This window comes from Ambystoma mexicanum, chromosome 1q, assembly GCF_040938575.1.
Source record: "Ambystoma mexicanum isolate Mex_15411 chromosome 1q, UKY_AmexF1_1, whole genome shotgun sequence".
Classification (NCBI taxonomy): domain Eukaryota; kingdom Metazoa; phylum Chordata; class Amphibia; order Caudata; family Ambystomatidae; genus Ambystoma; species Ambystoma mexicanum.
Window position 1 is genome coordinate 1,319,647,736 of NC_090922.1, and position 1,153,433 is coordinate 1,320,801,168.

General features: G+C 46.8%; 1 protein-coding gene across 1 annotated transcript; it reads right to left on the minus strand.

The window, feature by feature from the left end:
• Positions 1–199,967: 199,967 nt before the first annotated feature.
• On the minus strand, positions 199,968–882,072 carry ZYG11B (zyg-11 family member B, cell cycle regulator). The gene is made up of 14 exons (XM_069642180.1): positions 881,650–882,072; positions 794,683–794,848; positions 735,348–736,102; positions 700,379–700,519; positions 594,697–594,873; positions 534,126–534,190; positions 499,881–499,980; positions 499,741–499,791; positions 432,569–432,730; positions 432,423–432,470; positions 406,115–406,312; positions 405,957–406,009; positions 284,950–285,047; positions 199,968–200,397 (listed from the first exon to the last, which is right to left on the minus strand). Exons 1-14 carry the CDS (start codon positions 881,650–881,652, stop codon positions 200,216–200,218), a joined length of 2,199 nt encoding a protein of 732 aa, XP_069498281.1. The 5' UTR covers positions 881,653–882,072; the 3' UTR covers positions 199,968–200,215.
• Positions 882,073–1,153,433: the final 271,361 nt, after the last annotated feature.

Genomic DNA, 1,153,433 nt, shown 5'->3' on the forward strand with positions numbered 1-1,153,433 from the left:
GCCTGCTTTGGTCTCTGAAACATACCCAGCAGGCACGCCCCTGGGGAAACCGAGTCGGACGATAGGCCAATCCTGGTTAAGGTCTGGGCCACTTCATCCCAAAATCAGCGTATTTCCTCGCAGGCCCAGAACATATGTACCAGATCTGCATTGATCAGGCCACATTTCGGACAAGTTTGTTCTGTTGCCTTACTAAATTTTTCGATTTCCTTCGGAGTTAAATATGCTCTGTGTGTGACATATAATTGGATCAACTATTTTCGCATTTCTGGATACTTATGATACCTCATGGTTCCACTCCAGGCTGCGTCCGACAGTGGCTCTTGCAAGTCTGTTTCCCAGCCCTGCCTAATCTGTATCGAAACCAGACACAAAGTTGTCATGTTTTTGGTTAAAGACTTGTATTTAAAGGAAAATGGGTTTGGAAAATGCCTCGCTGGCCCTATTCTAAAGAGGAGTTTCCCTACCTAAAGACCACAAACTGTCTGTGTAAGGGTGTCAGAAACTAAAAAGCTGTCCTTGTTTCCAAAACGTCCTATCCTGACTCTCACAGTATAAACAAAATAACAAAGTGAGAAAGGAAATGTCTTCAACCTGATATTGGCAAAAAGAGTTAATGAATGAAAATTAAAATGGCGCCAGCAAAAATGTTCTCCAAGGTGAAAAGAACTTTGATCCAGAAGGTGGTTTCCTTCCCCTGGATTCTTAAATGGGATGGCAATGTCTCTTTACTGACAGTTAGTTTGTGTCTTTCCTTGATTAACAATACTCCTGTTGGGCAACAAGTTCTGTAACCGACTTTCTTTAACACAAGTTTCTAATTTGTCTAACAAACACTGCCCTTCTTTAGCATTTCTTGTAGCTTTGCAAATCGCCTGGTATACTCACCTGCCAGGACTCCACTTGTGTTTCAATTGCCTGGTATCCTTCCCATGCCAGGACTTACAATGTGTTTTCAAGTGGCTAGTATCCTTTTCTTGCCAGAACCTCTTATGGGATCTAGTGATTATTGCAGCGTGGCAAGTTTCGAATCCGAAAATATTAAATTCGAAAACTGCATGTTGCAATAATCACATAGATCGCCCTTGCCAGCATTCCCGCTACCCACCACCCCTAAACCCCTCAGTGCCTCTACTGTCTCCATCCGGACCACAGCGAAGCATATTGTGAAATCTGCCTTGGGTTCTCCAAGCGAACCATCAAGGACAGTCACAGTAGGTTGGCGGGATGGCTTAAAGCCAAGGCCTCTACCCTGTGCGGCAAGCAGGCGCATGCCTTACCCAGGACCGGCCGGTCCGAAGAGCTGGCTTCTAAGTCCTTTGAGGGTGCTCGATCCGCGGGGGCCCAAGACAAGGCCAAGTACCGCAAGTCTGTTTCCATCTGGGTTTCCACTCAAGTGGGTCCCACGATACGCAGCGCACGTTCATCTTCACCATCTGCCTTCATCGCCCGTCATCGCTCCAGCTCCTCCTCGAAGAGGAAATCGGTTAACCCAGGGAAGCTGCGGGAAAAGCCGGAGAAGACCAAGGCGCAGGGAAAGGTGTCCGACCTGCCCCTGAAGGCCCAGGTGGTCCAGACTAAGTCATCCTTCAGGATCGAGCTGGTGGCGGCCACCCTCTCGAAGGCAAAACATGCTGACCTGGTCCACGAGTGGGAAAAGATCTCAACCGACCGATGGGTGCTGGACGCTCCCACCCACGGACACTCTCTAGAGTTCCAGCAGAAGTGTCCGCGGATACCACTGGTGGCCCGGCAGGAGGAGCAAATCCCTACACTCCTGCGGGAAGTACGGGCCGTATTAAAAAAGGGGGCCATAGAGCTGGTTCCAATGTGACTGCGGGCTCTGCAGTCTACTGCAGATACTTCTTGGTGAAGAAGACTGGGGGCTGAAGGCCCATTCTAGACCTGCGGCTCCTTAACAAATACCTCAAGTCCCAAAAATTCATGATGGTCATGTTGCAGCACGTGCTCGGCCAACTGGAGGAAGGGGACTTCTTGTCGTCGCTGGATCTGGAGGATGCATACTTCCACATCCCCATTCACGAGAAGCATCGGAAGGTCCTGTGCTTCGTAGTACAGGGAAGGCACTACCAGTTCAAGGCCCTTCCCTTTAGACTGTATTCGGCACCCAGGGTGTTCACAAAAGTGCATGGCACCAGTGGCGGCCCATCTGCACCTACAAGGGATACATGTGTACACGTACCTTGATGACTGACTCATCCGCGCCAAGTGCAGGGAAGTAGCAGTTCAACACATGGAGAGGACCGTCCAGCTGCTGACAGATCTGGGGTTCTCCGTCAACTATCCAAAGTCCTGCTTGATTCTATCGCAGAACGTGCTATTTCTGGGGGCCAGGCTCAACTTGGTCTCCTGCCTGACCACCCCCTTGGAAGAGAGGATAGTGGCCATGCTGGGCAAGGTGCAATGGCTGTTGACACTGAAGACTGCCACGGTGCGGACCATCAAGTCAGATGGGGCATGCTTGTATTCAGTGTTCTCCAAATAAAACTATAACAATTCTCTTTGGGTATCGACCTCCTGGCCCAGCACAGGCTTTCCTGGAGAAATTAGAATTATTTCTGGCAGACACAGGGAATAAGCATGACGAGCTGTTATGTTTGGGGGACTTCAATGTATGGGCTGAGGAGGTGACATCTGGGGATGGGAGAGAATTAAAGAAGACCCTGGAAGCCCATGCTTTGGAACTTCTAGCATCATCCCCCTCACATTGCCAGGACCATTGTCTTGATGTCCTGCTATATCGAGGGAAGATAATTTGTTATGTTGGGACAATCGCATTATCATGGACAGACCACTATGCCATAGTATTTGAACTGAGAATACATAAGAAAACTCTGGAAGTGCACATGGAAAATTGGATGGGGCAGTTCCGCAAGCTGAAAGATTTTTTGAAAATATCAGGGGAAACTCTGAAACATGCTTTGGCACAGATTGAAGAGGCTCTTCCATGTGAGGAGTTCTTCAATAAAGGCATGTAAATCATGGCTATGATATGTAATGTATAGGCCCCTCTCCAACAAAACAAGGCCATGTAACCCCTGGTTTTCGCCAGATTTGGCCAAGAAAAGGGTACAGGTGAGATCTTTAGAGAAAAAAATGGAGAAGACATCGTACAGAGGGCATTTTAGAACAGGTCAAGAGCACCTGAAGAGAATATGGGAAAGCCATTTTTGATGCCAAAGCTAAATTTATAACGGGGACAATTGACAAAGTCATGAACAGGCCACGGGAATTGTACGCTGCTATTTCCCAGTTAGCAAATCCTGGGTGTGCGTCAGCAGTACCTGAATCATCACAAGCACAGGTGGATGTTTTAATAATTACTTTATAAATAAAATAGTGCTAATACAAGGAAAGATTATGGAAATTAAACCATTACATCCCCAAGAGGATCTGGAAGTAACAGAGGAGATTAGCCCAGAATGCATATCTCATGATGAAGACACTGGGGCGGATCAGAAGCTATTTATGTTTATGAAAGTATCTGAGGAAAGGGTCTGCACCTTGCTCTCTGCATTGAAGGCTACTAATGATGTACTCTGTTATTCCATCTTCAGTAGCTAAACTAATAGCTCCAGATATTACCCCATTTATCACAAAATTTGTTAACAAATCTCTTACATCAGGGGTAGTACCAATGATTCAGAAGAAATCTGTGGTCACGCCACTGCTAAAAAAAACTAATTTAGACCCTAAGAATTTCCAGAATTACAGGCCAATGGCAGGATTGTCATGGCCATCGAAAATTCTGGAAAACATTGTGACAGCTCAGCTGCAGGAACATCTGTATCAGGAGAATCTGCAATCCGGATTCCGACCAGGTTTTGGGACGGAGATGGCATTGCTGACGTTCTGGGACGATCTATTGGAGACGGCGGATCAGGGGGGTGTGTCCCTGTTGGTCATGTTGGACCTGTCCGCCGTCTTTGATACGGTTGTCCATGGGACCCTGCTGAAACATCTGAGAGAAGTGGGTGGAGTAGGGAAACAAGCTGTTCAATGGTTTGAATCTTTTCTCTCTAGAAGAGAACAAAGAGTAGGATTTGGAGATTTCTTGTTAGACTCAGGATTACAAAGCTGTGGAGTCCCGCAGGGATCGTCCCTTGTCACAGGTTTCCCCCTTTCTCACCTGCTTTCGCTGCTTAATGGAATCCAGGGGAGTTTTCTTCCATACGGATCGGGTCTTGTACAAGCCTGCTCTGCCGTCTTCGGCTTCCAGTGTTCGTTCAGCTTTAACGTCCGTGAAAAAATGAGGAAACTCCAGGAAGACCAGGAAAGGAGAAGTGCACTCGGAGGCGGGTGCACAGAATCCGGTAAGAAGGCTAAGTAGGAGGAGGGAGGATAGAAGGGAAAGCGAAGGGTCCAGGAATCAGGAAACTACAGAGTTCCGCAAGGTGAACTTCGGAGCACACGTCTAGCCACAGCAACAGAAGCGCTGAGATGCGCTGGGCCGCGGGGGCATGGTCATTTTATAGATCATGCTGCCTCAGACGTAAAGACTGATAGGCAGCGTTCTGTGTGTATGGCCATGTTGGAAGTAGTACAGAGTGTAAGCTCTGACGCGTCAAGGACCAGGAGGTCCAGAAGGGGCATGTCCGATGGTTCATGACATCCCTCTCCTCACTGCTTTTTAATTTATATGTTAAACTACTCATGGACATTCTGAGGGAGCACGGCATACAGTTTCACTCATACGCAGGTGTTCTTGAGGATACAGAATCTAGAGTAGACGTACGAAATAGTTGACCGGTGCCTACAAGAAATACAGGCTTGGATGTGTGCGATCCAGCTACTGCTGAATGCCAGCAAAACAGAAGTGACTCTATTCGCTTCAAAGCACAATCTGCAGAGGGAGCATTTACACTCCCTATGTTTCCTGGAGACACAGCTGAATTTCTCCAAGAAAATAAAAAATGTAGGCTCTGTCTGGGAGGATAACATGGGAAGTGGAGCTCAGGTTAGTGCGAAGGTACAAGCAGCTTTACACTCACTACGCCTATTGAAACATATCCTACCATTCATTGCAAATGAGGACAGAGCGGTAGTCATTGGCACTCTGGTCAACTCGAAGTTAGACTATGGAAATGTATTGCTGTCGGGTATACCAGCCTATCAGTTGCGAAGACTGCAGGCGGCCCAAAATGCAGCAGTTAGGCTGGCGTATAGGTAAAAAATCAGCTCCAACCTCTAACTGAAGAAGAGCCGTACATTGGCTGGCAGTAAAGGAGATAATTGAGTTTAAGGTACTCTGATTGGTTTATAGGTGTGTTAACAAGACAGGAACAAGATATCTATCAGATAAAATCAGGAGACATGTTCCTACCTGTCAAGTTCAGGTGTTCCCTTCACCCCTTCCGAGTCACTCCAATCCCCTTCCTCCTCACCTGTGAGTTCTGAGTGTAAGGATCCTCCGAACCGCTTCTTCCACAGCTCTTCTTTCTTCTTTCCTTTTTTTTTGTGGAAGGGATATGCTACGAAGGGAAGCCACCCTGACCTCAAAATAGAAGGTCTGGGGGGGCCCCTCCTCCGGTTCAGACCAGAGGGGAAAAAGCCGTAGGCATAAAAAACCCCTGGGTGATGATCAGTGATGGTCTTCCACTTGAAATAGCAGAAGGTACGTTCTTCGATGGGATGCCGGCAGGAAAGTAGCATACGATAAGAGTGGAATGGAGTGGAATGGAGAGCCTAGAGAGGAAACCGGGGGCAAGCCTCAGAGACAGACCGCGAAACACTGCAGCAAGAGGGGGAAAGCTGGAGGAAAAATGAAGGGAAAAAGAAATAAGCTCCCTGTGAAAACCTGGCGAGAGCCTGCAAGTCCCAGGAGGGAGGACACAAGAAAGACAGGAGGAAGGGCGCCAGCGGAAGAGAAGAGGAGCCGGCGCCGAGAAACAGCTCAAGGCAGCACACAAAGGGAGAAAACTTACGAGCGCTCCAACCCGAAAGCCTGATGCGAGTAGGTTGCAACGCGCAGACTTCCGGGTTGGAGCAGCTAAAAAGCGGTCCCTCCCGGCGGCCGGCCGAAAGACTAGACCGCAACTGCGCGTTGCATGGGGACGTGGTGGAACGGCTAATGGCCGCTCCAACGCCATCGGCTCCATGCACGCCAGTCGCGGCGGTGTGTGACACTACCCGACAATTGTGCTCAGCAGATCAAACTCTGCTTCATATACACCACACCAGGTATATGAGCAAAGGGGACCGCAGATTCGGCGTCTACGGTCCAAGAGAAAAGAAATAAACTACCCAGAGAAATCTGTGAGATTATAACCTTTCCGGCATTCCGGAAGGCCGTGAAGCCCTATCTGTTTTGTTAGAACTCTCCTAGTCCTTAACTGGTGTATTTCCATCTCATATGATTACGTGGATTAAGACATGGGGCTCATTACGAGAATGGAGGTAGCCATGCCGCTTTTAGCGGTATGGCTACCGCCATACCGGGTCCGGGTTCCTGGAATGGGGAAATACCGGGCCATTCCGACCTTGGAGGGCCCAGTATTCCCCCATTCCAGGAACCCGGACCCAGTACATCCCGATTCCCATTTGAGCCCCCATAGGGCTCAATGGGAATAGGGAGTATGCTAACCACGGGCCCGTTAATGACGGGCCTGTTGTAAACATCCTGGTCTGCTAGTGGGTCCCACTAAGGACACCTGGTTTTACCAGACGTCCTTAGCGGGACTCACAAGCAGACCTTGTAATGAGGCGGTAGAGGGTTAACAGCGCCGGCAGCTCTACCAGCGCCGTTAACCTGATCCGACTCTGCAGGTTGCGGATAGGACCCCTTCAGGAATTCCTGGACGCTTGGTGGATCCAGGTGTCTGGAAGCTTTTCAGACAAGATTGTTCTCGACGAGGAGTTCCATCGAGCGTTAAGGTGATGGGGCGTGTGCTCCAGCATTGCCGGAGCACGTATTTCCAGAGCCCCCATACCAAGAGACAGTCACCACAGACGCGTCCCTGGAGGGCTGGGGACCCCACACCGGACGTCTCCACGCCAGAGGCCTGTGGCTACCATAGGAGAGGGCTCTCCACATCAAAGTCCTGGAGCTGCGGGCAGTGTTCTGGGTCCTCAAGTCTTTCCTTCTGTCACTCAAGGGCAAGGTGGTGAGGGTCTTCACGCACAATACCACCATGATGTTGTACATCAGGAAGCAAGGAGGTACCAGATACCCGGCGCTCTCCAGAGAGGCGCAGGACTTGTGGCACTGGGCCGTCAGCCAAGAGATGTTCCTCATTCCTTTTCACCTGGCTGGAGTCAAGAACACCATCACCGACTCCCTCAGCAGGGAGCTCCGCTCTTGCCACGAGTGGGAACTTCAACATGATCAAGTGAACAGCCTCTTCCTCAAATGAGGCAGACCCCAGATCGATCTGTTTGCGACAGCGATGAATTTCAAATGCCAGAGATTCACCAGAAGGTTCCACCAGCCGAGGAGCATGGGGGACGCATTTTCCTTTCTGTGGGAAGGCCTGTTCTGCCAGCATTCCCCTTCCCCGTTGCCTCTCCTGCTGCGAGTCATCAATCAACTCAAACGGTGGCGATGCAAGATGATCCTCATCGCCCCTGTGTGGCCGAGTCAGATTTGGTAGCCGGACCTTCTCAGCCTGTCAGTGTTACCCCAGGTCAAGCTGCCGGTGGTTAGGATCTGCTTGCCAGAGAAGCAAGCGCAGTTCTACATCACGACACAGGATCGCTGAACCTGAAGGCCTGGCTCCTGCAGCCTTAGGGTTTGGAGTGTATGAGCTGCCGGCAGACAGCAGGGAGGTCATACTGCCACTTTATGGGCTATTAAATCTGAAGATGGCTGCCAGAGGAGGGGCTTAGGGAGAAGGGCAGTCATTGGCTGGGGGCAGTATTATCCAGAGCTCAGTGATTGGTTTATCGGAGAAAGACAGTTTGTAAGTGAAAGTGAAACTGTTTTTTCTTTTTGATTCCCGGCCTGATGACGGGGAATATTCATGAGCATGTGAATCCATGCCAGAACCATTCTGGAGAACAATAGTTCCAGGTAAGTGACTTGTTCCTTCTGATTCTGTTTGTATCAGAGGTACTCATTGCTACCAATGTACTCTCAGATCATGCAGCAGTTGAGTGTACACTTTCAGTTGATAGGTTGTTCCCCGTTAGCAGGCCCCCATGAAAGCTGCACAACCCGGCCCTCTCAGATTTGGTGTTGAAAGGACTCCATAACTAAGGCAATAACTGATTTCTTTAGGGAAAATAGCACTGATACCGTTCCGACTGCCAAGGTATGCGACCCTATGAAGGCAGTGATTAGATGGGAACTGATTGCTCACATGACTGCTTGCACTTATAGGAATAGAACCCTAAGGTAGGCACTTTAGGGGGAGATGCGCGCTTCAGAAATGGTTCATAAGCATTTAAATTCTGTCATGGCCAGGAAGGGCCTACGGGTAGCGCAAAATAAACTAGAAGCACACTTGGCAGGACATACGGCCAAACCGATTATTCGTGCTAAGCAATCTTATTATGCCATGGGTAATATGGTGAATACATTTCTGGTTCATAAATTGAAGGTCATACATACAACGAATACTATAGCAGTGCTGGTAGACTCGGACATAAATATTCAGTACAGGGAATCGGCGAAAAGGAAGGTTTCTGAATGATATTTACTCACAGAATCTGCAGCAGGCCCGCCCCCCCCCCCCCCAGCTCTGCGACTTACGCCAGACTACCAAATCAGGCTCTCGTCTACTGGTCAGGAGACCTTAGACACTCCCGTAACCACGGAAGAGGTGGCAATAGCAATAGTTTCTCTTAAACACAGGACCCCTAGTCCGGATAGTTTCTCAGCATCGTTTATACGATTTTTCAACCACAACTACTCAAACCTTTGACTAACTTATTCAACTTGTTCCCGGAATTTAGGGAGGGTTACTCCTTCAATGGAGTCAACTACAATTTTAATACTTAAGCTGGGGAATCCCACACATGATTGTCACCCGTACAGGCCAATTTCTTTGAACCTGGATGCCAAGTTGTACTCTAAGCACTGGCGTAACAGGGGCCCCCGCAGCCCCCGCGGGGCGGGGGGCCTGCGGTGTGGGGGGCCCCACCAGCACATGGCTGGGAGGGGGCCCCAGTAAAAAAAAAAAAAAAATGAAAATTTTTTTTCTAAAAAAAAAAAGTTTCTTTTGAAATTCACTCTGCATTCATAAAGAACATTTCTGTAACAGAAATAATTTCTTTATGAAGGCAGAGTGACTGCAAAAAGAAACTTTCTTTTTGAAGTCTGAGGGCCCCGTACCCCATGACATGGAAGACCCTAGGCTGGAGGCCTCCATGTCATGGGGTGGGGGGGGCCTATGCCTTCAAAAAGAAATTGCTTGTTTTTGAAGCCACTCAGCCATCATAAAGAAATTATTTTGATTATGGTTCGGTCCTTAACTGAAATAATTTCTTAATGAAGTTATAGTGACTTAAAAAAGAAACAATGGGGCTCATTCTGACCATGCCGGTCCGGAAACAACGGTGCTGGTAAGCTTACAGGCACTGTTGTTTCCGGACCGGCATATTACGGGTCTGCCTGGTGGGGCTGCCGTGCCCGACAGGTCTGACCCTGCCAGGCACAGCAGCCACGGTATGCAGATCTGTCACGGAAGCACCGGCGCCGTTAACAATGGTGCAGGTGCTTCTGTGTCCCCATTCCCGTGGAGTCTGGGGTTTAACGAAATTACCGGCACCTGATTTCCCAGCCGCCGAACTTGAAATAGCACGGTGGCACTGGGAAGTCAGGCCATAGTAATTTTTTATGGGTCCAGCGGCAACCCGCCGGTAGCACCGGCACGGATACCGCTGGACCCGTAATGAGCCCCAATTTCTTTTTGAAGTAATAGGGCCCCCCCTCAACTCCATGAGGTGTGCGTGTATGAGTCTATGGTGAAAGGGTGCACACTCAAATGAATAGCTGGCTGCCTGTGTGTGTATGGTGAAAGGGTGCACACTTAAATGTATGGGTGGCTGTGTAGGTGTGCCTGCATGGTGAAAGGGTGCACACTTAATGTATGGGTGGCTGTGTAGGTGTGCCTGCATGGTGAAAGGGTGCACACTTAATGTATATGTGGCTACCTGTGTGAGTGTATGGTGAAAGGGTGCACACTTAAATGTGGGGATGACTGGGTGTGTATAAGGTGAATGGTGTGTGTGCTTGTGTACAGGGGCACAACAAAACCTTCATTTCGGGGGGGCTAACCCTTCAAATGTTGGGAGAGGCGCTAACTTCACATGCGGTGGGGAGGGGGAAACTTATTTGTGTGGGCACATCCAAATTATTTACGCATTTTAATGAGACTATTCTAGTGCAGATTCAATGTTACAAGCAGTTAACTCTCTCCTATAAGTCTCCTGTTCCCTCTCTACCCTTCCAATCACTCCCCTGGCATGCAAGTACTAAACCTACATCACGATTTCAATTGCCTAAACAATGTGGCATTTGAATGCAGGTACTAACAGTGCAATGCTTTACGTTGGTAATTGCTGGGTTCTTGTTAACAGCAAAACCCAGGTGCCGTTTAAAATCTGTGTCCTGTTCGGTCTGGCAACTGCTCTAAAGGTTAGCCAAGTTGAGTCAATATAGCCCAAAATGTCGGGGGGGGTAGTGCTGAAGCCCAGTCAACTCAATGGTGTTGCGCTACTACTTGTGTTTAATGCCTTGCTTACTCCTAGCCCTATTCTTCCTCGTCCCAGTACTTATATATGAGGTAGTACGTGTGTTTGAGGCACTCTTCCTCATACACAAGTACTGGGAAGAGGTAGAGGTACATGGAGGTAATGCCTGATCTAGCTACCTGTAATCTTCATCACTCCTAGTCCCACTGTTCCTCATCCCAGTACTTACCTATGAGACAAGGAGCCTCATACGTAAACTCTGGGACAAGGAAGAGGGACGCAGAGGTAATTCTGGGCCAAGGAGCTGACTGCGGAGGTTGGGGTAGTGGGTGGGAGGGAGAGTGGATGTGTGGGGGGGCAGGATTGTGTGATAAATCATAATGGTTGTCCATGTCCAGGCTAAGCAGGCATGATATGTGGAATTAGTGGCTAGAGAGGCATTTTGATGCAGCCAGTCTAGTCATTGCTCAGTTTGGTATGACTTTCTTTTAACTGGACATTTCTGATAAAGTAGTCCTGCTAACTTTAATTACCTGGCTAGATTGGCATTTGGGTGCTGCCAGTCTAGCCATTTCTTACTGCGGCATTGTATATTTTTCTGGGCATCTGTGATAAAATGATATGATGTGATTCAAGTCATTTATAACGCGCCTGTACACAAGTGTACACAAGGGAGGGATGATGGAGGGAGGACAAGACAAACGATCTCACTAGGCCTTGTGTCATTGCGAGAACGAGAAGTGGAAGGGAAAAGGGAGCAGGGAAGTGCAAGTGAGAGGGGAGGGGAAAACAGGGCAGCAATGCTCTCAGTAAGTGCAGCCAGGGCAGAGCAGCTATCGGTTGTGCAAGGAGAACAATGGACTGCAGGGTTACAGTTACAGCCCCTAAGTGCATGGTAGGCCCGGAGGCAGTGCAAGGGTGACCAATCAAGAAAGAGCCTGGACTCAGAGAGACTCTAAGGGTAGCCAAGCAGCCAGTCAGTACAGCAGACAGGTAGGTCAGGTAGGTCAGCAGGGGGGGAGAGAGAGCAAAAGCAGCAGAGAAGAGGAAAGCTTTTAGCTGCTTCCGAAACTTCAGGTTGTCCGCCTCAAGTTTGAGAGGGGCAGGGAGGCCATTCCAGTTGGAGGCACCAGCAGAGGAGAGAGGTCTACCCCCACTCTCTGCCTGGAGAAGTGTCTAAGCCTTAGAGAGTTGGAGGTAGCTGAGTGAAGGGTTAGAGAAAGAAGGTATTTTGGAAGAGAGCATTGGATTTAGTGTGGGCACTGGCCCCAGAAAGCCTTGTGGGCAATGCAAAGGTTCTTGAACTTGATCCTTGCAGCCAGTGAAGAGATTTCAGGGCTGGAGAAATACAATCCCAGGGCTTGAGGCCAAGGCTAAGTCTTGCAGTCCTGTTCTGGATTATTTGCAGATGACGGAGACTAGAGGAAGACAGATTGAGAAAGTGGCTGTTGGAGTAGTCCAGCCTAGAGACAGTGAGCTTCTGGTGGAGAGTGAGAAAGGAAAGAGTCCCTTTGAGGAGGAGCAGCTTGTAGTGGGACTTCTTGGTTATGTCCGAGATGTTAGGAGAGAAAGAGAGTGTGGCGTTGAAGATGACAGCAAGGTTTTTTGCCTCACAGGAAGGCAAAGGAAGAGGGCCCAAGGTGGTGTGCTATAGTGAGAGAGGAAACGCAGTGGCAAGGGTCCCTATGAGAAGGATCTCTGTCTTACTGGCATTAAGGCAGAGATCGTTGGAGGTGCACCAATCCTGAATCGTGGATAGACAGTCAGGAATGAGCAAGAGAGGAGAGGAGGATGAGGGGAGCCTGAAGGAAAGCTGAGTCATCCGCACAACAATGAAAGTTAGAGGAGAAGGTAGAGATCAGGGAGGCCAAAGTGGCCAAGTAGAGGTTGAAAAACCAGCGTGAGAGGATAGAGCCCTGGGGAATGCCACAGGTAGAGAGAGGTGGCGGAGAGAATGGGACCACGATCGACCTGGGAGCGGAGTGGCGGTCCAAGTGGAAGTAGGTCAGTCACTCTAGGGTTTGATCTGGATGCCCAGGTTCTCACAGAGTCGATTGATCAGGATGGCGATGTTGACCCTGTCGAAAGCAGAGGAAAGATGAAGGATGAGAATAGAAGGAATGCTGGAATCAGGAATCAAGGTTAGAGAGCAGCACGGGTGTTAAGGAGAGCAGTTTCCATGCCACTGGCAGCTCTGAAGCCAGACTGATGGTCATGGAGACAACCAACAGATTCAGTGTGGAGAGTAAGCTGGGAGATGGCAAGCTTTTCCAAGAGTTTGCTCAGGAAAGGTGGAGATTGAGCGATAGTTTTCCGGGCAGGTAGGATCAGCAGACTGCTTCTTGAGGAGTGGGTGCACAAGGGAGTGCTCAAGGGGAGAGGGGAACATTGCAGTGGCGAAAGAGTGATTACAGAAATCGGCTAAGGCTGGAGCGAGGGTGTCAATATGGGCTTTGATGGTTCTGGAGGAGCAGCGGAGCACCTGTTTGGACAACACTTTCATAGATCGGACTTGTCTAGAAACCTCGTCAGGTGTTGTCAGAGAGAAAGAGGAAAAAGGAGGAGGAGAGAAGAGATGGCCAAAATGGGCCGAGAGAGGAAGAGGACATAGAGGACAGGATGTCCTGAGATTTAGCAGAGAAATGAGAGGCCAGAGCTGTACAGAGGGCATGGGAGGGAACAGAAGAGGTATAGACCACAACAGGATTGACCAGTTCCTTGCAGATTTTAAAGAGTTTGGCCATGTTGTTCGAGGCCATGGAGACACATGCTTTATTGTGTGCTCTCTTCTTGATGAGTGTTATTGCTTTGACTGGCATTTTGCTGAAAACAGTCTAGGTATGTCTAAATGTGGCCTTGCATTCTGTACTATAATGTTATTACGTGTTTACACTGGTCTACATTGTGCAGCCAGATGGAAGCATTAATGTTCCTGTGCACTGTTGGTGACTTGCATGTATTGGATTGTGTTACCCTACAAAACAATTGCAAACACTCTTTATCTCAGAAAGTGTGCTGTATATTGCATTAAAACACATATTTATATCTTTTTCCCAGTGCAGTGTGCGGCATACCCCTTCAGCAGCACGTTCATGCGTATTGTGCAAGCGTGACAGTCTAGGCCGGCCCAGAGTGTGGCGCAACCCGTGATTTGTTGCCGAGTTGAGGGGCTCCCTCAGCATGGCTCGCAGGGGGGCCCCCACATTTTGTGTTACGCCACTGATTCTACGGTGTTGGCCTCGAGGTTGGGGACGGTTCTACCCCAACTGATAAATCCGGATCAGGCTGGGTTTATTCCAAAGCGAAGCACACAAGACAACATCAGATGAGTCTTGGATATCCTTGACCTAGCCAGGAGGGGATAGTCTTGCCCTGGGAGTACTCACACTGGATGCTACTAAAGCATTTGACAGCGCACTGGCCCTACCTTTGTGAGGTTCTGCTTGCTTTTGGATTTGGCCCGTTAGCTTACTACCATTGACCTTTTACTCAAATAAGGGTTAATTGCCCCTGTCCCTATCGCTCATGGAACTAAGCAGGGTTGTCCACTGTCTCCTTTGATTTTTGCTCTTGTAATGAAGCCATTTGCGCAAAGGATCAGAGACAACTCGGCGATCACAGGGACTGAGGTAGCTTGGGTGCAACACAAAATGCCTCTTTATGCCGATGATGTCCTGCTCATGTTAACTAATATATCAACCTCCCTTGAGGCTGTCATGTCTGAATTAAGATGATTTGAACTGGCTTCTCTGTCAATGAATAGAAATCCTTGCCATAAGTGTGCAATTGCCCAAGCAAGTCATTGCCGCTGCGAGATCCACCTGTCGAATTCCGTGGACATCTGACACTGTTGAGTACCTGAGGGTGAGGATTCCTGTTTCCCCGCAGGATGTATATTGGGTCAACTTCCCAGGGTTGCTTAAGGATCTTGCTGAAGATCTTAAATGTTGGAGTAAGCAGGAAATATCACTGATGGGACAAATTGCTGCAGTAAAAATGAATCTTTTACCCAGATTCTTGTATCTTTGTCAAGCCTTGCTAGTTAAGATACCCAACCTTGAAGTACGTATGCTGAAGCGTAGCGTCCTACAATTTATCTGGGTGGGCAAAAAGCCTAGAGTTCCAAAAGCTGAGGTTTTAAGCGATGCCCGGAGGGGAGCAATGGCGGCTCTTGGACCTTCTCAGGTATTATGTGGCTGCTCGGGTTACGCACATTTTGGCTTGGAGGTCCCCTCCCAGATGGGTATCTCTTGAGCAAGCCAACTCCTCCTGCCGGTTATCTTTCTTACCCTTTATCGACAATACTAAACTCCCCGATCTGACACACACTTGAGCTCGACAAAGATCTTGCTGTATTACTGGCACGTGGCTTTTATGAAGAAGTGGGTGAATCGGGTTTCAGACCGTGCTCTCCAGTCTTTGGTAATGCAGAATTCTCCCCAGGAATCTTAGGGAATAGTTTTTCAAATTGGCATAATGGGGGTCTGCATAGCTTGCATCAGCTGTACCAGGAGGGCTCTCCTCTCTCGTGTCTGAATGTAAGGCTCAATTCTCACTAACCGAAGGCGAACGATTTAGATATGGTCATATTCGGCACTGGATTTCACAACTGTGAGGAGCCAGGTGACCCGCGAAGGTGAGAGTATTGGAATGTACCCAACAGTATGGTATAGATGGGGGTAGAATCTCGTGCTTTTATAAACTTTTGGGAGGCAACTTGCTAACCGTCAGATCCTCCTACATTGCCATTTGGAAAGTGTATGTGGGACCTCCTGTCGAGGATTTATGGGAAGAGATCTGGGCTAGAATCCACGCCTCCTCTAGATGTGTAACCAATCGAGAATGTATGTATAATCTTTGCTACAGATGGTACCGGCCTCTGCTAACTTTACATAAAATGATTGCTGCTTTGAATTCGGCTTGCTGGAGGGGGTGCGGCCTCGGGAAGCTACTTTCATATGTCGTGGTACTGTCATGTGATCCACACTTTTTGGGTTGCTGTACTGTCTCACATTAAGGAGAGAACTGCAGTGGTCTTTCCCCTGACTCCACTAGTTGGCCTATCACGTCGCTCAGTGGAAGATGTGTACCCTAAATCGGGTTGCAGAGCACAATTGGCGACACACCAATTTTTAGCAACTAAAATATCAATAGCACGATCGTGGAAGGCTCCTATGGGGCCAGTATTGGCACAATGGTGGATGGAGGTATGGGACATCTCTGTTGACGAAAATATTACAGCACGTGTAAAACAATGCGCTGGCTTGGTATCTAGATTTCTGTCTCCCATTTGTTGACTGTTACCAGAATTTTCCCTCCCTAACTTTTAAACCGTCTCTACTTTCAAACTATTCCCTGATGTGATGTCCTTGGTGTGGTACTTTGTTATTTTAACAGGGTTATGCATTTTTGCATTAGCGCCTCTGTGGTGGGATGGCTTGTTGGACCCGGGAATGTTGTGCATTATGCATTCAGCCATATTTTACTGTCTATGTATGTCTTGTTTGAATAAAAGGTTTGGGAAAAAAGTTATAGAATTTTTATTTTATACTTAACAGATACTTCATTGTTCTGATATTGTGAAATGTGTAGGCTAATGGAGCTGCAACAAGAATGCTGTGTGACTTGACTAGTTTATATTTGTGTATGATTTTGTATTATCTGGGGAGATGGTTTATATTTATGGCCTGTACTGTTTGTCTAATTGTGCATAGGAGACTTTTAAATATTCATGTTCGTGTGCAAGGTTTGTTGGAAACCAAAGCACAAATGGAAAAATAAATAAAAAAGAATGCTAATCCATGCACTGAGAGAAATTGTTAACCCTGAGGTGCAGGCCCGTTTCTTGGCCCGGTCGAGGTGGGCAGCTGCCCGGGGCACAACCGCCAGGGGAGTTCGCAATTACCCCGCTACCCTGGAGCCTCTGGAGGGGATAAAATTCCCCAGTTTGTGGGGCGGCACATTGCCGTGGGGAAGGTTCTGTGGGTCAGGTACTGGCGCTGCCCCTTCCGACTGTAATGTCACAAGCACTACGTAACATTACAGAAGTCAGAGGCTTCCTCTGACCACTTTTGCGCCACTTGGGGTGGGGGCATAAGCACAACAATTAAAAACACTTCAGGTCCCCCTGCAGCTAAAACCAGCCCCTCCCATCACAATGCAGGCAGGAAACTGCTAATGGTGGGCCATTAGTCACTGAATGGTTTCGTGCTGACATTGTGTTGGGAGGGGAGGTAGTGTGGGGCGTAGGGCGTGCACTGTAGGCAGCTTTGCCTCTCCCAAAATAATAGTTTAAAGCGGCGCTATTTCTTTCATGCTGCTTCTTTTCCAAACTTGATATCAATTCCACTTTAAACCACTTCCATGGCACTGGTGATGAGTTACTACATTATGCTGATAATAGTTTTGATCAGTGTTGCTGAGTAAATATTCTTTAAGCCATGACCTGGTTCATTTATTTATTTATGCAATGTTTGTCGGGTACATGGACACAGATTATTTATTTATGCAATGTTTGTCGGATACCGGTATCCGACAAACATTGCATAAATAAATAGGTACCCGACAAACATTGCATGAATAAATAGGTACCCGACAAACATTGCATGAATAAATAAATAATCCGGTTCCATGTCTCCTTATAACAAGTCAACAGTCAGACTTTACTGTATCAAAGCATACACTTGATTCCCATTGAAAGAATTTTAAAGTGATTGTTTATTGTGTTCGGGTGTCTCCTTGTCATTGCCCTTTTGGCTTAGGTTGCCTCCAAACCCCCTTCAGCATCTTGTGTTCTTTGTTGGTTGCATATACTGCAACCTGTGCCATATTCATGTTCTCTTGGTGTGCCCAGTCCTCATTATCTGCAGCCTAAGTGGGACTAGAGCATACAATTGTCTTGGTCACCAATGAGAATGTGGCCCACTGTTGCAAATGGCAATTCATTCCTTGTGTAACGGACTGTTTGACTTTGGGTAGGAGTCCCTTAATGGTGTAGTTTGGGAGTGGGGTGGGGTGGGGTGCGGTGGGGCTGGCGCGCGGGGTGCGGTGGGGCTGGCACAGGGTGCGGTGGGGCTGGTGCACGGGTTGCGGTGGGGCTGGCGCACGGGATGCGATGTGGGGGGGTGTATTCCTAGTGTTTCGCTCTGGGCACCAAATGGATTAGAAACTGCCCTGCTGAAGTGCGTTATAATGGTTTTCAAACAGGCAACATAACTGTGGAAACCATGATGACCATTCTCCGTGATAAAGAGAGTGGAATTAACATGCAAGGAGGATTCATGACAAGTGGGAATATGGCATTAATCCTGCCACAAGACTGCAGCCTACCTTGTGTTTACTTATTTACAGGCACGCCTGATGCAGACAGGTGTGAAACCATTGTTCGCTAAACACTCCTTTTGCTTGGTATAATATTTCTTTACATTAATGTTTTGGCTATAGAACAGTGATAAAAGACACACGTTATGAAATAGTTAAGTTGACATTCATCACACAATGTTGTCCATGCACGAAGCCCCCTAAAGAGACCACCTTGAGTTAAGCATTTCCATAAAACATTCAGGTGCTTCGTTTCAGCAATATGGTGATTAGCCCTCTCTTAATATGACATTCTTCCGTGTTGATGTGTCTACGTACATGGGGGAGTAAACAATGTTACGTTGCTGTCACGAAACAGAAAAGTCAAAATGTTTTTCATTTATGTGATTTTTATTATTTTTTGATCCCAGCAATTAAACCACTGTACAGGGCTTTTGTAATCCTCGGTAGCCTTTCAAATACTGTGCTTTCGTTATGTGTCGGTGCAGAAGGGTCCCTCCTTTGTTCCTGCTCAGTCCCGTGTGTGCCTCGAGCTCCTGTATTCCCCCCACAGCCCCACAGTGTAGAGATTGGTTCTACTCCATGCGACTTAATTTCTTCAAACCCCCTCTTTCGCAGTCTCCCCTTCCTCTCTCCACGGCCGCTCAGTGTTGCCAGGTCAGAAGGAAAAAATAAGTTGAATGTTCCTTCAAAACAAGCCCAAAACAAGCTGACTCCCAACCAAATAAGCTGCAAAAACAAGTGCATCTCTAAAATAAGGTGGAAAGGTCTCAGAAGTTGAAAAATAACTATAATGCAAAGAATACATGCAGAGAGCTCAAACATATGTTAACAAAAAGCATTTATTAAAATTGTTATTTTCAAACAATTGGTGTCTATTTTCATTTTTTGTATGTGTGCGACTTATAAAAGCAACATTATTGGCTTTTTGGATCCTTGGCTGCTCTGGTCCTTGATTTGTTGCTCACCTCTGGTCCTTGGCTCCATTGCAGGTACCTGCCAAGTAGCCCCATGTACTTCATGACACTGAGCCAGTCCAGGCATTTCCTATTAAATGCTAGGACTGGTATTTTACTTCTTCCCATTATATGTATGGACCTAGAAAGACCAGTATGCAAAGTGAAAATCCAGGACTAGCTCATGGTGATAAGTGTGACATGCCCCCCCTCCCACTGTCGTCCTTCTGGTATTGGTAAACCTGGTTGATTGCTCTCCTCTGGTCCTTGGTTCATATAGTCCATCACCCCTCTGGTCATTGGCTCCCTTATGACTTGCTCCTCTAGTAAATCACTAGCCCACCCATTGACTGTTCATTGCCATGCTAATCCTCAACCCTGTTCTTGCCCCTCCCCACCCAAAAAACCTTGTCATGGGAACTCTTTGAGCTCTCTTTAATCAAGCCTTAACATTAAACTTTGCACTCAATGCTGACTTAATTTGAGCTGTAAATGCTACTGGTGTAATAGAAATGTCTTAACCTGGTCTGCCTTCAGCCAATCAAGTGAAAAGCACTGTGTGTGTCCTTCAGTGAAGTCATGTTAACAGTTTTTGGCTTTTGCAAACGTATCAGGCATTTGCCAGGCACTGCTATTAGATGCCCTGGTACTTGCACCATTTTGCACCTGATGCCGTTCATACAACTAAAGACAGCAGTGCCTAGCAAGGGCTTTTCCCATGCCTACACAAAACCCTAAACTATTGTCATTGTCTATGCTTGTTTCCATCATGACTAAACTACATGTTGCTATAAATACCATGTGCTTACCTCTTGGCTAGGTAATGCGTCTTCAAAGGGTCTCATGTTGAAAGAGCCCATCAATGTAAAAGAAAGGAGTACTTGCAGGTCGTTAAGGGGCTGCAGACAGCCCCGTCCAGGAGGCTGCATGGGGCTTCACATCAGGAAGGCAATCAGCCCGAGCCTCACAGCGTGTGCATAACTGCTTAGGCAGGACGGCATGTTCGCCTTTCATATTCATTTTTCTTTTTTGTAAATGGGGCCAAGTCAGCCAGACTGGCAAACAAGTGGAACAATAAGCACACAATTAAGGAAAAACGTGGACAAAAACCGCGACAAGCAACCTGCTAATATTATAAGCGACTTTGGGCAAAAACAAGCCCAAAGTCACTTATAATAAGCGGACATGGCAACACTGCGGCTGCTACAAAAGAAGAACATATGAGCAGTGTTGCCAGGTCGGAAAGAAAAAATAAGCTGAATGCCCTTCCAAAAGAAGCCCAAAACAAGCTGCCTCCCATCAAAAGAAGCTGAAAAAACAAGCACACACCTAAAATGCTGTAGAAAGGTCTCAAAAGTAAGAAACTTAACACAAAAGCATAAACATACATAGAGAGAATACAGCAATAGTGTTAAGTTGTGTTAAATAGAAACAGCACAGGTTACACAATATAATGTACACCACCAGAAGGCAGGTGTCCAAACTGAACATCCCTAGTACCCTAGCTCACCACAGATGCACAAACTCAATCCTCCACACTCCTCAAACACCAGTCCGGCCTGCACTACAATCAAACAATTTACGTTAACGCAAATTGAAACACTTGTGTATAGGCGCGTTACAAATGCCGTATCATATCATATTAAATTGTCTACTGCTCCAGACAGCTCACTAAATGAATACAGAGAGTCCCGTCTTCTCATATCTGCAGTCATAAAACAGTGCTACAAAGCAACCTTGCCTGCTCCTAAATTAGCCCCATACCACTCCTCCTGTAGATCCTGAAATTCCAAGAAACCGTGACAGTGATAGACTGCATGCTATACAAGACATAGCATAACAGGGCATAGCAAAGATTCACCCATTTCCTGCTGTGGCAGTACTCTGGAAGGCTCATTTGTGACTGGCACAAAAAGGGGGGGAAATTAATGTTAGCTTTGCTCAGGCCAGTGCTGTTTACTAGAAGGGTTTATTTGCCCAGGATCACACAGTTTAAACAGTGAAGCTGGAATGTTAACCCACTGTACAGTTTGGGCAATACAACACATATATTTCATGCTGCACCTTGTAAAAAATCATTACATTTTGTATTTCAAGGCCCAAATTAGAATTGCCATACAGAGCAGAGCCCTAAACGTTTCCATTACCATTTGCGGGAAAGCCATCCAGTCCTGTTTTTGATTGGAATTCTGGGACTTGTAGTTTTCCTAAATTAAATGTGGGGGAAAACGGTCAAATAGCAGAATCCTGGACTGGATGGCTCCCTCACGCATGGGATGGTAACTGAGCGCTCTGATAATTATATTTGCAATCTACCAAAGCAACCATGTAATATATCAATTCCGAGAAATAAAATGCTCAGTCAAAAGATTTTTGGTTCAGCTTTATTTTTTGCTGAATTAATGGAAAACGGGAAGTATGACAATGCGAAGTAATGCATGTCGGAACTACATTTTCTTTTTCCACTACTGTGTTGAAATGGTTGTCAGAAACTTCTTGCTGGCTATTGTGAAAAATGCAGAACAATCCTTTTTCATGGCTTCCTTTCATAAGAGGCTTTCTGTTCTGCACATTTTCGGGCATTTGGCATTGATGGGGCACTGAGGTAAGGATCCGTGAGTGGCCTTTCAGATGCGAATGCCCCATCAGTGCCAAATGTCTAAGCATGTGTTAAAGGAGAGAGAAGCCCTCGAGGAAGACAAAGGTGTAATTGCAGGCCATTAAGGACACTACGCGGCTCCAGGGGGGTTATTACTGAACCCGCTTCACATTCCCGTGCAGGACAAGATGTGGAGCTGCGACGTGTAATGGGTTTGGCTGCCTTGCAAACAAGCCCAATTACACGCGCACATCTGCTCAAACAAGCGGACAGAAACCGCGACAAGCGACCTTCCAATATTATAAGCGACTTTAGGCAAAAAGAATCCCAAAGTCGCTTATAATAAGCGCACCTGTCAACACTGCATATGAGAACTGCTTAAATGATAGACACGGGCACTTTAGGACAGGGGTGGAGCTACGCAGATCACTGGCCAATCCCAGGAACAGAGATGTTGGAGGGCGGGCTGTAGGCGGGCTATGACATTAGCTTTTCTTTTCGTGCTGCATGTATGGCTGGAGCCATCAAGTGGGCGTGACTCCGAAGATTGCCGAACACTGCCTCCCACAATCTACCATGGGAGGCAGGATAGCATACAACACCGGCACATATAACAGCATAAACTGTAAACTGAATCAATTCCAAGAGCTTTAGAAAACGCGCAGATTAAATGATGTGCCCAGGCTCAAAGAGTTTGTTGGCCATTAAAGAACATGACCACATATTTTCAGATCTTAAATGTATATAAATATTTTTTAGAGTTGGGGTTTCTTGAGCTTAAATAATAGTTTGTTTTTTTGTGATGCCTTGAAAAATACACAAATTACATAATACACTGGATATTAATCACCGTATAAACACGTTCAGCAAAAAAAAAAGTGTATGATTTTAGTTTTATTTCCCCCATCGTGACTAGAAGGTCACCGTGGATTTTACAACTGTAGTCATTCTTTCACACAGCATGCAGCGTTATGTACCCCTCTCATTTCTTCTCAACCATGATTTACACCTCAAGGGACAACAGCCCCTCGCAATAGCCTCTGCAGGGCTTTCTCTGCTACAATTAACCTCCAATTGCTCACACTGTAATTCTCTACTGACACAGAGCGACATGTTAAGAAGAGGTGCTTCACAGACCGTCAAGCCGCCCTGCTGCCCTGAGCGCCAAATTTCACAAGAAAGTGTGAGCAAGCGGGGAGACTTTGATTCTAATGGAGCAAAGTCAGTACTTTGCCCCACGGACAGGGTACGTGCGAGACGCAGGCCACAAGACATTAAATGTAGCCAGTCCATCAAAATACGGGATGGTTGACCACCCTAATCAGAGTCATCTAACATGATTAAAAGACATTTAATTTTTCTCTATGTGATATTACGCTGTTGCAGTTCCAGCACCCAGTGTCCCAACAGTGAAGGATTTGATCAGTCTTGGTTGGTTCAGTTCTTGTTATGGCACTTCATTTCCCAATATGCAGCAGGTTCCCATTCAGTAGCTCACTCTGGGAATCTGGACTCCTTTTGTGCACCTGGACAAATACTTCACTGTGTTCATTTAGGAAACCTGGGTTTGAGCGTATCTAGTGATATGGTCAAAAACCCTGCTGCAAAAAAGGTAGATTTTTTAAAATATGTCTGCACTTTTCACACTTATATATGTAGGGGTGGGTTTGGGTAAATATTGTATGGGGGGATGAGGGCGTCTCTCACGCATATAAAGTGCTAAAAATAAATATTGCGAGAGAGCTTTGAAGAGTGCAGTTAGGCTCCGGGACTCTGCACGATATTAACCACACAGCATTTTGAATAAAAGTTTGAAGCAAACTGTCATTTGTTTGCAACCAACAATTCCTTTTTTTTTACTTGCGAGTGCTAAGCTCCACCCACTCATCAGCAACTGCCTACAAAAATAGGCCACACTCATTCACGCGAGTGCTTTGAAGAGTGCAGTTTGGCTCTGGGACTCTGCAACTTCACAGGGTTTGGCTTGGACGTTCAATGACTCTGATAATCTTTCAAGTCTCTTTCTGAGATATATATCCTAACGTTGGTTTTCTGTTCCTATTTTAGATATTAACTGCTTTGCATTTTGAATAAAAGTTTGAAGCAAATTGTCATTTGTTTGGAACCAGCAATTTGTTTTTCTACTTGCGAGTTCTAAGCTCACCACTCATCAGCAAATGCCTACAAAAACAGGAGGGTGCACGCGCGCGCATTGCGAGAGTGCTTTGAAGAGTGCAGTCAGACAGTTGGGCTGGTGTCTGGTGCACAGTGATTATTTAATATTTCATATTTATTTATACTTGCATTGCCTTTACACAGCATTCCTTTAGGAGTCCTTTAACTTGTTCTCAATTGAGCAAATTACCTGCAGTTCTTGTCCATGTCTGCCAATTACTATCTAAAGTCTACCATGCCCCCCCCCCCAATGAAATCCAAAAGTTGCTTAAACAAAAAGAACGCACGCCGTCGAGGGGCGCTCATTTTACAAAATCGTTACATCAAAATGCTGTGCCCTGGTGGCTTCGTTCACAACTGATATCAGAATTGTCTGCAACGCGGAGCGTCCTTTAAAGGCTCCAGATAAAACTGCAGTGGTGAATCTCTCCTCGGCCCTGACGACACTCGATACTCATTTACACTCCGATATCACTAACTTGCCAATGAATTTATCAACCCCCACCCCCGACTTACTTTTGGATGCTGGTTTCACCAACTGCTCCACCTATATATCTTGGTCCTGTCCCATGTACTAATAAACCTATGGTGGACCCGCCCCCGGCTCCTTCGAACCACTCGAGCGAATCTCATCCGTCTGAAATTGTGACCTCAGCACAAATTTCCTCTGCCTCTTCGGTTTCAACGCGAGACGGAAACAATCCCACAGATCCTGTTCGGTAATGATTTAAACTCTTTTGCTGCCACAGATATAATTGCTACTGAATTAACTGATACAAACAAACGCATTACAGATTTAGCGGATAGGTCAATTGCCTGCCACCTCTCACCGATTCACATGCCCCGCCTGTGGTGCTGCCCCCTTGAGGGAAGCGCACGCGGTGGCGTGACGTTGCATGCCGCCACGTGCATTATAAATAAAAGGGGGAATTTCAGGCCGCCGGCAGTGCGACCGGGGAGCATGAACTGAACAGACGTGTGTGCCTGTGTCTGTGGGGTTGGGGGCTCACGGGAACTGCCGTATGGGTCATAGAGGGACCCCCAACAGTGGCGACGAGGTCGGTGCGTTGCCGGGCCCGGCGGTGAGCCATTACTCAATTTTTTAAGCGGAGCAGATGACGGCGATCACTTCGTTTCATGCCGCGGGCCGGGTAGACGCCACGCAGCAAGCAGCCATTTTGAAATCCTGGCAGGGGAGACTCACGGTGCTCCGGTAGGGCCGGTGTGGGGCATCCATGCCGAATTTTTGGAAATATTAATAGCAGGCAGCGATATCTGCCCTTACATGCCCAAATTTACATTTTATTTTTATTTTTGGGTGAGCTACGTCGAGTAAATGGGGGGAATGGTGCTGAGGCCTGCTTAACCCCTACATCTCCCTTGCTCAAATTTTTGGGACATCCATGCCGGATTGCAGATCATCCATGCCATCCTGCAGCTGAGGGTCTTCATCTTCATCATCTCCTTCATCATTATGCCCAGCTGCTGTGAGCAAAGGCATATTTTGGGACTAGTGAATTCTGTGTCCTGCAACATCTGCCAATTATCATCTTCTTCATCATCATCAGGTCTGGACAATATACTTCCTTTGTGTGCCTGGACTGGGGCACTTCACGGTCCCCCCTTTGGGCCTGTACTGGCTGGGTTAGTTGCAGCCCCCAGTTCATTTTGTGGGTGCCTGTGCGTTCTAACCCATGAGTGTGCCCGGTGGCCAGGGAGGTGGGCAGCCTGCAGCCCAACAGCAAAGTCAAGTCCAGCCCCAACCTCAAGCTCAACCTGTTGCACAGCCAGTGCCCCAAGTCATGGCGCAGATGCAGATGCAGGTCCCTGTGGCGTCCAGCCAATCCCAGAATTTGATGTCTTGGGCCCCCACCCAGCATGGGGCCCAGGTGGAAACGGTTGGTGGACTGTTTGGACATGTATTTCAGGGCCAACATGGAGACGAACGATGACAGCAAGCTGACGACGCTGCTGTATGCTGCTGGGCCTGCAGTACGGGAGATCTTTGAGTTACTTCAGACCACTGATGCCTCGTATGGAGCCACCAAGACGGCCCTCCACAATCATTTCCTACCACTCGCCAACGCAGGCTATGAGAGGTTTGTCATGCTGTCGGCCCGACAGAAGGAAGATGAGACGCTGGACACTTTTTATGGTCGTCTCAAACGCCTCTCCTTGGCGTGTGCGTGGGGTGACCCGGATGACATGATTAGAACACTCCTAATACAGGCCTGTTCGTCAGGTAAACTAAGGTGACATCTACTGAGGGAACCGGGCACCACCCTTGCTTGCATCCTTGAACTGGGACTCTGGCATGAAGTTTCAGAGGCGAGGGCATCCAAAATTGAGGCTGGTACACGCACTGTGAATACGGAAGAGGTGTGTGCAGTAGGGTGGGGTGCCCGAGGCGCCAGGAGGCCAGGTGCTGGCACCCATGACCAGGGCAGGAGAGCTGGTGAATCCTGCCAAAAGTGTGGCTATGACCTGCCACACCCCGCCGAGTGCCCTGCGGCGGGAAGGACCTGTGGAGGGTGTGGCCTTGCTGACCACTACACTCGTGTGTGCAAGTTGTCCCTGCCTGTGATGATGCTCAGGGGCCCAGGTCAATCCAAGTTCCTGCGTCAAGCCCGCCCACCTAACGTGGCACAGGTGGACTAGGGAGAGGAATGTGCCCAAGCGGAAGAGGAAGAGGAAGAAGAGGAGGAGAACATCTTCTTCGTGTCGAGTGTGGGGGCTCTGAAGTAAAAAAAACAGACGACAACCAAGGAGTGTGGTGGCCGTGAACAAGTCGCCCGTCCCGGTGCTCATGGACACAGGGGCGTCAGTCAACATGATGGCCCGTGGGCACTACGATGCGATGGCCACACCACCGAAACTGCTCAGCCCCAGTGCCGGCATCTTCGCCTTCGGAGGGTCAGAAATTATCCCGCTGGATGGCGCATTCATGGCAAAGGTGGAACATGATGGGTCAAAGATCACAGCAAGATTCTATGTGACACCAGTGAGCACGAATACACTACTGAGCTGTGCAGCGGCAGAGGCCCTAGGCATTGCAAGCTTTGCTTACTCTGTCTATCTGGAGGACATCCATGACCTATTGGATAAGTACTCTGCCCTATTCCAAGGAATCAGTGAAATGGCTGGCGACCCAGTGAGGCTGCACATAGATGAGTCTGTGCAGCCCGTAGTGCTGAAACATCGTAGGGTACCCTTCCATCTCAGGGAACAAGTAGACAAGAAGCTGGACAATCTGGTGAACTTAGACATTATTGACAAGTTTGAGGGTCTCATACCATGGGTGTCACCGATAGTGGTGGCAAGAAAACTGAAACAACCTGACTCCATACAGATATGTGTCAACATGAGGCTACCCAACAAGGCCATCAAAAGAGAAAGACATTTGACGCCAACCATTGACGACATCATTGCGGAGTTGAAAGGGACTCGCTTCTTCTCAAAGCTAGACCTTCGAGCCGGTTACCATCAGGTTGTCCTGCACCCTGAGTCAAGGTACATAACGACCTTCACAACACACAGAGGCCTGTATCGTTATAAGAGACTCCGTTTTGACGTATCATCGGCAGCTGAGGTGTTTCAAAACATCATCAGGGGCGCCCAAGCTGACCTGGATGGAGTCCATAACATCAGTGACGATATCCTGGTGTTCGCCAAGTCGGAGGTTGACCACTTGCGTAAGCTGGCCAGGACTTGGAGAGACTGCAGTCGTTGGGCCTGACGCTCCACAGGGAAAAGTGCGAGTTACTGCGTCCGACGATCAAATTCTTTGGATTCGTATTCATGGAAGGGAGTGTGTCACCAGATCCAAGGAAAGTAAAAGACATCAAAGAGGCCCGACTACCCGAGAATGTATCAGAGATGAGGAGGTTCCTGGGTATGGTGATGTACTGTGGTCGGTTCATCCAGAACCTAGCATCAAGGTCAGAGCCCTTGAGGGCCCTCACAAAAAAGGAAACAGCTTGGCACTGGGGCCCTCTTGAGCAGGCAGCATTTGAGGACATCAAAAGTGCCCTAACGGCCAAAGACATGATGTCCTTCTTCGACCCAGCCCTCAGGTTGGAGATCATTGTGAATGCAAGCCCATTTGGACTGGGGGCTGTGCTGACGCAAATTGGCCTGGACGAGAGCATGCGTCCAGTAGCGTATGTCTGATACTGAACAGCGCATTTCAGGCTGTACATCCTGGGCCGGCCAGTGACAGTCGTTATGGACCACAAACCCCTCCTTCCGATTCTAGCGGGATCCTCGTCCAAGCCACCGGCGAGAATTGAGCGGTGGATGCTCGCACTCCTGGAGTACGGCGTCTCCTTAGTGTACAGACCCGGCGCCAACAATGCAGCGGACTACCTGTCCCACCAACCCGGGGACGGCAGCAATGAAGCACCGGACGCTTGTGCGGAGGAGGCGGATGACCACGTGCGGATGGTGGTGGAAGCGGCCACCCCGAATGCCATGCCCCTCGAAGACCTGGTGGCGGCAGCAGCCCAGGATGAGTGTTTTCAGATCCTGAAGAGTGTGATGCAGCATGGATCATGGAAAACCATGCTCAAATCACTGGCCGGACGCACACAGGAAGCCAAGGTGGTGCTTGAACAATTGTGGAAGGTGAAGGAGGAGCCATCGTTCTCGGCCACAGGCCTCCTGCTGAGGGGTGACCGTACCGTCATGCCCCAAGCCAAGATACATGAGGTAATAACTTTGGCACACCAGGGACATCAAGGGGCCGTGAAGACCAAGGCCCGACTACGCCTCAAGGTGTGGTTCCCGGAGTTGGAATGGAGGGTCGACGAATATGTATCCACCTGTGTCTGGTGTCAGAAAGCATCCCCTGTACAACGAGAGCCGGCTATTGAAACTCTGCCTAGAGGGACGCGACAGTGGGAGGTGGTGCATGCGGACTTCAGGTCCACCACGCTGGGCACCCGCTTCCTGGTGGTGGTGGATGAGTACTCCCGCTACCCGGAGGTGGAGTTTGTGGACTCGGTGGCCTTTGAGCATGTAGTCGTGGCCCTCGAGAAAGTATTTGCCTCTCATGATTTTCCTCATACCGTGTGCTCGGATAATGGGGCCCGTTTCAGAGTGAGCATTTCTCAGAACTGATGGACGGGTATGGAGTTCAACACCGGAAGATCACCCCGCTCTAGCCAAAAGCCATTGGTGAGGCGGAAAGGCTGATGAGAACTGTCTGCAAAGAGCACTATATCAGTTCCTGAGAGTCTACCGCACCACTCCCCATGCATCGACGGGGGTGGCCCAGGCCCTCTTCAAACAGTGCCCTCGAGGACTGTTGGCAGAGGTGGGCGAGAAGGAGCCTGGGGTGATCGACAACCAGCAGGTAGATTTTGAACGAAGGCTGCGGACGGAGCAGGAAATGTTAGGAGAGGGCTCTGCCCACAATGCCTGGAACCTGGGGATCAAGTGGTCATCCGAAATAGGCACCCCCACGGGAAGCTATCACTCCCGTATGAGCCGTAACCACTGGACGTGGTGGCCGTCAAGGGGTCCATGGTGACGGCCTCAGATGGGAGATCGGCGGCCACCAGGAACGTGAGCTTCTTTAAGCAGCTAGGGGACAAAAGAACTGATCCACATCAGGAACAAGTCAGTATGGAATTACCCGACGAGAGTGGAGGCGCTGCCTCCATCCCCCATCCCCAGCCCGGGGACTGCCGCTGGAAGGATCACCCGTGCCGGAGGCCAGCGGGACGTACCCCCAGAGGACTGGGTGAGGGAAACGTGGGTGCCTGTGTCTGTGGGGTTGGGGTCTCACGGTAACCGCCGTATGGGTCATAGAGGGACCCCCAACACCGCCCTCGTCCGATTGATCGATCTCAATCTGTAATGTATTCCAGTTCCAGGTCTTCTGCCCTGTCTATAACCTTTACTCACCCTACACCGCGCAGAGCTCTGCCTTCCCAAGTACCCTTGTTGCCCCTTGTTGAAGTCACACTCAGCCCCATGAATACGGCCCTTTTGTCCCTGTCCAAACTGTTTGAGAACCTTGACATGAAAGTTAATAAGCAAACTTCCATGCTGACGAAACTGTTAAATCATTGCTCAGAAAGTGCACAGATCCACCGTCCCCAGATGCAATGCACAAAAGAGCTGCTTATTTCTAATGAATCGACTGCAATAGCCACCAATGTACACTGAGCAACCAGATTCGAAGGATCCATTACTTCCCCGCCACCTTTGTTTCAGGTCTTAGTTATCACAGTCTCTGAATCATGTCCCTCTGACGAACCTCTGGCTCCTCCTCGCTCTAAAAAGCCTGCTTTTACAATTTTCTCCAGGCCGAAGACTACTGGCAAGTCTTGTAATTCCTTGATGAAAACAAAGATTATGAAAGCACATTCGGGTTCCACTCAATCAGGCTCACGCAGGCTCGATCTAAACAAATCCCTCAAAAGAGTGCCAAATCTCCAGCGTCCACTCACATAAATACTGATGAGTCAAGCTACGAACCTCTTGAACCTCTTGATGGTGTAAGAAGGCTTATGAGCCCATTTCTCAAGCCCCCCAGGCTATGTCTTATGCGAAAACCAGTGGCAAATCTGAGCCCAGGAGCCCTCAGGACTACGAGTTCCTCACATTAGAGCAAAGGCGCAACGATACTACCAAATCGATCGCTAAATATGCTGCTCTGCCTCGTTCGCAAATTGGCCTTAATAAATCTCCCCCCCAAGACAGAGAGTCAGGAACGCTGAGTGTTGAATTTCAGTGCTCCTCCCAAACAGGCAATTCCAAACTCACTCTCCAATCCCAGGGTGGGGAAGTAGCCTGCCCTCCTCATTGCGCCATGCCATTGTTGCTCACACAAAACAGCAAAAACAGAAGGTGGCTAGGCAATGGAAAACATCCACTCAGTCTCTTCCAATGCTCCATAATCTAATTTTGCATTGCAGAGGTGGATCATATCCTGTGTATGACCTAAATAGGACCAGCATATTGAAAATTTGTAGCAACATAAATAGCCTTAAGGACTTCTCGGATATAGCTCAAGTAGAATTCCTGCGACACAACGATCTGAAAGCTGTATTTCTGACTCTGGATTTAATCTGACTTAGTTCTAAACATCCTATGGCAAGCAAAACCACAATTATACAAACTGGGCTTTATACTCACCAAAGACCAATCCCCTTACACACCTCTACTATGCAAGAAAGGCCATGTGCGATTACACAAATGAACGCCAACATTGCACAGATCTTCCCCTGAAAGTCACTTGCATATGGGGAGCCTTCAAGACAATCCGGCAGGTAGAAACTCTATACACGTCTACATGCGCTTCTCAGTCACAAAACTTAAATTAAAATTATTCACTCATGTCGTTCACTCAGCGAATGTGTAAACTTGCCAGTTGGAACACCAGAGGTTTCAAACATCTTCTAAACTCCTCTACTAATCCGCTGAGCAGTTTCGACATTATAGCCTTATAAGAAATCTGGTTGACGGAGGCCCCTTTATGGGATAACTATGTCATTTCAATGCTGCCAGCCAAGAGTCCGGCCAAAGGTAGACCTGTGGCCGGCCTATTTTTTGCAATTAAAGATAATCAAGACATTCAGTTGGTAACGCGGGCCACCGCCAACATGTTCATCCAACTGGTTAAAATCAGAACTCCCTCTGAAGTGTTGGCCCTTGTCAATCTTCACTGGAATCATTCTAGTATTGATGCAGAGTCTTTTCTTTGAGATATGGTGTATACTTTGGATTTAATTACTGATGACTGCTCTATAAATCATGTGATTCTGGCAAGCGATTTTAACCTCCACGGTCTTACCAAGAAGCTGCATAAATCTGCTGACCTTGGGCAGCGTTGGTTAACTCATGGATGAGAGACAATTTATAATGCTCAATGGAGTGATTCGGGAGATATACCTCTGCAGAGCACTTTGAGGAGAGGACGACAGACAGCCATTATCGATTACATCTTTAGAGATAGGAGTATGTTTGCAATCGTTGAACACTTCCAAGTTATTCCAAAGAATGTAGTGATCACAAACTTCTTTCACTCACCTGGCAATGGTCGTACCCTCTACCTCCACCAAACTTCTATAAACCTGCTCTCACTGTCTTTAGTGGCAGAAATAGGTTCAGATGGTCCCCAGAGTCACTGACTCATTTCAACACCTATATGCAAGGCCATCATAAATCATTAAATCCCAAAGTGATTACATTTGATGGGCTGTATGTGGCTGCACTACAAATATTCAAGCTACCATCCATTTCAGCTAAACCAAGACATACGCACAACCATACCTATGATCACGAGCTGCACAGAAGAAAGACCCATTGAGCCATTGTTTAAGAAATTTGGCCAGCCTGTCTCTTGAGTTTAGGATCCTAAACGTTAGACATCTCAAAACACAACATAAAAACAGGCTCAAATCTCATAGCCCTAATCATGCAGCAAGATGCAGAACAAATGCTCTGCATTCTAGCCTAAAAAACAACTGCGCCCATTTAGGGTCTGTTAAATCGTGCTACCCATGTTAGCCAAATCTCGATGCAAATTAATGCAGTGCAAGCAGAGCAATGGGTTCAATACTATAAAACACGGTATGCCCAATCGCATAACAACCAATAGTCAGCAGTACAAACAGCATCAGAAGACACAAGCATTCAATTTGATAGAGATGACATTATCCAACAGATATCTAAATTAACCAATTTGAGGGCCCCAGGACCTGACGGGTTAACAATTACAATGTTGAAAGCCCATCCTGATGCCTGGGTTGCTATTCTTTTGAACATTTTGCCAATGTTGATGCGCAAAAACAGATTCCGCCATCATGGCAAAAATCCGTCATCATCCCCATATTCAAAAAAGGCGATCTCGGGCGACCCGAGAACTATCGGCCCATATCCCTGCTAGACGCTCCAGGAAAAGTGTTTGCTCGCCTGATATTGAGGGATTTTAACTGCTGGATGACTACTCAGTGGTTGCATGACAAATTCCAAACGGGCTTTGTCCCGGTGATAGGCACTGCCATTATCTTGCTATCCATGGCTGCAATAAAAATGCATGAGCAACAGTCCAAACAACCTGTCTATACGGCATCTGTGGATTTGAAGACTGGGTCTGATTCTGGATCGCATAAACTGTTGACAGATAAACTAACAAGAGCAGCCGGTCCAACTTACATCCAAGCTCTGGTCTCGCAGTTACATTCAAATACATCAGTCCAAATATGCTTGTCTCTGAACGGAAGGCTATCAAGATCTATTCCAACCTACAGAGGTGTCAAGCAAGGCTGTATCCTGGCCTCTGCATTGTTTAATTTTTTCATATCTGACATGGGTCCGCACTTTCTAAACATTGTTTCTGACTCTCCCAAACTTGGTCAATGTGATGTACCTTGGCTTCTGTATGCAGATAACCTAGTCCATCTGTCCAAGACTCCCAAAGGTCTTCAAAACCTTTTAACAGCGTTAGAGCACTATGCTATCGCGAATCAGTTGATAATAAATCTGTCCAAATTTTGTGGCATGGATCACATTGAGAAGTAGTTGGCGAGTATCGCTACTTAGGCCTTAACACTAATAATCATCCGTCCGACTTGCCATAATGTGTGGGACTAAGGCGAAAAGTTTTAACAGCTGCTACGCAAGCACGAATTATCCATAAGAAGTATGGCACATTTTCCATTGCACCCTAATATTATAAACAAAAAGTGGTGCCCATTATTATCTATGGTGCTGAGGCCTCTGGCCACTAGAGGGCCTTTTCTGGAAACAGTTGCTTTGCTTGCCTGCTAGTCAACCTATGAGTGTAATTAGGCATGAGTTGGGGCTGCTCTCATTTGGTATTTCATATGTCTGGAAACTGTGCAGTTTGTTCAGAAAATGCTTACTGGCCACTGATCCACAATCTTGGTTATTTGCCTTGGCTTCTTACATGAACTCTACCAAGGATCATTTCATAACAACTTGGAGACAACAACTCATTGCAATAATGGAAGCCACGGATGTTTCAATCTTGCTTCTTAAAACCAACCCAGATCGTGCAAAGTTCCAATTATGGCGCTATGACTGGATCTCAAGACAGGAACAATGCATGATCGATCAACACTAAGGGCCTCATTAGGACCCTGGCGGTAAGGGGTTTGCGCCAGCGTTAGCTGCGCCGACCCCTTACCGCCAACTACGAGTTCCCATAGCGCCATGGTCATTTTTCCGCCCGCTTTTTGCGTGCGTAAAAATCCATGGCGCTATGGGACCTTGGTGTTAATTACGCCACCGTAATTTACGGTGGCGTAATTAACTCCTTCCCCACTCCCATTATACCCTATGGGGCCGAAATGGGAATGGGGAAGGGTAAATGGGTCAATGGGGACTTACCGCCCCGCCGACCTCGGAATGGGGCGGTAAGTCCACCATCCGCCATGGCGTAAACGGACTTTACGCCATGGCCGGAAAGTCCGTCGATGGCGGAATAAATACGCCAGGGTCGTAATGAGGGCCTAAGTCTGGAAATTTCAAGATCAAGAGCCTTCATGATACTGAGTCCTATTTGATGAAATATCCCTTTCCAACTTACAGAAACGTATTTCTTCGATTTCGCCTAAATCTGTGGCCAACAAGAGAAGTCCTGCTAAACCAAAGGAAAATTGCCAGAGGGGACAGTTTATGTATATTTTGCCAAAACTCCAACGAATCTGAGACTCTGAAGCATTTGCTCATATTCTGCCCTTCTCTGTCATAAAAGAGAATATTCTTCTTGCAGTCGCTGTTCAAATATTACTCATGTCTAACCTGCGAGTTGTTATGGTTCAGAGTCTTTACTGGGGAAGGCATAAGTGTCAGCATCGCAGCCATGACATTCTTGTTGTCTCTTAATTTTGGCTAGCCAATTTGGTTTAAGATTGGTCCCCAACGTCCTATTAGATCTTAATGAATATGCTGCTGAATAAACCAATTTTCTCACTTTGCCTTGATTTTCATGTTACATGTGTGAAATGCCAAAAGCCCTTCCCAGCTTGCAAAATACTGGTGACTGAAGAAGTTCCTCCAGGAAATAGGCGAAGGGCCTCATACAAAGCATTAATCCATTGAAATGCTCAAATCTTTTGATTTCATGCGTTTTTGAAAATTATGCACTAGCATAATCTGCTCTTATCCGTTTCATCTGTTTAATCTGTTTTTCGTTTTTCTTAATAATTGGCATTTTAATTTGCATAGTAGTAATTGAAAGGTTGATCTTTTCAAGCATAACAATAAAAAAATCATAATAATTTGTCCTTTTTTGCTGCTGGATTCTTGCGACGACCATATCACATAGAACCAGTTCAAGGTCTCGGTGGGCAGTTGTTTTAGCCCCACGGGATGCTCCCAACTTGTCAGTGCTTAATTTGTGGGGGTGTTTGCCAGGGCACAGCCCTGGTACTCATTTATGAGCCCTGGCACTTATTATGTCAGACTCAATTTGATTATGATGGCATATTTATTTATCTGTCAGTCAGTCAGTAGTAGCCACATAACAAGCAACACACGTGTGCACGGAACACACATCTCTGCATCCTGGGCTGGGGGCACATTGTAATCCATGAAACCGAGCACCTACACTGACTTGACAGTGCTAGTTATCAATTTGTATGAATAACGCAATGAGTTGGAAGGTGAAAATGCTGGGTGCCCATGCTGGTCATTCGCACACACTGCTTTAGTCAGTCTGCATTGACATTGGTGCAGGTCTGCTACTGCAAAAACTGGAAGCACCGTCAACGCAGGGTGAGTTGACAACAAGTGGACAGCAACAAGCACTAAAACCCAGGCAGAGCCAGGGTAAATTTACCATAGGAGGAAACCGTGCTGGCTCCATTTTCTGTGGCTAGACAGTCAATACAACCCACTTGCCAACTCAAGAACCCCATCAAAATGTTATTGCTGATTATGTCTTTAAAGAAGCACTTAAACAAGTGTCTTTTTTCGAGACACAACTAGTATGGTATATTATTTTGTGTTATGTTGATTGGTGTTTGTAAATCACATTTCTGCCATCAGTGTGAGTTGTGGCTTTGACCATGAATATGTTGAAACTGTGGCGAGCAGCCGTGGTTGGCAGCAACAGTGGTGCGAGCTGCCCACCCCAAAGAGTTACACGCATAGTAGAAAGAAGGTGGGCTCTGGCACTTATTTTCTTTTCTACAAATTAAGTACTGCTTGCTCTGGAATCCTGGACTCGTAATGTCAGCACAATTGTTTCTCTCAGTTCCATCTGGGAACTTGGACTCAGTACCCCTGCAAACAGTGGTGTTGGTTAGTCAGTAATATTTTGGGGGGTTGTATCGTTGTACTGACATATTCATTACAAGTAACATGGGCCCGACTAAAAAGGAGTGCGTGGCAGGTTGGGAACTGACATTTTATGATGTACTTTTAAAAGAAACAATAGCTATGTGTGACAGGCGTCACGAAAGGAAACCTGCTCTGAATCTTTTCGAAGGTTCAAGGATGTTTGTTCAGAACCTAAATAGAGGAGAGCTTGGTTGAAACTGGATAGAGATCAGGGCAAACGTGGGTTATGGTAATTTTGTTGCTAGGGGCGTTCCCCTCCCTCTATTATCCCTTGACCCCACCATAGTCCAGACATCCATAATCCCGGTTACTACAAAGACTTGGTAACCCCTACTGTCTGACTCTTTGGGTTAAGGTTGAGACGGTTACCATGAGGCGTTGGCTCATTGACGCCCTATGGGTCTTCTAAATGTTCCTCTCCTAACCAACTTAGTATTCTATAGGGAGATGGGGAACAGTGGTGAACACTCGCCATGTTGGAATCACCAACCAGTCACGCTCAGCCTCTCCTGCTACCACTAGCTCTCACTATCACTTCCACTCACTCTCTCTCTATTATTACATCCTTCTTCCCACCACAACAAGCACTCGCTATTACCTCCTACTACCACTACTTGTTACGCTCACCTGGCTCCCACAGAGGCGTCGATCGGAAATGGACAGCTGCGGTCTCCACCAATGTGATGCGTAGGGCCAAGATGACGGACTGGACTGGCCCACCTAGCTTCGTTTCCTTGGCCCGTAGGAATATTCTTCTGCAAATGGAGACAGGGAATTAACCACCCGTAGAGTTGAGCATAAATCCGCGCACCCCTGCTGTTCTCCCCATAGATCACCTTTGATGTCCCCTCTTATAGTCTCACCTGATGGTTTGAAAAGATGAGCTCTCCATCTTGCTTTGAGCGCAGGGGCGCTTTGATAACCAGTTGCTTCACTGGCTCGAAGAAATAGGTGAGTTCCAGAACAATATTGACTCCGGGATTCCCGGCAAGACGCCATAAGTATAAAGTTCGTAAGAGTTCAAATGCCTGACTTTCACTCTTGTCTGATTCCTTGCAGGTTGCAGCTTGACCCTAATGAAGAGTTCCTCGTGGCAACCGGTAGTATTCTGGTAAGGATTTGCATTTTCCAACACAGTTCGATAAAATAATGTCAATATGTAACCTGTTGCTTTCTCCCTTATTCAGGTGCTGAGAGAAAGTATGAAGTCTCGGGGAATAATACCTCTGGGGGTAAAATCAGGTAAGTCTATTGTGGTGAGGAGGGTTCCCCTTTGTTTCCTCTTGCTGTCCTTTTGTTTCCCCTTAGGGGCCGGGGTTCGGCGAAGATGCAGTGGAAGCTGCGCCGACCCGTGAAGAGGAATAGTACCCCCGGTGGTAAAATCAGGTAAGTCTATGGGGTGGTAACTAATATTCCTCTGCGTATTCCCTTGGCTCACCTTGCTGTTCTTGTCTTCTCTTTAGGTGGCGGAGTGCAGCGGGAACATGCAGGAGGATGCGGTGGAATGTGAAGATGCTGCGAAGGCCGGTGGGTTCAGCGCGGCGCTGCAGCAGGCGAGGCGACGCGCATAAAATAACTTCTTTCTTCCAGCTTGAAGGCGCGATGGATCGGGAATTCAGGTAAGGATCAAAGGTATTGCTCTTGTTCTAACCTTTTCTCCTTCTTTCTCCCTTTTTCTAGGAGCTCTGGATTCGAGGCGGGCGTGGCAGAAGACTGGATGCAGACTTGCAGGCACGGTGAGCGTTACGCTGCTGGATCCAGAATAACGCAAAGCATGTGCTGCTCTTCGGGCGTGGTTTAAATAGCCTCCAAAGTAGTCCCAGGTAAGTATTCCTCCTCAGCCCCGCCCGAGTAAAAAAATTGTCCCTAAGTAAAGTAGTCCCTTCCAAGCATCCTTTGGCTTGGAGCTCTTGCAGCATGGTCTGCATCAGGTAAGTTTGCAGCATTGTCTGCATCAGTTAAGTTTTAATCTATGAGCCTGGGACTGACTCTCCATATGCTATGGCGCCAGGACTGGACCCAAATAACGTCTAGCAGGGGTTGTTGGGCTTGCTAAGGATAACTTGATGCCTGCTTCCGGGGTTGCTGGACTTGGTCTGGGTTCCCGGGGGTAGGCATCATGACACTACTTCACTCTCCTCTCACTCATGAACATCCACTCTGGAGTACTCCTCTTTCAGACCACCTCCAAACTGCGTTTCTCCATACATGTGCTGGTCACTTTGTTCTTCCACCTCTGACCTCGCACTAACCCTTTCCTGTTTTCTCTTTAAATTGACCTCCCTCTTCCTGGATAACTGGCTCTCTCTAGCCAATCTACTAACCTAATATGGAGAGGCGTGTGAGGGTGGGGTTGGGAAAACTTCAAAGAGGGTTCAAATCCCACCCCTTTCGATCTGCACAGCTTACTGTGTTCGGGACAGGAGATCAAATAGACCATGGGGGACTACCTTCCCTCACTCGTTGTCACAGCCTTCTTGTAGGTCTTTTATAATAGTAACGGTCCCTGGTGGTTTAGTGGGTTTTCCTCCTCCCCATATGGTCTACAACTGATGCTCACCGCCAGGAGGCTGTGCGGCTCTGTGGGCCTCCTGTGGCATCTCTCACCCTCTTCTGTCTCGGCTGCCACATCCCATGGTGTGCTGCCGGCCTTCCACCTTTCTCTCTGCTCAGCGGTCCACAACCACTTTGGTCCCAGCCACCTCTGCCATTCCTGTGGCCACGTACTCTGCAACTCCAGTCCCCCGGCCAGAGCCGGGAAGGCGAGATTGGGAGAGGACACCACACTAAGGCACCCTGCCACTAGTATGAGTAATGGTCAGTTTCCCTCCTCCCTCTCCTGATATACCCTACAAACAGGGCCTGTCATACATGTTTTACTATATTTACAAAAGGTGTGGAGGCCACTCTAGTAGGAACGAACATGGCTCAAATACCCTGTTCTGTGGACTTTCTTCCACTTAGGAGGGTCTAACAACTAGGTTTTAGCTTCACAGAAGACAATATCTATTTGTATATCAGACTGGTCACACCCACAAGGGGAGTCCAGCACCAAAATGCTAGGCAAACATGTTTCAGCCTTGTTGGGCCTCATCAGTGAGGTGAAGCTGAGCCTCTCCAAGGCAGAATGAGCAAGAGGTCCACGCCTGGATTACCCTTAATAAATTAGGGTGAAACTCCAAGGCAAAACAAGGCTGAAACACGGGTTTACATAATCATATTCTTTCATGCCTTCTACCTAGAATTCCGCTGGATACTCTCCAAGCCCTCCTCGCCCACCTTGCACCCACCTATAAAACATTGCAGTATCATTTATTTCACTTAATCAGTTGACGTGAGAAAGAGAGAAGGCACAATTCAGCCTTTGATATTTACTACATTGGTGGTCACTTGTATTATCCTATATGGTGCAGCACTGTACTCGGTTTAATCTTGTAAGAATGAGTCTCTGTTTGTCTCGCTAGCACCTAAAGGAATCACTGCTAGATGATACCAGATTTTTCAGCTATGAAAAATAAGGCACAGTGGGGGTCATTCCGAGTAGGGCCTTAAGGGTTAACGGCCACCGGTAACGAGACCGGTGCCGTTAAACCCTTACCGCCCTATTCCGAGTTCCCTTTGCGGGTTGGTACTTAACGCCTGCTTTTTGCAGGCGTTAAAAAACCAACCCGCAAAGGGACCTAGGAGCTAATTACGGCACCGTAATTTACGGTGCCGTAATTAGCGCCTTCCCCATTCCCATTATGCCCTATGGGGCAAAAATGGGAATGGGGAAGGGCCCATGGTGAATGGGGAATTACCGCCCCGCCAACTTTGGAATGGGGCGGTAATTACGCCATTCACCATGGCGGAGTTGGAAAAATACCGGCGTCAACCATGGCGCTAATAGCGCCATGGTTAACGCAAGGGTCGGAATGAGGCCCAGTGGAGTAAAGTAGTTTGCCCAAGATTACCTAATTTGGTTAAATTAAAAAGCTAGGACTTTAGCACAGGTTTTCCCACAGTTTGCAAATCAGAAAGTGGACTACACTGCCTTCCATCACATCTTTAGTTAAACATCAATTGTGAGGGTGTAGGAATAAGATTCGGACACAAGGGTGGCATGTTGATTGGCAAAGACGTTTATTAATTACAAAAACAGGGTGGAGGGGGAGTTGGAGGAACTCCTAATTAACCCCATCTCTAAGAGTGGTTTCGCAACAAAACTAGCTAATGAAAGGGTCTGTGTCAGAATGTCTAAAGTAAAGTTTGCCGTCCTGTGTTCAAATCCTGATCTATCCCTCACAAGCTAAATTAAACACAAGGTCAAAAGGGAAATGTTTCTTGGCTGCCAAACCGCAGCCCAGCTTTACAGTTCAAAACAAAAGTTCCAAACGGTGTAGAAAAGCAAGCAAATGTTCCAAAAGACTCAAGGGGGTGACACCCTTTCCACTTTATCCAAAACTGTCTCTGTGCCTTTAATGGTTAGGATAAGTCCTTATCTTTACCTAGTAGGCCTGATTCCCAGTGCCTGCAACAAGGAAGAATAGCCTGGTTCTCTCCCAAGCTTTGCTGAGTGTCTCAATTGCCATGAATTCCCGACCCTGATCTCAGTATCTCTCCTTTTAGTCCACTCTCCTGCCAAGTAGGCTACTCAACATTTGTGTTTTCTCAGTTCATTTCCATCCACAGTCTTTTTGTACTCTCCTGCCAAGGTCTCTGAGTGCCACATGTACACGCAAGCTGCATATTCCACTTTACTACTGTTTGGGGTGCATTTCCACAACATGGGTCCAAGACCCCCCATCCCTTGGTTATTCGTATAGTTCTCTTTTTCTGATTTCTCTTCAACCCACAGCCTTGGTTTACTCCCCTACCAAGGTCTGTAAGTAGCACTTGTATATGCAAAGTGTGTATCCCTCTCAGTTGCTGTTTGGGATATGCTTTCCCAATATGGGTCCCAGACCATTATACTTTGGCTTTACACATATGGGTCCCAGGCCCCTTCACTTAGTAAAATGCCGGTTCAGCTAACAGCCTTGGTGTACTCTCCTGCCAGGGACTACCTTGGAGTCTCAGACCCCTTTAATTTGTCTCTTCATGTATGGGTCCAAGACCCCTTTCTTAGAATTGTAGCGTGCTTCTCTTAGGCCCAGTTCACTAGCCTGCCAGGCCTTCTGTCATGTGCATAATTCTCTTAGTTTTTTAATGCTAGGGACCCCGACCCCTCTTCTGTGTACTTCCTCCTAACCACAGCCTCTGGGTTCCCTTCCCAGTCCCCCTCCGCTTACCTTTGCACTCGGTTTGCAAGGGTTCCAGTCCTCGGCAAAACAGCTTCTGCTGCTTCCACAGGCCTCTCACGGTCTTCTCTCAGCAGCTCCACCAGCCGATCTCTTCTAGTGAGAGAGTCTCCCATTTCCGTTAGTCCCATGCACACTGCTGGCCCTCAATGGTTCTCCCCCACCCCTTTTTGGGAGGCATGCTGGTCTTCTTGACTCTGCCAGTGAGGGAGATTCCAGCTTCCCTCAGTTCCCCCACAGGCTGCTGGGGTTTAAGAGTTCCCACCTTTTCTGGGTGGCACACTTGTCTTTTTTCCCCCTGTAAGGGAGACTCCAGCTTCTCAGTACATCACAGTCTGCTGGTGATCAAGGGTTCCCCCTCTCTCTGGGTAGTGCAGTGGTCCACATCCCCTTTTGTTCCAGCACATGATTACTGCTCCCTGCTCCTCCAGGGAAGGCTTGATAGCACTTCCTGGTTTCCCTCTTCTATTTCTACTCTAGATGGACCAATCAGAAACCAGTAACCACTAGACTGTACCTTGTGGTTCTCAAGTGTGATCCTCTTGCTTCCGCGCATCTCCTTCATCACAGTACTAATGTTCGGACTACCTTGTAAGTCATTGCGATTCTTCATCGTCACAGTACTGGGAATGGTATCTTCAATTAGGCAACTCCTATTCTTTCTCGCCACAGTACTAATTAGGGAAATACTAAGATGACCACAACGCATAAGCCCATTAGGGAAGGGGTTGTTCTTGGGATTGCAGGAAGGGGGAAGGTCTCTCCTGATGGTCGTCCCTAATCCCAGAGGGGTGACTCACACCCATGTGATCCTCCCACTGAGTACCACCCCCAGGAGGACTAGCAGGTAGTAGCCTCACCTCCTTTTCCACTACCCCTAGGGAAGAAGGGACCACATCAGAAGATTCATCACACAATGTGAAATTGCTGTCTTCACAGTTGTCTTTCAAAAGCTTATTTAGTGCCATCTGTTCAATAAAGCTGACTTGCAAAGCACCAAACTACATTATAAGCCCACCTGACAACATATAACAAATAGTTTTAGAAACTTGTTGGTTAAAATAAAACCTTAATTGACTTTAAAAAGAGCACAACAGAACATGTGAATCTACAAAAGGTGTATGAAGCAATCCATCAATTTAAGTGAATCAAAAGTGCACCTTTGCTGCTCTGCACAATGTAATGTCAAAGGCATGGAAGGGAAATACCTGTGCACATGTTAATCAACAAACTTCACCAAATTGTTATGATTAACTATTGGAGAAGTATACAAACTTGGTGGAAAAAAACATACTCACGCATATCATTAGAAACTGATTCAGAAAGTTTGTTCAACAGCATAATGCAAGACATTGATTGCAACTTAGCTCAGTGCAGTGCTGCAGAGATGTCTCTTAGTCAATAAAAAAAAACATTATAACAAGTATTTATAACCCCTATTATTGACATGCAGAGACGTTAAATGTTAGCGCTATAGACCTGCAAAAGACTTCCTCATCTGAAACTGCCTTCTTTTAGATCCAACAATCCATGCTTATAGGGAAATAAAGGGGGGGGCGTGGTCTGCACACATGGTGTGAAGCCGCGAATCCGCCGTGCTCCTGCCCAAGATCCTGAAGCCGCCGACACTACGGTGGCAGAATCGACCTAGCAGCTATAAAAAATCAAGAGGCACGTAGCGGAACCTTATTGCTGGGAAAGAGGATAACGGAGCATTTGAAAAAGCTCCCCTATGGCATCCAAGATGGCGGCAGAGGACTGCGAGGGCCGGACTGGGCAGAAGCAGATGAGATTGTGAACGTTTGCCCTCCGGATCGAGACGCACGGCAGAGACGCGGAGTCCTGGGCTGAGACCCCACGGGGGAGAGCGATCCCCGCCGGAAGCCTGTCGAGGAGCTGGAGCGAAGACGAGACGAACGGAAAGGAAAAAAAACCTACCCCTCCGGCGCTGTGAAGCGAAGAAGATCGAGGTGAGCGGAGTCAGTCGACTGGGGCGCCAGGATTGCTGGTGGCTGAGGAGCGGTGACGGGCAGGTACACGAGCAGTCCCGAAAGGCTTGACACAGCACAGGGTTCCCTATCACATACAACTGGGCCCTTACCTCGCACCTGGAGGGCAGACAGCAGAACTGGGATTAGGATTACAGAGTCAAGACATGCAGCTCGCCCTGTCCATCTGGAACCCTGCAACGGGGCCATATCGCCTCCTAAGAACATATCAAAGGCCGCCACGATGGACGCTTTCACAACTGCATTCCCGAGGCAGCAACTACCGCAGGATGCAACCCCTGCGGCGGACCCGCCACCCTCGGCGTTGGACCCCCGAGACGCTCAAATCTTGCAGGCAATTGCAGCGCTACGCACATCTATCGAAGGCATGATCGGAGAAATCAGGTCGGATATACAACTGATGAGACAAGATGCCCGCAACCTGACGGAAAGGGTAACTAGAACTGAAACGTCCCTGCAAGAAACCAGCGAAGACACACGGGAGCTGAAGGCGAAAGTCCAGGAACTGGAACAGACAGTGGCTAGACTAGAATCCCGCTCAGAGGACGCGGAGGGACGGGCCCGCCGCAGCAATGTCCGTATCCTCGGGGTTCCGGAGGACATGGAAGGCCCAAACCCCACCGAATTCATCGAAACGCTGCTGCTTCAGGAAATTGGGGCAGGCTCACTCACCCAGGGGTTCTCAGTGGAGCGGGCCCACAGATCCCTCCAGAAAAGACCGCCGCCGGGCTCGTACCCACGCCCGATAATTGCAAAAATTCTGAATTTCCGTGACAGGGAAGTGATATTGCGGTTCTCAAGAGAAGGAGGGGTGATAAAGAGGAATGACTCCGTAATAGTTATATACCCAGACTACACCCCCACGGTGCAACGATCGCGGAACTCCTTCATACCTATAAAGGCCAGGTTACGGAAACTCAACCTGAAATACATGTTGTTGTATCCGGCGAGACTTAAGATACTATATAAAGGGAAGGCAGTCTTCCTATAAACCCCAGCGGACGCTAATATGTGGCTTGAACATAATAACCCGGCCGAAGACATCGAAGAACCTGAGACGGGGTCCATATGACTAAGGAATGACTGAATCTATGGAAGGGACCGCACCTACAAGCTGGAGATAAGGTCAGCGAAACATCACTTAACGCTGCAACAAGCTGAAGTCTTGATTGGGCAGGAGCATGAAGGCCCAAGCGCGAGACCGTCAACGACCCACCCCGCCTAGAACAGTGCAGGCCAAATGCCTACACACCACCCGTACCGAAAGGCCTGGAAAGGCCCCCGAGGCTCGGGAGCCCCTGAGCGTCGCGAGTTCAAAACGACTGCTGGGGGCAGTTACTTGTTTTGTTTTTCGGTTAATGCATCCTCCACGTTGGAGGATGTGAAGGTTGGTAAGTCTCCGATGGTTAAGCCTACGGCAAGGGACGGGAGGACGGAAACACTGAAGATATTGGACCTAAGCCTATTACAAACGGGGAGTGATGGGTACACAGCCGCATCAGCATACAGCCCTTGCAGGAGTGGGATTTCTCCCAGATACCCTAAGAGACCACCATGGTTGTACAAACTAAGATAATGACGTGGAATGTGCGGGGCCTGGGCACATATCTCCGCAGAAACAGAATCAAGTCCTACCTGCAGCGGAAGAAGGTGGACATTGCTCTACTAGAAGAGACACATTGCTCTGCCGAGTTGGAGGCGAAGCTCAACGAACACTGGGTGGGACAGGGTTTTGGGGCCTCCTATTCCAGATTTGCAAGGGGGGTCTACACCTGGATCGGCCCCCACGTACCTTTTCAACTCACTAAAATGGATAAGGAACCTGAAGGCAGATATGTGGTACTATGGGGGACACTTGAACAAAGGGAAGTGTGTATAGTGAACTCATGCTTCCCCAACAACAATATCCCACTACACCTGAAAGATCTGAGCTCCAAAATGCTGCAGTACAGAGATGCCTTCTTTTTATGGGGAGGGGACTTTAACTGTGTCCATGATCCAATGCTAGACAGGTCCAGCCCCACAACGAAGGGCCCTTCAACGGCCAACACATCCCTGAAAACCACGACCAATGAATTGGACCTGGCGGACGTCTGGCGGGAGCTGCATCCAGGTGAGAGAGGTTACTCGTTTTACTCGTCTCCACATGCCCTCCATACCCGGCTAGATTACCTCTTTGTGGGCAGGGAACATTTACCTCAGATGGGGAGTGCGCAATATCTGGGAAGAACTATTTCAGATCATTCGCCACAGTTAATTGAATGGAATCAGAATGGCCCGAGACCACCCATCCCCATGTGGAGGATGCCTGCGGAGGCCTTGGGGGACCAGGCGTTTAAGGATGAGCTACACGAGTCCATAGACAATTTCATAACCGAAAACACTGGGAGTGCAGAACACGTCAGCACGCTATGGGACGCCCTGAAGGTAGTGGTGCGGGGGGAAGTCATTGCTAAAGCGGGCGGTATTAGGAAACTTCTGCGCAGCGAGCTAGACGAGGGAGAATTGAAAATCACGGCACTGGAGGCAGCCCCGAAAGACACCCAAAAGAGAGAAGAAGATCTTAGAACTTTGAGGGAGAACTGCAACGATGCATGGAACAGGCTATCAAAATTCGATTTTATTACTAGAACCAATAGGACACATGCCGAGGCACACAAACCCGGCCGACTGTTAGCTTGGCTTTGCAAAAAAGAACACGCCAGACATATAACCACTGTATTGAAAGACGAACTCGATGAAACTCACAACACTCAACAGGGTGTCAATGACACCTTTAAGAATTTCTACAAACAATTATATTCCCATGCGGACCAGATCCCCCGAGATCAAATACAGGACACTTTAGATGAGATATGCTTACCCAAATTAACCCCTGCACATTCTGAGGCTTTAGATGCGGACATCACACCCGATGACATTACGGAAGCAATTAGATCCCTGGTGACGTGCAAGACCCCGGGCAGTGATGGGTTGCCCCTGTAGTTTTACAAGGCATTTGAACCCTCCTTGACGCCACTATTGCTTGAAGTCTTCCGAGAATCCTATGAATGTGGGACCCTCCCCGTTAGCATGAGAGAAACTTTGGTGGTCCCCATACTTAAACCCGACAAACCCACAGATAGGTGCGACTCTTACCGCCCGATTGCGATGATAAATTACGATGTTAAAATACTTACAACAATCCTAGCCAACCGACTAGCCAGAGTAATTGGAGACTTAGTGCATGAGGACCAAAACGGTTTTGTACCCGGTCGTAATACGACCATGAACCTGCGTAGGCTCCAACATATAATAACCCATACCGACACAAGCAAAGAATGCTATGCGTTACTGTCCTTAGATGCTATTTAAGCATTTGATTCAATATATTGGGAGTGGCTAGTGGTGGTCCTGGAACGGTTTGGTTTCGGTCAGGGGTTTAATAGATGGATCAAAATGCTGTACAATGGACCGAGGGCACGAGTAAAATCTGGGAGATATGTATCAGAGTCGTGGGACATCCGCAGAGGTACCCGGCAGGGGTGCCCACTCTCACCCATGCTGTATATACTGGGCCTGGAGCCCATCGCTCTCTTTTTTAGGCAGCAATTCTTCGATGCAGGCATTCGGGTTGGAGGGGTAGACCACATCATCTCCTTATATGCCGATGACGTGCTGTCAATAATCCCCTTCTCAATGTACCAACAATGCTGGATGTTTTAGACAATTACGCCAAGGTCTCGGGCATAAAATTCAGCAGAGCCAAGTCCTGCTTGTTCCCGCTCGCGGGACTGAAGGGAAAGGCCATTACGGAACTTCCTCTGGTGGGCATAACCTGGCAGACCACTTCATTCCGATACCTTGGGATTCAGATTCTACACACCCCAGAACTAATGCACGATCATAACACTAGAGCGAAGATCCCAGCGCTACGTAAGTCCATGGGGTTCTGGTCTAAGCTGCCTTTATCCATGATGGGCAGTGCCTCCATAGCCAAAATGATTGTCCTCCCCAGGTTCCTGTATGTGTTCCAAAATGTGCACTTCTATATTACTAAACCTTTCTTCCGTTTGCTGGATACAATAATTCGGGATTTCCTATGGGGGAGGTGCAGGCACCGGGTGGCCCTGTCCACATTAGTCTTACCATACAAATCGGGTGGGATCCAACTGCCTAATTTGGAGAAATACTACCTGGCCGCCCAGTTGGGCTTTGTATCAAAATGGTTAGCAGACGAGGTCACTTTAGAGACCCCTCTGTTGCAGTCCATGATCTCCCTGTTACGCTTAAAGGAAATGATCTGGGGCCCTCAGACCCTGATAAGCAACCCACCCTTCCTGGTGACCCTGGGTATGAAAATATGGTACAGGACCTCAGTGACTATGAAACTAAAGCAAACATATTCACCGGAAATGCCACTGCTCTCGGGGTTGAATAAGACTGATACCGATCTAAATAGTGCCAGGCTCTGGGAGGGAAAAGGAATCTACACGTGGGGAGACCTGTATGAAGGGGGGACCTTTCGGGAGTTCTCCGAGTTACAGGCGGAGTATGATATTCCCTCCAGTCAATACCTATGGTATCGGAAGATTAGACTGTTTGCCCGAACGAATTGGGAAAATTGGCCAGAGGAACCAGACATGAACCCCTTTATAACGCTGCTTTATAGTTTGGGAGAGGGTGGAAGAGTGGTGTCCCAAATATATGGCCATCTAAGTGATACACCTAACCCCCGAAGCGCAGAACTACGGACCACATGGGAAACTGATATAGGGCGGGAACTAACAGATAGCGAATGGGACAAGGCACTGTCATTCTCTGGAGAGGTCTCTAGAAATCACCGATTTCGACTGATACAGATCAACGTGTTATACCGCACCTATCTGACCCCGAGTAGATTGGCCAAATTCAACAACAATGTGCCGCCAAACTGCACATGGTGCGGAGCTGATAACGCGGACTTAATCCACATGCTATGGACCTGCCCCAAGACCCAAACTTTCTGGTCCAAAATCAAACAAATGTGCGAGGAGGCGGGTCACACTAGGTACAAATGGACCCCACATGAGTGTCTCCTGGGCACCTATCCTAGGTTAGCTAAACTCAAACATTCAGTCAAACTAATGGATTTGGCATGCATAATGGCGAAAAGGACTATGGCTATGTCATGGAAAAAACCTGCAGGTCCGATTTTCACAGTGTGGCGTAAAGAACTTGAGAAATGGGCGAACGCCGAAACAAAGGCTTGGGAAGAGAGCGTTACCAGGTCTACTGAAGACTCGAGTATGGCGCTGGTTGCATGGAAAGATAGCATGACAAAACTGTTCCACTCCCCTGATGATAAACCTCCTTGAATAACCCGCAGGAAGCACACCCGACCACTGCGGAAAAAAGTCACCAGCTTCAATAGGTCCATCGTGAAACACAATGACCCCCTGGTCTGGTCCATGTGTCCCCCTTCCCACGACAGGAGCATCCGCCCTATCGGTCTCCAGTGAAACTGGACTTGGATTGACACCGGAGACAGTTACTGTTCATTGTTGTTTGTATTTACTGTTTAACATGTTGCTGTATAAGAATGCAGACTTGTTTATTGATAGTGAAGCTGGCACCAGAAAGAGGTGCAGTGTTTGTAAATATAACAAAATGCCAATAAACAAATTTTAAAATAAAAATAAATTATAGGTAACTAAAGAAGGGCATATCCCAAGTTACTGGGATAGGAACTGCTGCCAGTGTTACAGCTTTAGTAGAAACATTTGTGGTGTACGTATTATGAGATGTTTCAACTAGCAGTGTGGGGTAGAGGTATAGTCACATGCTTGCAAAGTAATTTCTGACTAACGATCATTTTGTAGGCCAGTAAAGAGAAGTAATGTGAAAAACTACTCTCTACATTTGTTACCCGGCATCTACATCATTTCTTCATGTACACTAATTTCAATACAGTATGCGGAAGCAGAACTTCTGTGTTGTGGAGTATGAGGGGTCAGCAATGTGAGGCCGACATATTTTGGATGATTGTTCAAAATATCCCATTTTATTAAATTATAAATGTTATCAAACGCCTCACTATCCCTACTCCGATGAGGATTTCCCTGCATAAATACCAAAACTAAAGGGAAACACTAACACAGGATGTCTGGCCCTCATAATTATACATCAAATACACAGAGTAAATATACGGCAAGTCAAATAATATCAACAATGATATTGACAGTTTCTTGACACCTCCCAATAACCCGGATGAGCTCCTTTCCCCAGGATTAAAGGCAAATTCAGCTCCAATGTTCAACAAAAATAAACAAGGAAATCCATGTAGGTAACATTGTTTCAATTCAGTTCATGATGTTTCAATGTCAAGGTGAGGTATTGTTAACCAAATTCCCAATAACAGCAAAGCTTTTCTTCTTGGTGAAATAATGACCTTCCATGTCCTCAAAATAGCATCAACGTTATTCCCAGCCACGATGCTTTGCCACCACTTCCAGTTTTCTGAGAAGAATTGCCACAGTTCAAAAGAAATATAACTTCTCATCATCATCAATAACTTTATTTGGCCATCAAAGTATATCCTTATACACATTTACTCTAATTACCATACATCACGCCTCATAAAATTTGAATAAAATACAAATAAAAAAATCTGTGTGTGTATGTTGACGCACAATGGAGTGGAGGTCAGACAAAATAGGACTTCAAGGACCCATATCCAAGTTAGTTTCCAAATGGCCTAGACCCCAAAAGTGTAATATTTGCACCAGATAGGCGGTGATCGGTTGTAGCCCTTCCAGGTTGGCCACCAGTTCCTGGGCAAATGTGCGGACTAATTACAATCCTGGTTTCAACAGTCCAACCTTGACACCCAGATCTCCCCTGTACCTGTTTGGCCACTCTCTTATCCCAAAAATACCAGTTTACAGAGTCATAGAGTTTATCATCTTCACTGGATAGTCTGTAACAGCCCACCAAAAATCTCTAGATACAAAGGCGCACCCCCTAACAGTGTGGAGCCAATGTAAGCATTTGTTTAAAAGGGCACCCCCTGGCTCTCGCTTATTAGCGGGCAATTTGGGTACCCCATGAAGAAATACTATGGCACTACTACTTGCACTCCCCTGATCATTACACTTAGTCATACTCTTCCTATAACGATGGCTATGTGCTTTAGGATCCTTCGCATTTGCCCCTCGTGTTTCCGTTGTACCTGGCTCAAAGGCCCTTGCAACTCTGTGGTTTACTTAAGAGTTTGGGGCTTCACTAGGCATGTGGTGCTGAGGTGGTTGCTCAGACTGGGGGTGTGGCTTGTCAATTTATACGTTGGGCTCACGTAAGGCAAGACCCGAAAAGGTTCTCACATGATCGAGGTTAGGATAGCTCAGGGGCAACGTGCTCGCCTTGGAAGCAAGACGACACGGAGCAATACAGGTTTGACCCCCAGGTCCATGCTTGGAAACCTCTGGGTACTAAGCGCGTTATAAATAACCTATCATATCATCTAATGCCCATAAACCCTTTCTTCAAAAGTCAGTGGCCCAGGTAAATCTGTATTGGAGAAACATTCCAATGACAGGTAATGGGACTCCATGAGAACGGGTAAAGCACGGGCAGAGTCCCCCTGCGTCTCTATCAAAGTAAATAACAAACTTTTTATAGTGGCCAGCTCAGTCAGCACCTGTTCACAATTACATCCGCAAGCAGTATGGTCCTCCTTAACAAGTGGATCAGAGGTAGGTTGGATGCCCTGGTTGGTTAACTAAAGAGCCCTGAATGGGGTTAACCGAAGGAAAGAGCTAGTCCCTGAATACATAGATGAAATATTCTCACTACAAGTGAGCTTATCTTCGATCACATTGTCCGTCTCCCTGTTCATTGAATCCAGGGCAGACAGTACAGGGGTGGGCGCCAAATGGTCTTGGGTAGAAGCAGGCACAACCAAGGAAATAGGCGCTGAACAAATGTTCACTGTGGAGGACTTAGATGATGCCCCCGCCCCCGTTGACCGAGAGGGAAACAGCAGGCTGTGTTTGGGGAGTGGGGGAGGCTAGGGCATTAGCAGTCACTGTATAAACGTTACTGCACAAAAAGCCTCTACGTCAACATTAGTTTGAACTCACTACTTGACAGTCATAGGAAAGCACTCAAAGACATCCAATGTCTTCTGTTAAGTGCTAGATCTGCAGTAAAGAACATATTTTTAATACATGACCTAATCTTATAGTCAAACCTAGATCTACTCTTTCTAATTGAAACATGGATATAAAGCCACAACCCTATTGTGTTATCTGACTTACACCGAATGGCTAGAAGTACACTTCAAAGTCTTGAGTTACCAAACTTGGTGGTGGACAAACTGTAAGCTATCTCTAGTTTGGATTTGAATATATACCTGTCAAATAAATTCAAACTCAGAATCCTTTGCGCTTCATTTACATTCTAATCATCTAGATAAGATAACTCTGCTGCTAATATACAGACCCTGAGGCCCAATAAATAACTTGGTTAATGAACTAATAGACTCTTTGGTTGACTTACTCATGGCAAAAACGTTATTTTTTCCTGGGAGACTTCCACTGGAAATAATCTAAAACTGATGAATCTGTTCTTCATCTGGCGGAATCAAAACATGGGTTGCAACATGGAATAACATTCACACTCACAAAGCCAATCACACTCAGGACCATGTTTTTGCTTGACCCTCCGCAGTAGTATCAATCAAACTGCTCCTTTTACCTTGGACCGATCACGTTAGAGTCCCTTTTCAATACCTACTATACAAGAAAGGTTTTGTTGTAAGCCAGATACAGAATTATGTTGAGAATACAGAGCTATCAGACAAGCAGCCAAGATGGGTTTCAGACCACTCTGCAGTACAGAGTTAATTATTATCTCGGTCCTGTACTATTTAAGAGAAAAACCAAATAGAAATGGCACAGGTGTACTAATCCTGATAGACTTATCAGTGGCGTTCAACACTGTTGACCACCCAATTGTACTACAAATGGGGAGTTCAGAGTAATGTCCTTAAATGGATCCAATCTTTCTTGGCAGAATGGTCCCAACAAATAGACCTAGGCCAGTTTTTCTCTCAGTCTCTCCCTCTGAAATGTGGGGTCCCACAATGCTCGGCCATCTCGCCAATTTTGATCAATCTTTATCTTTGTCCCTTAGTGGAGATCCTACATCAATCTGGTGTTGACTTTTTCATTATCAAAAGACACCCAGATTTTAGAAATGCCCAAGGGAAGTGATGATAATCTGTCAGGTAAAATAAGAGAGTGCCTATTATCTGTGAACGGCCGGAAGTATCTAAACTTCTTAAAAATAAACCCTGAAAAACCTGGAATCCTGGTCTTGAACAAAACAATCGAACACCTGGAGACCATTCTGTTGGCCAAACACCTTTGGACGCTGCCCTCAGCCAAAATCTAAAGTCAAGAATCTAGGTATCATCAAAGATAATAAATTGTCATTAAACAGTCAAATTGCAACAGTTACAAAATCTTGCCTCTACCGAATGCGGAAAATTAAGCACATTCTTCCTTTTCTATCTTTCACCCACCAGGTTCTTGTGTCTTAAAGTCTGGACTTTGGTAACAGTATCTACTAAAGTCTCCCTACATACCAGATTTCACATTTATAGAGAGTGCATAATGTTGCAGCCAGAATCCTTCTGAAACTTAAAAAACATAATCATGCCATCCCAGCACTGCATAGTCTTCATTGCCTCCTGTTAATAAACTGGATTATCTTCAAAAGCATGTATCTAGTTTCTAAAAGAATCCAACACCCTAATTCGTATTTCCTGACCTTGAAACTCAGCCTTTATTCATCGAGATCAAATCACGACAGGAAACTCACATTCCAAGATATCGGAAAGAAAGGCATGATGGCCGCTCTTTTGTGGTTCAAGCAACCAGAACCTGGAATTCGCTTCCAGTATCACTTCGTAAAGAACCCAACTTGTTGATCTTTTTGGAAACATCTTAAAGCCTTCCTCTTTGAATGAATTGAACTGTGATCCCAGTTCCTAGCTTACAGCATTTGTGTCCTTCAAGTCCTATAGCGCCAAGACAGCTTTGTATACTCGTGTTCTATAAAATCCTACAAGCATAACATACTGGCTACAAAGCAAACTGTGACAACTAACCAGCTACCTACCTACTGTGTGTGGCATGGATATATAATGCCTCGTGCCATTTTCCTGCCTGCTTTATTTTCTTGTATCTGTACTGTATTCCTGTTTCACTACAAAGAACAATAGGTACCAGAATGCAAAGAGAAAAGAGAATCTGTACAGCTCACATGTGGCACTGGACAACTTGGGTTTTCCATTTTAACTGTGGGGCAACAAGTGAGAGAATGAAGAAAGGGAGGATGGGCTGGATGTCCTATTTGCGCATGACATAAGGACAACTTGCGATGTCCACGTCTCTTGTGGGTTGGGTGTAATATCAGTAAATGTTGACTCCTTGTTCATTATTTGAGAAAGGCATTCAGCGTGTTGCTATGCATTATTTAAATACAATGTGCAAGATCGCATAAAAAGTAATTTTATTTGTTAGTCATAGCAGAGCTTTTGTAATTCTTTTTTGCTGTTTAGTTGACTGTTTCTTAACTGTGGAGAAAATGTGGCTTCCAAATGCTTTTGGACCATCACAATTATGTCTGACATTTGTACTGATCATGAAGATTTTGAACTTTGCACATAAAAGGGTTGCTGAAGATGAGGTGACGAATCACATAATGTTGTCACTGCTTCCAAAATGGGAGCTTCTTCCCATGAGGCTAGCGATTCAGAGCCATTGATTGGAAGAAACAAGATAAAAACCTAAGAAGGACTTGACAGAGAGGAGCCACATGTTTGTTTGTTTGTTGACAAGTGATAAATTATATACAGAGAAGGCATATGTGCAAAACATGATGTGCAGTGGGCGAATGTATGGACACAGGGATAGATATACAAAAATAGAGTCCATGGGATCGTTAGTTGCACGCTGTTGTTGTAGTAGCAGTAAGCAAAGGGTTTAGGAATGCTGGTTTTTGGATTTTAACCAAATGATGGTGTTGGCTCTAAACTTGTGATAAGTTTGGTCTGTTCTGAGGCTTGGAGGTAAGGTGTTCCATAATTTGGACGCTTTCACCGGGAAGCTATTACCTCCAATTGTGGATCGTTTGAAGCCAGGTATAACAAGACAATCTTTCTTGATAAGTCTTACTGGTCTAGTGGAAGTTTGCTTCTGAGATCTCTCAGCCAGGTAGATGGGTGCGGCATTGTTAAGTGATTTGTGTGTCAACGTTAGAGTTTTTAGGATGACTTTGTCGTAGGTTGGTAGCCAGTTCTGTCGGCTAGTCTCGGATATATGGTCTCTTCAGGAGATGCCTAGGGCTGCTCGAAGGGCATTATTCTGTAAGATTTGGATTCTTTTGATAATGGTTTTGAAAGCTCCTAGGTAGAGGGCATTATAATAGTCCAGGCGTGAGAGGATGAGGGCTCTGGCTAAGGTAAGGCAACTGCTTTCAGATAGGAAAGGTTTTCCAGTGCGTATCAGTTTGCACGTGTAGGCTGTGGCAGATGCTAATGAGTTGACCTGTTTAGTGAATGAGAGGTGAGAGTCGAGATAGAAACCAAGTGTTTTTACCTCCTGCTCTACTTTTATGGTGTTGCCATCAATTATAAATGATGAATAATTAGGGCCTAGTTTTTTTTAAGTTAGTCTGGGTGCCCAGGATAATGAGTTTGGTTTTATCATCATTCAGGCATAGACCGTGCCTGGATGATGATATACACTCTGTTCACCAAGGCCAAATCCTTTTCATAATCCCCGGAAAGCGGGAGGAGGATCTGGGTATCATCTGCGTAATTAGTGTAGGTGATACCAAGATGATCCAGATCATCGAAAAGGGGCTTAGTGAAGATGTTATAGAGTGTCGGCGAAACACAGGAACCCTGGGGCACACCACAGGTAATGAGTATGGGGTCTGCAGCAGCTAGCGGCAAGAAGACCCTCATTGTCCTGCCATTTAAGAAGGATCTAATCCAGGGAATGGCTTCCTCAGAGAAGTGTGCTGCAGTATTTAGGTGGTTGCAGAGGATGGTGTGGTCGACTAAATCGAAGGAAGCTGAGAGATCTAGGAGAAAGAGTAATGCTGATTTCCCATTTTCTTTAAGCTCGTCGATTTGGGTCTTCAAATCAATGAGGGCAGTTTCTGTGCCGTACTGGGGACGGAAACCTGATTGCATAGCTCCTAGCAGATGTTGTTTGTTCCAGGTGTTTTTGAATTTGAGTGTATGCTACCTTATCCAAGATTTTTAGAAGGAAGGACACAGTTGTGATAGGTCTATAATTAGTGGGTGTGGATGGGTCAATGGTGGGCTTTTTTAGGAGTGGGAGTACACATGATTGTTTAAGGTTAGTGGGAATAATGCCCGTCGTGAAGGATGCATTAATGAGTTTGGTGATGAATGGGGATAGATCACGGGCAGCATCCTTGATAAGCTGTGCAGGGCATAGGCCTCCCTGACATATCGAAGGTTTGAGGGACAGAATAATTCTTTCCACTTCAAGGATGGAGACCTTGGTGAAATTGAATGGATTTGTCTCTGCTAGCCTTGTCAGTGGTAGTGTGGGTGAGGGGATCATTTAAGCCAATTCTTTTGCATGAGATTTTATTTTGTAGAGTGGCTATTTTTTTGGCTAGGGCAAATTGGATATCCTCGCACCATGTTTTATCTTTCGTGCAGGAAAGAGGTGGGTGGTGCCATTGGGGTCTCTATTTCTTTGAGGATGGTGAACAGTTCCTTTATATTAGATTTGGCATTCGATATGTGTCAAAGGATGTTCGTTTTGCTAGGCAAATTTATTTTTTGTATAGGGAGGATATTTTTGTCAGTTTAAGTTTATTGGCTTCAGAGGGATATTTGAGCCAAGTAGCCTCACAGTTTCTTTTCTGTTGTGTTAAATATTTTAAGAGAGGTGTATACCAATTATTTAGATTTTGCTAGGGCTTAGTTTCGCGGGTGCGATCTGATCCAAGGAGGTGGTCATGACTTTATTAAATTCTTCAACCAGTCTCTCGGGGTCAGTGCTGTCCTGGAGAGAGTTGAGAGTGGGGAGTAGCATCGGGATGAGTCTATCCACGGTAATGCTCTTTTTATTTCTTGTAAGTGTAGGTGGAGCTCTGACGGCTGTGGTCGGTAGAGGTTTATTGGTGGAGAGCAAGAGGGACACAAGGTGATGGTCTGTCCAGGCTAAAGGAGAGATGGATAGGATGTTGGCCTGGCAGTTGTGGTCTGCAACCCAGTCAAGAATTCTACCTTTCTCCTGGGTAGCAGTGTTGCCTCTTTGAGTAAATTCAAGTTCTGATAGGGTGCTAGCTGTGGTTTTGGCAAGCTGGTCTGATTGGTCATTAAAGCCCATATTCAGGTCTCCAAGAAGGAGTACTTGTCATGAGCTTTTGAGGTTATTAGTTAGGATAGAGTTAATGTCATCCACAAAGGATCCAGGAGGGCCTGGCGGGTGGTATATCAGATGGATGTTTAATGTTTGGGCATTATTTAGAGGGACTTTGACTGATAGAAATTCGCACTACTGGGGGTCAATTTGAGTAGCAGGTCTCATGGTGAGACCGCATTTGTAGATAAAGGCGATACCTCCTCCTCTAGCATTGGGTCTGTCATGTCTCAGGATGGAATACCCCTTGGGGACTGCTAGCATGATTATTCGGCCTGCAGCAGGGTGTAGACATGTTTCGGTAATAGAAAGAAAGTCTAGATCCTCTTTCAGGATGAGATTGGCAACATCTGTAGCATTTGCTACCAGCGATCTAGAGTTTATTAATGCACCTTTTATCTGGGGACTCAAAGATGTTGGTATGGTAGGCAGGGGGTCATGTGGGGTTTTGGGATTGCTGTACTTAGTTGAACTTATTTTAGAAGGCTTGGAGCCGCAGTGGGGAACAGAGGGCATGCTAGGTGTCCTAGAATTAGGGGATATGTTCAATGACCTCGTGAGAGGCTCGTATAATTTGACTAGTCTCGCTCTGAGACGTAGATTTCTATTCGAAGTTGGGCATGGTTTGCATGTGAGGTGGTTTAATGCGTCTGCCATGTCCTGGCCAGAGGTGGTAGAGTGGTTGGGTAGGGTGGTAGATGTCGCGGCTGGCAGTGTCCTGTAGGCAGGGGTCGTAGGTGCCATAATGTAGAACGCGGTGTACAGAGCAAGGATAGTCCTGTAGAGAGTCTGGTTGGTGACTAATGGGGGCATGCTGATGCTGATACAGTGAAGGAGTTTCACTGTAGGCTAACATGCAATGTGCATGCGAGAATATGCAGAGTCAGTGGCAGTAGTTCACATAGAGTAGGTTCAATATTAGAGGGTTCACCTAGAGTGTGCATCTAGATTCAGGTAAGCAGTTCAGGCTAGAGGCAGTGAATATGCGGCAATATGCAGTACGCACAGTCAGTGGAGTACATAAATGCGAAGTGTGTTGTGTAGGCATGGCTGAAAGGCAGTATATATGTGGCAGAATGCAATGTGCACAAACAATAGAGCACCTAGATTCGAATTTTAGCAGTCATGGCTGAAAGGCAGTATATATGTGGCAGAATACAGAGTGCACAATCGGGGGCACCTAGAGTCAGGATATATATTGCAGGCTATGTTCAATGCGGACACAACAGTAGGCAATAACCAAAAATAATGGTACGTCTAAGTCCGAGTTATACAATGCAGGCTAAGAGAGCAGTATAAATGGGCAGATTGTGCGCAAGCATGTGCCAAAGGAACCAGACATGCAGACGAGTGCTGACCGTGATGCCAAGAAGAAAGTAAGAGTGTATGAGGGCAGTCCGGGATGCAAGAACAGCACGGCCCATAGGCAGACTAAGACTCTGGGTGCCCTAGCGACCTGGGAAGCATGGAACTCCGAGATCATGCCAGCCCAGAATGGCAAAAACTGCACAGCTTTCACAGAGCTGGAAGGTACCTGATCCCAGTGAAAGAGCCCAGCTATCACTACAAAGCCGACAACTGCACAGACCACACCATAAGGTATGCAGGTAGTCGGGAAGGTGTAAGGGACGGATTCTGGATTTTGACACTGGACATTTGCACTTTTGCCTTGGACATTCTGGCACTAGTTATTTCAGTTGAGGCAGGGAGAGAGAGAGATAGGGTTTTCTTTTACTTTTATCCTTGAATAAAAGTTTATAGCAAACCCTATGACCCCTCTGTGTCAGAACCTTACTTCTGCACCCTAACAATGACCTTGCCCCCATGACTATCTCCTGTTAATGTGTGTGTACTGAGCAGTCCTTACCTGGCAAGAGGGCTGTAAATTACAGCTCCACAGAAAACAAACAGAATGAAAATGAATTTGAGAGTAAGCTTAGCTAAATCCCAGTCAGTACACCAAAGTATTAAAAGAAAGAAAAACTACCATTGGTACAGACTGCCATCGGGAAGTGCCATCAGTCGGCAAAAAAGAGATTTAGAAGTGATCAAGAAAGACAACAAGATTTTAACTGAATTGCTAAAACACAAGTGAACAGCAGAAAAACACTATGCAAATGCTGTGTATGCAGATATCTGCCATCAGTGTTACGTGCCAAACATCAGGCTATCCAACATTGGATTTCAGCACTATCCCATGGACATCGATTCACCAAAATGCCAGGGGTAGCGGAAGTGACATCACAGGAAGTTATGTCACTTGACCTGTGACCAGGATGGCAACAGTTCCTTTTTAACCCTGGTGACATTACCAGTAAACATTTTAAAATACCAAATACATACTGAAGAAGACAAAAATATTTTAGATACCAATCACATTTTAACAAGGGTGCTGTCTTCATATGTCACAGAAGGGTTTTGATATGATAGGGTTAGACCCAATAGTACAACATAGGCTGAGGCTATACTGGTTCCACCATCGGATTTGCTATTTGACAATTTGAATATGTGTTTAAGCAATAATTATGACAACACATTGAGCAATTTTGGGGAGTGCTGTGACCCCATTCTGGCTGAAATGGACTGAAACTTACATTAATGGAAAGCCCAGTGAAGCTGTACAACAAAATGAAAATGATAAGATGGTGAAAGCTATACAGAGAATGTCATTGAATAAACTTCAAAAGGAGCTAACCACACACCTGAAGAAATATAAAGAGATACAGTCCTCTGTGATAAGATTCCCAGGGCCAAAATATCATTACATTCATATGCACTTTCGTCTTAACTTGCTAGACTCCCTACAAAGGTGGGTACTGGGCGGGGTCAGAAATGTGAGGTGGACAACTTTGGGAAGATTTTTCAAAAGATGCCATTTTATTGACTCAAAAGTTTGTATAAACGCCTTCCTATCCCTACTCTGACAAGCATTTTCCTGCCTAAAATAAACTAAAAGGAAACACTAACAAAAGGGTTCTGTCCCTCACACTTGTACATACAACAACTCAACAAGGTAATATATGGTAGTTCAAATATAACAGTTAAATTCACAACCTGATAACTGTCTCTCATAATCTGGGTGAATTCCCCTTCCCCAGATTCAAGTAAGATTCTATTCAACAGTTCAATAAGATTAAGGAAATCCTGTCTTGTCCAATTCAGTTTATTTGGTTCCAACTTGGCAACACAAGTTCCAATGCAGTTCTATGTGTTCCAACTTGAATTCAATCATTAGTTCAAAATTGTTCAACAATGTTTTCTTCTTTCCACTTGTGACAAAGAGCTCAAAGCAACTTCTTCTCATAAACCAAGAATACTTCCATAGTTCATTAGGATGAACAAAAAATGTCCTTGGCAGAATAATTCTGCAACAGTTCACAAAAACACATAATAGTTATGCCGCGTCTTCAATACTTTTAACCACACCACAATACTTCAATGACTTTCACCTGGTCCACTCACCTACCAGGCCTACTACTACAAAATCCTATGCCCTGGCATACTGCCAGGACAGAATAAAACTACTACCTAAAAGCACTTCTGTGGTGAAGGTAAGCTTCCAACAAGTTAGCAATGTCTCTTGCTTCACAACATCAAGTTTAAGTATTTCTTCTGGGAAATCAAGAAACACACTAGTGCTGTTTTTTTACACACTTGCGATTGCCACACGCAATGCAGATTGTGCTCCACTCCCCCTGAATACCATCTGTCAGAAGGACAGTCCTCCTGCTATTCTAGTTTCCCCATTTCTACATTACCCAAATGCTGACAATGTTACTCTCTTACTCTTATGCTACTTTTAGCTTAGGTAGGGGTTGCAGAGGCAGAGCCAAGGGTCACATATGAGTTGCCAGGTGACCCTGAATTGACGCCCCTGTGCACTCCCCTCAACCGCAACCTTCTTAGTTGTAACACCTTGCAGGATTGACTTCCCTTAGGTTTTTCTAGCCCCTGGACAGGCTTTCACTTAAGCTCCATTCAGGCTTTCTCTTATACGCCAGTCAGGCTTCACACATTCACCGTTCACACAGCCTTTCCCTCAGCCGGGGGCAAACGCCTGTTTCACAATGTCGAAACATTGGTAATGGGTTAAGGACTTTCGATTGTACAAGGGATTTTGGCTTGACCCTTGTATGACCACCTTAACTCTCTATGCCGGACTTTCCTATGACCTCTTGGTTCTATAATGTTCACAGAAAAGGGGACCAGCCATAGTCTTTCGAATGGAGGCCCATGTGGCACCGGACCACTGTGCAGCTGGTCTTTCTCTGGGCTTTAAAAGTTCATTAGCACACAAGTTCTTTGTTCATAACATGTTGCCGTTTGCAACCTTCGGTCAACACCGTCCGGTTTATTATCGGTTCTCCCTCTGACTCACCGGCTGTGCTGAACTCTTGTCGTTTCCTGTCTCTGGAGTCAAGGGTGGTACCACGGTCGCAAGCAAGTCTCCCTGCCTTGATTATCCATGTGGGAGGGTCCCATGCACCGTTGACATCTGTTACACCAAACGTCAGTTGTAGTTCCCTGTCTTATGATTCCTTTCACGGAGGCTTCGCAAGTTTGGGTCGAAAAGGGCAAGGGCACTTCCCTCCTTGTTATCCTTTCCGGTCTTGCCGCCTTTCTTTTCCGTTTGAAATGCCGTCCTGGAATAGCTGCTTCCTTGTGCATTTGTCCTTGCTCAAAGTGTGCTCTCCTGCTTCACCTTGTATCCCTGTGGGGAAGGGAAAGGGCTGTTAGGTGTGTGCATAGTTAGTGTCAATTGCCTTACCCTTGGGACATGTCAGGTAAACGGCTCTGGTGTTAGTCCGTAGTCTTTCACGGTGTGCGAAAGTGTTCATGTTGGAAAAGGTGGCAGGGGTAAAGCTTCTAAATATCCTACGGGGTAGGATGGGGAAAAGGCGTCATGAGGAATTATATTCTTTGTCCTAGGGGGGGGGGTGGTGAATTCAGAAAGGTGAGATGAATAGGGGGAAAGGGGGCAGTGTTTGGTTAAATCAGACTGGGAATTTGTGAAATAATAATCAGAGGGACGGAGAGATGAATGACTGGGAGTAGTCGGGTAGGCAACAGGTACACAGGGATCCTGGGAGATGTAGTTTCCCACGGCACTGGTTTTAGGGTTCCTAATGGGTTCACCATTGGCAGAGGGTTTGTTGGATTCTGATAAGGGAGATTCATTGGGAGGAAGGGAGGTAGATTTGGAACAGTTTACAAAAGCTTCAGGGACTTCGTCGTCCTCACCTTCTTCCCTGGTATAATACTGCGTCTGACCTGGAGCATTCCCCCAAGCAGAACCCTGGGTTCCTCTACCCAGGTGATCCTCCCTCACTCATCTACCACCAGGGTTGGGATCTGAGAGGGCCAGCTCTTCCCTGGCCACCTGAATAAGGGATTCCCGGGATCTATTTGGGGAATACCCTCAGATTTCTCACACCTCCCACTTCTCTCATCGCCCTCTCCGCTCCACCCCTCCTTCTGTCACCCTCTTTCACACTCACTCCCACTTAGCCTCACTCCTTATTCACCATACATGCACTCACATCCAAGTGCCACTTTCTCTCACACGCACTCTGTAATCTTCCTCAATGCTTTTTTGCACTGTTCTTCTTCTGCCTGGTTTCTCGGTCTACCTTCTCGTACTCTCCTACCCTGACTTCACCCAGACAACCCACACTGTCCTGTTCCCTGTATGCTCCTTTATACGCCTCCTCCTTCTCATTGGTCACGGCGGTCACCTAGTTCCCAAGGTCAAACTCTATCTTGCTCTTTCTCCAGTTAAAGTGCCCCTTAAGCCATGCCCCCTTTTCAAATGCAAAAACGCCAAGGTTTTTTAAGTAGTCCATTTCAAAGTTCAAAAGCGCTGTAGTCCTGGAAGAGAGAAAAGAAAACACTGCGCAGAACATGGCATAGCAGGTGTTGGGTGATAAGTCATACTCACCGATTGTAGCCAGGCAAATGCAGAAGGGAGAGGGAATGGGGTCCTTCCAACTGCCTCACACCACCTCTCATGCAGGATGGCTCTGGCAAACACCCTAGTAGACCTCCTGCCCCAGGTTGATAGCGGTACATGTCCCCCTTTATAGGGTCAGATCCTTGACCCAGTCACACCTACCAATGTTTTCAGAAACTCCTCTTCTTTGGCAAAGCCCTCCATTCTCCAGATGTCAGGTGGGCCTTGATGAAAAGAGGTTCTATTTCCAAGCAAGGCATTGTAAAGTGCATTTCTGCTATGATTGCCTTTGGTCATAAAATAAGCAATAACATTCTCAGAACAAAATACCATGCACACTCTACAAGGGCAGTTGGTATGACTGCTGCAATGAGGGCCAGAGCACATCTGCAAGACATCTGCCTGGTGGCTACATTGGCATTGCCCCATACCTTCACAAGGCACTATTTCCTGGACATGCATTCAAGGATAGCTCTAGAAGTGGGTCAAGCAGTGTTCCAACATCTCTTTCAGTAGGGTGATCCAAATGCCCGTCCTTACTTTTATGTGGGGATAAATGTAATGTTTTTCGCTTTTCTAATCTGTTCAAAGCAGGTGAATCTATGAAAGATTCAATGTTGGAGGAGGGGCTAGTTGCTTATCTGGAATTCCAGTTCTCTGGCAATACTATCTTTCAGAGATTCACATGTGGCCCTACTGCCTCACCCAATATGAGGCTCACGCTGTTTCGATGAAAGGCACTCTAGGCTGTTAGTCTGAACATGGCCTCTAGGGGAGGAGCTAAAGCAGCCTCATTGTCTTGAGGGGCATATTGACCAAAAACAAAGAAGATATATTGCAGATGTGTTTTTTGCACTTTTAAAGTGGTCATTAACTCCAGGGAACATTTTAATTGAGGATTGTGAGCCTGACGACAGTGAATATTAGGGAATGGGAAATTTTGTCGCAGTATTTTTAAATCGAAGTAGAATTCATTGAATTTAATATTGCAGTTTTTGCCACAAATATATGTGGGGTATGGTTTAGGTGAATAATTAATTTGGGGGGAACAAGGACGATTTAATCTGTTTTTAATGTATGGAAACATTAGGGAAAATCACCGTTTCGTAGGAATCACACTTAATGGCCTACAAGTTAACGTGTTTTTATTTGCAAATGGTCTGCATATTAATGTTCAGGACCCAACACGAGAGAAAAACATGCATTAAGAAACATATAGCATTTGACCAGGTTTCTATACTGAGAAAACGAAATGCATGACCTGAAATTGTGATAAAGAAGAGCTTTCAGCCATATATATATATATATATATATATATATTACATGGCCACGGTAGTGGCCATGTAGTTATGGTTAAGTTGCTGTTTCCATAGGAAGAGCACTTTTTGGGCGGCTTATAACTTCCCTCTCCCTGGATGAATCCTCACCAAACTTTGCAAAAAAAAGTATTTGGGTCACTCTGAATTTTTTTGCAAAGTTAGGTGAGGATTCGTCCAGGGGGGGCAAAGTTATAGGGGGGGTCCCAAAACTTTTTTTTTCCCATAGACATAATGGGAAAAAATTTTGCTCACGCCTACAGCCCAAACCGCTGGACGGATTTACACCAAATTAGCGGCAGGAGCGGCGGCTTGGTCCCGAAAGCGTGCTTTGCTTTATTTGGTGTAAATCCGTCCAGTAGTTTTTAAAAAAATGACTAAAATGTAAGTGAAAAAAATTAGTGATATCTGTGTTCGCTTCGCGGACGCACTTCCCTGTTCGCTCCGCGGACAGGACGGTGATTGGGCAAGCAACTTGCGTGATGTCCGCGGACATCTGACGTGCTCTCTCATTGGATGCGTGAAAGCGTGCAGTGCGTCTGGCTTCAGAGACGCCCGCCATCTTTGTTCCTCGCATGAGAGGCTTTGTATCCCGCCTGCACAGTAAATCCCCCACCCCCGCTCATGCCCGTGTCTGTCTCCTGTTCCTCCCACCCCCCGCTCATGTCCGTGTGTCTTTCTCCCTCCCACCCACCGCCGGCTCATGTCCGTGTGTCTTTCTCCCTCCCGCCCACCCCCCGCTCATGTCCGTGTGTCTTTCTCCCTCCCGCCCACCCCCCGCTCATGTCCGTGTGTCTTTCTCCCTCCTGCCCACCCCCCACTCATGCCCCGCTCGTGCCCCGCTCGTCTCTCCCAACCGCCCAACCCCCGCTCTTGCCCGGTGTATCTCTCCCACCCCCGTGTGTCCCTCCCACCCGCTGCTCATGTCTGTGTGTTTCTCCCCACCCGCCGCCCACCCCCCGCTCATGCCCTATGTGTCTCTCAGCCTCCCGCCCACCCGCGCTCATGTCCGTGTGTCTCTCCCCACCCGCCGCCCACCCCCCACTCATGTCCCGTGTGACTCTCTCCCTCCCCCCACCCCCGCTCATGCCCCGTGTGCCTCTCCCCCTACCGCCCACCCCCCGCTCATGCCCCATGTGTCTCTCTCTCCTTCCCCCCAACCCCTCTCATGCCCCGTGTGTCTCTCTCACTCCCCCCACCCATGCCCCGTGTGTCTCTCCCCCTCCAGCCCACCACCCGCTAATGCCCTGTGTGTCTCCCCCCCCCGCTCTTGCCCCGTGTCTCTTGCCCCCTCCCGCCCAGCCCCGCTCTTGCCCCGTGTGTCTCTCCCACTCCCGCCCACCCCCACTCATGTCTGTGTGTCTCTCCCCACCCGCCGCCCACCCCCACTCATGTCCCGTGTGACTCTCTCCCTCCCCCCCACCCCCGCTCATGCCCCGTGTGCCTCTCCCCCTCCCGCCCACCCCCCGCTCATGCCCCGTGTGTCTCTCCCCCCCGCTCTTGCCCCGTGTCTCTTTCCCCCTCCCGCCCACCCCTGCTCTTGCCCCGTGTGTCTCTCCCCCTCCTGCCCACCCCCGCTCATGTCCGTATGTCTCTCACCACCTGCTGCCCACCCCCCGCTCATGTCCGTGTGTCTCTCCCCACCCCCGCTCATGTCCGTGTGTCTCTCCCCACCCGCCGCCCACCCCCCGCTCATGCCCCGTGTGTCTCTCCCCCTCCCGCCCACCCCCGCTCATGTCCGTGTGTCTCTCCCCACCCGCCGCCCACGCCCCACTCATGTCCCGTGTGACTCTGTGACTCTCTCCCTCCCTCCCACCCCCGCTCATGCCCCGTGTGCCTCTCCCCCTCCTGCCCACCCCCCGCTCATGCCCCATGTGTCTCTCTCTCCTCCCCCCACCCCCCACTCATGCCCCGTGTGTCTCTCTCCCTCCCCCCACCCATGCCCCGTGTGTCTCTCCCCCTCCCGCCCACCCTCCGCTCATGCCCCGTGTGTCTCCCCCCGCTCTTGCCCCGTGTCTCTTTCCCCCTCCCGCCCACCCCTGCTCTTGCCCCGTGTCTCTTTCCCCCTCCTGCCCACCCCCGCTCTTGCCCTGTGTCTCTTTCCCCCTCCCGCCCACCCCCGCTCTTGCCCCGTGTCTCTTTCCACCTCCCGCCCACCCCAGCTCTTGCCCTGTGTCTCTTTCCCCCTCCCGCCCACCCCTGCTCTTTCCCCCTGTCTCTTTCCCCCTCCCGCCCACCCCCGCTCTTGCCCCATGTCTCTTTCCCCCTCCAGCCCACCCCCGCTCTTGCCCCGTGTCTTTCGCCCTCCCGCCCACCCCCGCTCTTGCCCTGTGTCTTTCCCCCTCCTGCCCACCCCCGCTCTTGCCCCGTGTCTTTCCCCCTCCCGCCCACCCCCGCTCTTGCCCCGTGTCTTTCCCCCTCCCGCCCACCCCCGCTCTTGCCCCGTGTCTTTCTCCCTCCCGCCCACCCGCCGCTCCCGCTCATGCCCCGTGTATCTCTCTCCCTCCCCCCACCCCCGCTCATGCCCCGTGTGTCTCTCTCCCCTTCCCCCACCCCCCGCTCATGCCCCATGTCTGTCTTCTGTTCCCCCCGCTCATGCCCCGTGTCTGTCTCCTGTTCTCTCCACACCCCGCTCATGCCCCATGTCTGTGTCCTGTTCCCCCCACCCCCCGCTCAAGCCCCGTGTCTATCTCCTGTTGCCCCCCACCCCTCCCGCTCATGCCCCGTGTCTGTCTCCTGTTCCCCCCACCCACTCATGCCCCGTGTCTGTCTCCTGTTCCCCCCACACGCTCATGCCCCGTGTCTCTCTCTTGTTGCCCCCCACACCCCAGCTCATGCCCCGTGTTTGTCTCCTGTTCTCCCCACCCCCTGCTCATGCCCTTTGTCTTTTTCCTGTTCCTCCCACCCCTCCGCTCATGCCCCGTGTCTGTCTCCTGTTGCCCCCCACCACCCCGCTCATGCCCCGTGTCTGTTCTCCCCACCCCCGCTCATGCCCGTGTCTGTTGTTCCCCCCACCCCCCGCTCATACCCCGTGTCTGTCTCCTGTTCCCCCCACCCCCGCTCATGTCTCATGTCTCTCCTGTTGCCCCCACCCCCGCTCATGCCCCGTGTCTCTCCTGTTGCCCCCCACCCCCCGCTCATGCCCCGTGTCTGTCTCCTATTGCCCCCCACCCACCGCTCATGCCCCGTGTCTGTCTCCTGTTGCCCCTCACCCCCCGCTCATGCCCCGTGTCTGTCTCCTGTTGCCCCCCACCCCCCGCTCATGCCCCGCGTCTGTCTCCTGTTGCCCTCCACCCCCCGCTCATGCCCCGTGTCTGTCTTTGTTGTTCCCCCCACCCCCCGCTCATGCCCCGTGTCTGTCTCATGTTCCCCCCACCCCCCGCTCATTCCCCGTGTCTCTCTCCTGTTGCCCCACACCCCCCGCTCATGCCCCATGTCTGTCTCCTGTACCCCCCACCGCCCGCTCATGCCCCGTGTCTGTCTCCTGTTGCCCCCCCGCTCATGCCCCGTGTCTGTCTCCGGTTCCCCCCACCCGCTCATGTCCTGTGTCTCTCTCCTGTTGCCCCCCGCTCATGCCCGTGTCTGTCTCCTGTTCTCCCCACCCCCCCGCTCATGCTCCGTGCCTGTCTCCTTTTCCCCCCACCCCCTGCTCATGCCCCGTGTCTGTCTCCTGTTGCCCCCACCCCCCGCTCATGCCCCGTGTCTGTCTCCTGTTGCCCCCCGCTCCTGCCCTGTGTCTCTCTCCTGTTGCCCCCCACCCCCCGCTCATGCCCCATGTCTGTCTCTTTTGTTCCCCCCACCCCCTGCTCATGCCCTGTGTCTGTCTCCTGTTCCCCCCACCCCACGCTCATGCCCCGTGTCTCTCTCCTGTTGCCCCCCACCCTCTGCTCATGCCCCGTGTCTGTCTCCTGTACCCCACCCCCCCCGCTCATGCTCGTGTCTGTCTCCTGTAACCCCCCACCCCCCCGCTCATGCCCCATGTCTGTCTCCTCTTGCCCCCCCTGCTCATGCCCCGTGTCTGTCTCCTGTTCCCCCCACCCGCTCATGTCCCGTGTCTCTCTCCTGTTGCCCCCCACCCCCTGCCTCATGCCCCGTGTCTGTCTCCTGTACCCCCCCACGCCCCCGCTCATGCCCTATGTCTCTCTCCTGTTGCCCCCCACCCCCTGCTCATGCCCCGTGTCTGTCTCCTGTACCCCCCCAGCTCATGCCCCATGTCTCTCTCCTGTTGCCCCCCACTACCCCGCTCATGCCCCGTGTCTGTCTTCTGTTCCCCCCACCCCCACTCATGCCCCATGTCTGTCTCCTCTTGCTCCCACCCATGCCCCGTGTCTGTCTCCTGTACCCCCCACTCCGCGCTCATGCTCGTGTCTCTCTCCTGTTGTCCCCCACACACCCGCTCATGCCCCGTGTCTGTCTCCTGTTGCCCCCCACCCCCTCGCTCATGCCCCGTGTCTGTCTCCTGTTCTCCCCACCCCCCGCTCATGCCCCGTGTCTGTCTCCTGTTCCTCCCACCCCCGCTCATGCCCTGTTTCTGTCTCCTGTTGCCCACCACCCCCCGCTCATGCCCCGTGTCTGTCTCCTGTTCTCCCCACCCCCGCTCATGCTCCGTGTGTCTCCTGTCCCCCCCCAACCCCCGCTCATGCCCCATGTCTGTCTCCTGTTGCCCCCCCAACCCCCGTTCATGCCCCGTGTCTGTCTCCTGTTGCCCCCCACCCCCCGCTCATGCCCCGTGTCTCTCTCCTGTTGCCCCCCTCCCCCCGCTCATGCCCCGTGTCTGTCTCCTGTACCCCCCCACCCCCGCTCATGCCCCGTGTCTGTCTCCTGTACCCCCCGCCCCACGCTCATGCCCCGTGTCTGTCTCCTGTTGTCCCCCCCACACTCATGCCCCGTGTCTGTCTCCTGTTCCCCCCACCCACTCATGTCCCGTGTCTCTCTCCTGTTGCCCCCCACCTCCCGCTCATGCCCCGTGTCGGTCTCCTGTACCCCCCCACCCCACGCTCATGCCCCGTGTCTCTTTCCTGTTGCCCCCGACTCCCCCGCTCATGCCCCGTGTCTGTCTTCTGTTCCCCCCACCCCCCGCTCATGCCCCGTGTCTGTCTCCTGTTCCCCCCACCCCCGCTCATGCCCCGTGTCTGTCTCCAGTTGCCCCCACCCATGCCCCGTGTCTGTCTCCTGCATTCCCCCACTCCACACTCATGCCCCGTGTCTCTCTCCTATTGCCCCCCACACCCCCCGCTCATGCCCCGTGTCTGTCTCCTGTTGCCCCCACCCCCCGCTCATTCCCTGTGTCTGTCTCCTGTTCTCCCCACCCCTGCTCATGCCCCGTATCTGTCTCCTGTTCCCCCCATCCCCCGCTCATGCCCCGTGTCTGTCTCCTGTTCTCCCCCCCCGCTCATGCCCCGTGTCTGTCTCCTGTTCTCCCCACCCCCCGCTCATGCCCCGTGTCTCTCTCCTGTTGGCCTCACCCCCTGCTCATGCCCCGTGTCTGTCTCCTTTTGCCCTCCACCCCCCGCTCATGCCCCGTGTCTCCCTCGTGTTCCCCCCACGCCCAGCTCATGCCCCGTGTTTCCCTTGTGTTACCCCCCGCCCCCGCTCATGCTCCGTGTCTCCCTCGTGTTCCCCCCCACCCCTCGCTCATGCCCCTTGTCTCTCTCCTTTCCTCCCCACCCCCGCTCATGTCCCGTATGTGCCCTGTACCCCCCCGCTCATGCCCTGTGTCTCCCTCGTGTTCCTCCCCACCCCCTGCTCATACCCCGTGTCTCCCTCATGTTCCTCCCCACCCGCTGCTCATGCCCCGTGTCTCTCTCGTGTTCCCCCCACCACCGCTCATGCCCTGTGTTTCCTTCCTTTTCCCCCCACCCCCTGCTCATGCCCCGTTTGTACCCTGTTCCCTCTCACCCCCCGCTCATGCCCATGTGTCTCCCCTGTGCCCCCCCAACCCCGCTCATGCACCGTTGTGTTCTTTATACACCCCGCCTTCCCTCTCCATGGTGGCCATCTTGGTAAAAGATTTTCCTTCCTACACCGAGACGCTGCAGGCGTCCCGGCGTAGGAAGGAAAATCTTTTTGTTTTTTTTACCACCCGGCATTCCCACTTTGAGGACATAAGATGTTAGTGGTCTTCATCTATTGAAAAGGATGTTATGGTCACGTTGTACTAATAAAAACCTTTAAAATTTAGTAAAAAAAAATGTTACAGGGACGTTATGGTTAAGTTGCACTAATAAAAACCTATGAAATTCAATGAAAAAACTTTGTTAAAGGGACGTTATGGTTAAGTTGCGCTACTAAAAACCTATGAAATTCAGTGAAAAAACTTTGTTAAAGGGACGTTATGGTTCCAAGTAAAATCGAAAAACCCTTGAAATTCGCCAGTTATGGTAAGCTAAGCAACCATAACTCGCGCCACCACCGTACACTGCTAAGACTAACACCCAGGACATCAAAGATGACATCACAAATGTCATTGATGACATCACTGATGACATCACATGTGTATGTACTTTTCATGAAATATGTGTACAAGGGATTCTTATTATAATGTTGCGAAACAAGTGTCAAGGATCATTGCAATAAATATCATACCAAATATCAAATTTGGCAAAACAAACTTCGATGTTCTTGCCCCAGCCTGGTGGAACTTGATTCCACTTCACGTTAAGTCCTCCACTTCCCTGTCTGACTTTAAAAAGAACCTGAAGACCTTCCTTTTCTCCGCTGCTTAGTCCTGTGCTTCTTCTATGACTTCGATTATGATCTCTGTAACTCTCACTGTTTTTCGCGTTTTATGTGCCCCGTGAGGCCTGCGGGCGATTTGGTGCTCTATCAAGAATTTAAACAAATAAATAAATATAGTCTAACATATTAATGGGCACTAGCTATGGCTTTTAGCCATGGCCACTGACTACAGCTTTCAACGTTGCCCACTGTATATTTTAAAACAGTGATCGGATACTAGGCATGGCTTTACCCATGCGCATTGATGTTTTTGAACACTAACCTACCACTTGCCATGGCCTTTGGTGCTGGCCAGAAACCCCAGCCTTTTTGTCATGGACAAGTCCAAAGCCTAGATTATTATTAAGGTAATCAAAGTTTTCATGAGCAACTTATAAATGATGTTATGTCTAATTCCATTATTGATGTAATCAGTTATATCCAATGCAATTAGTGAGGTCATCAGTGATGTGTTTTGTTGCGTTAAGTTCTCACCTTAACGTCCCTGCAACTAAAGTTTTTTCCTTGAATTTCAAGAGTTTTGTTATTCCATAGAACGTCCTTTGGCCGTACTCGCTGTCCATTTTAAAACGCTACCAAACCACTAGTAATGGCCTTTGGTAATGGCCGGTGGGCACGGCCACTCTATATTTTAAAACACTTGCAACCCATCGCACAAAGACGTTCATAAATCACAAACTGTTGTTGTCCTGTTTTGACAGTGGTATTGTTATGTATAAAAGATTGCAGGCGTTGAGAACTCACAATGTTTTTCGGCAATGCCCAGTGATATTACATTATTTGCCATGGGAGGCGTGGCTTGGATCCATGGATTAAAGACGTGTCCTTCCCAAGATCCTGTCATCGATCCTTATAAACACGGCCAATTCGACTCTACAACATATATAATCATACGCCCACATGGAGCAACCGATCCTGCACCCCGACTGCAACTTTGGGAGAAAATCGGAGTCGGCTTCTCAAGAACGCAACCTCTGAAATTCGACCCCTCCGAAACCAAAGATGGTGGCCGTGATCCGGCGCTGAGCCTCGGAAGGAGGATGGACTGCAAGGAGAGCACAGCAGCACCCCTCGTCCCAGAGCTGGAGGCCCCAGCGTGGTCCGGGTTCCGGCCCCAGAATTCCTGCACCGGCACCCCCTTACCCTCTTGGATCCCCGTGGGTATTATCCACCCAGAGCTTGCCACCAGCACCCGGCATGTTGGAGGAGGAGGGGCCGAAGGCCTCGACCGGCATTGGCTCTCGGCACGGGCCGAGTGCACCAAGCGGGGTAGCACATTGGCACCCCTGGAAGACCTGTGCACACTGTCGGGGTCGTGCTCCTCACCCATCCGGAACGCCCTGGCAGCAGCACTGGCTGCCTCCCCTCCTCACGCGCACTGGACCTGCTCACCTAACAGCCCAATGAAGCGGCCCCTCGCTTCTGGGACCGGGGACAATCTGCAGTAAACCTGGTCCCACAAACTTATCAGGACTACCGCCTCGCTCACCTGACATCTCGCCCGAACGCTCCTCAAGCAGTTGTTCATCCGCCACTCCAGAGCCACCAGAACTTTCACTAGCTCCACGCTGCTGCCCGCACTCATTAATACTCCCCATACCCGCAAAGGGAATCACCTCATCAGGGAAGTCCGCGCACACAAAGCCCGATTGGCACAATTTAAGGTGGGCACCCTGTAAACCTCATAAATAACAGTAGGTCTTGGCAAACTCCTCTGTATACGCACTGCTTTAGTATATTAACAGACACTAAGGAACTCTGCATTGCCGTGCGGCACCTACAGCGACCTACAGGACCGCTACCCTCACCACCGGCCTCTGCTTGGTGCCTCCCTCAGCAGCGCACTCGATCTGCGTGACTTGTTCTTAAGCCGCACGCACCTGGGACAAAGCGGTCCTGGGGCCGCTTGGACCCCCCCCCCCAACAAGCCTCTACAGCAGACGGCAGGCACCTGCGACCACATAAAGAACACAACCCAGTCCCACAGAACGGTACGCAGTTCAGACAAACACACTGGCTGATAAGCTTGGCGCCTGCTAACGATCCTCTGCTATTCCAGGGGGGGACACCTCCCCTTCCCTTGGGGCACACACTAAAGTGGGAAGTGCAGAAATGCTGCAACGAGTTCCCTGCACAAGAATCGAAAGCACTACGTCATATTGCAGAAGCTAACCTGCAGTCACCCCCCATACACCAACTGCCTCCCGCCTCAGCCTCCAAGAGAACCCAGTGTCAACCCACTACCGCACATAGGAGCTCTCTCCATAGCAGCCACCTGTGACCCACGATCGGAGACTGGACCCTCAACTGGACCCCTGGTGTCAAGGAGATTGCCCCACCCTGCTGCCAAGCCGGTGCACCTCAAGTAACTATGCCAAACACCAAGGGCAAAACTAAGAATACCATTATGGAGTCCTTTACAACGGGCAAACCCAAAGACCTGGACCAAAAGGCTAAGGAACCCGACCCGGGTCCTACAGCATCTGTAGAGAAAGATAAGGACAACCAAATCTTGGAGGCCATCAGCGGGCTACGCTCCTTCATTGACACCAAAATCAGGGAGGTGAAAGCAGACGTGATATTGTTGCGGAAAGATCTACGCAACCTCACAGACCGCGTGTCCACCACGGAGGCAGCGCAGAAGGAGTCAGCTGAGTCCCTGAAAGACATACTAAGGAGAGTCCAAGAACTTGAGAAGCGCAACAAATTCTTGGAAGAGCTGAAGATGCTGAGGGGTGCTCTAGACGCAATAACGTGTGCCTACTCGTAATTCCCGAGGGAATGGAAGGTCCCAACCCCACCAACTTCATAGAAACTCTCCTACAGCAAGAAATAGGCGCTGCCCACCTTTCGCAAGGTTTCGCGGTCGAATGAGCGCACCAGACCCTGCCGAGCCGAGGAAGCCACCACCTGGATCCTACTCACGCCCCATGATAGCCAGTATTCTGAATTTCCAAGACAGGGAAATTATCTTGCGCTTCTCCCGAGAAGGCGGGGAAATCAAAAGAGGCAATGCTAAGATCGCCATCTACCCTGACTACACGCCCTAGTACAAAGGGCAAGGAATTCTTTTGTCCCAATTAGGGCCAGACTGCGCCAGTTAAACATCAAATACATGCTAATGTATCCTTCGAGGCTCAAGATAATATACAAAGGCAGAGCAGGGCGGACGGTGAGGAGAAGTCACCGTGACTCACCCGCCGAGTCTACATGGCTGGATCACCCAACAACAAACGGACAGAACAGATCAAGCCATGGTTTGCACAACACAAGGCAGGAGGGAGTCGGTCCACCAAGCCGACCTAAAACAACCCCAGCAAACGGACTTGCGACAGCACGTTGCTGACGCATTACACCCGCTCAGGATGACCTGGAAGGCCTTGGCGGAGCAGGGGCACCCAAGCATAGCAGTAAACTGCACAACTGCTGCGTGCAGTTGGTCCACTTGGAGAAGTTTGGTTTGTTTTATTTGCTCTTAAAGGTCAAAGGGTCCAATAGTCCTCAACACAATTATTTTACGGAGCTGAGGGGCATATCAGAATGAGACAAGGGGCCAACTTTGCAAACATGGCAGTCGACATCAAGATATTGACGTGGAACGCCAGGGAAATGGGGTCCTACATGGGCAGAAACAGGATAAAATCCTTCTTGAGAAGACATGTTTCCATCGCAATGCTTCAGGAAACACACCTCCCTGCAGCGGACGACTCTCATATACCAGACTGGTGGGGTGGACAGGGCTTTGGAACAACGTACTCCAAATACGCCAGAGGAGTCCACACATGGATAAGCGGCAATGTGCCTTTCAAACTCTAGTCAAAGGAGGCAGACCCTGAGGGCAGGTACCTCATACTCCATGGATGTATCGAACAGAAGGAAGTGTGCTTGGTCAACACATACCTCCCCAATTGTGGAACTGCGGAATACCTCACCAAACTTCAATCGAAGCTAGCCCCCTACAGAGATTGCTTCTTCACATGGGGAGGCGACTTCAACTGCGTCTTTGATCCCGCTCTCAACAGATCCGCTCCTCCGATGCTACCAACCAACCAACTTTCCTCCACCCTACGGAAAACCATACAAGAACTGGACCTGTCAGAGGTGTGGAGGGACCTGCATCCTGAAGGTAGGGAATTCCCGAACTATTCATCTCCGCACAAGGTTTATACTCGTATAGACTACCTGCTGATAGATAGAGCACACCTCCCACAAATAGAATCTGCCTCCTACCTAGGCAGAACCATATCCGTCCACTCCCCGCTCATTATGGCATGGAAACCGAAAGGCCATAGGCCACCCATACGGATGTGGCGGATGCCAATGGACGCCCTAACGGACGGGACATTTCAAGAGGAGCTCCGTGACAAAATAGTGGAATACATGGACAATAACATAGGAAGTGTGTACAGATGGAGTACCATCTGGGAAGCCCTGAAAGTTGTAGTAAGGGGGGGAAGTCATAGCCAGTGCTGGCGAGTTCTACAAAACGTTTGCAGCTGAGCTAACCCCAATTCTACACAAAGTTTACAAAGAAGCCTTCGAAATTGGGGTGTTACCAGGCAGTATACCTGAACCAACCATACCCAAACCCGGGAAACCAACCACCGAGTGTGGCTCGTATCGACCCTTAGCCATCCTTAATTATGACATAAAAATCCTCACTACCATACTCGCCAACAGATTATCCAAGGTTATTGGGGCCCTAGTACATGAGGATCAAAATGGGTTTGTCCCAGGCCGTAGCACAACAGCAAACCTACGCAGGCTACAACACATCATAGCACACACAACAGGCTCGCAGGAACCCTACACAGTAATCTCCCTAAGACGCCATTAAAACATTTGACTCCATATACTGGGAGTGGCTCCTAGCCACCCTTAAACAATTGGACTTGGGTGGCTACTTCATCCACTGGGTTGACATTTTATACAATACACCAAGGGCGAGGGTAAGGACGGGAAGTACAGTGTCCGCACCATGGGATATACAGAGAGGCACTAGGCAGGGATGTCCCCTCTCTCCGATGTTATACATACTTGGGCTGGAACTGCTGGCAATATTTTTTAGGAAGCAATTTTTGGACGCAGGCATAAACATCAGGGGCCGGTGCCTCGTGATCTCGCTGTATGCAGATGACGTCTTACTTTACTTAAGGGACCCACAACTTAATATGCCCACAATCCTGGAGGTACTAAGAAATTTCGCTAAAGTATCATGGATAGCATTCAACCCAGAGAAGTCTCGCATATTCCCACTGGCAGGACTGGCAGGGACCCAAACTTCGGCACTCCCAGAAGTTGGGATATGTTGGGAACAGCATACATTTAGGTACCTGAGCATCAACATTTGGCACACCCCCGAACAGACACACGGGGGCAATACTCTGGTGGCAATACAGAGACTCAAAAAATCAACAAGGTTCTGGACCAGGCTTCCGCTATCAATGATGGGCCGAGTGGCCATTGCTAAAATGATAGTACTACCACGCTTCTTGTACTTTTTCCAAAACATCCACTATTACATACCGGCCACCTTCTTTCGGCAGCTGGGCACACTACTGAAGGACTTGGTGTGGGGGAACTCCAGGCACAAGCTCCCCCTAGGCACATTAATACTTCCATATAAGGCAGGCAGAGTTCAGCTCCCGGACCAAGAGAGATACTTCCTGGCTACCCAACTCACCTTCGTGGGCAAATAGCTTGCAGATGACTCCACCTCCGAGACCGACCTCTTGAGCCACTTAATTGCACCGGTGCGACTGAAAGAAATTCTCTGGGTCTGTTGGAAATACACGGCGAAAGTTCCCCTGCTCATCCAGCTGGGCCGAAAAGTATGGGACAGAGTACTGAAACTGCAGAAGATAGAGAACCCATACTCCCCAGAGACACCACTCATTGCTGACACCTGCTCTAACAGAGATGAACTGGCGCTGATAAGACTATGGGAAAGGCATGGCGTCTACACCTGGAGGGACATGCATAAAGGAAATTCCTTTGAGAACTTGACTCCCTAGTACTTGAGGATGGACTCCCCAAAGGCCAGCACCTTCGCTACCAGAGAATCAGGGAGGTGGCTAAGCAAAAATGGAGTGAATGGCCAGAGGAACCAGAACCGGACCCGACCCTCACCCTAATGCACAACCTGGGTGACGTCTGGAAACCAACCTCCAGGATATACGGCCAGCTCCACGACATGCCTAATCCCAAGAGCGAAGCACTAAAGAGCTTATGGGAAACAGACCTGGGAATAAGCATTACTGAACAGGAATGGACAGAACCCTACAGTTTCCCAGAGAAGTGTCAAGAAATGCAAGATTCAGACTAATTCAGCTGAATGTGCTTCACAGAACTTACATGACCCCCAGCAGAATCGCGAAATTTAGCGAACCTCCGGCCCGCTATGCCCCTGATGCAATCTAGAAGATGCGGGAATGGCGCATATGTTCTGGAGCTACACAAAGATACAGAATTTCTGGACCAAAGTTGAACAAGCGTGCTGGAAAGTGGGCCTGACCCGATACGAGTGGACACCTAAGGAATGCTTGCTAGGATCCTACCCCCGGACAAGCAAGATTAGACACATCGTCAAACTCATGGACATGGCCTGCATACTAGCCAAAAGGGCTATGACATGGAAATCCCCAACGGGCCCTCGCTACACCAAGTAGCTTAAGGAACTAGAACACTGGTCCGAAGCGGAAACTAGGCTATGGGGAGAAGGAATAATCAAAACCGGAGAAGGCCCAATCATAACATAGGAAGCCTGGAAATCACTGCTAGGGCACATGTTCCACCCGTCTGACGACAAACCGCCATGACCAATACAATGCTGCCCAGAAAATCAGGACATATAAATTGAACTAAAACCCAGGATTAACAGATCTACCTCACCCAGCAAACACAGCTCCCCCGAGAGACAGATTATACGCCTACGCCGCTTTGCTGCCAGAGCAGCTGCAGAGGCAGACCCGGGCCCTTACTTTATTTATTTTATTTTATTTTTTTACATTTATAAAGCGCTGACACAGCCCGCAGGCATCGAGGCGCTGTTACAGGAATAGTTTGTTTTTCTTAGTTGCGTAATTGTGTTTTTTTTTTTCTCTTAGTTACGTATTTATAACGCGCTTAAACACCAAGAGGTTTTACGACCTCAGTTGTTTGTTTAAAGTTACGTGGTTCGCTAGGCATTCTTCCCTTCCCTCCCTATCTCCTCTCCTTCCTTACCCCTTCCACTATTTCAATAAACATTTGTAATTTGACCATGCTTACTGTAAATTTGAAATGCCAATAAAAACATTTTAAAATAAATACATTATTTGCCATGGACCACACTTTATACAGCGTGCTACAAACCCCTTGTTTTATGACCGGTCTCTTGGTGACTGCTGTGATACATCGCACAACCCAAACTAACCACATTTAAGCAGCAGAGAAACAGGAAAAAAATGACCGGCTGCAAGAATAACATATGCCCAGGTACTTTCTGTACCCATAGAAAATCTCAAAAGCTGGCACCCATGAATAGACGCACAGTAAGTGAGCATATATCTTAAAGTGAAATATACAAATGCAGTTCATTTGACCTTCCACCTTAGAAGAAAGTGTGCAAGACAAAATAGCATTAGAGTTTTTTAAAAAGTAATGAACACCAGAAAAATAACCTGAGAGAGGAAATGTTCCAATAAATATGCTGGCAAAATAAAAAAAGTGGTCAACTTTTAAACCCAGCAATCTGTCGTGAAATATTCTCTGCAAACAAAATCCCAATACGAAAAAAGTGCATGTCATCTTGTGGGTAAGCGTTTGCACTGGGAACATGACAATCTGAGTAAAATAATGGTAGCCAAATACTTGGCAAAATTTGACAACCTCAAACCTAAAAAAAAAACTAAAAAAAAAGTTGTTCCGTCTGCCCTCTGGAAAAAAAAGTTACACTTCTCACCCATATGTGTCATTTACTTGTGCCCTGAAAAGCAGCCACAATCAGGGAGATGAACTGCATCAGTGTTCAGGATTACAAACTCTCTCGCCCCATCGTGGCCAAATACTCATGACTTACTTGCCCTCTCATCATTGTCCCTCCTTAGCCTTATGTCTGGCTTTCAACATTACTCTGCTTTATAAACATAACTTGAAAAGTACACATTCTATAGTGTCACTCAAATATATAAATCCTTATTGAACTATGTTAGGCAAAAAGTGTACTATTGTGCCATTAATTCCCCAGCCCCCTTTCACTGACAGACTAGAAATGCCAATCCAATTCAGCAAAAGGCAAACAAATTGTCCCTGAGTGCAAATCTATCAAGGACTGACAGTGGCACGGTTTAAAAAAAATGCTGATGCTTTGTGAGATATTTAAAATGAAGAAAACACACAACATTCGGGACTGTGGATTGTCTCCCATCCATACAGTAACCAGGACCGACCCTGCTTAGTTTCAAAGCAAGGAAGGATCCAGCCCCCTTAGGCCATGTTTCTCTGAGTCACCTTGTAAGGTGTGCTGATTTATTAGGCAACATGGCCTTAGGGGCTAATCCCTTCCTCGGTTTGAAGCCAAGAAGGGTTTGTCCCAGTTACTGCAGAGATGGGAAACTCATTGTTGCAGTAACAGTATATATTGTTGTATTATTGACGGGAAGACTGCAAATACCAGAATGCAATTCAGCAAATGCCCAAAAATTGTCTGAGTGCAAAACATTCAAGGACTGATAGTAGCAGGGTTTTAAAAGAAAAATTGGATGCCCATGTTGTTGCCTATCCATGCAGTAATGGGACTGAGCCTGTTTAGCTTTAAAGCAGGACTGACCCTGCTTAGCTTCAAAGCAAGGAAAGGGCCAGTCTGTTTCTCTAAAATGCAATTTTAAAAAAATAACCTGTAACCAGATGTACTGACCTATACATACCCTCGGCTATCCATAATCTTTATAGCCTCACATATAGCCATGAATATCCAATAAAAGGCCCAAACAATGCCAATGGCCTCCTCATCTCCCCTCCTCCTTTACTCCCACAACACACGCTGTTTCTGTGACGCAGTTTGCTTTGAGATGTCAGCTTTTCGCGACTATAGCCAAGGCTCGAGAAAGCTTTGTGTTGCAAACAGTGCCCAACCCCCTCCAACTCCCAAATTCCACGTGGTGCCCTCTATCCACCCTGACCTCTAGCCTCTTGGCATTTACATGTTTTTTGACCTGCAAACAGCTTTCTTTCCTGCATTTCATTTTCCCATATCTTTGGCTATAGACACGGTTATCTCTTGCATCGAGAGAAAAACAAGATTGCAGCTTTTTCAATTCTGAACACCATTATCCTGCAATGCACCATGGGAGATATAACTATCCATTTCGGAGAAGGAGGCCCCCTATTCTCCATCAAATATTTAAATAACTAATGCACGGAATAACCCCAAAACATGCATGGATCGGGAGTCAACACTTTGTGCCAAAGTTGTTTCAGACCTGGCCCAAATCCATCCAGCAGTTTGGGCTGTGCTCTTTGTCAAAAATGTACCTTGTTTGTCTATGGGTAAATGAATGGAGAGTAGGCCTCAACTTTGGAAAAACATTTTTTTGTCTTCTTAATATCTTTTTATTTGTTTAACTATCTTTACAAAACATTGCAGTCTGGGGCTGAGGGGGCAGCGCCTGTTGCTAATCATGTTCGAATTTCTGGTCAAATCCGTTACTCGAATCAAAAGTTATTAACAATAGAGCTTTAAAGGGTTCCTATGGGAGTCTGACTCAACTTAACTATAGCGCGGCTATCACCACCCTATAATACATAAATATATATATTTTTTAAATGTCTTCATGTAGTTGTCCATTTCAGACAATGCAGTTACCCCAATCGCTCAGTTCAGAGGTCAATAATGAAAGCCTGTACAAACTTCCAATAAAAATACACTGAATCATACATGCATAGCACAAGGAAATTGTGCATCGCTTATCCCTTTTGGAACTACACTTAGTAAGCATACCTAACAGTGAAGTAGTTATGTCTTCCCTGGCACACACACTAGGGAATATGCCACCCACCTCCCAAGTTCACCACTACTGTGCAAGACGTTATCAAGTGGAAAGAACACTTATTTTCCCGTCCCCATCACCTTGCTCCTACCTTTGGGGCAAGCGCTTGGTAAGGCCTCATCAAAGCTATTTTAAACCTTCAATGGTGTTAGTCCTGTGCAGGATATTGATATGATATGATATGGCGTTTATAACGCGCCTATACACAAGTGTTTCAAGGCGCGACGTGGCAAGGGGGGGAACAGAGGAAGGACCGACAACGATCCTACTAGGCCAGGTGTCATTCAGATCGCGCAAGTGCATGGGAAAGGGGGAAAGGAGAAATGCGCGGGGGAAGGGATAGGGGAAAGTGCAATACATGGGAAAGCGGAATAAATAAGATAAATAAGACAAATAAAACAGCCAGCTAGTGGTAAGTGCAAGGAAGTGCAGACATAAGTGCTGGTAGGGGGACTGAAGGGATACAGAAAACGGTCCCCAAGTGCAGGGGTTGCCAGGGAGGCAGTGCAGGTGGGCAATTGACGGGCCTGGACCAGAGATCAGAAAAGGTGGCCAGGTAACCAGTGCTGTTACAGACAGGAATTCAGCAGGGGAGGGGTGGGGAGAAAGCAGAAGCAAAGAGAAAAGGTTTGAGGTGTTTCCGGAACTGGAGGTGGTTCTCCTCGAGTTTCAGGGAGGCAGGAAGGCTGTTCCAGGGAGAGGCCCCTGCCGAAGAGAGTGATCTGCCACCAACTCCTTGCTTGGAGAAGCGACTGACCCTGAGGGAGTTGGAGGCAGATGAGCGAAGAGCTCGAGAAGGAAGATATTTAGGGAGAGAGAGAGTTGAAGGTACTGCGGCCCCAGACCCCAGAGGCCTTGTGTACAATGCAGAGGGTTATGAACTTAATCCTTGCAGCCACTGGGAGCCAGTGCAGATATTTCAGTCCTGGAGAGATACGATCCCTGGGCTTGAGGCCAAGGACAAGTCTCGCAGTCCTGTTCTGGATAAGTTGTAGAGGGCGGAGAGTGGAGGCAGGCAGATTTAGATAGAGGCTGTTACAGTAGTCCAGCTTAGATAGGACCAGATCTCTGGGGGCAGAAAGCTTCTGGGGGAAGGAGAGGAAAGGAAGAATACCTTTGAGGAGGTGCAGCTGGTAGTGTGACTTTTTAGAGACGTCTGAGATGTGAGGGGAGAAGGAGAGTGCAGAATCGAAGATGACCCCAAGGTTTTTAGCCTTGCAGGTGGGAGTGGGAGGAGGGCCAAGAGAGGCCGGCCAGAGAGCTGTAGGGAAGGAGGGAGTGGGTGTGCCGATGAGTAGAATCTCAGTCTTACTGGCATTAAGACGGAGGTCGTTGGCGGCACACCATTCCTGGGTGGCAGACAGACAGTCAGAGATGAGAGGAGGCCGAGGGTAGCTTGAAAATGAGCTGGGTATTATCCGCATTGCACTGAAAGTTGGGACAGAGAGCGGTGATGCGGTGGGCAAGGGGTGCCAGGTATTGGTTGAACAGCCAGGAAGAGAGGTTAGATCTCTAGGGGACACCACAGGTTGAGAAAAAGATGTCGGAGAGGAAAGACCCAAGTTGGACCTGGGAGGGTCGGTCGGAGAGGAAAGAAGTCAGCCACGCCAGAGCCTGGCCAGTGATACCCAGGTTATCAAGGAGACTGTTGAGCAGGATGGCATGGTTGACAGTGTTAAAGGCAGAAGAGAGATCAAGCAAAATAAGAACGCAAGGGGTGTTAGAGTCGAGGTTGGAGAGCAGGTCTTCACGGATGTTCAGGAGAGCAGTTTCCGTGCTTCTGGCAGCTCTGAAGCGGTGCTGGAGATTTTAGAAATGACTGTTACAGGAAAACTTTCTCGCTATCAAGTTAGTTAACTTATACTCTGAACTTCCCGACTGTATTTCAGTGGGGGGATGGAGGAATAGGGGTCTGTCAGCAGCAATCCCTGGCTGCTTTTGAAATTATCTCAAACTCTAAACAACCATGCGAGAAATGGAATTCAACTGGACCTTCGTTGAACATCAGTAAGCCTTCTTAGCCAATTAAATGACCAGCCTAATTATAGCCTTCCCTATGCCAAGAACTTGCATAAACCCTTGTTGCTGTCCCTGCAAATGGTGGCAGCACACATAACAGGCAGAGCTTGGATTAAGGGACTCTGGTCCTCTGCAATCTAAATGCCCTCACAAACCTTTGCACCCCATCTTGGAAAGAACCTTACAGACTAAACATTTTGAAGCACATGCAGCATCAGGATGTGTGCATGGACCTGCTTCAATCCATCAGGTAAAGGGACAAACTACAACTATCATGTATCGATAGCAGTTACATATTTGCAAAATAGCCACATAATCTATGTGCAAATGTTAGAAGGGGCCATTAAGTCTGGGGATTACTCCTCCTACCGTTTGCAGGGTATGCCCAGCTGTGAATTTCTGGCACACAATACAGTTTACAATGAACTGTGCCACATGTTCACTGAGGTTTGGTATAAATCAGTCTTCTGCTCTAGTAGCAGCTAGACTCTCTCGAGTCACATTCGCGGGATAGTGGGGCTGCTCCATTGCTACTCTCAATAATGCTCGAGGCATAACTGGTTTTCATGTACTGTCTTCTCTCCATATCGCCACAGTTGGCGATAAAGAACACACCCACTTTTTCCATAGATCCTTTTCTTCTTGAGATGCACGTCCTTGTATCTCAATTGTACAATGGACGTCATATTAAATCCTTCTTTAACCAACATGCATCGCCCTGCCGCTTCTTCGAATCTTTTAACGCATCTTCATACATAGTTGAATAATATGCAGCACGTTTGGCCTCCAAGTCTGCGGCTTCGTTTCAGTGAGAAATTAAATCTGTTCTTTTTGAACGTGCTGCGCTTTTCACGATGGCTATGGTTGCTGGAAAGCTTAAAGCTTCAATGAGTTTCTTTAATAGCCCCACGTGTTCCACTGGAGTACCGTCTGCATGGAGGAATCCCCTCCTCTTACAACGTGCTAGGCCTGCATGTACTGTTGACGTCACATAGGTGGAGTCAGAGAACACAGTCACTTACTCATCCTCAAAACTTCGTAGTGCATCAGTAAGCACTGCTGAATAGGTTGACGGTAATCCTCTGCTCATTAATACTTTAAAGGTCCCCTCTCGGGTTACCCTTACTACTGCCGATCCCGAATGCCTCACCCCAGTTTGGTGGTCGATTTTAGATGCACCATCAATGAAAACCATCCCACCCCTTCCTAGAGCATTCTCTCTAAAATGGGGAATATCACTATAACATTCAGTGTATGTGACACAATCATGCATATCATCATCTTCTCCCACTGGTTCAGCTATGAATCTTGCTGGATTCACTATACTATACCTAACCATTTTAATAACAGGTGTAGGGGAGGCATGGTATCACAAGCATGACACTGACACAATAGGTACAATTTGTAAAACATTTGATGAGGTTTCTGGGGTTGGAAAAAATCTCCTAATTTGCCCTATAAATAAGATGGGAGAAGTGTGGGCCTTCAAATGATAAACAAAACAGTCCTAGTAAGTCTGTCAAATCAAAATGGCCTATGTTAACAAAACCTAATGCCTGCCCTATCTCTTGTACAAAAAGTTATGAAGGAGAAAAATGTATGCAAAGGAAAAATCAGTGTTCAAAAGAATACATGTAGATGAATCAGCTCTCCTCCCCACATTAGACCACACAGAGTAAGGTGGGCCCTGTAGGCAGGATGATACTCTCTGGCTCAGGTTTTCAATACAATAAACAGCTCCAAAATGTGGATCGGCTTTCCACGTTAAAGTTTATCTCTTCAGACCTCAAATAATGTTTCAACACAAAGTTCACATAGGCCCCCCTCTGCCACGCTCAGACCGCCTCAAAACACATTTCACATGGCCCCCCTCTATTGGGCTCAGACTTCTTCAGAACAAAGTTCAACAAAACTTGCATGGGGGCTCCCTTGTACAAGTTTATTATACTACGGGTCTCCCTCAGCCGTGCTCAGACGGCTTTTGGATGTTGAAGACTTTCGAATGTGTGTGGCTTTCTTTGCAGACCTCTGCAGGACCACTTCGACCAAAAGTTTGAGGTTCAACTTTCATTCTCCCCTTCTCTAGGAGTTAGTTTGGCTTTACTTTGCGTTTGCAGTTCATTCGTTTTATCATTACAAACAATGCACCTTTCGCAGAGACTTTCGAGTGGGCTACTTCCTTTTGCCGGACCACTCTGTTACTGAGTATCGCTGATTTCACAGCTGTCTTTACTTTAAAGTTCATTCACAGGTCTGCATTTCTTTGTGTCGCATCCACACACATGCAGCCTTCACTTGCGATATAATAATGCCACTTCAAATTTTAACACATACCGGTCTCTCAGGTCGCTTGCCAACTCACCGGCTGTGTGCGTTTAGTTCTTGGTTTTATGATTTCCAATTCACATGTCAATGTTAGTACCACAGGTTTGGCCTCGCCTCCCCAACTCTGCCATTCACTGTTGCAGCCTGTGCAGTGGTATCTGGCCTTCTCCATGCATCTTTCGCGGCCTGTCAGAGGCACCAACCTCCAGTAGGAAACTCTTGGGGGTTTTGACCCGCTGCTCTCGTACCTTGATCCGTCACTCTGCTCCAGTAGGTTGCCTTTGCCCCAGAAGTTCTGCTCATACTCGCGTTCTACCTTGCTCAGAGTGTGTCTCTAGGTTCTGCCTTTTATCCATGTGAGGAGAGCTAATTGGTATCTGGTGTATGCACTTAAAGTTAAGTGCCTGAATTTGCCTGACCTGATTAATGGGACATGTCCAGTACGATGTATGAGAGTAAGTCTTGTTACTCTCAGTCACCCTCTTCATTGGCCAAGTCTTTGTGTAAAAAGGGGTGGGGGGGAGCTGGGGCCTCAGAGAATCCTAAAAAAATAGGATGGGTTAGGTGAACAAAAAAAGGAGGGAATACCACCATCGGCTGCCTCACCCCCAATCCCTAAAGATCCCTCACCCAGGTGATCATCCCGCACTGGTCCACCCCCAGGGTCTGGATCCAAAGGAGATGGCTGTGCCCTGGCCACCTTAGAAAAAAAACCTGGGGACCTTCGGGTGAGACACCTTCTGGTTTCTCACAAAGAGTTAGAGATAATTACCTCATTCCCTGATGTTCTTTGAGTGGTCAAAGTACTGTTGGGTTTCTCTAGAATTGCAAATAATGCATGCTCTACAAATAGAGTAATGGATCACTCCATAGTTATACTTGAAGCCTTTTCTATGGCAAATACAGCAGCTGCCAAAGATTGTTCGCAAGAATAGTGTCCTTTCATAACTGGCTCTAAAATCCCACTGTAATAAGCTAATGTTCTTGTGTCATTTTCTGTGTAAGCACTGCTGTCATGACTTCTCCATTTGAATGGGAAAATAAATAAAATTCTTCACTGTCATTTGGAATCCCTAATACAGAAGCGGTACTAATCACATTTTTAATTCATTAAATCCTTCAGTCATGTCTTCTGTCCACACTCATTTAGTTTTAGCCACCTGTGCTTCTTTGAGCACTTTTAAAAGTGATCAAATATATTTACCGTAATCAAAGACCTAGGCCCTGCAATAATTGCATAGAGCTACAAATGGTTGCATTCGTCTCACCGTGCTTGGCTGTACAGTTCTCATAATGGCTTCTGCTCTTTCAGGTATTACTCTTTTTTTCCTTCATGCAAGATTAACTGTCCTATGTATTATACTTTTTCTTGACAATACTGTTCTTTTTCTTTGTCTACTTTGTATCCTTTCTCTGCATCTTTCATCTGTCTCATTGCACACAAAAATGTCATCCATGTATTGATTATGGCACTCAAGTTCTACATTTCCCAAGTCCTTCTGAAGGACTCTATTGAAGACAGAAGGGGACTCACAGTACCCCTGAGGTAATCTAGTATGTTTTAGGCAAATTGTTCTATATCAAAAGGAAGTCAAATCATGTGAGACAGGGAATTGAGAAAAGTGAATTTTTTAAATCGACAACAGTAAAATATGTGGATGTTGATGGGATATTGCACAATATTGTCACAGGGTTCGGAACTAAAGGAAATTCTTCTTCAACTATATGGTTTAAAGGGCTAAGGTTGTGGATAAATCACCACAACCCCCTTCAATTACTTGACACGGTACACGGCGGTTTTGCATGGAGAATCTGATAGTACCAGGGTACCAGAATGCCTTGCTTCATTAGGGCGGAAATAGTTTTGAATATCCCCACATCCGCTTCTCTGGACATTGGTACTATTTTGCATGTGGCAAAATAGCTCCTGGTTTAAGCTTCATTTACACCACTCCTACTCCTTTCAATAGGCCCACATCATATGGACGTGTGGTCCATAAGATACTTGGCACCTTTTCCATGTCTTCCTGAAAAAATTATAGATTTGTTTTTACCAGCGGCATTCTCTGTGGTAGCGCTATGCTCTCAACTTTAATCCAAAAAGGGAGACTTGTAAAGACACTAATTTGTCACGCTGTCGCAAAACATCACGGGGGCTCTAACTGACCCATTGGTCACAGGTCAGTTTGCGCACCCTTTCCCTGCAAGGAGGCACCGAAATAGGTCCCAGTCAGGGGCTCGGATTGTCGGAAGTGAGTTGGTCAGTGTGAGGGGCGTGCTGGGAGTTGTAGTTTTCTGTCTCCGCCACCGATTGTAGTTAACTACAATTCCCAGCATCTTTCTTGGCAAATGCTCTTATTACGATGGGTTTCAATTCCGACTTTTCTAGTTAATTTTCCTGCAGGTTATTTTTAAGGCTTCAGATTAATATTGGGTTTCAAATACGGGCTGGACAGGATTGAGGATTCGTACATCCTATTGTGTATGACGGAGAGTCCGGAGTTTGTATATAGTTTTTACTTTCTCCTAAAATATCCCTCGTGACAATACAAGTTACTGAGTGAATGTGCTTATCACTTTTTCTGATCTAATACAGGATCTTTTACCGGATCTCATACCAGCAAGTAGCAATCTTACCACCATCCCACTGAAAGTTCTCCAACTACTTGGACAGCAGTCCACTCCAGCAACCTTCTGACCGCTCAGCCACGCCCTTTCTGGCAGCAGCACCTTACCACCTTCAAGACATCACTCTATACCAGAAAACGCACCTGCTCACGGCCCACAAAAACTCTAACAGCCTACAAGCTCACTGTATAACACCATGCTTGCTCGACACAGTGGCTCCCCTCCGACGGCCTTTGATTCGTCTTCACTGCAACACAGATAGCAATCTCCCCAATGGCCTTGAGAGCAAGCCTACCGCTGCGGACAGCAGCCTTCATTAACCCCCGTTGATAGGAGCTGTCTACCATTGCCCCGTAACAGCAAACTAATGACAGCGACTCTCCCCTAACATCTTCTCCCTGACAGAAACTATCCCCAAAGCATCGCCTGATAACATCAGCGCATACATGACCATCCAGATACCACCCCCCAAAATGATCCCCTGACAGCCCTCCTGAAATTAGCTCTCGTTAACAACCTCCTGACAGCAGCTTGCATGCAACAGCACTCTCACAGCTACACTCGTCAACAACCACTTCACACAATGCACTAACCGTAGCTCCCAATATTCTCCTGGCATCCCACAGAAAGCTGCCCTCTACTAACCCAGCTGATCGCTGCCTCTGACAATAGCTCATACCAAACAACCAGCTAAAAGCACCCCATAACAAACCTTTTACATACTGCCCACAAACACCCATCCTTCTCGAATAGCAATGTCACCCTGTGGCATATCCTTACAATAAATACCCTCAATCCTGGTGATATCAACTTCTGCTACCATCACAAAATAAATGCCCACTGACATCTGCCCCATCGGTTTCCCTAGGAATTATCCATCCTAAGCAGTCTCTCTCCTCCCCCTCCAACACCAACCAACGCATATTGTGACCCCTGCCACCTCAGAGAACAAATTCCTCATCCTACAGGCCCCTAGAAATCAACCTTTCGCATCCTACATGCCCAACAAACCCAAATTGCACCAGACAGCATCCTCCCATTCCCAGAACATAAGCCTACCCATTTTACAACCCCCGATAGGGGCCTCCCTATCCTGCACCCCTTTGATGGGAGCTCTGCAACCTACACCCCTCCACAAAGCATCCTACTGCCCCTGGCAGCTACACACCCATCAAATCACACTGGTAACAGTTATCCATCCTGCAACCTCTGCCATCAGCTCCCTCACCCTACATACCTGAAACAGCAGCCTCCTTCTACCTTCACCACCCCCCGAGTGCCACTTTTACGCATCCGGTTGATATATGATCCCAACGAGCACCCACTTACAGCAGCCTACACATACTCTCATGGTCGCAACCTCACATCCAGTCATAAACAACCTATGCCAGTATTGCCTATCTAGGCACAATCCTACAATAAACATCCCAATACAGCAGTGTCAGCCTCTGCTAGAACTATCCAGTCCCAACAGCAGAAACCCACTGCTCCAGATAGCGGGTCATCCCCTGACACACCATTCCCATGTTGGCAATGTTAGCACGTGCCACACATATATAATTGTGAATGTTAGCAAGTGCCACACTTAGATAGAATTGTAAACATTAGCCTGCGTTGCATCGAGATAGGATTGTGATTGTTATCAAGTGCCGCACTTGGATAGCATTCTGAATGTTAGCAAGTACCACATTTGGATAGAATTGTGAACATTAACCTGCACTGGACCCAGACAGAATTGTGAATGATAGCAAGTACCACATTTAGATAGAATTTTGAATATTAGCCTGTGTCGCATCTAGATAGGATTGTGAATGTTAGCAAGTGCCACACTTCGATAGAATTCTGAACATTAGCCTGCCTCACATCTAGACAGAATTGTGAATATTGGCCATTGCCACATCTAGACTGCAATGGAAATATTACCAACACCACATTTAGATTGAATTGTGAATGCGAGCTTGCTTCGCATCTAGACAGGATTTCGAAGGTGGGCCAGTGCCACATTTGGATATAATTGTGAATATTGGCGTACGTCATATGTATACAGGATTGTGAATATTAGCCAGTGCCAGATCCAGATAGAAATACAGAGATAATCAAGGGCCACATCTAGAAAGAACTTGGAAATTTAGCACATATCACTTCTAGATACCGAGGCCAATAACCAACCTACTAACAATTTCAGCCCTCTGCATACACCTCTCAAGCTCTAACCAAACACAACCACAACCCTAAAGCACAACAAACTGCACAAACATCACTACACCGCAACAACAAAACAAACCACACATAGTTTTGCACAACAGCACACAAAGGCTACCGACTGGAAAGCACCACCAAGCTCAGTGAACAGTGTCAACCGAACTGAAGCTGCCAACAGCACATCACTGCTCTCTTGCACTTATCCCGCTCGCTCCCACTAACTCACCCACCACCCCCTTTCCTTTTCAGATCCTCTAGAGCACCAGGGGATCACTACGGTGATGATAGTGATCCATACAAATATCCTTTAACATTAATATCTGAATAGTCCGCACTACATAGTTCCTCATCTGTCATGTCTGTCAGTCTATAGCCTTCATTGAGGGTTATAACTGTTCTACATCCTCTTCCCTCATGATGCATTACCCTTTCTTCTCATACCATTGCTGTTCTAATTCCAAAGGAATAAATTGCCCTTCCTCATCATCCATGGGCATTTCTGGCCTGAACAAAAAGTTATCCAGCACCCTTATTATTTTACCTGTCAATTAAGGTAGCCATGACAGTAAAACATTTACTCCATACAAGAACACTTCCTCGTCTAGAAGGACTCCCCTTAAGGCTTTCTTTCCTGCAAAGGCTAATATAAATTCCCTCAATTTATATAATCTATCTCTGGATTTGAACACACTATGCCCTTGTCAGTGAAAGATATTGGCAGGTTAAGTTTTGTCATTAAATCATGTCCTAGTATGTTCACTGGTGTCTGTTTAGAGTATAAAAATGGCATGGACATGTCCTGTTCCCCTATACAAATGGGTTATTCATCTGTAAATGGAACTAAACTTGTCGTCCCAGTAAATCCCTGAGCATTCCTGGCAATGCCGGACATTTAATATTTTCCCTCATGGCCATGGGAATGAGTCGCTCCAGCGTCTACATGAAATGAGAATGTCTTGCCTCCTATCGTCACCTTGACCCTTGGTTCCACTTGGCGTTCTGGTGTTACATATAGTACTGAACACATTAGGTCGTCCTGTGGGCTATCCTATTCTGGGTATACATTCTTCCCCATGCCTGTGAAAGTATTCCCTCCTTCCACAGTCACACTCCCTAATTTGGGTTTGACTACTTGTATAACTCCTGTGTCCATCTGCCATTGTGATGCGCCAGTCTGTTGCATTGGGATATAATGTATCTGTTGTGTGGGTGCCAGTTGCATTTGCATAGGTGATTGCTGTTGCTGCCACTGTAATGACTGTCTTCATTCGTACTTGCTGAAATGGCTGCGGTTGTGACAATTGTGTCTGTATTGGCACTTGCTGAACCTGCTGTGGCGCATATGCCGGCTTCTGCGTGTGATCTTGGACATAATATCCTTGTGAATCTGTATTATATTGTGGAGCATATACTGGCCCCCCTCTTGTATGTTGTCAATACTATTGTTGAATGCATCCTCTACTCCTGCATACTCTAGCCACATGTCCTATTTTTCCACAACTCCAACATGTGAAGGGCTGTCTGCCATTAAATCCTCCCTTGAGGGTTTTGAAATCCTCCTTGTCATCCTCCTCCTTGAGGCCCTCTGCCTCTGGGCATTTAGTTATACCCATTCGGCATACAAATATACACATCTGATCTTGGGCACTGGCTATGTTATTTTGCTGTGGTAACAGTACTATTTCCTACATGCTTCCCTCATTACTTGCCAACAATGCTCCCTCTATGGCGAACTTTGATAATTTCTTCTGCACCAACTTTGCTTCTTCTTGCTTTCTACCCTCAGCTTTCTTCTTTTCTTTCTCCTTTAGCCTTCTGCAATAATGCATGATTGCCAATTTTATCTCTGGCCATGGTTTTGCTTCAATTTCCACCTGTTTCTTTAACTGCCTCTGTACTGGTTCTGGCAGTCCCTGACATATGTGGTAAAATAACGCTAATGTTTTATCCCATGTTTCGTGAGTCTCCGCATTCCATCTGTCCTGAATATCCTGAATAAAGGCAATGGGGTCTTCTTCCTCCTAAATTTTCCTAGTCATTATTGTCCGAATATGCAATGTATCTGGATATTGTACTCTTTAAGCCCTTTAATGGGTCTGCTCTACAGTTATTAAATGGCGCCCCATCGTGCATTGTGTTCTGTGCAGTTACTTTTGGATACCCTGCTCTTTTCCAAATGTCATCAGATCTTTCCCCTAGAATAGCTGATAATAGGCCTTTTATATCACCTATAGTTAACGTCATTCCTGTCAGGTTTCATGGGATTTGGATGAATGAGGATATGATTAACATAGTATGGTTTGGGCCTTAACTTTCTGTGCAGAGTGTGGAGAGCTTCCCAAGTCAAAATGGAGAATTCCAAAAGGATCAGTGATTGGCCAGAAGTAAAAGAAAGGCATTGTCGGAACATTCTAAACCGCCTTTCATTGTCAGAAGCCCAGCTGGAAGGTCTTATGTTTGAAGCTCTTAAGTTTTAGAAAACTTTAGTTAGGCCTTTGTGCCTATTATTAGTTATTTGGACCAGGAAAGTGTTGGAGATTTTAAAAAGAAACTTAGAAAACGTTCCGGTGAAAGAAAGAAGCAAGCTAAGTGATTTCATTATCTTTTATGGAATGGTATGATATTCAAGCAGGAGTTAAATATCAAAACTATTAATTAACTTGTTCCTGTTTTTTCTTAGTTTTTGTTTATATAGTAATTCTTTTTGTTCTTTCAAGTATTTATTTTTTGAACTTCTAGAACTGTATTTAAATTAATTGAACTGCGTCACATTTTTTTTTGCACCTGGCAAATTGGAGTGTGGAGGTCTGCTATTCATTTTAGCGTCGTGTGTTTTTTCGGCCGTATAGAAGTTTATTGAGTACTGTACCTTTTGTTCGGGAGCAGTGCTTTTTCTTAGCGTCGGACTAGCGTTAGAAATCTTACACTGTCTGCGCAAGTGACAGTGTGGTAGCCACGCGACTCCAAGACTTTATGTTTAATTTACTAACATTCTAACTCACCTGGCGCGTGATCTTCACTGGGCTGTCTCTTCAAGGATTAGTCTCTGGAACTGAGGAATTACTCCTTTCTTGTTGGAGCAATTTATATTAAGAAGAGTGGAAGACTGTTCCTTTACGCATGCGCCCAAGCCAGTTTCATTTTTGAACTCAATTCCTTGTTCATGTGCGCTTCCATTTTAGAAGGAGTAAACAATATTTGCACGCATGCGCATATTCTGGTAAAATGAACGCTTCTTTAACGAGCGATTTTCTTTGCAAGCAAAAGATCCAATTAATGAACACTTTTACACATTCAGAAAACAAACTATTTTAAATTGAATAGTTAGAGTGTCATTCTTGGAATTTGTGTTGAAGATAGACACCAATACAAACTACATGTATAATATTTCCAGCGGGTTGTTTTAGGCAAAAGACAGTTGAACTGCTTGATGACAAACTCCTTAAACTGAGAGAGATAGCAGTTTTCTGCAAAACCAAATTGAAGAAATCAGTAAGAGCATCTAAGACTCTATTTTAATGTTTTCTTCAGTAGAATTCATACACGTCCTCTACGTTATTCACAGAGGATAATCAGGTATGGTGGCGTGTTTATTTACTTAAATGTATAAAGAGAAGTCAGAGCCAAGGAATTCAAAGGTTAGTGACTAAAGTGAATTGTTGTTATTTTCACCAACAGGTTGGCAGATAAAGAAGCTGAGCAAAACCTGAAGTTTATTATTTTGTCCCATTTTCCCCCTTTCCCTTGGGGGTGCTCTCAACTGAACTGTTTGTTACCAGTTAAGAGGTTAGCATCCAAAGGGGACTGCGGGGGTTCAGCAGCTTCCGGGGACAACATCAGATTTGAGAAAGCCTGACAGTATGAAAGGCCAGAAAAAATAGTCCTCCTAAGCTGTCATGAACCCCGAGTTCTCAATGGAAGCGTTAAGTGTTTTAGTGAGGGAATTACAGGAGGAATTAAAGGTGGCATATCAAGAGAATAAAAAATTAGGACAACGAGTAGATGAGTTAAGTGAAAAGATGGCACAGACGCAGGGAATTGTGAGAGAAGAATTTCCCCCTGAATTGGTAAGGGCTGGTGAGGAGAGAGGTGTGGGTAGAGGTGATGGGGCAGAGGGAGGTTTTAGGGCATTAGTTATGCCAGTACCTTTGGCAGCTCCAGAGCGTTACTATGGAGATTCAAGTAAATATCAGACATTTGTAACACAATGTGAGTTGCACTTTCTTAGTAGGCCCGAACTATTTCCTTCTGATGCTTCCAGAGTTACTTTTATGATGTCTTATTTATCTGGAGAGGCTTCTACTTGGGCAGGTTTATTGGTCAGGCAAAAGAGTTCATCTTTAAAAAATGTTTCTCTTTTTATGGAAGAATTTAAGAAAATGTTTGATAAAAGACAAATGTCCTTAGAAGTTGATGGGGAATTATTAGATTTGCGTCAAGGAAACAGAGACTTGGTCACATATATCACACAGTTTAGGTCTCTGGTTTTAGAATCCCAGTGGCCAGCAGAGAAGAGGTCTTCTCTTTTTTATAGAGGTCTCAAGGAGGAATTGAAGGATGCCTTGTCCAGTGTAGCCCAACGCCCTTCTTCTTGTGAGGAATTGATTGATTTAGTAGTTCAGTTGGACTATCGTATAAGTGAAAGAAAAGCAGAAAGGCGTCGTTGTACTCAGGGGGAGGTGAGGTCAGTCACTAGAGGAGATCGTTCAAGGCTTGAGGTGGGTAGTAAAGAAGTGAAACCAAGGTTAAATGATCAACAAAGTAGAATAAAAGGTCCTTTATCAAAGGAGGAAAAGACTAGGAGGCGTGAGAATAATTTGTGTTTATATTGTGGTAGGGGCGGTCATTTTTTAGGAAATTGTCCCTTTACACCCAAAAAATTTTCATCAGCCGGAGGAAAAGGACAGCAAGTTGCAAATACAGTTCAGTCAGCGGTTCCACACATAACTGTAAATGTATCCTTGTATTTAAAGGAGGAAAGGAAAGGGTATGGACCGGTAGTGATTGATTCAGGAGCCACCGGGAACTTTATGGATTAGGGAGTAGCTAAGGCATTGGGAATACCACTTGTGAGGAAGGAAGTGGTGGAACAGGTTCGGGCTGTAGATGGAACTTCTCTTTCATCAGGTCCTATAACTCATGAAACTGGTGTTTTGGTTATGGAATTACTTGGAGGTCATAGAGAAGAAATTTCATTTGATTTAATTGATACACCAATTTTGAAAATAATTTTAGGCATGCCATGGCTAACCTTGCATAATCCTCAAATTGATTGGAGTAGGCGAGTGGTAGAACTACAGTCTAGTTTCTGTTTAGAAAATTGCCTTTTGAAAGGTAATCCTGGGAGGGAAGAAACACAAGGTTTGGTTTCCTTTTTTCTAACTGATGCAGGTATTACAGGACATAATATAGGAGCGGTGTTAGGACATCTTCCGGAGTGTTATCAAGGGTACAAGGAGGTTTTTGATGAAAAGGAGGCAGGAGAATTACCTCCACATAGGAGTTTTGACTGTAAAATTGATTTGGAGCACGGGCGGTTTTACCAAGTAGTCGAGTGTATGCATTAACTGAAAAGGAGAATGATTATCTTAAAGAGTACCTTGCAGAAAATTTGGCTAAGGGTTTTATTCGTCATTCTCAATCTCCAGCCGCATCTCCATTATTTTTTGTACCAAAACCAGATGGGTCTCTCAGAACATGCATTGATTATAGAGCTGTGAATAGGATTACGATCAAAAACAAGTATCCTCTCCCTCTAATTTCGGAATTCTTGAATCAGGTCCAGGGAGCCACAATTTTTTCCAAACTAGATTTACGTGGTGCCTATCATCTGGTGAGAGTCCAGGAGGGTGACGAGTGGAAAACGGCATTCAAAACACGATTTGGGCTTTATGAGTACTTGGTAATGCCTTTCGGTTTATGTAATGCACCAGCTGCCTTTCAATTCTTTATGGATGAAATTTTAAGAGATTTTTTAGACATATTCGTAGTAGTATATATTGATGATATTTTGATTTATTCTCAGGATTTAGAGTCTCATAAAATTCATGTGGGAAAGGTTCTACAAAGACTCAGAGAGAATCATTTGTTTGCTAAATTAGAAAAATCCCAGTTTCATACTAATTCTGTGGAATTTTTAGGATACATTGTTTCTCCCAAGGGATTGGAGATGAATCCGAACAAAGTTCAAGCCATCACGGATTGGCCAGCACCAACGAAAGTAAAAGAAATTCAAAGCTTTTTAGGTTTTGCAAATTTTTACAGAAGATTTATTGAAGGATTTTCTCGGTTGATTACTCCCATAACAAAACTCTTAAAGAAAGGTGCCAAATTTGTGTGGTCGACAGAGGCAGAGGAGGCATTTCAAGAATTGAAGAAAAGGTTCAGTTCGGCCCCTATTTTAATTCATCCAGATCCATCTCAGCCTTTTTATGTAGAAGCGGATGCATCGAATCTTGCCATGGGGGCTGTTCTTTCTCAGAGACATCGAGAGACAGGACAACTTCATCCAGTGGCTTACTATTCTAAAAAATTTTCTATGGCAGAACAAAATTATACCATCTCAGATCGAGAATTATTGGCAATCAAGTTCGCTTTTGAAGAGTGGAGACATTTTTTAAAGGGAGCAAGACATACTGTGACTGTGTTAACAGACCATAGAAATCTGCTTTTTTTGAAATCAGCTAAGACTCTCACACCAAGGCAGTTAAGATGGTCATTGTTCTTTGCTGATTATGATTTTGTAGTGACATTTAAGCCAGGTAGGCTTAATGGAAAGGCTGATGCTTTATCACGTCAATTTCCGGGAAGTGAGATGGAATCAGAAAAGGAGATGATATCCATTATCGATCCATGTTGTTTTATTTCTGCCGGAATACAGAAAATTGAGGATGTTAAGGAAGAAGTTCGAAAGTCCATGTCAATTGTACAAATGGAGGAATGGGTTCGAAAGGATCCGGTTCGAAAAATTGAAAAAGGATTGCCGTTTTTTGAAAATAAACTTTACTTACCTATTTTGGAATTGCGAGAGAGAGTAATAAGAGACTGTCATGAATCTATGCTGTCCGGACACCCAGGTTTTAGAAAGACGCTGGAATTGGTCAGGAGAAGCTTCTGGTGGGAAAAAATGCGTCAGGACATCTTAAATTTTGTAAAAACCTGTGCTATTTGCGCTCAAATGAAGAATCCAACCGGAAAACCAGTCGGGTTGTTGGAGCCGTTGCCTATTCCACCTCGTCCTTGGCATACAATCTCCCTGGACTTCATTACAGATCTTCCTTGTGACAAGGGTTGTACATCTATTCTAGTTGTGGTGGACCTCTTGTCAAAAGAGGCTCACTTTGTTCCAATGGAGGGAGAGGTTACTGCAGACGTTTTGGCCAAAGTCTTTTTGCGAGAAATAGTTAGACTGCATGGTCTTCCTAATCAAATTATCTCAGATAGAGGTCCTCAATTCATTTCTAGATTTTGGAGGGTTTTTTGTAAGGATTTGGGTGTGGAAGTCAGTTTATCATCAGGTTATCATACCGAGACCAATGGACAAGTAGAAAGGGTAAATCAAGAACTGGAGAAATATCTGAGGTGTTATCTACAGGCAGGGGAAGAATGGGTGGATTTGATTTGGCTTGCCGAATTTGCTTATAATAATTGTGCTAAAGATTCAACTAACATGTCTCCGTTTTACCTTGGAAGAGGTTTTCACCCACGGTTTTTAAGTTTTGAAATTACTGAAGAGTCAGAGAATCCTGGAGTTGAGGTTCGATTAAAAACTATGAGAAAGAATTTGGAAAGAGCAAAAAGGGTACTTTTCGATAGTAAACAGAAGTACAAAAGATTTGCAGATCAAAAAAGGAGGTTGGGTCCTAAATATGAGGTTGGTGACTTGGTTTGGCTTTCGACTAGACATTTGAGAATTAAGGGCAAAAACAAATTTGCTCCACGTTTTGTAGGTCCATTTAAAGTAGAAAAGGTGATCAATCCAGTGTCAGTACGGTTAAAATTACCTACTTCATTGAAAATTCATCCCACCTTTCACATTAGTCTGTTAAAACCTGTTATTCAGGGGACTAGAGTTGTACATCCACCTTCACCAGTTCAGTTAGAGGATTCATCTGAAGAGTTTGTAGTGAAAAGAATTGTAGATTCCAGGAGGTTAAGAGGGAAATTACAATATTTAATAGACTGGGAAGGTTTCGGACCTGAGGAACGTACATGGGAGGATGAGGTGAATGTGCATGCACCACAATTAGTCGCAAAATTTCATAGGAAGTATCCTTCTAAAGTTGGCCCTGGGACAGGGCATTAAGGGGGGGATACTGTCAGGTTTCGTGGGATTTGGATGAATGAGGATATGATTAACATAGTATGGTTTGGGCCTTAACTTTCTGTGCAGAGTGTGGAGAGCTTCCCAAGTCAAAATGGAGAATTCCAAAAGGATCAGTGATTGGCCAGAAGTAAAAGAAAGGCATTGTCGGAACATTCTAAACCGCCTTTCATTGTCAGAAGCCCAGCTGGAAGGTCTTATGTTTGAAGCTCTTAAGTTTTAGAAAACTTTAGTTAGGCCTTTGTGCCTATTATTAGTTATTTGGACCAGGAAAGTGTTGGAGATTTTAAAAAGAAACTTAGAAAACGTTCCGGTGAAAGAAAGAAGCAAGCTAAGTGATTTCATTATCTTTTATGATAGCACCCCATAACAAACCTTTTACATACTGCCCACAAACACCCATCCTTCTCGAATAGCAATGTCACCCTGTGGCATATCCTTACAATAAATACCCTCAATCCTGGTGATATCAACTTCTGCTACCATCACAAAATAAATGCCCACTGACATCTGCCCCATCGGTTTCCCTAGGAATTATCCATCCTAAGCAGTCTCTCTCCTCCCCCTCCAACACCAACCAACGCATATTGTGACCCCTGCCACCTCAGAGAACAAATTCCTCATCCTACAGGCCCCTAGAAATCAACCTTTCGCATCCTACATGCCCAACAAACCCAAATTGCACCAGACAGCATCCTCCCATTCCCAGAACATAAGCCTACCCATTTTACAACCCCCGATAGGGGCCTCCCTATCCTGCACCCCTTTGATGGGAGCTCTGCAACCTACACCCCTCCACAAAGCATCCTACTGCCCCTGGCAGCTACACACCCATCAAATCACACTGGTAACAGTTATCCATCCTGCAACCTCTGCCATCAGCTCCCTCACCCTACATACCTGAAACAGCAGCCTCCTTCTACCTTCACCACCCCCCGAGTGCCACTTTTACGCATCCGGTTGATATATGATCCCAACGAGCACCCACTTACAGCAGCCTACACATACTCTCATGGTCGCAACCTCACATCCAGTCATAAACAACCTATGCCAGTATTGCCTATCTAGGCACAATCCTACAATAAACATCCCAATACAGCAGTGTCAGCCTCTGCTAGAACTATCCAGTCCCAACAGCAGAAACCCACTGCTCCAGATAGCGGGTCATCCCCTGACACACCATTCCCATGTTGGCAATGTTAGCACGTGCCACACATATATAATTGTGAATGTTAGCAAGTGCCACACTTAGATAGAATTGTAAACATTAGCCTGCGTTGCATCGAGATAGGATTGTGATTGTTATCAAGTGCCGCACTTGGATAGCATTCTGAATGTTAGCAAGTACCACATTTGGATAGAATTGTGAACATTAACCTGCACTGGACCCAGACAGAATTGTGAATGATAGCAAGTACCACATTTAGATAGAATTTTGAATATTAGCCTGTGTCGCATCTAGATAGGATTGTGAATGTTAGCAAGTGCCACACTTCGATAGAATTCTGAACATTAGCCTGCCTCACATCTAGACAGAATTGTGAATATTGGCCATTGCCACATCTAGACTGCAATGGAAATATTACCAACACCACATTTAGATTGAATTGTGAATGCGAGCTTGCTTCGCATCTAGACAGGATTTCGAAGGTGGGCCAGTGCCACATTTGGATATAATTGTGAATATTGGCGTACGTCATATGTATACAGGATTGTGAATATTAGCCAGTGCCAGATCCAAATAGAAATACAGAGATAATCAAGGGCCACATCTAGAAAGAACTTGGAAATTTAGCACATATCACTTCTAGATACCGAGGCCAATAACCAACCTACTAACAATTTCAGCCCTCTGCATACACCTCTCAAGCTCTAACCAAACACAACCACAACCCTAAAGCACAACAAACTGCACAAACATCACTACACCGCAACAACAAAACAAACCACACATAGTTTCGCACAACAGCACACAAAGGCTACCGACTGGAAAGCACCACCAAGCTCAGTGAACAGTGTAAACCGAACTGAAGCTGCCAACAGCACATCACTGCTCTCTTGCACTTATCCCGCTCGCTCCCACTAACTCACCCACCACCCCCTTTCCTTTTCAGATCCTCTAGAGCACCAGGGGATCACTACAGTGATGATAGTGATCCATACAAATATCCTTTAACATTAATATCTGAATACTCCGCACTACATAGTTCCTCATCTGTCATGTCTGTCAGTCTATAGCCTTCATTGAGGGTTATAACTGTTCTACATCCTCTTCCCTCATGATGCATTACCCTTTCTTCTCATACCATTGCTGTTCTAATTCCAAAGGAATAAATTGCCCTTCCTCATCATCCATGGGAATTTCTGGCCTGAACAAAAAGTTATCCAGCACCCTTATTATTTTACCTGTCAATTAAGGTAGCCATGACAATAAAACATTTACTCCATACAAGAACACTTCCTCGTCTAGAAGGACTCCCCTTAAGGCTTTCTTTCCTGCAAAGGCTAATATAAATTCCCTCAATTTATATAATCTATCTCTGGATTTGAACACACTATGCCCTTGTCAGTGAAAGATATTGGCAGGTTAAGTTTTGTCATTAAATCATGTCCTAGTATGTTCACTGGTGTCTGTTTAGAGTATAAAAATGGCATGGACATGTCCTGTTCCCCTATACAAATGGGTTATTCATCTGTAAATGGAACTAAACTTGTCGTCCCAGTAAATCCCTGAGCATTCCTGGCAACGCCGGACATTTAATATTTTCCCTCATGGCCATGGGAATGAGTCGCTCCAGCGTCTACATGAAATGAGAATGTCTTGCCTCCTATCGTCACCTTGACCCTTGGTTCCACTTGGCGTTCTGGTGTTACATATAGTACTGAACACATTAGGTCGTCCTGTGGGCTATCCTATTCTGGGTATACATTCTTCCCCATGCCTGTGAAAGTATTCCCTCCTACCACAGTCACACTCCCTAATTTGGGTTTGACTACTTGTATAACTCCTGTGTCCATCTGCCATTGTGATGCGCCAGTCTGTTGCATTGGGATATAATGTATCTGTTGTGTGGGTGCCAGTTGCATTTGCATAGGTGATTGCTGTTGCTGCCACTGTAATGACTGTCTTCATTCGTACTTGCTGAAATGGCTGCGGTTGTGACAATTGTGTCTGTATTGGCACTTGCTGAACCTGCTGTGGCGCATATGCCGGCTTCTGCGTGTGATCTTGGACATAATATCCTTGTGAATCTGTATTATATTGTGGAGCATATACTGGCCCCCCTCTTGTATGTTGTCAATACTATTGTTGAATGCATCCTCTACTCCTGCATACTCTAGCCACATGTCCTATTTTTCCACAACTCCAACATGTGAAGGGCTGTCTGCCATTAAATCCTCCCTTGAGGGTTTTGAAATCCTCCTTGTCATCCTCCTCCTTGAGGCCCTCTGCCTCTGGGCATTTAGTTATACCCATTCGGCATACAAATATACACATCTGATCTTGGGCACTGGCTATGTTATTTTGCTGTGGTAACAGTACTATTTCCTACATGCTTCCCTCATTACTTGCCAACAATGCTCCCTCTATGGCGAACTTTGATAATTTCTTCTGCACCAACTTTGCTTCTTCTTGCTTTCTACCCTCAGCTTTCTTCTTTTCTTTCTCCTTTAGCCTTCTGCAATAATGCATGATTGCCAATTTTATCTCTGGCCATGGTTTTGCTTCAATTTCCACCTGTTTCTTTAACTGCCTCTGTACTGGTTCTGGCAGTCCCTGACATATGTGGTAAAATAACGCTAATGTTTTATCCCATGTTTCGTGAGTCTCCGCATTCCATCTGTCCTGAATATCCTGAATAAAGGCAATGGGGTCTTCTTCCTCCTAAATTTTCCTAGTCATTATTGTCCGAATATGCAATGTATCTGGATATTGTACTCTTTAAGCCCTTTAATGGGTCTGCTCTACAGTTATTAAATGGCGCCCCATCGTGCATTGTGTTCTGTGCAGTTACTTTTGGATACCCTGCTCTTTTCCAAATGTCATCAGATCTTTCCCCTAGAATAGCTGATAATAGGCCTTTTATATCACCTATAGTTAACGTCATTCCTGTCAGGTTTCATGGGATTTGGATGAATGAGGATATGATTAACATAGTATGGTTTGGGCCTTAACTTTCTGTGCAGAGTGTGGAGAGCTTCCCAAGTCAAAATGGAGAATTCCAAAAGGATCAGTGATTGGCCAGAAGTAAAAGAAAGGCATTGTCGGAACATTCTAAACCGCCTTTCATTGTCAGAAGCCCAGCTGGAAGGTCTTATGTTTGAAGCTCTTAAGTTTTAGAAAACTTTAGTTAGGCCTTTGTGCCTATTATTAGTTATTTGGACCAGGAAAGTGTTGGAGATTTTAAAAAGAAACTTAGAAAACGTTCCGGTGAAAGAAAGAAGCAAGCTAAGTGATTTCATTATCTTTTATGGAATGGTATGATATTCAAGCAGGAGTTAAATATCAAAACTATTAATTAACTTGTTCCTGTTTTTTCTTAGTTTTTGTTTATATAGTAATTCTTTTTGTTCTTTCAAGTATTTATTTTTTGAACTTCTAGAACTGTATTTAAATTAATTGAACTGCGTCACATTTTTTTTTGCACCTGGCAAATTGGAGTGTGGAGGTCTGCTATTCATTTTAGCGTCGTGTGTTTTTTCGGCCGTATAGAAGTTTATTGAGTACTGTACCTTTTGTTCGGGAGCAGTGCTTTTTCTTAGCGTCGGACTAGCGTTAGAAATCTTACACTGTCTGCGCAAGTGACAGTGTGGTAGCCACGCGACTCCAAGACTTTATGTTTAATTTACTAACATTCTAACTCACCTGGCGCGTGATCTTCACTGGGCTGTCTCTTCAAGGATTAGTCTCTGGAACTGAGGAATTACTCCTTTCTTGTTGGAGCAATTTATATTAAGAAGAGTGGAAGACTGTTCCTTTACGCATGCGCCCAAGCCAGTTTCATTTTTGAACTCAATTCCTTGTTCATGTGCGCTTCCATTTTAGAAGGAGTAAACAATATTTGCACGCATGCGCATATTCTGGTAAAATGAACGCTTCTTTAACGAGCGATTTTCTTTGCAAGCAAAAGATCCAATTAATGAACACTTTTACACATTCAGAAAACAAACAATTTTAAATTGAATAGTTAGAGTGTCATTCTTGGAATTTGTGTTGAAGATAGACACCAATACAAACTACATGTATAATATTTCCAGCGGGTTGTTTTAGGCAAAAGACAGTTGAACTGCTTGATGACAAACTCCTTAAACTGAGAGAGATAGCAGTTTTCTGCAAAACCAAATTGAAGAAATCAGTAAGAGCATCTAAGACTCTATTTTAATGTTTTCTTCAGTAGAATTCATACACGTCCTCTACGTTATTCACAGAGGATAATCAGGTATGGTGGCGTGTTTATTTACTTAAATGTATAAAGAGAAGTCAGAGCCAAGGAATTCAAAGGTTAGTGACTAAAGTGAATTGTTGTTATTTTCACCAACAGGTTGGCAGATAAAGAAGCTGAGCAAAACCTGAAGTTTATTATTTTGTCCCATTTTCCCCCTTTCCCTTGGGGGTGCTCTCAACTGAACTGTTTGTTACCAGTTAAGAGGTTAGCATCCAAAGGGGACTGCGGGGGTTCAGCAGCTTCCGGGGACAACATCAGATTTGAGAAAGCCTGACAGTATGAAAGGCCAGAAAAAATAGTCCTCCTAAGCTGTCATGAACCCCGAGTTCTCAATGGAAGCGTTAAGTGTTTTAGTGAGGGAATTACAGGAGGAATTAAAGGTGGCATATCAAGAGAATAAAAAATTAGGACAACGAGTAGATGAGTTAAGTGAAAAGATGGCACAGACGCAGGGAATTGTGAGAGAAGAATTTCCCCCTGAATTGGTAAGGGCTGGTGAGGAGAGAGGTGTGGGTAGAGGTGATGGGGCAGAGGGAGGTTTTAGGGCATTAGTTATGCCAGTACCTTTGGCAGCTCCAGAGCGTTACTATGGAGATTCAAGTAAATATCAGACATTTGTAACACAATGTGAGTTGCACTTTCTTAGTAGGCCCGAACTATTTCCTTCTGATGCTTCCAGAGTTACTTTTATGATGTCTTATTTATCTGGAGAGGCTTCTACTTGGGCAGGTTTATTGGTCAGGCAAAAGAGTTCATCTTTAAAAAATGTTTCTCTTTTTATGGAAGAATTTAAGAAAATGTTTGATAAAAGACAAATGTCCTTAGAAGTTGATGGGGAATTATTAGATTTGCGTCAAGGAAACAGAGACTTGGTCACATATATCACACAGTTTAGGTCTCTGGTTTTAGAATCCCAGTGGCCAGCAGAGAAGAGGTCTTCTCTTTTTTATAGAGGTCTCAAGGAGGAATTGAAGGATGCCTTGTCCAGTGTAGCCCAACGCCCTTCTTCTTGTGAGGAATTGATTGATTTAGTAGTTCAGTTGGACTATCGTATAAGTGAAAGAAAAGCAGAAAGGCGTCGTTGTACTCAGGGGGAGGTGAGGTCAGTCACTAGAAGAGATCGTTCAAGGCTTGAGGTGGGTAGTAAAGAAGTGAAACCAAGGTTAAATGATCAACAAAGTAGAATAAAAGGTCCTTTATCAAAGGAGGAAAAGACTAGGAGGCGTGAGAATAATTTGTGTTTATATTGTGGTAGGGGCGGTCATTTTTTAGGAAATTGTCCCTTTACACCCAAAAAATTTTCATCAGCCGGAGGAAAAGGACAGCAAGTTGCAAATACAGTTCAGTCAGCGGTTCCACACATAACTGTAAATGTATCCTTGTATTTAAAGGAGGAAAGGAAAGGGTATGGACCGGTAGTGATTGATTCAGGAGCCACCGGGAACTTTATGGATTGGGGAGTAGCTAAGGCATTGGGAATACCACTTGTGAGGAAGGAAGTGGTGGAACAGGTTCGGGCTGTAGATGGAACTTCTCTTTCATCAGGTCCTATAACTCATGAAACTGGTGTTTTGGTTATGGAATTACTTGGAGGTCATAGAGAAGAAATTTCATTTGATTTAATTGATACACCAATTTTGAAAATAATTTTAGGCATGCCATGGCTAACCTTGCATAATCCTCAAATTGATTGGAGTAGGCGAGTGGTAGAACTACAGTCTAGTTTCTGTTTAGAAAATTGCCTTTTGAAAGGTAATCCTGGGAGGGAAGAAACACAAGGTTTGGTTTCCTTTTTTCTAACTGATGCAGGTATTACAGGACATAATATAGGAGCGGTGTTAGGACATCTTCCGGAGTGTTATCAAGGGTACAAGGAGGTTTTTGATGAAAAGGAGGCAGGAGAATTACCTCCACATAGGAGTTTTGACTGTAAAATTGATTTGGAGCACGGGGCGGTTTTACCAAGTAGTCGAGTGTATGCATTAACTGAAAAGGAGAATGATTATCTTAAAGAGTACCTTGCAGAAAATTTGGCTAAGGGTTTTATTCGTCATTCTCAATCTCCAGCCGCATCTCCATTATTTTTTGTACCAAAACCAGATGGGTCTCTCAGAACATGCATTGATTATAGAGCTGTGAATAGGATTACGATCAAAAACAAGTATCCTCTCCCTCTAATTTCGGAAATCTTGAATCAGGTCCAGGGAGCCACAATTTTTTCCAAACTAGATTTACGTGGTGCCTATCATCTGGTGAGAGTCCAGGAGGGTGACGAGTGGAAAACGGCATTCAAAACACGATTTGGGCTTTATGAGTACTTGGTAATGCCTTTCGGTTTATGTAATGCACCAGCTGCCTTTCAATTCTTTATGGATGAAATTTTAAGAGATTTTTTAGACATATTCGTAGTAGTATATATTGATGATATTTTGATTTATTCTCAGGATTTAGAGTCTCATAAAATTCATGTGGGAAAGGTTCTACAAAGACTCAGAGAGAATCATTTGTTTGCTAAATTAGAAAAATCCCAGTTTCATACTAATTCTGTGGAATTTTTAGGATACATTGTTTCTCCCAAGGGATTGGAGATGAATCCGAACAAAGTTCAAGCCATCACGGATTGGCCAGCACCAACGAAAGTAAAAGAAATTCAAAGCTTTTTAGGTTTTGCAAATTTTTACAGAAGATTTATTGAAGGATTTTCTCGGTTGATTACTCCCATAACAAAACTCTTAAAGAAAGGTGCCAAATTTGTGTGGTCGACAGAGGCAGAGGAGGCATTTCAAGAATTGAAGAAAAGGTTCAGTTCGGCCCCTATTTTAATTCATCCAGATCCATCTCAGCCTTTTTATGTAGAAGCGGATGCATCGAATCTTGCCATGGGGGCTGTTCTTTCTCAGAGACATCGAGAGACAGGACAACTTCATCCAGTGGCTTACTATTCTAAAAAATTTTCTATGGCAGAACAAAATTATACCATCTCAGATCGAGAATTATTGGCAATCAAGTTCGCTTTTGAAGAGTGGAGACATTTTTTAAAGGGAGCAAGACATACTGTGACTGTGTTAACAGACCATAGAAATCTGCTTTTTTTGAAATCAGCTAAGACTCTCACACCAAGGCAGTTAAGATGGTCATTGTTCTTTGCTGATTATGATTTTGTAGTGACATTTAAGCCAGGTAGGCTTAATGGAAAGGCTGATGCTTTATCACGTCAATTTCCGGGAAGTGAGATGGAATCAGAAAAGGAGATGATATCCATTATCGATCCATGTTGTTTTATTTCTGCCGGAATACAGAAAATTGAGGATGTTAAGGAAGAAGTTCGAAAGTCCATGTCAATTGTACAAATGGAGGAATGGGTTCGAAAGGATCCGGTTCGAAAAATTGAAAAAGGATTGCCGTTTTTTGAAAATAAACTTTACTTACCTATTTTGGAATTGCGAGAGAGAGTAATAAGAGACTGTCATGAATCTATGCTGTCCGGACACCCAGGTTTTAGAAAGACGCTGGAATTGGTCAGGAGAAGCTTCTGGTGGGAAAAAATGCGTCAGGACATCTTAAATTTTGTAAAAACCTGTGCTATTTGCGCTCAAATGAAGAATCCAACCGGAAAACCAGTCGGGTTGTTGGAGCCGTTGCCTATTCCACCTCGTCCTTGGCATACAATCTCCCTGGACTTCATTACAGATCTTCCTTGTGACAAGGGTTGTACATCTATTCTAGTTGTGGTGGACCTCTTGTCAAAAGAGGCTCACTTTGTTCCAATGGAGGGAGAGGTTACTGCAGACGTTTTGGCCAAAGTCTTTTTGCGAGAAATAGTTAGACTGCATGGTCTTCCTAATCAAATTATCTCAGATAGAGGTCCTCAATTCATTTCTAGATTTTGGAGGGTTTTTTGTAAGGATTTGGGTGTGGAAGTCAGTTTATCATCAGGTTATCATACCGAGACCAATGGACAAGTAGAAAGGGTAAATCAAGAACTGGAGAAATATCTGAGGTGTTATCTACAGGCAGGGGAAGAATGGGTGGATTTGATTTGGCTTGCCGAATTTGCTTATAATAATTGTGCTAAAGATTCAACTAACATGTCTCCGTTTTACCTTGGAAGAGGTTTTCACCCACGGTTTTTAAGTTTTGAAATTACTGAAGAGTCAGAGAATCCTGGAGTTGAGGTTCGATTAAAAACTATGAGAAAGAATTTGGAAAGAGCAAAAAGGGTACTTTTCGATAGTAAACAGAAGTACAAAAGATTTGCAGATCAAAAAAGGAGGTTGGGTCCTAAATATGAGGTTGGTGACTTGGTTTGGCTTTCGACTAGACATTTGAGAATTAAGGGCAAAAACAAATTTGCTCCACGTTTTGTAGGTCCATTTAAAGTAGAAAAGGTGATCAATCCAGTGTCAGTACGGTTAAAATTACCTACTTCATTGAAAATTCATCCCACCTTTCACATTAGTCTGTTAAAACCTGTTATTCAGGGGACTAGAGTTGTACATCCACCTTCACCAGTTCAGTTAGAGGATTCATCTGAAGAGTTTGTAGTGAAAAGAATTGTAGATTCCAGGAGGTTAAGAGGGAAATTACAATATTTAATAGACTGGGAAGGTTTCGGACCTGAGGAACGTACATGGGAGGATGAGGTGAATGTGCATGCACCACAATTAGTCGCAAAATTTCATAGGAAGTATCCTTCTAAAGTTGGCCCTGGGACAGGGCATTAAGGGGGGGATACTGTCAGGTTTCGTGGGATTTGGATGAATGAGGATATGATTAACATAGTATGGTTTGGGCCTTAACTTTCTGTGCAGAGTGTGGAGAGCTTCCCAAGTCAAAATGGAGAATTCCAAAAGGATCAGTGATTGGCCAGAAGTAAAAGAAAGGCATTGTCGGAACATTCTAAACCGCCTTTCATTGTCAGAAGCCCAGCTGGAAGGTCTTATGTTTGAAGCTCTTAAGTTTTAGAAAACTTTAGTTAGGCCTTTGTGCCTATTATTAGTTATTTGGACCAGGAAAGTGTTGGAGATTTTAAAAAGAAACTTAGAAAACGTTCCGGTGAAAGAAAGAAGCAAGCTAAGTGATTTCATTATCTTTTATGGAATGGTATGATATTCAAGCAGGAGTTAAATATCAAAACTATTAATTAACTTGTTCCTGTTTTTTCTTAGTTTTTGTTTATATAGTAATTCTTTTTGTTCTTTCAAGTATTTATTTTTTGAACTTCTAGAACTGTATTTAAATTAATTGAACTGCGTCACATTTTTTTTTGCACCTGGCAAATTGGAGTGTGGAGGTCTGCTATTCATTTTAGCGTCGTGTGTTTTTTCGGCCGTATAGAAGTTTATTGAGTACTGTACCTTTTGTTCGGGAGCAGTGTTTTTTCTTAGCGTCGGACTAGCGTTAGAAATCTTACACTGTCTGCGCAAGTGACAGTGTGGTAGCCACGCGACTCCAAGACTTTATGTTTAATTTACTAACATTCTAACTCACCTGGCGCGTGATCTTCACTGGGCTGTCTCTTCAAGGATTAGTCTCTGGAACTGAGGAATTACTCCTTTCTTGTTGGAGCAATTTATATTAAGAAGAGTGGAAGACTGTTCCTTTACGCATGCGCCCAAGCCAGTTTCATTTTTGAACTCAATTCCTTGTTCATGTGCGCTTCCATTTTAGAAGGAGTAAACAATATTTGCACGCATGCGCATATTCTGGTAAAATGAACGCTTCTTTAACGAGCGATTTTCTTTGCAAGCAAAAGATCCAATTAATGAACACTTTTACACATTCAGAAAACAAACAATTTTAAATTGAATAGTTAGAGTGTCATTCTTGGAATTTGTGTTGAAGATAGACACCAATACAAACTACATGTATAATATTTCCAGCGGGTTGTTTTAGGCAAAAGACAGTTGAACTGCTTGAAGACAAACTCCTTAAACTGAGAGAGATAGCAGTTTTCTGCAAAACCAAATTGAAGAAATCAGTAAGAGCATCTAAGACTCTATTTTAATGTTTTCTTCAGTAGAATTCATACACGTCCTCTACGTTATTCACAGAGGATAATCAGGTATGGTGGCGTGTTTATTTACTTAAATGTATAAAGAGAAGTCAGAGCCAAGGAATTCAAAGGTTAGTGACTAAAGTGAATTGTTGTTATTTTCACCAACAGGTTGGCAGATAAAGAAGCTGAGCAAAACCTGAAGTTTATTATTTTTTCCCATTTTCCCCCTTTCCCTTGGGGGTGCTCTCAACTGAACTGTTTGTTACCAGTTAAGAGGTTAGCATCCAAAGGGGACTGCGGGGGTTCAGCAGCTTCCGGGGACAACATCAGATTTGAGAAAGCCTGACAGTTCCTGGCGTCTTTTTCTCTAATTCCTTAATCCATTTTCCTGCACCAAAAGTGAACGTGTGCATTTTAAATGATACTTATCCATCTGGGGCCCTGGTATATATTGTGGCTAATAGTGGGAATTGCGAAAACCCTGATCCTTTGTCATACCTACCCACACTCCTGGCCTTCTCGGCACAGTTATCATCACCTGCTTGTGTTCTCCCTGGCAATGCACTTAGTCTGCTCTCATAGGGCAGGGACACATCCCCTGTACTGTGCGATCATGCTTGTGTTTGTTCAGTATATGGTATTGGTTCTGGTGTTTTTCTGATCGGGTCCTCTAGATCTGAGCATTTTATCCCTTTATCTGCGCTGGATTCTCTTGAAAATCCATATGCACCCTCTTCTTGCGTCTTCTTATTTTGTCTCCTTTTCGTCTGACATCATTATGCCCCAACTCATATGACTTCTAACCCCTTCTGTGTCCTCAAGATCTAACCCACTTAAGGATATAGTTCTATGAACGTCATTTAAGCTTCCTCCTGTTCCCCTAAAGGATGCTCCTTGTTCGCCCTCTTGAGTTCTATACCCTTCCTTAGCCCTCATTTCATATATAGTTTCCACATTCTTGTTCCTATTGTCTCTGCATCTCATGCTTTCCATGTTGGCATAACTAATGGTCCTCGCCATCCTCCACGAGACGGTTGTGGCCCTCTCTCTTCTTCGGTTCGCTCTTGCGTTTCTATGGGTATCATGCTTCTACTGCATAAATATTCAATCACATCTTTAAATTCCCTACTTCCGTTTATTTCTTCCTCCCTCCTCCCTTCCACTTATTGCCCTTAATCCCTCTCCCTCTTGCCTTCTTTGTAACCTACATGCTTTCAATCTTTGGGCTTCTATTTCTTCTTGTTTCTCTTCGTCTAGCCTCTCCACCCCTTTTGACTCATATTTTCTTCATTCTTCCCTTTGCTTACATTCGTTGTCTTTCTTGTTTATATAGCCTCTCTTCCTGCTTCTCTTTGCTTTCTTGTCTTGCTCTTCCCTTTCCTCTCTTTCCTGAACTCCACCAATACCTTTGTCATCTAGTTTGAGCAGTATTTGTCCTCCCATCCATTCGTTCTGTACTATTGTCATACCCTTAGCTATATCTGTTATTCGTATTTGTTTCTCTGCCTCTTCTTCTATCTATATCTGTTTATTCTGTCTATCCTTTTTTGCATTATGCTGTTTACTTTCATTGTGTGTGTCTATATATTTGCGTTGTCTACTTTTACTCTCTTCCTCGGTCTATTCACTAGTATAGTCAGGGAGTTTGTATGGTGGGTTAACATACCCTGCTGCTGCTTTAAATTCCTTAAGAGGGTACAATCCCTTTTCTTTATTCTCTACATCTTGTTTCTGAGGAAGGGAAAGAGGATCTGAAGGCATTACGTCTTCCCCTTTATGCTGACTCAGCATCCACTCCCTGTAGATTGGGTCTTCCGTCTCATTCTGGTACATTTTGCAAAGGTCTAGTACTGCCAGTCTTTTCTCTGGCTTCTTTCCCTTTTGTCTGGCAAGTAAATACGTCATCAGGCTACGTAATACCGTATTTGACAACGAACCTCCAGGAGGCCAAGGCATAGATGTTTTATTGGTCGTGCCCTTAAGCCATTCGGAATGCTACTGCATAATCTTGGCTGTATATCTTGGGAGAGTTCTGCTTAAGTGTGAGAGGTGTTTCTTCCATTACGACAAGCCAATTCAGGCTGTCAATATTTACTCGAATTTTTTCTTACTTCCAAATTAATATATCATTTCACTATATTTGAGTAGGCACCATCAATTGCCACTCGTATTCCAGGAGATCAGGATATTTTCCTGAACTTTCTGTAAATTATTTTTATATCGTTCTTGGTTTTCTAGTATTTTCAAACTGTCTTTTTAACTTCTTTTTTACTTTTGTCTAGTTCTAGCTTTTTGGTCAACGTTGAACCTTTGTCAAAAAGGATGTATTTGTGCTATTCGTTCTTTGTTTTCATTGTTTATTTTAAACACGTTGTCTTCTATACAATCATATTGAGTCTCAGGAGGATAGCTCAGGAGCAACATGCTCGCCTTGGAAGCAAGACGACAAGAAGCAACACAGGTTTGATCCCTGGGTCCGCGCTTAGAAACCTCTGTTTATTAAGCGCGTTATCTTTAACCTATCATATCATTATACCCATTACATATGTGCACTAACAATATACATATATTCCCCTTTACGTACATCTTTCCCCGCTGCTTTAGCGGGTGCATTCTCCTCTCTTTTTATTACCCCTTCTGGGAGTTTAGTACATGCTCTACTAATAGTCTCTGCCCTTAGGAATCCTTAATGCTGCGATATGGAACTATAGCGTATACTCTTTCCGTCTCTCTTGAGCCTGTAAATTAAAGATATCCTAATCTCTCTTCCTTTTATAATCCCCAAAAATTCAGTTACTTTTTATATGTCTTATTTACAACATAACACAAGTGCAATCCCTCCCCCATATGCTTTTACCAACTGCGATGGTCTACTTACGTCTGGTTCTCCGCTCGAGTTCCCTGGCATCGACTCTCCCACAATTAACCAGTTCGCCTTTCGTCAGCGGGGCACCTGCAGGGACCGAACAGGAATTTCTTCAAACGCGGACGGGTCATCTATATGTTGATCATGTGATACTTTTTGCACACCGCTCACCACAGGGAACTCCGCATTCGTCTGGCTTATGGTGGAAGCCGTCGATTGTCCGGTAATATAGATCTGGGTTCTAGGTCTGGGCTCTAGGTCGATTAGACCAGAACCATCCGCACTGCTACCAAATCTGATCTAGCACCTTGAAGCATCTGTGTGCTGGATCGAATTACCAATAAAATATTTCAGACCAATAACCAGACAGACTCAAAGGAGATGGTAAAATACTGGTTTAATCTCAAAGAAGTAAAGCAGGGTGAATAAACACTCATCAAATGGATTCATGCAGGATCACATGGTCTTTCTAGTTGCATTTAGTTTAGATGATGCTAGATGCATCATATAAAACGTCATCCGCTGTGGCAAGCTACTATCGAGGGGCGGGATTAGATTAAGGGAACATGTCTACCCATAGACCATATGCGTATTAGTCCCTCATTGGTGGTCTCCTATCTGTCAGACACACTCTGATCTACTTCTATTTGCATGGTGTAAGGCACATGGCATAGCAGAAAATATGGCAGCGGAATAATACTTTACAACATTGTATGTAAAAGTGCATGACAGTGCTATTCTAAATGGTTGGCAACCCAAATCCCACCTTGGACATTCTGCTTGCTAGCAGCACGTACATAGAAACGAAACCCAGGTGGATTGGAGAAACATCAGCTCTCCCCTTTTCCAATTAGTTTTACCCTCTCATCCTCCATATCGGACCTTTGGACTTAATGAATAGCCCTCATTTGAGAGCTCTTCATCACGTGTTACAAGATCATGAAACGACTGTGCATTTAACACCATTTGATTCAATTATGCTGGGTGCAGTTGCTCCTCTTGGCCTTTAGAGACTTGCACACTCCATCCCATATTAGCTTCATGCCCTTTAATTGTTCAATATTTGGCATTAGTAAATGTTCTTGTTCCATCTAATCTTTGGGAAACATGTCCTTTCACATGGTCTGCTCGTTAGAGTCCCCTTGTGCTTTTCCTTCATCTCTCGAAATAGCATCCTTGGTTCACAGCCAATGTACTCCTCTATTTCGCAAGGAAGACAGCTTCTTCATCATCTTTACATGTTAGGATCCTGGGCTCGTATTTTCAGGTAGCTGGGTTGATTGACATGAGCCGTCGTCCATCTTCTTCTAATGGTTGTCCTAAATGTTATGTATATACCTCTTATAAGCAAGCTTCTATGTATTCCTTCTACCTTGCATTGCAGCTTATTTACAGTTATTGACCAGTTAGTCACTTCATTTTCTGTGTGTTCATGAGTACTGCATCATAGAGCACATATTTCTCTTAGTGCTTCAATTACATCTTAATTTTTAAGTGTTTTCATATTGTTTCAGCGTAGGTTTATATATCTTCTTTAGGACATTATTTTGCTGTAATTAGACTTTAACGTACATCCATGTCGCGTACCATTTTATCCATGGCTGCATTTCAGCAACTCGGCAGCGGACATCCTTTTTAGTAGCTTTCCTCCACTGTTTCAATGTGAGGATATCTTCTGAATGGCTGCCTGTGTTCATATCGCCTTTCATACAATCGACGCCGTATAGTCATGTTGCATAAACTTGTGCATAGGTTCACAATTGTAGCCCTTTGTTTGCTACTCCAATAGGACGGGTGAGGGGGCAGTGACTAGGGAAAATGCATCCAATTGCTCCTCTACAGAACTCTGAAGTTGAGGGTGAGTACATGGTGAGGACCATCAGCACTTGTTACTTCGTCAAATTGGCAGATCTGGCAGTGCAGCGCATGGGTAAGGGAACATCTCCACCTGGAACCCATCATGTTAAATGATTTTCTCCAACCCACAGGCTGTATTGCAACTCACTTCTGGCCCTCAGCCTCCTTGCCGCCCTCTGTCTTGAGCCTGACCTTCTTAAATTCCGGAAACTCCTCAAGACATTCCACGTCTCCTCTTCCTTCGCTCTCCTTCTATCCTGTTAACTTTGCCCTCGGCTCTCTCCAACCCCCACCCCTTCTTTACAGCTTGCTGACTGGCCGCCTGGTGTACCTCAGTCTCACCGGTCCAGGGCACCCCCCAGTCCTCTCTCACACTTGCCTCAGGGCCCTACTCCCACCCACCTTCACTGCACTTAGAATAACCTGAGAATGGCTCTCTCTGCACTGACCCCAGTCTCTGCTGACTGGGTACACTTGGACCTCCACCTCCCTGTGACCTTCTATGCACTTGCACGACTCAAATGCAACATGCCCGATTATCATCTGTCTGTTCTCCCTTGTACTCTCCCTTAATTGCACTGGTAAACTGTGGAACCGCTTTCAGGCCTATTTGCTGTGTCCGAACTGTTAAATGTATTTTACGTACTTACTCTGCCTGTGCAGACTATTATCAACTCCGAATTTCAAGGGCTCTGAGCGACTGTTGTTTTTCCTCTTGTTCCCACCCTCCTTGAGAGCTTTGAAACCATGTCATGTGTATAGGGGCTATATAACAAAACATTACAATACAAAACAATGCTCCAATCAGCCAATTTCACCATATCCAGTGCTGATGGTGCTCCCCATGTGCTCGCAATCAGGTTGGGAGTATGAGGATTGGTATAAATCTTGAGACCTCATTCATAGGTTCCTGTTCACAAAGCACCAATGGTTCAGTAGTCAATCAGGGCTGCTAGTACACGTTTTGAAATGGCCACCATTCTGTCTCTTGACAAGCCAGGCTAGAAGTCTGCCTGATTTTTGCCAAACTCTTTGTATGAGGGATACCAAGCCCAGAACTCCAAACACAGCACCGATTTCATCACTGTCACATGAAGTCTCGTCTCTGCTATGTGCCGTATAAGTCCTGATTAGTGCCCAAATCTCTTCAATCGGGGCTGCCCGTCTCATCCCATGATATTAAAAATTGCCTGCCCCTAGTGCCAGCTGGTCCCTCATTGAACTCACCTGTTTCGAGCCTTTGTCTCCATTGTAGAACCGTAGTGCGTGACCACTGTCATTTATGGCAACCTGCAGTGAATGGTCAGACACGACTCGAATTCAGCAAACCTATGTAAATGAGGAGTGTGTGTGTGTGTGTTTTTGTTTTAATATATATATATATATAAATATATATATATATATATATATAAAAAATAGAAGGTTCTCTCTGTGGGATGCTGCGTTCGCCATACATCCATCAAGCCCAAATAATATAAAGCTTTCTTAAGCATCCTACTGGGTGGGCTCCTTGATCAAGAAGAATCCTTTTTTTATTTTTCAAACATCTGTTTATGCGAGTTTTGCATACATATGGAAATACAGTATGGAGTACAGGAATATGCCATGACTGTAGGTTCGAAACAGGGATAGCGGACACATCGGAATATACCCCCAAACGCTTCCCAGATCCATTCCCCCAACCCCATCTTTTAACATTACCCAATCGCACCTCCTTCTCAGGAGGGTTTTTGATCCGCTGGAAATCTCAGTTCATCCAAAAGTTGGCCCCATTCTACCGTTCTCTCATCGTCTTCCTCAGGATCTCTATTTCTTTTTTATATGTCCATCCCTGCCATCCCCCGACTGCTCACATCCGCCTTCCAATGCTGCACTGACAGATCCTGGGGTCTCTTCCAAGCTATGGCCAGCCATCTTTTTGGTAGTAGCAACATAAATTGGGATAGGTGGTTTTGTAGTTTCCATCGTCACCACCCCCTGGGAGCAGACCCCACAAACACAACTTCGGGCAACAGTCCAGATTGGAGCCGAGTAATTCATTAATCTTTGCAATCACCACTTGCCAGTTACATGTTACTACTGGGCATCTCCAGAACATGTGCCACACTCCCCCTGCCCCCTCTCACAATGGGGGACAGTCCAAGCTCAACCAATCACTCATGGTGCGCAACTTGGTGGGGGGTCACAGACTCTATGCAGGATATTACATGTTATGAGCTGGAACCTGGCGTTCCGCAACAACTCCTGAGCCTGTCCCCAGTTTTTCATTCTTTCCTGCTCCCACATTGGATTCCACATATCTTCCTCCCATTTACTCTGCACCTTTAACTCTTTAGTGAGGAACTCTGTGCATAGTGCTTGGTATATACGGGAAACCCTGCCCCGTGTCCCAGTGTACAAGGACCGCCTGCATTAGCGGACTGAGCAAGAAGAATACTTAGACCCAAGTGAACAATTAAAATCCTTAACCCTCAGAATCGGGACATCCTGGTACCTGGCACACCTGAGCATCATTGTCTCAAAGGAGGAGTTAACTAAAACATAAGGCATATATAGATTTAGTATATAGATCTAATATCCCAGTGCCCCTACAATCAGTACCAATCTACCATTTGGTTATCTTTCAGCCTCCGTTACCTCCAGTGGAACCACTCTCACCAACCCAAGTCATCCCCCTTCTTGTGTAAGTAGAGCATCAGATGCCATAGGCTTTGCCATGCCACCTCTTCTCAAGTTTGATAATTACATCTACCATCCAATGGGTTTCCTGTAAAAGTGCAAGTAGACGTTTATTTCAACATGAGATGAAGCCTCTCTGAAAGTGCTGCACATAATTAAAGGCCCGCTCGTCCCACCCAACAAGAGCCTCAATGGATCCATCAGGTCGAACCTACATGCAGCAAACCCTATACCGAGAACATCAAACCCCATCCATACCCACCCCAATCCCCGGTGACCCATATAGCACAGGCCCAGAGCAACAACAGCGGTTGCATAGGAATGGCCTTGTGAGGCTAGCATGTTCCGAGACTCACTCAAAGTCAACAGTATACCACAGGGTGAATTCCCAAAGAAACTGCTGCCCACAAATGGTGTGAAGCTCCAAATTCAGGCAACCGTTGCAATGAGTGCACTAAATAACCGATTATGTGCAATAACTGATGTGCCAACCTTCAACCCCCATAATGAAAACATTACCTGCTGCAGCTTACCCATTCAAATAGTAAACATAAGCAACAATCCTTCGCACACATACATACATACATACATACATTCAGATGGCCCAGGTCCATGCAAACAGCTCTAAATCTTCCTCTGCAAATTGACAGCTTGTACAATCTGAATTAATTTTTTTCTCTAGAAGGACCTTTGCCAATCCTTCCCGCCACAGCCACATCTTCAACAAATTCCCCAGAAATCCATTATTTTCCACGTTGTGCACTGTTGGACAATTCCTGGCAATGTCTGAGCACCTGTTCAAGGACCATCTTCGAGAAAGCCAGCAGCCACAAGAAGGACCCACCTTGCCTGCCCCCGCGCTCTGTTGCAGCATGATCTCCACTTTCAGACCCAGTCACTCGAGCCAGTCCTAAGGATTAAAAAAAACAGTCCGCATTATGAATTTCCTTCAATTGTGTGGGAAACAGCAACAGGCATTATATATTGCATTGTTGTCGGGACTCCTACACATCCTAAGAGTTCTGAGCCTTCTGTACTGCCTCAGTGTAGCCCAGATAATTCGACAATTGATTTGGAAGAAACTTGCAGGCCGATTCATGGAATTAATGTGCGCTGAAAATTCCCGCGCAAGCGTGCGAATCGCAGTGCAAGTGCGAAAATCGCAGCGAAACCCGCGCACATCGATTCATGGAAGTTCGTGCGCGAGTAAAATCTGGGATGTGTGCTGAACATCCTAAGAGTTCTGAGCCTTCTGTACTGCCTCAGTGTAGCCCAGATAATTCGACAATTGATTTGGAAGAAACTTGCAGGCCGATTCATGGAATTAATGTGCGCTGAAAATTCCTGCGCAAGCGTGCGAAACCGTGCAAATCGCAGTGCAAGTGCGAAAATCGCAGCGAAACCCGCGCACATCGATTCATGGAAGTCCGTGCGCGAGTAAAATCTGGGATGTGCGCTGAAAATCTGCGTGGTGCACGCCGGCGCACAGGTCATCTAACGGCATGCGCTATGGCCACAGCGAAAGGGCACATAGCGCGGCACACATAACAAAAGTAGGCGTAACACGGGGCGTGACACGCGGAATGGGGAACAATGCGTGAAAATGTGGGCGCCACGGGGGCAGTACAGGAGGCAAGTGCGCGGAACGCCCACACGCTCGACTACAAGACGTATTCATGGAATCGAATAGGGCAAACCAGCGCACGGGCAAAGACGCGCACTGGCCTAAACATGTTCGCCACACGAAGGCAGGTGGTAGTGTCCCTGCGCATGAAAAAAATGTGTGCCAAAATGTATGCTAACAAAAAGCATGTATATACAGCTATGATGAATGTCCCATACTGTGCCCCTCTAGGACAAATGACGTGCAAAGGGGTATGCGAGAAACACGGACAACCGCTGTGTCAAAAATAGCATGTGCGTGTATTTCGTTGGAGCGTGCGAAGTTTCACACGCGAAAGGCCCTGTGCGAGTGGGGTACGTGTATTTCTGGGGTGCGTGGGAAGTTTCACACGTGAAAGGGCCTGTGCGAATGGGGTACATGTATTTCTGGGGTACGCGTGGAGTTTCATACGCGATTGGCCCTGTGCGAGTGGGGTACGTGTATTCCTGGGGTTCGCGGGAAGTCTCACACGCGATTTCTGCAGGGTACGTGTATTTTGGGGTGCCGGGGAGTCCTACACGTGAATTGGCAGTGTGGGTCCTCCCAGGTGTTCCCTCTACACCCTCCACGGCCCCTGCAGGCAGCCCACACCACAGGGGACTACCCTGCACCCCTGGCCATGTCCCGCAGGCAGCCCATCCACCATGGGCATGCCCCCAGCCAAGCCACATGTCACCTTGCACTACTGATCACCAACGCATGACCCCCTGCACCCCCACCCCCCAGCAGGGGCACCTGCCAGCAGGCCCCCACACATGTCCCCCAGCGCCCCCACACATGGCCCCCAGCACCACCACCCCCCAGCAGTGCATGGCACCTGCCAGCAGGCCCCCACTCATGTCCCCCTGCACTCCCACCCCCAGCAGTCAGGGGCACCTGCCAGCAGGCCCCCACACATGTCCCCCAGCACCCCCACCCCACAGCAGTGCAGGGCACCTGCCAGCAGGCCCCCACTCATGTCCCACACATGTCCCCTTGCACCACCATCCCCCAGCAGTCAGGGGCACCTGCCAGCAAGCCCCCACACATGTCCCCCTGCACCCCCACCCCCCAGCAGTCAGGGGCACCTGTCAGCAGGCCCCCACACATGTCTCCCAGCACCCCCACCCCCCAGCAGTGCAGGGCACCTGCCAGCAGGCCCCCACTCATGTCCCACTCATGTCCCCCAGCACCCCCACTACCCAGCAGTCAGGGGCACCTGCCAGCAGTCCCCCACACATGTCCCCCAGCACCCCTACCCCCCAGCAGTCAGGGTCACCTGCCAGCAGGCCCCCATACATGTCCCCCAGCACCCCCACTCCCCAGCAGTCAGGGGCACCTGCCAGCAGGCCCCCACACATGTCCCCCAGCACCCTCACCCCCCAGCAGTGCATGGCACCTGCCAGCAGGCCCCCACTCATGTCCCACTCATGTCCCCCAGTACCCCCACCCCCCAGCAGTCAGGGGCACCTGCCAGCAGGCCCCCCACACATGTCCCCCAGCACCCCCACCCCCCAGTAGTGCAGGGTACCTGCCAGCAGGCCCCCACACATGTCCCCCAGCACCCCTACCCCCCAGCAGTCAGGGGCACCTGCCAGCAGGCCCCCACACATGTCCCCCAGCACCCCCACCCCCACAGCAGTCAGGGGCACATGCCAGCAGGCCCCCACACATGCCCCCCAGCACCCCCACCCCCCAGCAGTGCATGGCACCTGCCAGCAGGCCCCCCACACATGTCCCCCAGCACCCCCACCCCCCAGCAGTGCAGGGCACCTGCCAGCAGGCCCCCACACATGTCCCCCAGCACCCCCACCCCCCAGCAGTGCAGGGCACCTGCCAGCAGGCCCCCACACATGTCCCCCAGCACCCCCACCCCCCAGCAGTGCAGGGCACCTGCCAGCAGGCCCCCACACATGTCCCCCAGCACCCCCACCCCCACAGCAGTCAGGGGCACCTGCCAGCAGGCCCCCACTCATGTCTCACACATGTCCCCCTGCACCCCCACCACCCAGCAGTCAGGGGCACCTGCCAGCAGGCCCCCACACATGTCCCCCTGCACCCCCACCCCCCAGCAGTCAGGGGCACCTGCCAGCAGGCCCCCACTCATGTCCCACAAATGTCCCCCTGCACCCCCACCCCCCAGCAGTCAGGGGCACCTGCCAGCAGGCCCCCACACATGTCCCCCTGCACCCCCACCCCCCAGAAGTCAGGGGCACCTGCCAGCAGGCCCCCACACATGTCCCCCAGCACCCTCACCCCCCAGCAGTGCAGGGCACCTGCCAGCAGGCCACCCACACGTCCCCCAGCACCCCCACCCCCCAGCAGTGCAGGGCACCTGCCAGCAGGTCCCAACACATGTCCCCCAGCACCCCCACCCCCCAGCAGTGCAGGGCACCTGCCAGCAGGCCCCCACTCATGTCCCCCAGCACCCCTACCCCCCAGCAGTGCAGGGCACCTGCCAGCAGGCCCCCACTCATGTCCCACACATGTCCCCCTGCTCCCCCACCCCCAGCAGTCAGGGGCACCTGCCAGCAGGCCCCCACACATGTCCCCCCCAACAGGTCATCACACTCCAGACCCATGCCCCTCATGGCATCACAATCCCCAACACACATGGCATGTCAACTCACACACATGAGCAATTCCACAGCCATATGGCAACAGCCAGCACCATCCATTCACATACAACAGCATGAGCAGCCAAAGGTGAGCCAGACATCACATGAAACACAGTGTCCTGATGCCTGTCTCCTATCTCTCCCTGTCTGCAGCGTCAACTGATGAAGAGGGCAGAGAGGGTGCTGTGGAGATTCCTCCGTTTGCTAAACCTTGCTTCGACCCCCTCCTCACCTGAACCCCCTATGCGCCAGTCGTCCTCCGTGCCATCTTCCCAGCCATGTATCACCTGGGTACCATGTGGAGCTGCCTCTGACCGTGCGGCCAGGCTGGTGGAGAACACATCCCTGCCACAGTCGGGAGTCGGACGTCCAGCAGGGGTGGCCACGTCAACAACTGCACCCCAGCCGGAGGAGGATGTGCAGGCAGCAGGAGCCAGGGCACAGGCACAGCAGCAGCAGCAACAAGGTGGGAGCCATGATGGCTCGGGGCCTTAGACATCAGAGGGGCAGGAATCGGCCGGAGGGCAGGAGGACCCAGGACGGGAAGTGTCTTCCGTGTGGCAGCGGTTAGGCGATGCTATAGATGCGGAGCGGCAGCGGGCGGAAGAGGCACGGCTCACAAACTTCAGGGCGGAGAACTCCATGCAAAGGGCTCTGAGGCGGGCCGAGTGCCTCGAGGCAATTCGCAGGGACCTGGAGGTCCGGATGTCATCGTCCCTGCGAACCCTCAGGGCCATGGAAGAGAACCGCCTCCGGGACATCGAGCAGGAGTTCGATGATGCCCTGGCCCGGGAAATCAGGAAGTGAGCAGTCGGACTAGCCCGCTGCCATTGTATATAGTTAATTAGTGTTAGGTTTCTTTTTGGTTTTCATTTCATTTGGGGCGCTTGGACAATGCCCCACCTTTTTGTATATAGTTGTTCATTAGATAGGGTTTTTGTAGGTTTCCTTTCAATGGTTGGGCTCATGGACCCTGGATTTGTACTTTGTATATAGTTCAACACTGGATTTCACTTCATTTAAGTTTCTTTTTTACCATGGATCAATGGATGTGTCTTATTTTTACACTTTGGATTTGGTTGGACGGACAGACTCTTTGGACCCATTTGCTTTTGGATTGATTTGGATTCTGCGTTCACACATTTTTTTTAAAATCTTTTGGACATGCAGCTTTTTCTTCATAATTTCCATTATTGTGTGATTTTGTTTTATTCATTTGGTTAATTATTGAATACACATTTATTATATACTTGACTGATGTGGTCTTATATCATTTGTTTTGTGCATGTCACAATGTTAATCTTTTCACAGTCATGTGTCACCATTGCGTGGGTCTGAGGGACATTGATTCATGGCCATGCTGGTTATGTATTTTCTATCATGACTTTGGAAATTCAATGTGGGGTGTTTGGACTGGGGTGGGATTTGGGTGGCCATGAGGGGCATGGGTCTGGAGTGTGATGACCTGTCGGGGGGGACATGAGTGGGGGCCTGCTGGCAGGTGCCCCTGACTGCTGGGGGGTGGGGGTACAGACCATGTGTGGGGGCCTTGCGGCAGGTGCCTCTGACTGCTGGGGGGTGGGGGTGCAGGGGGACATGTGTGGGGGCCTGCTGGCAGGTGCCCCTGACTGCTGGGGGGTGGGGGTCCAGGGGAACATGTGTGGGGGCCTGCTGGCAGGTGCCCCTGACTGCTGGGGGGTGGGAGTGCAGGGGGACATGTGTGGGGGCCTGCTGGAAGGTGCCCCTGACTGCAGTGGGGTGGGGGTGCGGGGAGACATGAGTGGGGGCCTGCTGGCACATGCCCCTGACTGCTGGGGGGTGGGGGTGCAGGGGGACATGTGTGGGACATGAGTGGGGGACTGCTGGCAGGTGCCCCTGACTGCTGGGGGGTGGGGGTGCAGGGGGACATGTGTGGGGGCCTGCTGGCAGGTGCCCCTGACTGCTGGGGGGTGGGGGTGCTGGGGGACATGTGTGGGGGCCTGCTGGCAGGTGCCCCTGAAAGCTGGGGGGTGGGGGTGCAGGGGACATGTGTGGGGGCCTGTTGCCAGGTGCCCCTGACTGCTGGGGGGTGGGGGTGCTGGGGGACATGAGTGGGGGCCTCATGGCAGGTGCCCCTGACTGCTGGAGGATGGGGGTGCAGGGGGACATGTGTGGGACATGAGTGGGGGCCTGCTGGCAGGTGCCACTGACTGCTGGGGGGTGGGGTTGCTGGGGGACATGTGTGGGGTCCTGCTGGCAGGTGCCCCTGACTGCTGGGGGTGGGGGTGCTGGGGGACATGTGTGGGGTCCTGCTGGCAGGTGCCCCTGACTGCTGGGGGGTGGGGGTGCAGGGGGACATGTGTGGGGGCCTGCTGGAAGGTGCCCCTGACTGCTGTGGGGTGGGGGTGCTGGGGGACATGAGTGTGGGCCTGCTGGCACGTGCCCCTGACTGCTGGGGGGTGGGGGTGCAGGGGGACATGTGTGGGACATGAGTGGGGGCCTGCTGGCAGGTGCCCCTGACTGCTGGGGGGTGGGGGTGCAGGGGGACATGTGTGGGGGCCTGCTGGCAGGTGCCCCTGACTGCTGGGGGGTGGGGTGCTGGGGGACATGTGTGGGGGCCTGCTGGCAGGTGCCCCTGACTGCTGGGGGGTGGGGGTGCTGGGGGACATGAGTGGGGGCCTGCTGGCAGGTGCCCCTGACTGCTGGGGGGTGGGGTGCAGGGGGACATGTGTGGGACATGAGTGGGGGCCTGCTGGCAGGTGCCCCTGACTGCTGGGGGGTGGGGGTGCAGGGGGGACATTTGTGGGACATGAGTGGGGGCCTGCTGGCAGGTGCGCCTGACTGCTGTGAGGTGGAGGTGCTGGGGGACATGTGTGGGGGCCTGCTGGCAGGTGCCCCTGACTGCTGGAGCGTGGGGGTGCTGGGGAGCATGTGTGGGACATGCGTGGGGGCCTGCTGGCAGGTGCCCCTGACTGCTGGGGGGTGGGGGTGCAGGGGGACATGTGTGGGGGCCTGCTGGCAGGTGCCCCTGACTGCTGGGGGGTGGGGTGCTGGGGGACATGTGTGGGGGCCTGCTGGCAGGTGACCCTGAAAGCTGGGGGGTGGGGGTGCAGGGGGACATGTGTGGGGGCCTGCTGGCAGGTGCCCCTGACTGCTGGGGGGTGGGGGTGGTGGGGGACATGAGTGGGGGCCTGCTGGCAGGTGCCCCTGACTGCTGGGGGGTGGGGGTGCAGGGGGACATGTGTGGGACATGAGTGGGGGCCTGCTGGCAGGTGCCCCTGACTGCTGGGGGGTGGGGGTGCAGGGGGGACATTTGTGGGACATGAGTGGGGGCCTGCTGGCAGGTGCGCCTGACTGCTGTGAGGTGGAGGTGCTGGGGGACATGTGTGGGGGACTGCTGGCAGGTGCCCCTGACTGCTGGAGCGTGGGGGTGCTGGGGGGCATGTGTGGGGGCCTGCTGGCAGGTGCCCCTGACTGCTGGGGGGTGGGGGTGCAGGGGGACATGTGTGGGGGCCTGCTGGCAGGTGCCCTGCTGGAGGGTGGGGGTGCTGGGGGACATGTGTGGGACATGAGTGGGGGCCTGCTGGCAGGTGCCCCTGACTGCTGGGGGGTGGGGGTGCTGGGAGACATGAGTTGGTGATCATATTGCAACGTGACATGTGGCTTGGCTGGGGGGCATGCCCATGGTGGATGGGCTGCCTGCGGGACATGACCAGGGGTGCAGGGTAGTCCCCTGTGGTGTGGGCGGCCTGCAGGGGCCGTGGAGGGGGTAGAGGGGACACCTGGGAGGACCCACACTGCCAATTCACATGTAGGACTCCCCGCGCACCCCCGAAATACGCGTTCCCTGCTCTGACAGCAAAATCGTGTGTGAAACTTCATGCGCAGCCCAGTAATACACGTACCCTACTCCAATCGCGTGTGAAACTTCCCACGCACCCCTGAAATACACGTACCCAGCCCAATCGCGTGTGAAACTTCCCGCGCACCCCTGAAATACACATACCCAGGCCAATCGCGTGTGAAACTTCCCGCGCACCCCTGAAATACACGTACCCAGGCCAATCGCGTGTGAAACTTCCCTTGCACCCCTGAAATACACGTACCCATCACAATCGCGTGTGAAACTTCCCGCGCACCCCTGAAATACACGTACCCAGCCCAATCGCGTGTGAAACTTCCCACGCACCCCTGAAATACACGTACCCAGCCCAATCGCGTGTGAAACTTCCTGCGCACCCCCGAAATACACGTACCCAGGCCAATCGCGTGTGAAAGTTCCCGCGAACCCCGTAATACACGTACCCTGCTGAAATTGCGTGTGAAACTTCCTGCGAACCCCAGTAATACACGTACCCCACTCGCACAGGCCCTTTCGCGTGTGAAACTGCACGCACACCCCAGTAATACACGTTCCCCGCTTGGCGTTTGCTGTTTGGCAGCACTGTAAACTGGTCCAGGGTTAGCGCAGCCCTTTGCGCTGAATTGGGAATTTTGATAGCTTTTCCTTGCGCGAGGGTGTTCTTGGGGCATAACTGGTGCTGCTGCAGGGTCTCTGCGCCACGGCTGGTTTTGGAGGCTAAAATCCATGCATACACTGTGCACGGAAATCGATTTTAGCGCACGTGGCTGGCGCAGACATTCTCACGCGCCCACTGTGCGCCAGCCGCGTGCGCCACTTTTGTGCGAAATTCTATGAATTACCCTGTTGATGTACTCTTGTCTGTATAATGCGAGATTCTGGCCGTCTGTGGCATTCGGGTCATTCATGGCAGCAGTAACTTCATCAGATCCCTCTGGCCCTTTCTATGACAAAGCAGGTGGAGAGTCGGTCAACCCCTATGCCCTTCGTCAGCAGCACCTGGAGGATCCCAGCCAGCTCACTTCTGTCCTCCCACTCTGGCTGGCCCAGTAGCCCGATGTTGCATCCCTAAGAGTGGCCGTCAGCATCCTCTGCTGGCTTGTCCGAGTTGTACACTGGCCCTGTACCTGCACTCTCTGAGCATGTGCAACTATAACTGAAGCCAAAACCTTGGTCTTGTTCATGGTCACACTCTCCTCTGCCCACTGAATATCACTATAAATGAGATACATCCACCCCCAACCCATCTCTCCTCTCTTCTGTTCCAGCTCTGCTCAGGAACTTTGCACTGCCTGTAGTATCACCTGCTATTGTGCTTGGGTGTCATGCATGGAGGCATCCTTATGCTTTATAGTATATATTACCACTGCTATTGGTAATACATATAGTAATATTGGTATATAGATATAGTGGGAAGCACAATGCGCCATCACACACAAAATACAACTTGACAATAGCCCTAAGGAAGTCACCCCACGAAAACCAAAGAACTAACGGAAAGATAGTCATGATAGGAGGACACTAACGACGGAATACACAGGATGACCAAGACAGACGCACTAGGATGCCTCATCAACAGCATTCTGACCCTGAACCATTCAAAGATTCCACTAACCAGTGTCACACTAGATAACAAGAGAATAGGTAGCACCAACCCAGTTCCACATCTAAAGAAACGGTTCAGACACACCTACCACCCCATACAAGACTCACCATGACACAGCTGGATATGCGTAGCACCACCACAGCGAGTTCCCCTAAGGAACCAGCAACAGCCCCGCCCACAGGGATATAGCTCAAACGGAACCAGAAGTACCTGAACCAGGATACAGACCCCACTAACCCAACCCTCAATTTTCTGCATACTCAAGCCACACAAAATTTGCACAACCACTTCTCTCCCAGCAATACACACGCACTTTACCACACCGGACCAACACATAGACAGCACCTACAGCACATGAGACCTCGCCCGATCGGATACTTGCACCAAAGTCCAGCATCCGGTGTAAACCGAGCCGAAGCTGCCAACAGCACACCACCTCTCCCACTCCCCTCCTCCCAACTAACCCTACCCGCCCCCCTTCCTGTTTACAGATCTGCCAGAGCGCCTGAGGACCAATTCCGTTGGTGACGGTGCGCTATATAAGTACCTTTAATATAAGATATCTGTCTAACTCGGCTTACATGTTGATATTCGTCATCTATCTAACAGTCATCTGGACTTCTAACTGCAAAAAATGTTCCTTCCAACGACCACCAGCCCCAACACTACCAGCAAGCACCCTCGTAAATAACAGTTCCTTTGCCCCTTCAACCATTGAGAACACCTGTGACACCAGTAGATAATTGCGCTCTGCACAAGGCTCCAGCAAGTACAGCACGTCTTTCTCACCCGTGAGCCCTTCTGCACTCTGGCACGCGTGACAAACTGCAAAAACACCCTTTCTAGCAGAGGCCCAAGACCATGCAGTATCCAGGACGAATCAAATCCAACATTTAACACCATCCTTGCCCCAAGAGCGGCCTCAAATGTACTGCGTCCAGCTGTGTTTAGATGTGTCAGATTCCAGCGGGCTGGGAGGTGGGAGCTGAGGCGGAGGGGGGGGGGGGAGAATGCGAGCTGTGTAATACTGTGCCAATTCACCCTCTGCACACCAAATCAGCCAGCTCTAACAAGCCCACACCACCTAATTTTACAGTGACTATGTGCCCCCCCCCCCCACAGGCAAATTCAGGCAGATTGCACATTGATGTTCAAGGGGGAGCAGTGTTTTTGGGGAAGGTGAGGGGGGAAACTGGGTAGAGTCCTCGAGAGCCACTTTAACTGGCATGAAGAAACTCCACCAGCGACCGCAATGAAGCACCCTCCAGGCGGGCTCCTCACCAATCCAGTCACCCGAGGGTCATGCCAGTCCTGGTGCCAACCTGCAAACTCCAGGTTCCTTGATCTGGCAGGGCACCTCTTATGGCAGCACTGCAGAATTGCTGCAGCATCATTCTAGGTGCACGTCAAAGCGCACTGCTGGAAAAAAAAGGAGTCTACAGGTGCACACGGGTTTCACTCTCGGAAGTGGGGATTCGAGGGTTTATTGTGTAGCCAGGATCAACTATAAAAGGAAGATCATTAGGGTCCCATGGAGTGGAATGCCTTAGGCTCACATCTCTGTCGCTTGTTGGCCCAGCTACTTCCCCAAGGGCACCCAGCTATATTCAAATAACCAGAAACAATGAAGTTTCTCTGCGAGTAATATTTGAACACAATGCTCTGTATCAACCTTAACAACCCTCTTTTTGACACATCTCGCCCCAAAAATATTTCTGTCTAGGGTTGATACAGCCATGCAGTGTGCTGCCTCCCATTTTGCCATCAGGCGCCATCTTGTGATTAAACGGTGGTTAAAGCTCGTGCATGTGCATGTCCTGTCCACAGTCCCACAAGCACGCTGACCTCAGCCACATAAGCCCCCAGGCGCATGTCCCTGCTAGAGCATTGGTGGAAAAAAGGTTGGACAACTTGCCTGGGGGGTAGATGAACAGTAAAACGTGCTGGTTTCAAGCCTAATCACGGGTTTCATTTGAATGTACAATTGCAGCCATCTAAGAAAATGCACCAGTTAAATGAGGACATGACTATGTGGGCTGAACCAGTTAATTGGCCAGACCACAGATAGCCCCATATTTAGATGTACTATTGCCATCATTCTAAAATGTTATTTCCCAAGATAAAGCTGTGCGTCGCTGATGGTGGTCTTTTCTGTGTATTTCTATTTTTTCGATCTGGTCACTGATCTTGTTTAGCTCGTCACATTCTAGACAATAACTACTTAAAATTGTCACTTGTATTCAAGGAACGTAGGGGAACATTTCGAATCTGCCCCCAAGAATACCAGACTTGGAAAAGGGGCAAGCTGGGATTTGTCAAACTTTATCGAGAATGGCAGCAACTGTAGAAAGCACATTGCCTCCATCATGGAAACCGTGGTGTGCTATTCCATTGTCCCCGCTATAGCCAATCATCCAGCCATGGGTAGACAAGCTCCCTTCCACCTAGGGTGCGCTGCCACAGGAGCAAGGTATTTCGTGAATATTCTAGGTGCTGACTGCAGGCCAAATGGTAGGCCTTTGAACTGCTAATGTGTATTTTGGATCCTGAGCCTGGTATACTTTTGATGACTCTTGTGGACAGGGACAGGAAAATATGTGCACTAAAGGTTGAGAGATGCTAAGAAGTATCCACCCCACAGCAGATTAATGATCTTTGGAGCATCACCATTTTAAATGTGTTTCTTTCACTCTCACCAGGGAGTTCTTGGAGTAGATCTCCTGGTTGAGTTTGGATGGTGGTGCGGTTTCCAGCAGTGCCTTTTGCTAGAAGTACAGAAAACTCCTCCTGAAGCTCCTTCGATTGTTGTAGTGGCCCATTTACAGTGGAGTTCTTGGTGGTTTTTCTTTTGAATTCCAATGTATGTGGTTTTCCCACGATAGACAGTACCCATTTGTCCGATGTGATTTTCGCCCATTGATGGTAGAAATTCCCAGTCCTCCCATCCTACTAGGGCGGGGATCAGAGGAGGGGAACAGGGCTTGCAGTCAGGCCTGCTGTATTGAATCTCGACCCTTGCCTAGGACCACCGTTTTGCGCCATCTAGCTGCATGGCAGTCTCTCCCCTACTATAGTCTTCATGAATATGTATGGTGGGTGTTGGTAGGCTCGGACCCCTTTCCTGGTAAAGGTAGGCCAGCCCATCCTACCTCGAAAGGGGAGGTAAGGTTTTCTTCGTTGCAGTCTTACCAGAGACCTCGGCAGTTCTGTGTCGACTTCCCTATTTTCTCTCCAAACACTCTGTCACTCTCAAAAGGCATGTCAAGTTTGCTTGGACACCGGAGTGCAAATAGGTGCTTCTAAGCACGCTTGTCTGTGCAATGCGGCCCCGTTTGCAATCTGTTTGAATCACGATTTATTGTTGATCCTATCAATATTGCCTTTTAGTCCTCGTCATGCTCTACATTCCTAGAGTGGGTGATCTGGGAGAAAAAGGAGGCGCTAGTTCCCAATAGATAAAGGAGCATTCCAAGGTAAAATGCACTATGCCCTTCTGTGTATTTAAGTACAAAGTGGGATTTCATTTCATTATAACCAAATCAATGTTTGTGCTGTGCGCCAAGTAAAATGGAACGCACGCCAAGGGCAGATGAAGTGCAGTTTTGAAAATTAAGCTCAGTTAACATCTACCTGTGTGTTTTACTGACCTATTTGCCAATGCACACTACAAACCAGTCATGAAGGTTCATAGCCTGATGGTGGAACCAGGCATAATTTGCAACGTGTGGGAGCCATATATATGTCAGTAAGATATTGGGAAGGAAAAGGGAGATTAATAGGTCACTTATACCTCCGCACCTCCATTGAAAACGATGCCAAAATGAATCCCATGTATTGGCAAAGAGAAAGTAGAGGAGTCTTCATCCCAGTTTAATCTAATTCTGAAATCCATTTTTCTTTGTGGGATGGGTGAACTAATATGCAGTGCACTCTCGATTGATAGTGCGTACCTGAAGAAGTCTGATGCAATTCGTTTTAGCCTATATATAATTGTTTCGGGATGATCGCTCAGCAGCAACGCGCTCGCCTTGGAAGCAAGAGGACAAAGAGCAACACAGGTACGATCCCCGGGTCAGCGCTTAGAAACCTCTGCGTATTAAGCGCGTTATAACTTATTATATCATGTACATAGTTTAGAATTTCACAACCACACCCTCCTACAAGGGGGGCAAGTGAGGTGAACAATTATAAGTTACTCACCGTAGTGACTAGCATACTCTTAGTCCATAGTCCCCTTTCCTCCATACTGTATGGGCGTCCCTTCCAAGGGACGGGAGACGGAACCTTTTTCACCTTTAAATTTAGAGGCACGCAGGGGTGCGGCACAGGGAGCATGCACTGCCCTGACTCTGCCCTCCGGCGCCACACCTCAGTCCCTATTGATGCATTGACAATAGACTTAACATTGCCTAATGACACTAGTATTATCAGGGGGGAGGTTGGTGGGACGTATGGAGGAAAAGGGACTATGGACTAAGGGTACGTTAGTCACTACGGTGAGTAACTTATAATTAATCTTACGTCCTATCCCCTTTCCTCCAAACTGTATGGGTGATTACAACTGACTGTAGCCCCAGGGTGGATAGGAGACCCTGCTTAAGAAAACAGATTCCTGAGAACTGCCTGTCCGAAGGCCGCATCAGATCAAGAGCAGGCATCCAAACAGTAATGCTTACAGAAAGCCGAGGGAGAGGACCAAGTGGCCTCCCTGCTTATGACTTGCCAAGGGACATGGCGCTGGAATGCAATGGCCGTTGCCTTGGCCCCGAGTGCGTGGATATGCATGTTGGCCGGAAGTGGCTTGTGCTGACCCTTGTACACTTCCTTGATGGCAGAGACCATCCAGCGGGATATGGAAGCCTTAGAGGCCTGATAGCCTGGCCTCAAGCCTCCATAAGTGACAAATAGGGCATCCAACTTGCGGAAGCCCTTGGTCCTGTCCAAGTAGAATTTTAGGCACGCCTGACAACCAGGCAGTGCAGCACTCTCTGTGCTTCGTCCTTGGGAAAGAATGTAGGAAGGACTATTTCCTTGTTGAAGTGGAACGCAGATCGGACCTTGGGCAGAAATGCCGGGTGCGGCCGCATGACTACCTTGTCGTTGTGAAAGGTGGTATATGGTTCAGAGGCGACCAGCGCCTGGCTCTTGCAGACTTTGCGAGCCGAGATAAGACCGACTAGTAGCGCCGTCTTGATGGTGACCAGCCTGATGTCCACGGACGCCATTGGCTCTAATGGTTTGTGCACCAGAGCGCCCAAGACAATGTTAAGGTCCCGCACAGGGTGCGGTCTCTTGACTGGCGGGTAGAGCCTAGCGAGACCCGTCAGATGTTTCTTGACTATAGGGTTGGAGGAGGAGAAAACACCCTCCTCCGAGTTCCTGTAAGCCCCAGTGGCTGCAAGGTATCTGCGGCAGGTGTCCATCCGCACGCCATAATGAGCGAGGGGCACCGAAAAGGAGAGCACGTCGTCCAAAGTGCCCACCAAGGGGTCGAAGCTCTTGGAGTCTGCCCAGTGGCAGAATCTGGTCCATTTGCTTTTGTACTGGGCCCTGGTGGCTTTGCTCCTGGCGCCCTGTATGATCTCCAGATTGGCCTGTAAGAGGCTAAGGTGCCGAAGCGTTACCTGCTCAGGTACCACGCTGTGAGGGCTAGTTTGACTGGCGCAGGGTAGATGACTCTGCCCCCACGCTGTGATAGAAGATTTGCTGGGCCCATCGGAAGGTGAATCAGGGACACCTCCGAGAGGCTGAGTAGCTCCGAAAACCATGGCCTGGCTGGCCACCGTGGAGCTATCAGAATGATGAGGAGTCGGCGAGACTCCTTGATTTTGTAAATTACCCTGTGGATCGGGGGGAGGGCGGAAAGGCGTAGGCTTTCATGCAGGTCCACTGGAGGTGAAATGCATCGCCAAGAGAGCCGGGACCCTGCCCTTGCCAGGATGCGAACTGGGGACACTTCTTGTTGTGCCAGGTGGCAAAGAGATCCACGTGGGGGTGACCCCACCTGTCGAAGGTCTCCTGAATAACAAGGTAGTTTAGCTGCCACTTGTAATTGTCCGCTCCCAGCCTGCTGAGCCTGTCCGCTTCCAGGTTGGATTCCCCCGGGAGGTGGACTGGCATGAGGTAGATGTTATTCTCCAGGGCCCACTCCCATATGCTGATCGCCAGTCTGCACAGAGGAGGGGATATGGTGCCTCCCTGCTTGTTGACGTAGTACATGCTGGTCGAGTTGTCTGTCTGGATGAGGACAACCTTGCCCCTGAGAAGTGGCAGGAATGCTCGGAGCGCTAGCCAGATGGCGTTCAGCTCCAACCAATTGATGTGGTATTCCTGCTCCTGTCGAGTCCAGGTGCCATGGACCAAGAGATCGTCCAGTGTGGCTCCCCAGCCCTCCAGGGAGGAGTCTGTGGTGATGGTGGCCTGCGGCTGAAAGGGCTTCTCCATCCGTAGGTTGCAGTCCCTGGACCACCATGTTCGGTCCGGATGGAGAGATAGAGGGACGTTGATCATCTCATATTGCGAGCCCCTCTCCTGATTCCATGAGGCCGCGAAGTGCAGCTGGATCCTCCTTATCTTTAGTCTCGTGTGCAGCACGGCTAATATGACCGCTGCTAGTAGACCCAGGAGATGTTGATGCCACCATACCGAGGTCACCTCTCTGCTGAGGAAGTGGGCGGTGGCCCTCTTGATGGCTGAGATTTTGTCCTCCGATGGGAAGACCTTCTCGGAGCACATGTCCAAAATCAGGCCCAGGAATGTCAGAGTCTGCGTAGGCTGAAGCTGTGACTTCATGAGATTTAGCGAGAAGCCCATATTGTGCAGTGTGTTCATAAGGGCATGGGAAGAGTGGTGAACCGCTTCCGGATATGTAGCCCTGACGAGCCAGTCGTCAAGGTATGGGTAGGTGTGGAGGCCTAGCGCTCGGAGGAGGGCCGCCACGGCATTCATGAGTCTGGTAAAGACCCTGGGAGCAGAGTTGAGGCCAACAGGAAGGACCTTGTATTGAAAATGGAAGCCCATGATCCTGAACCGTAGGAAAGAACGATGGGGCTGCCAACTCGGGACATGCAGGTATGTGTCCTTCAGGTCCAGGGAGCACATCCATTCTCCCTTGTCCAATGTCTCCGCTATAAAAGCTGGCGTAACCATCTTGAATTTCTTGCAGGGGTAGGTAGAAATTGAGGGTGGAAAGGTCCAGCACAACTCTCAGGCCCACCTGGTTCTTCTTCTGAATGGCAATATTCCTGGAGTAAAAGCCAAAGCCTCGCTGGGAGGCTAGGACTGCCTCTACTGCCTGGCTCTCTACAAGCGACCGGATCCCCGCCAAAAGAGTTGCTGTCCCAACCTGTGGGAGCGGAGAGGAGGAGGGAGGAGAGGCTGGCATAGGAAGGCGGTACCCCGTGGATACTACAGAGAGGATCCAGGGATACGGGAAATTCTGGTGCCAGAAATGTGCATGGAGAGCAAGCCTGCCCCCCACCGGAGACACGTGGACCCGAAGGGGAGTGTCATGCTTGCTTTCCCTCAGAGGCTAACGCTAAGGAGGGGGACTGGAAAAAGCCCTTACCCCCTACCCCCTTTTGTTGTTTGCGCCGGCTCTGAGACTGCGAGTGGTCCGGCTGCCTGGATCTGCATTCCTGGAAGCCGCGGAACCCTCCATATGTACCACCCCTTTCCGAGCACTGCTGAGATTGGGTGTACGATTTGGGCGTGGTCTTTGTAAGAATGGATAAAGACTTTGCCAATTGAAAGCTGTTTTTCTTTTTGTCCAGCTCCTCATCCATAGAGAAGTGGAAGAGGCCCCCCCCCCCCTTCTCGAACGGTAGATATAGAATGCATGCGCTCCTGGACATCTGGGTTGAATTTTGTTGCCCGGAGCCAGGCCGTCCTTCTCATGTCCGTGGCAATACAGATGGCACGGCCTGAGGTATTGATATGAGCCACTGTGGATTCCATGAGGTCCTGCGCCACCAGCTTGCCCTCAGCTAGCCCCGCCTTAAAGCATGATTGGCTTAGGGAAGGTAGTTCCGGGAGGAAGTCTGCAATTTCCCACCATAATCTCTGGTTGGCGGCAGCCAGCATGGCATCGGCATTGGTTTGACATAGATGTAAAGAGGCGTTGTAATAGAGTTTCTTGCCATAACGCTCCATTGGCCAGGGAGACTACATCGGTCTGCCGAGGAATCCCCGAATTGGCAGAGGGGCGTCGCGTGAGGACTTGAGCCAGAAACCCCTCTGCCGGCTGCTCAACCTTGGGTTGGGGAAGGCCCAGGTACTGCGCCACACCAGCAAGACGTTCGTGGAAGGCCTTGGCTGAGGATGGCGTGTCCGGATCCTCCTCCTCATCAGTATCCTGCGTATCTGGAGGATCTTGTGGAGGAGGAGGAGTAGTTGGTGACAGAGGCTGGGGTACAGAGACTGCAGCTGGAGGATGAGGGGGCAGCGAAGGTTGCAGAGCTGGCTCTGGAGCTGGAGGAGGCGACTGCACCAGGGGACTGGGGGCCCGATGGAGGTGTCTTTGGTGCCACTAGCATGGCGGGATTGACTTCCCTGATGGCGTCCTTGATGATAGCCCACATCTGAGGTGACTTCATGAGGCCAAGGAACTTCTCGAAGAGCACCTCCTCCCTGGCCAAAAAGGTGGCAGGGGGTGCCGACGGGGTAGCAGGGAACTGCTGCAGCCACTGCGGCCCTGTTCATATGGACACTGCGAAAAGATGCCCTGCGCAACTGAGGGGTAGACTGTAGGCCACATACCTGGTTGTCTCACCTTGACACTCGCTCTTCGAAAAAATTCCTGGAATGGCATCGGACGGGTGCCTCTTTCTGGGTCGGCAGCCATTTTGTCAAGCTACCTGCCACGTGCCGCAACGTAGTGCTCCGCCCGCTGGGCCTGGCCTCGTCCAAGCTTCTTGCGTGTGGATCACGAGGCCTACCCTGCTCCTCGGGCCTCGGCCCATTAGGTGTGACACCCTCGACCCGGGGGGTCAGTAGAGCTGCGTTTAGGCACCCCTTCGGAAGTGTTGCCAGTAATAGGGCATAGCCCCTCGGATGTATTGCTGGTAAAAGGGCTGAGCCCCTCCGGTGTAGACCCGGTAAAAGAACCTTCTGGTCCCTGAACACTGCGCCCAGGAGGATCCGAGGATCCGTCGGCCCGAATGCCGGTAGCTGAGGCAGCCTCGGTGCACGTGCCGGTAGAAGTACCTGGCTGGTCCCTCCCGCACAGGAGAGTACCTGGGAAGGAGTCTCCCTTGCGGGTGCGTTTAAAAATATCAGCCCTACCTTGGGACTGGTTTGATGCTTCACGAAGTTCTTGAGATCCTCTGGAGGCAACTTCTGGAAGAGCTCCCTCCACCTGGCTAGTCTGTTCTTCAGCACCTCCGAGTACAGCGAGGCACACGCCGAACATGATTGCCAACCGTGGTCTGGGCCAAGGCAACGTAGGCAGAGGCCATGGGGGTGTGAAGTTCAAAAGAGCCTGTTGCAGGACGGACACCTGCTGAACCCTGTAGAAGTTGACATACGCTGGGGAGGAGCGCGATGCCTGAGGACCAAGTACCTGAATGATAGATTAGACAAAAAAGATAAAGAGAAGAAGTATCCGCGTGCGGAATTACATGGCTGAAGCCAAACCCAGGAGCAGTGGTGAATTCAGCCTGTTCCAGTCAACACAGAAAAGGGGGCTGAGGTGTGGCGCCGGAGGGTGGCATCAGGGGACCACATGCTCCCTGTGCCGCAGCCCTGCGTGCCTCTAAATTTAAACGGGAAGAAGGTTTATTCTGGTGAAAAAGGTTCTGTCTTCCGTCCCTTGGAAGGGACTCCCATACAGTATGGAGGAAAGTGGACGAGACGTAAGAGTATGATGTGTGTATAAATGTCATTTATCCAAGTAACTTTTCGTTGATCCTACTTGTTTTGAAATTGGAAAAAAGCAAGCGTTTAGAAGAATTTTGCAATTGTTGATAACACGTAGTCTTGGTGATGGCTGGAAAATACGGTTACATATGATGTTAGAGTTATTTTTTTACGAACACAGGAATACAGAGTAGATTATTTTCGTTGTTTTGGGGGGTACGCCCATACCCCCTCCCATTTGTTTCCTTTTCTAACCCCACCACAACACACAGGACGATAATCAGCAATGTTATCATTAAAGTACACTCTGTAGCTTAGATAGAAACACTCATAGAAAGAGTCACAGTGTATGTGGGTGAGAAATAGGGCGAATGAAGCAAGCACGTCAATTTTGCTTGTGTAGATAAACTGTCAGTGATTGAATAATATTGTTGAGATTCATTCAGGCAGGGCATTTTTATTTTTTGTGTATACGCAGTCTATGACTTAATGATATTGTGGTGGTTTCACCTGCATAAAGCTGGAGATCAACTTTGCCTTAACTTAACATTTCATTGCATTTAAATAAATTAGAGTTGGGAGAACATTGTTTTCTTGTCCAGAACTGTGGGGTGGAACTATATAAAAGACGTCAGTCAAATGTAAGAATCATAAATTGATTAAAATATATCTTACACTTGGAGGCAGAAATACTAGGGTGCTGTCCCTGTTACTTGGCTTACCTGTGCTATTAAAGATCTGTCTTCAACTCAACCTTAGCACGTGGTGCTCTTAATACCAGCAATGAGTCAACTGCCACGAGTGTGTGTCTATGTCCGTGTCTGTGTGTGTGAGACTCACCAAAGCAACGCAAGGCTTCCAACCTTTTAATGCTGCCGATATCACTGGAGACGCTTGCAGGTAGATTTTCTTCAGTGAAGAGACTCACCACACATCGAGTCCTGATTGATCGTTCTCTTTTTCCTTCCCACTTGGTGTGTGGTACCTTATACAGAATTTTAAATAAATAAGTGGTGTATGCTATAAGGACAGTTCCAATTCATGCCCTGCCTTTGTCGTTCTGCTATGGTTAGTACCATCAGAAGAAGTGAAGGCAAGTCCCTTTTTACGCAAACTCCAGAATAAAGCCAACCCGAGGGAAATAGGCCAGGAGATAGCGTTTCAAGGATAACAAGGTTTAATTGTACAGAATACAAATATCAGCAAAGGACTCTGCTGCTCGAGTATGCTCTGCTCTTACAGTTACAAACAGAGGCTTAAAAACCCCACAATCGTCATGACATACAATACAAATGGGTGCAACTGATTGGAGGCACCCTACACGTAAGCCTGTTCCATAGGAGATGCCAGGCTGTAACTGGTTAGTTATTTCCCGTCAGTCTGGATACACGTGGGTCAGCTGGGCTCATCCTCACGGTGAAGGTCGGGGCACACATTTATACATTGTTTCAGTCTAAACTAAACATGCTGAGCTTGGTTATTATATCATTCTGGCAGGCACAGGAAATGGTGCCAGGGGGAAGAGAGGATAAAATACAGCTATGCTGACCCACTCATTCAGGGCTTCGTTGATATCGCAGTTCCTGTACTCAAGGTCTCGACCCAGGGTTTGGATCTGTAATTTATCCTTCCCTGTACCTCGTGTTACAAGGGATATGTTTTCATGCTTGGAAGAATACAGCTGCGCATGCTTAGATCTTCTGCAGACATGTGATTTGTGGTGGGTCAGGGGTATTGTGCAAACATTGGGGGATACAAAGGTGGGTCAGGTTAGGGGTGTGAGGCTGGCGCCACACTGGCTGGGTATTAGAGGCCTACTGGCAGTTTAGTGGAGATGAATGGAGTGAGGAGCCTGGTATTGTCTCACGCTCTTGCAGGGCGCATTCCTTTGGAAGATCATAAATATATGCAACACTGGAAGGATTAGGGGGGAAGTCGACTTCCGTGGGAATGGGGTTCTGTGGAGTTAGTCTGTCTTAAGGAAATTGGGCCTAGTGAGCAGAGAACGTGAACAGCGCGAGCCTGCAACTTACCCCTTTTAGGCCTAATACAAAATTGAGTAATGGGCTATGGGTTTTCTAGTGCCACGCATCTACTTTTAGGCACAACAGTGCCTCTACATGTTGCCTCATAGTGTGGATTGCTTCCCCCCTTGTATGCTATATAACCTCATTTGGTGTTCACCTTGCCTGAAACCGCTTAGGTGGGTGGGATAGGCTAATTTCCATCCAAACAGAAGTCCCATCCTGTATGTGACACACACAGAAGTTAATCACTGAATCAGGCTCACCTACGCATGTGGATGCCTAACGATGCTAGATGAACATGATTTTTTTTAAACAAAAGGAGACATTACATGAAAGCAAACCTGCTATGAACTCTTGTTTTCAAAGGAGCTTTGCATGCTGCAAACACTGCTGTAGCTAGGAAGTTAAACCATTGTCTGTAAACATCCCAGATGCATTTATTTGAAGTGCTCAACTCGCCCAAAAAAGAAATCAAACTAATAACAAACCAAAAAATGGCCAACTATTCAGGTCCAGCTTTGTACCTATCCATACCATGAGAGCCCACCATCAAATGGAAGGACTGGAAAGAGGGGCTCCTAAAATATATTCTGGGTGTGCACGGGTCAAACATTTCAAATGATAGAAAGAATGCACTATGATTTCATTGCCTTGAAGGCCAGGCAATCCAAGTGTCTTCTAGAACCTCCAGGTCACAAAGGAGTTGGGTACAGTGCCTTTATGCCAAGCCTGTTAAAATTGGATAAACACTTAATTGTGAAAGAAGACAGGATCCGAGCAAGGTATTCCATCCTAGGTTGTGCTTGCAAGTCCTCTGCCCACGTGGTTCCCTCACAATCCTTGATCGTGTGTGTGCTCTGCGCCCCTTCCATCCTTTGCTGCACTCACGCCAGGGCATCCCCAGCCCACGTGGTTCCTTCGCAATCCTTGACCGCACGGCCATGCCCATTACATCAGTCTGCCAGCACGCCCACACCACTTCAGCCTGCGTGGTTCCCTCGTATTCCGATCGCGCCCGCTCCTGCACTCCCTACGTCCCTAGGCCACACGCGTTGCCCTATGATCCTCGATCGCGCGGGCCTCTCGCAACCCTGGACTGCGAGGCTCCTGTGTTCCCCTTGCATCACAAGTGTGTTCCCTCTGCGCATCCCCAAATGGCGCGGCTCCTGCTCAATCTCGGTTGTGCACGCTCTCTCACCTCCTAGGCATAGTGTGCCCCTGTGCATCCCTAGCTCCCGTGCGCCCACGGCCCGGTTGCTGACCAACTGCACGCCCCTGTTGGTCCCTACCCTCCTCCCTGCCCTTTCTCCATCCCAGCCCCTTCCCTTACCCTTTGTTACTATTCTGTGCTCTGTTGCTTTTTTCTTCTTCTAGGCCCCTGTTTGTTTGACTGCTCTGTTCTTGAGTCTGCTATCTTTGACTGCTGTATAAGTGTACTGCATACTTCTGGATGTCTTTTACTCTCCTCCTTTAGGTTCCATCGATCATTGTTCTGTTACTTAGCCCTCGCTCTGCAGGTTGTTCCCTCACATCGTACTGCTGCCACCCTTGTTGTGTTCCTCGTTTTTCTTTCCGGTTCCCTTGGTCGTCTTTTGCTCTGTTAACTGGTTTGGTTACCCACAGCTACAGGATTTCTTTTCTTTTTGTCTTATCAAGCCCACCTTGAATTGAAATGAATATGCAAATGTATATCCTCAGTCTTGTTCCTGTCCAGTCTGCTTGCACCCCTCCTCTTTGTGGCCACCCCTTGTGTCCTCTCCCCTCACCTTTGTTTCCCTGCTTTCCCCTGTCACCCTTCCCTCTGCATCGTCTATGGTGATCTCTGTGTCTCCTATCTTCTCTAACTGCTTCTCTATTGAATATCCTGTCCTCCTTACTAAGACTGGTAAGAAGAAGTTTAAAAGGGATATCCTGGTCTCCAACCCAGGCCTCCCTATCACTGATACCTACACCAGCACCCTCACCAACATCCTCTTTGTCGTTCCTTCTCCAGACCTATGGACTCCACATATGGACTTTGAGCTCTCTCCTTTTTCCTCCTTTCCCATTAAAGGTGGGAGGCCATCCTACCCCCTTCCATTCCTCTAAGACCATTATTAATGTTTACCTAAATGGCACCATCTATGTTCAAAGCCCTCAGGCCAACCTCCTTCTGTTTGATAGATGTTTTCTGTGCCTCATCAATTTCCTTCCTTCTCCTGCTGTCTCTTTCCCTTCTCCAGCTCCTCTACCTACACCCTATGCCACCTCTTTGGCTTCCTCTACTTCTCCTCTGGCCACCCTGTTGCCTCTCTTCTCCGCCACCTCTCTGGCATCTGCATCCTCCTCCTTGTCTACCTTGCTCTCACCTCCTTCCTCCTCTGCCCACCCTCTGGCTTCTTCTACACTTCCACAAGACGTGCCTCTGACCTGTACCTCTCCACACAAGTCTTTCAAGGTTGGCAACGTTCTCGACACAGGCACTCTCAACTCTCAAACAGCTGTCAAACAGTCCTCCAACATCTGCCATCTCCTGGAAGACCTCAACTTTGATGTTTTCGGTCCGATCAAGATGTGGTTCACAGCCAGTTGCGTCACAAGTTTTGACACTTTCCTCCCTGATGGCTACAAGAGCCTCTACGAGCCCAGAACCAACCGTCCCAGTGGGGGGTGTAGCCTTGATCTTTCTGGAGTGGATCCCTCTATCATTCCTATGTAGGTCTATTCCACCTTTGAATGCCTGGTCTGCAGGCTCTCTCTCTCTCTCTCCTGGCCATTCTCTTACTGTGGCTATTATCTACCGGCCGCCTGGCCAGGTAACCTCCTTCCTCTCCCGAGTGGGTGGACCTCTCCTCCTCCCTGCTTGCCTCTACCACTCAACTCCTCCTCCTCCTCCTCCTCAGAGACCTCAACATCCACCTAGATGCTTCCTGTCCTTCCTCTGGACTCTTTCACAACCTCTGCGATTATCTCTCTCTTCTCCCCTCTGCAGGGTTCACCTTGGGTGAAGATCCTCCTCCTTCTCCTTCTCCTCACCATCCTCCCTCGTCCTGCTCCACCTCCCTCCTCACCCTTCTCCTCCTCCCTCCTGCTCCCTCCTCCGACTCAGACCTACTCCTGCTCCAACCTCCTCCCTCCTTTGACCTCCTCCAACCTCATCTCCCTTAAAAACAATTATAGGGTGGCCAAGAGGAAATGGAGGGCATCATGTGCATTCTCTGACAAACTGGCCTGCCGCCTGCTCCAGAGACAGTACCGACTCTCTGTCCACACTAAGAAGAGAGCACACATCCAAGCCCACATCTCTGCGACATCTAACAACTTGGCAGAACTCATCTACAAGGAGCTGGCAAATCCTGCTGCATTCTCTTCCTCTCCTGTTGCCTCCCAGGTCCTCTGCACAGCCTTGGCTCCACATTTCATCTCTAAAACCCAGGACATCCTGTCCACCCGCTCTTCCTCGCCTTTGTTCACCCCTGACAATGTTTCTAGACAAGTCCGATCTATGAAAGCCTCATCAAAACAGGTTCTTCCCTGTTCATCCAAAACAATCAAGGATCACATTGACACTCTTGCTCCAGCCTTGGCGACTTCTGCAACCACTCTCACTACTAGAACCTTCACCTCCCCTCTGAAGCACTCCCTTGAGACCCTCTTCTTAAGAAACCCTCAGCCGATCCCTCCTGTCTGGTTAACTATCACCCGATCTCAAGCACTCCTTTCCTGACAAACATTTTGAAAAGCTAGCCATCTCCCAGCTTAACCTTCACACTGAATCTGTTGAATGTCTCCATGACCATCAGTATGGCTTCAGAGCGGCAAGAAGCACAGACACTGCTCTCCTGAACATCCGTGAAGACCTGCTCTCAAACCTTGACACTAACCATCCTTCTGTCCTTATCCTCCCCGATCTCTCTTCTGCTTTTGATACTGTCAACCATGTCATCCGGCTCAACTGGCTCCATGATAACCTGGGTATCACTGATCAGGCCCTGGCTGATATATATATATATCTCCCCCTCTCTTCCTCCCGGGGTATAATCTTTCTCCTTAGCTATTCAACCAATACCTGGCACCTCTCACCCACCGCATAGCATCTCCCTGTTCCAACTTTCAGTGCTATGCAGAGGATACTCGGCTCTCTTTCAGACTCCCCTCAGCCGCCTCTGCTTCTCCTTCTCTCATCTCTGACTGTCTCTGTTCACAAGCCACGAGTGGTGTGCCACCAATGATCTCTGCCTTAATTCCAGTAAGACAGAGAATCTCTTCGTCAAATCAACAGACCCTCCTTCCCTCTCACTCTCTGGCCCTGGGCCCTCTTCCTGCTCCTACCTGTGAAGCTAAAAACCTCTAGGTCATCTTCGACTCCACACTCTCCTTCTCTCCTCACATCTCTGACGTCTCTAAGAAGTCAAACTACCAATTACATATCCTCAGGTATTCTTCCTTTCTTCACCTTCCCCCAGAAGCTCACTGTCTCCAGAGCTCTGGTAATCTCTAGGCTGGACTACTGCAAATAACAAGTTACTCTCTTACCTGGTAACGTTCTTTCGATGGGCTGGTCCGACGACGTATTCCATATCTATGACAGTAATCACCACAGCGGTGCTGCTTTGGAAAATCTTTCGGCGTCTGCGTCCTGCGTCAATGACGTCGATACGCCGCCCTCGAGGACCTCCTCCGACGGCCGACATCACTGGATGTTATAAGTAGGACGCATGACACCGACACCCTCAGTTGTAGTTTTTTCCCAGAACGTGTGGCACCAGTCTTCTGCCAGTCTGACCACACAAAGCCTTGCGGAAACGTAAGCTGCAATCGCATAAGAAATTCTGTAGCGGGGAAGGCAGGGTGGGAGCGATATGGAATACATTGTCGGATCATCCCATCGAAAGAACGTTACCAGGTAAGAGAGTAACTTGTTCTTCGAGGGGATTGGGTCCTCCGACGTATTCCATATCTATGACAGACTCCCAAAGCAGTACCAACGCAAGGAGGTGGGAAAAGAATTTAGAATACAGTAATTTTGAATGCCCAATCAAATTGCAGAGTAAAGGACCGCCTTGCCAAAGGCCAGATCCTGCCCACGGATAGAATCGAGGGAGTAGTGACGTACAAAAGTATGGACCGAAGCCCAGGTGGCTGCATCACAGATGTTACGAATAGGAACACCCCTCTGTAGGGCAGTAGAGGCAGCCATACCCCTGGTAGAATGGGCCCGCAGGCCGACCGGTGGATCCTTACCCGCCAAGCGGTACCATTCAGAAATTGCCAGAATAATCCAGCGAGACAAAGTCTGCTTAGTCACAGCTTGTCCCAAACGCTTTCCAGCGTAACCAATGAAGAGTTGATCGTCCACTCTGACCCGGGACATGCGTGAAATATAAAAGCTTAAAGCTCTCCTAGGATCGAGCCTATAGAGCCTCTCCTCTTCCTTACCAGGATGCAAAGCAGGATAAAATGCCGGAAGAATACCCTTCTGGCCTAAATGAAATTCCGACACCACCTTCGGAAGAAAGGAAGGACGAACTCTAAGGACAACCCTGTCCTTATGAAATACAGTGAAGGGTGGCTTAACTGAAAGTGCCTGTAACTCACTCACTCTGCGAGCGGAAGTGACCGTAACCAAAAATACAGTTTTAAGAGTTAACAGTCTCAAAGGGCACAAATGCAAAGGCTCAAACGGAGCACCCATCAGAAACTTGAGGACAAGGTTCAAATCCCAACCGGGCACCTGGAAAGATGACGGAGGGAACACATTAGTGAGCCCTTTTAGAAACTGAGAAATTAAAGGGATTTTAAAATAAGAACACTCTTCAGACGAGCGCTTAAACATGGACAGCGCCGCCAGGTAACCTTTAACGGTACCCACTTGCAAGCCCCTATGGGCTAAAGAAAGCAAAAAAGACAGAACCACAGGAATGTCACATGAAAATGGATCCACAATCTTAACCCTGCACCAGTCGCAGAACTTTTTCCAACGGCAACGGTACAGGGACTTTGTTGTGGGCTTTCTGGCCGAAAGCAACACCTCCATCACGTCTTCAGGGAGGTCCCAATCCTTATACTTCAACCTTTCAGAAACCAAGCGTGAAGGTTGAGGGATCTGACCTCTGGATGGAGAACCGGATCCTCCTGCCGTGAGAGCAGATTGTCTCGGTAGGGAAGACGACGTGGAGTGCAGATGGACAAGTCGAGAATGTCCGGGTACCACATTCTCCGGGCCCATGCCAGAGCAATGAGGATCATCCGGGAACCGAACCTTCGTAACCTCCACAGTACTTGCGGGATGACGGGGACTGGAGAAAACGCATACAGCAGTGGGAATGACCACTCCACGACGAACGCGTCTCCTAAAGCTCCTCTTGGAGGAAATTCCCGCGAGCAGAACCTTTCGCACTTCCGGTTGACACTGAAGGTGAAAAGATCCACCTGAGGGGTCCCCCAAAGGGTGAAGATCTCCAGGAGAATCTCCTGAGCCAACTCCCACTCGTGAGAGATCGCGCTCTGCCTGCTCAGAGCGTCCGCCGTCTCGTTTTCGTCTCCAGCCAGATGAACTGCCGAGATCGAAACTTCCTGCTGGATTGCCCAGAACCAGAGCTACATCGCCTCCCTGCACAGAGGAAGTGACCCTGCGCCCCCCCCTTTTTGTTGAGGTAGTGCATGGCCACTGTGTTGTCCGTCAGGATCAGGACATTCTTTCCTCGCACAGTCGGCAGAAAAGCCTTCAGGGCAAGCCTGGCGGCCCTCAGCTCCAACAGATTGATATTGCGTCTGGACTCCGACGGAGACCAACGACCTCTGACTGTCAACTCGTGGGCATGAGCTCCCCATCCCTTGAGGGATGCATCTGTCATGATCGTCACCTCTGGCCAGTGTATCCAAAATGGAGCCCCCTTCATCAGATTGCCTTCGACGGCCCACCATAGAAGGTCCTGGGCGACCGAGGACGGCACCTGAACGGGGTCCGACATCCTGCCGGAGGACTGAGACCACTAGAGCTTGAGTGCCCATTGCAAAGATCTCATCCGCAACCTGGCCTCTGGCACCAGAAGAATGCAGGATGCCATGAGGCCGAGCAATCTCAAGAACTCAAACGCAGGGAGACTCTGGGCATGCTGAAACCTGTGCACCATCTGCTGAATGTGATGAGCCCTTACCTGGGGAGGAAAACACTGCCCCAGGGACGTGTCGAGCACTGCTCCGATGTACTGGAGCCTTTGAGATGGCATCAAGTGGGACTTCTTTAAGTTGAGGGAGAAGCCCAGCTTGTGGAGGGAGTGGCAGGTGACGGACAGATGATCCAGGACTTGCTCGGGAGAGCGCGCCCTGATCAACCAATCGTCCAGGTAGGGGTAGATGTGAATCCCGCCTTTCCTGAGATGCGCTGCCACCACTACCATGAGCTTGGTTAAGACCCTCGGGGCAGAGGTCAATCCGAACGGCAGGACCCGAAACTGAAAGTGCGAGTCGCCAACCGCAAACCTCAGGTACTTCTTGTGCTTTGGATGGATCGGCACATGAAAATAAGCGTCCTTGAGGTCGAGAGACACCAACCAGTCCTGAAGTTGAAGGGCCTGGAGGACTTGAGAAAGAGTAACCATCTTGAACTTGTCCTTCCTGAGGAGCTTGTTCAAACTGCGCAAGTCCATGATGGGTCTCAATCCCCCGTCTTTCTTGGAAATCAAAAAATAAGGAGAATACCATCCCTTGTTCCTCTCCACTACAGGCACCAGTTCTATGGCGCCTTTCTCCAGCAGGGCTTGAACCTCCTGCACAAGGAGCGGATCCGGAGTCTGCAACGAGAGATTCCCTGGTGGATTGTCGTGAGGCCTCTGCCGAAAGGGAAGACAGTAGCCGTGGGCTATGATCTCCAGAACCCACACATCTGAGGTAATGGCACGCCATTCGACAAGATGCTGCGCCAGCCTTCCCCCCCCAACCAGCGAACCATGGGACATGGCCTCATGAATGAGCTGAAGTGGCTGCGGCATTGCTTGAGGGCACAATCCCATTGCTAAGTCTAACCAAACCAAAACGACCAGCCAACCTCCCACCCGCTTTAAGCCGCCCGGGCCAACCCCCCTCTCCCTTATTCCCAACATCACAACCCGCAACGACAGATTAGGCTCCAGGCTCCCCACCACAAATTCTAAACCTAACTCCAGACCCTACACCAAAACTAAGTCAAAGCACATTGCACCAAGCAAACCCACTCCTCCCCCACTAAAAGGCGCCCTACTCAACGTCAGATCCCTGGCTGCCCACCCCACAGAAATTGCAGACATCATCCTTACCAATGACCTTGACTTCCTAGCCCTAACAGAAACTTGGCTTCATGAGGCGTCCGGACCCTATTTATCGCTAGCCATCCCAGACAAATACACTATCTTCAGAGCGGACAGACCTAACACCAGAGGTGGAGGCGTAGCAATCATTTCCAAATCCGCCCTAGGCCTTAGACCAACCGACACATTCGCATTCACATCCTGCGAGTTACTCACAACCAAACTACAAACCTCCCCCACAGCCACGATAACCATCCACCTCATATATAGACCCCCAGGCCCCCCTGGGACCTTCGAAGAAGACATCACTTCCCTCATCTCCAAAATTTCCAAACCAACAGCACAAATCATGATCCTCGGAGACTTCAACCTCGGCTACCAAGACCCAAACGATGCACCTGCTGCATCCCTAGCCAATGTCCTAACCGATCATGGCCTCACTCAACTCATTGTACTCCCTACCCACCAAAAAGGCAGAACCCTTGATTGGGTAGCAACCCACAATTGCAACACAACCTGCAAAGACCCCCAACCTCTGGCTTGGACCGATCACCACATGATCCCCCTTGAGGTTAACACCATTCAGGTACTGCCCAATAAGCACCCCATGGCACCAGCATGCCCCACCAGGAATAAACGCAACATCACTGCTGAAGCCCTACTACCACTGGTCTTACCTACCCTCAATGCTCTCCCAGCTAACGCTGACTTAAACCTGCTGATTCGCACCTTCAATGATTCCATGGCCAAAGCAATGGACACCGTTGCCCCCTTGAAAATACGCAAAGCTAAACCCAAAGCTCACCTGAACTCGTGGTACACCCCTGAGCTCAAACTACTTAGGAAAGAGAAAGCTAAGGCTCACCACACCTGGAAGACTAACCCCACTGCGGAAAACAAATCCAACCTCACTAACTTATCCTCACTTTACAAAAGCGAGATAATCCGGACCAAAAAAGATATTTACAACACCAGGATCTCTCAGGCAGGATCCTCCACTAAAGAATTATTCAAAATTCTGAAGGAACTAGAAAACCCTATTTCGACCCCGGAAACCTGCCTGAAAGACAAATCCTGGTGCACCAACATCCAGAACGCCCTCAACAATAAAATATTAGGACTCCAAACTAAAATCAAAAACAAACAGCAACAACTCTTCAACAACAATGTCACCAACCTTAGCCCACCCACACCTAACACGACGAGCGCAGGCTTCTCGTTCAAAAAAGTCACCATCCCGGAAGTTCAAAAAATCATCACCTCCCTGAAACCCTCTAACTGTAAAGGAGACAGCTGCCCGGCTCAAATCATAAAAGATGCAGCCAAAGAGCTCTACCCCTTCATCACCAAACTCATCAACCTATCCTTCACCAATAGCTCCATCCCCAGCAACTTAAAACAATCATGGGTTCTCCCTCTCCTGAAAAAACAATCCCTCGACCCGGCCACACCCACAAACTACAGGCCCATCACCACTGTCCCCTTCCTACTGAAAATCCTGGACAGAGTCGCCTACATCCAAATTCAGGAATACCTAGAATCCAACCAACTGCTAGGAATACGCCAATCTGGCTTCAGACCTCAACACGGAACTGAAACCGCCCTTGTTGATCTCAAAAGCCAGATTCATGAAATTAAAGACAAAGGTAATGCCGCAATCCTACTCCTCCTAGACCTCTCAGCGGCCTTTGACCTGGTCAGCCATGAGGTCCTCTGTAATCACCTTGCCACCGCAGCCCACTTCTCCTCCCCTGCCATCACATGGATACAATCCTTCCTGGCTAACAGAACCATACGAGTCTTTTCCACTACAGCTGCAGCAGACCCCATCCCCGTCACATGCGGGGTCCCACAAGGTTCCTGTGTATCCCCCACTTTGTACAACATATTTACAAAGCCTCTATTTGACCAACTGGACCATCTGGGTGTCACCTACACAAACTACGCAGATGACACCCAGATACTCCTCTCTATCTCTGGTAATTACCAAGAAGACTCCGCCCGGATCAACAAAATATTCTCCATCATTCAGGCATGGATGGCCTCCCATGGTCTCTGCCTGAATGATGAGAAGACAGAGCTCCTAATTGTTGGTTCCCCCAACACTCTAACTAAACTTGACCCTAGCTATAATAACATCACCATCGATGGTCATTCCATTCCCATAGCCAAAAGCGTAAAAACCCTTGGCTTCTATCTAGATGCCAACACCAACCTTAGCAAACACACCAATATGACCGCCTCAGCCGCTGCCTATACCGGCAAGCTCATTAGGGCCAGCAGACCCTTCCTATCACCCAACAGCTGCCTCACCCTTGCCAGGGCCCTAATACAATCCAAACTGGATTACTGTAACAGCCTGTACCTAGGCGCTAATCAATCCGTACTCAATAAATTGCAGGTAATACAAAATAACGCCTTGCGCGCAGCCCTCAACATTCCCAGACAAGAGCATATCTCTGCCACTAGGAAAGCCTGCAAATGGCTTTCCATACACCAAAAAATTGATCTAAAAATCATCTGCCTCACGTACAAAGCCCTCAATCACCTAGCACCCCCTTATCTAGCTAATAAACTCACCCTGAAACCTGCCACCAGATTCACCAGATCCTCCAACACTCTTTGCCTACTAGTGCCCAGGTTCCACCTAAAAAGAGCTGGAGGGGTAAGCTTCACAGTGCTTGCCCCCCCACTCTGGAACTCCCTACCACTTAACATCAAAATTGTCGAATCCTTCCAGATCTTTAGGAAGCAGGTCATCAGCTGGCTGCTAAACAAAGAATAACACCACTAACCCTAGACCCGTGCGGATACTGGCTTAGACACTGCATTTATTCTGAAAATTGTATATTGTACGTACTGCATATGTTCTGTTTATTGACCACTGTATATATATGTATATATTATAAACTTGTACGAAGTATGCAGCACACAGATACTTCTCAACTCTGTAACCAATTTCTTAAGCGCCCTTCTACCTCTGGGTCTGGAGCGCCATACAAATAAATAAACAAAGAGGCAACTGCCCAAGCGGCCTTGGCACCTCGAGTACCTTGCTTTCCACCTCTGGCACTCCTACGGTGGCCCCTTTGACTGGCAGCTCCTCTCGCTTTACCAAAGGATGAGTAATAATGAAAGGAACCTCCCCTCCATTGCTGTCCCCTAGGACAAAAAGGCAGAGGTTGGCGAACTGCAGCGCCCAACGACTTTGCTGCAGCTTTGGAGGTCTGCAACCTCTCAAGGCTATCATCAGCCTTGCTGCCAAAAAGATGTTCACCGTCAAAGGGCATGTTGAGGAGCCAGGCCTGCACATCAGGAGCACACCTTGACTTCCGCAACCACGCAAACCTGCGTTTTACGGTGCTCGCCGCCATGGACTGGCTGACGCAATCTGCCATGTCCAAACCCGACTGAACGGCCTCACATGGCATCCTTGCCATCCTGGACCATAGCAAGAAAACCATCCTGTTCGTCCCCTTCGGGAATATGTTCAGCCTCTAAGGAAACACAGTGCCACAGAGTGTGCATGAAACGTGACAAGGCACATACGGAGTTGGCCGCCTGAAGAGCCATACCCCCTGAAGAAAACACTTTCTTCGCCCAACCATCAAAACGCTTGTCGTCCCTATCAGGAGGGATGGTAGGATACGACGCCTGCTTTGCTGGGGCCGTAGCTGCCTGCACCACCAAACTCTCTGGAGTGGGGTGCTTGGTCAAGTTGCAGGGGTCGCTACGGGCTGGGTGGTATTTTCGCGGCAAAGACTTGCCCACTGCCGGGAGACTCTCCGGAGCAGTCCAAGCCGCTGCCACCCTCCTCTGTAGAGCCATATGGAACAGCAATACCGGGTCAGTAGGTGGACCTTGGTCGAGGATATCCATGAGGTCATCCTGAAGAAAATCCCCTGGGGGAGCAGACCACCCCACGTACTCGGTGACCCTAGACATAAGGCGCCGGTACGAGGAGTCGGCATTGGGCCAGGCTCAGGCCTACAAAACTCCACCTCCGGAGAGGTGTCCAGATCACTGGCGTCTTGCAGGGACTGATGCAGGTCCTCAATCTTGCTATGGCCTGAGAGAATCTCATCTGGCACCGTATCAGGAACCATGCCATCATCAGAGCCCTCATCCACCTCTGAAATGTACTCAAGATGGCGGAAAGGGGGCACAGAAAGGGGAACAAAGCCATGCTTGGCCTTGGCCAGAGCCTTTAAAGGGGGTTCCACCGTGCCTCGGGGGAAAAAAAACATCAAAACAGCCTCAAAAGGCGTCAAGTGAATCGTCGTTGACGCCGATCGCGGTGCCGACAGCATCGACGTCGTCGACACAGGCCTCGAGGGTGGAGCCCCGAGCGTGTCCCTCGACAGCCTGGGCGCTGATGGCGTCGACGACTTCCTCGGAGGCGGTGCCTCGAGAGAGTCCCACGACGACCTCGGCGCCACAGGCGTCGACATCTTGCTCGAAGACATCACAGGTGCACACAGTCTCGAGCGCGTTGAGGACCGGGACCTAGAACGGGCATGACTAGAATGATTCCCCTTGTCCGAGAAGGACCGTTCCCGCGAATCGTGCCGACCACCCGAGCCTGAAGGCGTACGAGCGGTGTCTCTAGTCCGATCACGATCGATCCCACTCGGAGGCGCGGATGGACCAGTGCCCTGCGATTCGAGAATCGCTAGCATTTTCTTACCGAAGGAAGCCCATTCCTCCAGAGTCGCATGCTTGGTGGGATAAGCAACCCACTGACGGGCGGAGTCCTCGGATGAGGACAGGGAAGGGGAAGGCGACCGATGACGGCGCTTCCGGGAGTGCCTCGAAGAGGCAGAGGAGTGGCAAGACCCACTCCGGGGCCGAGACCCACTGGACTTCCGACAGCGATGCAGAGTAGCCCCTTGAATCGTCCGTCGAAAGCCCCGTGGACCTTGACTTCCGGGGCTTGGACACCTTACCGACAGACCGTTTCTTCTTGCGCTCCCGCAAGGCTTTGAACGTCAGCGACTGGCAGTCGACACAATCATCTGTGTCATGGGCCTCCCCGAGGCACCAGAGGCAGGCGTTGTGCGAGTCCGTCACCGACATCTTGGACCCGCAGTCCCCGCACTTCTTGAAGCCCAGACGCGGTGTGGAAGAAGAGGTAGACCTCTCAAAGAAATTTTTCTTCACAAACGAACAGGTTCCAAGAACCGAAAGAACAGAAACTCCAAAGAGTCGAGGCGCGCCAAGATCTCTGAAGTGAACACGTTCGCGGAAAAAAACAGAACAGAGGCTACGGGCGTCGTGCGTCCTACTTATAACATCCAGTGACGTCAGCCGTCGGAGGACGTCCTCGAGGGCGGTGTATCGATGTCATCGACGCAGGATGCAGACGCCGAAAGATTTTCCGAAGCAGCACAGCTGTGGTGATTACTGTCATATATATGGAATACGTCGGAGGACCCAATCCCCTCGAAAGCCTCCTTCTAAATCTACCTGCTTCTACTCTCCGTCCTCTACAACTTATCCAGAACAGGACTGCGAGACTTGTCCTTGGCCTCAAGCCCAGGTATCGTATCTCTCCAGCACTGAAATCTCTTCATTGGCTCCCAGTGGTGACAAGGATCAAGTTCAAGACCCTCTGCATTGTCCACAAGGCTATCTGGGGCCGGGGACCGCAATACCTCCAACTCTCTCTACCGAAATATCTTCCTACTTGAGCTCTCCGCTCCTCCACCTACAACTCCTTGAGGGTCAGTCACTTCTCCATGCAACAAGCTGGGGGCAGATCTCTTTCTACGGCTGGTGCCTCCCTCTGGAACAGCCTCCCTACCTCTCTGAAACTTGAACAGAACCATCTCCGGTTCCAAAAGCACCTCAAAACCTTCCTCTTCCCTCCTGCCTTCTCTCTTCCTCTCCTCTGCTGATTTCCTGCCTGATCCATGCACTGGTCACCTGTACACACTCTGAATTCGGGCCCAGGTCCCTGCCTGTCCAGCTGCAAACCCACACTGCATCTTGGCATACCCTGCACTTGTGGTCTGTATCTGTAACCCTACAGTCCCCTCTCCTGCACTTATTAGACACTTATTGTTTGCACTTGTGAGCACCCACACTTGCCACCCGTTGGCCGCACTTCTTGTTTTCTGTGGTTTCCTTCGTCCTGCACTTGTCCATCCTCCCACCCCACCGGCACTTCTCCCCTCCCCGTTCCCCTGAACTTGCGCAATCTGAATGTCACTAGGCCTAGTAAGATAGTTATTTTTTGTCCTTCCTCTGTTCCCCCCTTACCTTGTCGTACCTTTAAATATTTGTGTATAGGTGCGTTATAAATATATCATATTCTTTTGTAATACAGGAGCAAAGGAAAGGCAAAACTGTAGAAGAGTTTGTCACATCGCTTCAGTGACTTGCAATTAAACATGATTTTGTGCACTGTCAAGGAGAAATGCGTAGGTGACAAGCTGATCATTACGTTTCGAACCACAAAGTGAGGGAAACACTTCAGAGAGAAAAAGACCCATTACTAAAGAGCATGATTAAAATTGCCAAGATGACTGAACGTAAAGAAACATGGATTAAGGAATTAGAACGTGATAGCCCCAAAAGAAGTTGGTGTGACCAATGCAGTGACAAGGACTAAGTAAAGACACCCATTGGGGTAGGAAGAGATCTGAACTTAACAGGAAACGCAAGATCAGAGAAGATTCTGTTTTTCCCCAAAAGATGCTTTAGCTAAAGGAGCCTGGAACATGTCGCTGATGACCAAGAATGCTTTGCCATACCTATACATTGTAGAGACAGTGGCAGGAGAGACACCTTTCCAGGTATTAAAGGCAATTCAATAAGAATAACTGTTCAGGAGGTTTCCAAGCCAGTACGCACTAATTGGGATCTGCAGGAAGGAGATGTGGGGGTTTACTCTGTCTGTGCAGTCAATGGATGCTGCAAGAGGGAACAGCAACAAAACCTAGTTAAGATCACTGGTACAGAAACAGATCTGTTGGTTGATAGGGGAGTAGACTACACACGGATCAATGCTCATGTGTGGGATGTTAAGTTTCAAAAAGGCATACTGAAGGAGCCTGATGCCTCTTTCAATGCCTATGGTCATGTCACAATTGACATAGTCAGTGAGTTTTCAGTAGAATGTGGGTTTAAGGGTCGTAAATCCTCCTGCATTGTTCATGACGCAGAAAGATGGAAACTTGCTATCTTCGATTAGCAAGCTAACCTAGGAATGAAATTAGATCTTGATCACCTTGACAAGATGTTGTCTGTGGCTCCTGGGAGGACAAAGATCCTGTAGAGTGTTCTGCCATTGCCACGTGGTAGCTCGATGTTTTAGGAATGAGAGAGCCTGCCTCAGAGGCTCCATGCATCCAATTAAACTGAAGTTTAATACACAGCAAACCTTCACCAAGGTCAGAACCATGCCGCTTGCACTGAAGGGGGAGGTGAAAGCAGAATTGAACAGATTTTAGCTAAAGGGATAATTGAACCTGTAACCTGCAGACACATCGGAATGGCTTAGTCCCATAGTTGTAGTCCGAAAGAGTAACTGAGTTGTCAGGATCTGTTTTGATTTAAGAGGCCTCAACTGCAATGTGGTTGTGATGTTCCCTCTCCCATGGATCTGTGAACTAATTTCAGTGACCTCCAGAGTCGTCATATTTTGCCTGCTTGACCTCAAAGCAGCATACCACCAGGTGCATCTGGATCCACACTCAAAGGACCCCACAAACGTCATTACTCCTTTTGGGTAGTTTATTGCAGGTGTATGCCTTTTGCATTGGTATCTGCAGTCAGTGGTTTCCAAATAATTAATGCACACGCTCCAAAGTGCCATGGAGGTTGTCAGGTGTTATCAAGTTGACATTCTGGTGTGGGAAGCTAATCTTCATAGCATGATTCACGCTTACATGGCATGCTAAAAATCCTAGGACGGTGATGCTCTTTATTTTTTAAATGACACATGGTTTTCGGCATCCTTTCTTATTGATGAATTGGTGCAAGATGGCTATAGTTCATCTCATATTGCAAGGAAAGAAACAGTTGCAGTAATGTTTAAGTCGGATAGGAAATGGACTATAGTACTGAAGCTGCATTTACATGCAGGTGATCAGAGCTAGAATATGGGTCTCTTGTGCCCCTTTTGACCATCATGAAGGCTTCTTTGAAACAAGGCCTATTTCTCTCCAATCTGAAGGCTAGAGGGATTTGCCCCTTCCGAAGAAAGCCAATTTGAACTCTTCATAGTGGGGACATTACAGATCAATATCGCCTTACCCTTAGGGGAAAATAACTGAAAAGGTTGTGGCACTCCAGCTTCAAGAACATACTGACAATGCTAATGTATTGCAAACATATCAGTCTGGGCTTAGATGTCTGACTGAAATGCCAACTCTCTAGATGGTGTATGATGCACTACAGATACTAGATGGTGGTGGGGCCTGCCTTATCGTGCTGTTGGACCTCTCAGCAGCTTTTAAAACTGTCATCCAGGAGGCATGTCTATTGATGCTGGAAAGATGGATGGGTAGAAATGACAAAGTGCTGGAACAGTTTTCATCTATTTTCCAGGTTGCACACCAGCTGCGTAGTTGGAAACATCTAGGTCATTTCCACCTCTCTTTGTGTTCTATGTGGTCTATCATGTCTGTGGCATTATTTAAACTGTGTATAGAGCTGCAGGGAGGTCTGATAGTGGGGTTGGGACATCTCCATTGACCAGTACACCAACACTAGTTAACTATATCTTAAAGTGCCATTGGCTTCGGATATCCACCTACTGGAGAAATGCATTGCCTGTAATGAGGCATGAATGGCACCCGCTTCTGTGAAGCCAAATCCTTAAAAACCAGAGTGTGGACTGTTTCTTCAGGCAAAAATGAGGAAATGGCTTAGGGGCTGTGCAGTGGCACTCCTTCCAACCTGTGTTACCAACCGGCGCAACATCTTTGGTGTTTTTCCCTGGACCCGGTTCTCAAAAATTATAATGGTTGCCTTGTCTAGAAACTGTTGAGGTAAGCTAGTCTATTTAAAGAGTTTCAAGCCATTATGTGATACTAGGGCTACTGCAATATTGAAACATCAAGATTGGAAAACCCTTGCTTAAAAAATAAATTAAAAGAAATAAAAATAAAAGACTATGAAGCAAAACGCAATATGCTTTGGAATTCTTTCCCAGCCACCTCACACTTGTGCCCTAACATATTAGCCTTCAGGAAATAACTAAAGACATTTAGTCTGATAAATACTATTGCACTGAAGAGGGTTTCTGTGACCCCACTCTTAAAGAAACCTGGCCTTGATCAGAAGGTGCCTGGTAACTTTAGACCCATTTCCAATGCTCCTTTCTTGTTAAAAATACTGGATAAAGTGGCAACCTTTCAGTTGCAGGAACATTTGGAAATGTCAGGAAGGTTACACCCAAGACAATCAAGTTTTAGATCAGGCTACGGCACAGAGAGTGCATTACTTATGAATAACGAAATGCTCCAAATCAGGGATAATGTCAAGACGGGGCTGCTGATGTTATTAGATCTTTCAGCAGCCTTCGACCTTGTCAACCTTTTTTTTTTTTATTTAATGAATTTAGTTGAATTTAATCAACTTTTTTCAATTTAAAACAAGAATTTATCAAAAAGGTTTACATATAAAACACAGTGAATTATAAAGCATACAATCATAAAACCCCACAAATCATCCCAAATGTCACACCATCACTTCCAAGGCTAATAATTACATTTGGGTTTGGCATTCTTAAACGATTGATACGCAATGAACAGGTATGAAAATCATTGTTCCATATAGCAGCTATTGTTAAAAATCGGGCTATTTTAGTAGATTTAAGGCTCGCAGAAAATGAATTGTAGCCAGCCTTATACTCATGCAGGTGGTAGTGGAAATAGCAAGCCATCTATGCTCATGTCTCATCTGGCTAAAATAAGGCAAATGTTTACTAAAGTGACTTTGTCTTAGGTTCATAAGTTCAGGGCAGTCCACAATAACATGCTCCAAAGTTTCAATAGTTGTTGCGTTGTTGCAAAAACGACATCCTGATGATTCCCGCGGGATTTCTTTTCTACAGGCTTGAATTTCACAGGTAGGCCATAAATTAAAACGCATGCGTAACAAAGCATTCCTAACAGCAGGAGAAGGAGATTTGCATAAATAGAAGGCCATGTCTCTATAACACTTTGCTGAGAAAACAGCTGGATCAAAGTCTTTATACTTCAAACACAGATCTCTAGTGTCAATCCAATCCATCATGTAGAGTTTTTTCTTAGCTCTATCAGGATCGGTGACAAGAGTTTCAATGGAGATATCTGCGTTTAATAGTATGGAAAGAATGTTTTTAGACCATGTTTCCGGAAACAGATGCGAGGAAGACATCAGATAGCTGGCAACTGTGGCTAAAGTTGATTTATCAAGAGCAGATAATAGACATTTTCTAAACAAACTGCATAAGCGCCAGTTATACATTGCCAAAAGTGAGGTCAAACCTACTTCATATCGAATGATCGGGCCTGGAATGCATTGTGGCAGATTTAGAATAGCACGCCAATATTTTGCTTCCAAAGCAACCATGAGCAATTGTTTTCTGGTCTAGCCTTGGAGGGCTCTTACTCTACCCAGGCCACATCCTGGTTAGAGTCTTTCTTGACCGGGCGCAGCTCTCAGATAGTGTGGGGCCATGCACCCTTGTCATACGAACTCTTGGAATGTGGGGTTCCACAAGGTGCGTGTTTATCCCCTTCTTTATTTAACACCTATTGCCGCCCTCTTTGTGATCTCTTGAACAGGTTGGGTGTTCATTTTACAAATTATGCAGATGACACCCAACTTGTCTTTGAGCTGAGCAGTATATATACGGAGGATGTCAAACGTGTTAAAGTCTATGCAGCAATCCAGTAATGGATGGCCAACAATGGTATGTGTTTGAATTCCACCAATACTGCGCTCATGCCATTTGGCTCCCCCCAGGCCAGATCCAAGCTGGACAGTCAATTTGAGGGTTTTTGCATTGAAAATCACTTTATTAAAACTGTGGATAGAGTTAAGACTTTGGGTAAGATCTTTGAATCGTCTTTGAACTCAAACCTGCACATTGAACATGTCTGTAATAAAGCTCAATATTTCCTTAGGCTGCTTAGGCGAATTAAACCATATGCTACAGAGGCCAACTGTACGATTCTTGTGCATGCTCTGATAATGCCGAGGATCGACTACTGTAACGCCTTGATGATTGGGGACAGTAAGAACTGTATCAGGAGTCTTCAAGTTCTGCAGAATTATGCAGTCCACGTTGTTAAAGGCATCTCCAGGCACCAGCCTATCGCATCTCACAGGAGGAACTTGCATTGGCTTTCAGTGACAATGCGAATTCACTTTAAAGCCATGACTATTGTCCACAAATGTTTGTATGGTAAATCTCCTGATTATCTGTGTTAAAATTCATCATCACTCTAGAGCTACTAGAGCAAGTGATTCGGTCTGTCTCTCTATTCCTAGAAGTGGACGAGCCCGGGGTATGGGCAGACCTTTTACTGTCTGTGCTGCCACTTTCTGGAACAATTGATTAAGGAACTGCATTCTGAAACGTATTTACTTAAATTCAGGAAGGGGTTGAAGACTAAACTGTTTGAAGAAGTTTCCCTGCAGGTTCTTAGGCCTCTCTTCTTTCATCTTTGCTGCTCGCATCCTGCCCTTGTTGTTGAGTTTCTTTGGCGCCCTGATGCCTGCGGGCTTCAGCGCCTTATAAATGCAAATCAAATCAAGTTACTCAGTATCTGTGATTACAATAGGTCTTCGTTCTAGAATGTATTGTCCATGTTTTAGACAATGTTTAGATATGAAATAGGTTTGAGTTTTTTACTGTACTATGTTGTCTTTTTATGCTTTTATTTTCAGTTTTTAGTGCATTGCACTGTTTCTCTGCTGACCAAGGTCGACCCAGTCTTAATCTGTGAAATAAAATTAATAAATATAAATTTTAGTAACATCTGCATGTAAATAAAATGTGGTCTATGGAACGGAGTTTTGGGTCTTACTCTTCCTTTAAAAATTATGAATAGGGATTTGGGTTCTTTATGGGCAAAACTTCTGGAGAGCGTCAAGGGGTACAATTAGGCGGATGGAATTTTAAGGCCGCTGTAAGAAAGATTTTATGTATTTGTGCTCTTATACCGCTTTACGCCAGTGCTAGAAAACAACAGGCAAGGTCAGTCAAGGTACAAATCATTTAAAATAGTGACATCTTTACATAGAAGAAAGTGAGATTTCAAGTGGAAGTGAAGTAATAGAAATTAATCAAGAGAACAAATGGATAGTGGGCAAGAGTTCCAAAGTTTACAGGCCAATAAGGAAAAGGAGCAAAAACGTGATTGGGCACCAAGAGGTCTAGGGACAGAAATTAGAAAAAAGGGATTGAGAACCAATAAGTCATGCTGCTTGGTACCAGGAAACAAGAGGAGAGATAAGGAGGAGCCATGCCATAAAGACACAGACAATAGAAAGGAAATTATTTTGAAGACCATGTTTAAAGGATAACCAGTTAAGAGAATTAAGAACAGTAGAAATAGAGCTACAATAAGGAAGGAAGCAAATGAGACAGACGGATGAGTGAGGCAAGAGGAGGCGGGAAGACTAAGAAATAGAGAAGAGCAGTAATCGAGCAGAGACAGGATCACACTGGAGACAAGGAGTTTAGTTGCACTTAAAGTTAAAAAGGGGCAGGCTTTCTGTATACTGAAGAGATGCAAGCAGCAAGCCTGTGCAGTAGTAAGCATGTGCGAGGAGAAGGACACAGAAGGGTCAAAAGTGAAACCAAGATTCCAAGCGCCAGTGAAATCTAAAACGTTTTACGTTTTTAAGCCGAAGCTGTAAAATAAAGTGCATGAGTGGAGCAGGTGTCCAGACACTAGTTATGGGGAGCAAGCTCAGACGAGACAGTCATCCAGGTAGGGGAAGACATGAATACACTCTCCCTTCCGATGTAAGCCGCCACCACTGCTAGAGTGAAAACCCTGGGAGCTGAAGAAAGACTGTATGGCAGGACTGGTAATGAACTGGTAGTGATGCCGGCTGACTACGAGCCTCCAGTACTTACTGTGCCTTCGATGAATGGGCACACGAAGTAGGCATCCTGAAGGTCCAGCATTATCAACCAGTCCTGCAGTTCGAGGGCTTGTAGGATCTGGGCTAGAGTAACCATCCTGAATTTGTCCCTGCAAAGGAACAGATTCAGTAGCTGCAAATCTGGTATTGTACGCAAACCCTGGTCCTTCTTCGGCACCAGAGTCCTGCCGCCTTTCCGAGCGCGGCACCAGCTCTTTTGCGCTCTTTGAGAGAAGCTGACGGACCTCCTTCCAGAGGATGGGTCACGGGGACAAGGTGTTGGAGTGGGCTGGCCTCAACCTTGTGAGACATAGGAGGCTTAGGTACGAAAACCCCACCTGCCCACCCCCAGAAGACGCAGGGGGTTGTTATACGATCAGACTCAAGGACTTCACCATTACCTTTCATGATTGGAACCTCTGGAGGATGTCATCAGCTTTAGCTCCAAACAGGTTCTGTAGAACAGCTTAGCCTGGACATTGTGTGAAAATCCAGACGTCATCATCCAGGAGTGACATCTTACCACTGTACTTGTGGCCATGGATCTGCAAGTACAATCAACCAGGTCTAGTCAAGATTATCTGAGTAGAGGCTTCTCCGCCGTCCTTGACCATAGACAGCAAGCCCACCTGCATCTCCACCTCATGGTTGTGATTAGCAGCATTGGCCACAGCAGACCAGAGACCGAATGAGAACTTTGCCTGGGTACTAGAGGCTGGTACAGTGGGGAACTTTGTCCCTTCATCTCTCTAAGGGTCCATGCCCGAGTTTGTAGGCGTGCGGGAGTGGTACACTGCCAGAATAAGGTGGGACCCGTTGGCACTGGGGCCGTAGCACTCAGCGCTGATGCCCAAGCCACCATTCCCATGGTGAAAATGTCTAGGATTTTCAGGCAAATGTGCTCCAATGGAGTCGTGATTGAGTCAGAAAGGGTATCCGAGCTGCCCTCTGTGAGAAGTGCCTGGAGTGACGGCTCTTAGGAGATGAAGAATACCAGTGCATCTTTCACCTTGTAGAGGTAGGTAAAGATCTTTGCCTCCTAGTCCCACAGGGCTTTCAGGTGCATGGACTGGCTTGGCCTGCTGTCCTAGGTGTCGTGCTCCTCGCCCCAGCAATAGAGGCAAATATGGCGCAGATTCAATAGACATCTGCCGTCTGCAATCTGGGAATGGTTTGAAACCAGAGGCTTTTGCAGGATTTGGCATGAGGGGGGTGAGAGATGTCAAAGAAATTAGAAAAAGCTAGATGAGCGTATTCCTGAAGCAAAGTGCACATACAAAAGGAACAGAGGTAATGGTGTGCTGTGCCTCAATGCATACTGGCCTCAAGGTCCAGCACATGGCACATAGAGGTATCGGACAGAGCCAACGTGGAGCTGCGCCACCTTTGCGGTGGAAATGTTTCAGAAGAACAGCTGCGCTGTGGATAGGATTATCATAGATGAGTAATGCTCCTTTTTGTTCCATGTTGAGCAGAGGTTGTGGGTGCTGAGATCTTAAGTTGCTTCCAAGCCAAGCCAAGGAGTCTGTGGTGCTCTCCAAGGAAGGATCTTTCATCTGAAATGGGAATACCTAGTGCAGCTTGGAACTTTGACCCTAGCAGCAGATGTACTGTTTGATGTTTTAATAAACAGAACTACTGGCTGAGATAGCGGATTCCCGTGATCCATAAGGTGCAGTTGCAAATGGCCTCTGAAGTGTTCCAAATGACAAACAAAAATTACGCTCTGCCCTGAAAATCAAGATGGAGTTGTTCAGTCTCACTGCAAGTACACTTCTGCCCTGCCTGGCAAGCCCTTAGCTAGCCAATTGACCAAATAGGAATTGATGTACATCCTTCAGATGTACATAGTCAGCCATAGATTTCATCATCTTGGTGAGCACTCAGAGGCTATGCTAAGGCCAAAGAAAATGGTGTGCCCACCAGAGGTGAATCTCAGGTGTAGTTGAGTAGGGGACTCTGAACTATGCGTCCTTCAGATCCACCAAACAGAGGCAATGGGCCCCCAGTGGGACAATTACAAACATTCCACATGAGACAATGGGGTTATCGCCGGTAATCCATAGTGAAGCTGCAGTGTTCAATCTATCATATCAATGCCATATCATATCCAAACATCCACTTACCTCCGCAGAAGAATCTGTCCTAAAGAAAGAGTGAGTTTTGTAGCTACTGCAGATATTTCCATTAACAACTTAGTTCTAAAGAACCTCCTTAGTTCAATTTTTATCAGACTTAGACCCTTTTTTAATGAAAAGATTGATCAGTCCTTAATTGGTTTTAGACTTAAATCTTCTTTCACACCAGGAACCAACGAGGTTCCTCCAGAAATTATTACCTTAGAAAGGATGATCCTCAAAGCTCTCCCCGAGATTACGAACCAATCCAGGACTACACGACACAGAAAAAATGTATCTCTGGTAGAAAATCGGGCTTTAAAATCACTAGCTGATAATAAAAATATAGGTATTAAATCAGCCAATAAAGGCGGGGGAATAGTGGTAACGGACAGACAAGGGTATATAAACATGGTATATGCCCTAATCAACAACACAAATCACTAAGTTTGCTCCGACCCTACAGATGATCTAATGAGAACCCTACAAGATCTATGCACACAAGGCATAGAGGTGGGTTTCCTAACTACGGAAGAGGCATGCTTCTCGACTCCAAGAGAATGTCAGATACCGACAATATATGCACTACCAAAAGTGCATAAGAGCTGTATAGATCCTCCAGGAAGGCCCATCATTTCACTATGTGGTTCTATATTACAGCCAGTTGGTAAATATATAGAAAAAGCTATTCACAAGCTAGCAGAAGATTCTCCAACCTTTCTAAAAGACACCACAGCCACAATCAACCATTATGAGGGACTGAGAATAGAAGGCAATTCCAACTTGTTGGTAACACTAGACATCACTGCCATCTATACAAATATTTCACAGAATGAGGCGGTGACCGGTATTAAGTGGAAATTAAACAGTCGCCCAACAACTTTTTCCAATTTTTGAACGGGATTTACATCCAGAAACAGGGCACTACCATGGGGGCAGCAGCTTTTGCCCAGAGTCTTGCGACTTTGAAGATCAGTTTATTTTCAACAATAATCCCTTTGGAAATTGTGTTTCCGATTCAAAACGATATATTGATATTTTCTTTATTTGGAAAGGCACAAAAGAACATCTGGATGCCTTTCTGATTTGGTTAAATGAGTGCAATCTGAATGACTTTTACAGGACACTCGGATCATACACAGTTACCTTTTTTGGATCTGATTATTACACATCAGCAAGGCCACATATATACATCATTGTATAGAAAGGAGACTGACCGCAGCACTTAAGTATTCAAGCCAACATCCTCACTCTCAGAAGGTTAATTTGCCCTATGGGCAGTTTCTCCGACTTCGATGCAACTGCACCAACTTGGTCGACTTTGAACGACATGCTGATATCCTATGGAACCTACTCCTTGAGAGAGGTTACCCCCGCAAACTTGTAAAAAGATCAGTAAAAAGGGCATGGTGGACACCGAGAGAACATCTTTTGAGTACAAGGGAAAAAAAACACAGACAGATCGGCTTGTGTGTGTTACTACTTTTTCACCTCAGACTGTGCAGATTAAGAAACTAATTAAGAAACATTGGAACTTAGTCACCAGAACAGGATGTACCAGGGCACTCCCGTTATTTGCTTTGAAACGCTCCGAAAACATTCGTGATTGTTTGGTACAACCTAGGTTGCATCCTATTGGAACTCATTTTTCACAAAACAGTCTTAGAGCAGCTTAGAGTCATGAAAAAGAACAATTAGTGGGTCATTATCCATGCAGTGAATGTAGTGTTTGCCATTTGACTTCCAAAACCACCAAGCTTAACCATGGTTCTTTTAATTGGCCAATTTATACATTATCTAGTAACGTTATTTAGGTTATTTGGTGTCCATGTAACTTGCTATATGTTGGAATGACAACTAGAAAAATGTCCATCCGTATTAGCGAGCGCAGATCACGCATTCGGATGAAATACATGGCAGCCCCGATGGTGCAACATTTTGTTACAGCAAACCATATGGAGGAAGACTTGCATTGGATAGCAATAGACCAATTGTCCCATGAGACTAATCAATATTCCATGCAACTCAGACTGACTAAATTGGAGAAACATTGGATTCACAGATTAAATACACATGAAATCGGCCTCAACAAGGACATCGAATGGCCCTTGCTGTTACAACATTAAATTGAGCCAATATCCTTCAAGTCCTGATAGTTGGTTTCTTTTTATTGTTCTAGGTGGTGTTCAACACATCCTCAATGTGTATGAGGGGATATTGCGGGGGCTCAATGCACGAGCAATCAAGTATAGAAATTAGGCATTCCTGTCATCGCACCTACGGCAGTCTTCATCTTAGTGCTGTATTTTGCACCAGTTGTGCTAGCTAGCTATAGAACATTGGTAGATTAAGCTTTGGCGATTTATTAATTTACAGGATTACAATACGGGACAGAATACGTATATAACATTGGTCTCAAAGCATTGGCATATTAAGCCTTGGCTCTTTAATAATTCAAGTTATTTCAACATGTGATAGAACCTGCAGCACTCTTCATTTTGAAGATTGGCTTGCTCAGTGTTCCCTTTTGCACTGGTTGCGCTACTTAGCAACAGAGCATTGGTACATCAAGCTCTGGCTCTTTAACAATTCACGTTATTACAACACGTACGTAACGTTGGTCTTTGCTCCTCCCCTTGAGCTCTCATTAAGAACACTTATGGCAAATACGGACAATGTGATGGTGAATAACGGTCGTCAGAGGTTTTTCCTGTGGAGATCGTTACCTCGATCTCACGTGCGACCAGAAGAGAGAATGAGGATAGATTTTGGTAAGTCAATCAGTTGCTGTCCCGCTGGTTTTACTACTCTGGAGATTACCGACACAGTCTGCGTACCGGCGGTTTTTCGGGGAGAGCAACCGGTTTAGACCAGCCTCTCACGGGCTCTGTTCATTGATTCGGTTCAGCGCAGTTCCTCGGGTTGGGACTGAGGTTATTCAGAGTGGGTTGACATGCTGATCTGCCCTTGCACGAGCGCCGTGTCGGATCTGGGGGAGGGCTTTCCCAGGAGCCAGTAGCCGGGTTGCTGGCTCCCTTGGATTGCAGTTTCTTGGTCCCGCTGGCGTTCCTGAGGACTGTTGCACATCGGACACAGACATCACATTTAGCAATTGAGCTTTTCGAGATAGGACTCTAGTGGTTGTGACCAACACCTTTCAGAAACTTTCTTTTTTCTCTTTTTTCCTTGTCCTCTTCTTAATTCAGATTCAGAGAGCAACATAGATGGGAGGATTGTTTTCAACTCCTCGCATTAGATTCCTAAAGATACACATGAAGCGTTTTCAATTGTTAATGGGGCCTCGTGCCTAGAGATCGACAAAACACCCCTGCGAGGTAATTACAATAATGGGTACATGTGATTGAAGGAATTTGAAGTATTAAATCAACATGTAGAATACATTAGGACTAATTCAAACACAGTAGCCATCATTTGACTCCTGTATTATATCCTTTTATAGACAGCAGAGTCTCTGACTAAGGAGTGTACTGGTACAACAGCGGGAGATACAATTGGTTGAGTTTAACAAGATCAGCTTTGTATGGTCCAAATCCGTGGAACGGTTTCCCAATCCCTACACGTTAGAGTGAATCAGTCTGACAAGATATTGCTTGAAAGCTACATCTATTTGGGCACTTTGGTTAGAGGTCAGAACAACTTAAAAGTAGGTAGCATACAAAATGGAAAAATACCAGAAAGGCACCTTTAGAGGTATATGGTTTGCGAACTCCCATTCAGGTGATTTGGGGATAAAACACATTTGGAGCGAAGAAATTTGAGTGTTTAACTGGGCTCCTCTTGGGCGGACGTGGTCTTGTGTACGTGCACGGGACTGGGGTTCTCCTGATTGGGTGGGGCACTGGTGAGCAACACAATCTTTCCCAAATACAGAAGAAAATATTTTTTCCTGTTCTCTTTATTTGCAACTAATTAAATTTAGATGAGGCCCTCAGATGGTTGGGGCACCAAATAGGGAAGGCATATGGCTATGATTTTTAAGGTTTCTTAGTGGTGTACAATATACAATGCTTAGTGTGAGAAATTGATTTGCATCAGAGATTGACATATTTGTCTCTGTTTTTCTCTCTCCTCTTTTCTTGCTGTAATTCATTAGGCCGATTGAAGGGTCAGAGTTTGAAATGTACAAGAATGAACACAGTTGAACATTGAAGAAATGCACTTTATTACACCAACATGGAGTCATTTTTAAGAATGTATTTTTATATTTGTATGTTCTGATGAGGTGCCTAGTTGGAAATGGTCTCACCGACTAGTTGCCGAAACTCGAGTTGGCAAGACCAGAGGTCCCACTCCATTTTGGAGTTGGACTCTACTTGGGTTATACAGAAGCATTGTAGTAAATGTATATATTGAAAGAAATGTGTTAATATATACCATTTTTAGAATATACATTGAGGCACTTTATGAGACGACAAAAATGGTTTAGCATCTTAAGGTCTGTTGGTATAGACTGGTTGTTCTGTGTTCAGAACACACAATAGAGATTGCACTGATTTGCATAGCTATGAATGATTTTGGGTTGAATAGGAATGAAAGAGTACGAGATGAATGTTGAGATATAAGGTCACTGGTTGTTGTGTTGTCTGTTTGATAATTTAGATTTTAACATTTGTTCAACTAATAATTGTCAGTACACATTTTTTTACAATGTTGGCTAAGATTATAAAAACAAGAAAATAAATGCAATGAATTACTAATGCCTTTGTATACAAATCATTGTGTATAAATAGTCTTTCCCCAGTGGAAGGAATTGTTTTGTTTTGTTAGTTATATATTACAAATGGTTAGAGGGCCGTACTTGTCCATTGACAATTGTACCCTTTGTATGGTCCTTCAGATCCACAACACATCCTTTTCTTCGGCAAAAAGGGTATATCAGATCTGCATCATTTTAGACAACCTCAGAATGAAGTGTGTGAATAGAAGAACAGGTAGGCAGACGTATTCTACCCACAATTGAGAGAGTCTGAAAAAATGTGAGGCATATTGGTATAGATTGTTTGAGACCCTCAGTGAAGAGGAATAGGAAAGCAGCAGGTAGCCCCCCTGTTTGGACTTTGGGTCCAGAATGGAGGACGCACAGGAAAACTCCTTTTGCGATAGACCTGGTGGTAAGCAGCTCATACTTCAAAGACATGAAAACTTCAAAAAATCTCCTCCTTACCTGTCCTGTCTGAACTGGGACTACAAAGTAGAAAAACGCCAAGGCTTTTTAGTGCATACCTGGAATTTGCTGGTATGACTTCTGGTATACTTTTTAGTAAGCTCTTCTTCCATCAAGGTATGCAGCAAGTCAGGATGTTCCCCAAAGGAGGTGGAGGAGTTTGTCATGTAGGTCAGCTTGACATTTAGTAACCTGAACCCAGACATACCTCCGAATGTCCAATGGAGGTCTCTGTAGCTTCCAATATAAGCACAGTTTTGGTCAACTTGTTTAGCGCTAGCCTTCAGATTTTGTCCACTTTGTCAGCAGGAACTGTTAGTGGATGTCGGAGGTCAAGGAGATCTTGTCACAGAGCACAGCAGCAGCCACAACCAAAAACTGGGCCTGTAGATGGGAGGCTATGTAGCTCTTTTTGGAAGGAAGCGATCTTGCATCATTCTTCTGGTTTTTGGGCAGAGATGGGTGAGGCTTCTGCAAAATCTTTGCTGGCTCTGCCAGACTGTTGCTGTTTCAAGGAAATGGCTGATCTGTCGGACTGGTCAGAAAGCTGCAGAAACCCCCTTTTTCACTGTAGGCGTTGCTGCACAAGTACATCTTGGAATGCCACTAGCCAATCATCCTACTGTGGAGGGTTTTGACAAAGGACATGTAGGGAAAGAGGACTCCGAATTCTAATGGCGACTCAGAATTAATACAAAGATGTAACACTTTGCATCCGTTTTGCTGCCATTCCAAGCAGCTTGGGCTAATCACGTGCTATGGAAACTTCTGGAGGGTGGTTGATTGAAAGGGAGGTGGTTCCGATGGAGAATGAGATCACAGAGAAACTCGGGCACTTTTACACTTTATGCAAGTAAAATTTATATCCATGGGGAGTCTCAGGCAGAGGGTTTAAAAAGAGTTGCAGGAGGCTGGCTCTTGGGTTGGTGAATCGTTCCAAAAGGCAGGCTGGTGATTTCGAGCACTCACCGTCACTGGGGGAAGCGTGTGGCAGTTGCAGGCAGGCGGACAGAAGGCTTCACTGAATCTATTCAAGCTCAGAGGGGAATGAACCAGATAAAGAATTCTCCTTTCGGGCAGCTAGACTGATGTTTGCAGTCCGGGGGGCACACACACAGCATTATTTCTTGGGTGAGTTACCAGTTAAATTGAGCAGTGTGAAGTGGCAAATGTTGTCATAGATTAACAGATGTGTGTGTAATTCGAGGGCTCTAAATGAGTGCATTTTAACAGTTAAAGCATAGAAAGATCTGCCTGCATTTTTAATCATGGTTAGCTATTTTCATATCCTTCTCCATTAATGCGACAAAGTTGAGATGCAACAGAAGTTTATACTCTGCCAAGATTGCTTGCGAAGTTCAAGGTCAAATTTAGCAGAACTCTGGGCATTTATCGCAAATAGTGTGTTTTGAAACCCATTGCGAAAAATGCTCAGTTATTTCATAGAAGAACATCTTCAATTAAGATAACTGCAAATGAGTTGTGCTTTGAATGTTTGTTACCTTTAAATCACATATTTGAAATGTCATGTACACATTGTGCATTGCATGCTTGGTTTTTGTATTTTGCATATTTCTATTTTCTGAGAAAGAACCCAAGAGAAAGTTGAATTAGCCTCAAAGTACTTATTATGTGTATGTGGTCTTTTGTCGTAACACAGATAACGATGAACAAGTGGTAGCTGCAAGTTACCACAGGGAGTAACTTCATATTGCGGTTTGTGGTAAAATACAAAGCAAAGTTGGCTACTGTGAATTGGGTTCGCCTCAGGGACTCTGTATGAATGACCGTATTTTGTTTACATTGTAAATGTATTCTGAGATACCGCCAAAAGGGCATAACGTGGTTTTGTAAATAAAATACTGAAGGGACATGAAATTATGATATAGAGTGTTCCAAGTCCAGTATTGGCATACCATTAGTGACCCCGGTATAAGAACAATTATCAAGCAATGCTCCATATTTGGGGCTCACTACGACATGACAAGGTACCCGAAAAGCTTAGCAACAAAATACTGTCAAGATATCTCTAATAGACTTCAGTTTCTCAATGATTCTAAGGGATCAAGCAGAGTGGGGGGAGAAGGAGAATAAAGCCTGAGTCAGGACCCATCAAGTCAGGCCAGGGGGGCTTCTGAGGACTGGATGGTGAAATGGGAGGCTCAGCCACCAGACTAACTCTATGACTAGTCAGGCCACCGAACATGGAGCCTGGCCAACAGGCAGAGATGGAAAATCTTAGGCGATGTGAGGGTGGAGCATAAACATAATCAAATCCTTAGGTAATCCTCAATGGCCGTAAACCCAATTAGCCCCAGGCACATCAAAATGTAGTCCTTTGCTATACGATTCCCTGGTTCCATGAGCCGAGAAAGAACATAAAGGACATCTCATTTAGCAACCTTGTAATGTTCTTGCTGCCTGTGGTTTTTCAGAACACACTTAGATACCTTTGGGTTGTGGCCTCTATGCCATCACATCTTCTGCGGGAATGTGTTAAAAACATAACAGAGAAGAGTGAAATGCTTAACCCGAGTCATGTGGCACCGCCATGGGCAAATCTTGAAAGATTTAAAACAGGTTTGGAAAGTGTGTCTCACTCTGCTCTTGGGGTACCCTGGATGCCTGGGAGGAGGTAACCGGATGCTGGGAGTCACAAGACCAGAAATACCCAGTTTGTATTTGGATTTATTGAGGTTGGTGTCATTTCCAGAAATTACATGCATAGGAAAGAATTCAGGAGACAGAGCCAGCCCTGGGATAGGTGCTTTTACAAAAGATCGTGGGTCACTTGGAAGGAGCAGTACTGTGCTGAAGACAGGTAATGGGATACAGAAACCTGGGACCTAAAAAAGGAAAAAGACATAGCCAGTACACATATAGGCCAAATACCACAGTATATATTCACATATTTAGACTTGAGAGTCAGTTGGCAAAGGTTGAATAATGACTGCGCAGAAGGACCCTTGAGAGAATTTGCTTGTGAAGAGAAAAGCAGAGAGGGTTCTGTGAGAATCCAAAGGGTTTCTCACATACTAGTCCCCAGGGATCTCTCTCAGATGGCAGGGCATGGCCATCACCTTTGGATCCAGACCCTGGGGGTGGACTATTGTGGGAGGTTCACCTATCTTCGGGGAGTGGGGGTGAGCCCACTGATGGCGAGACACGTAAACCCCACCTTTCTCGTATCCATGCCCGATCCTATTTTATAGTATTCTCCAATGTCCCTAACCCACACCCCTTTCAGCACAAACACTGGGCCGAGGCAGGCAAAGTCAGGCACTTGATTTTAGTCATATACATCCGATACCCATTAGCTCTCACCACATGGATAAAAGGTAGTACATGGAGACACACTCCGAGCAAGGTGGAACACGGGAAGGAGCAGAACTTTGTGGCGAAGGCAAACCTACTGGAGCAGGATGACCGATCGAGGGACTAGAACAAAGGGTAGGGAAACCCTGAAGATCCCTGCAGAAGGTTGTTGCTTCTGGGAAACTGAAGGAGACGCGTAGAAAGCCAAATCGCAGACAAGAAGAAACCTGTATTGTGTTTCAAAGATGCCAGCAACCCTCCCGGGTGGACAACAGAGTTGGGGAGGCGAGGCCAAGCATGTGGTATTAACCTTGTGAATCAAAGCCACAGAGACAAAAAGGAACACATACAACCAGTGAGTTAGTGAAAGACATGATAAGCCGGTTTGTGTCAAGGAAAGATTGAAGCCGCAACAGTATATCTCAAGTGAAGGTTGCGCACAAACTGATGAGACGTATAAGAAAGATAACCAGTGATGACATTTTAAATGGCTAACTGAAGCCAGGTAAACAGAGTAGCAGAGTGGTCCAGTGAAAGGAAGCAGCCCACACGAAAGTCTGTGCAAAATGTGAAATCTTGTTATAAAGCAGCAAAGTGAACCAACTCTGAAATGCGTAATGGTCAATATTAACCCCGGCCAAAAAGGGAAGTGAAAAGGTGAATGTTTGAAGAGAAAGATTTCTTTGAACTTTTGTGCTTATGCTATTGAACTACCAAGACCAAGAGACACTGGGGCAAATAAAAGCGTGAGCTGAAGAGAAAGTCGAAGTGGGCCTGCAGAGGTCTATAATAAAAGCCTTGCACATTTGAAAGTCTTCAACATCATTGAAAGGTCTGAACCCGATTGAGGAAGTGTGATAAGTTAGGGGAAGTGAACCCCTAAAGAATGTGAATTCTTGGGGAAGGGAACCCCTGCAAGTGCTGTGATTGAGAGGTCCGAGTCCAGCTGAGGGAGAGCTACGTGAACTGTTTGTTGAACTGTGAAAGAACCTTTGGAACGCTGGCTTTATCAAGGAAGGCCAGGCGGACCTCAATCCATGTTTTGAACTGCCTTTCTTTTGGGAACCTGAGCCAGATTTGGTCGTCCTGTCTACGAGGGCCACCTTACTGCGTGCTATCCAACATGGGGAGGAGAGCTGACTCAGCCACTTTGATCATTTATGTTTTAACACTGATTTTCGTTTGCATACATATTCCCCATTGCACACTTTTTGTATGAGAGATCGGGCAGGTATTAGGTTTTGTTAGTATATAGCCATTTTTCATTCGACAAAGACTGACTAGGGCTGTGTTTTCTTTATTATTTGATGGTAGAGACTACTCCCACCATAGCTATAGTGAAAAGCAGGAGTTTTTCCAAACCCTGAAAATTGATTAAAGGCTTTGAAACTTGTACCTCTTGTGTCAGTGTCATACTTGTGAAACCACGCCTCTCTTACAGTTACCACAGCATCGAGTAATTCAGTGTCTGCATGCTCATTATATTGGCCACGTTTCCTGTGAGTAACCATACTTGACCACCATTCTGGTGCCTAACCTGATGTGTTGAACCAAGAGAGTGCATGGAGAAATTATGTTCAGCAGTTTGGAAGCCTTATTCAAAAACTATGTCCACTCTCTGAGGACAACCCTGGTAATCCTGGTCTTGCTTCGGGGAACCACAAGGCAAACCTCAGTACTGAAAAGGGATTTTAGGGAAATAAGCAGTAATCTCAAATATCAAACGTTCAGATACAGCCGGCCCTCACTGCACACTAGTATTTGGGCCCACAGTGGGTTCTCTGGGTTACTATAGTTATAGCTAAGGTTAGTCACCTTCCTGTGCGATGTGTGCCCCAGGGTGCCAGTGAGGCATAACCAGAGCTCATTACTGAAGACAAAAAAAAAAAAAAAAAAGACAAAAAAAAAAAGGAGGCCAAGGTTTTGACTTCATTTTCTTTGCCTTAATGAAAGCTCTTATGGACTCCAACAGGTGTCTGTGCATAAACTCCATTTGGAACGGCACCCCAATATATGTGACAAGGGAAGCGCACAGTTCTCAAGTGTGAACTAGACTCTTTAGGCAGAGCCTATGCAGGTCTGATGGGAAGAGCTGCTTATTGTAGGATGTACAAAGCATACACTGAGGGATCCCTACAGAAGCTGAACCTTGATGCCAAAAGGTCGGGTTGCACAGGGGTAATGGGGAAGTGGAGAGCATGCAGAGCTCATCCATACAGCAGAAGTCATCTCTGTGCTGTTTGGGGAAAAGGTGGGCTAAGGTGAAGGGTGGGTTCTACTGGGGCGTGGCCAGGTGCGCAGGAGCCTACAGATGCGCCCTGGCCTCACTTTATGCGAGCGGATTTTCGAGTAGCAAAAAACATAGGTCCCAACCCTTTTAGGGCTGAACACTCTTGAATGGTGATCGTATGTTGCTACATGTATCCTTGTTGCAATGTTTTTTTTAAAATGTGGTCGACATTCTATAAATAGACCCAAAATATCATGACTTTTCCAATTACAAGATAAAACACAAAAAGGAGCCAAGTCATTAAATTTAATTGAAACATTGAACACCATCTAACAATAAGTATAGCAACAATCACGTTTTTCAATCATAATTAAGCAGCAGCTAAATGGATGAAAAGCACATGGTATTGCCATAAAAGTAAACCATTTGAGTTTACCAATTTAAAACAGTTGCACTATTCAACATTTTTCCAGTCAAACTGCGTGATCAATGGCCCATATTTAAAACATTTCCCCTATAAACAAATTGTTCTGTTCCAACATTATTTAAATTATACAATAATATAAAAATACAAGGAATTTGATTCCTTTAAAGTGTCGAATGAGTATACAAAATGATTTAAAGGCTTTTTCCTTATCAACGTTGATTTGTTCCTCCCAATAAGACCACATGAATACCAGCAGACTGGTATTCTTTATTCAAACACATGTTTGTACAATGCAATTGATGAATAGAAAGTGCCACCTACATTGCAGGACCTGTTTTGAAAACTACAAATGACTTCACTAAAAATCTATTAATCCATTTGCACACCACTCAACATGGGTGCCCAAAGTATGGATTAAGAAATGCAGTGGTTTGCAATTCAGTGATCATTCAGAATATCTCTTCTAATATAAATACTACCAGCAATTACGATATACGATAACCCGGATATAAGCAACATCCAAAATATTTGTCACTCAGGTTTGACATGCCAAATTTAAATCATGACTATTTCCCAATCTACAACATTGTATAGCAATTGGAAACATTGATAGTATAGCATTTTTTCTGGATCATAGGTTAACATTTAAAATCCCCAAACCAGGAGGGGGGAAAAATGTTTAGTGGAAATGGTTAAAAACACCAAAGTTAACAGGGGTTAACATGTTCTATTGCAAAGAGCAACACAAACAGATATACAGTATAATATAATAAAGAAATGTCTTTGTTCAGCAAATGTACATCTTGAACACGTTCATATTTTATGGAAGAAATAACTTAAAATTGTCATTTTTGTTTGTGTAAACATAACTTCTTTCTACCGACTAGCATGATCACAATTATGCTCAGAAAAGTACAATGTGCAAACTTTATCCCGCTCCAATATAAAAAAAGACTGGGCCCGATTCACAGAAGCGTTTTAAAATGGCAAAATCCCATTGGAAAATGCTCCGACTCAAGCCCTCAGGGTCCACATCAATGAAATAGGGCTCGATAGGTAGAACTTTAGAGCCAACAGGAAGTGGCAATTATGCATGTGCACACATTACAAAAATATAAATACAATATTTCATTTCCACAAGTGCACTTTTGAAGTCACCTTTTCTCCATAAAAGAAATACTTGGTTGAAGCAGATTACTGTTTCCAAGTTTCTAGGACTATTTCGCCCATAGTAACAAACTGGTTTATTGCACAAGGCTGTTGATCTATTTGAATGTAAACAGCTTAGATTTGTCAACTGAATTATATTGCCTCACTTTAATGTTTTATTTAACTCATACAAATGCCAGATTTGAGATTATATTTGCAATACATAGATAGCACAACACTATCCATGTTTGTTTTTTTAGATGCTTTTTCACACAAAATATCACACAAATTCAACTTCTGGTCAGATCAGAGTGCCAAAGTAATGGCTATGCAGCCCTGGGTTTCACAGAAGTAGAACATATTCTTTATTTTACTCCCCTAATATTAACACAGATTCGAGCACAAAAAGAAAAAGTAGGAGTTAAAAGGGTCTGCTCGGGATAGGACTTTATCCAGTGAGCAGGAGCTACTTCTGGAGAATAATGAGCGAACGGGCAGCAAAACGAATGTCAACATGAAAACCAAGGAAAATCTTTGTGATACAGTTCTTATGCACAGTGAAAACAAAGCTAATGAAAAAGGTATCTTTTCAGTTTTGTACCTATGATCGACTAAGGTATTGCAAATATCAATGCCATACAATATGATTCAAACGTAGTGCAAAATGTTGCATAGTTAAAAAAAAAAACAATTAGAAATGAGTACCAATAATGTTTAAGGGAATCTCAAAAAGGATGCCAGCTGACTTGGGAGTTGAAAGAGCAGCACCAGGTAGTCTGTGTAAAGCAAGTTCTAGTTACAAATAGAAGCCAAATAAGCGTGCAGTTTTCCTATCACCAAAATTGGCAATTGGCATGAACATTCTTCTTAAATTGATGTATTCATTGAACACTGATGCAACCTGCACTTCAATAAGAATTTACAAAAATCTTTGAAACAAGATTTTTAATTCTTGTGGTCTGGCACGGTATCCCCCACCTTCAACTTATTTTAACAGAGAAAATAGGTTCTCTCTAATAACTTGGTGACTTATTTCATTTAAATATTTTCAGCAAAGAAGATGCAAATATATAATATTCTCTCACAAAATGCCGATTTTCAATGTGCACTGTAGTGCTTATTTGGGGAAAACGGCAACCACTGTTCATGCACTTCCGACATTCCACCTTGCATGAATCATTCCATACTAGCGCTGCTGCTTAATTGAGACCAATCACCAGACAGTAGTTAAAGCTCCAATCCCTAGCTAAAGATACGCATATCAGGTTCTATGTCATTTCATCATGGGATATTTTTTCATGTGGTTTTTTTACTGCAGATTTTTCAACGGAAATTTCTATTTTGGGGGGGGGTCCCCCACACCCCCATCCACTTATATTTTATATAATCAGGAACACCCACACCTAAAAAAAATTATATGAGTTTTTTTCCATTAACAAATTCACAGTAAAAAAAACTGCAAAAAACATACCGCGATGAAAGGACGTCATACCGAATATCATTGAACCACGAACGCAAGTTTAGTCTATGCCCACAAAATCGCACTCCTGGGGGACTTCAGCGTTTCAGCCGACAACTCAAATAACAAATTGGCAAGGTTCTAAGTAACCTACACCTACTCTTTGCACAGCAGAGTGTGGATGTATTCACGCAGATTTAATACATTCAACCTAGTATTCAGGTCATGAAGCCCATCCTCAAATGTGGAAAGTATCCCCCTGATCAGAAATACTACCCAAAAGCATTCAAACCTTCACCCACCAAAAATGAACACATCCATTCATATTTCAGTTAGAGCCATGAACGAAACCACCCAAGGAACGGTTAATCAAGATATCATGAAGAGAAGATTAGTCGCACAAAGGAATAAGTCAAGAGAACTTCCAAAAACTTTTGACTAAAGTTAACCTAATTGTGGCTAATAGTTTACTTAAGAAAATGCAAATGAAATCCTAAAGTAATGTTTCTAAATAATTTACCTATGTATTAACCAAACCAAATATAGGGGAACATTCAAATGCAGAAACGTCAGACCTAAATCTGAGGAAGGCCATATAGGTTCCACATCATAATAGCCTGGGGTAGATATGTGCCAGTTCGGTCTACTGCTTCAATCGGATCCTAAAATCTACAACCAATCAGAGTTACTACCAAGAACAAATAGACAGTCTCTCTGACATTGGGAGACAAGCGTCACAAAGACTGAGGACAGAGTGGCTTGCTTTACACCAATACTAAAAACTGACAGTTTACAATCACCCGGGAATGCCACTCTACCCATTCTTACACCCACCCACAAACCAATTTACATTAACCTCCTTTGAGGCCCTTGTTCACAATATTATGAATCTTGCACAAACCAATAAGCATCTAGTGAAATGAAACAAGTTTAGCTGGCAGCAGGCATTAAAACATTAACATAAGTATAAACCGATAGACTAGACCCCCGATCCCTACATGGAGACTGCGAGCAGAAGCATTGCTTGACGCGGCCTTCAGGGACCACGTACAAGACAGCACAGACGAATACTGGCTACACAATCTAGGCAGCGTAGAATGCATTAGCACCGCTTGGGAGGCATATAAGGTGGTTATGAGAGGGGACATGCTGGCAGCAGTAGGGGGGACTCAAAAGGTCATTACGAATGCCCTGGCTAAAGCAGAAAGTAGGCTGGGGGAGCTGGAGAACAAGACAAATCCGACTCCCGAGCAGGTACGGGAAATAATAATACAGAGACAGGCCTGTCTGTCGCACTGGGAGTCCCTGGGGAAATTAAGCTACGCCAAACACACTGAAAGGACACACGCCCTAGGAGACAAGCCCGGCAAACTCCTGGCCTGGCTGTACAAAAGGGAAACCCCTAGGACCCCCATCTGCCACATCCTCAGACCAGATGGCACTCCGGTGCACACCCAGGCTGAAATTAACATGGTCTTCGCAGAATACTACCAGGACCTGTACTCCAAAACCCCGCCCTCGCTAGATACCGGGATCGAGGACGCCCTAGATTGCATAGAGTTACCCAAACTAGACCCACAGTTGGCCGTAGCCCTAGAAGACCCAATCACCCCAGACGAGGTCAAGGCAACCATTAGATCTTTACCCTCTGGGAAAGCCCCAGGTATGGATGGTCTCCCGGGGGAATTCTATAAGACATATGAGGAGACCCTGGCCCCTCTGCTGGCACAAGTGTACAATGAGGCCTTTGACTGCGGCATACTCCCTGACTCCATGAGGGAAGCAATAATCATCCCCTTGCTGAAGCCCGGCAAAGACGGCACGGATTGCGGTTCATATAGACCTCTCTCTATGCTAAATGTCGACTGCAAAATACTGTCGGCACTCCTCGCTAATAGACTACGCAAGGTGATCCCCCTGCTGATTCACCACGACCAAACTGGCTATGTACCCGGGCGCTCTATCACTGAAAATTTACGCAGGTTGCACCACATCATATACCGCACCGAGCAAGACACCCAGAAATACGCGGTGGCATCTCTAGACGCCACCAAGGCCTTTGATTCGGTTAAGTGGGAATGGTTATACGCCACCATGGCTAAGATGGGCATTGGACCCGCCTTCCTCAAATGGACCCAGTTGCTTTACACACACCCCGAGGCCAGAGTGCGTACCAACAAGACGTACTCCGACAAATGGCCCCTCCACAGAGGCACACGACAGGGATGTCCCTTATCCCCCATGCTCTACATCATTGCTGCAGAGCCTGTGGCCGCGTACATCCGGCAGGAATACGGTGGAGGAGGCATTATACTAGATGGAGTGACACACCTCATCTCCATGTACGCGGACGACACTCTCCTCTACCTTAACGACCCTGAGCACCTCCTGCCCTACATCTTGGAGACACTTGACTGCTTCCAAAAACACACAGGCATCCAGATAAACAAAGACAAGTCGTGTCTCTACCCCCTCGCAGCGCTATACAGCAATGAGGGCGGATCCCTGCCCCCACTGGCTCTACAGTGGCAGGTAACGTCCTTCAAATACTTGGGCATTGCCATACACCGTAGCCCGAACACTGAACACATCCTCAACACAGTCAGAACAAAGGATGCACTCACCAACTCCATGGCTTTCTGGGGAAAACTTCCTCTCTCCGTGGCAGGAAGGGCAGGCCTCCTCAAAATGGTAGCGCTCCCACGCCTGCTACATTGCTTCACCAATGTCCCCTACAACATCCCCTCAGCCTTTTTCAGAGACTTGAACAAACTCTGCAGAGAATTCCTGTGGCAGGGAGGAAGGCACAGGGTGGGGCTTGACATCCTCCAGAGACCCTACGAGAGGGGCGGACTGAAGGTCCCTAATTTCGAACTATATTTCCTGGCCAGCCAATTGAAACACGTAATGCACTGGATGGCGGATGAAACCACCACTGACACCAGACTTCTCCAGCCGGCTCTGCCACTACTGCTACTTCGAGACTTGTTGTGGGTCGAGAAAGGGGCCCCGCAGCGTCACCCATACCTGGCCAAGTTGGGAACTCAGCTCTGGAAGAGGGCCTGTAAGGCTGTGGGGCTGCGAGACCCTTACTCCCCACAGATCCCCATCGCTGCAGTAATGGCGACACCCTCTTGGGGGCACACCGAGGCTCGATCAGTATGGGAGCCTTACGGGGTGGCGACACTGGGCGACCTCGTGCACGAACACGAACTTTCTTCATTCCCCGACCTCTGCGAGCTGACGGGCCTGCCCACCGGGCAGTTCTTGCTCCACGGGGCAGTAACTCGGGCCTTAAGGAAGAGATGGCCTGAGGCAGACAATCAATTTACTGAGAACGAAACCATCGAAACATTGCTGGACACTGCCGAAGGAGGCCACGAAACCTCCAGAATATACGAGGCCCTATTACAGGCAACGACAACGAATGAACTAAAATGCAAAAAGAGATGGGAGAGCGAAATGGGCCTCGTGTTCGAGGACAACACATGGGAAAAGATCACCCACTACCATAAAAAGACCTCCAGGAACGCTCGCCTCCAATTAATACAGCTATACATCACGAACCGAGCCTACCTTACGCCTGATGCCATATCTAAGTTCAAGGGGGCCACGCCACAAACATGCCCCAAATGCCATGCGCCACAAGCAGGAATGACTCATATGTTCTGGAGCTGCCCCGCGGTCCTGAGGTTTTGGACCCAGGTGCGAGATAGGGTGGCGCTGGCCGGGATTGAAGTTGAAATTCACGAACCTGCAGCTTGCATACTGGGGACATACAGGCGAAGCACTAAGAACAAGCCCCTAAATAGACTTCTGGACTTGATTTACATAACAGCAAAAAGGCGCATAGCCATGGGTTGGAAGAGCACAAGGGGACCTAGTGAGGCCCTTTGGTGGTACGACCTCAAGAGATGGGCCGCCGCGGAGACGGCGGCTTGGGAAATGGCCATCCAGGTACAAAAACTTGACTCCAGTGCAGATCTTCTCCGCTGGGTAGAGCTAACAGAACCGCTACTCCGCTCAGCAACAACGGACAGCACACCAAACAGTCCTGGCGGTCCCTGCTCGGCACACGAGCCTATTGAAAACTGAGGCCTAACCTGCGGTCTCGAGGGGAGGGGGGTGGGATGGGTGGGGAGGGATTGTTAAGGTTGTTGTTGTTTTTTCCTCTTCTTTTGTTATTACATATATTACACCGCCAAGCCGAAGCGCTGTTTGTTATATGTCTTGAAAAACCAATAAAGATTTTTCAAAAAAAAAAAAAAAAAAAAAAAAAAAAAAAAGTATAAACCGATAGAATTAAAATGCTGAATGCATCCCTGCTGCAGCTAGCAGCCCCCACAATCATTAGACAGTATAGAATGGATGGGCCAGAATTAAAAACATCTGCTGCGTATTGGCATCCCCCCCAGTAAGCAGGAGCGATCTATATGGAACGAGTAGCCAGAACACCTAAGCACCACCTGAGACGCCAACTAGAACCTCTGGACTATTTTAGCTGACACGTTATGCTTTTAATGTCTTCAAGACTAGATGGGTTACAATGCCTCTTCAAAAACGTTCTCAAACACACAGTTTTTATCACAAAGATGTTTGTATGGCACCAATTGGCCAGGGGAGTAAAAAGTAGCCACTGGTAGCCACAGATGTTCAGAGGAAAACTAAGCAATAACGCGTTTTAAAGCAGTGCCTAAATAGCCCTCAGTAATAACCGATGAATTAACATACTTAACTACACACAAATTGTGCACAGATGCCAACTAAACGCACACCCAACCACCCGTGCATATCAACCCATCCACAAAGATGACCAAAATGAATACATTGCTCAGATTCTGATAAGGAAACTGTAGATTTGCAGACATATGAAAGAACTGATGTTATAGCAAAACACTGATGAAACGGCACTCCATTACTCTGTGACCTTTATGCAGCACACAATGCAACATGTCATAGAAGTTCAGATGCAGGGATGGAGGGCCTCAGGTGTAGCTTATCTGGAGACAACCCCACCACCCCAAATGTAACCAAAACACCAAAGCATCAGGATGAGGCCACACCACTATGTAAAGTACTGTATTGGCATACTTCTGGGATATTCCACCTCACCCCTAAAGTTCAAAATATAAAGTTGTCTTGTGGCACAGGTAATGCAAGATCATTTCAAAAGGTGCACACACGGTACCCTAGATCCACCTTTACCAAAGAGACCGATCTTAGAACAAGACCCACATCAAGCTGTGCCTTCACCCCACTGAATAAAGGATGAGGAGAAAGTTCACTTGTGTTTGAATAGTTCAAAAGCAAAAATGCGTTTATTGGCATTTTTTTTTAAGCCCAGTTTACACACAATTGTCAACTTACCTGGAATTCAGTACCTGTAACTAAATTTAGGGTTTATATGCAACAGTATTATTTATCCACCAAGATAATGTCATCAAAAACAAGCTTGTCCAACATAGTATGCCACAGACTTCACAGGCAGAGGACTGAACCAGATGTTTTAACAGTGACTGAGAGGGCTAATAAAATCAAGTCTAAGTCTACACCTAGGCCTAAAACACTCAAATTGAAAGAAAAAAGTCTGCCAGAAGCTGCTTGATAATGAACTTAAACAGAAAACACAACATTCATTACACCCCACGCTTGTTCCGGATGGATCAAAGGACTCGCTTCAAGTTGTTAGCGGCTTGCTGAAAGTCTAGTACGGCAAAAACGCTGGTAATTGGAACGTGTGGTGCACCGCTAAACCCAGATGTAGAAACATGAGATCAGACTGATCTCAACAAGCTTAAGTCAGAACAGGTATAGCAAACCTGAAGGACTGCTATTGATGAATGGGCACAGGAAATGTACCGAGTGGGAAGGAAACAGCAGAAAATGTTAATACTCAATCAGGCACAAACTATGTGCTTTCAAAAAGAACTAGACAAATGTTTCCTCAGTCCTCGCCTCCAAATCCTAACCCCTGCACCTTCACCCCCAAAGTGACCACACACGGAGGGGATGTTGCATCAAACAATGCACACATGTTTTAATTACCTATGCTCAGCATGCTAATTTGTTGATGTATTGTGCCCGATGGGTCGCACATTTGCCATAAGACATAGTGGTTATGTACAAAACCTTCAAATACATACATTTCATGAAGTCCACATCATTGGGAACACATATACACCAACACCTTTTTTTATTCAAGTTAGCAACACATCATCTTGGCCATTTTAATTGTTGCTTTAAATGTTCACATGTCGAGGTTTCAGTTTACTCCAAAACAATTTGACTCAGATTAACATGCATGACCATAGCCTAAAAGCCTGTCATGACAGTTTATACTAGACATTAAAGACCCAGATACCTCATTTAAATCCAGAGTGAAGCAAGGAGACCAAGACTCAGAAGAGATTTAGCTCTTTCTCCGGGACATTAACACCTGGTGTAGCCCAATATAGAACGTTTCAAGGCTATAAGCGCAAGGTGTGGCTGTTTTTCATTATAGGTAGTGTATTTGTGCCAAAATGCAACATGCTCCAAGTACAAATACGTCTTTTTCCCCCACTGTGAGAAACCCAAGGAAAGATAGCTGTGTTGGAAAATGAAAGGGAGAACGTCCTGATGAAGCAGCAGCCAGGCCAGTGAGACTGCAAAGGCTTGTAGCCGCCCAGGGGAATCAAATGTTGCTGGATGCCTGCTAGAGTATTAAGGTAAAACATAATAAGATGGGAATCCTGAAGTGGTGCTGAACTCTACCACAATACCACCAGTTATTGCTTGGGTTGCAAGCAGCCTGATTGGATGCAGCACACCACCCAGCTGCTGATTTGCTTTTTATTGGTCCTCTCAATTCTTTACACGTGCATCATCAAAATGACAGGTGAATTTGAAGCCCGTTTTATTTACCAGCACAGGGCAATACCATGTTGTGGAAGCAATTTTATGAGATCATGAGACAAAGCCCTGTAATCTATATTTTAATATAAATCATAAAGGGCACACAAGGGCTTAGTACTTCTGTGTCAATGAAGCGAACAAACATGTGGGGGAAAAGGGGCATTTAGACTTGAGATGTACTGAGCTGATGAACAAGAAACCTTAGGAAAGCGAAATGTGGGATTTTTGCTGTATTTAATAATGAATTGTCTCTTTGCAAGAGGTAGCGACCAATGCTAACATACTGTATGCACGTAAAAGCATTGGCAGAGCTAATAAATGTTACCCGTCATGTCAAGGGCAGCTACACATTACCCAATAAACCTCAACCTATGTTTTAAGGATAACAATTGTCACACAAGTACAAATGAGCACAATCAATATAGTACTTCTCACAAAGCATGTACAACATTTTTTTTTAAAATAGAGCCAACAGAAATAATCAGTCTATTAACACTGGGGCATCTGAGACCCAAGTTGACAGAGGCAACCAAGTGCAACTAAGGCACACAGCATGTTCACCTTTCAGAAAATTACAATGCCAGAGACCTACAAAAAGCAGGGCCTAATGACATTACTAAGTATGCTGTGTATTAATAAACATTTGCCACTTTACCTTCCATAGTAATAGTTTTTGGCTATAATATGAGTGAAAACCTAAATAGGAGATTTCACTTTAAAAATCGCAAGCTGGAATAAGTGTCTCAAAAATCTTGACTAACCTTAAAACTATAAAAGCTGTAAAAGAAAAACAATAAGCAGACTGACAAAGTAAAATACCAAGTTTGTACTGTCTAACCCTCAACCAAGGTAGAATGAGCTCAGATCAAGGCAGTTAGTTTACAAGCGAGTACTAGAGAATAAGGGACTGGCTTGGGACAGTTGAGTTTATGGACCCAAATTGCTAGTCAACTCAAGATTTACCAAGAGATGGTAGCACTGCAAACTAAGATTTACTTTGAATGTAGGATTTCCCCAGGCAGAAACAAAGGTGTTGTGTGACACACACACACTTGCTTTTGAGTTCATAATAAGTTACTTGCTTTTCACCTCTGAACTTTTCCTTAAGTGGAAAGTCACTTCTGGAAAGCTGCTCAATTAGTGCTATACAGTCAAATGTTATTGTTAACCTTAATTTGCTGTCCAAGACAAAATTACAATACAAAGGAAGTAAGACTAACCATCTCAAACTCCAGTTCTAAAATATTGGTTATGAAAGGTTGTCCTGGACAGTCTTCAAAGGCACCAGAAAGATTTAAATACATAGAAAGAGCAACCGGTTTAAGTGTGATTTAACCAAGTATGATAAGGGACAATACTAGTCCAAATCTATGAAATGTATGTTATTTGATTAGAACTACATCCATTCAGATTTCTTGTGAATACCCAACAATGGTTTTGTTCCGAGTGACTTTTTTGAGTGCAACAGCCCTATGCAGAAACCAGCATAGTTCATAAAAGGAATTGTATATGGTAAGAGTAAAAGCCCTTAATTGTCCATTCTTAATTGTCCATTGGGATCATGAAAGCCATTGACAATTTACAGAACCCTAAAATTGAAAGCAGAGGCCATACATAACATGTGAAGCAGAATTTGTACAGATGGATGGTGCTAAAATTCAATTTGGATCCAGATTAAACCAACTACCTGGAATCGGGACAACACTTTGCTTCCACACCTGCAAAATGTTATTCTAGGATTGATATTTCTGCTAAAAATGGCAAATATTTCCCAGATTTTGCATTGATCTAGGAAAAAATATAATGGGGTAGTTCCTTTTGAGTTTGACTTTGATGATACATCTTGCACTCCTGTTTGGATACTTCATGCAAGATGCATACAACGCTATTGGCAGTCCATGGATAGAAGAAAAAACCTGACTTTCTAAGTTGCTCCCTAAATGCAGAAATAAACCAGAGAAGAGGTGATTGGACCATACAAATGTGTTCACGCATTTGAGGGAGAAGAGGTCTCTCCATGTATTCAATTGCTTGCTCTTCAGAAGCTCCCAGTGTGGTCATGCTGCAATCACAGACAGGTATTTGGGAGTGGTATGGAATTTGTTGGACTCTGCTTAGAGAGCAGTCCTTTCAAAAGTCATACAGTTGGGAGAAGGCAGGTGTTCAAGTCAGAGGCGAGCTCAGTTCGCTAACAATCCCCAGGGACCATTGTGGATGAGGATGTTCTACGTTGCCTTTGCTGTTAGTTCTGCAAACACGCAGTTTGAATTGATTTTCTCCTACACCACACCAGCCGCAAGAGCGTTGTTACCTCAGCTCGAACAATAGAAGTATTGCTGCATTGCATTGCTTGGAGACAACCCGCTTCTTCATTGCCACTCCGGTTAAGTCGATAGACCCGACCCTGGTGGCTTGTGAACAGCGACCTTTGAACCTCCACATCGAATTGACTCACCTGCACATCCTGGACTGGAACCAACTTGCTGCCATCAATCATCGACCACCAAACCGAACCTGGGGACTGCCTGATCTGCCCAGCTCGAGTAGACGATTCGAAGCCGCAGCAACCTCCCATATGACCCAGACTCAACGAGACTACCACATCCTGAAAACGAAATGCACCCACGCATGACAAGGAAAAACCTGGTTCTATGCTGTCAAACAAACACATCATTTGAAAAAGGTATTACTGAACTATATCTGCCCCCAATATCCATCTGTGGGCCATAGAGGTTGGATAGGTCATTTGAATCCCTTTAGTAACATCAATAAATATCCAGTTTGACTTTTAAATTGCCTTTTATTCCTATGTAATTACCCAGAGTGTTGCATCTATTCTATCTTTGCATATTCTGTGTTCATTCTACAGGGAAGAGTTTTCACAGTGTTTTCTAGTACATTATTATTTTACATGGTGTGTTTGGGTTAAGTATGTACATTTGCATAGGACTTGGATTGGCATTCCTTTATTTTGGACTGTTATACTTCGCTCATTGGGTGGCTACTGAACTACATTCACAACCCTCTTGAGAGAATAGCTTTCGCTCGGCCCATGTTACCACAAAAGGCAAGGAGGTATATCTCTTAACTGCATCTGTTTTACTTTTATTATTGTGTTGGCTTTTGACTTGTAGAAGTGCGAGGGCGGTGTAGGCTCTTTTTCCTCTACTCACACGTGTACTCCTGCAGGGCAGAAGGTAATTTATCACAGCAGATTATCACTTTTTCCATGTAGGAAAAACTGTGGCGAATTAGCAAATATTCTGGAATGACTGCACTGGTGAGTGTTGCCCTTGCCCTAAAACTGTTTCAAGTGCATCACATTCAGCATTAAGATTGCATGTAGTTATCCTGGTGGCTTGATGAAAATCTGACCATCGATTTTGCTAGTCTGAGTTTAAAAGAGTTCTACTGCAGGAAACAAGGTTGAACACTGAAATGAAATTGCTATCAGGTTACATCCTGTAAAAGGCAGGTCACCAAGGGTCTTAATTAAACCATATTATCAGCAAGCCATGGAGATAAATACTGGTAGTCCAATTTCCCAATCAACAGTCCCAAACAACCACCGCCCCCTCCCTTGCCTCAGGTTGCTTCATTATTTCAAATATCTATTTGAGACCAGGTCATCCATTTACGAAAGACAACAATCCAGGTAGTGCTTGAATTCTAACCAGCACAGCAAGCTATCCCAGTACATTTAGGCTAATCTCAAAGCAGTTATGTTGACAAAATTAAATGACTTCTGGAATATCTGTGGTAAATAAAAACTTGGAAGGCGATCGGTTACGAATGTTTGATCCCATGCAACCAAGAACTCTAAACTGACTGAATAAAGACAACATGCCAACTATGCTACATTTCATCAGGATAATTTAAAAAAACGTAACTAAAGGTTTTCCTGGAAGGCAACATTTAGGAACAGACTCGCTCATCTATTCTGAACTGGCTCTGCAAGCACCGTTTACCCAAAGCCTGTATGCTCTTCTTGAAAAATAGCACTGGTGGAAGGAAAAGTAGGATGCACTGTGCACATACATTTTAATGGAGAAATATTTATCCTGGCTGCTATTTGAAAAAAGCTATCCAAAAATAAATAAATAAAAATCACAGTAGATGTATGGTCTGAAAACCAGATTGTTATTTTGCTAAGATTTCTCAGTACAATCACCAAGCAACCAAGGGAAACACTTGCAAAGGAATAAATGAACATTTCCGCGACATATTGATGAACATACATAAGCTAAAAGGTTGCTAGGACAAGCTGCAAGAACCAGAGTTATAAAAGAATATGAACCACGTGCAGATTTTAACAACTTGTAAATAAAAGGGTATGAGCTCTTCTTGAAAGTCCAGAAAATGAAACGGCATGGTTGGATATGTCCAATGGAGGCAACTGCAATAAACACATCTTTTCTAGGCTCTAGTTGATCCAGGGACCTCTATGGACTTACCTAAAGTATGTCTAGTCACTTCCTTACCATCACTATTTAATGGTCAAAATATAAGCTTTGGTCATGCGTGTAAATGGAAAAAAGTGCTAATTTCATATGCCAACACCAAGATTGTGACACAAGAATGTGTGCTAGAAACCATCCCAATTTAATTTCCAAAAATATGCTAGAGTTCTTCAATACAATAGGAGGCTTTCATTTTTCCTAGAATTTAGACAAGCTGCTCAAGCATTATATTCTCTCTATATAAAATGGCAATACATAGTCACCTCCTTCGGCTACTGGAAATTTCACTGCCGTGAATGTTTTGCAGCATGTTGAAGAACAATCCAAGGGAGTACAACTTTTATTCAGTATTATGGCCAATGTTAGGGAGGAGGAGTGTACCCCTTTGTGGAATTCCAGACAGGATTGGTTTAAGTAGATTCGATTTAAACATTAGCAAGGGATGCAACAAACCCTGGCAGAATGCATAGTGGAACTAGACTTCGAGATTTTGGCAGGGTAAGATGGATCCAGACTCCAGTCTCTCATTCCAGTACTAAAATATTGTGCCGTATTTACAATGAAGATACATAAGACAAAACTAAGTTAGTTTTTAGAGTAGGTATTTAAAAGATTCATAGTATTTACCAACCAAAATCTATCTGCTAGTAAGAGAATACACCTAACCAGGTTAGTGCATGGTATGATGGAGGACATACTTTGTAACTGCCCTCTGTTGAAGTCAGGTATATTTAGATCATTTTTAACATGTGAAAGAACTGAGTGAATATACCCACTGCTGCAGTCGTATTACCATACTGCTTTATGTGCCAGTCTAAAGAAACACAGCAAGCACGAACCACAACAAACATCAATGGAAGACGGCAGAGGAAATTGTTCATGAAAAGGTATCACCTGGAGGCACTCTGGAAAACTAAAATCTAGATTTTGACCTGCACAGCAGACCACTAGCACGGACCACACGTACTTTGGGAGGTGAAGCAAGAGCTTCTGAAGCTATCAGTATTAAAGAAATCAAAGTGTTATGTTAAAACGGCCTCGATTAAGGAAAGACCTCATAACCTACAGAACTGTTGCCATGGGCCATAAGTACCTGGAGGGACCACCATTTAATCAGTTTCTCGACTAACATAGAGCCTAAAAAACAGAAAGACACTGATATAGTATCACCGCTCCCTACTAGAAGCAAAAATCACTGTGGAGAAATTACTTCCACTCCTCCTACCTACCCTTCCTCTACCACCAACACCACTGACATTAACATACTTGCAGCAACTTTCAATAATACTATGATGAGAGCCCTTAACACTACTGTGCCAGTCGAACTTTGCAAAAGCAATTAAAAATCTAACCTGAACACTTGGTTCACACCCCAGCCTAAAGAATTAAGGCTCAATAGAAGACAACTCCAAGCTATCTGGAGGCACTCGCCCACAGAGGAAAACAAAACTATTCAATTAATAGTTTCCAAAGCAAATTCTAACTCCAAAGAGCTTTTAACAATCCTCCGAGAAATGAAAAACCCCATTACACCCACAGATAATGTCCCGAAAGATAAACAATGGTGCACTAGCATCCAAAATGCTTAATCTAATAAAATTGCTACTCTGCAGACTAACATCGCTACTAAAAAAGCCTCTCTGCGCCCCACCGAGGAGCACCCCACATACTTTCAATCCTATCAAGAAAATGCTGTTCTGCTTCACCAATATCTCCATATTGGAAACTGAAAGGGTTATACTCTCTTTGAAGCCTTCCAACTGCCAGGGTGATAGCTGCCCAACACAAATAATCAAGGACTCAGCCAGAGAGTAAGCACCCTTTATCTCCAAGCTCATTAATGATTCCTTTAAATCGAGGACTGTCCCGATCAGCCTCAAAGAATCGTGGGTAGTCCCACTTCTCAAGAAAAACTCTTGACCTGGCCATCCCCACTAATTACAGACCCATCACCACGGTCCCTTTTCTCCTCAAAATCATTGACAGAGTAGTCTACATCCAAATCCAATCCTATTTGGAGGCTAACCATCTATTAGGTGCACGCCAATCTGGTTTCAGACCACAACACGGGACTGAAACGGCGCTAATCGACCTAAAGATTCAAATCGACGAGTTGAAGGATACAGGTAAAACAACTATGCTACTCCTCCTCGACCTCTGTAGCCTTTGACCAGGTGGATCATGCAGTGTTATGCGAACACCTAGCGTCAGCTGCAAATTTCACGTGCGATGCCATAGCCTGGGTTCAATCCTTCCTAACCAACTGTACGATGAGTGTTCTCCCCCTCAGCATCAGCGGACCCAATTCAAATCACCTGTGGCGTTCCACAAGGCTCATGCGTCTCCCAACAATGTATAACATCTTTACTATGCCACTCTTCGACAAACTTGACAGACTGGGACATTTACCAACTATGCGGATGACACCCAGATCCTTATACCCCTTTCGGGTAACTTCGTTGAGGACTCGGCTCTAGTAAACAGGATATACCTCCTCATTCAGGCATGGATGGCCTCACATGGCCTCTGTCTGAATGACGATAAAACTGAGATTTTGATTCTGGGATCCGACTCCAACCTAAAAAATTTTAATCCCAGCTACGCTGCATTCACTATTGATGGCAACGTCATTAAAGTAGTCTCCCAGGTAAAAACAAAGTTTTTACCTTGATTTTACACTATCCCTAAAAAAACAAGTCAGCTCCATGGCTTCATCCACAGCTTATACCTGTAAACTAATCAGGGCCGGCAGACCGTTCTTATCCACATCTAGCTGCATTACTCTCGCTAATGCATTAATTATGTCAAAACTGGACTACTGTAATGCCTAATATGCAGGTGCCAACAAGAACATCCTCAATAAAATGCAAATTTTACAAAATACTCTGCGAGCAGCCTTGAACATACAGCGCAGAGAACATATAGCCAACTTCAGAAGAAGCCAGCACTGGCTAAAAAACAGTGATAGAATACGACTTAGAGTGACATCGCTCACCTATAAATGCCTTAACAATGCTGCATACCCATCAAACAAACTGACCAGAAAAAACCCAACGCACAATACCAGATCCTCTAACCACCTCTGTCTAACAATCCCTAGATTTAGACTTTACAAAGCTGGTGGAACAAGCTTCCCTGTCATAGCTGCCCGTTCCTGGAACTCACTACCCACGGCCATCATAGCGGAACAGCCTTACTCTAGTTTTAGACGCAACATGCTGAACTGGTTACGAACGAATGACAGTTAAGAAACCGCTTACCTACTAGTGACTCTTACCGTGTTACATCTCTGCATACCTTTTGATCTCCTAAATACCCTCTGGGTATTGCGTATCCCGTGCCTCTAACTGTATGTATTGTAAATGTCATGTGATGTTTGTATTGACCTGTCTGTTGTAACTAAGTCTTAAACATTCTTGTATCTGCTGCGCCCAGCTACCCAAGGGTTTGGTGCGCATTATCAAATAAACAAACTTGTTACAACTCGAATCCCAATTATTCACTTATAAATAATATTAGGATTCACAGTATAGCATTACCTTCCTTCATGAAGATTGCAGTACTTAGTTCTTGCTTTTCCTACCTTATGTGTTGTTGGCATTTGCCTAAAACCACAGTTGGAATCAGAAAAGTAGTTAATAGTTTGTTAACTTCAATAGTTCTCAATGGGGCTCCAGACACATCCTTTCACATGCTGACACAACCGTATCTATAAATTGGATGTCACTAATTGCCACTCCTTCTTCCATACATCTTTTTCTACATACCCTGAAGGTTGTAGCATGACATATGCACACTGGGAAAGAAGGGTGTGCTGTGAAGTAGGACGAGTTAGAACGAAATGTTCTGGAATCACCAGGAGGGTAATCATTCTTTGATCTTTTCTGGCTCCCCGTCCATCCCATCTGGATGGAACAGCTGAAAACTCAGAAATGGGTGAGAGCATATGCTGATAGGTAAAACCAAAGATGTTGTGCAAAACCTCCTGGTACTAAGATGCAGTACTCAATGAAGATTTGGGGTGTCTTATATGGTTGCCCTACACATTTAGAAAATAGTGACATGCATCATGAAATCCACAGATGCTGCTTTTGCTCATTTGGAATGTACATGAAGTCAGGTCTCAGAGGCACTGAAAGGCCACCAAGCTCAAAGTTTGATGAAATACAATTCATCTGGCTAAGGTCGCCTTAGTAGTTTTTTGCGCCATAGGTACATTTACGTGAAGGTTCAAAAAGGGAGATATTTTTCTGAATAGCCAAATATGCTAAAGGAAAAAATCATGAGCCTTTGAAATGCATGATTATATAAAATGTCTCTAGATGAAATATGCGGTCCAAGGTTGAAAACCCAGAAAGCATTAGTTAAGGAACTTCTAACCACAGCTCAGGGATTAAAGATGTCAGTTCGAAAAACTACCTTATCTGTATGAAATCCAAGGAAGGTTTCTTTGCTGAACAAAGCACAAAAACAACAATTGTTCTAGACAATGAACAACAATTGTTCTAGACAATGTTTTGCCAACCAAAATACAGTTTTCCAAGAAAAATTCAGATCATTTGAAACCATAACCTTGAAAGGATTGTGCATTGAGGAGCAAATATTAAGGTACCATTGAGAAGTCAAACTGTAATAGGTGAGCGATGGAAGGGGATAAAGATGCAGGCCCAAGTGATTATTTGTTGCCTCATTGTTACTGAAGAAATATTAGAAGAGTTCAGTGAAGCAAAGCGGCCATTGCATAAAAAGACAAGAGACATCCAATGTTGCAATGAAACCAATGTCCGGATGAGTATTCATTTTCTCATACATACTGTTTAAGGGTACAACTTTTCTTCCTACATAAACTCATTTGAAATTACTTAATGAGCAAGTAAACCTGCTGCTCAAGTACCAGAATCTCGAGTTTGGTGCTAGAGGGGAGGGGTGGAGAATGCAGCACCGTTCTGAGTATGTAGATATGGTACTTCAAGTAGTATCTGGAATTTGCTGCCTTAAAACCGAGGGAGATCTAAGACCAAACCTTGCATAGTCAAGTATGAACCACCAGAATCGGAGTTGAGTTGTTGGATGACCTGAGCCCTACATAGGTCCTCAGAATCTGAACACTGCTGGACCACTTCAGGAGGAGAGTCTTCCAAAGAATAACCGGTAGAAATCAAGAACTCTTTGAAATGCACATTGATGCCATGAGGCATAGTTGAAATAACGGATGACAGCATTCTGAACAAATGTTACCCTGTCCTGAGTATGGAAGGCTTTTCCTTGCTTACAGTCCAGGATTGTAATATGGAACTCAATTCTTTGCATAGGTAACGATTCTGATCGGTTGACAGAAATGCACAGCTCCAAGAGTGTTGGACACCTTGTGGAGACTCTTGAGGCTTTAATTTGCAGATGCATCTTAAATCAAACAAAAGTCCAGGAAGGACTAAAGCTGCATTCCCTTTCGAAGGAAATATGCTAACACTGAGAAACTATTTGAAAGACTCTTGGGGCTGTATTTCAGTCAAGTGGGAGACACCTGTACTAGTAATGAGCACGGTTGGTGGAAAAGATGCGTATGTCTTTCCAGAGTTTTAATGTGTAACTAGGCATCTTGAAGGAGATCCAAGAAACACATTCAGCCACTTGCTCGTACCATGACCAGAATATTAGCTTGTGTCACCCTGGAAAATGTATCTCGATCAAGAAAATGCCAGATACATTGTAGCGGTCCAGAATGGATCTCATTCTCCCACATGTCTGACCCTTGTGATATTTAAAGACCCTCTAAAAGGCATTATTCTGAAGAAGTCTCTTGACTTCCTGAATCAACTCGGTTAACACATTTTAAATTTTGGGGGCATATCACTTCCCCTAACACTGGTCCCAGTGTAAGGGAATAACTCTGGTTGATTATCCATTGTTAATAGAAGGATGATACTCTGCCACTGGCTAGAGATTTGTGTTCCTTAATGGAAGTTGTCATCGCATGGACGCATCAGCTGTAGTGGTGGCAGCCCATCCGCACCTTGTAGACCCATTGATGCTGGATTACAGCACAGTCTTTTGCAGAGTGCCGGGCATCACAGTTTGGAAGGGCAGGGATGGTTTGGAAGAGGTTTTAGCAGTTTGAGAACACCTTTCTGAAAAAGGTCTCCCTAAATCGGATCTACTTTATTTTTATGGGCACATTTAGCTCCCCTTTGTCATTTAAGGAAGGTAAATCCCTCTGCATTCCCCCTCAACCGCCACCATTCCCAAATTTATTTTCTAGCCTGTGAAGAATCTGAGGATGTCATCATTGCCTTCCCTGGGGTAGCCTCTTCCCATGTTGCCAGGGGACGGCAGCCACTACATGATCCTGACCCAGGGGGCTGCTATACGAGGGCAGACCAAGTGACTGAATGCATTTCTTGGATCTCCTTCAAGATTCCTAGTTCCACATTGAAAGACATAAGCATCTTTTCCACCAACCGTGCTCATTACTAGTTCAGGTACCTTCCATTTGACTGGAATGCAGCCCCAAGAGTCCTTTAAATAGTTTCTCAGTGGTAGCATATTTCCTTCGAAAGGGAATGCATCTTTAGTCCTTCCTGGACATTTGTTTGATTTAAGATGCATGTGCAAATTGAAGCCTCCAGAGTCTCTACAAGGTGTCCAACACTCTTGGAGTTGCGCATTTCTGTCAACTGACCAGAATCGTTAGCTATGCAAAGAATTGAGTTCCATATCACAATATTGGACTGTAAGCAAGGAAAAGCCTTCCATACTCAGGACGTGATCCTCAGGGAGATGGAATGACATCAATGGAGGAAGGCACTTACCCCAATTCCCCTTTAGGGAAGTTTGCTCCATTCCCCATGCCTTAATGACATATTGTGACACTCTTGCCTCAACCCTGTACCAGATCTACTTTAAACACTCCACAACATGACAAAGAACCATATACCAGTCACTGAGATGAGGAAGAAGCAAGGAGCAGTAATCATCACTCAAAAAAGTATCTCATACCAATTCCCTCAACATCACATAAGGGATGCTGTGATCACCAATGGGACGAGGAAGCGAGATCGAGCAATGAGGATCTCGCAGACCGGCAAGCCCACAGAGCAGTCTAGTCTTTGGAAACTGCAATCAGCCCAGCAACTTTAAAACTGCTACCACAGCAGATGGGAAGAGACAGGAGAGCTGTGGAGGCTGGAGGACACAGCGTCCTGCACGGAATACCACTGGCATAGCAGGAGAGTAAACGCTGAAGGAGAAGGTTTCACAGCGCAGCCAAACAGCAGCGGAGGAAGTGAGAAGGCAGACGTCTCAATGCCCATGCGCGAGAAGCAGCGAGAACCGTGTACCGAGTTGGCAAAGGCACACCTGTTGACATGGAGCATGCCGAGCCAGAAACCAGAGAGGAAAGAGCACAGAAGCACAGGAAACAAAACAGCACCCAGTAGGCACAGGGAAGTCAAAAGGATTACCTGGTTGCCTCAAAGTGTGCGCTGCTCGAGAGCAAACTGAAAGTAATGAGAAGGTTAACATACCTGCAAGCTGTACAAGAGGGGTCACTGAACCATTGTTGAGAGGAATGTAGTAAAAACAGGAACAATACACCAACACTTGTCCAAAGTCGTTTCATGGTTAAAAGGAAAAATACTTATAAATGAATGTATCAAATTTCTGCTAGGAGAATACACCAGGTGAACGTGAATACTTATAAATATCTGAAAGTCTAGGTAGGAGAATAGACCAGGTGAAGGTAAATGCTTACAAGTAAATGTATGAACCAGTAAATGTATGAACACCCCTGGTGAAGGTAAATGATTACAAGTAAAAGGCAAAAGGCCTGGCAGGAAGGCATACTAGGTGAAGCGAAGTATTTTTGAAAGATTGCATGACGCACTGGTTGGGGGAGTATGCCAGACCCATGCAAGTGTGTGTATAAGTGGTAAGAAACTCAAGGAGGATACCTACCCTTGAGTTCATGAACAGTGAGAATCTTAAGAGCCATACCTTTGAAATCCATATTGATGGTAAAAACAATCTATAATCCATATTGATGGTAAAAACAATCTATAGGAAGAGTCATGCCCTTAGGATTATGAGTTGTATGTTAAAGAAGAGAAATCTGAGGAAAGTTGGAGTTGAATCCTTTTGTTGAATTTGAACATTTGAACACTTTAAGAGTCAAAGACAATGGGCCTCATTACGAGTCCGGCGGTAAAACCGCCTGGTTACCGCCGGACTCTTATTACCATTCCGCCTCCGTGATTCCCGGAATTACCGGGGCATTACAACCCCGGTTTTCCGGGAATCACGGAGGCGGTATGGTGTTAATCCCCATTCCCAATGGGACTCGATGGGAATGGGGATCATGGAAACACCGGCAGCATCTCGTAATGCTGCCGGTGTTTCCGGAACATCACCTCCTGCCTGCAGGAGTCGGGATCAGGCAGTCCGGAAACAACGGTGGCGGCGGGTTTACCGCCACCGTTATTTCCGGACCGCCTGATTTATAATGAGGTCCAATACCCTTTACACCTTAGAATTCGTTTTAGAGTGTGAGGGTCAGAATAGGTTTACGGTCACAGGACATATTTTGTTGGGCAGCTTGACAAAGGACAGACCCATTAGTTTTGGTTGAGGTAGGGAAAAACCTCCTAAAATAGGGATAGTGAGGCATTTTCCAACTACCCTTTTTGTTTCAATACATGTTTATAGCCAGAATCTTGAGTCATCTAGGTCTACTTCTCATTTCTGGCTCCTCACAAACCCTTTAAAGCTTTTACCTTTGTAAATGTGTCTGTCAATGTCTTTCAGAAAGAGGTTATTGGGAAAAGCATTTGTAGCAGAGGAAGACGAGTTGTAATCATAGCAGATGTGTAATTCATTAGACTCATCTGTATTGGGTGAAACATGTTTCTCCATTAAATGCAAGGTCCTTACACATTAGCCTACAGGTTAGAAACGACGGGCTAGGAAGATCCATAGTTAAATCAACAGCTCATGAGTTTTAACAATAATATTGTTGATAAACTGCAATTGTTGCAGGTAAGGCAATATCAAAATGAAAACTCGGCATCATCTACAGGAAACCGGTCAGCAAATTCATCCAGGTTGTGTGCAGGACAGAAGGACAAGCCAGACCAGAGTTCACCATTTTAAACTGGGTTTCTTACAAAGAAAATGGGGTATTGGTTCCAAGAGGATATCTCTCATTGTTTTCCTCTTGGCCACCATGCGTCGGGATAACTTTACTTCCCAGCTTCAGTTCCTACTTGTGTACCACTCGAGATACTCCCCCCTCCTCCACACCCCCCCAGCACTGATGGCATCAGTACAGAGGCTATTCTTCTCTCACCGTCCTCCGGCAACCACCTCTCACGAGCGGGTCCCTCTTGGGCTGCTTGTCCACTTCATAGCCTCTTGGTAGGCTTCCTCCACACAGGTGCTCGTTGAACACCTGTTCCTCCATGCTTCTTGGCTGTCTGCAGGTCAGCGTTTCTCCTGGGTGTCTCTGCATGTTTGCTTCCCTCCTCCGACTTTTATGATGCCACATTGAGGCTTCTGCAGTTTCCAGAATAGTCCTTTCTTTGTGTTGTTATGCTCAGCCTAACTCCACTGGGTTTCTTCGTCCCAGTGTCAGGCAGTTCTTTATTCTTTCCTACTCCTTAGTGTTTACCTCTTCTCAGTACCAGATAGATATTTATCTTCAGTAGAGACACTACAACAACAGATGTAGGGGGATTCAAGTTTTGTAGATATTTATTGGACTCTGAGTGAGATTATCCCCAAGGGGGAGTCTCTCCCTGTCCCGAATTCCACCACCCATAGGGGGAATATCACATAGTGGCTCACCTCCCTAGTCTCAAAATGAAAGACTCCCCCCCCCCCCCCCTGGGGAGAAGTGACCAAATCCCTCAATTCATCGCAGCTGTCACAGTATTGTAGATTCTAACAGGCCAATACTGATGCAGTATTCACCAGACATAACAATGGGGTGGCATTTTTGTAAGATTTCTTGTCTTGGATTTCCTAAGCGTTGATCCTATTGCTTAGAACTCAGGATAGTTGAGTGCTAGCTCTTAGCCCTTTCCTGCTTTTATTACTACAGAACGAGCAAAAACATGACTAGACTCACCTTTATTGACCTTGTATTTTAGAAACTGTGCCTTGAATATTTTTCTCTGCCTATGTGGTCAATCTATTAATAAATATCCTGGATTTCTTTCAGGTTGAAGACTATTTCAAGCCTTGCATAGCTTTCTCAATATAGGCATCACTGGATGTACATGAGGAATCCTGTGAAATCCGAACTTGGATAGAGTGGCATTGATTTCCAAATCCTGGGAAAGGAAATATTGTGGCACAGATAGGTACATTGTGCAGCATTTATGCTTAATATAGTTATAGTAAACTACTAAACTTACAGAATTCCATTCCTAGTGTCCTTGTACCTCTAGTTTGAAAACTAGCACTCGCAAAGGGAGATCCTTCTTTTAAGTGATGTGTGGGCTTGTGGCCACTGGATAACAAATTGTCACGGACACCATATTTTGTGCCCAAGTGTATTTCCAAACATTTAGCGGCACATTTAATATTGACACATTTTGCATGCTTTTGTTGCGAGCAAGAGGATTTGCCTTATCAGAATTAGCACAGGTATTACTCCCCATTCCAGGTTTCACAGACGCTTGAAAAATCTGTGGTGTTACAGTTTTCTGAATTGGTATAGTTGATCTGGGGGCACTGAATAATAATACTTTGCAACGGCCAAGTCTTCTGATTCAATACAGATGATGCAATCACCTCTTAGTACCGAAGTGGAATCTACGGAGTAGCGTCCCGGGCCAACTTGATCAGTGGAACTTTAGGTACTGGACAAGACATTTTTCTCTACAACCCTTAAACCAGCAGGGGGACATATTAAGCCTCTTCCTACATTATGATCACTATGATGTCACCTCTGATGCAACGTATGATGATTAGCATACAAGTACTCGGGAGCTGTGCCTGGTGCCAGAGGTTTTACATTCTCCAGAACCTTACAATGCCAGCCTTGGTTAGCAAGAATCAACCATGTTAAGACATGTGGAAGTAAATCTTAGGCATCATTGGAACACATGATATTGTTTGCGGACCCTCGGAGGAGAGGGACTGGACTTGGGTGGGTCAGTCACCCACTTGGGATGCACAGGTGTTGGAACTGACAGGACCCTGAGGTTTCCGGCATGCAGAAGGCCAAACAACATTTGGGATATTGCTAAGGTTTAAAGGACCTTTACAAATGTATAACTTTGTCCATCGTGAAAAGATTGCCCATTACTGCGGGATCTCTAGGCTGAGAAATGGGTTCTTACTCACCAGGAAATACTCACTTGCAAATGTGATAACTCTTCCCTAACCAGGTAGTTCACAACCCTGAAATGGAGACCTTCAGATCTGCAACAGAAGATAGTTTTAATACAGCTGCCCTCGTCACCCCATAAAACTGCTTGCAACTTGATACAATATCAAACGTAGCCTGCAGAACTGGACCCTTACTGGATATGACCTGTAGTAATTCACTCAGATATCAAGCCAACACAGAACACAAATGAGCTCACCGGGGTAAGATTTTCGTAGCAAAGCACCCAGGCCCAGTGTTGATTAGCTACACAAAAGTGCCTGCCGCAACAGATGCATTTCTTGAAATTAAAAACCGACAGTATGAGCAAAGGGAGACTGATGAAAAACCAATCCTGGATGAAAATAAGACAGGATACTCCACTTGTAGTGACAAAATGAGTCCCTGTCCAAAGTAAGAGAGGGTGATGAGGATTTACAGACCTGCTTATATGTGGAAAGCACTAACAGGGAGGGATGGTTGGTCATGTTCTATTTTTAAAGGCAGTTGGGTTTAAAGAGACTCAGTAAAAAAATATTTTAATTTATGCACACTTTTCTATCGGATTCCGTTAGCAGCAGAAGTCAACTCTCAACCAATTGGGAAAGAACGCAATCAGAATGACAGTTCAGCAACAACTAAAAACAATTTAAATTGGAGGGTGGGCGTCAGCACATAAGAGTATGAGGGCTGCCCTGAAAGCATCCACAATTTACTGTTTTACAGAATGCATCAGTTTGAATGAATTAAGAGTATTCTGTCAATTCACTTCATGACTTGTGAGTCTCGTAATACTTAGTCTTTGTAGAAGTTTAAAATATATTTACCATTATATAACTTAGATTCCCCTTTTCCAATGTGTTCAATATATTTACAAGTTAATACAACACATTTCCATTAATGACAGCTATTTTTCACTCAATGACACAACAAAAAGTTTATGGAGCAGCGTGCTTCCATTCAGAGTCTTTGTAAGGGCTACGCAATACTCGAGAACAATCCTGACGCTGCCAAGTCTTTCTTTGTAGTGGTTGTTACGTACATAGTTCCATTTCTTTGGAATTGCTTTTCATGTTGTTGTTTGTTCCTTCACCAAAAACGTGATGGAGCCAATTACGTACAGTCCGCATCATGCATCATATAATGAAACAGGACAATATCTAAAGTGGGGACAAGATTAAGGATATAAAGAATTTGAACTTTTTTTGCAGAGATGCTGATTGGGTGGTAATAGAGTATCAAATATACTTAGAAGGTTTTGTCCCATTTCTTTTAGACGCCCGGTTGCTTTGAAATGTTTGTTAGACAAGTTTGTTATTCTTTAATATTTTAAAATTGTTCTACCATACATGCACACACCAAGTAGTAAGTGGTACTGCGCTGAACAATGGCAGATTAGTTTCCTGTGTCAGAGGATTTATTTACTTCTGTAATTCATGTTCCTCTGTAGGAGCGTTGATGTTCACATGGTGACCATCTAACAAAAACGCTCAAATTTAAACAAATATATTACAACTATCACTCATTTAATTTTTTAACAATCCATTATTTGTCAGGTTGCACCATTTTACTGGATGGTTTCCCATGGCGTACAATATGTTTTTCCAAACTGTCCAAAATAGAAACTACTATTCGGTGAACATCTGGATCAGTATGGGGGTTTTCCTTAATCCGATAGAGGTGTTGCAATCCATCTTCTTCAATTAACATACTGCAATATCTTGAGGCTGAAAAGAAGATGAGACAAGTTGGTGTTTAATTGTGCTGCAAAATGAGAAGCAACTGCAAAAAACAGTATCAATATTTCTGAAACTAACATTTTTGAAGTTCAGGCCACACCAAAACACAATTTTTCTGCATTAATTATATTACATCATATATATTTAAGGCAAATGAAGCCAAACCAAAAATAAGATTGTATAAACAAACTTTAAAGACCCCTTTCAAATCGCAGTTTATTGCGCTTTACTAACCAAAAGATTGTTGGCAAAAGGATGCCAACTGGACCTGGACTTGAGCAATGGAACATAAAAACGTATACAGATCAGAGGCTAATAAGGCAATGATCCTCAGAGGTCAGAGAGAATTGAAAAGTAACGTTTTTGCATTTGTTTATTTGTAGAAAACAAAAGGTGCACTGCAGTTTACACCAGAAGATGATCACATTAAGTGAGTTTTCAAAGAACCTCCATAAAGCACTACAGCGATCAGAAGTCTTCCGTTTGTTGGAATAGTGAGAGGAAGGAGAATTCCTTTGTCAATTAATGCCCATCACAATCTGAAGGGGAGATGGAAGGGGTGTGTGCGATTAGAACGGTAATCTTCTCATATCATTTATAAGCCTTTTCCTATAGTTGATGCAATGGAGCCAGGTGCACCCCTGACATAGGTTGAGAAATGCATCAACATAGAGGGCTTCAATGGGGAATGCCTATGGTTAAAAAGCAAAAAATTGAAGTGGCTGGCCTGCAATATACCCCACAAAGAGCAAATCGCATACACACACCTGCCGGGTCTGTGGCTCAGTGGACTAATGCATCCACTATAGGGACCTGTGTTTGACCTCATGGTCACAGGTTCAAATCCCGGCAGGCCCACTCAGCCCTTCACCCTGCCGAGGTCGATAAAATGAGTGGCATTAAGTTGGATAACAATCATCTGTTATTAGCGCCAAGAAGCCCCTTCGGGTGAAAGTGCGCTTTACAAATATGCCTGTTATGTTACACCTCCTCCCTACTGTGAGCTGTTGGACTGGCAATAATGAACATTGGTATGGCCTGCACAACAGCTGGAGGATGACCAAATCGGTGGCAAGACAAGGACGAGCCACAGTTGAGGTAGGGATGCATTCCCGCCTTTGTCATTTTGACAGCGGTTTCTTGGATGACTGACCTTGCAGGGCATCTAAGACCTACAAGTCTTGCCTAAAGCCTCTTACCTTCCCCTCTCATCATTGCGAAGTAAAGACCATCATGGTGACATCAATGTAAGGTGCGGTCTGGCGGTCATGTGTACTGGGTCAAACATATAACATTGGGGCTCTGGTGTCATGGGTTTCTTGGTACCAGTAGTAATTAATGGGGCCTTTACGTTGGTTGTGTATGAGCATGAAAACTAGAGTGGAATTTATAGAGAGTGGTAGAAATAGAAAAAGGATTGGTTATAAAATCAAACATGAAAAGGAGTGTGGGACCCCCTCTGATACGAAGGAACATGGGTCAAATACCCTGTTCTATGGAATTATTTCCACTCAGCAGTGTCCACAACCACGTTTTATCTCACTGTACCCTTCACAGAGGAGACATAGCTATTTGCATATCAGTCTTTGTCCCAACCAGAAGGACAGTCCAGCTCACTGTGCTTAGAGAGGCACAGCTTGCCCTCACGGATGAGGCCCTACTAGGCCGAAACACTGTATACTGGGGCTGCTGTTGGTACTCTTGTTCAGGAGAATTGCCTTGCCCAAGTGGCTGGGACCAGACTGGTATGCAAATGCATATTCCTCCTCTGTGAAAGGTACAACGTTCTAAAATCTTATTGTAGACCCTCAAGAGTGGGCTCCTCCGCAGAGAAAAGGTTATTTGGCTATGTTCGTACTCGGTAGAGGGGCTTCCAGACCTCAGTTTATATAATCAAACATGTCTACCTCTGGCAGTCCTTTCCTATTAAAATGTGCCTGAAGTGTTAAACACATCCTGCAATGACAAACATGATGCATGTGGCTGGTGATGGGGGAAATGTGTGTCTTAACTCACCTATTAACCAACCAGTTTGTTCCTGATCACTAAAGAACAGTTAACTTTCCAGATTCCCTATGTGCACCTTTTTTTGGCCCCTTTCACCCACCTGTTGCTGAGGCATTCTATTCTTTTTAGTACTTCGATCAGAGATGTTCGTGTGATGAAGGGGGAAGGACCATCTGCTTCTATACACCCAAATTGACTTTTGCATCTAGACTTGTCAAAAAGGGAGTCATGGAGATAGAAAAGGTAGCAGGATCTGTCCGGTTTCAGCTCTCATTGTATCCAGAGACAAAGTCTGAACTAGAAAAAAGTTAACAGAAAAAACAATTCCTGAAAAGCAGTTCAGTTCCTCTTCAGGGATCCTTTCACATGAACGAAAGAAATTAGTTTATGGCCCAGTGTGACGGCAATATATTGTGAAGCTCTATGTAGACACTGTTTAAGGTTGAATTCGGGTCTTCTGTGTATAAACCGAAGTGATTACATTCATCTATGTTCTCATTTCTCCTTAATTATCCTAGACCATGAAAAAATAACCCCCCTGGCAGTGTGGTTTTAGTGTGAAAAAATAAAGATATATGAGAGTGTATATAAGAAATATATAAGTTACTTCTTGCAAACAGGCGTTGCCCGTTTTGCTTGATTCTTCTACCCTGCCCCCCTAGCCTACTTCTGCAGGAGTCTGTCTGGATACATTCTGGTTTCAATATCACCGTCTTGTGGACAATGCCGGATTTGAACTATGGACTTCATTGATTCATAATTCGTCAACCTTTCTCAACTCTCATGCTGGACTGCCTTTGCATCTTGTATACATGGTGGCCCTGAATCATGCTGTTTTCATCTTCATCTTGTATCCTGGCTTGCAACATTATGTGTTACTACTTCTGCAATTGTATTCACTCTCACCACTTGCTTCTCACTCTTTTTGACCGCTTACTCTGTTCTCTCTTCTCACCTCACTTTCTTCTATGCACTTTATCAGAATTGTCCCTGGACATAGTATGATAGCAACTTCGTCTCTACCCCCCCCTAACCCCCTCCACCACCACCACCTCCAGCACCATCTGAAAAGTCGTCAGGCCTAGTACGATAGTCGCCTGTTTTGTTCCTCCCCTCCCTTTCTGCACCCCTCTCCCTCACCTTTTGTTTTCTCCGGCTCTACCAAAAATGTCGCAGGCCTAGTATGATAGTTAATTTCACATTCTTACTGTTTATAGCCTGGTAGAGGAGGTCCCAAGCAAGACCAGCACTGAAAGCGCCATTTTGAAGTACTAGGAACGTTCACGCCGAGATACGGGACGTACGGTGAGCAAATAAACCAGCAGAGGGCCGCATTAGGCTTCTGCCCGGTACCGATCAGACCGACAGCACCCATTAAAGTACCAACACCGAAGAAAACATGGACAGTAAAGTACCCATTGAGGAAACCATATCAACAAATAAAACGTAATGAAGATCGTCCGAGTACAATCCCTGAAGAGGCCAAGAAAGTCCTAAAAAAAGACGAATGGTGACGTCACAAGAACTCAGACTGACTCACAGATAGAGAAAACAACGACCTGTGAATAACAAAAATAGACGAAACACCATGGATAAGCGACATCCTGAATGGAAGTAAAGGGACGATGTCAAGTATAAGAAGCTTATGCCATGAGAGCGATGCAGATATGCAACCAGTTTACACGTGTACATATGCTTGGAAACGCAAGAAGGCTGAGAAAATCGTCGTCCAGCTTGCTATTCTTAGGAAATTAGACGCGGCAAGCGCCACATATACATATCTACCTCAAAAGGAGCACTTTATATAAGTACATGTCCACTTTGCAAAAGGCCAGAACTAACCGCAAGATACCAGAGGCCCCAGGAGCTAATGCCCTCAAAAACGGGATTTGAAAGCCAAGGACAGAAATGAAACTCAGAGGCATGAGGCCTGTACAAAGAAACCAAGGTCATCTTAAGCTGACACTGCCTAATACAATTTAGGACACCAAGAGCGGAGTATCCTGTTCAAAGGAGTCGAGATAAGCAGCAGAAGCCATTTGGTGGACAGAAAGCTAAAATCAAATACACAAATTACATGGAGACTGAGATGATTTCATGGTGCCTAAGAAGCGTGACCTGCCAAGCAAGAAGGGTTGGGGCCTTCACAACTACACGCGGCCTTGAGCCATGCACATATATCGGAGTTCTCCCACACAGAGAGGCAGCATCAAGGCCTACAAATTAGAAACTAATTGACACAGTGCCAGTGGGTCAGTGATGGATGGTGGTACTGGTTGGTGGGAGGCTAGGGGAACTGACGGGCACCCTGCACCTGGCCGACCATTCTGTATGCTGCTAGGCAAAGTGGAAAAGTACAAGGTGACGTGGTATCTACCCAATCAAAATGCACCAAGTAATCTAGGATCCTATAGTCCATAGAACCAATGAGTCGTCGTACTTTTTGTGACGTTTACAGTAGTTATTCTGAAGGAAGGGCTTAGATGCCCCACCTGACGCTAATTATCCAACCCCCTCTCCCTGTTACTGTATACAGATAGTACATATACTAAAGTTACCTTCCTATAACCAATAGAATTGCATGCAACATTTTTTGTGTTTTTAACGTCAGCGATGACGAGTTTTTAGTATAAAGGAGATTTCTTTAAAGTTCGTTGGAGTTGAAGCGTGAAGGAAGATCGCGCCACTGCTGATATTCATAACGTCCCGTTTTTTGTTCTCGTCATTAAACGGACTCCCTTTGCCAAACCATTGAGTTGTCATTGATTTGATGCTCGAGTACGGATCTGCATCCCCATCCATCTCACAGGTGCTGCTATACCATCTTAAAGTGCTGTTTGGGAAAACCCCAGTCCTATGGGCCGGCTGTGGTCCCTCCTGCACACTTGGTAGCAGAGATTGATGGTTATCAATTAGATAAGACACCCATTGACCGTCGACAAAGTAACTCTAGGTCCTCAGCAATATCACAAGTTCTTTGCCATCCGGCTAAGTAGACCGTGAAGCTTCCCGTGGTTAGAGTAAAGAGCAAAACTTGCAGGTGTAGGCCTGAAGGGACCTGTATTTTCCCCTACAAACCCCTTCCCACTTCTACGGGCAGCTGAGCGGGCTAACGGCAGGAGAGGCAGTGACGAAGGTGGGGAGCCCGAGCATCCAGAGAGGAAACATGCGAACAGCGAGTGAAAGAGACTAAATACTTTGGCAAAAGTGCATGCCATAGAACAAGTAAGGGAAGGTAACGGAGGGAGGCGGGAACACAAAATTATAGTTATATATATATATATATATATATATATATACACACACACACACACAGGGAAGGAAATAGAGACTCAAGGGGTGACCAAGTAGTGAATAAGAATACCGGGGAGGACACCCGAGAAGAGGGGGGATACCAGGAGGATACCTGAGAAAAGGGGGAATACCAGGGAGGACACCCGAGAAGAGAAAGGATACGCCCAAATTCCTACGCTTTATTTAGCGGTTAGAAGAAGCCTGCATAGTCCTGAATAAAATGGGAATAAATAGGAGACCACAGCGGGTTAAGATTCTGTGAAAGGGATGGGCTTACACCCCATGTCGGAGTAAGATTAGGGGCAGCATTCTGTGTAGCCAGCTGGAGTTTGTCTGGTCCGTTAACGTCTGTTTTATGTGCTTTGTGTTGCGACGTCATAGGATGAAATTTTTCCTTTAAGGAACAAGCATACAAAATGATTGCATTAAGTACCAGATATTGTGGGACACAAATTGATATTTGTTGGTTGAAAAAAGAAGCATCATTTTTGTGGGAAAAAACAGGATTGGAGCTTGCGACGATTGGTGCTCACTCATATTGTTGGAGTTGTGTAAGGAAACAGGAGGGCATAACAAGTGTTATATGAAGGAAAGGGCAACAGATTTAAGCATGGAGGATATGACTCCATTAGTACGCCTGTGCAAACAGTTGCCAAAACATGCACCCAAGATGAAAAAGTACTGTGCGGAATGGGTTAAAGGAACCACAAACAAGATGTTTATGCCGTGGCCCCAGGGTGTATCATTATCTAAAGCGGTCCTACAGCACATGACATATTTGCACATCACATAAAAAGGTAAAAAGTTAGATAAATGCCTAGCTATTTTAGAGCTTTGGAAAATGTATCAAGAAGATAAAGAGGAGCCACCGTTAGATTGGATACTTAACGTATGTACAGAGGGGGGTGAGAAGCCTTCCGCGATACCTGCCCCGTCCGAACCAAAAAAATCGAAGTCAGCAAGGACGAAGGATTATACCTGCTAAGAGCTTAAAGCAGCCACAGGGTAGAACAACCCAGAATATGAGTCACCGATGCAAAGTAGTGATGAAAGCCCAGACAAAGACAGAGGTAGAGATATCACCTCCAAGGTCCCAAAGGACAAGGAGAGACGCGAAAACAAGAGGAAAGACCATGTACAAGCAAGGACATCTCCCGATACAGAGAGAGAAGGCAAAAGATGGAAAGGAAATGAGGATAGAACTGATGATAGCATTCGCACAGAACAAATCGATGGAAGGTCAGATTCTATTGAAACTCGATGGTAAAAGCAGTGATGACGCGAATCGAAAAGATAAGTTAGACGATATACAGAGAATGGAGAAGGAACAGGAAAAAGGATTGAGACGAAAAACTTGGGGAAAAAAGATAGGCAGAGTCGAGAGCAGTTCCATCGCGAAGAGCAAGAAAGACAAGATGATAAACAGAGCACCTAATGATCAAGACAGGCATGAACTAAGGCAAATAGAAGATGAGCAAAAGATACAGGAGATGAGAATAAAGAGACGAAGGGATGAGGAAATACGAAGGGCAAATGAACGTAGAAATGCAAAGAAAGAGGAAGAGGATAGAGTTGGAGAAGAAACGAGAAAGCGCAGAGAATTCAGTGACGACATAGAACATAAGCGAAAACAGAGAGCACGTGATCTTCAACATCTGGAAAAAGGTTCAAAAACCTGATACAGCAGTAGACTGGGAAGACATCGAAGATTTTTTTCCAGAGTACGATTAAGTACCAGGCACGTCTAGGGCAGATATCGAGGATGACTGACACCAGAAACATCGGCGAGATGATCGATAGAATATATGATGAGATGGGGCTAGAACAAGTACCCCAACGGGGAGGGACGAGCGCCTGAGAACACTCCACTTTATGATGGCGAGGAAGTCTCCCTAAATAGTAAGAATAGAAGGCTATCTCAAGATAGGTTGGACATCAGTAACAAGGAGGATGCGAGAAGTTGCACAAGTTGGGTCAGATAATGTTTGATGCAGAAAGAGGAATACGAGGAAAAGGAAGACTAGAGAAGATGCAAAAGATGCTTCTCAAGGGCAAAGGGAATAAGATGGTCGGATTCTAGTGTGTCTGCATCAAGGGCATCGGAATCAGCCACACAGGCGGAGGCGAAGAAATATTGTATGGTCAGAGGGGGTGTCTCCACCACCCTATGTGAGCTGACTGAGGACATTACCAGGTAAGCGGCGATTCGAGAATATCACTCCTGCAGTAGATAGAAAAACAATGAGAGAAGAGAGAGAGGACTATGCATCCCTATTTCTGTTGCTTGAGAAAGGAGGAGCGAGACCACAATATATTCCATGGCCACACATGGATCGGGAAAACCTGAAAAACAACCTTCCAATGCTGACTTTGGGAGCCGGAAAATGGATACATGAGTTAGAGAAGATGACGGCAGGGAACACGTTGGCTATGGGGGATATCAAGGGTCTTTTAATCGCCATACTTTGTGATCGAGCTGATGTGTGGACGCGTGCAGGTTTCCCTGGCTTGACTTCAGTCAATACCGTGCATGACGGAGCACTGTTTAACAATTGTAGAGCCGCAGTATGGAGAGCATTACGATCGCTCTATCCGGATACTTCTGACATGGGAGCTATAATGTCACGGAAAATGAAGGAGTCAGAAGACCCTTTGCTTTACATTCAGAAATTCCAAGACGCTTGGGTACTTGAAACGCGGGAATCGTAGGGGAAATCTATACCCATTTTCTACCATATATTATGCCAAGGGATGCCAGATCAGGTACAAAAGCAGCTCAAGAAATTAGTATGAATCAAGGGCAAACCGTGGTATGAAATACAGTTGACCATAGCTCAGTATTGCAGGCTGCTGCAAGAGAAGAAGCGCAAAAAAGAAGCTACAAGAAAAGGTAAAGAGGCAAAATTAGTGCAGAATAAATTGTCAAAGTATGCCATGGAAGGGGCAATGATAACTAACACAGATGGATCAAACATGCAGCAGGCCAATCAACAGCAGGGGAATCCGGGCAATAATGGGTTTTACCTCAGAGGAAGAGGCTTTCGAGGAAGAGGATGGCAGAGCAATCAGAGAAGTTTCCAAAACATACAAGTAAGTCAGGATATGTCAAATGGGAAAATTATCAGACAACCGCCAATATGTTGGGTGTGTGGGATGACATGGCACCTATCACGCACATGCAGAAGTCAAAGCATGGTGCAAAACGACCAAGGAACCAGAGCAGGTTTGGTGAACCCACCTGTTTTATTACAACAGGGAGGAAATGGAGTTGCACAGAATCACACTTTGTAACCTCAAACGCCAGGAGCACAGCAAAGCTCACAACCTCAGAATTTGCTAAATTGTTCACAGGGACAGTCCCAACAGTCACCGACGCAAATGTCACAAACAAGTATAGGTCAGGCTGTGAACGATGGGATGAGAGTTAACACTGGTGATGGGGGAAGACCATTCATTCATGCAAAATGGGACAAGATTGTATATGGATTAGGACAACTCACTGGGAGACCTGAGGTGCTCTATCAGTGACACCTGACCCTCACCAGGAACCAAGGGTGGATGTCGTTATAGGGGGTAAAGAATATTCCTTCTTAGTTGACACGGGTGCGACACACTCGTGTATACGTGAAGGCAAGTTTTCCTTGTCCTGTGATGCTATAAACACTCAGGGCTTCACAGGAGCAACAAGTTGTGTTCCTTTTACAGACACTTCAAGTCTCCATAGGGGAATGTGGCATGAATGTGCCACTGTTATATTCAAGGCAAAACCCAGTAAATATATTGGGACAAGACTTAATGACAAAGTTAAACATGACAATCTCGTTCACAGAGAAGGGTATAGTATGCTTGACTCCAGGAATGCACTATTTGAATGTATGCGACATAATTAGAGCGTACACAGGACACAGCCATGAGAGCTATCCCATTGGAGACAGAATATTTGCATACAGAGTACAGGTGTTGATGGCATGGCTACTATGCCTTGCAGACAAAACCATGAGGACCCCAGATGAGTTTTAATTTAGACCAAGAATACCTATGCACGAGGAGAAGGGACAAGTATGTCCCTTAATGATGCACACAGACAAAGTGCAGAGTAAAATGGCTTTGATCGATGGTTGTGATGATTAAGGCCGACAATGGTGCACAGTGATCGCCACTGAAGAAGGGTACAGGCTGGCTGACGTCACGTATGACTATCTGTTCGACGAACGAACAGGCACTGACGAAATAACAATTGAAGTGAACCTCACTTTTTGGGCAAAGATGATCAAAAGAGAAGTGCCCCAGAGAATGATGTTGGCACAGAACCGCCCTGAATATTTTGAGGTCAATATGGCCCAGGTGTCTGTCTCAGTATGGACAGCAGGCCCCTATGACGTAGGCTTATTGAAAGGAGTAGGAGAAGTCCAAATTAAACTGAAACCAGGAGTCATTTTACCAAAGGTACAACAGTATCCCATGTCTAGGGAGGCAGATGAGAGAATTTTCAAGACAATTTTGGCTATGATGGAACAGGGCATTTTAGTGACGTCAGAGTCGTCATAAAATACCGCAGTTTATCCGGTCAAGAAATCAAAGGGAGGGTCTTGGAGACTAATTCAAGATCTATGCCCAATAAACGATATTGTAGAAGCTGAGATCCCTTTAGTCCCAAACCCGGCCACAATCCTATGTAATATACCTGTTAAGAGAAACAGAACTCTGTAAGAGTTCCATTTTCTGTATAAGAAAACGGAACTCTAACAGAAGCCATAGGTATGCAGACAAAACTACAGAATCAAATGATTGATGAAACCGTCAGTTGGTTTGGATCACTGTTCTCATCTGTTCCACAATGGATGGCTGACGCATTCAAACTCCTAGGAGCCCTACTAGTGGTAATAATGCTCAGATTTTGTGTTATCAAGATAATCTCTCAATGCCAGAAAACTGAAAATAGCCATAGAGATGAAGATCATGATTGATGTTGAGTCAGAACGGAAACCCAAAGACCTGACTGATGAAGAAATAAGAGACTTTGTAAAAGCTAGCAGTCACGCACCAGAAGGAACAATGTTTCCATATCCAAGGAGACATAGAAATTATGTGGGGAAATGGATTTATTACAGCCCAAATGGACAATGACAACTTATGACATGGAACAAAGATGAAGATGTGCGAACAGCAGGAAGCTTGAAGGGAGTGAAAGATATGGACCCCAAAAAAGACATTTCTTCAGGCCATCATGTACAGACCCAGACGATGAAGTGAAATTGAATGCAGAAGATGCAGAAAAAGTGGGTGCCAAGGGAAAAGTGGAAGTGGTCGATGAATCGCCCAGAGGGGGGAGTGTAAAAGAGGTCCCAAGCAAGACCTGCACTCAAAGCGCCATTTTGAAGTACCAGGAACGTTCACGCAGAGATACGTGACGTACGATGAGCAAATAAACCAGCAGAGGGCCGCATTAGGGCTCTGCCTGGTACTGATCGGAACGACAGCACCCATTGAAGTACCAACACCAAAGAAAACAGGGACAGTAAGGTACCCATTGAATAAACCATATCAACAGATAAAACAGAATAAAGATCGTTTGAGTACAGTCCCTGAAGAGGGCAAGAAAGTCCTAAAAGACGAATGGTGACGTCACAAGAACTCGGCCTGACCCGCAGATAAAGAAAACAACGACCTGTGAATAACAAAAAGAGACGAAACACCATGGGTAAGCGACATCCTGAGTTGACGTAAAGGGACGATGTCAAGTATAAGAAGCTTATGCCATGAGATCGATGCAGATATGCAACCAGTTTACACATGTACATATGCTTGGAAACGCAAGAAGCAGAGGGAATTGTGTGCTTTGCTATGCTTAGTAGGAAATTAGATGCGGCAAGCGCCACATATACATATCTACCTCAAAAGGAGCACTTTATAAGTACATGTCCACTTTGCAAAAGGGCAGAACTAACCGCAAGTTTCCAGAGGCCCCAGGAGCGAAGGCCCTCAAACACGGGAATCGAAAGCAAAGGACAGAAATGAAACTTAGAGGTATGAGGCCCGTACAAAGAAAACAAGGTCCTCTTAAACTGACACAAGCTAATACAATTTATGACACCAAGAGCGGAGTATCCTGTTCAAAGGAGTCGAAATAAGCAGCAGAAGGCATTTGGTGCTTGACAGAAAGCTAAAATCAAATACACAAATTACATGGAGACAGACGATTTCACAGTGCCTAAGACGCGTGACCTGCCAAGCAAGAATAACTGGGGCCTTCACACCTATGCGCAGCCTTGAGCCATCTACAGATCTGAGGTCTCCCAGAGAGAGAGGCTGCATCAAGGCCTACACATTAGAAACTAATTGATACATGGCCAGTGGGTCAGTGATGGATGGTGGTACTGGTTTGTGGGAGGCTAGGGGAACTGACGAGCACCCTGCACCTGGCCGACCATTCTGCATGCTGCTAGCCAAAGTGGAAAGTACAAGATGACGTGGCATCTACCCAATCACAATGCACCAAGTAATCTAGGATCCTATAGTCCATAGAACCAATGAGAAGTCGTACTTTTTGTGACGTTTACAGAAGTCATTCTGAAGGAAGGGCTTAGATGCCCCACCTGGCGCTAATTATCCAATCCCCTCTGCCTGGTACTGTATACAGATATAGTATCTATAGTGTAGTTACCAATAGAATTGCATGAAACATTTTTACCATTTTTCACGTCAGCGATGATTTTTTAGTATAAAGGATGAGATTTCTGTAAAGTTCGTTGGAGTTGAAGCGAGAAGGAAGATCGCGCAACTGCTGATATTCATAACTCCCCATTTTTTGTACTTATTAAACAGACTCCCTTTGCCAAACCATTGTGTTGTCATTGATTTGATGCTCGAATATGAATCTGCATCCCCATCCATCTCACGGGTGCTGCTATACCATCTTAAAGTGCTGTTTGGGAAAATCCCATTCTTATGGGCCGGCTGGGGTCCCTCCTGCACAGCCTGTAAGAAGGTCATTGTATTTTTCCCTTCTTCCCTCCCTTGCCTTGAAGTGCTTTGAAACACATTGTCTATAGGCGCTATGTAAATAAACAATCATATCATATCACTTATCTGTAATTCTGGTTCTCCACCATTGGTAGCTTTCATAGATTCACATGCTGTGAATATTCCCAGTCGTCAGGCTGGGAATCCTCTGTGACAGAGCAGTTTAAACAAAATGAAACTTTGTCAATTTTGTGCTCAAGTACAGTCATTTTGAGTCATACTGGCCGCAGCCAATAGGAACATCCCCCTTAACTCCTCCCCTGTCAGCCATCTTCAGATTATCGCAAGCAAACACGAGTGGCAGTAAGAGCCAAAAGATGAGCAATGTGGGGTATGTGGGAAAGACGCATGTGAATCTATCAACGATACCAATACTGGAGTACCAGAGTTACAGGTAAGTAACTTATTTCTTCTCCACCATTGGATCTTTCATAGATTCACATGCTGTGAATAGATTACAAAGCAGTATTAATAAACAATACATACGGGCGAATGCAAGCACCTACCACAACTTACTACTGGAGACTTTCTAACCTCATTGAAAAAAGGTTACCAGAAACGACTGGCTAACTCTGGATGTTATGGCCACCAGGAAGACAGTCTTCCAAGAAAGATGCTTGATGGACGTCTTGCGCCTTGGCGTAAAATGTGGATTCATGAGCTTTGAGAGCAGCATACACCGTTACCACAATGGAGCTGGGCAACGGACAGGATGAAAAGACCTGGACAGCCCACGTCAGGATTCTTTCACCAGCCGGTGGGACCACAGGGACGGTTGTATATGGAAATTGCAGCTAAGGGCACCTTGATAGAAGAATGAATCAAGCCTGACCGAGCCAAGCTTAATAAATGAGGCAAAATGTGTTGTGGCCGGACGGCATGAGGCAGCAACTGCCGACTCCTGCACCACACCTGGCAGCGTTTCCACTTGCTCTTGTAGCACAACAAAGCGGACAGAGCTCTCGCAGGGCCAGGACATCTTGGCAGTCTTGTGGAAGGGACAAGGATCCAAACGCTGAGAACACAGGAGCCAGGCCGCCTGATTGAGTGAGGCCAGGTCGTGGTGTAGCACAGCCCCTTGGTTCCAGGACAGGAGAGCCTGGTGCAGTGTCAACTTAAGAGGAGCAGCTGACGAGAGAGATAGGAGGTCAGAGTACCAAAACTGTCTCGGCCACGAAGGGGCCAATAATTTCAGTGTGCATCGATATAGTCTGAGCGTGTGGATGACCCGAGGCACCAGCAGGATCGGAGGAAATGCATACAGGAACTTCCCCTCCCATGACATGACAGGTTATTTATAACGTGCTTAATACCCAGAGGTTTCCAAGCGCGTACCCGGGGATCGAACCTGTGTTGCTACGTGTCATCTTGCTTCCAAGGCAAGTACGTTGCCCCTGAGCTATCCTCCCAAGACATGGAAATGTAAAGGCGTCCCTCAAGCTCTCCGGGTGGAGGAATCGCCTGGGGAAACCTTTGCACCAACTGTTGTCATAGGTGGCAAAAAGGCTGATCTCCGGTGTGCCCCAAGTCTGGAATAGGTGAAGTTGATCCTCGTGCAGCTCCCACGCGTGACAAGAGTATCTCCCTGCTGAGGGAGTCCACTAGGGTATTCTGAATCACTGGCAGATGGAGGTGGATGAGCAACATTTGATAATGCATTTCTCAGTGCCAGAGGGCCTGAGATTCCTTGAATAGCTGTGGGGATCTGGTTCACCCTTACTTGCGGAAATAAAACATTGATGTTGTATTGTCGATGTAGATTCATACCACCGTCACCGCTAGTAGGGGGAGGAAGGACTTTAGGGCCCAGAAAATTGACTGCAACTCCAGCAGGTTGATGTGCAGACCCTTCTCCTCAGACCAGAGGCCCCTCGTGTGTTGGTCCCTACAGTAGGCGCCCCAACCTTCCAGTGAGGCATCCGTTGCGATAGTGGCCTGAGGGTCTGGTCGCCTGAATGGAGCACCCTTCAACAGTGGTTCCCTCACCGACTACCAGCGAATGCTCCATTTGAAGGTTTGTATCAGAGTGATGCGATCGTCCCAGGACCCTGATGCCTGTATCCATTGTGTGACCAGGAATTCCTGCACCGGCTGCATGCGCAGCCTGCAGTGAGTAATCAGAGGAATGCACAATGACCTCTCCAGCAACCACTTGTAATTGCGGACCGGGGCCATCTAGGTACTGCTGAGGTAGTGTACCTTTGCCAGAAGCACCACCACCCTCTCGTACGAGGGCCAGGGGGTGCAGGTTTGAGCATCGAGCTTCACTCTGAGGTAGAGCACCTATCTTGATGGCACTAGGCATGACTTTGGGAAGTTTATGGAGAATCCAAGCTGCTGTAGACACCGGATGGTGCAGGCCATGTTGACCTATGCCAGTGGGTAGGAGGGAGGCTCTCACTAACCAGTCTAAGTACGGGTATACGTGGATGCCCCTCTGCTGTAGGTGAGCCACTACTGGTGCGAGGCACTTGGTAAACACCTATGGAGCTGAATGAAGGCCAAAGGGTAGGGCCCTTGATAGTGCACTCCTGCCACTACGAAGTGTAGGTAGCGACAGGGTGTGAGCTGCGAATAGGGATGTGAAAATAAGCATCCTCGAGGTCGAGGGACGCCAAGAAATCTACTTGTTGCACCTGAGACAGGACCTGCTGCAGCTTCACCATACGGAACATTTGCACCTTTAGGAATTTGTTGAGCACCCTTAGCTCTAGTGTGGGCCTCCAACCCCCTGACCTGTTGTGCAGTGCCGTTTTTCTAACCACGAAGTAGCAGGAGTAGACTCCTGTAGCCATATTCGTCCTGTGAAACCTTCACAACCCCTTTTGCTAGCAGTGCCCTGTTAGGGCGAATTTTCTCTTTAGGCTGAATTTCCTAACCTAGTGAGTCCCCCAGCAGCTTTGCTGGATTTCTGGAGTTTGTTTTTTTCTCCTGCCAAGAGTGAGACTCTTTTTCTCCCACTCTTGGACATGATTTATGGTGCTCCTTTGACTGTTAATGAGTTTTATGGGCTATGGGGTCCTTTACTCCATAGGGTCTCATGTGTTTTTACTGTGTGTGTTACAAAACACCCTCTGTGCAGTGACACAGGGGTGTCATAGTGACACCCCACCATAGACACCATACCCTGGGACTGACTACTGTCTCCCAGGGCATGTAAAGTCACCATTGGCTTTACTAGTCCCAAATTATTAACAGAAACCAGTACAAACCATCATATTGTCCCGGGGTCTGTTAGTCGAGGGGGCACGTCTCCGCCCCCCCTGATCGAGTTTTGGCTGGTGGCAGTGGATACTACTTTTTATATTCGACCGCGAATATATCCCTATGGGATTTTCCCATTGTTCGAGGCTACCAACTTTAATTATTTAATTCTCATAGCCTCGAACATACCGCTGGTTTATTTATTTAATATTAATTCGTCGGTTGGTATTTTTTGCCAGGACTCGATTCTAAAATGGCGTTTGTGTTCTCTTCTGTGACTCCACCCCAAGTCGAGCCCTTTGTTCCACTTTTTGGCGGGCATCTCCACAGAAGCCTCCAAAAGTGGTGCCACTCTGTCTGGGTACCACAGTGGGTGTGGGAGGGGGTTTAGGCACCCTGGACTGAGTTACCTTGGTAACTCAAGTCGCACTCTTGTGTGATTGGCCCAAGTGGTGAGCCGGCCGGCTCACGACTTTGCATGTTTGAGTGAATGGGGGTGTGCTGCATAAAAGCAGGGCTTTGGGGACTGGAACTTCAGAAGTCGCCACAGGACCTGAAAATCCGACGAGGGAGAAGCTGAGCCGACCTACCACGACGACACCACCGGTGGAGCCCTGCGGAACCGACTCACCACTTCCCGACGACAGAGAAGATCTCCCGGCTGGAGAGGCTTCTTCCCCTGACTGGTGGGCACAACCAGTTTACCTTCTCGTCGCACCCCAGACCGGTTTGTTGTCGAATTGCTCGTGTCAAGCACCCCGGCAACTGGATAGCCACTTACCACTGGACCGCAAACCAAAGGACCGCCCCTTTTACCTGAGAAACTCCGTGGCTGGTTTCTTCCCTGGCAGTGCAACGGACTCCTGTCTTCCTCTCCGACGAGATCCTCTCTTCTCCCGGACGAAGCACCGACTTGCATCCGTTGCCAAGAACAACTGCCCCCGCTGGAGTATTCTCACCACTTTAAAGTACCGTGTCCGCCAGGCCTCCCTTTCTAAAGATTGCTACAAGGTAATAATAATCCCTTAACCTTCTGGACTGGGCTGGCCGCCTTGACCTTCTAACTGGTCCCTTTCTTTGGTCCAACTCTTTTTTGAACCTTTTCAAGACTTTTGTGCACTGCAACCGTGTGACCTTGGACACATTTCGTTTGATCCTCTTAAAGTGGATCCAGCCTATTGAACTCTAACTTCACGGTTTTACTTTGCCTTCCTCTCTTGTTGTGTTCTTGTAAAAGTGTTCGGACCGGTTTCAATTTATTCTCTGCTTTTCTCTCCCCTTTAAAACAAATTATTAGAGTGCCATCTGCGGTAAGCGCTCACCGCCTGGCTGAAAATAAGTGGGGCTTTACTTAAGACGTGTCTAATAGTCTTCTAAGGGAGTGTATATCTTTTAGTGACCGTGTTTTTGAATTGCTTACTATTAGTGCCTGTGTGTTTTTCTAGATGTGGTTTTAAATAAATAATTATATCTCTTTTACACCAAGCTCTGGTCAGTGTTTACTTGTTCTACTATGTTCTTTTGAACTATTGTGAATACTCTGTATACTGCCTAACTCTTCTTGAGGGAAGTCTGACTGCTCAGCCACAGCTACCAAGTTAATCTGTGTGGTACAGACTGCTACCAAGTGGGTTTACTGCCAAATACCTGTAGTCTTAAATCTTTTGCAGTGGTCCCAGAGGGAACTGCACAGGTTTCTGCCTAACATGCCCACACTTCTTGTAGCAGGAGGTGCCTCAACTTCTCTGGCTTGTGGAAGCTGCAATGTCTGGTGGAAAGTGTATGAACTCCAGCGAGTGGCCCTGCTGGAGAAGGGATAGCACCCATTTGTCAGATGTGATGTCTCTTCATTCCTTGTCCATCGACATAGTAATCTTTGGGGTCCCGGATGTATCGGATGTCCTCTGCCATTTAGCTGGAGGAACGTGAAGGTCCCTGTAGATAGCAGCCATTAGTTTAAAAAACTTGCAATTACAGGTGGGACAGGTCCCTCATTTTCAAGCAGAATCCCTTCCCGACTTCTACAGGAAGCTGAGTGCACCAAAGGCTGAGGTGGCTGGTTGAGGAGGAGATGATTGAGGGTTGGAAGTCGAAAACGCGAATGGTGAGTAGGCTAAGTGAGGTGGCAAACTGAATGGGCACTAAGTGCGGAAGAGTCATGAACGGGGAAAGAGTAATGGAGGGTTGGTTGGGTTATTTTATTTTTTGGTTTAAGACGACGAGCGTCATAGTTTAAGGTATATAGACTAGGAGCGATCCATATCATCTCGGGAGGATAGCTCAGCGGCAACGTGCTCGCCTTGGAAGCAAGACCACACGGAGCAACACAGGTTCAATCCCGGGGTCCGCGCTTAGAAACCTCTGGGTATTAAGCGCGTTATAAATAACCTATCATATATCATATATAACCTATCATATAATAAACCCGGAATCCTACGTCAAGGACGTTTAAAAGAAGCCTGTTCTAAAGTCCAAGTGGACGTATATAGATTACGAACGATCAAGGATAGTTAAAGTGGACAGTTCATACTCTGATCAGAGTCATTTATTAGGGGCAGGAATAGTCACGAGGAGCGTTGACAGAAGTATATGTGGGCCAGCCAGTTTGTCTGTATATTGTGTATGATGTATGTGGTAACGATTATGTGGTAACGAAATTAAATACTGAAAAAACGAGGAAGAAATAGACTGTGGTGGAGACACTGAGATTTGAAATGTAATTATTTATATACTCGACTGATCATGTTCAGTGAATAGGTAGATTGAAATAAAACGTGACAGAGGCTTGGAGCTGCGATGATTGGTGCAAGCTCATACTGTATTCTTTTTTCTGGAAAGCATTTGTGTGAAATAACAGTAACTAGCGATAGTCGATTGTGACTAAGTCATGATGGAGGATATTACTCTGCTTATACACTTGTGCAGATAGCTGCTAAAACCTGCACCCAAGCTCAAGCAGTACAGTGCAGAATGGGTTAAGGGTATGGCAGATACAATGTTCATGCCATGGCCACAAAGAGGGGGTTGGGGGGAAATCACTGTCCAAGGCAGTTTTGCAACATAGGATGACATACTTGCATGTAAAGAGGGGGGGTGTTGAGCCTTCTGCTCCCCCTACTGCGCTTGAAGTGGTGATAGTACGAACGATGAAGGATATCCTTTAAGAGAGCTTACAGCAGCAACGTGGTATAGCAACCCAACGTATAAGTCGCCTGCAGGTAGCAGCGACGAAAGTCCTGAAAAGACTCCAGAAAAAGATGGGTTCCCTAAAGTCCCATGCGAGGTGATCGACCAGGTATGACTCTAGCTATAGATAGAGAAATAAAGAGATGGAAAGGAGAGAAAGATAAAGCTGATGAGGTAGCGCTCATACAGAACAAATTGATGGGCGGTCAGATATTGCTCAAACATGATGGAAAGAGCATCGAGGAAGTAAGGCAAAAGGAAGATTGGGATGAGCAAGTTAAAAAACGGCAGAAGAGACGACTGAAAGAGGACTAGGCCAAAAGAAAGTAGACAAAGACAGGAACAGCTCTATCAAGATCAGTTGAAAAAGCAGGAAAGAGCAGAGGAGCAAAGGAAGTATGTTAACAGGCAAAAAGCAATCGAAGAACGAGGCAAGCTAGAAAAGAAAAGGAGGAAGAACAGAAATTGAGAGATAAAAGAATGGAAAGACAGAGGAAGAAGTGCGCAAGGTAAACGAGAGGAGAGAGGTGGAAAGGGTTAGGGAGGAAGCAAAGAAACTAAAGAGTTTGACAAGGAAATGGAACTCAAGAGAAGGCAGAGGGCATGCAACATTGATCGCATAGAGAGAACTAATGGACCCTAATCCAGTAGTAGCATGGGAGGACATTGAAGAATTCTTCCCGACACATGAACCAATGCCAAGGGTGTCTAGAGCAGATCTAGAGGACAATTTTGATATAAGAAGCATTGGAGAGAAAATCAATAAGGTTTATCATGAATTAAGGACCAAAAGTGAATAAAAAAAAAAGGAAAAACGACTGATTTGAAGGTGCACAGTCGCAAGACAAAGAGGGAGGTTTGCTCAGCCTCGAGCGCAGAGCCTTGTCTTTGGACAAGCTGACTCTGAATAGAGACGAGAAAGAGGGAAGCCACACTAGTTGAGGACAAGATATGTCAGACTAAGATAGAGAAACCTTCCATAGGGAGGAAGCAGTTAATGCATGTGATCCTGAGGGATGTTCTCTGACAGACAGGGAAGTAAGCTGGTCAGAGGTGGACCTACCTAAATTCAGAACGCCAGAGCCCCTGGCGTGGCCAGATCGACTAAAGGTCGATCCCATAGTGTGAAGGGGTGGGGGGGGTTTGCCGCTTTATGTAAGCAGGCTAAGGTCAATACCGGGGAGAAGACGGTGCAGAACCATTGTCCCTGCTATGGAAAGGCAGACTATGGGGGATGAATGCGATTTTGGGATCTCACTGTTCCCGTCGTTAGAAAAAGGAGGGGTCAGACCACACTATATACACCATGGCCCCAAATGGATAAGCATAATTTAAGGTGTAAACTCCCTAGTCTGAAGTTGGTGCCAGAAAATTGATCTATGAATTAGAGGAAATGACAGGAAGAAATATGTTAGCCATAGGGGACATTAAGGGTCTTCTAGCAGCTATACTTGGGGAGAGAGCTGGTGACATTTGGTCGAGAGCTGGATAGGCAGGTGTCACTGCCCAGAACACAGCTCATGAAGCACCATTTCATAATTGTAGAGAGGCATATTGGTAAGCGCTTAGAGTACAATATCCTGATACCTTGGATATGGGCGCTATAATGGCACCTAAGATGCAGGAAGGGGAGGATCCGCTTATTTACATTCAAAATTTCCAAGAGCAGTGGAGCTTGGAAACACGCGAGCCGTGGGGAAAATGTATACCGGTATTCTTTCATATTATGTCAAGGGCTACCAGACAAGGTTTACAATTGCATATCATTGCCGACTCTTGCAGGAGAAAAGTCAAAAGAGAGAAGAAGGTAGGACGCTAAGTTAGTACAGAAAAAGCTATCGAAGTATGCTATAGAAGGGGCTATGTTAACCAGTGCAGAAGGGTCAGGATCACAGCAAGCAATGGTGTGCCGCAGGCGAATAACCAACGGAAGTTCAACCAAGGAGGAAACAGATTTATACCACGAGGTAGGGGGAAACTTCCGTGGAAGAGGCGGCTTTCAGAAAAAGCAAGGGAATTTCCAAAGTAACCAAGGTGGGTTTCAGCCTATGCAGAATCATCAAGGCAAGTATGTTGGACATGTGGAACGACAGGACACATAGCACGAACATGTAGGAGCCAAGGGTATGTACAGAATGGGCAGTTTTCAAGAGGGGGGGACCACTATTGAGGGTGGGAATCCTTTCATGGGCACAGGAATAAGCATGTATCTACAATAGGACAGCTCACTGGTTGACCTGATGTGTTCAGTACTATCAGTAACACAAAATCCTCAAGAGGAACCAAGAGTTGATGTCACGATAGGAGGCAAATACATTTCTTTTTAGTAGACACGGGTGCAACTCGCTCATGTATACGGGAGGGAACATTTTCATTATCAGGTAATGCCATGAATGCTGAAGGTTTCACAGGAGCTACAAGTAGAGTTCCTTTTACTGAAAAATTGCCCGTCTCTATAGGAGAATGCAATAGGTCTGTCCCATTGTTGTATTCAAAACAGACACCAGTTAATATACTGGGTCAAGATCTAATGATGAAATTAAACATGACGATTTCTTTTACTGATGAAGGCATAGTTCCAACGCTAGGAACACATTATTTAAATGTGAGAAAATTCATCATGGCATTTACAGGGCAAATAGCCATGAGGGGTACCGTTAGTACCTGAAGTATTTCATTATGGGGTACGTATTTTGTTAACATGGTTGCCAGGTTTAGTAGGAAAGACCATGAGAATACCTGATGAATTTCTCTTTAGGCCCGACATTCCCACGGAAAAAGAGGGGGGACAGATTTTTCCCTTAGAATTACAAGCAGCTGTAGTACGATGGGTCTTGGCCATGCTCATAGGATTTGATAAACGCAGATCATGGAGCACAGTAATTGCTATTGGAGAGGGTTACAGATTAACTGACGTCACTGATGACATATTTAAAGATGACCCATCTGATGATGTAGTGTTTGAAAAGAGCATTACATATTGGGTTAGGGCAGAAAGACACGAGGTTCCACAGAGAATGATGATCGTGCAACAGTGTCCTACATTTGTTGATGAAGACATGGCGAAAGTGCCAGTTTGATTGTGGACTATGGGTCATTATGACATAGGCCTATTAAAGGGGGTTGGAGAAGTTAAGATTAAACTGAAACCATAAGCAATTTTACCTACAGCACGAGAGGATCCCATGTCTCGAGAGACAGACAAGGGTATTTTTAAGACAAAATCTGCCATGACGCATCAAGGCAATTTAGTGACGTCAGAGTCACCATGCAATACCGCTGTGTATCCGATCAAGAAATTGAAGGGGGGGTGGGTGGGGTCGTGGAGTTTAATTCAGGATATGTGCGTGATTAACCAGATTGTAGAGGCTGAGTTTCCTCTAGTGCCCAACCCACCGACTATCTTATTTAGTATCCTTGTTGAGGCGCAATATGTCACTGTGATTGACTTTAAAACACATTTTTCTCAATCCCGTTGCATAAAGATTACCAATATCGGACGTCATCTACTTCCAAAGGTAAAAAGCACAAGATTACCCCAGGGGTATTGTGAGTCTTCATCTATTTTCAATAGAGTCCTACAGATGGACTGAAGCAATATTGATTTGCCAAGTGTCGTGCTGCAATTCGCAGATGATATTTTAATCTGCATCACATCAGAGGAAGTGCGCAGACGTGACTCCGTTCAGCTAATGATTATTCAGTATTGCCAAGAAGAGGTGTTGGGTGAGTTAATTTTGCATGAAGGAAAGAAAGTCACGCCTGAAAGGGCTGAAGCAATTTTGAAAACAGTGAAACCACACACGATAAAGCACATGCAACAGTTTTTAGAACTGTGCAATTATGTAAGAGCATGGGTATTTGATTATAGTTCATACACAAGCCCATTGTTGCAAGCCATGAAAAAGGCTCAAGCGAATCAAGAAAAGATTGTATGGACTGAGGAAATTGAAGGGTTTTAAGAGTTGAAAAGGCAATTTGTACAGCTCCAGTTTTAGGGATTCCCAATTATTCTGAGGAATTCTTATTGTTTTCGCAAACGAATGGAACAGTTATGATGGTAGCACTCACACAGAGAACCACGTTGGGGTACAAACATCTAGCATATTATAGTGGCATTCTGGACCCAGTAGTGAGGGGTCACTTCCCTTGCAAACAATATTTGGCAGCAGATGCGTTCGTTATTGAGAAGTTTGCTAGCATAGTATGGGGTGTAGCATGATGAGGTTTGTTGAGCATGCATCATTTGATGTTTTGGAAAAACCTAAAAAGGTATACTGACATCTCAAAGAGCTTCTGCTTATGAGGGGGTTATATAAAATCCAGTGATTAAAATAGTCATATATAAGATGGTGAACCCCGCCACATTTGTAGCTGAACCACTGGCCGAAGACGAACATGCACATGATTACTCATACTATGAGGAATTCTATGAGATCTCGAGGGTGAAAGAAAATGCTTTGGCAACTGGTTAGATTCCCTTTATTTATGATTCTTCGAAGATCGATCAAACTGATGGGCAAGGATATTCAGGTGCCGCTATAGTGAGGCACAGAGCTGATGGAGAATTAGAAGTAATGACAAGTGCACGACTACTGTCCCACTTTTCAACATAGGCTGTAGAATTAGTGTGCCGATTGCCATGCTCTAGAGCAACGCAGTCCAGGAAGTAACCGCGTACAGTGACCCCACCTATGTGACGTCGACAGTACACACAGGGCTTGCACGTTGGAAAAGGAGGGGCTACCTCCAAACAGACGGCACTCCAGTGCAACACGATGCTTTATTGGGCATACTTATTAAAGCACTACAACTTCCAGTAGCCATTGTGATAGGTAAGTGCACAGCGCACACTAAAAGAGCAGACCATCTCACGCAGAAACCAAGTTGCAGACGAAGAACCAAAAAGAGTTGCATATTCAACAGACATGAGTTTCGATACTCCGGATGTGAATGAAAGAATAGTGGGGATGGTTATAAATGAAGGCTTTAATAACTTATCGAAGACACGATTGATGGACCTTCAAGGTGGAGCACCACATGAGACCTGTGGTCATGGAGGGGGTGTTTATACCCTTCCGAGGCACTGTGGCGACAGGAAAGCACTGGTAAATCGGTGATGCCTCTAGCCTTATTAAGGGTGGTGTTGGAACAGCTACACAACCCTGCGCATGTCACTAGGGAAAGCATCACAGCAACTATTGCGGAGGATTGGTTTGTACCGAATTGGATAGATCATGTTGCTTTTTATGTAGTAAATTGCATCGTATGTCAAATTTTGGTGCTGGGCACACGCTGCGAACAGTCAGAGGAGTTATATCTCAACCAAATGGTCCTTTTCAGCATTTACATATGGACTATGTTGACATGCTGCAAGTCTGAAATGGTTATAGATATCCGATAATGGTGGTGTGCCCCATTTCTAGGTGGGTCAAAGCTGGCCCATCCACACACCCAACACACCACTTTCGCTGCAAAGTTTTCAGTTCGAGAAGTATTTCCTAGATGAGGAATGTGGGAGGTGTTGAAATCAGATAATGGCCCACACTTTGTAAATGAAGCGTTCGCGCAAATTAGCTTATTGCTCAGTATAAAGCATAGGTTTCATCTGCTTATCACCCGCAAGCAAACAGAATATGTGAGAGACTCAACGGTCTGCTCAAGGAAAGGATAGCCAACCTAAAGCTAATGTTGAAAAAATGATGGCTGCTTTGCCTGCCTATTGCATTATATGCACTGAAGAATCAGCCAAGCCCTGACCATCACACCCCATGAACTAGTAACAGGGAGGTGAATGAGAACACCTCTCGCTCCTCCATCGAAGACTAGAAGTGATGCCCAGACAACAGCAGAATTGTTATGAGATGAGCTACGTGCCTACGTAACATGTTTGACTACAAGTATCTCTGTCATTTCAGATCAACTCAAGCTGATGGGGTGTTGGTTTTAGACACAGATGAAGACCATACAGCAACAGGACCAAATGAACTATTATTGCCAAAATGATTTCCCGGAGATAAAATTTTGATCAGGAACTTTGTCCACGAATGGCACAAGCCCAGATTTAATGGCCCTTTCATAGTAGAAGACGTTACACCATCATCAAAGAAGGTCCTAGGAAGACGCACTTGGATATTACTCAGCGATGTGAAAGTCTACACGGGGAAGGCCGCATCACCCCCACCCCATTCAGAAGCAAGCCACAGAGAAGTTGTTCAGCATGTGCAGACTAGTTCGATGAAGAGGAAGAAGGACGCAGAGACTGTCCAATAGACAGATAAAGAGTATATTGGCCTGAGACGTATTGAAGTCTTGAAGGGAAAGAAAAGCCAGACCTCGAATTCATCTTTGATGATTGGAAAAGGGAGCAGTTACAAGATTCCTTTCTTACCGAGTTGATCTTTGGAGGAACCCATAGTGGTCTCTAATGGCAACATTCATCGGATCATTCTTGCAGTTTTCCTCTTCATTCTTTGTGCATATCCTTCGATGGTTGGGAGAACTACTGAGATTCACATTTTTTTGCAAGATCCTAAAAATGGTCCAATCGTGAGGAGACTGCTCGCAGACATAATTGAGCTGATCCTTCAGCTACCAGAGTATAGTACGGAAAGTACAGATGGTCCTGTCTGACGAGGACACACACAAACTGCTTAGAATGGTCTTGCATTTCCTGAGTGAAGAGCATCCTTATCTCGTTGGACCACAAACCAACACTTGTGTATTCCTGAGAGATCCCAGAAATCGACATGCAATAAATTTGCTGATAAATGAAATTTGCAAGCAAATTCGTTTACTGCCTGACACGTCTCTTTGAAGGCATACATGGTGCTGTCGAGTGATGACATTCACAATTTACTGGCCTTGATCTTTTACTATTTGCTGGAAGCTCATCCTCATTTGGTTTGGCAAAAAGACGACTCTTTTGTGTTCATTCGGAATTCTCTCAATCGTCCTGCAATCAGCCACCTGCTTGTGGAGGAGAGCCAACAGTTGCCAGAATATTTCATGAGATTGCCTGATTAAAGATGGATTTTTCCTTCCTTGAAAGTAATCCTGGGCAATTATGGGCAACATTGATATCAATAACAATGTAGCAAACTATGAGGTAGCACCACGACTAGCAAGAAGCTATTTCTGTGTAAAATGGACATACTGGTATATAATATACACATGTATCATGTTCATTGTTATTGTTCCCTCTCTCATGATACATACTGTATTATGTGGATCCAAAGAAGGCAGTAGTTCCTGTACATCTTCCTATGCAGCACAAAGGTACAGATGTGGCAAATTATAAGCAGCCAAGGCCTTATGTGATTGTCCCTACTCCGTGGTGCATATGAAAGCGTCTAGTTCTGTGACAGATTGGTCTTGGCTTCCTTTTGGGGAAGGGAGGTTTCTTACGCGATTGTTCCTACACCAGTAGCACATGTATAGACACCAATTTCACTGACAAGTGTCCCTACGATTCCTCCAGTGAGAAGGAATTATGCTGAAATACTTCATGAGAGGATTATAAGAGCTCATGAGGCAAGGAAGAGACCCAAGAGAAGTAAAGGGAGGATGATCACGATTTAAATTACTATCTAGATAGTACAGCACATTTGGGGAACAACATGTGGTATCAACACATGAACGAAGTGGGCAAACTAACCTCTGAGGAGGAATGCTATGTATGTGCACGCCTGCCTTATAGTATGGGGAAGTCTAAGATATTCATAGCTATTGAAATAGATGTTCAGACAGCACACTGCCTATCTCACATTGCACTGTGTCGAGCAAGAGGTCAGTTCATGGGCTGAACAGCCTCTTTAGTATGGGCAACAGAATGGACAGAACCAGATGAAGATAATGTTCAAGACACAAAGACAAGAGCAAGAGTCTACACCAGAAATCATGTGATAAGATACGAACAGCCTGGAGTGAAAGGGGCTGGAATCAGATGGGAAGTGAACAGAAGACTTCAAAGTCCAGGAAAATCTGAAGAAGAAATTCGAAGATGGAAAAACAGAGGCCAAATGCAGTGGGGATCAGTACTTTCTCCAGATGGATGGGAGGAAGGGGTGGTTTTCTGCAGAGCATGGGTAGTAATTGGCTGCTACAAATAGACTATTGACATTGTGGAGAATGGATGCAAACCATTGTGGCGAGACTTGCTAAACTACTGACATGGGTCGAAGACAAAGGAGGGCCCTTACAGATAGTGCCTCTGGATAGTGCAAAACTATGTTTCAGAAACAATGGCACAAGAAAACTTGGAGAAAACCAGAATTGTGGTTGAATCTTTGACGTACAAGGAATTCGTATTGGAACAGCAGTGATAATGGATAACTACTGGGCTTGTGGATCCAGAGCTTATAAGAAGCTGCCCAGAGATTGGGGAGGACTGTCTTCTATAGTGAACGTCCATGTTCCAGCATTGGTGATTCCTAAGTGACCTGAACATTGGCGAGTTTCCAAAAGCAAACACTCACCTGAGGAAGAAGAGATCTAATGAACTCCTGAATCCAATGGAGATAACCATTTCTCAGCCAATTGAATAGAAGCCTTTGATTCCATCCCATTTGAACACAGATTGTTTACTAAGACTACATCGATATTCATGATAATCTTCATTCGCAGGATCCAGATGGATGCAAACACCAAGTGGTTACAGATAACCAGATGGGAGCTCCTGCAGACGATTAATACTACCATAAAGGGATTCAATGCTTTTAAGTCTCGGGAGGATAGATCAGTGGCAAAAAGCTCGCCTTGGAGGAAAGACGACACGAAGCACCACTGGTTCGATCCCTGGGTCTGCACGTTATAAATACGCAACTAAGATATATTCCTTTAACAGCGCCTCGATGCCCCCGGGCTGTGTGAGCGCCTTAAAAATGCAAATAATAAAATAAGGTGGAGCTGAGAGCAATACGACTGATGACTCTTCAGAACAGATATGTCCTGGACATGATTACAGCTATCAATGGTGGGATTTGTGCCAAAATTGGAGAATCATGTTGCATATTTATACCTTCTCATGACGAAAATGGCAACTTGACAGAGGCCATAGCGATGCTGACAAAGTTACACGTCCAGATGATAGACGAAGTGGAAGACATTGCTGATGACTGTTGGTTTTGATCAATATTTTCATGTATTCCACAATGGATGCCAGATATGTTCAAGTTCCTTGGAGCCCCGATAGTGAGGATATTGCTTGGATTTTGTGTGATCAGGATAATAATTTCGCAATGCAAGAAGACTGCAAAGAAAGCTGTAGGAAAGAAGATCATGATTAATGTTGAATCAGGATGAAAAACCAAAGAGATGACAGATGAGGAATTCGGAGACCACGTGAAGGCCAGCATTCATGCACCTGAAGAAACAAAGTTCCTGTACCCTAAGTACCATAAGAAGTATGTCGGAAATGGATCTACTGCCGTCCAAGTGGACGATGCATGCTTATGTCCTGGAATAAGGATGAGCATGTGAAGTCAGCAGGATGCCTAAAAGGAGTCAAAGATATGGGTCCCAAAGAAGCATTTCTTCAGACAAGGATGTCTAGATGTGAAGACTGACGAGAGTGGTTGATGAATCGCCCGGAGGGGGGAGTGTAGAGGTGGAGCCAAGTACCCACACCCAAAGCTCCTCCCTCATGCTGCCTATATGATGGGAGCCAGAGTGTGAGACACATGCAGTACCAGTGAAAATACCTATACTGAAAAGAATCTTGGAAGTAAGGTTCCCTTTGAGGATGCCATACATGCATTCACGACAATATGATGACCATTTGAATGAAAATCTGGAAGAAGTGTGAAACCAAAAGAAGATTGGTGATGTCATACAGAGCAGAGTTGACGCACCCAGGAAAGAAGCAAGAGGCCAAAGACTATGGACATTGTATAGGCTCAAAAAGAGGTGGTGTTAAAGATGAGCAACATTTCAGGCTTGAGATTAAGATGCTCATACTACAGAAGAACAAGTTACTTTCTTACCTGGTAACGTTCTTTCGAAGGGATGGTCCGACGACGTATTCCATATCTATGACATGTAATCACCACAGCTGTGCTGCTTCGGAAACTTTTTCGGCGTCTGCGTCCTGCCTCGATGACGTCGATGCGCCGCCGTCGAGGACCTCCTCCGACGTACGACGTCATCCGATGTGATAAGTAGGACGCACGACGCCAGTAGCCTCAGTTGTAGTTTTTTCCCCCAGAACGTGTGACATTAGTCAACTGCCAGTCCGACACAAAGCCTTGCGGAACGTAAGCTGCAATCGCAACAGAAATTCTGCAGCGGGGAAGGCAGGGTGGGAGCGATATGGAATACGTCGTCGGACCATCCCTTCGAAAGAACGTTACCAGGTAAGAAAGTAACTTGTTCTTCGAGGGGATTGGGTCCTCCGACGTATTCCATATCTATGACAGACTCCCAAAGCAGTACCAAATCAAGGAGGAGGGAAAGAATTTAGAAACAAAATTTAGAATAGCCAATCAAATAGCAGAGCAAAGGGCCGCCTTGCCAAAGGCCAGATCCTGCCCTCTGATGGAATCGAGGGAATAATGCCGTACAAATGTATGTACTGAAGCCCAGGTGGCAGCATCACAGATGTTGCGAATAGGAACACCCCTCTGCAGGGCAGTAGATGCAGCCACGCCCCTGGTAGAATGGGCCCGCAAGCCAGCCGGTGGGTCCTTACCCGCCAAGCGGTAACACTCCGAGATGGCCAAAATAATCCAGCGTGACAAAGTCTGTTTCGTCACAGCTTGCCCCAAGCGCTTACCAGCGTAACCAATAAAGAGTTGATCGTCCACTCTGACCCGGGACATGCGAGAAACATAAAAGCTCAAAGCTCTCCTAGGATCAAGCCTATGGAGCCTCTCCTCTTCCTTACCAGGATGCGGAGGAGGATAGAAAGCCGGAAGAACAATCTTCTGGGCCAAATGAAATTCCGTCACTACCTTTGGAAGAAAAGAAGGACGAACTCGAAGGACAACCCTGTCCTTGTGAAATACAGTGAAGGGTGGCTTAACAGAAAGTGCCTGTAACTCACTCACTCTGCGAGCGGAAGTAACCGCAACTAGAAACGCAGTTTTCAAAGTCAACAGCCTCAAAGGGCAAGAATGTAAAGGCTCAAACGGAGCACCCATAAGAAACCTAAGAACAAGGTTTAAATCCCAACCGGGCACCAGGAAAGGCGACGGAGGGAACACATTAGTGAGCCCTTTCAGAAACTGTGAAATTAAAGGGATTTTAAAGTAAGAACATTCTTCAGATGAGCGCTTAAAGATGGACAGGTAACCTTTAATGGTACCCACTTGCAAGCCCCTGTGGGCCAAAGAAAGCAAAAAGGACAGAACCATGGGGATGTCACATGCAAAAGGATCCACATTCTGAACTCTGCACCAGTCGCAGAACTTACGCCAACGGCAACGGTACAGAGACTTAGTTGCGGGCCTTCGGGCCGAAAGCAACACCTCCATCACGTCTTCAGGGAGGTCCCAATCCTTATACCTCAACCTTTCAGAAGCCAAGCGTGAAGGTTGAGGGATCCGACCTCTGGATGGAGAACCTGACCCCCCCTCCCGTGAGAGCAGATCGTCTCGGTAGGGAAGACGACGTGGAGGGCAGATGGACAAGTCGAGAAGGTCCGGGTACCACGTCCTCCGAGCCCACGCCGGAGCAATGAGGATCATCCGGGAACCGAACTTCCGCAACCTCCGCAGCACTTGCGGGATGACGGGGACTGGAGGAAACGCGTACAGCAGCGGGAATGACCACTCCACCACAAACGCGTCGCCTAAGGCTCCTTTCGGAGGAAATTCCCACGAGCAAAACCTCTCGCACTTCCGGTTGACACTGGAGGCGAAGAGATCCACTTGAGGGGTCCCCCAAAGGGCGAAGATCTCCAGGAGAATCTCCTGAGCCAACTCCCACTCGTGAGAGATCGCGCTCTGCCTGCTCAGAGCGTCCGCCGTCACGTTTTCGTCTCCGGCCAGATGAACTGCCGAGATCGAAACTTCCTGCCGGATGGCCCAGAACTCGAGCTGCATCGCCTCCCTGCAGAGAGGAAGTGACCCTGCCCCCCCCTTTTTGTTGAGGTAGTGCATGGCCACAGTGTTGTCCGTCATGATCAGGACAGCCTTTCCTCGCACAGTCGGCAGAAAAGCCTACAGGGCTAGCCTGACGGCCCTCAGCTCCAACAGATTGATATGGAGTCTGGACTCCGACGGAGACCAACGACCGCTGACTGTCAGCCCGTTGGCATGAGCTCCCCATCCCGTGAGGGATGCATCCGTCACGATCGTCACCTCCGGCCAGGGTAGCCAAAACGGAGCCCCCTTCATCAAGTTGCCTTCGACAGCCCACCACAGAAGGTCCCGGGCGACCGAGGGCGGCACCTGAACCGGGTCCGACATCCTGCCGGAGGACTGCGACCATTGCGTCTTGAGTGCCCACTGCAAAGATCTCATCCGCAGGCGAGCCTCTGGCACCAGAAGAATGCAGGATGCCATGAGGCCGAGCAACCTCAAGAACTCAAACGCCGGGAGCGTCTGGGCATGCTGAAACTTGTGCACCATCTGCTGAATGTGAAGAGCCCTCACCTGGGGAGGAAAACACTGCCCCAGGGAAGTGTCGAGCACTGCTCCGATGTACTGGAGCCTCTGTGTTGGCGTCAAATGGGACTTCTTTAAATTGAGGGAGAAGCCCAGCCTGTGAAGGGAGTGGCAGGCGACGGACAGATGATCCAGGACTTGCTCGGGAGAGCTCCCCCTGATCAACCAATCGTCCAGGTAGGGGTAGACGTGAATCCCCCCTTGCCTGAGATGCGCTGCCACCACCACCATGAGCTTGGTGAAAACCCTCGGGGCGGAGGTCAAACCGAACGGCAGGACCCGAAACTGAAAGTGCGAGTCGCCAACCGCGAACCTCAGGTACTTCTTGTGCTTGGGATGGATCGGCACATGGAAGTAAGCATCCTTGAGGTCGAGTGACACCAACCAGTCCTGAAGCTGAAGGGCCTGGAGGACTTGAGAGAGAGTAACCATCTTGAACTTGTCCTTCCTGAGGAGTTTGTTCAAACCGCGCAAGTCCATGATGGGTCTCAATCCCCCGTCTTTCTTCGAAATCAAAAAATAAGGGGAATACCATCCCTTGTTCCTCTCCGCTACAGGCACCAGTTCTATGGCGCCTTTCTCCAGCAGGGCTTGAATTTCCTGCGCAAGGAGCGGATCCGGACACTTCAAAGAGAGGTTCCCCGGTGGATTGTCGCGAGGCCTGTGCCGAAAGGGAAGACAGTAGCCGTGGGTTATGATCTCCAGAACCCACACATCTGAAGTAATGGCACGCCACTCTACAAGATGCTGCGCCAGCCTTCCCCCAACCGGCGAACCATGGTACATGGCCTCATGACTGAGTAGGAGCGGCTGCGGCGTTACCTGAGGGCAAAGAGGCAACTGCCCGAGCGGCCCTGGCACCACGGGTACCTTGTCGTCCACCTCTGGTACCCCTGCGTTGGCCCCTTTGACTGCCAGCTCCTCTCGCTCTACCAAAGGACGAGTAATAGCGAAAGGAGCCACCCCTCCACTGCTGTCCCCTAGGACGAAAAAGCGGAGGTTGGCGAACTGCAGCGCCCAACGACTTCGCTGCAGCTTTTGAGGTCTGCAACCTCTCAAGGCTCTCGTCAGCCTTGCTGCCAAAAAGATGTTCACCATCAAAGGGCATGTTGAGGAGCCGGGACTGCACATCAGGAGCAAACCCCGACTTCCGCAACCACGCAAACCTGCGTATCACGGTGCTCGCCGCCATGGACCTACTGACGCATTCAGCTAAGTCCAAACCCGACTGAACGGACTCACACATGGCATCCTTACCATCCTGGACCATAGCAAGGAAACCATCCCGTTCGACCCCTTCGGGAATATGTTCAGCCGCTAACGCAACACAGTTCCACAGAGTGTGCGTGAAACGCGACAAGGCACAAACGGAGTTGGCCGCCTGAAGCGCCATACCACCAGAAGAAAACACCTTCTTCGCCCAGCCATCAAAACGTTTGTCGACCCTATCAGGAGGGATGGTAGGGTACGACGCCTGCTTTGCCGGGGCCGTGGCCGCCTGCACCACCAAACTTTCCGGAGTGGGGTGCCTGGTCAAGTAGCAGGGGTCGCCACTGGCTGGACGGTATTTTCGCGACAAGGATCTGCCCACTGCCGGGAGACTCTCCGGAGCAGTCCAAGCCGCCGCCACCCTACGCTGTAAAGCCATATGGAACGGCAGTACCGGGTCAGTTGGGGGACCAACATCAAGGATGTCCGTCAGATCATCCTGCACAAACTCCCCTGGGGGAGCAGACCATCCCAGATACTCAGACACCCTAGCCATAAGGCGCCGGTATGAGGAATCGGCATGGGAGCCAGGCTCAGGCCGACCAAATTCCACCTCCGGAGAGGTGTCCAGTCCACTGGCATCATGCAGCGACTGCCTCAAACCGTCAAATTGACTATGGCCCGAGACAATGTCATCCGGCACCTGACTAGGAACCAGGCCATCCGAATCCTCATCCGCCTCTGAAATATAATCCAAGTGGTGGAAAGGCACCCGAGAGTGCCTGCTCTTAACCAGAGCCTTCCTAGGGGGAACACCCGAGACACGGGGCACCTCCGACACGAAAGGCGTCGATGGCGTCGAGCGAATCGGCGCCGACGTCGAGAAAACCGGCAACGGCGCCGAGAGGATCGGCGTCGACGAAATCGGCGTCGACGTCAGATGCAGCGCCTCCAGTATCGGCGGCGTCGACACAGCCCTCGAAGCCGGAGCTCCGAGCGTGTCCCTCGACGACCTGACCGTCGACGGCTTCGACGACTTCCTCGGAGCCGGAGCCTCGAGAAAGCCTGTCGACGCCCTCGACGCCTCAGACGTCGATGTCTTCCTCGAAGACATCACAGGTGCACACGGTCTCGATCGCGTCGAGGACCGGGACCTGGAATGGGTACGGCGAGAACGAGCCCCCTTGTCCGAACGGGACCTCTCCCGTGACTCGCGCCGACCACTCTTGCGAGCGGTGGCTCTCGACCTCTCACGGCCGACCCCACTCGGGGGCGCGGACGGTTGAGTACCCTGCGACTCAAGAATCGCCAACATCTTCTTCCCGAAGGAAGCCCATTCCTCCGGCGTCGCACGGCTGGTGGGGTAACCGACGTGCCGGGCAGAGTCCTCTGAAGAGGACCTGGAAGGCGACCGGTGTCGGCGCTTCCGAGAATGCCTCGAAGAGGCTGAGGAGTGGCGAGACCGACTCCTAGAAGAAGACCGACGAGACTTCCGACGATGACGCGGAGAGTCACCCCTCGAATCATCCGTCGAAAGCCCCGCCGACTTCGACTTCCGGGGCTTGGACACCCGACCTACCGACAATTTCTTCTTACGTTCGCGTAAGGCCTTGGATGTGAGCGACAGGCAGTCGACACAGTCATCCGTGTCGTGGGCCTCCCCGAGGCACCAGAGGCAGGCATCGTGCGAGTCAGTCACCGACATCTTGGACCCACACTCCCCGCACTTCTTGAAGCCCGGACGCGGGGTTGAAGACGAAGTGGAAGACATCGTCGAAGGAATATCACAAACGAACAGGTTCGAAGAACCGGAAAGAACAGAACTCCAATGAGTCGAGGCTAGAACCGAGAAACACGAAGCAACACGTTCGCGGAAAAAACGGAACTGAGGCTACTGGCGTCGTGCGTCCTACTTATCACATCGGATGACGTCGTACGTCGGAGGAGGTCCTCGACGGCGGCGCATCGACGTCATCGAGGCAGGACGCAGACGCCGAAAAAGTTTCCGAAGCAGCACAGCTGTGGTGATTACATGTCATAGATATGGAATACGTCGGAGGACCCAATCCCCTCGAAATGAAGATATCAAGTCATTTTACAATTGTACAGATGCAGTAACGCAAGCAGACAAAGTATTCTTAAAGGCTAGCAACGTAGTGAATAGATTGCGACGATGCGCCAACGTATATGTATAAGAATGTATGGACTATGGATGATTCCATAACGCACTTTAGTAGAGCTGGATCCCGTGAGCAGAAAGGATTTTCAGTGTTTCGCAGTTGGAGAGCAATTGAATTACAGAGGTGGATTGAAGAAAGGCTCAGCTGGCCCAGCACCAAGACGTCAAGGCCACTGTGATCCTCAATGTTCATGCCCTGGTTACAGAACGTGTGAAAAGAACACAACTCCTGTCTTAGGTGAGGAGCGAGGACATTGAAGACGTCAGAGGTTCATCATTTAATAGTATTTTAAATGCAGAAAGACTCCAAAACATGGTCTGCAGTCACATGGTCAGATGAAAATAGACACTGGGACGAGCTGCATCGAAACTAGGAGACAGAGTATGCCTATATTCCCTCTTATTTTCCAGAACAAAAAACATTTCCAAGGCCAAGTTCAAAGCCTTAATTGACTAGGAAGACTGCAAGAGTGAAGGTAGATGGCAGGCTAATTGGTGGGAAGCTATGGTTATGACAAGCCCACCAGCACCTGGATGCTAGCCTGCATGCTGCTTGCGTATGTGTAATATTACAGAGAGGTACGAGGGTGCCAACCAATTAGAGAGGGCCAGATAATAGAGAGCCCTATAATTTTCATAACCAATGGGACGTTGTGTATTTGATAACGTTTGTAGAAACCTGCACTAGAGGGCGGCTTAAATGCACCACCTGATGTAAGAAACCCAATCACCTTCCCTGACAAGTATGGAACGTACATCTATATGTTCCTTGTAAGCCTATCCCACATAGATTGACGTCATTGATGAGTTATTAGTATGTAAGGTACTTTTTTTAATGAAATGCATGGAGTGAGAAAATCAATGTTCGTTGTAACTTCTGGTTTTAGATAACTGATATTTAAACAGACAAATTTTGCCAACTTCCCGAGTCAGTTTGATTATTGATGTCGAGTATATTCCGCATACCCATCCATCTCAAAGTATTGCTACCTTGTCTTAAAGGGCTGGGTCGGATACCCCAGTTCAAAAGTAAGCATCTTGAAGATCGAGGGACACCATCCAGTCCTGGAGCTGAAGGGCCTGGAGGATCTGCAAAATAGTGAGCATTTTGAATTTGTCTTTCCTGAAGAACTTGTTCCAGAGCCTCAGGTCCACAATCAGTTGCAGTCCTCCACCTTGCTTGGGAGCCAGGAAGCAGGTGGAGTACCAACCCTGGTATTGTTCTGCTACAGGTACCTTCTCCACAGCACCTCTCTCCAACAGGGAAATCTCCTGTAGAAGGAGAGGATCTGATTCCCGAAGAGATTGCTCGCTCAGAGGACAATCTTGGAGTCTTTGCAGAAATGGCAGACAGTACCCTTGTGCCACTTCATGTAGTGCCCATGCATCTGAGGTAATAAGATGCCATTCTTCCAGATGCTGGGTCAATCTGCCTCATACCTGGGCTCTGTGAGCAAAGTGCTTAGAGAGGTTTTGGAGCTATGGCTGTGGCAGATGGCAATGAGGTTTCAGCCTGATTAGTTTTTCATCCAGGTCTTCTTGGGCACCTGTGAACCTCTTTTGTCCACATTTCTGAGTATCTAGAGATTTACCCATTTGTCCGAAAGAGGTGTAATAACAAAAGGAATGCCTTCTTCAAGCCTGCAAAGGCAGGTGTTGCTGTAGCTGTGAATGGCTGCCCCCAAAGATGTTTCTGCAGCCTTTGAAGCTTGTAGCTTTTCTCTACTGTCGTCCGCCTTTGGGCCAAATAGGTTGGACCCACAAAGGGTATATCCAGAAGTCTTGATTGGACATTGCAGGCAAACCCAGAATTATGTAGCCACGCACATCTCCTGATCAACGCACTATAGCCCATACACTGGCCAACGCAGTCTGTTGAACCTAGGCCTGACTAAAGCGATCGTGCAAGACCATAATTAATGAGATTTGTAAACCCATCTCATCGCAACTTCAGAAATGTTTTCTGCAGCTTGGGAAATTATAGTCCACAATGTACAGGTTTATTTTGCCAGGGCACAAGCTGCATTAATGGCATTTAATGCACTGCTTTCAGCAGAGAATACTCTTTGCTAATGCTTCATATCGTCCTTATCAGCGGTCTTTCAAGTGGAGGTAGCCGCCTGCACCACCAACCATTCTGGTGTTGGGTGCCTGGGAAGAAAGTCGGGGCCCAGCGAAGGTGGTCTATTTCTTCACCAACTCCTTGTTCACAGCCAGAGTCTGTTGCCAGATTCCCAAAATGTTTTTTTAGTGCTGTGTGGAAGGGCAGCACAGGCTCGTTAGGAGGGCTTCTGTCCTTTGCAGGATGCCCCCCAATCCAAATATTCGATCACCCTGTTTGTGACCGTTCTATAGGCCGCATGTGAGTGGAAATGCACATCTGGCATGTCAAATTTAACCTCAGGGGAATTAACTAAATCACTGGCTTCCTTCATACAAGTAGCTAGGTCTTCTAGAGGGGATTGATCCAATTCCTCTGGAACATGAGGGTATGACAGTCTTCCCCAAAAATGGATCCAAAGGATTTGAAGAAATCCGTCTTCAACTGAAGTTTGAAGTTGGATCCAAGGTAGTAGTCTAGGGGCTTGCCCAGGAAAGGGAATTCCGTATATGGCAATTCCAGACCCAAAAGTGCAGGAATAAGGCCAAAGTAAGAAATGACCAAAGGACAGGCGGAAACATCATGAGACGGCCATTATAGAGAAATGTGGTGATCTTTGTGTCATTATGCAATAAAATGCAAAAGTGCACAAATAAAAATTTAAAACCAAGGTAGAAAAAGATCTGCCGTCACCAGCCCATCCTGGACACATTGAATTTGTAAGCACAAAACTACAAAAGAAAAATGTATAAGGATACCAAGTCTATTAACCATACTTCACTTTAAGGTGGTGTGTGCAGCTTTCAAAATACTGGAAATTAATTAAGGGAGACTAAGGGCCTTATTACAAGTCTGCTGGTCCAGAATTAAGGGTGCCGGTAGCAACCTACCGGCACCTAATCCGTACCAGTACACTACAACTGTGCCCGCCGGGGCCGCTGCAACCGGCAAGGTCTGACCTGCCGGGCGCAAAGGCCCCAGTAGGCACAGTTTTCACAGAAGCACTAGTATTGTTAGCAACAGTGCCTCTGTCTCCCCTCTCCCATAGAGTATGGGAATGGGACTTATGATTTCCGCCACCTGAGATCCCGGGCTGACGGGACTTGTAATGTCCCGGTGGCACTGGGATCTCAGGCGGCGGAAACAGTGTTACAGGATTATTGCCAACCTCGTAATGAGGCCCTAAATCTCCCAGTACTGATTATTAGTGAGCAAAAGCAAGGGAAAGAAAGTATCCCATAGAAGTCTACGGGTGGAAAGCATTAAAAAGAATATCTTTCCTAACATGTACCAGTTAACAGACATTATGTGAGAAGCCAATTCAATCTCTTCATGTGCAAAACTGAAGTGACTTATGTATCTAAAATGTGTCCAATTGACAGTCATTTCAGCTGCTGATTTGTTTTAGAAATGTGCACAGCAGGTATGCAGGTTTCTACTATATTGATGGGTGGGATTATGCTAAACACTAACTGGCCCAGACGTCTGCTAATGTGTAACTACTGGCATCACTTTTACACTTTCATGCAGAGAAGCCATATTCACTGTGTTGGAAAAACAAAAATACTCGGAAAAGTAGATATTTCCAGATGACCTTCTGTGATACTGTCTCTCAGCCTAATTTCAAAGTCTTCAATGGCTAGATTCACTGTACAACAGTTAAACAATGATTTTTCACAGCTTTTCTTTTCATCAATTAGTATCTCCACTGTATGCATCTCAAGCTTGAATGTGGAGACTCTAGACTCCAAAGAATAAATAATAAGACCCCACATGCCCTACTGTTACCGTACCCCCAGATCAACAAAACCGTTTCCCTGATACCCAAGATGGGTTGTGTCCTGTTCTTCTAGCCATCTGTGCATGCTGTGGAATGTTCTCTTTGCTTCCCAAGTTAGTATGATGAAAAAGAAAAATGCCTAGACCTGTCTTTTTGGTACACATGCCTGTAAACAAATAAAATAATTGGGTACAGAAGTATTAAAAAAAGGATGAAGGAGTGTTCCTAGCTCAAAAGGGAAACAAAATGAACCTTTGTGTGCTACAGAGAAATGTGTCCCAATGCCTTCCACAATCTGCGCTTGGTAGACAGAGGTTACAAGTTAAATACTGCGGGGCAGGCCTTTGGACTTTAATAAGAGGTACCCTGTTTGGGACTGCAACTCCATGTAGGTAACTCCAGCAATACCTTTAATATGGGGGCAAGGAAAGGTTTCTATAATAGGTACAGTGACAAGATCCTTGGAAGTAACTATATTTCTACAGGGTGCAAAGAGCCAAATAAGCTTATTGCTTTTAGTTTAAGCAGGTTGGGAACTATATGATGGTTCAGATAGACAGCTAATTCAAGGAACATTGGGAGTGTAGCTGCCAAGATGTGGCCCATGTTTAGGATAGTGCTTTAAAGTCAGCATTTAGAGTATCATACAAGACTGTATGTGTTTGAAGTTAAACGCTCACACAGCAGGACACTGTATGTTTAGAGAGCTGTAATACAGCTGTGTGGGATGTGTGTCTAAGTAGAGCTGTACTCACTGACACGAGAACATATTTTGAGGTACATTTGTGGCTGCATATGTTAGAGAGAACTCTCCCAAATAGCTAATTTCCCTTACCTACTGAGCCCCACAGCAGCTTTGCTGGATTTCTAGGATTAATTTTTTCACCTGGTAAGATTATGAGACTTTTTTTCCCCACTCTTGCATTTGTTTTGCTGTGTGTGTTTAACAGTATCTTGCGTTCATAGACTGTGGAGCCTCACCTACTCCACAGGCATCTTTTTACTGTGTTTTAAACAGAACTTTCAGTGCAGTGACACAGGGTTGTCTTTTAGACTTCCCAATTCAGACTCCATTTTCTGGGGCCGACTACTTTCTCCCAGAACATGTAAAGTTGCCAATGACTATTAGTCTATTTAAATCCACAGACCCAGTACAAACTATCTTACATAGAGTACTGGAAAGGGTTAATACATATCCCTTTGTATCCGTTTCTCTTGGAGCATTGTTTCGCTCCATTTTCATTAAGACTTGGCTTGTGGCAGTGGTAACTACCTTTTTTTTCCCTACCGCGGTTATCTTAAATAACCTTGGTATTGTTTTAGGTTATCTTGGTAGTCCTGACCTTAAATCCGCTGGACCATATTTGTTTTAATTTGGTTCTGGCTGGGTTTATTTGCCATTTCTTTTTGTAAAAGTCTCTAGTGTTTTTCTTTGGTTCCTTTGTTCACCGTCCTTTCGCGGGCTTCTGCACAGATGCCCTCCTTAGGCGCCTGAAAGTCTGGATAAGCAGGATGTGAGAGAGGGGTTTTAGGACCCCTGCCATGGGTTCGCTTGGTAACCCAAGTCACAGTCCCGTTTGATTGGCTAGGTGGCTGTCCCGCCAGGACAGCCACCCTGCTGTGTGATTGACAGCCAGGCTGTGTGAATGGGGAAAAAACTGCATAAAAAGCAGGTCTCTGGGGTTGGAAAGGCAGAGTCGCCACTGGAACAAGAGAACCGAAGATGAGTTGACAGAAGAGGACCCCTATCACAACCATGACTGAACCGCCCGGTGAAGCCCTGCTGCAGGTCCGAATCTTCAGACTCCAACGACAGAGAAGATCTACCAGGAATATTCTTCCCTTGAGCTGGTGGGACCAACCAGTTCACCCAAACTGCAAGCCAGGTATCCCTCCTCTGGTCGAATTTGCTGTACAGGGCTACAGTGAACCGGATAGCCAGGAAGGTTGGACCCTAGTCAGGTTTTAAGGAGCGCACCTTTTATTTGTTGCTTTGCTCTGCTGCTTGTTTTTTCCCTGGGCAGTGCAGGACCCTCCAGTCTTCCTACTTCTGGTCAGTCCGACAGTCGCTTCAGAAACCGTGAGCCTGGAGGACCTGCCAGGAACGTCCGCCTCAGCTACAGCTGCTTCTCATTTTAAGGTACTGTTCAAATCCGGTTGTTCGTTTCGTCCAGCCGCGGTGAAAGTGTGTGAAACCTTTCGCCAATCCGAGGGCTTGTCCTTCTCTATTCTTTAAACAAACTTTTCTGCTGACCAACTCCATCCGGAACTCTTGGCAAATACTTAACCTCGACCTACCCTGAACTGTGATTTTGAGCAAAAGACTTTTGTCCTATTGACTTTGGCCATAAGCCCTTTTGATCCGAGTCCTCCCCTTTAGTTCCTTTTTCTAGATTGCCCTGCCTACTTACCTGGTGGTGCTGCTCAATGTTTGTCTAACTAGGTCTTTCCCTCCCTTTTAAATTATTGGAGTGCCATTTTGCTCACACTTCATTTTGAGCTTAACTTGTCCAGAATCTATTGGGAGTGGTGTGGTGTATTAAGAGTGTGATTATTCAACTGCATTACTTTAGTGAAATGTTTTACAACTGATGTGTAAAAAAATGTATATTCTTTTACTCAGAAACCTTGAGTCACTGTTTGTTTGAATCATAATAATTGCTGTCCTTTGTGTAACTACTGATACTGCACACTTGCTCTTGAGATAAGTTTGGCTGCTCAGCCATCGCTACCACTTTACTGTGTAGTACAGGCTTGTACCAAAGGTGAAATTGTACTGTCACTTGTAGTCTTAATTGTGTGTGGTGTTCCCAAAGGGTACTGCATATAATTCTGCCTAACAGCACGTGTTTGAACTTTGTTTAAGACTGTGTGTTTACTTGTTGGTTTTCATGTTGGGTATGTATTTCACGCTTGTATGAGATTGTACAGGTTTAGCCTCTGGTCCTCTGTTAGAAGTTAAAGGCATGCTCTCTTATGCATCCTAAGTGGGTGTGAGAACATGACTGTTTGTAGAGGTTAGTGCAGTTAAGTTCTACCTTGTGTTTGTTGTTGAGTAACTGGATGCATGGTGCTTAGGCGCCATATCTGGATTTGTCTAGTCAGGAGATGCCTCTGGGATGGGTTCTCTTCCCAGCACCAGTTTGCATCTGAATCCTGCAGACCCGACGTGTAGTGATGCATCTGTTGTTTGCGCCTGGAGCTTAGGTGCTTAATATTATGAGTAAGGCTGCTAGGAGACAGGCGATGCATATCCTCTGTGTCGAGAGGTTACTAGAGAGCATATGCATGCCCTCTGTCCAGCTCCCAGGTTTGTGCTGTTCGCTCTGTGTTGCTCTGCAAGTGTCCGTCAGTGTGTTTAATGGATGGTGTGGTTGTTTGGATGTTATTCTGGTGCATTGTGTTGTATGGAAAAGTGGTTGCAAATGGTGTGAAAGCAAAGGACTTGAGTAAATGGATGTAATCAATACTTCACTGATCTGAAGGAGAAGGCAGCGTTATGTCCTAAACTGCTGACCATCTGTGAATGCTGTGGAATGTTGATGAATGTGCAGCTTAGGGGAATGTTGAGGGCACCATGCAAACCAGTGTTCTGTGAACAGAAGCTGATCGTGAGGTGTGAATACAAGAGGGTGACCGTGTTTAAAATATTCTTTTAGATTGAAAGAGTTTTATTTAAGAATATTAATACATAGCAATATGGCAATAAATATCTATAACAGTAATGTATTAAGTCAATTGAGAACGAAACAGAATATCAGAGGAATACTAAATGAAAGAAGGCTTATGTGTACAAACCAATAGGAAGATCACATTTTAGACAAGGAACAAGACAGAGGCAAACAAAACAGACACAAACAAAAATAGGGCGGGGGGTGAAAAACAGGATAATATAACAAGTTAGCATTATGAAATAGGATCATCAGTCGCTAGGAACATGTTAAAATTTCAACTCGTGTTTGTGGACAAGGAATGGTGAAGAAGCAAAACATCTTTCTAATCTGTGAATATTACATATACAGTTCCACCAAATCTTGAGAATGATTCAATCAAGATTTTTCCAATTGACATTAATGTTTTAAATAGCAACTAAGATAAAAAGATCAAACAAATGACAAATATTAATCTTCAATTTATTTTGCAGAAGTGTACTCCCCAATAAAATAAATGTAAATGGTATTAGATCTTAGAAATAAGCTTCAGATTATACCACACATTTACCCAATTTTAACAAATTTACGATCGATGACCATAAGCTTGAATGATCCTTCAGCATCTAAACAATCTTACATTTGAAGAGTTTAGTAGGAGTAATAAAGACTATGATACAAAAAAAGTATAAGGTCTAAGTCAATCTAGCTGATGAGGTAATCCAAGAAACCTTTTCCCAAACCAGAGGGAACAATTCCCTTCAATGGTTAAACACAATCCGGCTGTCAAGCTATCTGTGACCCCCACTCAGGATCAAAGCCATGCTCAGCAGATAGGTTTTTTAATAAAACATTGAGGAAGTAAAATGAAGATTATGCATATGTTGCAGTCTGTCCTCCAGGGAGAAGATGTGCTAGACAGTAAGGTTACAAAATTATTAATTAATGCATTCATCATAATAGCATATTGATGCCAATAGGATAAAGGGGTAGCACATTTCTCTCTAAATTCAATAAAGGCAAGTGTCATTACCCGATTTAATAATGGGCAAACCGATTTAATACCCTTATAAAGCCATATTCTCCAGAAGACAGATTTACCATTCACACGCATCAAGTCATTAAACCCAAGATATAGTGAGACAAATTGAGACAAACATGCAGTATAGAAGCACATTCTAATATGACTTGCAGAGATTGGAAGATTTGTACATTTAATGAATCAATTTGAGCACATAATCTGTAAGTGATAGGGGAATACCATATCATTTTCTAAACGTAACCATGCCGGTGCATTATTGTAATTTACAAGTGCAAACCATATCTGAGTCTGTCTCAACACAAATGCAGAGTGATATTTTCTAAAATCCAAACCCCCCCGCCCATTCGGAGTGGTTCTTTTAAGTTTACCAAGTGAGATCATATGTTTAATCTTCCCCCATTCAAATGTTGGCAAACATGAATCAATTGATTTATAAAACCTAGTGGGAAAGGAAACTGCCAGCATATATACGGTGTACAAGTCAATTGGAGACATCATTTTGATGGTCTCAAGATGACCCCACCACAAATATGAAGAGGACCATGAAACAGTTCTCCAATTCTAAACAAAACAGTGCTTATAATTTTTTTTAATTAGGTCTTTTGTAGAAGGGGAAATATGTATACCCAAATATTTAATTCCATTTGGGCCCCATTTCATACCATAAGGTTGAATGGGATGTTTAGTGCAGTAGACATTGAGGAGTAATATTTCAAATGTATCCATGTTTAATGTATAACCAGAAGATAATGAAAAACGTGTGATGATAGAATACTTTGTACACTAGTATTGGGATTTTTGAGGAGCAAAAGATCATCATCATCATCTGCATAGGCAGCTAATTTTATTTATACATCCCTGGAATTATGCCTTGTATTGATCGTGTCAACTCTAATAGTTTCCAGAAAAGGCTCTATGGCTAATATAAATAATAGGGGAGATAAGGGACAGCCTTGTCTGGTACCTCTAAACAGAGGGGGAAATATGATCAAATGTGTCCAATAATGAAAATGTCAACTTTTCGATTTGAGCATAACACCTTAATAATGGATAAGAAAGGGTTACATAGCCCATGCCATTTAAGTGCATCAAACATAAAATCTCACACTACCCTGTCAAATAACTTTTCCGAATCAAGAGCTACAGCTGCATAGCCATCTTTGGATTTATCAACAATATCTAAAATATCTAAAATTAGTACTCGGCGAGGGCACAATCAGAATAAAACTACCATTCTGATTGGCCCTCACTGAGGCATTATCCGGCTAGGAATCCCTCAGCTGGGATTCCACTGCCATGGAACCCGGTGGGGGGCGTGGCAGCCCCTCAGCTAATGAGGAGGCTCGAAGCCGAGCCATCCCCGCTCCGAGCCTCCCCATGACTGAGAGGATGCCTTCGCCCCCCGCCTGGGACTAAGGTAAGGCTTTTTTTTTTTTTTTTTCCCCTTCCTGCCCTCCCCACCCCACTTAACTTAACTTTATTCTCCATTGTCCCTGGTGGGGGACGATGGCAGCCTCCAGCCGTGTGTAGGCTCGGGACGCAGGTACGTTTTTTTTCTCCTGAACTCCCTCCCTCCCAACCCCACTTAACTTCTTTTCGGGAGTGGATGCGCTAGGAACACTTCTGTTTCCAGCGTGTCCGCTCCTGATGGCCGCCATGGAAAGAGAAAGGGAAAATTGACTCAGTTTTCCCTTTCCCAGTGGCCATTTTCTTGGATGTTTCGGGACAGAAAAAATGCTTTTAGTGCCCCAGTCACACAAATCTTGCGGGCCGGGGTACTAAAAGCAATATGACCCTCGCGGCGGGGGCATTACGTGTTAACTATCGGCACTGGCGCATTACCCGAGTCGGTAATGCCCCCGCCGCTCGGATCATATTGCTTAAAAAGTCTTATGTTGAAGAAGACGGTCTACCCTTGACATAACCCACCTGATTTTTTAATAAAATGAGGTTAAAATTGAAGAAGTCGATTGCCCAAAACCCCAGCAAAAATGTTACAGTCAGCATTTATTAGGGATATTGGCCTGTAGTTTTGAGGAAGCTCAGGGTCTTTATTAGGCTTTGGCAACACAAATAGCATGGCTTCTGAGAAGGACCCTTGTGATGAGTAAAGAGTTCATCCGGTTTGGGAACTAATTCATTCTTGAAATGTGGATAGAAATCTATGGAAAAGCAGTCTAGGCCTGGGGCTTTACCTTTTTTAAGGTCTGCATCGCTTTATGGATTTCACTTTGAGCAATCAATCGGATTATCCAACGAACTAAGATCTAGCCTAGGATAAGCAGAGCGAGATAAGTGCTTAAGAAAATCTTTACAATGAGAATTATATCACTACAATTCCAACGTATATCATTTCTGATACATTTTTGAAAACATGTCAGTATCTTTATCCAAAAAATGTCTATTGCCCATTGCATCCTCGACTGCCACTCTGTTCTTTCTCTTTTAACCTTAAGATAAGAGACAAGTGATGTGCTTGTTTTATTGGAAAATTGATATTTTTTGCTGTACATTTTTAGTAATGCAGCACATGATTATTCTGATGTCATTTTATTATACTTAATTCTCAATTGTATAAGGTTACTAAGGATATTCGGAATAGCATTCTAAATATATTGCTTTTCAGGAATTTTCAGTTGTTTCAGAATAGTTTGATTCCGGTGTTCGTTTCTTCTTTTTCCTAGCAACGTACGAGATGATTTGTCCTCTTAGTACAGCTTTACAACAATCCCAATTGTTTACAATTGAAGTAGCCTCACTCGTATAGTCAGCAGAAAAATGGTGATGTGTTTTGATTAGAAAAGGTGTAAACGAATCATCCTTCAGCAAGGCATTATTAAATCTCCATCTATTTGATTTGTGATTATTTTGTGCAATTTCAAGTTTATCATCAACTGGAGCATGGTCTAATAAAGAGATATAATCAAAGTTAGTATCTAAGAGGAGGTTGGACATGGATTTGGAAAGGAGGATATAATCAATAATGGAAAAAGAATGAGGACTGGATTAAAAAGGTAAACTCTGAATCTGAAGGTCGAGTTATGCGCCAAGCATCAATTTGGCCCAATTCAGAAATAAAGTTTAAAAATTGCTTATGTGATCTAGAATTATTAAAACACACATCAGACTTTCTATCAAGAAAAGGGTCAATGACCTCCAGAGTCTCCACAAACAGTTATGAATATTGGATTGCAATGGATAATATTTTAAAAACGACCAGAAGGCAGGATTAAGGATTGTAAATTCCACTGACTCAACAAGAATTGTAACAAAGAGCCCATGGGTGTAATTTTAGTGGGGGACAGGGGTGTTTGTCCACCCCTGCCCCCCAACTTTCATGCACACCATTTTATCCCCATTCATTTGGCTGGGGCACCTTTTCTTCTGACATAATGTCCCCACCAACATTTTCAGCAAAGTTACTCCACTGGAATAGCCACATACCCAAATCATCTGAATCAGATTTACTCACTTCACATTTAAATGCTTTATTGACAAGAGTAATAACTCCATTTTACTTTCCATCTGCCTCACTCGTAGAAACTTGGCCTACCCATAACCTCTTCGGTTTAGCAGCTTCAGCTTGTGAAAGGCGAGTTTCCCGAATGCAAGCAATGGACGGTTTGGTTCTATTAAAATAGGAAAGGACTTTTTGACTTTTAATAGTATTATGTAAACCGTTAACATTCCAAGAAGTTATATTCAGCGGCATAACATCAGAGCTTAGTGCATATAAAAACCATAATGTTTGGTATTTAAAGTAAAAATAAGCATTAAGGACACAGTATTACGACTTGAAGTGTAATAGTCATAAGAACTCCACTTATAATGTAGTTTCAGATTCTCTGGAGGGGACATCCGTTTCTCTCTCTGTTTCAGGAAGGGAGAAGAATAGACAAACAAAATCAACAAAAAATGGTAAATGGCAACTTTAAAATAAAGGGTATTAACGTGGCTAACTAGAAACAGCCACACCCAATCATGTTACCTAGTAGCACTGTGGAGGTGGAGAGCCGGATGAGAGGAGAGCAGTCCCTACTCAATTCCAATGAACCTCTATCATTGAACGATGAGTTTATGCATAGTTAAATGCCAACAAGACTCTCCCGAGGATGCAAGTAAGGTTTCCATTTTATGGATTTTAGTGGAATGTCTTGGGTCTCTCAGGTTTCCAAACATAAATGTATGGCCTTTCAGGGTAACTCAATTCCTGGATGAATAATGAAAATAAACGTGTTCTATTGCCTCAGGGCAGGTCTAAAAACAAGAAGTTCCTTTCTTCTTGCGGCAGTAGCATTAGAAACATCTTGAGTGGCCATCCCATATTAGTCGTTTAAGTTGTTTCACCTCCTTCAGTATGATGTGAATGTTTGTATAATCCAGCAGAGGGAAAATTTAAGTTCTGGAGGAGCTGCCAGAATTGCTTATAGAGTTGACAGGATCCACACAGTGCGCCCTTTGAATGTTAAGTTTTAGTGACGTTGGAAGGTCTAGACGTTTGGGGAGAATGGCGTTTAGACAAAAGTTAGGATTGTCTTTTTCCAACAACTTCAGGAGGTCCCACAATGCGAAGATTATTCACCCTATTTCTATTTTCTAGGTTTTCAGACTGCTTCTGTAAAGATTTAACCACTGTCTCCAATACTTCGACTCTGTTGATGACATCTTCTGCATCACTAACTCTTTGTTCCACTTCAACCATTCTGGATTCAAACATTGACCATTAATCATCCATTTGTTGTAGATGGGTATTGGTAGCTTCCATGAAGGGCTTAAGAGCCGGAAGTTTCTTTAATATAGTTTGCATGGTTGGCCCTGAAATGTCTTCTTTTGGCGGTGGAGAATCACTTTTAGGGCATTTAAATGTATAAGATAATACAGAAGTTGCTTCCATGTTTAGGCATTTTTTTGACGATGATATCATATTAATGAAATATACCTCAAGGTATAGAGCAGGTTTATTATTAAAATACCAAAAGATATGCTTTGAATCTTCAGAGATAAATGTTGAAAAGACATATTCAGCCAGGAAATACAATGTTTCTCTTTTAATAAATAATATACAAACAAGTACAATCAATCACACTTGGGAGAGAAGTGAGAATTAAACCGGACAAAACAAGTCACCTCTTTGTTGAGAAGAACAAGGTGTTCTTCTATTAGGCTGCCGGCATGCAACGGTATGCTTTCCACAGCGAGCACACTTGCCTCCTGAGGTAAAAGCTTCATGAAGCACAACAGCCTGCCACTGCCGCCTTCCCAAGTTTATGGAGACACCCGGTAATTGGAGCCGTGTGGTGTCTTTCGCTTAGAAATGTCCCATTGCAGCGCCAATTGCAGAGCCCAGCCCTCTTTTTCAAATTTTACACAAGATATTGATTCACTTGTTTTTAAAGGGGACAGGTGTTATCCAAGATGTGGAAGAGCTACTGGCAACCCCTCGCTAAAAGCTTGGCAACAGGATTCTCTTGATTTGTTAACAGATCTTGCTTTGAAGGGCCAAAAAGCATCAAAAGAAAAACTTCAATTGTGTCAATTAAGAGCTCATTTTTTTTACCAAGATCTCTGCTGAGCATAGCAGGGTGGAAAATATACACATGCTGCTACTCATTTAAATACCCTATGCGTTTGCCTGCATAGTTTAGCTACACTTATGTTTGCCATATTGATTAGGCTGCATTGCTTCAAAACTAGCCTAACTGTTGTGCGCATGCCTCAACCAAACGTAGTCCAGGTATGCTGTGAGAAGCAGCCCACTTCTTGTGCATTTCCTATTTGGCTCAGAAGAACTAGCAGCAGAGCAGCACCTCATCCAGTTAGAGGGCTGCAGCGTGTAGAATTAGCAACATTAGGCGGGGCAGGCGCTACTTGAGCCCTGTGAGATGTAGATGTACAAGAACCTACTGACATGCTGAACATGTGCTTGCATAGGTCTGCTGCATGTTACAACGTCTCCTTGCCTAGGCATCAGAATCTAGTTGATGGTCTTGTATTGTATTAGGATAACTATTTAGAGAAGGTGAAGATACCCGGATACTGTGAGGGCATCAAGAAGCAGACACAGACAACAGTCAGGTTTGAGCTACAAACTTTTATTTAACTCAAAATGCAGGATGGAGTCAGGCCTAATGTGCCCTAAGCTAAGGTGAGATTTCCCCACCTAAAGAAAACTAGAAGATAGTCTGTGTCAGGAAGTCCAAAACAAATGTCTGTCAAAAACCTTTACTTGCCCTGACAACTAACTGTACACAATGTGTAGGGATGTCAGCATCAAAGAGAGTAGTGTTCAAAATAAAGTTCAGAGCTTCTGTCCGGCTCTCTGGCTTATAATCAGCTTCCCTTCCCAAAGTTCAAAATAGTTCATAAAGTACCGGCTTTCCCTTCCCCAAGAGTTAAAATCTTCCAGCTTGTCAAAACCAATAAGTCCCAGCTCTGCTGGTATGGTTACTGTTCACCAAGGTAGTTCTGCTTCCTTACTTTAGAATCACATTTGCAGAGTTGTAGTTTAAACACACGCTTCTTTATGGGTGCTTTCAGTGGCTTTTCCGTAGAGGTGTGCACTCGGCTGTAGGTGCAATTGCTAGACCACATGATCCATCCATTAACGGTCACGCCACCGGTACCCCTTCTTTGCTGATTTTCCATCAACACTAGGCCACTTCTTCAACTTAACTATGATGCTTGCTTTGTTCACTTGTGTCACACCCTGACACTTTAACGTGGCTGGACTGGCCACTATTCACTCGTTACACTTTTTTGTGTCTTCTTGGCTCTTGCCAATGCATGTTTTCACATAACAAGCAGTTCTTTGTATTCTTGTGGCTTTAGCCAATTATTGTTTTCTCATATAATGTAGTTCTTGTTAACCAGATTTCACAAACTTTCTTTCACAGGGCTCAAAACTTGCTTTTCACTCTGTTCGGTATTCAAAAAGTACTTATGCTTTGCTTTCACTCACATCAGTATTCATATAAATGCTTGTTTCCGTTCAAATACATATTCATTGTCCGTTTTGCATATTCGCCTGCCAAACCGGTGGATCCCCTTCTTGGTACACTCATCAGTCGTAGCTTATGGCTGTTCTGCGAGGTCCTCTACTGCCACGAGTTCACTCCTTCCCTTGCGGTAGCTTGCTACTTCTCCCAGTGGCTTTCAGTGGCACCTCTCACCCAGCGATGCTCCTCCTGCAGCTCGTGACTCACACAACCGCTTTGCTCGGTCCCGCCACTCTCCTTCTCGTGGATTTCCACCAGCCTCTAACACCTCTCAGCTTTATTTCCCGCTGCGTAAACTCTGCATCCTTGAAAGGGTCTTGAGCGCACCGCTTGCTACACCGCTGCTCCGGAGAGGTATGCTTGAACCCAGCAGTCCGTTGCGGTGCTTCCAAAGACAACTGCCATTAGAGACGCTCGTCAACCTACCTTGAGATTGGATTATTGTAGAGGGGTGCATTTGTCCATGACAATAGGCACTTCTCTAAAGCTAGAATTGACAGGATTATTCAGGTACCTAAACCCCAAATCCATAAATGAGGGGATTCCTTGGAGTAGTTGGTTATTGCCTCTAATAGATGATGGGCTATGCTTCGATTGAGAATTCCTACCAAATTTTACCATTGATTTAAATCAGCAACCCTTTTTCCTTGGTCTCTTGAATAAGAGGAGGCATTTATTATAAACAAGAGCTGTCAAAGGCTCTGGGCTTTGTGTTCGACAGATTATAAAAAGACTTGTATCCTTTATTGTGACGAACAAGATGGTTTTGCTTTGGGAGTTTATGACTTAAATGCATGTGGACAGTGTGACGAGTCATGGGATCCCCGTCACTTCTCCCAATGAGGGGAGCCCTTCCCTGTGAGGCTGCTACCAGATATTCTCCCTAGCGTTAGTTCACAGTGGTAGGACCTCACAGGAAGAGACTCCCCTCATGAGGACAAGGACTCCTGGAACATGACTAGGCTCTCTAACCCCATGTCCCTTGAGATACCATTTGAGAATACTAGGGTTTGTTATTCAAATATTTTCCATCACTTGAGTAATATCGAACATCTCACCTTATCGGAGTACTCAGACACAGAAGCAGCTCTAAGGAATCATAGAAAACTTAACAGGCAAAATGTACTGGAATGAGGTGGCCCAGAGGAGGCATAAGGAGTAATTTGTTAACAGAGACAAAGGATTTTTACAATCCGCAAAGGGAGGAACTTGATGCAATGTATAAAAAGGAACAAAGGACTACCAAATGGGTCAAGCACAGCCGTGTCAAGACCCACCGGGTCTGCCAGCAGGTGTGGAGGCGAACCAGCTGGAGAGATCCAGGCACTGCCGAATGACCAGAGAGAAGAGGATGCTGATGAAGTGTTGTGGGAGCCTCCATGGGTTCTGAATGAGCGAACCCGGACAGCAGACCAAGCATGGGGGCAGAGCTGTGGAACATACGGGAGAGGCACTGCGCAGCCAACGGAGCCACAGCAGTGAACCGGCTCAGCCGGAGAGAAGACCTGCGGTCCCAGGAAGTCCCGGTGATGTACCACGATCCCACACAAGGTAAGGGAGGTGCAGGAGACTCTGAGGGGATGCAAGGGCAGAAGGGAGGCAGATTCACATACCTCCCTCACCTCAGTAGAGGGAAGGCTGCTATGTGGTATAACCAGAGAAGGGTCTGGGACCCAAAAGCAGATACTGAGAGCGTAAGAGGACATCATCGAAGTGGGAAAAAGAAAACCACTGACCACAAGAGAAGGGGATGGGACATGTTGCATCTGATAAAGTTGTCCCATCCTTGCCCATGGGTCAAAACCATTGCATCCACAGTACAATAATTCCCATGGGGGTGGTGCACCGAGGGAGGCTCACATGGGGAAATAAATCCCCCTATGGCATGCACTGGAAACGACCAGCACCAGAGAACATGGTGTCACACTGCTTTACTACTGCCAGCCTTTTCCCCTACTTTAAATCCTCATTCCCCATAGCTGAATAGAGCAGTTAAAGGTTGTCAACTCAGTCCATGTAATCTACATGACAATGCTGAAAAGCCAAATAATACAAACTATCTTGTATGGACCTGTAAAACTGATACTGTGACGAAGTAAATGCCCACTAGTATACAGATCAATCACAAGAAGCAGAACGAGTGGTCTAGCTTCCAAAGGCCAGTGATTGGCCCCAAGCAGTACATCATTACGGTGCAGGAATTTGTAGGGAGGTCAGGCTCTAACCAAACCGCAGGAGAGGCGTGAGAGGGAGAGAGCCATCCTCTGAAAAAGAATAGCGGGAGTCATGCATGGAAGCAGCTTACCCAAGCCGCAGGACCCCGCTAAGCACTAAAGAGTCAGAACACGCAGCTGGAGGAAGGCTTCAGTCTGCAGACCCGCTGCAGACCCTGCTAGATGCCTGTATGCTACTGCAGCCTCCAGAAGGGATACAACTGCCCAATACTGCCAAGAAGGAAGTAAACAGGTATGCAGGTTGCCCAAGAGCTGTGAGAGGTCCAGGGGAGAAACGGGGTGAGCTCAGAAACCAAAAAGACCCTGAAGCGAATAAGAGAGTTGTATAGTTGGCAGGGGAGTGAACCAAGCAGCAGATGCAATGAAACAGTGCAAAGTCTGGGACCTGCACCCAAGTAAGAGGGTCTGGCACCCTAGTGAAAGAAAGGGTCTGGGACCCTGAAGAAAACAAGAGTTGTATACTTGGCAGGAGAGTGAATCAAGCGGATACAACACAACAGTGCGAGAGTGGAACCCGCATCCATATCAGAAGCCAAAGTTTAATGCAAAGAGGGTCTGGGACCCTGTAAGAGGAAAATGGATAGCCCAAGAAAGAACACTTGCTTGGCAGGAGAGTGAACCTGAGAGACTGATAATAAGAGGGCCAAAAAGCATATCCCTGATAAAAGGAATACTATACTTGCTAGTGGAGTGTGCCAAGCTGATAGGATACAAGAACTGTGAAGCTGATAAACAGTTCGTGAGTTATCCAGCAACTTGGGACAAGACTACGTTTTGGGGAAAGGAGCACAACTCAAACTATGAAATTTTATATTTTGGAACATTATTTTGCATCACTTTAATACCAACGAAACTGGGAACTTATTGGTTGATTGAAAACACTAAGAACACTTTTTACTTTGAGAACAGATCATCTTTTCACAGTGATCTTATATTATTACTGTTGGGGGCAGAAGTAGGTTTTTGGGACATGACAGTAACAGACTTAATTTCGGACTTCGTGACAATTTTGCTAGTTTCCTTCGAGGTAGGGACACCTGCTTAGATTTTAGGGATTGAGAGGCATTTTTCCAACCCTTCTCATTAATAAAAGTCTGTACCAAAAACATGCCAACAATCTTCCTCGTCCCAGTGGGAAAGAGAAAACCACTGACCACCAGAGAAGGTTCTGGGACCCCAACAAGATTTAGGACTTTGCTAAACAACAAACTGGAGTGGCATTCTCCCGTTACCGAACCAGGAGTGTTTTAAAGATGCCTGGGGATGGGAGTCATTTCACCTAGACTTGGTGTGAACGGTGCCAAGCAATACCAGTAGAAGCGAGGCATTCTTCTGGTCCTGAACTGGGAGTTGTGATGGAGATGCCAGGAAAAGGGAGTCATTCCCCCTGGATTTATTGTAAACTGTAGAGAGCTACACCAGGAGAAGGAGTCATTCTCCTGGAGGCAAACCTAAGAGGGCTGTGTGAGACCCACAAGCCAGGGGAAGGGAGGAAATCCCCATGGCATTTTCATTGCAAAGGAATGTTCTCTTGGATGCTATCCAGACCACCCGAGAAGGGAGCCATTCTCCTAAAGAAGAAACTTTATTAGTTTATCTTTTAGTTATAGTGTCAGGGTTAGAAGTAGGCTGCGACACAGGACGGTGGAGTTTATTTTGACAGACATTCTGACAAACCCTTTAGTATTCATTGTGAGTTAGGGAAATCCCTCAGAGATGGGGATAGGTAGATACGTTTTTATATACACATACATGTCTATAACCAAAACTATGCCACCTTTGTTGTCAGCTTCCTTCTTCGACACCCTTATAACAAGCACTATTCTAATTCATAGTATAGTGCAGCATTGGATTCTGCTGCTGCTAGTCTGCCGCCTTGCTCCTGTTCAGTTGCTGAAACGGCTCGGTTAGTGGAGAAAGCTGACAGTTTAGTACTAGCCAGTCAGTCATCATAGCAGTTCCCATGCTGTCATGGCATTACGCTTGAAGGTGAAAATTCAGCACATCGCCAATTCAAGTCTAACTAAATATGATAATCTCTTATAATATGTTAAACGTCTATTGGAATCACTCTAATATCTGATTCTGATTTCTTTGATGCAATGGATGAAGTATTAAAATGAACAATACTAGACCCGACCTGCAAGCATGTAATTATAACTGGCGATTTGAATTTAACATGCTTAACCCAAGTGGGGAAACCTCTGACGCCGATAGCTAAAAGATGGAATGCTTATATGTTGGAACGACAATTCTTAATGTTAAATGGAGCAAAAAAAGGTGATATGCCATCTAACAACACTTGGCATAGAGGTTTACAAACAGCAACAATTGACTACACTTTCGTAAACCGAGATCTGTTTAATCATATAATTGAATTCCGAATCATACCTCAGAAAATAAGTGACCATGATATTCAATCTACAAAATGGACCTGGTTTGTAGATGACAAAGTATCTGACTCATCTCTAGCTCGTAATTTAACAACTAATTTGGCGCAAAATAGATTTTATTGGACTCCTGTCTCCCTACAACTTTTATGCGAAACATTAAACCGTTCCCAGCATGATGATACACATTACGGTTCTAATACTTGTCCTTCCTATGTCGAAGAAATGCACATTTTTAGGATCAAGAGAAATGATCACAACAGCAGAAAGCCTAGAACTCTGCATATATTTGACCTTGAGGTAGCTACTTATAAAACTCGATATAGAGCTGATAGAAGGAAAATCATAAAAGAAATTTCTCCTGTTTGCTTACGCCAATTGAAGACATTAGAATGCAAACATAAGAATTGGTTAAGAGCAAGGAAAGCCCTAATATATCAACGAGACGCAAAGGCCATGCTAAACCATCTCCAAGAGAAGAACTCAGCTAAAATATGGTCGCTTTTAAAACAGACTCAAACGAAAATCCAAATGGTGAATCAAATGAATCCTATTTCCCAAGAAGTATGGTCTGCCTTCTATAAAACCTTGTATGCTGACACCAAGACTATCAGATACCAAGATATTTTTGAACCAAATAAAACAGAGAATCTGGTCTTTGATATTGATGACATTTTACTGTTCATCTTGAAACTGTCTACATCTTGCGCTCCAGGCCCTGATGGACTGTCCAATGTTATGATTAAAAAAAATCCTACTGCATGGGCACAAATTCTAGTTACCATTTTTAACCGAATTCTGATAACTCAGTCTATTCCGGATTCTTGGAGGAAATCCATTACTATACCAATACATAAGAAGGGGGACAATCAAAATTCCAAGAATTATCGACCTATATCTCTTTTGGATATACCGGGCAACATTTTTGCCTGATTATTATTAAGAGATATCAACAAATGGCTAAATGGTGCGGGAATTAGAGACCCAAATCAAACTGGCTGTATGCCAGGGATGGGGACAGCTATTAACCTTCATATTTTGGAGGTCCTAAAGGAGCAGGAACATCAGAAAGGGCAGGTAGTCTACATGGCCTTTATTGACTTCCAGGCTGCCTTTGATACAGTATTCAGAAAATTGTTAATCAATAAGCTACAGGAAGCGAAGTGTCCGAACTATATCACATTCTGGATTAACAAATTACATTCTAAAAAAATAGAACAGTACAAATCAGATTGGCCCTAGACGGTACCTTGTCAGACCCAATTGAAACATTCCGGGGGCTAAAGCAAGGATGCATATTGGCAAGCACCCTGTTTAATTTCTATGTCGGCGGTGCAACAAGATTTTCTGAAAATCATATCTGATGCTCCCCGTTTGGGAGGTCATGCAGTCCCCTGGTTATTCTATGCTGATGATTTAGTGCTATTAGCTAAGACACCAGGGGGCTTGCAAGCACTCTTATGTAGCTTAAGCAATTATGCCGATGCAAACTTATTAACTATCAACCAAGACAAGTGTAAAATTATGATATTTGAGCCAAAGAAAAAAAAAATCTCTAAAATTAGAGAGTGGCAAATCCAGAATGTTAATATAGGAATCATCTCTGAATATAAGTACTTGGGAGTGACAATCAGTAATAACCAACAGGATAAACCATAATACTGTGAAATTGAAACCAAGGTTAACACTGGTATAGCCCAGTCAAAGATAATACAAGCCACATTTGGCAAATTTTCGTTACTCCCAGCCATTACTTTCTATAAGCAAAAAGTTACACCCATAATAACTTATGGAGCAGAAACTAGAGAGATCATCTTAGAGAATGTTTGGCTAAGACTTGAGGGTCGCTATTGGGAAAGAATTTGTGGACTCCCAACTTATACATCAATGTGCCTAATACGATTGGGTGTAGTATTACTATATGCAATTTACACATGGAAAGTCTTGACGTTATATCGAAAATATCTAATGGCTGTCAGAGAAAATAGAATAATGTATACAATGGGAAGATACATGTTGGAATCATTGAATCCTAAAATCCTGAAATGGCGAAAATGGGTGAAAGCATTGATGGAAATGTCCGGTATTGATGATGATTTACTCACTAACAATCCCAAGAGGGCAAAAATGAAACCCGAGTTATATGACTGGATAAAAACTCGAGAGGCATGTATATAATTACGAGTGTTTAAACAACAAGATTTTGCAATCAAAAAACTTCAAGTAATTGAAAACTATCTAACAAAGTTTCCTGATTCCAAATCTAGGTATACATATATGAGAATAAGATTGAATATTTTCCAAACTAATGAAGTGCGATTCATGAGAAATAACACATCTAATGCCAACTGTAGATTTTGCCTTGTACCAACAGCTATAGAGACACTAAAACATCTAATCTCTGAATGTCCTGCTCTATTACAACAAAGATGCAAAATGTTTAAACATCTGTTCGAGAGTAATCTCATGTTAAGCAAGGACACATTCTGGAATATTCTGTTTAACAGTCAATCTGCTAAAAGGAACATCACAAGTGTCGTGTTTATTGAATCATTAGCCCTGTTGAATCAATCTGATACTATTCATTTTAATACTAAAGTGACATAATTTTAAAGTGACATAATTGGCTAAGTAATTGATTCTAAAAAAAATAAGTGGCTTTATGCAATGAAATGAACCAACTCGGCCTTGCACTGTTGCCAAACTGCACTTCTTCTTCTTAATGCAATAATATGTATTTCTTAATTCATTTTCTTTGTGTATAACATGTATTTTATATTTTGTAATGTATAACTTTTTGAAAGGCTGTATTTTACAGCTAAATCAAAATAAAAATAAAAAAATAAGATAAAAAAATAAGATAATCTCTTGTCTGCTGCCAATGTAACAGTCTCCCAGTGTAATATTCTTAACCCTGCTTCTTTGCTCCAGACACATTCTGATGGTGAGTCCCTAGTCTGTGCTGCAGTTACAGAGAATCTCCTAGCGGCGGGATGAAACATGCACCATTGCACAACACAAAACTGATTTTATAGGTTATGGTTTTTTGCTTGAGAGATTCCCAAAGAAAACTTGTTTGGGGGTTTATTTAGTATGTACTCCATTTGAAGTTTATTCATTTAAATTCTTAATAAGGTGCTGAATACCCGTGGGCCTCAGAGCGCACCAAAGCGACAAAGAGAAAGAAGAAGTCACGGGAGGGACCAGAGAGCTGTGCGAGAAGGATCAAATAATCAGCCGAATTCAAGAGTAGAGTTGTAATACTTCTCATAAACATCGTCGGAGTTTGAGATGATCTGAAGAGGGGACAGGGCATTCCATTCCGTGGTGCATGGAATTCAAAGCTAGTCTCCGATTTCTTTTTTTAGGCGGAACTTGGGTTGGTTTAGATGAAGATTATCAGTAGTGCAGCCCCCAACCAGATTGTTTCAGTGAGAGCCTTTCAATAAGATAGAGGACAAATCAGGTTCAGACATGGGACAGGATCTTGTGTCTGATCCTGTGCTTGACTAGCAGCCAATGCAATTTTTTCCTAAATGCAGTGATGTGATTGCTTCTAGACAGTCCAAACACGGCCCTCACAGCTCCATTCTGAGTAATCTGAAGGCAGTGTAGATTTCCCTGAGCGGTAACCGCAAGTAGGCTGTTACAATAATCTAGTTGCGAGTTCACTAGTAAGGATGCCAAGAGTGATCTATTCTTTATAGATAGGTAAGGCCTAATCTGGTGTAGTAGTTTAATAACAAGCCGGCGACCAAGTAATATTCCGCAATCACGAAGAATTAGAGTTTAATACATTTTGACTGGCCATCAGGATACCTCTCCTCCACTGTCCAACTACTGATCTTATCAGATCCTACTCAGAGACGAGCCTCAGAGGAAGAGCATGGTTACACTCGAAACACGCGTCAGGCTGCAAATGTTCAATTAAAGTTTCCTGAAACCTAAGCAGTTTACAAACTACTTACTCTTGGCGCGTTGTGACTGGAACCTGTGCTTTTAGTTTAATAACGTGTCCACATGATGATCAAATCTCAGATACATGTTGCTTCATCGATAGATCAGCATCAAGAATGACCCCCAGTGTTTTTACTTATTTACTAAAGGCAATTAAGCTACCGGAAATCAAGAACTGGGCATATTGAGTATTGGCCATGATAAGAAGCTCACTCTTTGTGTTATTAAGTGCCAGTGAGTTGTGCGCCATCCAAGCCTGGATTTCACCATAGACTCAGCTCACTGTTAGCGTCCTTAGTGTTGTTCCCAGTTAGTTCAAATAGGACTTAGGTGTCATCTGCATAATTTGCAAATTGGACACCCAGTCCATCTAGAAGATAAAGAAACGGCCTGACAGATATTAAACAGCAGAGGGGATAAACATGATCCCTGTTTTACACCACATGTCAGACGAATTGGGGGGAGCCTGTGCCCTTTCAACAGCCACTCTAGATAATCTAGGCCCCAGAAAAGATGCAATCCATTGGGCAGCATTTTCTGAACAGTTGGCAATGATTAACAATCTTTCATGTAATAAATTGTTGTCAATAAGATCAAACATCGCCAAACGATCTAGTAAAAGGAGTAGGGCTGGGTGGCCCATCTCTATAACTTCGACAATATTGGATTTAAGGTCCAGAAGAGCTGTCTCTGTTCGGTGTTGGGATCTGAAGCCATATTGGTGGATGTTAAGAAGTTTATTTTCTTCTATACTTTTCTGGAGTTGCGGATCTGCCACTCTATCCAGAATCTTCAACAGATATGGTACATTGGTAATTGGCCAGTAGTTCTTGGAGATGGCAGGGTCAAGCGTATTCTTTTTCAGAAGGTGGGTGACCCAAACGTCCTTCAGATCATCAGGTACAAGACCGGTTTCAAATGAAGAGTTGATCAAAATATCAAGACAGGATGTAGACTTCATGTTGGTAAACTCAACCTCGCTTTCTGAGCAGCTCTGAAAGTCAAATTTAGGTAAGGTAGCTGAATAGGCCAAGTGTGTGCTATATGAATTAGTCAGGTCTTTGTTGATTTCGAGGCTAGCCAGTTGATTGGATATGGTTAGACGATGTCCAGTGATTTTATTTACTATTTCACCCTGAGTAGATTGATACCACATGGAGTCTTTCGTGATGGGGGTAAATGGAGATGACTGGCTTTGAAACTAAGAATTTAAATAATTCCCTTGAGCTAGATTTAGCATCGTCAATGCATACACTGCATGTTTTCCTTTTAGATTCAATGATAATATGCTTATAGTTGTGTACAGATTTTTCATATTTCTCCAGAGTAAGCGGGCCAGGATTCTTCCGCCATTCTAGTTTAATGCTTTTTCTTTTCTTTGCTTCCACTGTATTGTCATTAACCCCTTAAGTGCCAAGGACGAGATAGCTCGTCCTTCTTGGCACCTTGTTTTGTCTGATCCCTGAAAAGCAGGGATCACAGAAGACTGTAATCCAACCCCTGGGCAATGTGAGGAGGAGGTCCCCCCCCCTTACTGCCAGGGGGCTGGATTACCTTCAGTTTCACGTTGGCGTGCATAAAGCACGCCGACGTGAAAGTTATTTCAAAACGCAGCAGCCATTTCGGGGTGCTGCGGTGAAAACACAAGGCGAGTCTCCACCTTTCTCCCCCTCGATCTCCGGCTGTATTTCAAGCCGGAGATCGAGGGAGGCGTTATTGGAAGAACAAGTTACTTACCAACTGTAACGTTCTTTTTGATTCAGTGCAGTGGCCATGGTTGAAGGCGGCCCTGAAGGGATACGGGATGGGGCCAGGATATATCAGATGGGTCCAGATGTTATATAGCTCCCCGATGGCGAGAGTTAAAACGGGAACCATAATCTCAGATAAATGGCAGCTCAGCAGGGGGACTAGACAGGGATGCCCCTGGTCGCCCATGTTCTATATTTTGGCATTGGAGCCGCTGGCAATTTGGTGCAACAATACGGGGAGGTGGAGATACGTACGACAGGAGGCACACACCTGATATCACTGTATGCAGATGATATGCTCCTCTACTTACGCTACCCGGAGGAGAACCTGCAATATGTGCTGGAGGTGATGGATCGGTATGCCACCCTCTCGGGCATATCGGCGAACCCTGGGAAGTCCAGTTTGTTCCCCTTGGGAAGGTATAAGAGCACCCCATTGGAGAGACTACCCATCCTGCAGATACCCTGGCAGCCCGTGACTTTCAGGTACCTGGGAGTAAACATTTACCATAGGATAGAAACAGAGCACAAAAACAATACAGAGAAAGCAATTGAGGGAATTAAGAATAGCATGGTGTTCTGGTCCCGATTACCCCTAGCCATGATGGGAAGAGCAGCTCTGCTCAAAATGGTGGTTCTGCCAAGACTCTTGCATTTTTTTGTGAATGTCCCGTACCTGATCCCCAGACGCTTTTTTGAGAGACTTCATGGCATGTGCAGGGGCTTCATATGGGGCAACTCCAGGAATAGGGTGGCCCTGTGGAAACTACAGAACACATGTGACAAGGGGGGCATAAACCTGCCGAATTTTGAGCTGTATTACTTGGCAGGACAGTTGTTGTACGTGACTAGGTGGTTGTCCACAGAGGACTCGGCAGAAGCTAGGGTTTTGCAAGGTGATACAGCTCCATACTTTCTAAGAGAGATAGTGTGGCTACATAAAACTAAAATGGCGGGGATAGGGAGACTATGGGGAGGTGGGCTGGGAAGTTTGGCACAGAGCATGGAGAACTGTGGGCGACCCAGACCCGCTTTCTCAGCAGCTGCCACTGGTGGTGTTGTGCGGGGATGACTCAAACTGTTCAAGCGGGTCCGCAGATACTGGGAATCGGTGGGCCTAGCCACCCTCGGAGATATATGGCAGGAAGGGGAGGCATTGGAATTTCAGAGGCTACAGGAGGAGACTGGGCTGCATAGAGGCCAATACATCACTTACACCAATGCTCATGAAACAGGTGAGGGAGAGGTGGCCAGAGACGGTGCTAGCTGAGAACCTGATGCCACCCTGGAAATTATGTATGATGTCTCAGAGGGTGGGCACGAAATATCTAGGATATATGAGCTCTTGAGTGCGAAGGCAGGGAAGGAGCTGCTCCAACTGAGGCACGACTGGGAGGAGGAGGTGGGAGAACCCACGACAGACGGACAGTGGGATAGAGCTCAAAGATACCATAAAAAAGTGTCCCGGAATGTGAGACTCCAGCAGATCCAGTTGTATGTCACCCACAGAGCTTATTTGACCCCCGGAAGAATAGCCAGGTTTGGAGGCTCGGCTATACAGAAATGCCCCAGGTGCGGGGAGGAGGAGGCAGGGCTGCTGGACATGTTCTGGGCTTGCCCTGGGGTGCAGAGATTCTGGGAAGAAATAAAGACGAGAATGGCCAGTGGAGGAGTGGTGCTTGATGTTAGGTCTGCTTGGGCATGCATGCTTCGGAGTTTTGCCAGGCCACGTAATTCAAAGCATATCAGCAAGATGAAGGACCTGGCCTATATCTTAGCCAAGCGTAGAATTGCAATGTGTTGGAAAGTGGCCCATAGGCCTAGAGTGGAGATATGGTGGGCGGACCTCTTGAGACGGGCAGAGGCAGAAACTGTGGTACTGTTTGAAGCTGTCACTAGGGGGGGGGGAGAGAGGAGGAAGTGGGCCCCCTGATAGCCTGGAGGCAACTGGTGACCTCAATGGCGAACCCCCACCTGGTTAATCATGAAACAGAAGACTCAGATGAGTCAGCAAGCACTGAGACTCCTGAAAATGCTCATGTAGATGGCACAGATGAGACGGCTCGAGTTAGTGGGGCGGGAGGACAGAGAATAACACTGTATAATATGATGTTTTGATATGGATTATGAACGTCCTAAAAAAGGTTGTAATGTTTGGTGTGTTTAAAAAAAAAAAAAAATTGTAACAATAAATATAGATGTTCCTCCTGCGTATTCCTCATTTTGTGATATTCGTTATCGCCAGCTTCGCAAAACATTTTTTCGGCAGAGGGCGCTGTGCTCGAGGTGGTGGCGCCCATTGTCCCTCAACGGGTTCCGTACCGTGTCTACGTCAACTGCTGGTATAAATAGCTCGAGCCGCGCCGTTGACTTCAGTTCTGTTTTTTCAAGGAAATATTCGAGGAACACCCAGGCGTGACCTATGACTGAAAGGCCCATCGTGAGAGGAAAGTATAAGAAAAGGTAAACTGTACTGCGGGGTAGGCTGGGCAGGTCGATGAGGAATACGTGGGAGGAACATCCAGTCGAAAGAACATTACAGTTGGTAAGTAACTTGTTCTTCAAATGGATTGTGTCCTCCCACGTATTCGTCATCTTGTGATAGACTCCCATAGCAGTGGTCAATTTGGAGGTGGGAGTACTAGTTATTGTTTTCATGGACGGAATGAAGTACCACCCTGGCAAATAAACCCTCATTGGAGGAGGAGGCATATAAGCAGTAATGCTTGATGAAGGTATGCATTGATGCCGATGTTGCAGCGAGGAAATATCTTTTGCAGGAACTCCCCTCTTCAAAGCCGCAGAAGTAACCATTCCCCTAGTGGAATGGGCCCGTATCCCATCCCGTGGGTCTTTTCCTGCTAATCTGTAGCATTCCAATATAGCTAGAATGATCCAGCGGGATATAGTTTGTTTTATCACCGCCAACTCAAATTTACGACCTGTATAACCCACAAAGAGTTGGTTTTCTTGATGTAATTTTGACATTCTTGAAATGTAAAAACTAAGGGCCCTTTTGGGGACCAGTCTATGCAGTCACTCCTCTCCTTTACCCAAATGAGGAGGAGGATATAATGTTGGTAAAATGATTTTTTGTGACAAATGGAAGTCAAACTACTTTCGGTAAGAAAGATGGTTTAACCTTAAGAACTACCTTGTCCTTGTAAAATGTGGTATATGGAGGTTTACATGAGAGCCTGTAGTTCACTAACCCTGCGTGCTGATGTTAATGCTACAAGAAGGACAGTTTTTAGTGTTAGAAGCTTCAATGGACAGGAGTGCAGAGGCTCAAATGGTATTCAAGTTAGAAATTTAAGAACTAGGTTTAAATCCCAAGTTGGGACCTGAAACGGTACTGGAGTATATACATTGGTAAGTCCTTTCAGGAACTGAATGATTAATGGAATTTTGAAGTAAGAAACCTCTTCCGAGGAGCGCTTGAAAATGGACAGCGCAGCAAGATATCCTTTAATTGTTCCGATCTGGAGCCCCAGATTGGCTAGATGCAATAGGAAAGAAAGCACCATTGGGGTGCCACATTGAAAAGGGTCCACATCCTTATCTTTGCATCAGTTACTGAATTTGTTCAAACAGCACTGATACAAGGATTTTATTGCTGGCCTACTGGCCGAAAGCAAAATTTCCATTACGTCGTCGGATGGTCCCAATCCCTGTATCTCAACCTCTCAGAAACCATGCGTCAAGGTTGAGTGTCTTGACCTCTGGATGGAGAACCCGACCTTCCTCTTGCGAGAGAAGGTCCTCTCTTTGCAGAAGACGTATTGGAGGGCAGATGGACATGTCCAGAAGGTCCGGGTACCACGTCCTCCTGGCCCAATCCGGGGCAGTTAGGATCATGGTTTTCCTGAACTTTCTCAACCTCCTGATTACTTGAGGAATCACGGGGACTGGAGGAAACGCGTACAAACTCCCAGTCCACCACGAACTCATCTCCTAGAGCTCCTCTCGGGGGAAATTCCCTTGAGCAATATTATTCGCACTTCCGGTTTACCTCGATCACAAACAGATCCACTTGAGGGGTTCCCCAAAGGGTGAAGATCTCCAGAAGGACTTCCTGAGCTAACTCCCACTTGTGGGAGACTGTGCTCTGCCTGCTCAGAGCGTCTGCCACCGTGTTCTGCTCTCTGGCTAGGTGAACTGTGTGATGCTGGAAATGCATCAGAGGGACAGGGCCTCTGAATCCTTGTCCTTTACTGCTTTTTATCGTGTGTTCTGTCATGTTTTCTGCCCAGGAGTCCATGTGGGACTCCTGGCATTGCAGCTCTCTCTTTTGGTTTGGTGAACAGACCCATGGGATACCCTTATGGCACCCATGGGTAGGGGTACAACCCTGTGCCCCTAAGTGTATGTTTTTGGGCACCTGTGGGTGGCCCACAGAGCAGGGTATGGGCTGGTGGCAGCTCCATGCTGAATTTGACAGGTGCTCTGGGTATCCTCCATTTTGGGATACCCAGGCCCTGCCATTGGGATCAGTTGATTCCTGATAGGAAACAAGATGGCCCCTGTGGCCTCTTGCTTTCTATTGCCGGTTACCTTGTTTCCCAATGTCCTGGGAAGTCCTGACTCTGTCCCTTCCCCCCTGACTGGCTGTTGGGTGGAAGTTCCATATATGGTGTTGTTGTGAAGGCCCAGCTAGACTGACTGGAGCCTTCCCAGTGACTGTATGTTGTGGGTACCTCCTGTGGGTGGGACCTGGGTGAATGGAGTGTGTGACCAATATACACTCCTTGTTGTGGTTGTCTGGTTTCTGGCATGAGAGTCAAAGACTGAGACAGCCCTGCCCGAAACTGGCCTGAATGCAGTGTGTAGTGTTGAATGGCTGGGTACTTGTCCCAATCCACATTCCTTGTTGTGAGTGTCTGAAAGGGAGGAGTGTGGCCTGAATGCACTGTGTGCCTGATTGGCTGACTGACTGCATGGATGCCCTGCTGCTGAGTGTGTGCCAGCAGTGTGGATGAGAGACAGAATAGTATATCTGGGGACCTCTCACCACTGGTAAGGGGTTCAGAAGCGTTCAGAAGCATTCTGGAGTTGAGTCTCCACTCTAAGAGTAACTGGAACTGCTGATCCTCGACGTCCAGCTGGAAGAAGAAGACTTGCTGTGGCATTTGCTTCGACCGATCGTCGAAGACTGACCCGAGAGAGGACCTGGTAAGGCGCCCTCTTCCCGTGCTCCGAGGGACCATCGAGCACCGCTCCATCTTCGCCGAAGCGCCCTGGAAGACAGACCCTCGAAAGGCTGCTGACGCAAGACGGGACCGCCGAGGAGATCGAAGTGAAGCACCCGGACATCGCCGCCGTCGAAGTCCATTGCCGTCGACCAGGGCTCGCAGGTTTGTGTAACGGCTGGAGGCCCGTCGAAGTTGTGTTGCCCAGCCGTGGGAACCACTCGACGCCGTGCCGCCGACGACCGGAGCCGTCCGCTCCTTGCCTAAGAACATTCGAATCGAAGGACTCCCTCGTCCGCACCGTCGACCGCTTTATCCTGCCGGAGAAAGTCGAGGACGACCAACGCGCCGAGGAGAAACCTGCCGGTGGGTTTCCCGCCACCCGAAGACCACAAAGACTCGAACGACTCGACGCCCTTGCTGGGCCTCCGTCTCCACAATCTTTGCGGTCCAGAACTATTGTCACCGAGGTGCCCCGCACGCCTCTGCCTTGCAGGACGCCGACGCTCCGACGCCGACGAGCACCGCTCGGACGAAGCTGCCGCCTCATTGACGCCGTTCTACCCTGTTTGTCGACGGACGTTCGACGCCCCGTGTCTCCCGCTTGAAAGGGAAGGCATTCAAGAAGGGCCGTCGATTCCCAGCCGCCGAACGCCGAGTTCCTCGACGCTTCTCGACGATCCGTGACTCCCGCTTGAAAGGGGGTCGCTCAAGAAGGATCTGTCGACGCCTCTTCGAAGAACTAGACTCCACCAGGTACATTGGGGGGTAAAAACATTATAGGAGGGAATAAGACTTGCAGAACAATATATGGACTGGGCTTGTGCTATATCTTTATTTTACAGGTCGCCCAGGTGGGGGGATCTCCACACAGAACTGTGTCTAGTGGTAGGGGCCAGTATTCTGCCTATTGCTCAACCATCTTATTTTCTCTCCTCTCTCTATTGCTGGTTTCACTCTATTGATCTGTGTGACATTGTTACAGTATTGTTGATGCACTTTAATGAGATTTAATACAAAGGGCGGTACCACTTTAGAATTGTATATATTTGCCATTGTTGATTTTTCCTAAGTACAAAGTGAGTTATTATGATAAGTGTACATAACCTTGAATATTGATTATATAAAGACTGTGTTCAAACCAATACAGTGTGTGGACATTCCTTTGTGGGGGCTTGGGGACTACACTGTACTTAAGAACCAGCCTGCATCACCTCCTGAGAAGCTAGGCCTCGACTGCTCGTCCATTGCTACCGTAATAGAGAATCTTGGCTGGGGTCTTCTCTGCCTCTCTTCTACCATATAGAGAGCAGAAGTACAGACACCCCCTACCGGTCCTTTACACTGGTGGCAGCGTTGGGATGCTTATGGTTTTAAGAATCAGTGTATAACCGTGCCACTTACAAAATATCTGCACTTTATTAAATTAAGGTTTAGTTGTGTACAAGATAACTGCATTACAAACAATGGAGTCTATTGCAAATGGCAAATTGACTCGGATGAGCTGATAGCTGCCCTGGTGGACTACCAGACTGATGGTGAAACTCTTGATGAGGGGGGGAATGCAACCAATGAGGACTCTGCCCCTCAGGTTTCTGCTGAATCTGTTTCTGGGAATGCCGCCATTCCTGCTGCCTCTGTTCCAAACCCCAGCAATTCCTTGGAGCTTGAGTTATTAAGGATGAAATTGGCCTTTGAATACCGCAAGTTGGAAATAGATGCTGAACTTAGGAAAGAGGAGTTGGCTCAACAAGTGGAGCTCAAGAATAGAGATCTTGAACTCAGAAATAAGGACCTTGAACTCAAGAGCCAGGACACTGAATGTCAGAGAATCCAGCTAGAGAAAGCTAGAGTGGAGACTTCAGCTAAAACCAGTGAGAGTGTCAGGTCCCCAGCCACCAAGTTTATGAAAGATTTGGTTGGAGTATTTGTGGAGGGTTCAGATATCCTCCAATGGATTGAAGCGTTTGAAATGGCTTGTGGGATTCATGATGTTGATAAAAGAGATTGGGCTAAGTGTTTGTTAAGCAGAGTGCCACAAACTGGATATGACTGTATTCTGAAGCCGAGTGTGGAAGAAAGGGGTCAGTATGAGTGTATGAAGTCTGCTTTGATTGCCAAGTTTGGAAAGACACCTACCCAATACCTTAGAAGGTTCAGGGATTTTAAGAAAAGAGAGAATGTGTCTTGGGTTGACTGGGTGAGTGCTGCGCACATGAACATGATGGGGTGGATTGATGGATACAGGGTTAAGACTTTTGTTGAATTGTCGCACCTCTTGTTTTTTGAGCATTTTTCTGAAGCCTGTTCACCAGAGCTGCGTCATTATGTGGCTGACCAGAACATTTTGGACCCCTTTAAGCTGGCTAGGTTGGCTGACAAGTGGGTCTCCCACCGGGTGTCCCCTAAGGACTCCAGTGGGAAGGACAAGGACAAAGAAAAGGGGGCCTCTCAGAAAGCTGAGGAGTCCCACAAGCAGTCACAGTCGGGTAAACCTAAACCTTCCTCTCCCAAGACCCAAAAATCTAGTGGGGATAAGTCATCTGTGGGTGGGAATAAGAGTAGTGGTCCACCTGCTGCAAAGCAGGCTCCCAGTGGTTCCAGTACCATACCCCGCACTCCTGGCGCTTGTTGGGACTGTGGGGCTCTGGATAACAAAAGGGGTGACTCCAAGTGTAAAGGTAAGGCACTTGGAGTACAGGCTGTCAGCCTGACCTACCCTTACCCCGTGTCTGAGGTGGAGGCCACTGTCCTCCCCTCCTCTACCGGGATCACATTTGGTGCTCCAGTAGAGATTTCCTTAGTGTCCCTTGGGGCCTGGGACCAGTATGCAGAAGTACTGGCGACTATCCCACAGAACACCCGTAGGTTTTTGAGAAGTGTCCTCTTGAATGGCCAGCCTTCTACTGGTTTGAGAGACACTGGGGCAAGCATGACAGTGGTGGACAGGACCCTGCTCAAGCCAGAGGACTATGTAGGTGCTCCTCTGAGAACCACCAGGTTAGCTCGTGGGCCTCCCAAATTATCGCCTGTAGCCTTAGTCACACTCATGATTGGAGACAAGACAGCAAAACTTCCTGTCCTGGTTCAGGACAATGTCCCTGCTAACATTCTGTTAGGAAATGATCTAGTAGAGTTGGGGTTGATCTCGGATGGTCTTTCCATGACTGCTGCTGCAGTCACTAGGTCACAGGTGACACCTGGTCTGGCTGTGAGTCAGGTACCCGAGCCAAAGGCGAGGCCTAAGGCAAGAAGAAGGAAGACCAAGAAGGCCACCTCTGTGGAGGGAACACCTTCTCTTCCTGCTGTTCCGACAGCACCCATTGGGATCCATGCTCCGGACGGGCTGGGTCCAGTAGAAAACCCAAACTCAACTCCTGTGGGAGAAGAGACAGAAGACTCTCCTGTGGGAGAGGTTCTCAACCCGGAGGATCATCCCGACCTTCAATGCTTGTTAGCTGAAGGGGGACCCTCCCGGGCAGACTTCTGTAAGGGACAGAGAGAGTGCCACTCTCTCGAGGGACTGAGGAAACAGGCCCTGTCCCAGGCACAAGGAGAAGTGCCTAGGACATTCCGGATTTATTGGGAGGGTGAGCTCCTTGTTAGTGAGCCCACTAAGCCTGAACCTGGTGCCCTCAAGAGGTTGGTGGTACCCCAGGTTTACAGGCCCTTCCTACTGCAGTTGGCGCATGAGGTGCCCTTGGCTGGTCATCTTGGGACCAAGAAGACTAAGCAGAGGCTTTCTGCCCATTTCTACTGGCCACGGATGGGAGTAGAGGTGGAGTCCCACTGCAGGACCTGCCCAACTTGTCAGTTGTCTGGCAAGACTGGAGGCAGTGTCATTGCCCCACTGCAGCCATTGCCAGTGGTTGGCACACCATTTGAGAGGGTGGGCATCGACATAGTCGGTCCCCTTGACCCTCCCACTTCAGGTGGACATCGGTTCATCCTGGTCTTGGTAGATCATGCCACCAGGTACCCTGAGGCAATACCCCTTCGGACTGTTACTGCCAAGGTGGTTGCCAGGGCTCTCCTGGGCATTTTCACCCGTGTTGGATTCCCCAAGGAGGTTGTCTCTGACAGAGGATCCAACTTCATGTCTAGTTACATGAAAACCATGTGGAAAGAGTGCGGGGTAACCTACAAGTTCTCCACCTCTTACCACCCCCAGACCAATGGTCTGGTTGAGAGATTTAATAAAACTCTCAAGGGCATGCTAGGGGCTTTGGAAGAACCCCTAAGGAGGAAATGGGATCTCCTCCTGCCATGCCTGCTGTTTGCTTACAGAGAGGTACCTCAAGAGGGTGTTGGTTACAGCCCCTTTGAGTTACTCTTTGGACATCCCGTGAGGGGGCCCCTCACCTTGATCAGAGAAGGCTTGGAAGCCACCCCTCCAGGTCCCGCCAAGCAAGTGGGGGACTATGTGTTCGGCCTCAGACGGAGGATGACACAGATGATGGGTCAGGCAACCGCAAATCTCAAGGCCAGCCAGGAATTGAATAAGTACTGGCATGACCTTAAAGCCTCGCAAGTGGTTTGGACTCCGGGACAGGAAATCCTTGTGATGGAGCCTACCAAACCTAAAGCTTTGGCAGACAAGTGGACTGGACCCTTCAGGATCATCTCCAAGATGGGCGAAGTCAATTATCTGGTTGACATGGGAGCCTCTGGGGTAGCCCCTCAGATATTCCATGTCAACAGGCTCAAGCCTTTCCACCGGCGAGCAGAAGTCTCATGTCTCTTGCTAGCTTCAGGGCAAGAAGAGGATGAGAGTGAGCCCCTTCCTGATTTGCTGCATAGCAATCCTCAGGATGGCTCAGTGGAGGGAGTACATCTCTCTACGCATTTGACAACAGAGCAACAGAGGGCCTGCAGGGCTTTGCTCCAACAGTATGCCTCTCTGTTTTCACTGACGCCAGGCCTTACACCGTGGTGTAGGCATGAAATTGACACTGGTGACAGTGTGCCTGTCAAAAGCAGGTGCTACCGTATGTCAGATACCGTCAAGCACCACATCCAGGCTGAGGTCGCCAAGATGTTGGATCTGGGTGTTATTGAACCCTCAACCAGTCCCTGGTCCAGTCCAGTGGTCCTTGTCCCCAAGGCAAGTTCCCAGGCGGGTACCAAGGATTGGAGGTTCTGTGTGGACTACCGAGGAGTCAATGCCGTCACCAAAACTGACGCGCACCCATTGCCCAGGGCTGATGAGCTCGTGGACACCATAGGTGCTGCCAAATTTGTGAGCACCTTTGACCTTACCTCAGGCTATTGGCAAATAGCTCTGACAGACCATGCCAAGAAAAAGACGGCCTTCTCAACACCTGAGGGACTCTACCAGTTTAGGGTCATGCCTTTTGGGTTGAAGAATGCCCCTGCCACCTTCCAGAGATTGGTCAACCATGCGCTCAGTGGGCTGGAAGCCTTTTGTGTGGCTTACTTAGATGACATTGACGTCTACAGTTCCACCTGGGAAGAGCATTTGACACATCTGGATAAGGTGTTGCAGGCCTTGAAAAGGGCTAACCTCACCATCAAGGCCACCAAGTGCCAGATAGCTCAGGGGAAAGTTACCTATCTTGGTCATGAGGTAGGAGGGGGTCAAATCCAACCTCCCTCCAGTAAAGTACAGGATGTACAGAACTGGGAGATTCCCACTACTCAAACCCAGGTGAGAGCCTTTTTGGGCCTCACTGGGTACTATCGCAATTTCATGGCAGACTATGGAAGCATAGCTGCACCTCTGACAGCTCTAACTTCACCCAAACAGCCTAGGAAGGTTAATTGGACCGAAGACTGTCAGAGGGCCTTTGATGGCTTGAAAGAAAGTCTGTGTAGGGCACCTGTGTTGTGTGCGCCTGACTACAGCCGACCCTTTATCGTCCAGACGGATGCCTGCGACACCGGAATTGGAGCTGTCTTGTCCCAGTTAGATGACAAAGGGAGAGAACATCCTATCATATTCATCAGTAGACAACTCAAGGGTAGAGAACTTAGGTGGGCTACTGTTGAAAAGGAGTGTTTTAGCATACTTTGGAGCCTTAGGCGTTTTAGGCCCTACCTTACGGGGTCTACCTTCAAGGTCCAAACAGATCATAAGCCCCTGAAGTGGCTTATGCAGATGAAGGGTGAGAATCCAAAATTGCTCAGGTGGTCCATTAGCCTGCAAGGGCTAGTCTTCACCATAGAGCACAGACCAGGGAAGAGTCACGATAATGCAGATGGCCTTTCCAGAAGGTATGTTGACCGTCTGGATGAGGGTGTCTATCCCGTGGGAGATTAGACACCCTCCACCTCAGTCTGGGCGGGGCGACTGTGATGCTGGAAATGCACCAGAGGGACAGGGCCTCTGAATCCTTGTCCTTTACTGCTTTTTATCGTGTGTTCTGTAATGTTTTCTGCCCAGGAGTCCATGTGGGACTCCTGGCAGTGCAGCTCTCTCTTTTGGTTTGGTGAACAGACCCATGGGATACCCTTATGGCACCCATGGGTAGGGGTACAACCCTGTGCCCCCTAAGTGTATGTTTTTGGGCACCTGTGGGTGGCCCACAGAGCAGGGTATGGGCTGGTGGCAGCTACATGCTGAATTTGACAGGTGCTCTGGGTATCCTCCATTTTGGGATACCCAGGCCCTGCCATTGGGATCAGTTGATTCCTGATAGGAAACAAGATGGTTCCTGCGGCCTCTTGCTTTCTATTGCCTGTTACCTTGTTTCCCAATGTCCTGGGAAGCCCTGACTCTTTCCCTTCCCCCTGACTGGCTGTTGGGTGGAAGTTCCATATATGGTGTTGTTGTGAAGGCCCAGCTAGACTGACTGGAGCCTTCCCAGTGACTGTATGTTGTGGGTACCTCCTGTGGGTGGGACCTGGGTGAATGGAGTGTGTGACCAATATACACTCCTTGTTGTGGTTGTCTGGTTTCTGGCATGAGAGACAAAGACTGAGACAGCCCTGACTGAAACTGGCCTGAATGCAGTGTGTAGTGTTGAATGGCTGGGTACTTGTCCCAATCCACATTCCTTGTTGTGAGTGTCTGAAAGGGAGGAGTGTGGCCTGAATGCACTGTGTGCCTGATTGGCTGACTGACTGCATGAATGCCCTGCTGTATGATTGGCTGCTGAGTGTGTGCCAGCAGTGTGGATGAGAGACAGAATAGTATATCTGGGGACCTCTCACAACTGGTAAGGGGTTCAGAAGCGTTCAGAAGCGTTCAGAAGCATTCTGGAGTTGAGTCTCCACTCTAAGAGTAACTGGAACTGCTGATCCTCGACGTCCAGCTGGAAGAAGAAGACTTGCTGTGGCATTTGCTTCGACCGATCCAAAGGCTGCCGAAATCGTCGAAGACTGACCCGAGAGAGGACCTGGTAAGGCGCCCTCTTCCCGTTCTCCGAGGGACCATCGAGCACCGCTCCATCTTCGCCGAAGCGCCCTGGAAGACAGACCCTCGAAAGGCTGCCGACCCGAGACGGGACCGCCGAGGAGATCGAAGTGAAGCACCCGGACATCGCCGCCGTCGAAGTCCATTGCCGTCGACCAGGGCTCGCAGGTTTGTGTAACCGCTGGAGGCCCGTCGAAGTTGTGTTGCCCAGCCGTGGGAACCACTCGACGCCGTGCCGCCGACGACTGGAGCCGTCCGCTCCTTGCCTAAGAACATTCGAATCGAAGGACTCCCTCGTCCGCACCGTCGACCGCTTTATCCTGCCGGTGGGTTTCCCGCCACCCGAAGACCACAAAGACTCGAACGACTCGACGCCCTCGCTGGGCCTCCGTCTCCACAATCTTTGCGGTCCAGAACTATTGTCACCGAGGTGCCCCGCACGCCTCTGCCTTGCAGGACGCCGACGCTCCGACGCCGACGAGCACCGCTCGGACGAAGCTGCCGCCTCATCGACGCCGTTCTACCCTGTTTGTCGACGGACAATCGACGCCCCGTGTCTCCCGCTTGAAAGGGAAGGCATTCAAGAAGGGCCGTCGATTCCCTGCCGCCGAACGCCGAGTTCCTTGACGCTTCTCGACGGCTCTCGACGATCCGTGACTCCCGCTTGAAAGGGGGTCGCTCAAGAAGGATCTGTCGACGCCTCTTCGAAGAACTCGACTCCACCAGGTACATTGGGGGGGTAAAAACATTATAGGAGGGAATAAGACTTGCAGAACAATATATGGACTGGGCTTGTGCTATATCTTTATTTTACAGGTTGCCCAGGTGGGGGGATCTCCACACAGAACTGTGTCTAGTGGTAGGGGCCAGTATTCTGCCTATTGCTCAACCATCTTATTTTCTCTCCTCTCTCTATTGCTGGTTTCACTCTATTGATCTGTGTGACATTGTTACAGTATTGTTGATGCACTTTAATAAGATCTAATACAAAGGGTGGTACCACTTTAGAATTGTATATATTTGCCATTGTTGATTTTCCTAAGTACAAAGTGAGTTATTATGATAAGTGTACATAACCTTGAATATTGATAATATAAAGACTGTGTTCTAACCAATACAGTGTGTGGACATTCCTTTGTGGGGGCTTGGGGACTACACTGTACTTAAGAACCAGCCTGCATCACCTCCTGAGAAGCTAGGCCTTGATTGCTCGTCCATTGCTACCGTAATAGAGAATCTTGGCTGGGGTCTTCTGTGCCTCTCTTCTACCATATAGAGAGCAGAAGTACAGACACCCCCTACCGGTCCTTTCCAAACTGCCGATAGAGATTCCTTCCCGTATTGCCCAGAACCAGAGCTCCATTGCTTCCCTGCACAGTGGTAGTGATCCTACGCCTCCTCTTTTGTTCAGGTAGTACATGGCCACTGTATTGTCCGTCATTATCAGGACATTCTTTCCTAGTACAGAGGGCAGGAAGGCCTTGAACGCTAGTCTGATTGCCCTCAGCTCCAACAGGTTGATATGTAGTTTGGACTCCGATGGAGACCAACGACCGCTGATTGTCAGATCGTTGGTGTGTGCTCCCCACCCCGTGAGTGAAGCGTCCTTTACTACTGTTATATCCAGCCATGGTTGCCAAAAAGATTCCCCTTTGAGGATGTTGTCGTTGCAAGCCCACCATAGTAGATCCTGAGCAACTGCGCTCGGGACTTGCAGAAGATCCGACATACTCCCCGAGAACTGGGACCACTGAGTCCTGAGGGCCCATTGAAGGGATCTCATTCACAATCCGGCCTCTGGCACCAGAAAAATGCAGGATGCCATGAGGCCGAGCAACCTCAGAAAATGGAAGGCCGGCAGATGCTGGGCTTTCTGGAATTTTGTTACCATCTGCAGTATGTGGAGAACTCTTATCTCGGGAGGCAAGGCTTTGCCCGAGGAAGTGTCCAAGACTGCTCCGATAAACTGGAGTTTTTGGGATGGTATCATGTGGGATTTCTTGAAATTGAGTGAGAAGCCCAGATTGTGAAGGAAGTGACAGGTGATAGACAGATGTTTTTGAGCTTGTTCGGGAGAACATGCTCTGATCCACCAGTCGTCCAGGTAGGGGTAGACGTGAATCCCGTCTCTCCTGAGACTCGCTGCCACTACCGCCACCAGCTTGGTGAAAACCCTCAGGCGGAAGTCAGCCCGAATGGCAGAACTCGAAACCGATAGTGAGAACCGCCAACTGCGAACCTCAGGTACTTTCTGTGCTTGAGATGGATTGGCACATGAAAGTAAGCATCCTGAAGGTCCAATGACACCAACCAGTCTTGGAGTTGGAGAGCCTGAAGGATCTGAGAAAGGGTTACCATCTTGAACTTGTCCTTCCTGAGGAACTTGTTCAAGTTTCTTAAGTCCAAGATGGGTCTCAATCCTCTGTTCTTCTTTGGGATGAGAAAATAAGGGGAGTACCAACCCTTGTTCCTCTCCGCCACAGGTACATGATCTATTGCATCTTTCTGTAGCAGGGTTAAAATTTCCTGCAAAAGGAGCGGGTCTGGAATTTTGGTCTAGTTGGCTCCCGGTGGATGATCGTGAGGCCTTTTTAGGAAGGGAAGGCAGTAACCTTGAGCTACTGTTTCCAGTGCCCAAGCATCTGAAGTAATGACCCGCCATTCTTTCAGATGCTGAGAGATTCTGCCTCCCACTGGTGTTTTGTATGATAAGGCCTCAAGAGTGATTTGGAGGCGGCGCAGGAGCGGCTGAGGGTAAAGATGCCGTTCCTGAAGATGGCTTTGTAGTCTTTCCTCGTCCACCACGAGTGACATTTCTTTTGCCCCTTTGAAAAGCCTGTCATCTTCTTCTACCAAAAGAAGAGTAGTACTGAAAAAGGATGACCCCCCTCCAGGAAGATGAGCCCAAATAGGGTTTCTGAGGTTGTCGCATGGAGGCACTAAGGGATTTAGCTGCTGCTTTTCAGGTCTGTAGTTTTTTAGGCTCTCATCAGCCTTACTACCAAACAGCCTCGAGCCATCAAAAGGCATGTTGAGAAGCCTGGCCTGCACATCTGGTGCAAAACCAGACTTTCTCAACCATGCAAATCTGCGTAGCACTATGCTCGATGCCATGGCTATGCTAATACTTTCAACAGTATCCAGTCCAGACTGGAGACATTCCCTCATTGCCTCCTTCCCGTCTTTGACAATATTCAGGAAGCCTTCCCTTTCTTCGCCTTCCCGAATATGTTCAGCCACGGCCAAAATGCATTCCCAGAAGGTATGTGTGAACCTGGCTAGGGTACAGGTGACATTGGTTGATTTAAGGCCATGCTACCCGAAGTAAAAACTTTACAGACCCAAGCATCAACATTCTTATCCTCTCTATCCGGAGGTAAGGTTGGATATGCAGTTTGTCTGGAAGTAGTTGCAGCCTGAATAACCAGACTTTCTGGAGTGGGATGTCTTTTCAGATACTCTGGATCAGAAGTAGAAGTTGTATACTTCTTAGGAAAATTGCTGTTTACCGCAGCAATGTTGTCAGGGGTTTCCCAGTTCTTTTCCACTGTTCTCTGAAGCGCCCTATGGTAGGGGAGAACTGGATACTTCTGGGGGCCCGAACAATTATGGCCGTCATATCGTCCTGTTCAAAAGTGGATGAGGCTCTACCCCAGCCCATATAGTCTACCACTCTGTTCATTAAACTCCTGTACCCTGTATCTGCATGTTCTGCAGGGTCAGGTCTTGCAAATTCTAATTCAGGTGACGTGTCAATGCCACTAGCAGAATGCGGAGTCTCGCACAGGTCTCTCATTTTAGATTCTGGGTCTATAAGTTCCTCTGGAACTTGTCTAGTGCCATATTGCACTCCAAAAGGAGAGATCCTCATCCTCAGAGCCAGTTTCTTCAAAATTGAAGACAGACTTAAAAGTCTTATTTTGGTAATGGCGTAAATCTCCTCTCTTCCTCCAGAGTTTTCGTCGAAGGAATGGAAGGATTCTTCGAAGATGTCGAAGGAATCTTCGACGACATCGATGAAGTCTTCGACAAAGGCGTCGAAGACGCTTTAGGCTTTGATATCGAAGCTGTCGGCGCCAATGGCATCGACGAAGTTGTGGATGTTTTCGACCACTTCAGTTTTTTTATGAGGTGTCGGTGAAACACTTGCCTCTCGAAGATTCCTCGACGACTTGTCGACTCGAGTTTTACGGGTTTCACCCATACTAATGGGTCTTAGCGCAGTAGTTCCCGACTTCCCTGTGTCGTCCAATGGAGCAACCGGGTTCTGGCTCTTTTGGGGTTTCTTTGAGGGGGTCGAGGCTTCATTCTCAAAGACCATCTTTCTTCTAATGTCCTCCCATTTTCTTGAGGAATCCGATTTAGTAAGGCATCGATGCAATTCGGTCGATGTATCGGATGATGATGGAGATCTATGTCTCCTTTCAACTTTTTTAGAAGATGAAGATCGCCTCGATCTACTATGAGATTGGGATCTCTTAGAGTGTTTTTTGTGACATTCCGATTCGTTTGAATCAGATGATTTTTTATGTCTTTTCGACGAGGCCTTCGAAGTGGCCTTCGAAGCCTTCCGCCCCACCGCTAGTATACCTTTCCTCTCACTGATGGCCTTCTCCGTCATCAACTGACAGGAGGAACAGTCGCCGGTTCGATGATCTGAACCCAGGCACCAAAGACAGATGCGGTGGGGATCGGTGATTGACATCACCCAGTCTTGGGTGTAGAAGCAATAGATGACATTTTCTGACAGAAAATCTCGAAGCGCGCCGTTCGAGAGCAAAGCAATTGGAAAAACGGAACTCAAGCCAACGGGCGCGGTTTGGGCTATTTATACCAACAGTGACTTCGAAATGTTACGGAACCCGTCAAGGGAAAATCAACGCCACATCCTCGAGCACAGCGCCCTCTGCCGAAAAAAAACTTTCCGAAGCAGCAAAGCTGGCGATAACGTATATCACAAGATGAGGAATACGTGGGAGGACACAATCCATTCAAAAGGGGAGATTCTCCCCCTTTCAACAACACCCTTTGTGACAGCATCACGCATCGGGCGCAGGGATGTCTTTACAGTGCGGGGGAGGGGGAGTAAGCGGCCCCCTCACCCCGAGGCCCCAAAGCATAAGGGCACATATATAAAGACCCTGGGGCAGATAGGGGTGGGTGCATAAAAAAAAGTGCAAACAAAAAAAAAAATATACATAATGGGAAGGGGGGAGGTGGTTTGGGGACCCTAGCCACCAGGGATTTTTTCGGGAATGGTGTTGTTGGAAAGCGGAGATTCTCCCCTTTCCAACGACACCCGTTGTGTAAGCATTGATGCTCACGGATTGGGCACAGGGCCCTCGATCGGTGGACAGCAATGTCACTGGACCACCAGGGATCCCTTTGTCGCGCGGGGGAGGGGTTCTGCTTACTAGGTGAGCGGCCCCCTCCCCCCCATGGCCCCAAAGCATGAGGCCACATGTATGGAGACCACGGGGGGCGGATGGGTGACCATCCGGCCCCAGGGGTGGGGGCGCAAAAAAAAAAAAAAAGATATCATGGCTGGTGTTTATATGGAAAGGGGTTGTCCCCCCACCCTCAATGGACTTGGGGTCATGTATGCAGCCCTCCCTGGGGGCAGTTATTTGCTCTTAGGAAGGGGCATGTAACCCCAGGGAGGGCTGCATGAGAACCCCCCTCTTATATACCCCCAGGGAGGGCTGAATGAGATGCCCCCCTCCTGCATTTGGTGTGGGGGGAGAGGGTCAATCCCATGTACATTAGAAAACTACCTTGCGGTGTAGGGTGCCCCTCAACCCCCCCCTAAAGGGCAGCCTGCCATTTTCAATTATTTTCTTTGTTTACTAAACTTGCCTTGGTGCAGAGGGGCGAATTGGTGTGCCAATCTGGCCCCAGGGTGCCCAAACCTTACTGCCCCACCCACTGGAGGGCCTGTCCCACAATTTTTGAGGGCCCTCTACCCCGCCACCACAAATGGAGGAGGGGGGGGGGGTGTACCTCCCGACAGAAACGGTACCAAACGTGTGGGTGCACCTACTGGGGCGCAAAAGGAAAAGGGTAACCCACTGGTAACCCCAAACCTTTCGGCACAGTAGATTTTGTTCATGTGGGCAACCTACAGATTTGGGCCTAGGGTGTCGAAGCCAGCAAGGAAAACAGGGAACCCCATGCATTTCTGAAAAGAGGACACCCATGGGAATGCACAGAGGTCCGACTTGCGCGCAGCGGCCCATAATTTATTACCCAGAAACCCAGACAAAGTGAACATTGTGTTTTTCAACCAATAAATATCACACTTTGGGGATTGTGGCTAATAAAAACTGGGGCAATTTGCGCTAGGCAGACCTCTGTGGATTCCCACGGGTGTCCTCTTTTTGGAAATGCATGGGGTTCTCCGTTTTCCTTGCTGGCTTCGACACCCTAGGCCCAAATCTGTAGTTCGCCCATATGAACAAAATTGTCACGCTCACCTGGTCTCCACGGGGGCGTAGCACGTGGCTGTACAAATGTGTGCTGGCGTGGTGCTGCGTGATTGGTGATGTCGCTGCGACTTCTCCCTTGTTATCACCCTCCCGAAGCTTTGGTCTGCAAGGTCAAAATAAGGTATTAGCGACTGGGGAGGGAGTTGAGTTGGACCCACCTCCTGATGCCCTTCTCCGATTGCTCTCACCTTGAAGTTTTGTAAGGTAGGCTCTCCGTCCTGCAATCTAGCAGGGGTGCGAATAACAGTCTTTCCAGGATCGAGTTACTTCCCTGATCCGATGAGCGATTGCTGAGTTTTGGAGAGCTTGGTCAAACAGGCAAGTCTCTATGCCAATGACTGCTTGGTATAAAGTCTTTGAGTCTTTATTTTGCCCCAACTCCTTTTAATCAGTGTCTTTGTCTTTACTTTCAGGCGCGACTTCGAATGGATTTTGCATTAAGGTTCAAATGGACTTAGAGCGCTGAGCAGATGTCCTGCAAGTGAGTGAAAGCGCAAGAATGAAGCACTGTAAGTCTGAAGTATTGTTTTTCCTTTCCGTGCTTGACTAAACGGTCACTCTTCTTCTTTTGCAGAGGCGGCGCAGCGTTGGAATGAAGAATGGAGGAACCGCTCCGAAGATGCTCCGGAAGGATGCTGAACCCGAGAGGACTCTTACAGCCAGAACGAAGACTGTCCCCTTCAGCCGGTGCGATGGTCCGGGAGCGGCTGAAGAAGCAACCGATGGAAGGATGCTGCAGGTAAGGCTTAGCCGTTGTACTGACTTGTTTTTCCTCGGTCTTTTTCCCTTCCAGGTACCAATGGATGAAGTCCTGGACGGGCGTGGCTGTAGAAGTTCAGGAACAGAACAGACACGGTGAGCGTTATGCTGCAGGAGTGCAGAATAACACGAAGCATGTTCTGTATGCAGGGTGTGGCTTAAATAGCCTTGCAAGTAGTCCCAGGTAAAGTAGTCCCTTTACCACATCCTGTTCTTTGAATAAAATAGTCCCTCAGCCACACCCTGAGGAAACAGAAAGGCTCAGCCTGGCTAGACTGGGCAAGTAGTTCCACATGATTTATCCCATATTATGAGCCTGGCGCCAACAGCGCCAGGACTGAGTCCAAGAGGGTCTGGGGGCTTGAAAAGCCCTTATGGGAGTCGCTGACTGGGGGGGCCCCCATCAGATCCATGGAGCCTTTAGTGTGAACCATGACAAAAATGTGCTGTTCCGAAAGGCTTGGGGTTACCAGCGAGTTACCCTTTTCCGCCCCTGGTAGGTGCACCCACACATGTGAGGTACAGTTTTCATCGGGACCCCTGTGGGAACGCAGGACAGTAGGCCATGTGTTGTTGGTGGTGTGTTTCGGTGGGTTAGCCGAGTGAAATGTGCAGGAAATGGCTGTTTTTTTGCCACATTTCGGATTTTACCAGGGTTTCTGGGTAACAAATTCTGGGCCGATTTGCTCAAGTCAGACCTCTGTGGATTCCCACAGGTGTCCTCTTTTCGGAAATGCATGGGGCTCCCTTTTTTCCTTGGTGGCTTGGACACCCTAGGCCCAAATCTGTAGGGTGTGCACATGAGCAGAATTCCTGAAATGATGCTGTGCGAAAGGCTTGGGGTTACCTGTCTTTTAGGCTTTCCCCCTTGGCGCCCAGGTAGGTGCACCCACACATGTGAGGTACCGTTTTCATCGGGACACGTGTGGGAACGCAGGAAGGTATGATATTTGTTGTGTGTGTGGTTTTTATAACGTTTTTTGCTGGTGTCCTTTGTCACACAATCCTTTCATTTCCCAAATGTGCCCTACATTTAGTCGCTGCTTTAGGCACCATACACTTTTGTAACCTGCACAAGTCACCTACCCTTGAAAAGGTCTGCCTGTGCTCTTTCAAAAAATGTATGCTTGCCATTACTCACCACATTGGTTTTCCTGATTTAAACATGCTAAGTACGTCTGTTCAAGCCGTAAGCATAAAACTCCTGTGTCCCATGGCTCAGTGTTTGGCTTGTGGTATTGCTTGTTTTGTCAAACATTACAAAAAATCTGTGCTGTCCTAACTGCAAGAGTCGGGGGAATGTAGCAGAACCTTGTTTTTCTCAAAATTCATAGAAGCCATTGCCGTACCAAGCCAACCATGGCCACATCATCTTTTTTTCGGTCATTTTCCCACTTTTTCCCCAATCTATGGCATTTTGCCCTACCTAGTTGTTGCCTGACCTGCGCAAATCACCCCTTCCTAAACTTGGAATTTTATCTACTTTTCAAAAAGGTATTCCTTTCTGTCCTCCAATTTGGCTTTCCTACCCTTTTCTTCCATTCCGTCCATGCATGTTCAATTGGCAAAAATGGCCAAAATCACCTTCCTCTCACAAAACGGTTGATAACCACATCAAATAATGTTCTTTCTTTTCCACTCAACCAGTCTTGAAACCAGGAAATTGGGGAATTCAGCGCAGCAAACCATTTGTTCCTAGCTCTTACAAGGAAAAAAACCACAGGCTTCTTTGTACATCATTTTATTGGCATTTTTTGAGAAAAAAAAAAAAAACACAACATTTTCACCCTTTTTGGTTATTTTCTCTCACCCCCCTAAAGCAACCTAGAATTCCTGGGTATCGTTATGACTGCCTACATGTGGGAAAAAAGGGGCCAAATTTGGCCGATTTTGCATTTGGCCAAAAACGTTACAAGGCATTGAATGGCAACATACCGAAATCACCAAAAATGGCCTTAGCACTGGGGTGGAAAACCCATGGCACTTAAAGGGTTAAACCATGACTTGTTAATTGTCACCTTTTACAGGTGCAAGGATATCGCTGGTAGTCTGAATGTCGGACGATAGATGTGAAACCAGGTCAGGGGTTTTTACAAAGGCTTCAATATTGCCAAGTTTGGTAGAAAGTAAGGTAGAGAAGGCAGTAGCTAAAACATTCTTAATATTCCTGCAAATGATCTCTGACCTAGCGTTAGTGTCCATTCTGGAAGGGGAAGTTCAGAGCATAATAGTAATATTAACAAAAAAGTGATCCGGCCATGGGCATGATTGGGTGCTAGTGGCGGAGGTATTAACATTGTAGGATAATATCGAATCAAAGTGTGACCACCCTGATGAGTAGGGGTTTTTACCAACTGTGCAGCCAGCTACTTCAAGAGAGGAAAGCAGAAAGATGGCTAAGGAGTCGGACAGGTCTCCCATTACCAATACTGGTATTAGACCAGTGAATTAGACTTGGTAATACTATTTAGTAATTCAAGAAGCTGTTCTATAACGGAAGGGCTTCGGGAGGTTTATAAAAGGCGAGTATAGTGAGTGAGGTATTTGGGTTAATTTTTATTTTTACCATATGATTTTCACAGCCATCTAAATTTTGAATATTCAAATAGGTTTTGGAAGTACATCAATTATGAATGTTCACAGAGCTCAGGTTGCCAATTGGTTGCCCTCGTACATGTATACTAGCAAAATGAAAATCTACCATGTTCTACACAGATTCCGGGTGTGCCCAAGGCATCACTAATGACTTTGGCATACTATGGAAACAGCGTTGCAATTGCAATAGTGAAATGCAGTGCTCATGAACACACTGCTACAAATGTTGCTATTGGAAACTCCTTTGCTGATAATCAGCTTGAACAGCAACGCTGTTGGGCATTGGGCTCCTACTGATATCCTGATCTGTGTTGCAGCGAATCAAGCACAGACCATCACTCTGTAACATGTCCTTATTTCAAGACCTTGCTCTTTAGCGCAGTCCAAATTGCTGCTTGGTAGCACCAAGATAGTTTTTACCTTACCTTGTTCGATTGGCTAATTCTTTGGCCCAGTTTGGGAGAAACTGTATGATAGTGGTTGGTTATCTGCGATTTGGTTTGCACCTTACTTCCTGCTGTGGCTCAAAGCTATTACAGTCAATATGTTTTCTGGGCAGACGGACGCTTACTCTTGCATAAAGGGTTATTCAGTCACTGTTGACTAGACAATTCTCAGTTATTTCCTCTTCCTGCTACTACAGACTATGAAATGTACACCCATTTTAGACGCCAAGTAGTAACACTTGTATCGTGGCAACCATACTTAATCTAGCGGCATTGCAGAAAAGGTGATATTTAAAAAGGCCTGTCCAAAGTTTGCCAGGAGAATGGTCTTAAATGACTTAAGGACTTTCCATTAGTTATGTTTCATATTTATAACAACCTCAATCAGAAGGATAGACTGTTTCCGCGTGAAATCCGAACAGGGTGCCCTCTCTGCGCATGGCTACTATCCCTACATCTTAAAGTAATCTTAATATGAATTTGGAAGGTGAGATTTTTAAAATAATTTTAAGAGCCTCTTTTGCAAGTTATGAATGATCTGGGTTGTCTAGAAATTGCAGCATTGCTGTAGATGTAGGCACGCAGAAGGATGTATCTTCACAAATCAAAAATGACACATCCAAGCCTAACAATCAGAAGTCCATGAAGAAATTCGGTTTGCAGTTCAAGGCTATATACATTTCATGTATTCACTCAATCATTGCTCTGTTGATGAGACAGTCCACAAATGGAGATCTAGAATATTTAAGAGCTGTGGGAGGTTAAAGGCGAATATCACGGATTAGCAGTGAGGGTGTCTGAGAAAACTGAATGTGTCATTGAAACATTTGTAACTGCGGGATTGATTTCATCAATGGATTAGAATTTTCAACAATTAGTAGTAGGGAGCCTAAAATTTTAAGTGATCAAATTGGACAACCAAGTTGTTTCAGATTATTCAAGACTTCGATAAATGTTTTATTAGCTTTCAAAAGCAACATCAATAATATACGATAATAAAAGAACATTTTGTTAAAACAGTTCAGCAATGGTTTGCTAGGCACTCTGTAAATTCCAGAAGGAGTTGCAATACACAAGTACTTACAGTTTTTGCTGCACACATGCTGCAAGGCCCAGACTGCCCATAACTGTACCCCTGGAGTACTGAAGCAGCCAAGTAATGGGAAGAATGGATTAAAGGACCTGGAAGGAAAAGGAAGAGAGATCTGTACACATTTTATATTAATAATATGTTCCTATTGCATTACTACAATATCCATAATTAACATGTGAACTTGGAAAAACGCAAGCAGGTCACCCAACTCTCATCCAGTAATTCAAATGCTTCATATGCCTCAATTACCCGCCTCGTCCAACACTGGTAGTCCAGATTAAGTCCTTTAACAATGCTGTATATGCCTTCTGCCTTTAGAATTGATGTGCTCCCAGTTCATTAGAGTACACTTACTCCAGCAAAATCGACGTACCTCGGACAAAAGTGAAAGTCCGAGAATTACTTTGTGAGGCAGGAGGCAATCTGGCCATTCCTCTGCACCAAGTAGTCAAGGTCCATCCTGTCATTGTTGCCTCCACCCATTCTAGCACTAACCTATCCGACAGCTCTTGGAATACAGATATTGGGTTTAAAAGACTTTGCGCCTTGCAATGCCAGGTGACGTGAAGAAATTCTCCCAGGATCGCCCCGCACCCGAGTTTGTGTGTTCAATCCTGCAGAACCGAAGAGATGTAAAATATCCTAATTTAACAGGATAAATCTGAGTCTAGTGACAATGGAAACCTTTGCGTAGACTTGGAGTCCCTCCGTTCATACTGACTGAATGAGCCCTGGCCCCCTCCTTGGTTTCACCTGTCGGGACAATTTCCCAAAGATCCCCGGTATTGTGTCACGCTCTCTTTCAGGGCCCAGCACAATTTCTTTCCTGGGTGGTTCAATACGCCCTTCCTTGCTCACTGCAATCTGTGGCTGAAGGTAGCTGAAGTCTGACGCCTTCACTATATTAAACTCTGCATAACCGAAATCTTAATAGTCCAATCTTTTCATACATCCTCAAGCAACCACACTACCTTCTCCTCCACTCAAGCAAACTAAACCCCTTCAGGGAATACCTTCCTCTCTTGCCATCCCAAAGCAGAGTTTGTTAGGTTATCATTGCCTTATATTCCTTGCTTTTGGTTATCGGTTTTCTACATTCAAAGTTCACCACAGCGTCTAACCTCAAAAGTGTCATCTTCCACCCTAGAACCATCATACATGTTAAAGCTTTCCAGGTGAAATGTAGAATTCCTGGAGGTTCAGGTCCTCTATCTTCGCAAGGGGTATTCTGGTGCACAAAGACATTCAAAAGTGAGATCCATCAAGAAGAAAAGGCAGATTCAAACAGTGTTTAACATTCCGGACAAGCTCAGAACATCTTTTCGGTTGAAAAGTCGTGAGCAGCGCATGGGGTACAATCCCACTGATTTCTGTTCACCCTGAATACTTCACCAACTTTTTCCTCTAGAGAGTCCTCATCTCAGTGTTCATGACGGATGCAGCTCAGAGCGTTCTGCAACCTGCATTGGGTACCACATATTCCTTTTAGGCCAGTAACCTAGGCTAGTTACCCTTTTCAGCCTTCGAACATGCCGTCAGCAAGTATGTGTCGAAGTTTCACAGGTATTTACCAGTGATTATTAATTAGCGCATGTCCCCAAATATATCTGCAGATGGCATGTGTGGTCCTGGTCTAATTTGTGGGTGCATGGTCATTTTCACCTCATTCCCTAGCTTATTCAGAAATTGTCCAAAATGGTTTTTTGGGTCCTGGTTAGACCTTAAGAACTTTGGTAAAGGGGGAGCACCGTTTCAATGTTGCAAGTGCTTCAATTGGTGTGCTGTGGAACTGGAGGGTCTTGAGCCATTCGGCAACTACGCTAGAGGAGCCAAAAATTGAAAGAAGAGCCCACAGAAGAAGACAGGGGTCTACTATGGGAGCCAGCAATAGCCAACCATCCACTGCCAAGTTGAAGCTCTACAGTGACAGGGGCGCCTTTGCTTTGGCTATAGTGAACCAAACAGCCTAGAATTCTGCTCAGCGGTCATCTGCCGAACCCCAGTGGAGTCACTAAACCTGCATCTGCTTGATTAATTTGGAGAAGTAACTCCTCTATTGCATGGACCATGCCTAACCCTGGGGCTGGAAATATGATACATCTCCTTGTTATGAGACTGGAACTTCATTGCCCTGCTGCTGCTGTTCACCATGGAGAGCAGCCAGCACTGAAACCGGAGTCCATACATCCTGCTAATCGTGTGTAAGGCCTCAACTACTTACCCAAGCTGCTGCTTAATTGTGGTCATGCCTCATCGTGTGTGAATCTACCAAGGTCCTGCCATCATTGAAATCCTGAGATCCAGCAGTATCCCACACCGAGGCTCAATCCTCCTTAGTCTAAGCCTCAGTCACACTGCCAAGTGAGTGCTTCATTAGATATTGTGTTCACCCCCATCTGGCCCATTAAGGTTGACTTCACAGAACTCTATTCCTTCAGAGATTCTTCATTGTTTTTTTAAAAAAAACTTGCAACAGGGAGCATATCTGCTCTGTGGAACAGGGCTACTATCTCTCTTTCGTTAGTAATTCTGAAGGAGTTCCACATCTTAACTGGACTTACTTTATGAGAAAGGAAACTGATAAGGTCACATATCGTATTGGCTACCTGGATCCTAAAGACCAAAGCCAAGACCAGATTCAGCAAGCCATTTTACTTGAAGATCGAAGTTTCGTGAGGAAACCAAAAGTGTGCCGTAATCTTCCAAGTGTTCGCTGTTGCGGAAAATCAGAACCGATACCTGCGATGAGGTCAACCTCGAGATGGAGGGACATCAAGTCGAATACATCGACGCATAGTGCCTTATGTCGATCCATGAAGGATCCAATGCTGGAGGTATATGGGATACATTACTCACCGTAATCGTATTTCTGATGCTTGTATCTGCTTAGATTCACATGCTGTGCATAGGCCGACATCTAGTGGAAGCTGCGGAGTATTACAGTTTGTTTTTCGAAACTCGAAAATGGGCGTCGACACAGGGTGTGCCAGTAATACTATCCCTAGTGTGACGTCCACTGTACCCAAGATCCCTCACGCGTCTAGGATCCTCAGATTGTATTTTTTTTGACATGAGGTAGCATGAGGAGTAGCGTGAGTCCAGATAATCCAAGCAGATAGAAAGGTAAGACTACAAGCAACCATGCGCCTTCTCTCAGAGGGGAGGAAGGGTGGGTCGCATGTAAATCTAAGCAGATACAAGCATCAGAAATACGATTACGGTGAGTAATGTATCCCTTCTGAGGCTTGTGGAATCTGCTTAGATCACATGCTGTGCATAGATTAGCGAGCAGTACCTGAAGAAGGAGGTGGGATGTGAGAAGGGTCATGAGCAAATAAGTGTCTTAGTACCGCTTGTCTCACTTGTGTATCTGCCTTGGAATGGGTGTCAATGCAGTAATGCTCAGTAAAAGTGTGAATAGACCCACTAGATCACCCTATGCCAGCATGCTCTCAGTACCCAGGGTAAAAAGGACCAGAGCAGGGGGCTCCAGTTTCCCGTACCTCGCTGCCGTACACTGGTACACCCTCCCTAGCTCCCTGCGCTCTGAACCCTCACTGACCGCCTTTCGGAAAACCCTGAAAACGACCCTGTTCATCTAACAATTACATGGCCTAGCCCTCATAATTGTATTGTATGATGTATTATGTGGTATATCGGATCACAGGTCACTGCCTTACTGTAACCCAAGGCACAACCTGCTCACATTGTAACTAAGTCTTCCTTGCAAGTAACAGTGCCACAATGCCCCTGGGCTGCCTGCGCGCTATATAAATTTAATAAATAAATAAATAAATAAATAAATAAATAGAGCTCCAAGTAGCTGCTTTGCAAATGGGGTCAAGGGGTACATTTGCAATGAAAGCCAGAGTGGCCCCAATGTCTCTAGTAGAGTGGGCTTTTGGCGTGAAAGTCAGAGTTCTTTCAGAGAGTGAGTAACACAGCTGGATACAGTTAATAATCCCCTTCGAGATGGCACCTTTAGGACGCGATCCCCCTCTCTGCCTGTAGCTACAGGAGACAAACAGTTGATCTGTTTTCCTTAGCGGTCTGCTTTTATTTACATAGTAGAGGACCGCCCTACGCACATCTAGGGTATGTAGTTTCACCTCAGCCGAGCTTTGAGGGTCCTGGAAGAAAGCCGGAAGCTCGATGGACTGGTTTATGTGGAATTTAGATATAAACTTAGGTGAGAACCTAGGGTGTGTGCGTAAAATCAGTTTGTCTTTATGGACAGTAAAGAAGGGATCCTGCACTGACAGAGCCTGAATTTCACTGACCCTTCTTATAGAAGTAATAGCTACTAAGAAGGCCGTTTTATAAAAGTCAGGTGTTTGAGACTGCTTTTATGCATGGGCTCGAGAGGGGCCCCATGAGCTTAGATAGCACCACATTAAGGTCCCACCCTGGTGGTGGGTTCGAAATAGGAGGGTGAAGTCTCTTTACTCCTTCCATTAAGGCTTTAACTACTGGTACTTTCCACCACGAGACCTTGTTATGGGAAGTGGTGTATGCCGACAGGGCTGCCAGGTGTACTTTCAGCGAGTTAAAAACCAATCCTGCATCTAGCAGGTGGAGCATGTATGTAACAATAGTGGAAGGAGTGCAATCAACTGGGTTGATTTGTCTACTCTGGCACCAGATCACAAATCTCTTCCACTTGTCAAAGTAACAGTGCCTTGTGCTTGGTTTCCTAGATTCCTCTAGGATGTCCATACACCTCTGTGGTAAATTGAGATGTCCAAACTCTATGACCTCAGGAGCCATGCTGCCAGGTTCATTGAGTTGGGTTGCTGATGCACTGTTTGACCTTGGTGCTGGGACAGTAGGTTGTACCAGGCTGGAAGTTTGATGGGCTCGCACACCGCCATCCTGCGTAGGTGTGGGAACCACGGTTGTCTTGTCCACATGGGAGCAACTAGGACGAGCGTCATCGACTCTCTGTTCATCTTGTTCACCACCTTTCTGATGAGAGGAGTTGGTGGAAAAGCGTACGCAAACATCCCTGACCAGTTCATCCACAGGGCGTTCCCCTGGGAGTCTGGTTGGGGGAACCTGGATGCAAATCCTGGGCATTGTCTGTTTTCGCTTGAGGCGAATAGTCTATAGTGGGGAAACCCCACTGAGAGAAGATATCTTCTACGACCTCTCTGTGTAGAACCCATTCGTGTTCCTCTGGGAGGGAGTCTCTGCTCAGAGCATCCGCTAGGGAATTGAGCTCCCCTGGAACATGTTGTGATGACAGGAAGATGTTCCGTCCCAGTGCCCATATCCAGATTTTCTGGGCAAGCTTGGACAGATTTGGTGAACAAGTCCCTCCTTGCTTGTTCAGGTAGAACATGGCGGTTGTGCTGTCCGTCCGGATTTGCACTGACAGGTTTAGTAGGTGGGGCTCGAACGCTTTAAGCGCTCTGAATACTGCCAGAAGCTCTATCAGGTTGATGTGGTTCTTGGCCACTGAGGGAGACCAGAGACCCTGAGCTGTGTGGTGGAGATGGTGAGCTCCCCACCCTGTCAGACATGCATCAGTAGTGACTACTGCCTGTACTTCGGGATCGTAAAAGAGTTTTCCATGTGCAAGATTCTCTTGTCCACCAGTGAAGGCTTTGTACTAGTGTTGGCGAAACGACCACTAGATCGTCCCACTGACCACTTGCCTGAGACCACTGTTTCGCCAACCATTCCTGCATGGGACGCAGGCGCGCGTGGGGGACCAGGTAAATACATGACGCCATCATGCCCAGTAAACGCATTGCTTTGCGTGCCGTTATTTGGTGACCGGACTGATATTGCGGAATTTGCAGTAGTATATTCCGAATTCTTTCCTCTGAAGGAAAGGTCAACCCCTCTTGAGTATCTAGGATTGCTCCTAGGAACTGTTTGGAGGTGCTTGGCACCAGGCTTGACTTTTTCTCGTTGATTGAGAAGCCTAATTCGTGGAGGAGGTCGATAGTCCTTTGAATGTTTGTCCTGCAAATTACTGGGGTTTCCCCCGTTATGAGCCAGTCGTCCAGATAAGGGTACACCGGGATTGCCTCCCTGCGTAGGTGTGCAGCCGCCACCGCCAGTACCTTGGTGAATACCCTTGGTGCCGAAGCTATCCCGAAGGGCAGTACCTTGAATTGGTAGTGCCGACTGTCCACCTTGAAGCGCAAGTACCTTCTGTGCGCTGGGAACATGGAAATATGAAAATAGGCATCTTTCATATCCAAGGTTGCCATGTAATACCCCTTTTTTTAGGAGGGGGATTACCTCTTGTAGAGTAGTCATAGGAAACTTTTGGGGCTTGACATACTTGTTGGCAGGCAGTAAGTCCAATACTTGGCGCATTGTCAAATCTTTTTTTGGCACAAGGAAGTAAGTTGAATAAATACCCTTGTTTACCTGGTGTCCCGGGACGAGTTCTATCGCGTCCTTTGCTAGCAGAATGGCGATCTCCTCGAGGAGAATTTTCTGATGTTCTAAAGCTGATGTGATCCCTTCCCAAGCCTGGGTGAAGTTGGAAATGCGTCCCCCTACTGGGGTTGCGTGAGAAGGGACCCTGAACTAAGCGTCACTGCTTTGGTGGAGGCGTGCCGCCTCCTTTGCTGGGGCTGCCTCTGCCTTTACCACGTCCTCTCGTATTACCCCTGCCGTAACCCTGGGTAGACTGTTGGCTGTTGTTCCACTGTGTACCATGCCCCTGGGAATAGTTAGATCCTCTCTGGGAATTTTGGCCGCGTGGGCGACGGAAATTACTATTCCCTCTCTGGTTAGGGGGTTTATTTATTTAACTGGCCAAGGGACTTGAGTGTCTCGTATTCGTCCTTGGCATTCTTCAGTGCGTCCTCGACCGCCTTACCAAACAACAGATCGGCTTCCACCGGTTTGTCCAACAATGATGCCTGGGTTTCTGCCTTAAAACCAGACTGCCGTAACCACGCATGTGTCTTGATAACAGTACCTTCTGCTATCAATCTGCCTGCGTTGTCCGCGGCGTCAAAGGTTGCTTTTAAAATGTAACCAGACACGGCTCTACCCTTTGTGGAAATCCGAGCTAACTGGCCCTTTAAGGGTTCTGGTGCAGAGGCTATGAGTGCCGCGACTTCTTCCCACTGATGGCAGTTGTAGCTGGCCAACAGGGTGGTGGAGTTTGCAATCCTTGCCTGATAGGCGGACGTTGAGGCTACTTTCCTGCCGAAACCATATCGTTTTTTGCTCTCCTTGTCTGGAGGAGCTTCGGACGATGACAAGGGTGTTCCAGCCCTCTAATGAGTGTTAGTGACAACTAGGGAGTCTGGCTTCAGATGTCCTCTTATATAGAGAGGGTCAGACTGGGCTACCCTGAAAAGTTTTTCAACTCTGGGATTGACTGCTCTGGTGAGGTTCGGCTTCACCAGGGACAGGTCTATTCTACGTTGAATAGACTTGAGGATAGGGATGGTCTGGGCAACAGGCCTCCTTTCTCCTACTAACTCCTCGGCGAAGTCCCTCTCCTCCTGGACACCGTGGGTGTCAATATGGAAAAGTTCTGCTGCACGTGCGAGAACCTCGTTTAGGAGGGGTTGGTTATCGACAGGGGAGTCGGTAACCGGGGCTTCCTTTTCTACCGGGGAATCTACTCTGTAGGTTTCAGGGTCTTCCTCTTCCTCTTCTTGGTCCTCATCGTACCCATAGTAGCCCGTCCCGGTTTGCTCTTCTACCATGCCAAAATCTTGGTCCTCACCAAAGGAAGACTCCTTGAAATAGTGAGTATGGTTGTACCTCGAAGGGGTCTGTAGACCTCATCGGTGTCTCAAACTGGGGCTTCTTACTCGGGGGGATAGGATCATTAGAGCCTGAGGGTGTAGCCCCTTGTGGATCATATGAAAGGAAATGGTCTGGATTTTTATCGTACAAGTCTGCCAAAGAAGACATCCTTGACATGACCCTATCTATGTCATCACTGGATCATTTTTTGGAACTGGGAATGACTCTCTCAGAAAGTTTTAGAGATTTATCTTAAGTAGATTTGCTCTTTGAAATATCAGCAGACCTGGTCTTGTCTGCCTGTTTAGGAGGAGTGGAGTGTTTCACAGGTGTGGAAGAATGCAGAGGCTGCTTCTTCTGCTGTTTTCCCCCTCCCTGTGAGTGGAAAAGTGTTTTCCCTGACCCTTTGTGGCTCCGGAGGTTTTCGACGCCTGGCGTCGAGGATCGGGGGTAGAGTCCCTGTCCTTCGAACGTGGGGCCGTGCTGATCTCGTCTGCGGGCTCCGACTCCTGGAGTGCGGCCTGGGGGTGGAAGTCGTCTTCGTCTTCCGACGATCGAACTTCCGTTAGCCTAGGGAGCGAGGCACTCTTGGCAAGAGTGGATGATTGCCTGGAGTCATGCGGCGATCTCGAACGCCCAGAGGACACCGATTCGGACCGTTCTGTTTGTGCCTCTTTCCGAGCACTCGACGTCGTTGAGTCTCGGTTGGACTTCGTGTGTTTAGTGTGGGTGGTGTGTGAAGCGCCTGTGTCGCTGGGGGTCTTCCCCATAGCTGCCCTGTCGGACGACCTTCCGAGGTCGGGGACCTGCGCTCGGCTGTCTTTCGACGCCGTAATGCCCTCGCCGTCCGAAAGCACGGCGTCACTCCCATTGCTGAACCAATTTACAGGAGTGTATTCCTGCAGATAGGCTAGACGACTTTAAAGCCGGTTTCTTGGATGCCAAAGTATTGGCACAGGATCTACTGGAAGCTGCGGCACACCACGTAGATACCTCTGCTCGAGGCCTTATGGTCTGGGTTGACATCTCCCGCCAGGCCTGGCTCCATGCGACAAACTTCTCAGTGGAAGTGCAAGACAAAGTACTGGACCTTCCTTTTGATGGCAAGGAATTGTTACATTCTTCTACAGACGAGGAACTCGCAAAGACTAAAGCGAGTACCCAAACTGCCAAATCTTTATCGGTCCTGGCAAAGGCTCCAGCTAAGGCCCCTTATACACAGAGGTAAGGGTCCCAGATTCGGTCCTTCTCTGCTCTGGATTCAGGATCGCTGTGTGCCATACTAAATCTCTGGTTGGCGGGCCCTGACGAAAGGAACAACGGGAAGGTGGTTTGTTTTTCTCGCGCACATCATCCTCCTCCTCCTCTCCAGGGACAGGTAGTCTCCCTGCCGACAAGTCATCCAAATGATCTATCTGGTCAGTCGCATGCGACTCCTGTGGGACGACTAATCTCATCTCATCTGGAAGCGTGGCAGACCATCACCGAAGACTGTTGGGTTTTGTCCATCGCGCATGCAGGTTTTCGCTTGCCCCTACCCCATCCTTCAACCCTCCCTTCAGCAGATCTGGTTGCCTTCCCTCAGAGCCAAGGTACAGAAACTTCTAGACCTCAGAGCGGTGGAGCCTGTTCCCCTTGGGGAACAAGGGGAGGGCTTCTACTCCCGTCTGTTCAGTGCCCAAACCCAACCAGGCCGGCCTGTGCACTATCCTCAATCTTTCCCAGTTCAACCTTTCTCTTCCCCAAGAGAAATCAAAGATGATTATGCCTTCCCAAATAAATTCCTCTCTTTGGAAAGGCGACTGGGTCAGTGTAGTGGACCTTCAGGACGCATACATGCACATCCTCATATGGGGCTGCATCGGAAATATCTGCGGTTCTCCCTAGCAGGGAAATATTTCCAGTTCTGTGTGCTCCCTTTTGATCTCAGCTCGGCGATGCCGGTCATCGCAGCTTTCCTCATGCTGCAGGGCGTTCATTTATACCCATGTTTGGACGATTGGCTCCTACACAGTCCTTGCCCATAGATGGCATTGATCAATCTCCAGTCTCTCCTCCAGCTCCTGTTCCACCTTGGGTTGTCAGTGAACTGGCGGAAATCTTCCATGACGGTCTCTCAAGACCCGATTTTCCTGGGTTTCCGTTGGAATACATTTAGTACCAAGGTGTTTCAAACAGACGGGATTGCGGACTTATCAGCCACGTGTCAGCTCTTCCTCCAGTCTTTGCACATGACGGCTTGGTGGTCCAAGAGACCTCTGGGTCTCATGGCTTCTTGCGTACCAGCCCTTCCTCTTGCATGTCTGAAGATGAGGCGTACTCTGCTGGCTCTTTTGAGCTCTTGGTCAGGATTCCAAGATAATCCCAGTTCCATCCTGCAGGACGTCAGATCTACAATGGTGGTCCTCGATCAACAAACTTTCGGTGGGGCCTCCTTACAGGAGCCCAGCCACAAGTGACGGTTAGCACAGACTTCTCCCTTCTGGGGTGGGGTGCAACGCTGTGTCACTTCGAAGTATTCAACCTCTTTTCTACTTCTACAAACTGGAAACTTCCTCTGTATGCATCCAGAGACAGTCTTGGGGTGTCCTTCCTGGGAGACGCTCTCGAGATTCCGTCGCACAACATGAAGGCTTATGCCTTTCCTCCATTGCCTCTGATTCATCGGTCTCTGCAAGCTCAGGAATGCATCGAATTGCACTCTCCTCCTCATAGCTCCTTGGTGGCTGGCTTTCGGAACTTCAGCATCTGTCGATTCTTCTGCCGATCAGATTGTCGTTGATTCCCAACCTGCTTCACCAGTGCGATAACCAGATATGGTACCCCTGCACACAATCATTCAGCTTGGCGGCCTGGTGCCTGAATTCAGATCTTTTAATTTGTCCGAGGACAATAGGCGCATTATCCAAGCGACCAGAAAACCTTCTACGAAGGCTCAATATAGGAGAAAATGGCTCAGTGTTTGCAACTGGTGCTTAACTAAACAACTTGACCCCAGGCACGCTACGGTTGACACTGTTCTATCCTTCATCTCTCGCCTTGCATCTTCGGCATTCATGTCTTGTAGGACGTAATTATCGCCCATTGCGGCCTACCTGTCCACTGGCAGCTGTTCCTTTTTCTTTGACTAATCCTGTCATTAAAAGGCATTTTGCGTGTCTCTTGCATTTTCCCCCGCTGGTGCGCACTCCTCATCCCAATTGTGATTTGAATGTGGTCCTCACCGCGTTATGCCATAAACCATTAGAACCCATGGCCTCTACCGATCTCAAATACCTTTCTTGGAAGGTCGCTTTTCTGATCGCAGTGACATCGGCGAGGCAAGTAAGCAAGCTCCAAGCTCTTCCTGTGGAACATTCGTTCCTCACCTTCATAAGTATAAGGTTGTGTTCTGCTCTTGTCCTTCTTTCCTGCCTAAGGTGTTTACCGATTTTCATTTGAACCAATCGATCTCCTTACCTGTTTTTCGTCCTAACCTGGCATCGGATGCCGAAAGAGTTTTACTCAACTTGGACGTCGGGCGAGCCCTCAAGTTTTACCTCGATAGAATGAGTGAACTCAGGGGCTCCTCACAACACTCTGTCACATTCGGAGACCCAAAAGGAAAACTGTCTTCCAAGGCAACTAGCTCCCGATGGATTCCTCCTGCATTTCAGAAGCTTATAGCATCAATGACCTTCAACCTCTGAGAGGCATCCATGCACATGTTGTACGTGGCAAAGCGGCTGCTGTTGCCTTCCAAATGTTAATCCCTTGGGAAACCATCGCAAAGGTGGCTAGGTGGGCGTCCCCAACAGCTTTTTGTAAGCATTTCTGCTTGGACCTGAGTTCCAGGGCTGATGCCCAGTTTGGCCAGGCTGTTCTTAAGAAACTGTGGTCCATGCTTGGGAATTGTCCACAAATGTGGAGGAAAGGTGACGGAATGTAGGAGTATAACAAAGTTACTCGCCATAGTGACTACCTTACTCCTAGTCATAGTCCCCTTTCCTCCATACGCTTGCCGTCTGTCGTCCCCTCTAAAAAGTCTCCTCTATTGTTGCTTAAATGGTCTGAGACCTGGTAATGGAAAAGGACTGAAGGACGATGCGCGGGGCGGAGCTCAAGAGGGCGGGATTACGGCCACGTGTGGTACGGCGCATAAAAATAAAAGGACCAATCAGAACTTTGATGCTTTTTACAAAAGTGCTCCAGTCCCATCCCAAATGACGGAATGTCCCAAAAGGATGGAGGAAAGGGGACTATGGACTTAGGAGTAAGGTAGTCACTACAGTGATTAACTTTGTTATTCTGCTTTACCACATCTGTACTCGCGCTACACTTCATGCAACCTCATGTCAGAAACAATCTGAGGGATCTCGACGCGGGACCATGGGTACAGTACACATCACACTAGGGATAGTATTATATCCTGTCGACATCAGTTTGCGAGTTTCAAAAACAAATCTTGTAATACTTTGCGATTTTCACTAGATGTCGGACTATGCAGAGCATGTGAATTTAAGCAGATACAAGCACCAGAAATACGATTACGGTGAGTAATGTATCCCATATAGATTTCTGAGGTTTGTGGATCTGCTTAAATCAAATGCTATGCATAGACTGGCATCTATTGGTAGCCGCAGAGTATTACATTTATTGTTTTCGAAACTCGAAAAGGGACGTCGATAGGGCGTGCCAGTAACACTATCCCTAGTGTGATGTCTTCTGTACCCATGGTCCTTCACACGTGGAGGTCCCTCGTATTGTTTTTTTCCACCATCATAGTGTGACGCAAGTTGCAGAGTTCCTTCTTCGAGCTAACACCATTACTTATACAAAGTTTACATTTAGACTTTCTTCCTAGCCTTTTGACGGCCATACACCGCAAGGTCTCTGGCGATGGCTTTTGAGGACAAGACCATTTGTCCACGAAAACGACTCACTCGTCTCAATGAAGTTTGTCTGCGGCCTATCTAGGCCCCAATGGTCCTCAGCCCTGCACAGTAGGAAGAGTGAGGGAGGTCATAATTAATCTCATTTAGAGAATACCTATTTCCCTAGTCTTCCTTTTACATCGCCAAGCTGCCATCTTTCCATACTATGCAAAACACACCATTTAAATGTTGTCATCCCTGTAACAGGAAGTTTCCCTCAAAGGATTCACACAGGGTGTGTAATCTCTGCCTTCCTAGGGACCATTCCAAAAAAGAGTGCACACTGTTTTGGCCGAAGACAAAGAACCAGGAAGACTAAACGTTGGGCTTGCCATGCAGGCTGAGGCCGCGATGGATGTTTAGGGAGCCTCCAGCGATGGCAGCATCAGCGTCCTAAGTGACGCCGATGGCGATCGGGACACGGCGGATTCCCGTGTGAGAGCCCCTAACTCCAACAGGCAGGCTACGGAGACAACCGGCGGCTCCAGCACCCACACTGCACACCATGCTAAACACACCCCATGGCCGACAGTCGACCGGGTCGACAACCGATAAACCACATGCAGTGTCGAAGGGAAGGTCCAAAAAATGCCTGTGCTCTGGGCCATCGCGTTCACCGCATGACAGGCCCCTAAAACAGATGCTGAAGTCTGTTTCCGGCATCGCACGCAAATCAGGCAAGGCCTCAGGTACCGACAACCGTGCGCTGAAAGACGCACCGACCGCCCTTGCTACCATTAAAAAACGAATACTCATTAAAAAAAAAAACATCCCAGAAACGTCAAAAAACTCCAAATCTATGATGCCCCTATCCTCAACATCACTGGTTACAAAGGATAAAAACTCTGCCCCTACTGACTCTCTCAGGGGCAATACACCACAAACGACCTACTGCACCAGAGCCTTTCCCTACCCCTGTTCCCACAGTTTTACCAAACTCCACTTAATGGACCCTGGAACAGTTTGATAGAGTAATGAGGAGAATGTCTAGCTTTGTAAACTTTTTTGATCAACTTACCAACCTCCAGGGCCCCCCCTTAAGGCGAAGCAGCTAATAAGCAGCATGATGCCAGAAGACCATGCCTAGACGTGCCTATCAAAACATATCCAATGACCTATATTACTTTGACACTACAGGTCCGCATGACCTTGGCCCAATAGCAGACCAAGGAGACCAAGAGGACATAGAGGAAACAGACCAATATGATGATGATGTATACATCATTCAATCTCCCGACCATATTGACCAACCTGTGGCTGATTCCCCTGTGGATAACCAGCTGCTGTATGATGGTCTTTTTAACCTGCAGAACATTTTAAAATCTATACTCAGGAGGCTCAAGTCGACAAATACTTTGAAGAGGACATCCTCGGGGATAAGAAATCTGCAGCATGGTTCATTCCACTTCCCCAATCTATCCAAAGGCACATTCAGCCTTTTTTCCTTACCCTCAACCTGAAAAGGGCAGTTAAAGCCAGACTACCTCGTGGTAACCACCCCAGGGAAAAGAGCGGGCACACCTTTAGCCTCTTCCGAAGCCTCTCCTGACAAGGAGAGTAAAAAGATGTACGCCTGGGCAGGAAAGTAGCTTCCTCGGCTGCTTGCCAAGTGAGGATAGCCAACAACACAATGCTCCTGATGAGTTATAATTGCCACAAGTGGGACGAGATCTCACAACAAATACTCTGCCCCGGACCCCTAAAAACACAGCTTTTAAAAACAGCAGCTCAAGGTAAATGGGTGGAAAGCTACATCCTGAAAAATAATCCAGATGCAGCCGATAATGCGGGCCGGATAGTACCCTCATTAAACGCCATGCATGGCTACGCCAATCAGGTTTCAAGCTGGAAACCCAAGCCACCCTTTTAAATATGCCCTCAAATCCCTGGGACAGCTCACAAATGCCATTTGTGCAAAGGGGTGCATTTAATGCATGCTGTTTTAGAGGACAAACCTCCCAGCGGTCCTCCAACTACAACCAGGGTGGGCCGACATCATCTTCGAGTTCCCTCGCAGGAGCCGGCCTCCCAACAAAATGTTGAAAGGGGCCACAGAAGGTCGGGAAGAGGAGGCAGGTCCTCCTGTAGAGACTCCACTCCCACCAAAGCAATGACCACCCGCTCCAGGTCCCCTCCCATGCATCTCCAGTAGGAGGTTGCATTTCTCATTTTACCCATGCATGGGAGGGGATCACGTCAGACAAGTGGGTACTTTCCACCGTGGTAGAAGGCTATTGCATAGAACTCATACAGACACCACCCAACCACCCGCCAAAACAGACAAATTACGCAGGAGGAACAGCGCATCCTGCTGGAAGAGGTCAAAGCACTGCTACTAAAGGACGCTATAGAAATCGTCCCAGCATACCAGGTAAAAAAACAGTATCTATTCAATGTACTTCTTTGTGCCAGAGAATGACCTTACAATGCGCCCTGTCCTAGACCTGCGCCCTGCGAACACATATGTCAAGCCTCCAAAATTTCGCATTACTACGCTACAAGTAATCTCACTGCTAAAACATGGGGACTACATGGCAACTTTGGACATGAAGGGTGCATACTTTCATATTTCAATGTTCCCAGCGCACAGAAAATTCCTTTGCTTGGAAATAGCGAATCAACACTACCAATTCAAGGTGCTACCCTTCAGCATAGCCTCTGCTCCAAGGGTATTCACCAAGGTATTGGCGGTAGTGGCGGCGCACTTACGCAGAGAATCAATGCCAGTGCACCCTTATCTGGACAGACAGACTGATAACGGGGAAATCCCCTCAAATTTCCAAGCATAACGCCCAACGGACAATCCAACTGTTCCAATTGGATGCTCAATCAGCGAGCAAAAAATCAAGTCTTGTTCCAAGCAAAACCAAACAGTTCCTTGGAGCTATCATAAAAACAGAAGAGGGGCTAGTCTTCCCGTTAAACGAAAGAGTACAAAACCTACTGCTGCAAATACATCAATTTCTGGCCGGTCGCCAAATAACCATACGCAAAGAAACGCGCTTGCTCAAGATTATGGCTTAAAGGATAGTTCCGGGACTTTTTTTTTATTGTCCCTACGGTTCGGCCATGTGTTTTTAAGCATAACTCGGTAGATCGTAGAAAACTTTCCTATGGACCTTAACCGACTTTTCGTCCATTAATGCACTCGAAATCAGCCGCCATTTTCTGATAATCCTATCATTTCCCCCCATCGCCCTGGCTCACCTGCTTTTGCGGCACTAAATCAAATCCCCCGCCCCTGAAACAGACTTTATCAAAACATTCATATTCCCCGCCTCTATCCGTGACGTGACTGAGCTGCGTAGGCAAACGCGCCCAGGCGTCTTCTACGCGACTCCACACAGAACCCGGAAATCAACACAGATGAGCTCACACAACACAGCGCGCCACAATTGGGAATATCAAAGATTGTAAATTTGGTAAAGTACATTTATTTGACATCAAATGTTTTGAGAATATTCAGCGATTTGCATTTTTATTTGCTCTCGATCCAAAATAGTTCGTCTTGAGGCAAGCGATGTTCGTGTGCAGTACACAGGGTGTTGGTTTACGATAAAATAAGCTCTTCGGTTGCACTGATAATCGCATGGCTGTTCCAACAACGAGGCACTAGGCCACCACAACGGTCTGTATGTTGCATCTAGCCGTTAGTACCGCGTAAGGGCATACTTGTACTTGGCGATCGTCCCATAAAATGGTCAGGGTGGTAACGTTGTTCACGCGGAGAAGCAACTGGCGGTTAAAAAAGCCATCCGCCCGTGTCTGGTACTCGTGACACATACAATAATGAATGATGTACCTGTTTGAAAAACATAAAAAATGAAATTAGTCTCACCATCAGATCTTTATTAAAATTATTCATTTTATATATTAGGTCGGGAAATTATTTCATAGCTAGGACAGTGCAACTGGGTATTATACGTCAAGGGGGGGCTGTAGGATACTGAGACTGTCCCCCAGTGCAGGGGTTGACAGGGAGGCAGTGCAGGTGGAGAGTGGAAGGGCCCAGGACCGAGGTCGCAGACAGTGGACTAGTTGTAGCAGGGGAGAGGGAGAGAGAAAGCAGAAGCAAAGAGGAAGGTTTTGAGGTGCTTCCGTAAAAGGAGATGGTTCTCCTCAAGATAGTGCGCGGTACAAAACAATATGCCACATAGAACGAACAAGTACAACTTAACCCGTCTTTAAAGCTACTGTATAGTAATTAAATTGCGGTATAAACTCATCTAAAGAGTTACTTACATTATATTTGCATTTTCCATTGTGTCTGTGCGTAGGGCAGCCCCGAAATACCACTCCTTCTATGCCGACGTTATTTCTTCCAATGAACGAACATTAAATGGCTTTCGTTTCTGAAATTATATTCATTATCGTTTACGTTATTGCACCACACCCCCAAAAAGAAGTCTTTCGGGATGGTCCCGGCCTGTCAAGGTCAAATAAAAATAGAACCTTATACTGAGTCGTGGGCCATTCCGGTACCTGAGCAAAAAATCAAAGCAGCTGACCTTCACTTTGAACGAGCACACATTCCTAGTTAGCTACATTCAGTGTAAGGCCATCTCACAGGACTTGAAATTTACACTCCATCTTTGCATTTTGTCTGCGTGCTTTGCAGCCCCATAGAACCATAAATACGGAGACATTCTATATTTTTTGAAAAATGATTTATATTACTGTTTGGTTTAATTTAATGCGCAAATGAACAAGGTTGGATAGACACATTGCATGTACACTGAGCAATCACTTTTATTTACACAATACATAGCTACACATATTCAATGGGCCTGCGACATGAGGAGACTCGAGAGCAAAGTCACAGGCGACACCCGGGTGGTTCGCACTACTGCACGGTGAAGGGAGGGGCAAGGGTGGAGAGACACATTGCATGTACACTGAGCAATCACTTTTATTTACACATTACATAGATACACATATTCAATGGGCCTGCGACATGAGGAGACTCGAGAGAACAGACAATCAAATTACAATCATTTAAACCGTGATGTGTATTTCTCAATGAGCTCTTCTTTAGGTGGACATGGAACAGAGGCAATGTTGGGTGGCAATGCAGTTGTCCCCTGCACAGGTTCGTTCACAACTCCATGTATGTGCCTATCTAGGACATCAACAATAAGTCTCTCAATAAAGTCATATTGCATATCCTCAAACACTGGTTTGATAATCCATTGTTTACTTCTTTTAGTGAAGGCCTTATTGTAGCGAAGCGTCCCTAAAGTTCCGGTCGTCCTACTTTGTTGACGGCCAACATTATGGTTATGTGCCAAGACCGCTAGAAGAGTCCGATTTATCATGCCCTCCATGCCAAAATGCAATCGTTTTGGCCTGTACTTTAGGCACATATGGTGGAACACCTCCAAATCTCCTGTGTGGCAGAATTCCGTGAGTCCCCTCAAATCTCTTGTTATAGTTTTATCAAATACAATCTTTTCAATGGCTTTGTGACTGGGTGATGAAGGAATCAACCACTTCTTCCGTGCCTCCTCTGTGGACAAATGGCCATGTTCACAATTGTGGAAATGTTGGTTTGTGTTCCAACGGTGAACGTTGGTACAGTGTAGCATTACTGACCGCCATTTTTCCAGTAGAATTTCCAACGACCCTCCACATGTTTTTGAGCTCCACCAAAGATGGTTGCTGATTGACTTGGACCACTGTGAAATACCTTGCATATCTTTTTTTTTTACCTGCAGCCGACATTTTTTTATTGATTGTTTTTGCAAGATGCCAAACGTCAAATTGGTGATTTATATTTTTGTACTCTTCTCTCATTGTCTTGGCAATTGAAACGTGTCTGTCCGTGGCTATCAGGTCGATCACCATTCCCCGCAATTGTAGTTCTTGCAATGATGCTACAAAGCCAACTTTCTCCATGGCCACTGAGGATGTACTTTGTGACACCTGCACGACCACCGAACTCACAATTTTCTTACTTTCCATGTCCTAAAAGTGGTAGGTGCAGTACTTGGCTGAAAATCCTGGGCTGTCGCACTGTCCATCACCGGCTAGCCTGAACCGTTTGCCCGCGAATGTACTATCAATAGACATTTTTTCCATTCTCCAAGCTTCGCTAATGGCTGGAAATAGATAATCGGTTTGGTATTTGTAGAACTGAGTTTTCGCAATGAAATGGATTCCCACAAACTGAAAGAAAGACTAACTTTTTAAAACTGGAACCACTAAAAAGTGCAGCCGCTGCACAAAGTAGATTGCCTGCTGGCAGTTGCCCCAGCATGGGTTGTGCAGACCATGAGAAAGGATGATATTTTGTACAGGTGGCATGTATTTTAAGGTTAGTGCCTCGAATTGCACGAGTCACATTAATCAATGGCTCCCCACATACTTCCACACCAACCGAATGCCCACATTTCATCCGAATAATAATATCAATCAAACAACTATCGAATACAATGAATTTGGCCTCTTTCCTTATACTGTCATTCTGCATCCCAGCTGGTTCGGCCTGTAACGTTGAGGACATGTCACTCACATGAAAGGTAGAATCTCTGATATCGTCTTCCGCTATGTTCAGTGATATTGATGGTGTTTCATTGTCGTCCACTTCATTCTCTTCCATTGCAACATCTGTTCCTTCTCCGGCGATGGGTGAATAAAACAATTTCTTCAACTTTCTCGCGGTCTTAGTTTTTGCGGGTGTGGATTCTGTGAATTGATCTCCGACTGCATCCGAACTACCAGGAGGACATTCACTATCAATGGCTGGTGGTGGTATAGCTCCGTTGTCAATCACTTCATATTCTTCCCATTGGCACGATGCATCGCCAGTCTCAAGTCCCTGCCAAAAGGTTTGACAAGCAACATCTCTCGTTCGCTTCACTGTCTGTGTAGATCTAGTTCGTACACCCACTCGCAACTAGAGGACAGATTGGAAAAGGGATGTTCAGTTTAAACACAACTTACAGTATTGAACTATTAACAGTGAAAAAAAACATAATATAGTGACCAGGACACTAACCTTCTTTTGCTTTCTTTTCTTTGAAACTTTCTTGCCTCGAACTTCAACATCAGGACGCTGTTGCTCCGACTCGTGTGTGCATGTCTCCACTTCCTCTTGCGCTGCAACGACTATATTTTCATGATAAGCACATCCATCACGCACTGACGTTCCATCGACTCCCTGAAACATAGAACTTTCATTAGTATGTATAATAATATCGAAAACACAAAATGTACTTGGGGACCAATACACACGTACATCTCAATAGCAAAACACGAATGAACGCTTTGTGTAGAACATTCAAACGACAATTATTCACGCATTGTTGATCTAGTTAGATGGAACTGTCAAGATCCATACCTCGGGCTCCTCATAGACTTCCACTGATGATATTATTGAAGATGATGCTTCAGTAACTCCCTGAAACACAGTAATTGCATTAGTATGGTTTTCTATTTTGTTAAAAAGAACATAAACTTTGTGCAGGCGTCAAAGACTCATCTAAATAGACCTGCACAAATGATCAGTTGTCTAAAATAAATAATGGATATGTAAATATGATTCGATTTGCTCGATCGTTGGAAGTGTCACCACCCAGAGATCTGCATCAACTACTAGGGGTGATGTTCTTGTAGAAGAAGCTCCGTCATCTCCCTGAAACATAGTACTTGCGTTAATAAAGAAGGAAGTATAGCGGATGTAATCACGTCATATGATTTCGCTTGATCGAACTGTCAGTATCCATACCTCGAAATGCATAAGAACATCAAGGGACGATGTAACTGCGGTGCACACTTCTGCAAGCTGTTGCGCCGACCCGTAACTGCATGCTCCCCCTTCTTCTTGGACTAATGCTCCATCGACTCCCTGAAACATAGGACTTTCATTAGTAATGAACACAATATTGAAAAAAGAAGACACATAGGAGGGCGACGACAGAAGGACATATCAATGGCTAAAAACGAAAGAAACATTGTGTGTAACAATCACGCTACAAGAATGCAAGATCTGATGATCTCCATCGATGGAACTGTCCGGAAACGTACCTCGAGCATCTGAGTGACATCAACGGTAGTCGTCAATACGTTGGACTCCTCAGCATCTCCCTGAAAGACAGTACTTGCATTATTTTGGATAACAATAATTATAACTGAAAACAAAGACTAGAGGACGAGTACAAGGGTGTACCATTAGGTAAAATAATTACACGATAAATTAAAACTATTGATTTACATGCCTAAAACAAGTCAGTGGCAGAATAGCCAAGTAAGATTACCCGATAGGCGCTTGAAGTGGCTGATGACTGCAATAACGACACGGATGGAGAATCTTCCGCCTTCATATTGAGTGGATACATAAATGGGGAAACTATTGTTAGCTAATGCTACACACTACCGCAAGGCCGAGAGATAAATACGTAAACTTGACTCACCAGTGGAGGGATGTGGACGAATAGAGTGGGAATAGCGGTTGAGAGCAATTTTCGCCTCGCTCGCGGTGTGTTCTTCTTTATTAGCAATGATGTGGAGTACATGTCTGAGCTAAAGTGCCTGCTGCAGATGCGGTATCGATCACCCCTCTTGTCCGCAAAGACTTCTAGGACTCTACTTTCAAGCTCAGACGGTGGATATCCGCAATATCGGACCCATTCTCTTATCTGATCTATTGTCTTAGGGAAAACATGCATTATAGTACCTTCAGATTTATTATGGGTCTTCGAAGGGCAACCGCCAATGGAACAGGCAGGCATTGTGGAAAGTTCTGAAAATTAAAGATCAACAATTCTCTATGAATACCAATGTAAACTCAGAACATGTGACTAGTTCCTTACATGTACTGTCTTGAACGAAAAGAAATTGGACGCAAAATGATTACGGTACATGGCCTTACCTTGACGAACCAACAGTTAGATGCAGGGATCAGAGTAGTTTCTTGTCGTAGAACAGGGAGCAGTTCACAGGTTGCAAACTGACGAGTTTCCTCGAAGTGGTCACGGAAGTTCACAGAGACGAAGAGCAGATAACCAGCACCTTCACGGGTTGACTAGCAAAGCGCAAAGAAGTTCTCATTAGAAATATGAAGTGGGTTATAAAGAATTCGAAACAGGGGTGTGTTTGTGAATGAATGACGTGTATATGTCGTGGCATTATGCGGTTTGCAGGGGGCCGTCCAGCGTGAAGGGGGATGCTTGGCAGGAGACACGGGGTCTGGAGGTAGACATGGGAACAACAACCCATGCTCTATAGACCACTTTGAAGTGTACATGGTCTTTGGCACCTCTTGGCCTTTGTCGCTCCCTGACAGCTCCACTTGGCAGCACAAGTACCCCGGTGCGAACTGCCTTTGATAGGGCGGGGGGGGGGGTGGATTGGGGCGGTGGTCGTGCAGACAAGACACAGGAAGACTCGTGAATGGAGACACACTTATGTGGATTGCAGGGGGCCGTCCAGCGTGAGGGGGGGATGCTTGGCAAGAGACACGGGGTCTGGAGGTAGACATGGGAACAACAACCCATGCTCTATAGACCACTTTGAAGTGTACATGGTCTTTGGCACCTCTTGGCCTTTATCGCTCCCCGACAGCTCCACTTGGCAGCAAAAGTACCCCGGTGCGAACTGCCTTTGATAGGGCGGGGGGGGTGTGGATTAGGGCGGTGGTCGTGCAGACAAGACTCGTTTGCCACAGGGCCTCACCAAGGAGAGGCCATCTAACTGCATGTAAGAGGCAGGCTGCAGGATCTAGTACATGGAAGGCAGGGGGGTGAGTTTATAAATACCTCACCCTCCCAGGAGAATATATGGGTGCAGTTCACCCTGGAGACCCTGGATGCCTAGGCAGTTAGTCAGCAGCAGGCTGGCCTGTGGTGGCAAGGCGGCACGGGCCAGAGGGGGTCATCTCTGTACCCGGTGCCCAAAAGGATGATTTATTATGATCAACCATATTGATTATTTACCTATAACCATGTTTTGTATCAATAAAATCCAACGGCCTTCCTTTTATTGCCAACGCTTGAACAAAATGGTGTGGTAAGTATTTTTGGGGGAGGAGGCAAGGCCGGGAGGCTTGATGCCAACCCGCAAAATAACATATGTATGTCTGCTGCATATGGGTTCAACGGTTATGTGGATTGAAGGTGGGCGGCCAGCGTGAGGGAGGATGCTGGCCGGAGACATGTGGTGTGACAAGACAAGGCACAGGAAGACTATTCGATGGAGACACACTAGATTCATTTAAAAAATCAAAACAACCATTGTTAAAATATATGTTGGGTTTTATTTTAGATCTTAATTTCAATTGAACATAAATAATAAACATTACACATTGTAAAGTTCCGGTTGCAGCACATCCAGGGAAAATCCGCGGTATTGTCCACTGTCGCTGGGGAAATGTTGTCTAATGGCAAGTACCGCACAGGCAGGTATTACTCTCCGAACGCGGTGTCCGAGCCTCCCGTGAAGCCACCAAGTGAAGCAACGATAGGCCACCAGCCTGTACCACCTGTGAAAACGAAAGATGCAAACTGTATTAAAATGACAAAACTTTCTTATCACTGTCGATTCAGGTAAAAAATGTCATTCTGCTTTGAAAAAAATTCTATCTAGAAAATGCACAATATGGAACCAATTTACATGCATTCGAATGATATGTAGATGTCATTTTATATGTGGGAGACGACAATGACATAGTAGTGGCATCACTGACATCAAAACCAGAGTATACTTACTCGTTACTCGGATTACGCGGACGAACAGTGCCGCGAAGTTCGTGCATAAGCACCATCATCATCCTCAACACGGTCCGTGAGAGGCAGGCTTCCCTGAACTCTGGCAGCTCGGTAATGCATTGCGGACTTGGCTCGCCTTCCGAAATGTAGGCCAAGCACCCGGAATTTTCACGGCAGCAGCAGTTCTCCTCAGTTGGCATTAGCTCGCACCGATTGCACGTGCACCAGGTGGAGACGCCGTCCATGCAACATGGTCCAGGCTCTTCATCCGTTGACTGGTCCTCCCAACTGCCGTCCGAATCCCCATCGTTTTCGCGTGCTTGCCTTTCCAGTAGTTCCTCCTCGGTGTACTCGGGCTCGTACATATACGGCATTATTGTAGCCATTGTGTGGTAAAGAAAGTAAAATAATTTACAGAGATGGTACAGGTGTTCACAAGGCCTAGAAGCGGCGAAGGTAGCTGACCAGAGCACAGAAACGAGTCACAGAATACTCAAAGTAACACAGACAGAGGAATGGAATCGAAAATCTGCTGCTGTGTGTTGCGAAACGGTGTGTTTATACTTATTGAGGAAAGAGGCGTCCTGCCATTTCCATGGCGACACTTCATTAGCTGAGGCGCAGCGATTGTTGACACGGAACGTGCTTTGGCGTTGGGAAATGGGCGGTACGCGTCTGCTGATGTCAGGCTCAGGGGCGGGGGATTTTATTTAGTGCCGCAAAAGCAGGTGAGCCAGGGCGATGGGGGGAAATGATAGGATTATCAGAAAATGGCGGCTGATTTCGAGTGCGTTAATGGACGAAAAGTCGGGTAAGGTCCATAGGAAAGTTTTCTACGATCTACCGAGTTATGCTTAAAAACACATGGCCGAACCGTAGGGACAATAAAAAAAAAGTCCCGGAACTATCCTTTAATGCATTTACCTAGTTCCTCACGCACGGTTGCGCATGCACCCTTTGCAAGATTGGTTAGCGAAACGGTGGTCTCAGGAAAGCGGTCATTGGGATGATCTAGTGGTGGTTTCGCTAACCCTAGTTCAAGTGCTACGCTGGTGAACAAAGCGAAATCTGTTCAAGGAAAACCCTTTCACAATCCTCCATTGCAAACGATGGTTAGAACAGACGCCTCATTCTCCGGATGGAGAGCCCATTACCTCCACCACAACCGCATGGTCTGTGGACACAGATCACAGCCCAAAGTCATATCAACCTTTTAGAGCTACTAGCAGTACCCAAAGCCCTATAAGCCTTTGAGGGGCATCAGTGCAAGTCCGCACAGACCGCACCACTGCCATGTTCTACATAAACAAGCAGGGATGCACACACCCTCCAAGTCTGTCCAGAATAATACAGAAGATTTGGAAGTGTGGCACTCAAGCGGAACATGTTCCTAACATCCCAACACGTTTCAGGGGAACGTGATTCCCTAGCAGACTCTCTAAACAGAGATCCCCTGTCCAAAGAACACCAGTGGCCACTCAACTGAGGAATTTTAGACAATATCTTTTCCCTCTGGGGCTATCCTCCTTTAGACTTGTTAGCCACAAACCAAAACGCACAATGCCCAGACTTCACATCCATGTTTCCCCAACCCAAGATCCAAGGGGGGCAGAGGGGAAACGCCCTATGGATGAGCTGGTCAGAGAAATGTCCTTACGCTTTTCCACCGACGCTGCTCCTCAGCACAATAGTGCACAAAATGTACCAGAAACAAGCAACTCTAATCCTGGTTGCTCCAATGTGGGCAAGACAACCTTGGTTTCCGTATCTGCTCAAACTGGTGATGTGCAACCCAATCAAGCTCCGGTGCCCAGTCAAAATGCACACCCAACACGGGGGGGACAACGTTACACCCACATCCTCAATCTATGAACTTGCCAGCTTGGCTTCTGAAGTCCTAGTTTGGTCATTTAAAACTACCTCAAAGATGTATCAAAATCCTCAAGGAGGCACGTAAACCTAACACCAGACACTGTTACTTTAACAAATGGAAAAGATTGTAATATGGTGCCAGTCAAAAAATGTAAACCCTATTGAATGTACTCCATCACACATTCTTCACTACACGCTCCACTTACTAGACCCTGGCATAGTATTCAACTCCATCAAGGTTCACCTAGCGGCTCTGTCCGCGTACACCACTTCACAAAACAAGGTGCCCTGGTGGAAAGTCCCTGTAAAGGTTTTCATGGAGGGAGTAAAGAGACTTTACCCACCCGCCCCCATTTCCAACCTGCCTCCAGGGTCGGATCTCAATGTGGTACTCTCAAAGCTCATAGGTCCACCATTAAGGCTGGATTTGTGCATAGGCTCAAAACACCTAACATACAAAACAGCTTTTCTGGTGGCCATCACCTCCATAAGAAGTTGGTGAGCTACATGCTTCATCAGTGCAAGACCCTTTCTTTATCAACAAAGACAAGTTGGTACTAAGAACACACCATAGGTTGTTCATATCCAAGTTCCATGTTAGGTTTATAGTTATAATATTGAAAAAATAACGTCGAAATACAAAAATGTCGAAAAAAAAAGGCGAAAACAAATAAATCGAAAACCTATACGTATAATAGAAAAAGTCATTTTTTCGAGAAAAGAAATCGAACAACAAAGGTAATATGCCAATGTAAAGTGCCATCAGTAGTTCCATTTAAATGGGGGGTACCCCCGAACTCTCCTCACCCAACACCCCGCAAACCCACCCCACCCAACCTCCCACATCCCCCTCCCCTCTTACGAACCGCACACCCATTTCACCGAATGAAAGGTAGAAAGGGTTAAGCAAATAGGTGACAACCACGAGTAAAGAACCTTGCCTAAATACAGAGGAACAGATGACGGTTGTGAGAAACCGTAATTGCCTGACAGAACTGAACGTCAGAGCGGAGTACAGTGAATTGAAGAGAGTTACTTCAGGCTAAAACAGGTAATATTAACAGTAAAAACATGTTACTAGATATTGGCATTTCTTACTATACATATATATGTGAAAAGAATATTAAAACAGTTTCTTTTTTCCGTTATTTTAGACAAAAAATGTCAGACAAGGTGGAATATATAGCATCACAAAAGGGAGGAAAACAGATGGTTTACCAGGGATATATTTACTATAAAGAAGCGGAAAAAAAGGAACGCACATATTGGAAGTGCACTGAATATGGCAAAACCAAATGTAGCACACGAGCAATAACTGAGGCTTCTAATATAAAAATAAAAGACGAGCACAACCATCTCCCGGACAAAACAAGTATTGAAATTAAAAAAACACTTCACGAACTCAAACGAAAGGCAGTAGAAAACCAAGGGCAATCAAGTGGTTCAGTTATATCAACCGTATGTGACAAGTTACCGTTGCACATATCGGCACAAATGCCTGGTGAAAAACTAATGCAACGTACAGTAAACCGGAGAAAACAGCAAAAAGAAAAACTACTACCGGCACCAATGACATACAATGAAATAACAATACCAGAAGTCTTTAAAGTAACAACAAAAGGAGACAATTTCCACCATGCAACCATAGAGATAAACAACGAAAAAATACTTATATTTTCAAACTTCCAACAACTGAGTGAAAGCCAACAATGGCAAAGTGACGCCACATTCAAAGTATGCCACCAACCTTTTCAGCAATTTTTTACGATTCATGGAACAATAAATAACAGACTAATACCGTTTGTATACGTTTTGATGCCAAAGAAAAGTGAAGAAACTTATAAAATCATGTTTAGCAAAATTAAAGACACCATACCAGATTCACAACCCAGCAATATAATCATGGATTTCGAGATAGCACAAATGAGAACATTTTCTGCAATATACAAAGATACAAGGATACAAGGGTGTTTTTTTTCATTTTACACAAAGCATTTGGAGAAAAATACAGAAACTGGGACTAAGCACAAAATATACAGAAGACAGTTACTATCAATACAACATAAAAAACTTTTCAGTTTAGCATTTGTTAGAGAGGATCAGGTTATACATTTTTATGAACATTTAATTGAAAGTGAATATTATAAAAATCATGAGGAGGAAAATTGGGACTTGTTGGATTACATTGAAAACACTTGGCTAGGACAATTAACACGCAGTGGGACAAGACGCAGACCCAAATTTAATATAAAATTGTTGAATTGCTACCAACAGACAGAGGGGAAACCAAGAACAAACAATGCATTAGAAGGATGGCATAGCAAAATCAATAAAAATGTCAATACAAAAAACCCTAACTTGCGGCATTTCTTAAAGGACTTACAAAATGAACACACACACCAGGAATTTAGACTCTCGCAAACAATTTCTCTGGCAAACTCAGAAACAAAAAGGAAAAAATACAGAGACTACGAACAACAACTTGAACAACTAGTACACGAATTTAGCGCAGAAAATAAAGAAAACTACCTGGATTCTGTAGCATTTAATTTAAAGTGTTAACAGTATTTATGTTTTCATGGAGTCAGCGATCCGATATGTCACAGACCCATCAAATCCAAAAACACTGACCTACGAACTCCATAAATCACAAGACCAGGAAGCAATCCGTGGGAAAATCAACAAAAAAAACCAAGAAAAATCCAAATCGGCAGTTTAAACCATTTAAATCCAGTACAGATGAATAGGTGCAAATCCAAAAGGTTCCCAAAAAAAAAAAAAAACACAAACCACCATAAAAAGTGCATAAAACGAAAAAAAGAACACAATCCACGTAATCCAGGAGGAAAAAAAAGCCAGTATATCCCAAAAAATCTGGTTAAAAAAACAAAATCCACAAAATCCATGGACAGAGAAACGGAGACCCGAACGCAACTGAAACGGTTTCGGAATGAACTTTAAAAATGGCGCCCACGCTTACGTACACTCACGTAACGTATGTACAAAACAAAAACAAATAACACCAACATGTATATTTCGAATGCAATAGCACCATCTAATGGAAAATAAATATATTGAATGTTCAAGTCAAGAAAGCATACTACCAATTTATGATTTCATATTTGTTGTTACAGTTATACTTCAAATAAAACGTTTTTAAAATACATTAGAATATTAAATAGTAATTAATATTGATATGAAATACTATGTTATACCATGTTGAAATATTACAATATAAAGTTAAGCATGCATAATAAATTGAACATAAATGCTTACCTTGTACCTTACATTTATTATGAGTTTTCGAAAAAATGTAGAAAAAAGTTCGATATTTTGTATTTGACATTTTATTTTTCGAATAAATATTTTCGACATTATCACTTTCGAAATTATTGCATTCGAAAAATTGACTGCACACCCCATGTTAACCAATCCATTGAACTGTCCGCTTTCTTTTAATTTCCTTCAAACTCTGTTGAGAAGAACCGCCATACACCAGATGTAAGGAGGGCAGTTCTTTACTATGTAAACAAGACAAAACTGCTAAGAAGAAAAGACCAACTGTTTGTCTCCATAGCACTTTGCAGGGAAGGTGATCATGTTTCGACTAAAACACCATCTCCAGATGGATAGTGAAATACATACAGGTATGCTACTCCCTATCAAACAAAACTCTGCCTTTCACACGTTGAGCTCACTCTACCAGGGGTACAGGAGCTACCTTGGCATTTATTGCAAACATCCTTGTGGACGCCATTTGCAAAGCCGCTACATGGAGTTCCATTCATAATTTTACTCTGCATTACTGCATTGACACATATTCCAAAGCAGATTCACAGGTGGGAAAAGTGGTGCTAAAACATCTATTTGCAGCTGTACCTTCTCACAACCCACCGCCTTCTCCATACACTGCTCGCTATTCTATGCATAGCATGTGATCTAAGCAGATCCACAAGCCTGAGACGGGATACATTACTCACCGTAATCGTATTTCTGAGGCTTGTATCTGCTTAGATTTGCATGTGCCCACCCTTCCTCCTGTGTGGAATAGAAGGTGCATAGATGTTTTCTGCCTTTATCTATTCTTATCTGCTTTATTATATCTCTACTCGCACTACAATTCATGTTACGTCATGTCAGAAACAAAACAATCTGAGGGACCTCGACGTGTGAAGGACCATGGGTACAGGAGACGCCACACTAGGGATAGTATTTACTGGCACGCCCTGTCGACGTTCCTTTTGAGTGTCGAAAAATGTAATACTCCGACTCCCACTAGATGTTGGCCTATGCATAACATGTAAATCTAAGCAGATACAAGCCTCAGAAATAGGATTACAGCGCGTAATGTATCCCTTCTGAGGCTTGTGGAACTGCTTAGATCACATGCTATTCATAAATTGACATCTAGTGGTAGTTGCAGAGTATTACACTATTTATTTTCTAAACTCAAAGGGACTTCGAATGGGCATGTCAGTAATACTATTCCTAGTGTGATGCCTCCTGTACCCATGGTCCTTCACGCATCGAGGTCCCTCAGATTGTTTTTTTTTCTGCCATCGTAGTCGGACGCTAGTTTGCAGAGTTCTTTCTAGGCTGATTGCTTTGATTAGAAAAAGTTTATCTTGGACTTCCTTACTACACGATAAACGCCCATCGCCCGCTTCAAGATATTCTGTAGCAGAGCTCGACAGATGGAGCCATCTTCGACGATGAGCGAACAATTGCCTCGATGGACACTGACCGCAGCCCTTCACATTAGGGGGAGTGGGAGAGGCCATACACATTTCTTCCCTTCATTCCCTTCTCTTCGCTGTGCTGCCATTTCCATTAACCATGGGAAAAACACCTTTTAACTTTTGCCGTCCTGTAATGGGAAGTACCCCAGGGTAGACACACACAGGGTGTGTAACCACCGACTCCCACAGGATCACCCCGAAAAGAACTGCAAATCTTGCAAACTCTTTTGACTCAAAACATTAAAGGACCGCAGAACTAAACGCTGGGCCACCCACACCATGCAGGCCGAGGCCTCCATTGACATGGAGGGAGCTTCCAGCGATGTCGGTGCAATCCACCAGTTCAAGCACTACTAACAGATGCCTCACTGTCCAGATGGGGAGCCCAGTTCCTTCACCACACAGCTCATGGGTAGTGAACGCACACCACAGCCCTAAACCACATCAACCTTCTAGAACTTCTAGCAGTTCTCAAGTACTAGGTCAGACAGTTGGAAGGAAGGCATGGTATCAAACAGTGAAGACACACAAGTGATCACAGTTCAAACGTGTTTATTGAACTTAATTGGGTTAGTTGAACACCTATCTAAACCTAAATCTAAGGATGGGCGCAAGCTAGGACCATCAATAATGCAGTCCTGGTCGAGTTTCTGTCAAAATAAAAGGGCATACGGAGAGATTTCAGTGCTGGAGAGATACGATCCATGGGCTTGACGGGATCATGGGCTTGGGGTTTATTTTTTTTCTCCTGCTAAGAGTGAGACACTCTTTCTCCCACTCTTAGGCATGATTTGAGAATGTCCTTTGTCTATGTAATGTGTTTTATGGGCTATGGGGTCTTTTACTCCATAGGGCGTCATGTGTTTTTGGTATGTGTGTTACACAGCACCCTCAGTGCAGTAACACAGGGGTGTCATAGTGACCCCCAAACATAGACTCCATACCCTGGGACTGACTACTGTCTCCCAGGGCATGTAAAGTCACCATTGGCTTTACTAGTCTCAAATTGTGAACAGAACCAGTACAAACCATCATATTGTGGAAGTACTGGTAGGGGTAGCTCGATTGCCCCGGGTCTGTTTTCCAAGGGGGCACTGTCCAGACCCCCTTGTCGAGTTTCTGGCTGGTGGCAGTGGATACCACGCAAAATATTCCACTGGAATAATTCCTATGGGATTTTCCCATTCATTTTAAACGCACCACTTTTTGGTGCAATGTTAAAGATACCGCCGGGTTATTTATTTAATATTTATTCCCCGGTTGGGTCTTTTTGCCAGGGCTCGGTTTTAAAATGGCATTTGTGTTCACCTCTGAAACTCTAACCCGTCGAGCCCTTAGTTCCACTTTTTGGCGGGCTTCTTCACAGAAGCCCTCCAAATGGTGCCACTCTGTCTGGGGCCAACAGGATGTGTGGGAGGGGGATTAGGCACCCTGGACTGAGTTGCCTTGGCAACTCAAGTCGCACTCTTGTGTTATTGGCCCAATGGTGAGCCGCACGGCTCACCACTTAGCATGTTTGAGTGACAGCTAGGCTGATGAATGGGGGTTTTGCTGCATAAAAGCAGGGCTTTGGGGACTGGAACTTCAGAAGTCGCCACAGGACCTAAAGAATCCGAAGAGAGGAGAAGCTGAGCCATCTACAAACGACAACACCACCGGGTGGGGCCCTGCTGTACGAACTCACCACTTCCCCGACGACAGAGGAGATCTTCTTCCAGGAGAGTCTTCTTCCCTTTGAGCTGGTGGGACCAACCAGTTCGCCTTTTTCGCCTTCCTGGATCGTCTCGTGGTCGAATCGCCCGTGCCAAGCACCCCGGCAGCCGGATAGCCACACTTCACCACTACCGCAAATAAAAGGGTCGTACCTTTTAACCGGGAAACTATGTGGCTGGTTTCTTCCCTGGCAGTGCAACGACCTTCAGCTTTCCTCCACGTCGAGATCATCTCTTCCCCTGGACGAAGCCCCGACTTACACCCGCTGCCAGGAACAACTGCCCCCGCTGGAGCTTTCTCACCATTTCAGGTACTGTGTCCCGCCTGGTCTCCCTTGCAACAGATTGTCCAAGGTGTCCCGTAAATCCTTGACTCTCTAGCCTGGGGTGACCTCGGACCTGCTAACTTTACCTTTCTGAACTGATCCAACCTCTTGACTTTTCTGCAAAGACTTTGAATGCATTTCCACTGTGTGATCTTGGGCACATTCCGCCTTGCTCTCTCCAAGAGTGGGCCTGGCCTATGAACTTATTGCTATACAGTAGACCCTGCCTTTCTTGACTTGCTGTGGTTTCTTAAGTGTTGGTACTGTGTTATTTTCCTATTCTGCCTTTTCTTTCCCTTTTTAAACAAATTATTGGAGTGCCATCTACGGTTACACGCTCACCTCTGTTTTGCTAAATAAGTGGTGTCTTAACCTAGACTTGTCGAATAATTACTTAGGGAGGTGTATATACTTATAGTGACTGGGTTTGAACTTGCTTGACATTAGTGCCAGTGTATTTTTACAAGTGTGTTTTTTAAATAAATAATTATATACTTTTATACCAAAGCTCTGGTCAGTGTTTGCTTGTGCTACTGTGTTTTTAGCCCTATTGTGTATACTCTATGTACTGCCTAACTCTTCTTGAGAGAAGTCTGACTGCTCAGCCACAGCTACCAGTTAAATCTGGGTGGTGCAGACTGTTACCAATTGGGTTTACCGCTTACTCCTGTAGTCTTAAACTTTTTTCCAGTGGTCTAAGGGAACTCCATAGGTTTCTGCCTAACATTGCAGAGGGCGGAGAGTAGAGGCAGGCAGATTTAAAAAGTGGTTATTAAAATACTAAAGCCTAGCGAGAACCAGGGCTCTAGAGACAGTGAGCTTCTGGGGGAAGGAGAGGAGAGGGAGAATACCCCTGAGGAGGTGCAGTTGGTAGTTTGATTTCTTAGAGACGTCAGAGATGTGAGGAGAGAAAGAGAGTGGAGTCCAAGATAACCCAGAGGTTCTTATTAGCCTCGCAGGTGGACGCAGGGGGGGGGGGGGCAGGGAGCCAAGCCATAGAGTGAGGGGAGAAAGGAGGGGGCTGGTGTGCCAATGATGGAAGTCAGGTGTGTGTAATGATCCGTAATTGCATGACCTTGCCTGACCATGGTGTTGGGACATGTCGGGTATACAGCTCTGGTGTTAGTGCGTTGTCGCTCAGGGTGAACTGTCGGTGAGAAAGTGTGTTGAGAAAGGGGCAGGGGGATTGAGTAACTAAGTATCCAACCTGGTAGGATGGTAAAAAGGTGTTACAGGGAGGGGGATACTGCATCTCACCCTCCCGTGTCCCACTTACACTCCCGCACTGGTACACCCCCAGGCCCTGGCCACCTGATAGAGAGACCCCTGAGGACTAGCGGGTGAGTCACCTTCTAGTTTCTCACATACCCTTCCCCTATGCGATGTAGCCGCATCTGTTTCACAGGGAAACTGGGAAAGGAAATCAACCTTCCCCTGGTCTTTACCTTTTCGGTGTTCCACAGTGAAGCAGTAGGATTGCAGGTCTAAGAACCATCGCGTGACTAGAAGGTTAGTCCTTTTCGTTGACCTATCCATATTAACGGTGAGTGGTCTGGGACCAGTGTGAACTACCTTCTTAGAAGGATAGTATCTTCGATGGGTAATTGCCCATTTGATGGCAGGGCCTCTAATTCCAAAACAGAGTAGTTCTCCGTGGGAAGAGTTTTTTTATTAGTGAATAGGATAGGGTGTTCTAATCCATCACTTATTTGTGATTAAACTGGTCCTAACCCTGTGAGAGAGGCATCAATTTGTAACACAAATTCTTTTGAAAAATCTACTACCTTTTAGGATTGGGGTCTGACATATGGTCTGTTTTAAGCTTTTGTAACATGCATTGTCTTCATCAATCCAATGAACCTTTTGGGGTTCAACGTTCTTTAATTTATCAGTCAACCTAGCTCTTTTATCTGAGAAATATGGGATTAACCCAAAGAATTAACAAACAATCCTAGGAATGCCTTAAACTCTTTCTTGGTCTTAGGTGTGGGGGTATTTAGGACAGCATTCCCTTTTTCTCTTTTGGGCTGGACACTGCTGTTCCCTACAAAGCAGCCAAGGTATTTCACGGCCGATTGAACAAGCTCACATTTGGATGAATTGGAAGTTAAGCCGGCCTCTGAGGGTTCTCATAATAGAAAGATGTTATGTTTTTTGGCATTTATATAGCGCTCTACACATCATTGGTATGACCTCAAAGCGCTGATAAATTGAACGCCCTCTGGGACCATAGTCCAGGTCAGTTGAGAGAGTAAGGTGTCATAGGGTGCTTGGGTGCACCAGTTATATGTGCAGCTGATGCACTGCCTGATGGTAGCTGCTTCCTAGCATTAGGTGTGGTGATATTGTTGTCTTTTGAATGTGTGCAGTCTGGTGGGTGAACACCAAGACTGCATCCCGGCTGCGTTGGCCATGTGTGGGACGCTTATGTGTGCACCTAGGCTGTTTTGTCATGGGATGTAGCTGCGTTGTATTAGAATGATGAAGTGATCGTGGGGTAATGTTTGTATGTTTGTATGTGTGCAGCTAGGCCGAAATTGATCGAGGGTTGTAGCTGCAGTCTAATTGTGTGTTTTGGGGCAGAGTAGAGAGGAAGCATAGTGATATGGGAGGTGATTGTTTGGGTGGAGTTATGATCTAAGGAGTTCGCTGTTCCCGAATTCAAGTGTACATTTGCTTAATCGTGACTTATAAGCATATTCAGTGGCGTCATTGCTCGGAGTCTCATTGAGCATTTGTTATCGGTTTGCAAGGGTACGGTCGCCTCAGGTGGTCGGTATTACGGAAAGAGCCACGTTTTTAGAGCTTTGCAGAGGGTCATATAGTCTTGGGTGTGTCAAATATGTGGGGGGGAGTGAGTTGGGGCCATGGTTGAGAAGGCAAATCCCCTGATCCTGACAGAGTTCGAAATTACTAGAAGGAGGGCAGTACTTGATCTTAAGGTGTGAGATGGCGGTAGGGTTTTATCTTTTCCTGTAGGTACAATGGGCCGGTCTTGTGCACTGCTCAACGAGTAATACAAAGGGTCTTGAAGGTGGCCCTTTGTCCGACTGGGAGCCAGTGAAGGGTTCGGAGAGCTACTGACATGTGGTCTTTGACCCAGGTCAAGGAGCAGTTTGGCAGCAGCGTTTTGGGCTCTTTGGAGTTTGAGTTGGTATGCAGGAGCTCCTATGCATAGGGAGTTGGCATAGTCCAGTCTCGACATCACAATAGACATAACTGCGGCAAGTCTGTTCGGGTGGGAGAGTGAAAAATGCGTCTGGGAAGTTTCAAGAGGTAGTGACAGCATTTTGACACGTTGTTGATCTGACGGGAGAGGGTTAGGCCAGAGTCCATAATGCAGCCTAGGTTTTTCACTATATCAGAGGGGCAGGGGAGTGGATGTAGCAGAATGGCAGTATTGCTGCACACCAGGATTTGTTTTATCAGGGTTCAGAAGGAGGTTTTTTTTTATTGTCGTTCAACGGTCAATATCGCGGATACAAGCTTCTAGGTCGGGATGGGGGTTGGTGTCTGACTTGGGAATTCTTAGAATAATTTGGGTATCGTCAGCGAAGTTGTAACAGGAGATGTTGTGCGAGCAGATGATTCCTGGTAGTGTGGTCATATAGAGGTTGAACAGGAGGGCAGGTAGCCATGCGCCTTGGGGTACTCCAGTGTTCAGCGAGCAGTTGAGGCAAAAGTGGAGAGGAGGGTTATTTGTTTCCTGTCACTGACGGGGCAATCTATTTGAGAGCCGTGCCACAGATTCCTAGGGAGTGAAGGCGGTCAAGGAGAATTGAGTGGTTAACTGTGTCAAAGGCTGCAGAGAGATGGAAGAGATCAGTGCTGCACAGCCTTCAGAGTCAGCAGTGACCTTGAAATCATCCCAGATCGAGATGAAAAAGATAGTCTTCCCAAGTCTTAGTATAAATGACGCTCGTCAATCTAGGCCCCACAGAAATCTGAGTAGGGCTGTAATATCCGGTCCATAAGCTGTTGAAAAGTGGCTGGGTTTGCATGCAGGCGAAAAGGGAGGACTTTGAACTAAAATAGTCCCAGGGGCATTGAGAAAGCTGTATTTTACTTCTTAGGTCCATGTACAGGGACCTGCCAATATCCCTTGGTTAAGTCTGGGTGTGTTAGGAATATAGCACTTCTGAGTTTATCTATTAACTCTTCGATGCTTGGCATAGGATAGGCATTGAAGGTGGAGATTGCATTAACATGCCTGAAGTCTATGCAAAACCTCCAATAATGATCCGGTTTAGTTACCAACACAATAGGGGAGGACCATGGGGTTGAAGAGAGCTTAATAATGTTTGCCTTCAGCATTTATTTTACTTCCTCAACCACTATTTGTTTTCGGGCTTTTGGGAGTCTATAGGGCTTTAAATGGACCACTTTTCCCTTTTGGAGTTCTAAGATAATGATAAATATCATGTACTCGCCCTAGTTTCTCGCAGAATACATCATGGAATGCCATAACAGAAACGGCTTTTCCTTTTTTTGTTAAAAAAATCTATAAAGATTATATACAAATAAAAATAAAAAAATTTTTAAAAAAATTCATTTAAATCTTCTTGCTTCTATCTAGTTTGTGGAGAATAAGCTCAGAATTGTCCATCTCCTCCGGTACCGAACAAGACAATATTGAGGGGGAAACAGCGGAGCGATTTTTGTTCCACTCCTTTGAGAGATTTACGTCGTAATGGTGGGTCTTTTGCTTCCTGTCAGGTTTGGCTATTTTATACATGCAGGTCCCTTTTATGCTCTAGTACCGCATATACCCATGCCACTTTGAGACAAGTTTATTTTCATAGTTCGATAAGAGGACTAATATCCTTTTGTCCTTCTGAAGGTGGTCTTCTGTTGGGCTTGAGCTTTTTCCATGCGAGTGTAGACTAGATTTCAAACGAGTTTCATATGCTATCTCAATCGGTAGCAATTTGTGATAGGGGAATAGATGCCTATTCCCTCTCTTCCCAGGTCTTTAGGAGCATGCCTAATACATTGGTGGTTCTCAACAGTAAAGTAGCTCAAAAGGAGAGAAGCTAGTGAATGCCTAAGTGGTCTTTCTTATTGCAAATAGTGCCCACGGAATGATGCTATCCCAATCCTTCCCATCCTTCTCTACCAATTCTCTCCAAAAAATCTTAAGGGTTCTGTTAAAATCTCCCTAACAATCTGTCCATTTGGGGATGGTAAACGGAGGTTCTTAAAGTAGAAATATGTAGTAATTCCTTGACTTCAACCATGAGTTTGCTCTTAAAATTGGAACCTTGATGCGTTAGAACTTTTTTGGGGAAACCAACCTTAGAAAAGAATGGTAGTATGTGTTTTAAGAGTTGCTGGGTTGCACTGTTCCTCATGGGGAACAAACTTCTCTGGGTATAGGATAGCGTAATCAACGTTTAAGAGGACATATTTGTTACCTTGTCTAGAGGTCTCCAAAGGTCCTATGATATCCATCCCAGGACTTCTATGATGGGTAATACTAATTATTTGTAATGCGCTTAACATCCAGAGGTTTCTAAGCGCAGACCCAGAGATCAAACCTGTGTTGCTTGTGCCTTTCTTCAAAGGCGAGAATGTTGCCCCTGAGCTAACCTCCCGAGACTAAGGATAAGGAGGTTAGAGGGACAGGAAAGGGAATATGCATGGTTTTCTGGCATATTTCACATGTCTGGATGAAGTTCTTTATGTCAGCATGGGTACCTGGCCAATAGAATTTCCCACTGATGTGAGTTTGGGTTGTAGACTGTCCTGAATGTCCCCCTGTCAAATGAGAATGTGCAATCTCTACCACGTTCTTACAATGGGTTTTGGGGATGACTAATTGAGTTTCTTAAGCCTTCTCTGGAGGGTTCCTTTCTATATAGCAATCCCTGTTTCAGGAAGAAAAAAGGGCTCCCCTTTTCTAGTCCTTCTTCCACAGGAATCACTTGCAAGAAAGCCTCTGCGAGTACTGAATCCTTTTGCTAGGCAAAGACTAGATCGGGAAGGGGGTATGTTCTTCTTCCCTCTTTGCTTCTGTGACAACTGGTTCATCAGCCTCATCTACCGCTCTGTTTCTCCTGGTTTCTTTTCTTCCTTAAAACAGGGAAATAGAACCTTCTCAAGAATTCCCTGTGCAATTTTGTCCCCACAGTGTATTTCAAATGCAGTTTTGCCATTGTTCTGTCGGAGAGCCTTTGTCTCTCCGGAAGTCGAGATCTATGACACCTGCTAGAACATCCGGACCAAACTTCCAGGCTTGGCCAGATTTTGAGGCCAGTCTTATATAACAACCCTCAGGGGGTATTAGGACCAAGTCTGTGAGAATCATCCCTCTTTTCCTTGGAGAGATAGTAGCTTATCTGCTACTCCAAATATCAAAGCCTATGGATTCTTTCGTGGTGGTAGAGGGATCTGAGGTTCTGTGACTAAGCTTCTAGTGTTTTAGGGTCCCCAAATTTGTCTCAATTGAGTTGCATCCCACTTCTGACAATACAGGTAAGGAAGTCATGGTATCGAGCTTTGATGACGGGACAGAAGTGAACACAGTTCACGGGTGTTCACTGAACGTCAGTGGGTTGGTTGAAACTTATCTAAACCTAAATCTAAGGATGGGAGCAAGCTACGACCATCAAATAGTAATAGCACAGTCCTAGTCGAGCCTTTGTCAAAGTAGAAGGGCCTATACTAATGAACCTATTGCCAATTCTTACTGCTAAATACAAAATGCTGTGGGACAATAGTATATGCAAAAAGAAAAGTGTTCAAGAAATAATATGGTAGGATAGTAGAGCAGTTGGCTTCCCTTCACTACGTTTTCAACACGTGGCAAGAGGGCATGTGCGAGCTTAGCACACACTGTGGCAGAGACACTGTGGCATCTCTGCCACGAGGATACAGTTCAAAGCATAGGTATCGGGGCCTTCTGTCAAATCTTCTTTTCCAATTAGTCTCTCGTTGTAGAGGACCTGTCTTAACAAACAAGCACCAAAGTTCTTTTCTCATCAGGATTTCACATTCACAAGTTCTCATTTCCATTGTTCATCCTGGGTCTCCATCCTTCTGGCTTGGACTCCTTTAATCACAGTGTTCATATTTGGTCTACCTTGTTCGGGCTCGGACTATGTAATCTTACTTCCTCTTAATATCAAACATCGAAGACTTTCAAATGTGCAATGGGCTTTGCGTAAACCGTCGCAGGACCACTTAGATTCACTTCACACAATTTTCCTGCTTTTGTTTCTGCCACTTCTTGGCTGGATACCTTACAGAGACCTTCAATTGAACACCCACTTAGTGCCAGACCAATCTATCAAAGGTATTATATTTTCCTCCTAAAATGTTCAAAACCTCCATCAGCAATTAAGCTTTCCTCATGTCTTTCATCACATGCGTTTCAATCTTCGTTCTTGCGCTCTTTATACAATGTTGCCACTTGCAACCTTGACTTCAATACAGACCGGTCTTGCATCAGTTCACCCCAACTCACCGGCTGTGTTGATTTCTCAAGCTCTGCTTTTATCTTGGAGCCAGGAACAGTACCACAGCAGCTGATGATCCTACCAGACTTGTTCAGCTGTGCAGGAGGGCCCCGATTATCTCCGACACACAATACAGCATTCTTCAGTTTGGTTTCCTAGTCTTATGCTTTGTACTCTAAAAGGTTTTGGAAAGCAACGGTTTCTGGCAGGAAAGGTCAAGGGTATCTCCCTCCTTGCATACCCTTATTGGTTGGCTGTCTTTCTTCCCCCGTTCAGCTGCCATCAGAAAAGTACTGTTCCTTCGTGTGCTTTGCCTCGCTCACTGTGTGCTCTTGTGTGGCACCTTTTATCCGTATGGGGAAGGTTAATGGAAGTCAGGTGTGAGTGATTACCAGTAATTGCCTGACTTTGTCTGACCATAGTAGCGGGACATGTCGGGGACAATGCTCCGTGTAAGCCCGTTTTCTCCCGGAGCAGGCTGTGCATGTCAGTGTTCATGAAGGGAATGGGTAAAGGTGAGCCCACACGCAGGTGATCCTCCGGCACTGGTTCACCCACAGGGTCTGGATCCAAAGGCGATGGCCATGCCCTGACCACCTGAGGGAGAGAGACCCCCCGGCGACTAGCGGGTCAAACACCACCTTGTTTTCTCACACAGTACAAGTGCTCACAGACAGAGCCACTGCCATGTTCTACGCAAACAAACAGGGAGGCACACACACTCTCTGTCCAGACTGTCCCAAAAAATGTGGAAGTGGGCACTCGTGCGTAACATGTTCTAGTCTCTCAACACATTCCAGGGGAACTCCATGTTGTAGCAGATTCTCTAAGCAGAAATCCCCTTCAAGTATAGCACGAGTGGCAGCTCAACAAAGATATTCTAGACAATATCTTTTCCCTGTGGGGTTATCCCCCTTTAGACTTGAACACCAGAAGCCAAAACAAACAATGCCCAGACTTCGCATCAAGGTTTCCCCAAGCAGAGTCTAAGGAGAACACCCTGTGGATGAGTTGGTCAGGGAAATTTGCTTACGCTTCCCTCCCCTCCCCCGACACCACTCCTCAGCAGAATAGCGCACAAGATGCACCAGGAACAAGCCATGCTGATTCTGATAGCACCAATGTGGGCAGGACAACCATGGTTTCCACACCTGCTCAAACTGGAGATGTGCAAACCAACCAAACTCCTGTGTCCCAACAACATGCTGTCCCAGCACGGGGGTATAACACTCATGCACATCCTCATTCTATGAACTTGGCAGCCCGGCTCCTTAAGTCAGAGTTTGGGCAGTTAAAACTTCCTTAAAGGTGTATGGATATCCTAAAATCCAACACCAGACACGGTTACTTCAACAAATGGAAAAGGTTTGGAATATGGTGCCAGTCACGATCCTTAAATCCAATTGAATGTTCCCCTTCCAACATTCTACACTACATACTTTACCTACTAGACTCTGGCCCAGTATTTAACTCCATCAAAGTCCATCTAGTGGCTCTGTCCGCGTACATCACTTCACAAAACAAGGTGTTTTGGTGGAAAGTTCCTGTTATTAAGGCTTTCATTGAGGGAGTAAAGAGACTATACCCTCCCATTTCTAATGCTCCACCGGGTTGGGATCTTAATGTAGTGCTCTCAAAACTCATGGATTTGCCATTTGAGCCTATGCACAAAGCCAGCATAAAACACTTCACCTACAAGACTGCCTTTCTAGTAGCCATCACTCCATTAGATGGGTTAGTGAGCTACAGGCATTGTTTGTACAAGACCCTTTCTTTGTAATCCACAAGGACAGGTCCTTGGAACACATCCTAGGTTTTCACCTAAATTCATATCCATGTTCCATGTCAACCAATCCATTAAACTACCTATTATTTTCCAAAATACATTCAACTCAGCTGAAAAGGAACCTCCATACAATCGATACAAGGAGGGTGGTCTTGTACTACCTAAACAAAGCACATAAGGAAAACAGACCAATTCCTTGTTTCCATAGCAACTGGCAGGGAAGGGGATCACATTTCAAAGACAGCCACCTCCAAATGGATAGTCAAGTGTATACAACTATGCTATTCATTATCAAAAAAATACCCTACCTTTCACGCCAGGAGCTCATTCTACTAACGGTATAGGAAGTAAATTAGAATGTATTGCAAACGTCCCCCTAGACGCTATTTGCAAAGCAGCAACTTGGAGTTCTGTACACCTTTACTCAATACTACTGTATTGACGCACATTCTAAAGCAGATTTGCTGGTCGGACAAGCAGTGCTAAAACATCTATTTGCTGCAGTACCTTCTCACAACTTCTCACAGATACTGCTCGCTAATCTATGTATAGCATGTGATCTAAGCAGATCCACAAGCCTCAGAAGGGACACATTACTCACTGTAATCATATTTTGGATGCTTGTATCTGCTTAGATTCACATGCGCCCACTCATCCTCCCCTTCCGTAGTCGAAGGTGTATAGATGTTTCTAGCTTTATCGCTATTTTCTGCTTAATTACCTATGTACTTGCGCTACCCTTCACGCTACCTCAAGTCAGAAACGAAACAATCTGAGGGGCCACAACGCGTGAAGGACCATGGGTACAATGGATGTCACACTAGGGTTAGTATTACTGACACACCCAGTCTACATCTCTTTTTTTTGTTTAGAAAGAAAATCATGTAATAATCTGCGACTTCCACTAGATGTCGGCCTATGTATAGCATCTGAATCAAAGCAGATACAAGCATCAGAAATACGATTATGTCGATTAATGTATTTTATTTATATATATATTTCGAAGGGATTGTGTCCTCCGACGTATTCCTTATCTTGATAGATCATCTCCAGCTTGCTGGCCTCGTAATTTTTTTTCCAGTAGAGGGTGCTGCGCGTCGACGTCCATCGAGCCGATGTCCCTCGACAGCCTCCTTATCGGCGCCGACGTCATCATGCGTATAAATAGACTTGCGCAGCGTCCGTTTCTCAGTTCCGTTTTTCCGCGCTTCGTGGGCCTTGGAATCGCGTTGCTCAGTTCGTTAGTCAGATATATTCTTCATTATTCCTCGAGAATACCAACTCTTACTCGATGGCTTCCTCATCCGAACCGACGACTCCACGGTCCGGCTTCAAAAAATGTCGAGACTGTGGAAAGACCTCACAGGATCTGTTTGTGGTGCCTGGGATCGGAGCACCAATATTCGGAGTGCGAGGACTGCATGTCCATGACGGCGAAAGCCTTGAAGGAGCGGAAGGGGAAGCTTGAGAGAGGTAAGGCAGTTAAAACTCCTTCGAAAGTTTCCTCAGCAGAGTCGAGACATTCGTCTCCTCGCCGACGCAGGAAACATTCTCGTTCTAGGTCTCGAAGCAGTTCACACCACTCTTCGAGATGCAAGCATTCCTCGTCGACTTCTGTTTCCCCGGAAAGAGTCACCTGCCCTACAAAACATAGCTCTCAGGCTGAGTGGGAGGAATTCCGTAAAAGGATGCTTAGCGTCTCTGAGAAAGCGGCCTCGAAGACAGCTGAGGGCGATACCCTCGGTGAAAGACCCGAAAAATCGAAATGCAGCGAGTCGTTGCACCCGGCGAAAGAAACTACTCGAGAGCGTCACAAACCCTCGAGCAAAGGCACTGTGCCATCGACGCCATCGGCGAAAGTCCCTTCGACGCACAAATCTGCGTCATCAACGCCATTATCGAAGGGCTCATCGACGCATAGGTCGATCGAATCGACGCCGTCTTCGACACCGAAAAAGAACAAACCCACAGCCGTCACTACCTCACAGCCAGTGGTTATACCCAGGACCTCGAACACGACTTCAAGAATGTCATCGACAACCTCGAGTAGGATTCAAATCTTCTCAAGCTCTTCGAGGCCTCTTCTGATCTTCTCGACGCCTTTTTCGGTGTCTTCGAAGCCTTTAACGTCCGCGTCGACGTTTTCTCAACCAATTACGACAAATTTGGCCCCTTCTGCTCTGGAAATGGGATTTAAGCCATTTCCAAGGTCTGATTATTTCAGACCTTTGTCTTCAATTTATGAAGAAGGGGAGGATTCGGATCAAGAAAGACCCTTTGGGTTGCAGAGAACTACAACACCTGAACCAGAGGAATTTACCTCTGAGGAAAATAGGTTAAAGGACCTTCGAGAATCCTTACATGAGGCAAGTGGGTGAGATACTTCCCCAGAAATAGAATTTGCCAAACCAGACCCAGGAGAACATGCCGAGACCCCTTACAGAATTTTAATGGCAAGGGTTATAGAATTCATGGTTGGTCTACACCTTCACCTGCATTCCAAGAGGGATGACCTTACAGACTTTTTTAGTTAAAGGCCCACAGGAGGATCCTGTGGTTGCATTTCACGCTGCATTACAAAGAAAAATATTGGCTAACTGGGAAACTCCTGAGGTTATCCCGGCGGTTAACAAGAAGTTATCAGCCAAATATAGGGTATCTGCTACTGACCCTGATTTTTTGTCTAAACATCCAACTCCAGAGAGTCTGGTTGTTCAAGCAGCAACTGCATCAGGCAGTAGATCAGCATACCCTACTGTTCCACAGGACAAGGATGACAAAAGATACGACTCTATGGCTAAGAAAGTCTTTTCTGCATGTAGCATGGCATTGAAATCTATTAACGCTACTTGTACGCTCGCAAGGTTCAGCCATACACTTTGGGAGGGTGCTTCATCAGCGGCTGACTGCCTCCCAGAGGGAGAAGAAAGGGAAGCGCTTCTAAACATCATTAAGGATGGTAAAGACGCAATGTGCGAATCCCTTCAAACTGACATTGATTCTGCTGACCGTATCAGTAGGGCCATGGCGGCAAGTACTACAACCGGCAGATTTGCGTGGTTGCGAAAGTCTGGGTTTGCTTCAGATGTACAAGCCAGACTTTTAAATATGCCTTTTGACGGCTCTTCTTTGTTTGGTAAGCCTAGAAAAGTTAGACATCCAAAGCAGCAGCAAAATCTCTGGGAGCTGCAATCCGTCAAACGCCATATCGCCCCTCAGGAACCTCTTGGAGAGGTAAGTCCTTTTGCTTTTATTCTGCATTCGGAAAAGGCAGAGGACAGTCGGTTCAAAGAGGTCAAAAAAGATTCACCCGAGGTGGACGGGGTAAAAATACAAAAGCCGCAGCAGGTGCCTCTTTACCCTCGGCATCTGCATCAGCCGCCTATAAATCACTCTGAGGACTCTCCTCACAAGACACCAGTAGGGGGCAGGCTAACTCAACATCTGACGGAATGGCAGGCTATTACGTCAGATGCTTGGGCATTGGAGACAGTTGCCCAAGGTTACTGCCTGCCTTTTCTACGCATCCCTCCAAGTCATCCACCGGGGAACAGCTCTCTGAAAGTTCCAGATCCGCTCCTCTTGCAGGAAATTGTAGACCTGCTAGAGAAAGGTGCCATAGAACCGGTACCTGTAGCGGGGAGGAACAAGGGCTGGTACTCCCCCCCCCCCCCCCTACTTCCTAATACCGAAGAAGGACAGAGGACTGAGACCTATCTTGGACTTAAGAGAATTGAACAAGTTTCTCAGGAAGGACAAGTTCAAGATGGTAACTCTCTCTCAGATCCTTCAGGCCCTCCAGCTCCAGGACTGGCTGGTATCTCTGGACCTCCAGGATGCTTATTTCCATGTTCCAATCCATCTCAAATACAGGAAATACCTGAGGTTCGCAATTGGCGGCTCTCATTATCAATTTCGAGTTCTGCCATATGGGCTGACCTCCGCCCCGAGGGCCTTCACCAAGCTAATGTCGGTAGTGGCTGCCAATCTAAGGAGGGAAGGGATTCACGTCTACCCCTACCTGGACGATTGGCTGATCAGAGCTGTATCTCCGGAACAAGCTCAGATCCAGCTAGATTGTCTGCCACTTCCTTCACAAACTGGGCTTCTCCCTCAATTTAAAGAAGTCACAGATGATACCATCACAGAGACTCCAGTTCATTGGAGCAGTCCTGGACACTTCCCTGGGAAAAGCCTCGCCACCAGAGGTGAGGGCTCAAGATATTCTGCAGATGGTCACCAAGTTTCAAAATGCCCAACGTCTCCCAGCCTTCAACTTTTTGAGGTTGCTAGGCCTCATGGCATCCTGCATCTTGCTTGTGCCAGAGGCTCGCCTGAGAATGAGATCTCTTCAGTGGGCACTGAGAACTCAGAGGTCGCAATTCTCAGGGAGAATGACAGACCTTCAGATTCCGGACAAGGTGGCTCGAGACCTTCAGTGGTGGGCCTGCCGGAAAAACCTCTTGAAGGGAGAACTGTTTTGGCAACCATGGCCGGAGATGACAGTAGTCTCAGATGCCTCACTCACGGGGTGGGGAGCCCATACCAACGACTCGACCATCAGCGGTCGTTGGTCTCCATCGGAGACCAGACTACATATCAACCTGTTAGAGCGGAGAGCAATCAGACTAGCACTGAAAGCTTTTCTGCCATCTGTACAGGGGAAAAATGTCCTGATAATGACGGACAACACAGTGGCCATGCAAACCTCAACAAAAGAGGAGGCGTAGGATCACTGCCACTGTGCAGAGAGGCAATGCAGCTCTGGTTTTGGGCAATTCAAGAAGGAATCTCTCTATCGGCAGTTTACCTTGCCTCTGAGCAGGCAGGGCACAGTCTCCCACGAGTGGGAACTAGTTCAGGAAGTCCTTCAGGAGATCTTCGCCCTTTGGGGAACCCCTCAAGTGGATCTGTTTGCCACCATTACCAACAGAAAGTGCGATCTGTTTTGTTCAAGGGAATTTCCCCCGAGAGGAGCTCTAGGGGACGCGTTCATAGTGGACTGGGAGTTTCCACTCCTGTACGCGTTTCCACCAGTCCCTGTCATTCCTCAAATGATCAGGAGGTTGAGAAGATTCTGGAGAACCATGATCCTAATTGCCCCAGACTGGGTCAGGAGAACATGGTACCCGGACCTTCTGGACATGTCCATCTGCCCTCCAATTCGTCTTCCACTCAAGGAGAATCTTCTCTCACAGAAGGGAGGTCAGGTTCTCCATCCAGACATCAGAACCCTCAACCTTCACGCCTGGCTTCTGAAAGGTTGAGATGCAAGGATTGGGACCTCCCTGATGACGTCATGGAAGTGTTGCTTTCGGCCAGAAGGCCAGCAACAAAGTCTTTATACCGCTGCCGTTGGAACAAATTTTGCAGCTGGTGTAGAGAAGAGATTATCGACCCCTTTTCATGTGGTACACCAACAGTGTTATCCTTTCTACTTGGCAAATTCAGGCTTTCAAGTTGGCACTATCAAGGTCTATCTCGCAGCACTATCGATCTTCAAGCGCACTGCCGAGGAGCCTTTGTATTTCAAATCACCCTTAGTAATGCAATTTCTAAAGGGATTAACTAATGTCTACCCTCCAAGACCTTTCCAGGTTCCTTTATGGGACTTAAATTTAGTCTTAAATTTCCTGATGGGTACTCTTTCGAACCACTCCACTCTTGTTCGCTAAGATTTCTCACCCTTAAAACTATCTTATTAGTGTCTTTAACATCTGCTAGAAGGGTGAGCAAATTACAAGCTCTATCTTGTAAACCACCCCCATACAATTTTTCATAAAGACAAAGTTGTCCTACAGGTGAAGCCTAATTTCCTCCCAAAGGTGGTTTCTGAATTTCACATCACTCAGAAAATTACCTTACCTTCATTCTATCCGCCTCCCCATCCGGGGAAAGAGGAAGAAAGGCTACATAGGCTGGACCCAAAGCGGGCTTTAAGCTTTTACATCAGCAGACTTGCTAGGATTAGGCAAGCAGACCAACTGTTCGTAGGTTACTCAGGGCACAAATTAGGACTACCGATAACAAAACAAACCATTTCCAGATTGATTATTTTGGCCATTCTGGAATGTTACAAACTAGCAGGGAAAGAGCCTCCTCAAAATCTTAGGGCTCATTCAACCAGGTGTATCGCAGCCTCCTTGGCCCTCCAAAGAGGGGTTCCGGTTCGAGACATATGTGCGGCTGCCACATGGTCGTCCGCACATACTTTCACAAGATTTTACAGCCTGGATTCTTCCTCTAGTCAAGAGACTAGGATTGGCAAAGCCGTATTACATTCGGTTCATTCCTAAAAGGAAACATAGCGTTTTACTCCCACCTCCAATTACACACCACTGCTATGGGAGTCTATCAAAGATAAGGAATACGTCGGAGGACACAATCCCTTCGAAGAACAAGTTACTTCTTACCTTGTAGCGTTCTTTCAAATGGATGTTCCTCCGACGTATTCCTTACCGCCCCTCCCATCCATCCCCGCAGTAATACTTCCCTTGTGGTTGCAGCTTACACTCCTTCAAGGTCAATAACCAATTCATATAAAACAACTGTTAATGTCAAAATGAAACTGAGCAACGGACGCTGCGCGAGTCTATACGCGTGATGACGTCGGCGCCGATACAGAGGCTGTCGAAGGACATCGGCTCGAGGGACGTCGACGCGCACCGCCCTCTACTGAAAAAAAAATTACGAGGCCAGCAAGCTGGGAGATGATCTATCAAAGATAAGGAATACGTCGGAGGAACATCCCATCGAAAGAACGTTACAAGGTAAGAAGTAACTTGTTCTTCTGAAGGGATTAACCAATGTCTATCCTCCAAGACCATTCCAAGTTCCCTTATGGGACTTAAATTTAATCTTAGATTTCCTGATGGGTACTCCTTTTGAATTACTCCACTCTTGTTCGCTAAGATTTCTCACCCTTATAACTGTTTTATTAGTGGCATTGACATCTGCTAGGAGGGTGAGCGAATAACAAGCTCTATCTTGTAAACCCCCTCATACAATTTTTCATAAAGATAAAGTTGTCCTACAAGTGAAGCCTAATTTCCTCCCAAAGGTGGTTTCTGAATTCCACATCACTCAGAAGATTACCTTACCTTCATTCTATCCCCCTCCCCATCCGGGGAAAGAGGAAGAAAGGCTACATAGGCTGGACCCAAGGCGGGCTTTGAGCTTTTACATCAGCAGACTTGCTAGGATTAGGCAAGCAGACCAACTGTTCGTAGGTTACTCAGGGCACAAATTGGGATTACCGATAAGAAAACAGACCATTTCCAAATGGATTATTTTGGCCATTCTGGAATGTTACAAACTGGCAGGGAAAGAGCCTCCTCAAAATCTTGGGGCTCATTCAACCAGGGGTATCGCAGCCTCTTCGGCCCTCCAAAGAGGGGTACCGATTCGAGACATATGTGCGGCTGCCACATGGTCATCTGCACATACTTTCACCAAATTTTACAACCTGGATTCCTCCTCTAGCCAAGAGACTAGATTTGGCAAAGCTGTGTTGCACTCTGTTCATTCTTGAAGGGAAACATGGCAATTTTACTCCCACCTCCAATTACACACCACTGCTATGGGAGTCTATCAAGCTAAGGAATACGTCGGAGGACACAATCCCTTCGAAGAACAAGTTACTTCTTACCTGGTAACGTTCTTTTGATGGGATGTTCCTCCAACGTATTCCTTATTGCCCCTCCCATCCATCCCCTCAGTAAAACTTCCCTTGTGGTTACAGCTTACGCTCCTTCAGGGTCAATAACCAATTCATGTAAAGCAACTGTTAAACGTCAAAACGGAACTGAGCAACGGACGCTGCGTGAGTCTATTTATACGCATGATGACGGCAGCGCCGATACGGAGGCTGTCGAGGGACATCGGCTCAAGGGACGTCGACGCGCAGCGCCCTCTACTGAAAAAATATATCTGAGGCCAGCAAGCTGGAGATGATCTATTAAGATAAGGAATACGTCGGAGGAACATCCCATTGAAAGAACGTTACCAGGTAAGAAGTAACTTGTTCATCTATGTCGGGGGCAAATGCTCCAACCACAAGGCTGTCAGGACTACACTGCACTGATGATCCCTAATAAGGGTGAAACCAGGTATGTATTTGTCCTGACAGCCTTACAAAATGTCTGTCTTGGGTTGATAAAGCTATGTATACAATAGCACTGCCCTCATAGCCAAAAACAATTTAAAGGTTTGCATTCATGTTAATTTGCATTCCCACAATGCCTTGCCGTTGTGCCTCAGAACTGGAGGTGAACTTACATCGATGGCTACTAGGTGGCGTTGTGGAATGTGTGACTTGGCTCAAATGAACACATATATATATATATATATATATATATATAAATATATATATATATTTCTGAGGCTTGTGGAATCTGCTTAGATCACATGCTGTGCATAGGCCGACATCTAGTGGAAGCTGCGGAGTATTACAGTTTGTTTTTCGAAACTCGAAAATGGGCGTCGACACAGGGCGTGCCAGTAATACTATCCCTAGTGTGATGTCCACTGTACCCAAGATCCTTCACGCGTCTAGGATCCTCAGATTGTTTTTTTCCGCCATACTGGTCGGAAGCATTTTGCGGAGTCCCCTGGCCTTAGCCATACTTTTGCTAAAATATTGATTAATTGACGTCCTTCCCCATCCCAAAGTCGAACTTCGACACTCGACGCCGGCTGGAGAAGAAATCGACTATCGGCTGCTGCACGACAGATTTGGGCCTCGGAAGGCCTCTGGCCTCGGCCCGGGCCTCGGAAGGCCTCTGGCCTCGGCCCGGGCCTTGGAAGGCCTCTGGCCTCGGCCCTGCAAGTAGGGAGAGTGGGGGGTTGGACATACTCGACACTCTTGGTATATAGGTACACCTTATACATTTCCTACACTTAACAGCCCGCTGCCTCAAGGTGCGTATGGAGGGTACCCCTTTCAATTCTGCCCCAAGTGCAATCGCAAATACCCTTGGGTCGACAGGCACGCCACGTGCAATCTCTGCTTCCCGAGGAACCACCCCGAAGCGAACTGCAGAGCGTGTAGTAGGTTTAAACCTAAGACACTTAAGGACCGTTCGACGAAGCGTTGGGCCCACCCCGCCAGGCAGGCAGCCATGGCAGCGGAGGGCGCCCTCTAGCTCTTTCCACAGCCTCAGATTGGCTGCTACCAAGATCAGCTCAGTGTTAGCCTGATGAAGTTGGAGCGCCGAATTAGCAAAGACTTTCTTGCCCAAGGCGCCCAGAAGCTTATCCTCTTTGGAAAGGATCTGGGCCGCTGCCGTGGAAGATGCAGAGGCCGGCTTGGACTGGAGAGTGGCTGCAGCCACGACTGTTGACGAAGGGAGCAGACAAGCCGATAAGGCTATCTCCTCCTAGGCGTGAAGCTTGTACCGAGCACCAATCCTCTTGTTGAGGTGTAGCCCGGTATGGGGTTTATCCCAGACCTTCCAGGCCTTAGCCAAGACATCCTTCTGGAGGAACAGGCCAGTGCGCTCCTGAGGTGACCGGACCTGTGGGTTTATGGTCTTTACATCGAAACTGTAGCATCGAAATGCCACAGCTTCTAAATCAAAGCATCGTCTTCCAATGCATCGACAGGTTATCCATTACATGTAAAAGGGCTTTTGCATCTAACCCAGTTGACCGAGAATATAAATCCATTGGTTTCAATGGAAATGCACTTTTACTTGTAAAAGATAGCATTTCAATGCATTTTTTTGTAATGTTAAAACGTCACATGGAGCTGGCCAGTCCTGAAATTTCAGCACTGGCCAGCTCCTTGTAACGTTTTAATGTTTTTTTTTTTGTATATTGGGGAGAGGGGTGGGAGGGGGTTGCCCCCTTCAGCCCCCACATTCCCCACACCCAATCCTAACCCGAATGTAACCCTTAATCTAACCGTAACCCCAACCCTAACCCTAACGTAACCCTACTGCAAAAAAACAAATATTACTCATTTCGATACTACCATTGAATTATAGTCAACGATGGTAAGGATTTTCGTTGCATATAATTCTATGGAGTGGTGTTAGATGAACTAGCATTCGATGGAATGACTAGATACCCTCCTGTGGAGTGGGGACCTCAGGTACTGGAATATCAAGCAGGGCCATCATATCCAGGACACGGTCATGGAATGCTCCAACAAAGCAGGGCTGCTCATCGCTATCCTAATTCACTGGAGGCTCATCCAGTGAAGCGGGAACAGAAGAATGGTCCACCGCGCGTAGTGCCTCAGGTTTTAAGGTGTTATCCCGCTCTGCCAGTGTCTTCTCTATAGGAGACAGCATGGACAGAGGAGGGAGTGGTGGAGTAGGTCCGACAGGAAGCGGTGGAGGTGGTGGTGCCACTGGGACCTGCGTAGGAACAGCCAGGGCAGAAAGTGGGATAGGAGGTTCAGGGTATATTTCTCTGAAAAGACCCTTGGAATACGCCCTCATGGGGTCAATGTGCATGAGCATCTGAAACTTCCCAAAAAAACGCATCTTCAGACAAAGGTTTTTGTGCTGGAACAGGCAGAGGCCGCTTGTGAGGGGCAGACCCCAAAGAACAAAAGGAGGATGGTTGCCAGGAGGGCCCACCACTGGCCGGATCCACATAGATCAGTGGTGCATAACCAGGAGGGAGCAAGACTTTGAGGCAGCGGTGCCCGCGCACGCCAGTCGAATGAAGGACGGAATGGGCTTTTTTATTGTCCACATAGTGTGGAAAAGGCTGCTCAGCCCCAAAAGAAATGCTCCCAGCACCAGACGTCGGAAACGTTGGTGTAAGAGGTATCCAAAATGGCCACCGTGGACGATGGAGGTTGGGCCGCCATTTTGTCGAGACCTCAGGAGAACTGCGTCACATGCGAAGATGAGGCAATTGTCTCCTCAGGGGAGAGATGGGCTTAAGTAACACTTTAGCCTTGAAACAAGGATCCTCGGCTGAGCCAGTGCTGGCAGGTCTTGGATGTTTACTGGACATCTTAGGAACTGCCCCAGAATTAGCGCCCGGTGGAGGAACCTCCGCAGAGCCAGGACTTGAAGGCTGTGGTCTGTGACCGCCCTCTTTGCCCCCCCTCGACAGAACCAGTACCACCACGACCCTGAGCGTGGGACAGTACCTCACCGACAAGAACTTCAAAGAGGATCCCTTGATTCTGTCGGTGCTGGAATTAGCCCCAAGATTTCAACCCGGGATGAATAGGTCCCTCAAGAGGGGCCCGAGCCGTGACTCGGTGTGATAAGCTCAACAAACGCAGACCTCGGGGCGTACCCCTGGCATATCCCAGTATCTGTGTGGCAAGCTCTAGAAATACAGACCTCAGGGCGAAACCCGGTATCCAGAGCCACAGAAGAACTGAGCTGAAATTTAGCACCCAAACAGTGAACCTCGGAACAGTGTCTGGTTTTGGCAGGTCCATTGCATGGGACCCCCTCTGAGACAACTCAGGTGTGCCTATTAGGCCCTTTGTGGGGCACCTCAGGGTGACAGGGCTACTCAAGCCCTTCCCGGTCCTGGAAGACACCAGGAAGCAGTCCCCTGGCCGGGCGACCTAAAAAGTGAAGAACTTACCGGGCGTTTCTTCTTTTCGTCGATGAAAAGCTGTAAATGAGGAGGAGGAACGCGCTGAAATACTTCCTCCCACCGAAGAAGACGAATGAGTACCCGGACGGAGAGGGAATCGCAATAGAAGCACTAATACCAGCTATGCTCCGGGGCAGAGAGAGCAGGGATGCGCCCTCGCAAAACTTTTGCACAAATCCCAGACGCTCCGGCATCGATGGAGGACTAGATGACCGTGGAACCGGAGCAGGAAGGAAATAAAAAGAAAAATTCCTGGTGATCCTAGTGGGTCGAGTCCCGACCGCGTGAAAAAAAGGACTGAAGGGCGATGCGTGGAGCAGAGCTCAGGAGGGCGGGTTACAGCCACGTGCGGTACCCCGTGTAAAAATAAAAGGCCAAAAATCAAAAGTGTTTAATGCTTTTTTATAAAAGTACTCTGGTCCCGTCCCGAAGGACGGAATGTCCCACAAGTATGGAAGAAAGGGGACGGGGTGTAGGAATAACAGTGATAACCTAGAAAACATACATGCTCCTTCTACTCCAGTAGGGGAGGAAGGGCAGCGCATGTGAATCTAAGCAGATACAAGCACCAGAAATAAGATTACGGTGAGTAATGTATCCCTTCTGGAGCTTGTGGATCATCTTAGATCACATGCTCTGCATAGATTAGCGAGCAGTATCTGGAGAAGGAGGTGGAAAGTTAGAAGGTACACCAGCAAAGATATTTTAGGGCTGCTTACCCCACCTGTGAATCTTCTTTAGAGTGTGTGTAAATGCAGTAATGCTGTGTGAACGTATGGATGGAACTCCATGTAGCAGCCTTGCAGATGGCGTCTAGAGGGACGTTTGCAATGAAAGCTAAGGTAGCTCCTGTACCTCTGGCAGAGTATGCCCTAGGGGGGAAAGAAAGCTTTCTTGGATAGGGATTAGCAGAGCTGTATGCACTTGACTATCCATCTGGAGATGGCGTTCTTTGACATGTGATCGCCCCTTTCTACCAGGCGCTATGGAGACAAAGAGTTGGTCTGTTTTCCGTAGAGGTTTTGTTCCCATAGTACAAGACCGCCCTCCGTACATCAAGTGTATGGAGGCTTATTTCTGCTGAGTTTGATGGATTTTGAAAGAAGGTAGGAAGTTCTATGGATTGGTTTACATGGAACTTTGAAATGAACTTGGGTTAGAACCTAGGATGTGTTCCGAGGACAGCCTTGTCCGTGTGTATAATGAAAAAGGGGTCTTGTACAGACAAAGCCTGTAGCTCACTGACTCATCTTATGGCGGTGATAGTTACTAGGAATGCTGTCTTGCAAGTAAGATGCTTTAGGCTGGCCTTGTGCATAGGCTCAAAGGGTGGACCCATGAGCTTGGAGAGCACAATGTGAGATCTCAACATGGAGGAGGGTTGGAAATTGGGGGGATAGCCTATTTACCCCTTCCATTCTGTGAGGTGGTGTAAGCAGACAGGGCCGCCATAGGCACTTTTATTGAATTAAATACTAGGCCGGAGTCTAGTAGGTAAAACATGTAGTGTACAATGTTAGATGGAGTACATTCTAATGGGTTTAGTGATTGTGATGTGCCCCATATCACAATTCTCTTCCACCTATTAAAATAGCAGTGCCTGGTTTCGGGTTTGTGTGCCTCTTTAAGGATATCCATACACCTTTGTGGAAGATTTAAGGTGTCAAACTCTATGACTTCAGGAGCCAAGCTGCTAGGTTCATAGATTGGGCGCGTGGGTGGAGGGATGCCCCTTTTTGTTGTGTCAACCTGTTGTATGGGCACAGGAGCGTGATTGGGTTGCACATCACCACCTGGAGCAGAGACAGAGCAAAAGCCGTCTCACCCACAAAGGTGCTACCAGGATCAGTGTTACTTTTTCCTGGTGCATCTTGTGCACTATCTTGTGCAGGAGTGGTGTCGGGGAAAAGCATAAGCAAATGTCCCTGACCAGTACCCATTGGACCCTGGTTGGGGAAATCTGGATGCGAAATCTGGGCAGTGAGCGTTTAGGTTTGTGGCAAACACGTCTATTGGGGGTTGGGGGGGGGGGGGAAGAGGTGACCCCATAGTGAGAATATTCTGTCTGAGATATCTGTCGAGTTGCCACTCGTGTTCTTCTGGTAAAGGGTGTCTGCCAGAGAACTGAGTTCCCCTGTAACATATTAAGATGTTAGGAAAATGTTCTGCTTCAGTGCCCACTTCCATATTTTTTGGGAGAGCTTTGGTAGACTTTTAGAGTATGTGCCTCCTTGCTTGTTCAGATAGCACATGGCTGTGGTTCTGTCTGTGAGGACCTGCACTGTTTGACCCTTGATATGTTGCTGAAAGGCCTGAAGAGCCTTGAGGACTGCCAAGAGTTTCAGGAAGTTGATATGTCTTTGGGCAGTAACTTGTGTCCACTGGCCGTGGGCTGTGTGATGGAGGAAGTGGGCCCCCTATCCAGCGAGTGAGGCGTCTGTAGTTAGGATCGCTTGTGGAGGAGGAGAGCAGAAAAAAGATTTTGTTTCAACAGGTTGTCCTTGGACCACCAGTGAAGAGCCTGACCCAGGGTTAGCGAAACAACCACTAGATAATCCCACTGTGATTGCCTGAGACCACTGTTCGCTAACCATTCCTGCATTGGACGCAGGCGCGCGTGTGGAACCAGGTGAATGCATGAAGCCATCTCGAGCAAGCTTTGCATAGTTATTTAGCGACCGACTGCAGTGAGGTACCTGCAACAGCATATTCTGTACCCTCTCGTTTGAGGGGAATGCCAGATCCTCTCTTGTGTTTAGGATAGCCCCTAGAAATGGTTTTATTTGGCTGGGGACTAGATTTCTTCTCGTTTATGGGAGAACCCTAGATTGAAGAGAATGTGTATTGTCTTTTGCGTATTTAATTTGCAAATTTGAGGAGTTTCCCCAGTGCTTAGCCAGTCGTCCAGATAAGGGTATACTGTGATGGACTTTTTGCACAGGTTTGCTGCCACTACTGCATAGCACCTTTGTGAATACTCTTGGTGCTGAGGCAATGCCGAATGGGAGTACCTTGAACTGGTAGAGTACTCCCGCCATCCTGAAACGCAGGTATTTTCTTTGCGAAGGGTGTCCAATGTTGCCATGTAGTCTCCCTGTTTTAGGAGTGGAATCACCTCCTGGAGCATGGTCATACGAAATGTTTTTGTTCGCAGGACGCAGATCTAATATTGGGTGCATGGTAAGGTCTTTCTTTGGCACAAGAAAGTAAGCTGAATAAATACCCTGCTTTAACTCGTTTGCCGGGACAATCTCTATGGCGTCATTCTTGAGCAGCGCGCCTTTATTTCCTCCAGCAGTATGCTTTGTTTTTCTGCTGTCATTTTCTTCTGTCTCGGTGGGCGTTAGGGTGGTTTTTGTAGCAACTTGATAGAATACCCGCCTGCCACGGTGGACAAGACCCACTTGTCCAATGTTAACCCTTCCCATGTGTTGGTGAAGTGAGAAATGCGGCCTCCTACTGAGTGGCATGGGAGGGGACCTGCAACGGCATGTAATTGTTGGTGAGGTTCTGCCCCTTCCATTTCCTCTTTGAAAATTGGACGGGGACCCTTGACCTTGTGACTGGTCCCAAGACGAGGACTGTCCGCCTTGAGAGTAGCCTGAGAAACATTGCGCACCCTGGCCCCCGAAATCTCTTAGAGTTTGGAGCGCCCCGTTGGAATAGGGTTTGTCAATTGTCCAAGGGATTTTAGACTGGACACCTCCTTGGCACTCTTCAGGGCATCTTCTATGGCCTTTCAGAATAACACATTTGGCTCCACTGGCATGTTTAAGAAGGTTGCTTGAGTCTCTAGCTTGTCTAAGCCAATCATGGCGCTTGATGATCATTCCTTTTGCAATTATGTGTCCTGCATTATCTGCAGCATCAATGTTATTCTTTAGGATGCAGTTTGAGATCTGCTTGCCTTCCGAGATAGTCTTCAGTAATTGAGCCATTAGTGGTTCTGGGACGGCTTCTATTTGGCATTCCAGACCATCCCATTTGTGGCAGCCGTAACTAGCTAACAAACTAGTGTAAGCGAATCTGGTCTGGTATGCTGCAGAAGAGGTAACCTTTTTCCCGAAAGTATACATCTTTTGTTCTCCTTGTCTGGCGGGGCTTCCGCTGATGCCATGGGAGTGCCCGTCCTTTTCTTGGTGGTGGTGACCACTAGTTAATCTGGCTTGAGCTGACCTCTGATATACAGAGGGTCTGTGGGCATGAGCCTGAATAGCTTCTCTATTCTAGGGTGGACAGCCCTAGTGAGACTAGGCTCCAGTAGGGATGGTTGGATACGTCTCTGGGCAGACTGCAGGAGTGGTATAAACTGGGTGGTGGACCTCTTGTCCCCCAGAATATCTTCCACAAATTCCTCGTCAACCTGTGCTGCCCGAGTGTCCGTATAAAAATGCTGGGCCACCTTTAGTAGCAGTTCATTGTACTGGAGTTGATTGTCAATAGGCAAATCTTCTACCGGCTGCTCCTGGAGGTCTGTCGACTGAATCACATAAATGTCATCATTGTCATAAAACTGGCCTTGGGCATAGAGGTCCCCTTGATACCCTAGGTCTGCTTGGTCGTCATCATACAGCTCCGGAGAGGGATCTTGGTATGTTTGAGAAGTGTCTTGGAACGTCGAGGCCGGAGTGCCTAGAGCAGAGGTGCTAGGCTGTTGCTCAAGACGATACTTTTTGACAGAGGGTGGCAGTGCTGATGCCCCCAACTGTGAGGCATCTTTAAGCATTGTTAATTGGTCAGGATGTCTGTCCATAAAGTCCACAAAAAAAAGACATTCTCCTTATAATCTTGTTAAATTGTTCAGGTGTATATTCGCATGGGGCGTTAAGCCTGACATTACATGGGTGACCTGGGTGGGAGCAACATCCTTAATAGGGCAGGCCTAGGAGGGAGTGGCCTCCTTGTGGCGCATGCCCCCTGAGAGAGTGCCTAAGGGGATGGAAAACCCTGTCCTGTTTTTTTGGGGGCAAGGGCTTCGTAAAATGGAACTCGGCAACCTTGCCCTAAGCAGAGAAGCACTGACGTGTTTCTTATTTGTTGCATTTTCAGCGTTTTCTTATGGGACGTCGACACGCCTTTCACTGCCTAATTGCACGTGAAAAGAGGGCCTTTTTATGTGCGGTGCCCGAACCAACTTTCTCTTTCGGCTTTGAGGAACTTTCAAAAGCATGCATGATGGCCCAGAGGACAGTGAAAAACCCTAGACACTGTATGAGCCTCAACATTCGACGGTGCCGTGTGTTTGTACATGCCTTGGCCGACGGGTGTCTTAATCACAGAAACACCAGCCTGCTTCTTGGAGTCGGGGGCCCACATCTGGGGTTCCGACGGACCCCTCTCACCCCCAGTGTCACTCATGATCTAGATACTGCCCTCGATGGAGTCTTGCATCACGTCGATGGAGACCCCGGCCTGCATGGCATAAGCGGCCCAGCATTTGGTCCGCCTTTAGGGTGTTAGGCTAAAAAAGTGTACATGATTAACAATCCTTTTCGGCGCAATCCCTTGGAAGACAGTGATTGCACACTATGTGCATGTCCTTCTACAGGAATTTTCAGTGGCAGAAGAGGCAAAATTTAAATGAGGTTTTTTCCACTGTATTTCAAAAGGGCAGATGGGCGAGAAAAGAAAGGGGTGATGGAATAAGCATTCTCCAAGGAGTGTTAAAGATTTCAATCGGGCGACACACACACCGGACCAGGACCCTTGGTCTTAGCCTAGGAGGTAGAGCGCAATTGAAATGCCTTCTCTTTATTTTTCTGCTTATTCAAATTGAGCTGGCACACAACCCGTCTCTCACTCCCTTTTTCAAATACCCCAGGTCACAATGGCCATGAACCAGGCTGGTTGGTGAGAACAACAAGTTACTTACCAACTGTAACGTTCTCTTGATTGGATGTTCCTCCCACGTATTCCTCATCTTAGATATATTCTTACCTTTAGGTTTCTCCTCGGAAAATGTTTTCTCTCTCTCCAGCAGGGGGCGCGCCACTCGAGGCCGCAGCGTCGATGTCCCTCGGCGGCGTCCGTCGAGCACCAACATCATCCCCTGTATAAGAGCCTCGAGCGCACCCGTTGGATTCAGTTCTGTTTTTTCGTACATCATCGTCCATGGATTTTGATAGTCAATGACATGCCTCTTTTGACCCCAGCCCTAAAAGAGTGGAGTGTAATTCACGTAAACTGTACTGTGGGGCTAGGATGGGAGGGTCGATGAGGAATACGTGGGAGGAACATCCAATCGAAAGAACGCTACAGTTGGTAAGTAACTTGTTCTTCGAATGGATTGTGTCCTCCCACGTATTCCTCATCTTAGATAGACTCCCAAAGCAGTTTTGTATTGGAGGTGGGAGTTTCTAATCGTGTACAGAATGTAGTACAGATTTCGCAAACAGACCTCCTTGAGAAGAAATCCAATGCATAATGTTTTATAAAGGTGTACATAGATGACCATGTGGCTGCTGCACAAATCTCTTGCACAGGGACACCCCTTTTTAGTGCTATTAATTGCCATGCCCCTGGTCAAATGACCTCTTAGTCCATCAGGTGGTTCTTTTCCCGCCAATCTGTAACATTCTGTTATGGCTAAAATTATCCATCTGGATAATGTTTGTTTAGTTACCGGAAGGCCCAGTTTAAGTTGATCACACTGACGAATATTTGCAAATCTTGAGATGTAAAAACTAAGAGCTCTCCAGGGATCTAGTCTATGAAGTCGCTCCTCTTCCTTGCTTGCATGAGGAGGAGGGTAAAATGTAGTTATTTTCTGTGACAGAGGAAAATCCGAAACAATCTTTGGCAAAAAAGAAGGTTTAACCCTAAGAATAAAAGATGGTGTGAGGAGGACTGCTCGAAAGCCCATGCAACTCACTTACCCTGCGGGCTGATGTCAATGCTACAAGGAGTATTGTTTTCAACGTAAGGAGCCTTAGTGGACAAGAATGTAAAGGCTCAAATGGAACACATTTGAGAAATGTTAGAATCAAGTTTAGATCCCACACTGGAACCTGGAAAGGTATTGGGGGAAAAACATTATTTAAACCTTTTAGGAATTGAATTATCAAGGGTATTTTAAAGTAAGATTCTTCTTTGGAAGAGCGCTTAAAGATGGATAGCGCTACTAAGTATCCCTTTATCGTCCCAACCTGGAGGCCCAGATTGGCTAAATGTAACAGAAAAGATAAAATTGTGGGGATATTACATTGAAATGGGTCCACATTCTTTTCTCTGCACCAGCTACTGAACTTATTCCAACGACACCGATACAGAGATTTGATTTGGTTGCTGGCCTTCTGTCTGAAAGCAAAATCTCCATCAGGTCATCCGGAAGATCCCAATCCTTCTATCTCAGCCTTTCAGAAGCCATGCCTGAAGGTTGAGTGTGTTGACCTTCCTGTAGCGAGAGAAGATCCTCTCATCTTGGAAGACGTATTGGAGGGCAGATGGACATGTCGAGAAGGTCCGGGTACCACATTCTCCTGGCCCAATCCGGGGCAATTAGGATCATGGTTTTCCCGAACTTCCTCAACCGCCTGATTACTTGAGGGATCACAGGGATTGGAGGAAACGCATACAGAAGTGGAAACTCCCATTCCACCACAAACGCGTCCCCTAGAGCTCCTTTGGGGAAAATTCCCTTGAGCAGTACAGTTCGCACTTCTGGTTGGCCCTGGTCGCGAACAGATCCACTCGAAGGGTTCCCCAGAGGGCGAAGGTCTCTTGAATGACTTCCTGAGCCATCTCCCACTCGTGAGAGACTGCGCTCTGCCTGCTCAGAGCGTCAACTGTTGTGTTTTGCTCTCCGGCTAGATGAATTGCTGATAGAGAGATCCCTTCTTGTATTGCCTGTTAGGGAGAATTCTCTGTTTAGGCTGAATTTCCTAACCTAGTGAGTCCCCCAGCAGCTTTGCTGGATTTTTGGGGTTTATTTTTTTTCTCCTGCCAAGAGTGAGACTCTTTTACCCTCACTCTTGGACATGATTTGAGAGTGTTTCTGTGACTTGCTATGTGGTTATGGGCTAGGGGGTATTTTTTCCCCATAGGCTATCATTGGTTTTTGAATGTGTGTTACACAGCACCCTCAGTGCAGTAACACAGGGGTGTCATAGAGACCCCCAAACATAGACTCCACACCCTGGGACCGACTACTGTCTCCCTGGTTCTGTAAAGTCACCATTGACTTTACTAGTCTTAACTTAGGAACTAAACCAGTACAAACCACCTTACTGTGGAAGTACTGGTAGGGGCATTTAGATTGCCCCTGGGTCTGTTGTCGAGGGGGTACTGTCCCCTCCCCCCTCGCCGAGTTCTGGCTGGTGGCAGTGGATACCACGGAAATATTCCACCGAAATATTTCCCAATGGGATTTCCCATTGTTTTTAATGCACCACTTTTTGGTGCAATGTTAAAGATACCGGCAGTTTATTTATTTAATATAAATTCACCGGTTGGGATTTTTTGCCAGAACTCGCCGCCAAAATGGCGTCTAGGTTCACTTCAGTAACCCTGAACCCGAGTCGAGCCTTTGTTCCACTTTTGGCGGGCTTCTGCACAGAAGCCCTCCACAGTGGTGCCATTCTGTCTGGGTACCACAGGGGGTGTGGGAGGGGGTTTAGGCACCCTGGACCGAGTTGCCTTGCCAACTCATGTCGCACTCTGGTGTGATTGGCCCAAGTGGTGAGCCACCCCGCTCACCACTTAGCATGTTTGAGTGACAGCTAGGCTGTATGAATGGGGGTTTGCTGCATAAAAGCAGGGTTTTTGGGACTGGTTCTTCAGAAGTCGCCACAGGACCTAAGAAGCCGAAGAGGGAGAAGCCGAGACGACCTGCCAAGACGACACCACCGGTGAAGCCCTGCAGAACCGTCTCACCACTTTTTCCGACGACAGAGGAGATCTCCCGCCGGAGAGTCTCCTTCCCTTAACTGGTGGGGACAATCAGTTGCTGCCTTCTTTTCACCGTCCCGAAGCATCTCGTGGCCGCCTTGCCTGTGCCAAGCACCCCGGCAACCGGGATACCACTTTTTACCTCAACCGCGAAAGAGGGGTAAAATCCTTTGTGACCGGAAAACTCCACGGCTGGTCTCATCCCTGGTAGTGCAACACCTGCAGCTTTCCTCCACGTCGAGATCACCTCTTCCTCTGGACGACGCCGCGACTTGCACCCACTACCAGGAACAACTACCACCGCTGGAGGATCCTTTCCACTTTTAAAGGTACTGTGTTCCGCCCGGCTTCCCTTGCCACCGATTGTACGGGGTAGATTTAGCCCTCGGCTCTCGACCCTGGGTAAGCCTGGGACACCCTAACTAAACTTTTTCTAAACTCAGTAAAACCTTTTCTACTCACCTGCAAAGACTTGTGACATTGTGTGATCTTGGGCATATTTTCGCCTGGCTCTCTCTAAAGCGGGCCACGAACCAATTCTCCTTGTTCCACAGTGGACCGCCTTTGCTAACCTTATGTGAAAAGTGTTTTACCTTGCTGCTTTCATTACTTCTGCTTTTTCCCTCCCTTTTCTAATAACTTGTTGGAGTGCCATCTGAAGTTAAGCGCTCACCTCTGTTTGGAAATAAGTGGTGTTAACTTAGACTTGTCCAACAAATGACTAGGGATGTACATATAAGTAATAGTGACTGTGTTTTGACTTACTTACCTTTTTCTGTGCTAGTGTAATTTATGAGTGTGCCTTTAAAATAAATAAGTATATACTTTTACACCTAGCTCTGGTCAGTGTTTGCTTGTACTACTGTGCCTCTGTACCTATCCTGTATCCTCTATATACTGCCTAACTCTTCTTGAGGGAAGTCTGACTGCTCAGCCACAGCTACCACAGTGAATCTGTGTGGTACAGACTGCTACCAAGTGGGTTTACTGCCAACACCTGTAATCTTAAATCTTTTGCAGTGGTCCCAGAGGGAACTGCACCGGTTTCTGCTTAACATTGCCCAGAACCAGAGTTGCATCGCCTCTCTGCACAACGGTAGTGACCCCATTCCTCCTCTCTTGTTGAGGTTGTACATGGCCAATGTGTTGTCTGTCATTATCAGAACATTCTTTCCCCGTACAGAGGGCAGGAAGGCCTTCAGCGCTAGTCTGATTGCCCTCAACTCCAAAAGATTGATGTGTAGTTTGGACTCCGATGGAGACCAACGTCCGCTGATTGTCAGATCGTTGATATGGGCTCCCCACCCCGTAAGCGAGGCGTCCGTCACTACTGTTATCTCCAGCCATGGATGACAAAAAGATTCTCCTCTGAGGATATGATGTCTGCAAGCACACCATTGTAGAACCTGTGCTACTTGGGCTGGGACCTGCAGTAGATCCGACATTTCCCCTGAGAATTGGGACCATTGAGTTCTGAGAGCCCATTGAAGAGATCTGATTCGCCATCTGGCTTCTGGCACCAGAAAAATGCAGGACGCCATCAGACCGAGCAACCTGAGAAAATCGAAGGCCGGAAGATGCTGGGCATTCTGGAATTTTGTTATCATCTGCAGAATGTGGTGAGCTCTCTCTTCGGGAGGCGAGGCTTTGCCCGAACAGGTATCCAGGACTGCTCCTATAAACTGGAGCTTCTGTGATGGTATCATGTTTGACTTTTTTAAATTCAGAGAAAAACCTAGTTTGTGAAGGAAGTGACAAGTGTTGGACAGGTGATCCAGGGCTTGTTCTGGAGAATGTGCCCTGATCATCCAATCGTCCAGATAGGGGTAGATATGAATCCCCCCTCTCCTGAGACTCGCTGTCACCACCACCATCAACTTGGTGAAAACTCTTGGGGCAGAGATCAACCCAAATGGCAGAACTCGAAACTGATAGTGAGAATTGCCAATCGCAAACCTCAGGTACTTTCTGTGCTTGAGATGGATTGGAACATGGAAGTAAGCATCCTGAAGGTCCAATGATACTAACCAGTCCTGGAGTTGGAGAGCCTGAAAGATCTGAGAAAGTGTGACCATCTTGAATTTGTCCTTCCTTAGGAACTTGTTCAAGTTTCTCAAGTCCAAGATGGGTCTCAGTCCTCAGACTTTCTTTGGAATGAAGTATGGGGAATACCAACCCTTGTTCCTCTCCGCTACAGGTACATGTTCTATTGCACCTTTCTGTAGCAGGGTTAAAACTTTCTGCAACAGGAGCGGATCCAGATGCTTGGCAGAGTTGTATTCCGGAGGATGATTCTGAGGTTTCTTTAGAAAAGGAAGGCAGTAACCTTGGGTTACTGTTTGCAGTGCCCAAGCATCTGAAGTAATGCCCCGCCATTCTTCGAGATGCTGTGAAATTCTGCCTCCAACCGGGGTCTTGTAGGTCAAAACCTCAGAGTGGTTTTGCGGCAGCTGCAGCAGCGGCTGATGGTACAGATGCCGTTGCTGGGGCTGATCTAGCATCTTTTCCTCGTCCCCGAGGAAATTTTCTTTGACCTCTCCGATTGGCCTGCCCTCTTCCAATTGAGGAATAATATCGAAAAGGATGACCCTTCCAGGAAGATGAGCCTGTCTAAGGGCGTTGCTGAGGTTGTCTTATAGCGGCACAGAGATTTTGCCGCCGCTTTGGAGGTCTGTCGCTTCTCCAAACTTTCATCTGCCTTGCTACCGAACAACCTTGAGCCATCAAAGGGCATATTAAGAAGTCTGGATTGCACATCAGGAGCAAACCCAGACTTTCTTAGCCACGCAAATCTACGTAGCACTGTGCTAGTCACCATGGACCTGCCGATACGGTCAGCTGTGTCCAATCCTGATTGAAGGAATTCTCCCGAAGCCTCCTTTCCATCCCTTATAACAGCTAGAAAGCCATCACGTTCTTCACTTTCTGGGATGTGTTCAGCTGCCGTCGACATGCAGTCACACAGGGTCTATGTGAATCTTGCCAAGGTACAGGTCACATTAGTAGACTTCAAAGCCATACTGCCAGATGTGAAGATTTTCCTAGACCATGCATCCACGTTTTTATCGTCCCTATCAGGAGGGATTGTAGGGTATGACGCATTCTTTGTGGAAGTGGCTGCCTGTACTACTAAGCTTTCCGGAGTTGGATGTTTGCTGAGGTATTCCGGATCAGATGTACAAGGTCTATATTTTGCCACAAACTTTCTATTTACTGCGCCTATGGCTTCAGGATGTTCCCATGCAGAACTAACCCTTCTTTGTAAAGCAATATGAAATGGTAGAATGGGGTCTTGTTGGGGTGTTACAGATAATATATCCGTCATGTCATCATCATGACTGACTGGTGAACTCCTACCCCACCCCATACATTTTGTAACTCTGCTCATGAGTCTTCTATAACTCGTATCAACCTGTTCCGATTGGTCTGGTTTGTCAAATTCATACTCTGGAGAAGTATCCAGGCCACTTGCTGTTTGCAAACATTCTTGCAGATCTTGAATTCTTGATTGAGGATTAATTAATTCCTCTGGGACAGATCTTGTGCCAAATTTAACACCAGCAGAGGTTACTTCCTCCTCTTCTGATGAGTCTCCCTCATAGATGGATGACATGGTCCCGAAAAAATCATGTCGACTCTCAGGATGAAAAACCTTTTCAGGCATTACAGGTCTTTCCTTTATTAAAGGTTTGGGCGTTGCCGAAAGCGTTGATGGCGCCGAAGTTTTAATCACTTCCTTCGACATAGTCGAAGAAACTTTCGAAGACCTCGATGTAATTGTCGAGGAAGCCATGGAAACCATCGAAGGAGCTTTCATGGTCTTCGAGCTCGCCGTAGTTTCCTTCGAGGGAGTTGTCGACTTGAGGAGCTTCGAAGTCTTCGACGGCGTCGATGTCGACTTCGATGGCGTATGATCTTGCGACGCCATTTTATTTCCCTCTGCCTTTGATTTATGCACCGAAGGATCTGACTTATGAGGTGATCGAGAAGAGTCTCTCGATGACGTTCTCAATGTCTTTTTATCAGCCTTTCTTGTTTTGGACCTTTCTCTGTCACTTTTCTTATGAGCAGGAGCATGGTCTTCTTTAGATTTTTTCTTAGGGGGTCTAGGCCGCGTTGTCAAAAAATTTCAGCATGGAAACTTGAAAAGCTTCCCATTTTCTCGGAGAGTCATGTTTAGATGGACATGTGATAACCTCTTCCAAAGATGCCGAAGAGGATGAGGGAGATCGATGCCGTCTCTTCTTAGCCTTCTTAGAAGACGAAGAAGAAGAAGAAGACTTCCTCAATCTACTTCTCGAATGATGTTTTTTATCATATGACTTCGAAGACTCATCCGAGTCTCTTTTTTAAAGTGGACTTCGAAACACCCTCCCCATCGCGAGTTTACCGCTACGCTCTTTTAGGGCTTTGTGGGTCATCGACTGGCACGAACCACAGTCTTCCGTACGGTGGTCGGGACCGAGGCACCATAGACAGTTCTTTTGTGGATCCGTCAGGGACATTTTCTTTCCACATGTTAGGCATTTTTTAAAGCCTGTCTTCGGTGTGGAAGGGTTCAAAGACAACATCGCTTTTTCTCACAAAATACTGAAGCGCCGTTTCACTAGATCCGAAGCGAAGCTAACGGAAAAACGGAACTGAAGCCAACGGGCACGCTCGAGGCTCTTATATGGGGGATAACGTCGGTGCTCTACGGATGCCGCCGAGGGACATCGATGCCGCGGCCTCGAGTGGAGCGCCCCCTGCTGGAGAGAGAACATTTCTTTGGAGGCGAACCCTAAAGGTAAGGATATATCTAAAAGGAGGAATACGTGGGAGGACACAATCCATTTGAATGCAATATTTATTTTAAAATTCAAAGAAATCACACAAATTTTAATATTGGGCAGCAATCACCAATGGGGTAAAAATTACAATGTAAGTTGAAGAAATATACTTGGTTAACCTCCTACTAGAACACATCCAAAGCACAGATGAATAGGACTACTTTCGAAATACGGGTAGATAGCACATGAGTTAAGATTTCCCCCTGCAATGTTCTCCCAAACCCCAATTAATCGAATTTGGAGTGGCTAGAAAGAAGCAGCAAGGAGTCAGGGATATGAGATAAACAAAATCAGAATCCAACCTTCCCACAGCCCGTCATGTAGGGATAATGCTCTCTTCTGCTAGAGCACAATCTGGATATGGATGAGCATGGCAGGGCTTCATTGATAAAAGCAATGTGATGTTGAATAGATGAAAATAGCATCAGGGCAGCATCCTTTCAATGTAAAATATTCCTTTTCAATGGGAAATGTTTTCAAGCAGCATTGCTTTTCAATTCGCTTCTTTTGGGGCACACAAGAACACATACTGGCGGCCTTTCTCAGTGCGCGCTCTGTTCCAACTTGCCCAATAGTAGTATGGCAAGATGATGCAGCCATCATTTTATAGCTGCAAAACGCCATTTTGAAGATCCAGCACAGCCATTTTGCTGTTAACTGCAGAAGTGCAGCTTGGTAATGAATGGGCATTCTGCCGAGTAGGTCATTGTATCCCACAAATACCCCCCTCCCCCGACTCTACTGAAACTTTCTATCGAGGGCAAGTAGGGCAAAGTGGGGTTCATTGGTAGGGCAAAGCGGGGTTCATCAGTTCTCCATCAGGGAGCGGTACGCCACAATCCTCCCATTGTCTCTCGGAGTGTGGATCCAAACCCACAGCTTTCCCTTAGGTCTTTATTTGTGGTGCGGAACAGCACCCCCAGATTTGTTTTCGATCTCTCCTTTCCAGGTCTCCCGGGAAGTCCTCCTTGGTCTATGAAGAGCACAACCAGTACAACTCTATTAACTAAATAGGAACCGGTTACTACATTTTCCCACGACTGCCTTCCAGGAAGTATGACAGCAGTGGGACGCACATGCATTCAATTATTACAGTACTTAGATAATAAAGACAAATGATCACTCAAGACACAGAACTATTGATTTGACAAGAATTTTTGGGAATACCTTTCATCCTGACACTGAAGAAAAAACTCCCCGTTAAATAATTATACCTCTAAACCTACCTGCTCAATTAGCTGCAGCGTGTGCCTAGGGTGACAACTATTTAGCGGATTAATATGGACCAATTTCTCTTCTGTCAGTTCTCCTTTTGGGATGCAGATTCTATAGGCGACAGGTAAAATTTGGTCTACAATTTCAAAAGGACCGCGCCAGCTCTGTATCAATTTCCGCTCCTTGGTCCGAATCCTTTGGAAATTGTACAAGTAGACCCAGTCTCCTACTTGGTATTCTTTTTTGGCTGTTTAAGTCATATTCTTCATCCCCTCTGCTGATTTTTCCAGATTTCACTGAGCCTACGCAAAAGCATGTTGAAGGCGTTTTCTTAGATTCTCAACATACTCATGAGTTGTGGAGGCGTTTATCAGTGTCTGCTCTTGTGTTCTATAGAGCAGATGCCGAGGAAGCACCATCCTTCGTTCAGTCATTAGCTCAAATGGAGACATCTTGGTCACAGAAGGTGTAGATCTAATGGCCATCAGGAAAAGCGGTAATCAGATGTCCCAACTTGGCCCAGTTGCCACAAACATATGCAATGTGAAGTTCCTTTTTACCCCAAGCATCTCCCATATCTTTGTCATCACTTTGCTGGTGAAGTGACTACATCGATCTGACTCAATCCTTTGGGGTAGGGCAAAACGCGAGAAGATGCGGTTAATCATCAGGGCAGCTGCTGTTTCTGCCTTGCAATCTGGGGCCGGGAGACATGTCACCCATTTGGTAAAAAAGCATGTAACTGTTAACATGTACATGTTCCCCCAGAGGAGCAAATCACTGGCCCGATGAAATCTACTTGTAAATCTGACCAAGGCAGTATCATCCCCCTCTTCTGGAAGGGAGCGTGGGGTGTGAGTGAAGTTGGCTGAAATTGTGCACACACAAGACACCCCTTCAAATATTGGTCAAGGTCTTGCGCCATGTGTGGCCAGTACGCAACCTCCCGCACGATTTCTAAAGTAGTGTGAAACACCCGATGACCGGCTGTGGCTGTGTCATGGGCGTGACTAAGCATCAGGCTTTGGAATGAGGTAGGTACCACCCACTGGTCACAGCCAGAGATGGATCTCCTAACCAACAAACCGTCTTGGATTCGGAACATTTTGGGACACTTCATCAACACACTGAGGTCCTCTTTCCCAAGGTAATCGGTATCCGTCAGGGGAAGTTCTCAGGGTCCTCAATGTGTTGATAAAATGTCCCAATAACCGGATCCCCTTTTTCTGCCGTGATCAAATAAGCATCTAGGGTCTCCTTACTGCACTGGGCATTTGAGAGTTCATTGTGAGCATTTGTCTGGGACCTAGTGATAGCAGTGACCTGTATTTCCCCCAACAGGGACTCGATCTCAAGGAGATCCCCCCCTCCCACCCCCCTGGATGGCTCTGGTTTTGGCCAGCTGATCAGCTAGGTCGTTTCCAGTTTTGTCTGGCTCCTCTATTCTAGAATGACCATTGATTTTCTTCCAACAGATGGCCATCCCACTAGAGGTGACCAGATCATCAATATTTTGTATTAGCTTGCCAATATTAATCAGTTTATTAGCACATAGCATGCCTCTTGTTTTCCAATTAACCAGGTGTTCCACAAATCCGTTCGACATAATCTGAATCCGTGATTAAGACCAGTTTGTGGAGTTGGTGTTGGACAGCAATGAGGATGGCCTGATGAACTGCCATCAACTCTGCCACCTGACTACTGCGGGACCGATTTTGTACCCAGCGGAGGGTTCCGGGGCATCATTCACCCTGGCATTCCCAACGCCGGTCACCAGTTCCTTTTCCCCGTTGTTGTCAACATGGTAGGAGCACCCGGCCACAAAAACTGGGCATTCCCTCGCACTTTTCTTCATAGACTCTGTGCGCGGAATTCAGGTACGCCTATGTGCTGCCCTGGATTTTAAGACTTTCGTCCTCGAGACAGTTTTCTCTGGCACAATCAGACCAACGTTGCGCGAGGGGACCGTTCTTGTTTTGGCCATATCTGACCTCCACAGGAAAGCCTAGCATGGACAGAATCCAGGAAGTAATTCTGGAATTACAAATATTTCCAGCCCGGATTCTATCACTTTGGAGGTATTGCAAAGGATGGTGTGGAGTCTCCACTATGATGTGTTCCTCCTGGATGAACGGGCAGTAATATTTCAATGCCCACACCGTCGCCAACCCTCAACTGGGTCAGAAAATAACAGATTTCCGCTATATGTTCCTCCACAGTTGAGCTTTTTATCAGGACATCATCCACATAGGCCAGGTTACCCCTTTCACCCAAGTCGGGCATGGCCTTATGTAGGAAGATGTTGAATTTGTTGCCGGAGTTTGATGTATCTGAAGGGAGTCCGGGTCCACATGTACTGCTGCCAACCCCGAAGGTAAAGGCCAGCTTGTATTAGTCCTCCCTACTGCCTGGCACGGTCCAGTACCCATTTGTTAGGTCAATGGCAATGTATAACTTTGACCCCTGGATCTCGGCCAGTCCTTGGTCAATGTATGGGAGAGGCCATCGGGACACGTGGACCAGTTTATTTAGCACCCTAAGGTCTGCACAGTCTCCATTGGCCATTTGGTTTTCAAATCCCCAGCACCAGATTTTTAAAGGTGCTGTGGACTGGACGAATTATCCCACGGGACTCAAGGTTTGTGATGGTTTCCATCAGGGACTCCATGTATGAGAGTGGCAAGAGATATTCTTCACAAACACTGGAGTCATTCCAGGGTTAGTGGGAATTGTAGTATGGATTTTGGTGCGACGACAGCCGTACGAGTCCAACGCAAAGAGATCTTGAAAATCTAAGAAAACCTGTTTCAACTTTTGCTCCGGAGTCTCACAGGCATCAGCTAGCTTGACCCGCTCTTCAACCATTTGCCTGAAGCCTGGAAAGACTTTGGGTTTTGATATCTCAGCGGCCTCCTCCAGCTGGGTGGAGAGGTCTCTGGTTAGAGTATTGACCTGGAAAGAGGGTTTCAGGTAGGAGAGGCAGTCATTGTGGACCTGCAATGCCACCTTATCCTGACTGATGTCACAGGTCACCTCTTCCTCACCGTAATGGCAGGAAGAGTACACCAGGAAATTTCCCCCCTTGCCGGGTGAAGATCCTGTCTGGTGGTAAGACATTGGGCCTCATTACGAGTCCGGCGGTAACCATGCCAGAAATTCCAGCAGGTTACCGCCGGACTCTTATTACCATTCCACCTCCGTGATTGCCGGAATCACTGTGGCATTACAACCCCGGTGTCTCGGTAATTCCGGAGGCGGAATTCTGTTAATCCCCATGGAGTCCCATAGGACTCCATGGGAATGGGGAAGTGGAAACACCGGCACCATGCTATAATGGTGCCGCAGTATCCATGTCGGCCTGCAGGCGGGTGGTGTTAAACCTGCCAGGTCAGACCTGGCGGGAACGACACCTCCTGCCTGAAGGACTCTAAATCAGCCGGTCCGGAAAGAACAGTGGTGGCTGATTTACCACCATTGTTCTTTCCGGACTGGCTGACTTGTAGGCGGTAAGGGTTAACGGTCACCGGTAACGAGACTGGTGCCGTTAAACCATTACCGCCCTACTACGAGTTCTCTTTGCGGGTCCTTCCGTAACGCCTGCTTTTTGCAGGCGTTAAGGACGGGACCAGCAAAGGGACTTTAGTGCTAATAACGGTACCAGAATTTACAGTACTGTTATTAGCGCCTTCCCCATTCCCATTAAGCCCTATAGGGGCTCAAATGGGAATGGGGAAGGGCCCTGGTGAATGGGGAATTACCGGTCCCTCCAACCTTGGAATGGACCAGTAATTACCCCATTCACCAGGGCAGAGTCGGAACGATTTTGGAGGCAGCCATGCCGCAAATAGCGGTGTGGTTACCTCCAAAGTCGGAATGAGGCCCAAAATCACTGTCATTGTCAAAACAGTCATTGGGGATTGGTCCTATCAGTTTCCTAGATCCATGGAAAAATGTCGGTCATCAACCGCCATTCCAATAATGGTGCCTGCGCCCAGAGTGTTAGGCAGAATCCTGTGCAGTGCCCTGGGACCACTACACACAAGATTACAGGTGGCAATACAAATTTTACCTTTGGTACAAGCCTGTACTACTAAGTTATAGTGGTAGCAGTAGCAGAGCAGCCAGGCTTATCTCAAGAGTATATGAGCAGTAGCAGAGATTTAACAAAGGGACCACAATTACTGTGACTCAAGGTTTCAGGTAAAAAATATAAGTACATTTTTTCTTAAACCATCAGTTATAAACACAACACCTCTATTAAACTTTAAAGAAAACCACATGTTAAATATACTACAACTAAACAATTCACTTTGTACAGCAAGTCTCAAGGTAAGTACCCTGTGTCTGAATGAACCGGTGTTATGAACAAAACACGATACTGCGGATACGGTTGCAATCACTTTTTGACAGTTCGGTCTACTAAATAAACCCGGATCCATGACATGAAATGCTACCGGGGCAAAAACACACTTAGCACCTGAGATACCCAGAGGGAGTTGGAGGCAAAAATCACAAGCAATATTAGCAAGGTTAGGCAGACAGTATCGAGAAACACTCAGAAACAGGAGTTCCAAAGACAAAGGGTCGGAGCCAGGTTTGGATGACACCGGAGGCATGTGCCGAAGATCACACCATTAGACAGTTCACGATTCCGTATAGCCCAAGAGTACTTGAATATTGTCAATGTTCGGAAGCAAAAGTTATAAGGAGGGAAGACAAGGACGAGCCTTGGAGATGAAGAAAAGGAGTTCACCTGGTTTCCTCGAGTAGAACACAGTACCTTATTTCCACGATGCAGCTGGAGCCCAGGCAGTTGTTCCTGTTGGTATCCCGCAGACCCACGATTCCTGGAGCTTCGTTGTTAAGGACGATGTCTGAAGGGGGTCTTCACCACACAGGGATGAAGCCAGCAGCAGCTATAACAAAAAGGTGTGCTCTTTAAAAACAAAAGAGGCTCAGCAGGTGGCTATCCGGACCACTATAGCAGTGTGCAGAGATTTCGACCACGGCGGAGATCTCTGGCTGAAGAAGATGAGCTGGTTATCCCCACCAGGCTCAAGGGAAGAAGACTCCGGACTGGATCTTCTCTTAGTAGTCGAAGGGTAGATAGCTCAGGACTGCAGCAGGGCTTCACCGGGACGGGGTAGTTGCAGCAGCCGTCATTCTCTCCGCTTCTCTTCGGTTCCTTGTAGTTCCAGAGGCAACTGACTTCTAGCCCAAGAGACCTGCCTTTTATGCACAAAAACCCCCATTCACACAGCCTGGCTGTCAATCACGTAGCAGGGGGGTTGTCCAGCCGGGACAACCACCTCAGCCAATCATGGCAAAGTGCGACTTGGGTTTCCTTGGATACCCTGTGCAGGGGGTGACTACACCCCTCCCTCAAATTCAGCCCACCTAGACACCTAGGCGCCTTGAGGAGGGCTTCTCTGCAGAAGCCCGCCAAAAAGACGGTGAACAAAGAAGGCGAACCTAGTTTGCTGCGCAAAGTAAAACACAAGAAGGACTTTAACAAAAAGAAATTACGAATAAACCCAACCAAAGCCAAAAGAAAGACGATTTGGTTAAGCGGGTTTAAGTTCGAGGCTAATATAATAGCCAATAACAGTACCACGTTTATCTAATATAATCGCGGTAGAAAAGTTAGGGTAGATACCACTGTCACCAGCCAAGTCTAAATGTTAAAAGAGCAAAACAATGCTCAGGGAGGTACAGACAGAAAAGGGGTACCGATTAGCCCTTTCCAGTACTCCATGTAAGATGGGGTGTGCTGGGTCTTTGGTAAAAATGACTATGTAATGTAAATGACAACTTTACCTTTCTCTGGGGGACAGTAGTCAGCCCCAGCGAAATTGAGTCAGAGGGAAGTCTAAAAGACAACCCTGGGTTACTACACTAAAGGTGCTTTGTAACCCGTACAACAACAGGGGGACCTGGAGTGGTGTGCTCCAGTGCCCAAGATCACACAATGAGTAAAACACATCGGCCAAAACACATGTAAGAGTGAAAAAAAGATGTACAGAAAAATAAACTCCAGAAATCCAGCAAAGCTGCTGGGGGACTCACTAGGTGAGGGAAATTAGCCCTAGAAGGAGAATTCTCCCTAACACAGAGTGATACTCTTAAGGTCGCTGTTATCCACCACTATTGGAATGGTGTTGCATTCTACATTGACTAATGGGGTTGGGTTTAACCTCAACCCCTGATGTTGGAGATGGGCATTGAGGTGTACATATGTGTCAGGATTTTGCAGTTTCTGTCCTCTTAATTTTTAATTCAAGTGGGAATGGTCAGGTCCATCCTGGGATGGTTACCACCTCTCCAAGTTGAACTTCAGCTGCATATGGCAGCAATTGGGCTGACCAAAATACTTTTTCTGAATCATCAAAGTCCATGGGATTGCCCCCTAGTCGGGACCAGGCTTTGTAATTTATCGGGTCCAAATTAATGGCAAACTGATTGAGAATGTCACTGCCTAAATAGAATGCAGCAGGGACATCTCGCACAACCCTTCAATTATGTTCTATGCTTTTGTTACCTATAGAAATTTTGAGCACACACCGGCTAGGCAGGAGATGTTTGGAATTGGAAGTTTCCAGGCCCATTTCCCACTTATCAATTTAAATGTGGGAATGGCCGGATCTTTTGGGAGCTTTATGAACATGGCTTCGCTGATGAAGCTCTTTCCGTTGTTGACGCACACTCGGACGAGAACAGACTCCTTTCCCTCATTTAACTGAATAAGGATGAGCAACTGTTCCCTCATTTTCTGAAGGTCAGATAAACTTTGAGCTTGTTTCTCATCACTTTTGACTATGGAATTGCGTTTTTCCAATTGTGAATCAGTATAAACTTTCAGAGTATTCCCTTCCAGTGTGGAATGCCACTTAAAACTGGAAGGAAGGTTGATCTTCAGGAATAGAGAGGAGTTCCCATCACCAGTTTGTTGTCCTATAGCAATTACTGTAACGGCAGGTATTTGATTATTCTGGAAATGAAACTCAATATGATCAGATTTTTGTTCAACCATGTGGCATGTGCCCTTCAAACTAACATGGCTGACACTCTGTTTCAATTTTATTGGCCTGCTAGTCTGAGTCTAGAGGACCTTGTTCACACAGTCTATTAGGGGAGACAACCTGCGGAGGATGTCATTCCCAAGTAGAGTGTTCCCTCTGGAGTCACAACTATAACCGAGTGTTTCACTTTGTGTCGGCCAATTTTTATTTCCAATTCCAGAGTCCCTCCGACAGGAATTTCATTCCCGTCCAAGTTCTGAAGTTGTCCAGGAAGAGGGGTGAGAGTGATCTGGTATCTCTCCCCCCTTCCTGAATTTAGCTGCTCATAGGCCCTTTTTGACAGAAGAGTGCCTTGGGATCCAGTGCTCTTGCACTTGCACCGGGGCATAAAATCTCCCCTCCTTCTCCTCAACCAGACAAAGGTATTGTGCATTTTGGGCAAGCTGGGTGGTCAATTTCTTTATTTTGGACTCCGACACAGTGGAGTTTTGGACAATTTTCTGTGCCGGAGTCTGGGCATTTGCAATGACAATTTGGCATCCTGAAATAGTGGAGATTTTGGAATCCGCTGTTTCCCTTAGCTCTGTGCTGCCCCCGCTTATCCGGTGGCAGTCACTAAACCCAATTTGTAGGGAGGATCCCTCCATTACTATTTTTTTTATCAGGATGACAATTCTGGAGTTCAGGGATGGGTGACTGAATCAATCCCCACACCCACCCAGTCTTCATTTAGATCTCTTGGGAACCATTTTTCTTTGGGATTAGGTCACCCGTCCCTGAAGGAGAAGATTTTTTTCCCAGAATCCTCCAAGGATTCTTCCCCTTCAAACTGGAGGACACTAACTTCCTCCAAAAAATTGGCCTTTTTACTATCTTTATTTCTCCTACCCACCCTCTGTTCCCGGGGTTGCAGATTTTCGATGGCAAGAGATTTTTGTTCCGGTTCCTGGGTGTCCAGGGGCTTTTCACGGGTGAGGAAGGAAGCTTCCTCTAGGGCTTTACACCTTCCTTCCCCCTGTGCCTCCTCCTCTGGAACCGGTGAGTTGTCGGGATTCTCTCCCTGTCATTGTTCTAGGGTGCCAGATCCTTGGTTTGAGGGGTTCTGCTGAGCCCTCAACATGCAACCCAGATCCTGTGTGAGGTTCTGGACTGGGCGCTCCAGTTGAGACACCCGTTCCGGCTGGTATGGGGGTCTCTGCTCATAACTCGGTTGTTCTCAAGAAGGGTAACTATCCCTTCTCCTGGACTACTGTGGAATTGTGGATTTTGGTAACCCTCCACCCTTGGCCTCCCATCTCCTGGATTGGGTTGTATGGGCTCCTGAAAGCAGGGAAAGAAAGGAGGGTTGTCTTGCAGGTTGGGGTTTTGTGGATACAGAGGAAAGAAGCTTAACCCAGTATTTGGGGGAAGTTTGGAGGGAAGTTTCCCGGGGTAGTACTTACCTGCTTGGATCCCCCTTTGGGCTGGGGGGGTCCATATATACCCCAAGATCGGTTGGTTGCCCTTGTATCTGGGACTTGCATAATCAGGAGAGTTCAGGGTCCCAATGGTGGGATTGCCTCCCTGACCGCACCTGTTTGTGATTGGCCTGAAGGCCTTCTTGGCCTCTGGTTTTGCTGGTTTGGGATTGGTGCATTTTCAGGGTGCCCCATTTCTGGGTCCAAAATGAGGGCAACCTTCAACTCCGCCACCTTAGCAACAGCAGGGGTGTTGGTTGGCTTGGAGTTTTTAACCTGATTTTTATTTTCTACAGGTTTTTGGACTTCACATATCCGGGTAGCCTGCTCTATTACACAGTCCAGAGACCTTTTATCATGGAAACACCTCACCAGCTGGGTCAAAATGTATTTTGGGAGCACATGAAAGTAGGTAGTGAATCTCTCCGCTATCCATGCACACCCTCCTGGTGGTTTGGGCAAAGGTGAGTTTTAGTTTTCTGCACAAACTCTTGTGGGCTGTGGGGCCTGATCTTCTCCACACTGTAGACTGTAGGCCGCTTTGCAAGCATCTAGGGGGTTTCTATGGGTGAAGAAGTGCTTCAAGATGGCCACCTTGTAGGTGGACCATCTTAAATGTTTCTGGTCTTCCAGTCCAGCGAAGAAGCTGGAGTATTCTGGGGAGAAGAACAAGTTACTTACCAACTGGTAACGTTCTTACGATTGGATGTTCCTCCAACGTACTCCTCATCTTAGATGTATTCCATCGAACTTCAGAAAAAAAATGGCGGCAGTGGGTGCCATGCGTCGATGTCATCGAGTCGATGGTCCCTCGAAGGCCTCCGTCGAGGGTAACGTCATCAGGTATACAAGTAGCACACGTGGCGCCCGTTGGCCTCAGTTCTGTTTTTCCACCTCACTCTTGTTCTACTGTATAGATTGTGCCGGTAATCAGGTATCAGCCTTGCAAGAGTTGAAGTGGCAATAACCCAGAAAAATCTACAGAGGGGTAGGCTGGGAGGGTGATGAGGAATATGTTGGAGGAACATCCAATCGAAAGAACGTTACCAGTTGGTAAGTAACATTCTTCAAGTGGATTGTGTCCTCCAACGTAATCCTCATCTTAGTTAGACTCCCAAAGCAGTATGGACAATTCTCTGGAGGAGGGAGTAGATTTTTTTGATAACCTCAAATGGCTGAATATAGTACTGCTTTACCAAAATTCAGCTCTTTAAACTGGGAAGCATCCAGATTATAGATTTTTGAAAAAGTATGCAGAAAAGACCAAGTTGCTGCTTCACAAATGTGTCTTATGGGAACACCTCTTTGAAGGGCTGTCGAAGAGGCGATGCCTCTGGTGGAATGGGCCCTTAAGCTCTCTGGTGGGTCTTTCCCTGCTAATCTGTAGCATTCTGAAATGCAAACCACAATTCAACGTGATATGATTTGCTTTGACACCGATTGACCCAATTTCCTTCCGGTGTAGCCGATGAAGTTGATTATCCACTCTAAGCTTGGAGAGCCAAAAATGTAAAAGCTTACAGCTCTTTTCAGTTCCAACCTGTGCAATCTTTCCTCCTCCTTACTAGGATGAGGTGGAGGGTAGAATGTGGGTAGAACAATTTTCTGATTTAAATGAAAATCAGACACAACTTTAAGCAAAAATGAGGGTTTAACCCTCAATACCACTCTGTCCCTGTGTAACACAGTATACGGTGGCCCAGAAGACAGTGCTGCAATTCGCTCACTCTTCTTGCAGATGCTAAGGCAACTAGGAAAGCAGTTTTCCATGTCAGTAATCTTAATGGACAAATGTGCCAGGGTTCAAAAGGGGCACACATTAAGAATTTTAGAATCAGATTAAGATCCCAAATTGGTACTTGGAAAGGATAAGGAGGAAACACATTGGTGAGTCCTTTTAAGAATTGTACTACTAAAGGAATTTTGAAATAGGAGCATTCTTCCAATGAGCGCGTGAAGATGGAAAGCGCTGCAAGATAACCTTTTATAGTTACAACATTTAGACCTCTATATGCTAGGGACAAGAAGGAGGACAGTACTTTCGGAATAGAACATAGAAAAGGATCAACATTCTTTTCTCTGCACCAGTTGCAAAACCTTTTCCAACGGCAACGGTATAGATCTTTTGTTGCTGGTCTTCTTGCCAAAAGCAACACCTCCATGACGTCATCTGAAAGGTCCCAATCCTTGTATCTCAGCCTTTCAGATACCAAGCGTGAAGGTTGAGAATCTAGACTTCTGGATGGAGAACCTGACCCTGCATTTGTGAGAGAAGATCCTCTCTCTGAAGAAGACGTACCGGGGGCAGATGGACATGTCTAGAAGGTCCGGGTACCACGTTCTCCTGGCCCAATCCGGGGCAATTAGGATCATGTGGTTTTCGAATCGTCTCAGTCTCCTGATGATCTGAGGAATGACGGGAATCGGAGGGAAAGCGTATAATAGTGGGAAGTTCCATTCAACAACGAACGCGTCCCCTAGGGCTCCTCGCGGGGGAAATTCCCTTGAGCAATACCTTTCGCATTTCAGGTTAATTCCCGTCGCAAATAGGTCTACTTGAGGGGTTCCCCAAAGGGCGAAGATCTCTTGAATTACTTCCTGAGCCAGTTCCCACACGTGGGACACCGTGCTGTGCCTGCTCAGAGCGTCTACCGTCATATTCTCCTTCCCGGCTAGATGGACTGCTGTTAAGGAGATTCCTTCTTGAATTGCCCAATACCAGAGCTGCATTGCCTCTCTGCACAGAGGTAGTGACCCTACACCTCTTGTTTAGATAGGGCATGGCCACTGTGTTGTCCGTCATTATTAGGCAATTTTTTCCCCCGACAGATGGCAGAAAAGCCTTCAGCACTAGTCTGATTGCTCTCAGCTCTAAAATGTTGATGTGTAGTTTGGACTCTGATGGAGACCAGCGACCGCGGATTGTCAGATCGTTGGCATGAGCTCCCCATCCCATGAGGGAGGCATCCGTCACTACTGTAATCTCCGGCCATGGCTGCCAAAACTGTTCCCCTTTTAGGATATTCTCTGTGCAATTCCACCACAGAAGATCCTGTCGAACCTTGTTCGGACTCTGAAGAAAATCCGTCATTTGACCTGACAACTGGGACCATTGAGTCTTTAGAACCCATTGAAGGGATCTCATCCTCAGGCATGCTTTTGGTACTAGGAAGATGCAGGATGCGTTGAGGCCGAGCAACGGTAAGAAGTCGTAGGCCTAGAGATTTTGGGCATTTTGGAATTTGGAAACCATCTGAAGAATGTCTTGAGCCCTTGACTTGGGAGGCGAGCACTTTCCCAAGGATGTGTCCAATACAGCCCTTATGTACTGGAGCTATTGGGAAGGTGTCATTTGTGACTTCTTGAATTGAGGGAGAAACCCAGTCTGTGGAGGAAGTTGCAGGTGACTTTCATATCTAGTGCTTGTTCAGCAGAACATGCCCTGATCAACCAATCGTCCAGGTAGGGGTAGATGTGAATCCCCTCTCCTGAGTTACGCTGCAACCACCACCATCAACTTGGTGAAGACCCTCAGGCGGAGGTCAATCCGAATGGCAGGACTCGAAACTGATAGTGTGAGTCACCCATGATGAACCTCTGGTATTTTCTCTGCTTGAGATGAATTGGCACATGAAAATAAGCATCCTAGAGGTCCAATGACACCAACAAATCTTGAAGTTGGAGGGCCTGAAGGATCTGAAAAAGAGTGACCATCTTGAACTTGTCCTTCCCGAGGAACTTGTTTAAGTCCAACATGGGTCTCAGTCCTCCGTCCTTTTTGGGAATCAAAAAATACGGGGAGTACCATCCCTTGTTCCTCTCCGCTACAGGTACTGGCTCTATAGCACCTTTCTCCAACAGGGTTAGAACTTCCTGCTGTAGGAGCGGGTCTGAAAACTTCAAAGGGTGTCTCCCTGGTGGATTGTTTTGAGGTTGCGTTAGAAAAGGAAGGCAGTAACCTTGGGCTATTATTTCTGGAGCCCAAACATCTGAAGTAATGGCTCGCCATTCTTGCAGATGCTGTGACAGCCTGCCTCCCACAGGTGTCTTGTGATGCAAGTCCTCAAAGAGGCTGCAGCTGAAGCTGGCTTTGCAAGTTTTCCTCGTACACCGCGAGTGGCCTTTTTCTGGCCCTTTGACTGGCCATTTCTCTCGCCTTTACATATGAGGAGTAGTAACGATAGGACCGTGCCCTCCAAGATTATCCTGGTGCACAAAAAGGCTGAGGTTGCCTAATAGCAGCTCCTAAAGATTTGGCAGCTGCTTTTGAGGTCTGCAACCTCTCAAAGCTCGCGTCAGCCTTGCTGCCAAAAAGGTGAGACCCGTCAAAGGGCATGTTCAGAAGGCGGTTCTGTACATCTGGTGCGAAACCAGACTTCCGTAACCACGCAAATCTGCTCATTACCGTGCTAGTACCCATGGACCTGCTCACACTATCTACAGTGTCCAATCCATATTCAAGGGATTCCTTGCATGGCCTCCTTTCCATCACCAACAATGGCCAGGAATCCTTCCCTTTCATCCCCTTCTGGTATGTGCTCCGCCGCCATTGCAATGCACTCCCACATTTTAACGCCATACTCCCAGCTGAAAATACCTTAACGTGCCGAGCCATCCACGCACTTATCGTCCCGGTCTGGAGGGATAGAAGGGTACGCCATTTTATTTGAAGCTGTGGCTGCCTGGACCACCAGACTTTCGGGAGTGGGATGTGTAGACAGATAGCCGGCAGGGTGGTATTTTGAAGTAAGGGATTTATATACTGGAAGAATAGAATCCGGAGTCTCCCACTTTTTGGCCACCCTATTTTGCAAGGCTACATGGAAGGGTAGGACTCGATCTTCGGTGGGACCACGGTCCAATATATCAGTCAAATCATCCTGGATGAATTGGGTGAGTGGTCTAGCCCATCCTAAATAATCAACCACTTTTTTCATTAGTTGACGGTATGAGGGACTGGCATGCTCTCCTGGTTCTGGCCTGCCAAAATCTGTTTCAGGAGATTTATCAATGCCACTTGCATTATGGAAGGACTCCACCAGGTCCCTCACCCTGCTTTCTTCAGAAATCAGGCATGACATTTGGTGTAACATATTCCAGTCCAAAAGGCACATTCTTCTCATCAGATCTCTCCCGTTCCTCAAAAATTGAGGTCAAGGACTTGAAAAATTCCTTCCTAGGAAGAGGTTTAAAATCCTTTTCTGGGAGAGGCAGAGGAGGTGTGCTAGTGGACCCTAAAGGCCTTACAGGCTTTGCAGCCTTCTTTTCTGGTCGAGTTGGCTGAACTGGAGCCTTTGGAACCTTTGGCGCCGAGGGCTTCGGGGTCAACATCAACAAAGGCATCGACGGAATAGTGGTCATCGACAGCGTCGGCTTTGAGGGCGTTGAGGCGCTCTTCAAAGATCTGCCCTTCGAGGTGTGTTGGGTTTTGGATGGCGTAGCGTCTGTGACCTCGAGCGGTCGACTCGACTCGAGCGGTCTTTTTCGCTCAGCGTCCTAGAAGGTTCTCGATCCTTCCTTCTTCGATCACCCGGGCTCAAGGGCGCGCGAGTGTCGGAGTGATGACGCTCCCGGCTGGCTTCCAAAGAAGGCGCGGGCCGAGGCTTCAATTTTTTGAACACCTCCATCATTTTAATTCTGAATGCTTCCCACTCTTCGGAGGAAGAATGTTTTGTGGGGCATTTCATTCTTTTCGGGGATTCGCCCGAGGACAAGGTGGAGGGGAACCTGTGGAGTCTTTTCTTCGATTTCTTTGTCAAAGACGACAAGCGATGGGAATCGCTTCCGGTCCTGGATCGATGCCTTTCACGTCAAGGAGATTTCTCCTCACAGGACCTCGACTCGACGCTAGAGGCTTTTCAGTCGGATTTACGACCTACCTGTAGTTTTCCCTTCATCTCTCGCAAGGCCTTCCCCGTCATCGCCTGACACTTCGTACAGGCCTCCATGTCCGTGATAGACATATGCGAACTGCAAGATTTACATTTTTTGAAACCCAATCGAGGCGTCGTATCGGTGTCGATGGCATCTCGATATTCTCTAGCAATATTCACTGCGTCACAGAACTCGAGGCGTGCCGAATCTCCGGAGCAACATGTACCGCGGAAAAACAGAACTGAGGCCAACGGGGGCCGCGTGTGCTACTTGTATACCCAATGACGTCAGTCACCATCGACGGAGGCCTTCGAGGGACCATCGACTCGACGAAATCGACACACAGCAAAATATTTTTTCCAAAGCAGCTAAAGCTGGATGGAATACATCTAAGATGAATAGGTTGGAGGACGCAATCCACTCAAATGTCTATTTGGCATAATCTATACAGTTCTGGCTCTTTTATGTGAAATGTGTCCATCATTTGTTCATAGAGTTTCAAATGCTCCCAGGTAGAATATTTTGCGTTTTTATTGTACAGCATCATGAAATTCCTGATGGCCTTGATCTGTCTAATGGGGTCTTTCACCAGAACTCTTTAATTTATCTACCTTCTTTCACCGCGTCACCCGAGTCCATTCACCCTCAGACTGAGAGGCACTGCTGTTTGAGGTTCCCTCATAATCTTCTAGGTGCTCCCTGATTATGTGAGCTTGGGAGGTGCTCACAGAATGGTGGGGCCTAGTTTCTTCTCCCCTGTGGCGCGCAGGAGAGTAGTCTTGCGACTCTTCCCTGCTTCCAGGGTTGGCAGAGTATCCCCCCACTGCCCTGATTGGGTGGAGATCTTCAGGATGCTCTTTGGGGCCCCTTTTCCTGTTCATGTGCAAATCGAACCAACTGGTCTCTTTCAAAGTAGTGATTCTGCAGATCTAATTCCCTGACTTTCTCCTTATAGGAGATTTCCTGGTCAGAGACATCAGCTATTATATTTTTGTATCTATACAGGGTCGCCCTATCAATTTCTGGCGGGGCGCTGACCTGTCTGCTCCATCATGCTAGGCCAATTTAATTCTGATGGCCTCATGGTTTCTGGCTCATGTGAACCGGTAGCCATGAAGTCAGCAGTGCGCAAAGTTTTAAATGGGTTTGAGTCACTTAGTACAGAGGTCATCAGACTATGATCAGGGGATGCCCTGTCCCTCTCTACCTGTTCGGGGTCCCTCCAATTTGGGTTGAATCTAGTATACTCTTTCCCAAACCTCGCAGGCTTCTCCTTCTCAGCCCCTATCTCTTGATAATAAGCAAACATCTGAGACTTTTGCTCGGCTATCAGGGCTTTACTGGCCTCTATGACCCGCTCTTGAGCTGCCACTTGCTAGTGGAGCCCATCTTTCTCCTCACTGAGGGCCTCATTATCTCTTTGTACTGCCTGTATAGTTTGGGGACACTGAGCCAATTTTTGTTGCAGGAGACACACCTCCTTAGTTTGTGCATTTTTAGTTTGGGTGTTCTCTTCCAGAGCACCTTCTACCCATCTGGTGTGTTCCAATAACTTTACATGTTCCGTTTTGATTTTGTTTCGTTTCTGGAAGCCCAACTCACTTTCCTGTAAATCAGTTTTTAAATTGCTTACTTCCTGACATAGGGCATCTTTCTCTTGATTTAGGGTGCCCCTTTGTTCAGCCAGGTCATCCCTTTGTTGTTTGATGGCGTTCTTGATCAAAGTTTGTCTGAAGGCGAAGCTCTCTATTAATTCCTTACTATCCTCTTCCAATTTGTCAACCTGTTTTTGAAAAGTGATTACTTGCTCTGAACAGGCTCTGTTATATCTTAATAATAATAATATTAGTTGTTTTAAATTCAGTTGACCCTTTTCCAAAGAGTCAACCTTTTTTTTTTTTTTTAAACTTTCTTTGATGGACACAAAGGTACAACGGCACCACATCTCATCAAAACTTGCATAGATGACAAAGAGTGCATTTAACCATAGTTCTGTGTATACTGTTACAATGGCATGTCATCATTCTCAATCATGTTACATAAATAGATCCTGAAGGGGCCCCAGATGTCCTTGGGCCTGCATGCTGTAGGTTGGGTCATAACAAATTGTTCTTCTGCTTCATTTACATGCGTTAATTCTTGCAAAAATGATTCATACTGGGCGGGGCAGGACTCTTCCATTTCTGAAGTATGCATTTTTTGGCCATGGCACAAATAATATTGAATAATCTTCAAATTTTTTCGGAACATTTGCTAATATCCCCAAATAAGTATTTCTGAGGAGTCATAACCGGGGGAACTTGTGTTATTTCTTCCAGTAATTCTGCCACTTCTCTCCAGAACCCCGCCACCACCGGACATTTCCAGTACATATGAAAGGCATCAGCCTGAGGTGTATCGCATTTAGGGCAGGAGTCGGAGGCACCCGGTACAAACCTAGCCACCTTGGCGGGTGTATAATGTAGCCTATTTAGGATCTTGAACTGAATCAATCTCAATCCAGAATTGAGTGAGATGTTTTTAGTAAGCATGCAATACCTTGCCCATTTTTCCTCCTCAATTGGTGTCTGTAGGTCTGCCTCCCACCTCTCCTTAGCATGGTTCAGTGTAGGGGTGTGGGCCTGAACCGCAGTGTATAACCTGGAGATCCCCAAGCCTTTAGTAGCTGTTATTAACTGTATACACGGATGAGCCACCGGTTCATCCGGGAACAGCGGCCATCTCTTAATAAATGCGGACCTCATACGGTAGTATTGGAGAGTTTTAAGTGGTCCATCTCCCAGTGCCCTCAAGAACAGCTTCAGATCCACAAACTTCCCCTCTACAAACATATCACCTACTTTCATTTCCCCGTCTGGGTCCCACTATTCTTGTATGCTAGTGTCATGAGTGGGAGGCAAGCCCGGAAAGTTCCAAAGAGGAACCTCCGGGTTATAGGGTGTCTCAATCTTTAACCTTTTGAATATTGCCTCCCATGCCCTTACAGTGCAGCTCACAGGGTTGTAATCACAAGTATCTCTATACTTTGTGTCAAAAAGGACAGATTGCATATTTGTGGGGTGTGTGGTATGTTCCTCTATCCATGCGTGTGGTGTGTTTTCTGGGGGCTCATACCAGTGTTTTGCAAACTGTGCCTGGGAAACATAATAATGAAGCTCAAAGTCGGGGGCCGCTATGCCTCCCATGGAATACGGTTCCGTCATTTTTTCCCAGCTTATTCTAGCCGTTTTTCCGCCCCCGAGAAATGTGACAGCTATAGATCGGAGTTTGGTGAAAAAGACTCTGCCCGGCCATATGGGGATGTTGACAAAGAGGTACAGTAACTTTGGAAGGATCACCATTTTAAGGACCGCAACTCTACCTGCCAACGAGAGTGGGAGGCGTCCCCAAATCTGGAGTTTCGTACTTATGTTACGTAGTGCAGTCTCATGATTGTTGGAGTACAGCTTGAGGAGAACCATCTCCGGTTCCGGAAGCACCTCAAAACCTTCCTCTTTGCTTCTGCTTTCTCTCTCCCTCTCCCCTGCTGAACAGCAAATTAATTCTTCACTGAAACTGCACTGATCCTGCAACTGGACCACTCTAAACGGCCTCGGTCCTGGGCCCAGCCACTCTCCACTTGCACTGATGCCCTTGAACCCCTCTGCACTGCGGGACTGTCTCTGTATCCCTACAGCCCCCCCCCCTTCCCCAGCACTTGTTCTGCACTTATCTTGCACTTGCCACCAGCTGGCCCTATTTATTTATTACTTTACGCCACTTACCTTGTACTGCACTTCCCCCCCTCCCCTTCCCCTTGCACTTTTCCCCCTCCCCCACCCCTGCACTTGCGCGATCTGAATGACACCTGGCCTAGTAGGATCGTTGTCTGTCTCCCCTTGTTCCTCCCCTCCCTGCCTCGTCGCGCCTTGAAACACCTGTGTATAGGCGCGTTACAAATACCATATCATATCACAGCGTGCGTTTGTCTCTAGATACCAGAACCCCCAAGTATCTGATGTGGTGTTCTGACCATTTAAGCCCTCCAGTGGTGGGAGGCCGCCTAGTGGCCGGGGTAAGTGGAAAGATCTCAGACTTGTTCTTGTTTATGGTGTACCCGGAATATGCTGCGAATTCCTGTATCTCTTCCATTATAGGTGTTATATTTACCTCGGGTTCTTTGACATATAATAATGTGTCATCTGCATAGAGTGAAACCAGCTGGGTGGACCCTTTCATCATGATCCCTCGGTGTGTGTGTCTCAATCTAACCGCGGCCGCCATTGGTTCGATGGTTAATGCGAACAGTAGGGGCGAGAATGGGCATCCCTGTCTGGTACCCCTGCCCAAAAGGAACATATCAGAGATGGTTTTATTGGTTAACACTCGTGCACCAGGTTTTGTATATAGCAACCTGACATATTTTACAAAATTGGGGCCCACCCCGAACGCCTCAAGAACTGCAAGAAGGTAAACCCACGAGACAGAGTCGAATGCCTTCTCTGCATCGAGGGCTATAGCCACCGCGCTTCTTCCCGGATCTATCTGTGCCATAATGCCAAAAAGCCTACGCAGGTTCAGGGTGGTGGACCTTGTGGGAATAAACCCATTCTGATCAGGGTGGACAAGGGTAGGCACAGCCGGGAGAAGTCGGTTCGCCAAGACTTTAGCAAATATTTTTGCGTCTGTGTTTTTTTAAGTGACATGGGTCTATATGACGATACGTCCTGTGGAGGTCGTCGTGGCTTGGGGAGGACCGTTATTACAGCCTCCCTCATGGTTGGAGGCAGGATGTTATTTTCAAGAGCCTCCTCCCATACCTGCATCAATACAGGGACAAGTTCCTCGCGGAACTCTTTGTAAAATTCGGCCCCAATTCCATCCGACCCAGGGGCCCTGCCTGACGCCAGCCCCTTGATTGCTTCCGTGACCTCGTCTGGGGTTATCGGTAGGTCCATGGCGAGGCGTTCCTCCTCAGGGAGCTTAGGGAGTGAGAGGGCTTCTAGATATGACCTAATTTCCGGGAGTGACTTCACATCTTTGTTCGAATAGAGGTGTTTATAGAAGTTCACAAATTCCCCATTTATATCTGCGTCAGTGAGGCGTACATCGCCTTGTGCTGTATGAATGCTAGTGATCAGGGTGGGTTGTCTACCCTGCTTAAGTAAATTGGATAGGGTTCTACCCGCCTTATTTCCTTCTCCATATCTGCGAGCTCGTATGGGTGCCGCAATATATTGCACCTCTCTGCCGGCCAATTTGTTAACTCTTGCAGGTGTGCCTGTATGTCACCCAATATGTCTTTGTTTTGAGTACATGTGTATTCTGTTTCTAGCCTATCTAGTTTGGTCTCAACCTCCGTTAACTCGGTTCTCACCCTTTTAAGCATACCAGCAGACCTGGATATCAACACCCCCCTTAACCAAACCTTAAAGGATTCCCATACTGTTGAAATCTTATCAACCGATCCCACATTGTTCACCAAATACTCCACAATATCAACATGCAATGTCTCAACTTCCCCGTGGTCTGCTAGCATTTCGTCGGGCATTCTCCACCTTCTGGCGGGTGCGGGAACATTCTGGAGCAATAGGTCTAACAACACTGGGGAATGGTCTGACATAGTGCGTGGAAGAATTTCACATCCCCGCAGTGCCGTCGTCATTGATGAAGAGACCAACCAGTAATCAATTCTTGATTCAGAGTCGTGGACTGAAGAGTAAAATGTGTATCGTCTACTATCAGGATGTAGCTCCCTCCAGGAATCCACTAACAGAAGTTGAAACAGGACATGTGCCAGAGTCTGGGCGGCTTTACTAGGAGCTCTGACAGCCTTAGAGGCCCTGTCTAGGCTCGGGTCAAGAACCAGATTAAAATCCCCACCCCAAATGACCCTTGAAATTTCAAGCGAAACAATTATCTGATACAATTCCAAGTAAAAGGCAGGGTCGTCGACATTGGGCCTATATGTGTTGACTAGGAGAAGGCGCTGAGAGGCGATCTCCCCCCATACCAAAACATACCTCCCCAGCGAGTCAACCCTGTGGCCTTCTGGCCTAAACCCCAACCCTGGATGTATGAGTATGATGACCACCCTTGACTGAGACGAATAGTCTGTGTAGAACCTAAGGGATCCCCCATTTAGGCAATATGTGCATATTATCGGTCCCCACCATATGAGTTTCTTGTAACATCAGTATCTGGGGGCTGTGTCTGGCGATGTAGTTACCAATTTTTTTAGCTTTCATATGATTATTTAGCCCCCGAACATTCCATGTTAACAGTTTAACCTTCAGCCCCTCGCCTGCACATCATGAGGAAATATCTGCCATCGTCTCGAACGACAGTTCTATAGTATTCATATACTTTGCTCGGTACCGGTCCAAATGTGACCACATTTTTACGTTTCAGGTCATAATTACCAACTTTTTCCCACAGTAGGGCTAGTCCAGAACTGTAACGTCCAATCCCAACTCCCCTTACCTCCCCCCCACCCTCATTGTCACCCCCAACTTGACAATGCATCAAACCAAACTCGTGGAACATTCCGAGGGTAGCCATGTTGCTTCACATGGCCGCCGACTGGGTCCCAGCCTCCACTTAATCGCAGTGCCTGGACCAATAAGTATTACACATTTTCTTAGTTACGCCCCTCAAGCACCTTATGTTATATCTGCGTTTGTCTCATGAGATCATAATCCCCCTTCAGTCTGCCGGTCTGGGCCTTTTTTTGCGCCGGTCTGCCCCCCTTGGGAGGAAGAGGTATAGAGGTTTCGATGTAGTGCGTAGCCTCAGCCGGAGATTCAAAAAAATGCGCCCTGCCTGCGTGCTGGATCCGCATTTTGGCAGGAAAAATGAGAGCGTATGGGATTTGACGCTCTCGCAGGAGCTTCTTAACCGGCTCGTAGGATCTCCTGTTCGCCTGTACCCCGGCAGGGAAGTCAGGATATATATGAATGCGATTTTCTTCAAATTGAAGTGTTCCCATCTCTCTTGCCCTACGCAGGATTGTGTCCCTGTCTCTATAATTCAGGAGTTTTGCAATAATAGTGCGTGGCGGGGCACCCGGCTTAGGAGCCGGGAAAAAAGTGCGATGTGCTCTTTCGACCAGAAAATGTTCAGAGAATGCCTCCCGTCCAAACAAGGTTTTAAGTAGCTCCTCCAATTGCCGCTCCATCTGGCTTTTCCCAAAGGATTCAGAAACCCCCACCACTCGGATGTTGTTCCTCCTTGATCTCGATTCGAGATCCTCGCACTTGTTTTGCAATTTGGCCAAGTCTCCTTTGATCTGGGCAATATCTCGGGTATGGTGTGTGATGGTGTCTTCTTTGGTGCTTATTCTGTTTTCAGCCTCTGTGACACGTGAACTCTCCTTTTCCACTCTAGCCTTAAGAGAGCCCATGGTGGAAACGATGTCATCCAGCTTCGTATTAATGGAAAGGAAGCCACTCTGAACTATCTCTGTTAGTTTATCCACTTGATCGCCAGGTTCAGGGTTCGAGGTCACATCAGTGGGAGAATGAAGCTCCGCAATCGTGGTAGGGTTTTGGCTTCCCGTGTATGCATCCATCGGGCCCTTCTTCTTGCCTGCCGGGGTTTTGGAGCCCCTACTCGCTTTGGATGGTTCCCCCATAATTGTATCCGCTATATTAGCTGTACCGATGGAGTGGTCCGTTGTCTCACCCTCGTGCAGTGTGTATGAAAAGGAGCGCGATGCAGTGATCCACCCCAGACACCTGGGGGGAGCCACCCAATATGTCCGAATGGACTGGGTCCTCCCACGTATTGTGCAACTGTAGTGCCAACTCGTGATCGATCTTATGCAGAAGTCTTCAGGCTGAGAATGTATGTCAGCACCACTGGCCCCCGCAAGTTATTACACCGGGAGATGGCCGTGGCGCACATAAAAAGGTGCAGGAGTGCCGGGTGGGTTCACCTCACCTTAATCGGATGTGTGCCACCGTTCCTGGGGGACCTCCGTCAGGCGGGACCCCCTTGCCGCCACCAACGCCCGTGTTATCACTCTTCCTCAGCTGGCACAGCTCCAGTCCCCCCTCTCACGGTGATGCAGAGTTTACAATTCCCTCTCGGAGCCGCGTATAAGCTGCGTTGCGGGCCGGACACCCGCCGAGTGATTAGACTGGGCGATGGACTCACCGGAGCTCCGAGCGCGGGGCCGCCTCAGGCTGAGTGCCCACCCGGTCGTGGGGCCCAGTCCTCCATGCTCGCCCCACCAGCAGCGAGCCCAGTAGCGCGATCTCAGCACGGAGAGCGGGCGCTGGTCGGGGTCTCAGGCTCCTCCCACCCGCGGCCTCTCTGAACGCCAAAGCCGCGGCGCTCGAGTGGGCCGCCCTGGTTCCCGATTCCGGGTCGCGACTGCCGCAGGGGCCGGCAAATGTTCGGGTTGGCACAGCTCCGTCCTCTCCAGTCTCCGGCACACAGGAGTTGCAGGGGATGTTCACAGGTAATCGGGCTAACGATGCCTGTGTCCGGGGTTCGCTAGGCAGATCCAAGACGGATTTCTTCCAACAGGATTTGTCAGTGGAGCGGGAGCTCGGCAATCAAGCGGCCATTTGTAACGTGCGCAACAGCGCCCCCCCGAGTCAACCTTTTCTTGACACTCCATTCTTAAGGCATTTAATTGGGCCTCTTGGTCTACATTATTTTGCTGTTGGAGAGCCCAGTCCTCTTAATTGTTTAATGTAATTTCCAGATTCTGCCTCAAAATCTTGGCTCTTTTGCAATTTTTGTTCCGCTAATTTTAGTTCAGTCTGGATTTTAGTTAAGAGTTGAGATTGATTTTGCACAAGAGTTTTATTTTCTTCATGTTTTTCCTGCATCACTCCCATACATCCAGATACATGTAGGCCGTGGTTTGACAATTTTCATCTGCGCCTCTAATTTTCGAAGTCACATATAACTCGCTCAAAGATTGATGTAATAGGTCACCGTCCTGCCACGTGTCCATGTTCATGGCAGTGACCTGTTGCATAATTTCTTCTAGCCATACTTTTTCATCTTGCTCTGCCCATTCCCCTCTGACAAATAACTTGTCCAGATGGTGCTCCTTCCTGGCCATATTTATCCCTACCGTGGTCATTTCATAAAGTTTTCTTTCTTTATTAATTTATGTAAGTGTAATCTATATTCTGTTGCTTTTTTGTGATTTAGTTTTAATTTTATAAACGGCCTGGTACTTAGTATATTTGTTTTGGGGAGGCGCTTCTACAGTGTAACCCAGTGTTCGAACCTATCACTACCTTGCAGATTAGTCTGCTGTGTTAAACTGCCATGGGTGGCAACACAAACCCAAACCCGAGCTACGAGCCCCCAATTTTGTTAAGGATTTTGGGCAACACACAACGGACCAGGACCCTTGGTCTTAGCCTAGGAGGTAGCGCCAATTGGAATTCTTTCTCTTTATTTTCTGCGAATTCAAATTGAGCTGCCACACAACCTGTCTCGCACCACCTTTTTCATATACCACGGGTCACAATAGACCATGAACCAGGCCGGTTGGAGAGAATGCAATATTTATTTATTTTAAAATTCAAAGAAATCACACACATTTTTATATTGGGCAGCAATCACCAAAGGGGTGATAATTACAATCTAAGTTCAAGAAATACACTTGGTTAACCTCCTACTAGAACATATCCAAAGCACAGATGAATAGGAACACTTTTGAAATGCGGTTAGATAGCACCCGAGTTAAGATTTCCCCCCTGCAATGCTCTCCCAAACCCCAAAGAATCATATTTGGAGTGGATAGAAAGAAGTAGCATGGAGTCAGGATATGACATAGCAAACAGAATCAAAATCTGACCTTCCCTGACAAAATAAGAGGCAACATTTTAAAATCCTTTGCAATGTCATGAAATGACTCGGAATTCGACAAATAATGAATGTACGGTTAAATCAATGAGACAAATATGATTTCTCACAATAGCAGGAATGTAAAAAAAAAAAAACACTAGCAACCACAAGGCAAGGTATCAACAAAAGGCATACAGTTCAAAAGCAAGTTGACAGTAATAACACGATGCAGCCGAATCACATGTTGGAAAGTTGCAGGTTTCTCAATTGCAGTTTTAAATGTCAAAACAGGTTTTTAAGCAAAACCAGGTGAAACACTCCAAATCGGAAAGCGGTTTTGGGGCTGGGGAATCGATGCACATCACAGGGACAATATAGAAGTGAAAAGATTACTATAGCTGAAGAATTGGATGTGATTTTCAAGATAAAAGGAGGTTCGGTTTTGGAAAAATAAAGCCATTAAAGAGAGCAAATCGGTTTGGAAAGAAAAAAAGACAAACTTTACTTATACTAGATTATCAAGAACATAGAGCTTCCCATGAAACAGGTTAAGCGGCTAGATTAGCCCGCTCCACGCTGTTATTTCACTTTGTGGAAATTACTTAAATCATCCAAAATTTTAGTAAGGAGTTACAAGATGGGGTGAATGAAAGAATGGCGCCGGCACTAGGAATCAAGGACGGGATGCACAGAAAATTGGAACAGTTTTGAACAAGTGACCAGGGTATGAATAGGATTACTTAGAGAGTAGAACAAAGACAAAGGGTCAAGATGGGGTAGGCTATTGACATGGCCACTGGCCCAAGAACATAGACCCTGTACCATCAGACCCTATACCAGGGGATGGGGGCAAGGAGTAACACAGCTCTTATTCGTCTCTTTGGGACAATCAAGCACAGCGGGCCCAGCTGGACTCAGTCCTGGTGTCTTTGGTGCCAGGCTCATGAATAAATGTAAACAGAGACGTTTATTTGGTGCAGGAGTGCTTTATTCATGAACACAGGAACTTTCACGTGCATTCGGTTTGGGCGTGGCTGCTGGGGAACTGGGTTGCACGTGCAGCATCATCCAGGAGTGGCAGGGAGTGGCCGGTAAGCCAGAGCTAGTGGGCGTTGCTGGGAACTCTACTATATAAGCCCACCCAGCCTTCATGCGAACGCTTTACGTTATTCTGCACTTGCATGCAGCATAACGCTCCTCGCCGCCTGACTGCAGACTCACCTTTTGGACTCCAGCTTCATACTTACCTACCAGTTCTCGACAGCACGCGCCTCTCGTCGAACCTGGCATCCAGCATTCCAGCTTCAGCCCCTCCAGAAAAGCCGAAATCGTGACCTTGACACTGCAGCACAACGCGCTCCTCATTCACGAAGACGGCACCTGCAAGCGATACGAAAGACAAAGTTAAACATTCAGTTTAAGGTCGTGCCTCCATCTAAGCTTAAACCACTACTTACCTGTTGTCGGACCATTGCGGATCCTCTCCTCTTCCATCCGGCTTCGTCTTGTACTCCAAGGCCGCTGCTGGGCCGCAATTCCACCTATAGGAAGAAATCAGAAGAGAGGTATGGACAATCAAACATTTCAACAGCGAGAAGAGACAATAGAACTGAAAGACACTTACCATAAGAAGTGGAATAGTCGCAGCTGGACTAGGCTACCACGTACAAGGGGTCAATGAAGGAACTCTTTTCCATCAAGAAGCGCCCCTGCAGAGAGTAGCAGGATGGAGAGCTCATTATCATTAATCAACAGGTGAGCCTGCATGGGTCGGTGCATGCTCACCAAACATTGGGAAGAAGGGTTCGAGAGAGACAACAGTCACAGAGTAGCATCCTCACATTCTCTCATATCCACCCAGGAGCAGTGTCACCAATTGTCGCAGCCCACAGCATATTTTCAGAGAAAGAAGCCCGTTAGGGGTGATCCACATCCAGGGAGGGCTGCAACCATGCCCAAACAACCCCGCAGAGACCAGGCGAGCGTAACAGCTATGGGTTATGGGATGGGGAATACTCCCAGTCCGCTCTTGAATTTAGAATTAGGAACAGTCAACGGGGTTCTGGACTCCAAGACTCTGGTCACCAGGTAGCGGCAGACTCTCCTAGCAGAACAGCTGGGCCTGTCTGGTCACTGGATAGCAAGTACAGCTAGATGGCAAGGGTACAATGGGCATGCAGTTAGTGGGTAAAAATCCAGTCTGGTCACCGGATGGTCCCCAAAAGGGGTACCACAGCTTTTCCCCTTTGTCATTGGGGGTTTTAGTGGGATTTCTGGATCTAGGCCTTGCTGAGATAGGGTAAGCTATGCTTTGCCCTGGAAGTAGAATCTGGCAAGATTAATGTAGATTATCAGGATATGCAGGGCTGGAAATTCCAGAGAGCATCTCTGTAGAGTTCTGTCAGCCTCCCTTATTTATAAGGCATGGTGACATCATAGGATTATATGGCGAGGCAGGCTTAGCTAGGCACGCCTCTAATAACTGGATTTGTCATGGGTGATTGTTACCGCCTTGCTGTGAGCTGGTTGGATTTTTAGGGACATGACATCAGCTTTATGAGGTGGCTTTACAATGCATATGATTATCCCAGTTACTTCAGCCAAAACCATTCTTCACATAGATCACACATTTACACAATTTTGGCATTTTTACATATTTCCAAGGAAGATTACATGTTTCACACAGAGCATGACAGTCCAACTTTCTAGTTTTCAGTGATAAATATTCGACCTAAAATTCTATAACTTTATACATGGGTATAGATTATCATAAGGCATGTAAGTATTGAATTGCAAAGTGGTATCATGTAGACTTTCCTCAGAATATCCAATTCTCTGCCATTTCTGTTCCCACGTCTCGTTTAAAAGCCACAAAAATGTTTAAACTTAACTTTTTACATTCCTGCAAAGTCCTGTTGCAGAGATAAATGTCTTAAAAGTTTATGAATAAAATGAACAAGTTACTTTCTTACCTGTTAACTTTCTTTTGATGGGATGTTCCTCCGACGTATTCCACATCCATAACAGTAACCACCACAGCTGTGCTGCTTCGGAAATTTTTTCTGCGTCTGCTTCCCGGATCCATGATGTCGATACACCCCTTCGAGGACCTACTCCGACGGCACTGGATGTCATATTTAGGACACAAAACGCCCTCAGTTTGTAGTTTTTCCCCAGAACGTGTTGCACCGATCTTCTGCCAGTATGACTACAGAAAGCCTTGCGGAAACGGAAGCTGCAATTGCATAAGAAATTCTTTAGAGGGGCAGGCTGGGAGGGTGTGATGTGGAATACGTCGGAGGAACATCCCATCGAAAGAACGTTACCAGGTAAGAAAGTAACTTGTTCTTTGAGGAGATTGTGTCCTCCGACGTATTCCACATCTATGACAGACTCCCAAAGCAGTACCAACGTATGGAGGTGGGAAAAGAATTTAGAATATTAGAATGCCCAATAAAATTGCAGAATAGAGCACTGCCTTGCCAAAGGCCAAATCTTGCCCATGGATAGAATCCAGGGAGCATTGTTTTACAAAAGTATGAACAGAGGCTCATGTGGCGGCTTCACAAATATTACAAATGGGAACACTCCCCTGCAGAGCAGTAGAGGCAGCCACACCCCTAGTAGAATGGGCCCGTAAACCTACCGGAGGGTCCTTACCCGCCAAACAGTAACATTCAGAGATCTTCAAAATGAGCCATCTAGACAACGACCTAAACGCCTTCCAGCATATCCTACAAATAGCCGATCGTCCACTCTGACCCGGGACATGCGCGAGTTGTGGAAACTTAAAGCTCTCCTAGGATCCAACCTATGGAGACTCTCCTCCTCCTTACCAGAATGCGGAGGAGGATAGAACGCCGGAAGAACTACCTTCTGGCTCAGATGAAATTCCGACACAACCTTCGGAAGAAAATAAGGACGAACCCCAAGGATAACCCTGTCCTTACGGAACACTGTGAAAGGTGGCTTGGTGGATAGTGCCTGCAGATCGTCTCGGTAGGGAAGACGGCGTGGATGGCAGATGGACATGTCGAGAAGGTCCTGGTACCACGCTCTCCTGGCCCACGCCGGAGCAATGAGGATCATTCGGGAACCGAACCTCTGTAACACTTGTGGAATGACGGGGACTGGAGGAAACATGTACAGCAGTGGAAAGGACCACTCCACCACGAACGCGTTCCCTAAGGCACCTCTTGGAGGAAATTCCCGCAAGCAGAATCTTTCGCACTTCCGGTTGACACTGGTGGTGAAGAGATCCACTTGTGGGGATCCCGCCCAAAGGGCGAGATCTCCAAAAGAACTTCCTGAGCCAGCTCCCACTCGTGAGAGACCATGCTCTGCCTGCTCAGAGCGTTCGCCGCCGCGTTGTCATCTCCGGCCAGATGAACTGCTGAGATCGAAATTTCCTGCTGGATGGCCCAGAACCAGAGCTGCATTGCCTCTCTGCAAAGTGGGCGAGACCCTGCCCCCCCCCCCACTTTTTGTTGAGGTAGTGCATGGCCACTGGATTGTCCGTCATAATCGGGACACTCTTCCCCCGCACAGACGGCAGAAAAGCCTTCAGGGCTAACCTGACAGCCCTCAGCTCCAACAGATTGATATTGAGTTTGGACTCCGACGGAGACCAACAACCGCTGACTGTCAACTCGTTGGCATGAGCATCCCATGAGGGATGCGTCCGTCACGATCGTTACCTCCGGCCAGGATAGCCAAAATGGAGCCCCCTTCGACGGCCCACCACAGAAGATCCTGGGCGACCGAAGGAGGCAGCTGAACAGGATCCGCCATCCTGCCGGAGGACTGCGGCCATTGCATCTTGAGAGCCGACTGCAGAGATCTCATCCGCAGCCTGGCCTCTGGCACCAGAAGAATGCAGGAGGACATGAGGCCGAGCAACCTCAAGAACTCGAACGCCGGGAGACTCTGGGCATGTTGAAACTTGTCCATCTGCAGAATGTGATGAGCCCTCACCTGGCGAGGTGAACACTCCCCCAGGGATGTGTGGAGCACTGTTCCGATGTACTGGAGCCGCTGGGTAGATATCAAATGAGAAGCCCAGCTTGTGAAGGCACTGGCAGGTGACCGACAGATGATCCAGGGCTTGCTCGGGAGAGCGCGCCCTGATGAACCAATCGTCCAGGTAGGGTAGGATCCAAAAATATGGGGAATACTACCCCTTGTTCCTCTCTGCTACAGACACCAGTTCTATGGCGCCTTTCTCCAGCACGGATTCTATTTCCTGCACAAGGAGCGGATCCAGACTCTTCAAAGAGAGGTTCCCCGGTGGATTGTTGAGAGCCCTCTGCCGGAAAGGAAGACAGTAGCCGTGGGCTATGATCTCCAGAACGCACACATCTGAAGTAATGGCATGCCATTCTACAAGATGCTGCACCAGCCTTCCCCCCCCCAACCAGCGAACCATGGGCCATGGCCTCATGACTGTCAATGCAAGCAAAGGGATAAGGGTCTCGACCCTCTCTCCCGAACCACAGAAGCCGAATAGATTCGACCCTCCCACCTTGGTTAGCACGGGCGCTTGAACTAGTCACACAAGGAGCCACGTGGCAGCCAATGGGGGGAAGAAGGAGTTAGGGAAAGGGGGTGGAATGACAAAGGGAAAGAGGGGAAACACAACATACAACACTATAATAAATCCTGCACCTGACCTGTCCTTCAAACTGTATATTCATATTCATATTATCTTTCCAAGCAAGAACACCTAACCTGACTTTTGAACACACGTAAGTGAGTTTAGAAACTCAAACGTAATGAACACAACATAAAGGAACACTTTGCGCAACACGGACTTAGCACATAAAGCATGTAACATACATTGGAATGAAGCACATTGTACTCATGGCCCCAATTAGCCCAATGAAAGAACGAACAAATGGTGCACAGAAAACTACATGCAACAAACAAACACAATGTCCTTATGTCATATGCTTGTACATAAATTCCTGAGTTTGAATGAAACACTTGAGCGATCTGAGATAAGTAATTCGGCCCGCTTTGTATCAACGTGGTCGTGTGTTTCCTTACACGCACACATAACTAATGACTTCAAGAGTTTCGTAACCATTAAACAGAACACCATGGAAAATGCACTTAGCTGATGGCCCGGGCGCCTCACGAGGACACCCGAGCCCTGAAGATCGTTGCTTCCAAAACACGTCCAAGCCGCTTGTAAATCACCACTGCTGCCCGGAATGCATGCTTATCTTGATCTGGAATTCGTGCTGACGCCCAACAGTCCTTCGGCGTCCGAGACAATAACCTGGTTCACCAACTCTCCAACCTGCCGCCCGTGCACATACTCATTAATTATCTGCACCGAGTCACGGGCGGTTGGAGATTTATTCCTTCCTTAATTACCAGCTGCTGCATCGCGCGAAAAACCCGGACTACTGAATTCCCCAGACATGCTGGGAAACGTAGTTTAATCCCAGAACAGCCTATTTTCTAACTGTAACGCGCTGTTTCTTGCCCCAAACAAATGTTTTTCTGACAATGACTGAGCGGCTGCGGCAGTGCCTGAGGGAAAAGAGGTAACTGCCCGAGCGGCCTTGGCACCTCGAGTACCGTGTTTTCCACCTCTGGTACTCCTACGTTGGTCCCTTTGGCTGGCAGCTCCCCTCGATTTACCAAAGTAAGAGTAGTATCGAAAGGAACCTCCCCTCCATTGCGGTCCCCTAGGATGAAAAGGCAGAGGTTGACGTATTGCAGCGCTCAACGACTTTGCTGCAGTTTTGGAGGTCTGCAACCTCTCAAGGCTCTCGTCAGCCTTGCTGCCAAAAAGATGGTCACCGGTGTTCGCCGCCATGGACCGGCTGACACAGTCTGCCGCGTCCAGACCCGACTGAACCGATTCACACATGGCATCCTTGCCATCCTGCACGAGGGCAAGAAAACCATCCCGTTCCTCCCCTTCGGGAATATGCTCAGCCGCCAAAGATACACAATTCCACAGAGTGTGAGTGAATCTTGCCAAGGCACAAAACGGTATTGGCTGCCTTTAAAGCCATACCCCGAGAAGAAAATACATTTTTCGGCCAACCATCAAATCGCTTGTCGTCCCTATCCGGAGGGATGGCAGGGTACGCAGCCTACTTAGTTGGGACAGTAGCCGCCTGCACCACTCTCTGGAGTGGGGTGCGTAGACAAGTAGCTGGGGTCACCACTGGCTGGACTGTAACTACTTAATCACTGCCGGGAGACTCTCCGGAGCAGTCAAAGCTGCCGCCACGCTTCTCTGTAAGGCCATATGAAATGGCAGCACCGGGTCAGTGGGTGGACCCTGGTCCAATATATCCATCAGGTCATCCTGCAGATAATCCACAGGTGAGCAGAACACCCCAAGTACTCCGTCAGCCTCGACATAAGACGCCTGTACGAAGACTCGGCGTGTGTACCAGGCTCCGGCCTGCCAAATGCAACCTCCGGGTCCATTGGCGTCATACAAGGATTGAGGCAGGTCTTCCATCTGGCTATGATCAGACAACAGGTCATCAGGAACCTCAGGAGGTACAAGCCCCTCCTCATCTGACCCTTCTTCCACCTCTGAGATGTAATTCAAAGGCTGGAATAAATCCCTGGAAGAAGGTACAGAAAGGCTCAAACACAGGGCTCACTGATTTACTCAGGGCCTTCCTCTGAGGTTCCATGGCCCTCCGGGGCACCTCCGGTAAAGCCTCTTCAAAAGGGTCCAAGGGCGTTGATGGAATCTGCGTCGACGTCGATCGAGGCACCGATGACATTGACAACGGCTTCGAAGCCGGAGCCCAGAGCGTGTCCTTAGACGGCCTCGGTGCCGATGGCGTCGACAGCTTCCTCAGAGCCGGAGCCACGAGAGAGTCCCTCAACGGACATGATGGCGTTGATGCCTTCTTAGAAGGCCTCACAGGCTCCAATGATCTCAATGGCATCGTGGACCGGGACCTGGACCTGGCACGGCTATGGCTATCAACCTTGTCCGATCGGGACCTCTGCGGCTCCCGATGATCGCGCCGACCAGCCGTGCCCGAAGGTGTGCGAGCGGTGGCCCAAAGGCGTTCCTTGCCGGCTACTCTCAAAGGCAGAGACGGAACGGTGCCCTGCAATTCAAAAATCGGCATCTCCTTGCGAAACGTGTCCCATTCCGCCGGTGAAGTATGCTTGTTGGGACAAGCCACCCGCCATCTGTAGGAGTCCTCGGACAAGGAAGGCGACCGGTGACTGCGCTTCCGACCGTGCCTAGAAAAAGCAGAGGGATGGTGGGACCCACTCCAAGAACGAGACCCCCCTGGACTTACGCCGATGCGGAGAGTCGCCCCTCGAATCGTCGGTCGAAAGCCCAGCGGATTTCGACTTACGGGGTTTGGAAACCCTACCTACAGACAACTTCTTCCGCTCCCGCAAGGCATTCGACGTCAAGGACTAGCATTCATCGGTGGCGTGGCACTCGCCGAGGCACCAAAGGCAGACATTGTGCGGGTCCGTCAAGGACATCTTGGAACTGCAGTCCCGACACTTCTTGAAGCCCGACCGTGGGGTAGAAGACGAAGACATATTTTCACAAAAACCAAGTTAGTAGAAACGATACAACAGGAGAAGAACCAAGGCGCGCCGAGATTCCGAAGCGAAAATGTTCGCGGAAAAAAACAGAACTGAGGCTACAGGCATCATGTATCCTACATATAACATCCGGTGACATCGGCCAGGATGCAGATGTCAAAAAATGTCCCAAAGCAGTACAGCTGTGGTGATTACTGTCAGATGTGGAATACTTCGGAGGACACAATCCCCTCGAAAGTATTTTGAGACAAATGGTCAGCATGGGCTACCAAATAAGGGCATAGCTTAAAAGGCATTTCTTGAGTTGGCTTTGAAGCTCCCTTTAAAAGTTGCGAGGACCTGTGATTTCCCATCTCACACATAGGTGTCCCAGAATCTCTATTGTAAGAGGCCTCTGCCCAGAGGCAAGTCTGATGGGCATGGGGTGTTTAGTGATTTTGGTCCATTCAAAGGTAGCAATTAGCACGCATGTGTCCTAGATCTATTGTAGCTCCTTCTGTTGCTAGCAACCCCCCAAGCAGAACCTGTTTGGCTACTTTCAGAAGGCAGCACATGTCTATTTTTTTTTTCTGAATCCGAAGCAAGCCTGTTTAATAAAACATCCCATATATGTTTCCCAGCAAACCCCCCCTTTACATTACTAGGCAAGGACAAGTTTTTACTCAACATTGTACTTTTAAAACAGGCATTTTTTTTGGTTTGCAAAAGCCCATTTTGACACATGGTGAATGCTGCTGGGATTTCTCTTTTAAAAAGGTTTTCTATTCCATCCGACTTCCCAATATTGTTTTGCAGCCCCAGTCAGTTCCTTTTATACAGCAGTTTGTTCAAGACAGAGGTTCACTGAAATTGACTTATGCCCATAAAGAATTGATTTTTGACATTTTGTAATCCAAAAGACAAGCGTTTTCCCGTGCGGCTGAAAGTAACGCTTCTGTTAATTTTCCAGCTCTGGCCTGACACAGCCTGTCATGCAGGGATAATGCTCTCTTCTACTAGAGCACAATCTGGATATGGATGAGCATGGCAGGGCGTCGTTGATAAAAGCAATGTGATATTGAATAGATAAAAATAGTGCAAGGGCAGTACCCTTTTCAATGTAAAATATTCCCTTTTCAATGGGAACTTTTGCAAGCAGCAGAGCAGCGTTGCTTTTCAATTTGCTTCTTTTGGTGCACACAAGAACACATACTGGCGGCCTTTCTCAGTGTGCTCTCTGTTCCAACTTGCTCAATAGTTCTTTGACAAGATGGTGTAGCCATCATTTTGTAGCTGCAAAACGCTGTTTTGATGCAGGGAAATGGTGCTCCAAAGATCCAGTACAGCCATTTTGCGCTTGGTCATGAATGGGAATTCTGCTGAGTGGGTCAGTGTACCCCACAAGAGGTCAGTATGAAGAACCCCCCCCTCGCCCTACTGTAATGGGTCTCACGACTGTGCCACTGGAGCATAAATTGGCACCCATTGTGGACAATATGGTACTCAATCATCACCATAAACCTTCTTGGACAATACCTATTCATATTTTTGTCTTTACTTTCCGTTTCCAAGACTTTGGAACTTCCTTATTTAATTTCACAAACTACATGTCCCATAATGCACCTTGTGGCAGTTCCCATTCCCAGGCTATTCCTAAGCAGCAGTCTTAGATCTATAATCCCCAGAAACCTTAGAGATCAGTGCTGCTTTTATTTTTTATGAGGACCAGAGAGGGAGGAGGCCAATTGCCTTCAGGTGTGCTGCTCCAGGTGCTGCTAATTAGCCTGCGTCAGTACAGGGTGGGTCAGTATTTAAGCAGCTGCCTGCAGGAGCACAAGTCTCTTGCATTGAGCTCGCTTCCAGCCTTTCGTAGCTTTGATGCTTGGATTTCTCGGTCCTGTTGGTTCGAGAACCTGCTCCTGTTCCAGAGCCCTGTGCTCCCTGCCTTGCAGCCCTGCTACTCTGCCTATCACTCCTCTGCCTTTTGCCCTGCACCTATGTGCTGCCTACACTGAAGCCCTGCTCCCCTGCTTGCAGTCCTCTGTTCCCCGTCTACAGCCCCTTGCTCTCTAACACTCAGATTCTAGTTTCGTTGCTTTTCTTCTTTGTTCCAGTTTCTCTGTCCCAAACCTTGTTCACTTTGACTTCCTTTTCCCCCTGGATATTTCTGTTACAGTTCTTGACACGTGTGCCTTGTGTAATTGCTTTGTTCAGAGTTTGGCTGCTGGGTTTCCAGCAGGCAGTCTTTGCCCCTTTCCTTTGTCACGTTTCAGTATTGTACCTTATGTCATTAACGGTATGCTGGTTCCTGCTTCAGGAGGCAGTCATTGTTCCGTTCCTGCTGGACCCATACAGGCTTGAGTCTTGTAAGTATTGTTCGTGCCTTAGGGTCCAGACACAAGACACCCACTGCTGCTGCTCCTTTTCACGAGCATTCAGAGTGGGACCCTGTAACAGTAACCTGCTCAGAAGGCTAGAGTTTCTCTGGTTCTGTGGGAAACTCTTCCCCCATTCTGTGCACACCTCAAGAGGGAACCTAACATATTTTGTTCTATTTGTACTCCCTGCCTTTTCTGTTCACTGCCTTTGTGGTCTATCCTTTGTCTGCAGGACTCCTTGCACTCATGCTTCTTCTGTACTTTTCTCCCTTCTGCTTTGTGGGCACATCTCTACCTGCAAGCCCCTTGACAAAGGGCCGAAGCTGGAAGAAGCCTGTGAAGGGCATGTCTTGTTGATCGGTCAGTCGTCGACGATGAGGGTGTTCGTCAGGACCAGTCGAGCAGTTAAGCAGTCGTGCGGCAAGGCGAACAACAAAGGAAACAAAGTCTATGATTACAACTTTAGTTAATCAAAGGCATCATCCAGGAAGAAAACTCTGCATTTGTGACTGAGTTCGATGGCGGAAAAAAAAAGTCTGAGGGTCCTCGACGCCTGAAGGACCATGGGTACAGTACACATCACACTAGGGATATTACTAAACACACCCGGTCGACGTCAGTTTTAATTTCGAAGACAAATCTTTGCGACTTCCACTAGATGTCGGACTATGCAGAGCATGTGATCTAAGCTGATCCACAAGCTCCAGAAATCTAGATATATATCTCCATTATGACAAACGCAAGTTACATCTTCAAATTCAGAGAATTCTTACAAATCTGAATGCCATTCTCACCCATTATCAAATGGTTATGTAAAGAATTATACTAAAAAAATAACATTCCAGTATCAGTTCTCACTTTTGAGGGGGGTGTAGGGGAAGTAGTTTGCATCCAACATCCCCTATCAAATTCAATGTGCCAATAAACACAAGGAGGTGCGCCTGTGTACGTGTATGAGCGAAGGAAGTCAATCACAGGATTCATCCAATCGCGATTGTATTGTCAAATGATGCTAGATGGGTGGACATTAGATTAAAGATTTATATGGAGTGAAAAAAAAAATAACAGATTATTTCTCTCATTATCTGCCAACATACATCAAACTTGGCAGAAGGAACCTCTACTAATTTGCCAACGGGCAAGTGTACTGGCCCCAGTAAGGATGTTTTGTTTAAGAAGGGGTCAAGAGCCTGGGGAATGCCTCTTTATCTGGGTCAAAAGGGGCTGAAGAAAATCAGATGAAATGGTGGCCTGGCCTAGGACCTTCTCCATTTCTATTAGTGGACAGCACCAACCATGGAGAGGTTTAGAGGCATCCCTAAAGCATCGTTCCTATATGTGCAATTTAATGCAACCCAAAAATGCAAGTCATTGTTATGTCCCACTGTGTTTAAATAGATCTTCTTTGGAAATAGAACTCTGAAAAGGGGATAGGGACTCAACTCCGAAAATTTAATTAAATAATTAATTCCATGTGCTTATTTCAAAATGTGCAGCGCTTCTTGGAATCCATGGCTTCTTGATCCAATGTCACTGACCTCGCAAAGGAATTAAACAGGCCTGTATGAAACCGTATTTTTATAATAAATGCCATGAAGCATAATAATCCCCCCTAAGGAATACACAAAGTGGGCAGGGGGATCAGGGGGGAGATTCTGATAGGAAATTCAAGTTTAGAAACCTGGTATTTAAAGTGTTTAATTACCTTCAAGCTCCTTTTCCCCTATAAAATAAAGCAAAACTTTGTGAAACTCACCCTATCGTTTATTCACAACTTAACCATACCAATATGTCTGTCCATGTGTTCTGAATAACAACCCCTTTAATTCTTCAAAGATAAAACTAGACAATGTAAAATTATTTCAGATGACAGTACGTTCTTGTAGATTTTTGCATAGCCCATCAGAATATTTCAATCATATTTATAGCTGCTTGTTTGCCATCATAATTGACAATGATTTCCTTTGTATAATTGGAGTTTCCGTTTGAAAACAGTATTCACAAGTGAATTGTATATCAAGATTCCACAAGCACATTTTGTAGAATAGTCATTCATGTTTGTTCTATGTATGAATTTTTGTGCGAATATGGAAAGTGAACTGGACATCTTATGTTAATAAAAATGTTAGTGAGACAAAACCAGGCAGGCTACAGAGTATTAGTTATCACAGTAGTCCGAGTTAATTTTTCAATGTTTTAAGGTGACTTCATCAACATTGTGTTCAGAGACCACCTGCATTTACTAGATTTATTATTTAGAATAAAACTAAAATACTCTAATTAAAACAGGCTGTTTCTTGTCATGCATTGCAAGGTGGAATTTTTTTGTCACAGAGGTTAGTAAATTGTTGCCTTTCCTATGTAATAAACCACTATAAAAGTAAAAATATATCCTGTAGACATTCAATACAACTTGCTATTAGTATTTTACATTTTTCTTTTTTTAATTAAAATGTGTTCGCCGATTCCAATGATTCACCATGGTCTGTAATTTATAATATTTCCCAGAGTCTACCTCCTCAAAGCCATCAATGCTTCTGGAGGTGTATAGTGCTAGGAAATCCCTATCAGTTTTCAGCATGTTGATTAGACCAACCTCTTTCATCCGGACAAAGCAGCTATCCATGCTGGGACGATGGGGTATCGAGTTAAGATGACTGTTTTTCACATGCCTGTACCCACAAACATTTACCAATGCCAGTGCACAAACAACAGTCCTTAATTGTGGGGAGCTGCCCTCTATTTTGGGACTCAAAGCAAGAGCAATCAAGTATTCAATCCATTACCCCATTGAAGCAACCCCACCCCCAGACACTGTCTCAGGAAGAAAGCTTAGGGGCAATGTGCTCATCTTGGAAGCAAGACGATGCAGAGCAACACAGGTTCGATCCCCGGGTCAATGCTTCAAAACCTCTGGGTATTAAGCGTGTTATAAATAACCAATTACAATTACAGTGCTGGCATGACAAATCGCAGTGTTTCCCAACATGAGATCCTGCAATGAGTGGAAAAGAAGAGACACCACTGAGTAGGCCATGCATCCACGTCGAGATCAGGACCGAGCAAACCAGGTCTAACTGAAGGTGAGAGCATTGTAAGGAAGGCATGGTATCAACAGTAAGAGACACAAGTGACCACAGTTCAAGGGTATTTATTGAACTTTCACAAGGGTCTGATAAAAACGCCAATCTAAACCTAAATCTACACATGGGAGCAAGCTACGACCATCAAATAATAATAATGCAGTCCTACTGAAGTCTTATCAAATTAAAACTGCCTATACTAAAAAACCTATTGCCAATCTTTACCGCTAATTTACAAATAGTATGGGGTAATGTTCATGGAAAAGAAAGAAGTGTTCACAAAATGATTTGCCTAGATTTTTAGGCCGTTAGCCTCCCGTTCCCACGTTTTCAGCACGGGGTAAGGCAGTTCACTCGAGCAAAGCGTACACTCTGGCTTCTTCGACACGAGGATACATGTCTAATCCAGCAACAGGGCCTTCTGTGCCCAAGTCTCTTGATTCAGAGGACCTGATAAACAACAAAAATAAGATACACAGTTCTTTTCACAAGTATTCAACTCGGGTGCTTCACCCTGGATCCCCCTCAGCCGGGCTCAGATCACTGTTATTTTGCGATCAATACTACAGATCCCACCCCCCCACTCTTTCGGGCTCAGATCCCTGTTATTACAAAGTTCAGAGAATATTTGTTTTCTCTGGTGACTCATGGTTCACCCAGGATCCTCCCTCAGCCGGGCTCAGATCCCCTTTTCAATTAGTCTCCCTCAGCTGGGCTCTGACTAATTTGTCGTTCACCTTGGTTTATAGAAGACTTTAAAATGTGCACAGGATTTAGCTTGACCGTTGTAGGATCACTTTGATACCAACTTCTGTTTCACAATACAGTTGCCATTCAGTTGGATACCTAACAGAGACCTTTCGAATGAGCACCCACGTGGCGCCGGACCACTCTGTATGCAGTAATCTCACTTGGTCTCACAAAGTTCATTCACTCCTTTGGTTCCAAATTATATTCACGTAGCTCCTCACATGTGTTTCACACACTGTCCCCTTTGAATTTCGTCATACAATGTTGCAGCTTGCAACCTTGGTTCAAACACTAGTAGGTTTGGCATCAGTCTCTCCAACTCACCGGCTGTGCTGTCTTTACTGGCGCTGCTTTTTTGTAGGAGCCAAAGACAGTACCACAGAAGCAATTTCTCATCCCTGCCTTAGTTATCGACATGGGAGAGCCCGGATACCTTCGATGCACAATGCAGGTTTCTTCAGCTTTAGATCTCGGTCGTAGGCTTCTTTCCAAGGTCCGCAAAAGTAATGGTCTTTAAAGGTCAAGGGCATTCTCCCCACCCCCGTTGCAACCCTCTCTGGTCTTGCGTCTTTCTCCTTGTATTAAACTACCATTTTGGAACTGCTGTTTCCTCATGTGCTTTTCCTCGCTGATAGTGTGCTCTCGTGCTCTGCCTTTTATCCGTGTGGGGAAGTGTGATGGAGTCAGGTGGGTGTAATGATCAGTAATTGCCTGACCATGGTATTGGGACATGTCGGGTATAGGGCTCTGGTGTTAGTCTGTTGTCGCTCACAGTGAACTGTTTGTTAGAAAGTGTTTGTATCGGGAAAGGGTTTAGTTCCTAGGTATCCCACCTGGTAGGATGGGGAAAAGGTGTTACAGGGAAGGGATACCGCGCCTCACCATCCAGTGCCCCACTTCCACACTCCGCAGACCCCTCATCCAGGTTTCTCACACCATGCAGAGGGCGTGGTGGGTCCAGAGCCCAAGACCACACTGAATCCAGACGGCGAGGGTGGAACGAGCCCTCCGTTTGCAGCACCGAATTCTACGAGCAAAGCAAAGTCACAATGAGTGAGCTAATACACTCCAGAAAGCGACAACACACACGAGTTGAAGCCGCCTTACCGGAGCAAGACCCATGTCAGAAAAGGTACACGGTTTGCTACTGTTGGGGGGGGGGGGGCAGAAGCAAGAGAGCAGGGGGAAACAGGGATAATTTCCCCAGTCTCAGATCAAGGGCATTAAGGCCCAGAGGAAGATAAATAATACATTAAGCCTAAGGATTGTGAGAGGGAGGGAGACCAAGGTATAATAACGAGCCAAACGGAATACAGACACTATGCAAAACCAAGGGAAGAGTATCTGATAACGGATTACCAACAGCCCTGAGGACTAAGCAAGACTATACGACAGAGAGCCACCGACACGAGAAGGGATCAAAGAGATAAATATCGAACAAATGAAAAAGGGCAGAAGTTGCAAGTACCATAACCACCCAAATGGCGTGCAAACACTACGCAGAAGACAGGGAGAGTATCTGATAAAGGGTTACCAACCATTCTAGGTAATAAGCAAGACTAAGACAGATCCACCAGCACCAGAAGGGCTCAAAGGGATAATACAGAAAAAAAAGAAGATCAAAGTATCATAATCAAGTCAACACAGTATAGACACTGTCCAGGACTAAATAATGAATATCTAACAAAGGGTTACCAACAACCCTTGGGAATAAGTAATACTGAGAAACAGAGTCACCAGCACCAGAAGAGTACAAGGAGACACATATAGAACGAATTAAAGAACCACCTAGGGACAACCAAAGTGTGAATATAGGGATGAGTGGCTCAGCCAAATGGTGGAAAGGGATTCATGAAATATCGCTCCATCTACATGAATTCAGATCTTCAATATTTGCAGGAACTAGAGAAAAGGGTACCAAAGAAGAGATACCAAACAGTCCTAAGAGAGGTCAAATTACATAAAGCTGAAGGCAAAATATTCTGCTTAGTTTAATTAACATTTTCTACGGTCAGGTAGAAGAACAAGTTACTCTCTTACCTGGTAACGTTCTTTCGATGGGATGGTCCCACAACGTATTCCATATCTTTGACAGTAATCACCACAGCTGTGCTGCTTCGGAAAAAGAACTCGAACGGCGGGAGCGTCTGGGCAAGTTGAAACCTGTGCACCATCTGCTGAATGTGAAGAGCCCTCACCTGGGGAGGAAAACAGCCCGAGGGATGTGTCGAGCACTGCTCCGATGTACTGGAGCCGCTGTGTTGGCGTCAAATGGGACTTCTTTAAATTGAGGGAGAAGCCCAGCTTGTGAAGGGAGTGGCAGGTGACGAACAGATGATCCAGGACTTGCTCGGGAGAGCTCCCCCTGATCAACCAATCGTCCAGGTAGGGGTAGACGTGAATCCCCCCTTTCCTGAGATGCGCTGCCACTACCAATTTGAGCTTGGTGAAAACCCTCGGGCGGAGGTCAATCCGAACGGCAGGACCCGAAACTGAAAGTGCTAGTCGGCAACCGCGAACCTCAGGTACTTCTTGTGCTTGGGATGGATCGGCACATAAAAAAAAGCGTCCTTGAGGTCGAAAGACACCAACCAGTCCTGAAGTTGAAGGGCCTGGAGGACTTGAGAAAGAGTAACCATCTTGAACTTGTCCTTCCTGAGGAGCTTGTTCAAACCGCGCAAGTCCATGATGGGTCACAATCCTCAGTCTTTCTTCGAAATCAAAAAATAAGGGGAATACCATCCCTTGTTCCTCTCCGCTACAGGCACCAGTTCCATAGCGCCTTTCTCCAGCAGGGATTGAATTTCCTGCGCAAGGTGCGGATCCGGACTCTTCAAAGAGAGGCTCCCTGGTGGATTGTCGTGAGACCTCTGCCCGAAAGGAAGACCATAGCCGTGGGTTATGATCTCCAGAACCCACACATCTGAAGTAATGGCACGCCATTCTACAAGATGCTGCGCCACCCTTCCCCCAACCGGAGAAGCATGGGCCTCATGACTGAGCTGAAGCGGCTGCGGCAGTGCCTGAGGGCAAAGAGGCAACTGCTTGCGCGGACTTGGCACCTCGAGTACCTTGTTTTTCACCTCTGGCACTCCTACGGTTGCCCCTTTGACCAGCAGCTCCTCTCGATTTACTATAGGACGAGTAATATCGAAAGGAACCTCCCCTCCATTGCGGTCCCCTAGGATGAAAAGGTGGAGGTTGGCGGACTGCAGTGCCCATTGACTTTGCTGCAGCTTTTGAGGTCTGCAACCTCTAAAGACTCTCGTCACCCTTGCTGCCAAAAAGATGTTCACCATCAAAGGGCATGTTGAGGAGGCGGGCCTGCACATCAGGATCAAAACCCGACTTCCGCAACCACGCAAACCTGCGTATGACGGTGCTCGCCGCCATGGACCGGCTGACGCAATCAGCCATGTCCAGACCCGACTGAACGGATTCACACATGGCATCCTTGCCATCCTGCACGATAGCAAGAAAACCATCCCGTTCCTCCCCTTCAGGAATATGATCAGCCACTAGGGAAATACAGTTCCACAGAGTGTGCATGAAACGAGACAAGGCACAAACGGAGTTGGCAGCCTGAAGCGCCATACCCCCAGAAGAAAACACCTTTGCCCAGCCATCAAAACGTTTGTCGTGCCTATCAGGAGGGATGGTAGGGTATGACGCCTGCTTTGCGGGGGCCGTAGCCGCCTGCACCACCAAACTTTCCGGAGTGGGGTGCGTGGTCAAGTAGCAGGGGTTGCCACTGGCTGGGCGATATTTCTTCAGCAAGGACTTGCTCACTGCCGGGAGACACCCGGAGAAGTCCAAGCCGCAGCCACCCTTCTCTGCAAGGCCATATGGAATGGCAGCACCGGGTCAGTTGGTTGACCATGGTCCAGGATATCAGTCAGGTCATCCTGCTGAAAATCCCCCGGAGGGGCAGACCACCCCAGGTAATCCGTGACCCTCGACATCAGGCGACGATAAGAGGAGTCGGCATGCGTGCCAGGCTCAGGCCTACCAAATTCCACCTCCGGAGAGGTATCGAGCTCACTGGCGTCATGCAATGACTGACGCAGCTCCTCAAGCTGGCTATGACCAGAAACAATGTCATCAGGGACCTCTGCAGGAACCACCCCTTCCTCAGACCCCTCATCCACCTCAGAAATATAATCCAGAGGCTGGAAAGAGGGAACCGAAAAAGCAACAAAGACCTGTTTTGCCTTAGTCAGAGCTTTTCTAGGGGGTTCCCCCGTACCACAAGGCATCCCCGACAAAACCACCTCGAAAGGCGTTGAGGGAATTGGCGTTGACGTCGAGCGCGGCGGCGACAGCTTCGAAAGCATCAACACAGGCCTCGACAGCCTGGGCGCCGATGGCGTCGACGACTTCCTCGGAGCCGGGGCCTCGAGAGAGTCCATCGACGACCTCAGCACCGCCGTCGTCGATGTCTTCCTCAAAGACTTCACAGGTTCACACGGTCTCGATGGTGTAGAGGACGGGACCTGGAACGGGCATGTCTAGAGCGACCATCCTTGTCCGACCGGGACCTCAAAGGCGCCCGGTGGTCACGCCGACTGCTCGAGCCCGAAGGAGGACGAGCAGTGTCTCTAGCATGGCCACGACCGGCGTCTTCAGACGGCGCGGACGGAACGAAGCCGTGCAACTGAAAAATCGCCAACATCTCGTTTTGGAAGGAATCCCATTCCTCAGGAGTGGAATGCTTGTTGGGACAAGCAACCTGCTGACGGGCGGAGTCCTCGGAAGAAGACGGGGAAGGCGACCAGTGACAGCGCTTCCTGGAGTGCCTCGAAGAGGCAGTGGAATGGCGGGACCGACTCCCAGACCAAGAACCCCCGGACTCCCGACGACGATGCAGAGAGTCGCCCCTCGAATCGTCCGTCGAAAGACCAGTGGAACGCGACTTCCGGTGCTTGCCCATTTTACCGACCGACAGCTTCTTCTTAAGCTACCGCAAGGCCTTCGATGTGAGTGATTGGCAGTCGACACAGTCGTCCGTATCATGGTCCTCCCCGAGGCACCAGCCGCAAGCGTTGCACGTATCCATCAGCGACATCTTGGACCCGCACATCCGACAGTACTTAAACCCGGACCGCGGGGTGGAAGAAGCCTAAGACATATTCGATAGCAATGAAGAAACAGGTTCGAAGAACCGAAAGAACAGGATTCAGTAGAATCGAGGCGCACCAAAATCTCCGAAGCAAACACGTTAGCGGAAAAAAAACGGTACTGAGGCTACGGGCGTTGTGCGTCCTACTTATAACATCCAGTGACGTCAGCTCGACGGAGGCCCTCGAGGACAGCGTATCGACGCAGGACGCAGAAAGATTTTCCGAAGCAGCACAGCTGTGGTGATTACTGTCATAGATATGGAATACGTCGGAGGACCCAATCCCCCTCAAATGTTTCTTTTGACGAGGAGATGAATGCCTCGACTCAGCCAAAGAAACTTTTAAAGGGATAGAAGTTTTAAAAGCCTTACCTCTTTCTAACTTCCCCTTACGCTCCTTCAAAGCTTTCGCCGTCATGGACATACAGTCCTCACAATCTGAACAGTGATGCTCCAATTCCAGGTACCACAAACAGATCCTGTAAGGATCCGTTAAAGACATTTTCTTTCCACAGTCGCGACATTTTTTGAAACTGGACCGTGGAGTCGATGGTTAGGATGAAGACGCCATCGTGTTAAACCAAATATCTTCGAAGAATAAGAAGTGTTTTTATGAAGAAAACGAACCGAGCGTTACGTTTCCGGGGCACACGGACGCTGCACGAGTCGATTTATACTCATGATGACGTAGGCGCCGACACGGAGGATGTCAAGGAACACAACTTGAGGGACGTCAACGCGCAGCGCCCTCTACTGAGAAAACATTTCCGAGTCCAGCAAGCTGGAATGGATTATATCAAAGATAAGGAATACGTCGGAGGACACAATCCCTTCGAAATGGAGTTACAGGTAAGAAGCTACTCCCTTCTCCAGCATTGGATCTTTAATGGATTCACATACTGTGAACAGATTACATAGCAGTATCCATCATACTTGGCAGAGTGCAAATGCAAACCTATACAGAAACAGAATCACATACATGAGACAAGAAACCCCATTCAGTGATCAAATTCAAACAACAAATACCCCGATGCTGCGGGGCTTACCTTATTGAAACAGGCATTGCAGGACCGCCGTCCGACCTGCACATCCTCACCGTGCTGCCTCTCCAGACAGTAAAGTCGAGTAAACGTAAGCGGCACCGCCCAGGAGGCCGCTTGGCAGATGTCCACCAGCGGAATCCCTGACCAAAATGCCACCAACGAAGCCGTAGCCCTCATCGAGTGTGCCCTTGGGTTCCTGTGCAAAGGCTTCCCAGCTTTAGCATGGCAGAATGAGATAGCAGACAAGACCCAATGGGAAAGTCCTTGCTTGGAGATTGCCCGTCCTCTGACGAAGGTCCATAAGCCACAAACAGCTGCTAAGGAAGTCTGAACTCCTGCATACGATTCAAATAAAACTTTAACACCCTCTTCACATCCAGCGAATGCAAAGATCGTTCTGCAGGTGTGGAGGCTGAAGCAAAGAACGAGGGTAACGCCATAGAAGAGAGTTTGTGAAAGTCGTTGGCACATTGGGGATAAAGTGCGGATTGGTAGCCAACACCGCCTTATCCTTGAAGAACCTCAAGTATGGAGTGTCCACAACCAAAGCTTGCAACTCTGACATCCTTCTGGCCGTAGTAATGGCCACCAGAAAAGCTACTTTACAAGACAAAAATTGCAAAGAAGTCGACTACATTGGCTCAAACAGACGTCTCATTAGACCCGACAGAACCACATTAAGGCTCCACATCGGAGGGAACGTCTTGACTGGTGGAAAGGTCCGAAACAAATGCTTCATGAGACCGTCACTAAACAGAGGCGCTGCATCCAGCTTCCGAGTGAATCTAGAGATTGCTGCCAAGTGTACCTTTATAGAGGAGAATGTCAGGCCCTTTTTCGCTAAGTGCAATAAATATGGCAAAGTCTGCTCTGACGAAATGTTCAAAGGGTCCACTCCAGGTTGGTCCTTACACCACACAGAAAACCTTTTCCATGTACACGCATAGGAGGCATTCGTGGAAGGAGCTCTTGCTGCCTCCAAAATGCGTCGACAGTCACCAGGAAGCTTCAGGAGTCCAAACTCAGTAGCCAAGCCATCAGGCTGAGAAATCCCCGATCGTTGTGCCAGACTGTGCCCTTGCCCTGAGAAAAAAGTTCTGGCTTCACTGCCAACCGAATCGGCTCTGCCACACAGATGGAGATCAGAGAACCACGGCTGTTTGGCCCAGAACGGGGTCACCAGAATCACACGACATGGGGATCTCCGAATCCGCTGGATGGTCCATCGAATGAGTGGAAAATGGAGGAAATGCATAAGCAAACTGGTCCGTCCACGGGAACGAGAACGCGTCCCCTAGAGGCTCGGGATGAGGCCACCTGCTGGCAAACTCCTTGCACTGCTTGTTCTCCTTCGTTGCGAAAAGGGCCAACGAAGGACGGCCCCCACCTTCAGAAGAACATGGACACCTGCTGCTCCTTTAGCTGCCACTCGTGTAGTTGGCTCACCTCCCTGCTGAGGGCATCCACTTGCACATGCAAAAACTCCCGGTAAATGAAAGGCCATGATGCGGATGTTGTGCAGCAGAGCACAATGCCAGAGGTCTTGTGCTTCTTTCGCGTTCCCCCCCGCGTTTCCAGAGGTAAAACATTGTGGTGGTATTGTCCGTCAACACCCTCACCACCGACCCGCGTATATGCTCAACAGAAACGATTTCAGGGCCCAATGCACCGCTCTCAGTTCGAGCACATTGATGTGGAAACGTGATTCCACCCGAGACCACAGGCCATGGACCTGCGAGTCTCTGAGATGCGCCCCCGATCCTGTCTGAGAGGCATCCGTCACAATTGTAAAGTGGAATTACGGTTCTAGCAATGGCATGCCCCGAACCAGATTGTCCGAGCACTGCCACCATTGAAGCGCTTCCACCAGCTCGCCGTAGATCACCACCTTGTCGGACCACGATCCACGACTCTGAGCCCATCGGTCAGCGAGGAATTTGTGTACTGGCCTCATGAAGAGACAACAGTTTCTCACCAGCGGGATGCAGGACTGTTAGGGAGAATTCTCTGTTAAGGCTAATTTCCCAAACCTAGTGAGTCCCCCAGCTGCTTTGCTGGATTTTTGGGGTTTATTTTTTTTCTCCTGCTAAGAGTGAGACTCTTTTCCTCCGACTCTTAGACATGATTTGAGGTGTTCCTTTGACTTTGTATGTGTTCTATGGGCTAAGGGGTCCTTTACCCCATAGGGTTTCATGTGTTTTTGATATGAGGGTTACACAGCACCCTCCGCGCACTAACCCAGGGGTGTCGCAGCCACCCCCCAACATAGACGCCATACCCTGGGACTGACTACCGTCTCCCAGGGCATGTAAAGTCACCATTGGCTTTACTAGTCTTAAATTGTGAACAGAACCAGTACAAACCATCATATTGTGGACGTACTGGTCGGGGCAATTCGATTGCCCCGGGGTCTGTTGTTCGAGGGGGCACTGTCCAGTCCCCCCGACCGAGTTTTGGCTGGCGGCAGTGGATACTACTTTTTATATTCGACCGCAAATATATTCCTATGGGATTTTCCCATTGTTCGAGGCTACAACTTTTTAAAATAGCCTCGAACATACCGCTGGTTTATTAAATTAATATAAAATCACCGGTTGGTATTTTTTGCCGAAACTTGGTTCCAAAATGGCATTTGTGTTCGCTTCTGTGACTCCAACCCAAGTCGAGCCCTTTGTTCCACTTTTTGGCGGGCTTCTCCACAGAAGCCTCCAAAAGTGGTGCCATTCTGTCTGGGTACCAAAGGAGGGGGTTTAGGCACCCTGGACTGAGTTGCCTCGGCAACTCAAGTCGCACTCTTGTGTGATTGGCCCAAGTGGTGAGCCGCCCGGCTCACCACTTAGCATGTTTGAGTGACAGCTAGGACTGATGAATGGGGGTTTTCTGCATAAAAGCAGGGCTTTGGGGACTGGGACTTCAGACGTCGCCACAGGACCTAAAGAATCCGAGGATGGAGAAACCGAGCCGACCTGCAACATCGACACCACCGGTGGAGCCCTGCTGAACCGTCTCGCCACTTTTCCCGACGACAGAGGAGAGAGATCTCCAGCCCGGAGAGTCTTCTTCCTTTGACTAGTGGGGATAACCAGTTTGCCCGTCTTTTCGCCTTCCTGGACCATCTCGTGCCCGCCTTGCCCGTGCCAAGCACCCCGGCAACCGGAATACCATGGTTTACCACTACCGCAAAGAAAAGGGCGGTACCTTGTCACCGGGAAACTCCGCGGCTGGTTTCTTCCCTGGCAGCGCAACGACCTTCAGCTTTCCTCCACGTCGAGACCTCCTCTGGACGAAACACTGACTTGCACCCGCTGCCAGGAACAACTGCCCCCGCTGGAGCGTTCTTCCCATTTTCAGGTACTGTGTCCCGCCTGGCTTCCCTTGCGACAGATCGTTCGGGGTGACAGTAAATCCTCGACTTTCTAACCTGGGTTGGCCTGGGGCCCGTTAACTAACTTTTCCTGACTTGATCTCAATCTTTTATGAACTATCTACAAAGACTCTTTGGGCATAACCCCACTGTGTGATCCTGGACACATTTCGCCTGCTCTGTCTAAGAGTGGGCCTGGCATTTGAACTTCCTTGCTCTCCAGTACTTTGCCTAACTTGCCTCACTGTGGTTCTTTGAAAAGTATTGAAATTGTGTGCTTTCATAACTTTGCCTCTTTCCTCCCTTTTTCTATAGCTTATTAGAGTGCCATTTTATGTTAAGCGCTCACCTCTGTCTGAAAATAAGTTGTGTTTCTCACTAAGACTTGTCTAATAAGTAATTAGGGATATATATATATATATATATATATGTGACTGTGTGTTGAATTTACTTACCTCTTTGTATGAAAATGTAATTTACAAGTGTGTCTTTAAATAAATAATTATATACTTTTACACCAAAGCTCTAGTCAGTGTTTGCTTGTGCTACTGTATCCCTATACCTATTGTGTATACTCTATATACTGCCTAACTCATCTTGAGAGAAGTCTGACTGCTCAGCCACAGCTTCCAGGTAAATCTGGGTGGTACAGACTGCTACCAATTGGGTTTACTGCCAACCACCTGTAGTCCTAAATCTTTTGCAGTGGTCCCTAAGGGAACTGCACAGGTTTCTGCCTAACAAGGACGTCATGGCCCCCAGCAGTGACATGTAGGTCCGGACCGACACCCTTGTACCGATCTTCCACTCTGCTGCTTTTTGCTTGAGCTTCCAAACCCTCTTGCCCGAGGGCCTCACAAGCCCCAGCTGAGTCAGAAAAACCAAGTCCTTGGAAGGCGACAGAAAGGACTTCTCAAAGTTCATGGCGAAGCTAACCGTTGCAACAGCTGCATGGTAGCGTCAAGACTTTCCTGCGCCTCCCCAGGAGACAAACCGCATACTAGCCAGTCATCCAGGTATGGGTAAACTGATGACCTTCCCGTTTGAGCCATGTTGCCACCGGCGCCAAACATTTTGTAAATGTCCTGGGGGACGACTTTAATCCGAACGGGAGCACTCGAAACTGATAGTGATCTTCTCCTACGACAAACCACAGGAATTTGCAGTGCCGTCGACACAGGGATATGGAAATATGCGTTCTGTAGGTCCAACGAGGCCAGATACTCGGCCGGCTGTACAGACCGAACAACCTCCTGAACCGTGAGCATTTTGAACTTCAGGCGTTGCAGAGTCTTGTTCAACGCCCAAAGATCCAGTATGGGCCGCCACTTGCCATTGGGTTTCTTCACCACAACGTACCGGGAATAAACCACTTGGCCTTTTTCGGCTACGGTGGGCATACACTGGAGGAATGGGGGGTCGGGGAATACTTGAACTCCAGGGAGTGGCCCAGGCATACTGTGTCCAATACCCAATAGTCTGACGGGATCTTGTACCACTCGTGCACGTGTAGTGCTACCCTGCCCCCCAGCAGATTTTCCCGATAATAGTCATTGCTGCGGCTTAACCTGCCTTCCTTTGGAGGAAGAGGCCTGCCCTGCTCTTTTCCTGTAAACCTGAAAATCCCACCTTTTTTGCATCGACTGCGCCGACCTCCTATACCCCTGAGAGGAGTAACAAGATCGCCCGTAGCCCCGGTCTCTGCGGGAAGTAAACCGGGCATTTCCCGACACCCCACGGAAGGGACGAAACGAGCGCCCACTCTGCAAGGCTCCTAACGACTTAGTCTCAGAGTCCTCCTTCATACCCTTAAGAGCTTAATCGATTTTCCCACCAAACAACTCTTCGCCCTCACATGGCATGTCCAGAACTTTATAATGCTCTTCCGGGCGAAAGTCAGTGCACTTAAGCCAGGCCTGTCAACGCAGCACTAAGCCGTTGTTGTTCTGTTTAAAACCAGATTCCGCCAAGTTCACAGCAATGTTAATACTATGATTGGACGCCTCCTCAACTTTGCGTACCAACCTCATGGCAGCTTTACGATGTTCCACAGGTAGATGTTCGAGCAGAGGAGCCAACCGATGCCACATCTCAGCATCGTAGCGAGCCATGATCGTTAGAGAATTGGCCGCCTTCACCGTTGTCGCTCCCACAGTAAAAACCTTTTTACCAAAGGCATCCTGTCTCCTGGCGTCATTATTGGGAGGGGTAGTACATTTGTACTGACTTTCGGCTAGTCACCGCTGAAACCACCGACTCAAGAGTTGGCTGTGAAACCAAGTACTTTGGTGAAGAGTGTGAGGCCTCAAACTTCTTCTCCAGCCTCCCTTTGATAGCTGGTTCCAGAGAAGGGGCGTCGTATAGGGCGTAGGCCCTCCTGCCACACGTAGTCCAGGATAGGCAAGGAGAACACAGATTTCCGTCTCTTGCCCATGTGGTCAAACAGGAAACACTCCTTCTGCTCCTCAGGAGCCAACCCAAATTCCGCACACGCTTTAGCCATAATGGCATGAAACGCCCCCACATCATCGGGGGGGAGACGGTTGCGCCGGGCTACGAGGTAGTTCCATTTCAATGGCCGAATCCCACGCCTGGTCCCTCAACAGCGACAAGCCAGCAGACATTGTCTCCCTAGGCCCACTGTCCGATTCAGAATTCAGCAGCTCACCCTGCTCAGGATGGGAACGTGGATGATATTCGTGCACCTGTAGGGGTGACGGCAATTCAGCCGAAGCTGTCGAACGTGGAGGAACACCTGCAGCGTCGACGGTAGGCCCCACAGGAGCTACGTTCAGAGGAGGCAAGCTAGAATCTAGTTGGCCCAACAGAGATTGTAATGTGGACAGAACCTGGAGCGATAACATTGCCTGCGTGTTCATCAGAGGGTAACTGGTTGGACCAGCCCCCACACCCATCGACGTACCAACACACTGCAGGCCCATGGTGGACGGATCCACCATCGGATCCCATCGTCCTCCGCTTCCGGTGCAGTCTCTTGCTGTAGAATAGTGTCTGGTAGACGAGAGTCAAAAGCAGAAGCCTGTCAAACCACCTTCGTTGGTAGCAAGTTGCCTGTGTTTGTCCTCGAAGACAATATCGGGTCTCTTTCTCCTACAGGAGCTGAAGACATCACTGTCAACGACAGTATAGGAGTTGACAAAGGGACTGTCAACGACGGAACTCCCGTCGATGACGACGTAGTAGGAACTGCAGCCTGGCGGTGTAGACATTTCAGGTGATCCCGCCTGCTTGGCACCACTGGACCGATGTTTAGGCGACTCTATACTGGAGGAGGACTTGTGATGGTCCCCTGAAGAGGAGCGTCTCGACGACGAGTCTTTCTTGGCTTTCACCCGAGACGCCTTCTCAGGCCTACTTCCAGACCCTCATGACTGGTCCAACCGACCATGCATAGACGAAGACGTCCCTTTCGACAGGCGTTTACTTGAAGAGGAGCGACCACTCTTACAGACCTCCACTGGGACAGGCCGAGACTTTTAACCAGAGGCTCAGCTGATGCTGACCGGCAATGACCCACCGCTTGAGCCGGCCTTTCCGATGCCAAGCTATGCACCAACCCCACCTCCAAGGAAGGGTAGGTACCCTCGTTCAGCCAACACACCAACCGCTGATAGCGGGCCTTAAGCGTCTTTTGTGAAAAGCCCTTACAGATCTCACAAGACCCAGCCTAGTGATGGGGGTAGAGGCAATAGAGGAAGTCCATATGCCCATCCCCCTCATACACTTTCCTTAGCCCACAAGTCGCACAGGGCCGGAACAACGATTTTCCTGAAGACATTGCCACCAATCGCAGCAACATGTGCAGAAATCGCAACAAGCACGAGGTGATCCTAACACTCTGGAGACGGTTGAAATCTGAAGGGAAGCCATAGGGGCGGGGATATTAATACCCTACATCCTATTGGTGGTGGCTAAAGCACCCAAAAAGGACGCTGATAGGACACTGAAGTGTCAAAGTTTTCCATAGGAAAACGCTAAGTAAAAAGTTACAGAGAAACCCAGCCTGACGGGGAATATTCACAGCATGTGAATCCATGAAAGATCCAATGCTGAAGAACGGTATTACTGCTTGTCAGCAACCCGCTCGATTTACCGGTGGGATACCGGCAAACACATAATGAGGCCCAAAGTCTTCTCTACTCCCATTCTGTACAGCATACCTGGATTCTCCTCCATTTTTACCTGTGGACAACATGCTGGTTGGTTCTCCAAGCAAAACCTTTATTTTTTCAAGTTCCTTCTCCATGGCCATCAATGCTCCTCCATACCTGCCAGATGTGAACTCAGTTTAATCTCCTTCCGCCCACTCCTCTTCTGCACTCAACCTCACTGTCCCACACCCTCCCTATGCCTTGTCTGGCTTCCACTCTCGCCCCACTTCACTGGAACCCATTTCCCATAACAATAAAAGCCTGTCCAATTGTGCATCTCTTCAATGCTCAACTTTAACTTCACCTGCTTGGTAAAGAGTGTGCGTCCACCCTGGCCCTCTCCTTCATCCTCCCGACCCAACTTCACCACTGCCTCCCAGTGATAGTTAATAATGTACTTTTGTATATTTAAAAAGTTTGAATCAACTGCCCCTTTGTTTAATGTTACCATTGTAAGACATCTTTTTTTCCATATATTTTTTTTTGTCTTGTCCCTGGTACATGACCTACATTTGTACACCCTCCAACTGGCTCACCACTTGTTTCTCATCTTCGTGAGAAGGCCTCCATGTGTAAATGTGTTATTTTAAGTCATTGCCATTCGAAATTGGCATCCCTAAACTTCAAATAAATGGAGAAAATACAAATGATCAATTGAAAGCAAATTACCTGTAGGCTACCATTTCGCACTCCGGGGTTGGCCAACTCAAAATTGTAGAGTGCTGAAAAATGAAAAATGTATATTTAATTCACCTAAAAATGCAATATAGTTCAAAGATCAAAACACGACAAAAGAAACCTTTTCAAAATGTAAGCCATTAGCATACCAACTGTTCTAGGAGGTCATCTCTCAGGCTTGAAGAAAGCGTCCAAGACTCTTTCCCTCTGGATATTAAGTGAGCAATGATCCCTGCCGCAAAATAACTGACTTCCACTTCTGCACTGTGCAATAATTTACTGATGTGGTCTATGAATCCCTTCCACATTAGTTCAGAATGAAGCTCTTTGACTTCAGCTATGTTGTTCTAAATGAAAAAGAAGGTTAACATATGTTAGTCAAAAAAATACATATTTTCTACTAATTCAAACAAAAAGAAAATTATCAAGACAGTACAAAATAAATATAAGAGCAACAGTTAACAAGGATGGTAAAATAGGTAGCCTATTACGATCTAGTTTAGCTATGTAAAGCGTGTACTGGCAAGGCGACTTAAATCAGCTCTAGATCCAAGAAAGCTAGTTTGTTTGGTCACTATGTAATGTCTAAATGCCCCCAATACGGAGACATGTTCTGGAGCAAGTTAACGTAGGTCTCCAAAACAGTCATTTTATTCTTCTGAATTTCCTATACTTTGAAACAGCAGATTCATTATGTGGCTAATGAAACTCAAACAAGACGGCGGGATCAAAGACAATGGGACTCCATGGATCCCATTTATCTAATTTGTCTCATGGAAAACCCATCACGTCTGCTCTGCAAAGTTGCAATTAGTCACTTTTCCATATCTCCAGTTTCGAAGTGCTAACTTGCAACATAACCAAGTAAAAAGTGATCGAAAGGGGCTTTGATATGTTTTATTTTCTCGCTGGTAAATACATTTGACAATGCCATCTAAAGCTTATAATAAACAATGTTCAATTTCCAGTAATTAACAGTGGACTGGCATGGATGTGAATCCAATTTCGCATTTTTATTTTACACCTACATTTGTTTTTTTTTTTAACTTTCTTTATTGGTTTTTCAACAATGATATATGACATTACAAAACCGTGCACCGGTCAACATTACCCGTGACCCCCCCCTCGCCCCATCGAATCGGTCCCCCACTTGATTCTTATCAGTTCAATTGCCGTCGTTATTTGGCACTCGTGGCTGCTGTTGAGGTTTCCGGTTGTTCGTGTCGGTTTTGTATTGGTGGTGGAGACTGAGATCGTGTCGTCGTCTGCATCTAACAGGTATGCTATATACAGGCCCCAGATGTCTGGGGAACGTGCGTGGAGGGGCAGAGTCCGTATGTGGTTCGTTTCGACATCTTGACAATAGGTGACATCCTATAGCCACTGCTTCAGTTTTGGTGGCGGTCCTTTGCCCCAGTTGCAAGCTATTCGTCTGCGTGCAAGCACAAGGAGTAGGTTTGCCAGTTTCCTGGTATACTCTGGTAATTGGTTGGTTAAGCCCAACATGGTCAGTGTTGGGTCGGGATCCAGTTGAACTCCGATTACTGCTGATATTTTCCCTAGGACCTCTGTCCAGAACGCTCCTATTTCGGGGCAGGACCATGCCAGGTGGACAAAGTCGGCTTACAAATGCCCGCAGTGAGAGCAGGAGACGGATATTGTCATCCTTTGGGTGTGAAGTTTTGCTGGAGTGTGGTAGACCTGATGGACAAAGTTGAAGTGAATTTGTTTGTACCTTGTGTTTATTGCCACTTTCTTTGTGAGTCGTAGTATGTATGACCAGTCTTCTTCAGGTATTGTAATGTTCAGGGCTCTCTCCCACCTTGCTCGAGCAGCGTGTGAGTTTTTCAGTTAACAGGGTTTTATAGATATTCGACACCAGGCGGCCTTCGCCTTGGGCCTGCATCACTCCATGGAGCAGTGGCCATGTCGGGGATTGGAGTGGAAATGTGGCAATGTTGGTTTGCATGGCGTGTCGGGTTTGGTAGTACATGAAGACGTCCAGGGCGTTGTTACCTCCTTTGTCGCTGGCTTCTTGGATCGACAGGAACGTGCCGTTTGAAAACAAGTCGCCTAGTGAGTGGATTTGTAATTTCTTGGTCCATAGCTGGAACACTTTTTCTGATGTTATAGGTATCCCTGGAATGCTTCTCACCGGAAGGAGAAGAGAGCATCTGGTTTGGATTCCATTTCTTTTAGCAATTTTTTCCATATCGTGTGCGTCGTAACCATCGTGTTCATCGGTGTTGAAGGCGTTGATGGTTCGTTGAATGTGACTGCACGAAGTAGATAGGGATCTCTCAATTTGCACGTGTGGCCGGATGGAGTGTATTGCATACCAGTGGCTCAGGTACTGGGCTTGTGCTGCCCAGTAGTGCCCTCTATGTCGGGTAAAGCCAGTCTGCCTTGTGTTATGGGCAGGATCATAATGCTGTGGGCTACTCGGGCAACCCTGCCCGCCCAGACTAGGTCGAGAAGAATGGACTTGATTCGTTGTAAGAATTTTTGCGCGAGTAGTAGAGGAATATTTGTGAAGAGATATAGTAGTTTGGGGAGAACTACCATTTTCGCTAGGGACACTCTGCCCCAGAGTGTGAGGGGAAGCATTTTCCATCTGTTCACTTTGGACTGGTGTTCAGTGTCGTCTCGTAGTTGTCTTGCATGATGTCTGTGCTGGATCTGGACAGAAGTATCCCTAGATATCGGACCTTCGAGTGTTGCCAGTGGAAGCCAAAGTCATCTTGGAATTTTTTGGTTGTTTCTTTGAGAGGGAAAATTATCGATTTTGAATTATTGATTTTTAGTCCTGAGAAGTTGCCGAATTTGAGAACTGCTCGCATCACTGGGTTCAAGTTGTCTTGTGGGTCACAAAGGAAGAGTGCTATGTCGTTGGCATATAGTGAAACCACCAATTTGTGCGGGCCGAAGGAGAGACCTCTGTGCAGGTGATAAAGCCTTAGGTCTGACGCTAGGGGTTCCATGACCAGGGCGAAGAGCAATGCTGACAGTGGGCAGCCCTCTCTGGTCCCTCTGCGTAGGAGGATTTCGGAGGAAATTTTGTTTCCGGGTTTAATTTTAGATGTTGGGTGTTTGTAGAGGAGGCCTATCATTTGGATGAAACGCTTGCCAAGGCCCATTTGTTCTAATATTGCAAATAGAAAGGGCCATTCCACAGAGTAGAACGCTTTCTTGGCGCCGAGAAGCACTGCCATCGCTTGGTTTTCTGGGTTAAGGGCCTCCATTGCTCCGAACATTCTTCTGAGGCCAAATGATGCGTTTCTGCCTGGAACAAATCCAGCTTGGTCCGCCAGCACCATTGCGGGCATGAGTGGAATCAACCTTCTAGTCAGGATTTTTGCAAAGATTTTGTTGTCAAAGTTTAATAACGATATGGGCCTGTAGGAGGCGCAATCTTCCTTGGGTTTACCTGTTTTGTGTAAGAGAATGATGTTCGCCATATAGAGTGTTGGTGGGAGCTGGTCTTTTTCTATGGCTTCTTCGTAGACCTGGACTTAGAGTGGGGCTAGGATATCCGCAAAGAATTTGTAAAATTCACCTGTTAGGTCATCAGGTCCTGGGGCTTTGGTGCTCGGTAATTCCTTGATGACTTCTAGGATATCTTCCGTAGTGATGGGTGCGTTCAACGGCTCACGTAACTCGGCACTCGTCCAATATAGTTCGGTTGTGTTTAGGTATTGTTTTATTTCGGTAGTATCCCTGGAATAATTGGAGTTATATAGGTTTTGATAAAATGTACGGATGTTTCTAATATGTCGTCTTCAGAGTATACAAGGGTTCCCGATGTGTCCAGCACTGCTTCGACTGTCGTGGGTTTTCGTTCTGCGGTGATCAATCTTGCAAGTAGTGCACCGGGTCGTTGACCTTCGCCGTACTGACGGATCTTGTGGTGACTTGTTAGGAATTTGGTTTCTCTTTCTGCTAGTGTTCTGAAGGTTTCTAGTTCTGTCTTAAGTGCTGCGAGCGAACTGCGAGTATTTGTGACTATTACTGCTTGTTCAAGTGTTTTGAGGCGATATTCGCATGTGTTTAATTCTCTCTTCAACATCTTTAGGATTCCATTTTCTTTTGCTAGGCACACCCCTCTGATGAAACATTTTAGTGTCTCCCAGAGTGTTCCCGGCGATGCTACCGTGCCTTGGTTTATTTCTAGAAAAGTGCTCAGTTCAGTTCGTAGTTCATCGGCAAAGATTTGATCTTGAAGGGCTCTGTGCTTGAATCTCCATTGGGGTCTGGTGAAGTCGCTCTGAGACGTTGTGCACACTAAGGTGACCGCTGAATGATCCGAGATGGACCGGGGGAGAATTTGGCATTCACCCCATTGAAGTCTACTATGAGCCGACACGAAGATGTAATCAAGTCTCAAGCTGGATTTGTGTACCCAGGAGTAAAAAGTGAATTCCTGAGAGTCACGGTATTTGCTTCTCCATATGTCAATGAGATCATGTTCTTTGCATATTTCGGTTATTTGTAGACTCACCTTGGAGCGTGGGGCTGTTGTCTTGTGTGTTTTGTCTATGCGTGGGTCGAGTGGGGTGTTTAGATCGCCACCCCATATTATTGTGGCTTCCCTGTTTGATTCAATGTGGGTCTGGACCCAGTCGAAATTATTGGAGCCGTCTATGTTGGGGCCGTAGGAGTTGATCATAATTATTTCTTCCCCATCTATGGTTCCGTGGACGAGCAGTGTTCTTCCTTCGGAGTCGTTCTGGGTCCGGATTAGCTTGAAATGTGTTGTTTTATTAATAAGAATGGCGACTCCTCTTGCGTATGATGAGAGCGAGGCGAAGCATCTGTGGCATCCCCATGTCTTTGCCCAGTTGTTTTCTGAGTTAGGTCGTAGGTGCGTCTCTTGGATAAGAAGCACATCGATGTGATGACGGAGGTATTGTAACAACTTCCTCGTTTTGGAAGGCTGGTTGCCCCCTTTAATGTTCCATGTGACTAGTTTGAATTTGTTTAGTGTTGCTACATCGTTTCTGCTGCTTTGTTTCCGTTTGGTGTTTTTGGGTGCCTAGAGCAGCTTTTCTTGAGTGCTTGTCATTCAGAAAAAGTTATTCATATATTCGAAGTGGAGTCGTTGGTCCCGGTTGGGATCGGATGGGGCCAGTTTTGGCCACGGTCGGTGCACGTCTCAAACTGCTGGCTTGTTTCTTCTAGGAACTCTTCCCCCAACTTGAGTCCCTTCTTCCCTTTTCCCCCTCCCTGTCGGGCAACCCCCAACTTGCCCAAAGTTAACCCCTACCTAAATAACTTATTGAACAGTGCTGTGCTCGTGGCGCTGGTGCCCTCCAAGGATCACCTATTCCGAGGTGTATATAACTTATGCTCATGTTCCAACCTCCCAAGTCGAGCTGGATGTGGAGTTTTTTCAGGGCGGATCTCTCCCGTTCCTCTCTCTCCTTCATGGTCTAGGCATTTCACGTGATGGACGGCATCCAATATTGTCTAGAAAGGTGTTGGCTTTCTCTGGTGACGTAAAGAATTGTATTTTTTCAGCATGTAGGATGCGTAATTTGGCTGGAAAGAGCATTGAGTATTGGATTTTTCCTCTCTGAGGCGGCGCTTAACTCCACGGAAGGCTCTGCGAGATGCTTGCACCGCCGGTGAGAAATCAGGGAAAATTTGGACTGTCGCCATCGTATTGAATGTTGCCTTTGTCTCTGGCTAACCTGAGGATTCTGAAATTCAGCAGTTTAGCGATGATAGGGCGAGGTGCCGTTCCTGGGATTGGGCGATTGGTTGGAATCCTGTGAGCCCTTTCAACTACGAATAGTGGAGAGAAGGTAGTAGCTCCGAAGATTTCTTTGCATAGTTGTTCCACAAAGTCTTGCATCTTCGCAGGATTTTGTTGCTCTCTAATCCCTAGCAGTCTAATGTTGTTGCGGCGGCTGCGCTCTTCTAGATCTTCGTTTTTGGCTACGATTTCTTTTACTTGGCGCTCTAGTGATGTCACTTTGGAGGACAGGGATGTGGCGTTGTCTTCAAGATCGGAGACCCTCTGTTCTACGGTGTCCAGCCTTTCGCCATGTTTATCTAGGCGATGTTGTATTCGGTCCACTTTGGATGAGAGGGTGTCGATTTTGGCATCTAGGTTGCCTATACCTGCTTTGAGTTCTAGCACTATTTCTCGTACATCAAGAGATTGGGGGGGGGGGTGCTGATTCGGTTTCCTGTTCCATGTTTGGTGTTGGCGCTATTTCTCGATTCGTCTGCTTGGGAGTTTTGGCTATGGCCCCGGTTTCAAACATTAATTTTTGCTGCGATTTGTCCGTTTTGCCCATACTGGTGTGGTCTCTTTTACTTTGCTGGGTTGTGCCGGGGCGGTGAAGCGGCTCTCAGCTCGGATGAGCGTGTGATGTTTGGGGTTACGCCTCTGGTTGTAGAAGGGTGCTCTCGGCTGTCTTGGGAATGCTACTGGTCTTATGCGCTCCGATTCCGGTGGAAGCTTAAGACCCAGATATGGTTCAAAGGCTTGTGCCTTACTGGGCTGGATACGGTGTGCGGCGGAGATTGAGTGGGCGGCTTGAGTGAAATGTATGTGGGGCAGTGGTTGTCGAGCCGCGCTGTTGGGTCCCAGAATAACAGTTTTCCTTGTGGCTGCGGCTGCTGGGCTGGTAGTTGGAGCCTTCGTGGAGTTGTCGCAGCTGTTGGTGGAGCTTGGCCTTGCCAATTTTAGATTCCTCTTTCTCCCCCCCGCCCCTGCTGCTTTGTGAATGTACAGGGATGGCAGGCTGTTCCTCTGTTGGGTGGGCCGGGTGCAGCCCCGGCCGCTGAGGGTGTTTGGGTAGTGGTATGGGCCCTGGCAGTGGATCTTCGCTCTGTGCTGTGTACTTTGATTAGTTGGCCGTTATCAGGGTGCTGTTGGCGGAGCGTTTGGCGACGGTGGGGCACGGGGCAGCCTGGATTTGAGGAGCTGGAGAGTCCACAGCTCGCCGAGGGCTTTAGTGTTCCTCCTCAGCCGGGCCAGAGGGGCCGGGCTGGAATAGCTGTGTGGACCCCCTTCCTGCTCAATGCACGGGTTGTCTGACAGCGGTCCACAATGTTGGCAGAACGTTCGCTGGAGGCGGGGCTGGGGCCGTTGGGATTTTGAGGAGTCGGTGGCTTGTGGTACACCACAGGCTCCAGCGATTCTTTCCCCTGTGGGGTCGGAGGGGTTGGGCCAGGCCAGCGTACCCCGTGCTGGCCCAGTGCCTGGCCGTCCGTTTGCTGCCCGGGAGACCGCAGGCCGGACTGGAGACCTGGGGCGGGGCGAAAGAGGTCGGGTGGCGTTTCTCCTACCTGACGCCGGCGGTGTCTCCGGGCTTCTTCCCTCTCCGCTTCGCCTGCGTCAGGAGGGCCCCGTGAGCCGGAGGGGAACGGCAGTGCCCAGTCCGGCTCCCGACTGGTGGCCCGATGCCGCAGGTAGGTCGGGTTCTCAGCTGCCTCCGCTGTGCTCGGGCCGTGGATCTCCGGTCCACCGCAGGCACCTCCTCCAGGGGGCTGGGGCGCTGTTCTCCATGCTCCGCAGCCTGTGCTTTGCCTGGGATACGCACTGCCTGTGAGCTCCGGAGGTTGCGACCGGGGGAGGTCTCTTGGGTGAGGATGTCGCCGAAGTTCGATCACCGCGTTGCCGTAGTGCAGCGCTGTTGCGGCCTTTCTCCCTCCGACGCCGCGCTGACCAGGATGTTGGCGGGTGGCGTTGAAACTAGTACCTGCCAGACGCTCGTGTTTTTGGACACGATATTGTGACAGATGGAGGGTTTTTGGGGTTGTATGAAGCTATTTTTGCCAGGATCTTTCTCGGGATCGGTGCAGAGCTCTCTAGTGAGCTGCCATCTTGGACGGCTCTCTAGCGCCCTCTACACCTACATTTTTAAATATATTTCAAGACCATAGGCTAGCCTTATGCTTCAACTTTTATTTCTACTCTTCAGCAGTTTTAAATCTTTAAAAATGCACAAACTAAAAAAAAAAAATCAATTTACATTAAGGAACTTCAATTCCATGTTAGTCCTTTCACTCCTGTGGTCCATGGACCGAACACCTCACATCCGCTCCAGGGAACCTACTCTTCCTTTTCTGCTCTTCGAGAAGATAAGTAGGCCTGAGCATGACTACAATGAAATGTTTGCACTAGTTAAATATATATCTTCTAATGTAATACACAAGGTTATTATGTATCAGCTCGTCGGCTCTTTATAATCTGTAATGGCAGTTTAATGTTTGCTTCAACAAGAGATAGTTAACGCTTCGCCTTGTTCGGTGGAGGACGCAAACAGGGCCCATGCTCACATTAGAGTGCTCTTGACTGCCTGCTCCCCTCATCAAAACAATTTGGGTCCCTAGCACTCCGGATCCCATTATGGAGATTAGTGCAGCGCTTCAGCGCATGCGCTGATGACGTTTTATGCTTGCCCCGACAGTGTGAAACAGGAGGCAAGTTCAGGATGCACCAGTGATGCAAAGCTGTCGTGACCACGCACAAGTTAGAGTGCGAGTCAGTCCGGGAGCACAGCACGCTTTACTGGTGCCTACAACGAAGGATTTCAAAGCACACAGAAATGATGATCAACGCCTAAGATCCAGAGACAGAGAGCTAACAGGCATCTACATCCCTGCCACTATAAAAAAAGGAAAAGAGAAAAAGAGAAGTTTGACACATTTTTAGAAATGCCAACGCAGATCTAATTTTTAAAATAGTGTCAGTATATACATATTTGGATCCAGTCTGCAAGCTCAGGCAGTGGCCCCAACAGCACAAGACATCTCCCACTAAGTTAAGTGCAGAGAGTGGGAGAGCACCATAGAGTGATGGCAGTCAGGAAGGCAAAGAGCCTGAGAGTGAATTGTGCTCAGTTTTAAAATAAGTGCTGAGGAACTCACTGATCCGGACGACAGGGGCGTTGAGAAAGTCCCTGAAGTAGCGGATGCTTTCGGGAAGCTTGAAGAAGCTTTCCCACAGAAGTCGGCACTTGCCATGCCTCCTACCCCCTTCCCAGGGGATAATACAGGGGATTCAGATGGGACACCGGACGACGACACCTCGACAGGTGACTAAGAGGCTTGTCGCAGAGACGGAAGCAGTGCCCATCCAGGCGAAAAAGAAATCCAGGAATTAAAAATGTTTCGAAGTTCCAGAAACAGAAGTGTCCGATATCTTCAACCCTGATTCAATTAGGAATCCGAGATCCACTGACTGGCAGTCATCACCTAGAGTGGCTTTATATATGGCACAGAGGTTAAGAAAACAGCTGGAGAGGGGAAACGAGACTGTGCATGCAGTCAGAATGTACTCGGCAAGAGTTGGCTGGGAAACTAGCAGAGACGCCTGAGCTCGCTCCCTGCAAAAGAACTCTGCAGAGGGATGGATAGGTCCTGGAAGAGCCATCAGGAGAAACAACTTGATTTAACTTGTCCAGTCGCCAAGATCATGGACCTGGCCGGAATTAGAAGTTAGAGAATATAAGTTCCCAAGCCGGGAACTTACGTCCCCTGCACACTATCTAATATCTGGAATACCAGACCAACAATAAGGTTTATCTAACAAGTAATGTTTCTTAATAAATTCAAGAAGATCTGTAAATGGTAATCCATAGAGAAAGGTAATTTGTTCAAAAAAAATGACTTTGAATCAGATAAGATTACAAGAACCATTCTTCATTGTTTATTCTTGATGTTGAAGCTGTGGAACTGGGCCTTCCACAGCTTATTGTTGGTCTGGTATTCCAGATATTAGATAGTGTGCAGGGGACGTAAGTTCCCGGCTTGGGAACTTATATTCTCTTCATTGTACTGTGCAACCAAGGTGTCAAGGTTGCCCCTCTCTCCTCTGCACCTCATACTTGATTAGCAAATTTTCCAAACACCGAGTATCCAAGTTGACTCTTACCATTTACAAATATTTCTCCTTACTAGGGTGTGCCATAGTTGTCCTATCCTTCTCTTCTCGGAATTAGAAGTTACTCAACAGAGTGACTAACCTACTCCTAGTCCATAGTCTCCTTTCATCCATACTTTAACAGCGTCCTTCCCTGGGGACGGGAGACGGAACCTTTTTCAACAGAAACAATCTACTTCCCCTTTAAATTTAGAGGAGCATGGGGGCACGGCCCTGGAAGCATGCGCTCCCTTGACTCTGCCCACCGACGCCACTCCCCAGTGCCCATTGACGCGTCAACAATATTACCATTGCCTAATGACACCAGTTTTATTTTAGGGGGGAGGATGGTGGGGCATATGGAGGAAAGGGGACTATGGACTAGGAGTATGTTAGTCACTATAGTGAGTAACTTATAATTACCCCTACGTCCCGTCCCCTTTGATCCATACTGTATGGGCGAGTACAACTGAATGTAGCCCCATGGTGGAGAAGTGAGCCTCCTTAAAAACAAGTTCCTTAAAACTGCCTGCCCAAATGGCGAGTGTGACCTGGAGCTGGCATCCAAACAGCAGTACACGCAGAAGGCTGAGGGAGTGGCCCAAGTGGCCGCCTTGCTGATGACCTGCCACGGGACGTGCCTCTGGATTGCGACCGCTGTGGCCTTTGCTTTGATGGCGTGGGCATGCACGTTTGCTGGAAGTGGTTTGTGCTGGCCCTCAAACGCTTCCTTAATGATCAAAACCATCCACCTTGCTATGGAGGCCTTGAAAGCCTGATATCCTGGGTTTGACCCACCAAAGGTGACACAGCTTCAGACTTGCAGAAGCTCTTGGTCCTGTCCATATAGAATTTTAAGGCTTGCCTAACATCTTAACAGTGCAGTACCATCCGAGTGTCATCCTTGGGGTCTGCAAAAAAAGTTGGTAGTACTATCTCCTCATTTATGTGAAATGAAGAGACTACTTTCGGGAGGAACGCGATGCGTTCTGAGGACGACCTTGTCTCTATGAAAAGTAGCGTATGGCTCTAAAGCCAGCAGAGCCTTGATTGCGCCGACACAGCGTGCCGACTTAAGATCCACCAAGAGGGATGTCTTAATGGTGACCAGCCTGATTACCCCGGACGCCATTGGCTCGAAAGCTTTATGCGTCATGGCAGCCAACACTATGTTGAGGTCTCACACGGGATGTGGCTTCTTGATAGGTGGGTAGAATCTGGTGAGTCCCGCCAAGTGCCTTTTAACCACTGGGTTGGCCGAGGAAAAAATGTCATCCTCCGTGTTCCTGTAGGCTCCGATGGCTGTCAGATAGTTGCAGCATGTTTATATCTGCACCCCCGAGTGTGCGAGGTGTGTTGAAAAAGATAGCACGTCGTCCAACGTGCACGTAAGAGAATCAACCTCCTTGGCCTCAGCCCAGTGGCAAAACCTCTTCCACTTGCTCTTGTACTGGCTCCTGGTAGCCTTGCTCTGGGCCCCCTGAATGATGTCGAGGTTAGCCTGCGAGACGCAGATGCTTTAATGTGACCTGTTCAGGAACCCGCTGCAAGGGCTAACTTCTACGGGGAAGGGTGGATGACCGCCCCCCCCTCCCCCCTGCCCTGACAGATGAGCTGGACCCAGACGAAGTTGCATCAGATCCCTTATTTGCAAATCACCCTGTCTATCAGGGGAGTGGGAGGGAATGCATAGGCATTCATGCTGTTCCACCTCATCTGTAGTGCATCGCCCAGGGAGCCTAGACCCTGCCCCTGCCAGGATGTGAACTGAGGGCACTTCCTGTTGTACCAGGTGGCAAAGAGGTCCACCTGTGGATGACCCCATCTGTTGAAGATCTCCTGCAGGACTGTTCCGTTCAATTGCCATTCATAATTGTCTGCCACCAGCCTACTGAGCCTGGCCGCCTCCATGTTCGACTCCCCCGGGAGGTGGATCGCTGTTAAGTGTATGTCGTTCACCAGAGCTCATTCCCAGATGCTGACCGCGAGGGACCATAGAGGAGACCACCTGGTGCCACCCGGCATGTTGAAATACATGCTGGTGGAGTTGTCTGTCTGGACGAGGATCGTCTTGCCACTGATGAGGGGCAGGAAGGCCTCGAGCACCAGCCAGATGGCCTAGACAGTTGATATGGGCCTCTTGTTCCTGCAGAGACCACACTTCGTGGACGTGTGTGGCCAGGGTAGCTCCTCAGCCCTCCAAGGACGAGTCCATAGTGATGGTAAGCTGCGGTGCTGGTTGACTGAATGGTCTGCCTAACCTCAAGTTGCGGTCCGTGCTCCACCAGACCAGGTCCTGGCACAGGAACTGAGGAATGCTGACAAGTTCCGCCTGGGAACCCCACTCCTGACTCCATGAGGCTACGAAGTGCAGCTGTAATTTCCTCATTTTCAGTCTTGTATATGGCAATGCCAGAAGACATGTCACCATGATACCCAAGAGGGGCTGGTACCACCACGCTGATGTCTCTTCTCTGCTGAGGAAGTGACTTGTGGCCCTCTTGATGGACAATATCTTGTCTTTCGAAGGAAAGACTCTCCTAGTTTGTATCCCACCTAGAGGACCAGGAACAGTAGAACTGTGACTTTTGGAGATTGATGGAGAATCCCAATTCATGTATAGTGTTCATGAGGGCGGAGGAGGTGTGCTGAACTGCCTCCGGAGACTAGCCCCAATGAGCCAGGCATCTAGGAATTGATAGCTATGGTGACCTTGAGCCCCGAGGAGGGCTGCCATTGCCTTCATGAGTCTTGTTAAAAGCCTGGGGGGTGAACTGAGGCCAAAATGGTAACAGCTTGTATTGAAAGTGGAAGCCCATGATCCTGAACCTTAGGAAGGACCGATTGGGCTGCCAAATCAGGACGTGTAGGTACACATCCTTCAGATCCAAGGAGCACATACAATCTCCCTTGCACAGTGTCTCTGCAATAAGCGTTGGGGTAACCATCTTGACATTTTGAAGCAGGAGGGAAAGGTTCAGGGTGGATGGGTCCAACACGACTCTCAGGCTAGCCTGGTTCTTGTGTATGGCGAAGTTTCTGGAGTAGGATCCCATGCCTCGCTGGGAGGCTGGGACCTCTTCCACCGCTTGACTCTGGACGAGTGAGCAAATCTCCACCAGCAGAGCTGTTGTCCTTATCTGCAGAGTGGAGCAAAGGAATGAGGGGAGGGAGGGAAGGGTAGGCAGTACCCCATGGACACTGACAGGATCCAGGTTTCCACAAACCTCATGCGCCATTGGTGTGCGTGAAGGGCAAGCCTGCCCCCACCGGAGACGCATGGACCCGGAGGGGCGTGTCCTGCCTTTTTTCCCTCTGAGGCTAGTGCTGAGGACGGGGAGCGGAAGTAGCTCTTACTCGCCCCCTCCCCCCTTGTGTTTGCGGCGGTGCTGACTCTGGGAGCGATCCAGCTGCCTGGACCGTCGTTCTTTGAACCCCACCCCCGCCAACCCCTGGAACCCGCCAAAGGCTCGCCCCCTGTCGGAAAACACTTGTGTGTCTAGCTGAAGGTTTTGGGCATGGACTTCGTGAGGATAGATAAGGACTTCGCAGTTTGGGAACTGTTCTTATAAAATTCCTGATCAGTGGTGGAATGAAAGGTCGCTACACTCGAATGGAAGGTCCAGTATGCGGTACTAAACGTGCGGGTTGAATTTGGTAGCCTGTAACCAGACGGTCGTCCTCATGTGAAGATGAAGATGAAGGATGAAGATAACGCAGAGAAAATGGAGAGAAGAGGCGCTCCGGATAACTGGGCGCCCGGATTAGGTAAGATGGAGACTCCGGCTCCAGCATTGATGGAATGCAGGTAAGATGCGCGCACAGCGATGTAGCGGCTGGCAGCAGGTAAGGAGCGCCCTCAGCAATGGCTTCAGGAATGGAGCTGCAGGAATCCAGTGATGCACAGGTAAGCACAGCGGAGAGCGTTACGCTGCTGAAAGCAGAATAACGCGAAGTGAAGGCACGTGAATGGGTTGGCCTTATATAGGCTGGCTCAGGTCCCTCCCTTTAGCCCCGCCTACTGACTCCACCTTGCCCTCCCCAAGGACTCTGGCACATGCCTTCCAATGCTGTTCTACAGCCACGCCTGGCCCAGCTGCACCTGCCATTGGCACAGAGTGTGCAAGGCACACTTTTACATGAGCCTGGTGCCAGTGTCACAAGTCTAGGCGGAGAGCATAGGGCAGAGGCCATCTCTCACTGTATGCAAGTAGATTAAGGGAGATTCCGGAGACAATGCTAGCATATAACAGATTAAAGTTACATACCAAGCCGTTAGTTGAAACAGGTATTCACAGAAACTACAGGAGCAGGCTGTAAACAAAGAGACAGAGAAAAGGCAAAGACAAGCAAGTACACTGGGCAACTTGGGTAGATCAGAAATAAGGGTGTACTGGAATATGATATGGGGTCTCCAGGGAGAAGGAAAGCCCTTGGGTACCAACAGATTACTCTCAACAGTCATACAGCAACATCATGACTTAGGCGTGCCGAGGAAACTGTTGTACTGTTGTACTCAGTGCAAGGGTAAAACTGAAAGACCATATACTGAGGCAGGTACGACTTCAACGGACTAGGTGAAGGCAACAGAAGTCTTCCCTTATCGGATTTGAACAGAGACCAACCCAAGGTCACACTGTAAAACGGATTCAAGTGGAGACCCCACAGTGGACCCAGATGTATACAAGTAGAAAGCAGCATTGAAAGAAATAACCAGGTACAGGACAGGATAGGATATCAGAAGTTAGAACAGGCAGGTTGCAAGGCAAGGAGCCCAGAGGAGAAGGGCAGAAAGCAGCGGAGTGCGGCAAAGCAGTCAGGCGGGAGCCTAGAGGAACAGGGCGGAAGGTAGTGGAGTGCGGCAGAGCCGTCAGGCAGGAGCCCAGAGGAGCACGGCGGAAGGCAATGGAGTACGGCAGTGCCGCCAGTTGAGAGCCCACAGGAGCAGGGCAGAAGGTATAGGTGGGTGCACAGAGAAGCAGGGCAGAAAGCAGCGCAGTGTGGCAGAGCTGCCAGGTGGGAGACCAGAGGAGCAGGGCGGAAGGCAGCGGAGTGGGGCAGAGCCGCCAGGTGGGAGCCCAGAGGAGCACGGCGGAAGGCAGCGGAGTGGGGCAGAGCCGCCAGGTGGGATCCCAGAGGAGCAGGGCGGAAAGCAGCAGAGTGGGGCAGAGCCGCCAGGTGGGAGCCCAGAGGAGCAGGGCGGAAGGCAGCAGAGTGTGGCAGAGCCGCCAGGTGGGAGCCCAGAGGAGCAGGATGGAAGTCAGCAGAGTGTGGCAGAGCCGCCAGGTGGGAGCCCAGAGGAGCAGGGCAGAAGGATGCAGCAGACTGGAGAGGTAGCTGCAAGCATCAACAGCAACAGGAATCAAAAGGCCAAAAGAGGATTTCAAGGAAAAACTGGTAACAGGACACCAGCACGAACTCCCAGTGGAAGCAGTTGACTGACAACTGCTTCTGTTCAAAGTGAGCTTATAAAGGCACTCCCAGCCAGCAGGCCAGCAGGGTGGAGCTGATTGCAGACTCTGGCATCTGTGTTCAATTAAGTCCAGCCCTGGCTTCAGTAGCCTGCAGCAGTAGCAGCAGTGGTTTCTAATCAAGTGCTCTCCAGCTCTTTGCAGCCTAGCCTGTAGTAGCTCAGAACAGGTGAATGCAATCAGGCCCTCTGCAGCTCTTAGTAACTTGCTGCAAACAAATGTATTTAGTATGCCTCCTCCAGCCCTCTGCCTTTTGGACAGCATACATGTCCCAGAATGCATCTGCTGGATTAACCCAAAAGCCGGAATGGAACATGCAATTAGATCAGTCCAAAACTGCAGTGGTAAAACAAGGAAATAAAGGCAGAGACGTATGTAGTGGTGCTGGGTGGCAGGCGAGTAGGATCGTGACAGCCAGAGGCGCCAGGACTGGGTCCAATTGGACCATGAGGATGAGTAAGGACTGGCCCCTTGTCCAGTGGCCATGACAGCTGGTGGAGGGAGTGGAGGCAGCATGTCCCCAATCGCATCCCGAAGGATAACTCCCATTTGCGGGGATCGCATAAGCAGGAGGAACACTAAAAAAAAACCTGTCCATACAGGCCGGCGGGGCACTAGGTGACCTGGGCAGAAGAGCAGGACCCGATGGCTGCTGGGGCCTGCGTATGCTCTGCCCTCTCTGATGGGTGTATCTGCCCTGTGGTGTCAAAGGATAGAGTGTAGGCCACGTACCTGGTGTAGACCAGTCCCACCTTGAAAATCTTTCTTCCACCTGCTCTGTGAAGGGTGGTGTGTTGGACGAGAAGCCATCTTGTCTGGCTCTGCGGCCATCTTGTCGTGCTGCATGCCACATGCCTGGGTCGTGCCACATGCCTGGGTCCTTGCCACATTGGGCCCAGCCTCCTCCAGGACTCTTGGCGATGGAGCTTGAGGCCACCCTGCACCTCAGGCCGGGGCCTTGTAGGCGTCATGCCCTTGGCTCTGTCGCTGCGCCCTTTCAGACATTCGTCCGGTAGTAGGGCGCCTCGGGTGTAAACCTGCCAACAGAAACTTGCGGTCCCTCAGCAACTTCACCAGCAGGATCGAGTGACCCCTCGGCCAGGTGGCCGGTAGCTGACAAAGCCTCGGTACTTGTGCTGGTGATAGAACCTGGACGGTCCCTCCTGCTCGGACGTTTCCTCGGAAAGGAGTCACCTTTGCGAGGTGCTGATGAGAATAGAGGCCCTACCTTGGGCCTTGACTTGTGTCTGTCGAAGTTCTTCAAGTCCTCTGGAGGCGATCTCTTGAAGAGCTCTCTCCACTAAGCTAACCTGTTTTTCATAGCGCGCGGAGTAAGCGTGTTGCACGCGGTACAGCTGCAACAGCCGTGGTCAGGGCCAAGATAGTGGACGAAAAGTATGTGGAGGGTGGGGGAGCCGGCAGTGGGGAAGAGCCCCTCGCAGGCTGGACACAATATGAGGGCTCTAGCGAGGGTCAGGCAGCTAGAGTCGGATAGAAAGGGTTTGGCTGCACGGATCAGTTTACACATGTAAGCCGTGGAAGAAGCTAGGGAGTTCACCTGTCTGTTGAAAGAGAAGTTAGAGTCCAAATAAAAACCTAACGTTTTGACCTCTTGTCCTACTTTGATGCTATTGCCATCAATTGTGAAGGAAGAGTAGACTGGGCCTAATTTCTTTAGACTAGAGGTAGTACCCAGGATGACAAGATCAGTTTTATCATCATTCAGGCATAGTCCATGTGTGGCCATCCATGCCTGGATGATGATGTACACTCTATTCACCAAGGCCAAATCCTTTCCATAATCCCCAGAAAGCTGAAGGAGGATCTGCGTAGTTGGTGTAGGTGATACCGAGATGATCCAGATCATCGAAAAGGGGCTTGGTAAATATATTGTACAATGTGGGGGAGACACAAGAGCCCTGTGGCACACCGCCACCGCAGGTGATAGGTATGGGGTCAGCTGCTGCTGTAGGTGAAAAGACCCTCATGGTTCTGCCGTTAAAGAAGGATCTGATCCATGTGATAGTCTCAACAGAGAAGTGAGCTGATGTGTTGAGGTGGGTACATAGGACAGAGTGGTCGACCAGGTCGACTGCTGCCGAAAGGTCTAGAAGGAGGAGTAGAGCGGCTGGCCATTATCTCTAAGCTCATCGATCTGTGTTTTAAAGGTCAATGAGAGCAGTCTCAGTCCCATGTTGAGGACGGAAGCCTAATTGTCTGGCTCCTAGAAGGTAATGTTCTTCCAAGTATTTCTGTATTAGTCCATAGGAGACCTTATCCAGAATTTTTAGAAGAAATGGTACGGTCGTGATAGGTTTGTAGGCGTGGCTGGGACAAGTGTGGTTTTTTTTTTTAGTAGTGGAAGTACCCAGGATTGTTTTAAATTGGTAGGGATAGAGCCGGTGGAGAAGGAAGCATTGATTAACTTTGTGATGAAAGGGGAGAGGTCTCGAGCAGCATCCTTAATGAGCTGTGCAGGGCACAGATCTCCCTGACAGTTGGACGGTTTCAGTGACAATATTTTTTCTACTGCAAGTGTGGTGACTTTGGAGAAATTGAAGCGAGTGTTTTCCGTTAAAGTAGGCTTCTCAGTCGATTTGGACGGGTGGGGGTCATTCAAGGAGGCTTTTTTGCAGGAGATTTTATTTTGTAAGGTAGCAATCTTGTTAGCTAGGGCATTTTGGATTTCTGAGCACCATTTTTTATCTTTGGTGCAAGTGTCTGGTGGTGCTGAAGGGGTCAATAATTCTTTGAGGATGGAGAATAATTCCTTCGTGTTAGATTTAGCTTGGGATATACGAGAGTCGAAGGAAGTTAGTTTTGCTAGGCAGATCTCTTTTTTGTAGAGGGCTGCAAGTTTAGTAAATTTGAGTTTATTAGCTGCTGACGGGAGTTTTTTCCAGGTGGCCTCGCAGTTTCTTTTTTGTTGCCTTAAGTTTTTAAGGAATGGTGTGTACCATTTGTTCAAATGTGTTTTGGGCTTACTTGGTCTGAGTTTGGGAGGGGCAATTAGGTCCAATGAGGTGGACATAATTTTATTGTATTCTTCGACCAAATTCTCAGGATCCGAGTTGTCAGGGAGTGTATTGAGTGTGGGGAGTAAGTTCGGGATAAGTCTCTCCACAGTGATGCGCTTTTTATTTCTCGTGAGTGTAGGAGGAGCCCTACTGACCGGCAAGGGTGGGGGGTCAGGTAGTAGAGAGCATGAACGATACCAGATGGTGGTCCGTCCAGGCTAAAGGTGAAGTGGGAGTGATGTTGGCTAGACAGTTGTAGTGAGCCACCCAGGCGAGTATTCTGTCTTTGGCATGTGTAGGTTCAGTACTTATTTGGGTAAATCCTAGTTCAGAAAGGGTGTTAAGCGTAGTAATGGCAGACTGGTCTTCCGGGTCATTAAAGCCCATGTTGAAGTCCCCAAGGGTGATAAAATTATGTTAAAGTCCTCATCCCATGTGCCTGATGGGCCTGGCGGGCGATAAATCAGCGATAAATCAGTTGGATGTTAAGGGTTTGGGCATTAGTAAGTGGAACTTTAACAGAGGGTAGTTTGCATGAGAGGACGTTGATAGGGGTTGTTAATCTCATAGCAAGACTACATTTGTGGATGATAGCAACACCCCCTCCTCTGGAGTTAGTTCTATCTTGTCTCAAGATGGAGTAATTATCTGGAATAGCTAGCATGAGCATAGGGCCTGCTGCCGGATGTAGCCAGGTCTCCGTGATGGCAAGGTGGTCGAGGTCTTATTTGACTATTAGTCTGCAATTTCTGTTGCATAAACTACTACCGATCTGACATTGATCAGGGCTCTCTTGATTTGGGGACTCGCGGTGGTTGTAGTGGGGGGGTGGTCTTGTGTTATTTCAGGTTTGCTGTGTGGAAGTTTGGGGTCGGAGTTCTGCAGTGAGTTAGGTTTTGGGGTAGTTGGGCGAGACCAGACTGTTGTGGTTCTTAGTCTCTGTATAGTGAGCATAGAGCGGGCGAGGGGTTCATAGATTTTAGCTAATCTGGCTCCGAGTCTTAAATTCCTGTCTGTAGTGTGGCAGGGGAAGCAAGTAGGTAATGTCTGATGTGAGTCGTTTATATCTAGAGGTGAACAGCTAGATAACTTATTGTCAGGTATAGACGAGTACATGGTGGTCGTTGAATGAGGTGACATGCTTAACCGTGCGATGTTATTTATTAGGAACAGGAGGCAGGCGAGCTGGCTAATGACCAAAGGAAACATGCTAGGTAGTTAGAGCAAGTGTATATGGATATCAGGGTGGGTGGCCTAAAGCAAGTTCGAACCAGGCAGTATCGAGGCAGATAGCGTGCCGCAAGGCAAGGGGAGGCACTAACCTCAATCAAATAAGTAGAGGAGTAGAGGTTCAATTCAGTACTCTGATGGCGTGGGCCTCATACATGAACAGTAACAGAGGGGTAGGCAGATAAAGGGGTCCTATCCATACATTAGCAGTGCTATACCAACAAGAGAGCATAACATCACTAGTGGGAAGGCACAAAGGACATTGTCCACCTATTCATATACAATAATGGCGGGTAGGCAAGGAGGTAGATAGGCTAGTATGAGTCTAGTATGAAACACAGGTTAAGTGCAGCTATCAGATGGCAATGCACTAAGAAGCTAGATGCATCTATCAAAATACAATGTAGTGGCAGGCTAAATGCAGCTATCAAATGGCAATGCACTCTCAGGCTAGCTACGACTATCGGGTGGCAGTTCAGCTGTCAAATAACAGTGTAGTAACAAGCTAGATGCAGTATCAGCTGGCAGTAATATACATGTGCAACTGTAAGGCAATATAATGAACAAGGCAGCAATGATCAAATGCAATTTTAGGCACACAAAATCAAATGGGGGCAGAGCGCCAAATGCAATTTTTAAGCACACAAAATCAAATGGCGAGCAGAGCGCTGCAAGGCAGCAATGATCAAATGCAATTATAGGCACACAAAATCAAATGGCGAGCAGAGCGCTGCAGGGCAGCAGAGACCAGATGCAGTTTGTGGGCATGCAAAGTCAAATTACAAAGTCAAGATAGAGGCAGAGCGCTGCGAGGCAGCAGTAATCAGAATGCAGTCTCTCCAGCAAGTAGCAAAGACAAGGATTCAGACAGTGCACAACAGTGATATGGCTGTAATGTTGGTACTGGCGCATGCAGCTGTAAGCTACCATGATGAGCTAGAGTCTGGATTAGTTGTGCGAGTGTATAGAGTCATGGGTGGATGACTAATTAGACATAAGATGCAGCATTGCATGTGGAAGAAAGCGGAATGCTCTTTAGGCAGAGACTGCAGTAGCACGTTATCGTGGGAGAGTCATCTGGGCATCTGCATCAGCCAGAAAGGTCATAGTGTCAGGCTAGGAGCGCTTACCTAACAGAACGTGTTCACTAGAGGCGTGATTCCGTCTGGATGAAAGGCGAACAAGCAGCAATCCTGGCCCTGGGCTCTGTCAGCTCTGGACAGGCTCAGGACAGGAAGTGCCTTATGGTGTGTACCATTGAGCTGCATTAGCTCAGCAAGAAGGGCCAGTGTTAACACACTGACCCTCTTCAGCAATATGTTCTTAGTACACAGGAAGGACAAGGTGAGACCTGTTTTACATTTCAAGAAGCTCAATGGGTGAGTGTTAGGAAAGATTTCATATTGTATGTAATTTTCCCACCATGTGGCAACCCCCAAACTTTTTGCTGCTATTTTACATCCTGATCTAGACTTTGCCAGAGAAGCGCAGCCTTCCGCCCGCACTCCTCTGGGCTTTCACTCAATTCTTATGGGGAAGCTGACATGCCCTTAAGATAGTCAGTACTGGGATACTTCGTTTCCCTTAGTCCTTTTCTCATGTTGCAGCTTTGGTGCAACATAGCACAAGAGTGCACCGTAACTTACATTACTACGCTTGTGGGTCTCTAGTCATTCCAAAGGCCCTAGAAACTCTCGATGGACTTATTATGAACTGTTCAAATGTGTCACGGACGGGACTGGTGGCAGCCATCGTTTCTCTTGTGTTTTGAACCCTTTTTTGCCATGTTATCCTCGCTTACTGCGTTTGGCACAAATGAGTGGCCTGGCTCCAAAATGGCCATGTCACGAGGTTCTTTGTCCTGTCTGCTGACCGTCTTGCCCCTTCACCTTCCCCAAGTCGAGCCGACCCTGGTCAGTCCTTATTTGGGCATGCACTTTCCTGCGAAACCCCAAAGCTTTTGCGGGCTTCTGCATGCCTTGTGTGTGCCTCCAGGATGTGGGCTGGGATGTCTGTTCCCAATATACATACTGGGTGCCAGAGAGTCTGGAGTGTCCTGAATGCCTGGGACCACTCTGGTCCGTGATAGGTCCACGTATTGTGTGAGTGTTTGTGAGCAGACCTCCCATTGGGCCCTCTCCTTTTTGGCGCGAAGGGAACTTTGGATAAGAGGAGGCTGAAAACACCACTACCATGTCGATCTCCTGAGTTCACAAAGAACAAGGGATAAGGAGCCAAGTATCCTGCAACAAGAAGCTGAGTCGAGGAACCGCTGAAGATTTGGCACCCTGAACTGCTGTCGTCCTGCGAGACCCCTCTGCATCTGATCATCCTAGGTGGTCTGCGAAGGCGCTTCGACCCATTGGAATAGTGGGATCAACTATTCCCGGCACCTTCATCAAACCCTGCAAGTAAGCCTCTTCGGAAGTGTCCCTGGGCCAACCAGTGGGCTGACCAGCTTACACAGGACGCTTTGATCTGTCACCGCCGCTGTTTCGGGGAAGATTGCGCTGCGTCCACGGCACCCTCACACCGAATTTCGTACACTTGGCATTCCCAGGTCTGAAGTGAGACAAGTGCGCCCGGACCAGAGTAAACGCGGTTGCCCTGCTGTGGTAACAACCTGTGCACATCCGCTGCATTTGGGACACCCTCTACCCTGCATCCTACTATGCAGAATCTACACGTGTCGAGACGGCCTGAAAATCGCAGCTGAACCTGCCAGCAAAGTGAACTGAAGTAGTCTGGGTCTGCCTGCGTCGGGGACCGGTGAGTAGTCCATACCCCAACCGGTGGCCCCCTGCGCAGGAGCCAGTTTCTTTTCTACCATTGTTATGAAATAGCGACTCTCTCCCGCACACTCACCCTGCCTCTGCCCAAAAGTGGAGGCCCTGCTTGAGTAGTGGGGACTTGTTTTGCATCGGTCCATTCACCTTCCTGAACTGCCTGATATCCTCGGAGAGGCCCTCTTTGGTCCATTGGCACCAGCGCGTGCAGGTACTTTTGAGCACAAGGCTCCTCTCTTCGTAGGGCTCGGACTTCCTCCTAGTTAGGTGCATTTCAGATATCGAACTGGGTCTAATGATTACTTGCACTGCCCGTTTTCATCCCCATCTAGGTGGTCTACATATTACGTGCTCCTAACTCCTTAGACCCTATCTGTCTTGTATATATATTGTATTGATTGTGATGTGTTGGTTTACTTTAGTATTATTGTGATTCTTTGCTATGGTCGATGTTACAAAGGCCTTGTAATAAATGTGTCTATATTTTTAATATAACACCTGTTTGGAGTAATTTGTAAGTGTCCTTGCTTTGTGTGCTCATTGCGGGCTTTCAGTCAAACTCACCCCTCTTGAGACTTAGTCTTGACCGCCGCCATCGCTACCTTGATTGGACTGGCTTGTCCAGAGGTTACCCTGTTGCAAGAAACTAGGCTGGCCTTCTGAAACTCTGCCCCTCCAGGTCCGAGTTCAGAAATATATCTTAACAGCGGATTGTGTGCCAACATTTCAAGATGGAGGGCAGTCACCTCCTCTCAAACATCCTCAGGAAGGACGATTGGCTTACCCGTTTAGAACTGAAAGACGCATATTTGACGGTCCCAGTAGCAATGTAACACAGAGCATGGCTCAGCTTCATATGGAGAGAACAAATGTTGCAATTCAAGACTCTGCCTTTCGCGCTTATCTAAGCTCTGCAGGGATTTACCAAACTAATGAGACCTGTTACAGTGGCAATAAGAGAGGGATCAGGTCCATAGTTTACCTAGACGACATTCTGATCCTAGCAAGCAACAGGGATGAGCTGGTAGAGCAGGCTCAATGGGTAAAGAACCTCCTAGTATCCCTAAGGTTCCTGGTCAACCTAGAGAAGTCCGATTTGGAGCCCAGAAAAAGAATGGACCTTCCTAGGATTAATAGTAGACTGCCGATCAACAACTCCAGCTTCCAGCGAGAAAAGTGTGGGATATAAAAAACGATATATGGGTATGTCTCAAGAAGACGGTCATATCGCTCAGGATGTTAGCGAGAATTGTGGGATTGCTAAACTCGTCCATTCAAGCCATATTTCCCGGGCCTCTGCATTATCGAGCGCTGCAGAAATTGAACAAACATCTTCAACAGTGGCTGAGATACCATCAGAGGATTCTGCTAGAACAGGAAGGGAGCATGGAACTCAAATGGTGGCATCCATGACATGGAAGCATGGAACGGGTGCACATTTTTGGGGACGTTCCAGAATTTGTTATCGAGTCGGACAACAGCTGGATAGGCTGGGGGCCAGATGCAGGGCCATAAGGACAGGAGGAAAGTGAGCCCATGAAGCGTTGCATCTTCATATCAATTGTCTCAAAATTTTAGCTGGGTCATTTGCCATCAAAGCTTTTACAAGAGACAGTAGATTTCTGCATATTGCTCAAAATGGACAACGTGTCAGTGGTTCGATACATAACTCTGGAGGGCACAAGGTCCAGAATTCTGGCATAATTGGCAAAAGACTTCTGGCATCACTGCCTAGAGTACAGAATATCAGTCACGGCTGAATACTTGCCAGGAACGTTCAACATAATAGACTGGAATTCCCAACATCTCACGGACGCCAGCGACTGGTAGCTGGACAGATTTTCCAGAGACTGATGGACATCTGGGGGGCAGATCGACAGATACATTTGCCTCCAGGCTGAACGCTCAGACACCCAGATTCCTCAGCTGGAGGTTAGATCCAAATGCTCCGAGTACAGATGCATTTCTGCACAGCTGGCAGGACAATATGCCTTCGCTCCATTCATGATGTTGAGCAGGGTGTTGGCGAACATTCGCAGAGAGAGGCAGAAATGGTGATAGTGGCTCCCGCCTGGAAGTTGCAAGCAGGGTTTACAATTCTGATGGAGCTTTCCTCTGATTTCCCACAAGCCCTTCCACAGATGGAGCACCGGATCACAGACCCAACCAGGAAGTATCATCCTCTGAGCAACAAGGGCACTCCCAATACTAGCCTGCAGGGTGTCCAGAAACAATGGAGCTTGCCAGTCATTTTGAACCAGGCTGCCGGGCTTATATAGGAATCATGGGTGTGGTTCACCCGCAGGAACTGTGGAGCAAGTGGCAGGACTGGTGTAGACAGTTTTCATCCAGCTTTTGTGCCTATAGTACAAGTTCTCAATTTTGTAGCCTCCTTAGTTGCGGCCGGTAAAGCTTTCTGGGTGCTAGAAATATATAGATCGGCCATATCAGCAGGTCATGACCTCAGACAAGATCCCAGTGGACAAGCACCCAGCAGTAGTACGCCTCGTTAAGAGGAGTGAAACTGCACCCCTCCCCTACCAAGGTACACGTTCTTGTGGTATGTCAACATGGTCCTGTATTTCATAGTCAACACCCATCCAATAAATACCTATTTTTATCTCAAGTATCAGGAAAGCAAGCAATGCTGCTATGTTTAGTTTCTTTTAAGAGTTTTGGACGGTTAGGGCCCTAGAGATAGACAGGTGGGTCTTTGGACCCGAAGGGATAGTATTTACGATCGCCAGGAGGACGAAGACTCATTACTCCTCCCTTATCGTACCCCTACTTGCCCGGACAGCCACAGCTTTGTGTAGCTGATTGCATTAGAGAGTACGAGTCCAGGACTGCCAAAGTGAGACCGGCGGGCGTGACGCAGCTATACAGAACATGCAGGATATCATTCAGGGCAGTGGCGACAGCCACCATAGCGAGGTGGGTAAATGAAATTATGGCACAGGCAGGTGTGGATATGTCTTAGTTCGGTGCACATTTGGTGAGGGGGAGAGGCAGTTGCCTCAAAAGCTTATACAGTGGGAGCCAGTTTGCATGATATCCTGCGGGCAGCAGATTTGTCGAACAATGGCGTTTTTAAGGCCTTTTACTGTAAGCCGATAATATCAGTAGTGGATATAGTGATTCACAACTATGAACAAGCATAATGCTTGCCTCCAGTCTTTATAAAGAATGAAGATTACCCAGGCTTCTAGCGCAGGGAGTCTTGATTCTATTCAAAACACAGAGGTAATCATTATTCCTGCCAGCACATGCATGATAGGCAACAGTTATATATATGGACATGTTTAGTTTTGTGGCAAGTGACATATGCCCACCCGCACGATCTTGTTCTCTTTCTGCAGGAGAAGATCAGAACAACGGCTGATGGATGCAGTCTGGGGAAGTCGTATAAGTATCGTCTGCAGACCTCTCGATGTTTCAAGTGTTCGGATGTTGGCGTTCGTCGTCAGTTAACTAGAGGAGGCTACAAAGCCTGGATGCAGCTTCAGAGCATCAAGGAAGAGGAGGAGCACTGGACAGGTTGTGAAGTGTTCCGTTCAGGGGCAGGAAAGGACTACAAGAGTGTAGGGACTTCATTTCAATTTTAAAAAAAGACATTGATTGTTTGGGTTGTATGTTTGCAAAGTTCAAACATTTAAAACTGCTGAAGCATAATGCTTGCCTCTGTGTCTAATAGAATCAAGACTCCCTGCGCTATAAGCCTGGGTAATCTTCATTAAACACTGCGCTCCATCTCCCCCATTTCTGGAGGGATCCCTCAAGTTCCACCCTCTCATCTCCACCAACTAATATTTCTCCAAATACTCCTATCGTCACACCTAAACATTAAATGGGGAAATCTAATTTCAATTTAAGGGAGTTTCTGTTCTGTTTTGTTAAACCAAAATTGAAGAAAAAATATTTCTGTGCACATACCAGGCATAGTTTTGAAATGTGTACACATTCAAGAGACATGAGTTATCGAGTCCTCATTAAACTTGGCCGAATAATTAATTATCAAAGTTTATAGAACAAAAAGGTGCAGGTTACCAGAATTGTATTGTGCATGCACGTCTTACCAAAAGGCCAAGTATTTTCTGTTGAATAGAAGACTCTGATGGGAACGCCTAAAATGACAAAAACACATTAAGGTACCAATTATACTATAAAAAGATTGTATCTAAAAATGTGAAATGTGGTAATAACGATGTTTGATGGTACTCACCTCTAGAACATTCATGAATAGTTCCAAGCCTTGATTTTCAATGAAGTGTCTGCAAGTAGTTGGAGATTCATCTGTGAGGTTCCAAAGGGCACTGAGTGTAAACTTTAAAGTTGTATCAACTAAATTCTGATTAGTCTTCTGTTTAACTATTTGAAGAAGTTGCTGAGAAGGATAAAAAAAAAAAAAATAAGACCATACACAATGAATTTGTGAAATTTAATGTCAGCAAAAGCTCAATTTTTCTGAGCACACATGCAGATTCACCATAACCAGTTTGCTGGAGCCCTAGGTAAGACTCATTGCATCGTGTCCCACCTTTCTTGGCACATTTCTCACTTACTGAAGGCAGTCTGCCATCCAGACAGTTGTCCATGAAAATGTCCCTGTTTACACATGATCCTCAAGTGGGCTGCAAGCACCTGCCTCTTCCTGTATTTTCTGTCTCCCTGAGACATCCAGGAAGATTACTGCGGCCAATATGTTGGCAGCCTCAAGTTGGCATTTAGAGACACTTCAAAGGTAAGGCTGTTTCAGAAGTTTGATTTTTTCCGTTCCCCCTCCCGACCTCCTGTTGTAGGGCTGAGCTGTTACGGGATCTTCTCAGGAGATAGTGAGTATAAGCCTCTCAAGCCCTTCAGGTGTGCCCCCTCTTCCCTTTGTGACCATTCATGAATTTTATGGCAGGCTCAGGTTTTTTTAGCGATTATCAGATTTCTTTTTGCTACTATTTCAAACCAATTTTAATTACAGATCGATTTTTTTAGCAAATATATTTACAATCACTTTGTTGAATATTGTATGCATATTGCACTTTGCACTACATATTTGTTGATATACGGTTATTCAAGCACTTTACTCTCATGCCACTGCAGAAATGCACTTTCATAGTACACTCTTCATATTTCTATCTACTTCAGGGCCCAGACACTTACCTTGCCTCACAGGAATGCATAAACGGAAGGCATCTGACCCATGAGGGACTACATTGGGAACCCAGGGAAGAAATCTAAGACCTCGACTCATGTTTGCTGGGGGCCAAGGTTCCAAAGCAAAAGTTAAGCCTCGTACAGAGGCGAACACCCTGGAACATTTCTTAGAAAAGGCCAAAAGGTGGTAAAGTGATGGGGTTTCGCGGACATTTTAAAAGGAAGACCTTATCCTTTCTCTTCTTAGTCTTCCTCCAGAACATCTGGATGGACAAAATAATTTCTAGAGACCTTTAATGGATTGTCATTAAGAAAAGAATAAGGAGGTTGGCACTTTCTAACCAAGCATGTCTGGATAGCAGAATCAGCAGCCTGGTCATTTTAGTGACAAACTGATCAGACACCTGCCCGCAAGTAGCTTTAAGAGACATTTCTATTGGGAAGTTTTAGACACCTTCCCTTTGTGCTTTTTAGGGTAATTCAAACATTTTCGACGCTGTGCATGGGCTGTTTGTCCAGCTGGTTGTTTCAGCGCCTATACCAAAGGATACCAGGGATAGGGCCCGACTGCAAAGGTGTCCGGGAAGAACCCTCCGGTCATGACTGCTCTGGGCCAGTTGTCCCTTTTCCTGCATTTTTATTTTTGCCTCAGTAACATCAGAGGTCTCAGTTGCATGCAATATGCTTCAAGTTCTCTTTGATTGATTAGGACATTCTTTATCTGGCAAGGATTTACATACCCCATCACCTTTTGCATGCCCAAGCTACCAAAATGATGGCCACGAGTATCTTTCACACCTTTTTTAAATAAATTAATTTCTATGGACAACACTAGATTACATGACATCTCAAGTGTTACTCTCTTCCACCTCTACCAGGGCAGTGACTTCCTCAGTGTTCGGTTTTTCAGAACCAATACCGGCATATCTTGGGAAGCCAACCTTAGTGGACCTTCAAAGGATTGTCACAAAAGTATGAATTAAAGTTCAATTAACACTACAAGAGCTTGACAAGCAACAAAACGGTGAGTACAAAAATACTACGTGTTATTTAGCAAAACACATGCATTAAGTCAAATATACTAAAAAGTAAAACAAATCTATGCATATGCACACAGTTTGTTGTCCAGAATTGAACACATCTACTTTAAAATGTGCATGTTCCAATAGCAACACTAACACCAATCTAAAGTCAGACAAGATCACACAGGCCTTAAAGTTATAAGGTAACAGCAACAATTCAATACCAAGGGTGACAAGCCCAAACCCTATTCCAAGGACAGTTCACCAATGTTCAACTTAAGTAGCTAGCCTCTAGCTACTTAGGGTTAGTTACAAAAGGATTCACAGTTCTCCTATATAAGACAATGCACTTGGTAAGGTGGGTGGCACTATAGGTAGTATAATACTTTTTATCGTGGCAAAATCAGGTTTTCCTTATGGTGAAGGGGCAGCTACCTATCGCAGTCATCCAGGAAGGTGCCAGACAGGATATCAAGGGTCAGGTTCCACCACCAAAAGCCAGGGGGCAGGGTCAAAACGGGTAAGCAGTGCAGCCCCCTTGAGACCAGAGCAAGACAAACCACACAACCAGGGAGATTACCTTTGCTTAACGTAAAAACCAGACTAAAAGCCCGACCCAAAAACTAAAGGCCCCCCTGGCAGACCCCCTTTTCACATAAGGATAGGTAATGTGTAGTAAAGTCTGGCTGCTCGGGTTTATTACGTTTTAATATCCGCTTGTTTATTCACTTTGCATTTTGTCATGAAAGTAAGTTCTGGTCAACACAAAGAATGATTAAGTCTACAGACAATGATTTGGGCAAACTATATACAATTCACAGGCCACTGCAGAGAGCTCTCAAATAGACTCATATCAGTTTAGCCGATTTTTTATTTTTACCTTGCGCTGTGAGACTTTTGCATTTTGTTATAAATAAAGGGCTGCAATTCACAAAGCATAAAAGAGAAAACAGCACAGAAATTGTACATTATCAGCTGTGGGTCTAGTTGGGAGACCTGTGAATGCCACAGACACCAGAGAATGCTGTATCTTGCCAATGGAACAGATGTCTACTTAAATCAGGACTACAATCAATGAAGTCGAAGTAAAATCAAATGTTTATTTAAATTGCTGATCTAGCAGGGTCTTGCTAAAAACAGACTGTAAAATCACACATTCAGTAATCTATCTGCAGAGCTGCCTAGCATTCCCATGTCATGCGCTAGTAGATCATAAAGTTTGCAATCTGCGACTTAGGTTTTGCCTTTCACATTCAAAGACTAAAACCAGGACTTCATGACCCCATTCATGCATGGGCCAGGGATTCATAAGCACTGTATGTACATGCAAAGATCCCTTTAAAGTCACTAGTAACAGCACTTGAGTGATCTGCCTACAACTGTAAATTGCCCAAATAAAACGGTTCAGCACTACAAATTTTATTAGTATACCCTTTTAAAGAATGTCTGTTCAAGAAATATGTATTGTGGACACAGAACTGTAACAGGCCTGACCTTTAGTATTCTTGACATGCCCTACTGCAATAAAAACGACACGAGAGTGCAAAACCATTCAAGTCTGGCACCACAACAGAATAAAGTGTCTGGGAATGGGCCAGCACAAATTGAATTAAAAAAGACATTGCCACATATGCATTGTAGGAAACCTGAAGGTGTCTCATCCGCTAGTCCCCGAGGATCTGTCATCCAGGTGGCCAGGACACGGCCATCGCTTTTGGATCCAGTTCCAGGGGCGGGGAAGACCAGTGCGGAAGGATCACCTGGATGAGAGGTCTTCGGGGAGTGGGACACAGGATGGCGAGATGCAGTATCCCCTTCCCTGTAACACCTTTTCCCCATCCTACCATGTAGGATGTTTAGGAATGCAACACCCGTTCCCCCTTTCCTGACATGAACACTTTCTCATGGACAGCTCACCATGAGCAAAAACAGACTAACACCAGAGCCGTATAGATGACATGTCCCAATACAATGGTCAGGCAAGGTGAGGCAATTACTGGTCATTACACACACACCTGACTTCCATCACACTTCCCCCACATAGATAAAAGGCGGAGCACGAAAGCACACTCTGAGCAGGGCAAAACACATGAGGAAGCAGCAGTTTCAAGCTGGCAGTTTAATAGAAGGAGAAAGACATCAAGATCAGAGAGGGTTGCAAGGCGAGAAGTGCCCTTGACCTTTCCAACCGTTACTTTCGTGAACCTTGGAAAATAAGAAACCTAAAACAGTGGCGCCCGCAGACATTTTCCATATGGGTGGCCTGATGATGTCACTGGAAATCTTGGGGTGGCACACCAAAAACAAACACCTAAGAGGCGGGCCGGCCAGTGATGGCTGTGGCCCCCCTTGGCCACCCCTTGGTAGCGCCTCTGGCAGCGACCCGGAAAGAATGGGATAAGCAGGGACCTACAAGTGACCTGTGCCGGAAGGAGACCAGAGCGCTTCCTTAGCCATTAGCTAGAAGTCCTTACTTGAAACATGCTACTGGATAGAGTGGACCATGATCCTTTCTGAAAAAGTCCCCAAATGTCTCACCACACTCAATAGGTACGGCGGTCAGAGCAATCATATCATAGGGCAAACTAGTGCTGAAGAGACAGCATTGCATTACCCGGGTGAAGCCAACAACCAGTCAAAATGATTAGCATTTTGAGTGGTAAACTCATGGTGCTGGCAAGCTAGGAACATTGCCAAGCACGCATTGTCAACACACTATACCACCATTCCTAACATGTGCCATAAAATGCAATGAGAGTTCAACATTCGAAAGGAAAACGTGATCTTTAAAAATGGAACTCAAAACGTCAGCACTTTGAGCATCATATCTGGTAGGCGGCTTCATCCAACATTTTGACTGACAATACCTAACCAATTGAAAGCCGATTTAAAAAGAATATTTTACTCAGAGCAAGGATAACCTATCTGCTGCTGGATGGTGGGAATAGAGATGGAAATCCAAACACAGAGAGACTTTTTTTAATTTAGATTTCACGCATCAATTCCTAAATGGTTAGTGACAACACATGGTGTGGAAATTGAACTATCAAAGGGTGTTCTATTTAGAGAATCATAACACAGGTGAACAACCTTCTGGGCATATAGCCACTCAATTTGCTAAACTGCTCTAAAAAGCACCAACACTTGCAGAGTTTCAAGTAATGGATCACATTATTTTCTTTTTAAAATCAGCTTTTACTGAAAGGATCAATACATTCATGTAGGATAAAACTAGAATGTGCATGTATACAATACCATCTAATGGACCTGTGCAGTGTAATAGAGTAGATGACATTGTTTGTATATTTTGCCACCTAGAGTACACCAAGAGTAGCCTGGGAGCGCTAGCCAATTACATACTCAAGACCTATACCAAAGATGTGGGGAAACTAGTATAGCCTTATAGACCGAGGGAGGGGTCTTTGTGCCAGGATAAATATTGGCCACCAGGCATAGCCCAAGGAGAAACCAAGGGTCATAAGTTGGGGAATGTTCATCATCCCAAGCGATAACGACTCCTCCTAAGGTCTATAAGACTATTAGTTCATAATGGTAGTAACAGTCAATTTTTTGAGTTTTGCGGGTGAAGTACACATTTTAACTAAGTGAATAAAGTAAACACACTAAGTTCGTAAATTCAATTATTTTATAATGCTTGAATAACAAGGTCGTCTTCACAAGTTAAGCACTTTAATTGCACAGGGTGAACTGTAATAGGTTTAACATGAGCATACATTAGGTGTTGTGTAAAAGTGAAAATGTTTTCCCATGTTTGTGCTAGCTCTTTTTTTAAATAGCATGTTGCAGAAAAAAAGGTCCTCTCCATGACAGGAAGTGTCCTGTTGAAAGAAATAGGGCCTATGGATTGCATTGTTGTTTCCCTCTATGCTTTTGAAGAGAGAATATTTAGAATACAGTCAATACCAGTAGCTATTGACTGCACTCACATTCCGATTAGCTGAACTAAGGTCAATAACAATCTGTGTGTGCTAATGAGCAGTGAAGCTTTCAAATTATTGTACCAAGTGAAACTTTCTGGTTTATTTAGACGTAGCTCATGCTTGTTTTGTATGATCTTGTTTTAAGGCGTTTGTGTTAATACTTCTTCAAATCCTGATTCATTTCTAATTTGCTTGTTTCTGTAACGAATTGGTAATGAGTTATGCAAAGTGTGTGTTCATAAGGATAGTGATGGAGGGTTTTCGCTGGTTGGGCTAAAATGCTCACAGGAAGTCACCAAGCAGACCTGTGTGGCAGAAATCTCAAAAAAGAACAAAAAAATAAAAACACAAAGAAAAGCACACAAGATTTGCAAAAAAGCCATAAAATATGTATCCTCCGCTTTTCGTCCAAGGAATGTATTAGTATTGCAAGAATGCAAGGAATGCAAGATATCTCTGAAGGCAGAGTTCCTGCCTGGAGAAGAAATTCCTACACGTGCCCGCCAACAGGCCACTCTGTAGATTGGCAGCATAAACTTCCTAGTCTAAATAGGCCAGAACTATATAAAACAAATGGCATTGGCACCAAGCAATAGCACTCCCTCGACAAACTTGGCAAAATCTAATGTAACAACCAGAAATATGGGGTTGATGCCAATGTAAAGATTCCATAAACCTTAACCTGTGTGAAAGATCAATAGCTAGCTTTCATTCCACGTATGTGAGCAAGTGCTGCTGATCCGCAAGCAGAGTCGGACACACATGAAACAAACTCTTGCACAATTGGCACACAATACTAATAGAGACGTGGCAAAGAGTCAAAATCAACTAACAGCCATACTTTTAATGCACACTCGATGGGTCCTGCAAATAGCTATGGGTGCATGCTCTGGAGAACAGACAGGAGTCGGCCTCATACCCCTGCAAGATAAACACAGAACACACCCTTTCCCTAAGCATATCTTAAATCTGACAATGAAATGTCATTTTGAGAACATTGCAATGATGTGGCACAGTTGACAGATGCCAACGTCAATTTCACTAATAGGTAGGTTTTAGATCAATAAAGTCAGTTTACAAAAAAAACATGAAAGCAATCTGACCAATTGTGCCACATCTAGAAAACGATTGGCATGCTTGAGTGTCAACTTAACTGTTTAATGCATTATCAGTAAAACATGTTAGCGACAGCTAAGTAAGGTTTAGTGCAAACTCCATTAGGCTTCGGTGTTTTGCAATGCCGCCCCTGATCAGTGCCAAGAAAAGAGCTTCGGGGCAAACTCACAGTATAAATGTAGCAACATTGCGCCCTGGGATAGCAAACTTCCCTGTTAAAACACCAAACATGGACCCAAATTCAACTGCAACAACTGAACAGCTGATCAGAAAGATAACCAGAAAAACAGTTTCCGTTTTCTGGTCCATTTCAGTGCCATCACAAGCCATGGGCCAGCTGAAGGAGAGTTACCAGGCAAGGGTTTTTGGTTAGTGGTCTATTCTTGAACACACGTAGAAATGCATTGCTTGAAGTGGCAGGAACAGGTTGATCGTCGGATTGGCTTGCAGCATGGACAAATGGTTGGGCCTGCAGAACTTTGTGGTCAGTGGCCATTGTGGACGCCTTCCGTCATAGTAAGCTGACAGCCAGTGTAGCCAGCTTCGCCTTATTCTCGGCTGGTGCACTTTAAACTGGGTGATGTTGCCTATTAAATGTACTTGTCAAGAGCTCCAAACTGCTTTACAAGCAGGTGGAGAAAAAAGGCATATTGAAAAGTGAGGTTGTTGGCCATCTCAATAACGTGCATTATAGTACCTTTGCGAGGGGGTTATAAGTACAGCGAGAGTTGTAAATAAATCGTAGCCGAAGCCCCACTTTAAACTATGAATGATGGAGCGAGAATACTTGTTCTGGTTGCTTCTTGAAACCGATCCAACCATGTAGCCAGTATGCACCACCAACACAGCTGGGGGTGGTTTAAATTAGTCTCCTCTCTGATTTGAAGCAAAGTCAAGAAACAGGCAGCCAAGCACGTGCACACCAGTTTGTCAAGATTCCACGGGTGAGCAGCGCTACAGAGACCCGCAGTTATGTGGCATCCAACACACTCGGCAATCAGGCGGTCAAAAAAGCTGCGCAGTGACAATGCCGTTTGAGGGCTTGGTTGACTGTTCGCATAAAGAACAAATCCGCTTCCACCCGAGATTCATCTATAAAGAAGCAACACCTGAACAAAACACTGCATTATCGTACCAGGCGCACTTTGGTGAGAACGCATGGACTTGCACACACAGTCTGCAAACTATCTCTAAACGCAACATCAGTTACGTGTTGTTGATACCAAAACATTGCTTTACAGGACAGTTGAAATAAAGACTGCTTGCTTAAGCAGGCCCATTGTGCAGCCACACAATCTATAATGCCATTGGCTGCTTCGTCTCTGTGCCATTTGTTTGTTCGCACATTAGAATCACAAGAACGGCATTAAATTGTCAAGGGGGTGGGCCTTTAGTCCTCCGAAACCCATGCCGGGCGCCACCCCTGGTGCCACATACCTGAGCTCTGAGGTGCTTGCCTGGTAACCACTCAATCCCTCAGCGTTGCAGCCCAGATCGCCCAGGTCAGTGCCTGGAAGTGCACACAGCCTGGAAGTGCGAGCAAAAGCAGAAATGGGAATGGGCGTGCTCAGGCTGCGTTTATTTCCAGGTCAACTCCACTGAGCATATGCGATCAATGGGGGGCAGGGCCACCATCGTGGCTCTCTGACTTCAGTCTGGCACTAAACTGGGCATGTTATTGTTCATGCACAGTTCAGTGCTTTTTCGTTTTTGGGTGGGGGGCAGCATTTTTATAAGGGTGTCATGCCCCCCCCCCGGCTACCCCTTGGTGTCAACCCTGTGTCAGAGGTAACCGGGGCTCTCCCCTTGGCTCCTACAACAAAGCACAGCCGGTGAGCCGGAGAGACGGATACCAGACCAGCCTGTATTAGAACCAAGGTTGCGAGCAGCAACATTGTATGAAGAAATCTAAAGAGAACTGTGTGTGAAAAGTATGTAACGAGCGACACGGATATAACGGAAAACCAGAGGAGTGACTGAACGTTTGGTAGCCAAGAAAGATACAGGAGGACAGAGTGACCCAGCGCTACATGGGTGCTCATTTGAAAGTCTGTAAGGTATCAAAAGGTTGGTATTTGGGAAAAGGTAAACTGGAAACCAAACTGGTCCTGCACTTGTCAAGCTAAACCCTGTGCACATTCGAAAGTCTTCGATAGTTTAATGCAAACTGAAATTGATCCGAGCCCGGATCAGGGAGACTAATTGTCTAAGAAGAAGGATCTCAGCCCAGCTCAGGGGCATCCGGGGTGAACCATGAGTCACTCGAGAAGAACAAGTTACTTTCCCCTGGTCGTTGTTTCGATTGGATGTTTCTCCCACGTATTCCTCATCTTTTGATATTTTTCCAATATCGAAATTTGTCAGCAGGGGGCTCTGTCCCTCGGAGGCCTCTGTTTCGATATCGACGTCACCAAAGGTATATGTAGCATGCGCAGAGCCCGGTGGCTTCAGTTCCGTTTTTACGAGTGAAGTATTTATATTATACCCGACAGTTACTCCTGAGGGAACGCAGACTGTAATCGCAAGGGGAATGCTACTGCAGGGTAGGTTGGGAGGGGGGGATAAGGAATACGTGGGAGGAACATCCAGTCGAAAGGACGTTACCAGGGATAAGTAACTTGTTCTTCGAATGGATTGTCTCCTCCCATGTATTCCTTATCTTTTAATACACTCCCAAAGCAGTTTGTAGTTTACTGGAGGAGGGTGTCTGAATTTTATATGACAATTTAATAGTTTTTCATGGGTGTGTGTGCACGGAATGCAACACTGCTTTGCCAAAAACAGATTCCTGACCTGAGGAAGAGTCTAAACTATAATGTTTAGTGAAGGTATGTACTGACGACCATGTGGCAGCCGCACAGATTTCCTTTATTGGTACTCCCCTCTGTAAAGTAGAGGAAGTTGCCACGCATCTGGTCGAATGAGCCCGTAGGCCTTCTGGAGGATATTTTCCCACCAGTCTGTAGCATTCTGATATTGCCAATATAATCCATCTGGATAATGTCTGTTTGGTGATAGCCATACCCAATTTGTGGCCCGAATAGCCCACGAAAAATTGGTCATCCAGTCTTAACTTTGTCATGCTAGAGATAGACCTAGATATGGTGGCTGTGTAGTTATAGTTAAGTTGCTGTTTCCATAGGAAGAGCACTTTTTGGGCGGCCTATAACTCTGCTCCCCCTGGACGAATCCCCACCAAACTTTGCAAAAAAAATATATGGGCCACTCTGAAAGTTTTTGGAAAGTTTGGTGAGGATTCTTCTGGGGGGGGCACATTTATAGGGGGGTCCCAAAAACGTCTTTTTTTCCCCATAGACTGAATAGGGGAAAAACTTTGTGCATGGCTACAGGACAGACCGCTGGACGGATTTTCACCAAATTTGCGGCAGGGGCAGGGGCTTGGTCCCGAAAGCGTACTTTTGTAAATTAGATGACAATCCGTGCAGTACTTTTATTTAAAATTACCAAAAATTAGCTCTAAAAAAATTAGTGATATCTTTGTCCACTCCGCGGTCACACTTCCCTGTTCGCTCCACGGACAAGATACCGATTGGCTAAGGGGCTGGCGTCATGACCGTGGACACGCGAGGTCTCTGCCGATTGGCTGCAGTGAGACGTGTTCTGCGTCAGATTGAATGCGCCCAACATCTTGCATCTGCCGACAACGCAGCGTCAACATGCTATTTCGAAAACTATTCTGCTGTGTCATAGTGCTTGGGGATGTTCACCCAGTAAGAGATGGGTGAAAACTTGTATTTGTTCAGGCGGTAGGTGTTAATGACGTATTCTCTATGCCCGCCTTGTTCAGAATGTGTGTGCGTACAGAAAATGAGGGGTTTAATAAGGGTAGTATTTAAGTCTGTGCTGTGCACAGGCACCTTGAGACTGTTCCAAGGACACGCATGGTGTTAGCAAACATTGAAATTGAATACATGTTATTACATTATTTTTTCCTATGGGTGTGCTATTGATTAGTACGCCGCCATGGGTGTGACATGCTGCTGTGGTTGTGGCCAGGGCCTAGGGTCTTGGATGCATGGCCGTAGGCCATACTTCCAAGACTGTAGGCCCTGGCCACAACCACCGCAGCATGTCACACCAATGGATCTACCTGTAGTATTGATTATCGATTAGATGGTTGTGGGGAGTGTGTACAGTCTTGTGTGCATGGCCTCCCAACTGTTCTCGCTCTCCCCCACTAATCATCTCCGATATCCCCTTAGTAACCTCACCTTATGTTCGTAAAAGATGAGCTCTCCATCCTGCGTGTCTTGCAGGGGCGCGTAGATACCAGTTACTTCACTGGTTTGAAGGCGTTGGGAGAGTTCCGGTAAGTATTGACTCTGAAGTCCCTGGCGGGATTGGTATCAAGTTCAAAGAGTTCAATGTGCCCGATGTTCACTCTTGTCCCCTTCCTTCCTTCCTTAAGTTGCAACTGAGTTTGTGAGAAGAAGGTCTGTTAGCTGCTGCTGGCGTTCAGATAAGAGGCTGTGTTACCCAACACTGTCCGGTAACTATTGCATGCGTTAATGTGTTTTTCTCCCTCTTTACAGACGCGGCATATGAAAATGTGGAGAGTTATGGAATAATACCGCCGGTGGTAAGTCTATGGTGGTAAGAGGTTGTATTTGTTGATTCCCTTGGCTCACCTTGTTTTTTCTTGTGTCCCCTAGGTGCCGGATTACGGCGAAGAAATGATGGACAGTTCCAGATCGAAAGATGCTGTGAGAATGGCGCCGTGCTGGAGCTGGCAAAGCGACGCGTGCAGGACTGATGTACTTTCCAGGTCCGGAGATGAAATGGTTCCGGAATTAGGTGAGGAATTTGAAATAAGTTTGTTTTCTAACCTTGTCCTTTTCTTCTTCTTTATTCTAGGAGCTCCGGATTCTAGGCGGGCGTGGCAGAAGACTGGATGCTGGCTGCAGGCACGCGGGCGTGGCAGAAGACTGGATGCTGGCTGCAGGCACGGTGAGCGTCACGCTGCTGGATGCAGAATAACGCGAAGGATGTGCTGCTGTTCGGGTGTGGTTTAAATAGCCTCCAAAGTAGTCCCAGGTAAGAAGTTCCTTAGAGCCACGCCCGAGTAAAAATTAGCCCCTGTAACAAAATAGTCCCATCCAGGCCTCATGTAGGCTTGGACTCTTTTGCAGCATGGTCTGCATCAGGTAAGTAAAGTCTATGAGCCCGGCGCCTATGGCACCAGGACTGATTTCTATGATGAGCCTGGCGCCTAAGGCGCCAGGACTGAACCCAGACAGCTCCTAGCCGGGGCTGCTGAGGTTTAAACAAATGTCTGGATGCCTGCTCCCGGAGCTGAGGGCCTTGGTCCTGATGCCCGGGGGTAGGCATCATGACCGATATCACATTCATACATCACACCCATACATTCGATTATGTATCTGGTAGGTGTGGGCAGGGTTTAGAGTCCTGGATACAAATTGAGTACATGCTACAGTTCTAATGTTTCATTGTATGGGTGTGTTACTCATGTATAAGCGACCATGGGTGCAATATGTTGCGGTGGTTGTGGCCCGGGCCTAGAGTCTTGGGTGCATGGCCGTAGGCCATACTTCCAAGACTCTAGGCCCTGGCCACAACCACCGCAGCATGTCACAGCAATGGATACACCTGTAGTATTGCTTATGGGTCAGATGGTTGTTGAGTGTGTGCAAGCTCAAGAACAAAGTTGTAAGCATGAGGGTAATAAGCTACAGCACACCCATACATTGCAATATCTATGGACATACAGCTAAGAGTCTATACTCTCACCACATCCACTGCAGCATACCACACCTATAGATACACACGTAGTATCGCACATCACTCAGGTGGTTGTGGGGAGGCCCTGCACTCTTGGGTGCACTCAACAGCACATTTATATGTAGTGTTATTAGAAGCCACAATGGGTGTGATATGGTGTGGTAGTTGTGGCCAGGACGTAGAGTGTTTGGTCCATGGCCATAGGCCATTCACCCAAAAACAAAGTTATAAGCACTGCAGTTGTAAGCCAGTATGGATTATATATACTGTATACCCATACATTGAAAAATCTATGGCCTTACACCCAAGTCTGTAGCCTGTGGCCACAACTACTGCAGCATATCACAGGTATAGGTACACTCGTACTATGAAACATCATTCAGGTGCTTGTGGGGAGGGCGTAGCATTTTGGGAGCATGGCCTTCGGCCATGCTCCCAAAAGCAACTTTATACGTACTGAAATTAGAAGCCACAATGGTTGCGATATGCTTTGGTGGTTCTGGCCAGTACCGAGACTTGGGCGCATGTCCAAACACCATGCACCCAAGACAGATGTCATAAGCAGTGCGGTTATAAGTGAACATGGCCGTAGTGTGGTGTAGTGGTTGTGTGCACGTTCTAGTGTCTTGGCTGCATGGCTGCAGACCATGCACCCAAAACTAAACTTAGAAGTAGTCAAATTAGAAGCACCATGGTTTTGATATGCAGCAATGGTTGTGGGTAGGACCTATAGTCTTGGTTGCTTGGACGTAGGTGGTAGGTTATACATCAAAGATGTTAGGCCCAGCCTACAACCACTGCACCATATTACTGCTATAGATTAGCCGTGTAGATTTGCATATGTATGAAATGACTAATTATACTTACCGTTTAATTTGTTCAGAATCCTTATATGTCTAACAAGACTCTAGTACTTGGCGGAACTAGCCTTTTTTAATTTGTGATAAAAGAAAAAAGCATGTTAGTGTTTGCATTTTATGAAGACTTATTACATTACAGCTTTTTTTTTTACCCTCATTTAGTTTACAAACCAGTGTACTGTGCATTTTGCTCAGTTTCTGCGTTTGTTTTTCAAATTGGGTCTGGGGGGAAAACAAATCCTTGTCGGATTACAAAAACCCTTTATTTGCTATGCTACAAACTATTTCTTTGCTTTCTTTGAGTGTTTCCTTGTTCTTTCTGATTAATGATTTTTGTTGCCTTGTTGCCGATTTTTATCAACAGTTAGATACCTGTTGGTGTATTCTAACTGTGCATTTGTTGTTACGGTTCTGTGGTATTCATTCATCTGTGTCATTGTTATACACTCTTAGGCAGTTAGATACCTTTTGGCATATTCTAACTGTTTGTAGTCTTTCACTTCATTTTTTGGTAATGTTGAAGTACACAGTTATTACATTTTGGCTTTAAGAAGATTAAATATGCATTTGTGAGATTAGCTGGCAATCTCTGCTTTAGAGTAATGGTGCTATCATTACATTCCACCCATCCACATTTCTTTTTAATGTATGCATTGTAGTGACCTCCATTGGTTGTAGCTCCTGCATGGTAGATTATACCTACTGTTGTAAAGGTTTTCTTTCCAAGTGACACTTGACCGTGTGTGAATCCAGTCAGTTTGCAGTTGTTTTTGGAACCATCTGCATTATAACGTAGCAGCATAAGCATTATGCACTTACTATGCGTTTGTATGAGTAAGGTGGAGCGATTGTCTGAATTGCACATAGTACATAATCTGCCATGGTTTGCATTCTGTACAAGTTGCTGAAATGGAATGGATTCACAATTAGTTATGATATATACACAAATCTCTCATTTGGGATTTGTTCCTGTATCACATTGCTACAGAGAGTGCATCTATGTTTCCACATGTATGAAATCTGCAAGATTTCATTTATAGGTATGCTTTTGTTTTCCAGTACTTGTAGTAAATACATTAGAAATTCTTGTTGATCTTCTTGTGAGTTTATAGTGAATCTCACCATTCCAGCACATTAGTCCAATTCTTGTCTTATTCCGTGAACACTGTACGTTGTTTGCTGCATTTCTATGAAGGAGTAACATTTGCAAACACAATTGGTCTGTACTGTGTAAGTAAATATTGTTAACAATTGGTGGCAATTGAAATATAATATTCATTGCTACATTTGCGTAGCAACTTACACCAGTTTCATTTGAATATGTGAATGGACCAGGAAGTTCTGTATCGGAGTGCTTTTTTCGGACTTTCTCTTGCTTCTTTGAAGTAGTACCTGGTTTACTTTCCCTAATAGGTTCTTCTTTGCTTGTGGTAATTGATGAACCTTTACCTTCTTTCGTTTTCTTTGAAGGATTTGCTGTCAGATTCTGTTGCATTTCTGTTTGAATTAGTTTTCTTTTACCATGTTTTACTTTTACTGGAACAGGATATTGTTTCAGATGGGGGTGTACAGTGAACGCAGTCTATTGTATTTAAAATGCCAGGAATATCAGCGTTCACTTTACTTGCATCAAAGTTGATTAGAAATAGACCGTCAAGTGTACATAAGCATGATAGTGCTACGTAGCTCATGCCTTCTTTAAAGACTATTTCCTATATCTATCAATGCTTTGTCTAGGGTAAGACCTTGGGATTTATGAATGGTGACTGCATATGCAAGAGTTAGAGAAAATTGTTCTCTCCGTACATACATGTCTTTGAACAGAAGGAATCGAGCAGTTGAGCGCCCTATCCTTTTCACTTCTGAAAGTTTGTCAAAGCGAATACTGACAAACTGAATGTTGTTGTCACGTGGGTATGATTGAAAGCCAACAACTGTACCCAGTGCCCCGTTAACTAGCCCTTGCTCCATGTCAAGGTTACGTTTAAGCATTATTCTACAATTTAAGGATACATTTTAATATTTTTTCCAACCCAGCTGTGTTGGAGATTGAATTTTCTAATCTACTTAGTCTTGTTGTGGCTTGCTCACACATGGGTAGTGTCATACCATGTACGTCTAATTTGTCTGTGGCGCAAATTTCCATTATTGGTTGCATTTCTTTATTTAACATTGTTTCATTGAATTTGAAACAGCTTGCAAGAGTTGGCATTAAGGCCATACAATTGACATTTTTGTGTGCTAATTGTTCCATAACATCAGTAGCACATGCATTATCGCCATAAAGTGCATGAATGTGCTGTTTTTTCCAATATTGCTTGTGCTTCTTGAGATAGTACACCAACTCTAATACTTTTTAGGATGTTGGCATAAGTGAGATCTACAGATCGCTGCATGGTTTCTGTTAATTCTCTGTATTGGAAATGTTGCCAAAGGTTGACATTTCCTATGCTGCCAACAGTTTTACGGCAGAGTTTGTGCCCTAAGGTTTTAAAAATAGGATCACCTTTCACTGGTGTCAACTGTAGAAGATCTCCGAAAACGATAATGTGTTTCCCTGCAAAGAGTTCTTCGTAGTTTGTTTTAAGTACTTCTTGCAATCGGAGGTGAATCAAAGCCAACATTAGGTTGGAGACCATACTCACTTCATCTATTAGTAGCATTTTCATTTGCTTTAATACTCTGCATAGTTCCATTTCAGCTTCTGCAGAAAGTTTGTAGTAATCTAATTTGTTTTGGTGTTCTACTGGAAGAAGTAGTAATCTGTGTAAAGTGACACTGCCTATGTTGTAGGCAGCTAAATCTGTGGGGGCAGTTACAACAGCTGACAGTTTTTTTGTCAATTGCTGAAGGAACTTGCTGATGATTTTGATTAAGAAAGTTTTTCCTGACCCAGCTTCACCACTGACGGACAGTGGTATTGGTTTCTAATGTTGGCAGGTACATTCTTTATTTTTCGTGTTGTACACCATGTGCAATTTGTTTTGTTACATCTTCAAAAATGGTGCGCTGATCTTTGTTAAGTTTTGCTTGTTGTACAGTTAAGTCTTCTATATTTTCTTGATAGTGACACATGGTGTTTTCCACATCTGTCATAGCTAATTCTGCCTCATTTGCTATTAGTGGCTGTCCTAGTGGTTCTTGGCTTCCTGTTACAGAAGGGTGACTACTGTCGGAAGAGTCCTTATCTAGTTGGGCCTGAAGTTGTTCTTCGTGTTGCTGTTCATTGTGCAACATTGTTTTGTACTGCGTAAAGTTCACATCGGTGATAGTGCTTTCATTTGCTTGAAAGCATCTCATAATTTAACATTATTAATTAAGCTTCGTTTGGTAAGTTTCACTAAGCTGCCTTCACAATCTGTGACTTTATCTGCCTTTGCTTTCATCGAGTTTTACATTATTTTTGTATGCAAAGTTTTGATCTATGTGGTATCGACACATGCTTTCCAAAGTGGTACTCCTGTTCAGATGGTATGTGTCCAGTAAATTGTTTTTTAAAATGTCTTGGCTGTTGGGATCATTTCTGGCAATTGTTTCTATGTCCTCATATGATTTCAGAACTCTTTCTAGATTTAGTTGGACCAAGACTTAGACATACTATGTGGTGTGATTTTCCGTACAAAGCAGTACCAGTTAAACGATCTGCCGGTTCATATGCGCCACATTCTCTATGGGAGAGCATTTTTATGCCTAGGTTGTACAATTTCTGAGATAGTGTTTTGTCTGATGATAGGTCATCCCAGAGGTCTTGAAGCTCCGTTTTTTCTGCTTTTGTTAAGTAGGCTGTAACATATCGTGCAACAGCAGTGGAATTGTCTGCAATGTACTGCACATCTATGTTTGCATTCCATAAGAGGGCAACGATTGCATTGTAATCATGGATATATTTTGATTCTTCTGTTCTTTTTATGTAATACGAGTTCTTGGGTGATTTACCTTTAACACTTCGTCGAACTGAAGACATGAAGTTGTTCACTTCACCCGTTTCTGTAACTGGTCTAGGGAAACCAAACCTGCATTTGGTGTAGTATTTCCCTTTGTTTTTGTATTTGCAACGACAATATTTGCCACATTTCTGTCTTTGAAATTGTACAATTTGTCCATGAAGGTCACTATCTGTCGTTTGTGAAGGGATTTCACAAGTGACACTTTTGGATGAACTGTAAAACAGTGGAATCACTGTCCTGACCAAATTTAGTTGCACCTTTTAATCCATAAAAGCATGTGGATATGTGGTGCTCCTCTGGCTTGGTATTCTTTTCTCCAAAAGAAGTGTTGCACTTCTCCGAGGGGAGGAACAGTTTTATTACAAATGAAGTGTAGCATAGCAATGAAACGATGGTGGAAATATCTTGAAACATTAACAGGATCTAGAGAGCAAAGTTCTCCAGGTGTTAGTATATCTATGTTGGTTTAGTTGTTGTTTGATATGGGTAGGAAATCATGTAAATCTTCCCATGCATATTCTGCACAACTTAATGTAACAAACCAAGTGGGTTGTCCAAGGTTTCTGATCATACAACCTACATCTCCGTGACGTTGGAACCAGTATTCTTTTGTACCACATAGGTTTGCAAACAGATTAGTTATGCTTCATTGTAAAACGTCATCTTTTTCTACCACTTTTTGTATTAACTGCGTAGCTGACATATTTTGAAAGTGGGTTCCAGATTTCAATATGTGTGCAACTCCGTAACATAGGGTTGCTAGTTCACTTTCAAAGAGGCAGTGGAATATGTATTCCACATTTTGTGTAAATCTGGGATCTTCAGAATACATTTGTAATGAGCAGTATTCTGATGCTGTTATCTGAGTGGGTCTATCATCGTATCTTCCTCCTTTGCAAGTAGGAAATAGTAGTGGAAAAGCACGTGCTTCTATACTTTTTTCCCATATGCTCATTGGTGACCCTTTAGTTTGTCGCATTTGGTAAGTTTCTAGTGCATCATCTACGCTTTCATTGGAATGCAATGGATGAATTGTGTACTGGTCCAAAAGAGTGGATACTGCAGCAGGATCCAGAAGTTCAAATTTTCCAGTTTCTGATGACTTGAATTATTTCAGTTTTTTCTCTTCAGCTTTCTTCAATATGTATTTCCTTGTAGTATGCGTTATTGTATTTTAGATATTGCAGGGCTTGTCTAACTTTATGTAAGTCCACCAGTTGTTTCCAAATTTGTTTGTCTTTTGTTGGTACACCATTTACCAAGACAATTAAAGAATACTATATTGAACGTTGCACTCCTAGAGTGTGTACATTTTCTGTTAGATCGAATGGCAAATCAACTACTTTGCCATGAATGCCTTTCACCAATTTAGAGGGAGGCAATTTTGCTCTTTTTGGGTGAAGGCGTATAATTGCTTGAAATGGGTGAACTGTTTGAATTATGATGCTCTCATACAAATTGAGTTATTGCAGGGTTTTTGGTAGTGGGAACAATTCCAAATGATTTGTGATGGCACGTGAAGGAGTTTGGTTGTCGTCTAGTTTTGTAGTGCAGTAACTGCAGCATATTAGGGGTTCACTTATTTGATATTTGTTTTTGGCTAAAAGGTAGAGAGCTAATTCAAACCATTTGGAATCTTCATTGTCTTCTATTTTGTATGTTAGGTCTATATTTTTTGTGTTCCTTTTGTAAAACGTTCTACGGCAACACACACATGGTTTGGTATTTCAGCCGATGCACTTTTAAATTTTAGTACTTCTTTTCTGTATGTGTGTACTAGAAGATTGCTATGTGCAGAATTGTTGGTAGTCTGTTCTAAAACTATTGCATCTTGTAAGTGGCTTTCACTTCCAAAATATTTTCTCTCGATACGGTCTATTTCTTCTTGTAGGTATTTGGGTATACCATGCAGAAGAGTGTTATTTAAATTGGCTAATTCTGAAGCTGGACTTTTAGCATAGTATATTTTATACACTAGATTTCTTACATTTGAATGATGTATTGATATCCTTTTGGTATCATGGAAGGTGCTTTTGCAAATAGGTCCAGAAAAGCAGGCTAATGAATGTCCTTGTAGTCCTGTGTATTTGCGCACTAGACAGAGATCCATCTTTTGCAGCACTTTCATTTTAATTTTGTCTTTACCTTTCACATACTGACTGAGGAACGGACGTAAAGATTTGAAAGATTTGTTAGGAATGGCACACCTTGACGTGCACGGCCATTTGTTTATTGGACGGTCTGGTTCAGTCGAATCGAGAGGTAATTCTGAGTTTTCAGGGGATACTTTTTTAAGCAGTGTTTCTTGTTCCATGATGCTATTGATTTTTTCATATCCTCGTCCACTGCTATGGATGGCAATTGCGTTTGTTTGATTTTGTTTGTATGCTTCTTCATTAAAATATGGTTCTGTGGTTGTGTGACTCCAGTCACCTGCACAAATATGTAAGAAGTTATTTTTGTTAACATTCAGTTTATTGATAAGTTTCTTTTGTAGTTTGGTACTTAGTTTTAGTGGTTTCATCCTATTTAACACCAATATAAATAACTTCCTTTTGAGAAGGATTGCACTGTCCACGAGAGCTTGTAGGATACATTTTATACGGTAGGTTTTAAGGGTTGAGGATGATTTTGGTCCTCTTCTTATTAGATTCTGAAGGACTCTGTGGCGAAACATTTTTGCCAAAATACTTTTTTTACTATAGGTTCTTGTTACTATATCAGGATTAGTAGGAGCATTGTTAGCAGTACTGGTAGCCGATTCTTTGTGAAGAGTTTTGTGTTTCGTGCCACATTTTGTTGGAGGAGGTAAAGTTTCGGTAGTTGAAGCTTCCTTTTTTTCGCTAAAGGACTGTATTAGCTGTTTTCATCCAACATTCTCTACAAACACTGCTACAGATGGTTGCTTAGGTTGGACACTTATTTTTATTTCCTCTACTTCTGCGTTCCCTTCTACGGACTTGCTTTTTGGTAGGCATTCTTTGGGGTCTGTTGAAAAAAGAAGGCATAGTTTGGTCTGTTGTACAATGTATGTGTGCTGTGTGCATTTGTGCATGAGTTTGATGGGGAAGCTCTTTGTGGTGGTCTGTGAATGTGCACTGGCCTCTTACAATGATTTGGGAAGGCTATTTTTCTGTTTGTATACTGCTACAATGTGCTTCAGATGAGAGTACAAAGTGGGCCAGTTATGAGGAGAAGCATGAATAGTAAACTTAAGGTCATAAAATTGAAACAGCTATTTGTTTCCTAGTACTAACATTATAAGGCTTCTGTATGTTATTTGAGTACCAAACACACAGGGATTTGTGAGTCATTCTGCCTGTTATTCTTTGTTTAATAAATGGGGATGTGGGTAGAATGGTCCAGAAATCACTGTTTGCTTTGGTGTGCAAATTAAATACATAATCCACACAGTCTGTTTAAGGAATAGTTAGAATATAAAGGTAGTACTGTACTTACTTTTTTTGCAGAATGACCAGGTTTCTTCAGATTATGTCGTTTGCAGTGTAGATGCTGTTGATTTTCAGTAGAGTAGTCTTCACTGCGATTGTAAAAAGAAGTTAGTAACTGTGTGTTTAAAGCAGTGATGTTACTGTACACGTTAATTTTGCATCTTTCGCCAGAGTATTCTCCTTTCATATTTCAACACAGTGCATGTGTGCATTTCACTTCACTATGTGCTGCCTTTGTATGTTACTTGCAGTATGTTAGTTGCACGTGCTTCAGAAATTAGTACAATTTTTAGGTTATGAAAATGCCTTGTTTCTTTTAAGCTGTTTTATCTATAGCAGAGAGGTTTGTAAGCGATAGGTCATTATAGTAGATGGGAAACATTTCTGTACTTTCATATAAGTACGATTTCGAAAAAATCGGGAGACTCTCAGAGGGAGATGTCACCAAAGCAATCGGGAGCGTTTTGTTTTTCTCATACAATCACATTGTAAGTAGCAGTTATGCAGGCGATACACAGTACAAAAATGTGGCATTTTCTAATGAAAATCGAGTTTCGCGCTAAATAGGGAGGGTTGTAACGTATGTATAGGTTATGCAGGAGACAATAAGTAGTGCGGTTTGTCAATGAAAAATCGGACATCTTGCACTTAAACGGGGAGTGTTGGTATGTATTGGCTATGCAGATTTAGTGGCATTAATTTGTTTAAATGAAATCAGAAGGGTTGCACATGTTCTCTGATTAAAATATGCATACCTGTACTTTATACGCATGCATGTGCGCATGCATGGAGCTGTACGTAGAAATCCGCAACACTTGCACAGTAGTTTTTGAAATAGGTGCTTTGCAATGATATGCAACTTGCATTCAGAGTGATCAATAGTACATTTGTAGTGCGAAATTTTGATGACCGGGTTAGATGTAGGGATGTTGAATGTGATTGGTGGATGGTTGTGTGAGTGCTTAGCTGTGTCTAATGAGGGAATGGATTCGCGAGTGATGTGGAAAGGGTAGAAGGACTGGCTAAGAGTTATGTGCCGCACGTAGACAAAGCTTGCCCGCGGGTAGAGCGTGTCACATACAGGTTTCTACAGGAAATCCAGCATGGAAAGGGGACTGTAGGCATCAGCCAATCAGATGTTCACATTGCTCTTTTGTGTCGAAAGATGGTGCATATACTGACGATGGCATAGGTGCAGAGGGTCAGGGTTTTGGTCCTTGGAGATATTTTTGTCCATGGTTTACAGCACTATGCCAAAAGTAGGCATGTGGCACACCATTTCGATGTGAGAAGAGTGGAGGTGGTTTGGAGCGCTGAGACTGATAGCAATGTTGTGGCAATTCTCCAAGTTTGCGCCGAGATGCGTACGATGACCACTCCTCATGTGGTACTTTTGCACTACGGTGCTTGCCATTTGGGCTACGTGAGTTCACATACTTTGTTGGAAGATTTGGAACAGTTGGTTCAAGCAGTCATGAACATCTTTCCCACTGTGAAATGAATTTTTTCTGGGTTACTCCCTAGAGGAAAATGGAACAACAGTTCTGTTTTCTGTCCAGATCAAAGTATTGGGAGGTGTAACATCAATCGCAGCATGCATGCTTTTATGTTACGAGCTGGTATGTTTTTCTGCAGCCACGAGAACATTGTTCCCAATAATGCGGCTTATTTTGAAGCAGATGGTTTTGCGTTATCTTCTTTGGGAAATGCCATGTTCTTTTGGAATTTAAGGTTTGCTTTGGAGAAGGTTCAGTAATGGTTGTAGGAGTAAAGTAAGAACAAAAAAATATTTAAAAAAACTAAATAACAGGTGTCTGTAAGGCATCTGCCCAAAAAAAAAAAACGCACCTTAAAGGGGAAAAGGGGAATAATATTTTAATGTATAGTCGTCACGCTCTGATCCTGTACGTGTCCGTGAACATGGCAGTAGTTTGCAGGCAGCGTGTATTACCAACGGGGATTCTGGGGTGGAGACGCATGCAGATGAGAATGTGCGAAGGTAGGGATTGGTCAGTAAAGATCAGTGGGTGTGTTCTGTACAGAGAAATTTAGTGATAAAGTATTTTCCCTGACAGGAGACCAGACAGCCATGGCTCTGTGTGCTCGAAAACAGATTATCTGGATTTTGGGAGACTCATGGATACAATGGTTGAAGGTGCATGCAGAAGGTTGCGGTCCATGTGCAGATCTTGGATTTCCTCATTTGGAAGTGCACTGGCATGGCGTGCGTGGAATAAGGTGGCTGGACTTGGTACCTCTCTGTGCAACTTTCCAGACAGAGCGTCATCCTGATATACTTATCATACCTTGCAGAGGAAACAGTTTAGGCCATGTCTCTGGAATTTCTTTGCAATTTGCAATGAAGGAAGGACTTGCGAAGGTCATAGACATGTTTCCAAATTGCCAAATAGTTTTTTCCCGTATTGCACAAAGACAAATATGGCTGCGTTCTTCTGCATTGGTCCACAAATGGAGAAAGCGAGGCGCAATGGGAATAAGGCTGTTTGTGCCTTTCTAAGAGATGTTGGCATGTCCTCATTCCACAATGAAAACATTTTGTTTCACAGCCCTTTCATTTTTCGCAGAGATGGAGTCCATATCACATATGCTGGCAATCAGATTTTTCTTCGCAATGTACAAAATGCATTGCGACTTTTTTTGGAATCATAGTCACGTATTTGGCAATCCGTTTTTTCCAACCTATAGTTTTTGAAGCACACACAACCCCACCGAAAGGCTCTTTTCAGAGCCACCACTTACTCCCAGTGAAAAGCCCATTGGTTTTGCTACGCTTGCACCCTCCATTTTTGTGTGTCCTACGACTGTCCGCAGACTTTTCCAAAAATGCGCGGGGGCCTACAACGGTTACTTGATAGTTCTCTTGTTAAACTGAGAAAGGTGGCTCTGAAAAGAGCCTTTTTTGTAATTTTTGTTATTTTCCATTTTACTGCTTTTGAGGACACGACACACTAGGAGAGGAGGGCAAAGGAGGGTAAGGGAGGGACATCAACCATGGGGATAAGAATGGGCAGGTGGAGAAAGAAAGATATAGGGTGGGCTTCACTTAGGTAGGGAGCAGTTCTTCTGGTGCTCCGTGACCGTAGCCTCAAAAGCACTTCGAAGACTCTCCCCCTGCAGAGAACTGCATCACAGTACACACACAATATTGTGACCCTCGAAAGGTAAGGGTTACTAGCATCGCGAATGGCTTGTGAGGCAGCTGGAGGGATGCGCTCCCCCACAGGAGTGTCTCTTGTGGTGAGAGGATCGAACACGGAGGATGCTGTGGAGGAACTCCATCTACTACGTTCTTCGCATGGCACCACCTTGCGAATGTCCGCACTGTGGAACGAAGTTATGTGTCGCTTCATGGTTGTCGTACCAAAGCTGTACGCACCAGGTCTCGCGTGACTCAGCACCAACTGGCACTGGTTACACTGACCAGGTTCACACGTGCTTTCGGTACGTTCCCAAAAACGGAAAACAAGCGCCACACCCACGACTCCCGGCGAGTGTTTGTAGTGCGGAGTTCCTCCACCTCATTCTCTTCTTCCTCGATCTCTACATCCTCACCCATATATCCCTCTGCAGGCCCTTGGGGAGGTGGTGGCGGTGGAGGGTTTGGGGGTGGTACTGAGGCTAATGAAGCAACAGTAGCCATGGATGCCATAAGGATTAGTTGCCAAATGGTCGCTACAGCAGTAAAGGCAGCACAACCCAATCTGCTATAGCCAGAAGCACAATGATGATGAGCTTGGGGGTGTGGCCATTTATAGGGGTGGAGGGGTGCGCCTCCTGACCATATTAATCGCTCAAAAGCGCTGCAAAAATTCTAAATGACACGTTCACAGGTAGAGCTATTGTATGGGACGTGTGAAATGGTGATTTTATACTGTCAAATAATTTCCCATGTCTGTAGAAGTTCTTTTGTAATGTTGCGGAGGCAGACAAACTGCGCAAATTAGTCCACATGCTCAGCGTGGGTGCGGTCACATGACGTCCTGGACACATCCGCGAGGGAAATGCGTGCCCGCTGGACAAACGTGCGCATATGCGCAAGTGTTCTACGGACAGTGTTCGGGTCCTGAAACTAATTGAAAGTGTGACACAAGTGAGACGGACAGTTAGGGACAGGTGCAATGTTTGCAGTACTTATGGGTGTACTGTGCATGTGCGTATATGATCTGATGACTGTACAGACGGGTCCAGTGACCCTAGGACACCTCCATTTTGTTTGACTACGAACATGCCGGCCACTGTGTCTGTTCTACGGACGGTTCCATCTTGGCGGCGGACAATACGGACAGGTATAGTGTCCTTAGGACACGACAATTTTGCTGATTTACAGACATCCCGGACACCTGGTGTGTTCTAGGAACATGTTTTATCTTGTTCGTGAGCGGTACAAAGATTTATAATGTCCTTAGGACGCCCCATTCTGTTCATTTACGCACTACTTGTACAGATGGTACGTTCTAAGATCAGTTCCATCTTGGTTGGCATTGGTACGGGGAGGTGTATTGCCGTTAGAACATCCATATTCTATTGCTTACGGCTAGCTCGAACAGGCGCGCTGCTCGTGAACATTTTAAGTCTTTTTAATAAAAAAAAAAAATCCTTAAACCCTTCGACAACAACAAATCTACAAAAACTTTCTAAAAACACACACATACTTCAATCAACAAAGACAGGGGGAAGCAGATACTGAAACGAATATAGGGGAATTAGGGTTCAACACGGGCTGATTGTGAGGAGATGATTTGTGAGGGGAAGAGGGGATGGAAGTTTCACCAAAACGTCTATTTTCTTCTTGAAGGTTTGGGGATGGTTCACTAGGAAATGGAGAAGGGGGGCAGGTACAGGTGGGACAGTGATAACGTATTTTTCCTCTCACAAATTCCTCCACAAATTGCCTTAAACTGTTAAAATTGTCATTTAGTGTGTCCATTTTCAGTTCTATCCTTTTCAACCCGTCTTCCTCTGTGTCGTTTGTTGGTCTTTTTTTTCCCGGTCTGTAAAAAATATATATATAAAAAAAATCTGTTGGAATATGAGGAGGAAATCAAGCAAAGCAAACAGCGCAAATTTCCGTGCTAAGGAAGATTACGAGAGGGGAAGTGTTTACACTTTTGCCTGGAGGTTTGACCATCTAAGACAAAATTCTACAAAGACGACAACTGACAAAGCAAGTGGGAAAGAGTAATCTGGAGGCATCAGCTTCTGAGTCAGATGCTACGATAAGTGAAAATGATGAACCAGCTATACGTCTAAATTTTTGAATTTTTTTTTTTATAGACGAGATGAGACTTTTATGCCAGGACGGCAAAAAACAAAAACAATCGAGAGGAGGAAAGCAAGGTCGGGGAAAAAGCAGAGGAGCCGGGCAAAACGAGGAAGGGGCAGAGGGGCAACCAATACAACAACCAATATCCCGGACAGATTGCTGCGCTCTGGGAAGTAGATATGCCCAAGGAAGAAGGTTTGAAAATCATCAATCTGTCTAATCATACCCTCACCCACCATCAAGAAAAGGTTTGGAGCCTTGGTATGAACTTCTGCCCAACCTCACATTTCAATTATGTTGAAACCCGCACCGACTTTGACCGCTTCATAAGTAAACTACGTTTAAAAAAGTTTTTTTGCAATCAATGAGTGCATCAATAGACACACACCAAAAGAAGGTGGGAAAACACAAATAACCATCAAGGACCTGGAAGTTTTAACAGTTGTAGCTGATTTAGAGAGAAGTACACCCAGATGCTACTGGGGTGATGAATACAGTGGATCTTGGAGATTATATCAGAACTGATTGGACAATTAAAAGTAAACTCAAATCCAAGTCCAAATTTAATCCCATCAGCAACCTGGGGAATAACATTGAAGCTTTCCAGACACTGGTCATCGAAGATCTGAAGCAGTTTCGAAAGAAAAAGAAATCCAGATGTAAAGATAATTTGACAGTTATGGAGAGAACGGCAGTTAAAGAACTACAGGCCCTCAGCAATTGTGTAATTAAGCCATCAGATAAGGGCCGAAATATTGTTCTGATGAACAGAGAAGATTACATCAAGGGCACCTACAAACAACTGCATGATAAAAAATGTTATGAGAAAATTGCGGGGAATCCGATAACCCTAGAAAACAAAGTGAAGGACTTCCTTGAAATATGGGAAGAAAAAGGTATTCTAACCGAACATAACTGCAAGTTCTTGAAAACAACAAACTTCATCATTCCAACGATATACTTTCTTCCTAAAATTCATAAGGATATCAAGAAACCTCCAGGTAGACCAATAGTCTCCTCGATGGGCTCAGCCCTTGAAAATATGTCTAAGTACATAGATGAAACACTTTTTCCCTTCGTGTCTTCGCTTCCATCTTATATTAAAAACACTACAGATTTCCTGACTCATATTGAAAGTATACCTTGGCAAACTGATTAGATCATGGCCACTATGGATGTTTCCTTGTACACATCCATAGGACACGAATACGGAAAAAAGGCATGCAAATGTTTCTTAAACACAAGATCTCTAAACTTTTTAGAACATACGAAGATGATTCTGGGGATGATTGACTTATGTCTGACAAATAATGTTTTCATTTTTAATAATGAATACTTCAGACAAGTGCAAGACACAGCGATAGGCACAAACTTTGCCCCATCTTACACTAATCTTATCATGGGAGCATGGGAAGCATCGGAGGTCTGGACAGAACAAAATCATACAGTTACTGAGAACATCGTTTTATGGCTCAGGTACATTGACTGTTTATAATATGGAAAGGGTCCGAAAAGGCATGAATAAGTCTTGTGAAGCTTTTGAATGAAAATGACCACAATCTGAGATTCACAGAAACACACAGTAAGACTTTAACTTTTCTAGATGTGAATATTCGAATTGTGGATGATACACTGACTACGGAATTACACAGGAAACCAACGGGTACCAATACACCTATGCATGCAACCAGCGGTCATTGCAAAAATCTTATATGGAGCATTCCGCATGTCGAGTTTATAAGAATCAGGAGGAATTGCTCAACTTTGAAGGCCTATGACTTAGATAGCAAAATTGCAGCGAGAGGGTTCCTAAATCAATGTTATCCAAAGAAAGTCATTACAAAAGCATACATTAAAGCGAGGAAAAAAGAAAGATCTTGCCTTTTGATAGGACCTCGTCTACAAAATGAGTCCATTGACAATAAGAATGCAACCAGACTAATTCTTACTTACAACGAAACATCTGAAATCAAACATATTATTACAGAGATATTGGAAGCTTTTGCGAGCAGATAAAGACCTTGCACCTATTTTGAAAGCATATCCAGAAATCAGTCTCGGACGTAATTATTCTCTTAAAGATACTTTGGTTCAAAGTTTTCTTGCACAAGATTCGATGCCTGGGCAGGAAACATGGTGGACTAAACAAAGGCCAGGCTTTCGAAACTGTACAAGATGCAACATATGTAAATATGCCAAGAATTGTACTAACTATATACACCCGATTTTAGGTGACTTAATCATGATTACAGAGAAAATCACATGTGAGACCGAATATGTGGTTTATGTATTGTCATGTGCATGCCAGAAATGGTATACCAAATACCATAGGCTGCACCAAATGTAAACTGAAAATAAGAATTCAGCAGCATGTGAGGGCCATTGTTAATCGGGATCAGAACTATCAATGGCGAAACTTTTCTCAGACTGTCATCAATGTAACCTGGAGGGCTTGCAATTCTTAGCCATCCATAAAATCGAACACAATCCAAGAGGCAGAGATAGGGAAAAGAAACTCCGCCAAAAAGAGACATGTTGCATCTTGGACTTTGAGAGCAAATACCCAAGAGGGCACAATATAGACGAAGAAATGTATACCTTCTTGTGCTAACGTCTCAATGGAATCTATGTATTAAGAATGTTCTTAGCGTATCTTGATTTATTGAGCAACTTTTATATTGTATGTGTATATTGTGACTTTTGCATTTATAACCCCCCCTGGTGTAGAAGAACAAGTTACTTCTTACCTTGTAACGTTCTTTCGACGGGATGTTCCTCCGACGTATTCCTCATCTTTGATAATATGTTTCCAGCTTGCTGGCCTCGGAAAATTTTTCTGTAGAGGGCGCTGCGCGTCGACGTCCGCCGAGTCGATGTCCCTCGACGGCTACCGTATCGGCGCCGACGTCACCAGGCCCATAAATAGCCACGCGCTGCATCCGTTGCTCAGTACCGTTTTGTAGCATAAGAAAAGCCATGCCTGAATTGGTTATTGACCTTGAAGGAGCGTAAGCTGCAACCACAAGGGAAGTATCACTGCGGGGATGGATGGGAGGGGCGATAAGGAATACGTCGGAGGAACATCCCGTCGAAAGAACGTTACAAGGTAAGAAGTAACTTGTTCTTCGAAGGGATTGTGTCCTCCGACGTATTCCTTATCTTTGATAGACTCCCATAGCAGTGGCATGTAATTGGAGGTGGGAGTGAGAATGTTATGTATCCCTTTAGGGATGGACAGAATGTAATACGGCCTTGCCAAATCTGGTCTCTTGACTAGTGAAGGAATCCAGATTGTAAATTTTGTGAATGTATGTGCGGACAACCATGTGGCAGCCGCACAGATGTCTCGGACCGGTACCCCTCTTTGGAGAGCCGAAGAGGCTGCGATACCCCTGGTTGAATGAGCCCTGAGATTTTGAGGTGGCTCTTTCCCTGTGTCAGGTTTCCTTCTCTTATTTAAGTTTCCTTTTTATTATTATCCTTTTCAGATTAGCTTTGTGTGGGTGGGAAGTTTTCCATTATAGTTGGTTAGGCCTTAACTTGTTGATTCAGAATCCTGGTTCTGACCCAAGGCAAGATGGAGCCTCACAGTGACAGCTCTGATTGGCTGGAAGACAATGCTGAACAACAATGAACATTCTAAACTGTCACTCTGTGCCTTTCATCATCAAAACCCCATCTGAGAGGACGTGTTCAGTGGCTGCTCCTGCTTTAGTATTAGGCCTGGTGGATTTTATCCTTCAGATCTCAGCAGTTGAGCGGCTACTTTCTTGGGGGTTCAGGAGAAGTCTTCAGCTGGCAGGAATTCGTTTTGAAGATAGGAAAAGCAGGAAATCTTTGTGAATTCGCTCAGGAGATAAGTGACTTTATTTCTACTGTAAATCTGTTCATTTTAATAACAGTCTCCTTGAAAATTCGTTAAAAGTAGTGTTTCTACTAAAACTATTGAACTATCGGAGTGCGCTTGTGTTTCCAGTGCGGTGTTCCTTAGCGCGAGATTTTGACTGTCGCGTGCGTATTCAAGTGAGCGCGTGCTTTCTAGCGTGTGTATTCCGAGCGCGAGTAGAGGTTGGTCTCGTGCCATTTTAAACGCGCGTGTGTTTTATTGCGCGGGTGATCCTTTGCGCGAAAAGCTATACGCTGCGTGAGAACTACAAAGCGCGTGTGAAATACAAAGCGCGTGTGAAATACAAAGCGCGTGTGAAATACAAAGCGCGTGTGAAATACAAAGCGCGTGTGAAATACAAAGCGCGTGTGAAATACAAAGCGCGTGTGATTTTTAGCGCGGGGGTACAAAGCGCGAGAATCTGTTCGTCGCGTGCCATGAGAGTGCGCGTGTGTTTTTTCCATCGCGAGTAATTTTGCGCGTGAGAATCACTTCGTTGCGTTTGAACTCAATAGCGCGGGTGTTCTTATTTCGCGTGTCTCGCAGGAGAACATTATTGCGCGTGTGGACTATTGCGCGTGTGAATTATTGCGCGTGTGGATTTTTTTGCGCGTGTGGATTATTTTGATCGCGCGTCTTCATCCGTTTGCGCGTGTTCTTCAACCAGGAAGATTTCTATGTGAAGTTCATCGATAATTTTAATGGAAATAACCTGCGTGTGCAGTTAGCACGTGTTTCTTCTTTCTTCAAGGATTCAAAGACTCAAGATAATTATAAATAGTTTGAAAAGTTTTGAAATGACAAGAAAGAACATTTTAAAGACAATCTAATTGAACTATCAGTGCATGTTGGAAAAAAGACAAACAAAGAACTAAGACTTCCAGTTTTGCCTAATGTAAGAAGTTGCTGGGAATTTCAAGTATCGCAAGTAAGAGAGATTTTCAGCTTCTTATCCACTTCTCTAAGAAATTTCAAGAGAAGAACCAGGTAGGATTCTCAATTATTAGTTAAGGATTAATGACTTCCCATTCATAAGGTTAAGTAAGTGAATTAAGGAAGTGTATATGTTATTCTTTATCCTCTGCAGGTTCAGCACTGATTAGCCTTGACGCAGTCTGCCTGGTGTTGTTTTGTTGTCCCATTCCCCCTTTCCCTTTGGGGTGTAGTTTACAGAGCTGTATTGAAAACTAGTTCTGGGAAATACATCTCAGGGGGATTGTCGGGGGTTCAGCAGCTTCCGCGGATACAGGACCTCTCAGCCTGACAGAATGAAAGGCCAATAATTTAGTCCGCCCGAGCTGTCATGAACCCCGACAAATCCATGGAGATGTTAGGATCTTTGATTAGGGAGTTACGGGAGGAGTTGAAAATTTCTCGGGAAGAAAATGCCTTACTTAGTCAAAAGGTAGATGACTTAAGTGTTAAAGTTACACAAATTCAACAGAGGGGAGAAAGGAGAGAGGATGAGGTTTCAGGGGGCGCAGGTTCTCCACCTGAGTTAGAAAGAGAAGATCAGTTACCACACATACAACGGGCGCCTTCAGTGGCAGAAGGGGTAAGGAGTATAATTATGCCAGTTCCTTTGGCGCCCCCAGAACGTTATCATGGGGATTCCAAGAGATTTAGGGTGTTCTTAACACAATGTGAATTACATTTTATGAGTAGACCAGAATTATTTCCATTGGATGCTTCTAAGATAACATTTATGTTGTCATATCTTTCTGGGGAGGCATCTGCTTGGGCTGGGTTGTTGGTGAGTCAAAAGAGTGCGGTTTTAGAAAATTATACCAGTTTTTTAGAGATATTCCGAAAAATGTTTGATAGAAGACAGTTATCTCTGGAAGTAGATGGTGAACTTTTAGAATTAAAACAAGGTAATAGAGACTTGATTGCTTATATAACACAATTTAAGTCCCTTGTGTTAGAAAGCAAGTGGCCCGAGGTTAAACAGGCCTCGTTGTTTTATCGGGGCCTTAGAGATGAGTTAAAGGATGCTTTGTCTGGAGTAGTAGAACGCCCTCCTACTTGTGAAGGTCTGATTGATTTGGTTATTCAATTGGACTTCCGTTTGAGTGAAAGGAAGGCAGAGAGACGTCATGGTCAGAGTGATGTAAAGTCTATACTTAGAGTAGATAGACCTAAAATAGAAAGTAAACCCAAAGGGAATAATTCATCTCCAAGAATCAGAGGCCCGTTAACAGTGGAGGAAAAGACTAGGAGGAGAGATAATAATCTGTGTTTATACTGTGGAAGAGGTGGGCACTTTTTAGGAAACTGTCCTTACACTCCCAAGAAGACTTCTTCCTCAGCAGTCAAGGTACAACAGATCGCTAATACGGTGCAGACAGCGGTTCCTCATATAACCATAAATGTATCCTTATTTTTTGATTTGGAGTGTAAGGGAAATGGTCCTGTAATGATTGACTCGGGTGCGACTGGGAATTTCATGGATTGGGGTCTGGCCAAATCGTTGGGAATTCCAATTATTCTGAAGGAGGTTGTAGAGCAGGCTAGGGCTGTTGATGGTACATGTTTATCTTCTGGTCCTATTACTCATAGAACTGGTTCTTTAACTTTGGAGTTATCAGGAGGTCACAAAGAGATAATTTCGTTTGAGTTAATTGATGCCCCTTTGTTGAAGATTATCTTGGGCATGCCTTGGCTTACTCTCCATAATCCCCTAATTGATTGGAGTGCTAGGACAATTGACATGCAATCCGATTTTTGTAAAGAGAATTGCTTTTCAGGAAGTCTCTTAGAGGAAGAGGTAAAACAAAGTAATTCAGTCTAGTTTTCTGGCTGAGACTGGAATTGGAGGTCATGATGTGGGAGCTGTAGTGGGTCAACTTCCCCAGTGTTACAAAGATTTCTGGGACGTATTTGATGAGAAAGTGGCAGGAGAATTACCACCCCATAGATCCTTTGATTGTAAAATTGAACTGGAGCCAGGAACGATTTTGCCTAGTAGTAGGGTATATGCTCTTACTGAGAAAGAGAATGATTATTTAAAAGAATATTTGTCAGAAAATTTGGCCAAAGGATTTATTCGTCATTCTAAGTCACCTGCGGCCTCTCCTTTATTTTTTTGTACCAAAACCGGATGGCTCGCTTAGAACTTGCATAGATTATCGAGCAGTTAACAAAGTCACTATTAAGAACCGGTATCCTCTTCCTCTCATCTCAGAAATGCTTAATCAAATACAAGGAGCAAATATTTTCTCAAAATTAGATCTGAGAGGAGCTTACCATCTTGTACGTGTGCAGGAAGGGGACGAATGGAAGACAGCGTTTAAGACCAGATTTCGGCTGTTTGAATATCAAGTTATGCCATTCGGTCTATGTAATGCTCCAGCGGCTTTCCAATTTTTCATTGATGAGGTTTTTAGAGAATACTTGGATATTTTTGTTGTCGTTTATATCGATGATATTTTGATTTTCTCTTCTGACCTAGATCAACATCAGAAACATGTGCGCTTGGTGTTACAAAAGTTGCGAGAAAATCATTTGTTTGCCAAATTGGAAAAAAGTCAATTCCATACTGATTCTGTGGAGTTTTTAGGTTTTATAATTTCACCTAAGGGTTTAGAAATGAATCCTAAAAAAGTGCAAGCCGTTCTTGAATGGCCCCCTCCTACTAAGGTTAAGGAAATACAAAGTTTCTTAGGATTTGCCAATTTTTATAGGAGATTTATAGAAGGTTTTTCTCGGCTGGTTACTCCTATAACGAGGCTTTTGAAAAAAGGAGTGAAATTTGACTGGGACCTTGAAGCAGAAAAGGCTTTTCAAGAGTTAAAACAAAGATTTACTTCTAGTCCAATTCTAATTCATCCAGATCTTTCTAAACCTTTTTTTTGGAGGCGGACGCTTCAAATTTAGCGTTGGGGGCGGTGCTTTCTCAGAGGAATGAAACTACTGGTCAAATACATCCAGTTGCATTCTTTTCTAGAAAGTTTTCTGCTGCTGAAGTGAACTACACAATTGCTGATCGGGAACTGTTAGCAATAAAGTCCGCTTTTGAAGAATGGAGACATTTTCTTAAAGGAGCAAGACATACAGTAACGGTCCTTACTGATCATCGAAATTTATTGTTTTTAAAATCTGCCAGAACTTTGTCTCCACGCCAACTTCGTTGGTCTTTGTTCTTTGCAGATTATGATTTCATTGTGACTTTTAAACCCGGAAGTCAAAACAAAAAAGCTGATGCGTTATCTCGCCAATTTCCTGGAAGTGAAGACAAAGAGATTATAGAACCAGAACCTATAATTGCTCCAGAACGTTTTTTGTTAGCTGGAGCCATTAAAGAAATTGATTTTTTGAATGAAGTTCGTCAAAATATGTCCTTGCAGAAGATGGAGGAGTGGGTGAGACTGGATCCAGCTAGAAAGTTGAAAGACAATCTTCCTTTTTTTGATAACAAGCTTTATGTACCTACTGATGAGTTGAGAGAAAAGGTTTTGAGAAATTGTCATGAATCCATTTTAGCAGGACATCCTGGGTTCAGAAAAACTCTGGAACTGGTTCGAAGGAATTTTTGGTGGGAAAAAATTCGCCAAGACACCTTGAATTTTGTTAAAACTTGTGTAGTCTGTGCACAAGAGAAAAGTCAAGTTGGGAAGCCGCATGGTTTATTGGAGCCATTACCTGTTCCTCCTCGTCCTTGGCACACAATTTCTATGGATTTCATAGTTGATCTCCCTCAAGATAAGGGTTGTACTACCATTCTTGTTGTGGTCGATCTTCTTACTAAAGAAGCACATTTTTTACCAATAGAGGGAGAGGTTACCGCGGAAAAACTGGCTCATAGTTTTTTGCAAGGTGTAGTTAGACTACATGGACTCCCAAGTCAAGTTATCTCGGACAGGGGATCTCAATTTATTTCAAAATTCTGGAGGGCCTTCTGTAAGAAACTTGGAGTGGAAGTTAGTTTGACTTCTGGGTATCATCCGGAAAGTAATGGACAAGTGGAGAGAGTAAATCAAGAATTGGAGAAGTTTTTAAGGTGTTATTTACAAGCTAGAGAGGAATGGGTGGATTTGGTGTGGTTGGCAGAATTCTCTTACAACAATTGTGGAAAAGATGCTACTTCTATGTCCCCTTTCTTGTTGGGTCGTGGGTTTCATCCTCGTTTTCTGAGTTTTGAGGTGTTGGAGGAAGATTCAGGGAATCCTAGAGTGGAAGATCGTTTGTTGATAATGAAAAATAACTTGGATAGAGCAAAAAAGGTTCTGGGAGAAAATAAGTTGAAATATAAGAGGTATGCCGATTTGAGAAGAAAAACTGGACCTGAATATAAGGTGGGAGATTTAGTTTGGCTTTCTACCCGATACCTGAAAATTAAGGGGAAGAATAAGTTCAGTCCAAGATTTGTGGGCCCTTTTGAGGTAGAGAAAATCATCAACCCTGTGGCAGTACGATTGAAATTACCCAAGCAGTTGAAGGTACATCCTACTTTTCATGTTAGTCTTTTAAAACCAGTTTGTTCAGGAACTAGATTCAGAACACCACCTTCCCCTGTGATTTTGGAGGATTCATCTGAGGAATTTGTGGTTAAACAAATTTTGGATTCTAGGAAAGTGAGGGGAAGGTTGCAGTATTTGATTGATTGGGAGGGATATGGACCGGAGGAACGATCTTGGGAAGATTCAGTTGATGTACATGCCCCCCGTTTAGTGGCTAAGTTTCATGCTAAAAACCCACACAAGATAGGCCCAGAGACTGGGCATTAGGAGGGGGGTACTGTCAGGTTTCCTTCTCTTATTTAAGTTTCCTTTTTATTATTATCCTTTTCAGATTAGCTTTGTGTGGGTGGGAAGTTTTCCATTATAGTTGGTTAGGCCTTAACTTGTTGATTCAGAATCCTGGTTCTGACCCAAGGCAAGATGGAGCCTCACAGTGACAGCTCTGATTGGCTGGAAGACAATGCTGAACAACAATGAACATTCTAAACTGTCACTCTGTGCCTTTCATCATCAAAACCCCATCTGAGAGGACGTGTTCAGTGGCTGCTCCTGCTTTAGTATTAGGCCTGGTGGATTTTATCCTTCAGATCTCAGCAGTTGAGCGGCTACTTTCTTGGGGGTTCAGGAGAAGTCTTCAGCTGGCAGGAATTCGTTTTGAAGATAGGAAAAGCAGGAAATCTTTGTGAATTCGCTCAGGAGATAAGTGACTTTATTTCTACTGTAAATCTGTTCATCTTAATAACAGTCTCCTTGAAAATTCGTTAAAAGTAGTGTTTCTACTAAAACTATTGAACTATCGGAGTGCGCTTGTGTTTCCAGTGCGGTGTTCCTTAGCGCGAGATTTTGACTGTCGCGTGCGTATTCAAGTGAGCGCGTGCTTTCTAGCGTGTGTATTCCGAGCGCGAGTAGAGGTTGGTCTCGTGCCATTTTAAACGCTTTTGTGTTTTATTGCGCGGGTGATCCTTTGCGCGAAAAGCTATACGCTGCGTGAGAACTACAAAGCGCGTGTGAAATACAAAGCGCGTGTGAAATACAAAGCGTGTGTGATTTTTAGCGCGAGTGTACAAAGCGCGTGTGAAATACAAAACGCGTGTGAAATACAAAGCGCGTGTGATTTTTAGCGCGGGGGTACAAAGCGCGAGAATCTGTTCGTCGCGTGCCATGAGAGTGCGCGTGTGTTTTTTCCATCGCGAGTGATTTTGCGCGTGAGAATCACTTCGTTGCGTTTGAACTCAATAGCGCGGGTGTTCTTATTTCGCGTGTCTCGCAGGAGAACATTATTGCGCGTGTGAATTATTGCGCGTGTGGATTTTTTGCGCGTGTGGATTATTTTGATCGCGCGTCTTCATCCGTTTGCGCGTGTTCTTCAACCAGGAAGATTTCTATGTGAAGTTCATCGATAATTTTAATGGAAATAACCTGCGTGTGCAGTTAGCACGTGTTTCTTCTTTCTTCAAGGATTCAAAGACTCAAGATAATTATAAATAGTTTGAAAAGTTTTGAAATGACAAGAAAGAACATTTTAAAGACAATCTAATTGAACTATCAGTGCATGTTGGAAAAAAGACAAACAAAGAACTAAGACTTCCAGTTTTGCCTAATGTAAGAAGTTGCTGGGAATTTCAAGTATCGCAAGTAAGAGAGATTTTCAGCTTCTTATCCACTTCTCTAAGAAATTTCAAGAGAAGAACCAGGTAGGATTCTCAATTATTAGTTAAGGATTAATGACTTCCCATTCATAAGGTTAAGTAAGTGAATTAAGGAAGTGTATATGTTATTCTTTATCCTCTGCAGGTTCAGCACTGATTAGCCTTGACGCAGTCTGCCTGGTGTTGTTTTGTTGTCCCATTCCCCCTTTCCCTTTGGGGTGTAGTTTACAGAGCTGTATTGAAAACTAGTTCTGGGAAATACATCTCAGGGGGATTGTCGGGGGGTCAGCAGCTTCCGCGGATACAGGACCTCTCAGCCTGACACCCTGCCAGTTTGTAACATTCCAGAATGGCCAAAATAATCCACCTGGAGATTGTTTGTTTTGTTATTGTGACCTGAGTATCCTACAAACAGTTGGTCTGCTTGTCTGATGCTAGCCATTCTGCTGATGTAAAAGCTGAGAGCTTGCCTTGGGTCCAGCCTATGTAGCCTTTCTTCCTCTTTCCCCGGATGGGGAGGAGGGTAGAACGAAGGTAAGGTAATTTTCTGAGTAATATAAAATTCAGAAACCACCTTTGGGAGGAAATTAGGCTTCACCTGTAGGATAATTTTGTCCTTGTGGAAAATTGTATGTGGGGGTTTACAGGAGAGAGCTTGTAGCTCGCTCACCTTCCTAGCAGATGTTAGTGCTACCAATAGGACAGTTTTAAGCGTGAGAAATCTTAGCGAATAAGAGTGAAGTGGTTCGAATGGAGTGCCCATTAGGAAGTTTAAGACTAAATTTAAGTCCCATAAGGGAACCTGGAATGGTTTTGGAGTATAAACATTAGTTACTCCCTTGAGAAATTGTATTACTAGAGGAAGTTTGAAATACGATAGTTCCTCCGCAGTGCGCTTGAAGATAGAAAGCACTGCGAGATAGCCTTTTACAGTGCCAACTTTGAAGGCCTGAGTTTGCCAAGTAGAGTAGAAACGATAACACCATTGGTGTATCACATGAAAAAGGGTCGATATTCTCTTCTCTACACCAGCTGCAAAATTTGTTCCAACGGCAGCGGTATAAAGACTTTGTTGCTGGCCTTCTGGCCGAAAGCAACACCTCCATGACGTCATCAGGGAGATCCCAATCCTTGTACCTCACCCTTTCAGAAGCCAAGCGTGGCGGTTGAGGGTTCTGGTGTCTGGATGGAGAACCTGACCTCCCTTCTGCGAGAGAAGATTCTCTTTGAGTGGAAGACGGATTGGACATATCTAGAAGGTCCGGGTACCACGTTCTCCTGGCCCAATCTGGGGCAATTAGGATCATGGTTTTCTGCAATCATCTCAACCTCCTGATCATTTGAGGAATAACAGGGACTGGTGGGAACGCGTAAAGGAGTGGAAACTCCCAGTCCACTACGAACGCGTCTCCTAGAGCTCCTCTTGGGGGAAATTCCCTTGAACAGAACAGATCGCACTTCCTGTTGGTGCTTGTGGCGAACAGATCCACCTGAGGGGTACCCCAAAGGGCGAAGATCTCTTGAAGGACTTCCTGAGCTAGCTCTCACTCGTGGGAGACTGTGCTCTCCCTGCTCAGAGCGTCCGCAGTCAAGTTCTTCTCTCCGGCTAGGTGGACTGCCGATAGAGAGATTCCTTCTTGGATTGCCCAAAACCAGAGCTGCATCGCCTCTCTGCACAGTGGCAGTGATCCTACGCCTCCTCTTTTGTTGAGGTAGTGCATGGCCACCGTGTTGTCCGTCATTATCAGGACATTTCTCCCCTGTACTGATGGCAGGAAAGCTTTCAGCACTAGTCTGATCGCTCTCAGCTCCAATAGGTTGATGTGTAGTCTGGACTCCGATGGAGACCAACGACCGCTGATGGTCAAGTCGTTAGCATGGGCTCCCCACCCTGTGAGTGAGGCGTCTGTGACTACTGTTATCTCCGGCCATGGTTGCCAAAACAGTTCTCCTTTCAAGATGTTCTCTGGATAGGCCCACCATTGAAGGTCGCAGGCTACCTTGTCCGGAATCCGTAAGATCTATCATTCTCCCTGAGAATTGCGACTACTGACTTCTCAGTGCCCACTGAAGAGATCTCATTCTCAGGCGAGCCTCTGGCACAAGGAAGATGCAGGATGCCATGAGGCCTAGCAACCTCAAAAAGTCAATGGCTGGGAGACGTTGGGCATTTTGAAACTTGGTGACCATCTGTAGAATATCTTGAGCCCTCACCTCTGGTGGCGAGGCTTTTCCCAGGGAAGTGTCCAGGACTGCTCCAATGAACTGGAGTCTCTGTGATGGTATCATCTGGGACTTCTTTAAATTGAGGGAGAAGCCCAGTTTGTGAAGGAAGTGGCAGACATAATCTAGCTGGGCCTGGGTTTGTTTCGAAGATACAGCCCTGATCAGCCAATCGTCCAGGTAGGGGTAGATGTGGATCCCTTCCCCTCCTTAGACTCGCCGCCACTACCGACATCAGCTTGGTGAAGACCCTCGGGGCGGAGGTCAGCCCAAATGGCAGAACTCGAAATTGATAATGAGAGTCGGCAATTGCGAACCTCAGGTATTTCCTGTGTTTGAGATGGATTGACACATGGAAATAAGCATCCTGAAGGTCCAGAGATACCAGCCAGTCCTGGAGCTGGAGGGCCTGAAGGATCTGAGAGAGAGTTACCATCTTGAACTTGTCCTTCCTGAGGAACTTGTTTAATTCTCATAAGTCCAGGATGGGTCTCAGTCCTCCGTCCTTCTTTGGTATGAGAAAGTAGGGGGGGAGTACCAGCCCTTGTTCCTGTCCGCTACAGGTACCGGTTCTATGGCACCTTTCTCTAGCAGGTCTATAATTTCCTGCAAGAGGAGCGGATCTGGAACTTTTAGAGAGCTGTTCCCCGGTGGATGACTCTGAGGGATGTGTAGAAAGGGTAGGCAGTAACCCTGGGCAACTGTCTCCAATGCCCAAGCATCTGACGTTATAGCCTGCCATTCTGTCAGATGGTGAGTTAACCTGCCCCCTACAGGTGTATTGTGTGGAAAGGCCTCAGAGTGGTTTGGGGGCGGCTGATGCAGATGCCAAGGGTAAAGAGGCACCTGCTGCTGCTGCGGCCTTAGTACCTTTGACCCGTCCACTTTGGTTGGATCTCCTTTGGCCTCTTTGAGCCGGCTGCCCTCTGCCTTTCCCGAATGCGGAATAATAGCGAAAGGACTTTCCTCTCCCAGAGGTTCCTGAGGGGCGAAAAGGAGTTTGACGGATAGCAGCTCCTAAAGATTTTGCTGCTGCTTTAGAACTCTGCAACTTTTCCAGACTGTCATCAGCCTTTTTTCTGAATAGTGAAGAGCCGTCAAAGGGCATATTCAAAAGTCTGGCCTGTACATCTGGAGCAAAGCCAGACTTTCACAACCACGCATGCCTGCGGATTGTTGTACTTGCCGCCATGGCCCTGCTGGTACTGTCAGCGGAATCAATGCCAGTTTGAAGTGATTCGCACATGGCATCTTTGCCATCTTTAATAATGTTAAGGAAGGCTTCCTTTTCCTCTCCTTCGGGTATGCAGTCAGCCGCTGATGAAGCACACTCCCACAGTGTGTGACTGAACCTGGCGAGCGTACAGGTGGCGTTGATGGACTTCAACGCCATACTACAAGCAGAGAAGACTTTCTTCGACATAGAATCGTACCTCTTGTCATCTCTATCCTGTGGGACAGAAGGGTAAGCGGTCCTACTGCTAGATGAAGTTGCCGCTTGAACCACCAGGCTCTCTGGAGTCGGGTATTTGATAAGTAGTCAGGTCAGCAGCCGCTACCCTATACTTGGCTGACGATCTTTTATTGACCGCAGGGATAACTTCACGAGTTTCCCAATTAGATGTAATTTTCCTTTGTAAGGCTGCATGGAAGGGGACCACAGGGTCCTCCTGTGGACCTTTGTCTAATATGTCCGTTAGGTCATCCTGTTGAAAAACAGGGGAAGGCGCAGACCAACCCATAAATTCAATAATTATTGCCATAAGAGTTCTATAGTGTGTTTCGGCATGTTCCCCTGGGTCTGGCTTAACAAATTCCACTTCTGGGGAAGTGTCCAGCCCACTTGCCTCATGTAGTGACTCCTGTAGGTCCTTCAATCTTCTTTACTCAGAGGTGAAATCCTCTGAAATAGGCAGTGTGGTCCTCTGTAATCCAAATGTTTCCTGGTCAGAATCTTCCCCCCTCGTCATAAATTGATGATAGTCCAGGGTACTCTGACCTCTGAAATGGTGTAAAACCCATCTCTAAGGCAGAAGGAGCCAAACTCGTCATTATTGGGCGAGAAAACGCCGATGTGACAGGCTTCGAAGGCGCCGAGAACGGCGTCGGAAAAACTGGAAGGGGTCTCGAAGAACTCGAGAGGATCGGGATCCTACTAGAGGACATCGACGGCGGTCTCGCCGGAGGCCCTTGGAATCACTGTTGGCTGTGGAGTAGCCTTGGTCTCCTCTTTCATCGGCGTCGGCGATGGTGTCGAGTCGATCGACCGATGCGTTGAGGAACCCTTCGATAACGGCGTCGATGGCGCCGATCCATGCGTCAAAGGAATCTTCGACGACGGCGTTGATGATGGTGCCTTCTTACCCGATGGCTCATGGCGCTCTCGGGTGGAATGTTTCGCCGGGTGCTGCGACTCGCGGCGTTTTGATTTTTTGGGTTTTTCACCTGAGGTATCACCCTCAGCTGTCTTCGAGGGGGTCGAGGCCGCTTTCTCGAAGAAGTTTAACATTTTCTTTCTGAATTCCTCCCCCTCAGCCTGAGAGCTGTGTTTTGTGGGACAGGAGACCCTTTCTGGGGAAACAGAAGACGAGGAAGGGGATCTTCGACGTCTCTTTTTTGAGTGTCTTGATCTCGACGAATGGTGGGAGCTACTTCGAGATCTAGAATGGGAATGCTTTCGACGGCGAGGAGACTAATGCCTCGACTCAGCCGAAGAAACCTTCGAGGAGGTTTTGACTGACTTACCTCTCTCGAGCTTTCCGTTGCGCTCCTTCAAGGCTTTCGCTGTCATGGACATGCAGTCCTCACACTCCGAACAATGGTGCTCGGCTCCCAAGCACCACAAGCAGATCCTGTGTGGATCCGTTATCGACATTTTTTTACCGCAGTCTCGACATTTCTTGAAGCCGGATCGCGGCGTCGTCGGTTTCGATGAAGAATCCATCGAGAACGAGTAGGTATTATTCGAGTAGATATAGAGTTATCCTGACTGAACAGAGCAACGACGTTCCAAGGCCCCACGAAGCGCGGAAAAACGGAACTGAGCAACGGACGCAGCGCGTGGCTATTAATGGGCCTGGTGACGTCGGCGCTGATATGGTGGCCATCGAGGGACATTGACTCGGCGGACGTCGACGCGCAGCGTCCTCTACAGAAAAAATTTCCGAGGCCAGCAAGCTGGAAATGTATTAGCAAAGATAAGGAATACGTCGGAGGACACAATCCCTTCGAAACACCAGTTCCTTTAGGCTATGTTCGGTCAGAGCTTTTTCTAGTCTCTGTAAGGGTAAAAAAACATGGTGCTAACCCCGATGTTTGTACAACCCTGGTTTAGGGTTGATTTTTTATAGTGGTACACTTATGGTGATTTATTTATTTTGGGTGAATTTTATAATGTACGGTGATAATAGGCAACAATGAGGAAGCATGGTTACAGATGAATTTATTTTTCTTCTCTTGTTCTTTCTTATGAATTTTAATAAGTCAAGCAAATATGTCAGCCGTGATTCTGCAGTGTAGTTACTCTGTTTTATATTTATTTTTACTGTTGCAGGCTGTTATTATTACATTCATTAGAATAGCAATTGACTCTTTGTATATATGGTGTAGATAATGGGTAGTTATAACCCAGTGGTTACCAACTAGCATATGTTTGTGGGATTCTTCTATGGCTGCTAGCACTAGACACCCTAATGTATGGACATAGGAACAACTGAGGCACTGTGCACTTTAAGGTATTGATATAGGAATGTCTGGAAGCAAGTGATTATGTTGCACTTTCAATGGGCTATGCACTTTACTGGATTTGCACTATGCACTTTACTCTGCAAAATAAGCCTCAAACATGAAAATTCCATATGCCACTGTTAGCTATGATATATACAAATGAGAATGATATTGAATGTGTCAGTTTGTTGCTTACTTATGCCTGCACAGCGTAGCATTTCACGAATAATATGCATGAATGCATGGCAATTCGGTAATGCACTTATAAGCTACTAATATGATTGAAGCAGAGGTTTCACAGTGAAAGATGGTGGACTTTTGGCTTTATATAAGCAAATGCAAATAACTAGTCCCTTCTTCATGTTTGGGATTTGCCCATTCAGATATGGCTGACAGCTAACCACACTGTAGAATCAGTCCTCTTTCTTGGTCTTAAACCGTACCTCACGGGGTATTTTAACTGTTTGGTAATATGGATCACCTGCTGTGATCAAGCGGCGAGGAAACCGCGAAACGTTAACTCCGCTTTGCGAAGGCCGTATGTTCTGGGAGAACCACGATGTTAGTGGATTGGACTAGCCACATGCTGCACGTTTTTTATTGAATAAAGACTACCTTTTGAAACTCTTTTCTAAACTGGTTTCCTGAATCAACATTAAATGACTGGGGGAGTGCTTTCCAATGAACTGGAGAAATAAGTCATCTGGACTAAATATATATATATATATATATATATATATATATATATATATATATATATATATATATATATATATATATATATATATATATATATATATATATATATATATCTTATGCAGAGCACCGTGTACCATTATAATCTCTATCTCCGGACATTTCCCCATGCAGAAAATTCTCCTCCAGCCACTCCAAAGTACAGCACATTTCTGTGTCAAAACAGAAAAATTATTTTTTCTGCCCCTCATACCAAACAAAGTACACACACAAGAAAAATGAAGTTCACTTACTATTTTGTTGCAATTTATCTTCGTTGTAGTGCGTGCATCTACTGTCGGTCCTGGCTGCTGAGTGTTGTGAGGTAATTAAGTTGGAGGCATACTTTTTTTGTTATGGCATAATCCATTTCATTCTAGATGGTCATTAAATGCATGGTTGTTTCAGACGTTTAGGTTTCCCCATTTACTAGTACTTATAATGTCTTTATGTGTCCTTTTTCAAAAGTTGAGCATTTTTTGTGTAAGACAATAGTACAATTTCAGATATCCCCTGACTGTTTAGGTACTGTTGACCTCGTCCGCCGAAATGCGCTCAGTCCGTGTCTTTCAAATAGCGAGAGGGTTCTGTATGTTCTACGTTACATGTATATAAAGTAAGCAAATTATACATTTGTGATGTCATCTTTGATGTTCTGGGTGTTAGTGTTAGCAGTGCAGAGTAGTGCGGGCAGTTATGGTTGCTTAGGCTACCATAACTGGTGAATTTCAGGGGTTTTTCAGTTTTACTGCGAACCCTAATGTCACGTTTATAAAGTTTTTTTTGGTGAATTTCACAGGTTTTTAGTAGTGCAACTTAACCATAACGTCCCCTTAAAGTTTTTTTTAGTATATATGCGCTCAGTGCACGTTTAGGGTCAAGCCTGTGAAGCCTCTCCTCTTCCTTCCTAGGGTGAAGAGGAGGATAAAATTATGGTAAAGTTATCTTTTGCGTGAGATGAAACTCAGACAATTTTGGGTAGAAAAGTGGGTTTCACCTTCAGCACCACCTTTTCTTTATAAAAGACAGTGTAAGGAGGTTTGCAGGATAAAGCCTGAAGCTCACTCACCATTCAGGCAGATGTAATGGTTACCATAATGATGGTCTTCAGGGTTAGTAGCCTCAAGGATAGGAGTGTAAAGGCTCGAAAGGAGCACACATCATAAACGTAACACCAAGTTGAGATCCCAGACTGGGACTTAAAAAGGGATTGGATGGAAAATATTTGTCAGTCCCTACAGAAATTGAATTATTAGGAGGCATCTTAAAGTAAGAAACTTCTTCTGAAGTGCGCTTAAAAATAGAAAGCGCCGCCAGATATCCCTTAATGGTACCAATCTGGAGCCCATATTAGCTAGATGTAACAAAAAGGATAACACCATTGGTGTATTACATGTAAACGGGTCAACATTCTCATCTTTACACCAGCTGCAGAACTTATTCCAACAGCAGCGGTACAAAGATTGGTACGTAATGGAAATGTTGCCGAAAGCAACATTTCCATTACGTCGTCCGGGAGGTCCCAATCCTTGTATCTCAGCCTCTCAGAAACCATGCATGAAGGCGGAGCGTCCTGATATCCGGATGGAGAACCCAAAGTTCCTCCCTTTGTGGAAGACAAATCGGAGGGAAGATGGACATGTCCAGAAGGTCTGGGTACCACTTCCTCCTGGCCCAATCCAGAGCAACTACGATCATGGATTTCCTAAACTTTCTCAACCTCCTGATTACGTGAGGCATGACGTGGGCTGGAGGAAATGCGTACAGAAGTGGAAACTCCCAGTCCACCACGAACGAGTCTCCTAGAGCTCCTCTTGGGGGAAATTCCCTTGAGCAGTACAGCTTGCACTTTCGGTCGGCAACGGTCGCAAACCGATCTACTTGAGGGGTTCCCCAAAGGGCGAAGATCTCTTGAAGGACTTCCTGAGCTAGTTCCCACTCGTGGGAGACTGTGCACTGACTGCTCAGAGAGTCCACCATCGTGTTCACCTAGCCGTAGAGAGCAGAACTGCCGACAGAGAGATTCCCTCTTGTATTGCCCAGAACCAGAGCCTCTCTGCACAGTGGTAATGACCCTAAACCACCTCTCTTGTCGAGATAGTAAATGGCCACTGTGTTGTCTGTCATTATCAGGACATTCCTTCCCCGTACAGATGGCAGCGCTAGTCTGATGGCCCGCCACTCTAAAAGGTTGATATGTAGTTTGGACTCCGATGAAGACCAACGACTGCTGATTGTCAGATCGTTGGTGTGGGCTCTCCACCCCGTGAGCGAGGCGTGCATCACTACTGTTATCTCTGCCCATGGTTGCCAAAATGGTTCTCCTTTCAAGACGTTCTCCTGACAGGCCCACCACCAAAGGTCCTGTGAGAGTCATCCTTCCAGAGAATTAGGACCACTGACTGCTGAGAGCCCATTGGAGAGATCTCATTCTCAGGTGAGCCTCTGGCACCAGAAAAATGCAGGATGCCATGAGCCCGAGCAACCTCAGAAAATTGAAGGACAGTAGATGCTAGGCATTTTGGAATTTGTTCCCCATCTGCAGAATTGTCTTGAGACCTCACCGCTGGTGGCAAGGCTTTTCCCAGGGATGCATCCAGGACTGCCCCAATTAATTAAAGACTTTGTGATGGTATCATGTGGGACTTTTTGAAGTTGAGGGAGAAGCCCAGTCTGTGAAAGAAGGGACAGGTGTAGCTGAGATGTTCCAGGGCCTGTTCTGGGGAACTGGCCCTTATCAGCCAATCGTCTATGTGGGGGTGTGAGAATGGCCTTTAAGACAAGAATGATACTCAGAGCCACTACGTAGGTTGGTTGGATTACAACGAGAACCCAATTCTTTTATTAAGTTAATATGTACTTTCTCTTTTCTTTAAGTTTCTTTCAGAAAAAAGGATACACGTAGACTCTTGATATAGTTTCTCGTTGAGTGAGAAATATTCGAGCGAGGCGGAGCAGATCAGTTCAGGTAAGTCTTCACTAAACTCAGCTTCTTACTTTCTTTTAAGCTTGTATTTCTGTTTAGGCTTTAATCATATAGAATGTTCAGTGTAAGTTCCTTGATCTAGCACCCTGGCCTTCTTTACACTTGGTTCTTGTTCCGGCTTGAAATATAATATGTAGACTCTCTGCCTTTAGTAGTTAGTTGCATATAGTCTTTAGGGTTTCATGACTCTCCTACTGTCTCTAAACGAATCCCTTTCTTTTCACTCTTATTCTCAGCAGGAGGGTATACCTCAATTTCCCTTCTCTTCCTTTAAAAATATTCGGTGCATAGTCATTAGGCTGAGTCTTATCTTTGGTCCCCTCTTTTGCTTTCCCCTTTACAGTCTCTCAAAACCCCGTACCTTCATTCTCTTTTCGGTACTAGTTCCCTCCCAGGGCTCGACTTTGAACCTGTCCGTCACTCGGCAGCTCTGATCAGCTGTTTAGCTCAGCGCGGCTCCTGTCGGCAAAAACTCCGCCCCTCGACGCTCTCTTACCCGCTCAGCTGTTTTCTTCAGCGCTGCTCCTGTTGGTAGAAACTCCGCCCCTCGACACTCTCCTCTGGGGATCAGCTGTCCACCTCAGCGCAGCTCTTTCAGTTTGTTTTGGTATCAGGCCTCTCCCTCTTCAGGTTTGCTCAACTTTAAAATAACGAACTGTGTAGCGAATTCAAACAATCGCTTATTAATAGCTTAAAAGTTCGAGTATAACTTTGTGCAACGGCACAACATCACTTCTTTCGGAACAGGATAGGCCTTTTCTTTCTCTCACCGGTATATTTTGATCGGGCTTCACTTTCTTTCACCGGCGGTCTTCTTCTCCTCTCTCAATACGCCCAGGACAAACCGTCCTCCTCCTTCTCTTCCTCGCGCGCGCTCGTCTCCTAGGCGACCAAGAGAAAAGATTTGCAGGCATTAGAGGAAAGGCCATACAGTAGGGACTTCCTGATCTTCAACATCTCCACCACTCGGCACGAGCCTCGGCAAAACCCACATCAGAACGTCACACCCCCTCTACTAAACCCTTACATTCAGGAAGGGTATGTGCCCTGGATAAATAATCGGCTTGTGACAACAGCTTCCCAGGTTTGTGAACGGTTTTAAAAGAGAAGGGCTGGAGGGAAAGGAACCACCTTAGCACTCTTTGATTTGAGTCCTTGTTGCGTGCTAACCATACTAACGGTGCATGATCCGTCATTAGGGTAAATTCCCGTCCCAGCAAATAGTATCTAAGAGCATCAATGGCCCACTTAACAGCTAAACACTCCTTTTCTATTGTTGGGTAGTTAAGTTCGTGAGGTAATAATTTACGACTGATGAACAGCACTGGTCTTTCGCCTTTTCCTTGATTTTGTAGAAGGACTGCCCCAAGTCCCGTTCCTGAAGCATCCGTCTGAAGAACAAATGGGGATTCAAAATCAGGGCATTGTAACATTGCCTTACCGGTGAGAGCTTCTTTTAAAGCATTAAAGGCTTCGATAGCTTCAGTATTCTGCCAGTCTTTCTTTGGTAAGTAGGGTTTCCTCAACAGATTTGTTAGTGGAGTAGCCAAAGTAGAAAAGTGTGGAATAAATCTTCTGTAATACCCCACAAACCCAAGGAAGGCTCGTATTTGTTTTGGATTTTCTGGGAACTTCAGCTCTTTGATGGCCTTTACTTTCTCCTCTTGGGGTCTAATTATCCCTTGTCCAACATAATACCCTAAATACTTCGTATGGAACTCAGCTATATGGGTTTTCTTAGGGTTTATATGTAAACCAGCCTCTTTCAGTGTTACGAGTAGCTTTCTTAGATGAATCATATGTTCTTGCCAGGTTTTACTATATACAATGATGTCATCTAGATAAGCACCAACATATCCTTCATGCCCTTTTATCAAATGATTCATCAACCTCTGAAAGGTTGCTGGAGCGCCATGGAGGCCAAAGGGTAATACCGTAAACTGGTAGAGTCCTGTCGGAGTAGCGAAGGCCGTTTTCTCTTTGTCGGTTGCTGATAACGGTACCTGCCAATAGCCCTTGGTCAGATCGATGGTAGTCAAGAACTTGGCCTTCCCTAGATTATTCAAGAGATCTTCGATGCGTGGCATCGGATAAGCGTCAAATTTAGAAATTTCATTCAATTTCCGAAAGTCCATGCAGAATCTTACACTACCATCTGACTTCGGGACCAGGACCACTGGGGAACTCCAGTCGCTAAATGATGGTTCGATGATTCCCAAATCTAGCATTTCTTGAACTTCTTGGTTGATGGCTTTTACTTTTGACTCCGGTATCCGATAAGGTCTGAGTCGTACTATAGACCCTGGTTTAGTTTCTATACGATGGTAGGTTAGACTAGTTCTTCCTGGAAGAGAAGAGAATACGTCATCAAAATCTTGTAAAAGATGAGACAGCTCAGATTTCTGTAGTACCGTTAACTCCATGTTGATATTTAACCCTTCGACACCTATTTTCTCTTTTATCTGGGGAAAGTTTCCTTCTACTGGTACATCATTAGTGATCATAGCAACGTTCTGTATCTGTGGAATCCACTTCTTAAGCAAATTCACATGATACGTCCGACACATAAGTCTACTACCGGGTTGCTTCACTTTATATGTTAAGGGACCCAAAACTTCTTGGATCTCGAAAGGTCCCTTCCAACTGGCTAACATCTTGTTGTCTGACGTGGGCATTAAGATTAGAACCTGATCTCCTTTCTTAAAGGTACGAAGTTGGGCTTTCTGGTTGTAATATTTCTCTTGGTTCAACTGAGCTTGGAGAAGATTATCTCTTGCTACAACCCGTAGTCTTTCTATTCGTTCTTGCAGTTGTGAGGCATATTCAGTTAGGGACAACGCCCGTTCTGGTTGTTCCTCCCAATTCTCCTTCAATACGTCTAACAAACTCCTCACGGGTCTTCCAAACAACAATTCGAAGGGTGAGAAGCCTGTGGAAGATTGTGGAGTATTTCTGAGGGTCATTAGTATCCACGGTAGTATTCGGTCCCAGTCTTTGTCTTCTGTTGAGGTTGTTTTCCTTATCATCTGCTTGATAGTCTGGTTATAGCGTTCTACTAACCCATCAGTTTGTGGATGGTATACTGCTGTCTTCAGATGTTCTATCTTTAATGTATCGCAGACTTGTTTCATCACACTGGACATAAAGTTTGTTCCTCGGTCTGTAACAATTTCTCGGGGAATCCCCACTCGACCTATAAAAGGGATTAATACGTCACATATCTGTTGTATATTAGTGGCTTTTAAGGGGAAAGCTTCTGGGTAGCGAGTAGCATAGTCTACCACAACGAGGATGTATTTATGACCTCTTCTCGTGGGATCAATAGGTCCGACAATATCGATACCAATTCTGCTGAATGGTTCTTGTACTAGGGGCATTGGTTGTAGAGGAGCTTTCTTTACGTTGGCCCTATTCTTCTTTTGGCATTCCTCACAGGCTTGACAAAATCTAAATACTTGTTGATAAACCCCTGGCCAGTAAAATCTGTCTAAAATCTTCTTAGTCGTCTTCTCTGTTCCTAGGTGTCCCTCCCCAACTTGTACGTGCCCGACTTCTAATACTGTTGGATAATATTTCTGAGGAACTACCAGTTGCTTCAACTCATCCCCAGTTCGGGATTTACTCACTCGGTACAACAACCCTTTCTCTTTGATGAAATGGGGACCTTGACTCTTAGGATCTTCCAAAGCTCGTTCCCTGGCATACTGAAGTAAGGGGTCTAGATCTTGAGCGGTCCTGAAACTATCACCATCTTCCTCTATCTTCCAGTCCACTGCTATGGGAAGTACATTCTTACTCTTCCATTCTTTTTTTTGAAGTTTCTTTAATTTTTTACTCTTAAATGCTTTATTGGTTGGAGGGTCGATTTCTTCTTCAAAGAAAGGGGCAGTTTCCCACCAGCTCTTCTCAATTTTATGTATTAACTTAGGTAACTCAGGTATATCTGACCCAACTAATAATGGCTTTGGCAGATTGGGAAGAACCGCTGCTTTCACCCCCATGGTCTCCCCGCCTAGCTTAATCTGGATATTCTTTGATGGGTAAGATTTTACATCCCCATGTACACAACGTATTGGAATTTCCCCAGAAGATCGATAAGCTTCACCTACCAACTCTTGTGTTATAGCGGTCTGTAGACTCCCGGAGTCGATCAATGCAGTTGTGTGCTTTCCATCCACTTCCGCATCACAAGTATACAGGTATTGAGGTTGTTTTCCAGGTGGGTATTCCAAATATTCATTTTCTTTCAAGGAGTCGAAGACCCCCACATCCATTGGTTCCGTCTTTGTTTTCTTTGGACAGAACCTAGCAAGATGGCCCCATTCCCCGCAATCAAAACATTGAGGACCTCGAACTGTGGAGGTAAAAGGACGATAATTGCTAGGACCCTCACTGTTTGGTCGGGAACGTAAAACTTCTCCTTCAGGTTTCTTCAACATAGAATGTGGCCATCTCGATGGAGGCACTGGTTTATTCATAGGATGATGTAACTTATTAGCTGTCGGATACGTCATTATCCGGCCCTGTCCAGCCTTTTGATATGCCGATGCCACATCTACTGCTTCCCTTAAAGACAGTCTATGGTGTTGTTTAACCCATCTCTGAACAGGACCAGGAAGAGCCTCAATAAATTGTTCTAATATCACTTTCTCCGTTATTTCATTTGGAGAGGACACAGTGGGTTGTAACCATTTTTCTGCCAGTTCTTTAACTCGGTAGTACAACTGTCTAGGAGTTTCCTCTCCACCCAACTTGATGTCTCTGAATTTCATGCGATACGTTTCTTCATCGTGTCCCATCCTCTCTAACACTACTTTCTTCATATCTCCATACGTAGTGTCTCCTGTAGGGTTGGCTGTTTGATAAGCTGCCTGCATTTCCCCGGTCATCAATGGTGCAATGTAATGGCACCATCTCTCGGCTGGCCACTGCGCATTTCGAGCAACTCTTTCAAAATTCACAAAAAAATGTGCAGGGTCTTCTCCTGTTGCGTATTTTTGTAACACCGAGGTGGGTACAGGAGTGTTGTTCCTGGTAGTGGTAACCTCAAGTAGTTGGGCTTGCTGCATTTGTAAGGCTTGCTGAAATGCTAGTCTGTCTGCTTGGGCCTGCTGAGTCTGTAATTGTAATGCCTGTTGTAATAATTGTTGCCCCTCACTTAGGGTTTTAATAAGGTCCTCCATAGCGTTCTCCTATCCCACTTCTGACACCAATTGTGAGAATGGCCTTTAAGACAAGAATGATACTCAGAGCCACTACGTAGGTTGGTTGGATTACAACGAGAACCCAATTCTTTTATTAAGTTAATATGTACTTTCTCTTTTCTTTAAGTTTCTTTCAGAAAAAAGGATACACGTAGACTCTTGATATAGTTTCTCGTTGAGTGAGAAATCTTCGAGCGAGGCGGAGCAGATCAGTTCAGGTAAGTCTTCACTAAACTCAGCTTCTTACTTTCTTTTAAGCTTGTATTTCTGTTTAGGCTTTAATCATATAGAATGTTCAGTGTAAGTTCCTTGATCTAGCACCCTGGCCTTCTTTACACTTGGTTCTTGTTCCGGCTTGAAATATAATATGTAGACTCTCTGCCTTTAGTAGTTAGTTGCATATAGTCTTTAGGGTTTCATGACTCTCCTACTGTCTCTAAACGAATCCCTTTCTTTTCACTCTTATTCTCAGCAGGAGGGTATACCTCAATTTCCCTTCTCTTCCTTTAAAAATATTCGGTGCATAGTCATTAGGCTGAGTCTTATCTTTGGTCCCCTCTTTTGCTTTCCACTTTACAGTCTCTCAAAACCCCGTACCTTCATTCTCTTTTCGGTACTAGTTCCCTCCCAGGGCTCGACTTTGAACCTGTCCGTCACTCGGCAGCTCTGATCAGCTGTTTAGCTCAGCGCGGCTCCTGTCGGCAAAAACTCCGCCCCTCGACGCTCTCTTACCCGCTCAGCTGTTTTCTTCAGCGCTGCTCCTGTTGGTAGAAACTCCGCCCCTCGACACTCTCCTCTGGGGATCAGCTGTCCACCTCAGCGCAGCTCTTTCAGTTTGTTTTGGTATCAGGCCTCTCCCTCTTCAGGTTTGCTCAACTTTAAAATAACGAACTGTGTAGCGAATTCAAACAATCGCTTATTAATAGCTTAAAAGTTCGAGTATAACTTTGTGCAACGGCACAACATCACTTCTTTCGGAACAGGATAGGCCTTTTCTTTCTCTCACCGGTATATTTTGATCGGGCTTCACTTTCTTTCACCGGCGGTCTTCTTCTCCTCTCTCAATACGCCCAGGACAAACCGTCCTCCTTCTCTTCCTCGCGCGCGCTCGTCTCCTAGGCGACCAAGAGAAAAGATTTGCAGGCATTAGAGGAAAGGCCATACAGTAGGGACTTCCTGATCTTCAACATCTCCACCACTCGGCACGAGCCTCGGCAAAACCCACATCAGAACGTCACAGGGGGTAAACGTGAACTCCCCCTCTCCGTAGACTCACTACCACAACCACCATCAGTTTGGTGAAAACCCTAGGGCGGCGGTCAGCCCAAATGGCAGAACCCGAAATTGATAATGAGACCAGCCAACGGCGAACCTCAGGTACTGTCTGTGCTTGCGATGGATCACCAGACGAAAGTAAGCATCCTGAAGGTCCAATGATACCATCCAATCCTGAAGTTGTAGGGACTGAATGATCTGAGAAAGAGTTACGACTTTGAACGTGTCCGAACTTGTTCAAGTCTCTTCAGTCCAAGATGGGTTTCAATCCTCCCTCCTTGGGGATTAAAAAGGGGAGTACCAACCTGTTAGGGAGAATTCTCATATATGGCTAATTGCCCTTACCTAGCGAGTCCCTCAGCAGCTTTGCTGGATTTCTAGGATTTCTTTTTTTCACCTGGTAAGAGCGTGAGCCCTTTTTCCCACTGTGTTTTGCTTGTGCGTTTAACATTGTGTTCATAGACTGTGGAGCCTCACCTACTCCACAGGCATCTTTTTACTGTGTGTTACACAGCACCTTCAGTGCAGTGACGCAGGGTTGTCTTTTAGACTTCCAACTCAGACTCCATTTTTCTGGGACTGACTGTCTCCCAGGAGATGTAAAGTTGCCATTAACATTACTAGTCTTTTAAAATCCACAGACCCAGTACAGACCATCTTACATGGAGTACAGGAAAGGGTTAATGCTTATACCTTTTTGTTTGTTTCTCTTAGAGCATTGTTTTGCTCCCTTTCCATTTGTCAGGGTTGTACCTAGGACGTAGACCAGTTTATTATGAGATTGGTAGAGTTTTTAATAATATTAATAAGAGTTTGCCTAACACTGTGCTTAGAGCAGTGACAGCAGCCCAAGCAAAGATGGAGGATCTTTCTAGAGATTTGATTGGTTGAGAATTCCCTTTGTTCAAAAGAAGGGAATTCTCAACTGCATTTCATCCTATGTCATCTGCTGAACTGATCCTGTGTTGTAAAGCTCCTGATTTTTAGGCCTGTACTTCTCTTAGATTTTGGCACCGTGGTACTTAATCAAGGAATCAAGGAGGTCGAGTGTTAAGGATCTTGAAGTCATCTGGAAAGCGAAGTGTACTTCAAAGTACTTTCTAGTCTCCAGTAACAAGTTTGAAAACCCCAATAAGTCTCAGCTTTTGAATGAAGTAAAGACTGTGGTTATATGTTAGCTTTAATTAACAAGTACTTTATTGGAACTTTATTGGAAATGCCTGCTTCTTGAACGTTTAATAGTTACATGTTACGGCACGAGCGACTGTGTGGAGAAAGTTTAAAGTCAGCACGTGCCACAACAATTAATCTCTGCTGCACGTGCTGCTTTTCAAAAGAACACATCAAGTCAGCATGAGCCTTTACCATCCATCTCTGCTGTTCGCGCTGCATTTCTAAGGACATGCGCTCTGTAGTGCCGAGCAGCGTGTCTAGTTTACTTTCTGAAGTCCTATTAGTCATCGTTATAGCAGTGAGCATAGAAACGCTGATCTCTGTGTTCACAGTGTTCTATCTGAAGAGATTTCTTAGATTTATTTTTCTGGTTGCTGTTGCCGCCCACCTAAGTTTCTCTTATTTCTTTCTTGCATCTAGTAGGGAGAGCCAAACCTTTTAATTAATATTTCAACATTAGTCACTTATTTACATTATTTATTTATTTATTTTTTTCCCGGTTTATTTTATTCAGAAAAGAAAATCTGAAAAATGTATCGAACAGTTTGATATTTCGTCTTTATCTTTATCTTTCCCTTTGTTTTCTTCTGTCGTTCTTTCTTTGTCTCTGTATCTCGCCTCGGATATAAGGACCCCGGCTATGTGGCCCTGTTCACAGTGTGCGTGCTCAAAGTTGTTAAGTATTATTTGTTGGTTATTTGTTTGTTGATCGTTGGGACCGGAGTTTCCCTATCGTCTGTGCCCGAATCTTCTACTATACTTGGAGTCACTGTTGTAGGGCTTTCTCTTAACTGCTTGAAAGTTGCCTCAATTAAGTTCGCCATGGCCATCGACCACCTTGTAGATTCTCCCGAAATCAGTCTATTCCATATCTCTGTTTCTTCAAATATCCATGGATTTTCAACCAAAGGTAGTAGGTACGTGTTTCTCTTCTGTTTGTTATTTTCACAGGTGAGTATCAGATGCTTTAAGGTTTCTTTTGTATCTGGTTTGTTGCATAATCGAAAGTTTGCCTCCTCTGAAGTCGATCTAATCGAAAGTATTTTTGGTCGGTAACAGATTTAATCTTGCTTTTATGAGCAGATTTCGTTTCCTTTTATCTGGGAATTTTTTGCAGTATTTGATTGGCGATTTCGCTTTATTGAAAGTTGGGGGGAGATGGGTGAGAAGTTTATTTTTTGTTGGGAGATCTAGCGTTCTGATCCAGTCCATCATGACTACTTTTTTCTTTATTCTGTCAGGGTTTTCTTTCAGTTCTTTCTCTGAGCACGCAATTTCTAGTAATTTCGCTCTTCTTTTTTCCTTCCATACTTCCAAGGCTGCGCATTTGGCTAAATCCATCTCCTCTTTGATCATAGCGATGACTGGGGAGCGCTCCTCCAGGATAATTTTCCTGAAAAAGTTCATTGCTGCTTGATCCACCATGGATTCGAGTGATACCAAACCCAGCTCCCTTCTTATCGCTGCCATTGAGGTAGAATTTGGGACTCCCAAAACTGATTTCCATATTAGGCCTTCCAGTTTTGTCCAGATGTTTTTTGGCATTGAGAGTGATACTTCCATTCCATAAGTCAGGGCGGGGATCACTTTTCCTTTATAGAAGTTTATGGCCGGTGTCAGGGAGAATTTCCCAAACTTCTTATCGACCAGTCGGGTCTGTGCTGCTAGCCGCTTTGCTTTATCCCATAGAGTCCGCTGCATTGTTTGAGCTGTTTTGGTGCTGTCCAGGTCGACTCCTAAGTATTTGATCAATTTTACTGTTTCTAGCTTTTCTTTTTCCAAGTAGAATATTCGTTGTTTGGATTTTGAACTCTGTGTTTTTTCGAGAACCAACACTTGTTTTGTTCTTATTAATGATCAGGCGGTTTTGGTTGATGTACTTCGCCAGATTATCTAGTTTCCGCTGGAGACCAATTTTTGTCTGGTCCATCAGGATAATATCGTCAGCGTATAGTAATCTTGGTACCGTGGTGTTGCCTATTTTTGGTGGAAAACACCCGATTTCTTTTTCGGTGTGTTGGAAATCGCTCAGAAATTAAATGAAGAGGGTTGGAGCTAGGGGGCAGTTCTGTTTAACCCCACGTGTTATCTTAATTTCTTCTGACAGAGTTCCTTCCTGGCTGAGTTTGATTCTGACAGTGTTGTCTGTGTGGAGCGCTTTCATAGTTTCCAGGACTTGCGATGGACTGTTCCAGCTCTGGAGTTTTGCCCACAGAAGGTTTCTATCTATTTTGTCGAAAGCCTTAGATAGGTCGATAACAGCTAAATAGAGCTTTGGGGCCCCTTCTTTTATCTTGGCCGTTAGGATGTTAATAATCATGATGTTTATTCCAGTGGATCCGTTTCTTTGAAAGCCCACTTGTAAGTTGTCTTTGAAATTGGCGGTTTTTTCCCAGACCCTGAAGCTGTCTAGCAAGAGAGATGCGTATATTTTGCCGATGACGTCTAAGAGGCCGATTGGTCTATAGTTTGCCGGGTCTTCGCGGGCGCCCTTTTTGTAGATCGGGACTATAACCGCTTTGAGTCACGATTCTGGGATTTTCTTAGTATGTTCACACTCTTCAAAAATTTCGCTTATTACCTCTGACCATTGTGTGGGAAATTGTTATAGCATTGCGTTGCTGAGCCCGTCCGGTCCCGGGGCTCTGGAGGCCTTTAGCTTCATGATCTTTGCTTTTATATCTTCCTGACTTGTTACATTTATCCAGTTTGTGCCGATGTTTTCTGGTACGAGCGATGTTTGATTTTCAGCCTCTTCGAATTCTGATGAGATGTGGGTTATCCATTTCTCCTCCGATACTGCATTACACAGCGGTGTAGATTTCGCAATGGTCGATTTGTTAAGAAGGGACCAAAATGCGCTTGAGTTTTTTGACTCCAGAATTTTCATCATCGCCTCTGCATCTATCTGGTGTTGAAGGGCCTTATGTTGTTTTAGCCAGTTTGCATATTTCTTTCTCTCTTTATGCCAGAGGTCCCAGTCTGACTTGGCATTTGATTTTTTGGCTCTTCTCCTTAGAGTCCGGATCAGTTTTCTTTGGTTCACCAGTTCAATGTTGTAAGCATGTTGGTGGTTGAAAACCTGATTGGGTTTTCCCCTTTGTTTTCTGTAGAGTACTAGGAAAGGAGTGCAGTCCGGTCTTTTTATATCTTCCTTTTTGACTTAAGTTTGTTTCCCCATGCAAGTCTAAATTTCTTTATGTCCTTTTCTGTGAGCTTTAGTCTGGTGCTCTGGTTATTAGCTTCTGTTTCTAGAGGGTATCTTAGTTTTGTTGTTTTCGTACCTTTCCACGAGCAGGTGACCAGGTTGTGATCACTGTTGCTAGTTTTTTCAACTCTGAAACTCGTCATCGAGTCAATCATGCCTGCTGACATGCAGATATGGTCTATTGAGGCTTTTGACTCTCCACATTCCCAGGTCGGAATATTGATTTGGTTTGGGAATAGCGTTGCGATGTTTTGGATGTCTCTTCCCGAAATCAACTCGTTCCACGCTTTCCCTCGGTTTTGAGAGTGGTCTGAACGTTTCGGGGTTGTGCTGTTTGTCTCGCTGCAGTTCGCGTTTAGGTCACCGCATATGATATTGATGTCCTTGAATGCTTCATATAACTGATCTATCGTGCTCCCCATATTTAGACAGAAGGTTTCGGTTGACATCCGCTGGGGATTCCAATAGCAATTGATAATGGCGAGTTTTTTTTTGCACTTTCCTCTTTGTTTGTTGTTATGAGCGGGCCAAGTAGTCAGCGATACCAGCATCTCGTATGCTTCCTTCCATTTTTTTGGCTCATCCATACCCCGGCCTGTTTTAACTGCTGTCAAAAGGCCCGCTGAAGGTCCTCCCAGAAGGCCTTTGACCGCCGGAGAAATCTGAACCGTGAAGCCATCAAGTGTTGGTTTGGCTGATAGCCAGGTTTCCTGTAGGCATAGTATGTCATAACGACCCAGATTTACGTTGCTTATCTGCGTAAGATGGTTATGTCCTCGGGTATTCCATGACCCCAGGCTATAGCTCTCATTTGCGGGCCGTTCCTCTTTTCCCACTGGGCTCTGGCTGTCTTGGAGGACTGGCCCTTGTCGTTGCTATTTGGTATTGTTTGCATTTATCGTGGAGCGTAACCAGTTCCATGGACCTTGTAGTTTGCGCGCTGGCGGCGTTGATTCTCTCTGTTTCCTTACTTCTGGGTGTTCTGCCACGTCTTTATTTCCTTGTAGGCTTAGGTCCTGATGGTTCTGGCTATTTTCTTCTATATGATTTTCCTTGTTTGGATTTTGTTTTTGTCTGTTAAGTAGTGTCTGCTGATTTCCTTCATTTTTCGTTTTCTGGTTATTTAGATCTGTTAGCAGAAAGCCCATCTCTTTCAGTTCTTGATAGGCTTTTAATCCTATTTTTTTCCTGCTATCTGCTTCAATGTCTATTTAGGCTTTCGGTCTGTCTTGCCTGTGGTAGGGTTCGACTAATTTGATGTTTTCCGTCGTCAGGTGTCTCAACTCCTTTGCACTGTTCATTATCTGAAGTATCTTTGGACGGTTTAACGGTGCTCTCTCCTTCACTGCGTTGCGTCGTTCCAGCTTGAATAGGCCATACCATTTGGTTTTTGCCTGGACTTCGGCTTCATCTACCGATTTCTTTTTTGTTATGTCTTTCTCTGCTTTTCCCTATCTGGCTCCATGGCCAGGTACTTGGTAGCGCTCCTTCACCATTTTGTAAGGCTTGTTCCCTTCAGTGTCTTCTGTGTGGTTCTGTAGGTTGGGAGTCTGTATTTTCGTTGCTGTGTTTTTCGATCTTACTTTCTCTCCTTGTCTTGGGTCATTTTCTTTAGTTTCTTCTTTTTTTTCCGCGTTTGCCACTTCTATTAATTTAAAACCCATTTTCTCCATTTCTTCAAAGGCTGTATCGTCAAGTTTTTCCACTGCTTCGCTTTTAACATGTAAATATGCTTTAGCTAATTTTTTTCTGTGATAGAGTTCCACCCGCTTTATGTCCTCTGTTACCATATTCCTCAGAGATTTCGTTTTCTTCATCAGGTACATTACCGTCGAACGTTTTAGGATCATGTGATTTTTTCCCTCCTCTTTTTGCTCCAATTTGAAAACGCGTATTTTGCTCTTATTATGTTGAATTTGAGAAGTCGCCTTACTTCTCCATTTCATCCTTGTTTTTTCTTGGGAACTCCCTGGGACTGGTCTTGGCTCTCTAGGCGATGTTGCTCCTAACTGTTCTTTCGTTTTTACTCCGTTTGATTTAACTTGTTCAGTCCCTTGTGTTGTTTTGTAACGGCTTACTCTATTTGGTGATGATGTTCCCGTGTTTAAGGGGGAGTTGTCCTCATCTGAGCTAATTGAAATGTTCGTGTGTTGAGACATTCATTAGGGCGTTATCTAGCAGAAAGCTTCTATTGTTCGTGGTGAGCTTATGGTAATCCGGTCCGCATTCTGTGTTTCTTTCTGCTGTACTGTTTGTTCTTTGCTAGTGTGCCTAAAATGAACGAATTCCTCTCTAACTCTGCCTAACGCCATGCTCGAACCAGGGCCAGTGCTTGCTTGGAGTTGTTTTGTCCCTTGGTTTGTAAGCGCTGACGGCCTTTCTTCTTCCCTTTTTTTTTCTTCCACCGGCTGTGATCTTGTTGCCTCGTCTCCCAACCTCCTCTGATCGACTGTGCGTCCTTCTAGGTTAGCGATCTTCCTTTCCAGCTCTTCAATTTTCTTAGTCCTGAGGTGTTTTGCACATTTTTCCTGGTCTTCGATTGCCGTTATGTAACTCTCCACGTGTGTGATCTTTGCTATTGTATTCATCAGGACCGCTGTGTTGTCTCTGATGTCTTCTTTTATTGCCTCATATAGCTTGCAGAAAGGAGCTAAGACCACTGACATTGCCGACATGATTGCGATCATATCAGGTTTGTCATTTGTGGTAGCTTTTTGCAAACCTGCTGCGATGTCGCTGAGGCGGCGGTTTTTTGGCGTAAAGGGAGTGTTCTCTGTCCTTTTTTGTAGGATTTCATGGTCACGGTTTCCAGGATCAATGGATCTGTTTTGATCTTGTTCGGCTCTGTTTTGTTTCTTTGTCGACTTTTGTTTTTCACCTGCCCGGCTCGGTTGTGAGGATTCTGTTTCCCTAGTTGTTTCTGGGGGGTTTATTGGAGACGTTGGTAGATGCGGTAAGGTCTGTGCGTATCGTTGTTCTATTGGCCGTATTTGCCCGTTTGCTGGTTGCTCGGTTGTAGGGCTCTTCGGTGTCGTGGTCCTGTTTCCTGCTTGCGCAAACCCCATTAGTTTGTCTTGCCCTGGCGTATTTTGAGTTGGTATGCTTGCCGGTTTTTCGTTGTTCGTGATTTCGCCCTCGCTTCCTCTTGCGGTCGAGGGTACTCTAGCTTGTTAGTAATTGTACGTCCAAATTGATTCTGTGTGTTTCTGTTCGGAACTCTTTGTTCAAGAGATAGTTCCAACATTTCGGCGTCAGAGACTACTAATTCAGCAGTTAACTTTCTTTTGAATTGTTTAGTGAAGAAAGACTGCAGTGGACGTGAGAAGAGCGGATTTGGTAAGTTTTCCTTTATTTTTCTACTTCTTTTAATGATCTTTACAATTTCGTGCTCCTTTGGGGGGAGTTTCTGTTCCTCCCCTACAGTTTCTGGACCTTTTTTTGCTTCTTTCCTTGTTGGTATAGTTCTTTTTCTCTGCTGTTTTTTGTTTAGTTTTCTGAGCTTTGTTTGTGGGATTTTTCGAGCTGCTACTTGAAGTTTTTCCCCCCAGAGTTTCTTGCCGGGTTTGTTTCGTTCTTCTCCTGATCCTCTGTGGCGATTTCTTCCGCCTCGCTTTGCAAGACTGCGCAGTTATTTGTTAATTTTGATGTCTGCTTTTTTGCCGTTTTCAAAGGGATCGTCTTTGTGATGAGCATTTGGTTTTCCAGTGTTATAGGTAGCCTGGGGTCGCCTATGTCCGGCCCATAGCATTGTTCTGTTGTTAAATGTCCCTTTCTGGACTGGTCTGTGCCTATTGATCTCAGCGCTGAATCGTTTCTTTTTTCGTTTAGCTTCTCTGTGAGCCCTAAATCTTCGGGACTCTGCGAACTAACCTTTTTACTGGGTTTTACTCCGCTTTCTTGTGTAATGATTATCCCGGGCGTTACCTCTTGAGAGTCCTGTTCAACACCGGCTTCTGTGATGGTTTTAACCGGCTCCAGACTTTCCCGGTCCATGGCTGAGAGGTTGCCCGACATGCCTGCAACGCTCTGGCTAGCCTCGAGCGGGGGCCGTCCTCCGACCGCTCCAACGCTCGGGGCACTCGCCTCTAGGGCGGTACACAGATCTCTGCTGGCTACGGGCGGGCTGCCTCGAGTCTTTGCAAATACGTCGTCGGCGTCATCGTCGGTCTCGGCGGGCCTCGCCTCTCTGGCTCCGTCTCCCCTAGGTGTCTGAGGCGAGGTCCGGGAGCTAGTAGGTGCTTGCTCCTTCTCACCGGATGATTTTGCAGGGTCCGTGGGGAGAGTGTTGTCCATCTGGGCCGCACTAGTTTTGATAAGGTTTGTTTTATTTGGACCGGTTTCACCCTTTTGCTTGCGGGGTGGGGTTACCCCCGGCTTCAAGCTGTTTTCCTGTGTTTTGTTAACCATAATCAAGTTCGTCTCCTGCACTTTCTCCTCCGTACATAGACGTTCAGGCTCGACGTGCAGCTCCTCCTCGATGGTTATTTTGGTTATTTTGTTACCTCTTACGGTGTTCGTGGGAGGTATGTTCAAAGCTCTGCCTGATTTCTTCCCTGGTCGGTCCTCAGGTTCCATGTCGGTCCTGCTCCGGGTCTGCAGTGGACTGCTGCAGACTGCTCCACAAACTCGGCTCCCGAACTCCGCTCCGCGGGTTTGTTCGGGTTAATAAAGATCTTCTTCCGCAAAAGGAAGTCGAAAGGCAGTGACTGCTGCAGACTGCTCCACAAACTCGGCTCCCGAACTCCGCTCCCCGCTCCGCGGGTTTGTTCGGGTTAATAAAGATCTTCTTCCGCAAAAGGACGTCGAAAGGCAGTGACTGCTGCAGACTGCTCCACAAACTCGGCTCCCGAACTCCGCTCCAGAAAAAAGGCTGATGACTTAACACCAGGCAAAAATCAACAATGTTGTAGATGCCCTGCACAGTATGGCCATTAGGGTCTGCCAGGTCAAATCCATCAATGAATCCGCACTTTTAGACACACGTCTCGGCCGTTCATGTCAGTAGCCTTTATTGCAGGGTAAAGTCGTCCGACGGTAAGGTTCTGCCCCTGGTCGATAAACCCCCTTTGGAGAGAGGCCTGTGGTTGTGACAGTCTGCCTCCCACTGCAGTCTTGTGAACCAAGTCCTCAGTGAGGTTTTGGGGGGGCTGATGGAAAGGTAGCCGCTGCTGCTGCTGCTGCGGTATTAGTACTTCTTCCCCATCCACCACAGGGGAATCTTCTCTGGCCTCTGAGCTGGCTATTCTCTGCCCCTTCCAAATGTGGATTAGTGACGAAAAGACCTACCTCTCCAGGGTGTACCCGTGGGGCAGTTTGGAGGTTGTTCGATTGCAGCGCCAAGTGATTTGGCTGGCACCTTAGAAGTTTGCAGTTTCTCCAAACACTCACCAGCCTTGCTTCCGAATAAATGAGTGCCGTCAAAAGGCATGTTGAGAAGTCTGGATTGTACGTCGTGAGCAAGTCCTGACTTTCTCAACCAGGCAAACTTGTGCATAACTGTACTCGCCGCCATAGCGCTGCTGATACTGTCAGCAGAGTCATGACCAGTCTGGAGGCATTTACACATTGCATCTTTCCCATCCTTGACTAGGTTTAAAAGCCGGTCATGCTCTTCCCTTTCGGGGATATGGTCAGCCGCCATGGATATGCACTACGAAAGGGTGTGAGTAAACCTTGCCAACGTGCATGTGGCATTAGCCGATTTCAGGATCATAATACCAGCCGAAAAAATTATTTTGGGCCAGGGCGTCATAATGCTCATCATCCCTATCTGGAGGGATTATAGGGTAGGCATGTTGTCTACTGGTTGGGGTGGCAGCTGGAACCACCAGGCTCTCTGGCGTTTTGATAAATAAAATGGATCAGAACTTGAAACCCTATATTTCAAAGTCAACTTCTTGTTGACAGCCGGAATAACCTCAGGCACCTCCCAGTTGGTAGCCACACGCCTTTGCAAGGCTGCATGGAATGGTACAATTGGGTCCTCTTGTGGTCCCCTGTCCAAAATGTCAGTTAAGTCGTCCTGTTCAAAGACTGGAGTCGGTCTAGACCAACCCATATATTGCATTACTCTTGACATCAATTGTCTGTAGGTAACCTCTGCATAGTCACCACGGTCTGCCCTGCCGAATTCTACCTCTAACCCACTGGCATCATGTAGGCATTCTTGTAAATTCTTTATTCTGAACCCTCTAAAATTAAGGCTTCAGGCACTGATGGCGTACCATACTGGAGACCAAAAGGCCTAGATTCATCTGAAGATTCCTCTGCATCCTCATAAATAGAGGTGAGAGACTTAAATATTCAGTCCTAGGCAAAGGGGCATATATTTTCTCCATTGTAGTTGATGTAGTCATATTATTTGTGGTCAAAGGAGCCAAAATAGTTGCGACTGTCGCGGCTTTGATGGCTCCATCGACCGCGTCGACAGGTGTGGCATCTAGGGGCTCGAAACGTAGATGGTTTTTCATAAAATTTCGGCGATGATTCACCTTTCGACGCTGATGGTGCTGTGTCTTTCAGCGTCAATGACATCGACGGCTCATTCCTCGAAGGGACTATTCCTCGACTCGAGGGATCCTTCGATCACTCTCTAGGAATTTTCCCCGCCGGGTGCGACGACGCACAGCCTTTATGCTTATGTGATCTTTTGACCGGAGCATGGCTTTTGGGTGTAGTCGAGGGGGACAAGGCTGCATTCTCAAATACCTATAACAGCTCAAGTCTAAACTCTTCCCACTGGGCTGGTGAGGCAGAGTTAGTGGGGCAAACGACCCGTTCCGGAGAGGAACTGGAAGACGAGGAAGATGGGGATCTTTGGCGCTGTTTCTTTCCATGTCTAGACGATGACGAGTGGTGCTACGCAATCGGGATCGTTTGTTCTTCTTACGGCGACGTGAAAGAGTTCGACTCGTCTGAAGTTTTTGTTTTTTCGATGGAGTCGAAGGGGATTTATGGATCCTACCTGCCGCAAGCTTCCCTCTGCGCGCTCTCAACGTCATGGACAGGCAGTCCTCACACTCCGATGACGGATGAGTGGATCCCAGACACCATAGGTATATCCTATGGGGGGTCCGTAACCGACATCTCCATACCAGTCACAGCATTTCTTGAAACCGAACATGGGAGTGGAAGACTCCAATGACGAAGCCATTTTCTCGAATTCACTAAAAGATTTTAGATTTACTCTAAGATTTACTCGAAGATGTTCCTCACAAGCAATTAAGCGTACCGTATCCGAAGCGTAAGCGCAGAAAAATTGAACTGAAGCTAACGGGCGCTGCGTGTGCTACATATACCTTTGGTGACGTCGACATTGAGACAGTGGCCTCAGAGGGACATTGAGTCGACAGGTATCGACGCACACCGCCACCTGCTGAAGAAAGAAATTACGAAGCTGCAAAGCTGAATATTAGAAAAATTTCAAAAGATAAGGAATACGTGGGAGGACACAATCCATTCGAAAGAATATTCTCTGAACAATGTGAAAAGGGCGACCTCAGCCTGGAAGAGGGGGATTCAGGGTGAATCACAAGAATGGAGCATGAATAAGAGTAAAGGAACTTTGTGTTTTGTTTTTGTACATCGGGCACTCTAAATCAAGAGACTTTGAAGTAAAGAGACTTGGGTACAGAAGGCCCTGGTGCTGGTAATGAAAACTGTATCCATGTGCCGAAAAAGCCAGAGTGTGTGCTTTGCTAGATGGCCTGAACATCCTGACATATCGTTTTGTGAACACTTTTCTTTTTCATGAACATTACCGCACACAATTTTGTATTTAGCGGTAAGGATTGGCAATAGTTTCTTTTTTAGTATGGGCCTTTTTTCTTTGACGAGACTCCACTAGGACTGTAGTATTATTATATGTTAAATAAACACCCTTGAACTGTGGTCACTTGTGTCTGTCTTACAGTTGATGCCATTCCTGTATGGCCCCAGCATGTACAATACAAACAACCGCTTTGCAAAACTTAAGTACCAGGCTCATTAGGTACAGTCAATGTTTTTAAAAGCGGTGTATGACTGGCATGAGGCACTGAAAGTGTCCAAGCATAAAAACAAAGGAAAGATTACTTTACAAAAACACAATATGTTGGCTTTGACGGTGGCCACCCTGCCAAGCCAAAAATATGTATTAACTGCAAAAAACAGAACCAGTATGTATTTCAACTAAGACATTTAAAGATGAAGTAACTATATTGTAGGTGTTGTCCCTTTTCAATACAGGTGTGCTGTATGCCCTTGCAACAAGAACGTTGATTGGGGACACCTCAACCCAACCCAACTAACAAGGCGCCTGCTCCATTCAAATTACTGGGAGGCTGTTCCATCATGAACAGCCAGCTCAGGTACTGCCGTCACTTACTTAAGGTTTGGAATATATACTGTGGTCAGTCTGAAGCAGCCCCCCTCCCCAGTCTAAACCAGTTCCATACACAGAGAAGCTTCATGGCTGTGACCAGAGCCCAAGTATATGATGTCCACACATGGCTACAACCAACCCCAGCTAGAGAGGAAGAAACCCAAAGGGACAGTGGCCTCTAAGGAAGGGCTGAGAGGTATACTACAAAAACAATGGGTAACATGGTTTTACTGCAGTACTCTTCCTTAAGTATAGTAGTGCTACCATAGATTTATATGGGGGGCAGGGTCCCCTTCCAATAGTAGTCCTTCCCTGGGTGGCAGCATTTTTTAAATGTAATGTGCAGAGGCAACAGGGAGTTTCTCACTGTTGCCTTCCCACCCCCCAAACCAAACAAAACCCATGGGACCAGAGCTTTGAGTTCCGGTCTGTGCACCTCCTGCTCTGGTCACAGCCACTGAAATGGAAAAGGGACTTAGTCCATTTTCCCTTTGGTGGCGGCCATCTTTTCTTTTTTCCTTCCCATCAGGTGATTGGAAGCGCAAGCAGCATGAATCTCCAGAGGGGGAAAAAGAAAGTAATTCACAACCTGGATGAACCCTGGGGTGCGGCCATAGCAGGTAACAGCCCACAGCCCTTGCCAAGGCCCTTGCTTTGCGCTGGCTGTTACTGGCCATCTCCGCCCCCCTATCAGGGCTTGAAAGCCACATTACTGGGAGGCACAGTTGCCAACTGTTGGATCAAATTTCACGCAGAAGAAAAACATTTTGTAAAGATGACTGAGCCAGCCACAGAGCGCTACTACTAACAGAGAATGAGGGTGGTGGTAATCAAGTATAGATTTTGTTACAAGAGACAGAATAATGGTCAGTCTGATTGGGCAAAATTGGCCCAATCAGTCATTAATTTATAGATTTCTATTTAAAAAAAAGCAAACATTTTCAATAAAGTATTTTACAGAGAGAAGCATTCTCTAACCTTGACAATGAAGAGTTCAGCACCAAGTTGAGCAGTTTGCTCAGTTAAAAGCTGGAAGAAAAAACATTAACGTAAGTATGGGAAAAAACACATTAGGATTAAAGTAATCCTGCTTTAAAAATGGCATACTTCTATTATACCTTTGCAGCAAGGATGGAAATTATCGCTACTGCCATTCTTTGCATTGTTTGATCTTCGTGATTGCACAGCCACTGCATAACCAGCTTGGCTGCTTCAAATCTAGAAAAGAGAATTTTAGAATCAACAAATGATGAGGTTTGACAAAAAGCTTTGAAAACACATTGTGTATAGGCACTATACAAATAACCTATCATATCAAAGAAAAGGGCCTCCTTCTGCAGTATCGTTACAGCAATTAAGGGCTGCAAATAGCGCCAAGCTTTTGGCAATTAGGAAGAGCATTTGAAAAAAATATAAGGTAAAATGACCATACATTTCTAACCAAGGTCCCATTTCTCCATCATTCCTACTTTCACCGCACGTGTACGCATCCCTATCCTCCAAAACGAGATAAAGGGGTGCTTTTTAGATTGGGATATTAGATGTCGACTGTGACAACAATAAAGCCTGAATACAGATTTGAGTACACTTGGACAGAAATGATATTTGAGTAGGGACACAAAGTGTATAGGTGTTTGGTTACAAGCCCTCCCATTGCCTGCCCATAGCCATGCTAATCCCTATGGCCATCCCCACCCGTTCCTGCCTCTCCCCACCAAAAACTCTTCCAGAAGCCTTTTGATTCATTCTGATTAGAGGAAGGGCAATACATCAAAATCACGTGAGTTACACCTAAACTATGTCAACTTGGTTACAATGTCAATGGTCATGTCTTACACTATATTGCACGGTACCTGCACGTGCTTCTTTTCTACTGTGTTTTGTGCCTTTTAACCAATATTCCTCCTAAGCTTTTTATTCAAGTAGATTCAAGCACAGAAAATGTTTGACAGGGGGTGGGGGTATTAAAACAAATGTGGTGAAATTACTGATGGCTCTTGGGGTAACCTCATCCATCTATTCATGAGCAAGGGTATGGGGGGATTTAAGTCTAGTGGCGTCTTCTGGGGCGGGGACTAGCTCCACTTTCATAATATATGCCTTGCAGTTGGCAGCGCTGGCCAAATGCAGCAATAAACTAGAAGCACCTATCATGGGGAATTTGTTTTTGGTACACCAAGGAAGCTGAAACGTGGGCTCATAGGTTCATGTGAGGTACAGTACGACGAAAACGTCCTCACCTCACCTATCACACCATTCCTCGTTTTTATTTTTCTGCAATGGCTTATCTACTCTATATTGGAATGGGCGAAGTTAGTTTGTGCATGCAATGACAAACCAGTTGCATTTTCTACAGAAATTAATTGTTTTTTGTTTCTGTTGCTAGTTGCTTTATGAATGCCAAAATTTACATTTTGATGTTCCGCGTTTCCTAGGTTTTCCTAGGACCAGCTAAAATAGTTCTAGTTCTTCATGATTGATCCCTCTCCTAAACCCTGTGATGGTTACATTTTTCGTCCACGGAAGGGCTGGATGAAGTTGAATATTTGTCTCATCCATTAGCAGTGATCCGGAAAAAGTTTGCCTGTGTGTCTCTTCCCAAATAGGGCTCCTAGACAGGGCCCTGCTGGTTTCATCTATTGGGGGCTAACGGGTTAGTATAAATAGATTGCTACATAAAAGGCAACAGGACTAATGTACTACAGTGATATTTATGACTTCCGTGTGGTGGGGTTGTTTGAGGTTGAATCGCAACACAATATAGACACCCTTTCACCTTTCGCTTTTCTGTAGGTCTCGAAAGAACGATTACTCGCAAGGCACCTTGTGCTTTTGTTGCTTTCATGGTTCCTTTCAGGTCGAAGTGAAAGTTTCTTCTTTTACCAAGCTTTCTTGAAACTGCTGTAAAACGGTCAGCTTGAGAAACTATTGTCTATGAAGTTGTACTATGTCTGCAAGCATGTCACGATTTGAGTGGCGGTGTGCTAAAGACCTCCTCGTCACCCTCAGTTTGAAAAGTAAACATCTGTGGGATTTTATCTACGAGTCCTGGAAGCTGTCCAGCAGAACATTTGGGGTAATTGGCTCTTATAAGCACACAACTACTTGTCAGCACTTCAGAAGGCAGTGCGCATCCAAGTAGTTTAAGGGCGGCGCTAACCAGAAATGGTGCAATTTTAGTTTGTCACCAAAACTACTGCATTAGAGCACTGATGAACAAGTTACTTACCCATGTTGACGTTCTTTCAACTGGATGCTCCTCCCATGTATTCCTCATCCGAGAGAGAGTTACCATCTTGAACTTGTCCTTCCTGAGGAACTTGTTCAATTCTCGCAAGTCCAAGATAGGTCTCAGTCCTCCGTCCTTCTTTGGAATTAGAAAGTAGGGGAAGTACCAACCCTTGTTCCTCTCCGCTACTCCGCCTCTCTAAGGCACCTTTCTCTAGAAGGTCTAGAATCTCCTGCAAAAGGAGCAGATCTGGAAACTTCAAAGAGTTGTTCCCCGGTGGATGACTGAGGGGTGCATAGAAAAGGCAGGCAGTAACGTAACCTTGGGCAACTGTCTCCATTGCCCAAGCATCTGACGTAATAGCCTGCCATTCCGTCAGATGTTGAGTTAACCTGCCCCCTACTGTTGTCTTGTGAGGAGAGTCCTCAGAGTCGTTTAGAGGCGGCTGACGCAGATGCCGAGGGTAAAGAGGCACCTGCTGCTGCGGCTTTTGTACTTTTAACCCGTCCACCTCGGGTGAATCGTTTTTGGCCTCTGAGACGGCTGTCCTCTGCCTTTTCCGAATGCGGAATAAAAACGAAAGGATCTACCTCTCCAAGAGGTTCCTGAGGGGCGATAGGGAGTTTGACGGATTGCAGCTCCAAGGGATTTTGCTGCTGTCTTGGATGTTTGTAACTTCTCTAGACTGTCATCAGCCTTCTTACCAAATAAAGAAGAGCCGTCAAAGGGCATATTCAAAAGTCTGGCCTGTACATCTGGAGCAAAACCAGACTTTCGCAACCACACAAATCTGCGGATTGTAGTACTTGCCGCCATGGCCCTGCTGATACTGTCAGCAGATCAATGCCAGTTTAAAGGGATTCGCACATTGCGTCTTTACCATCTTTAATAATGTTCAGAAAAGCTTCCCTTTCTTCTCCTTCCGGGAGACAGTCAGCCGCTGATGAAGCACACTCCCAAAGTGTATGGCTGAATCTTGCGAGGGTACAAGTAGCATTAATGGATTTAAGCGCCATGCTACAAGCAGAAAAGACCTTTTTTGACATAGCGTCAAATCTCTTATCATCCCTGTCTTGTGGAACAGTAGGATCCGTAGATCTACTATTCGATGAAGTTACTGCTTGTACAACCAGACTCTCAGGAGTTGGAAGTTTGGACAAATATTCAGGGTCAGAAGCAGATACCCTATATTTGGCAGATCGTTTTTTGTTAACTGCCGGGATAACCTCAGGAGTTTCCCAGTTGGCCGATATTTTCCTCTGCAATGCAGTATGAAAGGGAACCACAGGATCTTCCTGTTTAATTAAAATGTCTGTAAGATCATCTTGTTGAAGACGGTGAAAGTGTAGACCAACCCATGAATTCTATTATTCTGGCCATTAACATTCTGTAAGGGGTCTCAGCATGTTCCCCCGAGTCTGGTTTAGCAAATTCTACTTCTGGGGAAGTATTTAAACCACTTGCATCATGCAAGGATTCTTGAAGGTCCTTCAACCTATTCTCTTCAGAGATAAAATCCTCTGGTACAGGTGTTGTAGTCCTCTGCAACCCAAAAGGTCTTTCATGATCAGAATCCTCCCCTTCCTCAAATAGAGGACAAGGCTCTGAAATAATCTGACCATTTTTAGAGCAGAAGGGGCCAAGCTTGTAGTAACCGGTTGAGAAAACATCGAAGTTGTCGACCCGGAAGTCAAAGGCTTCGAAGAAACCGAAAAAGGCGTCGAAAAATTATGAAGAGACCTCTAAGAACTCGAGAGGATCGGAATACTACTTGGAGTCGTCGAGGTTATCGACGACATTCGAGGTCATGGTCGAAGCCCTCGGTACGTCTACTGAATGAAAAGTAGTGACAGCAGTAGGTTTGTCCTTAATAGGCGTCGACATTGGCGTCGAAGACTGTCGATTCGACCGATCTGTGCGTCGACGGGCCCTTCAATAATGGTGTCGATGACGCAGATTTATGAGTCGAAGGGACTTTTGATGACGGCGTCAATGACGTGGTCTTACTGCCTTTGCTCGAGGGTCCATGACGCTCTTGGGCAGTTTCTTTCATCTGGTGCAACGACTTGCGGCGTTTCGATTTTTCGGGTCTTTCACCCAGGGTATCACCTTTAGCCGTCTCCGAGGGGGTCGAGGCCGCTTTTTCAAAGACGCTAAGCATCTTTTTACGGAATTCCTCCCACTTAGCTGGAGAGCTGTGTTTCGTGGGGCAGGTGACCCATTCCGGGGAAACAGAAGACGAAGAAGAGGGTGATCTACGACGCCTCTTTTTTGAGTGTTTGGATCTCAAAGACTGATGGGAACTGCTTCGAGACCTCTAACGGGAATGTTTCCTGTGGCGGCGAGGAGACGAATGTCTCGACTCTGCTGAGGAAACTTTCGAAGGAGTAGAAGTTTTAAGAGTCTTACCTCTTTCGAGCTTCCCTTTACGCTCCTTCAAGGCATTCGCCGTCATGGACATGCAGTCCTCGCATTCTGAACAATGGTGCTCCGATCCCAGGCACCACAAACAGATCCTGTGAGGATCCGTCAACGACATTTTCTTTCCACAATCTAACACTTTTTGAAGCCGGACCGTGGGTCGACGGTTCGGATGAGGAAGCCATCGAGTAAAGTAGGATATCTTCGAGGAATAAGTAGAATCTACTTGACGAACGAACTGAGCAACACGATCCTGAGGCCCACGAAGTGCGGAAAAACGGAACTGAGCAACGGACGCTGCGCAAGTCCATCTATACGCACAATGACATCTGTGCCGATACGGAGGCTTTCGAGGGACACCAACTCGAAGGCCGTCGACGCGCAGCGCCCTCTACTGAAATGTTTTTCCGAGGCCAGCAAGCTGGAAGGTATCTATCAAGATAAGGAATACGTCGGAGGACACAATCCCTTCGAAGTAGCATTTTTGGAGGGATGGTCCAGGCCCGACAGCTGACATGGGAGAGCCAATAAACTAATCCGTATATGGGAGGATATAGGAGAACTATCACTCAACGCCCAACCCGCGTGCCCGATAGGTTTGCTGGAAAAGGTCCCAAGGTGACACGTCAATGTGACTCAGATTTGCCTAAAAACTGGCCTGCAAGCCAGTGATCAATGATATGTCCAGGAGCTTGTTCCTTGTCTTGATCCCCGTTGGTTTTGGCTGTAATAAACCACAGTTGAAATTGCTGTCTGTCTGGGCCTGCGTTCCTTTTGGAAATGGAAGGAGTTAAGCTTTACATGAGTTCTCGATTCACAAACTCCTACTAGCCCAAACCTACCTGCTGATAGGGAGATTAGTTCTTGAATTGCCCAGTACCAGAGCTGCATTGTTTCGCTGCACAGTGGTAGTGACCCTACACCACCTCTCTTGTTGAGGTAGTACATGGCCACTGTGTTGTCTGTGATATCAGGACATTCTTTCCCCGCACAGAGGGCAGAAAGTCCTTCATTGCTAATTGGATTGCCCTCAGCTCAAAAAAAGGTCAATATGTAGTTTGGACTCCAATGGAGACCGGCTACCGCCGATTGTCAGATCGTTGGTATGTGCTCCCCACCCTGTGAGTGAGGCGTCCGTTACTATCTTTATCTCCGGCCATGGCTGTCAAAAAGGTTCTCCCTTCAAAATGTTGTCCTTGCAGGCCCACCACAGGAGATCCTGTGCGACCCTGTTTGGAACCTGAAGGAGATCTGACATTCTGCCTAAGAATTGAGAACATTGAGTCCCGAGAGCCCACTGGAGAGATCTGTTTCTCGGGTGCACCTCTGGCACCAGAAAAATACAGGATGCCATGAGGTCGAGCAACCTCAAAGTCGAAGGCCGGGAGACGCTGGGCACTTTGGAATTTGGTGACCATCTGCAGAATGTCTTGAGCCCTCATACTGGTGGCAAGGCTTTTCCCAGGGATGCATCTAGAACTGCTCCAATGAATTGGAGCCTTTGAGATGTTATCATGTGGGACTTCTTGAAGTTGAGAGAGAAGCCCAGTCCGTGGAGAGAATGACGGGTGTAGCAGAGATGTTCTAGGGTCCGTTTGAGGGAACTGGCCCTGATCAGCCAATCATCCAAGTAGGGGTGGCCATGAATCCCCCCTCTCCTGAGACTCACTGCCACCAACGCCATCAACTTGGTGAAATCCCTTTGGGCAGAGGTCAGCCCAAATGGCAGAACTCAAAACTGATAACAGGAACCGCCAATGGCGAACCTCAGGTACTGTCTGTGCCTGTAATGGATTGGCACATGAAAGTAGGCACCCTGAAGGACCAATGATACCATCCAGTCCTGAAGCTAGAGGGCCTGAAGAATCTGAGAAGGGTAACCATCTTGAACATGTCCTTCCTGAGGAATTTGTTTAAGTTTCTTAAGTCCAAAATGGGTCTCAATCCTCCGTCCTTCTTGGGAATTAGGAAGTTCAGGGGGTACCAACCCTTGTTCCTCTCAGCTACAGGTACTGGTTCTATAGCACCTTTCTCTAGAAGGGTCAAGATTTCTGCATTAGGAGCGGATCTGAGACTTTGAAAGAGCTGTTCCCCAGTGGATGACTGAGGCTTTTTTAGAAAGGAAGGCATCTGAAGTAATGCCTTGCCATTCTTTCAGATGCAGTGAGTCTACCTCCCACCGGGGTCTTGTGAACTAAGGCCTCAGAGGTTTTAAGGTGGCTGGAGCAGTGGCTGATGGCAAGTAGGCGCTGCCTGGACGGTCTTAGTACTGCTTCCCCGTCCACCATGGGGGAATCTTTTTTTGACCTCTTTGATTGGACAGTCCTCTCCCCATTCCAACTGAGGAGTAAAAGCAAAAGGATCTACCCCTTCAAGGTGTGCTGGCGGGCGGTGTTGTGGCTGTCTAATAGGAGCACCAACGGATTTTGCTGCTGCTTTGGAGGGCTGCAGTTTCTCCAGGCTCTCATCAGCCTTGCTACCAAATAAATGTGTGCCCCACAAAGGGCATGTTAAGTCTGGATTGCACATCTGGAGCAAAACCGGACTTTAACCAGGCAAATCTGCGCATTACTGTACTAGCTGCTATACATTCCCAAATAGTGAAAGTGAACCTGGCCAACGTGCAAGTAGCATTCACTGACTTTAGGGTTACACTCACTGCAGAGAAAACCTTCTTGGCGAAAGCGTTATAACGCTTGTCATCTCTGTCTGGGGGAATAGCCAGGTATGCGTTATGTTTTGAGGTGGATGTTGCAGCCTGTACCACAAACTTTCAGGGGTGGGATGCTTTGGCAGATAACTGGGGTCACTACTGGACGCTGAGTATTTGTATGTTCGTTTTTCATTTACTGCCAGAATTAATTCTGGCTTCTCCTAATTTTTTATTTACTCGCCTTTACAGAGCCACATGAAAAGGAAGAACAGGATCCTCCTGTGGTCCTTTATCTAGGATGTCTAAGATCATCCTGCTCATATATTGGTGTGGGTCTTTTCCACCCAATGTATTTCATCACCCTGGACATGAATGTCTGTAAGACCCTTCTGCATGGTCAGTAGGATCAAGTCTCCCAAATTCTAATTCTGGAGACTTATCTAGTACACTTGCATTTTGCAGGGACTCCTGTAAATTTTTCAACCATGATTCCTCTGAGATCAAGGGTTCAGGGACCGAAGGTGCTCCATATTGTAGGCCAAAGGGACGTAAATCATCAGAGGAATGTTCCACTTCCTTATAAATAGAAGAAAGGGATTTTAAAAAAAATCCTCTCTTGGTAGTGGTGTATATACTTTTCTCTGTAATCCTCGATGGCGGCGCCGAAATGTGACATTGCCCACTTCGATGGCTTTCAGCGTCGAAGACTTCTTAGGCTCTGAAGAGTCTTTCGGCGCTGATGACATTGAGGACTTCTTCCTCGAGGAAGAGGTCTCGCATTCTCGAATACTTTCATCATTTTGACTCTGAAATTCTCCCACTCAGCCGGGGAGGATGATTTCGGTCATTTAACCTGTTCTGGGGAGGAACTTGGCGATGACAGACGGCTATCTATGGTGCCTTTTCTTTGAGCAATGAGAAGCACTGCATGATCTCGATCTTTTTGTCTTCTTTCGACGAGGAGACATTTTTCCTTGACTCATATGAAGACTGTCTTTTCGACTGAGTCATCAATGGGGATTTAGACCTACCTGCCGCTAATGTTCCTCTTCGCTCTTTCAAGGCTTTCGCTGTCATCGATAGGCAGGCCTTACAGTTGATGGTGGCGTGGGAGGAATATAGCCACCACAGACACACCAGATGGGAGTCCATAAGGGACATCTTTGCCAAACAGTACTGGCACTTATTAAACCCTGACCTCGGAGTCAAAGACGCCGATGATTATGCCATTCTAATGATTTTTAATCAAAGATTTTTGTAGGGAACCATAGCGCACCATATCCGAAGCGAGAGCTTCCGCAGAAAAACAGAACTAAAGCCAACAGTCGCTGCGCATGCTTTATACCATCGATGACGTCGACATCGAGATGAGGCTTCCGAAGGACATGGAGTCGAAAGGCATCGGCGCGCAGCGCCCTCTGCTGGAAAAAGTGTCCAAAGCAGCTGAAGCTGGATATGGAAATATCATAAGGACACAATCCTTACGAAAAGGGAGGAATAGCATATGAGGAGGGACACACAGTCTGTAGGTGTTGCTTGATTATGTGCACACTCATTGACTGCCCATGGCCATGTTAATCCCTATGGCCATCCCCACCAATTCCTGCCTCTTCCCGCCCAAACAACCTCCCCATGGGAACTCTTTCAGCTCACTTTACCCAGGCCTTACCATATTTGTGCTCAAAGTGCCTGCCAGTGTTTTTTCAAAGCAGTTTACTGAGTTAATTACATAATTGGGGTTGTAAAACCACTGCTGGTGTCATAAAAATGTCTTAACAGGCCTACCGTAAGCTACTCCATGCACAAGCACTCTGTGTCCTTCACTGACATCTTATTAAAAACAAGCATCGGCAAAGTCAACAGTTTTGGCTTGTGTAGAAGTATTAGTACAAGTATTACGTTTTTGGCAGGCACTTCTATTAGATGCCCAGATACTCGCACCATTTTGCACCTACTGCCATAAATGGCCAGTTAACACCACTACGGCAGTGCCTGGCATGTGCCTTTCCAATGCCTACACACAAGCCCAAACCTCTGGCTTTGCCAATTCTTGTTTCACTTGCCATCGAGGACATGTGCTTCCTTGATTTGCAAGGAAAAGGGTGCCCTTTTTTGGCGTTTGGGGGGCCGGGGGAAGTTGCTTCATGAACTCTTTGCTACCCCCCCTCCAAGCGGCCCCCACCTATAATTAACCAGGTGAATTAGCATCTCTACAGGTGTCTCTGCTGAAACGGCTGTTGAGGCAGTGTTGACAAGCCCGCTTGTTATAAGCGACTTTAGGCTCGTTTTTGCCCAGAATCACATATAATATTTGGCGGCCGCCTTTTAACAGGTTTTTGTCGGCTTTTTTCATCATATGTACGTGTGTAATTGGGCTAGTTGACATTGCAGCTTAACTTCACAGCGTGTCTTGCTCCAGGGTGCTCTCCTTTTGTATATGCTTAGGCATTTGGCAATGATGGGACTCTCGTCTGGTCCCTCGCACATACCTAGCAAATAAGTGCTCCATACAGCTACACTGACATAGCAAGCCAGAGTTTGCGATAACGATTCCTTATTGAGGTTACTTTGCTACACAACTTCTTTTAGCAAATCTCAAACGGTATAAAATAGTGTAAAAAGAAAATATATTTCCGACCTGCATTATTTTTCATTCTTAACTACTTTTCCATTAAGTGAAAAATAAAGCTAAACCAATAATCTCCTGAAGTACCGATCAAGTAGCTGTTTGCTGCTCCTGTGAATCTATTTTCAAATGCTGAAATCCTTTCTTCAAACAGCAGTACGATGGAACGCTTACTAATTTTATTTTATTTATGTTTTTAGAAGTATAATACTAGTGACTCCCCCCGCCCCCCTTATTTGGAAAACTACATTACCCAAGTAGCTCTCAAGCAGCTGTTTCACTGGTTCGGTGCTTGGAGATACGGTAAACATATTTCTTCATGAGCAACCTTGTCTGCTTATACGCTCCTCAATTCAGCGATATCTGGGGCACATTTTTGACTAGCTAGTTGGCCCACAGGCTGGACAGGGAAAGGCAATTTGCCTTTAGTAAACGGCATACGCGGTATATGTAAACGTTGCAACCGAGCCTTACACATCATCCGTGCACACAGGATGGTTGTTTTAGAGAAGTGATATTTATCTTGACTTCTCCCTCGGTTACAAATCGACCCATGCCTATTGGGAAATATAAGTACTGAGTACGGTACGGATTCCATACATTATTTTTGCAAAAAAAGAACTCGCCTTTCCTCCCGAACCTATTCCTATCGGCTTAGTAGCCTTTCTACAACCAGTTTACTAGGTGTGTAGAGATGTTGCACTCACATAATTTGAGAACGAAAAAATGTAAGGGAAATCTATCTTCGAATTAAGTGGCATCAGATGTAGGGGTGGCTGTGAAAGAGAATAAGTGTCTTGAATAAGGATACAATTGAGAAATAACATAAGCAGTGGGTGGCGGGGACACAAGAGGGGATGTTTCACCCATGGCCAGAGCAGGGTACGAACAACAGAGGGATACGGGAATACATGTACAAATTTGTGGCTGCTAAATATAAAGGTAAAAAGCTCTGAAGTAGGAAAGCGATTTTAGAATTATGGAAAATGGTGGAGGACAGAGGACAAGGAGTGTAAATCCCAGTGCGACAAAGGCCCAACCCAGAGTGTAGTTAAAGCAGCAGTGTCTGGAGGAAAGACCGTTGCCTTCGCCCCATTAAAATGGTGCCCGACCCTGCCCGTCACGGATATACCAATCCAACGTATGTGCCCCCGTCAGCCACAGCACCAACCCCATCTGTGTTACCACCCCCATACCAAACAAACACTGCCGTACCGATGGATAGGAAGCCACAGAAGGAATTGGGACGGTTGACCGCACTGAATGAAGCAAATCGGGGTGTGGACTAGAGTAATGGGGGGCAAGAGATTTTTTGTTTAGATTAGACAGTATCGAGATCAAGGGTGTTCACATTGAGAAGGGGAAGTGTAATGAACAGGGGCGGGGTGTGTAGACTATGGGACAGTGAGATTGGAGGGAGATACAAACAGGGAGTTGCGGGAGTAAGGGACACAGTGGATGAATTCAAGGATGAAGAGGAGATGCTGGTAATTACCCCAAGGGTAGAGAGCTTGTGGGGTCGGCAGTTGAGGAATAGATTTGGGTGGAAAAAGGCTAATGACAGGGAGGAGGGGAGTGGGCACACAGTTGGGATTATTACATAAAGGTCCCAGGATGGCGCAGTATGTATCTTGGGCTCAGATGGAGAAAAACAACCTGATTAAAGCGCACCTGTCTCTAACTGCAGGGGCTGGGAAATGGGATGAAAAACAAACAGCTGGGTTCCCTTTAGCAGTGGGAGATAAAAGGTTTGCTTGTGGCAATTGTGTGGGGGGAGTCAGGCAGGAGAGGTTTTGCTAAAGGCTGGATATCCAGGAGTTAAGATAGAAGATGATGTACATGATGGGGTGCACTTTAACAATCTCAGAGCGCAGGTGTGGGCCGCCCTTCACTGGGCATATCTCGACACACGGGAATTCCAGTCCATAACGCAGTATACAAATGGGGGATGATTAAGAACCCACTCAATACATTTTGAAAGTACAGGAGATGTGGAGGGCAGAGACAGGGGGAGCAGTGGGACCGGTCAGTTCACCTTTTCTATTTTGTTATTAAAAGGGGATTGCCCAGAGAAGTACAGAAAGTTCACAATAAGATTGTAAGATTGTAGGTATAGAGGCGCAAGGGTGGGCCAAAATACAGACTATAATTATACACCACTGTAAACGGCTCAAAGAAAGAAAAGGAAATTACACAAGGTTACAGGCTGAGGAGGCGAAACTAGCACAAAAGAAAGGAGAAAAAATAGCAGTTAAAGGGGCGGTCGTGGCAGTTTCTCAAACCGTCTCAGCAGAGCAGGGAGCAGCTCAAACCGTCTCAGCAGAGCAGGGAGCAGCTCAAACCGTCTCAGCAGAGCAGGGAGCAGCACGAATGAACGCAAGAATAGCAGCGTTCTGGCCAGGCGGAGGGCAATGGAAGGGTGGGTCTCTGTCACAATACCCTGACTGGTACCAAGGAGTTCAGCAGCAAGGAAGAGGAGGGATTCAAGGAGGAAGGGTGGCAGAGGCTGATTCAGAGGAATCGGGCTCTAAGAAGGGGGGGCGGGGAGTGGGACGCGTTCAGTGCTGGGCATGTAGAAAATGGTCATTTTGTGAGAGAGTGAAGTAGTAAAATGAGAGTGGGATACACCCCGTACATTCCCACTTTTCCAACACCACAGCAGCAACCCTTTCCGGCGCCCCCGATGCCAACTTCAGTATCATACGAGATACAACAAGCATATACACATTTGCACCACGACCCCCTCAGGCACAGATGCACGCCCCACCTAGCATAGCTAGACAGGCTGTGCCGCCAGGTCAAGCATACTGCATCCAAATGCCTGGTAGCAATGATGCTCCTAATGGGACAGCAATGCATGATCGAGGAGCAAGTGTCATGGGAGGCAAACCTTTCAAGTTCACAGGTACAAATACATATCCTGATACAGCCCACAGAAAGCTCTTGCATGGCCAGTCCTGTCCATGACTATCCACCCAGACAAGGAACCCTTGGTGGGCTCGGAGATAGGAAATAAACAATTAATCTTCATCGTTGACACGGGTGCCACTAAATCATGCATTAGTGAAGGAAACTTCCCGTCATCAGATGAAACTCTCGACACACAAGGCTTCTCGGGGATGTAGCAATGGGTCCTTTCACAGAAGATGTATCCATCAGAATAGGAGACAGTGGTGCGTGCACCTCAACTATATTCGGAAACCTCCCCAGTAAATTTGTTGGGGTATGACATCTTGAGCAAACATATTATGATCATCTCCTTTACAGATCGAGGAATCGTATGTGCTACCCAGGGAATGTGCTGTGAGAGCCATGGCGATAATACATGCCATAGAAGAGGAGGAGGTGGCTTGTGGCATTCTTATTCACCCCAATATATTTGTGTATGGCATTACAGTTTTACTTAATGCAGTGCCCCAGGTCGGAAAGGTGTGTTGGCGGATACATCAGCTTTTATCTTTAGATCTGTTGTGACCCCGGAGCTTGTGACAGGGACAGTAATTTCACTGGACTTAGAAGGATTGGTGGTGTTAGAGAAAAGGATTGTGGTAATTGGGACCGATTCATAAGAGTGAGTGGCGCACCATACTGTGCATCAAGCACCCTTGAAACAACTAACAGTCCAGAACTGTTTGAGGACAGGGTTGATGGAGAGATAGTTCTGGCTATTTCCATACACTGAGATAATGGTGCAATACCGTAGAGTACAGTGTCCTATGATGGCCCTTATAGCAGCGCCCTCTTTGCCTAAAAACGACCTAGCACAAGTTCCTAAGTGGTTACGGACAACCAGTGCCCACGATGTAGGGCTCTTACAGGGAGTGGCACCCGTTCGAATCACACTCAAATAAGATGCAGTGTTACTCCGCGTGAGACAATAACCACTGTCCAAAGAAGCAGAGGAGGTGTTGAGACACCGTTTCCAAACTACGAAATCAAAGGATTATTGTGCCCTCCAGCTCTCCATGTAATGTAGCTATATACCTGATAAAGGCAAAGTGGTCAAGATGGAGAACTATACAAAATCTTCCCCCCCTTGAATGACCTTTTACAGGCAGAATTTCTGGTAGTTCCTAACCCTGCAACCATTCTATGCAGCATTTCCAAAGCAAACAACACATTTCACTGTTGTAGATCTAAAACATGCCTTCCTTTCCATACCTCTACACCCAGACTCTCAGTATCTCCTCACGTTCACACATTGGGGTAAAAGGGTACGAGCACATAAGACTACCACACGGGTATTGTGAATCCCCTAGTATTTTCACCAGAATATTACATGCAGATTTGGGAAAGATACAGGTACCCTGCACTATCATTCATTATGTGGATGATGTGCTAGTTTGCAGTGATAATGAACAACAGTGAGACTATGTGCTAACAGCTGTAAAAGCATGACAAAGTAGGTAAGGCTAAGTTACAATACTGTGTCCATTAGTTCTTTACTTGGGTCAATTGATATCCGTCCATGAAAAGAAAACACCAGAATGCGCTGCATCAGTGCGTAGTGCTCCCCAGCCATAAACTGTTAAAGAAATGCAGAAGTTCCTTGGGCTGTGCAATTACTACAGAGTGTGGTTCCTAGAATACGCTTGTTGCAAGGCCTTAAAGAAGCACAAGAGACAGACAATAAGATAACATGGACAGAGGACATGCTCACAAGCTTTAACAAACTGAAAGAGGTTATTCCACTGCCCCAGTAATGGCAACCCCCGACTACACTCTGGAGTTTTACTTGTTCTAACATTCTGATGGGCAGATGATGAAGGGAGTACTCGCTCAAAAGAGCGATATGGGCCATAAGCCATTGGCCTATCATAGTGGAGTGCTAGACTCAGTTATGCAGGGTAGTTCCTTTGCAAGCAGGCGCTTGCTGCTGCTGCATTCACAATAGCATATAAGTCCACAATCACCATGGGGTGTTCCATAACATTGTATTTGGAGTATGCAGTATTTGCAATACTATAATGATTTAAATCACCATTAACCACACAGAGGTCATTCGCGTATGTGGTCATTTTATACAGCCCAAACATACACACAGTGCAGTGCAAGACAGTAAACCCTGCCACTTTTGTGACAAAACTATATAACGAGGAAGGTAGTGCTAAACATGACTGACATCTGAGGGGGAGGAGTAAGACATCAAAAACAAAAAAGATAACCCTCCCGAGTGGGTGGGGGCATCTTTTTGTTGACGGGTCAGCGAGCATTGACCAGGGGACCGACCTGAGATATACGGGTGCAGCAGTAATCCGCGTAGTGGACAGGGAGCACGAAGTACTGGTACAGAAAAGGCTGCCCTGCATTATTCAGCTCAGGCCCTAGAGCTCATTGTGCTTATTGAAGCACTTCTACCCTCTAAGGGGTGCCGGTTGACCATTTACTCTGATTCGGCCTATGTAACAACAGTGCATTCAGGCCTTTTGAGGTGAAAAAGGAGAGGGTTTAGGAGGGCGGATGAGTCCCCGGTTCAGCAGGCAGCATTGCTGGATAAACTGATTAAAGCACTTTCCCCGCCCTCCATGACAGCGGTGGTTATATGCACCGCCCATACCAATGACAAAGTCGAAGTTTCACTTTGCAACTCCGCCACGAATGCAGCGGCCAAATAAGCCGCGTATTTCCCAGTGCCTAATATCTCAGAGTATCCAGTAATAGCACTGGGACGAAAGCAGTTGCCAACACCAAACACTTCACTTGCAATAGCACAAATTATTGAGTTACAAGGACAAGCCCCACAGGAGGAGAAGGAGTTATGGCAGAAAAGGGTGTGTACACAATCCCCCACAGATTTATTATGCTGACAAAAAAAGGATCAGTGTGATTTACGGAAGAAGAGGTGGGCAGGCTGAGGGTTCGGAGGTTTTTTAAAAAGGTACCAGGTGTTCATACCTTCTCAGATCGACATATTGAATAGTGAATGAAGGAGGCTAGATGGGTGTGCATGGGTGGCATTGGCTCTAAATTAATAGGAGACCACAAAACACATTTGTAAGATAAAAACATATTTGGACATAAATTCCATAGCTAGAAAAAACAAGCAAAATCATAGTTATTTTAACTTTACTCATTTAAAATGTCTTTACGTTAATTTCTTATACAACTTTCAATGTAAAATATGTGATGTTTTTAAGTTTGGAAGATTTCTATTTCAATAACCTATAAATATCCAGAGGTTAGATGTTTACAAGCAATATTCAAAAGATAGCACAATGCAGAGAACTAAATAAGACATAGGGCCCAATTACGAGGAAGGCGGTAGAGGGTTAACAGTGCTGGTAGAGCTGCTGGCGCCGTTAACCCTCTACCGCCTCATTACGAGGTCTGCTTGCGGGTCCTGCTAAAGACGTCTGGTAAAACCAGGTGTCCTTAGCGGGCCCCGCTAGCAGATCAGGATGCCAACAACGGGTTAACGATGGGCCTGTTAGCATCCTCCCCATTCCCATTGAGCCGTATATGGGCTCAATGGAAATGGGGATGTACCGGGTCCCAGGAAAGGGAATTACCTGGCCCTCCAAGGTCAGAATGGCCCGGTAATTCCTCATTCCCGGACCCGGTATGGGGGTAGCCACAGCGGCATGGCTACCTCCATACTCGTAATGAGGCCCATAATCATCCATTAACAAGGTGCATATTAAAGAACATGAAAACAAACTCATGTATAACTGACAATAACTGCTACAATTTGTATATAATTATATTTAACCCTTACCCAATTGAAGCTAGAGACAATGCACTGTACACACACAGAAGGAGGGGGGTGGGGGTGGGGGGGTCACTGACAGCTACGAGAGGAGAGGAACCGAAACCCAGGATTACATTTATCATTTGTTATATAGCAAGGGGCGAGTTTGACAAAAAGTTAACAAATAGGTTCCATTTTCATGTTTGTTCAATAGTGACAGAGAGTAGGCTAAACATTTTTCAAGTCTATGAATATAGCAAACAGAGTCCCACCACATTTTAGGTGTAATATGATCAAAATGCTTACAATTGGAAGTTATCACAACCTTGAAAGTATCAGCCTTGGTACCAGGTGCACTGTAGAGCTATAAAATAATGATGTGTAACTAAATTTCCAATTAGAGCATTGTACCTCATGATGGAAGAAATCCCTGTGTGGAAGAAGATGGACAGAAGATGCTGGGATCAATCGCCAGGCATCTGTATGGAGCAGGCTATATGTGTAGAGGGTCACACCAACCAGCTAGATGAATTTGTAGCTTGTGTGATGTACGTCACTTGTGACGTTGTGCATCTTTAAAACCCATTGCTTATGCCGTTTTTGTCACAGCGCTCAATGGCAGCAGAGTTCTTTGCTGACACGTACTTGTATTTTTGTGAGATTAAACGTTCTCCTGGCAAAACGTGTGCTGGGCCTTTTCCCCCTAGTAGGTTGTATTTTTTATGGTGTGAGCGTTGAGGGGCTACTCTACACTATCCAAGCCTAGGGGTGTTGTAAAGCCGAAACTATGCAGACCAAGGGATTAGTCTTTACTGTCCCATTCTTTCTTCTCTTCTAACATTCCTTCCACTCCTCTATCCCAGTCTATCTTGGGAGACTCGGGTTATCTTAGTCCTCGTTTTCCCTCCTCAGTAACATTTGTAGGGTGGGAGATTTAGGGATACGATGAAAAGTAGAAAACAAAATAAACTGTCTCTTTATGAAATGATACAATGTGGGAACCTCAAAAAATGCAAGGCCCTCCATAAACCGGTCATTGTGTCAAAGAATGCACACCCATTTCCCTTATGTTTTTTTCCACTGATCCTGCATTGGTTCTTTCACACAAGGTTGTAGTCTCTAATCTCAAACGCTTGAATGTCAAACTTCAGCAATACATCGTATTAGTAGTCTACCAGTGGTTGTTTGAGATGCTATATTTCCAGAAACCACGGGTTAAAAAAGCGGGGTATGAACAGCTAAAAAGGTTTTGTCCATTCTATGCACAAATGTAATGTTTTCGTTATGTCCAGAGCTTCCTCCCCCTAGAAGAGTGTGGTTTTAGGTAAAACACTGAAAGCAGGACCTTGTCTATCTTCCATACAGCCATTTCTCATTTTTCATAGAGCTTGCAATGTACGTTAATCCCCACAGAGGAGATTGCTACTAGAAACGCCACTTAGAAGCAAGTTGAACGATCTAGATAACAGAATGCCAATGGTTCAAATGGTTGGTGCTTTAAACAGGAATAAGATTAAACCTCATTAGGGTAAGGACAAAACAGCCATCAAAGTGATATTAGATAGAGAAAAGTTGTTTTCATGCTGGTTTAGGCAAGCATCTACTGTAGATAGTGTTCATGCGTGCACTATTACGACAGTTGATACCAAGTAAGATGTCAAGGATAAAATAGAGGGTGACATGGCATTAAGATTGTGTTCTTATGTTCAGTGACGGAACCTAAACTACTTGTTTTTGAATTACTTCTTTATAAAATAATTATTACCAGTTGGTATAAATATGCATGTTTTAGTATAAGAGAAGCAAAGGCAAACTTCTCAGGTACCATGTGTACGAGCTCAGCAATAGCTGGGGAAAACAGCACATTGAGCCAAATACAAAGGATACCTTTTCACACTTACTAAAATGTCTTAATTTTTAGTCGACATGTTTAGTTTGAACAGTTTTTTATTTCTGTACCACCAGAGTGCTTGATGTAATCCTTTGTCTCTGGTCATGTCTGGAGGACCTGAACCATAGCCTCACAGCTGCAAACTGGTCTTTGCATCAGCAGGCATTAATGTGGCCCTAAAGTCAATCTCTTCCTTCCTTGAATACAAAGCTCTCTTTCCTTGAAGACAGAGCTCCAACTACAGCCTGGCCTTTTTCTCCTTCTGTCTAACACTCTACTGTAGTATCCATCAAGGTCATATGCTCTGCCCAGGGATTTTTAATACCTACCTCAAACCACAGACATCTCTCCTTTCTCTGCAACATTTCAAACCTATGTTGATGATATTCAGATTGCATTCAAACGACGGTTCATTGTCGGACCCGCACTGCACTTTCTCCCGCCGGCTCAAGATCCAAGACTGGTTGATTGCCAATAGTCAGTCTGACTAATTCTAAAAAACTGAAATCTATTTTGTATCCCCCATCCTACTGCAACTCCCTTTCACTTGGCCTTCCTCTTTTGGGCTCCAATCTTCCTCATCAATTGTTTATCCCAATCGATGAATATCACGAAAGTAGCAGACTTGACGTAGTACATCATCCTCCCTCTTTTGAGCATGTCTCAGATCCAAGACATCTCTGCAATGGTGATATCACACCTTGACTACTGTATTAGTGAATATAGCTAAGGTTTCCCAAGCATATCACTCACCAATAACAAAGGATACAGAAAAAGACAGCAGACTAGTTTGAGGCCTGAAACATATTGATCACATCACCCAGCCCAATCTGCCTTGCACTGTGTCTGCAGGTCCACGTATTAAATGAAAGTCACTTTCTATCCCACACAGCCTTTTACTGCAACTCTGACCAGGTCTGCATCACACAAATTATGAAAAGGTATTGCCTTGCCAGGTTCCCCAGGTCCCACGCCTCCAAGACCTTCACTGAGACAACCTTCAAGAAAGGAAAACTGAGGAGAGCGAGAACACTGGAAGCCTTAGGGTTAGTAGCCTACGGCCTGGCAGGTGAATTACCTTTGGTACCAGAAAAAGAAATTAGGACATCCCTCTTCCAAAGCTCATTCCCTACCTCACCCGGATTCCTCTCCCAGGTGCACTCAAAGCACATGTTATGATACTGGTCTCACTTTCCAACGGTTATGTTTTCCTTATCTGCACTTATAGCATTGTACTTTATGGTTGTACTTGATATTCCTCCATTTAACTTATGTAGGGACCCCTACGTTTCTCCTATACCCCTCCAAGCCTGCAGTTATCTTCCAAATGGGGCGCAGAAGCTTGTGAAAGAACTGTCCCATCGCCTTATTTTAGGCAGAGCAACGTATCAGCTGTGCCCATAGTCAGTGGCATACTAATTATCATAAAATAAAAACTAAATAAAATAGTTACATTCACTACATGTTCCAGTGTGCCACTGTTACTGGTCAGAGTTAAACAGTATTTTGGACATCACAGATCCCTGAATGCATTACACATCAATAATAGTGCCCATCGCTAGTAGTTGCAACATTCTGAATTCCCTGTCATTCTCGTTGCATGAACAGGTTTAAACATTTAAGACCTTTCCCTTGATTTACCCGAGTCTCATTTTAATCTGCTTCATTCCCAATCTCTGAACAATATGCAGTTTCACCTTGATAGACAGTGCCCTTAAGAGAAACATTTATATTTCCTCCTTAGGTGTTGCACACACTTTAACAGGGCATTTCAACTTGCACAAGATTCCTCCCGATTCCAAGCTGATTTTCGATCTTCAAAAACATGTTTTTTAATCCTCTTGCCACTTAATGCAGAACTGTGGTTTACGCCATATCATTCAAGCTTGAGTCGCTGAGTAAGGGAAAGCTGAAGGTAGGTGTGCAAAGAAAACACTCTCTCGCCTCTCCAGTCTGTCTCGTCACCAGGTACGTTCCTCTTCTCCAAGTACTCACTCACCAAGACCAGTTTTGGGCTCTCATCTGGCTGCTCCTACCATTTTATGCTTACTTTCTGTCTCTGGCTTTCTCGGTGGCAGTCACCCCACCTACCCCTCAAACCCTACACATGTAAATTGGTTAGCGATACTTCTTTTCTATCAAGAGGCCATCTAAAGCCCTCAACGCCACTGTTGGGGATATTTTTACAATGTTTCTGGTGTGAAACCATCTACCCTAAGGGTTTCCAATAAAAATATAGACCAAACACTGTTTAATGGTAGCTATGTCGGATCAATCAGGCTTCACTCAAGAGAGGTAGGGAGACTGGTGAAAAGGTACATTTAATCCCAAATGAACAACCCAAAAGTGTATACTTCACAGGTATAGTGGGAACATTTTGGCTTAATCATAATCGTATGTAAAAAAAAAACATTATGGGGCAAAAGCAGATCCTTCCTATTCCTAAGCAGAAATTTAGGACTACTGCCTGCTGGTTAACTCACTAGCTACAAGGAGCAAAGGGGAACCATACACAAGAGTATAAATGCATTTACACAATCATAATAAGAACCCTAATTGCCAGCACATTAATTGTCACTGTAATCCCCATAACCTCTAATATATAGTGGAATGAAGAATGCATGTGTACACCACATACTTAATAAAGTATGTAGAAGGTGTGAATGGGGTTAACACATTCCCACCTACGTGCAGATGAGGAGTACATAAAATGGCGTGAAACAAAGTCTTGGCAAAGTCTGAAATGTTCAGTGAGAGGGAAGACTGATGCATGTTAGGAAAGAAAGCTTAATCCAAGCATAAACTGCATTGTACAGCAACTTCCTCAAAGCATGCGAGATATGGGTGGGAAACCGGCATGGGGTAGGGAGGCATGATGGATCATGATCTGGTTTGGGAAAGACAGGTTTAGTGGCGTACATACTTTTCCTGATAGGTAGTTGGAACCGTACTGCACATACCTCAGACATTCCCAGTTGAAATAACTCTCATATATAAGCATGGAGGAGGGTGAGCACTTACCACATTCCCCAACGGGGGAAGATCTCAGCCTCCAGCCGTGAGGTGGCTCGGAGCGGGGGGGGGGATAACCGCTGGTAATTCCCCTGTTCCGAGTCCTCATTGGCTGAAAGGCAGCCACACACCCCTCGCCAGGTACTAATCCAAAATAAATCCCCTTAGAGAAGTGCTCCTCCAACCTTTTGATCCCACACCCAGCTTTAAAAACTTTTCCACAGGCCACACCCTCCAAAAAGCATGAAGTTTAAACTTTGCTTAATTGCCCTCGTTTATTGTGTCCCGTGTTTAATGGTGGCCCAAAGAGAATGTGGATGCACTTTAAAAATGATGTTGCTTTCCGTTAATCAACAGTAGGAAGACAATCTAAGGTAAACGGACCGCAGAAAGCAGAATATTTGAGGAGTTTCCGGAAACTAGAACCAAAAATAATGCTGAGGTTTTATGTTTCTCAATAAACACAATCGATTGAGCCAAAACTGCTCGCTTTTAAAAAAAAGTTTGAAATACAAGTGGAGCTACAATTACGTTTCAAAAATACACATAAAATGGTAGGCCTCATTGAGAAGCCAACTAGCCCTGGAGCACACTCCCCAGCTTCAATAAATTGCAGGCCTTAGAAGCCGTCTGCCCCTGCAACCACCTCCTCTGCTCATAAAAAGGCAAATAAACCCAGCCAGAAACTCATTCAGCACAGTCACACAGAGCAGACGCAATAATACACATTGGAACCCAAGAGACAATCAGTAACACACAGACACACAAAGAAACCGCCAATGGTGCCTTTTCCACTCGATTACAGATCACCCCATAAACATACCTTTGCCCCTCCCCCCCCCGTCTGTCCCAACCCACCGAAGAACACAGAAAGAGAAACCATTTACAAATTACCAGTTGTTCCCGGCATCGCTGTTCTAGCAGTCTTAAAGGTCAATATTGGTTGGTAATTCATAGGGTCACTTCTGTCGCCTTCTTCAGTAACCTATTTACCACTGATCGCTTCCAGGAAGGGGGCGTAGGTACCTGTGACTTATTAATGGTCACTGAAAAGGCTAAATGTGTGAGAGGTATGCGCAGTTTGCAAGTTCCATCGATCATACGAGCCTCCATGGTGTGTCTTTGTAGAAGCATAGTTTTCAACCGTGTTCCATTGCAGAGGCCCTGTGATGGCATAACATTGCATAGTAGCATAATTACAGCACCTAATTTCAGTTTTAGCTTTTGAGTAGGCATTAATCCTACAGCATTTTGCCATTGAGAGACTGAAATGTTGAGCCGGTAAGTAACTGTTCATTGACACTGGGACCACTGTGCCCTGTGTGAAGAGAAGTGGGGGTGGAAAGAAGCAACTTGACATTCTTCTGTATGTTTGCAAAAGGAAGGTGAAGGTGACCGGGTAGAACAGTAGTCATTCTATTTGTTGAAATGACTGCTGTCCAAATGGCAAAGTGCACACACTTCAACAGCTGAAGGAAACCCAACACTGAGAAATTGCATCAGCTGAGTACTTAAGCGTTTTATGATAGATATTGGCTTGGGTAGTATATGGAGTCAAGGACAAGAGATAGCACACAGACACTGATGTACGCTCCGGGTTCTGAGATATGCCCTGCGTGACGCCCCATTTATTAGTCCTATGGAGTGCCATCACACTACTTGGATCTCTTACAGGCATCTCAACACATGCCTTCTTTTTCATACAGTTGAAACAGCACACGTTCGTTAACTTTTAACCCAAAAACATTTTTCCAAAGCACCAGGGCATACAGAGAGAGACACGTGTCCATTTTCATTCATCTAACACATAGTCCTGCAGACGTGCAGACTGTCTAAATTCTCTGAGGATATCGCCACTATTCCAACTGTTCTGGGGCCAGGTCTGGTATCTGCTCCTAATCACCATGTTCCTCTGGATGCCAGTCATCTTCTCTGTCAGGATATTAATGCTCCTCCTCCTCCTGCCTCTCTGCCTCTGAGGGGTGGCAATCATCCATTGCTTGCATCATATCCTACGCGTACATATTTTTGAAAAAACAAGAGTTCCTAGTGACAGCATCCAGACCATTCGATGCTGTTACCATCGATCCTTTGACAACAACTCCCAATGGCCGAGGTTCATAGGTTAGGGACAACTTTGCTTCAGGGTGACAGCACCTCACCAGCACTAGATTATAATCACGCAGGCCTCTCCTGAGAATTTCATTCTCATTTCTCACTATTCGATCTTAAACCACCTTCTGATCATCAATCTTCCCTTGGGACTTGTTCTGAGTCTCTCACTCAGCAGACGGCCACCTCATCGCCAATATGAGGCTGCTGGGTCTCGATAATACAGGGAGTTGGGGACAACAGATCGCACAGACACTGGTGTCCGCTCCAGGCTCCACTCGTGCACTGAGACGTGCCCTGCACGATGCCCCATTTATTTGTCCTACAGAGTAACATCACACTCCTCGGATCACATAAAGGCACCTCACCACACAAAGGGTGCTCACTCACCCACTTGATAGCACATACATGCCCTCTGCACACAGCAAAGAGAATCCAAATCACAGGACTGACAAGTGCAGCAAATCCATTCTGCTCACAAAACGGGTGTGCAAGAGGTGCAATGAGTGGAACACCAACACCAGCCTGATCCATGGTGGTGACTGGTGTTCCTGTAGAGCAGCACTGTATGACTCGATAAGCACAACCTGTAAGCAAGACCTTCCAGGCTGTGTTTATTTCCTGGTCTAGTGCCACTTAAAATGTGCGACGGGGACAATCTTTGAGAGGGCAAAACAATGGATGGGTGCTGGCAAAATGCACAAGCAAAAAAAGGACAGGGAAAATGTTGTGGGGGTTGGGCATAGGAGCCAGAGACCTTCTGTGGCCAGGTTGAGGAATGAAATAATCGCTGTGATATAATATGGACTGTTAGATCTACAAATATGCATACATGATCAAATATTTAGGTTGTAGACTCTTCCATGTGCTTACCTACCCAGATAACAGGTTATTTGGTGGTTTTAGCTCTCGGTAGGGGGGGATTCCCAGACCTTTTGTATATACGTTTAGGGACTTGGGGTATACCCTAAGTTACGCTGGGTAGTCCAGACGTTAACCCCTTGCTCACTGTGCTTAGAGAAGCACAGGTTCACCACACTGATGAGGCCCGACTAGGCCAAAACATGTGTCTGGGGTTGCTGTTGGTACTTTTGTTCAGAGGAGAATTGCCTAGCATTTCGGTGTTGGAGACTGGCTATTTGTCTTTTGTGAAAGGTAAAGTGAGCTAAAACTTGGTTGTAAACCCTCTCAAGTGGGAACCTACCCAGAAAACAGGTTATTTGTCCATGTTCATTCTCAGTAGAGGGGCTCCCAGACCGTTTGTATAATTGTCAGACGAGACAAAGTACACCTTCCATGTCCACGTTAGAACACACTGGATAAGAATCTAGCTATAGCTTATGAACAACTGCGGTTCCATGTTACGCAGGTGCCTGTATCAAAGTACTTGGGGTCCTGTAACAAAGCAAAAATGTGATTGAATGCATCAGATTGACATCTTTATTTTTGCAAACCTATACGTCCCCTTTAAAGTATTGTTCCTAAATTGTGATTGTGATTAAAGGGATGGTCTAGTAAACATTTTTATTCAAAAAATAGATAGGCAACATAAAAAAAAAAAAATACTAGCATTCTCAGTTTTAAAACTTCCTATGTAAAATTTTGAGCTATTCAAGCTCAAAATTCGCAAAAGCAAGCACATGGGCGCATCCATTTTGTGAAATGGATGCCCCACCCGTGCTGGCTTTTGCTTTTGCGGCACTAATGAAGGAAAAGCCAGCCAGCTGTAGTAAACAAAAGCTACCGCTGGGTGGCTTTCCCTTCATTAGTGCTGTAGGCGGAGGACGGGGACCGGAGACCAGAGCAGGAAAGCTGCAGCTGAATCTCGGTAAGTGCTATTTTTTTTTTTAAATAAGCACTAGCTGCGTTTTTTTTTTCTACGTTTTCCGGGCTGGAGGAGCCCGGAAAACTTAGAAATAAAACCGCAGCTTTAAAAACGTATTTATGTTTGCGGTCACTTTTGAAGCGACCGCAAACATAAATACAACGTTATTGTGTTGGAAAACGCTGCGGTTTTTCTTTCCAAGTTTCTCAGACTCCTCCGGCTCGGAGGAGCCTGAGAAACTCGGAAAGAAAAACCGCAGCGTTTTCCAACACAACCGCGTTGTTTCTGCCTGAATCTGCTTTCCCATTTGGGGCTCTCGGGCTCCTTCCGCAATGCCGCGTTGTTTCTGCCTGAATCTGCTTTCCCATTTGGGGCTCTCGGGCTCCCCGGGAGCCCGAGAGCCCCAAATGGGAAAGCAGATTCAGGCAGAAACAACGCGGCATTGCGGAAAACAACTGCGTTGTTTCTGCCTCAATCTGCTTTCCCGTTTGGGGCTCTCGGGCTCCCCACCAACGCGGCATTGCGGAAAACAACCGCGTTGTTTCTGCCTGAATCTGCTTTCCCATTTGGGGTTCTCGGGCTCCCCAACAACGCGGCATTGCGGAAAACAATGCTATCACTTTGGGTCTCCGGTGCTCCCAGGAGACCCAAAGCCACTGAAAGCCACAGCAGGCAGAAACACAACGCGGTTATGTTTATATGCCGCGTAGTGTTTCTACCTGCAGCTGATTTCCCATTTGGGGCTCTCGGGCTCCCCACGGGGAGCCCGAGAGCCCCAAATGGGAAAGCAGATTCAGGCAGAAACAACGCGGCATTGCGGAAAACAACTGCGTTGTTTCTGCCTCAATCTGCTTTCCCGTTTGGGGCTCTCGGGCTCCCCAACAACGCGGCATTGCGGAAAACAACCGCGTTGTTTCTGCCTGAATCTGCTTTCCCATTTGGGGTTCTCGGGCTCCCCGTGGGGAGCCCAAGAGCCCCAAATGGGAAATCAGCTGCAGGTAGAAACACTACGCGGCATATAAACATAACCGCGTTGTGTTTCTGCCTGCTGTGGCTTTCAGTGGCTTTGGGTCTCCTGGGAGCACCGGAGACCCAAAGTGATAGCCACAGCAGGCAGAAACACACGCGGTTGTGTTTGAAAACGCTGCGGTTTTTCTTTCCGAGTTTCTCAGGCTCCTCCGAGCCGGAGGAGCCTGAGAAACCTGGAAAGAAAAACCGCAGCGTTTTCCAACACAATAACGTATTTATGTTTGCGGTCGCTTCAAAAGTGACCGCAAACATCAATACAACGTTTTTAAAGCTGCGGTTTTATTTCTAAGTTTTCCGGGCTCCTCCAGCCCGGAAAACTTAGAAAAAAAACCGCAGCTAGTGCTTATTTTTTAAAAAAAAATAGCACTTACTGAGATTCAGCTGCAGCTTTCCTGCTCTGGTCTCCGGTCCCCGTCCTCCGCCTACAGCACTAATGAAGGGAAAGCCACCCAGCGGTAGCTTTTGTTTACTACAGCTGGCTGGCTTTTCCTTCATGAGTGCCGCAAAAGCAAAAGCCAGCACAGGCGGGGCATCCATTTCACAAAATGGATGCGCCCATGTGCTTGCTTTTGCGAATTTTGAGCTTGAATAGCTCAAAATTTTACATAGTAAGTTTTAAAACGGAGAATGCTAGTATTTTTTTTTATGCTGCCTATCTATTTTTTAAATAAAAATGTTTACTAGATCATCCCTTATACTGCTATGCAGGAGTACAGGGATGAGTAGTGGCAAAAATGCCTACTCAGTTTCACACATCTGCTACAACAGCAGTGGTACCAATCGAAGATAAGACAAACACAGCCCAATGGGCTCCCTTGCCTTTTGTGGTACAAAGACTCAAACATATAGGTATATCCAATCAAGATTCAATCAAATTATGCATATTTTAAACAATCAAAAACGCCATCAACTAACTAAAAGGGCTAACAAAAACCCACTCCTGTAAAGAGAAGACTGTAAATGCAGACTGCTGCAGTATGGTACTCTGGGTGAATGAGTGGAGGTGTTTAGCCAAGGAATTGCAGCAATGTCACTGTCCAAAGATATGTTCTTGAAGAATAAGCTGTACAAAAGGGGCTTACAAGTCACTATAGACTCAGAAAATGGTGAAGGGTAGTCTTGTCTTGGGAGGCTCAACAGTGTTGAACCGAGCATCTTGGCTCTCTCTGCGATCGAACCAGGTCTGAGAGGATACAGGTTGAGCTGATCCAGTGTTGAGTCTGTTTTTCGAGTCGGCGCTAAAGACTATGTGGTTAGATGGGTACAACAGGTTTAAGTCGTAGGTCGAATCGGGTTGAGACGACGGTTCCAATTGTCAAGTCAGCATTTGTGACGATGGATTCCAAGTGTTCGAGTCGGGATGAGACAAGGGTTGATTGCAGCGGTGCTGGAAGAAGTGGCAGGTCTGGTTGCTACACAGCATTAAGCCAGCAATTGAGTGGAGGTGGCGAGGAGTGCTATTGGTGCAAGACAGCAGTGAGCTGGCCTGAAGATGGAGTCAGTATGGTCAAAGCAGTTTTAAGGTGGCAAACAGGATTTCAGGCTGTTCGAGCTTCTCAGGTTGCTTCGAGTGCCAATCCAAGCGGATATGCAGCAAGGAGAGTCCTCCTTGTACTGCACTCCCACAATTTGGCTGGAACATACAAGTGTTCCTCACCCGCAGTGAGGAGCTTGGTTCCAGTACAGGCGGCAGTGTACCATGAGGATCGCTCGGCGACAGCTCCCCTCCATATTCAATGCCATCAACTCTGTCAGAAGACTTTGGAAAGGACAGTACTCCTAGCAGAGGTCCACAAGTGTATTCTTCATATTCTGCTGTGTAAAACTGAATCAAGGAAGGGGTGGGAAATCCCCTTGTTTTAAAGGAAAAATGTCATACGGGATTGGCTCCAAGCAATACTGCAGTAAGGAGTCCAATGTTTGTTTTTTTAACAAGTGACCCATGCCTTCTTCCATCATTGTTCTGCAAGAAATGCTGGGGACAGAAAGGGGAGGGCTCCACCAGAAAACCAAGATGATGGACCCATGATATATGCCATTTACAACGCGCCTGTACACAAGAGTTTCTAGGTGCAACAAGACAATGGAGGGAAGATAGAGGGAAGACAAGACAAACTATCTTATTAAGCCTTATGCCATTCAGATCGTGCAAGTGCGACGATGCAAAGTGCAGGGGGAACTGAGAAGGGGGGCGGTTCCAGGGAGAGGGAAGTGCAATCAGGGCAGCATTGGGCAGCCAGGGAAGCGTGGCTCTGGGTAAGTGCAAGGAAGCAGTTAACTGTAATGATACAGTTACAGCCCCCAAGTGAGCGATGGGCCTGGAAGCAGTGCAGGAGAGACTGATCATGGTGGAACCTGGAACCCAGAGAGACTCTGAAGGTAGCCAAGCAACCAGTCAGCACACAAAGGTCAGCGGGGAGGGGGGGAAGAGAGGGAGAAAGCAGGAGAAAAGGAAGGTCTTGAGATGCTTCTGGAACCTCAGGTGGTCCGGCTCATGTTCGAGAGTGGCAGGGAGGCCATTTCAGAGGGAGGCAGCTGCAGATGAGACAGATCTACCCACCACTGTGCCTGGAGAAGCATCTGACCCTCAGAGTTTGAGGTAGCTGAGCGAAGGTCTCAAGAAGGAAGGTATTTAGGAAGAGTTTGGGTGTAGTGTGGGCCCCGGCTCCACAAAGCCTCGCGGATGATGCAGATTGTCTTGAACTTGATCCCTGCAGCTACCGGGAGCCATTGGAGATATTTCAGGGCTGGAAAGGTAAGGTCCTGGGGCTTGAGGCCAAGGACAAGTCTCGCAATCCTGTTTTGGATTAGTTGCAGAGGGCCGAGAGTTTAGGAAGGCAGATTGAAAAAGAGGCTGTTGCACTAGTCCAGCCATGAGGGAACAGTGAGCTTCTGGGGGAAAATGAGAAAAGGAAGAAGACCTTTGGAGATGCAGGCGGTAGTGTGCCCTCTTGGCAAGGTCCATGATGAAAGGAGATGAAGAGTACACCAAAGTTTGCCTCACAGGAAGGTAAAGAAAGAGGGGCGAATGAGGACAGCAAGAGAGAAAGAGAAAGAGAGAAAGAGAGAAAGAGAGAAAGAGAGAAAAAGCGGGAGAAGGGGTCCCAATGAGAAAGATCTCCGTCTTACTGGCATTAAGGCAGAGATCGTCGGAGGCGCACCAATCCCGAATCGTGATAGACAAGAAGGAGCGAGAGAGCAGAGGTTGCTGAGGGGAGTCTGAAAGAGAGCAGAGTGTCATCCCCAAAACACTGAAAGTTAGAGCAGAAGGTAGAGATTAGGTGGCCCAAAGGGGCCAAGTAGACATTGAATAGCCAGGGCGAGAGGATAGAACCCTGGAGAACACCACATGTGGAGAGAGGTGGTGGAAAGAGAGGTGGTGGAGAGAAAGGACCCAAGATGGACCTGGGAGTGTCGGTCCAGGAGGAAGGTCAACCACTCCAAGGCCTGATCGTCGATACCCAGGTTCTCACGGAGTCAATTGATCAGGATGGCGTGATTGACTGTATCAAAAGCAGAGTAAAGGTCAAGGAGGAGGAGGAGGAGGACAGAAGGAAGGCTGGAATCGAGATTGGTGAGAAGATCTTCCCTGGTGTTCCAGAGAGCAGTTTCCGTGCCTCTGGCTGCACTGGAGCCAGACTGATGGTCATGGAGACAACCAACAGATTCAGTGTGGGAGATGTCCAGCTTTTCTAGGGGTTTGCAGAGGAAAGGGATGATTGAGATTGGGCAATCGTTTGCCAGACAGGTAGGATTGGCAGAAGGCTTTTTAAGGAGGGGGTGCAGAAGGGAGAGTTTGAGTAGAGAGGGGAAACATCCAGTGGCGAAAGAGTGATTGCAGAAATCGGCCAAGGCTGGAGCGAGGGTGTCAATGCGGTCCTTGATGGTTTTAGAGGATCAGGGGAGCACCTGTTAAGATGACACGGATCAGACTTGTCTAGAAACATCGTCAGGTGTTGTCGGAGAGAAACAGGAGAAAGGAGGAGAGGGGGGGCAGGGGGAGTGGGAGGGGGAGGAAGAGGCAGCAGGACGGCCGAGAGAGGTAGAGGAAGAGGAAGAGGAGAGAGGACAGGATGTACTGAGTTTTAGTGCTGAAGCGAGAAGCCAGAGCTGTACAGAGGGCCCGGGAGGAAACAAGAGAGGTGGCGACTGCAGGTATTGGCCAATCTCCTTGCAGATTTGAAAGAGTTGGGCCTTGTTGTTGGAGGCCCCAGTGACACAGGCTTGGATGTGGGCTCTCTTCTTGGACAGGACAGAGTCTGTGTTGCCTTTGGAGCAGGCGGCAGGCCAGTCCGTCAGAGAATGAGCCCAAAGCCCTCCACTTCCTCGCAGTCACCCTGTACTTGCGTTTCAGGGTTGCAAGGTCGGAGTCATACCAATAGTTGCACTTGGAGGTAGGCTTCAGACGGATTCTCATTACAGGGGCGAGGACATGCACAGTGTTTAGATAGAAAAATGTAGGTTATAAAGGGCTTTCTCAAAGTGAGTCAGCTGCATGCGTAGGAGAGCAGAGAAAGTAGAGGCAAAGGCATCCACTGACACGCTTCATTGGCCGAATGACCGAGAAGGTAGATGGCAGTGCTGGGGTGGGCTTAGCCTGAGGGACAGAGTTTCAGGTGAGGGGAGAGCAGAAAGTGGTTAGTCCAGGAGAGGAGTGGTGAGAGGGTAAGAGGGGGGAGATCAGAGATGATGAGAACTTCCAAGTTGTGTCTGGCAGAGTGTGTCGGACCAGCGGGTAGAATGTTGAGAGAGTGTCGCAGAGTTTGCGAAAGAGCCAAGAGGAGGGATTAGAAGCATCCAGGTGGATGTGGAGGTCTCTGAGGAGGAGAAGTTGAGAGGGGGTGGCAAGGATAGAAGAGGAAAGGTCAGCCCACTCAAGAGGAAGAGAAAAACCGGGCCAGGTGTCCTGTAGATGGTGGCCACAGTCCGAGAGAAGCCAGGAGAGAGCATGCAGGCCAGGCATTCAAAGGAGGAGTAGGCCTCCGTAGGTATAACAGAAGCAGGGACCGACTCCGGAAAGATCAAAGCTATTCCACCTTCGGGTTGGTTGGTTCTGGGTTCGGAGTCGATCATGTAGCCATCAGGGAGGAGAATGCCAAAACTCGTGACAGAGATGGCCGTGAACCAGGTCTCGGTGAGAGCGAGGACATCCATGTCAAGTTCTTCGATGAGGTGGCAGATGTCAGAGGAGTGTATGACAGCAGGTTGAGAGTAGCGACGTGGAGTAGGTTCCACATTTGAAAGATTTCTGGGTTGGGGTAGAGGCTAGAGGTACGGCCAGCGGAGGGTATCCAGTAATAATGTCCTCAGATAAAAACTCGCCAAGCATAATGACACTGAGAAAAAAGTGTGTCACTCAATTAGAATTCACAGAGTAGCCTTTAATTATATTTAAATATAATATATAAAATATGTATGAACACTTAAAAGCAGTCTGAACGGCAAACAACGTGGGATTTCAATGGCGACTCGTGACCAAATCACGAGAAACAGTCCTCATCTGCATTTACAACTTACATTATAAACCCACACTTCTTTTTTTGATTCTGTGAGGCACATTAAAGGCGGTTGAGAGACGATGTAAAAAGGTTGCACAATGAACCTCTTCCAACAGAGTTCCTCCCCATATGAGACTCAACAGCACAGAAGAACGTGGTACAGAGGGGACAGGCGGAGGGATGCCTGGGGATGGCCGCAGCCAATCACACTCCACCTGATAGGCTTATATTCGGAGTCTCACTAGCACACATGCTCTGGAACCCTTCTTCTAGAAGACATCCGTGGGTGGGGGTAGCGGGCAAGGAGGCACTGCTGGGCATGCTTGGAGAGTCAGTGTGGAGCCATGTGAACACAGAAAAAGTGGCAGGCTTCTTGTCACACACGTTTGAATGCTACATTTTAGAACGCTCGTAGTTGCCATTTCGCTTGGGCACATTCGAGGTATAACTTAGGCTTTCATAAATACAATGGCTCATAAACAAAAACCATTCACTTTAAAGTACAAGCCATCCGACTACAAATAAACCATACTTCCACTGCTTGAAAACAGTTCACTTTAGCACTGACTGACGGAAAGTAATTATTTGAAAAGATATACATTTATTTATGTTAAAACGACATTAACACAGCCTTTTCACTGAGACTGTGTCATGGCGACTTTATGTAGGGGACATTTTCACATGGAACCCAGCGGAGGTAGTAGAGAGGGCCCGAGAGTGGGCAGAGGTGGTAGCAGGAGGTGGCATGGTAGCCAGAGCAGAGGAGGAAGGTGCCAGAGAGGTAGCAGTACAAGCAGATTGCGTAGACACTAGGGGTGGGGTATCTACCAATCTGGAGGTTAGTAATAAATGGAGTTAGTAGTGATATGGCTAACGTTGGACTTGATTCAAAGGAGTGCTTCTGACAGTGGGTGTTCCACTTTGGAACACTATAGTAATCCCCCAGGGAGAAAACGGAGTAACCCACTAATAGGAAACAGAGAAATACTTCGGAGCAATGTGATATTGCACTTCCAGAAGTACCCAAGTTACACTAGTTTATAAGCATTAAAGAGCTTTTGGCCCAGATGCGATAACCACTGGTGTAAGTAGCCCTCGGGTGCAGGTATCTTTGTTGCATAATAAAAAAAAATAAAAAAGAACATACATTTAAATTTACTGATAGAAAAATATACAAGATGCAATTGATCTTTCTTAATTTGTGGATTAGGCACCATTTTTGATTGTTACCCCCTGAAGAGCCTGGATTGTATAGTCATGGATAAATCAAGGGTGAACATTTTGCACCTGGACAAGACATCAGTTGTCCAATATGCGACGAGTATGGAAGAAAGAGGTCCATGGACTACAAATACAGAAGTCACTACAGTACATTTCTTTCACCTTTGGTTTGAGGAGAAGGAAAAAAGGTAATAAGAACGAACTACTGATTTATGTGAAAAAAGGAGAGCAATTATCTTTATGAAAACTCGTATAAAGCGATGTAGCAGACAGAGCATGAATTTTGCAAATGAAAGCCAAGCCTAACAATTAAAAACCTTTTCAATTGATTTCACTCATAACGGTTATTTTTAGTTCGCTAACAAACATACTAAAAACAACTGTTACGAGTGAAGTCAATTGAAAAGGTTAATGGTTAGGTTTAGCTTTCATTTGCTTCCCGGTTCATTTTCATTGGAATTTCACTGGATAGTGTTGCTTAAGTCAGCGGTGGAAGGCAGCCAGAAGTTGAACATCTATTACATGTTTTACGGTTTGTCATAACAGAAGTACATAATATATGCTTCAGACAGTTTTATGCGACTTTGAGCAAATGCATGATTTACTGAAATAAATCAATTTCTTTTTAAATTTTAGTTTGGCAGCACAGTTTATGATGCCCACAAGGAAGGGACGTTCATGCTAATAAAATGTAGCGTAACAAAGCAAGAACAAATCCATATCAGTCTGCTAGCATGCATATACAAATTTGTGGTGCACCCCCACTCTTATTGAGTAACCCTTTTGGTGGGGCGGGTGGTGCTTGTAGATTTGGATCTTAACTATTGACTACTTGTGAACTTTTTAGTTTCCTTCGGATCTATTACCCATCCTAAGTATATATTTCCAGTAAAGAGCATCGATAAACGACCCCAACAATATTTTATGAACTAGCCATAAACCAAGCACTGCTCCACACTGAAAATACAATCTAGAACTGATCGATCCATAACCAAAGAATGTATGGTCTTGTGTTAAATGTCTACATTTGTATGTTTTTGATAGAATATAATGCAGCATTGCACAATTTTACAGGAATATAACATAAGGTACGAAGAAATACATTCTATTGGGGAGTGCAGACTACATATTTATATTATCTGAAATTAAACCCCTTACCTGTTGAATGGAACATCTTGTAAGATCCGGTCACTGCACAGTGATAGGAGGCAGTTTTTCTGAAGCTGTGCATCAAAGAGAGAAATGTTACTTTTCAATAGACAGCTACAGTTCAGAATGATCCATTTTGTTACATGAAATGTAAAAAAAAAACAAATACAAAACAGTTTTTGCTTGACATAGAAAAAGACTTACCGTAGTGACTTCTGTACTCTTAGTCATTACTCCCCTTTCATCCATACTTCTAGGAGTCTGCCAAAAAGAACGGGATTAGAGCTCTTTGCGCAGCATAAAAAAGACTCTTGCCCTGCAAGTTTTGTGTAGCGAAGCGCAGCAGTGTGAGGGTGGTTAGCACTGCAGACTCTGCCCACCAGCAACACTTGTCAGTCCTTGGAGCCGCTACATGAGTCATCTGAACTACAGCTTTATTTAAAGCAGGAAGGCAGGCGATGCGTATGCAAGATAGGGGTGTATGGACTACAAAAACAGAAGTCAATCTGGTGAGTAATTTTTTCTTTCTCCGTTACAACCCCTTCCTTCCATACTTCCAGGAGATTGAAAATCACAAAATCTCGGGAGTCAGACATATAGCCTCAACCAAACACAGTTTTGCAAGACCTCCTGGCCACATTTGGCATCCGACCTGGCAAACAGCAATGCTTGCTGATGATGTCCACAGGGACATTCTTCTGTAAGGCGCCAGCTGTACCCTTGGCTCTAACCGCATATATGTTTAAGTTCAAGGGATCAGTTTTCTATTGAAGCTTGTAAGCCTCCTCAATGCAAGAGACATTCCAGCAAACGATCATTGCCATAGAAGCTTAAGAAACTTAACCACCATGTGTTAGAAACAGACTGATTCTCTAAATTCTCTAGTTCGGTCCAAGCAAAAATGTAAGCGAGTGCCTCACATCCAGAGTGCAAAGTTCTTTCATCATTGGTTTGAGGAGAAGGAAATAAGGTGAAAAGAACAACCTACTGATTTATGTAAAAAAAGGAGAACAATTTGGGGAATAAAAGAAAAGAGACCGAAGTACCACCTTGTCTTTATGAAAGCCTGTGTATGGGGATGTAGCAGACAGAGCATGAATTTTGCTAACTCCTTTAGCAGATGTCACCTCTGCCAAAAAAAGCAGTTTTACATGAAAGCAATTTGATGTCTGCTGTAGCCATTGCTTCAAATAGCTTATGAACCAGGGCCGCTAACACAACACTAAGATCCCTAGATGGATGAGGTCTATTTACAGGTGGATGCAACGGAAGTAGGCCTTTGAAGTGCCTCTTAATGTCGAGACAGAAAGTCATTGTGAGCCTAAGGGTGCTCCAAAAGCTGATAAATATGATTTGCATAACTGAATCCTACGCCCCCTGACAAAACCAGGTGAGACAAGAATGATAAATTTATATTCAAAGAAACGGAACATGGATTGAAGGCGCGTTCAAGCATCCAGTAGCAAAAGAGTCCACTTACTTCTCTACCGACTCCTTGTAGATGCTTTCCTGGCAGCCTGAATTATTGACAAGTTCTGCTCAGATAAACCTAAATTTCCAATAGCTAATTTTTCAAATACCAACACACTAAACTTAGAGATGGAGCGAAGGGAAGCAACATCTGGCCAACTGCTGACTCAGACGATCCTGTCATATCAGGAGATATTGGCCCGACCGCTTCAGCCTTTGAAGATCCAAGTACCAAATGCAGGTTGGCCAATATGAGGCCATGAGAATCAGAGAACAGCCAAGTGAACAGCAGAACTTCGACAAGCCTCTCTGTATCAGCGAGGGAGGAGGAAATGTATAAAAGGTCCAGCAATCCAAGAGATATTTTGAGAGCATCTCCCAGGAAGCCCGGATCCTGTCCCATCAGAGACAAAAAAAGTTTGCATTTGCAAATCTGCACAGTTGCAAACAAGTCCACCGAAGGATATTCTCAAATCTGGAAAATCTCCTGAACCACAGAAGTCTTGAGCTCCACTGGAGGTTAGAGAGAGGGGCGACTGAGCTTGTCCGCCTGTCCATTGAGTTCTCTGGCCAAAACAATTGCTTGGAGAGTTACTTGGTGATTAATTATTGCCCATTCCCAGGTTTTGAACAGGCATGGGGATGAGAATTGGTTAGTCCTTTTCAGAACAGAGGAGTTTTAAATGACAGGCAGGAATGATTTCAATGCCTTGAAAATCGATATAAGCTCCAGAACATTTATATGCAATTGATTTTCTTATTGAGACCAAAGAGCAGGAGTCTGAAGTTGGCCTAGAGTCACACCCCAACCTGTGAGGGAAGTGTGACATATTCCGAGAAGGGGGTTCCTCGAAAAGAACTCCTACCTACAAGTTGTTCTTGTTGTTCCACCAATCAAAGTAAGACTTTGCATCCAGAAGAATTGAAATCTTAGTAGACTGTCCACCTCTTGAACCTCTTTAGGCATGCAAAAAGAACAGAATGGAATCCGCCATAAGTCCCAGCAGGTGTTGGAACCACCAAGCAGAGATCTCTCGAAGACTTAGGAAATGGGAAGTAGTCAAGTTAATGTTCCGAAACATCTCCCGTGCGGGATCAACTCTCCTTCTGCTCAGGTCCCATCAAAAACCTATAAACCTGATGTCCTGAGTAGGACAAACAGGGTTATTTCTGATTTACTGATAGACCCAGACTAACGAATAGGTTGAGCAATAGCTGAAGTCATGTTTTCGCAAGGTGAAAGGTTTCTGCTTTGACTAGCTTTGACTAGTATGTATAGATAAATATGAATTTGTTGAGCTCACAAGTCAGCTGCGACTGGGCCACGTTCAGACTGAAGGGTAGAACCCGGTTTTTTTAAAGTAAGACTTTGTCCATTGGTTTTGGTTAAGCTCCAGGAAACCGTGTTTTGGGGTATATGATTGTGTTTTAATGTTACCATGGCTAAAGAAGGCTACAAAAGAGTGGTATTATCGTTTGTGGGTTTGCTCCCCCGAATCTTATCATTTGGTGCTACGAACTGTGTCACATCGTTTTATGAGTAATTTGGGAATCTGTATATTTTGTCTGTGTCCATTTGAACATTTCATGTTTGTATGATGAACTTTAATGGCTTTTATACCGCTGAAGAAAGTTGGTTTTGATTTTAAATGAGCTATTGGCACACATTTTCCTTCCATCTACAACCAGTACTTCATCCTCAGTCAAAATAGGAGATTGAGAGTATACCCCTAAGAGGCTGATGCAGAGGTTCCATTAAACAGATTCACAGCCGATACTGCGGAAGATTGAGGTTGAGGATTTGCTGCCAGACCTGCTGTCTGACAGTAATTGATGATACCTGGCCTCGATCATTTTACACATTGGCAAAACAGTGTGGCATCTCCCAGGACATTTCTGCTTCCATCAGGACATCCTTTTGAATTGGTATTACCAACTTCTCTGTCCTATTTCAGGAAAACACAGCTGAAAAGACGACATGCTCTGAAAATACCCTATTCTGGCAATCCTGAACGCCCCACATGCGCGGGGAAATGGAGACTCATCTTCCTCACCGACAGTCATCATGCTTTAAAGTAAGAAGGGTTTATTTGCAGATCATTTTGCTCATTTTTATTAGTGCATTTTGAATATTCTGTTGCTTTTACTTACACTTCCCTAAAGCCTTCCAGTACAGAGCTTGTGCTTTCATTGTACTGCTACTACGGCGTTTTATTTATCCGCCGGCAGCTTCGGAAGTATCTCTTCCATCTTAATTGGGCCAACTGCCACAAGTCACCTGATGTGCTCCAGAGGCATATATGTGCCGGGAGACATGTTTGCACAGCGAGCGTGCCTAATGCGTGTCATAGATGCCCAAAAGTCAAGCCAGTCTGTGCCCACCTGGCCAATGGACTACACATAGCAGCCATTCTGCTTATAGAAGGAAATATTCTAGCTCAGCTCTGCTACATATTGCCCCTAGAAACACTGCGTTGCCTTCAGCAATGCACTGTACTGCTGCATACACAGACCCGGCACGTGTGAACCATGATGCTGGGGGTAAACTTTATTTTTTTATTGCTGAAAGCACACGCTCCATTTCAGCGCATGCTCTTGACTTATGATTTATGCAATGATGTGGCTCCCGATCTCGGCTTTTTTACGGGACACATCTGATCCTACTCAGATTCAAGCTATGCCCTATAACATCTGGCACGCTGACAGGCTCATCCGGGGTGGAGGTTTAGCTGTTATCTTTCGAGCCACGCTGTCGTGCGCCCCACTAGCCCTCCAGCATAACATTCATATGACAGCCCTGCTTGTGCGAAATATTTTGTCACCAACTCAAACATTGTACGCGCTGTGGTATACTGGCCACCTACTCAAGATATGGCATTCTGTTACTCGTTCTTAGACTTTGCGGCTGACCTCAAACATCAGCACTCACACCTGGCAATCTTAGGTGATTTGAATCTTCTCTCTTTAAAAACCATGCCAGAAAGGATCGACAGTTTCTTGCAGTCAATGGTCTATCTGGCCCCCTTACAACGCATTATGGGCCCCACCCATATATTTTTATTTTTATTTTACAGGGCAATAGGCTAGATCTTGCCTTTTTCGGCCCTCACATTGATTGCAGACTTTCCTTCTTTTAAAGTTCTGTGGACTGACCACTTTGTGCTTCTATTTGTCTTCAATGATTGTGCACTTCCAGTTCCTGTGATTCAACCCTTTTCGCACAAGTGAAGATGGACTGCAATCTGTCACATAGCAATTGCAGCCAAGTTGGAAAACCTCAGTCTGTCTCAGCTGGAATCTGCTCTTAATATTAAGGCTGATCAACTATCACCTTTAGAGCTCGCCCCTCTGAGCCATGGTTTTCCCCCCTATCTGGTTGAGCTTAGCCTGCATCCCAGGCAAGTCGAGAAGAAATGGCGGACTGACTATTCATCTTCTGCCAGATCTCACTTTTGTATGGCAACTCATACTCATCAGCAGACCATAGTTTAAGTTAGATAATGAATCGCACAGGGACTGCGTGGGAGGAGTGGATCGGAGGAGTTGGTCTGACTGCTAAAGATTTAATAACCTTAAAAAGTTCTGGAGCTTGATTAAGAGCATGTGTAATTTGGCCAGACAAGTAGGAGCCGTTACCTTATAAGCTTCCTCTCTCCCTGCACAAAACTGACAACCATCTGGCTTCTAGGAGTCATCGCAAAACCTTATTTAATGAATTTGTGGTATCTTCTCTAACCTTATCCTGTTCTTACTAGATCTCCTCAAAGCCATGTTGCCTACGGGTGTAAGCTGCGCTATATAAATCGTTCAACATAACATAACATATCATATCATCCGTATCCTGCCACAGGGTTTCTGCCACAGGAAACCGAGCAGGGTCTGCCAGTGCTGAACCTGAAGTGATATCACCTGAAGTAATATCCATCTGCAAAATAGGTGCAGAAGGAGGCACAACAGTAGAGGTAGCTTCTGCTATAGATGTAGGACGAGCAGTTCCCTTGGAGGACTAGGAACCGAAACTGGTGGAGGCATCTCATAAGTGCCAGGTAGGACCCGCCACATGGGTTGACGAGGTACCGTCTGCGGTAGAATCTCATTTTAAAACTAGCCCACCATGGGTTCCGAGTGCGTTATGTGTTGAAATAAATAAAAAATAGAAATCGGTCTTCTCTGGCCAACGATGGAGTTGATAAGAAAGAAGACACAGGGGTGCATACGTTGGAGCCAGGTACCAAATAGAATGCTTGTAAGGGGGCAGAGCACCAAATCTCATGGATGAAGATGGTACTGACACGAGGTGGACCAAATGATAATTGGTGAACAATCCATTGTCACAAATACCACCTTATCTACTGTTGGAGGGAACGGTATCTGAAGAGTGCATGCCTTCGTAACATATGGGCCGACCTTTGCACTTTTTCTGTGACATGTAAGGCTTGCTCATCACAGAGCTAAAAGTTTGATGATTGGCACTTAGAACGTGGCCCAGTATGATCACTAAAACACTTGTGGTGGACTCTAGTAGGTAGGAGACTGTAAGGCTCTCTGAGCCTGGTAGGTTTCTGACCCCCAGATTTCATCCTGGGTCTAGCAGACCTGGTACCAGAACCCCGAGGGGTCCTTCGTGCAAGCACCAGAAAAAGCCTGAGGCCTTGGAGCGTGCTCTGGCATCAGACCCTGAGGGGCCCTCGTGCGAACACCGGTGGAAGCCTGTGAGGCCTCATTGAGCACTGGTAGAGTGTTGGCTAGTCCCAACAGCAATTTAGTACCTCTCACTTGTGCAGGGTGCTGGAGAAATTATATGCGATTGAATGTTCTTAGTGTCGATGAAATCAGTGATGTGGGTCAGAGAAGTCATGTGGAAAACCTATAGCCAACAGCCTGTCGTCGAAGCACATGTGGCAGAAGAGTGTGGCAAGACATGCAGTCCACTGTGAGAAACCTGAAGGTGTCTCACTTATTAGTCCCAGGGGAACTGCCATCCAGGTGGCCAGGACACGGTCATCGCTATTGGATCCAGTTCCTTGGGGTGGACCAGTGAGGGAGGATCACCTGGATGGGCAGTCCTCAGGGAGTGGAATTGGGACACCAGCGGGTGGGACGCGGTATCCCCCCTTGTTAGAATACCTTTTCCCCCTCCTACCACATAGGCTGCACTATACCTCCTTCCCCTTTTCTGATACAAACACTTTTGCACACCATGAAATATGACAGACTAACACCAGAGCCGTTAACCTGACATGTCCCAACACAAGGATCAGTCAAAGTCAGGCAATTGACCAGGATCACGGCCCTTGCCCTTCCCCACAGGGATAAAAGGTGGAGCACGAGAGCACACTACGAGCAAGGCAGACCACACGACGGGAGAGGTAACTCAGCATGGCAGTTCAAGAGGAGGAGAAAGACAGCTAACAGGGTGACAAGGAGAGAATCAACCTTGCCCTTTCCGAGCCAGGCCCATGTAACCTCCACAGAAGGTACCGCGATCAATAACCAGTGTGTGTTGCAGCAGATGTCAATGGTACACAGGTCCCACCTCCGCTGATAACCAAGCCGGGGACAGATGCTTGCCACTGTGGTACCGGCCTAGACTCCAGAGACGAGAAAAGTCAAGCAGTTCATCACAGCCGGTGAGTCAAGGGGAGAGCCGAAAAGAAACCAGACTGTGTTGAACAAATGTAGCAAATGGCTAATTTAAGAAATACAAAGAACTGTTAATATGAGATGAAAACCAAACATGAAGAGTCAGGCACCACATGGGTGCTCACTCGCGAAACTCTAGGCGATTACCCTATTGTTGAAACTACCATTACCAGAAAGCCTTGGGAAAGGCAAGAAAGGGGTCAAAATGGTCATGCGGGTGTCTAGCAAAATCCTCTGTACTGTTGAAAGTCCTTGACCGGCAGACAAGGTAAAGCTAAGGGAAGTAAATTGCGCATCGTGCGAACATAGAAGAAATAGTGTGATTGGCAAAGGTTGGCAAGAGTGAACCCAACGGAGGGATGCTGATGAGATGGGGCGAAGCCTAAAAAACCTGATAAACAGTGTGTTGACAAAAGGTAAACCCGGCAGAGGGGTGTCCAAAGTGAACTGTTTAAAAAGACATCAGGATTTGTGAATGTCAGACCTGATTGATTTGAAAGAACATTAGAGAAGGATCTAAGCCAGGAGAGGGGGATACAAGGGTGAAAATCATCACCCACCGCAAATAATCACAGCGAACCCAACAGAGGGAGGCAAACATACAAGAAGGGTTTGAGCCTGAAAGAGGGGGATCCAGGGGTATCACCCCACCGACATGTGAACTACAACAGAGAAATCATTTGAATAAGCCAGAATGAACCCGGTTGAGGGAGGTTGAGATTCGAAAAAGGTCTGAGCCTCGAAGAGGGGGATCCAGGGGTGAAGGTCATCACCCAACGTATATTTGGAAAGGAACTTTTTGTTTATTATTTTGGATACATCAGGTCCTCGGAGGCAAGAGACTTTGTAGAAAAGAGACTTAACCGCCAAAGGTCCTGATGGCCAAGAGCGTGTGCTCTGCTACGGAATCGCACCTTGTCCCGTGCTTAAACGTGGGGAAGAGAGAGGAACACTGCTTTTTTTCTAATGAACATTTAGTTGTAAGGATTGGCAATAGGCTTTTCTTGGTATACGCCCTTTTTATTTGACAAGACGCCACTAGGACTGCCTTTTTATTATCTGATGGTCGTAGCTTGCTCCCATCCTAGATTTATGTTTAGACAAGGCGTTTTTCCAACGCAGTTATATAGTTTAATAAACACCCTAGAACTGTGATCACTTGTTTCCGCCTTTACTGTTGCCACCATGAGTTCCTTACACCAAGCCACCTGTGCTCAGGGCCTACGTACTCGAGGCAACGACTGTGGGAATCCACCACTGTGCAATTCTTGCCACAGGAAGAACACAACAAGGGAACAGTTAGATGTGTCATAAAAAGGACCGAGTGGTGTTGATGGGCGTCATGATGAAGAAAGTAATTTAGGGGGGAACAAAAATGTGTCACAAAATGAAAATGCGTGCTGCACAGAGCATCCAGTCCAGTCAAGGTACGGAAAAGGACAGACACGTGTTGCTAGTAGGGTTAACCATGCCACGCTGCAGTGCCCTAACACGCAACACAACATTTAAAGGGGAAGGATTATTTTCATGCTGTGCAAAAAGAGCCCTGTTCTCGTTCCCTTGGGCTAACTCCAATTAGGTATGGATGAAAGGGGACGGGACATAGGAGTATGCCGGCTCACTGAAAGCAAATATCTTTTGCACACTAACAGTATTCCCGCAGAAATAAAGTATGTCGAAAGAAAGGGCAATGTGCACTTTTTTTCCGGTCAACAACTTGATTTGAGTCTGATGAAAACAATGAAAATAAAACTTCAGCATTCTCATACAGCATAGGTTTCCGCCTGCACAGAGCATGCAGCGTTGCAGAAAGTCCACTTTGTTCAAAGGTACCCTAACAACACTACCCAAGCATAGAGGTCTATCAAAGTTTGAAAAACAAATGCCCCCATGCCCCCATGTTTATCAGGAGACAGTGGGTCAGAGTGATTGTTCAACTCCCATTATTCATTGAAGACCCTGTGCTGGAAAAACACAACTTGACAGAAGATTACTAATGCCAGGCACACCCAGGTGCTACCATTACCCTCATTCTCTCTTACCACAAAGATATCAAATGATCTTCAGTTTTGTCCTTGGATGTCCAGTAATATTTACCCTCTACCTGCCCAAAACTTTTATAATTAACCAGTAGTGTCTCAATTAAATGCCTTCTGCAGGCAACCCGCTCTTAAACCTTCTCCACCACAACTAATATGAACTGAGAAAAAGCGCAGAGCGATTCCAGTGGCTGCATTTCCTATTTTAAGATCTGGTGCTACTTTTTGTCAACATCCATAAACATGGTCAATCCAGGGACAGGTGTTGAATTACAGAGAAACAAACAACCACAGGACAACCTGTGGAACCTCTGCTGAAGCATTCTTCGAAGCAATCCTAACTTTGGGGAATGTCCCAATTAAAAACTCAACCTCGATACCTTGAGGCTCCAGCTGACTCCTTGTGACCCACACTTGACAAGGTCCAAGATAAAACACTGAACTAGCCATTTTACAATGTTACTTTCCTGTAATTCTGCATTACAGTTTCCCGAGGAGCAAAACAAGATATTTTCAGTATCATTGTGTGGACATTAAATATAAAATGTATAGTTTACCTTTAGCTACCCTGTACCCTTAGTTTACCACTAGACTAGTCAGTTGCCTAGGTGTGGGCCAACTTTCTCATACCTTTAACACAAGTGCCAATCAGAATCTTGCTTACATCTGCGGCCAGCAGAGGAAAGGTCAGAAAAGGACTTGGAACTAAGAATACCACACATTCCAGCAGAATAACTAAGTGACTTTGAAGAATGGAACCTGTCCCTGCAAGGACTACGAGTTCCATGAAGTCAGAGAAGATGTACGAGCACTGCAGAGCCAAGCAGCTCAAGGCAGGTGGCCGGAGAAAGCCAAAATGGATTCCTCTACAGCCGAGTCTTCCCCTGGCCAACAGTTTTCTTCCTTCACTCTCACTTTGGTCATACCTAGATAACCCTTGTGGCATGCCTCAAGCAACTGCTCTCTGACCCCCTTCAGGTAAGACTATTTTGCTACCTTTATAAACTTTACAAACAATAAATCTGATCTGCTGGTACGGCTTTAGGTCTCCTTTAGGTCTCCTCACGCTTGAGCCCAACCTCCCGCCCGGTACACCTTCCCACGCTTGGGGTCTTGACCCAAATCCATGTCATTTATCCTCTGCCACAGCACAGTCCTCCAACTGCAAGACCAGATATTCCCACTCCAATAATTCATACTCTCTCCTCCTTTCTCAATGGGGTTGCAGGCCAAGTCCACAATCGCATTCTCTCTCTCTCAAGGGCATGCTTGACATCAAAGTGATGCCACTGACTGAAAATTGCCAACCTCAATCCTACGATTTCGAACCCCCACAAGTGTGTGCAGTATCTGCCCACTTCACAAACGCATCTCAGTGCTTCTTTATAACCCATAGAGTACTTTGTTTGCACTTCAAGGATGGTGGGCATACGCAAGAATATCGTGCATGCCTTTTCGTTTTGGAGTAAAACAGCAAGTAAACCCATCTCGGTCACATCAGTCATGGCCACACAGTCTGAGTCGAATTGACCAAGAGCTGGAGCTCTGGCAATGGCTTTGAGTTCTGCAAACTCCTTCATACACTCCTCAGTCCACTTAAACGTTGCATTATTTTTGCTAAGCCCACAAAAGCCCTCCGTGTGGTCAACAAACAGTGCAATGTTCAATCAGATGTAGTAAGGACATTACCTCCTGCCGGCTTTTAAGCAGTGGTACCTCAGTGATGGCCTTGACAAATCGCTGCTTGGGTTCAACACCTTACAAGTTAAAGTAAAGTGTGAGGAATTCTATTGAATCGAGTCTTGCATTTCTTTTGCCATAGGTACAAGTTCACCTCCTCAATGACCTTTGTGATGAATCTAGGGTGTTAGTCCCTTCTCTCTTAGGGGAAGAGACACTGTTTGAAGCAAGAGTGGAGCCCACTTAGCAAAACCCATCCAATTGGTTTGGGGAAAGCGAGACCTCAATGTGAGGGACTCCCCTCTAGGGGAAAAGGACTCCAATTCCTGCATGGAACTTCTTACAGAAACGTTACTATCTGCTTATATGGGAACAACTGAGGTGTACAAAACCACCAAGGACTTTCCTTCAAAGAATGGGGAACTTCCTATGATTTTAATCAGCCCTAATGAATAATCCGCCCCCTCTCGTTTCAGCGATAAAAATAAAAAGCTGATGACTCCGGAATGGAAGTGAGAGCATATGCAAAACGCAAGACTCTGACGTAGCCACACCCAAAGACAGAGCTGCAATGAACCGCAGAACCAGATGCGGTGCAGAGGGGAGAGGGCGTCAGGGAAAGACGCAGTGTAAACCCCAGAGTGAAGCTAGAGAAGAAACAGCGAAGCATGTCGACACCGACCTGGAGGCGCGACTACGACAAACGTGGTGGGCGAGGAGCCCACGAACGTCTGGTGAATACAGGGAAGGAAAGTGGAGAAATTCCTTTGCTCGTGAAGCAAGCATTAATACTGCACTGAACCGCGGAAGTGAGCGACGTGACTTCTTTGCTCTAGACAAGAAAGCGAAGTGGGGCAAGGACGTCCAGCGGGAAAGAATGCAGCAACCGCTCGCATGCAAAGAAGAGCTAGAAGCAGTGGGTAAACCCTCTGAAGAGTCCACCGTTATCTGGGGCAGACAACTCAAGGATCAAGGTACGCGGGTTGCCCAGGCCCTAGACTTGGAAGATAGAGAATGGGGAGAAAGACACCTATTCAAACCATAAAGTCAAGGGAAATGATTCCTATGTAGTAAATCAGACTAAGTTAATGGGGAATGACAGAGGCGCCCCATTTTCTTATGTGATAAGAAGCTCCATTACTTGGAAGAAAGATCAGGGAAAGGTCCCTCAACTTAAACCAAGGGAAAATTATATTATTGAAGGGAAGAAACAAGAAGTTGATAAATGGGAGACATTGAAGCACCCAGCTTCTGAATGTGTTTAAAAGCCTAGAAACAGAGGACACCCGGGGGCGTGGGGATGCTGGTTGCCTGATCTCGTAGATCCAGACGACCGGATTAATAAATGAGATCCAAGCCCTCCCTTTTTCGAAACCCCCCCACCACCCCGATTGAGAAGATTTTTATGGCCCACTGAGGCGCATGGGCTTGAGAGCAGTCATGAGTATCTAGCAGGAGAGATCCCAGAGCTACCACCATTTGAAGTGGAGCCGAGAGCGAGCAAGGCCCTAAGCCGCTCAGGAGCACCGAAAGGAGCAGCATTGAAATTGCAGCACAAAGGCTGCGTAGAGCTGAGTGCACAGTGTTGACAGGCTCACAGGGACTGAAACCGCATGACTGGTGTGGAGCCTGGAGGGGGAGAGCACAATCGATCGCCGGTGTAGGAACCCTGGCACTGCGCGCCAGCCCACCAACTCCATTTGTGTCGGAAGCCGGGGAAGCACCAGAAACCTTAAAGGTAAGCGGGCACAGGGGTTGGGTTGGATTTGATGGCGTAACCGGGAACGCCATCTGCAACGTCATTCATCCAGGTGCCGGCCTCCGTGTCTCTAGGAGCCTGCGGAGGATCCAGAACAGAGTGTAGCCCAACTGTCCCAATAGTGGAGCCATGAAGCAGATGCACTGTGTATTGGGGGAGCGATCTGGTGCTCCCCACAGGGGCTTTGAAGGAGGAAGGTGTCAGAGACTTGGCCATCAGCTACCCCTATCGAACAGGCCCTCAAGAAGGCCCTTGGGACAGAGCCTGTAGTCCCACGGTGTGGGATAGAAGGGGAGGGTCCGCCCGACTATCAGCAAGTGGCCGGCGGGGCATACCTGTAACTCTAGGCTCCTAGAAGCGCTCTAAGAAAGTGTACCCAACGCAGGTGAGGCAAAGTAAAGCTGGTTCCAGGCCACCCCCTCCAGTGTGACTCACACTGGAGGGCCCAGAGACACCCTCCCACCTGGTGTTCCAAGCACTGCGAACAAACAGTGTGTATAACTGGGAGGCTATGCCTGACGTCATGCATAGGGAGCACCAGAGGTGATGGTCATGCTCCCCGAGTTCAATGTGGTAAGGGGTGGTTTGATAGAGTTGGTGCATTAATTCCTGCTCCACTCAGTCTATGAGCTGGAAGGAATCCCTTCAGCAATTTCCCTTTCTTGGCCTCTCCCTGAACCAATCGCCCATGGAAGCGTCAACCAGGCAGAAGCGGTGGGGGAGACCATGCCCAACAAATAAATTCTAAAAAAAAAAAAAAAAAGAAAAAAAGAAGAAAAACAAAAAAGACATTGCCACCCTCCTGGAGGAGATTAGCGGGATTTGCGCAGATACCAGTCACAGAATGGACAAACTTGACAGAAGAGTTGACCTAATGGATGAACGAAGGGCCGAGAGACAAGTCAGTCGTCTACAGACATTTTTTTTAATGCAGATAGATCAGAGACTAGATACAAGACTAGATACGAGACGAAGTGGAAAGGAGGAAAGAAGTACTCTCTCAAAATGGACAATTTTGAAATCAAGAACGATGAAATAATCTGAGGTTCTTTGGATTTCCCAGAAAGGGAAGGAGAAACAGAGAAAGATTTAATAAGGGCAATCAATGCTGGCGTCAATACGCTATTTGGTGAGGAGAACAAAAGTTGAACCTACCACCGATGGGGCTCATCGTGTAGGAGGGGTGCCCAAGGCCCCAAGTCAGTACTTGCATGGTTTCATTCTTATGCAGAGAAAGCGAGGACCCTAGAAAAGGCCAGGAATGATGGTAGTGATGCTGCTTACTTGGCTGCTGAAGAAAGGTGCAAAGATTGACTGGAGTATAGATGCACAGAAAGCCTTTCAGTACCTTAAGCTGAAATTCACTAATGGACCAATCTTATTACATCCAGACGTAGAGCAGCCTTTCTTCGTTGAGGCAGATGCATTTTTAATGTTGCTATGTGGGCAGTGCTGTCACAGCGACATTGTTACGGTCCGCTCCATCCAGTGGCCTTTTTCTCTAGGAAATGTTCCCCTGCAGAAAGGAACTACACCATTTCAGATTGGGAATTACTAGCTATGAAGGCAACCTTTGAGTAATGGAGACATTACTTCTGGGAGCCTGACATAAGGTGACTGTTCTCACCGATCACAGAAATGTTACCTTTCTACAATCTGCCAAGACCTTAATGCTGCCTTAACTCTGCTGGTCCTTGTTTTTGTCATTACCTTCAAACCAGGTCACCAGAATGGCAAAGTAGATGTCCTATCGAGATGTAAGCCTGGTAGTGAAAAGATGAATGCTTTAGCTACACTTCCTTTGTTGGGGACAAGAACTTCATTGTTGGGGAAGTCAAAAAGACCCTGATTTTGCAAACAGATTTGTCGTCAGACATCTGCAGAACAAGGAGAAGAGTGGGCCAGAGAGGCTCTGGTGAGGCAGGTCAAGGAGGGTCTTTTGTATTCGGATTCCAAGTTACATTTACCTCTAACGTCTGCAAGAGGTGGCGTTAAATAATGCCACGATTCAGTATTAGCAGGTCATCCTGGCTATAGAAAGACAGTTGCTTCATCAAGAAGTCTTGTGGTAAGAACGAGGTAAGATGTCTTAAATTATGTGAACACCTGTGGAGTGTGTGCTCGGGCCAAGACGGAGAATACAAAACTTGCAGGTTTTTAAAAGGTTGTTACTGATTCCTCCCCGCCCTTGGCACACAGTGTCTATGGGTTATATCCGGATAAAGGTTGTTCGACTTGTTAACCAAGACTGGGTATTTCATTCCAATCAAAGGCACTGCTACTGCTTCTTCTCCTGGGCAGGCGTTCTTGCAAGACATAGTGAGGCTTCATGGTCTGCCTAGTGAGGTAAATTCAGACTGAGGGTCGCAATTTACTTTAAAGGTTTGGCGAGCATTTCGTAAGGGGTTGGGAATTAATATCAAGCTAACCATGAGTTATCATCCCGAAGCAAATGGTCAAACAGAGGGTCAATCAGGAACTGGAGAAGGATGGGTGGAGTTATTGTGGCTCACTGAATGTTCCTATAACGCAGCTAAGGACTCTACTTCTATGTCACTCCTTTTTTGTAAATCAAGGTTTTCACCCTTGTTGATTTAAGAGAATTGTGAAGCAAGTTCAGGTTCCAGAGGTGGAGGGCAGGCTCAAGATTATAGGGGAGGATCTGAAAAAAGCAGTGGAAGCATTACAGAAAAGTAAGATGAGTAATAAAGGAGGTTTGCAGATTTAAAATGTAGGGTTGCTTCACGTTATCAAGTGGGCCATTCAGTCTGGCCGTCTACCAAAAACATTTCCTTAAAAAGGGAGTAATTAGTTTAGTCCATGCGTATTGGGCCATTCAAGGTTGAAATAACTTTTCTCCAGTGACAGGGAGGTTAAATTTACTGCAGTGGCTCAAAATCCATCCAACGATTCAGGTTAGTTTGTTGAAGCCATGCTTACAGAAAACTGGGTTACAAGAAAGCCCAGGGCCAGTTTTAAGGTAAGGACCAGGGGATGAGTATGAGGTGCATGCATGGAAGGTTTCCATGGAAGGTTCGAGGGAGATTGCTGTATTTGGTGGATTTGAAGAGTTGTGGTCCGGAGGAGAGGTTGTGGGAATTGGCCAAGGATGTTCACGCCTCTATACTGGTGAAGAGTTTCCATCATAGAAATCCAGAGAGGCCTGGCCCTTGGACAGGGCCTTATGGAGGAGGTACCGTTAGGGCCCTGCAGTGAAAATACTCCAGTTCAAGAAAGGCAGCTTGTAATGTTTGGTGGAATTCTAAACTGCCTTTCATTCAGGATGTGAGCACAACAGGTCACAGCAAACATGAGCTCCTGACAGACTGAATTAGCTGTTTTTTCATGAAGAGACCAGAGAAGAAGTTTACTTTTCAAGAACCAAAGAGCTAAGTGGATTTAGATAAACAGTTTCATTTTTAGTGAACTCTTTTAGGGTATTTGAGGACTAGAAGAAGATGAATGTAATTGTAGGCCGGAACTGTAAATATGTTAAGTGTTCTTAAAATAGTCCAAGCGTAGTGGCAGCTGATAATGTGCTCCTGCACTGGTAATCTTCTATCAGTGGTCTTTGCTACATTACAGAATTACTTGAGCGGCGAGGAGTTCAGAGGAAAGGCCCTTGTGGCACGCAGAGGCGTTGTGACGTTGCATAGCAGGTTCCTTAGCAACACTTGCATGAAACTCTGCAAGTGCGGCTGCACAGTGAACTATACCTTTGGTAAGTGCATTAGACTTTAATGGAACGCACAAGAGCGCAGCGACGTGGTGAAACCTAGCTGAGTAAACCAAATGTGACATGGTAAAGAAACGTGGCAGCGCTGTCAACGAAGCAACAAAGAAATATTTTCTGTAGAAGGCTACACATGGCAGTGCTGTGATATTTAGACTTTTAAAAGCAGTTCAAGCAGAGAGCTAGTGACTGCAGGTCATCAGTAATAAGGAAATCAAATAAAGACCAGACAGAGAAACTGCAAACATTAAGAGAGACATAAACAGGTGTTCAAATTCCTGTAAGAAGGAGAGGTAATAAGACTTCACTTTAAAAAGACCCAGATCGTAGTACAGGTCAATATAAAACTAACTGGAAGAAGACAAGTAGAAAAGAAAGGAGCAGTATAGCTGAGATGTCAGGATCAGTCATTTAGGGTTTAGAAAACAATCACAGATTTTTACCAGAGAGAGAGTAAGCTCTATAGGGACATACACAGAATTCCCCTTGCAGGATCTGACTGAGGAGTGTATACCTTGAACAGTACTACAGTCACCACTGAGCAGATTATTAAGAGGATTTAGAGGAGCTTTCGAGCTCAGAAAAGGCTGGCAGGTAATCAGGCGGGGAGTATTTTGAGAGGAGAAGGAGGTGTAGTAAGTAAGGAGATAACCTCTTGCATTTGGTTTACAGGTCAAAAGCTTTCCTCTGGTCAACAAAGTGAGAGAGCCTCAAGAAGTGTCCTGTCATTTTTGGTTTTATCCACTTCTCCTTTCCCCACAGGGTTGTCAGCTCAGCAGTAGTCACTTAAACCCGTGGAGCCCACGACTTCGGAGGGGGCTGGGTTTATCTTTAGCGTCTGCAGGATTAGAAGCTGGGACCTGACTGCTCCTGCTGTACGCCCCGACAATGGAGCCACTGGCCATATGCATCAGATGTAACCAGCTAATCCAAGGGATCACATGCAGGGAACTAGACTTCAATAATCTCACAGTTCGACCTTTGGCTACTATTCAGGCCTTAAGATAAATATTGATACATCTTGAGCAATGCTGATAGGAGATGTAGGGGGAACAGTGAAGAAATAGGGCATTAAATATCTCAAAGAACACATCACTAGGAACTTGGGTAAAATAAAACGGGCTAACTTTGACCCATTGTTGGAGAATTTTAAGACTTCAAAATGTGGGATCCAAGGATATGGTCTTGGTATGGATGCAGGACTCATCGCTCAGTAAAAATTCTTATTTTCCCTCGGCTCCTATACCCCTTTACAGCACAACCAGGAATTATCCACAACTTTCTTTACGGATCCAAATACCATCGTGAGCAGATTAATTTGGCAAATCAAAACTCCCAGGCTGAAGAGATCTAGGTTTACCCTCCCCTCGGGGATTCGGGGTCCCTGACTTCCTCCAGTACTATCAGGCCTCCCAATTGAGAGTAATGTTACAACATATTAGGGAGGACCAGAGAACATATTGGACCTACCTTGAAGATTTGGAATCTCATCTTCGGAAGGTCATAGACTTTTTGTGGGCTGCTACTAAAGATATTACCAAGAAAATTGTTGGAGTACCCTACCTGGGCCGTTCTTTGGCCATTATGGAGAGAGAACAGTTAAATGATATGCCTTCCTCATGGCCCTCACCAATGACGTTGATATGGGGTCCCCGGATCGAACTCTCCCGTCCCGTCAAAGGCTCTCAACAATGGTCTAACAGAGGGCTGGAAAGGGCTGGGGAAAGCTTTACGGGGGAAGATTAGTGGAATGTGAGGAGACGAGACACTTTGGGCAGCGATTCTATTGCAATTTCCGACTACATTTGCCTTAAAAGAATATTCTCTCTGAACAGAAGTGTGGCGAGAATCATTCTAGAGACTTAACACTGTTTGAGAAAGTTGTAGACATTTCTGCTAGTAGAAAGGGCATCCCATCGAGAATATATAAAGTCTTAATCATGACGGGCAGACTAATATTTAAGAGAGTGGCGGAGTGCGCAGAGTGTTGTTCATGTGAAGACCCTGCTGACTGAACGAGGAGTTTGCTGCCTGTACACTTCGTTGCTTGAGGAAGTCCATTCCTCACAAAAACTCTGCCCCCGTCGCGGAGCGATGCGGAGTGCGCAGAGTGTTGTTCGTGTTGCTCGGGGTGCACTGGAGTGCAACCCGAGCAGCATGGCAATTGGGACTCAAACAAAGGCGGCTTGTACGCCTAGTATTGTAGCTACAACAGCCTTCTCTCCAGACTTCGTTTGCTACTGCGTGTCTGGAGCGCGTGCCTGTACTTGTGTTGATTCGGAGGCTGGGATGTGGGGGAAGGAGGGGCCGGGCCCTCCTCTCACATGGCGACAAAGATGATTCCTAGCTCGAAGTGCTGGAGAGAGGATTGGACCCAGTGTGAGCTCCCTGGTAAGTTGCACCGTGTCCTGTGCAATGTCCTGTCCCTCTGTCTCCTCACTCACAACCGACACCTTTTAGGATTGCACTGCCAGCACTCCCACTGCTAGATATTTTGGAAACCAATGGGATCGGCAAGAATGCAATCTCCGCCCCGACAGCCTCACCTCTGCCTGTAACGTTTTTACAGCCAGCCCCGAATACACTGCCACTGGAACACATTGTTTCATTCCGGGTGTTAAGTAGAACGTGACTGGAGGCTCATCCAGCTTTGGCAGTAAAAAGAAGTGTGACCAACTTAAGGTCCTGCCTCTACAAGCATTAGCCTCTCGAGCCATACAGCTCTTGCCCAAGTCAAAAAATAAGACCCAGTATGATGCAGATGGCGTGGATTTGACGCCCCCCAATTACTCGGGAAACTGTGTAGATCTGTCCCATGTGGTACCTACAGTACCTGAGAGTCCAAAGAGCCCTATGAATGAAGACTCAGACGCAGTTCAATTGTAGACGTGGATAAAGTGCTGAAAGAGATCATTGCAATTAATGCCAGACTTGGAAATCAGCAGAGTACAAGCGATTAATGGTGAAGAAGACAAAGAGGACAATAATGATAAAGAGGACAAAGGTGTGAGACCCTCACTATACCAAGTTAATGACAACATTTGTAAAGAACTGGAGGCTCCTGATCGCTTCACCAAAGTGAATGATAGTGTGATCTTAGTCCCCAAACCCCCTGTAAAAAGACGAAGATTGCTGTCCAGCTCGGACGAGAACTTGACTGTCTCTCAAAAAAGGCACTCCATGAAGATTCAAACAGAACGCCGGAACCTTACAATCGAGGACTCTTCTACATCACACTCATCTGAAAGTGATGTGGATGAGGATATGCTGGTAATACATACTAACATCAGACAACCTCGCATACCTGCGCAAGCCTTACTGGAACTTAAGTCTTTAAACGCATCTGAAGCTTTGGCCTGTAATCTCTAACAAGCTCAGCAAAAATCTGAATCACATGATAATGGCAGCACTCACTATAACAATGGCGCCTTTCACCAAACTCTATGAGCAGTTAAATGAAAACATAAAAGATCAAACACTGCTAGCTCTATTGAACTCAAAAATATCAGTGGAGCAGGAAATGGCCTCCAGCAAACTAGCAATGACAATTGGCAATTCCAACTTTGAAGCAAACGTAAGAATTATGCTAGAACACACCAAAAACAGTGCAGCAGATAAACGGCTGTTCACGGAAGTTGTTCGTGAAGCCATTGCCCTTCTGAAAATGCAAAAGAATTGACTCTACAAACCCAGTGAATTCAGATCAGGATCTTACTGTCAGTAACATGGCTCCAGGCGAGCTAGCAGGCTGTAAATCTGCCAAACAACTAGAAAATGACTCAGTTCGAAATACGAAGGACTTAATTGCCACAGAAATAAAATAACGAGCCAAATGATGTTGACCTAACCAGAGATTCAACGGATGTAGGCCAATCGCTAAAACGAAAGGACAAAATGAAACACATATCTAATGTTGAAATCCTGACAAAGGAAGCTAATCAGGCAACATCCTGTGGAGGAGAAGGTAGGCACTCAAAGGAAGTAGCTGTGAGAGATCAAGATCAACCTACGGGGCAGGAAAAACCGATCAGACTAATCTCTGAAATTACTCCTGAACAACATTGATTGAATGTGTTGACGCAAGAAAACGCAAGTGAAAGCCCATTCTCTATCTCTCTGAATGTTCCTGACGCATGAGAATGTCTTCCCTCCACCTCTGCGAATGCTGAAGGACTCATGGGCAATCCGATGGACCAGATGGCTACCCAAGCCATTCCCGGAAATCGACCCGAGATATGTACCGGAGAAAAGCCGCAGGTAGAAGCTACTCTAACGGAGGGTAAAATGTTCCCCATATTTAGACCAAAAAAAGCGGAACCTACAAAAAAAGTCTCAACTACTGTCTTATTGGAGAAAAAAAACCAAAAAATTTGAAAAAAAAAGAAAATCACAACAAGCGAATGTCAGATCATTTCTGAGGAACATCAAAGTCTTCAGTATTACTACCAAAGATAATATCTGTGTAAAAAAAACGAACACTGGACCAAATTGTAATGAGGCCCCTACTTTGAATATGCAAATGACAAGTAAACCAGAGGATCTTTCGAATTGGTGACAGCATTCCAATGGATCTTTTGGATTTGTCTACGTACAAATCAAGCGAGTGCGAAGAGGAACATATCGAAGTGAGTGAGCCACATGATTCCGAATAGTTCAATAGGTTAATAGTCTGCCAAATCTTCCAATTAACATAGATTCTAGTTCTCCTCACACTGAACAGGCAGAAATCAGCACCAGAATATGCGTTAAGTTTGTAGCTAGCAAAAGTAATGTTCCTTCTATGAAAGCTACCGACAAGAAACTGACAAGAAACTGACAAGAAACTGACCAATTCCTTACCCTGGGTGCTAGAAGAGCTTTAGTTGAGGCGGCTAATTGCCCAAAAGTGCAAAATATTGCATCTGCCAAACGAAGTCACTCAACTATAAACGAGCACTATGACCTAAATAAACATGGAGATTCTCCAAGATCAAAAAAGATAGCTTTTGATCTACATAAGGAAAAAGAAAAGTCATCAATTCATTAGGCAAAAGGTGAAACTACAAGTCTCCAAAGGTGTCACCGGCAGGCATCAAATGCAAAAAAAAAATTGGGAAATATCTTGTACGGTTGGAACGAATTCAAAAAGAAAAAAGATGGACTGATCCTAAACAGGAAAAATGTCCTCACCCTTTTTCACCACATACCACAACTGAGGACTAATCTCGGAAGATATTCAAACTGTCGAATTTGAAGAAGAAAAGCTGACCGATTGTGTAATTCTGCACATTGCATCCAAAATTATCAGAGATTCCTTGTTGGAGTCCTGTATCCAAATAAATTCACTGGGATTCGACATTACTGAAATAAGTGAAGGAATGTGGCATGAACTACAAATGCGACGAGAGTTGCGCCCTGTGCCTGGGGCAGTCGAAAGTAATGACGCTAAGTTACTTACAGAAGGTAACCTGTTGACCTTGAAATCGGATTCTGAAAATGGTGGTGATAATAGAAAGAGATGGGATCTTGAAAGAGACTTGATCACCATCGCACAGACCAATACGTCAACCGGAAATACCACCTTAGATGCCTGTAATGAGCAAAACTGGACCTGGGTGGCGAAAATGCTCAACAGGGTAAATGAGAGCTAACGTCTAGCGACCGGCCACTGGGAACATTTCTGTATAGCATCCTGGAATACAAGGACATACCCATCTTTTTGGAGAGAAATCAAAAGAACTTGGACTCATAGATATTGTCTGTCTCCAGGAGACATGGCTTTTGGAAAATCCGATAGCCGAGGGATTTGAGACCGCTTTTAATCCAGCTATCAAGGACGTCAAGGGCAGGCCGATGTCCGGCCTTTTAACCCTGGTAAGAGCTAAAAGCTGTGCACGTATTGTCCTCCATAAAAATGGATCACCATACATTCAAGTAGTTAAGATTTCTCTACCGTTGCATGCGAAGAAAATCGGTAAGACCTTGGTGGTAATGAATTTATACTGGCAACATGGCGCTACCCGTCAAGAAAGATTTATCTCCCAAGTCTCTGAAATTCTAAGCGAAATCTATTGCAAAGAGGCAGATGTGAATATTCTGATTTTTGGAGATCTAAATATAAATTGCCTACTAAAACAGAACCCACCCTCCAAAGAATACCAGCATACAAATAAGGCAGTAATGGCCGAAGCATGGATGCATGAAATAGTATGGAATCTCAAGATGCTAAACGGAAACACCCGTGGAGACGTTCCAGCTAACTTTACCTGACAAAGAAATCAACAAAAGTCAACTATTGACTACATGTTTGCCACTGGGAGACGGGGAACCCAGGTCGAAAAACTACAAGTTTTCAACATGGATCAAAGTGATCACTGCATGCTAAAACTTCAACTGAAAGTACATCAAATGAAAAAAAAAAGAGAGAACTATCTAAACTGGAGCACTTAGTCGTGGTACCAGGGCGAAATCGTCTCCGGCTAGACGAGAACAACATACGTGACATACTAACATCATTAGAGAATAAGCATGACCCAGAGAGACCGGAATATACTGCGCTCCTAGATGCATATCGGGAAACAAGCACTACGTAATCAAATTCTGACTTCAAAAAAAGTCATGTGTGGGGCCATGAAATGGCAAACAAAAAAAAAAAGTCCTAAATAAAGCAATAAGAATCGCTAAAACTTATCCAGCTGAAGAAGCTCTCAGACTAAAAAAAAACAAGCAAAACAAACCTACAAGAACTGGTTAATCAGCCATAGATCCGTAATGATTCAACAGGATGCTGAGTTGATGGAGACCAACTAAAAGAAATACAAGCTCCCTTTGGAATTTGTTGAACGATGTATATGTACCTCAAGGAGCGCTTATAAATAACATGTTATCGGAAAAAATGCGGGTTGACCACGTTATTTTCTTTGCTGAACAGCATTTCGGTATAGTGATTACACAACAAGAGCCTGTAAACGCTTGGTCTATTACGATCGAAAAGGATGACATCTTAAGAAATATGAGACTTAGCACATCAAGAGCTCCTGGACCAGATGGCCTGACAATTCAGCAACTAACAACAACCAGAACTATGGGCCAAATTCTGTTATGTTTTGTTTGCATCCATTCTACGGAATCGAAGAATCCCGATGTCATGGCGGAGTGCAATCGTTGTCCCCATATTTAAAAAAACGGGACAGAACACAGCCAAAAAACTACTGACCGATTGCACTCCTTACCGTGGTAGGAAAAATCTTTGCAAGTCAGCTACAATGTCAACTTTTGAAGTGGATTGAAGAAACTGCGAGATTTGACCCACGTCAAGCTAGTTTTGTGAAAGGTGTTGGCTGTGGCCTTAATCTAACATTAATACATTTCCTAAAGATGGAAGCAATATAACAAAACAGAAAAATCTACATAGCGTTTGTTGATTTATCCAGCGCATTCGACACCGTGGACAGAGAACTGCTCTGGAGAAAAATGAGAAAATGGAAGTGCCTGGAAAACCTGTTGCAACCCATCAAAGAATTGCACACTAAAACAGTCATTAAGATCAGACTGGACAATGCTGGAACACTTAGTCAACCAATCGCGACCAACTATGGTGTAAAACAGGGATGCCCATTGGCGGCTACCCTTTTCTGTTCATTCCTGTCAGACATCGGAGAAGCTCTTAGAGCCATCAATTCTTATCCCCCAAAAATCAATGGCAAAGCAGTAAATCGACTGCTGTACGCCGACGATATTGCCCTACTTGACCTGACGCCAATTGGTTTAACACGCAAATTAGAAGTATTTGAGACTTATGTTACAAAAAACAAAAAAACCCTGCTACATCAGAAGTACTAATTTTGCAGGATCTCAGTCAGACAAAAAAAGTAATCAAAAGTCAGGAACCAAAATGGCGCCTAAACAACAAAGTGCTAAAGTGTGTCACAAAGGTCAAATATCTTGGGATGTGTGTAAACAGCAATATAAATGATGCACCATGGGTTGATAACGCAAAACAAACATGTAAACAATGAATTATCATAATTATAGGACTACGAAGCCTGTGGCTGAGTGGGAGATGAGCGGGGAAGCCAGTGTATGCTGTAGGTTGAAGGCAGAGGTTAACGTAGATGCCTTTGCTGACTGTCAGGGGGCCTTACATGAAAACCTATTGAAAGTGCTATGACCTGGATACTAGACAGCACCTCAAGAAAGAGCAACTTGTGTTCCATTGTTTGTTTATATTATTGTTTGCAAGAGTAAGAAGTAAAATTATGCTGGGGGGCAGACTGGGAAAGGGGGGTCATGTTGACAATTATTTGTTGCAGATTTATCATATTGGATGTTACTGGAAAAAAAAATAAACATTAAAGTAACAAAAGAAATGCCCAGACACCTGGAGGAGAGAAACCAGGGAAATATCTCTCCACCTACGGCAAGGGGAACAATATACATGAATGAAGGAAGTACATGTGGGAAGCATAGAGGCAACCAAGTTTGAATGTGATAAAGAGCCCAGATATGTGGAGAAGGGTAAGGGATTCATCCCTCCTATTGAAAACCTTTGTTTTGTCATAAACTGCAGACTGCCTGTGTGGCATTGTGGAGAAACTTTGGGATACAAATGATTGAGAAGAACTGTACTGAAAGCCCATTTGAATACTGCAATTACTTACAGGGGAAGGCCCCTGGAATACTTGGAGAGACTTTCCCAAGATACCCACGCATACAGGGTACCCCCCATCTTTCCTGTTACATTTTGTTAAGTTATAGGGCCAGTTAGCAGATCGGTTTGGACAGAGCACTATTTTTTATTTTTGACTGACAAGGACCCCCTTAGGTTTACGTTGTTGGGCAGGGTATCTCCCTATAGCAATAGGGATAGTGTGGAAGCACACCTCCTCTGGTCCGAGTCGTGTTCTGACTTATCACACCTTGAGCACATGGTCCAATCTCTTGTCATGTTCACTCATCTTCCCAAACACCAAGATGACGTACAGTAAGCAGAAAACCATACTAGTTTTCCCGAACAGAGCATGCATGATGCGGTGTAATAATGCAGCAGCGGAAACTATGCTAAAAGACATCCTCCTGAACTAAAAGGTACGCTCCGGTGTGAGGAAAGTGGTGAATTTACAGGAGATGGGGTGTAGCCAGAATTAGTGGTAGGCTGATGCAAATTCCAAGGCGCTAAATACTCCTGCCTCCCCCACTATGCTCCCCATCTCTCCAACGTTGGGCAACAGGAATCGGTCTACTACCACAAAACTGTTCAAACTACGTAGTTTGATCTGACCTGTGGGTTTGCGTGCCACAACGGGTGAAACTAATTCTGAGGGTTCTACAGTCTAAATAACCCCTTAAGTATGCATAGCAATCAGCTCTTTAGCTAGGTCTTTGCACAGACCTCTGGGAACCTTCCTCACGCCACCACAGCATCTCCTTCAGTCTCATGTGCTGGATGCCCTTAAGTCAGCATGAAATCTTTGAGAAGATCCCTTCGTAGTTACCCTCAAGCTTCAACTCCTTTCCCTCCTCTAGCATCAGCAATTGACCCAACAGACCAAAGACAATTCTGAGGTCACTGCCGATACCACCCAAGCAGGCATCAGCATCTTGTAAACACAAACGCAGCTATGACTTGCTGCCTTTTAAGGTGGCCTTAAATCCTCCCATTATGTTAATATGCACCCCACCATTAGTCAGGTTTATTCAAGCACCACCCAAGGGGCGCAAACGCGTGATCTCATGTCTCCTTGTTCATGATTGTATAGCCAGCCCTTTTCTCAAGACCCTTGTGAGGAATTCGACCATCTGAACAGGGAGAGTGTGCTCGCCTGAGCTCTTTGATTTTTTGTTTATTTAAAAAGAATGAATGATGGGAGATTAACCTTCGAAAATATGTGGGGTCATTCCCGCACATATTTTCCACGCTCACCGCACAGCAGAAAAATATTACCAGCTCCGCTCTCCCCTGTCATCTGTAGCTGACACCCGACAGCTGTGGGTAAATCAAAAGCCTCTGGCCGTGGGCAGCATGATTAGCATTTCAAGGCCCCATTGATTTGCATCTCCATTGTTACACCTTGCTGGTGGTGGCAAATACTGAATTAATTAGCAGGCCTCGGCGAAGTCCTGGGTGCAGGAAGTGACAATGGAGACTAGAGACCAACACCTCTTTATAGTGCAATGTGTCAACTTCGTAATAAAACCTCTCCTTGGTATGAAAGGGCAGTGAATGTCCTGTCTGGAACCACTCCTTTCAAAGCAGGAAAGTATGAATTGTAGGAGACGAAAGTCTATCTGCAACCCCCCTACTTCAAAAGGAGGCCCATGTTGCATAGTGCTCAGTTAATTAGGTAGACACTTCTGTACAGCAGACTGGAAGATGGGTGGGTATATGTTGTCATCTTTCCCCTGTCTGTTGCCAAGCGCTGCTCTGATTCGGACCTGAAGCATCACTGAATATTGTTGGTGGGGACCCAGGATTGGTTCATTAAGGTGGGCTTAGCCTGTACCAATCCAGGGGGCCCGTTTGGCTTTAAAAGACAGCTGAGCGGGGGCCACTGTTGGGCAGCCTGAAAATGGGCGCTTAGCCACCGAGCTCCCCGCATTGCCGACACTTATCCACCAGCATCGGCGGCTGATTCACTTACCGCACTACCAAAGCCTTTCCTGTGTGCAGCATATGTCCTGAGGGTTCTCCTCCCAAACCCCAAAGAAAATCGGAGCCATGATGTCCAATTGCAATTGATTATTCTTTCTGGCCTGGTCGGTGGGCGGTTCGAGATGAGAGACGGGGGACGTGAGGGGCTGGACCATCTGCCCCCAGCACTGTGGCCGGACTGGATCTGCAGCCTGGGGATGTCTATCACATACCTTGGCCATTATCTCCTGACAGCTGCTGGTGCCATCCCTGCCGCCCCCAGCGGGCTGAAACCACGGCTGGACTGACTGCCTTGGCCTGCCTGCCGCTGGGGGGCCGCGCCTGGGGTCGGCGCTGCGCGGCCCTTGCCATACCGGATGTGCCTCAATAAGCTGCTACCCTGATGCTCCCATGGCACGCCATCAGTCTCCACGCTCTGGACGGGTGTCGTGGTGCACTGCGGCAGGGGTCCTGAAGCTCTCTGCAGCCCCCGGTGTCTACCTGGGCTGCAGCTGGGCCCCCCTCTGCGGCAACCACAACTGGCTCTGGCGCAGCACAGGGCGTTGCGACCGCCCCCCTGGGCCGCCGAGACGGGTCGGATTGTTGAGCCACACAGGTTTGGAGGTGGGTCTGGCCACGCATGGTAATACTGGGAGCCTGCCAATGCAGTTGCCAGGCCCCGCTTTCCTTCTCTGTGTGGCTTCTGGCTTCCCCCCGATGTCCCTGCCACGCTATAACGCAGTCGCTCTAGATTCATGATGTTACGCTCACCTGGTTCCCACAAGGGCGTCGATTGGACCCGGACAGCTGCGGTCTCCAACGTGATGCGTAGTGAAGAGATGACAGTCTGGACTGGCCCGCCTAATCTTGTCTGCTGGACTCGTAGAAGTATTCTCCTTATGTTTTTAAATGATGTGCTCTCCATCCTGCATGGCATGCAGGGGCGCGTAGATACCAGTTACTTCACTAGTTTGAAGGCACTGGAGGAGTTCCGGAGGAATATTGACTCCAATGTCTATAAAGTTCAAAGAGTTCAATATGTCCGATATTCACTCTTGTTCCATTCCCTCGTTAGGTTGCAGCTGGGTCCAAAAGAATATTGCCTGGAGGCAGCTGATGGTGTTCAGGTAAGAGTCTGTATTACCAAACACTGTCCGGTAAAAGTTGCACGAGATTAACTTGCTGTTTTCTCTCCCTTTATAGGTGCGGCATAGAAAGATGCGGCGAATTAAAGGATAATACCTCCGGTGGTAAAGCAGGTAAGCCTATGGTGGCAAAGAGATTGTCTTTGTCGGTTTTCTCAGCTCACCTTGCTATTCCTTTTGTTTTCCCCCCAGGTGCTGGGTTTCGACGAAGAAAATGATGGAGGCAGCGCCGAGTTGAAAGATGCGGTGGACTGGTGAGTATAACGCGGCGCTGCTGCTGGCGAAGCGACGCATGCTGAAATAATGTCCTTTCCAGGCTCGGAGATGTGCTGGGTCCGGAATCAGGTAAGGAATCAAATAATGTCCGTAATCTAACCTCTTCTCCTTTCTTTTCCTTTTGTCTAGGAGCTCCGGATTCGAGGCGGGCGTGTCAGAAGACTGGATGCTGACTTGCAGACACGGTGAGCATTAAGCTGCTGGATGCAGAATAACACAAAGCATGAGCTGCTGTTCGGGCGTGGTTCAAATAGCCTGCAAAGTAGTCCCAGGTAAGAAGTTCCCCAGAACCACACCCGAGTAAAAAATAGTCCCTGTAATACAATAGTCCCATCCAGGCCTCACGTTGGCTTGGACTCATTTGCAGCATGGTCTGCATAAGGTAAGTAAAGTCTATGAGCCTGGCGTCTATGAGGACTGAATCCAAAAAGCCCCTAGCCAGGGCTGTTGGGGTTTTAATGAGTATCTGGATGCCTGCTCCCGGCCTGATGGACTCGATCCGGATGCCCGGGGGTAGGCATCATGACACATGATTAGTGCAGTGCATACCTCACCGATGATCTCAGAGGATCCTGCTGGACTGCTCCCCTCATACTTACAGAACGTCTGCAGGACGACCTAGCCGGCACTGTCGATCCTTTATTTAGCCCCACCCTTGGGCATCTATACCCCTGCAGTCCCTGCTGCGCCTCCTCACCAGCTGGAACTGACCATTCATACCCAAACAGATTCATGGGGACTCACGGAGGACTGCTTCTCATGCCTCAACTAAGGGTTGTCAGTGAATCTCTCATCACAATCATGATAACCACGGTCCATACTCATAAGTGGTGTTTGGCTCCCACCTCTATCCATTCTAGGTTCAGTGACTGCTCTGGCCATACTACCACACTTGTACACCTGCCTGCGGATGGACTGGCGACCCTAGCGGATGTGTGCCGTTGTCCAGCTGGGTCTCTATCTCCGCCCCCTGCCCTCCTGCTGGGGTAGTTGGATGCTGGCTGGCCCCTAGCCTGCCTGCCGCACTGAAGCTACAGCTAGACACTATCCATCCATCCATCCATCCATCCATCTTGACCATACCCCTGGCTGCATAGCTGCGCCTAATTGGCCCGCAGCACTCTGTAGTGTCCTTGCCGGGACCTTCTGGGCCAGAACTTAATCTGCTGCTGAGTGGAACTCCCCTGCCGTAGCCCGCTGCGCTGGCACCATCTCCACGTTACTCACAACCACCGGCCAGGTACGGAACCTCTTTGCTCTTGGGCCACATCTTTAACATCTTCATGGTACACCCAATTTTCCTCTCCTACCTCCACCGTCCTATTGACCACTACAGCTCATCCTCCTCAGGGATATAGAGGTGTGCTTGTGCCGGCTTTGGGGGCGGGGTGTTGGGGGCAGGACAGAACAGATATACTCCATTGCCTCCTTCGGTATGCAGCTGGGGCTGGCTACTACATCGCTGTTTCGCCTCTACGGTGCTTCCATTCACCTGGGTTGAGGTCTGCCTAGTGGGACATACTGCTATACAATTCCGACGCCTGGGTACAGCCCCACCGGCCACCCAGCGGCTGATGAGTCGACTCTCGCTGGGGCCCCCTGCCCTGCTCTGCCCATGCCCTGACTCCAGGCGCCAACTGTGACAGCCTCTGCACATTACTTGGCCTAACTCAGGCTGCACGCTTGGACTCCATATACTTGTACTTGGCCGCTCTGCCACCGTACTGAGATGTCAAGCAGATTCCGTGGAGCCAATAAGGTGGGCGCCATGGATAAATTTGCCAAAGCAGCTCCCAGACCTGAGTTGGGTCACTCATCAGCTTGCCAGGAGGAACCTGCTTTGCCCTCAGATATGCCGGCCCCTGATCTTGCGCCAATGATGGAGTTCATGGCTAAGAACTTTGCCTCTTTCCACGAAAAGCTGGACGATATGAATGCCGAGTTGGCAGTCTAGAACCTACTCAAAGAATTACTTGGTGACCCCGAACTGTCCCCCTTTTTCACTGTTGAGCGTGCCCACTGCACATTATCTCCTCGCCCCAAGCCCGGAGACTTCCCCAGACCCATCATTGCTAAAATTCTGAGTTACAGAGACAGGGATCTTATACTTCCGTCTATCATGAGATAAGGGTGAACTACGTCTTGGCTCCCAGATTATCTGGATCTTCCCTGACTTCTCTGTGGGGGTACAGCAGGAGCGACGCCAGTTCCTCAGTGTAAAGAAGATGTTAAGGGAGCTTAACATCCCCTACGCAATCCTGTTTCCAGCACGCCTCAAATTCACCTTTAGGGAGAAGCTGTACTTTTTCACAGTCCCTGATGAGGCGGTAAAGTTTATAGAGGCTCAGATACCGCTCAATAATTCGGCCGAGGACCTCATGGATAATGACTAATTATAAACCGATTGCTTCTATCCCATCCAGGTTTTTCGGTAACAAATATCCCTTAATGCCTAGGCAGATAACAGTGCTGACTTGTTGCTCTCTATACTATGATTTGGAAATGTGTCGAGAGGTGTCTCGCTGGCCCACACAGCCGTGGAGGGTTCCCCTCCAGTGTTGACATCTCCTGATATAATGACCCACGTAGTGATACTTCAATGCCCAATGCCCACTGTCTCACTAATCTGCGCTATCGTAATTCGCTCCTGTTATATACTGTTCTCTCATTGGGTAGACACTGCCTTCCACCATGGGATGTACCGATAGGGTGAAACTCTGCTCCGGCGGCCTGAGTCGCTGAATTGGCGGCGGGGCTGGCGTCACTGCTTCCTCCTCACATGCACTGTTATTACTTCAACTAGGTATGCTCTATTATTTGTACTGACACCGGGAGCTCACATAGTACTGTACTGACATAGTACTATTTCTACATGTACTTCTACTTATTGCCGGGCTCTGACCTACTTGAGACATTTGTAAAGAGCTGGCTCATACCCATAGCTACCCCAGTTTCATTTTGGAGAAACCGCATATGTTGGTACATTGGTAAAACGTGTTGTGATGTTTATACTGCCGATTCACAGTACCATTCTCGGTACTTAAATATTCTTGCTCTGGTCGGATGCACGGCAACAGCACTCCCCGCTGCGGTTGCAATGACCACTGTAGGGGTATTGTTATGTCTTGGTCCCCATTGGGCCCATAGCATAGGCAATCCATGTTGGGATGGGCCAGCTATCACCTAGTTAGATTGTTGATTATGGGAGAAGGGTGGACGGGATCACTCACAGCTATGATAGGGTGGTGGTGGGGGGGGGGGGGGGGAGGTCACTGTTCGGGGAAGTTTTATTGGAAACGGCAGAGAGACGGTATTTCAGACTATGTCGGGGCACACATCCCAGTTGGGATGTACCTTAGATCATCGAAATGCCTACCAAGATAAGGTCCTGGAATGTCCGGGGGCTTAGTAACTTCACCAAGTCTCGTAAAATCATGGCTTACGCCCAAAGACACAGTATTAAAATACTTATGCTGCAGGAAACGCACTCCACGGGCGATTTGGCGAAGCATATTGCACCATCCTGGGGGCCTAACAGATTCTACATGTCCTACTCTACACAAGCTAGGGAAGTGCAAACCTTGATACATAAATCTATTAAGTTCACGCTCCATAAGGACTACGTTGATCCTGAGGGCAGGTATATTGTCTTATGTTGCACAATAGTGAACAGGGAATACATTCTTGTTAATACCTATGGTCCCAACGTGAACACCCAAGATTTTGTTATGACATCGCCTCTATACTCCTGGGATATGTGGGCATTCCGGTCATCTGGGGAGGTTATATGAACTTAATTCTCGATACCGACTTGGATAGGACCGGAACTGCACCCAGACCTCTATCACAAGCTGCACACAGGCTACGCATACACATTGCATCACTGGACATCCGGGACCCCTGCAGGTCCCTCCACCCTCAAACACGTGAATACACTTACTATTCTACCGTTCACGATAGTTCCTCCAGAATCTACCTTTTCCTAGTATCTAGCACCCTGATGGGAAAGACTAGCGAAGCGCAGATACTCGCCCGCACATTGTCCGACCATGCCCCGATCACCCTGTCCGTAGAGTTAGGTGCTCCGGTGCCCACCTGGCGCTTCAAGTCTGAGGCCCTCCTCGACATAGTCTTTAAGGCGGACATATTTGCGGACACCGAGACCTTCTTTGAATGCAATTCCCTACATGCTACCACTGCTGGTGTCCGCTGAGATGCTTTCAAGGTATACATCAGGGGGATGTCCATTTCCAGGGAGGCGGGGGTGTTGAAGACCATACGAAATTACCTTAATCGCTCTGAATCCAAACTGCGCGAACTGGAACAGGGTTGCTCGTCAGCAGCCAACCCTGCCAAACTTGCTCAAATCACTGAGGAACTCTAGGTGTTCCACACGCACGCCATGACGGAGGCTCGATATTTTAGTCACCCACAGGCTGCTCGTAAATACGGGGAGGGTGAGAGACCAGGTAGAACACTGGCAAAATTAATAAGAGGGGAAGGGGGACAGGCCCAAATAGCGTCGGTCAAGGATGTGCAAGGGGTACCACAATGGTCGGACCAGCCGATATTGGACATCTTCACTGAGTTCTACACTAATCTGTATGCTTTGCCCCCTGAACACGAACAGCACATGAGAAACCTCCTTGAATAGATTCCTATGACATATTTCCGCCAATACCCATGACCAATTGGACTCACTCATCCAGCTGGACGAAATAGTCAAAGCTATTTCGGACCTCCAGAAGGGCAGGGCCCCTGGCCCTGATGGACTCTCCCAGAGTTCTACCAGGAGCACGTGGCTATTCTCGCCCCCAAGCTGCTGGAGACCTGGCATGAGTCGCTGCGGACATCTGTTCTCCCACATACCTGGGTGAAGCAGTTATAATGTTACTGCTCAAACCCAATAAACCTAGTGACGAATGCGGTTCATATAGGCCCCTCTCTCTCATGAACATTGACACTAAGATCTTTGCTAAGGTAATAGCAAACCGTTTCCTCCCGATTATGCCACACCTGGTCCACGAAGACCAGGGGGGGCTTCGTACCTGGGAGATCCACTACACAACATCCGACGTCTCTTCAATGTCATGGCCAGAATTGACCAGGACGCGAGTGCCATCGCGGTCATGCTTGATGCCCAAAAGGCATTTGATATGGTCTCGTGGAAATACATGTGGCTAGTCTTAGAGATGATGGGGATAGGCCCCAACCTGAAAGGGTACATTAAGCTGCTGTACACTACCCAGATGGCGTGTCCAGGTCAATTCCCTAACATCTACACTATTCACACTCTTTAGAGGTACTCGACAAGCTGCTCTTTTTACCCCAATCCTCTTTGCACTGGTGATAGAACCAATGGCGTATCACATCAGAGCGCGCCATCCCCATAGGGGAATTTGTTTGAAAGATTCCCGAGATAATATCCCTGTACGCTGATGACGTATTATATATTAGAGATCCTGCCACCCATCTAGACTCTGTACTACGAGATAAAACATGTGGCACCCACTCGGGCTTTACAATTAATTATTCTAAATCTGAGATCTTCCCGCTTACCGTCTCCACTCAGCAACCTCAGTCCGAGTATCCACTCCGCTGGTCTCCTAATGGTATCAAGTACTTGGGTGTCCGAATGTCTTTATCTAAATCCACCCTGCTAGCAGACAACTACCTGGCTGTGGCACTATTGGCTGAATCAAAAATGGCATGGTGGTGCCATCTCCCACTATCACATGCTGATAAGCTCTACCTCATTAAGATGGTCCTAGTCACCAAATTGCTATACATCTTCAGTAACGTACACATCTGGCCTGGGAAACAATACTTCACACAACTACACAAATCATGCGCCCAGTTCCTATGGCACTCAGGGGCGTTACGTAAAAAGTGGTCTGAGATGACGCTGCCATATGAGAACGGGGGGGTTCACTGCCCCCGACCCATTACAATACTGGATGGCCGCACAGGCCCAATTCGCCACCTACTGGTACCCAGGCTCCTCAACTCATCCGCACGTCAAGATGGAAATCCTTGCTGCGGCTGAAGTTAATATTATGACACTTGTATTCCACCGAGGCTATACACCGGACTTCCCCATTGACCCTGTGGCAAACACCTTACTGGCCTAGGGCCGTCTACTGACGGCAGCCGATGCAACTTACCCATATTATAAATGGCTCCCCATATGGAGATTTCCTGGACTGGAGCCCACACACGATGCAGCCTTGGCCCACCGGTGGGGGATGCTAGGATACCAGGCGCCAACTGATTTCCCCCCCCTCGCTCCCCGACGGGAAATTCATTGAGCCACAGACCTGGAGGCAAGGCCATACTGGTTTGGCACTCTAACTGTTACAATATTATAGGCTCTGCGCCGCTATACGTGCCCGATGGCCCACTTTCCCCATGGAACCTCTTGACACCCCGGAAATTGCCTATATTGCCAACTCAGGCGGCATACGCAGCGTTGTTTCCGCGCTGTATAAGATGCTACTACGGGCCGCTCCAATCCATCTATCTAAAGCACGCTCCGAATGGGCCGACGAGCTGGGTCTAGAGGTCACGGACCACTTATGGGAGAAGATGTGCTCCCACACCAACCGAGTATGACATGCATTACTTACCGTAAAAGCATTTCTGATGATTGTATCTGCTTAGATTCACATGCTGTGCATAGTCCGACATCCAGTGGTCACTGCGGAGTATTGCATTTTGTTTTTTGTAGTCGAAAAGGGGACGTCGACATAGGCGTGTCTGTAATGCTATCCCTATAGTGACAGTGTGCCCAACATCCTTCACGCGTCGAGGTCCCTCTGTTTGTATTTTTTCCTCGCCCTGAGGGAGCCTTCTTAGGCCCGTGTGAGTACATAAAAGAGAGAAAGTAATAATATGTCTATGTTCCTTCCATCCGAGCGGGGAGGAAGGGGGGGGGGCGGACGCATGTGAATCTAAGCAGATGCAATCATCAGAAATGCTTTTACGGTAAGTAATGCATGTCTTCTGATGTTTGTTAATCTGCTTAGAATCACATGCTGTGCATAGATGAGCGAGTAGTACCCGGAGTTGGAGGTGGGTTGTGAGAAGGAACAGTAGAGATAAGATGTCTTAATACTGCTTGTCGCACCTGGGAATTAGATCTAGAATGGGCATCTAGACAGTAGTGTTTTGTAAAGGTGTGTACAGAACTCGAGGTTGCCGCTTTGCAAATGGACTCCAGAGGGACATTTGCAATGAATGCTATGGAAGCCCCAGTGCCTCAAGTAGAATGTGCTCTTGGCTTGAAGGGTAGTTCTCTCTTAGCAAGAGAGAAACAGAGTGATGCATTGGACAATCCATATAGATATAGTGGACTTTGAAACTGCATCTCCTTCTCTTCCTGCCGCCACCGATACAAAGAACTTTCTCAGTGGTCTAGTTCTTTCCATATAAAACATGACTGCTCTGCGCACATCAAGTGTGTGCAGACTCTTTTCTCCCAAGCTTGATGGGTTTTGAAAGAACGTTGGTAGTTCCATAGACTGGTTGAGATGGAATTTAGAAATTAATTTTGGTGCAAACCTAGGATGTGTGCGTAGAACCGCCTTATCCTTGTGAACTGTTACAGAGGGGTCTAGTATAGAGAGCGCTTGTAGTTCACTTACTCTCCTAATGAAGGCAATAGCTATTAAGAAAGTGGTTTTAAGAGTGAGGTTCTTAAGTGTTGCTTTGTGCATGGGTTAGAAGGGGGACCCCATGAGCCTGGTTAGTACCACGTTTAGGTCCCACCCGGGAGCTGGGTTAGATATAGGAGGGTGGAGCCTCTTTACTCCCTCCATGAAGGTTTTAATAAGGGAACTTTCCACCATGAGACCTTATGTTGAGACGTGGTGTATGCGGAAAGTGCAGCTAGATAGAATTAAAGACTAACCCTGAGTCTAATAAGTGAGTCAGGTAAAGAACAATCTGTGTGGGAGAGCAGTCAACAGGGTTGATGCTCTTTCCTCTACACCAGATGACGAACCGTTTCCACTTGCTGGAGTAACAGTAACGAGTGTTCGGTTTCATTGCTTCTTTAAGGATGTCCATGCATCTTGGAGGGAGCTGCAAATGTCCAAATTCTATGACCTCAGGAGCCAGGCTGCTAAGTTCAGGGTCTGTGGGCATGGGTGCGTTTTGCCCCTGTCCTGTGACAGCATGTTGTACGGGCAGGGTAGATTCACCGGTGGAGACAATGACATTTCCATTAGGTGAGCGAACCAGGGTTGTCGGGCCCACATAGGGGCCACTAGTATCATGGTAACTGGTTCCTGGTGCATCTTGTGCACTACCTTGTTGAGAAGGGGATTCGGGGGGGGGGGGACGGGGGGGAGCGTAAACAAATTTCCCTGACCATGGTATCCAGAGACTGTTCCCCTTGGAGCGGTTCTGGGGGTACCTGGAGGCGTAATCTTGGCATTGGGTGTTCTCCAGAGTTGCAAACAGATCTATTTCTGGGAAGCCCCATTGTGTGAAAACGTCGGCGACTATGTCTTCTTGTAATCGCCATTCGTACTCTGTGGGCAGAGGGAAGTCTCTGCTGAGTGTCTGCTAGCAGATTGAGTTCCCCTGGTACGTGTTGTGACAACAGGAACATGTGTTTGAGAGCCCACTTCCAGATGTTTTGGGACAGTCCTGGAGCGTGAGTGCCCCCTCGCTTGTTCAGGTAGTACATGGCTGTGGTGCTGTCTGTGGGGACCAGTACTGTCTTCCCCTGTAGGTGAGCCTGGAAAGCTTTCAGTGCTTTGAAGACCGCTATTAGTTCCAGCAAATGTACGTGTTTGGACGCTACACTCGAGTCCAAACTCTGTGTGCAGTCTGATGGGATGGGTGAGCCCCCCATCCTGTAAGGGATGCGTCTGTGGTTAGAGTGGCTTCCACTGCGGGGGTGGTGAATGGTTTCCCTATTACGAGGTTTTCCTTCGACCACCACCGCAGCGAGAGAACCAAGGCCTGCAAGACCACCACTAGATCGTCCCATTGTCCGCTGGCCTGACACCACTGGCTGTTGAGCCACTCTTGCATTGGGCGCAGTCGCGCGTGAGGTACCAAACATATACATGACGCCATAATTCCTAGCAAACGCATTGCCTTGCGTACCGTCACCTCTCGACCGGCTACATATTGAGGGATCTGAAACATCATATTTTGGACCATTTCGTTGGAGGGGAAGACGAGGCCGTCCTTTGTTCGAATTAGAGCCCCTAGGAATTGCTTGACATGGCTGAGGTCTAGACTGGACTTCTTCTCATTGATGGAGAAGCCCAGTTGGAATACAATGTCTACAGTCTTTTGGGTATTTGAGAAGCATGTCTCGTAGGAATCCCCTGTTATGAGCCAATCGTCGAGGTAAGGGTATACTGGGATGGACAACCTGCACAGGTGGGCCGCTGCCACTGCTTTCGTGAATACCCTTGGCGCCGACGCTATGCTGAAAGGTAGCACTTTCAACTGATAGTGTCTGCCCTCTATCATGAACCTGAGGTATTTTCTGTGCGCTGGCAACATTAAAATATGAAAGTATGCATCTTTCATGTGCGGTGTTGCCATGTAATCTCCCTGTGAAAGCAGGGGGATTACCTCCTGTAAGGTCACCATACAAAATTTTTTGAGGTTTTACAAATTTGTTCGCTGGGTGCAGATCTAGTACAGGGCGCATGGTTAAGTCCTTTTTGGGTACAAGGAAGTACACTGAATAAATATCCTCCGTTACCTGTGATAGAGGCACGACCTCTATTGCTCCTTTTTCTAGTAGCAGTTGGACTTCTTGAAGAAGGATGTCGAGGTGCTCTGGTGATTGGCATCTTCCCCTTGGGATTCTGTACATAGGGGACCGACTGAATTCTATGCAGTAACCGTGGGCTATAGTTGACAATACCCAGCGGTCTGTTATACCCTCCCATGCTGGTAGAAAAGATGTTAACCATCCCCCGACCGGCAATGTATGGGAGGGGACCCGAACCATCGGGTCATTTGGTGTTGGTAGCCGGGGATGCTCTAGGAATGGGGCCCCGACCTCTTCCCTTGCCTCAACGTGGTCCTCTGAGCGTATTGGCCACTGGTTCGTTGAGTAGGGGACCAGTTGCCTGCAGAGGATTATTGTTGTTGTTGCGGTCTTTGGCCTCGAAAAAAGCGTCCGTTGCCGTAACCTCGCTTATTGGGAGGCCTTGAGATCTGGTCTAGAGTTTTTAGGGTATCGAAATCCTTTTTAGCAGTCTCTAGGCGTCATCCACCGCTTAACCAAACAGGTTGGAATCCTCGATTGGTTTATTGATGAGTGACGACTGGGTATCTGGTTTAAAACCAGAGTTCCGGAGCCAGATATGACGCTTGAGAAGTATCCCCTGAACTAAAGACCGGCCAGCCGTCTCCGCAGCATCTAGTGTGTTTTTGATGATGCTTTGGTTAACCAGGGCAACTTCCGTTACAGTGGCTAACAAGCGAGTTCATAGGGGACTCAAGGACTTCAAGGTCTTGGCATAACTTTCCCCATTGGGCATCAGCATAGCTTGCCAGTAAGGTATTGTTATTGGCAATTCTGGTGGAAAAAGCTGCCTACCCTGTGATGATCCTCTTTCCCAGGGCGTAAAGCTTCTTTCCTTCCTTGTCTGGGTGTGCTTTGCTAGTAGATAGCGGAACCCCTGCCCTTTCCCTTGTGGTGGTTACTACCAAGGAATCAGATACTGAGTGACCCTTAATGTATAGTGGGTCAGAGGGTGAGGGACTAAACTTCTCAATTCTACGGTTGACCCCTCTAACCAACGCAGGTGTTGATAACGATGGAATAAGTAGTCTCTTGACTGAGGCGAGAAGGGGAATGGCCTGGCTAGTAGGCAGTTTCTCCTTGATGATTTTCTCGACAAAATCTATTTCAGGATTAATTTCCCCTGTATCAATCTCAAAATGTGCTGCTGCCTTCCGTAGTAGCGCATTGAAAGTAGGTTGGTCATCTATAGGTGACAGGTTTCTGACTGGTGTGGTTTGAGGAGAGGACAGGTCCAGAACGTCAGAGTCTGTCGACGCTCCTGGGGATTGTCAAGGCTGTGAGCCACCGCCATCTGGGTCTTCATCGAAGCCCCCACCACCCATGTCTGGGTTTTCCTCAAAACCTTCTTCTAGGTTTTGTTGATCTTCAACATTTAGGAACTCCTCATCCTCTTGGAAGTGAGAGTGTTCTTCAGTGAGGTCATATGTATTAACCCCCTCTTGAAGTGGGTTAAATAGTCTTGGGTAGTTAGCCCTGGGGTCTTTCAAGGAGTACCTCTCTTGATCTTTTGGGTGTTACATGTGCAGGGGTGGACATGAGCCTATCCAGCTTATCCATACATGATTGGAATCTTTCTAAAATCCATTGGGGTAGCCCAGAACGGTCTGGAGGCGTAAAGGGAAGCGTTTCTGCTTGTAGCCGTCTAGCTCTTTCATATAACGTCGAGGATAAACTCCCCTCACCTTCTGAGAAGCCTTTTCGTGGGCCAAGTCTTTTCTTCGACATAGGAGGGTCATCCTGCCTGCCTTCCGATTGTCTCTGGGTCTCCCTGGCTTTGTGAGCGGGGCTCGGCGAATCCTTTGTCGCCCGTCTGAGCATCAGTGGAGACTATTCGAGCCAAGCTCTCGACGACTAAACTGTCCGACGAGGGTTCATCTGGCAGCATGTTGGGCGGTGCCGAGGCCTTGTCACCAATGGGCGCTCTCTTAGGAGGCGTGTCGTCTGTCATTTTGGTGGTAGCGCCCTTATCTGTGGACAGCCAAGTCGCGGGTCGCGGTTGCGGGGAGGGCTTACGGCCTTTACGGTCGGCAGAGGTCACTGGTAGGCCCGGTGTCTCCGTTGGCGGTAGGGCTTTCTTCAACTTCGACAAAGAAGAGGCATGGGTTGTGTGTTTATCTTTATGTTTCTTGTGTGCGTCAGTGTCGCCGGGGTGTACATCCCCATAAGCAGGGCCTAAGCCGAACTTGTCGGGGACCGACGCGGAGGAGTGGGAGCGTTCCTTAGAGAGGTCTACAACCTCCGATACGGAGGTAGTGTTATCACTGTCCTCGTCACATTCGGCGGCGGCGGATGAGGAATCAGCTCTAGACATAGCATAGGCTGCCCACCTCTTGACCCTGCGGTCCTTTAAAGTCTTTGGGCGAAGAAGTTTACAGGCCGCACAGCCGCCCTCTTTGTGGTCGAGGGGTAAGCAACGGTTACACTGCTTATGCTTATCCTTCCACGTGAATTTGCCCTTACAGCGCGGGCAAAATCTCAAAAGGAGTCCTCTCCATAGCTGAGGATACAGTTAAAAGTGATAATGACCCCGAAGGAAAGGGGGGTGAAAGAGAAAGGCATTCTTAGAAAGAAACAGAAGTGTCCCACGACCCCCACTCTCCCTACTGTACAGGCCGCGAGGCCAGGCCACGGATTCGGCAGTGCCGAAGGATCGCCTCTGTCGAAATCACCGCCGTCGAAGGTCTCATTCGGCAGTGAACAGCTTAGCCGTCGAAGGAAGGATTAAGATTTAACGTAATTTTATATGAAAAAGGAATAAATGGTATTAGCAATTTGTCTCGAACGAGCTCCGCATTAGTGCGACCAGATTCTGGGCGGAAAAAAACAATCTGAGGGACCTCGACGCGTGAGGGATGTTGGGTACACTGCACGTCACTATAGGGATAGTATTACAGACACGCCTATGTCGACGTCCCCTTTTCGACTACGAAAAACAAAATGCAATACTCCGCAGTGACCACTGGATGTCGGACTATGCACAGCATGTGATTCTAAGCAGATTAACAAACATCAGAACCCTCAATTCTCGATACCGCGTCATGCAAATTACTAAACAGACCGTTTTACACCCCTCAAATTTTCTAGGTTTGCCCGCACCACCACACACACACACCTGCGCCCGATGCAAGTTAGAGGGTGCTGACCATCTACACATGTTTTGGACATGCCACATATTGGGCGACTTCTGGAATGGGACTTTGGGGGCTCTTACGGACATCACTGGCATGGTACTTGACCCTAATCCACTGGGGGAGCTGTTCGGAGTGTGGAAGGACGTTGAGGCTAAACATATGGTTAAATTCTTGAAGATTGGATGCATGATAGCCAAGAAATGCCTATTACAAGGTTGGAAGACACCCCTCCCTCCCCCGCCCAGACCTTGAAAAGGTGGCTCAACACACTTACCTGGGACCGGAATTGCAAGGAAGAATATCTCAACATGCTCCCCACTCACTCCCGCCCCAGGAACATATGGTCCGCCTTTAACAGCTACCTTATCAATCGAGACGGTAGCATGTCTGGAAGTGACTCACCCCCTGGTTCTACAGGATTGATTTCAGACAATATGAAGCCTTACACTTGAATACTTCTCTCACTGTGTATATGCTATTCTATATGCTAATGTGCTCTGTCGCTTGTATTTACCTACTGTAATGATGCTGACGTGTGTTTACTGAAAACCTCTGCCAACAAAAATAAGTTAAAATAAAAAATAAAAAACCACAGCTGAGCCCTTCACTGATCAGATCATCTGAAGACTTTGCAAGAAGTAAGGACGACTCATTTGGACCCGAGCTGAAGGTACAGTCTACCTTACATCTTCGCCAGTGAAGGAAAGCCAGGAGTTCCAAGAGGGAAGCAAGAGCCCTCCCCTAAACATCACCCAGGGAACAGAGGGAGATACTGGACTCAGAGGAGCCGTCCAGCAGCTCCAGAACCGGTACGCAGCCAGCACAAAGTGTGCCTTGCTAGGTTCTCACAGCAAGCTTCCTAGGTGGGAAGTGCCGGACAAAGGACAAGGCTGTTGCCTGCAATCACTCACCTGAGCTTTGGGCCATCCGCCTTGAAAGGAAATGCTCCCTGCGAAAAAGTTAGGAGTGCCACACAAGCATCATCCAGTGTCCATCTTTTTAAGGACAATTTCGAGACAGTTGAGTCCTCGAACCATATACAGCTGCACCGCTGACTGTTGTCACGCTGCAGTCACCAGAGCTGTCTGAGACGCCTCGACCAGCATACCAGATCCACCAACCAGCACAGAGACAACGATTCTTAGCCCTCCGCACTGGACAGCCTGCAGACATTCGTCCAGCCTTGCTCGCTGAACTGCCTGCCATCTGGTATCCGTAGCTGTTTCCCACCACTAACTGTCTCACAGGCTGCAAAGCGCCCTGGAACCGCCTCAACGCAGTCAAGCACCAAGAACTTCTTCAGCACCAGGTACATTATGGTTCTGTCGCCCGGTCCTTCTGCGAAGGGCCCTAGAGACAGTTACAACCCTTTGATGTTAAAACCAAATAACCTTGAACAGTAAGACTGCTTTACCAACTACCCTCCTGTCAGTATCCAATCAGAGTGCATCCCTTTCCTTTGTGAAAATGTCTGTCCTCTGTGTTCCTTTACAGTGTGGGTTGTAACTGTAATGTGCTAGTATTGTGTTGTAGTAATAATAAAGTAGATCTTTTCATACAACCTTGACTGGACAATCCATTTCATCATTGGGTAGCAATTGTATCTTTGCTGTGTTACAACTAAGCAACGGTGCAAGGCCTTGCTGAGATAAGCCTGCCGTTCTGTCCATGTTACCAAAATTGGACAAGGAGGTTTTATAATTTACTTGTATTTGAATCTGTTCAGATCACTTCTTGTGTACTAGAGGTATGGGGTTGATTGATGGTTTAGAAACAGATATTCATCCCTGGACCACTGGTGTCCCGGAAGTGGATTCGTCACAACCCTCCTTCACAATGGGAGCACATTAGTTTCTTATATACTCCCTCCCCCACCGGTCAACTTACCTCACACAGCATAAGGTGTGCTATGCTTTTTAAATATCAATCACTTCTTCAAATCTAAAATAAATTATCACTATGGCTCAGCGCAGTGTCCGTTGTGCCCAAGCACCCTGCAGCACTACAACAATTCAGCTCTCAGCAAGTGCGGTCACCGACAGACATCACCCGTGTGCAGCGTTTCGAGTGGGTGGTGGGTGCCAATGGCTCCACGGTTCTAACAGCTTGAAGTCCTCTTGCTCAGCGCTGTAGCAGGCTGCTATCCCCGCCAAGTGACATTCAAAGGGCACAGAGGTATTGGACATTACTGACACCCTGAAGATGGGGAATTGCCCATATAAAAAGGGAAGACATTTCCAGTCAAAGTAAAGAATTTCTATTTTGATCATTGCACATTAGGCACACACATGATCCTCCACCTTGAAATGAGAGGCTGGTGTTTTGTTGGATTCACTACTCTTTCCTTTGGTTTTTATTGCAGAAAGACCTAAAAATAAACTGAAATGTTATGCCACCCCAGTCAAGGAGTGCCTCCTTTTTTCACCTGACTGCAATATTAACCAGGTTATTCACCGTAGTGACCACCTTACTCCCAGTCCATAGTCCCCTTTCCTCCATACTTATGGAACATTCCTCCATCCTGTGGGACGGGACCGGAGCACTTTGTAAAAGCATCAAACATTTTGCAAAAATGTTTGTCCTTCCTCTCTTTCTACGCGGAGCCCGGCAAGCGGCCTTAGCCCCGCCCATCTCGGCTCCGCCCCGCGCATCAGTCCTTCTCTATCGCCAGGTCAGAGACCTTTAAGCAATAACAGAGGAACCTTATTAGAGGGGACGGAGGGCGGGCGTATGGAGGAAAGGGGACTATGGACTAGGAGTAAGGTGGTCACTACAGTGAATAACCTGGTTATACTCCTAAGTCCCATCCCCTTTCCTCCATACTTATGGGAGATTCCCAAGCACTCCTTACAGGAAAAAAGGGTGGATGGAAAATCCCTTACTGAAAAAGGTTCTTCAGCACAGCCTGACCAAACTGGGCATCAGATCTGGAGCTCAGATCTAGACAATGTTTACAAAAAGCCGATGGGGAGGCCCAAGTAGCCGCCTTTGCGATGGTCTCCCAGGGGACATATTTCTGAAAGGCAACTGCGGCTGCCTTGCCCTACACCAGGTGTGCATGAATACCTTTAGGAGACTGCAGTCCTTGGACGGTGTAAGACTCCGTAATGCAGGCAGCGATCCATCTTGAGATGGTCGCCTTAGAGGCCTGCTTACTGTGTGGATTACCGAAGGTCACTAACAGTTGAGAAGAGATCCTAAATTCGGAAGTTCTGTCCAGATAGAACTTAAGAGCTCTTCTAACATCCAAGCACTGCAGAACCCTTTCAGCTTCTGAAGCAGGGTTCGGGAAAAAGACTGGCAGGGAGATTGATTGATTTAGATGGAAATTAGAGACCACCTTCGGCAGGAAAGAAGTGTTTGTCCGTAGGACCACCTTATCCTTGTGATAAACTAAGAAGGGATGCTCCACCGACAAAGCCTGGAGATCACTCACACGCCTTACTGAGGTAACGGCAACCAAAAAGGACACCTTCCACGACAGGTGCTTGAGGTCCACTGTGGCCATTGGTTCAAAAGGTTTATGGCACAATGCCGTAAGGACCACATTTAGATCCCCCGATGGGTGCGGACTATGAACCAGGGGATAAAGGCGCGTCAAGCCCGCAAAATGTCTCTTAACCACTGGATTAGACAGAGAGTAAGAGCATTGGTCCATAGATAGATAGGCAGATACCGCCGAAAGATAAGTTCTGCATGACAGAACATGAATTCCCGACTCTGCTAGAGGTGGGATACAAAGGACAGTACTGTGTCAATCGAAGCCGCCCTTGGGTCCAGTTGTTTTAGTAGACACCAATGACAGAACCTGAGCCATTTGCTACTGTACTGGGACCTAGTTGAGGGTTTCCTGGCTGCCTGAATAATACGCATGTTATCCGCAGACAGGCGAAGATGTTCTCAAGACCTGAACTCCAGCACCATGCCGCCAAGCTTAGCGATTGTGGGGAGGGGTGCCACTGCTATTGCTCCACCTGGTGAAGGTGGTCGGGGCTCACCGGCAACCTGATCGGCGGATACACAGACAGGTGTTGAAGTTCTGAGAACCAAAACCTGGCCGGCCACCACGGGGCTATGAGTAGAAGGGAACAGTTCACAGTGTTCTTCAGCTTGCAAATCGTCCGATGAACCAGAGGCAGAGGCGGGAAAGCATAAGCCCTCATGTTGTGCCATGGAATCTCGAGAGCATCCCCCAGAGAGGAGGCTCCCAGCCCATTTTGGAGGCATACAGAGGAAGTTTCTTGTTTTCTGATGTCGCGAAGAGGTTCACTTCCGGAGTGCCCCAACGCAGGAAAACCCATGAGAGGATCTCCACCTTCAATTTCCACTCGTCCGTCGACTGAGGGCCTCTGCCGTGAGCTTCAGCTGGCCCAGAATGTGTACTGCAACTAGCCAGACACCATGAAGAACCACCCACTCCCAAATCTGGATGTACAGGTTCACGAGAGGGGGAGACTTGGTGCCCCCTTGCTTGTTGATGTAATACATTTACACCACATTGTCCGTACGGATACAGACCACTTTTTTGGCAATGATCGGTCTGAACGTCTTGACCGCTAGGAAGATCGCCAGAAGCTCCAGATGATTTATGTGGAGTAGCTTGTCCTGAGGCCACCAAAGATCCGAGACCTGAAGAAGATCCAACATTGCACCCCACCCTAGAAGGGAGGACTCTGTCATGACCGTCACCATAGGGGCTGGGTCCTGAAAACCTGCCCCCACCGACAGGTTGCTGAGAGACTACCACCACTCCAGGTCCGCTCTCATGGAAGCCGGAATCATTATCAACTTGGAGTCCAGATCCACAATGTGACGCCAAGAACTCTGAAGAGCCCTCTGAGTCTGCCTCATCTTGGAAGGAGCAAGAAGAAGAGTCAATACGCACGAGGCCATGAGGCCCAGAAGCCTCTGGAACCACCATGCCGACATGCTCTCCGACCGCGCAAACATCTGACACGTGGCCAACAGATCCGCCATTCTGTCCCCGGTCAGGTACACTCTGCAGTCAATCGTGTTCCAGCGAAAACCCAGGAAAATCAATTCCTGAGAGACCATCATGGAAGATTTCCGCCAGTTCACCGACAGCCTGAGGTGGAACAGGAGCTGGAGACTGCCGGCGGCTTTCAACGGGCAAGAGAACCCTCATTTGGCAGGCTTTTCAGTGGTGTTAACACCTGAACCTGATGAGGAGGCTGAGGAGCGGGTGAAAAAAAAACCAAGTCCGTTGCTGCCTCCGGCGGGAATTACCCGAAGGGGTATCCACTCTGTGGTCTGGAAACCCCCTTAAACCAGAGGAGGGTCTGTTTTGCGACAACGGTCTCTGGGTCCTAAATGGAGTTATAACCAGGACGGACAAGGACTTAGCTGTCTGGGTGCTGTCCTCCGTTTTGGTCAGCTCTACATCTGTTGTGGAATGGCAAAGCTCCTTACCGCCAAACGGCAGGTCCAACACCTTGTCCTGCACCTCCTTTGAGAACTTGGTGGCATGCAACCACGCCTGTCGAGAGATATCAACTCCCAGCATAAGGCCCCGAGCTGAAGTGTCGACGTGATGAGCCGTGGCCTCCAGCAGATCCTGGGCCAAGACCCTGGCACCGGACAATCCCGCCTTAAAGTCTTCCAGCTTCTTGACCGGAATGAACTCCTCAAACTCCGACAGACCTTTCCACATCTTCATATTCGCCCCCGCTAACACCAGTTCCGCATTGGCCTGCCAGAGCTGCAAGTCCGAGTTAGAGAAAATCTTCCTCCCAAGGGAGTCTAGGAGCTTGTCCTCTTCCCCCAGGACCCGAGTAGCCGTCGTAGAAGAGGATGCTGCAGGCCTGGACTGTAAAGTGGCCGCAGCCACCACCGTGGAGGAGGGGGGCGGATAAGATGATAGGGCCACCTCTTCGGAAGAATGCAGCCTGTATCGCGCGTCAATTTTCTTCTTGACGAAAAGTCAAGAGTGTGGCTTTGCCCAGACCCTACGGACCTAGGCCAAAACGTCCTTCTGCAAGAACAGGCCGGTACGCTCCGAAGGAGACAGGGTGAACGCCCCCGAAAGCCCACCCTCCTGCGGAGCAGGTGCCTCGGCACAGGAACATCCAATAGGCACATCATGTCCAGTACCCGGTCATGGAAAGCTCTAATAGAGCGGGGCTGGTCTTCGCTGTCTTGATCACCCTGCACATCATCCGACAGGTCAGGATCCTGCTGAACCATGTCAGGCACCGCCTTGTCCACGGAGGACAATGGAGGCAAGGGCGGAAGGGTCGGGGGAGGCACCGTAGGCAAAGGCGGCGCCGGCGGAACCACCGGGGGAGCAGATGGAGCAGGAGGCACAGGCGGGCATATCTCCCTGAAAAGACCCTTGAAACACTCTCTCATGAGGTCGGTACACATGAGCGTCTGAAATTTGCCGAAAAAGGCGTACTCCGGAGACAGTTTTGAAGCTGCCAGAGGAGACCTCATGAGGAGGATAATTCCAGGGACGCAGAGGGGAGGGTTGCCAAACAGGCCCAAACCACAAAGTGTCCACAAAAATCAAGGGTGCTGAACCCACAGGCAACGAGATATTGTGCGGAAGGGGCATCCGAGCGTTCCAGTCGTAAACTGGACGAAACAGATGTGCACAAGGAATCTTATGTTCACCCACAGAACCAACTCCTACACCTGAGGCCGATGGTGTAGTTGTAGGGGAAGCGCCCAAAATGGCCGCCGTGGTTGTGGCGGGAACGGCCGCCATTTTGCCGGCACCTGAGGGGAACTGCGGCACATGTGTTAGTGAGGCAGGGGTCCCCATCGGTGGATCAGGGGTCTTAATTCTAGCCTTTACACAAGGAACCTCGTCCGAGCCGGTACTATGTGGCCTGGAATGTTTCTGCGACATACCAATAGCCAAACGAGGAAGGACCTCGGCACAGCCGGTAAAGGAGGAACTTTCACTCCTTGCCCCCACAACAGTTCTGGCATCGCCACAAGAGCGGGAACGGTGAGAAACAGCTTTCACCGATATAGCCTTGTCGTGCCTCTCAGAAATGTTGGTTTCCTTAGCCTCTGTACGAGGGACCTCGGACCCAGGTCCGGTCACAGCCTTACTAGCGCGGGCCTCGAACATCCGTTCGGCAACACCAAGCCCAACCAAGGCCTCGGGGCACACCCCAGTACTTTTGAGGGAAGCTGATAAAGAGGCTTCAGAGCGAGCTCCGGTACCCCACAACTCAGTTGAACTAGGTCTACAAGCAGCCCCCACAGGATTGGCCTCGGAGCATACTCCAGTATCCACAGGCCCCTTACGGAGACCCTCGTAGAAAACTCTAGTACAATTATTAGGCCCACCTCGGGGCAATCCCCGGTGATAGAGCGGTCGAAGCTCCTCCAGGCCCGGGACGAGCCCGGAAAGGTGTCTACCGGCCGGGGTGCTCTGAAAAGTAAAGAATTTACCAGGCGTTTCTTCTTTTCGTCGATAAATGATTGAAAATGCGAAGGAGGAGTACGTTGAAACACCTCCTCCCACTGCTCCAATCGACGTTGAAGTGCCCGGACTGAAAGGGAATCGCAATAAAAACAGGAGTCCCAACGGTGGTCCGGACTCAAACACTCTAAACAAAGAGGATGGGGACCCGCCCTCGCAAAGCGTCGGTGACACGGTGAATAATCTGGAAAGTCTAGTTTGAACGACAGACAGACTAGTACACGATCGCTAGCGAGAGCCATAGATGAGGAAAAAAGGAAGAAAATCTTCCATGGATGCAAGTGCGTCCAGTCCCGAACGAGCAGAGAAAAGGACTGATGGGCGATGCAGAGCCGAGATGGGCGGGGCTACGGCCGTGTGCCGGGCTCCACGTAGAAAGAGAGGAAGGACTAAATTGTTTGCTAAATTTTGGGTGCCTTTACAAAGTGCTCCGGGACCGTCCCACAGGACGGAGGAATGTCCCATAAATATGGAGGAAAGGGTACGGGACGTAGGAGTATTTATGTGTTTCTGTCAAGGTTGTTCATTGCTGGTTTACTTTAAACAAACTGCAATGAAAACAATGAAATTTAGCATAAACTGAAAATGCATACACAGGAAAAAAATCTGTTGCAACATTGTCCTCTAATCCTTCTTAATGCAGATTAATCTTAACATATCACTTATTGCTGTGCAATCCACAAGTGTATCTGAATATTGCAGAGCATGCAGCCTAGTGAGTTTTAGATTTGCCCAAGATCTTGTGATTTTGCGCAAGTGGGGATGCAATGAGTAAAATTCTTCTCGTTTCAAAATGGGCAAGTTAGTTCACTAGATCATTAATACGTATTTAAGCAATAACCTGATGCAGAGGGCTTCCACAGCCGGTAACTGCCCAGGGACCAAGTTACAGACATAAGCGAAAAGAGGGTCTTATTGTGGTTCCCAGAGCCATTATCGGGCAAGCCCCCTGCTGATGATGTTTTAGTTATTGGCAGCCTATCATGTTGTCTGGGTGCCTATAAATTTGTTTTCTTTTTTTTGTTGCAAAATTACAGTATTTCAAGTTGAGAAAACAAAGTAAAACAGAAGTGCCATCTTAAGTTTTAGAGATCCAATTTATATAGATGCTATAATATCCCCAATTGAAATCCAAGGGGAAGAGGGAAGCTACTAAAGTCAGCAACGTTTCGCTCACCAGATGTTTTGGACCATAACTCCCATCATACCCAAACAGAATAGTCAATAGTAAGGGATTGTGGTTGTCCGAGTGATTCAGAGTGAATAGTGTGCTATCAATATTTCTAGTCAAGAAAGTATCCCCCGGGATTTCAAGATGGCGGCCGAGCCGGGTAGACGTGCGTGAGCAGTGCTCCGTCCCTCAGCTCGGGCCGCAACAATAAAGAAAGGCAATTAAGCACACACCGTGCCCATCGAAGCAGAACCTCCATCCGACGCCTGGCGGTAGGAGAAGTCCCGGAGGACGAGCCCCTCCGTTCAATTCCTCCCGCAAAGGTCTGACCAAATCCAGCATCCAGGCCCCAGAATAGCCCAGCAGCGCAGAACCTAAGAGGAGAGCCGTATCGCTGGGGAAGCTCCATAGGTCCCGTTAGCAGCCAGAGGCGGAGAATCGCCCGACTCAGGAAGAGGAACAGAGTGAAAGAAGAGGACCCGGCGGAGAAAGCAGGACGCACCTCCAGCGTGTACCCAGATGGAGGTGAGTCGCGGACGCAAGGAAGGCGCCATCCCAGCAGAATGTGGAAGAGGCCAGCCCAGGATCGCGGGTAGGCGGCATCAAAGCAGAGAAGTACCAGACGAGACGCAGCCTGGAGAGGGTGCCGGCCCAGCAGATGAAGATACGCACCCCGGCGATCCCGATAAGTGAGAAGGGAAGGCGGCTGTCGCAAGCTGGCTAGAGGAAGACGGCAGCACCCAGCAGAGACAGCGAACCACAGGTATGAGGTGGGGGGAGGGTCGCAGTGGCAGAGGAGAAAGGCGCGCCCCCCCCACATACAGACCCGGAGCACCCCAGGGCACTGCCCGGGAGGAACAATACGGGACACCAGGGGAAGGACAGTCGATGGACAGCAAAGGGGCCCAGAAGCAAAAAGAAGCCCCCAAATATAAATATACATACTCAGTGCAGATGCAGGCCTAAATATAAGGGACAGGGCCGCACTCCCCCCTCACATCGACCAACAGAAGGGGGCATAGCCCAGAGCCGGAAAGGTGTCTTAAATCCACACACAGCCACCGGACCAGGCCCCGTGACTCCCTTAACTCAAGTTGCGGCGGGGTACCGAGTCCACGCCCCGCCTAAAGGGTCATTACATACCCATCGGGACAGCACAGAAAGAATAGGATTTACAGTGAAGCAGAAGCCACCAAGGACCACAACCAGACAAGTAAAGGCGGGAGCGACGACCACTAGAGAACCGCAAGGGCTCTCCTGGAAAACCTCTAAAGAAGGCGCTCAGAGACACAGCCAAGTCCCAAAGATCAATGAAGACTGAGCGAGCACCGGCGCACAGGGCCCGAGAAGCCAAACCCACATCAGACAAAGAACGGCAAGGCCCAGACAAGCATCAGACACATGTGGTAGGGAAGCACCCACTCGAATCTATAGCCTAAACGGGATCCATCAACAAGATACGAAGTATAGACCCCAAAGGAACATACACATGTCAAAAGCCAGGACCCGGCACGGCACACAGGCATCATCAGGGAACATTAACTGACCCAAACAGGATCAAGAGCTGATCCAAATCTGTGGTGTGGAGAAAACAGCGCCAAAGCAGACTAACAAACAGATAAGCGAGGGGGAAAACATACCAGACCAGAAAGAGGACACAGCAATGGCCTCTAAAGACGATATGAAAACCTGATTCAATGAATTTCAGGACCAATTCATATCCTCCACACAAGCGCAGTTTGAAAACATGAAGGGGGAATGAGACAAGCAGTTCAGGAACTAAAGAGGGACATAGGAAACCTAGAGGAGATAACAGAAACTGGAAAGGACGGTCCAGAACATAGATGAGGAAACGCTCCAACACGCGGAAGCACAAGACCGGTTAGCACGACTGGCACTGGAATTACAATCTCAATGTGAAGATTTGGAAAACAGATCTCGGAGATCAAATATAAGAATAAAGAACATGGCGGAAACTGTTGAGGATAAGGACCTTCGCACAGCAGTACAACAGGTGTTCCATGACATACTTTCAGAGGGCTCCGGGGAAGAAATCCAAATAGACAGAATACACAGAGTAGGCCCACGAAGAGCCCGAGAGCCCGGAACCCGCCCAAGAGACGTAATGGTGGCACTGACAATACACACAAAAAGAACAAATCCTCAACAATAGAGCAAATAAGAATGAACAGCAAAGAAATACAGCTGTTCCAAGACCTAGCACAATCAACGTTCAGAAAGAGAAGAGAGATGCTACAAGTGACTAAATTCCTCATGGAGAAACAAATACGCTATAAGTGGACATTCCCATTTGGCCTCCTTTTCACATGGGAGGAACGACAATATCACATCACAACATGCGAGGAAGACCTAAAGATCCTGGGATGCCAAGAACAGGAAATAGAACCCCCAAACGATAAAGAACCGCAGAGACGAAGGAGAGATCCAAGGGGATGGCAAACTGAGAAACGGAGGACAAGGCTCCAATCCCGTAAACCTGAGAACAACCAATCTGCCCCCAGAAATGATGGACAGAAGCAAGAACAGAAGGAGGGAGAGACCACAGAGGCACGTAACAACTGACTAGGCAGGTGAATATATGGAGATGCGGCAGAGCCATGGGACATCCTGTCATGATGCCTACCCCCGGAGACCCAGACCAAGTCCAGCAACCCCGGAAGCAGGCATCAAGTTACCCCAAGCAAGCCCAACAAGCCCTGCTAAGGGCTATTGCTCGGATAGGCGCCAGGCTAAGATTAAAACGTACCTGATGCAGACCATGCTGCAAACTTACCTGATGCAGACCATGCTGCAAGAGCTCCAAGCCAAAAGAGGCTTGGAAGGGACTATTTTACCTAGGGACTATTTTTTTTACTCGGGTAGGGCTGGGGAGGAATACTTACCTGGGACTACTCTAGAGGCTATTTAAACCACGCCCGAAGAGCAGCACACGCTTCGCGTTATTCTGCATCCAGCAGCGTAACGCTCACCGTGCCTGCAAGTCTGCATCCAGTCTTCTGCCACGCCCCCCTCGAGATTGGAGCTCAGAAAAAGGGAGGAAGAAGGAGAAAAGGTTAGAACAAGAGCAATACCTTTGATCCTTACCTGAATTCCCGATTCATCGCACCTTCGAGCTGGATGAAAAGTTATTTTATGCATGTCGCATTGCCTGCTGCAGCGCCTCGCTGAACTCACCGGCCTTCGCAGCATCTTCACATTTCACCGCATCCTCCTGCATGTTCCCGCCGCACTCCGGCACCTAAGGAGAAGACAAGAACAGCAAGGTGAGCCAAGGGAATACACAGAGGAATACCCCCCATAGACTTACCTGATTTTACCACCGGGGGTACTATTCTTCTTCATGGGTCGGCGCAGCTTCCACTGCATCCTAGCCAAACCCCAGCCCCTAAGGGGAAACAAAAGGACAGCAAGGTGAAACAAAGGACTAACAAGGGGAACCCTCCTCACCACAAAAGACTTACCTGATTTTACCGCCGGAGGCATTATTCCCCGAGACTTCATACTTTCTCTCAGCGCCTGAATAAGGGAGAAAGAAACAGGTTACATATGGACATTACTTTATCGAACTGTGTTGGATAATTTAAATCCTTACCTGAACATTACCGGTTGCCACGAGTATCTACGCGCCCCTGCGCTCAATGCAGGATGGAGAGCTCATCTTTTCAAATCATCAGGTGAGACTATAAGAGGGGACATCCAAGGTGATCAGTGGGGAGAACAACGGGGTGGGGGAATTTACGCTCAACTCCACAGGTGGTTAATTCCCTTTCTCCACTTGCAGAAGAAAATTCCTACGGGCCAAGCAAACGAAGCTAGGTGGGCCAGTACAGTCCGTCATCTCGGCCCTATGCGTCACATTGGTGGAGATCGCAGCAGTGCTGTCCAGATCGACGTCTTTGTGGGAGTCAGGTGAGCGTAACACATCCGTGGAATCTGCAATACAAGCAGGGTTTAGGACTCCCTGCAAAACTGTAAACCTGAGATATTAGAGTGAATGGAGCAAAGGCAGAACGCCCGAGCAACCATAGGACCCAGTGCCCTCAGGGAAAAAGTTGGGGGGTCGGGGGGGGAGGGAAAAGATGGGGGGGGAGTTGAGGGGAAAGTTCAAAGGGAGTTAGAGTTAAACACCGGAACTACAACATACCACAGCGACCCACACGATAAAACCCAAATAATACCAAAGACTCAAAAGAAAGAATGGGGCTAAACATCCTAACATACAACATCAGAGGGCTGAACACGCCAGTAAAAAGGAAAAAAAACGAACACTTCCTGCACAGAGAGAACTTCGACATTATAATGCTCCAAGAAACACACATACAGAAAAAAAGGAAAGGATTAATCCGTATAAGAGGCTTCAACCAAATTCTCCAATCCAACAAAGAAGAAAAAAAGAAAGGAGTCATGATAGCATTCACCAATCATCTCAATGTACAAATCAAAGCCTCGATGGCAGACAGAAAAGGTTCATACCTATTTGTAAAAGCCCAGATAGAGAACCGCCAACTCGCCTTAGCAACCCTGTACGCCCCAAACATGGGCCAGGACGGATTAATCAAAGAAACGATGAACAAACTAGAAAACTTTGCAGAAGGGGAAGTAATACTAACAGGAGACTTCAACCTTGCATGAAACCAGAAGGAAGAGCGCTCAAATCCAAAAAACACCCAACAAGGGACACCCTCACTAGCGCTAAAACAGATGATGAACAGGATGGTACTAGAAGACGTCTGGCGGAGACTCAGAGGAGCATCCCAGGGATACACATATCACTCACACGTACATAACACAAGTTCTAGAATTGACTACATATGGGTCACAGGAAGCCTAGTAGGAGAGATCCAGGACTTAGAGAAAGGTTAATTTCATTATCAGACCACGCTCCACTTTGGATCTCACTTCCTAAAATATGGAAATGCTCTGGTCTATGGCGCTGGGTGCTTCCCAGAGAAATCCTACAAGACCCAGTCCTGAAGGATACAATCAGAGAAAAGATAGTGGACTATTTCAATCAGGACGACACCCCGGAAGTTTCCCCAAGCATCGTCTGGGAAGCCTTTAAAGCGGTGATTCGGGACAAATAATAGCATTGAAAGCACAAAAAGACAAGCAATCATACAAATGGGAAAGTGATTTAGAGAAAAAATTGGAAGAGATCAGAGAAGAAATGACAAAGAACACATCCCAGGAAATAAAGAGGGCATATAGACACGTCCAGAGTCAGTTAGACCTTCTAAGGACCAAAAGAGCGGAAACGCAACTACTCTACACAAAACATTGGTATGCGATGAAATCAATAAGGCAGACAAACTGCTAGCAAGACAATTAAAAGGCAAAAAGCAAAACCAAACGGTACATTCGTTAAAAGACTGACAAGGAACAAAGAAAACACAATCAAAAGTTATCAAAGATATTCAGAGACTTTTATCAGAAACTATACACAGAGCCCAAACGAAGAGGAGCAAGCAGCCTTTTTAAAGGAGATAACTCTACCAACCATAAGGACAGACGAATAAACAGCACTGGATGAACCAATAACAACAGAGGAGGTAGCAAAAGCAATTAGAGCCTTACCAAAAAATAAATCTCCAGGACCAGATGGCTACATAGCTGCCTTCTACAAAACATACGCGGAAATACTAACACCCATCCCAACAAACCTCTTTAACACCTTCAAAGACACGTCCAACATCACAACATCAATGAACGAGGCTAAGATCCTAATCTTCCACAAGAAAGGCAAAAACCCAGAAAACCCGAGCTCCTACCGCCCAATAGCTCTAATCAACATCGATGCCAAACTCTACACAAAAGTTCTCGCTAACAGGCTCTAACCCTACTCCCCAAACTGATTCATCAGGAACAATCAGGTTTCATCCCAAACAGGAAAACCCACAACAACAGACGAATAGTACACCTCAGAGGAAGCTGGGATCACAAAAAACCCCATCAGCAATTATATCAATAGATGCGGAAAAAGCATTAGACCGGTCGATGCTCTTTGCGACGTTAAATAAAATGGGTATGGGGAACCCATATATAAATATGGTTCGAGCCAACTACAACTCACCAACGGCCAGGATAGCAGTAAATGGAGAACTCTCTGACCCAATCAGAATACAAAAGGGGCACCAAGCAGGGATGCCCCCTTTTCACCCCTGCTGTATGCAATCTTCCTCGAACCCCTATTGGCAAAGATTAGAGCGACCCCCGACATAAAGGGAATAGAAATGGGTGGACAAACACACAAGACTGCGGCATATGCGGATGACATAATGATGGCCATAACAGAACCAACCAAGACACTCCTTCTCATTCAACAGATCGACGACTACGGATCAATATCGGGACTAAAAATAAATAAGCAGAAATCAACGGTAATGGTCCTGGCTGGGGACAAACGAGAGTTTTACAAAAAGACGAAGGATCTTCACCTGCAAACAGCGGAGGACGGGGTGAGATACCTTGCAGCCACATTGACAACTACAATAAAGAACCTCTACACAGGGAACTAAACGAATCTCATAGAAAACATAAGAGATCTGGACAGATGGAACCCATTAGCAATCTCCTGGTGGGGCAGAATAACTGTTAAGATGACAATACTACCCAGACTACTGTATTATTTTGCAAGCACTCGCCATACGGATACCGCGAACATTCTTTAAACCACTCGCCAAAATTGTAACAAAATACATCTGGCAAAATAAAACACCAAGACTGTCGCAACAGACGCTCACCGCACAAAAAACAGACAAGGCATGGCGCTCCCCCACTTCAAGAAATACTATGAGGCAGCGCAACTGTGGGTCCTGAACGAATGGATCACTAACACTTCAGAAAAATGGTGGGAGGCACAGGACAGAGCAGTCGCAAGATCAAAACTGCGCCACCTACTATGGAGCAAACCTGAACACAGACATCAAAACCTCAAAATAAGAGAGATTATGTCCTCCATAATGGAAATATGGGACAGAGTAACAAAGAAAGAAATGCTCACAATAGATCCCCGCCCCCTTCATACCAATCCTAGACAACCCAGAATTCCCCCCAGGTGGGAAAAAGGAGCATTCAAGAAGTGGAAGGAGGCAGATTGCACAAAAGTGGGAGACATGTATACCGGCCAACACATTAGAACATTTGCAGAATGTCAGGAGCTACTGGGCCTTACGGAAAAGGACAGATTCCAGTACGAGCAGCTTCATCACTGGCTCACTACCCCAAGAATAGCTCACGCATTGACAAGATCCCCGACACCATTCGAGACATACATGATGACCCAGACGGGAGAAAGGAAATTCGTCTCAACCCTCTATAAATTCATAAAAACCCAGACAGAAGATATAACATGGCACTGCATGAAGAAATAGGAAACCACCCTAGGGAAACAAATCCCGAGGGAACAATGTATGTACAACTGGCAAATGATCCCTAAATGGACTTGGGCGATCCAAACAAGAGAAGTATGGACAAAAATGATCATTCAATGGCACTACACCCCGGAAAAACTCCACAGAATTTTCAATACAGCACAAGCAAAATGCTGGAGGGGTTGCGACGCAATAGGAAACTGGAGAAACATATGGTGGGACTGCAAGGAACTGCAACCTTTCTGGTCAGAGGTGAAAACACAAACAAATCTTCAAGGGAGCTAACCTAGGTGAGGCAGTATGGATGTGCGGCATGTGGGACCCCCCGAGACAGGTCACTTACAAAAACACAAAAGAGAAACTTCATGGGATTTCTCATAGCAGTGTGGCTAGCAATAGCACAAAATTGGAAACAAAAGGCCCCTCCCCTCCCCCCCACCCAACCAATCAAGAATGGCTACATAGGATATGGACATATGTGGCAATGGAAAGAATCACATCCAACATACAAGGAGACAGATTTGCAACAGATTGGGGGGGAGCGATAGAATATTTACAAAGTGACTATATGCACCAATGGTGCCCACATAAACTTTGCATACTGGACATGTTCACAGGATAAGACTGAAGCAAAATAGGATGCAGTGGGACAGCTAAGAACAATATATAAACAGTGACGGAGAAGGGGATCGCGGGGGGGCGAAATGGGACGATGTTGAGTCCTGATGTTCATGTTTAATGAAATGCCAATAAAAACTTATAAAGTCTCTTTCTACCATTTGATTTGTTCATGGCCAATGATTGGTGGTTTTTGGAAAGGAGTTATATGGTCATTGGAGGGCGTCACAAGGAGAAAGACGTTTTTACAGCCAGAGGTGTGCATTTTATAACTAATTCTCTAAATAAGGTACACAATATTTTTGTTTTTTGCAACTTTGTTCCACAGGTATCAATGGAGTCCCTCAGCATACATGCCAATGGTCTGGTTCTGGACTGATTGCTTTTTGCCTCACTCATATGCTCAACTCACTTTGTGCACTGGTCAGTACCTATGGCTTCCATTGCAGGGAAGAGACTCGCCATGCACTAGTAACTAGGTATCCACCTTGATGCTCGGGCTTAACTCCCGATTAGATAGTCATGGTGTTCAGGCTACCATGAGAGATGTGTCCACCTATACCTCTGTGCAGGGGAGTTTATTTTGGGATTACTAATCTGTCATTCTTATTTTTCTACTACTATAGGTCACTATTTGGTAATGATGCCGACCAAACACAAGTCACGATGTTAAGTAGGATAGGTTTCACTGTTCTAGTTCTTTCTAATTCAAGTAACTAACTGATCAAATTTCATGAGAGCAATTATTGTACATGCTCACAGACTGATCGAATACATTTGGAATCATTGTATCACACACAGTTAGTTGGAAACAGTGTTGGTTTGCAAAAACAAATATATTGACAAATAAAATGTACAACTTAAACTTCCATTAGATGAAAATGAACCCAAATTAAACACAGTAATGCATAGTTCAGACAAAAGATAACTTTTTATCAATTGAGTCTGGAGGGGTGTTTAGGTATCTGGAGCTCTGAGAAATCCACGATGGAGAAGATGACTGCGATGGGTAGCAGAATTGGTTAAAAAGTAATTATATAAATAACAGTGTTAAGTACACTATAGTAAATATATATATATATATATATATATATATATAAAAAGGACTGGAAACCAATCCGGGTTACATCGGCACTCCGGCTATGATAAAAGCGAAAGGCTGGATGTCTTCAATAAATCCACACGCTGGCTTGTGTACCGTGCAGTCAAAGTGTCCTTTATTGTTTAAAATACATGGACAAAGGAGGCAGCAACGGTCTTAGGTGCAAGAAAGGAACGACGCGTTTCACCCTACTCGGGCTTCGTTATTACAAAAACTGGAATATATATTAGACATTGATCAGTTTGTGATGGGAATATTTACATTTCTTCCTTCCAGAATTTTCAGACCCAGCCTTGGATTTTATGTGGAATTAATTTGTAAGGGAGGTCAGGTGAGAAGGGGCAGGGCATATCCAAAGCATGTTTCAATGGTGTTAACTGTTTCAATTGCTTGGTCCCGCTTTAGTTCGGTCTTTCAAATATTGGTGTGTTTTTACAACACAATATCCCACCATCAACATATCTTTCTTCCTAAATTAAAAACAAAAAAATCACGCCTTCTCTGTTTCCAAGCTTCTTTCCTCCAAACAGCAATTTGAAAATTAAAACTTACAAATAAATGTATGAAAGTAAGAGACCGTGAAAGCATGTACTTGTCAATGTGCACTATCCAACCACAGATCTGCATGAAGTGCTGCCTAATGTTTAAGAACCAAGGAGAAATGTACTTAAAATAGGCTATTGTGCTGTACACATTGAGAGTTTGTAAAAAGCTACAACTGCAAAATAACAGACTTCGCATTGTAACTGGTAATTTTAGGTTATGCACATCTACCAATGCCTATTTCAGAATCATGTGCAATGTGCCAAAATCAGAAGAAGGACTAGACGGTGCAGAGGGGCAGGTAGTATAGTAGCAATTTATGCTACCATGCACTTAAAAGTAAAGTCACAAAACTAAGAATGCGGAATTTAAAATAATTGCTCTTCACACCTTTGCCTAGAATTAGATCTCACATCTTGTCACATGTTAAACAACTACCAGGTGAACTGTACACATGTTCACTTACCTACAAAAGCCACACTAATGTGGACAAACCATGCTTTTAATAAAACTGCTTGTGAATAAAGTTACAGAATCTCCCACAATGGCATTCGTGTGCACGACATCCTATGTTTAAAGCAGATAATATGACCGTGAACTCTACTGTACATGTGTGATATCAGCTGATAAAGACTCACAATTCTGCTTGACCCTAAAAGTTAAAGACTTGCTTAGGAGGTTTTCAATGATTAGAGTATTCACAAGTAATCTAGGATGTTATTCATTTTTAAATGATGTAATGTCGAAGCAAGCCAGTCAAGTGACAAAATACCTAAATAAATGATAGCCAAAATAAAGGTAGGTAGAGACACCAAACGGGCATTGTGGAACTTGATTTAGAAATCAAGACAAAACGTATATATCACGATTACCCTTAGTCTTCACATTCCTATCAAATAGTAACTATATGTTAGAGTCTAAGAAATGTTCAATGTCACTTTCACATTGAGCAGCAATACACATTTTGTGAGCGGTTAAAATAGGACAAAGTACAATAAAAAGAAGCAACACCCTAGTGTTTTTTCTTTACCTGTTGGTGGTTTGGGAAATGTTCCATAGCCTCAAGAAGTAAATGTGTTACATCAGCCAACAATTTGACGGGCATGCCTGCTGCTAAATCCTGCTTGGTCAAGTTAAACACACAGGCACTTGCTGCTAACTGGACTGGCAAGTTTGAGGGGTGATTTCGCATGCCGATGACCACAAGCTGAAATATATAAAGGCATTAGTAGTACAAGCTATGCCTTAATCCAAGTGACTCGTAATAAAGATCTAACATTTCTGTAATACCCATTTGTAAACATAGCATGAAAGTTGTGTTTCTTGAATGTAAGCGATTGTAACAGTTTTCACCCTTTACTTCATGCTCAACTGAAACATTTACCTTCCAGTAAAATGTTAAATTTAGAAATAGTGGTCTATGCACAAGGGTTAATAAGCTCACATCAGGTTACTTACCATCAACTCTTATGCTCCCGATTCACTAGCCCGCAGGCACTGCCTTCAACGTAGGGCTGGACTGAACAAAATGCCAAGTAATTTTACAATAATTACAAACCTTGGTTTGTAAAGCATTCAACAAAAGCTTACATAGGTTGAGGCTATTTAAGCCTGAACCTATGTAATCTTTTTACTCTTGCACTGCACACTTTGTTGCTACACAATCATATGCGAGTGATTTGCTTTTGGTTTCGGCACACTAGCAATGTAGAGTACACCGCGTTACAGCACTGCTTTCTGCTTTGAAACGTAGTGGCCATACTTCACAAGGAAATCAGGCTGTGGCCTGCACTGCTAAACATGCTATATACCCTGTTTAAATTTCTCTGTAGTTTCAAAGCACCCAGAGTACTGTTCTGCATATTGTTAAACAAACAGACCATACACAGAATCAAAATGAGGCCATAGTATTCATAGGCGACACAAAATGTATCTTTTTCCATTAGTGTTGGATTGTTTTAGTTAATTTAAAAATGTGCAGAGTTGGTATTAATAGTGCATGTATGCACTTGTTTTTAATCTTCCTCATCAATTGTATTTAGAAAATTAATGAGACATTATCCAGTCAATTTGTGGCCGAACAAGCAGGGACAATCGCATCCCTCTGTTCCAGAAGAACCAAAGATTTTCTTCTTTTTCAGCATTCAGAAATTGATAACCCATCATGGGTATAGCACTATAACTGAACAAACTGGACATATCCAGCATTACCTGCACCTAAAAAGGCAGGACTGAACACTGCATACATTTACAATTGAAAGTTATGAGAAGAATTGAACTGTGCATCTATATAGTTTCAAACGAAGAGCTGAAACTATCCAGCAATATATTTTGTCTTAAAACAGATTGAATGTGATACTTCCTCTTGATGAGCCACAATGAAGTGGTGAAACACGTGCAGAGGACACAAGAACACAGAAATGCTCCCAGATGAGCACAGACAAGGATACATAAGGGATCACAGTCACCAACATAAAGACACAGGTATTGAATTAAACAGGTTCCAATGATAAGCGCAAGAAAATATCGAGCACTTATAAACAACATACGACAAAGAGAACATAAGCACAGGGAGAACAACAAGATTGGGTACCAAACCCCTGAGAATACAAGCTTAAATAACTAACCTTTAACTTGTACCAACCACCACAAATTGCAAAAATGTCCATTTAAAAATAAATCCAAAAACACTTTATTCTCGCATGTGGGTTTCCATTCTCATACGCTATGTAAACTAAGATTGTCACTTTATAACACATTATTCAGTCAATATTTCGATTCATAAGTTGCAGCTACTTTTGAAGTTGACAGTAGTTCTGGTGAGTGGATGTGTTATGCAAGTTTCCTTGGGTCCATGTTTTAGGATGATATTTATTTTATGTATTTTTTTAAAATGTTTTTAAAAACTGTATTTTTCCTGTATGTACTGCGTCTCATTAGTACACGGAGATAAGTGAAAACTGATCAATAAAATACATTTCGCAAACAGGCTGCTGTCATATTCACCAAGACACAAATTAGTTTTGCAAAATGGATTAGTAAAGATTGCTAAACAAAAAGGATTAGCAATTCAATTTGTATGATAAGTTTGTTAGATTGCCATTAACTTCCCATGCCACTGAAAATAAACAATACAGATTGGTTTGTTTCACATTACTTATTTGTTTAAATATGCGTCAGCTTCATGAGATATTTGAGAGGTTTTGGCTTTTAGCGCATTTCATTTTGAATTCTGTTCTACACTTTAGTGTCATCTTCCCTTTATGAATATTTATTTTTAGTTTTGCAATTTGTATAGTGCACCCAACCTGGAGGCATCTGGTCGCTGTTCTTACATGAGAGGACAAGAAAGAATACAGTGGTTACATAGTTTCACATACGTAAGACAGGCACTGTCATACGAGCTAGGCTATAAAGTCATCTTGAGCTGGAATGGTACTTCTGTAGCTAGCTTAATGACTAAACAGCATGACTAGTTACGCGTTTCCTGTGTAAAAAGCCAAGTTTTCAGTTGTTTTCGAAAGGTCCACAATGATTCTTCTGACCTTAGTTTGGCTGGAAGGGGGCTTCGGTGTCTAGCAGCTATTACTGGGAAGCGACTGCCTCTGGCTATCTGTAATTTGAATCTCGGTGTGGAAAGCAGATGAAGGTGTGCTGAGCGCATGGGCCCGTTAGATTGGGCTATAGTGACTGTCAGCCAGGTAAGTGGGAGCTGACTTGTGTATACATTTATGTGTCAGAGTGAGTTTTGAAGAGGATACGCTCTTGGACAGGTAGCCAATGGGAATTCCTTCTCGTCATGGAGATGTGAGAGTCTTTAGGTATAGTTAAGGCTGCTCTAAGGGCATTGTTTTGTAACACCTGTAGTTTGATATTGCGGTTCTTGGTGCCTGCGTAGAGGGCACTGCAGTAGTCCAATCTGGACAGGATGAGTGCTCGAGCTAGTGTGATGCAGCTGTCAGGAGATAGAAAGGGTCTGAAAGCATTGATAAGGTTATAAGTGTAAGCTGCTGCTGACGCTGTGGCATTGACTTGTTTTGTTAAAGTAAGGGCTGATTCCAGGTAAAAGCCTATATAGGACTACAAATTCCACAATGCGAAGTGACAATCTTAAAAGCCAGTAATCTTAAAAGTTACAGCCGTAAAATGGACAGGTTAGATCTCAAAACTCTTACTCCTTTAGATACTTAAACCCTCACGTAAACCATGCCATGAAGTCAAACACTTAATTACATTGTGATGCAGACTGTTATGCATTAAAGCTGCAGTTCAACAAAACAAATTCTATTCTTAGATTCTCAACAAACAGTCAGAATGGAAAAGGAGTAGACCGCTTATTGATTTGTTTTTTTAACAGAGGTAAACAGTAAGCAGGAAACTGAGCTGCATTATGTTTCTACTTTATAATGATGGGCAGATTCTAAACGCAGCTTCAACAACAGGAGGCGTGTTATAAATGCCATATCATATCACAGACGGCAGGCCCAGCGCATCAACTAATAACACTGCACCCACCCCACCGTCCGATTCAGCTGAGGAGCATCTGGCCATTTAAACCAATACACAAAAGGAGTCGGGAGGGGGGGAAACCGTGTAGACCCAGCCAGTATGTTATCTGCCGTTAGGCAAGATTGTATGCAGTAACCCTGTGGGAGACTAGACCAGTCTTGTCCTCTTGGTATTAGGTAATATGTATGTACTACACAAGTTGTTAGAGTAACTGAGCAGTCAGACTTATCTCAAGAGGGGTCAATGTGAGCTATAGCATTGAAATCGGTATACAAATAACACTTACTTTCAAAGTTTTCTAGTAAAATAATTATTTAACGGTAAGTTATAAATAAGCCTTCTTTAAAAAGGGCAATATGCAAAAATAAAAATATACTTCATAACACGTTCTCAGAATCACAGTAAGCAAGTCGATAATCGTTAGGCACACTTCCGACACCCAGAAGGAACTTCAGTTTACTAGGACAGTATTGGAATTTATATATCAATTTTTGTACTTGATGACATTCTGGAGGTTGTGGAAAAGGAAACGGTTAGGGTAGGAAAAAGGTTAACATGTTCTCAGAGAATGCAAGTACTTTTCAATCTCCCAATGAAGTCTAGATTAGACTTTTCCAAGCAATACAAAAGCTTATGTACCACCTATAAGGGACAGTTACAATCAAAGTCAATGGGTTAGAAGAGTCTGCAGGGAGCCAGGACAGCCAAAGTCAATTTGAGCTATGCCTATGGAGCTGAAGCACTTCTTTAGATAGCACGAAGTCTTGCAGTGTTCAAGAGTTTGCAATGAAATCACTGTTGGGCCACAAACTGTTAGACTTGTGAAAGACAGCCGAGATCAACGCTGCAAAAAAAAAAAACAGCTTCTGCAAGTCTCCAGTGAGATGATGCAAGCTACAGACAAGAGGCAAGTACCCCTTAGTCAAGGCAGTACCTTAGGTTTGAAAACGAGGATCCAGCTGGCTTACGTTCTGCTTGCAGTCTTGCAGATCCTGGGTTCCTGGCCCTCAGTCGTGGGGACAAGGGGGAGACTGTCTGGAGGACTCCTGCACTGGGGGTCCAAGGTCGGTGGAAGCTATGGGCTCTTTTCAGTTCAGCTGCACTGTGCGGTTTCAGTTACCAGCAAAAAGCACCACTGTGCATCTTGGACACTTAATGGGCTTCTCTTGCTTCTGTAGTCCAGCACTGTGGTGAGGTGACTCTGGCTTGGGTTGTCCTGCTTCAGGAAGGTCCTCAGGATCTTCCTAGAACTCTGGTCCAGCTTAAAGATGATGCACTCTACTATGGATTTCTTTTTTTTTTTAATAATTCTGTTTATTACGTTTTAGGAACATAAACAACAAAACAAACATGAATCAAAGGTATACATCAGATCATGGTAGCAAGGCAGTTTTCAAAAAGCAAAAGAAACCCATTCGGGTCAGGAGCCATCAGGCATGTGTGGGATAGGGCAGGTAACCAATGTTAACAACTGTACATGTCTATTTTCAATGGCAGATTTCAGTTAGCGTCCAACCAATTACCCCATATTTTCCCGAATTTGCGGGGGCAACCCCGTGCATTATAAATCCGGCGCTCCGCGGCCGCGCATCTGTCCAGCTCATTGCTCCAGCGGTTCACGGATAGAGGGTCGGCAGAGCCCCAGCTAGCCGCGATCAATCTTTTGCCTGCCCCCAATGCCAGTGTCAGAAATATTTTCTCATATTTCGAGAGGTCCACTTCACCTCGGATTCCCAGCAGTATCATTTTGGGGTCCCTGGGGATTGTTGTCGCCAGGGTGTCTGCGATCTTGTTGATACAGCTCTCCCAGAAGACCTGTAAGACTCGGCAGTCCCATAACATATGGTAAAACGTTGCGGGTTCTGTTTTGCACTGAGGCATGTCCCGTCTACCAGTCCCCCCCCATTTGGCCATGTCAGTGCGTGAATAGTATGTGCGGTGGAGGATCCTCAGTTGTATAAGCCTGAGCTTGGAGTCTATGCCTATTTCTCTAGGGGACATCAATGCCTCTACCCAGTCTTCTGGTTCCATTTGACCTATGTCCTTTTCCCATTTTTCCTTGAGCCCATCTAGCTGCGTCGCCCCAAAGGAGTTGAGGGCTTGATAGAGCGTGGAAGTGACCTTGGTGTCAATGTGTTGCAAAAGGATGTTGGTCTCAATGGGAGTATAGGGGGGTATGGTTGTCGTATCAGGGAATTGTGTGCGGATGGCGTGGGACAGTTGCGCATGTCGAAACCGGTCCATGGGTGCGAGGTCGAATCGCTCTTGCATGGTCTCAAAGTCAAGGAGGTGGCCGTCCTGTATCACATGCGCTAGTGTATGTATCCCTTTCACGCACCAGTGGCCGAAGGGGCCCATCTTTACAATTTCCGGGAGGAGTGCGTTGTGCCATAGGGGTTGGGATAGTGTTGGTTTACCTTTCCAGCCTATTAATTTGTGCGCGTCCCGCCAGGCCCGGCTAATGTGGCGTGTCATTTTGGGTAACAACGGAGGTTGGTCGTGGGTGGCGTACAGAATCTGTAGTGGGGTTAGTGGGGTCATGCTCTCTATATCAAGGCGGATGTGGGGGAGTGTGGGCTCTGCGTGTATCCAGTCGTTTACCACCCCAATCTGGGCTGCAAGGTAATAGGTGCGTATGCATGGCAGACCGATGCCTCCCTCCCACACTGATCGCTGTAGCGTTTCAAGGGCGATCCTGGGTTGTTTCCCTCCCCACAGCAGAGTGCGAAGGTGTCTCGGGGGATGGGAAGGGGGGCGTTTTGAAGTACATACAACGGTCTGGGGAGGGTCAACATTTTGAATAGCGCCGCTCTGCCCAATAGTGATAGTGGGAGTGATTGCCAGTGGGAGGTGTCCCTATTGAACCGGTCAATTATTGGTTGTAAGTTGAGTTGCAGGAACCCACCCAGTGTCGGGTCGAGTCTTATGCCCAGGTATTTGAGTTCTCTAATGGAGACGTGATATGGGCAGGATTCAGGGATCGCAGACTCGTCTCCCTTGACCGGGAAGTAAATGGTTTTGGTTTCGTTAACCTTAAGGCCTGCAAAGCGCTGGTATTCTCTAAGGATGCGGGAGACAATCGGGCAGGATGTGCGTGGGTTACTGAGGTATATGAGGAGGTCGTCCGCGTATAGGGAAAGTCGGTCCTCCCCCCCCCCCCGGCCAGGCAAACCCTGACCAATTAGTGTTATTCCTAAGCTCAATTGCGAGAGGTTCTATGGCCAAAAGAAAAAGCAGCGGGGAGAGGGGGCACCCCTGTCTCGTACCACGACCCAGGGGAAATGATTGGGAATATCTGCCGTTCACCCTTACCGTGGTCTCCGGTTGTGCATACAGGAGTTTAACCCACGATATAAACGTCTGCCCCAAGTTCATCCGAGCCATGATTGCCCACAAAGCCTCCCATTCTACAGAGTCAAATGCTTTTTCAAAGTCCACTGCCAGGAGGGCCAATGGGGCTGTTATTTCCTTGGCTCTGCTTAGCGCCAACTGGACTCTGCGCAGGTTCATGCGGGTGGATTTGTTGGGCATGAATCCGCATTAGTCGGGGTGGACCAGGGCCTCTATAACTTGCAGCAGTCTGTTGGCTAGTATTTTTGCGAGGACCTTGGCTTCGCCGTTGATCAAGGATATTGGGCGATAGGAGGCACATTCCTCCGGGGGTTTCCCGGGCTTATGTATGACGATTATGCATGCCTTCCTAAGGTCCGGGGGGAGTGCCCCCAGCTCTCTGCTGCGTAGAAACATACGGTGCATGTGGGAAGGCAATGACCCGCCAAGGCATTTCCATGTTTCTGTAGGGAACCCATTAGGTCCCGGGGTCTTCCCAGGTTGGAGCTGTGCGAGCGCCTCTTGCACCTCGGTGACAGTGATTTCGGCGTTCAGGAGGTCTGTTTGGCGCTGGGAGAGCTTCGGGATCTCGATCTGGTCAAGGTAACATGCGGGTTCGGAAGACTGTCTCTCGGCCGGTGGGGTGTAGAGTTTCTCATAGTAGGCGGCGAATGCCGCAACAATGTCCGAGTCGTCTGTGAGGAGCGTTCCGTCTGGAGATATTATTGCCCGCACATGTCCCCTGGCCTGTTCGCGCTTTTCCAACCAGGCCAGTGTCTTATTCGCCTTGTCGCCTCGATCGTAGATTTGGCTCCGGACTAACTGATGGGCTATTCGTGCATTGTCTAGAGCCAGGTTGCGAAGGGCCTCTTGTGTTGTGATCAGCTCCTCCTTCGCTTCTTGGGTGCCGTGTTCTAGGGTTCGCCGTTCGCACTCCAGGACACGCGCTTCTGCCTCTTTGATCTTTTGGGCTTGTCGTCTTTGGTAGGCCGAAACTTCCGAGATAGCCTCCCCGCGGAGGACAGTCTTATACGCCTCCCAGAGTGAGATCGGGCAGTCCACTGATCCTTCGTTGTTTTCAAAATATTCTGTTGTCTTCTTTTCCAGTTCCTCCGCAATTTCGGGGAGACGTAGGTGATACGTGTTCAGGCGCCAATTACGATCCGGACCACGGCCGGAGTTCTTCATGGACAATAGGAGCGGAGAGTGGTCAGAGATACCTCTTGCGAGGAATTCCGCTTCGAGGAGCCTGTGCTGTATATTGCGGGGGATGAAGGCATAATCGATTCTGGAGAATGACTTATGGACGCCTGAGAAGAAGGAGAACCCAGCCTCGTTGTTGTGGAGCGAGCGCCATGCGTCCGTCATACCCAGGGCTTTGGCGAACATGGCAAGTGGTGTGGGGGTAGGGCAAGTACCTGACCTCCTGTGAGATCTATCGACTGCAGTGTTCATTACTTCATTAAAGTCCCCGCCAATCACCCATACATCGGCCTCATCTTCTAGTAATCGGCTCTGTAGCTCGGAGAGTAGTTCTTTTGTTTGTGAGGGAGGTGCGTAAATTGCAGCGAGGCCCCATTTCTCGCCCCAGATGTCAGCCAGTATCATGACATAGCGGCCCCGGGGGTCGGTCTTGACCTTCTTGACCTGCAGGGGGACTCGCTTGTGAACCAGGATCATCGTGCCCCTGGCTCCCGTTGTGAATCCAGCCTGGTAGGCGTGGGAGTAGTTGGATCTTTTGAAGAAGTGTGTGCTCGTACCAAGCAGATGTGTTTCGTTTAAAAGGGCTATATCGGGCGAGTGACGATTAAGGTACTGGAGCACTAGTCTTCGCTTTATGCTGGAGCCGAGGCCGTTGATGTTCCAGGAGAGCACAGTTATCTTGTTGGAGTCCATTCTATCTGCGTGGGGCGCATATCTGGACATCGAGGATCAATGGTAGTCTTGTGCACTCGAGAGATGTATGGCGTTGTGTTTTCGGGGGAGACGTCCGGGGGTCGTCTCGGGTTGGTATATCTGCTGCCCGGATGATGATGATTATGTCTGTGATCTTGCCCACAGATTGTGTTTGATTCCTTTGCCAATGCTACTATATGTCTCGCCTTCTTGTTTCTTGATTCGGTTCCTTTACAGTCCTTGAATTCCCCCCCCACCCTGTACTCCCCCCCCCCCAACTGGGAGCACCTGTCGCCCAAACATTGAACTTATAACTTTATAAACTTCTTCGGGATAACCCGGCTGTGATAACGCGCGCGCAGCCTTAGGGGGCGGCGGCCGCTAGGTGCTCATTTCCATTCTACCAATCTGCAGTTTGGGCCCCTCAGTACCGGGTATTCATCCTTTTCCCGTAGGAGTTCTTGACGCGTCGTCTTCCGCATCGGACGGGGGTTGAGGGGGCGAGGGTCTCCCAGGTCGGGGTCGCTGCGCGGGTGGGCCCGGTAGCACGCGTCTCCCACTGGGGTCCGTGAGGACATGAGTTTCAAGCCAGTCCCATGCATCTTTGGGGTTGTAAAATAAGTGAGTAGCGCCCTCATACTGGACTTTTAGCAATGCCGGGAAGAAGAGGGCATATTTGATGGATAGTGACTGGAGCTTCCTCTTGACGGAGTCAAAGGACTAGCGGGCTTTTTGGACTTCTTTCGTGTAGTCAGGATAGAAACCGACCTTGTAGCCGTTGTACGTGATCGGGCCCATGGCCCTTGCCATTTGTAGGATCGCATCACGGTCGCGATAATTCAGTAGGCGTGCAATCATTGTTCTGGGCGAGGCACCCGGTATTGGTCGGCCGGTGGGGACTCTGTGTGCCCTTTCCACCGAAAAGAATTTGGATAGCTTCTTCGGGGCAAAGATATGAGTGAGCCAATCTTCTAGGAAGAGTTCTGCGCTGGGGCCTTCCTCTTTCTCTGGTATACCGAGGATCCTGAGATTATTGCGTCGCGCCCTCCCCTCACTGTCTTCGGCGCGGTTTTCCAGTTGGGTCACTTTTTGGGTAATCGCAGTGAGCTGTTGTTCCATGCGATGGACCGCATCTTCAGTGTTAGACACCCTCTGTTCCGCTTCCCCCACCCTGGTCGACAAGTTGAGGAGGTCCTGGCGTATCAGGGACACCTCAGAGGATAGGCCACCTATTTTTAGTTCCAAGGACGTCCTCGAGTCCCCAATCGCTTTCATAAGATCTGACAGAGATAGAAGGGTCTCTGAGTTCTCCAGGGTTACTCTCTTCTTCTGGGGGTTGAGGTTTGCGCGGGGGCGGGGCCCCCACGGTGAAGAGATCCATCTTGCTCTGTAGTGTTTGCCTCTTGGTTTTCTCCTTTCCCATGCTTCGGTCGGGCTCTATGTCGTTGGGATCTGGCTGCTCTCCCTCGGGGCAGACGGGTGTGTATAGGCCGCGCAAGGTGCGCACTGCGAGCCGCCGCCAAAGTTGCTTTTGGTATGGCCGTAGTGTCGTCGCTCAGCCTCGCTTAGTGGCTTGGTGTATAGTAGGGATGACTGTGCCCCTTTTCTACCGCCGTTATGGGCAGGCCCTCGCCTGTTTCCACTACATAGGGTGGCCCTCCGCGAGTACTGCGTTTCGGGCGATGGTTTAAGCCACTCGGGGCGGTCCCAAGAGAGGGGCAGGGCAGTTCCGCCGTTTACGCCAGGTCTTGAGGTCCACCTTGGACCGGGGGGGGGGGGTTCCCCACACTCTGTGTGGCTGCGTTTGTGGCTCGTGGGTCTATGGTGCAGCTGTGCTCTGTGTCCTCTTGCAGCAGGCTGGTTGTCAAAAGGGGGTCGCGGGGGGGGGGAACAAAGCAAACATCCACCCCCCACACCCGTGTACCTTGCCGCGGGTGCCTCTGGTTGCAGCTTGTCCTCCTTCAGCGGGGGAGCGCAGCTTTGGGCTCGTGCTGCCGCTCGACCCCGGGTATTGTAGTCTTGCTGATGAGGGGGCCCCACTGGGAAGGCTGGCGATGCAGAGTCACTAGTGGATCGGGAAGTGTGTGGGCAGTCGGCGTCTCGCCCGGAGAGCGCCACGGGACCTTGATCCAAGCGTCGGCCTCGCCTGGGAGCCACAGCGAACACAGCGTCTCCGGGGGGGAGGGGCGACCCTCTTCTCCCGCCCGCGCCGCGATGGCCGCGAGTTAACCGCCGGCGGTCTGCGGGCTGGTTCTGGCGTCTCCCGCTCCGGTTTTCCCTCGGAGTGCAGCGACAGCAGCTCTAGTGGGTCCGCCACCGTTGGCGGGCGGTTGAGGCGAGATTGGTTCCCGTGGAGTGGAGAAAAATCAGGATAATAGTAGCGGCCGCCGGGAGCCGTTGAGTTTAGTCCCGCATGCGTCGCGCGCGCATGCGCAGTCCCTACTATGGATTTCTTGACCTCTGGCACTCGGGTCCAGCAGCAGCACGGAAGTACAGCCAGTCGGGGAACGTCCTCCAGCAAAGTTAGTCTTGTGGTTAGTTGGTCCCACCAACTAAAGGGAAGAAGTCGTCCTTTCGGGGCTTCTCTGGTCGATTCGAAATTGGAGCTTCATCACTGCAGTAGGGCTTCACCAGACAGTTCAACCGTCCAGGAGGGTGCATTAAGCTTTTCTTCCAGATTCCTTCATCAGATGTTTCGTCCAGTGGTCGACACTGCCTTCAGTCCAAAAAAACCTCACCTTTTATGAAGGTTTCTCCCACTTACGCACAGCCTAGCTATCCTTCAAAGACAGCTAGCCACCCAGCCAGCCAATCAGCACTGGGTGCATTCAGGTTATCAAGGAAACTAAGTACAGGGAGTTTAGGGCACCTCCCTCGCTTCCTGCTGTGCCAGATACAATGGAGTCAGAGGCGGGTTCCAAAGGCAAAACGAACGAAAGGGTTAAACCTGGTTGGCACGTAGAGTAAAACCCAAGAACGGACGGAAAAAGACGACCAGGCCATTTTGACAAAATGGGCACTCATGGGTGCACTACTGCAGATGAGGATTTAGCCTGCAGTAAAAAATGCACAATGGTAGGAAGATTAAACCTCTGCCACCAGCCATTAAACTTGTTAGGGTAAAATAAATAATGTTACATGAGTAAGTATACAAACGGGCTACTAAGTAATCCCCCAGAACTCCACATAACATGGTGTGTGCTGGCTCTACAGTGAGAAAGGGTAAGTAAAGTCAATTTCACTTTACTATTCTTGGGAACAATAGTTCACCCAAGAGAAGATGTTTAAACCTTCAAAAGACTTCTCTCTGACATTGCACTGAAGGTGCAGTGCGTCACCATACAAAAGTACATGCCTATGGAGTATGTCAGACTCCAAAAACAAATAATACAGAACACAGAATCCAAATCAGACCAAAAATACAAGAGAGTGAGAAAAAGGTCTCACTCACTCCAGGATAAAAATTAAAAGTCCTACTGGGGGTCTTGAAGGGAATTAGCACAGAAGAACAAGTTACTTACCCCTGGTAACGTTCTTTCCACTGGATGTTCCTCCAAGGGCAAAGATCTCTTGAAGGACTTTCTGAGAAAGTTCCTACTTGTGGGAGACTGTGCTCTGCCTGCTCAGAGCGTCCACCGCTGTGTTCCCTCTGGCTAGGTGAAATGCCGATAGGGAGATTCCTTCTTGAATTGCCCAGTACCAGAGCTGCATTGCTTCTCTGCATAGTGGTAGTGACCCTACACCACCTCTCCTGTTGAGGTATTACATGGCCACTGTGTTGTCCGTCATTATGAGGACATTCTTTCAGAGGGTAGAATAGCCTTCAGCGCTAGTCTGATTGCCCTATGCTCCAAAAGAATGATGTGTAGTTTGGACTCCAATGGAGACCAACGACCGCTGATTGCCAGATCGTTGGCATGGGCTCCTCACCCCGTGAGTGAGGTGTCCGTCACTACTATAATCTCCGACCCTGGTTGCCAAAAAAAAAAAGCTCACTTCAGAATATTTTCCTCGCAGGTCTACCAGAGAAGATCCTGTGAGACTCTGGTTGGAATCTGAAGTCGGTCTGACATCTTTCCTGAGAATTGGGACCATTCTGTTCTGAGAGTCCATTGAAGGGATCTCACTCTTAGGCGGTACTCTGGCACCAAAAAAAATGCAGGATGCCATGATGCCAAGCAAACTCAAATAATCGAAAGCCGGAAGACTCTGGGCACTCTGAAATTTGTTTACCATCTGAAGAATGTCTTGATCCCTCAACTCGGGTGGTGGGCTCTTTCCCAAGGATGCATTTATCACATCTCCAATGTATTGGAGCTTTTGGGAAGGTGTCATATGGGACTTCTTGTAATTGAGGGAGAAGCCCAGTCCGTGAAGAGAGTGGCAGGTTACTTTGAGATGATCTAGGGCTTCTTCGAGAGAACGCACCCTGATCAGCCAATCGTTCAGGTAGGGGTAGACGTGAATCCCGCCACCGAGTCGCCCTGCCACTACCACCATCAGTTTGGTGAAAACCCTCAGACGGAGGTAGCCCAAATGGGATAACTCTGAATTGATAATGCGAGCCGCCAACTGCGAACCTGAGGTATTTTCTGTGCTCGAGATGGATTGACACATGAAAATAAGCATCCTGGAGATCCAATGACACCAACCAATCCTGTAGTTGGAGGGCCTGAAGGATCTGGGAAAGTGTGACCATCTTCCTTCCTGAGGAACTTGTTCAAGTATCTCAAGTCCAAGAGGGGTCTCAGTCCTCTGTCCTTTTTGGGGACCAAAAAATATGGGGAACAACAACCCTTGCTCCTCTCCACTACTGGTACTGGTTCTATAGCACCTTTCTCTGGCAGGGTTAAAATTTCCTGCACAAGGAGCGGTTTCAGAGTCTACAAAGAGCGGTTCCCCGGTGGATTGTCATGAGGTCTTCTTATAAATGGAAGGCAGTAACTGTGGGCTATGGTTTCCAGAGCTCAAGCATCCAAAGTAATGCCTCGCCATTCTTTTAGATGCTGAGACAGTCTGTCCCCCACTGGTGAGCTGTGAAACAAGACCTTGCAGTGGTTTCGTAGAAGCTGTTGCAGAGGCTGATGGTAAGGAAGCTGCTGCTTGAGCTGGCTTGGCACCTCTACCTCATCCACCACAAGGACTTTTTCTTTGAACTCTTTAACTGCCCATTCCTCTTGCCCTTCCAAATGAGGAGTAGTAGCGAAATGATCTACCCCTCCAAGGTTGTCCAATAGGACGAAATGGCTGAGGTTGCCTAAAAACGGCACCCAAAGAATTGGCTGCCGCCTTAGAGGTCTTCAACCTCAAGGCTCTCGTCAGCCCTGTTGCCAAAAGAATTAGACCCACCAAAAGGCATGTTGAGAAGAACAAGCTACTCTCTTACCTGGTAACGTTCTTTCGATGGGATGGTCCTACGATGTATTCCATATCTATGACAGTAATCCCCACAGCAGTGCTGCTTCGGAAAATTTTCGGCATCTGCGTCCTGCGTCGATGACGTCGATGCGCCGTCCTCGAGGACCTCCTCCGACGGCCGACGTCACCCGATGTGATAAGTAGGACGCACGACGCCCATAGCCTCAGTTGTAGTTTTTTTCCCAGAACGTGTGCCACCAGTCTTCTGCCAGTCAGACACACAAAGCCTTGCGGAAACGTAAGCTGCAATCGCATAAGAAATTCTGTAGCGGGGAAGGTAGGGAGGGAGCGATATGGAATAAGTCGTTGGACCATCCCATCGAAAGAACGTTACCAGGTAAGAGTAACTTATTCTTCGAGGGCATTGGGTCCTCCGACGTATTCCATATCTATGACAGACTCCCAAAGCAGTACCAATGCAAGGAGGTGGGAAAAGAATTTAGAAAACAGAAATTTAGCATGCCCAATCAAATTGTGGAGTAAAGGACCGCCTTGCCAAAGGCCAGATCCTGCCGCCGGATGGAATCGAGGGAATAGTGACGTACAAAAGTATGTACCGAAGCCCAGGTGGCTGCATCAAAGATGTTGCGAATAGGAACACCCCTCTGCAGGGCCATAGAGGCAGCCATACCCCCTGGTAAAATGGGCCCGTAAGCCGACCAGGGGTCCTTACCCGCCAAGCGGTAACACTCAGAGATAGCCAAAATAATCCAGCAAAACAAAGTTTGTTTCGTCACAGCCTGTACCAAACGCTTTCCAGCGTAACCAATAAAGAGCTGATCGTCCACTCTGACCCGAGACATGCGTGAAATATAAAAGCCTAACGCTCTGCTAGGATCAAGCCTATGGAGCCTCTCCTCTTCCTTACCAGGATGTTGAGGAGGATAAAATGCCGGAAGAACAACCTTCTGGCCTAAATGAAATTCCGACACCAACTTCGGAAGAAAAGAAGGACGAACTCTAAGGACAACCCTGTCCTTATGAAACACAGTGAAGGGTGGTTTAACTGAAAGTGCCTATAACTCAGTGACCGCAACTAAAAATACAGTTTTCAGAGTTAACAGTCTCAAGGGGCATGAATGCAAAGGCTCAAACGGAGCACCCATCAGAAAATTGACAACAAGGTTCAAATCCCAACTGGGCACCTGGAAAGGTGACGGAGGGAACAGATTAGTGAGCCCTTTCAGAAACTGAGAAATTAAAGGAATTTTAAAATAGGAACACTCTTCAGACGAACGCTTAAATATGGACAGCGCCGCCAGGTAACCTTTAATGGTACCCCACTTGAAGGCCCCTGTGGGCCAAAGAAAGCAAACAAGACAGAACCATGGGAATTTCACATGCAAAAGGATCCACATTCTTAACCCTGCACCAGTCGCAGAACTTACTCCAACGGCAACGGTACAGGGACTTAGTTGCGGGCCTTCTGGCCAAAAGAAACACCTCCATCACATCTTCAGGGAGGACCCAATCCTTATACCTCAACCTTTCAGAAACCAAGCGTGAAGGTTGAGGGACATGACCTCTGGATGGAGAACCTGACCCCCCTCCCGTGAGAGCAGATCGTCTCGGTAGGGAAGACGACGTGAGGACAGATGGACAAGTCGAGAAGGTCCGGGTACCACGTCCTCCAGGCCCACGCCTGAGCAATGAGGATTATCCGGGAACCAAACCTCTGTAACCTCTCCAGCCTTTGCGGGATGACGGGGACTGGAGGAAACGCATACAGCAGTGGGAATGACCACTCCACCATGAATGCGTCTCCTAAGGCTCCGTTTGGAGTAAATTCCCGCGAGCAGAACCTCTCGCACTTACGGTTGACACTGGAGGTGAAGAAATCCACTTGAGGGGTCCCCCAAAGGGCGAAGATCTCCAGGAGAATCTCTTGAGCCAACTCCCACTCGTGAGCGATCGCGCTCTGCCTGCTCAGAGCGTCCGCCGTCTCGTTTTCGTCTCCTGCCAGATGAACTGCCGAGATCGAAACTTCTGCCAGAGCTGCATCGCCTCCCTGCACAGAGGAAGTGACCCTACCCCCCCCCTTTTTGTTGAGGTAGTGCATGGCTACCGTGTTTTCCGTCAGGATCAGAACATTCTTTCCTCGCACAGTCGGCAGAAAAGCCTTCAGGGCTAGCCTGACGGCCCTCAGCTCCAACAGATTGATATGGAGTCTGGACTCCGAAGGAGACCAACGACCGCTGACTGTCAACTCGTTGGCATGAGCTCCCCATCCCGTGAGGGATGCGTCCGTCACAATCGTCACCTCTGGCCAGGGCAGCCAAAATGGAGCCCCCCCTCATCAGATTGCCTTCGTTGGCCCACCACAGAAGGTCCTGGGCGACCGAAGACGGCACCTGAACAGGGTCCGACATCCTGCCGGAGGACTGGGACCACTGGAGCTTTAGTGCCCATTGCAAAGATCTCATCCGCAACCTGGCCTCTGGCACCAGAAGAATTTAGGATGCCATGAGGCCGAGCAGTCTCAAGAACTCGAACGCTGGGAGAGTCTGGGCAAGTTGAAACTTGTGCACCATCTGCTGAATGTGATGAGCCCTCACCTGGGGAGGAGGAAAACACTGCCCCAGGGACGTGTTGAGCACTGCTCCGATGTACTGGAGCCTTTGAGTTGGCGTCAAGTGAGACTTCTTTACGTTGAGGGAGAAGCCCAGCTTGTAGCGGGAGTGGCAGGTGACTGACAGATGATCCAGGACTTGCTCGGGAGAGAGCGCCCTGATCAACCAATCGTCCAGGTAGGGGTAGACGTGAATCCCCCCCCTTTCCTGAGGTGCGCTGCCACCACTACCATGAGCTTGGTGAAGACCATCGGGGCGGAGGTCAATCCGAACGGCAGGACCCGAAACTGAAAGTGCGAGTCGCCAACCGCAAACCTCAGGTACTTCTTGTGCTTTGGATGGATCGGCACATGAAAATAAGCATCCTTGAGGTCGAGACACACCAACCAGTCCTGAAGTTGAAGGGCCTGGAGGACTCGAGAGAGAGTAACCATCTTGAACTTGTCCTTCCTGAGGAGTTTGTTCAAACCGCGCAAGTCCATGATGGGTCTCAATCCCCCATCTTTCTTGGAAATCAAAAAATAAGGTGAAAACCATCCCTTGTTCCTCTCCGCTACAGGCACCAGTTCTATGGCGCCTTTCTCCAGCAGGCTTAATTTCCTGCACAAGGAGCGGATCCGGACTCTTCAAAGTGATTCCCCGGTGGATTGTCTTGAGGCCTCTGCCAGAAAGGAAGACAGTAGCCTTGGGTTATGATCTCCAGAACCCACACATCTGAAGTAATGGCGCGCCACTCTGCAAGATGCTGCGCCAGCCTTCCCCCAACCGGCGAACCATGGGACATGGCCTCATGACTGAGCTGAAGCGGCTGCGGCGTTGCCTGAGGGCAAAGAGGCAACAGCCCGAGCAGCCTTGGCACCTCGAGTACCTTGTTTTCCACCTCTGGCACTCCTATGGTGGCCCCTTAGACTGGCAGCTCCTCTCGCTTTACCAAAGGATGAGTAATAACGAAAGGAACCTCCCCTCCATTGCTGTCCCCTAGGATGAAAAGGCGGAGGTTGTCGAACTGCAGCGCCCGACGATTTCGCTGCAGCTTTGGAGGTCTGCAACCTCTCAAGGCTCTCGTCAGCCTTGCTGCCAAAAAGATGTTCCCCGTCAAAGGGCATGTTGAGGAGCCGGGCCTGCACATCAGGAGCAAACCCCGACCTCCACAACCACGCAAACCTGCGTATCACGGTGCTCGCCGCCATGGACCGGCTGACGCAACCTGCCATGTCCAAACCCGACTGAACGGCCTCACACATAGCATCCTTGCCATCCTGAACCATGGCAAGGAAGCCATCCTGTTCATCCCCTTCGGGAATATGTTCAGCCGCCAAGGAAACAGTTCCACAGAGTGTGCGTGAAACAAGAAGGAGAAGGCACAAATGAAGTTGGCCGCCTGAAGCGCCATACCCCCTGCAGAAAACACTTTCTTCGCCCAGCCGTCAAAACGCTTGTCGTACCCATCAGGAGGGATGGTAGGGTACAACGCCTGCTTTGCCGGGGCCGTAGCCGCCTGCACCACCAAACTCTCCGGAGTAGGGTGCTTGGACAAGTAGCAGGGGTCACTACTGACTGGGCGAAATTTTCGCAGGAAAGACTTGCTCACTGCCGGGAGACTCTCCGGAGCAGTCCAAGCCGCTGCCACCCTTCTTTGCAGAGCCATATGGAATGGCAGTACCGGGTCAGTTGGTGGACCAATGTCGAGGATATCCGTAAGGTCATCCTGAATAACTCCACTGGGGGAGCATACCATCCTAAGTACTCAGAGACCCGTGACACAGGTCGCCGGTACGAGGAATCGGCATGAGTGCCAGGCTCAGGCCTACAAAACTCCACCTCCAGAGAGGTGTCCAGCCCACTAGCATCATGCAGGGACTGCCTCAGGTCCTCAAACTGGCTATGGCCCGAGAGAATCCCGTCAGGCACAGTGTCAGGCACCATGCCATTATCAGAGCCCTTATCCACCTCTGAAATGAATTCCAGATGGCGGTAAGAAGGCACATAACTGGAACCAAAGCCATGCTTGACCTTGGCCAGAGACTTCCTAGGTGGTTCCCCCGAGCCACGGGGTACCCCCGTCGACACAGCCCCGAAAGGCGTCAAGTGAATCAGCGTCGACGACAGACGCGGCGCCGGCAGCATCGACGGCGTCGACACAGGCCTCGAAGGCGGAGCCCCGAGCGTGTCCCTCAGCATCCTGGGCGCCGACAGCGTCGATGACTTCCTCGGAGGCGGAGCCTCGACAGAGTCAGTCGACGACCTCGGCGCCACAGGCGTCGATGTCTTCCTCGAAGACATAACAGGTTCACGCGGTCTCGAGTGCGTCGAGGACCGGGACCTGGACCAGGCATGCCGAGAACAATTCCTTGTCCGAGCGGGACCTTTCCCGCAAATCGTGATGACCACCCGAGGCCGAAGGCGTGCGAACGGCGTCTCTCGGCTGATCACGACCGACCCCACTCGGAGGCGCGGACGGACCAGTGCCCTGCGATTCGAGAATCGCCAACAATTTCTTCCCGAAGGAAGCCCATTCCTCCGGTGTCGCATGCTTGGTGGGGTAAGCGACCCGCCGACGGGCGGAGTCCTCGGATGAGGACGGGGAAGGAGACCGATGACGGCGCTTCTGGGAGCGCCTCGAAGAGGCAGAGGAGTGGCGAGACCGACTCCGGGACCGAGACCCACTGGACTTCCGACGACGACGCGGAGATTCGCCCCTCGAGCCGTCCGTCGAAAGCCCTGCAGACCTCGACTTCCGGGGCTTGGACACCTTACCTACCGATAACTTCTTCTTGCGCTCCCGCAAGGCTTTCGACGTGAGTGACTGGCAGTCGACAAAGTCATCCGTGTCATGGGCCTCCCCGAGGCACCAGAGGCAGGCGTCGTGCGAGTCCGTGACCAACATCTTGGACCCACAGTCCCCGCACTTAAAGCCCGGAAGAGGTGTGGAAGACGAGCTAGACATCTTCACGAAGAAATCGTACACAAACAGGTTCGAAGAACCGAGATGGACAACAGAAACTCCAAAGAGTCGAGGCGTACCGAGATTTACGAAGCGAACACGTTCGCGGAAAAAACTGAACTGAGGCTACGGGCGTCGTGTGTCCTACTTATCACATCGGGTGACGTCGGCCGTCGGAGGAGGTCCTTGAGGACGGCGCATCAACGTCATCGACGCAGGATGCAGACGCCGAAAATGTTCAGAAGCAGCACAGCTGTGGTGATTACTGTCATAGATATGGACTACGTCGGAGGACCCAATCCCCTCGAAGCCTAGCTTGTACATCATGTGCAAAGCTCGACTTCCTCAACCAAGCAAGTCTGCACCCTCACAGTGCTGCTAGCCATGAATCTGCTGATGCTGTCTGCAGAATCCAATCCTGATTGAAGAGACTCACACATGGCTTCCGTGCAGTCTTTTTTTTTAAAATACTTTTATTAGTTTATTCAAACTAACAATACAAACCAAACTTGCAGTTCATATAATAACATTTCAAATATACATTGCTTCATCATGTCCACCGCTTCCCCCTATCCCACTCCCCATTTCGAGCCTACTTCCTCTCATGTTCCGTTTCTGCATCTTGTGATAGGGATTCCTCTTCCGTGCCTTACATTGGGTCTCGCATTGGCCCAAATAACTCTGCTATTAGTAATTTCCAGGCCATCACGGTCTCCGTTTCCTCCTCCCCCCGGCACTGCTCGTTTCTTGCCATACCACGGTTTCTGCCTCAGCCCATTTCTGTAAATCTTTCCACCATACTTCTAGTCGTGGTCTGTAGCATGCCTTCCACCACATAGCAAATCCTCTTTGCAAGTGCATACGCCAGGTCTTTTAGTTTGCTCACATGCTCGAGTTTACATGGTCTAGGAAACCCTCCTATCAAGCAGGCCCACACTGTATCCACCACAATCTTAATACCTCTTTCTGCTAGTCTGTGTGCCACTTCCCCCCAGAAGCTCTCAATGACTGGGCATGACCAGAACATATGCACCATTCCAGCATCCTCCTCATCACATTTGGGACATGCTTGCTGTCTTGCATTTTTGAATCTAGCTATCCTCTGGGGTGTCATACGCCCTATGTTGTAGTTTTGCGTTCCTTGACACCTTTTTGTGATACCCTTGGGCTTGTTCCCACATCTCATCACCCATCGGGGCTCCCACTTCCGCCTCCCAGTCCTGTCTCAGTTGTACCACCTCCTTTCCTACTTTGGACATCATCAACTTATATTCTAGATATCTCATGTCCCCCCTCTGCTATGTCATATATTGTATCTATGGTGGTGTCTGGTTCCTCTCCTAGTACCACTTTGGACCATGTCCTCCTGATTCTCCGCACCACTTTATGATACGTGATATACTGGCCTGTGTGTAACCCGGTTTCCTACCCCAACACTTCGAAGTCTATTATAGTCCCCTCCTGCCATATATCGCCCATTGTTGCTATCCCCTTCGGTTCCCAGTGCTTCCTGATCATCATCCTTAGTTGCTTTTCTTTTCCCGCCAGTGCCACTAATGGTACCGGGGGGGTGGAGGGGGACACGGGAATGGGTTCATCATCTGGAATGCCCTGTGCCACATCTTCCACCCAAGTATCATCATCTTTGGACGCCCTTCCATATCTACCTTGGGCAGCCAAATAATTTCCTTTAAGTAGAATGAAGCACAATCCTGTCGGAACAGCCTGGACTCGGAGGTTGCCTCTTCCGAGAGCCATTTAGCTACATATTGCAGCTGGCTTGCTATATAATAAACTTCTTATCCCTCCGAAATTCGGGGATCAAATAAAGATAACCATTGAGGGCTCATCCTCATCACTGGGCAGGGCTGAAGGCAACTTGGAAAGTGGGGGCCAGGGAAATGATTGGGCTTGGATCGCGTCTGCATTAAACAATAATGCGACTCAATAATGCCAGGTGTCTGGGCAAAGGACCTTACTTAAGCTGGGCTCCTGGAACACAAGAGGCTTTGGTCATCTATTCCTAACACCGTGGATGCAAGAGGTAGACTTGGTATGTTTACAAGAAACCTGGTTACTGAGCTGCCCTAACCCATAAGACTTTGAACTAGCAATAAATCCTGCTATAAAACAATCAAAAGGAAGACCAACGGCTGGTCTGATGATCGCCGTAAAAAAAGCCAATGGGCTAACAATCGAATCCTCGACCAATGTTTCCCATTTTTTTTTTTATTTTATTTTATTGCATCAATTAGTTACCAAAGGAAACTTTAAATGCATTATGAAGGTTAAAGAAAAAAAAAATTAGAAAAAAAGAAGAAAGAAAAAACACAATTATATCAGTATATATATAGGGGAGAAACAGTATAGCTCAAGTAAAATCACTGAATGTCCAGAATTGTAAAAGTTTCTCTCATAAAGTTCAACAAAGCCAAGGTCACAGATACTTTTTCCCCCCTTCTCAGAATTAGCCACATGTCCTGCAAGGTTAAAGTACTTAAATTTGAAAGGTGCGTCCCCAACCATTTCTCTCTGGGCTTAATTAAGGTGACACAGTTCATCACTAGATGCTGTAAGGTTTCAGCCTCTTGCCCACAGCCTCGACACAGCAAACTGGGTTTTTCCACTTTTTTATTTCTTCTCCCTAGAACTTCTCTTGTGTGGAAGAGGTTTAGTATGAATTTTAAGAACCGCTGTCTTTCCGTATTTGAGGGAAATTTGTCCAAGTAAGGGTGGACGGTGCCTCTGCTATAGTGCTCGTCCATACCTTGGGTGATTGATGGCAAGGCACTGAACCTATCCAGGGTGGCTATCCAGTCCCAGTCCAAGAGTTTCCTCTTTACCATGAGCGGATTTGACATAAGATTGTCTGGTTTTAATGCTATGGTATTCAGGATTTCTGAACAAATTATGTGCCACTTGGTAAGGACCGGAATCAGTTGTCTTTTGATTGCTTCATTAATTGCCACAAATCCACTTCTTTCCTGGGGGTGCAGACATTTGCCAAGGAGTGTCAGGGATTTCCAGACCGTAGATATGTAAAGGGAGGATAGGCCTAGTTCCTTACGCACACTTTCCATTGGAATTGATGTCGGTAAGCCCAATACTCTTTTCCAGAATAGGCCCTCCAACAGTTTCCAAACATCTGAATTGATGAAGAAATTCGTAAGTGAGAATTGCCACAACTTTCAGTTTGTAGAAATCTATCAGAGGACAAAGGGAAAAAGAGCAGTATCGTCGCTTGATTAACAAAGCTTGCGAAGCTAAGTTCATAACTTTACTTCTAAGCCTGCTGATACCTGGACCATCTTGGATGCTGTTGTTTAAGGTTACTCCAAGGTATATCATGGACGAGACCACTGGTACTTCTTCCCCGGAAAGATACCACCTTAGGTTTTTCATGCCGATAATAGGTCCTAGCCTCAAGATCTTTGATTTTTTCAGGTTTATACGGAGGCCGTTTCCGTGTGTGTATGACTCGAGAGCCTTTAGTTGCCGCTGAAGTCCGATGGCCGTTTGGTCTAGCAACAGAAGATCGTCCGCAAATAACAGCCTTCCCACGGCGATCTCTGCGATTTTTGGGGGGAAACACCTCACTGCTTCGAAAGCTTCCTGCATGTCGGATATAAAAAGGCAAAAAACAGCGGAAGCCAACCGACAGCCCTGTTTCAGACCATTCATGGCCACCACATTGTTTTAGAGGTTGCCCTGTCTATCCAACCTTACTTTGAGGGTTGTCCCCGTGTGTAGTGCTTCGAGAGGTTCTCTCAGGTTGGTCGGACATCCCCATTTCCTCAATTTGTGCCATAGCATTCCGCGGTCAACAGAATCGAATGCCTGTTCCAAGTCTATTGACGCGATATAGATGTTCTTATATTTCTTGGCCTTAACCATACATTTGATTATATTGATGAGTAGCACATTTAGGGATGTTCCAATGCCCTTTCGAAAGCCTGATTGCCAAGGGTCCAAATGGTCTGCCAGCCGACTCCAATCATTTAGATGTTTCAAAATTAGTGCTGCAAATATTTTGCCGACGACATCCAAAAGGGCAATCGGTCTGTAGTTTGTGGGCACGGACCTGTCTCCCTTCTTAAAGATCGGCACAATTTTGGACGTTGTCCAAGATTTAGGTAACTTTTTTAGTCTTGTTATGTTGTTGTACAAAACCATCATGAACGAAGCCCATTTTTCTGGGTCCCTTTTAAGGATGTCGTTAGTAAGTCCATCAGGTCCTGCGGCCCTTGAAGAATTGGACTGTTTAATAAGGTCTAGAATATCTTGTTTTCCAAATTTGAAGTCCCAAGGCTCATTCGATGGTAAGAATGAGGCAGGACCACAGATTTTCCCCATAGAGTAAATGTTCCGAAAGTGAGTTTCCCAAACTTCTGAGGCTATTGGATTTATCATTTTTGAGTCGGAAGGGATGTTTATTTCATTGATCAACTTCCAAATACCAGTGATGTTTTTAGTAGATAGTAGATGAAGCATCTTCTCACTGTCTTGTTGCGTTATTTGGTGTTTGTGTTGCTTAAGCCAATTCCTGTAGGTGTTTCTAGCTTTAGTATACAGGACTAAGTCAGCTGGTGCACTGGTTTTAACATATAGCCTCCTGGCTTTTTTTACCAGTTTTTTTTTTTGTCACTACTTGATGATCGTAGTAGTGCCGCTTGCATTGGTGACTTTCCTTGGCGACTACTTTTGGGCGAAAGATCTTCAGTGTTTCAGCATATTCAGTCAAGTTGGGACCTTGGTCCTTGATTAAGAAATCCAGCACCAGGGCCATCTCTTTTCTTCCCATGCGTAGTCTATTGCCCCCAGGAGTTAACTCAAGAAACTGGTTTGGTAGATGTTTGTCTGGTACAGACGGGAGCTTGTTCCAGGCCTCAGATTTAAGTTCCAGGATGTTGTGATCACTCTGGATCGTGGGGATCACTTCCAACGATATTAATTTGGTTTTCTGATGCAAAAATATAGTCCAATGTACTTGTTTGGGCACCCCGTTTCCATGTACGGGCGGCCGGTTTGTCGCCCGCCAAGTTTCCATTTACCATGTGTATATTTCTGGCTATTAGTTCCTGCTCCATGGCCATGCCTCTCGTTATATTTTTTTGAGGCGTTCAAGGGCAGGAACTCTATTTTCCTCTGCTTCTTGTCGTGACATTCCATTTTCAAGTCACCGCATAGCAGAATTTCGAGTAATGGACATTCAATCCTGGCGTCGTCTATGGCTTCCAGTAGGACTTCCATGAGGTTGTCCTCATCTCGGGCGATCGGGCCCCAGTATACGTTGCATATGAGCAACTGCCAGTCTGGAGTAAGTGAAGCTGGTTCTGATGTGGATTAAGTCCTAGTAAGTTGGATCCAAGGGTTTCTGTTTAGAGAAGAGAGCACTTTTATGCCACTAGTGCGCTTTACCCCCAACAGTAAACCCGAGCTCGGTCTACCTTTCGTGCCCTTTGTTGCGGGGTTTAAATATAGCTCGAACCTGTCCAGAAGAGGTAGATCACACAACCAGGTTTCTTGCAAGCAAAATAGGACGTAAGAGGACAGGTGTGTTGCTGAATTGCCAAGTAAATGCACATAACCCCTTGTATTCCAACTCATGATCTTTATCCCTTTTGATTTGGAGTTGGGATGGGCACTCGTAGATAGGTGTTGGCGTTATGACTTAGCAGATAGAACCCCAGCCAGCCAAACTCCAGTCGCCTTGACTATTCACCAAGTTTAATCCTGCTTTTTCTGATTGAATATGCACTCTGTCTCCTCTACTATCAACCTCTCGGGTCCCTCTACCACTATTTCCTGCTTTCATCGGATGATCCTTATAGGGTTTGGTAGTGGTACTTCGGTGGTTATGTAGTAGATGTTTCAAGTCCTTTGTAACTACACGGTCGGATCTGTTTTCCTCCTCCAACTCCCTAAGCACGAATCCACATAGGTTAAGTTTTGGGCCCAGCTCTAGGAGTGAGTTTTTAGTGTTTTGGTCACTTGTGTGAAGAATCACACTGTCGTGTCGCTGTTCATTATGAAATTCAATCCAGTCAAAATCCCTCGATTTTAATTTCTCCGGATGATCCAGGGATTGTAAGAGCCTGATAACGTTAGCCCGATTCATAATTAAGTTGTCTTCGTACCCTAAAGTCCTTTCCAGTAGTATTCTATTGTGTTCCTTGGCATTTTTTGCCCCCGGTCCTTTGTGGGCATTCTGATTGTTAGACCCACGTGCCGGCTTTCTCTCGGTCGTTTCTGCCCATGACACTGTTGTTTTTATTTCCTTTGATGCGTCAGGGCAGACTCCTTTATTACTGGTAGTTTCCAGAGATCTCTGGACAAGAGAGTTCCGTCTGTCTTCCAGAGTTGTGTAAACCAAGGCGTTGGATGGATGTATGTCTGACCTCTCTTTTTCTGTGGGGCTGGCTGATTTTTCTCTACCGGAGTGTGCTCTAGTTGTTTTTTGTCGAAATCCGAGTTCGGAATCGACAACGTGGGCATTGAGGGCTTTTTAAAGGACACTAGCCGCACCACCCTGTCTTTAATGGTCTGAGCCTTCGTCTCCCCTTTAAAGTCGACTTCTTTTATCTTGCTGTGTATTTCTGGATCTTCTTCCTCGGTACCACTTTCTGTTCCAGAGGTGTTTGATCCCGACTCCCCCTCCCATGAGGTGTTTATGTCTGAGTAGACAGATAAGTCCATGAGAGAGATGTCCATGTTGTCATTTGTCAACGTGATGTCCAATGGGCGAGGGGACTCATCAGGACTTACTTTTGGGCGGGCAGCGAAAGCAATTTCTGGTTTTTTTATTACTGGTCTCATGAGTTGGCAATTTACAGGGAAGTGCCAAGTTCCTTGGAAGAGATAGACCAGTTGCGATTTTAGATCTCAATGTGGGTTTCCTTGTAGGCAAAGGTCTCTGTCCTATAGGTTTATCCGTTGGTATATCCATTTTCCCATAGTTTTTATCGCCTTTGTTTACTTTAAGTAAACCTTCCTTCATTGGGGATAAACCTGATTTTGGTTTCTTAAATAAGTCAAACAATTTGATGTTGCTAGTTGGCACTGGAGCCTCGAGCTGATCCCGTGTAACCAGGGGCAGAGTATTAATTGCAATGGAAGATGCTGATTGCCTACCCTCCTTCGTTGCTGTGCTAATTGCCCGCACAGAAGGGTCCGTGTTGGTAGAACTGTCCTTGTATTTAGTAGTGGAAAATTCCTCAAGAGCACTCTTTGTAGGCAAAACCACCTGCTGGTTGTGAGTCTGTTCTAGGGATGACGGACCACTCTCCGGCCCACCTGCACTCCCTAACCGAAGACTTGTCCTTTCCGATCTTCTTATTTCTTTTTCTTTTATGATTGGCTCGATGATACTTTTCAAAATGTTTGTCGTGTGTTCTTCATTTTTTTCGAGTTTCGACTGAATTGCAGAGACGAAGCCTTCTATAAAAATCATTTTAGAAAACATCATTGCAATTGTTGTTGTATGGTCCCGAAGCTGGTTGTTTTGCGACTGTTTCCCCATTTATCCAGACAGTAAGAGTTTTGACCTCAAGGGAGGTAAATGGATTAAATGGATTATGCGAGGTCTTTAACATCTTTAATGTCTACTGGAATCATTCAGCGAGAGGGACAACCCGATTCATAGATCAAATAACAACAATAATAGACGCTTTATATGAAGGCTGTGAATCTCCGAATCTGATAATTTGTGGTGACCTTAACACAGAATGTGTGAAGCACTTACAGCTGAAACTAACCAGAAAAGGAGTAACCTCCACCTGTAAAGAAGCAGCTGTTAAATGGTGTCTGGAAATGGAAGCTAGAAGTTTGTTTATGCTAAACGGCAATGTGGAAGGAGACATCCCTGCAAATCCAACATGGCGATGAGTTAAAACACACTCAATTTTGGACTACATGTTTGTGACTGATGCAGTCCACACACGAGTAGCTCGGTTTGAGGTGAAACCGATGGATCATAGTGATCATGACATGGTGTTAATGAGCCTAATTACATCAAGCTTGCCAGCCCTGCAAACTTGGCCCCATGCGGTGTCCGTTTGCTCAAACAGAATACGTCTGGAACTTAGAGATGACGAAGTAACCAAAATCGTGAACAATTTTGACCAAGTAGATTGTGGGCCTGAATACTGTCATCTACTAACTGAGATCACTGAGCACAAACAAGGCTTGAAAATAGAAAATTTGCTCATAAACACACATTTGATTTGATAGTACAACAGCATAAAAGACTAATGCGACAGGAATTGAGAAAACTACCAAAGGAACACAGCGAGGTCTCTGTCCTGAAAAAGAAAGCTATCAGACAAAAATACAGGAATTTGAGTAAGTCGCATAAAGCCACTCTTCTGCAGAACGATTCAGAAGCAATGATGTCCAAAATGTTGAACAAAAAGTCAAACTTTTGGAGAATTATTAACAAATTCGCTCCACAAGATTCCCTGCAAGCAAATCAAATCTCTGAAGCCACATGGGTTTCCTTCTACACTGACATGTTCAGTGAAGAGGGTTGTGTGGAGGCTCACCATCCCTTGAAATTGGCTCACTGGGATCTAAAGTTTGAGCGACAGGACATACTGAGCTCAAACGAGTTAATGCTTCCAGGGCTCCAGGTCCTGACGGACTCACAAACTTCACCATAAAGCGTAATGCGGAATTGTGGGCAGACTTCTGCACTACCCTGTTCGACAGAATACTGAGTAAATGTGCTTCCCCGACATCATGGAAAAGCGCTATTGTAGTACCGATCTTGAAGAAGGGCAATAGGGCTGATGCAAAAGATTATAGACCTATTGCTCTTCTTGACGTCCTGGGTAAAATGTATGCGACTCAACTACAACAAATGCTTTTAAGGTGGGCCAGTGAATGTAATCATGTGGATCCAAGACAAGACGGATTCGAAAAAGGGTGTGGGCTGTGGGCTCAACCTTCTCTTATTAAATCTCTTCAAGTTGGAAGCTATAAGAACAAACACAAAAATACATCTAGCATTGATAGACTTCTCGCACGCATTAGACTTCTCGCACGCATTTGATAAGTGTTGATCATGAAATCCTCTGGAACAAACTAACTGCATGGAACTGTCCCCCGAGCCTCCTGGAAGCAATTAGAGAACTCCACACCAACACAAACATCAGAATTCGGCTGGACAAAAGGGGGACTCTTTCCAAGCCGATAGAGACATTTAAGGGTGTGAAACAGGGCTGCCCCCTGTTAGGGACAATTCTCTGTTTAGGCTGAATTTCCTAACCTAGTGAGTCCCCCAGCAGCTTTGCTGGATTTTTGGGGTTTATTTTTTTCTCCTGCCAAGAGTGAGACTCTTTCACCCTCATTCTTGGGCATGATTTGAGTGTGTTTCTTTGAATCTAGATGTGTTTAATGGGCTATGGGGTCTTTTAATCCATAGGGCTTCATGTGTTTTTGTGATGTGTGTTACACAGCACCCTTAGTGCAGTGACACAGGGGTGTCATAGTGACCTCCCAGTATAGACTCCATACCCTGGGACTGACTACATGCCCTGGGAGACAGTAAAGTCACCATTGACTTTACTAGTCTTAAATTCTGAACAGAACCAGTACAAACCATCATATTGTGGACGTACTGGCTGGGGCAATTCAATTGCCCCGGGGTCTGTTAGTCGAGGGGGCACGTCTCCGCCCCCCCTGATCGAGTTTTGGCTGGTGGCAGTGGATACTACTTTTTATATTCAACCGTGAATATTTTCCTATGGGATTTCCCATTGTTTTAGGCTACTACCTTTATTTAATTATTTATGGTAGCCTCGAACATACCGCCGGTTTATTTAATTAATATTAATTCTCTGGTTGGTATTTTTTGCCAAAACTTGATTCTAAAATGGCGTTTGAGTTCTCTTCTGTGACTCCAACCCAAGTCGAGCCCTTTGTTCAACTTTTTGGCGGGCTTCTCCACAGAAGCCCTCCAAAGTGGTGCCACTCTGGTGTACTTAGGAGGTGTGGAGGGGAATTTAGGCACCCTGGACTGAGTTGCTTAGGCAACTCAAGTCGCACTCCGTCCTGATTGGCCCAAGTGGTGAGCCGGCCGGCTCACCACTTAGCATGTTTGAGTGACAGCTAGGCTGAGTGAATGGGGGTTTTCTGCATAAAAGCAGGGTTTTGGGGACTGGAACTTCAGAAGTCGCCACAGAGCCTAAGAATCCGACGAGGGAGAAGCTGAGCCGACCTGCCACGACACCACCACCGGTGGAGCCCTGCTGGACCGTCTCACCACTTTTCCCAACGACAGAGGAGATCTCCCGCCGGAGAGTCTTCTTCCTTTGACTGGTGGGGATAACCAGTTTCACCGTCTTTTCGCCTTCCCAACGTACCTCGTGGCCGCCTTGCCTGTGCCAAGCACCCCAGCAACCGGGATACCACGTTTTACCACGACCGCGAACAAAGGTACCACCTTTAACCAGAAAACTCTGCGGCTGGTTTCTTCACTGGTAGTGCAACGACCTTCATCTTTCCTCCAAGTCGAGATCTTCTCTTCCACTGGACGACGACACAACTTGCACCCACTGCCAAGAACTGCCACCGGTGGAGGATCCTTCCCACCTAAGGTACCGTGCCTCGTCCAGCTTCCCTTGCTACCGACTGTACGGGGTAGATTTAGCCCCCGGCTTTCGAACCTGGGATAGCCTGGGACACCCTGGCTAAACTTTCCTAAGCCTCTCTAAACTCTTTTTGAACCCTCTGCAAGACTTTCAAAGCCTAGTGCAACTGTGATCTTGGGCGCATTTGTGCTCTGCTCTCTCTAAGAGTGGGCCCAGCCTTTGGACTTTGGCTCACCAGTGACTTTTGCTCTTCTGCCTTGCTAACAGTGTTCCTGAATCTTAGAGTGGTGTACCTTTCCATATTCTGTCTTTTTCACAAACTTATTGGAGTGCCATGTAGTTAAGCGCTCACCTCTGTATGAAAATAAGTGGTGTTTTACTGTGACTTATCTGATAAGGAAAAAGGGGTGTATATATTACAATAGTAACTGTGTTTAGAATATTTTACAATAAGAGTGCTGGAGTGTTTCAAACAGTGTGTTTTTAAATAAATAATTATATACTTTGATACCAAAGCTCTGGTCAGTGTTTGCTTGTTTGCTTGTATTGGTGTGTCTGAGTGCCTATTGTGTATATTTTGCATACTGCCTAACTCTTCTTGAGAGAAGTCTGACTGCTCAGACACAGCTACTAGGTAAATCTGGGTGGTACAGACTGCTACCAAGTGGGTTTACTGCCAACACCTGTAGTCTTAAATCTTTTGCAGTGGTCCCTAAGGGAACTGCACAGGTTTCTGCCCAACACCCCCTGTCAGCGATCATCTTTAACCTGTTTTTATCTGATGTTGGTGAAGCCTTTAACAAAATATCTTCTTTTCCACCAAAGGTGAATGGTACCCACGTGAGTTGGCTACTGTATGCAGACGACTTGATACTCCTAGATATGACATCTATCGGTTTGCAACGCAAACTTGATGCCCTAGAAGTCTACGTACAAAAGAATGGCCTGCACATTAATAAACAAAAGTGCGAGATTCTGACCTTGCAAAATCTACGGACGATAAAGAACAACCAAAAGAAACCAGTCTGGATTCTGGAAAAAACAAAGCTGAACATCTTAAGAGACACAAGATACCTGGGCATGAGATTAAGCTCCAATCTAAATGATGCCCCATGGGCAAAACTAGCTAAATCCAAATGCCGGCAACTGGCTTGTCAAGCATCCATAATAGACAGACAGTATGGGAAATTTTCGCTAAAACCGACCATAGCATTTTACCAACAAAAAGCTGTTCCAGCAATAATCTATGGGGCGGAAAATGCTCTTGGTTGTTCGTCTGATCATTGGAATACCTTAGAAAATATTTTCTGGGTGAAAGTGTTAAATCTCCCAAGAGGAACGGCTACTGTCTGTATTCGGTATGAATTGGGACTAATCTCGATGCACGCAAGAGTGAGTTGGAACTTATGTCTGTTCAGAAAAACAAAATTGTCACCAACGGTAATGCAGTTTTCGATACTAAAAACAAGCACAACGTCAGACTGTTGTGCTCTCTCGATGTGGAATAGGTACTGTATGGAAGTGTTGGAATTGAACGACATTAAGTTATCAACGCTGATAGAAAATCCAGATCTAGCAAAAAAAAAAAAAAAACTGGAGCTCAGACTGGTATCAAACATGCGCACAAAGACGGAAATCAAGATCACTTGCGGAAGTACCGAGTGAGGCACAAGCATGGGGGATTCTACAAGACTACCTGGTTCAATTTCTGGACCAAAAATCGAGATCGCTATACATGCAATTCAGACTGAACGTTTTAGACACTAAAGATCGTTTAAGTTTACGTACAGTAAACAACACTGATCAGCTCTGCCGGTTGTGTATCTTGCAAAGAGACGCTCAAACATTTAGTTCTTTTTTTGTCCAAATCTACGTACACTGAGATCCCGTACTCTTTGCCCTGTCATTTTGAAACAGCAGACCCTCTGTGCGGATGAGTGGTGGGCTTTAATGTTCGGTGGAACCAATCGCAAACTCATGTTCTCATTGATAACATTTCTCGAGGAACTAAAAAAAACGTCTGCCAGAACATAAACTTGAGTAGGAAAAAGTCATCCTTAAACATGACGCGAAGGATTGCAGTCTGGTCCTGCCATAGAGTCAGTGGACACATGACGCGGCACAGAATGACTTTGGAACTTGGTGGAAACCTGAGATGTGAAGGAGTGTGGTTCAGTTTTTTAAAGGTTTAAATAAATCATAATAAAAAAAATAAAAAAATAATAAACTTCATAATTAGGCAGTTTTATACCCCCTTTCTCATATGAATTCTGTAGCTTCCAGAGGGCCACTCTATTATTTTGTTCCATGCCAAAGAAAATTCCTGCACATACCATCTAATCTAATGAAGAACTTCTTTGCTATCAGGTGTGGTATGTTGCAAGAGTCTTGGTAGGACCACCATTTTCAACTTTGCCCCACGCCCCATCATTGCTAAAGTCAGCTTCACCCAGAACTTCATGCAATTTTCTTAATCGCTACCTCTGTATTGTACTGATGCTCCTCTTCCACCCTATGGTATATATCTATCCCAAGATTTATACATGTGCTAACCTCCCATGGTATCTGGTAACTGTTTTAATGGGATCCCTTTATATCCACCCAATGGGAATATACTAGATTTCACAGCTATGCCAGACAGCCCTGCATATCTCTCCATCACCTCCAGAAGGTATTGGAGGTTTTCCTCCGGGTGCCGCAAATACAGCAACATGTCATCCGCATACAGGGAGATTAAATGTTGTTCCCTCCCACGGCAATGCCCATCGTATCATACTGTTGCCTCAGGTATATCGCTAGGGGTTCCAGTGCCAGTATATAAAGCATCGGAGACCATGGACATCCCTGTCTAGTACCCCTACGGAGTTGTCATCTTTCTGATATCACTGCTCCCGTTTTAACTCTAGCCAACGGTTCACTATATAACATTTTTGCCCACTGTAGATATCCGGACCCCATTCCATAGCCAGCCAAGGCCGCCATCAGCCACGTCCAATGATACAATTATTGCGTCCAGTGATACAATTGCCAATCGCCTTGGTTCTTGTTTCCATGGTCAATAACTCGATGGAGTCGCCTGAGATTATTGGATATGTTCCTGTTTGGGACATAAACCGTCTGGTCGGGATGTATTAATTTATCAATAACGCTCCTCAGTCTGTTTGTCAAAACGGCAGTTAGTATTTTACTGTCCTGATTTAACATTGATAGGGGCCTATATGAACCACAGCTGTGTCCAGGCTTACTAGGTTTAGGACGCAGCCTTATAAATCGCTTCTCTGAGGGACTCTGGCAGTCTACCTATTTCATATGCCTCATTCAACATCTCTAAAAGCGGGAGGGAGCACCTCTCCCTTAAATGTTTTATAGAATTCGCTTGGGAGTCCATCAGCCCCCGGAGTCTTGCTGGTGGGCAACTGCCTCACCACATCTTCTAACTCTTCTAAAGTAATCGGTGTGTCCAAATCCTCTCGTTCCTCAGCACTGATCTGCGGCAGTCCTATGTCCTCCAGTGTTTCTGCTATTTTCGTGCAATTACTCTCCTCATCATCTCCATATAGTATTCTGTAATACTCTGCAAACTCCTGGTTAACTCCTTGGGAATCAACTATGTTCCCATCTTCGCTCGTTATTGTTCTAATCTTGGGCCTGGGGGTCACACTCTTGTATAGCCATGCCAAGATCCTTCCTGATTTATCCCCTCCTGCATGCTGTCTCTCTATGTATTTTTTATAGTTAAGGTTCCACAATCTCTCCCAATGCCCGGCACATTTCTGTTGCAGCCAGAGTATTAGTTCAGTGTCTTCCTTGGTATTATCTTCTCCCCTCAAGGCCCTTTCTAATTCCTTCTCTGTTTCCTGTAGCTCAGCCAGGATCCCTCCTTGCAGCCATTTGGACTTTGCTATGGCTACCCCTCTCATCACCACTTTAAAGGCCTCGAAAAGCGTACCCGCTGAATCTACACTGCCAGTATTTATCTCAAAGTAGTTAATAATCTCCTCTCTCATATCCTCCCTAAAAAAGGGGTCTTTCAGCGCCTCTGCTCTGAGGCGCCATGTCGGGATCCTTGCTCTCGGGGGTCGATATTGCCATCCTAGGATTAATGGCGAGTGGTCTGAGAGGACCCTCGCTTTTAATTCTGTCTGCGTAATCTCGGTCATTTTCTCTTGTGTGGCAAACATATAGTCCAACCTAGTATGTAGTTGTTGTGGAGCGTAATAGTGCGGATATTGTCTCTCTTGGGGGTGATGTGACTTCCATACATCCCCAAGCCCGAAATCATCCAGCAGTGTCTGCAGCGCTTTAGCGGCTGGGGCGGGTCGATCCATTTTCCCCATCTGATCGGTCTACCTTAGGGTTTAGTACGCAATTAAAGTCTCCTCCCCAAATCACTGCCCTCCCCACACACGTGCTGAGGTTGCTACACAGGGTTCTAAAATATGCCGCCGTGTTTTGATTCAGGGCATATGTATTTATAATGCTTATCTCCCTGTTTTCCACCAATCCTCTCATTATGACCATCCTCCCGTCTGTTTCAACTATCGTCTTTAACAGCTGAAACGGGACATGTGGCGCCACCCAGATGATCACTCCCCTAGCATAAGTCGAATATGATGAGCCCACCACAGTCCCCTTCCATTTCTTCCCGATCATCTCCATCTTATCCTGCGTCAGGTGAGTCTCCTGCAGCAGGGCTATATCTATTTTCTGTTTGCGTAGGTATAGCATAAACTTATTCCTCTTTAAATAGCTATTGAGCCCTCCGATATTCCAAGTAATTATTTTAAGATCCCCCCATGGATTGCTAGAGTCCCACTCCTCCTCCCACCAGTGCAGTCCAAATCCAAGTGTATTTCCCATCTATATAGGCTTGTTTCCCCAACTTAAACTTCCCCCAACTAAAAACACAATAAACACCCAAACCTCCCTCCCTCCCTCCCTCCCTCCCTCCCTTGCCTTCCCTGCCCCAACAATACCCTCCCCAACTGTTGCCCAGCTCCATCCCTGGATCTCATGCAACCCCACATCTAGCCCTTTCTGGCAATAGCCTGTACTCGCAGCTCAGCAGGGTGAAGTCGCCCTAGTGGCTGTCCTATTACTACTTCCTGGGGGTAGGTTGCCTTCATCCTGCTGCTCCTGTTTACTTCAAGTTTGCCACACTTAGTGCTACCCAGTTTACTTGTGTATTTTATACTCTATATTCCAGTCGAACAAGTTCAACGAGTCCAAGAGTATCATAATACAATTTCAATGTTATCTGTCTTTGCCCCTCCCCTGTTATCTGTGCCACAGTCTCTTCCGGGACTCCACCCCCCCCCCCGACTTATCCTTTCATTATGCATGAAATATCCCCGTCACTTATCGTGCTCCTCGTGATCCTGCTCCCCATCTCGCTCCAGACAGCCCTGCAAGTCCAGCCATGCCGCCGCTTCCTCTGGGGTATCAAAAAAAATACGCTTTACTTTATGCAGGACTACAAAAGCATGTAGTTGATTCCAGCCGTGCAAAGTCTCCTCTTGACCGCCACATAGCTGTAACGCCGCCTCTGCGCCAGCATTGTGTAATCAGGATACGCTGTGATGGTTGCAGATGCCCTTTCTATCGTTCCACCTTTACGAAAGTGCTCCAAGATCTTCTCTCTATCTTTGTAGTTCAGGATCTTTGCAATTATTGCCCTAGGGGGGGGGCCCGGGCCGTGGTTTCCTCATCAAGGCCCTATGTGCTCGTTCAACAGTAAATCCTTGTGAGAGCTTGTCGACCCCTATCTCTTGCAGGATCATATTCTCCACATAGTCCGTGGGGTCCTGGCCTTCCTCCCCCTCCGGCAGGCCGACCACGCGTATGGTTCGTCTCGCTCTTCCTTCAGCTTCTTCTGCTCGGTTCTCGAGGTTAGCCACCTGCTGCTTCAGTATATGGACCTCCTTTTCATTGCTTGAGCTGGTTTCTGTGTTGGTTTTCACCGCACTCTCTACACCACTTGTTCTTTCTGCCAGTGCTCTCACATCTTGTCACAGCAGGGTGACCTCTATTCCTACTGCATCTATTTTGGTTTCCAAGGCAGATCTTAGTTCCGCCTTTGTTGTCCCCCATAAGGTTTTCAACTCTGTGATAGCTGCTAGGATCAGGTGGTTTTCTTATGCCGGGGTACCTTCTACGGACGCAGCTGCCGAGCTTTCTGCGGGAGCGGTAGAAGTCTGTTGCGTCTTGGGAAAGACATCCATTGTGGGTTGCTTGCTCTTGGCCTTATTACGCAACCCTGCTCGTATATCCAGGTCCAGCTCTTCCGTAGCATGCGAGTTCTGCTTCCCCGTTCTTCTGTGACGCCACAGGGACAGTTGGAGCTTGGGAGCGTTGTCCTCAGAGGGCTGCAGTAAATATTGGTATGTGCTGTGTTCCGAGTGGGTTGTGTCCTCCCACGTCCTCAACCGTTATTTCTTCCTATAGACCTTCTCTGACTCTTGGCAGGGCCTTTCGTCATCTGCACGTTCTATACCTTGTGCGTCCGTGTTGGTGTTCATGCATGTCCTGCGGGTACCATCATTGATCTGGCTCGACCCTGCATACAATGTTTCTATAGCTGTGGTAATCACTGGCCTGCTCGCTTGTTTCCTAGGGCCATTACATACACCTTCTCCACCGCTGCTGCGCCTCGGGCTCATATGGTACCTGGTGCCATGTGATCGCCGACACTGGATAAGGGTCCTCATTGAGGTGTTTAGCTTGCCCGCCGCCTTTATTCTTTTTGTGTTGTCATGCAGCAAATGTCCAGGATAAACTAGGTTCTTGCTCAATAAAAATTACCTATCGTGCCAGTGTTTCTCAGCGCTGTGTATTCTTGCGTAACAGCGTGCTAACGTGGATCCGACCTTATTGCATGGGTCCCATTTTCTCTCTGGGATGGCAATGCTAAATTAGATACCTGGGCATATGTCCCCCAGCAGAGTAGGAAAGCACCCCCCCTTCACTTGAGCAAGTAGCTGGCGTCAGCGTCCGTATCCCCTGGACACCAGTATGGCACTTCATTTATATGGGGTACTTCTTCCCTCTCATGTGATGGCAGGGAAACGTTATGTTCGGTTTCCTATTTCGGCTCACGCGTGTAATTACAAGTGGGAATGTATTATACAAGCCGCGCTGGCTCCTCCACTCGCACAGCGCGGCTCATTCACCGTTGTTTACTTAGAATAACAATGTTCCCTTTCCACCGGCTCTGCACATGTTGCTACATATGCGGCCGCTCGGGATGTTCCATTCGTTTCTTGAACTCAGCCGCTGCTGTCACGGAAGTTCACTTAACGCGGCTACAGTATCTGCCGTGCAGATCACTCTGCCGCTCCGAGTCCCGTAATTGGCCTCAGTATCACAGGACGCTGTTTTCTATGAGCGAATGATGCGCTCATAATGTTACAAGCAAGCAGATGTAAGGGAAAAGCGCTGCACGAATGCTGAATGCCGGTCCCTTTTCTGAATCTCCGCCGTACGGATCTATTCATTTACATCTGCAGCTTCAATTCCCTTTGTTGTCCGCCATCTTGTGTTTTTGTACGGCTGCATTTTTAAAAGTCCTTTTACTTCATAATCCTTCACCCGATTCACTTGCTTTTTTGATTTGTTGCGGGGCACCTCTTCCGACGCCTCTGCTTTCATTTCTAAAGAACGTGGGTCATTTTTTCAGCGCGATATTTCGGATCAATTTCGGATCCACAGGAGCTGCTCAGCAAGGAATGTCCTACACCATGGCTAGATAGCCACGCCCCCTTCCTTGCTGTCTTTCACAATAGATAAGAAATCGCCCCTTTCCTCCCCTTCAGGAATATGCTCTGCTGCCATAGAAATACACTCCCATAGAGTATATGAAAACTTTGCGAGGGCAAAAGTGGAGTTGGCAGATTTTAGTGCCATGCTCCCTGCGAAAAATAACTTTCCACGCCCATCCATCTACGCGCTTGCCGTCCCCATCAGGGGGATGGTAGGGTACACTGCTTGTTCGGAGTAGCAGTAGCTGTCTGGACCACCAGATTCTGCGGAGTGGGTTGTTTCGACAGGTTGCCGGGGTTGCTACTGGTGGGACGGTATGTTTTTGGTCAGATTCTTGTCGACTGCCAGATTAGTTCCCGGTGTCTCCGAATTTCTGGCCACCCTTTTTTGAAGTGCCAGATGAAAAGGCAAAACTGAATCGGTTGGTGGATTATTGTCCAGAATGTCTGAGGTCTTGGTCGGAAGGGTGCTGGAGACCTACTCCAACCCAAGTACTCGACCACCTTAGACATGAGCTGCCTGCATGAGCTCCCTGTAAGAATAATCAGCATGTTCCCCTAGTTATGGCTTTCTGAACTCTAGCTCTGCAGAGGTGTCAATTCCACTTGCATTGTGAAAATTATCATACAGATCCTGCATTCCGCTTTCCTCAGAAATGAGGCATTCTGGTACATTAGATGTACCGTATTGAAGCCCAAAAAGGGCATCTTCATCATCCGACTGCTCTTCCTCTTCAAAAATTACAAGTGAGAGACTTGAAGAAGTCCTTCTTTGGAAGAGGAGCATATATTTATTTCTGGTTTTGAACCCAGAGGCTTCAACGTTGTCGAAGTTTTATACCTTTTCTTAGTCAGTACCTTTTTTGGAGGGGCAAATGGCTTGGATGGCTTAGCTGGCAAACGTGGCGCAGCTGGCGTCAATGTCGACACTGGCTTCTATGGTTTAGTAGGGGGTGGGGGGGTTTGATGGCCCGATGGGCGTCATAGGCTTCAATGGCGTCAAAAGGTGTCGACGACCTCGACCTCTCCCCATGTTTGATTTTTCAGATAGAGGCCTCAGTGGCTCTCGATGCGGATCATGCCTTTTACCCGGGCTCGAGGGTGCTTGAGTTTTAGGCGGAGACTTCTCCTTTCCAGCTTCTTTAGAAGGTTCGGTCAGAGCACGGCTTTGCTTATCGCAGATCTTTAACATTTACAATCTGAAAGCTTCCCAATCAGCTGGTGTTTGACTTTTTTGAAGGGCATGCAACCCTTTTGGGGAATGATCAGACAAAGAAGTCGACGAAGGCGACCTGTTATGCTTCCTCTTCGACTTCTTCGAAGATGACGAGTGGCGGGAACCACTTCCTGACCTAGAACGCTTGGCCTTCTTCCATCGGTCGAAGGCTTAGCAGGTCGGGGATTAAGGGACTTGGGTAATTTTCCTATCTTAAGCTTCCCCTTTCGTTCCCTTAAGACTTTTCATGTCGTGGACTGGCACTTGGAACAAACAGTAGTATCATGGTCCTCCCTGAGGTACCACAGGCAGGTTTGATGCTGATCAGTTAGAGACATCTTCGAACCACAATCTATGCATTTCTTAAAACCGGACTTGGGTGTCGCTGGTGTAGAAGACATATGATTTACTACTTGCCCAATAAGTTGAGAAGTTTATCTCATAAATCCACATCTGCCATCCCCTTGAGGCTAGGGAGGTGAGCCTGCTCCGCAACACCCTTCCTAGGGTTCAAGGCAAGTGGGACCTCACCAGGCAAGTCTCCCTCTTGGGGACAAGGACTCCTGTTTCCATGAGGAACTACCTAATGCCCCAAAAGCGATATATGGATTTGTCTAAAATAACATTAGCAAACCATAAAGATGAAGTGAATTTATTCTATGCACAACAAAAACAAAGACTATCCCTTTAAATCAATCCCTCCAATGAACTGTATGTCGAGGATGCTGAAAAGGGATAATAGGACGAGAGAGACTGGGGAAAGACTAGACAGACCAGAGAGGCGGTGACAAAGACCGAGAAGCCAGAAAGCAGAGAACCAGGGGAAGCCCTGTGTGCATAGCACAGCAGAGGGAGGCAAAACTCACAGAACGCAGATCCATCGGAAGCCAGTCGAGCTCTGACGCAGAGCTACAGACGCTAGGAGACCGGCATATGAGAACATAAAGCACAACGCAGTTGAAGAGAGTGTTCAGTGGTGGCGTGACCACACAAACCATGGTGGGCAGCCTGCCCACAGAACAGCATAATACCACCGGTGGGAGAACACGACCCACGATGCAGAGTAAGTTCAATTTGGAAGACGAGGAGAAAACGCACGTGAACCATACAGTGAGACAAGTGAGCCGCTGAGCCAGAAGAAGCAGAAAGAGTGCAAGACCTTACCTGTGACGTTACACTTCAGAATAGAAGGTAATATGGGGAACAGGATTATCAGACAGTTAAGAGGGACTCATTACTCAAACAAAACGCGTTCCAGTGTAGTGGGAATAAGCCAAAGAACAAATGCCCAGCTCATGAAGGAGAGCTACATGAAATACACAAAGTGAGAGAGGAATATCATTTAAAACTCATTGCCTTGGGAAAAGTCATCCCAGGTCGTGAAGATGAGAAAGAGAATTTATTAGAGAGAAGCACAATTGGAGTGGGGTAAGAAAAAGTAACCGTGAGGACTGGATTACTGTAATAGACACTGCACTAGAGTAGCGTGAGACGCAAGGAGACATATTAAAACAATGATTCATTTAGCGGAATAACAGACTGTTACTGGTTTAATCACTTTCAGAGTTCCTCTTAGAACGAAGTCCTTGAGGTGCTTGCTGTAGTATGTGCCCTGGAGCATGGTCTTACATAATATATAGTCAATTGCATAAGTGGTTTGTCCTGACGAAGGCCATTTAGTGAACAAGCAATTTGGAGCTATTGAGGCTAAAACAGCGAAATTTTAAATTTACAGGGAGATAGCCTGAGGCTGAAAATGGGGTGCTCATTGTCACTATGTCCGCATTTGAATGCATAAATTGATGCATCTAGATGATGTGGAACATCTCAGCAGAGCCCTAGCTGCCTCCTTGGGGGATTAATAATCAGTTTGTTGAAAACCCGTATTTAATGTTTTCCTATGGAGTTGTGCCATTAGAAAACACTTCTGTGAATTAGGCCCTAGGTGTGTGTGGGTTTAATTTGTAATATGGTTAAAGGGCTTGTGTTCATGAGATTTGTTGTAACAAAATGAAATATAAAATGAAAATATTTTTATGAGCCGATGTTTGCAGGGAAGTGCAACAAGTAAACAATATTGGAATAACAAAGTTAATTGGGCTCTTCGATCATCTTGATAGATGCAAGTGGGATACATGTAATTAAACGATATCAGGAGTTGGTTTGGAAAGAAAGTAGGATGGCAACTACACATGATCCGTCTCCTTTTGCCCCAAACTAAATCTCCTTGAACCACCATTCAGATTCATTCTTCCTGTCAGGCTGAGATCCTGGTGTCTGCAGAAGCTGCTGAGCCCCCGACAATCCACCCAAAATGTGGCACTCTGAGCTGATACTATAAACTGCTCAGTTTACCTCACTTCCAGGGGAAAGGGGGAAGGGACAAATTAACAAACACCAGGCTGGAAGCTAAGACTAGCTGGTTCTTCACCTGTGGTAAAACATAAACATATAATACACCTTGTTATTCATGAGACACTATACTAACCTTAAGTATCAATATCCTTTACCAAATAAAGTAAAAACCATACCTGGAACTTCTCTACAATATGCCCAGAGAAGTGATAAGCTGACTAGACTTCCTTACTAGTTGACTTGAATCTCAACGATCATTCAGCCTTCTTAGTAGGTCCATGAATGTGAAATTAACTTTGCAGGTAATCTTCTTTAAACTCAAGAAGCTTGAACAAAGTCTTAAGTTCATTAAAAGTAAATGGAAGTTCTAGTGTTTCTGGAAAGTATTTATATTTCTTCTTATAAATTTCTTTTTAGAGTGTTTTTACTTAAATTAACAGTTCTTGAAACTTGCGTCAAAAATCTCACGTGGAAATCTCTTGAACTCGCATAGGGATCCAAACTGAGTGAAGATCGTTGAAGCGCTGTAGATTAAACCGCAGGAAAAAACCACACGCGCTAAATCGAAACCATAGAAAAAATCCACACGCGATTAAACGAAAGCACGCACACGCGCTGAAGTTCAACCGCGGGTAAAAATCCACACGCGCTTAGTCCAGGATGCGAACACACGCGCTGACGACAAACCGCGGGTAAAAATCCACACGCGCTTAGTCCAATATGCGAGCACACGCGCTGACGACAAACCGCGGGTAAAAATCCACACGCGCTTAATCCAATATGCGAGCACACGCGCTGACGACAAACCGCGGGTAAAAATCCACACGCGCTTAGTCCAAGATGCGAGCACACGCGCTGACGACAAACCGCGGGTAAAAATCCACACGCGCTTAGTCCAATATGCGAGCACACGCGCTGAAGTTCAACCGCGGGTAGAAAAAACACACGCACAAGAGTATCACGCGACACCAAAGAGCTCGCGCTAGATACTCAAGCGAAGTCTCTCACGCGCAGGCTTCTGTTAACGGAAAAACCACGCGCTTGATAGAAAACGTAGCGTAGCAAAGCCAAACATGCGACAGCAATAAAGTTCTTAGTAAATATTTTTCATATGAACTTGAAAATCAGATTAAATCTTCTACAATGACATTATAGAAAGAGTCTTGAGTTTTAAAAGGACTTATCTTGTGAAGAGTCTTTGAAACCTTTCTTTTTTCTTGGATAACTCGAAATCTTCTTACTCCTGTTCAGTGCCAAAATGAATCTCCGCAAGATTCCTGTTTGCTTTTTCCAAATAAGCCGCTCGACCGCTTGAAACTTGAAACCCCTGAACAAGTTGAGCAGGAGCAGCTTAATACGCGACCTCTCAGCTGGGCAAAGACGATGAAAGGCAGTTTAGAATGTTCATTGTCTTCCCTATAAACAATCACCAGCCAATCAGAACTTAGACTGAGGACCTCCATCTTGGCTTGGGGCATTCTCCATAGACTGCAATGAATGTTAAGGGCAAAATTGGCTGTTTAAAAATTAAACTCATAATAACTTCCAAAAACCTTTCTATACTAATTTTCCCCAGACCTAATGTCTCAGATTATGTCACTGTATCCTAACAGTACCTGACACTTCCACAGAGTTCATTTTGTTATCCCTGTACAAAATGTGTTTTTTGTTGCTAACCACGGACCTGGGTTCAGGAGTAGAGATGGTGAGTAGCCCTTATATCTTTGTAAGCTTGTAGCAATATGAATCTAACAAGTGAAAACTTAGAGACACTATGATAATTTTGCATTGGTGGTCCAGTGTAAGAAGACACACTGAATAAATTAGTGGAAAAGGACACCTGGTATACTGGGATGGAAAGATCAAGATAGCAAGAGACAATGAATACTAAAAGGTTCAATTTGCACTGGGACTAGAGTAAAGCATTTTTGGAAAATCTATTGTGCCCTGTGCTACTGTGCCTGCCACTGCAGTTCGATGTGGTGCAGGAGGAGCAGGGTGTCCCGGTTAGCAACAGCTAGTGGTAACATGGCGTTGGAAAGTGTGTTTGGGTCAGGTGCTGGCCATTTGTAATCTCGGAGTTGATGGGGTGCAACTGACTTATTTTCCATCACCTGTATGCATTTACTTCCACCTTTTAGGTGGTGGTGACTTTTTCGGCAGAATTACTGCCCATTTACAGTGTTATTCCGACTTGCGACAAGGCAGAAATACAGTTTTCAATCTTGGCAGTAATTTTACCAGTGGAATTGGCACCAGGGTTTATTCCTGCAGATGTTGGCAGCAATTCCACCGGCAGCATTAGCACAACTAATTTGGCAGTGTGGTAAAAGTGGCAGAAATTCTGTTAGCGCCACTTATACTGTCACACTCCTAATGAGCCCCCTTTTGTGTAAAAAAAGTATGTGCTACTGTGAATCATGGGGATAGTAAAGCCTGAAGCATCCTCCATGTCCAGCAGTGGGCCCAATTCATGCCCCATGTGTGTTGGATTAGGACAAGACGACTGGCGAGTTTGCATCTTGACAGTGTTCTGGACACATAGTGTACAGACACTTTGCATACAGATACTTGACATTTGTAAGGAAAATTGTGGTTTGGTTTCAGGTTGGTTTGATCATTAAAAAACCCTAGCCTTTAATGCATACATTGGAAAACTGCCCAAGCAAAGATGGATGGACTGGAACCTTGGGAAGATGACTCAGGCTTCTGGACATTCTAAACTGCCTTTAATCACAGAAGCTGAAGCAGAAACATCAATTTGAATGAGCCCCAGAAGAAAAGATTATTTGACTATTCATTTCTGAAAACTCAGTGTCGAGGGCAGGAAAATGAGCAACTCATGAGATTAAATTTGTGGGAGCGGAGCAGTCAATATACGGTTAGAGAGCGTGTGCCTGAAAAGTGATTAATAGGATTAATCGGCTTTCTAAAAGAATTATAAAAGGTTTCGTGAATTTGGTTAGCTCAATGTAAATGAGGATATTTAACGTAGAGCACGGTTTTAGTAATTCGCTCATAAGTTAAGTTAGTTTCAGTAATGCAAGTTGGGTGAACAGCTCATGCCTGAAAAACTAATCTAAAACTTAAACTTCAGTGTTAAATTAATTTTGTCAAAGGAACGTGTGCTGGTTCAGGGAGTACAGCGTGTGCCTGTCCTTGAAGTGACACTACTGAAGACCCGTCAGGCGCTGTGCATGACGTCAGTTGGGAAATACGGCTTACAAGCAACCCCGATTTTGGAGCAGTGCGACAGGTTGTCAAAGCGGATTTCTCGCCGGCATGAGTAGAGACATAGTATAAGGCTCGTTTGAACAAAAAGAGGCTGCCCGGGGACGGAGAGGACCGGGGGGCCTACAAAACACTAACTGGGGGAGCGGGAGGGGGGTGGTTATACCCTCTGAAATTCAAATACATGCAAAACAATTTAAATGCAAGTTTGTTTGAACCCTTGTGAACACCCATCTAGATGGGGCATTCACCATTTGTACCAAAAGCAAACTACTAATGAAAACATACCATTCATATGTAGCATCACAGCTTTTTATTAATTAGCTGATACTTTGGCTTTTCTTTGCATGTTTTTAGAATATTTTTTCTAGAGAACAATTAGTGATAAGCATAGTAATGAAACAATTAGTGTTAAACATTACAACGCGAGATGGGTACGCTCAAACATTTGGAAAACAACTCATAAGTAGGTGAAAACCAACATGTAGCTAAATTCAGTGAACACAGAGTATGAATGAAAGTGGAGAAAGGGAGACATTGGCTGAAGGTCTCCTATGCCCGGCTAGAAACTGACCTCGTAGTTGGTCTACGTCTAAATGGAATGTTAGAAATATCTGTGCAGCTTTTAGAAAGGGCCCAGGGGAGTATGGTCATAGGTGCTGCTGACGTTTCGGCTGAGGTGTGAAAGCCGCCTTCTGGGGCCATGAGAGTCAGGTCACTCACTAGTAATGCTAGGAGCGTTACTTGGTGCTTGTCTGAGGTTGAGGCTGGGCAGATGTAGTGGAAGTAAAAAGGAGGACAGATGGCTCGGTAGTCGCCAGGGTGAGGGTGGGGAAACAGCCTAGTCGAGGCGTTGGACCTCCTGGCTGGGTAGTGAGAGTCTGGGAGGAGGCTGTGAGCTGGATCCCTGAAAGACCCGTCTGGATGAGGTCAGGTACTGAGACAGGCTCAAAAAGTAGGCTGCCCAGTGGAGACCATCAAGCTGAATGGTACGAGTGAGGCTTGAGCAGAGTTCGACAGCAGGTAACTATGCGGTGATGAGCACGGAATGAAGACGTGAAAAAGCGGTGGCAGCAGCCCACGAGTGCAAGGAGTAAAGGAAGGACAGAGAGTGTTAGAACGTTAATATTAATTATTCCTCTGCTAATTAAAGTACATTTAGTAGTAAGTAGTTTAATTAAGCAAGTTTGTTTTTTAAGGGCAAGGAAGCCTTCCAGTCTGAACCTAATTCAAGCAGCTGGACTTGGCAGAGTGTGGTGCATAGGAGAACTTACAAAGGTTAAAGGATACATTGCAAGTTAATCTACAGTAATGGATATGGCAGGGTTCGAAATTAAGGGGAGCTGGGAGCTATTTAGCTCCTGCTTGTAGCGTAGAAGAGCATGGTTAGCTTCACAATGACTACCAGGAGATACTTTTGGCTCCTTAAGCCAACTAGTGCTGAGCAAACACACCTTTCTGAATTTAACTCTGTGCATTTGGGGTAATGTATAAATGCACATTAGGGCACATCTAGAATACAATTAAAGCATAAGGTTTCTTAAATAATGGACAAAAGGATAGGTTTGTATCTTATGTGTAAATTGGAATTGCCCTTGGTTCCCCAGTGGTAGCTCCTGGTCACTGGTTAATGGTCGATACCCAGGAGCCGCTTTTAGCTCCTGCTTACCCAATCTTAATTTCAATCCCTGTATGGACAATAATTCTTTTAAGCACAAAGCGTGAGATGAATACTAAAGTAGCAGCAGCAGCATCATCATCAACATTTCCTCAAGGATTATGCTGAGGATTCACAGATACATTAGAGGGATTGCAGGTTCGGGGGTGGGGGGATTACAGGAGAGAAGGAAACTCAAATGCAGTAGATCAACTCATGTTGTATTTTTCCAAACAGGAGCGCAGCAAGGTTGTAGAGTGTCAGAAGCAGCTACTGGGTGACACTTTGAGCACATGTTCCTGAAACGCAGTGCGGCTTGACGCTAGTTTCTTGGTCCTTTCCTCTAGCAGCAGGTCTAGTGAAGGGAGACTGTTGCGAGCTCTGGCGACATTCAGCTTGGACTAGTGGTCTAGCTTGCCTAGCTGAACACCTCAATCCCGGCCGGCACCTCGCTCGCCTCACTGTGCAGCAGACAGCTGGAAAGGTACTGTGTCTCTGTGGTCCTCAGAGTTTCCTTTAATTTTGTATGTATAGCTGTGTGCTCCAGCCTGGCAGACTTGAGTTTAACAGACCACCATATTGGCGTTTCTGGCGCATTGGCAGTTACTCTTTCCAGTCAGGTGGAGTACTGTGGGAGTACATTTTCAGTGGGTCCACAGATTGTGGGGTACACTCTATTACCTCTTTCATGAAGTTCCCTAAAACCCCTTAAAACCCTTGTGCAGTTTAAGTACCACTGAGTGTTCCAAGATGTAATTCCGTGGCCTACGGTGTGCAGTCTGTTAGCGACGGGGGTGAAGCAAAAGTACAATTGTAAATTGCGCAGAGCCCTTGTTTTAATTACGTTCCAGAGAGATCAATGTTGAGATGCCTGGCATCTATTACTTACGAAGTGGCTCATTACAGGATGACCTATGAGCCCCAGAGTTTGACACTTAACGGGGCGCCTCACCAATCTACTGAGTTACTGGTGGTTACTGAAGGCCAGGGGGCAAAATAATGTAACTACTAGTGCCCAAATCCATTACAAATAGAGTGCAGGCAGAACCCTCTGAAATGTGTGAAACACCTGTTAATATTATTAAAACATCACGTCTTAAAAGCTGCATTGGAAAAAGGTTTGGAATATACCCTTACCGCCACAACTATGAAAAAGAAAATAAATGACTTTTACTTAAAAGAAAGGTTGGAGTGTGGGTGATGTCGATACCCTGAAAGATTTAGTATGGAGGGGGCAGGAGGGAGAGGGGAGACACCCATGTGTAGGTCATGGGGTTAGGTGCATCATTAGATCAACCATTGAGTGACTTTCGGGCAGACGGGTCAACTGATATGCCTCTGCACTCAATGCTCGATTTTCAAGTTCTACCCTGGTACCATTAACACATTCTCTATCGGGCACGAGCACGATGCAGCATCGCTCTTCTAATGACTCTGTGCAACCCCCTATAGCCAACACAGGGAGGGGAAACAGAACCAGGTGAATTCATTTTGGCTACCCTAAATTTTGTTCTCAACTCAATAGTGATTGTATTTGGACTTCTAAAAGGGGAAGTGCAGACGCATTCAGGGATCCTGATGGAACTCAAAGAGGTTGGAGTTTACGACTCATCTCTTGCTGGTCTAAACACTTAGTTGAATTCAACAATAATGAATACTTTGCAGGAGCTTAAGCAAAAAGTAAGAAAGGAGGCAGTGGGATTGAAATATCTGCAGGGTCAATCTGTAGACTTGAATCAACAAGCCGAGAAATTAAATAGTGGAGTATCCAGGCTGATCGAAAGCATGGAGAAGGATGCTGTGAGTCTGGATAGCTGGCCCGTTCACCAATCTGATGCGAATGCAAGCTAATTATTCGACGATACACCATTACCAGAACCTGTACTAGAAGAATTCAGGCATCTGGCTCAAGTAGCAGAGAGAGTGAATTTGGATGGAGCAGAGGAAGTCGTGAAGGAAATGCACGAGTTGCTGCCACAAGTACTAAGCAATACAGCCACTGAGTCAAAGAAGTGAATTCTAAATGAGAAGAAAACAGGTGGAAGGTCAAAACATAAAAGGAAGAGGAAGCAAAGGAGTTCTCAATCTGCTGCCCTCAACGAGGAGCCCAAATCAAAGAATCAAAAAACACAAAAAGAATTTAGTGTAGCCCAGGACGCAGTACTGGCAATGAAGAATACAAAACAGCATGCCTGGTCTCTGCCAGTCTTGGAAATCCAGAGCCTCAATGGCTCGCCGCTGAATAAGTATGTCATCTAACCAATCTGATAGTATCGATTTGACCTACTCGGTAAAATTGGTAAATCGGAATGCACAAACTGATGACATCCAAGAATTAAGGAAAAGAGAGCTGCATGACCAACGAGGGAAACAATCCGGGGCTCATGCCACCATCGATTTCATCAGTCTCCATTCCAGTTTTTTATCGACTGAAAAAACAGAATTGATCTCGCCCAGAATTCCCTAAAAGAAAGGCCAGAGAATGAAGAGGTGCAGCCTTGTCGTTGGCATGTGCTATATGGAAACCTGGAAAGCAGGACAATAGAGGAACAGACTAGTAGGCCTCCTAGTTCTAACATCATGATTGCAGAGATTGGAGCCCCCAAAGAGGGGAGGTGTCCAGCCCAGTCGGAGCAGATCCAAGAGGACTGGTATACCCATCCATTTGCAATCCAAAAGGTGTGGCTGAGCAAGACCTTTAAGGGACATAGTTTGGATGTGCATAATAGGTGTGCAATCTTGTCCATTCTCAAAGAAATACCAGAGCTTTTTTCAACGGATTACATTGACTATGTACGATTTCCATATAAGGATTGTGGCTCAATGGCTGAAATGGGCCTGAAAACCAAATTGGGCGCCAAGACTGTGCTAGCAGTCGGAGCAGGCTCTTAAAACTTGGCTATGAGATATCTTCAGTAATGTTCGATCGAGAGCAGCAGGGTGGTCATGTGGGAGGGTGATAGCAGGGGAGACAATATGGTGAAGTCTTGGGATGGAATTCCTCACCACTCCATTCTCTCCAACAATGAGGAGCCCCTTGTGGGCTAGGGTGACCTTTAGCTGGCAAGTATGATAAAGTTGCAGATGTGCTCTTTCCAGCAGTTGGGGGCCAGTGAGGAGGCACCTTGGTTGGTGGGGCCTTTGGCTACTGAGTTGGAACACACAGGGATTCAAGTAATTTAAAAATGCCACCACGAAAATCTTTGCATTTGGTACCTATGATCTAATCCTTTTTCAAGAGGCATGGTTGACCGAGGGTTTCCAGTTGGAAGGGTTCTCCATTTTCCATCAACAAGCACTTTCTGGTAAAAATGGACTGTCAACTGGAGGCCTTCTCTTAGCAATCAGGAACTCCCAAATATTGGGAGTGGAACTAATCTCCTCTGAAGTTAGAGGAATTTTGACTGTAAAACTATCAATGAGAGATAGCTTGATTCAGAAACCATTATTTGTAATAAACATTTATTGGAATCCCACCTCCTCCACTATCGCTCTTTCTTGAGTCCGTGTCGGCTTTATTGTTGAGAATTCGAATTCTATTTGAGTCAGTATTATTATTGGTGGAGATTTCAACTCTCAATGTATTGCCTCATTGAATGAGGGGGGTAAAATTGTGCAAAAAACACCCCACTGAAAATGGAAGAGGATGGTCGACCTTTATGACAGAATGGAATCCAACTGTGGCAAATGGAAATGTACAGAAGAGGGGTTCCGCTGGGTGGACCATTGATCCATTTATCTCCTAAGATATGTTTGCAAGCTGCAATAGCTTTCAGATCATGGAAGTTGGTTGCAGCGATAACAAACCTTTGACTGGAAGTTTTTAAAATGGAAGATATTTTATGTAGAAAGCGGTTTGTGCATTGACTTGTGGTTCAATAATGGTAAGAATAGAAATCTGCAGAAAATAGTGTATAACATGTCTGATGCAGACACTAGGGGTAGCCTGTGGCCTGTAAGGAACTCATGGTGGCAACAGTAAATACAGACAAGTGATCACAGTTCACAGGTGTTTATTAAACTGTATGCAGGTTGGAAAAAGGCCAAATCTAAACCTAAATCTAAGAACAGAGCAAGCATCGATCATGAAATGAAAATAAGGCAGTCCTAGTGCTGTTGTGTCAAATAAAAAGGGCCTATACTAAGAAAACCATTGCTAAACCTTACAACTAATACAAAAAGGGTGTGGGCTAGTTCTCAAGAAAAGAAAGACGTGTTCCCAAATAATATGTCAGGATGCTGTAGCTTGGGTCTCCCTTCCCCACGTTTTAAGCACGGGGTAAAGTGGGATCCTGAAGCACAGTACAGTCTCGAGCTTCCCCAGCACGAGATAACAGTTCCAATTGCAGCTTTCAGGACCGTCGATGGCCAAGTCTCCTTTCTCTTGGAAGTCTTTCCTTCGAGGGGGCCTGAGTAAAAAAAAAGTAAAAAAAACAAAAGTTCTTTCAACAAAATAAAAGTTAATTTCTTGATTTCACTTAGGGTGAGGATTCCTCACCCCTGGGTCCCGCTCTTCCGGGCGCCGACCTCCCTTTACTTTCAGCCTCCCTCCGCCGGTTTCACTATGTCTTTTCCTTCATTCACTAATCTTAACGTCTTTCTAAACAGTTCCAGTGGACATCCATCGGCTGGGTTCACCTTTGTCAACACACTGTTTCTTGGGACTTTAGACTTGCCCCCTTCTCGTCAGCATCCTCTGGTCGGGTTCACTCTTGCCAACTTCACATTTACTTTCATTGTTCCCGGGATTCCCTTTCCTTGCTTTCTCATGTGGCAGGATTCACTTCCGTTGCTTTCATTATAGTTCTTAGGTCAAAGGCTTTCGACTGTACAGGAATTTTGCTTGACCTCCTGCATGACCACTTTGACCTATCTTGTCAGCTCTCCTACGGCCTTCTGGTATATGTAGTTTCACTCTAACAGGGATCGACCAGAGTTTCCCGGAGCACCACCCACGTGGTGCTGGTCGCCTTTACGATTTTATAGTTCTTTGATGTTTTCTCACTTGAGACTTTCATTCACCTCAGCCAGGTTCGTATCGGCTCTCCCCTCAATTAACCAGCTGTGATAAACCGCTGGGCTTTCCTCTTTATTGGAGTCAAGACTGGTATCACAGAAGCAGGAGTCTCCCTCGCTCTGGCTTATAAGCGTTGATATGCTCCGTGTACCGTTGACATCTGCGGCAACACACCGACTATTGCCCTCGGTCTTACGGTTCCTTCTGCGGAAGGTTCGCAGGGTTTTGTCGAAAAGGGCAAGGTCATTTCTCTCCTTGTCACTCTCTCGATATTTGCCATCTTTATCCTCCTCTTGAACTGCCGGATCTGGATAGCTGTCTCGTTATGCGGTCTGCCTTGCTCGTACTGTGCTCTCTTGCTCCACCGTTTATCTTTGTGGGGAAGGGAAAGGGCTGTCAGAGGTGTGTGGTCAATTGCCTGACCCTACTATTGGGACATGTCAGGTAAACGACTCTGGTATTAGTCCGTTGTGCGAATGGGTTCGTGTTGGGAAAGGGGGGGCAGAATTTTCAAATGTCCTACATGGTAGGATGGGGAAGAGGTATTGAAGGAAGGGGGTGGGGTGGTGGTGGTCAGTCAAAATCTCGAAAAACAATAAGGTCGAAAAAAAAAAGACTGAAAAAAAAGTCGAATTTCTCTTTTTTAATTATATATTTATTTTGGAGTCCGGGATTAAAAAAAAAAAAAAAATGGTAAAATATATATATATATATATATATATTTTAAAAAAGGGGGGTTTGGGAGAACCCCCCCCATTTCGAATAAAAAACGTCAAAATTCGACCATAAACCGGGTGGGGTACTGCGTCTCACCAGTCGGTGTCCCACTCTCGAGGACCTCCCCCATCCATGTGATCGTCCCTCACTGGTCCACCCCCAAGAACTGGATCTAGCAGTGATGGCCATGTCCTGGCCACCTGGGGACTAGCCAGGGAGACACCTTCAGGTTTCTCACAGGCCCCTTGAATTTCTTGGAATTCCTGCGGGGGTGACTGACTCGCCACAATCAATAGTTTTATAGAGCAGGTTAACCCATAACCACAGTTACAACAAAGGGGGCACTGAAAAGTACAGGGTGAAGCCCTAACAGGCTAGTGTTTTAACACAAAAAAGGGGGGCAACACAACTGTATGTAGTTTTAAAGGAGCAGTGAGGAATTCCCTTCAGCTCAAGAAAATGAGCATATACAGTGCCCAAGGAGATACTGGGTCGATGAGGACAGAAAGATAGGTAGAAAATAACTTGCTGTCCCTGCCTAGCCCCAAGGAGGGGGGGGGACTTTCCTTAGGAAACGCTGATGTAACGCTTACAAAAACGGGGACAGTAAAAGATGGCAAAGAGAAGTCATTTTTGAAAAATCATAACAATAGAGAAATTGTTAGACTCCTGTATACCCCAGGCCACTGATGTCCTCAAAGAGGAGTCTAGGCGGGAAGGCGTTTAAAAAGAGTACACACCTTTGGCTAAGAAAAAGGGGGTGGGGGGAATCGATCTGTCTACTATGGGTCCAAACTATTTTAATATCCTGTAGACAGGTCAAGCCATCCAAAGGTAGTTCCGATTAAGAACTACAAAACAAAGCTCAAAGACAGTGCTGCAGATTATAACTATTACTCTGCAGCAGGTACTCCCTGGTTGGGGTGAGCTTAATTTCAAAGTGAAGACAAACAAAAGCCAACAATACCCGTCCAAGGCAGATACTAAGTTGTTGAACAGGGCATGGGACAGTTATAAAAAAACATGTACAAGGTTGTTCATGGAATAGGTAGAGCTAGTTTTGGCCTCCACCATGTAACAACCACTGTCTACCGGTTTCAGTGGTGTATATTTTAGTGAAACCACTTTCATCAGGACAGTCTTCTTAAAAATGGGGGTATATGGTGATCCTCAACAATCAGTCACCATTTCCTGCCACAGGGTGCACATCTTACCCTGCTTCTTAGCACCAATGCAGGGAAGGCCATAACCACTCTTTCGACGGGGAAACCCGGTGAGAAAGCGTGAACTAAGAAAGGCCATTTGTCATTTAAAGGATACGTCTGTGGATTTAGGGGAATAGGAGCGTAAAATCCAGAGCTTGAGGAGTAAGTATAGAACTTGGTCCTATACACATGGATACCTTTGTTATCAAAAAGATGGGTAGTCTATGTTGGAAGCACTAAGTAATACAAATTCCTGAAACTTCTGGCTGCTCATTAATCAACAGAAATTTAGTCAAGCTAGCTTGCAAGGAAGGTTTAAGTTACTTATCTGTAACTATTGTTCTCAAGCATGGATCTGGCATGGATTCACATGCTCAAGAATATTCCTCGTCTTCAGGCTGGGAATCCTTGGTAAAAGCAACAACTTTCACTTTAAAAGTGTATTTCTCCTCTAAGCCAATCACTGTCCTCTGGGTCATACTGCCCCCATCCAATGACAGCCCTCTCTCTATACCCCACCTCTGGCAGCCATCTTCAGATTTGGTAAGCACGTAAAGTGGCAATATGTCCAAGAAGAGCCGCTGAGGGGCCAGAGGGAGGGTTATCATATGAATCCATGCCAGAACCAGGCTGGAGAACAATAGTTATAGGTGAGTAACTTAAAGATTCTCCAGCATGGGGTCTGGCATGGATTCACATGCTCATAAATAACGAATACACAGCTGTACACAACCACGGGAGGTGGCAAGGCTCAAAAGAATTAATCAACACTTACCCCTGGAACACACTCACCTCAAGCGAACAGGTTATGTAGCACTGCCTGGCCGACTCTGTATTCATCCCTAGAATCCATGTCGATGCAGTAGAACTTCATGCGTGGACCTCCACGTTGCAGCCCTGCAGATGCCAAGCAGGAGTACACCAGAAGAGAAAGCCATTGTTGCAGCGATCGCTCTGGTGGAGTGGGCTCTCAGGCAGCCCCGCAGAGGCCGGTCAGCCAGCCGATGACAGTGCATGATGCAGCCGGAAAGCCATCTTGAGATGGAAGCCCTAAGGCCTTCTCATTGTTCACAGGACCAAAATTCACAAACAATTGAGAAGTCTTCCGAAAACCCTTAGTGCATGCCACATAGAACTTCAAGGCACGAGAAACATCCAGCGAATGCAAAGTTATCTCTGCCGGCAACAAAGGTTTCGGGAAACAAACGGGTAACACTGAAGGCTTGTGAGGTGGCATTCCGATGAAACCTTCGGCATGAAAGGGGTGCGTATGCAGCACCACCCTCGATTCTTGGAAAGTCGGGTACGGCCGCTTGCAGGACAAGGCCTGGATCTCACCCACTCATCTGGCTGAGGTGATGGCCATGAGGAATGCACTCTTCCACGAGTGAAACGGACCCTCCCATGGGAAAGAGAACGCATCCCCCAAGCTCCTCGGTTGTTGGAATCTGTTAACAAACTTCTGGAATTTGGAGTTCGCCAATGTGGCAAAAAGATTGATCGGGGGTCTGCCCCATTTGACAGACGGTCCACTTGATCCTGACGAAGCTCCCACTTGTGGCAGGCACACATTTCCCTGCTGAGGGAGTCTGCAATGGTGTTCTTGACGCCTGCCCGGTGGAGATTGACGAGTAACCTCCCCTGTCCGATGGCCCAGTGCGACAATCCCCGATTTTCCTTGGAGAGCGCTGGGGATTGAGGGCCTCCTTGCTTCCCAATGTAGAGCATGGTGGTGTTATCCGTGAAGATCCTCACCACCTTGCCCTTCAGAGACGGTAGGAAATATTTCAGGGCTACAAACATTGCCTGCAGCTTCAGGACGTTGATGTGCAGATCCTTCTCTTCTGGGAGCCACAGACATCTGGCATATAGATGTCCAATGTGAGTTCGCCCCCCCCCCCCTCTCGTCTTACTAGAGGCGTCCGTGGTGACCATCTCCTGGTATGGCAAGGTTTGAAATCCCCGTTCCCAGGACGATGTGGGAGTGCACCCCCCACCACTCGATCACCCACCGGAACTACTCGTTGAGGGGGATCTTGTCTGCAAAACTCCTGGACACTTGTGTCCAATGTGCATTCAAGAATTCCTGTAGGGGTCGCATCTGCACCATGCAGAGACTGAGGAGGTAGATACAGGACGACATCGTGTCCAGCAATGACTTGATGGCCCGAACCATGGCCGACGACAGTCGCTGCACCTTCCTTTGAATGGCTGCTAGCCTCGCCTCAGAGGGTGGCGCCAGGCAGACCACCGAGTTGAGTCTGGCGGCGAGGAACAGTGCCTTCTGCGATGGTGTTGATCAGGACTTCGGATAGGTTTTGGAGAACCCCATCTCGGTCAGTAGTCGGATGGTCTCCTTCAGCCAATCGTCCAGGTACGGGTATACGTGTAAGCCCAGCAGACGCAGGTAGGTCACCACGGGGGCCAGGCATTTTGTGAACACTCTTGGGGCCGACTTTAAGCCGATCGGTAGGGCCTTTAACTGGTAGTGTTGGCCTTGTATCACGAACCGTAGGAACATTTCAATGTTTCCTGCTGATGGGGACGTGGAAGTACGCATCCTCTATATCCAACGACATCAAGAAATCACCTTTCTCCAGTTAGCGCGGTACATGCTGCAACACTACCATCCTGAATTTTTGGGACTTCAGGTACTTGTTCAGACGGCGTAGATCTAGGATGATCTCAAACCCCCAGCCTTCTTTCTGACCAGAAAGTATCTGAACTATACTCCGGAGCCACTGGGGAACGAGCTTGGTCACGCCTTTCCGTAACATGGCTCGCACCTCTTCCAGGTGCAGAGGTATGTGCTGCTCCGGACGTGGAACCAGTGGAGTACGATGGCACCTGCATTGGAACGCCAAGGTGAGTCCCTGGGCGAGAGCGTTCAGCACCCATCTGTCAGTGGTGATCTCTTTCCACTCGCTGACAAACCTAGTCAGTCAGCCTCCCACCGGGCTGCACGAGTGGGGGCCCGACATCTTGGCCGGTTCAGACTAGCTTGGGCGTCGGCACCCTGCGGGCGACGCCGACCTCGGCTACCGTAGGCCTGGTAGCAGCCCCTGTAGGCTTCCTGCATGGAGGATCGGGGAGGTTGTCTGTATGACTTGGAGTATATCCCTTGAATGATCTGCTAGATTTCCCCCTGGAAGAGGGAAAAGATGACGAGCGATGCTGCTGCAGTCTTTATGGCTTGAAGGGATTTGTCGACCGCCTTCCCAAACAGATATTGAATGGCATGTCCAGCACCTTTGCATGAACATCTTGGCAAAAGTTAGTGGCCTTCAAACATCCCTGCCGACGGAGGCAAACACTGTTTCCCATCTGCCGAAAGCCCGAGCCAGTGATGTTCAGTGCCACCATAATGGCATGGTACGACCCCACCTCCCCCTCCTGGAAGAGACCAAGCCTCAGTTTTCTTGTAGTCGAGACAGAATTCCAGGATAGGTCCCAGCTTGTACCAGAGCTCTGTGTCAAATCGTGACAAGATAGCCAGAGCATTAGCCGCTTTGATCGTGGATACAGCAGTGTAGATGACTTTACCCCATGGCGTCCATCTTCTTCCCCACTTGTTGTCCAGAGGGACTGATGATGCGGATGTCGCGTAGGCCCAAGGTTTTCTTGCAGCAGCCAACACTACTCAGTCTGGCGATGGTTGTGACCTCAAACACTTGTGTGCGGAGTCCAGTACCCTGCATTTCTTTTTCAACCTGTCCCTTTTGGTTGGAGCCGTGCATGTGTTCATGAGGGTCAGGCCTTTCGCCCAAATGTCCTCCAAAAAGGGATACAGTCATGATAGTCTTCCTCTACGATTCCTGTCGTTGATATAGGAAGCCCTCCTTTTTGGTTTACTCGGGCACCAGCTGGAACAGCTCGGAAGCCTTGGAAATCTAGTTGAATGATCCCACCTCGTCTGGTTGAGAGCCTTTATGAGGGGCCGTCTGATGGGACAAAGTTCACATCCTCTTCGATTTCCATGGCCAGATACCCACACACTCTGTACCAGTGTGTGTGGGTATCTGGGTCCGCTGGTGGAGTCGGGTCTCGACGCGGTGGAGGAGGCTGATGCAGCAGCGTCAGGCGACGCTTCCTCTTCTTGTGTGGAGGCTGGTCATGGGCCTGCGGAATAACCAGGTTACTCACCGTAGTGACCACCTTACTCCTAGTCCATAGTCCCCTTTCTTCCATACTTCTGGGACATTTCTCCGTCCTGTGGGATGGGACCAGAGTGCTTTGTAAAAAGCATCCAAAAATGTTGCAAACATTTTTAGTCCTTCCTCTCTTTATGCGCAGGGCCTGGCACGCGGCCGTAACCCTGCCCATCTCGGTAAAACAAGGAAAACTAGGCTTCTTGGTACAGCTGGTCTATTGGGCGACTCATTACGCATTTAATTTAGACCTAAATATTTGTAACAAGATGTAGACTGGGGACAGGAATAACCCCTTACTTCCAAATATATAATGTGTTGTCACAGGTCACTGGATTGACGGTAAGCTAAGATGAACCCGTCATAAACTGTGATACAAGTATGCCAAGGCATGCAAAAAGATCCAGGACAATGCGCCCTTTTGAGTTGTAAAAAGTGTTTATATTGTATTGTCTTCCAATCCTTAACATCCAATATTAACGTTCGCCCTTATAGTGATAACACGTGTTTCGGCCCTTTCTGGCCTTTCTCAAATCAGGGCTAGTGTGGTCATACTGGTAAAAACAAACAATAATAGAAAAGTCATTGCGTAATTTTAGGGGAAAGGTCAGGTTTTTGGGATGCCAAACCAACAAAACAATTGATCAGCATCATGTGTTGCAACATCCAGTTGTAAGCAACAAATCACCATGACAAATCAAAAGAAACATCATAATCAAACAAAAATGGAAAATGTTGGCATCATTACAGTTGAGATTTCATAAATAACAAATCATACATTTATGATATGCAAAAATGGGGGTGAGGGTGAAGAAAAAAGGGGGGAAAGACAAGCACACATACAGAGACAAGAGACGGATATTTTGTTAGTCACGGTTTGTCTCAGGCTAAGATTTACAATTAGAGCCAAAGCTCCTGAATATGCTTTCTTACGCACACCGGGGGTCAGTAGCTCCTCTTATGATAGAAGTTTGTTGGGTCAAATCCCATTTATATATGATCTGATACCAAAACAAATTGTTAAGTCCCATGTCATAAATCACATATTAATATTGTAAAACTGGTATTTTATAGTAGCAAAGCATTGTGCGCATATCCCACTCATTTTTTTGAGTCTGTGTAAAACACTGCGCTCAGGGCTTCATTTTGTCTAAGCCTCATATGGATGTAATATCCAAACATCTACATCTAACATCTCTTGTACTCATGACACTATGTTAGAACTTGTAACATGTTCTTGTATACTCGTCAAACATCATTGGTTGGAAATACGTGAGAAAAAAGTAATTCCCTCAATTATTAGGAAACGGTATTCATTCACATAAGGATCCTACCTGTACCATTCCGTACGGTTTTGAAAAAATAATAATAAATTTACTCAAATAGCCTCATATTACATACGTCAGTCATTGTGAATTAGAAAAAGCTTTTCAAACCCTTCCCTGGAGTCTACTCGACTGGAGACTGGGCCTGAAACACAGGATTGGTAGAGTTAAACTCCTTATTGTCTGTGTGCTTGAACCCCTTCTTCCCCAGGGTCCAACCCTTCCCTTTGATCCACAGCTCACCTTGTTTTCTTGGAAACTGTGCTCTCCGTCCTACTTTCAGCGCAGGGGCGCGTTGATTGATGCAGGATCGTTGCTGCCTAGTTACTTCACTGGCAAGAGTCTGACAGGTAAGTATAATGAGTCTTTTGAACAGTTCTCCAACTTCGATCCTTTCCTTCCTTATATGATGACTGGTGTCCGGGGATGGCGACGTGCTGCTGAGATGAGTAGCGCTGAAGGTGAGTGAGAGCGCGATGCAACCCTTCCGTATTTGTATGGAACGGAGTTCTTTTTCTGTGTCTTTTAGGTGCCGCGACGTTTTCAGCGTGGATGCTGGTTATGAAGAAGGAATGCAGTGAGCAAGCGCGGTATGCGACGCCTCTAGATGTTCCCACGCTAACCTGGAGTGTCTTTTTCCTCTTGCAGATGGATGAGAAGTTCCAGAGACACAGTTCCCCCAGAGCGTCTGGGATTCAGGTAAGCGTTTGAAGCTCGTACAGTCTTTAAAAATAAACAAAGATTTGCTGAATGCTTACTAATGCCTTTTTTATGTGCTTTTCCCTTTTCCTTAGGAAGCGGCGTGCCGGGATGGGAATGACACCGCCGAAGATGCCCGCAGAACAGAAGAAGCGATGAATGATGGGCAGAAACGCTGCAAGGTAAGGCTGTTCCTAACAGTGTTCTTGTTCTTGCAGGAGCTGAGCGCAGAAGAAAGATGCAGGCCTACTGGAGACAGATCCGAACACGGTGAGTGTCACGCTGCAGGTGCAGAAAACACAAGGCATGTTTCTCAGCCTGGGCGTGGCTTAAATAGTCTCTGGATATCCCAGGTATCTCTGGGCTGAACCACACCCAAAAGACTAGACTGCACATGCAGTTCTGGGAACTGAAATATGTGCGGGCATCCATCTTGTCCCCATCAAAGCACTACAAGTCCAATCCCCAATGTTATCCTATGGGAGTGAGTGAGTGAGTCTGGTGCCACAAGCACCCAGGCCCTTTAGGGCCATGTAGGTGATCGTGGCCTGGCTCCAGCCTGACATCTTGGAGGGCTGGGGACATGAGGTGCAGGAATCATGACACTTCTGGAGGCATACAGAGGAAGCATCTTGTTTGCCGTCGTAGCGAAGAGGTCGACCTCTGGTGTGCCCCAACGCAGGAAAATCCATGAGAGGACCTCCGCCTTCAACTCCCACTCGTAGCTGACCATCGTTGCCGGCTGAGGGCATCTGCCGTGACATTCAGCTGGCCCGGGATGTGCACTGCAAGTAGCCATACACCATGAGGAACCGCCCACTCCCAAATCTGGATGGACAGGTCCACGAGGGGGTGGGGGGTGGGGAGACTTGGATCCCCCTTGCTTGTTGATGTAATACATCTACACCACATTGTCCGTGCGGATACGGACCACTTTGTTGGCAATGATCGGACTGAACGCCTTGAGCGCTAGGAAAATGGCCAGAAGCTCCAGATGATTTATGTGAAGGAGCTTGTCCTGAGGCGACCAAAGATCTGAGACCTGAAGAAGATCCAACTTCACACCCCACCCCAGAAGGGAGGAGTCCGTCGTGACCATTACCATCGGGGCTGGGTCCTGAAACCCCGCCCCTACCGACAAGTTGCTGAGAGACAACCACCAGTCCAGGTCTGCTCTCATGGAAGCTGGAATCGTTATCAGCTTGGAGTCCGGACCCACAGCCTGAAGCCAAGAACTCCGAAGAGCCATCTGAGTCCGCCTCATTTTGAGACAGGCAAGAGGAAGAGCCAACACGCACGAGGACATGAGGCCCAGAAGCTACTGGAACCACCAGGCCGACATGCTCTCCGACTGCACAAACATCTGACATCTGGCCAACAGATCCGCCATTCTGTCACCGGTCAGGTACACTCTGCAGTCGATCGTGTTCCAGCGAACACCCAGGAAAATCAAGTCCTGAGATACCGTCATGGAAGATTTCCGCCAATTCACTGACAGCCCAAGGTGGAACAGGAGCTGGAGGAGAGACTGAAGACTGCCGACGGCTTTCAAAGGACACTGGCTGCGTAAGAGCCAGTCGTCCAAATACGGATACACATGGATACCCTGCAGACGAAGATAGGCCGCAATCACCGACATCTTCGTGAAGACACGCGGCGCCGAGCTGAGGCCAAAAGGAGGCAATCAAAACTGGAAGTGCTCCTTTCCCACAGAGAAGCGGAGATATCTCATGTGTGGATTCCAAATCAGAATATGCATGTACGCATCCTGAAGGTCCACCACGCTGAGCCAATCGCCCATCTGCAAGGAGGACCGTAACTGGCCGGGCCTGATCATCTTAGTTTCTCTTGGATAGGAAAATATTGAACTGGGAAAGATCTAGGATGGTGCGCAGGCCAGCCTGGTTGGGTTTGGGCACCGTAAACAGTCAGGAGTAGAAGCCCTCTCCTCGTTCCCCAAGGGGAACGGGTTCCACAGCTCTGAGATCTAGAAGTTTCTGAATCTCGGCTTTTAGGGAGGACGACCCAGACTGCTGGAAAGGAGGATTGATGGGTGGGGTAGGTGGTAAGGGTAAGCAGAAGCCCACCCATGCGACTGACAAGACCCACCTGTCCTCGGTGATGGTCTGCCACGCCTCCCAATGAGACACAATGCGTCCTCCCACCGGGGTCTCCTGCTGGCGCGGAGAACCCTCATTTTGCAGGCTTTTCAGTGGGGTTACCACCTTAGCCTGAGGAGCGGGAGAAAAACAGTATGTTGCTGCCTGCGGCAGTTATTAAACGAAGGGGTATCCACTCTATGAAATTTCCGGTCTAGAAAACCTCTAAACCGAGAAGCGGGCCGGCTTTGCGACAACAGTCTCTGGGTCTTAAAAGGAGTTTTAACCAGGATGGACAAGGACTTCGCTGTCTGGCTGCTGTCCTTCGTTTTGGTCAGCTCCACATCTGTTGTAGAATGGAAAAGCTCCTTACCGTAAAACGGAAGGTCCAACACCTTGTCCTGCACCTCCTTTGAGAATTTGGTGGCATGCAACCACGCCTGTCTGGAGGTATCAACTCCCAGCATAAGGCCCCCAGCCGAAGTTTCCACGTGATGAGCCGCGGCCTCCAACAGATCCTGGGCCAAGACCCTGGCATCGGACAATCCCGCCTTAAAGTCTTCCAGCTTCTCGACCGGAATGAACTCCTCGAACTCCAACAGACTTTCCACATCCTCATATTCGCCCCCGCTAACACCAGTTCTGCATTGGCCTGCCGGAGCTGCAAGGCCGAGTTAGCAAAAATCTTCCTCCCAAGGGAGTCTAGGAGCTTGTCCTCCTTCCCCAGAACCTGAGTAGCCGTCGTAGAAGAGGATGCTGCAGGCCTTTCAGGTGTTTCAAGGCACGACGCGGCAAGAGAGGTGGAACAGAGGGAAGACAGCAATCCTACTAGGCCAAGTGTCATCCAGCTCGCGCAAGTGCAGGGGAAGATTGCGTAAGTGCAGGGGCTTGTCTCACTTTATAGGTTGATAATGGTCCAGCAAGAACATTTCTTGTATGATGTAGGGAGCTTCATGGGCAGGGAGACAAACAAGTTACTTACCCATGGTAACGTTTTTTCGACTGATGTTCCTCCCGTGTATTCCTTATCTTTGATATTTCAAATATCTCAGCTTTGCTGCCTCTGAATAATTTTTTCAGTAGGGGGCGCTGTGCGTCGAATTCCGTCGACTCCATGTCCCTCAGTGGCCTCAGTCTTGATGTTTATGTCACTGCAGGTATATGTAGCACGTGCAGCGCCCGTGGCCTCAGTTTCATTTTAAAAAGTGGAGCTTTACCTTGTATTTGACGGTTACTCCCCTTGAGAGAGAGCGTAGACTGCAACCACAAGGGAAATTCTACTGCGGGGGCGATAAGGAATACGTGGGAGGAACATCCAGTCGAAAGAACGTTACCATGGGTAAGTAACTTGCTCTTCGAATGGATTGTGTCCTCCCACGTATTCCTTATCTTTGATACACTCCCAAAGCAGTTTACTTCATTTGAAGGAGGGAATAGAAATTAGTGGTATGTATGCACTGAGTGCAAAACTGCTTTTTCAAAAGCAGAATCTTGGCCCGAGGAGGAGTCCAAACTGTAATGTTTTGTAGAGGTGTGCACAGACGACCATGTGGCAGCTGCACACATGTCTTATCGTAACTCCACTCTGCATGGTGGACGCGGTTGCTATGCCCCTGGATGAATGAGCTTTTGGATGTTCTGGAGGGTCTTTACCCGCCAGCCTGTAACATTCCAATATAGTTTGTATAATCCATCTAGATCTAGTTTGCTTAGCAATGGCCAGTCCCAATTTGTGACCCGAATAGCCCAGAAATAACTCATCATCTTGCCTCAATTTTGCCAATCTGTAGATGTAAAAGCTCAGTGCACGTCTAGGATCACGCCTGCAAAGTCTTGCCTCTTCCTTCCCAGGATGTGGAGGAGGATAAAAAGAAGGTCGCGTCATTTTCTGAGTAATATGAAACTCTGAAAACATTTTGGGGAGAAAAGTAGGCTTCACTTTTAGTACCACTCCGTCTTTATGAAAGACAGTATGATGAGGTTTGCAGGATAAAGCCTGTAGCTCACTCACCCTTCGGGCTGATGTTATTGCCACTTAGGACAGTTTTCAGAATTAGAAGTCTTAATGGACACAAATGTAGAGGTTCAAAAGGAGCTCCCATCCAGTAGTTTAACACCAAGTTGAGATCCCATAGTGGGACTTGAAAAATGATTGGAGGGTAAACATTAGTTTTTCCTCTAGTAGTATAGTTCTTAAAAGGGACTATTAAATTAGGACACTTTCACTGAAGTGTGCTTGAAAATAGAAAGAACCGCCTGATAACCCTTGATGGTACCAATCTGGAGCCCAGATCTGCTAGTTGCAATAGAAAAGATAACACCATAGATGTATTACATGATCTACACCAGCTGCAGAACTTAATCCAGCGGCATAAAGTTTTGGTTGCTGGCCTTCTGGCCGAAAGCAAAACCTCCATTTAGTCACCCGGGAGGTCCAAATCCTTGTATCTCAGCCTGTCAGAAACCATGCGTGAAGGCTGAGCGTCACGATATCCAGATGGAGAACCCGACCCTCCTCTCACAAGAGAATGTCCTCTCTTTGTGGAAGACGAATTCGAGAGGGCAGATGGACATGTCCAGAAGGTCTGGGTACCATGTCCTTCTGGACCAGTCCAGGGCAACTAGGATCATGGATTTCCGGAACCTTCTCAACCTCCTGATTATGTGAGGAATGACTGGGATTGGAGGAAACACATACAGGAGTGGAAACTCCCAGTCCACCACAAATGCGTCTCCTAGAGCTCCTCTTGGGGGAAAATTCCCTTAAGCAGTACAGCTCGCACTTCCGGTTGGCACCGGTCGCAAGCAGATCCACTAAAGGGTGAAGATCTCCTGAAGGACTTCCTGAGCTAGTTCCCACTCGTGGGAGACTGATCTGCCTGCTCAGAGCATCCGCCGTTGTGTACTTCTCGCCGACTAGGTGAACTACTGAGAGAGATTCCTTCTTGCATAGCCCAGAACAAGAGCTGCATTGCTTCTCTGCATAGTGGTAGTAACGCTACACCTCCTCTCTTTTTGAGGTAGTACATGGCCACTGGTGTCCAGTCATAATTTCGAATGAAAAATTTCGAAAGACAAAAAAGTCGAATCAAAAATGTTTTATCCAACAGGCTTGTTTTTGATTCAGGACAAAATAACAGAAAATAAAATAATTCAAATATATTGGTTGGATTTTGCAAGCTCCAGAACAGGTTTTTCCTGTTGGCAAAGCTACGGCTTCCCCCAAAAGGGACCCACCATAAACTTCCAGGACACCAGGCTGATAATTACTAGGTTAAGAAACTTTGACTGACCAAGACAAAGAAAGTTCACATACTCAGACTTTCGTCTGGGCTGAGGCCTCTTACAATGGAACTTCTGGGACACCTGTGAAGTCATAAACCTTTCAAACAGCGTAACCCCCTCTCCACAATGGGCTGAAGTGACAGTTGGTGGTAGCTGAAGAGAAAACAAAATTGTCCCAGGGAAGGACAAAAGGATGCCCATTTGTTTCAAATGACTATGTTATTAATAAAACTTTTTAGACTTATCTTTGCCACAGGACTGCAAAAATGTAAAAAGTTTAAATGTGATTTTATGGGCTTTAATTTAAGATGTCAGACTTCACTGCCACATGGGGAACAGAAATGGCAAAGTAGTGGATATTCTAAGGAAAGTGGACAGGATGCCACTGTAAAATTTAAAACTTACATTCCTAATAATAATATATACACATGTGGAAAGTTATAGAATTTTAGGCCGAAAATTTCGTACTCATAATGACTAAAAAGTATTAAAAGGGCGAAACAATGTCTCACAAACTGGAGGATTGGACTGCTATGCTCTACATAAGATATGTAATCTACCCATGTCATTTGTTAAAGTGCCACAACTGTACAAATATGTAAATTATGTTATGACTGAGTTTTTTGGCAAAAATGACTGTGGGAAGGCTTTTCACCTCATAAAATGCAACCTCAAACTGAGACTCCTCCTCAAGGAGGCGATAAACTTAGGCTGACCCATCAGGGTCTTGGAGGTAGGACTAGCTCAGTTCTTACCACAAATAATTCTGTGATGTCACCATGTTTTATATAAAGGCTGGTTGCCAGAACTCCAGACAGACTCTTTGCTGAATTTCCTGCACCTGCGTTCCTGATACTCCACATTCATCTAGCAAAACTCCAGATCCCACTGCAAAGCCAAAGCATTGTCAGACTCCAGATCCCAGCAAGGCCAAAGCATTGTTGACCATCCCAGCAAGGCCTCAATCCTGAAACCCCACTAAAAATTCGATGACCAAAGGGAGAAGTTGTGGTATTCTTTTGGGAATCATCCTGAAACCAGACTGGCTTTTTGACTACTAACTGCATTCCCGCTGCAACCCTGCCATCCAGATGTCCCGATTATCCAGTGACCAGACCTTTGCCCAGCTGTCTTGCCAGGAGGGTCCACTATCCGGTGATCAGAATCTTTTGTGACCAGAACCGGTTGACTGTCCAAAATCCCAGATTCAAAAGTGGACTGCGAGTATCCCACATCCCATGACACTGACGCAAAGTCTACCCAATCTTGACTTTTGTCTTTGTTCCACTCTCTAAGCAACCGTATCCATACCCTGATAACTTGTATAGTCTGTTCTTATTCTCTGTGCACCCTGTTCTTGTTTTCTAGTGTTAGCGCTATTCTTTCATTAATCTTCGTAAATCCTTAGTCATATTTTGAGTAACCAAACTAATTTCCACATAAAGTTGTACGCTGGGGTGACCAGGTTGACGTTGCGAATCAACCTTGGATCTTACTTTGTACCTCTTTATCAATATAGTCTAAATAATTTAGTTTAAGAAAAATGGGCCTTTCCTTCAAAACCGATTCTCATTTTTAACTGCTTTATTTTCCTTAAAACAAACCTCATTCTATTTTCCAGATCTCACCAGCTATACCCCTCCTTTCACCTCTACATTATCACTGTGCTATACATCTATCCCCCAGCACAAAAACCGCATTCAAATTCAGTGTTTTTAAAAAAAAAACATGTTTACATTTAAAACTGCTTCTGTGTAAAAATACAACTTTCCAACATGTGATTAGGCTGCACTGGGTTTTCAATTTCAATCTGTTTTGTGAACTGTATGCTTGTGATACTTTGCCTGATGGTTGATAGTAGGATAACATCCCTAATACTGTGATGAAACATATGTACGACATGCATTACTTACCGTAAAATCATGTCTGATGTTGTATCTGCTTAGATTCACATGCTGGGCATAGTCCGACATACAGTGATAACCGTGGAGTATTGTATCTCGTCTTTGGAGAATCGAAAGGGGTCGTCGACATGGGCGTGCCTGTAACACTATCCCTACGTGACGTGTAGTGTACCCAAGATCCCTCACGCGTCGAGGTCTCTCCGATTGTATTTTTTCTGCCAACCCTTACGACTATCGCGAGTACAGAAGAGAGAGAAAGTAGTAAGACGTCTATGTTCCTTCCATCCGAGCGGGGAGGAATGGTGGGCGCATGTGAATCTAAGCAGATACAACCATCAGAAATGCGTTTACGGTAAAGTAATGCATGTCTTCTGATGTTTGTCAATCTGCTTAGAATCACATGCTATGCATAGACTAGCGAGCAGTACCCAGAGTTAGAGGTGGGTTGTGAGAAGGAACAGTAGTGAAAAGAGGTCTTAGTACTGCCTGTCCCACCTGAGAATCAGATCTAGAATGAGTGTCTAGGCAATAGTGTTTTGTAAAGGTGTGTACAGAACTCCAGGTTGCCGCTTTGCAAATGGACTCAAGGGGAACATTTGCAATGAATGCTAGGGATTCCCCAGTGCCTCGAGTGGAATGTGCTCTTGGCTTGAAGGGCAGTTCTCTCTTGGCAAGATTGTAGCAGAGTTTAATACAATTGACAATCCATCTAGAAATAGTGGATTTGGAGACTGCGTCTCCTCTTCCTGTGGCCACAAACAAAAAACTGATTCATTTTCCTTAGTGGACAAGTTCTTTCCATATAGAACATGACAGCTCTGCGTATATCCAGTGTGTGCAGGGTTCTTTCCCCAGGCTTGAAGGATTTTGAAAGAGCGTTGGTAGCTCTATTGACTGTTTCACATGGAACTTGGATATTAATTTAGGCGCAAATCTAGGGTGAGTGCGCAAAACCACCTTATCTTTGTGAACTGTTACAAAGGGATCTAGAATAGAGAGTGCCTTTAGTTGACTTACCCTCCTAATGGAGGTAATAACTTAAAAAAAGCGGGGGACGTGGCTAACTGCCATGTAGAGCGGACATGTCTCCTGTGAGCTCCGCACCGATGTGCCACCATAAGCTGATTTTCATGCACTTCTGCTAACTTTTAAGAGCTGCAACTTGCACCATTCGTCGCCGGATCTCATCTGCTGTCGCTTGACCCGTCTTTCAGGCGGTTGGAGACAACCAACACCGACGTACGCGAATCAAAATGGCGGCTCCCGCGTCCTGAGTTTCAAGGGACCCGAGCGCGCCCATCGGGGCCTGCCGGGGAGCCGGAACAACCGGCCAGCCCACACCGTGGTTGGAAGAGAGTTCCACCGCGCTCCTAGACAGAGCGACCCGCCCCCCGAGCCTCCATCCTGCAGCGTCCTGCCCGCGGGGCCCAGCGGAGCCCTGACAAGACCTGCGGCCGGCCGGAGCCGCGAAGGTGAGCGGGGCGGGGGGTAACCAGCGACTGAGGACTTGTTACCGCATATCACCGGGGCCTTCTCCCCACCCTCCCCCCTGCCAACGCATATCTGCGCCTGGGAGTGTCGCCGAAGCTGACTTCGGCCCGACGCTTCACATCCACAAGATCTGGTGAATTCCCGGTCTTCTCTAACCGGACGCCTGCCTCTTCGGATGCGTGAAGCCCCGCTTGGGCGCCCAGATATTGCAGCCTCTCCCCCTCCTTCGCCTTCATCTTGGCCCTGGGCCCCGTGGCGACAGCTCTAACAACCCCGCCGCGCCTCTTAATGGCGGCCTACCACCGACGCCCCTGGCGCGAGAGCACTGTGCCCTCACAGAATGGCTGGTAAAAGTAGCAGGCCCAAGCAACGGCAGACCACCCTGGACACATAAGCCACCAGCGAATCCCCTAACCCTGAGAGCACGATTTGTGTGCCCACAAGTTTTCATTCAGACCATACCGCACCGGCGGTACCCGAACCCAGCAACACCCAGCTCCTCGAACCCATTAAACCTCTACAGACAACGATGGAGCACAAAATCGATGCTGTTGCAGTTGACCTGGGCCTCCTGCGCCAAGATGTCCGTTCCCTGGCCGGCAGGACGGACGCGCTCGAAATACAGGTCAAGGAAAATACAGACTCCAAAACGCAACTCCTCCGAGACGTGGACAAGCTCCAGCAAAGAGTCAAGAACTTGGAAGACAGGGCAGAAGAAGCGGAGGGGAGAGCCCGTCGCAACAACATTCGTCTCCTTGGGCTACCTGAGGGCATTGAGGGCTCCGACCCCACTAACTATATCGAGACCCTCCTGCTGCAAGAGGTGGGAGCTGGCAAACTCTCCCAAGGCTTCTCTATTGAAAGGGCCCACAGATCCCTGGCTAAAAGACCTCCGCCGGGAGCTCCACCCAGGCCGGTGATCGCAAAAGTCCTTAATTACAGAGATCCAGAAGTGATCCTAGCCTTTTCTCGAGCAGGTGGTCAAATCAAACGGGACTCTGCCACAATTGCAATCTATCGTGACTACACCTTCCAGGTTCAAATGAACAGAGCCCAGTTTATACACACTAAGGCCAGATTGAAGGCAGCTGGGCTACGCTACATGTTCCTGTACCCTTCGAGACTCAAAGTGCTGCACAACAACAGGGCACACCTTTTTGAAACCCCGGCACAGGCCAGAGACTGGATGGATGGACTGCAAATTCCTGATATCGAAGGGAAAAAGCGGAAACCTAGATAACGTTTCTCCCGTCATCCCGACAGCATTCAAGCAGCCTTCACTCACCACTGGCGGGCGGAATGAGCCCCCTATTCAGCTGAACGGATCCTGATACGGAGACACTCGAGTCATGGTCGACTCCTCCCCCTGGAAATTTCTTTCCTTTCTTGTTTCTTTTGGGTGTATATACCCACCCGTAGGGCACCTAGTGACCCAAGCACGGTCCTATGGAGCGGAAATGGGATTGTCATAACGAGGGTGACCTCGCTGGGCTAGTTTTATGTTTGGGTTGTTTACAGTTAAGGGGAGAAGGTGGGAAATGCGGAGTTATTACCACAGTTGGGAACTGCAAACGAAAATCACCAGGACCGCGGAAGCACTCGTCAAACATTTCAGCATCAATAAGACTCAGAGTCCTGCCGGCCCCACTCGTCCGACTACGCAACAACTATGGCTGACACAGTTAAGATCGTCACATGGAACGTTAGAGGCCTAAACAGCTTTGTCAAACAACGATGCGTCCAGTCCCATTTGAAGAGATGCAAGGTCGGAATCGCCATGCTCCAAGAGCCTCACCTGTCAGCCAAAAAACTAGACGCCTTGGCCAAAACTTGGCGCGGCACCCTAGTGGGTTCCACATACTCCTCCTATGCCAGAGGGGTCCTGATTTGGATTGCCCCACGGTCCCCTTCAGGCTGACCAGCACCAAATCAGACAACGAGGGGAGAATGGTTGTGGTTTGTGGTTCCATTGAAGGTAAAGAACTGTGCCTGGTCAGCACTTACGCACCCAACCATGACGCAACTGCCTTCTTCCACTCCCTCTACACACGACTCACCCCATATATGGACAGAATCATGATATGGGGGGGCGATCATAACTGCACCCTCGATCCTTTGCTGGACAGATCCGACGACAAACACGACCGCCCCTCCCCTCCGGCCAAAATACTTTCCAGATTAGTCCACCAGCTACAATTAAGTGATATTTGGAGGGACCAGCACCTGGGGCAACGTGAGTACTCCTTCTATTCCCCCCCACATACCCCCCACTAACCAGGTTAGATTATATTTTTCTCAGCCAGACACAGCAGTCCATGTTTGTTGACGCACATTACTTGCCGAGGGTACTGTCCGATCATTCTCCCCTGCTGGTTACCTGGGAGGTGTTCCCGCCTAGACCCCCCCCATACCCACGTGGAGACAGAGCCGAAGCTCTACTTGACACATCATTTAGAGAGCACATTAGAGACGAGACCGAAGAATACTGGGAGAACAACCTGCACAGCGTTAAACACATAGGCACCGCTTGGGAGGCATATAAGGTGGTCATGCGAGGTGAGATGATCGCAGCAGCCGGGGGCGCTCAGAGATCCATCACAACCCTGCTAGAGCAGGCCGAGGGAGACCTGTGCACCCTCGAGGGCAGGGCTGACTCATCTCCCGATCATTTGCTTAAAATTTCTGATCTTAGACAAACCTGCCTAAAGCACTGGGAAGACCTTGGCAAATTAAACTATGCCAAACACACGGAGAGAGTCCATGCCCTGGGAGACAAGCCCAGGAAACTCTTAGCCTGGCTCTACAAAAGGGAATCCCCCAGGCCGCCCATATGCCACATACTCGCACCAGATGGCACTACTGTGCATACCCAACTGGAAATCAATTCGGTCTTCTCCAGCTTCTACCGTAATTTATACTCTGAGACCCCCCCCCCCTCGGACACGGGGATCGAGGACACCCTTGACGTCATCGATCTGCCAAAACTAGATACGCATATGGCTGAGACCCTTGATGAGCCCATCACTCCCGATGAGGTCAAGGTGGTGATCAGAACGCTACCGGCTGGGAGGACCCTGGGCTCGGATGGCCTCCCGGGGGAGTTCTATAAAACCTACGAGGAAACACTTGCTCCTATACTGGCCCAGGTCTATAATGAGGCCTTTGAGCGTGGCGCCCTCCCGGATTCCCTGAGCGAGGCCGTGATAATACCCTTACTCAAACCTGGTAAGGACGGAGCAGATTGTGCCTCATACAGGCCCCTCTCCATGCTAAATGTAGACTGCAAGATCCTCACTGCATTATTCGCCTCCAGACTACGCAGGGTGATCCCACTGTTGATCCATCAAGACCAGACCGGATACGTCCCCGGACGATCCATTACTGAGAACCTGTGCAGGCTACATCACGTTATTTATAGTACCGAGGGAAAACCACAGAAACTTGCGGTGGCGTCACTAGACGCCACCAAAGCTTTTGACTCCGTGAGGTGGGAATGGCTATATGCTACCATGGCAAAGATGGGAATTGGCCCCTTTTTCTAAAATGGACTCAGCTGGTTTATGCCAACCCCACGGCAAGAGTCCGAACTAATAGAACCGTTTCTGCGAAATGTTCCCTGCACAGAGGCACTCGCCAGGGATGCCCCCTATCTCCCATGCTGTACATCATTGCAGCCGAGCCTGTAGCAGCCTACCTGAGACGGGAATACAGAGACGGGGGCATCACCATAGATGGGACAACTCACCTTGTCTCCTTGTACGCGGACGACACCCTCTTATATTTACAGGACCCCAAACACCTCCTACCTTACATTCTTGAAACCCTAGATAGCTTTCATAAGCATACCGGGATCCAGATTAACAAAAATAAATCTTGCCTCTACCCCCTAGCCGCACTACACAGTGATCATTACAGGTCCCTCCCTCCCCTAGATCTTGAATGGCAGCCAACATCGTTTAAATATCTGGGGATAACCATACATCGGTCCCCCGACACGGAACACATACTCAATACGGTAAGGGCCAAAGAGTCCCTCACGAGGTCCATGGAGTTTTGGGGGCGGCTTCCGCTCTCAGTGGCCGGGAGGGCGGGCCTTCTTAAGATGGTCGCCTTGCCCCGCCTGTTGCACCACTTCACTAACATTCCCTTCTACATCCCCCCGGCGTTCTTTAAAGACCTCAATAAGCTCTGTAGGGGCTTCCTCTGGCAGGGAGGTAGGCATAGGGTGGCGTTGGAGACCCTCCAGAGGCCATACGAGAGGGGTGGGCTGAAGATCCCCAATTTCGAACTTTATTTCCTAGCCAGCCAGCTAAGACACATCGTGCGGTTGATGGCCGACGAGAGCACAACAGACACCCGCCTTCTCCAACCGGCCCTCCCCCAGCTATTGCTCAGGGATCTGCTGTGGACCAAGAGGGGGGCTCTCCTACACTGCCCTTACCTCGTCAAGCTGGGACACCGACTCTGGAAAAGGGCCTGCAAATTGGTCGGGTCCGAAGACCCATACTCCCCACAGATTCCCATTGCTGCACTCATGTCCACCCATTCCTGGGGGCAACTTGAAACCCGTACTCAGTGGGAGCCCCTGGGGGTGGCCATGCTTGGGGACCTGATCCAGGAGCAAACGGTTCTGGCCTTCCCTGACCTTAACGACGCCACTGGCCTCCCGGCCGGGCAATTCCTACTACACAGAGCGGTCATACAGGCCCAAACTAGCAGGTGGCCCGTCGCTGGCGACCTGAATGACGAAAACGAATGCATTGAAACGATTCTTAATGCCGCCGAGGGAGGCCACGCAACCTCACGTATCTACGAGGCCTTACTATGGGGTTCCACCAAAGAGGACCTCAGATGCCGTGACAAATGGGAGGCCGAACTGAATCTGGTCTTCGAAGACAAAGCATGGGGCGATATATCCCACTACCATAAAAAAAATCTCCCGGAACGCCCGATTACAGCTCATTCAATTGTACGTCACGAACAGAGCGTATCTCACCCCGGAAGCCATATCCAGATTCACTGGTGCGACCACTCAATCATGCCCCAAATGCAGCGAACCCAAGGCAGGCATGACCCACATGTTCTGGGGATGCCCAGTGATCAGGGAATTCTGGACCCAAGTGAGGGATAGAGTGGCTGGTGTAGGCATTGACATCAAAGTGGACGAGCCCTCGGCATGCATCTTGGGTAGATTTAGGCGCAGCAGGGAGAACAAACCCCTTAACAGGCTGAGAGACCTTATTTACATAACTGCCAAAAGGCGCATTGCCATGGGAAGGAAGAGCCCCAAAGGCCCACCTATGCCGCTATGGTGGGGGGACCTTACAAAGTGGATCGCTGCGGAAACCGCGGCATGGGAGACTGCGATCCAAGTGCAGAGGCTTGACTCCAGCGAAGAGCTTCACCGATGGGTGGCCTTGACTGTACCCTTGTTGTACCCTGAATCACAGGAGAGCGAGTCAGCTGGGGAGAGCGACCCAGCCCGGAGCCTGGACTCTTGACAAACTTAATGCTTACTGTGGTCTTGGTGGGGAGGGGAGGGAGGGAGGGGTGGGTGGGAGATAGTTGGGGGATTTAACGTTTTTTTTTTCTCCGATATGCTCAATCGTTTCCACTGATACTTGTTTAACTCTTTGTTACTGTTTACTATTTGTAATGAAACTAATAAAATATATTTAAAAAAAAAAAACTTACAAAAAGCAGTCTTGAAGGTGAGGTTTTTAAGACTTGCTTTGTACATGTGCTCGAAAGGAGCTCCCATAAGCCTAGTTAACACCACATTTAGGTCCTATTCGGGAGCCGGGTTAGAAATGGGAGGGTGAATTCTTTTCACTCCTTCCATGAAAGCCTTAATCACTGGTATCTTCCACCATGTTGTGATGTCGTGTATGCTGAAAGTGCAGCTAGGTGCACCTTTATTGAGTTGAAGACTAGGCCTGAGTCAAGTAAGTGAGTTAGGTATAAAACAATGTGATTGGCAGAGCAGTCAATTGGGTTGATGCTCTTTGAGTTACACCAGATGACAGTTTCCATTTACTAGAATAGCAATATCTAGTGTTTGGTTTCCTTGCTTCCCTGAGAATGTCCATACATCTTTGAGGGAGCTGCAGGTGTCCAAATTCTAGGACCTCAGGAGCCAGGCCGCTAAGTTCAATGTTTGCGGGCATGGGTGAAGTGTCTCCCCTCTGTCTTGCGGCAACATGTTGTACGGGCAAGGAAGTTGACTGGAGGAGATAGGGACATCTCCATCAGATGAGCGAACTAGGGTTGGCGGGGCCACCAATATCATTGTGACTGGTTCCTGGTGCCTCTTGTGCACAATCTTGTTGAAAAGGGGGAAAAGCATAGACAAAAATTTCCCTGACCATGTTATCCAGCGTCTGTTCCCCTTGGAGCGGTTCTGGGGATACCTGGAGGCGTAATCTTGGCATTAAGCGTTTTGAGAGTTGCGAACAAATCAATCTCTGGAAAGCCCCATTGTGTAAAAATGTTGGAGACGATGTCTCTGGGCAAAGGAAAGTCTCTGCTGAATACGTCTGCCAGAAGAATGAGTTCCTCTGGAACATGTTGCATTTGAGAGCCCACTTCCAAATGTTTTGGGACAGTTTGGACAGCCCTGGAGAATGAGTGCCCCTTTGTTTGGTCAGTGGTGCTGTGTGAGGATTAGGATCGTCTTTCCCTGCAGTTGTGTTTCAAAAGCTTTTAGTGCTTTGAACACTGCCAGCAGCTCCAGCAGGTTTATGTGGTTGGACGCTATGTCTGACGACCAAACTCCACTTGCTGTTTTCTGAAGCAGGTGGGCTCCACACCCTGTGAGGGAGGCGTCTGTAGTTAGAGTGCCTTCTACTGCAGGGGTTGTGAAGGATTTCCCTTTCAAGAGGTTTTCCCTCGACTACCACTGCAGCGAGAGAACTAGGGCCGGCGAGACCACTACTAAATCCTCCCACTGTCCGTTGGCCTGACACCACTGACTGCTTAGCCACTCTTGCATTGGGCGCATGCGCAGGAGCGTGAGGAACGAAGTAGATGCATGACGCCATCATTCCTAGCAGACGCATAGCCTGAGTAGCGTTACCTCTCAACTTGCGACATAGTGAGGGATTTGAAATAATAGGTTTTGAACCCTCTCGTTGGAGGGGAAGACGAGGTCGTCCTTTGTTCAAATTAGAGCCCCCTTGACTGGGGTCTAAGATGGATTTTTTCTCGATCGTGAATCCCAGACTGAATAAAAGATCTATCGCCTTCTGGGTATTTGACACACGTCTCGTAAGAGTCCCCGGTTATGAGCCAGTCGTCGAGATAAGGATATACTGGAATGGAATGTCTGCGCAGGTGTGCTGCCTCCACTGCTAGTACCTTTGTAAATACGCTTAGTGCAGATGCTACACCGAAGGGTAGTACCTTGAACTGATAGTGTTTATTCTGTATCATAAATCTGAGGTATTTTCTGTGCGCTGGCAACATCGAAAGTATGCATCTTTCATGTCTAGAGTTGCCAAGTAATCCCCCTGTGTGAGCAGGATGACCATGCCGAACTGTGGTTTTACAAATGTGTTTGCTGGGCGCAGATCTAGAACAGGGCGCATGGTTAGATACTTTTTAGATCCTTGTGGGGAAAAGGAAGTCCACTGGATAAATACCTTCTTTTACCTGTGATAGAGGTACGATTTCTATGACTCCTTTTTGTTCCAGTATCTCGACTTCAAGAAGTATGCAAAGATATTCTGGTGTTAGTCTTCGTTGTCGTGGAGGTCTGTATTTTGGGGACCGGTTGAACTCTACTGTGGGCTATGGTTTTTAGCACCCACTGGTCCGTGGTTATTCCCTCCAATGCCTGAAGGAACAATGTAAGCTGAACCCCCGACCGGGAAGGCATGAGAGGAGACCTGAATCCTCAGGTCATTTGGAACCTGAGGCTGGAGAACCTCTGGTCCACGGCCCTGTCCCCTTTGTGGGTACGGGGTGGTGTAAGTATTGGTTCCCTGTGGAGAGTTCTAGTTGTTTGCTGAAGAGTATTGTTAATGAGTAAAGCATTGGTCACGAAAGAATCTTCCGTTTCCAAATCCTCGCCTTATGGAGGGTCTCTGAATAATTTGGTCCAGACTCTTTAGGGTGTCATGTTCCTTTTTTGCGGTCTCTAGGGCCTCATCGACCGCCTTCCCAAACAAGTTGGATTCCTCCATAGGTTTGTTTATAAGCAACGCTTGCGTCTCAGGTTTAAACCCTAAGTTCTGAAACCATGCGTGTCTTTTGCAGAGTATGCCCTGAGCCAGGGCTCTACTGACCGTCTCGGCAGAATCCAAAGTGTTCTTTAAAATGCTCTGGTTAACGTGCCCACCCTCGGAGACTGTGGTGAAGAGACGGGTTTGTAGAGGTTCTGGAGTCTCTTGTAGGCCTTCTTGTATTAAAGCCCATTGCACATCAGCGTAACCAGCCAATAAAGTGGTGTTATTGGCAATACACGTAGAGTACGCTGTTGCTGTGGTAACCCTCTTACCAAGGGCGTAAGGCCTTTTCCTTTCTTTGTCAGGGTGTGCCTCGCCGGATGACAAAGGGACACCTGCTCTTTTTCTTGTGGTAGTGACTACCAAAGAATATAGAGTGGAGTGACCTGTAATCTATAGAGAATCCGAGGGAGAAGGGCGAAAGTTTTTCAATTCTTGGGTTTACACCTCTTGTGAGAGCAGGTGTTTTTAAGGAGGGAACAAGGCGTTTTTTTTATCGAATTGAGGAGAAGGATAGCCTGGCTGGTTGGCAGCTTCTCTTTGAGTATATCTTCAACAAAGTCGGCTTCAGGGGCAGCCTCTTCAGATGCCAATTTTAAAGTGTTCAGCTGCCTTACGCAACATTACATTAAACGTCAACTGATCATCAATTGGAGAGGGGTTTCTTGCAGGGGTGTCTTGAGGGGAGTCTAAAGCCAGAATATTTGGATCGATCGTGTGGATCTGGGGACTGCCATGGTTGAGGGTCACCCATATCTGGGTCCTCCCCCAGCTCTCAATGGGATCATGTTCAATGGGCTCATGTTCCTCTTTGTTAGAGAAAGGATTTTCCTCTACATTAACTGGTGGAATGTCTTCCTCAGTTAAGGTCATAATTATACATATCCTCTTCTAAAGAGGGGTCAACAAGCCTGGGGAATTTAATCCTGTGGCCTTCTTGGTGTAGGTTGTTTTAACGTGAAACAAACCTGTCCAGCCTTTCGAGGCAGTCCTCAAACTTTTCTCTAGTCCAGACTGACGACCTAGAATGATCTAGAGGTGGAAAAGTGTCTCTAGCACTCTCTTCCGTCAAAAACTGTAGAGATTTCTGCCTTAACGTCAAAGAAAGTCCTCCTTCAGAGAATTCCTCTGGCGGGACCGATGAAGGTGGTGTATTCCTGTCGCTTTCTCTCGACATATGAATGCTCTCCTTATATCTCGGTGGATCTTTGGGCCTTTCAGAAACTTTCGAAGAGTCCCTAAACTGCCGTCTTTGAGAATCGGCGGACACGAATCTTGCCAGGCTGTCTTCGACATCATCCTCAGACGAGAGGTGCATAGTTACCGACTGCGTCTTTTTCAGTAGAGCCTGGGCCTTGCCTTTAATCGGCCACCTTTTCTGGTAGCGCCATCATTTTCAGCAGTGGTAAGGCCTTGTCTTGAGTTATCGCAGTCCTCGGCGGAGATGAAACCTTATCGTCACTGTACGCCTTTTTGTGATGTGTGTCAACGGATCTATTTATTTTTGGGGTAGCGCCCTTTGTCTTGGATTGCCCAGTCGCTAGGCACATATGCGGCTGCGGAGAGTGCTCCCGATCCTGGTGATCGGCGGGTATCGTTAGCGCTGAAGTCTTCTTCGACGTAGTCTAAGTAAGGCTTGGGGTTGTGTGTTTAGTGCCGTGCACGTGTCTGTCTTTGTCGCCGGGGTGTGACTTCCCCATAGCAGAGCGTATGCCATGCTTATCGGGGCCGGAGACAGACAATGCGGAACGTGAGCATTCTATTGAAAGGTCAACAACCTCGCCGTCATCACATTCTGTGGTAGCGGTAGTGGGAGAAACCTCAGCCTTTGACATACCGTATGCTGCCCACCGTTTTACCCTACGATCCTTTAACATCTTGGGGCCGAGGAGTTTACAAGCCGCACATCCTTCCGCTTTGTGATCGTGGGGTAAGCATCGGTTACACTGTCTGTGCTTATCCTTCCATGGGAATTTGCTCTTACAAATAGGGCAACATCTAAATGAAGTCCTCTCCATAGCTGAGGGTACACAGAGTGACTAAGACCAAATGGGAAAGAGAAAGGAAAGGGAAAGGCATTTTCAGTTTGAAAAGAAATGTCCACCCGACCCCACTCTCCCTACTGTATAAGCCAGCGGAAGGCCTGGCCACGTGGTCAGCAACGCCGACCGAATCACCGTCCGTCGAAGTTCTTGCAGGTCTTCGGCGGAGACTGGAACAGACGTCGAGATAAGGGACGGAAGGGGTGATCTTAACTATTTTATAGAATTATTCGACCCAAGGTCGGTTGGACAATAGCAATGTTCTTTATGAACTCTGCATAAGGGCGACCAGTTATTTGGGTGGAAAAAAACAATCTGAGGGACCTAGTCGCGTGAGGGATCTTGGGTACACTACACATCACGTAGGGATAGTGTTACAGGCACACCCATGTCGACGTCCCCTTTAGATTCTCGAAAGACAAGATGCAATACTCCACGGTTACCACTGGATGTCGGACTATGCACAGCCTGTGATTCTAAGCAGATTGCCAATCAGAAAACATTATTTAAAGACACTTCATTAATTATTTATCAAAATCCGAGTTTCATTTTAGGCCTTTGCAAAAGGTTTAAAATCCGTTTTTGCCTCTTATTTTGTGAGGGATTTGATTCCGTTTGCTGCCTCTTATCTCCGACTACCTGCTGCTTCTTTCTATCCACTCGGAATTCTATTTGTGGGTTGAAGGAATATTGCAGGGGGAAACCTTAACTTGGGTGCCATCTATCCTAATTCAAAAATGCTCCTATTCAATTGTGCTTTGGCTATGCTCTACTAGAAAGTTAACCAAGTGCACTGCTTTAATTTTTATTGGCATTATCACCCCATTGGTGATGGCTGCCCAATATTGAAATGTGTGATTTTTGAGAATTTTTAAAATATTATATTTTCAACAACCGGCCTGGTTCATGGACCATTGTGATTTGGGGTATTTGTAAAAGAGGGTGTGAGAGCGGTCGGGTACCGGCTCAATTTGAATTTGTTGAAATTAAAGAAAAAGCATTCCTATTGAGTACCACATTCCAGGTTAAGACCAAGTGTCCTGACCCAGTGTGTGATGCCCGATTGGAATCCTTAACAGCTAATAGCAGTCTTTTGGTACTTATTTTCTTTTGTAATAGAGCAATTTTGGTGGCAAGTGCATCTTGTATAGTGGTGCACCATTCTTTGGCAGGGGTCGTGATTGGGATGTGATTTTCTAATTCTCCAAGAAAAGAGAAGAGTTCTTTGGAGTCTGAGGAGGCATTACTGATGCACGTTTATAAGGAGTTGGCTATGTGGGAGATAATGACTGCATTATAACTTTTATTGGTGTCCTTAAATGGTTTGGTGGATTCGAGGGAGGGATGTTTGTTATGGGTGTGTTCAAGAGAATGTTTGTCCTTCTTAGGGAAGTTAATTCTTCATCAAACCGGAAGCGAGTCTTTATCGGCACATCGCATTTTGGTTGTGAAAGGTGCTACTTCGTTAATGGTAAGGGTGAGGCATTTATGGTAGTAGTCGGCAATGATATTCGGGTCGTTGCTGGTGACTAAGTTTGCTTCTAGTGTTTTAGTGAGGATGGGGGCAAAATTGTCTACAATGAGCTTACGGGGGTTTCTAGCTTCAAAGGGTGTCAATTACTTTAGTCTTGGTATCTATGGTTAGTCTGGTGTTAGGTGAGGACCCAATCAAGGGTTCTGCCATTGATATGAGTGGGAGCATTCACCAGCTGAGTGAAGTTCAGGTCTGAGTGCTGAATGTAGGGCTGTTGCTTTGTGATCTAGGTCATCATTGAAGCCTCGATTCAGATCTCCAAGGATGATGCATTTCGTATTGGGTTAATGAAAAGAGCAAGGAGTAGGGGGATGTCTATTTCAGGGTGATTATTGGAACTGGGTGTTCTATAAATCACCACAATATTGATAGTGATATTCTCATTCATAGCAAAATTATCTAGCAGTATTTCATAACCTGCTATGTCTTCGATGGAGCTCCATCTAAGATGCAGATTACTTTTAGCTATAATAGCTACACCACCTCCTGTGGTGTGGGTTCTGTCCGCTCCAAGGATGGTATAGTCGGGTGGGAGAGCCAAGGATAGCAGGGGTCCTGAGGCTTGGTGAAGCCAGGATTCTGAAATGACTAGTATGTCAAGGTTTTGTTCGATAATTAGGTCATGTATTTTGATGGCACATTTGATACTAGTGGGTGGCTTAAGTTCAACTACAGGTGCAATCTTGGGCGCCTGAGGATGAGGGGCATTAGAGGTTGTTTTTGGAGATCAAGGCGGTAGATGGCTTGTATTTAGGTGGTTTGGGTGTCACCAGGGTGGGGAGGTGGCGATGAATAATCTGGTACGTGATCTAAGGCGAAGACTCCTATTGTTCAATGGGGTAGGATTGGAGGCATGCTGAAATCTTGGGGATGAGCGAGTGGTCTGCTGCATGATCCGTGAGAGAGGGCTCTCGACCGGGAATCTTGGTGGTGTGGCTGGGGGGCATAGTCTACTCTGGTTGGAAATGGTTTGGTGGGTGGAAGGAAAGGCGTTGGGCAGGGTAGGGGGTAGTGTTTAGGGCATGCCAGCCTGGATAGCCCATTTCTAAAAGCAAATAAGTGTTACCTGTGCATGGTGTGTTATCTTGGACAAGGCAGAATGGGAGCATGGTGATGAATGCCCAGGCTAGCATAACTATATTCAAAATGGGGTGAGGCTGGAGGGGAAGATGTAAAGGGCTAGGTTTGGCTGACATGGGGCTCAGTACGAAATTTAGCGGTACAGTTCGGCAGGGCTAAATACGCCTTTCAGTGCCAAAACACAGAATGGTGGCGTGGGCTGAAGCAGTATACTACCAGGAGCACAAAGTGGTAGGGTGGCTAGATGAGGTACACTATGAGGGACACAATAAGGCGCATTAGTCTAGATGCGACATGCTACCAAAACACAATCTGGCATGTTAAACTATATGGCATATCCTACCAGACATACAGTATGATGCGTTAGGCTAGCTGTAAAATGCTAACCTACCGCACTATAGCAGGGTGGGCTATATGCAGTATGCTAACAGAAATGCTGTATGACATGTTGAGCTAAATGCGACATGCAACCAGAAGCATGATATGGCATATGAATCAAGATGCAGTAAGCTACTGGACATACAGTATGGTAATGTAGTCTAACTGTCTAATGCTACCAATACCACACAATAGAAAGGTGGGCTGGATGCAGTGTGCTGCCAGAAATACAAAAAAACATATTGGGCTAAATGCGACATGCTAATAGTAGAGAATAGTGTGGCATGATGAGCTAGATGTAATTTCACTAAGTGTAATATGCTAACAAGCACATAGTATAGTTGACATGCTGCCTCAATACGCTATCACATGAACCACTGCATGTGGTATGCTACCACAGAGCACAGTATGGCAAGGTGGGGGAACACGTGAAAGTCCTTTGGGATGGCAGAGTGCTAGAAACAAATACTTATTAGGGCTTACTAAACGGTGAATAGCAGTATTCTACTTGGTAAATCAGTCCGCATTGAAATATTGCAATGAGGGGGAAGGCATAACGTCAATTTACACAGTTCAACATGATAGTCCAGTACATACAAACGTTTAGTAAGGTATAACAATCAGAAGTGGAATACATTTAAATGAGGTTACCAGTGCCTCGTACGAAGCTGTAAGCTAAAACAGTGTTGCACTGCAGCACGTGTATCAGAGACAGTCGGAGTTCTGCATAAGCAGTGGACCATACACCCAGCTTTGCAATGTTGTATAGTTTGCTGTGACGGAATAGTGTTTTTTTACGAGCGGGATCATTTTGTGCAATAGTACTTAGTGGTGAGCGGTGTAGCAGGGGGACTGCTCGACCGACCTCGTACTGTCGCGGGCAGGCGACAGGCCCTTTAGCTCGCCCTTTGGCTTACGCCCGTCGGTGAAGTCGGGGGGGGGGGAGGGCGGTGTAGAGGGATGTGGCCAATCCGAGGGCGGGGCTGCTGCTGGGCAGATCGTTACAACTCAGTTGTAGGCAAGAAATGCAGCCATCGACTGTGTTGGTCGCAATAGCGGCTCAGGGAAAAGTAGGGTGAAAAACAGGGTTATGGGCTCCAATTTGTCATGAGCCCAAATTTATAGTGCTGCTATGCACATAAATGAAATTGTGGAGGCGAGATCAGGCAAATAATGATTTGTGCCCCACCTTAGTCATTCAAGGAATGAGGCAGCGGATTGAAGCGGAGAGAAGGCTCCTGCCCTCTGTATGTAACATCAGTGTGGTCCAAAGGGGAAGCCCTTCCAAATTCAACCTCACGAGAGGTGTCAATCCACTAGTCTCATGTTGCCACTAGTTCTTCATGTGAGAGTCCTCGGATAGGAGTGCCTCAGGTACTGATTGTGTCCCATATTGTAGTCCAAAAGGTCTTTCTTCAGAGGACTCCTCTTCCTCTTCATAAATTGAAGAGAGACTTGAAGTCTGAATGTGGCAGAGGGTTGTATGAAATGGTTGATGCGGACGTTGATGGCTTCGACAAAAGCATTTGTGGTTTCGACTGAATTGTTGATGGCCTCGACGACTGTGTTGATGGAATCACCACTTGTGGCATCGAGGAGGTTGACACTCAAGGCGTCGATGGCTTCTCCAGTGGGAACGGCGCTGATGGCATCGATGATACATATTTTGGTCCTAACATAATGGACCCCTTCGACGTTGATGACGTCTGTATTTTAGTCTTTGCAGAGACTTCTTCTCGACTTGAGGGATGGGATCACTCTTGAGGAGACTTTGCAGCCGGGTCCGAAGACGCATAGCTCTTGTGCTTTCGAGGTCTTTTGACTGGAGCATCGCCTTTAGGTGTCTTCGAGGGGGGCAAGGCCGCCTTCTTGAAGGCCCTCAACATACACAGTCTAAACTCCTCACACTGGGCTGGTGAACTGGTTTTGGTGGGGTAAACGACCCGTTCAGGTGAACTAGATGACGAAGATGATGGCAACTTATGGCGCCTTTTCTTCCCATGCTTCAAAGTCGATTAATGGTGAGAACCACTTCGTGAACAGCAGCGTTTGGATTTTTTACGATGGAGAAGTTGTTCTAGTCTCAGAGGTTTTAATTTAGATTGAGTAGAAGGTATATTATTGGGGCTTACCTACCAACAGCTTCCCGCTACACTCTCTCAAAGCTTTGACCGTCATCGACAGGCAGTCCTCGCACTCCGAAGACAGTTGATTCGACCCGAAGTACCACAGGCAGATCCTGTGGGGGTCCGTCATGGACATTTTTGCACTGCAGTCACTGCACTTCTTGAAGCCGGATCGAGGAGTGGATGATGCTGAAGACGCCATTTCATATCGAAGCTCGATATGAAGTTGAGAATTCGAAGAAATTCGAAGTAAGATGTCACAAATATTCCTGTCGGCAATGAGGCGTTACGCATCCGATGCTGAAAGCGCGGAAAAACAGAACTGAGGCCAACGGGTGCTGCGCGTGCTACATATACATGCAGCGACGTCGCAATCTAGACTGAGGCCGCCGAGGGACATCGAGTCAACAGAAATTGACACACGGCATCCTCTGCTGAAAAAAAAATTCTGAGGCGTCAAAGCTGAGATATTGGAAATATCAAAGATAAGGAATACACGGGAGGACACAATTCATTCGAATTTAATGATCTAGAGTCCTAACCCCATGGGTGTGAAGAAGGCCTTGGGAAGAAGGGATTGGATTCGCACAATTGCCAATATGCGCAAGTTAACACTGGCAAAATCTCTCTCCATATATATGACAAGCCGAGAGGATTTTTGGCTGGGTACTTGAGACATTTCCCAAATTCTAGGTATAGACAGGAATGTTTAAGATTCCGCCTAAACGTGATTAACACGGGATAGATTCTGTGTTGTCCAGAACCAGGGTAATTGCTCCATTTATTACTCATAAATTTAAAATCTTTAGATCCATCAACAGAGATAACCCTTGGTTTGATAATAAATTTGCCGATCAACTAAATTTTGAGTATAGTTGCTAATCACATAGATTAAAATGGCAGAAACAGTTTGTCTACAACTATCCAATCACAAGCTTGGCGTAACCAATGCTCATATTGGTTCGGCTTGTGATATAGATGATGGGCTGCATAAGTAAATTGGTAATTTGATGAGTCAACCTGTATTCTCAGAAGATGTAGTTAGCATTGTTTTCCCAAAAAGCCAGGCAAAGCACCTGGTAGTGATAAAATACTTGTGGATTCATTTGTCTGTATGAATCATTAATCTGTGTCCCTATTTTTGTAAAATTCTTTAATGTCTCTAATCAAAATGGTATGGTCCTGTCAACTTTTCTGGGTGGGAGTGAAGACCAACACTCCCGTTAGTGGATAAAACGATAACCTTTTTTTAAATTTTAAACAGAACAAGTAAATCCAACTGTAGTAACTAACAATCTGCAGGTTTTCTGGTATTCTCCGTTTCCAGCACTTGGACCTTTTCAACAGCTGTTGCGTAGCATGACTCCTTACTTAACTCTAAAATGTAACCTTGTAACGATTGTCCATTTTATGTGTTCAGAGATCTTTCATGTCCATCTCTCGTATTTCTATAAAGAGGTTGATTGATGCTGTACTTTAGGCTGTTTTTACTCACAGGCCAGTTCTTGGATTATAAATTGATTAGTATATCTGGGTTAAGTCTCTAGTTTTCCCTAGAGGGATCGGCAGACTGTCCGTTTTCTCTGTCATTTATAACAAATTCTTTCAGGAAAAACACAAACTTTCTTTCAGCAGCTGCCTTTATTGAGATAGGCCTGCACTGCCTTCTCTCGCCGCCAGAGGTCCTTGTGAATGAGCGGTTTTTCTTCCTTTCACCAATAGAGGTCCTCACAAGCGAAAGCTGCTATACGGCAACAGAGTACAACAGCTGATCGGGCCAGCTGAGGAAGTATTGGCCCCGCCCCCCTTCAGCCGCTTCAGTCTCTGGACTCGTAGAGGGCCCAGCTGCCGGTGCATACATTGAAGTCTATATCGCATCAGACTCATGCCCAGAGTCTGACTCTTTATCTTCCGCTTTGCAACTTGTTAGGAATAAAACGGCAGCTTCGTATTAACAGGCCGAGGCTTTTACTCAACTTCCTTCACCTTCGTTCCGGATCTCCAGTTCACTCGGACTTAAAACCTCAGAGTCAGATTTAGCTCAACGTTTTCTTCGCCTTTAACATGTGACATTTCCTCTCCTTAATTATATCTTAAATCAGGTTTTCTTAGTAAGCCCACTCGTAACGGCTCTCTTCCTTCTCTTCAGATGTTTCCCAACAACCCTACAACAGGAACAGAGGCAGCAGAGAATAAAGTACCTCCAGAAGAAAACCCTTCTCCCATTTGCTAGGCAAACCGTCCATCAACATGTTCAGGAAACACTCCAACACATTCATCCTTTTGCTCTGTTACTGTCAAGATGCCTAATGTTAACAGATAAACCCCCTTGGTATGTTTTCCTGGAATTAAACCTTTCACAGGTCCCCAAAAGCTGCCAAAAAGCAGAATTAGTACTTAAAAGGTTGACAAGAACGTGTCTGAAAATGATCACCCATATCTTTAAAAGATAGCATGGCCAAGTAAGATTTAATGTACGATTTTATTGACTAAAGTGGAGGAATGGATTGGGTTTCAGAGAAGGTAGCGGTACGATTGAACAATATTTTCTTATGTGTGTATTGACTGAGAGTGGAAAAACTTTGTCTGCCAGGTGCGGCGACTACTCCGTGTCCCAAGGACCTGCTTCCCCCTTTCCTTTTCCCAAGAGTCCATCAGTAGGCCCAACTCTCCCTGCTTTGGTAGTATCCGAGCCTGTCCTGCCCCTGCAGGTGCTCCTGAGCGGGGAGAGTGCCGTTTCCTTGGGGGAAGCTGAGCCGTAATAGTCCTTCCCCGCCGCCCCTGCCGCTTAGGCTCCCAAGGGGCGTTGGGTCTGGGAAGAGCGAGGACCCTTCCCGCATTCTCCTGGCTCTTCCGGAGTCTGTCTCCTGTGTTTGTCTGGCCAAACACCGCCACGCCACGTCTTGGTTTCCGCCCAACGTGGCTCCCCCCTTTGCTCCTCTTTCACCTCTCTAGGACCTTTGTGCATATGTTCCAGAAAAATAATTCCATCCCCAATGGAGATAGGTGCACCCCGTCGTTTAAAAAATACTCTGGAGATTTTAAGTTAATGAGTCCGTGCCTAATCTGCCCAAAACCCCTACCCTTGCAAAATTTAGCCATCGCACAATTCAGCTTCCGCCTAGATTTTTCTACTGCGGCGTGGTTATCCGCCCCCTTCCATTCCTTTCTTGGGATGATTTCTGACCATAATATTTCTGTTTCCCCTAGCTGTTCTGCAATTTCCTGCAGTGAATACATCATCTCCCTCATGAGAGCCCCTCTCCCCAGCCTTGTTAAATCGTTCCCCCCCAAGTGAACGATCAAGATGTCAGGTTTCCTTCTGCTGCTTAAGAGCTTGCGTAGATGACCTTGCAATTGTGCCCACCTCATGCCAGGCACCCCGTGCCACCCAATCCTGAACTCCCCTGCTGTCAGTGCTTCCTGCTCCTCTGACCAGCTGGCCCCCGCCCTGGACACAAAAGAGTGTCCTACTACCCATACTGCTGTCTTCTTCCGGGCGGATGCTAAAAAAGGGGGGGGGGGGGAGAGAAAGAAGAAGGCGTGTCACCCTTACAATTTTTCGGGCCTAATGTACCTCCTAAAGCACCCTGACTTCCATCTACCTATCTGCTTGATCGTAACCTCACTCATCCCCATTGCCGCTGCTGATGTTGCAGCCCCTATCCTGAATGAATGCGTACCAAACACTCCCTCTTTCTCCCCAATTTTCGCCAATGCCATCTCCATCACCCTCTTAAACTGAAATCGACTTAGCGCGGAGCCATCCTCGGGTATCAGAAACGGTGCTCCTTTCTCGGAAGGAGGCCTTACTCCGAGAAATGCAACCACGGCCCGGACTGGGCACACCGTGCATCCTGCAATGGGTTGCAGCGCCACCGTACACCCCTTACCTTCCTGATCTGTTTTGGATTTTTTCAGCCATAACGATAGTCCACCCTCAGAGACCTGAACATCCTGCATCTGCAAATATCTCGAACCCCTTGCGCCTTTGTTCTCTGGGACTAATTCGCTTACCCTAAAGGCCCCAAAGAAGGCCAACGAGAAAGCAGCTTTGAACAATGTTACCTCGAAATCCCCGTGACAGGTCAACCTTAGACTGGCCACCACCCTTTGTAACTTGACATAATCTATGGGGCGCCTCTCATCTCCTTTTGGTATTACCTGTCTGGCCCATCCTTTCATGGCCATACAAATATAATGTTCCTTAGTAGGGTCGGGCTCCCCTTGCAATTTTGAAAAATGGGCGATTGCTGCCAGGTGATGTGCCATCCATGACCTGGATTTGCCCGCTTGCCAACCCCAAACCACAAATGCCCTTACAGGCTTTTCCAACATGGTATTCCCCAGCTCCTCTTGCTTGAAGCTTAGATACCGTTTCCAGCATGCCTGATACTTTGTGTTCGTGCCTGGAGCTAAAGCCGTCTGAATCAGGGCACTTAGATCCCCCAAATCATGTCCCACCACTTTGCATCGAATGGCGTCATCCCTCTTTCTGCTCCCGGGCAACACTCTCGGAATTTCCCCCACTGTAAACGAGAGAGAGCATCAGCAGCTGTGTTATGTTCCCCTGGGATGTGTCTAGCGCGCACTTCAATATTCCACTTTAGCATGCACCTGTTGAGCTCTCTCAATAGTCGCAACACCCTGGGACTCCTAGCCGCACCGTGATTAATTATCTGCACCACCGCTAGGTTGTCCGACCACAACGTGACTTTGCTGTTTCCCAGCTGCTCCCCCCATAACTTGAATGCTACCACAATTGGGAAGAGTTCCAACAGGGTGATGTCTTTGGTGACCCCTTGGTCATGCCATTCGGCCGGCCATGCCGCTCCACACCATTGTGTACCAAGAATCGCACCAAACCCGAAACCCCCTGCTGCATCTGTGAACAATTTACGCTTTGCTTTGCTGTTGTAGGCAGATCTCCACAAGCAGACCCCGTTAAAGCTATCCAAGAACTCATCCCACATAGCCAAATCCTCCTGTATATCTGACCCCAACCTGACATGCTGGCCAGCATGTTTCAAACCAATCATTTTCAACTCAATGCCCCTAGCAAATGTCCTCCCCACTGGAATGACCTTGCCCGCAAAATTCAGGTTGCCTGCCATGACCTGGAGCTCCCTCAACGTTGCCTTCTACTTAGACCTCAAGCTCGCAATAGCCGATTTCATCTTGTGTACCTTGTCCTGAGGAAGCCTGCACAGCCCTTGAACTGAATCAATCTCAATCCCCAAGAACGTCAGGCAAGTCACAGGGCCCACCGTTTTGTCTTTATCCAATGGTACCCCCATCAACCCCATCACTTCGTGAAAGACCCGCATGATTTCTTGACATTCATCTGTTCCATCTCTCCCCATGAATAGAAAATCATCCAAATAATGCAACAGTGCCCCTCTGTGACATTCCTTTCTGACAGCAAACTCTAAAAATGAGCTAAAGGCTTCAAAATAAGAACAGGAAATGGCACACCCCATTGGTAAGCATTTGTCAAAATAATATCCTCCTTGGACCTTGAAACCCAACAGATGCTGACTTTCTTGATGAATGGGCAGCAGCCTGAACGCTGATTCAATATCTGCTTTTCCTAGTAGGGCCTTTTTACCTGCCGCCCTTACCATGTCAACTGCATCGTCAAAGGAGACATACTGAACCCTGCATTTGTCCTCCTGGATCCCATCATTCACTGACTCGCCTTCTGGAAAGGATAAATGATGAATCAAGCGGTATTGGCCCGGCTCCTTCTTGGGGACCAGCCCCAGCGGAGATACGACCAAATTCGGGAATGGGGGTTGTGTGAAAGGCCCCGCTACCCTGCCCAGAGCCACCTCTTTAGCGACCTTCTGGCGCACCACTTCTGGCATCTGCAAAGCAGACCGCAAATTGCGCACCTCACTGCCCTTTTTTCTTTCTGTACATGGGATCTTAAAACCCCGCCTAAACCCCTCCCACAGCAGTTTAGCATGCTCAACGTTGTGATACATATTTAACCATGGAGTCATAGCCTGGATGTTAACTGGGGGAGGTAGCCCACATTTAATAGAAGCCTTACAAACTTTGAGTGGCGCAATTTCTGGCAACAAGACATGCCTTTCATTCCTTTTTGCCCTTACTCTTTTCCTTGGGACTGGGCTTGTGCTTGCTTTCGCTGGCAGAGGTGTTATGCTCCCTATAGCTCCCTCCCCTTGGATGTTTGAATCTGCAGGACTTGCCAAACGGGCAACCTTCTTCAGAGTTGACCCTCCAGCATTCTGCCTGCTCCCCCTGGTAGCTGGTTCTGTTATTCCAGGGGGAGTGCCCGCGAAAGGACGCCCTTCCCCTTCGCGTAAAACCACCTCTGCCTCTCCATACAACTTGGGATTTTTCACCGGTGGCCTGTTCACCCCCCTCCTTGATAAGTACCAGTTTGTCCACCACTCCCCCTACATCCATCTCATCCCAGGCTAGCGCTGGCCACACTTGCATCTTTAGACGAAACGCCCTGTCATACTTAAGCCAGCCATCCCCCCCTCTTTTCAAGTAGATATCTTGGATGTACTGGCAATATGCTAACATTGCTGAGGCATCCTGTGGGTGTTTCTCAATCATTACGGAGGTATAAATTAAGAAGGCTTTAATCCAATTGTGTATGGTCGCCTCGGGTTTAGGAGTCTCCCTCTCTTTCTTCTCCTTCTCTTTCTCTGATAACTCTTTTAAACCATTCCCCATTGGCTCCATCTGTATAAATTCCAAAATCTCCACAAATTCCTTTCTCCACACCCTTTCCTTAACTGTGAGGGGTATGTGCCAGGATAAAGAATTTACTGACACCCTTGCTGGAGCGAAACCAGGCATGGTCCTTCCATATGGAGTCATAGTACCCCTTAAACCCTCTTGTCCATTATCGGTAACCTGAGGTATCCCCAAATTAGCCACCCCCTGAGCCCACCATGGTGACGCCTGTGGCCCCACAACTGCTGTTGTCTCACCCAATGAGCCACTACCTCCCAGACCTGACCCCCCTACCGGGCTTCCCGGATTCCCTGCCGTGGCCTGCTGACATAAAGAGACCTGTAAAGCCGCAGGATTCCCTACGTAGCTCCCATAATTAGCCACGACAGACCCTTGGCCCACTGTCGGCTGAGTCCCCCCATTCCCCGACAGTGCGTTAAACCATCCACTTGGGCTTTGCACCCCTGTGTTCGACCCCCCGTTCGCCAGAGAGCCTCCCATTGATTGACCCGTGGCTCCTCCCATTGGAAACGGCTGTACTTCCCCTTGTACTACATTGGCCCCCTGCCCCAACTGATTAAAAGCATTCACATTACCACTCAAGAGTGGACCATTGCCCCCGTTACCCAAGGCTTGTATGCATTGTAAAACTATACCTTTCATCACCTCCATGGAAGGTGATCCCATCTCCTTCACTGCCGCCGGTCTGGCTTCAGGTGTGTTGGATGCCCCTTGGGTCCTGAGCACAGGAGCAGGTGCAGGTGCCGGTATGGCTTCAACCTGTTGTGCCCGTCCTTTACCCTTGCTGTTGCCTGGTTTCCCTTTCTTGCTGTTCGTGGCCTGTTCTCTGATCGCTTTAGCTTTTTCTGTCAGCACTCTTTTTCTCTTCCTTGTCGGTTCTTCTTCTTCTTCCAATGTTTCTTCCTGCTCCTCCATGAGGTTCTCCTCGTCTTCTTGAAACATTAGAGGTGAATGAGCTCTCTCCCCGACACCCGTGTGGTTTTTTCCTGCCTGACTGGTCAGCGCCTCCATCCAGTTTGTGCCATGTTGCGCTGTGACCAGTTTGGCCATCGCCATGAAGGCCTCCATGTCCATGCTCCCCGCCGCTTGCGTACTACACAATGCTCCCTCGGTGCTCCTCGAAGCGGAAGCTTGCCGTGAGCCTGCAAGCTTGTCGTGAGCCTACCAGCAAAAAACGAAAAACCTTCCACTGCAGACCTGTGCACCGAGCACGGGTGTCCCTCGGCTGCAGTTGTTTGTGTGCTGCTGCTGAAAGCCCCGCTCCTTATGAAGAGGGAACCACGCCCCCACCCTTTGTTGCCCTTCGCGGGCTTTCCTTGCTTTTTGCCGCACTACCTTTTGGCGGGCAATTCCTGTTTTTGCCGCGCCTCTTCTTTCGCGGGCTCTCCACTTTGCCGCCCTGACCCAGCACCCCCCCGTCCCCTTACGAGGGGGAGAGGGGGCTGGGAACCGAAAAGGACGCCGCCCGGGTTATCGGGGGTGCCTCCTCCAGTTCGCCTGGCTCTGCGTCGTCGGACCTGGCATACTTGCTGCCATCAATGCCCTGTATTATAATAATCAGGCCCAGGTAAATTATGGACATAGGGCTGACTGTATAGATGATTTATAAGTTTATCTAGGTGCAAGACAAGGTTGTTTAATGCCACTAACATTATCTTCTTTATATATTACCTCCTTAGCTAAAATTATTTTCTCCTTGGATTGTGATGTACCAAAGCTAGGGATTCAAATGACTGCTGTACCCTTACACACTGATTATTTTGGGTTGATTTCCCATTCCCCCAGTGGAATTAATAAGCAATTGCAATGCCTGGAAGGTTTTTGTGATACAGTGATGGAAATAAATTGAACTTTTACGCCACAAAAGATGTAAAAAGGAAATTACTTTCAAATGTAAGGGGAAACCAATACGACAAGCGGATGATTTCGATTACCTAAGAGTTAAAACTGTCAGGTAGTGCTCCTGGAGTTGTCAAATTGATCGCAATGGCTGTGTACTTAGACAACATTCTCGTGTTACCCTTCTACTTTTGAGAAATTTGGAAGTAGAGCAATATTAGGTACTCAAGAAGTGTATAAACTGCAGGCACACGCGGCTGCAATCTATGCAACATAATTATGGCATTGAATTTTTTGTCTTGTTTAAAGAGATTTGACTTTCATCAATATTACATGTAAATAAATACATGTACCCTGAATTAAGGGCGGTATAATAATTGTTATGATTTAATCAAATACCTTTTGCTTTTTCTTAAAAATGTGAGTTCATTTTTTAGTACTTACAAGTTGGGAAAAGGGTGATTACTCTTAACACCATTACAGTTCCCTTGAAATAAAACATTCCGAAATTTGAGAATGCTTTAACTTTATCGGCGGTTACCACCCCCCCAGTTATACACATTAGTGCTCCTGGAGTTGTCAAATTGATCGCAATGGCTGTGTACTCAGACAACATTCTCGTGCTACCCTTCTATTTTTGAGAAATTTGGAAGTAGAGCAATATTAGGCACTCAAGAAGTGTATAAACTGCAGGCACACCCGGCTGCAATCTATGCAACATAATTATGGGGTATTGCTTTGCTGAAAGCAATGGAGTTGAGCGAGAAGTTTACTTTTATTCACCAAAATGCACACCCACAGTTCACCCTAAATTGCTAATTTAGGATCTTACCAATTCAGTATGAAGTGGTTACGGGTTCTGTTCTCAACTTCCCCTCTCACCCCACCTACATGAGCCTTCTGCCCTAGACATGCCTCTTACTAATCACTATGGCATCCACTCGCAGTCTATGAGAACCAAGGGAATTCCTATAAAAGTCCTAACCCATCAGTTAATTACAGAAGGACTCACCCCGACACGGTCAGCGTAAACCTGAAGTAATTGCACTGCCACGCCTTACAAGTGTCAGGAGGGAGAAGAGGGCTGAATGTGGGCTGAATAGTGTATGCATACCCTGAACAAACTGCGAGTATCAGCTAGCACAGGTAACTACTTGTTACATTCGGCCCTGGATGTCAAGGTTAGAAACAGAAGCCAGCAACCTTCAATAAATAAGGATGACCATCAACATGGCTTTTCAGGTTACTTGTTCCCCTCACCCAGGAGAGGTGCAAGTTAGCTAAACTAGGGGCATATTAGCACATTTGGTAGCACGCAAGGGTGGCACCATTGGTCAACAACTGACTCATGCCACCACCAATTCCCCCAAAGAGCCCAGTGGTTTGTGGGTTACATGAGACGCGAACCGGTTGATAACATGCAGGACACCTTCGGGTCAATTGCTTGGTGACAGACCTCTGCTCACTTTCACCTCCCATGGAAGTCAATGACCAATGGACTGCTTGTATTAGCTCCAGGGAGGAACCCAAAGACTGTAAAAGACCAAAAGAGATCTTCATCCGTCAGGAAACCCGGAGCAGCAACGTGTGCCGATACGCAGAAGATGGAGGTGCTTTATCTCACCAGGAAGGAGAACCATGTAGAGGACGTGGTGGGCAGAGAGCAAAGGATCCGTGAGTACAGCAGTTGCTTCGACAAAGGTGGGGATAGCTGAAGCAGGAAGCATGCCGCAAGGCAGCGCAAGGTAGCAATGTCCCAAAGCTCGAAACCGACGTATCGAAACGGAGTCGGAGCAAGAGTAACAACCGCGCAGACCAGCGCAATGATGTGGAACCGCCAGAGATCCCAAAGCAGATTGCGAGCCACGCCCACCGGAGAAGGTACACAGCTAAGAAGGGGAAACTGTGGAGTGCGGTGCGGTCAATGGTAGATAGGGTAGAGAAAGCCCAGAGCCTACTGCGGGCTGAGAAAAGTCAGAACCTGCAAGGGAAAATAAGAAAACCATTAACCTGGCCGAGAACCCCCAGAACCCACTGGGGGTTAAGAAAGTCAAGACCCCACAAGAGCAAAAGGGTAGAACTATTTTTCCACAGGTGAAAGAATCTCAAACCCACTGGGGACTAATGAAGGAAATACCAAGAAACTGGAAAGAAGAAAAAAAGTTAATCCAGGATATCCGATACCATAGACCACCCGGGATTAAGAGAATCGATAATCCAGAAGGTGACCAAAAGGGAACGTAATATCGCCTGGCTGAGTTGGCCCAGTGTCTTTTTGCAACTACAGATCAGACCAGTATCCAGGATATAGAGACTGAACTTTAATGCTATTGATGCAGTCAGACCTATACAGGCCGAGAAACTAAGTCTCCAGATGAGGGATACACTAGATGCACCTTCGACTATGTGTCAAGAACATTGTGGAGGCTAAAACCAAAAGGACCTTTTCTTTTTTGTGGTTATTTTGGATTCCTTTTGAGAAGTGCTAGTTGAAGAGATTGTGAGAACATTGGTAAGTTAGGCAGCCAGGAAACCAAGGCTGAAAAGGGGAAGTAACCCATGGGCCAAGATTAGAAGTCGTATTTCTTTCTTTTTCCCATAGTGGCAGTAGGAAGTAGGCTGCATAGAGTTTGACACAGGCAAGAATTTGCATTTTGTTAGACGTCCTGGCAAGCACTGGTTTGTTTTGCAGCCTAGGGAAATCATTTTTCCCTTTTATTTTATATAAAACATTTTGTTTAACCAGGTCCTCTTGTCCGTCTCCTATGTCTGACTCATCACACTGTCTGTTGTGCAATAGCCCTATATGCAGCTTTGTAGATACTCAAAAGATTGGGGATGAACAGGGAAGAATGACAAGGAGCTAATGCAAAGAATTTACCAGTAATTCCATTACTCCAAACCCTCAATTTCCTCATCTCAGTCCAGAGTTCTTCTGAACCCGCACTCTTTGTACTCCTAAGCAATATTCACATTATAACTTCCACTTCTATGGGGAGGTGTCAAGGTTCAACAAAAATATCCATTATTTTAGCACAGAGTTTCCTGTCTTAAGTGGACGTCTCCTAGATTAGAACTAAAATGAGGAAGGGAAAATATGGGCGAAGTAACTAGTAGTCATGGACTATTCCTTCCCGAACTGGTGTCCATTTGTCAAACTGTCACCCGCACCATTCACTCTAGTAACACCATCAGTCTTTCAGTTTCTCACTCATCATGCACATCTTCCCATTTTCCATACTTCTGCGTACGTTTATTCTCCCCACCCTCAATCATCACTGAACTACCTGGTAATACGGAAATCAAAAATATCACCTAGATCCTTCAATTTCAATCAGCGCTTAAATGCCATATCCTTCTCCTTGAAAATGCAACCTCCCCACTCCAGTCAGAACTCACTACCCTTTGCTGTCCCTACCTCAATCTGATGATCAGCCTACCACCTCCTCCCTGATGCCTCCCCCATGTCCATTTGGGATTGTATGCTACCTGGTATATGTACAAACATACTCAACAACAGGATTATTAATACAGTTTCTAAATAGCACCTTGTGAGAGTATGGTCCTGTGAACTGTATTCCCCGGTTTTTCGTCTCCAATAAATAATTACAAATAAACTGCCTTTGCCACCTGCTCAGGCTTTACGTAGGCTCTTTTTCCCCTCACCTTATGAGCAAGACAGCATTATTCTACCACTTTCTTTCCCAGTTCTTGTAGACCTCCTTAACCGTAAAGTTCACAATAACTCCTCAATATGTAGAGGACACCCACACAGTGGCTCTCACGAGATATTTTTGAAGACGAGGACATCGAAATTATGAAAACAGAGGCTTCCATTTTTATTTTTTCAGAAAGTAATATGGTTGCCTTCTTTATTTAAAACCTTAATGTGTTCCAAATCAGAGCAGCCTAGAGAGACAAATCTTAAACCCCAGTTTACAGAGTATCTTGGCATCTTGGGAGTGATAAAAATTAGGACTACCCGATATATGCTGGCAGGCTGGCACATATTTGTAATGTATCCATCAAGAAATTAGGACCTCTGGAGAAAAAAAAAAAAGCATTGTGAACTATGCACAGTAATTTGAATCTCTAGGCTACAGGGAGCCAATGCAGCTCTTTTAAGCCAGCTGATGTGCAAGCCTTTTATGGAAGGATAGGAGGCATTTAGACCGAGAATCAGTCTGTGTAAAGACTGGTGGGGGGTGGGGGGGTGTCTGTACTCCTACTCTTTATATGGTAGAGGAGAGGCAGAGAGGACCCCAACCAAGATTCTCTATTATTGGTAACGTAGTTGAGCATTCAAGGCCTAGCTTCTCAGGAGGGGATGCAGGCTGGTTCTTAAGTACAGTGTAGTCCCAAGCCCCTACAAAGGAATGTCCACACACTATTACTGAAAACACAGTCTTTATATAATATTCAAGGTTATGTACACTATCACAATAACTTACTTGTGCTCAGAAATCAACAATGGCAAATATATACAGTTCTAAAGTGGTACCACAACTATTATCAGATCTCATTAAAGTGCATCAACTGTACTCTGGTTAAATGTCACACAAATCAAGTAATAAAGGTAACCAACAATAGACATAGGAGGAAAGCAGTTGGTGAGAACAATTGGCAGAATACTGGCCCCTACCACTAGACAGTTCTGTGTGGAGATCCCCCCCCACCTGGGCAACCTGTAAAATAAAGAGATATAACAAGCCCAGTCCATATATTTTTCTACAAGTCTTATTTCCTTCTTTAATGTTTCTACCCCCCGCCCCAAAATGCCCCTGGTGGAGCAGAGTTATTCGAAGAGGCGTCGATGGATCCTTCTTGAGTGACTCCCTTTAAAGCAGGAGCCACGGGTCGTCGAGCGGCATCGAAGAAGGTGAACTTGGCGTCGATGAAAAGTTTGAGGGTGCCGAGACCACGGCGTCGTTCCAGGCGGTGCTCGTCTGCGACATCCTGCGAGGATGAGGTGTGCAAGGCACCTCGGTGTTGGATAGTTCAGGACCGCAAAGAGTTTCGAAGAACTGTGGCCCGACAAGGTCATCAAAGTCTTTGTGGTCTTTGGGTGGCAGGAAACCCACCGGCGGATTCTCCTCAGCGCATCAGCATCCTCTACTTTCTCCAGCCGGATAAAGTGGTGAACGGTGCCGACAAGGGAGTCCTTCGATGCAACAGTCTTAGGCAAAGGAGTGGACGGCTCCGGTCATCGGCGGCACGGCGTCAATCGGTCTCCTCTTCTGGGCAACACGGCTTCGATGGGCCTCCAGTGGTTACGGCGATACTCTGAACCCTGGTCGACGGCAATGGACTTCGACGGCGTCGATGTCCGGTTGCTTCACTTCGTTCTCCTCGGCGGTCCCAGTCTCCGGTCGGCAGCCTTTCGAGGGTCTGACTTCCAGGAAGCTTGGGCGAAGGTTGGCGGTGCTCCATGGTCCCTTAGAGCATGGGAAGAGGGCGCCTAGCCAGGTCCTCTCTCGGATTAGTCCTCGACGAACTGGACAGCTTTCGGATCGGGTCAAAGCAAATGCAGTAGCAGTTCTTTCAGCTGGGCGTCGAGGATAAGCAGTTCCAGTTACTCTTCAAGTGTTGACTCAGCCTCTGAGCTTCCAGTGGTGAGAGGTCCCCAGATATACTATTCTGCCTCTCATCCACACTGCTGGGTCACACTCATCAGCCAATCACACAGAAGGGCATTCATGCAGTCAGTCAGCCAATCAGACAGAGTGCATTCAGGCCATACTCCTCTCTCTCAGACACTCACAACAAGGAATGTGTATTGGGACAAGTACCCAGCCATTCAACACTACACACTGCATTCATACCAGTTTTGGGCATGGCTGTCTCAGTCTTTTTGTCTCATACCAGAAACCAGCCACCCACAACAAGAAGTGCATATTGGTCACACACTCCATTCACCCAGGTCCCACCCACAACATACAGTCGCTGGGAAGGCACCAGCCAGTCTGGCCTGGACTTCCCCAACACCACCATATATGGAACTTCCACCCAACAGCCAGTCAGGGGGAAGGGACAGAGCCAGGGCTTCCCAGGACTTTTGGAAAACAAGGTAACAGGCAATAGAAAGCAAGAGGCCACAGGGGCCATCTTGTTTCCTATCAGGAATCAACTGATTCTAATGGCAGGGCCTGGGTATCCCAAAATGGAGGATACTGAGAGCACCTGTAAAATTTAACATGGAGCTGCCACCAGCCCATACCCTGCTCTGTGGGCCACACACACACACAGGTGCCCAAAAACATACACTAGGGGCACAGGGTTGTACCCACACCCCTGGGTGCCATAAGGGTATCCCATGGGTCTGCACACCAAACCAAAAATAGGAAGAGCTGCACGGCTAGGAGTCCCACATGGACTCTTAGGCAGAAAACAATACAGAACACAAATGGAAAAAGGACTACAGGACAAAGACATGGAGGCCCTGTTCCTCCAATGCATTTCCAGCATCACACTGTCCCTACCTCATCCTGATGATCACCCTACCACCTCCTCCAATGCCTCCCCCATGTCCATTTGTGTTTGTATGGTCCCTCATATATGTACAAACATACTCAACAGGATTATTAATACAGTTTCCAAATAGCACCTTGTGAGGATGGTCCTGTGAACTGTATTCCCCTACGTTTCGTCTCCAATAAATAATTACAAATAAACTGCCTTTGCCACCTGCTAAGGCTTTATTTATGTACCGTATATTCCGGCGTATATGACGACCCCCAACTTTTCCAGTTAAAATATAGAGTTTGGGATATACTCGCCGTATAAGACTACTCCCTCTTCCAACGCACACCAAGTAAAAATTAAAAAAACATCAGATTTGATTTCAATATGGTAATTTTAATTCAAATGCTTATGACATGCAGGTACTTAGCAGGAAAACTCACTTATAAACATAAGGCTGTTTGTCATCAAACATGTAAACATAAAACAGTGAAAGGAAGGATAAGACAATAAACCCATGGGAGCGGCCATGCTGTTTGTTTTCTAAGCTGTCAACCAAACTGGAACTGATGATGATGATAGGAGGAAGATAACAAACAATAGAGAGCGAGCACAAGTCCCTTGCGAGTTAGCAACACCCATCATAACTGCAAGCTACAGTATTTTTACAGGTTTTGCTGGCGTGACAGTTTCCCTTTAAAAGCCTTCAAAATCCCCCTATTCGTCATCTGATATCATAAGTAGATCAATGAGATCTTGTGATACATTTGTAAGGCAGTCATCGTATGGATCGAATTCCGTATCAGATGGTGTGGTCTCAGCTTCGGCTTCCTCTTCATCTTGCCACAAGTAGTCGTCCTCCATACCATCTATTAATTTGATATGCCACACTTCTTGAAAGACTTGATTACTGTTTCTGCATCAATATCATTCCAGGCTTTTATGACAAACTTGCACAAAACATCCAACTGTGGGGCACGCACGTTTCCTCCTTTTGTGAATGACTTTTCGCCACTAAACATCCATTCATTCATTCCACTGTTCTCAGTCTTGCAAGCCTTTGCTTGGTGCTGGGAGTTAAATGAGCCCTGAATATATCCCACACCAGTAGACTACATTTTTGAATAAGTCCACCTGGTTGCCTGCTCCACACATTATCAAGCCATAGCTTTACCCCTTCTTCATCCATCCAGCCTTTTTCATTCACATGTACAAAACAACCAACAGGGAACTTGAGTTTCAGCATTGTTTTTCTTTTAAAAATAATCATTGGTCTCAGTTTGGCGCCATCAGCTGTGCATCCTAGTACCACTGTAAAACAGTACTTCTCATATCATGTTTTAATTAAAATTGTTTTTTCACCTTTTTGATGGACATTTTATTTCCAACCATATCAAAATTCATTGGAGTTTCTTCCATATTTCCAATACCACTTAACGCATAGTCATGTTTAGTGCGCTGTTGTATTACGTATCAATGGAAATTATTTAGTTTGCCATCAAGATCTGCAGGTAATTTTTGGGCAATTTCTTCGTCTTTTGCCTCAGTACCATATTATGGCTTTCCATGAATCTACTACACCAGGATACAGTGGCCTTAAATCTGTTGTGATCTGGGTTAGATGTGGCCCACTGAAGTGCAAACAAACGCATTTGATTTCGTGTCACTACATAACCGTTTTGGCGATGCTCATTCACCATGTCTGCTACATGCTTTTCAAGTTCTGGCCAATGTGGGGCGCCTCTTCTTAATGCACACTTACCCCTTGGCATATTCTTTAATGCTTTTTCATTTGCTTTCCAGTCCCGAACCATCTTTTCTGTTACTCCATTATCTTGCAGCAGCACAGTTATGTTCCATGGCAAAGTTTACAACTTTAAGTTGTAAACTGGCTTCATATTTCTTTCTTCTTGCTGGAGCCATGATGGGGTTTTGACTGTTGGACATTTGTATACTGTACTGCATGAACTGGTGCTGTACTGTATGAACAAGTACAGATACTGGTGCTATACTGTATGAACAGGTACAGATACTGGTGCAGTACTGTATGTGGTACACAGTATACAACAAACAGCCAATCACAGCAAACGATGTACCTTACCGGCGATTGGCTGGTTGTTGGATACAAAGCCTGCTAGGATTGGATAGCTCTCCCTGCCTGCCCAGCCCTCCCCGTCTCCAAGACTGTCAGGAGCGAGATCTTAGAGGCAGAGAATCCTGGTGAGTACTGCAGTGTACTTGTACAGCACCGCCCGTGCTAGTTCCATACGGTCGCCGCATACGGCCGGGATGCGGCCGCGGCCCTTTTTGAGCTCCCCCCACCATATGCGGCCACCGCAGATTCTCCAGTCCAGCTCGGAAGTTTCAGCACCTGGCGTATAAGACTTTTGAGAAGATTTTCCCGGGTTAAAATGTCGTCTTATACGCTGGAATATACAATAGGCTCTTTTTCCCCCTCAATTTATGAGCAAGACAGCATTATTCTAGCACTTTCTTTCCCAATTCTTTTGGACCTCCTTAACCACAAAATTCACAATAACTCCTCACTAGGCAGAGGACACTCATATAGTGACTCTCACAAGAGATATTTTTTGAAGACTAGGTCATCGAAATTATTGTGGAAACGGAGGCTTCCATTTTTATTTTTTCAGAAAATAATATGGTTGCCTTCTTTATTTAAAAGTTTAATGTGTTCCAAATAGGAGTAGCCTAGAAAGACAAATCTGAAACCCCAGTTTACTGAGTATCTTGGGAGTGATAAAAAGAATTAGGACTACCTGATCTATGCTGGCGAGGTGGCACATATTTGTAATGTATCCATCAAGAAATTAGGACCTCTGGAGAGGAAAAAAGCATTGCGAACTATGCACAGCAATTTGAATCTCTAGGCTACAGTGAGCCAATGCAGCTCTTTTAAGCCAGCTGATGTGCAAGCCTTTTATGGAAGGATAAGCGGCATTTAGACCGAGAATCAGGCCTCCAGATAAGGTGGGTACCAGGCCTTTTTACGCATTAAAATCTTGCGAATACGACAGCTTTATTATTTTCCTGGGTACATTTACACACAGGTTTAGAGCAAAGGGCAGTGCAAAGGTCAGGTTATCTTGATAGAAACTAGGAGGCTTCTTTTGATTTTTATCTACATGGATGTTATAGCAAGCCACCTCAAACAGAATGTATTTCTCTGAAGCCTTTCAAAAAAAGAAACTGCACACTGTGATAAAAAGGAATGGCTTCTTTCCATTCAGCTTTAGAAGCACTGTGCATAATTTCTTAGAATTTTAGGATTGTATAATTAATAAGATGGAAAACTAAGTTGCAACTGAGAATTAATATTTTGTAACAAATTATGCTTTTTTCCAGTGAAAGCAAACCAGTATTGCACAATTGTATTTTTCAGAGTTCTGGTGCTGTGTGCATAATCAAGCGGAGGCAGATCATTTTTTCACTGATAATTTAATTTACACTATAATTACAAGTGTGTAAAATGATGACTATGCACAGTCTAGATTACATCCATTCAACCTTGGAGTCAATGGGTTACATTACTATAAATGGTCAGTGGCAGCAGAGTCTTTGCTCAAGGGTGAGTGATTCTCATTACACCAATCACAAGTGTTCTAGCCTCTCAAATCTTCAAGACTACAATTAAAACATCCAAAACTTGACTCTACAGGAAGTGCAAGCGCTGTCCAAAAACAAACAAAAGTTACATTTCTAATTGAAATAAACTCAGCAAAACCTGTGCCTGTGATAATCTAGATAGGTATTTAACTTCATGTAATGCTCCATAAATGATTTGTCCAACTTCTAGGTACTGTGATCATTATACCTCAGTCGATACTCAGTTAACCGACCTCTGAAGGATGTTAGCCAATAAGATAGCTCAGCCGTTTGAGCACTCATTCCTGCAATCTGTGCGTGAGCTGTAGGTTGTAGGCTCGAATCCCAGCAAGTCCAACTCAGCCATTCATCCTTTTGAGGTCAATAAAGGAGTACCGACTTTGGTTTGGTGATCATTTTGATAAATATGTTATATTTACAGCGCTTGGCCAAAAGCGCAATATAAATAACCATTTGACCATTAGATAAGATGTTTAATTTAGCATGGAGTCATTGCCTCTCTCGAAGCTCAAAATCCACAATACAATTCATGTTTGCTTTACTATGTAATTGGCTAGGTTTTTGTGATTTCAATATTTAAATATATACAGGCGAGATCAAATGGCCAGACCTCAGAGATAATGAAAGGTGTATTCTGGCACAATGCAGAAAGCTGCCGTACGGTTATGATTTCCATACAGTTTGTGCATGCGTCGGCTGGATGTTTCATACATTTTACTCTTGCAAAGGAGTATAGTAATTTTTACTCTTAAAATCACATTTACTCTCAAAGTTTAAAAACGGGGAGCAAAATACTCCCACCTCAAAATCTTAGCTGGAGCACTGCCGAGAATATAGCCACCGGGGCTAGGGAGGCCTCAGTGAGAGGTCAGGGCTATTATCGGCCCTTGTCCACCTCATGAAAAGTGGGTGACAGCGCTTTTTTTTTTGTTGTTTTACAGGAGATTGACTCTTATTGAGAGAGTTCAATCTCCTATTAAAAAAAAAAAAAGATGGCCACTGCCATAGCAATAGAAAAGGGACTGAGTCACTTTTCTATTTCTATGGTAGCCAAGCAGAAAGGAGCAGCATAGCCAGAAGGCCCAACAGATGATGGGGGTCAAATATTATCCCACTGTTCAACCCTTCCATGGGTCGCTATCAATGAGCCATTTCAAAACCCTTTGCATTGCTCAAAAAGCAGTGAAACGGCAAAGGCCCAAAAGTCAAAAGGAACATGGATCCAGTGAGGCAGCCCTAGTGACGGTGCTACTTTGCAATAAAACGCCAATAAGGGGCCTTCTTTTTCAGTAATGGTCAGTTATAGACTGTGGTTCAGTGGAATAATGTTTTACCTCCTGGTTACAAGTTCGTTCTTCCAAGGTTGATAAAATGAGTTGGGCAACAAACTGTTTGCACTGCCAAGATGCTCCACTGGGGTAAGCATGCACTCTATAAATATAGCTGCGAGTTCTCATGCCCAGGCAGCTCCACATACCGGAAGATAACCAGACCCCACTGGAAATTCCTAGAAATATGGCTATGCACTAAACCGGGGAACAGAAAAACGTTGCCAACACAGACTCCTCATTTGAGGAAGCCACAAACGTACACATATTGGCCACACCCAAAAACAATTGGACCAGTGACATCAAGACATCACCATGGGTTAAGAATAACCCTCCCAGCCAACCAGCCCAACACGTTCCGCAACACCAAACATGGAAGGGTTAACACAGTCAGTGGAAATCAGTAGATGTCAAGTTTACATTCACTCCCTTCACTTCCCCTACCTCCTCACTAAGGAAGTTACTTTTCAACTTTCCAATATGGACAAAGCCCAACTGCACACCTCACCCTGCAAACCCCATCACAAAAAAACCCACCTGAGGTAACCCTGCTTGCAGGGCAAAACCGTTAGCGAGTAACTGAACAGAATGACATCTTGTGTACATCTCTGGTGACAAGTCCCACATGTTCCACCTCACAGAGGTCCTCATTACGAGTTTGTCAGAATTACCACCAAACTACAAGTGATGGTAGGTGGTGTAAATGCCCAATTTATTGGGAATCCATAGGTACTTCGTTGCAATTACCACCAGCAGTAATTCTGCTGATTTTTCAGCCTTCAGGTGGAGACCAAACTCAGAATTTGGCGAAGTGATAAAAGTAGTGGGAATTCTGTTATCACCACTTTTGTGCCACTTTGCTGAACCCGGAATGAGACCCTAAATCTTACCAGCTAACAAAGACTGATTCGACCTGCACTCAGAAACATAGGTTTTGCATTTTGCTACTCCTCTTTCCCCTCAGTAACTAATGCCCCCTATTCCTTACAGAACACAGTCTCAGGAGGCCACACAACATGGCAGACGTTTCAGTACAAAGGACCCAGTTAATCATACAATGGTGCAAAGAGTAAATGCAGGAATACAGTGCATCCTCAACGGCATTCTTCCTATACTTCATACAACCTATGGTCAATGTGATCTTCCAACCACACAGAGGGCACACAGTTTAAGCCTCTTAAATGTCTGTTTGGAAATAAAAGCCAGAGCTCTGGCAGACTGACAGCAAAGACCTCTGAAAGAAAAAAACGATGTTCCTCCTGAAACGATGAATGAGCTGTGAAAACAGGAACTGCCGCCAAAGCCTCCTTCACCAATAGGCAAAAAAAGAATGAAGGGATGCTCCTGGGAGAGAGCTGAAACTGGGCAGCAATATTTTACAAGGAATAGACTGCATGGGCTCCTATAAAATCTTTTTTAAAAAAGACATATACTTGACTGTTTTACATGGGGTAAAATCCGATTTCAGTTTCCAGGAGTTCCTAAGCCTAAGGGAATTTAATATTTGAAGCAAAAAATAAGAAAAATAAGACAACCCCAATAAAGTTCACTGTATGCCCAGCTGAACAATGGTAATGTTAACCTTTACAAAGCCTGTGCAGGACCTTTCCGGTCATTCAGAAAAGAATGCATCATATGGATACCTCCAGTTACAATGTCTACATTGTAATCTCCATTAGGATTAAATGAATAATACACTCAGTTGGAATGAGACCAAAGAGCTGCACTTTGCATTACAACGCTGGCTCTATTCAACACACATGGGGGGAAATGTGGTATGTAGGTGGAAGGTGCAAGGTTTGGTAAAGGTTGGTCCATAGGACTAATATTTTTAGTACATAATTCAGCAGTAAATTAACATTACATTTGCCAAAAATTAGATACATGCACCATCTTATAGCTTTATCGACAACTTAACAGTTCTAGTTCAAAGACAGACGAGTAAATAACTCTTTCCATTTCTCTAAACAATTGCCTTACCTTCAGCATTTCAGGGTCAGCTTTCTCCATGACATGCGTCAAGCTAAAAAGATGAAACAGCGCCTCCCTCACAAAAAACGACCGTTCACTGTAGCGCCGCAAGGCTTCTGCAATTTGAGTTTGATTTGCTTCCCCAGAAACCTTCATAAAAGGAAAAGATGTTTTAATCACTGATAACGTTCAAGTGATTGTCATCACGTGAGAAGTTAAATTCAAAGATGTGCAAATTATGAACCCCTAACATATTCGTGGTCTAAGAATTTCAGTTGCTGCCCTCACCTCTGCACTGCACTCTGCCAAATCCTCCGACTTTTCAAACCTAATCTCCCTTCGCAATCACCTTGCAAAGTATCATCTACCCTCCAAACTTTGCCCACACCTCCCAAGCCAATATCCCATCAACTCTCCCTTTTTGCTTAGGACTTCCCTCACTACTTTTCCTCTAAAATGTGTGACACTCGCATCCCTCTGCTCTCCCAACCCTCTTTCTGCCCACTACCTCTTCTAATCTTAAGTACTTCTCTCCTGCCTCCCCACTGAATATCCATCCTTTGCAGTGCCAGTTCATCGTGCACCCTTTTTCTTCCCAAATCAACGCAGAAGCAAGGCATACATATCCTGAGAGAGTAGAGTGGTGGCGTGCCCACAACAGAGCCATCGTGGACCAGAGGTCCTGTGAACAATGCCAACACCACTCCGCTAGAACCAATACAGAACCTAGTGGCAAACGAGATACACGGGAAACCGCTTGTAAAACGAAAGAAAAGCCGTAGAGGAATCAAGAAAGGCCAATATGACAAGCCGGAGAGAAAGTCCCATGCAAATAAAACTGGTAATGTATCTCTTAACACGGCAGGTAATGGGGAAAATGGGAGACCTGGGCGAGGGTGGCAGAAAATCATTACTGGAATGCCCATAGTTGTCCCAGTCGAGCTAAAGCATTGACATTGAATGAAGTGAATGATAATCGGTACTGCAAGGTTTATAATTGTCGCAGTCGAGGAGAAATTCTCAAGACTGGAATGTTCGTATTGAGGTTAAACCAGACAAAGAATGTCTAATTAGAGAAGAGAAATACTATGGAAGAGAAAAGCCTGAAGAGAAGGTTGAAGCAGAGAATAAGGGCGAAGGCCAAAGAGAAACAAGAGACAACTATATATGAAAGACTGAGAAGCCAAGGGGAGAGTATTTAGTGTTGGATAAAGTTACCTTGGCAAAAGAGAAGGATAACTAAAGTAAAATAAGTAAAGTAAGTCAAGAAAAGAACAAGGAGGAAATAGAGAATAGTCACATGAAAGATGTGAGGAATACATCGTATCAAGCAGTAGACACAGACAATGGATACAAGTTTCGAAAACCTTTACTTACACTTTTGATTGGGATGGTGGGATGGTAAAACTCCCAACTGGCCCCAATACTAAAATGGGAGTAATCTCGACCATTAAACAAAAACAAATACGTCCAATTCAGTTTGGTCAAACGAAAAAAGGCCTATACTAAGAACACCTAACCTTGCCCTCCTCCTTAGAACAAATGTGTTAAGGGAATACAAAATGAAAATAGTGTCTCAAAAGGAGGTGTCAGAATGGCTTCAGCACCAACTCCCTTCCCCAGGTTCATCCCCACAGGGTCTAGAGCCTCTAAAAAACCAAAGGATGGGTAGATAGCACAGTTCCCTCTGTCTTGCACACTTTGGCTTGCTGGTACAATTCAACAGTGCAATCTTAGGCCTTTAATTTCTGATAGTTCAATCACTTTGCCTGCCTTGCCATCAACACTCCGTGCAAAACTAAGAAATTGAGAATATATTAACTGGCTTCCCTCTGCAGAGTTTGAGACAGTCTCTCCTTTGTGGGGTTTCCCCTTTCCCACGTTTTACCTCAAATCTTTCCACTGTCGAAGACTTTTGAAACTGCAAGGAATTTACCTAGACCTCTGCATGACCACTTCAACCTGGTACTTGCATTTCTTATTCCCTTTCAATTGCTTTCTTGGCCTTTTCCCCAAAGTTCTTATGTTTCACCTTTGCCCTCTTGGCATATTTCACAGTTCACAAATGTCACTTTTCTCTTATTCAATTTTCTTTCCTTCTTGCGGTTTCCTTTAATCTCTGCTTGTAATTTCTTTCAAAACTTCATAACATTTCACAGAGACTTTCAAATGTGCGACTTCCTTTCGCAGGACTACGTTGCTACTTTGTATCCTCGTCTTTCAACAATTGTTCTTTTCATTTGCATGGTCAAATTACAGTCACTTTCTGGACTATTGTTTCTCTCGATAACTCACCGGCTATGTATGATGCTTGAAATGCACTGGAGGGACAGGGCCTCCATGTCCTGGTCCTGTACTTCCTTATGTATGTTCTGTGTTTTCCGAACCAGAGTCCATGTGGGACAGCTGGCAGTGCAGCTCTTCTTTTTGGTTGTGGTGAACAGAGTCCCTTGGGATACCCTTATGGCACCCATGAGTGGGGGTACAACCCTCTACTCCTAGTGAATGTTTTCGGGCACCTGTGTTTGGCCCAAAGAGCAAGGCATGGGCTGGTGGCAGCTCCATGCTGAATTTGACAGCTGCTCTTAGTATCTTCCATTTTGGGATAGCCAGATTCCGGATGGGAAACAAGGTGGCCTGTGTGGCCTCTTGGTTTCTATCGCCCGTTACCTTGTTTTCCCAAAGTCCTGGGAAGCCTGGACTCTGTCCCTTCCCCTGACTGGCTGTTGGGTGGAAGAGCCATATATTGTATTGTGGGGAAGTCCAGGCTAGACTGGCTGCAGCCTTCCCAGTGACTGTATGTTGTGGGTACATCTTTGGGGTGGGACCTTGGTGAATGAGTGTGTGACCAATATGCATTCCATGTTATGGGTGTCTGGTTTCTGTGTTTGTGTGACACAATGAATGAGACCGCCCTGCCCAAAACCGACATGAATGCAGTGTGGTGTGCTGAAAGACTGGGTTCTTGCTCCAATCCACATTCCTCATTATGGGTGACTGGGTGGAAGTGAATGGCCTGAATGCACTGTGAGCCCGACTGGCTGCCTGCCTGCATGAATGCCCTTCTGACTGATTGGCTGACTGAGCTTCGTTCAGCAGTGTGAATGAGAGAGATCTGCAGATCTGGGGACCTCTCACTTACCATAATTGTTCAGATGCTGAAGTCAAAACTTGAAGCTGCTTATCCTTGAAGCCCAGTGGGAAGAATTGCTGCCGCTTTCCTTCGACCAAATCCAAAAGCTGTCAAGTCTGTCAAGGACTGAAACGAGGGAGGGCCTGGCTAGGAGACCTCTTCCCAAGCTTCAAGGGAACATCGTGCAAAAACTGATCTTCACAGAGGCACTCTGGAAGCCAGTCGCGAAAGGCTGTCGACAAGAGCTGGAGTCCACCAAGGAATCTCAAAGTGAAGCACCCGGACATCGAAACCATCAATGTCCATTGCCGTCGACCGGGGTTCGGAGGATTTCCATGACTTCTGGAAGTCTGTCGAGTCATGATGCCCAGAAGTGGGGACAGCTGGACGCTGTGCTGCTAGATGACCAGACCCACATTGCTCCACCTTTTGCCTAAGGACATTGAAACGAAGGACTCCCTTACCATCACTGTCGACTGCTTTGTCCCACCAGAGAAAGTAGAGGTCGTCACCGAACCAAGGAGAATCTGACGGTGGGTTTCCCGCCTCCCACAGTCCATAAAGACGTCAACAACGACGAAGATCCCAAAGCCAGCCGTGGTCGAGTCCCGATCATCAACGCCGACACTCGCTGCCGGGCCTACATTTTTCGAGTCATCTTTGTGGCAACAAACTCTTCATGAAGGTGCACCGCACACCTCGTCCACGATTGATCGTCAACTAGCACCGCAAGGCTAAAGCTTCTGTGTCGACGACTGTGTCCACATTTTCTTCGAGGAATCTCAACGCCCTGTGGCTCCTGCTTTAAAGGGAGGTGACCCCTCGAGGGATCGGTCAACGAACCGTCGAAGAAACTCTGCGAGAAACTGGTACATTGTGGTAGTAGAACCCTTTACCAGGAAACAAGACTATTTAAACATAAATGGACTGGGCTTGTTGATGCACTTTACTTACAGGTTGCCCAGGTGGGGGAGCCTCACACAGAACTGTGTCTTAATAGCAAGAGAACCATTCTGCCATTGTTTAACCTAACTTATCTTCCTTCCTATGTCTTATGCGGATAGACATTGTTTGATTTGTATGCCATTGAAACTGTCAGCAGTTGGTGCATTTTAAAGGAGTTAAGAGTGGTACCACAAAGATTGTATAGATTTGCCATAGTAGATTTGCCAAGGCGTTTTATTACTTGTGTATATATATTGAACCTTATTTATATAAAGAACTATGTTATCACAAAACAGTGTATGGACATTCCTTTGCGGGGGCTCGAGTACTACACTATACTTAAGAACCAGCCTGCATCATCTCCTAAGAGCTTAAGCCTTGGTTGCTCGTCCATAGCTACCATACAGAGAACATTGGCTGGGTTGCTTTGTGCTTCTACTCTGCCACATAGAGTCAGAGTACAGATACCCCACTCCAGTCTTTACACTATGTTAATTGGATTTCTTTCAATTCTTTCTTGCAGCTCAAGGCCGTTACCAACGCATCTTTTGCTTCTCCCAACTCTGACGTTCGCCCTGGAGGGCCGCAAGCTGCTTTCTGGCAACTTGAAGGTTTCTTTCCTCCGCTCGCTCGGCTTTGCTCTTCGAACACTCACTCGCAAAAGCATGGAAATCTTGCCTGACTTTCTCTGGATCCTCTCTACTGTTGATCAGCCCGTTGGACTTTCACCTTTCACAGCCTGGCTCACATCAGCCTCGGAAGAGCTGTTCCTTCTCGTACCCAGCCCCGTTCAAAGTGTGCCTGTGCACGCCTCCCTTTATCTTCACAGGGAGTGTTAATAAGTGGCAGGTGTACTTTGTTAGAGGCGAGTGTCCGACTCTGCCTGGCCTTATTACAGGGACATGACCAATGCAAGTCACGAGAGGTAATCCTACCCTCATTCCTCATCTTCTTTGGTGTATTATATCAAAGTAAAGTGAGGAGGAATTATGGGAGTTGTAGTTTCCCATATAATTAGCAGGGATATGGGTTAGATGGGTTGTGGAAAAAGGGAGATACCATGTCTCACCATTGGGCGCTTCTCCCCCACGCCCGAGGACCCCCTATCCAGCTGATCCTCCCCTGCTTGTCCACCCCCAGGGTCAGCATCCAAACTCGTTTGGCCGTTCCCTGGCCACCTGATTACAGGATCACCGGGGACTAGGTTGTGAAACACCCTTTGGTTTTACACAAAGAGAAGAACGAGTAGTTGAACAATCCTGTAACGGAACTGCATCAATTGCTCAAAACAGTCACCAGGAACAAATTAAGCCAGTCTTTCTCCCGGTTTTGGTTTTTATACTAGTGGTAGAGTCAGAACAGGTTAGTTGGTACAGTGGACAGATTCTAGCACCTTATCTATTTTCATAGGTACGAAAACCCCTTGGCATATGCAACGATGGCGTTTATTCCTTTGCTTTGATAAAAAATGTAAGTGAGATGGAAAAGTCCACTTCCTTCTGACCAGTCACAAAACCCTCTGCGGACCCAAACATCCCAGCAACTATTGCCCAATTTCACCCCTGCCATCCCCATTATTCCTCGATTGGGTGGTCTTCAAATTGGATCACCAAGTAGCTTGAGGATAATCGCCTTGGAGGTCCACTTCAATCTGACTTCCAGAGTAAACACTCCATAGAGACAGCACTCGTGATTGTCTGAAACATTCTATGTGATGCTCAAACTCTCTTCTACACTCATTATTTTGGACCTCTCTTTTTTGACATGGTTGACTGTGGGTTTCACAAATCTTCTCTTGCCTTGATCGCCTCCTACATGGAAGATTAAGGCTTTAAAATCTTTTGGAACTCCCAATCCGATGACCATCCCCTTCCTGTAGGCCCCTCAAAGAATCAGTCATTGGACCGCTGCTCTCCATTTTTTATACCTCTGCCCTAGGAAGACGCATCTGGTACTTTGCACCATCACCTTTTTGCTGATAACTATTTTTTCTCCTTTCCCTCCTTCCCCCCCAGCCATTCCAGAACTGATTGCAAAGTGCCCCATTGCAATTATTGACAGGATGGTTTTCTTCTGCCTCATGCTCAAGTCTTCAAAAACAAAATTCCTCTTTCTCCTGCCTTCCAACGCAATCCCCATCCTTCCCTCTCCTTCCCACCTGACCTTCTTGCGCCCTCGCAAAAGCTCACAATCTTGGGGTGTTCTTTTATAATAACCTCAGACTGCAATAATCCATTACTACCACTGCCTCATACACGCAGGTTAGCCTCAACATTGGGGACATCATCCTCTTCTTCTTACCAACACTACAAAAGTGCTAATCTCCACCCTTGTGCTCAGCATACTGAACTACTGCTCAAAAGTACTCCTTGGCCTACCCAACTACTCCTTCCTCCATCTAGACAAGTCCTCAATTTTGCTACATGCACGCTCTACAACCTACCCAAACCCTCTCCTCTCTTCTACCTGCCAAACAAAGCGTTGGTTGGCTCTCGATGCAGAAGCCACTCCCTTTTCAAGTTTGTAATTGGTCATTTATAACGCGCTTAATACCCTGAGGTTTCTCAGCTTGGAGCTCCTTCTACTAGTCTACAAAGTCATCAATGGTGTTGCTACTCAGTAATTTAACGACCATCTGATTCCATCCGATCCTCCACTGAACACAAACTCACTGTCCCATACCCTTCTTGCGACTCCCCTCTCCTCCACTCTTTCTCCCTACTCATCCTGCTCCAATATAACCCTCTGCCCATCACAATTAAAGCCAGCCCAACAGTGGATCTCTTAAGCGCGGCAATTACTTGCTAAAGAGGAAGTATCTACTGCTTTCTCGCCAGTCCACCTTACCTGACCCCACCACTCCCTTCAGTAACGCTTAATAATGTCTTTTTGTATATTTATATAGAACTACTCTTTAGTTTGTAGCACTAGTCCCTTTAGGTTAATGTGAGTTACCCGTTTTCTTAGAAATGTTTCTTGTTCGTTTTGTCCCCAGTACATTTCCCATTTTGTATACCCTCTTAGACTGGCTCACCACTTGTTCTAATCTTTTTGCTATTGTACATGAATCCTTGGTGGAATGCCAACGCTTCCTGTAAATGAGTTACTGCGAGGCATTTCTGATCGAAACTGAAAACCCCATTCTTCAAATAAATTGAAATGCAGTGAAAGTTTCAAAATCCAAAGTTAGCGGTACAAAGTCAACAATGAAAACCATAAATAACTTATTTCTACAGTTCAGTGTGCCATGTCGGACAACAGAAAAGCAATTCGGATCTTTAATGTGTTCATTAAAAAAACGCTCATTCATGTACTCTACCATCTTCCAATCAAAATTGAAATGTTCTGTGCGATTTAATCCACAGGGGTCTTGTGGTCCAGCCAGCATTAAAGATATGGTCGGTACTTGAGTGGACAGTGCCGCGCGCCTACTATTGGTGCACCTGGGCTGCTATTGGAGATCCTGAAGCTGTTCTCCAGGAGGTCCCCTACTCGGACTGAGGGAACTTCGCAGGCAGCGAGTGTGTACGCGGTGCAATTTACTGATGCTGCTGTGACCACTCACTGCTTATAGTGCCTTGGCATCCACAGGGAGATAGGCCGTCTATACCTAGGGGGCCTATACCTATGACAGTTGATGCGCTGTAGGATGGCATCTTTCGAGAACATATAGAATCTACCCTTACTGAATTTTTGGGGCCAAATGTGGTCAGTGTAGACTAATGGGGGACGGTCTAGGAGACACTTAAAAGTTGTCGTCCGTGGTGAGAGGATTGCTAAAGCTGGAGGCAATAAGATAACCTTACGGGCGAACCTGGAAACATTAGGACCGTATCCAATCGATGGAGAATGCGGAGATCCTGGACGTGCCTACAGAACTAGAACTATCAGACCTGCGGGTACAGTGTACTGTGGCGGGGGGGGGGGGTGGGGACTATGGAAATTTGACTATGAAGTGTACGTAGCACTGATGCACGGGGAAGGTGCCAAATCTGGGAGACGGCTGGCCTGGTTGTGCAAGAATGAACGGCGCTTGCATGCTATTGCATTAAGGAAAAAAATTGAGCTAGCTGGTGCTCACAGGCAGCTATAAATGAGACACTTAGCACATACTATCCAAACCTATAAACACACAGTAGCTACTGACAGGGACATGATGGACCATATACTTTCCCATATTGGTTTACTGCAGCTCACTATTCAACAGGCTTCTGCTCTGGATGAGCCGCTTATGGAGGAAGAGTTTCAGATGGCGATTAAATAGTTAAAGACCGGGAATGCCCCCGGGGGGGATGTACACTTCAGAATTGTATAAAGAGTTTGGGGACACCCTCCTCCCCCACCCCAGTTTTCGAGGAGGCATATGAGCTAAACCAAACAGCATGCAGGAGTCGCTTATAGTTCCAATCCTCAAGCCATGGAAAGTGCAGGACCTGTGCAAATCATATTAACCAGGTTACTCACCGTAGGGACCACCTTACTCCTAGTCCATAGTCCCCTTTCCTCCATACTTATGGGACATTCCTCCGTCCTGTGGGACTGGACCGGAGCACTTTATAAAGCATCAAAAAAGTACAAAATATTTGAGTCCCTCCTCTCTTTCTATGCGGGGCACAGCATGCGGCGGTAGCCCCGTCCATCTCCGCTCCGCCCCACGCATCGCCCATCAGTCCTTTTCTATCGCCAGGTCAGAGCAATACAGAGGAACCTTATTTGAGGGGACGGCGGGCATATGGGGGGGAAAGGGGACTATGGACTAGGAGTAAGGTGGACACTATGGTGAGTAACCTGGTTATACTCCTACGTCCCGTCCCCTTTCCTCCATACTTATGGGAAATTCCCAAGCACTCCTTACAGGAACTATGGGTGGATGGAAAACCCCTTACTGAAAAAGGTTCTTCAGCACAGCCTGACCAAACTGAGCATCAGATCTGGAGCTCAGGTCTAGACAATGTTTACAAAAAGCCGATGGGGTGGCCCAAGTAGCCACTTTTGCGATTGTCTCCCAGGGGACATATTTCTGAAAAGCAACTGCCTTGCCACGCACCAGGTGTGCATGAATACCTTTAGGAGGCTGCAGTCCTTGGACGGTGTAAAACTCCGTAATGCGGGCAGTGATCCATCTGGAGATAGTCGCCTTACAGGCCTGCTTACCTTGTGGATTACCAAAGGTTACCAACAGTTGAGAAGAGCTCCTAAATTTGGATGTTCTGACCAGATAGAACTTAAGAGCCCTTCTAACAACCAGGCAATGCAGAACCCTTTCTGCCTCTGAAGTGGGGTTCGGAAAAAAAGACCGGCAGGGAGATTGACTGGTTCAGATGGAAATCAGAGACTACCTTCGGCAGGAAAGCAGGGTTTGTCCCTAGGACCACCTCATCCTTGTGAAAAACCAAGAAGGCATGCTCCACCAACAAAGCCTGGAGCTCACAAACGAATTGCAGAAGTAACGGCAACTAAAAAGGACACCTTCCATGACGGGTGTTTAAGGTCCACCGTGGCCATTAGTTTGAAGGGTTTATGGCACAACACCGTAAGGACCACATTGAGATCCCACGCCGGGTACGGTTTATGAACCGGGGAATAAAGGCGCATCAAACCTGCGAAATGTCTCTTAACCACTAGATTGGACATGGAGTAAGAGCACTGGTCCGTAGATAGGTAGGCGGATACTGCCGAAAGATGAGTTCTGCGTGACAGAACGTGAATGCCCGACTCTGCTAGGTGGGATACGAAGGACAGCACAGTGTCAATCGTAGCCGCCCTTGGGTCGAGCTGTTTGTCTAAGCACCAATGACAGAACCTAAGCAATTCTATACTGAGACCTAGTCGAGGGTTTCCTGGCTGCTTCAAGAATGCGCATGTTATCCGCAGACAGGTTGAGGTGTTCTAAGGACCTGAACTCAGGCACCATGCCGCCAAGCTGAACGATTGTGGGGAGGGGTGCCACAGCTGTTGAGCCCCATGGTGAAGACGATCGGGAGTCACCGGCAGCCTGATCGGTGCACAAACTGACAGGTGTTGAAGTTCGGTGAACCAGAGCCTGGCTGGACACCACGGGGCTATAAGCAGAAGAGAACAGTTCACTGTGTTCTTCAGCTTGCAAATCGTCCGATGAATCAGAGGCAGAGGCGGGAAAGCATAGGCCCTCATGTTGTGCCAAGGAATCTCAAGCGCATCCCCCAGCGAGGAGGCTCCCAGACCATTTCTGGAGGCATACAGAGGAAGTTTCTTGTTTGTCGCTGTTGCGAAGAGGTCCACCTCTGGGGTGCCCCAACGCAGGAAAATCCCCAAGAGGATCTCTGTTACGCTCACCTGGTATCCACGGGGACGCCTTTATGCCCCGGTTGCCGGATTCACCCTGGACGTTCCCAATTCTGGACGATGCCTTTATGGCGGTCGGGCCTGAAAACACAGGAGGACTGGGTTTAGGAACAGACTTCGTTTCCTCCTACCAGCCCCCTGGACTCAACCTGATGGCCCACTCCTCACCTTATGTCGTCTGGCGTGCTCTCCGCCCTGCCTTCTGTGCAAGGGCGCATAGTCTTCTGCGGGTTGAAGCGACCGGGTTAACTTCACTGGTGCTAACCGATTCAAGTGTCTTTAAGGAGGTAGGTCTGGTTATAGCAGTCTTTAAATGTCCTTGCTTTCCTTTCTTGCAAATAATGTCTTTTCCTGTTTGTTTCCCCTTAGGTGCACAGAGGTTCGGTGGGTGCGCTACTTGGATCAGGCTCCTGCCAGGATGATGGACGCAGGAGCATATGATGGATGGTAGGTTAAACGCGAAGTGTGGCGCGGTAATGTCTTTTCTTGCTAACCTGTATTCTTTATTTCTTTTCAGGTCGCGATGGTCTTTCTGGGCGTGTGAAGATTTCAGAGCGGAAAAAGTCAACAAATGTCCAGCCAGGTGAGGATTTTGTGATTACTGCCGTGAATGCCGTGAGTAACCTGTTTAACATTGTCCTTTCTCTCTCCCTCCAGGTGCTTCGTTCCGGTGCGAGCGTGGTGTCCTGATGATGCTGCCAACTGCATGGAAGACCACGAGCAGCAGGAAACGGCGGAAGGAAAGTTGCAGGTAAGCAGAGACTGCTAATGATGTTCTTTTGTCTCCTCTGCAGGTCCGCTATTCAAGGATCGCCGGGTGCTCGTCTCTGAACATGATGAGCGTCACGCTGCTGGCTGCAGAATAATGCGAAGCACGTTCTGTAGCTTGGGTGTGGTTTATATAGCCCTCTGTAAAGTAGTCCAGGTAAAGTAGTCCAGGCTACCACACCCTAAAATACTGCACCGCACAGTCGGGTTCCTAGGAACTAGACTGTATGGGTGCCTCCATGTTGGCTGCAGGCCTTCACAGGAAAAGTAGTCCCTTCAAGGTAAAGTCCCAATCTGAACTCGAGCCTGGCGCCAAAGGCGCCAGGACTGACTCCAGGAGAGTCTATGATGATAATGCAAGGCCCTTGGGGACCCAAATGAACCCTGCATCCTGACCCTACCTGGCATGTGACCATGCCAGTGGGGTTCTGGGTCACGGGTCGTGACAATCTCCACCTTCAGATCCCACTCGTAGCTGACCATCGTCAGCCGACTGAGGGCATCTGCCGTGACGTTCAGCTGGCCCGGAATGTGTACCGCCACTAGCCAGACACCATGACGAACTGCCCACTCCCAAATATGGATGGACAGGTACACGAGAGGGGGAGACTTGGTGCCCCCCCTGCTTGTTGATGTAATACATTGACAACACATTGTCCGTGCGGATACGGACAACCTTGTTGCCAATGATCGGTCTGAATGCCTTGAGCGGTAGGAAAATCGTCAGAAACTCCAGATTTATGTGGAGGAGCTTGTCCTGAGGTGACCAAAGGTCTGAGACCTGAAGAAGATCCAACATCGCACCCACCCCAGAAGGGAGGAGTCCGTCGTGACTGTTACCATCGGGGCTGGGTCCTGAAACCCCGCTCCCACCGACAGGTTGCTGAGAGACAACCACCACTCCAGGTCTGCTCTCATGGAAACTGGAATCAATATCAACTTGGAGTCCGGATCCACGGCTTGACGCCAAGAACTGCGCAGAGCCATCTGAGTCCGCCTCATCTCGAGACGAGCGAGAGGTAGAGCCAAAACACACGAGGCCATGAGGCCCAGAAGCCTCTGGAATCACCAGGCCGACATGCTCTCCGACTGCGCAAACATCTGACACGTGGCCAACAGATCCGCCATTCTGTCCCCGGTCAGGTAAACTCTGCTGTCGATCGTGTTCCAGCGAAAAACCATGAAAATCAAGTCCTAAGAGACAGTCATGGAAGATTTCCGCCAGTTCACCGACAGCCCGAGGTTGAACAAGAGCTGGAGGAGAGACTTAAGATTGCAGGCAGCTTTCAACGGGCAAAGGCTGTGTAAGAGCCAGTCGTCCAAATACGGATACACATTGATACCCTGCAGACGAAGATAGGCCGCGGTCACTGACATCTTCCTAAAGACACGCAGCGCCAAGCTGAGGCCAAAAGGAAGCACTCGAAACTGGAGTGCTCCTCTCCCACAGAGAAACGAAGATATCTCCTGTGTGGATTCCAGATCAGTATATGCATGTACGCATCCTGAAGGTCCACCATGCTGAGCCAATCACCCATCTGCAAAGAGAACCCTATCTGGCAGGGCGTGATCATCTTGAATTTCTCTTGGAGTAGGAAAAGATTGCACTGGGAAAGGTCTAGGATGGTGCGCAGGCCAGCCTGGTTTGGGCACCGTAAACAGTCGGGAGTAGAAGCCCTCCCCTCGCTCCCCTAGGGGAAAGGGTTCCACAACTTTGAGGTCCAGCAGTTTCTGAACCTCGGCTTTTAGGGAGGGAGGGAAGGACTGCTGGAAAGGAGGATTGAAGGGTGGGGTAAGGGTAAGCGGAAGCCCGCCCGAGCAACTGACGAAACCCACCGGTCCTCGGTGATGGTCTGCCACGCCTCCCAATGAGACGCAATTCGCCCTCCCTCCCACCAGGGTCTTGTGCGAGCACAGAGAACCCTCATTTGGCGGGTTTTTTGGTGGTGTTACCACCTGAACCCGAAGAGGAGGCTGAGGAGCGGGAGAAAAACTGAGTCCGCTGCTGCCTCCGGCGGGAATTTCCCAAACGGGTAGCCACTCTGCAGGATTTCCGATCTAGGAAACCTCTGAAAACAGAGGAGGGCCGGCTTTGCAACAACGGTCTCTGGTTCTGAAATGAGTTTTAACCAGAACGGACAAGGACTTAGCTGTCTGGGGGCTGTCCTTCATTTGGTCAGCTCCACATCCGTTGTGGAATGGAAAAGCTCCTTACCGTCAAACGGCAGGTCCATCACCTTGTCCTGCACCTCCTTTGAGAACTTGGTGGCATGCAACCAAGCCTGTCAAGAGGTATCAACTCCCAGCATAAGACCCCGAGCCGAAGTGTCGACGTGATGAGCCGCTGCCTCCAGCAGATCCTGGGCCAAGACCCTGGCATCGGACAATCCCACCTTAAAGTCTTCCAGCTTCTCGACCAGAATGAACTCCTCCAACTCTGACAAGTTCCGCATTGGCCTGCCGGAGCTGCAGGGCCGAGTTAGCAAAAATCTTCCTCCCAAGGGAGTCAAGGAGCTTGTCCTCTTTCCCCAGGACCTGAGTTGCATCGCAGAAGAGGATGCTGCAGGCCTGGACTGTAAGTGGCCGCAGCCACCACCGTGGAGGAGGGGTACTGACAAGATGCTAGGGCCACCTCTTCCGAAGAATGCAGCCTGTATCACGTGTCAATTTTCTTATTGACGAAAAGTCCAGAGTGTGGTTTTCCCAGACTCTACGGACCTCGGCCAAAATGTCCTTTTGCAAGAACAGGCCGGTACACTCCAAAGGAGTCAAGGTGAACGCCCCCGAAAGCACACCCTCTTGCGGAGCGGGTGCCTCAGGTACTGGAACATCTAATAGGCACATTATGTCCAGTACCCGGTCGTGAAAAGCTGTAATAGAGAGGGGCTGGTCTTCGCTGTCCTGAGCGCCCTGCGCATCTTCCGACAGGTCAGGGTCCTGCTGAACCGCGTCAGGCACTGCCTTGTCCACGGGGGACAATGGAGGCAACGGCGGAAGGGTCGGGGGAGGCACCGTAGGCAACGGCGGAACCCCCGGAGGCGGGGGAGGAGCCGGAGGCGCAGGCGGGCATATCTCCCTAAAAAGACCCTTGAAATACTCCCTCATGGGGTCAGTACGCATGAGCACCTGAAATTTGCCGAAAAAGGCATCCTCCGGAGAAAGCTTTGGAGCTGCCGGAGAAGGCCTCTCATGAGGGGGATAATTCCACGGACGCAGAGGGGAGGGTTGCCAAGCCGGCCCATCCCCCGAGGTGTCCACATAAATCAAGGGTGGCAAACCCACAGGCAGCGAGATGTTATGCGGAAGGGGCATCCGCGCGTTCCAGTCGTAAACTAGATGGAATGGGTGCGCAAAAGGAACCTTATGTTCACCTACAGAACCGCTCACCACACCTGAGGCCGATGGCGTAGTTGTGGGAGAAGCGCCCAAAATGGCTGCCGTGGTTGTGGTGGGAACGGCCGCCATTTTGCCATCACCTGAGGGGGAACTTCGGCATGTGGGGAAGTGAGGCAGGGGTCCCCGACGGTGGATCAGGGGTCTTTATTTTAGCCTTTACACAAGGAACCTCGGCTGAGCCAGTACTATGTGGCCTGGAATGTTTCTGCGATATACCAATAGCCAAACTAGCCTTCACAGGAAGGACCTCGGCACTGCCGGTAAAGGAGGAACTACCACTCCTTGCCCCCTCAACAGTTCAGGCATCACCACAAGAGCAGGAAAGGTAAGAAACAGCCTTCACCGATGAGGCCCTCTCAGGCCTCTCAGAAATGTTGGTTTCCTTAGCCTCTGTAAAAGGGACCTCGGACCCAAGTCCGTTCACAGCCTTTCCAATGCGGGCCTCGAACATGCGTTCAGTAACACCAAGCCCAGCCGAGGCCTCGAGGCGCACCCTGGTACTTTTGAGGGAAGCTAATAAAGAGGCCTCAGAGCGAGCTCTGGTACCCCACGACTCAGAACTAGTTCTACAAGCAGCCCCCACAGGAGGGACCTCCGAGTGTGCTCCAGTATTCACAGGCCCTTTACGGTGACTCTGGTACACTTATTAAGCCCCAAAGGCCCCTCGGGGCAAGCCCCGGTGACAGAGCGGTCAGCGTTTCTACTGGACCAGGAAGGTGTTTCCCAGCCGGGGTGCTCTGAAAAGTAAAGTACTTACCGGGTGTTTCTTCTTTTCGTCGAAGAAAGATTGAAAATGCGAAAGAGGAGTACGCTGGTATACCTCCTCCCACCGCTCTAACCGACGTTGAAGTGCCCGGACTGAAAGTGAGTCACAATAGTAACGGGAGTCCCAACGGTGATCTGGACCCAAACACTCTAAACAAAGAGGATGGGGATCCGTCCTCGCGAAGCGCCGATGACACGAACAATCTGGAAAGTCGAGTTTGAACGACAGACTAGAACACGATCGCTAGCGAGAGCCAGAGAGGATGAAAAAAAGGGAAGAAATTCTTCCGCAGATGCGTCCAGTCCCGAACGAGCGGAGAAAAGGACTGCTGGGCGATGCGCGGGGCAGAGCCGAGATGGGCGGGGCTACGGCCGTGTGCTGTGCCCCGCGTAGAAAGAGAAGAGGGACAAAACATTTTTTTTTTTAAACTTCAATTTTTATTCAGGTTTACAAAACAGTATTTAAACATTCCCCAAACCCCCTACTCCCCCCTATCCCACCACCCCAACTTGTACCCAACCCCCACCTCATGTCCAAACCAAGTCTGTTGTTCCGGGAGACTTATCCTACTCTCACTCTCCCTCTCTTCAAGTGTGATGCAGCTAGTGCCCATGACTCCACAGGCCTGAAGCCGCCTTGCCCCGGGTTCCGGGCTTCCCCGTCTTTTTTTTTTTTAGCACAGCTCTCAGTCTGGTTTGCCCCTTTGGGATCGAGCTCCCCCCCCCAGGATTCAATGGACCTCCCATCCCCAGGATTGTTGTACTCCGTACCAGTTCGTGAGGAATGAGCCAATGTCATTGTTCACCATGGCAGTCAGTTTGTCCATCACAAACATGTTTTTTACTTTTTTCATCCAATCCTCCTTAGAAGGGGGCTCCAGGCTTTTCCATTTTTGTGTGAGGGCTACTCTACCCACCTGCAGCATTGTCTCCCACATCCTTGGGTATCGGTGTACTTCCGTTTCCTCCGGGGGGAGGCCCAGTAGCATCGTCAGGGGATTTAGAGGTAAGTGTTCCTCTATCACTTCCGCCATCCAGTCCCTCACTGACCCCCAGTACACTTGAGCCTTTGGACAGTGCCACCACATATGGCTCCTGGAGCCTGCTTGACCACATCCCCTCGGGCAAAACGGGGACACCGCCGGGAACATCTTTGATAATTTCACTGGGTCCCTGTGCCACCCCTGCAGTACCTTAAAGTTGTGTTCCATATCGGCGGTAAATAGGATTCCCATGGAAGGCAATTTTGAATATTCTGGACCACGAGTCCTCTGAAATCTCCTCTCCCGCCAGGACATCCCAGAACTTGCGAAAGTTTCTCCTTCCCTGGAGGTCGTACGTATTGAGGATTTTATACATGCAAGATACAACCCCCTTCCTCGAGGTCGCCGTATCTATGAACGCCGTATCTCAAAAGGGGTTAGCTGTCAACTCAGGTTGGGACCCCATGACTGATCACATAGAATGCCCTTTAGGCGGAGGTACTCAAAGATGGTCAGGGATTCCTGGCCGAGCGTGTCCCTTAGTTCCTCATAAGGCAGGAATTCACCCTCCCTGAACATCTGCCCTGCCCACTCCAATCCCTTATCCGACCAGGTTTGGGAGGACCTAAACCCCTTGTTACCCAGGTTGAGGGGGTGGCCCCAGAGGGAGGTCATCGGGGACGGCCACGTAGTGAGGTATGCTGTCCGAGGCCCTTCCTTCCAAATGTCCCAGAGGACCCCCAGAGTCGGGTGGGTTTTCAAGTGACTCAGGATTGTTCTTTGTGGAGCCCACACAAGGTTGCGGACATTCAGGGGGTGAGTGTCCATATCCTCCAGGTATGACCAGTATGTCCCCATTCCTTCCTTCATGTGTTCCAATAGCACTCGCAGCTGGGCGGCGCGGAAGTACAAATGGAAATCCGGCAACCCAAACCCTCCCTCCTCCCTTGGCAACGTCAGTGTGGTCTTCCTGGTTCTCGGGGTTTTCCCCTGCCATATAAAGTCCTGGATAGCGTTCCGGAGGACCCTGAAAGCCTGTTCTGGGACGTTGGTCGGAAGGGCTGTATAAAGGTATAGGAGCCGTGGCAGTACGTTAATTTTAACAGCCGTCATCCTGCCATACCAGGAGAGGATCATCCCGCCCCACCTCCTCAGATCTGATGTGATCCCTGTTATTATGGGGTCGTAGTTTGCAGTGGCCAGTTTAGTTAGGTCCCGTGTGAGGAGAACCCCCAGGTATCGTATTTCGGCCTTCCCCATTTCGATCCTGTGAAGCCTGTCTAAGGGGTCTAGCACCGGGTCCCGGAGTCTCATAGGGAGCAGGACTGATTTCGAAGCGATGATTTTCAGGCCCGAGAAGCGTCCAAACTCGGTCACTAGGTTCAACAGAGGGGGGAGTGAGGAGCCAGGGTCCACCTGGTAAACCAGAATGTCATCTGCAAATAGGGAGAGTTTAAATTCCACCTCCCCCCTGCTAATCCCCTTAATTCCTGGATGTGATCTGATCGCTATGGCCAGAGCTTCTATCGTGAGGACGTATATCAGGGGGGAGAGGGGACACCCCTGTCTTGTCCCTCGGGAGAGGGGGGAAGGCATCGGTCAACTCCCCATTCACTTGGACCCTTGCCGTGGGAGCTCTGTAAAGGGCCGTTACCCAGCTCATGATGTGGGTCCCGAAACCCATCTTCCTCAGGAGGAGATCCATGTACCGCCATTCGACCCTGTCAAACGCTTTCTCCGAATCTAAGGAGAGGACACTTGCGTTGAGCTCCGACCGTTGCGCGATGTGGAATAGATCTATGGTCTTAGGTATTTTATCCGAACCCTGACTCCCCCTGATAAAGCCCACCTGATCCCCATGGACTAACTTTGGCAATATACCCTCTATCCGCCTCCCTACCACCTTGGCCAGAATCTTAACGTCAATGTTTAGCAGTGATATGGGGCGGTAAGATGCACACTCTACAAGGTCCCTCCCCTCCTTGGGTAACACCGCGATGATAGCCCCCATCATGGAATCCGGGAGAGTTTCCCCCTCTAGCACGGAATTGATAACTCTCACTAGGTAGGGGATTAAAGAGGATCGGAATCTTTTGTAAAAGTAAACGGAAAACCCGTCATCCCCGGGGGTGGTTCCCACTTTCATCCCGCTTATCGCCTTGTCCACCTCTTCCTCGGTCACTGGCCCTTCCAGACCCTCGGACATCTCCCTAGACAAAGCAGGGAGTTGGATGGAGTTCAAGAAATCTATCGGAGCAGTTCCCCCCCCCCCCCCCCATCATATTCGGATAAATACAGGGTCTCATAATATCGGCGAAAGGCTTCTCCAATATGGGAAGACTCGCAACCCAGAGTTCCCTGAGCGTCCCTCACTTCGCTCACCATTTTGCTCCTCTGGACGTCCCTCAGCTTCCAGGCCAGGATCCTGTCCGCTTTGTCCCCTTTCTCATAGTACTTTTGCGTGACCATCTAAAGACCTCTCTCCGTTTTGTGGAGGAGTAAGTCCTTCAGCTGGAGCCTGTAATCCTCCAGGGCGGCCACACGGTCGCGTTCCGGCTCTCGGTACGGGGAGCCCCCCGGCTGGAGTCGGGCGATTTTTTCCCACAGGGTCTTCTCCTGTGCCTCTCTCACCCTCTTTGCCGATGCACCCTTTTGGATAAGAACACCCCGTAGAGTCGCCTTAAAGGCGTCCCAGAGCGTGTATGTGCGCACTTCCCAATTGTCGTTTAATTAAAGAAATTCTGTTATGGCGTCTGCAATCTCTTGGGTGTGGACCTCGTCCTTTAGTAGGGCATTGTTGCATTTCCAACGGCCTCTGCGTTCTTTATGCAATCCCCCCCGATAATGTGACCCCCACCATGTCATGGTCCGACCAGGGTACGGGATCGACCCTGTAGCATGCAACATACGGGCGAAGGGTTGCGTCCACCAAGATGTAGTCTATCCTTGAAAACGAAGCATGGATGGCCGAGTAGTGTGAAAAAGAGGGGATTCCTGTTCTGGGGGACGGGATTGAGTCTACCAGGCCCAGCTCTTCATTCACCCTCCGGAAGGTGGACGCCGTGGACTCATCCGCGGGTCTGGGGTTCTGGGGGCCCACCCGCTTCCTATCCAAAGATGGGTCCAGCACCATATTGAAATCTCCCCCTACTACCAACATGCCCCGTACAAATAGCTTGAGCTTCTCCTTTACTCACTCCCAGAATTGGGCCTGGCCATCATTCGGACCGTACACCACAGCCAGGGTCAGGGGGGATCCTTGTAAGGTGCCCCTCACCATTAGGAAACGGCCCTCAGGGTCCTGCAGGGTGGCTTCGCTAGTGAAGCGGACATCCCTGGCAACCAGGATGGCCACCCCTCTTTTCTTCCCCTTGTGGGATGCATGGAAAAACCTCCCCTATGCCCCCCCCTCTCATTTTGGGTTCCTTCCCCGGCGCCCAGCGTGTCTCTTGCAAAAACAACAGGTCCAACTTTGCCCTCCTGAATTCTCGGCAAACCAGGGACCTCTTGGTGGGTGTGTTCAAGCCCCGCACATTCAGGGTGCCCACTCCCAGGGCCGGTTGGCAGTCAGCCATAATCTAAGTCGCCAGATCTGTTGGGCACCTGCCTAGCATCACTATTCCCTTTTCGCTCCCTTAGTCTCATTGTTAGGACATTATTTGAACCTTTCCCCAACTCATCCCCGAACCCCTTCCCCAACCAGAAACCCCCAACTAACTTCGTCAACCCCTCCCCGGCGTCCAGCCTGTTAGTTCCGCCATACATGGCATCAGGCCGGACCACCAGACTGTCCTTCCCGACCGGGCACTCACATCCAAGCTCTTTGTTATGAGCCCCCCCCCTCTGTTTCTTCCCCACCGTCGCCCCCATCTTACATGCTGTCCTGGGGGAATCTTTGTTCATCCGGACCATCATTGCATGGGGTCCCGTCCCTCAAGCGGACGGGTCGCCCCAATCCTCAGTCCTCCGAGTCATTGCGCACCCCCTCCCTCCCGGACGGTGGGGTGTTTAGCTTTCTGTATTTTCTCGAGCCGGTTTTCCTCCTCCTGGACCCAGGACGGTCCGAGGTCCCCTCCCTGATCGCTGCCGGGCCCACCGGGCCTCTTCTGGGGGTGTACTCCATCACGTAATCCTGAATGGCCCCTTTTATATCCTCTTCTGTGATTAACGACGTCCGTTGGCCCATGTATTCGAAAGTCAGGGAGAATGGGTACGCCCATCTGTAGCGCACCCCTTTGTCCTTCAGCAGTTGCGTGAGGGGGCGGCACATTCTCCGCTTTGCCAAGGTGTAGGCGGAAAGGTCTTGAAATATTGAGATCCCTGCGTTGTTGTAGGAAATCACCCCCGCTTTCCTTACCTCCTCCAGGACCTTTGCCTTGTCCGTATAATATTGAAATCGCGCGAGGATCAAGCGGGGGCCCCCCGCCCTACCGCCCGCTCTGTGCACACGATCAAATGTCAGCTCCGTGGTTATCTCTTCAGCGAATAGGAGGGTGATTATGTCTCGCACCACACGGGTTAAGTCTCTCTCCGTTTCCCCCTCCACCTCGGTAACCCCAAAAAATCTGAGATTGTTCCTCCTTTCCCCATTTTCGTAGTCGTCCATTTGCCTGGCCCTTTCCTCGTCCCTCTTTTCCAGGGCCGCCAGCCGCATCTCCATTTGCACCTCCTGCGTAGCTGAGGACGACTGATAGGTCTCCACTTGCAAGAACCTGTCCTCCACCTTGTCCACCCTGTTGTCCATTTTTTCCAGTTTCTGCGCAATGTCTGATCGCATATCCCGGATCTCCTGGAGTATGGATGCAAATCCCCTCTCCATAGCTGCTGTGGAGTGCGTCGGGACTTCCGAATGGGCCATGCTCCCGTGGTTTGTGTGGTCCTCGTATTTGTCACCAGCCCCCTCGTAGCGAAAGGTTTGTAGGGTCTCCCGCCAGTTCATACGGGCTTTTCCGTTCCTGCTTCGCTCTCCCCCACCGACTCCGGGTCGAGGGGATTGCCCCCCGGGGCCTAGTGGATGGGTCTGCAGGCGGGCACACGCCCTGCGGCCTAACGCAGGGGCCTCCACCTACCAGAAGTGAGCGCCAGATAATTCTGTTGGTGTGGCGGCGCTGCTCCTCAGTTTCTCGGGTGGAGGGGTCGTGGGGTGGAAGCCCTCTGGGTTCTCGACCTCCATCGCCGTCGTCTGTCTCTTCCGCGGGCACGGGCTCGTGGGCTTTTCACAGGAGGGGGGGGGGGAGGGGTCCACCCTCTCTCCCCGGGCGTCGCCTCGTCTCCGGCCGCAGGCTCGTCCCACCGCCACCAGCTCTCTTTGCCCGGGGGCGTGGGGGGGGTTGTGGAACACGCACCCAGGCTCTACCGCTACAGGGACCCTGTCCGCGGTGCTTCTGTTCGTCCGCGTCCTCTTCCTGCCTCGGGACCGATATCCCAGGTCTCCGTGTCTTCCCACAGTGGCGGGCAGGGGGCTCTCCGCGTGGGCCCAGCACTCCGATGGGAGTCCCCCGCCTTGCCGGGTAACGCCCACGCTGCGGGTCCACTGTCGAGGGGATCACCCCTCCAGGCCCTCCCTTCGCTCCGTCATCCTGGGCCGTGGAGTCCGTTCTCTGGCTTCCCGATGCCCCCGGAGTCCGCTCTTTCGTTCAAAAGGGGCGCGGGGGGGGTCCAGCAGCCGATCCAGCACTGTGTGGCCGCCGGAGGGGTCTGGGGGGGGCTCAATCCCTTTCAACGGCCCGAGTACGGTGGGAGAGCAACGCTCAGGCTGCCATCACCTGCGCGCCCCCTGGTGGCCTCCCGACAAAACATTTTTGATGCTTTACAAAGTGCTCCGGTCCCGTCCCACAGTACGGAGGAATGTCCCATAAGTATGGAGGAAAGGGAACGGGACGTAGGAGCAAGGCCTTTAGTAATACTTAACCAGGATATTAAGATCTGGACGGCATTGCTAGATGCACACTAAACATATTAGTGATCTGATACAAAAGGGCCAAATGGGCTTTGTGCCTGGCCGAAACACCTCCATGAATCTTCGCCTTCTGCAACATATTGATCAGACTAACTCAATATGTTCTATATGCATTAGCGTCAGACACAATCAAAGACTTTGATTTGGTATACTGGGAATGGATGTATGTAGCGATACAGAGATTTGTGAATGGCAAAGATGGGCGAGGCTGCTGTATTCAGAGCTGGTCGCCAGAGTTCGAACTGGTCCACAGGTGTCGGGAATTTGGACCATGCAAAGGTGTAACAGGCAGGGTTTCTCACCGGCACCGATGTTTTACATACTTGCATTGGAACTTCTGGCAGTATTCTTGCGCAGCGAGTTTAGAGTGACTGAAATGCAGGTGAGGGATCTAGAAATGTTTTTGTATACAGATTATGTTCTTTTGTACTTATGGGAACCTGAACTCAACCTACCCATGATCATGGAGGTGTTGAGCAACTTTGCAGAATTTCAGGTATTTCATTTGGTACTTAGAAATCGTGGATGTTCGCTTTGGCAGGACTGCGGAAATATGATGGCAATGACCTGCCTGATTTAGGACTGACATGGGAGTTACATGCATTAAAATACCTGGGTGAGCACATTTCTCATTTACCAGAGAATATGCACCTTTGTAACACCATTAAATCGGTGGGTGGAGTAAGACGATCCATGAAATTCCGGAATTGATTGTCCTCGTCATTGATGGTACGTTTTGCATTGATGAAAATGGTTGCTCTACCGCTCCTACTTTACTTTTCCGCTTATGTACACTTTTATTATAGCAGGTTTTTTCTGCAATCTGGATTCTATGATTAGGGGATTCTTGTGGGGACAAGGCAGACATAAAATAGCTTTGACTACACTGTGTACGAAATATGGGGACAGTGGCGCACAGCTCCCATGATTTGAGCTACATGATCTATTGGCTCAGCTACAATATGTAGTGTTGAGGCTGGACTGATGAAGGGAATTATACATCCAACGGTGCCTAAAGAGGCCCTGTCGATTACAGACGGGTGTATAGGAGGAACATCTCACATGTTGAAATTAGGGAGGCAGGTGTGCAAGAACGATTAAGGTGTCCAGACTGGACATATATTCTCCACATGCACCCTTGACGATTGATATATGCACAGACAATGGGAAGTGGTGGGTATCTGGTTGTGGGGTGACAGACGAAGACCTGGTGCACGTGGAGGGGTTGCACAAAGAGCCGTTGAAGCATCTCAGAAATTGAAAAGTTTGCAAAAAAAAAAAAAAGATGGCCGAACTGGCCAATGGTACCAGAGCTTACCTCAGCATTGCTGTAGTTATATAAGCTGGAGGATAGCTGGAGACCTGTATCTAGGCTCTATGATGGTTCATTAACGGTGTGCAAAAGGAGAGCGAAGCAGAGATCAGCACGGGAAGCGGACCTGGGTCAGGTATTGGAAAAAGCAATGGGGGAAAGCATTGTTTTGTCAAAAAGATCTCTCGAAATGCTAGACTAAGGCTACTTAAGGTGTTGCACAGGACATAATTGAACCCCAGCAGAATTGCTAAATTTGATTATAAGGTGTTGCACAACTGTCCGTGGTGTGGGAAATGTCATGGCAGATGGAGATGCTTCGTGGTGCAGGCCTATTGGTGCCAAAATGAGTTGCCATTTAGGAATGCTGATGTTAGTAGGTACCAATGGAAGGCCTGCTGGGTATCTATTCTAGACCCGATAAGGTTCGACATGTGGTGAAACATATGGATGTAGCTTACGCCTTTGCTAAGAGAATAGCCATGACATGGAAGCAAAAGGGTGGCCCGCAATATCGCCGCAAGGATCTTAAGTTATGGAGACTGACTTGGCAGAGGGCTATGAAAAAGGCCTTCAGGAACCCACAGAGAATATTGGGGAACTGAATTCACTTCTTCTGGCGATGTTCTGTACCGCTCAGGAAATGCCCCCTTGACGCTTCAAGAAAATCTGTTATGATCCATAACCAGACATGAAGACACGCTGGTGAACCGTTGAGAAGGTATCATAGCTTGCTGTTATGGACTGTCCCGTGGTTAAGGTGAGACTCCTCCCATAATCTTGCTGCACACACAGAGGCAAACTTCCAAATAGCCCCGCGAACATGATGTAATGTGAAACCTTGTGTTTGTTGCCTACTTTTGTTCTCTATTTCCCGTTTTATTTTATATGTTGGTGTTCTGCTGCTGAAGTGGTTATCTGACTTTAGCTTTGCTTTATTATACAAAAAAGTTGTGTTGTTACCAATAACCATAGTTAAAAAAATGAACACTTGCTCAGCCCTCTCTCACTCTGGCCGCCCTCCTTGGGCCCTCTTCCTTTGCCTTCCTGCGAGGCAAAAAACCTTGGCGTCATCTTCGACTCATCATGGACCTTACCTGGAAGGCACACTACTAGCTGCACCTCCTCCAAGATATTCTTCCTTTTCCCACTTTCACCCAGAAGCTCACCGTCTCCAGTGCTCTGGTTCTCTCCAAGTTGGACTACTTTAACAGCCCCTTTCTCACTCTGCCTTCCTCTACTCTCCGCCCTCTGCAACTAATCCAGAACAGGACTGCAAGACTGGTCCTTGGCCTCAAGCCCAGGGACCGTATCTCTCCAGCCCTGAAATCTCTCCACTGGCTCCCGGTGGCTACCAGGATCCAGTTCAAGACCCTCTACATAGTCTACACGGCTTTCTGGGGTCTGAGCCTACACTAGATCCAACTCGCTCTTCCAAAATACCTTCCTTCTCGAGCCCTTCGCTCAGCTACCTCAAACTCTGAGGGTCAGACGCTTCTCCAGGCAGAGAGTTGGGGGTAGATCTCTCTCCTCTGCAGGTGCCTCCCTCTGGTATCGCCTCCCTGCACCCCTCAAACTTAAGCTGGACCACCTAAAGTTCCCGGAAGCAGCTCAAAGCCTTCCTATTCTCCTCTGCTTTCTCTCTCTCCCCTGCTGACCTATCTGTCTGCTGTGCCGACTGGTTTCCGGGCTCCCCTCAGTCTCACTGGGTTCCAGGCTCCTCCATGGTCCGTCTCCCCTGCACTGCCTATGGGCCTGCCTCACACTTAGGGGCTGTAACTGTAATCCTACAATCCTCTGCCCTCTTGCACTTACCCAGAGCTGTGCTGCCCTGGCTGCAGCACTTCCACCCTTCCCTCTCCCTGGCACTATCCCATTCTCCCTTCCGCCTGCACTTTGCGTAGTCGCACTTGCATGATCTGAATGACTAATGGCCTAGTAAGATTGTTGGTCTTGTCCTTCCTCTGTTTCCCCATCAGCTAACTTTGTTCTAAGCATAAGCAATGTGGAGAAATGTAAATGGTACAAGCTACCAGCCATGTATGAAGGTAAACGCCCCCTTTCCGCTTATATCAATGGCAGTTATTGGCATGCACATAACACACCATTTCATATGTGCCAAAAGTGATACTATGCAAATACTGGAGGCAATCGTTATGCTCTCACACTGCTTGAGTGCTTAAGGTTTCATAACATCAAAAAACGCATACAACAACATTTCTTATGTCTTCTGGGAAATTTGAGTATTATGCCTTCTGGACAATGTCAGTATTTCCAAACCATCACATTTGACTTCACTCCTCCAAATCAATGATTTTTTAAAAATGAAATCTCTGTGTCCTATTGCCCAAACTCTTTGCTGCTCAGAACACTTTTTGTGATAGCCAAACTCTTTTTTCATATATCCTTATTCGGATATTCAAACAACATTAATGTTAAAAGGTTGTTGCCGAGGGCTCTTTAATACACTCCCTGCAGTTCCAAGATCCGGTATGCTCATCATCAATGGACTTAAAAGCGCTCTGCTTAGCCTGGAAGTGTATGGGTTCATAATTCAAGCCAGAGCAGAAGTTGCTCTATAGAGCATTTGGCGCTCAGGTGATCCTGCACACAGCACTCGGCAAGAGAAATCCAATACCACGGACCAACTTTGTTAAGCTTTGGTCCACAGTACACAGGAGCCCAGTGCTTCTTAATCAGACACCTGTAAAATAAAATACAAATCAAAATCCACCAATCTTCTCCAGTGAGACAACCCATTTGCAAGTGTAGACCTAGCAAGCCTTGCCGCAGGGGAAAAGAGATGGCACTACATAAGGGAGACCCAGCAGCACAGAATCGTGCATGATTGTAGGGAGACATGAAAGTTTGGTGACGGGTTGGAAAGAGGAAAGATTGGGAAAGGGAGGTGCGACAGAGACTGGAGGAAAGCTCTGAGGAAGATACGTTGGTGGAATCCGGAACTACGGAAGTGAAGAATAAGACCAAGAAGGAGATGGCAGGAAAAAGAAATTGAGGAGGAGTGAATGGGGAGGAAAAGAGGAGCAGGAAGGAACATGAGAGGAAGAGAATGTGGTGAAAGTACACTAAGTGTAGTGGAAAAGGGTTACAGGATTGGAGACAAAAAGGTGAAGGGAGGGGCTCAGAAATAAAGGTTGAAGGAGGAGCAGAGAGAAAAAGCACAGAGAAAGAAGAAAAAGAACAGGAACAGAGAAAGTAAGAAGCAGATGGAAGGAATAATAAGTTATGAGAAAGGGTGACATGCACCCAAAAACCTAAAGCGTGCAAGTTTAGTGGAAGGCACTACGAGCAAGTGGCAAAAGTCAAAGGGGAACTATGGGGGTGGGGGTCAAATGAGGTCTCAGGAGAGGTAGGCATACGATGGATGACTGAATAGGCCCTTTAGGCACAAGCTCCTTTTGGAGGAGAAGGAAGAGGTGGGTAAAGTGGTCGAGCAGCCAGGTTAAAGCCTTGAGAAAAATAAAACCACAAGTTTAAACCAGACTTCAAGGTTTACAAACCCACCTCCCTCCCCGAAGAGGACAGCAAAGCGAAACCTGCTACAGTAATGAAGGACCAGGGTCCGGCGACTGCTTCGAAAGATTACCAGATCTTGGTGCTGGCTACATGGCCATCGGGACAAGCCAATCGTGATGTTTCCCTGCGAAGCACAGAAAAAGAGTTCATCTTGGAACTACTAACCTCCTAAAGAGCAAACTGAGCAGAGACCGACACAGGGGAAGAGACCAAGAAAACACGACTGACTGGAACCAGAGAATTGTGTGTATGCTTTGCAATACAGATTCATTTCGTTTATCGAGGGAAAAGAACCCTTCCCATCACCAGCAAAAGATACTTGGTAAAGACCCACATCCTACCTAGAGTAGCAGTCATCCCAACCGTCCCAAATCTCTGGGAAATTACTGTCTAGAATTTGGTGGGGGGTATAGAAAACACATACAGAGTGGAGGGGAAGTTCAGAACTATCTTAAGTTGGTCTTTAAGTAGGTACCTTCCCCCCCCCGTCTAGAATCACACTGCATTGAAACATCCCTAAAACATCTCAAACTTATTTAGGTCATGGCTCTAATTATCCCATAAGTGTATTGTGACATTTGGCAGATCACATTCATATTCCGTCCGGTGAATGACGTTTGTTCCACTCGCAGCACTCTGAAGAGAATTGTTTTGTTCCCAACCATGTGCAACTGAGGCAGTGCTGAAGGCGCCAGCTTTCACCAAGAAACCCTTGGGTGCGTTCAATTCAAGGGTGTGCTGTTCTAGCACTTTATCCTCATGCTGAACACAGCTGGGTGGACTCCCTGCTCTTCCAGCCAGGCACTTCAGGCCCAGAGCAGATGCTCTTACCCGAATTCTGGTATTACCAGGCCCAGAGCGGAGGCACTTCCCCGAGTTCTGGTATAGCCATGCATGGAACGACATTAGTAAATCCTGCTGGGACGCTCATATTTACATCAGGCTCAGTCTCAGTGCACACCACCCATCAGTTTAAACCACTGCTAAAGGGCAGGTAAGGTTTGAAAGAAGAAAGTAGCAATAATCGAACTGGCTATGGTGAGCAATCATTCGCACCAGAGGAAGGCCACTCAGCCAGTAAGGTGGCTGGAGCAGCAGGGAAGAATACACAATCCACGCCCGCTGTCCCATCCACCTAAGACACTACCCCGGGTGGCGCTCGCTGTCACATCCACCAAAGACACTTCCCCGGGTGGCGCTTTCTTTTTCATCATTGTGGGGAGGCAACAGGGAGCTGCCTCTCCACCCCCTTCCCCTACCTGCAGGACTGGTGCATTGCGCACCGGTCCCGGAGCACCTCCCGTCTGGCTGCTGCCATAGAGTCCCTTTTCCATATGGCGGCAGACAACTTTTTTTCCATCAGGAAATCGACTGCGCTAGCCAATTAAAATTGATGATTTTCACTCTCAAAAAGTGTGTATGATGATCAAAAGGTGTGTGTATTCCCTTCATAATCCATTGGCAGGACACTGCTCAGAACTGTGCAATGACCGAAAATATGCAGCAAGTACTGTCATGCATGCCTTTAAACAGTTTGTTTGAGAAGTTTTATAAAAACACAACTGATCACTGCCTATTAAACACTGGAAAATAGAAATCACCAGTATCAAAACTATTGTGGTGAACGTGACTTGGCTTCAGTATCATCTCCCTATTCCAAATCCCAGTTCTCTACATAGCCCATGGTACTGAACTAATCCAATGCTCTGCATGCAGAGACCACATATGAAATCATTGGCTAACCCCCAATTGCCCAAGAGTGCATTAATAAGTACAATAACTTCAAAGATAAGTGCCCAGCTGTAACAACATTTTCCTTAGAACCTTCTGAAAGTTGTGACCACGCTGTACTCTGTAATGCATCCCTGGGCATTGACAAGTATAGATATTATTAGCTTTGATCAACCTATAAGGATGTCAAGTAATAACAAAGTTACTCACTGTAGTGACTATCTTACTCCTAGTCCATAGTCCCCTTTCCTCCACACTTGTGGGACATTACGTCCTTCTGGATGGGACCGGGCACTTCAGACTCAAATGTTCAATTTTGGTCCCTCCATTTCTACATGGGGCCACCGCACGTGGCCGTAACCCCACCCTCATGTTCTCTGCCTGCGCATCGCCCTTCAGTCCTTTTCTATCACCAGGTCTGAGACCATTTAAGCTTGATAGAGGATACTTATTAGAGGAGATGGTGGGCATGCGTATGGAGGAAAGGGGACTAAGGACTAGGAGTAAAATAGTCACTACGGTGAGTAACTTTGTTATACGCCTACGTCCCGTCCCTTTTCCTCCATACTTGTGTGAGATTCCCAAGCACACACCATAGGTCGTACGGGTGGATGGAAAAAGTTCTGAAGAACAGCCTGGTCAAATTGGGCATCAGCCCTGGAGCTCAGGTAAAGCCGATGGGGAGGCCCACAAAGCCACCTTGGCGATGGACCCCCAAAGGGCATACTTTTGGAAGGCAACAGCAGTCGCTTTGCCACAGACTAGATGTGCACGGATGCTCTTCGGTGGTTGAAGGCCCTGAATGCTATAGGCTTCTGAAAACATGACGCAATCCAGTGGGGAATAGTCGCTTTGGAAGCTGGTTTCCCCCTCAAGTCTCCGAATGCGAGAAAGAGTGGTGAGCCGGGATTGTGTACAGTCTCGATCCAAAACACTCTCGGCATCAGATGCTGGGTTAGGAAAGAAGACATGTAAGGAGACAGAGTGGTTCAATTGCAAAATCGGTAACCGCCTTGGACAGGAAGGAAGGATGAGTGCGAAGCACAACCTTATCCCTGTGGAAAGTGAGGAACGGAAAGAGCTTGGAGCTCACTAACTCACCTTGCCGATGTTATTGCGATCAGAAAGGCAACCTTCCAAGAAAGGTACCCAAGATCAGCAGTGGCCATGGTTTCAAATGACAAGACCGCAAAATGCCTTTTGATGACTGGAAAAGTCAATGAAAAGGAACATCTGTCCGTGGAACGGTAAGCCACAATAGCAGATACATGGATGCCAGAAACGGCCAGATGAGACAAAAAAAAAAATAGAACAGTGTCGACCGAACATTGCCTGGGATCGAGCTGTATAGCTAAACACCAATGGCTAAACGGGAGCCATTTGCTTCTGTACTGAGCCCTCATAGAAGGCTTCCTGGTCACTTGGATAATGCGCACATTGTCTTCGGACAGATCGAACTGTGTTAGCGATCTGAACTCGGGCACCAGGCCGCCAAGCTGAGCGATTGTGGGGAGGTTTGCCACATCTGGTGAAGCAGGTCGGGAATCTGCAGCCATCTGATCAGGGGAAGTTCCGACAGACGCTGTAGTTCCGAAGACCAGAACCTGGCTGGCCACCAAGGAGCCTTGAACAGGAGAGTGCAGTTCGATGTTCTCCTGAGCTTGCAGAGCGACCGATGGATCAGAGGCAATGAAGCAAAAGCTTAAGCTTTCATGCTGTCCCACGAGATCAAGGGTGTCACCCAGGGAGGACGCTCCGAGCCCGTCCCTGGATGCGTAAAGAGGCAGTTTCTTGTTTGAAGAAGTTGCCAACCACATTAAGGAGAGGAGGACTTGGTGCCGCCCTATGTGCGTGTTGATGTAAAAAATTGCCACTGAATAGTCTGTGAGAACACAAACTACACTGTTGCTGTAAGGGAGGTATTCAAAATGGCCACCATTGTCAACGGAGGTTGGGCCACCATTTTGTCAACGCCTGGGGCGAACTGCGGTACAGGAGCAAGTGAGGCAATAGTCTCCTAAGGGGAGTCAAGGGCCTTGTGTGCCATCTTTAGCCCTGAAACAAGGAACCTGGGTACTGTCAGATCTAGGGTGTTTACTCGACACGTTAGGGACTGCCCCGGAATTAGCCTCTAGTGGAGGATCCTTGGCAGAGCCAGTACTGGAAGGCCTGTGGTGGGTGACCGCCTCCTTTTGCCCCCTCAACAGAACTGGTATCACCATGGCTGTGCACGTGGAAAGGCTGAGGGATACACCAATCCCTACAGCCAAGACCCTTGATGAGGGACCCTTAAATCTGTTGGTGTCCGATTTAGCCCCAAGAAAGGGAACCTCAGGTTTAACCCTGGTACATATAGCCACCTCGAGAGGTGCCTCAAGCCGAGGCTCGGTACAGTTAGCTCCAGATGCAGAAGCCTCATGGCGAACCCTGGTATCCAGAGCCACAGAAGAACTGGGCTCAATCTTAGCCCCCAAACCAGGAACCTCGGTAGAAGATCTGGTTGTAGAAGACCCACTGCGGGGGCCCTCAGAGTCGTCTCTGGTGCGCCTCACCGAGCTGAGACCAAAAGTGAGTACTCTAAACTGGAAATGTTCCCCTCCTAAGGAGAACCACAGATATTTCCGATACGGCCTCAATCTCAGGATGTGCATGCATGCGTCCTGAAGGTCGACCACATTGAGCCAGTCGCACTTCCGAAGAGAGGACTTTATTTGGCAAGGTGTGATCATCTTGAATTTCTCTTCAATCTTTCTCTTTCCGAACTGGGAAAGATGGAGGATAGTGCGTAGGCCAGCCTGGTTGGGTTTGGGCACTGAACAGATGGAAGTAGAAGCCCTCCCCTTTGTCCCCGAGGGGAGCAGGCTCCACCGCTCTGAGGTCTAGAAGTTTCTGTACCTCAGCTTTGAGGGAGGACGACCCGATCTGCTGGAAGGGAGAGAGGATTGAAGGGTGGGGTAGGGGTGCCAGACTCAGTCCTTCTCTGGGTTCAGGGGGTTTTGCGAAAGCCCACCTGAGCGATGGACAAAACCCTCTGTCTTTGGTGATGGTCTGCCACGCCTCCAGATGAGACGAGATTCATCCTTCTGCCGAAGTCTCGGGCGACCAACAAAAAATATAATTTGGATGATTGTCGGCAGGGAGACTACCTGTCCCTGGAGAAGAGGCCGATGGGTGAGAGAAAAACAGATCACCTTGCCGCTGTTGCTTTCGGTGGGACCCGCCAACCGGAGATTCATTTTGGCATGCACACTGATCCCGAAACCCCCTGAACCCAGAGAAGGACTGAGTCTGGCACCCTGACCTCTGTGTATAGGGGGCCTTAGCTGGAGCGTTTGTCAGGACTGATAAAGATTTCGCGGTTTTGCTACTCGCTTTTGTCTTTGCGAGTTCCTTGAAAACAATTCTTTGCCACCAAAAGGAAGGTCCAGCACTTGGTCTTGCACTTCCTTTGAGAACATCATCGCGTGGAGCCACACCTGGCGGGAGGTGTCAACCCCGACCATAAGGCCTTGAGGCGAAGTAACTACATGGTGTGCCACAGCTTCCAGTAGATCCTGCGCCAACACTCTGGCGTCCGACAAACCGGCTTTAAAGTCATCTAGCCTATCCGCGGAAATACACTCCTGGAAGTCGGCTATTCCACAGCCTCAGATTGGCTGCTGAAGCTGGAGTGCCGAACTGGCAAAGACTGTCAGAAGTGTATCCTCTTTGGATAGGATTTGGGCCGCTGCCATTGAAGATGCAGAGGCTGGCTTGGAAAGCAGAGTAGGTGCTGCCACCACTGTTGAGGAAGGGAGCGGACAAGCCGTTAAGGCTATCACCTCAGACGTGAAGCTTGTATCAAGCATCAATTCTCTCGTTGAGGTGTGGCCCAGTGTGGGGTTTATCCCAGACCTTATGGGCCTCAGCCAAGACGTCCATCTGGGGCAACAGGCTGGTGCGCTCCTGAGGTGACAGGGTAAAGGCACCAGAAAGCACCCGCTCCTGAGGAGTGGGACCTCAGGTACTGGAATAGCAAGGAGGACCATCATATCCGCAACCCGATCATGGAATGCTCTCACCGAGCGGGGTTGCTTATCGCTATCCTGATCCGCTTGAGGCTCATCCAACGAGGTGGGAACAGAAGACTGGTCCACCACGCATACCGCCTCAGAAGTGTTGCCCCGGTCTGCTGGTGTCTTCTCTCTAGGAGACAATGGGGGAAGAGGAGGGAGAGATGGAGGAGGTCCAGAAGGAAGCGGTGGAGGAAGTGGCACCACCAGAACCTGCATTGGAACAGCCGGGGCAGGAGGTGGCCCAAGAGGTTCTGGGTACATTTCCCTGAAAAGGCATTTGAAATATGCCTTCATAGGGTCAGAGTGCATGAGCATCTGAAACTTCCCAAAAAAAACTCATCCTCAGCCGCAGGTTTTGGCGCTGGTACAGGAAGAGGCCGCTCCTGAGGGGCATACCCCCATGAACGCAAGGAGGATGTTTGCCAGGAGGGCCCACCACCGGCCGGATCCACATAGATCAGTGGAACAGAAGCAGGAGAGAGCGAGACTAAGAGGCAGTGGTATCAGAGCATGCCAGTCAAATGAAGGGCGTAACAGATTTCTGTTGTCCACATAGCATGGAAAAGGCTGCTCAGCCCCAAAAGTAATGCTCCCAGCACCAGACGACATGAACGTTGGTGTAAAGGGAGGTATCCAAAATGGCCGCAGTGGACCACAAGGCTGGGCTGCCATTTTGTCGACACCGGAGGAGAACTGAGTTACATGTGGAGATGAGGCAAAGGTCTCCTCAGGGGACTTAAGTAACGCCTTAGCCTTGACACATGTATCCTCGGCAGAGCCAGTACTGGGGGAGTCTCCGATGCTTACTAGAGATCTTAGCAACTGCCCCAGAATTAGCCTCCAGTGGAGGAACCTCAGCAGAACCGTTAGTGGACGGAATATAGTCTGTGACCACCCTCTTTGCCCCTTCAACAGAACCGGTACCACCACGACCCTGAGCGTGGGATGGCTGAGGGACGTACCTTACCGACAAGACCTTCAAAGAGAATCTCTCGTGTCTGTCTATGCTGACTTTAGCCTCAAGAAGCGAAACCTTGGGTTTTAACCAAGGACGTACAGCTCCCCCGAGGGGCCTCGAGCCATGACTCGTGTGGAAAGCTCCAGAAACATTGACCTCAGGGCTAACCCCGGTATCCAGAGCCACATAAGAACTGGGCTGAACCTTAGCACCCAAATGGTGAACTTTGGAACAGCGTCTTTGGCAGGTCCGCTGCAGGAGCCCTCAGAACACTCCTGTGCACCTATTAGGCCCTTGAGGCACCTCAGGGGAACACCTGGTGACAGAGCTACACAAGCCCTTCCCAGACCTGGAAGACCCCAGGTAGAAGTCCCCTGTTCGGGGCACCCTAAAAAGTAAAGAACTTACCGGGCGTTTCTTCTTTTCGACGCTGGAAATGAGGTAGAGGAACGCACTGAAACACTTCCTCCCACCGAAGAAGACGACAGAGTGCCCGGACGGAGAGGGTGTCGCAGTAGAAGCAGGAATCTGAGAGAAGTTCGGGGCCTAGACACTCCAACCAAAGAATTGGGATCCGCCCTCGCGAAGTGACGTTCGCATGAAGAACAGGACACGAATACCAGACGCTCCGGCATTGACGGAGGACTAGATGATCGAGGAACCCGAGCAGGAAAAAAGTACAAGGGGAATAAAAATAACAATTCCCAGTGACGCTAGTGCAACCAGCCCCGACTGCGCAAAGAAAAGGACTGAAGGGCGATGCGCGGGGCAGAGATCAGCAGGGCAGGGTTACAGCCACGTGCGCTGGCCCTGTGTAAAAATAGGATACAAATTCAAAATTTTATTCTTTTTGACAAAAGTGTTCCGGACCCATCCTGAAGGACAGAATGTCCCACAAGTATGGAGGAAAGGGGACGGGGCGTAATAGTATATGTCCTACATGTGAGATGAAAGCAAGAAAGTTTATCTTTACAACTACTTGGACAAATGTAATGGATGCCAGGATTGTAATTTGTAAACCCAATTAAAGATTTTCTAGGTATGTGCACAAACATATGGCATTTCCTAAAACCAGAAGACAGGATCATAAAATGGGTACAAATAATTCAAACCTTCAAATTTCCTTCTCCAGAAAGTAATTCCGAATGACCAGCTTCAGTTGCAAGCAGTCCCACAAAGTGCATTCTGGGCCGCTGTACAATGAATGCTTCCACTGCGTTGTCTGTGACATGTTTCCTTCCAGAAATATCCAAAGATCTCAAATTACACAGGATGTCTTTCTGCTCAAGTAGACGAAAAGCTATGTCTGATGTAAACTGTTTGTCATCTGAAATATCCAGGTGAGTCAAATATTTCAGTTCACGGATTACATCTAAAATCTGCGTGGTTGTCATTTTCAAGCACTTCAGGTGGTGAATTGTGAGAGATTTCAGACGATCCTTACAAGTCAATAATGCTGTGATGTCCGTTACTGAGGTATTGGATATATCCAGGCTTTCCAGCTTTGGCAGGGAAGCAACTTCTGCCAAGTCCTCATTGTAGAAAAGAACATTTGTAATGCTTAGAGCACGAAGGCCAGACAACTGGCTGAAGCACCGTTCATAAGGATCTTCCAAAGAAAGTGTTAAAGAGTTCAGCACAAGGCACTGAAGGTTTTCCTGGATCCACTTACTGCTGCTCAGTGCCGTTATGATGTCTGTGATTGTAATGTCTGCATTAACCCCAGTAGCATCCAGCTCCACCAATTTGTGGTGACAGAACGCTTTTCTAAAAGCCACAGCTGAGATCTTCGCTTTTCGGATGCATGCTCGTTTCAGGCGCATCTGGTTACCTCGGAAAATTCCTACTGTTACCTCATTTAGTTGTCCTGTTGGAAACAGACATAAGAGTTAATGAGTTGTGAGGTATACAACTGTTTTCACAGCACGAGTACAATTTTAAACTTTCAAAGTCACAGTAACAAGGCTAATCTTTCAAACTATTGAAGCCTCTCTCCCACTTTGCTAAAGGTTTCAGTTTTACAACAAAACATTTGCTTCAAATAATCATTGCCTCATGTAAATAACTGGTATGTGAAACGAGTGTGTATTAAAGCTATATGGCAGACCAGGCTCGGACTGGGCTATAGGGCAATGCCTGAACCAACAATGCAAAATGCTTGTGTGCGCCTGTTTTTTTTGGCCAATGTGGGCTAGTTTAATGAGTTACTTCACTACGAAGCTAGTAGTTTTAACCAGTGTTGCCGAATAACTAACTTTATAATGCACAATTTGCATCACATTTTATCAACTATTCAACAGTCTGTCACAAAAGGAATGAATTGCCATTTGCAACTGTGGACCACTATTTAATTGGTGCCTGAGACAATTGTATGCCCCAGTCTGCGGCATATATTACTTGCAGTAATCATATTGGATTACTGTGTCGGCTTAAATGCACATGCTTTGCATAGGCTGCCATCTAGCGGCATCTGCAGAGTATTGCATGTTTTCCAAAGTTAAAAATGGACGTCGACCGGGCAGGTCTAATACTATCCATACTTGGCTAGTACTTGAACGGTCATGGCCTGATCTCCTCCTTCTTGATAGGAGTCTCCCGTCTTTCAGCAACTTCCTCCCCACCTCTCCTGCCCCTCTCTCTACCACCCCTCGGGCTCCTCTGCCATCTCAGACGGCTGTACCACAATCCTGTACCCCTCATCGGAAGACCTTCAAAAGTTGCAACCTTCTCCACCCTCAACTCTCGCTCTGCCGTCAAACACTCCCCTGACATCTGCCACCTCCTTGAGGACCTCGATCTGGATGTCCTTGCCCTCGCCGAGACATGGTTCACTTCTCCCTGAGGGTTATAAGATCCTCTCTAAACCCAAACTTAACCGGCCTGGGGGTGGAGTGGCCCTGATCATACCCGAGTGGGTCCCTCCTATCATACCCACCCAGTCCTATTCCTCTTTCAAATCCCTTGTTTGCCGTCTTGGTGGCCAGAGTCAGAGAGAGGACAGGGGAGACACCATCTACAAGCTCCCTGGTCAGGTCTCCCATTTCCTCTCTGAAGGGTCAGACTTCACATCTCCCCTTTTGACCTCCTACTCCAAGCGGGTCTTCCTCTGTGACTTTAATATTCACCTGGATTCCCGTGATGCGGCCTCTGGGTCTTTCCGCAACCCCTGTGACTCTCTCTCCCTCTCCCTCTCCATTCTTCCCTCTGGTCCGACACACTATGCCAGACACACTGTGGATGCTCTCATCTCAAACCTCCCAATTTCCAACCCTCGTGTCACTCCTCTGTCCTTGTCTGATCATGCTCTCCTGTCATGTCACCTTGACCTTCCTGGTGTCCCGGCTCAGCCTCCACCCGCACTGCCAGCGAGCACCAGATGGAGCTTTTGCCGCCACCTTAACTCCTCCTCCTACCCCTTCCTCCAATTCTCACTATGACATAGCCCTCTCTAAACTCCATCTCTCAATCTCCAACACCTTGGATATCCTTGGCCCGGTCAGGAGGATCCCATGAAGTCTGCCTCCAAGTGCAGATCCTGGTTTGATTCTGACCTGACCACTCAAACGCAAGTGCAGAGTTGCTGAGCTAAGTGGCAGTCTACGAGCACATCCTCTGACAAACTGGCCTGCCACCTTCTCCAAAAGCAATATAGACCAGCCATCTGCTCTAAGGAGAGGGCCTATATCGAAGCCTGGATCTCTGCAGCCTCTAACAGGGCTAACCTTTTCAAAATCTGCATGGAAACCGCCAACCCTACTGCAGTCTCCACTTCTCCTCAGCCTTCCCTGGCCCTCTGCTCCTCCCTGGCCTCATCTCTAAAACTCAAGACATCCTGACTCTACTCTACTCTACTCTACTCTACTCTACTCTACTCTACTCTACTCTACTCTACTCTACTCTACTCTACTCTACTCCACTCCAGGAAGGTTTCATACAAACAGCTGCACAACTGCTCTTCCACAACTATCAAGGACAACATTCTGTCCCTCCGGCCTTGGCTGATTTCTGCAATCACTCCTTTGCCACTGGATCTTTCCCCTCACTGCTCAAGCACTCCCTTATGCAACCTCTCCAAAAAAAAAATAAAAGACATATGCTGACCCTTCCTGTGCGGCAAACTACCGCCCCATCTCCATGACCCGCTTTCTGGGTAAACGTTTGGAGAAGTTTGTCATCTCCCAGCTTGTTCACCACTGGTTGCCTCCACGACCACCAGTCTGGCCACTGAGCTTCCAGAGGCACGGAAACTGCTCTCCTTAACACCCATTAAGACTTGCTTACTAATCTCGATTCTAGCTCTCCTTCTGTCCTCATCCTTCTTTACCTTTGCTCTGCTTAGAAACAGTTGCCACCCTGACAAACCGGCTCTGCGACAGCCTTGGCATCATGGACCAGGCCCTGGATTGGTGGACCTCCTTCCTCTCTGGCCCACCCTCCCAGGTTCATCTGGGCCCTTTGCTCTCCACCATCTCACTCCCCACCTGTTGTGTCCCTCCGGGCTCTATCCGCTCACCTTGGCTCTTCACCATCTACCTGCCAGCTTTAGCCCATTTGATCTCCACCTTCTCCCTTACTTTTCAGTGTTATGCTGATGACATGAAGCTCTCCTTCAAGCTACCCTCCTCTTCTTCCTCTCTCATTCCGGACTGCCTGTCTGCTATCCAGGCATGGCGCACTAATAACAAAAGGCACAGAACATTGTCATCGGGACTCCTGCTCCCTCTTTCCGTCCCACACTCTGGCCACCTTCCTTGGGCCCTCTCCCTCCAATGAAGCTAAAATCCTTGGCGTCATCTTTGACTCCACTCTCTGCTTCTCTCCTCACATCACGGACCTTGCCAAGAAGGCCCACTTCCAGCTGAAACTCCTCAGAGGCATTCTGCTTTTTCTCCCATTCCCCCAGAAACTCATTGTCTCCAGAGCTTTGGTTCTCTCAAGGCTGAACTACTGCAACAGCCTTCTCAATCTTCCCAGCTCCTCCCTTCGCCCCCCCTTCAACTAATCCAGAACAGCCCAGGGATGGCATCTCTCCAGCCCTTAAATCTCTCCACAGGCTGCCGGTAGCTGAAAGGAACAAGTTCAACACCCTCTGCATCATCCACAAGACTTTCTGGGGCCTGGGACCTTGCTATATCCAACTCACTATCCCAAATACCTCCCTACTAGAGACCTTCGCTCATCTAGCTCTAACTCTCTGCAAGTCAGAGGTTTCTCCAGGCAGAGAGGGGGGGGTAGATCCCTCTCCTCTGCAGGAGCGTCCCTTTGGAATGGCTTCATTGCACCTTTAAGACTTGAGCCAGATCTCCTTAAGTTCTGGAAGCTGCTGAAGGCCTGTTACGCTCACCTGGTATCCACAGGGACGCCACACAGCTGGGTTACTCGCTGGTATGCTTCTCAGCTTTGCCCTGATGTGGTCTGCGGGGAAGGTTCTGCCTGAAAATACAGGAGGACGGTGTTCAAGACTGACCGACTGGGGTAAGTATCCTCCCTCCACCCCCGTATGCTTTCAGTCCCTCTGGCGCCCTCTACTCACCTTGTGGTAGAATTAGGCGTGCTCTCCGTCCTGCCTTCTTTGCAGGGGCACGTTGTCTTTCATGGGCGAGTGCGGTCCAGTTACTTCACTGACACCAGCCCTTTTGATATTGTTCAGGTAGGTCTTATTGCTGTTCTTTAGTTTTGTTGCTATCCTGCATGCCTTTCTTTGTTTAAAATGTCTTTTTCTCCCTTAGGTATGCCTAGCTTCAGAGCGGTGAACTGGCTTGGTTGAGCCCCGCTGGTAAATGATGGCGCATTAAGAGCGCTATGATGCGGTAAGTAAGCGCTATGCGCAGAGCTGCGAAGTCTTGCCTTTGCTAACCTGTGTTTTCCTTCCTTGCAGGTCGCGGTGTTCTTCAGTGCGAGTGGAATGTCCGGAGTGGTGCCAGCCGAGAGGCGACCAGCCAGGTAAGCCTTTTGAGCAGTTCGTAGTTTGTAAATGTGTCTGCAGCTTTCTTTAATGTTGCCTCCATCTTCCTCTTTCAGGTCATTCTGTCCGGGAGGCGTGCAGATTCGAGGAAGCTGTTCTCAGTAGCTGCGAGTGTTTAAAGATAAACTGCAGGTAAGATGCTGCTGCTAATGATGTTCCTTTTGTCTCCTTGCAGGTTCTGCTTCTCCGAGGTTCGAGGGAATAGCTGGACACGGTGAGCATCACGTTGCAAGCTGCAAAGTAACACGAAGCATGTTCTGCAGTCAGGGTGTGGTTTATATAGCCCAGGTAAAGTAGTACCAGGGAAAGTAGTTCCAGGCCTGCCACACCCAAAACACTAGACCGCATAGCTTGGTTCTTACAAACCAAGCTATGTGGATGCCTCCATGTTGGCTGACAATACAATAAAGTAGCTCCCAAGCACATTGTTGTTCATGGTGTATGAGCCTGGCGCCATAGGTGCCAGGACTGGCCCCATGAGGGCTTTTGAAGAGGATGCCAGGCTCTAGAGGCCCGAGTCCTGACTCCACCTGGCCAATGGGTTTGCCAGAGGGGGTTTTGGGCGAGGGTCGTGACAAGGCCTTCCTTTACTCTTTCTCTTTCCGCCTCCCCCTTCCATGTTCAAGTCCCCTTCTGCCCGAGACTGTCATACAGAGTCCGTCACATAAAAGTCATACAGGGCAGCAGCCCCTGTCCCGTCTACCTCTGCACTTGTTTTCCTCGGACCCCCGCCCCTCCCAATTCTCGATCTGACCCTGCCCACACTTGCCTGGCAGGCTCACATCATGGAGCCATTCCAGCCCCTTAATCTGCACTTACTTGTGGATCCCTTCTCACCTTATGTTCCCCTGGCCCCATCTACCCGGCCCCCCTAGCACGTCCCTCTCATGGGCCCTTACACCCAGCTCCTGCACTTCTCCACCTTCCCCTCCCCTTTGAACTTCTCGTTACCGCACTTGCACGATCTGAATGTTGCTTGGCCTCTTAGGATCGCTACTTTTCTCCTACCTGTTCCCCCTCACCCTTGCCCCTTGCCTTGCTACGCCTCGAAACACTAGGCACATTACAAATGACCAATAAATAAATAAAAATCCCTGGTGTGATGTGCAGGACTTTGATGTGTGAAGTGTTTGTGTGAGTAAATTAGTGTAAGGTATTTGAGGTTCTTTCGAGAGAGGGGCGCCTGCTACCTTTTGTGTATTTTTGAAAGGAACTTGGGGTTGGTCACCCTAGGTTACCTGGGGGCAACCAGACGTGGACTCCCTGCTCACTGTGCTTAGAGAGGCTCAGCTGCACCTCACTGATGATGCCCAACAAGGCTGAAACACGTGTATGGGGTTGCTGATGGTACTCTTGTTCAGAGAGGAATTGCCATAGCATTTCGGTGCTGGACTGCCCTTGTGAGCGGGACAAAGACTGATATGCAAATGGATATTTCCCATCTGTGAAGGTACAGTGAGCTAAAAGCAATGGCTGCGAACTCTCAATGTGGTTAATAACCACTGAACAGGTTATCATGCCTTGTTCTTTCGAGAGAGGGGCGCCTGCTACCTTTTGTGTATATTTGAGGTCTATGTACATTCAACTCCAAGAGGGGAGGAAGGGTGGGCGCATGTGAATCTAAGAAGATACACACATCAGAAATGCGATTACGTCGAGTAATGTATGCCTTCTGAGGCCTGAAGGTCTGCTGCTCAATCATGCATTGCATAGACTAGCGAGCAGTACCTGGAGAAGGTGGTGGGATGTTTGAAGGTACAGCAGCAAGAAGATGCTTCAATACTGCTTGCCCCACTTGTGAATCTTGTTTGGAATGAGTATCCAGACAATGCTGTGTAAAGGTATTGAACTCCACTAGCTGCTTTGAAAATGTCATCTAAAGGAACATTTGCAATAAAAGCGAAGGTAGCCCCTGTGCCACGTGTAGAGTGTCTTGCCCACCTGCCCCACAAACACTCCTAGGCTGTCTCGCGGCCTTTGGGTGGAAACTAGCAGTCTGCTGGTGCACGGAAGAAAGTGACTAGCCCACCCCCCGCTCCCTTCTCCGAACTCTCCTGGCTTCTTTGAGACACGGCTCCCTCACCACACTTTCTCCTGTCTCAACTCGCAGCCTGTCAGCATCTCAGCATCTCATTCTCATGGTGTGGTCCTCTGCAGCTCTCTCGCTCAGCTGCTCCACCTTCTCGCAATCCAGCTTGCCTTTCTTCTTGGCACCTGCCTTCCCCTGTGTCTTTCTGTGCTCCATCTTTTATAGTGTGAATAACTGTCCATGAGTTTCAGGCATGTGTGCGAATGTGATCGAGTGCCTGACCTTGCCTGGCCTCATTAGTGGGACAAGGTCAGTACATGCTACTAGTGATAATCGTCCTAGTCTCAGTCTTCCTCGTCTCAGTAGTTGGGCTGATTAGGAAAGGAGGGGAGTTATGGGAGTTGTAGTATCCCATAAAGGTTGAGGGAATATGGGGTGAATAACATGTCTCACCTTCCAGTGTCTACTTCCCACTCCCTGAGGACCCCCTACCCAGGTGATCCTCTCTTGCTTGTCCACCCCATAGGGTCGGGATCCAATAACTATGGCCTTTCACTGGCCACCTGAATAAGGAACCCCTGGTGACTGAGTCGTGAAACAGCTTCTGGTTTTTTACAGCGTCTTTACCCCAAGGGACAATTACTCACTATTCTGGAACAAGTGTATTAGGAGGGAATCCTTTCCCACTCCCCCGTGCGAACATGTATCCGGATTAGGACAGCCCAAAGGGATCTCCAATGTGTCCAGCCCTGTCTGTTATTACCGATCCAGAAGACGAACCGCGGATAAGTGTAAAAGGTAGGTGACCGAACATTTTCATTTATGGTCGATACTGGGGCTTATAAATCTTGCATCAAGGTAGAAGAGTTCCCTTGTCAGGCAAACCGATGGACACAGGGATACTCTGGGGCTATCCCGTCGGTTCCTTACACCGATGATCTACATATGAAGGTGGGTACACAAAATGTATCTGCTCACTTGTATTGTACAAATACCCCAGCAAACCTCTTGGGAACAGATCTCCTTAATCTCAACATGATTATCGCCTTCACAGAGGAAGGTATAGAATGTTTGACTCCAGGTTTGTATCCGGTGAGAGAAGCAGAGCTTTTGCACGTTACGGCAGCACAACAAGGGGGGGGTTGTCTGTACATTCAGCTTTGTTCCTTTATTGGGTAATGGTTGTGTTGGTTTGGGTCATGGGAATCGGATATGCGTTATACCGATTTCATTTTTGTTTCGGCCTGCTAACACGCAGGCGGTCACGCCAAGCACCATTCTTACGATTCTCCTAGAAGCAGTGGTCATCAAGGAGGACAGGGCTGTTCTCTCAGGGACTGCATGCGGAAGGCAGAGGGTGTCACACAGTCTTGTGCATCGATCCAATCCTATCACTAAGGGACGATTCCAACAAGCAATTGTTCATGGTTCCCGAAGACACAGGAGAGATGGTTTTTGAGATTGGGATGTCTTGCCAGATGACGTTAGAGCAAAGTACCACAGACCATACTGAACTTTAAAAATACATCGCCATATTGGAAAGAGGATTTGGAGAGGTGCCCGACCATTTATGGACCAGCAATCCTCATGATGTGGGGCTGTTAAGGAGTGTTGGAGCAGTGCGAATACAAGTGAAAAATGGTGCGATATTACCACGTGTCGGGCAATACCCCATGTCTGGAGAGGCTGCTGAAGGGATTTATGAGACCATTATGGCGTTGTTGAAGCAAGGCCCAATCCAACCTCTGTGTCTACATGGAACACGGCAAACTGCCCTGTGAAGAAAGGAAAGGTGTCCAGTTGGAGAATGGTGCAGGATTTGCGGCCTCTAAAGAACATTGTTGAGGCAGGGTTTCCGGTGGTGCCAAATCCTGCTACCATTCTGTAATATCCCTACTGGGTCGACCCATTTCCCCCATGATGGATTAAAAAAAAAATGCATTATTCTCGGGCCTCTTAAACCCCGATTCTCAGTACCACACAGAATGTACGTATTGTGGTCAGAGATTTGAGCGCACAAGGTGGCCCCAGGAGTACTGTGAATCTCAGAGTTTTAAATAAATGTAGTTCAAATGGATTTGGGGAATTTACATGTGTCCAGAACGTGGACAATTTACTAGTCTGTAGTACTTCAGAAGAGCAGTGTCGAGGAGATTCAATAACACTCCTCTCACCCTGCTTGCGGAGAAGGGGTAGAAAGTGGACAAAGAAAAATTGCAGTCTGCTAGACAGGTAGTATATTTGCGGCAGGTAATATCGCCTGCAGGAAGAAAAGTAATGCATGAGAGATGCTGCACTTCAGAGTACTCCCCAGCCAGTGACTGAAACAAATGCAGCAGTTTTTGGGACTCTTATTGTAAATCATGGATCTTTGACTACACTAGTTACACAAAGCCCTTACTGCAAGGACTTCAGGGAGCACAGAAAGTGAAAGGTCCGAAGATATGGTGACCTGTTTTTGGGAACTCAAGGCTGCGATGAGCAATGCTCCTGTCTTGATGACCCCAGATTACAAAAAGCCATTTTATTTTCATTTACTTGTATTTAATCAAAGAAAGAAAAATTATTTTTACAAGAAGTAAACGAGATAAGATTTCATGTAGATACATGTAAACTTTCTACCAAATTCCAAGAATTTCCCAAATAATTCCAATTATGCGTCTTGTTCTTTTGGCTGGTTTAGTCAGCCGTGAATAGTCAACAAAGCACTTAGAATCCAGCTTCATCTGGTACAGGTGGTGTTTCGTTAGACCGTTAGTTGGGCACAGAGAGGGAGAGAGAGTCCCGCCTGGAAACTCTACTCAGATTGCCCCAATAGGTTTGTGGTGAGATGTAATTACACGAAGTAATGGTTGATCACTTGCCGCTAGCTGGAATCTTGGCGTTTATCTTTATAAAAGCTGTTTCCATTAGTTTGCCTGTGGCTACTGCCCATCGTGCTTTTTCACCAGAAATAAGTCGGCACTACCACGTGTCTTCTTCTACCAAGACAGAGTTTACCCATAGTGGAGCCAGGATTGCTGAGCGTTCTAGATTGAGAGTGGGACAATTTAGCAGCAGATGTCCAACTGTTTCTTCTCGAGTCCTCATTTAGACACAGTCTGCATGTTGTGACACTGGCCTGGCTTCTTATCCCCACAATCTCTCTGGTGTGGAGTAAGTTCAAACAGGCTTGTAAAAAGACTTTGTAGCTTTTTATCCGGAAATTTTTTGCAGTAGGCCAGAGCGGAATTTAGCTTATTATATGTTGGCGGCAAATGTTTTAAAGATTTAATCACCGAGGTTAGGTCGCCAGTAGATATCCAGTCTTGGTGTTTGAGTTTTTGGATCACTTTTTGTGGAAAGTAAATTAAATCATCTTTGGTGCAGACCACCTCTTCCAGTTTCTTTTCTTGGCAAATAATCCACTTCTGGATCCCCTCGCATTTGGTTGCCGCTAGCTCTTTCCCAATGATGTTGAAAATCGGCGGACCGTCTTGGATAAGAGTCTTTCGGTACATAGCCAGTGCGGACAGACCGACAGTGGCCCCCAGCGACAATAGGCCCAACTCTCTTCTCACAGCAGTGATCGGGATTGAATTTGGTAGACCCAAAATCGTCTTCCAAATGTAGCCCTCCAGTTTTGGCCAGAATGAGCTCCGCATGCTAATCATAGCGTCCATGCCGTATGTTAATGCTGGAACAATTTTCCCCTTATAGTAATTGATTGCAGGAATCAATGAAAATTTGCCGAACTTGCGATCATCAGTCTCAGTTGCGAGGTCAGGTTCTTGGCTTTGTCCCAAAGATATGATTGCCTTTGGGACTACTGTGGTGTTCCATCGAGAATGACTCCCAAGTATTTAATGTGAGGGACCACTTCGATACGGCATCTATTCACAGACCAAATGTGAGCTGCCGTCTTAGGTTGTCGGTTCTTGGCAAAGATCATGATTTTTGTTTTGGCGATGTTTATGATAAGGTTATTTGAAGCCATGTACTCTGCCAAATTGTCCCGCTGGCGTTGGAGGGCTATTTGGGTCTGATCTAGGAGAATCATATCGTCAGCATAGAGGATTCGAGACACCAAGGTGCTGCCGAGCTTTGGAGGAAAGCTCCGAACATTAGCTTTTGAGTCTTTAAAGTCGCCCAAAAAGGCTAGAAACAAAGCCGGGGCCAGCGGGCATCCTTGTTTCACTCCTCTTTCACCCGGGATTTCTTTGGTAAGAGTGCCTTGCTTGTTCAAGCGGACACATAAGGTGGTGTTTGAACGGAGGGCTATGATCGGTTGCAAGATTTCTTCTGGGCAGCTCCAGCCTTTTAGCTTTTTCCATAGCAACGATCTGTCGAAAGCCTGCGACAGGTCTATAAAGGCTGCATAGACTGTTGGGGCTCCCTGCTTTATTTGGGCCTTAATCATGCTGAGTATAAGGATATTCACTGCCGTTCCGCTGTTTTTCTTGAAGACCAGCTGGAAGGGATCTTCACACAGGGCCGATTTTGCCCAGCACTGAAGAAGAGTGGCAAACAGTTTACCCATGATATCCAGGAGGTCTATTGGTTGATAGTTTGCTGGCTCTTCTCTGCTTCCTTTTTCGGAAATTGGAATGACAGTACCTTTTGTCCAGGATGCTGGGATCTGTCTGCTAGCTCTGCAGCGACTGAACAGAAGACTTATCTGTCCATGCTGTGATGTGTGTTTTTAGGTCGGTGTTCGTAAGGCCATAAGGTCCCAGGGCTCTAGAGGTTTTTAGCTTTTGATGGCCGCTGTGATGTCTACTTTTGCAGAAAGATCCACCCAGGGAGCCAAGTTTAAGTCCAGGCTGGAGGTCGCGTTTGTTGGCAGAGGAGCAAAAAGATGTGTAAAGAACTCGACCCAAGCTGGTTCAGGAACTGAGTTGGTCATATTTGTTCCTGTTTTTCCTTGTGAAATGTTAATCAAAGCCCAGAAATCAGCAAATTTTTTAGTTGATAGTGTTCTTATCATGGTTTCGGCGGCATTTTGGTACAGAACTGCCCTGCATAGTCTGATCCATGTTTTGTAGCTTTTATATTCCTTTGTTCATAGTTCCCACACCTGATTAGTGTTAGCCGCTTTTGCGTTGCGTTTCCTTTTTCTCACCACTTTTTTTTTCAGCTATTATTTTATCATATGTGTGGTTGTAGGTAAAGGGAATAGGCTTTGCCTCCTTCTCAGACTTGTACTTAATCAAGAGCGGGCTATAGTTAGGTCGCTGGGATGTCTTGGAGAGCGTTGATAGGTCCCCAGTTGTAGCGAATTGTTGGATCATCCCTCTCACACTGGAGGCAGTGAGGCGGAGTCGAGTTTGTTGAGGATTGGACTCCACCGAAGCTGTGTAGCTTCTGACTTCTCGAGAGGCTGAAAACCATCCGAGAGTGAGCATGTTATGGTCGCTCGGGTCTGTTTTGATCACCTTGAAGCTATCGATGTCTGCACACAAATCGTTTGAGATGAAAATATAGTCCAGGGTGGCCGTGGAGGAACCTCGTTCCCAAGTAGGGATTTGCGCTTGCCCCTCTTTAATCCGTGCTGCATTATGTAGATTTCTTGAGGCCATCAAGTTCATCCAGGCTTGACCCATTGATTCCGTTAGCAACGCAGCCACTGAATGTAAAGATGCTTCTTTGGGGTGGAGGCATTTGGCGTTCAAATCGCTGCATATTATGACTTGCGTAGTGTTCCAGTCCACTACAATGGTGTCTATAGTGTCGGCCATGGCATGGCAGAAAGCCGTGATCGATGTTCTTTGTGGGTTCCAGTAGGTAGTTATAACTGCAAGAGAGGTCTCAGTCCATTGTCTTATGTTCTCCAGAAAATGCATCCATTCAATACGAATTGCCAGAATCCCGTAGGTTCGAACGATGGTTTTGACGATTTTCAAGTTTTGGCCTGTCCTCACAGCAATGAGTAAGGCAGCGGAAGGCCGGCCTACGAGTCCTCTCACCGCTGGAGAGACCTCAATTTCGAATCCATTCATGGACGGTTTTTCTAGGAGCCAGGTCTCCTGGAGGCACAGAATGTCAAAGCGGCCAAGGTCTTCACTGTTGGGGTCGGTTAGGTGTGCGTGGCCTCTGGTGTTCCACGAGGCTAACGTCAACAACTTTGAGTAGTCGACTTGTTTGGCTTCGTTGGATAATTGCTATCTGCTTCGATTTGAAGCGCGCTCTCCTTTTAGCCAGTTCCATGGTCTGCCCGAAGTTAGATCTTTCTTTGTAGTGTCCATTGTATCAGGGAATCTATTGCTCGGCGACTGATGCCTGCGGATTCTGTTGATGTTCAGTCTTCTTCGTTGAGGAGAATAGCCTCTTATCCTCTCTTCTTTCGTATCTATGATGTCTATCCAATGAGGAATGGTCCGGACTGCGCCTACTTTTGTCTTGGGGGTCTTGGGATGGAAAGACCTCCGATGTACCAGCCGAGTCTTTCCGATAGGGTTTCTGTGTGTCTTCCTCTAGCAGGCCTCAGGTCTATTTTTCGAGGTGTATTGCGATCATCTACCCGAGGTTCCTTTTCCCTTTCGCGTGTAACCCCAAAGTAGGCCTTCAGTTCCACTCTACGGGTGGAGTGCTGATCTGATGCGTTGGGTGACTGCCTTCTTTTTAGAGCCACCAGAACTTCCCAAGTTCGTTTTTTGTATGATGATACTGGGTTTTTTAATTCGGATAGCAGAAATCCGGCCGAGTTTAGTTATTTCCCTACGTCCCGGCTCAGGTGTTGGATTGAAGCTGCTTTGATGTGAAAATAGGCTTTTGCCTTGTTATCTCTGTGATATGGCTCTATTAATATGAAATCTTCCGTTTTCAAATGATTTAGGCCAGATGTAGCTGCTGTGATTTTTAGCACTGTTCTACGGTTTAGAACCATGCATTTGTCTGTTTGAGATCTGCTCGATTTTAAACAGACGCGTCAATTTATCCATAGTTACCGTCGCCTCCGTTTTCTGTTGGTGTGTGTGTTTACCGTGCCTGTGTCACCAGACTTCTGTGTGTAGATTCGTTAGAGGAGCCTATAAACGGTACATGAATTGCTGTTGTTGAGACTGAGGAGGGGCGATATAGGTGTTGTAGCAGAGGGCCCTCCATGGAACTTGGAATTGATATCTTCTTAGAAGAATTTGTACTGTTTTGAGATTTGATGTGGCCTGTGTCAGCCTTGTTAAGAGATCTGAAGTTTTCTGGGGGCTCTTGTTCTTTAAAGTGAGACACATTGGTTAAAATACTGGAATTCAGAAAATCGTTGGTCGATCTGGGTGACTGAGTTAGGTCAATTGACGAAGCAACCGTCATTTTGGCTGGATCTTGGTTCGGAGTGTATTTAGTCGGCCTGTGTTCCGTCGTGGTCGTAGCAAGTTTTGCGTGTATATGAGGTTGAGGCGGTGGCTCGGTTTGCTCCTTCTCCGCCAATGTAAGGGCCTTTTTCTGCTGCCTCTGGCTTTGGCTAGCAATCTGAGTTGGCCCGGAGTTGGTCTGTGGCTGTTTTCTGCTCACTGTTGCGGGTGTTTTCGGGCTGTTAAGGAATATTTGAGCAATTTCATCATTTCCTTTCTTCTGCAGCGTCTGAGTTGATTTCGATTCCATCCGGCCCAGTGGAGCATCTTTATGGCTTATGCCCGCCATGGCGTTTTCACACTCAAGTTCAGTTATGTCTCTTTTCCTTTGTGAAATATCATATTTCAAATCTATGGCCGTTATGAAGCCCTCCAGAAAAGTCAGGTTCGATTGTATAATAGCCAATGTGGCTGTGTTGTCTCTCGAGGTGTCGCCTAGGGTTTCGTAAAGTTTGCAAAATGACGCCATTGCGATAGTTATTGCAGTCATGAACATTGTCATGTCTTGTTATTCGGTGAGTCTTTTGTGTGAATGTTTGGGATTCATTTAGCCTTCCGTTTTTTAAAGTTGTTTCTCTACAGTCTGTTAAAGCGCTCGTGACTGAATGTCAACGTCTAACTGCGGGGCCACCGACCTCGGAAGATTGAAGGATCTTGGAGAAGAATTCCATGGGCCGTTGCCCAAGCTCCGTTGAGGCAGTGGAGCTGTTGAATATTCTTTTATAGACGACCAAGCGTTTGGGGTAGATGGGTGAGCTTTAGTCCAAGGCTGCGGACTCAATTCTCTGTGTATTGGGTATGGGTTTGGCTGAAGCAGGTCTAGTATGTCTAACATTCCATGCTGGGCGGGCCGAGCTTCTATTTCTGGCCTTTCTTTTGTTTTGTCCATGATGCTTACTTCAGGGCGATTAGGTTTCCATGCCTGCGGTTCTGTGGATAGATTTTGTGTCCTTGGATGGAGGCATTCTGAGTTAGGGTACGATTGCCCTAACTGCGCCTCTGTTTTGTTTGGTTCCGTTGAGACCGGACCAACCAAAACAATTTGTCAGGGGGCATTGTGGCTGTGGCAGAGCCCTGGGTTGGTGGTCCCATTTCGACTTCTCTCATTACTGTTATTTCGGGATGAGTACAAGGCGCTATCGATGTAGTGTTTTCATCCATGAGCGGCGTTCGAGTGGATGCTCTCAGTGTGACATGATGTTCGTCTTGCGGGCATAGTGTTTTTCTACATTTGGCTCACGTAGGGGTCTCGTCCAGTGCTTCTAAAATTTCTGCGTCTGAGAGTTCAGACTAGTTGGATCGTTTTTGCTTTCCTTGAATCCTAAAGAAATTCAGGAGGGCGTTGGAAAGGAGCGGAGTAGGTAGAGAGATTATTCCAGGCTCCCTTTTTTTCGGGCGGGGCCAAGCTTTTGGTTGATTTGATTTCTTTTGCATTGAGTTCTTCCTTTCTTTTTTGTGTCTTCGGTTTCTCAGCGGTTCCTTGTGCCAGGGAAAGTTTTGATTTGGGCTTGCCTCTTTTTTTGTACTGTATTCGTTTCTTGTTTGTCAAAGAGTTCGGTTTTAACTTTAGCCGAGATGGTCCGTTGACAGGTAGTTTCTTTGTGTCCTTGATGGTCCTGGGAGCTGGGATGGGTGTCACACTTCCCAGCTTCTTCTGATGTGGTATCCGGCAGAAAGGTTGAGGGACACACTAGTAGCGTGCGCGGAGTCTCTCCAGCGAGACCCGTCAATGGGTCTTGAGGCTCCTGGGGCGGCGCTTGGACGTTTCCGCCCGCCTTATCCACCGCACTCAGGCCCGCCGCGAGGGATCCTCCGATCCTGTCGCGGGCCAGGCCACTCGACGAGGTGGTGCTGGGCGGATGGCGTTGGCAAGTGGGGCCGCCCGCGCTTGCTCTGCTAATGCAGAGGTTCCACCCCCTTTGGCCTCCGAGGGTAGCAGCGGCACCGGCGTTGCAGATACATGAAGCACAGAGGCTCGAGAGCCGCCTGTGGCCAGTAGGGGGTCATTGTTACTTTCTTTCCCGCTTAGGCCAGATATGGGTACAGGCGTTGGTTGACCCAAGCTGTCAATTTGGGGCAGAGGGAAAGGGAGGGAAAGGAAGGGGAAAGAGGGAAGCGGGAGCCCATAGTAGCAGCCGGGTCAAAAGGATCAAGCAAGTCTGCTACAGATTCAAGTACACTCCCCGCCCTAAGGGCAGGAATGTAGTTGTTTAGACTTGGAGCTTGGACACAGTTTTTTTTCATATGGCTCTTCAGACAGCGTTTATCGGGTTCTTCCTCCATTTTGTGCAAGTAAGAGGTTAATGGGTGTGCAGAAATGCAGACATTTGGCAGAACCAATGGAGCTTACAGTGCAGGAGCGGGATCTCCAATACATTTCAGGTGCTCAGCAAGAAAGTGTTTCTGAAATTATAGTCATTAAAAGAGCCCCCTACCTCACCACCTCAGGAGCAGTGTCAGCGGTATCAGCGGTGGCGTTCAGTAGAGCCGGGCGGGGACCCCCCGCCTCCCGCTGTGGACTGATGCAGACTGTTACTCTGCACGTTACTCCGCGAGCGCTCCGCGCTGAAGCAGAGTTTTTAAAGGCAGTGTGTCTTGTTAATCCTTAAAGCAGCAGCACTCCACAAAATTAACAGCAGGGAAAAGAAAAGCACATCCTCTCAGACTGATGCAGACTGTTACTCTGCACGTTACTCCGCCATTTTATCTATTCTTGCATTCAGACGGGCAGGTGAGGACAGCGGTCCTGGGTCAGAAAACATCGTTAGGCCATAAGCCTTTGGCTTATTATAGTACACTCCTAGACCCAGTGATTCTAGGCCAGTTCCTATGTGAACAAGCTCTAGCGGCAGCAAATTTTGCAATACAAACGTTTTTTATCATCACCATGGGTTGCCCGGTGACATTGTATCTGGATCATGCGGATATGCGATTTTGGAAATGTCCTAATCCACTGACAACACAGTGTATCAGGGTATGAGCTCTTTCTCTCAAATGCTTCCATACATCCAGTAAGATTTCACCTAGTGAATCCCGTGACATTTGTAGCCGAACCAGTGAAGCCTGATGTCATGGTTCACGACTGTGCGACTTATGAGGGAGAATAGGAAGAGAGGACGAATGTTAAGGAGGATGCCTTGGAGGGAGCTGAGGTACTGCTTGTTGATAGTTCCTCGATAATTAATCAGGACACTGGTGAGAGGCATACAGGTGCGACTTGTGGATGGGGAACTATCAGTTCAGGATGAAGAAACGGTTGCCTTCAAATTACTCCGCGCAAGTGGCAGAACTAGTAGCATGCATAGAGGCACTGGAAATGAGTATGGGGAAGGTCGGTCACTATTTATTCTGACTGCGCATGTAACCTTCACGATACACTCCTGCATGTCAAGATGGCAGAGAAGAGGGTTTAGGAGATCCAACAGGACCTCTGATTAGTGTGGATAACAGCGCTGCATGCTACACAAAGTGTAAACACGGTCCACAGAGGTAGGAATAGTTAAGTGAGCTGCACATACTAACCGTCCTGACCCAATAGCACTTGGAAACGATGATGCAGACAAAGTGGCGAAAGAAGCTGCAAATTTGACATTCATAGATTCCCAGAAAATGGAAACCATGTCCCAGCATGTGCAGTTGCCAGCCCCATACACTGCGGTCCCTTTGCCTCAGATTGTGGAAAGGCAGGAAAGAACACTTAAGGATGAAAAGGAGTTCTGGGCAGGGGGTATGTGCCCTCTCGCCAATTATCTGCTGTGGAGAGCTTACGGGGAAGCTAGTAATGCCTGTAGAGCTGCTTCTTGTGGCTCTAGAGCAACTACATTACCAGTCGCACAATTCTCGGCACCAAATCGAAGAGCTCCTGGAGGAATGGTTTAGAATTGACCTCCAAGAACAGGCAAGTAGATTTGTAGGCAACTGTATAGTTTGTAGGGAATTCAATCCTGGAAACACCATGAATACGGTAAGAGGAGTTTTGCCCTAGCCTAGGCCCATTTTGTGAGCTCCATTTAAATGTTATAGTTCTGATAGAAATATGTAATAATTTGATACATTATCGTAGTGGTTTGTCCATTTTCCCGATGGCTGGAGGTTGGTCCCTGCATACAAGCTGATGCAAAGTCTGCAGCAACATTTTTGGTGAGGGAGGTATTGCTACGGGGGGGAATTTGTGAGATACTGAAGTCTGACAATGGGACCCACTTCTTGAATGCCTTATTCTCAGAAATCACTTTGCTCTTGGGGATCAGGTACATGTGTTCAGTGTACTACACTCAGGCCAACAGAATCGTGGAGCGGTTGAATGGAGTTCTTAAAAGTCAGTTTATCAAAATTGTGTAGTGATTTAATTAAGAACTGGCTGTACTGCTTGCCTTTGGCCCCATTTTATTTGAGAAATCAGCCAGGAAAGGAGCACCATCTCAGTCCCCACAAAATGGGCACAAATTACACACACCGCACGCACAGCATCTTCACAGGTTGAGTACTTTCACCAACAGTCAACAGAAGAAAACGTCAAAGAATCTGAAGATCTACACCAGCCAGAGTTGCTCCCCGGGGATCTGATTTATGTCAGTTTCTTCCTCCAACGCTGGAATGAGCAGCGTTTCCATTGAACACACAGTGATTTTTCGTGACTGCTGTGAAAAGGGAGAACAACAAGAGTTGGATTCACATCAGTCATGTGCGAAGGGATAACGGCGCCCCTCCACCTGCACAGGAGCAAGAGCAGGCTCAAAATTAAGTAAAGATTCATAGTCCATTCCAGGAGACATGGGAGCGAACAGAAACCAGAGACTGCTATAGTAAATACAGAGAAGAAACCTTGGAATTAAAATGTATAAATTTGATTTCATGTTTAAATTGCTCTGGTCATTTGGTTCAGGCGTGACAACAGTATGAATGTGAATATTTGTAACTTCTCTAGTTCTATAGGGTTTGATTTAGTGTTATTGAGGCCAGCAAGAAGCATCAATTCAGACCTCATGAGTGATTATGATAATATGAATTCAGATCCAATAGTAGATGCACATGGCTTTGCAGCAGATAATGTCTGGTATAAACATAGGAGGAGGGTGGGGAGAGCGAAAGACCTGTAGGATCTTTTTATATCAGCTCTTATCCTCCCATGCAGGTGTCCATAGATTATTTTATTATTTATAGGTTATTTATATAAATGTGCCTATACACAAGTGTTTCAAGGCACAACAAGAAAGGAGGATGGGGGAACAGAGGACAAAACAGTAAACGATCTTACTTGGCCTTGGGACATTCAGATCATGCAAGTGCAGTATCGAGAAGTTCAGAGGGGGAAGGGAGAGAAGTGAAGTGCAAGAGTAGGGAAGAGGGGCCTAAGAGAAGAAGAGCATGGGGAGGCTGGGTGGACAGGGTCAGGGAAAGCAGAGAGTGCAGGGGAAGGAGGGCCCAAAGATAAGTGTGAGGTTTGAGGCTCAGATGATGCAGGCCCAGCCAGGCAAGTGCAGGAGGTGCAGGGGTAGACTGGTCAAAGGGTGGGGCCTGTGTGCATTGTAAGACGCTGAAGGAACCAGTGTAACGTTCACCTGGTATCCAAGGGGACGTCACTCAGCCTGTTCTGACCTCTTGTAACCTCAAACCATTCCCTGGAGTCTACTCGACTGGGGACTGGGCCTGAAACACAGGAATGGTAGAGTTTAACTCCCTATTGTCTGTGTGCTTGAACCCCTTCTTCCCCAGGGTCCAACCCTTCCCTTTGATCCACAGCTCACCTTGTTTTCTTGGAAAGTATGCTCTCTGCCCTGCTTTCAGCGCAGGGGCGCGTTGATTGATGCGGGCTCGTTGCTGCCTAGTTACTTCACTGACAGGTAAGTATAATGAGTCTTTTGAACAGTTCTCCAACTTCATTCCTTTCCTTCCTTAGATGATGGCCGGAGTGCGGGGATGGCAACGTGCTGCTGAGATGAGTAGCGCTGAAGGTGAGTGAGTGCGATGCACGATGCGACCCTTTCGTATTTGTATTGAACCGAGTTCTTTTTCTGTCTTTTAGGTGCTGCGACGTTTTCAGCGTGGATGCCGGTTATGAAGAAGAAATGTGGCGATTAAGCGTGGTATGCGACACCTCTAGATGTTTCCACGCTAACCTGGAATGTCTTTTCCCTCTTGCAGATGAATGAGAAGTTCCGGAGACAGAGTTTCCCCAGAGCGGGTGGGATTCGGATAAGGGTTTGAAGCTCGTACAGTCTTTAAAAATAAGCGAAGATTTGCTGAATGCTTACTAATGCCTTTTTTCTGTTCTTTTCCCTGCGCCTTAGGAAGCGGCATGCCGGGATGGGAATGACACCGCCAAAGATGCCCGCAGAACAGAAGAAGCGATGAATGATGGGCAGAAGTGCCGCAAGGTAAGGCTGTTCCTAACGGTGTTCTTGCAGGAGCCGAGCGCAGAAGAAAGATGCAGGCCTACTCGAGACCGATCCGAACACGGTGAGTGTCATGCTGCAGGTGCAGAAAACAAAGCATGTTTCTCAGCCTGGGCATGGCTTAAATAGTCTCTGGGTATCCCAGGTGTCTCTGGGCTGAACCACACCTAAAAGACTAGAGCGCACATGCAGTTCTGGGAACCGATATATGTGGGGGCATCCATCTTGTCCCCATCAATGCACTACAAGTCCAATCCCCAATGTTATCCTATGGGAGTGAGTGAGTCTGGTGCCACAAGTCTGACTCCAAGTGGGTCTTTGGAGGGATGGAGAAGCCCTTGAGGGCCATGTAGGTGATCGTGGCCTGGCTCCAGCCTGACATCTTGGAGGGATGGGGACATGAGGGGCAGGAATCATGACAACCAGGCTGTCAGTCTAGGGCAGGCAGGGATAATGGCGGGGAGGAAGACGAGAAAAGGTAGGTTGTGAGAAGCTTCCAGGACTTAAGGAGATTCGGCTCAAGCCTGGGAGGGGCAGGAAAGCCATTCCAGAGGGAGGCACCTACAGAGGAGAAAGATATTCCCTCTACTGTCTGCTTGGAGAAACGGCTGGTCTGCCAGGAGTTGGAGCTAGATGAACAAAGGGGAGAGGGAGAGATGTAGCCTGGTCCAAGGCCCCAGAAAGCTGATCCTTGCAGCAACCGGGAGTCAGTGGAGAGATTTAAGGGCTGGAGAGATGTGGTCTGTAAACTGAAGGCCACGAGTAAGTCTTGCAGTCCTGTTGTGGATTAGATGAAGGGGGGGGGCGAAGGGTGGAGTTCGGAAGATTGAGGAAGAGGATGTTGCAATAGGCCAGCCTTGAGAGAACCAGAGCTCTAAAGACATTGAGGAAAGGGAGAATGCCTCAGAGGAGGTGGCCAGAGTGTGGGAGGGAAAGAGGGAGCAGGGGTGCCAATGAGAAGGATCTCTGTCTTACTGACATTAAGGCAGAGCTCATTGGTAGTGCACCATGCCCAAATAGCAGATAGGCAGTCAGGAACGAATGAGGAAGAAGAGGAGGCAGAGGAGGGTAGCATGAACGAGAGCTGCAGGTCATCAGCATAACACTGGAAGTTAGGAGAGAAGGTGGACATCAATTGGGATATAGGGGAAAGGTAGATCTTGAAAAGCCAGGGCGAGAGGATGAATCCCTGGGGACACCGCAAGTGGATACTGCGATGGTCGAGAGAAAAAAAGACCAATTGAACCTGGGAAGGTCTATCAGCGAGGCGGGTCAGCCAATCCAGAGCCATGTCTGTAATGCCAAGGGGGTTAACGTAGTCGATTAATCAGGGTAGCAGGGAGAGCTAGAATCTAGATTAAAGAGAAAGTCATTCAGGTGTTCAGGAGCGCAGTCTCCGTGCCTCTAGGAGCTCTGAAGCCAGACTGGTGGACGTGGTGACAGCCAACAGATTCAGTGATGTGGATAAGCTGGGAGATGGCAAGCTTCTCCAAGAGTTTGCCAAGGAAGGGAGTAATGGAGATAGGGCAGTAGTTTGCCAGACCAAACGGGTCAGCAGAAGGCTTTAGGAGAGGGTGCACTAGGGAGTGCTTGAGGAGTTGGGGGAAGATCCACTGGCGAGAGAGTGATTACAGAAATCAGCCAAGCCTGGTGCAAGGGTGACAATATTGTCCTTAATAATTCTAGAGGAGCAGGGTGTTAGGGAGAATTCTCCGTTTAGGCTGAATTTCCTAACCTAGGTGAGTCCCCCAGCAGCTTTGCTGGATTTTTGGGGTTTATTATATTCTCCTGCCAAGAGTGAGACTCTTTTACCCTCACTCTTGGACATGATTTGAGTGTATTTCTTTGACTCTAGATGTGTTTAATGGGCTATGGGGTCTTTTCCTCCATAGGGCTTCATGTGTTTTTGTGATGTGTGTTACACAGCACCCTCAGTGCAGTAACACAGGGGTGTCATAGTGACCCCCCCAGTATAGACTCCATACCCTGGGACTGACTACTGTCTCCCAGGGCATGTAAAGTCACCATTGACTTTACTAGTCTTGAATTCTGAGCAGAACCAGTACAAACCATCATATTGTGGACGTACTGGTCAGGGCAATTCGATTGCCCCGGGGTCTGTTAGTCGAGGGGGCACGTATCCGTCCCCCCTGATCGAGTTTTGGCTGGTGGCAGTGGATACTACTTTTTATATTCAACCGCAAATATTTCTCTATGGGATTTTCCCATTGTTCGAGGCTACTATCTTTATTTGTTTAATTACGATAGCCTCGAACATACTGCTGGTTTATTTAATCATTATTAATTCTCCGGTTGGTATTTTTTGCCAAAACTCGGTTCTAAAATGGCGTTTGTGTTCCCTTCTGTGACTCCAACCCAAGTCGAGCCCTTTGTTCCACTTTTTTGGCGGGCTTCTCCACAGAAGCCCTCCAAAGTGGTGCCACTCTGTCTGCGGTACTTAGGAGGGGGATTTAGGCACCCTGGACTGAGTTGCCTCAAGTCACACTCCGTCCTGATTGGCCAGCATGTTTGAGTGACAGCTAGGCTGAGTGAATGGGGGTTTTCTGCATATAAGCAGGGCTTTGGGGACTGGAACTTCAGAAGTCGCCACAGGACCTAAGGATCCGACGAGGGAGAAGCTGAGCCGACCTGCTACGACGACACCACCGGTGGAGCCCTGCTGAACCGTCTCACCACTTTTCCCAACGACAGAGGAGATCTCCCGCCGGAGAGTCTTCTTCCTTTGACTGGTGGGGATAACCAGTTTCACCGTCTTTTTGCTTTCCCGACGCATCTCGTGGCCGCCTTGCCTGTGCCAAGCACCCCAGCAACCGGAATACCACGTTTTACCACGACCGCAAAATGAAGGGTAATACCTTTAACCGGAAAACTCCGCGGCTGGTTTCTTCCCTGGCAGTGCAACGACCTTCATCTTTCCTCCAAGTCGAGATCTTCTCTTCCTCTGGATGACGTTGAGACTTGCACCCGCTGCCAGGAACAACTGCCACCGCTGGAGGATCCTTCCCACTTAAGGTACCGTGTTCCGCCTGGCTTCCCTTGCCACCGACTGTACGGGGTAGATTTAGCCCCCGGCTTTCGAACCTGGGTTAGCCTGGGACACCCTGGCTAAACTTTTCTGAGCCTCTCTAAACTCTTTTCGAACTCTCTGCAAGACTTTGTGTGATCTTGGGCGCATTTGTGCTCTGCTCTCTCTAAGAGTGGGTCCAGCCTATGGACTTTGGCTCACCAGTGACTTTTGCTCTTCTGCCTTGCTAAAAGTGTTCCTAAATCTTAGAGTGGTGTATCTTCACATATTCTGTCTTTTTCCCTCCCTTTTTCATGAACTTATTGGAGTGCCATCTATAGTTAATCGCTCACCTCTGTCTGGAAATAAGTGGTGTTAACTAAGACTTGTCTGATAAGGAATAAGAGTTGTATATATCATAATAGTTACTGGGTTTAAAGTGTTTTACAATAAGAGTGCTGGAATGTTTCAAACAGTGTGTTTTTAAATAAATAATTATATACTTTCATACCAAAGCTCTGGTCAGTGTTTGCTTGTGCTATTGTGTATAATTTGCATACTGCCTAACTCTTCTTGAGGGAAGTCTGACTGCTCAGCCACAGCTACCAGGTAAATCTGGGTGGTACAGACTGCTACCAAGTGGGTTTACTGCTAACACCTGTAGTCCTTAAACTTTTGCAGTGTTCCCAAAGGGAACTGCACAGGTTTCTGCCTAACACAGGGAAGCACCTGTTTGGATGAGACTTTCATAGAACAGACTTGTCTGGAAACCTCATGAGGTGATATGGGAGAAGAAGAGGGAGGGGAGAGAGGGCCAAGGAAGTCCTGAGAGAAAAAGAGTGTGAGAGGAGAGGATGGACGGTTTTGGAAATAAAGTGGGAGGCCAGAGAAGTGCAGAGGCTAAGGGAAGGCACTGGAGAGGTAGCAACTGCAGTAGGATTGGAGAGTTCCTTGCAGGTTTTGAAGAGTTCAGCTGTGTTATTAGTAGCCGCAGAGATGCAGGCTTGGATAAAGTCCCTCTTCTTTTAGCAGATGGAGGGTCTGTATTACCTTTGGAGCAGGTAGCAAGCCAGTTTGTCAGAGGATGTTCTCGAAGCCTGCCACTTCCGCTCAGCAACTCTGCACTTACATTTCAGAGCAGCCAGGTCGGAGTCATACCAGGCATTGCACTTGGAGGCCATGCAGATCCTCATGACAGGGGCAAGAAGGTGCAGAGTGTTGGAGATTGAGAGTTGAAGGTTAGTAAAGGCAGAATCAGAGTGAGAGTCAGTGGCATGAGTAGGGCAGGCAGCAGGGGGGAAAGAAGGTAGCGGCAACGGTCATTCTCTTCATAGGTTGAATGATGGAAAAGGAGGCTGGCAGTGAAGGAGGGGGGCTTAGCCGAGAGTCCCAGGAAGTTAAGATGAGGAGACAGGAGATCATGATCAGACCAGGGGAGAGGAGTAATGAGAGGGTTGGAGATGGAGGTCAGAAGAGATGATAACATCCAAGGTGTGTCCTGTCCAGTGTGTCGGACGAGAGGGAAGACTGGAGAGGGAAAGAATGACAGAGGTTGTGGGAGAGCCCAGCAGCCGCATCAGTGTAGTTAAGGTGAATATCATGTCTCTGAGGAGGAGGCTAGGAGAGGGGAGGTAGTGGAAGAATTGGCCAGGGGGGGCTGTAGATGGTGGCCAGAGTCAGAGAGGGCAGGAGAGACACCCAGTCTCCAGAAAAGGCACTCAAAAGAGAGTAGGCCTAAGTGGGTATGCTAACAGCAGGGACACACAAGGAATATCAGGGCCATTCCGCTTCCAGGCCGGTTAAGCCTGGGTTTGGAGAGGATCTTGTAACCCTCAAGGAGGAGTGTGTCAAAACTCCTGACAAAGTTGGCAGAGAACCACATCTCTGTGAGCGAGGACATCTAGATCGAAGTCCTCAAAGAGTTTGCAGATGTCAGAGGAGTGTGACGGCAGAGCGAGAGTTGAGGGTAGCTAGGTGGAGCAGGTTGCCTCTTTTGAAGGTCTTCCGAGGCAGGGTAGAGGAATGAGGTATACCGGTCAGAGGTGGCAAAAGGGCCAGAGGGATGACAGAAGGGGGTGGGGGGAGTAGCAGGCGAGGGGAGGAAATTGATGAGACGCGAGACACCCAACAAGGAGGAGGCGGTTGGGCTGAGGGCCCTGGGCAATGAACGTGCCATTAAGGTAGATGTTAATGATGACCCTAAAGGACAGGAAGGATGCCCAGCGGGAGCCACCATTAATGGGAGAGGAAGAGAAAGCTTAGAGCACAGAACTATATGGGGAGTCCAAAGGTCCGAAGAAGGAACGACAGAGGATGTCGGTGAAAGTCCCAATTGGACGAAGCATTGACATAGTTGTCAGCTATCGGCAGGCCTGGGTTGGAGACTAGGAGGGCCTTTTTTCTACCAGACTTGGACAAAGGATAGGATATGTGATAGAATAGCAATTAGAGAAGATAGGAGGAGAGAGAGCACCACTGAGGGAGGAACTACACCACGACCTGGCTAATCGACAGCAATGCATGATCTGGTCAAGTGTGAAGGGAAGGCCTAGGTTAAAGGAAACAGAACAAAGATGACAACAGGAGGAGAATTATAAGACAGAACAATTAGAAAGGCGGTTAGGAGGGGGATGCCAACTAAAAACATCCAGCAATAACAGACAGGTAGATTAGAAAATCCAAGAAAGAGAGAAACAGCAAAATACTAAACACATCAGTAGTTACAGTAACAGGCAGATTTGAAAGTCCATACAGCATGAAAAGCTACTAGCGAGATCAGTAGTTTCATAAACAGGCAGATTTCAAAGAGTGAAGATAAAAGTGAAAAAGCTGAAAACTAAAAAACACATATCCATTGTAAAGGTTACGACATCCCTAGGGAAGAGGGGAAAACCTAAATATTAGGAGGAGCAGCAATTTGTAAATACAGGGCAGACTCAAGTTGTTGGCATCAGTAACAAGATACGTGTAAGGAAGGTGGATCACGAAAGTGCGGTGCAGGCAGAGGAACCTAAACTAAAGTAGTAGTTGTCAGAAGTTAAATACAAATACTGTAGGCCAGTACGTGTAGGAGTGTAGAGGAGCAAGTTAATTAGAGCCAATTGTGTCGGTAACAATTAGGAGCTGAAAGCAGCACACAAAAGACGAGGAACGGGGCGTGGAGAAAGCAATGCCAGAATCACAACTGTCATGCAGAGCACAAGGGAGGCCACAATAAGGTGGAGCAACTGTCTGGGGAATCAGGCAGAACAACAAAAGGGGGTCCAGAGGAACAGTCGCAATGTCATGAACAGAGTTTGGTGGTGATGGCGAGGAAGGCAGGAGAGGCTTGCCGGCTCAAGTGGCGTGAAAAGAACTCCATGGGATATGATCACAATGAGGTCCTCGAGCAGGAGGAGAGGGCCTATCCAAGCCTAGACAGGGTCAAAACCACAGCCCTTGACGGTGGCCCTTTGAGGGGCCAGCGTCGCCTGCCACCTCCTGGCCAAGACGAAATAAAACAAGGTGTCTGCCCATTAGGCTGAATTCCGGATCCCCTAGGGTGCTCGATGCAGGGAGGCCAATTCGGTGGCCATGTTGGAAAGGCCGGGCAACGAACAAATGCAGCTCCAGGCGATCTCTCTGGGCAGGATGTTGAAAACTGGAGAGAAGTTCCTTCCTGATGAGATAGAGTTTCAAAAGCACTGAATTTGAGAGGGGCTATTATTGTGGATAATCAATGGGAGCAAGAGGTAAACAGTTGGAGGGGATTCTTGGAAGAATGGGTGGCACAAATTAACCAAGAGTGTGGCAAAGTCTACAATAAGTACCTGAAAATCAGACATGGCTCAAGGAGCCAGAGAAACCGGTTAAGATCCAATTACTTACACATTTTTCTCTGTGTTTTAAGGGCAATGACACAGTGCCTGTTGGCACAAATGGGAACTACAGCTGCACGCTTCGCATTGCTGCTCTGGCTGGAGGTACATCTGCACTTCTTGATGTATTTTGGTCTTGTGGACAGTTCAGATATTGACAATTACCTCCTGCCAGGCGAGGTATGTGCAGTCTCACTACGCTGCACGTGCCTGTCTTTCTCAGCACTAAGGAAAATTTGGTACATGCCCACCCGATGGCCAATGCCACATCTGTTCACCTTTTTGGCCCCCGTCCCCCTCCCGTCCCGTGTCATTGTATACGGGCAAATTAATGACTTTGCCTGATCGTGAAGAAGCAGAACCGCTGAGACGGAGGAGTAGATCTAATTATATATGCTCAACATCTACAAAAGCTCTGAGAGACATTCCTGAGAAGTAACAACTTTTCAGTCTAACTGAGATGTTCATTTCTTCTCTCTTGATCCCTGGGGTTCAAGCTATCACGAATGCGAAGTGGCTCCAGGTCACTGCTATGAACTCTTATTGCATGTGAAATGATCAGAGTCAGCGTTTAGTGCAATCAAAGAAGAATTACGGTCCCAGAGGCTCATTGCCTTGCAAAACCGGTACATCCTCGCGCTCCTGACAGCCATGGAGGGAAGGGTACATCAACAAAATTGTGAGTTTGTGCTGCACTTGTGTGCAACCTAATGATTCAGAAAATGGAACTTTGACTCAGACAATTGTCGCATTGCTCAAGCTTAGGGTGGTCATGGAGAACGAAGCAGGAATTACAAATGACCCTTGGTTGAACTCTTTCTTAGCTGTGAATATCTTCATGACCATTTTTCTCTTTTGGCTGTCCAAGGCTAGAACCACTACTTTTTCATATCACATGGGTACTCCGACTGAAGCGGTTTTGTGTCCTCCACCAAACTGGGATGATTGTGGGGAATGGTGGGTGCAGATATGGTGCGGAGACCAGTTGGGTTTGTTCAGCGGAGGAGAGTGCCCATGGTGGGACTAGCATGACCGATGTTTGCAGAGTCTTATGTCACCAAGAAGATGGTTTAAAAGAACCAGTAATTGTTTTATTAGTGAATGTATTAACTAATGGGGCAAATGCTGGGGTGATCGATGAAGGGCTCAGTGGGAAAGAGGTGTTCACGTTGCATGGGCCATATTGGTGACTGGGGTGATGGTGAAGTTGGAGCAATGGTGTGACTTTGTATTGTGAGGGGTCTGAAAGCAGGACACAAAGTTGTCATAGTTGTAGTTCAAGACACTTGATTAAACAAAAATGGGTTCGGAAAATACCTCTGTGGCCCTATTCTAAAAAGCAACTTCCCTACCTATAAACTAAAACTAAGGATCTGTCTGTGTCAGGATGTCAGTAACTGAAAAGCCATCCTCGTGTCCAAAACGTCCTAGCCTGACCCTCACACTATAAACAAAACAAAAAGGTGCAAGGAAATGTCTTTAACTTGATGTTGACAAAAAGTCTTCAAAACAACAGTAGAAGAATGGCTCCAACGAAAATGTTCTCCAAGGTAAAGACCCTTGGATCCAGAGGATTATCCCCCTTCGCCTGGATTCCTAAACAGGATGGCTGTCTAGCTACCATTTACTTTGGGTCTTCTCTGGACTCAACGGGTTCTTGTTCAAGCAAAAAGCTTGATAGTCTTTCTGTTGACTTTCTTGTAACTTTACGTATTATGTGGTATACTCCCCTAATAGGAATCTTTGTAACATTTAAGCTGCCTGGTGTACTTGCCTGCCAGGTGGTCTTATAAGTTTCACAGTTCTTTGAAGATTGTAGTTCTTTGGTAATACCACAACAGCATATACCTTTAGTTGCTTGGCATATCTGTCTAAGGTAACATTTACTCAACGTCTCCCTGCATTGGCATCTCATGCATCTATACTTGATTGGTGTTTGCCTTGTGTGCATTCAAACATTCTTTTTATTGGATATTGAATTTGTACTTTGCCATGGCTGCGTTCAAACAAACTATGTATTTTCTGCATCAGCAATCTTGTACCATTCAAATACGTTTCGGCACGCTTGTCGGAACGCCCCGGGGTATCCAGATGCTTTGGGCACACTCACCAGTTGCTTACAGCATCTGATGCTGCTTGTGCCGTTGCGGTGTGGTTCCTTCACCTGCTTTCCAGCCTGGAGTGTGCAAGCATTCTTCCTGCGTCCTGGAAGGCTCTGCAGTCACACGCCAGCTTCTCTGCCCGGACTGGACAACACTGCTTCCATGAGCGGCCCGACCTCCAGGTGCTTCTGTGCGGCTCCAAGCATCTCCACGACCCTTCTTGTTCGCATGCAGTATCTCTCCTCCTATCCCAGCAGCCTTCTCAGTTTTGCCAACCTGGTGGGTATGCCTCGCATTCGTGGGACTCGGCATAGGTGGCAACGTCTGCTCCAACACTGTCCCATGCGCAACACATTCCCATAGTGTGGTTGCCATCTTTGAATGTCCTGGGCACTGAAGACTTGAAAGAACAACTAGCCTGCATATTGTACTTCACTCTGAAACTTTGCACAAACTACCTCCTCCTCCTCTCAGTACCTAGGTGGTCATGGGATTTCAAGACCATGTCGTCTTTGGACTTTTTTTTTTTCTCAAAGATTTCACATAAAGGCACATTAGAAACAAAAGAAGTTATAATATGCGAGTTGTGGGTGTTTGTGTCAAAATGTGGGGGTCTCACCAGAATAGTCGGGGGGGAGGAGAGGGTAAGGTTTCTTGGCCCTCTACAAGGGGGAACCCTTAGTTGGCAATAGGACATTAAGATCTTTGGTGTCGGAGGGTCGTCCTCATGGGAAAGGTGGGGAGGAATTCTGTGTTTCATCCAATGAAGTGATAAGATCTCTCTGTTAATGGTCTCCCATGTAATCCTCACTCGTATAGCTGCCCCCAGCGTTAGGATCAGGTAGCGGTTGCCGTTCCCTGGCCAGATGGGAGGAGGTTCCTGCCATGAGAGCGTGGGAGCTAAAAGAGGATTATTTCTTTGTACAGGGTTGACCAATCAAGTATGGGGGTGGGGGGAGTCTTTGTAATGAAATATGTGGGAGTGTGCCACCTGTTGAAAAAAGTATATAATGTGAGATCTTGATGTGTTTCGAGGGGACTCGGGTTAGTTTGACTATGGCGTCATCTAGCCCCTCCCGGCCGTTTGTACAATTAACTTGCTTTACAGAGAAGCGTGCACTCGCGCCTAAAGAAGTGGGCCCATTTTGGGTTACGGAGATCATAGGTCCCATCCACACAGCTGAAAGGTGGTGGATTGAGCCGTGGTTTGATATTTGTTTTCATTGAATGTAAATTGAAAGGCTCTTGGGTAACTTTGGCCTTGAAAAAATTGTAAATGTATTAACCGTCATATAACTGTCTTTCTGCTATCCAGGAATGGTGTGCCGCCAACGACCTCTGCCTTAATGCCAGTAAGACTAAGATTCTACTCATCGGCACACCCACTCCCTCCTTCCCTGCAGCTCTCTGGCCGGCCTCTCTTGGCCCTCTTCCTGCAAGGCACAAAACCTCGGGGTCATCTTCGACTCCACACTCTCCTTCTCTCCTCACAAATCCGATGTCTCTAAGAAGTAACACTACCAGCTCCACCTCCTCCGTGGTCTCCTTCCTTTCCTCTCCTTCCCCCAGAAGCTCACTGTCTCTAGAGCCCTGGTTCTCTCAAAGCTGGACTACTGTAACTGTAACAGCCTCTATCTAAAACTGCCTGCCTCTACTCTCCGCCCTTTGCAACTCATCCAGAACAGGACTGCGAGACTTGTCCTTGGCCTCAAGCCCAGGGACCGTATCTCTCCAGGACTGAAATCACTACACTGGCTCCCAGTGACTGCGAGGATCAAGTTCAAAACCCTCTGCATTGTCCACAAGGCCTTCTGGGGCCTTGGGCCGATATACCTTCAACTCTCGCTTCCTAAATATCTTCCTTCTCGAGCTATTCGCTCATCCGCCTCCAACTCCCTCAGGGTCAGCCGCTTCTCCAAACAACGAGTTGGGGGCAGATCTCTCTCCGCTGCAGGGGCCTCCCCCTGGAACAGCCTTCCTGCCTCCCTGAAACTCGAGGAGAACCATCTCTGGTTCCGGAAGCACTTCAAAACCTTCCTCTTTGCCTCTGCCTTCTCTCCCCCTCTCCCCTGCTAAACTTTCTGAAACTGCACTGAATCTGCAACTGGGCCACTCACCGCTCTCGGTCCTTGGCACAGCCACTCTCCCCTGCACTGCCTCCCTGGCAACCCCCTGCACCGCGGGACTGTGTCTGTATCCCTACAGCCCCCCTTCCCAGCACTTTTCTGCACTTATCTCGCACTTGCCACTAGCTGGCCCTTGTTATTTATCCTGTATGCTCTTAACCCTGTATTGCACTCTCTCCTCGCCACCTCCCTTTTGCACTTTCCCTTCCCCTCTACCCTTGCACGATCTGAATGACACCTGGCCTAGTAGGATCGTTGACTGTCTCCCCTTGTTTCCCCTCCCCCACCGCCTCGTCGCGCCTTGAAACACTTGTGTATAGGCGCGTTACAAATGCCATATCATATCAAAGACCCCTCTTTGCAAATATGGGTCATTATAGATTTGTCCTAGAAACTGTAAAGTCACATGTTCTTTTTTTGTCTGTCTCAAGGGCATCATCTACTGACTTCCTGAAGAGTGAGCACATTGCTTCCAATGGGCATATTTAATAGTGTTGCCCGACTTTCCCACTTAAACCCGACTGATGTAGATAGGCATGGCATTTAGTATGGTACCCCTCTGCAATAATTCTACCTGCATTATCTGCAACATCAAGGTTGCCTTTAAATGATGTTATCCGCCACCCGTCTACCCTCATTTGCAGTTTATAAAATATCTGTATGAGCAGGTTCTGGGACATGATCGGAGTTTGAAATTTCTCACAAAGGTACCCATTATAACTGAAGAGCAGGGTTGTGCTATTAACAATTTGCAACTGGAATGCGGCTGATGTAGATACCTTTTGCCCCCAATGCAAAATGCTTTTTGCTCTCCTTCTCTGGGGGTATCTCAGCAGAAGCTAATGGTGTCGCTGCTCATTTGCGGGTGGTGGTAACCTCCAAAGAAGTCCGATTTAAGATGACCCTTGATGTACAATGGGTCAGAAGGTGCAGGCCGAAAGGTTCTCTACACTCTGGGGTTAACAGCCCTGGTAGTGAAAGTGAACTAGGGATGGTTGTATCCTTTTCTCTATTGACTGTAGTAAAGGCATACATTATGCTACTGTAGATTTTTCTTCTAGCTTTTAGTGTATGAAATCTAGATCCTGTGAAACCTTTTGAGTTTGTATTTTTAAATGATCTGCTGCCCGCTTGAGCAGATCATTGTATAGGACTTGTTCGTGCACTGGAGAGTCAGCAACAGGCTGACCAACATTTGGTGGTGATGGAATCAAGAACTGGTCATCATAAGTTTGGTCATCTTCAAACTGTTCAGTAGTTATCTTGATCTAAAGTGTCTTGATCTGTATCAATCAGCTCATCTTGTGAAGTGGTGGCATGGGATTGCAAGTCTAGTAACCTGGAGGACTTGCATGGAGGCTCGCCTTGCATCATTTGTATCTGTTTTTTTCTGAATGAGGACTCTTCTGCATAACGTTTACAAATGAAGTGACCCTGTCCATGATTTGTATGAATTTTTATTTTGTACACAGATTAGTAGAATTTTTTAAAAGGACTTGTCTCTTTAGGGATATGATGTGGGCTAAATCTTGGGACAAGGGAGAAGAGGCTTCTGTACAGTGCGTTTCAACGTTTGTCTGATAAAGCTGTGCTTCTCCGTGTTATCTTGCTTCCAAGGCGAGCAAATTGTCCCCGAGCTATCCTCCCGAGACAATGCAGCCGGCATTCCTTTTCACCTCTACTGCAGCGTCGGTCTGCATGGCATGGGCTACCTAACGTTTTGTACTCCGGTCTTTGACTGTTTTAGTTTAAAAAAAAAGCTGGCAGACGGCAGTGTTTTTCGGGGCGATCCCGAGGAAAGGCACAGATTGCGCACCTTATTGCTGTACTTCCAGGAATACCTCTTTAGGCAGGAGGGGAAAATTTAAATAGGGGGTGTTTTCCATGATGAGGGAATCTAGTAAGAGTGCAAGTAGAAAAGAGGGGTAGTGAAAGGGTAGGCATTGTTTAAGGGACACTTGGAATGTGACCACCCGCCTCTCTCCCTATTGTGTAGGCCAAGGCCTGAAGTGTGTCAAAAGCCGTAAGAGTGGTCGACGGGGAGTCCCTCGTTGAAATCGCCATCGAGGAGAAGAAGAAACTGTATTAGTTGTCGAGCGCGATATTGATTTTAGCAATAACAATAAGAAATAATGACTAGAAGCCATGAGCTCTGCAACTTGGTGGGAAAACAATCTGAAGGACTTAGACGCGTGTAGGCCCATGGGTACTACGGACGGCACACTAGGGATAGTATATGACACGCCCTGTCGACATTCCTTTTTGACTTTCAAAAATAAGTCATGCAATACTCTGCACGTCACTAGATGGCGGCCTATGCGATTCAAAGCGGATCCACAAACATCAGAAATGACGTTTATATAATGCTAGAAAGCAGACCAAAGCTAAATGCACATACCTCACAGACAGAACAGTGTGCACTGCACATACACTTTTACATTGTGTTATGGGTCTTGACAGAGCCACCCAGAATGCTCGTAGACCCTCCCCAACCCCAAGTAATGTGATTTTGCAGGATTAGACCTTTCAAATTGTATTAATTAGAAAAGAGTACCTCCCCTTCTCTTGATAATGTTAACACATTGTATAAGCGTTTAAAACAAAAACAGTTCTTATGCATACCACTCTATTTGGGGCACCTAGCCTTACTTAAACACTTCATTGGTTCGTAATCTCTAGTCCTAAACTGACGACCTTCAGATCCTTATCGGACTGGAAAAAAGACCTCAACACCACATCAGCTTCTACGTGTGCATGGTCACCATCCAGGATTGGATGCATGATCAATCAGATCAACAGCAACAAAACGGAGATCCTCATGACCTCGCATAACGCCCAATGTTGGCCCCAAATTATCTGGCAACAATCTCTTGGCCGTAGGTGTATCCGTTATCCTAAAATGAAAAGAGTAGGCATAAAACTCAACACTGACTGACTGACTGGTATTGAGACTCAACCAGCAAATTCATTATACAGTTAGTTGCTGCTCTTTTCTCACTGTAGCCTCATGAAAACCTTCCACCACTTCTCATAGTTTCTCAGATGTCACATGTAAAGGCATGAATGAAAAGTATGACTCAAATTTTAAAATTTGGCCTATTTGCCTACACCATACACTATTAAATGTATACATACGGGGCGTACCAACATGGTTCACGTTCCTACCATCAGTGAACATTGTATACCAACATCTACTGAACACAGAGGATTCAGATTTAGCCTAGAAAAGCATGTGACTAGTCGATTTGTTTGATTACCAGGCTTCGCAACTGCCATTTGTTAGCCCAACGACAGTGTTCAAATCCATAGTGAGGAGACTATGAATTCCCTGGATGTTGGTCCCACTGAAAGGCCTGCAACACCAGCAGATGCAACCTCCGAATGGTTGACCGAAGACAGTCTGAAGGCAAAATGGACCAGACTACTGAGTACAATGAAATGGGGCCCCTTTTGAAGAGTGGAACCCCTCTTACAGTGTTAACCATCTTCCACAAAGCGGCACATAAATAGAATGACCAGCTGGAGGTGAGGGGGCAGCACGAAGTTGGTGCATGTTGGTCTAGAAATATAGTGCGGGTTTGGTAGTGGGCCATTCCTATATTACGTTCCACAGACATGCAGCAATAGACACTAATTTCCCCATGCGCCCAAGTCCAATGGGCTGCTACAAGTGCAGCCTGACCTGAACAGGTTTGAAGGTGGTCTGAAAGCTGTATGGGCTTGGCGATCATTAAGTGGGATAGGGAAATTGACATTGCAATGGATTTCCAGTAAAGAAAGGTAGTGAACAGGAATACCAAGTTCAAAACGATACAACGGAACTGTTTGTATATTATACGGTTTACATAAACTTGATCCAGTAAGGATGCAAAATTGCCTGAGGTGTTTGTGATAATGCCCCAACTTCAATCGTCGGTTGTGGATATTTCTGGAGGCCCTTCTGGAGTAAAGTAATTAAATTGTTGAAGTAAGCGTATAAACATTAAACCAAAGACCCGCTTGCTGGGGCTTTCTTTAAGGAAGTAGATGATTCTCTAGGGAAATGTACAAGCTTGGCTAGAAAAATAAATAAATAAATAAATAAATAAAATGCCATGGAAGGCTAAGAGAGATCCAACCTGCGTTACCTAGGTAAAGTTCAAGTGCGTCTGCTCAGATTTGGAATAGCTGAATTTAAGTATTTATTTTACCTTTTATTAAGCGCACAAAGTCCAACGGCATCTAGGAGCTTGTAGCTCAAGAATTTGGTTACAGGAGGTGCTTGCAGTTACAAGGGTTACAGACATTACCTATGCAATAGGTAAGTGTGGGAACGCAGGTTACATTCAATCTGGAAACAAGTCATTTACAAGGCCTACACAATAGGTGCATGTAGTTACACCGGATACAGCCAATCCGGGAGTAGGTAGATAATGTCATCTGCAGCATTGTCATTCAATAGGTATCGGTCATATGGAACAGTAGTTTGTTGCAGTAGTAAGTAGTTACAATATTTACATGCAGTCTGAGTCATGTGGGTGATATGTAGGTTTTATGGGCATCAGATTTGGGTATGTCAGCAATTGGTTACCTGTAAGGCCACAAGTTAGTGGCAATCTTGGGACTGAGTGGCAATCTGAAGGCGGTTGAAAGTTAAGGGGAGAAGTAGTCTCCACAATGGACTGGGGAGTGGTACTGAATACATTACAGCTTCCAGCGGACACATGGCACTTGACTTGATGAGACAAATCTCCATAGAGGAGAACCAGCAGGAGTGACGGTAAAGAGGGCATGCTTTGGATTTGGAGCATAAAGGCTGTCCCAGTAGAGCACTGCAACTTCATGTAAGGAGCCATATCTGAATTCAGGGCATGCACCAATCACAACCTACACCTTTCAATGGCAGTAGGCAAACTGATCTAGCAATTGACGTGTTTCTTTTTAGGTTGTCTCCAAATGAATTGAGGCCTACGATTATATAGTGATATTATTGGTGTACATTTTTAATACAATAGATTTTTTTCAAGCTATTAAGAGTTAATTGAATCAGAGCACCTTAAGAATGTTTGCTCTAATTCTGCTGTAAAGCAATTGAACAGTTCACTGTGAACTAAATTAATAAGACAGTGAAAGATTGTAAAGATTAGTTCTGGTCAATTTAGACATACTTTTGAAGTTAACATCATTAAAGCTAAGAGATCAAACAGAATGCAAACCAGATCCTTGAATAAGAAATAGTAAATGATGTTCTGACCTACCAAATGAAAAGCACAAAATATGCCAACACTATAGAAATTGTCCTGACAGGATATACATGCTAGATGTCAATAAATAATGGCCAAACCATTCTGAAGCATATGTACAGAAATACAGCCAATCTTGAATGGCGAATCCATACTGGTTTCCCCGGATTTAAGTGTAATTGATTAAAACACTTGGCTCCGCCATCTGTCTCAGTTATTTAAGAAAATTCAAAACATGCCTTTAGCCATGTGATCCATAGTCCATCCCTAAAAACATGGGTTCACATTCGATAAAGAGGACATCCCTGAAAGCAGCAAATGTTCCAAGAACTCTAGAACCGTTAACCAGACACAAATGATCCAGTGACATTAAAAACACAGGCAGAAATATTTTGTCCTCTTTCTGCCCAAATTATGGAAAAGGATTTGGTTCCGATATCATGGCACACAGCTGATATCATACCAGTGTGTAAAAGTCTGATTCTGAGAACTATCATCCTATCTCAATCTTAGATGCTGCTAGCAAAATCTTTGTAGGGCTGTTGCAGGAAATTGAAAATTGGGTTAAAAATATCAGGGCCACCAACTAAATTTCAAATTGTGTTTCGGAAGCAGATGGGCACTACACTAAATGGCTTCATTTCTTTACTACTTGCAAACAGCCACTTGAAACATGGAAAGTCTGTCTATAAATGTTATTTAATTTGGACCTTCCCGTTTTAAATAAGATATAGTCAAATATAAACTGCCTCCCAGTAAAAATGGGTACTAGCCTTCTTTCATTGGATGGCTTTGCAGACGAGCTTATGTTGTTTGACCTATAGGCCTCCAAAGAAAGCTTGATTCTTTCTCGGCATATTGTTCAACAGCGAATGAGACTAACCAAGTGGTGCTGTAAGGAACTCATGGTGGCAACAGTAAAAACAGACACACATGATCACAGCTCCACTGTGTTTATTACACTACATAACTGGGTTGGAAAACCAATTTAAATCCAAGATGGGAGCGAGCTACGACCATCAAATATAATAAGGCAGTCCTAGTGGCATCTGGTCAAATAAAAAGGGCCTATACTAAGAATAACCAGGTTACTCACCGTAGTGACCACTTACTCCTAGTCCATAGTCCCCTTTCCTCCATACTTATGGGACATCCCTCCGTCCTGTGGGACGTGACCGGAGCGCTTTGTAAAAGCATCCAAAACATGTTTAGTCCTTCCTCTCTTTCTACGCAGAACCCGACACGTGGCCGTAATCCCGCCCATCTCAGCTCCGCCCCGCGCATCGCCCATCAGTCCTTTTCTATCACCAGGTCAGAGACCTTTTAGCAATAACAGAGGAACCTTATTAGAGGGGACGATGGGCGGGCATATGGAGGAAAGGGGACTATGGACTAGGAGTAAGATGGTCACTACGATAAGTAACCTGGTTATACTCCTATGTCCCGTCCCGTTTCCTCCATACTTATGGGAGATTCCCAAGCACTCCTTACAGGAACTATGGGTGGATGGAAAAAAAAAAACCTTACTGAAACAGGTTCTTCAGCACAGCCTGACCAAACTGGGCATCAGCACTTGAACTCCGGTCTAGACAATGTTTACAAAAAGCCGATGGGGAGGCCCAAGTAGCTGCCTTTGCGATGGTCTCCCAGGGGACATATTTCTGAAAGGCAACTGCAGCTGCCTTGCCCCGCACCAGGTGTGCATGAATACCTTTAGTATGCTTCAGCCCTTGCACGGTGTAAGACTCCGTAATGCAGGCCGCGATCCATCGGGAGATGGTCGCCTTAGAGGCCTGCTTACCTTGTGGATTACCAAAGGTGACGAACAGTTGAGAAGAGCTCCTAAATTCGGAAGTTCTGTCAAGATGGAACTTAAGAGCCCTTCTAACATCCAGACAGTGTATAACCCATTCAGCCTCTGAAGCGGGGTTCAGGAAAAAGACCGGCAAGGAAATAGACTGGTTTAGATGGAACTCAGAAACGACCTTCGGCAAGAAAGCAGGGTTTGTCCGTAGAACCACCTTATCCTTGTGAAAAGCCAAGAAGGGATGTTCCACCGACAAAGCTTGGAGTTCACTCACGCGCCTTGCCGAAGTGACGGCCACCAAAAAGGACACCTTCTATGAGAGGTGCTTGAGGTCCACCGTGGCCATTGGTTTGAAAGGCTTATGGCACAACGCCGTCAGGACTACGGCATGTGTGGACTGCGAATCGGAGGATAAAGGCGCATCAAGCCTGCAAAGGTCTCTTAACCACTGGATTAGACAGAGTAAGAACATTGGTCCGTAGATAGGTAGGCGGAAACCGCCGAAAGATAAGTTCTACATGACAAAACGTTAACTCCCGACTCTGCTAGGTGGGATACAAAGGACAGTACTGTGTCAATTGTAGCCCGCCTTGGGTCCATCTGCTTGTCTGAACACCAATGACAGAACCTAAGCCATTTGCTTTTGTACTGGGACCTAGTCAAAAGTTTTTTGGCTGCCTGGATACTGTGCATGTTACCCGTGGACAGGCCAAGATGTTCTAAAGACCTGAACTCTGGCACCACGCCGCCAAGCTGAGTGATTGTGGGGAGGAGTGCCACAGTTCTCCCCTGGTGAAGAAGATTGGGCGGTCCACCAGTAACCTGATCGGTGGATACACTGACAGGTGCTGAAGTTCTGAGAACCAAAACCTAGCCGGCCACAACGGGGCAATGAGCAGAAGAGAACAGTTCACCGAGTTCTTCAATTTGCAAATCATCTGATGAACTAGAGGCAGAGGCGGGAAGGAATAAGCCCTCATGTTGTGCCATGGAATTTCAAGAGCATACAGAGGAAGTTTCTTGTTTGCCGCCGTAGCGAAGAGGTCCACTTCCGGAGTGCCCAAGCGCAGGAAAAACCATGAGAGGACCTTCGCCTTCAGTTCCCACTCGTAGCGGACTATCGTCTGCCGACTAAGGGCATCTGCCGTGACATTCAGCTGGCCTGGAATGTGTACTGCAAGTAGCCAAACACCATGCTGAACTGCCCACTCCCAAATCTGGATGGACAGTTCCACGAGTGGGGGAGACTTTGTGCCCCCTTGCTTGTTGATGTAAAACATCAACACCGCATTGTCCGTGCTATCCGGACCACCTTGTTGGCTATGATCAGTCTGAATGCCTTGAGCGCTAGGAAGATCGCCAGGAGCTCCAGATGATTTATGTGGAGGAGCTTGTCCTGAGGCGACCAAAGATCCGAGACCTGAAGAAGATCCAACGTCGCACCCCACCCCAGAAGGGAGGAGTCCATCGTGACCGTTACAGTCGGAGCTGGGTCCTGAAACCTTGCCCCCACCGACAGGTTGCTGAGAGACTACCACCAGTCCAGGTCCGCTCTCATGGAAGCCAGAATCGTTATCAACTTGGGAGTCCGGATCCACAGCCTGAAGCCAAGAACACCGAAGAGCCATCTGAGTCCGCCTCATCTTGAGGTGATCAAGAGGAAGCGCCAAAACACACGAGGCCATGAGGCCCAGAAGCCTCTGGAACCACCAGGCCGACATGCTCTCCGACTGCGCAAACATCTGACACGCGGCCAACAGATCCGCCATTCTGTCCCCAGTCAGGTACACTCTGCAGTCGAACGTGTTCCAGCGAAAACCCAGGAAGATCAAGTCCTGAGAGACCGTCATGGAAGATTTCCGCCAGTTCACCGACAGCCCGAGGTGGAACAGGAGCTGGAGGAGAGACTGAAGATTGCAGGCAGCTTTCAGCGGACAAGGACTGCGCAAGAGCCAGTCGTCCAAATACGGATATACATGGATACCCTGCAGACGAAGATAGGCCGCGATCACCGACATCTTCGTAAAGACACGTGGTGCCGAACTTAGGCCAAAAAGAAGCACTTGAAACTGGAAATGCTCCACTCCCACAGAGAAACTGAGATATCTCCTGCGTGGACCCCAAATCAGGATATGCATGTAGGCATCCTGAAGATCCACCACGCTGAGCCCATCGCCCATCTGCAGGGAAGACCGCATCTGGCCGGGCGTGATCATCTTGAATTTCTCTTGGGGTAGGAAAAGATTGAACTGGGAAAGGTCTAGGATGGTGCGCAGGCCAGCCTGGTTGGGTTTGGGCACCGTAAAACGGCTGGGAGTAGAAGCCCTCCCCTCGCTCCCCAAGAGGAACAGGTTCCACAGCTCTTTCAGTTTCTGCACCTCAGCTTTTAGGGAGGGCGATCCAGACTGCTGGAAAGGAGGGTTGAAGGGTGGGGTAGGGGTAAGCAGAAGCCTGTCCGAGTGACTGACAAGACCCACCTGTCCTCGGTGATGGTCTGCCTCGCCTCCCAATGAGACACAATGCGTCCTACCACCGGTGTCTCGTGCGAGCGAGGAAATCCCTCATTTGGCAGGCTTTTCAGTGGTGTTACCACCTGAACCTGAGGAGGAGGCTGAGGAGTGGGAGAAAAACCAAGTCCGTTGCTGCCTCTGGCAGTTATTACCTGAAGGAGTATCCACTCTTCGGGATTTCCGGTCTAGGAGGCCCCTGAAACCAGAGGAGGGCCGGCTCTGTGACAGCAGTCTCTGGGTCCTGAAGGGGGTTTTAACCAAGACTGACAAAGACTTAGCTGTCTGGGTGCTGTCCTTTGTTTTGGTGAGCTCCACATCCGTTGTAGAATAAAAAAAGCTCCTTACCGTCAAAGGGCAGGTCCAACACCTTATCCTGTACCTCCTTCAAAAACTTGGTGGCATGCAACCACGCCTGTCAAGAGGTGTCAACACCCAGCATAAGACCCTAAGCCGACATGTCGACGTGATGAGCCGCAGCCTCCAGCAGATCCTGGGCCAAGACTCTGGCGTTCGATAAACCTGCCTTAAAGTCTTCCAGCTTCTCAACCGGAATGAACTCCTCAAACTCTGACAGATCTTTCCACATCTTCACGTTCGCCCCCGCTAACACCAGTTCCCCGTTGGCCTGCCGGACCGGCAAGGCCGAGTTAGCGAAAATCTTCCTCCCAAGAGTTTGTCCTCTTTCCCCAGAACCTGAGTCGCCGTCGTAGAAGAGGACGTTGCAGGCCTGGACTGCAAAGTGGCCACGGCCACCACTGTGGAGGAGGGGGGCGGATAAGATGACAGGGCCACCTGTTCCGAAGAAGGAGCCTGTAACACGCGTCAATTTTCTTATTGATGAAAAGTCCAGAGTGTGGCTTTTCCTAGATCCTGCAGACCGTGGCTAAAACATCCTTCTGCAAGAACAGGCCAGTACGCTCCTAAGTAGACAAGGTGAATGCCCCCGAAAGCACACCCTCCTGCAGAGCGGGTGCCTCGGGCACTGGGACATCTAATAGACATGTCCAGTACCCGGTCGTGAAAAGCTCTAAAAGAGCGGGGCTGGTCTTCGCCGTCCTTCTCGCCCTGCGCATCATCCGACATGTCAGGATCCTGCTGGACCGTGTCAGGCACCGTCTTGTCCACGGGGAACAATGGAGGCAAGGGCGGAAGGGTCGGTGGAGGCACCGTCGGCAAGGGTGGCGCCACCACTGGTGGAACGGGTGGAGCTGGAGGCGCAGGCGGGCATATCTCCCTAAAAAGACCCTTGAAATACGCTCTCATGGGGTTGGTACGCATGAGCGTCTGAAATTTGCAGAAAAAGGCGTCCTCCGGAGACAGTTTGGAACTGCTGGAGAAGGCCTCTCATGAGGAGGATAATTCCAGGGACGCAGAGAGGAGGGTTGCCACACAGGCCCATCCACCAAAGTGTCCACAAAAATCAAAAGGTGCCGAACCCACAAGCAACGAGACATTGTGCAGAAGGGGCATCCGAGCGTTCCAGTCGTAAACTGGAAGAAACGGATGCATACAACGGATTTTATGTTCACCCGCCGAACCAACTCCTACACCTGAGGCCGATGGCGTAGTTGTAGGGTGAGCGCCCAAAATGGCCGCCGTGGTCATGGCGGGAACGGCCGCCATTTTTCCATCACCTGAGCGGAACTGCGGCACGTGTGGAAGTGAGGCAGGGGTCCCCGTTGGTGGGTCAGGGGTCTTAATTTTAGCCTTTACATAAGGAACCTCGGCCGAGCCGGTACTATGTGGTCTGGAATGTTTCTGCGACATACCAGTGGCCAAACTAGCCTCCACAGGAAGGACCTTGGCACTGCCGGTAAAGGAAGACCTTGCACTCCCTGCCCCCTCAACAGTTCTGGCGTCGCCACAAGAGCGGGAACGGTGATGAACAATTTTCACTGATAAGGCCTTGGCAGGCCTCTCAGAAATGTTGGTCGCTTTAGCCTCTGAACGAGGTCCGGTAACAGCCTTACTAGCGTTGGCCTCGAACATCCATTCAGTTACACCAAGCCCAGCCGAGGCCTCGGGGCGCACCCTGGTACTTTTGAGGGAAGCTGATTACAAGGCCTGAGAGCGAGCTCCAGTACCCCACAACTCAGTAGAACAGGGTCTACAGGCAGCCCCCACAGGAGGGGCCTCGGAGCGTGCTCCGGTATCCGAAGGTCCCTTACGGAGAGAGAAAACTCTGGCACAATTATTAGGCCCAGAAGGCAGCTCGGGGCAATCCCCGGTGACAGAGCGGTGAACGCCCCTCCCGGCTCGGAGAGAGCCCAGAAAGGTATCTCCCGGCCAGGGTGCTCTGAAAAGTAAAGAACTTACCGGGCGCTTCTTCTTTTCGTCGATAATCGCCTGAAAATGCGAAGGAGGAGTATGTCGAAACACCTCCTCCCACCGCCGCTCCAACAGACGTTGAAGTGCCTGGACCGAAAGGGAGTCACAATAAAAACAGGAGTCCCAATGGTGATCTGGACCCAAACACTCTAGAGAAAGAGGATGGGGATCCGCCCTCGCGAAACGTCGGTGACACGATGAAAAATCTGGAAAGTCTAGTTTGAACGACAGACTAGTACACAATCGCTAGCGAAAGCTAGAGAGGACGAAAAAAAAGGGAAGAAGATCTTCTGAGGATGCAAGCACGTCCAGTCCCGAACGAGCAGAGAAAGGACTGATGGGCGATGTGCGGGGCGGGGCCAAGATGGGCGGTGTTACTCCCGTGTGCCGGGCCCCTCGTAGAAAGAGAGGAAGAACTAAAAAAAAAATGAAATTTTTGGATGCTTTTACAAAGCGCTCCGGTCACGTCCCAGAGGACAGAGGGATGTCCCATAAGGATGGAGGAAAGGGGACGGGACGTAGGAGTAAAACCTATTGCCAATCCTTACAACTAAATACAAAAGAGTGTGGGATAATCATGAGAAAGAAAGAAGTGTACACAAATAAGTCAGTAAGTGGTAGCCGGGGTTCTCCCTCCCCCACGTTTTGAGCACGGGACAATGTGGGATTCCGTAGTACAGCACACGCTTAAGCTTTTCCCAGCACGAGCCAACAGTTCTACTCTCAGCGATCAGGGCCTTTGGTGGTCAAGTCTCTTGTCTACAAATAGTCTCTTGCCTCAGAGGGCCGGATGTATCCAAATTAATAGAACAAAATTTGAATTTTGAAGAATGTCTTACGCGCACCAGACAGATTCAACTATTTTCAGGCACAGATAACTAATACACAGCACATGGAAAACGCAGGGATTTAACTATACCACTGTGTTGGAATTCTCTAAATAAAACAAGTTGACACCCTTTTTCTAAACAAGGCCAGCGACTCACAGGTTCTAATATCAAGTGGGAGTTGGTTCCAGAATTTTGGCCCAAACACTCCAAATCCTCTGTATTCCCTGGAAACAGGATTAGACCGTGGAACACAGGTAAAAAAAAAAAAAAATGTATCTCCAGAACCGAGATTTCTACTTGGGCAGTACCGGATAATCTTCTCTGCGAGATAATCTGGGGCAAGCCCCCTCAAGCTTTTATGGACCCGACTTGCCATTTTAAATTTGATCCTATCCTCCACCATGAGCCAGTGGCGGGATCCCTGCAACGTAGAGACATGGTCCCACTTCCTAAGGTGTCCGATTACTCGCAGCATTCTGAGCCTTCTGCAAACTAGTGATTTGTTTGGCTGGGACACCTGCTAGAAGGCTATTACAATAGTCTAGGTGGGGGTTAGTCATTGCCCCCACCACCACTGCCTTATCCTCTATTGGGATAAAAAGTAGCACATTCCTTAGAAGTCGTAATGCATGGAACACTGCCTTGACCTTTGCCCCCGCCTGTGCTTCACTGCCCAAGTTATCGCGCCATATGCAGCCCAAAATTTAAGTTTTTTTGGAGTAATGAAGCTGTACCACCAAAATCAACTGGGGCGTGGGGGGAATAGGTCTCTCTGCAGACATTTTATTCTTCGGACCAAACGTAACAATCAGTCTTCATTGTGTTAAACTGCAGATTATGAAGACATCCAATCATTAAGCTCATACATACACAGATTAATTTTCTCAAAAAAATCATAGATATTCTGGATCTCAATATAGATCCGAGTATAGTCTGCATACGAATGAAACCGCAGGCCATGCTTCTTAAATATGTACAAAATAAAGGATCAAGGGGGGACAGATGAACCCTGTAGCACCCCACAATCCAGACCCGCCATCTCAGATATTCAACCTTCCAGTACCACTGTGTCCTATCCTTAAGGAAGGATTCAAACCATTTTGTAACCAGTTCTGAGGCTTTCCCCACCTGCCTACTACGTTAAGGCATGACCGAGAGGTCCACAGTGTCAAAGGAAACATTCCTTTCCACATATACTTCCGGGCTCAGACCCCTTTCGAAAGTTAACTTCCCTCCGCCGGGTTCACTGTGGCTTGTATTTCACAAACAATCTTCTCTGACATTCACAAATCTTGATCTCTTTTTAAACAGTTCACTGTGGACATCCCTCTGCCGGGTTCACTCTCGTCACCACACTGTTCATTGGGACTTCAAGCTTTGCCTCCTTTCCATCGGCATCCCTCCGTCAAGTTCACTCTTACCAACTTTTGCCAAAGACACAGTGCGAGATTCACTTCCCTTAGCTTTACCTTCGTCTGCCGGTCAAAGACCTTCGACTGTACGGAGGATTTTGCTAGACCCCATATGACCACTTTGATACCTTTCTCCCCTTTCCCCAAGGCCTTCTGGAAACAGTAGTCTCAACAATAGGGTAATCGCTCAGTTTCTCGAGTGAGCACCCACATGGTGCCCAACTCTCGTTTTCCTATCACATTAACTTTTTTTGTATTTCTTCAATTAGCCATTTGCTACTTTTGTTCAACATAGTTCAGTTTCTTATTGGTTCTCACCTTAACTCACCGGTTGTGATGAACCTCTTAGCTTCCCTGGTCTCTGGAGTCAAGGCCAGTACCACAGTGGCAAGCGTCTCTCCCCGGCTTGGTTATCAGCGGAGGAGGGCCCAGTGTACCGTTGACATCTGCTGCAACACATGCTGGATATTGTTTGAGGCATTACGATTCCTTCCATTGAGGTTTCATGGGCCTGGCTCGGAAAGGGCAAGGATGCTGCTCTCCTAGTCACCCTCTCAGTTTGCGCGTCTTTCTCCTCTTCTTGAGCTGCTGTGCCGAGTTAACTCTCCCATCGTGCGGTCTGTCTTGCTTGTCTTGTGCTCTCGTCCTCCACCTTTTATCCAATTGGGGAAGGGAAAGGGCCGTCAGGTGTGTGTATGTGATCCTGGTCAATTGCCTGACTTTGCAAGGTGTTGGGACATGTCAGGTAAATGGCTCTGGTGTTTGCCCATCAGCTTTCATGGTTTGCAAAAGAGTTCTTATTAGGAAACTCAAGCTCTCCACCACCCCCTTTTCTATGTAGTAGGATAGGGAAGAGGGGTTATGAGAGGGAATCCCGTGTCTCACCAGTGTTCCCGCTCCACTCGCCGAGGACCCCCTCCCTTCCAGGTGATCCTCCTGCACTGGTCCAACCCCCAGGAACTGGATCCAATAGCGATGGCCATGTCCTGGACACCTGGATGACACAGCCCTGGGGACTAGTTAGCGAGACACCTTCAGGTTTCTCACTATGCCATGATGATTTCTATTAACGTTTATTCAAAGGAAAGATAAACCTCTCTGTCCTTAACTCTAATGGGTTTCCCTACCTAAACTAAAGAAACTCAGGTGCACGGCAGGAAGTCTGTGAAAGTCCAAATCAAAACCCAATCAAAAAGCTCCTACGCTATCGCGGTCACTGCAATAAACAATGAAGTTTGGGTTATCTTCGTGACCCAGGAGAATGACTTCTTGTCTTGGATGTAAAGTGTCTCAAAGACGCCAAGTCTTCTCAAAGTAAAAGTTCAATTAAATTTCCCAGTTTTTCATAAAAAACAAACAGTTCAAAAGGAGCCTCGTGGGTCTAGGAGAATGACTCCTTTCTCCTTGCTGGTGCCCCAATGTTCCTTCTGGTTTTCAATAGAATTTGTAATTCCTTCAAGGAGGTTTCACACACTCGGCTTTCTTTGTAGTCTTTATCCTGCCCCCACTGGGACGATAAAGAAGCTACCTGAATCCGTCTCGACTCTCCTGCACTACACTCTTGTGCAACTGCCCATGGAATTATGCTACGAAATGATTCACTACATCTGCTTCTACATGGCTTGCAGTCTTGAATCTTCCCAGCGCCCTCCTAGATTATACTTGTTCCCGTTACCGTCTCCCGGGGAACTCAGCAGGCTTTGTGGTTCCACTCTCCATTTCAGCTTCTTTCATGCCACTTCTGAGGCCTGCTTCTCTCCGTGGATAATTACTGCTGGTGATCTCTGCGTAGTTGTCAGACCCCTAGTCCACCACCGACCGGTCGCGCCACCGCCTTCCCGTCTCTCCAGGTCTACTGCGCCAGTTCTCGAGCGTCACACGGTTCATCTTTTTCTAACTTTAGAGACAAGACTCACTGCAGTTTCTCGAGGTCCAAGTTCACCTTTATGGGCTTCAATGCAGCAACCTCGCTCGCCGGGTTCTCCTTCTGGATGTGCAGCAGCTCTAGGCATACCAGAACTGCACGGGTCAGTGCCAGAAGTGTCAGAAGATGATCCTAGTCCTCCTTTGCTGTTCTGTTTAAAAAGCAGGGACGGCCTCAGCCTAATGTCAGTACAACTGACAACAGCCGATCGAGAATTCCTCCTGCTCAATTGTAGCATTCTCAAGCTCTTCTTTGTCCCGGTATTTTACAATAACCAATTCCGACAACCAGGCGGAATCCCATCGACACCGAGACCCATGCAAAGGAATCATTGAGAAGGGCACCAAAGACCAACTGCCTGGGTGGCGTCCCCGTGGATACCAGGTGAGCGTAACAGAACGCAAGGCCTCACATAAATAATCCACCTGGGCGCCATGGAAACATCAGAAATCGACCCAGGAGAGGCGGCAGGGCACCACATTCAATGGGGTTGAGGTGAATTCTATTTCTACCTAAAGAGCTAGTGCCCCAGTGAATGGGCCGGTGACGGAACTTGGTTGCAGCGCCCTTGGGGGGATTTGATACTCCCATTGGGGGCCGCCACCAATCCCATACACCTGGAAGCAGGGTTGAGTCACCAAGTAGTGCAATTCCATGCACTGCAACAAGTAGCCCCATAAAGATAATGAAATCCATTAAAGCCCTGATCAAACCATTTAAAAAGGGAGGGAAATGCTGCATAGAGGATCACTTAGAAGTGGTTCATGACATTTTTAAAGCCCTCCAGATACCTAAGGAACAGTACAGGCAGTATTTTCATTTAACTTTAGATGCTCCGACGGCTAGTGTCATAAGAGGATTGAATGAACAACAAAATACGACATGGGCAGAGTTTGAAAAAGAGATTAGGCGTCATTTTTCTCCTTTCCAGTCATTGCACGAGGCAAAGAAAGTCGCTTACACAATCACTGCTGGGCCTAATACATCCCCTCGCCAGTTTTTACAAGACTTAAAAAGAGCATTTTCTCGCTTTGATGTATTTTTACCCCAATTCCAATGATTTTAAAACTGCCTACTTCTATGGGCTACAGAAAGACATCATATCCCAATTGGTCCGTGAATTTGATCGTGACAAGTCCCTTGAATGGATTGTGCACCAAAGCACAAAACTATATGAGGTACTCTATTGTCAGGGTAGAGAAAGTGATACAATGAAAGATACTAGACCTAAATCTAAAGAACCCTCAGCAACAGCGATGGAAATCAGGTCAGCCAAAATGTCCCTTGAGTCTGCTCAAAGTCCAAGTAAAAATAATTTGGCACCTGAACAAAGGGGTAATCAACAAAAGTCATCACACCCTGCACCAATGTTTCAATCACATGATCCTAGTAATAGGGAGAGCTACATCAGCCCCAGGTACTTAGGAAATAGGCCCAGGGCAGGTAATCGACCTGATATGTCAGGTATGAACAATAACCAGAGACAAAATCAAGATCAAAGAAATGATGGTCCTTATCAGACATTGGGGACACAAAGCAGTTTGATCCAAATACCATGATATATGGTAATCAGGATAGACCCCAATATGTGGATCGATTTGCTGATAATGGGAATCAACATAGAGGCCAGTACCCACAACATGAGAGACAGGACATGAGGCAGAGCATAAACTCCACGTCAGTACAATGATTCCCCACCAGGGGACTACAACCAAAGGATGGGTGCACCCCGCTGCCCTCCACAAATGAATCAAGAGTCCAGGAACCATTCCAATAGAAACCATTCCCCTGAGAGGTATCAGTATAGGTCTAATCAGTGAGAAAACAACCAATATCGATCTAGGCCTCAAAGAGGATTCTAGAGAGATGGAAAGATTCCAGTGTCTCGAAGCCCAAGTGAAAATGTTAGCTGAGCAAATAGGAAAGCTCTGTACAGCACAAAAACAGTCATCAAAGGAGGGGGGCAGAAGGCCATAACAATGACCGGGGGACTTCTGAAAAGTGACCAAGTACTTATGATACCTGCAGTGCCAAAAAGACAGATTGCTCTGATGTAATTTTGCATAATGACTCCGAGATACCTAATGATTTAAAAGTGAAAATACCAGTAAATGAACATGTAACAGAAAATGCAAATAATTCTAAAAGAGAGGTACGGTTTAACCTAGAACTAAATCAAACATTGGAGATTTGTACAAATGAAATAGGAAAACCTGAAGATCCAAAAGAACAAAGACAGATTTAAGAAAAATGACTCATGCATGGGGAATACCAGTGAACCGGGAGTAAGTGGAGATGCTATAACTCCTTCCCTGGGTAATCAAAACAATGACCAAACACAGGCAGGAAAAGAAATGCTCAAAAGGAGGGTACAGGTCAATCACCTGAAGAATTATTTGAGCCACATATTTTTGAAGAGGTTAAAAGGGCTGGTACTTTACTAAATGATCACAAATGCACAAAATTAGACAATGACAAATTGCCAAGTGATGTTGTTACACATGTTCAGATGGAGGGTTGTAGTGTGACCTCTGATGATACCTGGATGGATGGACGAACAGTGGCCACACTCCAAAAAACCTCTGAACATGGGGAAATGAATAAAGTCTCTCACACAGAAATGGGCAAAAAGGAGGGAAAAATGTCGTCCCATTTACCAACGTGCTTAGCCAAAAGTGAAAAAGGCCCGAGAAAGGTGAGCCCTGTAAGAATTTGCATTTCTTATGTGTGTTAGAGGAAGTTGAAGACAGGTATTATGCTCCCATCACTGTAGAAGAAAAATGCAATACATTTGCAATGATTGACACTGGTGCACAGGCCACAATTATGTCTAAAGAATTGGTAAAGAGTATCAATGAAGGGAGATCCCTGCAGAATCAGGTTACAGTGAAGGAAAGTCAAGGTCCAGTGCATAATTTTAATGGGGAGGAGGTGCCTATCATAGGCGTCACTGAGGTTGACAAAGATAGGTAAAAACAGAATGAAACAGGAGGTATTGGTCACATCCATTTGTGAAATTCCATTTCTGATGGGAACGGATTGCCTGAAAAGGTTGTCTCCTCACAGATGGGGTGAATGGGGTACTGTGGTCCTTAACAAAAAAACCACTGAGACCTAAAGAAATAAAAATCACAAAACAGCAATATAAATGAATGTCACACCGTTGCCAAAACAAATGATGCAATGGAGGTATATCTCCAGAATGGTTGCATACCTAGCGTCACTGTTATATTAATGTGTCAAGATAAAATGCAGAGTGAAGATGAGAAACAATCTGTACAGATATACTTGGACCCAAGGAAAAGATGGCAAACTGCCATAGATGAGCACACATTACGCTTTTATTTAAAAGAGAAAACATGCAAACAGAATTTTACTCCTAAAGCAGATTCAGAAAAACACATCACCACTCTTGCTGAAATACACATGGAAGATGAGCAACCATGGGTTCACATTGGTATAAATGACTATTCTAAAACAATAAAAGCCACTTTAGCACTTGAACAGGAAAGGAGTTTCATTAATGAGAAATTGTTGCAAAAAATAATGGAGAAGGCCGAGATCCCGAAATTTAGAATTAAAAACCAATATGTCTCTGGTTTGGACAGTCCAGATTTTGAAAACCGAATTGCAGGAAGCTGCATGTTAAAAATTAGCATTGGGCAGAAAACAATTTACCATAATGTATGGATAGTGAGTGGAACACAGCATGATTTTTACATGGGCAATGATATAATGCACAGAATGTGTATGGTGTTAGATTTCCTTAATCAAAAGACATGGTCACGCCTAGGTGGGCGGGCCCCTGAATTTGAAGACAAAAGAAGGGCTTATCATTGCGCACAGCTGGTCCCATATGCAAATGAATTACAACTGAGGAAGGATACTATTATCCCTGCATTCACCAAACAGGTTGCAATAACACTGAAATGCAAAAATGGACAGCAGTTGAAAGATTCTGATCCATTTGTCGGTTTGAATGAATCTATAAAACAGCAAGGCCTGGATTGTGAATACATTCCATTGGTAGATATTGGTGAAGGGTCTGTAAAAATTATGGTGAATAATAAAGGTTGTCAAGATATTCATTTAGAGGAAAACTCCCCATTCGGAATGGCCATACAAAAATCACATTACACAGCAGATCTAAATAACATGGTGATTGGAAATATCCCTGAAAAGTATGTGGATGCCAAGGGTGAATTGCCAGAATACCTGGATTCTCAGCCCAAAGGAATATTTAGAATGCATTCTGTGCACCCTTATGATTCAAGTGAGACAGTGTGCTGTCATCAAGAGGATTGCATAACATTTAACTTAAATGAAAATGAAATAGAAAATCAGCCCATTGTAAAGCCGCCACTTTTAAATGTTTTGGCATATCAGCTTCCACTTCAGAGAGACACAGCCACACAGTTGGAGGAAAGCGCCGAGATTCCCCTACCAGAACATTTTCCAGAGTTCTCCAAAATGGTAGAGGAGCAGATTTTATCAGCGGATGCATGTGTCAACGATGAGGATAGAAATGAACGGAGGAAGATATTTATGGAGTTTAAAGATGTATTTGCAAAAGATGCTTATGATTGCGGTCTAACTGATTTACATGTGGTCACGCTACCGGAAGGGTGTAGCAGAAGCCCAGTATTTGTGCACCAGTATAGATTACCATTGGCATGTTTAGAGTCATTGGCAGAGATTATTAGTCGCGGGGAATCATCAGGCCCATTCATAGCACATCCAACAAACCTATTTTAGGTGCGTTAAAGCCAAATGGTCAATGGCGGCTATGTGCAGATTTGAGGGAGTTAAATAAAAGAGTGCCAGTATCCAGATGGCCACTGCCATTCATTGATCAGGGCCTAGCTCAGGTACATGGTTCAAAAGTGTTTACCACGTTAGATCTCACCTCTGGATATTGGTGCGTGCCATTGGCAGAGGAGATACAGAATGTATTTTCATTTGTTAAGACTCAATACGCATGCCCACCCTGCACCACACCCCCGACTGCCTCCTCAAAAACGCTCTGCAATTCCCCGTTTGAACACTTCCATAAAACAGCCCTAGATAGGATGGCCACCATCAACGCCAAACTCACCCTCTTGTCCGCCTGCTCTACCTGATCCATCTGCCCTCACCCCCTGAGAACCCTTCTTCCTGCTCCTTCAACCCCATCGCGAACGAGGAGTTTGCAAACCTACTATCAGTCAGTCGACGCTCCGGCTCACCACTTGATCCTTGTCCCACCTTGCTCGTCAAAGAAATCTCCACCTTCACCTGTGCGGGAGAACTGGCGAGATCCATTCTCAACGACTCCCTCACCTTCGCAGTAACTTCCCAAACACCTTCAAAATTGCACATGTCAAACCTCTGCTTAAAAAAGCATCCCTCAACCCTCTACTACAGGCCAATCACCAACACCAGATTCCTGGCAAAACCTATCGATGGCACTGCTTGCTCACAGCTCAATTTCTTAGTGGAATTCAACAACCTCATAGACCTGGCGCAATTTTTTGTAATTTTTGTATTTGTTTATCAATTGTATCGCGCACCAAACCTTGAGGTAACTGGGTGCTTGAAAACTTGGGTGTTACATACATAAGAGAAGAGAACAGCAGCAGCAATCAGGCTTCCGTCCATGCCATGGAACAGAAACCACGCTGATCTCTATCTGGGATGATCTCAAAGTGACAGCAGGCTCAGAAGGATGTGCAGCTCTTGTTCTTCTCGACCTCTCTGCAGCGTTTGAAACCATCAACAACATAATCCTCCTTGACAGACTGTACTCCTTAGGAATACACTATTCAGCTCATCTGGATCGCCTCATTCCTCTCTAATAGACAGCAAATCACGCTCCTCCCACCCCCAATTTAAATCTCTGCTGCATGCCCAGTAAATATTGGAGTACCCCAAGGTGCTTTTCCTCTCTCTTCAAACTTTAAGTGACCCTCCCACCCCCAAGATCATCCGTTCACACAACCTCACTGGCTACAACTATGCGGATGATGCACAATCATCCTGAGAATTCCCATATCGACCTCAGACTCCAGCCCTGACCTAATAGCATGCCCCTCAGACACTGACCGCTGGATGACAACTAATCACCTTCTGAACCCAAGTAAAACTGAAATCGTGGTATGCGGAAAATCGGACCAATTTCCCCATCCGACTCCCTGGCCACTCTTACTCGGCCTCCCCCCACGATCACCACTACTGTAAAAAAAAAAAACATGGCTGCACAATGGACTCAGACCTAAATATCTCATTGCATCAACAATACATCCTAAGCCTACCATTTCCACCTCAGACTCTTGAAGCGTATCTTCCCTTACACCTTACCTACCCAAACAGACTGGCTGCAAGTATGTCCATTGCCATGTCCAGACTGGACTATGCGAACTCCCTCTACCTGGGTACACCGGCCTATCAGTTAAACTCCAAAGAGTACAGAACTCGACCGCCAGACTACTTCTCACATTGGGACAAATGTACATCTCACTGGCCATCCACACCCTACACTGGCTCCCAATTGGATGCAAGACAATCTTCTAGAACATTGCACAAAGACGACCTACAGGACAAGATCAAGCCCTACCTCCTGTCCCACAACTTTCGGTCAAGCACTGCCCTCCTCCTAGTGGTCCCCACCTCCAATTCGACCAGGATCGGAGGGTCAGCCCATTCAAACCTGGCGCCAACCTTGCAGCATTCACTGCCTCCCCACATTAGACAAAGTGAAGATTACATGGCGTTCCGGAAGGCACTCAAAACCTAGCTCTTTGCCTAACCACTCGGCCTAACCACCAGACCTACCACCTAGACCGACACCTGGCGTGGTACCCCACTGACTACAGACCCGATCCTAGACCACGAGGCCGGACGATCTCCAACTCCACTACCTAGGGCCTCTGCCCAGACGTGAACTAAAATCGTAATGGCCACCCAACAGAATTCTGCCCCTGACACAATGTATTCATCACCTCATCCACAGGCACTTGGCACATGCTAAGGCCTAAAGCTAGCCATTGCCATTAATCATGGGTGATTGTGCTAGACTAATAACCCAAGCACCAACACTCTTGAGCTTGATCAAGGCCACGCAAAAATGATGCACCGCGCAATCAGCCCTAGAAGGCACCTGCCTGCTAACGCTACGCACCTGAAAATCCTAGAGCAGAACTAGATATCGGGGGGCCATCCAATAAGCTGCTAATCATGCCTACCATTGAATGTATATAACCGGTAATCTAGCAGAACTAGAAACCCATGCGCTAATCAGCACTTATGAACTTGATCACTGACCTGCAAATATGAACTATGCTATTAAACCAGGAATTGGCCTCACTTACTAATCCTACACATCTGGAAATCCCTAGAAAGAACTTAATCAAGGAACGCTCAAGCACTAATGTGTTGCTAATCCCAAATATCTGGGTATGTCCAAGTAGAAATACCCATCAGGGATCCAATTTAACAAACTGCTGTTCGAGGATAGCGTAGCAGCTATGCAGCAAGAACATGAACTTTGGGAATGATCTCCCCGTCACCACCCATCGATCTTCACCAAATAATTTGACCCATCAAGATACAGTATGATCCCACGCACTCGACAGGGACTGGAAGCTGAACAGAAACAAAGTCCCCCAGGAAAACACACAGACACTCAAACACACTAACTCTTGCCTCTGCACCAACAATTAGAATGTAACTCCATCCCCCAAATAATTCAGTCCATCTGCACACAACGTCACCCGTAAACATCAGCGCCGCCAGAAATAAGATACTATATTCTATTGGTCTTACTGCACACATTTTACTGCCCTTACACAGCCACTGCACCACAGCTAGTGCTAGTATGCAGCTACACATCACCTATTGCACACTGGCTGCACACATACAGAGCGCAATCTTGCACGTTGTATTACACTGCTCTCACCACTGACCTGGACAGCGGTCCCAGAGGGTGTTCAACCCACAGCGCTTTGGATTTACCAATGATAAAAGGCACTATACAAATGCCAAATAGCATAACATGCTCTTCATCAAATAGATCTAGGAGTGGGCAATAGTCTCTTTCCAGGCTCTATGGAATGGAATAATGGGTGTCCATGCATGTTTAACATTAGCTTTCATCACTATTTTTGGATAAACTATATAATGCTATCTTTTCTTGTGTTCTATTGTTACTATGGAACTTGTATTTCTATTGTCAGTCTATATATTCATGACATTTTTAGATTTTATCCTGTTTTTAATATTCATTTTGAATTATTGATAATGTATATTATATCATGTATTTGGTACAGATTTCTGCCTTTTCTGGCCAATATTTTGTGAAGGTTTCTTAATAAACCAACCACAATAAAAAAATATTTACTTTGGGTTTTTTTTCCCTGTAGATTTTCCATTGAATACAATTTATTTATTTTTACAAAATCACACTAAAACCAAAGACATCAAGGCGCTGTTACAAAAATGTGACATGTACATAAGGACAGTAGATCAGACAGACCATTTAAGCAAACAGTCACATTTTTTGTGATCGCCGCAAGGTCCAATATGACTGCTTAGCTCGCAGGGCTGGTGGGAGTAAGCTCAGTTGCTTGGCTGCAATAGTCGGGAAGCTTGAGCCACCCGCTTTTGCCTGTTGGAATTTGGGTTGGGTGAGACCGAGCATAAGCCGCTGTAATGGGTCTGGAAGACTTTGCTTTTTGTTATCTTCTGTGAAAGGTAAATGGGAGCCGCATTGGAAAGACATCTGTGTGCGAGATCGACAGGGTTTTAAATAGGATCCGTTCACAGATTGGAAGCCAACAGGCCTTTCTTCTTGAAGAGGTGAAATTTTCGAGTTTAGGGATGTTGGGAGCTGCTCACAGTGCATTATTCTGGATCACCAGTATCTTCCTAATGTGCTCAGAGGTGCCTGCGTAGAGAGTGTTACAACAGTCGGGCCCAGATACGATGATAGCTCGTGCAATTGCGAGGCAGCTGTCAGGGGATAAGAATGTCTAGAGGCATTGATCAGTTTTGTAGTGTCGTCGGCAGAGGAGGCAATGGCGTTCATGTGGCCGGTGAGTGAAAGGGTAACATCCAGGTGGACTCCCAGTATCTTCACTGAGGGAGAGACATGGATCAGAATGCTGTCAATATTGAAGGAGTATTGGGCAGCAAGCTTTACCGCCGAGGGACCTACCAGGAGGATATCCATCTTTTGATCATTAAGGCAGAGGCAGTGAGTGGCCATCTAGGCTTAAATGGTCGTGTAGGCAGTGTTTAGAGTAGCAGCGTGGTCCTGCTCGTTGCCGGAAGGGAGGAGTAGGATTTGGGCATTATCTGCATAGTTAGTATAAGATATGCTGATGGAGTGTAATAGGTCAAAAAGGGGTTTCGTAAAGATATTAGAGGGTCGAAGATACACATGACACGTGAGGTATCCCACAAGAGAAGGGTGCTGGAGGGGAGCTAGCGTCCTCAGCAAATCCCCCAATGGTTCCATCCTCCAGGAAGGAGCCGATCCACCAATCCACATGGTAGCCTCAGGTGAAAATTTGGCTGACACGGTTAGGTGGTGGCAGAGGATTTTGTGGTCGACCAGATTCAACGCTGCTGATAGATCAGGGAGTAGCAAAAGGGCAGGCCTACACATAATCATCACCTCATTACGCTGGTTCTTCAAGTCGAGTAAAGCAGATTATGTGCTGTGACCTGGGCGGAACCGCGACTGGCACACACTCAAGATGTGGTTGGTTTCCATGTAGCATTGAATTTGCAGATGGGCTTCTCTTTCCAAGAAGGGGACAGTTGTGATTGGACGGTAGTTGTTTGGGATTGTAGGGTCTAGGGAAGGTTTTTTTAATGAGTGGGAGAAAGAACCCAGGCTTCCTTGAGGCTGGTGGGGTCCACTCCGGCAGAGAAGGAGGCATTGATCAAGGTGGCTATGAAAAGGTGCAAGGGCATCGGAGCAGTCCTTCAGGAGGGCGACTGGACAAATATCCCCTTTGCATCTCAATGTTTTCAGGCCCTTTAATATGGTTTTGACGTCTGCGTCAGTGACATTGGTGAAGTGAAACATAGGAAGGCCTTTGTGGGTGGCAGTGAGAAGGGAGGGGATAGGCGAAGTCTGCTGTAGGGTTTTCAGAGTGGATTGCTTGAAGTCAATTTGTTTGTGAAGGGTGTAAATTGATAGGCAGTGATTATATTGAATCAAAAAATACATTAATAATGAATATTAAGTATCGAATTTGTTTAAATAACTAATTACTAATTCGCCTAATATTAAATAACGAATTATGCATGTTAACCTCACTGTCTGTAAATAATTATATAATTGTCATTTTAGAAATTAAACATAAGTTGTCATTTTATATTTGCCCGTTGGGTGTCGCTCGCATCAACAGCGTTTTCATTGCAACTTAACCGGAAACTATTATACGCCATTTCCTTCAGGTTTTCGGGTGCGATCAGTCGGGATGGAGTACTTACTGGTTTTGTTTTTTTGGAGGACAATGGATTCTTCAGGGTTTTTTCCTGGATTTTTAACAGTTTTGGACTTTACTTCAGATTTTTTTTTTTTTTTGGATGCCTATTTTTCTATTTTTTTCTGAACTCTGCTTGTTTTGGGTCAATGGACTCGTTTGAATTTGGTTTTTTGCAGCTTTGAAGTCTACATTGGTAAGTCATTTATTTTCTTATTTTTCATGATGTATGGTTTCCAATGGTTTCCATTATGAAGCCGTTTGTCTTTTTGGTTTAAAAATGTAAGTTAAAAAGGCACACTTTGTGGATAACACTGCTTCCAACGTTTAAAAATGAAGCACACTTTCCTTTAATTAACTCCCCGAATCAATTTTTTTGTGCGTTTTCCATTTTTTTTTCACCAGATATCGCTTGTGCAATCTGTAATTCTTTAATTAATTGGTCATTTCTAAAATGTTTAAAGAACCTCTGTAGTGTCGGATTAATGGTGCAAAATGTGTGGTGTTGACCGCTGTGCAGGCCTTCCATTGAATGGTTTGTTTTGGGGTTTTCTACGATTCGGGTAAATATCGATTCCAAATACTTTTGTGAAATTTGTCATGGTTGACGTACGTGGTTTTATATTTGATTAAATCTGTCACTTTTGGCAAGCATAGCATTTTGAATAGGAATGCACCAAGCCTCGTCTTTTGTGACAGTAGCAGGGGGGTTAGAGGGGGCTTCTAATTCCCAGAGGATTGTGACGATATCGCGGGTGATTGACTTTGCATTGCCGATTCTGGAATTGTATGTGGTAGAGTTGGCCAGGAAAAATCACTTGTTCGCAGCGTTTGGCCACTGTAGTGAACAACAGCTTCAGAGCATCTGTAGGTGATTCTTTCCATTTGGATTCTGCTAGCCGTTTGATAAAGATATTCTTTTTAAAAAAAGATTCAACTTAAGACAAACTGCTTTAAAAATACAATTTCAGAGACTTTGAAGTGCCGTTTTCAACAGAAAAGGTTTACCAAAATAATGCAATCTGTGCCTCAATTAAATTCTGCTTCTTTGTACTCAAAAACATTCAAAATAATGTAAGACATATAAGCAATGCTTATCAAAATTGCTATTTTACTCTGAAACGCCATCGTTTGGAGAAGTCGATCCGCCACTTCTTGCGGGAACAGTGTAGGCTCCTGAAAGCAAAACGTCCCATCTGGTCTTTCTGAACAAAACTTTTCAAGATTCGAACTCAGAAAATGTAAGCAGATGTCAAGCAAAGAGCTTGGTGAAGCCTCCTCCTATTAAAGAGAAAAATAGATTAGAGGTATTGTTAGAACTAGTGGAAATACGCTGGAGAAAAACAGCAAGCATCAACGAAATTAAGAGTGTGTGGCGATGGGTTGGGGGCAGTGTAATCATCTACTTTCAACAGAGGCACACTGGCAAGATTAGAGGCAATTAATATGTTTAGAGGGATAATTAAGCAGGAAGTAGAATTACCATTAATAGTTGCATAACTTTTAACAAACATGTTCAGTTTTGGAACTGTTCTTTTCACAGCTAAAGAATACCTCCCCATTTCACTGGATAGGTTTTACAAACCTAATCACTTTGTGTGGTCTCCTGCTGAGCGAATAAGCAGTATAATGATGTATAAAAGTTCAATGGGGGGAGGGGGGTTCTTGTTCTTGTGTGGATGGGACAGCAGGGTGCCCTAACCCTGCTGAAAAAGTACAAGAGATATAATGTACAAATAGAAAAGCAGCTATTCATCACATTATGCATATAATTATTTTTCTTAACAGACTAGCAGAACCTTGATGGACACAACAAATAGCCTATTAATTATATTAACTTATTTTGGTAATAATGTTTCCCCCTTTATATTTGTGGCTACTTAAAAAGGCGTGTACTTTTATAGTTCACTGAAACGCAACGAGTACTGGGCTTTTTTGGGATCATTTGTACTGTCAACCGCATCAACCAAAGCCTGCACAGAAAAAACGGTGTTTTGGCAGAATTGCTGTGCTGCATGAAAATCCGAACGTTTCCTTTTAACTTTATTTTATTGGCGAAAAGTGCCACCACTGTACGGTGTCCTTGCAGTATTGTTACACATTGAGCGTGGAACTCTTATACAGCAACAGGACAAGTATCAGGGTTGACAACCAAAGAATAAACTAAGCGGCCACAGTCTTCTCTAGAGTTTGCAGGGGGCAATCCTTACCTAAAACTTCAAAAGGAGTGATACTGAAGCTGGAGTCTGCCTTGACCAAAAAGAAGAAAAATGAAAAACAATCTAGAAAGATACCCTTATTTTGCCTTCCTACTACCCAACTCTGAATCACATATCTCATTTCCACAGTTGCACTACTTTTTCTGTTACACGTCTACCTCCGATTATTTTTCACTTTATCTTTATGATATGTGGCATTTATAGCGCGCCTGTACACAAGTGTTTCTAGGCAAGATAAGGAGGGGGAAACAAGGGAGGGCAAAATAACGACCTCACTAGGCCTGGTGTCATTCAGATCGCACAAGTGTGGGGCGGAGAGAAGGGGAGCAATGCCAGGGGGAGGGGTAGAGGGAAGTGCAATTAACTCAAGTGCAGCCAGTGGGTGGCTCATACGTGCAGAGAGAAGGGACTGTAGGGTTGCAGATACAGACCCTTAAGTACTGGGGAGCCCTGGAGGCAGTGCAAGGGCAACTGGACATGCAGGAGCCTGGGCCCCAGGTCAGAGGGTGACCAGTGCATGGAGCAGTCAGGTGCATCAGAAAGGGAGAGGAAGAGAGTTGCTTCCGGAACCGGAGGTGGTTCTGCTCAAGTTTGAGAGAGGCAGTGAGGCCCCAGCTGAGGAAATAGATCTGCCCCAAACTCTCTGCTTGGAGAAGCGTCTGACCCTGAGAGAGTTGGAGGCGGCCGAGCGGAGAGCTCGAGAAGGAAAATGTTTTGGAAGAGAAGGTTGGAGGTAGAGCGGTCCCAGGCCCCAGAAAGCCTTGTGGACAATGCAGAGGGTCTTGAAGTTGATCCTTGCAGCCCCGGGGAGCCAGGGAAGAGATTTCAGAGCTGGAGAGATACAATCACTGGGCTTGAGGCAAGTCTCGCAGTCCTGTTCTGGATACGTTGTAAAGGTCGAAGAGTAGAGTCAGAAAGATTTAGAAAGATGCTGTTGCAATAGTCCAGGCTAGAGGGGACCAGAGATCTGGCGACAGTGGACATCTTGGGGAAAGTGTGAAAAAGGAAGAATACCTCTGAGGAGGTGCAGCTGAAAGTTTGACTTCTTAGAGCCTCACAGTAAGATGCAGGAAGAGGGCCCAGTGTGGGCGGCCAGAGAGAGGAAAGGAGGGAGCGAGCATCCCAATGAGGAGGATCTCAGTCTTACTGGCATTAAGGCTGAGATCATTGGCGGCACATCATTCCTGAATTGCGGCCAGTCTAGTATGAGAGAAGAAGCAGAGGTGGCTGCGGGGAACCTGAAAGAGAGCCGAGTGTCATCCAAATAACATTGAAAATTGGAGCAGAAACTAGCGATCCGGTGGGCAAGAGGTGCCAGGTAGTGGATGAAGAGCCAGGGAGAGAGGTTAGACGACCCCCTCTCTCCACAAGTAGAGAGGCACGAGAGGAAAGACCCCAGTTGGATCGCAGAGGGTCGGTCAGAAAGGAGGTCAACCAGGCCAGCAATTTACAGCAGAAAAGCAATTCCATGACATTTCCCAGTATCCCCAGGGTAAAATGTAGTTTCAAAGATGGCCAGGTCCAAATTCCAATCAGTCCAGTCTGCAAGTCCACACCCAGAAGTCAACTCCTACTCTTTGCTGCTCAATGGCAGATCAGGTACTCGTGCGCACTATACCTGACTCGCTATATGACATGTCAGTTTAAAGTAAACACTAAAGAAACTATATCAGATTATTGACCCCCCCCCCTCTCCAATCAACACTGGTGACTTTAACCACTCCCCTCTCTATCCTATAACCGATATCCACTGACTAGCTCTCTTCTCCTTAACCACTCGCTCTCTTCTGTCCACCCATTCAAACGGTATCTTCCTTGACTTAATACTCATCATCTACTCAACTCTCAGACTTAACTGCGCCTTCTACCTCAGATCATTCTGTCTTTGCCTCAATCTCCACTCCTACCCCCACGCCTCTCACCATCCAGTCCTACGATTACCAAGTGCATGTTTTCCTCCTCCAAATGCCCCATCTACATCTCTCACCTACACCACTCTCTCTCCTCCTGTCGAAAATGCACTGTTCAAACATGTTCACTGGTGTCTGCCGAGTGGAGGCGCTGTTGCGCACAGAGGAAGATGGTGGCTTCTGTGTAAGCTCTGACAGACTTTGGTGCTGTAAACCGGGATAATCGCTTGTAATTGTCCCGATTCCCCATGAAACTCGAGAGGAGCCTGCAGTAGCACCCTCGGAAGACGCACAGAAAATTTGAGGCCAGACGGAGAAGGGATCGCCGAGAAATAAGCCCAGCAAGATCCCGCGGCGCGTGGAGAAGCGGCAACCGAGAGCGGCAGGGAGGAGCCCGGATCCAAACTTACGCGAGCAACGCAGGCGAGTGCGCTCGCGAGAGGAAGAACCGCGGGCGCTCCGAACACCGTAGAGCACCTGCGGACCCTCTCGTGAATGATCGGATGAACCATGAGAGGGGAAGAATTCGGATCGCACCACAACACAGAAGCGGGGAGGTAAGACGGGCCGCCCCTCCCCCGCCGATGCATGCGACTCTCCCTCCGAACGGAAGGCACATAGAGCGGCACTAAAGGGGGCATAAACCGAACACTACAGGCACCGGCAGAGGTATTGCATAGCTTCACAGTTTGGGGCGAGGTGTCCCCCCAAATTACAAGCGCCCCCTGAGATAAGGAAGTAGCACGAACGCTAGACAAGGTGCGATTCAAGACGCATAGATTGCCGCTTCATCTCGTAAACGAACGCAACCCACGCGCCCATCTCTACCCACGCGCTGTACAGACCACACAACCCTGGAAAAGGAAAGAGAACTAGAAAAAAATGCCTGCTGGTATACTGGCTAACGGTATCTGCGCCCTAAACACACTTTGGCAATTGTGGCACTCGCAGGACATATAAACACAGCAAGTGGAGCACTCCCATAAACGAGTCGGAACTTCCGGCTAATTCGACGACAAAGCAAGACGCACATCCCATTTAGAGGAAATCAGTGAGGACACTCTTGCGGAGAATTTAACATTGAATTCAACTGAATAGGTGACGATGCCCAAGAACTTTGGCCCCAAAAAGAACAGAGGCACATTAGACAAATATACAACCGCAATCCAAAAAGACACGGCATCTGAGGTCGAAGGGGAGATGGCAACGAGGACAATCAACCCCCTCCTGCAGCAATGATGAACTCTCAGGAAGTTTCACGGCCATGCAACAGGGCTTTACAACGCTCACCAAAAAACTTGACGGGATCACACCCAGTGTGGCCACCATGAAAGCCCAACTTGACAAGACCACCTCTCGTATGACAGAGGCTGAAAAAAGAATATCAGGCACGGAAGATGCCCTCGAAGCATTGAAATCCACAGTCTCCACTATGGCTATTGAACTGGGAACCGTGAAAACCAAATGTGAGGACTTAGAAGCGAGATCTCGGAGGAACAATGTTTGCAATATTGGGGTCCCGGAAGACGCAATTAAAGGGCCGATGGAAAAAGTGATAGAAGACCTCCTGCTCATGCTATTAGGGGATCCTGGATGGTCCCCGACGTTTATAGTGGAGAGGGCACACAGATCAGCGGCCCCGAAACCCAACCCAGGGGCTTATCCGAGACCGATCATTGCACGTATATTGAATTACAGGGACAGAGATCTGATCCTGAGAACCTCCAGAGAGAAACAGGAGTTAAGATGGGAGGCAAATATAATACGCATCTACCCAGATTTTACGTTGGCAGTCCAACAGGAACGGAAGCTCTTCAACGGGGTTAAGAAAATGCTACGAGACCGGCAAGTGCAGTATGCGATGCTTTACCCTGCCAGATTGAAAATCCAACACCAAAACAAGCCCTTTTTCTTCACATTTCCTGAAGAGGCGGCGAACTTTGTAGAGACACATATTCCTCCGAATAAGGAACGATCCGCAACTGATGGTGACTAAGATGGGTAAAAATGGCCACATTACCACCAGCACACCAAAGAAGCGAAACGGACATTAACAAGGCAGGCTCCACACGGAACTCTACACTAAGGTGCGTCGAAATTCAACTCTCAACGACTGTCAATAAGCACCTCAGACAGCACGATAAGAGAGAGTAACGGGACAAAACCGGAAATGACTAGACACCGGCAGCTGCACTGAAGACGCCGCAGCCCCCCCTGTAGTAGGTGCTTAAGATGTTTATGGGAGAGAAGGGATGGACAATCTATTGCACAGTTGAAGTTTGGGGAACTGTGAGGGTGGGGGAAGGAGGGCACACAGGGGATGTTGGGGGTTTGTTATGTACAAGGGGTGGAAAAAAGAAAAAGCACACAGGGGAATGGCACGTTTGTACTAAAGCACACAACGGGAGGCTACTGGAGCACAAACCAAAAGAAATACGTAAGAGACAATGGGTAAACTAAACAGAGATGATATAAATGCGATAAGCTGGAATGTATGGGGCCTTGGGTCTAAGATAAAGAGGAGAAAGATCATGGCATATCTAAACAGACAAGCTGCTAAAATCATCTTCCTTCAAGAGACATATTGGTTCAGGACAGAGAACATGTGATACCTAATTGGGGCTCTTATCAATATTTCACCACATATTCCAGGCGAGCGAGAGGGGTCGCAATATTACTGCATAAAACATTACCATTCCAGCTAATAAAGGCAGAATGCGACCCGGAAGGGAGATATGTGCTACTACATGGCAATCTATGTGACAAAGAAATAGTTTTCCTAAACATATATAGCCCAAACGTAGACCAACCAGATTTCTATGCATCGATCTTCGAGAAACTAGCAAGCTTCCCAACGGCACAAGTGATCTGTGGTGGGGACTTCAACACTATCTTAAATGTACAACTCGATCGCACCTCCACTCAACCTAGGTCATTAACTAAAGCTGCCCAGTCAATCCTCACATATATGTCAGACCTGATATTGAGGGATGTCTGGAGAGCACTACACCCAGACACGAGGGAATATACATACTATTCTTCAGTCCATGATGATATGCATTCCAGAATAGATCTATGGCTACTGGACCCGGGCAGCATGACATGGGTCACAAACTCCCAGATTCACCCTAGGACCTACTCTGACCACTCTCCGATACAACCAACACTGAGAATCCCAGATAAGACACATTTCCGTCCACCATGGAGATTTAAGCCGGAGGCACTGAGAGATCTAGTTTATATTATATTATATTGAATTCAATGGAACAACACATACAGGAATATTTTGACTTAAACGAAAACTCGGTCTCAACTCAGGCTACTTTATGGCAAGCATTTAAAGTGTGCATCAGGGGGCAGTCGATAGCTATAGAAGGGGGAATCATGAAAGATATTAGGGGACTGGTAACCCCGACTTGAGTCACACATAGCCGCCCTACAGGCCCAATATGCGATCACTCCATCGCCCCAAATTAGCTTAGAGATCAAAAACACGCTTGATGAATACATCGAGGCAGCAGACCAAGAGGTCAGATACTTCGATAGACCAGTGGCAGCACGCAGGTATGGAGAAGGGGAAAGGCCAGGGAGGCTATTGGCTAGGACAGTGCGAGGTGAAAGGGGCCCCACGACTATACCCTGTATACGAACGACGGATGGTTCAGTGACCACTGATCAGACAAAATGGAAGGACACATTTTATGCATTCTACAAAGACCTATACTCTTCACAGAGCACTGTCACAGAACCCGAAATAGAACAATATCTTTCCCGAATACCCACGACCCTCATAGCAGATGCCACTAGGGAATCGCTGGAAGAACCCATCAATGAGGCTGAGATAATAGAAGCAATCAAAGCACTCCCCAGTGGGAAGTCGCCGGGCACAGACGGGTTGGGAGCCGAGTTCTACAAAGAATTCAGTCATCTGCTAGCGCCCAGACTTCATGCAACATGGATAGAAGCGATACAAAAAGGAGCGCTCCCAGAAACCACAAGAGAGGCAATAATAACACTGCTACTCAAACCGGGGAAGGCTCCCGAAGACTACGGGTCATATCGACCACTCTTTAATAAACACGGACGCTAAGATCTTAGCAAAGATTCTGGCCATTAGACTCGCACCGCTGATGCAGTATATGGTTCATGAGGACCAGGCAGATCCACAGCAACTAACATAAGACGATGTCACCACATCATCTCCACCATCTTCCCCCCCTCTCCCCCGAGACCCAAGCGATAGCAGTCTCTCTAGACATGAGGAAAGCGTTCGATACAGTTTCCTGGCCCTTTCTCTTTGGGGTGCTGCGAAACTATGGGTTTGGCCCGCAATTCATAAAATTGATCAAAATATTATACACACGACCCCAAGCGAGGATTAGGATCAACGGAACACTCCCAGAGGTCCTGGAACTGCTGGGTGGTACGAGACAGGGTTGCCCACTATCCCCGCTCCTTTTTGCTTTAATAATAGAACCAATAGCAGACATACTTAGATCACGCTACAACACGTTTGGGATCCAGAGCGGCGGTAAACTGCATGTAATAACACTATTGTCATGCTGGGATGTACGTGAAGACTGCGTACCTGTTTTCTTTGATGTGGATCTTGTTGGGGCCGCCAGGCTGCAGCCAGCTGAATGACGAGTGTGTGACTCGGGGAACCCGCCTCTCCACCACCCAAATGGTACAGGGTGGAGGATGGACAGACTCCCAGCGTCACGGAAGGCACTCTCCTGATTTACGTGACGGTGGGACTGTGCAAGCACAGACAGGAGAGGCAGCAGTCAGGTTGAAGATTTCGGAACAAGGTGAAGTCCAAGGTGAACGCGGGATCACACCAAACAAAGACTAAGTCGGGGCACCAATCCGCAGGAAGACACTTTCAGGCGAACTTCAGGTAGCTGGTTTGGAGATGGCTGACTAGCCCGATGGTCTGTAGATCCAAAAAGGACGAGGCACCAGGCAGGACCAGACAGAAAAAGGGGAACCAGATAGGGAAGGGAAACCAACAAAAGGGGAAGCCCAAAGAATAAGGAAAAAGATAAAGGCCCAATTGGTCCCAGGAGAGTCAGAGGGGAAACTGGAGCCAAGGGAACCCAGGGCGAGAACAAGGAACCCAGGCGACTGGAGGTCAAGTAGGGCAAGTGGGACCAAAGAGACCCTTGGGCAAAACTGCGCACCCAGGCAGGCAGAAGGCAAGCAGGACAAAAAGGACCCAGGGTAAACCAGGGTTGAGCAGGGCACCCAGGCAGGCTGGAGGCAAGGCAAGGCAAATGGGCCCAAGAGGACCCAGGGTTGAGCAGGGCACCCAGGCAGGCTGGAGGCAAGGCAGGGTAAATGGGCCCAAGAGGACCCAGGGCTGAGCAGGGCACCCAGGCAGGCTGGAGGCAAGGCAGGGTAAATGGGCCCAAGAGGACCCAGGGCTGAGCAGGACACCTAGGCAGGCTGGAGGCAAGGCAAGGCGAAAGCAGGTAACACAGGAAACCAGGAGCGAGTAACACGAACGAAGCTTCCGCGTTGAGACGCGGTTGGCTTCTGCTTGCGGTTCCCTTTTATGGGCCGCCGGCACCCGCGAGGCCTGAAACGCAAGCCGTTTCATCTCCAGGTGCCGGCGGACCCGAAACGAGGCTTGGAAGGCAAGCCCTTCCCAACGCGCAGGCCCAATCTACGGCGCATGCGCGGAACCGAGACAGCGGTTTCCCGCGCATGCGCCGCAACCCTCCAGCAGCGGTTCCAGAAGCTCTCCTCCTGGCGGCTCCCCAGGCGCGAAAGCGCGGGTAGATCCGCCAGGAGGGAGAAGGGAGAGCGATCGCAACGGATCTCGGTTTCCCCAAAAGTGGCGTGACACTATGCCCCCTCCCAGGAAGACCCGGGGCCCCGGGTTTCCAAGGAAACTGATCATAGAACTCTCGCACCAGGCGGGGAGCGTGCACATGCTGACGACCATCCCAAGTACGATCACAAGCCGGGTACCCTTTCCAATCCACCAAGAAATGAAGCACCCCCCCCTGCGATAGCGGGCATCGCAAATCCCCTGAACCTCCAATTCCGGGACCCCTTGGACGAGGACAGAGGCAGGGCGAGGGCAGGACCGACCATAGGGATCGGCCACATAGGACTTCAAAAGAGAGACATGGAAAACAGGGTGTACATGCCAAGAGGGAGGCAACTGGAGACGGAAGGCTACGGAGGATAACCGTTCGGTTATCGTGAATGGACCAAAATACCGGGGAGCTAGTTTAACCGGTAAATTGCGAAGTGGCAGGTTTTTGGAGGACAGCCACACCTTATTCCCCACTTGAAAATCTGGTTCCAAACTCCTTTTCCTGTCAGCCTGGGCCTTCATCCGTTCCTTGGCTCTCTTCAGGATCTCACGTGCCAATTCTTGTTGTCGTTGAATGGTTGAGACCAGGACATCAGCAGATGGAACAGTACTGGTGGGCACGGGATGAAACGTCACCAATTTGGGATGTTGACCAGTAGAGCAGAAGAATGGGCTGATTCCAATGGAAGCATGAACAGTGTTGTTGTAGGATACTTCTGCGAGATCTAAGCATGCCTTCCAGTTGGACTGAGTCGCGTTGGCAAAACAACGGAGGTACTCCTCCAGGGTCTGATTGGTCCTTTCGGTAAGCCCGTTGGTCTGCGGGTGATAACCAGAACTCAATGCTCTACGTATACCCAGATGACTACACACCTTGTTCCAAAAAGCTGAAAGATATTGAGAACCACGATCCGAGATTATCTTTTCTGGGAGACCATGTAATCGATAGATTTCGTGGAGAAAGACTGAAGCCATCTGAGCAGCCGTAGGGATCTTGTGGAATGGGATGAAATTAGCATATTTGGTGAAGCTGTCGACCACAACCATGATGCAAGTATACCCGTCAGAGGGAGGTAGATCAACCACAAAATCAGTGGCGATAGTATGCCATGGGTATGGTGCTAATTCAGTTGGTACCAGCAATCCCAGAGGCCGTCTCCTTGGGACCTTACATTGGGCACAAACGGGACAACTCTCGATGTATCTCGGAACGTCGTTAGCCCACCTTGGCCACCAAAATTGTCAGGATATCAGTTCACGTGTAGCTCTTATCCCTCGATGCCCTCCAATGGGTGAATCATGAAACCCATGCAATATGCCCTCTCGAATCGTACCCTCGGGAATGTAAAGCCTCTTCCGGAAAAACAGGAGTCCATCTTGTTCCGATACGGACTCACGCCGAAGAAGGGCCGATCTAGCAGGATCCGTCCCGGTGGCGTCAGCGATAGACTGTAGATGAGATGACCAGGCCAATAAGAAATGTTGAGGGGAAATCAGTGGCTGATCCAAGCTGGGCGTTTCTTCCTCTTTTTCCAGGGATCGAGAGAGAGCGTCCGCTTTCAAGTTAGCAGTTCCTGGAATGTATGTAACGTGAAACACAAATGGGGAGAAAAAGAAGGCCCACCTAGCCTGTCGGGGTGTTCGGCATTGCAAGGAGCGTAGATACTGCAGGTTGCGATGATCAGTACGAACCTCCACCGAAAAACGGGCTCCAAGTAAATGATGCCTCCATTCCTCAAACGCGGTTTTTATAGCCAAAAGTTCCCGCTGGATAACCGCATAATTCCTTTCACTGGGACTCAGCTTGCGTGAGAAGTAGGCCACCGGATGTTCAACAGAGGTTTCTGGATCTTTCTGCAGAAGAACTGCACCAACAGCAAAGTTCGACGCATCTGCTTCTACGATATAAGGTAGATCATCCTGAGGGTGGCGCAGAATCGGGGCGGCCATGAAGGCCGACTTCAAGGTGTCAAATGCCTGAGAAGCGAGAGAATCCCACCTGAAAGTGATCTTACTGCTGGTCAGCCTGGTAAGGGGCGCTGAGATTTGAGAGAACAGTGGGATAAAGCGCCGGTAAAAGTTTGCGAATCCCAAAAAGCGTTGTAGTGATTTTACATCATGGGGTTGTTTCCACTCCTGAATGGCTTGTACCTTCTTGGGGTCCATCTCTATCCCATCCTGATTGATCACAAATCCCAAGAATTCAATACTGGATAGGTGAAAACTGCATTTCTCGGCCTTTGCGAATAGGTGGTTGAAAGACAGACGTCGAAGGACCTCACGTACATGTCTCACATGTTCTTTGATGGATCTTCAAAAAAACCAGGATATCGTCCAAATATATCCAGACTGACAAACCAATGAGATCACTAAAGATGTTGTCCATAAACCGTTGAAAGATGGCTGGGGCGTTGCACAGACCGAATGGCATGACTCTATACTCAAAATGCCCAAATGATGTCTTGAAAGCCGTTTTCCATTCATCCCCGTTCTTGATGCGTACTAGGTGATACGCTCCACGTAAATCCAGTTTGGTGAAGATCCGGGCAGTATGTAGGGTTTCCAGGATATTGCGAATCAATGGAAGTGGATATCGGTCTTTAGCTGTTATGTCATTTAGTTCTCGATAGTCAACACAAGGTCTCAAGGTGCCCTCCTTTTTCTTCACAAAGAACAAGGGAAACCCTGCGGGAGACTTGGACGGAACTATGTATCCTTTCTGTAAACTATCCGACAAGTAATCCTGAAGCACTTGTTTCTCATCCCGTGTTAAAGCGTATAGTTTCCCATGGGGAATCACGCAGTCAGGTAACAACTCGATTGAACAAGCAAACGGGCGATGTGGTGGTAGAGGTATATCGCCCGGTTCAGCAAACACGTGCTCAAAATCGACATACTCCTGAGGAACATGAGAGATGGAACACACACGGACCCCCCTACCATTAGAGTTCAAGGGGGTCGAAGGAGCCCGGGTCGGAGTGGACAAACAGCACTTCTGAGCACAAACTGCAGAGGAAAAGGTCAGGGTGTGCGTTCTCCAATCAATTACCGGATTGTGGTGTTGCAGCCATGGTAGGCCCAGAACAACCTTGTAGGTGGGGGACTTAATGACGTCCAAAGCGAGATCTTCAAGATGGTCGGCAATCTGAAGGGGTAGACCCACTGTGAATTGTCGGACAGGCCCAGAGGACAAAGGAGTTCCGTCGATGACTTCCACGGGCAGAGCAGTGGATCTGGACAAGAGTGGAATCCGATTCACAGAGGCAAATGTTTCATCAATATAATTGCCGGAAGCCCCGCTATCCAACAGAGCAAACACCTCCAAACTTCTGCCAGGCAACTTGATTCGGATCTTCAGAGTCTGTAGCACCGCGGGTTGCATGGGATGTAGAACTGAACAGAACGTGGAAAGGACTGAAAAAAAAGGGGGACCTGTCGCTGCCTTCTTCTTCTGGGATCGTAAAGGGCACGTACCCAGAAAATGCCCAGCAGCTCCACAATAGAGACATAGACGTAACGTTCTTCTTCGTCTTCTCTCTTCCTCTGATAAAGGACCCCTCATAGCTCCTAGTTGCATAGGCTCTGGTCCGGATTCAGTAGGCCCAGATGATCCGGCAGGTAAACTGGTCGTTCTGGAACCGCCCCTCTCGAACCGACGTCTCTCTGCCTTCCGTTCTGCCAGTCTCTGATCAATTCGGAGCACCTGCTCGATTAGGTGTTGAAGAGTCTCTGGTTCGGGTATATGGAGTAACTCATCCTTGAACTCCTCTCTTAGCCCACAACGAAACAGAGTTTTTTGTGTGATTTCTGGCCATTGGGAATCGGTTGCCAGTAGACGGAAGCGACTAATGTAAGTTATTATGTCGGCATTCCCCTGTTTCAAATCCATCAACTGGTTCTGCGCAGCGGAGGCCAGGTTGGGCGTCTGAAAAACCTCAAGGAATGCTTTTTCAAAAGCTGCAAAATCATTCAAAATTGGGCTATTGGTAACCACAAACGGAGTTGCCCAGGCCAGAGCATTGCCTGACAAATTCCCCAAGATATAACCAATCTTGGCCTTATCATTGTTGAAATGAGTCGACCTGAAAAGAAAATGGATTCGACAATGATTACAGAACTCTGCTACTCGTCGCGGATCTCCATCAAACTTGATGGGCGTTGTGTGTGCCAAGGATCCTTCCGCCTGTGAGGTACTCGGAACCCCTTGGGTTATCATTTGGCGTAGAGTTTGATTTTCCTGGCGTAAGGCGATCATCTCCGCCCTGAGTGCTTGTAACTCATTCCGCACTTCTTGTGAATCCTCCATCTCAAGGTCTGAAGGCAGGCGTCTCAATCTGTCAAGCTGGGATGTACGTGAAGACTGCGTACCTGTTTTCTTTGATGTGGATCTTGTTGGGGCCGCCAGGCTGCAGCCAGCTGAATGTGTGACTCGGGGAACCCGCCTCTCCACCACCCAAATGGTACAGGGTGGAGGATGGACAGACTCCCAGCGTCACGGAAGGCACTCTCCTGATTTACGTGACGGTGGGACTGTGCAAGCACAGACAGGAGAGGCAGCAGTCAGGTTGAAGATTTCGGAACAAGGTGAAGTCCAAGGTAAACGCGGGATCACACCAAACAAAGACTAAGTCGGGGCACCAATCCGCAGGAAGACACTTTCAGGCGAACTTCAGGTAGCTGGTTTGGAGATGGCCGACTAGCCCGATGGTCTGTAGATCCAAAAAGGACGAGGCACCAGGCAGGACCAGACAGGAAAAGGGGAACCAGATAGGGAAGGGAAACCAACAAAAGGGGAAGCCCAAAGAATAAGGAAAAAGATAAAGGCCCAATTGGTCCCAGGAGAGTCAGAGGGGAAACTGGAGCCAAGGGAACCCAGGGCGAGAACAAGGACCCCAGGCGACTGGAGGTCAAGTAGGGCAAGTGGGACCAAAGAGACCCTTGGGCAAAACTGCGCACCCAGGCAGGCAGAAGGCAAGCAGGACAAAAAGGACCCAGGGTAAACCAGGGTTGAGCAGGGCACCCAGGCAGGCTGGAGGCAAGGCAAGGCAAATGGGCACAAGAGGGCCGAGGGTTGAGAAGGGCACCCAGGCAGGCTGGAGGCAAGGCAAGGCGAAAGCAGGTAACACAGGAAACCAGGAGCGAGTAACACGAACGAAGCTTCCGCGTTGAGACGCGGTTGGCTTCTGCTTGCGGTTCCCTTTTATGGGCCGCCGGCACCCGTGAGGCCTGAAACGCAAGCCGTTTCGTCTCCGGGTGCCGGCGGACCCGAAACGAGGCTTGGAAGGCAAGCCCGTCCCAACGCGCAGGCCCAATCTACGGCGCATGCGCGGAACCGAGACAGCGGTTTCCCGCGCATGCGCCGCAACCCTCCAGCAGCGGTTCCAGAAGCTCTCCTCCTGGCGGCTCCCCAGGCGCGAAAGCGCGGGTAGATCCACCAGGAGGGAGAAGGGAGAGCGATCGCAACGGACCTCGGTCTCCCCAAAAGTGGCGTGACAACTATATGCCGATGACATCCTATTATACCTAAGGGACCCCAATCGCACACTCAGTAAGGTCCTGGCAGAAGTGGGGAAGTTCGGCGAGTACTCAGGGCTCCGCCTTAACCCTAACAAATCGGAGATATTCCCGCTGACCGAAAATACAGCCCAGCCTCAAAACCTGCATGGCCTCATATGGAGCCCGGTCCATATCACATATCTAGGCGCACACATAGCAAGGACGGCCCAACTTTCTCGCACCCTGAACTACTCCTCTCTAGTAGAAGATCTATGCATCAAAATGAAATGTTGGAATGCCCTGCCCATATCTCTGATGGGAAGGATAGCACTGATTAAAATGATTATACTACCAAAACTCTTCTACCTTTTCAATGCTGTCCCAGTCTGGCCAGGCCGTGCTTTGTTTTCCAGGATAAACAGTGCCTGTATAGCGTTTGCGTGGGGTGGACATCCGAGATTAAGCTGGAGGGTCATGTCTGACACGTACCCTAGGGGTGGACTGATGGCACCTAACCTGGAAATATACTACCTTGCGGCACAGGCACACCATGCTGGGAGCTGGGCCACATCCTTCATAGACCCAGGCCCCTCTCCCACCATATCAGTAGAGCGTGAAGCAGTGATAGCACTGCAAAGGATCACTCGGCCGGCCCCCAAGCATTATAACGCAATAAACCCAACCAAAGTCACGATCACAGCATGGGCAAAAATCACGGAAATATTTGAGGCCAGTAAATTATATCATCCAAGCATGCCAATCTGGGGCGACCCTTATACATCTCCATCTGATGAGTGCAGTAGCGAAGCACTGGAGCTCGAGAGGAATTACACAATGGGGACAGCTATTCCCAGAGAAGCAGTTTGTACTTTGGGAAGACATTAAAGACGTAGTGGGTAACACAAATACACATAAGCTTCAATATGCTGTGGTGGAGGACACTTCACGTCATATGTTCCCTTCATTCCCGAAGGAACCGGAAATTAACATGGCGCTAGGCTACATTTACACTGGGGGGACACAGAAGATAACCGCCTCAGCGTTGTATAAGATTATAATACAGACACGACCGAGGGTGAATCATTCAGCCAGGGTTAAGTGGGAGCAAGATCTGGGACAACAGATTGAGGATCAAGAATGGTCTCAGATATGCTCACTAACCAAACAAATGTCATGCAACTCAAGATTTAAGCGGATTCATTATAAGATAACGCATAGGACACACTACTCCCCAGCAAAACTCAAGAAAATATATCCCACCATGCCCGGCAACTGCCCAAGATACAACAGCGAGAATGCGAACATATTTCGTATGCTGTGGGATTGTATTAAATTGAAACAATATTGGGCTGATGTATGTGGACCACTGGACATGATGGCAGATCAGCCAATGGAATGGTCCCCAAGAATATGTATGTTGAGGGCAGTGGGAAAGATGAACCCGACATGGTGTAAACTGCTAAATGTGAGCCTACTAATCACTAAAAGGGTCATACTGATGAGGTGGAAGAATATAAGCCCCCCCGACCAAAGAAGACTGGAATAAGGACATGATGTGGGCTAATGACGAGGAATTGTACATTGACTCTGTGTTACCCTCCTCCAAACCTAGAAACATATGGTCAAGATATAAACAATACCTAGCAGAGTTAAATGAACTTGAGTTTCCAACCACTGAAGAAATCTCGCCGGCTTAAGTGATGTAAAAACCAAATGTATGGAATAATGTTATGTGCTCAACCTGTGTGCAAAAATAAATAAAGTTGTTAAAAAAAAAAAAGAAAAAGCACTGTTCCATCCACTGATAAAACCCTCAACTAACTTTACTGGTGGTCTTAACGCTCCCTCCTCCTCTCACTTCCCTCTTATTACCTTCACTCCTAACCCTCCCCGGCCTTGGATTACACCTACCATCCACACCCTGAAAACAACAATGAGGAAAAACCTTTGCACTTGGCAAAGATCTAGAAACTCCTCGGATCGCCAAGTCTTCCTGACTGCTCTTCAAAACTACTCCTCTGCTCTCTAATCTGCCAAATGTGCCTTCCATTTCCCTCATCTTGTCTCAATCCTCTCAACCTCTGCGCCTCCAAAAATCTCTCAACTCAGCTCTTTCACCTCTTAAGCCCCCATCCCGTCCACTCCACTCTTACTGCTAGCTCTTACTTTGCCTCAAAATGTTCCATCAATCAAAATACCCTCCAAAGTACCTTCTAACCCCCACCACTTGCTCACTTTTCTCCACTACCTCTACCACCCACTCCAGCGACAAGGTCTACCTTTGCCCGCACTAACCCTAATGACATTTGTGACCTTTTACTCAGGGAAACCCTTCATATGCCCCCATCGACCATATATCCACACATCGTGGAACATATAGCTCCTAGTGTTGCTCCATATTTTACTTCCTTATTCAAATGCTTTCTTACCAGTGCCAAATTAACATCATCTTAAAAGTCGACTACGGTCATCCCTATCCTTAAGAAACCAGATTTAGATCCTAACAGTACTGCAAACTTCCATCCCGTCTCTTCCATTGCACTATTCCTAAATCCTAGGCTCCTTGACACCCAACCTCCAGGATCCTTTCCAATCTGGTTTCCGACCTCTGCATTCTACAGAGTCATCTCTCCTCAATGCCAGCAACTACATCTTTTCTGCGCGTCATGCTAACTGTTCATCCATTCTTATTCTTCTCAACACCTCTGCTGCCTTTGATATGGTCACCTATTCTGACCTTCTCACAATACTATGTATCCTAGGCATTGGGGACAAAGCCCTCGATTGGTTTGCTTCACAGCTCACCCCCAGACACTTCCAGGTGCTCTTGAACAGCCTTGCCTCCCAACTCATCACCCTTCATTATTGCTGTTCCCCAAGGGTCAGTACTGGGTCCACTTCACTCCCTATACCTCTGCTCTTGGCACCTTCATTTCCACCCATGGCCTCTCCCTTCAACTCTTACACTTAGCTAAGGAGGAAATCCGACGAGCTACGGCCAAAATAATGTCTCTCCGCCATCAAATCTTGGATGGCATCTCGCTCGCTCATTATCAACTACACTTAGACTGAAATTCACTCCTTCCCATCCAAACAGTCCATCTCGTCCTCTCGCCCGCCCGTCTTCTATTCTCATCTCCAGACTACCTTCCCTACTCTGCTTCTGCTCTCAATTTGTATCATCTTCAACCCACTTGTTACGGGAGGATAGCTTAGGGGCAACATGCTTGCCTTGGAATAAAGCCGACAAAGAGCAACAATGGTTCGATCCCCGAGTTTGCGCTTAGAAACCTCTGGGTATTAAGCGCGTTATAAATAACCTATCATATATCTCTCAACTTCTTGCTCTTCATCTCCATATATGCCACTGTGGCCAGACTTAATATCGCCTCAACATCAGAAAAATAAGACATCTTCCCTTCAACATTTCAAAGCACCCCAACTCCTCTTTAGTACTTCCTCGATCTGACTACTGTGCCAGTCTACTTTATGAACTTCCCAACTGTGATTTTTCATCTCTCAACAAAGTCCTCAACATTCCGGTCTGTACACTCTTCAACCTTCACTGCTTTACCTCCAACTCCCCAGCATGTCGTCAGTTAGGCCTGTGGTCTGATACAGAGGGCAAAGTATAAACTTCTTCGCAACATCTTCAACACTAGGGCACATCTCACCCTCTACGCTCCCCAACAATTATCCCCGGCTCACCACCTTGTCACCACTTGTGCACCCCTCTCTTCTCATCGCCCCCTTACACTGGGATGCTCTTCTCTCGCTCTGCACTATTCCCGCTTTATCTCCATTTAAATCCAATATTTTGTCTTTCTGAAAAACAACTTGCGTAGCATTCTACGCCAATACATCTCCCTGTTGTCCTCTCCTCCTTCCTCTCCATCTCCATAGGACAACTCCACAGCACATATCCCTCACCCCTTAATCCTAAAACTTAGTACGTCATCCAATATCCAGTTTCTAGATCATGCTCTACTGCCCTCGTCCCTTGTTCATGTTTTTACCACCACTGCGTCTTCTGGTCTGATATCTGGTAATTTACTACAGCCAAAAAATAAATCCCCTATTCTGTGTCATAGTGAACAAGGGCATACGTACTGGAGGGTTACTCCCCTACTCTGTGAGGGACTGGGAGAAGATCAGCAAAAACCAACAAAATATGTCCCCACAGGTTGTAATCTATCAGTGATATGGTATAACTATTACCTATACACACACCTCATTTTCTCTGAACCAAAAGAGCAAAAAGATTTAGCAAAAAAATGTTTCAGACTAAAGGATCACTGCTTTCTGAGTGGACCAGTCCATAATTCCAGATGGTGTCCTGATTTTATCTATCTGTTCAAACATATTATATGTATATAATGGTACAATTAATGTCATTATCAAAAAACATTTCCTTCAGTTTTGTCACTTGACTGAACATAAGTTCTAACCAGAGGCTTCAAAAATGCTTTTCATTATTTAGTATAAAACAATCTTTTATACAAGCAACATTTTACAAAACATTTGGCAATGTTCTTTTAAAGTGGGCTCAACTTCAAGTATATTACATATCACAAAAAAGCAAACATCTGAATAAATCCTGAACCAAGAATCACAGTAATGGTTGAATATCAACAAACAAAACAGAAAAAACTGCAAAGTTAGAAGAAACAAGAAAAAAGAAGAGAAAAACTTTCCATTAAATAGACAATTCCACTGAGTATCACAAAGGTTAAATTCCTCTCCCATCTAAAAGGGATGTTATTAGATTACTCAGTTTCCACCCAACTTCAATTATGGAAGTCCACAAGTATATATTCCAAGGGTGCCAAAAAAGGTTTCCAATTATTATCCCTAGTAGAGATTGAAGGTAGATGGCTAGTGTAGATTAGTTCATGTATTCACACTAGCCGTCGTTTCTTACAGTTCTGCTGGGTATCCCCTGCCCCTTTTTCACCATAATGCCATCAGAGGTTGCAGGGGTGTCCCCCGTTCCCTAGCTATTCAATACATTTTGAGGAAAAAAAAAAAAGGGGGGGGGGTGGCCCCTCTGGCACCTATTCAAGCAAGTGAGAACCGGCGTCGCAGAGGGAAAGCAGGAGACAGCGGTATACAAGGAGATGTGCCGCCAAGAGGTAAGGGGCTGGGGTACAGTGGTTGTCAGAAGTGTTTCGGCAAGTGAAAACAAATTCCTTTTCGTTCCAATTACTTTAGTTTTTTTCTCTCCCTCAAACATTTCTGATTTGTTCAATTCATGGTAATCCGTGATATCCACATACTCTCACCCTTTCTTAAGGTGTCGTCGTTGCAGGTCGACTCAGCTTCTCCCTCCTCGGATTCTTTAGGTCCTGTGGCGACTTCTGATGTTCCAGTCCCCAAAGCCCTGCTTTTATGCAGAAAACCCCCATTCATCAGTCCTAGCTGTCACTCAAACATGCTAAGTGGTGAGCCGGTCGGCTCACCACTGCGCCAATCACACCAGAGTGCGACTTGAGTTGTCAAGGCAACTCAGTCCAGGGTGCCTAAACCCCCTCCCACACCATCTTTGATACCCAAACAGAGTGGCACCACTTTTGTAGGCTTCTGTGGAGAAGGCCGCCAAAAAGTGGAACAAAGGGCTCGACTTTGGTTGGAGTCACAGAAGGGAACACAAACGCCATTTTGGAACCGAGTTTCGGCAAAAAGTACCAACCGGTGAATTTATATTAATTTAATAAACTGGTGGTATGTTCGAGGTTATATTAAAAAGTGGTAGCCTCAAACAATGGGAAAATCCCATAGGAATATATTTGCGGTCGAATATAAAAAGTAGTATCCACTGCCACCAGCCAAAACTCAGTACGTCCACAACATGATGGTTTGTACTGGTTCTGTTCACAATTTAAGACTAGTAAAGCCAATGGTGACTTTACATGCCCTGGGAGACAGTAGTCAGTCCCAGGGTATGGAGTCTATGTTTGGGGGTCGTTACGACACCCCTGGGTTACTGCACGGAGGGTGCTGTGTAACCCACATACCAAAAACACATGAAGCCCTATGGGGTAAAGGACCCCATAGCCCATAAAACACATACAAAGTCAAAGGAACACCTCAAATCATGTCTAAGAGTGGGAGAAAAAGATTCTCACTCTTAACAGGAGAAAAAATAAAACCCAAAAATCCAGCAAAGCTGCTGGGGGACTCACTAGGTTTGGGAAATTAGCCTTTACAGAGAATTCTCCCTAACAGCATCCCGTTCAAGGGACAAGGTTCACAAGCCATACCACAGAATTTAAAATATGCAAGAGAAAACCCACAACTGGTACGAGAGAAAATAGAAAAAGGAGATTGAACTGGGCAGAATGGGGGGGGGGGCGATTCAAAGAAATACTGCCCGCAAGTTCATCTGTTCCCTCCCCCCGGGCCTAGTGCCCAAGAGGAAAAAAGGGGAATTTCGGTTGATTCACCACTGATCAACTTATCATACCCAGTGGACAGTTTAGTGAACAACGGAATCTCCTCACTGAAGGCAGCAGTAGCATACACAGACTTCCAGGAGGCAGTAGAAATGGTCAGGGGGCAGGAAGAGGGGCATGGCTGGTGAAGGTAGACATTAAATCAGCCTTCTGGCTGCTCCCGTTGCCTCACGTCCATGGCTATGCTTACAGTTCGATGACAGGTACTACTACTACTACTACTACTACAACAACAAGTGCCAGTCCATGGGATGTGCCATCTCTTGTTCATATTTTTAAAAGCTGAGCTTGTTTATACCGTGAGGCGCCAGTACTCAAGGGCTATGCAAGGAATCCCTGGAAAGTTGCATAGTTTTGACAGGGGATTGGGACATCCCGCTAGCTCAGGAAAAGACAGCTAACCCAGCACAGGCAATTCAGTTCTTGGAAGTAGAAATGGACTCAAGGGAGAGGGTATGCCACATCCCTGAGGACAAGGTAGCAGACCTGGCCGGCATCAGTGGGTGCATGAAAGCCAAGAATATTGCAACAATAAGGGAGCTACAGTCGCTCGCAAGGAAACTTGAGGGTAGAGTATTACCGCAAGTGCGGATGTTTCAGAGAAGAATTGAGCTGAGAACAAGAGGCGCCTCTCCGAAACACCACATAGTCAGGTTGGGCGCAAGCATTAAGAAAGACCTGGCTGGAAGGATGAGGGAGTATGGTAATCGGCTTGGCTTCAATCCCAGACCTTTAAGACGGTGCAATATTGTATGCTGACATCCACCATTTTATTATGTTATTGAATTTGTATTCCTGTGAAACTATTTTATCATGCTCAGATGTACCAAAGTTGTTTTTAGTTTTTTGTTTCTCGGTTATGGTAAAATCAATAAACAGTTGAGATTTTTTTTAAAAATGACGGGAGGATTTTCTGAGGGATTTCAATGGCATGGTTATCTGGCACATGCCTATCAACCAGGAGAACAATAGAGTGGCATTTACAGATGCAGCAGGCACTAAATGGTGTGCATGAAATGCAGGCAGCGAGCAGGCAGGCCTTTGGCTGGACCAGCAACATCACACTCCTGGAATGGTTTCCAATATGGGTAGTGGCATCGCTTGGAGCAGCGACCTGTACGACAAAGAGGTAGCCGTGTAGTTCAATAATAAGCCCTCAACTAAAGAAGTGCATCTTGCACGCTGGTGTGGGAAATATGAAGGGCAATAACTAACACTAAAAAATGGCGCTAAGAACCAGGCATATCGTCGGCAAGGTAAATGATGTGGCCGACACACTGTCTCGTTCGCAGTGGGGCACCATCAGGCAACGGAGGCCAAATGCAGACCTGCAAAAGGCGACCACACCAGATGAAGCATGGATGACACTGGAAAACCAGATAAGGAGAGAAAGCACAGCTCTAAGCATAACGCTTCATAGAGAGATGGCACCAGCAAGAAGGGGGAGAAGCCGGAGAGAAGGCCCGGCAGGTCATAAAGGACCTTGCCGGGAATACTTTGGCCCAGAAAATGGCTAAGCAGTATTGTAGGTACCCAATAAATGTTAAAAATATAATTGAAAGAAAGAGCGAGTTGGACATTACCAAAATTAATATCGTCAATGGAGTACCTAGCGGCAATATCATACGCAGTGAAGGTGGCCGGGAGGGGGGGACGGATCCAACAAATAGCCCCCTAATAAGATAGGCACTCAAGGGGTGGGCCAAGATAGTGGGGAACAGGCCGATACAAGAAGACCACTGCCTTTTGGGATAAGAGTATGCCTGTTGGCAGCACTCAAAATGGCATGTGCCGACAGGTACGAGAGCATTGTTCAGGGCAGAATTTTCACTGGCATACTACGGGGAACTTAGAATAGGGGAGCTAGTAGCAAAAAACACATCGGTAGGGATGGGCTAGCTCTGGGGTACATCAGCATGGGATCAGAAGGCATGACGATATGCCTGAGAAAGTCAAAAACAGACCAACTAGGGAAAGGAAGGTTCATAACACTACAGTGCATTAAAGAGAAGGGCCACTGCCTCATATGTATTACACACTGTTTTGTTGAGGGTGCAGCCAAATGTGGGGGGCCAATTTCTAATACACAAAGACAGCAGGACCCTCAGCAGGTTCCAATTCCAGGGTGTGTTGAAGAAGGTGATTAGTAAGATGGATTGGATCCTGTCAGATTTTGGAACGCACTCATTCCAGATAGGGGTGGCAACATCCGCCTTGCCGGGGGGGCTCAAGAGCCAGGGGTCAAAAAGATCAGAGGTTGGAAGTCAACTGTTTTAAAAAATATATCAGGGAAGAACTGATCTAATGCAGCACGTTCTCACCTGCAGGTGACTGCTCCAGAGGTTCCGCATGGATAGTGAGCCACTCCTTCATGACACGGGCAGGGAGATGGACAGAAGACAATCACCTCCTGGTGGGGGGACGCCGGGGATGTGATGGGAGGGCATCCACAAGAGACTATCTGACCTGTTCGGTTTCAGGTACCCACCGGAATACCTGGTGATACATCTGGGGGGGGTAAGTGATTTGATAAGAATGGGGATTGGCTAATTGCAGAAGGACATATGCGATTTGCTGAGCCGCACATCCCACTTCTGGAGGAATACCGAGATATTCATGTCAGAGGTGGTTTCCAGGAACAAAATGGCACAGGGCCGATTGCAGAAAAGCAGTAGACATCTAGAAGATAGCTAAATAAGGCTCTGCAAAATTTTTGCAAGAGCACTGGGTTAAGCTTCATCATGGACGCGTTTCCCCAGAACAACCCCAACCTATTTCACCAAGACTGGGTACATCTATCATGAAAGGGAATAGAGGTATTTACGGACAGAATATTCAGGACTATAGCAGAACAGGGTTGCGTATAGGGGTACTTATTGGGGGCGGGGGGACCTGAGCAGCCGTGGATCCACTCCAGTGTGTCGGCATGTGTCAGAGGAGAGAATACCATTTGAATTGATAAGGGGCACCAGACAAGAATGGAAGGAAAGAAATCGAGAGGCAAACGTCCAGCTTGCAAAACATAAAAAGGGACTTGCCAACAGAGCTCAAGGGACAGTGGGTAGGCCACTGTCAAGGATCGGGGATGAGATCTAGAGGACAAAAAAGCTGGTGTCGGGCATCGCTCTCCTTGGACACGAGGTGTCCAAAAGCACACCTTTGAGTTTTTGATTCGTTTTACTGTAAATAAAGCCTACGGCCAAATCTTTACTCCACACAAACTATAGTGCAGCGTGGCTATTACAGGTGGTGTGGTTAAGAAGCACTGGTTTACTGTCCTACTGAGCCTCTCTTCGTACACCTGAACAAGCGCTGGTCATTCCTGAGAGCGCACTCCGCGGTGTGAGACTTAAAAGGAGTTTTACCCACAGCCGATGGCAGCAAACAGTGCATGCACTACGATCCTTCTGCCCAAGCGGCACGGTCTAGATTCACACTGGCTATCCTTGTGAAAATTCCTAGGACCCTTAAGAGGTGGAGTAACTTTGCTGAAAATGTTTTGTGGTTGGGGACGGGTGGCATGATATCTAAATGAAAGGGGCCCCCGCCAAATGTAAGGAACTCATGGTGGCAACAGTAAAGACAGCACAGTTCAAGGGTGTTTAATAAACTGTATGAATGGGTTGGAAAAACGCCTAATCTAAACCTAAATCTAAGATGGGAACAAGCTACGATTATCAAATAATAATGAGACAGTACTAGTGGAATCTTGTCAAAATAAAAGGGCCTATACTAAAACAAAAAGAAAAATATTGCCAATCCTTACAACTAAATACAGAAAAGTGTGGGATAAGGTTTCTTGAGAAAGAAAGAAATGTACGATAAGTCACGATGTAGTAGACGGGGGAGGGGGGGGTCTCCCTTGCCCACGTTTTCAGCATGGGGACAAGGTGGGATTCCGGAGCACAGCACACACTAGCTTCCGTCAGCACGACCCTACAGTTCCATTCTCAGGTATCAGGAACTCTGGCGGTTAATCTCTTTTCTACAAAAAGTCTCTGGCCTCAGAGGACCTGCTGCATACAAAATAATAAACAAAGAGTTCCTTTCTGCCTATACGTTGGGTGATGCCTGTGCACCCCTGGGCCCCCTCTTTCGGGCTCAGATTCACAAACCGTTCCTTTCTACAAAATCGTAAACTAAAGTTCTAGTTTTGATTACACTTGGATGCTTCATCACCCTTAGATCCCCATCTTCCCGGGCTCAGACCTTCTCAAAAAGCAGCCTCCCCCAGTCGGGTACACTCTGGCTTGTATTCTAAAGCTCTCTTCCGTTGCTTTCATATATCAGTGGGGTGATGGTTTTTCACCCCCTGGAACTCCCTCTTCCGGGCTCATACCCTTCGACTGTTTGCTTGCCTCTTTGGGTGATGTTTCTTTATCCCTGGGTCCCCATCTTCTGGGCTCAGACCCCTTTTGAAGGTTAGCCTCCCTCCGCCGGGTTCACTATGGCTTGTATTCCAAGGGATTTCTAAACAATCTGCTCTGTTGCATTCACGATTCTTAATTGCCCTTTTAGATTGAACCCGAGAAAAGGAGGTTCATTGTGAACTTTCTTATCAGCATATTCCTATCAGCATAAATGTTCATTGAGGCATTAAGCTTGGCCCCCTTTTATCAGCTTCCCTATGTCGGGAACCCTCTTGTAAATCTTTTCTATCCCCATGTGGGATTAGTTTCCCTTAGCTTTCCAATGCTTGCTGGTCAAAGACTGTCGACTGTGCAGCGGATTTTGCTAAACCTCTATATGACCACTTTGACACTGCTATCACGGCCGTCGCACAGCCTTCCATTATTGGTAGTTTCAACAAAGATGTGGAGCCACCTAGAGTCTCTCGCCAAGCACCCACGTGGTGCCAGACCCTTTCAGCTGGCTTTCCCCTGTGACCTTCACAGTTCTTTGAACTTTCCTCAACTTGCAAATTTCATTCAACAGATTTCGGTTTCTCATCTGTTCTCACCTCGACTCACCGGCTCCGAGGAACCGATTGGCTTTCCTTGTATCTGGAGTCAAAGACAGTACCACAGTAGTGTAGAGGAGAAGCTGCATGCCTCGTCTGGAAATCCCGCCCCCTGCCTCCTATATGTTGGAAGTCGGAGACTATGCCATGTTTGACACCAGCAGTTGTGCCAATACTGCAGCAAGTATTTGAGAAAAGGTATCCACTGAGAAAACCTTATCGAATGTATACCTGAAGAGATGACAATCTGAGGGAGGAACTCCCTGAAGGATTATGAAAAGGAGTAAACGTTAGTGACGTCACAAGAGACTAGTGTGACACCCTAAGAATAATGGCTGAAGAAAATGCATGAATCTTACAGAAACTGATGAAGTTAAGAATCAAGTAAACTTTCATGTGGGAGGAGAAGATTGCACGCACGCAAAATGCTACAGAAATGCAACCGTTCAAGAATTGTAGAGACGCTGAAATGCAAGTAGACCTACTGATCATAGAAGCTGGCTATACGTAGTGAATAAACTGCAGGAAGACCCGCCATTGTATAGAAGCTGGACATTGATGTCATGAATTTTAGTAAGCCAGGACCCATGGAGAGGAATTGTGTTGCAGCAAGAATAAGCTGAAATTGTGGAAGAGCCTGGCGAGGCAGTCTGCCCTGGCATCAAAACAGAAGTAGCCAAGGTCAGTTGTTGATTCTTGAAAGCAGTGAATGTGCGAAGGATGAATCGCCCCCTATTAAGAGACAGAGAAAGAACACCAAGAGTGCCAGGTAGTATTCATTTAAGACATTTAAATGCTGCAGAATGGACCAGAATCATGGTCTCTGTCACGCGAGCGAAGGATGGAAATAGAGTTGAGCTTGGAGTCCTAGAACAACGATCGTGAAAGTCTGTACTCCCATATATTCCCACAGACAAGGATACTTTTCAAGGCCAAGTTCAAAGACAATCTGCATGGCAGAAGGCTTGGGTGATCAGATGTTGGGCTAATTGGGTGTGGATGTAAAGTCAAGTCCACCTCCTGGCACCTGGGCATGAGCTTACGTGCTAACTAAACCGAATGTTCCAGATATGGCACGAGCGTGCCAACCAATTGTAGAGGGCTGTATAATGAAGGGCCTTATAGTTTGAGAGCCAATGATAAACTGTGTACTTAATAGTGCTGAAGATTACATGCTTTAGAGGTAGGCATAAGTTGTCCACCTGACAGTAGGCAGCCAATCACAATCCCACTCCTTATGGAAAGTATACTAAGAGGTTCCCCTTGAACCAATTATAATCAGTTGCAGGTTGTTCTCATTTTCCACGTACTATGCTGCCAATGTATTTTTTGCATAGAAGGTTGTTTTTATGGGAACTTGGTCGAGAACAGACTGTTGCAACCTCCCTTTTTTAGATAATGGTTAACAAAACAGCAACATTTGCCCTCTTCCTGTGTTGGTTCGATTATTTGTACTCTAGAGTTATTCTGTGAACCCCATCCATTGCATGCATGATACTGCATAACCATAGGTTCAGGAGCAAGCACCTTCTGTTCTCTGGCGTAGGCGCGCTACGTGTACCATTGGCATCTGCTGCAGCACACGTTAGCTTTTGTTTGCAGTCTTACAATTTCTTCCACAGAGGAATGGCGGGTCTGGGTCGGAAAGGGCAAGGTCGCTTCTCTCCTAGCCACCCCCTCTGTTCTTGCAGCCTTTCTCCTCTTCTTAAGCTGCCCTGCTGGGTTAGCTCCGTCATCGTGCGGTTTGCCTTGCTCATAGTGTGCTCTCGTGCTCCACCTTATATCCCTGTGGGGACGGGAAAGGGCTGTCAGGTGCGAGTGATTCTGGTCAATTGCATGACTTTGCCTGACCCTTGTGTCGGGACATGTCAGTTAAATGGCCCTAATGTTAGTCTCTCGTGGTGTGCGAATGTGTTTGTGTTAGAAAAAGTGGGGGTAGAGAGGTTGAGTATCCTAAGTTGTAGGATAGGGAAGAGGGGTTATGAGAGGGAGAATAGCGCGTCTCACCATTCTGTGTTCCTGCTCCACTCCCCAACGAGCCCCCCCCATCCAAGTGATCCACCCGCACCACCAGGAACTGGATCCAATAGCAATTCCAGTTCCCTATGGACTAGTTAGTCAGGCTTCTCACACAAATGAGTGGGACATGAGCAACAGCAGTTGGGGTGAGGGGACAAACACCCTTATCCCCCCTAAAATGATGCCCATATGGATGTATAGACCAGAGTCTATACACACACACACACACACACACGTTTCCTTATTGGGTATGAGTTTGTTGTGCTGCTCACCAGATACAATTAATTACACAGACAATTACACAGACACTTTCGAGAATATTGATCGCGCCTGTCCAGAAGTCAAATGGCAGCATTCAGAATCATAACTATGTGCATTTGGGGCGCCTGTGCACCCGCTCATGCCATCATCTGTCTGCTATGGATTACTAGTATGAAGAGGATGCAGGGGAGCTCTTTGAATACTACTGGAGGATCCAAGGATCTGGGCGCAGTGCAAGAAAACCTCAATTCTATGGAGCTTCATCACACAAGGACTCGTCCTCGCAGAGGATCCAGGTCGAAGCACTCCAACTGCCATTTCTGTTGAGAAGGTGAGAAGGGGCACAAGGGGTGGAACTACTGCCTGGAAGATGCCAACTTTCACTGATGTATAGGCTTGAGTCAATACAGAAAGTTCTTCCTTGTAGCCACTTGAGGGCTTAGAGAAACACAGGAACGCATTTCCAGCAGGCCATGCCTCTCCGAGCGGAGGACCAGTGGACCAGTACATCATGTATTCGACTAAAGGGAAAGGCAGAGTACAGATTCCCCTTCTGAATTTGGGGAAAGGCAAAGAGGCAGATGCAGGCTGAACCATGGAGTCCAGGGAGGGGTTCAATGTGGGGGGCAGGGCGATATATGTTAGTTTTAGAATGATAAAAAGCATCCAAGACTATTTCACATGTGCAAGGAGTCTGCAACCTGCTGCTTTCTAGAATTTTGGGATTATGACCCCATGATCCCTCACCATTGGCTATGGCAGCTGGGGCTGATGGGAGCTGCATTCAAAAACATCTGGAGAGCCAAAAGGTTGCTGACGCATGGCTCAGAGTGTCATAGACATGCACGATAGACCATGCAAACCGTTTGATAAGGAGGTGTGTGGCAGGCTCAGTGTAGAACGCCTAAGGATGTTCCATAAGTTTAAGAGGTTACAGACCTCAGAACAGAATTCCAGAATGTTGACCTTCCTTGAAATGTTGCACCAGGGGCCAAAAAGGGCCTCGATAGATCAGAGCAAAGTTGTACAAACTCCTAGACCCGTCCCATTTGCTGTAGAAGATAAGACCTGGCAGAGAGTGCCCACGACACAGCTGAGCCGGTGAATACGGAAATACTTGTGGGCTGGTCCACATGGCAGTCTTGACATTTAGGCAATGCGAACTACACCTTATCAGAGTGCCACAGTGGGTGATAATGGAAATAAGACTGAAAATTGTATCTGGAGATTGGACAAAAGCAGGCTGCTCCTTTTTTGGGGACCCCATTCACCAACGAGATGACAAAGCTTGTAGGGCCCCCAACAGCCCTGGAGAAGGCCTATTCTTGCATATGGGTTTGTCAGGCTATAATTTTTGCAAGGCGGGGCATGGCTAATTATACTCGAGTGGACATGATCAAAGTGGTTCTAAGGTTTTAAAAGAGGTTGCAGTACTTAACAATACTCGGAGGCATAGCCATGATTCTCTAACAAGTGGGGCCTGAAGCTAATCTAGTTGGGCCCAGCACAGGGGCATTAACACCTGTAAATGCCCACCCAGCACTGCAGAGGGGGCATTTACAGATGTTGAGTGGGCCTTGCCCACACAGGCCCTACCCTGTATACGCATCTGCCAATACCGGCAAGGTAAAAACAAGACCGGTTTTTCCATGCTACTGCTTTTGTGGATGTGGATACTAGGCAGCATGCAATTACTATAGGCAAGGTATTTTCGGGTCAAACAGTCACGTTCCCTTCGAGGAGAATTCGGCAGAAGCTGCTGGCCACACCTACTCCAATGAGCTCCTATCGTAATCTTAGCACTACTCAACACTTCAAAGAAAAATGGGACTTGAATAAAATAATAAATCTGACAGTGACTTCTTGAGAGAGCTGGCCACCTCTGTTAGGGGCTTAGAAAGTTATTTACTACTAACTTGACTCTTCGTTGGAGGAATAGCCTAGGACTGACCCTCCAGCCCTTAAGTCAGATGGAGTTCCAAGTGCAAGGAAGGCCAAAAGGTCATTCAAACTACTCCTTCATGCTTGTGTTGGATGGCTTTCTGCTGTTGACCCTTGGAATGAGGCTAAAGCCCTGCTTCTCCAAAATTTGAACACTGATCCTGAAATTAAACTTCTCATATACACTGTCCCTAAACACCTCTTCCAAGCTATGATCTTCTGCATGCAAAATGTACACTCGCCACTAGCCATTGGCTAGTGATATTTGACTCTTGGCTAGTAAGAAATGGTGTATGCTGTGTGTATTTATAAAGTTGAGGTTGCGAGTGACTTATGACTTTCTAGCAGTTTTACTTGTCTTCCAGGTTTCTCTTCAAGTACTGTTTCTTCCTAGATTAGCTTTTTCATAATATACTATTTTTTAATTTTTTTTTTTTTATCTCTCATGTACCATCAATAAATGCATCAGATTTACCAGGTTACTCACCGTAGTGACCACCTTACTCCTAGTCCATAGTCCCCCTTCCTCCATACTTGTGGGGACATCTCTCAGTCCTGTGGGACGGGACCGGAGCACTTTGTAAAAAGCATCCACATTTTTCCAAAAATGTGTCCTTCCTCTCTTTCCTGCGCGGGGCCCGGCACACGGCCGTAACCCCGCCCACCTTGGCTCCGCCCCACGCATCGCCCCTCAGTCCTTTTCTTTGCCAGGTCAGAGACCCATTACCAATACAGAGGAACCTTATTAGAGGGGACGGCGGGCGTATGGAGGAAAGGGGACTATGGACTAGGAGTAAGGTGGTCACTACGGTGAGTAACCTGGTAATACTCCTACGTCCCATCCCCTTTCCTCCATACTTGTGGGAGATTCCCAAGCACTCCTTACAGGAACTACGGGTGGATGGAAATACCCCTTACTGAAAAAGGTTCTTCAGCACAGCCTGACCAAACTGAGCATCAGCTCTAGAACTCATATCGAGGCAGTAAGGTTTACAGAAAGCAGATGGAGAGGCCCAAGTAGCTGCCCTAGCGATGGACTCCCAGGGAACATACTTCTGAAAAGCAACCGCAGCTGCCTTGCCCCGCACCAGGTGTGCATGAATACCTTTAGGAGGTTTCAGCTTTTGGACAGTGAAAGACTCTGTGATACAGGCGGCAATCCACCTAGAAATAGTTGCCTTAGATGCCCGTTTGCCTTGAGGGTTGCCGAAAGTCACAAAAAGTTGAGAAGAACTTCTAAGCTCGGAAGTCCTATCCAAGTAGAACTTGAGAGCTCTTCGGACATCAAGACAGTGTAGAACCCTCTCCGCCTCAGGGGTGGGGTTCGGAAAAAAGACCGGTAGGGAGATCGATTGATTCAAATGGAATTCGGTCACCACCTTCAGCAGAAAAGCCGGATTAGTTCGAAGGACTACCTTGTCCTTGTGAAAGACCAAGAAAGGATGCTCCACCGACAATGCCTGGAGCTCACTCACTCTCCTTGCCAATGTGACGGAGACCAAAAAGGACACTTTCCAACACAAGTACTTGAGGTCCACAGTAGCCATCGGCTCAAAGGGTTTATGGCACAGCGCCGTCAGGACAACATTCAGGTCCCATGGCGAGTGCGGATTTACGAAGTGGAGGGTAAAGGCGTGTTAAACCAGCAAAATGCCTCTTTACCACTGGGTTAGCCAGAGGGTACGAACACTGATCCGTAGAGAGATAAGCAGAGACTGCCGACAGGTAAGTCCTGCATGACAGAACATGAACCCCTGACTCTGCTAGGGAGGACACGAAGGACAACACCGCATCAACCGTGGCCCCCCTTGGATCCAATTTCTTCTCTAGACACCAATGACAGAACCTGAGCCATTTACTCTTGTACTGAGATCTGGTCGAAGGTTTTCTGGCTGCCTGGATAATACGCACGTTATCCTTCAGATGCTCTAAAGACCTGAACTCAGGCACCAAGCCGCCAAGCTGAGCGATTGTGGGGAGAGGTGTCATAGCTGCTGCTCCCCCTGGTGGAGAAGATCGGGAGTTACCGGTAACCTGATCGGCGGATAAACCGAGAGGCGTTGGGAGTTCTGAGAACCAAAACCTGGCCGGCCACCACAGGGCTATCAGTAGAAGAGAACAGTTCACAGAGTTCTTCAACTTCCAAATTGCCCAGTGAACTAGAGGCAGAGGCAGGAAGGCGTAAGCTCTCATGTTGTGCCATGGAATCTCTAGAGTATCCCCCAGAGAGGAGGCTCCCAGCCCCCCTCTGGAGGCATACAGAGGAAGCTTCTTGTTCGCCGCCGTCGCAAAGAGGTCCACCTGCGGTGTGCCCCAGCGCGAGAAAATCCGTGAGAGGACCTCTGCCTTCAACTCCCACTCGTAGCTGACCACTGTCCGCCGGCTGAGGGCATCTGCTGTGACATTCAGCTGGCCCGGGATGTGCACTGCAAGCAGCCAGACACCACGAAGCACGGCCCACTCCCAAATCTAGATGGACAGGTCCACGAGGGGGGAGGGGGGGGGACACTTCGTTCCCCCCTGCTTGTTGATGTAATACATTGACACCACATTGTCCGTTCTTATGCGGACCACTTTGTTGACAATGACCAGTCTGAACGCCTTGAGCGCCAAGAAAATCGCCAGAAGCTCCAAATGGTTTATGTGCAGGAGTTTGTCCTGAGGCGACCAGAGGTCCGAGACCTGAAGGAGATCTAACGTCGCACCCCACTCTAGGAGGGAGGAGTCCGTCCTGATCGTCACTATAGGGACCGGGTCCTGAAACCCCGCGGCCCCAGACAGATTGCTGAGAGATGACCACCAGTCCAGGTCTACTCTCATGGAATCCGGAATCATTATCCGCATGGAGTCTGGGTCCACTGCCTGACGCCATGAATTCCGAAGGGCCATCTGGGTCAGTCTCATTTTGAGACGAGCAAGAGGAAGAGCCAGCACACACGAGGCCATGAGGCCCAGAAGCCTCTGGAACCACCAGGCCGACATACTCTCTGACTGCGCAAACATCTGACACGTGGCCAACAGATCCGCCATTGTGTCCCCGGTCAGGTATACTCTGCAGTCGATTTTGTTCCAACGAAAACCCAGAAAAATCAGGTCCTGAGAGACCGTCATGGAGGATTTCCGCAAGTTCACCGACAGCCCAAGATGGAACAGGAGCTGAAGGAGAGACTGGAGGTTGCCCGCTGCAGCCAGCTGACAAGGGCTGCGTAGAAGCCAATCATCCAAATAAGGATACACATGGATACCCTGAAGACGAAGATAGGCCGCAATCACCGACATCATCTTCGTGAAGACACGCGGCGCCGAGCTGAGGCCAAAAGGAAGCACCCGAAACTGGAAGTGCTCCTCTCCCAAAGAGAAACGGAGGTACCTCCTGTGTGGAGCCCAAATCAGGATATGCATGTACGCATCCTGAAGGTCCACCACGCTGAGCCAATCGCCCGCCTGCAACGAGAAGCGAATCTGGCTGGGCGTGATCATCTTGATTTTCTCTCGGGGTAAGGAAAGATTGAACTGGGAAAGGTCTAGGATGGTGCGCAGTCCAGCCTGGTTGGGTTTGGGCACCGTAAACAGCCGGGAGTAGAAGCCCTCCCCAAGGGGGAACGGGTTCCACAGCTCTTAGGAGCAGAAGTTTCTGAACCTCAGCCTTGAGGGAGGGTGAGCCCGACAGCTGAAAAGGAGGGTTGAGGGGTGGGGTAGGGGGTAAAGGTAAGCGGAAGCCCGCTCGAGCGACTGACAAGACCCATCTGTCTTCTGTGATGGTCTGCCACGCCTCCCAATGAGACGCGATGCGTCCTCCCACCGGGGTCTCGTGCGAGCACGGAAAAACCTCATTTGGCAGGTTTATCGGTGGCGGTGCCACCTGAACCTGATGAGGAGGCTGAGGAGCGGGAGAAATACCGCGCACGCTGTTGTCTACGGCCGTTATTTCCCGCAGGAGTGTCCACTCTGCACGATTTGCAGTCGAGGAAGCCCCTGAGGTTTGAAAGAAGCTTTAACCAGAACAGACAATGATTTTGCCGTCTGAGTGCTATCCTTGGTTTTGGTGAGCTCTACATCAGTAGAAGAATGAAAAAGTTCCTTACCATCGAATGGAAGGTCCAAAACCTTGTCTTGCACTTCCTTCGAAAACTTGGCATGCAACCACGCTTGCCTCGAGGTATCACCCCCGAGCATCATGCCCCGAGCCGAGGTGTCTACATGATGAGCCGCAGCCTCCAGGAGATCCTGGGCCAAGACCCTGGCATCGGAAAGGCCACCTCTGAAATCTTCCAACTTCTCGACCGGAATATGCTCCTCAAACTCCGACAGACCTTTCCACATCCGCATGTTAGCTCCCGCCAAAATCAATTCGGCATTGGCCTGCCTGAGCTGCAAGGCGCGGAAGAGGATGCTGCAGGTCTGGACTGCAACGTGGCCGCAGCCACCACTGTGGAGGAGGGAGGCGGACAAGACGACAAGGCCACTTCCTCCGAAGAGTGCAGCCTGTACCTCACGTCAATCTTTTTATTGACGAAAAGTCCCGAGTGTGGCTTCTCCCAGACTCTTCGGACCTCAGCCAAAACATCCTTCTACAGGAAAAGGCTGGTACGCTCCAAAGGAGACAGGGTGAACGCCCCAGAAAGCACGCCCTCCTGTGGAGCAGGTGCCTCGGGAACCGGGACATCTAAGAAATTCATCATGTCCAGTACCCGGTCATGAAAAGCTCTAACAGAGCGGGGAAGGTCCTCGTTGTCCTGCTCGCCTTGAGGGTCATCTGACAGGTCAGGATCCTGCTAAACCGTGTCAGGCACTGCCTTGTCCACTGGGGACAACGGTGGCAAAGGCGGAAGAGCAGGGGCAGGCACCACGGTCAAAGGAAGCGTCGGTGGAACCACCAGAGGAACGGGTGGAGCCGGAGGCGCTGGTGGACAAATTTCCTTAAAAAGCCCTTTGAAATACTCACTCATGGGGTCGGTGCGCATAAGCGCTTGAAATTTACCGAAAAAAGCGTCCTCAGGAGATTGCTTCGGAACCTGAGGAGGCCTCTCATGAGGTGGACAAATCCAGGGACGTAACGGAGAAGGGTGCCACGCCGGGCCCTCCGCCGACGTATCCACATAAATCAAAGGGGCCGCCCCTGCAGGCAACGAAACATTGTGCGGAAGAGGCATCCGGACGTTCCAATCATAAACGGGCCGGTAAGAATACGCACAAGTGACCTTATGTTCACCCAAGGGACCGAACCCTACACCAGAAGCAGATGGTGTAGTTGTAGGGGTAGTACCTAAAATGGCCGCCGTGGTCGTGGCGGGAACGGCCGCCATTTAGTCTTCATCTGAGGGGAACTGCGGCACGTGAGGAGGTGAGGCAGGGGTCCCCGTCGATGGATCAGGGGTCTTAATTTAAGCCTTAACATAAGGAACCTCGGCAGAGCGGGTTCTATGAGGCCTGGAATGTTTCTGCGACATACCAACCGCCAACTGCGCCTTCGAAGGAAGGACCTCGGCACTGCCGGTAAAAGAAGAACCTTGCTTCTTTGCCCCCTCAACAGATCTAGTATCACCACAAGAGCGGGAAAGGTGAGAAACCGCTTTCACCGACAGGGCCCTGCCCCTCAGAACTGCTTGTAGGCTTAGCCTCTGTACGAGGGACCTCGGGCCTAGGCCCGGTAATAGCCTTATCGGCACGGGCCTCGAACATCCGTTCCTTAAACACAAGCCCAGACAAGGCCTCGGAGCGCACCCCGGTCTTGTTTTTAAGGGAAGCCGAAAGAGAGGCCTCAGAGCAAGCTCCGGTACCCTGTGACTCAGCAGTACTGGGTCTACACACAGCCCCCACAGGAGGGGCCTCAGAAGTTACTCCGGTGTACACAGGCCCCTTACGGAGACCCTCAGAGAAAACTCTGGTAGAATTATTAGGCCCGACAGGCACCTCAGGGCAAACCCCGGTGACAGAGCGATCAACGCCCCTCCCGGCTCGAGAGGAACCCGGGCAGGTATCCCCCGGCCGGGGTGAAAACTAAAGAACTTACCGGGCGTTTCTTCTTCTCGTCGATGAACGCCTGAAAATGAGATGGAGGAGCGCGTCGGAACACCTCCTCCCACCGTTCCAACTGACGTTGAAGAGCCCGGACCGAAAGGGAGTCACAGTAAAAACAGGAGTCCCAGCGGTGTTCCGGACCCAAACACTCTAAACAAAGAGGATGGGGATCCGCCCTCGCGAAGCGACGATGACACGAAGAGCAGTCTGGAAAGTCTAATTTAAAAGACAGACAGACTATAAGACGAACACTAGCAAGAGCCAGAGAGGAAAACAGGGCAGAAAATCTTCCGAGGGTGCAAGTGCGTTCAGCCCCGATCGAGCGGAGAAAAGGACTTCGGGGCGATGCGCGGGGCGGAGCCAAGGTGGGCGGGGTTACGGCCGCGTGCCGGGCCCCGCGCAGGAAAGAAAGGACGGACACATTTTTGGAAAAATGTGGATGCTTTTTACAAAGTGCTCTGGTCCCGTCCCACAGGACGGAGAGATGTCCCCACAAGTATGGAGGAAAGGGGACGGGACGTAGGAGTATGTCTTGTTCACAGAAAACGTACAGACTGCTTTTCTCTTCAACCAGAGAGAAATTATACTTCCTCAGTGTGCAGGGAGGAGTATTTCCTTTGAAAAACTGCATTTCATGAACGAGATGGGCCTGCCGTTTCTCATTGGAGCTTTGTGGTTGAAGTGTGCCACATGCCAGTCTACTATACTTCCTGAAGTCACCAGCCTCTCAGCATTCCAGTTCTTCCCATCCATCTTGGAATGGGGGAAGGCCCGGTGTCCTGTGGTTCAACTTGCAAAGGAGAATACATGTGCATCCCCAAATCATCATGTAAGGCATGCCATAATTTAGGTACAAAGTGATGCCCCATCTGAGATATCTTGAGTTGGAAGACCGTGGAGAGACACCACAATCTGCAAGAAATTCTTTAACACCCATAGCAGTCACAATCCCTACCATAAGAATGACGTATACTGTTTGGTTAGTAGATCAACAACCACCAGAATCTCAGCACACCACTTGTCTTTTGGTAGGTTTACTTTGAAGTGCTTAGATTTAGTATCCCAGGGTTGAGATGGAATGAGCAAGGGAAACAAATGCCCTACCAGCTTCCCTCCATAAGCTTTCGCCTGGGCACAAGCCCCACTAGACCTCACATAATTCAAAGTATCTACACACTTGGTTTCCCACTACATTCTCCTTCAAAGTAATTCCAACATCATCTGGTTACCAGGATTCCCTGCCAACATAGACTCATGACATGTCCTCAAGGAAGAAACCTGTAACACTTCAGTGGGCAAACAAATGTGTAAGCCACATTGGGTAGGCTGTACTTGGCCCAGTAAAGATCAAAGACATTTTTCAGAGAATCTCTTGATTCACTCAGTGCTAGATTTGTGCCTCCTGCCACAAAATTATCACCCAGAATCAGTCCAGAAGGGGACAGGACGCGATGAGCTTCCTTTCTCCCAGTCAGCAAGTTGCAGAGATAAAAGTATCCACCTTACATTCTTGCATGTCGGTGTAAATCTAACAACCATGCTAAGCGAAAACAAGGAACAACGCAACCATCTTGCAGCAAAATTATTTGCTGATGTCAAAAAGCACAGGTGTTCGGTCAATAGGGTAAACTGTCACTCCTGGGAGGTAATGGTCCCCACTACTTCAAAACTGATTTCATTGCCAGGAGTTCAGCTCAGGTACATGGACGCCAGCGGCAACTTTGTTTCCTTTTCTTTGCCAGCAGCTGCGGCTACGTGTTTCCGACTGCGGAGGCTCCCACATCTGTGGATTTCTTACGGCCCACCTGGACCCAGCACGGCTGCTTCCAGGGAAACAGGATCTCATGGCTGGCCTTCATGTGCATGCAACAGGTTGCAGGTGCGAGTTCCCAATTGAAAATGCCCTGCAATTCGAGTAGAACTTGGGACATGCCTGACCATTAGAATACTGTGCATGCTCCTTTCCCATCTGAGTACTAGAGTGGTAAATTGACTTACTAGTGTTCACTCCTCCTAGTCTTCTTTTTCTCGTCCCAGTACTGTAGTAGGTTGAATGAGGGGGAACAGGAGGGGAGATGTTTTACAATAGCCCATAAAGGCGGGGGAGGGTTAGGTTGGTTCTCCTAAGGGAAAGTGGAAAAACCTGTCCACCCTTAAACCTTCTCGTCTTCCTGGTGCTTCTATACCAATATATCCTGGTGTTTTCTTGGTCAGTGGGTAGCAATACCCCATAACTGTGTCTGGGAATGAGGGTTCCTCCTGAAATGGAAATGAGGAATACCGTGTCTCACCCAAGGGCATCTCATCCCCAATCCCCAATGATCCCTCCCTCACTTCTCCAGCCCTAAGGTCAAGATCCAAAAGCTATGGCCTTTTTCCTGGCCTCCTAAGAAGAGGATGAGAAGAGGATCTAAGGGGAGTACGAGTGAACATACCCTCAGCTTTCTCACAGAGGATAGTCCTCTCCATGTTTTGCAAAACCCGTTGGACATGCCCCTGATGCTGTGTTGGTCTCAAGAGATCTTGCTACAAGGAGTAGGGCCCCCAACATCCGGCTTAGTCTTGTAGTTGGATGATCCATGTGGCAGCCGTGCCCCAGATTCTTCTTCATTCAAAATATTGCTGAAGTTCTGGTACATATTGGCAGGAATTATGAAAATTGAGGTGTCTCAATCATTTGCAAACTCAAGTGGAAATCTCATGAGCAAGTGGCTCAAAGGAAAGCTGCAAATCAGCCACCACTTATTTATTGGCCAAGCCATCGCACTTATCCTCCCTCTCTCGCTTCCCTCAGCACTTGCCATTGTGGCTCCTCTTACACTTGCTCATCGCCCTGGCCTCCCACTCCTGTACCTCACCCCGTTGCGCCTTTCCAAGTTCTTTCCCCCCTACTTCCACCCTCCCCTACATTTTTGTCTAATTGGTAAGAATGTTACATGGCCCATTTTTGTCTAATTGGTAAGAATGTTACATGGCCTAACAGCCCTAGTATGACTGTTGCAGTCGTTTTCCCTTCCCCTACCCTCCCCCCCACATTTTTCTCTTGTGGCTCCTGGACTAACACTCGTGTATAGGTGCCATACAACATGTCCAATAAATAAAGTCATACCTAAGCGCTGTTTTGCTTAATGTTATTTGGTCAAATTTTTTAAACCTAATGCATAAAATTGTTTGCCCATGCTGCATCTTGGTTGGTTGATTCTCATGTGAGGTGGATGCATTATTTTATCCTTAACGAGCACATGTGGGCCTTTCACCCAGTTCTCCTTTTCTACTCATTCAGGTGGATCATTTTATTTGTACTCTGATTTTGCCCTTTATTGTCATAATTTCTGTGGATCAATTTTCCAATACTCCCTTGACTGAAAGTGCCTTCTGGTTTCATGGGATCTGCCACAACTCTAGCTATACATTTTGAGCCATCAACCCTAGCAAGGATACTACGATTTCCAAGGACCTCATTCCTTACATCACTACACTGTCCCTCAGAAGCTTGGGATGTACATCCCTTTTGAGCGAAATGTGTGACAGCTAGGGGAGCTGCCTTGGTCCGATCGCCACTCCACCCCCAACCCCACGGCCTCATTCTTCAATCCTTTGCAAGCCACACTTAAAGCATTAAATCACAGTACCCGAGTAATACAGTTAAAGGAGAAGGCATTTGAATGGCATGCAGGAGTTCCTCTCCATCCTGCACAATAGCTGTAGCTTATGAATGGCGGTGTGTGCCTACAGCCTCCTCCCGGGTCCTGGCACCAGATTCCAGACAGCACGGAATAGCCACGCACCCCTTTCAGAACACTCAATGGCAGAAAAGCATTGCGGAAATACTGCATAGAACATTAGCAGCTGCTTTATGGTTTGCAAACATGACAGGCACAAAGTGAAATGTGTGTTCCTGCCAGGAAGTCCGGATCTGCCTAACTGTGGGCAATCCTGAGCATAAATTATAAAAATGTGGGCCTCGGGGCATGGTGGCAGATGGCAAATCTAAAAATAAGCCATCTCTGGTTATGACATGGTGATTTCTGGGACTCCAAATTATATTGCCAACTATTGATGTAAATTTTAGTAGTTTAGTTTTAAGTGAATTTCCTGGTCGGGCCTCCTGTCTATTCACTGTCTGGGACAGAGTTTCCACCGAAAGCTACCATTTGGGCTTTGCGCCAGAAAAAGATTCGGTTTTAGCTAAGAAAAGGTTGTCCCCTCCTAGGATAACAGAAATTTCCCTCTAAGGGGCAGAGAAAGCGGTCCAGTGCTTCAAAGGGCAGTCTCTGCCAGGCAAAAGACGTCTCAGAAGCATGTTAATTAACAGAGTCCCTTTGATGTGGGAAGAGAGGGTGCCTAGAGGATTAAAGTAGTGGAGGAGAAGAGGACTTTCCAGTTATAGAGGGTATTCACCAACTTGGATTTTCCTAGGGCTCCCAAACTTCTCCCTGCCACCCTCATTAGAATTTTGTTGCAGACAAGGAACTCTGTTTATGACATAACCAGGTAAGAAGATTCTGTAACATCAGCCGGGTTTGTCCCCTTACAGAAAGCTAAAAGATAAACCAATCTGCTATGGTCATTTGCTACATGAGGGAGGACCCACGCATACATCGATCTTCTTTGGACACTTGAAGGATTCATCTGCAAACTGGTTGGGAATACAGTCTGCTCGAAAGTCCTTTGGCACATAGGTGAAGATCAAGATCACCAAAAAGAGGCAAACTCGTCTCCTCAACCATCACAAGCAAATATTTGTGATGACCAGCTGGCTGGACAAGGCCTACTGCAGCCGAGACCACGCAGAGACCATGGAGCCGGACTCAACATGGTTGGGTCGCTAAAACAAGCTATTAAAAAAGAAGGAATAGGAAGTGGTCTTGTCCTTGCCCACCCTAAAGGGCATACGGACGTTTAAAACCCACTCTCTACCTTTCTAAAAAGACATCTTCGATAACATTGACCAGTGCTCTTGAAATTATTACCTGTGCAACCCTGCGTTCAAACCCAGAGTTCCCCTTTACTCCAAAGTCTGCATTCTCCGTTTTCCCTTGAAGGGGTGCGTGGTTTGTGTTTTTATTAGTGGCGTTTAATTTTCTGATTTACAGTTCTATGGTTGGTAACTCTTCTATTTTGATAGACAGTCTGCCCTCTGCCTGCGCTAATCGGAGAGGTGGAGGTATACCCATCAGGCTATCCCAGTTTCACCTTTATAATTGGGATCACTACTGGTAGTAGCAGTGCAGGGCTGAGTAGGAGTTTTAGCCACATCTCATCTCTGCACTTCTGCAAAACAGTAGTCATGTCACAGTTGATTCTTTTTAAAGACAGAAAGTTGAGCATTACCACAAACTGCAGGATGCAGCAGGACTGTCCATTTCATATTAATAAATCCGGTAAAATGAAGACCAGTTCACACAAAAGCCTTTTAATAGCTTGACATCATACATTATGAAGTTCTTCCAAACAGGGTGCAAAAATACTTGTTGCAAGCTACTAACGAGCCATAGAAAGCCACTCGCCACCTCCAATTCTATACATACACAAAGCACACCATTTCTTACTCGCCCTAATAAGCAACAAAGTCCTTTTCCAAAGGCAAGCAAAAGCTTGTAGGACCAGGGAAGAGAACGCTGCAAGGTGCTGGCCAGGACACAGGGTGCAAGATATTTTTGCACAGTGACCACGGTTGTCGGGTATGCGCAGAGTGTGATGAGGACAAGGCACGAAATGGGCAGGTGGCAAAGTAGAGCAGACTTCGAGATGTGGGCAACTTCCAAGATCAGGCTGAGGAGTGATGTCGGGAGGAGCTCCCAAGAAGAGCAGTGCAGAGAAACAAGGAAGTTAATTGGGGCAGGATATTTTCCTTCCCACCCTCTCTCCATTGAATATACAGTGCAGGCAAGTGCGGTGGATTGGGGACCAGGGCAATCAGAAAAAAAGACTTTAGATGGCAAGAGTGTTAAGCAGAAACCTGTGCAGTTCCCTTAGGGAGCACTGCAAAAGGCTGAAGACTACAGGTGTTGGCAGTAAACCTAATTGGTAGCAGTCTGTACCACCCAGATTTACCTGGTAGCTGTGGCTGAGCAGCCAGACTTCTCTCAAGAAGAGTTAGACAGTATATAGAGTATACAAGATAGGTACCAAAATACAGTAGCACAAGCAAACACTGACCAGAGCTTTGGTATCAAGTATATAATTATTTATTTAAAAGACACTTAGAAACACTCCAGCACTATTATTGTAAGCAAGTTCAAAACACAGTCACTATTAATATATATATACATTCCTTATTCCTGATTAGACACTAGAACACCACTTATTTTCAGACAGAGGTGAGCGCTTAACTAAAGATGGCACTCCAATAAGTTATCAAAAAAGGGAGGGAAAAGGCAGAAATTAGAAAAGCACAAAACACAATACTTTAGAAGCACTCAGAAAGGCAGGAAAGTCAAAATCTACTTGTGAGCAAAAAGTTCAGAGGCCCGGCTCCCTCTTAGAGAGAGTAGAACACCAATGCGCCCAAAATCACACACTTTAAAAGGCTTGAAAAGTCTTGCAGAGAGTTTAAAAAGGAATTAGTTCAGCTCAAAAAAGTTCAGTTAGCCAGCCTAGGGCCAACCCAAGTGGTAAGTTGAGGATTTACGAGACACCCCACACAGACCGTTGCGAGGGAGGCCAGGCGGACACAGTACCTTGAAAGTGGAGAGAATCCTCCAGCGGGGGCAGTTGTTCCTGGCAGTGGGTGCAAGTGCGGCCTCGTCCAGAGGAAGAGAAGATCTCGACGTGGAGGAAAGCTGAAGGTCGTTGCACTGCCAGGGAAGAAACCAGCCGCAGAGTTCTCCGGTTAAAAAGGTACTACCCTTTTATTCGTGGTAGTGGTAAAACATGGTATCCCGGTTGCCGGGGTGCTTGGCACAGGTAAGGCGGCCACGAGATGATCCGGGAAGGCGAAAAGGCGGGCAAACTGGTTATCCCCACCAGTCAAAGGAAGAAGACTCTTCGGGATGAAGATCTCCTCTGTCGTTGGAAGAAGTGGTGAGTCAGTTCAGCAGGGCTCCACCGGTGGTGTCGTCGTTGCAGGTCGGCTCAGCTTCTCCCTCTTCGGATTCTTTGGTCCTGTGGCGACGTCTGAAGTCCCAGTCCCCCAAAGCCCTGCTTTTATGCAGAAAACCCCCATTCATCAGTCCTAGCTGTCACTCAAACATGCTAAGTGGTGAGCCGGGCGGCTCACCACTGGGCCAATCACACAAGAGTGCGAATTGAGTTGCCGAGTCAACTCAGTCCCGGGTGCCTAAACTCCCCCCCCCCACACATCCTGTATACCCAGACAGAGTGGCACCACTTTTGGAGGCTTCTGTGTAGAAGCCCGCCAAAAAGTGGAACAAAGGGCTCGACTTGGGTTGGAGTTACAGAGGCAAACACAAACGCCATTTTAAAACCGAGTCCTGGCGAAAAGACCCAACCGGGGAATAAATATTAAATAAATAACCCGGCGGTATCTTTAACATTGCACCAAAAAGTGGTGCGTTTAAAATGAATGGGAAAATCCCATAGTAAATATTCTTAAGGAATATTTTGCGTGGTAACCACTGCCACCAGCCATAAACTCGACGAGGGGGGGGACTGCACAGTGTCCCCTCGAAAAACAGACCCAGGGGCAATCTAATTACCCCTACCAGTACTTCCACAATATGATGGTTTGTACTGGTTCTGTTCCCAATTTATGACTAGTAGAGTCAATGGTGACTTTACATACCCTGGGAGACAGTAGTCAGTCCCAGGGTATGTAGAGTCAATGGTGACTTTACATACCCTGGGAGACAGTAGTCAGTCCCAGGGTATGGAGTCCATGTTTGGGGGTCACTATGACACCCCTGTTTTACTGCACTGAGGGTGCTGTGTAATATACACTTACCAAAAACCACATGAAACCCTATGGAGTAAAAGACCCCATAGCCCATAAAACACATTACAAAGTCAAAGGATATCTCAAATCATGTCTAAGAGTGGGAGAAAGAGAGTCTCACTCTTAGCAGGAGAAAAAATAAACCCCAAAAATCCAGCAAAGCTGCTGGGGGACTCACTAGGTTTGGGAAATTAGCCTTTACAGAGAATTCTCCCTAACAAAGAGTAAAATAAAATACAATTTAAAAAGGGAGACAGTTGGGCGTGCATTGTTCAAAGCAGTTTAGGAAGGGAAGTAGTCAGCTGTCAAAGACATGGATCCAAAATAAAATTGGATTTCTTGAAGGATGATGTCCTGAATAGGAAGAATGGGGATTGGGTTGTACGCATTCTCCTATTTAGCATGTAATTGACTAAGTGCAACTCTGTAGCTGGTTGATGCATGGCACTGTGGTCTTGTACTGGTTACAAAGAACAAACCAACCTAATGTATAGGCCGATTTCAGATGAGCTCGCAAGAGGGGAGGCTGTACATCAATTAATAGCACAAGATCTGTGGGCCTGTTCAGTCAAGGGTACAATTTTACCGGCTGTTCATGTTAATCTTTTTTTTCCCATCTAAGAAAGAGGGTTTCAGATCAGAATGCATAGGTGCCGATAGTGACGACAGGACTGGATTCGAAAATCATAGGCTTTAAAGTTGAAAATAAAAAAAATCTCCTCAGGAATTTTGAGCCTGTGTATGATTTGTTTTGCTGCGGTTGGATCATTTAAGGAAATGTTACCTCTTTTTTGGCATCAGAACTCGGTAATCGGAATTCGACTTTAGCAACACCCAAACATTATACATAGGTGAGTCATCAAGTGCATGATCCATACAGTTTCCAGTTAAGCTTAATCATTGCTAGTTTACATGCAGTTTTGTTTAATTTAGTACATCTTATTTTACAAGACTCCTCACACAGGAACATCAAGTTGTTAGTAGCTGGCACACTAGAAGTACTTGTCATTTCTAAAACAAATATAATATTGTGCTGCTCTACTGCCATAATCTATACTTTTAAATTGAAACAAGGACTACAATAATATGTACAGCGCAAGAGTAGCTCTCCTTGGAGTCAAAGTTCCATGTATTCATTTCAAAAGCATTGTGTAATGCAATATACTGCTTTCTTAGCATGTTAAATCAATGTTATGTAGAAGTCCAGTGACCTAGGATGCACAGCAAGCAGAAACTACGACAATGGAGGGTGACTGGTACCAGGATGACTGAGGAGATAGTCTTCCTGGGAGCGTTGAGTTGGAGAGTCGAGGTGGTGTTAATTGGGCCGTTTTCTTCGATTCCTGGAGGAGGAATATCATCTAAGGGGGCGCAAAGCGTAAGCAGAGGGAACTGGGGGAGAGGGGGGAGGGTGTCAGGGAGGGGGCAGGGGTGGGGGGTGGGAGAAGCTGTACTCGTTCACCAAGTCTTACATTTACTTATCAGTCCATTTCCTCATTGAATAATGTTTTCATCTGCACCTTTAAGTGAGGTAGCCTGGTTCTGCTGACAAAACCTTTGGCATGCTCCTAGTCCAGCCCTACGTATCTGCAGGGCTTTACCCATGGTTTGTTATTGAAACCTTTTTTGGCAGATGGCTTCAAATTAAATACAGGATTCCTATCTGCATATACATGGAGTAAAATGCAAACAAGGGTGACCAGACACGTCTATCCATGGACAAGCATCAACTCAAAAAACACATTTCAGTAATGTGTATACCCGATGCTACCTATTCCCAATTAAAAACACTTCAAAATTATGAGATAAAAAAAAAAAGTTTCCTATTTTTAGATTAAGAGAAAAAGGAAAAAAAAATAGCTGAGCACCAAATATCCTCTCCCTCCTAGTCAGAACCAACTTCCGGTTACCCAATTCCTATTTGTAGAACAGTCATTACAACAATATAGAGGATGTGAGAGCACAAGTGCGCGCACACACACACACAAAATATATTACATATAATGAACATCTACTCAAATATTTTATTTTACTAAATATTTTTCTCCACAAATGTTTTAGTCACTCATTACGACTTGGGGAAAGCCACCTACCCACACCTCACCAAGTTGGATTATTAAACAAACTTGTGACGTTCTTCATCCCTAAAAGGAGCAATTAGGGCTCAGCAAAAATGATCACAGAATTCAAATTTTACTGCAGGGACAATTAATATGCAGCCTCATGGTAGAGTGATCACAGTAATTAGCCTACTATGAACGTTTAAAGTGGTCTCCTTACATATCCGGACATGTAAATATTTTGCCCAACTGGCAATACAACGAACGATACACTATAATCATCTTTAGCGTGGTAGGAACTTGACTATCCTAGAATAAGAAGGAACAACATTTAGATATTACTTCACAACCACCGTTTACTCAAATATTTCCTTTGAAGACCAAATACAAAAGAGGATTTTAATCCTTTTATCTAGGTACTCTGGAGATTGCCTAAAACTTGTAAGACACCATCCAACTCTGTCCGAAAAAGCCTTGTTTCGCCAATCCGGCATCCACGTGGAACTGAGAGGGCCCAGGCAATGTACTGGAACATACTCTCATAGGGTTCACAAAAACACTAAAACAAACTTCAAATATTACCAAAACAGGATGCCAAACTTTGCCTGAACCTGTGGACATTGGATCAGCAAGAATCTGCTGTGAAGGCACTGTACTGCCTCTCCACTGGACTCAATGATTAAAGTCATGGCGCTATGCATAACCTTATGCTACCAGAATGCACTTGACAATCCAACAAGCGATAACAGCCTTGGAAGCCTGAGGCCATAGCGGCTGACCACCAAACGTTACAAACAGGTTGTTCAACATTCTAAACTCCCTAGATCAGTCTAAAAAGAATTTGAGAACACATCTCAAATCCAGACATGTAAACTTATTTTAGCTTTGGTCCGAGGAGGAAATAGGGTAGGTAGTACACGTTTCTGATTTATGTGGAACCAAGAAACAATTTTGGGAAAAAGGAGTCCTAAGGACCACCTTATCCCTTATGAAAAAACATGTTTATTTCGATAGTGTTTGAATTTCCCAAATCTTTAGCTGAAGTCACCACAACCAATAAAAGTAATCTTCCAAGAAATTAATTTGATATATCAGCTGAAGCCATAGGCTTGAACGGCTTGTGAGCTATGGCGGCTATGACATTAAGGTCTCAGGATGAAGGAGGCCTGTTAACCAGTGGATACAAGCGAAAAAGGCCTTAAAAATGCCTCTTAATAAATAAGCTAGCTGTAGAGATAGACTGATGTGGAATGCCTAAAAGGCTGCAATAGCTGGAAAATATGATATCCAAGATTGGATCTTGACTCTAGAGGATGTCAGATAACAATAATGAAAACATCATCAAAAGGAGTAGAGCATGGATCTGAAAAATGTTCTTCAAGTATCCAGTAGCAAATGCGCATCCATTTGCTTCTATAGAGAACCCTAGTAGATGCTTTCCTGGGCGCTTGCATTGACAAAATCTACTCAGAAGACCCTAAATCACCATAAGCACATTTTTCAGGAATTAAGACGCTAAGCTATGTGATAGAGGAGAGGGATGGAGCACCTGACCCCGCTGTTCACTGAGAATACCCTACGACACCAGGAGAAAGAGGACTACACACCTTCAACTTCAAAAAGTCCAAGTATCAGGAGAGTCGGCCAATTCAGAGCTTTCCGAATTAGAGAGGTACTATGGGAGCTGTGAAATTTCAACAGAGCTCTCAGTTTCAATGGAAGGAGGAAATGCAGAATCTCGCCCTATGCCGCTATGATATGATATATGATATGGCATTTGTAACGCGCCTATACACAAGTGTTTCAAGACGCGACGAGGCAGGGAGGGGGGAACAAAGGGAAGACAGACAACGATCCTACTAGGCCATGTGTCATTCAGATCGCGCAAGTGCAAGGGTAGAGGGGAAGGCAAAAGTGCAAGGGGAAAGGGAGAGGGGAAGTGCAGTACAGAGGTAGAAGAAAAACAAGATATATAATACGGGCCAGCTGGTAGCAAGTGCAAGGTGAGTGCAGACAAGTGCTGGGAAGGGGGGCTGTAGGGATACAGAGACAGTGCAAGGTTGCCAGGGAGGCAGTGCAAGGGGAGAGTGGATGGGCCAAGGACAGATCGGTGAGAGTGGCCCAGTTGCAGAATAAGTGCAGTTTCAGTAAGTAATTTAGCAGGGGAGAGGGGGAGAGAAAGCAAAGAGGAAGGTTTTGAGGTGCTTCCGGAACCAGAGATGGTTCTCCTCAAGTTTCAGGGATGCAGGAAGGCTGTTCCAGAGGGAGGCCCCTGCCGCAGAGAGAGATCTACCCCCAACTCGTTGCTTGGAGAAGCGGCTGACCCCGAGGGAGTTGGAGGCGGATGAGCGAAGAGCTCGAGAAGGAAGATATTTAGGAAGAGAGAGTTGAAGGTTTTTTGGCCCCAGGCCCCAGAAGGCCTTGTAGACAATGCACAGGGTTTTGAACTTAATCCTCGCAGCCACTGGGAGCCAGCGTAGAGATTTCAGCCCTGGAGAGATACGGTCCATGGGCTTGAGGCCAAGGACAAGTCTCGCAGTCCTGTTCTGGATGTTCTATAATTCCAGGGCAAAAACTGACACGGACCCATATGAAGATACGATCCACCGGTTTGCCGGACCAAAAGCACTGTGGAGTGGATTTCAGAGAATGGAACTCTAAAACCGATGCGGTTTGTAGAGATATGATGGCGGCTGGGAAGCGAGTGGTATGCAGAGCCCGAGCCCAGGAGGAGCACGGTCAGTCGGCTTTGAGAACAAGCCCCACAGTCTTGGAGGGTTTAAAAAAGGGGGGTGGGTCCCCAGTATCTCATCATCGAGGTGATTGATGTGTGGGACGTCCGCATTGAGAACAAGCTCCCCCTCATACTGGGTGCCTGGCCCTGGTGTGAGCGTGACCGTGTGGCGGATCAGACCCCAGGTAGCCAGTAGGCATCTGGCTGGCAGAGCTTACTACCAGCCCCTGCCTGCAAGCAGAAACTGTAAAAACAGCCTGCTCAAGGTAATCCAAGAACTGGCACAGGGACCACTATCCTTCTCCCTTGTTTCCCGCCCCCAATCCCCCACTTTTATTTTCCTTGCGCCATTTGTTGCATAGGCACCTTGAGTGAGCGTAGCGAATACAGTAGCTGCTGCTACCACTGATGATTGGGCAGAGAATGGGCAGCTAGACAGGCTGATTACGATTACAGCCGACGATATTTGGCCTCAATCTTCTTGCTGGTTAGCAAAATCGAGTGTCGATTCTTACACAACTTTGTCGCCCCTTATTAAGGATGCTGCGATTTTATTTTTTCGGCCACAGCTCAAATGGTATATGGTTCCTGCTTAGAAGCACTATTGAAAGCGAAAGCACCTGGATTACATATTCGGATGTGCAGGGATTTGGCGGTCTGCACAGCACTGAACAGTCAAGCATGTATGTTTCAGTTGATTAAAGAGTTTTTATTAGTATGTTTTGTAGCCGAACAGCAAGCGTCACTGTGACGAATCAACTTCCAGGGCACCAGTGGTCCATCAACCCCACACCTCTCGTACACCAGAAAGGATCCGAACAGATTGGAATACAAGTGAATTATAAGACCTCCTTGTCCAATTTTGGTAACGTGGCCGGAAGAGCATGCTTATTGCCGCAAGGTCGTGGACCATTGGTTAGTTGCAACATAGCGAGAAAAAAAAAAAATAATGATTACCCAATGATAAAAGGGACTGTCCAGTCAAGGCTGTATAAAAACATCTACTTTATTAGTAGTACAACAGAGTTCTAGCACACAATTACAACCCACACTGTAAAGGAACACAGAGAACAGGCAGTTTCACAAAGGAAAGGGATATACTCTATACTGACAGGAGGTTAGTTGGTAAAAAGCAATTAGTCTTAAAGTTGAAGGTTATTTGGTTTCAACACCAAAGGGGCAAAGGGTCGTAACTGTCTCTACGGGCCTTCAGAGAAGGACTGGTGCTGAAGAAGTTCTTGGTGCTCAACAGAGTCGAGGCAGTTCCAGGGTGCTACGCGGCCTGTGATGCAGTTAGTGGCGGGAGACAGCTGCGGGTACCAGGTAGCAGGCAGTTCGGCAAGCGAGGCTGGATGGTGGTCTGCAGGCTGTCCGGTGCGGTGGCTCGGGCCAAGAATTTCTCTGTGCTGGTTGGCGGATCTGGAATGCTGGTCGAGGCATCCCCGATGGCTCTGGCGGCATGACAACAGCCAGCGATGAAGCTGGATGTGGTTCGAGGAATCAACGGTCTCAAAATTGTCATTAAAAAGATGGACGCCGGAGGATGCAATCTTGCTTCCCTCTTGAAACACCTGGCCTTCCTTCACCGACGGAAGAAGGTTGACTGTACCTTCAGCTCGGTCCAAATGAGTCCTTCTTACTCCTTGCAAGAGCACTCTTTTAAAGCCAAATGGGCCCCAGTGATTGGTGTAGGCTAAGCGCACCTTAATGAACCAATGCTGGGTCCCCACCAACAATCTTCTGTTATGCATGAAGCCAGTGCCAGAGTGCTCTGCAACAGGACAGACAAGGGGCTGACAACATATACCCAAGTCCCACCCTTCTTCCTGTCTGTTGTAGATCAAAGTGTCTCTCTGGTTAACTGAGCCCTCAGACTCCTGATTAAAGTGCAGGTTTTCCCTTGAAGTGTGTTCTGGGAGTTGACTTCCAGTCTCCCCCAAACAACATATTTCTCCCCTACGAAAGGGGTCAGCTCTGCAGAGGTTTGCCTGTGGTAAATAGTGGACCAAGACATGCATTTCACTGCCTTTCATACAGAGGGGTGGGAACTCGCTTCAAGCTGACACTGCACACCAAAGGGGTGCTAGTCCCACCTTCCGGTTGTCTCTCCAGCAACCAAGCCCACTCAGCAGACTTTCCTCAATTATCTCTCATTAGTATGCACTGCCACCAGCCGGAGAACAAAGGAATGCACATCCATGGTGCCTTTGATATTTTAATTAGGCTGCTCATGGCTGGAGAAAGGTGTGCCTTCCCCCTTCTTGGAATGCTTTGATGTACCCAGGGCTGTCACATTCCCTGTGAATATGACAGGTGAAGACGGCGCCTGTAGGCTAGGTCTTACCAGAGTACAGGTGACTATGTGTTTGGTGTGGGAATCAGATGACATGGGTGCAGAATGACTGCACTCATTTCTCAGAGGTTGATCTCCCATCATTAATTTTCATGTAAAAAGTTGTTTTTTTTTTTTTTAAATGCCCAGGCGAGCGCACTCTTCCCTGTGCGGATAGTCAAATTCCTCACAGTCACATGCTCACTTTTACATTTAACAATTCACTAAAAGCTTGCAGGAGCGTCTAGTCACCGTTTGTTATCTTCATTCACACAACCACGAACATTATCCTTAATAGTGGAAATCTTAACAAAATGAGGCTGTCAGCTTTTTGATGACAGACACCTTCAACACAAACGCAAGCTACATTTTTAGTGTGCACATCACCAAAAACGAGGCAGAACTTCCATAAGTTTATATAATAATTGTTTGCATGATGGAATTATGTAGAATTAAGTAGATCATGCTTAAACTCGCCCTTCTGTTTTGTTTTGATATTGTGCTCTTGTGGCAATAGTGTGCATTGTGGTGGAAACTTAATGTGTGCGTTTTCAAAAGTATTATTCCAAAAATAGACTGGCACCTCAACAGCATGGACGAAGACTCTCCAAATGCCACCTAGCGGGTACGTTTACTCAAATCACTCACGCATTTGGAATAGAGGAGTATATGAATAATACATTAAATAACAGTTATGAATTAAGCAATCAACACTTTTCTGCCCTGGGCCTTTAGAAATCCCTTTTGCAAGTGTGCCAGATGAAGTAGGTCTCCAACTTTACCCCATCCCATACATTTATAGATTGGTGGTGCTGTCGACACAACTCACTACTAAAACTCCACCATCTTCTGCTGGCGTGGGAATCTCTGCCAATGCTTCTTGGCGCTTATCCCGTCAACTTAGATTACTGGGTCTCGCCAATTCTTTTTTTTTTTTTTTACGAGTTTTAATCACTGAAGTGATTTTTATAAGATAGACATAGAATCAAATCAAAAACCAAATGAAGAAGACAAAACTTAAAGCAGAGAGAAGGCAAGAAGAGAGAAGAGAAGAATTCAGTAGTTTCAGCACGCTAAATCGGAAATTGAAGAGAAAGGACAGCACCCTTCGAAAGGTTTATGCAGAGTCTAAATATTCTGCCAAGGGCTCCATTGCTTTGTCTTTAAAGGTTAAGTCCAAAATTCTGGTAGCTGCTATCATCCATGAAGGTCTGAGGCCCCCTATTAATCGTTCCCACCAGAGAGCTTTGTCTGTCAAGTAGGCTTTCTCCAAATGATGAAGCAAATAGGGAGTTCTGTATGGAGATGTGCCCGGACACGATAGGAGAAGATGACAGAGCGATTGGATGGTTTGTTTAGAGTTACAAAAGCGTCAGCTGTTAGTCACTGAGAGATGTGCAGGATCTCATTTGTGGGCAATAGATTCAGCCTGGCGCGAAGAAGTGTCGATCGTGTTTTTCTGTTTGGGTGCTTTATAAGAAATGGTTGGACTTCGCTCAATTTTCTGGCCGTTGAGGCCAGATGCTGGGTCAATTTATAAGCAGCTGCCTTCTCTAACGTATTTATCCAGTCCATTTCGTCTAAGCGTTTTTTGGTTTTTGTAAGATTACACACCAGTTCTTCAGTGCAGCTGCCACAGACTTCTCAATGTAATTTGCATTTAGTCTCCCAGTTGGTTAGCAATTTGCATTTGCCTGTGTTCATCTCCTTTTGTACCATGGAAAAAGAAAATCATAGGCGAGGATGGGTCCTAATCTTCCGGTATAGCATAATAGAGGCTCTAGTTACTATTGATGCCAAGGACGAGAGTGAAAGTTCCCGTCTTATCAGTGCTAAAGGTGTTGAAGTCGGAAGGTTCAGGACTGGAAGCCAGAAAAGGCTCTCCAATCTGGGCCATAAGTTGTCAGGCAGAGAGGGCATGGTGTCTGTTCCGTAGGTGACTGTAGGGATCACTTCCCCCCCCCCTGATAGAATTTGAGTAGGGGCATCAGTAAGAAACAGCCATATTTCCTGTCTAAGACTATGGCCTGTGAGATGAGATTTCTCATTTTAGCATGAAGATGTGATTGCATTGCTAAATCCTTGCTTGTAGACTCGATCAGCACCCCGAGATATTTAAATTCTGATACCTGTTCCACTTTTTCTCCTGCCAAGAACCATGAGGATTTGCTTCTTTTTCTACTCCTTTTTTCAAAGACCATGATCTTCGTTTTTTGTTTGTTAACTTCCAGATCGTTGTCTTCAGTGTATTTAGTTAAGGAGCCCAGCTGGCGTTGTAAGCCAATTGCGGTCTGGTCAAGTTGTACAAGGTCCTCAGCATAAAGGAGTCTTGGAACTTTCATGCTGCCCATTACTGGGGGAAAAGATCTTGACTCAGCATTCGTTTCTTTATAGTCCCCAAAAAACGCCAGGAATAGGGCCGGGGCGAGAGGGCAGCCCTGTTTGACCCCTCGGGGGGTTGGTATCACAGCAGAAAGCAGCCCCGAGTTCAGCCGGGCCTGGATGGTGGTGGTGGCATGTAAGGCTTGTAGTGGGCCCAGGATCTCCGGTGGGCAATTCCAGTCGCTTAATTTTTCACAAAGTTTTCTTCTGTTAACTAAGTCAAAAGCCTGGGTAAGGTCTATGAATACCAGGTATAGTTTGATTACCTTCCAGGGCTTTTGATTTTAGTATGCTCAATAGGAAGATGTTAATGCTATTCCCTTTTTTGAACCCGGATTGTAGAGGGTCTTCGCAGGGTGATTCTTTTGCCCACAAATTAAAGTGTTCCAGTAATAAGGGGCCATAAACCTTCCCTATGACATCAAGTAGAGCCACTGGGTGAAAATTCCTTGGGTCGTCTTTTCTTCCTTTTTTGAATATCGGAATGATCACCGCTGAAGTCCAAGTGGGCAGGATCCTGCTGTGTGTAGAGCATCTTTTGAAGATCAAGCTTAGTAGATTTGCCCAGTCTTCTGGAGCAGATTTTAAGTTTGCGTTGGGGAGGCCGTCAGGCCCTGGTGCCCTCAAATTCTTCAGCTTGGTTATCGATCGTAATAGGTCAGTTGGCTCATGGAGGTCGACCCAGGGAACAGATGTCGATGGCGGTGCAGCTGGTGGAAGCGAGTCTGGGGAGCTAAACAGTGTTGAATAAAAATGTATCCATGTTGACTCAGGAATACTGTTTGACAGCACTGATTCTGTCGCTTTGCTCCGTGGGTTAATTAGCTTCCAGAAGTCTCTAGAGTTACTGTTAGTGATTTGCTCCAACATGGCCTCGGAATCTTTTTGGTAGAGAGCGAGCCGATATGATCTTAACCGGTTTTTTAAACTTCTTATCACCTCATTTGCATGGGTTCTATTGGTAACCGTGTTGTGTCGTGCAGCAGTTCTTCTGGCTTTGCTGAGCATGTATTGCTTCGCCACCAACAAGGCATCAAATGTGTGTGTATGACACGGAGGTTTCGAGTTGGGGTCATTTACACCAGTAGCGACGGATCTGTAGGGTTCCAGGAGCGGTTTATAGTTCACTTCGAGGCAGTTTCCACTGCTTCCATAAGAGACTGACGTCTCGAATGCTGGCCCTGGTGACCCTTACCCAGGTTCCCTTGCTTTCCGGTTCAACGACTCCCAGGTAGTGGGTGTTCAGTGGTTTTACTGATGACCATTTTAATAGACAGAAGGTTGTGGTTGCTTCGAGTTGTGTGTTGAATACTGAATTCAGTCAACCGAGCAAGAAGTAGCTGCAAGGCGAAGATGTAATCAATGGTGGAGTAAGCCAGACCACGCTTCCACGTTGGTGTTTTGATAGTGTCGGGTAGCGTAGTTGCTGTATTATAAAGTGGTCTTGATGTCATTAGCTTAGGCCACTCCTTTCCCCGTTGGCAAGCTTGGTAAGGTGTAGACTCTGTAGGATCTGATGGATTCATAGAGCATTTGATGTTAAGGTCTCCACAAATAATGACCTTGCAAGCTTCCAGCTCCAAGTATACGGAGTCCAGCGTAGTTGTTACTAGGTCGAACAGTGAATCTCTTTGGATTGCCTTGGGGTTACAGTAAATAGGTCATAACCAGCAGGTATGTGTGCGAAAAGGATTCTGCACCGACCTCTTATGGAGCCATGAGAGGAGGACCGTTAGGACGAATGGGGACTTCAAGATGGTCTTAACTATTTGTAAACTGCTACCCATCCGAACTGCGATCATCAATCCCGAAGAAGGCCTGCCTTTTTCCCCCCCTGTCAGTGCCTCTGAGAAAGCAATTTCGAGCCCATCAAGCATTGGTGTTGTTTTCAACCACAACTCTTGTAAACACAAAATGTCGTATCCACCTAGGTTGATGTCACCTGGGGTTGTTAGGTGAAGGAATCCCCTTGTATTCCAGCAGGCTAAGGAAAGTAACTGAGGATCTGTAGAAGTGGTGGCCTGCAATGGTGGCTATTTATGAAGGCAAGTTGATAGGGCTTTCGGAAACCACAACCATGTTTGGGACTGAAGATCTGGTCTGCAGGGAGCCACATTTTTTTGAGGAGGTAAGTTGCGAGAGACCTCGCCTGGTACCCTGATAGGTATTGGCTGATTTTTTGAACGGGGTGTTGGGGCTTCCCTTTGAGAAGATGACTGGGCTGCGTCCGATCTATAGCCTGACGAAGACCCGAGTGTGGCACTTCTCTTGGCAACGATTCAAGATTTTGTGAGGCGGTTTGCGTAGAGTCCATGCCTCGGTCCTTAAGGTCTGTGTGCTCAATTCTGTCTGGTTTGAGACGTGTTAATTCGAATCCTTGTTTGTACAACACTTCCATAGCCTTTGCCAGCAGAGTGTCCACTCCGTCAGATGTAGTGTAGAGAAAACAGGATGCTTTTTGCCCTTCGTGAGATGGTTCCACTGTCTTGAAGTCTTCTGATTTAATTTCTTTTAAGGCTGAAATACTATGAATCAAGTTCATCATTGTGCGTCTGTTTAGCACTAAGTATTTTTGGTTGCCTGTGTGTTGGCTCAGTTTGAAGGTAGGGCTCAACCTGTGCTTAAGATGCTCTTTGTTGGAGGGCTTCTGCTGTTGATTTTTATAAGAGGATCTCGACTGTGCGTAGTTTTCATGGTGTGGTGGCCTGTGCTGATTATGGGCGTTATTGGCAGCCTTGTCCGAAAGTTCTGTTTGTCTTTGCGCATGAACCCTCAAAGTGTATTTGGTCATTGTCCGTCGAGGTGGTGGGTCTGGCAGAGGTCTGTGGTGTGTGTGTGATCTTCGCTATGCTTGTTGGGGTCGAGACTCTGGGTTATTTCACAAGTCTTTGAAGCGATCGCTCAACGAACAGAAGCTTGAGAGATCTCGGGTGACAGTTTGGAGGAAGGGCGTCTCACTAGGAGGGGAGTGCAACCGCTTCTGGCTGACTGTCCTCACTGGCATCAAGATGTTGACTTAGGTCCATCAGCTCCTTGTAGTTGAGGAAGTCATTTATCGACTTGGGAGAATGAGGGTCGAGTTTGGATGGTTTCTGCTACCTTAATGGTTCTTTTGGATCTGTGTCTTCCGCAACAGGCATTTAGGCTTTTGTATTGAGGAAAGCCCTCAGATAATTTTTCGGGTTTCTGTGGAGGTGCAATTGGCTTGAACATAGGGGCTGTTTTGAGGCACACCTGTGGAGAAGAGGCCCGAGTCTTGCTTTCCGTAGTCAAGATCTTGCTGGTGGCAACCACAGGACCCGTTTGTGCTACTTTCATCTCCTTAGTCAGCCTTGCTCCTTTGTTTTCTTTAGCCGAGGGCATATCGTCCACGCACATCACGTCATTATCCCTGGGTGTATGAGATGGTGGATGAGGTCTGGTTGACGATGAGCTGATGGAGCCCGCAGAGCGATTAGAGGAAGCTTTTAGTCTTGTTCCGCAATCAGTCTGAAGGACATCCGCCCAAAGCTTTTCTTGTGCGTCTGAGAGCTTGAGTCCACCGTTGTCCCTTGGTTCAAGGTTTTTCTGATGTCACTGGAAGTCTTAGAGCAATCGGATCGGCACATGTGGGGCATGGTGCCTGGATCAATTCTCCATCTCTCCAGGGCATTGATGTAGCCTTCCAGATGAATGGGTTTAGAGTTCATCATTGCAAAGATGGATGTATGATCTTTTAAAGAGTCGTTGATCGTCTCATATAACTTGCCAAATGGTGATAATGCAATTAATGACTTAATGTGAGTAGTAAATGTGCGACTGCTGTAATAAAATGTCTTAACAGAGCCACTCGATTTATAAGCACCAATCAGGTCCTTCACTTCATTGAAGTACTGTTAAAAATCAAGCATTGGCAAAGCCACCAGTTTTTGCTTGTGTATAAGAATTAGGCACTTGCCAGGTTCTGCTATTAGACACCCAGATTCACAAAATATTGCACCTGCTACCATCAATGGCCAGTTAATACCACTATGGCAGTACCTCACAAGTGCCTTTTACATCTACGCAAAAGCCCACACGGTTGGCATTGCCAATGCTGGTTTAGCAAATGCTTCAGGTTGTGAAGGCGAGTGTTGCACTAATGCAGAAACTAAAATGTATTTTGACAAAAGTTATTTGCTGATGACTAATAGCAAAAAAAGTGTCCTTGTTGACACCAATCGGATGAGCCAGAAAGGCAGGGCTGCACTATAGTGCAAAAGAAAGTCAATCAGCTTTGAGGCCTGGCCTTTATGGGTGGGAGCACTGATTTAAGTGGGATGCAAAATGAAGGGCTCTCTAGGTTGGGTGTGGCCTAAGCTAGTGATGGGCATAGCCTAAAGAGGGTGACACCTGACCCAAACCACAAGACCATACAAACATGTAAATGTGTCACTCAGCATGGTCGCAGAAGCTATCGATTTTATCTGTCTGACAATTGCAAATTACATTTTTCTGGGGGTCTGATGCCATTGACAAAGATATTTGCAGCATACACCAAACACATTGAGCTAACCATGGTGGCACTCAAAACGCATCACTCTGCATTTCAAATTTAATTATTGCATTTGATCAAAATATTCCTGCAAGAAAGCCAGCCCTGCTACACAAGTTGTGCTCAAAAGTGGATTAAAAAAAAAAAAAAAAAAACACAAACACACACATTCATTTTATTGTTTAAAGCAAAGACCTAGTGTGAGAGCAGCGGAGCACAGTACTGTGAGTTGGGGCCTGTTTGTCCATTGGAATTAGTCCTTTGGGTAAACTACATTGAACACGGACTGCGTTGCTGGATCAATTCAGGAGATCCGAAAATAGTTGTGAACAGCTGCTGTAACACAAAACAACAAAACAATAAATCCTTTGAGACTCGAGACTGCCTTAATCCGAGATAAAGCAAGGGGGTAGCATAGATATCTCTGTGTGCTGAGCAACACGATGGGAGCTGATCACTATCCTTATGTAGACAAATAGCACCCTGCCGTGGCCCTATTAAACGGGAATGATGTACTAACGGCCAAGGGAGTGGAGACCGCCAGCCTGCTAGCACGAGCAATCAAGCCAGGACCCTTAAAGCTGTGGAGCCCCGATCCTTATGGGACATGAACATCATACAGTATATACACAAACAATAAGCGGACTCTTGGTTGTGTTGGCAATAAAAAGGCTGTGGCTTTTTTTATTAAACTGAATACCAACAACAACAGGGTATTATGTTTATTTCCCCAACAAACAGGTGTGCAGTGTGATCATAGTTCTGTACTTTTGGGCACTTGGGCCAAGAACTGGAAATTGCCCTTCTTTGCTCCCAGTGTGCCCCCCGGAAAGGGCTTCCAGGTTTGTGACCTGTACATTGTCTGCTGGTGCCCATCACGCTAGCGATATCCAGGAGTGCACACCAATCAAGCCATGCCCTTGTAATGTGCGTGCTGAAAAGCACGCATAATGGGTTTCTGCAGATCAACGCGGAGACCATCATCACAATTTCTCGCATGTACCATGATTTAAGCAGCCTTTGAACTCACATGGCTATCCTCTGCCCACTTAAAACACTGGTAGTTGGTAAAGGTCGGTATGGAAACCAGTGTATTCAGATTTACTCTGGGGCAAAAGCTCCATCACAGGTACCAGTGCTTTTGAAGTGCATCCTCCCTCGTATACATTAAAACAGTGGTACTCTCAAGGGGCAATACGTAAAGGGGTTGCCGCCAAACTACCACCATCCCAATATACATGTATCTGCTGAATAGACCACACCAACAAGGGCTTGCATGGGGGGGGGGGGGGGGGGTGCATCGCGCAATTCAACTGTCTGCATACTTTCAAACTTACTGGTTTGATGTTCTAATTTCCACAATGGACTAGTAGAAAGAATTTGGGCCTGTGTACACTTGATGAAAAGGGGAGTGCCTTTAAAGCAACTACACCAATGCTGCCACTATGTGAGTACACTCCAAGTGAGGACACCCTCCAACTGCTCTAGAATACGGGTCTGTCAATGTGGCACTGTTTCACCGCAGGAACAGAGATGGGGGTGCATGTAATGGCGACACACCCCTAGTTGTAAGAAGTTTGTGTACAAGGACATTGGTAAGTTAAGACTGAGGGAACCTTTTGATGAATGCAAAGTTTCTAATGTAACATCATTTTCTATGTTTTCCTTTGTACACAAGGCTTGTATCGCATGAAATGTTTTATCTGAATAACTCTAAATATTATTGCATATAAAAACATCAGAAACTGAATAGCTTTGGATTTTATTGCACGTCTGCAATCATTAACACAGAAACAGTTCACAGGGACTAGCCTTGTTTTATTATAGATGGTAATTCATTTTACCACAGGTGGTAAGATCTGAAGTGAACTTTTGGTTCTCTTAGTACGTGAGTTTAAAAATGTATGGGGTGTGCATGTCCAATCACCTGTGTAAGATATAAAATTGTTGCAGTTTGCATGTTGGCATAGCTCAGCATCGTAGATAAGTTACTGAGAAAAAAATAAAAAAAGGTTCCTGTCCCATATGCGTTCTAAGTTCAGTAGCTATTCTTTTGAAAGACCCTGGGATGAAGGACAGTTGTTAGGTTACATTCTGAGGGGGTGTTACCACTATAAATAGGAAGGCCACCAATACATCACTAAAATAACAATATACCACAGTAAGATACCACTATGTATCACAATAATTAAACACCCCAAGATTAGGTATAACTCCTCCAAAAAACATCCTACATATTCCTCGTGGCTGCACAATACAGGCACTTTTTATTAATAACAAATGAAGTGGTACACACTGTTTAGATTATTGCTGTTTGTGCATTTGTTCAAAATACCCAACACTCCAAGAGCGAAATTGAGCAATGGATCTAGCGTTCCAGCATAATATTTTTGTGGGTGTGGCTTAGGCTATGGGTCTTGGAAGCTTGTAAGATAATTTAAAAGGTTTCCTAACTCAGTACAGTTGGTTGGTCTGTACAATACATAGAACATTTTGGGATGTGTGGGTATAAATATAGCTGTCCCGCTGTCATTTAAAGTACTGTTTCACAGTAGAAGTCCTCCCTTGTATTTAAAATATAATGAATGTAAACATGACTTATAAGCATCATAGTTATGCATTGCGTGACATACTTTGCAGTTGGTTCTCCTGGTAGTACTGAGCGTGCAGCAGAATGTCAAAGACACATGATTAACCCAGTAGGGATGCCATTGGCCTGCTTAGCTGAATGAATATTGTAAGGAAGGAGGGTGGTCGGTTTTGCCCCCCCATACATTCTACGCGAAAGGAACCACCTGCTCTCGCACTAGTGGAGGGACGCCTTCCTTGCCCTTCTGTTGCCTCAGAGCACAAGTCCCTGGCACATACAGACAGGGGCTATTGCAAGACACATTTGGGCTCCATTTTGTGTACTCCCAACTCTATCTTTGGACTAGGCCACATTCTGGTAGATGTGAAGCCTTCTCTCCCCCCTCAGTAGCGCCGTGCACAGCGAGCACCGACGCCCCCACCTTTTTCCTCCCGCACCTGTGCCTTTCAAGTCCCTTTCTCACGGATGCTCTAGCACGAATTGTTGTGAGCAAACAGTGTATTCTTTTCATCCTTCCTCTGAGATCATTGACCTGTGTTTGACAGGGCCGAACCAGGATTTGTGGCCCATCTCTCGCGCTCTCAACAAACCCGCTCCTGCACCTCTCGCCACCACTGTCAAAAATTACTACCTGTTCAACCCTGTGCCCCTCCAAAGCCATTTTATTGATGTAGCAGAAGTGTGACCCTTCCTTGCGGACCATCCTAGAGTGCCCCACAATAAAAGCAGACTCCTGTCACAGTATATTCTGTCCTAAACGAACATGTGTCACTCCACCCCCTCCCACTCTGATGTGCCAGACCCGACAGCTATCAATCCTGCCCCCCACATGTTACCTGGAGGGCAAGACCCCCCACCCCACACCCTTCACCTCGCCAATGATCTAAAGCAAGATAATGCAAACAAATGTGTACAATTTATAGGTCTCTCATAAAGGTGTAGTAATGGTCATTATTTACTGCATGTCTTGTGATAGTGTGTAGATTAGTTAGCCAGAATCAGCCGCCTCACCCAGACCTGACTCGTCCTCCACCTCGCATGGACCAGCTCAGATGAACCATGCGATGTCCGACATCCCGCCAAGCCACCAACCAATCTTGTGGAGCTGGTCCTTACAGAACCATAATCTAACCCATTCCTGCACCAATCAAAATGTAACTTCCCTTAAAATGTATTTTTGTTGTATTTGCCACAGCGCTCTCAAAGCAGCAGAGCTCTCTGGATGCAGAATCTTATATAAAGTTTGTTGCCCCTCACAACCAACCAATCTCCTGGTCACATTCCCTACTTGGATGTGTCCATTATTCTGAGTTTTATTTGTGATGTGGGGAGTGAGCGCCTTCACTTGGTGACCCCTGAGATGTGATTTGAGGGTGCACCGAGAGACACCCACCCCCATGTAGTGCGGCGAGATCTGGAACCCCCCCCCCCCCCCAACAAAACCATTGCCACCTGCGGCTGACCAGTGAGTGCGCACAAAGAGGTTCCAAGGATCCTGGCCATTGTAAATACCCGACTATTTGCCAAGGCGGGTCACGGCTTGGTTGGGGTGTGGCCTCGATTGTGGATAGACCACGATCGTGAACGGAGGCTCTCGGATCACCCCAGACACGTGAGTATTGGTTGTGAGAACCTCAAAGGAGGGGGAATTTAAAAAGAAGGTGACGTGTAGAAGGGTAATGCTGAGGGAATAATGAGGAGTCAGATTTAGGGTATAGGGAGTGTATGACCGTGACTGGTAGGCTTTTTCTTCTCTTTTCTTTATGGCCATTAGGCTGTAAATAGAGAAGTAACGGAATACAGGAACCTAGCTCCGAAAGGGGGGGTGGAAGGCATTGCCGCGTAGCATTGTCTCGACCAGTGCAGGAAATAAGTGGAGATAAAATAGAAAAAACAGAGTCTTGTGTAATGAATAGACTTGGAGATATTAGTACATTCTTTTTCTTGTGTGCATTAACTTTTAGGAGGTCAGGACAAAAGGGGCTCAGATAAGGGGAGCAGGGAGAGTGAATGGGTGAGAAGAATATGATAGTGTGATCCAGAGCAGGGTGGTGGTATAATTAAAATGAAAGCAAAACTGTGTTTTATTTTAATTGTCATCAAGGTCAACTGTGTCGGTATGTCTAAGAGTATATGTAAATCTAGCCTATTTTGAATTGGTCTAAATCCTGCTTTAATACATGTTGGAACCTAAAGGTTTAAGTGAAAAGTTCTTAAACTGTGACATTGCAAGTTGCTTATTAAGGTGTTCTGTATAAAATACAATCAAAATGCACTTCTTTTTAGAACACATACACGAGTGTACACGCGCGGGGAGCCATGAGGGCGAGGTACACCATTAGTCCATATTTGCCAGCACCTCCCCCTGTACAGCGAGAAAATCCAAAAGTACCATGACCAGTTGCTCACAGAGATAAAGGGAGAGGGATCATCCCAAGTGTGGCCAGAAGGAGGGTCATTCGATAAAAGAATATTAGATCTTGTGACCACCCGCTTGCTAGCAAATTCCCGGGAAAAGCAACTTCAAAACAGACGCAAAGTGCTAGATCCCTGGAGGATGCTTGAAGAAACATCCCCTGTGATTGGTGCAGGCAAGGAAGCGCCGTCTGAAACGGCACAGACCCCAGCAGGGGGCTGGGGGGGGGTGGGGGGGGGGAGATCGAAGTGGATGAGGGAAAAGTGCTAAAAACAGGGGATGAGGAACTCACTAGGCTGTACCCACTGTTAACTAGGCCGTGGCAGGGTACAGTGACCCATCTTATTTGCCTGCCCCAAACGCACCTTTTACTTCCGCAGCGATGGCCCTGCCTCCCTAACTCTAGAGGGTTATACAGTCCCACGAGCACCCCTCCAGTAAACCGTGCACACCCAACTAGTGATTTGGAAAAACAACTTGCCACCAAACAAATAGAATTGACACGGTTGAGAGCATTACGTTACAGGGGCCAAATGTTGCCTGGGGGAGGAGAGCCGCCATCCGTCGCAGCAGGCGGGCCAACACCATCGCCACTCCCGTCCAGGAACCCATCTAGCCAGCCGGAAGAAGAGTAGAAATAGAGCGAGTTTTCTTTCACCTCAACAATACCCCCATCAGCATAGTAGGAGTAGGACAGGAAGGTAGCCAACTAAGTGAGGAACAGGGAACTGTAGAATCAGACGGAGAAATAGATGAGGTGTGGAGCAATCTAGATGAATTTGAGGAAGGAGTGGCGGCAGCAGGAATGCCACTACCACTAGGAGAAGAGCATGAAGATGGAGTGGTACGACAAAGGTGGCAGGGGAGGCTCCGAAGTAGGTTGGGAAACACATCCTTGAGTAAAGCGAAAGGAGTAAAAGAAAGAAAGGAAGCAAAATGAAATTGCAAATGCCCCTCATTCACAAAGGAGCAAGAAGGCCCCATTACATACCATGGGTGCAGATGGACAAGAATAATTTGTTGAAGTCACTGCCCCCACTATCGGGAGGGGCGGGAAAATGGATATGGTCCCGCTGGCTATGGGGGACGTAAAGAGTTTGCTGGTGTCCACGGTGGGAGACCAAGCAGATGGATGAGGGACGAGGAACAGGTTGAGCAGTACATTCTCCAGGTGCAGGACCTGTGGAGATCGGAGACAGGAACGGCATGGGACCAATCAACCTCCCTTTTCTACTCCATCAAAAGAGGTCTCCGAAAGGAGGTACAGAAGGCCCTAGATAAAATTGCCGGGATAGAAGCCAAAGGCTGGCCTGAAATTCAGAGCATTATAGTATACCACTGTAATTGTAAGGGGATCAAAGAAAGAGCAAAAGAAATAGCACAGAGGAGGTTGGAAGACGAAGCTAAACTTGTACAAAATAAACAGGTGAAGGTTGCTGCCGTAACAGCAGCCCTGCCTACTGAGAGACAAGGAGACAGGGAGGAGGGGTCAGGAGGTTCACTGGCAAGGATGGCAGCAACTTGGTCTGCACACCATGGGCTGGCAAGGAGAAATACGAGGGTCCCCAGTGGAAGGGAAGGCCTGGAAGATGATGAGGTGGGTACAGGGGACAGAGGTGGGTTTGGAGGACAAGGACCTCTGGAGGGGGCGAAGGGTCCTGTTAGAATTGCGGGAAGTGGGGACTTTCACAGGAATGCTGCGCCCGACCCATGGGATATTATCAAGGGCCCCAACGATCTGGATATGAACAGCAATTTGGCCACCCTCATCTGGGCAGTCCTTATGGATAACCGATGGGAAGCCATGGCCAACTAGAGCAATATTATAATAATTGTCAACAAGGAACAGAAACAAATCCAACAAAGGCCACAAGTACCACAACAAGGCATGCAACAACAATTAGCACGTCAAAACCCTATGGGAAGCACCCCCACAAATGTTTTTGCAACTACTGCATATGGCGCATCTGCCCCGTTCCGTGAAACAGCAAAGATCGTAGACAGCGTTTTTTTCTGGCCCAGGAATGAATACCTACCCAGATTAGGACAGCCCTCAGAGAGCGCTTGCGTGTCCAGTCCTATATTCTACCCTATGTCCAGACGAGGAACCACTGGTGGGAGCAGAGATAGGAAACAAGCAGTTCATCTTCATGGTGGACTCAGGAGCAGAAAAAATAAAAATAAAAAATACAAATTGTGCCTCATGGAAGGCCAGTTTCCGCTATCGAGCCGACATTTGGAAACGCAGGGTTTCACTGGGGCAATTTTGAAGGTTCCCTACACAAAAGATTTGGATAGAACGTTGGGAGGAAAGACAGTGCGGGCACCCATGTTATATCTTATATTAAGCTTACTGAGGGATCTCCTCAGTAAGCTTAATAGGACCATCTCCTTTACAGAACGAGGGATAGTGTACTTCACTCCAGGGGTCTGCCCACTAAGAGCAATGCGAATGATGAGTACCATGACTAATGAAGTAGCAGTAAGAGGCGTGCTCAATGAGGTTGACATGTTCATTTACGGGATACAAGTACTAGCTAGAATGGTGCCTGAAATAACGTGAAAGGAATGGAGAGTACCATCTGACTTTGTTTTTCGCGCAGTGGTGAACCCAGAAATTGTGCCTGGTACCATCCTCTCGATTGACCTACAAGGTGTGCAAGTATCAGCTAAACTTATTGTGGCAATAGGACTGGACACGCATGGATGTGAGTGGAGAACAGTGTTGCGTATCAACCCAAGCATAGCGCTACGTGATCTTACCGAAGAGCTGTTCACCGACAGTGACACTGATGGGGAGATAATAATGGAAATTTATGTTGAATCATTATGTCGCAGGACACACAGAGAAGTGAATAACCCCCTCATGGCCAGTGTCAGTGCACCACCTCGGATTTTCGATGAGGCTATGTAACGAGTACTGCTGAATTTATGGACAACAGGGCCCCATGATGAAGGACTCTTACAGAAAGTAACGCCCATAAAAATAAAACCAGGTGCAGTGCCACCCAGAGTAAAACAGTACCCACTGTCCAGGGAAGCGGAGGAAGGAATAAAGGGAGATAAACTAACAATTACAACAGGGCATTACCGTGCCATCAAATTCACCATGCAACACTGCTATCTATCCAATCAATAAAGCAAAGGGTGGGGCTTGGAGAATGATCCAGGACCTTTGCCCACTTATCCTACAGAAGGAGTTCCCCCTAGTCCAAAATCCCGCATCCATTTTGTGCAGTGTTCCAAAAGAGCCCACATGCTTCACAGTAGTGGACCTGAAGAATGCTTTTTCTCTCAGTACCACTCGACTCCAGTTCCCAATACATAACAGCATTTACCCTGGGAGGAAAAAGATATGAACATTGCAGATTGCCACAAGGTTATTGTGAGAGCCCTAGCATCTTTAACAGATTTTTGCACGAAGACCTCAGCAACATTGATGTAAAAAGCACAATAATTCAGTATGTAGACGACCTTTTAATTTGCAGCGAAAGTGAAGAGCAATGAAGAGCAGATTGAATAACGTTGTTGAACTTACTAGCAACAAAAGGGTACAAGGTGGACAGAGGAAAATTACAGTACTGCCTGGCAGAAGTATTGTATCTGGGACAGTTAATATCAAAGGACAGCAAGAGAATAATACCAGGCAGAGCAGCAGCAATACTTGCCAACCTAATGCCCAAAACTGTAAAAGACATGCAAAAATGTCTCGGCATATGCAACTATTGCCGTGCATGGATACTGGATTACGCTGCCTGCACACGCCCCCTTCTCCAGGCACTGAAAGATGCCCAGAAGAATAGTACCCCTATAAAATGGACACAGGAGGCGATTATACATTCCTTAAATTACAAGACATCACAACAGCACCCGGGAGTTTTATCTTTTCTCCCACTGCAATGGCACACTAATTACAGCAGTACTGACACAAAAAACATCACTAGGCCACATGCCATTGGCCTACTACAGCGGTACATTAGATTCTGTAATGCAAGGACACTTTGCATGCGAACAAGCTCTCGCAGCAGTAGACTGCTATAGAGAAAAGTGCCACCATAGTAATGGGATGTTCTGTGCCGCTATTTATTGAACACTCTTGAAAGGTCAAAGTCCACACTCACCACACAGAGAGCCACTGCATATGAAATAATCATATCAAGCCCAAACATGCACGTTATACGCTGCAAGACTAAACCTAGCCACATCATCACAGAACCTTGCACAGTAGAAGACATGCAAGATCATGATTGCACCACATATGAGGGGGAAGGAGACCATATTCCCAAAGCCAGCGAAAATGCCCTAGAGGAAGGGAAGGTGTACTTTGTGGACAAATCAGCGTCCATTGATTGAGAAACAGGAGAAAACCACGTAGGGGCAGCAGTGGTGAGAATAGAAGGGGACGAATATGAAGTGATAGTGCAGAAACGCCTCCCCTCACATTTGTCAGCGCAAGCCGCAGAACTCGTAGCCCTAATTGAAGCGATGCACACAGCCAAAGCATGCGCAGTAACAAACTCTGACTCGGCATACGTGACAACAACGGTGCACTCCGGCCTGTGAAGTTGGCAAAGAAGAGTATTCAAGAGAGCGGACGGCTCTCCTGTACAGCATGCACAATTATTGAATGATCTTATTGAAGCATTGGCCGAGCCATCAGTAGTGGCCTTAGTGAAATGCCAGGCTCACAGGAATAACACTGACGCCATCTCATGCAGAAACGCAGGGGCCGACGCAAAAGAAACTACATACTTTAACCTCCCCAAGCAGCAGAATGTGTAGTAAAGACAAACGCACAAAAACAACTAGGAAGAGGGGTAGAACTCCACGCCCATAATGCAAATACCCAACAGAAGAACAGGAAATATGGGTAAAGAGAGGATGCATGCAGTCACCCACAGAACTCCTCTGGCGTCAGGAAATGACCGGAAAAGTGGTGATGCCAGTAGAACTATTAGACGGGGCCTTTCAACAGCTTCATTTCCCCGCACATGTTACCAAACACATAGCAGCAGATAACCAGGAGGAATGATTTGTTCCAAACCTCCAAGAACACCTTGCAAAATGAATAATAGAATGCACCACATGTCAGACATACAGTTCAGAGAGGACCCTTAGGACGCTGCGGGGAACACTGCCACGACCATCAGGGCCTTTCAGAGAGTTACACATTGACTATGCCGATATGGGAGAAAGGTGCAATATCTCATTGTGATAGTATGCCCCTTTTCAAGCTGGGTGGAAGCAGGACCTTGTGCACACCCAGACGCCAAATACGCAGCAAAGTTCCTGGTGAGGGAGGTGTGCCCAAGGTGGGGGGATTTGTAATAATATACCCTCAGACAATGGCACTCATTTTGTCAATGACCTCTTCAAATAAGTGACATCATTGCTAGGGGTAAAACACAAACTTTGCTCGATTTATCACCCGCAAGCTAACAGAATGGTAGAGAAGATAAAGAGCCTCCTCAAGAGTAGACTGTCTAAATTATGCCACACCCTAAAAAAGAACTTGGTGTATTGCCTGCCCCTAGCACTGTTACAACTCAGAACGCAGCCTAGTAAGGATCATCATTTGTCCCTGCACGAGATAGTGACGGGGAGGCGCATTCAAATGCCACCATCTCCAGTAAGAAGGGCGTCAGATGCTCACAGAGCTGCCACAGTGCTGGGGGATGAGTTTAAAGAATATCTCACCCAACTGACACAAGCTGTGCAGAGTATAGCCAAACAAATAGCGCCCCAATTCACACAAGAGAATGACAGATATAAACACCCCAGCAGCAGACAGTCCAATGCTGCAGTTAATGCCCGGTGAATGTGTGTATGTGCACAGTTTCATGCGTAGATGGAACTCTCCACGATTCCATGGCCCCTATGAGGTAGTGTATTGCACTCCTACTGCTGTAAAGGTTACGGGCCTGAAATATTGGATTTGTCTCACAGACGTAACAAAAGCACACGATAGCACAACGTCCAATGGGGAACAACCACAAGAGCAGGAAAGTGCAGTGCCATAGAGAAAAAGGGTGCCGACAAACAATTGGGTACCCAAAGATGAAAAATGAATGCAGAATTTGATTACAGTATGCAGTATTACAAAGAGTATGTGAATGCTGAAAATAGTTTCACAGATGTAAATCTCTCTCAAAAATAAATAAAATCACCTCGAGGAGATAAATAATAGCATTTGATTTATTTGTGTGTACTTAACCTATTCATATCACCCCTTCAGGTGGAAATATAGCGGACAGGAGTGCCCTCACTAACGAAACTACAAATGTAGATAGCAATAGGGAAGGAGTTAGTACTACTAGAGCTAATAGCTATGATTGCGGGTTATACTTTGTAGCTATTGTTTTTTCTGTAATGCTGTTTTGTCTAGGGCTGTATTGGAGCATCACTTTTATATTGTGTACTATACAAGAGGGGGGGGTGGGGTTCAACTAATACAAAAGGGATTGAGCCTCATTTGGAACAAGTTTAAAGTAATATGGGCCCACAATGCCTCTAAATGCCAATCTTACCACTCTGCACAAAAAACAAACTGTCAAAATCCCCACTTTTTCATATGCTGCTATGAGTTACGATGTTGATGAAGTATCAAATTACTATAATGTTGGCACTCCAATGTTTGATGTAATGGTATTGTCATATGTACATATGCACACAACTAGGCAACCTACCGCAGATGGCGAGAATATGCACTTTAATACCCATGCCCCAACCACACAAACTTATTCAACCTCACTGTCTTGGCAGAGTGATAGTCAATACAATGATGAAACATGGACAGACATTTTTCCTATATGATATCAAAGGGTGAAAAATATACATAATGGTCTAAGGGGGGAATAAGAGATGGCAGGGGGGCAAATAAACGGTATTCAGATACGAGTGCCATTGGCTAAACAGGCGACCAACGAAAGTGGTTACGTTTGCTCCTTGATACCCCATGTATCTGGAATAGGGGTGTCACGGTATTAGTTTTATGACGGTACAATAACCTTCTTGCCAAATGACAGTATATCATGGTTATCGCGGTATAGCAGGTGGAGTTAACTAATCTTAACAAATATTTTCTAAAAGGTCATAAATTGTCAGATTTATCATCACAAACAAAACCAGGCACCCAGGGCCAGAATTGGGCTTTTCAACATACTTTCCACTGAAATGCCACCCCTCGCTTCCACCAAACACAAACACACGTGTGGAGAGGAGAGGCGGAGGGGAGCCCTGCTGCGACTGGCAAAGCAAACTGAATAGCTTTTCTTAAGTGGTCATTTTGGCTTTTAGCCCCTCCACTGGCTACTTGTGAAGATGAACATGTTGCTATCTTGATAACCTGCATGCCACAGATCAATGGAGTTTGATGGTAGTATACGCTTGTGCGCATACACACACACGCACACACGCACTCTTTTTACATTACAGCCTTCAGTTTACTTGCGGGCCAAAAGGTGTTCAGTAATCACGGACATGTTACACTTTGGCATGGCAGCAGAGAATACCCAGAGAGGAGTACATTTCGCACTGTGACTTATTATATGTAAATTCAATGATGGAACCAGGGAAATCCCCCATTGTCATATGTTTAGAAAACATTATCCATTATAAATATATAAACCCCAAACCGCCAACCCAAAGTAAACACTTTTCCTTCTTGGCACTGTATTTATTCTTACTATTGCTAACATATTGATTTTGTGTCAGGCACGTGTGGTTTATGGAATGGCATTAAAAACTGCTCCAACTCAAACTACTTGGCAGACGGCACATCCAACAGTGCAAGACCAAGACTGCGCAGCACTTGCTTACTGCAGCCTTTCCAAATCCGATTGAAAAGCACACTTAACGGTATGAACGGTATACCGGTATAAACAATGTGACGGTTATTATTGTTCAATTAAGTGGTTCACGGTATCTTTAACGGTATACCGTAATACAGTTACATCCCTACCGGGAACTTGCCCTTTGGGAGGTCTGAAATAACCTGGACTCTCTCTTCAAAGGTGAACGGGGCATCAAGTTGTTCTCTGGTGCTCTGGGAAATAAAGGTCATCGGGATACATTCAAGCAGGACATCCATGTCGTGGGCTGTGTGTTCTTGCTGGGGGCTGTAAAAACTAGCGTAAAGTCTACAAATGTGTCAATTATGCCCTGCTCGGACCAGTGTTGCGTGCTCTGCGCGTCTATGATGCCATCTATATGGGTCTTGTCTCCCTCTGCGCGTACCAACCTGTACAGGGTTCTTCCAGGTCTGTCTCCCTCGCCATACCTCGCGCCGCCAAGGGCCGAGCATAGTACCGCACCTCGCCGAGGACGTGAGATTCAAAGAGTTCAAGCTCTGCTCTAATCTTTGCCAAGGTTGCCGGGGTGGGTGTAAAGGCATGTTCTTGTTCTAGTGCTTTGAGCTTAGTTTCGGAAGTGTGCAAGACCTGGCTTATGGCTTTTAGCACCCCAGCCTCCCTTGAGGTGCACATCCCTCTAATATATACTTTAAACGCCTCCCAGCGGGTCCCTTCGGATGTCTCATGTCATTTGTTGACATCAAAAAAGGTGTTTATATCAACAGGCCCCAGTTGGATCTGAATCACCACCGGGGAATGATCTGAGAGTATGCGCGCTAGTATCTTGACGTCTGCTATCCTACCCACCCGATAACCCGACACCAGAAACATATTCATTCTCGAAAGAGCTGTCGTGTACTGTTGAATAGAAAGTATAATCTCTCACTTGGGGGTGGAGAGTTCTCCACACGTCATGTAGATTCAGGGACATCATATGTGTATGGAGTCGTTTGGCGGCGCGCAACATGGCTCTGAGGGTATTGCCTGTTCCATCAAGGACATTGTCTAGTATAAGGTTCATGTACCCTCCCCCATACAATGGGGACTTCCACATACATCATGAGGAGATTGGCCACCTCATCAATAAATTCCAGGTAGTTGGTGTTCGGACCATAGGAGTTTACGAGCAAGCATTCCTCATTAGCCAGTGTACAGTGAAGGATCACGTATCTGCCACTGTGTCTATGTGGGACGTGTGGAGTGTAAATTTTACTTATTTGTGGATCAGGGTCAACACTCCCCTGAATTGAGTGGAGTATTGTGTATAGAACCTATTAGGGCCCCAAGAATGTGCCAGGTTTGATGCAAGGTGCCTCAGAGCGTGTGTCTCCTGCAGCAGGAGTATCTCGATTCCATGTCTCTGCACATGTGCCGTGATCCTGCGGGCCTTCGTGAAATTAGTTAACCCCCCAACATTCCACGTCATCATTTTAATAGACATGAGAGAAGTTTATGGGACATCCCAATTGAAGGATCTTTCTCCGCCTTCCACGCTATGCGCTGCTGCAGCGTGAACACGTCTTTTTTCCACAACCAGTCACCTCTTTCCTGCCGTTTTATATAACATTGCCCAACATCTAAACCCCCAACCCTCACCACCCAATTCCAACTAGCAGTGCGAGTTCCCACCCATGGAGCTGACAATCGCGTGCCATCCCCAACTCGGCGACGCACGACCAATAGCCCAACAGGGGCTTAAACTCAAAAAATCTGCCTTAGAAGGCATTGCAGCTGTAGTGGGGGCCCCCGCTGCCGTGTGACCAACATTTGTTAATACTATCACAATGCAACATCATTTATCTTCGAACAGCTGATGATACATTAGGTTACAAGAACAAACTTATCATTGACACTAGAGATCTAACCAGATGAGGCCCAAGCATGGTGCATACAGGTGAGGCACGTCCGCCGGGGTTCCAACCCAGCGTTTAAAGCTACAGTAAAGCAGATCCAGAATGTTCTCCCCTTCCGCTGGTGGTGCTCTTAAGGCGGTGGCGTTGGGGCACAGTTGGCTCCGAGTGGCGTGGAGCAGGGGGGGGGGGTCGAGTGAACAACTGGGGGAGTGGGGGAGGACAACAGTTGCACCCAGAAGGCAGACCATCATGAGAGTTGAGGGAACACCCGCCTTAGTCGTTGTCCATTGGTTCCTCCGCCGGTTCCGTTAGTGGGATTTGTGCCTCAATGAACTTGACTGCTTCTGCCGGGACCGCAAAGAAGTAGAGTTTGTTGCGGTGAGTGAATTTCAGGTGAGCGGGGAAAAGCATTGCATATTCGATTTTCCTATCTCTTGTTGTGTTGTGTGAGAGTACCACTGGGTATGTCTGCAGCATGAGAGTCTACACTGGTAAAGACTCTACCCTAAAACCCTCTGGGCTGCCCAGCACATTTAGGGACAAGTGAGAAGATCGCACCATGGCTCCACAAGGGTCGCCATTTGTATGTGGACAATTTCTACACAGGAATTCCACTGTTCAAGGAATTGTTCAATGTGGGCACACTGGCATGTGGTACAATCCGCAGTAACCGCAAAGGCTTCCCCAGACAACTTAGTTGGCCAAGGGACAATGTATGGCAATGCGACGGGATTAACTGTTGGCAGTGAAATCCTGTGACAAAAGGGATGTGTACATGCTAAGTACTATTCATGATGAAAGTACTTCTCAGCAGTCACTCTGCACGGGCAGACTCAGCAAGTGTGGAAGCCCAACTGCATTCTGGAGTACAAGTACATAGGTGGAGTAGACAAAAAACGACCAAGTGCTTCAGTCATACCGTGCTGAACGCAAGTCGCGTTTCTGGTACAAAAAGTTAGCCACACACATTGTGCATATGGCAAAGTACAATGCTTATGTGGTGTACCGTGCAGCTACTCCACAAAACAACCTCTCCTTTTTGAACTTTGAATTAGCAATTGTTCAATCTCTGGCTATGGTTCATGTACAAATTCCCTCCTTTACAAAGAAGATGTGGCCAGATTGCAAGATCGCCGCTTTGCTGATTATGTTCCTTCCACTGCCACGAAGGCACAACCTTACCGAAAATGTAAGGCGTTTACAAAACAAGGAAAGAGGAAGGATACTTGGGTGTATTGTCCCCAATGCCCTTCCTAGCCTGCCCCCTGCCTGGTTTCCTTTTGTATCCTACAAAGGAAAAATATTGGGAGATCGACTGAAAGATACAGGGAGTGAAAGACACACAATTTGAAGTGAAGTAAGAATCTACACATGTTCTTTGATGTAAGAATATAAGGTGTGCAGTTAACACCAGATAGCAAACTAAAAAATTTAAAATTTTACGACTATCAACATTATCGATTTGGAAACTTTTTTCTTTCATCGAATTAAAGTGGAATTTGTTTTGACACAAATTGAATGACTCACTGTGCATATTATTGAAGAAAGGTTGTCGCATTCGAGTAACTTCTTCCCAATTTCTTTTTTACTTATAACATACCTGTGTAGTAGCCTCACAGTCCTTGGGAAATACTCATGCTGCCAACTTAACAAATGTACTCCTAGTTATTCAAAACTTGGCTCATTTTAAGTTTATATTAGCAGTCGCCAAGGGAGTGCTTTTTTTGGCTACAACCTTAAATAGATTTGGTAAAATGCTGAAATGGATGCCAACTGACTGCAGACACGAAAGGGATACAAATGGCCAGCGATCCGGTGGGTGCCTTGTCGTGGCATCACTGCTCACAAGAACGATTCTTCTTGTGCTACACAAGGTGGTTTCTCCTTGTGCCAAATCCCACCTTGCCTATCCAGCTGCATTGTGACTGGTATGCATGAGAAGTGTGGGGAAAGGTGCATGTGAAATGGCTTACTGACAGTACTTTACTGTTTCCTGAGCGCACTAAAGAGAAGTTATTATAAGAATGATGTACCCATTGTCACTCAGGTACGACACCTGCGCATAAGAGGTCTGCCTCTCATTGGGACACGTGTGGGAACGCAGGACGGTAGGCCATGTGTTGTTGGCAGTGTGTTTCGGTGGGTGGCCAGGGCGAAATGTCTGAGAATTGTCTTTATTTCCAGCCAATTTTAGAGACATTTCCCTCTGTCCACGCACCGAAACACGTTGCCACAAACAGGTCATACCTTCCCACGTTCCCACATGTGTCCCAAAGAAAACGGTACCTCACATGTGTGGGTGCACCTACCTGAGCGCCAAGGGAGAAAGCCTAAAAGACCCCTACTCCCCCCCCACCCCCCTTCAAATCTGTTCAGACAGCTGAATTCCACAATTTCTCCAGACGGGCACACAATACAGATATGGCCCTAGGGTGTCCAAGCCACCAAGGAAAACAGGGAACCCCGTGTATTTCTCAAAAGAGGACACCCGTGGGAATACACAGAGGTCTGACTTGGACGAAGCGGGCCATAATTTATTACCCAGAATCCTCACAAAGTGAAAATTGTTTTTTTTCCCCACCAAATAGCACACTTTGTCAGGGATTGTGGGTAATAAATTCTGGGTCGCTGCGCGCAAGTCAGACCTCTGTGCATTCACACGGGTGTCCTCTTTTCAGAAATGCATGGTGGTCCAAGTTTTCCTTGGTGGCTTGGACACCCTAGGCCCAAGTCTGTATGGTGTGCACATTAGTCAAAATCGTGCAATCCTGCTGTGCGACAAGAGTTGGGGTTACCAGTGTTTTAGGCTTTCCTCTTGGCACCCAGGTAGGTGCACCCACACGTGAGGTACCGTTTTCATCGGGACACCTGTAGGAAAGTATAACATGTGTTGTGTTTGTGTGGTTTTCATAGCGTTCGGAACCTTTGCTGGTGCCCTTTGTCACACAACCCTTTCATTTCCCAAATGTGCCCTACATTTAGTCGCTGCTTTAGGCACCATACACGTTTGTATCCTGCACAAGTCACCGACCCTTGAAAAGGTCTGCCTGTGCTCTTTCAAAAAAATGTATGCTTGCCGTTCCTTACCACATTGGTTTTCCTGATTTACACATGCTACGTGTGTCTGTTCAGGCCGTAAGCATAAAACCCTTTGTAGCATGGCTCAGTGTCTGGCTTGTGGTATTGCTCGTTTCGGGAAGCATTACAAAAAAAATGTGTGCGCTTTCCTTACTGCAAGAGTCGGGGGAAATGTAGCGGAGCCGTACCAAGCCAACCATGTCTAGCACAAACCTTTTTTTCAGTAATTTTCCTGCTTTTTCCCCCAATCTATGGCATTTTCCCCGACCTAGTTGTTGCCCGACCTGCGTAAGTCACCCCTTCCTAAACTTGCAATTTTGTCTACATGTATGTCTTTCTGTCCTTCAATTCGGCTTTCCTACCCTTTTCTTCCATTCCCTCACTGAATGTCCAATTGGCAAAAATGGCCAAAATCGCCTACCTCTCACAAAACGGTTGATAACCACATCAAAATAATTTATTTTCATTTCCACTCAACCCGTTCTTGAAAGCCAGGAAATTGGGGAATTCAGCACAGCAAACCATTTGTTCCTAGCTCTTACAAGGAAAAAACCACAGGTTTCTTTATACATCATTTCATTGGCATTTTTTGAAAAAACAAAATTTTCACCTTTTTTGGTTATTTTCTCTCACCCCCTACAGCAACCATAGGATTCATGGGTGGCGTTACGACCGCCTACATGTAGGGAAAAAAAGGGGCCAAATTTGAGATATCTCATGTAACAAAAAGTTACAAGTCATTGAATGGCGACATACCAAAATCACCAAAAAAAGGCCCTGGCACTGGGGGGGGTGGAAATACCCATGTCACTTAAAGGGTTAAAATAGAGTTATGCTACCGGAACCAACCTCTATACATAGCATTTGTTGATTTCAGAGACGCTTCGACTATTGACCAGGCGCTACTGTACAAGACATTAATCGACTACAAATGTCCATCTCTTCTAGGACTGATTATGCTTCTCCATACGAATACTACCATACAAGTTAAGCTAAAGCATGATGGGTCTCTTTCAGTCAATATTCCCACACAGCGGGGACTCAAGCAAGGATGCATTTTAGCGTCCACTCGGTTTAATATGTTCATCCTGGATTTGAGTAACGTGTTCTCACAGGTAAAAAGCGATGCTCCAAAATTGGCCCAACAATGAATAAGCTATCTGCTATAGGCAGATGACCTGGTTCTGCTGTCACAAACCCAGGTTGGTATGCCGAACTTATTGACTCAATTGAACTGGTATGTTCAAATGAACAATCTTGTGATAAACACAGATAAAACGCAAACCCTAGTATGTAGAAACAAGATCCAGGATGAGCTCATCAGTGGAAGCTGGAAAATGCGGTCCTTGAAAGAGTACCAACATACAAATACTTGGGCATCAGTTTAGCAGACACAAAGAAATGACGAGCATGATCAAGATCTAAAATGCAAATTAAAGTCGCTAATTTCCCAAGCTAAAGTGCTGACATACAAATAAAATGTGAAAAATGTGTGCTATGCTTAGAAAATGTCTGAAGCTTTTCCGACAACGTGGCGCCATAGTACACTGAACATCCTAGCAGACGCTTCAATATCTCTAGAAACATTAGTACAAAATCCAACCCAAGCTAAAACAAAACTGTCACAATATGATTGAATTATCACCCAATCTAGCTGTACTGCATATAAGGACTTTGACATTAGACTATTTGGGCATAAAAAATATGGAATATTGGCTGACCATTTGCACAAATGCCCATCGCCTCATATACACAACCAATATCTGCGCCTTAGACTAAATCTATGGCCCACTCAAGACGTGCTAGCCAGACGGAAACAAATTCTTAAAGAACAGAACTACTGTCGGTTTTGTGGAGTAGTCTCACAAAAAGAAACTCTTCAACATTGTTTAATATGTCCTAAATTATCTGACAAGCGTCAGCAATATTTTGGAAAACTGACGGTAGCATTTAACCCAATGGACTCCTATCAAGCTTGACACTAGTTAGAATTGCGATTGTCCGTTATCTTGCGTCAATCTTCATTGCTCTAACATGGGGGACAATTTGTAGGAAATTACAAATGGAACAAATACAGTCATATCTACTTAGTCAATGTCACATTTGTATGTTTTGGATGTTTTTACTCCCCGTTTCCCTTTCCTATTTTGTTCCCGATTTATCTTTATGTTTTAACTGATTGTATGTTGTAACATGTGAACATCTTAAAAAAAATTGATAGGTTCATTATTTGAACCAACCAAATAAAAAAATAATATGTCACACATGGCCGGATTTATGTAGGGTATTGTTAGTCAAGTGCCTCGGAGTATACCCGTTTGTATGTGAGGCTTTACCAGACAAGATGATGGCTAAACCTCGATAGGAATCTTCAACAATCATATGATGAGCAAGGAAATGATGTCAATAATCTGGGCATTTTAGGCTCCGCCTGGTCTATGACAGCTGTGCAATAACCATAGATTCGATTCAGTGTTCTTCCGATATGCATCCAGTAATTAAATGACAGTAATTGTCACCTTTAAATATCATTTGGTACTGGTCATAAAAAGGCATGAGACATCATGCGTTACAAACGATTGGGCTTTAGCAATACTTTTCAATGCTATCTGCACTGTAGTGCTGCATGACCATTCCAGGTTGCAATCTACATAAGGAACACATACACCAAACGTGGGCAATGCTGCAGGGCCATCCAAGGCGAGGCAGAGTAACTGCTGTTACCATCCAGCAGGCCAGAGAGGGGCAGCCCCCGCCCCCAAGCCTGCTCCTCTCCCCCACAGACACACGCAGTCTCTGCCACACAATGCATGGGAAGAGTGAGGTGTGAACAATCACCCCACCCTTCCTCGAAGCAACAAGGTGCTAAGCACCTAAGAGAACCAACAGTCAGGCAGGGCACAGGTTCAAAGACCTGCCCCCCCTCAGGGGGCCAGACAGTCAGCTACACCGGCCTGGGGGCTGGACTTAACAGCCCCCACTATACACATCAAGAGCAGCATGCTCTAAGGAAACGCATTCTGTTTGTGGACCCTGAACGGGGACCCAAACAAACAGGTTCGCTGTTCACTCAGCGTCCTCCACTCTTGCTTCTTTAGCAACCCCTCACGTTTGCTGTGCACTCAGCATCATGCATTTCCCTATATTTTCGTGTTCGCCGTACACGCTGCGTCACTTTCTTTACAATGAACATTGTATTGTTCTGTCATGATGCCTACCCCCGGGGAGCCAGACCAGGTCCAGCAACCCCGGAAGCAGGCATCTGGTTATTTTGAGCAAGCCCAAAAACCCCTGCTAGGGGCTGTTTGGGTGCGGTCTTGGCGTCTATGGCATCAGGCACATATGGAGAGTCAGTCCTGGCGCCATAGGCGCCAGGCTCATAGAGTAGAACTTACCTGATGCAGACCATGCTGCAAGCTTACCTGATGCAGACCATGCTGCAGAGCTCCAAGCTAAATGAGGCTTTTTACCTAGGGACTATTTTTTATTCGGGTGGGGCTGGGGAGGAATACTTACCTGGGACTACTTTGGAGGCTATTTAAACCACGCCCGAAGAGCAGAACACGCTTCGCGCTATTCTGCATCCAGCAGCGTAACGCTCACCGTGTCTGCAAGCCTGCATCCAGTCTTCTGCCACGCCCGCCTCGAGTCTGCAGCTCCTAGAAAAAGGGAGGAACAGAGGAGAAGAGCTTAGAATAAGAGCAAAACCTTCGATCCTTACTTGAATTCCGGATCCACCGCGCCTTCGAGCTGGAAGAAAGAAGCATTTTACACGCGCTTACTCGCCTGCTGCAGCGCCGCGCTGAGCTCACCGGCCTTCGCAGCAGCCTCACGATCCACCGCATCCTTCTGCACGTTCCCGCCGCACTCTGGCACCTAAGAGGAACACAAGAACAGCAAAGGTGAGCCAAGGGAATAAACAGAGGCAATAATAACTACCCCCATAGACTTACCTGATTACCACCAGGGGTACTATTACTCTTCACAGGTCGGCATAGTCTCCATTGCATCCTCGCCGTACCCCGGCCCCTAAGGGGAACAAAAGGGCAACAAGGTGAGACGAAGTGACGAACAAGGGGAACTCCTCTCACCACAATAGACTTACCTAATTTTACCGCCGGAGGCATTATTCCCCGAACTTCATATTTTCTCTCCACACCCGAATAAGGGAGCAAGCCACAGGTTATATTCTGGCCTTATTTTATTGAACTGTGTAAGATAAGCCAATCCTTACCTGAACTTCGTCAGCTACCACGAGGAACTCTTCGCTGGGGTCAAGCTGCAAACTGCAAGGAATCGGACAAGAGTGAAAGTCAGACATGTGAACTCTTACGAACTACATACTTTTCGGAGTCAATATTGTTCTGGAACTCACCAATTCCTTCGAGCCAGTGAAGCAACTGGTTATCAACGCGCCCATGCGCTCAATGAGGGATGGAGAGCTCATCTTTTCAAACCATCAGGTGAGACTATAAGAAGGGACATCAAAGGTGATCTGTGGGGAGAACAGCGGGGGTGGGGGGATTTACGCTCAACCCCACGGGTGGTTAATTCCCTTTCTCCATTTACAGAAGAATATTCCTACGGGCCAAGCAAACGAAGCTAGGTGGGCCAGTCCAGTCTGTCATCTCGCCCCTACGCGTCACACTGGTGGAGACCGCAGCTGTCCAGTTCAGATCGACGCCTCTGTGGGAGCCAGGTGACCGTAACAAGTTCATTTGAAATCCCCGGCATCCGCGCTTCGTGCCTTAGCGTGGAAGAACGATAAACGAATCCCCCGCAGCTATTAAGGAGGCCCAGCTGTCCCGGAATAACAGAGCGGGAAGTTGAGGACCAAGGAGCCGGGAAGCTGCAGCGAGCCCCTGGAGTGAACTGCTGAAGAAAGGAACCTGGCCGACATTTGCTACTTATTTCAAATAAGTCTTGCAGCGCCGGGCGGATGCAGCCCTGGCCGCTGCGCAAAGCCTGTGCGGCCGTATGAAATAGACTCAGCCTCCTGTTGAGGCAAGTCAACACAAAGCAACAGGCCCGCTACAACGCGGCCGGTTCCAACTTGACAAGGAGGGGGCTAGAACGCTGCAGGGGGAAACTGACATTGACTTTGCTTCAGTGGAAGCAAGTCAACACAGAGCAACATGGTCTGCTACAACGCAGCTGGTTTTTATGCCTAAACATCAGTTTTCTAAAGGTAAAACCTGCACTGAATGGATAAAGTTAACAGGAACACGGGGGGGCTGCCGGATAATGAAAAGGCAGGCCTAATAGTTGTGTGCGGGATCACGTCAAGTTGTGTTACAATTAACAGGGCATCAATTAACCTACCATCTTTTTTGTAAAACAGAAAGATTTGACCTTTTAGGGGAAGCAGGGGCCGAGATCACGTTGTCGTGAGTTCGGATCCTCCAACGTGGTGTTTTTTCTGATTTCAAATGAGCAAAAAGCAAAAAGCACTCGCAGACCCACGTGTCATGCGACAAAAAGCCTTATTGACAGTTATATCTGCCAGGCTACAAAGTAATGAGCATTTCAAAATCACGATGATATATTGTTGCAGGGAAATTCATTCTGCTAAACAGTCTAGCCAACATAGAGCATATATTTGGAGGTATATAGGCCCAACAGCAGCCAGTAAACAAAAGCGGGCAACAACATTTTTTGCATATATATTTTTTATTTGCACTGGCCAACAAGCCAACTGGTGAATTGATAGTCACTTTGTTGCAAAGACAGTTGGGTATTTGCACAAAATACAAAGGGGAATAAAGTATTTACAATTCTTTTAACCAAACAGGCAAAGAATAATGGCCCCCAAACGAAAACCGGAGGAACCCACAACCCTGGCACATAAACCCAAAATCACCCCACTTGTTGGCAGCAATTGAGGCAGCTGAACATTATGGCTGGGCCTGGGAAAACATATACGGCCTACCAAAAGAAGGGGTCCCCATGCCACCGGGCAAGGAGGGCGACCCACCACCAACAAAGAAAAGGAAGTCGACAGAGGACATGGGAAAAGGTAACGCAAACAGAAAACTGTCAAAATTATGCAGAGTGAAATGCAACAATTATTGCTCAAATTAGGGGTAACCAACGACTCCCTACAGGGGGGGGGGAATGGGCCCGCAAGCCCCACCATACCACTAGAACCCGACATCATTGTAGACCCCCTGCCACCCACAACAATATCAACACCACCTACGCCACCACCCCCAGCAACACCCCTGCCCCACACAACAACAGCACCAGCCGCGGCCGCCACTGGTCCACTTGCATCAACACCAGACCTGACGGCTGCACTAAAATCATGGGCAACCCCCACTGCAAACACATCAGGGCAAACAGGGGGAAACAGCAACAGCCCATCAGACATGGTAATGATCAGCAGCGCCCAATTAGACCAAAAGTTGAAATCCTTCCAAACAAATCCTGAACAGATACAAAAGATGCCTGGCATGGAACATTGACATTACAATCAAAGAAGCCATATGGGCAAAAGAGTTCATCGAAATATTTTCACTTATAGAAGCCCAACAAAAAGGGAGAGATGCTTTTAGGGATCCCAAAAAGATGGAGAAAAAGCCATAGCCAGAAATGCCCAGGTAGAGCAGAACTGGGACAACTGGTTACAATCCTTTGCCATCCTGGCAACTATCTACGAGGAAAAATTCCCCATAGATGGTAAAAAACTATTGGCATACATGGATAAAATCGAAGTAAAAATAGCTCTAAGGGGAAAACCTGGCTAGCATATGATATTAGATTCAGGCATAGTATGTCAGAGAGGCCAGCCATAGAATGGGACGAGGTACAAAATGGCTTATACATGCTAAACGCTGAGCCTCCATCAGAGGAAGAGGCGACCCAAGCAATATCCAAAATCAACAGAAATTCACAGGACCCCAGACTTTCAGAAAATGAAAAACACAAGAAGGGGGAGCAGCCCTTTTGGAAGAACCAGCCATGGGCGGCTAAGTCTAATGCCCACAGGCAGAACAAAAATCACTCCCCCAAAGCCAATATCCCTTGCAGGAATTTCGGAAAAAACCTGTACACCTGGGGTGGGGGGGGGGGGAGGAATGCTGGTACAAACACACGTGCACAAACTGCAACGGCGATCATGCAGCAAGCAATTGCACCAGACTTCCAGCCAAAAAAATGCAAAAGTCTAGCAACAACCCCGCCCTGCCAAACCCACTTTTAGTACCAGGTAGAACACCCCCGCCCCCCATCAATCCAAACAATTTTAGAGATGCGTTGATGAATTACCCAGACAAAGAAACCAGCAAGGCAATCCTGCAAGGTTTCACCAAAGGTTTCATCATTCATTTCAAGGGAACAGGGACACAGAAAATCCCAAAAAACCTGAAGTCAGCCAGGGACAACCCAGAAATGGTGGAGAGCAAAATTGAGAAGGAATTGCAACTAGGCAGGATTGCAGGCCCCTGGGATTCCATACCTTTCACGGAGTACATAATTTCCCCATTAGGATTGGTCCTCAAAAAAGAACCTGAGAAAATGAGGCTAATCCATCATCTGTCCTACCCAAAAGGCCGATCACTGAACAATGGCATCCCTCACACGGAATCTGCGGTATCATAGACACACTTTCAAGAGGCAGTAGGACTCATACAGGAATGTGGTAGGAACGCCCTGATGGCCAAATTAGACATTGAATCTGCCTTCAGGCTACTGGCAGTCCACCCAGACTCCCAGCAATGGCTAGGGTTTACTTCAAAAACAAATTCTATATCGACAGATGCCTCCCCATGGGATGCGCAGTATCCTGCACCCTATTCGAGAAGTTCAGCTCTTTTTTCCAATGGTCATTCCAAAAACATAGACCAGGAGCCAAAGTAGTACACTACCTCGATGATTTCATGGTAATGGGACCAGCAAATTCTAAAGAATGCAGTAGAGCCCTGGCCAAGTTAGAAAAGATGGCTGCGCAGTGGGGCATCTCCTGGCAGCAGAGAGGATGACCAAACCAGCCACCAACATAATCTTTCTGGGTATTGAGATAGAGTCGGCAGGAGGCCTATGCAGAATCCCAAAAACTAAGATAGCCGAACTCCTGGAAAAAAATACAAGGCCTAACAACAAAAGACAAGGGCACAGTAAAAAGAATTCCAGTCACTGGCGGGAAGTCTCAACTTTGCAGCCAGAATCATCCCCCAGGGGAAGGTATAGAACAAAAACAAATCATACACCAAACCCCACCTACACATCCGACTAGGCAAAGAGGTAAAACAAGATTTGGAAATTTGGGGGAATTTCCTCAGAAACTTCAACGGGACCTCACTTTGGCGCACGCCATTGAACACATGGACAAAAAGGGTCGTCTTCACTGAGCCAGCCGGGAGAAGGGGTTTTGGAGCCATACTAGACTCAGAATGGGTGGCAGGACACTGGCCCAAATCATGGCAAACTGCAGGGTGGACAAAAAAACATCACCCTCCTAGAAATATTTCCCATTTGGCTAACCTTACACATCTGGGGCAGACAGCTAGCTAACACGGAACTCTTGGTCTGGTGTGACAACATGGCTGTGGTAGGCTCCATAAACAGAAGATCTACCAAATGCCATTCAGTACTGAAAGTCCTACGAGCCATTACAGTAGTCACACTACAAGAAAACATTGGTCAAATCATCGCTGGAGCAGACAATAATATTGCAGATGCTTTTTCTCGCTTTCAGTGGCCAAGATTCCGGGAGCTAGCACCACATGCCCGAGAACAGATGACGGCAATACCAGCGGAATGCTGGTCAATAATGGGAAACTAAGAAAAATGCCATCAACGCCAGCGAGCCCAGGCCGGGATGCCCAACAAGAATCAGGCACCTCAAAAAACGGGTGCCAACAACACGCTGTCCACAGAGAACACGAACCCTGGCTCGGGGTTCCTAACAGAGATGGCAGAGAAAGCACTGGCAAGCACTACCGCAGCTCAGTACAGTAAGTGCTTACAAACAGTATTCAAAGCTACAGGTTTAAACCATGTAGAATTAGTAACGATTAAAGACATAGAAATATTTTTTCAAATGGGCGCATAAACAGAGTTTTAAGAGAGATTGGGCCAAAAGACATCTGGTAGCAATTTCATATTTTTCAAAAATACGGGGAGACTCAGACCCCACTCAGAGCGTACTGTTCTCCTACGGCATGAAAGGCTGCGGCAGAACAGAGGGACCTCAGGTAGACACCCGCCGCCCCTAGATTTCAACAAGCTAGTAAAGATAGCTGACCAGCTGGAGGCCATATGCTGGCACCCATTTGAGACCATGCTATTTAAAACAGCATTTTTTCTGGCGTACTTCGAGGCCTTCCGGGTAGAACTCATCGCCTCCAGCCCCAAAGCCAACAACGGGTTAGGCATTATGGAGGCCAGGGTCAGACAGGATAGCGTCAGCATAGACATCCAACAGTCCAAAACGGGGGCCAAAAGAACCATTAAAATGTGCTGCATTGATGATGCAGCAAACTGCCCAGTGTTCATCACCAACCCTTACTACGCACAAAGGCCCAGAGTAGGGGGGAGGTTTTTAATCCACAAGGATGCCTATGCACTAAGCCGCTACCAATTTAAAGGGTTACTGATGAAGGCCATCAGGCCATCAGCAAAGCTGGATGGGATCCAAAGGAGTTTGGCACCCACTCCTTTAGAATAGGGGCCGCCACCTCAGCATGGCAAGGAGGCCTGGCACCACAACAGCTAAAAAACATAGGGGGATGGAAGTCAGTCTGCTACAAAAGATACATCAGACCACAGCTAATATAGCCCTCTCCCTTTTTCTCCCCACCCCTCAAGAAACAACAGACGAGGAGAAGACCCCACTCCGATCAGCATGGATAGTCAGACACGCATTTGTCTTCAGGACAGGTCGATGGGCAGAAGAAACCAAAGAGGGCCCACCCTTTAGGAACACCATAGCTTCCTGGTGGGGATACAGAGGCCTTCTCTGGGCCGACAACCACGACACGCTAGCAGAGCTGGTCGCATACAGAGACCTGCCAGAATTCCTGATAGTACACCTAGGGGGCAACGACCTGGTGACCAAGGGAAGGAGAAAACTATTTGAGGAAACCTGCTCCTCCTTAGCTGGCATTTCACACAATTGGAAGGACACAGAAATATACTTCTTGGCCATCCTGCCCAGAAAGAAATGGCAGGGGGCCATCTGTTACAAATCGATAGACATTTACAGAAGGAAACTGAGCAGGGGCTGGAGAAATTCTGTATAGCAAGAGGCCTGGGTTTCATAAAACACCCGGCCATTACCTTGGGTGACCCAGATCTTTTTCTTAAAGACGGCACCTACCTATCAAACCAGGGCATGGAACATTTCTTTCGAGAAATTTCAGCAACCCTAGCCTCCAGGGGTTGCCAATAAGAGATACTTTCGGGGGAACACGGTCAGCCAGCAACCTGCCCATGTGTGGCAGCACAGGCCAGAGGGAGTAACCTCAGGACCCGGTGCCCAAAAGTATGATGTTATTATGATATGTGATTATTGTTATTCCCATAACCATATTTGCACAATAAAATCATACGGCCCATTTATTTGCAACACTTGACAAACTTGGTGCTCCAACTTATTCATTGGTGAGGGCAAGGGGTTGGCTTATGTAAGTTGCATGCATATGGGTTCAGCAGTTATTGGGTTTCACAATAAGCGTGTACCTGGCTTTCAGGCACCATTAAATCCGTGGTGGCTCTGTAGCACCGGGCAATGGGAACAACAAGCACAAACAAAGAAACAGCAGAAGTTATATGGAGCAACAAACTAAAGATGGAAAAACACGTCACCTTTGGGTGTGCCGACAGCATGCCTCCTTTACACATTTGCACACAGGTTACTATGGACGAATAGATATTTGTTTTAAGACGTGTTTACGGGGGTTAATTATAACATTTGGGGTGTGTGAATTTTAAAATAGATTATTAGAGGGAAAACGCTGTATGCAGCAGAAACGTTATCGATGCTACCGTTTGTATTTAAGGGGTGCAGACTCCACTATTTACGAGATACCAATACACAGTATATTCACCCGATGTTGCCTGCTTTGTTTACGAGCAGACTTTGTACATATGGTTATGGGAAAGCTGTCAACTTGTTTACATCCGTCACTGCAATGTATTCTTATTACGGTGCGTCATTGCTCACACCCCTCCCACATCAGGGGTCGCTTATTTTACTGTGTAACCCCGGCAGGAGTGCCTTCAGTTCGCCAACCCCCCCTTCTGCCTCTCGCCCCAAATCTCCGCACTTACCATGGACTCTTCTGCTGAGACCCGCGGGCCGCTGCCGCCTCAGCCCCCTTGATTAACTGTAGCACCCGGTTGCTGGTGCCTCCGAAAAACGTAGCACCGGTAAAGGATCTAGCAACAGGCGTCCAAACAGGGCATGTCACCTCAGCCGAGCGGCGAGACCAGCCGGCCCCCTCACACAGGCTGTGAAGGGACGGATCAGCAGCGGCCCAGTGACTGTCGCCGCCGCGGGCTTGCGTAGTTGCGGGACCCCGGGTACCCCGAACGTAGACGGCGACCTGACAAACAGCTGCTGTTCGCCGGACCTGGAAGTGATTCCTCCTACTCCCCGGCTTGCGCCGCCCTCGCACACTCAGCTCTTAAAGAGGTACAGGCCAGGCCGAAGCCGCAGCGAGACTGAGCGTATGCCGGCAGACGCTGCAATCTGCCGGGCGTGCAAGGCATCGGGACTCCTTACACTTGGCACGTCATAATGAATGCTGAGGTAGTTTTAATACGCAATGTTGAAATATAAGAGTCTCATTGCGTCTGGTAAAGTTCTCGCTTCAGTCCTGAATCTCGGAGATTTCGATCCAGCATCAGGGTCTCAAGCCCTACCTCCCAAATACACCAGACAGTTGTTGCATTTTTAATATGTTCATAGTGGCAACTGGCAAAACCTGATAACATATTGTTTTACATGGGAGCTTTATATCTGAGAATAAAATGAATAGGTGCCAACTTTTCACAGTGGGCTGGAGGGTCACTTGTGCAAGTAACAGACCCACTGTTTGCACTCCATAATTTGCATAGCTGGATCCACATCACTATGAGGACAACATGCGCTGTGCCTCAGTGTTAGACGTGTACCAAAAAAGTACTGGAACGGTGACTCCGGCGAGGGGCAGAGTAGGAAATAAAAAAGGAGCAACGTGCAACACATGTTTCAAGGGTTGCAATCACGCTGGTTGACAGCCAATTGAGTTGAAATAGATTTCAGCCAAAAACTGAAATCTATTTCAACTCAATTCCACTTGAGTTGAAATAGATTTCAGTTTAGCTGTAACTGATAACCGTTGGATGTTATGAGCCTCTGTGCCTTTAAGGCAGGCCGAAGCAGCAGGCGGACGCGGGAGGAAAGGGAGGAGTCGGGGTTTCCGATGCACAGCAGTTCCTGTTTGTATGCAGAGAGGGAAGGAGGAATAAAGTGAAGGTCCATACACATAACCAGTGTCGCGTCCTTCTTTAAGAATGGGCAACAACTGGAGACGAGGATCTCTACTCGCGCACTGGCATCCACTCCTCCTCCGGGCTAGTGATCCCACTGGCCCCCCTTCTTGCACAGCGATCACGCCCACGCTCCAACATCCTCCCTCCACAAGGTGATCCCACTCAACCTGAACTCTGTGGCACACTGGTGAACCTGCCGGATGAGAAACCGCTCTAGGGCGATCCCGTCCAACAGGAAACCGATCCAGGGCGTTCCCGCATAGCAAGGACTCTGTGAGGCAAGCACAGCGATCCCGCCCTGCACCAGCATAACAGCGTTTCAACACACGGGCGCTTCCTGACTTTGCCTCCCTGATCAATGCCCTCAACAGGAAACTCAGCATTGAGCCCAATCGTGACTACGAACGGTACATGTTCAATCAATGCAAACAAAAACCGGAAGAATCCATTGATGAAATCATCACGCACTTATGCGTGAAGACTGCCCACTGCCAATTTCACTTGTTCTCTGCGGACGAGGCTATAAGGCTACGTGTGATCGAGGGTTGCACATCACCTGCTTTCTGGAAACAGCTACTTAAAAAGCCTTTGACGATAGATGAAGTGAGCGAACTGGTCAGGATATTTGAAAGAGTGGACCCCAGGCTGCCTCCATTGAAAACAACCCAGGAGCCAAACACGACTGTCATGAAACCATTTCAGCAATACAACCACATACACAAACGCCGAGAGAGAGGGTGATGCAAATAGGAATGCCAAGCGGCCAGCTGCCTCCCAAGCCACTCCAACAATGCTATCGATGCAACATGAATTTCCCACATTCTGGGACCTGCCCAGCTCTGACCCAGAAGTGCGCCAACTGCGGGAGAGAAGGGCACTTTCAATCCATCTGCAGAGAGGGGAGACCGTTCCCCACACCTCGACCGAACTTACAATCAGAAGGGAGACCCTACCACCATCAACCCCCACCTCCAAGCTACCCACCACGATTCAACTCAACGCCCTAACAAGGCCAGAGAAGGTACGTGAGGGCTCAGTGGAAGAGATGCCAACCCGAGAGTCGAACCAAGAGTAGGACGTGCAGGACCAATACGCCGGCTACAGGGATGAATATGACGAACCCCCATACCCTCACCAGTCATACAGGGACCAACACTACCAATACCAATATGACTGCAATGCCGAATACGACCAGAGTCAGCTGGACGAATACGTCAATCTCATCCAAGATGATCGGGAAGCAAGATAAGCACCTAGGATCCCTGTCAACAAAGGAAACAAACTGCTTTCTGGTCGATTCAGGCGCTGCAGTAAACATGGGAGAACAGACATTTCTACACATGCCGGAGAAACCAGAACTCTCGAGAAACGACACAAGAATATACCAATGGGGCACGGAAATCCCCCTGCACTCAATCGGCTAGTTCCGACGAAGACTGTCACACTTTGGATGGACTCTTGACACCACCATACACAGCCCCTTGAAACCCCACCATCCACGTCATATGCAGCCCCTTGAAAGGCTGCTGCCTACTCAGCTACAGCACGGCGAGCAGCCTTGGGCTTACTGACATCCAATTTCAGGAAAGAGAAGTAATTCAGTCGACCACGACACCCACAAGCACAGGGGAATCTATATGCGCACCCAGCAAACTCCCAGAAAGAGGCTGCACCATCACAAAAGAGCTCATACAGTCCAAATTTCCAAGCCTGTGCACTGGGCTCGGGAAACTCAAAGGAATGCTCATCAAATTGCACATTGACGAAAACGTCTGTCCAGTCCCTCAACATCCGAGAAGAGTAAGGTTCCACCTCTAGAACGCAGTCTCACAAGAGATGGACCAGCTTCTCCAAAAAGAGATCATAGAACCTGCCAGCGGATCAACCCTGTGGGTGAAACCATTAGTGATCATCTCCAAAGGTGTCAACATGAGGATGGCCAACACCGCCATCCAGCGGGAACGACACCCGGGACCATGTATTGAGGTCATGATAGTCCAACTGACCAGAGCAACCATTTTCTCCAAGTTGGACCTTGTGCAAGGATACCACCAGCTCAAGCTACACCCAGAGTCCAGAAGCATTACCACATTTTTGGCACGTCACAAGAAAAACATGACGCAGCCCGACTAGAGATCTGCACCACCCTTCAACACGCAGGCTTGACCTCAAATCTAGAAAAATGCAGGTTCAGAAAGAAAAACTCAGATTTTTTGCACACATCTTCTCGGACAAAGGGATGACTCCAGACCCCGAAAAAGTGAACACCATCACCAACCTCCAGGCCCCGACACAAGTGGCAGATGGGAGATCTTTCCTCAACATGGCCGGGTACTGTGCGAGATACATCCCGCAATACGCAACACACACCGAGCCCCTGAGGAGGCTCCAACAGAAAAACACCAAGTTCAACTGGTCGGAGGAGTGCCAAGCGGCATTTAAGGACATCAAAAAATGGCTTGCAGAAGCCTGACAACTTGCTTATTTCGACCTGTTATGGCACACCAAAATCATCGTCAATGTCAGCCCGGTGGCACTAGGTGCCATCCTCCCCCAAACCAGTGGAGATCACACTCACCCCAGACACATAGTTGTTAAAGCAACAAGAGCCCTGTCACACACAGAATCTGATTACTCCCAGGCCGAAAAAGAAAGCCTTGCAGCAGTCTGGGCATGTGAGCACTTTCACAACTTTATAATCGGCAAAAAGTTCACTCTGGTGACCGAACTTAGGCTATACTCTCCCTATTTGGGAACCCTTGCACAAAGATGCCACCCATGATTGTGAGATGGGGCATCCACCTACAGGAATAGGATTACGAAATCATTCATAGACCGGTGAAGGAGACACAGAGTACATCAACTATGTCACCACCAACGCCTACCACCCGTGCTATCGCTGGAGGCCATCGCAAACACATCTACTGCAGACCCATCGGCTGCAGACCCATCCATGGCGATGGCCATCGCTCTTACCAACAACAAAAAGTGGAAGGACTACTGACGCGCCATAAAAAGCCATCCAGGGGTGAGCCAAGAAGAAATAGACTAGCAACGATGCACAACGAACTAGCAGTTAAGGATCATTCCATACTACTCAGAGGGTGTAAGCTCGTCATTCCAGCCACACGCCGAGCGGAGGTCATCAAAACAGCACATGAGGGCCATCAGGGCGCCGATAACACAAAGAAACAACTACGGTGCAATGTCTGGTTTACATTCATGGACTCAATGGTGGACAACTGGGTGAAGCGCTGTCTACCATGCCAGTGCATCGTGAAGGTAGAGGCCCCCACCCCATTAAAGACAACACACATACCAGACCGACCATGGGACTGGGTTGCGGTCGACTTCTATGAACCCCTGGAATCGGGGGAATACTCATTGACGAACACTCCAGATTCCCCATTTTGAAGAAAGTCGCGACCACAGCATACCCCCAGGTAGCCGCTGTCTTCGATGAGGTACTAAGCGAGTGGGGCATACCTCAAACAATCAGGTTAGATAACGGGCACCTGTTCAATGGCTTCTCCACATTTGCAAAGCACAAGGGTCTCACTCACAAAAAAGGGACTATAGCAACACACCCCATGTAGCGACCAACAAGACACCGGCAGAAATAATGATGCAGTACAAGGTCCACAGCATACTCATGAGAAACGTTGATGATCAAGAGGAGATCGATGAAGAGGCCAGATTAAGAGACACTCGTAGAAAGGAACAGGCAAAATATGACACTGATGTCAGAAGAAGAACTGCACCCAAAGAATTTGTGATAGGAGATGAGGTACTGCTGAAACAGATACCAACGAGGAAAACAGATGCAAGATACTCACGAACCCCTTCAGGGTAGTATCCCTCAAAGGATTAATGGTAACAGCACAGAACGCAACACAGGAAATTACATGAAACAACTCACATTTCAAGCACCTCATCAAGAGCGAGGAAAAAGACACACCCCAAATCGACCGGGAGACAGAGGAAAAGGAACCCTGCGATAAGTTGTGGATATCCTAAGAGGAGGTGAGGGGAATGCCACCCAAGGTGTCCCATATCCCTGATCCTGCAGGACTGAGTGAAGAATGGATTTGTGCGTAATGCATCATAAGAAAGGCCATGCGTCTAGTGGAAGAATGCTAAGCCGACCTCAGAACATTTGTCCGGGGGTGATGTTATGAGCCTCTGTGCATTTAAGGCAGTCCGAGGCAGCAGACAGGAAGCGGGAGAAAAGGGAGGAGTTAGGGTTTCCGATGCACAGCAGTTCCTGTTTGTATGCAGAGAGGGAAGGAGGAATAACGTGAAGGGCTATATGCATAACCGGTTTCACGACCTTCTTTAAGAAAGAGCAACAGCTGTTAACAGTAAAAAAGAAAAGTACTGGAACACCCTCCCGACCGTTCCCCCTCACTTAGACCACCTCTGTGCCTGTGAACCCACCACATTGAGGACAATTACATTTGATTTAGAAACAAGCACAGTTCACTTTTATTTACCTTTTTGTAATAGTGTTTAATGCTGTAGTGGATTTTCCCCAATAGAGGTGACAGTTCATCTCTTACTACTCTGCCTGCCAACCTGCACTGTCCTTGTACTTTATCGACCGACTGTCATTGTAACTGCAACCTTGCTGTAACTCTGCTTTTGCTCATGTAAGTTAAGTGACCGACTGTAATTGTTACTGCAACCTGCCATTCATGTACCTACCTGTTTAAGATATGCACCCGGTTGCCCTCGGGCCTGGTGCGCTATACAAATAAAATAAATACAAATTAATTGACTGTTGTAGTGTTGGAACTGTGTTCCAAACGGTTCCTGCCCCATGTGTGGGTGGAAGGGGTGAGCAATGATGGGGGGCCACAGGTGAGCTAAATCAGACACACCAGTCTGGTTTACTGTCGGCACGTAACTGCCGGCTTCCACCCGTAAGTCCCGACATCACACCATTTAATTCCACCTCCTGCCATACGTGGTGACGTGGTTTGACTACAACAATATCCAAATTACCCTCTGTTGCTGTCCTTCACATTACAGTTCCAGATTAACACACATACTCACTTAATTTTCCTGGGCGCCTAGGTCCCGCCCTCAGGTTGTACCTGTCATGCTGCTGTGTTTCCTTCCCGGGTGGGGTGCGTGCCGCCCGGGTTTCCTCTGGGGCTAGGGCTGGTCGCTCAGTTCCTTCTACCCAGCCGACTTACACCTGATCAATGACGATCAACTCTGATAGTTTGTTCTTCTTCTATTCCCCTGCCGTCTGCTTGATTCTGGTTCTCTCTCCACATTGTCGCTGGGATTCTCTTGAACGATCATGCATTCCTCGTTATGGTCTTGCTGCCTCGCCCAGCTGTTATCATGTTTCCTTTCCGTCGGGTTACCATCCACGGGGTGGTGTCGAAAGGGCTTGCTAGCTTTGATCTTGTAGTGGTCTGCAGGACTAACACCTGACTCCAACTTTATGGTGGGACTCCATGGCATGTCATTTGTCATCTGTTTATTCGCTTTAATTCTCTTCTCGTGTGTGCGCCGTTGGTCTAATACCTCTGCTTGCTTGTAGCGGTGCTGCAGTATTCACGAGTTTAGCATAGTGCCATACATGAGGTCCGCTGGGGGGTGTCAGTTGATGCATGCATTGTTAGTCTGTAGTTTATGAGAAAACAGTATAGTTCAAATTTCCATGAGGCATTTTGCGCTTTCGCGATCCTGAGTACTTTGTTGATCGTCCTCTGGAACTGCTCAGCGTCCCCCTTTGCTTGGGGCCATCGTGGTATGATGAGGTGGAGGTCGTACACATACTTTGCGAATTCCGTGCCGGAACGGGGGCCATTGTCACTCTTTATGGATTTGGGTAGCCCGTGTGTCGCAAAACATCTTCTCAAGTGCCGACAGCTGTGGGGAAGTAGGTTCCTTCTTGAACAGAACTGTAATCAATGCTTACTGCCTCCCATTATGAGGTACCTCTTTGGCTGACTTGATCTGCTCAGCGGGTGTGCCTGTGGCCTGGCACGGGAGACATGAGGACACAATGCTTTCCACTTTGGCATTCACTTGTGGGAATCATACTTTTTTGCGTATGCACGCTTTCGTTGTGATGATGCCCTGATGCCCCGCTTGTGCGAGGGTGACAATCCTGTCTTGCAAACTGAGTGGTACTAGGATGCATGTGCCCCTCAGTCTGAGTCCCTCACTTGCAGTAGATAGTTTGTAGCGAACCGTGAATACCCCAGCTAGGAAGTCTTTTGCTGCTGTGGTGCGGTTGTGGTTATCCTGTAGAAAGGAATTCCATCTCCCTTGCCAGTATCGCATTTTTAACCAAGTCGCAGCATGGGTCAACGTTCATTGCTTCCATGATGTCAGCCAGACTGACCACCTTTGGTTTCATGGTTTGTATGAACCGGCAGATGTGCTACTCTGTCTCTGTGCACTCCGTTACTTCAGCCGACGTTGAGGCGCGGGTATACCTGGACAGGAAATCTGCAGGGTTGTCAGTTCCTGCTTGGTATACAAGGTCAAAATCATACTGTTACAAATGTAATAGCCATTTTCCAATCCTTGCCAGGGGCTGTGGTGCCGAATCAGTGAACATGGGAATTAGCGGCTTATGATCAGTGTATGTTCTGAACTTCCTTCCGTACAAGTACAGATGAAAATGTCTGCACCCCCACAGCACGGCAATAGCAATACCAGGAACCATGGCATGCATGACAGGTGCCCAATTTGTTTCCATTGAGTCGTATGCCATCCCTGAAACCATATGTATTATTTATTTATTTATTATTATTTATCTGTTTCTCCTCTGCTTCGCACTTTCCACTTCTCCCCCCTTCCATGCACTTTTCCCCTCCCCCTCTCCCATGCACTTGCGTGTTCTCAATGTCACTGGGCCTAGTAAGATTGCTGTTTTGTTCTCCCCTGGTCCCCTCCCTTGCCTTGTCGCACTCTGAAACACTTGTGTACAAGCGCGATAGAAATAAAATATCAATATTAATATGTAAGGAGCTCATGGTGGCAACAGTAAAGACAGACACAAGTGATCACAGTTAAAGGGTGTTTATTAAACTGTATAATAGCTGAGAAAAACGCCTAACCTAAACCTAATTCTAAGATGGGAGAAAGCTACGACCATCAAATAATAATAAGGCATTCCTAGTGGCGTCTTGTGAAATAAAAAGTGCCTATAATAGAAACACCTATTGCCAGTCCTTACGACTAAATTACAAAGTAGTGTGGCATATTGTTCACAAGAAAAGAAAGAAGTGTTTGCCAAATGAGAAGTTAGGATGGAATAGCTGTAGTCTCCTTTTCCCACGTTTTTAGCATGGGACAAAGCAGTACTTCTGAGCACAACACACTCCTGGGCCTTGGCAGCACAAATTCACAGTTTGTTTCCAAATATCAGGCCCTTCTGTGGCCAAGTCTCTTTTACCCAAAGTCTCTTGCCTCAGAGGACCTGACGTGCCAAAAAAAAACAAACATGTTCCATCACTAAATCTTCTATGTTGGGCGATTATCCTTCGCCTTAGGATTCACTCTGCCAGGATTCATTCCTTCTCTCAGTGTCGGCCTCCCTCTGTCGGGTTCACTACGGCCTTTCAATCACAAGTTTACCAATCATTCACTGTGCACAACCCTCGGTCGGGTTCGTTCTTGTCAACACAATGTTCTTGGGTGCTTTATGGTTCACCCCAATTCGCAGGCATCCCTCGGCCGGGTTCACACTTGCCAAGTACACAGTCTTTGCTTGATCACAATGTAGGATTTACTCTCCTTAGCTTTCCCATTAGCATCCCTCTGTCGGTTTCACATAGCAATTTTTAACACAGTTCATAAAGCGTGGGTTGGCTTCTAGCTTTCTTTCAGCATCCCTCTGTTGGGTTCAAACTAGCCTTATTTCACAATATTCACAATCTTATCAGAAAGCGGGGGGTTCCCTTCCCCTAGCTTTCTCTCCGCATCCCTCTGTCGGGTTCAAACTTGTCTTATTTCACAATATTCACAATCTTATCAGAAAGCGGGTGTTCCCTTCCCCTAGCTTTCTCTCAGCATCCCTCTGTCGGGTTCACGTTAGCCAATTTCACAGTTCATTCAGTTTTCCCCAATATGTCAAAGACCTTCGAGTGTACAAGGGTGTTGTATCCAGGTTTCGCCAATATTCTTTTCTGCATCGTTGGAAGCGAAATTGTGCATTTGTTTCAAGTCCTTGCAACATGGCGCCCGATGGTCCACGCCTCCACCACTGCACAATCCCTGTATGCTTAATGGTTGGTCGTCCGGGGTTAAACTCAACGCCGGTGCGTCTTCCGTTATCTCTCAATGCGACTCACAATTTGATGACAATGTATTGTGTGCTTTCTTTGTTGGCGGGTTTTCAGCATTATGAAGCCATGATGCAGATGGACTGCAGAAAGACTGCACTCTACGTCCGCACTCCGCGTCCCGCTTCGCGTTTAGGTGGACCTTTTAAAGATGAATAACTACTCCTCTCACCTGCAAAAATGACCTGCCCCTCCCCTAACTTTCTTCTTTGCTCTCGTCAGACAGTCATAGAATCCCCAGTCAGAGCTTGAGGCTTCCGTCCCGAAGATTCACAGGCTCCCGGTATTGTGGGACAGGTGGAAAGCACTGATTTGTCCTCTCTGCCACGTTTGAAGTTACATTTTCTTCTGCCATGAAGGTACTTTACTCTGAATAATACAAGGTAGTATTTAACTTGAAATGAAACATGCCGGCACATATTGCTGGATGCAGCTTGCTAACCTTTTTCTTCTCATATTTAGAGTACTCCTGATGACTTGGCAATAGTGGAAATTCACCTTCAACCTCTACATTGAAGCCCTAAATTGTAATGACTACATGTCTATGATGGAATTACAGATAATTTGGAGAAGTGTGGATCTGTGCCCCGAGAAGTAAAGAAAAGTGAAAAGAGCTCTGTAGGATTAGAAGCGAAGCAAAGCTCAGGAAACTGCCAACATGGAATCCACATAGTCCCCAAGCCAACATTAAGGTTAGGCAAAGTGATACAGTGGGTTCAAAAGATTAATTAATGTTGCCTTGAGGAAGGACACCCTGTCCTAAAGCAGAAAAACAAGACCTACACAAGAACGAGGCTTAACATAAAGGTAAGAACATTAATGGCAGCAAACCAGCTGCCCCAAATCTAAAGGGACCATACCTTGCATAAGGGACACCACAATTGCAAGAAGACATCTGGTGCAATACACATTGGCTATTGTTTGCAAACTTATAATTCCCTCTGCAGAGGTTCCACGGGCCCTGGTCGGAAAGGACAAGGTCAACTCTCTCCTTGTCACCCTCTTGTTCTGCGCTGTCTTTCTCCTCCTCTTGAACTGCCGTGCTGATTTAGCTCTTATGTCGTGCGGTCTGCTTGCTCGTCCTGTGCTTTTGTGCTCCACCTTTTATCCCTTTGGGGAAAGGAAAGGGCCGTCAGATGTGTGTGATTCTGTTCAATTGCCTGACTTTGCCTGACCCTGGTATTGGGACACGTCAGGTAAACAGCTCTGGGGTAAGCCCATAGTCTTTCGTGTTGTGCAAAGGTGGTTGTGTGAAAAAAAGGGGGACAGTACTTTGGAATATCCTATGTTTTATAGAGCAGAAGAGTTTGTATGGGAGTATAACCCTCATACTAGAGGGGTTAGTGATGATCTCGGAAGGATGGTTTTTGTAGGTTTTCCGAAATGAGTAGGAAGATTTTCTGAGAACTGTAGTCGTTGGTCACATTCAACGGGGTGTTCAGGAAATGACAATCAGAAGGACAGGTTTGGTAGGGTTTATGAAGCAAACGGGGATCGTGAACTGAGAAGAATGTTTTGTCATGGTAGATTGGGTGTTCGGGAAAGAATAATCAGAGGGATATGAGGAAGAAAGGTTGGGATTATTCGGGCAGGAACCAGGAAAATAGGGAGTCTGGGAGAGATTGTTTCTTGGTACAACAGTGTTTGGGACTCTAGAGCATTGGTTATGTACGGAGGTGTGATGGGACTTGGTTAAGAGAGATTCAATGGGAGAAAGGGAGACAGATGTAGTACAGCCTACAGAGGCCCCTAGGGCTCTCATCCTCTTCTCCTTCTTCCCTGGTATAATACTACGTCTCATCATGGCTATTCCCCCAAGCATAACCCCGTGCTCCCGTACCCAGGCGATCCTCCCTCGCTCGTCCATCCCTAGGATTGGGATATGAGAGCGCTAGCCTGTCCCTGGCCACCTGTATAAGGGATTCCCGAGGTCTGCTTGGGAGAATACCTTCACAGCAGCTACATGTCACATGTTCGTGAAGTGGCGTAAAGTGGGCAGTTGGCAGGAGTAAACGCTGCTAATCTGCTGCTTGCTTGTTTTATCCTCTGTGGATCATACTTTATTGCACTGCATCAGGAGTGGAACGGACTGACGAGAAGAAAGGTAACTGCACCTTTAATTTCGTCGGAAACGCTGTGTGGGCGAAAGTGCTCCACCCCCTGCTTCAATCAAGCCCAAAAGCCACAACCACCCGCAAAGCGGCGTGAAGTGGCATTAAGTGGGCAGTTAGCGGGGAGCAGCTGTGGCTGAGGCCAACCCCGCTCGACTCCCACTCGCTACCTAGTCCCTTTGGTTCTTGTGAACCGTCTACCACTCGTGAATATTGTCCTGACTGCATGCCGCAAGGAGCCTGCGGAGATAAGCCCTTTGATCCCCACGGCTAGACGCTCGAGGCAACATAACTTGAAATCGACACATGATAACACTCCTGCTGGCTGATCAAATATCCCCTGTCTGATGCGAAAGAGAGAATAACTCGCTCATTTAGGGAAACACACGTCAACACAGCCAGACCACTTCAAACTGTTCTGAGTGATTATTTAAAATGATAAGCCTCTGCATTCAACCTATTTAAAAAACGACATCCAAAATAAAAACCCACCAACTGACCAAAACCTCTGGTTTATTAGGGGAAAGGGCAAACATACTAAGCAGCTCAGATAGGTCCTCTCCCAGACTCGAACTGTCAAGTGACCAAGCGCAGCCACTGAATGGGCTTCAGTAACAAGATCCAACTCTGAGCTGAAGCATGTCGGAAATGTATCTCCTCACGTAGGAAAGCTCTCAATGAAAAACAAGAAAACTCTCTGAGGACGCAAGCCCCACGTTAGTGGGCTGTCCTGGGAATCCCACTGAAAGTGAAGAAATAGAAAATCTACACAACAATAACATCACACGGAAAGAAAAGAACACGCACGTTGATTTAAGCAATCTAGAAGAAGAAGAGAGCAATGCACAGAATTCGATCGACCAATAGAAAAATGCAAGGTCGTTGAACATCCAAAGGACAAAGCGACTCCTCATACTGCCTTACAGAGGCCCCAGGAAGCCATTGCAACACAAGTTTCCCCTGATAAACGACTGGAAACGCCATATTGCGAAGCCCGAGAGAGAGCAGGAGTAAAGCCGGGACAAAAAAATCCATGCAAAAACTCTGCTCAACTGGTGAAAGATCAATCAGTCTTAACTGAAAAAATGTCCTCGCAAAAGAGAAGAAGCCTTGCTTCTATCCAAAACAGACTCTCTGAAATTGAGGCCACATGCCACTGGAAGAACTGACCTCCAGAGACTTAACACATCCAGAAATAAGGGAGCCCCAAAGGAAACTTGCTAAGGAAATTGAGGACCAAGAGCAAGGTGGAAACAACAGCTTGGTCTTTCCTTCAATCACACCGGCCCCGGCAAGCCAAATGTCCCCAGTAAATACATCATCTACTAAATCGGCCGAGAATAACAATCGATCTTTCAGACTCTAGTTTGGATGAGTCTGACTGGGCCAATCGGAGTAGAGAGGTGGTACCTCCATCCACAACCTTGGACGCATCTGAAATTCAAAGAACCATCCTAGCGTCTCTTGCAATCTCTCTTACCCCCTTCGCAAAATTATACAAGACCATCAACAAAGCCATGCGAGATCAGGGAATAATGATTGCAATGTTGCAGGTCAAACTTGGAGCATTAGAAAACCTAGCAAACAAAGTCGAGTGCTGCTTGGACAAAGAGGCTGAAACCTCTGTCCAATGGCAAATCGACTGTGTGACTTAGCCTGTAGAGAGTCTTCCGACAAGTCCACTCTAATGGAGGCCCTCCTAAAAGACTGCAGATGGATGCAGCCCTTATGTAAATCTGATCAAAGATTAGATCCTGTACCTCCATCAAAGGCAATCTCACCTAACACTCAAAAGCCGAAAGAGACCACCCCAGCAGAAAATCCAATTCCGGCAAATAAGGAGAAAGAAAAAGAAGACAAAAACATGTTCTCGATATTCATGGATAAAGCTGTGGTCGGTAAGCAAGGAGAAAGATCAAGATCCCTAATAAAAGAAACAAAGAAACCTAAAAACCAACTGCCCCCGAATAAAAATAGATCTAAAGGTTCAAGAGATTTCCTTCGCAACCTAAGGACCCCTCCACCACTGCTACAGAGCCAATAACCTAAAAGAGCCAGAAACGAATTGACAATTCCGACCGAAGGCTCCAGCACAGGAAAAAAACTTAAGTATGTTCAGAGAAGTAAATCATTCACCTAGAGAAAACGCCATAGAAACTGTGAAAGACACATGCCTCAGCGACTTAGTAGAAATTATTGAATTGGATAGAGAAGATGCAAATTGGAACAACCTCTCCAGTTCAGAATGGAATGCAATTGAACGATTAGCTGTTCAGGCAACAGCAGAGTGTAGTCCTGAGATGAACAAACCAGTACTGCTGACAATTCCGAAGCTAAAGACAAACTCAGTCAAAAACGTGTTCCTCACAATGGAGTAAAAACAGAGAAAATTGACCCAGAAGATATCCACCGACCGTACCCCACAGAAGCCAGCAATCATTGAAAAGACAACCCCCAAATAAAAATAATCCAAAAATGGACAATCTGAAAATCCATTTGGGAAGAGTAACTAAGGGGGGAAGAGCTCCCATACGAAACAGGAACAATGGCCTGAAATTATTTCAGCACATCCCAGGTCTGAGATGCGTCTCGACCGACGACATCAAAATTGTGGAATTTTCCTCAGAACATACAACAGATTGGGTCATTCTCCATTTAGTTTTGTGGGAAATAAAGGCAGCAATTCTCGAACAGAGTGAGAAAATTCTGCCCCTCGGCTATGACATAAGAAAATATCAAAGCACAGAGCCTCATATAGGCTCTGCGGCAAAATGGAACTATTCAATAAACCGCCTGAGTGAAAAAGTCACTTAAAAACCTGCCCCTCCAACAGGAAGAGAGAGAGTGCCCTATCCAGATTTGGGGGAACCATCAAACCTTCAACAACAAGGCTTTCCCCCAAACAGATGAAAAGTGCAAAACCAGAAATCAACAAAGTAAGGCTGTTAACAGCGATGGAAAACAAATCACTCAATTCCCATTTTCCGATAAAAGATCAGGAGATCACTCTAGCCATGGATGAAAGTGACTTAAGTAAAGTCAGATTCACAGTGAACAATTCTCAGAAAATTAACAGAACAGATCATTTGGAAGGGGGTGAAAATTGGAAGTGGCTAGCAGAAACCCTCGCACAAAGAATACAAAATTGACTTTTCAGAAAAAGGACCCCCAGGAAACCTAGTTTTCATCCTGGAACACAAGGGGCTTCAAACCCCTATTTACTGAGGAAATGAAGACCCTAAACAAATATGAAGTCATCTGTCTACAAGAAACTTGGCTCAAGAATGCACCGTCCTGTGATGAGTATGAAGCATTCCTGAACCCTGCAGGTAAGGGGGTCCTGGGACGACCATTTTCAGGGTTATTAACATTAGTAAAGGTGGATTTCGGAATTGGGAGTGATCGCTCACCTATCCCTAATTCCATATGTTCAAGTCTTAAAGCTGGTGAAGAAAACCGCCGAAACACAGGAAAATCTGCTTCTACTAAATGTATATTGGAGAGTGAACTCAGAGAAAGAAATAGACTTTGTACAGTCTGTATGTGAAGAAATAGACCAGGCGTTGACAAACTGGGATGAAGCCTCGATGATCATCTGTGAAGACCTCAATATTCACTTGTTGAACAAAGAGGGCCACCCTAAAGAAGACAGAGAGCTAGAAGGAAAGGCCCAGAGGTGGGTCGAGGAGACAAGTTCAAGAAACTTCCACATGTTGAACGGACAGACAGAGGGAGACATCCCAGGGCGGTGCATGTGGGGAAGTGGTCTGAAAAGATCCTGTGTGGACTATAATTATTTAATCTCTGCCAATTTAAAAGACAGAATTAGGAGATTTGAAATAAAAGAACAACCTGTGAGTGATCACGACCTGATTTCCATGGCACTAAAGAGCTAGGGGCCCCAGGCGGTAAGATCTATCATGGGATCAGTGGAAGTATCTTGGGCCAACAGTAGGTTGAAAGTTGGAAAGAGAGAGATCTTAAGGCTCAATGGACAATTCAAGAAGGCAGTAGAGTCTGACAATACCCGAGTGGAGTATAACTGGATCCTTAAAGACTTCACAAAAATGGAAAAAAGGGAATAAAAGCTGGTACAATTCCCAAGCACGTTTACGATCCCTTAGTCAGCAAGGCCAAAAAAACTCTTCAAAGTGACTTGAGAGCTAGCAAGACCAAAAACTTGATGGAGTGGGTAGAATTAATGTGACAACGGAAACAGAAGTACAAGAACTGGCTCACCACCCACAAATGCTAACGATCACAACATGAAGCAGAACTGATGTTGAAAGCCATAGGGCAAACAAACAAAAGAGACCTCTGAGAACTACTAAATAATGGGGGGTCGTTCAGAGCCAACCTCATGCTGGGCCAAGTAAGTGAGGCAAGATGGGTAGCACACTACTCTGAGCTTTTCTCTGACCTGGGGGACTTCCTTCCCAGAACATCTTCTAACAGCCACTCTAGATGGGACATAGAGATAGAACGGCAGGATTTGATATCAAGGATCAATGGTCTTAGCTCCTCAAGAGCAGCTGGCCCTGATGGGGTCTCGAACCATCTTCTAAAAGAAAACCTGGAAGAATGGAGCCTCCTTCTGATGCAAATCTTTGAACAAGTTCTCTGCACAGGACAGATTCCTTCCACCTGGTGTGAGGCGATAGTGGTACCCATCTATAAGAAGGATGAAAGATCAAATCCTTGTAACTATCGTCTGATCGCCCTCTTAGATTCAATGGGAAAACTGTTTGCCTCTGTGCTCCTGCGAGATCTGACAGAGTGGGCTAGCAGTTCAGGAAGGATGGATCTTCACCAAACAAGGTTTATAAAGGGGCTGAGAACCTCCTTAAACCTTCTTGTAATTGGAACCCAAAAATTAAGAGCGCTAGAGTCAGGGGCCTGTATTCACATGGCTTTCCTTGATTTAAAACAGAACTTTGACTGTGTAAACAGGGGAAAGCTCTGGGCCAAGCTACAAAAATGGAACTGCCCAGTTGACCTTCTGGCAGCGATTCAAGCTCTCTATACCAACACCTCAGTTCAAATTAGATTGACAAGCACACGTGTTCTCTCAAAGAAAATAATGATATACCAGGGATTGAAGCAGGGTTGTGCCCTTGCCTCTCTCTTATTCAGTCTCTACATCTCCGACCTGGGAGAATCACAAGAAGAAGGGAGAGTGTTTCCACCTAAAATAAACAGATCCCCGTACCATGGGTCTTATTTGCGGACAAGATCGTATTCATGAACTTAACACCATTAGGCTTACAGAGGAGAATCAAGTGCTTCCATCAATTCTTAGATGATAACAACATGAAAATCAATGTACACAAGTCCAAAATCCTAAACAGGCAATCCGCTTATAGGAGTAAGCCCAAAGGCCGAGCCTGCTGGATAGGTGAAGAAAAGGTTGAAGTTGTGAATACCATGATATACCCAGGGGTTGTCATCAACAAAAATTCTGACGACAGTGCCCATTATAATTCCCTCCGATTGAAGACCAAACGCCTGGCAGCTCAGGGCATGAGAATTTTCCATAATTAAAGCAAGTTCTCCCTCACGCCCTTGCTGTCTTTTTATTGCCAAAAGGTGGTTCCCATCTTAACCTACGGCTCACAGGGAATGTTGAGCATGCCCTGGAAAAATTGGATGCTGCTGGAAGGCCTGTTCTGGAGGAGGTGTTTAAGACTGCACAATTCCCTCCCCATGCCGATGATAAGGCAAGAACCAAAATTTCAATCACTAAAGGGAATTACACTATGGAAAACCCTAACCTTATATCAAAAATGTATGTTGGTGAAAAGAGGCTCGCCTTTCAAAATTGTCTCCATGACAATAAAAAACACTGACCCATCTCTAATAAAATGGCAAGGCAGAATTGAAGATATCATGGTAGATCGAGAACTTGATATAAGAGATCTTCTCACAAATCCCATGAAGATCAAAAAGAAGTTAGAGGACCAGGATTGGATCGAAACAATCCACATAAGGAATTTTGATCCTCTTAGACCCTGAGGTGAATTGGAAAGAAGGGGGCTGAACCAAATTCCACTCTATCTGCAGGAATTTCTGTCAACCCATTTCTGTGATCTCTTGCTAAGGGCAAGATTAAATATTCTTGATGCTAGGGAGGTGGGACTAAAAAGAAAATTAATTCAACAGGAAGAGTCATTTTGCCGACATTGCAATGAGACTGGAAAAGTGGAATCATTGTATCATTGGATAACATCTTGCCCCGGCCCCATGAGTCTACGATCCATATACTTGAGAAAACAGCAAAAACAACCACTATACCGAACTCAACAGCCAATGGTGGGAGTGGATTTTGATGGCGGAGAGAATAAGTTCCTGATTAGAAGTATTGCAATTTATCTAAGCTATTTTAAGCATTTCTAAAGGGATATAGAGACTCAAAACAAAGTCATAAGTGGATATTTGTAATTTTAGGATTTATTTTTTTATTTGTTCCTATTTCATTTTTTTAAGAGAAGATGTGATTAATGTAAATGGTTAGAATAAAAGCTTGTTTATATGTCTATGTAAACCAGTTGAACCAATAAACATAAAAAAAAATGTCACATGTTCTAGAGTAGGTTCCACAAATCAGTATATCCTGGCTCCAACTGGAAAACAAAACATTTTGTATATGAACAAGCCTTATAATGAATATGCACTTTGTTAATATTAAACATTAGGTTCATAGGTGTTGGCACCGTCTACATCATGTCACGCATCATGCTTCTGAGGAATCTCAATGTTGTTCACACGTACAGTTCTAAGTTTCAGAATTTGTCTTTCAGAAGAATAAAACATTGTGTTGTGTAGTCTTTATAAGAAGACATTTTTTAAATATTAAATAATGGAAACATTTTGTGAATCTTTCTTTTCACCTTTATTATGGAGACTTTCCGAAAAACGTAGAGCCTTTAGGTATTTCTAACAAATAGTCAAGGCCAAGTGAACCCGCTGTGACACAAACATACTTCAGCAATGGATCCATAAGTGCACCTCTCCAAACTTTCATTATTGTCATAGCCTCCTCTGCAGGGGAAATCTGCAGAATGATCCCTGGAGACTTGAAACCCCATGTCCCTGAGGGGAAAACAAGGACTCAAAACAGAATATTAGGAATAACCCCCCCAAGGACTCAGGTTATTGTCTGACTTCAATTTCGAACCCACAGACTTGCTGCTAAGTGATCAATCGTTGGCCTTGAAGTGGAAGCAGATCCTCCCTACAAACATGGACATATCCATATGCAGAAATACCACGCAGCGGTTCCATGTGTTAATATCCCCACAAAAATATCACCATACAAAAATATCTCCATATTCTTGCGGTGATATTAAGGCATGGAAACTGCGGGGGACACCCCCGCAACACCTGTATTATTTTAAAAGGAGCAGGGGATCACCCCGCAGCCCCTGCTCCCAAAAAACCCTAATATTATCCCCACTAAAAATATCGTCTATGGCCGTTTCAGACGACCATATGTACAGCGATATTTTTGGTGGGGATAATATTACCTGATACCCACACAGTGTAGGATACACAGCCTGATGCAGTGCTTGAACCCACAACCCAGGAGTATAACTTATCTGGAACGATTATCACCATTTAACGAGAACATACCCATGAGTTGCATAAGCAACTCAGTGAGGACTTACTGAGAAGGTTTATGGTGCGAGGATTGTTCCATACAGCGGTAAAGTGGCCCATCAAGGAATCCAGCCACTTCTTGAAGGGCTGTTAGGGCTAGAACCGGGCTTCACACATGTAAAATGCACGAAATAGCAAATGGCATATTTTCTTTCATGATATAAAACAAAGCAATGCCCCAATTACTCTTACTTACTGGATGCACACTGTCATGACAATCCCAGACACACTGCCCGCTGCATCATCTTACCTGTCTCTCCCCAGAACATTTGAATTCTGACAGGGAGGCTATGTTCCACACTGAAATAATCCTTTATATGCAGCCCCAGAATAAGCCACGCATGCATGGCTCCTGCCATTGATGCTTCATCCCTTGCCAATAAAAGTGAAAGTTGCAACACGACTAAGCTGTTATGACATATACTTGAAGGCACAATTCTTCAGGCAAATTTAATATATGTTGGTTCATAGAGCCCTTACCTGCAGGATAGTAGTTTTGCAGAAAAAGGGGAGCTTTCCTGGCTCCACACCTGTCTCCGAATTGTGAAACAGAAACAAGGGTAAGGCCCAGGAATCCCTCCTGGGGAAGAAAACCTGTAGGATGTTTATCAGGACACTGATTCCATGTGGCAGAAGCAGTAGAATGGAGTGCACTCAAGCTGGTTGGTTTTTTCAGCATAGGCAATGAGATGTGTATATAATTCACCAATGAGGATGTACTGGAGATGCCACGAAAGCGAAAGGGTGAAAGAAAACAAGCAAATAAGTACAATGGTGAATAGAAGAACTGAAGACACTGAAAGTAACATGGGGTGTTACGAAATTGTCATAAAGGGTGGGACTTGTAGAAAGAGGGTAACAGAGATCCGTTTTCGCCAAGGATGATGCACATGTTGCGTAGATGACTGCAGCCGTGGGAAGAAGGAAACGCGGCAGAAGAAATTAATCCGATCCAGAAAATTGATGAGCAGGGAAAATGGTGCTGAGCGGTCCGAATGTTGAGAAGAGGAGACCGTCAGGGTAGGAAGAAGGGGCTGAAAGACACAAGATAGGCAGGAAGGGCGAACGGGGAGGAAGAAAAGATGCAAACTCATGGAGCAATGCACAGCAGCAATGCATGTAGTCAGGATTGGAGCAACGCGCCAGGTGATCAATGCAGCAAGTATTTGAAGTATAATGATTTGCGTAGATTGACCGTGGCCATGATGAAAACAACTAATTCATTACTGAGAGAAAGGATTTGAGGACCCATTCAGAGCCATATTGGAAGGAGGAAAACAGAACTATTTGTGTTGTTTCCACTTTCTCCACAAAGAATAGTGGTGCATGACAGTATGCCCCCCTTGTGGGGGGTAACGACCAGGTTTCCAGGGACGAGACATATGGAACCGCTGTATGCACATAGGAGCATGGACATTTTAGGCCGGTTACTAGGTGCGATCGCAAGGGGAATAACCCTTCCAATTAATGAGATAGTGATGCCTTCCTTTATAATAACATGAATCACAAATTCCAAATACTTCATATTCAGGACCTGATTGTGTGTCAATTGGAGGGAGTTTAGAGCTGATTCCCCTATTGAAACGGTGTGGAACATAGGGTTTCAATTGGGAAATGTGAAAAACAGGATGAATCCTTGTTCATGATTTGGGTAGTTCTATCCATAGGCTACAGGAACAATAGCTGCTTTAATGGAATAAGGACCAAAGTACCACAGAGACAGGTTAGTGAGTACTAAATGGCGAGGTAGAAACTTGGACGCTAGCCATACTTTGTCTCCAATGTGCACTGTTGGAGCTGAGATGCGTCTTTTTTATCAGCCTGTTTCTTTTGGAGTCTTATAAAATGAGATAATGCAGATAAGGCTTTGTTGTCCTTTTTGGATGAGATCTGTCATACTATCCACTGCGGTACTTGGAATTACGGTTGGGATGCTAGAGGGTATGCTTTAAGGATGATATCCATAAGTACAATGAAAGGGAGAAGTGTTAATGGCACTATGGTGAGAGTTGTAAGCAAATTCGGCCAATGGTTGTAAATCCTTCCAATCATCCTGAAGAGCAGAAACAAAACAACGTAAATAGTGTTCTAGTGTTTGATTGAGTCTTTCTGTTTGACCATTGGTTTCGGGATGAAAACTGGAACTTAGCATGCGTTGAATGCCTAAAGGTTTGCATACTAAGGACCAGTATCTGGAGGTATACTGAGATCCTCGATCACAAATGATTGTGTCAGGAAGACTGTCCTTGGAGAAAATGAACCGTAGGAATAACTTGGAAATTTGTGGAGCAGTAGGCATCTTGGAGATTGAGAAAAAATTAGCCAATTTAGTGAATTAATCTATTGTGACCATAATAGCAGTATGTCCATTCGAGGGGGGGGATCCACGATGAAATCGGTGGATATCTGTTGCCAAGGTTTACTAAGAATAGTTGGTTGTACCAATAGACCAAATGGGTGATGGCGAGGATTTTTGGTTTGGGTACAGATAGAGCAAGAGGTAACATAGTCGCTGACATCTTGAAAAATCTCAGGCCACCAAAAGTGTTGATTGATCAATATAAAAGTGGCTTTCACTCCTCTATGGCCAGCAATGACTGTATCATGGGCCATACGAAGTCTTCTTGTCTTAGTTTTTCAGTAGGAATATATATTGGAGAATCGTGGAAATATAAGCCATCTTCTAATGAAATACCAAGTTCCTTTTCTTGAACGAGTAATTCCATGTTAAGGTCAGAAGTTGCCTTCCTGATGGTAGTTAGATAATCAGTCACTAGAAATATGAACGCAGAATTAGGAAATATTCTTTCTTTAAGAAAGATTGTTTTGTATTGTATTTATTTTGTTTATATAGTGCTTTACTCCAAAACGCTGTACATTTAAACAACTGGATACATATAACATTATAACAGTAGAAACAATTTACAATTATGAATCAAACCAACAAAACAGTAAGTAGAGCAATTAAAATGAGAGGGAAGAGGGAGAGTAGAGCAATTAAACTGAGAGGGAAGAGGGAGGGTTGAGGAGGGGACGGAGGAGGGAAAACAAGGGGGTATGAGGGCGAGAATGGGGTGGGTGGGGATAAGAGGAGGGAGAGAATCATGGGGAAGAGACAAAGGAAGGAGAGGGAGCAAGAAGCGGGGAGGGTTTCATGGTGGGGGATGGAGAAGGAGAGATTTTAGGGAAGTGCAGAAGGCGGAGAAGGTAGGTAAAGAGCAGATTGAGAGAGGTAAGGAGTTCCAGTGCAGGGGGGCTAGGAGCTGCAAGGAGCGAAAACAGGAGGGGGCACACAGGGATGTAGGAACAGTAAGAAGGAAGTGGTCAGCTGAATGAAGGGAGCGGGAGGGAGTGTAGAAAGAGAGGAGGGAGGAGAGATAAGGGTGAGCAAGACCATGGAGAGATTTAAAGACTAAACAGAGGAAATTAAATTTAAGTTGGGAGTGAAAGGGAAGCCAGCCAAGGGATGAGAGGGAAGCAGAAATGGAGTCTCGGGAGGTAAGGAGACAGAGAACCGGGCGGCAGAATGGTAGATAGATTTGAGGCGGTGAGATGAGAAGTAGGTGGTCCAAAGAGTAAGGAGGAGCAGTAGAAGAGGCAAGAGAAGATAAGGAAGGAGATTAAAAGTTTAGTAGCATGGAAAGTGATAGAGGGGCAGACTTTGTGAATATTAAAGAGGTGGTAGCAACAGGCACGAGAGGTGAGAGAAATATGATGGGAAAATGAGATGGATGAGTCAAAGTGAATGCCTAAATTGCGAGCGTGGGCAGAGATAGGGAGATTAGAGGGAGGAAAGTGAATGAAGGGTGGAGGAGAGGGAGGGGGAAGAGAGTTGGAGGAGAAGAATAAGACTTCAGTCTTATCAGTATTGAGGGAAAGAAAGCAGGATGACATCCAGTTTTTAATGGCAGTAAGACAGGAAGGGAGTTTAAGGTGGAGGTCGGTAGAGAAGGAAGAGAAGGAAAGGAAGAGCTGAGTGTCATCGGCATATAAATGGTGAGAAATACCGAATGAGGAGATAACTGGGGCAAGGAGGGAGGTGTAGAGTGAGAATAGGAAAGGGCCAAGAACTGAGCCTTGGGGTACGCTGCATTCTAAAGGCTGGGTTGGTGAGGAACGGCCGCCCCAAGATACAGTGAAAGAGCGGGAAGAGGGGTAAGAGGATAGCCAGTTAAGTACGGAGGCTTTGAATCCAAAGGAAGAAAGAGTGTTTAGAAGAAGGGGGTGTCAGTGTCGGAAGCAGCAGAGAGGTCAAGAAGAATAAGGACAGAGGATTGCTTAGAGTGTCGAGCGGAGAGGAGAGAGTTAAGGATGTAGATGAGGGCCATTTCAGGAGAGTGTTTAGGTCGGAAGCCAGACTGAGAGGGGGGTAGGAGAGATAGATTGGTGACAAAGGTTGAGAGCTGGGAGTAGGCAAGGCGTTCAAGTAATTTAGAGAGGAATGGGAGAAGAGAGATAGGACGGAAGTTAGAGGTAAGAAGGGGATCAGCCGAAGGTTTCTTCAGAATCGGTATGATATTGGCATGCTTGAATGCGGAGGGAAAGGTAAAGGTTTTGTTGTGCAGGGGTTTGCGAGAAAGGGCATCTGCTATGATATTGGATTTTCCATGGACAAAGATGTAGTTAATCCGGTACAAGGAAAAGAAATATGCCCATTGGGCTTGTCGGCTGTTTTGAGTCTCTGTGTGTTGTAAAACACATAAATTGTGATGATCTGTCCTAACTTCAATAGGGAATTGGGCTCCTAGTGACACATGTCTCCATTCCTGGAATGCTCTTTTTATGGCCAATAGTTCCTTTTCAAGTACTGCGTAGTTAATTTCAGAACTAGTTAGTGTTTTAGAAAGATAGGCAATGGGGTATTCAGTTCCTTATTTGCTCATTTGATTTAGTACAGCTCCGAGAGCGTTGTTGAAGCATCAGATTCTACAATGAAAGGTTGATTTTGACTAGGAAGTCTTAGGATCGGAGCAGTGGTAAAGGCCTCTTTTAGAGATAGAAAGGCTTTTTGGGATTCTTCAGACCAAATTAACTTTTGTCCTTTCTTTAAGAGTTTTGTTATGGGAAGGATGGTTCGGGAGTACTGATGAATGAATCTCTGATAGAAATTAGAAAATCCCAAAAAGCTTTGGGTCTCCTTAACAGAGCGTGGGATGGGCGAGTCTAACACAGCTTGTACCTTGGTGGGATACATCTGTGTTCCTTGAACTGATAGCATATATCCTAAATATGGAATCTGCGGCTGATGGAACACACATTTCTCCAGTTTGGCAAATAAGTGATTTAGTTTCAATTGCCGAAAAGCCTCTCTGACATGGAGAATGTGTTCTGACAGAGATTTGGAAAATACCAAGATCCCATCTAGATATACCACCACTGAATGAAGTAGTAAATCCAAAAAAACGTGGTCCATAAACCTCTGAAAGACTGCTGGAGCGTTAGTGAGCCCGAAAGGCATCACTCTATAATCATAATGCCCAAAAGGTGTTCTAAAGGCCGTTTTCCATTCGTCTCCCTGACGAATGCGGATAAGGTGATAGGCTCCTCTGAGATCTAACTTAGTGATACTTGCTCCTTTAACTGCCTCTTTAATGTCGGGAATGAGGGGCATTGGGTATTTTTCTGGAATGGATATCTGATTGAGTCCTCTGAAATCCATACATGGGCTGTGTTCAGTGGTATTTTTCTTTGGTATAAAGAATAAAGATGCTCCAGCTGGAGAATGGGACTCCGCAATTAGTCCATTGCAGAGATTACTTTCTAAGTACTTATGTAGAGCAGCCTTTTCCTTTTGAGAGAGGATGTACATTCTGCAAAATGGGATTAGTTTGTCTGGAATTAGGTCTATAGGGCAGTCGTCTCTGCGATGGGGAAGAAGTTCTTTAAAGAAATACATATTTTTTTTCAAATAAGCTTTATTAGTGAATTGTCATAGTTTGAACTTGAACAGCACATGTTCTCACTTACATATTACATAATTCACCATACACATTTTTTAAAAGTGTTTCCCCCTCCTCAACTGTGAGAGTAAATTAACAACACCCTCCACCCGCCCTTACTTCAACTCCCAAACCCCCACCCCCTTCAAACAAACTTGGCACCCGGGTGAACACAGCGGTTGTCGCATCAGAGCCTGCTTTGGACAGGTTCCTTCCATTGTTTGCCCCACTCTCGACTTCAAGTCTTTTCTTCGCATTCGTTGGTTTTTCCTATAACCTCTCTCTGGGGCCCAGGGTTAGGTCCACTGATATCCGTTCCTTCCCCTCTCCAGTATTTCCAACCAAAGAAGCCTCCCTCCTCCTTTCCCCTTCCCAGGGCTGCCTCCTACCTCGACTCAGAGTCTCCCCATGGGATTTTCCGTGGGCTCTGGGTCCCCATCACTCCCCCTTGGATGAGGCCTCTCTGGGTCGTATTTCTCTAAGAAGGCTGCCCATTCGACTGCCCTTGATGGGGTTTAGTCCTGCAGTTGTCTAGTGAGTTGTTCCATCCTATGTATGTGTAGGGCTTTCGAGGCCCACTGTTTTTCACTGGGAAGTTCTTCTCTTTTCCAACCTCCTGCTAGGCAAGCCCTAGCTGCTAGCAGCAATAAGTGGGGCATGTGTGGGAGCTTAACCCAGTCCCCCTCAGTTAGCTCCACCCCAAACAGCACAAGAAGGGGATCCAATTGCCTATCTACCCCTTCCAAGCTCCTTATACACCCCAGGATTTTCTTCCAGTACTTCTGCACTATATCACACGCCCACCACATGTGCCAGTAATCTGCTCTAGACCCGCATTTTCTCCAGCAGTGGGGGTCTGCTCCCGGGTATATCTTTGATAGCCCTACTGGATCCCGCTGTCACCCATGTAGGAGTATGAGCCCATGAAGTTAATATTGGCAGGCCACCTGTGTGCAGTGTGCGTTCACACATAACATTCACCACTGATCTTCATCCATATCCCTTCCCAAGTCCCTCTCCCATTTCCTCTTATGTACCTCTATTTCCCCCCCTTGCACCTCTAGTAGTGCTTGATACAGTTTGGAAATTAGTCTTCTCGTCCCCTTTTCCATATCCTGCACCCTCTCAGTACGTCTCAGTTCCCTCTGTAGTTCCTCCTTCCAAATATCGGACGTCGGACATCAACACTCCTTTAAGCTGCAAATATTTGAATACTGAGCTGTTACCCCTACCCAGAATCGCTTCCAGCTCACCCAGTTCTATAAACACATCTTTCTTTAAGACTTGCCCCACTCTTTCCACCTCTGCCTCAAACCAATCTTGAAACCTCTTGTGGCCGGGATACAGTCCCTAATTGGCGGGCCCAGATGTGGCTCAGGGGCGAGGGCCATGTCGTGACCCCAGCCATTTCCCTTTTGACCCTCCAAAGAGTCCAAAGCTGGCCTAGAATCCTATGTACCTTTACTCTTCTAGGGGCTTCTTCCTGCGGCACCCAGAGGCACTCCCCAAGCCTAACTGCTCTGAAGAGGTAGTTCTCGATACCCACCCATTGCTTCTGCTTATCTGCCTACAAGTGAGGAACTATGGCCCTGAATTGGGCTGCTCTTTATTATGGGTCGATTTCAGGTAGACCCACCCCTCCCTTTTCCTTGGGATGTACTAGTAGTCTATAGTCTCCTATTTGTTTTTTCCCCTGCCAGAGGAACCTCACTATCCTTTTTTTTATTCTGCAAAATGTAGGTCTGGTAGTTCTATTGGTAATGTTTGTATAAATATAGTACTCTGAGAGGAGGACCATTTTAGCAGATTCAGCCGCCCTAACCAAGAGACAGTGAGCTTCGACCATGTATCCAGCTCCCCAAAGCTTTCATCCACTTTCAATCTCTGCCTGACCCGGATGGAGCCCCTTTCCCTCTCCTCCCCAGCTTTTTCCACCTACGCCGGACTGCCATCATTGCTGCGCATGGCTGGGGGTAAGGAAAAAGACACTTTGACATTTATTGCTGATGCTGCGAGCGACCGTCTAAAATGACTGGAAATGCACTTTTCGGCCGTGCGTGCACACTGCTTCTTCCATCTGCTTGTTGCGCTCAGGGCACATCCCACTTGGGATTCATATGTGCTATGCCCTATTCGTGCCTGCTGCCAGAAGGCCTTTCCAGGATGGCCGTTTGCACGTTGTTGATGCTATATTTGTCTTTGTGCTTCTTTTTCTGGGCCAGCTCCTGCCTCCCTCTCCCATTGGTTGCCTTGGCCCCCTTTAGCCAATGGCAGCAACCGGGAGGCGGGAGCCCGCCACACTACCGAAGGCCCACAACAAAGGCCCTGTCTACCGCTGTCCACCGCGGTACGCCGGATCGCCGGCCCCTCCGTGCGTGAGTGTCTGTGTGCCCCCCCATGCCCCCCTTTCCCCCCGTGAGTATCTGTCTGCCCCCCCTGCCCCCCCGTGAGTATCTGTGTGCCCCCCCATACCCCCCTTGAGTATCTGTGTGCCTCCCCCTCCCCCCTGCCCCCGTGAGTATCTGTGTGCCCCCTCCTGCCCCCCTGTTAGTATCTGTGTGCCCCCTGCCCCCTGTGACTATCTGTTGTGCCCCCCTGCCCCCCGTGAGTATCTGTGTGCCCCCCCTGCCCCCTGTGAGTATCTGTGTGCCCCCCCTCTGCCCCCCATGCCCCCCGTGAGTATCTGTGTGCCCCCCCCTGCCCCCCGTGAGTGTCTGTTTGCCCCCCCTGAGATTCTGTTTGCCCCCCCGTGAGTATCTGTGTGCCCTCACCCTGCTTGCCCCCCTCTTGCTCTGCGCTCCAGCCCCCCTCCTCATTTCCATCCTCTTCAACTTCCCTCCTACTCCCCCCTCCTTTTCTCCCCCCTCTTAGACTTCCGCCTCCTAGCACTTACTCCTATCATCTGTTCCGTGACTCTTGATAGCAGCTTGTCTGTCCCCCCCTCCTTTTTGTTCTCCCCCTCCCCCCTCCCCTACTTTTCAATTTGTCACTGACTTTTTGATCAGTAGCGTGTCTTGTTCTCCTTCCCCCCTCCGTCCACTTACCCCCCCTCCCACCCCGCCTCTTGTTACCACCTGCACTGCGTAAATTGTCGTCAGACTTAGTAATGTTACTGCTTGCTCTGTTTTCCTTCCTTTCCATCACCTCTTGCCTTACTTGTTCTATGCACTTGTACTATCAGAAATGTCGACAGCCCTATTATGATAGTTATTTTCACATTCTGTATTGTTTCAAGGACTTTTGCTGAATGTAACTGTATTTTTCCTATGTCCCCTCCCTCCTTGAAGCGCTTTGAAACACATTGTGTATAGGCGCTATATAAATAAACTATCATATCATATCAAAGAGCCAATGCAGTAGTGGGGGGACGTTTTTCTCGTATATATTATCCAGCTCTCTGGGAATTCTCACCCTAAGGTACTCTATATTGATATGATATGATATGGCATTTGTAACGCGCCTATACACAAGTGTTTCAAGGCGCGACGAGGCAGGGAGGGGGGAACAGGGGGAGCACAGACAACGATCCTACTAGGCCAGGTGTCATTCAGACCGCGCAAGTGCAGGGGTAGGGGGAAGGGAAAAGTGCAGTACAAGGTAAGTAGAATAGAAATAAATAGATAAATAAATAAATAGGGCCAGCTGGTGGCAAGTGCAAGGTAAGTTCAGACAAGTGCTGGGAAGGGGGGGCTGTAGGGATACAGAGACAGTCCTGCAGTGCAGGGGTTGCCAGGGAGGCAGTGCAAGTGGAGAGTGGCTGGGCCCAGGACCGAGGTCGGTAAGAGTGGCCAAGTTTCAGATTCAGTGCAGAATTTAGTGAAGAATTTAGCAGGGGAGAGGGAGAGAGAAAGCAGAAGCAAAGAGGAAGGTTTTGAGGTGCTTCCGGAACCGGAGATGGTTCTCCTCAAGTTTCAGGGAGGCAGGAAGGCTGTTCCAGAGGGAGGCTCCTGCCGCGGAGAGAGATCTACCCCCAGCTCGTTGCTTCGAGAAGCGGCTGACCCTGAGGGAGTTGGAGACGGATGAGCGAAGGGCTCGGGAAGGAAGATATTTAGGAAGAGAGAGTTGCAGGTATTTAGGCCCCAGGCCCCAGAAGGCCTTGTGGACAATGCAGAGGGTTTTGAACTTAATCCTCGCAGCCACTGGGAGCCAGTGTAGAGATTTCAGTCCTGGAGAGATACGGTCCCTGGGCTTGAGGCCAAGGACAAGTCTTGCAGTTCTGTTCTGGATGAGTTGCAGAGGGCGGAGAGTGGAGGCAGGCAGATTAAGATAGAGACTGTTACAGTAGTCCAGCTTCGAGAGAACCAGGGCTCGGGAGACAGTGAGCTTCTGGGGGAAGGAGAGGAAAGGAAGGATACCTCTAAGGAGGTGCAGCTGGTAGTGTGACTTCTTAGAGACGTCAGATATATGAGGAGAGAAGGCGAGTGTGGAGTCAAAGACGACCCCGAGGTTTTTTGCCTTGCAGGTAGGAGCAGGAAGAGGCCCAAGAGAGGCTGGCCAGAGAGCTGCAGGGAAGGAGGGAGTGGGTGTGCCGATGAGTAGAATCTCAGTCTTACATATTGTCTTCTTCCACCTGTACACCCAGCTCTCCCCATTCCGCTCTTTGCTTCTTGGTTGTCCTTCTCAGGGGAAGGAGGATTGACTTATTTACATTCACCTTAAAACCTGATAGGCGTCCATACTCTTCCACTACCTGGAGCACCCTCAGGACCGTCTCCCTTACTTCTGAGAGATGTACCATTCTGTCATCCACATACCCCACCCCAATGCCTCTTATCTGATCATCCCTGCGTATCTCCTCCCCCAGCGGTCCCAGGCTTTTTCTGCTCAATAATGCATATTCCCCTGGGTTCCACCCAATGTGTTCCATAAGATCTAAGATCTTCCTGATTGCGTCGGGCCCTGCCTGCCTGCTATGAACTCCATCTGGTCCAGGGGGATAATTCAATGCAGTTTCTCTTCAAAGCGTGTTGCTAACATTTGCGTGAATATTTTCTCAGCTACGTTCAGGAGCGAGATGGGGCGATATGATGAACATTGGGCCGGATCCCTTCCTTCCGGATTACGGATATTAATGCCTTGCTGAAAGTGGCTGGTGCTTCCCCTGTTTCTAGGATGTGGTTATACAGTGTTACCATGTGACAAGACAGGACCCCTCCATACCTCTTATAGAACCCTATAGTGTATCTGTCCTCACCTGGCGCTTTGCCATTCAGAAGGCACGATATTGCCTCCTTTATTTCCTCAAGTGTTATTGGGCTCTCTAAATGGTCCACCTCTGGGCCCATGAGTTTAATTATGTCCACCCTACTTAGATATTATCTTATGGCATTGTCCCCACTGAGGGGTTCAGATTTGTAAAGCTTCTCATAGTATTGGCGAAACCTTCTGCTATCTCCTTTGGTGCTCCCGGAAAGTGCCCCATAGAGTTTTCTAGGTTAGACACCCATCTCTCTACCCTCTGCGCCTGGTGTCTCACTGCCAGAAGTGTGTCTGCCTGATCCCCCTTTTTCGTAGTATTTCTGTTTGAGATATCTCAATTTCCACATGGTTGCCCCCATCCCCAGTGCTTTCAGCTCTGCTCTCTTGGTGAGTATCGTCTCTCTCATCTCATCTGTGTTCCCCGCCATAGCATGCATCCTCTCCCCCCCTCCACTATCTTTTTCTCAGCCTTTCTTCCCTCATGTTCCTCTCCCTTTTACACCTTGTCCCCTCTCTGATCAGTCGTCTTCTTCAGATTGCCTTTCCTGCGCCCCAGACCACCCCTGTACTCACTTCCCCGGTATTGTTTAGCTCAGAGTATTCAGTGTTTGCCTCGGCCAGTTGATACGCAAAGATGGGGTCCTTCCAAAGCGTTTCAATCGTTCAGGTGCCCCGGTCTGTCCGGCCCTCCCTCGGCGCATCACGCCCCTCGGTTCTTCTATCCCATGTTTCATCCGACCAGGAGTTAAAGTCTCCCCCAATGATGTACAAGTCGGCTTCTAGCTCCTGTATCGCATTAAGCGCACTAGATATAAAGTCCACCTGTCCCTGGTTGGGTACATACACCACCGCCAGGAGCACTCTCGCCCCTTCCAAAGTTCCATGTAGCATCAGCAACCTCCCTTCCAGCAGACTGGTGGTTTTACATTCCCGTAATTTGCATTGTTTAAGTAGTACAATTCCAACTCCCCCCTTCTTGGAGTTCCCTGATGCCCAGTGCACCTGTCCTATTCCTGCCCCTCTTAGCGCCCGCTCTTCTCCTTGTATTAAGTGTGTTTCCTGCAGAAAGAGCACATCCAGGGATGATCTGCGAATCTCTCTGGCAACTAGAGATCTCTTCATCGGGGAGTTTAGACCTTTTACATTCAGTGTACCCACTCCCAGACCCCTGTCTGCTTCACCTCTCCCCATTTCGACTGCACCTCATTGCCCACCTCTTCCTCTTTAACATAGTCAGGCACTCTATCCTTTCCTCCTCTGCTCTGTCTTGGGGGCTGATTCCCTCGTAGCGCTGCCTGTTCCCCCATACCAATTATGAAAACCCCACAACAACATTATAACTGTCTGCAACTGTAACTTGAGTACATTAAGAGTCTTGGAGATGCCCTCTCTCCCACCGAGGGCCACCTTGGAGTGGAGATATACGCCTCCCTATGGCAATTCTTATTCTTTTTTGTGCTTTCCTACTGGAGCGGAAATTGTAACTTCTTCTTTCACACTGGCTTTCCTCTCGAGCTATTTTCTTGCGGTTGTTTCCGGAATTTTAGGTGTCTTGTGTGGCGATGGTCCGTTCAGTCGCATGTGTTTTCTGCTCATGCGTCCACTCCTCTTCCTCTGTGGGCCAGATTCTGGCCTCATCACGAGTTGGGCTGTAACGTTGGCGCTAATAGCGCTGGCGCTATTAGCCCTACCGCCAAACCCACCGCCGCTATTAGCGCCGGATCACGGGTTTGGCGCAACGGGTATTGCCCATTCCCCATTGAGCCCATTACCCATTGAGCCCATTCAGGAATTCCCCATTCCCCATTGGGCTCAATGGGGAAATTTTGGCGAATTTCCTTCCGGCGGTAAACGTGCTGAAAACCGGCAAATTTTCAGCGGATTTCTCCCCAGCTCAGAGCCCGGACCGGGCCCCGGTCCTTCTCGTGTCCGGACCGCCGCACCTCGCGGCTCCTCACGTCGCATCCCTCTGCGTGGCGCTTGTGTTTGGAGCTCTTCTCCGGCTCCCTTGACATGAGCTGGCAGCTGGAGCTCCGTCACTGGTCCTGCAGGTCTTCTTCAGGGCCTTCCGTCCCTCTCCTGACTACGGATGCGTCGCCGGGCTCCCGGGGTGGCACGCAGCACCAGTGCTCTGCTTCGTTTGTTCCAAGGCTCAGGCCACGTCACCACTGCGTCCGTTCGCAGGCCTGGCCAACACTTTGCTTGAATATGTATGAAGCACAGCTTGCTGTTCCTCACTCATTTATCGTTCTCTGCGTAATGCATGCCATTGCCATTTGGATGTGCCAGGACATTTGCATTTTCCAGTCAGAAATGCACCATCTCATCTCTTTGTTGCCGGGGGAAGCAGGAGCTACACGTTCATGCACCCATCTTCTCCACGCCCCTTAGCGGTCTCCCCCCAGAAAATACTTCTTGATAATCTTGATAGTGATTGGGCTAGGTCACTATCAATTCAATAGACTTGTTTTTTGCAGGTAAAGACATGGTAGTAGTGGGAGAATGTAGTCCAACTGATCCTTCAGAAAGACAATGTGAGATACAGTGTTCTGAACCCAGAGAAAGTGACTCTGCAGACCAGATTGTCCCGGGAGGATAGCTTAACGGCAACGTGCACGCCTTGGAAGCAAGACGACACGAAGCAACACAGGTTCGATCCCTGGGTCCGCGCTTAGAAACCTCTAGGTGTTTAAGCGCGTTATAAATACGCAACTAAGATTAACAAAAAAACAATTATGCAACAACAAAAAAAAAAATATCCTGTAACAGCGCCTCGATGCTTGCGGGCTGTGTGAGCGCTTTAAAAATGCTAAATAAATAAATAAATAAATAAATTGATATACGGATTGTGAAGTCTTAACCATGGAAGACCTAATATGACTGGGTAATGTGCTGCTTTGATCAAATCAAACGCTATTTCCTCTTGATGGGACATCAAGGACATCAACAAGGGATCTATCTCTTCTTTTATTAGGCCAGATGATAACAAGTACCATCTACTCCTTCCATCAGAATAAAGGTGGCTCTGGGTCTGCCAGGTATTTGATGCTTCTCTGCCAAATTCATCGTCAATAAATATTTTGGCGGCTCCACAATCGATCAAGGCTGGACCATTTTCTAGGATCTGATTGGCAAACCTTAAGGTAAGAGTAGCGGAACTTAGAGCTCTTCTCCGATAATAGTTCCCTTTATGACCGGGAGGCCGTGTTTCCCGAACGTCTGCAAGGAACTAGAGGGCAATCTTTACATTCATGGTCTTTCACTGCACAGTACATACAAAACCCTAAATTGCAACAACTAGACCTTTCTTCAGGGGTTAATGGTCCTCTGGCTGCTCTGATTTGCATAGGTTTGTCCTCTTTATTTGGTTTTGAACTAATCTGAGGCCTTCAGAGGCTCGTGGGGCTCTCATTTTTAGTTTCTCTATATGTCGCTCTTGTAAGCAATAAATTAGTTGCATCACTACAGTTGTAATTTCTGCCAAGTTTCCTGGACGTGGCATTCTAGGAACCTCGTCTTTAAGTTCTTTGTTCAGACGTCATCTGAATAAAGTAATCAGCGCATCGTCTGACCAGGTGGTTTCATGAGCCATTTGATTAAACTGCGTAATAAACGTTAAAGTGTCCATAGAACCCTCTTTAAAGTCTAGAAGATGTTCTTCGGCTGAGATGACAATTTCTTGTCTACCGTACATAGCACGGATACTATTAGTAAATCCTGGATATGAATCAAGTATGGGATTATTATTGGTAACCAACGGGGTTGCCCAAGCTAGTGCAGCTTCGGCTAGGTTAGATATCATATGTCCTACCTTGGTTCTATCTGTGGGAAAATATGCCGGTTTAAAAGAAAACTGTACTACACAAGAGTCAAGAAATTCTCTTAATTTCTTAGGGTTTCCATCAAACATCCCTCCGGGTAATGCTCCCGGAGGAACGTCAAAAGGTGGGGGAGGATGTGCCACCAATTGTCTCAATACCGCATTTTCTGCTTTAAGATTGTGGACCTCAGTGGTTAGATTTTGCATTCCAACCATCAATTGCTGACTGGGGAAGAAAGCCTGTAGGATGTTTATTAGGACACTGATTCCATGTGGCAGAAGGAGTGTTATCAAGCTGGTTGGTTTTTTCAGCATTGGAAATGAGTTGTGCACATAATACATTCATGAGGATGTACTGGAGATGCCAGGAAAGTGAAAGGGTGAAAGAAAACAAGGTAAGGCTATAACGTGGTAGAAGTAGCTAAGTACAGTGGTGAATAGAAGAACTAAAAACACTAAAAGTAACACAGGGTGTTACGAAATTGTCATAAAGTGTGTGACTTGTAGTAATAGGATTGTAACAGAGATCCGTTTCCGCCGAGGATGATGCACATGTTGCGCAGGTGATTGCAGCTGGGGGAAGAAGGAGACGTGTCAAAAGCAATTAACCCAATCCGGAAACTTGATGAGCAGGGAAAACGGTGCTGAGCGGTCCGAATGTTGAGCAGAGGAGACCGCGTGGGAAGGAAGAAAGGGGAGAAAGACACAAGATAGGCAGGAAGGGAGAACGGGAAGAAAGAAAAGATGCAAACTCACAGAGTGATGCACAGCAGCGATGCAAGTAGTCAGGATTGTAGCAACGCGCCGGGTGATTCATGCTGCGAGTATTTGAAGTAGAATGATGCGCGTAGATTGACGGTGGCCATGATGAAAACAACTAGTTTATTACAGAGAGAAAGGATTTGAGGACTCATTCAGAATCATATTGGAAAGAGGAAAATTGAACTATTTGTGTTGTTTCCACTTTCTCTACAAAGAATAGCGGTGCATGACATAAGCTTTCTTTTTGGTTCACAGGGACTAACCTTATATGGTCTCTGGGTGCACCTGTGCAGCAACCAGGAACAAGAGTCTGCACTGGCTCCTGACCTTGCATATTTTTCTTCCTAACACACCTAGCCCTGCAGACTGCCAGGGAGATGCACAGGATCCAAAAAAATATCAAATCACTTTCAATGTGATTCAGTGTTATAGTTCCCCCAATACCAGAGAGGGAGTGCTTTGTAGTTGCACAATTGAAGCAGAACCAGGGTTGTACGCTAATGTTCGGACTCTCAGAACTCGGGGCTAGCTAGCCTTTTGGTTGTAGCTCCTGAGCTTCTATCCAACCATAAGATATTGTGCTATAGCTCCCTCAGGCCCCCTCTGAGAAACCAGAAGGTGTCTCACCCGCTAGTCCCCGAGGGTCTCTCTCTCAGGTGGCCAGAGCTGGCCATCGCCGTTGGATCCAGACCTTGGGAGTGGGACACCTTATGGCGAGACGTGGTATCTCTCGCCCTGCAACACCTTTGCCCCATCCTACCCTGTAGGATATATGGGAACTCTACCCCTGCCCTTTTTCCTGCACGAACACTTTCACATGGACAGCCCGCTCTGGGAGAAAACAGACTCACAGCCGAGCAGTGTACCTGACATGTCCCACTACTATGGTCAGGCAATTACTGGTAACCATCCACATCCTGACTTCCATTAAACTTCCCCACATGGATACATGTATTTATTTATTTATTGTGTGATTTAGCTTTATCCAACAAAACCTTACACACATATATTGATCAGAAATATTACACATTACAAACCACTACATATCATAAAAATTCAAATCAGAGTTACACAAAAGATCACAGAATAACACAATAATTCATCATGTCAAGAAAGTCTAAAACAAATTGTTTTAGAGATCACTAAATGATCATTTGGTTCCACAAGTAAAGTCCACCACAAATGTTCATAGGATAAAAGCGGCCTATTTTAAAAATAATATTCCAGCATCAGATTACGAAAATCATTCTATGGTTATGTGTTTCAAAGATTCTTTTGCATTAGAGCAATACCGGCAATATCGATCAGGCTTAGCTAATTTACTGCACATACCTAAAACATCTTTGGTCGAGAGGAGATTGAGTTTCAAACGTACCCAGAAAGACCTCGACTTCTTGGCGGGATGTCTGAGGAGACAGTTCTGAATTGTGTTAAACAATTTAATATCAAATACAAAATGATCAAAGATTGGATATATTTCTAACCGGGTTCTGTTTGTTTTCCAATCACTTTCGTAAAATGCTCATCTTTACCTTAGTAGGAGTATATTCCAAATCAACTAGGAGCAAGTAGTTTGTCATGAGAATCTTCATGGACACCTTAATCCATTGAGTTAAAATGCTACAATCATCACAGGAGGCAGAGATATTTAATTGTTTAAACACAGTACTGGCCAGAGGAAATAAAATACTGCGTAAAAGCTGTCATTTACGCCAAGAGATCATGGTGTCCATTGAAACGAGGCCCAATATGTGTCAAATTACACACAATGGAAGATTTAGAACCTGCTTCCAAGTAGTGGCTTCAACTTTTGCCCACACCAAACTCTCTTCTCGCACCTCAGCTCCATAGATCAATCTTGGAATCAGGATTTGAATATACATTTTTTATTTTTTTTTAATTTTTTTTATTACTGGGGCAAGAGAGAATTGACCATATTTATTATCAAGAGCATGAAGTTGGGAAGCGGACTAAATGGCTTTGAGCTCAGGGGCCTGGTTTGCCAATCACAACTATCTCTTGCAGTTAAAGGATACACCCATATATTTAAATGCTGTCACTTCCTCCAATTTATGGCCATCAATAAACCAAGAAAATGTTCTTCTGCCCGACAACGGCTTTTGCTGATTCATAACTAGGACCTTAGATTTGGGGACATTGATGTGCAGCCCCAAATCCTTAAAATAGTAATCAATGGCCATCAGGGAAGTTTGGAGTCCCCTGCGGTGTAGTCAAGTAGAACTGCGCCATCTGTGTAAAGCAAACACTGCTGTTTAGTTGGGCCCAGTGTTTGTAATGATGACGGTCAGAGCCGCTCCTATCCCTAGGATATATACATTAAATAGGAACGGTGCTAAAACGCAGCCCTGCCGAAGAACACGTGCTGCATAGATCCATTCAGTGAAATTTCCCTTTTGATCAAACTTAACCTTTAGGCGGATGTCCATATTCAAGTGTTGCAAAATACTGACCAGATATTCGGTGCAGCCCCACTCTCTAAGCATCTTCCATAAACGGACTCGGCCTACACAGTCAAATGCCTTTGTAATATCCAAAAAGGCAACATACAGGGTACACTTTGATAAGGACCCTTGCATCCTTAGTAAATGAATAATAAAGCAGTTAAGTGATGTATTAGCACCTTTTCTAAAACCGGATTGGTTAATATCAAATTTCCCGGACTCCTCCACCCAGCGCTTAAGGTCTCGCAAAAGAAAGACTGAAAAGGGTGATTAAGAAACTGATACACCCAGATCAGACGGGATATGTTCCGGGCAGGAACATCACCGACAACCACCGGAGGCTACACCATGTCATGGACCAAACTGAGGAGGACACGGGCGAGCTGGCCATAGTGTCGTAAGACGCGGTCAAGGCTTTCGACTCGGTACGATGGCCCTGGCTGAAAGCGGTCCTGAAGGTGTATGGAGTGGGACCCGGATACCTCAGATGGGTACAGTTGTTTTACAGCACCCCGATGGCGAGGGTCAAGACAGGGTCCACGGTCTCAGATTCTTGGCAACTGGGCAGGGGGACCAGACAGGGATGTCCCTGGTCACCAATGCTATATATACTGGCATTGGAGCCGCTGGCAATATGCCTGCGTCAACAATATGGGGAGGTGGGCATAAACACGGCCAGTGGAGAGCATTTGATATCATTATATGCAGATGATATGCTCCTTTATTTACGCTATCCAGAAGAAAACCTACAGTACGTCCTAGAGGTGATAGAACGGTACGCCATCCTCTCCGGTATATCAGTGAACCCTGGAAAGTTCAGCCTGTTCCCTTTGGGTAGATATAGGAATGTCCCGGTGCAGAGGCTGCCTGTTCTGCCAATACCATGGCAGCCCGTAACATTTAGGTATCTGGGAATAAACATTTACCACAAGATCGAGACAGAACACAAGCACAACACGGAAAAGGCAATAGAGGGGATTAGGAACAGTATGGTATTTTGGTCCAGACTGCCCCTGACCATGATGGGGAGGCCAGCCTTGCTCAAGATGGTGGTCCTGCCTAGACTCTTGCACTTTTTTACAAACGTCCCGTTTCTGATACCCAGAAGCCTATTTGCGAAACTTCACAGCGTGTGCAGGGGTTTTGTGTGGGGCAGCTCTAGGAATAGGGTGGCTCTGTGGAAGCTCCAGAACCCGTGCGACAGGGGGGGGATAGGCCTGCCTAACTTCGAACTCTATTACCTGGCGGGGCAGCTGCAGTACGTGGCCAGGTGGCTCTCGACTGAAGATTCGGCGGAAGCCAGGCTCCTGCGCGAAGATACAGCCCCATACTTTCTGATGGAAGTGGTGTGGTTGGGCAGAGATAAACTGGTGGGCAAGGGGCGGTTACTGAGGTTGGGCTGGGAGATCTGGCATAGGACATGGAAGATTGGGGGGGACTCGGAACCATACTCCCAGCAGGCCCCTTTGGCGGCTTTGTGTGGGAGCGACTCCCAACTACTTGAATCGGTCCGCAGATACTGGGAACAGGTAGGCCTAGCCACCCTCGGGGACATATGGCAGGAAGGGGAGGCGGTGGACTTTCAGCGGCTGCAGGAAGAGAAGGGAGTACATGGTGGCCAATATATAACCTACACTAGGCTGGTGAAAAAGACTAGAGAAAGATGGCCGGAGACAGTGCTCGCGGAGGATCCAGATGCCTCCCTGGAAACCATGTACGATGCATCGGAGGGCGGGCACGAAATATTGAGGATATATGAGCTCCTGCGGGCAAGGGCAGGGAAGGAGTTGCTCCAATTGAGACAAGATTGGGAGGAGGAGGTGGGAGGACCCATGACGGATGGGCAGTGGGAACGGGCCCAGAGGTACCATAAAAAGGTGTCCCGTAGCGCGAGATTCCAACAGCTTCAGTTGTATGTTACCCACAGGGCCTATTTAACCCCCGGGAAGATTGCAAAGTTTGGGGGATCAACTGTACAGCAATGCCCCAGGTGTGGGGAGGTGAACGCGGGACTGCTACACATGTTTTGGGCTTTCCCGGAGGTGCATAGATTTTGGAATGAGGTCAAGACGAAACTGGCTGGCGGGGGGGTAGTGCTGGATGTGGAATCGGCCTGGTCATGCTTGCTTGGACTATTCCCTAGACCCCGGCATTTGAAACACATAAGCAAGATGAAGGACCTGGCCTATGTCTTGGCCAAACGTAGGATCGCCATGGGCTGGAAGGCGGCCCATAGACCCAGGGTGGAGTTGTGGTGGACAGACCTCTTGAGATGGGCGGAAGCTGAATCCGTAGTCTGGTTTGAAGCGGTCACCAGGGGGGGCGAAGAAGAAGTAGGGCCCTTGTTGGCCTGGCGGCAATTGGTGGCCTCGTTGGCAAACCCTCACCAGGGTGACAACGAAACAGAGGACCCGGTTGATGGCAGTCTAGGTAGTGTGCCACCCAGTGATGTTCCCGTAAATGATACATGAGAACTGGCTCTAGTTTAAAGGGGGAGGGGGGAGTTGGGGAGTTTGAAAATGTGTTGAAATATGATGCTTTCTATGTTTTGAAACGGTTGTAGTATGTTTGTTTGACCTTAAAAAATAAAATAAAAATATATTCAAAAAAAAAAAAAAGGTCTCGCAAAAGAAATCATGAGAAGATTTTATGTGAGGCATCTACTATGGAGATAGGGCGGTAGTTAGCAGGATCCGCCCTATCTCCCTTTTTAAAGATTACTACAACCATTGCCTCCTTCCAAGTGGGCGGGAATACCTGAAGCATCAGTATTTTAGAATACAGAAGCAATAAGACCTCCGCCCATAGCCAAGGAGCCAATTTAAAAGTAATATTTGTTAGGCCATCTGGGCCCAGAGCTTTGGATTTCTTTGCCTTCTTGATTGCCCACACAATGTCCTCTGTGTCCATTTTCAAGTCCTCTCAAACAACACTACAGGCCAATGGTGATTTGAGAGCCATGCTAGAGACATTTATTCCCTGGAGACTGCCATATAAGGTGTTGAAGTGGGCCACTTCCCCACACGGATAAAAGGCAGAGCACGAGAGCACACTCTGAGTGAGGCAAAGCACACGAAGGAACAGCAGTTTCGAGATTGGCAGCTGAATGAGGTTAGAAAGACGGCAAATCAAGAAGGGTGCACAAGTATGGAGATACCCTTGACCTTTCAGATGGAAAGCCATTACTTTCTTGAAACCTTCAGTTTAAAGAGCTTGAGGCCAGCAAGCCAGTCTGAAGAATCCTTCATTGTGTGTCGGAGATACCCAGAGCCCACCTGCATGGCTGAACGAGTTGGGGAGACGCAGCAGCCGCTGTGGTACCATCCTTGGCTCTAAGATCAAAAAAAGGCCAACACAGCCAGTGAGTTGAGGGGACTGATGCAAGACCGGTCTGTGTTGGAGTCAAGATTGCAAGCAGTATAAAGAGTGAGAAGATAAAGATTAGTAATGCATTTGATGAAAGACTTGAGGAAAGCCTAAAGGCTGATGGATGTTTGAACTGTAGCAAAGAAGATACACTAATCATGACAGAGTGGTCCGGCACCGCGAGTGTGCTCAATCGAAGAGCCAAGAAGCGGCAGAAGCGAAAGTATTAGATAAGGAATGAGAGATGAAGTGAATTGAAGTGGTCCTGTGACGGTTTCAACAAAACCCATTGCACAATCAAAAGTATTCCGTTTTTGATACAACGGGGTCTGAGCCCGAACGAGAGGGATCTGTCGTCCGAGCCCGAACGAGGGAGACCAATTGTGAACCTTGTGTTAAAGGGGTCTGAGCTCGAACGACAGAGATCCGTGGTCTGAGCCCCATCAAGGGGGACAAATTGCGAACCTGTGAATATGAAAATCCTGATAAAAAGGAACTTTGGTGTTTGTTTGTCACATCAGGCCCTCTGCAATAAGATACTTTCATTGGGAGAGAGCCTATGGCAGAAGGCCATGATGCCTGTGCTTTGAACTGTTTCCTTGTGGCCAAGAAGCCAGAGTGTGTTTGAAGATCAAACATACCGCCATGTCTCATGCTGAAAACGTAGGGTAGGGAAGCCAACTATCCTGAGATATCATTTCCTGAACATTTTTCTTTTGCCTACATTGTTATCCCACAGCATTAGTATTTAGAAGGTAGGATTGGCAATAGGTTTATTAGTATAGGCCTTTTAATTTTGACAGAGACTCCACTAGGACTGCGTTATTATTATTTGATGGTCGTGGCTTGCTCCCATCCTTAGATTTAGGATTGGATAGGCTTTTAACCAACCCAATGAAGTTCAATAAACACCCTTGAACTGTGATCACTTGTGTCTGTCTTCACTATTTGATACCAGGTCTTCCTTACACCCCCCCTAGCAACGTCTCTGAGCAGAACCAAGACAGGCAGTTTCCATGTGATAATATCCCCGCAAAAATGTTGCCATGTAAGAATGCCGCAGAACCCCCGCTCCTATTTACCCCATGTATTACCCCCTATATATTACCCCTAAATAATGTTGCCTATGCCTTTTCCCAGTGACTATATGTATGACGACATTATTTAAGGGGATAATTTTACCTGATACTGACAGGCAATGAATGGTATGTTATGCTCGGATTACGTCTCCTTTATCTGGGGAAGAGGAGAGAGGGAGGAACCTATTGCCAGTAGATGGGCAAGAGGGCTTTTTTTCTTTCTTAGACTGTTCTACAAGGTGGGATTCACCTGTGCAAGTAAGGACTGTGTCGAGGAGTAGGGACATGGGGGTAATACACAGCACCTGTCGAGTGCCGGTCAAGTGGCACAGGAGTAGAGCGCTCGCGTTCACATCCGTGTAGAGCCTGAATCCCGGCAGGGCCAAACTCAGCCTTTCATCCTTCAGAGGTCGATAAATGAGCACCACACACTGTGGGTAATAATAAGCAGCGCTCAGATACCCGAGGGTTCGTAGCGCTATATAAATGCTAATTTTTTTTTTTTAATTATTAACTCCAATGAGCTGCCATTCAGAAGAAGGCTCTGCTGCTGCTTTTCCTCCTAACGCTGGGAGCACTGTGATACCTTGGCAGCAGTGTAAACGCACCTTCAGCCTCTACATTGAAGCCCAAGATGGTCATGACCCGAATTCTGTGATGGAATTAGGGAGGGCACTTTTCTCAAAATTCCCTTTACTTCACGTGTCTTGCAGCATTTTTCACTCATCGTCTACTGCACCCTTTCAAGTAATTCCCTTTACTAGTTTCTACTTATCCCATGTCCACCATTGGTGCACATTTCCAAATATTGTGGCCTGCATGCCACCTCCCTGCCATACACTGCTCCCACATCCATTTTAGTGTCATGCAGGTGAGAGCCCTCCAACCCTCCCTCCCCTTCCTTGTTCGTCCGCAAAACACCTTCATGCTACATGTCTTTGTATCTGCAGTGGAGACTCCCAGAACTGGAACCCTATTGCTTTTTGGCATCTTCTTCCTTAGCTTCAGCTCCCGCAAAGGCTCGGGCACCGTCCCTTTGGGACTCAACGATTCCATAAAACCTCCCCAGCCATCCCAACATCCACTGCACACCACAAACCATGGTGCCAGCATGACTATCAGATCGCCAATAAAGAACATAATAAATGTGACTGGTGCAAGAACATGAATGCAGCAAAGTTTTTCTGGCTTAATCTGTAAAAGTTGAATTCAGACTGTCTTATGTATGAAAGGGGGGAGTTCTAGAGTTCAACATTTGTTGAAAAGTGGAAACTGTCTATCAGAACTTTGGGAAATGAAGGTCAGGCACCTTACATGCTTTCACTTGTAGACAACAATCCTGATGTTACGGATTGTACAGGTGTATACGAAGAGGTGCAGATGGGGGTTGAACATCGGGTAACACCCATGACTGTCGGGGTTGCGATTGCTACCTATTACATGCAGCTGAAAAACTCTGGAATTGGCCCCACACAACCAAATGAAGTGCATTATTAAATGGGCATGTGTGCTCTCCACCAATTATGCTGTACTTGTGCACTTTTCAGCCAGAATGGAGGTCAATATTCAGGGAAGTGCCATTTCCAGTGAGATGCATTGCACTACATGACTGCCCAGGAGAAAGCAAAATGCCGCTTACGTCAATGTGTGTCCGAGTTCCAATCAGGGGCTCATTTGAATCAGTTTTTACTTTCTGCTGATTTGGGATAAGAATTCTGTCCTGCAATAGAGAAATCCGCCACGGGCTTAATATTGCCAACATGTTAAAGAGAAGTCCGTGATTAAAAATTCCACGGGTTTATGAACTCGCTAGCAATCTGTAGGAACAGTTTGAAAGCTGGTACTTACCAGCCAAAAGAAACACAAGTTGTTTAGTTCCACTTATAAAAGGGTGGAAGTGGAACATGAAGCACGAATGGGATGTTGATCAGAAAAACAAAAAATGTAGCAGGCCTGTGTAGAAAGAGAAGCATACACATAAGGTGACTCTGAGGCTCTGCAGAAGGAGACAACTAAACAGAAGCGTGAAAAGCAGAGCAACTACGAAATAACCAATCTTGGGCAGAAGGAAACTAAGTAAAAAGGACCATAAGTGATGAAACAAAGAGGCGAGAAAGCTGAAAGCTGCATGGGAGGATCACCCAGAACATAACTAACTGACAACAAACAAAAAACAGGATTATGACTATTCCAGCCCAAAATTGCACTGCACCCTTAGGTAATCTCCACACAGAACCAAGAGAGAGAAGAAGGGCATCTGCAAGCTACAGTCCATCAGCAAAGAGGCACAGCTCTGAAGGGAAGTAAGATCTGCTATCCTACTGTGACACCTCTTTCCGAGGGGGAAGTGAGCATATCCCAAAGCTCCGAATTCAAGGGTCACTTTGTAAAGACCTCAGAAGCAGCATCCTAGAGGTCAGAAAAGCTGGACACCTCAGCATGAGGGCCACGTGCCTTATCTATGATCTGAATTTAAAGGAAGAGACATTGAAGAGTGGAGCCCCACCCCTACCCCTACCCCTATCACATTACCCAAGTAGCACAGATCATACCACATTTAGATACATACAACGAGGGAACATACATTTCAGGCTGGTTCGTTCCTTAGTTTAAAATAAGTTGCACGCTGCCCGGGTCAGCGGCACTCGACATGATGTCAGGGGTACTTCCCCCACGTCCCTCTGCCATGCTATTTGACCGTTTCAGAAGTAGTTTAGACCAAAGTCACTGTTGAGATTGTAAGTTGTTAGGTTTCCTTTCGACTCTGGTTCTCGGAAGTTGCTTGTTCCATAGGCATTTCCAGCTCTGCCGAGTGGAGTAACTTTGCTGAAAATGTTGGGGGGGAAATGACATCTGCAGAAAAGATGCCCCAGCCAAATGAATGGGGACAAAACGGTGTGCCATGAAAGTTGGGGGGGACAAACACCCCTGTCCCCCCGTAGAATTACACCCATGGCTCCGCCACATAGTGCCTGAACAGAGCCCAGTAGTCTATGGGTCTACTGCTCAGTGGGAGCGTTTGATTATATTGCGTTTCTCGCTTCTCGCATTTGGACATAGATGAGATCCATTCTTGGAAGGCAGGGGTTCTTTTCGTCCCCCAGCTCTTGACGATTAACGATCTTGTTACTATCGAGGCCATGCCCATGAGGCGCTTCTCGCTTCTGGAGCCGGATTATATCAGGGCTAACAACCATACTGCCAGGGAGTGAGAAATTAGGGCATTTAATATAGTGGACATTGTCTGCACGATCCTATTCCATAGTGCCTGTATCGGGTGGCACAGTCAGGCGACATGGCAAAAGTCTGCCGGTGACTGACCACATTGCTTACAGTAAGGGGACCTGTCTGGGTAGATCTTGTTCAAGCGAGCTGGAGAGTAATATACTTGGTGTATATATTTAAAGTGTATGTATCAGACGTAGCCTATTATTCATGGATATATGTCTGGTTTGTGTACACACTATGTCCCACTGGGCTTCTGTCAGTGTAATTCCCATATTTTCCTCCCCTTTATTTCTATATTGGCTTCCCGGGGGCGGCGGGGGGGTGGGGCTGTGTGTTAGTGCGTATTATTTTATATAACGTAGATACCAGTTTACCTTTATGGAATGGTGTGACGGCGTACGTCATTACAGGAGAAGGGGCAGGGGCCATTATGATATGATATGATATGGCATTTGTAACGCGCCTATACACAAGTGTTTCAAGGCGCGATGAGGCAGGGGGGGGGGAACAAGGGGAGACAGACAACGATCTTACTAGGCCAGGTGTCATTCAGATCGCGCAAGTGCAAGGGTAGAGGGGAAGGGAAAAGTGCATGGGGGAAAGGGAGAGGGGAAAGTGCAGTACAGGGTTATAAGCATACAGCATACAGGATAAATAACAAGGGCCAGCTGGTGGCAAGTGCGAGGTAAGTGCAAACAAGTGCTGGGAAGGGGGGCTGTATGGATACAGACACAGTCCCGTAGTGCAGGGGTTGCCGTGGAGGCAGTGCAGGGGAGAGTGGCTGGGCCGAGAACGGTGAATGGCCCAGTTGCAGATTCAGTGCAGTTTCAGTAGTATTAGCAGGGGAGAGGGGGAGAGAAAGCGGAGGCAAAGAGGAAGGTTTTGAGGTGCTTCCGGAACCGGAGGTGGTTCTCCTCAAGTTTCAGGGAGGTAGGAAGGCTGTTCCAGAGGGAGGCCCCTGCAGTGGAAAGAGATCTGCCCCCAACTCGTTGTTTGGAGAAGCGGCTGACCCTGAGGGAGTTGGAGGCGGATGAGCGAAGAGCTCGAGAAGAAAGATATTTAGGAAGAGAGAGTTGAAGGTATTTTGGCCCAAGGCCCCAGACGGCCTTGTGGACAATGCAGAGGGTTTTGAACTTGATCCTCGCAGTCACTGGGAGCCAGTGTAGTGATTTCAGTCCTGGAGAGATACGGTCCCTGGGCTTGAGGCCAAGGACAAGTCTTGCAGTCCTGTTCTGGATGAGTTGCAAAGGGCGGAGAGTAGAGGCGGGCAGATTAAGATAGAGGCTGTTACAGTAGTCCAGCTTAGAGAGAACGAGGGCTCTAGAGACAGTGAGCTTCTGGGGGAAGGAGAGGAAAGGAAGGATACCTCTGAGGAGGTGTAGCTGGTAGTGTGACTTCTTAGATACGTCGGATATGTGAGGAGAGAAGGAGAGTGTGGAGTCGAAGATGACCCCGAGGTTTTTTGCCTTGCAGGTAGGAGTAGGAAGAGGGCCCAGAGAGGCCGGCCAGAGAGCAGCAGGGAAGGAGGGAGTGGGAGTGCCGATGAGTAGAATCTCAGTCTTACTGGCATTAAGGCAGAGGTCGTTGGCGGCACACCATTCCTGGATAGCAGAAAGACAGTCAGAGATGAGGGAAGGAGAAGAGGAGGCCGAGGGTAGCCTGAAAATGAGTTGGGTATCATCTGCATAGCAGTGAAAGTAGGGGCAGAGAGCGGCGATGTGGTGGGCGAGAAGTGCCAGATACTGGTTGAACAGCCAGGGAGAGAGGTTAGATCCCTGGGGGACACCACAGGTAGAGAAGAAGATGTCAGAGAGGAAAGACCCCAGTTGGACCTGGGAGGGTCGATTTGAGAGGAAAGAGGTCAGCCACGCCAGAGCCTGACCAGTGATACCGAGGTTATCACGGAGACGGTTGAGCAGGATGGTATGGTTGACAGTATCAAAGGCAGAAGAGAGATCAAGCAAAATGAGAACACATGGAATGTTAGAGTCAAGGTTCGAGAGCAGGTCCTCACGGATGTTCAGGAGAGCAGTTTCCGTGCTTCTGGCAGCTCTGAAGCCAGACTGATGGTCATGAAGACTACCAACACATTCGGCATGGAGATTAAGCTGGGAGATGGCCAGTTTCTCCAGGAGCTTGCCCAGGAAGGGAGTGTCAGTAGCGCTCTTGCCCTCGTAGTGTAGCCGAGGAATTCTTCTCGCCAATCTACCGAACTAGTCAGTACAATCAACAAACAGAACAGTTGATTGGCGGAAAGATGGAATGTCAACGAAGAATCCAGAACCCGATGGAACAGGATACTGGAACGGGATGTCTTCTCAAGGTGTACAGGCAAGACCCCAGACAACTGCACCAAGAGCAATAATCACATAGATGCGATAGTATGCAAAATAAATGCAGATATCAGAATAGAAATCCACCACTAACCTGTGTAGTTCTTCAGAATCTCCGATTCTCCGAATATTCCCAAGGAAGGAATAAGAAGTAAGGTAGAGGCCAACCCAAGATCAAGAACCAGTATAGATCCAGAAATTAAGGCAAAGCAAGAAGCAGGAGAAAATCCAAGCTGACTGTCCAAAGAGCAAAACCTAACCCGACGGCACGAGGACGCCTAAAGGGTACAATAAGGCAGTCTCTAGTCCGTGTACCAAAGGTGACGAGTTCCAATGCAGGTGGACAATCCTAGCAGGGTAGGACCGTGGACGATCCGAGGTCGAAGAGCAGGGCTGGCAGCAAAAGTACAAAGGAGTAACCAAAGCAGGTCCGTGGACGATCCGAGGTCGAAGAGCAGGGCTGGCAGCAAAAGTACAAAGGAGTAACCAAAGCAGGTCCGTGGACGATCCGAGGTCGAAGAGCAGGAGTGGCAGCAAAAGTACAAAGGAGTAATCAAAGCAGGTCCGTGGACGATCCGAGGTCGAAGAGCAGGAAGACAAGGCAAGGGGGGACAAGAAGCTGGATACAAGAGAAAGCAAGCCGCTAGAATACAAGATTCAGAAGCGCCGGCAAAACGAACAGGCGTGGCTTATATAACAGTCACATGATCACTATACGTCAACTTAACGTGTAGAGGGAAAAGCGACAGACGTGAGAGGACGCCATCGTCTCCATGCCAACTTCCAAGATCCCGGCAGACGAGATCTTAAAGGGACCGTAACCACCGTTCGTTGACGAATACGAGAGCCACAAGTATTAGTTCTCGTGGAGGCCGGATAACTACGGCGTCCCAACACAGATGATCTCTGCCGATACTTGACAGGGAGTGATAGAGATTGGGCGATAGTTAGCTGGGCAGGAAGGGTCGGAAGAGGGTTTCTTAAGAATGGGGTGCACAAGGGAGTGCTTGAGAGGGGTTGGGAAGACTCCAGAGGCGAAGGAGTGATTGCAGAAGTCAGCAAGGGCAGGAGCCAAGGAGTCAATGTGGTCCTTGATAGTTTTGGAGGAACAGGGGTGGACCTGTTTTGATGAGACTTTCATAGATCGGACTTGTCTTGAAACCTCGTCAGCAGAAAAAAGGGGAAAGGAAGAGAAGGCGAGAAGAGGGGTGGCTGCAGAAGAGCAGGAGGAAGGGCAGGGAAGACTGACCACTTGATACGCATCACTGCGGGCCAAATTCTTTTTTAATAATGCGGGGGAGACACCCTACCCTTCTCCCACTTTCCTCTACGTTCAACTATATCTTTACCCCACCCCACATCCATATATTTTAAAAAATGTACAAAAATACCTAACAAATTTGACAAAATAATTTTCGGTCATTTCTCATTAGGTATTTTTGTATTTCATTATTTCTGCCATACCGAGCTTTTTGCTGAAATCACAAACATTCTGATTTTGAATGGAAGATATCAGAAAGGGCTGCCATTTATGGTCAGAGGTTATCGGGCCCAGAGAAAAGCACCAAGATATCTTTTGATTTCTCCTGTTTGCCCCTTCTGTGTGCTCCCTACTGTGTGACCCCTCCCTTCTGCACATACTGCATTGCACGGCTCATGCTGTGCATCGCCCCTCTCTCTCTTCCACTCCCTGATCCTCCTACTTCCTCCTCGCACCCTCTATGGTGATTTCTGTCTCACCTATCTTCCTATCCTATCCCTCTCACTAAGTCAGAAAGGAAGAGGTTCAAGAGGGAGTTCCTGGTCCACAACCCAGGCCTCCCTATTGCTGATGTCCTCCAGACAGACTCTTACCGAAATCCTCTTTCTTGTTCCCTCACCAGACCTATTGACCCCTCATATGGTCTCTGTTCTCTCTCCTTCTTCCTCCTCTCCCATTAATGGTGGCACTCGGTGGAAGGTCGTCTTGGCTTCCTTCCACTCCTCCAAACCATCATTAATGTCTATCTGAATGGCACCGTCATGGTCCAGGGCCCTGGGACCAATTTCCTCCTTTTCAATAGGCATCTCCTGCGTCTTATCAACTTCCTTCCTTCTCCTGCTACTCTTACCAGCACCTCTCCTACCAGCACTTATCTGGCTCCTCCGCCACCTCCTTCTTCTGCCACCTCTCTGGCACCCTCCTCATCTTCTCTGCCCTCTCTCGGGCCCCTCTACCACCTCTGCAGGGCATACCTCAAGCCTGTATCCCTCCACGGAAGTCTTTCAAATGTGGCAACCTGCTCCACTTCACTAATGTCAACTCTTGGTCTGCTGTCAAACACTCCTCTGACATCTGCCAGCTCCTTCAATAACTTGACCTGGATGTCCTCTCTCTCACCGAGACATGGTTCACGGCCAGCTCTGTCACAAGTTTTGACACTCGCCTCCCTGATGGCTACAAGATCCTCAACGAACTCAGAACCAACCGCACCAGAGGTGGAGTAACCCGGATCTTTCTGGAGTGGGTCCCTGCTTCAATCGCTACTACGCAGGCCTACACCTCTCTATCTATCCTGTCCTCTCTCTTAATGTGGTTTCAATACAAACCTTTAAAATATTACAGATCATTAATCTCATCACATCATAACACATTACATTTCCATCTTCCAACTGATCCACACTCACGGCTCAGCTCTTAAAAATGGTACTCAGTTTAAACACATATCATCAAACCCATTGAGTCTGCCCGATTTGTTCGCCCATACTCAGGCCTACTCCCTTTATTGTTTGTCGTTCCTTGGGACTAAACTATCACTGATTTTAGCATGGTTTCAATCACCGTTAACAGGGATGTCAATGGAATTACTAATTTCATATCAATGCCATTGAACATTCTTTGCCACCAATCGTCGGCACACAGTGATGGATGTTGTTCACTCCAGGGACCCAGATGGATCGATCTAACGTTTTTCAGTTTGCTGCAAAACAGCACCAGGTGTTTGAGGGACTCCTTTTCGCATGTACAAAATCGACAAGATATGTCTAAGGCCACGTAGCAAGTCCATGTGCAGAGCCGTTCTTTGGTTTTAAAGGCATTTAAGCGGAACAGTGTAAAAAGTCTCCTTGCATTAGGATCCGGAAACAGCTGTATATATTTTTGTATCATATTAAAACCCCTTGCTTCCATGGGCGAGTTCACCATCAAGCTATTCGCAGATCTCCCAGCACATGTCGCCTCCCAGTCAGCACGCAAATTTTTAGTTTTGCTGCATTCGGGTTGTCGTGTAAGGTTTCCAAATTGATGTCAAACTCTGCCATCAGACATTCGCAGCGCAAGACCCACATTGAAACGATGTTAACACCGACCGAGGATGCCCCATGCAAAATCTGAAATTGCAGGATTTTTTCACGTGCTCTTGTTTTGCGATACAGGGCCAACAAATTCCAGTTAATTCTGGCATGTAAAGATATTAAGGCTAGCTCATATCTTATACAAGCTATTGACAAGCCCTTTGGTAAACCTAACGTCTTTGACCAGAACGTGTTCTCAAGCATAGACCAAAGCGTATGCGAACATCCTAAAGCATTTTCCGCTCCGTAGGTTAAAATTGGAGACACTTTTTGTTGATAGAAGTTCCGGACTGGTGTTAAAGAGAACTTCCCAAATCGTTTTTGCAACAAACGTGCTTGACAAGCCAATTGCAGACATTTCCTCATGGTTTCGCCAACCCACGGGCCATCACAAATACTCAAGCTTATCTGCATGCCTAAATATTTCACGCTGCTGGATGTGCACAGAGATTTTTCTCCCAATTTCCAGGCAAAGTTTTTATTTCGTCTGAAACAGGCAGATCTTAGGTTTTCGAGCAGCAGAATTTCACATTTTGACGTATTCATTTCTAGTTGATTTAGAGTCACATATTTCTGCACTGCTTCAAGTTTTCTTTGAAGCCCGATTGGCATTACGTCCAGTATGATCAAGTCAACCGCATATAACAGCCAACTAACGTGCGACATATGTAACTTATGTGGAAATAATCGCACAGAATTTATGGCCACACCAATGTCTGGTATGAAGAGGCTAAAGATTGCCGCGGCTAAGGGGCATCCTTACTTCACCCCCTTGTGGGTCTTGATCTCTGCTGACAAGGTGCCTGATTGATCTAAGAAAACTCTAATAGAAGTTCCAGTGTGCAACTCTTTAATTGCATCTAATAGGCCAAGTGGACAGACCCAGACTTGCAGTTTTTACCAAAGGATTTCTTGTTCGATAGTATCGAAAGCATAAGAGAAATCGATAAATGCCATGTAGATTTTTGTATTCGAACGTAGGGCCTCCATCTTCAATAAGTTCAAAATTAAAAGATTTAAGGAGCTGTCATGATCTCTGCTTCCAAAAGATCAGGACTTGCCCGACTCCCTTGGAAGCAGACCCATAACCCCGGTTCCGAGTGCCAGCCAGTCCCAATTGGGACCTTTTGGACCCTGTCCTGGTGCCAGTGGCACCAGGCTCATAAAGATGCCCAGTCCCAGCGCTGGAAGCGCCGGGCTCATAATGCTTGGGTGGACTTACCTGCAGCAGACCATGCTGCTTACTTACCTGCCAGTTGAACCCCTGATTCTCTTCTGTTTGGGACTACTTTTCCTGTTGGGTGGGGCAGGAGCCACTCCCTAGGTTCAGAACACTGGAACTCTTCTGGAAAGCAGGAACTCTTTTCTTACCTAGGCGTGGCTGTGGAAGGAGACACCTAAGCACTACAGGAGGCTATTTAAACCACACCCGATGGATGAATCTTGCTTTGCGTTATTCTGCATTCTCTGCAGCATAACGCTCATTGTGTCTTCTGCTTCTGATCATGGGCCTAAGGGAACAAAGGCTTACCATCCTGGAATCCAGTCTTCAGCAGCACCTGTAAAGACAAAGAAAGAACAGGTTAGCACTACGGTCTTCAGTGGCAGCGCATCTCTTACCTGGCCCATCGGCTGTCACCAACGCCTCGCGCTGCATTCCGGCATCTGAAAGACAAAGGCTTACCTACTCTTCGCATGCTCCGGAGGTCTTCGCACTACATTCCGGCATCTGAAAGACAAAAGCTTACCAGCTCTTCGCACGCTCCGGAGGCCTTCGGCGCTGCATCCCGCATCTGAAAGACAAAAGAAGGTGCGTTTAAAGACATTGGGCAACTTTATTACTCACGTGCCATTACTCCTTCCCACTGTCAAGGTGCAGGCCGTGGGATTATGTAAAGGGGAGCCTGGAGTGAGTTGTGGACGTGGTCCACACATGGACAAACACAGAAAACTCCAGCACAAACGGATATTGCCTTATCGAAGGCTTCTGTGCCCTCTTTGCAGGAACAAAGGCCTACAAACTCCAACTCCCAGCAGGCCCCGGGCCAGAAACTACAAAACCCCACCCACGTTGGGTGGAGCACATCCGCGCATGCGCGCGCGCACGATAGCACGGGGCTTGTGCTTGAACTCCCGAATGAAGAGGACGTGTTTTCTGCAGCTCCGAGGAAGGGGACACACGCGAGGGGCCACGCCCCAGCCAGCCATCACCCGGGCCCCTCACACGCCTGAGATAAGTACAGCAAGCGCAGGGGAGCAGCGACAGCACATGCTGGGAAAATCGCGCTTGAGCAGCAAAGCCGCGTTCAGGGGCGAACAGTCAGGAGTCTCTCACGCGAGCGGGGCACACGCAAGGGGGCACCGCCCAGACTCATCAGTCCCCTTGTTCGGCAAAAGATAAGTCCGGCATAAATCCAAAGCTAAGACCCGCGCAAGCGATCCCACGAGCAGTGCATATATTTGCATGCATAATTAGCCATGTGCATTAGCTAAGGGAACCGCAATTGGAAGCACAGCGGCGTGGCTTGTACAGAAGTCGCACTGCGCCACGTGCGGCTAGCGGCACGTTTATTCTATCTACGTGTGCATATTAACACGTGGATCAGCGAGAATTACGGGGCCACGTGCGGCCTAACCGCATATCAGGGTGAAACCCACTCAAGGGGGCATACGAGTTAGAACGTGGGGGGTGCATGAAGGAATGTCCTTTACCCACTGATGCATCTGTTGTGTGTGTGAGGAAACACTCACAAGGTAGTAACTCATAACTCTCTTTGCAGCATTTATCTGCTCCCGAGACCGGACCTGAGAGTGCGCAGGCAGGAGGCCAGCACTCAAAAACAGAGATAAGTCCTTTTGCTCTAATTGCCTCATTGATGACAGTCTGTAATGTGGGCATGTAATGTATATGCAGGTTTGGTATGCATGTTTAATTGTTAGTCTGTATTTACCCTATCACCCCCAGTCCTGTCCACCTTCCCTCTCCTAAACCTTGTTCCGGTTATCCTAAAACCCAGTTCCTGTCCAACCATCGATTCCCTAACCCTCTTTCCCCGCCGGGGTCTCGGAGGTCTGTATAAGCTGTGACTTGCAGGCACTCGGACCGCGGAGGGGGTGGTTGGTTCGTGCCACTCCTGCGCTTGAAGGTTGGAGCCTGACAGAAGCACAAGCCCAAGTGTAACAGGCGACCGAGTGGTGCGAACCAGCCTGTCATGGAGGAGCTTACTAAGGTCTTGCAGGGCCTCCAGGCTGAGTTTGCTGCCACCAGACAGGATTACGCAGTGTTAGCTACGCAAGTGCGCAGTTTAGCTGCACAAGCAGCCCCCCTCCCTACAGAGTCTACGCGCCCTACGCCCGTACAAGTCCAGGTTACTCCTGAACCTGTAGTACCCTTAGCTCCACCTGAGAGGTATGCGGGAGACCCCCAGAAATATCAGACCTTCATGACCCAATGCCAGCTGCACTTCCTTACGAAACCAGCAGCCTTTCGGACCATCCAAGCCCGGACCGCTTTTGTAATTTCTTATCTAACTGGGGACGCTGCAGCTTGGGCAAACCCTTTGGTGCATAGGGATGATGGAGTGTTGTATGATTGGGATGAATTCCAGCTGGAATTTGGCAAGATCTTCAACCGGAAGGCAGCCGCCACGTGTAGGGACAGGGAATTGCTTACCTTACGTCAAGGTAGCAAGGAACTGGTGACTTATGTCACACAATTTAACAGGTTGGTCGCTGAAGCTGAGTGGCCACGAGAAAAGCAAATGTCTCTCTTTTACCTAGGGTTACGTGATGAACTAAAAGATCTCATAGCCCAGGTAGATCCACAGCCCCAGGATTGTCCGTCAATGATTGACCTAGCATTAAGACTGGATCATAGGCAAACCGAACGTCGCGGAGACAAGAAGCGAGGGGACCCGCGTCCCATAGCTAGGTTGGACCGCTTTGGGACTTCCCGTCCTCCCACATCATCTGTGGAGAGAGTGACAGGAGACGAGCCAATGCAGATAGGAGCTGTTCGTGGTCCTCTCACTAAACAGGAGAGGGAGCGTAGACGCAAGGAAGCACTATGTCTGTACTGTGGCATCTCGGGGCACTTCGTAAAAGAGTGCTCTAATAAACCTAAGCCGCAGGGAAACGCCTTGGCTCGGCAGTAGTAGGGGTGGTACAGTCGAGCCAGGTCGTGGAGATTGCCCCAGCAGTTGGTTTCAGCAATTATGCTCCGCATGTCACGTTGTCTGGTGTGTTAGGTTTCCTGCACCAGGAGGTTACGGTTACATTGTTTTTGGACTCAGGAGCCACCGGCAATTTCGTTGATGTTGCGTATGCTAACAAGCTGGGGCTACCTTTGTGTAGTAAATCTACTCCGGAATCCGTCAGGACGGTCGATGGTACTGTATTATGTTCTGGACCTGTCATCCAAAGCACACAAGTGGTAACCCTACGTTGCCAGCAAAACCATTTGGAAGACATCCAATTCGATTTAATTGCAGCACCACAATTCGGGATTATTTTGGGCCTTCCTTGGTTTTACAAACACAATCCCAAGATAGTGTGGTCAGAAAACAAGGTGAGTTTTTCATCTGAATTCTGCCTCGCACAGTGCTTGCAAGCCGAAAAGAAACCATGTATAGCCACAATCGGACCCTCAGACATGAGTGCCTTACCTACCGAGTACGTGGAATATACTGACGTGTTTAACAAACAAGCGGCTGAAACCCTGCCACCTCATCGGCCATTTGATTGCCGAATTGACCTAGAGCCAGGAGCAGTCTTACCCTGCAGTAGGGTGTATGCGCTCACGGAAGATGAGACAAAACATCTGAAAGAATACATAGACACTAACCTACGAAGTGGGTTTATTAGACACTCTAATTCTCCAGTTTCCTCGCCATTATTCTTCATACCGAAAAAGACCGGAGACTTAAGAACATGCATCGATTATCGCGGAGTAAATCGTATCACCATCAAAAATCGGTATCCATTGCCGTTAATTCCGGTCTTACTGGATCAAGTGCGGAAGGCGACCATATACACTAAGCTAGACCTTCGAGGGGCATATCACCTGGTACGAGTGCGGGCTGGGGATGAATGGAAAACAGCGTTCCGGACTAAGTTTGGCCTGTACGAGTATCAGGTGATGCCATTCGGTCTGTGCAACGCCCCAGCTGCCTTCCAGCATTTCCTGGATGAAGTGCTACGTGAATTTCTAGATGTCTTTGCGGTGGTATACATCGATGACATCTTAATTTACTCACAAGACAAAGACAAACATGTCAAACATGTCAAGGCAGTACTCCAACGTTTACGAGAACATGGTTTGTTCGCTAAACTGGAGAAGTGTGAATTTCACTCTGCTAGGGTGGAATTTCTGGGATATTTTTTGACTCCGTCTGGGGTACAAATGGATCAACGAAAAGTGCAAGCAATCTTAGACTGGCCAGCACCGAAATCAGTAAAGGAAGTGCAATCCTTCCTAGGCTTCGCTAACTTCTACCGACGGTTTATCCGAAATTTCTCGGAATTGGTAACCCCCATTAAGTCCTTGCTAAAAAAAGGACGTTCTTATGCTTGGAACGAAGCCGCAGAACTAGGCTTTCAACAGTTGAAAAAGGCTTTCACGTCTGCCCCGGTGCTAAAGCATCCCGATCTAGCTCAGCCCTTCGTGGTCGAGACGGATGCCTCCAGCTACGCCATTGGTGCAGTTCTTTCGCAACGGGAAGTGCAGACGGGAATGCTCCATCCTGTTGCCTACTATTCCCGCAAATTACTCCCTGCTGAAGCTAATTATACCATAGCTGATCGGGAATTGCTAGCAGTAAAGGCGGCCTTTGAGGAATGGAGACATTACCTCATGGGGGCTCATCATACCGTGACTGTGATTACCGATCATCGGAACCTACGGTTCATTAAAACAGCTAAGACACTTAGTCCACGCCAACTACGTTGGGCATTATTCTTCGCTGATTATGATTTTCTGATTACTTATCGGCCTGGAGCTGACAACAAGAAAGCGGATATCTTGTCGCGATACCCGGATTCGGACGATAAGGAATGTATGGAAAATCGGCCTATTGTGCCTCCTCCGCGAATTATCGGGGTAGTCGGACGGCCTAACATATTCGAAGATGTGCAAACAGCCATGACTACACAAGAGTTGCAAGACTGGTGTGGGAAGGGTTCACATCATACTCTGGTAAACGGACTTCCCTACTATGCTAAAGCCTTGTACCTGCCCACAGAAGAGCTTAGAAAAGAGGTTATGCAATGGTGCCATGATGCCACTACCGCAGGCCATCCAGGTGTAGCCAAAACCCAGCGGAATGTTGCTCGGCATTTTTGGTGGCCTACACAGCTACGGGATGTGCGCAAATATGTGACAGAATGCGACGTTTGTGGAAGACAGAAGTCCAGCCATCAAAAACCGGCGGGATTACTACAACCCTTGCCAACTCCCCCCACCCCATGGCACACTGTTACCATGGACTCAATTGTGGACTTGCCGCCTGTCCAAAAATACACTTCCATTTTGGTAGTGGTTGATTCACTCACAAAAATGGGTCATTTTATTCCATGTAAAGGGGTACCCACAGCTGGGGAATTGGCGGAACTGTTCTTACAAAACGTAGTGCGACTGCATGGACTTCCAACACGAGTAATTACTGATCGTGGTCCACAGTTCACCTCCCGCTTCTGGCGCGCCTTTTGCCAGTTAATCGGTATGGAAGTAAGTTTGTCCTCGGGATACCATCCAGAAACCGATGGACAAACCGAGAGATTAAACCAGGGCCTGGAGCAGTACTTACGCTGCTACACTGCAGACACTGAAACTTCATGGGTTCAGTATGTATGGTTGGCAGAAATTGCATACAACAATGCTCTCCATAGTTCCACAAAGCATACCCCATTCTTCGGGGTTTATGGTTTCCACCCTAGGGTTTTGCCCACAGTTCCCAGCCCATCCCTGGAGGATATACCCACACTCAGGGGGCATCATGTTTATGCACAACAAATCTGGTCTAGTATACAAAAAAATTTAGATGCTGCAAAACAATCATATAAACATTACGCCGATTTGAAAAGGAGACAAAGCCCTCCATATAAACAAGGGGACCGCGTTTGGCTATCCACACGCAATATTAAAATGTCCGGCCCACGTAAGTTGCAACCGCGATATTTGGGTCCCTTTACCATCTCTGCAGTGATTAATCCGGTGGCAGTAAAGCTGGCCTTGCCAAAACAAATGAAGATCCACCCCACCTTTCATGTCTCCCTGTTGAAACCTGCACCCTCCACTGTCCCCACTAAGAAACCACCTCCAATACTAGTCCAGGGACACCCTGAATATGAGGTTAGAGCAATTCTGAATTCCCAACATCGGAAAAAAGGTTTGTACTACTTTATTGATTGGGTGGGATATGGCCCGGAGGACCGGTCTTGGGAGCCAGCCTGCAATGTGCATGCGCCCAGGTTGATTAGAGCGTTTCATCGAGATTACCCAGGGAAACCCAAACCCCGAGCCTTCTGTGCGGGGGGGGAGTACTGTCAAGGTGCAGGCCGTGGGATTATGTAAAGGGGAGCCTGGAGTGAGTTGTGGACGTGGTCCACACATGGACAAACACAGAAAACTCCAGCACAAACGGATATTGCCTTATCGAAGGCTTCTGTGCCCTCTTTGCAGGAACAAAGGCCTACAAACTCCAACTCCCAGCAGGCCCTGGGCCAGAAACTACAAAACCCCACCCACGTTGGGTGGAGCACATCCGCGCATGCGCGCGCGATAGCACGGGGCTTGTGCTTGAACTCCCGAATGAAGAGGACGTGTTTTCTGCAGCTCCGAGGAAGGGGACACACGCGAGGGGCCACGCCCCAGCCAGCCATCACCCGGGCCCCTCACACGCCTGAGATAAGTACAGCAAGCGCAGGGAAGCAGCGACAGCACATGCTGGGAAAATCGCGCTTGAGCAGCAAAGCTGCGTTCAGGGGCGAACAGTCAGGAGTCTCTCACGCGAGTGGGGCACACGCAAGGGGGCACCGCCCAGACTCATCAGTCCCCTTGTTCGGCAAAAGATAAGTCCGGCATAAATCCAAAGCTAAGACCCGCGCAAGCGATCCCACGAGCAGTGCATATATTTGCATGCATAATTAGCCATGTGCATTAGCTAAGGGAACCGCAATTGGAAGCACAGCGGCGTGGCTTGTACAGAAGTCGCACTGCGCCACGTGCAGCTAGCGGCACGTTTATTCTATCTACGTGTGCATATTAACACGTGGATCAGCGAGAATTACGGGGCCACGTGCGGCCTAACCGCATATCAGGGTGAAACCCACTCAAGGGGGCATACGAGTTAGAACGTGGGGGGTGCATGAAGGAATGTCCTTTACCCACTGATGCATCTGTTGTGTGTGTGAGGAAACACTCACAAGGTAGTAACTCATAACTCTCTTTGCAGCATTTATCTGCTCCGGAGACCGGACCTGAGAGTGCGCAGGCAGGAGGCCAGCACTCAAAAACAGAGATAAGTCCTTTTGCTCTAATTGCCTCATTGATGACAGTCTGTAATGTGGGCATGTAATGTATATGCAGGTTTGGTATGCATGTTTAATTGTTAGTCTGTATTTACCCTATCACCCCCAGTCCTGTCCACCTTCCCTCTCCTAAACCTTGTTCCGGTTATCCTAAAACCCAGTTCCTGTCCAACCATCGATTCCCTAACCCTCTTTCCCCGCCGGGGTCTCGGAGGTCTGTGTAAGCTGTGACTTGCAGGCACTCGGACCGCGGAGGGGGTGGTTGGTTCGTGCCACTCCTGCGCTTGAAGGTTGGAGCCTGACACCCACACCGAATCCAGTGGGTTTTCCAGCACCCTCCAGCTTCTCTAAAGCTCCGAACTTGTACCTGCAAGATAAAAGGGACAGTTAGTGCGCATCGTGAAGCAGGCTACAAGCGCTTACTTACGTGCATCCAGGCGCTTCTATTCCTCACGCGGGTTCGATCCTCAACTCTCATCAGCCCGCCATCCGCCATCGCCGGAACCCTGCAAAACAAGAGATATCATTACAAAAGACTTTTAAGACATTTGAAGTGCCCAGAACTTACCGTTCGTGCAGTTAACGACGGACAGCAGTCTTCTGAGGTCAAGAGGCCTGCACCCTTATCCAGTGAAGAAACTGGTTACGGCACCCTGCCCCGAGGCAGATGGAGAGCCCGGCGTTCACTTACCTAAGGTGAGGGTGTTAACCTTTGGGGTTCTACAGGAGAAGAGAAAGGGAAGAGGAGAGAGGCACCCAATAACCCCAGTTCATTATCCCATATTTTCTATCTGCAGACATCTTACTCTTCGAGTCAGACCAAAAGGTCTTGATTACCCCTTCGCAATGAAAGGAGCTCATTGTCCAAGGCCTGCCCCTGTGAATGTCTTGCAAACAGTTTTTCCATACTGAGCTGAAAAGCTTGAAAATCATGGAGAACCGGATCATCTTGATTAACTAGAGGGATCGACCAGTCTGCCGCATTGCCACTAAGGTACGAAAGCACGAAAGCTACCTTAGCTTGATCAGTTGGAAAGGCTGCTGGCCGGCATAAGAAGTGCAACCGGCACTGATTAATAAATACTGCAAACCTCTTTGGGTCACCAGAAAATCGTTCGGGCGGAGCCAGAGGTACATTCCCAGGTAGGTTGATCTGCACTGGGTTCGTAGAGGATGTTGAAGGAAGATTTGCCCCTGATGCGGGTAACGGAGTTTGTCCGGCTTGTGACTGTAGCAATTCCCTTCTTAGAGCATTCGTTTCCTGACGGGCTGCATGCACTTCTGCTCTTAGTTCCCCAAGTAACTGGGCTAGCTGGTCGGTATCCGAGGTTTCCATAGCGCCTGGGTGGGAGTTTTGCGATAGGCTTTGCGTTCTGTAACGCTCACCTGATTCCCGCAGAGGCGCCGGTCTTGACTGGGTGAATGCCGTATCTTCAAAGGTGATGTGTAACACACGGTTGGCTCTTTGGGCTGGACCTCTGTGCACTGTATGCCTGACGTGTAGAGTAAGATGTCTGCAGATAGAAAATATGGGGTTAATGAACTGGGGTTATCGGGGTGTCCCTATCTCTTTCCTCTTCTCCTCTCCTGTAGACCCCCAAAGGTTAACGCTCTCACCTTAGGTAAGTGAATGCCGAGCTCTCCATCTGCCTCGGGGCAGGGTGCTGTAACCAGTTTCTTCACTGGATAGGTAGCGCAGGCCTCTTGACTTCAGAGGACTGCTGTCCGTCGTTTACTGCACGAACTGTAAGTTTCGAGTCATTCAAATGTCTTTAAAGTCTTTAGTAATGATGTCTCTTGTTTTGCAGGGTTCCGGCGATGGCGGATGACGGGCTGAAGTGAGTTGAAGATGGAGCCCGTGTGATGAATAGAAGCGCCTGGAAGCACGTAAGTAAGCGCTTGTTGCCTGCTTCACTATGTGCTCTAACTGTCTTTTTATTTTGCAGGTACGAGTTCGGAGCGGCTGCAGGGTGCCGGAATACCCACTGGATTAGATGTGGAAAGGAGTTATGGCACGTGAGTATTAAAGTTCCCCAATGTCTTTAAACGCACCTTGTTTTGTCTTTCAGATGCGGGATGCAGCGCCGAAGGCCTCCGGAGCGTGCAAAGAGTTGGTAAACTTTTGTCTTTCATATGCCGGAATGCAGTGTGAAGACCTCCGGAGCGCACGAAGAGTAGGTAAGCCTTTGCCTTTCAGATGCCGGAATGCTAACCTGTTCTTTCTTGTCTTTATAGGTGTTGCTGAAGACTGGATTCAGGATGGTAAGCCTTTTTCCTTAGGCCCAGGACCGGATGCAGAAGACACGATGAGCGTTCTGCTGCAGAGGTTGCAGAATAACGCAAAGCAAGATTCATCCACCGGGTGTGGTTTAAATAGCCTCCTGTAGTGCTTAGGTGTCTCCTTCCACAGCCACGCCTAAGTAAGAAAAGAGTTCCTGGTAAGAAAAGAGTTCCTGCCTTCCAGAAGAGTTCCAGTGTTCTGAATCTAGGGAGTGGCTCCAGCCCCACCCAACAGGAAAAGTAGTTCAAAACAGAAGAGGATCAGAGGCTCAACTGGCAGGCAAGTAAGCAGCATGGTCTGCTGAAGGTAAGTCCACCCAAGCATTATGAGCCCGGCGCTTCCAGCGCTGGGACTGGGCATATTTATGAGCCTGGTGCCACTGGCGCCAGGACTGGGTCCAAAAGGTCCCAATTGGGACTGGTTGGCACTCGGAACCTGGGTTATGGATCTGCTTCCAAGGGAGTTGGGAAAACCCTGACCTTTTGGAAGCAGAGATCATGACAGTACCCCCCCTCAAGGCCCCTCCCAAACCGGGCTTCTCCGGGGGTTTTGGCTTGTCAGGAAATGTTCGGTGAAATCTTTTGATTAGGCGAGGAGCGTGGACATATTCAGCAGGTTCCCAGGATCTCTCTTGGGGGCCGTAGCCTTTCCCTGCAGATGCCAATTCTGTATGTCTGCTGGAGTTACAAGTTGCCTGGCTTTATCCTTAACTTCCTCTATGGATTCTGTGGCGATTACACCCAGAATTCTTTGTTCGGGAATGATTGGTACAGGTTTAGGGTTGACCAAGTGTTCTTCCACTCCCATCCGAGAAAGGGCATCGGCTTTACCGTTCTTTGTACCAGGTCGATAGGTAATTATGAAGTCAAACTCGGCAAAGAATAATGCCCAACGGAGTTGTCTAGAGGATTGGGCTTTTGCGGTCTTCAAATATTGCAGGTTTCGGTGATCCGTAATCACAGTAACGGTGTGTCGGGCCCCCAGCAGATAATGCCGCCAAGCCTTAAAGGCAGACTTGATAGCCAGAAGTTCCTTGTCAGTAATCGTGTAATTGATTTCAGGAGGCGAGAATTTGCGGGACCAAAATGCCACGGGATGCAACTGATTGGTTACCGGGTCCTTTTGTGATAGAACTGCCCCCATGGCAAGGCTTGAAGCATCAGTTTCCACGATGTAGGGGAGTTCGGGGCGAGGGTGTTTTAAGATTGGTGCAGAGATAAATTTAGTCTTCAAATCCTGGAAAGCTTGTTCCGCCTCGGTAGACCATTTAAAACGTTTGTTTTTCTTTAACAAGGCAGTGATGGGCTGGACTATTCGAGAGAATTCGGGGATAAACCTGCGGTAAAAGTTAGCGAAGCCTAACATGCTTTGCACACCTTTTACGGAGGATGGTGATGGCCATTTGAGAACTGCATCGACCTTCTTTGAATCCATACGCACTCCGCCAGGTGATAATATGAATCCCAAGAATTCAACTTCAGTCACGTTGAAAACACATTTTTCCAACTTAGCGAAAAGTTTGTGTTGACGCAATCTTTCGAGGACCATTTTCACGTGTTTCCGATGTTCAGATTCCGATGAAGAATAAACGAGGATGTCGTCAATGTAAACAACAACACATACATCTATGAGCTCTCTGAGGACATCGTTCATAAAATATTGAAAGGCGGCTGGGGCATTGCAAAGTCCGAAGGCATTACCTGATATTCAAATAGCCCATACTTGGTGCGGAAGGCCGTCTTCCATTCATCGCCCTCTTTTACTCGTACCAAGTGGTAAGCTCCTCTAAGATCCAGCTTTGTATATATGCATGCTTTTCTGACTTGGTCCAGGAGTTCAGGGATCAAAGGTAACGGATATCTATTCTTAACGGTGATCTGGTTCAGGGAGCGATAATCGATACAAGTTCTAAGGTCTCCTTCCTTTTTTGGAACGAAGAACAAAGCTGAAGAAGCAGGGGACTTGGAAGGACGAATAAACCCATTTGCCAGGTATTGATCCAGGTATTGTCGAAGGTGAAGGTTCTCAGGCTCGGTGAGGGCATAAATTCTACTACAAGGAGGAGTAGATCCAGGTATCAGGTCTATCTGGCAGTCATAAGACCTATGAGGAGGTAGAGAGTTAGCCTGATCCTTCCGGAAAACATCTTGGTATTCTAGGTATTCGGGAGGTAACTGGGGAGTCTCTGAAGAAATTGCGGCCAGTGCAACACCAGGTGGAGGGTGACAAGTAGAGACACATTCTGGAAACTGGACCGTTCTTGCTCGCCAATCGATCAGAGGATTGTGTTTCTCTAACCAAGGTATTCCTAGAATAATCTGAAACTGAGGGGCCTTGATCACATCGAACACGATCTTCTCATGGTGTCCATCTTGACTTACTAGCGTCACCTCTTGAGTGGTATGCGTTACTGGCCCGGAGGCTATCTCCGTACCATCCACCGTAGTAATGACGTCCTTTACAGCCTTGGGACAAAGAGTTAGATTCATCCTCAAAACCATTTCATGATCCACATAATTGCCGATGGCACCGCTGTCGACGTAAGCTTCAATTGCATGTAATCGATCCGGATTATCAGGGCTAATGAGGACCATAGGTATCACGAAATGCGAGGTCACGGAACTGGTTTTCACGCTCGGCAAGAGGACCTCTATTCTTGTCGGGCGAGGTCGTTTCCCTGCTCAGAGTTTGTAACTTTGGTAACTGCAGCTCCTACTGCCTTCTTGGCAGGTTTCACCGGACAGTCTCGAAGAAAGTGCCCTGAGTTTCCGCAATATAGGCATAATTGCAACTGTTTCCTCCTTTCCCGCTCCCTTTGTGTTAGAGGACCTTTCAGACCCCCTATTTGCATGGGTTCCCCGGAGTCTACTCCTTTGGAAGGAGTTGGCGGTTTGGAAAATACTCGAGCATCAAACTTGGAACGATCGGCCTTCCTGTTCTGCAGCCTGTGATCTATTTGAACGACCAAGTCTATATAATCCGAACAGTCTTGTGGGGGATTCACTACTTGGGCTAAAACGTCTTTGAGCTCTCCACCTAGACCTCTATAAAACAGCGTAATCCTTTTGTCCTCAGGCCATTGAGTTTCCACTATTAGTCTATTGAAAGATGCAATATAAGCCAAAAGGTCTTGATTACCATGTCGCAACGAAAGAAGCTCATTGTCCAAGGCCTGCCCCTGTGAATGTCTTGCGAACAGTTTTTCCATACTAAGCTGAAAGGCTTGAAAATCATGGAGAACCGGATCATCTTGATTAACTAGAGGGATCGACCAGTCTGCCGCATTGCCACTAAGGTACGAAAGTACAAAAGCTACTTTTGCTTGATCAGTTGGAAAGGCTGCTGGCCGGCATAAGAAGTGCAACCGGCACTGATTGATAAATACTGCAAACCTCTTTGGGTCACCAGAAAATCGTTCGGGCGGAGCCAGAGGTACATTCCCAGGTAGGTTGATCTGCACTGGATTCATAGAGGATGTTGAAGGAAGATTTGCCCCTGATGCGGGTAACGGGGTCTGTCCGGCTTGTGACTGTAGCACTTGTCTAGCAAGATTGTCTGTTCTCTCCTTGGAAATAATTAGTTCACTTCTTAGAGCATTCGTTTCCTGACGAGCTGCATGCACTTCTGCCCTTAGTTCCCCAAGTAACCGGGCTAGGGGGTCAGTATCCGAGGTTTCCATAGCGCCTGGGCGAGAGTTTTGCGGTAGGCTTTGCGTTCTGTAACGCTCACCTGATTCTCGCAGAGGCGCCGGTCTTGACTGGGCGACTACCGTATCTTCAAAGGTGATGTGTAGCACCCGGTTGGCTCTTTGGGCTGGACCTCTGTGCACTGTATGCCTGACGTGTAGAGTAAGATGTCTGCAGATAGAAAATATGGGGTTAATGAACTGGGGTTATCGGGGTGTCCCTATCTCTTTCCTCTTCTCCTCTCCTGTAGACCCCCAAAGGTTAACGCTCTCACCTTAGGTAAGTGAATGCCGAGCTCTCCATCTGCCTTGGGGCAGGGTGCTGTAACCAGTTTCTTCACTGGATAGGTAGCGCAGGCCTCTTGACTTCAGAGGACTGCTGTCCGTCGTTTACTGCACGAACGGTAAGTTTCGAGTCATTCAAATGTCTTTAAAGTCTTTAGTAATGATGTCTCTTGTTTTGCAGGGTTCCGGCGATGGCGGATGACGGGCTGAAGTGAGTTGAAGATGGAGCCCGTGTGATGAATAGAAGCGCCTGGAAGCACGTAAGTAAGCGCTTGTTGCCTGCTTCACTATGCGCTCTAACTGTCTTTTTATTTTGCAGGTACGAGTTCGGAGCGGCTGCAGGGTGCCGGAATACCCACTGGATTAGATGTGGAAAGGAGTTATGGCACGTGAGTATTAAAGTTCCCCAATGTCTTTAAACGCACCTTGTTTTGTCTTTCAGATGCGGGATGCAGCGCCGAAGGCCTCCGGAGCGTGCGAAGAGTTGGTAAACTTTTGTCTTTCATATGCCGGAATGCAGTGTGAAGACCTCCGGAGCGCACGAAGAGTAGGTAAGCCTTTGCCTTTCAGATGCCGGAATGCTAACCTGTTCTTTCTTGTCTTTATAGGTGTTGCTGAAGACTGGATTCAGGATGGTAAGCCTTTTTCCTTAGGCCCAGGACCGGATGCAGAAGACACGATGAGCGTTCTGCTGCAGAGGTTGCAGAATAACGCAAAGCAAGATTCATCCACCGGGTGTGGTTTAAATAGCCTCCTGTAGTGCTTAGGTGTCTCCTTCCACAGCCACGCCTAAGTAAGAAAAGAGTTCCTGGTAAGAAAAGAGTTCCTGCCTTCCAGAAGAGTTCCAGTGTTCTGAATCTAGGGAGTGGCTCCAGCCCCACCCAACAGGAAAAGTAGTTCCAAACAGAAGAGGATCAGAGGCTCAACTGGCAGGCAAGTAAGCAGCATGGTCTGCTGAAGGTAAGTCCACCCAAGCATTATGAGCCCGGCGCTTCCAGCGCTGGGACTGGGCATATTTATGAGCCTGGTGCCACTGGCGCCAGGACTGGGTCCAAAAGGTCCCAATTGGGACTGGTTGGCACTCGGAACCTGGGTTATGGATCTGCTTCCAAGGGAGTTGGGAAAACCCTGACCTTTTGGAAGCAGAGATCATGACACTTCCGCACCACGTATGGGCTATTTGAATATCAGGTCATGCCCTTCGGACTTTGCAATGCCCCGGCCGCCTTTCAATATTTTATGAACGATGTCCTCAGAGAGCTCATAGATGTGTGTGTTGTTGTTTACATTGACGACATCCTCGTTTATTCTTCATCGGAAACTGAACATCGGAAACACGTGAAAATGGTCCTCGAGAGATTGCGTCAACACAAACTTTTCGCTAAGTTGGAAAAATGTGTTTTCAACGTGACTGAAGTTGAATTCTTGGGATTCATATTATCACCTAGCGGAGTGCGTATGGATTCAAAGAAGGTTGATGCAATTCTCAAATGGCCATCGCCATCCTCCGTAAAAGGTGTTCAAAGCATGCTAGGCTTCGCTAACTTTTATCGCAGGTTTATCCCCGAATTCTCTCGAATAGTCCAGCCCATCACCGCCTTGTTAAAGAAAAACAAACGTTTTGAATGGTCTACCGAGGCGGAACAAGCTTTCCAGAATTTGAAGACTAGATTTATCTCTGCACCGATCTTAAAACATTCTCGCCCAGAACTCCCCTACATCGTTGAAACTGATGCTTCGAGCCTTGCCATGGGGGCAGTTCTATCACAAAAGGACCCAGTAACCAATCAGTTGCATCCCGTGGCATTTTGGTCCCGCAAATTCTCACCTCCTGAAATCAATTACACTATTACTGATAAGGAACTTCTAGCTATCAAGTCCGCCTTTAAGGCTTGGCGGCATTATCGGTTACTGTGATTACAGATCACCGAAACCTGCAATATTTGAAAACCGCAAAAGCTCAATCCTCTAGGCAACTCCGTTGAGCACTATTCTTTGCCGAGTTTGACTTCATAATTACCTATCGACCTGGTACAAAAAACGGTAAAGCTGATGCCCTTTCTCGGATGGGAGTGGAAGAACATTTGATCAATCCTAAACCTGTACCTATCATTCCCGAACAAAGAATTCTAGGTGTAATCGCCACACAATCCATAGAGGAAGTTAAGGAAAAAGCCAGGCTACTGGTAACTCCAGCAGACATACAGAATTGGCATCTGCAGGGAAAGGACTTTACGGAGAAGGACAACCTATTATATTTCCAAGAACGATTATACCTGCCCAGCACAGATTTACAGAAAAAGGTAATCTCTTGTTATCACGATTCTTTAATGGAAGGACATCCCGGTGTTAAGAAAGGAAGAAGGCATTGACTATGGCAAGGGGAAAAATGCACAGAATTGCACTGTGAACAACTTGCATATAATACCCAAGACTTGTGTATGTGTAAAACCCAGGAGTGCAAGTAAAGTAAAACAATATATGAAAAGGGATGTGGGGTAAACACTTAGGACCTCCTTATGACTGGAAGGAAAGTCAGTAAACTCTTTACCCACTATGCTCTTACAGATACTGACAGCGCTAAACCCACGTAGCGGGCAAGCAAGGACAGATTCTGTGAACTGACACTCTGTAGAATACTTGAATAAGGAACTTATAAACAGTACTCACTCGGACCGGAAAGACCACTTGAATGTCAGTAATTTCACGAACGCTGTGGATCAAACAGGGACCCAGAAGGCTGTAAAAGCAAAGGGTTAAAGATAACAAAATACATAAAACCCTAGACAAAGGCAAGTCGGAATTGTGATAATAAATTGTGAGGAAAACTAAAAGGGGAACACACTGGAACTAGTTACAACAACACCCACACCTAATAATCAATAGAAAATGAATGCAGAAGTGCAATGGAAAACATGGAGTGGAATCTCAATAAAGTAGGATCAGGAGCAGGGAAAATGATATCACAAAAGGTAACCTTTCCCACCCATCCAAGGAGGAAAGGCAGTAAACTAATTCTACAAAAGTAAAGATTAATGCATCAAGCTTTTCAGTAACCAGGACAGCATAAAGAGACAGAAAGCACCGGCAAACTGGGCTGCATCAAATAGTAAAGTACAGAGAAAGGCTGTCTGCAGACAGATGAAGACAGAAAGGGAAATTCAGAAAGCATAAATCAATTAAGCACATAAATCCGAAATCCAGGATAGAGGAACAAGATACAGGAACTAGGAACTGGGTACAAAAACTAGGAACTGGAACTAGGTACTTGGCACAATATCTATGAACAAGGAACTGGAACTAGGTACAAGGCACAGAAACTAGGAACAAGGAACTGGAACTAGATACTTGGCACAATATCTATGAACAAGGAACTGGAACTAGGTACAAGGCACAGAAACTAGGAACAAGGAACTGGAACTAGATACTTGGCACAATATCTATGAACAAGGAACTGGAACTAGGTACAAGGCACAGAAACTAGGAACAGGGAACAGAGACTAGTCACAACAGGAACACTGCTACAATGACCAGCGCCGGACTGAAGCAAACTGAGGCTTTTAAAGCTGCTTAACGAGCACACCCCCAGGCGTGCCTCCTGCTGCACCTGGAGCCACAGGTGTTGCCTATCCTCCTCCCAGCCTTGTGCTGCAAGGGAGGAGATGATGCAGTGAGCCAGGCATTCTGGGAAGCAAGAGATGAAGCAGTGAGCCAAGGCATTCTGGGAAGCATAGTCATTTGATTTGAGTAGCATGCTGGCTGCCAGGGAGGAGATGAAGCAGTGAGCCAGGCATTCTGGAAAGCAGGAGGGGAAGCAGTGAGCCAAGGCATTCTGGGAAGCATAGTCATTTGATTTAAGTAGCATGCTGGCTGCCAAAAACCTGGAATGGATCCGGAAGGGAAGTAACTTGAAAAATAAGGTTTAAACGCTCCCAATTCATCAGAACACTGTAGCATAGGGTTCGAAGGAAATGTCCAGTAGGGAATAAACCCTAAAACATGCCCCCAAGTGGCGGGAACGGGAACGAAGGGAGCGAGAACGGGAGCGAAGGGAGCGAGCCGTGACACTATACCCCCTCCCACGGCCGACTCCAGGCGGCCGTCACCCGCGCAAAATAACTTCCTTCCATTACTGGAGCACTTTGTCTTTGGAGGTGGCACTGACGAAAACGATGATCCACGTGCAGAAGCAGAAGGACTGGAATGAATAGAATCAGGCTGCAGTCTATAAGAGTCATAGGCAGGTTTTTGATGAGGAAGAGACTCATGAGCTGAAGAAAGGCATGAAGGACTTGCAGGACCCGAAGCAGAGTTGGAAGGTCCAGAAAGCTCAGTCTCTGGGAGCGAACACTCATACAACATTGAGGAGGGAGGCTGGCTGGTGCAACATGCTTTGGATAATGATAGATGCTCTGGTAGCCCCCCTGCTGAGAGCGTACACACAGGAGGTGAGAAAATTGCAGGTTTCAGGAAATGTTCATGTTCAGACAAAGAAGGTGGCGGCCGAGATAGAGGTTCGGATCTTCTCCCATTATCCATCTGGTTCAAGGCCTGTGGTTGAGGGTGACCAAGATTCGATTGCATCTGTTCAACACCTTGGAGACCTGGAAGTCCAATGGGTTGTACAAGGCTGGCATTCCTGGTGTCAGTCATATGGCCACCTTGTTGCACGTGGGATACAACCGCAGGGACGTTTGGCATACCGATAGGAGTGATAGACGCAGTACTTGGTACATCAGGCACACTCGCAGCTGGAGCAAAAACAGGCACATCTTGAACTGCAGTAGTCATATCCTCCCTTTGACTACCAGCACCCGAATGGTGCAGCAGTTGGGGGGCCGCGCCCGTCCCTTCCTTCAGGCTCATGTGGGATCCGGCAACAAAAGGGCTGTCAAGCGGCTGATCCAAACCGGCCCCCAAATGTGAACCGTCCAGCCCGTTATCTTGGTTGGCTACTTGTTCGATGTCTAGGCCATGGCGGATGGTATCCGTCTCCCTCTTGTAACACTCCAGGCAAGTCCAACGGCCTTGCATGCAAGGCTCTTCCGAGTCGTGAACCAGCTTGATGTTTTTGGCAGAAGTCTCAGACTCAGATGTAGCATATGCGGGAGGTGCTAATTCTACAGACAAGCAGTTGGGAGAATTAGCTTGTGTAGGAGGCAGGCCTTCTGATGATCCTCCTGAAGCATAGGATGGGCAGATTGGATTTTCATCCGTAATAAATGGTTGGGATTTAGGAGGTAGCTCTGAAGTAGATGAATCGGCAACATGATCAAACAGAGCAGACAGGTGCACCTCCGATATTGGCAGCGAGGCTGAGCAGGATACAGGTCTTTCATGAACTGAAGCCAAACTAGCAGTAGGCTCAGGGACCGGAGACTGGCACTCAGGATGTGCTACCGGAGACTCCATGGCTGAAGGATAATCTGCTGGATGAGTCACTGTAACCGAAAACAGGCATGCCAGAGGAGATTCAGAGGCTGAGGGCATGCAAGCTGGAGCCGTCTCGTTAGCTGAAGACAAACTTGTCAAGGTCTTTGGCTCTGACCACGTACATGGTGAAGGCTCTTGAGTGACTGGCAGACATAGCAATTGTTCATTGATTGAAGACACGTTTGACAATGATGACTGCAGAGCCGTGGACTGGATAATCGAAGAGTCAATGGTTGTAGGAGGAGAGACTGAAGTCCCAGAAGTCGACATTTGTGGCTCAGGAATGGAAAGCACCTTTAGGGCGGTTGACTCCATGACACCATTAACCAAAGACTGAGCTGGACCCATGCCGTACCTCTCCTTAGTGGATGACACAGAGTCATTTCCAAAGTCTCTGTTAATCAGGATTTCGTCAAGTGTCCATTCCTTTGTCTTAACTTCTGAAGGTGGCAGATTATCAATCAACAGTTCAGGAATCGCCTGCCGGGTCTTTGTTTTAGTATACTGTGGAATGAGTCCATCAAAACAAGAATTAAGTACTGTCTTTGATTGTTCATTGTGACAAAAATTGGCAGAAGAAGGAGTGAACACAGAGGTGGCATCGTTTTCCACATCAGCTTGAATGTTTACTTCAGTCTCAGCAGCTAGATCAAGGGCAGAACCTAAGCCTACGGTAGTGACTGATTCTGTGTATGCCACCATTGTGGATACTGTTTGGGAATCTGAAGCATGTATGTGTTCAAACTCTGAATTATGACTGACTGCTACAGAGGAAGTCGTAGGCAAAGGAGTGACTTGTAAATCTTCAACTAACAGCAATTCCTGACAAACGGTAGAACAATTGTCAGAATCTGTGCTCTGAATAAGTGCTGTGCAAGAAAGAGGACTTTCACTCCCAATAGATTTTTCATATTGACAAGTATCATGACCTACTAAAACCTCCTCACTCAGAGATTGAACAGTATTCACTTCATCAACGGATAAAGTTTGAGGTGTAGTCAGAAAAAATCGTAAAGTTTTATTCTCCTCTAGTAAACTGATGTATTCTCGTTTTAATTCCTCAAATTCAGCTCTTAGCATGCCCAGGCTTAACTGTACATCCCTATCAATAGGCACAAGGGAAGGCATGGTGGCATCAGGGCTGGACCCTACCCTAGTCATCTGGATGTGTACTGATTGTACATCGTCATTTACTGCTTGCAGGTCTTGTGATCTATACTCTCGCTTACCGACTTGGTCTGTGTTACCCTTAAGTAAACTACTGACATCAGACCTCTTGACATTAGGGACTACAGTAAGTACTTGTGCAGAGGAGTAAGCAGTTGACTGAGGGCTGAAAACAGAAGTTATGTAATGAACCCCTTCATTCTTTATGTTTGAATCATGAAACTGTTCAATCTGAGGTAAAGCACAACCGGAATCATGGGGTTCAACAACAGATGTACTCGTATTTAGTAAATCTAACAGTGTTTTATTTTCCGCTGCTAAGGCTTGTGCGGACATATCTGGATCAAAATTAAAGACAGAACTAGGATCAGGCAATTTATGATGGGCCAGGCTGTGGGAAAAATATTTTGCACGTAAATACCCATTCGTGTCGAGGAGTTCATTTAAATCAGGATCAGTGATTTGATTATCACAGGCAAACGTAGTCAAAGCTTTCTGTACACATTTTTTAGTAGCCTTGCTGCCTTTCTTTCTTAATCTGGCCATATACAAACGGGAATAAGGGCTGGTCATTCTGTTAAGAAAGGAAGAAGGCATTGACTATGGCAAGGGGAAAAATGCACAGAATTGCACTGTGAACAACTTGCATATAATACCCAAGACTTGTGTATGTGTAAAACCCAGGAGTGCAAGTAAAGTAAAACAATATATGAAAAGGGATGTGGGGTAAACACTTAGGACCTCCTTATGACTGGAAGGAAAGTCAGTAAACTCTTTACCCACTATGCTCTTACAGATACTGACAGCGCTAAACCCACGTAGCGGGCAAGCAAGGACAGATTCTGTGAACTGACACTCTGTAGAATACTTGAATAAGGAACTTATAAACAGTACTCACTCGGACCGGAAAGACCACTTGAATGTCAGTAATTTCACGAACCCTGTGGATCAAACAGGGACCCAGAAGGCTGTAAAAGCAAAGGGTTAAAGATAACAAAATACATAAAACCCTAGACAAAGGCAAGTCGGAATTGTGATAATAAATTGTGAGGAAAACTAAAAGGGGAACACACTGGAACTAGTTACAACAACACCCACACCTAATAATCAATGGAAAATGAATGCAGAAGTGCAATGGAAAACATGGAGTGGAATCTCAATAAAGTAGGATCAGGAGCAGGGAAAATGATATCACAAAAGGTAACCTTTCCCACCCATCCAAGGAGGAAAGGCAGTAAACTAATTCTACAAAAGTAAAGATTAATGCATCAAGCTTTTCAGTAACCAGGACAGCATAAAGAGACAGAAAGCACCGGCAAACTGGGCTGCATCAAATAGTAAAGTACAGAGAAAGGCTGTCTGCAGACAGATGAAGACAGAAAGGGAAATTCAGAAAGCATAAATCAATTAAGCACATAAATCCGAAATCCAGGATAGAGGAACAAGATACAGGAACTAGGAACTGGGTACAAAAACTAGGAACTGGAACTAGGTACTTGGCACAATATCTATGAACAAGGAACTGGAACTAGGTACAAGGCACAGAAACTAGGAACAAGGAACTGGAACTAGATACTTGGCACAATATCTATGAACAAGGAACTGGAACTAGGTACAAGGCACAGAAACTAGGAACAAGGAACTGGAACTAGATACTTGGCACAATATCTATGAACAAGGAACTGGAACTAGGTACAAGGCACAGAAACTAGGAACAGGGAACAGAGACTAGTCACAACAGGAACACTGCTACAATGACCAGCGCCGGACTGAAGCAAACTGAGGCTTTTAAAGCTGCTTAACGAGCACACCCCCAGGCGTGCCTCCTGCTGCACCTGGAGCCACAGGTGTTGCCTATCCTCCTCCCAGCCTTGTGCTGCAAGGGAGGAGATGATGCAGTGAGCCAGGCATTCTGGGAAGCAAGAGATGAAGCAGTGAGCCAAGGCATTCTGGGAAGCATAGTCATTTGATTTGAGTAGCATGCTGGCTGCCAGGGAGGAGATGAAGCAGTGAGCCAGGCATTCTGGAAAGCAGGAGGGGAAGCAGTGAGCCAAGGCATTCTGGGAAGCATAGTCATTTGATTTAAGTAGCATGCTGGCTGCCAAAAACCTGGAATGGATCCGGAAGGGAAGTAACTTGAAAAATAAGGTTTAAACGCTCCCAATTCATCAGAACACTGTAGCATAGGGTTCGAAGGACATGTCCAGTAGGGAATAAACCCTAAAACATGCCCCCAAGTGGCGGGAACGGGAACGAAGGGAGCGAGAACGGGAGCGAAGGGAGCGAGCCGTGACACCCGGTATGACCAAGACCTCGGAAAAGATCAAGCGCTACTTCTGGTGGCCGTCTTGGAAAAAAGATATCAGAGACTTTATAATGTCCTGTGGAGTATGCGCCCAAAACAAGAGTCAAAAGGAAAAACCAGCCGGCCTCTTACGCCCTATTGACATCCCGCCTCGCCCTTGGCATACGCTTTCTATGGACTTCATCACCGATCTACCTCCATGCTCCGGATACAATACAATCCTAGTAATCGTGGACCTATTCTCCAAGATGGCGCATTTCATTCCACTCAAAGGCTTACCAACAGCAGCAGAATTTCTCGAAAACATCGTCCGACTGCACGGTTTTCCTTCAGTTCTAATTTCGGATCGAGGTAGTCAATTTATTTCTCATTTTTGGCGAAGTTGCTGTCAGTCGGCTCAAATTGATGTGAGACTTTCGACCAGCCACCACCCTCAAACCGACGGACAAACCGAGAGGACCAATCGAAATCTGCAACAGTATTTGCGCTGCATGCTACAACAAACTGAAAAAACCGGGAGAAGCCCGGTTTGGGAGGGGCCTTGAGGGGGGGTGCTGTCATGATCTCTGCTTCCAAAAGATCAGGACTTGCCCGACTCCCTTGGAAGCAGACCCATAACCCCGGTTCTGAGTGCCAGCCAGTCCCAATTGGGACCTTTTGGACCCTGTCCTGGCGCCAGTGGCACCAGGCTCATAAAGATGCACAGTCCCAGCGCTGGAAGGGCCGGGCTCCTAATGCTTGGGTGGACTTACCTGCAGCAGACCATGCTGCTTACTTACCTGCCAGTTGAACCCCTGATCCTCTTCTGTTTGGGACTACTTTTCCTGTTGGGTGGGGAAGGAGCCACTCCCTAGGTTCAGAACACTGGAACTCTTCTGGAAAGCAGGAACTCTTTTCTTAGGCGTGGCTGTGGAAGGAGACACCTAAGCACTACAGGAGGCTATTTAAACCACACCCGATGGATGAATCTTGCTTTGCGTTATTCTGCATTCGCTGCAACAGAACGCTCATTGTGTCTTCTGCTTCTGATCATGGGCCTAAGGGAACAAAGGCTTACCATCCTGGAATCCAGTCTTCAGCAGCACCTGTAAAGACAAAGAAAGAACAGGTTAGCACTACGGTCTTCAGTGGCAGCGCATCTCTTACCTGGTCCATCGGCTGTCACCAACGCCTCGCGCTGCATTCCGGCATCTGAAAGACAAAGGCTTACCTACTCTTCGCATGCTCCGGAGGTCTTCGCACTGCATTCCGGCATCTGAAAGACAAAAGCTTACCAGCTCTTCGCACGCTCCGGAGGCCTTCCGCGCTGCATCCCGCATCTGAAAGACAAAAGAAGGTGCGTTTAAAGACATTGGGCAACTTTATTACTCACGTGCCATTACTCCTTCCCACACCGAATCCAGTGGGTATTCCAGCACCCTCCAGCTTCTCTAAAGCTCCGAACTTGTACCTGCAAGATAAAAGGGACAGTTAGTGTGCATCGTGAAGCAGGCTACAAGCGCTTACTTACGTGCATCCAGGCGCTTCTATTCCTCACGCGGGTTCGATCCTCAACTCTCATCAGCCCGCCATCCGCCATCGCCGGAACCCTGCAAAACAAGAGATATCATTACAAAAGACTTTTAAGACATTTGAAGTGCCCAGAACTTACCGTTCGTGCAGTTAACGACGGACAGCAGTCCTCTGAGGTCAAGAGGCCTGCACCCTTATCCAGTGAAGAAACTGGTTACGGCACCCTGCCCCGAGGCAGATGGAGAGCCCGGCTTTCACTTACCTAAGGTGAGGGTGTTAACCTTTGGGGTTCTACAGGAGAAGAGAAAGGGAAGAGGAGAGAGGCACCCAATAACCCCAGTTCATTAATCCCATATTTTCTATCTGCAGACATCTTACTCTTCGAGTCAGACATACAGTGCACAGAGGTCCAGCCCAAAGAGCCAACCGTGTGTTACACATCACCTTTGAAGATACGGCATTCACCCAGTCAAGACCGGAGCCTCTGCGGGAATCAGGTGAGCGTTACAGGAGCATCCACGTTTTTAACGAAACCAGCTTGTCTTTCGTCTATACATTGTGCTTTTGTCTACCATTCAATCAGCTTTCTTTGGAGCACTGTCGCGTACATTTTGCCAAGCACATCCTACAGTGCCACAGGACGATACATTTTGGGGCACGCTCTGTTCCCCTTTTTAAAGATGGGCACGATTATAGCAGATTTCCATGATATAGGGGTCTGGCATTGTAAATGTATTCTTATGGATAATTCTGTCATGATGTCTACCTCCAAGGAGCCAGGTCCGACCCAGCAACCCCAGAGGCAGGCATCATTTCCCCCAGGGAAGTGCCAGCGGGCCCAAGCTGGGGCCCTTTGGATGCAGTCCTGGCGCCTTAGGTGCCAGGCTCATGTTGGACCTCTGTCCTGGCGCCTTAGGCGCCAGGCTCATAAAGCTAGACATGTGTTCAAGTGTTTTAATGTGCACTTACCTGATGCAGACCATGCTGCCACATCCAGGCCCACTTGAGGCCTGAATGGAACTACTTTACCTGTGGGACTACTTTCCACCCGGGTGTGGTCGGGGAAGGATACATACCTGATCGGAGGAAGGATACACCCTTGGAACTTCTTCCAAAGCTATTTAAACCACACCCGATCAGCAAATCACGCTTCGCGTTGTTCTGCTCCTCGCAGCTGGACGCTCACCGTGTCAGCTCCTGCATCTGGACTTCAGCCACGCCTGTCGGCATCCTGGGTCACCTGCAAAGGGAGACAAGAGACCTTACCAGCTAAATCTGCACCACGGAGACATCACACCGACGATCCTGAAAAGGAAGACATCATTTTTAAAAGAATTTCGTTACGATCGCTGCAGCGCTGCATTTCACTCACCTTTCCTGGGTGCCCCCATCTTCAGCAGCGATCATCCGGATACACAGCCACTTCCCAGAGCCTAGAGAAAAAGACAAGAATAAGAGGTGAGAGAAGGAAGGGAATAAGACTTACCTGTTGGCTCATTCCCATTTCATTTCGGGTCTTGCCGCTTCCAGGCATTTTCCGGACCCCGGCCCCTATGGGGAAAAAAGACAAAGATATTGAATGAGCGTATGCAAAGACAGTTCCCGAGCGCTCATCCAGAACTAACCTGCCATTTACTGGAACAGGAACTGCACGTTTCACTTCGGGTCGGCGCCATATCTCCGGCATTCCGAACAATGGCCCCTAAGGGGAAAAAAGACATAAGCATTAGCGCTTGCTGCAAAAAGACAATGAACATTATTATTAAGCTTGGACTTTTGAACTTGCAACAGAACTTTTACAGAGCCTTACCTGAATAGTCAAGCTTACCTGAACTCCCATCAATCCTCAAACCAGTGAAGTAACTGGGTTTCAACGCGCCCCTGCATCAGAAGCAGGATGGAGAGCTCATCCTTCCTGACCCTAAGGTGAGACTTCACGGGGAATCGTGGAAGGGTATCGTGGAGGGTTGGAAGAGAGTGGGAGGCTTGAGCATAACTCAGTCAGTAGGTAATACTCCCTTTTCACGCACAGGGGAATATTCCTGCGAGCCGGAGAAGCCAGAGTAGAGGGCCCTTCTTGTCCATCTTGAGAGTCCTGCGCTTCACCATTGAAGAAGCATCAGCACTCGAAGCCAGACCTGCGCCTCCGTGGGAATCAGGTGAGCGTTACAGAACGCGAAGCCTACCCACAATTTCCCACCCGGGCGCTATGGAGACTTCCGAGACTGACCAGCTGGCCCAGCTTTTGGGGGAATTACGGGCAGAGGTGCACTCAGCCCGCCAGGAGACTAACGCTCTCAAAAGAGAACTGATCTTATCTAAGGAAAGAACTGATGACCTAGCCAAGAGGTTATTACAGGCCCAGGCAGGGCACACTCCTTTACCTAATTCCGGAGACATTTCCACATCAATGGGTTTGAGTAACCCGGTACAAATTAATCTACCTGGACACATGCCTTTGGCCCCGCCTGAACGTTTTGCGGGGGATCCCAAGAAATATGCCGTCTTTATGAACCAATGTCGTTTACACTTTCTATGCAGACCCGGAGCCTTCCCTAACGACCAGACCAAGGTAGCCTTTATACTATCTGTCATGATCTCTGCTTCCAAAAGATCAGGACTTGCCCGACTCCCTTGGAAGCAGACCCATAACCCCGGTTCCGAGTGCCAGCCAGTCCCAATTGGGACCTTTTGGACCCTGTCCTGGCGCCAGTGGCACCAGGCTCATAAAGATGCCCAGTCCCAGAGCTGGAAGCGCCGGGCTCATAATGCTTGGGTGGACTTACCTGCAGCAGACCATGCTGCTTACTTACCTGCCAGTTGAACCCCTGATCCTCTTCTGTTTGGGACTACTTTTCCTGTTGGGTGGGGCAGGAGCCACTCCCTAGGTTCAGAACACTGGAACTCTTCTGGAAAGCAGGAACTCTTTTCTTACCTAGGCGTGGCTGTGGAAGGAGACACACCTAAGCACTACAGGAGGCTATTTAAACCACACCCGATGGATGAATCTTGCTTTGCGTTATTCTGCATTCTCTGCAGCAGAACGCTCATCGTGTCTTCTGCTTCTGATCCTGGGCCTAAGGGAACAAAGGCTTACCATCCTGGAATCCAGTCTTCAGCAGCACCTGTAAAGACAAAGAAAGAACAGGTTAGCACTACGGTCTTCAGTGGCAGCGCATCTCTTACCTGGTCCATCGGCTGTCACCAACGCCTCGCGCTGCATTCCGGCATCTGAAAGACAAAGGCTTACCTACTCTTCGCATGCTCCGGAGGTCTTCGCACTGCATTCCGGCATCTGAAAGACAAAAGCTTACCAGCTCTTCGCACGCTCCAGAGGCCTTCGGCGCTGCATCCCGCATCTGAAAGACAAAAGAAGGTACGTTTAAAGACATTGGGCAACTTTATTACTCACGTGCCATTACTCCTTCCCACGCCGAATCCAGTGGGTATTCCAGCACCCTTCAGCTTCTCTAAAGCTCCGAACTTGTACCTGCAAGATAAAAGGGACAGTTAGTGCGCATCGTGAAGCAGGCTACAAGCGCTTACTTACGTGCTTCCAGGCGCTTCTATTCCTCACGTGGGTTCCATCCTCAACTCTCATCAGCCCGCCATCCGCCATCGCCGGAATCCTGCAAAACAAGAGATATCATTACAAAAGACTTTTAAGACATTTGAAGTGCCCAGAACTTACCGTTCGTGCAGTTAACGACGGACAGCAGTCCTCTGAGGTCAAGAGGCCTGCACCCTTATCCAGTGAAGAAACTGGTTACGGCACCCTGCCCCGAGGCAGATGGAGAGCTTGGCGTTCACTTACCTAAGGTGAGGGTGTTAACCTTTGGGGTTCTACAGGAGAAGAGAAAGGGAAGAGGAGAGAGGCACCCAATAACCCCAGTTCATTAATCCCATATTTTCTATCTGCAGACATCTTACTCTTCGAGTCAGACATACAGTGCACAGAGGTCCAGCCCAAAGAGCCAACCGTGTGTTACACATCACCTTTGAAGATACGGCATTCACCCAGTCAAGACCGGCGCCTCTGCGGGAATCAGGTGAGCGTTACAGAACGCAAAGCCTATCGCAAAACTCCCACCCAGGCGCTATGGAAACCTCGGATATCGACCAGCTAGCCCAGTTACTTGGGGAACTAAGAGCAGAAGTGCATGCAGCCCATCAGGAAACGAATGCTCTAAGAAGGGAACTGATTATTTCCAAGGAGCGAACAGACGATCTCGCTAGACAATTGCTACAGTCACAAGCCGGACAAACTCCGTTACCCGCATCAGGGGCAAATCTTCCTTCAACATCCTCTACGAACCCAGTGCAGATCAACCTACCTGGGAATGTACCTCTGGCTCCGCCCGAACGATTTTCTGGTGACCCAAAGAGGTTTGCAGTATTTATTAATCAGTGCCGGTTGCACTTCTTATGCCGGCCAGCAGCCTTTCCAACTGATCAAGCTAAGGTAGCTTTCGTGCTTTCGTACCTTAGTGGCAATGCGGCAGACTGGTCGATCCCTCTAGTTAATCAAGATGATCCGGTTCTCCATGATTTTCGAGCTTTTCAGCTCAGTATGGAAAAACTGTTTGCAAGACATTCACAGGGGCAGGCCTTGGACAATGAGCTCCTTTCATTGCGACAGGGTAATCAAGACCTTTTGGCTTATATTGCGTCTTTCAACAGACTGATAGTGGAAACTCGATGGCCTGAGGACAAAAGGATTACGCTGTTTTATAGAGGTCTACGTGGAGAACTCAAAGATGTGTTAGCCCAAGTAGTGAATCCCCCGCAAGACTGTTCGGACTATATTGACTTAGTCGTTCAAATTGACCACAGACTGCAGAACAGGAAGGCAGTAGGAGCTGCAGTTACCAGGGTCACAAACTCTGAGCAGGGAAACGACCTCGCCCGACAAGAATAGAGGTCCTCTTGCCGAGCGTGAAAACCAGTTCCGTGACCTCGCATTTCGTGATACCTATGGTCCTCATTAGCCCTGAACATCCGGATCGATTACATGCGATTGAAGCTTACGTCGACAGCGGTGCCATCGGCAATTATGTGGATCATGAAAAGGTTTTGAGGATGAATCTGACTCTTTGTCCAAAGGCTGTAAAGGACGTCATTGTCATGATCTCTGCTTCCAAAAGGTCAGGGTTTTCCCAACTCCCTTGGAAGCAGATCCATAACCCAGGTTCCGAGTGCCAACCAATCCCAATTGGGACCTTTTGGACCCAGTCCTGGCGCCAGTGGCACCAGGCTCATAAATATGCCCAGTCCCAGCGCTGGAAGCGCCGGGCTCATAATGCTTGGGTGGACTTACCTGCAGCAGACCATGCTGCTTACTTGCCTGCCAGTTGAGCCTCTGATCCTCTTCTGTTTGGAACTACTTTTCCTGTTGGGTGGGGCAGGAGCCACTCCCTAGATTCAGAACACTGGAACTCTTCTGGAAAGCAGGAACTCTTTTCTTACCTAGGCGTGGCTGTGGAAGGAGACACCTAAGCACTACAGGAGGCTATTTAAACCACACCCTATGGATGAATCTTGCTTTGCGTTATTCTGCATCCTCTGCAGCAGAACGCTCATCGTGTCTTCTGAATCTGATCCTGGGCCTAAGGAAAAAGGCTTACCATCCTGAATCTAGTCTTCAGCAACACCTATAAAGACAAGAAAGAACAGGTTAGCATTACGGTCTTCAGTGACAGCTCTTCACTTACCTGGTCCATCGGCTGTCACCAACGCCTCGCGCTGCATTCCGGCATCTGAAAGACAAAGGCTTACCTACTCTTCGTGCGCTCCGGAGGTCTTCACACTGCATTCCGGCATCTGAAAGACAAAAGCTTACCAACTCTTCGCACGCTCCGGAGGCCTTCGGCGCTGCATCCCGCATCTGAAAGACAAAACAAGGTGCGTTTAAAGACATTGGGGAACTTTAATACTCACGTGCCATTACTCCTTTTCACATCTAACCCAGTGGGTATTCCGGCACCCTGCAGCCGCTCCGAACTTGTACCTGCAAAATAAAAAGACAGTTAGAGCGCATCGTGAAGCAGGCAACAAGCGCTTACTTACGTGCTTCCAGGCGCTTCTATTCATCACACGGGCTCCATCTTCAACTCACTTCAGCCCGTCATCCGCCATCGCCGGAACCCTGCAAAACAAGAAACATCATTACTAAAGACTTTAAAGACATTAGAATTGCTCGAAACTTACCGTTCGTACAGTAAACGACGGACAGCAGTCCTCTGAAGTCAAGAGGCCTGCTCCCCTTATCCAGTGAAGAAACTGGTTACAGCACCCTGCCCCGAGGCAGATGGAGAGCACGGCGTTCACTTACCTAAGGTGAGGGTGTTAACCTTTGGGGTTCTACAGGAGAAGAAAAAGGGAAGAAGAGAGAGACATTCAATAACCCAGTTCCTTAATCCCATTCTTTCTATCTGCAGACATCTTACCCTTCGAGTCAGACATACAGTGCACAGAGGTCCAGCCCAAAGAGCCAGCCGTGTGTTACACATCACCTTTGAAGATACGGTATACGCCCAATAGAGACCGGCGCCTCTACGGGAATCAGGTGAGCGTTACAGACATTACTACGGTGGATGGTACGGAGATAGCCTCCGGACCAGTAACGCATACCACCCAAGAAGTGACGCTAGTAAGTCAAGATGGACACCATGAGAAGATCGTGTTCGATGTGATCAAGGCCCCCTAGTTCCAGATTATTCTAGGAATTCCTTGGTTAGAGAAGCACAATCCTCAGATCGATTGGCGAGCAAGAACGGTTCAGTTTCCAGAATGTGTCTCTACTTGTCACCCTCGACCTGGTGTTGCACTGGTAGCAATTTCCTCGGAGGCTCCTCAGTTACCTCCTGAATACCTAGAATTCCAAGATGTTTTCCGGAAGGATCAGGCTAACTCTCTACCTCCTCATAGGTCTTATGACTGCCAGATAGCCATGATACCTGGATCTACTCCTCCTTGTAGTAGAATTTATGCCCTCACCGAGCCTGAGAATCTTCACCTCCGACAATACCTGGATCAATACCTAGCAAATGGGTTTATTCGTCCTTCCAAGTCCCCTGCTTCCTCAGCTTTGTTCTTCGTTCCAAAAAAAGAAGGGGACCTTAGAACTTGTATAGATTATCGCGCCCTGAACCAGATCACCGTTAAGAATAGATATCCGTTACCTTTGATCCCTGAACTCCTGGACCAAGTCAGAAAAGCATGCATATATACAAAGCTGGATCTTAGAGGAGCCTACCACTTGGTACGAGTAAAAGAGGGCGATGAATGGAAGACGGCCTTCTGCACCAAGTATGGGCTATTTGAATATCAGGTCATGCCCTTCGGACTTTGCAATGCCCCGGCCGCCTTTCAATATTTTATGAACGATGTCCTCAGAGAGCTCATAGATGTGTGTGTTGTTGTTTACATTGACGACATCCTCGTTTATTCTTCATCGGAAACTGAACATCGGAAACACGTGAAAATGGTCCTCGAGAGATTGCGTCAACACAAACTTTTCGCTAAGTTGGAAAAATGTGTTTTCAACGTGACTGAAGTTGAATTCTTGGGATTCATATTATCACCTAGCGGAGTGCGTATGGATTCAAAGAAGGTCGATGCAATTCTCAAATGGCCATCGCCATCCTCCGTAAAAGGTGTTCAAAGCATGTTAGGCTTCGCTAACTTTTACAGCAGGTTATCCCCGAATTCTCTCGAATAGTCCAGCCCATCACCGCCTTGTTAAAGAAAAACAAACGTTTTGAATGGTCTACCGAGGCGGAACAAGCTTTCCAGAATTTGAAGACTAGATTTATCTCTGCACCGATCTTAAAACATCCTCGCCCAGAACTCCCCTACATCGTTGAAACTGATGCTTCGAGCCTTGCCATGGGGGCAGTTCTATCACAAAAGGACCCAGTAACCAATCAGTTGCATCCCGTGGCATTTTGGTCCCGCAAATTCTCGCCTCCTGAAATCAATTACACTATTACTGATAAGGAACTTCTAGCTATCAAGTCCGCCTTTAAGGCTTGGCGGCATTATCTTCTGGGGGCCCGACACACCGTTACTGTGATTACAGATCACCGAAACCTGCAATATTTGAAAACCGCAAAAGCTCAATCCTCTAGGCAACTCCGTTGGGCACTATTCTTTGCCGAGTTTGACTTCATAATTACCTATCGACCTGGTACAAAAAACAGTAAAGCTGATGCCCTTTCTCGGATGGGAGTGGAAGAACATTTGATCAATCCTAAACCTGTACCTATCATTCCCGAACAAAGAATTCTAGGTGTAATCGCCACACAATCCATAGAGGAAGTTAAGGAAAAAGCCAGGCTACTGGTAACTCCAGCAGACATACAGAATTGGCATCTGCAGGGAAAGGACTTTACGGTGAAGGACAACCTATTATATTTCCAAGAACGGTTATACCTGCCCAGCACAGATTTACAGAAAAAGGTAATCTCTTGTTATCATGATTCTTTAATGGAAGGACATCCCGGTATGACCAAGACCTCGGAAAAGATCAAGCGCTACTTCTGGTGGCCGTCTTGGAAAAAAGATATCAGAGACTTTGTAATGTCCTGTGGAGTATGCGCCCAAAACAAGAGTCAAAAGGAAAAACCAGCCGGCCTCTTACGCCCTATTGACATCCCGCCTCGCCCTTGGCATACGCTTTCTATGGACTTCATCACCGATCTACCTCCATGCTCCGGATACAATACGATCCTAGTAATCGTGGACCTATTCTCCAAGATGGCGCATTTCATTCCACTCAAAGGCTTACCAACAGCAGCAACTCTGGCCCGAGAATTTCTCGAAAACATCGTCCGACTGCACGGTTTTCCTTCAGTTCTAATTTCGGATCGAGGTAGTCAATTTATTTCTCATTTTTGGCGAAGTTGCTGTCGGTCGGCTCAAATTGATGTGAGACTTTCGACCAGCCACCACCCTCAAACCGACGGACAAACCGAGAGGACCAATCAAACTCTGGAACAGTATTTGCGCTGCATGCTACAACAAACTGAAAAAACTTGGAAAGATATCCTTTGGATAGCCGAATATGCCTACAATAACTCTGTCCACTCGGGAACTGGGAAGACCCCGTTTTTTCTTTTATACGGTAGTCACCCTCGAACCTCGGAGTTGGATCCACTCCAAGATCTTGGAACACCAGTAGTAGACCACCTGCATTCTACAATCACCCAAGCCTTTAAGGAAGCCGTTTCTCACCTTCAAAGGGCTAAAGAACAATACAAGAAAGGAGCAGACCAACATCGGAAGGAAGCCCCCCAATATCAAGTAGGAGATCAAGTCTGGTTATCCACCAAATATCTACCTCTAAAAGGACCACGCACATTCAACCCAAGATACCTTGGTCCCTATTCCATCACTACCATAGTAAATCCAGTAGCGGTCAAGTTGGACTTGCCCCCTCACATGAAGATACATCCGGTCTTCCACGTCTCTCTATTAAAACCCGTGCAACCTCAAACCCGACTAACTACATCTCCAAAACCTATTCTAGTTGATGGAGAACTCGAGTTTGAAGTCAAAAGCATCCTGGATTCCAAGATCTCCAAATCTAAACTATTTTACCTGATTGACTGGAAAGGCTACGGTCCCCAAGAAAGATCCTGGGAACCTGCAGAATATGTCCACGCGCCTCGTCTAATCAAAAGATTTAATCGAACATTTCCTAACAAGCCCAAACCCCCGGAGAAGCCCGGTTTGGGAGGGGCCTTGAGGGGGGGTGCTGTCATGATCTCTGCTTCCAAAAGATCAGGACTTGCCCGACTCCCTTGGAAGCAGACCCATAACCCCGGTTCCGAGTGCCAGCCAGTCCCAATTGGGACCTTTTGGACCCTGTCCTGGCGCCAGTGGCACCAGGCTCATAAAGATGCCCAGTCCCAGCGCTGGAAGCGCCGGGCTCCTAATGCTTGGGTGGACTTACCTGCAGCAGACCATGCTGCTTACTTACCTGCCAGTTGAACCCCTGATCCTCTTCTGTTTGGGACTACTTTTCCTGTTGGGTGGGGCAGGAGCCACTCCCTAGGTTCAGAACACTGGAACTCTTCTGGAAAGCAGGAACTCTTTTCTTAGGCGTGGCTGTGGAAGGAGATACCTAAGCACTACAGGAGGCTATTTAAACCACACCCGATGGATGAATCTTGCTTTGCGTTATTCTGCATTCTCTGCAGCAGAACGCTCATCGTGTCTTCTGCTTCTGATCTTGGGCCTAAGGGAACAAAGGCTTACCATCCTGGAATCCAGTCTTCAGCAGCACCTGTAAAGACAAAGAAAGAACAGGTTAGCACTACGGTCTTCAGTGGCAGCGCATCTCTGACCTGGTCCATCGGCTGTCACCAACGCCTCGCGCTGCATTCCGGCATCTGAAAGACAAAAGTTTACCAGCTCTTCGCACGCTCCGGAGGCCTTTGGCGCTGCATCCCGCATCTGAAAGACAAAAGAAGGTGCGTTTAAAGACATTGGGCAACTTTATTACTCACGTGCCATTACTCCTTCCCACGCCGAATCCAGTGGGTATTCCAGCACCCTTCAGCTTCTCTAAAGCTCCGAACTTGTACCTGCAAGATAAAAGGGACAGTTAGTGCGCATCGTGAAGCAGGCTACAAGCGCTTACTTACGTGCTTCCAGGCGCTTCTATTCCTCACGCGGGTTCGATCCTCAACTCTCATCAGCCCGCCATCCGCCATCGCCGGAACCCTGCAAAACAAGAGATATCATTACAAAAGACTTTTAAGACATTTGAAGTGCCCAGAACTTACCGTTCGTGCAGTTAACGACGGACAGCAGTCCTCTGAGGTCAAGAGGCCTGCACCCTTATCCAGTGAAGAAACTGGTTACGGCACCCTGCCCCGAGGCAGATGGAGAGCTCGGCGTTCACTTACCTAAGGTGAGGGTGTTAACCTTTGGGGTTCTACAGGAGAAGAGAAAGGGAAGAGGAGAGAGGCACCCAATAACCCCAGTTCATTAATCCCATATTTTCTATCTGCAGACATCTTACTCTTCGAGTCAGACATACAGTGCACAGAGGTCCAGCCCAAAGAGCCAACCGTGTGTTACACATCACCTTTGAAGATACGGCATTCACCCAGTCAAGACCGGCGCCTCTGCGGGAATCAGGTGAGCGTTACACTATCTTACCTCAGTGGCAGTGCTGCCGATTGGTCTATTCCATTGGTAAATCAGGATGATCCCATTCTCCAGAATTTTCAGGGCTTCCAGGCCAGCATGGAAAGATTGTTCGCTCGACACTCTCAAGGACAGGCCCTTGATAACGAACTGCTATCCTTACGACAAGGTAATCAGGATCTTCTGTCCTACATAGCCACCTTTAACAGACTGGTTGTGGAAACTGGATGGCCAGAAAGCAAAAGGATCACATTGTTTCATCGAGGCCTGCGTGGAGAGCTTAAGGATGTTCTAGCTCAGATAGTAAACCCACCCCAGGTCTGCGCAGACTACATTGACTTGGTGGTTCAACTTGATCACAGACTTCAAAATAGAAAAGCAGATCGGTTTAAGTATGAAAACCGAGCACCGATCAAAACCCACGCTACCTCCAAGAGTACCGACGTATCTGAACCTATGCAAATCGGTGGTGTTAAAGGACCATTAACGCAGAAAGAACGAGAGAGAAGGCGGCAAATGCAACTTTGTCTGTATTGCGGGACTTCCGGTCACTTTCTTCGAAATTGTCCAGTTAAACCACTTAAGAAGGTGGTTGGAGCTACTGATAACGAATTAGTGACACCTGATTCGGGAAACGACCTAGCCCGGCAAGCATAGGGGTCCGCTTGCCGAGCTTGAAAACTAACTCTTTGACCTCGCATTTTGTCATGCCAATGGTGCTCGTGGACCCAAAACAGCCTCAGCAGTTGCATGCTATAAAAGCATACATCGACAGTGGAGCTATTGGAAATTACATAGACCGTGAATTGGTTTCCAGGATTAAGCTTCCTCTCCGCCCGAAAGTAACCCAAGATGTCATTACTACAGTAGATGGAACCCAAATAGCCTCAGGGCCTGTAACGCATTCCACTGTTGAAGTTACACTGGTGGGTCAGGATGGACATCGGGAAGCAATCGTGTTTGATGTGATCAAGGCCCCACAATTTCAAGTAATTCTTGGAATTCCTTGGTTAGAAACACATAATCCCAGAATTGACTGGCGAGCAAAGAAGATAAGTTTTCCTGATTGTGAACCAACTTGTTATCCAAGAAATCCAGCTATGGGTCTAGCCACAGCAACTTCCACCCCTGTACAGCTACCGTCAGAATACCAAGAATTCCAAGACGTTTTTCAGAAAGAACAGGCTAACACGTTACCTCCCCATCGGTCTTATGATTGCCAAATCGATCTGGTACCCAATGCTCAACTACCTTGTAGTAGGACTTATGCTCTTACGGAACCTGAGAACCTGCATTTGCGTCAGTATTTAGATCAATACCTAGCCAATGGTTTTATTCGCCCGTCCAAGTCTCCTGTCTCTTCAGCTCTGTTCTTCGTGCCAAAAAAAGAAGGCGACCTTAGAACGTGTATAGACTATCACGCCCTAAATCAAATAACGATTAAGAATCGTTATCCTCTGCCCTTGATCCCTGAGCTTATCGACCAGGTGAAAGACGCTTGTGTGTACACCAAGTTAGATCTCCGAGGAGCTTATCACCTGGTGCGCATAAAAGAAGGCGACAAATGGAAGACTGCATTCCGCACCAAATTTGGGCTCTTCGAATATCAGGTGATGCCCTTCGGTTTGTGCAATGCACCTGCCGCCTTTCAGTACTTTATGAATGATGTTCTTCGGGAACTTATTGATGTCTGTGTCATTGTTTACATTGACGACATCCTGGTGTACTCTTCTTCAGAATCTGATCACAGAAAACATGTTAGGGCAGTTCTTGAGAAACTGCGCCAGCACAGACTATTTGCAAAACTTGAAAAATGCGTTTTTCATACCACGGAAGTTGAGTTTCTCGGGTTCATCCTGACACCTCAAGGAGTCCGAATGGACTCGTGAAAGGTGGACGCCATCCTCAAATGGCCATCTCCAAGCTCGGTGAAGGGAGTTCAGAGCATGCTCGGCTTTGCCAATTTCTATCGAAGATTCATCCCGGAATTTTCCCGAACAGTCCAACCCATCACCGCTCTCCTAAAGAAAAACAAACGCTTCAAATGGACTCTTGAGGCCTGTCACATCCCGTTCTTGTTGGAAATTGCCATGGCGTTTATATGAGCGCTCTTCAACACACAGAACCCACTAAACTACAATTCCCATCTTCCTACTATGTTAGTCACGTGACACGCACGCACCACGTTGCCGTGTCTTCTGAAGACCGTATTTAATACTGTCTGTTCGAGTGCCCAGCGCTCCTAAACTGTGTTAGTTTCGAGCGTTGTTTCCTGACTCCTGTTTGATCTTGAATCCTGTGCTGAAGCCAAGCCTTCACCCCTGCCCTTTCCTTCCTGTTTCCGACGCCCGCCCCTCTTCGACTGATTTCCCCGGAATCCTTGAACTCGGCTTGCATCTCGACCTCCACTTGTTAAAGTCCTCTGGCTGTGACGCTTTTTTCACTCGAGCACGATAATAAAGGAACTAGCGTGAAGTAACGCTTATTTCCTTTGCCCTTAATTTTGTTTACTTCAACAATCATTTTTTTTGACACTGTGTAATTTGGACGCTTTGCTGAATTCTCTTTAAGTTATCTCTGGGTATTTTTTGGACACTTTGCTGAATCTACTATTGGATTGCTTTGGACATATTGGGACGCTTTGCTGAAATCGATTTGGATCACTTTGGGATATTCTTTGGGACGCTTTGCTGAGTCTACTTTTGAACTCTGTGGATATCTTCTTGGGACGCTTTGCAGCACTGAGGTCCTGAGGCACTGGCGCACTCCTCCTTCACCGTGGATATAAGAATTCCCCTCTTTGTCCATTACTAGTAGGTTACTGGTACATTTTTGCTACGGAACAGGTAAGACTAGGTACTTGGGGGGTATTGTTTGCTGTTAATTCGGCAATACCTGGCTGCATTCTGAACGTCTGCTCTGTTCTTCCCTCCTTTAGCTCTGCTGAGTCTGGTCCTGCCTTTTCACTCAAGCCCTCAGCCTGACAGGTGGAATAGATTCATTGTAGGCTGAGCTCTTGGGGGGGAAGTCTTTGGCATATCACGTTAGAGACTTTCGTGTTCGAAGACAGAAGGGTACTTTTCCATAACTGGGAGAGTAGTATCTGTGGCAACTGGGATACCATACCTAGGCATGTGACAAGGCCGAACAAGCCTTCCAGGAGCTGAAAACCAAATTCACCTCTGCACCTGTATTGAAGCACCCGCACCCAGATCTCCCGTACATAGTGGAAACCGATGCTTCCAGTTCAGCCATGGGAGCTGTCCTGTCGCAAAGAGACCCAAAAACTAACCAACTACACCCAGTGGCCTTTTGGTCCAGAAAATGTTCTCCTCCTGAAATCAACTACGCAATTACCGATAAAGAGTTACTGGCCATCAAATCTGCTTTCAAGGCTTGGCGTCACTACCTTCTCGGGGCAAGATACACCATCACCGTAATTACGGACCACAGAAACTTACAGTATTTAAAGACGGCCAAAGCTCAATCTTCACAACAACTCTGATGGGCTCTATTCTTTGCGGAATTTGATTTTGTAATTACCTATCGCCCTGGCTGCAAGAATGGAAAAGCGGACGCCTTATCCCGGATTGGCATGGAAGAACCTAATTCGAGCTTAGAACCTGTGCCCATCATACCTGAGCAAAGAATCTTAGGCTTAACTTCATTGCAAACTATTGAGGATATCCAAACGCAAGTAAAACAACTTCTAGACTCTTCAACCTTACTGGAATGGAGTCAAAAGGGTCCTCATTTCACTGTTAAGGATGACTTACCCTACTTCCAGGAGCGGTTGTTTCTGCCAAGTAAAGAATTGCAAGAACTTGTTATTGCCCATCATCATGAATCTTTAATGGAAGGACACCCTGGTATCGCTAAAACGGAGGAAAAAATCAAACGCCACTTCTGGTGGCCTTCTTGGAGAAAAGACATAAAGTCTTTTGTACTGTCTTGTGGAATTTGCGCCCAAAACAAGGCTCAAAAGAAAAGGCCAGCCGGCCTACTTCAACCCTTGGATATTCCACCGGCACCATGGCACACCCTGTCAATGGACTTTATAACAGATCTGCCTCCTTGTGCTGGTTACAACACAATCCTTGTAATTGTGGACCTATTCTCCAAAATGGCCCACTTTATCCCTTTAAAGGGTTTGCCTTCAGCTTCCATCTTGGCCAAGGAATTCCTGGAGAATATAGTTCGCATACATGGTTTCCCTTCCATATTAGTCTCGGATCGTGGAAGTCAATTTATCTCACATTTTTGGAAGAAGTGTTGCCAACTAGCACAAATAGATGTGCGGTTATCCACCAGCCACCACCCCCAGACCGACGGACAAACCGAGAGAACCAATCAGACTCTCGAGCAATATCTTCGGTGCATGTTACACCAATCCGAGTTAAATTGAAAAGACATCCTTTGGATCGCAGAATATGCATACAACAATTCAGTGCATTCTGGAACCGGACAAACCCCCTTTTATACTTTGTATGGTCACCATCCTCCGACCTCTGACCTAGATCCACCTCTGACCCTGGAAATGCCTGCAGTACATCATCTGCATTCCACAATAACCCGAGCCTTCAAAGAAGCTGCAACTCATTTACAGCAAGCCAAGAAAAAGTATAAAGATAACGCTGATTTGCACCAAAGTAAAACTCCTCCTTACCAAGTAGGAGACCAGGTATGGCTAGCAACTGAACATTTACCCCTCAAGGGCCCGCGAACCTTCAATCCCAGATTCATAGGACCTTATCCCATCAAAGCTATAATCAACCCAGTGGCCTTTAAACTGGATCTACCGTCCAACATGCGTATTCATCCAGTTTTTCATGCATCACTTTTGAAGCCAGTACAACCAGGAACCCGATTGTCCAAGCCTCCAGATCCAGTTCAAATTGAAGGGGAATTAGAATTCGAAGTTAAAGACATTTTAGACTCCAAGGTGGTAAAGTCGAAACTCTTCTATCTTGTTGACTGGAAGGGATATGGATCTCAGGAGAGATCGTGGGAGCCTAGTAACCATGTCCACGCACCTCGATTAGTACAAAGGTTTCACCAGAGATTTCCGAACAAGCCCAAACCCCCGGAGGGAAGAACCTTGGGAGGGGCCTTGAGGGGGGGTACTGTCATGATGCCTACCTCCAAGGAGCCAGGTCCGACCCAGCAACCCCAGAGGCAGGCATCATTTCCCCCAGGGAAGGGCCAGCGGGCCCAAGCTGGGGCCCTTTGGATGCAGTCCTGGCGCCTTAGGCGGCAGGCTTATGTTGGACCTCTGTCCTGGCGCCTTAGGCGCCAGGCTCATAAAGCTAGACATGTGTTCAAGTTTTTTAATGTGCACTTACCTGATGCAGACCATGCTGCCACATCCAGGCCCTCTTGAGGCCTGAATGGAACTACTTTACCTGTGGGACTACTTTCCACCCGGGTATGGTCGGGGAAGGATACATACCTGATCGGAGGAAGGATACACACTTGGAATTTCTTCCAAAGCTATTTAAACCACACCCGATCAGCAAATCACGCTTCGCGTTGTTCTGCTCCTCGCAGCTGGACGCTCACCGTGTCAGCTCCTGCATCTGGACTTCAGCCACGCCTGTCAGCATCCTGGGTCACCTGCAAAGGGAGACAAGAGACCTTACCAGCTAAATCTGCACCACGGAGACATCACACCGACGATCCTGAAAAGGAAGACATCATTTTTAAAAGCATTTCGTTACGATCGCTGCAGCGCTGCATTTCACTCACCTTTCCTGGGTGCCTCCATCTTCAGCAGCGATCATCCGGATACACAGCCACTTCCCAGAGCCTAGAGAAAAAGACAAGAATAAGAGGTGAGAGAAGGAAGGGAATAAGACTTACATGTTGGCTCATTCCCATTTCATTTCGGGTCTTGCCGCTTCCAGGCATTTTCCGGACCCCGGCCCCTATGGGGAAAAAAGACAAAGACATTGAATGAGCGTATGCAAAGACAGTTCCCGAGCGCTCATCCAGAACTAACCTGCCATTTACTGGAACAGGAACTGCACGTTTCACTTCGGGTCGGCGCCATATCTCCGGCATTCCGAACCCCGGCCCCTAAGGGGAAAAAAGACATAAGCATTAGCGCTTGCTGCAAAAAGACAATGAACATTATTACTAAGCTTGGACTTTTGAACTTGCAACAGAACTTTTACAGAGCCTTACCTGAATAGTCAAGCTTACCTGAACTCCCATCAATCCTCAAACCAGTGAAGTAACTGGGTTTCAACGCGCCCCTGCATCAGAAGCAGGATGGAGAGCTCATCCTTCCTGACCCTAAGGTGAGACTTCACGGGGAATCGTGGAAGGGTATCATGGAGGGTTGGAAGAGAGTGGGAGGCTTGAGCATAACTCAGTCAGTAGGTAATGCTCCCTTTTCACGCACAGGGGAATATTCCTGCGAGCCGGAGAAGCCAGAGTAGAGGGCCCTTCCTGTCCATCTTCAGAGTCCTGCGCTTCACCATTGAAGAAGCATCAGCACTCGAAGCCAGACCTGCGCCTCCGTGGGAATCAGGTGAGCGTTACAAATTCCAGGCATATCTCGGCCCAGAGTTCTGGATGCTGTTTAATGGTGAAATTTGTAAAACCATCCGGTCCCGGAGCCCTAGAGTTTTTAGCTATTCTGATTATCTCTATAATCTCATCTTTTGCAAATGTCAATTCCCAAGGTAAGTCATTCAAAGCAGATGATGTTGAATTTGCATTGGATTTACTGTATAGGCTCTCAAAGTGAGTTATATACTCAACCTCAGACACCACACACGCTTGCGAAGCACTTTGCGGGGCCTCCATGTTATTGATGATTCTCCAAAATGCTCCACTGTTCTTGTTTTTTAGGCATCTCATCATAGCCTCTGCATCGTGTTGTAGCAGCAGATGTTTATGCCCCTTGTTTTGTTTTGAAGCCCGGTTACTGGATAATCTTACCTGGCAGGGCAGTTGTTGATTCCTTCGGATCTCCGATGGCATCAATCTCTTCCTCCTCAGCACCTCTAAATCAAAACACTGAGTATTTTTAAAAGATAGCTGTCTAAATCCTGTGTTTTTTGGTTATACATTGCATTAGAAGTGGTACATATTCAATGACTGAGCTTTCATACCAAAGTTGGGTGGATAAATGAGTTACCTCTGTTGCATCCAGCCTCAGTCTGATTCGGCTAGGTACGACCAGCACCTTTGTGGACCATTTTGGGCATAGTTGAGACTTGGACATTAGAAGCTCAATTTTTACCATTTCATGGTCACTGGCTCCCATTTGTGAGACCTTCAAAGAATTCACTCGCTGGTGAATGGTATCAGAAATGTAAATGTAATCGATTGTGGATGCTTGCTCACCACGATGCCAGGTTGAAGCTGGAGGTATGTCACTGTATGTGCGCCCGTTTAACATCGATAAGTCTCTTGCGTTTAGTTCCGCCAACCATTCTTTTAATAATCTGGCTTTTTCAGAGTGCAAAGGCTTAAAGTGATCAATATTCATATTTCCACACACTATCAGACTTACACCTCGTGTGGCATCTATTAAGCTGTCGATAATTGATGAAACCTGATCTATGAAAGAGTAGGTTCCTGCCCTGTCATGATTCCAGTACAGGTTTACTACTTTTATAAGATCCCCACCGTTCTGTAAAGAATCAATCTTGCCAATCTCTGAGACTTGAATATAAAGTGAATGGTTTGTTGATTTTAGTAAGCAGTAGCCAGAAGATCGCTTAATCAAAGTAAGAAGGCCAGCCATTTGGCGCCCCTTCTCATGTTTAATAGCAGGATTAAGGGTGCACTCATACTCTGCAACAACAGGTAATTCACTCATCCAGGTTTCTTGTAGACAAGCGAAATCAACATCTTGTAACCAGTTAGAGTTGAATATGGGAGAAACCGCATGTATTCCATGACGCAAAGGTACAGACGTTCGCGGGTTCCATCGTCTGGCATTAACTCAAAGATTTATAGTTTAAAGATCTTGCAAGCCATTTCCAGTCTCCATTTTGATCTTTATGAATGGGGCTGCTCGAGGATACCAATCCAGAAGTATCGACCCTGTTAAGTCCTTTTATGGTAAGGCTGATTTTGTCCATAGAACCAAGCATGGAAGCCGTTCGGGTATCAGCAAATGTAACCATAACCGGTCGAGACTTCAAGGTTTCATTTAGTTTCTGAGGCTCCAATATCTGATTGGCTACCCCAGTCATTAAGTCGACAGAGGAGATGAGCTGATGCTTTCCAGGTAAGAGAGTTTGAATGTCGTTTGGCATTTTCACCACAGTAACAGTTAACATGGGCTTGTTGGTTTTCTTTGGCTGCTCTTCCTTGATTTTATATATTTCAAAGCCTAATGAAAGTAACGCATCAGAAGCGTCCAAGATGGTGCCAGCAATGATGTTTGATGCTAAGTGCAGCACCACCTTATCATTGCATTTTTCGTCAGGGAACTCAACAATGTTTATGTCCCATGAACTGAAAGCATGTAAATGTGGTATGTGATGTAATAGTTTTATCACATTAGTGCGATTCAGAATCAACTTATCACACAAATCTATTCTCTCCAGCATGATCTTGGGGACCAGTTTGTGATTACTATGTTTTTCCAATGTAGATGGCTTACATGCTGTGGGAGACATACAGGCTGTTTTCGGTGCTTGTCTTTCCCATTCTGTAGTGTTGAAATTTTTGTTGATGGTTTTAAGCATCTTGAAAAATCTCTCTCCCCCTTCGACTCATACTCCCTCTATGGGAGCTTGAGTTGTCTTCAAGATACCTGCAAGGTTCCTTTGTGAAGTTGCTGTTATGGGATCTCTATTTTCTTGTAACGTGATAAACACAGGACTCTTTGGGACTTGCTCAGGTGGCAAAGTTTTCTCCGACTTGAAGATTATTGAACATGTTCTACCGCTGTTGACAGCTGTAGAGCCATTTGATACGTTTATGGGTCGCGGGAGCATGTTACTCTCAATATTCGCATTAGCCCCATCTGTGAAATGTTTCGTTATTGCGTTTTTGCACACTTCATCCTGCTTACGTAGATTTGGTTCATTGGTTCCCAGTGGAACCGGCACAATACCTGCGCTTACCTCCTCAATTATGTCATCATCCACAGATAAAAATCCAATATGTCGTCTTGAGTGTCGAGTCCAGACTCGTCACTAAGGACCACCACATCCTCGTGTACTTGGCCAGGCAAGACTTGTGTAGTGCTTGTACTCGCATTGGTGGAAATCTGCGGACGAAGGTGCTTCTTTTCAGCTTTTTCTATAATGCGAGTTACTTTGATGTTTCTCAGAAATGTACGTGCCCCACTTAGTTGTGTCTTCTTACGACCTGGAAGATTTTTGGCTTTCTTCGTTTGAAGCTGCTGTTGTCGTTTTTGTTTCCTAATTTCTTTAGGAGAATCTGTTACGCCGCTAAAGATAGAGAAGACTCCCGTTGTTTTGTCAGTTCCATCTAGAGGATCGGTGCCAGCGTTGTTAACGACTTGAAGCAGGGTCTGTGTTGCTGAGGGGCCCGCAACTTGTTTGTTTAGACATGCCATATTGGCTGTACTTCTTGCTTGATGAAAAGCAGTATTGAATGAACTCTCAGCCGCATTTAGCATCAGAGAATTTTCAGGAGCAGGACCACATAGAGTTGGTAGCAAAGTTTCGACATTTGGATCAGTGGTTTCTGGTCGGTTCTCCGAGACAGGGGCTATTAAAGCCACACTCACTGACTCTGCTATTTCTTTGGCATTAAATCCCTTGCTGCTAGCGTGAGACACCAGGTTACCTTTTAGAATGTCAGTGTCCGATCCCAGCACAGTCGTTTGCGTCTGCGGCCATGCATTAGGCAGGTGAATTAGGTCCTTAAACACTGAGCCTGGGACCTTTGAGTAATGAAGTTGGTAGCTCAGTGGTGTTTCCATCTGATTATTACGAAAGAGAGCCAAAGCCTCTTTCGCAACTTTGGCAAATAACTTTTTGTCAATGATATCGTTTCGATTCTGTTCACACGCCGAAGAGAGTACTGCCATCAACTTTTTAGTTGACTCATCCTGGCTATTGTTGTTACTGTTGTGTAGCTCTTCAAGATGTACTAATTTAGAGTTCATCAAAGCTACTAAGGTCGTTAACTCCTTTGTGGTTTCATTAAGGGACTCATAAAGTTTAGTAAATGGTGCCATAGAAATTGCCATTGAGGAGATCAAGACTGCTTGTAACTCATTAATAGGTACATGGACACATGGGGGTACTCGATCTCCATTATCTTTCCTTACGTCTTCAGTAGGTCGCACACTCCGCAAGCCAGCATTGTTATATCTCCTAATTTTGGGGAATGGCTGGTCCACAAATGAGGAATCTGTAGATGAGCTATCATTTAAGTTTGAGTCTGTGCTGGAGTGCTGGTATGTTTTTCTTGAAATTCGAAGGCAACTTTGGGGGTGAGCCTTCAGGTTGGTGTTAATTCTTTTCTGTGATTCTAACACATTTGGTGGAGACACTTGAATGGTCTGATTGATCTGAGCAGCTTCACCAGTTTTTGTAATTGACACTCAACCAGATATCCTCATTGGCGTCTGTTAATTTTGTACTGTTTGTTTGTAAAGATGTTTTTGCCGGAGACTCATCTTCTAAGATTGATTCTTGGGCGTACTTTAAATTACGTGCTTTGTTGATGGAAAGCAGATTTTGTAAGCCATTGTTTACCACGTCCAAGGAATTTCGCCTGCCAGAATACACTTCACCAGGCAAAGATAAGTCTTGGGAGGGGCTCAAACATTCCACAGTGAAAGTCATCGCCGCGCCGGCCTCCAAACTCAGCCCAGCGCGACCAAGGGCGGTCCCGCAGAGCTCCGAGGCTCTGCCCGAGTCTCCGACGGCATCCAACACAGACGCAAGACTGCCAGCGCCCGGCCGCTCGGCCATCACACAGCTGATGCCGCCGAGCTAACCCACCGCGGGACTCCGCCCGTCGCCTCCAACCACCAGGCAGGGCGGACCCACAGCGCTCACCTGGCCGACAGCTCCACAGGCAGGGTGAACTGCACACCACACCAGCTCACGCAGAGACCCAGGCGCTCTGCCACTCAACAGGGACCCAGCCCCAGTCGCAGACAACGGGGCCACGGCAAGACAGAGTGGCACCACCCTCTCCACCACGGAGGTAAGGCCGTTAAATATACAAGACAGTACAGGCATTGCTGGAACCCCGCTAGATGTCATAGTATGTGCTTCCAAGTTGTTAGGCAATGCCTCTCCTCCATTGTTGATAACATTTGTGATTTCTGCCTCAATATCATTAACAGTTGTGACCTCTGAGTCTAAGGTCAGTATATTGCCATGATTTCCAAGCATAGGTAAATTGTCAGTTTCTGTGGTGCAGGAGTAATATCGACTTACTTGTGTGCCCCGCACCACTTTCCTCTGTGCTTGCTGTGCGCTTGGTTTGTGCACCTGTCCGTGGTGAGGTGATCACGGTTGACATGATTAACAATCAGCTGTAGGTTGTTCTGAAAGCCTTTGCCTGCTGCACTCGCCACAGCCAAACAGGAACAGCTCGACCTTTGTCCTCAGGGCTTACGCCGCAAGGGCGAATGAGGCGGCCTTTTAAGGTCAGCTGGCTAACGACCTCAAAGGTACCTTAAAGGTACAGGCACACGCACCTCAGAGCCACAGAGCCACAGGAAGATAGAGGTCTCTTCAGTCCACTCGCCACAGCCAAACAGGAACAGCTCACCCTTTCTCCTCAGGCCACCATTTACAGGCCACCTGGCCATGTTGCCTTGTTCTTCTCAGAGTGGCTTGACCTCTCCTCTTCTATCCTTGCTTCTACCTCTCAACTTCCCCTCCTCAGAGACTTCAACATCCCCCTGGATGCTTCTAATCCCTCCTCAGTGCTCTTACGCAACCTCTGATACACTCTCTCTCTTTCCATTCTACCTTCTGGTCCAACACTCTCGGCCAGGCACACCTTTGATGCTCTCATCTCTTCAGACATCCCCTTCTCGAACCCTATCACCACTCCTCTCTCATGGACTGACCACTTTCTGCTCTCCTCTCACCTGAAATCTCAGTTCCCCTCTGTCCCCCAGGTGAAGCTGACCCCAGCACTGCCACCTACATTCTCTGTATTTCGGCCAATGAAGCATGTGTCAGTGGAGGCCTTTGCTGCTACTTTTTCTGCACTTCCTATGCCTGCAGCGGACTCACACTCTGACACAGTCCTCTCTAACCTGCATCTTTCTATCTCCAACACCCTGGATGTCCTTGCCCCTGTCATGAGAGTCTGTCTGAAGCCTACCACCAAGTGCAACTCTTGGTATGACTCCGACCATGCCACCCTGAAGCGCAAGTATAGGGTGGCTGAGAGGAAGTGGAGGCCATCTGGCGCATCCTCTGACAAACTGGCTTGTCGCCTGCTCCAAAGGCAAAATGATATGATATGATATGATAGGTCATACAGAGGCGGAGTCGGCAAAGATTCTTGTGTATCTTGGAAGGAGACACTGTGCTTTTTGTTTTTGGTTCCGGAGTCCTACCTCTAGCTTGCTGCCAGGAGGCAGAGCTACAACGTTTCAAAAACTCAGTGCACCCGCGGAGCGGCGCGGAGTCGGCACAGAGTCTTGTGTGTCTTTGGTGCCTTTGGTGTCCCGGCCCTTCACTGTGTGAATTCTGAAGGCGCGCCATCACTTTTTGCTTTCGCTTCCATCTCTCCGCCTGCATACTAAGCAAGCGCGGACCTTCCACTTAGCTGGATGGGAGTGAGTAATGCTTTGGAACCGCCGCAGACCCGGTCTGGCCTGCAACGCGGGGGAGGCGATTTCATCAAACCTGCGGTAAGGAGGAAAACCTCTACACTTTTAATAAGTGAGGATGTAATTAACTTAATGAATCGAATTGCTTCAACTGTCTCGACGGATAGAACTATTGGTGACACACAAATTGCCTCAAAAACACACTTGTTATCTAGCGGTGATTCCGTGAGTTGCAGACAGGATTGCTTGCAGGAGTGCGGTAAAAATGATAGGCCTTGTGAGATCATTGAGCGCATGAATGTAGCAAGCATGGTGTGCATGGTGAGCATGAGCATGACCAAAATGAGTTCGGCAAGGATGTGTCTATCCAAGAATGCAAAAATACAAATACTACTCGTGCTCAGAGTTTCCCCATTTGACGGTCATATAGGTGATGACCAGCTAGTACCGCCTACCACCCTGCCCAAATTACGCGACCTTGCAAAAAAAACTGCGCAACTGATAATTGGAGGAGAAAAAATGCTTACCTTAATGCATCTTGGCGAGTTGACATATGCGAATCAAATTGAAACAGATCCTAGAATAGATTACACGGCTGAGAAACCTTTGATGGAAACAAGTGACAATAAACAGCCCCAATTTGGTGGCTCTAATATAACGGATCTGCAATTATCTACACATGACAAAGGTCAACCAAACATTGAAAGAAGAGACTCAATTAGCGTAGCAGATAAACTGCTAAAATATCTACTAAAAATGTATTTCGACTTCAATAAACGGAAAGATAGCAAATCAAGGAACTCCTCTATTTTGAATAAAGGGAGCTCCTTGATACGACTGTTATCTCATGATGATGTATACACAAAAACTTTGAACATGGGAGAGATATCTCAGCAGATATTAGCTTTGACAAACAACAAACAAATAAAATAATAAACAGCCCCGCACGTAAAAGGAAAAGAAGTGAATCCAGAATTTCTGGCGAAATCGCCTGCTCACAGATAAGAAATTCTAAGCAACAATATACACTGCATTCACCAATAAGATTCACTGCGCGCGAAAGCAAAAGTCAACTGCACAGTCAAAATGCAAGTGAAATTTCCACATCTACTAAGGACGAGAAAAATACCTTACTCTCAACATCGTCCTCCTCCACCTCTGATAGTGATGACTCTTCCTTAATAGAAAGACCGTTTCCAAAAATAAGACGTGCACATTGGAATAAAAAGAGATCCTATCTACAAAAAAAAGCTAAAACATCAAAACTAGACATTCTGGATTTACAAACAATACTCATGTCCACCTCGAACATAGCTCTCTCTCCCTACCTCAAATTATATGAACAAATGGATGGCAATATCAAAGATCTAACGACGCTAATAGCATTACTAAACACTAAAGTCTCAAATATGGAACTGGAGCAGCAAAGGAATCATGATAATTTGAGACAGGAAAAAGCTCAAAATGCTAACTATTTGAAACTAATATTAGACTCCAATCAAAACTCACGTGAGGATAAAAAACTATAGTTGAAGTTGCTCGTGAAGCTCTAAAATTATTTAACAAACTTCCTTCGCCTGCTACAAAAGATGCTGCCAAGATCAGCGACAACTTAGATTGTTGTCGTAGTACTTCTACTTTGAGGGAAAACATTTTGCCGATTATTGATCAAAATATTGGACATGGAACTATTGGAAAAGAACGGATTATGATAGATTCTTTGTCCTTGAGTAAAACCAAGGAGACCTCAACTGCACTTATACAGAAAGACAAGAATAGAACTTGGCAAGGATGTCTGCCACTTTCAGAGGAATCTTTCTCTGCACCTAGGGCTGAGTGCGAGATCCTGTTAGATGGCTTAGAAGAGAAAGTTTTGAACATAACTGAAAATGATAAAATAGACTTATCTAATGAGGGTATCTGTTCTGCAAAACCGAAAACTACTGAAAACAGAGTTCCTGAAAGTGCGGAGAAGCTCCATGTTGAGGAAGTAATTGAAATAATTGAATTAAAAGATACTCAAAAAGACAGTGAAGATCAGATCAAAAATAGTGCAAATGAAAACCCAAATCAAACCACCAGTACAAAAAAAAAGTCAAATGAAGGAGCAAACGAAATGGCAAAGGACATCACAAATGAGAGTGTGGATATGCAGAAAAACCTGTTGAAGCACAGAAAGCTCTGTTTGATATATTTGCAAAAAATAGCTCAAAACCTGCATCTAAAGGAGTGCAGCAAAAAAAGAAACCAAAAAACCAACGGAATGGAAAAATAACAAATGGCGCACAAGCATTTCTGAGAAATCTGAAATCAGTTACTGTGAATGTATCAGCAAATAATTGCGGTACATTGCTAAATAATTCAAAAGGATGTTCAAACAAAGAAAAAACTCCACCAAAGGTTTAAAAAAATCAAGACAAAGTACCGACGTGCTGTCCTGCTGATCAAGACTCGGTAACGGAGCCCGATGCGAGTGGTATTGAGACATTAATGAACCTCTCTACTTATGAAGATCCTCAAGAATTCAATCAAACAGGAAGCGATGCGAGAAAGGTGGAATCTAATTTGGCAGAGAGTAAGAATATTATCAAGCCCACTGACCTTAAAAAGAAAGACGATGAACATTCAACTGAACGTCTTTGTGAATGGGTGACCGAACCAGATAATTCCATCTCTGCCTCACATGATTCAATAGAGAGTCCTTTCAAAACGCTAGATGAAAAAAGGAAAAAAATCAATACTAATGACACAAAACCAAGCCGAACAAAATACAATAGGGAATATGGTTTCTAATTGGAAGCCTCCTGTTGTTGTAAAAAAAACATTAGAAGATGCTAAGCTGTCAAGTACAAAAAGATCCACGACTAATACCTTCTGACCATAACTTCCATAAAGAGAAAAAAGAGCTCTCTAAAACACAAGAGAAGAATAACAACACAAATGGTGAGAAAAGTAATGCCAATAAAATAAAGGGAAAATATTGCCTATGTCTTGAAAGAATTCTAAATATCCATGATGGACTCATAATGAACAGGAAGAATGTGCTAAGTTTGTTTCATCATGTTCCTGAGTTACGTACCATCGAGTCCAGTGATATTCAAGCTGTTGAATTCAAGGATGATATTACATTAGATAGAGTGTTCCTATATGTAAATTCCAAATTAGTGTGCGAAACCTTATTACAAGGTGCCGTAGCTTTACTACCTGTGGTTTTGACATTGTTGACGTCGACACTGCTATTACGACCAAAAAGACAAACAATATGGCTTCTTCGAATGTCTGCCAATTAACAGAAAGTATGAACGAAACCCAATCAAACTCACAAATGATGGCTAATGAGGCCTGGAAATCAGACTATAAACAACTCAATATACTTCGACAATAACAATCTGGGTATTAAAAAACAAAACAATCTGATCAAATTAGAATTACTGTAAAGAACAATCGCCAAATCTCACAAACAAATGGAAAAGAAGAAAGACAGGCTCCTAATAATGAATGGAATTGGCTGGCAGCAACTTTAGCAAATAACAACCGAAGCTAATGTCTAACCAACCTAAAAAACGAGCGCTTAACTATTGGATTGTGGAATACAAGAGGTTTTTCTCATCTCTTTAATCTAAAAGAAAAATGGATTAGTGAGTTAGACCCGATATGTCTGCAAGAAACTTGGCTTGACATCTGCCCGATTGCAGAGAACTATGAAATAGCGTTTAATCCTGCTATTAAAGGTCGACCAAATGCAGGTCTTTTCACCCTTGTAAAAAAAACATCGGGTTGTAGAATAAAGGAGTTTCATAATATTTCCTCATATATTCAAGTTGTTACCATTACAAGAAATGACACTGAGGATAACAATCCTTTTGTATTTTTTATTATAAACTTGTATTGGCACCATAGTAAGGCGGGTACTCTGTCTTTTGTTGACCAAATAATGGACATCATCGATGATCTGCTGATTAAAGACAGTAGTGCCCACCTGTTCTTATGCGGAGATTTGAACCGAGATCTTATAGAGGAAAGTAAGAACGAACCTATAAGGAAACAAAATTTGAAGCAAAAATGGTCTGAAGAACTAACGTTAAGAAGAATTTTCAGGCTGAATGGGTGATATACCTGCCAAATCGACCTGGCAAAGGAACGAACAAAAATCCATATTGGACTATATCTTTTTTTCTGAAAATTTAGCATTGCGGATTGTAAAAATGGAAGTTCAAAAAGCACAAGTTAGCGACCATAATATGGTAATAGCACATTTTGAATTACTGAAGCGCTTGCATACAACAACATGGAAGTGGAATATAATATCTAATGTTACTGGTAATAGAGTAAAACTTAACTCTCAACAAGTTAATATTCTGAAAAATGAATATGAGCAATACATCGACTTGTTGGGTGTAGATTACACCCCTTTATTAGAACAATATAAGATCACGAAAAATCAAAATGACATTATGGCGTACAAGCATACACATATCTATAATCCGGAAGTTGCAACAAGAAAAAGAGAAATGCGTAGGGCCCTGCGCTTATTAAAATCTGATAATAAAGTGGATCACATTAAGATTAAAAAAAAGATCAAGCAAAACTATAAGAACTGGCTGAACACACATCGCGCACAAACCGAACAACGTGATGCAGAAAAAATACTGAGTTGCTTCTGAATCTTCTGATTTTTGGTCAATCATAAACAATGATTACGGCACACAGTTGGCTTCTAACAAAAATATGGTCACTGAAAAGAAATGGATTGAACATTTTTCGACCCTGTATTCTAAAAAAGGCAACATTTCTGATCCATCGTTGCCGGCCCTTTTATAATGGGATATACAGTTCGATCAGGATGATATACTGGCAGACATAAGGAAACTCTCGAACTCTCGCGCCCCTGGTCCAGACGGCTTAACTAATGCCATGCTAAAATCTGATCCTGAAACATGAGCTGAGTTTTGTAAAGTCTTGTTCGACAAAATTGCCACCGAAGGTGCAACTCCGCCGTCGTGGAAAAAAGCCATTGTTGTTCCTATTTTTAAAAAGGGCAATCGATCTAATCCGACGGACTATAGGCCTATTGCCCTGTTGGATGTAATAGGTAAGATTTATGCTACTCAACTACAACACAAACTGATGGAATGGCTAATTCTAACCAAACATATTGATGTTAGGCAAAGTGGGTTCGTAAAGGGTGTTGGCTGCTGTCTAAATCTCATGCTCCTTAATTTAATGAAAATGGATACGCTCATGAAAAAATCTAAAGTGTACTTAGCATTTGTCGATCTGTTGCATGCTTTTGATAGCATAGATAGGGAGATTTTCTGGACAAAACTAAAGACCTGGAATTGTCCAGATAGCCTTCTACATGCTATCAAGGAGCTGCACACTAATACGACAATCTACATTCGTTTAGATGCCAGTGCTACTTTGTCTAAACCCATCTACACTCACTGCGTGGTTAAACAAGGGTGTCCTCTTGCAGCAATAATTTTCAACGCCTTCATCTCCGACATCGGTGAGACACTTGGGATAGCAAGAGGCTTTGACCCTAAAATAATAGGCTCTGCATTAAATGGGATTCTATATGCAGATGATCTGTTATTGATGGGTCTTACACCCGTTGGATTACAATGAAAACTTCACATGTTGGAACAATATGTTCAAACCAACAGACTAAATATAAATGCCAGTAAGTCTGTCGTCTTAACATTACAGAATCTCACCAAAAGTACATCCAAGAAATTTAATTGGTATCTCGATGGTAAACCACTGCAACAAGTGAAACAGATTAAATATCTGGGTATGTGGCTGAATTCCAACAAAAATGATCATGTCTGGATGGAGAAAACGAAAACGAAATGTCATCAACTAAGCGCTCAAGCTGCAGCGTTAGACAAAAAATATGGCAAATTTTCATTGGTTTCGACTTTAAAATTCTATAAACAAAAAGCGGTTCCTGCTTCAATTTATGGCGCAGAAACTGCCTTCGGCTGCACCGCTAGCCTGTGGGATAGCTTAGAAAACATCTTTTGGGGCAGAATTTTGAAAGTTGCGAGAGGTATACCAGCAGTAGCAATAAGGTACGAATTAGGGTTAATCTCTATAAATGCAAAGGTTACATGGAACACTCTATCAATCTTTCGCAAGATAATTCTGCCAAATGGTGCACCACAGCTGAAAATTCTACATGATCTTGCTGATAAACAATCAAACTCAGTATTCTCAGCTTGGATAGACCAATGTCATCAAATTTTAACAGATTTAAATAGTGATGTAACCACTCTTAAGGAAAACCCTGATGCTGTAAAGAAGAAGCTGTGGGAAACCGACTGGATCAGTACTTGCTCAAACAGAAGGAAATACTCGCTCTTAAAGAATGTTCCATTTGAGGGAAAAGCCTATAATTCAACCTACAAGTATCTCGAAAAATGTCCGGACAAACATAAAAGAATCTTGCTAATGAAATTTAGGCTAAATCAATTCAAGACCAAAGATGTGTTAGGCGATCCTCAGCACATCAGGCCTCCCCACATCAGAACACTGCTCACCTTCCCCAAACACCTCCACCCCAGCTTCGAGGCTCAAGGGATTCGGTGAACCCACAGAACCGAAAACACTGTTCCTTCTTTGGTGTACGGGCTCGCTTACAACCTTTCCTGCATTGGCAACTGCCTTGGAGGATGTATCGCAGAAGGGACGGCGATACGTCATCACGTCGGTCACGTGATACAGTGTGGCGTTCCTCACGTGATCTTGGTAGACGTCACATGACCCAGGGACACACAGTATAAAGAACTGAGAGGCAGGACGATCATTGCTTCTCAGCTGGCTTCGGACCCTGTTTGGCGTTTATACTTGCTCCTTGCTACCTCGACCACGGAACTCTATCTTGGACTCTCTTGGACACCCCTTTTGTACCTTTGCTCGGAACTGTTTACCTGTTGCCGGATTTTTGGACTGCATATCGGCTTGTCTTTGGATCATCCCTGAATTTCTTGCTGTACTTCTACGCCCAAGTCAAGCCCTACCTTACAGGTGGCCTACCTGTATCCACGCTTACCTGCGGTTCTACCACTCCAGGGACCGCTGCATCTTTTTGAGCCTCGAACCTCCCTACTAGGTTACCTGGGTCTCCCTTACACCAGATAGGTAAGACACTTTAGATTCTTTTGTTTACCTGCCTGTATTGTGATTGCCTGGTGCTTAACCTCATTCCTTCTTGACAGCAGCATCGGTGTTCCAGAGGCTCCGTGGATCTGGGAAGACATCTCTCACCTGTGGCCTCAAGGGTCGCACAGCGGGTTTCTATTTTGTTCCCCTGTGCGTCACTTGGGGACGGAGGTCTCATCGGTCTACACGACACTCAAGTCAGAACAGACTGAGAAGCCGTATAGTCGTGTTAGACGATGCAGGGATCCACGGACGAACCCATAACTGCTCTAGTTCAGGCAATTACAATATTAAGGGCAGATATGGCCGCCGCGAACACAGTGATCCATCAAAGGTTGGATACCATACAGAGCGTTCAGCATTCCCTTCCTGCAGACCCGGAGTTTGGAGATGGCAGCTCCTCCACTACACCCCCAGTCCCGACTCCAATAATCCTCCCAACTCCTTCCCCCCTGGCTGCTCCTGAACGTTACCAGGGTGATCCCAAGAAATTCAGAACCTTTGTTAACCAGTGCAAGTTACATTTCTTATGCAGGCCTTTGGCTTTTCCCACGTCCAGTGCTAAGGCCGCCTTCGCCCTTTCCCATTTAGCTGGAACAGCTGCCGCTTGGGCTAATCCCCTGTTAGAAAACAATAGTCCGGTTCTTTATGACTTTGATTTGTTGGTCCTAGAAATGTCCCGAGTATTCGATACTCGACACAAGGCACAGTCTAGGGATTTGGAGTTGTTGGAATTGACTCAGGGCAAAAGAACTCTGATAGATTACATCACCCGGTTCAATCAGCTAGTTGCGGAAACATCATGGCCAGAAAACAAGCGGGCGGTGGTCTTTTATAGGGGGTTGAGTAACACCATGAAAGACGCTTTAGCAGTGATCCCTTCTATGCCTACTCAGTATCAGGAATTGGTTGATCTCGTCCTGCAGGTAGATGCACGCCGATCGGAGCGTAGAGCTGAATTGGGGGCCTCTTCCCCTCCTACTCTTGTTAATACTCCCGCTTCCGGTACTGAAGAACCTATGCAAGTGGGAGGGGTACGCAGTCCTATTACAACATCTGAGAGGGAACGAAGAAGGGTAGATAATGCGTGCTTTTACTGTGGCACCACTGGACATTTCGTGAAAGAGTGTCCTCGACGTCCCAAGAAGAGTCAGGTTTTTCGGATGGCTCGACCTTAGAACCGGAGACCAGGTCGAGTGTCCCATCATCTTCTCCGGGAACCCCTCTTGCCTTTGCTCGTGTTCAACCCATCTCCGTAAAGGCTACTCTATGTCCCTCTACTGGCCTTCTACATGCAGTCAATATCATTATTGATTCCGGTGCCACTGGTAATTACATAGATATTGATTTGGCCCATTCCCTCAATCTACCCTTAGTGGTAAAAACACGACCGGAACATGTCCAAGCCGTAGACGGCTCCGCATTGGTTTCTGGTCCTGTTAGACATCAAACTGCACCCCTCTTGTTGAACATACAAGACATACACACAGAAACCTTGTGTTTTGATTTGATCACCGCACCTCAATTCGGTATCATACTAGGGATTCCCTGGTTACGTGAACATAATCCACTGATCAATTGGCAAGCAGGCACTGTACTCTTTGAGTCCGATATTTGTCAGAATTATTGTCTCCCGATCCATCAAGCCCCTGACACACCCTCTCGGGTCTTGGGAGCCTTAGCACAACTCACACTGACAGTTGACGATCCAGAAGTCATACAGTCCCATACTGTTGGGGGGTTGGTGTCTGGGATTCCGCCAGAATATCGGGCTTTCGAATCAGTATTCGATCGTGGCTCGTCTGAGGTACTTCCTCCACATAGAACTTATGACTGCCCAATCGAATTGCTTCCTGATTCCACTGTTCCTTCGGGCAGGATCTACTCTTTGTCTCCTTCGGAGGAACTGGTGTTAAAAGAATATGTACAGAACGCCCTGCGTTTAGGACACATCCGCCCCTCCACTTCACCAGCGGCAAGTCCTATCGTCTTTGTACCCAAGAAGGAGGGGGATTTACGTCCTTGTGTGGATTATCGGCGTCTTAACGCGATCACCAAGAAGGATAGATATCCCATCCCGTTAATCACTCCACTCTTAGATCATTTAACACATGCTTCCATTTTTACCAAACTCGATCTACGCGGCGCATACAATTTGGTACGCGTTCGCGAGGGAGACGAGTGGAAAACCGCTTTCTGTACTCGTTACGGCTTGTACGAATATCTTGTCATGCCCTTTGGCTTATGTAACGCCCCGGCCACGTTCCAACGATTCATGAATGACATTTTCAGGGATATTCTGGATGTGTACATGGTTGTGTATTTGGACGACATCCTGATCTTCTCTCGTGATCTGGATGACCATGTAAAACACGTCCGAGAAGTATTAACCCGTTTAAGCAAACATTCCTTATTTGGCAAACCTGATAAATGTCAGTTCCATAAGACCTCTGTTGAGTTTTTGGGTTTCCACATCACCCCTGGGGCGTTATCCATGAACGAGTCTAAGGTCAAAGCAGTCTTAGATTGGCCAGTACCTCAAACACTCAAGTCCTTGCAGGCCTTTTTAGGATTCGCCAACTTCTATAGGCGTTTCATTTCTTCCTTTTCCACGATTGTAGCCCCACTCACGGCCCTGACTAGTCCTCGGGTACCATATCAGTGGCAGAGAGAACAGCAGGAGGCTTTTGAGACTTTGAAAACCGCCTTTACTACCGCACCGGTACTCCAACATCCCAATCCGGATCTTCCGTTCATACTCGAGGCAGATGCCTCTTCCTTTGCCCTCGGGGCGGTACTGTCACAAACATGTCCTAATACAGGCAAATTACATCCAGTGGCATACCACTCCCGTAAGTTTTCCAGTACTGAGTCTCATTATACCGTTACGGAAAAAGAACTCTTGGCTGTCATGGACGCTTTCCGTGTTTGGCGTCATCATCTTCTGGGGGCTAAATATCCTATCACAGTATACTCCGATCATCGGAATCTACAGGATTTGGCCTCTCTGAAATGCATTAATAGCAGACAGGTCCGATGGCATCTTTTCTTTTCCTCCTTTGACATCCGTATTATGCACCGTCCTGGAACGGCACATGGGAAGGCGGATGCCTTGTCACGTTCCCCGGGGGGGGTCCAATTGCCTACATTCCCCGACACTGTCCTCGGAAAGAGTCGTGTGATTTGTCTCTGTACTCCCTCATTGTCACTGATAGACTCGGTTCGATCCTGGACTAGCGATCATTCTGACCAGTTGCGAGAATGGGACCCAGTGTTCTCTGATGGATTACCGTTCGTACATGAACGCCTGTTCCTTCCCACACCTGACACACGTAATCTGGCCCTTGAGTGGTCTCATGATGCTCCCTTTAACGCTCACCCCGGACAAGAGCGCACTTTAGATCTTCTCAAGCGTTGGTGTTGGTGGCCTTCTATGAAGCGCGATGTAGAATGTTATGTTAGATCATGCGCAGTATGTGCTCAGGCTAAACATCAAAGGGGTCGACCAATTGGGTTGTTGCTTCCGCTTCCGGTACCTCCCAGGCCCTGGCATACGTTGACGATGGATTTCGTTACTGATCTCCCCAAGTCGAAGGGCTTCGACTCCATCTGGGTGGTGGTGGACACGTTTACTAAAATGGCCCATTTTGTTCCCTGCAAAGGTATCCCTTCGGCTCCTGTATTAGCGGATTTGTTTTTTGAACATGTGTTCATGCTATTCGGCCTTCCTTCGGTCATTATATCTGATCGAGGGTCACAGTTCACCTCTCGGTTTTGGAGATCCCTGACGAAGCTATTGGGCATTGATACCAGGTATTCTTCGGCCTACCATCCTGAGACCGATGGACAGACCGAAAGGACGAACCAATCTATGGAACAATACCTTCGTTGCCTTATGTTGCAACATCAGACCTCTTGGTTGGCCGCTTTGCGGCTTGCGGAGTTCGCATATAATAATGCGGCTCATTCAGCCACTGGTTATTCTCCCTTTTACGCCCTCTATGGCCAACATCCCAAGGTCTTGCCGGTCCCTGATGCTTCTGATTCTGCGAACCCTGCGGCCACGACATGTCTTAGGGATCTTTCTGCCTTACACGCTAGTACAGTGGTTCATCTCACTGAAGCAAAGGCTGCTATGAAGGCCCGTGTGGATGGCAAACGTCGGGCTGCTCCCCCTCTGGTGGTGGGTTCCAGGGTCTGGTTGTCTTCCCGTCATCTTCGCCTAGTGGGTTGTCGGAAATTGCTACCTCGCTTTGTCGGTCCCTATGTGATTTCAAAGGTTGTTAATCCGGTGGCTTTCCGTCTAGTGCTTCCCAGCTCTTGGCGCATCCATCCTGTGTTTCATGTCTCCCTCCTCAAACCTTGTCCCGACTCTGTCCGTCTTCGTACCCCTGTTGCGCCGGTGTCCTTGTCCTCTCCTGATGTTTTCGAGGTGTCGGCCATTTTGGGCTCCAGGTGGTTTAGGGGAGGGATCCAGTATCTGGTAGATTGGAAGGGTTACGGCCCGGAGGAACGTTCATGGGTTTCCACCTCTGACCTGAACGCCCCTCGCTTGGTAGCCCGTTTCCATTTAGACCATCCATCCTGCCCACGGGGTCGTGGGCCGTTGGGGAGGGGCTATGTTAGGCGATCCTCAGCACATCAGGCCTCCCCACATCAGAACACTGCTCACCTTCCCCAAACACCTCCACCCCAGCTTCGAGGCTCAAGGGATTCGGTGAACCCACAGAACCGAAAACACCGTTCCTTCTTTGGTGTACGGGCTCGCTTACAACCTTTCCTGCATTGGCAACTGCCTTGGAGGATGTATCGCAGAAGGGACGGCGATACGTCATTACGTCGGTCACGTGATACAGTGTGGCGTTCCTCACGTGATCTTGGTAGACGTCACATGACCCAGGGACACACAGTATAAAGAACTGAGAGGCAGGACGATCATTGCTTCTCAGCTGGCTTCGGACCCTGTTTGGCGTTTATACTTGCTCCTTGCTACCTCGACCACGGAACTCTATCTTGGACTCTCTTGGACACCCCTTTTGTACCTTTGCTCGGAACTGTTTACCTGTTGCCGGATTTTTGGACTGCATATCGGCTTGTCTTTGGATCATCCCTGAATTTCTTGCTGTACTTCTACGCCCAAGTCAAGGTGGCCTACCTGTATCCACGCTTACCTGTGGTTCTACCACTCCAGGGACCGCTGCATCTTTTTGACCCTCGAACCTCCCTACTAGGTTACCTGGGTCTCCCTTACACCAGATAGGTAAGACACTTTAGATTCTTTTGTTTACCTGCCTGTATTGTGATTGCCTGGTGCTTAACCTCATTCCTTCTTGACAGCAGCATCGGTGTTCCAGAGGCTCTGTGGATCTGGGAAGACATCTCTCACCTGTGGCCTCAAGGGTCGCACAGCGGGTTTCTATTTTGTTCCCCTGTGCGTCACTTGGGGACGGAGGTCTCATCGGTCTACACGACACTCAAGTCAGAACAAGATGTCATAATGAGATGGACCAAATATCAGAATCTGAACCCTAAATGTAGATTCTGTAATCACTTTGAAGAAAACATCAAACATCTTATCCTCAATTGTAAAGCCTTCTCCACGATAAGAATGACATTATTTGAGTCAATCGTGGTAAATAAATCTCATCATACCATGGAAGAATGGTGGGAAGAATGATTTGTAGATGCAATCAATGAACTAACATATGCTCTCACATTTCTCCTTAAGAACATAGAGGAAGAGCTAACTAAATCGCAAGATTTATGGATCTAAAATATGGACTCACAATTAGAGACTGTCGTGCTGAATTCAATGTTTATCTAAACTTTCCTCTGATTATCTTAAAATGTATAAACTGTTTTTAACTTGTTTCATGTTTTCTACATTGATACATTTTCTTTTCTTTTTCTTTTAATTCAATGTATTATATGTAATCAGAAATCTTTTAAAGTTTTAATTAAACCAATAAAAAAAATAAAGTCATACAGACTCTCTGTCCGGTCCAAGAAGAGAGCCCACATATAAGCCTGCGTCTCTGCGGCCTCTAACAACTCGACCAAACTCTTTAAAATCTGCAAGGAGCTGGCCAATCCTTCTACAGTCTCCACCACTCCTGTTCCCTCTTAGGCCCTCTGTACGGCTCTGGAGTCTCACTTCACCACTAAAACTCAGTACATCCTATCCTCTCCCTCTTCCACTCTTGGCCCCCCTCTGGCCACCTCTCCTCCTTTCTTCTCTTTCTCTTCGACCACACCTGACAATGTTTCTAGACACGTCTGATCTATGAAAGTGTCATCCAAGCAGGTGCTCCCCTACTCCTCCAAAACCATTAAGGTCCACATTGACAACATCACTCCAGACTTGGCTGGTTTCTGCAATCACTCTTTTGTTACTGGAACTTTCCCCTCTCCCCTTTCCAACACAGAATTTGTTGGTTGTCTCCTTGACCATCAGTCTGGCCTCAGAGCAGCCTGAGGCACGTAAACTGCTCTTTTTAACACCCATGAAGATCTGCTCACTAATCTCGATTCTAGCCTTCCTTATGTCCTCATCCTCCTTGATCTCTCCTCTGCTTTTGACACAGTAAATCATGCTATCCTGATCAACCGTCTCTGTGAGAACCTGGGTATCACAGAGCTCCTGTACTGACCTTCCCAGGTCCAACTTGGGTCCTTTCTCTCCACCACCTCTCTCTCTACATGTGGTGTTCCTTAGGGGCTCTAACCTCTCACCCTGGCTCTTCAATGTCTACTTGGCCCCTTTGACCCACCTGATCTCTACATTCTGCTCTAACTTTCAGTATTATGCGGATGACACTCAGCTCTCTTACAGGCTCCCCTCAGCCTCCTCTCCTCTCTCGCTCATGCCTTGTCTATTCGTTATTCAGGATTTCTGTGCTTCCAACGATTTCTGCCTTAATGCCAGTAAGACTGAAATCCTACTCATTGGCACCCCTGCTCCCGCTTTCCCTCTCTCAGTCTGCCTGCCCTCCTTGGGCCCTCTTCTTTCGCCTTCCTGTGAAGCAATAAACCTTGGTGTCATCTTTGACTCCACTCTCTCCTTCTCTCCTCACATCACAGACCTTGCTGACAAAGCCCACTACCAGCTGGACCTCCTCAGAGGTATTCTTCATGTTCTCACTTTCCCCCAGAAGCTCACTGTTTCCAGAGCCCTGGTAATCTCTAGACTATACTACTGCAACAGCCTCTTTCTAAATCTGCCTTCCTGTACTCTCTGCCCTCTGCAACTAATCCAGGACAGGACTGCAAGTCTTGTCTTTGTTCTAAAGCCCAGGGACCGTATCTCTCCAGTCCTGAAATCTCTCCACTGGCTCCCGGTGGCTGCAAGGATCAAGTTCAAGACCCTCTGCATCGTCCACACGACTTTCTGGGGCCGGGGCCGACACTACATCCAGCTCTCGCTTCCTAAACACCTTCGCTCAGCCACCTTCAACTCTCTGAGGGTCAGACGCTTCTCCAGGCAGAGGGTTGGGTAGATCTCTCTCCTCTGCAGGTGCCTCCCTCTGGAATGGCCTCCCAGCTCCTCTCAAACTTGAACAGGTCCACCTGAAGTTCTGGAGGCAGCTCAAGACCTTCCTTTTTGCTTCTGTCTCTCTTTCCCCTGCTGACCTACTTGTCTGCTGCACTGACTGGTTGCCTGGCTACCCTTAGTTTCTCACTGGGTTCCATGCTCCTCCATGACCAGTAGCCACTGCACTGCTTCCAGGCCTACCACACACTTAGTGGCTGTATCTCGAACCCTACAGTCCCCTACAGTCCCCTGCCCCCTTGCACTTACCCAGAGCCGTGTTGCCCTGGCTGTACTTACTCAGAGCAATGCTGCACTGATTGCACTTCCCCTTCGCTCCCCCTTGCACTTCCTTTTCCCCTCACCCCTGCACTTGCATATCGTAAGATTGTTTGTTTTGTCCTCCCTCTGTCTTCCTCCCTTGTCGCGCCTAGAAACACTTGTGTACAGGCGCGTTATAAATGGCATATCATATCATATAGCATGACAGAAACAGTAATGCCAAGACCATAGTAAGCAATGGCCAAAGCTCCAGCTAGTAAAGAGCTGATACTGGGCCAGAACTGGGTTTAACAGAATCATAGAAAATCGAACAGCAAAAGAGAGCATTAAAAGTCGCACACAAGTGCCCAGAATGCAGGTAGTTGAAATTGTTGCTAAACGACACTGTGTAGCTGCTCCTGAACTGTAAGAATGCCAATTATTAGAATTATTTCCAATTTTACCCAGTGTTTCCCACATCTTTTCCTCTGTGACACACCTTTTTCCACACATTCACTTGTTTGTTCAATATAACTAAATGCCTGTGCCCTAAATGTCCAATGTCTTGTGTTCGACTTTTCCTCCATTTTAAGGAATTTGTGGCCCTCATTACAAGTTTGGCGGTCCAGTAATAAAGTTCCGGTAGCACTGTGTACCGGCACTTTCACCTGACTGGCCAATTCATGTTGCCGGAAACACCAGCACCAGTAACACCACACACAACGGTAGTAGCTGCACCACCTCAGACATAGGGATCACTGGACCACAGGCACATTACGAGCATATATATTCGGGTACTACCGGCAGAAAAATGCTGGTAGTACCGGAAACTCCATGCCAGAAACACTGGCACTGCGTACCAGGCGGTAAATAGTCCCATGTCGTGCTAATGGGGCCACAGGTGCCCCAATCCCCCCAAGGTGCACCGAACACAACCAGGAACAGTAGAAAAGGGCCACACCCAGCACAGCCATGCTGCCTCTCTCTGTAGTAGCAATGGACATGGAGGCGCTGCACGCTGCAGTGCAACTGAATGAGCTTGAAGAGCACCAATGGTGACAGGAAGGCCAGGGAGGGGAGGAGGATGATTGCTGGGCTGCAAGTGGCAAGGCAGAGGCAAGCTGTCATACACTGCACAAGGGCCACACCCTGGGTCCTGACAGATGCCCAGATACACACTGTGTACTAGATAAATAGGGAGACAACACATGAACTGCTGAACATGATCCAGAGCGACATAGGAAGCAGGATTGGCATCCGGACAGCCATACCATTGCTGTTGAAGCTGGTGTCAGTCCTGGACTTCCTCGCCACAGGCACGTTCCAGCACTCCTGCATGACATATCGCAGCTGCCTTCTCCAGAGTGCTGGTGCAGGTACTGGAGGCCCTTCTGCCCCATGTGGGCCAGCACATCGCCCTTCCAGCTACACTGGCACAGGTAAATGCCAGCAAGGCTCGCTTTTAGGCACTTGCAGGCATGCCAAACGTACTTCGCGAATTGCACTGTACACATGTTGAACTGGTGCCCTCTCACGCCACATAGGAGGTGTACAGAAACCGGAAGCAGTACCATTCCATCAACAATCAGGTGACCTGTGATGCCGACCTGACCATCACGCACTACTGCACCCGGTTCCTCGGGTCAATCCACAACTCCATGGTTCTGCAGAACAGCACCAGGCGAGCATACATGGCGTGGAATAGAGGCCCAAAGGAAATGTAGGGTCAGGACATGGACAAGTACACACACATTTCTGTAGGGGTCGCACGCCAAACGGGGGGCATGGCTCAGATGGATGTCCCACAACCACCATGCATGAGCAGGAACAACCAGCGCATGCCCAATTGTCAGTCCACAATACACTGGTGTATCACAAGACTGTTGTAGTGTCAATCAGTGGCAATTACATACCTAAACCATGGGGATGAAAACAGGCAACAAACCGCATGTTCCAGAATGCAACTCTGCCATTCGACCAAATGAAGTCATACAGTACACTGTTCCACCCAGACCCATGAGGGCATGTTTTCGAGAGGTGCGTACATGCATACACTGACCGTGTAGAACCCTCAGTCACAGGCAACACCACTGCTGTGCACCATCTGCCATGCATGTCCATAGTCAATCCGAACGTCAAAGGGCCTCATGTAGTGCACTATTGCCATTTGTGTGAATGCTCAGTGCTTAAATGTGACTGCAATCTGACAAGCACATTGGTGTTAGGTCAGTGGGATTGAATGGGAGTCCATGGAGTTCCGTTTCCAGCTACTGTGATGCCACACACGTCATGTGTATTCCGGGCCTACTGTACATGTAAGCCGTCATACTGCTCTGATGCATGTCAGTGAATATCCAGACTGCAGTGCGGGCATCATGTAGTGTGTGCAGACACTGTTAGAGTGGTGGCATGGCGATTACCACACCACACCATGGGGATAGGCATGCAGGGCCTGTCAGTGGCTAGTGTAGATCAACCCACAGCAATCCATCCCAGGGGTACAACACAGTACAATATGGATGGCACACATTGGCCGTCACAGGGTGCAGCACACTCCATGACACACATACTTACCATGGTCCAAGATGCATGAGGTAGCAAGAAATACACAAACGTGCTAAGAGAACGTCAGTCCTGCAACATTCATGCCATGGCTCACCTTGTGCTCCACCCCCACCTTGTGGGTGAATCTGGCTATTCGCTACTCTGAGGGATCTGCAGACACCAGCGGGTATGGCATACAATTGTGCCCATGTGCGAACCAGGGCAACCATTGAGCAGACGTTTGGACTCTGGAAGGCACATTTCAGATGCCTACACCGGTCAGTGGGTGCAGTTATGTACAGGCCAGAGAAGATGGGGCAGATAGTCCTGGCCTGTGCAATGTTGCATAACATCTGCATCAGATAAAACTTACCCCTGCCCCCAGACCTGGACAGGCCACCACCAGAGGGTGGAGATGATGATGATGATGGCAGGGCAGCACCTGCCAGGCACAGGCATGTGTACATGGATGCCAGGGATGGGCATATTGTCCGACAGGAACTCATAGACAACTTCATCTGAGGCTCACACACTGTGTACTACCCATGCTACATTACTGCTTTTGATGTGCTCACTCAACAAATTCAGACACATTAATAAGGACTGTCCATTCACTGTTGCAAGTGACAAATTAAATGTATTGAAATGAACTACAGACGACAGATGCCCCCGTGCCCATCACCCCCTCCCCAAACACACCCCCCCACACACCCAACACCAAAGTGTCTGATGTTAATGTCCACAATATCATTCTTTGTGCCTTTTCATGGCATGACCCTTGCCGTGGGTGTGTGGGCCCGTTATTCACTGTGAGCAACGCCTAGCACTGGTCTGCACCAAGCTAGCAGGAGTGTTGGCACTGGAGGGGGGGTCTGATCCCTGAGCCCTCCTGTGCTCCTGGTTAGCCTGCAGGGAGAGCAACACAGACTCTTCAAGAGCAGATATCCCCTTGTTGCCCTCCTGAACCCTCTGTGCAAGGAGAGCCAGGGCTGATGTTCTGCGGCTCAGGGCACGGGCACAACGCTGACTGGTTGCTTGTACACACTCCCGCACCAGCCGGGACTCAGTCAGATGGTGGCGTACAATTTCTGCCATTTCATTATGACAGGCCTCCATCGAACTGATCTGTTCATCTATCTCACGTATATTGGGCATTGGTGGTCGTGTAGGGCTTTGGACGGTTGAGCGACTGAAGGTGGGGGAGGTATATGTGGTGTGGTCTAGTGAGGCATCAGTGCATCCTCCCTCCCCCACCTCAGCCTCATCGGAGGTTGTGCTGTGATAGTCGGGGGGCTGATGTATGATGGGAGCATTGTATGTGCGCCTTGGCTGTGCCAATGCCTGGGCCTGTGGTGTCGGCTGTTCAGCCTGGCCTGTTGCCTGGGCCTGTGGTGTCGGTTGTTCAGCCTGGCCTGCTGCCTAGGTTGTTGGAGCATGCGTTGCCACGGATGTGGTGGGGGTGGGCCGTTGGGCAGTCCGGCCAGATCTTGCACAGGCTGTGGATGGTCCAGCGCTGTCGCTGTCAGTGGATGTGAGTGTTAGGGTGAGATGAGGAAGCAGTTAGATGCACATCAATGCACTTGCATTACAAAAATACTGCACTGTATGTTCCCTGGCCAAGACAAGATGTGTGGTGTGAGTACATTTTGGTGGAACTTATGGCATGGTGGCTTGTTGTGTGTGCACTGGGGATGTGCTATTTGTCCAGTCATGCCATTGTGCACATAGCCAGTGCTCATGTGCATGGATGCTTTTGGTGTACAGTGCAATTGCATTGCTTACATTGACCCCACCTCCTGTCATCTATGTGTCCACAGTGACGTTTAATGTTGATGTCACACTTAGTACCCCTTTCCTTGGACACATTTCCCTGATCTGTTGGGTGTGTCCACAATTTGTGTGATGCTAGGCATTCAGGTGTGGCTTGTTGTACTCACTACCATCCCCTTGTGTCCCTGCTTAGGCCTCTCAGCAGCTTCAACATCATTGATCCCCTCGAGAGGCATTATTGAACTGCATTGGTCTTCCCAAGGCATCAGCTTTAAGGGAGAGACCATCCCGCCTCCTGTGGCTATGTATTCACAACAGTGGGCTGCCAATAGGTTGCGCACCCGAAAAGCGCAGGTCATCACTCCTTTTTCAGCAGTGTTTCGGGAATCGGAGACGGGCCACACTGCAGTAACTTTTCAGGCCATCTCCTCCCATATGACTGCCTTGCAGCGTTGACTTGTGGGGCGGTTGTCCAGGCCAAACAATGCTTCCGCATTCACTACTATGTGGTCTGTAAGGGCGGAAAGTTCTGCTTCTGCAAAGCGAGGCTTGTGTAGCCGGTCTTCAGGCAGCCTTGATTTAGATCCTCCAGACATCTTGGCGGTTTTACCATAGTTGGATGGCAACAGGAAATGCCAGATTTTAAATGGATTGAGTTTTCCTAAATAGCCTCAACGAACTTCCAGTTCCTGTGATGATGCTGTTTCCGGTGCCAGTGTTAACGTTGCCGGTGTTTCCGGCATCAGAAGCAACGCTGGCAGTGTTTTCCATCGCAATGGGAGGTGGAAATGCTGGAACTGGCGTGTTTTCTCCCAGTAGCACCTGCATTTCCCATTTTTGCAGGTGTTACTGTCAATCCGGTAACAGTGTTTCCGGAATGGCAGAGGGTGCACGCCGGAACAGTCGGAATATGACGGTGATTCCGTCATTCCAGTAGCCGGAAACAGTGCTACCGGATTGACAGTATCACCGGCATTGTTCAGGGAAACTTGTAATGAGGGCCTTTGTGTTGAAAATGTAACTGGGGCCAGGACTGCATAAGGCCATTGTAAGGGGTGATCGCAGGAAGTGTACAGTTACACAGATTTATGGTTGCATATGTTTTTTTGCCATTTTCCCCACATAAAGTGGATTGCAAGCATTTCTGTGCACGGCCATTTATTGAATGAACCTTTTGCTATTACTGCTCTATAACATTGGAAGTGTATCTAAAATTTTCGGATTTATACTCGGGACCAAACTTGGGATTCCAGCCCCCATACCATATGAAGAGTGATCAGGGTTTCATCTAATTTGATACAAAAGTCAGCACAGTCCTTGAGCGGAACACATCTTCATACTGGGGCACATTGTGCGATTCAATCTGTATTGTCCGCAGATCCCAGGAGCTATAATGCTTGAGGGACTCGGCTCCATCTCTCCTGACACATCAGTGCCAAACCTTGAATCCATTGTGTCTGCATATTGGATGCACATTGAGATGCAATGTATCGTTATTGTCTTTATCAGAGGCTTTCTTATAATTACATTTTAATTATAGTGCATATTATCCCATTTTATATATTCTAACATGGAAGTATGTTTACTATTTAGCAATGAATTAAAGGAATTTTGTATGAATTGATTTGTAATTGTATTGTGTATGTGTAATGTTTAATTCAATTCTTTGAAAAAAAAACTTGTTTTAGAGGTTTCATTTATCATTTGCTGAAGTAAAACGTTATTTTGTTACATTTGGCAATTTGTCCACATTTATCTTCCTGAAATTGATATTTCATGCGGTTGAATGTTAGTTACTCCATGTTACTTTCGTAAGACACACATGCACTCCTCATGAATTTAATATGATCCAGCTCTTTTTGGGGTATTAATTCTAACTCATAAGCTTCACGAGGGTTTAAAATGTTGTATAACATCTGGTATGAACATATACCCGGTGGGGCTGAGAGTCATAGTTCATCAAGTGCAGAAAGGGAGTATTAGGGAGAATTCCATACTTAACTACTCAACATATAATGGCAGTGATCAGTTGAATAATCAGCCAGGGGAAGCCCAACTGTCTATTATGGAAATCATAGATTCACAAATCCCAAGAACAAACCTAGAGCCGAAAGGGAGTCGCCAGGTGCAAAAGTAACTCAACAATACAACTAAAAACGACCAACAGGAAAGGAATATATCAGATCTAAAATGAAAAAGGGGAACGTTAACATTATACAAATGCTTCAGGGAGTTCCTGAGGAATTTACATGTATTTATTTATTCATTTGTAAAGCACCTAAACCCTGGCACCAGGGCGCTGTTGCAGACGAGTTACATTTATGTACAAGCTTGATTCATAAAAGGGGTATAACAGTAATACATTGGAGTGGACATACGGTTAGGAAAGAGGGGAACAGGATGTTCAGGGCATAGGGTGCATGTGGGGTGACATCCTGGTCGGTGAGAGTTTAGGCAAAGAGCCAGCTTTTCAATGTTTTTTCGGAAGGCCCAGTATGAGTTCTCTGCTCTTAGTTCTGCTGGGCGGGAGTTCCAGTGGTTAACTGCTACTGTTAGGAACCTTATCCCCGCTCCTTGGGCTTTTCACGCTTGGTTTTGTCAGTTTGTGGGCATGGATGGATATTATTGGTCTGTTGGATTTTGTTCTTTCCATTTTTTGGTACAGGTACTGGGGGGCAGTCTTGCTCAAGCATTTGTGGGTGATAGAGAGAGTCTTGAAGATAATCCTTTCTTTGATCGGGAGCCAATGAGCCTTTATTCTGGCGGGTGTGATGTGGTCCCTTCTCAGAATATTCAGTGCTGCTCTGAGGGTATTATTCTGTATTATTTGCAGTGTATTTAAGTTCCTTTTGGATGTGCCTGCCAACAGGACATTACAGTAGTCCAATCTCCCACCATGATTGCTCTGGCAATGGTCATGCAGCTATCTGAATTGAGTAATTGTCTGGCTGCGTTGATTAGTTTAGCAGTATAGGCTGCTGATGAGGCAATAGCACTGACTTGTCTGTTAAGGGATAAGAATGCGTCTAGATACATGCCTAGCGTTTTTATTGTGTCTGAGACGGGGATCTGGATTCCATCTATTAGGAAGGGTGTGAATTACGGTCCATTTTTCTTTAGTACTGCGTGGGAGCCTACCAGTAGGATCTCACTCTTATTGTCATTTAGACACAAGTAGTTGGACGCCATCCAAGATTGAATTTTCAGGTAAACTCTGTTGAGCATTAGTGAGTCTGTGTCGTAGGAGGACTTGGGTGTCGTGCGGACAAGCACTATAATGGTGCTCCCACAAGAGGAAATAGAGGACAAAAGGACCATAAGTAAGAACGGAACGAAAAAGTAAAAAAATTGCATTCGATAGGGAACAAGACTAAAAAAAACAAAGGATGTAAAAATCAGTGACTGAGGGCCAATCTATCTTACCCTTCTTGCTAAAGGAGCTAGCGGTGGAAAACAGTAGAGTCATGTACACCCTTATTAGGGGCACAAGATCAGACTGTAATTTCGACCCCTGAGTGTGAGAATGAATTGTTGTGTATGTCCTTGCTCTATGCACAATGTCGTCACTTTGGACCAAGCCTTCAATCGGACTTCCTCGTGAAATAAATAACTGAGGACTATTAGAAAGTGAGCTCGCATCCTGCCTACCCTTTTCCCACACTTTTACATAGATTTAAAGGGATTCCACAATTTCAACCAAGAGTCTGTCCGATAGCGAGATGTTGTTCGTCTCTGTCTGAGAAATGTCCAAAGGCAACACTGACAACGTATCCAGATGATTACAGCTGGAAGACCCTGGAGCTAAGAGCTCGCTCTACATGTATTCCTGCACACGTTTGTGGCGTTTGAGGAGGATTAGCACATACTCCCTTCTTTTAACTACTCCATTGTGCTCTATACCCTCCTCCGTTGGTCTAGACTCATTTTCACCCGTGGGAGCCATGTTCATGCTATGGCCCTGACCTTGATTTATGCTTCTTAGGTTATATCTTGAGCCTTTTCTATCTGCCATTTACAAGGGCACGTAAAACAGTGAAGCATAGGTCTTACCGTCTTATGGTACAGCTAGTGTTCTCTGTGTAACAGACCCGTAATTGTAGTCCTCCTCAGCTTGACAAGGGAGCACTTGGGCAGGACTCCCAATGATTTGCAGTCTGCAGCAAACTGCTGCCAACTGCACTCATTCAGCACTCCGCAGCGCTCCTCACCCGGAGGCAGACTTTGAAGGATTGGTACGCTGTTCAATTAGCTCCTTGCAGCAACGGTGTCTGAGGGCAAAGCAGTTCCACCGCTGCCAACTGCGCTCTTTCAGTGGTGTATTTCATTAAGAGGGTATTTACATTGTGATATTATAGCATAGAGTGAAGCAAAGAGGTCCAGGATGGGATGCCTGAACCTCTGCCATATTTCCCGGATCACCCATGATCCCATAGCCCCATCCTGAGAAGGGGAAAGTCCCTGCTGAAGAGGTATGTGGCTGAGATGCCCTCCCTTTTTATCTGAACAGTTCTGAGAGAAGCAAGGTTCTCCTCTGGCCAGGACCACAGTAGAAAAGCCAGTGCTGGGAGCCACTAAGACCCTCAACTTTCTTATCAGTTAATACAGGACCTAGCAGTGATATTGTGGATCCACATAACCACTGCCTTCCCATGGCTGGCTCCTGAACCATTTTAGTGCTCTCAATGCTTGTCAGGGAATTCAAGATTGCACTGCATCCCATTCCGCTGGCGTCTCTTGTAAGAGTGGTCGGACAAGTACCACTGAGAGGAAAAACCTGCAGAAGCTTTCCTTCCCTGTGCTACCACTGCATCACAGCTCTTAGGTTTGGAGTCATCAGAATGATTCCTTCGAAGTCCTGCAATGAGGGGACCCAGTACTTGTGGATGCGGCACACCCCGGGTTGAAGATAAAGTCTTACCCAAGGGACTACCTGCACCCTCGACAGCATGCGGCCTTAAATCTGCAGCTACAGTCTTGCCATTTCTCAGCTCTCTCCTCCCTGTCCTGGGCTTTTGCAAAGTGAGCACTGTTACAGCTGGTCTTAATAACTTGTAGAGTCTCCAGGGAGGTTCAAGGGTATGCTTTTTAAAAATCATAAACAATATAAGATGTATAGACTATTATGGACATTTTTCATTGTTTAGCAGTAAGACAAGACTTGTTTGGCGCCTTCTCCCTAACTAAGGCATCCCTGATCCAGGTTAGTCTGTAGCGATTGGTAACCTCTACGGTCTAAGTTCTTCCTTCACCTAGTTGTGAGGACATCTAAACTCCCTCAGGGCATTCCTAAACTGGCCCTATCGTTTTAATGATATTAATTATATTGGGTGGTGTATGGATGTTCCGTCAGCCCCACAAGCCCCACTCTGCCAACTTACCACTCTTCTCCTCCCCATACTCTTCTCTGTCCAACTCCACCCACCTTCTCTCCTTCCTATGTCTTTCTCCTCTGTCTGTCCGATGTCTCTCTTCTTCTACCACCAACCTCCACCCTGCAATGTTACTACTTTCTTTTCTACCATTCTTCCCTCTCCAATCTATTACTACTACCCTCTCTGCACCATTACTACTCTCTTTGTACTACTACTACTCTCCCCTCCCGCACTGCTACTACCTACCTTGTCTCCGCACGCTCCGCCTTTCCTCTCCAAAAACCTCAGGGGTATGGTGCCCTGCTCGCCCTTCCACTGCACTCACTTTCACTATTCTCACTCCCTTCCCTCACTTCTCTACTCCCACCCCACACCTACACCCCTCTCTACTAGCCTCACACCATCCCAACAGCCACTGCCTCTCACTCTAACTAGTATGCCCACTCTTGTACTCCTCTCTCCTATGCTAATCTTTCTCTCAGTGAACTTCTATACATGCCCATCCCCCTTTTCCTACATTACACTACCCATACACAACTGGTACCACTGTCCCTCACAAATACATCACCTGCCCTCTGCTCAAATTCTGCCACTGTCTCTCTAGTACTCCATTCCTAAGCCCGTCCTCTCGGTCAACCTTCCCCTCCACTGACCGCACCAGAACTACCCACCTCTCCTTCAATCTCCTTTTATACCGTGGCTCTGTCACCTTCTTCCCTTCCATTGGCTGCAGCACTCACATGACTCTATTGTAATGGGGGAAGAGGACGTAATAGCTGACTTGTCATACCGCAGAGGTGCAAGAATGGAAAAATGAGCTAGCACCTTCGGTCAATGCATGGCTTATCGTTATGCAATGAATGCCATTAATGGAGAGGCTGATTTTGTACAGAAGAAGAGAAACCTGTATGAAGGAATTTGGGGGAGGTTTTTGACTGCTGTCTATCCATGTGGAATTATTATTATTATTTTTTTTTTAATATATATTTATTGTTTTCAAATACAAACATACAACTGAGAACTGAACAAATCACCCCACAACTCCCCCCCGGAAGATCTTCTTGGAGTCTCTCAGTATGGGGATGTCTTATGAACTGAAAAGATCTGTTATTCTGATTTTATGGGGGCACCATTGTTCCATAAAGTCTGACTGCAAATAGTCCAGGACCGCTCTCCATTCCTTTGTGAAGGATCCGCCTGAGCCCTGAATAGAATGCGTTAGCTGTTCCATTGTCATTTGTGACCAGACCTTCTGTAGCCATGCGTACCCAAGTGGTGGGTCTTGTTTTATCCAATTTTTGGCTATTGCCTCCCATGCCGCTATAACTAATCCCATGAAGCTCCTCCAATGTAATTTCGTGTATTTCCTTGCTGCCTTATCTTTCATTCCGCATAGCCACACCTTCTCCCCCAACTGTTCCACATCTGGAAACATTTTCCCCATCTCAGTCTTTACTTCCGACCAAAAACGCTTGATCCCCGGCAGTCCCAACAGATGTGTTTCCACGTACCCACTTCTGCGCAGCATCTACAACATAAATTGGGAGTTTGGGGGTACATTGTATGCAGTCTTTCTGGTGTGTAGTGCCATTGGGTTACTATCTGTACCCACATCTCCCTCATTTGAACTGATCGGGTCATTTTTGGGATGCAGTTCCACTAATCTACCCTCTGTTGTTTTGGGATATCCTCCCCCAGCGTTTTCCCCCATTCGATCATGTAGGCCCACTTAAATTCTTCTTGGGAGTTATTAAAGTTATATAGTGACAAGACCAGCCTCCTGAACCCCGACTCGGTTATTAAGAATTTTTCAAATGGAATGAAGTCCCTTGTTGCCGCATGTTTGACCTCGGGTGTCGCCAGCCAGTGCCTGAGCTGGTCGTATTTATACCTGTCCACATCTGTTAGGTTTAGTAGGGATTTACATGCCTTGAACGATCTAACTTCTTTATCCTGAAACATTTCCCCAATTTTTGTACACCCTGCTATTTCCCATTTCTCGAAGGCCCCTCGTTCCATTCCCGGCAGGAATTGGGGGTTCCGACAGATGGGTGTGAAGGGAGCTTCCACAGTAGTCATGATACCACTTCGCATTTGTTCTTCCCATGCCTCCAGAGTGGTCTTCATGACTACACTGCTGCAGAGGTTCGGGTGCCTGTGTTGTCTTGCTTTCCATAGTATTTCTGCCAGTGGGGATCTGGCAACTGCCCTGTCTTGTGTCACCCATACTGTTTGTTGGTCCTCCCCCAGCCATTCCTTCCGTACCCTTAGTTGCGCAGCTTGGAAATATTTTTGAAAGTGAGGGAGGGACATCCCACCCGCCCGAATAGGTGCTGTGAGAACCGCTCTGGCCACCGTAGGAGGTTTCCTTTTCTACATATAGGATGTGATTGCCTTTGATAGCGCTTTGAAAATGATCTGGGGACCGTAATTGGGTGAGCCTGAAAATAGTATAACAACCTGGGGAGAATGTTCATCTTTACCAACTGTATTGTGCCCCACCATGAGACCATTAGGGGACGCCAGCGCTCCAAATCCCTCCTTATGTGTTCTAGAAGTGGGGGATAATTCCCTTCATATAGTAGGTCCACCCTGTGCGTCAGTGTTATTCCTAGGTACTTGATCCCCTTTTCAGCAATTTTGAGATCTAGTGCTGCTGCCTTCCTTTCTACTTCCCTTCTCTCGCCTGCCAGGATTCGTATCTCAGATTTTTTCCTATTGATTTTAAGGCCGGAGATTGCCCCGAATGTCTCTAACTCTCTTATTGTTGCGGTGAGTGTCCTACCTGGGTCCATAGGGCTATCAACATGTCATCCGCGTATGCTATCACTTTGTGTTGTCTGCCTGCCAACTCTATCCCCTTTATGTGGAAGGATTCTCTGACTCTAATTATTAGTGATTGCAGAAATATGGCATATAAGAGGGGGGATAGTGGGCATCCCTGATTAGTGCCCCTTGATATATCAACCCTATCTGAGACCTCCACGTTTATGGCTATCCTAATTGATGGATTGTTGTAGTTGGCTCTTAATATCTATGTATTGCTCTCCAAATCCCATGCACTTCAGAGTTTTAAATAGTAGTGACCACTCCACCCGGTCGAATGCCTTTTCGGCGTCTAATGAGAGTAGTATTGCCGGAGTGTTTGTGGTGCCGAGACTGTGGAATGTTTGAGAGTATAAACTACAACTGTGCACTGTACCTGTGAGGTGAGAGGGTGGCTGGGTTTGTATATATTTCTGTGAAATGTCTTTGATTGTAATGTAATATGTGAATATGTGTTTATCAATAAATAGGAGAATACAAAAATAAAATGGCTCTATTGTGAAGAATCCTGCGGATCCCTCACTACAACCCTACCTAAAATCTCCTCCCAGGTGGCCAGGAGAGTGCAGACACTTCCTGATCCCAATCCTGGGGGTAGTGTACTGCGGGAGGATTACCTGGGTGGAGACAAGGCCCAGGATGGTAGGGAGATTCTGTGGGGTGAGACACAGTATTTCTCCTCTGAGAGGGATACTCTTGCCACTAGGTTAAAGGAGGAATTGGCTTATTGTCCCTTTGATACATCCCAAACTCCTAGTGAGGCTGAGATGGTAAACTCCAAGGTTGTAACCCCGCAAAGTGTTGTAACAAAAGAACATGTCTTGTGTATCCCTAAAATGAAACATCCTCCTCAATATCAAGGGTACGCTACAGGAAATGCTGAAAGGGTTGCTTTTTCTGCATATTCCATCTCTAATATGGTTACACCCCTAAATCTCCGTTCTAAAAATATTAAGAGAATTAAAACCACACTAAAAAATGTTAAAGAAAAAAACTAATTTCTTTAACATGACTTGGTGTCCCAAATCCCTCAGGGGCTGGGACAAAGAGAGCTGAGAAGGCATGCAGAATAAGGGCCTGCACCTGAAGTTCATTGCCACACCTGAGAGACATAAAGGTCTGCAGCAGAAGGAAGCAGTAGGAAGGGGTATCCAGTCAATGGGCCTCATTACAAGTCCGGCAGTAGCCGTGCCGGTAAAACTGGCAGGCTGCCGCCGGACTTGCACATTTTTACGGCACCTGGCTTCCCGGAAATTACTGGGGTATTCCGACCCTGGTGTTCCGGGAAGTCAGGCGCTGGAAAAATGGTATTCCCCATTCCCATTTGAGTCCCGTTGGACTCAAATGGGAATGGGGAAGACGGTAGCACCGGCACCATTCAAAATGGTGCCGGTGCCACCGCCGCAGTCTGCGGGCAGGTGCCGTTCCGCCCACCAGATCAGACCTATCGGGCGGGAGGACATCCGGCCCGCAAACTTGTACTCTGCCGGTTCGGTAAGAACTGTGCCGGTAAGCCTACCGCCACTGTTGTTACCGGAATGGCAGGGTTGTAATGACCCCCAATATATCTAAAATATTACAGAGTGGTACATTTCAGAGTGGACCATAAAACCGAAAAACCCAGCAAACATTAATTAAATAAATAAAGGGTAGTGTGGTAAAGGGCGTTTAAATGGGTTGGGATGGGTTGGGGGCGTTGTGAGGGTAAAAAACTGAATATTGTCCGCAATGAAATTTACCACTCTATAATTGTGGTCGGTAAAATCACATATAACCTAGGAAGGAGCTGGATCAGGAGCTGGAAGGATGATAGTATTAGCAGAAGGAGAAGAGCACAAGGCTGGCAGTTCACAAGGAAGTGTAACCACTTAAGGAATGCCAGGACGTAAGAAGAGCAGATTTCACCTACAGGTTCAGAGTTGGTCCTGTGTTCACAAACCCTGTCTGGCTGTGGCTGCACTGAGAGAGACTTGGAGAAGTTTCCCCAGGTGTGCCTAATAGCTCTGACTGTGGGGAAGTAGGAGACTCTCCGTGGTCGAGGCAAGATCAGAGACACCCATGCTGCAAAGGGGTGTGGGTCCCAAGAGTGCCTAAAGTAATAGTAGCAGAGCGAAAAGTCGGGAAGTGGAAGCCTACCGCAACTGCAGTGTTTTTGGAGCCAGTGAGTGAAGCTCCATGCTCAATTCAAACTTGCATAGAAGTAGGAGCGAGTAAAAGTTGTTAGTTGCAGTGGGAAGTCTTGACAACAAAGCAAATGTAGCACATGCACGTTTGACACAACTCAAAGTGCTCGCGTATACGAAAAGCCTTTTATTTTCCATTGTTGTATTAACTAACCTTACCGGAGTGGTCACGTGTCTCCAATTAAGAGGGAGAACGCTGTTTGTAATCACTCGAGAGCTAGCAGCCCACTTTCCCGAATTCTTAAAAGAATACTAACATCAAAGAAAGGTTGCGTATGAATGATTGTGATTCCCGATCAACATTAAAGCAACATTCTGTTGGAATAAAAGGGAATTACAGTTCTTTGAAGTTAAAATTCTCCATCAAAGAGTAGATGCGTGCACTTAATTATGTTTCCCTTGTGAAACCTGAATCTTGTAACATCCAGAACAAGTACTTTGTAATTGTAGAAGTGGCTTAGTAATGAGAACAGCAAGCATTACCCAAGCCAGTAGGCCAATCCTTTCTATCCTTTCAGCCCTATTAAGAGCTAACCACCTATATTTTGAAGCTGCCAAAGTTGTTACACATCCAGTGTCCTCTGATATAAGGGTGACAAGGTAATACAAGGCTGGGAGAGTGACAATACCACTTTGGCTAACTGCTCGAAATACCAAGGTGTACATAAAGCTGGGGAAGGGAGCTGGGTGCTTGTTAAAAGAACTAATCAACAATATGTAAAGCTGAGACTGTTGAAGCTGCGAGAGAGAAGCAGTCTAGAAGCCAAGACAGATTCTAGTGGTAGACATACAGAAGAGGCAAAGAGACTGCACCTTCCATGTGGCATAGAAGGAAGAATACCTTGCCTACCTGTGGAGGTCGTAGAGTCTTGTCTTTAAGTTGCCTAATAAATCCTCAAAGTACCAAGTTGCAGCAGAGCTAACAGAACTGTGGTTGTCTATAATATTAAGAGAACACTATATTGAAGGTGGTTGAAGCAGAAGTGCACTGTGAATCAAAGGAGCCTGCTTTCAGAGTGCCGTTAGCAGAAATTGAGATTCAATGAGGAGGAGCTCAAACCAGCTCCCGGGTGTCGGGCATCACTCTGTTGGCAGGAGCTACCGTAGGGGAACCAGGAGCTACCAGAGATTATCCTTTAACTAAAAGTCAATTTTGTATGAAACATTGTGTTGAGCCTATGCGGCCCAAGGAAATGAGGATGTGACACCAGAGGGATACCATACGTCTTTCTTTAGCTGATAACAACCGCGTACTGACTTAACTTCCCTTAACTCCTCCCCCGCTCCCACGTCATCCCTCACATGACCCCTATCTCCGTCTTAAAGAGACAGGGTCCACTAACATCACCCCCGGACAAATGTCCTGGCATCCACCTAGCATTCCTCGACTAGGCGAAGCGGTCTCCTGATGGTTCGCTGCGGTCGGACACTGGCACCGCTGCTCAGGAGTGAGCCGGGTGATTCAACCAGCTCTGCCATGTGGCGAGGGGCTTCTCCATTGGGAGTCCACAGGTCGTCCATAGGTTCGCGAGGCTCCTGGTCAGGGTTAGGAGGTGGAGGCCTTTCATCCTCCCCCATTACGACATGCTTGAACAGGGAGCTTTTCCTTGTCACTTCCTTTTCGGCATTCATGGCTGTCACACTGGTTCCTTTGATGGCTGTGACTGGAAATGGCTTCGGTGCAAATCGAGTCTTTCGTGATGTTGCCTGCTGCACCAGCACTTCACGTCCTACGTGAAACTCTTTGGGCTTTGCTCCTCTTCTTTCATCTGTCTCCACTCGAGCTTTTTCCTTCCGCTCTGTGTCTCTTCGTATGACCTCCTGGTCAACTTCTGGCTGGCTCATGGGGTGTCTCACAATGCGTGTGCAAACTTGATTCTCATCGTTATTTCCGCTGGGGTCTTTTTGGTTGCCTCGTGAGGAGTGTTCCAGTAGTCCCGGAGCAGGCGACAGAGCGCCTGATGTGGGTCAGCTCCCTTGATGCGGGCCCTCTGCAACGTTTTCTTGATTGAGACCATAAATCACTTGGCCATTCCATTGGCTTGTGTCTAGCGGGGGGTTATCTGATGGGTGAAGCCCATGTGTTTAGCGAAGGCCCCCAATTTTTTGTCTGTTGAATGGAGGCCCGTTATCAGACTTGATGGTATCCGGGATTCCCCATTCGCTTACCGCCTCATCGAAGATCGCTGCGACCTGAGCAAAAGCTGTAGATGCTGTCTTCTTCACGATGGGAAATCTTGAGTGTTTATCTATGAACATTAGAAGATACTCCCCCGAATCCAGGGGTCCACAGAAATTAGTGGCCACCTTTTCCCACGAATGTTCAGGAATATGTGTTGGCTGGATTGGGAGCGGGGCCTCTGCTCTGGCTGTGCATTGGCACGCTATGCAGCTTCTCACCCATCGGTCAACCATTGAATCCAGGAAAGGGAACCACACATGACACCGGAGCTGCCTTTTTGTGTTATCTGCCCCTCTGTGTCCATCGTGTGCCATCTTGATAACCTCCACGCCGGAATGACAAGTCGACACCCTCTCAGAAGTACCGCCTTGTCTTTCACAGCCAGTTCCATGTGCCCCTTGACGAGCCTTTCCGTTTCGTCCTTGCACACCCCTGGAAGGTTTTGTACAGCTCGGCGTTGATCCCTCCACTTATTGTTCTCCATCAGGCTGATTGCCAGAGCCATGGAGGGGTCTGCAGCAGAGGCTGACGTGACAGCTTCCAGTGAAATAGCTTGTGGGAGCGCGTTCAAGGTCACATTGTTGATGTACTCTGTGTCTCTGGGTCTGGGCATCAGCTTGTCCACTGGGTGTCTTGATAGATAGTCGGCTGGGTTGTTTTCGCCTCAAGGCCTGTGAATAATCTCAAGGTCCAGGGATTACTGAAAAATGACAGCAGAGCCTGATGATCGGTAATGAGGGTGAACCTTTTGCCTATCACGAAGTTGTGGAAATGCTTGCACGCCCACACGGCTGTCAGACTCTCCTCGGCCTGCAAGTAGACAGATTTGGGCAGGAGCAAAGCTCTGCTGGCATAGTCGACAATGTGTCTCGGGTGGGAATCAACAACATTTGTCTGGGCTAGTATGGCCCCTAGCCCTACTGGGCTTGCATCCAAAACGGTTTGGGTGTGCCAGTCCGGGTCAAATTAAGCTAACCTCTGGGCTTCTGCCAAGGCCACCTTGATTGTGTCAAAGGCCTCCTGACATTCGGCTGCCAGGCGAATGTGGCGTCCTTCTGCAGAAGGCGACATCTGGGTTGGTTCTCAAAGGTTGAAGATGGCAGAGACCTTGTCGCATCATGCCGTCTGTGGAGAAGATATGTCCAAAGAATTCAGTTTGTCTTTGCTAAATTGGCACTTGTCAATGTTCAGTGTCAGCCTCTTGGACAGCTGCGCAGGTTACCAGCAGAGCGGTGTCGTGTTCCTCCCGCGACCTTCCGGAGACGAGGATGTCGTCACTGTAATTCTGTCACAATGCCCGCTCCCGGGGAGCCGGCTCAGGCCCTGCGTCCCCGAAAGCGGACATCAAGTCCCCGGGGAAGGTCCCAGCAACGCCTTATAGGGGCCCTTTGGACAGCGTCCTGGCGCCTATGGCGCCATGCTCATAGAAAACGTCAGTCCTGGCGCCATAGGCGCCAGGCTCATTATGAAAGTGTTTGGGTGCACTTACCTGATGCAGACCATGCTGCAGAACCCCGGCCTCCTTGAGGCCTGAAAGGAACTACTTTACCTGTGGGACTCATTTACCACCCGGGCGTGGTCAGGGAAGGATACATACCTGATTGGAGGAAGGACACATTCTAGGAACTTCTTCCAAGGCTATTTAAACCACACCCGATCAGCCACACGTGCTTCGCGTTGTTCTGCATCTAGCAGCTGGACGCTCACCGTGTCTGCTCCTGCATCTTGACTTCTCCCACAACTGCCAGCATCCTGAATCACCTGCAAAGGAAGGGAACAAGAGAACAGAAGAAGGAAAAGGCCTCACCTGCTAAATCTGCATCCCAGAGACATTTCGCCGACAATCCTGAAAAGGAAGACATTTATTTTTAAAAGCACATCGCATCGATCGCTGCAGCGCCGCATTCTACTCACCTTTACAGGGCGCCTCCATGTTCAGCAGCGACCATCCGGATTCGCAGTCGTGCTCCCGCGCCTAGGGAGAAAAAGACAAGAACAAAGGTGAGAGAAAGAAGGGAAAAGGGAAGCTAAAACTCCATGCCAAGACTTACCTGTTGGGTCATTCCCTTTTCATTTCGGGTCCGCGTCGCATCCAGGCATTTTCGGACCCCGGCCCCTAAGGGGAAAAAGACATCAGCGTTAATGAGTGAATGAAAAGACATTACCTAAGACTTACCTGATTTCCACAAGGATTTCACCGCTCACCTCGGGTCGGTGCCTGTTCCCCGGCATTCCGTACCCCGGCCCCTATGGGGAAAAAGACACTAGCATTAGAACATTAATGCATGGACACAAGGGGAACCACTTATAGAAAAACTTACCTGGAAGCCAAGCAAGTTTGGTTCTCACCCATCCGAAAATCCAGTGACGTAACTGGATACCGACGCGCCCCTGCATCAGAAGCAGGATGGAGAGCTCGCCTTCCAGACCCTAAGGTGAGACGCTACGGGGAAGCACAGAAGGGTTTTGAGGAGGGTGAGAGGGGTAAGTGGGAGGCCGATTGCATTACCCCGCAGACAGTTAACCCCCTATTCTCATCTACAGAAGGATACTTCTGCGAGTCAGACAAGCCAGATCTGGGGACCGGTCCAGTCCGTCTTCCGAACCCTGCGCATCACCTTAGACGAGGTCACAGCAGCGCAAACCAGGCCAGCGCCCCCGTGGGAGTCAGGTGAGCGTTACAGAACGCGAAGCCTTCCTACAAATTCCCACCCAGGCGCTATGGAAACTTCTGAGACTGATCAGTTGGCCCAATTACTGGGGGAATTACGGGCCGAAGTACATGCCGCTCGTCAAGAGACTAATGCCCTCAAGAGGGAATTAATAATATCAAAGGAAAGAACTGATGACCTGGCCAGACAGCTTTTGCAAGTTCAAGCTGGACAAACTCCTCTACCCTGTTCCGGAGGGAACCCCGCTCCTGTGGTTCCCAGTAACCCTGTGCAGATTAATCTACCTGGAAACATGCCGCTGGCCCCACCTGAACGCTTTGCTGGGGACCCCAAACGATTCGCCGTATTCATGAATCAGTGTCGTTTGCACTTCCTATGCAGACCTGGGGCCTTCCCTAATGATCAGACCAAAGTAGCCTTTGTATTGTCATATCTCAGCGGCAGCGCTGCCGATTGGTCAGTTCCACTGGTTACTCAAGATGACCCGATTCTGTGTGATTTTCAAGGATTTCAAGCAAGCATGGAAAGGTTATTTGCTCGACACTCTCAGGGGCAGGCTCTGGATGACGAACTTCTATCCCTGCGACAGGGCAATCAGGACCTCCTATCCTATATTGCAACCTTTAATAGACTAATTGTGGAAACGGGATGGCCAGAGGATAAAAGAGTCACGTTATTTTATCGAGGTCTACGCGGAGAACTTAAAGATGTCTTGGCCCAAGTTGTAAATCCGCCCCAAGAATGCACAGAATTTATAGACTTAGTGGTCCAATTGGATCACAGACTTCAAAACAGAAAAACAGATCGGTCCAGGTTTGAGACCCGGGTGTTGGTCAAGACCCACGCTAACCCCAAGGGAGTTGATGTCTCTGAGCCTATGCAAATTGGAGGGGTTAAAGAACCCTTAACTCAAAAGGAACGTGAAAGGAGGCGGCCATTAAAATTATGTCTTTATTGTGGGAACTCTGGACACTTTCTACGAGATTGCCCGGCAAAACCGCCCCGAAAAGCGGTAGGAGCCGCTGATAAAAACCATGAAGACTCTGTTTCGGGAAACGACTCAGCCCGACAAGCGTAGGGGTCCGTTTGCCGAGCTTGAAAACTAACTCTCAGACCTCGCATTTCATTGTGCCAATGGTTCTCGTAGATCCAGAAAATCCTAAGCGGTTGCATGCAATAAAGGCATACATCGATGGTGGGGCTATTGGAAACTATGTGGATCGTGAATTGGCCTCTAGGATTAACCTCCCTCTCCGTCCTAAAACCAGCAAAGATGTCATCACCACAGTCGATGGAACTGAAATTGCCTCTGGACCGGTAACACATTCCACTACTGGGGTGACTCTTATTGGTCCTGACGGCCATCGGGAGGCAGATGTGTTTGATGTAATCAAGGCTCCACAGTTTCAGGTTATTCTTGGAATTCCTTGGTTAGAGACACATAATCCTCAAATTGATTGGCGAGCTAAGAGAATAACCTTCCCGGATTGTGCACAAACATGCTACCCAGAAAACCTGAAGATTAATCTAGCATCTGTAACCTCTGCCTCCATGTAATTACCTCCGGAATACCAGGACTTTCAGGACGTCTTCCAAAAGGAACAGGCCAACACGTTACCTCCTCACCGATCGTACGATTGCCAAATCGATCTGGTGCCCGGTGCACAACTCCCTTGTAGCAGGATTTATGCCCTTACCGAACCTGAGAACCTGCATTTGAGACAATATTTGGATCAATACCTCGCCAATGGTTTTATTCGCCCGTCAAAGTCCCCGGCATCCTCGGCTTTGTTCTTCGTGCCTAAAAAAGAAGGCGACCTTAGAACTTGTATCGATTACCGCGCATTGAACCAGATAACGGTTAAAAACAGTTATCCTCTGCCTCTGATTCCTGAACTCCTTGACCAGGTGAAGGACGCTTGCATATACACCAAGTTAGATCTCCGGGGGGCATATCATCTGGTGCGAGTAAAAGAAGGCGACGAATGGAAAACAGCCTTCCGTACAAAATATGGATTATTCGAATACCAGGTAATGCCTTTCGGGTTGTGCAATGCGCCTGCTGCCTTCCAATTCTTCATGAATGATGTCCTTCGGGAACTCATCGATGTTTGTGTTGTCGTCTATATCGATGACATTCTAGTGTACTCCTCTTTGGAATCTGATCACAGAAAACACGTTAGGGCAGTTCTGGAAAAACTGCGCCAACACAAACTATTTGCTAAACTGGAGAAATGTGTTTTCCATACCACAGAAGTTGAGTTTCTCGTTTCATCCTGACACCCAAAGGAGTCCGAATGGACTCATGAAAAGTGGATGCCATCCTCAAATGGCCATCACCTAGCTCTGTAAAAGGGGTTCAAAGCATGCTCGGCTTTGCCAATTTCTATTGCAGGTTTATCCCGGAATTTTCACGCATATTACAACCCATTACTGCACTCTTGAGGAAAAATAAACGTTTTGAATGGTCTGAAGAAGCCGAGCAGGCCTTCCAGGATTTAAAAGCTAAGTTTACCTCTGCACCTATATTGAAACACCCACGTCCAGATCTCCCGTATGTCGTCGAAACTGACGCATCCAGCCGAGCCATGGGAGCAGTTCTGTCTCAAAGAGATCCTGAAACCAACCAACTGCATCCCGTAGCATTTTGGTCCAGAAAATTCTCGGCACCAGAGATAAATTACGCAATCATTGACAAAGAACTGTTAGCCATAAAGTCCGCTTTTAAAGCCTGGCGGCATTACCTGCTTGGCGCTCGACATACCATCACGGTGATCACTGATCACCGGAATTTACAGTATTTGAAAACCGCCAAGGCTCAGTCATCACGGCAGCTCCGATGGGCTTTGTTTTTCGCTGAATTTGATTTCGTGATTACCTATCGACCTGGCTGCAAGAACGGCAAAGCAGACGCCTTATCCCGAATTGGAATGGGAGAATCTGATACAAACTCAGAACCAGTACCCATAATTCCCGAACAGAGAATTCTAGGCATGGCTTCGTTACAGACGCTTGAAGACATTCAAGTCAGAGTGAAACAACTCCTGGACCCTACAGTCCTACAGGATTGGATACAAAAGGGATCAGACTTTACCATAGATAATGGTTTACCTTATTACCAAGGACGCTTATTCCTGCCGCACAAGGATTTACACGAACTAGTTATTTCAGGTTATCATGATACATTAATAGAGGGACACCCCGGTATTGCCAAGACAATGGAAAAGGTGAAACGACAATTCTGGTGGCCCTCTTGGCGAAAAGATGTTAAATCTTTTGTGATGTCCTGTGGTGTTTGCGCCCAAAATAAAGGTCAAAAGAAAAGACCAGCCGGTCTCCTTCAACCTCTAGACATACCGCCAGCACCCTGGCACACCCTATCAATGGATTTTATTACGGACTTGCCTCCTTGTTCGGGATACAATACCATTCTGGTAATTGTGGATTTGTTTTCCAAAATGGCCCACTTCATTCCTTTGAAAGGTTTACCTTCAGCTTCTGTCCTAGCCAAAGAATTCCTCGAAAATATTGTTCGGCTACATGGATTCCCATCTATACTAATCTCTGACCGGGGAAGCCAATTCATTTCCCACTTCTGGCGCAAATGTTGTCAAATGGCACAAATCGACGTAAGATTATCGACCAGTCACCACCCTCAGACCGATGGTCAGACCGAGAAGACAAATCAGACCCTTGAGCAGTACTTACGGTGTATGTTACAGCAATCTGAAAGCAACTGGAAAGACATTCTTTGCATAGCCGAATATGCATATAATAATTCGGTACACTCTGGAACTGGCCATAGTCCTTTTTATACCTTGTTTGGACATCACCCTCGAACCTCAAACCTCGACTCACCTCAGAACCTCGGAGTGCCCGCAGTAGGACATCTGCATTCTACCATTACCCGAGCCTTCAAAGAGGCAACCACGCATTTACAACAAGCCAAGAGAAAATACAAGGAGAATGCTGACCTACATCGGAGTGAAGCACCTCCGTATCAGATTGGGGATCAAGTGTGGTTAGCTACCAGACATTTACTGCTCAAAGGGCCTCGAACCTTTAACCCAAAATATCTGGGACCTTATTCTATTACGGCAATAATTAACCCAGTAGCGGTTAAACTTGATTTACCAGCTAATATGCGAATTCACCCTGTTTTTCATGTGTCACTTCTGAAACCAGTAGTCCCCGGAACCCGACTACTCAAACCTCCAGAACCTATTCGAATAGATGGGGAACCCGAATTCGAAGTGAAGAACATTTTAGATTCAAAAATGTTTAGGTCAAAGCTTTTCTACCTAATTGATTGGAAGGGGTACGGACCTAAGGAGAGGTCGTGGGAACCCAGTGACCATGTGCATGCACCTCGATTAGTCAGGAAATTCCACCGACTCTTCCCAAACAAACCAAAACCCCCGGAGGGAACAACCTTGGGAGGGGCCTTGGGGGGGAGTGCTGTCACGATGCCCGCTCCCGGGGAGCCGGCTCAGGTCCTGCGTCCCCGAAAGTGGACATCAAGTCCCCGGGGAAGGTCCCAGCAACCCCTTATAGGGGCCCTTTGGACAGCGTCCTGGCGCCTATGGCGCCAGGCTCATAGAAAACGTCAGTCCTGGCGCCATAGGCGCCAGGCTCATTATGAAAGTGTTTGGGTGCACTTACCTGATGCAGACCATGCTGCAGAACCCCGGCCTCCTTGAGGCCTGAAAGGAACTACTTTACCTGTGGGACTCATTTACCACCCGGGCGTGGTCAGGGAAGGATACATACCTGATTGGAGGAAGGACACATTCTAGGAACTTCTTCCAAGGCTATTTAAACCACACCCGATCAGCCACACGTGCTTCGCGTTGTTCTGCATCTAGCAGCTGGACGCTCACCGTGTCTGCTCCTGCATCTTGACTTCTGCCACACCTGCCAGCATCCTGAATCACCTGCAAAGGAAGGGAACAAGAGAACAGAAGAAGGAAAAGGCCTCACCTGCTAAATCTGCATCCCAGAGACATTTCGCCGACAATCCTGAAAAGGAAGACATTTATTTTTAAAAGCACATCGCATCGATCGCTGCAGCGCCGCATTCTACTCACCTTTACAGGGCGCCTCCATGTTCAGCAGCGACCATCCGGATTCGCAGTCGCGCCCCCGCGCCTAGGGAGAAAAAGACAAGAACAAAGGTGAGAGAAAGAAGGGAAAAGGGAAGCTAAAACTCCATGTCAAGACTTACCTGTTGGGTCATTCCCTTTTCATTTCGGGTCCGCGCCGCATCCAGGCATTTTCGGACCCCGGCCCCTAAGGGGAAAAAGACATCAGCGTTAATGAGTGAATGAAAAGACATTACCAAAACACTCATTAAAGACTTACCTGATTTCCACAAGGATTTCACCGCTCACCTCGGGTCGGTGCCTGTTCCCCGGCATTCTGTACCCCGGCCCCTATGGGGAAAAAGACACTAGCATTAGAACATTAATGCATGGACACAAGGGGAACCACTTATAGAAAAACTTACCTGGAAGCCAAGCAAGTTTGATTCTCACCCATCCGAAAATCCAGTGACGTAACTGGATACCAACGCGCCCCTGCATCAGAAGCAGGATGGAGAGCTTGTCCTTCCAGACCCTAAGGTGAGACGCTACGGGGAAGCACATAAGGGTTTTGAGGAGGGTGAGAGGGGTAAGTGGGAGGCCGATTGCATTACCCCGCAGACAGTTAACCCCCTATTCTCATCTACAGAAGGATACTTCTGCGAGTCAGACAAGCCAGATCTGGGGCCCGGTCCAGTCCGTCTTCCGAACCCTGCGCATCACCTTAGACGAGGTCACAGCAGCGCAAACCAGGCCAGCGCCCCCGTGGGAGTCAGGTGAGCGTTACAAATTCAGGGCCCCATGTATCGGTCTGATGATCTGCCTGATGGCCTCCAGAAAGATTTCAGCCGCCAAAGAGATGCCAAAGCTGAGGCGTTTATAGTGGAATAGGCCATCATGGGTTGCAAAGGTGGTGATGCCCCTCGATTCAGGCTCCATCTGATGGTAACCCTGATTGAGGTCTAGTTTGAAGAAAAGAACTGCCTTGTTCAACTGAACGTTCATGTCCTAAATACGGGGTCCTGGGTGACGTTCCCTCTGAATGGCGGTGTTGTCCATTCTCATGTCCACACAGAGTCTCAAACTTCCCCCTTCCTTTGGCACGATCACTAACAGTGAGACCCATGAGGTCGGCCCTGTGGCCGGTTCAATGATGCTGTCATCTAGTAGTTGGTTGAGTTTGTTCGACACAGCGGCCTGTAGGTAAAAACGTACTCTCCTCGGTTGCTGAGGCACCAGTCGGACTGTTGTGTATATGTGCAATTTGACCCTTGCAGATGAGTTGAAATTCCGCCAGGATCATGTCCTTCGTGATGGGGCTTCCGGCCAGGTGTTCATTCCTTATTGCGCAGACGCATTCTTTTGGGTCGCTGGTGGGTGCAGTCAATTGTATAGTGCCGTCCTTGTGAGCATGTACATCAATATGACCCAGGCAGGACGCAGTGCGGAAACTCAGCAGGAATCTTCCTTTGGTCAGGCTTCGGATCACACGGATGATCTTGGTGGCGGATAACCCTTTGAGCATGAGCCGGCGCCTGAAGTGCTCCCCACTGGAAGAATTTAGACGCCGTCTGGGTTAGTGCTGGCCTGTCGAGGATCTGTAGGAATTCTTTTTCCACCATAATGTTAACGGTGGCCCCTGAGTCGACCAGGAAGCAGAATTGTCTATCACATATCTCTACGGGTATCCTGGGCGCCTCCCTCGCTTCTCTGCCATCTAGATTAATGTATTCATCCTGAGCATACTGGTCGTAGTGGTCACCCTCATACTCGGGTCCGTGTGTCGCTGCCATATATTGACTTTGGTGTGGTGGTCCATCATACTCATCCCTGAGACGCAGGCTTTGTTCGTAGGCTTCAAAGTCTTGAGGGTCATCTTCGGGGTAGTGGTCCTCCACCACCCTTATGTACCGTCTCAGCCCCTGCTGGTACGGGCGCATCTGGTATGCCGGGTTCTGTGGGGTCCGATTGTACATCCTGTATTGTGATGGAGGTGGCCTGTACGGCGTGGAGAAAGGCCTGCCTTCTCTGCAGACCGACTGAAAGTGGCCCTCCCTACCACAGTTGCCGCATCTCTGGGAAAGAGCGGGTCATGTTCCTGAATGGGGAAAAGCCACCCCACAGCGGTAGCACTGCCTCTGTGTTCTGGGGCTCAGCTGGTATCCTCCTGCAGTGCTCCTGTCCCCGGATCTTTGGCTGGTCAACTGAATCGATGCAATGAGTTTGCTCTTGTCTTTTTTGGGGGTGGTTCACCCTGACATCTGGGTTGCTCGTACGTCCACCTATCCGAAGATCCTGTCCATTTCACTGACTCCATCGATGGAGAGTGGCATCTTGAGCAGTTGTTTCTTGAGTGTTTCGGATAGGCACCCCTAGACCACCCTCAGCCATATTGCTTCATCTAGCGAGAATGTGTGAAATTTGCAGCGTGCCCCTTTGTTCCTCAGGCGAGTGATGAACTCGTGAACTGTCTCTTCTCCCCTTTGGGTACACTGATTGAACATGTACCTTTCTTAGTCCCGATTGGGCTCAATCACAAGTTTCTTGTTGAGAGCGGTTAGTTGTGCTGCGAAATCTGGCTGCTCCTCTGGGGGAATGGTCTTAATGAGTGTTTTAACTTCGCTGCCAGCGATGCTGAGGAACATGTTTAGTAAATTTGGTGACGTCTTCTCCCCCGCTGCCTTAATGAAGTTATTAAAGTCATCTATCCATTCCACCCACCGCAGGCCTTTGTCTGCCTGCGGGGTCATGGTGAACGGGGGCGGCATTCGCCATGCAGTGGCTGTGGATCTTGTGGTGGATCCGGCATGGCTGGGAGTTGTTGCGCAGGTCCGGGCAGTGAGCTCATGATGGCTACTAAAGTGGTTGGGGCAGCTGTGCCGTTGAGTAAGTGCTTCTTTGTGGGCGGCGGGTGTTAGCAGTGCCCCGGGTGGCAGTCACATGTAGTGGGCAGCCGATACATGTGGCATGTAGGAGATTATGGCCCTTGGGGGTCAATGTGCACCGTATTGTGCACAGTATTCATGGGCACATACCTGAAGTATCCTGGAGGTACTGGTGGGAAGGCCTGTGTTAGTCCAGAGTCTCGTGGAGGCGAGGGTTGGCTGGGCCCACATGTACAGGCCAAGCAGTGGGCGGCCTACGCAAGCTTCCTGCAGATTGTGCGTGAGGAGCTGCGTAGTGATTGCGGGCTCACTGGAGTGGCATGTGTTGGCATGCCTCAGCATGTGGGAGGAGTCTGGCCACTGGCGGATTGCCTCGCGGCGAAAGAATGGGACTCTCTGGGGAGAAATACCCAACCAAATGTTCCATACAGGGGCCCTTCTTTCCATTAAAGTATCGTTAACCGGCACACACACCGTGACCCTCTATCTTATATATAGACCACCAGGCCCTACACTCTCCTTCGAGGAAGACGTTGCACAACTCCTTTCATTTAACACTAAACCATGCTCCCAAATCATACTGCTGGGAGATCTAAACCTAGGTCTTAGTGACCCTTCTGATGACAACAACCTCACCTTAGCCAACATTATCACAGCGATAGGTTTCTCTCACCGCATTACCAACCCTACACACATCAAAGGCGGAACTTTGGACTGGCTGGCAGATCTCAACTGCAACACTAAGATCCTATGTACCACTCCATGCCCATGGTCAGACCATCACGTCATCTCCTTCACTATTCCTAAAATCCGCCACATAGACACTCTTTCCACTCAAGCACCTGCCGCTCTTACCAGAAACACACTTAACATCACAGCAGAGAGGCTACTACCATTGATTCATCCCATTACCAAATACCTGCATAACTCCAGTAATGACTTTAAAGACCGTAGGGGGGAACCTGTACTCATGCTCTCTATATGGCAGAGTAGAAGCACAGAGCACACCAGCTAAAATTATCTATATGGTAACGTTGGACGAGCAATCAAAGCTCTCAGGAGGTGATGTGGGCTGGTTCTTAAGTATAGTGTAGTCTCCAAGCCCCCACAAAGGAATGTCCACACACTGCGTTAGTGATAACACAGTTCTTTATATAAGTAAGGTTCAGGATATTGTTACTTATTTATTTATTTATTTATTTATTTATTTATTCATTCACTTATTTATTTTTATAGCGCAGACCAGGCCCGGAGGCTACCGGGCGCATATCTTGGAAGCAATGGTTACAGTGGTTACATACAGTGGTTATATAACAATATTACAGGTATCATTTAGATAGAACATAGTAATAGGACACATTGGTAAGTAGTAGAACAATACATGGGTGATCAAATAGTACAGTAATACATGGGTTATCACATTTTCAGAGTGCAGCTTGGGCATTGGATGTGACTGGCCAACATTTGGCTCTGTGATTGAATAGATTGAGGGAAGGGAGGTTTCTGATAGTCAGGGGGACAGAGTTCCACAGTTTGGCTGCCAGGACTGGGAAGCTGGATCCACCGGCTGTTTGGAGCTTGTATCTCGGGATCAGTAAGCTCTGGTTCAGGGTAGATCTTAGAGAACGAACTGGGGTATACTGCGTGAACCGTGAGGAAAGATAAATGGGGGCCAGGTTATTCATGCATTTGTAAGTTAGGGCAAGCGATTTTAGTGAGATCCTTTGAGCGACTGACAACCAATGAAGGTTCTTCCTGGTATCCGAAATGTGTGCACATCTAGGGATGTTGAGGGCTGCCCTGATGGTGTTGTTTGTATGATCTGTAGCTTGTCTAGGTTACCCTGATTAGTGCCTTGGTACAATGCATTGCAGTAGTCCAGTTTGGACATGACCAAGGTCCTAGCAAGGGTAGTACAGTTGTGAGTGGAAAGAAAAGGGCGACATGCTGTGATCAGCTTGCAGGTGTAGGCGGCGGCCGCTGCAACTGCATTTGTTTGTCTGTGAAGTGAGAGAGTGGAATCGAGGTAGATTCCAAGCGTTTTGGTATCTTTGGAGACTTTTATTGAATTTCCATCGATGTTAAAGGAGCTAAACATGGGGTTCAGCTTGTTTAGTCTTTGCTGTGTACCAAGGATGAGGAGCTCTGTCTTGTCATAATTGAGACAGAGCTCATGTTGGGCCATCCAGGTTTGGATGACATGGTAAACGTCATTTAAGGCTTTCGAATCTACTGTGTAATCACCCGTGATAGGGATGAGTATCTGGGTGTCATCCGCATAATTAGTGTAGGTGGCACCCAGATGGTCAAGCACATCAAACAAGGGTTTAGTGAATACATTGTAAAGGGTAGGGGATACACACGAACCTTGGGGGACCCCGCAAGGGACTGCCACAGGGTCAGCAGAGGAGGTGGGCGAAAATACCCTCATCTGTCTGTTATCTAGGAAGGATTGAATCCAGTTAGTGGCCATGTCGGAGAAATGAGCTGCCGTTTTCAGGTGGTGACAGAGGATTTGGTGGTTAACCAGATCAAAGGCAGCGGATAGGTCTAGTAGTAGTAACAGGGCTAGTTTACCTTTGTCTTTGAGGTCCTCAATTTGGGTTTTGAGGTCAAGGAGGGCTGTCTCTGTACCGTGCTTAGGTCTGAAGCCGGATTGTCTCGAGTTGTTCGATTCCAGATAGTTCTGTATCTGAAGATAGGCTGCTCTGTCTAGGATTTTTAGCAGAAATGGGACCGTCGTGATGGGCCTGTAGTTAGTTGGGACCTCCGGGTCTAGGGTAGGTTTTTTTTAGGAGAGGGATAACCCATGCATCCTTCAGGTTGTTGGCGACCACTCCCAATTGAAAGGAGGAGTTGATAAATGTGGTAATGAAAGGGGCGAGGTCATGAGCCGAATCTTTAATGATCGGCGCTGGGCAGGCGTCCCCTTGGCAGTTAGAGGGTTTTAAGTTACAGATGATTTTTTCAACCTCCAGAACGGTGAGCGGTGTGAAGCTGAACGGCACCGTGGAGTCTGGGGTAGTTATTATAGGTGGCCTGGTGTTGCTAAATATAGGGGTGTGGAGGGTGTTTTGTTTGGCGTTGATTTTGGATTTCAAGGTGGATATTTTGTTAAGAAGGGCATTTTGTATATTATTGCACCAGGTGCTGTCTTTGGTGCACGTGTCTGGGGCAGGTGAGGGAGATTCTAACTCATTGAGAATTTTATGATTCTGCTTGGGATATGCGTGAACTATATGTCTCCTTTTTGGCTTGAAGTATGGCCTCCTTATAATTAAGAGAGGCGATCAGGAGGGAGGCTTTATTAGATGCGCTAGCCTTGCGCTTCTCTTTACGCAGAACGTTGAGCTGCGGGGTGAACCAAGAGTTCAGGTGGGACTGTTGTTTGGCTTTGTGGATCTTTAGTGGAGCTATGCTCTCAATGGCATTGGTCATTAGGCTTTTAAAGGCGTCTACTAAGACAGTGGGGTCCTTGTCCTTGTGCTGTGAAGCAAGAGTGTTGAGGCAGGGGAGGATGAGAGGAAGCAGTTTCTCCCTGGTGATATCTTTTTTATTTCTGGTGGGTATAGCAGGGGCTATGGTAGGTGTGGGCTGGGGGTTGGTGGCTGGCAAGAGGAAGGTAATAACATGATGGTCAGACCAGGCGCAGACATTGGTGTTGCAGTTGAGGTCGGCTAGCCAGTCAAGCGTTCTGCCCTTGTTATGTGTGGGATCACAAATGCGCTGCTGGAAGCCTAGGTTGGATAGGGTGGTGTCTACTTCAGCGGCCATGTGGTCCTTGGGATCTGAGAGGCCTAGGTTGAGGTCGCCTAGTAGCAGTATCTGAGAGTTAGGCTTAGTGTAAGCCGTCAAGGTGGATGCAATATCATCAATAAATGAGCCCAGTGGGCCTGGAGGTCTGTATACAAGGTGGAGTGTTGCTGTGTTGGTGTGAGAGAGCGATAGTTTCACTGATAGTGATTCTGCAGAACTAAGTTGTGTGTAGGGAGCAGCTCTCATAACGATTTTGTCGCTATGTATAAAAGCAACTCCTCCTCCTTTAGACAAGATGGATTGGCGGTCATTTCTAATAATGGTATAGCCCTTGGGCAGGGATAAAGCGAGGAGTGGGCCAGAGGCATCATGTAGCCAGGTATCAGTGATGGCTAGAAAATCAAGGTTCTGGACAATGATGAGGTCTGCGATGTCAAGGGCATGGGCTGTGAAGGATCTTGCATTGATAAGGGCTCCCTTTAGCGCTGAGATGGGTGTGGTGGTAGGGGGAGGGCTAGGCGCTACGGTTAAGTTAGGCAGTGGAAGGGCAGAGTAGCTGCGCAGAGTACAAGGTAGTCTGGGCAGTCTAGTTCTAAGTCTACTATTCCTTTGTTGTATAGTACATGGAATGATTGGAGTAGGTTTGGTTGCAAAGTGCTTAAGCCAAAGAGCTGGGTCGTTGAGGTAAGGGTTCGAAGGAGGGTCAGGATGGTGGAGCATGGTTGAAGGGAGAGTGGGTTGGCTGTTGTGGTATATCTTAAGGATGCTTGCAAGGTAACTGGCTGCAGTGAAGGATAGCGGTCCTAAAGAGACTATGAGTATAAAGTAAAGGTTGGCAAAGGGCCTTGGCTGCATGACGCAGCTTGTAGTTCTCAAAAGACTGAGGGTGTAATCATTAGGGCTCAAGGCAAAGGGTATCAAGAATCGAGATTGCAGTTAGGCAATCAACAGGTCAGTAGGCACAATGCAGGGGCATCTAGATTTGAAATGGCGCAATTAGGCAACCAACAGCAGTTCAAAGCAGGTCAGTAGGCACAATGCAGGGACATCTAGATTCGAAATGGCGCAATTAGGCAACCAACAGCAGTTCAAAGCAGGTCAGTAGGCACAATGCAGGGACATCTAGATTCGAAATGGCGCAATTAGGCAACCAACAGCAGTTCAAAGCAGGTCAGTAGGCACAATGCAGGGACATCTAGATTCGAAATGGCGCAATTAGGCAACCAACAGCAGTTCAAAGCAGGCCAGTAGGCACAATGCAGGGACATCTAGATTCGAAATGACGCAATTAGGCAACCAACAGCAATACAAAGCAGGTCAGTAGGCACAATGCAGGGACATCTAGATTCGAGATAATGCGAGTTGGGCTAGACTCTGCAATTCTTTCATGCATATGTGAACACTAGACCTCTAGTGCGTAAATGACTGAGACACTTTCAGAAAGTGTCTCAGTCATTTACGCTTACCTGGTATCCACGGGGACGCCACCCAACCCTGGTTGGATGATTTGCACTCTCGAACCCTCTCCCGGTCCCTTGGTAAGGCCTCTGGTTAAAGAGGGGTCTGCAATATAGGAGGGCTGGATTCAATACTAGATTGTCTTTATGTTTTCCCACCTCCGTTGGCCTCAACCCCTTCCTCCCCCTTGGGCCTTCTCCTCACCTTAATATTGTAAAAGGTGGATTCTCCGTCCTGCTCCTCGTGGCAGGGGCGCGTAGATGTGGGGGGTGAGCAGCGACCAAGTTACTTCACTGGTGCAAGCCCCCGGTGGGAATCCAGGCCTGCTGCGACTCCGTAGTTTGCTGCATTACAGTCTATATATGCAGTTCTTATGTTCCTCTTAGTTTGAATAATAATGTCTTGCTTCTTTCCTTTTAGGTTTGGAAAGTTATTTTGGTGTTGTCATGCAGTTTGAAGATGAGCTTGGGCCAGTAGGTGAAAGCGCGGTGTGTACGATGCTGTCCGGTGAGCAATGCGCGATGTGCGGCGCTGTTTTGCTTTTATATTGCTAACCTGTGTCTTTTCTCTCCTTGCAGGTTGCGATTTTCCTCGCCGAGCACCGTAATGTTCCAGCAATGATACTGACCAGGAGATGACTAACCAGGTAACAATTGTGTGGCTTTCTTCATTCGGGAGGAAATGTGAGTAAACGCTTACTAATGCTGTCTTTCTTTCTCCCCTTTCCAGGTTATGGTATTCCAGGATGCATGCGGTGCCGGATGATGGAGTTGGTACCTTCAGGTGAGTGGAACTGAAGTCAGCGATGGATTGAAGACAGGATACTGTTCCAGGTAAGTTTGGTAGTGTTCTTTCTCTCTCTGCAGGTTCTTGGTTTCAGGTAAGCTGGCATCAAAGAACTGGACACGGTGAGCGTTACGCTGCCCACAGCAGAATAACGCAAAGCATGTTCTGCTGTTTGGGTGCGGTTTAAATAGTCTCAGGTAAAGTAGTCCAGGTAAAATAGTCCCAGGCCTGCCACACCCAAAGTAGTCCAGGTAAAGTAGTCCCAGGCCTGCCACACCCAAAAGACTAGACCGCATAGCTCAGTTCCTTGTAACTGAGCTATGTGTGTGTCTCCATGTTGGCTGAACCCCCCCAAGTTAAATAGTCCCAAGTAAATAGTACCATTCTAATTTTGGTCTTCATGATGGTTATGAGCCTGGCGGCAAAGGCGCCAGGACTGACTCCAAGAGAGTCTTGGATGAGGTTTTAAGGCCTTTGACCTGGCCCTAACTGGAAGGCTGACTTGCCAGTGAGGGCTAGGGGCAAGGGTCATGACAGATATATACACACACAATAACACACTTTGTGCTCAAGCAATACTATAATGATAAATGTACAATCTCTATGTGGTACCACAATTACTCTTGCTTCCTTTAAAATGCACCAACTGCTGCAGTCTCAAATAGCATACAAATCAATAGCAAAAGGTATCACCAATAGACATAGGAGGAAACAAGTTGGTTAATCAATTGGCAGAATACTGGGCCCCTACCACTAGGCACAGTTCTGTGTGAGTATCCCCCACCTGGACAACCTGTAAACAAAGTATATTGACAAGCCCAGTCTATATATTGTTTAGCAGAGTCTTATTTCCTTCTATAAATGTTCTACTACCCCAATGTACCTGTTTTTTATTACTATTATTATTTTTTTATTTTATTTGTGTTTGGTTTCAACAAAACCTTAACAATTAATAAAAGCAACGCATTATATCAAAGATACATAAATATAAAACACAAAACAGGTATATATAAAAAGCTGTTCAAGGTGATTTCAACATATCATAAAATACAAATTGTTTAAAGATGTGTGTAAGATTGTGACATGGCATATTAAACTCATGCGACTTAAAAAAATCTTTCTACTTACAAACAAAAAAGAATCAAATAATAACAGAAAAAAGTTGAATAATCACTTGATATTTCAAAATATACATGGTTAATCAACAATTATAATCAAATTTGTATTTAGGGATTTTTTATAGGAATCTTGTTAATGCTAACAACAATCCAGTGCTGTCCCCATACATACATCTGTTCCAAAAGAACTGTCTTGAAAAAACATTCAGTCGAGGATAATGAATGATTAGTGATTTACCTCTATTGTGTTCAAAGTTGGGGCAATATAATACCAATTATTTAAGAGTTTCCTGGGTACTTTTACTGTGACAAAATTGGCAATCACTATTTTGCACAGTCCCCTCTAGTTTAGTCCAACCACTAAATGTGCTCATGTGTTGAGAATTAGTTTAGTTTAAAACACAAATAGATTCTTCGTGCCTTGTCACATGGAAATTTGAATATATAAGCCGATCTAAACAATCTCTTTCTAGGCAAGGCAGCATATTCAACATACGTTTTGTAATTGTTGTTAATCTCAATAGTGCTAGTCCAATCTGATTCAAATAATTTTCTTTTGATACTCGGTAGGCCTAAAGTAAGATCTTCAACAGTGGCACTTATGAGTAGTGTCTGCTTCATCTCAAGTTCAAAATTAACAAGAGAAGGCAGATTACCATCAGTTAATAGAGTTCAGGTGTTGATACAAGGAGTTACGTGGCGGCGCTAACATTTTTGGGTAGCTAGAAAGCTGGCGCCATTTGAATCTGGTAGATAAATATATAAACCCATTTCATGGCGTATAATGGAATTAGGTATTGACAAAGCCAGTCCAGGGGTCTGTTTCCAAAGCATCCCTTGGATTCTGCTGAGAATAATATCTAGATTCAATAGACATGTGTCTAAGCCAAATAAAAGAATGGGTTCGACTTTCATCAAATACAAATCAATAATGGGTATGTATGTAAATTTGCTGAATTTCTTAAAGATAATCCTCATTTGCGAAAGCAAGGGTCTCAGCTTAGTGTTAAATATTGATGACCAAGATTTTATCGAGTTGGTATCACTGATTATGTACCCCAAGTATCTCAGAGAATCTACACGTTGCAGTGTAACACTAGAAAGTTTACAAGTTTCGTTTTAAATGTTTTTCCTGTTAGTGAAGATGATCATTTTTGACTTCGCTGAATTGGACTGCAGATTGTTTTGGGATGCATGCTCAGTAAATATGTTTAATTGATTCTGCAACCCATATGAGTCCTGTCAAAAAATATGACATCATCAGCGAAGCCCATCCAGTGCAAGTTCATACTGCCAAGTCTGATTGCATAAAGAGAGTCACTGATCCATAGTTCATCCAAATCACAAATGTATAAATTGAACAGTGTGGATACAAGGTTGCACCCCTGCTTAACCCCTTTGGCTGTCAGTATGGGAGCAGTAAGAATACCCTCTTGATTGATGTGACCTTGGAATTTTGTTTTTGTATGTAGCATAGCTCCAAGATGCACAACTCCATGTGAGAAGCCCAATTTAAGCATGTTTGCCCATTAGATGTCTCTGATCATGCAATCAAAAGCTGATGACATATCAAGGACAACCATATACATAGGTCCCTTGTTGACAGTTTTAGATTTGGCCAGCATATGTGCAATGATGGAGCCATTTAAGGAGGTGCCCATAGCTTTGCGAAAGCCTACCTGAAATTTGGAGTAAATATCATGATCGAAAATGTAGGTTTCAAGAATTTTCAGGATTAAAATGACAAAGACTTTAGCTGCGGCATCCATCAAGCGATTGGACGATAATTTGCTGGCTCATGCGGATCTCCTTTTTTGTACACAGGAATAATTATGGCATTATGTCATGATTCAGGAATAAGATTAGTGTGCAATTGCTATGAAGCATTGTCACCCAAAAGTAAAGGTCAGATTTCAAAACACACGATGGTATCCCATATGGGCCAGCTGCTTTCGAATTCTTTAGTTACCCAGTGGCCCACAAGATGTCATCAAAAGAAAATGCAATATGTTCAGTGATTGGCAGTTGGAGTATATACCTGATTTAGCAGAGTTCAACGTCGGGTCGTCGACGGATCCTTCTAGAGTGAACTCCCTTTAAGGCAGGAGCCCCGGATCGTCAAGATCCCTCGAAGAAAAGGGTGAACAATGGCATCGAGGCAGCAGCTTCGGTCTTGGCGGTGCTGGTCGACGATTGCGGGGACGTCCTGGGAAGGTGAGGTATGCGGTGCACCTCGACGATGATAGTTCATTGCCACAAATAGTCAAGGAAGAATGTAGGCCCAGCAAGGGCGTTGGGTCATCAGCATTTGGCATCAGCGATCTGGACCCGACCATGGCTGACTTTGGGATCTTCGTCGGCAATTTTGAGGACTTCGGGTGGCGGGAAACCCACCAGCGGATTCTCCGCGGTTTGTTGGCGACCTTGACTTTCTCCGGCGGGACAAAGCGGTCGACAGTGATGAGCAAGGGAGTCCTTGATTTCAAAGTGTCTTAGGCAATAGAGCGCTGTGGCTCTGGTCGACGAGGTTACAGCGGTCCTCCGAACCTTGGTAACGGTGGCGGTCGTCGATGGCCTCGACGTCCTGGCACTTCACTTCATATTCCTCGGTGGTCCCCCTCTCCGGTCGGCAGCCTATCGATGACTGACTTCCAGGGAAAACTGGTGGAAGTTAGCTGGTGCACAATGTTCCCCCCTAGCTCGGGAAGAGGTCTCCTAGCCAGGTCCTCTCTTGGATCAGTTCTTGGAGACACGACAGCTTTCGGATTGCGTTGAAGGAAAGCAGCAGCAGAGCCTTCTTCTTCCAGCTGGGCTTCAAAGTAAGCATCAAGTTTTGACTTCAGCTTCTGAACAATTCCAGTAAGTGAGAGGTCCCCAGATATACTGTTCTGTCTCTGATTCATTCTGCTGAGCCAGGCTCAGGTAGCCAATCATTCAGAAGGGCATTCAGCAGGCAAGCAGCCAATCAGGCTCACAGTGCATTCAGGCCATTCTTCTCCATCCAGATACTCACAACAAGGAATGTGGATTGGGACAAGCACCCAGCCATTCAGCACTCCACACTGCATTCATACCAGTTTCCGGCAGGGCTGTCTCCTTCATTGTGTCACACACTAGAAACCAGACACCCATAACATGAAATGTATATTGGTCACACACTCCATTCACCCAGGTCCCACCCCAAGGGCATAACCACAACATACAGTCACTGGGAAGGCTCCAGCCAGTCTGGCCTGAACTTCCCCACAATACCATATATGGAACTTCCGCCCAACAGCCAGTCAGGGGAAGGGACAGAGACAGGACTTCCCAGGACTTTGGGAAACAAGGTAACAGGCAATAGAAAGCAAGTGGCCACAGGGGCTATCTTGTCTCCAATCAGGAATCAACTGATTACAATGGTAGGGCCTGGGTATCTCAAAATGGAGGATACTCAGAGCACCTGTCAAATTTAGCATGGAGCTGCCACCAGCCGAAACCCTGCTCTGTGGGCTACCCACAGGTGCCCAAAAACATACATTAGAAGTACAGTATGGACCCCCACTCAGGGGTGCCATAAAGGTGTCCCAAGGGACTGTTCACCACAACCAAAAAGAGGAAGAGCTGCACTTCCCACATGGACGCCTGTGCAGAAAATAACACATAACACACATGATAAAAGGAATACAGGAAAAGGACATGGAGGCCCTGTCCCTCCAATGCATTACCAGCATCACAGTTTCCCCCCCCCCAGACAGAGGATAGGGTGGTCTAATCTCCCACGAGATTGACACCCTCATCCAGACGGTCAACATACCTTCTGGAAAGGCCATCCGCATTATCATGACTTTTCCCTGGCCTATGTTCAATGGTGAAGTCTATCCCTTGCAGGCTAATGGACCATCTGAGCAGTTTCGGGTTTTCACACTTCATCTGCATAAGCCATTTTAAGGGCTTATGGTCTGTTTGGACTTTGAAGGTAGACCCTGTAAGGTAGAGCCTAAAACGCCTAAGGCTCCAAACTATTCTAAAACATTCCTTTTCAACAGTATCCCACCTAAGTTCTCTACCCTTGAGTTGTCTACTGATGAATATGATAGGTTGTTCCCTCCCTTTGTCATCTAACTAGGACAAGAAACAATAATACAATGGACCTCGGCAAATGAGATTGGAGACAATCTTACATAAACAAATTCAACGTGACTGGTATCACAAAATATATATTTTTATTTACATGAATTTAACACAAAATGTACAGTGTTCGTAAAGCACATCTCCTATTTTACAATAATATACATCCACTAATCTGTTCCACCATTCGTACCACTACTCAAACATACACAAATCAATACACACATACACTCTATGGGTTACTTGAGAACCCTACGACCCTCATTCAATAAACAAATTCCTCACACCTCTAACCCCTCTAAGTGTGTGTTCAAATCAAATCAAATAGCACTCTGCTTATTTGAAAACATCGACATATGTTTCGGTCAACTAATGATGGCTACTAATTGCGGCAGGTTTTAAGCGACCTTCTTCAGGATGAGGGTAGGTTATGGATGAAACCCAACCCCAAAATGTCATCTGGCGGGGATGTCATCTAGCACACATCTAAAAACAAACAATGTGTCATAAACTAGTTCCAAATCTCTTATTTATGTCAACACAGTTTTCTTGTGTGTATACACCTATTAATGCATATACTAGCTAACACTCAATGCCAACGCCAACGCCTGGGGATAATTTTGAAGAAGCCTGAAAGAAGAAAACGAGGCACAGAATGAGCCCCAATGCTAATGTCTAACATGTAGCCTATTTGCGGAATAGATGTATCAGGTGGGGCGCACTGGAGATCAAAAATCACCAGGACACTTCCAGCTAAGGGTCCGAAAGTGTAAGCTGTTGCCTGCAGCCACTTGTCTAGAAGGGGACAAGGTGGCATATTAGTGCCAAGACTTGGAGGCACATCACCAGTCCATCTGTTCATTCTACAACCAATGTCATTTAAATGAGTATATATATAGATTATATATCAAAGGTACTCACCTAATTAGGTGTCCTTTCTCTAAATCGTAATATTCGTATATCAGCAACAAAACCTGTGCATGTAGTCTCAACAATTCCAGTCAGCCATTACAGTTTTGTTTGTGCGGTTGTATCTGATGGAAAAATCAGAAAAATCCCTGTTGGTGGTTGCCTAAAGTCTGAGCATGCAAACAGCAGTTGGTTGTTACGCTCACCTGGTATCCACAGGGACGCCACCCAGCTGGGTTACTCGCTGGTATGCTTCTCAGCTTTGCCCTGATGTGGTCTGCGGGGATGGTTCTGCCTGAAATTACAGGAGGACTGTGTTCCAGACTGACCGACTGGGGGTAAGTATCCTCCCTCCATCCCCGTATGATTTCAGTCCCTCTGGCGCCCTCTCCTCACCTTGTGGTAGAATTAGGCATGCTCTCCATCCTGCCTTCTTTGCAGGGGCACGTTATCTTTCATGGGCGAGTGCGGTCCAGTTACTTCACTGACGCCGGCCCGTTTGATATTGTTCAGGTAGGTCTTATTGCTGTTCTTTAGTTTTGTTGCTATCCTGCATGCCTTTCTGTGTTTAAAATGTCTCTTTTTTCTCCGTAAGTATTCAGAGCTTCAGCGCGGCGAACTGGCTTAGTAAGTGCTATGCGCAGCGCTGCAAAGTCTTGCCTTTGCTAACCTGTGTTTTCCTTCCGTGTAGGTCGCAGTGTTCTTCAGCGCGAGTGGAATGTCCGGAGTGGTGCCAGCCGAGAGGCGACCAGCCAGGTAAGCCTTTTGAGCAGTTCGTAATTTGTAAATGTCTCTACTGCTTTCTTTAATGTTGCCTCTATCTTCCTCTTTCAGGTTGTTCTGTAGGGGAGGCATGCAGATTCGAGGATGCTGTTCTCAGTAGCTGCGAGTGTTTAAAGATCAAGACTGCAGGTAAGATGCTGCTGCTAATGATGTTCCTTTTGTCTGCTTGCAGGTTCTGCTTCTCCGAGGTTCGAGGGAATAGCTGGACACGGTGAGCGTCACGTTGCAAGCTGCAAAGTAACGCAAAGCGTGTTGTCTTGCTCGGGTGTGGTTTAAATAGCCCCAACAAAATAGTCCAGGTAAAGTAGTCCCTAGCTACCACACCCAAAACACTAGACCGCATAGCTTGGTTCTTAGGAACCAAGCTATGTGGATGCCTCCATGTTGGCCGACAATACAATAAAGTAGTTCCCAAGCACATAGTTTTTTCATGGTGTAGGAGCCTGGCGCCATAGGCGCCAGGACTGGCCCCATGAGGGCTTTTGAAGAGGATGCCAGGCTCTAGAGGCCCAGGTCCTGACTCCACATGGCCAATGGGTTTGCCAGAGGTCTCCCAATGTGACCAGCCCAACCGATTCCCAATAGGTCCTGATTATCATCCTGAGCTGGTTGTCTCCCCTAGCTAAGGCGACTAGTGGCATCTGTGGGGAACACGGGCACGGGTTCTCCATCAGTTGGCATACTCTGTGCCACATCTTCCACCCAAGCAACAGCATACCCGGGCGTTCTTTCATTTCAAGTCTAGGCACCCAGATAATCTCCTTTAGGTAAAACGGGGTGCAGTCCTGCCCAAAACAGCCTAGATTCAGGAGTTTCTTCATCAGAGAGCCATTTGGTTACATATTGCAACTGACTAGCTACATAATCGGCCTCAAAGTTCGGCATCTTAATGCCCCCTCTATCATGGAAGTTCTGTAGCTTCCATAGCGCCACTCTATTGCGAGTGCCGTGCCATAGGAAGTCCCTACACATGCTGTTCAGTTTGACAAAAAACTTTTTGGGTATCAAGTATGGTATATCACTGAAGAAATGTAACAGCCTAGGCAGGACCACCATTTTGAGCATCGCCCCCCGTCCCATCATCGCCAGCGGCAGCTTCTCCCAAAACTTCATATTTGTGCGGATTTTTTTCACAGCCACCTCGGTGTTATGCAAGTGTTCCCCCTCCACAGTATGATATACATCTATTCCGAGGTAGTGGAAGGAATCAGCCGCCCAAGGTAAGGACAACAGTGGCAACCGTTCCAGAGGGGCTCCTATGTAGCTCCCCAATGGGTTCACCGCTATGCCGGACAGTTCTGCATACTTTTCCATGACCTCTAGAATATACTGAAGATTTTCTTCTGGATATTTCAAATAGAGTAGTAAATCGTCAGCATACAAGGATATTAGGTGTTTCTCTCCCCCTGCTTCAATACCGACCATGTCATATTGTTGTCTGAGGTACACTGCCAGGGGCTCTAGGGCTAGAATGTATAACATCGGGTACCAGGGGCACCCTTGTCTGGTGCCTCTACTGAGTTGCCACCTCTCAGATATCACCGATCCTGTGCGTACTCTGGCCAGTGGTTCGCTGTACAGTAATTTTGCCCACCTAACATAACCCGGCCCCATCCCGTATTCTTCCAGGGCCGCCAGCAACCATTGCCACCTCACTGAATCAAAAGCTTTGACTGCATCTAGGGACACCACCGCCATTTCTCCATCGCTCCTGTTTCCCTCTTCAATCACCCGGTGGAGTCGCCTGTGGTTGTGGGTTATATTTCTGTTGGGGACATAACCTGTCTGATCCGGGTGTATCAGTTTGCTGATAACCCTTCGCAGCCTATTGGCCAGGACCGCCGTCAAGATCTTGCTGTCCTGGTTCAACATTGACAACGGCCTATAGGAGCCGCAGCTATGCCCTGGCTTGTTGGGCTTAGGGAGCGGCACGATTAGTGCTTCTCTGAGCGATTCCGGTAGCCGACCCTTCTCAAAAGACTCATTGAGCATCTCTAACATAGGGGGGAGTACTTCTACTTTATATATTTTGTAAAACTCACCAGGGAATCCGTCCGTGCCCGGGGTCTTGCAGGTGGGCAGCTGTTTCACCACCTCCTCTAATTCCTCCAAGGTAATCGGTGCGTCCAGCTCCTCCCTTTCTTCATCACTAATCTTAGGTAATTCCATGTCTTTTAGTGTTTCTCTAATCTCCTCCCGATTGTCCCCTCCTCTGTCCTCATATAATGTTCTATAATAGTCCAAGAATGCCTCGTTGACTCCTTCCTGGGTGTCAACCACCTCCCCGTCTTCTCTAGTTATTGTCCTAATCGGGGGCCTGGGGGTTTCGCTCTTATATAACCACGCCAACAAGCGGCCAGTTTTATCCCCACCTGCATGTTGCCTCTCGACATACTTCTTGTAGTTAAGGTTGCAGAGCCTTTCTCAAAGCTCCGCGCACCTCTGCTGCAACTTGAGTACAAGTTCCACGTCCCCTCCTGCCCTGTTGCTTTCGCGCTCCAGTTTCTCTTCCGCTTCCTCTAATTCCGTTAGGACCCCACCCTGTAGGCCTTTTGACTTAGCGATAGCAGCACCCCGCAACACCACCTTAAAGGCTTCCCAGAGTGTGCACGCTGAATCTGCGCTGCCTGTGTTTACCACAAAGTACTGTGAGATCGCATCCCTGATATCTTCCCTGAAGACTGGGTCTCGGAGCGCCTCTGCCCGGAGGCGCCACGTCCGTATCCGCGCCCTGGGGAGGCAGTGCTGCCAGGTCAGCACCAGAGGCGAGTGGTCCGAAAGGACCCTCGCTCTATATTCTATTTGGGTAGTCTCTATCATCACATCTGGCGTGGCAAAAAAATAATCCAGCCTCGTGTGCAGGTGCTGCGGAGCTGAGTAGTGCAAGTACTGTGTTTCATTAGGGTGTTTCAGTCTCCAAACATCCGCCAGCCCAAAGTCATCTAGTAATGTCTGCAACACCCTGGCCGCTGGGGTGGGCCTATCAATCTTCCCCTCAGATCTGTCTGCCTTTGGGTTGAGCACACAGTTGAAATCCCCTCCCCAGATAACCGCTCCTCCCATACACGCGCCCAGATGAGTACATAGGGTTCTAAAATACGTTGCAGTGTTTTGGTTGGGGGCATATGTATTTATAATGCACACCTCTTTATTCTCTACCAAAGCCTTTAATATGACCAACCTCCCCTCCGTGTCCACCACCTCTTGTGTAAGTTGGAGCGGAACGTGCGGTGCCACCCAGACCAGCACTCCCCTAGCGTAGGCAGAGTACGGAGAGCCCACTACAGTACCTCTCCACTTCTTCCCCACCAGTTCCAATTTTTGCTGGGTCAGATGTGTTTCCTGCAACAACGCAATATCAATCTTCTGTCTTTTTAAGTACATCATGACTTTGTTTCTTTTTAAGTAGCTGTTAAGTCCCCTGACATTCCATGTTACGATCTTAAGGTCTCCCATGGCTCATGAGTGTCTTCCTGCCTCCCATGTAGCGACTCCCCTTTGCCCACGTGATACAGATACAGCGGTCCATCTTTGTTTGTAGCTTCTCGTACCAGCTCAAACTCCCCATAATTATGTACACAGTAAATCCCCAACTTCCCTCCCCTCCCCCCACCCGTCCCTTCCCCAACATCACACACCCCAACTGCTGCCCAGCTCCATTCTCGGAACTCAGGCACCCCCACATCTAGCCCTGCAAGCACCAAACGATGCACAGAGCTCAGTAGGGTGAAGTCGCCCTAATGGCCACTTAACTAAAACCGTTGTGGGGTAGAGAGAACCGCTCTGTAAGGCTCCCGTTAATTCAACATTAACCACTGTGCTTATAACATATAGTGCAATAGTCTGACCTTCTCTACTGAAGGCTGTGCAAGCGACTATATTCAAGTCCCACGTGCCGCGCCATCTTGCGGCACCTTCTTCGTGCATCACTTATCTCTTCCATGCTCTTTCTCCGTCTGAACTTCTGATTCCTGGGGACATCCTTGCGCATCGAGCCATCCCATGGCATCCTCCGGAGTCTCAAAAAACAAAGTTTTATGTTTATGAATGACTTTCAATTTTGCTGGATACAGTAACATATATTTGTGGCCCGCCTCTCTCAATCTCTGCTTTACCGTCCCAAAGTTCATGCGGCTACGCTGCACAGACAGGGTGTAGTCCGGGTAGGCCTTGATGTTTGTCGCTCCTCGTGTGATCGTTCCTCCCTTACGAAAGTGTTCCAATATCCTCTCCCGATCTCGGTAATTAAGAATTTTGGCTATCACCGGCCTAGGTGGGTTCCCCGGCGGCGGCCTCCTTGTTAGAGCTCTATGTGCCCTTTCCACTGCAAATCCTTGGGATAGGGCTCCTCCGGGTATCTCTTGCAGTAGCATGGATTCAATGAATTCCGTGGGATCGTGGCCCTCCAATCCCTCCGGCAGGCCCACGATGCGGATGTTGTTTCGTCGGGCTCGTCCTTCCGCCTCCTCCGCTCTGCTCTCCAAGTTGCCCACTCTTTGTATCAGGGCATGCAATTCGGCTTTATGGGAGGCGCAATCCGCAGTATTCGGGCTAACTTCCTTCTCAAGGGACTCCGTGCGCTCCGCCAAGGCCCTGACATCCTGTCGGAGTAGGTTAACGTCCTCCTGCACCTCTCCGACCTTGAGGTCCAGTGCCGTTTTCAGTTCAGTGACGGCTAGTTTGAGTTTAGATTCCCAGGCCGCCCTTAGGTCCGCAATCGCAGCTAGGACTTCTTGGTTAGCGCCTGAAGTCGTCATGCCGCTTGCAGGCAGCTTGTCCCTGCTTTTGGTAATGTCTTGACCCGGGGACGTCTTAGCGAAGTCCTCTAAGGTGGGCTGTTTCGCCTTCGACCTCACAGTTCTATTCGACATGACCCAGAGGACCTGTATTTTGACAAATGTGCACTCAGTACGCCCCTTTCGCTAGGTCACCGTGCGGCCTGCTTCTTCCTTTGTCCCGGACATTGGTCGGCCATTTTGTATCGTCTCCCGTCTCCGGCGCTCCTTATCTCTTCCGCACTGATCTCTGCCGCCGTTCCTCCTGCACCATCCAGAAGTTCACCACGCGTGGCCCAATCATTCACACACCGGCATGTGTATTTTCAGCGGTTGTCGGCCCATCATCACGCACTTTTTTGCCCGGATCATTACAGGATCTCGGGAGCTCCTCCAGATCACGTCCTCCTACATGGCCCTCGTAGCCACGCCCCAAAATCTGGGCATCTTTAACTTGGTCTAGCATCTCAGGGATAAGTGGCAAGGGGTAGCGGTTCTTCACGGTGATCTGGTTCAATGCGCTGTAGTCAATACAGGTTCTCAAGTCTCCTTCCTTTTTCGGTACGAAGAACAAAGGACTGGCTGTGGGGGACTTCGAAGGATGGATAAATCCGTTTGCAAAGTACTGGTCTAAATAGGATTTCAAATGAAGGTTTTCTGGTTCTGTGAGAGCGTAGATCCTACCGCAAGGGATTTGTGCACCAGGAACAAGGTCGATCTGACAGTCATAGGGCCTGTGCGGTGGCAATGTATTGGCTTGGTCCTTCGGAAAACATCCTGGAAATCATGGTATTCACTTGGCAAGGTATTAGTTGCTCCCAGGGTTGATACTGTCGCTCCAGGAGTCATGGGGATACAGACGTCGGGTTTCTCCTCTTGGTAATAGCAGGCAGGGGAGCAGTCACCGGGGAAGGTTAATTTTCATGCCCGCCAGTCTATCGAAGAGTTGTGAGCAACTAACCATGGCATCCCTAGTATAAGCCTGAACTGAGGTGCCTTGATGAGATCGAATGAAATAGACTCCCGAAGTCCGTCCTGGCACAGCAAGGTTACCCTAGCTGTGCACTGGGTTACTAGTCCGGAAGCGATTTCTGTCCCATCCACGGTGGTTACCTTGTCCATAGCTGGCTTAGAACACAAAGGAAGCCACATCTCTGCTGCCAGTTCTTGATCAATATAATTTCCAACTGCTGCGCTATCAATGTATGCTTCAACGGCATGCATTCTTGACGACTGTTGGTGGTTAATTAAGATCACTGGTATTGCAAAGTGAGAGGTCAGCAACTCTTTCTTCTCACTCGACAAACTGACCTCTACGTTTGTCGAGCTTGGTAGTTTTCCGATTCCTTAGCTTCATCCTTCTCTGTGCCCCCGACTGTTCTTCTTGGGGGTTTTACTGGACAGTCCTTCAGGAAATGTCCTGGTTTCCCACAATACAAACAAAGCTGTTGTTGTCTTCTTTTGTCCCGCTTTTGTTTTGTTAATGGAGGCCGTATCCCTCCAATCTGCATGGGTTCTACAGCATTTTCAGGTACACAGGGTGTGTTTTCCCTTGGTCGAACATACACGTCCGGGGGTCCGTCTTAGACCGGTCTGCCTTTCGGTCTTGCAACCGGTGGTCTAACTGCACAACCAGATTTATGAATTCTGCACAGTCTCTGGGTGGATCAACCACCTGGGCTAAGACGTCCTTTAATTTGCCTCGTAAGCCTCGATGGAATAACGTGGTTCTTTTGTTTTCTGGCCACCTAGCTTCGGCAACCAGTCTGTTGAAGGTAGCAATGTACATTTACAAGTCCTGATTCCCCTGTCGGAGGGACAAGAGTTCATTGTCTACTGCTTGTTCCTGGGTATGGCGAGCAAAACGTTTTTCCATTTCTCTCTGGAACCCCCCAAAGTCATGTAATAGAGGATCCTCATGGGTTACCAATGACACCGACCAATCTGCTGCACTACCACTCAGCTATGATAAGACAAAAGCTACCCGAGCTTGGTCTTTTGGAGATGCTCACGGCCTACAAAGAAAATGAAGGCGGCACTGATTGATGAATGCCGCATACTTCCGTGGGTCGCCTGAGAACCTTTCTGGTGGTGCCAGGGGCACTGTTCCAGGTAACGTGATCTGTACCGGAGTGGGTGGTATAGCGGGGTTTTGCATGTTTGGATTGCTTCCAGGTAGAGGTGTCTGTCCTGCCTGCGATTGCAAGTATTGCCTGCTAATCTCTTCATTGCGTTCTTTGGTCACTATAAGGTCTCTCCGGAGGGCATTAGTCTCTTGTTGGGCAGAATGAACCTCAGCACAAAGCTCTCCTAGTAATTGGGCCAATTGGTCCATTTCTGATGTCTCCATGGCGCCCAGGTGGATTTGTTATGGTAGGCTTCGCGTTCTGTTACGCTCACCTGGTATCCACAGGGACGCCACCCAGCCGGGTTACTCACTGGTATGCTTCCCAGCTTTGCCCTGATGTGGTCTGCGGGGAAGGTTCTGCCTGAAATTACAAGAGGACTGTGTTCAAGACTGACCGACTGGGGGTAAGTATCCTCCCTCCACCCCCGTATGATTTCAGTCCCTCTGGTGCTCTCTCCTCACCTTGTGGTAGAATTAGGCGTGCTTTCCGTCCTGCCTTCTTTGCAGGGGCGCGTTGTCTTTCATGGGCGAGTGCGGTCCAGTTATTTCACTGACGCCAGCCCGTTTGATATTGTTCAGGTAGGTCTTATTGCTGTTCTTTAGTTTTGTTGCTATTCTGCATGCCTTTCTTTGTTTAAAATGTCTCTTTTTTCTCCCTTATGGGGAGCTTCAGCGCAGCGTACTGGCTTGGTTGAGACCCGCTGGTAAATGATGGCGCATTAAGAGCGCTATGATGCGGTAAGTAAGTGCTAGGCACAGCGCTGCAAAGTCTTGCCTTTGCTAACCTGTGTTTTCCTTCCTTGTAGGTCGCAGTGTTCTTCAGCGCGAGTGGAATGTCCGGAGTGGTGCCAGCCGAGAGGCGACCAGCCAGTGTCATGATCTCTGCTTCCAAAAGATCAGGACTTGCCCGACTCCCTTGGAAGCAGACCCATAACCCCGGTTCCGAGTGCCAGCCAGTCCCAATTGGGACCTTTTGGACCCTGTCCTGGCGCCAGTGGCACCAGGCTCATAAAGATGCCCAGTCCCAGCGCTGGAAGCGCCGGGCTCATAATGCTTGGGTGGACTTACCTGCAGCAGACCATGCTGCTTACTTACCTGCCAGCTGAACCCCTGATCCTCTTCTGTTTGGGACTACTTTTCCTGTTGGGTGGGGCAGGAGCCACTCCCTAGGTTCAGAACACTGGAACTCTTCTGGAAAGCAGGAACTCTTTTCTTACCTAGGCGTGGCTGTGGAAGGAGACACCTAAGCACTACAGGAGGCTATTTAAACCACACCCGATGGATGAATCTTGCTTTGCGTCATTCTGCATTCTCTGCAGCAGAACGCTCATCGTGTCTTCTGCTTCTGATCCTGGGCCTAAGGGAACAAAGGCTTACCATCCTGGAATCCAGTCTTCAGCAGCACCTGTAAAGACAAAGAAAGAACAGGTTAGCACTACGGTCTTCAGTGGCAGCGCATCTCTTACCTGGTCCATCGGCTGTCACCAACGCCTCGCGCTGCATTCCGGCATCTGAAAGACAAAGGCTTACCTACTCTTCGCATGCTCCGGAGGTCTTCGCACTGCATTCCGGCATCTGAAAGACAAAAGCTTACCAGCTCTTCGCACGCTCCGGAGGCCTTCGGCCCTGCATCCCGCATCTGAAAGACAAAAGAAGGTGCGTTTAAAGACATTGGGCAACTTTATTACTCACGTGCCATTACTCCTTCCCACGCCGAATCCAGTGGGTATTCCAGCACCCTTCAGCTTCTCTAAAGCTCCAAACTTGTACCTGCAAGATAAAAGGGACAGTTAGTGCGCATCGTGAAGCAGGCTACAAGCGCTTACTTACGTGCTTCCAGGCGCTTCTATTCCTCACGCGGGTTCGATCCTCAACTCTCATCAGCCCGCCATCCGCCATCGCCGGAACCCTGCAAAGCAAGAGATATCATTACAAAAGACTTTTAAGACATTTGAAGTGCCCAGAACTTACCGTTCGTGCAGTTAACGACGGACAGCAGTCCTCTGAGGTCAAGAGGCCTGCACCCTTATCCAGTGAAGAAACTGGTTACGGCACCCTGCCCCGAGGCAGATGGAGAGCTCGGCGTTCACTTACCTAAGGTGAGGGCGTTAACCTTTGGGGTTCTACAGGAGAAGAGAAAGGGAAGAGGAGAGAGGCACCCAATAACCCCAGTTCATTAATCCCATATTTTCTATCTGCAGACATCTTACTCTTCGAGTCAGACATACAGTGCACAGAGGTCCAACCCAAAGAGCCAACCGTGTGTTACACATCACCTTTGAAGATACGGCATTCACCCAGTCAAGACCGGCGCCTCTGCGGGAATCAGGTGAGCGTTACAGAACGCAAAGCCTACCGCAAAACTCCCACCCAGGCGCTATGGAAACCTCGGATACCGACCAGCTAGCCCAGTTACTTGGGGAACTAAGAGCAGAAGTGCATGCAGCCCGTCAGGAAACGAATGCTCTAAGAAGGGAACTGATTATTTCCAAGGAGCGAACAGACGATCTCGCTAGACAATTGCTACAGTCACAAGCCGGACAAACTCTGTTGCCCGCATCAGGGGCAAATCTTCCTTCAATATCCTCTACGAACCCAGTGCAGATCAACCTACCTGGGAATGTACCTCTGGCTGCGCCCGAACGATTTTCTGGTGACCCAAAGAGGTTTGCAGTATTTATTAATCAGTGCCGGTTGCACTTCTTATGCCGGCCAGCAGCCTTTCCAACTGATCAAGCTAAGGTAGCTTTCGTGCTTTCGTACCTTAGTGGCAATGCGGCAGACTGGTCGATCCCTCTAGTTAATCAAGATGATCCGGTTCTCCATGATTTTCAAGCTTTTCAGCTCAGTATGGAAAAACTGTTTGCAAGACATTCACAGGGGCAGGCCTTGGACAATGAGCTCCTTTCATTGCGACAGGGTAATCAAGACCTTTTGGCTTATATTGCGTCTTTCAACAGACTGATAGTGGAAACTCGATGGCCTGAGGACAAAAGGATTACGCTGTTTTGTAGAGGTCTACGTGGAGAGCTCAAATATGTGTTAGCCCAAGTACTGAATCCCCCGCAAGACTGTTCGGACTATATTGACTTAGTCGTTCAAATTGACCACAGACTGCAGAACAGGAAGGCCGATCGTTCCAAGTTTGATGCTCGAGTATTTTCCAAACCACCAACTCCTACCAAAGGAGTAGACTCAGGGGAACCCATGCAAATAGGGGGCCTGAAAGGACCACTAACACAAAAGGAGCGGGAAAGGAGAAAACAGCTGCAATTATGCCTCTATTGCGGAAACTCAGGGCACTTTCTTCGAGACTGTCCGGTGAAACCAGCCAAGAAGGCAGTAGGAGCTGCAGTTACCAGGGTCACAAACTGAGCAGGGAAACGACCTTGCCCGACAAGAATAGAGGTCCTCTTGCCGAGCGTTAAAACCAGTTCCGTGACCTTGCATTTCGTGATACCTATGGTCCTCATTAGCCCTGAACATCCGGATCGATTACATGCGATTGAAGCTTACGTCGACAGCGGTGCCATCGGCAATTATGTGGATCATGAAATGGTTTTGAGGATGAATCTGACTCTTTGTCCAAAGGCTGTAAAGGACGTCATTACTACGGTGGATGGTACGGAGATAGCCTCCGGACCAGTAACGCATACCACCCAAGAAGTGACGCTAGTAAGTCAAGATGGACACCATGAGAAGATCGTGTTCGATGTGATCAAGGCCCCTCAGTTCCAGATTATTCTAGGAATTCCTTGGTTAGAGAAGCACAATCCTCAGATCGATTGGCGAGCAAGAACGGTTCAGTTTCCAGAATGTGTCTCTACTTGTCACCCTCGACCTGGTGTTGCACTGGCAGCAATTTCCTCGGAGGCTCCCCAGTTACCTCCTGAATACCTAGAATTCCAAGATGTTTTCCGGAAGGATCAGGCTAACTCTCTACCTCCTCATAGGTCTTATGACTGCCAGATAGACCTGATACCTGGATCTACTCCTCCTTGTAGTAGAATTTATGCCCTCACCGAGTATGAGAATCTTCACCTCCGACAATACCTGGATCAATACCTAGCGAATGGGCTTATTCATCCTTCCAAGTCCCCTGCTTCCTCAGCTTTGTTCTTCGTTCCAAAAAAAGAAGGGGACCTTAGAACTTATATAGATTATCGCGCCCTGAACCAGATCACCGTTAAGAATAGATATCCGTTACCTTTGATCCCTGAACTCCTGGACCAAGTCAGAAAAGCATGCATATATACAAAGCTGGATCTTAGAGGAGCCTACCACTTGGTACGAGTAAAAGAGGGCGATGAATGGAAGACGGCCTTCCGCACCAAGTATGGGCTATTTGAATATCAGGTCATGCCCTTCGGACTTTGCAATGCCCCGGCCGCCTTTCAATATTTTATGAACGATGTCCTCAGAGAGCTCATAGATGTGTGTGTTGTTGTTTACATTGACGACATCCTCGTTTATTCTTCATCGGAAACTGAACATCGGAAACACGTGAAAATGGTCCTCGAGAGATTGCGTCAACACAAACTTTTCGCTAAGTTGGAAAAATGTGCTTTCAACGTGACTGAAGTTGAATTCTTGGGATTCATATTATCACCTAGCGGAGTGCGTATGGATTCAAAGAAGGTCGATGCAATTCTAAAATGGCCATCGCCATCCTCCGTAAAAGGTGTTCAAAGCATGTTAGGCTTCGCTAACTTTTACCGCAGGTTTATCCCCGAATTCTCTTGAATAGTCCAGCCCATCACCGCCTTGTTAAAGAAAAACAAACGTTTTGAATGGTCTACCGAGGCGGAACAAGCTTTCCAGAATTTGAAGACTAGATTTATCTCTGCACCGATCTTAAAACATCCTCGCCCAGAACTCCCCCACATCGTTGAAACTGATGCTTCGAGCCTTGCCATGGGGGCAGTTCTATCACAAAAGGACCCAGTAACCAATCAGTTGCATCCCGTGGCATTTTGGTCCCGCAAATTCTCGCCTCCTGAAATCAATTACACTATTACTGATAAGGAACTTCTAGCTATCAAGTCCGCCTTTAAGGCTTGGCGGCATTATCTTCTGGGGGCCCGACACACCGTTACTGTGATTACAGATCACCGAAACCTGCAATATTTGAAAACCGCAAAAGCTCAATCCTCTAGGCAACTCCGTTGGGCACTATTCTTTGCCGAGTTTGACTTCATAATTACCTATCGACCTGGTACAAAAAACGGTAAAGCTGATGCCCTTTCTCGGATGGGAGTGGAAGAACATTTGATCAATCCTAAACCTGTACCTATCATTCCCGAACAAAGAATTCTAGGTGTAATCGCCACACAATCCATAGAGGAAGTTAAGGATAAAGCCAGGCTACTGGTAACTCCAGCAGACATACAGAATTGGCATCTGCAGGGAAAGGACTTTACGGTGAAGGACAACCTATTATATTTCCAAGAACGGTTATACCTGCCCAGCACAGATTTACAGAAAAAGGTAATCTCTTGTTATCACGATTCTTTAATGGAAGGACATCCCGGTATGACCAAGACCTCGGAAAAGATCAAGCGCTACTTCTGGTGGCCGTCTTGGAAAAAAGATATCAGAGACTTTATAATGTCCTGTGGAGTATGCGCCCAAAACAAGAGTCAAAAGGAAAAACCAGCCGGCCTCTTACACCCTATTGACATCCCGCCTCGCCCTTGGCATACGCTTTCTATGGACTTCATCACCGATCTACCTCCATGCTCCGGATACAATACGATCCTAGTAATCGTGGACCTATTCTCCAAGATGGCGCATTTCATTCCACTCAAAGGCTTACCAACAGCAGCAACTCTGGCCCGAGAATTTCTCGAAAACATCGTCCAACTGCACGGTTTCCCTTCAGTTCTAATTTCGGATCGAGGTAGTCAATTTATTTCTCATTTTTGGCGAAGTTGCTGTCGGTCGGCTCAAATTGATGTGAGACTTTCGACCAGCCACCACCCTCAAACCGACGGACAAACCGAGAGGACCAATCAAACTCTGGAACAGTATTTGCGCTGCATGCTACAACAAACTGAAAAAACTTGGAAAGATATCCTTTGGATAGCCGAATATGCCTACAATAACTCTGTCCACTCGGGAACTGGGAAGACCCCGTTTTTTCTTTTATACGGTAGTCACCCTCGAACCTCGGAGTTGGATCCACTCCAAGATCTTGGAACACCAGCAGTAGACCACCTGCATTCTACAATCACCCAAGCCTTTAAGGAAGCCGTTTCTCACCTTCAAAGGGCTAAAGAACAATACAAGAAAGGAGCAGACCAACATCGGAAGGAAGCCCCCCAATATCAAGTAGGAGATCAAGTCTGGTTATCCACCAAATATCTACCTCTAAAAGGACCACGCACATTCAACCCAAGATACCTTGGTCCCTATTCCATCACTACCATAGTAAATCCAGTAGCGGTCAAGTTGGACTTGCCCCCTCACATGAAGATACATCCGGTCTTCCACGTCTCTCTATTAAAACCTGTGCAACCTCAAACCCGACTAACTACATCTCCAAAACCTATTCTAGTTGATGGAGAACTCGAGTTTGAAGTCAAAAGCATCCTGGATTCCAAGATCTCCAAATCTAAACTATTTTACCTGATTGACTGGAAAGGCTACGGTCCCCAAGAAAGATCCTGGGAACCTGCAGAATATGTCCACGCGCCTCGTCTAATCAAAAGATTTCATCGAACATTTCCTAACAAGCCCAAACCCCCGGAGAAGCCCGGTTTGGGAGGGGCCTTGAGGGGGGGTGCTGTCATGATCTCTGCTTCCAATAGATCAGGACTTGCCCGACTCCCTTGGAAGCAGACCCATAACCCCGGTTCCGAGTGCCAGCCAGTCCCAATTGGGACCTTTTGGACCCTGTCCTGGCGCCAGTGGCACCAGGCTCATAAAGATGCCCAGTCCCAGCGCTGGAAGCGCCGGGCTCATAATGCTTGGGTGGACTTGCCTGCAGCAGACCATGCTGCTTACTTACCTGCCAGTTGAACCCCTGATCCTCTTCTGTTTGGGACTACTTTTCCTGTTGGGTGGGGCAGGAGCCACTCCCTAGGTTCAGAACACTGGAACTCTTCTGGAAAGCAGGAACTCTTTTCTTACCTAGGCATGGCTGTGGAAGGAGACACCTAAGCACTACAGGAGGCTATTTAAACCACACCCGATGGATGAATCTTGCTTTGCGTTATTCTGCATTCTCTGCAGCAGAACGCTCATCGTGTCTTCTGCTTCTGATCCTGGGCCTAAGGGAACAAAGGCTTACCATCCTGGAATCCAGTCTTCAGCAGCACCTGTAAAGACAAAGAAAGAACAGGTTAGCACTACGGTCTTCAGTGGCAGCGCATCTCTTACCTGGTCCATCGGCTGTCACCAACGCCTCGCGCTGCATTCCGGCATCTGAAAAACAAAGGCTTACCTACTCTTCGCATGCTCCGGAGGTCTTCGCACTGCATTCCGGCATCTGAAAGACAAAAGCTTACCAGCTCTTCTCACGCTCCGGAGGCCTTCGGCGCTGCATCCCGCATCTGAAAGACAAAAGAAGGTGCGTTTAAAGACATTGGGCAACTTTATTACTCACGTGCCATTACTCCTTCCCACGCCGAATCCAGTGGGTATTCCAGCACCCTTCAGCTTCTCTAAAGCTCCGAACTTGTACCTGCAAGATAAAAGGGACAGTTAGTGCGCATCGTGAAGCAGGCTACAAGCGCTTACTTACGTGCTTCCAGGTGCTTCTATTCCTCACGCGGGTTCGATCCTCAACTCTCATCAGCCCGCCATCCACCATCGCCGGAACCCTGCAAAGCAAGAGATATCATTACAAAAGACTTTTAAGACATTTGAAGTGCCCAGAACTTACCGTTCGTGCAGTTAACGACGGACAGCAGTCCTCTGAGGTCAAGAGGCCTGCACCCTTATCCAGTGAAGAAACTGGTTACGGCACCCTGCCCCGAGGCAGATGGAGAGCTCGGCATTCACTTACCTAAGGTGAGGGCGTTAACCTTTGGGGTTCTACAGGAGAAGAGAAAGGGAAGAGGAGAGAGGCACCCAATAACCCCAGTTCATTAATCCCATATTTTCTATCTGCAGACATCTTACTCTTCGAGTCAGACATACAGTGCACAGAGGTCCAACCCAAAGAGCCAACCGTGTGTTACACATCACCTTTGAAGATACGGCATTCACCCAGTCAAGACCGGCGCCTCTGCGGGAATCAGGTGAGCGTTACAGCCAGGTAAGCCTTTTGATCAGTTCGTAATTTGTAAATGTCTCTACTGCTTTCTTTAATGTTGCCTCTATCTTCCTCTTTCAGGTTGTTCTGTCCGGGTGGCATGCAGATTCGAGAAAGCTGTTCTCAGTAGCTGCGAGTGTTTAAAGATGAAGACTGCAGGTAAGATGCTGCTGCTAATGATGTTCCTTTTGTCTCCTTGCAGGTTCTGCTTCACCGAGGTTCAAGGGAATAGCTGGACACGGTGAGCGTCATGTTGCAAGCTGCAAAATAACGCGAAGCGTGTTGTCTTGCTCGGGTGTGGTTTAAATAACCCCAACAAAATAGTCCAGGTAAAGTAGTCCCTAGCTACCACACCCAAAACACTAGACCGCATAGCTTGGTTCTTATGAACCAAGCTATGTGGATGCCTCCATGTTGGCTGACAATACAATAAAGTAGTTCCCAAGCACATTGTTTTTTCACGGTGTATGAGCTTGGCGCCATAGACGCCAGGACTAGCCCCATGAGGGCTTTTGAAGAGGATGCCAGGCTCTAGAGGCCCGAGTCCTGACTCCACCTGGCCAATGGGTTTGCCAGCGGGGGTTTTGGGCGAGGGTCGTGACATTGGTACAGCAATGACTTACAGACTTGGATACGCACATCCTAACACGAGGAGGCATAACCATATTTTGCATGTTGTGTTTACAAATAATGCACAAACGCATTATCATCCTCTTCTTGCTCTGAAGTTAGCAAGAGACTTGAGACTTCTGCTCGCCTATGGAAAGGTTTGAGCCTGTTGACGTGGAATACTTGAGGGGCTACCCCAGGGACTCCCATGTCAATCAGATAATTGACTTTGCCCATCTTGGAGATTATCCTGAAGGGCCCAGCCCACTTATCTGCCAAAGCTCGAGGCGTGGTAGTCTCCATCACAAGGATCTCCTGTCTTGGAGTCCAATCCACTTGTGATGCTTTAAAGTCATGCCAGTATTGTTCAATTTCTGTCTGGCCTTAAGATTCGCTGTCACCTGGCCCATCATCCGTCTGAGGCCTAACACATAGTCACCCACTTGCTTGCCAGGACCTGGAGGGGTGGCTTCCAAACCTTTTCTGATCAAGGCAAGGAGCCCCCTCACGGGATGTCCAAAGAGCAACTAAAAGGGGCTAAAAATGACACCCTTTTGAGGTACTTTTTCTGTAAGCGAACAGCAGGCATGGCAGGAGAAGATCCCATTTCCTCCTTAGGGGTTCTTCCAAAGCACCCATCATGCCCTTGAGCATTTTATTAAATCTCTCAACCAGACCATTGGTCTGGAGATGGTAAGAGGTGGAGAACGTGTAGGTTACTCTGCACTCTTTCCCTACCTACTCATTGGGGATCTTCTGGTCAGGTGGCCAGGGGACGGCCCTCACTGTTGGATCCAGGACCCGGGGGTGGACAAGCGAGTAAGGATTACCTGGGTGGAAGGTCCTCAGGGTGTGGGACGGAGGAACCCGAACGTGAGACATGGTATCCCCCTTTCTCCAACACTCCCCTAGCTGACACTCTCTCCGCCTTCATGGGCTACTATGAATACTGTCCTGTTACCCCGTTCCCAATTCCAACATGTATCAAGATAAAAAGGAGGCATACGAGAACAAGAAAAAGGGAATTAAACATATTGCCCCGTTATTTACAGCAGTGTGATTATCCCCCTTTTTCTGACAGTAAGTTACCCACACTCCCTTAGGAACACTGCGTTTTATGTGCATATATACACATGAAGCAGGTTCCACATTTTGTGAATCCTGTTGGTGCGCTGGAGCTGAGCCAGTGGTAAGAGGAATTGAATCAGGGAGTGGTCTCTCCAAGGGACGGAGTCAATGGTGGTAAATGAAATGGGGGTGTTAGGGTTCAGGATCCATTCAAAGATCCGGCCTTTGGCATGGATGGGGGTTCTGACGACTTGCGAAAGGTTAATCTCTTCTCTTGTAAAGTAGCCATGAGGGCGGTGGCCTTCGTGTCAGCAGTGCCATTAAAACCAAGATTAAAGTCTCCGAGAAGGATGAATTTAGTGTTGATGAGCGGAGAGAGGAGAAGGGGAATGACGGTGTCCGGGGAGTTGAGGAGGTTGGGTTGGAGGGAGAGGAGAAGGATATTGATTGTGGTTTGGGGGCTTGTTTCTAGTTTGGTAAGCAGGAGTTTATATCCTTGCAGGGAAGTAAGGGGGGAGAGTCTGATGGGTATGGAGGATTTGTAGATGATGGTGATTCCTCCGCCTGGTTGAGCAGGTCTGTCTGAACTCAAGAGGACATATCCAAGAGGGATGGCTAGAGATGGTGCAGGGCTGGCTGCATCATGCAGCCAGGTTTCAGGGATGATGAGCATTTCAAGATCATTTTCCGGTTAAAGGTCATGTACAGCGCATGGGTGCAAAGGGAGCGATACGTTGATGAGGGCACAAGAGAAAGTTTGGGGCTGTGATATGGTTGTGGGAGGAGCGGTAGATGCTGGTGGGGCATCCTGGTGGAGAGGTGGAGACAGCAGAGGGTAGCGGTGCGGGCACATAGTCGATCCTTTCTGAATGGGCGGGAGACGGGCAGGTGGGTCAAGGTGGGTGTGCGAGTATGTTGTAGTCGTGTGAGTCTAAGTCTGCCTGTGCAAGGTGAGGAGGTCATGGCAGTGTGGTAGTGAGTGTCATAGGCGAGTCTAGGCAGCAATGTGGTGGTAAGGGGAGAGTGTGCCCTGTGTATGGTGTGGGCTTAGCTTGCATAGGTAATGCTTGTGGAATATAGTCAGGGGGGAGGTGAGGAAGACCTTTGGAGGTGGGTGCAATGCTGGGGGTTAGATGCGTCTTGAGAGGCACTCTGTGCTAGGGGGCACAGGGATTAAGGTAGGCGGAAGCAGATTGCAAGAAGGAGGTTGGTCTAGGCAGTACGGGCCTTACAGGTGAGGGTGATTGGTTGGTTAGATGTGTGTGGACTTTAGACACATGCTGTACTGAGGGAGTAAGGTGAGCCCTCAGAGGTGGCGAGAGAATCTTGGACTACAGTGGTCAGAGAAGGCTGCTGAAGGCATGGGGTATGGTGTAAGTGGGGGAAGAAAGAGCGTAGGGGGGCATGGCTATTACAAGCGCACATTGCAAGTTAACAAACATGCGGTCATCACATATGATAAATTCTTACCTATGTCAGTGTGTAGTGTGTACCTACGAATAGTGGATGGCTTTAAGGATCTTTAAAAAGAAGGAGAAAGAAGGGGTGAATCAACCTGACTTCTTCCCATCCAGAGAATAAATATTGTTCTACTATTTGCTGGTGTCCTGTCATCTCTGGCTCACTCCCTATCACAGCACCAATTTACAGCAGATCCATGTGGGCCTGCACCTATTGACAGGTGCTCCTTACATTGGCCCTAAGGATTGGTCTGGGTGGTGCCCAAATGAGACAGTCATCCAGATATGGGTAGGCCTGCATTCCTTACAGGTGAAGAGATGCTGTTATGGGAGCCAGGACCTTTGTAAAAACCCTCCGGCCCAATGGGCGAATCCTGAGTTGGAAGTGTCTTGTCCCTACTGCAAACCAGATACATTTCTGGTCTGCTCTCCTTATCGGGATATGAAGAAATGCACCTTGCAGATTTAGACAAGAAAGGACATCTCCTTGGGAGTTCATGGGATTGAGTGGCTGCATGCAGCATGTGCATCTCAAAGTGTTTTGTGCAAATGAAGTGGCTGATAGCCTTTAGGTTGAGCACATCCAGTAGGATCTGGATTGTTTCATTGGCAGGAATATAGTAGAACCTGCCCAACCTTTTTGCTGCCGCTACCTGCATAATGACTTCCTCTCTCTTTGTACTGCCCATTGAAACAGGAGCAAATATGACCCCAGATGTGAAGAGTGGGAGTCTGAATCTTCAGTTTGTAGCGTTGTCTGATTGTAGAGGACCCAATGGTCTTGTGTCATCTGGTTCAACTTCACTGCAAAAATCAACAGCCGTGCCCTCACAGGGCTTCTGCAGTTTACTGAGGGAGGTTCTTTTCTATTGGGGTAAGCAAGCTCTTCCTTCTGATTTATGTTGCAGCCTACTTCTGTAAGCTCCAGAGGATTTGAATGGACTCATCTACTTTCTTGAACTCCCTTTTGAGTCCTTGGGTCTGTCTGACTGATTGTGGGGTTTTTACAACTTATCATTGCGAAACACCTTCCATGGGTCTGCAACCTGCACCTCTCCAGATGATGTGGGCTATGACTTCCAAAATCCCTGACCATTGAACTTCCTGGTTGGGACTGATTGGAACTTTAGTCCAAAATATCTAGAGAGTCAAAGGTTGCAGAACTTGGCCCGATACATACTATCCTCCGCATTGTCCGCAAAGAGAAGTTCCCCTAAAACGGCATCTTCATTTTCATCCTATTAAAGGAACGGACTGATAGAAATTCCACTTGACACTGCATTGCTGCTAGCAGTGAAGTACAGTCAGCTCCCTCCTCTACAGCAAGGTATAGACTGTGAAAACCATTCTGGGCTGTCTTGGTTGTTTATCTTTTCATCTGAGCTACTGAAAGCCTAGAACTATGTTCTTCTACAATATCTACTTTTTCTGGGTTGGACTGGAGACTCAGAGCCCGATAAGAACACTGGTTGCACAACAATGTGTTTGCACTTCTGCTTCACTTTCTGGAATGCTCCCATGATTTTGTGTTAAGAGCCCTGGCCTGTAGCTGTGCAGAATTATTCTGTCCCCTCCCAGCCCAAGATGGCTACCGATTGCGAGCCATTTGGTGCCAAGCACCAGGATGTTCTTATGAAGGACATGCTGCCCTGTGCATGTAACATCCCTCAGTCATTTCCTCCGCGCTCTTCTCTTTGTCTATTGACCAGGGCACCTCAAAGCTCCCCCGAACGACGTTGCCCCACAGGCTCTGGGGTTAGGGGCGGAAGAGTGCTATCTACCAGACAGTCTTGCAGGCTCTCAAAAGGAAGAGAATCCGGCCGTCCTTCTCTGGAGAATAAAGGGGGACTTCTAGGGGCCCCTCCCTCCTTACCTTCATTACCTTGCCGTCCCAGTTCCTTGCTCATCTACCCTGCAGAGGAGCTGGGTGCTCCCAATGCCCCCGCTGCCAGCCTTACCCAGCAGCCTTGCAGGGGTGAAGCTTCAATCTTCCGGATCTGACCCAAGCCCGGAAAGTCACCTGGAAGGAAGCCTTGGCCAGGATGCTGTGAGAGCCCCGCTCCATAGAGGTGGTTGTCAGCAAATCGGCATGTTGGTCATTGTCTAGAGACAGGAAAATGTTTAACTGATGAGCCCATGGTGCATAGGTATATTTCCAGGTAATAATGTCATGTTGCAAGCTACTAGCCAGCCATGAAAAGTCACTTGCCACCCCAATTCTACCTCATACAGACAGCGCACAATGTCTTACTCGCCAAGGGTCAATTATCAGTAGCAAATGGCTAGTGGTGAGTGCCACCAAGGGTGTATATATCTACCATCAATTGGTAGAGCAGGAGCAGAGAGTAAAGGACTTATTAGATTCCTCTTCTGAAAATAGTTGCTACTAAAGTGAGTAGTAGGACAAGAAAGAGGGATGTGGAGGTAATGTTTTTTTTATGAGGCCTTACCACACACAGATTTATGTGTCACATCTTGCGCCATTTCAGCAGGTGTAGAAGAACACTCTTGTGTATTCTACACATGTATTCACCCATGCACATGTCATGTGTAGATGCTAAATTGCGCAAGCTAATTAAAAGGATGGGTCCAGTCCCCAGAGTACTACTCTGGGTGTGTATGATTATTTGTGTGGCTCTTGGGTGTGGGGACTGCACATACCTGATCAACACAAAGTAAACTCCCTACAACAAACAGTACCATTTTAAAACATGTGTATCTTTCTTCTAACCGGTGCTCAGAGCTACAGTGAGCGAACAGAGGTAGGATGAGAACTCCAGCAGCCCGAGCCAGCCCTAGGATTGGCAGACCTCCATTATTTGCATATGTAATGACATCACAGAAAATGATCACAGAGAATGAGTCTTTGACACTGGAGGGGAAGTTACGTAAAAAGAAATTGCCAGGTGTGAGCCAAGTGATGAGTAAACTCTGTGATGTACAATATATGTATCTTGCTTCTTACTGTTATGTATGGATATATCATAAATGGGGCTTTTTCTGAGTAGTTAAGAAAGTAAGTAGAAGCACTTCTAAGGCACAGAGAGATACAATTATTTGCTTCGGAGCACACACTTGGTTAAGTGGCTGAGTCGGGATCTGCGACCAGTCGGCAACTCAGGCACTTGAACACATCTAAGCAGCTGAAGTTGGTAGAAATGTTGTTCTCTCCAGGCCCGTTTGCACGTTTCGTTGGAAAACACCATATGACTTTGGTACGCAGTGGAAAGAAATGTGATTGTGGTTTTTTTTTATTTATTTTTTTATTGTAAAACTACAGTTCAATACAAAATAATATTAAACTTTGGTTACAACTTCCAAATGTTTTTTTTTGTTGTCCTTACTGCTTCGTGTCCATTGTTACTTCAATTTAACAGGCAAGGTCTCTTGATTATTTCGTTCCAGCGATTCCTATTTCAGCAACATGTCCATATAGTCTATTACAGCACAAACTAGTTTGACGTTTTGGCCCAGTAAGAGGTCTTCCCATTACCCTTCCATGTCATTGTTCAATGGGGCAAATTTGTCAAGATGTATATTGCACTGGATAATGGTTCCTGTGCACTCAGTTATTAAATGTTTACTGGTTTCATTCTCGAGCTTACCGAACCTGCATTTGCTGTCGTCTGTAGCTTTGTCTATTCTTTGCCATAGCATTTCTTTTGTGTCTAACCCATTTAATTTCAGTCTCTAGGTGATGCCTTGAAGGACAGCGTAACATGTCCCGGGAGGATCAGCGGCAGTGATCGCCTTGGAAGCAAAACGACATGAAGCAACACAGGTTCGATCCCCGGGTCCGCACTTAGAAACCCCTGGGTATTTAGGCGTGTTATAAATACACAACTAAGGCAAAACAACTACGCAACTAAAACAAACAATTCTTGTAACAGGGCCTTGGCGCTTTAAAAATGCAAATAAATAAAAATTAATCATGGTGGTGTGTTTAGTTTATTTTCACTGGACTCTATGTTTGACAATGATTTGAGATTGTCTCGTGTCTCCTTGTTAATAATCCAACTACATTGTTCAAACTTTTTTTTTTGCGATCTGAAGTGTCATCTGCAGTTCTGATTCATTGATGTCTGCTGCTACTTGGATTTCGTTTAATTTTAAATACCATTCTTTTAGTAAGGTCGTTTAAATTTCCATTTCGCAGTTTGAAGATCTCATATGCTGGGATTGGAGGGGTTAAGTGCATTTTCCTCCTCGTGAAAAGTGATTTCCATATTACTTCAGAGTGTAGCGAATTCAATGATAAATTGTGCCTCAATGCTGTAATTGAGACATATCTGGGTAAGTTCAACACTCAGCGGCAGAAGAGGCCCTCCAGCAAATGCCAAGTACATTCAGGGATGTTACATCCAGCCTCAGCGCCAAACGTTATTGCCGGCACTACTTTTTGGACATAAAAGAGTAGTACTGGTGAGAGAGAATTTTCCATATTCTTTCTCCACTTTTTCTCCTTGGAGGGCCAACTTCTTCATCCGGTTTTTTAATTTGTCGATCCATGGGCCTTCACAAATAGAATTGTTGTAATTGATGCCTAGATATTTTATTGAGGCTACCTTTTCTATCCTTATGCCGTTGATTTCCCATCGAGAGGCTCGGCCTTTCTTGTTTCCCTTAGAGCCAATTGCTATTATCTTGGTTTTAGCCGTGTTTATTTCGAGTTTGTTGTTGGTAAGATATTCGTACAGTTTGCCCAAAAGCCGTTGCAGCCCTACTTGTGTGCGGTCTAGTATTACCAGATCGTCAGAATATGTTATACAAGATATGGGAACATTATTTATCTTGGGTGGAAATGATTTAACATCCTTCAAGTGTATCAGCAAGTCGGCTATGAACAGTTTAAAAAGTTCTGAAGCCAAGGGGCACCCTTGCTTTACTCCTTTTTCAGTTTTGATTGTTATTAAGACGGACACATTGATGTGTTGGTATGAAAAGCAATTATTGGTTCGAGTAAATTTGCAGGGCATCCCCATTTCGTTAGTTTAAGCCATAACTTGCCGTGGTTTAATCCGTCAAAGGCCTGTTTCATATCTATGAACGCTAGAAACAGCTTATGTCCTGCCTTGGTGGTTTCCATTTTTAGGATGCTTAATATGCTGAGGTTTACGTCGACACTGACACCAGTAGTAAAACCGGTTTTTGTCTGGTGTCTATAATCGTTGTTGAATTTGCCCATTTCGCGAGCTTCTTCCTCAAGAAGGATCCACAAATCATGCCTATTGTATCCAGAAGGGCGATCGGGCGATAGTTGTTGGGATCGTCCCGATCGCCCTTCTTGTAAATTGCCACCACGACTGCCTTTAACCATGACTCCGGGATTTGTTCTGTTATTGCTAGTCGGTTGAATAGCAGCTCGATAAAAACAGACCAATCTGCAACATTTTGTTTTAACATTACGTTGGTGATCAGGTCTGGTCCTGGGGCCAGAGAGTTCTTTAACAGAATTATCGCTCAGACGATCTCATATGCATTGATTTTTATGTCCCAGGCCACGTTTCCTGATTTGAACTTTTTTGGTGGTTCCACTTTTGTTTTTTTGTATACGTTCGAGAAGTGCTTTACCCAGATATTGCTTGCTAGATCATTTGTGATTGTGGTCTGACATTTCAGGTTTCCAGAATTTAGAATTGCCCATATGTCTCTAGAGTTTTTCTTTATCATGAGTTTCATGATAAGTTCCGCACGATTTTGGTCAATGATGGCATGCTGAGATTTTGCCCAGTTTCTATATTGTTGTCACCAGAGTTGAACTCCTGTGTCACAAGCCACGTGATTTTTCTTCAGGCGTCTCACGTCCCGTATTAGTTGTTTCTTTGCATCGTGTAGAAGGTCACTGAAGTTGTGCTTGTGTGCATTACTAAATAAGGTCGAGTGAGATACGTTTTTTGTAAGGTTAACTAACAGCGGAGCATAATCAGGTGTTCTCTCATTGACTCCTTCCATTTATTCTCAGTCTATTTCCAGCAGAGTTTATTGTTACCAAAGGAATTGGATTGGAAACACTATGATTCCAGTGCATCGGCCAGCACAGTCGTACCAACTCATGATCACTATTTTCAATCTTGATGACTTCCATATCGATTACTTTCCCATACATCGCTCCAGATGTCCAGATGTAATCTAGTATTTTGGCTTCACATTTGCCTAGCCCTCTCCACGTGCTTCTTGGCGGCATGTCTCCCTTGACATTTCCGTTAATCATGTGTAGGTTTCTGTTTACCATCGCACTCTGCCAGGACTGTGCTCTTTTGCTCAGTTGATTTTTTAAAATTTTGTTTTCGTGTTGTGTTCCCATTTAAACCAGGTGCAATTTAGGTTGCCACAGCATATGATCAACAAGTTGTTGTAAGTAAGCATGGCACTGTCTATTAGACCCATTACTGCTTTTGTGAAATCATATGTGGCAATCTTTAATGGGTTCCAATAGCAATAAATTATTAACATATGTTCACGACTTCCTTTGGTCATCTGGTTGGATTGAATCAACGTCCCTTGCACGAAAGGATTTGGATTTTGTGATTCAACAGGAGCCCACCATCGGTTGATTTTGATCATAGTTATCAAACCTGAATAGGGGCGACCTGTTTGATTCTTTTCTGCCAGGTTAAGAAAGATGCTAAAACCATCTTTTGATGGTTTCTGATGTAGCCACGTTTCTTGCAGGCAAATGACTGGAGAGTTTTCAAGCGAGACAGGAAATTCTTTAAACAGATGTAAGAATCCACGCTTGTTCCAAGTCAGCAGAGCACAGTTATCTTCCTTTTTTCTCAGTCATTGCTAGCAGTGCCTTCCCTGCGTTCCTTGTCCGTGGATTTTTTCATTTTCTCTTCTGAGCTTGAAATCTGTGCTCCATTGCTCGTCATGGGATTTAGCTAGCGAGTGCCGCAGCGTAGCGATCTTAGACTCGATAGACTGGGCGGCAGTTTCATCATCGGTTGACATTCCTTTGTCTAGTCTTTCTGTTGGTTCTGCCATCAAGTCAAATCCATAAGCTAACAGTTCGTCTGTGGCGCGCAAATTTGTATTTCGTACCGCATTTGAAACTATGTGTAATAGCACCTAGTCGGTTGTGTTTTCGGATGCATATTCCGCAATTTTAATATCGTCAGTGTTAATTGTTCGTAAAGATGGGACACGTGAATATTTTCAACACGTTTGAACGGTTTAAGTTCATTTCGTGTTCATCTGTGTGAATGTTTTGAAGACGTAGCTTTTTGATTTGCTTTGGGGTTTCACTTTTCTGGTACTGCTGAGTTTTAGAGATATAATGTACTGCTAGTTTCCATTGATTTGCTGTTAATTTTGGATTTAGTTTTGTGGCTGCTTGTATTTGGCACGTTTCCTTTCCTGGTTTATTATGATTTGCAGTTTGTGACTTTTTGGTGTGAATGTTTGGTTTTGGTTTTTGAGCACTAATTGACGAGTTTGTTGTTTTTTGAGTGTCATCTTGCGCTTCACTGTCTGTTGCGCCCTCCTCCTCATATTTATCAAACTCGCTGTTATGTGAGTATGTTAACAAGTTACAGAGGTCAATAGATGAAGCAGCGGAAGAGAGCGATGAATTTGTGTCCATGGTCTCCAGTGTCATTCGTTTCCTGTTTGGTATCCTAATTTCAATGTTGTCACACGGTTTTTGACTTGCCGAATTCATAGGTTTATTATTAGCTTTCTCCGGCCGGCTGAACATTGCTGGTCGTATTGGCAATGAAAGATTTCTTATGAATTTTTTTGTATTCATCGTTCGTTTCCTCTTGTTTGTTAATGTGCCAGTTTTGGAGAAAAGCGGTCCTTTAGTTCTGACATCAGTTGCAGGGTCTTTGACTGGACATTTTAGGAGTTGCGGTGCATCTTTGCTACCTCCAGTAAATATTTTAAATGCTGCTTGTTTAGTGGATTCTTCTGGATTGGATTGGAGTTTACCAGTCAATGTCACTGCAAGCGGATCTTCGTGGGTTAGTGGAGACCTTTCAGTTCTTCATTTGTGTCTATTCACGGCCTCATCACCGTCCTGCGCCAGCAGCTCTGGAGATTGCTTTATGGGTGTTTCTGACGCTGGACCTTGGTTAGCTCTTTTGCTTTCAGATTTTTTTCCGTTTTGCATATTCGTTTGCGGACCAATATGCTCAGTGTGAGTGTCACCTGGGATAAGAATCTCTGGGCCCACGGCATGAAGTTTCTTCTCTTTCGCATCTTTTTTTGCGTTTGTGGGTTGTCTCTTAATGCGGTCCACATATGGATTTGATGACACAGGCTGTCGTCCCTCATGTCTCATCCATTTCACTGCTTCCAATAGACCTGTAGATAGGCTATAATTTTCGCAGTGATATCTTGCAGCTAAATCGCCAAGGCAAGCTTGCCAACCAGCTGAAACATCAGCTTCTTTTTTCAGTTGGTTCTGGAGAAAGATTGTGTACATGTCTAATTTGTCAATTTTTTGTGTTAAGTTTTTTAACATCGCATCCTGGTCGTTGATTGTTTCATTGAGTGCTTCATATAATTTTACGAAGGGGATCATTGCCAGGGATGACGCTGCTAGCACATTGCTGTGGATTTGCATTGCGGCGGCTGCAGAGAGGCTTGATTTAGTTGTCGCCTCGCTGGAGCCCCTCCCTGCCGTTGTATGAAAGTTTGGCGAGCTTTCACTCGTGTTTCCAGATGGAGTATTCAATCCAGTGAGTAGTCTTTGTTTGGATCTTTCAGTGATCAGGGTTTTGGCGTTCCATCTCGGTGTGTTCACTTTGTTTCCTGAATTCTCTGCCTCGTTTGATGCAATTTGGCACTGTTTTGATTTTGCTGATATTCCATTTGGAGCGAAACACTCCTTATTAGGGATATTTTTCGATCCCACTGATCCAGCACTACGTGCACTTATTTTGCCTGGACATGCTGCAGGTTGTGACTCTTCATCCAATGATGTTTCGTTTATGTTTACTGGTTCTTCAACAAGTGATGAGTGAGTTATTTTTGCAACATCGTTTATCAGTCCAATTTTTGGGTTACTAGATTGTTGTCAAAAGTTTTCCTTTGATGTTATCGGTATTTCAGAGCATGCTTGTTCTGAGGAGTGATCAGGTGGATTTTGGCTGCCAAGGTACTTTCGTTCGAGCGTCGACTCTGGCATATCAGTTAGCAGCTGTGTTTGCTTTGTTGTTGTTAGTTGAGGGCCATCAGTGAGTTGCAAGCTCGGGTCGGCTTGTAGGACGCTCAGCAATTCAACATCAGTTATATCAAAGGGTGTAAAAAATTCCCAGAGCAGTCTGCGCTTTGTGATTTATCTGCACCGACTACGTCTTGTGGAATCGGAACCAGGTCCAACAGTGATAAAATTTTATTGGATTTGCTCACTCTTTTATTTGGCCTGTCGAGTTCGGTAACTTCCTTGGTGTGTTGCCCGTTTTCTTGGTTTCCTTGGGGTAGTACATTGTTCCCGTTTTCGTGCATGCTGGTCTTTGGCGAATCTACATGTGCTACTGTGCACCCAGGTGCAATTGAGACAACAGGAGAGGCAATGTCCAGTTGAGATGGCTGGGTGAACAAGGCGTTGCTATCACTTGGTATTGAGGCGTCTGTTCCAGTGTCAGCAATGTTGCCCGCTTGCACTCCTTTATTGCTATTTTGGTTCGCTACGGCTGCCTTTGCAAACGTCCATGGATTGGACAGGCGCCGTTGTTGTAATGTCTTGGTCTGCGGACATAGTTTGGCCGACATTGCGGCCAACAGCGATCGAGTCAAGTCAGGAGCTCACTTGAATGTTTCTTGGTGCTCCTGTGTCTAATGTCTAATAGTATCAAGTCATTACCGTAGACAGCACTCAATAAGTATTTAAAGTTCCAATGTAAGGAAGTGCTGGGTAGTTACAGTCCCCACCAAGGTGTTGGGGGCTGCTCCGGTCCACCGGGCAGCCCCATACTCGTGTCGGGCAGCGCCCGACACCACACGCTGCAGTGCGGCGATCACGCCGCACTAGGAAGGGTGGGGGTTCAGCCCACCAGCTCCGGGACACCGGAGCGCCACACATGGCCGGCTGGCAACCGGCTTACCGCGGCCCCGGCTCTGGGGGCACCCAGGCCGGGGTCGCCCCCTGGCCCGACTCACAGGGCCAGGGAAACACACAGGGATGGTGTTGCCCGGCAGGGGCACCATCCGGACGGCGTTGCCCGGCAGGGGCACCGTCCTCCAACTGGGCCCCGTCCTTGGGCCCAGCACACACAGCGCAGCACCAGCATGGTGCTTCCCAAAGAACGACGCTGGAGCCAGAATGGGAGTGACTGGCGAGCCGGAAGCAGCTCGCCTATTTTATTATGTTGGTCACGTGGCTACTGCCACGTGACCCATTACAACATCCTGGGAGCTACCATGCTCCCAGGAGGGGTTCACATGCAACACCACTCCATTTTTTTTTAATGAGCAACAAAACAAAACACACACACTACTGCCCACTACTACTCCTACAACCACTCTACTAATACACCCTTTATTAACCTGGGTGAGTGGTCTCATGTCACTAAACAGCACCCCTGGGGCTACTGGCACCACATAAAGCACTCCGAGTCTGCAGGTGTGCACCACACAACATTACCCACTAACCGGGCCATTTTTAAGCAAGTCCGTGTCTGCCGGCTCACAGTCTTCCGGGGAATGTCACTCACGATGTCCATCTTCCGTATGGAGTCGCCGGAAACCAGCTCGCACCCTCACCAGGGTTCCATTTCGGACAGTTACAACACAGTCACACAAACACCGGCAAAGCCGCACCTGGGGAGGCCCAGGGGCCACATCGGCTAGGTCTATTTGTATGGGGGCACCACCCCTCAGGGCCCGTGTCCTTGCGAGCCCAGCTGGTGTTAGGCCCGCTGCCTTTGTCCCCTTTTCTCCTTTCCATTGCAGGCCCAGTTTGTGGTGGGCCCGCATCCACTCCCCTTGCCTGTAGGGGCAGGGCAGGCAGCTCTTCTGCCCACTCCTCAGAGCGAGCACTCCCTTGTCCTTGCGAGCCCAGCTGGTGCTGGGCCCGCCTCCTTTGTTTCCTTTGCAGGCCCAGTTGGATTCGGGCCTGCAACACACATTTTGTTTCTCTTTATTTTCCCCGCGGGCCCAGCTGATCATGGGCCCGCCTTCCGTTGGGGGCCGCCTCAGCTGTTCCGCGGCCCCTCTTTTCCCTCTGCGGGCCCCGTTGGAGTTCAATGCTCGCCGTTTCCCCTCGTCGCGGGTGGGGGAGGGGCAGCGCCTCCTCACCGCGGCCGATGCCGCGGGCCTTCTTCATCTCCCTCAGGGGACGGGACGGCAGCACGCCGTCTTCCTTTTCCGCGGGCCCAGCTGGTGATGGGCCCGCCACGCCATTTCTCCGGTGCGGGCTCCGTTGGAAATGGGCCCGCACCAAAACCTCCTGGGGGCACGCGGGGCCCCCATCCTCCTGCGGCCGACGCCGCTCATGCGTCCCCCGCCCCCCCGCAGCGGCAGAGTCCGCATCCAAGGTGGGGGAGGGGCGCAGCACGCACGCGGCCGATGCCGCGGGCTGTCCCTCGTCAAGGGGGGGAGGGGGAGGGGGGGGCCCACGCGGCCACCGCCGCCATCTCCTCTGCCTTCCCCCACGCGGTCCGGGCAGTACTTTTGCGGGCCCAGTTGGAGTTGGGCCCGCATCCATCCTCCCGCGGCGATGTTAGCCGCTCCTCGTCGCGGCCGCCGCCGCGGAAACTTCTCTTCCCCACGGGGAACGGGGGAAAGGACGCCTCCGCTCCTCCACATCGCGGGCCCAGATGGAGATGGGCCCGCACCATATCTTCTCCGGGGCACGCGGGGCCCCTCTCCTCGTCGCCATTGTTGGGGGCTGCTCCGGTCCACCGGGCAGCCCCATACTCGTGTCGGGCAGCGCCCGACACCACACGCTGCAGTGCGGCGATCACGCCGCACTAGGAAGGGTGGGGGTTCAGCCCACCAGCTCCGGGACACCGGAGCGCCACACATGGCCGGCTGGCAACCGGCTTACCGCGGCCCCGGCTCTGGGGGCACCCAGGCCGGGGTCGCCCCCTGGCCCGACTCACAGGGCCAGGGAAACACACAGGGATGGTGTTGCCCGGCAGGGGCACCATCCGGACGGCGTTGCCCGGCAGGGGCACCGTCCTCCAACTGGGCCCCGTCCTTGGGCCCAGCACACACAGCGCAGCACCAGCATGGTGCTTCCCAAAGAACGACGCTGGAGCCAGAATGGGAGTGACTGGCGAGCCGGAAGCAGCTCGCCTATTTTATTATGTTGGTCACGTGGCTACTGCCACGTGACCCATTACAACATCCTGGGAGCTACCATGCTCCCAGGAGGGGTTCACATGCAACACAAGGGACATTGGTTCAAAGTCCACACAATGATCACGCTGTTTCACACTGTCACACAGTGTTTCACACAGTGTTCGAATGTTCGAGGTGCTCACAGTGTCACAATGTCTGGTTAAAGCCCCCTATATTTACATTCACATAACCCACGGTCTTACTTGTGACTTTTTGGATCACTTTCCTGTGCAGCTCCTGGGTTTCCTGCTCCAACAACGACGTGGCCGTTCGCGAAGGTCTGAGTCTGCAACTCGCTTGGTGAGGGGAAGGGAGAAGTGGAGAGGGGTGGCGCTGCAGCTGCCACATCCACTGCGGAACCACCGAAGAACACTTCGTCTCACACTTCTGCTCCGCTTTCGCTGGTCACAGCATTCTTAAAGGGGCGAGGGGCGTGGTCTAACAGCGGCTGCAGGTGAACGTAGACTCACTTCATTTTGGCAAACGCCGAAGAACACTTCGTCTCGCACTTCCGCTCCGCTTCCGCTGGTCAAAACGTTCTTGAAGGGGAGAGGGGCGTGGTCTAACAGCGGCTGCAGGTGAACGTAGGCTCACTTCACTTTGCCAAACACCGAAGAACACTACGTCACGCACTTCCACTTGTGTTTTGTTAACTGAAGTAAACTGCTGTTTTTTGCAATGGTTTCAAAATTGCTTTTATTTTCATTGTGAACATATTTTGCCATATTGTCCAAACTAGCAATATGCTTTAAATTCAAAAGCTACAGATGACAGTTATTTTGACTGTCAAAAGAAATGAACCTTCAAGGAATTTGTTTTTAAATATAATTTGAGTTACACACCAAAATAATGTCCCCTGCTTACACTATAGGTTTAAAGGACGTCAGGGCAGGGAATGAGGCTGGCACAGGCAGAGCAAGAGGGATTGGATTGATTTATAGTGAGAATGAAGCAGGGCCTATTTACTTAGAGGTCTTGAAGTAGTGGGAGTAAGCAATTTCACAGGTTTTCAAATGTTAATAAAATCAGCACAGGTCCTGGACTAGGGAAAACCAACTGTCCAGTCTCTAGGAGAGTAGCTTATCTTTCGACATCCCTGGACCTGGAAAATCAGGACCCAATTTTTCTCTCCACTCCTCACCGCCATGTTTAGATTTCAACAGTACTCTCTTTTATAGAGATTACTTGAAAGCTACAAAAATCATAATATACCACTCAATACAAATATACAAATCATCAGAGTAATATGTTAAGCAAAAAAGAGTATGATTGTAGCATTATGTTAACCCATCTTGAATAGAAGATTAAAAATACCAGAATGGAATTTAGTGAATGGCTAAAAAAAATGCCCTGTGAGTTTTGTATTTTGTAAATGTACTTTCAAGACTTAAAGACTCACAACAAAATATAATGAGTGAAAACAAAACCTGGCTGCTTTTCATTGTTTGACAAAGGCATGCATCATATATGATGTGAGGAAAATTTGTCATTCCACACAAAATAAACGCTTTTTGGTGTTAAATGAGTTGAAAGGCATTCCTCAAACGCAAGTGCAGGGTAGCTGAGAGGAAGTGGAGGGCTACAGGTACACCTCAGACAAACTGGCCTGCTGCTTCCTCCAAAGGTAGTACAGACTCTCTATCCTCACCAAGAAGAGAGCACAAATTCAAGCCTGCGTCTCTGCAGCATCTAACAACTCGGCCAAACTCTAATCTGAAAGGAGCTGGCCAACCCTGCTGCGGTCTCTACTGTCCCCTCCCAGGCCCTCTATATGGCCTTGGCTTCTCATTCCATCAGTAAGACTCAGGATATCCTGTCCACCCTCTCTTCTGCTTCCTTTTCCTCTTCGACTCCCAGCCTGTCTGTGGCCTCCTCTTCTCCTCCCTTCTCTTCCTTTCCCTTGTTCACCCCTGACAACGTTTTTAGACAAGCCCGATCTATGAAAGTCTCACCAAAACCGGTTCTTCCAGAACCATCAAGAACCACATTGACACCCTTGCTCTAGCCCTTGCCAATTTCTACTATCACTCTTTTGCCACTGGAACCTTCCCTTCCCCCCTTAAGCACTCCCTTGTGCACCCTCTCCTTAAGAAGCCCTCTGCTGATTCTTCCTCTGCGGCTAACTATCGCCCGATCTCTATCACTCCTTCCTGGGCAAACTCTTGGAAAAGCTGGCCCTCTCCCAGCTTAATCTTCACACCGAATCTGTTGGTTGTCTCCACGACCACAAGTCTGGCTTCAGAGCAGCCAGAAGCACAGAAACTGCTTTTCTGAACATCTGTGAAGACCTGCTCTCTAACCTTGATTCTAACCTTCCTTCTGTCCTCATTCTCCTCGATCTTTCTTCTGCTTTGTTTTTTTTAAATATATGTTTATTATGATCAACGGTTACACAGCATGTACATGACATTTCTTTCTTACTGAACAAGGCAAACACGAGATCAAGAGTTTTACATTTTTAACTTCAGAGTAAAAACCCCTTTCCCCCGCCCCTCCCTCTTCCCACCCCTCCCAACTCGAGACTTCCATTGAATGGTGAGGTTCTGTGAGAGGCTACTGGTCTCCCAACAATGAAGAAACATTCGGTCATGGGCAAGTGTCTGACTCTTTGGTTTCGTGCTTGGCTCAATGTACTGGGGCGTTTGCGGAGGTCTTATGATGTTAGGGTGTAACGTGGATAGTTCAATACAACTAAAGTCCTCAGGTTTCCATATTCTGTCCCAACCCACTTGTACTGTAACACATTGAAGACAGAATAAAAATGTATTCAAAAGTTATTCCTACATCTATAGTTTCTATAGATAACTAAACGTCCCTACAGTTTCTCACTATCCCTGTAATTTTCTGTCCCTAGTTGAGCGCTGGTGTGTCGCCTATCTAGGTAAGGGGATAGAAGAGAAATCTATCCCTATCCTAAGTCACTACTTTCCTCAACCTCTAAAAGTTAGAGCGTACTGTTTGGAAGTCAAAGAAAACTCTAAATGTATTCGTATTGCTTGCATTCAGTGTGACTTATCAACAATCTTAAAAGATATAAATGTAAGAGCCAAAGTACAGTTTATTATATTATACTATTTACTCTTGTCTGATAAAATGATGCAATTGTACCAGGCTCACTATTTGGTATGTGAGTCATGGGGATCAGGACATCACCCTGAGCCTCTCTATGTCAACCGGTTTCAGCAGGAATAAACCATTTACCTCTTTTTTCAGGACTCTATTTGAGGCACAGTTGTCACATTACATTCTAAAAAAGACAATAATCTTGTTGTATGTCTTAAACTTCCACTTTTCTTGTCTGGAGGAGGCATCTTGAAATGTTCATGGGACGTCGTATCCTGTTTCACAATCCCTAAAAAGGGAACTACGTATTTAAGGGAACCATGAAAATATATTATTATTCCTAATTTCGCCTTTATCTCTATTAAATCACGTTGGTTTTACCTGTCTAGGTGTTCAGCGAAGTTCCATACATGAGTACATCATGATCATCACAATCCTATCCGTGTTCCGAGTATAGTCTCCTGGAAACACATAATCCAGGGTCATATATCTCTTCTTTGTGGATTCTGTGTGTGCTAATATGTAACTGTGCATCTCTGCACGTCACTTAGCCCTATTGTCGAAGTGTGTATTTTGGGTCGTAAAACCTTATTATATCATTTTCAGGTGAACCCCCTTGGTTGAGTCGCTCTCAAGTGGACACTCTTTTGTGAGCCCTGGTGGTTTTTTCACTGGTCATCTACTTGTGTGGAGGGTGTAACGTGGGGCTGCTCCATTTTGGTGGTGGGCGTTCATTCTTTGCTTTGTCTACTTGGCAGGAGTTTCATGAGACCGTGTTATTTAATTCCCAGTACTCCAGGAAGGGGAGCCACTGTGTGTCAATACGTGTGTGGGTTTCCATAAGTGCTGCAGTGAGGTTTTCCATCTCGTTCGATCTCTTTTTCTTTGCGTAGGCAATCTCTCTTAGCGGGCATACAGGGAAGAACCAGGTATTCCCCCTCGACTAACTGAACACCAAATAGAACCAAGAGTGGGGTAAGTTCTCTATTGATGCCCTCTATCTTGTGGATCCAGCCCATGATCTCTTTCCAGTAGGTTTGTGTACTGGGGTAGTCCCACCACTGGTGTCAATATGTGCTGACCTGTGTGCACCCCCACCAGCAATAGGGGCAGATACCTGTATACATTTTCGCTAGGCGTTGGGGAGTGAAGTGCCATTGTGTGAGTATTCTGCAGTTATGCATTTTGTATTGGACCGCTATTGACGATCTCCATACTACCCGGTATATTGCATCCCACCCTTACTGATTGTTTTCCCATCCCAGTGTCTTTTCCCATTGTGCTTGGGTATGGGGAGTTGGCAGGTGACCTCTTTCTAGGAGAGCTCGGTACATTCTCGCAATCAGCCCTTTAGTTCCTGGATGTGTGTTTAATATGTTTTCGAACGGTGTGAGGGGGCATTGCAGCTGTGCTTTCCATTGTGGGCCCGTAAGGTTTCCCTTCAGTTGCAGGTAAGGGAGCGGCCTGATTGTGAGGCCCGGCTGAGCCTCTTGCAGTTCCTCTCTGGTCAAGAAGACTCCTTCCTTCGACATCTGACCTGCTCTAGTTAGCCCCTGTTCGTATTGTGGTTGAAAGCGAATCGGGTCTATAATAAATAATGTCTCTGATTGGGGGGCCCCCAAATACAAATGAGGGTTGACGGCCAGGTCATGACTCCACACATGCTCGGGTTTCCCTTTTTCCATATTGACCATAACACTCCCAGGACTGGGTGCTCTAATGCTTTGCGTGAGGTATATTTCAGGGGGCCCAGAGCCACTCTGCCAGGGTGACCGGGGCAAAGTACCCATTCTCCAAGTGAACCCACTGTTTGCTTTTGGATTCCCGAATGTGGTCCACGAGGCGTCGGAGCTGTGCCGCTTTATAATATTCATGGAGGTCTGGGTATGCCAATCCGCCCTTCTCCTTAGGGAGAATTAATGTGCTATACACGATCCGCTGTCTTTTCCGATCCCATAGGAACGCAAGCAGGGTGCTTTTGGCCTCTGAAAGAAAGGAGTCTAGAAGAGCGGTACGAAGAGACTGAAACAAGAAGAGAAGCTCCGGCAGGACATTAATTTTCATGGCTGTGAACCTACCCGCCCTGGTAAGTTTCAACTTCTCCCAATTCTCTGGTTAGTGCTTAATGAGTGACCAGAGTGGTTTATAGTTTGCCTGATACAGATCGTTCAATTGTTTTGTTATGGTAATCCCTAGGTAGCGTATGCTACTGCTCGCTACTTTTAGACCCCAATTTGTTATGTTTGAGTCTGGATGTGCATTCTCGTCTTTCAGCGTTAAAGCAATGGTCTTGTTGCGATTAATGCGGAACCCTGAGTGCGCACTGTATTCTTCCATTCTGGCTAGGAGTGCTGTGATGGACTGTGAGGGGTGAGTCACATAGACCAGAGCATCATTAGCAAACAAGGCCAATTTGTATTCTTTGCCACACTCTCTGAACCCCATTATCGATGCTTCATTTCGAATGATTTGGGCTTAGGGCTCCATAACTAAGACAAAGACCAGCAGCGAAAGGGGACACCCCTGCCTGGTTCCTCTCATTAGGACAAACGGGGGAGACGCCACATCATTGATTACCACACTTGCACATGTGTTGTTGTACAGTGCTTTTGCTCCCTGAACCGACCCGGGTCCGAGGCCAGCTTTTTCAAGGATTTGGATGATGAAACACCATTCCATTCGGTGAAAAGCTTTTTCTGCATCGACCAAAATCAGAGTGGGGTCGACGTCGCTTACCTCAATTGATGCAATTAAGTCAAGTGTTTTGCAGAAATTATCTGTGCCCTGCCTCCCCTTCACATATCCCACCTGATCACTATGGATCAAGAGTGGGAGGATTCTGCTCAAACTGTTGGCCGGAATGCTAGCGTATAGTTTAGCGTCTATGTTTAACGATGAAATTGGGCTGTATATGCCACATTCAAGTGTATCTCTTCCCTCTTTGGGTATTACAATTATCCCAGCTTCTGTGAACGAAGGCAGAGCATGTCCCATTGTCATGATGTTATTGAACAGGAGGGATAGTGAACTGGATATACCCTAGCCCTTTAAGATGAGAAGTAATTACCCTGGAGATGGATGGGGATGCAGATTTTATTCATCCATCAATAATAGAGACGACTCAGGTAGTTGGCAAATGGAAGACTGTTTTAATATCAAGTATCTAAAACAGGGAGCATAACGAACATCAACAAATTTGCTCGATCCTCTTACTCAAACATTCTTAGTAAGTACTGAGATTTTATAAGGAAAACTCATGACATGATATGATAGTTTATTTATATAGCGCCTATACACAATGGGCCTCATTACAACCTAGGAGGTAACCGTGCCGCTATTAGAGGCATGGTTACCCCCTTACGGCATATTGGGTCTGGGTTCCCTGAATGGGGAAATACCGGCCCATTCCAACATTGGAGGGCCCGGTATTTCCCCATTCAGGGAACCCGGACCCGGTAAATCCCCATTCCCAATGAGCCCTCATAGGGCTCAATGGGAATGAGGAGGGAGCTAACAACGGACCCGTTAATAACAGGCCTGTTGTTAGCTCCCTGGTCTCCTCGTGGGACCCGCTAAGGATGCCTGGCAGGCGTCCTTAGCGGGTCCCACAAGGAGACCTTGTAATCGGGCGGTAAGGGGTTAACGGCGCTGGCACCATTACCGGCGCCGTTAACCCCTTACCGCCTACCGCATAATGAGGCCCAATGTGGTTCAAAGCGCTTCAAGGCAAGGGAGGGAACAAGGGAAAATATGACATTCTTACAGGCCATGAACAGTAAGGATGTGAAATTAACTACTTTACTCGGCCTGACGACATTTCAGATAGTGCAAGAGCTAAGACATAGATAAGGAAGGGAGGGGGAGAGTGGGAAGGAAATGGACACAGACAGGCGACTACTGTACTAGGCCTGACAACCTTTCTGGTAGAGCCGGAGAAAAACAAAAGGTGAGGGAGAGGGGTGCCGAAAGGCAGGGGAGGAACAAAACATGCGACTATCGTACTAGGCCTGACAACATTTCAAATAGTGCTGGAGGGAGGGGGGGCAGTAAGGGGATGAGGGAGCGACAGACAAGGTTGCTATCATACTAGGTCCAGGGACAATTCTGATAGAGTAAGTGCATATAAGAAAGTAAGGGGAGGAGGGGAGGAGATAGGAAAAGGGAGAGGGGAGGGGAGGAGAGAACAGAGAGTAAGCAGTCAAAAAGAGAGTGGAGAAGCAAGAGGGGAGAGCAAATACAATTGCAGAAGTCAGTAGTAACACATAATGTTGCAAGCCAGGATACAAGATGAAGATGGGAACAGCATGATTCAGGGCCACCATGAGTACAAGATGCAAAGGAAGTCCAGGATGAGAGTTGAGAAAGGGTGACGGACCGTGAATCAATGAAGTCCATAAACGTATAATCCAGCATTGGCTACAAGACGGTGATGGTGAAACCAGAATGTATCAGGACAGACTCCGGTGTGCAGGAAGGGTGGGGCATAAGGGAACAACACGGGGGGACCAGAGAGGGTGGGGATGGCCTGTGGGGACAGAGGGTGTAAACACGTGTTGGTGCATGCTTACCTGCTGTTTTAGCAGGGAGTCGGACCCTGGATCCTCCTTGTCCGAACAGGTCCAACCAGGAATTTCCCTTTTCTTTGTCAGCCCTTCACTTTGGACGCACTGGCGAGAGATGCCCTTGATCTACGAGTTAAGAGCAGGAAGGAAGAGGCAGGGCTAAGAAGTTGGGTGCTTAGGCCAGGTGACCTAACTCCACTTACACCTGCTCCCCAGCTGCAAAGGAAAAGAGGCTGGAGGGCACCTTAAGTAGGGAAAAGAGCGGCAAGCAGGAAGGCACCAGGTGGGCGGGGCTTGCTAAGTGGTGAAATCATAATGATAATCATAAATTATATTAACCTACGCATGTACTAACGTCACCCTGCACGGCAAACTACAAAAACCTATGAGCATGGGTGATTGGCTATGAGTGAATATCTAAGTATATGATCCATACTAGTCTAGAAAAGTGTGACTATGTGATTGGTTACTTAACATCAGGCGGGGCAACTAAGCCCTCCCCTTACAAATTACCACTATGAACTTCACTGACTACACGACGTCCCATTGGTTTACACAACTACAGGACACCTAAATACACAGTCTTCTACGATTGGTTGGCACTCTAAACCTCTGTCAGTACTTTTCCATCTACGTCTAGAAGTATACAGGTTGGCCATCCAAGTGCTGGTGAGTTCGCCTTAACCATTGCTTCCCATCAATTAGCATATCAATCCATGATAACCTCAGTGGTCAACTGTCAATTAGGCCTTAGAAGCTCAGCCTTGAGAGTGTTCTTAACTCTGAGAAATGTAGGGAGTGAGAAGCACGGTCTGCCCTTGTGCGTAGGTGTGATAATTTCGTTCGTCCAACTTCATGCTTCCATGTGACTGGAGACCTGGGATTGAAGCCTTTTGGTGCATTTAATACTATTTTTTAACAAACCTCTGACGTCTTTCTTGTTATGTTCATGTCTTCTGAACAGGAGTTTTGTTCTTTCACACGATTTTGTATACAATGTTAGTTCACTCCAGTTTGATAAAACCTTGGCTTCTTGGCTCGTCCAGCCTCGTCTGCTGAGATACACAGTGTAATTCAATTTGCTTTTTAACTGCGACACACAAGAAATAAGGCCTTCTTGCTACTGTCCAGCACTGCTATAATGCATAGTGGAAACATCCATCCTTTACTTGTCCATATGCATGCATGTATATATTGGCGCTTGCTGCAATCTATTCACTATAAAGCCAGCCTTAATATTACTTCATCGGCTTGCGTTTCTTTTGCATCTGTGCACGTGTAAAAAGACTCAATGGGCCTCATTATAAGGCTGGCGCTCCTGTAATGAAGGGGGCCGGTACGGTTCCGGCCCCCTTCATTACGGGAGCGCCGATTACGAGCTTCCTATACGGGACCCGGATCAGACATCTGGTAAAACCAGACGCTTTTTCGGGTCCCGCGAGGGGAAGAGGGAGGGAACAACGGGACACTTGTAATGTGCCCGTTGTTACCTCCCTGCCCATTCCCATTGAGCCCTATGGGGGCTCAAATGGAATGGGGATGGGTTCCTGCAAGGAGGACTTACCGGGTCCTCCTATGTCGGAGTAACCTGATAAGTCCCCATTGCAGGAACCCGGTAATGGAGCCCGGTATGGAGGCAGCCATGGAGCTAACAGCTCCATGGCTGCCTCCATACTCGTAATGAGGCCGAATATCTTTGTCTATTTCTGTGGCATAAGCTTCTTCACCTTGATCCCAAGATGTCACTTATCCTTAATACTTTCTTGATGCCTTATAGAATGGCTGCATTCTCTGGTATCTGCTTCCCTTCTATGTACGTCATCTCAGCTCTGTGTGACGTATACTGGCGATGGTTGGTGACTTTACCATTCGTCCTTGCCATTTATTGGCTCTGCTTCTTCCGGGATTTCACTCAAATGGCCATCATATTTTCTTGTATGCAGGTATGGTTTTCTCAATTGGAACCTTGCCTCCTGGAGTCTTTTTGCTGTTAGTATTGTCACTGGTACTGCACAGAGTCCATACTCTGCCCTTTGTTGGTTCAACTATTCTATGTATGTCACATTTCCAACATACAGGTAAAAGGGGCGGAACGGTTGAGGTGGGGGTACTTGGCTCCTCCTCTACTCACTCTCTCATCATCCTTCACATCGAGGCATCCTCTTCTGAAAAATAGCTACTTTGTGATACATATCTTTATGACACCCTTCAGGCATCGTGCTGATTTGGCATGCTCATCTTTGTTCCATGTCATGAGACTTCATTGTCCACTTGGACTACAAAAGATCCATCTTCCCACATACTTCTTGTGATTCGTTGGATACATGAACTTCATCCCCTCAGGTGCATGGATACTGGCCTTCACAAAGTCTCTGATTTCGTCATCTGTTAGGTCTCTGGCTTTCCATCCTGAATCAACATCGATCATGATCTTCATCCCTATGGCTTTCTTTGCTGTCTTCTTACATTGTGAGATTATTATCTTGATCACACAAAATCCAAGCAACACCAACACGATCAATGCTCCAAGAAACTTGAACATGTCTGCCATCCATTGTGGAATCCAACAGAAGAGTGATCCAAACCAGCTGTCATCACCAATGTCTTCTATTTCGCCTATCATCTGACCATGGAGCTTTGTCAGCATGTCTATGGCTTCTGTCAGGGTACCATTCTCGTCATCATGAGAAGGTATAAATGTGCAACATGATTCTCCAATCCATTGCTGTAATCATGTCCAGAACGTATCTATTCTGAAGTGTCATCAGTCGAATAGCTCTCATTTCTTCTCTGATAGCATTGAACCCCTTTATGGTTGTGTTCATTGTCTGTAGCAATTCCCATATGGTGATCTGTAACCACTTGGTATTTGCTCCAACCTGGATTCTCGGCATGAAAATTAAGGTGGACGCTGATGAGGACTGGCTGAACAGCCTGTGCTCATATGGAATAGAATCAAAAACTTCTATTGACTTAAGCGAAAAATAGTTTTCCCTTTTCATCCTCTACCAGCTCCACAGATCTGTCTAGATCCAGATCACTTTTTGGAATCCCCAATGCTGGAACATGGACATTCACTAATGAGCATCGTCCTCCCCAATCCTTGGGTAACTTCATATATGCCCTGGATCCACAAGCCCAATAATGATCCATGATTACTGCTGTACCATGTATCATGTATATGGAACGTTAAAGATTCAACTACAGTTCTGATTCTCTCCAACTTGTCTTGTGCCATTGTTTCTGAAGCACAGTTTTGAACTTTCAGGTGGCACTATCTGCAAGGGTCCTCCTCTATCTTCGACCCAATTCAGTAGCTTTTCAAGTATTGGCCATAATGGCTTGCAGCCATTCTGCACTATGTCAATGACAGGTTTGTAACAACCAATGACCACCCAGGCTCTGCAGATTACCACTCCGTCTTCCCATCCATCTGGGGATTACACTGATCCCCAGATCTGCATTTATCCTCTGTTCTTACATCTTCGAATGTCCTCTGCAGATATTCCTGCAATCTCCAATGTTGTGTTTACCTCCCATCTGATTCCAGCTCCTTTCACTCATGGTTTCTCATATCTGATCACATGAATCTTAGTATGGGCTCTGTTTCTTGTCTTTGTATACTGGATATAGTCATCTTCTTCTGTATCTGTCCATTCAGTTGCCCATTTGATGTAGGCATCTCAACCCATGAACTGGCCTCTGGTTTTGCAAAGTGCTATGTGCCAAAGACAATGAGCTGTCTGGACATCTATTTCAATAGCTATGAAGATTTTAGATTTCCCCATACTGTAAGGCAGGAGTGCACACACAAAGCATTCCTAGTTTGAGGTACCTCTTCCCACATCTTTCATATGCTGATACCAGATGTTGCTTCCCAAGTGAGCTGTACTGTCCAGGTAATCATTTAGTTCGACATCATCTTCTTGAGTGTTCCTTTTAGTTCTCATTCTTTTCATGTGACCTTCCATAATCATGTCATGAAGTGTACCAGCATAACTTCCTCTATCTGGATAAATCATAGGCACATCTATCAATGCACGAGGTACACCTACACGTGTTATTTGAGTAGGAGAAAGTTCAGAAAGTTTCATCCTCTCAACATACCATTTAGGCATGAACATGTCTCACAAAATCTCCATGTGTGACTGTCTTCTAGGGATCATTTTTGGGTCATTTATCACAGGGCCACGTGTGTTTGCATGCATTATTTATATGGTCTTACCATCTAACAACCTCTTGTCTTGCCTGTCTTGGCAAGCCTGTTTCTTGTGTCCAAACAGAATCTTTACAACACTTTTTGCATGTGAACGGTTGCTAGTGACACTTATTTCAGACTGAGGTAATTTGTCATCTTTCTTTGGAACAGGAATAATTACATAGGGTCTTGGGTGCCTAGTAGTTGCCATGATGGTTCCCTCCTTCTGCTCGGGAAGATTCACTGGAGTCCTAGCTCCATGTACATCAATATAGTATGATGTGCATACTGTTAGTGAAAGCAGTATGATTATGAATAAAATACAAACTTAAATAACACAGTGGTATGTCAATTTACAGCATCGATTCCGTTGGCAAAATGGACGTCTCCCTGCATCTGCCATTATTATAGTACTGTTGATACTGCCCATTTTAATTGCTTAAGGAAGAAAAAAGTAATCTTTAATACATCAGCATTATGTACTGTTTCTGGAAGCTGCTGTCTTGACTCAGCAATTTTGTCCTCAATCTGCTTAATGGATGATGAGAACGAACTCTTGATGTCTCCCTGAAACCAGTCTTTAACCAGACGAAATGTAGATGCCTCTCCAGCAAGAAGAAAACAGCTCTTAGTATGTCTAGATAGGTTCAATGACATACACTAGTTCCCAGTCGATTCCTCGAATCTGCCTCAGACCAGACGACATGATGAATTCCTTTCAGCATGAAATGAAAGTTTTGTCTGACCAGCAACCTCTCGATCTGTCTCTCGAAGGAAAGTTTCACTCTGATCTCAGATTTCTTGCATAATAGGCGTTGCCTTGGAATATAATGCCTTTAATAATTTCATTCAATGCAGCACTGTTTTTCCAGTCCCTTAGGAACATGTGCACATCAGTGTATCTTCCAACAAGATGCGGATACTCTTCAATCAGATGATGAAAAACCTCACCAACTAGTCTATGAGCCTCATCAGCGGTTAGGGGTATTTGTCCTTTCCCCACTATATTCTCGCAACTGCAGAATTTGCTCGATAATTGCTGTGAGCAACCTTCTTACTATTGGACCATTCTTTGGATCTTGCAGAAAAATAGAAACACTAGTAGTTCTCCCTGTAATAGCTGGATATGTGCGAAGAATGAAGAGAAAAAATTCAAATATGATCCTTGAAACATTTTCATTGGGAATCACCATGGGCAAATCTGAACAGGAACTCAGCCAGGAATGAATCGGGGTACTGCACACTCTTCCAATTGTCAAAAATGAACTCAGAATTTGGCATATTTCTCTACTTATCAAGGCTTAAAGCATGCCTCAGTCCAAAGTTAATAATGCTCCTGTGGCTTTAAGAACACATGATTTTTCTTTCACTCTGAAATGACAGCACAGAGTGTTCTCATCATCTTCCCCTAACCTTTTCAGAGATGGTTAAAAGAGTGTCCCGAACCAAGCCAAAGTCCAATAAAATCTTTTCTTTTCACTCAACAGCCTCTGCGTCTTTCTTCCTCATTATAGACCTTGTCTGCATTTGCTGAGATTCTTCCCTGATGCTTGCTTCTGTTGGGGGTGGGGGTAGAGGGGTTTCTCCAGTATAAAGTTTAACGTCACCTAAAAATGTCCAAGCACGTCTGCCTTGCACTCTGACTGCAGACGGCGTGACGTCTTCCACAATGAAAGGGCCATTAAATCTCGGTTCGTGCCACTTCCTCGTAAAGTTACAGATTAGGACCGCATCTCCGGAGAATAGTTGGGGAAGACATAATTCTTGAATATGACCTTCTGAAGCTTCTCCTTCTGTGTTCCCTACTGCCCCACAACATTCTCGCCGTAGCTGACCTGAAATTACAGAGATACTTGAAGTCATACACATAAGATACTCACGTAGCTCCATTCCTAACAGTTCTGCTGTTGGCTGAGCATCACTTCTAACTCTGGATGGAGGCATGAGGGGTGTCCTCATCCGTCTCCCTGTCACTATATCATGGGGTGTGAGATGGTGGTTCGAACCTGGTTGGTTCTGCAATGCATATAATGCCAGAGGTAGGCAATGCAACCACCGTTTCTTCAAGGTAAGCTTCAAATTGGCTATCCTTTCTTTAAGCAAGCCATTGAGCTTCTCACATATTCCATTTCCTTGTGGATGATAGGCTGAAGCAAACTTGTGCTTTATACCAAGCAACAAGCTGATCTGCTCAAATGTTTGATTCACAAAATGTGGCCATTGTCTGACCTCATTACTTCACATACTCCCCATCTGGGAAAGACTTCCTGCACCAAAAATGTAGCTGCATAGGTAGAGTCTGGGTGTGTACATGGACCAGCCTCAATCCATCTTGAAAAAGGACAAACTACAACAATCATGTATCTATATCCATTACATACTTGCAGCATGTCGACATAGTTGATACGCAAATGCCGAAAGGGGCCAGTGGGTCTTGGAATAACTCCACTAACTGTGCGCAGTGTATGCCCAGCTGTATATTTTTGACACACGATGCAATTCACTACATAGAACGCAACATGCTCTAACAAATTTGGCACGAACCAATCCTCTGCAATAGTTGCAGCAAGGTTCTCTCTAGTTGTGTGCACAGGGCAGCTTAGCTGTTCCAGCCCATCCTTAATAAGGCTACAGACATCACAGGTTTACCAGTGCTGTCTTGTCACTACAAGGCTTCAGAGGGGTTTAAAGAACACCCTCTTTGCGTCCCTAAATCCTTTCCATCTTGAGTTGTTTCCCCCTGAATTTCCATCAACTGCGTTCTAGACAAATCACTATATCTTTCAGACACGTTCATCATAAAAACCATTTTCTCTTTCACATCAGGTGTTTCGAAGGTCATTGCATTGTCTGAACATGCAGCGAGTTTCGCGTCATCGTCTGCTGCTTGGTTACCACGTGAGATAAAGTCTGCCCTTTTAGTATGTGCTGCGCATTTAACGACGCGATGGCCACTGGGAGTTGCAGTGCCTTTAGAAGCCTGTCCAATAAGGCGGCATGCTGCACTGGCATTCTATCCGCTCGGAGGTAGCCCCTCCTTTTCCAACGTGTTAACCCTGCATGCACCGTTGACGTCACTGTTACTTCATGGTCTGCATGATTCTCGAGCGTGAATATCAGTGCCACTAGCTCTGCAGCCTGGGCTGAATAATGAAATGGGAGTTTTGCACTTACCAATGGCTGAAACTCCCCATTTGCTGTGTGGCACGGACAGCGGCACCCGTGTAACTCTGTCCATCATTTTGGTCAATTCTTGAAGAACCATCAATAAAAACAATTACTCCTTGAAAAAAAAATTGCAACCAGTAAAAGCTCTCCCCTGGCGACAGCTCTCTATATAGTATTGTATTCTGTACGCTTTGGTGTTGTCTGAGTATTTCTCAAATCCTTGTGTGGCTGCTACACAGTAATAATATGAAAAAGAATTGATATGAGAAGTTTAAGTTTTACTCAAATGTGCCAACCTTAAAAGTTCATTTTATTGCGGTGAGTCTTTAAATTAAAGATCCAATTTTCAATTGAAAAAAAAAAAAAGAAAAGGAAGAAAAATTCTTCATTAATTGTCATTTGTCGTGTTCCATAGTGCTTTTTATTTTTTTTTTTAATTCCACTTGTTACAATCACATGTACAATTCCGTTGTTTTTTGTTTAAAGTTTTTCAGTCCAAGTGATTTCTTCACACTTAAATAATTGATAAGCAAAGATTCTCAAACAAAAATATCATTTTTTTCCCTCAATAAGTGTTATTCCCTCTCGACACGTGTTTCCCCATTGTTAGTCACAATGGTTCATCAGGAGAGCAAATCCTACTCAAATTGACATTATTGTGAAAAAAGAAAGAAAAGAAAAGAAGAACATTTGTCACACATATTGTTCTAATTCAAACTTTTTCATAATGTTAAATAATTTGTTTTTACTTGACTCACCCATATAATTCCTTCATAAATACATTATTCCGTGCGGTCACCTTGGCCAAGTTAGTTTAACTTGTAGTTATTTAAATGCAATAACTGTGCTGTTTGCAAAATTAATGTTTTCAGCTCTCTGCTGGTGATTCTTGGCGGATTCTGTTAGATAGAGAAAGCTTACTTAGAAACTGAAAGATTTTTCAAGTTTTAGTTTTTAGGTTTAAAAAGGCTTGGAGTAGTACTAGGTTTCCTACAAAAAAATGTCTGCTGAGAAGGATCTATGTAATCTTACCTTATATTTGCAATTTGGTCAATTTTCAATCTTCAAAGAAATGTCCTTTCTGGTCCTGTTCCACTGCAGAGTGCTGCCGAATGCTTTCACGGCATCTCTGCTTTGAAATGCTCTTTTTATACCTCGCGCGAGGCGCGCTGATGTCATCACATTGCGCATCACATGATTATGTGCCACGCAATGACATCATCGCGTTACTAGACGTTCTGGCGGCCATTTTGTGTGTGATTTCAATATGGAATGGTCTTTTTTTTGTTGTTTTTCTATTTTTAATTTTTTATTTTCACTTTTTTAGATCATCAGATTTAAATGGCAGATTGCCCTATTTAAAGAAATAACGTTTTTTTGAAGATTGAAAATTGACCAATTGAAATTGAAAAATGATATTTTTGTTTGAGAATCTTTGCTTATCAATTATTTAAGTGTGAAGAAAACACCTGGACTGAAAAACTTTAAACAAAAAACAACGGAATTGTACGTGTGATGGTAACATGTGGAATTAAAAATAAAAAAAAGCACTATGGAACACGACAAATGACAAGTAATGAAGATTTTTTCTTCCTTTTCTTTTTTTTTTCAATTGAAAATTGGATCTTTAATTTAAAGACTCACCGCAATAAAATTAACTTTTAAGGTTGACACATTTGAGTAAAACTTAACTTCTCATATCAATTATTTTTCATAAAACAATTTCTCCACCTGTCAAGGCATTTTCTTTTACCCTCACAATTTCCTCATAGGACTCTTCATAGTTCGAACAATCATGTGCATGCTCATCCTCTGCCTGTGGTTAAGCCACAAACATGGCAGGATTCATTATTCTGCATCAAACTAATTTGATCGCCGGATTTGATATGACTACCTCGTAGGCAGAAGCCCTTTGAGAAGTCAACGTTTGTCAGGACTATGGGGTGGTGGAGACGGAAGAGGTGTCAGGGACTTCAGAAAGCTTAGAGAACTGTATGCAGGCCAAGAAACTACCTTTCCCAGCAGTCTCTGGAACATCTGGTAGTTCTTGCAGTGCGCGCGTGTGGCCAGCTGACACTAATTAGTAACAGTTTATCAAGGGCCAACTAGGGCACGGCAGGTGTGGCTTATACTGATTTGAGAGGCAAAGCCATGCCGGAGGATTGAAGAGAGCCGCTCGTGCCTGTAATTGTCTTTTCCTGAGTAGGCAAATCAAGCGGACGGCAGCAAAAAGAGGACACATGCAGTTTCCATGCCGGTACTTCATTTTTTCCTGAGCGGGCCCTTGGAACGTGCAGTGGCAGAAGAAGGACCCGCGCTGCTATCACAGCTACACAGGATTATGTCTGGGAAGGCTTGCGAGCTTCCCGGACGAAAAGATAAGTGCGGAAGGGGTTATGAATTCATCTGATTTCACGGGTTCATGCTGGTGTTATGTTCATGGTATTCTCCATTAAAAAAAGGGAAGAACTTTTAATGCGCATTGCTTATGGGTTCAGAACTCATTGATTACCAGTAGTAGTGTCCGGAGAGAAAAACGTGGTGCCTGCCATATTGAGTTTGGAGAGTACTGGTGCTTCAATGCCTGTGGCACTATCACTGGAAGGAAGCACATACTTCATTCGAGTATCAGTGCTGTTAACTAGATTACTCCGAGTGTGTTCAGGAACACAGTACAATGTTTGTGTTTGATCTAGGTCTATGGCCATACATGTTTTATGTTTGTAAGTGTTGCTAATGCTTGCCCATGGGGCCATGTGTTATGTTCTTCATGTTGGGATAACCTCCCATGAGTCTGTTTCATTTTACTTGTATATATGTGGTCCATGTAACTGTATGACAACCTGTGCCTGTATCAAGGGGTATTGGGGAATGCAAGTGTTCTAGGAAGGTGCATCAGTGGCCTGTATTAAGGGGCACTATTGGTGGCCTGAGTTTGTGTTATGGTCTATGGTACTCAACAAGATATTAGAAAGTGTAGGGTTTTTCCCTGTTACTTCCCCTGTCCTATCCAACCTAGGCATTACCTAACCCTCTATCCAGTGTTCCTAACATCCCCCCTCCCGTCTACAACCTCTCCCTGACCCTCTTCCCCCCACTGGCTGCCACGTGGTATCCTGTGTCTATATATCAGGTATCTGTGCCAACCACAGGTGGAGGGTCGACTTCATTCGGCTTCTGTGGAAGAGTGTCGACACACCTTCCCCCATTATTGTGTACTTGATTGTTGCCAACATTGTTAGGCAGAATTATATGCAGTACCCTTTGGGAACACCACACATAATTAAGACTACAAGTGACAGTACAAATTCACCTTTGGTACAAGCCTGTACTACACAGTAAAGTGGCAGCGATGGCTGAGCAGCCAGACTTATCTCAAGAGTAAGTGAGCAGTATCAAATAGTTACACAAAGGACAGCAATTACTATGATTCAAACAAACACTGACTCAAGGTTTCTGAGTAAAAGAATATACATTTATTTACACATCAGTTGTATAACATTTCACTAAAGTAAAGCAGTTGAAAAATCACGTTAGCAATACACCACACCACTCCCTATAGTTCCCAGACAAGTTAAGCTCACAAAATTAAGTTAGGCTAATATTGAGCAGCACCAACAGGTAAGTATGCAGGGCAATCTAGAAAGAGGAACTACAGTGATGGAATCAAATCAAATAGGCTTAGGGCCAAAGCCATTAGGACAAAAGTATTTTGCTCAAGATCACATAGTTCAAGGTAGTTCACGGTTAAGTCTTTGCCAAGAGTTCTGGACGAAGTTGGTCAGTAGAAAAGTGTGTTCAAAGAGAAGAGAAGGCCAAGCCCTCGAATTGGCAAAAGGTTTCACACACCTTCACGGCGGCTGAACGATACGTACAACCGGATTTGCATAGTACCTTTAAATGGAAAAGAAGCTGTAGCTGTGGCAGACGTTCCTGGTAGTTCCTGCATGCTCACGGTTCCTGAAGCGACTGTTGGACTGACACGAAATAGGAAGACTGGAGGGTCCTACACTACCCAGGGAAGAAACCAGCAGCGCACCGGCGAAGTCCCGTGAAGTCCCGCTTTGCCCGCTGCTCTGCTCTGCTCTCCACTTGATTTTGGACTACCTTGAACTACCTTGACCACAAGGTGAAGACTGCTTTTGCTTTGACCTGCTATATATGGACTTGGGGCTTTTTATATATTTATATATATATATTTAACATTATACGTGTGCTTATTGTGGTCTTTATTTACTTATAGGCACTTCGTCTGAGTACCATTGTGGGCGTGTCTATAAAATAGGACTCGCGCGCGCATCGCGCGCGCGCACCGGCGAAGTCCCGTGAAGTCCCGCTTTGCCGCTTCGCCGCTGCGGCGCGAGCAAAGCGAGGGGCCTCTCAGAGGAGTGAGTGAGTTTATTGTGAATTTTTTTTTTTTTTGCCAGGCAACATACATTTCACAGAGCCACAAATATTTATCTCTAGTGGTTCGTTAGCATTTCGGCAGTGAAGCTTTGAAGTAACATCATGAGCCGTAATATTTATACCTTACGTACTGGAATGCCGCCATTGCCTTTGCCGAAATTGTTTGTCAAAAAAAGCGGTGTGAATCCGCCTTCCAATTCCACCACTGGTACTATTACCATGTGTGTGAATGAACCGAGTTTAAAAAAAGCCTTGCCTCAAATGGCGTCTGGACCATTGCTTGTGAACAAATTACACGTCCAGGCCGTCCCCTGTGTCTCAACTCCACGAGCTACAGGGGCCGGGCCCGTGGCCAACCTAGCAGCCAAAAGTAAAAAACGAGTAATTACTCGTGACACATCGTCATCAAGACAAAAAAATGTTACAAGTTCAAAAGATATTAGATCCTTTTATGCGGATTGTGTTAATCCTAAATCTCTTTTACATCCCTCTCTAAGTGCTAAGCAAGTGGGCCCCAATACTTCCAAACAAATACTCTCTGACAGCACAGTGTTAAGAAGTGAATCTGTAGCTCACTACCCACCCTCGAAACATAATCTTGAGGTTACGAAATGTTCAGAGGAAATGGTGCTTATCGATCTGTCTCCCCCTGACTCTGACTTTTTGTTAAATCAATCATTGGGAGGTTTGTCCTTTTCACCAAAACTATTCTCTGATGGGGGTTGCACCAGATCAAACTTAACCTCTTCCTTTATTCATCCCACTCCAAGGAAATTTTCTCCAGTGAATCAAGTTCCTCCTTGTTCAAATATGTCTAAAGTGCTGGAACTAACTTTGGGTGCTATGAATTTGACAATGCAAACTTTGACAACTTTATTTAACACATTGAACTCCAAACTGGACGTGCAAAGCACGCAATTACTCTCAGTGCTGGCGTGGCAAGCCAAACAAGAAATAATCTGGGCAAATCAAGGTGTGAATCCAAAGACAAACCCTGGGAATCCTAGGACGACAGTCGACCAGTGTTCATCGCCCATTATGCTCCCACCGGTGGTGGACCTAACTTCAGCTCCTATGATTGCGGCTGATCCGCCGTTGGTAGACTTAACTTCGGCCCCCAACCTTATAGTTGATTTAACCTCTGCTCCTTACTCTGTACCGCCAATCTTGTCACAAAATTCAGTGGCAAATGTGAGCATGGACCAACAAGGAGCTGATCTTTTGTCCCCAATCACCGTGGACAACTCTGGAATCTTGTGCTCGCTCCCTTATATTGGTCAGATTATTAGAGAGGCTACTACAGAGGCTACTGATGACGTTGAAGACATGACGTCAATTGAAGCTCCTCAAGCTCAATTTAAAATATTTACCAAAAAATCTTCTATCTCGAGTTCAAAGACTTGTTTGTCAAACAAGGAACCTTCTAAAAAAACGAAATCTGCACTATCTAAAAAAGCTAAGAACATCAAAAACACAGAAATACCCAACTCAGCAAGCTCTAAATCTTTTTTTAATACGCTTACATTACCAAAAAAACAGATTCAGAAAACCTCTTGTGTCATTACAAAAAAATATGCGCATCTGAATCAGCTGCGTAAACTCAAGCTTGATTGTGCCAATAAAAATCTGATTGCAGCTGAACCTTATGCGCCACTAGATCATTTAGTGCAAGCTGTTGAAAATTACGAACTAGCAGGAAAACAGCAAGCTCACCCTCAAGCCCAACCATCACAATCTAAGCAGTCAGCTGGGTCCATATACGAGTCTTCCTCTAATATAACTAATTCTAAAGCGGCGATACCTCAAGGTACGTCCAGAGAAATTATTAATAGCTGCTCCTCGACTCAGTCTCCTACATTCTCACTGTCCTCCTTGGCTGGCTGCGAGCAACAGATGCTAGCAAGAAGACGTTTAGAAATTAGAAACGAAGTGGATGCCTATATGAGTGCTTTTTCAACGTCAACAACTTTTAAAGCCCCCTTACTTAAATCTGCAAAATCAACCACCTCCATCCCTCAGGTATCTGAACGCACGGTCACATTTCAATGTGTTGATGATGAAACAACTCTCCCAGCTGAGCCATCATTTCCAAGTCAGGAAGCGGAAATTGCTTCGCTAATAAATTCTCTACGGTCTAAAACAAAACAGTCTGGTCCCACCAACTTAATTTCTGCCCCTAACAAACCTCAGATAAAATCTATACTGAAAACAAAAAGAGATAAAGAATCTAATATTGCTTTAGTGTTGGGCTGTCGGCCAGCTCCTTTTCCTCAATATCTACTAAATAGACATAGCATCTTACAGGTCTTTTCTGATATTCCCATATTACAGGATATTGGATCGGCCGACATTGCACAGGTGGAGTTCTTCAATGACAATGTAGTGAGCACAGCCTGTATCTGGCTGACGTCCCGTGTTATCAGGAATCTGATATGGGACGCCAAAGCCCAACTACTCGAACTTGGATTCATATTACTACTAGGTCCTGTGACGCCCACTAATGGCTCCTTGTGTGCGGAATCCTGGGTAAAGACGGCGTCAAATGAAATTAACAAGGCACAAAGTTTTACTGAGACTAATACTGCTGCTGTCACCTCAAATCAATGCCGTTGTAATTGCGACTCCAGAAGTTAACTTCCTTGCAAGGTCAATAAAGCACGAACTATAACCTTAGGGTCTTGGAATACTCGCAGCCATCGTCATCTGATTAATAATACACAAGACCCTCTTTCAAAGTTTGATGTAATTCTTTTGCAAGAAACCTGGTTTTTATCTGCCCCTTTATGGGATAACCATGGTTTACATTTTTTACCGGCAATTAAAGGTGTGAAGGGCCGGCCGATGTCTGGCCTTGTGACTGCCGCCAAAATATCTTCACAAATTGGAATTATTTTTTCATTTGCTCCAAATTCCTTTTTACAACTGACTATCATATCCGTTGCAAAGACCTTGTATGCGATTATTAACTTGTACTGGAATCCCAAAGGTATTGAGATGCAAAACTTCTTACTTGATTTATCCACCATGTTAGATTTCATCATACTGGTACCTAACATCAAGCACACTATTATTGCTGGAGATCTAAATTTGCATTGTTTACATGATGATAATTTGCAAGAAAATAGCAGGCAAAGACTGTGGGAGAACTTAATGCGTTCTAGAGGGTTCTGTATGCTAAACGGAAGCAAATTTGACACTGGTGAAATAACCTATACGTGGCAACAGGGCTGGAAAAAAGCCACTATTGAATATATCTATGTTGACGATAGGTTGTTTTCCAAAATTGAGGTTTTCAAAATTCAGCAGAACTTGGATAGCGATCACTGCATTCTCTCTATTGAATGGGCAGTTGATGGCACCCCTTTAAGAACTCTTTCTAAAATCGATCAGGGGCACTTAACGGTATCCAATTCCTTAAACCGCCTAAATTGGAATGAAACCAGTCTTGGGAAATTTGATGACGCCTTGCGTACATCCCTGTGTCACTCGCGTAATAGCTCCCAAGTTAACTGTGTCCCTTATTATGACCTTATGCAACATTACACCAACTCTAAAGTGTGCAAGCCAAGAGTATCTAAGCACATACATATGTTTGATATGGAAATCAGAAACAAAAAAACTGAATATCGCCGTCAAATAAGAGAGGCACTAAAATTACCCTTGCACAGGAGGTTTGAAGCACTTAACAAAGTAAAGATTACATACAGAAATTGGCGGCGACAGCATCGTAGTAAACTATATCAGCGTGATGGCGAGCAAATGCTAATGCTGACTCGCAACAGCAATGTGACGGAAATTTGGAAAGTAATAGCCAACTCCTTATTTCCGATCCAAACATTTTCACAAACTCAGTGTGTACCGGAAGTAACTTGGCTTGGCTATTTTTCCAAAATGTATGCATTACCGCCTAATTCCGTGCAATTAGACACACTGCCTCATCAATCCTTTTACATTAACATTTCCAAAACTGATATACTCTACTTTATCAACAAAATTAGTCAATCTAGAGCTCCAGGACCTGATGGGTTGTCAAACAAAACATTCAAACAACATCCAGTTTTGTGGACATCGATTTTATATCAGATATTTGTGAACATTAATGTTACTCAGAAAATCCCTCTGTCATGGAAGCACTCTCTTATTGTACCAATCCACAAGAAAGGTGACCGCTCTCTACCTGAGAATTATAGACCCATTGCATTGTTAGATGCGCCTGGTAAATTATACAGCCGCATCATTCTGCAAGAATTAAACAGGTGGTCAACGATTTCCTTCAAAAGAGATCCTTTTCAAACTGGATTTGTGGCAGGCCTAGGGACCTCGGTAAATTTGATAATGCTGAATATGATCAAATCTAAATATGCCCACTTAAATCAACCATTATATATGGCCTTCGTGGACTTTCGGTCTGCTTTTGACTCGGTAGACAGAGCACTATTATTCCAAAAGCTGCAAAACTATGGCTGTCCGTCATCAGTGTTAACAGTAATCAAGATGTTACATTCAAATACATCCATGCAAGTGAGGCTGTCAATTGAAGGTATCCTGTCTGCAAACATCGACACCTTAAGGGGCCTTAAGCAAGGGTGCATTTTAGCATCTACTTTATTTAATCTTTTCTTGCTAGATATCGGTGGTGCTTTTGAAGAAACAGTCTCTGACGCTCCCAAACTAGGCACGCAAAAAATCACATGGCTGCTTTATGCCGACGATCTGGTTTTAATATCGCAAACACCGCGAGGGCTTCAGAATTTGCTAATTAAACTGGAGACGTATGTTGACAAGAACAATCTCACAATTAATGTCAGCAAAACACAAATAGTGATTTGCCAAAAAAGTAAAGATAAAAAAATGGGCAAGTACAAATGGCTTTTGAAGAATTCGCCCTTAAAACTTGTCCACAGTTACAAATATCTGGGATTACCCTTCTCCGGCACCGTGAAAAATCAAATTTATCTTGACACATTAAGAACAAAAATTCTGACGCTAACATCACAGGCAAGAATAATTTTGCACAGATACGGCAAATTTACCACAACTCACATAGTTACATTTTATAATCAGAAAGTTGTTCCGATTGTTACCTATGGAGCTGAAACTTTCCAGCCACGGCGTAGGGACGTTTGGGATTTACTTGAGGGCAAATTCTGGAAAGCTATATTTTCCTTACCCAAGTGCACTCCGATGTGCCTTTTAAGGTATGAGCTGGGCTTAATTTCATTGTCTGCAGTGGTGGCGTGGAAAATGTGTAACTTTTATCGCAAATGTCTTCTTGGTTTTGACAACACAAATATCTTGTGTACGCTAGCACTGTATATGCGCTTATCGCATGATGCTTTTCCGAAGGAGTGGGTAAAGAGCATCCTGGGTTGGTTGGTGGAAGCTGACATTTCAATTGAGCTGTTGCTAAATAACCCTGACAAGGCAAAGAAAAAAATCTACTGGCATGACTGGATTACAACTCACCAATTATGCTCTAAATATATGGACTATGATGCAAGCCTTTTTCCACCAAAAAAGTATAAGCAAATGGCTTGTTATCTTTTGAAGTGTCCATCAAACATCGTTCGCGTTGAAATGCTACGAACACGTTTAAATTTGCATCTAACAAATCAAATCCTCGCTAGACGAGGCATAATCGCTAAAGAACATCGATATTGTCGATTTTGCCTAAACCAAAAACAAATAGAAACCTTGATGCATTTAGTGGTAAGTTGTCCGGCTTTAAACAGATTGCGTGAATGCTACTTTAGTAATGTATTGCAATTGACTTGTAATCATCTTGAATCTGAAATTTGGACTATTTTAGTCACGAGTAATCGAACTGCAATCCACATTGCACTCACACAGTTTATAAAAACAATATTGCCAAACAACTAGGCAGTCTGTTGTCAGATGCTAAATGAGGATTGGTTTTTGTTTTGCTTGTTTTTATTTTTTTTATTATTATGATTATGACGACCTTTTGTCAATATATGTGTGTTAACTGATCACGTAAACATTGAATGAAATGTTTATTCTTCCTCTCTTTCTGATGTAAATATTTGCAAGTTAACAATTGTAAATGTTATATATTTAATTATTATCACATATCTGTTATATGTCATATGAAGAAACCAGCAGCAGAGCAAAGCAACAAATAAAAGGTGCGCTCCTTAAAACTCAAGCAGGGTCCGACCTTCCTGCTATCCGGCCCACTTTAGCTCTGTACAGTGAACTTGACCAGAGGAGGGAGTCCTGGCTTGCAGTTCTGGTGAACTGGTTGATCCCACCAGCTCAGGGGAAGAAGATTCTTGGAGGATCTTCTCTGTTGTTGGGGTTCAAGGATTCTGACCTGCAGCAGGGCTTCACTGGGCGGTTCAGTCATGGTAGGGGTCCTCTTCTGTCAGCTCCTCATCGGTTCTTTCATTCCAGTGGCGACTCTGCCTTTCCAGACCCAGAGACCTGCTTTTTATGCAGTTTTCCCCCATTTACATAGCCTGGCTGTCAATCACACAGCAGGGTGGCTGTCCTGGCCGGCAATCAGCTAGCCAATCAAACAGGAGTGCGACTTGGGTTACCAAGGGAACCCATGGCAGGGGTCCTAAAACCCCTCCCTCACATCCTGCTTACCCAGACCTTCAGGCGCCTAGGGAGGACCTAAGGAGGGCTTCTGTGTAGAAGCCCGCAAAGAGACGGTGAACAAAGGAACCAAACCTGGTTTGGCATGCAGAGAAAAACATAAGAAAGACATTTTCAGAAAGAAATGGTGAAAAAACCCAGCCGGAACTGTATAAAAATGCATATGGTCTAGCGGGTTTAAGTTCGCGGCTACCAACATAGCCTAAAACAATACCAAGGTTATTTAAGATAACCGCGGTAGGAAAAATAGGGTAGTTACCACTGCCACCAGCCAAGTCTTTAAGAAAAGGGAGCAAAACAATGCTCCAAGAGAAACAGACAAAAATGGATAAGTATTAACCCTTTCCAGTACTCCATGTAAGATGGTTTTTACTGGGTCTGTGGATTTAAAAAGACTAATAAAGTCAATGGCAACTTTACATGTTCTGGGAGACAGTAGTCAGTCCCAGAAAATGGAGTCTGAGTTGGGAAGTCTAAAAGACAACCCTGTGTCACTGCACTGAAGGTGCTGTGTAACACACATTAAAAAGATGATGCCTGTGGAGTAAGTGAGGCTCCACAGTCCATGAACACAAAGATGTTACAACACACACAGCAAAACACATGTAAGAGTGGGGAAAAAAGGCTGTGTCTTGGTTTCTCTAGAACGGCAAATAGTGTGTGCTTGACAAATAACGTCATAGAGCATCCCATCATTATGCTTGCAGCTTTCTCTATATCGAACACGCGGCTTCCAGCGATTGTTCACACGGGAAGTGACCCCTCATTACTCGATCTAAAATCCCTTTGTAATATGCAAGGGGCTTGTACCCCAGTGTGGTTCTCTGTGTAAGAACTGCTGTCATTACAGAGCCATTTGTATGTCAGAATAAGAAGAATTCTTCAGCATAATTAGGAATCCCTAAAACTGGAGCTGTGCAAATTGCTTTTTTCAACTCTTCAAACCCTTCTTCCATTTCCTCAGTCACATTATTTTTTCCTGCATTGCCTGTGCTTTCTTTAAAGCCTGCAATAATGGCCTTATGTATGAGCATAGTCAAAGACCCATGCTCTTACATAGTTACATAGTCCCAGAAATCTCTGCATGTGCTTTATCATGTATGGCCTTGTGGTTTTCAAAACAGCCTCAGCTCTCTCAGGAGTAACCTCCTTTCCTTCATGTGAAATCAATTGGCCAATGTACAACACCTCTAGTTGGAAATACTGCAACTTTTCTTTGTCAACCTTGTATCCTTTGTCAGCAAGCGTAATCATCAGCTGAACAAAATCGCCTCTACACTGTTCCTCTATAGTGCTGCAAACTAAAATGATATCTACGTTGTCACAGCTTCAGTCTTCAGGCTCAGGAGTGGCACGGACTAACCATTCCCTCCGCGGTCTGGGCGCTTGCAAGGTGAATCTTACACAAGACACTCAGACACCAGCGGGGAAAGAGGGTTAGGGACTCGATGGTTGGATAGGTTCAGGCAGTAGGATAACCGTTGAGAGGTTTAGGAAAGGGGAGGTGGACAGGGAAGGGGACAGAGGATAATACAACAGAACATAAACATTACACCATACATTCGACTTTTGCCATGTCTTCATCAAAATACTGAGGGCGATTTTGTGCTAACATCATTTTCTGAGGCACCTCTCGTTTGATTGATCTCACCCAATAAGTAATACTCATATCAAATATCACTTCGTCATCAGATGGATGATCTCCAAATAGGTTGTCATCAATGACGTCAGTTAATCTGTAACCTTCCCCGATAGCAATTACTGCACACCATCGTCTGCCTTTGTCATCATTTCCGTCAAGCAAAGCCATTTCACCTTGCACTATGGCTGCTTGCAGCTCTAAGGGAAACACTTGTCCCTCTTCTTCACGCATAGGTATTTCTGGTCTAAACAGAAATTCATCAGGTATCTCATTGTTCTGCCTACTAGGCCTGGTAGCCATATCAATATAATGCGTACTCCATAATGAAAAACCTCTGGTTCTAAAGGCGTTGCTCTCATGATTATCTGTCCTGAAAATGCCATAATATATTTTCTCACTCCCTCCATCGACAGTGACACCCCCTACTCTAGGAGTCATTAACTGTCCTGTACTTGTACTCTGCTGAATCTGCATGGGCGAGTGCTGTGACTGCCCTTGTGGCAGTGACACTGCTACCTGCTGCGTTTGCAAGACTTGCTGTACCCTCAGCGTCTGCTGTTGCTGCATCGTTTGATTCTGAGCAATCCCATCACCACTCTGCTGTGAATACGCAGGTCACTCCTCTTAAGAACTGGTAGTTTTGCACAAACCCTTGACTTCTGCACATACGAGCAAAATGCCCTGTCATACTGCAGGTCCAACATGTAGGTGGCCTCCTAATCTGCCCATCCTGCATATTTTGAAACCCTCCTTGATTGGTCTGGAAGCTTCCCTGATTATTCTGCCAATTCCCTTGATTATTCTGAAAACCTCTTCCTTGAAATCCACCCCTTCCTCGCGGAGTAAACCCGTTATTGCTCTGATCAAACTGCCTTTGGTTATTCACCTGTGGCATATTTTCAATCTGCTGTGAATTCGATCCATCCACACTAGTCAACATTGACCCTTCAATGGCATATTTAGACAGTTTCGTCTGTACTCATTTTGTCTCTTTGCTTTTCCTAATATCGTCTTTCTTGCAATTCTTTTCCTGCAAGAATCTGCAGTAATGCACAATGGTCAGCTTAATCTCCGACCACGGTTTGGCTTCCATACCCACTAACTTCTTGAGCTGCTTCTGTACAGGGTTTGGCAGCCTGTAGAAATCAGGACAGGAGGCGGGATTGATACTTTAAACAATACTTGAATTCCTTAAGGTTCAGGTAGTCTTTTTAACAAACTATAATGTGCTTGGGGGCGGTTTCTTTACTATCCTCAAAGTCTTGAAGATAGGCTGTTTCTCTGAAGTCTCCTTCTACTCACTCGATCCCGGATAGGCCCACCATTCGGAGCTTGTGAGGTAAGGGGCCATGGGGTTTGTGGCGAGTTGACAAGTCGAGGGACTGCTCCCCCTCTGACGTTGGTCCGGCGGGCAGGGTCTGGGGCATTGACCCTTCCTGCATGCCGCCGGAAGTCAATCGGAGCAGGAGGGCGGTCCTCTCTTAGCCGGTTGCCGCAGCCGCCGCAAGGGCAGATCCTGCCTTGCCGTTGCCGCAGCTGGTGTAGCCATTTGCCATGGGCACGGCAAGAGCAGATCCTGCCCTGCCGTCGCCGCACCATGCAGACTAGGTGTTACGTTCTGTTCCCAGACTGCACCTTTAAGCGGGCCAGCACATGCACTGTCCACTACACCCTCACAGACCCCCACCACGGACCAAGGCCGATCGGGCAGGGTCGATGAAATAAGGGACAGGTAGTCAGCAACCAACTGAAAGCCAGCCGGACGGTGTAAGGTAAGAAAGTCGAAGGGTTGCAAGGACAAAAACCAACACAGCACCCTCTGGTTGGTGTCCTTGTGCTTAGCCAGCCATTGTAGGGGTGCGTGAGCGGTGTACAATGTGAAATTCCTCCCCAGCAGGTAATAACATAGGGAATCCACCGCCCACTTGATTGCCAAGCACTCCTTCTCAATCGTTGAGTATACCACCTTGTGCATCAGGAGTTTGCGGCTTATGAAACAGATTATGCGGAGGACCCCATCCTATTCCTGCGACAGGACCGCACCCAGTCCTTGGCCAGAGGTATCCGTTTGCAGAAGTCCGGGCACTGCAGTACTGGGAATGAGGTGATACAGCGATTGAGGTTTTCGATGGAGGACAAATTGGGTGATTCCCCTGTTCTCAAGTCGTCTGTCAAAGGGGCCGCTAACGTTGAGAAATTGGGCATGAAGCGTCGGTAATAGCCAATGAAGCCCAAGAAGGCCCTTATCTGCTTCCTTGTGGTCGGTATTGCGATGTTCAGTATAGCCTCCAGCTTGGAGACTTGAGGACGTATAGACCCCCCCAACCAAGTGACCCAAGTACTTAGTCTCCTGGGCACCGAGCACTGATTTCTTTGGATTGATGTGCAGGCCGGAGCGTCTTAAGGTTCCGACCACTTTTTCTAAGTGGGCTTTGTGTTACTCCGATGTTCTATTGTATATCACAATGTCGTCCAGGTATGCTGCTGCATAGCTTTCATGAGGTTGGAGAAGTACATCCATCAATCGCTGGAACGTGGCTGGGGCTCTGTGTAACCCAAAAGGTAGTACCTTGAAGTGGCCTTGCCGTTGCCGCAGCTGGTGTAGCCGTGGGCGCGGCATGAGCGGATCCTGCCCTGCCGTCGCCGCACCATGCGGACTAGGTGCTACGGTCTGTTCCCAGGCTGCACCTTTAAACAGGCCGGCACCCGCACTGTCCACTCCACCTGGCAAAATATATGATAGAACACAGGTATAGATTTTCCCCAAGATTAGCGTGTCTCCAAGGACCACTGTTTCTGAAAATTCTGAATGTAAACGAGCAGATTATCTCCATCCTGCATCTTTTTTGTCATTATAGCTCCCATATTGGATTTGTATGCATACAGTACTCTAAGCGATGTCCAGACTGATGCCCTGCAATTATTGAATGGTGCTCTATAGTGAGCAGTGCTAACTGTAGTAACACCAGCATATCCTGCCCTTGTCCATACGTCATCAGCTCTCTCACTAAGTATGGCTATTAGGAGACCCTTAATGTCCCCTGTTACAAACGTATTTCCTCCCGTCATTTTTTCTAACTCATGTATCCATTTCCCAGCCCCAGAAGTTAAACTCAGGAGTTTACACCTTAAATTATCCTTGTCCATCTGGGGCCAAGGTATATACTGTGGTCTGCCCCTCCTTTATCCAATATGGGAAACTATGACGTCCAAAACTCATTCTCATCGCTCATCATTTGTCTGTCCACCGCAGGAACAATATTCCCACATCGCCTTCTTCCTGGTAGCGATCTTAATCTGCTCACATAAGGCGGTGACTCCCCCTCTCACCATGGAGTTGCCTTTTAGGTCGGTCTGACTGTGTTAATAGTTCTGACGCCCTAGTTACAGGTGTATTTAAATATGACCAAATATGACCATCTGACTTGCTTCTCCATCGAATAACATTCCTCAGGACCACATACGTTCCCTCTCTCTTCTCCATGGAAGGTATCCCTGTCTTCGTCTGACATTTCTTGTGCCCAACTTGTGCAACTTCTTTCCTCATCATCTCTATTCAGAGTCAGTCTATCTAGAGACAACTTCTTTTGCCTTGTACTACAGGAGGCTCCATCTTAGTCATACAATTGAGTGCTATCGAGTTGATCATTTTTTCCCTTCCCCTTTGACTCTTTCTGGGATCTCATTTCATGATATATTTTATATCCTCCTCTTGATATAACTGCTCACGTCTTTGCCTATCCTTTCTTTTTGCCCTTCGCCTTTCAATCGTTCCTCTCTTTCTTTATCCTTTTTGTCTTGCTCATCTTGATCTTCCCATTGTCTTACATCCTCGATGTCTTTACCATCGAGTTTAAGTAAAATCTGGCCACCCATCCATTCGTTCTGTAGAAGTGCTATCTCATCAGCTTAATCTTTTTCTCCCTTCCATCTCTTTATTTCTCTTCCTATATCTAGAGATGTGCTTGCTCGATCACTCCACTCCTTGTCGCGTCTCTCCTTGTCCCTTGGGACCTTAGAGATTGCATCTCTCTCAGTATTTTTATCTGGACCCTCATCACTACTTTGCGTAAGCGACTCATATGCCGGGTTGCTATACCCTGTCGATGCCTTAAGCTCCCTCAATGGGTATAACCCATTGTCTTTCTTGCTCTCGTCTTCTATTTCAGCTGGGGTGGGGGGAGCAGAGGGCTCCTCACCCCCCTCTTTGCATATAATAAGAATTCAATCTACAAGAGGTGGTTCATCTCGTTTCTCCTGGTACATCTTCCAAAGCTCTAGGCTAGCTAATTGCTTGTCCAGCTTTTTACCTGTGTACGCTGCATGCAAATATGTCATCATATGCTGCAGGACTGCCTTTGATGGTGACCCTCCTTGCGGTCACGGCATAAACATTTTATCCGCGGTTCCTTTAACCCATTCCGCACTGTACTGTCTAAGCTTAGGTGCATGTTTCGGCAACTGCTTGCAGAGATGCACAAGTGGAGTAATATCCTCCATTCTCAATTCGCCCACTCTTAGCCTGTTTAACACTCGCTTGTTTTTAATCACAGATTTAAAAGGCACGTTTCAGAAAAATAATACAATATGAGTGAGCACCAATCGTCGCAAGCTCCAATCCCATTAATCACAATTTTTACTTTCATCTTGCTAAAAAACAACCATCGGGTTCAATTTAAAAAACAATCAATTTTTTCCGTTTATGATGTCATCATTTTCAAACCACATAAAACAAACAGACAAACTCAACCGGTCAAATAAATCTTCTACGATCTTCTCTTTAAGACTCATCTTGCCCTCTAAAATACTTCATACGAAGTGTAAATAAACCTCTTTAGATTTGCCTTTAATCAAATCTGTTTTCTACGTGGTTCGCTATGGGTATCTAGGTTCAAATTTCTTCTGTTACATTTGTAAAAACGCAGGCCTGGGTGTATTCTCTCATCGTGGCCTCTCTCACGATTTATTAATTGCTTGGCCACACCCAAGTCAATATCTCATTATCTCATTCCACACTTTGGGGAAATTGGCGGCTCTGGAACCGATGGAAACAACATCCTTCGATGAAGTTTCCGTTACGTTCCGTACAACGCCGGGTGCAGGTCTAGTCTTCCCTGTTTGCAGCACGTCCGACGTCGGTTGTTTTGTTTCCTCACTTCCGGCTTTCGGGAACTTTTGTCACTTATCCTGTATTCCTGGCCGTCTGCTGTTGCCTACGCTCCCGCTGTTTTCTGCTTACCGTTCCTTCCCGTTTCCTTCCTCTAATCCTTCCAGTTCTGTTTTCTGCCTATCTCCGTTTCCCTCCGCTTTCTGCCCATCCGCCTTTCCTTTCATTTCCCTTTTCGCTTTCTGCCCACCCGCCTTTCCTTTCATTTCCCTTTTACCTTTCCTCCCATTCCTCCCGTCTCCCGTTTATTTCTCTGCTTCCTCTCTTGCTTGCCTTCCTTCCCACTTGTCATTTTACCTTTCTCCATTCGCTCATACTGACCTACTGTGCACCGACTCCTGGCCTGCTACTTGGATTGCTCCGCCTTCTCTTTTTGCCATTGTTGTATGCCATTGTGTTTATTGACCCGCGCCTGTCCCTGGACTGCCTCCTCAACCCCGGCTCTGGGTTCCAGCTACATCCGCTTCTTGTGCTGCTGTCAACATTTTCCGAGGATTACTCATGTTGAATCTCCAACTCCAGCATTCTTTCCGCTACTATCCAGACCTCGAGTCTACCGGAACTCGACTACTTCACCTTTTCCTGTGGAGACTTCTTAGGGGTTTTTTGTGCCACTGGCTTTTTCCCCTCCTCTTGGTGACTGCTGAGAATTGCCACAGTTTACTTATAAGGTGACACTGTGGCGTCCTTCCGTGGCCGCCCTTATCTACATTAAAAAAAAGAAGGAGTCGGACCAAAAGGAAGAAAGAAGCCGGCTCTTCTGTGGAAAAGCAGAGGTGAGGAGGAAGGGGAGGTGGGAGAGACAGAGTCCTCAGTGGAAGAAGAGGACATAACTGACCATCCTGACAATAATGCTCTTACTCTCACGTTATGTTTTATCCCGCCACTCTCCGTTACTCACTTTGTTTCTTCACTCATCACCCATACTTTTGCCAACTCACTCAGTTTTTAGTCACTGCTATCATATTCGTCTTCCGACTCTCGGGATTTTCTACCTTTTTTACTGCATCTTCAACCTGCCGATCGATCCGCTTCTCGCAGACGTGGGAAGGGATTCTATAGAAACTAGGGCACCCATCACACCCAGCTTGCAAGGCTTTATCAAATTACACTAACCACTATCTACGGGGAGCATCACGTCCTTTCAGCCGATTGGCAAAGTTCGTCCGATATTGCCAGTACTCTAAAGTTTACTCATGTCGATGGCTCTGAACGAACCTCTCAGCTACCAAGTGAACTGGATATACCCCAGCCCTTTAAGTTGAGTAGCAATTACCCTGGAGATGGATTGGGATGCAGATTTTATTCATACATCAATAATAGAGATGACTCATGTAGTTGGCAAAAGGAAGACTGTTTTAATATCAAGTATCTAAAACAGGGAGCATAACAAACATCAACAAATTAGCTCAATCCTCTTTCTCAAACATTCTTAGTCAATACTGAGATTTTATAAGGAAAACTCGTCATAAATGACATTAACCTACACATGTACTAACGTCACCCTACGTGGCAAACTACAAAAACCTATGAGCATGGGTGATTGGCTCTAAGTATACGATCCACACTAGTCTAAAAAAGTGTGACTATGTGATTGGTTACTTAACATCAGACGGGGCAACTAAGCCCTCCCCTAAAAATGACCACTTTGAACATCACTAAATACACAACGTCCCATTGGTTTACACAACTATAGGACCCCTAAATACACAGTCCTCTACGATTGGTGGGCACTCTAACCTCCGTCAGTTGCTGGTGAGTTTGCCTTAACCATTGCTTCCCACCAATTAGCATATCAATCCATCATCACCTCAGTGGTCTACTGTCAATTAGGCATTTGAAGCTCGGCCTTGAGAGTGTTCTTAGTTCTGAGAAATTTAAGGAGTTAAAAGCACAGTCTAACCACATGCGTAGGTGTGATCATTTTGTTCGTCCAACTTCATGCTTCCATGTGACTGGAGACCATGGAATCAAGCCTTTTGGTGCATTTAATACTTTTTTAATAAACCTCTGATGTCTTTCTTGTTATGTTCATGCCTTCTGAACAGGAGTTGTGTTCCTTCACAAGATTTTGTATCCAATGTTAGTTCACTCCAGTTTGATAAGATCTTGGCTTGTCCAGTCTCGTCTGCTGAGATTCACTGTGTAATTCAATTTGCTTTTTAACTGTGACACACAAGAAATAAGGCCTTCTTGCTACTGTCCAGCACTGTTATAATGCGTAGTGGAAACATCCATCCTTTATTTGTCCATATGCATATATGTATAAATTGGTGCTTGCCGCAATCTATTCGCTATAAAGTCTGGGCATGTGTAAAAAAGGCTCAATATCTTCATCTATTCCTGTGGCATCAGCTTCTTCACCTTGATCCCAAGATGTCACGTATCCTTAATACTTTCTTGATGCCTTAAAGATTATCTGCATTCTCTGGTCTCTGCACCTCTTCTATGTACGTCATCTCAGCTCTGTGTGACGTATACTGGCGATGGTTGGTGACTTTACCAATCGTTCTTGCCATTTATTGGCTCCGCTTCTTCCGGGATTTCATTCAAATGGCCATTATATTTTCTTGTATGCAGGTATGGTTTTCTCAATGGGAACCTTGCCTCCAGGAGTCTCTTTGCTGTCTGTATTTTCACTAGTACTGCACAAAGTCCATACTCTGCCCTTTGTTGGTTCAACTGTTCTGTCTATGTCACATACTATGGTTTCCAACATACAGGTAAAAGGGGCGGAACGGTTGAGGTGGGGGTACTTGGCTCCTCCTCTACACTCGGAACGGCGTGAGGGCGCCTTTTAGTCTTTTGTAATATGTCAGGGTAAAGCTGTCCTGGCCTGGTGAGCCTGCTTTTAGATTTGAGATAGCGTGGTCGGTCTCTTCCGTTGTTATGGGGGCATTGAGCTCATCATGGTCTAAGGGCTGTATTGGTGGGAAAGTGACTTTGGTCATGAATTCTGTTGTATTCTTAGGGGGGTACTACAATCAGAGGTATACAACTGTTCATAGAATTGAGCAAAGCGGGACGCTATATCGGTTGGGTTACCTAAGGTGGCTCCTGACGGGGATTTTACTTTGTTTACCGCTCTTTCCGCTCTTTGCTTTCTTAGTTTGGCAGCGAGTAATGTGTGGGCCTTGTCACCCTTGTCATAATATCTTTGTTTAACAAACCTGAGGTGGGCTAAGTCTTTCTCCTGCCAGATTTCTTTAAGTTCTCTCCTGAGTTCCCTGGTTTCTGGTAAGATTCCGGTCTTGTCTCCCTCGTCATTTTCCAGAGCAGATCCTTTTTCGCATATTATCTTCTTCAGCTTCTCTAAGCTGTCGGATTCTTTTGACCGAGGCTCCTTGTGCTATTATAAGGCCCCTTATCATGCCTTTTGCTGCTTCCAATACTGTGGTACGAGGGAGATCTCCTGTGTCATTTCTTTTGAAGAATTCCCTGATCTCTGTATCTAGTGATTCTTTAAAGGGCCTGTCCCTGAAAAGCGTGTCATTGCATATCCATCATATGTCTATTTTCCGGCTAGGGCCCAGGTCTAACCCCACCATTACCATATCGTGGTCTGACCACCCCACGGGTTCTATTGTTTCATTTTTCACGTGGTGCTCGAGATCCGCTTCCAGGGAAATGTGGTCTATTCGGGAATACGTTTTGTGTGGGGGAGAGCAGAATGTATATTTTTTTTGTAGCAGGTGTTGGGCAATGCAGGAGTCTATCAGGAGTCCATTAGCAAATGTTCTTTTATCTAGTTTTTTCGGAAGGACCCCTTGTCCTGGGGAGGGGCTGCCTCCTCTCTGTAGGATTGAGAGTCAAGTGCCGGATTCATGACACAAATCAATGATCCTGTCCTCCCGCTGTCTAGTAGTGCGAAGAGATCTTTGCAAAAAGCTAACTGCTGAGTGTTAGGGGCATATACTGAGCACAGTGTAATTGCTTTCATTCTAATAGACCTGTGTACGATAAGAAATCTCCCACTCTGATCTTTCTGAGTTTGAGAGATGTGTAGCTCAAGAGAACTGCGGTACAGGATTCCAACTCCCCCCTTTTTTTCTGACCCTGAAGCCCATATCACCCCCCACACCCTGATTGCTTACCTCTCAGAGAGAATTCCCCTTTATTTTTTAATTTTGTTTCCTGAATGAATAGGATGTCTAATTTGGCCTGTTAGAAGACTTTGACCAGCATAGACCTTTTCTGCGCCGAGTAAAGAGCCTTAACATTTAAAGACCCTATGCGTATTGTGTCAGCCGCCATTAGTGTTTTGTGCTGTGTGCGTTGTGTTTAGTTGAGTGTGCTGTCTTGCCCCCTGTATTTGTGGGCTTTTATGCTTTAGATGTGACCTTGTTTCAAAGCATTGTGTGCTTGACTGCCCATGACCTGAACCCAGAGTCTGTTTACCAAAAAATACATGTTGGTGGTTTCTTCATAATTCCACCTCTCACATTCTTCCTCATTATCATTGTTACAGTCTCATAAACCCCCCACCCTTCTCCCTTCCCCATTTGTAAAAAGAAAAACAAGGAAAAAAAAGAGTTTCTTCAACTTTAGAGACACCCTAGTGAAAACCATAGGGCCATACAACGGGTGTCTCCCCTTGGACCCATTTAACATAACTCTATAACTTTTTTGACTGATAAACGGCAAGAGTGCATCATGACAACACCAATTACTGCCCAGCCCGGCAGACCGTGTGTACTGGGCCCCAGGATGGGGTTTTACTGAGGTGAAGTGGCACTGAGTTGCTTTTGCTCGTTAGTTGTTTAGAATAGTGTCATATGAGAGAGAGTTTCTTCTTCTTCTCCGGGGCCCCTTCACATTGAGTTTCTCCTGTGGTGCATCTGCTCCATTTCAGGGGGAGTTTTGCTCTTGTATTTTCTCATGCCTTTTGATCGACCCCTCTGCGGCCAGGGTCCCGATGGTCTCCGGGCTGGCTCCGATGATGACAGCATTTCTTCTGCTTCAGCTGAGCCTTCCTTTTCTCTTAGGCCTCGCAGTACATTAGCCGCTTCCTCCCCTGAGACCACTCTATACTCTTCGCTGGCATAGTCAAACGTGAGTGCAAAGGGGAAGCCCCATCTGTACCATGTGTCGTGGTCACGCATCCAGGAGGTTAGGGGATGACAGGCTCTTCTCTGAGCAGGTGTAGTGGCTGACAGTCCTTGGTAGATTTTGACCCTTGAATCTTCGAACTCTATGACCTCTCGTTCCCTTGCAAGCCTCACGATTTCCGCTTTATGTCTATAGTAGTGGCACTTCGACCAATATTGATCGCGGGCTGCCTGGGGGGCCGCCTGCTCAGTGGACTCTGTCAAATTCCAGTTCAGGGTTCGGGGACGAAGAAAAGAGTGAGCTTACCAAATCTTTTACCCTTCTTTCTAGGCTTGCTGGCGTCTCGCTTGGGGTCTCCTTAAGGCCTTGGATTCAAATGTTTGCCCTTCGTTCTCTGTTCTCTAGATTATCAACCTTTGCTGCCAAGTCCAGATTTCTTTGTTCCAGGTCTTGGAATCAGCCTTCCGTTTTCATTTCCATGATGTCTGCGGACTGCTGGTAGCACTCTAGGGCCTCTACTTTGTCTTCTATTTTATGTATTCTCTCCTGGAGAGCGTTGACAGTAGTCATCAAGCAATTTCTGAGAGAGAGCATTTCATCTAGCAGGAGGCGTACGTCCACTTTTGTGGAGGTTTCTTGGTCACCCCCTGGAATGAGAGGGGCTTCCTGGGGCGGGGAGGCTGCCATAGTAGTGTACCCTCTGTGGAATTCTTGTAGCTTCTGGGCTGTGGATGGGTCTTTTTTGCCCTGCATATGCACTTAGCCATGTTAGTGCTTTCGATGTGACCTGTATTGCAGTTTCTCTTCCGCCTTCCTGAGCCCAGCAACGGGCCAAGTAGCGAGCTAGGGCTCACGACTCGGGGAGGGGGAGGATGCAGGGGGATCCCTTGGTAATCGGCTCATTAGTCGTTGCGTGTGACTCGTCTTGTGCTCTGCTTGGGTACAAAACTTGAGGGCTGCCAGTTAGGTGGTTTGCATTCCTTTGTTGGTGTAGGGGGGCTTTATGTCCAGATATGTTGCTCAATGTCCTCTACAATGAGGTGGAGGGGTTTGGACCGTCCCTCAATGGGTTCACCTAAGGGGGTCTTCCCTGCTTCAATCTAGACCCTGCTTCTGCACTTGCTGTGTGCTTTTGGATGCCTTTCCTGCGGTCCCCTGGGGTGTCAAGCACTGTCCTTAAGTAGTGTAAACCACAGTGAGTACCTCCCAAGCTTGTTCCCTCCTCTGGTGCAGCTGCCACATGCTGTTCTATTGAAAAATGCCTGCTAGTGTACGTGGCAGACCGCTGCTTGCTCCTCGTGGTAAAGTTGAGGGGGGTCCTGCAAGCGCAGACCGTGTTGGGTCCGTGCCACACTGTTTTTCTGATTATTTTCAGGGGGTTGTGGGCCCCCCAGCTGTCATTCCCCTTGTTGAGGGTGATATTTTAGCTTTTCTTTTTGAGAGGAGGTGTCTCTCCCTCGTCACCGCAGGGGTTCTGTACCTGATAGTGTGGTATATAGCCTCTTTTAAGACCCGGCGGGTCTGTCCATATATTTTGCACCTCTGCCCGGCCCGGAACATAGAGAGAGATGTGTAACTTTAAGCTGGGCTGCCGTGGCTTTCTTCCCGGTGCAGGGTGGGGGGGGGAGAAGTCCTGCATTGCTGTAGACCCCCTCCCTTACCCCACTACTTACCGTGCCTCTCCGGATGGAGGGATGGTGTTCTGTGGGTGCTGCGTGCACGGATATCACTGGAGCCGTGCTCCACATCCCTGCCGTGAGGTGCCTCACCACTCCGACCGTTGCTGGGGTTGCTTCTCTGCTCTGTTCCGCACATCATCATTGGTTTCTGGAGGCAGACGGCTTTCCGATGTTCCGGAGTATTTCAGTTCATTCTCCAAGTCAGTCGTGGGCTTGCTGCTGGAGCTGCAGTGCGTCTGAGTTCCTTTCCTTTCTTCCCTCTGTTCTGCTTGGCAGTCATGTATTTCCCTGATTGGCAACACGGCTTTAGCTTTTCGGACAAGCCCGGGCAGTTGGTGGTACTTTGTTTTGGGCCTTGATCCTAAGGCATCCCGCTCTGATTTTCCTCAGAGTTGGGTCAGATGATAGCTACTCCCTTCCTGTAGCTAAACAGCGTGTTAATTCTGCTTGCGGGCTGGGCAAAGCATCAGTGGTCTGACGTTACTTGAAGGACCCTGGGGAAGCAAGCGTACACACTACCATTTTTCCTGCGTCCCCTGGTGGTCTTCTCCTTCTTCTGCTTTTGATACGGTCAACCATGCCAATCCTGCTCTACCGCCTCTGTGATAACCTGGGTATCACTGATCAGGCTCTGGCCTGGCTGACCTCCTTTCTCATGGATCGACTCTCCCAAGTCCAGCTGGAGTCCTTCCTCTCTTCGATATCTTTCTCTCTACCTTTGGTGTACCCCAGGGGTCTAACCTTTCTCTGTGGCTGTTCAACCAATACCGCTTGCCCACTGCATCTCTAGTCTCTGCTCCAACTTTCAGTGTTATGCGTATGACAGCCAGCTCTCTTTCAGGCTCCCCTCAGCCGCCTCTACTCCTTCTCTCATTCTTGACTGTCTGTCCGCAATCCAGGAGTGGTGTGCGGCCAATGGCCTCTTCCTTAATGCCAGTAAGACTGAGATCCTCCTCATCAGAACACCAGCTCCCTCCTGTCCTCCTTCTCTGGCTGCCCACTCTGGGCCCTCTTCCTTCTCCCATCTGTGAGGCTAAGAACTTCGGGGTCGTCTTCGACTTCACCCTCTCCTTCCCTCCTCACATCTCTGACGTCTCTAAGAAGTCAAACTATCAGCTTCACCGCCTCAGAAGTATTTTTCCTTTCCTCACTTTCCCCCAGAAGCTCACTGTCTCCAGAGCTCTGGTTCTCTCTAGGCTGGACTACTGTTACACTCACAAGGTTCCCACAGGGGCGTCGATCGAACCCGGACAGCAGCTGCCTCCACCAACGTGAAGCGTAGGGCAAAGATGGCTGTCTGGACGGACCCGCCTAGTCTTGTGTGCTTGACTCGTAGGAATATTCTCCTTATGTTTTTAATGGATGAGCTCTACATCCTGCGTGGCTTGCAGGGGCGCGTAGATACCAGTTACTTCAATCGTTTGGGGTATTGGAGTTCTGGAAGATTATTGACTCCGGGGTTTACCAAGTTTAAAGAGTTCAATATGTCCAATGCTCACTCTTGCACCCCTTGGTGATTTTGCGGCAACAAATACTGTCTGCAGGTTGCTGGTGGCGTTCAGGTAAGAGTCTGTATTACCCAACACTATCCGGTAAAGTTGCGTGAGTTTAATTTGTTGTTTTTTCCTCTCTTCATAGATGCGGCGTAAGAAGATGCGGCGTATTGAAGGATAATGCCTCCGGTGGTAAATCAGGTAAGCCTTGTGGTAAAATGATTGTCTTTGTAGTCTCTCTAGGCTCACCTTGCTATTCCTTTGTCTTTTTTCCCCAGGTGTTGAAGATCGCCGAAGAAAATGATGGAGGCAGTGCCGAGTCGAAGATGCTGTGGACTGGTGAGAATGGAGCAGCGCTGCAGCTGCGAAGCGACGCGTGTCGAAGTAATGTCCCTTCAGGCTTGGAATGGTGCAAAATCCTGAATCAGGTAAGGAATTAGATTAATGTCCGTAACCTAACCTCTTCTCCTATTTTCCCCTTTCTTCTAGGAGCTCCGGATGCGAGGCGGGCATGGTTGGAGACTGGATGCAGGTTCGCAGGCACGGTGAGCGTTACGCTGCAGAATGCAGAATAACACGAAGCGTGATTTGTAGATCGGGCGTGGTTTAAATAGCCTCAAAAGTAGTCCCAGGTAAGAAGTCCCTAGAACCACATCCGAGTAAAAAAATAGTCATTGCAGAAAAATAGTCCCTTCCAGGTCTCACGTTGGCCTGGATGCATGTGCAGCATGGTCTGCCTGAGGTAAGTGATGACTATGAGCCTGGCGCCTTAGACTAGACGCCAGGACTGATTCCTACTATGAGCGTGGCACCTAAGGCGTCAGGACTGAACCCAGATAGCCCCTAGCCGGGGCTTCTGAGGTTTTACTAAATGTCTGGATGCCTGCTTCTGGGGCGGATGGGCTTGGTCCAGATGCCCGGGGGTAGGCATCATGACAACTACTGCAACAGCCTCTTTCTAAATCTTCCTGCCTCTACTCTCCGTCCTCTACAACTTATCCAGAACAGGACTGCAAGACTTGTCCTTGGCCTCAAGCCCATGGATCGTATCTCACCAGCACTGAAATCTCTTCACTGGCCCCCAGTGGTGGCAAGGATCAGGTTAAAGACCCTTTGCATCACCCACAAGGCTTTCTGGGGCATGGCTCCACACTACCTTCAATACTCTCTTCCTAAACAGCTCTCTATTCAAGCTCTACACTCATCAACCTCCAACTCTCTGAGGGTCGGTCGCTTTTCTAAGCAGTGAGTTGGGGGCAGAGCTCTTTCTTCGGCTGGGGCCTCCCTCTGGAACAGCCTTCCTCTCACAAACTTGAGCAGAACCACCTCTGGTTCCGGAAGCAACTGAAGACCTTCCTCTTCGCCTCCACTTTCTCTCTTCCTCTCCCATGCTGATTTCTGCGTGGTCCACGCACTGCTCTCCTGGATATCCTCTGAGCTTGGGCCCAGGTCCTTGCAAGTCCAGCTGCACCTACCTTGCACTGCCGCCTGCCTCCCGCAGCACTTGTGGTCTGTATCTGTAACCCTACAGTCCTCTTTCTCTGCATTTATGAGCCACCCATTAGTTGCACTTTCCTTACCTGCACTGATCCACCAGTAGGCTGCACTTTTGACTACCTGCACTCTGCATTCCACCCGTTCACCTTTTTGGCAGTTCTCCCCATCCTCTCCCCGCACTTGCGCCATCGGTATGACACAGGATTTAGTAAGATTGTTGTTTTTTCCGCCCTCTGTTCTCCCCACTTGTCCTGTCGCGCCTAGAAACACTTGTGTACAGGTGCATTATAAATGCCAAATCATATTATATCATATAGTTTTTGTGCTGCATCATTTATCTTGAATGAATGCAAAGATATTGGTAGCTAATTGCTGCTTTTAGAATAACAATGCCTCTTCTTCAGTTTGTATCACCTAAACATTAAAACTTGTCAAAAACAATCATTATTCAAATAAAAAAAAGAACAAAAAGATTCTTATTTAAATGATTTCCCATAACAAAGAAAGCGTTAAGTACTAAACTATTTGCAGGCTCCAGTGGGATCTGATGTGCAGCGTTTACTGGGACACTGTGGAGGTGGGATTTTGGGCTGTGCCTCCATGGACTCACAGGGGTTGCCAGGTGAAAGCACATCCTCGGGACAGGCAGAAAATAGCATCTAGTACACTTTGCATTGTTAGTATGTACTTGGCTTCTGAGGTTTGCATCATACGTGCAGAGACCTGGGTGACCAGGCAGACTGCCCATGCCCAGAGCTGGGCAGGTAAAATGTTTCTTTCTGTTCTCATTTTAAAAAACAATATGCCCTTTATACTGTAATGGGGAGCTAGAACCTGCCACGTATGTTGTTCAAGGTCTTCAACATTGTAGCATGATAAGGAAAACAACTGAATGGACCCTTGTTTGTTAGGGAACTATATTTAAACCTTCATCCCAATTCCACATAGCCCACAGGACTGTGTTCTTACATTGGCAATGCTGACGTATGTTGTGGACACAGGCAACAGGAAAGTGATGGTGGGGCCTGCATATATTGCTGATATAGAATACCACCCCTCCCTGTTCCCCAACTCTCTCTAATTTATTGGGACAACTGCACTACGTTCTGTTGTATTCATTACTGGAAAATAATTACATCCAAGTAATGAGTGCAGCAACCATTCAACAGCCACCATTTGCCTACATTCCAACCCTCTGGATTTAAGGGGGGAGATTCACAATCTTTCTTTTAAAAATGTAGCTATTTGTGTTGCTGTGAGTTAGTTTCAGCACACCTGGAAACCAGGTGCATTTCCAATCTGGCGTGATCAGAATCAGAGAGGCTTTCTGCCTCCTCACCTGAGCTAATGTTCAAAGGCCACCTCCCCAGTACTGCATCTATACCACAAACTAATCCACACAACGAAGCTGACCCCACTTATCAAGCACCACCGTGAGCCACTTGCATTGGATACAATGTCTAAGACTCTTGTTAATGTGTCACTCACACGTATGAATGAAATTACCGCTATTTGCAATTCTTCTACCACTGCCTTGCTACCTAATGATGTAAATGCCACTTTATCTGTGTCTATGACTCCAGAAAACATGCCCCCCACTGGTTTGAATGAAATTACCGCTATTTGCAATTCTTCTACCACTGCCTTGCTACCTAATGATGCAAATGCCACTTTATCTGTGTCTATGACTCCAGAAAACATGCCCCCCACTGGTTTGAATGAAATTACCGCTATTTGCAATTCTTCTACCACTGCCTTGCTACCTAATGATGCAAATGCCACTTTATCTGTGTCTATGACCCCAGGAAACATGCCTCCCACCGGTTCGGATAGGCCACCCCCGACCATCAATGTCACCCCTGAACCGCACCTCAAATGTGCCCTCATCAACGCCCGCTCCATCAATGCGCATGCACTAGACATCCACGACCTTATTACCACCCTAGATCTAGATCTTCTAATGGTCACCGAAACTTGGCTACATGAAGCCTCAGGCCCCGCCCTATCCCTCGCTCTCCCACCTGGCTATGCCATCACGAGACAAGATCGCATGACCACTGGAGGCGGTGTCGCACTCATAGCCAAAGACTCAATCACCATCAGAAGGGCTGACAAAACTATCAACAATAACAGCGACTACCTTCAATTAAAACTCACCATCTTGCACCAATGCACCATCACCCTACACCTCATCTATCGACCACCAGGCCCCCTAGGAGACTTCCAGGCCTCCATCACCCACCTCCTGGCGGACAACCTCAAAAAGTCATCCAAAGCCATTCTCCTTGGAGACATCAACCTTGGCCTGAATGACGCCAAAGACCCTACAGCCAAAGCACTTGACACAGCTCTAGCCACCCTAGGATTCGTCAACACCATCAACAACCCCACACACGCCCTAGGCAGATCACTAGACTGGATCGCCCACCACAATTGCCCCATCACAGTCACGGGCAACACCCCCACCCCATGGTCCGACCACCACACCATCACCTTTAACATCCCCATCACTACAACCACATCCCACCCCCCTCCTCCCTTGCCTCCTGCCCTTACAAGGAGTGCCCGTCAACTGACCAAAGAAAGACTCCTACCCTTCTTACAGGGACCCGCCTTCACAGCCCCATTCTCCAACGACCCGGAAACTCTGGCAAAAAATTATGATACGGCCATCACAGCAGCAATCAATACCATCGCCCCACTTAAACTTTGGAAAACCAAACCCACTAGACGCGCTAATGCGTGGTTCACCCAAGTCCTTCTAAAACTACGCTCCGACAAACGGGCAGCATTAGCTCTTTGGCAAACATCACGGGATGAGAAAGACAAACACAACTTCAAATCCCTTGCAATTAATTACAAGAAAGCCATCATTAAAGCCAAAGCTAAATCCTTCGAAGAGAGAATTGCTGAGGCCAAGTCGAACACCAAGGAAATGTTCGCCATTTTCAGGGAACTTGAGAACCCCACACCCACCCCCCAAAACTTCACTAAGGACAAAGAATGGTGTGACAACATCCAAACAGCCATGCGCAATAAGATCAGCTCTCTCCAAGCCAAAATCTTGAACACCAAACTAACACTCTCCACCCACACTACACCCTCCCCACCACCACTGCCCCCATCACCCACTGAGGCCCCACCCACCTTCTTGTTTAAAACCGTCCAAGAAAACGACATGATCAACATTATGAAAAACATAAAACCCTCCAATTGCAAAGGCGACCCCTGTCCTGCCTCCATCATCAAAGACTGCGCAGACACCTTGGCCCCTTTTCTAACAGCCTTCGTCAACGCCTCCTTCACCACGGGGAGAGTCCCCGCCTGCCTAAAGGAAGCATGGGTCCGACCCCTCATAAAGAAACCCACACTTGACCCCACCTCCCCTAATAACTACCGCCCCATCACCACTGTCCCTTTCCTCCTCAAGATTCTAGACAAAGCAGCCTACCTGCAGGTCCAGCACTTCCTCGAAGAACAGAACCTCCTTGGACTGAGACAATCCGGCTTTCGCCCTAGGCATGGGACAGAGACCGCCCTACTCGACCTAAAAAACCAAATGGACGACGCAAGGGACCAAGGCAAACCTGCCTTGCTCCTTCTCCTGGATCTGTCGGCAGCCTTTGATCTTGTAGACCACGACATCCTCTGCCACCACCTCTCCTCCACAGCCAACTTCTCTCAAGAAGCCATTACATGGATCGCCTCCTTCCTCCAAGGCAGGACCATGCAGGTCTTCTCCGACCTAGCCACTGCATCACCCTCTATCATGCTATGTGGGGTGCCCCAAGGCTCCTGCCTCTCCCCCACCCTCTACAACATCTTCACCCGCCCCCTCTTCCTCATCCTTGACGCCATGGGCATCTCTTACACCAACTACGCCGACGACACACAGATCCTTCTCACTCTGACAGGCAACTATGACACAGACTCTGCTACCCTCAACAACATCTACAACACAATTCAAATGTGGATGGCTATCAATGGCCTCTGCCTTAACTCCGACAAAACTGAGCTCCTACTCGTAGGCTCCCCTGACACCATCAAGAAACTTGATGCTCAGTTCAGCCATTTCACCATTGACTCAATCACGATCCCAGTACTTGACACGGTAAAAACACTAGGCGTCTACTTAGACTCCAATCTATCCATGACCAGACAAGTAAACGCCATTGCCTCCTCTGCCGCTTACCATGCAAAACTCCTTAACGCAATCAGACCTTATCTGTCAAAAGACACCTGCACTAACATAGCCAGGGCCATAACCGGCTCGCGACTTGATTACTGCAATATTCTTTTCCTTGGGACCTCCAACAAAAATCTTGAGAAGCTCCAAGTAATACAGAACAGTGCCCTACGCGCTGCACAAGGCATTGCCAAGAGAGAGCACATCACCGCTGCCAGAAAAGCTTCCCACTGGCTCCCCTTAAAGGAGAGGATCCTATTCAAGGCTCTAAGCATCACCCACAAATGTGTCCATCTTGCCGCCCCAATGTACCTTTCGCAGAGGATCCACCTGGTCTCCTCCACAAGACCCACTAGATCACCCTATGCCAGCATGCTCTCAGTACCCAGGGTAAAAAAGACCAGAGCAGGGGGCTCCAGTTTCCCGTACCTCGCTGCCGTACACTGGAACACCCTCCCTAGCTCCCTGCGCTCTGAACCCTCACTGACCGCCTTTCGGAAAACCCTGAAAACGACCCTGTTCATCTAACAATTACATGGCCTAGCCCTCATAATTGTATTGTATGATGTATTATGTGATATATCTGATCACAGGTCACTGCCTTACTGTAACCCAAGGCACAACCTGCTCACATTGTAACTAAGTCTTCCTGCAAGTAACAGTGCCACAATGCCCCTGGGCTGCCTGCGTGCTATATAAATTTAATAAATAAATAAATAAATCGATCATCGAGAACGGGGGGAAACGCGTAACCTGTGTCCTGGCCCCACCTTTGAAGGAAGGCATCTGTTGCTTCTGCCTCCGGGACTGGCCTCCAACTGAGGAACCGAGGTAGTTGGTTGTTCAACCTCATGCAAATAGGTCGATCTGGCACGAGCCCCAATGAATCATCAGTTCCTGGAAAACCTCCTCGTCCAGCTTCTAGTAGCTGGCATCCCTGAGGAATCTGGAGTTCCAATCGGCTACCTTGGTCAATCGGACTGGCAGGTATTCTGCCATCACTGATACATTAACTCTTTCGTTATTTCTGCTAACATTCTGGTCTTTGTGCCACCCAATCTGTTTATATTCCTGACTGCCGACACATAGTCCATTTTGAGTAGCATGCAACATTGTGCCCTCTCTTGAGTCCAGCATCGAACAGCAAAGAACCCTGCTAGAGGTTCTAGACAATTTGTGTGCAGGGGTGTTTCCTGATCAGAGCACCTGCCCCCCTGTCGACAGGTTCACACACCGGGCTCCCCGGCCCCATTTGCTGGCGTTGGATTCTATAATCAGGTCTGGGGATGACCCAAATATAGCTCTCCCAGTCCATGCATCCATGTTTTGGAGCCACCATTCGAACTCCTCTCTCACCGCTCGGTAAACAGGTAAATTCTTCTTGCATAATGAGCCCGTCCTGAGATGCTGGATCTTCAGTCTCTGGAGTGCTCTTTAATGTAATGAACCTAGAAATATAGCCTGAATTGAGGAGGCTAAGCGCCCAACCAGTCTAGCAATTTCTCGTACTGATATTTCTCTCATCAACAGTGTCTGTCTGATCTGTTTCTTGATGTCGTTCACCTTGGTCATCAGCAAACTGAGAGAACCTCGGGCCGAATATATCACAAATCCTAGGAATTCCATGGATCGTTCTGGGTAGACACTGGATTTCTCCCAGTTGATCAGAAACCCTAGACTCTGGAGTAACTCTAAAGTGATGTTCACCTGCACTTTGAGCATTTCCTTGTCCTGGTACATGAGGCATAAATCATCCAGGTATACTATGAGATGAACACCTTGCTCTCTCAGGTAAGTCACTACGGGTTTCATCAGTTTGGTGAAACACCATGAGGCCGATGCAGAGCCGAAAGGAAGGCAACAAAATGCCCATGTCGCCTCTCCCCAAGAGAAACCTCAGGAGTTTCCGGTGCTCCTCTGCCATGGGTACTGTCAAATAAGTGTCCTTGAGGTCTATCCTGGCCATCCAGTCCCCCCCTGTAATAATATGTCCCTGAGGAGATGGATCCCCTCCATTTTGAAGATTCTGTACCCCACAAATGTATTTATGGCTCTCAGGCTGATAATTGGTCTCAACTTGTGTTTCCCTTTGACTAGCAATACATTGCTTACAAAATGAGGTCCCTGATACTTGTACTATGGTCGCTTTGCATTCCAGCTTTCTCAGTTCTAGCTCTAGAAGTTGTTGATCTTCTAGGCTTGATTGCATACGACTCGGGAGATAAACCTGATTTGGTGTTGTGTGAAAACCTATGTGAAAACCTCTTACTGTGTCCAAAACCCAAGCGTCTTTGGATATGGACAGCCAAGCACTTACATGATTTGCCAATCTCCCTCCTACAGCGGGACGTTCTGTGCCTACAGTGCACCTGAATTCGCTCGCTCTCACCTGAGTTATTCTGTTGGCGACCTCTTTGTCGCCATCCTCTGGCCCTTCCTCTTCCATGGGAGGAGAAAAGGAGGTTTGGTTTTCGATCTTCTTGATCCCTCCATTGTGATCCCTCGCCAAAGGACCTGTTGTAGTGGTATCGGCTGGAAGAGCAGCCCCTGCCTCTCCCAGAGCCCTCCCAAAAATGTGCCTGCCAAATACCCTCTTCAGTGAGGCTTGAGCCCTGTCGAGGGCTGCGTACCAGTTGGCAAACCTGATTAGTTGCTTTATAAAGGCGTCTCTGAACAATTTCCTTTTTGCAGTAACCGAAAACTCTGAGACCGCCAGCTCGCTAAGTTTGGGGTATATCTTCACTAATAGCAACCTCCTCCCTTTGGTAGTAAATGCAAAGTTGGCATTGCCCAGCATTCAAATGGCCCTCTGTGCCCATCCAGTTAAAACTACTGGATCCACTGATTCATTCTTTTCTCTGGCCTCTTCTACCATCTGGAGGATTTTTGTGAGAGGTCCTACCATGTCCAAAATCTTGTCTTGGCAGGAACGCCAAGACCTGTCTAAACCCTTCCTCACATCCTTCACATATTTCTCCATGAAGGTGACCATCTTTTTGTCGATCTCAGGTGTGTCACCTATTCCATTGGGGAGGAAGGGTCTTGGGCATTCCGCCCTTGGTTTACTCCTGAGCTGCTTGACCATCGGCACCCTAAGGTGTTTCTTAAGATAGGTCACCACCTTCTTAGGTGGCTCCTACTCTGAGGATCGGGGTGGATTAGGGCCTCTCGGTCAAACTCGTCACCCCCTTCGACATCTTCCTCTTCAGCCTTTCTTTTCTTTGGCTCTTTCCTGTGTTCCTCATCTGAAGATTATATCGACACCTCTTCCTCCTCAGAGGATTCTTGCCAGTCGTCATCCTCTTCGCCTGAGCTACTGGATGACTCGTCATGCCACCTGCTACTCTTTGTCCTGGATCTCACCTTTCTACTTTTGCCACTCTTCCTCTTCAGTGGTGTGCCTGGGGGGTCTGTTTGCGGGCTGCCTTTCTTCCCCCTTTACCTCTCCCGTGTTTAATACCCTTAATTTCCTCCATTCCTTGGGAGAACTTTAACCAGTCCTCCATCAGTGTCATCTGCTGTGACCCCTGACCCATTGCACCCATAGATTTTTTAATTATTTGCCCCACGTTGTGGTAATTTCTCTTCTGGCTCACCTGAGACCTGCTATCTACGCTGATGCTACTCATCTTTGGTTATTGGGGGAGGGTGTAGTATTTTCCAGGAGTCTTGGGCCTGTACCCGTCAAAATTGTACACTAGTGTGTAGTGGGTGAGTCCAGCTGATGATAGTTTAGCTATCAGGTTTTACAGGGGACTGAGACTGTCATAAATTGAGCAGCAAAACGCTCTTTTGAGCAGCAGGGGTCTTGTGTGAAGCAATCGTCCTTCCGTATAATCTGTGAGTATTATGACAAATGCAGAAATGCAGTCTGCGGTGAAACCGCTATCTAACTTTGGTCTTTCAATTACAAGTCTTCAGGAGCCTGCCCGACGGTTAACTCACTCTCCAACAGTCACAGACATGAAACGGAGCACTGCAACTAGGTATCCGTCGTGCTCTGATCACATGCGTGACCGTTGTGCTCCCTGTCACCTGTGATAGTAACTGCAGTTGCCGGAGTCGCCGGCCATTCCTCGCACCTAAAGAATCCTAAGCGGAATGTTCTGCCACGCTCCTTGCTGTTTGCGCTGCGCTTCCCTGCAACTTGGCCCTCAGCACGTGCATGCGAACACTGTTAGCCACAATCAATTAAGTAACAAATATCAATTAATAGAATAACGTAGCAAAACACTTAACTGCCTGCTCGAGCAGTAAAGAACAAGGGGGTTTCATGGGAGTTCCTATGCTTATGTGGAGATATGAGGGTTGATTGGGCATTTTTGACACATGTTTTCTCAGGAACCAATAATACCTGGACTACCAAAGACTCGAAACAAGTGGGACTTGTAGTCTTCCTCTTCATCTTTGTTATGGATTGTATTATTTTCTTTCATTCCTATGCAAAACCCTAGCCTAATGGATTTAGAAATGGGGCTTCGGAATATTTTCCGTAAGATACGGCTAAGAGATTACCTTGGAACCAACAGCAGTGATCCAGATAATGATAACAATACACCGTTCAAATTGAAGTCTGCTTTCATACCAACTTCCCAAATGGTTTCACATGAAACTGTTACATTTGAAAGGGCCGTGCTCCACGATTTCCATTCCATTTTTGCTGTGCCGGTTGACTTAAAACACAACCACTGTTATAACTTCTCTAACAAAGAGTGGGCGTGTTTTTTTTTTTAACCATTTTATTTTTTTAAACAACAAACAACTTCTCACCCACATTAGGGTGGAATTAGCCTAGCCTTGTCCCCCCGACCTCTCCCCCCACTTCCACCCTCGCCCCCCGACCCCTATATTGTGTATACTCCACCAAGTCTATGAGTATGTAACCGAATCAGCGGTCGGTATGAGAAGAGAAACTTCACCCGCTGTCAATGACGAGAAGGTACTACCTTTACTGAGTAATGGCCGGTGAGGCAAGAGCACTCACAGACTCATTCATCAAAAAAGTTGCTAGTGGTCCCCAGATGTCAGGTGGGCGTGCATGTTGTGGCAGCAGCTTAATGAAATCGGTTTCAACATCTTGGCAGTAAAGAATGTCTCTGCGCCATGCGGTGACAGTTGGGGGGGGACCGCGGCTCCAGGCCAAGGCGACTCTTCTGCGAGCCAGTGTCAGCAGAATACCTGCTAGCTTTCTCGTAGGGGTCTTCAACAGTCTGGTCATGCCCAACAGAGCTGCAGTGTTGGCTGGGAGAATCGGCTCACCGATTATCTTACTCGTGATTTCCAGCACCTGGGGCCAAAATGAGGCCAGTTTAGGGCAGTCCCATGCCAGATGTAAGAAGTTTGCTGAGGTCAACCCACACCTCTCACATCCGAAAGACGATTCTGGATGCTGCATTTTTGCTTTGGCTGGTGTAAAGTATGTTTGATGCAGGTAGTTGAAGTGGATTAACTTGAGGCGGGTATTACGGGCAATCTTCTGGGTCTGTCTAAGGATAAAGGACCAATCGGTGTCGGAGAAGGTTATATTTAGGGCCCTTTCCCATCTAATCTTGGCTCGGGACACTGTGGGAGATGTGTCTGAAATGATGGTTCTGTAGATCTGAGAGAGTGGTCTCCCTTCACCCTGAGACTGAATTACTGAGTGTAAGAGCTGCCATGTTTGGGGTTGCTGTGGAAAGGTAGGAAGGATTGCTCGCAGAGTGTGGCGTACCCTGAAATAAATAAAGATGTCTAACGGGGTAGTGCCACCTTTTCTCCTTGCTTGATCGGGAGTCAGGAAACCGTCATCTGTGAATAGGTCCCCAAGGTTCTTGATTTGAAGTTTCTCTAGCCATTGGAGATATACTTTTTCGGACGTCAACGGGATCCCCGGTATGAATTTTGCTGGGAGGAGTGGAGAATATCGAGTGTCGATGTTGTATTTCTGCACCAAGAGCTTCCATATCTTGTACGTTGTTAAGATTATATTCATAGTGTCGTTGGGGACCGGGATTTTCCCGAAGATGACTGCTTTCAGTAGGTTCGGAGAGGCCAGGGCCCTCTCTATTTGCACGTGTGGTCTGACAGGGTTTGTGGTGTACCAGTGGCTAAGAAATTGCGCCTGGGCCGCCCAGTAGTATCTCTCCAGATCGGGGAGCGCCAAGCCACCTTTTATTACTGGGAGGGTTAGCGTGGAATGAGCCACTCTGGCGGGTTTACCGACCCACAGTAGTTCCAGGACCAGACTCTTTAGTTTCTTCAGGAAGGGTTGTGGAAGTAGGATGGGAATGTTGGTGAAGAGATATAGAAGTTTCGGTAGAATCACCATCTTGACAAGAGAGGCTCTTCCCCATAGTGTTAGGGGTAGGGTTTTCCATCGGGCCACTTTTTCTGTTAAGGACTTGAAGACCACTTCATAGTTGTCCTGGAATACTTCTTGGTGATTTAGTGACATTTGGATGCCTAGGTATCTCACCTTGGATGACTTCCAGGTGAGATGGAAGTCATCATGGAATGGCCGAGTCGCCGGGGTGAGCGGGAAGATAATTGATTTTGTTTGATTAATTTTGAGGCCAGATGCAGCTCCGGATCTGATCACTTCACTCATGATAGGGTTTAAATTGTCGACTGGGTCCCTTATATAGAGAACCACGTCATCAGCGTACAATGAGATGATGAGTTAATGCGGGCCTATGACCAGACCTCTGTGTTGCCTGTGCTCGCGTAGATTGGAGGCAAGGGGTTCCATTACTAGGGCAAATAGTAGAGCTGACAGTGGGCAGCCTTGCCTGGTACCACATTGTAAGTTGATGATGGATGATCTAGCTGTGCCGACTATTATGTTGGCTGTAGGTTTAGAGTATAGCAGGGAAACTAGTCTAATGAAGCGAGCCCCCAGGCCCATTCTGGTAAGTACTGAGAATAGGAATGGCCACTCCACCGAGTCGAATGCTTTTTCAGCATCAAGAAGAAGAGCAATGGCTTGTTGGGATGGGTTCAGTGCTCCCATCACTCCAAATAGTCTCCTAATGCCGAATGTGGTATTGCGGCCCGGTATGAACCCCGCCTGGTCAGCAAGGACTAGAGCAGGCATTAGTGGCATCAGTCTATTCGTTAGGATTTTTGCTAGAATCTTGTTGTCTAGATTTAGGAGGGAAATGGGGCGGTAGGAAGCACATTTATCCGGTGGCTTGTCTGCTTTGTGCAGGAGAATCACATTGGCTTCACGCATGGTCTGTGGTAGGGTACCTTCCTCCAGGGCTTCCTTGTATACATCGGCCAAAAGGGGAGCAAGGGTAAGCGCAAAGGCTTTATAGAATTCCCCGGTTAGGCCATCGGGGCCGGGGGCTTTGGTATTCGGGAGTGATTTAATTGCCTCAACTATTTCTTCTGGGGAGATCAGTTCGTTGAGGGGTTCCCTTAGCTGTGCTTCTACCCAGTATAATTCAGTCTCCCTCAGGTATCTCAGTGGAGCATCAGAATTGTCGGAGTGTTGGGAACTATAAAGCTCTTGGTAGAAGAGTCTAAATTCCTCCGCCATGTCGACATCTGTGTTCAATGTTTCTTCCTTCTGGCTGCGAATTTCTGTAATAGGCGTCGGTGTGCGGTCAGCTCTCAGCAACCTCGCCAGGAGTGCTCCAGGTTTTTGCCCCTCGCCGTATTGTCTGACTACAGTGCCACGGTGGAGAAATTTTAGTTCGCGCTCGGCGAGTGTATTAAACTTCAGTAGTTCTTCTTTCAGGGTAGCTTTCGTTTTCGGCTCGTCCGAGTCTCTAATTTTGTGTTCGAGATCTTTGAGGCGGTCCTCACAGGTTTTGAGTTCGCGTCTAATAAGTTTGATGATGCTGTTCTCCTTGGCCTGGCACACTCCTCTTACGAAGCATTTCAGAGACTCCCACAGCACTCCGGCCGATGAGACCGACCCCACGTTGGCTTCGAGAAAAATATCGATTTCCTCCTTTAGCTCTGCTGCGAAAACCATGTCCAGCATGGAACCCGTCTTGAAGCGCCAATTCTGTAGTCTGGGAACAGGCTGGGAGGGGAGGAGACAGAGGACCATTGGAGAGTGGTCTGATAGAGTCCGTGGTAAGATGTGACAGGGACCGGGCTGCAGGGGGCCGGTTCTGGATGTGAACAAGTAGTCGATGCGAGAGCTGGTATTATGGACCGCTGAGTGAAAAGTGTAGTCTCTCAGATCACCGTTGACCGTTCTCCAGGCGTCCCTTAAGTCAAAGGCACGGCAGATTTCTGTTATTTGCATGCTGGCTTTAGAGGTCTGTTGTGATGTGGTGTGTGATCTGTCTCTGGCCGGGTCCATGACAGTGTTCATGTCGCCACCCCAAACCACCGTGGATTGTTCAAGTGAGGAGAGCTGCGACAGAACCCAGCCAAAGTTATCTGGACCGTCCACATTGGGGGCGTAGGAATTAATGAAGGTTATTGCCTTGCCTGCTATTATGCCCTTGACCAGTACGGATCTTCCTATAGAGTCTTTTGCAACATGTGTGAGACGGAAGTTGGTTCTTCTGTGCACTAGAATAGCCACGCCTCTAGAGTAGGAGGAGTATGATGAATAATATCTATGGCATCCCCATGATTTGGCCCATGTGCGTTCTTTCTCGGGTGTCAGATGGGTTTCCTGTATCATTGCCACATCAATTTCATGTCTTCTTAGGTATTGCAGGATTTTGCGGGTTTTGGATGGGATGTTACCTCCCCTTATATTCCAGGTTGCAATCTTGAATGTTGAAAGGAGAAAAATGTTTGGAATTGCGTTGGAGGTTCACTGGTCTTGCAGTTGTTATACATTTGTTTGTGGAATGATGGGCTTGGAGTATATCGTGGTACGTTACATGGAGCATGACAGCTGGAAGCAGAGAGCGGGGAGCGAATCTGGCGGGGGGCATTCCGGGAAGGTGCTGGCTTTTCCTTGTGAGAAATTTGCACTTAACAAGTTCTGGCAATGCCAGAAGGGTGGTTATTATCCCAACCCTGAACAAAAAGCAATAAACAACCCAACAGTCCTTAGAACTATTCCCATTACGCGGACAACCCCCAACATGTCCGACGGGATCCCCCCAAACTTGGGTGAGGGAACAGATGCTGTGCTCGGGGCGCTTGGGGCCTCTCCAAGAACTCTGCCCAATTGTTTAATGGAGAATGAGCGTGTTCTGGCTGTTTGGGTATGTTTCGGAGCCCGACCTGGGTTTTAAGGAGGATTCCTGGGGACCCTCTCTCTCTGTGCGCGGGGTCGTCGAGGATTGTGAGCTGGGCAGCCGTTACGATCCAGAAATAGATGGACTTCCTCAGAATAATCAAAGAAGTGAGTCTTTTCTTTGTGTTGTACCCTGAGACGTGCAGGGAATATCATGGAATATGCGAGCTTCCCCTCACGAAGTCTTTGTTTGGCGCTGGTGAAAGCTCTTCTCTGGGTCTGTACTGTCGATGAAAAATCGGGATAAATATGGATTTTGTCTCCGTCATGGTGTAAATCTCCCTTCTCCCTTGCCAGCCGTAGGATGGTGTCGCGATCTCTGTAATTGAGCAGCCTCGCTATGATGACCCTGGGAGGGGCGCCCGGGGCTGGTCTGGAGGTCGGGGTCCTGTGGGCCCTCTCTATCATGAACATTTGCGAGAAGGAGTCTTTGCCGAAGAGGGAGAGGCACACGGACTCCACAAAGTCCTCCATCTTCCTTGGGGTGTCGTATTCCTTGACCCCAATGATTCGGATATTGTTCCGCCTAGAGCGACCCTCCAGGTCCTCGCACTTGGCCATTGTTGCAGACATTTGGCTTTCAAGTCGCGCGACTTTGTTGGAGAGGGATGTAGCACCGTCATCGAGGTTCGAGACTCTTTGCTCGACGTCAGTTAGCCGTTCCGAATGTGTGTCTAGGCGATGTTGCATCAGGTCGACTTTGGAGGATAGACCATCCATCTTGTTATTTAGACTCCCTATGCCTGCTTTTAGGTCTAGAAGGAGTTCTTTTATTTCCATCGGATAGGTTTCGGCTACTGGTTGATTAGAACTGCACGGTGACGGGTCATCTCCTTGTTGTGGGTTTGGGGTTTTGGGTGCAGTGTTGCTGTCAAATGTCAGCTTCTTTTGTAGTTTGTCTACTTTGCCCATCTTGGCAGATGTATGTAAGCAGTTTAAATGAAGAGGGTCAGCGGTGGCTAGGTGGCTCGCAGTTATCGCCGTGACTGAAGGGGCATTGGCATTGGGTCGATGGAGGGTGAAGGACTGCGCAGTTGTTTGGAGGACAGTTAAGGGGATAAAGTTAGGATCACACCTTGATCCTCCTGAAGCTTCAATTGTGTTCCAGAGAGAGAGTGGCTGTATTATCTTGCGCTTGCGATGAGAGGGTCGAAGACCCGGAGTTGGTTGGTATATGATCCGTCCCCACGCAGGGGTCGCACAGGAGGCTGCCCGACAGCACGGCCCGCTCCGGAGGAGGCGCGACCGCTAGTAGGGTATCAGGAGTTTTGGGGCGAAGTAGCTCCAAGGGTCGAAGCCGGGGCCATGGCGTCTTATGGACTTCCTAGTAGACTGGAGGAAGTCCAGCCCCCCGAGCCGCCGCTACCAACGGTCAACCGCGCCCACGGCCACGGTTTGGGGGCGCAGCAATCTACTCTCCGGGGCCCCCGGTGATTCCCGGCACGTACCTCAGGTCTTCATCCGTCGAACGGGTGCTCTGGCGTTCCACAGCCCGCGCCGCCGCCTCCCGGTCCGGTGCGGCTCTGCAAGATGGTTCCGGGGAAGCGGGAAGGCGCCACTATCGCCGGAACGCAGGTGCTGCAATCAGGAGGGGGGGGGGCACCCAGGATCATGTTGGGGCCTCCGCCGGCCCGGAGCCGCCCGCGGGCGAGGATTCGCCAGATGGTTAAGCGTCGACACCCCTCTCCTCGGAGTCCGCTGGTGAGGTGGTCCTGGGAAGGATGGGAGGCAACCGGCTGCCCGCCGGGCTCCAGGTGGCTCCACTAGCGCCGGCCTCGCGCCCGGAGTGTGGCGCCGCGATCAGGTGGGGGGGGCCATACAGGATCGCGTTGGGACCCACGCCGGCCTGGAACCGGGGGGGGGGGCGCACCCCCCGAGGGCCGCCGGCGCTCGTGGATGATGGATCTCTGGAGGATGAGACGTCCGCACAGCGGCCCCCACGAAGCCGCGCCCCGCCCCTCAGCGCCCGCTCGGCGCGCGGGGAGGCTCCGGCCTCCGCACCGTTGTAGTGGTGTGGGGTCTTGAACTGGCCGATCCTCCCCCAGATTTCGCCAGGGAGGGCGCGGTGCATACAGAAGCAGGGAGAAGCCTTCTAGTTTCGAAAGCGCAGCCAGGAACCGCAGGATTCAGCAGGATTTATTACGGGCAGAGCGGGAGCTCAGGTAAGAGCGGCCATCTTGGTTGGCCCTCTAGCGCCCCCCTTTAAGAGTGGGCGTGTTTACAAAATCTTAAGGGAGACAATAATATTATCATCAAGCAGGCCGACAAAGGTGGAGGGGTGGTTGTTTGCGATACCACCTATTATGATGCTGAGGTATTGAGACAATTAGAAAATACCACCTTCTATCTCAAACTCAGAGAGGACCCCACGGATGGAATACGGAATGACCGTACCCCTATTTTACATTCTTCCCAAAGTCCATAAGAATATGTTCAACCTTCCAGGCAGAACAATAGTGTCCCTTTGTGGCTCCATTCTGGAGCCCTTGGGTAAATATCTTGACTATTTTTTAAAGCCCTTGGCTGCTGATACTCTGACCTATCTGGTGGATACTACCGATGCGATCGTGCACTTGGAGGGCCTACCTTTTGACCCCATGAACAACTTGTACATCACTCTAGACGTGGAATCTTTATATTCCAACATTCCACAGTCAGAGTCATTGCCAATCATTAAATTCTTTTTGGACCTCAGAAACGATCCTCAGTTGGTTACTAGCCAGTTTATCGTTGACCTGCTGGAAATCGCTTTAACTAAGAACTACTTTAGGTTCAAGGACATTTTTTATTTACAAATCAAAGGAACTGCTATGGGCGCTTCCTTCGCACCGAACTATGCGACCTTATTCATGTGGGCCTTTGAAAAAGTCTCCATCTTCGATGGTTCTAATCCCTTCCTGCAATCTATTACTTTCTACAAGAGATACATAGACAACATCATCATCATTTGGGACAAAACCAAAGGAGACCATGAGCAATTCTTGACATGGATTAACTCCTTGTATGAACACCTCCGGTTTACTATGTCTGTCAACAACATGTCTATTCCTTTTTGGACCTCTTGTTAAAAGCAAAGGATGGAGTCATCACAGTGGACTGTTATCGCAAAACCACTGACCGTAATACGATTTTGCATTTCGATAGCTTTCATCCTCAATCTTTAAGGGAAAGTATCCCCTATGGGCAATTTCTAAGGGCCAGGCGAAATTGCACAGACAAAAAAGATTTGTTGGTGCAGTCTAATACCATAGAGGACAGATTGTCCCATAGAGGCTATCCACGCCATATATTGCGGCAGTCTCGTAAAAGGGCACGACATCAACACCGCGAGGTGCAATTGGCGAAAAATACTCACAAGAATTTGAACAAGTCACGCATGGTTTGTGCAATGACCTACAGCACATACCATGCTGAGATTAAGAAGGCCATTAGCAAACATTGGCACTTACTGCAGATGAATATTTCAGACTTGGAGCGTCCCATGTACGCTTTTAAAAAGGGAAAGAATTTAAAGAGCTGGCTATCCCAGACAGATAGGTCACACGGTATCAAGGCACCCAAAACGATTACTGAAATGTGGGGCATGGAGAAGGCTACTGGCCACTTTCCATGTGGCCATTGCTGCCAGTGTGGGTCGACAACGGCCACCAATATCATCACTATCAACCATAAACCCTGGAAGCTTAGGGACCACACAACGTGTAACTCCAAGAACGTTGTTTACGCTGTGATGTGTCCATGTGAGACGACTTATATAGGAAAAACATCGAGACCTATTAAACTACGGATCTCAGAACATAAGTCCAGAATTAGGACCCACAACCTTTCCTCGCCTCTAGTTGCACATTTTCTAGAGCACAAACACAGTTGTGAGGAGTTACGGTGGTGGGCTTTGGAACGCATAGTGGGTCTGGACCAATACGTTGTGGTTCATAGACTTGCCACACGTGAACACTGGTGGATATATAATACCCAAAGCCACACGTTTGGCCTCAATGCCCATGAGGAATGGCAATCAGTGTTCAATTGATCTCCCTAGTGCCAGCCTTTCTAGGGTGCCAGCTTGGCTCTGCCCTTGATTGATTTATTGATTTATTCATTTTCTAGCATTAATGTTCACTTCGCCCTGCCTTGGATGTAGGCCTGTTGGTTCCATGTAATAATGTCACCACAAAAATCTCGCCATGCAAAAATATCGCAGAAAAATGGCAGTTTTTTGTGGCGACATTATTGCATGGAACATGCGGGGGATACCCCTGCAACCCCCAAACTTCTTTTCTTTTTTAAAAATGTTTTTTTTTTTGCCCCTGTCCTCATATATATGGTCACCCAAATAATATCGCCACAACATTTTCCCGGCGATATTATTTACGGCGACCATATATATGGCGATATTATTACCTGATACCGGCCTGTTGCTTCGCGTAGGTTCTCTGCTCTTTGGTCCCTTGCCTTTAAGAGCACACATGTGGGCTGCATAGAATTTAGATTGATCCATGCTTTGGGCATAGTGCCCATTTGTGAGTCACCTTCTTTTGAACTTTTGGGTTTCCGTGCCAAATGCTGGACGTCCTTGTCGATATCCAGATGGACCCTGGGACCTTGTTGGCGTTTTTTCGCTGCAACATTTTTCACGCAACTGGGTTGATGCCTGGAGGCATATTCAAGCAGGATGCCTCCTGAAGTGAACACACTGATACCATTTTGGGTACCTGGACAATTGTTCCGTTTGAGGCAGAGTGAGTGTTATGCTTGAGCTAAAACAAGGCGCTGGCGCGCAGTGTATTCTGGGGGCACTCAGAGCCATAATGGATATTTACTTCATGCTGCAGTGAAAAGCTGTACTTATTTTGCTGAGAGCTGAATTTACTTTGCTGAAGAAAACATGCTTTCCAAACCTGGTATGCAGTGAAGGACATTCTGCTGGGAAAGCTGGCTTTGTTATGTCTTGTTATGAGTTATGGGACTGTTTTCCGTGGCGCTTGTTCTTAGAGGAGGGAAGCGCTTTGCTCCTTGAGGTTACTGTTGGTTGACCCAGCTGGCAACCAACGGTTGCCCATCAATGCGCAAGTGCGTTGCCAGAAGGTTCGAGAAATTACCACCCCTTTTTGAGGAGTGCACATATGCGGAACCCCTCAAAGGTCAGACGGGACAAGTACAAAGACCTCAGTCGGAAGGGGGACGCCTTTGTCCAGCATACATGTGGGCTGTTGTGCTCTCGGCCTGGCTGTTATCGGGGTCTTCCAGCCGCTTCTGGCGAGATGAGGGATTCAGTTACACCCACGGTGATGTATTTTCTTTTAAATTCTCTGTCTTTCCTGTGATTTATTTCTGTGTTATCACTTGTTGCTTCCAAGCTTTGTATAAATTGCTGTATAAGTGCTCATTATTTTCTAAGTGTGTGTGTGGTTGTAAGTCATTGCGTTGTCCACCTGCGTTTAAAGTATTGGCTCTGCAATTGCGCTGGTGATTAATGACTGTCCGTGCACTCTGGGCGAGCAATACATTTTGGCGCTGTGAGCAGGGTATTTGTGATGAATTGTTCCAAATGTTAAAGAATCTGTTTGAACGCAGATAGGCTTTGTTTACATTGCAAGCGGAAGTAATTTGGCAGCGAGTGTTGGACTGTGTTAATCTGTATTTTTTTTTTGGTGTGTGCGTGCCTGCGCGAGTGACTGCAGTGTGGAAAGGAAAAAATATATATATATATATATTAAGAGGTTTTGTACATTATTACAATGATGAATAGTTTGTTCAGGAAAAAGAGCGTTCCCGCTAGTGGTGAATGTTCTGATGTTATCATTCCAGGCTGAGCTAAGAGCCCATATGATGAATTGGCCCAGGTGTGGGCATGTGGCGCAGGGCTAAGTGAAACATGGGATCAGGATTGGGAGATGCTGATCCGTGTGATGTAATGTTGTGCTTACAACAAGTTTCAGTGGAGAGGGGAAGGGAATGCACTGCGCTGGGTAGGTGGGTTGGGTCCTCCTGCATGCCTATAGGAAAATACATCAAAGGAATTTGGAAATTAAAAATGATATTTTGCAATTGGAAAGGGAGCTGGCTGCAGAAAGGCAGATTGCGTTAATGCAGCAGATTCAAATGAAACTTTTTAAAGATAAAACCGACACCTACCAGGCCGTGGCCGAGAGGGCAGCAGTCAGAGTAGCCCGGTATAAGTATAGGAAAAGACGGGCAGGGGTCAACGAAAGAAAGGTGGCAGCTGTAATCGCTACCGCCGGTGTGGACTGAGATCCGGATAATTGGGATGGTGACACTTTTAACTTAACCAGTCCAGAGAGTAGTTCGGCAAATGAGTCAGATCCCAAAACGGAATTTAAACAGAAGACAGTGGTGGGTAAGCCTGTTAGAAGACGGCGAGCCGGGCCCCACCCGCAGAATCCTGCGGGCGGGGTTGTGGATTTAACCACGCTGGAGGATTACACCCAGCAGGAGGTTGGGGAAATTATTACCCGTTTGAGGCAAAATCAGGGGAACCTTTATTGACATGGATGGTGAGGTTGCTAGATGGAGCGCTGCGGGGTTGTTGGTAGATTCCACGGACTCACCGCGTTTTCTACCTTTGTCAACTGACACCAATGTACAGGAGGTTTTAAGGGCAGGGCCGCCCCCTGATGAGAATGGCCAAGATTCACAGGTGTCTTTGTTGCACCTAGCATCCCGAGCATGTAACCGTAAATACCCCATTACCACAGATTGGCCTAGCGAGGAAACAAAGTGGTATACTTTGAAAGAGGCAATTCAAAAGGTCAGGGAGCATGCTATGAAAGAGGCAATTCACGTAGATGCTCCAGGACACATGGGGGCCATGCCGCTCTCAGTTTCAACTAGAAATATGGTGATCAGAACTGCACCGCCCGCATACAAAAGTGTCATTATGACTTTGCTCGTAGGTATGATGGGCAAACCCACTGATGAGGTAGTGGATGCCATTCAGCAACTGGCAGATTTAGGGGAGTGGGACAAGAGTGATGACAAGCCATGGGAGAGAGAGGGGCGTAGTGAGAGAAGAACTGAAGGCAGGAGGCAAGATAGTAGAGACTCCCGAGTGTCCAGAAAGGACATGTTTTTAGCTTTGTTAAAAGATGGTGTGCCACGAGTAGAAATTGATGGCATTGAAACCAGGGTAATGTATGAATTATACAAAAAGAGAGGGCTTGCAGCCAAAGAGCGCTATAAACAGGTTAAGAAACAGGTAGTAACCAACCCACAGGGGGAAACCTCACCTTCCGCTCCTCCTGAGGAAGAACAAGAAGAAGGGTCTATGGGGACACCTTCCCCGTACCAGCCAACATACGCTGATTTGAGGAAGGTGGTGAGTGCAATGCTAGAGGCAGAGTCAAGTCACACTCATTCAAAATTTGACTAAGGTTACGGCCAAGCTCCGGCAGCGTCTGCTCGCATAAATGTTGATAGGCGGCCCCATGTTAATGTTAAGATTTTTTGGGAGCCAGGAAATACGCAAGGGGTGCGAGCATTGATAGACACCGGGGCGGAGGCCTCTCTGATTCATGGCAATCCAGCACAATTCAAAGGCAGACAATTTACTATTACAGGTCTCGGGGGAAAGGAGACCCCCGCAGTACAAACTGAAGTGGAGATGAAAATAGGCAATTTGACTAGGCAGAAATACCAAGTGTTGATTGTCCCGATACCTGAGTACATAATTGGCTTTGACATTCTGGAAGGGTTGACTTTGGGACTGGGAGGTAAAACGTACCAGTTTGGGGTGAGTGCATTGACCTGCACACCCATTACCGTAGGCAAATTGAAGATGCCCCCAGTGCAAGTGCCTGTTGCACCAAGCGGGTAGCAATGAAGCAATACCGCATTCCTGGGGGGCACAAGGACATTTCAGACACCATCAAAGGGTATGTGGAGGCGGGTGTGTTACGCCCTATCACTACCGCATGGAACAATCCTCTCTGGCCTATCAAAAAAGGGGATGGGTCTTGGAGGATGAACGTGGATTACCGTGAGTTGAATAAACCTACTCCTCTTTTAGTGCCCGTGGTCCCAGATGCCATTACCTTGATTGAGAATGTCCAAAAGTTTGAGGGGACTTGGTATGCAGTGGTAGATTTAGCCAATGCATTTTTCTCTGTGCCAATTGCTGAAGAGTGCCAAGAGCAGTTTGCATTTTCTTGGAGCGGGCGTCAGTACACCTTTACAAGGTTACCTATGGGGTACATACATAGCCCGACTATCTGTCACCGGCTGGTGGCAGAGCACTTAGACAAGATACCGTGTAAACCTGACATACAAATCTCTCACTACATTGATGATATTTTGATTCAGGGCAAGGATGAGCGTAGTGTGCAAAACCAGTTACAAGTCATTATGGAAGGATTGAAGAAGGAAGGGTGGGAGATTAACCCGAATAAAATTCAAGGCCCAGCTGAAACAGTGATATTCCTAGGGATTCAGTGGCATAATGGGCATCGAGAAATGGTGCCGAAGGCCCGATAGAAAATACTTGAGTTTACCACTCCAATGAACAAAAAGCAAGCTCAGCAGTTTATAGGGCTGTTTGGGTTTTGGAGACAGCACATTCCCCATTTAGGGCAAATACTGGTCCGCCTCTACAAAGTGACACAAAAGAAATATGAGTTTCAGTGGGGGGAAGAGCAGCAGAAAGCATTTGATTTGGCAAAAGACACCGTGCAGCAGGTGCTTGATCTATGGCCATTGAAGGAAGGCGAAGTGGAATTGAATGTGTCTGTACAAGACAATTATGCTAACTGGAGTGTGTGGCAGAAACAGGACAGGAAACGTGTGCCATTGGGGTTCTGGAGTCGTACGTTACCCGATGCTGGTAACTCATACACTCCGTTTGAGAAGCAGTTGCTGGCATGTTATTGGGCCCTTCTTGATACCGAGCAAATGACGGTGGGCCATGATGTATTGATGAGGCCAGAAATACCGATTATGCAATGGGCCTCATTACGACCCAGGCGGTAAGGGGTTTACGGCAGCGTTAACAGCGCCGACCCTTACCGCCTGAGTACGAGGTCCCTTAGCGCCATGGCGCTTTTAACACCTGCTTTTAGCAGGTGTTAAAATCCATAGCGCTAAGGGACCATGGAGTTAATTACGCCACCGTAATTTACGGTGGCGTAATTAACGCCTTCCCCACTCCCATTATACCCTACGGGGCAAAAATGGGAATGGGGAAGGGTAAATGGGGATTGGGGACTTACCGCCCCGCCAAGGTCGGAATGGGTCGGTAAGTCCGCCAACCACCATGGCGTAAACGTAGTTTACGCCATGGTGGTAAAGTCACGGCCCAGGCGGTAACTTACCGCCTGGGTCGTAATGAGGCCCAATGGGTACTAAGCTCTCCTAAAACACATAGGGCCTCATTACGACCCAGGCGGTAAGGGGTTTACGGCAGCATTAACAGCGCCGACCCTTACCGCCTGAGTACGAGGTCCCTTAGCGCCATGGCGCTTTTAACACCTGCTTTTAGCAGGTGTTAAAATCCATGGCGCTAAGGGACCATGGAGTTAATTACGCCACCGTAATTTACGGTGGCGTAATTAACGCCTTCCCCACTCCCATTATGCCCTATGGGGCAAAAATGGGAATGGGGAAGGGTAAATGGGGATTGGGGACTTACCGCCCCGCCAAGGTCGGAATGGGGCGGTAAGTCCGCCAACCACCATGGCGTAAACGTAGTTTACGCCATGGTGGTAAAGTCACGGCCCAGGCGGTAACTTACCGCCTGGGTCGTAATGAGGCCCATAGAATAGGACATGCTCAAGAAGCCAGCATAATTAAATGGAAATGGTACATTCAAGACAGAGCCAAATCAGGGAAGGGTGGAGTTGCAAAATTACATGAGCAAGTAGCCAACATACCGCCCTCAGATTACATACCACCGGAAGTGCCTGAAAAACGTGAGTCTCCCGTGAAATGGGGAGTACCTTATGGCGATTTGACCGTGGAGCAGACAGAGTATGCCTGGTACACGGATGGCTCAGCCCGATATGTGGGAACAGAGCGATACTGGAAAGCGGTGTCGTACAATCCCAAGACAAAAAAGATTTTGACAACGTCAGGGAAAGGGAAAAGCAGTCAGTTTGCAGAGCTTTACGCAGTTTACCAGGCATTGAAACACGAGACCCCTGGTCGATGTCATTTGTACACGGATTCATGGTCAGTGGTGAATGGGTTGGCGGTGTGGTTGCCAACCTGGCAAAAGAATGAGTGGAAGATTCATTCAAAATAGTTGCGGGGAAAAGAACTGTGGCAAGATATTGCAGAAATGTTATCACAAAGTGAAGTCACTGTGTATCATGTGGACGCGCATTGTGCTACAGACTCATTAGAACGTTGGTTTAATTCTGTTACAGATGAACACACCAAGATTTCATCTGTGGATGCGGAGGCTCAGGAATACATTTGGAGGGTTTGGCCAAATGGGCTCACCAGAAATGTGGGCACCTTGGAGAAAAGGCTACTATCAGGTGGGCGCAAACTCGAGGAATCAGTATTCCTTTAGAGGTAGTGAAAACGATTATTTTGCAATGTCCAGTGTGCCAACACCAACAGCATAGGCCTATCCCTCAGATTGTTCGGGGTACATTGCGAAGAGGAAAATTACCAGGTCAAATTTGGCAGATTGATTATATCGGTCCCCTGCAATCAGTAAAGGTTGTCAGTATGCATGCACTATTGTGGATACCTACTCAGGATACATGATGGTTTTGCCGTGCAAGCGTGCCACACAACTGAACACCATTAGGTTGTTAGATCAGATCATATTGCATTACGGAGTGCCTTTGCAGATTCAAAGTGACAATGGGTCACACTTCAAAGGCAAATTGATTGAGGAATATTGTCAGGAAAAGAGCATTGAATGGCTCTACCATGTGCCTTATTACCCTGCCGCTTCAGGGCTGATTGAACGAATGAATGGTTTGTTGAAAGAACAGCTGCGCAAATTTGCAGATGGCAATTTGGCAGGCTGGCGTGATTGTGTGTTTGATGCGGTGCAAGTGCTAATTAATAGGGCTGTGAATGAGCATGAAACTCCTTTGATGCGGCTAATGACTCCTGCTTTACAGATTCAACCCAACTCAGTCAGAGAAACCTTATTGTACTGGGAAATTACCCCGGGTTCTTTAGCTTCCTATCGGGCGACTCCAGAGTCAGCAGGGGTAGACTTGCATTCCCATGAGGAAATCAGATTAGACCCAAGAGGGATTGTTGTAATTGAAACAGGGATTGGAGTACAAATTCCCCCAGAGCATATGGGATGGATTGCCCCTAGATATGGCTTAGCATTGAAGGGAGTTCAAGTGTTGGGAGGGGTAATTGATGCCGATTACCAAGGCGAGATCAAAGTCATCCTGATGAATAGTGGGGACCAATTGTTACCGATCCACAAGGGCGACAGAGTGGCCCAATTAATTATTATCCCCGTTAAGTTGTCCATGATTAAGAAGGGGGAGCCTCCTACAGTGTTAACTACCCGTGGGGATCGTGGTTTTGGCTCTTCAGACAGTATGGTACCGGGTGCAAAGGTGTGGGGGGAAAGGCCAAGTGGCACACCAGTGCCCGTAGATGTCATTGCATCAGGCAAAGACCAAGTAGTTTTAGTAATGGAGCCCGGTAGAAAAAAATGGCAATATGTGCCCGGAGACAAATGTTACCTGAGAGAGTGATTTACAACACTGATATCTCTTTTCTGGGTTTGCCTTGTAGATCCTCCGTCTGGCTGGTGTAATTGTGGGACTAAATGGGCTCCGTTCGGGAGAGTTAAATGGCATGCTGCTACCAATGAAAAATGTCACATCTGTGCCAGCGATCAAGGAGAAACTGATAATGATAAGTAATGATGTCCAAAAGCAGCCCTATGCCGATGCCGAAAAGCCTGCCAGACCCAAGACATGGATTCGTGAAATGCGGCAAACACGTCAGGCGCAGGTGAAAACAACATTGATGCCAGTTATGCGAGAGGCATCTTCAGGACGCCGAAAACATTCTCCAATGATTGCCCAAACGGAGAATATGTGGACATACCTGGCACAACAGGTGCTCAACATTATGCACTTTTGCCTTACTGACGTGCCCAATGCTGAAGCCTTACTGACTACATGCTTAGTAGCAGTGCCGACGCCAGTTCCGGTTCTAAAGCATATTTTCGGCATCACGCACAATGATTCTTTGGTTCAAGATTCCGATATCAGGCAATCCTTTTCCGTCTATGAGTACTGCAGGTTTTGCCAGGAAACAGATCGCAAATGGAGAAATTTGACACGTATTATACCCTATAATATAGCTCAAGGCGATGTGAGTTACCTTATGACATGCAATGCAAAAGAAATTGGCAAATGCCAAAAGCTCAATTTAACCAAACAGCAAAATCAATCTGTGTTCGAGAAACAATTGTGTTCACGAATTCCACGCACATGTACCAGTGTGAATAACACTATGGCCCTCATTACAAGTCAGGCGGTGGACCATGGTGCTATTGCATTGACCATGGTCCATGCCGGATTCCGCCATGGTGGATGGCGGAATTACCGCCCCATTCCAAGGTGAGTGGGGTGGTAATTCCCCATTCACCATTTGCCCTTCCCCATTTTTGCCCATAGGGCATAATGGGGATGGGGAAGGTGCTAATTATGGCACCGTAAATTACGGTGCCGTAATTAGCACCAAGGTCGCTTAGCGCCTTGGACTTTAACGCCTGCAAAAAGCAGGCGTTAAAGTGTGAATCAGGCGTTAAGGGTTTAACGGCGCCAACGCTCTTTACGGCGCCGTAAACCCCTTAACGCCTGACTTGTAATGAGGGCCTATGTCTTGTAATCCTACAGTGATAGCTGCCAGTCATCTGAATCATGTGAAACTTCCAACAGGATGGCTCTTTTCATGTGGCAACATCACATACACTTATATTCCAGCTAACATTTCCGGAGGTGCATGTGCCTTAACTCGATTAGGACTAATGATCTTCCCTTTACACCCAGCGATATCTCAAGGCAAAAGGTCAACTTTTGAGTCTGTGGGTCTATCCCCCGATTGTGATTCACATGTGCATTTGCTATCAGAAGCTGAGGTTCTAGCATTAACCCTTTCATTAGTGGGAGTTTGGGGTGTAGCTGCTGGGGGTTACAAATCTTTAATCAAATTAGCATGTTTAGTAGTCAAAGGACTCAATCATACTTCTCAGGCATTAGAGGAGTTACTCCTTGATAGCAAAGTTATTAGAATAGCAACTTTGCAAAACAGGGCTGCTGTTGATTATTTATTGCTAAAGCATAATTTAGGTTGTAACGTAGTTGAAGGTATGTGTTGTTTCAATCTAAGTGACCATTCACGATCCATTGAAAGCCATATTCGAGGTTTGAGGGATCTCATTTCTCAAGTGTCCCAAGATCATACTGGGAATTGGTGGGATTGGTTATTTTCATGGATTCCTGATATTGGGGGTACACTGCGTTATGCTTTTGCTTGTATTTGGATTACATTAGCTATCATAATAGCTTGTTGTTGTTGTATTCAATGCATTCCCAACTTAGTTTTAATATTTCGTCGGTTTCAGAGACCGGCTCCTCTGCCACTGGGCTATGGAAGATAAATATCCAAGGGTGGAATTGTTATGCTTGAGCTAAAACATGGCGCTGGTGCGCAGTGTATTCTGGGGGCACTCAGAGCCATAATGGATATTTACTTCATGCCGCAGTGAAAAGCTGTACTTATTTTGCTGATAGCTGAAAATACTTTGCTGAAGAAAACATGCTTTCCAAACCTGGTATGCAGTCAAGGACATTCTACTGGGAAAGCTGGCTTTGTTATGTCTTGTTATGAGTTATGAGACTGTTTTCCGTGGCGCTTGTTCTTAGAGGAGGGAAGCGCTTTGCTCCTTGAGGTTACTGTTGGTTGACCCAGCTGGCAACCAATGGTTGCCCATCAATGCGCAAGTGCATTGCCAGAAGGTTCGAGAAATTACCACCCCTTTTTGAGGAGTGCATATATGAGGAACCCCTCAACGGTCAGACGGGACAAGTACAAAGAACTCAGTCGGAAGGGGGATGCCTTTTTCCGACATACCTGTGGGCTGTTGTGCTCTCGGCCTGGCTGTTATCGGGGTCTTCCAGCCGCTTCTGGCGAGATGAGGAATTCAGCTACACCCACGGTGATGTATTTCCTTTTAAATTCTCTGTCTTTCCTGTGATTTATTTCTGTGTTATCACTTGTTGCTTCCAAGCTTTGAATAAATTGCTGTATAAGTGCAAATTATTTTCTAAGCGTGTGTGTGGTTGTAAGTCATTGCGTCGTCTACCTGCGTTTAAAGTATTGGCTCTGCAATTGCGCTGGTGATTTATGACTGTCCGTGCACTCTGGGCGAGCAATACAGTGAGCAGTCTAGCTCTGGTTTGACATGCATGATGTCAGATGCATCACGCAGCACGTGCAGCGTGAGTATTTATGATTGGGAGCTGTGGAAAGACGCAAGCTCGCCATTTCCGGTTGCTTTCCGTCAGCCGCAGTGGACTCTCGTTTTGAAACAGGTAAGCGCTAGGCATTTTTGGAGGTGGGATTCTATTTTACTTTTTTTTTTTAATTTGCTTTTATTAGGTTTTATTTCAAACAACAAAAAAAGGGTCACGACAATTTTAAGGAAACCAGCAGAAAAGTAGACTTACATCTTTGTCAATCATAAGCAAAACACTTATATTCCTAATTTACACTTCAACAAAAATCTTATAGGTTTTCCATTCTTATTTCTCGCACAATTGGAGTGACCATATGCATTAATAATTTTTGCCTCCCTCCATCGCCGCCTCCCTCCTCCACCCAAGACTCTGTTTGCGTCTGCTGAGGGTTGTGTTGCTTGGCGTTTTTGATGGGTTGTAATGCATGTTTTGGGGGCCACCTTGTTAGGTGGCTTGTCATGTTGCATCTTCGTCTCAAGTTGTATGTCCTGTTGAAGGGTGACTTTTTACAGCGTGGCATCTTGGGGCTGGCTGATCATCACGTGTTAGTGTATTGTCTCGGCATGTATTTATTAAGGAACTCCATCCACAAAATGTCGCACTGTGTGGATTTTCCGTGCAAGGATGATGTTATTTTCTCCATGGTGCAAACATTGGATGCTACATTGACCCATTCTTTCTCGGTTGGGACTGTGGGGGCTTTCCATTTTCTGGCTAACAAAGCCCTTGCGGCTAATAACAGCTGCGCCGCTAGGTCTTTGACCCTCCTCCACTCGTCCTCAAATTTTTCGAATCCAAACAATTTAATATATGGGTCTGCTGTCCTCTGAATCCCATCAAGATCCCTAATCCACCCCAGTACCTCATCCCAGTATACTTTGATCCTAGGGCAGCTCCACCACATGTGCCAGTAGTCTGCTGAGTATTCACATCCTCGCCAACACAGTGGGCTGGATGATTGGTACATTTAAGAGAGTCTGTGCGGGTCGTTTTGCCATCTGTTCAATAATTTAATTGCGTGTAGTTTGTATTGGCACGAGATTGAGGCCCTAGACGCTGCTCGACAAATCTTTTCCCATGTCTCTGGGTCAATATTTTCCCCTATCTCTCTCTCCCATTTTAATCTGAGGGGTTCTGTTGTACCCTTTCCTGCCTCTATCAGTGTTTTGTATAGAACCAATATCAGTCCCGTCGTTTCTGTCCTGGGGTTTAATAAGGATTCAAATGGAGTGAGTTCTCTTCTTGGTTTATCTTTCCATTCAGGTTTTGTGAGGACACCTTTGATCTGCAGGTAATGGAATGCAGACAGTACCCCTATTCCCAATGCTCCCTCTAATTCAGGAAGCGTAATAAATTAGTCCTTTTTTAGGAGCTGTCCTACCCTTTCTAGACCCGCTTCATACCAGGTTTGGAATCTATCTACGTTGGGGATCTGGTCGTTAATGCTGGGGACCACAGGTGACTTAGTGGTGATGGCCATGTGGTAATGTTCTTCATTTCTGTGCCATCTCGCCATATTTCCCATATGGTTTCTAACATCGGGTGTGCTTTTGACCTTGCAATACTCTCCTCCTCGGGGCTCACAGCCACTCAGAGACCGTCGCTGGGGACAGGTAGTGATTGCCCATCGAGACCCACTGGGGCTCTTTTTGATAGCAGAGGTGTGGAATGAGAACTCGTAGTTGGACCGCTTCATAGTATTTTTGTATATCTGGAAGGCCTACTCCACCTTTGTCTTTGGATAGTGTTCGGTTATTGTATGCGATTCTAGCTTTTTTCCCTTGCCATTGGAACTTTACTATCACCCTCTTGACTTCTACAAAGAAACATTGTGGCATCTTGATGGGGAGCATTTGAAAGGGGTATAAAAACCTCGGGAGACAGGTCATTTTTATTGTATTAAGGCGTCCTAGCCAGGATATGGTCAATTTGTCCCACCGGGCAAGGTCCGCATGGAAAGTTTGGAGGAGCATTGGGAAATTGGCGTCATTGAGATCATCTAATTTTCTTGTGACTTGTATCCCCAGGTACTTTAGCTTACTATGTTCTATCATGAGACCTAGCTGGGAATATCTCTCATTATTCAATTCTGCAGATCCCTGTAGGGGGAAGAGTATTGACTTAGATTTATTAACTTTGAACCCTGATATGTGACCGTATTCCTCCAGGAGGTGCAGTGTTCTAGGGATGGATGTATTTGGTTTTGTTACATGGAGAAGCATGTCGTCAGCGTACAGTGCTACCTTATACTCCGCCTGCCCTAGCCGCATTCCCTCTACCTGAATGTCTTCTCTCATTTTTTGGGCCAGAGGCTCTACCGAGAGAGCAAAGAGAATAGCTGAGAGGGGACCTCCCTGCTGGGTACCTCGTTTCAGTTCAAACCATCTTGAGTATTTTCCGTTGACGGATACCGAGGCCTTGGGTGCTGTGTAGACTGCTCTAATCCACCTTCTAAGTTTCGGTCCCATTCCTACTGTGCGGAAGACTGCTGCCATTCTACTCTGTCAAAAGCTTTTTCAGCATCAATAGAGAGTAGGGCAGGCTCATTATTCATGTCTTGGGAGGCTGCAACCAAATAGAGGGTCTTCCGCATGGTGTCTGCCCCTTGTCTCCCGATTATGAAACCGACTTGGTCTGAGTGGATGTGGTGGGGCATATGGATCTCTAGTCTATCTGCTAATACCCTTGTATATATTTTAGCGTCCACATTAAGTAGAGATATAGGGCGATACGACCAGCATTGTTTGGGGTCTCTTCCTTCCTTGGGAATGACCGTTGTAAGCGCTCAGACAAAGGAGTCAGGAGCTATTCCTGAATTGAGGATTTTATTAAATAGTTCGACCAGGAATGGTGTGAGGTGGGTGCTGAATGTTTTATAGAAGCCGGCTGTGTATCCGTCTTCTCCTGGGGATTTGCCCAATGCCAATGTTTTAATTGCATCTTTTATTTCTTCTGCCGTAATGGGGGACTCTAGGTGGGCTGAGTCCATGGCCGCCACTTTGGGGAGGTTGATGTCAGCAAGGTAATTGTTTATCTCCATTGGGTCTGGGTCTGTTTCTGGGGTGTATAACAGTTCGTAAAAGTTAGCGAATGCTTCGGGGATGGAGGGTTTACTTGACCTCTGGTCGGGTTCATCATCTGTTATCTCTTTCACCCTGCGCTCTGCTCGCTGCATTCTAAGTCTAGCTGCTAGTAGTGCGTCGGCTTTGTCACCCTTTTCATAACATTTTTGTTTTAAAAGATGCAGCTTGCGCACTATCTGGCCATGTTCTAAATGGCGGAGTTCCTCCCTTTTCTTTTTTTCGCCTCTAGAATTTTGTTAGGGTCTGTAGTGTCCCCCTTCCGTGACTTCCTTATCTAAGTTACATATTTCACCCCTGATTCTGTTTTCAATTAACATTCTTTCACTTTTCTTCCAGGCCCGTTCCCGTATGAGGACTCCTCTCCAAGTTGCTTTGGCTGCTTCCCATACCCCCTGTTTGGAAACCTCCCCAGTGTAGTTAACTTTGATGTATACTTCAATTTCTGTTTCCAATTCAGTTCTGAAAACCTTGTGCTTCCACAATGTCTCATTGCATCTCCATTTCCCACTTCTGGTCAATAAATGTTCCCACTGTATGTCGACTGCAACCATATCATGATCTGACCATGTTATTGGGGTGATCTCTGTGTGTGATGTGACATTATGTAACTCTTGTGAAAGGTAGATATAATCAATTCGGGAGAAAGTGTTGTGTGGAGCAGAATGGAACGAATAGCCTCTCTCATCCGGGTGCATTTCCCTCCATACATCAACCAAAGCATACATCTGCATCATTTTTGCAAAGTCATTACGATTCCCTCTTATTCCGTCACCGGGGCTGGATTGCCCATTTTTCGATCCAATTCATGGTTAGCCCATAAATTAAAGTCCCCGCCCAGAACAATATGCCCAGTGGCTTCCAACATTATTTTGGGGATGGTTCTAGAGAGGAATCTAAGTTGACCCACATTAGGGGAATAGATTGTGGCTATCGTCACCTCGACGTTCCCAATGGTTCCAACTATGAGTAGAGCCAGTCCCTCCGTGTCTGACCAGATTTTAGTGGCCTGAAATTCAACACCCTTTCTAGTAAGGATTCCCACTCCTCCTTTATGCAGCATTCCAGAGCGCCAAAATTCTAAACCAATATGTTTTCCCAGGATCGATCTTTCCTCTCCTTTCATATATTTAGTTTCCTGTAGGAGGAGGATGTCGATATTGGCTCTCCGGGATTCTCTCAATACTAGTGACCTCTTGGTTGGGGAGTTAGCTCCTTAACATTAAGCGTCCCCACCCTCAAGGGGCCCCGTGTGCCAACCTCAACGATGGCCATCTTTGTATTGCATTGGGATATTTAGAATATTAAGCTGCCACCCCCTGTGATTTGTCTCTTCAGCAAGTTTTGATACTTTACCCCCTTCAGCATTGGTCAATAGTTCTATATTAGTCTTTACCCCTACCTTAACTTGTAACCATTTCCACCTCCTTCCCACCCCCCTCCCTTCCCTCATTTGGCGGCGTCCGATCAGTTCCAGTTGAAGACACTGAACCAACAACGGACTACCAGCAGGGACCGTTACCTCATGGTCCCATCCCTTAGTTAACTTCAGCATAACATTGAGCCTGTACTTTCTCCCCCCCGTTCAAGCCTCATCTCTCAACAGACAAACGTAACTTTCTATATGGAGCCAAAAACAATCAGCTTTCAAGTCTTCAAGATAACACAAAATTATTGTTTTTGACCGGGGTTATTTGCTCCCCTCCGGGGAAATGTTGCCTCTTCGATATTTTCTCGATCCCTTCACTCTCTGCCTCTTAGGCCCTTGAATTCGCCATTCTTTTCCCTCTCTCGCTGATGCGTCTCCGTTTTTCCTCTGTTCATGTGTCTCCACAAGCTCAGATATACATGCTTTTATTTCTCTCTCTGACTGTAGTCTGATTCTCGTGCCATTATGTTTGAAAGAGAGGGAGAAGGGGTATCCCCACCTGTATCGAGTGTCTCGGTCCTTCAACCATTTTGTCAGGGGGCCACACATCCTTCTAAGAGCTAGCGTCATGGAGGATAAGTCTTGGTAAACAGTTATTTGTGCTCAATTAAGGGTGATCACGCCCCCTCGCATTGCCTTTTCGAGTATCTTCGCCTTATCCTGGTATCGATGAAAGCGGGCAAGGACCGACCTTGGGCCTCCTGGCGGACCTCCTGCTCTATGGATCCGTTCGGTTCTTGGTTCGTCAATTGCGTCGTTGTTTATAATGTTGTGCAGTGTTGTTTTTAGGTCCTCCTCCGTTTCACCCTCGTGTCTATTTCACTTTTACTTTTACTTTTAGAACCTGCAATTTCTCGCCGATAACATTATTACCATGATTCCTACATACCCTAGCCATGATAGTTCAATTATCGCTTGAATGACATTGTCCTAAACGGGATTTTGGCTGCCGTTTAGATTTTGCCAGTACGTAGGCCTAAACAACACGCAGCTTTGGCGGCAACATACATCTGGCGTTAAAGTCCTTTCTGCCGGTAGACTCAAGATACTATTAAGTTAGGGACCATTCTTGTATACTAGCACAAGCCCTCCCGATGCAGCATTTGAAAAATACTTAGACTGCATGGGTAGGGCGATGCGAAGCAGTCAGGCGTTCCTAAGCTAATACCGTTTACCTTGTTTTTCAATGATATACCATTGTGGTCTTCTTTCCCTCACAGTTGCCTGCAAGGCGCTCTTCGGTGCTTCTGGCATACAGCGGTTCATTGTCACAGGGAGATTTTGTCCACTATATGGCTTCATCAAGGGTGGAGCGACCTCTCCACCATTTCCCACTGTAGGCAGACGAACAAGACAGGAACAACCCTAATTCTTGGGATCTATTAGCTGCCGCCTCCAGGTGAGTTGCCTCCATGTTGTGTTTTAGATATTGGACATTCAGCTTTACACGGGTGACCTCGGCGGGATGGGTTGACTTGCACGCCAGAATGGCCTTCTTGATTGTGAAGGGAGGCCAGGCAGACTCCCTGGGTTCTCTCGTTTCACTTTTACCTGGAGAAATTGTTGGCCATGTTTATCCTTGGCCGTTAAAAATTAAAATCTACATTTATCCTTGCACTTTTAGATCCGATTCATTGAGATCTACTCCCGGCACGGCCCAATTACGTTTCCCTGGATTCACACACAGGCCCCTGGGAGCAGCCTGAAGGGTTGGGATTATGGTAATTACCTTTTCTCCCTCATTATGTCTCCTGATTTATCTGAACCTTAGTGGGAGGGGGTTGTTCCCCTTGTTTCACTCACAGATCATCAGTTTTTAACCTGTTATTGATTATGTACTTTTTCTTTTATTGTATTTGTTTTAGGTGTGATTTTTGTCTTTTATAACATTCAACTGTATTGTTCAGTTTTTTAATATTTGGTGTGTATACAAAGACACAGATGAAATACTAAGAACTATGACGTTTACGGGAATGCTACGTCCTGAAGAAGATGGGCATCATCTGCATTTAAGTTAGATGCGTTATTTCCATCGAAACTACTAATTGTCAACAGTGTCAGGCTAATTGCATTGTTTGTAATCTATTGCCTTGACATTCGAGTAGTTGGCGTACGGCATCCCATGGTTAGCTTTAGTGTGTGTTTTTTGATTAATTACGTGTTTGCTTCTTTCTTGCATATTTTTGCTATATGTTTGTTTCATTTTTGTTTCATTATTCAAATTTGTCCAGATTGCTTTATTGCTGTATTTTTTGCTTTTGTATTCAAACTTGTCCAGGTGACCAAAGGTTCCCCACATGATTGATCTCCTTCACTCGTTTGGGGTATCCGTTTTGGCACGTGTATATTAGCATCTAGGATCGTTTTGAGTGGTTTTCTCCTTCTGTTTTTATGCAGTTAAATTTTGAAACAAGCACTTTACTGTCATGATCTCTGCTTCCAAAAGGTCAGGGTTTTCCCAACTCCCTTGGAAGCAGATCCATAACCCAGGTTCCGAGTGCCAACCAGTCCCAATTGGGACCTTTTGGACCCAGTCCTGGCGCCAGTGGCACCAGGCTCATAAATACGCCCAGTCCCAGCGCTGGAAGCGCCGGGCTCATAATGCTTGGGTGGACTTACCTGCAGCAGACCATGCTGCTTACTTGCCTGCCAGTTGAGCCTCTGATCCTCTTCTGTTTGGAACTACTTTTCCTGTTGGGTGGGGCAGGAGCCACTCCCTAGGTTCAGAACACTGGAACTCTTCTGGAAAGCAGGAACTCTTTTCTTACCTAGGCGTGGCTGTGGAAGGAGACACCTAAGCACTACAGGAGGCTATTTAAACCACACCTGATGGATGAATCTTGCTTTGCGTTATTCTGCATCCTCTGCAGCAGAACGCTCATCGTGTCTTCTGCATCTGATCCTGGGCCTAAGGAAAAAGGCTTACCATCCTGAATCCAGTCTTCAGCAACACCTATAAAGACAAGAAAGAACAGGTTAGCATTACGGTCTTCAGTGACAGCTCTTCACTTACCTGGTCCATCGGCTGTCACCAACGCCTCGCGCTGCATTCCGACATCTGAAAGACAAAGGCTTACCTACTCTTCGTGCGCTCCGGAGGTCTTCACACTGCATTCCGGCATCTGAAAGACAAAAGCTTACCAACTCTTCGCACGCTCCGGAGGCCTTCAGCGCTGCATCCCGCATCTGAAAGACAAAACAAGGTGCGTTTAAAGACATTGGGGAACTTTAATACACACGTGCCATTACTCCTTTCCACATCTAACCCAGTGGGTATTCCGGCACCCTGCAGCCGCTCCGAACTTGTACCTGCAAAATAAAAAGACAGTTAGAGCGCATCGTGAAGCAGGCAACAAGCGCTTACTTACGTGCTTCCAGGCGCTTCTATTCATCACACGGGCTCCATCTTCAACTCACTTCAGCCCGTCATCCACCATCGCCGGAACCCTGCAAAACAAGAGACATCATTACTAAAGACTTTAAAGACATTAGAATTACTCGAAACTTACCGTTCGTGCAGTAAACGACGGAGAGCAGTCCTCTGAAGTCAAGAGGCCTGCTCCCCTTATCCAGAGAAGAAACTGGTTACAGCACCCTGCCCCGAGGCAGATGGAGAGCACGGCGTTCACTTACCTAAGGTGAGAGCGTTAACCTTCGAGGTTCTACAGGAGAAGAGAAAGGGAAGAAGAGAGAGACATTTAATAACCCAGTTCATTAATCCCATATTTTCTATCTGCAGACATCTTACCCTTCGAGTCAGACATACAGTGCACAGAGGTCCAGCCCAAAGAGCCAGCCGTGTGTTACACATCACCTTTGAAGATACGGTATACGCCCAGTCAAGACCGGCGCCTCTACGGGAATCAGGTGAGCGTTACAGAACGCAAAGCCTACCACAAAACTCCCGTCCAGGCGCTATGGAAACCTCGGATACCGACCAACTAGCCCAGTTACTTGGGGAACTAAGGGCAGAAGTGCATGCAGCCCGTCAGGAAACAAACGCTCTAAGAAGGGAACTGATTATTTCCAAGGAGCGAACAGATGATCTCGCTAGACAATTGCTACAGTCACAAGCCGGACAGACCCCGTTACCCGCATCTGGGGGAAATCTTCCTTCTACATCCTCTATGAATCCAGTGCAGATCAACCTACCTGGGAATGTACCTCTGGCTCCGCCCGAACGATTTTCTGGTGACCCAAAGAGGTTTGCAGTATTTATCAATCAGTGCCGGTTGCATTTCTTATGCCGGCCAGCAGCCTTTCCAACTGATCAAGCTAAAGTAGCTTTCGTGCTTTCGTACCTTAGTGGCAATGCGGCAGACTGGTCGATCCCTTTAGTAAATCAAGATGATCCGGTCCTCCATGATTTTCAAGCTTTTCAGCTCAGTAATGTCAGTACGCAAGACATTCACAGGGGCAGGCCTTGGACAATGAGCTTCTTTCGTTGCGACAAGGTAATCAAGACCTTTTGGCTTATATTGCGTCTTTCAACAGACTGATAGTGGAAACTCAATGGCCTGAGGACAAAAGGATTACGCTGTTTTATAGAGGTCTACGTGGAGAGCTCAAAGATGTGTTAGCCCAAGTAGTGAATCCCCCACAAGATTGTTCGGACTATATAGACTTAGTCGTTCAAATAGATCACAGACTGCAGAACAGGAAGGCCGATCGTTCCAAGTTTGATGCTCGAGTATTTTCCAAACCGCCAACTCCTTCCAAAGGAGTAGACTCCGGGGAACCCATGCAAATAGGGGGTCTGAAAGGTCCTCTAACACAAAAGGAGCGGGAAAGGAGAAAACAGTTGCAATTATGCCTCTATTGCGGAAACTCAGGGCACTTTCTTCGAGACTGTCCGGTGAAACCTGCCAAGAAGGCAGTAGGAGCTGCAGTTACCAAAGTTACAAACTCTGAGCAGGGAAACGACCTCGCCCGACAAGAATAGAGGTCCTCTTGCCGAGCTTGAAAACCAGTTCCGTGACCTCGCATTTCGTGATACCTATGGTCCTCATTAGCCCTGATAATCCGGATCGATTACATGCAATTGAAGCTTACGTCGACAGCGGTGCCATCGGCAATTATGTGGATCATGAAATGGTTTTGAGGATGAATCTAACTCTTTGTCCCAAGGCTGTAAAGGACGTCATTACTACGGTGGATGGTACGGAGATAGCCTCCGGGCCAGTAACGCATACCACTCAAGAAGTGACGCTAGTAAGTCAAGATGGACACCATGAGAAGATCGTGTTCGATGTGATCAAGGCCCCTCAGTTTCAGATTATTCTAGGAATACCTTGGTTAGAGAAATACAATCCTCTGATCGATTGGCGAGCAAGAACGGTCCAGTTTCCAGAATGTGTCTCTACTTGTCACCCTCCACCTGGTGTTGCACTGGCAGCAATTTCTTCAGAGACTCCCCAGTTACCTCCCGAATACCTAGAATACCAAGATGTTTTCCGGAAGGATCAGGCTAACTCTCTACCTCCTAATAGGTCTTATGACTGCCAGATAGACCTGATACCTGGATCTACTCCTCCTTGTAGTAGAATTTATCCCCTCACCGAGCCTGAGAACCTTCACCTTCGACAATACCTGGATCAATACCTGGCAAATGGGTTTATTCGTCCTTCCAAGTCCCCTGCTTCTTCAGCTTTGTTCTTCGTTCCAAAAAAGGAAGGAGACCTTAGAACTTGTATAGATTATCGCTCCCTGAACCAGATCACCGTTAAGAATAGATATCCGTTACCTTTGATCCCTGAACTCCTGGACCAAGTCAGAAAAGCATGCATATATACAAAGCTGGATCTTAGAGGAGCTTACCACTTGGTACGAGTAAAAGAGGGCGATGAATGGAAGACGGCCTTCCGCACCAAGTATGGGCTATTTGAATATCAGGTCATGCCCTTCGGACTTTGCAATGCCCCGGCCGCCTTTCAATATTTTATGAACGATGTCCTCAGAGAGCTCATAGATGTGTGTGTTGTTGTTTACATTGACGACATCCTCGTTTATTCTTCATCGGAATCTGAACATCGGAAACACGTGAAAATGGTCCTCGAAAGATTGCGTCAACACAAACTTTTCGCTAAGTTGGAAAAATGTGTTTTCAACGTGACTGAAGTTGAATTCTTGGGATTCATATCATCACCTGGCGGAGTGCGTATGGATTCAAAGAAGGTCGATGCAGTTCTCAAATGGCCATCACCATCCTCCGTAAAAGGTGTGCAAAGCATGTTAGGCTTCGCTAACTTTTACCGCAGGTTTATCCCCGAATTCTCTCGAATAGTCCAGCCCATCACTGCCTTGTTAAAGAAAAACAAACGTTTTGAATGGTCTACCGAGGCGGAACAAGCTTTCCAGGATTTGAAGACTAAATTTATCTCTGCACCAATCTTAAAACACCCTCGCCCCGAACTCCCCTACATCGTGGAAACTGATGCTTCAAGCCTTGCCATGGGGGCAGTTCTATCACAAAAGGACCCGATAACCAATCAGTTGCATCTCGTGGCACTTTGGTCCCGCAAATTCTCGCCTCCTGAAATCAATTACACGATTACTGACAAGGAACTTCTGGCTATCAAGTCTGCCTTTAAGGCTTGGCGGCATTATCTGCTGGGGGCCCGACACATCGTGACTGTGATTACGGATCACCGAAACCTGCAATATTTGAAAACCGCAAAAGCCCAATCCTCTAGACAACTCCGTTGGGCATTATTCTTTGCCGAGTTTGACTTCATAATTACCTATCGACCTGGTACAAAAAACGGTAAAGCTGATGCCCTTTCTCGGATGGGAGTGGAAGAACACTTGATCAACCCTAAACCTGTACCAATCATTCCCGAACAAAGAATTCTGGGTGTAATCGCCACACAATCCATAGAGGAAGTTAAGGATAAAGCCAGGCAACTTGTAACTTCAGCAGACATACAGAATTGGCATCTGCAGGGAAAGGACTTTGCAGTAAAGGACAACTTATTGTATTTCCAAGAACGATTATACCTACCCAGCACAGATTTACAGAAAAAAGTAATCTCTTGTTATCACGATTCTTTAATGGAAGGACATCCCGGTATAGCCAAGACCTCAGAAAAGATCAAGCGCTACTTCTGGTGGCCGTCTTGGAAAAAAGATATCAGAGACTTTATAATGTCCTGTGGAGTATGCGCCCAAAACAAGAGTCAAAAGGAAAGACCAGCAGGCCTCTTACGCCCTATTGACATCCCACCTCACCCTTGGCATACGCTTTCTATGGACTTCATCACCGATCTACCTCCATGCTCCGGATACAATACGATTCTAGTAATCGTGGACTTATTCTCCAAGATGGCGCATTTCATTCCGCTCAAAGGCTTGCCAACAGCAGCAACTCTGGCCCGAGAGTTTCTCGAAAACATCGTCCGACTGCACGGTTTTCCTTCGGTTCTAATTTCGGATCGAGGTAGTCAATTTATTTCTCATTTTTGGCGAAGTTGCTGTCGGTCGGCTCAAATTGATGTGAGACTATCGACCAGTCACCACCCTCAGACCGACGGACAAACCGAGAGGACCAATCAAACTCTGGAACAGTATTTACGCTGCATGCTGCAACAAACTGAAAAAACTTGGAAAGACATCCTTTGGATAGCCGAATATGCCTACAATAACTCTGTCCATTCGGGAACTGGGAAAACCCCGTTTTTTCTTTTGTACGGCAGTCACCCACGAACCTCGGAGTTGGATCCTCTCCAAGATCTTGAAACACCAGCAGTAGACTACCTGCATTCTACAATCACCCAAGCCTTTAAGGAAGCTGTTTCTCACCTTCAAAGGGCTAAAGAACAATACAAGAAAGGAGCAGATCAACATCGGAAGGAAGCCCCTCAATATCAAGTAGGGGATCAAGTCTGGTTATCCACCAAATATCTACCTCTAAAAGGGCCACGCACATTCAACCCAAGATACCTTGGTCCCTATTCCATCACTACCATAGTAAACCCAATAGCGGTCAAGTTGGACTTGCCCCCGCACATGAAGATACATCCGGTCTTCCACGTCTCTCTATTAAAACCCGTGCAACCTCAAACCCGACTAACTAAATCTCCAAAACATATCCTAGTTGATGGAGAAATCGAGTTTGAAGTCAAAAGCATTCTGGACTCCAAGATCTCCAAATCTAAACTATTTTACCTAATTGACTGGAAAGGCTACGGCCCCCAAGAGAGATCCTGGGAACCTGCTGAATATGTCCACGCTCCTCGCCTAATCAAAAGATTTCACCGAACATTTCCTGACAAGCCAAAACCCCCGGAGAAGCCCGGTTTGGGAGGGGCCTTGAGGGGGGGTACTGTCATGATCTCTGCTTCCAAAAGGTCAGGGTTTTCCCAACTCCCTTGGAAGCAGATCCATAACCCAGGTTCCGAGTGCCAACCAGTCCCAATTGGGACCTTTTGGACCCAGTCCTGGCGCCAGTGGCACCAGGCTCATAAATACGCCCAGTCCCAGCGCTGGAAGCGCCGGGCTCATAATGCTTGGGTGGACTTACCTGCAGCAGACCATGCTGCTTACTTGCCTGCCAGTTGAGCCTCTGATCCTCTTCTGTTTGGAACTACTTTTCCTGTTGGGTGGGGCAGGAGCCACTCCCTAGGTTCAGAACACTGGAACTCTTCTGGAAAGCAGGAACTCTTTTCTTACCTAGGCGTGGCTGTGGAAGGAGACACCTAAGCACTACAGGAGGCTATTTAAACCACACCCGATGGATGAATCTTGCTTTGCGTTATTCTGCATCCTCTGCAGCAGAACGCTCATCGTGTCTTCTGCATCTGATCCTAGGCCTAAGGAAAAAGGCTTACCATCCTGAATCCAGTCTTCAGCAACACCTATAAAGACAAGAAAGAACAGGTTAGCATTACGGTCTTCAGTGACAGCTCTTCACTTACCTGGTCCATCGGCTGTCACCAACGCCTCGCGCTGCATTCCGACATCTGAAAGACAAAGGCTTACCTACTCTTCATGCGCTCCGGAGGTCTTCACACTGCATTCCGGCATCTGAAAGACAAAAGCTTACCAACTCTTCGCACGCTCCGGAGGCCTTCGGCGCTGCATCCCGCATCTGAAAGACAAAACAAGGTGCGTTTAAAGACATTGGGGAACTTTAATACTCACGTGCCATTACTCCTTTCCACATCTAACCCAGTGGGTATTCCGGCACCCTGCAGCCGCTCTGAACTTGTACCTGCAAAATAAAAAGACAGTTAGAGCGCATCGTGAAGCAGGCAACAAGCGCTTACTTACGTGCTTCCAGGCGCTTCTATTCATCACACGGGCTCCATCTTCAACTCACTTCAGCCCGTCATCCACCATCGCCGGAACCCTGCAAAACAAGAGACATCATTACTAAAGACTTTAAAGACATTAGAATTACTCGAAACTTACCGTTCGTGCAGTAAACGACGGACAGCAGTCCTCTGAAGTCAAGAGGCCTGCTCCCCTTATCCAGTGAAGAAACTGGTTACAGCACCCTGCCCCGAGGCAGATGGAGAGCACGGCGTTCACTTACCTAAGGTGAGAGCGTTAACCTTCGGGGTTCTACAGGAGAAGAGAAAGGGAAGAAGAGAGAGACATTTAATAACCCAGTTCATTAATCCCATATTTTCTATCTGCGGACATCTTACCCTTCGAGTCAGACATACAGTGCACAGAGGTCCAGCCCAAAGAGCCAGCCGTGTGTTACACATCACCTTTGAAGATACGGTATACGCCCAGTCAAGACCGGCGCCTCTACGGGAATCAGGTGAGCGTTACATTTACATTATGCACTTTACTATTGGTTTACAGATGTTTACTATTGTTCATTGTATATGAGCGCTAGATGATTTAATATCTATTTTAATATGAAAAATTTAAATAAATATAATATTTTAAAATGATCCATTGTTTCTTGTAGGGTATTCTGTGAGGTGGACTAGGGGGCCCCTCCCCTTCTCATGTTTTGTCGGATTAAGTCTCCTTGTCTGAACATAGTTATATTCCGCTGGTGTGATCTTTGTTCAATATTGTATTATTGTTATTTCATTGCTACTCGAGAAGTAAAGTAATGGGAAAAGCATAATCCGAGCCTCTGGTCTTGACTTAGAATTCCAAGCCCAACGCAACCCAATGAGAAAATTAAATTTGCCTGCTTTTGGTGCCAAAATCTGCCTCCCAGGTGCTGCAAACTTTTTGCCATGTATGCACTAGAGTTCTTGACTGAAACATAAAATGTCACCTCTCATTTCTAAAATATTGCTGTACTTTTTATTTAGCAATCTTTATTGCATCAGATACATATTACCTCCACATTCACTATTCCTCGTCCCAGTACTTACTTCATGAGGCCCCTGCCTCTTACACAGGACCTTCTTCTATTTCTTTTCTTTTGTATAACTCCTCCTCTTAACCCTCAAATCACAGTTACATTTTTCCTACCTCCGGCAGCTTTTCTGTTCTGGGTGTGGCTAACCAGGAAGCTCAGTTTGCTGGCCCCCTGAAAGGGCTGAGTGGTGGGGCCTCAGTTCTCCTGAAGGTGCAGCATGCTCCCGTTTTCCCCTGCAGGGCTTGTGCTCCGTTTGAGCCTGGAGCCTCTCCCGGTCTTGTACGGGGCATCGTGACCGGCGTGTGGGGCATCACCGCCTGGGTCGTTTGGCCAGGCCAAGGTAAGGGGCTGCACTATTGTACTGTGTGTGGTTCGGTGCCCTGTACTTGCCCCAGATTCAGCGCTGACGTAGAAGAGGTTTCCTGCCTCGTGGTGAAGCGCCTGTAGCGGTCTGTTGCCTGGCAATCTCCATGACGGATTGTAATGGCTTCCGGGGCGGGTTGGCACCGCCTCTGTTTTTTATAATGAGTTATTTGGAGGGGCACTGCAGTGGTGGCCCGTTGCCATGGGGAAAAATTGGCATTTCACCTCTATTGGTGTTTTTCTCCCGAGCCTGGTTTAAAAAGTACACAACTCAGGGGTGTTTCTGGTGTTCCTGTTTGTTTCAGTTGTGCTTCTGG

Coding starts and splice junctions, on each gene's coding strand:
- ZYG11B (XM_069642180.1), bottom strand. Junction 736,103..794,682: donor CCAAACGATGGCGTTTCAGA/GTAAAATAGCAA, acceptor TGTTTCCAACAG/GACAACTAAATGAGGTAACA. Junction 406,010..406,114: donor ATGACCTCCTAGAACAGTTG/GTATGCTAATGG, acceptor TTCATTTTTCAG/CACTCTACAATTTTGAGTTG.